The sequence below is a fragment of the Macaca mulatta genome, chromosome 1 (assembly GCF_049350105.2).
Source record: "Macaca mulatta isolate MMU2019108-1 chromosome 1, T2T-MMU8v2.0, whole genome shotgun sequence".
Taxonomy (NCBI): Eukaryota; Metazoa; Chordata; class Mammalia; order Primates; family Cercopithecidae; genus Macaca; species Macaca mulatta.
The window spans coordinates 234,053,989-235,107,562 of NC_133406.1; the positions used below are offsets into that span (position 1 = coordinate 234,053,989).

The following is a 1,053,574-nucleotide window of genomic DNA, read 5'->3' on the forward strand; positions in this document are numbered from 1 at the left end:
CCTCTTACTGCCTCCGAAGCCCTCCTAGGAACTTAAAAACACCAGCCCCGGACGGGGGAGAAAGGTGGCGCCCCGCGGTGGGAGCAGTCACAGGAACCTGCCACCCGCTGTCGGGTACATGGCTGTGCGTGTTTCAATGGGACTGACTTTTTTTTTTTTTTTTACTTATTTTTAAACAACCTCAAATAACAATCTAGAAAAGCCAGACTCCAGAGAACAATGAGAAAATGTAGAGAAGCCAAATATAAAAATATGTGCATATTGCACATGCAAAAAAATAAAACAAAATAAAAAAATCAATTCACTTGCACAGATTACAAGTGGAAATTCCCAGAGGGATGAGTAGATTTTGGAAGAGAAAAAGAGATTATATTTTATGAGAAGAGATACAATAACCATTCTCTTCCCATAAAACAAGTGATGGAAGATTGTCTCTGCTTCATAGATATACACCGCACATTTTCGGGATAATACTAACAGGAAATCAATAGGATCTTTTATATGTGAAAAGACATTATCTCTCTGGACTCCCAGCACGGCTAATCAGGCTACAGAAGATCTTCACGAAAACTTGCCACTGGCCATTAATCTCGGTCCTGGGACAGTAAGTAGCCTGCAAATCCAGATCTTTGTTTATTTTTAAATTATCCTTATTATTTATTTATTTTTTTATGGGGGAGATAATCGCGTTCAAAGCGTCACCCTCCATTAGAGCCACAGAGCCTCCAGATGACACTCCGTGACAAGTGGCTCCACGGCAGACCAGATGCTCCGGAGAGCCCCTCCTGTCCACGTCCACGCTGGGTGATGGCCATGTCATTAGCCACTAGAAGCTTTATCTGGGTATAATTGGATAGCTATGACAGGCTCAGTGGGATTTATGGGATCTCCTGGTTTTTGCCTTTATTGATCTGAAATAGAACCAAAGTTAATATTAGCAAAAAACACTTTGTGCTGGGGTCATTTACCCATGAAAGGCTTTGATGACTGGTGGCTTTGAACATTTAGTATACAAGTGTTCTTGGCCAGCTCCAGGTCATGAGTCTAATGATGGCCAACAGACTACATATTCTGGCCCTCCCTCGGGAGTGTCTAACCACTGTCCTGGTAAGACCCTTTCTTTTTCCAAGAAACCTTAATCATCACAGGGTATAGAGCCCATTAGTATCAAGTTTGGATTTAGCACTGGCTCTGCCCTGGCATTAGTTTGCTCTGGCTGCCCTAACCAAGTACCAAAGTCTGGGTGGCTTAAAACAACAGAAATCTCAGTGGGGCAAAGTGGTTCATGCCTGTAATCCCAGCACTTTGGGAGGCCAAGGTGGGAGGATCACTTGAGGCCAGGATCACTTGAGTCTGGGCAACATAGTGAAACCCCCATCTCCAAGAAAAATACAAAACACACACACACACACACACAAATTATAGGCATAGTGGTATGTGCCTGTAGTCCCTGCTACTTGGGAGGCTGAGGTGGGAGCATTGCTTGAGCCCAGGAGGTCAAGGCTGCAGTGAGCCAGGATCATGCCACTCTATCCAGCCTGGATGACAGAGACTGTCTCTAATAAATATACATATATATATATATATATATATATATATATATATATATGCACACACACACACATATATATATATATCTCTTCTCTCATTGTTCTGGAGGCTTGAAATCTAAACCCAGGCATCCCCAAGGCCATGCTTTCCTTGGTGGCTGTAAGGGAGGATCCTTCCTTGTCTTTGCAGCTTGCAGAGGTTGCCTTGACATCCCTCAACTTGAAGACGCATCATCATGCCCAAAAGGTGGCCGTCTCCTCCCCGTGTCTTCACATCATCTTCCCTCTGTGTGCACCCGTGTCCAAACTTCCCCTTCTTTAAAAGGACACCAAGGCCGGGCACGGTGGCTCACGCCTGTAATCCCAGCACTTTGGGAGGCCGAGGCAGGCGCATCACAAGGTCAAGAGATTGAGACCATTCTGGCCAACATGGTGAAACCACGTGTCTACTAAAAACACAAAAATTAGCTGGGTGTGGTGACAGGTGCCTGTAGTCCCAGTCACTCGGGAGGCAAAGGCAGGAGAATCGCTTGAACCCAGGAGGTAGAGGTTGCAGTGAGCCGAGATGACGCCACTGCACTGCAGCCTCGCCACAGAGCAAGACTCCATCTCAAAAAAAAAAAAAAAAAAAAAAAAAGACACCAGTCATATTGGATTAGGACCCACCCTAATGATTTCTTTCTTTTTTTTTTTTTTTTTGAGACAAAGTTTCACTCTTGCTGCCCAGGCTAGAGTGCAGTGGTGTAATCTTGGCTCACTGCAACCTCTACCTCCCAGGTTTAACTGGTTCTCCTGCCTCAGCCTCCCGAGTAGCTGGGACTACAGGCATGAGCCACTGTGCCCAGCCTAACGATTTCAATTAAATTACTTCAAAGGCTCTATCTCCAAATACAGACACATTCTGAGGTCCTGGGCATAGGACTTGCCTTCAACATATGAACTGGGGGGGGACCCAATTCAACCCAAAACAGCCCTCAAAAGACTTCCCTCTTAATAAATGCAGACTAGATCATTCCTAACACCATCAGCGTAGATCAGGGGTTCTCAGCCTCGGCACAGTTGACATCTGTCCAGATAATTGTTTGTTATGGGAAGCTTTCCAGAACATGACATAGGGTATTTATTAATAGCAGGATCTCAGGCCTCTACCCGCTAGATGCCAGTCACACCTCTCCCCTCCCTTGTAAGAACGAAAAATGTCCCCATTTATTCATTTATTGCCAAATGTCCCCTGCAAGGGGAAGAGCGCCCCCAGTGGAGAGCCACTGAATTAAGTGAAACGTAGGCCGACCTTAGAGAAGCATCGCAAGGGGACTGAGCACAGATGAAGAGGTTCGACCGCTCACACAGCAGGCAGTGAATCTTCCCTAAAAGCGGCGGATCCTGAGGAACCACCTAAATGTCCAGATTCCTTCATGAATTTCAAGAGTAGTTATTGTGCCGGGTGCGGTGGCTCACGACTGTAATCCCAGCACTTTGGGAGGCCGAGGCGGGCGAATCACGAGGTCAGGAGGTCGAGACCATCCTGGCTAACACAGTGAAACCCCATCTCTACTAAAAACTTCAAAAAATTAGCCGGGCGTGGTGGCGGGCGCCTGTAGTTCCAGGTACTCGGGAGGCTGAGGCAGGAGAATGGCGTGAACCCGGGAGGCGGAGCTTGCAGTGAGCCGAGATCGCGCCACTGTACTCCAGCCTGGGCGACAGAGCGAGACTCCGTCTCAGGAAAAAAAAAAAAAAAAAAAAAAAGAGTAGTTATTGTGTGCCAAGTGTACATCAGGCGCTGATCTGGGCACTGGAGGAAAAAAGAGAACAAGACATTTTATTTTTATTTATTTTTTTGGTTTATTTATTTATTTATATTTTTGAGACGGAGTCTCACTCTGTCACCCAGGCTGGTGTGCAGTGACACAATCTCGGCTCACTACAACCTCTGCCTCCCAGGTTCAAGCAATTCTCCTGCTTCAGCCACCTGAGTAGCTGGGATTACAGGCGCCCGCCACCATGCCCGGCTCATTTCGTATTTTTAGTAGAGATGGGATTTCGCCATGTTGACCAGGCTGGTCTTGAACTCCTGACCTCAGGTGATCCACCTGCCTCGGCCTCCCAAAGTGCTAGGATTACAGGTGTGAGCCACCATGCCTGGCTGAGAACAAGACATTTTAAAACCCCTGCCTTAAATATCATACATTTGAGTGGAGAAGACTGAAAATAAATAAGATAAATAAAATATGTAGAATGCTGGATCGTCATATGTGTGAATGTGGAAAAAAAAAAAAAAAAGGAAGCCAGGAGGATAAGAAGTGCTGGGAGGATAATACTGAGATTTGTGTGTGTGTGTATTAGATGGAGTCTTGCTCTGTTGCCCAGGTTGGAGTGCAGTGACACAACCTTGGCTCACTGCAACCTCTGCCTCCCAGGTTCAAGCGATTCTCATGCCTCAGCCTCCGAGTAGCTGTGATTACAGGTGTGCACCACCATGCCCAGCTAATTTTTGTATTTTTAGGAGCAATAGGGTTTCGCCATGTTGGCCAGGCTGGTCTCAAACTCCTGAGTTCAAGCAATCTGCCTGCCTTGGCCTCCCAAAGTGCTGGGATTACAGGCGTGAACCACCACGCCCAACCTGGGATGCTGAGATTTTCCAGGGTGGCCTGGGCAGGGCTCACTGAGATATGGGGACAGGCTGAGAATGGGGGAGTGGGCACTGAATCATGTGGATTCAGGAAGAGCATCGTAGCGGGAGGGAATAGCCAGGGCAAAGGCCCTGAGGCAGGAGCATCCCTGGGGAGTCTGAGGAACGGAAGGAGGCCTGTGGGGCTGAGGCAGCGTCGACAACAGGGAGAGGGTGGCTGATAGAATCAGTGAGGGAGGGGCGGGAGACAGATGATGGAGGGCTTTCGGGTCATGGCAGAGACAGGCTGGGACCCCGAGAGTTATGAGGAGCCAGTGGAGCTCCTATGTGTGTGGGGGTGGGGGTGCGGGAGGTGGGCAGTAAATCATCCAACATTTAGCAGGATTCCTCTAACAAGGGGCTGAAGAAGTGCCAGGGCAGAAGTCCAGCTATGTGACTATTACTACATCCAAGAGAGAAACAGGGATCCACGGACTAGCGCGGTGGGTGGCGTGAGGTGCGGGGAGATCCTAGATGGATGTGTTTGACGGCAGTGCCAACAAGATTCGCTGATGTGCCAGGCATGGGCTCTGAGAGAGCGGGAAGGTCTCTGGCTTCAGCAAATGGAAGACAGAGCCGCGATTAATTGAAATGAGGAGTCAGCAGAAGCAGCAGGTTTGGAAGGAATATCAGAATGTTTGCTGTTTGTTTTCATTGGGGTAAAACAGACATAACATAAAATGTACTAGTTTAGCCACTGTGAAGGGCGCAGTTCTGTGGCCATTAGTACATTCACATTGTTGTGCAGCCGTCATCACCACCCATCTCCAGAACCAGGGCATGAAGCCAGGGCACTTCAACACTGAGTTCCATAGTGGAGCTGGGTTCAAGTTGGCCTAAAGATAGCGTTACAGCTGGCTGGGCGCAGTGGCTCATGCCTGTAATCCCAGCACTTTGGGGGGCCGAGGCGGGTGGATCACCTGAGGTCAGGAGTTCAAGACCAGCCTGGCCAACATGGTGAAACCCCGTCTCTACAAAAATACAAATATTAGCCGGACCTGGTGTCGGGCGCCTGTAGTCCCAGCTACTTGAGAGGCTGAGGCGGAAGAATCAGTTCAACTCAAGAGAGGGAGGTTGCAGTGAGCCAAGATCGCGCCACTGTGCTCCCAAGACTCCATCTAAAAAAATAAAATAAAATAAAATAAAGATAGGGTTATCAGATGTCCCTCTTCTCCAGGGACAGACCAGATTCTAGCCATTGCCCTATAATTGATAGTGGCTCTTCTCAGTCTGAAAAGTGTTCTAGTCTGGGTGATAATATGGCCACCCCACTTAGGACTTTGAAGTAAGAACTCCCAGGCAGCATCTCTTGTAAAGTAAAGATGCAGAGTTTCAGGATTCAGAACCTCCACCTGGGTTCCTCCACCAGGGGCACATCTCAGTTACTTGGACCCAGTTCAAGGCTGGGTGAAGGCCTGTTTTTGCCAGTGACTAAACAACCTTGGAAAAGTCTGTGCACATCGGCCGCTATGTCCTTGGTTCTGGCAGGAAGCAAATGTAAACTCCTGGTCGTGAGGGCAACCGCATAGCCTTGGGTCTCCTTTCCTGCTCCACTCACTGGTTCTGACACACTAAACAAATGATAAGCCTAGATTGCTAGTCTTTGGCTGTGATATCTCCTGCTAGAATTTCCATCTCTCCCACAGCCTACCCTGTGGGACCATCTGCTTCTTTACAGCAAATCTCACCTCACCTGTTGACATTTACATGCACATGCCAAAACTAAGAGAAAGCCTGAAGAATGTGGGACATGAGGAGCTGGGATGTCCCTGGGTCACTCCACGCTTCGTGAGTCAGGCAGGCTGGAATATGGTTGACAATCAGGGAGTTATAGATACACATTCCAAAGTCCCCAGTGACATGTTCAGAATGAACGTAACTCCATGACAGGCAAAAACAACAGCCCTTGTTTAATTCTGAAGTTTACATGCACATTGGCACTGTTCTATCCAACCTTTTGTTTCCATGGAAACCATTTATGATACCACAAAAAGAGGATTCTGACCAAAGTAAGGAAGGAATAGCAGCAATGGAAACTAGCTTTCAAATGAGCTTCAGGTAGAGGGACAGACATGGAAAAAAAAAACAAAACAAAACAAGGAGTCTGATATGGTTTGGATTTGTGGCCCTGCCAAAATCTCATGTCAAATTATAATCCTCAATGTTGGAAGAGGGGCCTGGCAGGAGGTGATTGGATCATGGGGGCAAACTTCCCCTTGCTATTCTCATGATAGTGAGTGAGTTCTCGTGAGATCTGGTTGTTTGAAAGTGTGCAGCACCTCCCGCTTCGCTCTCTCTTCCTCCTGCTACAGCCACATGGGATGTGTGTGTTTCCCCTCCGCCTTCTACCGTGATTGTAAGTTTCCTGAGGCCTCCCAACCACACTTCCTGTACAGTCTGTGGAACCGTGAGCCAATTTAACCTCTTTCTTTATAAATGACCCAGGCTCAGGTAGTTCTTTACAGCAATGCAAGAACAGACGAGGATAGGCACAGTGGCTCGTGCCTGTAATCACAGCACTTTGGGAGGCCGAGGCGGGCGGATCACGAGGTAAGGAGTTCGAGACCTGTCTCTACTAAAAATGCAAAAATTAGCCAGGCATGGTGGCACATGTCTGTAGTCCCAGCTACTTGGGAGGCCAAGGCAGGAGAATTACTTGGACCCGGGAGGTGGAGGTTGCAGTGAGCCAAGATTGTGCCACCACACTCCAGCCTGGGCAACGAGCGAGACTCCATCTCAAAAAAAAAGAAAAAGAAAAAAAGAAAACAATTTCACATTCTGAGCACCAAATGGGAAACCCCATAGGTCTTGAAGCTTTGGCCAATTTTGGAAAAATGCATGAGCCGTTCCTACCACTCCAAGACCTGGGCACGGCAGGGAATCTGGGGCGTTGCTATGGTGATTCTAAACCTTGAAACTTTTGTCTTTTCATATTGTTTGCAAGGAACTAGTTATTCAAACCTCATATGAAATGCAGGAATCCAACAGCTAGGCAGTTTCTAGAGTAAGCTCATTGCTTGGAGTGAGAACTCCCCTCTGCCTTCATTGGAGAAACAGCATCTGTGACGTTCTTGGGGTTCTCCCAAATGACCACCATACTAGGCTTAGCAACAACCTGAAACTTTCACTATAATCAGACATATTTGAGAGGGAGGAGGACAGACGAGATAGAAGAGAAATGCTCCAATACCACCCTCCACCACTCCTATTCCGCAGAAATTTTGAAAATGCTTGAAGAAGGCCAGACACAATGGCTCACGCCTATAATCCCAGCATTTATAGAGGTTGAGGCAGGCGGATTACTTGAGCTCAGAAGTTCGAGATCAGCCTGGGCAACATGGTGAGAACCTGCCTCTATAATTAAAAAAAGGAAAAAAAAAAAAAAGAGGCCCGGCACAGTGGCTCAAGCCTGTAATCCCAGCACCTCAGGAGGCCAAAGCAGGTGGATCACCTGAGGTCAGGGGTTCAAAACCAGCCTGGCCAACATGGCAAAGCCCTATCTCTATTAAAAATACAAAATTCAGCTGGTGTTGTGGTGTGTGCCTGTAATCCCAGCTACACAGGAGACTAAGGCAGGAGAATTGCTTGAATCCGGGAGGCAGAGGTTTCAGTGAGCCAAGATCGTGCCCCTGCACTCCAGCCTGGGCCACGGAGCGAAACTCCATCTCAAAAAATAAATAAATAAATAATAAAAATAAATAAATTTAAAAAAAGAAAGAAAATGCTTGAGGCTGGGTGTGGTGGCTCACACCTGTAATCCCAGTAACATGGGAGGCCTGAGGTGGAAGAGGATCACTTGAGGCCAGGAGTTCAAGACCAGCTGCCGCTACCTAGTGAGACTTCATCTTTATTTAAAAATTAAATAAAAATTTTAACAACAAAACTCTTGACTCTACAAAGATACTGTTGGTAACACGGACAGTGAGTGAAAAGCCTCTGTATGAACAGCTGTCATGATTGGCATGACTCTGTCATGCACATCTCTGGTTACAAGGAGCTGCAGAGGGCCAGGCGGCAGGTGAACGCTTGTTTCTCCAGGAAGCAACAAACTTGGAGAAGGCGTGGCTTTTGTTGAATCTTCCTGGAGCTGTCATGCAAGAAAGCCTGGGAAAGGGAAGATCTGAGTAAGTTCAGTCTGGACAGGATTTTGGCTGCAGATTCTCTTGGTAATTTCCTTTTTACATGAAGTAAAACCCTGAGCGACTTTCCTCATGTTAATACATCCATCACCTTCTCGATCCAGCATCCCGCTTCCAGTAGCGTGCTGGGGCCTCTTGTAGCATGCTGAGGTCTGAACACATGGTCTGACTTTGCAGTCGTGGCACTGAGCTCCTGAAAACCTACTGAAAAGGAGGATGCGGAGGAAAACCCTCTCCTTGATGGTGTCCCACATGGCAGAAACAGCCTTTGCTCCTAGAATACTTTCAGGCCCAGGATCAGCTTCACAATGAAAAACCAAGACTAGGCCCAGGCACAGTGGCTGAAGCCTGTAATCCCAACACTTCGGGTGGCCAAGGCAGGCAGATGGCTTGAGCCCAGAAGTTTGAGACCAGCCTGGCCAACATAGCAAGACCCTGTCTCTACACAAAATATAAAAATTAGCCAGGCGTGGAGGCATGTGCCTGTAGTCCCAGCTACTCAGGAGGCTGAGATGGGAGGATTGCTTGAGCCCAGGAGGTGGAGGCTGCAGTGAGCCAAGATCCCACCATTGCACTCCAGCCTGACAGAGTGACAGACACACTGTCTCAAAATAAAAAAATACAAAAAGATAAACCAGGACTGGGAAAACAGAGCTAAGGTGGTATGTCCACTTGTGAGCCTTCTGGAAGGCTGTGCACTTTTGAAAAGAACCAGAGAAGCCAGGCACGGTGGCTCACGTCTGTAATCCCAGCACTTTGGGAGGCCAAGGCGGGCGGGTCACCTGAGGTCAGGAGTTCAAGACCAGCCTGGCTAACATGGTGAAACTGTTTCTACTTTAAAAAAATACAAAAAACATAGCCGGGAACGGGCGTGGTGGCTCACACCTGTAATCCCAGCACTTTGGGAGGCCGAGGCAGGTGGATCATGAGGTCAGGAGTTCAAGACCAGCCTGGCCAACATGGTGAAACCCCGTCTTTACTGAAAATACAAAAAATTAGCCAGGCACGGTGGCAGTCACCTGTAATCCCACCTACTCGAAAGGCTGAGGCAGGAGAACTGCTTTAACCCAGGAGGCAGAGGTTGCAGTGAGCCGAGATCACACCATTGCACTCCAGCCCGGACGACAGTATGAGACTCAGTCTCAAAAAAAAAAAAAAAAAATAGCCAGACGCAGTGGTGTGCGCCTGTAATTCCAGCTACTAGGGAGGCTGAGGCTGGAGAATTGCTTGAACCCAGGAGGCAGAGGTTGCACCGAGCCGAGATGGTGCCATTGCATTCTAGCTTGGGCAACAAAAGTGAAATTCTGTCTCAAAAGAAAAGAAAAGAACCAGAGAATCAAACACATTGTCCACAAAACAGCCCTGCCTCTGCACAAGCAGATGATGGGGGCGCCATTTTCCTGAAACCTTTCCCGTTCCTGTTCTAAACCTTCAAGTGCAGTTTCTTTGTACACTTCTGTTCATTGGGACCACAAGTCTGCCCTCTGCTGGTTAAGGGACATGCAAGCATTATTACAACTCGGAAGGGGACCAGTGTTGTGGCCCCTTAACTGACATTTTTCCCAGAGGGGCAGTGATGTAGGCAGTAATGTACTTACCTCCTAACTCATAGAGACTTTATCTTAGAGTCAGAGCTGTTGAGTGGCCGATAAAACATTCTCTACCTTCATGGGTCACAGATAACATCTACACGCCGCATATCCAGGGAATTCTAAAGCTGGTGTTATCACGACTATGGCTAAAAGTCCTCTGAAACATCATCATATAAGTTAATCTAAAAGAGAAAACATAAATAAACCAAGGAAACACAAAAACAGTCATTGAAAGATACAAACCTGAGTCTGAATCCTGGTCTTTCTATTTACTAGCTCCATGAGCAAACGAGTACTCAATTTCTGTGTTTTGTTTTGTTTATTTTAGATACGGTCTGACTCTGCTGCCTAGGCTGGAGTGCAGTGGGGCGATCTCAGCTCACTGCAACCTCTACCTCCTGAGCTCAAGGGATCCTCCCACCTCAGCCTCCCAAGTAGCTGGGACTACACTCAAGCGCTACCACGCCTGGCTAAGTTTGTATTTTTTGTAGAGACGGGGCTTTGCCATGTTTCCCAAACTGGTCTTGAACTCCTGGGCTTGAGCAATCTGTCCACCTCAGCCTCCCAAAGTGCTGGGATTACAGGCATAAGCCACTTCACCCTGTTATTCAACTTCTCTAAACCCCAGTTTCCTTAACTGTAAAATGAGGCTGTTTATAATTACATCAGATAATTGTTGAAAAAACTAAATCAGATCATTAATCAGGTAGCACAGTGCAGTGTCTGGCACATTGTAAACATCCTTTAAATTAGGGGTGTCCAGTCTTTTGGCTTCCCTGGGCCACACTGGAAGAACTGTCTTGGGCCACATATAAAATACACTAAACACTAACAATAGCTGATGAGCTTCAGAAAAAAAAAAAAAAAGGGCCAGGCACGGTGGCTTACGGCTGTAATCCCAGCACTTTGGGAGGCCAAGGCAGGCAGATCACCTGAGGTCAGGAGTTTGAGACCAGCCTGGCCAAGATGGTGAAACCCCGTCTCTACTAAAAATACAAAAATTAGCCAGGTTTGGTGGCACATGCCTGTAGTCCCAGCTATTCAGGAGGCTGAGGCAGGAACATCACTTGAACCCAGGAAGCAGGGATTGCAGTGAGCCAAGGTCATAGCACTGCACTCCAGCCTGGGCAACAGAGTGAGACTCCATCTCAAAAAAAAAAAAAACAGTGAAGAAATCTCATAATGTTTTAAGAAAGTTTACGAATGTGTGTTGGACCACATTCAAAGCCGTCCTGGGCTGCATGCAGCCCACGGGCCACGGGTTGGACAAGCTTGCTTTAAATATTAGCTTAAATATTTTTCTTTTTCAATTCATTTTATTCTGGAAGCTGGAAATCTTTGCTCAGAGTGGCGCAGTAGGAAAAGCCAGTGTTGGAGAAGAGAAGTGTGTATTGAGACCGACAGCTTCGTCACCAATGGTCCTCAACTAGGGGCAATTTTGTGTGCCTAGGGGGTTTTGGCAATGTCTGGAGACATTTTTTGGCTGCCATAACCGGGTACTGGTGCTACTAGAATCTAATGAGTAGAAGCCAGGCATGCTGCTAAATATCCTTCAATGCATAGATCGGTTCCTACAACAAGGACTTATCCAGCCCAAAATGTCAATAGTCCTGAGATTGGGAACCCTCTCCGGCCTCACAAGAAGCGTCTTCAGCTTTAACATTGAAGACCTGAGTCTTTGGCCGGCCACTGTATACAATCAAAGCTGTGCTTCTCTAAAGATGAAAACTCATTTAGTAATGCCAGCTATGAGCACTGTGAACAGGTATGGCACTGAGCAATGGTGACTGCTGAGTTCCAGAACTTTCTATCTCTTGCTAGCCAGTAGCATTTCCACTTACAGCTTGGCTTTCCAAATGACAATAAAAATAGAAGCAAAGTCTCTGGATTCAAAAGCCACCCAAAGTCAAGGGGTCAAGACTCCATATATATACATTTTTTAAAGTCATAATAAAATTCACATAAAACTTACCATCTTGACCATTCTTAAATGTACAGTTCAGTAACACTAAGTACATTCACATTGTTGTGAAATCAATATCCAGAACTCTCATCTTGCAAAACTGAAACCCTATACCCACTAGACAAAAACACCTCCATTTTCCACCCCCAGGGACTCTTCATATTTTCATAAAATAAAATACTCACAGAAAAACAAATTGAAACAAAACAAAACACAAACCGACCAACAAAAACCCAGAAGTTTTTTTGTTTTTGGGTTTTTTTGAGACAGAGTCTTGCTTCGTCACCTAGGCTGGAGTGCAATGGTGCCATCATAGCCCACTGTAGCCTCATCCGCCTGGACTCAAGCGATCCTCTCATCTCAGCATCCCAAGTAGCTGGGACTATAGGCACATGCCACCACACCCGGCTAATTTTAAAACATTTTTTGTAGAGATGGGGTTTCACTATGTTACTCAGGCTGGTCTCAAACTCCTGGGCTCAAACGTCCCGAGTAGCTGAGATTACAGGTGCACACTACCATGCCCAGCTAATTTTTATATTTTCAGTAGAGGCGAGGTTTCACTATGTTGGCCAGGCTGGTCTCGAACTCCTAACCTCGGGTATTCCGCCCACCTTGGCCTCCAAAAGTGCTGAGATTACGGGCATGAGCCACCATGCCCAGCCACAAAATATTTTTAAAAATTATCTGGGCACGGTAGTGCATGCCTGTAGTCCGAGCTACTTGGGAGGCTGAGGTGGGGGCATTGCTTGAGCCCAGGATTTGGAGGCTGCAGTTAGCTATGATCATGCCACTGCACTCCAGCCTGTGTGACAGAGCAAGACCCAGTCACTAAAAATACAAATTAAAAAATAAATAAATAAAAGGGGCCCTGAAGAGGCCCCTCAGCCCTTCTGCCATATGAGGAAACAGGGAAAAGATAGGCGTAAACCAAGCAGCCAGCCCTCACCAGACACCACATCTGCCGGCGCCACGGTCTCGGAGTTGTCCAGCCTCCAGAACTGTGAGAAGTAAATGTTTGTTGTTGAAGGCACCCAATCTATAGTCTTTGGTTGTGGTAGCCCAAATGGACTAAGACAGGAAGCTTACCAAATGGCAGAGCCATGTGCCTCCCGAGATCAGCGATGCTGAGGAGAAGGCTGATCTACCCCAGTTCAGGAAGAGGGACTTAGGGCTTTCCTTGGCAATGTTCTGCTCCTGGGGGGTCCTTGGTACTCAGATCTGAACTCTGTTACTCTGCCTATCAGTGAATGAAAACATCTCCTGGCTTCTCCAGTTCCATCATTTTTTTTTGTTTCCAGCTCTTTCTCTCCTCCCAGTTTTAGCATAAAGTAGTCCCCTCTTATCCACGGGGATATGTTCCAAGATCCCCAGAGGATGCCGGAAACCTCAGATAGTACCCATCCCTATGTATATTGTTTTTTCCTACAGACTACATGCCTATGATAAAGTTTAATTTATATATTAGGCACAGTAAGAAATTAACAATAAGTAATAATGAATAGGACAATTATAACAATGTGCCAGCATCACTACCCTTGCAAGTTGGGGCCAATGTTAAGTACTATAAGGGTTTCTTGAACACAAGCACGGTGATACCACGACAGTAGCTCTGACAACCAAGATGGCTAAGTGACTAGCCAGCAGGAAGAGCCTGGATGCGTTGGACAAAGGGAGGGTTCACGTTGCAGACAGGATCAAGCTTACAGCAAGAGATCTCATCACGCTGCCCAGAATGGTACACAGCTTAAAACTCATGGATTATTTCTAGAATTTCCCATTTAATATATATTTCTTTTCTTTGATGTTTTTTAAGACAAGGTCTCACTCCATTACCCAGGCTGGAATGCAGTGGTACCATCAGAGATCACTGCAGCCTCCACCTCCTGGGCATAAGCCATCCTCCCACCTAAGCCTCCCAAGCAGCTGAGACTACGAGTGCATGCCACCACACCTGGCTAATTTTTGTATTTTTTGCAGAGACAAGGTTTTGCCATGTTACCTAGGCCAGTCTTGAACTCTTGGACTCAAGGGATCCATTTACTTCAACTTTCCAAAGTGCTGGAATTACAGGCATGAGCCACCATGCTCGGCCCATTTAATGTTTTCAAACTGCAGTTGATCACGGATAACTGAAACCTCAGAGGGTGAAACGGTGGATGAGGGGTATCTATGTACATTAAATACATTCCTTCAGGAACATGCCCAAAGAACTGATTGTATGCTAGGCTCACAATGCTGCTGGAACTGCTGGAAATAGAAATATTTCAACCACTTTTCTCAAGGTGTTTACAGTCTAATAAGAAAATAAATTTAGTTTTTTGTTTGTTTTTGTTTTTGTTTTTTTGAGACAAGTTCTCACTTTGTCTCTGGCTGGAGTGCAGTGGCGCAATCTCGGCTCACTGCAGCCTCTGCCTCCCAGGTTCAAGCAATTCTCCTGCCTCAGCCTCTCAAGTAGCTGGGACTACAGGCACCCGCCAACACGCCTGAATAATTTTTGTATTTTTAGTAGAGATGGGGTTCCGCCATGTTGGCCAGGCTGGTCACAAACTCCTGACCTCAGGTGATCCACCCACCTTGGCCTCCCAAAGTGCTGGGATTACAGGTGTGAGCCACCACGCCTGGCCCAGAAATAAATTTCTAAATGATGGAAATTTGGAAATGAAATATAAGTTGTACAAATGGACAAATGGCATAATATTATGTTTTACAAAGGGACTTTCATTATTCCTGATGAAAACACATGCCGGAGCTTACATTGGTTCCCTCCAGAAATCTCAATAAAATTTAAAAAAAAAAATTATAAATGCTTATGGACAAAAGGAATGGAAGAAAAGATGATATCAGACAAAAGACATCAATGAAATTGTGGGAGATGTAAAATGGAGGGGCCCGTGCCACCTGGCAAGTGAGCTGGTTTGTGCTGCAGGACCCAGGAGTGGTCACGGATCGGAGGCTGAGCAGCAGTATTGATGATAGTCTTTAAAAAGAATAGGCAAGAACCCCAGATTTCCTTTCCCAGCCCACCCAGCCAAGCAACGACACCACCTCCACCACTACACGAAGTTTATTAACTCCAAAGGAAGACTTTAGAATCTCAATATCAGAACATAGCTAGACACCAGATATTATTCCAAAAATGGGAATTTTGTGAACATTTGGGTACTGAGATGCTATTCCCAGATCCTTCCCCTGCAGGGCTTTTACCTTCCCCAGGCAGGAGAAAGAAGGAAAACTCTCTGGGAAAACCGATCCACTCAAGGTGGAAAAAAAATCTACAGATCTAACATCTGAGGACCTGACCTAATGACTTTCCATGACGCTCACCAGAAGAATAGCTTCGAACATGCACATGGAGCTCCCGTGGCTCCCATGAATAGACAGCCAAAGACTATTAGAGCTTTGAGGGAAGTCCACCCACAAAAAAAAAAAAAAAAAAAAAAAAAAAAAAGACCAAAACATGGCTGGGCGCAGGGGCTCACACCTGTAAATCCCAGCACTTTGGGATGCCAAGGCAGGTGGATCACCAGAGGTCAGGAGTTCAAGATCAGCCTGGTCAATATGGTGAAACCCCGTTTCTACTAAAGCTACAAAACTTAGCTGGACTTGATGGCAGACGCCTGTAATCCCAGTTACTCGGGAGGCTGAGGCAGGAGAATCACTTTAACCCAGAGGCAGAGGTTACAGTGAGCTGAGATCGCACCACTGCACTCCAGCCTGGGTGACAGAGCAAGACTCTGCCTAAAAAACAACAACAACAACAAAAAAAAAACACCCATACAAGGTATATCACATGGAATTTCAGAACACCAAGAATAAATGCAATGCTTCCAAAGAGAGAAAGAAAAATACAGTTACAAAGCCTAGGACAGAATCAGTCTTAGTGCTAACAATACTGGGAAACTGAAGATGGTATAATAATGTCTTCAAAAGTCTGTGGAAAAATTTTTGCAATCTAGACTTTTATACCCAGCCAAACAATCTACCTATCAAACTATCAAATATACAGGTAGAATGAAAATATCCAAGTTCTCAAAAAACTGTGAGAAGATTTGGTCCATCAAAACAGTGGAATAAAACAGACAAAAGAACAGGAAACAAGGCATTCAGGAAACAGGGATGCCAATACTGGAGAGAGAAAAAGGGCTGTCCTACAGTGATGGTAGAGAGAAGATACAGGATTGGAGCAGGCCATATGATTCCATATATAAAATTCTAGAAAATGCAACTAATCTATAATAGATAGTGGACCAGTGGTTGCCTGGACATAGGGGTGAAGAGAGGAATAGATTATAAGAGAGATTGAGGAAACTTTTGAGTGTGCTGGAAATGCTCATTATTTTATTAATGGATTCATGGGTGTACATGTGTCAAAACTCATAAAATTGTTCACTTTAAATATATGCATTTTATTGCACCTTAAATCAGAATCCAGTTGTCAGAATCAATCAATAAAAAATAAAAAAACAATAAAAGGCCAACCCTAATACATAGACTTAGGGAAGGTCCTGAAGAGAGGGTTCTCATGCTCGTATGCTTCATCAAACACTGTCACAAATGCTACAAAAAAACACAACCTAGCACAATGGCCATCCCAACCTTACACAAAAAATACTTCTGCAAGGACATCTGCTCAGCAATTGCCTGTCCAACCTCAGACTCGTGCCACCCTTGTTATTGATCTTTGTAGCAAGGATAATTACGTCAAGACAATTATGTAATATTTGTCTTTTTTTTTTTCTTTTTCTTTTTTTTGAGATGGAGTCTCCTTCTGTCGCCCAGTTTGGAGTGCAGTGGCGCGATCTTGGCTCCCTGCAACCTCCACCTCTTGGGTTCAAGTGATTCTTCTGCCTCAGCCTACTAGAGTAGATGGGACTACAGGTGCGTCCCACCACACCCAGCTAATTTTTTTTTAATTTTTAGTAGTGACAAGGTTTCACCATGTTAGCTAGGCTGGTCTCAAATTCTTGACCTCGGGTGATCCACCCACCTCAGCCTCCCAAAGTGCTGGGATTACAGGCATGAGCCACTGCACCCCATCTCTTCCTCATTGTTTCCTGTAAACAATGTGTCTTCCTGTCTGAATATGCACACAGTTTACCACGGCATGCATATTTCCACTGCAATGCTCTATTCCCAAATAATACCTTTTTCTTTTGGAGAACTTCTCTCTCTTTGTTATTTAGGTTGACACTTTTCTTTTCCTTTTTCTTTTTTTGAGACAGAGTTTCGCTCCGTCACCAAGGCTAGAGTGCAGTGGCATGATCTCAGCTCACTGCAACCTCTGCCTCCTGGGTTCAAGTGATTCTCATGCCTCAGCCTCCCGAGTAGCTGGGATTACAAGCACCTGCCACCATGCCCAGCTAATTTTTGTATTTTTAGTAGAGATGGGGTTTTGTCATGTTGGCCAGGCTGGTCTCAAACTCCTGACCTCAAGTGATCCACTCGCCCCGGCCTCCCAAAGTGCTGGGATTACAGGTATGAGCCACTATACCCGGCGGTTGACACCTTTTCTACCAATAAAGCAGTAAAAAAAAAAAAAAAAAAAAAAATTAGGAAAACAAGAGAATTGGTGAAGTGGAAGATTGGTCAGAGGTAACTATCCACAAAGAAGCCATAGAAATAAAAAGAAGCAAGATACAGAAGAGATAATAAAAAGCAGGTATGATATGCTCGAAAGGTCTAACGTGGTTTTTTTTGAGTCCCAAAATGAGAAGAAAGAATCCCTTTCCAATAGCTCTAACAGAACCTAAAGGAAGTGAAATGATGCCACCAAAGTGCTGGAAGACAAAATAACTGCTAAGACAAATTTTCTACCCAGAGAGAACATCCTTTATTAATGAAAATAAGAGAACGACATTTTCAGATTAGCAAAAGCTGAGAGAGTTCTCCCAGAGCAGGCCCCCGCAACTGAAAGAAATTCCGTAGGGAGTTTTTTGGGCTGAAGATCGATGACCTCCACATGGAAGCTCAGAGATGCAGCAAAGAATGAAGAACTAAGACGTTCAAGGAGTATTCAGAGAATAAGCGATACATTGTTTTCTGACTAGAACCAAAGATCTATAAAGGAAAGCCAGAGGGTATAAGGCTGAAAATATGTGAACTCAGATCACCAAGGGTCCTAAATGCCAGGCAGGAGGAAGAAGAAAGAGGAGCATATCTGGAGAAATATTCAAGTTAAGAGAATCCAGGCATGGTGATTTATGCTTGTAATCCCAGCAACTGGAGAGGCTGAGGTGGGAAGATCACGTCAACCCAGGAGTTCAAGGCTACAGTGAGGTATGATGATGCCACTGCACTCCAACCTGGGTGACAGAGTGAGACCTCATCTCCTAAAAAAAAAAAAAAGAAAAAAAAAGTTAAGAGAGAGAAAAAGCTGAATGGCCAAGGACAGAAAGGTTACAATGAAGAGAAGTCGGGTGATACTGTTATATAATGCCTAGTCCAGGCAGATGGCAAGAAAACAAGGCCACTGGGTTCAAGAAGTCACAGGAAACTTTGAGAAGGTGATATTCATGAAATGATGGGATGAGCAGAGAATTCAAGAGTGAGTGGTGGCCAGGCATGGTCACTCACATCTGAAATCCCAGCACTTTGGGAGGCTGAGGCGGGGGGATCACCTGAGGTCAGGAGTTTGAGACTAGCCTGGCCAACATGGTGAAACCCCATCTCTACTAAAAATACAAAAATTAGCTAGTTATGGTGGGAGGCTGAGGCAGGAGAATCACTTGAAACCGGGAGTCGGAGGTTACAGTGAGCGGAGACTGCACCACTGCACTCCAGCCTGGGTAATAGAGCAAGACTCTGTCTCAAAAACCAAAAAAAAACAAAAAAAAAAACCACCAAGAGTGAGTGGTAAAGGAAGCAGAAGCAGTAGGTGCTTCCACTTAGAATTCTAACAAAGACCAAACTCTACTTCTCCAAAATAGGACCCTTGGTCACTCCCCTCCCAAGTCTGCCTCTTCCCCAGTCTTCCTCAGCTCCACAAACAGCCTTACTACCTGGTAACTCAAGCCAAAATACAGAAGTAGCTACCAATTCTCCTCTTTTCTTTATTCCCCGAGCCCAATCAATCAGTAATTCCTGTTGCCTCCAGTCCAATGTGTGGTCCATGCATGACCATTCCCATTGCTCCTGGCTGAGTCCAAGTCCAAGGCCACCATCATCTCTTCCTTGGAACACTGCAATAGCCTCTGATGGGGCAGGGGTGAGGGGATGCTTCCATTCTTGCTCCTTTGAATCCAGTCTCCCTGGAGAGATCATTCAGGAGGGACAAAAATCAGACCATGTCACTTCCCTGCTTAAAAATCCTCAGTGGTTCCCCATTGTGGCCAGAATGAAATTTCAATTTCTGAGCACCATGTTTAAGGCCCCTGGTGATCCCGCCCTGGTGTGGCTTCTCTAACCTCCTTTCCTATCACTCTCCCACCTTTGTCAGCTCTGTGCTCACCTGCTCTCTCCCTGGTCCCACACACTAAACTTGTTCCTGTCTCAAAGGCTTTGCCCTGGAAGATTCTTCCCCCAGGTCTTGCAAAGCTGGGTCCTTCCCATCATTCAGTTCAAAATCACCTCCTGGGATAGATCTTCCCAGACCAACCAATGTTGAGTACCTTTCCTCCACCACCACATCACTATGTTGTATTTTACTTACAGCACTGATCATCTGAAATTATCTTGTGTATTCACTAATTTGTTTCTTATCTGCACCTCCCCCGTGCAACATTGAGTGTTAATTTCACTAGCACAGAACCCATTTCTCTCTTGTGAATTGCTGAAACTCCAGTGCCCATTTCAGGACTCTGTCTTCAAACTTAAGGATAAGAGGAATAGACACTAGGGTGGGGGGAACGTATAGGTTATTAATATGAGATGAAAATGAAAAGATTGCCAGGTAACACTGCAGTCCAGTTGAAGTTAGATAGCACAAACTCTGTATTTTCCAAGACTTTCTCCACCTACCCTTGACAGCCTGGGAGGGAGTAGAAAGGCTGATAACAGAGACAACACAAATTTTGGGCAGAGTCCAAGGACAAAGGACTGTATCACTGAAACGGCCAAGAAAGCAGACTGGAATGAGGTACCCCTAAGGGACCTGATGGATTGGGATAGATCAATACACAGAGACCGAGGACCTAAAGTCCCAAGCAATGAAAACCAGTCCCACAGGTGCCACGGAAGAATGACATTGCAGGTAAAATGCTGAATGGCGTTAGACTCTCAGCCCCTCTGGGCGGCTATCTCCGTAGAGGCAGGTGTGGCTCTTCCCCTGCGGTATCCCGACCCTTCTTTTTTTTTTTTTTTTTTTTTTTTTTTTTTTTGAGACGGAGTCTCGCTCTGTCGCCCAGGCTGGAGTGCAGTGGCCGGATCTCAGCTCACTGCAAGCTCTGCCTCCCGGGTTTACGCCATTCTCCTGCCTCAGCCTCCTCAGTAGCTGGGACTACAGGCGCCCGCCACCTCGCCCGGCTAGTTTTTTTGTATTTTTTTTAGTAGAGAAGGGGTTTCACCGTGTTAGCCAGGATGGTCTCGATCTCCTGACCTCGTGATCCGCCCGTCTCGGCCTCCCAAAGTGCTGGGATTACAGGCTTGAGCCACCGCGCCCGGCCCCGACCCTTCTGTAAAGATCATCTTGGCTAAAGACTAGTCATTGAATACTCAGGAAGAAGATAACATCAAAAAAATTTAACTATTGAATGCTGGCAAATTTCCCCTTCTTTCCTTAAGCAAAGGACCTTTTTTCCCCCTATCTTCTTTAACAGGGTTGTCAGAGCTCATGAGGGAGAGGAAGGGCAGGCTATGAATGGCAAGCATGTACTAAATCCCAGTCTGGACTCAGTGACAAAGGAGTAATAAAAAGATTATAGGTAATTTTTCCTCCTGAATTATACAGAGGGTGTGGATTCAGCCTGGCTGTAGAAGGGGTGGGGCAGGCGGCCCACCTCTGCTCTCAGGAGCATTACTCTAGAAAACGGGGAAAGCCTGCAAGGCCTCCAGTTGGGGTTACAAATCCTACAGGATTCTGGCCAGTGCGATGGCTCACGCCTGCAATCCCAGCACTTTGGGAGGCCAAGGCAGGCAGATCACGAGAATCGCTTAAACCTAGGAGGCGGAGATTGCAGTGAGCCAAGATCATACCATTGCACTCCAGACTGGGCAACAGAGCGAGACTCCATCTCAAAAGAAAAAGCAGGATTCCCAGAAAAGTAGTTATTTAGTATATGTATATGTCCCCATGCAATATTCGTGTATATATATACATTCGTATATATATATTCGTGTATATATGTCTATTCATGTGTATATATATACATTCGTGTGTGTGTGTGTATATATATTTTTTCATTTGTTTGTTTGTTTTTTGAGACAGGGTCTCAATCTATCGCCCAGGCTGGAGTGCAGTGGCACTATCACAGCTCACTGCAGCCTCGACCTCCCCAGGCTCTGGTGATCCTCCCATCTCAGCCTCCTGAGTGGCTGGGACCACAAGCATGTGCCACCATGCCTGGCTAATTTTTGCATTTCATGTAGAGTTGGGGGTTTCACCATGTTGCCCAGGCTTGTCTTGAACTCCCGGGCTCAAGAGATCTGCCCACCTTGACCTCCCAAAGTGACGCAATTACAGGCATGAGCCACTGCACCCAGTCCTTGGTATGCTTACACTAAACAATTCTTCATTGTTTATCTAAAATTCGAATGTAACTGAGCATAGTGTATTTAATCTGGCAACTCTACCTCCAGTACTAGAGGGGGGGCCACAGCACTGGATTGAGTTATTAACAGAGAAACCTTCCTGAGTGGTTACACAGAGTAGCTGTGCTGGAAGTCAAAATGTTTTGGGGTCATTCTGAATATGAATCATGGTGGAGGTAAATATTCTTCTGTTTACTATTTACATATTCTTATGTTTATTAAGATATGTTTATTATGACATTCTTATGTTTACTATTTAAATATTCTTATGTTTATTATTTAAAGATGGGGCCAGGTAAGGTAGCTCACGCCTGTAATCCCAGCACTTTGGGAGGCCGAGGCAGGCAGATCACCTGAGGTCAGGAGTTCGAGACCAGCCTGGCTAACATGGCGAAACCCCCATCTCTACTAAAAATACAAAAATTAGCCAGGCATGGTGGCAGGCACCTGTAATCCCAGCTACTTGGGAGGCAGAGGCAGGAGAATCGCTTGAACCCAGGAAGCTGAGGTTGCAGTGAGCAAAGACTGTGCTACTGCACTCCAGCTTGTGAGACAGAGTGAGACTCCATCTTAAAAAAAAAAAAAAAAAATGGCCAGGCGCAGTGGCTCACGCCTGTAATCCCAGCACTTTGGGTGGCCAAGGTGATCAGATCACTTGAGGTCAGGAGTTCAAGACAAGCCTGTCCAACATGGCAAAAAAGATACAAAAAAATTTTGTATTTTACTAAAAATACAAAAATTAGCTGGGCGTGGTGGCACATGCCTGTAATCCCAGCTAGTAAGAAGGTTGAGGTATGAGAATCACTTGCACCTAGGAGGCGGGGGTTGCCGTGAGCCGAGATCATGCCACTGCAATCCAGCCTGGGCAACAGAGTGAGACTCTGTCTCAAAAGAATAAATAAAATAAAGATGAGAGAATTTGTTAGCAGTTGCATAAATGTGTATATTACATATAATATTTGCATAAATATAAAATACATATGCCCATGTATATGTAGTTACATAAATATATAAGTTTATATTTAAATGTTACCTATTAAGTTTTGCTTTACGGCTATGTTACAGATTGTTCTGTGGTTTCACCCAACAAAAAGAAAACAAAAGGCCAGGAACGGTGGTTCACACCTGTCATCTCAGCACTTCGAGAAGCTGAGGCGGGTGGATCACTTGACACAGGAGTTCCAGACCAGCCTGGGCTACACAACAAGACCCTGTCTCTACAAAAAATACAAAGCTTAACCAGGTATGGTGGTGGGCACCTATAGTCCTAACTACTCTGGAGGCTGAGGTGGGAGAATCACCTAATCTTGGAGAGGTGGAGGCTGCAGTGAGCCACGATTGTGCCACTGCACTGCAGCCTGGGTGACAGAGTGAGACCCCGTCTCAAAAAAGAAAAAAAAAAAAGAAAAAGAAAAGAAAGAAAGAGAAAAGAAAAAGAAAACAAAGCACAAGGCATGAGTTAAAGCGGCTGGGTTTTGTCAGTTGCTCTGGCGTGAGTAGTTTGTTGGATGTGCATCTTTAACTGATAAATTTGTACTGCCCCTGGTTTCCATTATTTTGCCCGTTGAAGATTAGGGTTTTGGAGGAGAGAAACGAGAGAGCCAGCCTCAGAAATAGAAACATTCCTCAAGCCTGTTGGTGCATCTAAGTTAGCTTTCTATTTATCACCACCACTTTCCAAGTAACCATAACACAAAATCTCGTGGGCCCAAGAGAGGACAGCCACAGAGCATTCCTGAGTCACTATTTATCTTGTTTGAGTGGTGATAAAAACCAGGTCATTCTCAATCATAGAAACACAGACCTGGGCGTAGTGAAACATATGTTATGTTCCATTTATATAATTCCTAGAGGCTGTGTTTTCCAAAGCAGAGGAGGGATGGCAAAGAACTTCTCTACCCAAGTGAGCATTATGGCCCAATTAATGTCTACAAACCTAAGGAAAAAAGGAATGTCTCAACATTGTCGTTTTTCCCCCCAGTCTCTCTGTATGAAATTCTTGGCCGGGCGCGGTGGCTCACGCCTGTAATCCCAGCACTTTGGGAGGCCGGGGCAGGTGGATCACGAGGTCAGGAGTTCAAGACCAGCCTGGCCAATATGGTGAAACCCCGTCTCTACTAAAAATACAAAAATTAGCTTGGTGTGATGGCGCATGCCTGTAGTCCCAGCTGCTTGGGAGGCTGAGGCAGGAGAATCACTTGAACCCGGAAGGTGGAGGTTTCAGTGAGCCGAGATCGCGCTATTGCACTCCAGCCTGGGTGACAGAGGGAGACTCCGTCTCAAAAAACCAAAGAAATTCTTAAAGACTGTCAAATGTCAGCATGCAGTTTGGCCCTAACTACAGCTCTTTTCTCTGCAAAGGAGAAAAAGGAAAAGCCCAAACATTGGTGAAAGAGCTGATGGACCATGGAAGCTGCTGTGGGGAAGCTTCACACAACTAAAGAAATAGCCCTTAATTTACAACCTGGGCTGACAGTTTGTTTCAGGCTGACTCAACCCACCCGAACAATCTGTCTCAGCACACCTAAGTGTCTCATGCCAAAAGATCCTAAGAGGGCTGGGCAACTTGGAAGGGATGAGACACAGGCCCAGATGGTGCACATCTGGCCAAAAATTAGAAAGAGAAAGAAATCAGCCTCTCAAATCCACAGACAGGTGTTCGGGGCTTCCCAGGAGACCTGCTTATGAAGGGCAATGGGGATGGCTCTGGACTGGTGGTTAGTAAAGGAACAACAAAGGTTTCTGAGACTTGGCGCAGGTCAGCGGGAACCAAACAGGTGGCAAGAGTGGGCTGCTGTCCACCTTTCCTTGACAATGGCATAATTTCGAAGACGTTTAAATTATTTAGATTATTGTAACCAAGACATCTTTAATAATGCACCAAACAGCAGGCACCAGGTTGAAATCAATTAGACTCCACCGATAAATTATGAGGGAGAAATTTACAGGAGAATGGCTCCGGGGTAGGGACTGCAGGTACACATGCCTGCCAGAGACAATTATATCAGGAACCAAATGGGTATTGCCTCGTCATTTAAGCAGCAGAAAAGATGGCCAGGTGCTCCTAAATTAGAGCAATAACAAATAACTAAAACGAGGAGGCCTGTTCTGGGCAGGAAGGCTGCTGGATGCCCAAGAGAAAAGACAATGGAGGTAGGAACAAATCTCATTTTGGGGATATTTGGGATCCGGATGCGCCCTGCACTGGGGGCACCTTGCGCTTCTTCCAGGAGTTTGGGGGCAATGGGGTAACAGGTGGTGTCACCGGGGTTTGTCTCCCAGAGGATGACAACCTCCTAGAGCTGACTTCAAAGTTTCCCTTTCTAGGCAGGACGCGGTGGCTCATTCCTGTAATTCCAGCACTTTGGGAGGATCACCTGAGGTCAGGAGTCCAAGACCAGCCTGGCCAACATGGTGAAACCCTGTCTCTACCAAAAATACAAAAAAAATTAAGCGGGCGCGGTGGTGGGCGCCTGCAGTCGCAGCTACTCGGGAGGCTGAGGCAGGAGAATCGCTTGAACCCGGGAGGTGGAGGTTTCAGTGAGCCGAGATCGCGCTACTGCATTCCAGCCTGGGCGAAACAGTGAGACTCCGTCTCAAAAAACAAACAAACAAAAAGCAAAGTTTGTCTTTCTAGTCTAGGGAGTCCTGGTGGCTGGATCTCAGGCCCCCGAGGACCCAGCCACGCTGCGTGCCACGCGTCCATTGGGAGCACGAGAAGAGATCCGCGTGGTCACCCAGCCAAGGCTGCCTCGGCGCCGCGTCCCGCCCTATGCCGCGCGAGGGCGCAAAGCGCAGGCGCACTCCTGCCGGGCGCGGACGGCTCCGGGCCGCCAGGGGCCGCTGTGGCGCAGCCGGGCTGGCCCGCGCTGTCCCTGCCGCGGATCACTGGCCCCTCTTGAGGACGGCCTTGCCGGTTTGGCGGGGTGAAAGGTTGCGAAGATGGCGACGGCCTTGAGCGAGGAGGAGCTGGACAATGAAGACTATTACTCGTTGCTGAACGTGCGCAGGGAGGTGAGGCCAGCGGCTGGAGGCTCTGGGGGCTGAGGCCGAGCCCGGTCGTTCGGGAGGGCCAGGCTGGCGGCGGCCGCCCACCCCCGCCACGGGAGGCTCGGGTCCGGCGGGGAGGCCGCGTGACCCCGGCGACGTGCGCGCCAGCTGGCCGACGGAGCCGTCCCCACTGCCCAGATTCTCCCACCGGGTGTGCCGGGTCCGGCCTCCCCCCCAGCTCTTGGAGGCCAGTGCGTCGCGTGCACTGTGTCCGGGCAGGGCCAGAGGTCTCCGAACCCACAAGAGGAAACAGGGTCCCCGAGGAGGGTACCGGGGTGGGGTTCGCAGTCCTCTGAGATCTCGTCCCGCGCTCAGCCCACATACCCGTGCTGGCTGAGGGGCTGTGTCATCGCCCGCCGCCAGCAGGATGGCAAACTGAGTCTCACCCACCAAGGTCAAGGCCACTAGGGAAACGTCCTTACGGCTTTATCCGTTCCCCGAGTCTTTCGTGGGAACTCCCTGCCTCTGAAGTGGGTCCAGCCTCAGAGGCACGCGTCTCGTGCCCTCTTTCATTCCCCTGGACCCGCTTTCCTGAAATTGAAGGCAGAGCCTCCGGGATACAGACCCTCGGCTGGGAGGCTGCAGATTAGGAAGAAGCTCTAGGCCAGAAAAGAAGTGGTGCCCTAACAACACTTTTAACATTCACACCAAGCACTTGTACCCAGTCTTCTCAACGAATAAAAGAGAACACAAGAGAGTCTCACATAGTCTGGCAGTAGTAGGGCCCCACTACACCTCCTTTCTTCATGACTATTCCGGAGGTGAGATAGGTTTGAAGGGCGAGAAGGCTTCGGGGGTCAGGTCATAAGGTAAATCGGTTTCTCTAAGCCGGTAGGTCCGGATTTTTCAGCCCTGCCAGAGAATTCCTAATTCCATCTCTCAGGTTTTCCAGTGGTAATGAAAGCTAGCCAAGTTCGGCTATGCTAATCAAAGCGGGTTCAGTGTGTGTCGTCAGTAAATATTGGTCTATGTGATATTAATAATACTAACTTGGCCGGGAGTGGTGGCTCACGCCTGTAATCCCAGCACTTTGGGAGGCTGAGGCGGGTGGATCACGAGGTCAAGAGATCGAGACCATCCTGGTAACACGGTGAAACCATGTCTCTACTAAAAATACAAAAAATTAGCCGGGCGTGGTGGCGGGCGCCTGTAGTCCCAGCTACGCGGGAGGCTGAGGCAGGGGAATGGCGTGACCCGGGAGGTGGAGCTTGCAGTGAGCCGAGATCTCGCCACTGCACTCCAGTCTGGGAGACACAGCGAGACTCCGTGTCAAAAAAAATAAAATAATACTAACTTACCTTGTGTGGGACCGCTATGCTGAATGAATTTTGTACTGTTATCTCATTTAATTCTGAGGATAGTCCTTAAGGTAGGTATTATGATAGCCCTTGATTTACACCTGAGGAAACCAAGGCATAGAGAGATTAAGTAGTGTGTCTAAAGTCACACTACTAGAAAATGCAAGAGCCTGAACTCAACCCAGGCAGTCTGACTCTGGAGCCCAGCTTGTGAGCTCCCTGCTATTCTGTCACTTTACCTTACCAGTCCTTGGATTACAAAGCTGCTAGTTCTAGTACTGTATCCTTGAGTGTCACGTGCATCCGTGTGAGGAGACCACCAAACAGGCTTTGTGTGAGCAATAAAGCTTTTTAATCACCTGGGTGCAGGTGGGCTGAGTCCAAAAAGAGAGTCAGCAAAGTGTGGTGGGATTATCATTAGTTCTTATAGGTTTAGGATAGGCGGTGGAGTTAGGAGCAGTTTTTTGTGGACGGGGTGGATCTTACAAAGCACATTCTCAAGGGTGAGGAGAATATTAGAGTACTCTCTTGAGGGCGGAGGAATATCACAAAGTACATTATCAAAAGGGCGGGGAGCGCGTATTGTCGTAAGGCCAATTGATCAGTTAGGGTGGGGCAGGAACAAATCACCATGGTGGAATGTCTTCAGTTAAGGCTGGACCTGACTGTTTTCACTTCTTTTGTGGCTCTTCAGTTGCTTCAGGCCATCTGGATATATACCTGCAGGTCATAGGGTATATGATGGCTTAGCTTGGACTCAGAGGCTTGACACTGAGCACCACGTGTAAGAATCCCTCAAATGTATGGGCCACTATACTATGAGAATGTCCAGTGAAATATCTTTGGAAATTGCAGATTTTGTTAGGCTGCCATAGGGCACCTGGGGGTTCTTGTTCTCATTAATCAACACTTTGGGCTAATCACTTCTTTTTTTTCTTTTCTTTCTGTTTTTTTTTTTTTAATTATACTTTAAGTTCTGGGATACATATGCAGAACGTGCAGGTTTGTTACATAGGTACACATGTGCCATGGTGGTTTGCTGCACCCATCAACCTGTCATCTAGGTTTTAATGGGCTAATCACTTCTTTAGCCTTCAGTTTCTTTCCCTTTAAATGAAGATGTCTGGCTAGTTATTCTTTTTTTCCAGTTTTTAGAAGTCAAGCAATAAATGAAGCCAGCCTTTCTGAAATCATGCGTACTTAGTCTGGGTTGTCAGTAATTGAGCAGCCATTTATCAGGCGTACTGAACCTTAGGTAGCTGCAGATGATCAAGCAGGTCTAGAATAATAGTTTTAGCCGGAGTCCTAGGTAAACATTTTGTCAAAGGTGTACCTTGAAACTGCTGAAATTGTAGGGCCTGTCATTGTTTTTGGACTTACGGATGGGAGCCAAAGACATTTTATTTGTTTGGTTTTTTGTTTATTTGTTTGTTTAGAGACAGGGTCTCGCTCTGTTGCCCAGGCTGAAGTGCAGAGGTGGATCATGGTGCACTGCAACCTTGACTTCCCCGGGCTCAGGTGCTCCCACCTCAGCCTTGCTAGTAGCTAGGACCACAGGCACATGCCACTATGCCCAGCTAATTTTTGTATCTTTTGTAGAGACACGGTCTCTCTTTGTTGCCCAGGTTGGTGTCCTGAGCTCAAGCCATCCTCCCATCTCTGCCTCCCAATGTGCTGGAATTACAGGCATGAACCACCATGCCTGGCTAGGCCTGTCGCTGTTATTAGACTTAAGGATGAAGTATATATACATATATATGTGTGTGTGTGTATATATACGTATATATGTGTCTGTATATATTTTTATATAAGTAAATATATATATTTATATAAAATATATGTATATATTATATATATATATTTAGACTTTACCCAGGCTGGAGTGCAGTGGCATAGTCATGGTTCACAGCAGCCTCCACGTTCCCCAGCTCAGGTGATCCTCCTACCTCAGTCACCAGAGTGGTTGGTATTACAGGCACACACCATCACACCCGGCTGATTTTTGTAATTTTTGTAGAGACAGGGTCTCACTGTGTTGCCGCGGGTGGTCTCAAACTCCTGAGCTCAAGCAGTCCGCCCATCTCAGCCGCCCAAAGTGCTGGGATTACAGGCATGAGCCACTGCACCCAGCCAAGAAATATCTCTTTAAAAAATTTTGTTTTACTTCTCCCAGTGAGTGAAGGCACTTTCCATATTTATGGCTATATGACTATAGGTTACATCCGTATGAAACATGCCCCTTTGCAGAAGACACTTTCTGTTGTCTTTGTCAGCAAACTTGGTGTTAAATGTCATACTCAGGTGTGATGTGCTGGTTTTCTGTCCTGGGATTCCACTAGAAGCTCTGAATGTAATGTCTGGACTTGATATTTACTGGAATTTATTGTGTGAAATCAAATGTGAAGTTGCAATAACGTGATTTAGCTGGAAAAAAGTCAGGGTAATCTTAATTCTTACATGTGTGGTTGGAAGAATATCTTAATACCTGTTTGTCTGTTTGCTGTCAGTTCTAGAGTAGTTGCCATTTAAGTATAGCTGTGAGAGGCAAGGCCCTCTTCCCACTTCAGAGTACCTTCAAAAGAGTGTCTTCAAAACTCTTAATGTTCAGTAGAGTTCAGAGACTTTTCTTTAGAAATCTCAAATGGAAACAACTCCAGACAAAACCAGGGAATCCTACTTTAAAATTATAAGCATAATAGAGGTATATAATTGGATTAATATAGAAATGTCAAAAATCAGCTGAAGAATCTCCCTCTCCAGGTTTTTAAACTTTAAAATATCCCTTTAAATTTATATTCTAGAGCAGGGATCCTCAACCCCCTGGCCATGGACCAGTACTGGTCTGTGACTTGTTAGGAACTGGGCCGTACAGCAGGAGGTGAGTGGTGGGCAAGCAAGCGGTTAGCATCCGGCGGGCAAGCGTTACCGCCTGAGCTCTGCCTGTCAGATTGGTGGTGGCATTAGGTTCTCATAGGAGCACAAACCCTATTGGGAACTGCACATGCAAGGGATCTAGGTTAAGTGCTCCGTAGAAGAATGTAATGCCTGATGATCCCAGGTGGAACAGTTTCATTCCACTCCCACTAGTCTGTGGAAAAATTATCTGTCAGTACCTGGTATTAAAGGTTGGAGACCCCACTGTTGCTGCTGTTGGAGAGAGTGAAGCAGGCAGCTGGACAGGACCCCCCATACTCCTATTACAAGACCCGATGATCTTTAATGATTCTCCTTCTAGATTTCCTGTTTACAGAGCAGGACCATCATCTGTCCTGCCTGCCTCACATTGAGAGGAGCGAGTAATTTATCATTACCTGGGCGCACCAAAACCAGACTGGTTTTCTGGTTTAGTGTTAGATGCATCATCTGGTGCCTAAAATCTAACTTCTCTGAGATTTCCAGGATGATTTTTGCAAAATGTATTTGGAGAAAGGATTCTTTAACTATAAATCAGAGTTAAATTTACCTGATCCTTTAATTAGGAACTTAGTTGACACATTTCAAACCTAATTTATTCCCAAGACAAATGGCTACAGTTCTTTGTCAGTGTCTTTGAAAGAATTTCATTTTTGCAGTGTTTATAACCTGTTTGAAGATCTCTGGTCCCAATTTGTTTTAACCTTAAGGAGCCACCCTTCTTTTCAAGTTTTAAACACTTTTGGAAAAACACAGTTAAGTAAAAACTGAAGTTGTTAATAAATAAAAAAGGTTTTTCTTGCAGTCCATTATGGAGGTCAGTGTTCTGGCATCTTCATCCTTCCAGAACAGCCATGAAACTAGAAGTACAAAAGTATCACCTGCCAGTAAAAAGTTTACCCCAAGCCCCTGCATTTTCTTTCCTTCTCTGGTACAGGGTAGATCATTATTTTCACAATTTTGGGTTGTCTGGGTTTCTTTGGCTGCAAGTTATAGCCACAGAGTAAGGCCCACCTGTTGAGTTTGAACTGCAGACTGAGAGAAAGGGCTAGAAAAGTAGAGGAAGGTCCCCTGGTCACTCTCAAGATTGTCCTAGGGTCAAAGTCACCCACAAAGAAGGAGGCAGTAGACCCTCCTATCAGGACCGCTGACTCAGCCATCTGCAGAAATTGACGTGTAAAAGGCTCAGCTGTGCCAGTTTGAGCCACTCAAATCCCTAAAGCGGTGAGGCTGGTATGTGTTTACGCATTCATTGCTTTCTTATCAAACCTCATGATAGGCAGTTAATTTTGTCTCAATAAGAGAAATAAAGATGGCTCTGAAAAGGTCAATTCCTTCATTTTCCATCTACTACATTACGTTAAAGTTTGATATTTATAATGACTCCAGTTAAATGTTTGCCTTGGGCACATAGAGTTAAGCCTCAGTTGTCCAAAAACAACTTATCCAGATGTCCGCATTCCGTAGCATGTTCTGTAAGCCAAGAGGCTGAGGAGCAAAAATTTCAGCCCATGCTGCCTGCCTCTTGTGTGACTTTCAACAAGTCATTTAACCTCAGCCTCTACTTGCCTGCAGAATGGAGGCACCAGTACTTCTTAGTTAACAATGGGATAGAGGGAGGCCACCAGGTAGGGCTTTGCAGCCGGAGTCCAGTATTCAAATCCCATTTTACTCCTCTGGAAGTTTTGTGCTTCAAGGCTAGTAATTTAACCTTTCTGCTTCTCAATTTCTGTCTTTTTGAGATGGAGTCTCACACTGCCACCCAAGCTGGAGTGCAATGGCGCGATCTCGGCTCACTGCAACCTCTACCTCCTGGATTCACACAGTTCTCCTGCCTCAGCCTCCCGAGTAGCTGGGATTACAGGCACACATCACCACACCCAGCTAATTTTTTGTTTTTTTAGTAGAGGTAGGGTTTCACTATGTTGGCCAGACTGGTCTCAAACTCCTGACCACATGATCCACACGCCTCAGCCTCCCAAAGTGCTGCGATTACAGGCGTGAGCCACCGTGCCTGGCCATCAGTTTCTTTAATGTTGAAATGTAGGTAACAGGTAATAATGTCTTATGCACTTACTGTAGGCCAGGATGACCTGTGTGGTATGTGCATTGCTAGGTGCTGAGGATGTCTATAAAGTGCCTGGCATAAGTAGGTGTTTAGTTAATACTTACTGTTGTTATTTCTTGAATTTTGATAAGTTTGAAGTTTTACTTATTTTTAAAAAAGACATAAGGATTGGGGGGTGGCTCACACCTGTAATTCCAGCACCTTAGTAGGCTAAGGCAGGAGGATAGCTTGAGGCCAGGAGTTTGAGATCAGCCTGGGTGACATAACATAGCGAGACCCCATCGTTAATTTAAAAAATATTTTTTCGAGACGGAGTCTTGCTGTGTTGCCCAGGCTGGAGCACAGTGGCGCAGTCTTGGCTCATTGCAAGCTCTGCCGCCTGGGTTCATGCCATTCTCCTGCCTCAGCCTCCCGAGTAGCTGGGACTATAGGTGCCCACTACCATACCTGGCGAATTTTTTATTTTGTATTTTTAGTAGAGACGGGGTTTCACCGTGTTAGCCAGCATGGTCTCGATCTCCTGACCTTGTGATCTGCCCACCTCGGCCTCCCAGAGTGCTGGGATTACAGGCATGAGCCACCATGCCCAGCCAAAAAAAAATTTTTTTAACTAGCCAGGCATGGTGGCGTGCACTGTAACCTGTAGTCTAGCCTAAGGTGGGAGTGCAACCGAAAAGCGGATCAGTTGTTCACTGCATGCAGAGTCCAGTTAACAAGATTGAGACCGCATACAAAGCCAGTGAATTTACTCCGAAGCCAGCTTGGGCAAGGGGCACAATGTCCTGCTGTACCACTTCACTTGTGGAGCAGAAAGCGGGCACTTTTATAAGGTATAGGAGAAAATGAGCAAGGGCGGGGTCCTCCTGCTGTCTGGGTACTTTATCTACCTGGCAGTTGAGTTGGCACCTTCCTGGGCAGAAATAAGTAACAGTGGCCATTGGGGACATGATTTGGTCTGCAGATCCACCGTCAAGAGATCTGTCTTGGAGCACATAGATGAACTTGCCCCATAGAGGATGTCTGGTGAGGGGGAGGGGAAAGGTTATATTTGCATTTCTTTCTTTTTTTTTTTTTTTTTTGAGACGGAGTCTTGCTCTGTCCCCCTGGCTGGAGGGCAGTGGCGCGATCTCGGCTCACTGCAAGCTCCGCCTCCCGGGTTCCCGCCATTCTCCTGCCTCAGCCTCCCCAGTAGCTGGACCTACAGGCGCCCGCAACCGCGCCTGGCTAATTTTTTGTATTTTTAGTAGAGACGGGGTTTCACCGTGGTCTCGATCTCCTGACCTTGTGATCCACCCGCCTCGGCCTCCCAAAGTGCTGGGATTACAGGCATGAGCCACCGCGCTGGGCCTATATTTGCATTTCTAAAGGGCTAAGTAGGAAACTGGGTACAGGGGAAAGGGGGAGAGGAGAAAATAATTAAACTATCTCTTAGAAACATGGGGCCGGGCATGGTGGCTCACACCTGTAATCCCAGCACTTTGGGAGACCGAGGCCGGCAGATCACTTGAGGTCAGGAGTTCAAGACCCGCCTGGCCAGCATGGTGAAACCCCATCTCTACTAAAAATGCAAAACTTAGCTGGACTTGATGGCAGGCGCCTGTAATCCCAGTTACTCAGGAGGCTGAGGCAGGAGAATCTCTGCTGGGAGGTGGAGGTTGCAGTGAGCAGAGCTCACGCCACTGTGTTCCAGCCTGAGCAACAGAATGAGACTCCGTCTCAAAAAAAAGAATAATGGGAGTACTTGGTTACAGGAGGATTGCTTGAACCCAGAAGTCTGGGGCTGCAGTGAGCTACAGTCACACCACCACACTGTAGGCTGGGCAAGAGAGCAAAACTGTCTATAAAAAGCAAGACTCTGTCTATAAAAATAATAAATAAAAGGCCAAGCATGGTGGCTCATGCCTGTAATCCCAGCACTTTGGGAGGCCGAGGCGGGCTGATCACAAGGTCAGGAGTTCGAGACCAGCCTGGGCAACGTGGTGAAACCCCATCTCTACTAAAAATACAAAAATTAGCCAGGTGTGGTGACGGGCACCTGTAATCCTAGCTACTCGGGAGGCTGAAGCAGGAGAATTGCTTGAACCTGGGAGACGGAGTTGGCAGTAAACCAAGATCACACCACTGCACTCCAGCCTGGGTGACAGAGTGAGAATCCATGTAAAAAAAAATAATAATAATAATAAATAAATAACATTTTAAAATGTAAAAGACATACATGTTCGTAAAAAGCCTTGGTATGCTTCATCCTAGCTAAGGATGAACTTTGCTGTCCACTTGTAATATTACTAAAAATTATAGTGCTAGAATGTATGCTAAGCATTAGTTTATGAAATTTCTGAGGCTGACCATGGTGACTCATGCCTGTAATCCCAGCACTTTGGGAGGCGGAGGCGGGCGGATCACCTGAGGTCAGGAGTTTGAGACTAGCCTGGTCAACATGGCGAAACCCCCTCTCCACTAAAAATACAAAAAAAAAAAAAATTAGCTGGGCGTGGTGGTGCTCACCTGTAATCCCAGTTACTCAGGAGGCTGAGACAGGAGAATTGATCGAACCCAGGAAGCGGAGGTTGCAGTGAGCCAAGATTGTGCCACTGTACTCCAGCCTGGGCGACAGAGCAAGACTATCAAAAAAAAAAAGAGAGACTGGGCGCAGTGGCTCACACCTGTAATCCCAGCACTTTGGGAGGCTGAGGCGGGCAGATCACCTGAGGTCAGGAGTTTGAGACCAGCCTATCCAACATGGAGAAACCCCATCTCTACTAAAAATACAAAAATTAGCCAGGTGTGGTGGCAAACACCTGTAATCTCAGCTACTCAGGAAGCTGAGGCAGGAGATTCACTTGAACCCGGAGGCAGAGGCTGTGGTGAGCCGAAGTTGTGCCACTGCACTCCATCTTGGGCAACAAGAGCAAAACCGTGTCTCAAAAAAAAGAAAAGAAATTCCTGAAGCTTTTTTTACTTTATTTTCAAAACACTGAGTTTGTTCTCTTTAAAAGACAGTGATCTCTCTGAACTTGTGCTTCCTGGAAAGTTGACATGGGGATAGGGAGCTTTCCTGAGCCAAGCAGAGAGGAGGCAGAGCTGGGAGCAGGAGTGGGCTCAAGAGGGTGCTGGGGACGTGGAGTTTAGAGAAGCTGCCTGTGCGCAGGGAGGGAGCTGTTGAGGACGCCCCACCACTTCCAATGTCATCTCATAATGTGATTGGCAAACATGAGGTTACATTTTACAGTGTGTTTCCTTAATGGCCTATAAGCCACTTATTTTCTGCTTTGGGCATTTCAAACAATTGCTTCTTGAAATGTTAATGCTCTAATTTTGCATTATCTACCAAAACACCTCTTTTATTTTCTTTCTTAAAGAGAATTCAATGGAAAACTTTTGTATTCGCTGTGAATTTAGTAATAAAATAATGGAAAACAGGGGACACGAGAGCAACATGCTTTACTTGGCTGTAGAATTTGGGTCTGCTTTTTATTAACCTTTCATTTTAATTTTACTTATTTACACCTTACCTTGTTTAAGAAAGGATGTAAGACAACAGATAAATAAATAAAATAGCATATAGTTTTTAAAGGAGACACACATTTCTTAAAAAGAAGACAACTGAGAACATTGCTGCTTTATTACCACTGTTAATGGCACACGCCTGGTACAGGTTGCACTCGGTGGAAGGAGCTTGCAGCTTGGAGTGGAACCTCCTTTGAGATGAAAATCTGACAGCTGGATTCCGGTTTGGCTCATGGACTGTTGGAACCACTTCTGCATGTTTTGAGTGTACAGCGTACCCTCCTAGTTGACAGGAGCCAGAAAATTCTTCAGTAAAATGCCAAGCCAATAGAAATCAACCACAAGAAGTCTGCATGAGTAGGCAGGGTATAACAGATGAACACAGACGAGAGAAGGTATAAGGTCAGGCTTTTAGGGAGAAATAAGCCAATTTCTTACTTACTGTTAAGATAGGATCTGAGCCATCAATTTTGGTCCAACTCTGGAGCTTGTTTCTAGAGACTGGGGCCTTTTTATTTTCTATTCGTCTCAAGGGCAACAAATAAATATATGAACATGATCAGGAAGAGTAATGAAAACGCAGTTGTACCATGGTAGCAAAAGATTTCCTAAGCCCTTGGAATGACCTCTGATGGGGAGTCAGGATGTTTGCTCCTTTGGCCCATGTGTTCTTGAATTCTGTGATTGTAGCCGAGGTGTGTGCTGCGGGACTTGATTCCTCCTCTGCCCATACACCTTGCAGCAGGTGATGTGCTTCCTGCCTTTGTTTTTTTTTTGTTTGTTTGTTTGTTTGTTTTTTGTTTGTATTTGGAATTCTGTTGTTACTAATTGTGTTAATCGTTTTTTTCAAATTTATATTGCCATCTTGTAAGTATTGTGTTCTGTGAGTTTTGTAAATTTTTTCCTTAACTCTGGGTTAAGTAGAACTCACTTAAGTTTCAAAAATTACTCCTATTTGTAGAAACTTTTTAGAATTATTTTATCAGTCTCTCTGTTCAGCTTTTCTGACTCATTTGTGATTTGATTATTTATCTGCTAAGCTCTTTCCAAAGTGAAACTTAAAATGGCTGTAGGAGCCAAACTTCCAAAATCAGTGTAGGTCAAGCTGACCTCTGTCCTCAGCAAAGATGTGATAGAATTCAGGGTTTTTTTTTTTTTTTTTTTTTTTTTTGAGTTGGAGTCTCGCTCTGTCACCCAGGCTGGAGTGCAGCGGCACGATCTCAGCTCACAGCAAGCTCCACCTCCCAGGTTCCCACCATTCTCCCGCCTCAGCCTCCTGAGTAGCTGGGACTACAGGCGCCCGCCACCACGCCCGGCTAATTTTTTGTATTTTTAGTAGAGACGGGGGTTTCACCGTGTTAGCTAGGATGGTCTCGATCTCCTGGCCTCGTGATCCGACCGCCTCGGCCTCCCAAAGTGCTGGATTACAGGCGTGAGCCGCCACGCCCGGGCAATTCAGCGGTTTTAAGTGAAGGACAGCTGAAATCACCTAGCCCACCCCTTGCATGTTTAAACATCAAGGAGCATTCATTGGTGGTGATCTGAATGTCCAGGGACAGTGGTGGAGCTTCAAAAGGGGTCATTGTGAAGATAGCACAGCCGCAGGAGTCAATCCAAGTTTGAGTTTTTAGCAGGTTTTGTAGGGGCAAATTACCTAACCTGTCTGAGCCCGTTCATGCATAAAATCCAGACAGTTTTACTGTCGTAGAGCTTTTGTGGGAATGAAGTGGGAGTGCATGGAAATGCTTGACATAGCAGTGGACATATGCCTGTAACATGAATGCCGTGTATTTCTCTTAGTGTCATGAGCATAGCCATTAATAAGGAAGGCTCTTACTAGTTAGTATATAATTTGGTTGATCCTTGATCTGGTATGTATATATTGTAAATGCCTCTTCCCTCTCTCTATGTTGCCTTTCACTTTCATGAACTGAAGTTTGGTTTGAGTTAGGCTACACATTATTAACTTCTAACCATCTTTCAGGTTAGAGGTCCATAACCACATAAACTCCTCCTCCATCTTCAACAAGTCACTTGATCTTTTCAGTCCTTGGGATTTTTATCTGTAAAATGGGAATCTGATACCAACTTCAAGGCATTTTGAGTATTAAAGTATTGGCCGGGCGTGGTGGCTCACGCCTGTAATCCCAGCACTTTGGGAGGCCGAGGCGGGCAGATCACGAGGTCAGGAGATTGAGACCATCCTGGCTAACACGGTGAAACCCCGTCTCTACTAAAAATACAAAAAAATTATCCGGGCTTGGTACTGGGCGCCTGTAGTCCCAGCTACGTGGGAGGCTGAGTCAGGAGAATGACGTGAACCCGGGAGGCGGAGCTTGCGGTGAGCCGGGATTGTGCCACTGTACCCCACCCTGGGCAACAGAGTGAGACTCCGTCTAAAAAAAAAAAAGTATTAAGTGAGGAAATAGTGGAATTTTTTTGTTAGCAGTAAATCTGTATAAATGCATTTGTGACACTATTGACAAGTCTTTAAAGCTCTGTGATGCTTTTCGGTCCTTTTTCACCTTGCCAGTTGCACGTTCCCTGTCCTTACATAGCTCTTTGTCCAGGTTCAGTCCTCACCTCCTTGGATTTTTTTTTTTTTTTTTTTTTTTTTTTTTTTTGAGATTGAGTTTCGCTCTTGTTGCCCAGGCTGGAGTGCAATGGTGCAATCTTGGCTCACCGCAGCCTCCGCCTCCTGGGTTCAAGCGATTCTCCTGCCTCAGCCTCCTGAGTAGCATGCGCCACCATGCCTGGCTGTTTTTTTCGTATTTTTACCAGAGACAGGGTTTCTCCATGTTGGTCAGGCTGGTCTGGAACTCCCAACCTCAGGTGATCCGCTCGCCTCAGCCTCCCAAAATGCTGGGATTACAGACGGAGCCCCCGCGCCCAGCCAGCTCTTTAAGTCTCTTGCTTCAACCCTGCCTCTCTATCTGCCTTCTGGACATCACGCCACCTAGGTGTTCAAATTCACCTCTGCCCCAAGCCTGACTACCTCCCGATTTCTCCCTAATCCATGTTCGAGCCAAAACCCTGGAATGCTCGTTGATTCTTCTCCATTTCACATTCAATAACTGTCCCTTAGATCCATGAATCCTCTAGAACTTCAGCAGACTCTGATCTGTCGTTTCTGTTTCAGCTTCCAGGCTGCTGGTCACAGAACCTCAGCCTTGAACTTCTGCTGCTGTTTCCTTTAGATCTCTCTGGATTTGTTTTTTGTTTGTTTGTTTCAGTCAAGCTGTACCAAATTAATCTTAACAAATAATACTGGTCACATTATTTCTCTACCCAGAAACCTTGTATGACTTCCTCTTATTTCTTGGGTCAGGGTCAAACTCCTTGGCTCCATTTTTAAAGCCCTGTATAAATTAGATGTTTTGTGTATTTTCTGGCTACTTTGTGGTGATGTTCTGCCCTCTTCCACCACAGAGGAAGCACCGTGTGGTCAGCGGCCGTGGCTGCCTGAGTCACCATTATATCCCCTGCACATTGCCAGGCACATAATGCTAGTTAGCAAATGTTTGCTGAATAAATTGAGCAGACAGATGGGTGTCCAAATTAGTTTCTTACCTACTTCCTGCCTTCTTATGCCCCTTTATGCCTCTGCCAGTTTGGTCAGTGTTCTGTGTTTCAGTACTCAACACCGGCCTGTTTCCTCAGGTGTTATTGTCCCCTGAGATGCCGCAGCTCATCTTGGATACCCAAAGCAAATCAGAGTCCACCTTTGTGTTCTCACTGGGGTTCTCACCACCTCCGTGAAGTTTTCTTTGCATTCTGACTCCTGTGACCTTACGTCTGCATCATTAATGTTAGCATTCCTGTTTTATATTGTTTAGGTAAATCCATGTTTACATGGAGTTTTTTGGGGGGTGGGGAATAGGAAATAGACAGGAATCTATGTGTAATTTCTTTGAGCTACGGACTTTATTGTATTTCTTTTGTGCCCCAGTGGTTTCTGAAGCCAGTTGACATTCAGTAAACTTACTCATGGAAGTGATAAGTATTTGTTAACGACATACTCAGCTTGTCTACCAGTATTCTTGAGGAACATATTGCAATTTTCGCCATCAAATTATTCTAGAGGAACTTACTATTGGAAGGAATTTATTTGTTGTTAATTTGGTAAATCTACCGCAGGCACAAGAGGAAGAGAGCAAATTCAAACATATGCCTTTATGCTCAGGCTCCAGAGTAAGTCAAGGCCTATGGAGACTCAGTCCAGCACTGAATAGCATGCCAGAAGCTGAAACGACGGCTTTTCCCTTGCTGGGCTTGTCCTTCATTCATCTGGCAGATATTGATTATCTTCCTCTTATGTTTCTTATTGCGGTGGGAAAAGGTTACTTGATCGTCTTTTGCACTACCACCACTAATGACATTTGTAAAAGAAAATAAGTTTCAGATGGATCAGACATATTTTTGTATGGGGTTTGGTGGTGGTTTTTTTTTGGTTGTTTTTTTTTGTCAATTAAATGGAGCTGCATTTTTACAGTAGATACAGGTTAGTCTCGCGTTAAATCTTTTCTACTTGCAGCGTTCCTGTGGAGATCAGTCAGACAGAATGAGTTACTCCAGTCCACACAGTGCTCGATGTTGTAGGATAATTCCAAATACATCCTTGGGTTTATTTCTGTTTGAGGATGAATCCCATATTTCCAGACTTTCCACTGATATTCTACATGTAAATGAAAATGAAAGGAGGTGGGGTTGAGCCAGAAAAATACCATCAGAATATGGTGGAGCTGGGAATGAGAGGGACTGTATTGTGTAAAGCTTCAGGCTATATGGTTGGAACCTTTACAAAATGAAATAGGGAATTTTTTTTTTATCAAGTCCACTTACGTGGTTGCTTTTTAATGCCTGATAAGTAAGTGGCTTGGTTTCTTAGTATAATCAGTATCTACTAAATGACACCAAATAATATGTGACACCCTTTCTCTCCATAGAACAGATCTTACTCAGCACAAAGCACCCATGTTGTCTTGGTGTTAATTAGCTCTGAAATCTGCTTTTTCTTTTAAAGTGTATAAGCACCAACTATCATTAAAAAAAACACACACACAAAGAAAAACTGCAGGTTTTTATGAGCTGATGCAGTTTCTTTCCATCAGATTATTGTGGAACATATGGACAATAATGAATCTTCAATAGTGGTAATCAGGCAAACTTCCCAAAATCCAGTAGAATATAGTTTATGGAGCCTTGGTTGGTGAAATTTAGTAATACAGATACATCGCCTGGAAGTTTGAGTTTGAAAATACAGGCTAAAGCAACAAAAAACCTGGTGGCTTTAGTATTCCCAAAGTGAGTATAAATATGAGGTATTACTGAGTTATTTGCATGCTCTCTTCAGTCTTCGAAGTATCCAATATCCAATTCAATATCATCATCATGGTAGGTATAAGTACGGTTCACCCAACGTGGTTTTGCTTGCCCAGCACATGGGAAGACTGCACTTGCTACTGTCCTTGTGGTTGAGCAAGACCGTGGGACTAGTTCTAGGCAGTGATGTCTGTGGAAGTGAGGTGTGTCACTTCTAGACCCAAGCATTTAAATGCCAGCGTGAGCCAGGGAGCCTGCTCTCCCCTCTGCCTTGGTGATTGGCACAGATGACTGCTGTGTCGTCCTGGGACCTGTCAACCTGGGACCTGAAGACATTGCCAAACCGTACTAGCTGACCTCAGATGGACATGTAAAGTGAAAGAGAAATAAACCATTGAAATTTTTGGATTGTTTGTTACTGCAGTATCATCTAGCCCAGCAGTTGCCAAGCTTTTTGGTGTTAGGATTCCTTTACATTCTTAAATTATTGAGGATCCCAAAGAGCTTTTGTTTATGTGAATTATAGCTATTGATACTTAGTTAGAAATTAAAACTGAGTAATTGCTAAAATATTGTTGTAAAACAAGACACAAATACAAATGTATTTCAATAGAAGCACAAGGAAAGCGTTTTAAGGATTTGAAATGACCATATTGGACAATAATGAGGTTACAGATACACAGACATCACAGCAGGTACAACCAACGATAGTGGGCACAGTCAAGGAACTGAGAACTAATTGAGTTAATCTCAAAAACTCTTGTATTTATACCCTGTATTTAATTAAACTTTTGTATTTATACAAACCTTAGAAATTTCTAGAAAACATAAGACATGTACACACTTTCCATTAAACGTCAGAACAATGATGTTATAACTAAAAGTTCTCTGAAAGGGAATTTGGAAAAAAGAGATTTTACTCCAGTGAATACTTTGCAAACCAGGGAAACCCAGCCTCCAGTATAAAACAAAGGTGTGTTCCAGAGAACGAAAGGAAAACTCAGGTTTTATAGCCAAAGTTCCTGCCTGGGTTCCCAATCAGGTCCATTTATGTAAATGAAGGATTGAAACTTGCTTAGTGCTGAACGATTGATACAGGTGAGCCCTGATTGGCTGGGCGGATGAGCTCTGATTGATTGAGGTGGGTGAGCTCCAAAGATAAAAAGATGTGGATTTTGGAAAACTCTGTGCGACCCCTAGTCAGCAAAAGGCCACCTGACTCTATTTTAAATTTAGATATCTCAGGATCCATCTTGAAGGACTGCCTCTTTTAGGCTCACGTTTGTTCCCAATATCATCACACGTCCTGTAACCTCAGGATTCCACTGTACACTCAAGAAAGGATGAGAGTGAAAAAGGCAAATAACAGCTTTGTGTTATTAGAAAAATAGTTTTGACTTTGTGGATCCCTGCAGGGTCTCAGAGATTCCTGGGGTGCCCCAGACCACACTTTGAGAACCACTGATCTAGCCTATCCTAACCAAATGCAGTCGTGGTACAGACATACTATCCAGACATGTTTTAGCTTATTTTGCCTTAGCCTCCTGAGGAGCTGGAAGTACACCTGGATAAATTTTTTTTTTTTTAGATGGAGTCTCGCTCTGTCGCCCAGGCTAGAGTGCAGTGGCGCAATCTTGGCTCACTGCAACCTCTGCCTCCCAGGTTCAAGCGATTCTCTGGCCTCAGCCTCCCAAGTAGCTGGGATTACAGGCACTCACCACCACACCCAGTGAATTTTGGTATTTTTAGTAGAGACGGGGTTTTACCGTGTTGGTCAGGCTGGCTTTGATCTCCTGACCTTGTGATCCACTCGCCTCGGCCTCCCAAAATGCTGGGATTACAGGTGTGAGCCACCACACCTGGGCCACACCTGGATAATTTTTTAAATTTTTTTTGTGGAGACAGGATCTTGCTATGTTGCCCAAGCTGGTCTTGAACTCCTGGCCTCAAGTGATCCTCCCACCTTGGCATACCAAAGTGCTGGGATTACTGTACTGGTGTGAGCCATTGCACCCAGCCCCGTTACTGATTTCTGACTTCATCCTCTTGTGGTAGGAGAAGATATTTTGTATGGTGTCAGTCTTTAAAGTCTATTGAGACTTAATTTGGGGCCTAACATATAGTCTATCCAGAAAATATAACCAGGTGATTGGGATGACGAAAGTTTATAGACTTAAAGTATGATACATTTCTTAATTTTATTAGAGAATTTTAGGATAAGAATGTATCTTTAGGTATCATTCTTAATGATATCTCATTGCGTTTTGAAATGATAACAGTATTTCTGTGGTAGTGAAAGAGGTTCTCATTTATGAAATATCGAACCAGTGACCTTAGCTATTCAGTTATGATGAAAGGACCAATCTAACCTTTTATTGAGTGTGATATTTATTAAAAATGAAGCATCTTATTTCCATTACTTAATCAATAGCATATTAAGCCATTTATTAATAAGATTAAAGAATGTCCTGCAGAGTAGATATTCTGCTCTCTTGTCATCTAGTTTAATTTTAATAACCAGGAAATAGCAGTCTAACTGGGAGTCAGTCAAATCTGTCTAATACAGTACTTGTAACTTTTATGAGATACAGGAAAGGACAATTAAAATTTGCAGAAAGAAAAAAATTTGTGACTGGGCGCAGTGACTCACGCCTGTAATCCCAGCACTTTGGGAGGCCGAGGTGGGCGGATCACCTGAGGTCAGGAGTTCAACACCAGCCTGGCCAACACAATGAAATCCCGTCTCTATTAAAAATACAAACAATTAACTGGGCATGGTGATGGGTGCCTGTAGTTCCAGCTACTTGGGAGGCTGAGGCAGGAGAATTACTTGAAGCCAGGAGGCGGCACAATGAATTTTCACAAGCAGGACTCCTTCCTGAATGACTGTTTCCGTTATCCATGCACCAGGGCGGTGCCCTCTGAATTGTTCCAGTTTCAGTTCTCCTGTTGCCAAAAAGATACCACAGCTGAATTGTGATGATGGTAATAATAAAAGTGGTTATGGTCCTAGTATGAGCTGAACATTGTTAGGCACTCGTGCTTGTATTGTCTCAGTTATGCCTCACAAAGCCTCAGAAAGAGGCGCTATTGTCCACAGTCTGCAGATGCGGAAACGGAAAGGAGCTTAAAGGAGCTAAAATTCCTCAGTTTTTGCTGTGTGTTGGGCACTGTGTGAAGAACTTCATAGTCACTGTCTGGTTTCATTCTCACACCGTCCCTGCAAGGGTTGTCATCTTTTATGGAGGAGAAGACTAAAGGCCAGAAATCTCACTTGTCATGGTCACAAAGCTTGGAAGTGACAGATCCTGCATCCAGACATGGGCCGTTTGACTGCCACACCTGCATTCTCAGCCAGCAGAATGGAAGGTTGTGTTGCCCTAGAGCGAACCACACGGGCGTGGCTGGAAGACAGGCAGCCCCTGTTTGGTAGTGCACCAAAGGGAAGATGGGAGAAAGAGATTTGCCGTGGGGTGGGGTCTCACCAATTCTCAGAGGCCAGGAGCTGCTCATTCAGCAAGATCCTTGACCCTATTCTGACAGAGCACTTCACGGAACCCTCAAGGAGCTCCCGATTTAAAATGGCACGCGGCAGAGTTGCCTCTCTCCAAACCAGCGGGACGCTCTCTGTGGCCTGCTGTAAAGGGCAAGCTGAATGGCTCGGGTCTAGCTAGTTTTTTTCCCCCTCTGTCACCCAGGCTGGAGTGCAGCGATGCAATCATAGCTCACTGCAACCTCAGCCTCCACAGGCTCAGGTGATCCTCCTACCTCAGCCTTCCAGGTAGGACCACAGGCAAGCACCTCCATGCCCAGCTAATGTTTGTATTTTTGGTAGATGTGGGGTTTCGCCATGTTGCCCAGTCTAGTCTTGAACTTGTGGGCTCAAGCAATCTGCCCACCTTCGCCTCCCGAAGTGCTAGGTCTACACGTGTGAACCACTGCGTCTGGCCTTGTTTTTTTTTCTGGATAGCAGAATCCAGTAAAGTCAGAGCCAGAAGGTTCCTGGAGGTCACCCACGCCATCACCTACTCCTCAGACAAAGCCGGCCTGAGCCTGGTCTAGGGCTGAGGAGCAGAACCCGGGCCCCAGCACTGCTGCCCCCTCAGGCACATGGGATGGGCCGATGTCCTCCACATGTCTTTCCAATCACATTTACTGTCTTTCTCTTGGAGTCCTTCAGAATTCCTTGTTTAGAACCCCTGGTAAACTCGCACAAATGCCCTGGCTTTCTAGCATCTGAATAACTTAATCCTGTAGAAAATATTTCGATTCCGGGCCAAAAATTAATACTAAAATACAGTAAAATTGCACTTTTTTTTTCTGGTGAAGAAGTTCATTAGTCCTGGGACTGAAAGATACTGAAAAATTGTGGAAGTAACAGAATACAGAGTCATCTTTTTTTTTTTTTTTTTTTTTTTGGTAATTATGGTCCCAGGACTATGTCTCTGTGACCTCTTTCTTTGAGGATTTGTGTTCCAGGCCCTCATCCCGGAGCACTGTCAGTCCTCACATCCCCTCCTGGGACCTGGACCTGTTCTTCTGTTCAGTTGGCAGATTTTGGGAGCCTCTCTAGCATATTGTCAGTGACCCAGAAATGTGCTTCAGTTGTCAAAATGGTGGGGATATGTCCCCAAATCAAGTGTTCTTTAACTGATATACCAAAGGGTAGAGCTGCCCATCCAGTACCACCCCTCACAGGCCAAAATAGCCTCTAGAATCAAACATAACACTTCCCAAAAGCAGACCTGAGGGGCCAGCCACACAGCCCGCTCAGTGTCCCAGGGCCTCGGAGGGGTCCCATCTAGAGACCCTCTTGGTGGCTGTGAGGCCGGCCACAGTGAATGCAGGTTTGCCTGTTGGCACCCGCCCCCCACTGTGGTTAAAGCACACCAGAGCCCGTCTGCCTTGTGCCGCCCCTTCAGATGTCCGTGCTGCGTAGGAGGATTGGAGAGTTGATGCCTTTTGGTTTTTAGGGAGGTCTGGCGGTTTTGGGGAGGGTTGGTTACTACAGGTTAGGGAAGCATTTCTGCCTCTGAATGTGCTGCCTTCTGGAATTAGAGGTTGCATTCGAGTGCATGTGGGCCCTACAAGTTTGTCTTTGAATTTCAAGGATTCATGTTCGTTATGTCATTAAATTGATGTCATTTCTGTCTAATGGTATATAGCTTTTCTTTGCCTGAACCTGTTCTGTTGAGAGTGCCTTGGCATGATTTACTTCAAATAAGTTAAAGAGTTAGCAGGTCTCTGACATTTTGGTTTCAGCTCAGAGCACAATGAGCCATTCCAGAGACACAAATGTTCATTCATCAGATAGCAGCACTTCCCAGCAAAACCCAGTCACTATTGATGTATGTAATTGATCGCTTTATTAACTGACAAAAAGAAGCTTTGTTGAGGTAATAAACCTAACTTCATTACATCCTGCATGTCAAGAGCAAACACATTGGGACGTGGCTGATGGGTTCCCATTTCAAGGCTGATTCTGATAATGATAATGTTTAAGTAGCATTGATTGTTCTCTAATTGAATTTTTCTTTCTTTAGGCCTCTTCTGAAGAGCTGAAAGCTGCCTACCGGAGGCTGTGTATGCTCTACCATCCAGACAAGCACAGAGACCCAGAGCTCAAGTCACAGGCGGAGCGACTGTTTAACCTTGTTCACCAGGCTTATGAAGGTCAGTGGAGGGCTGGACTTTGTAGAAACATCCTGGTAGCGGTTATTCGATTTTTAGGAGATGTGATTTATAGAGGATAGAAAAAGAGAGTCCTTAGAGGTAAATAGAAGAGGTGGTTAGTTTGCTACTTTTTACTGACAGGGTCCTTTGAAAGAGTAGTATTTTGCTTTGGAGATCGATACGTGTCCAGTAAGTAGAAAATGAGAGGCCGGGTGCAGTAATAGACAGTCTCGATTGCAAGGGAATACTCAAGTTTTAAATCGTTTACCAGGTTTCTTCTAAAGGGAACTCTTATAGGTAAAGGCTGATCGTCACAGGGAAGATTTCTTTGTTCTCTTTTTTGTTAGAAGATACAAGGACATTTTTTCATCCAAAAGTGATTTTATTGGTTCTGAAGCATTCAGTTATCAGTTCTAATAAAGGAACGAAAACGATGTTATAGGAAATAGAATCAAGCGATTCACATTTTTATACTTACGTCTTACGTATGTCAGAAAGAAGATTCTGTGATATATTCGTTTATAAAATATTAAAGTCACTACTGGATACAGAACTTCTGTTTGGGATGGCAAAAAGTTCTGGAAATAAGAGAGTGATGATGGTTATACAACATTGTAAATGTACTTAATGCTATTGATTGTATACTTTAAAATGGTTAAAGCAGTAAATTTTATATGTATATTTTACCACCATTTTTAAAATTTAAATTTAAAAAAATGTTAAATCACTGTTATATGCATCAAGTACAGTAAGTTATTTGTTCCAGAACCATTTGGTGATTGGCTCCTTAGACCAGAAATTAGATACTGTGTTTCTTTATAAAATCATAAAGTCACCTCACTGTATACATAATGTTAAGCTTGTAGTGTATTTCACGTTAGAGTTTTTCCAAAAAGTTAGATTTTAATGGCCAATGAAAATCAGGCTGCAGTGTGTGATAAATGTGTAATCAGTGTGGTGTCATTACCAAATTTAACTCTATTCAGATCACTTGCATGGCAATTGTGACGAGTAGCCTGTTCTTTTTATTGTATTCTGTTATCTAAATGGGTGCATTAATTTTACTGTTGTCTAAATGAGCCACATAGTTTGCTTGTATTGTGTTGGAGACCTGGGGAAGAGTTAACAGAAAGACCCTACCAGTGCTAGTGAAAATGCCACAGCAGCAGACCTGGCCTCCTGTTTAGCCTAAAGGGAGACTCAGGTGAAATCGTGAATGAATAATTCCTTATTACATGCTGGAGAGGAACACAAGTTTGGCTCCTGTGTTTCCCAGGGGCCAGCATTTCTTCCTTTCCCATTAGATTTGATTATGCATAGGATCATTTCTATAGTTTTTAAATCAGGCCTACAAATATGTGGGAACTCTCAAGGGAGAAGAGACCCAAAGGTCTTGGCAGAAATTGGTGAAGTAGAGGGGAAGAGAATGACCACTGGCCCTGCTGACATTCGAGTTCAGTTGGAATATCATTTGAACAGCTCTCACCCTTAACCGAGAAATTCTTTTCTGATGTACTTTGGGTGATGTGGCCAACAAAATGGTAAGAGGTGTTTTTGTCTTTTAAAATTATTTACAAATAAAGAGGAGAGGTGCACAAAAGAAATGTAGCCTGTCTTTGGAGTTAATAGAACTCTATAGAGTAAGTAACAAATCAGCTTTTTCTAGTATCCAAACCTGTTTCTACTTTTATAGCAAGCTTCTTTAGAAACTGGAAACCCACTCTTTCAAGTCAGTGTACTTTTATACACCATGGCAGAAATTTACCAAATTATTATTATTATTATTATTTTTTTTTTTTTTTTTTTTTTTTTTTGAGACGGAGTCTCGCTTTGTCGCCCAGGCTGGAGTACAGTGGCCGGATCTCAGCTCACCGCAAGCTCCGCCTCCCGGGTTTACGCCATTCTCCTGCCTCAGCCTCCCGAGTAGCTGGGACTACAGGCGCCCGCCACCTCACCCGGCTAGTTTTTTGTATATTTTAGTAGAGACGGGGTTTCACCGTGTTAGCCAGGATGGCCTCGATCTCCTGACCTCATGATCCGCCCGTCTCGGCCTCCCAAAGTGCTGGGATTACAGGCTTGAGCCACCGCACCCAGCCACCAAATTATTTTTAAAACAACTTTCAGGTCCTTTCGCAATGCAGGAGCTGGTGTCACTTCTTGCATGGTACACCTTGTACACCTTGTACCTGTACCTTCCAATCAAGAGTAACTTGGACACTGGGAAAATCTGACTTTTCTCATTTGTAGCCACCTTTAAACATATCCTACATTAGCCGGGTGCAGTGGCTCACCCCTGTAATCCCAACACTATGCAAGGCCAAGGCAAGAGAATCATTTGAGTCCAGGAATTCAAGATCAGCCTAGGCAACATAGTGAGACCCCATCTCTACAAAAAATAAATTAACTGGGCATGTGTGCACACACCTGTAATCCCAGCTGCTTGGGAAGCTGGAGCAGGAGGATTAGTTAAGCCCAGGAATTCAAGGCTTCAGTGAGCTATGATCTTACCACTGCACTTCAGCCAGGACAACAGAGAAGGACCGTGTCAGTCAGTAAGTCAATAAACAAATCCTAGGTTGAATCAAAAAAGCAGTTAGGAGGAAAGATGCGTAGAAAATGAAAGGGGTCTCTAGGAAGATTGTGATCAGACAGGGAGAACAGGAGATGGGCTTACCTAATGACATCAGTGTTCTCAGAAAGGACTGAAGGTGAATTTTATATTTTATAAACATGTTTAATTTTTAATTTGCAGTGCTTAGTGACCCCCAAACCAGGGCCATCTATGATATATATGGGAAGAGAGGACTGGAAATGGAAGGATGGGAGGTAAGAGAAACTGCGTCTGGTGTCCCAGAAAAGTCATTAAACAGCTACAAAACATCTCCCCAAAACCCTGCAATCCGTAATAATGCCTTTGGGAATATTTGAAGACATCAGAGCCCCCTTCCTTGCCCTGTATTTTAGTTTTAGAGGTTGAGTTCTGGACTTGGCTTTGCCACTTTGTAACTCTGACCTTGGGCCAGCCACTCATCTGACTTGTCCTTCGTTTCCTAACCTGTCAAGTAAAACGGAAGAGGGATGGACTGGACCAGTAATTTTTAACCCAGGTGTGGGGCGGGAGCAAGTGGAGCTGGCGGTTGATGGGAGACGATTTCTTCAAGGGTGCAGCTCTGACTCCACATACACTCCCTTCAACCCTGCACAGTTCTGTGCCTCTCTCTCCACCTCAGTTCTGAGTAATTGCGGTGAGGAAATATTTCAGATGGGAGTATGTTATGCATGTGAGCAAAATGGAGGCAGAGCTGCTGGGGTTGCATTGCCTGTAATGACCCTTTCAATTCTCATGTATTATAATATTCAAGCTTTGTCAAATGTGATGAGTGAAACAAAATATATAGCAAATGTGTCGCCCTGGGCAGCCATGCTGTGGGAGAACAGTCACTAAAATTCAGATAATTTGTTTACTTTCACACTGCCACTGACTAGCAGTAGAGCCTTGGGCAAGTAATTGGGTTGCTAGTGCTAACATGTTACTATCTGAAAAATGAATATGAAGATTCGTTGTGAAACTCTTAAGTTGCTGCAGGAATATATAGGTATCATTAAAGAAACTTGGTTCTGACCCAGGCAAAGTGGCTCACACCTGTAATCCTAACACTTTGGGGAGCCAGGCTGGGAGGATCACATGAGGCCAAGAGTTTGAGACCAGCCTGAGAAAAAACATAGCAAGACCTTGTCTCTACAAAACATTTTTTTTAAAATTAAGCGGGCTTGGTGGTGCACACCTGTATTCGCAGCTACTCAGGAGGCTGAGATGGAAGGATCACTTGAGCACAGGAGGTTGAGGCTGCAGTGAGCTATGATCACGCCACTGCACTCCAACATGGGCAACAGAGCGAGACCTTGTCTCAAAAAAGGAAAAAAAGAAACTTGGTTCTGATGCCCAAGAAATTTGCTAGTCTGTTAATAACATGGAGTTGACCTGCATTGAGTTATATTTTCACCATCATGTAAGATTTCCCTTGAAGTTCCTTCGATGTTTTGTTTGGTTTTGTTTTGTTTGTTTGTTTGTTTTTGAGACCGAGTTTTGCTCTTGTTGCCCAGACTGGAGTGCAGTGGCACGATCCCGGCTTACCACTACCTCCGCCTCCTAGGTTCAAGCAATTCTCCTGCCTCAGCCTTCCTGAGTAGCTGGGATTACAGGCATGCGCCACCACGCCTGGCTAATTTTGTATTTTTAGTAGAGACAGGGTTTCTCCATGTTGGTCAGGCTGGTCTCAAACTCCTGACCTCAGATGACCCGCCCGCCTCGGCCTCTCAAAGTGCTGGGATTACAGGCGTGAGCCACCATGCCCGGCCAAAGTTCATTCGATGTTTAATCTCAAGCATGTGTGCCTGTCTCTTCCAGTTCTAGCATCAAAGCCTTATAAAGGCCTTCAGATGAGGAGTAGAAGAGAAGCAAAAGAGGATCCCATTTCCTTTCCCACCTTTCCACTAATGCTTCATATTGGTGGCTTGTGGGCCATATTCCACTAATAGCCTTTTTTGGTGGGGGGGATGGGGGGTGAGAGAGAGAGAGAGCGCAAGAGAGAGAGAGAGAGAGCGTGCACACGAGAGACAGTGCGCGTGTGCTGTGTTGCCCAGGCTGCAGTGCATTGGTGCCATCACGGCTCACTGCAGCCTTGACCTCCTGGGCTCAAGTGAGTCTCCCACCTCAGCCTTCCAAGTAGCTGCAACTACAGGCACACACCACCATGCCTAGCTAATTTTTTTATTTTTTGTAGAGATGGGGTCTTGCTATGTTGCCCAGGCTGGTCTCAAATTCCTACCCTCAAGCTACCCTCCCACCTCAGCCTCCCAAAGCGCTGGGATTACAGGTGTGAGCCACCATGCCCAGCCTGTTGCCATTTTTTGATTGCCTCACACAGTGAATTCTGGTTGCTAACATTTCAACCCTGGGAGGTTCTGCATCATAATTCAGTCTTCTGTCTTTTCTTGAAACATCTGGTAACACTGAATCTGAGGAGCCCTTGCCCTTCAGATGGGATTGGACTGTCCAATTTGTGCCAGTCCCCACCACTCCCCCTTGTGTTACGTCTGGCTCTTCTCATCTGCATGTCCTCCTGGCTCCAGTGGGCGGTTGGTACTTGGCCTCTGGCTTGAAGGGAATAGCAGTGCTTCCTGTCGCCTTGGTTCATTGCAGCTAGGTATTAAGCCAAACAACTTAGCATTTTCTCATCCAAAAAGGAAAATAGATTTCTGTTGTATTTATTCAATTTCCCCCTCACTCTTTATACACTCCTTAAAGCTTCTTTGTATTTTTAAGATGTGGGGTTGGCTACAATTTTTCTTTTTTTTCTTTTTTTCTTTTTTTGAGACGGAGTCTAGTGCTGTTGCCCAGGCTGGAGTGCAGTGGCACAACCTCGGCTCACTGCAACCTCGGCCTCCTGGGTTCAAGTGATTCTCCTGCCTCAGCCTCCTGAGTAGCTGGGATTACAGGTGCCCACCACCACACCCAGCTAATTTTTGTATTTTTTTTAGTAGAGTCAGGGTTTCACTGTGTTGGCCAGGCTGGTCTCGAACTCCTGACCTCATGATCTGCCCACCTCGGCCTCCCAAAGTGCTGGGATTACAAACGTGAGCCACCACTCCCGGCCTATAGTTTTTCAAGTCAGCAGTTGGAGTCACTGAAAAGCTGTAGGACTCCATTACATATTCCCTCTTCAAAGACTAGGTTTTTAGTCCCCAGCAGCATTATCCCAATCAGTGGAGCCGTGGAGTCTGCGGTAAAATATTGTGTGGTTTCCTCTTATCAAACCAGATTATCTTCCCATTAGAAACAAAGCAAATCCACACACAAATGGTGTTATACAAATATGTAGGGCTGGGTGCAGTGGCTCACACCTGTAATTCCAGCACTTTCAAAGACTGACACAGGAGGATCACTTGAGCTCAGGAGTTCGAGACCAGCTGGAGTAACACAGTGAGATCGCATCTCTACAAGCAATAAAAAATAAAAAAATTTACCAGGCATGGTGGCGTGTGCCTGTAATCCTGCTTCTTGGGAGGCTGAGGTGGGAGGATCACTTGAGCCTAAGGAGGTCGGGGTTGCAGTGAGCCATGATCACACCACTGCACTCCAGCCTGAGTGGCAGTGAGACTGTGTCTCAAAAAATAAAAAATGAAATAAAAAAAAAATATGTGCACAGTTGTGGGTGGCAAGTGGTTAAACATTATTTTCGTATTTTTTTAGTAAACTAAGCAAGTCAGGTTCTCATGGATCAGAATTGGCTTTTTTTTCATATTGATACTAAGCTTTTGCTGCAAGATAAAAATGCCTTCAAAGAAAACTAAATGAAGATACCTCCCCAGATATTTACTCAGAGATGTATTAGTGTTTAACATACAATAGGAAAATTGGACCCATTATTCATATTACACAGAAAGTCTCATTGAACTCAAGCAAATTTTATGAAGCTGGCATCAACATTCCTTCAAGGAATTCCTACAGCTGGATCAATTGTTCCATATGACGATTCTCTCACTGCAGTAATAGCTTTCACTCCAGGGAGGAAGCTGTATTCCCTTCATGCTGTTGCTGATATTTTTAGACTATTAAACTCTTCAGTTGCTGAAGGGTATCCATTTACCACATATTTATTAGGCTACCATATGGGTAGTCAGTGAACAGTGAAGGGCATTGATTGTTGGTATCGTGAGTGTCTGAGACGCCTTTAATCCAAAGATCTCAAAGCACTCCACCAACTAGAAATCACTCCCCAGCCCATTGGAGCTTCTTTAGAATGTGCAGAATACTAGCCCAGTTGTTAGTCATTAGGTAAATTTTCAGTCTTTTTTTTTTTTTGAGACAGAGTCTCACTCTGTCACCCAGGCTAGAGTGTAGTGGCGTGAGCGTGGCTTACTGCAGTGTCGACCTCCCAGCTCAGGCCATCCTCCCACCTCAGTCTCCCAGGTAGCTGAGACTACAGGCATGCATCACCACACTCTGCTACTTTTTTTTATTATTATTATTATTTGAGACGGAGTCTCACTGTGTTGCCCAGGCTGAGTGTAGTGGCATGATCTTGGCTCACTGCAACCTCTGCCTCCAGGGTTCAAGTGCCTCTCCTGCCTCAGCCTCCCGAGTAGCTGGAATTACAGGTGCGCACCACTATGCCCAGCTAATTTTTTGTTTTTGTTTTTGTTTTTTTTGGTTTGGTTTTTTCTGTGATGGAGTCTTGCTCTGTCGACCAGGCTGGAGTGCAGTGGCGCGATCTCAGCTTACTGCAACCTCCGCCTCCCTGGTTCACGCCGTTCTCCTGCGTCAGCCTCCCAAGCAACTGGGACTACAGGAGCCCGCCACCACACCCGGCTAATTTTTTGTAATTTTAGTAGGGACGTGGTTTCACCATGTTAGCCAGGATGGTTTCGATCTCCTGACCTCGTGATCCACCCGCCTTGGCCTCTCAAAGTGCTAGGATTACAGGCGTGAGCCACCGCGCCCAGCCTAATTTTTGTATTTTTGGTAGAGATGGGGTTTCACCATGTTGGCCAGACTGGTCTCAAACTCCTGACCTCAGGTGGTCCTCCTGCCTTGGCCTTCCAAAGTGCTGGGATTACAAATGTGAGCCACCGTGCCCAGCACCCCCCCCTTTTTTTTTTTTTTTTTTTTTTTTTTAAGGCTTCTAGAGACTGTTACTCTTTGGGAGGATTCCCAAGGAATGAGATGTAACCATTCCCAGCTTAAAAAACCAGCCATACTATTTACTTACCGAGATTGGTTAGTGATGTTTGTGCAGATACCCACATTGAAAACAAAATTAGCCATGTTTTCAGAATGGCAAAAATCTAACCTTGAACTGTGAATGCTTTGACAGTGTTGATTCTGGTAATGGCTGGCAACTGCCATGGAAACCACGTAACTCATCTCCTGCAGATGTCATTTTCAGATGTTGTATTACATCCGAGTTGCATCCTTTGGCCCTGATCATCTGCAGTTTGGTTTTTGTCCGCAGTTCTTTACATTATTTATATTTTACTTCCCTGTCTCTGACATCGGTTTTATAGTATATGAGAAAGGCAGCCTGTATTAAAAGCAATAATATGGTCAAGATCTTGAAAAACTAGCAAAGGTTTAGAACTGTCACAGAGCAGAAGACGACTAAGGACATCCACCTCATGTCTAAATGCAACGTGGAATCTTGGATTGGATCCTGGAACAGAAAAAGGATGTTCGTAGAAAATCTAGTGAAATCTGAACCCTAGGTTTAATTAGTAGAAATGTACTAATGTTGGTTTTTGAGATTTGACAGATCTTCCGTGGTTATATAAGGTGCTAACATGGGGGGAACCTGGGTGCAGGCTATACTAGAACTTTCTGTACTGTTGTTATAGCGTTTCTAAATAATTTTCTAAAAATATCCCAGAATAAAAAGTTTACTAGATAGAACCAGATGACACTTTTCAAATGATGTCGCTTAACCCTCCTCACTTTATAGCAGGGAAACTGAAGCTTAGAGAAGGACTTGCCTGAGGTTTCCCAGGAGGTTTAAGGTCCTGTCTGTCCTCCTTCCATGATGCCACCCAGCTTTTGGAGATCTCCTCATTCGTTTCATCAATAAAGGTGGTTGTTTTTTTGTTGTAGAGATGGGGTCTCACTATGTTGTCCAGGTTGGTCTAGAATTCCTGGGCTCAGTCGGTTTTCTTTTCTTTTTTTTTTTTTTGAGATGGAGTTTCGCTCTTTTGCCCAGGCTGGAGTGAAGTGGTGCAATCTCCGTTCACTGCAACCTCCGCCTCCTGGGTTCAAGCGATTCTCCTGCCTCAGCCTCCCAAGTAGCTGGGACTATAGGCACCTGCCACCATGCCCGGCTAAATTTTGCATTTTTCGTGGAGACAGGATTTTGCCATGTTGGCCAGGCTGGTGTCAAACACGTGACCTCAGGTGAGCCACTGCACCTGGCCACTCAGTTTTCTGACTAGCATAGGGATAGACCTAGTAGGTGAATGGTTCGGTGAACAGCAGTTGTATGGATTCACAAGCTGCATGTGATACACTCTGTCCATGAGAAACACTGAAAATGTCTGGTATTTATCAACCGTCATGCAGCTTCAGATGCTGTGTTCCCAGATGCCTCTGTCTGTAAGGGTTGCTGATAAGGAGGAGAGCAGCTCACAGCTGGCTTAGTCCTGTTCCCCTTTCCGGCATCATGTATTCTGGTTAAAGGAAGGTATAAATAGTCAAGGCTGGCAGAGGCCTGTGGGAGCTGAGAATGAAGTGCCCTGCCCTGCTAAGTGTCCTCACCGCTCCAGGAAGGCTGGCCATTTTGACTTTGCTGTTAGCTCAGATTATGCACCAACTATTTGCAAAACTTGTGTAAAATATGACTCAAAATGGAATGATCTGCCCCCTTTGGATTATTTGCCTTTGTAATTCCTCACAGAATGTAACAGAGAGAAAGTAATTTTCAGCTGTTCAGTCTTCAAAGATTAAACAGCTAAAATTCCTGAAAATGAGTCTTTTCCTGCTGCAGCCTCTGTGAGGCCTCACACTTTCCAGGTTTTTTTTTTTCCCTACAGGGTTTGAGTCCAGGATTTTAATTATCAGCAGCTTACAAATCTGTTTCCGAAAAAAATAGTAGTATATGGGCATATTCATGGGTCTGCTTATGTCACTGATTAAAGTTATGGCGAATCAAACTTTCACTAAATTTGCATTTTTAAAAACTAATATCCTGTTGAATAGAACACTCAATTATAAAATTTCTATTCAGGCCGGGCGCGGTGGCTCATGCCTGTAATCCCAGCACTTTGGGAAGTCGAGGCGAGTGGATCACTTGAGGTCAGGAGTTCAAGACCAGCCTGGCCAACATGGTGAAACGTCATCTCTACTAAAGATGAAAAAATTAGCTGGGTATGGTGGCACAAGCCTGTTGTCCCAGCTACTCAGGAGGCTGAGGCAGGAGAATTGCTTGAACCCAGGAAGCGGAAATTGCAGTAAGCTGAGATCGCACCACTGCACTCCAGCCTGGGTGACAAAGCAAGACTGTCTCAAAAAAATAAAATATTAAAATAAAATAAAATCTTGCCAGGCATGGTGGCTCATGCCTGTAATCCCAGCACTTTGGGAGACCGAGACAGGCAGACCACGAAGTCAGGAAACCATCCTGGCTTATACCGTGAAACCCCGGCTCTACTAAAAATACAAAAAAATTAGGTGGGTGTTTTGGCGGACGCCTGTAGTCCTAGCTACTCAGGAGGTTGAGGCAGGAGAATGGCGTGAACCCGGGAGTCGGAGCTTGCAGTGAGCCGAGGTTGCGCCACTGCGCACCAGCCTGGGTGACAGAGCGAGACTCCGTCTCAAAAAAAAAAAAGGCCAGGCACGGTGGTTCACACCTGTAATTCTAGCACTTTGGGAGGCCAAGGTGGGTGGATCATGAGGTCAGGAGATCGAGGCCATCCTGGCTAATACGGTGAAACCCCGTCTCTACTTAAAAAAAAAAATACAAAAAATTAGCCAGGCGTGGTGGTGGGCGCCTGTAGTCCCAGCTACTTGGGAGGCTGAGGCAGGAGAATGTCAGGCACCCGGGAGGCGCAGTGAGCCGAGATCGCACCACTACACTCCAGTCTGGGTGACAGATCGAGACTCTGTCTTAAATAAATAAATAAATAAATAAATAGAGCGAGACTCCGTCTCAAAGAAATAAATAAAATAAAATCTCTTTATCCATATTGGAACATCCTGCATCCTCTGGGCTATGTAGAGGAACTGTCTCCATTCAGACAGCCTCACACTTAGGCCTCCTTGTCCTTGGTGATGGATCACTTAAGTCACCATCTGCTGGGTCCAGAGAAACTGGCTGCACCATCAGGTCCACTGAATTGGGCTGTAAAGTCATGAATAATTTTTAAAGTATTTTGAAACATTTTTTTCTGGATCTTCAAACTTACATGGAATGGTTGATTACCTACATTTCCCTGAAGCTCTTTTATTTTTATTTTATTTTGCTTCAGGGAGGGACTGACATGAGATTGAGAAGATATTGGAAACTTTGAAAAACTGCACCTTGCTTTTGTCTGTGTCAGGACGGGTGGCATTGGAAAGTGAGAGTGCTGTAGATAGGGGACACGCCCTCAGTGATTCTAAGCCTGGGCAGCGGGAATGCACCTTGTTCACCAAATAGAACCCAGAATGTCCTTGTAAGGTCACAGAGCAATCACTGTCGTGCCACTTAGGACCTTTAGTTTGTTCTTGGATGATTTTAACAATCTTTTTATTTTAAAGCTTCCTTAAAAAGAACCACTTCCCCCCTTTTTAGTAATTTTTTATTTATATTGAGTTATTAGAGAAGAAAATGTTTTCACTATTTTTAATGTTTAAAGTAGTGGACAAGTTCCTAGGATTTTTCTAGATGAGTTTTTGTGGGGGTTTTTTATTATTATTTGTTGAAAAATAAAATCAAGTTTCACAAAGCCTGTAATATCTTATTTATATCGAATGTGTGTGTGTGCACGTGTACACGCGCACATACGTAGGTACATACACATGCATAGAGAATTTTTAGGAAGTGATATAAAAAAAATTGAGTGTGAGCCTGTGAGAAGAGGGAATATGGGTAAGGGGAATCACGTACTTTTTATTTCCTATCCTTCTGTTCTATTGATTTTTTGCTATAAGCTTGTATTTTTAAAAATAATTTTTTGAAACTTGAAATTTCCAAGGAAACATTTTCTCACATCACATCTTTTTAGATAGTCTGTGAGCAGCATCTCGAGACTCCCCTGTGTTTCTCCCACTGATGAGCGAATCTGCTTTCTCATACACCCCTGCCCCTCCCCTTCTCATACACCCCTGCCCCTCCCCTTCTCATACACCCCTGCCCCTCCCCTTCTCATACACCCCTGCCCCTCCCCTTCTCATACACCCCTGCCCCTCCCCTTCTCATACACCCCTGCCCCTCCCCTTCTCATACACCCCTGCCCCTCCCCTTCTCATACACCCCTGCCCCTCCCCCAGCCATCTGATAACTTTGGTAGTGATAGAAAAAGAGTAACCACTTTTTCTGTCCTGTTCCCACACTGTGTGTTTCTCACCAGTGCACACAATTTCACACCATAAACGGGACCCTTAGAAATCGTGCAGTGCAGGCCGGGCACGGTGGCTCATGCCTGTAATCCCAGCACTTTCGGAGGCCGAAGTGGGTGGATCACAAGGTCAGGAGATTGAGACCATCCTGGCTAGCATGATGAAATCCCGTCTCTACTAAAAATACAAAAAATTAGCCGGGTGTGGTGGCAGGTGCCTGTAATTCCAGCTACTCGGGAGGCTGAGGCAGGAGAATGGCGTGATCCCAGGAGGCGGAGCTTGCAGTGAGCCGAGATTGTACCACTGCACTCCAGCCTGGGCAACAAAGCGAGACTCCGTCTCAAAAAAAAAAAAACAACAACAGAAATCGTGCATTGCAATTGCCTCTTTCACAGATGAAAGACTGCCCTTTCCACTTCTTTGAAATCTCGACTGGGTGGTCTTCCTTTCATGACAAGCTAAGAAAGGCTGAACTGGAATTGGAATGCTGTATTTTCTTTTTTTTTTTTTCTTTTTTTTCAAGACGGAGTTTCTTGCCCTTGTTGCCCGGGCTGGAGTGCAATGGCGTGATCTTGGCTCACTGCAACCTCCGACTCCCGGGTTCAAGTGATTCTCCTGCCTAAGCCTTCCGAGTAGCTGGGATTACAGGCACCCGCCACCACGCCTGGCTAATGTTTTGTAGTTTTAGTAGAGACGGTTTCACCACATTGGCCAGGCTGGTCTCAAACTCCTAACCTCAGGTGATCCACCCACCTCGGCCTCCCAAAGGTATTCCACACCAGACCTGGAATACCTTTTCTTTTTTTTTTCCTTTTTTTTTTTTTTTTTTTGAGACAGAGTCGTGCTCTGTTGCCCAGGCTGGAGTGCAGTGGCATGATCTCAGTTCACTGCAGCATCCACCTCCTGGGTTCAAGCAATTTTCCTGCCTCAGCCTCCCAGGTAGCTGGGATTACAGGCACCTGCCACCATACCTGGCTAATTTTTGTATTTTTAGTAGAGATGGGGTTTCGCTATGTTGGCCAGGTTGGTCTGTAACTCCTGAACTGAGGTGATCCGCTTACCTCGGCCTCCCAAAGTGCTGGGATTACAGGTGTGAGCCACCGCGCCAGGCCGGAATACCTTATTTTCTCAGATTCGACATCACTGTGCATCCCTGAGTTTAACGAGGTCTGCTGCGTGGTACCTGAGTATTGTTACACCAGCCTATAACTGACAGCCCAGATTCTAAGGTTCATATACTATTGTAAGAAGAAGAGTTCCATGATTCTGAAAACACTCAGAGCCGCCAGACATGGTGGCTCATGCCTGCAATCCCAGCACTTTGGGAGGCTGATGTGGGAGGATCCTTTGAGGCCAAGAGTTTGAGGCCAACCTGGGCAACATAGCAAGACCCCGTCTCTACAGCAACAGAATAAAAACACCCAGACCCGACAGCTCGAGATCCTTGGTCCAAGAAGCTCAAAAGGAGTCTTTAGCGATTGTCCCAGACCACTAGGGAGAGCCAGCTTGCCTCCGTCCTAATATTTAACATTTGTTATCTGAGATTCATTAGGAAATTTACACTATGAAATTTAAGGTGACATTTTCCTTGTAAGATTTCAGCAGACTTAGAGATAAGTTGCTAAAATAAAGAATGTTTAAGTCACTCTGGAGAGCTGAGTGAAAGCTCATTTCAACCTTGGGAAGGGCCAGGAGGGCAGTGAGCTCTGCCTCACCCAGGCCTGAGCCATCGGATGGCAGAAGTCACGGTTTGGGGCACTTCCTGGGGAAAGGCTGTGGCTGGACCCCAGGCAGTACGCACACACCAAAATCAATGACTGCAGTTCTTTGTGTACGTTTCCCTTACCTCCTGGGTCCTCAGCTGTCTTCCCATCTTGATTCTGCACGTAGGTTGTGGAAAGGAGGAGAACCCCAGCTGAAATTCGAGAGGAGTTTGAGCGGCTGCAGAGAGAGAGGGAAGAGAGGAGACTGCAGCAGCGAACCAATCCCAAGGTAAGCCAGGGGCCAGGTTTCATGAGGACACCTCATGAAAAGGCCTCATACCTAGAAGCCAGATCTGAAATAATGAGGTGCTGGTGGATTGTTAAAGGAAAGACATACAAGCTGGTGGGACAAAATTTGGCTTATATTATGTCAAAGTCATATCTTTCTGGAAACACCTCCCTAGCAGCCATCAGCCACGCTGCTGCTCATCTCCAGGAGATGAATGTTTTATACCATGTGGAGGGAAGACAAAACCAGTCCCCCGTTTTTTCCAGAAGTCAGGGAGTTTTGCCAAGCAGATACAGAGGCCAGTCATTGAAAGCCATTTCCTCCGACTGTGCTGCCCAAGTCCTTGACGCTGGAAATCAGAGGACAGTGGCAGGGCAGAGGACAGCCACCTAATCACCTAAGCGTTGAGGCAGCAGAAGTCCTTGCTTACCCATTAGGATATGGAGAGCCAAAAAATGCAGAGGGCTCAGGGCATGTCTGTGTTGCCTTGAGCAGAGGGCCCTGGTCACATCACCTCAGGGCATTGGTGCCATGACCACCGGTCAGTGGGTTGTTTGAGCAGCATCAGTGTCCCAGATCACCGATGGAGTTTTAAGTCTTTTAACCCAGTGACACTACTTAGTCTTAGTTACTTTTCAATGCTAAGTATGCTCTCTTTTTCCTTTCAACTTGCTGGGGAGATTGTTTTGCCCAGCTCTGTGGCAAATAGGATAGCTTGGTCACTTTGAGATTCCAGTTGTACTGAATGGCTAATGAAACATGGCCTGGTGTACTATTCAGCTGTGTTTAAAAAGAGGGCTCAGTGGCTAGACCCTATCATTGTGGCCAGGATGGCCTGGCAGAGAGCCTGTATCTGTCATGATAAGGAGCTGGGACCCCCCCCGTCTTCCATCGGCCTCTTCTCCCATGATCTGTGTCAAATCAGTGTTGTTGGAAGGAGAGCGGAAGCCATACAAAGTTATAAGAAGCATTATTATTTTCTTTAAACCTTGTAAAGGAAAAGAACAGGCCGGGTGCGGGGGCTCACTCCTATAATCCCAGCACTTTGGGAGGCAGAGGCGGGCAGATCACCTGAGGTCGGGAGTTTGAGACCAGCCTGGGCAATATGGTAAAACCCCATCTCTACTAAAAATACAATAAAAATTAGCCGGGCCTGGTGGTACATGACCACCAGCCTCCCGAGTAATTTCAGCTACTTGGGAGGCTGAGGCAGGAGAATCGCTTGAACCAGGGAGGCAGAGGTTGTAGTGAGCCAAGATCATGCCACTGCACTCCAGCCTGGACAACAGAGTGAGACTCTGTCTCAAAAAAATAAAAAAGAAAAGAAAGGAAAAGAACAAATGCTGGCTTAAACTGGGATGCATAGTAAGATAAACCTCTGATGAAATACATTCTAGAAAGCAGTTTTTTTAAGACCCATACAGCATTTAAAGGACCATATATCCAGAACATGTCCATCTGTTTGAATCCCACATTTCAAAGTATATTTGACCCGATAAAACTATGGATGGGAATGAAGCTTTTGTATCATCCATTATCATGTATAATCAATAAATGTTTTAATTCTCTTGGAAAAAAATGTATATTTGAAAATGGTAACACCTCCACTCCCATCTACTCACTCTCCCCTCAACAGGTGAGGTCCTCAGAAGTGCAGGGTTACCTTTTGGTCAGATAGAGGCAGAGAATCAAAACCCTGAGTGAACCGAGTTGGGGAGTTTGGGATAATTGGGAGAGTTGAAAATCTCCGAGGTGCCCTGAGCTGTGCTAATGATTCCTGCTTGGATCTCCCAGCCAGGTGCCCGCGGGAGGTCCAGTTTGGAAGGTCTGTGTTGGCAGGTGGAGGTGGGGTCAGGGTGCCTGGCAGGAGCAGGCTGTTCCTTTGGCGTTTTTGCTGTTCTGGCTGGAGGTTTGCTGTGTTAGGAGCAGTGAAAGGGAAAGAGAACCTCACTATCATCCTGCATCCGTGTCCTATGATCAAATCGGCCATCTGGGGGTGTGTGACAGTTGCTTATTAGGACTCTGCAAATGTGTCTGCAGGCCATGTTTCTGTGGAAAGAGGGAGCGCAGCTGTGACCATCTCACACAGACATGCAAGTGATTTTTAAAATGTCCTATACTTTGCTACTTCCATAAAACTGCTTCCAAATAAATCAAACATTTTCTAATCAGAAATCTTGAGCGATAACCAGATGTTGGCTGTCCAGCATTTTAAGGAGAGGATTTGAGGTAGATCTTTCATTCCATTTCTGACAGGTTTTTTTGCTTTTCAAGATGAGCAAACATCCTTGTCCTGAAAAGAAAGGGGTGATCTCCGCTTTAAGGAGACCATAGAGGCCAGGTGTGGTGGTGCACGCCTGTAATCCCAGCACTTTGGGAGGCCAAGGTGGGCGGATCACTTGAGTTCAGGAGTTCGAGACCAGCCTGGGCAACATAGTGAGACTCCGTGTCTACAAATAAAATACTAAAATTAGCCAGGCATGGTAACATGCACCTGTAGATCCAGCTACCTGGGAGGCTGAGGTGGGAGGATCCCTTGAGCCTGGGAGGTCCAGGCTGCAGTGAGCCAAGATTGCACCCCTGCACTGCAGCCTGGGCAGCAGAGTCTCAAACAAACAAACAAAAAGACCATGGGGAAGCCAGGCATGGCGGCTTATTCCTGTAATCCTGGCACTTTGGGAGGCCAAGGCAGGAGGATTGCTTGAGTTCAGGAGTTTGAGGTCAGCCTGGGCAACATAACAAGACTCCCATCTCTACAAAATATTTACAAATTAGCTGGACACAGTGGCACATACCTGTAGTCCAGGTTACTTGGGAGGCAGACGAAGGAGGATTGCCCTAGCCCAGGAGTTCAAGGTTGCAGTGAGCCGTGATTGCACCACTGCACTCCAGCCTGGGCAACAGAGCAAGGTCCTGTCTTAAACAAAAACAGAAGGACACTTTTGATGACTTAGGGATCAGCCTGTCAGCTGGACCCTCACAGAGGACCTCAGCTCAGAGGGGTTTGCAGGCTGTATCCCATGCGTGATATTATTGCCGCCCGAAACGCGGGTGCATATTTCTCTCTGTTTTCACCAATAAGAGCAGATGAGGTAGGGATTTCCAGTAGGTTGATGTATCTACCAAGCAAAAAAGCCTAGTGAGGAAAAGCCCAGGTTAGAAGGTACAACTGCCAGCAGGAGGCAGGACACAGAGTGAGGCGTTGGACAGTGCTCCGTTTTCTCTTTTGTAAAATGAGGACATCTGTCCTGACTACCATGCCAAGTTGTGGAAAGATTGAAAACACATGAAATAGATGTTAATTTATTAGGGAAAGATAATCTTGCTATATAAATGCAAACTGACATTCAGAACGAAATGTGGTGGTGGTGGTTCATTCAACACTGAGGAGGAAATTCTTAGCTTGGTCAGGAATGGGTGGGACCTGTGAGTTGGGATTTGAAAATGGCCGTCGAGGCTGGGCGCAGTGGCTCACGCCTGTAGGCTGAGGTGGGCGGGTCACGAGGTCAGGAGATAAGACCGTCCTGGCTAATGCAGTGAAACCCCATCTCTACTAAAAATACAAAGTTAGCTGGGCGTGGTGGCAGGCGCCTGTAGTCCTAGCTACTCAGGAGGCTGAGGCAAGAGAATGGCCTAAACCCGGGAAGCAGAGCTTGAAGTGAGCCGAGATCATGCCACTGCACTCTAGCCCGGGTGACAGAGAGAGACTCAGTCTCAAAAAAAATAAAAGAAAATGGCCCTCGAACAATTCCCGCAGCCGTTGCCTGGGGCCGGGTCCGGTGCTGTTTGCAGTATGGCTGGCTGTGATACGGACTTGTGTGGAATGTGCCTTGCCAGGCACCATGGTGCCCAGGAGGGAACAAGTAGAATCCCCAGCCCCGGGGTGTGTCCACTTTGCCCACTGGCTCCAGCTGATGGAACGCATGCGCACACACACACAGGCACATCCGTGTGTGGGAGGCAGCATGGGAGAACCTTGGACTTACAGTCCAGCGTCCTACATCCAGACTCAGATTCCACCTTCCTGTCTGTGCCCTTGATCAAGTCCCTTCTGCATTCTTAGTCCAGTTTCTGCCTCCATGTAATGGGAGGCCCACTTTCTGGGTTAAGTCTTTGGACCCCACAGTCCTTAGCTCTAATTACCTGTTTTCCGCCTTTGCTTTACCCTGTGGGAGTAAATTCCTGTCTGTATGTCCTGCTGGAAAACGCCACCCTCCGGTTGCTGTGGTCCCAGTGTCTTTAGGGCCCTCCACATTGAACTGGCATCAGGGAGAGAATTGGTGGCTGGGGAGGACGTGGGGTTCATCCCTGAGAACAGTATGTGAAACTGGAGCCCGACTGGACCACCCTGGGCATCCTCCTGCCATCGTCAGATTTCTGTCTTATTTGCATAATCCATCCACATTTCTTGCATTTTAAGGACTTAAGATCATGTAACAGTGTCGTTCTGTGCTGTATTCACTTCGTATTGATTATTTTCATTCCTTTTTTCCTTAATACCCATAAATCTTCTCTCTCTGTGGACGGCAGCCACTTTGAGCATATTTAGAAGGCAATTTGATCCCAGGCAGCTTGTCCGACTTCACTGCTGCCTCCTTCATGAACTTGTTTACATCCCATGTGGAGCAGATGATTAAGTTAGGTTTGTTTGGGGGTACAGGGGCAAAGGAGCTTGACTCTCTGCGGGCACATATTGCTTTAGTTTTTTGACCCTACAACAAAATAGTTTCATGGAGATTTACGTTATTTCTGGGCCATTTTTGCTATTACAGAGATTGATATACACTCCTTGGCAAGACCTCTCTTATCTAGAAAACCCCATCATCAGCGTGGTTTGTGTAATAGCTGAAAAACACAATTCAGCTTTATTAGAAAAAAATGTAAATAATGTATCGGCCAAGCGTGGTGGCTCACGCCTGTAATCCGAGTGTGTCCAGAGTTCGTTCCTTCCAGTGAGTTTGTGGTCTCGCTGACTTCAAGAATGAAGCTGCGGACCTTCACGGTGAGTGTTACAGCACTTAAAGGTGGTGCAGACCTAAAGAGTAAGCAGCAGCAAGACTTATTGTGGAGAGCAAAAAGAACAAAGCTTCCACAGTGTGGAAGGGGACCCAAGCGGGTTGCTGCTGTTGGCTGGGGTGGCCATCTTTTATTTCTTTATTTCTCCCTGCCCATGTCCTGCTGATTGGTCTTTTTTACAGAGTGCCAGTTGGTCCATTTTACATAGTGCTGATTAGTGCACTTACAATCCACAGAGCGCTGATTGGTGCGTTTTTACAGAGTGCTGATTGGTGCATTTACAATCCTCCAGCTAGCCATAGAGCATTGATTGGTGCATTTTTACAGAGTGCTGATTGGTACATTTGCAATCTTCTAGCTAGCCACAGAGTGCTGATTGGTGCGTTTTTACAGAGTGGTGATTGGTACATTTACAATCCTCTTGTAAGACAGAAAAGTTCTCCAAGTCCTCACCCGACCCAGGAAGTCCGTCTGGCTTCATCTCTCACCAACGTTTTGGGAGGCTGAGGTGGGTGCATCATCTGAGGTCAGGAGTTCCAGACCAGCCTGACCAACACGGTAAAACCCCATCTCTACTAAAAATACAAAAATTAGCCGGGTGTGCTGGCAGGTCCCTGTAATCCCAACTACTTGGGAGGCTGAAGCAGGAGAATTGCTTGAACCTGGGAGGCGGGGGTTTCAGTGAGCCGAGATCGCACCACTGCAGTCCAGCCTGAGTGACAAGCTCGAGACGCCATCTCTAAATAAATATATAAAAATAATGTATCGGCCAGGCACGGTGGCTCAAGCCTGTAATCCCAGCACTTTGGGAGGCCGAGACGGGCGGATCACGAGGTCGGGAGATCGAGACCATCCTGGTTAACACGGTGAAACCCCGTCTCTACTAAAAAATACAAAAAACTAGCCGGGCGAGGTGGCGGGCGCCTGTAGTCCCAGCTACTGGGGAGGCTGAGGCAGGAGAATGGCGTGAACCCGGGAGGCGGAGCTTGCAGTGAGCTGAGATCCGGCCACTGCACTCCAGCCTGGGTGACAGAGCGAGACTCTGTCTCAAAAAAAAATAATAATAATAATAATGTATCAACAGCCCAGGCAACATGGCAAAATCACATCTCTACAAAAAATAATAATAATTAACTGGGCATGGTGGTGTGCTCCTGTAGTCCCAGCTACTCAGGAGGCTAAGGCAGGAGGAACACTTGAGCCCTGGAGGTGGAGGTTGCAGTAAGCCAGGATCGTGCCAGCCTGGCTCCAGCCTCCAAGATGCACTCCAGCCTGGGTGACAGAGACCCCATCTCAAAAAATAAATGAATAATATATCAAGGAAGGCATATAACCATAAAAATATTCTTAAATGCCAAAATGTTTTCATAAAGCTGTAAGAGTGCATCACTTGGTTATTTTTCAAGGATTCTGGGGTTGCCCTGGCAATGACTGTAGCCAGCAGAGTCGCCCGGGCTTATGACTTCAGTCTGTTCTGTGGAAGTGGTTCTGATGTCATAAAACTGCCCGGACTTGGCTGAGAGCATGATAGAGCAAAAGAAGGATTGTTTGACCCATATGTTTGTTGTGCGTAGTGACAGGAAAAGGCAATGGGCTGCAGAAAATGGGCTGCTGTTGCAATTGGAGATTGTGGGAAGTTGTCTGGTAAGGAGAAGAGGGACCAAAGCCTGGTGAATGAGGTCTGGGAAAGTGCTGTGACAGTGAAACTGAAACCCTGGAGAAGAGTGGTCTTGGCAGTCGGGATAGAAGGCACAGAGGGCTTCAAAGGTAAAACAGCTGTTTGTCTTGAAGTGAGTCTCCGTCAGAGGGCTGTTTCACCCCTTCGTGTCAGCATAATCACTTACAAACAAGGTTTCAGAATTAGAGACTACTGTTTATCCGGGGAGGACAGGCTCTGACTTCCATTTGAGATGAAGTGATTCTGTGGGAACCGTCATGAGTGCCATGCTGGTGGGTGCATCGGTTATAAACAGGTGAATTTCACGTTGCCTTGTATCACCTCTTTTGGTGGAATTTTCGGTTAGTAAAGAGTTCCTTTTGAGATTGCAATTGACAGAAATTTCTTATGTTGCCCTCATGGCCAGATAAATATAAACATGAAAATAATTCCGCCTGGTTGGTGTTGAATGTGTTAACATGATTGTGATCATTACTACACAGTGTCTGCATGTATCAAATCAGCCCACTGTACACCTGGAACGTGTGCGATCTCTATTTGTCAGTTAAATGTTTTAAATTTTTTAAAGAAGGTTTGAAACCAAAAAATAAAGAATTTAGAATGGTACATTCCTGGCTGAATAAACAACTGATTCTACTCAACGAGTACAAATGCATCATCTCCTCCCTGGCAAGAAGTTTCTCATTGTGGGAGAAAGGCTCTAACTCATGCTCAGAGTTTCTGAGTGATGTCAGTGAAGACGTGTTTATCACATTCACAGTTAACCCAAGGCGGAAGGTTCTCAAAGAGCCCAGTTAATAAGAATGAAGGGATTAAACTACAAAATAAGATTTAACGGCTGGGCACGGAGGCTCAGGCCTGTAATCCCAGCATTTTGGGAGGCCGAGGGAGGCGGATCATGAGGTCAGGAGATCGAGACCATCCTGGCTAACACAGTGAAACCCTGTCTCTACTAAAAATACAAAAAACTAGCTGGGCGAGGTGGTGGGCGCCTGTAGTCCCAGCTACTCGGGAGGCTGAAGCAGGAGAATGGTGTGAACCGGGAGGTGGAGCTTGCAGTGAGCCGAGATCATGCCACTGCAGTCCATCCTGAGCAACAGAGTGAGACTCCGTCTCAAAAAAAAAAAAAAAAAAAAAAAGAAAGATTTAACAGGGAGAAATGTGCTAGCTACGAAAGGGGGGAAATGGGGCAAATGGTCATCTTTCGTTGACTTGGTTTAATATTAGCAATTTTGTGGGTTGGAGATGGGTGAAAATGGTTGATTTATTCACAAAGTAATTTAATTTAGGTGCCTGTAACGTGCCAGACACTTTAGGAATGTGAACATTCAGCAGAGAATAAAATAGACAACCTAATCCTGCCATGAAGCTTAATGATCTAGTTGAGGGACACAGAATCTGCAATAAATGCAATATATAAATTATATATTAGGACTGGGCATGGTGGCTCACGCCTGTAATCCCAGCACTTGGGGAGGCCGAGGCAGGCGGAACACCTGAGGTCAGGAGTTCGAGACCAGCCTGGCCAACATGGTGAAACCTCATATCTACCAATAATACAAAAATTAGCTGGGTGCAATGGCACACACCTGTAATCCCAGCTGCTCAGGAAGCTGGGGCAGGAGAATCACTTGAACCCAGGAGGCTGAGGTTGCAGTGAGTTGAGATTGTGCCATTGCACTCCAGCCTGAGCGACAAGAGTGCAACTCCATCTCAAAAAAAAAAAAAAAAAAAAGAACTTTTTTTTTTTTTTTTTTTTTTTTTTATTTTATTTTTTTTGAGACGGAGTCTCACTCTGTCACCCAGGCTGGAGTGCAGTGCCGCGATCTCGGCTCACTGCAAGCTCCGCCTCCCGGGTTCACGCCATTCTCCCGCCTCAGCCTCCGAGTAGCTGGGACTACAGGTGCCCGCCACCGTGCCCGGCTAGTTTTTTGTATTTTTAGTAGAGACAGGGTTTCACCATGTTAGCCAGGATGGTCTCGATCTCCTGACCTCGTGATCCACCCGCCTTGGCCTCCCAAAGTGCTGGGATTACAGGCTTGAGCCACCGCGCCCGGCCAAAAAAGAACTTTTTAAATAATTAACCAGGCACAGTGGCACGCGCCTGTAATTCCAGCTGTTTAGGAGGCCGAGGAAGGGATGTCCCTTGAGTCCGAGAGTTCAGGGCAACAGTGAGCTGTGATCAAGCCACCACACTCTAGCCTGGGCAGCAAAGTAAGACCCTGTCTCTAAAAAAATAAAATAAAATATTCAGATTATGTCATTTGTTGAAATATGTTTTAATGAATATTGGTTTTATTATATCAGAGAAACTATAAATAATTTATTCAAAGGTAGTTGAAAAATAAAATATTGGGACAGGCACGATGACTCACACCTGTGATCCCAGCATTTTGGGAGGCTAAGGCAGGAGGATTGCTTGATCCCAAGAGTTGGCGATCAGCCTGGGCAATATAGCGAGACTCTGTCTCTACAAAAAATACAAAAATTAGCCAGGTGTGGTGGCATGTGCCTATGGTCCCAACTACTTGGGAGGCTGAGGGAGGAGAATCACTTGAGCCCAGGAGTTTGAGGCTGCATTGAGCTGTTTGTGCCACTGCACTACAGCTTGGGGAAGATTCTGTCTCTTAAAATAAAATAAAATGTTCTTAAGAAAACATGGCGGCCGGGTGCATTGGCTCACGCCTGTAATCCCAGCACTTTGGGAGGCCGAGGCGGGCGGATCACAAGGTCAGGAGATCGAGACCATCCTGGCTAACAAACACGGTGGAACCCCATCTCTACTAAAAATACAAAAAAAATTAGCCACTCATGGTGGCAGGCACCTGTAGTCATAGTTACTCAGGAGGCTGAAGCAGGAGAATGGCGTGAACCCAGGAGGCGGAGCTTGCAGTGAACCGAGATGACGCCACTGCACTCCAGCCCAGGTGACAGAGCAAGACTCCATCTCAAAAAAAAAAAAAAAGAGTAGGAGTTATTATTTGGGGCATGTATCCACAGACTTTTAGTCTGTTCATCAACCTTGTCTGTCTCCAATATCAGTGCTGATTATGTGCTGCTGTATAACCATTTCCAAACTTGGTGGCTTCCAACAACAATTCCATACTGTCTCACAGTTCTGTGGATTGGCTGGGACTTGACCGTGATGGGGTGGTGCTCCCAGGGGTTGCAGTCAGGTGGTAGCTGGGTCTCATCCTCTGCAGGCTTGCTGGTCTGCACGTCAGCAGTGGCTTCTGCTTTCATGTCTCGTGTACCTCAGCGGAGTTGGCTGGCATCGCTCTCTCTCCAGGCAACCTCTCCCCTCAGGCTTCCTTGCCAACAGCAGTCTCTGGGTAGCTGGACTTAATACATGTTAGCTAGTGTCACCCAGATAGTGCATTTTAGAGACCTGGGCCGAGCTGCAAGGCTTCTCATGAGCTGGTCTTGAAGTCAGCACCATCAAATCCGTGCATTCTGTTGGACAAAAGCAAGTCTGAGAGTTGCTTTTATGAACCCGAGAGGTTCAGGATCAAGGAGAGGGCTCTTTATGAGGGCATGAGTACCCGCAGGCATGGTTCCTTGGGAGGCCTTTGATCTAACTTCCACAGTGTGTCACGCTGTTTTGTGAAGAGTGTATTTCCAGTGTCTTTTTCTTTAATACCATTGCCTACTATCTTTATGAAAGTTGCATTTATATTTAGCAAGTTTTATTTTACTTTGAGACAGTGTCTCATACTATCACCCAGGCTAGAGTGCAGTGATACAGTCACGGCTCACTGCAGCCTTGACCTCCTGGGCTTAAGGAATCCTCCCACCTCAGTCTCCCAGGTGACTGGGACCACAGGCGGATACCACCACTGCCAGCTAATCTTTTTTTTTTTTTTTTAGTTTTTTTTGTGGAGACAGAGTCTCAACATGTTGCCTAGGCCGGTCTCAAACTCCTGGGCTCAAGCAGTCCCTTCACCTTAGCCTCCCAAAGTACTGGGATTGCAGGAGTGAGCCACAGCACCCAACCGAAATTTTTGACACATTTAATTGATTCTTCTCTGTGTATCATATTTTTAATTTAGAAAATACTCTCTCCATTCTAAATTTCTTCATATTAGAACATAAAAATATCTTGGCCCAAGTATTTTGACAGGTATCGTCTTTTTAACTTTATTCACAACAGTTTTCTTTGACACATTTTTCTAAATCATCTTTATTTATGATCTTTTGAATGTTTTATCAAATTTAGATGCTACAAAACTGTAGACCTTTTCAATTCCATTTCATTCTAGAACAGAATATAAATTTATCCAATTAAACATGACAGCTCCACCAAGATTCCTACCCAAAATAAAGATACTCCAAAATGCCATTATGGAATTTCAAAATTATATCTCATAAACCGTTTGAACTCTTATTTATTTTGTATGGTTTTTTCCCCAACAAAAAGATCAGCTTCAGAGTATTTTTCATTACAAGCCTTATTTTCAGTGATTGTAATTTTTTTTTTTTTTTTTTTTTAAGACAGAGTCTTGTTCTGTTGCCCAGGCTGGAGTGCAGTGGCACGATCTTGGTTCACTGCAACCTCTGCCTCCCAGGTAGAAGCAATTCTCCTGCCTCAGCCTCCTGAGGAGCTGGGATTACAGATACACGCCACCACGCCTGGCAAATTTTTGTATTTTTAGTAGAGACGGGGTTTCACCATGTTGGTCAGGCTGGTCTTGAACTCCTGACCTCGTGAGCCGCCTGCCTCGGCTTCCCAAAGTGCTGGGATTACAGGCATGAGCCACTGCGCCCAGCCTGTTGTTTTTGAAACAGAGTCTTGTTCTGTCACCCATGCTGGAGTGCAGTGGCGAGATCTTGGCTCACGGCAACCTCCACCTTTCAAGTTCAAGCAGTTCTCCTGCCTCAGCCTCCAGAGTAGCTGGGACTCGTGCCCAGCTAATTTTTGTATGTTTAGTAGCGACAGGGTTTCACCATGCTGGCCAGGCTGGTCTCGAACTCCTGACTTCAGGTGATCCACCTGCCTCAGCCTCCCAAAGCGTTGGGATTACAGGTATCAGCCACCGCACCTGGCCACAAATTGTTCATATACTGCCGTGCAGTTTTTTTTATTACTCAGAATCATCGTCATCACAGGGATGTGTTTGTGCTGTTACTCTGTGAATATAAAAATTTGTGAATTTTGACAACTACAACTTCATTTTCCATGGGTAGAGTACCACAGCTTGTTTTGACACAATTATACATTATGTATCACTACAACTAATTCTAAGGATGTTTCTAGTCCATGGGTTTCTTGACTTAATAAAAATATTTTTTACCATAACGCTACACTGCCTCAAAGTTGATATTTGAATATCACCACAAAAAAAAAAAAAAACACATTTACCTTCAATGTGGAACTTTTAAATTGAGTTTATAGTAGCATTTATAATGTCAGGCGTTTCACCCTCAACCGAAATCAAGTAATTATTAGGGTTAATGCATTTTCAGATTGAAGCATCTGATAGAAAGCTAGCACTGGCCAGGCACGGTGGCTCACACCTGTAATCTCAGCACTTTGGGAGGCCGAGGCAGGCGGATCACGAGGTCAAGAGATCAAGATCATCCTGGTCAACATGGTGAAACCCTGTCTCTACTAAAAATACAAAAATTAGCTGGGCATAGTGGCGCACGCCTGTAGTCCCAACTACTCGGGAGACTGAGACAGGAGAATCGCTTGAACCCGGGAGGCGGAGGTTGCAGTGAGCCGAGATCGTGCCACTGCACTGCACTGGACTAATGGCTAATGTCGCCTGATGACACAGCGAGACTCCATCTCAAAAAAAAAAAAAAAAAAAAAAAAAAGCTAGCATCATTAACAGTTGGGAAGTTGGGCTAATAGGGCAACCAACACAGAAACAGCTGTTGCTTTATCTTTCATTTGTGCATTGCAGACCTTGGAGTGGAAATGTGAGTGAAATTAATGTAGAGGAACTACCATTTGATCTAAATGAAAAATGATTTTCACAGTTATATGTAAATACACCTGCTGCTACAGCCCACTTTCCGGCACAGTCTTGGAGGAATGACTGACCGTTGACGCTGGTGCTTCTCCAGCAGATCTGAAACTTGATTTTCACGTGCTCAGAGTTAGCACTTTGGATGATCAGTGTGGAAAAACAGTTTATGCGATTTTTAAGTTCATCAGCTCTCTGGGAAAATGGAAATTTAATACTCAGTGTCAGCCCTGCCTGAAGAGTTTATTGAAAAAGAAAGCATCGCCAAACAGCAACAAAAACCTGTAGATTTATATCAAGGATTTCCAGATTCAAGCCACTGCCTGTTTTCCTGTGGCCTGTGAGCTAAGAATGGTTTTTGCATTTTTTAATGGTCAAGAAAAACCAAAGGAAGAGGCCGTTGTGACATATGAAAGTTATGTGAAATTCAGATTTCAGCTTCATGAGCAGTGTTGTATTGGAACACAGACACACTCAGTCATTGACTGTTTATCTGGCCGCTTTCCCATTTGAGTAGCAGAGATGAATTCCGACAACAGGCCGTACGGCACCAAAAGTCTTCACTCTGGCTCTTCACAGAAGACATGTGCAAAGCCTGACGGGTATCCTTCAACAGGCGACGGAAACATCGTGGCAGCGGTGCTCAGGGTGCTCTTTGACAGGCTCTGCAGCACAGGCCACCTGTGTTCCCCACACGTTTTCATATATAGTTGGAGTTTCCTAGGGATGTGGCTGACCAGTGGGCTCGACAACTTCAGCTGCCCCACACGCCAAGGCTCTGGCCGCCACCGGCTCCGCCACATGGGCAGCAGCATCTGATACTTCCCCACGACCGAGGCCAGGAGTGAGCCGCACCTCACCACTGCGTCAGCGTGCAGCACACATGCCCAGCCTAGAAAGGGAGGTGCTTCCTACAGTTCATCTGCAAAGAAATGGCAAAAGAGTGGTGGGATCTCACTGGTCAGCTCCTAAAGGCACTGTGCGTCTCACCATGGCAGATGCTAGAAATAAAGTGATGGTCCATCTGCAAAACGCACTCTGACATAAAAGTGAAAAATCTGAGCTAATGGCTAAACCAACAGAAACAACAGATTTAAACCCCACCTGTGACACTCCATAGACTACCCAAACACCGCCCTGTCTGAACTCACCTGCCATTGCCCCTCCGTTCCAGCCCTAGAGACCTCCTTGCCCCTCCACTGGGTGCCCACGAGGGCCATCCTCATTTGTGTCTTTGTTCCCACGTCCCCTTCTCAGAGGTCCCTTTCTTGACCACTTAAAACACTCTCTCGGCCGGCCGGGCACGGTGGCTCATGCCTGTAATCCCAATAGTTTGGGAGGCCGCCAAGGTGGGCGGATCACGAGGTCAGGAGATCAAGACCATCCTGGCTAACACCGGAAACCCCGTCTCTACTAAAAATACAAAAAATTAACTGGGCGTGGTGGCGGGTACCTGTAGTCCCAACTAGTTGGGAGGCTGAGGCAGGAGAATGGCATGAACCCGGGAGGGGGAGCCTGCAGTGAGCCGAGATTGCACCTTTGCACTCCAACCTGGGGAACAGAGTGAGACTCCGTCTCAAGAAAACAAAACAAAACAAAAACCACTCTGTCAGGCTACTTATGGGGTGATAGAAATGTTCTGTGTCTTGATTTGGAGGTAGTTTCACCAGCATATACATGTCAAAGACTCATTGAATTGTGCATTTCAAATGGGTGCAGTTTATATTGTAATACAGAAATTAAACCTCAATAAATTGTTTTAGCTTGGGCGCTGTGCCTCACGCTTGTAATCCCAGCACTTTGGGAGGCTGAGGTGGGCGGATCACCTGAGGTTGAGAGTTGGAGACCACCTGACCAATGTGGTGAAACCCCATCTCTACTAAAAATACAAAATTAGCCGGGCATGGTGGTGCATGCCTGTAATCACAGCTACATAGGAGACTGAGGCAGGAGAATCGCTTGAACCCGGGAGGCAGAGGTTGCAGTGAGCCTAGATCATGCCACTGCCCTCCAGCCTGGGCGACAGAGTGAGACTCCGTATCAAAAAAAAAACAAAACAAGACCGGGCATGGTGGCTCACGCCTGTAATCCCAGCACCTTGGGAGGCCAAGGCGGGCAGATCACGAAGGCAAGAGATCGAGACCATCCTGGCTAACATGGTGAAACCACATCTCTACTAAAAATACAAAAAATTAGCCGGGCATGGTGGTGGGTGCCTGTAGTCCCAGCTACTCGGGAAGCTGAGGCAGGAGAATGGCGTGAACCCGGGAGGCGGAGCTTGCAGTGAGCCAAGATCGTGCCCACTGCACTCCAGCCCGGGCGACAGAATGAGACTCCATCTCAAAAAAAAAAAAAAATACAAGGCCGGGCGTGGTGGCTCACGCCTGTAATCCCAGCACCTTGTGAGGCCGAGGTGGGCGGATCACAAGGTCAGGAGATCAAGACCATCCTGGCTAACGTGGTGAAACCGCATCTCTAAAAATACAAAAAATTAGCTGGGCGTGGTGACGGGCGCCTGTAGTCCCAGCTACCCAGGAGGCTGAGGCAGGAGAATGGCATGAACCCGGGAGGCAGAGCTTGCAGTGAGCCGAGATCGCGGCACTGCACTCTAGCCTGGGCGACAGAGCGAGACTCCATCTCAAAAAAAAAAAAATTGTTGTAATGGGCTGCGAAAGTTTAATTTAAAAAGTGTATGTGGCCATGGTTTTATATACTGGATTAAGATATGTGTCCATTTTTAAAGTTGTGACCATAAAAGAATAACAAACATTGATTTTCTGCATAACAAGCATTTTTATCAGCAAAATTTTAGCTTAGAATTCCTTGAGTGAATACACTTCTGTTTCTCAAACTTAATTCTCAAATTAATTTGAGAAGGATTAATTTTTAAGTCTCCCATTTGTTCATAATTTGTGCTGCTTTATCTTTGAAAGTATTTTTATTTAAAGAGTTTTAGGGTAGTTTTGCAGTGTACGGTGTTTACCAAAAAATGTTTGATCCATGTAGCTCATTTCTAGGTTGCTTTATGCATTCACGGGCCTGTTTGGTCTCTGAAAATCAAACTGCGTTGCTCTTCTTTGACTAACACTTTTGTCTTTGGCATGTCATTGCTCTGCAGACATGCAGACCAGCTCTGCTGGTCAAATGATGTATTCTAGCTCCGGACATCTGTGGTGCTCTGCAGTTTGGTTCGGACTGCGACATTCATGCTTTGTGGGCTTCCTGGTGGCGTGTCCTACCTAAACCCAGTGAACCCTAAAGTCGAATGACCTGTTCAGTTAAAGCAAGCTGGCTGTTGAAGTGTAGCATTGTCTTTCATTCCACAAATACCACCCCTTCTGCTGACAGCTTGTTTTTCTGCCCCAGGGAACGATCAGCGTTGGAGTAGATGCCACTGACCTTTTTGATCGCTATGATGAGGAGTATGAAGATGTGTCCGGCAGTAGCTTTCCGCAGATTGAAATTAATAAAATGCACATATCCCAGTCCATTGAGGTAAAGCACACAACCACCTCTCCGAGTACTGCAAGGGCTCAAGTTAATGAGGCACAGCACACCAAGCAGCTGGAACGAGAGTCTGTCCAGGGTTTTTCTCATCTTTATTTATGAAAGGATGCAATTAGCCACTTAAAAAAGAAAGCGCTTCAGTCCCAGCCGTGTGTGACCGCTGTGCTGGCATGTGAGCCAGCAGGAGTGTGGGCTGGGGCACTTGGCTCCCAAGGTCTTGGGCCTTTCCAGCAGAGGGTGTTAATGGTCTGGGAGAAGTAGAGGCCCAAGGTCATGGGGTTCTGGGAGAGAAAGCAGACCTCCATGGATCATTCTAACCACTGATTTTAGTTTTAAGGCAAATTCTGCTACGTGCCGCAAGGCTATAGCAGGTCCCATCCTGAGCCCTGGGCACACGAAAATGTCACCATTCTGCCCACTATTTGAATGTGGCAAGGTCAGGCCATTCTCCTGAGTGTTTATAGTAGATCTTTGTCTCCTCAGCTCGTTAATTTATTCTCCGTTGCATCAGCCAACAACATGGAGTCCTAACTTGGGGAAAGTTGCCCCCTCTTGGAGCTCCCTGAGTCAGCTGATACAGAATACAGCCATGGAAAAGTCTCCAGTCCCCCCAGAACCCTGATGGCAAGCAAGGACAGGAGAGGCCCCAGGTGTACCGTGAGGGAAGGCGCACAGCGAAGTCCCTGTGCTGATACCGCTGGGACAGGCAGCCCCTGTTTCCCCTGGTGGTGTGAAATTTGCCCATTAAAGCTTTTGCAAAGCAGATTATCCTTGTGGTCACATGCAGACCAAATAACAAAGCGAAAGAAAAGTCAAGCTGCTGCGGCAGTTCTGCATCCACGTGTGCTTCTGAACAGAGGAGTCGTCTGCACCTTTGGCCTTGGACTCACAGTGCGTTCTTTAGGCTGCTGCCACTGGCACTTCCTGTTGTTTTGATTCATTCATTACCAGCAAATATCATTTTTAGGCACCCTTGACAGCGACAGACACAGCCATCCTCTCTGGAAGCCTCTCAACCCAGAATGGAAATGGAGGAGGTTCCATTAACTTTGCGCTCAGACGAGTAACTTCGGCAAAGGGATGGGGAGAGGTGAGAATGTCTGTTGGCTGAGTTGTGTTGTCCATGCAAAGTCTTATTTCTGAACATTTACACTCTCAAAGCGCACCCTCAAACTCACCCAGGGGGCCCTGTTGTTGTAAAATGGTACCAAGTGTCAAACTTCCATCAGTTGACTGGTCCTAAAAGAAAAATAGGTCTCATAAGCCTGGCCAACATGGTGAAACCCCGTCTCTACTAAAAATACAAAAATTAGCTGGGCGTGGTGGCGCCTGCCTGTAATCCCAGCTGTTTGGGAGTCTGAGGCAGGAGAATCACATGAACCCGGGAGGCGGGGGTTGCAGTGAGTCGAGATCGCACCATTGCACTCCAGTCTGGGGGACAAGAGCAAAATTCCATCTCAAAAAAAAAAAAGATAAATAGGTCTTATATCTGAGAAGTCCTGTCAGTCTTCCTCAGGTTTCCTATGAGACAGCAACTTCTAGAAATCCAGCCTCTGAAACTCAGTGTTCCCTTGAGCAAAAAGCCTGTGGGCTCTTTTTCCTGCACAATTCAGAAGGCAGGTGCTCTCTCCAGTGCGATGGTTCACTGATTGGTGGCCATTTAACAGCCAGTTCTGCCGAGCAAATTGAGCTGCATCAAATTAACATTGAAGAGTTGCTTGAAAGTCACCCAGACTAGTAAACACGGCAGCCAGGCTCAGCTGTGACTTCCAAGGCTATGCGAGTGTGGAACTGCTGCTGGGCTTTTAACGTCAGACCCCTGAGGACCACCCCAGTCACCTGGGAGACATTTGGCTCAGGATGAAAATAAAAAGGAGTCAGCAGTGCATGCGGAGGGGCGGGGGGGTGGGGGGCGCACACCTGACCGCAGCAGGCGCTCTGCAGGTGGGGGCGCTGCGCTGGGAGCGGTGGGGAGCTGGCTGGTCTCCTGACCTCAGCCTGGGAGGCAAGGATCAGAGGTGAGCAGTTTTTTTCTTTGGAGGGACACCAGTGAAACATGTGCCATTGAAACCTGGGTCTCCTTTGGATCTGTGGCAGCAGACATTTCCATTTGGCTAAGGTTAAGATGAGACATTAACAATCTTCTACCCCCTTCTTTTAGAGCCCTGGCAAGACCAGTGAATTGAATGAAGGAATTATACCCAGAGGTACATACCTGAGCCTGGGTTGCTGCTATGAGATAAAACACCACTAACGCCTTCTCTTTTTCCTTTTCAAACAGTTGGAATTTGGAGCCGGAGACCTGCAGGGACCTTTATTTGGTCTCAAGCTGTTCCGTAATCTCACACCAAGATGGTAAATATGAGAGACAGCAGCTCCTCTTTGGTGGTCTTTGTTGACTTAGGAGACTAGAACTGTGTTCTTTTTATCACGGCGGTTGGCACTGTCTTGTCTGTCCTACAAGGTCACTGCGTACATCAAGGGCAGGTGCAGCACTGGCGTGAAGCCCAGGCAGTGTGCAGGTGGGAAGAGGTGGGATTGCGGGGGCGGACCCTTGTCCCAGCCCCGGCCAGGCTGCACCATCCAGGCCTCACACCTCCCTCACCTATGCCACGAGGCCGCAGAGAAAGTGCTTTCAGGGAGAGTTGGTCAGTGGACCGAAACACTTACAGACTTAAGGATCGTTCCATTGTCCCAGAGAACGACAGACTGCCTCATCATCAGGTTGATTGACATATGCCAGAGACGGAGCCCCCAGCCAGCCTCTGCTTCCTGTCGTCTCTGCTGCTGCCATGATGTCACACTCCTAGAACTGTGTATCCCTGTGCCTTGTAGAACAACAGCAGTGTCTTCGTTTCCTATATGGTGGGGGCAGTGATGTCTTTGTGAGCTCAGATAAAAGAACTGGTGGAGGGTAAATAATACCTCTTTCTTCCAGGGGAAGATAGAGCTGAAGGAGTCCTAGAATGGAGTATACGGAGTTTATTTTTTTTATTTATTTATTTTTGATTATTTTTGAGACAGAGTCTTGCTCTGTTGTCCAGGCTGGAGTTCTGTGGCGTGATCTTGGCTCCCTGCAGCCTCTGCCTCCTGGGTTCAAGCGATTCTCCTGTCTCAGCCTCCCGAGTAGATGGGACTACAGGCATATGCCACCATGCCCAGTTATTTTTGTATTTTTAGTAGAGACAGGGTTTCACCATGTTGCTCAGGCTGGTCTCGAACTCCTGACCTCAGGTGATCCACCTGCCTCAGCCTCCCAAAGTGCTGGGATTACAGGTGTGAGCCACCGCACCTGGCCTATTTTATTTTACTTTTTTTTTTTTTAGAGACGAGGTTTTGTTCTGTTGCCCAGGTTAGAGTGCAATAGCCCAATCATAGTTCACTGCAGCCTTGAACTCCTGGGCTCAAGCAGTCCTCCTCCCTCAGCCTCCTGAAAAACTAGCATTACAGGCATGTGCCAACATGTCTGGCTCATTTTTTAGTTTTTTTAGAGAAAAGGTCTCTCTGTGTTGCCTAGGCTGGTCTCAAGCTCTTGGATTCAAGCAGTCCTCCCACCTCGGCCTCCCAAAGCACTGAGATTAGAAGCATGAGCCACTTCATCAAGCCTGGAGTACATGTTTTTTGTTTTGAGACAGGTCTCTCACTTTGTCACCCCAGCTGGAGAATAGTGGTGCAATTTCAGCTCACTGCAGCCTCAACCTCCCAGGCACAGGTGACCCTCCCAAGTAGCTGGGACTACAGATGGGCACCACTACGCCTGACTAATTTTTGTAGAGTTGGGTTTTGTAGAGTAAGGTTTCGCCTTGTTGGCCAGGCTAGCCTCTTAACTCCTGACCTCAGGCGATCCTCCCGCCTTGGCCTCCAAAGTGCGCCTAGGCACAGTGGCATGAATAACTTCCTTATCAAACATATACTCTAGGCTGGGCATAGTGGCTCATGCCTATAAATCCCAGCACTTTGGGAGGCTGAGGCGGGAGGATCACCTGAGGTCAGGAGTTCGAGACCAGCTTGGCCAACATGGCGAAACCCATCTAATAAAAATATAAAAATTAACCAGGCGTGATGGTGCTTACCTGTAGTCCCAGCTACTTGGGAGGCTGAGGTGGGAGGATCGCTTGAACCCGGGAGGCGGAGGTTGCAATGAGCCAGGATCACACCATTGTACTCCAGCCTGAGCAGCAGAGCAAGACTGTCTCGAAAAAAAAAAGAAAGTTATTACACTTCCAATGAGACACGTGTCTGTGTGCCTGCCAGGCTCTGCAGGGGTTGACCTAATCCCTGCCCACTAGTCTGGTCATTTGTCTGTGGGGCATGGGGCAGGGAACACAGGCAGGCTTGCGGGCCAGCCTGTTGTAGGGAGAGCAGGAAAAGTGTTGAGAGGGAGCCTGGGAAACAGGAGGGCGTGGCCTGTGGGGCAGGCAGAGGCTGCTTAAGCAGAGGCACCAAAACAGTGCTTCCTGGCCGGGCGTGGTGGCTCACGCCTGTAATCCCAGCACTTTGGGAGGGTGAGGCGGGTGGATCACGAGGTCAGGAGATCGAGACCATCCTTGCTAACACGGTGAAACCCTGTCTCTACTAAAAGTACAAAAAATTAACCAGGTGTGGTAGGCGCCTGTAGTCCCAGCTACTCGGGAGGCTGAGGCAGGAGAATGGCATAAACCCGGGAGGCGGAGCTTGCAGTGAGCTGAGATCCGGCCACTGCACTCCAGCCTGGGCGACAAAGCGAGACTCCATCTCAAAAAAAATAAAAAATAAAGCAGTGCTTCCAAACACACAAAGAGGAAAAGGAGCCTGTGTGACTCACACCTGCAATCCCAGGGTTTTGGGAGGCCAAGGTGGGAGGATTGCTTGAACCCGGGAGGTTGAGGCTGCAATGAGCTGAGACTGCACCACTGCACCCCACCCTAGGTGACAGAGCAAGACTGCCTCGAAAAAAATAATTTAAAAAAAGGTGGAAGGAATGCGGAACATGCTGCCATGGGGCATCACGTGGGTGCTGCTCCACGTCATTGGATTCACCTACTGCGTCTGAGAAGGGGACGGGGATTCAAACTTAGAAGAGAACAGCAGGGAAACCGCATCTGTACACAAATCAGTGTCCTGACCCTGTCTTCTTAGATTGGTCACCTCAGATGCTGGTTAGAAGCTGCCTCGGGGGCTGGGTGTGGTGGCTCACGCCTGTAATCCCAGCACTTTAGGAGGCCAGGTGAGATGATCACTTGAGCTCGGGAGTTTGAGACCAGCCTAGGCAACATGGCAAAACCTTGACTCTATGAAAAATATAAAAATTAACCAGGCATGGTAGCACACACCTGTAGTCCCAGCTACGTGGGATGCTGAGGTGGGAGGATCGCTTGAGGTCAGGAGGTCGAGGCTGCAGTGAGCCATGATGACACCACTGCACTTCAGCCTGGGTAACAGAGCAAGACCCTTTCTCAGAAAAAAAAAAAAAGAAATGCTGATCAGGCGTGGTGGCTCACGCCTGTAATCCCAGCACTTTGGGAGGCCGAGGCAGGCGGGTCGCCTGAGGTCAGGAGTTCAAGACAAGCCTGGCCAACATGGTGAAACTCTGTCTCTACTAAAAATAACAAAATTAGCCGGGCACAGTGGCGGGCGCCTGTAATCCCAGCTACTCGGGAGACTGAGGCAGGAGAGTGGCGTGAACCCGGGAGGCGGAGCTTGCAGTGAGCTGAGATCCGGCCACTGCACTCCAGCCTGGGTGACAGAGCGAGACTCTGTCTTAAAAAAAAATAAAAAGAAAAAGCTGCCCTGGGTCCTATGAGGGAGGGGACTGGGAATTGAGGTGTTTCAAGTCCCCCAGGTGATTCTTAAGGTTACACAAGCTTGGAAGACACTTTATTAAGGAAAATCTTCTGGCCGTTTTGTCTGCGCAAGCCTCAGTGTCTGTTCATGGAGTGGCCACCAAGAGTCTGGGGTGGACTGATCATCAGTGCTTACAGGCTTGGAAACTGAATTTAGTGCTGCTGCCCAGAGCTTATTAGACTTGAGCAGATTTAGATGGAAGGACGACTGATTTATAAACAAGGGGATGATGTGTGACCAAAGATGCCGGTTTCTTTTTTTTTTTTTTTTTTCTTTTTTTTTTTTTGAGAGGGAGTCTCATTCTGTTACCAAGCTGGAGTACAGTGGCGCAGTCTCGGCTCACTGCAAACTCCACCTCCCAGGTTCAAGTGATTCTCCTGTCTCAGCCTCCTGAGTAGCTGGAACTAACTACAGGCACACGCCACCACGCCTGGCTAATTTTTGTATTTTTAGTAGAGACGGGGTTTCACCATGTTGGCCAGGATAGTCTCCATCACTTGACCTTGTGATCCACCCGCCTTGGCCTCCCAAAGTTCTGGGATTACAGGCATGAGCCACCGCGCCTGGCCTACCAGTCCAGTTTCTTAATATGTAGTGACCAGATTAGTTATGGATGTCGGCTAACCAGGGTTCTCTAATCCTTGGATCAAGTTGCAGATGTTCCCTGATTTATGATGGAGTTACGGCCCAATAAGCCAATATTTTGACTCATTAAGTCAAAAATAACGACCTGTTGACTGGGCACGGTGGCTCACACCTGTAATCCCAGCACACTGGGAGGCCGAGGCGGGTGGATCACCTGAGGGCAGGAATTCCAGACCAGTCTGGCCAACATGGTGAAACCCCGTCTCTACTAAAAATACAAAAAATTAACCAGACATGGTGGCGGACGCCTGTAGTCCCAGCTACTCGGGAAGCTGGGGCAGGAGAATCCCTTGAACCCAGGAGGCAGAGGTTGCAGTGAGCTGAGATCACGCCACTGCACTCCAGCCTGGGCAACAAGAGTGAAACGCCATCAAAAAAAAAAAAAATCGACCTGTCCAGGCTCAGGTGATCCTTCCTCCTCAGCCTCCCAAGTCGCTATGACTACAGGACGTGCCATCAAACCCGGCTAATTTTGTGTATTTTTTGTAGAGATGGGGGTTTTGCCTTGTTGCCCAGGCTGTTCTCAAACTCCTGGGGTGAAGCAATTTGCCTCCTCAGCCTCCCAAAGTGCTGAGGTGACAGGTGTGAGCCAGTGAGCCTGCCTGCTGTTATTTTAATGCCATAAACATTACCTCTAGAGCTTAGAAAGGAGAGAAAGAAACTTAGGCAATTGATGTTGAGCTCTTTATTAAAGAAACCAGCTGTTAGTTTACCCTTCATCACCTTGAATGAAGTGTGAATTTCATTGTTAGTAAAATGAAATACCCCTTTCCCACCAGAAGATGGGGCTGGACTCCCTTGGAAAGAAACTGCAGAGGCCCTTTTCGGGAACCGGCTTCCCGTGCTCGCTTTGCCTGTAGTTTTTGTCACTAGTACCCAGCTGTCGGTGTACATCAAAAATCACAGCAGCTCTAAAAATATACTGATGCCTCCACCCAGAAATTCTGGTTCCATAGGGCTAGGGTGTCCTCTAGGTAAGTGATTCTCAAACTCTACTGCACTTTGGAATCATTGGGACACTTCGCACTCCAGGCCCGCACTGAGGAAATCAGCATGCCGGCGGAGAAGCCAGCCAGCCGTGATTTGGGGATGAGCCGGGTGATTCCAGCGTGCAGTAGTTTGGGCGCCACTGTCTTGGACTACGTAATTTGAGACCCTCCGTAGGTGATTCTGAGTCGCACCCCTCGGCCCCCATCCATTCTAGCTTGAGTGGGGTTGCACCCGCTGGCTTAGGAATGCAGACAGTCAGGTGCCTCTTTGGTTGTAGCTAAAGTTAGGGCGGCTGAGGGGAGTCGAGACGTTACTGGGAAGATTCTGGCTAGGACCCTCCCTGCTGCTGTGTGGACAGAGGCCTAACCTTCTGCTTTTTTTTTTACTGGGAGCTGGCCCAGGGATGCATAGACGTGACAGTAAGGTCTTAGCCAGGCAGAGAGGAAGTGACAAAGAACAGCTGAGAGCAGGTGCCATCCAGGACCTATTCTGTCTGTGTGTCTCTCCAGCTTTGTGACAACAAACTGTGCTCTGCAGTTTTCATCCCGTGGAATCCGACCCGGCCTGACCACCGTCCTAGCTCGGAACCTAGACAAGAACACCGTGGGCTACCTGCAGTGGCGATGGGGTATCCAGTCAGCCATGAACACTAGCATCGTCCGGGACACTAAAACCAGCCACTTCACTGTGGCCCTGCAGGTGAGCCAAGCAGCCATCGTCTCCTGCAGACAGAGCTCTGGGTGGACCCCTCCTCCCAAGCACTCAGTGTGCCCTTTAAATCCTGCGTTCTGATCACCACTAAGTCTGAGCCCACGCAGGGCCCTGAGGGGCAGGCTCTCAGTGACCCTAGTGGAACCTTCCAGTATGAAATGCAGTTGCCTTCGGGCGCCTAGGGCAGCTATGTCAGATCATCCTAAAGCAGAGCAACATCTTAATGTCTGGTGGGAGCAGCCCGTGGAATCGGGGGTGGGCACATGAAGCCCCACAGCAGAATCTTGCCCTCGGACACCCCTGTGGCCAGGCCAGGGCTAGTGCATGAGAAGCCACCCCACATGGGCCACTGCTCCTTGGCTCTCACCAGCCGCTGCCACCTAGGAGCACAGGCTCAGTGTCGCCAGAGCTTTTATTTCTTGTGAGAAGCTAGAACACTGGGTTTTCTGTGAAGTCTTCCAGTTTTTAACTACTGGCTGCTAATAAACCATCGTGTACTCGGTGTGGCTGCCAGACCGTGACCTTTGCCTTAAAGGCCTGTGTGCAGCAGATGCCCAGAGCTAATGGGAGGGCAGATACCCACCTCCCCACGGAGTCGCACGTCCCAGCCACGCATCCTTGCACCTCTGTCTCCCCAGCTGGGAATCCCTCACTCCTTTGCACTGATCAGCTATCAGCACAAATTCCAAGATGACGATCAGACTCGCGTGAAAGGATCCCTCAAGTAAGTCCTGGCCTGGCCGGCGTGGAAGCACGCTGGCTGTGCATGCGGGTCTTCACGTGGAGCCAGTTGCTGTAAGATACCTGCTCATGTGAATATCTACGTGTGTGTGACGTTTTTGGAGAGCTTCCTATTTTGAGGCTGTGGGGGATTTACCATTACAGTCCCAGCCCTTGAGGAGCTTCGAGTGTCGTGGAAGAACTAGACCATGGGTGTCCCGACTTTCTTCTGTCATGAATCTGCTCCCTGGGGGTCGAGGAGGCTGGAGGGAGGGAAGGGACAGGTACCTGGCCTCTTCTCAAATGACAGCTGCTGCTGAAGTGATGAATGAGGGGGACACAGGCACAGACCGCATTCTCTCCCTGCAGAGCAGGCTTCTTTGGGACGGTGGTGGAGTACGGAGCCGAGAGGAAGATCTCCAGGCACAGCGTTTTGGGTGCAGCTGTCAGCATTGGAGTTCCACAGGGCGTTTCTCTCAAAGTCAAGTAAGTTGAACTCAGGCCTTTCTGGTCAAGGAATGCCTGTCACCTTCACTCAACCAGGCTTTATCCAAGTTAAGGCTGAAATAGCCTTTGCATTGTAATTTTGTTCTTAAGGACACCGTTGCTTGGCTGGGTGCAGTGGCTCATGCCTGTAATCCCCGCACTTTAGGAGGCCAAGGCGGGCAGATCGCCTGAGGTCAGGAGTTCGAGACCAGCCTGGCCAACATGGCGAAACCCCATCTCTACTAAAAATACAAAAATTAGCCAGACGTGGTGGCACGTGCCTATAATCCCAGCTATTTGGGAGGCTGAGGCAGGAGAATTGCTTGAACACGGAGGCGGAGGTTGCAGTAAGCTGAGATCGAGATCGCACCACTGCACTCCAGCCTGGGGGACAGCAAGACTCCGTCTCAAAAAAAAGAAAAAAGAAAAAAGTCGGGCGCAGTGGCTCATGCCTGTAATCCCAGCACTTTGGGAGGCCAAGGCGGGCGGATCACGAGGTCAGGAGATCAAGACCATCCTGGCTAACACGGTGAAACCCCGTCTCTACTAAAAATACAAAAAATTAGCTGGGCGTGGTGGTGGGCGCCTGTAGTCCCAGCTACTCGGGAGGCTGAGGCAGGAGAATGGTGTGAACCCAGGAGGCGAAGCTTGCAGTGAGCCGAGATCGCACCACTGCACTCCAGCCTGGGTGGGAGAGCGAGACTCCGTCTCAAAAAAAAAAAAAAATACGGCCGGGCGCGGTGGCTCAAGCCTGTAATCCCAGCACTTTGGGAGGCCAAGACGGGCGGATCACGAGGTCAGGAGATGGAGATCATCCTGGCTAGCACAGTGAAACCCCATCTCTACTAAAAAATACAAAAACCTAGCCGGGCGAGGTGGCAGGCACCTGTAGTCCCAGCTGCTTGGGAGGCTGAGGCAGGAGAATGGCGTAAACCCAGGAGGCGGAGCTTGCAGTGAGCTGAGATCCGGCCACTGCACTCCAGCCTGGGCGACAGAGCGAGACTCCGTCTCAAAAAAAAAAAAAAAGGCCGGGCGCGGTGGCTCAAGCCTGTAATCCCAGCACTTTGGGAGGCCGAGACGGGTGGATCACAAGGTCAGGAGATCGAGACTAGCCTGGCTAAATACGGTGAAACCCCGTCTCTACTAAAAAATACAAAAAACTAGCCGGGTGAGGTGGCGGGCGCCTGTAGTCCCAGCTACTCGGGAGGCTGAGGCAGGAGAATGGCATAGACCCGGGAGGCGGAGCTTGCAGTGAGCTGAGATGCGGCCACTGCACTCCAGCCTGGGCGACAGAGCGAGACTCCGTCGCAAAAAAAAAAAAAAAAAATACAGCTGCTTGTTTTTGCTGAGTAAGCAAATTTCAACGAGTGCATAGTTCCAACTCTGAGTGAGTGAGGTGTGTGTCTGAGCTCCAGCAGCTACCCAGCAGCCTCGCCTGATGTCACAGGATGGCAGCCTAGCAGCCCAGGCCTCCTGGAGTCACTGGCCTGGTAGCTGTCACCCAGGCACAGCATCTCCAGTAGCAGCTGCTGTGTTGATTCATCCCTCTCACCAGGGGTTTTCATTGGCACACACACCCTTGCTCCACCTGAATCTAGTCACTGTCTTCTCCTTAGTTCCTCAAAAGAGTTGTCTGTTTTTGGCCAGGCGTGGTGGCTCACACATGTAATCCCAGCACTTTGGGAGGCCAAGGCGGGCAGATCACAAGGTCAGGAGATTGAGACCATCCTGGCTAACACGGTGAAACCCCATCTCTATTAAAAATACAAAAAATTAGCCGGGCGTGGTGGCAGGCACCTGTAGTTCCAGCTACTCAGGAGGCTGAGGCGGGAGAATGGCAGTGAATCCAGGAGGCGGAGCTTGCAGTGAGCCGAGATGGCACCACCACACTCCAGCCTGGGCAACAGTGAAACTCCGTCTCAAAAAAAAGAATTGTCTGTTTTCGCTTGCATCCGTCTTCTTTCTTTGTAAACCCGCTCCAGTCAGGCCTCTCCAGAAAAACCAGCCCTCTCGGTCATCAGTGGCGCACCCTCCCTCCTGTGACAGACCAGAGGGTGATTCTTCTTCAGCTCACTTGGTCTCTGCACCTGCTGCCTCGGTGGCTATTCCCTCCTGCCCTCACGGCCTCTCCGCCTTGAGTTACAGGATACCACGCCCTGCTCTGGCTTTCCGTACCAGATGGCTGCTCTCTGTGTCCCAAACTTCTAAATGGAGGCACCACTGCAGGGCACAGCCCTTCTCTCTCCAGACTCACTCCCAAGCAGTCATGTCCAGCCTCGTTTCTTTCATGCCCTGAGGACTGTCACGTTGCAAGCGCCAGCTTGGACCACCCCCTTAATCTCCAGCTCATATATGCGTCCAGCTTTCTTTTCCTAATCTCTACTTGGATACCTAACAGCATCACTAATGTCACGTATCCAAACAGAACTCTGTCCCTCCCTGTGCCCCCAGACTCGTAGGTGCTTCAGAACCTGCTCCGCCTGAAGTCTTTCCCATCCCTCTCTCTTTTTTTATTTTATTTCTATAGAGACAGAGTCTCACTTGGTTGCCCAGGCTGGTTTTGAACTCCTGACTTCAAGCAGTTATCCCGCTTTGGCCTCCCAAAGTGTTAGGATTACAGGTGTGAGCCACAGCGCCCAGCCTTCTTTCCTATCAGTAAATGAGAGCTCCAGCCTTCTACTTGCTCTGTCCAAAAACCTTGGAGTCAGCCTCCATCTCTCTCTCTCACACACTCCAAATCAGACATATCTCAAAATCATCTCATGAACATGTACTCCAAAAGTGTATCCCCAATCTGGCCATTTCTCAACCTCACTGCCGCCAACCTCTTTGTCTTATTACACAGCACCCTCCCCACTGACCCCCACTCCCTCCTTGTGTGTCTGCTCTCCGTAGGAGTCCTTTTTAAAATTGAAGGCAGTTCACGTCTGTCTTCTGCCTAAAACCTCAGAGATTCCTTGAATTCCAGGCAGAGGCCAAAGCCCTTCAGAGACTTTGGAGCCTGCAACGCCCTCCGTGATGTAGTATTTCTCTCTCCCCCAACTCCAGCCATCCCGACCCCCTGAGCCTGGCACGCACCAGGCCCCCTCCTGCTTATGAGGTGGCCTTTGCTATTTCTCAGTCTGCAGATAAATATGTGGCCATTTCCTTCACTCCCTGTAGGTATCTGCTCTCTGCTCAAATGTCCCCTAATTCACCTTGTATACATCGTAGCCCTTTCCCTTGCCCCAGGTGATCCCCCCACCATGTTTAGTCTCTGGCGAACCAGTCTCCATCTGAAGGGCCATCTCCTCCACTCCTCATCAGAAATAAGCACTTGGACTTGGTCCATTTTATTCTCATCTGCACTTCTAGAGCTTAAAACCCATCCTAGTACTTGATAGGAACTCAGCGAGTGAATAAAAGTGGATCACAGCTCAGTTTTGGAAACAAAAGCCAAATCACTTACCAAGATCAGAGTTGGCATCAGCCATCTCTCCTCAAGTAATATTCAAAGGCTCAGTACAGTGGCTCATACACTTTGGGAGGCCAAGACGGGAGGATCACTTGAGCCCAGGAGCTCACGGTGGTAGTGAGCTCTGACTGTGCCTCTCAGCCTAGATGACAGAGTGAGACCCCGTCACTTCAAAAAAAAAAAAACTTTTTGTCTTGAGGTCTACTTTATCTGTTATTATATAGCTCTTTTAGCCTTCTTATGCTTACTATTTATTTTTTTGCCCATTCACATTTAACCTAGCTCTGTTTATATGTGTGTGTGTGTGTGTTTTTTTTTTTTTTTTTTTTTTTGAGACAGAGTTTCATTCTTGTTCCCCAGACTGGAGTGCAGTGGCACAATCTCAGCTCACTGCAACCTCCACCTCCCAGGTTCAAGCAATTCTTCTGCCTCAGCCTCCTGAGTAGCTGGGATTACAGGCGTCTGACACCACACCCAACTAATTTTTGTATTTTAAGTAGAGACAGAGTTTCACCATGTTGGCCGGGCTGGTCTCAAACTCCTGACCTCAAGCCATCCGCCTGCCTCGGCCTCCCAAAATGCTAGGATTAGAGGCGTGAGCCACCACACCCGGCCAGGTTTTGAGTGTTCTTTATCAATTCTGGAATTGCTTTTATTCTGGAGGGGTATGGTCAGGTATTGTCAGTGGCTACTCAACAGTTTTTCTTTTTTTGGCTTTTCAGCAGTTTGTGATGTACATAGATATGGCTTTTGTTGTATTTATCATGCTTGGGGTTTCCTAAACTTCTTGCATCTGTAAATTTCCTTTTCATCACTGGGACTCTAATTACCAATGTATTAAACTTAACAGTCTTCCACGGGTTTCTGACATTGTGTCCATGCGTCCTCAATCCTTTTCCTCTTTGTTCTTCATACTGGATAATTTCTTTCTTTCGTTTTTTTTTTTTTGAGACAGAGTCTCGCTCTGTCACCCAGGCTGGAGTGCAGTGGTACAATCTCAGCTCACTGCAACCTCTGCCTCCTGGGTTGAAGCGATTCTCCTGCCTCACTCAGCCTCCCGAGTAGCTGGGACTACAAACAGGCACCGCCACACCCGGCTAATGTTTGTATTTTTGGTAGAGACGGAGTTTCACCATGTTGGCCAGGCTGGTCTAAAACTCCTGACCTCAGGTGATTCGCCCAACTCGGCCTCCCAAAGTGCTGGGATTACAGGCGTGAGTCACCATGCCTGGCCAATTTTTTTTATATGTGGTCCAGAGTTTACACATTGGTCCAATAGGAGCTACTCGGCCACCACTAGAAGCAGAACCTCCTTAACTGACTAACTTTTGAAGTCTTCACCAACTTCTTTGGAAACCTCAGTTAAGGACTGAGATGTGACTCTCCAGTGCCATCTGGAGGAGCCCATTCCTGTCCTCTCCAGCCTATGACCGAATGCACCTATAGGGGACGTTGACCCTGTGAAGTGTTCCTGTTGTTGCTTTGACTGGAGGTCAGCAGATACCGGGATCTTTCTTCTGTCACAGTGTCAGATCCATCAGCCAGACTTTGGAACAGGAGGCCAGCAGAAGGCGGTGGACTGTGAAAGGAGCAGACTGCAGCCTCCTTTAACTCGCAACTGGACGCAGCACAAGTTCTCCTGTGGCTGACACCCCATTGCCCTTCCCTGGAAAACCTGATTCATCTTGGGTGTTTTGTTTTTTGTATTTTTCCGCAGGCTCAACAGGGCCAGTCAGACATACTTCTTCCCTATTCACTTGACGGACCAGCTGCTGCCCAGCGCTGTGTTCTATGCCACCGTGGGGCCTCTAGTGGTCTACTTTGCCATGCACCGTCTGATCATCAAACCATACCTCAGGGCTCAGAAAGAGAAGTGAGTTGACACATCATGGGCATGTCACTAGCCAGCCCTGTGCCTCAGTTTCCTCACCCTTAAAATGGAGGGGATAACAGAGCCTACTGCATCGAGTGATGAGGAAAACCTGAGTTAATTAATGCATGTAAAGCGCTTAGGCTGATGTCTGGGCCACGATTGGTAAATGTTAACTATTTCTCATCATTGTCAGTAGTTGGACTGCTGTTATGTCTTCATTTGTAATTCCTGCTCTTAGAAAGGACTGGAGTTTATAGAAGTGTTGGGCCTCGGCCGGGCACGGTGGCTCACGCCTGTAATCCGAGCATTTTGGGAGGCTGAGGCAGGTAGATTACCCGAGGTGAGGCATTCAGGACCAGTCTGGCCAACATGGCGAAACCCTGTCTCTATTAAAAAATAGAAAACTTAGCTGGGCATGGTGGCATGCATGCGCCTGTACTCCCAGCTACCCAGGAGGCTGAGACAGGAGAATTGCTTGAACCCGGGAGGCAGAGGTTGCAGTGAGCCGAGACGGTGCCATGGCACTCCGGCCTGGGCGACAGAGCAAGACTCAGTCTCAAAAAAAAAGGCCGGGCGCGGTGGCTCACGCCTGTAATCCCAGCACTTTTGGGAGGCCGAGGCGGGCAGATCTCGAGGTCAAGAGATCAAGACCATCCTGGATAACACAGTGAAACCCCGTCTCTATTAAAAATACAAAAAAATAAAATTAGCCAGGTGTGGTGGCGGGCGCCTGTAGTCCCAGCTACTCAGGAGGCTGAGGCAGGAGAATGGCGTGAACCTGGGAGGTGGAACTTGCAGTGAGCCAAGATCACGCCCACCGCACTCCAGCCTGGGCAACAGAGCGAGACTACGTCTCCAAAAAAAAAAGTGTTGAGTCTCTAAACCATAGCCTCAAGAAATAAACAGTTTTCCTTTCCCGGCCCTGAGTTTAAGAGGAATGCGTTCTGGATTCTTAGGTAAGGGGCCTGCATTAACTATAGTCTTGAAAGTCATGGAAACGCAATTTATTTTGCAGTTTCTTAGATAATCCATTGGGGCATGCCATGAACCCTAAATTATTAGTGCAAGCATCTCTACACAAAACTGAGAGCTGGTATAGATTTGTTACTTTGTAATATCTCATTTAGTAAATAAAGCATTGCACTTAGAGAATCTCTGATAAAGGAATGAATCTCCTCTTCTGGGCCCCTCTGGCCTTTGGATTCAGAATCCTAGTTCGCTAGGAGGCTTGAAGCTTGGAACAGTCTTCTGGGAGGACAGGCATATACTGACCCCAAGGCCCATACTTTGTTACAGGAAAGCGGATCTCTGTGTCCAAAGTGGTATTAGTTGTTCCTACCAAAAGTCTTATTTAGTAACTCATGCCTGTAATCCTAGCACTTTTGGAGGCCAAGACAGTAGGATCACTTGAGCCCAGGAGTTCGCGACTAGCCTGGGCAATATAGTGAGACCCCCATCTCTATTTTAAAATTAAAATTAAGGGCCGGGCGTGGTGGCTCAAGTCTGTAGTCCCAGCACTTTGGGAGGCCGAGACGGGTGGATCACGAGGTCAGGAGATTGAGACCATCCTGGCTAACCTGGTGAAACCTCGTCTCTACTAAAAAATACAAAAAACTAGCCGGGCGAGGTGGCAGGCACCTGTAGTCCCAGCTGCTCGGGAGGCTGAGGCAGGAGAATGGCGTGAACCCGGGAGACGGAGCTTGCCGTGAGCTGAGATCCGGCCACTGCACTCCAGCCCGGGGGACAGAGCGAGACTCCGTCTCAAAAAAAAAAAATAAATAAAAAAATAAGAAAAATAATAATCCCACAAGGTTGGTGGGATCTCCTGAAATTCTCGTGTGGTGGGGTCTTCTTTCCAAAGAGACTGACAGTGGGTGCCCGTCAGCTCGGTGAGGAGGTGGGGCGGAGCCATCTAAGGGTAAAATGAACGCTGCCAGCCTGTGACCAACAGACTTGCCTGAGACTGTCGTGGGAATATTTTTTAAAGTTCTAGAACTGGAACTCCAGTAAGATGACAGACTGTTTGCTGGGCTCAGGTCCAGCACGGGAGGCGCTGTGTTGGCTGGAAGCTGGGCAGCGCCACGCTAACATGGGGCTTGTGTTCCTCTCGCGTAAGGGAATTGGAGAAGCAGAGGGAAAGCGCCGCCACCGACGTGCTGCAGAAGAAGCAAGAGGCAGAGTCCGCTGTGAGTGCTGCTCCACCGTTCCCAAGCGAGGGCTGCAGGGGACACACTCCACACCCCACATGTTGGTCTCAGGCCTTCGATGTCAGACTTCTCTTCTCTAGCAACTCAGCTCTCCATGTAGTCTTTACTGTGGGATGCGCTACTGGGCTCTGCAGGTCCTGCCCTAAAGATAGTTACCCTCCAAAGGCATAACAAGGGCTTTTTTAAAGTGGTGAGTGTTGGCCTCTTTTCCTTCTCTCTGAGTGCTCTGCCTTTTACGGAGCAGGAGGGAGCAGGCTTCCTGGGTAAGTGGTGAGCACACTCCCAGGTGGCCGTGGGCCGTGTGTGTGGCCTGGCGAGCACATGCCTGTCTGAGTGGGCAGCACAGCTATGCCCAGTAGAATGGCGCCACAGGAGGACACAGGTCCTTTCTCAGGAGGAGCTGGGATTCCAGCTTCTCCTGTGAAATCTCTTTTATTTTTAAAGCTGACAACGCATGCAATGTTTTTTTATTGAGTCAAGAAATCCCACCCACACATTTATGATCCCCAGGAAGGGAGCTCCCACCGGCGGCCACAGGAGGGTCATGCCGTTTCTGGTGCTTCTCACCTTCTGACCCAGAGCTGCCTGCCCTAGGTCTAGGAGTTTCAGAGAGAGCCACTTGGGTAGCAGAGCTGTCAGGGCGCCCACTCCCTTGCTTTCCAGGCCCTGAGCGGGCATGTTGGCATGGACAAGACTGCCTGCCTGTGGCCCTCTGACCAGAGGTGGAGCAGGCCTGGTGGGGCCCTGACTGTGTCATCCTTGTTCTCTGCCAGGTCCGGCTGATGCAGGAATCTGTCCGAAGGATAATTGAGGCAGAAGAGTCCAGAATGGGTGAGAATATGTGTCCTCTCTTGGGCCAGGGTGGGCGCTGGGGGTCTCCAAGCGGCACAGGGAGGTGCCTGGAGAAGGCCTTCCTCTACTCGGAGTCTGTCCTTAGGCCTCATCATCGTCAATGCCTGGTACGGGAAGTTTGTCAATGACAAGAGCAGGAAGAGTGAGAAGGTGAAGGTGATTGACGTGACTGTTCCCCTGCAGTGCCTGGTGAAGGACTCGAAGCTCATCCTCACGGAGGCCTCCAAGGTACAGCAGCACCAGCCACCACATGCCACGTGCTCACAGATCTGAACGGGCTGGGCGCGGTGACTCACGTCTGTAGTCCTAGCACTTTGGGAGGCCAGGGTGGGCAGATTGCTCGAGCCCGGGAGTTTGAGATCAGCCTAGACAACATGGCAAAACCCTATCTCTACGAAAAAGAGAAAAAATTAGCTGAGCATGGTGACATGTGCCTGTTGTCCCAGCTGTTCGGGAGGCTAAAGCGGGAGGATTGGTTGAACCCAGGAGGTTGAGGCTAGAGTGAGCTGTGATTGTGCCACTGCACTCCAGCCTGGGTGACAGAGCAAGACCCTGTCTCAAAAAAACAAACAGTGGTTTGAAGAATAGCTTCAGTCTGACAAGGACAGCCTGGCCCCTTGAAGTGGGATCTTTGCCATCATCGGCATCTACTGCGTGGGATGCCGCCCAGCTCCTGAGCAGTACCCACTTTGGAGCTATTTGCTTCATTCAGTCATTTCTTTCACCACTCACTCAATAAGGATTTACTGAGCCCCGCCTGTGGGCCAGCCACACCAGCAAACAGAACACGTGCCTGCCTTCATGGCATTTGATTCTGTTTATTTTTGCCTCATTGCAGAAAGAGCATGAGGTCACTTGTAACATGTGTGAGTCTCACCTCTGGGGCCTGGTGCGTGGACCATCCAGAAGGATGAAAATGCAGGTTAGCTCAGGCCAGAGAGCTCCTGGCACCCTAGAAATCATCTAGTGGCCCTGTCTTAGTGTGATGATGGGGCCTTTATTAAGAAGCAAGTCTTGGCAACTTTTTTAAATTCTTGTTTCTTTTTCTTCAAGCCCCAAAGTTTGCACCTCCCCAGGGAATGTCAGAGCCTGTGCACACTGCCCCTCCGGTGGTAGTGAGGAGGAGTGCTGGTCTTAGACCCTCTGGAGTACTGAGAGTAGCAATTTGTTTGTTACAGGCTGGGCTGCCTGGCTTTTATGACCCCTGTGTGGGGGAAGAGAAGAACCTGAAAGTGCTCTATCAGTTCCGGGGCGTCCTGCATCAGGTGATGGTGCTGGACAGTGAGGCCCTCCGGATACCAAAGCAGTGTGAGTAGCCGTCCCTTCGCAGTCACCAGCTAATGGAGGCGGGGACCTCAAAGCGGTTGCTCAGTGTGTGGGCTGCTGGCCACCTTCCCTCAGCTGCCTGCCTGGGAGCAGAGACGCCAACTAGCCCTTGACCCATGATTCACTCAGCGCCTGTGATTTGTGCCTTAAAAAGGGGGCTGGGGCCCTTTCACAGGTGGAATTAGTGAGCTCGTTGGAAACTGGCTTGAGTGAGGGGGATGAAAGCAGACCTCCACGTTCCAGAAGCAGTGGATTTTTGGCAGCGGGTGCTCTGCCTCACCTGGGCCCAGCCAGCTGCTGGTCCGGGTGACTGCTGGCCCCATCAGCAGAAAGGAGCATGGGAACAGCCACCTTCTGATCACCTGTGTCTGTCTTTTCCTTTACAGCCCACAGGATCGATACAGATGGATAAACTGCCAAGAACCAGATTTTTAAAAGGCTGCAAAAAATATTTTCCTGGGAGTCTACAAATTTGGAAACAGGGAAAAAACCCAGACATCAGATGTTTTTATTTTATATTATTATTATAGGAGGTGGTACCATATCAATTATGTGAAGGGACATGCAGAGACACCCCAGCTTTTGAGGGTGCTGGGGGTAGGACTGAGGCAGCCCCACTGGGAACCAGACTGCAGTGTGGCCCGTGGCTGTTTTACCAAGGACCGGTTCCTGGAGGGAAGGGCCCTGGCCCTGACTCTGCCGGGTCCCCTGAGTATGCGTGTGGCCCGCAGCGCGCCGCCCCGTAGTTCTTGGTTGGGTCTGGAGGTGTTTGTGGAACACCCTGCCCTCCACCACAGGAGCGTGAGCTGCTTCTCCTGAAATCCTGAACATGGGAAACAACGTGGAAAGCAGGCAGGCCTCCAGGTCAGGGACCGTCTGCTGCGCTGACTTCCCATGACCACCTCCTCCTGCTGAAATATTACTGCTTGAATCTGGAGCAGATTGCGGGTTTATAAAACTGCTTTTTATCTGAGAACAAACAGGTTTGGAAATTAGTCTTTTTTCCCCACTCCCAGAGCTGCTCAAATCATTCCACCAGCCCCCTTGGCTTGGGACAGGGTAGTGTAACTCCCGATCCCAGGGCCTGGCCCTGACACAGGTGGCTTCCCGTATCCCTGTGGGAAAACGCCCTGCCACCAGCGGGCTTGAGCTGGCCTGTATCCCTCCACCGCCTGCACCACCCACCTCCAGAGTGCAGTGCTGGGCAAGGGCAGTTCAAGAGGACGGACCAGGCGCTCAGCAAGACATCAGACGCACCCAACTCGGCGGTGTGGACCCCAGGCCTGGCCTGTGGCACCCAGCAGGTGGCACTGCAGCTCCCCGCTCCTGCAGGTCCAGCGTCCTCGCAGGGACACCAGGGCCTGTGCTCCGGAGCCTTCCTTCAGACCCTTCCTCCACGTGCCCACTTGGGATGCAGAATGCGGCAGAGCCGGAACCCCTTCCAGCCTGGGCTTTGGCTGCAGTAAAGTTACCTGAGGCCTGTCTCGTGGGTCCTGGAAGTGGCAGCCATCAGTCGCTTTTGCTGACCCCTTGGAGCAAGCGCTGCCCAGGCAGTGGCCGAGACAGCTGGCGCTGGGGGCCCCAAGCTGCGCCGGCCTCCAGCCCACCCACAGCTGTTGCTAAAGTCAGGCCTCCCTCCCCAGCACTGGTATCTGAGTAACGGCTAAGAACCTCCTTCTTCTGGTTTTGAAAAGCAGTTCAGGTTGTCCAATTCTGTAATATTCATCTCCATTTTTTAAAAAGGTTTCTCTGACGGCCCCACGGCCCGAGCCGCGGTGAGCATCGTGTTGCATGAGCCTGGGCCCCGGGCTTCCCATGCGCCTCTGCCACAGGCGCTTCTGGGCACCTTCCTCTGCGTTTCATTTGCAGTCGACTGTACAGAAGGCACTCACCACAAATAAACCTTTCCTGAAAGCAGAGGCTGGCGCTCTTCTGTTTATCGTGTTCATTTTCAGGAGGGACGGAACCCCTTCCCCAGAGGTCTCCTCCCCATCCTTCACTCCTCACTCAACCACAGGGCTTCACGTGAAGCTGGGGTTCCATTTTCCACATTAAACATTGCCTGAGAAATAGACCCCGAGTTAGGAAATCAGGCCAGAACTTTTGTTTTCTTTAATTCACTAAAGCTATAAATTAGACGAAATAGGCAAGTCTTTTTTTTTTTTTTTTTTTTTTTTAATCAGACGGAGTCTCGCTCTGTCACCCAGTGACAGTACTGGATGGAGTGCAGTGGAGCGATCTCAGCTTCCTGCAAACCCTGCCTCCCAGGTTCAACTGATCTTCCTGCCTCAGCCTCCCAAGTAGCTGGGACTACAGGTGTGTGCCACCATGCCCGGCTAATTTTTGTCTTTTTAGTAGACATGGGGTTTCACCATGTTGGCCAGGCTGGTCTCAAACTCCTGACCTCAAGTGATCTCCCCGCCTCGGCCTCTCAAAGTGCTGGGATTACAGGCGTGAGCCACCGCACCCAGCCGTGGAAGTCAGTCTTAGCAAAAGGAATCACGGCACTAAAGAAAATGACGGGAGTGACACCAGATAGACACTTTATTACACTGCCCGCACACCAGGCCGGGACAGGAGTCACGCCTTAGAACCCTGAGCTGCTGTCCAGGCTGATGGAGGAGGGGACCACACATCGGCCACAGCCGGGCCCATCACATGGCTTCCTCCCTGAGGAACATCTCCCACACTGGGGCTTCCAACAACCCTCGCTCTGCATGTGCTGAAAGGACAGCGTCCAGAATCAGCCTCAGCCTGGACTTCCGTTAAACCGTGGGAGGATAAGCTCATCGTGCTCACAGACGTGCACTCCTAGTGCCATGCCTCTAAACGTCCCCCAGACGGCGTCGGGGCTCTCGCCCGGGAGCTTGGCTACTGTCTCAATCCCCCGCCTGGCAGGCCTCACGGCCAACTTTCTCAGTGTCTACAGCAGACAAAGATGTCCACAGCCAGAGCTCCAAAGCCCTGCCGGCCCTGGTGCCACTGCCGCCTCTGCGTCTGGAGCCTGTGGGGCTCAGCTCTGCTGCTCCGGCCCAAGTCTGGCCTGCAGTCCCCTGTGCCCTTTGCAGGCACGGAGGCGGCTGGACATCCTTTGCATCACCAGCCTCTGGGCCTGCAAGCGCTTCCGGAGCTTTTCATTTTCCTTCAGAGTGAGGAAGAGTTTTTTCTTCAGGGAATCTAAGTCCAAAAGGGCATAGCTGTGATCAGATGGCTGCTTGGACGGAGGCCTTCTCAGGCCCGCAGGGCTGGCCGGCCGGCCCACAACCTCTGTTGCTCGTGGCCTCCATGGCGAGACCTGAGGACAGGGGAGTGAGAGCTGAGAGCTGCATCACCAGCAGGAAGGTGGGCCAGGGTGAGCAGGCCACCAGACACGCACCCAGCACAACCCCCGGGCAGCCGGACGCTCCTGGCTGGTCTCCCAAAATCCAGATGTGCCCATACCATGGTGGAGGATTTGGGGAGCTCTGAAACGCAGGCTGCACCCCCTGCCCCGCCACACGGGTCTCATGGCAGGTGTTCACTGGTTTCCATTTTGTTTGCAGCAAGTCATCCTGGGTCCAAGCACAGGCCACCTCTGCACTCAGTCTTACCTGTTTTACGGGGCCTTCGGCATTTGGGGGCAACTGAAGCTCTTCAAGCGCAGTGTCCATCTTTCTCCCAGGGCTGTCCTCTCCGGCCCCCCCCTCAGGGAGGACCTGGGAACGGCAGCGTGGAGTCAGGCACTATAGCCCTAGAGATGCAGGGCCCTCCTGCAGCTACTATCTGGGGGAGTGGCAACAGCCAGGGACCAGCTCCAGGGTCTGTGCCCCTCGACAAACTGCCAGCTTCCTCCTAGCACACACCTTGGAACTGAACTTTTTTTTTTTTTTTTTTGAGACAGTCTCGCTCTGTGACCCAGGCTGGAGTGCAGTGGTGCGATCTCAGTTCACTGCAACCTCTGCCCCCAGGGTTCACGCGATTCTCATGCCTCAGCCTTCTGAGTAGCTGGAATTAAACAGGCACCCACTACCATGACTGACTAAATTTTTTTTTTTTGAAACGGAATCTAGCTGTCACTCAGGCTGGAGTGCAGTGGCATGATCCTGGCTCACTGCAACCTCCACCTCCTGGGTTCAACCAATTCTGCCTCACCCTCCTGAGTAGCTGGGACTACAGGCACATGCTACCACACCCAGCCAACTTTTTTTTTTTTTCCCTTGAAATGGAGTTCCACGCTTTTGCCCAGGCTGGAGTGAAGTGATGCGATCTCAGCTCACCGCAACCTCCACCCCCTGGGTTCAAGTGATTTTTCTCCAGAGTAGCTGAGATTATAGGCGCCCACCACCATGTCCAGCTAAATTTTTGTATTTATTTGGCGTGGTAGCAGGCATCTGTAATCCCAGCTACTCAAGAGGCTGAGGCAGGAGAATCACTTGAACCTGGGAGGTTGCAGTGTGCCGAGATCATGCCACTGCACTCCAGACTGGGTGACACAGCGAGACTCTGTCACAAAAAAAAGAAAAGAAAAAGGGAATCAGGCACCATCCTTACTAGCAACAGAGATTCTTTTATATTGAAAAGAAGGAAGCTGAGAGGCTTGGGCCTTCCCTCCAGAAAAACATGGAATCCAAACTGGCATATGAGGAAAGGCGACAGCCCTGCAGGCCGGCTGTGCTGGGAAAATCCCGCCTCCCTGTCTCAACCCACAGCATAATTTAAACGTTCAAGTACCTGGTCCGGTGCACTCACCTTTTCTTTCTGAGAAGAGCTGGCATTTCCTCTCTCACTGGCAGGGTCTGTGTTCTCCCTCACCTGCTGCAAGAGACACACAGAGTGGATGCAGACCCCAAGAACCCTCAGAGCTCGGGGCAGGCCTCGGGCATCATGGTTGTCCCTGCTGCTTGGCCCACCGCGTGCCACAATCAACGAACCGTGGCTAAATGAAACTGACCTGAAGCTCAACCCAATTCACACTGTTCACTTGGTGTGCTTCTCTTTCTCCAAAGATGTCCCTAAATCATGGTCAGAGTGCCCTGAATAGGTCCCTGTAGACCTACTTCCTATGTGTCACCCCAGGGCCTGGCACCCGGCCCCACGACCGCCAGCACGCGGCAGAAGCCCAGCTCACCACTCGAGGCGCCACTGATGCAGAACCTGCAGGCCCTAGGCCAGCCCCAGTGCAGGGCCCACAAGGCAGAGCTGGCAGGGGCCGTACCCAGCTTCTCCCCACCAACCTGGCACTGGAAGCACTGAGGGCTACAATGACAAACGTCCCCCACTTCCAGTGGCTCAAGTATCATCTTTCCAGGACAGACATTACCACAAATACATGAAAGTAATTAGATGCTCATCTATGGACACACACCCCAAGCACCTGTGCTGTGCCAGGCAGCGTCCTGGGTTTGGGGCCTGAAGCAGGGAAAGCAGCCCCTGCCCTCATGGAGATTCTGTTCCAGGGAGAAGACAAAAACCAATGAGGGAAATAGGAAGGACAGCAGGGGCCACAGGGGACAGGAAGAGGGGCAGGAAGGGGTTGGAGGCCAGCTGGGGTTTGAGGGTCCAGGAGGGCTTCCTGAAGGAAGGGACGGCCGACCTGAAGAGGTTGAGGCAGAGTGCATGAGGCCATCTGGGAAGGGCGCTGGGGAGGACAGATGGGGCAGGGCTCCCAGGCAGCCGCTCTGGGTGTGTTTGCTACGTGGCCACCTTGCTCTTCCCATCGGCTCCACTCTTCATTCACAGATCCCTTTCCTCTCCCGATAAATCCACCAGCACAGGGAGCTGCTGGCCTGTGGCCTGTCCCGCCACTGCTCTGCCTGCCCACTCCAGGTGGGTGCTCCTGTGGCCCAGAATCCAATCTCAAGGCTTCAGCATCCAACTCTTTGTGAGCCCTCTCCTTGGCCAGGCCCACACATCCCACCTCCACCAAGGCAACCTCTGCCTCCTGATTTAAGCGATTCTCCTGCCTCAGCCTCCCGAGTAACTGGGATTACAGGCGCCTGCCACCACCCCCAGCTAATTTTTGTATTTTTAGTAGAAACAGGATTTCAACATGTTGGCCGGGCTGGTCTCGAATTCCTGACCTCAGGTGATCCACCCACCTCTGCCTCCCAAAGTGCTGGGATTACAGGCATGAGCCACCACATCCAGCCATAGAATGATTCATTTTTAAAGTGGCTTTAATTTATGACTTTCCTTAAAGCCGAGGTCATGGCCAGCAGGGCCACAGGGCTGTGGACCCCGGAGGCGCAACAGTGCTGTTGTCACCGTAGTTCTTGGCCTTGGCTTTTCCCGCACATGTCGCCACCCCCATTGCCCCCAGCTGCTACAGTGCAGGCTGGATGTGACCAGACAGAAGGCACAGAGCCCTCCTACCTGTGTGGGGTCCTGAAAGGCAAACACCGTGGGCACGGCGTTGTGCTTCAGGTTCTTGCGGTTTCCAAAGGCGCTGAAGCACTCGGGCCGGAAGTGCTCAGAGCAGATGACCGTGTGCTGCTTGGGCTGGAAGTTGCCCCGGCCAATGTTCAGCACCCACTCCTTCAGCAGCTCCGGGCGGCTGAACGGAAACCTAAGGGCAGAGGCAGGGGATGTGAGGCCCAGCAAAGCTGGACCCGGCGCCTCAGTCATTCAGAATTTTCACATCACCACAGAGTATTTCCCTGGACAGCTGCAGACGTTCAGTCCTCTCGCTTTGTTAAATCACGTCTAATTTCTGGAAGCTTCTGTCACAGCTGTTAAAGCATTCTTAACAGGAAACCCGAGACCACGAGCATGGCCAGAGAGCCCAAGTGAGCTGTTTCCAATGCTACGTTTGCCAGGAGCCTGCCATGAGCCAGGCCCTGTTCTTCGTGCTGGAGAACGGGGGTAATGAGACAGTCCTCGCCCCCAAGGAGCTGATACTCTGGAGCAGGGGCACAGCCGACGAGCCACACACATGTGGACTGTGTCTTCCAGGGATGACAGTTGCTCCAGAGAACGGACAGAGGGAAGCCCTGGGGTGGTCAGGAAAGGCAGCTGAAGGGGTGATGTTTGAGCACAGACCGCAGGAAGTGGGAGCGCGAGTGATGCGGGCTTCAGAACGGGCAGCAGGAGTGGCCACTGACACAGGTCCGGCTGAGACAGCAAGAGGGAGTGGGGACTGCATGACGCAGAGCCCTGAGCAGTTGGGGAGTCCCTGGAGGCTCTAGGCAGAGGTGAGATGGAACCTGAGTCCACCCTGATTGCTGTGGGACCAGGTGTTGGCAGGAAGTGGTACTGAGAGGGCAGATTTGGATGTATTTTGAAAGTCATGCAGTAAGGTTTGCCTGTAGATGGTAACATTGAGAAGGAAGGAGTTTCATGTTTGAGATAAAAGAAGTTACAGGAGGGCAGGTTAAGGGGATCAGAAGTTTGTTTTGTAGTGGATGAGCATGGTGGCTCATGCCTGTAATCCCAGCACTTTGGGAGGCCAAGGCAGGCCGACTGCCTCAACTCAGGAGTTCGAGACCAGCCTGGCCAACATGGTGAAACCCCATCTCTATTAAAGATGCAAAAATTAGCCCAGCATGGTGGCACACTCCTGTTATTCCAGCTACTTGGGAGGCTGAGGCACAAGAATCACCTGAACCAGGGAGGCAGAGGCTGCAGTGAGCCGAGACTGAACCACTGCACTCCACCTGGGCAACAAACTGAGAGTCTGTCTCCAAAAAAAGAAGTTTGTTTTGTATCGTAGGAGTTAAATTTGAGGTGCTTTTTAGGCTTCCCATGTGCTGGGGTGACAGACAGCCACACGCATCTGGAGACGTCAGTGTGGAGGCCAACCCTGCGGAACCAATAAGCCTGGGTGAGATGGGCCCCTGGGGAGCAAGTACAGCTAGAAGCCACCCCTGGGCCATGGCCCACACCCCAGGGCTCCAACACTGAATGCTGGAAATAAGGAGGATCCAGCAAAGGAGACTGAGAAGAGATACCTGCAGCCAAGAAGTGTACCAGACGCCATGCGAGAAAAGTGGCTCAGGCTCAGGGGTCAGTTGTGTGAAATGCCACAAAGTCAATTAACATCACAAGGCTCACTAGTGACGTGACAGAGCTCTCATGGGAATGGAAGGAACGGCTTCAAGAGAGAAGGTGCGGCAACTCCATCCCCAGGTACATACCTGACAGAGGCAAAACAGATAGATGCACCGCAACAAGTCCCACCAAAACTGGCCAAAACAATGATTTTTTGTTTTGTTTTTTGAGACAGAGTCTCACTCTGTCGCCCAGGCTGGAGCGCAGTGGCACGATCTCGGCTCACTGCAACCTACACCTCCCAGGGTCAAGCGATTCTCCTGCCTCAGCCTCCTGAGTAGCTGGGATTTCAGGTGCGCACTACCACACTCGGGTAATTTTTGTATTTTTAGTAGAGACGGGGTTTCACCATGTTGGTCAGGCTGGTCTCGAACTCCTGACCTCAGGTGATCCACCCATCTCGGCCTCCCAAAGTGGTGGGATTACAGGCATGAGCCACCACGCCCGGCCTCCAGAACAATGTATTTGTCATCCAAAAAATGAGGCCACCCAAATGCCCTTCCATTGTAGAACAAATCGGTAAATTCTGGTACTTGCATTCAATGTGGCAATGAAAGCAAATGAAGTGCAATCCACTCTGACAGAGGGCAGGATAGGGTTCTCCTTGGGCAGGAGAGAGGCGGGGGGCCTGGGAGGGGGTTCAGGTGGGGGGTCTTCCTGGGGGTAGTGATGTTTTATTTCTTATTTTGAGATGAGGTATCGCTCTGTCACCCAGGCTGGAGTGCAGTGGCAAGATTATAGCTCACTGCAGCCTCGAACCTGGGTTCAAGCAATCCTCCTACTTCACCCTCCCGAGCAGCTGGGACTACAGGGGCACGCCACCTTGCCTGGCTAATTTGTAAAAATTATTTGTAGAGACAGGGTCTCATTCTGTTGCCCAGGCTGATCTCGAACTCCCAGGCTCAAGCGATCCTCCCGCCTCGGCCTCCCAAAGTGCTAGGATGACAGACTTGAGCCACCGCGCCCAGCCGGTAACGTTTCAGTTCAGCCGGTAACGTGGCATTCAGCCGGGGGAAACGCCGGGCTGTGTACTTATGATTCGTGCATTTTTCTGCATGTACGTTATGTATACTTCAAGCAAAGCATTTATCACAAAACAGTGCAATGGGAGCAGAGGGAATGCGAGCGATGAGCACAAGCCGCCCTTCGGAGATGTGCCCAAAGTGGGTAGAGAAATGGTGCCGTGGCTGGACCTTGGAGAAAGCGCAACTTTGACCAAGGGCGATTGCTCCCGGGCCGGGCCAGGGGAGTGCAGCAGCAGACTCCAAAGCCTCCAGCATCCTCCCGCGACACTGCAAAGTCCCTTCCCACTGCCCGGACGCCCCTTGGGGGGTCCACTCCTCCACTGTACCGCCCAGGTGCCGCGCCTCCCTTCAGGGCGGCGCGCAGCGGGGGCTGTAGGGGCCAGGGCACAGCAAACCCCGGCCGCGGCCCGCTCGTCCGCTCAGCAGACACCTGCTCTGCTCCGGGCATGTCCCGGCCCCAGCTCCGCCAGGTGCGCCGCTGACCCTCTGTCCGCCCCTCGCCGCATCACCACGGCGGGCGAGGCGGCGCCAGCCCCTCTGGGCCCAGGAGCTTGGCCTGTCCCCGGGCCGCACGCCCTCGGGCCTCCTGGGTGCTCCCACCCAGCGTGCCAAGGCCTCGAAGTCGGTTCGCGGGCCCCGGGTCTGGGCCTCCCGCGACCCCGGGTCCCCGCCTCTTACCGGTGGAAGGTGAGCTGCTTCCTGCGGCTGCTGTAGCGGTTGCAGCACTGCCGGGCCGCACACGACTTCGGCATCTCGAGCCAGGCCCGGCTGCCCCCAACAAAGATGGCGGCGGCGGGGCCTGCGGGGAGGGGAGGGACCTGCGGGGAGGGGCGGGGCCGCCGGGAGGTGGTGACCGGCCTGGCACGGCTCCAGGGCGCGCTCATCCCGCCATCCCAGCCACCCGCGTCTCCCCAGGGTCGGACGGGACCCGGGGCGCCACATCAAGGGGTGCTCCAGGCCGCAACTCAGGCCCGAAACCCCAACTCCTAGCCTTGGGCTGTGCAAGTCTTACCCCATTCGCCAATGCCCGTCGCCTTTCACCTTGCTTTGAGCACCCAACCAGGACTCTTAACCACTCACAGCCTTGGACAACTGGAAACCAAAGGCCAACCCCTCAGTGTTTTTAGGGCTTCGAGGTGTGAATAGGTCTGGACTCCTCTGACGTCACTGGAGGTGGTACTAGTTGGCCACTGGTGGTGTCAGTTCAGAGGCCAGACAGCTCACTGCCTTAAGTTTGGTCACTGGGAACCCCCAAACGTGAAGAGGCAAAAAGGGCAACCAAGGGGGAGGGAGATTCCAGCTCCAGCCTTGCAGAAACTCCGAGGAGGCTGCAGCTTTCTCAAAGCAGGCTATAGGGAAGGCATCATCTTGTGAGAAGAAAAGAAAAAAATTGGTCAGGCGCAGTGACTCACGCCTGTAATCCCAGCACTTTGGGAGGCTGAGGCAGGCGATCACCTGAGATCAGGAGTTCAAGGCCAGGCTGGCCGACATGGTGAAACCCCATCTCTACTAAAAATACAAAAATTAGCCGGGCATGGTGGCACATGCCTGTAATTCCAGCTACTCAGAAGGCTGAGGCAGGAGAATCGCTTGAACCCGGGAGGCGGAAGTTGCAATGAGCCAAGATCGCATCACTGCACTTCCCAGCCTGGGTGACAAGAGCAAAACTCTGTCTCAAAAAAAATAAATCAATCAATCAAAAGTAGGCTAACCACTCACTGGGGCTTGAGCTAATCCACAATCTGATGAAGAAACTGCAAAAACCATTCACATCTACTCATCCTGTGGTTTGTTTCTGAGGAATTCACCAGCAAGGTACATTAACTCCGTGGACATTTTCCATCCTACTAAGTGCACACTGAGAGGTTGCCTTCCCAGAGACTTGATGTAATCATGGTTTGGGGAGGTAGTGAGTAGAGAAGTAACACAACTGTCCTTCAGCACACAACACGATTGCCTGAACCTTGAATCATGAACCTCAAAGTAGCAATATATTTATTTACAAAATATACAGTTTCACAGAAACAGCTTCGCTTTATACACATAAACTTTAAAATTACACAGAACCATGTAAACGATGTGAAGTGTCTGGCCTGGCCAAAGCTGATGGGAGGGCCTACTTTTGGGGTGACATCCTTCCCTCCCCTCACTTCATTAGCCACCAACCAGGAGCCCCAGATGGGTCATGCCTAATTTGCATATAAAGAAGCTGATTGCAGCTGCCCAGCTCAATCTAACACAAAAACCAAGGTGTCCGACTTCTTAGACACCACCCACAGGGACAGATCTGCTAAAAGAACAAAAATGCAATCAAGGAAACAAAATGGAGATGAGTACCACATGCATTCCAGAGGCGTCGAACCTTCTAGCACACATGACAGTTGCCAGGGCCGGCAGTTCCACTCTAAAGTCACATGGATTCTTAAATGCACCTTTAAAAGCTTGTGGAATTTTTTTTAAAAAAAGAAGAAAACCACTTTGGAGCTTTGGTTATTCATGTGGTGAAGACACTGGACAGGCATTATCTCAGGGCAGATCTTTGGCAAACTCCTCTCCAATGCATCCTGGCTGTTTGCCCTGGTCAGAACCAGACAAGTGTCTGGAGAGAAGGTAGTTTCTAAACCAGCTTACTATTTTTCTCTATAGAACCTCCCCCTTGGAGATCTTCACAATAAACTGGCTTCAGAAACTATTTCTCTCTAGTTTCATGTTAATACAAGCAACAGAACTTTAAAAAAATAAGACGGTTGGACAAGTGTGAAAGATACTAGGACAAAAAAATGCCTCTGATTAGCCAAATTACGGTTCAAGCCCCTTGGTGCTTCAGTGGGGGAAGGTGGGAAGAGTCTGCCTGGTGGCCTGGCACAAAGGTGCCACATGAAGGGGAAGCCCCCAGCAGGGAGAACGCGGGCCCATCCCGCTGAAAACAAACATGACTCGCTTGAGTATTCTTCCCTTTCCATGCCTTAAAGAAACAACGCTTATGAAAACCTACCAATCAATTAGAAAATGTTTTGAGAACAAGTACTTGAACTGCTGAAGAGCAGTATTCTTTTCAGAGAAAGCCGGAGCCCCTCTCCCTTCTAGCCCCAGAACCACCAGTGTTCCGGGGGCACCCTGCCCTCGAGCAGAGTTCTTTCACAGCCTCCGGCATCAACTCCCAGGTTTCTCCAGAGCTGGCCCTCACAGGGGCCTCCCGGGTCCAGGATCCCAGCTGAGATCTAAGGAACTCGGCACAGTTCCAAGGGGTCATCCTGAAGGCCCATGTTACCCTCTCACTCACTCACCAACTCCAAACAGAAAAAAAGGACTCAAGTCCTAACCTTGCCCCGTGGAACCGGCAGGCCAGCCTGTCTAAAGGGCACACAAAAATCACCCAGCGGAGAGGCCTCCCTCCCAACTCTCCTTTACCCTATTATTTAGAGGAACACCATGCGGGTCCCAGTGATTGCCTAACCTTTATGCTGCTACCAGAATGAGGTGAAAGGAAGAGAGAAAGACAGAACCTACGAGTTCCCACACTCGCAAACAGCTGGCCTGGGCCCCACCAAGACCTCACACACCAACTAAGAGGGCACTCAGCAAGAAATCAGCCAATACTTTTGGCTGCATCGTGCAAAAAGACAGGGTTTTTACATCGTGCAAAACAGGAAACTGAGTTATGAACACGGGCCACCTCAACCCCCCAACCAACTCCCTTTCCACAGAGAAGTGGCCACATTGTCCCTTTTAACAAACAGAAGGAAACCTAAGAACCACGAGCTGACCCGCCACCCCAGCGCCCTTTGAGGGGAGCCCGAGGCCTCCCGCCAGTGCCTCCCCCAGCCTATCAGGCAGCAGCTGAGGCAGGCAGAGGGCAAGCCACTAAGTAGGGGCAACTTGGATGGTTGCTGTACAGACACTTTTGGTAAAAGACTTAACACGCAAGAAAAAGCTTACACGTATGGCTGTTCATTAACAGGCCGGGGAAACCGAACACCTCTCCCCAACACAGTGGAAGCAGAGTAACAGCTGGCACTGAGCCCAATCAGCGGGAATCTCTTAGCGAAGATAGCAAAACGCACAGCTACCATGGACCCTCATTTTCAAACGAGCCAAACCCGCTGCACGTGGGTGTCCAGTCCACCTCCACTGCAGGAAACGCAGCTCTGGCAGCATCGCTGGCCGGCAAAGGTTGCATTCGGTCACCAGCTATGTACAGTTTCTACCTCGGACAGCCTGTCCTTTTGCTTAGGCACCTAAATGGCAGGGATCTGCCCGCACCAGAGCTGAGAGTTCTGTGCTCAACTAAGAGAAGGGCAAAAAAGCACACCGTCGCTTCCGATTCCACACTCGCAGCCTCCTCGCCAGTCAGCAGTCAGTCCAGGAACAGCTTCCGGGAGCCCGTCCGCGAGCGGTTGGAACGGCGGATGTCAAACTTGGAGTCCCGGCACTTTTGGCAGACAAACACTTCCGGAACATTGGATTTCCGGATTTTCGCACAGGACAGGTGAATCCAGGTGTGGCACTCATTACACTCGATCATGGGGCGGCCGGCAAATGGCTTCATGCAGAAGCAGGTCACGAGGTCCCAGGAATCATCATCTGGAAGGAAAGATACTCTTAACGAGGGAAGACAAATTCCTGTCGTTCCTCGCCATCAGCTGGGTTTCTATGAAACCCACTACTCAACTGACGAGAACACTTCCAATTCCCACTCGAAGCTGACACTTCTCTCTGAAAAGGCTTTGGGAGGCCGAGACGGGCAGATCACGAGGTCTGGAGATCGAGACCATCCTGGCTAACACGGTGAAACCCCGTCTCTACTAAAAAATACAAAAAACTAGCCGGGCGAGGTGGCAGGTGCCTGTAGTCCCAGCTACTCAGGAGGCTGAGGCAGGAGAACAGTGTGAACCCGGAAGGCGGAGCTTGCAGTGAGCTGAGATCCGGCCACTGCACTCCAGACTGGGCAACAGAGGGAGATTCTGTCTCAAAAAAAAAAAAAAAAAAAAAAAAAAAAAAGGCACAAGGGGCTGCAAAATGTGTGGGAACCAGGTATTACCCAGGAGATGCTTATTTTATTTTTTTTCCTGAGACAGGGTCTCACTCTGTCACCCTGGCTGGAGTGCAGTGGTGCAATCACACCTCATTGCAGCCTCAAACTCCTGCACTCAAGCCATCCTCCCACCTCAGCCTCCCTAGTAGCTGGGACTACAGGCACACACCACCACACTAGGCTAACTATTGTTTTTCCTTTTTTCTCTTGAGACAGAGTTTTGCTGTTACCCAGACTGGAGTGCAATGGCGCGATCTTGGCTCACTGCAACCTCCACCTCCCGGGTTCAAGTGATTGTCCTGCCTCAACCTCCTGAGTAGCTGGGATTACAGGCACGCACCACCACAGCCGGCTAATTTTTTTTATTTTTTTTTTATTTTTAGTAGAGTCGGGGTTTCACCATGTTGGTCAGGCTGCTCTCGCACCCCTGACCTCGTGATCTGCCCGCCTCGGCCTCCCAAAGTGCTGGGATTACAGGCGTGAGCCACCGCGCCCAGCCTTTTTTTGTATTTTTGCAGTGACAGGGCTTTGCCATGCTGCCCAGGCTGGTCTCCAACTCCTGAGCTCAAGCAATCCACCCGCCTTGGCCTCCCAAAGTGCTGGCATTACTGGTGGAGCCACTGCGCCCAGCCTGGATGCTTATTTGGATGCTTACTTAGAACTATATCCTTTTTATGTTCTGAGGTCTTGGAATCTCAGCTGTCTCTAGCGGCAATCAACCCCTTCCTAAACATCTCGATATCCACATTCCTGCAGCTCTTCTCCTCCTTGGACACTGGGGCTGTCACACTCTACAGAAGGAACCAGACCCTCTGCCCCAGAGAGATGACCACTTAATAAAATAACCTCTCCTCTAACCACCAGCCAGCAAGAGTCATCATCCTTCAGAGACTCCTCACCTGAGTCCACCATGATGTCCTCATCATTGCCAGTGCTGTCCTCGTCTCGGAACACCACCTGCTTTCCCTGCCGGACGATAGTCCGTTTGCCTTCAGTTTTTATTTCTTTGACCTGATCAGGTGACACAGTGGCACAAGATCCACTGGAGGGAGTATCGGAGTCCCAGCCCGAGCAGGGGTCGCTGGGAGCCTGGGGGATATCCTGCAAGGTGGGACTCGTAGGGGTCTCCACGTAGGGGTCAGTGGCTTCCAGCTTCAGCAAGCCACCCCTGTACCCCTCCTTCCCGGGCGCATCGCTGTCTCTGCGCTTCCTCTTCTTCTTCTTCTTCAGCTTGTCCGTTTTCTTTCTGTCCAGCAGGAAGTTACTGGGCTTGGCTCGCTGCAAGAGAGTGGGCTGCAGGTGGCTAAAGCAGCGGTCAGAGACTGGCAAGGGCACTGAGGACGCGATGTCTGAGAAACCCGCATCCCAGCCGTCGCTGTCAATGGTACCAGCAGTGCTGTTGGCCGGGCTGGGGCTGCTCCTTAAAGGGAGTTCCTAAAAAGATAAAGGTGGTGGATTCCAGTTACTGGTGACAAGATCCAGCCCAGACCAGAGCATCCCCAGCTACCCAGCCAGGTCAGACCTCCAGAGACATCCGCACAACTTTGCGCTTCTCTACCCATCAGCATCACACTTGAAGCAACGGTACCACGAGTTCTGGCCGGGCGCGGTGGCTCACACCTGTAATCCCAGCACTTTGGGAGGCCAAGGCAGGTGGATCACCTGAAACCAGGAGTCAAGACCAACCTGGCCAACATAGTGAAAGCCCATCTCTACTGAAAATACAAAAATTAGCTGGGTGTGGTGGTGGGCACCTGTAGTCCCAGCTACTTGGGAGGCTGAGGCAGGAGAATCACTTGAACCCGGGAGGCGAATGCTACAGTGAGCCAAGATTGTGCCACTGCACTCCAGCCTGGGTAATGGAGTGAGATTCCGTGTCAAAAAAAAACCCCCCAAAAAAAAAAAACCACAGTGCCATGAGTTTAATGTGATGCCACAAGGAGAGAAACTCCCTGCCGAACCCTCAGCCCCATCTTAGAGACAGGAAATTAATCAATGTGCAACAGGTGTCTGTGGGAAGGAGTGCTGTGGACACCCACTCCTATCTGCTCATCTTTCCCTGATTGTAAAACCTCTCCTTCCATTTGCCCTCCTAAGAAATATATTAACTAAATTTAAATTAGTTTTGAGAATTTCCTGACACTCTTAAAAAACTAGACATTCCAAAATATTGCAAAATCCAAGTAGGTAATTACTGCCCCAAAGCAGTGAAGTAAACTCTGTGGTTCCTTCAGATCACAAGTATATCATCTGCAAACAGTGGCAACGTTCTCATTGTTAGAAAACAGGCATTAGGCTGGGTGTGGTGGCCCACGCCTGTAATCCCAGCACTTTGGGAGGCTGAGGCGGGTGGATCACCTGAGATCAGGAGTTCGAGACCAGCCTGGCCAACATGGTGAAACCCCCTCTCTACTAAAAATACAAAAAAAATTAGCTGGGCATGATGGCGGACGCCTATAATCCCACCTACTTGGGAGGCTGAGGCAGGGAGAATTGCTTGAACCCAGGAAGCAGAGGTTGCAGTGAGCTGAGATCGCACCACTGCACGCCAGCCTGAGCCACAGAGCAAGACTCCGTCTCAAAAAAAAAGAAAAAAAGAAAAAAAGAAAGTAGGCATTAGCCACCTATGTTGGCAGTTTGCCTGCTAGAAATGTACTGAATGCAGCTGGGCACAGTGGCTCGTGCCTGTAAATCCAACACTCTGGGAGGCCAAGGCAAGAGTATCACTACCTCGCGTCCAGCCTCGGCAACACAGTGAGACCTTGTCTCTGCAAAAAAAATAAAATTATGGCCAAACACGGTGGCTCACGCCTGTAATCACAGCACTTTGGGAAGCCAAGGCAGGTGGGTCACTTGAGGCCAGGAGTTTGAGACCAACCTGGTCAACATGGCGAAACCCTGTATCTACTAAAAATACAAAAATTAGGTGGGCGTGGTAGTAGGCCTGTAGTCCCAGCTACTTGGAAGGCTGAGGTGGGAGGATCACTTCAGTGCAGCAGAAAGAGGTTGCAGTGGGCCAAGATCATGCCACTGCACTCGAGCCTGGGCAACAGAGCAAGACCTGTCTCAAAAAAAAAAAAAAAAAAAAAAAGCTGGATTCTTCAATTTTGAGCTTAACAGAATATGAAAGAGGCCTGAAGTTTGAGCACCACAGCAGCTCTCCTCCAGTCCTGCCCTTTTCTCAGCAAGCAAAAAAAAAAAAACCTCCTTCATCTACATCAAGTTGTAGCCGTGAGTTCCTGAACACAATAATGCGCATTTCGGGCAGACAGGGAGCTGAGAGACAGCACGTGCACCGAGTCCAGCCATCTGGTTGAACCCCAAGCTCCACCACTAATTAGTAGGTGACCTAAGGCAAAGTTTTCCCTCTCTATGCCTCAGTTTCCTCATCTTACAAACTGGAGATAAAAAAAATAGCACCTACCTCATAGCATTACAAAGGCCAAGAATAGTGTCCAGCCATGGTCAACAGTCAATAACTACAGACCCTTATTAAGAGCAAGCAGACGGCCAGGTGCAGTGGCTCACGCCTGTAATCCCAGCACTTTTGGGAGGCCGAGGCGGGCATCATGAGGTCAGGAGTTCGAGACCAGCCTGGACAACACAGTTAAACCCCGTCTCTAGTACAAATACAAAAACTAGCTGGGCGTGATGGCGCACCCAGCTACTTGTGAGGCTGAGACAGGAGAATCGCTTGAACCCAGGAGGTGGAGGTTGCAGTGAGTCACAATTGCACCATGGCACTCCAGGCTGGGCGGCAGAGCTAGACTCCATTTCAAACAAACAAAAAGAGCAAGCAGATATCACATACTTTATTTGTAAATAAACTTTCAAAGTTTACTAAACTGGCTGGGTGGTAGCTCATACCTGTAATCCCAGCACTCTGGGAGGCCGAGGCAGGCAGATCACCTGAGGTCAGGACTTCGAGACCAGTCTGGCCAACAAGGTGAAACCCTGTCTCTACTAAAATACAAAAAAGAATTAGCTGAGCGTGGTGGCGCACACCGGTCATCCCAGCTACTGAGAAGGCTGAGGCAGGAGAATCCCTTGAACCCGAGTGTGGAGTTTATGCCACTGCACTCCAGCCTGGGCGACAGAGTCAAGATTCCATTCCAAAAAAAAAAAAAAAAGAAAGTTTACTAAACCATTTTCTAGACAAGCCTGCATTTTCTACCAGAGTTTTAGAACCATTTCCCTAGCTAATTCAAACTCTCAAGAAACAGATTTCTGCCAGACTAGTGACTGAGGCCACCACAAGCAGCCCCTTCCAAATCTACTGACCCACTGACCAGTCAGAAGCCCACAAGCTTGCGGCGGAGGCACTGGGGTTTGACTACCCATCCAGAAAGGTCTCAGAAACTCAGAAGATTACCTCCTTGGGATAAGGGATGTAGCCAGCATAGGCCAAGACAAAGGTGCAGAATTTGTTGAAGTCTTCCACGGTCCTGCGCCTCTTGCAACTGGGGGAGTATTCCTATTAAGGGGAGAGAAGAGGGAATGTGTTTGAAGGAGAGGCTACTAGGCAGAATCACAGAAACAAAAGTAAGCTGGAACTTTTGTAGTCAACCACTCAAAAAATACCGTTAGATTTAAATGGTCCACAAACAAGATAAGGTAAGTTCAGGTCAAGAAATAACACCATTTTCAGAAAGTAGAAAGAGGAGTATTAAGACTTTATGCCAAGAATGCAGGGAAATCAGCTGGGAGATAAAAATGTGTACAAAGGACTATTTCTTAGAGCTCATGTGGCATTCTCTGACGTTATCTATTAGTCTCCACAGGTCTAACAGGAGAAGCTCTAATAACTACTTTTTTGCTACACATTTTACATTCTGAGTATGAACTGCTGCAGCAGCTGTAACTGATGTTAAGCGATTCAAAAATCAACCACTCGCCGGTTGCAGTGGCTCACGTCTGTAATCCCAGCACTTTGGGAGGCCGAGGCGGGCAGATCACGAGGTCAGGAGTTCGAAACCAGCATGGTGAAACCCCGTCTCTACCCAAAATACAAAAATTAGCTGGGCGTGGTGGCGTGAGCCTGTAGTCCCAGCTACTCAGGAGGCTGAGGCAGGAGAATCGCGTGAACCCGGAGGCGGAGGTTGTGGTGAGCCAAGATCACGCCACTGCACTCCAGCCTGGGAGACAGAGCAAGATTCCGCCTCAAAAAAATAAATAAATAATCAACCACTCATTCTCCAGAGTTCTCGGAGACCTGGACCCTGGAGCTGATTCCTGGCTGACCCTGCCAAGCTAGCACCACCTGAGAACCCCTCTCTCGTGCTCAGAGGGTCCCCTCCGCTCTCCCAGCAGTCGGGATGCCAGGCACCCAAATGTCTCAACTCACAATAAACCAGGAACCTTACTGCGAAGCTTAGTCCTACATTTAAATGGAATAGTGGAGGTTTTTGCTCGCGGGTCCCAGCCCTATTCAATCTAGAAACACCCATCACAAGAAGAGATTTTCTCCTGAGAGAGAAGCACGGAGAGATGGAGCTCTTATTTGCTCCTAAGCAAAACAAGTGTGCTGTATTGCTGTTTATTCGCCCAGCACGTTCCCTGAGGTTCCTTTCAGTGCCTTGTCCGACCCACCCCCATTCTTTCCGAGGTGCTGTTACCTGGCCGCCGGTCTGCTGGGGAAAAGCCAGAGGGGAAATGGGGGGCAGGGGTCTCGGGCCGCCCCTACCGCCGCGAGGAGCAGGCGTGCAACCAGCGGGTTTCCTTTCAGAAAGTCAGTCGCCTTAGAAAATTGTTTTCTCAACCTGGTTCAAGCAAACCTGCTCCTCTCCCACCCGCTTGGACCCCAGGGCCGTCCACGGAGCGGAGGGGAAGGCCCGCGGTGACCGCGCTCCCCGCACTGGCGAGCCTGCCGAGCCCCGGGAACCGCGGGCCGCCACCCCGGCCTCCAACTCCCGCGAACAACTTTTCTTTCGGCGGGGAACCAACAGAAGTGGGTCAAGAACCCGAATGCCAAGTGGAGGGCGGCGGCGGCCTCGGGACGGGGACGCGCGGGAGGCACCGGCGCGGGGAATGGGGGGGCTCCACGCCGCCCCCACCCGGCCCACGCCGCCCGCCCGGCCGCCTCCTCCGAAAGCAGATGGCGGAGCGGCCCCCACCCGCCCTCCCGCGGCAGCCGCCCCCCGCGACACTCGGCCCCGGAAGGTGCGGGGCCCATCCCGCGGGTATGTGGGAGGGGGCGCCAGGCAGGATTCGGGGGTCCCAGGCCTGGGGAGGCCCTGCGAACTCCCGGGGGCGGCAGCGAGACCGGCGGGCTCCTGCGCCGCCTCCCCTCCCCCACCCGCCCGCGGTCGCCGGACCCGCACTCGCGACCCCAACGCGCCTCGGCTGGGGGGAGGGGACCGCGCGGGGGGGCGGCCAGGAGCCCCGAGGGCAGATCCCCGGAAGGAGGGGGAGTGAGTCGGGGCGGAGCCAGCAGAGCCCGCGGGCGGGGGGCGGGGGCCCGAAGGGGGAGGCCAGCGCGCCGGGGGACGGTGGGTGGGGGCAGGACTCGGGTCCTCAGAGCGGGTGGGGCCCCCGAAGGACTCGGCCCCCGGGGGCCGTAGGGGGCGGGGGCCGATTGGGCCGCGCGCGGAGTCAGGGGGCGGGGCGCGGGCCACCGGGCCCGGGGGATCGGGGGAGCAGCCGGGGGCCGCGGGAGCCGACCCCCGTCCGAGGGGGGCCTAAAACTCCTCTAGAGCAACCGGAGCCACGGGCGGGCGGCGGCTCGGACCGCGTCCCCGGGGGCGGGGAAAGAGTAAGCAGGCCGGTGGGGAGGGGCTGGGGGCGCCGACAGGTCCCGGGGCGACGCGAGGCCGGAGAGGGGCGTCCAAGGGGAGAGAAATAGGCGCAACGGCCCTGGGGAAAGGGCGCGGGGAGGACGCGGAGGTCCGCGGAGGGGACGCGGAGGCGAGGCCCGGTGGGGAGAACCGAGCGCGGGCCCGAGCAGGGGGCGGGGGTTGGGCTCCAGGGGGGGCCGACAAGGGGAAAGCGGGGGAAGGGGAGGGCGGCGCTCCGGGCGACCGGGGGTCCGGCTGCCTGAGGAGAGCAAAATCGCGGAGGGGGTGGTCGGGGGCGATTTGGGCGCACAGCTTCACTCACCTCCGAGTGGAAGGCGGCGGCGCAAGAGTCAGAGTCCATGTTCCGGGCGGGGGGCGGCGGCTGCGAGAGTGCAGGAGCTGGGATGCGGGAGCGGGGCCGCCCGGGGCTGGGGGCTCGGGCGGCTGCGCAGGGCGAGGGCGGACCCGGGAGGGGTCGCCCGGGCTGGAGGTGATGGGGGGCTCAGCGCGTCGCTTCTCAGGCTGTGACCCCGGACTGGCGCTTCCACCGCCAAGCGGAGTGGACGATGCAGCTCCCGCGGCGGTAGAGGCGGGAGAGTGGCTGCGGGGGGCGGCGGCGGCGAGCGGGAACCCGACCGGCTCCCCGACCTGACGCCCAGTTCGGCTCGTGTCTCGGGAGGGAGGGCGGGAGAGCCGTGAGGGCTGTCGGGAAATGTAGTCTGGGTGACGACTGGAAGCCAGCGGAGAGGGGGCGTGGCGCGGGGGGCGGGCGTGGTGCCTTGTGGGAGTGGTAGTCCACGGCCCGCCAATACTGCGCACAAAGGAAGCCTTGGGGACTCCAACCCCCATGAGGCTCCGCGGCGGCGGCCCGGTGTGTGGAGGCGGGTCTTCTGGACTCGAGGCCGCGGGAGCGGGGGTGGTGCGGGGGCCCGCGCCGGCTCGGCCGCAGGGGGAGGGGCAGTGTGAGCGGTAGCGCCTCGGTCTCGGCGGGCGCGGGGGCGGGGGTCGCTGCGGCGGTGGGGGCGGGGCTGCCAGCCCGGGTTGCGAAGGGCGGCGGCGGCTGGCACCTCCCCTTCCTCATCTCTTGCTTGGGGTTCGCGCCCCTTTGTGGGGCTGGGGTCCCCGAGGCCCGGCCGGGAGTAGGGGCGGCGGGGGCGGGGACGCTGACGTCGCGGCCCGGCCGGGCCCAGCTCCCGGCTCCCCGCTGAGGGCGGAGTCGTCGCCCGGGCCCCCGCGCCAGGCCTGGCTCAGCGAAGTTGTTTTCGCGGCTGCGGGCTTCGCGCGGCTCCCTGCTCCGGGTCCGCGGGGCCGGGACTGGACCGGGGTCTTCTCTAGGCATCTGCGGGATTCACTCGAGGTGGCCGGGTTCGTTCATTAAAAACACCGGGCCAGCGTTGTCAGTGTTCTAAAGAAGTGTGCGTTCAGTTCGCTTTCTGTTGCCGCCTTCGCTTAACCTTGGGACGGGCCGTTTTCCTACTCTCCTGAATATCCTCGGAGGAGGAGACCGGCCCGCAGGGCGAGGCGGAGACGCGGTGTTTAGTACTGGCATCGACTGGTACTTGTTCACTGGTGTTTAACTGGGATGGGCAGTGTATAAACGCTGGACCGCAGAGTATCTGACAGCTGTACGTGTGGAGGGCTGGCCGGACACGGAGGGGAGTGCCCCTATGCGATGACCAAAAGGCGGCCTGACGGGAACATTTTTAATAACCATACGAAAGTGGGGGGAAAAGGTAAGTAAAAAACGCAGATGATTCAGTAACCCGTTTGGTAGCTTCGAAGAAGTTAAAGGGGAGTAACACAAAATTTAAAATTCAAATTAGAAAACGAACTCTTGGAGATACTAGTAAGATATGTGACAGGCGCCTAATGCTACATCAGCTGGCTGTTGCTATTTCAAGGGTTATGATCAATTCTGATGAAGATATTTAATAGGAGATGGTGTTAATCTTAGAAATACTTCTCTGAGCCTCAGTTTCCTAAGCTGTTAAATTTTTAGCGTAGTGCCTGGCTAAATAAATGGTAGCTTACTGTTGTTGTTGTTTTATTTCTGCAATATTATAGCCCATTGGAGGGCTTCCCAGAGATGATAAATTGAGGTACCTTACAAGATAAAACATAGAATTACTATGATTTAAACAGAGACATCGGACTTGGCCCATCGAGACTTGATTAACAACTTCTTATACAATTGCACATTCACAGATGATTTAGTCAGATTTGGAATGTTACCTGGTTACTGTGACCAAAGCAGAGGTCCCAAGGTTAGCCAGTATTGCCCAAAGTCATATCACAAGGAGCAACTTGTTTTGCCAGAATAAGAAACACTGCTAAGAAGGTGATGATCCTGTTGGTAGTTTAAAAATGTAAATACCAAAAAGAATGATTTTTTTTTTTTTTTTGAGATGGAATCTCCCTCTGTTGCCAGGCTAGAGTACAGTGGTGTGATCTCGGCTCACTGCCATCTCCACCTCCCGGGTTCAAGCGATTCTCCTGCCTTAGCCTCCAGAGTAGCCTGGACTACCGGCACCCGCCACCACACCCAGCTAATTTTTGTATTTTTAGTAAAGACGAGGTGTCACCATGTCGGCCAGATGGTCTTGATCTCTTGACCTGGTGATCTGCACGCCTCGGCCTCCCAAAGTGCTGGGATTACAGGCGTGAGCCACCGTGCCTGGCCAGGAATAATTATTAGAGGTGAAACCCAAATGAAAGAAGAGGGAATTTTTTTTTTCACACCTCATTATTATCCCCTATGGTAAATGTTTCACATAATAAACATTAAATTCTTCCCCACACACATACACAGACTAAGAAATTATCGGGCCAGGCGCAGTGGCTTACGCCTGTAATCCTAGCACTTTGGGAGGCCCAGGCAGGCAGATCACCTGAGGTCGGGAGTTTAAGACCAGCCTGACCAACATGGGTCAGGGAGGCGGAGGTTGCAGTGAGCTGAGATTGCGCCATTGTGCTCTAGCCTGGGCAACAAGAGTGAAACTCCATCTTAAAAAAAAAAAAAAAAGAATAGTCGCCTGCCTTGGCCTCCCCCAAAGTGCTGGGATTACAGGTGTGAGCCGCCATTTCCCGCCTAATTTTTTTTTTTTAAGTCGGGGTCTCCCTATGTTGCCCAGGCTGTTCTGGAACTCCTGGACTCAAGGGATCCTCCTGCCTAGGCCTCCCAAATTGTAGTTTACAGTCCTGAGCTACCTTGCCTGCCTGGCGTGAATACCCATTCTGAGCAAAAGTTATCACAAAAGTTATCACTTGGGTCTGAAAATCTGTCCCCTGACTCAATCCATGTTTGGGATTTTCTCCTGAATTCTAAGCTCAGTTTTGTCAACAAGTCAATTATTCTGAGTAAGTCCTTCATTTCCAATTTGAGAGTTTATTTTTCTTTCTTTTTTTTCTTTTTTGAGACAGTTTCACTCTTGTTGCCCCTGCTGGAGTGCAGTAGTGTGATCTCGGTTCACCACAACCTCCATCTCCCGGGTTCAAGCGATTCTCCTGCCTCAGCCTCCCGAGTAGCTAGGATTACAGTCATGCGCCACAACACCCGGCTAATTTTTTGTATTTTTAGTAGAGACGGGGTTTCACCATGTTGGCCAGGCTGGTTTCGAACTCTTGGCCTCAGGTGATCTGCCTGTCTCAGCCTCCCAAAGAGCTGGGATTACAGGCATAAGCCACCGCGCCGGATATTTATTGAATATGTTTTTAGTAAATAGTAATTTTTAGTACATAGATATGACCTGTACCTTCCTGCTACTCCAGTGAAAGAGAAAACTTCATGAAAAAGGACCTCTTTTGTCTTTCCATTTCTCTTACAAATAGAGCCCTTTGGGCCGGGCGCGGTGGCTCACGCCTGTAATCCCAGCACTTTGGGAGGCTGAGGTGTGCAGATCACTAGGTCAAGAGATCAAGACCATCTGGCCAACATGGTGAAACCCGGTCTCTGCTAAAAATACAAAAAATTAGCTGGGCGTGGTGGCGGGCTCCTGTAGTCCCAGCTACTCGGGAGGCTGAGGCAGGAGAATGGCATGAACCTGGGAGGTGGAGCTTGCAGTGAGCCGCATCCCACCACTGCACTCCAGCCTGGGTGACAGAGCAACACTCTCTCTCAAAAAAAAAAAAAAAAAGAGGCCGGGCGCGGTGGCTCAAGCCTGTAATCCCAGCACTTTGGGAGGCCGAGATGGGCGGATCACGAGGTCAGGAGATCGAGACCATCCTGGTTAACACGGTGAAACCACGTCTCTACTAAGAAATACAAAAAAAAATAGCCGGGCGAGGTGGCAGCGCCTGTAGTCCCAGCTACTCGGGAGGCTGAGGCTGGAGAATGGCGTGAACCCGGGAGGCGGAGCTTGCAGTGAGCTGAGATCCGGCCACTGCACTCCAGCCTGGGCTACAGAGCGAGACTCCGTCTCAAAAAAAAAAAAAAAAAAGAAAAGTACAGCCCTTTGGAGGAAATGTAGATACTAATGTTTACCATCCTTTCCCTAAATTCAGGAAAAGGACTATACCGCTTGTAGTTGACCCAAACAATCTCACAATATGTAGCTGTGGAGTAATAAAATTTATTTTCTCGCGCCTGTAATCCCAGCACTTTGGGAGGCCGAGGCGGGCGAATCACGAGGCCAAGAGATCAAGACCATCCTGTCCAACACGGTGAAACCCTGTCTCTACTAAAAATACAAAAATTATCTGGGCATGGTGGCATGCGCCTGTAGTCCCAGCTACTTGGGAGGCTGATGCAGGAGAATCGCTTGAACCCAGGGGGCAGAAGTTGCAGTGAGCGGAGATCATGCCACTGCACTCCAGCCTGGCAACAGAGTGAGACTGTCTCAAAAAAAGAAAAAAAACATTGATTTTCTCTGTGTGACAGGCTTAAGTTTGTTCAGTATCTCTCGTTTTTTTATAGGTGTATTGTACTACTCCTGGGCTGCAGGGGGCGAATCTGAAATTCCTTGATTAGTTGAAGAACATTCACCATAGTAGCCAGATCCTTGGAGTCTATGATCGTTTTCTGCTAAAAACAAAAAACAAACTAATTATACCTACTGCTGAATACTAATTCTCTGATTATTATAGTTACTTAGGAGAGGAGGAAAAAAGCCAGCGTTAGCACAGGTTGCAACAAGTTAAAAATACTAAGAATACCATGGTTTCCCAGTAAGTAACTTGAGAATGTGGTTATTTTAATTGAGTTACCAAATATAGCTTCACCTTCCTAAATCTCAGCAGCTACACTACATCCACTTGAGGGAACATACAAGAAAGCTTTCTGTCTCCCATTTTAGCTCTGTGCTTAAGTGCAGGTGTGAGCACAACCAAAGGTTTGCTTTTAAAATGTTTCAGCCTTTTGTTCAGCTTAATCGTTTTTGTTTTTGTTTTTTTGAGACAGAGTCTTGCTCTGTTACCCAGGCTTGAGTGCAGTGGCGCGATCTGGGCTCACTGAAACCTCTGCTTCCCAGGTTCCAGCGATTCTCTTGCCTCAGCCTCCCAAGTAGCTGGGATTACAGGCGTGTGCCACCGCACCTGGCAAATTTTTATTTATTTTTGTTTTTTTATTTTTTTAATTTTTATTTTTTTATTTATTTATTTTTTTTTTTGAGACGGAGTCTTGTTCTGTCGCCAGGCTGGAGTGCAGTAGCGTGATCTCAGTTTACTGCAACCTCCACCTCCCCAGTTCAATCAATTCCTCTGTCTCAGCCTCCCAAGAAGCTGGGACTATAGGCGCACGCCACCATGCCCAACTAATTTTTTGTATTTTAGTAGAGACAGGGTTTCACCATGTTGGCCAGGATGGTCTCCATCTTCTGACCTTGTGGTCCGCCCATCTCGGCCTCCCAAAGTGCTGGGATTACGGGTGTGGGCCACGGCACCCGGCCTAATTTTTTGTATTTTTAGTAGAGACAGAGTTTCACCATGTTGGCCAAGCTAGTCTCAAACTCCTGACCTCAGGTCATCTGCCTGCCTTGGCCTCCCAAAGTGCTGGGATTACAGGCCTGAGCCACTGCGCCCGGCCTCTATTTATTTATTTATTTATTTTTTTTTTTTTTTAAGCCTGGAGTGCAGTGGATCCAACGCGGCTCACTACAGTCACTGCAACCTAGGCCTCCTGAGCTCAGGTGATCCTCCTGCCTCAGCCTTCCTAGTAGCCGGGACTACAGGCATGCACCAGCACACCCAGCTTATTTTTGGTTTTTTTGTTTTGTTTTTGTGTTTTTGAGACGGAGTCTCACTCTTTCGCCTAGGCTGGAGTGCAGTGGCGCCGTCTTGGCTCACTGCAAGCTCCGCCTTCTGGTTCACGCCATTCTTCTGCCTCAGCCTCCGGAGTAGCAGGGACCACAGGAGCCCGCCACCACACCCGGCTAATTTTTTTATATTTTTAGTAGAGACGGGGTTTCACTGTGTTAGTCAGGATGGTCTCGATCTCCTGACCCCCATCATCTGCCCTCCTCGGCCTCCCAAAGTGCTGGCTATTTTTGTATTTTTTGTAGAGAAGGGATTTTGCCACATTGCCCAGGCTCATCTTGAACTCCTGGTCTCAAACGATCTCCCCACCTCGGCCTCCCAAAGTGCTGGGATTACGGGCATGAGCCACCATGCACAGCCCAGTATATTCTTAGGAATGCTTTTTACCCTCTGATTTCTACCTTGCTCACTTCCATTTCCAGGAGATGGGAAAAAAGTGAACATTCCACAAAATCTTGTTTTCAACTTTTAGTAACTTGAAAACTGTATGAATGTGTGTGAATCATTTGAAATCATTAGTAATTTCTAGACTATATCTTTTCAGCGTTTCACATAGTGAATCTGACCTACACATAGAAGAATCAAATGAGTTTCTTGAGTTCATACTGGTAGAATACAAAGGTAATAGCTAGGCTGGGTGCGGTGGCTGACACCTGTAATCCCAGCACTTTGGGAGGCCGAGGCAGATGGATCACAAGGTCAGGAGTTAGAGACCAGCCTTGCCAACACAGTGAAATCCCGTCTCTACTAAAAAAATTAGCTGGGCATGGTAGCACGCACCTGTAGTCCCAGCTACTCAGGAGGCTGAAGCAGAAGAATCGCTTGAACCTGGGAGGCACAGGTTGTGGTGAGCCAAGATGGCACCACTGCACTCCAGCCTGGGCAACAAGACTCTGTCTCAATAAATAAATAAATAAATAATAAAGTTAATAGCTAAAGGCTGGGTGCTGTGGCTCACGCCTGTAATCCCAGAACACTGGGAGACCAAGGCAGATGGATCACTTGAGGTCAGGAGTTGGAGACTATCCTGGCCAACATGGCAAAACCACGTCTTTACAAAAAATACAAAAATCAGCTGGGCATGGTGACAGGTGCCTGTAATCCCAGCTACTCAGGAGGCTAAGGCAGGAGAATGACTTGAACATGGGAGGTGGAGGTTGCAGTGAGCTGAGATCGTGCTACTGTACTCCAGCCTGGGGGATAGAGCAAGACTCTGTCTCAAAAAAAAAAAAAAAAAAAAAAGATAATAACTAACACTATATGTCAAACACTGTTTAAATGTTTTTACTTACACTATCTCATTTACATATGTAAATACATTTAATAAATAGAGAATAGTGCAACATTGCTTAAAGAAAAAATGTTTAGGTTGGGCACCATGGCTTATGCCTGTAATCCTGGCGGAGGCTGAGGTAGGCAGATCACCTGAGGTCAGGAGTTCAAGACCAACCTGGCCAGCATGGTGAAACCCCATCTCTACAAAAAATAGAAAAAGTAGCCAGGTGTTATGGTGCATGCCTGTAATCCCAGCTACTCCAGAGGCTGAGGCAGGAGAATCACTTGAACTCAGGAGTTGGAGGCTGCAGTGAGCCGAGGTCGAGCCACTGCACTCCAACCTGGGCGACAGAGGGAGACTTCGTCTCAAAAAAAAAAAAAAAAGAAAAAGAAGTTATATATGGTGAGTGCATTATACACTATACCTTAGAAAACCTGGAATCTGAAAAAATCAGGGTGTATGATACAAGAAAAGGCACAATAGCTGTGGACTTTATCGGGGCTAAGGGGTGTGTTACTAAATATTCTTAAAGAAGAAAAAAGAATAACAACCACTTTTTTTTTTTTTTTTTGAGATGGAGTCTTGCTCTGTCCTCCATGCTCAAGTGCCACAATCTTGGCTCACTGCAACTTCCGCCTCCTGGGTTCAAGTGATTCTCCTGCCTCAGCCTCAGAAGTAGCTGGGATAATAGATGTGTGCCACCACGCTTAGCTAATTTTTGTATTTTTAGTAGAGATGGAGTTTCACCATGTTGGCCAGGCTGTAAACAGCCACTTTTAAAATGACCTTAGGGTCTGGCGTGGTGGCTTATGCCTGTAATCTCAGCACTTTGGCTCAGCACCAAGGCTGGAGGATTGCTTGAGTCCAAAGTTTAAGACCAACCTGGGTATCACAGCGAAAACCCATCTGTACAAAAAATTTTAAAAATTATCCAAGTGTGTTGGCTCACGCCTGTAGTCCCAGCTCCTTGGGAGGCTGAGGTGGGAGGATCACCTGAGCCTGGGAGGCAGAGGTTGCAGTTAGCTGAGATTGCGCCACTGTACTGCAGCCCGGGCAACAGAGGGAGATCCTGTCTCAAAAAAAAAGGTAACATGGCTGGGCGAGGTGACTCATGCCTGTAATCCCAGCACTCTGGGAGGCCGAGGCGGGTGGATCATCTGAGGTCAGGAGTTTGAGACCAGCCTGACCAACATGGAGAAACCCCGTCTCTAATAAAAATACAAAAGTAGCCGAGAGTGGTGGCTCATGCCTGTAATCCCAGCCACTCAGGAAGGCTGAGGCAGGAGAATTGCTTTAACCCAGGAGGCGGAGGTTGCGGTGAGCCGAGATCGCACCACTGTACTCCAGCCTGGGCAACAAGAGCAAAACTCCGTCTCAAAAAAAAAAAAAAAAGGTAACATGATTTTAGTCACCTCTTGCTCTGTCTGCCTTAAATTAGAATTTAAATACCAAAATTGAGTTGTTTTTTTAAAATAATAACATTATTTGTTAAATAACATCACAGATTAAATCACTTTTTAATTTTTAGCCTCAGAATGTTCAGGGAAATCACATTATCTTAAGTTACTTAGGTAATGACCATTTTTGTAATTTTATTTTATTTATTTATTTTTTTTGAGATGGAGTCTCACTCTGTCGCCCAGGCTGGAGTGCAGTGGCGCGATCTCGGCTCACTGCAACCTCCTCCTCCCGGGTTCAAGCTTAAAGTGTTTGAACCTGGAGGCAGAAGTTGCAGTGAGCTCAGATCATGCCACTGCACTACAGACTGAGACTCCGTCTCAAAAAACAAACAAAAAACATTTCATCTAGGTGGTTATGTTCATTTTGTTTTTGCTTGCCTGCATTCTCTTTCTGTATTACACGTACATTATCTGTTAAGTTCAAAATAAAATTAAGAATTCATATCTTGAGAAAAGAAGTATTTCATTGATAACCCAGGCCTACCAGGCATGTGAAACCTTGTATATATATAGCTAAGTCAACAAAGGAATGTGGTGAGAAAAGAAAGGAACCAATTTAGACCTATCAGCTGTGTTAGGAATTTTGAATAACCTACTAACCCAGGCATGCTATTTAGCTCTTTCTTTTTTTCAGGGGTGGGGCAGGCAGAGTGGGAGCAGTGGAACAATGACAGCTCACTGTTACCTGGGCTTATGTGATCTTCCCACTTCAGCCTCCCAAGTAGCTGAGACTACAGGTGCATGCCACCACGCCTGGCTAATTTGAAAACTTTTTGTTAAGACTCAAAATATTGGGTCTCACTATGTTGCCCAGGCTGGTCTCAAACTCCTGGCCTCAAGAAATCCTCTTGCCCCAGCCTCTTCCTCCGAGTAACTGGGATTACAGGCGTGCGCCACAACACCCAGCTAATTTGTTTTATTTTTAGTAGAGACAGGGTTTCACCGTATTGGCCAGGCTGGTCCCGAACTCCCCATCTCAGGTGATCCACCCACCTCGGCCTCCCAAAGTGCTGGGATTACAGGCGTGAGCCACTGCGCCTGGCCGAAAATGTTAACGTCATAAATTTTTTTAGGCATATGAATACATATAACAATTTGGGTGATACAATGAGTTATCTGATTTTTCACTTTATAGCTTGAACATCTTTCCATTTAAATAAATACATCATTATTCAAGGCTACATAGTAAGACTGAAATATGATATTTAAAAATAACCCGTTATTGGGAATACAGAAGAACCGTACTCAGTCCTCAACTATGGAAACATTATTGACTTAATCATTGGACTTATGCAAGATGGGTAAGCTGACCCGGGGAACGGGAGTTCTTTTCCCTACAAACATTCCACTTCCTGGCTACTCAGGCTTTCTTGTCACAAAGCCTGTGCAAGGAAGCTATTGGCCCTGCTCCTGGGCCCAGGAATGCTGCTGCTGCCTTGAATAGCTGTGTGAACAGTCCTTCTATGGGCAACAGGCAGCCCGCCTGGGTACCTGAATGTTTTCTGATTTGGGCCCGTGCTGCCCATGCTCACCCTGAAATTCAGACCAGATGCATTCTTATGGCAAAATGACGTGAAACTTTAAGTAGAAGAGAAAGCCTGCGGTTCTCATTTCAGAGGTGAAATAAAAACAAAATGTCTTCTGGAAAGGCTGCGCGGACCTAGACCTCGCTAGAACCAGCGAATGATAGCCAGCTCCCATGCGCCTGGCCTGCTCTGGGACCCACGTGGGCGGGCGCCTTCCTCAGGAATGCGTTCTCAAAGGCCCACCGGGTGTAGAGGGGGCTGGAAAATAGCACAAACTCAAGTGTCCTCTGCAAAGCAGCAGTCCTGGTGGTGAAGTAGGGGTCTTTTCTAAAACTGAGTAAAGCCTACCTTCCACTGAAGAAAAAATGGCTTCCAAGGGAGGGCTCTTTTTTCCCTACAAGTGACATTCAAAGTGGTGCTGTCTCTATTGGAACTAAAATAAGGGCGATTCCTTCTTTCACCATTCCCCACCACAATACAAGTGACGGGAGGACTGTGCTGAGTGGCATCATCTCCTAGTTTCAAGGCGGTCTCCCATCTGACTTTGAGCCCTCGCTCTTTATATCCAGTTCCCCTCTCGTGGAGTCCGAGCAGCTGCTGCAGGGAGGCCCGGGAGCCAGCAGCTGCGCCGAAGGCTCTGAAACTACAACTGCGCCTGAAGCCGACTAAAGTTAACGCCTGTGTGGTAGAGTCAGAAGCTCCTGCAGGAACACAGGAATGGGGCCGACTCCTGGAATCCGGCCCGAGTCACTTATAAATGCGCCAAGAAAAAAAGTCTTTGAAAAACTTTATACGCGTTCTTGCTTTGGTCCAGAATGGTAAAAAGCCTATCCTTTGAGTGTGTCCCGTGATAGGGTTAACTAGCAACCCTTGAAACTAGTGGAACACAAAAAGCAAAACAAAAAGCCATTGTACCCAGCCGCCCCAGGACCTGGGCCGCCGCCCTTGGGAAGTCTGGCGTGAAAGGAGGGGTGGCTTTGGTTTCTGGGCCGAGCTCGCCTCTCCCGGGTTGGGTTCAGCAGCCCGGCCGGGAGGGTCATGGGCAACCCTGGGAGGCCCCCGGTCCCGGCGCACGGCGAGGCCGCCCTCGGAGCTGGCACTTGTCACTCACTGTCCCCGGCCCGGGTGTCAGCTGGAAGACGCGGAAGGGCGGAGGGAGAGAGCGGACGGCGGTGACTCATCCTGCGGAGCCGGGGGCGGGCGCCGCGCCGGTGGCAGGCGAGCCCGCGCTCGCGGGGGGCGGTGGCGCCGGGCACGGAGGGGTTAAGGGGGCGGTGCCGACGTCTCCCCGCCCATCCCGCCCCTCGAGGGCAGCGGCGCTCCGCCCTATTTATAGCAGCGGTGCCGGGCGCGTCGCGTTTCTCCGCAGGCCCCGGCCGCGGCGTCACCGACAACCTAGCGAAGGCGCTATGGAGCGGCCGGCTCCGCTAGCCGTGCTGCCCTTCTCGGACCCCGCGCACGCCCTGAGCCTGCTGCGCGGCCTGAGCCAGCTCCGCGCCGAGCGCAAGTTCCTGGACGTGACCCTGGAGGCGGCGGGCGGGCGCGACTTCCCGGCGCACCGCGCGGTGCTGGCCGCCGCCAGCCCCTACTTCCGCGCCATGTTCGCCGGGCAGCTGCGCGAGAGCCGCGCCGAGCGGGTGCGCCTGCACGGAGTGCCTCCCGACATGCTGCAGCTGCTGCTGGACTTCAGCTACACGGGCCGCGTGGCGGTAAGCGGCGACAACGCCGAGCCGCTGCTGCGCGCCGCTGACCTGCTGCAGTTCCCGGCCGTGAAGGAGGCATGCGGCGCCTTCCTGCAGCAGCAGCTCGACCTGGCCAACTGCCTGGACATGCAGGACTTCGCCGAGGCCTTCAGCTGCTCGGGGTTGGCGAGCGCGGCGCAGCGCTTCATCCTGCGCCACGTGGGCGAGCTGGGCGCCGAGCAGCTGGAGCGGCTGCCACTGGCGCGCCTGCTGCGCTACCTGCGGGACGACGGGCTGTGTGTGCCCAAGGAGGAGGCCGCCTACCAGCTGGCGCTGCGCTGGGTCCGCGCTGACCCGCCGCGCCGCGCCGCCCATTGGCCGCAGCTGCTGGAGGCCGTGCGCCTGCCTTTCGTGCGCCGCTTCTACCTGCTGGCACACGTCGAGGCCGAGCCGCTGGTGGCGCGCTGCCCACCCTGCCTGCGCCTGCTGCGCGAGGCGCGCGACTTCCAGGCGGCGCGCTACGACCGCCACGACCGCGGGCCCTGCCCCCGAATGCGTCCTCGCCCCTCCACCGGTCTCGCCGAGATCCTCGTGCTCGTGGGTGGCTGCGACCAGGACTGTGACGAGCTGGTCACTGTCGACTGCTACAACCCGCAGACGGGCCAGTGGCGCTACCTGGCCGAGTTCCCAGACCACCTGGGCGGGGGCTACAGCATCGTGGCGCTGGGCAATGACATCTACGTGACAGGTGAGTGGGCCAGGGGCTGGCTAGGCTCTCTGGGGTTGAGCCTCGCCGGTACGGGAGCCCAGCTACTCGCGGGGGAAACACAGAGCCTGGAATCCTAGGGCCGCACCTGAGTCCATGCTGGGGCCCTGGTGACTACATTTATCTGGGCTATGCTTTCAACCTTGAAGAAGGGCCCCTTGTGTGAGCCGGGACAAGTAGCTGCTTGTGGGTCTCTGTGTCCCGTGCGGCCGGGGCTGCCAGGCTGAGCCAACTCCGTGCCCCGGAGGTGCCTCCCCACTTGGTTGGAAGATACTGGGGCATTCACCCCGCACAATGGGTGCTTTCTTTTTCTGCTTAAGGAATCCAGAGACGGGCAGGAGGCCGACGCCCGGTGAGGCATCTGTTCCCCATAAGCCGGGAATTTCTCTCTCCCTGCTGAGCCACACCGGGTCCCCTGACTCACTCTTTGTCACCGGTGACAAGGTTCCCTTGGGCTTGCACCTAGGCTCTGTGCTCTGGTCACATGGTGTTTAGGCTGAACTCCCCAGAGACTGTAAACATGGTCACATGTTAAGAGGTTTTCTTCCAGTAACTTGGCCCAAACCCCAAAACACTGCCGAGTCATGGTAGGCGGGTCCCAATCCGCCTGAGTTTGGGCTTCTACAGTTTTTATTAAAGATAAATCCCAGTTCAAACCCGAGGCTACCTCCTTTGCCGGGGTGAGGAAGGGCGGTCTCTGTGACTGCTATATAAGGAAAGAACCCACCAGGCAGGCATGTGAGGCGGTTATCAGGCAAGGAGGTGGGGACTGGGATGTCACAGCTGCTGTGCCCAGCCTTGCATGTTCACGAGAGAGCCCACTCTGGGACGTGCTCCGAGTTCCAGTGGGGCTCTGAGGTGTCAGGGGACAGTTGCTGGGCTCTGTTGCCACAGCTTCCTTCGCCTGCAGCTCTGAGTCCAGCCTCTGCTGGATTCTGCCGGAATCTGTGCCTCTTTTCAATCCGAGGTTGTCCCCAAGTTGACTGGGGACTGTGTCCCTCCCCTCTCCCCAAAGTCTGACTAGTGGCTTTGAGCAGAGAATTCCTTCCCAGAACTGGTGAGACTGGCCCCAGCTTTCTGCACACCCTTCCATAAATGTCCCAGCAGAGCAGTTAATCCCTCGGGTTTAGGCAGGTGGCTGGGTCATTCCTTTCAGCTGCCTTTCACACAGCTCCATGGAAGGGAGTAGGCCGGCAGAGCCCACTTCCTAAGAACAAGAACTTGCTCTTCTCGCTTTAGAGCTCAGGGCTGTGAAACAGAATGTCCTGTATGCTGTGTCCTGTGGCGCCAGCCTGGGAGGCCAAGGGGTACAGCCCCCAGGATGCTTGGGTTCCCTTCATGTCCTGGAGTTTCTAATAGACCTGGTGTAATTTATGACTACAGCCAGTACCACTTTTTATTTTTAGCTTTTTATTGAAATTAAAAATACAGGGCTGGGCACAGTGGCTCTTTGTAATCCCAGCACTTTGGGAGATCAAGGTGGGTGGATCTCTTCAGCTCAGGAGTTCAAGACCAGCCTGGGCAACATGGCGAAACCCCGTCTGTACAAAAAGCATAAAAATTAGCCGGGTGTGGCGGCACTTGCCTGTTGTCCCAGCTACTCGGGAGCTGAGGTGGGAGGATTGCTTGATCCCAGGAGGTGGAGATTGCAGTAAGCTGAGATCATGCCACTGCACTCCAACCTGGGTGACAGGCAAGACTCTCTCTCAAAAGAAAAATAATCATAATACAGACAGAAGAGTGTGTGTGTGTGTGTGTGTGTGTGTACACGTATATAAAATGCAGCTTCATGGATTTTTCTAAACCAAACACAGCTTTGTAACCTGCACCAGGATCAAGAACTGGCCTCGCAGTGTAGTGTTAGGTCTCTTGCTTACAGCAGGAAGTGGGTTTCCGCTCATCTTGTCCTGGCAGAACCCTGCTTAGAGGGTGCCCAGGAAGCCTAGGAGTTAGTGAGCAAGTCCCTATGCACCCTACCGACAAGCTCTGTGGCTCCCCAGGAGAACTGTCCCAAGGCCCAGGGCTTTGGTCTGCTGACGTGGATGCATGGCTGTGGGGCGGTGTCGAGAGGAGGCTGCTGGATTCTTCACCGTGGCACCCAAGACCTTTGTTTGGTAGAGGCTTGGTGGCAGTCATCTTGCTGGGCAGTGGTCAGCGTGTGCTTTGCCTTAGCCACAGCATGCGGCCTGGGCTTTGGGGAGAGGATGTGTGTCAGGGGTGAAGCCCAGTGATGTTAATTCCTCCCAAGGGAGAGGCCCTCGCCGAAGTTTGGGAGGGTGCAGGTGGGTGACTCACCTCGAGTGGGCTGACCATCTGTCCAATCGTGCGTCCTGGCAGGTGGGTCCGATGGCTCCCGGCTCTATGACTGCGTGTGGAGGTACAACTCCAGCGTGAATGAGTGGGCAGAGGTGGCACCCATGCTGAAGGCCCGCGAATACCACAGCTCCTCTGTGCTGGATGGACTGCTGTACGTGGTAGCCGCCGACAGCACCGAGCGCTATGATCACACCACCGACTCCTGGGAGGCCCTGCAGCCCATGACCTACCCCATGGACAACTGCTCCACCACTGCCTGCCGTGGCCGGCTCTATGCCATCGGCTCCCTGGCGGGCAAGGAGACCATGGTGATGCAGTGCTACGACCCGGACACCGACTTGTGGTCGCTGGTGGATTGCGGCCAGCTCCCACCCTGGTCCTTCGCCCCCAAGACTGTGACTCTCAATGGACTCATGTACTTTGTCAGGTGAGTTCCAGGTGCATAGCCCCACCGTGTGTTTGGCGGCTCTTACCAGGCCCTGTGCTGAGCACATCATGGCTGTTCTCCCTTTCTACAGATGAGAAACTGAGGCCTAGCTGGGGTCGGAGGCTGGGTCTGGCTCTTTTTGTTTTTTTGTTTTGTTTTTGTTTTTGTTTTATTTTGTTTTGTTTTCCAGACAGAGTCTCGCTCTGTCGCTCAGGCTGGAGTGCAGTGGCGCCATCTCGGCTCACTACAAGCTCCGCCTCCCAGGTTCTTGGCATTCTCCTGCCTCAGCCTCCAGAGTAGCTGGGACTATAGGCGCCCGCCACCACACCTGGCTAATTTTTTTGTATCTTTAGTAGAGACGGGGTTTCACTATGTTAGCCAGGATGGTCTCGATCTCCTGAACTCGTAATCGGTACGCCTCAGCCTCCCAAAGTACTAGGATTATAGGCATGAGCCACCACACCCAGCCTGTTGTTTTTTTTTTTGTTTTTTTTTTTTGAGACGAGAGTTTCGCTTTTGTTGCCCAAGCTGGAGTACAGTGGCGCGATCTTGGCTCACTGCAACCTCTGCCTCCCGAGTTCAAGCCATTATCCTGCCTCAGCCTGCCAAGTAGCTGGGATTATAGGTATGCACCACCATGCCCGGCTAATTTTTGTATTTTTAGTAGAGACAGGGTTTCTCCATGTTGGTCAGGCTGGTCTAGAGCTCCTGACCTCATGTGATCCGCCTGCCTCAGCCTCCCAAAGTGCAGGGATTATAGGCATGAGCCACAGCGCCTGGCTTTTTTTTTCTCTTGGAAATTAAACAATTTTTTTTTTTTTTTTGAGACAGAGTCTCGCTCTGTCGCCAGGCTGGAGTGCAGTGGCGCAGTCATGGCCCACCGCAGCCTCGACCTCCTGGGCTCAAGCAGTCCTCTCACCTCAGCCTCCCAGGTAGCTGGGACTGCAGACATGTGCCACCACACCTGGCTAATTTTTTGTAGAGACAGGGTCTCGCTGTGTTGCCCAGGCTGGTCTCAAAATTCCTGGCCTCAAATGATCCTCCCGCATTTCACGCCTCCCAGAGTGCGGGGATTGTAGGCGTGAGCCCCCACATCCAGCCCGGCCGGGTGTTTCGGAGCCCAGAGTGCTTGTTCCATTCCTTTGGGTTTAAGGAAAACCCCAGGCTTTCTTTTAAGGGATTTCATGGGTGGTGGAGTTGGGCTTTTCCAGCAAGAGCAGGCTGTAGCCTGGGCAGCACGGAGCAGAGACAGGCAGCCTGTGGGTCATCATGTGTCTCCTGGCCTTGATGACCTCTCTGGTCACAGCCAAATGCTGCCTACGACTGTTTGGTGGGCATCAGTGATGGCACGGGGCAGACCCTGCCTGCTATACTCTGTTGCTTGTTCACATCCTGCTGCTCCCTCCCAGCCTAGAGCCTGCCTGAAGCTCTGGGCCCAGGAGGGAAGGGGAGGAGCTGAATGACAGTCCCCACTGTGCCCTTTTGGTCTGGGGCTTTGAATGGGGAGCTCGGGGGATGTGAGCTCCCTGCTCCTCGGCCTCCTGCCTCATACCGCCAGAGCCTCCCTGGCCTTGGTGTATGCCCCACCGTCCCCCCAGACAGGAGGCTTCCTTACCAGGCATTTGGAGTGACCACCAAGAAGAACAGGGGTGGCACTGCTTCTCACGCAAGTAGCTGGGCACCACCACGTGCCCAGAAGCAATGGTCTTGCTCTGAGAAAGCCCTGGAATCTCAGCCAGCTCTGGTCCCATTATGAATCATCATCTGACCCTTTGCCCAGCTCTCCCTCCCTCAAGTTGTGAAGGTGTCTTCAAAGGGGGGGTGGAGATGGCTATAAATATAACTTATCAGAGCGCCAGAGCCTTCCTCTCAGCCTCTAGGCAGTGGTTCCAGGCCCTGTGCCTTTGAGAGTCCTCCTCCCCTCCCCCATCTGTCCCCAGGGAGGTCTACCTGCTGGGTTAACCTTCCCACAGGGAAGCATGAGGGTCTGCCCCCCCATCCCCCCACCCCACCCACTGCTAGCCCTTACAGGGGTTTCCCAAGCCACCTGCGCCTGTGGGAGGAAGCAGTGCTCTGGAAAGGCTGCATCCGTTCGTCTTACTAATGTGACCTGCGCCAGAGGACAGAGGAGGGGCGCCCAGGCTCAGCCTGAGTGGAGGCTGCTTGAGCCCGAAAGAGAAGGCTAGGCATGCAGGGGCCCTGCCTCTCACTTTGGGATCAAGACCCTTCAACTTCATCTGGTCCCCCCAGGGTATTTGTCCCAGTGTCACCTTGTCTGTGCACTTTGACTCTTCAAGAGCCACATAACCCTCTGCCCAGAACACCACCTGTCTTTGGGCAGCTTGTGCCTAGGATGTGCCATTTGCAGGGAGGCCACAGCCTCAGCCGTTGTCCTTGTGACCCACAAATGACCTGGGCCTCCCTCCCCTGGGTTCTGGGACAAGATGGCTCCTTGGCTAGGGTGTAATAGCGCCCTCCGGGAATGCTGGCGAGCTCTGTCCAACCTCTGGGCTGTGGTTTTGCAAGTCTCTGCTGGGGAAAGAGAAGGCAGCCTAGCAGGTTCCAGTGTTTGATCATCACCACCACCACCACTATAGGGCCCCCAAACTGAGGTTGGCTTTGACATTTTGAAATGATTGGAGGCAAGAAATCAAGACAAGAACAACATTTCAAGTTAGACGAGATGTAAATGTCTGTCCATGGATCAAGTTTTCTTGGCACACAGCCAGCCTTGTGTCTATGCATTGTCTGTGGCTGGTTTTGTGCAGCAGTGTCAGGTTCACAACTACTACTATTTGTCTTGTAGTATCTTTGCATTTCTTTTTTGTTGTTGTTTTTGAGACGAAGTCTCACTATGTCGCCCAGGCTGGAGTGCAATGGCACGCTCTTGACTCACTGTAATCTCCGCCTCCCGGGTTCAAGCGATTCTCCTGCCTCAGCCTCCCGAGCAGCTGGTATTACAGGCATGCGTCACCACACCTGGCTCATTTTTGTATTTTTAGTAGAGACGGGGTTTCACCATGTTGGCCAGGCTGGTCTCAAACTCCTGACCTCAGGCACTCCACCCACCTCAGCCTCCCAAAGGGCTGCATAGCAGGCGTGAGCCACAGTGCCTGGCCTATATCTTGGTTTTTCAAGGCTGTGCCTTTGAGCCTTTTACTGTGGGGATATAAAGGGTGTCAGATGAAGTTGAAGGGTCTTGACCCCAAAGTGAGAGGCACTTGAATATGGTAGTGAACAGGACATGGTCGGGGCTCACGGTGATATTGGGGACAGTGGCAAGGAGTGTTCCAGGGCACATGGGGATGCACAGTGGAGCAAGGAGCCTTTTTTAAGATCTGAAGGGAGCTGCTGTAGCCTTGGGGGATGGGGGACAGCCACCTTGGTACTGGGTGATGGGGAGGCACTGAATGGGCTTCAAGTACTCAGAAGCCTGATCTTCAGGTTTGGGAGTGAGGATTCTGGCCCTGGAGCCCTGGCCGAGTGGGCACAGGGGGCTGAAATTGGCTCCTAAGAGCTGGGGATGGAGCCTACCTTGCAAGGGCGCTGCTGGATGGCATCAGAAAGATCCAGGTCGCTGGAGGAGTCAGTGACTCAGGGGAGGACTCCACTCCAGAGCTGCACACCTGAGGGCACTTCCTCCTCGCTCTGAGCAGTTGTCCTCCTGCTGCCCCCTCCACAGGGACGACTCCGCCGAGGTGGACGTGTACAACCCGACGAAGAACGAATGGGACAAAATCCCGTCCATGAATCAGGTAAACGCAGGCGGGCCAGCGTTGGAAGCACAGGCTGGTCCTAATTTTGCAACCCAAGCGTCATCATGATGAGTGTTTAGGATCCACAGCCATGATGGGTGGGTCTCATTTCAGTTAATAGAAGGCTGCTCTTATCCTCATTTTGCACTTGAGGCTCACGCACTGAGACATAGACGTTAAGTAGTATCCCAGGATTATACAGCTTAGCACGCATTTGAGCAGTATTTACTGAGTATCTACTGTAAGCCAGAGAGCAGAAGGAAGTGAGGGAGCAAGGCATACAGTCATCTGGGGTCACTTGTTCCAGAGAGGGACAGCAGGTGCAGAGGCCCTGCACCAGGGCACCCTGTGTTCTTGGGTACACCAGCAGCCAGTGCGGCCGGAGCAGAGTCAGGATGAGGTCTGTGACCTACCTTTTTAATTTTTTTTATTAATTTATTTTTGAGGCAGAGTCTGTGTCACCCAGGCTGGAGCGCAGTGGTGCAATTTTGGCTCACTGCAAGCTCTGCCTCCCAGGTTCACGCCATTCTCCTGCCTCAGCCTCCCGAGTAGGTGGGTCTATGGGCGCCCGCCACTGCGCCTGGCTAATTTTTTGTATTTTTAGTAGAGATGGGGTTTCACCATGTTAATCAGGATGGTCTTGATCCTCTGACCTCGTGATCCCCCCACCTCAGCCTCCCAAAGTGCTGGGATTACAGGCATGAGCCACCGCGCCTGGCCTTACCTTTTTTATTTTTGAGACAGGGTCTTGCTCTGTCACCCAGGCTGGAGTGCAGTGGTGCAATCATGGCTCGCTGCAGCCTCCACCTCCTGGACTCAGGCAGTCCTCCCACCGCACCTTGAATAGCTGAGACTACAGGCATGTGCCACCACACCCAGTTATTTTTTTTTTCTCATGGGTAGATGCTAAAGAATATTCTTTTTTTTTTTTTTTTTTTTTTGAGACGGAGTCTGACTCTGTCACCCAGGCTGGAGTGCAGTGGCCGGATCTCAGCTCACTACAAGCTCTGCCTCCCGGGTTTATGCCATTCTCCTGCCTCAGCCTCCCGAGTAGCTGGGACTACAGGCGCCCGCCACCTCGCCCGGCTAGTTTTTTGTATTTTTTTAGTAGAGACGGGGTTTCACCGTGTTAGCCACGATGGTCTCGATCTCCTGACCTTGTGATCCGCCCGCCTCGGCCTCCCAAAGTGCTGGGATTACAGGCGTGAGCCACCGCGCCCGGCAAGAATATTCTTAAAAATTTTTGTAGAGGCAGGGTCTTGCTGTGTTACCCAGGCTGGTCTCAAACTCCTGGCCTCAAATGAACCTCCTGTCTCAGCCTCCCAAAGTGCTGGGATTACAGGCGTGAACCACCATGCCCAGCTGGTTCCTGAGGAACTCACTGTGGGAATACTACTTTTTTCTTTTTTTTTTTTTTTTTTTTTTGAGACAGAGTCTCGCTCTGTCGCTCAGGCTGGAGTGCAGTGGTGCAATCTCGGCTCACTGCAAGCTCCATCTCCCAGGTTCCCGCCATTCTCCTGCCTCAACCTCCCGAGTAGCTGGGCCTACAGGCGCCCACCACCACGCCCAGCTAATTTTGTTTTTGTATTTTTAGTAGAGACGGGATTTCACTGTGTTAGCCAGATGGTCTGGATCTTCTGACCTTTTGATCCACCCGGCTCAGCCTCCCAAAGTGCTGGGATTACAGGCGTGAGCCACCATGCGCAGCCCACTGTGGGAATACTTCTATTAAGCACCTGCTGTGTGTTCTGAATAGGACAGCCAGGGTCCACCTCTTCTCTCTGGGCTTGTTGAGAAGAGGGGTGCCCCGCCTGACAGTGTGATGGGACGGGGAGGCCTCAATGCCATTTGGCCATGTGAGCATTCTTAGTCCAAGGTACACATTATATACTGCCTTCTTTCCTCTCTGTCTTTTAACATTTCCAAACCTACACTCTGTGATATCTAGCCTCACAGCTTACATCACAGCTTAATGTCCTTGCAGTTAAGATACCCAGCTTTCTGTTTTCCCCACAGTAAGCTGCACATAGTCATAGCGAATTTGGGAAAGATGGAAGGAATCATCCAGCCTCGTGGTTCAGAGCCCAGCTCTGCCAGAGTCAGCCGTGCAAGCCTGTTTTCCCATCTGTAACATGGGGAGAAGAGCACTACCCAGCCCAGAGGGCCACTGCAGAGATTCTGAGAGAACCTAGGAAGCGCTGCTCGGCACCACCTGCACACGGGGAGGCCTGGCGCTGCAGCGGGCACCCTCATCACCATAGGGAAGGCCCAGCTGCCCCCGGGGAGGCCTGTTCTCCTAGGCAGGGTGTGGGAAAGGAGTTGGCCTCTGCTGCTTTCTGGGAAAGCCAAGGCCACCCCATGGGGTGCTGACTGGGAAGCCTTGTCTCCAGTGGTTCCCCAGGTGGGGCCTTGCCCTACCCCCTCCTCTGACCTCCACTCACTCATCCCTTTGACCCACAGGTGCACGTTGGGGGCAGCCTGGCCGTCCTTGGGGGAAAGCTGTACGTCTCTGGGGGATACGACAATACGTTTGAACTCTCGGACGTAGTAGAGGCCTATGACCCAGAGACTCGCGCATGGAGCGTGGTGGGGCGGCTCCCAGAACCCACCTTCTGGCATGGCAGCGTCAGCATCTTCCGCCAGTTCATGCCCCAGACCTTCTCAGGTGGGCGCGGCTTCGAGTTGGACAGTGGCAGCAATGACATGGACCCGGGCCGACCCCGGCCGCCGCGGGACCCTGACGAGCTGCACTAGCCCCGGTCTGACCCTGCATGGGCCTTGGTGCAGGTAACTGGCACCTCTGCGGGGCAGTGCCCCACTCCTTTGTGCACAAGGACAGGTTGGGCTCACAGGAGGAGCACGGGCTCTTGGGTGGCCGAGCAAGCCCAGGATGCATTACCTGGAAGGTTTCTGTGCCTTGAAAGCCTGATCTGAGGCCATCAGGAACGCCCTTCCCGCAGTTGAGGAAGAGCTACTTTCCTGCTGGCACGTTTCTGGGTCTTGGAGGTCACCCCCACCCTGCGGATCACAGCTCACCCACGCGGCGCACACCCCTCCTGCTGCTGTCATCTGCACCTACTTGCTCCCACGCTGGGAGAGGAGGACAACTTGGGAGGGACGCGTGAAGGGAGGAGGGGTCCTCCCATGAGGCTGAGGATGATGTGAACCTGGAGCAGCGGACCAGGCACCAGGCAGAGGCTAAAGTGGGGTCCCAAATTCCACATCCAGAGGTGTGGGGAGCCTGCCTCCCTAGCTCCTGGCCCCTGCCAAGGGCTTGCTTCAAAACACCTCGGAGTGCTGGTCTCCAGAGGTTGCACCCAGGACAGTGGGGCATGAGCAAGGGTGTGGGCTGGGAGGGTGAAGAGGATGTGGCCATACCAGATGCTGGACCTCTCCAGCCATAGTCCCCCGCTCCCGCCCCGACTGGCTGTTGTGTCCTCACCTCTCACCCTCTTCTTCACCGGCCTGGGACAGAAGCCCAGGGGAGGTTTCAGCGCCAGGTCATAGCTCCTTCCCAGGAGGCCCTGGGAGGCGGTCATTGACACCCAGCCAAGCAGACAGCTGTGGGTGCCCGAGCCCTTGCTGGGCCTGTGCATGAGGAGTCCCACCGCTTCCAAAGGAAGTCCTGGGTAGGAGGTGGCCTTGGTAGTTCCAAAGTTGAAAATGCTTGCAGTTTGACCTTAGAAGAAGAAGTGGGAAGAAGAGGGAGCTCTACAGGGTCAGCTTTGTTCCTGTTTTCAAGTCTAGAAAGTCCTATTGCCAAAGCTTTCTGCAGGAGCTCCCGGGCGAATGCCGCAGCTTGGCAGCCCCTGGTTTTCTCTTAGAAATGGTCAGTTTTCCCTCAAAGTACCCAAAGTAGCCTTGGCTTGAGTTTTTGTCCTTGCCTCCCTTTTCAGAGGAGAGGGCGTTTACACTGCGTCTTCCTCGTTAAAGAAGATGAAAGCAAATGTGTGTTGCCTTTTCTAGTGAACTAACTTGTAGAGATGTTCTCAGCAGGAAGACAGTCTTAGCACTGTCACTTAGCAGACTGCACTTAAGACCCTTGTGCTGGCCAGATGGCATGGCTGGTTGCCTTAATATGTCCCCTAGGAAGGGCTAAGGGACACCTGACAGGGCTGCCTGGCCTCTCCCTCGTGCTCCTGAAGAGCCCAGTCCATACACTGTGGATGTCATTGCTGTCGGGTTAGAAAGTCTTGTCCTAGAACACCCTGGCTGGTGTGGTTACGGTTCGTGGCGGCTCTTCTCCGTTGAGTCATGGTCATCTCCCAGCACCTGCTGTGTACCAGGTGCTGGTGGGAAGGCCGAGGATGGGGGCCCAGCACTGTCCAGGCCTGCTGGGACCTGGCTGGGAGTCCTGTGGGCAGCGTGGAACATGCAGCTGGGCTTCCTGTGACCAGGAGCCCTCTGGCACGGTTGCTTGCCCTGTGCCCTGGGCCTTTTCCTGCCCTCCTCCTTCCTCTGCTCCCTTGGGGCTACCCGTTGGACTCTCCTGGTCTGTGGAAACTTCCTCAGGGAGCTTCCCTGCCCTGTAGCACTCACTTAACTTCCTAGGGGGCTGCTGAGCCCATCCAGAGGTTGTTGGAGCTCAGTGGGGCAGCTTGTCTCCCTTGGCAGCAGGGGCATAAGGGCTGGGTTTGGCCATACAAGGTTGGCTATGCCCTCAATCCCTGACTGTCCCAGGCACTGAGCTCGGCACCCAAGGAAGGACATGCTGTCCAGACTGTGTCATGACTGCCAGCACAGGGCATCTCGGGCTGGGCTGGGCTGTGAGGCCTTGCCTCTGTGGAAGAGAACTCTGGGTTCCTGTTTTCTCACTCACTCTTTGCGGCTTTGCTGTGGTTGGCAGCTGCCGTACTCCAGGCCTGTGGTGGCCACTCAGACAGGGGCTGTGGTGCGAGCCAGTGCAGGAGAGCTGGGTTTGGGATTGTGCCCTCTCCTGTGTCTGTCCTCCAGACCTGCCCAGGTCTCCACCATCAGGACCCCGTCTTTGGGTTTGGAAGACCAAGTATGGGGAAGAGCAGACACCAGCCTCTGCAGCAATGGGTCCCTCTAGCCTGTGGACACCAGCTGGGTGTCCAAGGTCACCTTGGACCTTGGTCAAGGTGGATCCAAGGTCAGGCCCTCTCTCCCCAGCTCCCCTCTGCTGTGGGTTCTGGGCTGTGATGTCCCCACCACTTAAGGATGTCTTCACACTGACTTCAGGACAGATGCTGGGAAGCCTGGGCATGGCCACGTGTTACGTGTACAGAATTTTGTCTACAGCACAAATTAAGTTATGTAAACACAGTGACTGGTATTTAATGCTGATCTACTATAAGGTATTCTATATTTATACGACTTCAGAGACGCGTATGTAATAAAGGACGCCCTCCCTCCAGTGTCCACATCCAGTTCACCCCAGAGGATTGGGCAAGTTGACATATTTATTTTTGTCTATTCTGTAGGCTTCCATGTCCAGAATCCTGCTTAAGGTTTTGGGGTACCTTCAGTACTTTTTGCAATAAAGTATTTCCTATCCATTTGGGGTCACTGCCTTTGTCCTCCTGCCACTGTCTTCTGGGACTCCTTTGGGCTGAGGCCAGATGTCGGGGGAATAGGCAGCATGGAGTCCAGGGCTCACACTGAGGGTCTTAAAAAGCCTTCCAGGCCCTTTCTCATCTCAGACTGTAGCAAGAAATGAAGCAGTGGAAAAGACATGCCCGAGAGGCAGGGTGTGGTGGCTCACACCTGAGATCCCAGTGTTGGGAGGCTGAGGAGGGAGGATCACTTGAGCCCAGGGGTTCAAGACCACCCGGGGCAATACAGGAAGACCTTGTCTCCATTTAAAGAGAGGAGAGGCTTGAGAAGTAAATGCTGTGGCGTGGATGATGCCCGGCAAACCTGCCTGCTCCAAAGCTGGTCTCTGCCCGTTTGTCCTCGACCCGGGCCCAGCTCCCACAGCCCTTCCTGAGGTTGCGGTACATACAGGTAGTGGTGAGACTCCCATCTGCAATGGGATGGCCTTTGGACCTGGGGAGGTGGAGCCCTTCAAATACAGTCCCCAACCAGGCTGTGATTCCAAAAAAGCTGTCTGGCTCAGGATGTTTTCCACATCTGCAGAGTCCGTCTGAACCTGAGGGAGAAGCCAGTGTCTTGGCTGGGAAGGGGAGCAGTGTTGAGACCGCAGTGGGCTTTTTTTTTTTTTTTTTAAGACAGGGTCTCATTCTGTTGCCCAGGTGGAATACAGTGGTACAATCTCGGCTCACTGTATCCTTCACCTCCTAGGTTCAAGGGATTCCCATGCCTCAGCCTCCCAATGCGCCACCACACCCAGCAATTTTGTATTTTTAGTAGAGAAATGAAACTGTCAGTAACTTACCCAGGGCCAACTTAGGAAGAAATTTAAACATAAGCAATCTGCTCTAGGGCCCACATGCATTTGCTCCTTGACACATAGTACCCCACAGCTGTAGAACGTGGGGAACCAAAGCCGCCTGGACACACAGACCAGGCTGCTCTTGAGGGAAGGGCCCCACCCTCCTCAGGCCCCCAGGCGTGCTTAGCTACACTAACTGGGCCCAATCCTTGATTCTGCCCAACAAGGCCAGCCCCATGGGTCCTGACCCCTCTACTGAACTCCAGAAGCTTTGTGATGAATTTTTTTTTTTTTTTTTTGAGACGGAGTCTCGCTCTGTTGCCCAGACTGGAGTGCAGTGGCCGGATCTCAGCTCACTGCAAGCTCCGCCTCCCGGGTTTACGCCATTCTCCTGCCTCAGCCTCCCGAGTAGCTGGGACTACAGGCGCCCGCCACCACGCCCGGCTAGTTTTTTTGTACTTTTTAGTAGAAACAGGGTTTCACTGTGTTAGCCAGGATGGTCTCGATCTCCTGACCTCGTGATCCGCCCGTCTCGGCCTCCCAAAGTGCTGGGATTACAGGCTTGAGCCACCGCGCCCGGCCCTTAGTAATGAATTCTATCCCCAGAAGCTGGCATCACCTCAGCTCTAAATTAGGAATACTAGAGCTCTATCTGGACCCCACTGTAAAATCTTGCAATAACAAGGAACATAATACAGATGTGGAGAGCAGCCAAGGCCAGAGGTTTGGTCCCCAAAGGAACCCCATCCAAGCCTCACTCAGCTGAGGTTTCCTGACAGGAGGGAAAGCTGCCAGCTGAGATGAGGCCCACACAGGACCGGGCAGGACACCACTCTGTCCTGAGGGCATGGGTGGGAAGGCAGCACCTCCCCGACTCCAGGACACTGGAGAAGAGACTGTCAGGCTGAAATACGCAAGTCCAAAGCCACACGGTTTATTGGGTGGGGCCAAGTGGGCTCTGGTGGCCAAAGTGGGCTATGTGTCACAGTCCTCGGGGACAGCAGCTGTGATGATAAGGGAGGGCTCCAGGACACCTGGGCTGGTGAAGCTCTCCTCTGCACACAGTCTCTGGCCTGGGAGCTGGGAGGCCAGGCCGCCCTGGGCCAGGGATTCCACAATGACCTCCGCCGAGCCCACCTCCAGCTCCGCAGGCGGCTGCAGCGCCACCACCACCATCTTCTCGTCCTCGATGATCAGGTTGCGGAGCTTGCGCTGCCGCGGGTTGTAGTTCTCCACCCGGTCGTGGATTTCCATGTGCCTCCGCAGGTGGGCCTGGCGGGGAAGGTGAGCTCAGGACTTCGGGGGATCCTGGGGGAGGGGAAGGGGCCTAGGGCCTGGCCTACCTGCCGCGTAAACTTGTAGCCGCACTCGGTGCACTCAAACTTCCTCACCCCCTTATGTCGTCTGACATGCACACGCAGTTGCTCCACGGCTGTGGGAGGGAGAACACGGAGGGAATCGTGCAGGAGCCCCGGGACCCTCAAGGAAGCCCAGCAGGAGGTCAGGACAGGCAGCAAGGGAGGGGACCAAGCCATGGGCATGGGGTTCTTTCTGCAGTACGTGGGGCCAGTGGTTTAAAAGTGCCGCACAGGCCCTGCCAGGCTCTCTAGTGCCACCCAGGGTCGCTACTGCACAGGACACCCCTGCCTTCGAAGCAGGTCCACTCTCAACACTACTGTGTGGGGCACAAGAGAGATTCACTGGCAAGAAAGGAGCGTTTCCTCCTCAGAGACCCTCCAACTCAGATGAGCAGGAAAAGGCTCTCCCAGGGTCGCCCAGGTACCTTTGAAGGTCTTGCCGCAGATCTGGCAGAAGTGGGGCCGGCCCTCCTGATGGCGGCTGGCCACGTGCCTCAGGAGGGGCCCCTTCTCAGTGAAGCGCTGTTCACAGAACTCGCAACTGAAGGGCCTTTCCCCGGTGTGAGTGCGGTTGTGCTTGTCCAGGCTGGCTGCAGGCACAAGGCAAGAGCTCAGCCTGGGGGCTTGCCTCGGGATGGGGATGGGGATGGGGATGGGGAGGGGAGGAGCGGGGCGTACCTCACCTTGGGTTCGGAAGGTCTTGCCACAGAGGTGGCACTGGAAGGGCTTCTCGCCCGTGTGTGTGCGCAGGTGCATGTTGAGATTGGCCTTTTGGGTGAAGGCGTGGCTGCAGAACTCACACACGTGTGGCCTCTCATTCCTGTTAGGGTGGGGACATAGGGCAGAGGCCATCACCAAGGGAAGTGACCCCCTTCGCTCTGCTACAGCTAGGAGCATGGCTGGTGGAAAGAGGGCTTGGGCAGTGCTAGGAAAGGGGCACCACCTCCACCCCAGAGCAGGACAATCTGGGAGCAGGGAATCACAAGAAACTAAGGAAGCTCAGAATCTGCCCCGGGGACACAGAGGCTTGTCTGAGCCTCAAACAAGCGCCCCCAGCCTCTCTGCCTGGCATAGCTGCTTGCCCTTCGGGTCCCACTACCCCAGAGAGGCTGTAGGCACTAGATTCAGGGTGGAGGCTGAAGGCACACTCATCTGTGTAAAAGTCAGCAAACTGTCTTCCCTGCCGGTGCAAGCCTGGGCTGGCAGCAGGACTGGGCCCCAGAAGTGAACAGGCGACACACACCTGTGCTTGGCCTTGATGTGCATCTGCAGGCCATTCCGGCTCGAGGCCCGGTGCCCACACTCCTCACACACAAACAGCTTTTCACCACGGTGCTTGAAAGCTTCATGCAGCTGCAGCTCTGTCCGAGACAGGAAGCACTTGGCACAGGTGGGGCACTGCAGGCAGACCAGGCAGGCAGAGGGAGGGACCAGGGCCAGGGTGAGAATAGGGAAGGGCTGCCTGAGAGACCCACAAGCCCCCTCCCCCCTCTGGGCACAGCTCACTCTTGCTCATGCCAGCATCAAAACATGCCCAGCCCTGCCTGTCACTTACTGCATGGGGCTTTGGGGCTCCATGCAGCTTGATCATGTGGCTCTGCAAGTCCTTCTTCTGCATGAACTGCTGGGAGCAGGAGGAACACTGAAAAAGAGGCCCACAGTCACCTCCAGGGCAGCCTGCACCCATGAAACCCTGCCACCCACCCTTGGGCTGTAGGGCAGGAACAGGAGGCCCCAGTGAGATGATACTGGGAGGACCCTGATCTGGTGTGAAGGATGGCGCAAGGGAGGGCCCTCAGGGCTCAGCTGCCCAGAGGATGCCAAGCCTGTCCTCCATGGAAAGAAACAAGGGCCTAATAAGGACCCTGGAGGTGAGGCTGCAGCCAGCAATCCTGCCCAGATAAGGGGGCACTGGACAGGCAGGGAAGGCAGGCTCCTTGACAGCTACTGTGAGGGAGGTGCCTGATAGCACCCCCACGTAAAGGGCTCAGCAGGAGGGATCCTGGGGCTACCCACCCCTGGCCCTAGAGATAGGCCAAGCCTGACCTTGTAGGGCATCTCCCCTGTGTGAGACACCATGTGCACCCGCAGCTCCATCCTCCGGCGGAATGTCTCCTGGCACACGGAGCACGTGAAGACCTGGCAGTGTGAGGGGCAAGCAGGGCCGGCATCAGCGGGGGCCTCTGCCTGTGACAGCAGCCTCTGCCCGGGCTTCCGCTTGCTGCTGGGAAGAGTCTGCCTGGGCAGGGGGGGATGCTAGGGTGGGAGAGGGCAACAGGTAACCTGCCTGGCCTGACCGTCACTGAGTGCTGCAAGCCCACCGCATACCAGGCCCTTCTCAGGCTCAGACAGACTGGGGGCAGGGTCCGAGTGGCCTCACCCACAGTCCCTGGCCCCAGTGGCTGCTGACAGGCCTCTAGAAAGAGTGGGTCTGGGTTTCAGCGGGCCCTGACACAGAAGCCAGCAGTGGGGTTGCTGGGGGTGGCCAGGGGGCCTTTCCCAGCTGCCATTCCCTGTAGAGGCTCCCCTTCTCCAAAGCCCAAGGTGGAGGTGGGCAAGGGGCCTAGAAAGACCAACCCCAAATGCCTCCCACAGAGTCCCTCCTATGCCTGTCCCTTCCGCCCTCAGGACCTGTGTCCCCACCTATACCAGGGTATGGACCTGATGACATCCAAGGACCCTACAGCTTTCCTGAGTTTACAGTACCCCTGTACCCCTCTCAGTCTCCTGGGGCCCTTCCCGGATGGCACGAAGACAGGCCAGCGTGCCCTGCCCACAAGTACCTGGGCCAGCTCCCAAGTACCTGTTCCGAGCGGTTCATGCAATTCCGGGCTTCATGCTCCAGGAGGTTCTCCTTCCGAAAGTAACACTTCCCACACTTGGGACACTCAAAGGGTTTCTCCCCAGTATGTTTCCTGCCAGGAGAAGCCACAGGGGTGGGGTGGCTGAGAGGGTTTCCCATCTCTCCCTCACCCAGGGCCCTTTCTGGGTCCCTTCTAAGGGGAACAAGTGTTCTGAGGTGACACCAGCTGGTTAAGGTGCAGGGACAAGCCCAGAAGCCTCTCCCAGCATGGAGACTCTCTGCAAGGGAGAGTGCCGTGGCAAGAAGCTCACAAAGGTCCTAAGAGGCTGCCATGATCTGACCAGCACAGAGGCCTATGGGGAGGCCCAGTTGGCCGCATTCTGTCTGAAGACAGAGGCAGATCTTGGGTCCTGACTACTAGAGAAGCAACTCAAGGCTTCCAAGAGCTTCAAACCCAAGGCCAGATCCTCATCTGACTCCACTGCCCCACCTAGCCCGGCAACAGCTTCTCCCGGGTAGCCAGGGGAGCTGCCTATCTGGTCTCTCGGCTCTGGGACTGCCTCCCCCACAGGTTTCAGTTCATGAGCCAGAAAGACCCTTTAGTTTAAGTGAGACCTCAGCACCTCTTGGCTCACATATCCCCAGTGCTCCCCATTCAGACAAAGGCCCGGGAGGCCCCTCAGGGCAGAGGCAGCCCTCCCCTTGCCTGCTTCTCTCCCAGGGTGTCATCTGGCCACCTGGGTCAGGCATGTGCCTCCTTGCTGCCTGTCACGCCCCCAGGATCCTCCTACCCCGGCGCCCTGGCTCTTCCCTCTACCCAGATGCTCCCCAGTCACCCACTTGGTCAACTTCTTTGCCTCCTTTGAGTCTCTGCTTAAATCTCACCTTCTGAGTAAGACTCCCGAGACCCTGGCTACTTAAAATCACAATCGAACCCAACCCACAACTCGCCAACCCCTTGGCCCACCTCTGCTTTTTTTTTTTCCGCAGCACTTCCTCACCATCTACTGCAGACAGATGGACTTATCTGTTACCTGCATTGCCCGGCAAGCAGGTCGGCTGCATAAGGACCTTTATTTAGTTCCCTTAAATGCATCCCAAGCACCCACACAGCCTTGCTGGCCACCTGGTAGACTGTTGAATGAACTAAATGAACTCGACCTCGGAGTCCCTGTGCAGCCTGCGACAGCCCCTCCCACCTGCCAGAGGCCAAGCATCTCTCTCATCCTGTTCCTCCATAGCAACTATCTTCATCCCCCATCAAAATGACTTCATGAAGCCATCCCCTCCCAGTTCTCAGGGCCAGCCCAGCAAGCTGAAGCCCAAGGAAGGGATGGAAACCACCCCAGTCTTACCCCGGCAAGGCACTTGAGAGCGAGCATCCAGCAGCACACAGGCTGCCCCAGGAACCCCCGACACTGGAGTCATCCCAGCATTCCACTGGCAGCAGCTGCCCCAAACACGGTGCACAGGGACAGCAAATAGATTTCCCCTGCTCCCATTCCAGGTGATTACTAGTGTGCCGCCCTACCTGGCTTGGCAAAAAAACACACCATGACAGACTAGTGATGTCTTGGCTGGGAGTGCCAGGATTGGAAGGCATGTCACTGGGCCACCATTCCCACAGGGCTTGAAGGGACTCCAGAGCAGTGCTGCCCAAAGGGCCTCTCCAAGATGATGGAAATGTGCTATGTCAGCACTGCCCGATTCAGCCACCAGGAGCCACGTGGTTCCTCACCACTTCAGATTTGGCTAACATATCTGAGAAACTGAATTTTTATTTAATTTAAAATTCTAAGTTAAAATAGCCCCTGGGGGCTGGGCACAGTGGCTCACACCTGTAATCCCAGCACTTTTGGGAGGCCGAGGCAGGTGGATCGCAAGGTCAGGAGGTTGAGATCAGCCTGGCCAATATGGTGAAACCCGTCTCTACTAAAAAGTAAAAAAATGGCCGGGTGCAGTGGCTCACACCTGTAATCCCAGCACTTTGGGAGGCTGAGGCAGGCGGATCACGAGGTCAGGAGTTCAAGACCAGCCTGACCACCATGCTGAAACCCCGTCTCTGCTAAAAATACAAACAAAATTAGCCAGGTGTGGTGGCACACGCCTGTAATCCCAGCTTCTCAGGAAGCTGAGAAAGGAAAATTGCTTGAACCTGGGAGGCAGAGGTTGTAGTGAGCAGAGATGGAGCCACTGCACTCCAGCCTGGGTGAGTGGAGAGGAGAGACTCCGTGAGTCCCAGCACTTTGGGAGGCCAAGGCAGGTGGATCACGAGGTCAGGAGTTTAATACCAGCCTGGTCAAGATGGTGAAACCTCATCTCTACTAAAAATACAAAAATTAGCTGGGCGTGGTGGCGGGCACCTGTAATCCTAGCTACTCGGGAGGCTGAGGCAGAAGAATCGCTTGAACCTGGGAGGTGGAGGTTGCAGTGAGCTGATATCATGCCACTGCACTCCAGCCTGGGCAACAGAGTGAGACTCCGTCTCAAAAAAAAAATAAAGTAAAATAAAATAAAATAAAAAAAAACATACGCCGAGCATGGTGGCTCACACCTGTAATCCCAACACTTTGGGAGGCCGAGGCGGGCAGATCGAAAGGTCAGGAGATCAAGACCATCTTGGCCAACATGGTGAAACCTCGTCTCCACTAAAATACAAAAAATTAGCCGGGTGTGGTGGCGCATGCCTGTAATCCCAGCTACTTTGGAGGCTGAGGCAGAGGAATCGCTTGAACCCAGAAGGCAGACGTTGCAGTGAGCTGAGATCGTGCCACTGCACTCTAACCTGGTGACAGAGCAAGACTCCAACTCAAAAACATAAAATAGCCCCTGGGGGCTGGGCATGGTGGCTCAAACCTATAATTCTAGCACTTTGGGAGGCCAGGGTGGGTGGATCGCTTGAGCCCAGGAGTCTGAGACCAGCCTGGGCAACATAGCAAAACCTTGTCTCCACTAAATGTAAAAATAAAAATTTTAATAGCCCCTGGAGTTCCTGGTTACTTTACTGGACACTGAAGGTTTAGACAACTGGACTTTAATACTCCACTGACACCCCAGAGTGAACACTTCCCTGGAAACACAGGTAGCACTGACCCAAGGCTCAGCATTGTGGCCCAAAGCCCACACTGCCAGGCTTCAAGCCCACACTGCCGGGCTTCAGAAACACCTAAGGTTGGGCCTCAGCTCTAGCACACGGGCCACAGGTTTCTCATTCTGTCCGCAGAGGCCAGCTGAAGGTCAAGGTCCACAGTGGGTGGAACCTGTTGACAAGATGTCCACAAACCCATCTCCAACCACAGTACTCACAGGACAGTGAGGAAGAAGAATCTAACCCAAAGCAGACTCTCACTTCCTGATTGCCAGAGGTGTGCCAAGGCCAGGCACTATGTGGGTCTGAGATGGATCCCCCAGCCCCTACCTCACCCAGAAGTGGGACGTGCAAGACCCCTCCCCCAACGCGGGAATGGCAGACAGGAAAATAGAAAAACAGAAAGTTTACCTGTTGTGGACTTTTAGATAATATTTGCTGAGGAACTTTTTATGACATGTGGGGCATTCGACCGGCACCGCTGTACCTTTTCTGTTCTCAGCAGGCTCAGCTGCTAGGGAGCCCGCACTCAGGGCTGGCTCAGCTGCACAGGCCTTTCGGATTACATTTGACTTCCTCCTGGTCAGCACAGCCTCAGGCTCAGACATGTAATCACCATCCCCGTCGTCCTCCACTTGAACCACCACTTCCCACTAGAGCACAATAGGCAGCAGGAGGGGGTGGGGTCACCAAATGAATCAGCAGGAGTTGTAGGGACCCAGCTCCAGTTCCATCCCAAGCCCCAACCCTGACAAGTCCCTTCATCAGACACTGTTCCTTCAGGGGCCCAAGGCAGAGCATCTGAGTCTTGGATTCAGAGGAAAGTGACTGTATTTGTGGGGAACTGGAAGCTCGGATGGAAACACTATCCTGGGGAAACACCTGTAACCCTGATGCTGCCCACTCCTCTCAGGAAGGTGGCAACCATGAATAGCTGGGGCTTGCAGAAAGGTCAGCCTGAGATCACCAGCTTCCTTTGTTTGGAGAAAGCCCGTTCCAAACCCACATTAACAGAGATTGTCTTAAGGTCCACTTTTTTTTTTTTTGAGACAGGGTCTTGCTCTGTCGCCTAGGCTACAGCGTAGTGGCACCATCTCAGCTCATTGCAACCTCCACTTCCTGGGCTCAAGTGATCCTCCCACCTCACCCTCCCAAGTAGCTAGGATTACAGGTGTGTGCCACCACACTCGGCTAATTTTTGTATTTTCTTTGTACAGATGAGGCCTCGCCATGTTGCCCAGGCTGGTCTCGAACTCCCAAGCTCAAGTGATCCACACCCACCCTGGCCTCCCAAAGTGCTAGGATTACAAATAGACTTCGTCCATCCCTGTCGTCCTCCACTTGAACCACTCACGTGAATGAGCCATCACACCCAGCCCAGGGTCCCTATTATACCAAAAAAAGTGTCTATTCCCTCCATTTGTCTCCCCAGTCCCAGCACCCTGGGCACAGTACCTCATTACTCCCGCCCTGCAGCTGGCCACCTTCAGCCTCGAAGGGCCTTGGAGGCATTTTGCAGTCCTCAGGTTCCTTGTCCTCGGGGGAACAAGGCTTCAAGGCCTGCTTGAGTTTCCCACAGAGGGAGGAGGGACTCTCTCTCTGAGCTGGGGAATGGAGCTGGGGCCTCTGAGGACTATGACTGCCTCTGGGCTCCTGATCTCTGGGGACTAGACCCAGAGTCCTCGAAACTTCCTCTTCTTGCAAGCCTGCCGGCTCCTTGAGGAGGCTGTTCACATTCTGGGAGGCAGGGGGCCCCAGCCCACTCTGGCCACCTGCTGCCTGTCCCACTGAAGTTTTGGGCTTGAAGCTCTGGCACAGCTCTACGGCCTCTGGCACTCGCAACTCCCTGGCTGCCAGGAGCACCTGATCCCGGTTCCCTGAGGTGAGAGCGAGGTGACCAGTGTAGAAAAAGTCCAACAAGAGGCCAAAGATCTCAGCGAAGCCAGCAGGGAGGACGACACTACCTCCTGAGCCATCCCCGTAGAGGCTCTGGAAGAAGTGGCTGCAGCAGGCAAGGACACTCCAGTGCGCCTTAAACACCAGGCCCCCAACGTCCAGAGTGGCGTCGCAGTACTGGCCCTTCTCCCGCTGCTTGTTGAGCTCCTGCAGAACCCTCACACTGTGCTGGACGAAGGAGCCGTCCATGGTCTGGAGGGCAGGGAGGCAGAAGTGACACCCTGGCCAGCCCAAGCGAGCGTATGCAAGAGAAAGCCCCTGGAGTCGAAGAGAGAGAAAGGGGAAGTTGGCCTCCACTCAAATAATCACATTTATCAGCACGAGGGCTTGGGTCAAGGTGAGGGGTGCACGCGGAAGGCAGGAACATACTTGACAGCCTCCCGGGGACCGGGGGCCATATTGGGTTGGCCAGGGGGGATGCTGATGGGGGGGTCAGGGTCATGAAGAAGGGCCTGGTGGGAAAAATCCAAGTTTGGGGAAAGAAGGCACGGGATGAGCGCGAACTGACTGGCCTGGCACAGTGAGAGGATCCTGGACTGGGGAGGACGGCGGCCGCGGACAGGTAAGCGGAGCCCACGCCGCGCCCACAGGTCCCGAGCGGCCGAGCGGAAGGCAGCCACGGCGGCCCGCAGCCCCTCCCTCCCTCACCTCGTGCCCTCCTCACCCAGGCAGGTCCTCCCTGAGCTGGCCCCACCAGCCCCCGGCTCCGTCGCCTCCACAGCCCACGAACCAACTGCCCGGCTATGCGTGCCCCGCCGACCGTGCGGAGACGCAGCCGTCTCCGCGCCGGACGTGACGTCAGAGCGTGCCGGCCAGGAGGGGCGCCTCGGAAGCGTAGATCTTCTAGCTCCGGCACCCGAGGGCGGGGCCCCGCAGAGAACGGCCAATGGGATGAGGGGATGAGGCCACGCCCTGTTCTTTTGGCGCTGGGCCCGCCTCCGGGGTTGCCTAGCAACGTCAAGCTGGGCACCAAGCCTTTTCCAGGTTCTGGGTTCAGACTTGAATCCGCGGCACCTCACCCTCTTCCCCGACAGGAGACCAGATACGCATTTCACTTCTTTATTGGCAGCCCGGAGCCTGGTCTGGGCTCTCCCGGGCGCTTACACGTCCCAACCCCAGACTGAGGTGCCCAAAGGCCTCCCAAACAGCCCTGGCCTGCTTGACCTTCGACCCTCAGGACAGAGAAAGCTACCAGCTATGCCTGCTGACCCCACTGGTCAGGTGGAGCCGCGGTGCCTCGTGTAGTCCTGAATGGAGGCCTGGAAGTGCTCTGTGCTGTTGAGGTCTGGGCGGCAGAGGATCACGTAGCACTTGGGCAGAAAATACCCGCCGAAGCCGCTGCTCAGGCTGCTCAGCCCAGCCAGCATGTTGACCGCGGGCAGATACTTGCCGTCGTAGACACTAGCCGTGGTGAAGAAGGCGATCCAGGACATGAAGTTGAAGAGCAGGCTGAAGGTGACACATTTGGCCTCGTTGTAGTTCTCTGGCAAGTCCTTGCCCAGGTAGCTGCAGGCAAAGGCACTGATGGAGAGAAGGCCATTGTAGAGAAAGGCCAGTATGAAGCCCAGGGAGTTGGCCTCTGTGCACTCAAGCATCACCAGATGGGGGAAGCGCTGGTATTCCCTAGTGGGCAGTGGAGTCCACACCACCAGCCAAGTTAGACAGATAAGCAGCTGAGCCGCTGAGCTGATCATCACAAACAGGCCAGCACCATGGTTTTGGACCCAGACGCGGTAGAAGGTAGGTGCCTTGGCGGAAAACTTGAAGATGATGATTAGTTGGAAGGAGCGAACTGTCAGGCAGGACAGGAAGATGGTGAAACCAAGGGCAAAGAGGGCCTGGCGCAGCAAGCATGCAGGCCTCGTGGGCTCCCCAAAGAAGCCATAGAGGCTGCCGCTACCTGCTGCCAGGGAGCCCAGCATAAGAAAGCACAGGCGGCCCCCTGCTGACCTCACCACAGGGGTGTCTAGGTGCCAGGCAAACAGGCCAGCAGTCCCAAGCAGCAACAGCAGCAGCAGTGTGTTAGCTGCCAGCAGCACCCAAGAGGTGTGCTCTTGACAAGCCAAAAACACCACAGTGCGTGGGAAGCAGGTCTGGCTTCCCTCAGGTGCCCACTCTTCTTTCCCACAAGGCTGGCATCTGTAGAGGTCTGAAAGGGAAGGCCAAGAAGGTTCCTGAGAGCCAGATGAGCAGAGTAGGAATAGGAAATAGGGGCCTGCAAGATACTGGGAGAATTGTACCCAGGCAGCTAGACTGTGCTAGGCATGGTGGGATGGGGGTAGCCGGGAGTGGGGCCTGAGGCCAAGCATTTCCTCAAAATGCCTGTGTTAATTACACACTGGAGACCCACAGGTCAGTTCTATATGGCTCATGATCCCATGAGGGTTTTGCAAACCCTAGGGAGGACCTTACCCTGGTAGCTCTGCCCACATAACAGAGAGGCTACGATCCAATGGGAGCAGCCTGCTCCCAAGGGAGGGCATTTTAACCCCTCTCTCTCTCCAGCATTTCCATGAACCATTTTCCTTAGCTGCTGCTCTGTGGTTTCTCTGAGTCCTGACCCTCTGAGGACAGAAGGGAAGTATTCCTGTCCCTACAGAGATGGTGAAAGGAAAGAATGTGGCCCCTGGACACCAACGAAGGACATGAGTCCTTAGCTATTTAATTTGCTCTCTGTTCTTGATCTTGCATTGCTGGATGGGGAATGCTGTTTTTTTTCTCTGTTGCAGACATGCTAGTATCTGTATTCAGGCCAAGCTGTTCAAGGAGCTAGCTGTCTTTGGCATGGGCAACAGAAGGGACAGTAGGACAAGAGGGCACAAAGGGAACAATAGCTACATTCATTTAGAGAAAGAGGTTGAATTCAGGATACGATTGCATTTGTAGGAGTTGTGATGACAGCTGTCTAATAGAGGACACACCTCAGTCTAAGGATTTCAGTTGGCTGATTCTTTCTTTTTCTTTTTCTTTTTTTTTTTTTTTTCAGATGGAGTTTTGCTTTTGTTGCCCAGGCTGGAGTGCAATGGTGCAATCTTAGCTCACCACAACCTCTGCCTCCCGGGTTCGAGAGATTCTCCTGCCTCATCTTCCCGAATAGCTCAGATTACAGGCATGCGCCACAACGCCCAGCTAATTTTTTTTGTATTTTTAGTAGAGATGGGGTTTCACCATGTTGCTCAGGCGGGTCTCGAACTCCTGATCCTCAGGTCATCCGCCCGCCTTGGCCTCCCAAAGTGCTGGGGTTACAGGCATGAGCCACTGCACCCAGTGGCTGATTCTCTTTATCAGAATTCTGTCTGGTAGCAGGAGTCCTCCAACCTGAAGCTAACTGGCAGCCAAGTGACTGGGCCCTGGTTCAGAGGCAGGGCATGTGCACATGGGGACCAAGGGAGGCCTCCCTCCACCGTGCAGCCCCCGGGAGTGCTGGGTAGCTCGCCTGCTCCATTGCCCACTCACCACTCTTGTTAAGGAAGGTCCCAGCCCCACAGGGCACACACTCAAAGCAACAGGGATGGAAACCTGTAACCACTCGCTGGTGCCCTTCAAGACAGTCACTGGAACACACAGACTTAGGCACCTGTAAGAAGCCAGAGGGGCCACACATAGGGGCCCAAGTCAAAGGACAGCTCACATGTGGAACAGAAAACAGAATCTCTGTGCATCTGCCCTCACGGCTCACTCCCAGGGCAGGGCCCCTGGTCATGTGAACTTCCACCCCAGGGCTTCTGCACACTCGCCTATGGAATGTCTTCCCTGCTTCCCTGGCCAGGATGGGTAGAGTGGTGGCAGCTGGACCCCTGGGGTCCCCCTCCTGCTCCCTGTACACTTGTGTCAGCATCACACCCAGACTCTAGGCTGCCCATAAGGCAGTTACCTGGTGAATGACCACATCCCCATTACCTGGTTGTCCTTTCCATGCCACTGGATTTTGGTCTCATTTATGTCTAGCTGAACTGGAGACCATGTGGAGGAACCGAGGACTGTGAAGGTCCACTTCGGCCCACTCCAGTCCCAGGCAATTATGTTATAGCTACTGAGGGGGTCTCCATTGTCATTAAACATCACAGTGTCCTTGTGTAGAAGGAAATTCACCTTGTGGATCTGCTCCAAAAGCTGAAAGAAACACATATCACAAAGCCACCATAGACAGCACAGACCTACATGGTCCCAGAAGCAAGGGCCTGGGGGCTTCCTGGGTTTCCATCCTGGTGGTTTCAGCCCATCGGGAAGGTATAGTCCCTTCCTTCTTAGGAAGCCCTTCAACCCTCCCCACCAACCTTCTGAGAGGAGGCCTCTAACAAAGGCTCCTTTACAGACAGTTTTAGCTCTGGACCTTGTCACTTGACACTTCCAAGACACAGTGGGTGAGAGAAGGTAAGGATCAGAGAGAAAGATCTGTCTAAGAGAAGAGAGCTCACGCCTGTAATCCCAGCATTTTGGGAGGCTGAAGCGGGAGGATCACTTGATGCCAGGAGTTCGAGACCAGCTTGGCCAACGTGGTGAAACCCCATCTCTACTAAAAATACAAAAATTAGGCCGGGCACAGTGGTTCACGCCTGTAATCCCAGCACTTTGGGAGGCAGAGACAGGCAGATCACGAGGTCAGGAGATCGAGACCATCCTAGCTATCATGGTGAAACCCTGTCTCTACTAAAAACACAAAAACATTAGCCAGGCGTCGTGGCAGGCGCCTGTAGTCCCAGCTACTTGGGAGGCTGAGGCAGGAGAATGGTGTGAACCTGGGAGGCAGAGCTTGCAGTGAGCCGAGATCGCGCCACTGCATTCCAGCCTGGGCAACAGAGCGAGACTCCGTCTCAAAAAAAAAAACAGAAAAATTAGCTAGGCGTGATGGTGGGTGCTTGTAATCCCAGCTACTCAGGAGGCCGAGGCAGGAGAATCACTTGAACCCAGAAGGTGGAAGTTTCAGTGAGCTGAGATCGCATCACTGCACTGCAGCCTGGGCAACAGAGCCAGATTCTGTCTCAAAAAAAAACAGTCCATAAGTTAGTCGCATTTATCACCCTTGGCATTTAGGGTGACCAGAGAGTGCCCACTCTGCTTGTCTCAGGATTGGCTGTTCTCTCCAACAGAAGGTGCTGGGGTGGGCTCTCTTACCTGCCAGGGGTAGACTCGGCCCCTGGAACAAACTCCAGAGGCACAGCCCAGGAGCTGGTGGAGGCCATGGGCCACTGCATACACAGCCCGGTACGCGTTGTAGGCAGAACTCATGGAGAAGCCTTTGAGCTTGGGCATCGTGTGTGCCGTGAAAGCTTCACATTCTCTGCAGACCTGATTGCTGCTGCAGCAGGAGCTCTTGTGGCAAGGCCTAGGGGCTCCCTTGTCTGCCCGGGCATAGGCTTCTTCAAATGCCTTCAGGCCAGGGACAGTCCTCTTCTGGATGGCCACGCCCAGCACCGTCCCAATGCGCTGGATCCCGGGCACCCCAGTGATGTGCCTGGAGAGGACCCAGGCCTCTGAGGCGACCCACACCTTGCCAGTCAGGTTGGCTAGCACCACGGACTCGAAAAACACCCTGGCCAACAGCCGGTTGGAAAAAACGACCACAACGGTGGCCGTGGCCTGGGCCAGGTGGCGCATCAGGCGCTGCATCCTCTGATCGCCTACCTGGGCAGAGAAGGGCACGATGTCCTTGAAAGCAATGCAGATCCCCTGATCAGTGGCCTGCTTCTCCAGTGCCTGCACCCCTAGCTGCCCATAGTCGCCACTGCTGCCAACCAGAGAGATCCAGGTCCACCCGAACCTCTGCAGCAGCAGCACCATGGTCTCCACCTGGTACTTGTCGTTGGGGATGGTGCGCAGGAAAGAGGGATACTGCCGCTTCACGCTGAGCGTCTCGCTGCTGGCCCCATAGCTGATCTGTGGGAGGTGCCATTCAGCCAGTTCAGTGGCATAAGTCTCCACTGAAGGCCCCCCAATGCCTGGGCCTGTGCTGGGTGTGGGGATGCAGGGAGCAGGGGAGACCAGGAGAGCACCATTCACCCTGTGACACTGACAAATCACCTGCGAAGGCTCCACCAGGGCGGGTTGTGGGGGAGGAGTGGGAATCTGCCTGGGAACAAGAGGGGAGGGGATGCATTCCAAGCAAAGGAGACAAAACTTGCATAGGAGTGAAATAGTCTGGTGTGTTTGGGGACCTTCAGGGACTTCCGCTGGAGGCAGTTTGCAAGGAAGAAGAGAAGCATGTGTAGGTCAGGGTAGAAGTTAGGTCAGTGGCCTGTTAGGAACCGTGCCTCACAGGAGGAGGTGAGCAGCTTGTGAGTAAGCAAAGCTTCATCTGTATTTACAGCTGCTCCCTTCCTGTCAGATCAGCAGCAGCATCAGATTCTTGTAGGAGCGTGAACTCTACTGTGAACTGCGCATGTGAGGGATCTGGGTTGCGCGCTACTTATGAGAATCTAATGTCTGATGACCTGTCACTGTCTCCCGTCACCCCCAGATGGGACCATCTAGTTGCAGGAAAACAAGCTCAGGGCTCCCACTGATTCTACATGATGGGGAGTTGTAGAATTATTTTATTATATTAATACACGATGGCCAGGTGCAGTGGCTCACGCCTGTAATCCCAACATCGTTGGGAGGCCGAGGTGGGCGGATCACGAGGTCAGGAGTTTGAGACCAGCCTGGCCATATGGCAAAACCCCGTCTCTGCTAAAAAATACACAAATTAGCCGGGCATGGTGGCAAGTGCCTGTAGTCCCAGCTACTTCGGAGGCTGAGGCAGGAGAATTGCTTGAACCCAGGAGGTGGAGGTTGCAGTGAGCCGAGATCACGCCACTGCACTCCAGCCTGGGCAACAGAGCGAGACTCCGTCTCAAAAAAAAAAAAAAAAAATATATATATATATATATATATAATTTATATATTTATTTATATAAATAAAACAATGTAATAATATAAATAAGTGCACAATAAATGTAATGCACTTGAATCATCCTGAAACCAACCCCTCACACACCTGTCCATAGAAAAATTGTCTTCCACAAAACCAGTCCCTGATGCCAAAAAGGTTGGGGGCCACTGCTATAAGCTACAGGGAGGCCGTAAGGACATCCGCAGAGAAGTGCTATGTTCGGACTTGCATTTTTTCTTTTTTTTTCTGAGACAGAGTCTTGCTCTATCGCCCAGGCTGGAGTGCGGTGGCACGATCTCGGCTCAGTGCAACACCTACCTCCTGGGTTCAAGAAATTCTCCTGCCTCAGCCTCCTGAGTAGCTGGGATTACAGGTGCCTGCCACCACCACCAGCTAATTTTTGCATTTTTAGTTTCACCACGTTGGCCAGGCTGGTTTCCAACTCCTGACCTCATGAGCTGCCCATCTCAGCCTTCCAAAGTGCTGGGATTACAGGCGTGAGCCACAGCGGCCAGGACTTGCATTTTATGAGCATATCTCTGACTTCAGTGAGGAATGAGTTAGAAAAGATTCAAGACTAGAACCAGGGGGAAGCCTTAGGACACTGATGGAAGAATCTAGTTGAGAAATAATGCTGGTCTGAATTCCAGCTGTGGCTGTGGCAGTGGAAAAGGAGGCCAGAGAGGACGAAAGATGGGGAGCAGGGCAACGAGGAGCGGCAGTGGGCAGGACTCGGGTGATGGCTGCTCCATCACTACCCTCCACCAGAGGGTTGGGGCCAATACAGGAAGAAAAGAGGCTTTTGTTGTGTAGGGAGGTAAGGTCAATCTGCGCTCTGCTGGGTCCATGATATGGTGAGGTTGGGCCAGCATCAGGGGCTCAGATCAGAGGGGAGGGGACTGAGAATGGGAAGTTAAGCCACAAGCCCACAGCCTGCCTGGGAACTGGAAAAGGAGAGGAGAGGAGGGTGAAACTTGCTCCGGGGAATCACCTGCCTCTTCAGAGGAAGTGGGACAAGAGGAGAGAAGGGCTGCAAGTGAAAGCCAGGCACGGGTAGGGGGCTGGGGGGGCATAAATTCCAAGGAAAGACTCTCAGGAGGACTGGTCTAAAATGTCACAAAGGGCATGGTGGCTCATGCCTGTAATCTCATCACTTTGGGAGGCCAAGGCAGGTGGATTGCTTGAGCCCAGGAGTTCCAGGCCAGTCTAGGCAACATAGTGAGACCTCCATCTCTACAAAAAATACAAAAATTAGCCAGGCATGGTGGCACATGCCTGTGGGCCCAGCTACTTGGGAGTATGAAGTGGGAGGATCGCTTGAGCCTGGGAGACAGTGAGCCAACATTGTGCCACTGCACTCCAGCCTGGGCATCAGAGTGAGACTGTCTCAAAAAAAAAAAAATCACAAAGAATTCACCTAAGATAGGCCGGGTGCCCGTAGCTCACACCTGTAATCCCAGCACTTTGGGAGGCTGAGGTTGGCACGAGGTCAGGAGATCAAGACCATCCTGGCTAACATGGTGAAACCCTGTCTCTACTAAAATTACAAAAATTAGCCAGGTGTGGTGGCAGGCACCTGTAGTCCCAGCTACTCAGGAGGCCGAGGCAGGAAAATGGCGTGAACCCTGGAAGCGGAGCTTGCAGTGAGCCGAGATCATGCCACTGTACTGTAGCCTGGGCGACAGAGTGAGACTCCGTCTCAAAAAAAACAAACAAAAAAAAGAGCCGGGCGCGGTGGCTCAAGCCTGTAATCCCAGCACTTTGGGAGGCCGAGACTGGCAGATCACGAGGTCAGGAGATCGAGACCATCCTGGCTAACACGGTGAAACCCCGTCTCTACTAAAAAATACAAAAAAAACTAGCCGGGCGAGGTGGCGGGCGCCTGTAGTCCCAGCTACTCGGGAGGCTGAGGCAGGAGAATGGCGTGAACCCGGGAGGCGGAGCTTGCAGTGAGCTGAGATCCGGCCACTGCACTCCAGCCTGGACGACAGAGCCAGACTCCGTCTCAAAAAAAAAAAAAAAAAAGAAGTCACCTAAGATAAAGAAGGACTGCAAAGTAGGATTTGGAGACCTAGAAGGTGCCCCAGCTCACAGCAAAAGCAAGAGTGGCGGGGGCAGCCCTCAGGGGCTGAGAGGCAATGAGGGGAGGGAGAAGCCAGCAGGAAGCTTCCATGGGAAGGGGCAGAGAGTCAGTGCTCAGTGTAGAGAGCCTAGAGGAGGGAGAGGGATGACGGCAACCACAGGCCAGGCAGGAACCCATGGGGAAGAATCCATAAGCCAAGGAGGGGCTGTGGTCCAAGGTACAGGGCAAGAATAAGCACAGGGACAGGACTGATCTCAGCAAGGTGAGGGATGTCAGCACCTCTGAGCCAGGAAGGAAGAAGGAAAGGCAGTCAGGAGAGACTGGGATGATGTGGAGCAGTCTATGGGGTGGGAAGCAAAGGGTGTCCTTTTTGGGGGGTGGTGGTGGGGGGACAAGGCATCACTCTGTCACCTAGGCTTGAGTGCAGTGGCACAATCTTGGCTCACTGCAACCTCCACCTCCCAGGTTCCAGCAATTCTCCTGCCTCAGCCTCCCGAGTAGCTGGGATTACAGGCACACACCACCACTCTCGGTTAACTTTTGTATTTTTAGTAGAGATGGGGTTTCGCCATATTGGCCAGGCTGGTCTCAAACTCCTGGCCTCAAGAGATCTGCCCAGCCTCCCCAAGGGATTACAGGCATGAGCCACAGTGCCCGTCCAGGGTGTCCATTCCTAACAAAGGCAATGGAACCTCTGGAGGGAGGAGGGGAGTGGAGGGCAGTAGGGGTGCAGCTGAGTGGCAGCAGTTCCCAAGGAGAATGGGTTTTCCCATGAGAGTGGAGGCAGGGATCTGGAAGGCTGGGGCCAGAACCATGCTGGGCAGGGACCCCTGACTTGTGACTAAAGAGCAGTGACCACCCAAGAGATCCGGGGGCAGGCAACCTTGAGGGGACAGCAGCTCTTGCCCACATGCCCCAGCCCAGACTTGCCTGAAGGGAGATGGGCAAAGGTCTGAGGCTCCAGCTTACCAGGGGCATCAGGAAAGGGCTCAGCAGAGCGGCTGTGGTGGCAGCACGGTTGGTGGTGTCAGGCCCAATCACCGCCAACACCTTAGGAGAATAGCAGAGAAGGTCTCCTTGGAGCTCTATGTGGCGTGGCCCTGGTAGGGAGAGCACGCTCAGCGTGGCGTACACATTGGCAGAGTCAGAGCACACATCATACAGCTGGTACCCCAGGGTGACGTTGGGCAGCAGTGTCGTGGAGTTGTTTATCTCCTCAACCCCAAGCCGCATAGCCTGGAAGAGGTGGTAGCCATGCTCATTGAAGCTACCAGTCCTGTGGAGAAAGCCAAGCAGAGAGAGCTAAGAAGGACAAGGCCCTGCTGAAACCCTCTGGCCTCCTAGACTCTGAGGCTTGGGGGTAGAAGGGAACCTTTGAGGTCATCGGTCCAGTTCCCCAAACCACAACTTCAACAAGGGCTCTGAAGCTCAGCAGGAGGAACAAGCTGGCCCTGATGGAGAAGCATATTAGCATCAAAAAGGTCCTGAGGTCCTGGAGCAGAGAAACCTGCTACATTAGTCAGTGTTCTCCAGAGAGAGAGAGTGAGTGAGAAATTTAGTTTAAGGAATTGGGTCACATTGTGAGGGCTGGCAAGTTCAAATTTTGCAGGACAGACCAGCAGGCTGGACATTCTGTAAAGAATTGATGTTACTATGCTCCTCAGTCCTAAGATGCTATGGAGGCAGAATTCCCTCAAGTCCCTCCTTATACAGAAACTTCAGGCTTTTTTTTTTTTTTTTTTTTTTTTTTTTTTGAGATGTGTTAGGGACCCAACCCAGCAAAGGCCCTCTGCCAAGGCAGATGTTCCCTCCCCCCACCTGTTTGTTTTTCTTCATCTCCTGCTTTTCTCACCACCTGCAGGCCCTCTGCCAAGGCGGATGTTCCCCAGCTGTTGTTTTTTTCTCCTAACATCTGCCCATCAACCAGGATGTGGCTTTACCCAGAAACAGCTCCCACTCCCTCCCTAAAATATACTTATACCCCCTAGTCTTTAAGCCTAGGCTGCTGCCTCCTCTGATTGCTGTGGAGCAGCCCAGCAGGTTAATAAACTTGCTTGCCTGACTTTGGGTCTACTCGTTCTTTCTCTCGGCTAACCTTATATTTCGGTGCCGAAACCCAGGAATGGGTAGGCTCTGGCCGGGAGTCCCCAGAGGACTTTCTGTCTCTCTCTCTCTCTCTCTCTCTCTCTCACTCTCTCCTTCCCTCCCTCCTCGCGGGCTGTGTGCTAGAGCCTTTCCCCCTCATCCCACCTCTCTCCTGGCCACCCTCCCCTTCCCGAACCTGCCGAAGACCTGGAGGATTTCTCGGACTCTCCCATTGTTGGCAACCAAGGGCTTCCTCTGGCCTCCAGGCCTCTGGCTTCTCCATTTCAGGGATGCCTGACTCAGTGGCTACCTCCTCTATTCTGGACAGGGCTTCCAGGACAGGGGACACCCTCTCCTGCCATCCTTGTTGACCGGCAGTCTCTTCTTCCCCTACCCACCCCCCTCCATTCACCATAGGAGTTTCTCATTCTACGCTTCCTAAGACCACCCCTCTTGGGTATCTTCTGTGCAACCTCAACGTCCTCAGGCTCCATTCAAAGGTCCATCCTAAGAAGCTGCTTTTCTACTCTAATACTGCCTGGCCTCAATACAGATTAGACAATAGCTCCCAATGGCCCGAAAACGGCACTTTCAATTTCAGCGTACTTAAAGACTTAGACAACTTTTGCCACCGCAATGGGAAATGGTCCGGGATTCCTTATGTTCAGGCTTTCTTCACTCTCTGTAGCCACCCTTCTCTCTGCCAGTCCTGTTCTACTTTCCAAATCCTCCTCGCCTGCTCCAAACCCAACTTGCCCTCTGCCACTCTTCCTACAGCCCCACTCAATGACTCCTCTTCTTTTAACCCCGCCAATTTCCCCCTCCTCGCCACCATCATGGTCCTCCATTAAACCACCCGAATCCCCCACCTTATGTCACCGTTCCTATTCTGCCCCCTTCTCCCCCTCTCTCCAACCACCCTCCCTCTGACTCCGAATCCTCACCGTCTCTACCCCTTACCCGTTCTCAGTCCCAACATGCCCCTTAACCAGCCCCCTCACGTTCCCTCCGGGAAGTGGCAGGAGCTGAGGGGATTGTCCGTGTCCGCGTCCCTTTCTCCCTCTCTGACCTCTCCCAAATTGGAAAACATCTTGGGTCCCTCTGCTCCAATTCCAAAACTTATAACAAATAATTTAAATATCTTACCCCATCTTATGAACTCACTTGGCATGATCTCTACATCATCCTCTCTTCCACCCTCCTTCCAGAAAAGAAGGAAAGATTGTGTCTCGCAGCCCAGGCACACGCCACCAATCTTCATCGGCAAGATCCTACTAAGCCCATAGGAGTCACTGCTGTTCCCCAGGAAGAGCCTTCCTGGGAGTACCAACCCACAGACCCTGGCCGGGCATCCCGTAACCATATGATTACCTGCCTCATTGCAGGCCTTAACAAAGCTGCCCATAAGGCTGTAAATTTTGAAAACCTTAAGACATTTCCCAAAAGGCAGATGAAAATCCTGCCCAATTCCTTTCCCGCCTTACAGAGGCTCTCCAAAAATATACTTGCATCGACCCTTCCTCCCGAGAAAGAACTGTTGTTCTTAATACCTGTTTTATCTCCCAATCTGCCCCGACACCTGGCGCAAACTTAAAAAGGCTGAAGATGGCCCTCAAACCTCACAAGACCTCCTTAACCTGGCTTTCAAAGTCTTCAATAACAGGGATGAGCAAAGTAAATTAGATAGAGCCTAAAGAGAGAGATCACGCTAAATACCAGCTTCTAGCTGTGGCTATCTGTCAACGTAGCCATAGTACCCAAGGGCACAAAAGACCTGAGAGCAGTAATCCTCCCAGGCGCTGCTTTAAGTGTGGCAAAGATGGCCACTGGGCGCAGGCATGTCCTAACCCACAAGTGCTGAAGAGCCCTTGCCCAGTCTGCCAGCAGATAGGCCACTAGAAGTCTGACCGTCATCTCAACAGATGGACAGAAAAGCCTGCACCTCAGAACCACCTCCCCTTCAGCGAGACAAAAAGTGAAGAATCGCTTACACTCCCGCAACTCCTTGACCTAGCTTCTGAGAACGGACAAGTCGCAGGGCCCCCAGCCCCAACTGCCATCAATGCATCAGAGCCCAGGGTAACTATGCTAGTAGCAGGCAAGCCAATCTCCTTTATTTATTTATTTATTTTTTGAGACGGACTCTCGCTCTGTCACCTAGGCTGGAGTGCAGTGGCTGGATCTCAGCTCATTGCAAGCTCTGCCTCCCGGGTTTATGCCATTCTCCTGCCTCAGCCTCCCGAGTAGCTGGGACTACAGGCGCCCGCCATCTTGCCCAGCTAGTTTTTTGTATTTTTTAGTAGAGACAGGGTTTCACCGTGTTAGCCAGGATGGTCTCGATCTCCTGACCTTGTGATCCGCCCGTCTCAGCCCCCCAAAGTGCTGGGATTACAGGCTTGAGCCACTGCGCCCGGCCACCAATCTCCTTTTTAATCAATACCAGGGCCACCTACTCAGCCTTGCCTGAATTCTCAGTACCAATTCTCCCTTCTCAATCTCAGTTTTGGGGGTTGACAGACTCATCTAGCATCCAAGTGCCACCAGACCTCTTACTTATTCCCTATTCAATACCATTTTCTCACAGTCTTTCCGTATCATGCCTCATTGCCCCATCCCCATTCTAGGCTGAGACTTTTTGCCAAATTCAAGGCTTGTATCACCTTTTCTTGTCTCCCCCAACAAGAAAGTAGGAGGACCTGAGTCCCTCCTACTCCTCTCCTCCAGTCCAGTCCCTGACCCCTCTCCCCGGCACCCACTTCCTTCCTCTCTTATTAACTCAATACTGTAGGATACTACCACCCCTTCCCTAACTGCTCACTATGACCCCATCAAAATCCAGCTAAAAGACCCCTCCAAATTCTCCAATATCCCCCAATACCCCATTTCTCTAACCCACCAAAAGGGTCTACAGCCCATCGTAAACAAGCTCTGCTCACATGGTATTCTTCAGCCAACACACTCTCCATGTAACATCCCCATCCTCCCTGTTAAAAACTCAGACGGCTCATACCAACTCATTCAAGACTTCCGAGCCATTAATCAGGCCATCCTCCATATTCACCCTGTAGTCCCTAACCTGTATACGCTTCTCTCTCTCATCCCCTCCAATACCACCCACTACACTGCTATTGACCTAAAAGATGCCTTCTTTACCATTCCCCTACATCCTGATTCCCAAAACCTCTTTGCCTTCACCTGGGCTGACCCTGACACCCTCCAATCACAGCAACTCACATGGACTGTCCTTCCCCAAGGCTTCAGGGATAGTCCTCATTTCTTTGGGCAAGCCCTAGCCCAAGACCTTACCTCCTTAGACCTTTCCCCCAGCCGTCTTCTTCAATATGTGGATGACCTCCTCCTCTGTAGTCCCTCCCTAGAAGACTCTCAGACTCACACTATTACCCTTCTAAACTTTCTTGCTAACAAAGCGTATAGGGTCTCCCCCTCCAAAGTACAACTCTCCACCCCAACAGTAACATAATTAGGAGTCCAACTCCTAGCTTCATCTCCCAAATCAGCCAACAGGTTTCTCAATCCCTCAGTGTCAGTGGCGCCTCCATATCCCATATCAACCCCAGTCATCAGGAAAAGTTGAAAGGGCAAATGGCGTCCTTAAAACTCAGTTAACCAGGCCGGGCGCGGTGGCTCAAGCCTGTAATCCCAGCACTTTGGGAGGCCGAGACGGGCGGATCACGAGGTCAGGAGATCGAGACCATCCTGGCTAACACGGTGAAACCCCGTCTCTACTAAAAAATACAAAAAACTAGCCGGGCGAGGTGGCGGGCGCCTGTAGTCCCAGCTACTCGGGAGGCTGAGGCAGGAGAATGGCGTGAACCCGAGAGGAGGAGCTTGCAGTGAGCTGAGAGATTCGGCCACTGCACTCCAGCCCAGGCGACAGAGCAAGACTCCGTCTCAAAAAAAAAAAAAAAAAAAAAAAAAAAAACTCAGTTAACCAAACTCACTCTTGAAGTCCAAAATGCTGGACCTCCCTTCTGCCCATAGCCCTAGTACACATCAGAGCCAGCCCAAAAGCACCCTCTTTCCTCAGTCCATTTGAGTTAATGTATGGACGCCCTTTCCTCTTACAAAACAGGCCCCCTTCTAACTCTCAGCTAAGAGAATACCTCCCAACACTCTCTCTCATCCACCATCTCCTCCGTGAACAAGCTGACCAGGCCCTCCCAAAACCCCATGAAGGCTCCACCAACCAGACTCTCCTTCCAGGAAAGCATGTCTTCTTAAAAACTCTTAACCCGACCAGCCCCAGGTCTAAGTGGGAAGCCCCTTTCCACATCATCCTCACAATCCCCACTGCAGCCAAACTCTCAGGACATGCTTCTTGGTACCAACTTTCTAGATTAAAAAGGGCTCCTACAACTGATCCGCCTACAGCTGACCCACCTATTGCCTTCCGCCAATTCTCCAGTACCCTCCGTGGCCCAACTAAACTCTGCCTCATGCCTGTCCATAAAGGAGACACTTAAACAATACCCAGACTGCTCTTTCTCCTCCTGACAATCGCAAGTACATTCCTGATTTCTCTCAAATGCCCTGTTCCTGCCTACCTTGCCACTTCACCCTCTTCATCCTCTCCACCAAGACATCTCCTGGTTTCAGCTCCAAACTCCCACTCTGGACTCTCTTTTAGAGTGGATAGATGACCTCCTCTTTCAAGGCACCCTATATGACTTTTCCCCAGATGAAATGCACTTATTTACTTTCCTACTTACTCTTTGCCTATCTAACTCTCCTAATCCATTGGCTGCCCCACATAGCCACACCTCCCCTTCCAATACTACCCAGCTACCTCTACAAGACCCTTAGCTTAACTCCCTCCCTACTAAACCAGTCCAACCCCATCCTAGCAAAAGACTGCTGGCTTTGTATCTCCCTATTAACCACCACCTATGTTGCCACCCCTGTTCCCTCAAAAGACTGGGTTCTTACTAAGTTAACCTATCACCCCCGTTATGAAGGGAAAAGCCCTTTACAACTTTTAGACATGCAGTCATTGGCTAAATTTTCTGTCATAGATATGACAAAAAACACTCTGACAGGGCGCATAGTACAACTTTTACGCTCCTATATCTCCAGCCTTACCCAATATACAAGTAATGACAAGCCCATTCGCGGCCCTGCGACCACTGACACCGGTCTGACTTTCTAAGCCCCTGTGTGTATCCAATGTAACCTGCCCTCAGGTCTGCCTTTAGGTCACCTACTGTCCCATCAATGTAACCATACCTTACAGCTTCAAGCCCCAAACGACCACCAAAATATTTTTTTTTTTTTTTTTTTTTTTTTGAGATGGAGTCTCGCTCTGTCGCCCAGGCTGGAGTGCAGTGGCCGGATCTCAGCTCACTGCAAGCTCCGCCTCCCGGGTTTATGCCATTCTCCTGCCTCAGCCTCCCCAATAGCTGGGACTACAGGTGCCCGCCACCTCGCCCGGCTAGTTTTTTGTATTTTTCAGTAGAGACGGGGTTTCACTGTGTTAGCCAGGATGGTCTGGATCTCCTGACCTTGTGATCCGCCCGTCTCGGCCTCCCAAAGTGCTGGGATTACAGGCTTGAGCCACCGCGCCCGGCCCACCAAAATTTTAAGGTCACCAAAACGGCCGAATTTAAACAACTCGTCCACTTTTCAGGACCCCCAAAAGTCACCACCAGCTCTTTACTAAACAGTCAAGATTTTGTAATGGCAGACATACAGGCTGTATGGCCATTCACCCATGGACCTCTTGCAGCATGGCTCCCCTCCCGGCCAAATGCCTCTTTATACCCTCTTTCAATTACTCTTTCGAATGGCTCCTGGTAGACACAAAACAATTCTTTCTCCAATGGGAGAATAAAACACGAGGAGCCACTCCAATTATCCCTGCAACACCTTTTCTGCCACTCACTGGAGCCGCCTTAGCAAGCACTCTAGGCATGTGGGAGAATGAAAACAATAAACTCACATGCTTTTTCAGTATACATAACCAGTTATTTCTGCCCAGCCAAGGTATATCTTTCTTGTGTGGAACCTCAACCTATGTCTGCCTCCCTACCAATTGGACTGGCACCTGCACCCTAGTCTTCTTAAACCCCAAAATTGACATTGCCCCTGGAAATCAGAGTTTACCAATCCCTATTAAAGCTCGAGTCCGTCAACGCAGAGCTATACAGCTAATACGCCTGCTTATAGGACTAGGAATTACTACTGCAACAGGAACAAGGATAGCAGGCTTGTCTGTTGGGAGAAAAGCTGAGTGATGGGAGAGAAGCTGAGGCAGGCTTGCATGTCTGACATAATGTAAAAGAGTCTTGGAACATGTCCAGGGTCCAGGGTCTAAAACCCCTCATGGCCTGGCCGGGTGCCGTGGCTCACGTCTGTAATCCCAGCACTTTGGGAGGCCGAGGAGGGCGGATCACTAGGTCAGAAGATTGAGACCATACTGGCTAACATGGAGAAACTCCATCTCTACTAAAAACACAAAAAATTAGCCGAGAGTGGTGGCGGGCGCCTGTAGTCCCAGCTACTCGGGAAGCTGAGGCAGGAGAATGGCGTGAACCTGGGAGGCGGAGCTTGCAGTGAGCCAAGATTGCACCATTACAGTCTAGCCTGCGCAAGGGAGCAAGACTCTGTCTCAAAAAAACAAAGAAAAGAAAAAAACCCTCCTGGCCTTTGGAATGTTTCTAGACTTGCTGGCTCCTTGCTTCTAGCACTCCCATTATCTCAAGTAGCCATATGTTTCAAAGAAAATGCTACACCCTCACAGCTGCAGCTCATGCACTTGATACAGTGCTTCCTTTCAACCCCCACATCCTCGCCACCTGTTTCTTTGTTTGATCACCAATAAATAGCGTGGGCTCCCAGAGCTCAGGTCCTTCGCAGCCTCCATACTAGAGTTGGTCCCCTGGTCCCACTTTCTCTCGTCTTTTCTTATTCCTTTGACTCCGCTGGACTTCGTAGCCCCCACGGCCTGGTGTTGGGCCTTATCACCCCAACACTTGTCCACCTCTCTGTCCTACTATCATGCTTTCTCAAAAGATCGCTTGGACAGCCTACAAGACATAGCTGAATCTATCCTTATTCTCCAGTCCCAAATAGACTTTTTTTTTTTTTTTTGAGACAGAGTCTCGCTCTGTTGCCCAGGCTGGAGTGCAATGGCGCCACCTGGGCTCCCTGCAAGCTCCGCCTCCCAGATTCAGGCCATTCTCCTGCCTCAGCCTCCCAAGTAGCTGGGACCACAGGCACCTGCCACCATGCCCAGCTAATTTTTTGTATTTTTCGTAGAGACGGGGCTTCACCGTGTTAGCCAGGATGGTCTCGATCTCCTGACCTTGTGATCCGCCCACCTCGGCCTCTCAAAGTGCTGGGATTACAGGCGTGAACCACCATGCCTAGCCCTGAATAGACTCTTTAGCAGCAGTGTCACTTCAAAACCGTTGAGGTTTAGATCTCCTCACTGCCGAAAAAAGTGGACTGTGCATCTTCTTAGGAGACAAGTGCTGTTTCTATACTAACCAGTCAGGACTAGTACGAGATGCAGCCTGACGGTTAAATGAAAGGGCTTCTGAAATCAGGCAGCGCCCTTCAGACTCCTGGCCCCAGAGGTTTCGTAACCCCTAGGCACCCTGGCTAATGCCCCTCCTGGGTCCTGCCATAACCCTTTTTCTCCTTTTAGCATTTGGCCCGTGCCTCCTACATCTCCTTACCCAGTTTTTACGGGACCGTATTAGAGCCTTCGCCCATGGTGAGAGGTGACAACGTGCTAACAGCCCTCGCTCGCTCTCGATGGGTCAGTACAAGACATGATGCTACTTCAAGAATACCAGCGGCTTCAAGAACAACTGTACCAACCCCACAGCCTTTCTCCATAAACGTCGCCCCTCTTCAGCTAGAAGCAGTCAGAAGGCAACGCCACCCCTTCTCTATTACCTATTAAAGGCTGGAATGTTAGGGACCCAACCCAGCAAAGGCCCTCCGCCAAGGCGGATGTTTTCCCCATCCCGTTTTTCTCTGTCCCCTCTTTTTCTCACCGCCTACAGGTCCTCCGCCAAGGCAGATGTTCCCCAGCTGTTGTTTTTTCCCCCAACATCTGCCCATCAACCAGGAAGTGGTTTTACCCAGAAACAGCCCCTAGGCGCCCCGCGCCCTCCCTAAAATATACTTATACCCTCTAGTCTGTAAGCCCGGGCTGCTGCTTCCTCGGATTGCTGTGGGGCAGCCCAGCAGGTTAATAAACTTGCTTGCCTGACTTTGGGTCTACTCGTTCTTTCTCTCGGCTAACTTTACAAGATGGAGTTTTGCTCTTGTTGCCCAGGCTGTGGTGCAATGGCACAATCTCGCCTCACTGCAACCTCTGCCTCCCGGGTTCAAGTGATTCTCCGGCCTCAGTCTCCCGAGTAGCCGGGATTACAGGTATATGCCACCATGCCCGGCTAATTTTGTATATTTAATAGAGAGGGGATTTCTCCATGTTGGTCAGGCTGTCTCGAACTCCTGACCTCAGGTGATCTGCCCACCTTGGCCTCCCAAAGTGCTGGGATTACACTGAACCACCGCACCTGGCTTTTTTTTTTCTCTCTTTCTCCCTCTTTTTTTTTTTGACATGGAATTTCACTCTTGTTGCCTTGTTGCCCAGGCTGGAGTGTAATGGCACGATCTCGGCTCACTGCAACCTCCACGCCCCCAATCCCAGTTCAAGCAATTCTCCTGCTTCAGCCTCCAGAGTAGCTGGGATTGCAGGTGTGCACCCACACATCCATCTAATTTTCGTATTTTTACTAGAGACGGGGTTTCACACGTTGACCAGTGCAATGGTGTGATCTCTGCTCACTGCAACCTCCACCTCCCAGGTTCAAGCAATTATCCTTCCTCAGCCTCCCAAGTAACTGGGATTACAGGCGCATGCCACCACTCCCAGCTAATTTTTTTGTATTTTAGTAGAGACAAGGTTTCACTATGTTGCCCAGGCTGGTCTCGAACACCTGAGCTCAGGCAATCCACCTGCCTCAGCCCCCCAAAGTTGCTTGGATTACAGGCGTGAGCCGCCGTGCCCAGCTCAATTCTATTGATGTAAATGTTTACTAAATCTAAAAAATACCTTCTGGCTGGGCACAGCGGATCACGACTGTAATCCCAGCACTTTGGGAGGCCAAGATGGGTGGATCACTTGAGGCCAGGAGTTCGAGACCAGCCTGGCCAACATAGTGAAACTCTGTCTTTATGTATTTATTTATTTATTTATTTTGAGATGGAGTCTTGCTCTGTTGCCCAGGCTGGAGTGCAGTGGCACGATCTAGGCTCACTGCAAGCTCTGCCTCCTGGGTTCACGCCATTCTCCTGCCTCAGCCTCCCGAGTAGCTGGGACTACAGGCGCCCACCACCACACCCGTCTAATTTTTTGTGTTTTCAGTAGAGACGGGGTTTCACCATGTTAGCCAGGATGGTCTCGATCTCTTAACTTGGTGATCCGCCCTCCTCAGCCTTCCAAAGTGCTAGGATTACAGGCGTGAGCTACCATGCCTGGCTGAAACCCTGTCTTGATTAAAAGTACAAAAAATGGGGCTGGGCTCAGTGGCTTATGCCTGTAATCCCAGCACTTTGGGAGGCCGAGGTGGGCGGATCATGAGGTCAGGAGATCGAGACCATCCTGGCTAACATGGTGAAACCCCGTCTCTACTAAAAAATACAAAAAACTAGCCGGGCGAGGTGGTGGGCGCCTGTAGTCCCAGCTACTTGGGAGGCTGAGGCAGGAGAATGGCGTGAACCCGGGAGGCGGAGCTTGCCGTGAGCCGAGATAGTGCCACTGCACTCCAGCCTGGGCAACAGAGCAAGACTCGGTCTCAAACAAAAAAAAAAGGAAAGAAAAGAAAAGCAGGCTGGGCGTGGTGGCTCACACTCATAATCCCAGTGCTTTGGGAGGCCGAGGTAGGCAGATTACCTGAGGTTGGGAGTTCGAGACTAGCCTGACCAATGTGGTGAAACCCCTGTCTCTACGAAAAATATAAAAATGTAGCCAGATGTGGTGGCACACACCTATAATTCCAGCTACTCCCGATGCTAAGGCATGAGAATCACTTGAGCCCAGGAGGAGGAGGTTCCAGTGAGTCAAGATTGTGCCACTGCACTCCAGCCTGGATGACAGAGCGAGACTCCATCTCAAAAAAATAAAAAATAAATAAAATATAAATAAATAAAAGCAGTAGTTCCCCTCTACCTAGATTGTTGACTTTACGATGGCACCAACCTAAGCTCCTAAAGCATCTAATGGGATGTGTCTTACCTTGCCACCCTATGGAGAACCATACTTGTCATCTGGGACTCTAGGGAGCTTTGAACATGGGTAGGAGTGGAGAGAAGATAGAAGAGGGAAAAGGACACCCTTGCTTAGGCCTGGCCATCTAGGTACAGTACAAAGTCAAGAACCAATTTCAGTGGAGTTACAACACATTCTAACAGCAAGGGCGAAATAATTGGAAGCTGGCTGAAGTGTCTAGGAAGGTCTAGCCAGCACTCAGGTGGCAAGCGGATTGATGGACAAGGCCTAGAGACAGTTCAGGTGGCAAAGGCAGAGGCAAGGTCCTGGCTGAGGATGGCAGGCAGAGGGGTCCTATAGCCAGGGGTCCCACTAAGTGTGGCTCTGCTGACCCCTCACTCACCTGTCACACAGGGTCACTTCGGGTCTGTGCCTCACCTGCAGACAGCCAGAATGGAGAGGGAACAGGCCTGCCAGGAGGTAATCCCCGGGGAGGGTGAAGTCAGGAGAAGGCTCAGTGCTATGGCAGGCAAAGGCCCAGCAGCAGGAAATGAGAAGCTGCAGGCCAACCAGGCAAGCTGTGCAGAGCAGCATGCTGGCCAGACGCCCGCGCCTGGCATGGCCAAGGAGTGGCCTCTAAGGAGGCCAGTTGCTTAAATAGAAGGCAGCTGCCGGATGCTTCCTAACTTCATGCCCCCGAAAGGGGTGGGACTTGGAGCCCAGTGGCTGAAGCAGGACTGTTTGCCTTGACATTCCGGGCCTGCGGTCCAACTCAGGAACTGGGCAGGACAAAGGCACAGATGCAAACCAGGTGGCACCCAGTGACCCTTCCTCTGGACGGTTGTGGGTTCTGTCCACGCTCTGTGACTTCACCTGGCTTAGAAAGGGAGCCCTGGCATTTTGGGGCAAGGTGGGAGGCTGGAACACAACTTCTCCCAGTATTGTGAGGTTTTAGAACTTTTTACCTGTGCCTCAGTTTCCTAAATGAGACACAGCTTTGAGTCGACAACCCCTTACCCCAGACTCCAGTTTTCTGACAATAAGATTCTGAGCAAATCGTCATATACTTTCGCCTCGTTACCCAGGGTTGCTCACTTCGAGACAAATGCATGCAAACCTAAGGTATGCAAATAGACATGTTTTGTTTAAACTGCCAATCCTAAAGCTTTTTCTGCAGGAGAAAAAAAAAAAAAACCCCGGTGGATTTCCGGAGAGGCGGCCCATGACTGGTCGCGAGGTTTCTGACTTTCCCTCTCCAACCGGCTGGGGTAGGGAATTTGCATAATGTAAATGGAGTCCTCGGTGGAGCCCCTCGACCAGGCCGGCAGGGGCCTCCTAGTGTGCTTCCGGAGGTTGTCGGCAGAGGACGCTGGCGGCTCCGAGGCCGCTCCTTTCGGCAGCTGGGCGGGCAGAGGGGAGGAGCGACGGGATCTCGCGAGATTATCGCGCGGTAGGGGCCCAGTACCCAGCATGGCGGACTCGGGGTTGCTGCTAAAGCGGGGTTCCTGCCGTTCCACTTGGCTGCGGGCCCGCAAGGCCCGGCCCCAGCTCATCCTCAGCCGCCGGCCCCGCCGCCGGCTCGGGACCCTGCGCTGGTGCGGTCGGCGGCGCCTACGGCGGCGATTACTGCAAGCCCAGGCGGCCGGCGTGGACTGGAGGGAGGGAGCCCGTCAGGTGTCGCGCGCGGCGGCGGCCGGGAGACCCAAGACCGCGACCCCCAGCCCGATCCCTAGCCCGACCCCGGCCTCCGAACCCGAATCCGAATTCGCATCCGCCTCGAGTTGCCGCCGGCCTCTCCTTATCCCGCCGGTGCGGCCAGTGGGCCCGGGCCGTGCGTTACTGCTGCTGCCGGTTGAGCAGGTAGGTAGGGGACGCCGGCAGGAGTCCCCGAAGGCAGGGGGGCTAGAGAGGCAGCCCCAGGAGAGCTGCAGGGTAGGAGAGGACCGTAGTCCCCCGGGCCTCTTCTCTGGCTGTCAGTCGGATTCAAGTCCATCTTCTTGGTGCTGGCAACTAGGCTCTCCTAAGCAGCAAAGTAACAGGTACCTTGCTAAGGGGTCCCTAGGCCTTAAGAGCTAAAGGGACTTTATTTATTTATTTATTATTTTATTTTATTTTATTTTATTTTGACACAGTCTCACTCTGTTCCCCAGATTGGAGTGCAGTGGCGCGATCTCGGCTCACTGCAGCCTCCGCCCCCCGTCTCAAGTGCTTCTCGTGCCTCAGCCTCCTGAGTAGCTAGGACTACAGGAGTGCGCCACCTCGCCCGGCTAATTTTTGTATTTTTATTTGTATTTTCTTTGAGACGGAGTTTCACTCTTGTCGCCCAGGCTGGAGTGTAGTGGCGTAGTCTCAGCTCACTGCAACCTCTGCCTCCAGAGTTCAAGTGATTGTCCCGCCTCAGCCTCCCAAGTAGCTGGAATTACAGGTGCTCGCCACCACGCCCAGCTAATTTTTGGATTTTTTTTTTTTTTTTTTTTTTTGATACGGAGTCTCGCTCTGTCGCCCTGGCTGGAGTGCAGTGGCCGGATCTCAGCTCACTGCAAGCTCCGCCTCCCGGGTTTATGCCATTCTCCTGCCTCAGCCTCCTGAGTAGCTGGGACTACAGGCACCTGCCACCTCGACCGGCTAGTTTTTTGTATTTTTTAGTAGAGACGGGGTTTCACCGTGTTCGCCAGGATGGTCTCGATCTCCTGACCTCGTGATCTGCCCGTCTCGGCCTCCCAAAGTGCTGGGATTACAGGCTTGAGCCACCGCGCCCGGCCAATTTTCGTATTTTTAATAGAGACAGGGTTTCACCCTGTTGGTCAGGCTCATCTCGAACTCCTGACCTCAGGTGATCCACCTCCTAAAGTGCTGGGATTACAGGCGTGAGCCACTGCCCCCGGTCTAATTTTTGTATTTTTAGTAGAGATGAGGTTTCTCCATGTTGGCCAGGCTGACCTCAAGTGACCCACCCGCCTCGGCCTCCGAAGTGCTGGGCTTACAGGCGGGAACCACGTTGCCCGGCCCTGAAAGGGATTTGATTTTTTTTTTTTTGTTTTTGTTTTGAGACGTAGTCTTGCTTTGAGGCCAGACTGGAATGCAGTGGCGCGATCTCTGGGCTCACTGCAACCCCCACATCCCGGGTTGAAGCAATTCCCCTGGCTCAGTCTCCCGAGTAGCTGGGACTACAGGCGCGTGCCACCTCACCCGGCTATATTTTTGTATTTTTAGTAGAGATGGGGTTTCACCATGTTAGCCAGGATAGTCTCGATCTCCTGACCTTGTGATCCACCGGCCTCAGTCTCCCAAAGTGCTGGGATTACAGGTGTGAACCACTGCACCTGGAACCCTGAAAGGGATCTTAATAGTTAAAAAAAAAAAGGACAGCACTTTGGGAGGCCGAGACGGGCGGATCACGAGGTCAGGAGATCGAGACCATCCTGGCTAACACGGTGAAACCCCATCTCTACTAAAAAGACAAAAAACTAGCTGGGCGAGGTGGCGGGCGCCTGTAGTCCCAGCTACTTGGGAGGCTGAGGCAGGAGAATGGCGTAAACCCGGGAGGCGGAGCTTGCAGTGAGCTGAGATCCGGCCACTGCACTCCAGCCTGGGCGACAGAGCGAGACTCTGTCTCAAAAAAAAAAAAAAGGATTGCAGTTACTGAGAGCTCAGAAATTCCAGGATTTAAGGGTTCTAAGTGTTTTAGGCTTTGAACCCATTTAAACATCCAGCTCTCTTATGGAGTAGTTGCCCCTATCTCTAAGTATGTTTACAGATGAAGAGACTGAGGTTGGGTAACTTACACAGTAGAGGGAGAGCTAGGAGTCAAACTCAGGCAGCCTGATTCTTAACATGGACGCCATTTCTGGGAGATTCCCTGTCTAATGCTGGAGGGAAGACAGAACCCAGGAAGTTCTGGAAGAGACTTGGCAAGCCGTGGGTCTTTAAAAGGACAGAGTGGTAGAGTCTGTCTGAACCAGGAGCAGAGAGCTGAGTTCACAGTCACCATGCTCTCTCTGTAGCTGCCATGGGGTATGATCTAAGGTTAAAAACATAAAGTATGGGCCGGGCACGGTGGCTCACACCTGTAATCGCAGCACTTTGGGAGGCTGAAGCTGGCAGATCACCTGAGGTCAGAAGTTTGGGACCAGCCTGACCAACATGGTGAAACCTCATCTCTACTAAAAGTACAAAAATTAGCTGAGTGTGATGGCACACTCCTGTAATCCCAGCTACTCTAGAAAGAAAGGAAGAAAGGAAGGGCCGGGCGCGGTGGCTCACGCTTGTAATGCCAGCACTTTGGGAGGCCGAGGCAGACCAGGCTGGTCTCAAAATCCTGACCTCAGGTGATCCGCCCACCTAGGCCTCTCAAAGTGCTGAGATTACAGGCATGAGCCACTGTGCCCAGCTCTCTCTTTTCCTTTTCCTTTCTTTCCTTCCTTTACCCCTCTCTCCCTCCCCCTCCTTCCTTTCTTTTCCCCTCCCTCCCTCTCTCCTTCCTCTCACTCTGCCACCCAGGCTGGAGTGCAGTGGTGCAATCTCGGCTCACTGCAAGCTCCGCCTCCTGGGTTCACGCCATTCTTCTGCCTCAGCCTCCCTAGTAGCTGGGACTACAGGCGCCCGCCACCACACCTGGCCAATTGTTTTGTATTTTTTTAAATAGCGATGGAGTTTCACCGTGTTAGCCAGGATGGTCTCGATCTCCTGACATTGTGATCTGCTCGCCTCGGCCTCCCAAATGCTGGGATTACAGATGTGAGCCACTATGCCCAGCCAATATTTGATTTTCTGTACCTGAATGAGTTTGCTGAGGATAACGCCTTCTAGCTCCATCCATGTCCCTGCAAAGGACGTGATCTCATTCCTTTTTATGACTGCAGCCTTTTAAAATTTTTTATTTTATTTAATTTTTATTTATTTATTTATTTTTGAGACAGTATCACTGTCACCCAGGCTGCAGTGTACCGGCATAATCTTAGCTCACTGCAACCTTTGCCTCTGGGTTCAAGTGATTCTCATGCCTCACCCTCTGGAGTAGCTGGGATTACAGGCACATGCCCAGCTAATTTTTGTAGTTTTAGTAGAGATGGTGGCAGTGGGAGCGGGGTGCTGGGGGATTTGCCATGTTGTCCAGGCTGGTCTCAAACTCCTGGCCTCAAGTGATCCCCCCACTTCCTTCTCCCAGAGTTGCGGGGTTACTGGCGTGAGCCACCGTGCCTGGCCCAATATTTATTACTGATGGAGTGGAGTGGTGTAATTATGGCTCACTGCAGCCTCTACCTCCGAGACTCAAGCAGTCCACCCATCTCAGCCTCCCAACTAACTAGGACCACAGATGCATGCCACTGCACCCTGCTAATTTTTAAATGTTTTGTAAACAGGTCTCTGTTGCCCAGGCTGATCTTGAGCTCCTGGGCTCAAGTGATCCTCCTGCCTCAGCTTCACGAGTGTGAGCCACTGTGCCTGGCCTTACCTGCCTTTTAATGTGTGAATAGCAAGTTAAGATTTTAGAATCTGGCCAGGTGCGGTAGCTCATGCCTGTAATCCCAGCACTTTGGGAGGCCAAGGCTGGTGGATCGCCTGAGGTCGGGAGTTCGAGACCAGCCTGACCAACATGGAGAAACCCCGTCTCTACTAAAAATACAAAATTAGCCGAGCATGGTGGCACATGCGAGTAATCCCAGCTACTCGCAGGAGATACTTGAACCTGGGAGGCGGAAGTTGCAGTGAGCTGAGATAGCGCCGTTGCACTCCAGCCTGGGCAACAAGAGTGAAACTCTGTCTCAAAAAAAAAAAAAAAAAGAAAAAAGAAAAAAAAAGATTTTAGAATATTTCAGTCATTAGTGACAGGATGTATAATGTTTGTTCTTTCTGTTTTCTTTCCATGCTAGGGTTTTACTTTCAGTGGCATCTGCCGTGTGACCTGCCTCTATGGCCAGGTGCAGGTATTTGGTTTTACCATCAGCCAAGGCCAGCCTGCCCGAGACATCTTCTCTGTGTACACTCACTCTTGCTTGAGTATCCATGCACTTCATTACTCGTTGCCTGAGAAAAGCAAGAAAGAACTCAAAAGGGAAGCCCGGAATTTGCTCAAATCTCATCTTAACCTTGGTAATGAAAAGAACTGGGTAATTTACTGAGGGCCTACTGTGCTAATACTAATTAATAATTTTTAGGGCTGAGCACAGTGGCTCACGCCTGTAATCCCAGCACTTTGGGAGGCTGATGTGGGCGGATCACGAGGTCAGATCAAGACCATCCTGGCTAACACAGTGAAACCCTGTCTCTACTAAAAATACAAAAAAAAATTAGCCAAGCGTGGTGGCGGGCGCCTGTAGCCCCAGCTACTCGGGAGGCTGAGGCAGGAGAATGGCGTGATCCTGGGAGGCGGAGCTTGCAGTGAGTGGAGATCGCGCCACTGCACTCCAGCCTGGGCGACAGAGTAAGACTCCTTTTCAAAATAAATAAATAAATAAATAAATAAAAATAAAAATAAAAATGCAAAAAATTAGCCGGGCATGGTGGTGGGAGGCTGAGACAGGAGAATGGTGTGAACCTGGGAGGCGGAGCTTGTAGTAAGCCAAGATCGGGCCACTGCCCTGCAGCCTGGGTGACAGCGAAACTCTTTGTCTCAAAAAAATTTTTTTAGATGCTTACTATGGTCTAGACAGTGTGCCAAGGACTTTGCTATATGTATATAAACCCTTACAAGGGTCCTGAAAGTGAAAGTACTATTGTTATCACCATTTTACTGACAAGAAAAATTGTTCAAGGCCACAAAATTATTATGTGGCAAACCTGGATTGACTTCTCCCCCCAGGTGTGTTCTGAGTATGCAGTATGGCCCCCTGAAAAAGGCTCTCAACCACAGTTCCTACTCCTGAAGTTTATAGTTTAGCCGAGGAGATGGCAGTCCTAAAGGGTGTGGAACGTAATTAAGTTAGTGCTTCTAAGGTGGTTTCTTTTTCTCTTTACAGATGACAGGCGTTGGTCGATGCAGAATTTTTCTCTTCAGTGTTCCATTGTGTTGCTAGAACATCTGAAAACTGCGTCTGTAAACTTCATAACCAGCTATCCAGGTTCATCCTACATTTTTGTGCAAGAGGTAGAACCCGTTTTTATTCAGAGATTTGCTAATTACTTGCACCAAAACAGTGATATTAAATGACTATGTAGGATGTTGTCTTGGAAGAGCAGTTTGTCCATATAGTGCTCTTGGTTCTACCGAATGTAATACGTGTATACAGAAAATAGTATAGAAAGGTATATTGTGAAAAATGTTCATCCTCCCCTCCTCAGTTTCATTCCTCAGCCAGCATTTTATATCGTAGTTGGTTATGTGCTTTTTGGGTTTTTATTAACACCATGCTCCAGCCCTGCTTTTTTGGTTTTGTTTGTTTGTTTGTTTGTTTTTGAGACTGAGTCTCTATCACTCAGGCTGGATTGTAGTGGTGTAACCTCAACCTCACTGCAACCCCCGCTTCCCAGGGTCAAGCGATTCTCCTACCTCAGCCTCTTAAGTAGCTGGGATTACAGGCGCCTGCCACCATGCCCGGCTAATTTTTTTTTCTTGTTTTTTGTTTTTTGTTTTGAGATGGAGTCTCACTCTGTCACCAGGCCGGAGTACAGTGGTGCAATGTCAGCTCACTGCAACCTCCGCCTCCTGGGTTCAAGTGATTTTCCTGCCTCAGCCTCCCGAGTAGCTGGGACCACAGGTGCATGCCACCATGCCCGGCTAATTTTTGTGTTTTTTAGTACAGACAGGGTTTCACCATGTTGGTCAGTCTGGTCTCAAATTCCTGACCTCAGGTGATCCACCCACCTCTGCTTTGCCTCCCAAAGTGCTGGGATTATAGGTGTGAGCCACCACGCCTGGCCTTTTTTGGGATTTTTAATGGTTGTCTTTATATCTCTGTTTATTAATTTGAGATAATAAAAATTTTCTCTAAACTATGAATGAGTAGTTTAAATGTACTTATATTTTCTTTTACCTCTTTCCTTACCTCTAATTTTTAACAAGTCGTAATTTTTATTACTCAAAAAGGCTTCATTTTTTATTTAGCTTTCTGACTCTGTGTTTGTGCCTTCAACACTTTTACAATGATGTTCTCCTCCTCGAGAAGGAAAGCACGCTTGATCCTGTCTTGAACACATTTAGCACACATGGAACCACCATAGGCTCTGCTGACATGTTTTTTGTTTTGGACAATCTCATAAGAATTTTAGATCTTGGCCGGGTGCGGTGACTCATGCCTGTAATCCCAGCACTTTGGGAGGCCAAAGTGGGCAGATCACTTCAGGTCAGGAGTTGAAGACCAGCCTGGCCAACATGGTGAAACCCCATCTCTAGTAAAAATACAAAAAATTAGCTGGGCGTGGGGCACGCGCCTGTAATCTCAGCTACTCCAGAGGCTGAGGCAGGAGAATCGCTGGAACCTGGGAGACGGAGGTTGCAATGAGCGGAGATTGCACCACTGCACTCCAGCCTGGGAGACAGAGTGAGAATCCGTCTCAAAAAAAAAGAACTTTAGGTCTCATGGCATGGACTGGGCCCACGCCAATGCAGATTTTGGTGTTTTCCCAACCTTCTTGTTACAGAGACAAACAGTTTTATTACCAGGGGTTCAGGAGGCTCTTAACAAAACGAGGCTGTGTTGTAGGAAGCCTAGCACGGTGTATTGTAGGAACCCTATCACGGTGTATTGTAGGAAGCCTAGCACGGTGTATTGTAGGAAGCCTAGCACGGTGTATTGTAGGAAGCCTAGCACGGTGTATTGTAGGAAGCCTAGCATGGTGTATTGTAGGAAGCCTAGCACGGTGTATTGTAGGAAGCCTAGCACGGTGTATTGTAGGAAGCCTAGCACGGTGTATTGTAGGAAGCCTAGCATGGTGTATTGTAGGAAGCTAGCATGGTGTATTGTAGGAACCCTATCACAGTGTATTGTAGGAAGCCTATGACAGTATATTGTAGGAACCCTATCATGGTGTATTGTAGGAAGCCTAGCACGGTGTATTGTTGGAAGCCTATGACGGTGTATTGTAGGAACCCTATCGTGGTGTATTGTAGGAAGCTTATCACGGTGTATTGTAGGAACCCTATCGTGGTGTATTGTAGGAACCGTATCACGGTGTATTGTAGGAACCCTATCACGGTGTATTGTAGGAACCCTATCACGTGTATTGTAGGAAGCCTATCACGGTGTGTTGTAAGAAGCCTATCACGGTGTATTGTAGGAAGCCTATGATGGTGTATTGTAGGAAGCCTATGATGGTGTATTGTAGGAAGCCTATCACGGTGTATTGTAGGAAAGCCTATGATGCTGTGTCAAATGCTGGACCATTCTCACTTCCTGTAGACAACGTCCCTAGAAGAGAGCTTTTATTTGTATTTTTGAGATAAAGTCTCTGTTGCCCAGGCTGGAGTGCAGTGGCAAGATCTCAGCTCACTGCAGCCTCAGCCTTTCCAGGCTCAGGTGATCCTCCCACCAGAGCCTCGCAGTAGCTGGGATTACAGGTACATGCCATGACTCCCGGCTAATTTTTGTAGTTTTTGTAGAGACAGGATTTTGCCTTGTTGCCCAGGCTGGTCACGAGCTCTTGGACCCAAGCAATCCACCTGCCTCCAAAAGTGCTGAGATTACAGGTGTGAGCCACCGTGTCCGGCCTCATCTCTAAATTTTTGCTGGCCATATTATTCATTTCCTTAAGTTCTTTTTTTTTTTCGTTTCCTTAAGTTCTATTACTATAATTGTCTCCCATGGGCCAGTAGGTGGAGTCTAATCTGCAGGATTGGCAGACAGACTGGATATGTGAGGGGTGAGGAAGAATCAAGGAATCACAGCAGGTTTTTGGCTTAACCACTGAGGTGCATGTAGTTGCCATTAACTGGGATGGGGTCACTGCAGGAGGAGTGGGTTTCGATTTGTTAACCTTGAGATGCCTGGTAGATATCCAGCTGGACATGTCAAGTGGGCAGTTGAATGTATGAGTCTGGAGTTCAGGGAAGAGTTTGGAGGTGGAAATATGGGAGCCTTCAGCAGAGAGGATACCCAGGCCACCAGATGCAATAATAATGCCTATGGAGTTGAATAGATAGAAACAAGACGGTTCCAGCTCTGAGCCCTAGGGCACTCCAAGAAGAGGTCCAGGCAAAGATGAGGGAGCAGCAGATAGTCATTGGTTTTTTTTTTTTTTTTTTTTTTTTTTTTTTTGAGACGGAGTCTCACTCTGTCGCCCAGGCTGGAGTGCAGTGGCGCGATATCGGCTCACTGCAAGCTCCACCTCCCGGGTTCACGCCATTCTCCCGCCTCAGCCTCCGAGTAGCTGGGACTACAGGCGCCCGCCACCACGCCCGGCTAGTTTTTTGTATTTTTAGTAGAGACGGGGTTTCATCATGTTAGCCAGGATGGTCTCGATCTCCTGACCTCATGATCCACCTGCCTCGGCCTCCCAAAGTGCTGAGATTACAGGCTTGAGCCACCGCGCCCGGCCTAGTCATTGGTTTTAGTGGAAAACCCAGTGTGTGATGTCCTGTGGGTCAGGAAGTCTTTAAATGAGACTTAACTGAACAGCAGTGATAAATGCTGCTGGTGGTCAGGTGAGACCTGAGAAAGCGCTGGCTGTAGAGGCCGGGAAGTAGCCTGATTGGAATGGGGTCAAGAGCCTGGGTGGAGAGGGACTGACGGGTTTAGTAGTAAAGTATTTTGCTTTGGTAGAAGTTAGCTGTAAAGGGAAGGAAGGAAATGAAGCAGTAGTTGGAGGGGTAAGTATGATCAGGAGAGTTTTGTAATTTTGTTAAGATGGATGAAAAAAACATGCTGGAACATGGCAGATGGGAATGATCCAGAGGAGAGGGGAGGTAACCATGCAGCAGAGAGAGGAGAGGCTGCCGGAACTATGTCTGTAAGTTAGCCACTAGGGATAGTTCCGGTTCTGGCATCATGTGGCCTTAGGAGCACAGCCAGGTCATTCATAGTGGCTGGAGGAAGTCCCTAGGAGAGGGCCAGAGGAAGTAGAAGTTGTCCTCTGATTATTTCCTGCTGCACTGGGAAATGGAACCAAGGTCATTACCGTGTGGGAAGCAGATAGATACGAGGTGGGTGTGGGGAATTTGAAGTGAAAGGAGAGAGGAAATGAGAGCCGGACAGTGAACGGGCTGTTGTGGTTGCCTGTTAGTCCACTGCAGAGTCCAGTAGCTGGACCAGGACTGCAGAGGAGGAGATGGAATTGCCTGTTCTCAAGCCTTTCTTACTGAAAGTGAATGTTCCAGATGCCATTGGGCAGCGACATTCTTTTTACATTTATTTTCAGCTTTATCTGTTTTTTTCTGGGACTTCACTACCACTCTTCGTATTTCTTATGCTCTTTCTTGGATACTTTTCTCCCTATCCCACCCTCTGGATGTGTCAGTAGATTCTGGAGTTGTTTTTTCACTTAAGGAAGATAGTAAACTTGATTATCTAATTTTATTAGATGTTCTTGTTTTGCCCTCAGTGATTGATAATTACACATAGTGTAGAATGGTTGGTTCAGAAGACTTTTTTCTCAAATTGTTGAAGGCCTTGTTCTATTGTTTTCTAGGATCCAGCATTACCAATATGAAGCCTCACACTAGGCTGCTTCTCTTTTTTATTTTATTTTATTTTTTATTTTTTTATTTTTTATTTTTTTATTTATTTTTTTGAGACGGAGTCTTGCTTGTTGCCCAGGCTGGAGTGCAGTGGCCGGATCTCAGCTCACTGCAAGCTCCCAGGTTCACGCCATTCTCCTGCCTCAGCCTCCCGAGTAGCTGGGACTACAGGCGCCCGCCACCTCGCCCAGCTAGTTTTTTTTTGTATTTTTTAGTAGAGACGGGGTTTCACCGTGTTAGCCAGGATGGTCTCGATCTCCTGACCTCGTGATCCACCCGTCTCAGCCTCCCAAAGTGCTGGGATTACAGGCTTGAGCCACCGTATTTTTTATTTTTTTTGAGACACAGACACAGTCTCGCTCTATCGCCCAGGCTGGAGTGCAGTGCCACAATCTTGACCCACTGCAACCTCCACCTCCTGAGTTCAGACAATTCTTGTGCTTCAGCCTCCCAAGTAGCTGGGATTACAGGCATGCACCACTGCACCCAGCCTGCTTCACATTTCTTTATGATGTCTTTTTTTTTTTTTTTTTTTTGAGACGGAGTTTCGCTCTTGTTGCCCGGGCTGGAGTGCAATGGTGCAATCTCAGCTCACTGCAACCTCCGCCTCCCAGGTTCAAGCAATTCTCCTGCCTCAGCCTCCCGAGTAGCTGGGATTACAGGAATGTGCCACCATGTCAGGCTAATTTTATATTTTTAGTAGAGACAGGTTTCTCCATGTTGAGGCTGGTCTCGAACTCCTGACCTCAGGTGATCTGCCCGTGTCGGCCTCCCAAAGTGGTGGGATTACAGGCGTGAGCCACCGCGCCTGGCCTATGATGTCTTTATTCTGTGTTGATGAATTGCAAGAGGATGTGCTCATGGAGGGGGTCCCTTCCTTCATCCTCTTCTGTGGTGAGCTGGTTCCAACTGAGCCTTACCTGCCTCAGCAAGGGTCTGCTCTTCCTTTCCTTGGGCTGCTTTTCCAGTCCTGGACTTCACAGACCTGTGTTCTCCCTCCTTTCAACTCTGTTTGCATATGTTCTATGTGTTTCTGCTTTATGTTTTCAGAGGTTGCCTTGACTTAACTCTACATCACTCACCTGGTCTAGAGCCAGGGCCCCTTGCTGAATGCTTCCTGTGCAGTCAAGTCTTACCAGGCATTATCTTTTTCTCTGGAGTCTGCTGTGGAGGCAGTGGCAGCTCGGGAGAAAGCAGAAACTGAAAACAGACGTGGATAACTTCAGGAATAGAGTTGGCAACACTTGTTGATGGGCTGGATTTGGGGGCAGGAGACAAAGGGAGGAAACAGTTTATCTTCTCTGGCTCATAACTGGGTGAGGCTTGTTTAATTTAGTACTGAAGAAAAAACTATGCATTTTTTCACCTTAAAGTTTAAATTGTTGATTTCAGAGTCCAACTCCCCAGATTAAACCTGAATATTTAGCCTTGAGGTCTGTTGGCATCAGAAAAGAGAAAAAAAGGAAAGGCCTTCAGTTAACCGAGAGTACCCTTTCAGCCCTGGAAGAGTTAGTCAGTGTTTCCTGTGGTGAGTAATACACACTGATCACCCTGAGTGTCTGTCCACCAAACCCCCAGATGATTATTAGTCATAATTCGAGTCCAAGGAAGATGGCTAATTCTAGCAATCAATGTTTGTTTCCCCTTCAGAAGAAGTAGATGGCTGCCCTGTCATTCTGGTTTGTGGATCCCAGGATGTTGGAAAGTCAACATTTAATAGATACCTGATTAACCAGTTGTTAAATAGGTAAGAGTGCTTTTCTTATGGCTTTGACACATTGCTAGGTTTTTGGCATTAAGTGGGATTTTTGATTTGGAGGGAGTGCTTCTTGGCTTCTAGCTAGAGATTACATACAGTTCTAAAGCTGCCCAGCTAAAGCATCTGGTCCTCACTGCCCTCTGCTTTGCAGCGTATGACAGTGCTCTATCGTGGGCTGACTAGCTTGCCTGCAGGTGAACTTCCAAGAGGAGACACTTGGTCTCAGAGTCTGTATTCATAAGTTCTGGTATATGTGTGTGGTTTGATTTGTTTTTTTTTCAGACAGGGTCTCCCTCAGGCTGGAGTGCAATGGCACAATCATACCTCATAGTCTTGAACTCCTGGGCTCAAGTGCGATCCTCCCACCTCAGCCTCCTAAGCAGCTGGGACTCAGCCATGGGCCACCATGCCTGGCTAATTTTCTTATTTTAATTTTTTTTGTAGGGACGAGGTCTTGCTGTGTTGCCCAGTCTGGTCTTGAACTCCTGGGAATTTTCTTTTTTTTTTTTTTGAGATGGAGTCTCGCTCTGTCGCCCAGGCTGGAGTGCAGTAGCGCAATCTTGGCTCACTGCAAGCCCCACCTCCCGGGTTCACACCATTCTCCTGCCTCAACCTCCCGAGTAGCTGGGACTACAGGCGCCCGCCACCACACCTGGCTAATTTTTTGTATTTTTAGTAGAGACAGGGTTTCCCTGTGTTAGCCAGGATGATCTCTATCTCCTGACCTCGTGATCCGCCCATCTCAGACTCCCAAAGTGCTGGGATTACAGGAGTGAGCCACTGTGCCCAGCTGGAATTTTCTTTTAATTATTTTTTTTTTTTTTGAGACCAGGTCTGACTGTGTTGCCCAGCCAAAAGTATAGTGGAATGAACACGGCTTGCTGCAGCCTTAACGTCCTGGGTTCAAGCAGTCGTCCCACTTTAGCCTACCAAGTATCTGGGACCATAGTAGAGCACCACCACACCTGGCTAGTTGTTTGTTTGTTTGTTTGTTTTTGAGACAGAGTTTCGCTCTTGTCGCTCAGGCTGGAGTGCGGTGGCACGATCTCAGCTCACTGCAAGCTCCGCCTCCCAGGTTCATGCCATTTTCCTGCCTCAGCCTCCCGAGTAGCTGGGACTACAGGAGCCTGCCACCATGTCCGGCTAATTTTCTTTTGTATTTTTAGTAGAGACTGGATTTCACCGTGTTAGCCAGGATGGTCTCGATCTCCTGAACTCGTGATCCGCCTGCCTCAGCCTCCCAAAGTGCTGGGATTACAGGCGTGAGCCACTGCACCCGGCCTTTTTTTTTTTTTTTTTTTTTTTGAGACGGAGTCTCGCTCTGTCACCCAGGCTGGAGTGCAGTGGCACCATCTCAACTTACTTCATGAAGCTCCTCCTCCCGGGTTCATGCCATTCTCCTGCCTCAGCCTCCCAAATAGCTGGGACTACAGGCGCCCACCACCACGCCTGGCTAATTTTTTGTATTTTTAGTAGTGATGGGGTTTCCCCGTGTTAGCCAGGATAGTCTTGATCTCCTGACCTCTCCTGACCTTTTTTTTTGACTCTATCTCAAAAAAAAAAAAAAATGGCTGGGTACTGTGGCTTCTGCCTGTAATCCCAGCACTTTGGGAAGCTGAGGTAGGAGGATTGCTTGAGCCCAGGAGTTTGGGACCAGCCTGGGCAACGTAATGAGACCCTGTCTCTACAAAAAATTTAGAAATTAGTCGGGCGTGGTGGCATGTGCCTGTGGTCCCAGCTACTTGGGAGGCTAAGGAGGGAGTATTGCTTGAGCCCAGGAGGTCGAGGCTGCAGTGAGTTCTGATCCCTGTACTCCAGCCTGGGTGACTCAGTGACGCCCTGTCTCAAGAAAAAATAAACTTACGTGAAAGATGGCCAGGTGTGGTGGCTCATGCCTTTAATCCCAGCACTTTAGGAGGCCGAGGTGGGTGGATCACTTGAGGTCAGGAATTCAAGACCAGCCTGGCCAACATGGTGAAACCCCGTCTCTACTAAAAATACAAAAATTAGCCGGGCATGATGCCACATGCCTGTAATCCCAGCTACTTGGGAGGGTGAGGCAGGAGAATTGCTCGAGCCTGGGAAACGGAGGTTGTAGCCAGCCGAGATCGCGCCACTGCACTCCAACCTGGGCGACAGAGTGAGACTCTGTCTGGAAAAAAAAAAATTCTCTGAAAGAGCAAGTTGTGCCCATGTTATAAATGGACATTGTGACCACGTCTGCACTGAATTTCTCTGGACTCGTTTTTAAACAGTGATTGTCATGTTGGGGCTTCACTTTGAAGTGCTGTGTGGGGTGGATTATGCCTGTGTGTCACATGAAATCTTTACTGTCTGATTATCCTTTCTACCGAGTAAAGCTAGTTAGGATTTTCTTTCTTTTTTCTTTTTAAAAATTTGCAGTCTTCCCTGCGTTGACTATTTGGAATGTGATCTGGGACAGACAGAATTTACCCCTCCTGGTTGCATTTCTTTACTTAACATTACAGAACCAGTTCTGGGTATGTATTATGTATTTCTCGAATGTCTTGGTTTTATGAAGTTCATATGTAATGATGCTTACCAAAACTCAAAAATAGAAGAGTATAAAATATTAAAAGTGAACACGCATCTACCAAACTCAGGGTCTTTCCATAACTTGTTCCACTAACCTCCAAAAACTATGGGGTTTTCTCATTTTAGGAAATGGATCTGCTACTCATTTTGTTCTTTGAAATTAATTGGGTGTGGTGGCAAAAATTATTTTGTTTTATGTAAATTAGAAACATATGTTTCCCTAATTTCTTTTTTTTTTTTTGAGACAGAGTCTCACTTTGTTGCCCAGGCTGGAGTGCAGTGACCCGATCTTGGCTCACTGCAAGCTCCGCCTCCCAGGTTCATGCCATTCTCCTGCCTCAGCCTCCCGGGTAGCTGGGACTACAGGCGCCCACCACCACGTCCAGCTAATTTTTTGTATTTTTAGTAGAGATGGGGTTTCACCATGTTAGCCAGGATGGTCTCGATCTCACTGCGTGATCCACCACGCCCAGCCTTTTTTTTTTTTTTGAGACGGAGTCTCGCTCTGTCGCCCAGGCTGGAGTGCTGTGGCACAATCTCGGCTCACTACAAGCTCCGCCTCCTGGGTTCATGCCATTCTCCTGCCTCAGCCTCCTGAGTAGTTGGGACTACAGGCACCCGCCACCACGCCTGGCTAATTTTTTGTAATTTTTTAGTAGAGACAGGGTTTCACCATGTTAGCCAGGATGGTCTCGATCTCCTGACCTTGTGGTCTGCCGGCGCCGACCTCCTAAAGTGCTGGGATTACAGTCATGAACCACCACGCCCAGCCCCTAATGTCCTTTATCTGGTTCAGAACCTAACCCACAGTTCTCCATCTCTTTTTGAAAAAAATAATATAGAAGATTTCATGAATTTGCATGTTATCCTTGTACAGGGCCCATTGCCAGTCTTCTCTGTATCGTTCCAGTTTTTTAGGGTATGTGCTGCTGAAATAAGTACCACATTGCTTTCTTTTTTTTTTTTTCTTTGAGATGGAGTCTTGCTCTGTCACCCAGGCCGACTAGAGTGCGTGGTGTGATCTGTGCTCTCTGTAACCTCCGCCTCCTGAGTTGGAACTGTTTTCCTGCCTCAGCCTCCTGAGTAACTGTGACTACAGGTGCATGCCACCATGCCCAGCTAATTTTTATATTTTTAGTAAAGACAGGGTTTCACCTTGTTGGCTAGTCTGGTCTGGAACTCCTGACCTCAGGTCGTCCACTCACCTCCGACTCCTAAGTGCTGGGATTATAGGCATGAGCCACTGTGCCTGGCCACAACTTTTGTTGTGTTTGCAATGGGGTGAGACCCTGTTTCTACAAAAAAATTTAAAAATTAGGTGTGGTTTTTTGTCATCCCAAAATGAAAACTGTACTCATTAAAGAATAACTCTCAGCCGGGCGTGGTGGCTCACGCCTGTAATCCCAGCACTTTGGGAGGCCAAGGCCGGTGGATCACAAGGTCAGGAGATCAAGACCATCCTGGTTAACTCGGTGAAACCCCATCTCTCTACTAAAAATACAAAAAATTAGCCGGGTGTGGTGGCAGGCGTCTGTAGTCCCATCTACTCGGGAGGCTGAAGCAGGAGAATGGCGTGAACCCGGGAGGCGGAGCTTGCAATGAGCCGAGATCGCGCCACTGCACTCCAGCCTGGGTGACAGAGCGAGACTCTGTCTCAAAAAAAAAAAAAAAGAATAAATCCCTCTTGTCCTCTTTCCTAGCCCCTAGAGACTTCACCTCTGTTCTACTTTTTGTCCCTATGAATTTGGCTATTCTCATGTAAGTGGAGTCATCCAATACTTACCCTTTGTCTGGCTTATTTCACTCAGCATAGTATTGTCAGAATCCATCCATGTTGTAGCATGTATCAAAATTTAATTGCTGGCCAGGTACCATGACTCACACCTGTAATCCCAGCACTTTGGGAGGCCAAGGTGGACAGATTGCTTGAGCCTGGGAGTTTGAGACCAGGGTAGCATGGTGAAACCCAGTCTCTATAAGACATTATAAAAATGTATAAAAATTTTTATAATTATAAAAAATTATAAAAATTAGCTGGGCTTGGTGGCCCATGCCTATAGTCCCAGATACTTGGGAGTCTGAAGCAGGAGGATCACTTGAACCTGGGAGGTGGAGGCTGCAGTGAGCTGAAATTGCACCATTACACGCCAGCCTGGGCGACAGAGTGAGATTCTGTCTCAAAAAAAAAATTAATTCCTTTTCATGGCTGGATGTTATTCAGTTGTATGTTTATATCACATTTAGTTTATCCATTCAGCTGTTGATGGACACTTGGGTTCTTTCCACATTTTGGCTCTCGTGAATAATCCTGCTATAAACACGGGTATTCAAATATCTCCTCCAGATCCTGCTTTCAGTTCTTTCAGGTATATACCAAGGAGTGGAATTGCTGGGTCTTATGGTAGTTCTGTGTTTAACGTTTTGAGAACTGCCAAACCGTTTTTCACAGTAGTTGCATTTTACATTCCCAGCAGCAATGCACAAGAGTTCTGATTTCTCCGTATCCTCACCAATGCTTATTTTGATTATAGCTGTCCGAGTTTGTGTGAAGTAATGTCTCATTTTGGTTTTCATTTACATTCCCTTAAATGACTAATGATGTTGAGCATGTGCTTATTGGCCATTTGTATATCTTCTTTGGAGAAATGTCTATTCCAGTCCTTGAATATTGCTTGCATGGTTTGTTTTTTGTTTTTGTTTTTGTTTTTGTTTGAGACGGAGTCTTGCTCTTTGCTCTGTCGCCCAGGCTGGAGTGCAGTGGCATGCTCTCGGCTTACTACAAGCTCTGCCTCGCGGGTTCATGCCATTCTCCTGCATCAGCCTCCCGGGTAGCTGGGACTACAGGCGCCCGCCACCACGTCCAGCTAATTTTTTGTATTTTTAGTAGAGATGGGGTTTCACCGTATTAGCCAGGATGGTCTTGATCTCCTGACTGCGTGATCCACCCGCCTCGGCCTCCCCACTGCGCCTGGCCAATGCACAGTTCTTAATTTTGATGAAGTTCAGTGTATCTATTTTTTCACTTGTTGCCTATGCTTTTAGTGTTATATCCTTGAAATCATTACTAAATCTAATGTCATCATGATTTTCTCTCATGTTTTCTTGTAAGAGCTTTATAGTTTTTAACTTTTTAACTTTTTTTATTTTTAAATTTTTCAGCCTGAATATGTTTGTTCCATTTTTGCTCTTAAGTTTAAGTTTCTGATCCATTTTGAATGAACATTTTCATATGCTGTAAGGAATTGGTCCAGCTTCTTTCTTTTGAATATAGATATTGAGATTTTCCACCACCATTTGTTGAAAAGACTATCTTGAAGATGGTTTGATCTTATATGTATGGGCTTATTTCCTGATTCCATTTCTGTTTCATTGGTCTACATGTCTGTCCTTGACCCAGTATCATACTGTTTTCATTACTATAGCTTTTCGGTAAGTTTTGAAGTCAGTACAAGTCCCTTCCCCATTTTTCAGTTGGGTTATTTGCTTTCTTCCTGTTGAATTTCTTGTGTTCCTTACATATTTTGGATATTAACCCCTTATCAGATGTATGATTTACAAATGTTTTCTCCCATTCTGAGGGTTGTCTCTTTGTAAATTCTTTCCTTTGTTATGCAGAAGCTTTTTAGTTTGATGCCATCTCATTTGTCTATTGTTACCTTTGTTTTCAGGGTCATATCTAGGAAATTGTTACCTAGACCAGTGTCATGAAGCGTTTCCTCTAGTAGGTTTACAGTTTCAGGTCTTTTTTTTTTTTTTTTGAGACAGAGTCTCGCTTGTCGCCCAGGCTGGAGTGCAGTGGCACTATCTTACCTCACTGTAAGCTCCACCTCCCGGGTTCACACCATTCTCCTGCCTCGACTCCCGAGTAGGTGGGACCACAGGTGCCCGCCACCATGCCTGGCTAATTTTTTGTATTTTTATAGAAACGGGGTTTCACCTTGTTAGCCAGGATTGTCTTGATCTGACCTTGTGATCCGCCCGCCTTGGCCTCCCAAAGTGCTGGGATTACAGGCGTGAGCCACCACGCCCGGCCAGTTTCAGGTCTTAATACTTAAGTCTTTATTCCATTTTGAGTTGATTTTTGTATATGATGTTTGATAAAGATATCTAGTAGTATCCTTCTTTTCCCTGTGAATAACCAGATTTCCTGGTCTTGTTTATTGAAGACTATCATTCCCCCTTGTTTTGTTATTAGCATCTTTGTCAGAAATAAATTGGCTGTAAATGCAGTGTTTATTTCCAGACTTTCTATGCTGTTCCATTGAGTGATATGTCTCTTTTTATGCCATTACCGTGCTTCGTTTCTGAGAGAGACAGGGTTTCACTGTCACCCAGGCTGGAGTGCGTTAGCACAATCATAGCTCACTGCAGCCTCAAATTCCTGGAAACAGGTGATCTGCCTCAGCTTCCGAAAGCACTGAGATTGCGGAGCCTCCACGCCTGATCCTGCCATGCTGTTTTACTTTAAAACGCACGACTAATTTTTTGCATTTTTAGTAGAGACGGGGTTTCACCGTGTTAGCCAGGATGGTCTCGATCTCCTGACCTTGTGATCCACCCGCCTTAGCCTCCTGAAGTGCTGGGATTACAGGCATGAGCCACCGCACCCGGCCCACACCTGGCTAATTTTTAAACAATTATTTTTAGAGGCAGTGTCTCACTTTGTAGCCCGGGCTGGACCATGCTCTTTTAATTATAACTGCTTTTGAAGTCAGAGAATGTGATACCTCCAACTTTTTATTTTATTTTATTTTTTTGCTCTTGCTGCCCAGGCTGGAGTGCAGTAGCACGATCTCGGCTCACTGCAACCCGTGCCTCCTAGGTTCAAGCGATTCTCCTGCCTCAGCCTCCCAAGTAGCTGGGATTACAGGCGTGCGCCACCACGCCTGGATAATTTTTTGTATTTTTAGTAGAGGCGGGGTTTCACCATGTTGGCCAGGCTGGTTTCGAACTCCTGACCTCAGGTGATCCACCTGCCTTGGTCTCCCAAAGTGCTAGAATTATAGGTGTAAGCCACCATGTCCAGCTGACCCTGTCTGTCTTTAAAAAAAAAAAAAAAAGAAAGAAAAACAAAAAAACTTGGCTCATTATTCTGAATACATTAATGTATGTATACAATATCCCTATGTATAAGCAACCACTCTGTCCTGCCGGCCACCTCCTAGGACCCGTCTGTCTACTGAGCTCCTCTTACGTCCTAGGTCCTGACTGCACCCTTGGCCTGGGCCCTCCAGCTGTACTGACCCTAGCTACTCCATGGCTCCATCCTTTTTTGAGCACTGTCTTAACTTTCTGGCAAAACAGGAAGTTCTAGGGTCATCTTTCACTTTCTCTTCCATAGCCTTGGAATGAGCTATTTTTCCAGAGAGCCCTGGCTCCTTTTCAGAGGGAGAGATTGAAACCAGAGTTTCAGTACTGTGTGCGCTTGTTGCCTTTGGTGTGTCATTGTTTCTAGATCTCAGTGCACAAAGCTAGCATCTATGACATATTTAAACCCATACATACATATGTGTATATATGCATATAGATCTATACTTGTATAGATACCTTTTCTGTTTCATTAAAACCATGAGGCCAGCACGGTTCTTCATACCTGTAATCCCAGCCTGTGGGAGGCTGAGGCAGGCGGATCACTTGAGGTCAGGAGTTTGAGACCAACTTGGCCAACATAGCAAAACCTCATCTCCACTAAAAAATCCAAAAATTAGCCAGGTGTGGTGGCAAGTGCCTGTAATCCCAGCTACTTGGGAGGCTGAGGCAGGAGAATCACTTGAACTTGGAAGGTGGAGGTTGCAGTGAGCTGAGATTGCACCACTGCAGTCCAGCCTGGGTGACACAGTGAGACTCCATCTCAAAAAAATAAAAGGAAAAAAAAAAAAGAAAGCCATGAGTTTCTGACTCATCCGATTCCAGCTTAACATCCCAGGGATCACTCTCATTAGCCTTCCTCACTTTCATATTTGTAAGTTATTCTCTGGTGTTAAGAAACCTGGCTATGATTATTTACAATTTATTTGCATATTTGCTCAGTCTTCTCTCAACTATGCAGGCCACTCCCTCTGCTACTGGCCACCCCACATCCCTGCCCTTACTGGCCCCAACCTTGAAGAGAGCCTCGCTAGCTGAATTCCTAGCTGCCATCATAGTGGCCACTCTGATGGTTGAGTCTCTGTCACAGATGGCCTTGCTGCAATCACACTGACCCAGGCCATCTCCCTGCTGACCCTGTCGCACACAGTCCTGCTCACTGGCCTCTGACTGTGCTGGCCCTGCCCTCATTGAACTGCTCAGCTCCCTGTCCCTGGCCAGAGGAGATACGTCATGATTAGGAGTGTGGACACAGGAGCCAGGCCCCTGGGTTTAAGCCAGCTTGCTGTTTACTGACTAGCCGACCTTGTTCAGGTTAATCTCTTTCCCAATTTCCTCATCTATAAAAATGAGGATACTACCACCTGCCACAGGGTTATGAAAATTAGAGGCTCTTGGCTGGGCACAGTGGCTCACGCCTATAATCTCAGCACTTTGGGAGGCTGAGGTAGGTGGATCACCTGAGGTCGGGAGTTCAAGACCAGCCTGACCAACATGGAGAAACCCCGTCTCTACTAAAAATACAAAATTAGCCGGGCGTGGTGGCACATGCCTGCAATTCCAGCTACGCAGGAGGCTGAGGCAGGAGAATTGCTTGAACCCAGTAGGTGGAGGTTGCAGTGAGCCAAGGTCGCGCCATTGCACTCCAGCCTGGGCAATAAGAGTGAAACTCTGTCTAAAAAAAAAAAAAGAAAGAAAAAATTAGAGACTCTATGTGAAGGGCCTAGAACAGAGTCATTGCTGTATTCCTATAAGACACACATGCCTATTCATTGCCCTTTCATTGGGATAGAAGCCCTGCAAGGGTGGGGACATTTGTCTGTTTTGTTTACAGATATGTCCCAAATCACTGGAACAAGCCCAGCAGTTAGCAGGTTTGTGTGTTTGCTGAATGAATATAATTGGCATTAGCCGTTTATGTGAAAGTGAGCATGTCTTTGTGTTAAGTTGAAAGCTTAGATTTCCAAAAAATGGAATTAGAGTATTCCTGTAGGTACGATGGTCTCAGATTTCCTAAGGTTCTTTGTCAGTGGTAACAGCTGAAACAAAACCCTCACCACCTTTTAAGTAGCCGGGATTGAACACTCATCTTACCTTACTCATCTGATTACTCATCTTTATCTTCTTAGGGCCACCTTTCACTCACCTGAGGACACCACAGAAGATGGTATATTATGGGAAACCTTCTTGTAAAAACAACTACGAGAATTATATTGACATAATAAAATATGTGTTCAGCGCTTACAAGAGAGAGTCCCCTCTCATTGTCAACACTATGGGATGGGTTTCAGGTAAGCCTGCACGCACACATCTGCAAGGGAAGGACAGGCAGTGTGAGTACTCTTAGCTTTCAGACAGCCACATTAAAGCCCAGTGTTTTGTTTTTTGTTTTTAATTGAGGCAGGGTCTCACTCTGTCGTCCAGGCTGGAGTGCAATGGCGTGATCTTGGCTCACTGCATCCTCTGCCTCTCGGGCTCAAACAATCCTCCCACCTCAGCCTCTGGAGTAGTTGGGACCACAGGCGTGTGTTACTCTGCCCAGCTAATTTTTGTAGTTTTAGTAGAGATGGGGTTTTGCCATGTTGGCCATTCTGGTCTTGAACTTCTGGCCTCAAGTGATCCGCCCACCTTGGCCTGCCAAGGCGTGCTGGGATTACAAACACGAGTCACAGCGCCCAGCCGAAGTCCAACTTATTGATGGTTTCTTTGTCTTAGAACAAATGCACCCATTTGTCTTAGGAGCGTGTCACTGTTCTTGAGCGTGTCACTGTTCTGGAGTGCATCAGCTGTGCTAATGTCTCTTCCCCACAGACCAGGGGCTCCTGCTTCTCATTGATCTGATCCGATTGCTGTCTCCCAGCCACGTGGTTCAGTTCCGCTGTGACCACAGTAAATATATGCCAGACCTTACCCCGCAGTATGTAGATGACATGGATGGCTTGTACACAAAAAGCAAGACCAAGATGAGAAATCGACGTTTCAGACTCGCAGCATTTGCAGATGCTTTGGAATTTGCTGATGAAGAAAAAGAGAGTCCAGTTGAGTTCACTGGACATAAACTGATAGGTGTTTATACAGACTTTACATACAGAATAACTCCAAGAAATAGGTAACTAACCCTCATTTGGCTGAAGAATTAACGTTTCCTTCTGTCGAAAAAGGCCTGCCATTCTCAATTCCTCTAAAGGCCTGAGTCCTCTAAAATCTTCAGTTCTCTATCACAGCTGTGCATTTACAAAGAAGAACCAGTTGTTTTCTGAACTGTTATGTTTCCGGGCAAATACCCAGAAGTGGCCCCTAACTCTGGCCGCCAGCAACTTGGACTTAAAGGAGAGTCTTTACGCGTCCTGTTTTTCCAGTCGGGGTCTGTCAAGAGGGGGCAGTGTTGGAAAGCCCAGTACTGTGTGAAAATGGGACCTCTGTGATGACAGGTGTGAGAGGTGGCCGTGGAGGGTTAAATGTCTACTTACCTTGTTGTAATTTGCCTTTCAGAGAGTCACATAACAAAATTCTTCGAGATCTGACCATCTTGAGTTACCTTAGCCAGCTGCAGCCCCCGATGCCCAAACCACTTTCTCCTTTACATAGCCTGACACCCTATCAGGTAATCTGAACTTACGGGAGAAATTGTCTTCATTTTGTTACACACTTGTGTGGTTTTCTGTGTGCTGGGCACTCTTCTAACCACTTCATAACTCCTCGCTCATTTAATCCTCAGAACATCCCAGTGTCATAGGTTCTGTTGTTATTCCCATTTTATAGATGGGGTAACTGAGGTGTAGAGAGGCTGAGGGACTCAGCAGTAGGGGCCGGGCTGGCATGCAGGCCCAGGCAGTTCAGCTCTGGTGACCGCTCTTAGCCATGTTTCTGTCCTGAGGTTGAGTGTGGCTCTGTGCTGGGTTTGAATGTCCCGCCTGGTCGCAGGGGCTGCTCCAGCACTTCCACTTTTCAGCTGTAGAACAGGGGTGCTACTGGGCCTCAGAGAGTGATCGTGTGGATTCAGGGAGCATTCACAGTGGAACCTGGCACCCAGAGAGCACTCTTAAAGTACTTCACATTAGCCAGGTGCGGTGGCTCACGCCTGTAATCCCAACACTTTGGGAGGCCGAGGCGGGCGGATCACGAGGTCACGAGATTGAGGCCATCCTGGCTAACACAGTGAAACCCCATCTCTACTAAAAGATATAAAAAACTAGCCGGGCGAGGTGGCAGGTGCCTGTGGTCCCAGCTATTCGGGAGGCTGAGGCAGGAGAATGGCGTAAACTCAGGAGGCGGAGCTTGCAGTGAGGTGAGATCCGGCCGCTGTACTCCAGCCTGGGCGACAGAGCGAGACTCTGTCTCAAAAAAAAAAAAATACAAAAAATTGGGGGACACGGTGGCTCACGCCTGTAATCCTAGCACTTTGGGAGGCCGAGGCAGGCGAATCATGAGGTCAGGAGATCGAGATTATCCTAGCTAACACAGTGAAACCCCGTCTCCACTAAAAGTACAACAAATTAGCTGGGCGTGGTGGCTCATGCCTGTAGTCCCAGCTACTTGGGAGGCTGAGGCAGGAGAATGGCGTGAACCCAAAGGGGCAGAGCTTGCAGTGAGCCGAGATTGTGCTACTGCACTCCAGCCTGGGCAACAGTGCAAGACTCCGTATTTAAAAAAAAAAAAAATTAGCCAGGCGTGGTGGCACGTACCTGTAGTCCCAGCTACTCGGGAGGTTGAGGCAGGAGGATCGCTCGAACCCTGGAGGCAGAGGTTGCAGTGATCCGAGATCACGACACCGCACTCCAGCCTGGGCGACAGAGCGAAATGCCGACTCCAAAAAAAAAAAAAGTACTTCACATTACTGTCGTCAAAAGTAGATTTCCACCACCAGCGTATTTGCAACTTGAAATCCAGGCTGCTAATAATTGTTTTGGGAGGAAAGCATGATAGTGTTAGGATTCAGGATGATGAAAAAGCAAAACTAGTGGCAGGTGGCACTTCTGAAATGCTTACTCTGTGCAGTACTCTGTTCTAAGCCTGTGTAACTCCACTACTTACCATGGTCCTGTTATTATCCCCGTTTTACAGATGGTAAAACCAAGGCCAGGGACTGGGAGTCAGCTTTCCCAAAATGGTGCAGTCAAAGTTGAGGCTAGGACTGAAGCTGCAGGACGCCCGACTCTGAGCCCGGGTCTGCCGTGCCACACAGCCTGTCCGGTTTTGAGTGCTTGCTCCATGCCAGGCACTCTGCCAAGCATTTAGGGGCTCAGTGACTTCGTGGCCACCCTGTGAGAGAAAGGCTAAGACATGCTTCATTTATAGCTTTGAGCATTGGGAGCTGTCAGGTGGAAGCACTTGCCCAGGCTGGAGTGCAGTGGCACAATCTCAGCTCACTGCAACCTCCGCCTCTCGGGTTTAAGTGATTCTTGTGCCTCAGCCTCCCGAGTAGCTGGAACTACAGGCATGCACCACCATCCCTGGCTAATTTTTTTATTTTTAGTAGAGACAGGGTTTTGCCATGTTGGCCAGGCTGGTCTCAAACTCCTGACCTCAAGTGATCAACCCACCTTGGCCTCCCGGAGGGTTGGGATTACTGGCATGAGCCACTGCACCCGGCCTAAAGAATTTTTTATTTTATTTTTATTTATTTTTTATTTATTAATTTGTTTTTGAGACAGAGTCTTTCTCTGTTGCCCAGGCTGGAGTGCAGTGGCGCGATCTCCGCTCAGTGAGCGGAGATCGCGCCACTGCAACCTCCACCTCCCAGGTTCAAGTGATTCTCCTGCCTCAACCTCCTGAGTAGCTGGGATTACAGGCACCCGCCACCATGCCCAGCTAATTTTGTATTTTTAGTAGAGACCGGGTTTCACCATGTTGGTCAGGCTGGTCTTGACCTCCTGACCTCGTGATCTGCCCACGTCGGCCTCCCAGAGAGCTGGGATTACAGGCGTGAGCCACTGCACCTGGCTGTTTTTATTCTTTAAAGATACTTTTGGGTAGGCACTTTGGCAGACCTATCTTTAGATAGCTGGTTAATCTAGTTGTAAAAATTAAGTGGTTTTTCAAAGTAGCAATGAATAGAGTGAGATGCAAATTCATTTTCCAGGTCCCTTTCAATGCAGTCGCGCTCCGAATTACCCACTCTGATGTCGCCCCTACCCATATACTATATGCTGTGAACGCCAGCTGGGTTGGTCTTTGCAAGATCCAGGATGACGTCAGAGGATACACGAATGGGCCCATCCTGCTTGCCCAGACTCCAATCTGTGACTGCTTGGGCTTTGGTGAGTCTGAGAGTAAAACATATCCATAAACCTACTGAAGAGGATCTACTGCTTTAACTGTAGATGACTGGTCTTGACCTTGTAGCTGTGTCTAAGCTACAGAGGTCAGAGAACCCCCACTCATCTATATAGCATGCCTTAGGGGCTGGAGGCCAGGAAGGAAGCAGCTATTTCTCTGCTTCGTCTACCAGCTCCTATAAATGTAGACTTCCCAAGGGCCTGGGCTTGGCCCTCTTCTTGCTCGACACTTCTCCCCTGTCTCAGTCACTGCTGGGTTCTAAATCCATCTTTAGGCGTTCCCTTTCTGCAGTGTCCTCCAACACAGCTGTTCATCTGCGTTCCAAACCCACCTTGCCAGTGTACATCTCCACTTGAGTGTCTGACTCGCATGTAGACCTGGGACCCTCAGGACCCTCCTGCCCGCACCCTCTCCTCCTTGCCCCAGGCTTGTGCTTGGTCCATTGGAAGATTCACTCTGACATCCAGGTCAGACCCTGGCCCCTCCTTGGCATCCCCTAGCCTTCGTTTGCTACTTTCAGCCCACTAGACGGTCTGTTGGCTTCTGTCTTCAAAATATGTCAGCTTTCTCCACCTCTTCTCAGCATGTTAGTCAGCCACCGCCATCTGCTGAAAAGTTTCTTAACTGAACTCTCCACTTCCTCTCTTAAAATTTATCCCCATAGCCAGGAATGACCTGAACCCAGGCGCAGTTGTGCCACAGCCTGGCACTTCCCATCACTCAGATCCAAGGTCTGGACCAGGGCTCGAAGTGCCCAGCGGGATTGGGTCCCCACCTCCTTGACCTGCCTTGGTTTCTTGAGGTCAATAAACATGGAGTTTTGGAAGGGTGCTGGAGCTAAGTAATCCCAAATTAGCGAAGTCCTTAAATGCACATTTCAGATTTGGACAACACTGTATTTCTCAAAAGCATTTTCACAGAAATTGTGTCATTTAGTACAGACCATAAAGGAGGAACAGTGATGGGGAAAGATCAGGTTGTCTTCTGTACGTTCCTTAGTGGTGGATTTTCCCCCGGCCTGTACTCACCAACAATCTAGGACTTTTGTTTGTTTGTTTAAGATGGAGTCTTGCTCTGTTGCCCACGCTGGAGTGCAATGGTGTGATCTCCGCTCACTGCAACCTCCGTCTCCCAGGTTCAAATGATTCTTCTGTCTCAGCCTCCTGAGTAGCTTGGATTACAGACATGCGCCACCCCGCCCAGCTAATTTTGTATTTTTAGTAGAGATGGGATTTCACCATGTTGGTCAGCCTGGTCTTGAGCTCCTGACCTTGTGATCCGCCCACCTTGGCCTCCCAAAGTGCTGGGATTACAGACGTGAGCCACTGCGCACAGGCTGTTTTTTGTTTTTTGTTTGTTTGTTTGTTTTTTGTTTTTTGTTTTTTGTTTTTTTTTTGAGACGGAGTCTCGCTCTGTCGCCCAGGCTGGAGTGCAGTGGCCGGATCTCAGCTCACTGCAAGCTCCGCCTCCCGGGTTCACGCCATTCTCCTGCCTCAGCCTCCCGAGTAGCTGGGATTACAGGCGCCCGCCACCTCGCCCGGCTAGTTTTTTGTATTTTGTAGTAGAGACGGGGTTTCACCATGTTAGCCAGGATGGTCTGGATCTCCTGACCTCGTGATCCGCCCGTCTCGGCCTCCCAAAGTGCTGGGATTACAGGCTTGAGCCACCGTGCCTGGCCGTTTGTTTGTTTTTTTGAGACAAAGTCTCTCTCTATTTGGACTCACTGCAACCTCTGCCTCCTGGGTTCAAGTGATTCTTGTGTCTCAGACTCCTGAGTAGCTGGGAATTACAGGCGCGTGCCACCATGCCCAGCTGATATTTGAAATGTTAGTAGAGACAGGGTTTCACCATGTTGGCCAGGCTGGTCGCAAACTCCTGACCTCATTCGATCCACCGGCCTCAGCCTCCACAGTGCTGGGATTACAGGCGTAGCCACCGCAGCTGGCCCAATCTAGGACTTTTGCATGTAGACCGTTTTGGTTCCTCGTGGCTGAGCACAGGGAAGGTACAAACTGTCCCAATTTTCAAGGACTCTGTCTCTTGACTCTTTGTATTTTCTTTTTTCTTTTTTTGTTTTTTTTTGAGACAGAATCTCGCTCTGTCACCCAGGCTGGAGTTCAGTGGCGCCATCTCGGCTCACTGCAAGCTCCGCCTCCTGTGTTCAAGCTATTCTTCTGTCTCAACCTCCCGAGTATCTGGGACTATAGGAGCCCGCCACCACGCCTGGCTAATTTTTTGTATTTTTAGTAGAGATGGGGTTTCACCGTCTTGCCCACGCTGGTCTCGAACTCCTGATCTCAGGCAGTCCACCCTCCTCGGCCTCCCAGAGTGCTGTGATTACAGGCGTGAGCTACTACACCCGGCCAGCTCTTTGTATTTTCAAAACAAAACAGAGTTGAAATCAAGACTTATGTTCAAAACCATTCTGCAGTTTCTAAAGGTGGAGAGGTTTGATGTTTTCCAAAAGGGTGATTTTTGTGTTGTGCGCATGTCTTGAAGGCATCTGTAGAGGCATTGACATGGAGAAGCGGCTGTACCACATCCTCACCCCTGTGCCCCCGGAAGAGCTAAGGACCGTGAATTGTCTGCTCGTTGGAGCTATTGCCATTCCACATTGTGTCCTTAAGTGCCAGGTGAGCCTTACCCCAGGCACGGCCCTGGAAGGAGCCTACTCAGGTCCACAGGAAGTGAGGAGCTGAAGTAGGGTCAGGGGTCATGGGCATGGGTGATCTGGGAAACCTATACTTTGTTGTAGGTCCTGAGTGAGCCAAGACGGTGTCAGGGCTGCCTCCAGGGCCTGAGACCACGAATCACTGTCACTCATGGTGTCAGTGTCGCGATCTGGGCTCACTGCAACCTGTGGTGGAGCCTTTACATAGGAGTAGGTTGTGTTAGAGCAAGCAGGGGCCCTCTCAGGTTTGCCCTCCTGAGGACAGTCTTCAGAGGCATCACGGGACCAGGCCAGAGCTTCTGTGTGCCCCAGAGCCAGCCACAGGGGCTGCGAGTGGGCTCTGGGTACAGGGCATGTTCCCACCATTCTCATCCTCCCGTGTCCCTCTTTTGAAAGGGACGTGCACTGCACCCCCACTCAGCCTCACGCTGTTTGCTGTGTTGATGGAATGGGACAGAAGGGAGGGCCTGGCACGTTTGTTACCGAGCCAGTTGATTAAAGGGGGCTCTGAAGGAAGGGATCAAATGCCTTAAAAGTGAAAAGTCCCCACCCAGACTGTCAGGACACTACCTTCAGGTGGGAGAGAGCGCTATAAACCCCTCTGGCCTGGACCTGGAGTGTTTCCATGAATTCTCTTTGTGTTTCCATTTCAGCGTGGGATCGAAGGGACCGTACCTTACGTCACAACGGATTACAATTTTAAAATTCCTGGAGCATCAGAGAAAATTGGAGCAAGAGAACCTGAGGAGGCACATAAAGAGAAACCATACCGAAGACCTAAGTTCTGTCGAAAAATGAAGTGATGCTCGCATTTTTAACAAGGGAAGAAACTTTCCTACCTGAAAGCTTTGTCTCAAGCCTGACCACGAGAGACATGATGGAGTTTCATGGCCGTGAATGGTGCCCTTATCAGCAACACTGTTTTCTGTGTAATTCGTGAATGTCGTATAGTAGTCTTAAGTTTCTCTTTTAAAGCTGCATGAGCTAGAATTTGCTCTAGTCTTCTGTGTGGTACTCATACTTGCTGTCTGGTGTGCTTTCCAGAGGGAGTAAAACAGCAGAGAACAGTTTGTGTGCCATTAAAACAGAGATTCCTCAGAAAGTTCTTCAAGGACCTGGCTATTAGAATCAGGATAAAAATACGGAAACTGGGGCCATTACAATGTACTGAGAAGGAAGGAAGAAGGCCAACCTGCAGGATCTCAAGCATAATGAATACAAGGGCTCACCACAGCGTTGCCTGAGCCATGTGCAGACCTGGGGGCCAGCGACGGTCTGCTTCCTTGGAACCAGTGTGGATGGTTATAGCCCATCCATTTGGTGCAGTTGTACTTGGTCTGTTACATTCAATCAAGGTTTAATAGATAGGGCCGGGCGTGGTGGCTCACGCACACCTGTAATCCTAGCACTTTGGGAGGCTGAGGCTGGAGGATTGCTTGAGCCTCTGAGTTCCAGGCTGGAGTACACAAACTACTCCAGCCTGAGCGACAGAGTAAGACCTTATCTTTTTTAAAAAAGAAAATAAAAACTTAAATGGGTTCGATAGATATAAATTTGGACCCAACAGCCCTTCTTTTTTTTTAATCCTGAGGTTTTATGCCGAGGAAATTGCTTTCAAATCTGGAAAACCTCGGGGCCAGGCACGGTGGCTCACGCCTGTAATCCCAGCACTTTGGGAGGCCAAGGCAGGAGGATCACAGGGTCAGGAGATCAAGACCATCCTGGCTAACACGGTGAAACCCCGTCTCTACTAAAAATACAAAAAACTAGCCGGGCGTGGTGGCGGGCACCTGTAGTCCCAGCTACTCGGGAGGCTGAGGCAGGAGAATGGCGTGAGCCCGGGAGGCAGAGCTTGCAGTGAGCCGAGATCGTGCTACCACACTCCAGCCTGGGAGACAGAGCGAGACTCCTTCTCAAAAAAAAAAAAAAAAAAAAAATCTGGAAAACCTCTTCTGGGGGCTCTTAAAAAGATTTGTCCAAATTGACTTCTGGTCTGAGGCCAGAGACAACCACAGGGCAGAGCTGGAGACTGGGCTGTTTGGAAGGAAGAAGGACTGGCAGACCAGCTCTTGGGAAAGCTCCATTTTTGCCTGTGGGAGGCTGGACCTGAACTTGCACCTATGAACAACCCTGCCCTTTAGAGCTTTTTCCTGGGGGTGCTGGAGGCTGGTGACCGGACTGCCATTCTTCATGTCCTCCCTGGTGCTTCCGACCCTTTGTCCTCTAGGTTGGAAGTGGATTGTGTAAACATGTGATGGGACCAGGTCACATCATTTTCTGCATTTAAGACAACAGGATACTTACTGGGGCTGAGGTTCCAATTGGTATTACGACCACCGCCATCTTCCCAGCATGATCACATTGTAAGACTATTAGGATGTGTGGGTTTTAACACTTAACATTTATATACAATTAAACTGTTGGTTATCATTGTCTTTAGTATTTTATGGTGGCCCCTCAGCACCTCTTAGACCCAACAGCAAATGACTTAAAATAAGCCCAGGAAACTTTGCTATGGTGATTGGTTTTGATGCCTTTGAGACAATTGAGTCTGGCTTCTTAGTTGCCCCTTATTTATGTTGAAATCTGGCTCATTCGTATCATGTTTTACTGTGCTGGCCTTGTAAAGAATTTTAAGACAATGCACCACCATCAACATTTTGTCTTTCTCCACTTGTATCTTTACAGTTATACTCACTGGAGGTCATTGCAGCAAGGCTCTGGAAGAATGAAACTGGTGCCCTGTAATTATATTTGCCTCCAATCTAGGTTTGCCTTCAGGCTTTAAATACAGCCTGCATGGTGGTCAAAATCGTTGCCTCTAGAGGGAGCTATGAGCTGTTGGTCAGGTAGCCTTACTGGGGCTAGAGTTGACCCAGGAAGCTGTACAGGGTTTAGGGAAGGAGGTTCGGAGACCGGGAGCCTAGGCCGCGGTGAACTTTAGCTTGTGCCGGTCAGACCTGCAGCAGCACCATTCCCCGGGATGACGATTCATTCCATTATTGACGGCAGTGGCTTTTCTTTCCCTTTCCTTTTTTTTTTTTTTTTTGAGACAGAGTTTCGCTCTTGTTGCCCAGGCTGGAGTGCAGTGGCGCAATCTGGGCTCACTGCAACCTCCGCCTCCCAGTTCAAGCGATTCTCCTGCCTCAGCCTCACGAGTAGCTGGGATTACAGGCATGCGCCACCACCCCGGCTAATTTTCTATTTTTAGTAGAGAAAGGGTTTTACCCTGCTGGCCAGGTTGATCTAGAGCTCCTGACCCCAGGTGATTCACCCATCTTGGCCTCCCAAAAGTATTGGGATTACAGGCGTGAGCCACTGCGCCCGGCCACTGGCAGTGGCATTAAGGGCATTTAGGGGAAAGACAGGATTGGACTTTTTGTCATTTCCACAGTCCATTATGGGTCAGATTGGGTAATAAGGAGTTCTCCATTGGAGCTGGTCTTTTTTTTTTGAGACAGAGTCTTGCTCCATCTCCCAGGCTGGGGTGCAGTGACGCGATCTTGGCTCACTACAGCCTATTGCCTCAACCTCCTAAGTAGCTGGGATTACAGGTATGCACCACCACGCCCAGCAAATTTTTGTATTTTTAGTAGAGATGGGGTTTCACCATGTTGGTCAGGCTTGTCTCGAACTCCTGACCTTGTGATCCACCCGCCTCGGCCTCCCAAACTGCTGGGATTACAGGCGTGGGCCACCATGCCCGGCCTGAAACTATTCTTTACAAAAACTCTTTAGTTTTTGGTTTTGGTTTTTTTTTTTTTTTTTGCAACGGACTCTCACTCTGTCGCCAGGCTGGAATGCAGTGGCCTGATCTCAGGTCACTGCAACCTGTGCCTCCCGGGTTCAAGGGATTCTCTGCCTCAGCCTCCCACGTGGCTGGGATTACAGGCACCTGCCACCACACCGGGCTAATTTTTGTATTTTTAGTAGAGACGGCGTTTCACCTTGCTGGTCAGGCTGGTCTTGAACTCCCAACCTCAGGGGATCCGCTTGCCTCAGCCTCCCAAAGTGTTGGGATTACAGGCATGAGCCACTGCGCCTGAGCCTCTTAGTAATTTTTGTATGTAATTTTCAAAGTATCCCAAGTAGCTGGGGATACTTTTGGGATTACAGGTGCCCGCCACTACACTGGCTAATTTTTTTTTTTGAGACGGAGTCTCACTTTGTTGACCAGGCTGGAGTGCAGTGGCACGATCTCGGCTCACTGCAGGCTCCGCCCCACCGGGTTCACACCGTTCTCCTGCCTCAGCCTCCCAAGTAGCTGGGACTACAGGCACCTGCCACCTCGCCCGGCTAATTTTTTCTATTTTCAGTTGAGACAAGGTGGGCGGATCACAAGGTCAGGAGATCAAGACCATCCTGGCTAACATGGTGAAATCCCATCTCTACTAAAAATACAAAAAATTAGCCAGGCGTGGTGGTGGGCACCTGTAGTCCCAGCTACTCAGGAGGCTGAGGCAGGAGAATGCCGTGAACCCAGAAGGTGGAGTTGGCAATGAGCCAAGATCACGCTACTGCACTCCAGCCTGGGTGACAGAGCAAGACTCCATCTCAAAAAAAATTAAAAAGAGGCCGGGCGCGGTGGCTCACGCCTGTAATACCTGCACTTTGGGAGGCCAAGGCGGGTGGATCACGAGGTCAGGAGATCGAGACCATCCTGGCTAACACAGTGAAACCCCGTCTCTACTAAAAATACAAAAATTAGCCGGGCGTGGTGGCAGCGCCTGTAGTCCCAGCTACTTGGGAGGCTGAGGCAGGAGAATGGCGTGAGCCTGGGAGGCGGAGCTTGCAGTGAGCCCAGATTGTGCCACTGAACTCCAGCCTGGGCGCAGAGTGAGACTCTGTCTCAAAAAAAGAAAAAAGAAAATCTGGAAAACCTCTTCTGGGGGCTCTTAAGTAGATTTGTCCAAATTGACTTCTGGTCTGAGGCCGGAGACAACCACAGGGCACAACTGGAGACTGGGCTGTTTGGAAGGAAGAAGGACTGGCAGACCAGCTCTTGGGAAAGCTCCATTTTTGCCTGTGGGAGGCTGGACCTGAACTTGCACCTATGAACAACCCTGTCATTTAGAGCTTTTTCGTTGGGGGTTTTCCTCGTGTTAGCCAGGATGGTCTCGATCTCCTGACCTCATGATCCACCTGCCTCGGCCTCCCAAAGTGCTGGGGTCATAGGCATGAGCCACCGTGCCCAGCCAATTTTTTTGTATTTTTAGTGGAGATGTGGTTTTACTATGTTGGCCAGGCTGGTCTTGAGCTCCTGACCTTGTGATCCGTCCACCTCGGCCTCCCAAAGTGCTGGGATTACAGGCATGAGCCACCGTGCCTGGCCTAGGTCATTTGTTTTTAGATTTGGATGACAAGATCGTGGATAAGACAGCAGGCTTTGATTATAGAGTGCTGAGTTCAAATCCTGGCTCTGCCACTTGTCAGTGGTGTAACTTGGAGGAAGATACTTAGCCTGAGCCTGTTTTGTGTTTGAAGATGGGGTAATTGTCCTTCCCTCAGTGTTCCTTGGTGAGGAGTAAGTGAAGTCATGTCTATAAGAGATTTAGCACAGTCTCCGGCATGTAGAAAACGGTCAGTAACTCCTGGTGTGTGACTAGCCTCTGATTAGATGGTAAACTCAGGAGGCTGGCACCAGGACGGTGTTCCTCACGGTCATGCTGGAGGGACACGGAAACTAACTGAGTTCGTAGCTACTTACTCATCTTTCCTCCGGCAGATTTACCTTAAAATTGTTGCTGCCAAGCTTCCTGTGGTCAGAGCCCTTGAGGAAGCAAGCTCCGTGGCCACCATAGATAACCCATTCCTGAAAGTTTTTCATAAACCCCCATTTGTTGCTTTTAAAATTTTATAAGCAGCTTACACATGTAGAAAGTGATCCTCCAGTCCACCATCACATAGGTAATCACTGACCTGTGAGGTGTCTCAGCTGGGGCTTGGCTGTGTGTGTGTGTGTATTTTACAAAATATGTATGGTTTCTGTTCAGCTCTTTTCAGTTAACAGATGAACTTTTGTATCATTAAATATTTTGAGAACATGAATTTAATTGTTGTATAATTTTTTGTAGATAGGTCATTTTATTCCAGGCAATCACTTTTCAATGCTTAGAAGAAACCATAGTGGGCCGGGCGCGGTGGCTCACGCCTGTAATCCCAGCACTTTGGGAGGCCGAGGCGGGCGGATCACGAGGTTAGGAGATCGAGACCATCCTGGCTAACACGGTGAAACCCTGTCTCTACTAAAAATACAAAATTTAGCTGGGCGTGGTGGCGGGCACCTGTGGTCCCAGCTACTCGGGAGGCTGAGGCAGGAGAATGGCGTGAACCCGGGAGGCGGAGCTTGCAGTGAGCCAAGATTGCGCCACTGCACTCCAGCCTGGGCGACAGAGCAAGACTCCTTCTCAAAAAAAAAAAAAAAAAAAAAAAGTGAAATGAGTCATGCCTGTAATGCCAGCACCTTGGAAGGCTGAGGCAGGAGGATCACTTGAGGCCAAAAGTTTGATATCAGCCTGGTCAACATAGTGAGACACCATCTACTTAAAAGAAAAAAACAAAACAAAACCTGAAACAAACCCCTACCTAGTGCTGCGCTGATAAAACTGCCTCTTGGCAGCAAGGACTCAGCCCTTGTCTTCCCGCACCTCATAGGGTTGGGCCTAGCAGAGAGACGGAGATTTGGCTGACAAGCCCAGCCTAAACAGTGGCTAAAATAAATACGGGGGCCATCTGCACAGTAAGGGGGGAAGACCACGTGATGTTCAGGGCCTCTTCAGAAAGACCTTGCTAAGTTAAGTATTCCCAAGGCTTTGCCAGGAAGAGCGGACTGTGGGTGGAAACCCCCCAAGTCAGGGGGCAGCAGGTCCAGTCTGCAGTGCCAGGAGCTGAGCAAGCAAAGTCTTGCGAATCAGCAGAGCTGAGCTGGGCAGACATGTGCTGGGCTGGGAAGCCAAGGGTAGCTATGGTAACTGGCCCTAAGGCGGCTGTGGTGCTCTGCAGACTGGCTTGGGTTTTTCTAATGTTTTGAGGCTCACTTGATCTCCTGCTGTGACCAGCCCCTCTCTGCCTGGCAGGGGAAAGCCACCGAACTCTCAGGCCTTCCTGGTAGCCGAGGAGCCCAGTGGAGGGGCTGCTGCTGGCTGCTGGGATTGCAGAGGCTGGGGTCTCTGTGGCATTGCTTTCCTGGAAAGGAGGGACGGCACCTCCGGGGCAGCCAGCATGTGGGAGCCCATTCCAGGGCATGAATGGGCACTCAGGAATGGAAAATCCAAGAGGGAACAAACCACCGACAAAGAAATGCAGTGTGAGCGGCAGCTGCGAAGTCTGTGCCTTCAAATATACAGCGCCCAGGGGACCCATGGTAGAGGGGGAGCAAACTGGCAGGGCTGAGAGCGCCTTGGTTTTCTGTGCAGACAGGTCCAGCTGCAGAAATTAAGACTGGGGCTGAGTCGGGGAGAAGCATTCCACGTTGAGACGGCAACTGGGCAAAGCAGGACGGAGACCTGTGTGTCTGACTGGAGAGGCCTGCGGCATTGGCATGTGGCTGGAAGTCCAGGCAGGGTGCCACCACCACAGAGGTCAAGCATGAATTCAGTCCTGACAAAACATGGGTCTCCACCTCCAAGCTGGCTCAAACTTTGTTCGGGAACCGGTGAGTATGTTTTCTGTCTCTTTTGTCTAGAAAGGAGGTTTGAAGACACAGAGTGAAAGGAGGAACTTTGCAGGTCTTGGAGGGCTCCAAGGACTCGCACTCACTGAACTAGTCCAGACCGTCTAAGAGCCACTTGCGGGCTGGATCCATTTTGTCTCATTCATCCATTAATCAGTGAGTGAAGCCCTCCCAGCCCTGCAGTTTTAGCCATCAGCTCTGATTTGAGGGCAGAGGAGGGGGCTTTGCTGCTCAGCCATCCAGCTCCTGAAAGAAGAAAGACGAGACTCCACGCCGAAGGGTGGCTCTGGTGGCAGGATGGTTTTGCTGCTGTGACTCTCGTGTTAGAGGAAGGTTACCTGTTTCCCCCTCTGTGACATAGAAAGTGGGGTAAGAAAGATGGCCCAAGACCCTTCAAACTGTCCCATTTTGTGCATCCAAGTTGCATGCCCCCGGCGAGGATGATCTGGAACCATTCCCAACCTTGTCTTTGTAGCTTTCGGGAAGGGCCAGGAAATTCCTCCTGCACATCCATATTTTCAAGTTTACTTTTAATATCTGCCGTGACGCATTTTGGGAGTCGGGGGTCAGGAATAGTGTTCATGAAATCCAGTAACATTCTCCCACCGGACTTGGAGCCTGGTCTGGGAAACATCCCAGCCCCAGCAGGATAGCCTGGCCTGGCCTGGCCTTGGGGCATTTGGGCCACAGACCCCTCTGGTTGTGCTCAGATCTGAGCCCGTTCCAACCTTTATCTCTGTCTCCCCGATGGCTGGCCCAAAAGATTTATGAAGCTGACAGCGGGTCATGGAGAATTCCTCCCAAGGCCACGCAGGCCCCTCAGCCCAGGGCCATCCCCTCCCCAGCAAGGAATCTGAGCTGCTGACTTTTTCTTCCTTTGCTCACCCCCACAAGCTCATCCCCTGCTAGTATTCAGGGAATATAGAGTTGTGTGAACCACAGTGGCAGTGACAGCATGTGATATGTGAGCCCCCAGCACTCACATAGTAACATGGCCGTGTAATTCTTATTTCCTAAAGGGAGATTGTGTCCAGGTGTGGGTGACACTGGGGGTTACAGACCTTTAGGAGTGTCCGCTGTATCATACCTACCCCATGAACAGCAGAGAATGGTCACCTATTCTCAGCATATGCTTGATTGTATCTTTAAGCCCTTTAAATATAAATACACATGTGCACTTTGCTTTTTTTGAGACGGAGTCTCACTCTGTCGCCCAGGCTGGAGTGCAGTGGAACAATCTCTGCTCACTACAACCTCCACCTCCTGGGTTCAAACGATTCTCCTGCCTCAGCTCCCAAGTAGCTGGGACTACAGGCACGTACCATCATGCTCAGCTAATTTTTTGTATTTTTAGTAGAGACGGGGTTTCACCATGTTAGCCAGGATGGTCTCAAACTCCTGACTTCATGATCCATCCACCTCAGCCTCCCAAAGTACTGGGATTACAGGCGTGAGCCACCGTGCCCGGCCTTTCTTTTTTTGAGATGGACTTTTGTTCTTGTTGCCCAGGCTGGAGTGCAATGGCACGGTCTCGGCTCACTGGAACCTCCACCTCCTAGGTTCAAGCGATTCTCCTGCCTCAGCCTCTCTAGTAGCTGGGATTACAGGCGCCTGCCACCATAGCCAGCTAATTTTTTTTTTTTTTTTTTTTTTTTTTTTTTGGTATTTTTAGTGGAGACGGAGTTTCACCATGTTGGCCAGGCTGGTTTCAAACTCCTGACCTCAAGTGATCCACCTGCCTCAGCTTCCCAGAGTGCTGAGATTACAGGTGTGAGTCACCTTGCCTACCCACATGTGCACTTTTGTTCTGCTTATAAAAGTAATACATTTGTGGCTGGGAAAGGTGGCTCACACCTGTAATCCCAGCACTCTGGGAAGCTGAGGCGGATGGATCACTTGAGGTTAGGAGTTTGAGGACAGCCTGGCCAACATGGTGAAACCCCATCTCTACTAAAAATACAAAAATTTAAACATAAATAAATAAAAATACAAAATTAGCCAGGTGTGGTGGCAGGGCGCCTATAATCCCAATTACTCGGGAGTCTCAAACAGAAGAATTGCTTGAACCTGGGAGGCAGGGGTGGCAGTGAACAAGATCGTGCCACTGCACTCCAGCCTGGGCAACAGAGTGAGACTCTATCTCAAAAAAAAAAAAAAAATATATATATATATATATATATGCCAGTACAAAAAACTTGCCAACACATAAAAACATTCCTCATCTTTTATTTTATTTTTTTCTTTTTTTGAGACAGAGTCTTACTCTGTTGCCCAGGCGTGAGTGCAGTGGTGCAGTCTTGGCTCACTGCAACCCCCACCTCCTGGGTTCAAGCCATTCTCCTGCCTCAGCCTCCCCAGTAGCTGGGATTACAGATGCCCACCACCACGCCTGGCTAATTTTTGTATTTTTAGTAGAGATGGGGTTTCACCATGTTGGCCAGGCTGATCTGGAACTCCTGACCTCAGGTGATCCGCCCGCCTCGGCCTCCCAAAGTGCTGGGATTGCAGGCGTGAGTCACTGCGCCTGGCCTCCTCATCCTTTTTAATGGCTTCACGATATATATGGATATGCCTGAACTTTTAAACTATGCCTCTAATAGTGAACTTTTGGGTTGTTTCCAATTTTTCACTTTTTTTTTTTTCTTTTTATACAAGGTCTTGCTATATTGCTTAGGCTGGTCTCTGAAAGTCCTGGGCTTGAGCAATCCTCCTGCCTCAGCCTCCTGAGTAGCTGGATGTGTGCCACGAAGCCCAGCCCAGTTTTTCATTCTTGCAAATGGTGCCATAGTGGACATTCTTGTGTCTGTGTCTCTGTGCACTTGTGAAAGAGCATCTGTAGAGGGAATTCCTAGGACAGTGGAATTGCTGTGTGGAAGGCTGTGAGCAATTACATTCTGACATTTCCAGATTGTCATCCAGACAGCCACTTATTCTCCCCCCAGCAAAGTAAGTGGTCACTGTCCTATGTGGGAATGTCCCTGAGATATGAGGGGCGTGGTAGACAGGTGTCCCCTTACATAGTCACCAGGCATTTCCCTCTTGTCCACTTGCATTGCTGAAATGCCATGGCTCTTGGCAGAGGAGCAGGGGCAGCGGTAGGGGACTCTGATGTCACGCCTCCAGAACTTCCGAGGGTGGTGTCCAGAGGGCACACTACATTAAATTTGCTTATCTTTCTGGTTAGATTTCCTACTTCTTTTTTTTTTTTGAGACAGAGTCTCGCTCTGCCGCCCAGGGTGGAGTGCAGTGGCGTGATCTTGGCTCACTGCAAGCTCCGCCTCCCGGGTTCACGCCATTCTCCTGCCTCAGCCTCCCGAGTAGCTGGGACTACAGGCGCCCGCCACCTCACCCGGCTAGTTTTTTTGTATTTTTTTAGTAGAGACGGGGTTTTTCACTGTGTCAGCCAGGATGGTCTCGATCTCCTGACCTCGTGATCCGCCCGTCTCGGCCTCCCAAAGTGCTGGGATTACAGGCTTGAGCCACCGCGCCCGGCCGAGATTTCCTACTTCTAAAGACCTTCTTATATAGTCCTTTTTTAAAATTTAATTTTTTGCTGAGACAGGGTCTTGCTCTGTTGTCCAGGCTGGTTTCAACTCCTGGCCTCAAATGATTCTTCCACCTCAGCCTTCCCAAGCGCTGGGATTACAGGTGTCAACAACCATGTCCGACCTCATACTTTTTTTTTTTTTTTTGAGACAGTGTCTCACTCTGTTATCCAGGCTGGAGTGCAATGGCAAAATCTTGGCTCACTACAACCCCCACCTGCTGGGTTCAAGTGATTCTCCTGTCTCAGCCTCTCCAGTAGCTGGGACTACAGGTGCCCACCACCATGCCCAGCTAATTTTTGTATTTTTAATAGAGACGGGGTTTCACCATATTGGTCATGGCTGGTCTCAAACTCCACCCGCCTCTGCCTCCCAAAGTGCTGGGATTACAGGCGTGAGCCACTGCGCTGGGCCCTGGTTTGTTGTTTTTATGATTTAATACAAATGTTTTCAGGCTGGGCGGGGTGGCTCACGCCTGTAACCCCAGCACTTTGGGAGGCCGAGGTGGGCATATCACTTGAGGTCAGGAGTTCAAGACCAGCCTGGCCAACATGGTGAAACCCCATCTCTACTAAAAATACAAAAATTAGTCGACTATGGTGGCACATGCCTATAATCCCAGCTACTTAGGAGGCTGAGGCAGGAGAATCGCTTGAACCTTCTAGGTGGAGGTTGCAGCGAGCCCAGATCACGCCACCACACTCCAGCGTGGGCAATAGAGCGAGACTGCCTCAAAAAAAAAAATTATTTTTTCATCCAACTTTTTTGGTTGTCACAAATGGGAAGGTGGGTCTCATTTATTGACTCCATCACTGTAGGAAGCAGAGTCCCTACTGAAGGCTGTAAATGTTCAAAGCATTTAGCACATCGTCTATTTGTAGCTGTTGTTATATCCAAAATTCGGTATGATTTTCTTTCTTCCTTTTTTTTTTCTTTTTTTTAGAAGGAGTCTTGCTCTCTTGCTAGGCTGGAGTACAGTGGCACCATCTCGGCTCACTGCAACCTCCACCTCCCGGGTTCAAGCAGTTCCCTTGTCTCAGCCTCCTGAATAACTGGGATTAATGCTTTCCTAATTTTTGTATTTTTAGTAGAGTTGGGGTTTCACCATGTTGGCCAGGCTGGTCTTGAACTCCTGACCTAAAGTGATCTTCCTGCCTCAGCCTTTCCAAGTGCTGGGATTGCAAGCTTGAGCCACTGCACCCAGCCAGTTTTCTTTCTTTCTTTTTTTTTTTTTCCCCAAGATGGAGTCTTACTCTGTCACCCAGGCTGGAGTACAGTGGCGTGATCTCGGCTCACTGTAACCTCCACCTCCCGGGTTCAAGCAATTCTCCTGCCTCAGCCTCCCGAGTAGCTGGGATTACAGGCACCTGCCACTATGCCCAGCTCATTTTTGTATTTTTAGTAGAGACAAGGTTTCACCATGTTGGCCAGGCTGATCTCTAACTCCTGACCTCGTGATCTGCCTGCCTCAGCCTCCCAAAGTGCTGGGATTATAGGCATGAGCCACCATACCCAACCATTTTCTTTCTTTTCTTTCTTTCTTTTTCTTTTTCTTTTTTTTTTTTTTGAGACAGAGTCTTGTTCTATCGCTAAGGCTGGAGTGCAGTGGCGCCTCACAACTCACACAGCCTTGACCTTCTGGGCTCAAGTCATCTCCTCCGTAGTCTCCTGAGTAGCTGGGACCACAGGTGCATACCACCATGCCCAGCTAATTTTTAAACTTTTTTTAGAGACAGGGTCTCACTATGTTGCCCAGCCTGGTCTCAACCTCCCAGGCTCCAGAGACCCACCCCAGCCTCCTGAGTACCTGGGACCACAGGTGGGCCACCATGCCTGGCTAATTTTTAATTTTTTTGTAGAGACAAGGTCTTGGCCATGTTGTCCAGGCTGGTCTTGAACTCCAGGGTCAAGGAGTCCTCCTGCCTCAGCTTCCCAAAGTGCTGGGACGGTAGACTTGGGCCTCCATACCTGTCCCTGCTTTACGCTTCTCGAGATGTAAATGAACAGGATCCAGGCAGAACCCCTCCAGGCCCATATGGGAGGCTCTCAGGAAACAGCCTCCTCCGTAATGCCAAGATGGGTTGAGACCTCAGAGCTGCCCTGCACAGAAACTGCCTCTGGAGGTTGGGCCTGTGTCCTGGGCTTAGGGGGAAGGGCCCTTGGCTTGTGTGGGCCAACAGTCAGACAAGGCCCATCCGAGGCGGCCTGGCTCTCTGCTGGGCATGTCCACAGAGACAGTAGTGACAGTTTCCAACCAACAGGACCAGTGTTTCAACAATAGGGTAGATGGCTTGAAATCCTAGCTGTCCTGGAAGTCCAGCCTGTCTTTTCTGTGGTTGGGAGCCGGGCCCAGGAGCCTTTGTTCCTTGGACAGACTTGGCCCTCGAGAGGGCCCCAGTCTCTCAGTTTGTCTGGCCAGGTTTAAAAGTCTGCAGCGGCCAGCAGCCGGCAGCGAGGCTGGAATGTAGCTTTGCTGGCTTGGCCACAGACAGCCCTGAGGAACAGCCTTCATTTCTGCCTCTTCCCCTCACCTCGGGCTGAAAAATCCCCGGCAGGTGGCAGCTGCTGGGTCTTAGCCTGAGTCTCAGCTCCTCCAAGGGGACCAGCTTTGACCCCAGGCGGGGGCGTCCAAGCATGTGGGCTGCCTTCTGGGCACGGTCCTCCTTGGATGCCAGGGAGCTCTGCCACCTTGACACACAGGGTGAGGCGGAGCCCAGCTGGACCAAGCCTTGAGGTATTTGGAAGTCAGCCCTGGTGAGAGACGGTTGATTGCAAATTGATTCTAGTTCAAATCAACAAGCATTTCCCTGGCACCTGCTCTGGGCCAGGCTGGGCCTGGGCCCTGCATCCCCCATAGAGTCTGGATTCTAAGGGCTCCCAGGCTAGATGGAGCAAGGGGAGCTCTGCAGTAGGATCCAGGCATCGGTGGGAGGAACTACCAATTCCACCAGGAACAGTGGGTGGGCGGAGCCCCGGGGTCTAAGTGGCCGTGCTGGGGGCAGGCTTTTAATCAAGGCAGTGACATTTGCAGACTTACATTCTGTGCTTCTGCTGTGATTGTTGGCCATTGTCCCCGAGTTTGGAGGGCACTCTCCTGGATTAATTCATTCACCCCCCATGGCCACCCTGGGAGGCCTATGCTGTATAAATGAGGAAACTGAGGCCCAACTTGTTTGAGATGGTACAGCCAGCTGGAGCTGGGATTTGAACCTGGGGAGCCCGGCTGGTTCTGGAGGCTGGCTTGGAGGGGGTAAGAGTGAGACAGGGAGGGGCTGAGGCAGGGCGGTGGTGGCCTGAGGCTGTGCCAGTGCAGGGCAGGGCTGATGGCACTGAAAGACATCCTGGAGGCAGAGCTTAGAATGGCGTGGGAGCTGGTTTGTGGTCAGCCTGCCCCAGGCTGCAGTTGTCCCCAGGCTGCGGCTGGTGGTTGGGTGGGTGATGATGGTCTGGTCAGATGCTGGGCAGTGACTGCGCCTCCCACCCCGCTGGCGAGCCGGGTGGGCCTGAGGGCCCTACTCTCTGGCTTTGCTACCCCCCACACACTCAGGGTGGCCCGGGGAGGGACCCATGCCAGTGGGCTCGAAGGCCAGGGAGGTTTGTCCAGGCCTGAAGCCTCCCAGGGTCCAAGTCAGGGGGCACATCTGGGGCTGGGAGAAGCCCACCTGAGCTCACGTGGCCTCAGGGCTTGCGGCACTGAACGGCGCTGAGCAGGAAGGGTCACTCGTCCAGCTTGGGATAACCCCAGAGCATGTGGAGCTCGAATATCTCAGCTGTGAAGGAGTAGCCAGTGGTGTGGAGGGTGGTGGAGAGACCCTGAGGCAGCGCCCAGTCCCTTCTGGGCGACACGGGCAGGTCTCCAGGCACCCCGGGCTTCCGCTTCCTCCTCTGTAAAATAGGGTCACGGTGATCCAATCACAGGGCCACTGGGCAGATTAAAGGAGATGTCACCTTGAAGGCTGTTAATCCAGAGTCCTGGTATAATACATGGGGCACCAGCAGATGCTAGCGTCTCTGCTGTAAGGACAGCCAGGGAAAGGGGGCTGAGAGGGTCCCTGGCCCAGCAGGAGTCTGTTTCTGAGCACAGGGAAGAGAGCAGCACGGGCTCCCCGGCTTCCGAGGGCCTGGCCTCTCCCCTGTCCAGCCCTGGGCTTCCTGCCAGCAGAACCCTCTCCTGCTCCCTCTGTCCAGGCCATGGTGGCAGTCACACAGTCACTCTCTGGTGCTGGGGGCAGCCTGGCTTGGGGGAGCTGCAGTCGGGCAGCCTGCAGTGCTCACTCCAGGGCTGGAGGTGAAGCCACTGCATGGCTCTGCTGGCCCGGTCCTCACTCTGTGAGCCCTGTCGTGGCCCTGCTGCCTCAGTCCTCCATCTCACATGCCTCTGTCCCAGCCCCTAGGGGCCCTGAGGGTTGGAGAAAAACCTGTCTGGGCAGCGCAGGACTGTGTGGGACCCCTCTCAGATCCCTCCTGTCCTGGGGGCAGTGGTCATTGGCAGCTGCTGGGTGACTGCCAGCCCCCTTCAGACGTTTCTCTCAGACTTTCCAGGCTCCAAGCGGGGTCCTTTCATACAGGCAGCCTCATTTAATCACCCTGGTCGAGGGTTTAGGATTGTCTCCATTTTACAGAGGAGGAAACCGAGGCTGGAGGAGTCAGTGACTGTCCTCAGTTGTGGCGCCTGTCCTCTTTGGTCCATCCCCCACCCCAGCAGCACCCGGGGCTGGCACAGGGCCCATCAGAGACCGTGGGGAGGGGAGGGTATTGGGGACTAAGGCTGAGGCCTGGTTGAAGCTCGAGGATGGGCTGGCCAGGGGCCAGGTGGTTGTGGCCCAGATTTCTACCAGCATCTTCCAAACAAATGGACCGGCAGATGGGTTGGGGCACTGGACCCATGCATCTGGCCTTCAGAATTGTTTAACTTTTTTTTTTTTTTTTTTTTTTTTTTTTGAGACGGAGTCTCGCTCTGTCTCCCGGGCTGGAGTTGCAGTGGCCGGATCTCAGCACACTGCAAGCTCCGCCTCCCGGGTTCACGCCATTCTCCTGCCTCAGCCTCCCGAGTAGCTGGGACTACAGGCGCCGCCACCTCGCCCGGCTAGTTTTTTGTATTTTTTAGTAGAGACGGGGTTTCACCATGTTCACCAGGTTGGTCTCGATCTCCTGACCTCGTGATCCACCCGTCTCGGCCTCCCAAAGTGCTGGGATTACAGGCTTGAGCCACCGCGCCCGGCCAACTTTTTTTTTTTTAAGACACAGTTTCACTTGGTCACCAAGGCTAGAGTGCAGTGGCACGATCTCGGCACACTACAACCTCCGCCTCCCGGGTTCAAGTGATTCTCCTGCCTCAGCCTCCTGAGTAGCTGGGATTGCAGGCACCTGCCACCACACTTAGCTAATTTTTGTATTTTTAGTAGAGATGGGGTGTCATCATGTTGGCCAGGCTAGTCTCGAACTCCTGACCTCAAGTGATCCCCGCCTGCGTTGTCCTCCCAAAGTGCTGGGATTGTAGGCATGAGCCACTGTGCCCAGCCCAGAATTGTTTAATTTGGAGGAAGGGTCTGTGCTGCCTGCACCAGGCCCTGTTCACCCCTCCCACTGGTGCTGACACTGGGCCCACTGCTTGCTGGCTGGTGGGTTGGCCTCCACCCCACCTGGCCCCCACCCCCAAGTCACCATCAGGTATTGGCCCTGGAGGGTCCTCAGCCCGTGCCTCCGGAGGGCAGGGCAGATTCTTTTTTCTTTCTTTCTTTTTTTTTTTTTTTTTGGAGACAGAGTCTCATCCTGTTGCCCAGGCTGGAGTACAGTGGTGCAATCTCAGCTCACTAAGCAATTCTCTGCCTCAGCCCCCCAAGTAGCTGGGATTACAGGCACCTGCCACCACTCCCAGCTAATTTTTGTATTTTTAGTAGAGACGGGGTTTCATCATCTTGGCCAGGCTGTTCCTGAACCCCTGACCTCGTGATCCACCTGCCTCGGCCTCCCAAAGTGCTGGGATTACAGGCATGAGCCACTGTGCCTGGCTGGGCAGAGGCAGATTTTTCTTTTTACTTGGCCTGGTGGAGCGTTTGGGGAGGGCCTGGCCAGAAGAACAGAGACAGGAGAGCCAGAGGGCACGGGGAGTGGCTAGTGCCCATTCTCTCCAGATTACATAAAGGGGCTCTGCAGCCCAGCCTGTACACACAGCATGGCTGCCTGGGTGCTTCTCACGAGAGCTGGGTAGCTAGCACTGGGCATAGCGGCCCCGCATGCACGCAGCTGGCTCTCCCCGGCTGCCCTGGGGGTCCAGACAGGCCTCCTCAGACACCGGGAGAGGAAGGGAGGAATGTGGTTACCTGCCCCTGGAGCCTTGGGTTCCACAAGGGGCCACAGTGGGCCTTGCCTGGGGACAGGGAGGAACGGGGCCTCTTGTTGGTTGCAGGGACCCCCCACCAAGTCTTTATCCCTTTGGGGTGAGCACTCACCCTGCGCCAGGCTCCCTGCGAAGCCCTGTGCGTGCAGGGTCTTGTGGAGATGACCCCCTGGGGGCTTCTCTCCTTAACCCATTTTACAGATGTGGAGTCCGGGGAAGTGTCATGGACGAGGCTGCCCAGCTTGGGAGGCAGAAGCCTAACCCTGAAACAAGCCCTCCCCTGTGGGGGGCTGCCCTCGGGAAAACCCTGCAGTGGGAAGGGGTCATCCAGGGTGGTTGAGGGGAGAAAGGATGTTCAGGGGCCCTTGGAGCCCCCAGCCTGTGAGCTTAGGCAGGAAAAGTGCCCCAGGGCCTACGTTTCCTGGGTGGCTGTGGCTTCCTGGCATGGGGGTCGATGGCTGGGTCCTGCCACCTGTTTCTCTTCCTCTTTTGGCCCCTTACTCAGCGAGACCTTGCAGGGGCAGCCCCTACTTGGGTCCTCCCTCACATGGCACTTCCGCTCTCAAGGAAACAGCTGTGGTTTGCAGAGAACTCGCCCCCTCCCCATGTCCAAGGCCATTGCCAGGAACCAGATGAAGCCGGCCCTTGTCTTTAGCCCCTGTCCCTCTGCCTGTCCTGGTTCCAGCCCCAGGCCAGGGGATGCTCACTGGAGCACAGAAGGAACAAGAGGTGGGATGAGAGGCAAACCTTGGGGTCTCCTTGCCCAGGGCCACAGCTCCCAGCCCCGGGGCGGCCCGTGTGAGGGCACACACCAATTGTCTCTGTTCCCCTGGGATCTTCCTGTCCAGAGGCCGTGAGGCTTCCAGGGGACCGAGTCCCTCGAGGTAGGTCTGGGGCTGTGGGAAAGCAGCCCTCCAGCTGAGGGCCCGCCTGCCTCTCTCGGGCCTCTAGCTCGCCATCTGTACCCAGCAGTGACTTCGAGAGGAGCTAGAGGTGGGTGAGGAGGGCCAGGCATAGAGCGGCGAGGGCAGTGCGGCCAGCAGTATGAGTACCACTCTGGGGCTCAGCCCTAGCTCTCCCTCTTCCTAGCTCTGTGTGGCCCTGGGCAAGTTGCCTGTCCGTGGCCTCAGCTTCTCCATCTCTGTGGTGGGGACAATAGCACCTGCTGTTGGGAATGAAATGCGGATTGGAGATGATGTATGAATAGTGCTTGCTCAGTATGGCATTGGGCCATGGTAAGTGGAGTGCCTGCCTGGGGCTGGGCACACAGCAGAATGCAAGACAGACAGCTGTTCCTGAAAGCACCAAGAGCGACCCCCGTGTTTGTCAGCAGCATCGCTAGTCAGTCTTGTTTCCCGGTTTCCCCCAGACCCTAGGAAAAGGCCCGGGTGTGTCTACCTGCCTTGGACAGCTGCAGCCTCAGAGAGAGGCTGGCGCTGCAGCCTCGAGGACTGTGGGGGTCTGCTTCACTGACCTGGGGGGCCTCCCCTGACCCACTGGGGCTGCCTCTGCCTTCCTGCATTGGGAGGCTGGGTGGGGGACCCTCTAGCCTTGTATGGAAGGAGTGTGGGAGACAGAGGAGGACAGCTGGGCAGCGGGACCAGCACAAGCGAAGGTGGGAGGTGGGAGGCAGGAGGCACATTTGGAGACAGAGGGAACACAGAGGATGATGCTCCCTGTGGTCAGGATGGAGGGTGGAGCCTGGCCTCCTCCTCTTGGCATCCAGGACTGCAGCCCCTCAGGAAGGTTCAGCCTCCGAGCCCCAAATGGATGCCTGGGAGTGGAGCCTCCCTAGGTGGCCGCTGCAGTGAAGGCATCCCCTTGTGCTCAGCCTACAGTTGAGGGTAGGAAGGAGTCTCTGCCGCGCCTGGGCGGGGATGCTCTGGGGTTGGCTGTCCTGAAATAATAACCAGGTGTGGCTCCCACCAAGCCCAGACAAAGAGGGGCCGGGGCTGGGTAAAGGCTCCAGGACCCACCCCACTGGCCCTGGCCTCTGCTGTGGTGGATCTGAGACAGAGATGGCTGGCCAGGCCATGGATGGTCCTATTCCCTAAGCCTCAGTCTGACACCCCCAGGCTGGCCACTTGCCACATGAACACAAGCCAGGGACACCCCCAGCTCCTGTGGCCTCAGGCCCAGGTCGTGTGGGTGCCAGCGATGAAGGCCAAGGGCCTGCGTTTGTCCTCCCTGGCCCCGTGCGGGTGGGGGAGGGGCCGGCCAGGCAGGCATACGGTTCGAATTATTCAAACCGCCTCTTGGCACCTTAGCCCTCAGCTGGGGGTGTGCAGGCTGCCTGGAAGGCCACCCCAGCACCCCCTGCCACAGCCCTGGGGTGACCCCTCCAACCCCCTGCCCTCCAGAAACAGAGCCTTCTTCTGCCAGCTCCCTCTGCCTGGGCCTTGGGTCTCTGTTGCCAGGCATCTGGTCTGGTAGGGAAGCCAGCTCCGCTCTGGCTCTGCCCACAGCTCTGCCTTGGCTCTGCTCCTTCAGACCTGGCAGGCTGTGGGGGGCACAGGTGGGGTAAGACAGAGGCGGCTCAGCAGAGCCTGGCTCAGGAGCCCAGTGCAAGCTGCCCTTGGCCCCGTTTAAGTCTGGATTTCCGAAGGACTGCCCCATGGCCCTCTGGTCGCCCCACCTTCTCCCCCAGCTGCTTGTTCAGGTCCCCACATTGGCTTTGAAGCTAGACAGTCTTGGGGTCAAATCCAAGTTCTATTCCTTGTGAGCTGAGCCTCGGCTTCCTCATCTGTGCCATGGAGGAAGTGCCCACCCACGCAGGGAAAGCCACGGTGACCCTGCTGGGGCACAGGTCACGTGGATACCATGGCAGAGGTCTCTCCACAGGAGGGCCGCCGTAGGCTTTGAGTTGTTATTTGCTAGCTTGAACATTTTGCAATCTTCACAACACTCTGGAATCAACTGACAGTGGCTTTTCATTTCCCCGCCTGTCCGCCAGCTTTTCCTTCTTCTCATGGTTCTTTCTGTGAAAGGTCTGCAGCCCCAGCCCTCTGACTTCCTCCAACCCCACCCATCGCTTGGGAGCAACGAGGCTCCCCTAAGGATGCCAGAAGCTCAGCTGCCGAGGGCTCTATGCCTGGGCTGCCATTGGTGTAGGCGACATGATCTGAAGGAGGCAGCCTGGTGAAGTGTGGCCAGCCCCAAAAGGGAGCCCAGAGAGCAGAGCCTGGACCTCACAGGCAGGCTGAGGGTGAGGCCTGGCCCATAGCTCCTGCCCCTCTGGGGAGCCTCTGGGGGCGTCGGCTCAGTGGAGGTGGGGGAGATGCCTTGAGCTTCCTGGGGAGGGTCCAGCCAGGAGCTGGAAACATCTCTAGGGGCAGCCCACGGCCTCCCTACAGGTGCTTCTATTCCTCACTGAGAAATCCTGCAGGGTCCTGCTGGGGCTGGGAGCGGGGTCATAGGTCAGGGGTGGGGAGCTGGAATTGCTCCCCGGGCAGCACATTTTTCTTCTCTGAAAACTTATCTTAGCAAAGAGACCACGAAACAATCGCACTCTTTTCCGGGCCTCTGTCGTCCCCAGACGGCCAGCCCGTCTCCTTGGCGGGGGCTCCGAGGGAGCCGGGAAGGCGAAATTTGTAAAATGTCTGTAGGAGGGGAAGAAAGGCGCTTTGTGTGGGGCCGGGTCCCTGGCCATTGGTCAGCTCCGAGGCCCCCAGCCGCTCCCAGAATGCTCCCCTTCCCGGGGAGGGCGCGCCTGCCAGCTGAGGCCAGCCCCAGTGGTCCCTGCAGCCCCCTGCGCCCGTGCACTCTCTGCGTCCCGTGTCCAGGCCACCCAGCCTCCGACGGCACAGGCCAGGCGGGGTGGCCTCCCCTGGCCTCAGCATGTTTCTCTACTGGAGGAAGCGGGGCACCTACGAGCTGGAGGCCCTGCCCAGCGACCTGGCCGAGCTGGAGCTGGGGACGGTGGAGCGTTTCTCGTGGAGCTCCACCCTGGACATCATCGAGGACCTCGGGGGTAGGTGCGAGCCCACCTCCCGGGAGGACTTTCAGCTCTGGCACTGGGCCTGCCCAGCCAGGGCCTGCGGCCCATTCACAGACATATGCTGCTGATGGTCACTTGCTCCACAGTGGTGTGGGGTCCAGAGCCACTCCCGAGAGCTGCTGCTGGTGCAGGAGAGGGGCCCGCAAATTGGGACCCTGGGGGCCAGAGGGCAGGCAAGCAGCCGAGGAGGCTGTCCTTCCTCCAGAGCTGGCCTGGCTGGGCTTCAGGCCTGGCCTCTGCCTCTGCTCTCGCCCCACCCCCAAGATCAGGCCATGACGTCTTCTCGGGGCTGGGTGGTGTAATGAGATGTTCTGGAACATTCATGTTCCAGGCCCCAGGACATGGGTCATTTCTCCTTTTGTCCCCATTTTACAGATGAGGAAACAGAGGTATAGGGAGATTAAACCCCTGAAGAGGCAGGACGAGCTCTCGGGGACGCTGAGCCCCGCGGCCGGTGTTTGAGGGGTGGGATGTTGGGCTGCTCCTGGGGGTGAGAGGCCGGGGAACTGTGAATGGGAATAATGATGCCTTGGGGGTCGTTGGGGGGCTGAGAGCACTAATGGGGATGACACACAGGGAGACTTCAAACAGTGGTGGCAGAGGCAGGGCACACCTGTGCTGGCTGTCGGGTGCCCATTCTGTCAGCTCAGCTCAGCTGCTCGGCACTGTGAGCTGGGGAACTGGCTCTCTCAGGGTGCTTCGGTGCAGTGACAGAAACTTGAGTCCTGTCTGCAGAAGCCACCAGAGTGCTGATCTCCAGCTCCCAGCACTGTGGAACTGTCTGGGGCCAGGGCCTGGGCCTGGGTTCTCTTCTCCATTAGCCTCATCCTCAGGCACAGGCGCTGGCCTCCCCCAGGCCACAAGCCCAGGGAGCAGGAGCCTGTCCTGGATGAGTCTCCCTAGCCTGGCATGGTCCTTCCCTGAGGCCAGAGGCAGGGAGAGTGACGGTTCAGTCTGGGGTTCACCTTGGGAGGCAGAAGGGAGCCCGCAGACCATACAGAGATGGGTTTTGAAAAGGAAGGTGCTTGGGAGGTGGAGGCAGGAGAATCCCTTGAACCAGGGAGTTGGAGGTTACAGTGAGCCGAGATTGCGCCATAGCACTCTAGCCTGGCGACAGAGCGAGACTCTGTCTCAAGAAAAAAAAAAAAGAGAGAGAGGTGCTGCTCCCAGGAGGGAGGATGACGCTGGGTGGGCATGAAGGCCAGGTGTCCCTACCTGTGACCAGCCCCCCACTGTGGAGGAGGGAATGTGGCTGCTTGTCGGGAGAGACAGGTACAGGGTCCCACAGGCCCCAGCAGCTCCAGGCACCATCGGGGTGTGCGCAGGAGGCAGGGAGGGCCTGAGGACGTGAGAGCAGCGGCCCAGCTGCCCAGCTAGTGGAGGCAGTGGGGATGCGGGAGGCAGCACGGGATGTGGGGGTGGGGTGGGGAGGAGCGTGGCAGCTGGTGTTGGGGGGCAAACTCCCCTCCACCCTCAGCTGGGCACTGTCCTGGAGTTGGAGGGTGGGATGGGGGGCAGGCTGCTCTATTTCTTCACCCAGCAGCTTCCTGCCTACCTGAGGCAGGTACGGAGCTACAGGACCCAACAGAGCCAGAGACTTGCCCCAGGTCGTTTAGTCACCCCAGCCCCAAGCCAGCAGGGCCAGCCAATGGGAGCTGTGTCCCACCCCTTGCCCCCACTCAGACTGCGCTCCCCTGGGCGGGGTGGAGCAAAGTGGGGCTGCTCGCTGTCTGCAGAGGCAGGCCCTCCCTGGGCTGTCTTAGTTGTTCTCTACATCTCAGTCATCCTGCTGGTCCCTCCCCCTGGGATGCCCTCACCGCTCAGATGCAGGAGTCACATCTGCAGCTGGGACTGCAGGCGCACACCACCCTGCCTTCCTGATTTTTAAACTTTTTTGTAGAAATGGGGTCTCTCTATGTTGCCCAGGCTGGTCTTGAAAATCTGGGCTCAAATGATCCTTCTGCCTTGACTTCCCAAAGTGTTGGGATTATGGATATGAGCCACCATGCCTGATCTCAAGAGCTCTTTAAACCTAGGCTCTTGGAATATCCATGCCTACTGTCTGAGTCAGGGCCATTCTTGGAATCCCCTTTATCCTAGTGAGGTGTGGCGAAGCCTTTGAGATCCCAAGTGGTGGCACCCAGATGCACCATGCACACCCTCAGCCTGAGCACCAGAACTGAGACCTGCTCACCGACGTGTGCCTGCCCCAGCTCTCCTCGGAGCCGGCAGAGAGGCCCCAGGGAGCTGCACACAGCGGCTGGCTCACAGCACGTGAACAGGTCTCATGCGTGAGCTGAGGCGGCTGGGTGGGTGAGCCTGGGCATGCGGCTGTCTGTGTGGGCTCTGTCCTCTGTGCCAGCCAGACCCTGGCTGGGGCCCATGCACGGTAGGCCGATGCCAGCCCAGCCTGTGATGGGGGTGGGACTGGTGCTTGGAGTGTGACTGTCGGGAATCGGGATCTCAGAGCCATTTCTGCAGCCCTGCTCCTGTTCTGCCCTTGGTCACTCTCAGTTCCTCTGAGGAACCTCTGGAGGAAGCCCACGGTGGGCAGATGGGCAGGCACCCACAGCAGCCTCAGCCAGAGGAAGTGGCCGGCTGGCCCCAGGCCTGTGTGCAGAGCTGTGTGGACAGTTTCTCGGGCCCCAGGAAGGAATCCTGAATGTGTCCTCCCACTTCTTCTTACTGAGCTCGAGCAGTGTGGGTGGCTGGGACGATGTTCAGCTCTCCGCTCCCTGGGGACTACGCCAGCAGCGGTTCTGGGCTGTAGGCAGAAGCAGTGTCCTGGCCATGGTCCATGCCCCTCCCTGCAGCTGAGTTGCCACTTCACTGTCCTGCCCCCAAGGTGCCCCATGTCGCTTTGGGAAGGGGATCAGAAACACATTTCCTTCCCAGACCTCCTGTGACGCTCCAATCAGTGTCCTGCATAGGGAGTGGCGGATGTCCTGGGACCAGCAGCCATTTACCCAGGACATGCCCCTCTGGCGTTTGGCCAGGTTGAGGACAAATCTTGCCCTTCCCCAGGTGCTGCGGACGAGAAGTGCAGCCCCAGCATGGCCTGCAGCAGCTGCCCAGGCATGGACGGGCGCCCAGGAGGGTGGGGCTCACGTGGGAGGGGACATTCAAGGCCACAGCTGCTTCCTGAGAGGGGCAGCCTTTGCGTGGCCAGGCCTGTGGTTGGGAGGTGGTGGGCAGGGAGGTCCTGTTTTCTTGAGACAGAAGTGTTCATTGGAGTGGAGGGTTCAAAGGTAAGGGGCTACCCTGGAGAAGATGAGAACGAGGTGGTTTTCTGTGCACTTGTGTCATCCTGGGGCCCGTGGGGAAAGGGGACACTCATGTCATGATGAGGGACCAATTCATGTTTTCCAGACAGCTGATTGTGTCAGGCTGCAGGAGAGCACTGTAACCTGGCGGTTAGGAATGCAGGCTTGGAGGCTTACACACTCACAGCCTCGTTACTCTCATTACTTTTGTAACCTTGGGCTCTACCCTCCAAGCCTCAGTGTCCTCATCTGTGAAATGGGGACAACGATCATTCCTCTGCACAGAGTTAGATGGTGAAATGACACCGTCTATGGACAGCAGAGTTCCCAGCAGGTGTTTGGCAAGTGAGAGCTGTGGTTACTGTGTGTCGTTCCTGAAGCCGTCTGATGGGGAAGACAGGTCAGTGTTGGTTCAAAGGCTCAAGACGGTGGGAGTCCAGCAGGGACACATTCACCTGGAACTGGATATCTGACAATAGGGAGGCCTTCCTGAAGGCAGCAGCCTTCAGCTTGGGCCTTCAAGAGTGGACAGGATGGCAGCAGACGGCGATGGGAGGATGCTGGGGGAGGGCAAAGGAATAGAACCAAGAAGGGCTGGGCTGGGATCAGATCAGTTGTGTCCGGCAAGTGGCGGAGTGAGGGGCCTGGGGTGAGGCGACAGGGAGTGGTGGGGACTGTGGAGGCTGGAAGCATTTGTGCTGATCTGAGGCAGACACAGCTTGGGAGCTGGAGCCGTCCAGAACATGGGTCCAGAGCTGCCAGGCTGTTCTGGTTTGTCAAGAGAAGCCAAAAATATGGATTTTTATGTGAAATCTCCGACTTTTCAAAGTTGGCAACCAATTTAAATTCTTTCGAAACCCTGTGCTCAGCCAAACAAAACATGTCTGCCGGCCGCTCTGCCCGCGTCCCGAGGCCCAGTTCTGGAAGAGATCAGGGTCAGGACAAAGCCAAAGTGGCCTCCTGTGACTGAGACAGGGTTGGGGGAGAACTGGCGAGTGGGCTCCTCTGCCTGGCTAAGGGTTCTGGCTCTCCCTGGGACAGTACGTGGGGGAGCCAGGAGGGCAGCTGGGCTGTTGCAGACCTGGGGAGGCAGAGTCTGGCACACAGTGGCGGGAGTTCGGGGTTCCAGGTCTGCTTAGCGGAGGGGGGAGTCCAAGATTCCAGGTCTGCCTGGAGGGGAGGTTCACGGTTCCAGGTCTGCCTGGAGGGGAGGTTCAGGGTCCAGGTCTGCCTGGAGGGGAGGTTCACGGTTCCAGGTCTGCCTGGAGGGGAAGTTCAGGGCTCCAGGTCTGCCTGGAGGGGAGGTTCAGGGTCCAGGTCTGCCTGGTTGGGGAGGTTCAGGGTTCCAGGTCTGCCTGAAGGGGAGGTTCAGGGTCCAGGTCTGCCTGGAGGGGAGGTTCAGGGTCCAGGTCTGCCTGGATGGGGAGGTTCAGGGTTCCAGGTCTGCCTGGATGGGGAGGTTCACGGTTCCAGGTCTGCCTGGATGGGGGAGGTTCAGGGTTCCAGGTCTGCCTGGATGGGGAGGTTCACGGTTCCAGGTTTGTCTAGGGGAGGGGGGAGTTCAGGGTTCCAGGTCTGCCTAGGGTCAGGCTGAGGTCGAGGAGCAGACACTGCTCAGGCTGTTCCACATAAGAGGGGTTGCTACAAAGAGGCAGAGCTCCCCAGGGAAGCCCAGGGCAGGCAGAGAAGGCTGCCCCCCCGGAGCTGCCCACTCTCACAAAGCTGCCTTCTCCTGCCCTGTCTGCTCTGGGGTGATCTCCACTGAGTGGCTGCTCCCCTTGTTCTAGCTCCCCAACGATATTGGGGCATCGTACCCATTTGGACTGACTCTCAATGGACTCAAGGCTCCAGGACCCACTAGGAGTCCTACCTGTGAGTTCCTATCAGGAAGGGGATCGGAACCATGTTTCCTTCCCAGGCCTGCCTCAATTCATAGTCTCAGGAGAGCAAATCTGACTGGCTGAGCCAGGCTGTGTAGATGGCTCAACAACTCTAATCTCAGCACTTTAGGAGGCCAAGGCAGGAGGATCCCTTGAGGCCAGGAGTTTGAGACCAGCCTGGGAAACATAGTGAGACCTCCTTTGCTATAAAAAAATTAAAAAGTTAGCCAGGTATGGTGGTGTGCACCGGTGGTCCCAGCTACTCGGTTGGCTGATGTGGGAGGATCACTTGTGCCCAGGAGGTCGAGGCTGCAGTGAGCCATGATCACAACACTGCACTCTAGCCTAGGTAACAGAGCGAAACCCTGTCTCAAAAAATAAATTTTAAATTAAATTAAATTAAGAAGGCCGGGCGCGGTGGCTCACACCTGTAATCCCAGCACTTTGGGAGGCCGAGGCGGGTGGATCATGAGTTCAGGAGATCGAGACCATCCTGGCTAACACGGTGAAACCCCATCTCTACTAAAAATGCAAAAAATTAGCCGGGCGTGGTGGCGGGCGCCTGTAGTCCCAGCTACTTGGGAGGCTGAGGCAGGAGAATGGCAGGAACCCGGGAGGCGGAGCTTGCAGTGAGCTGAGATCGCGCCACTGCACTCCAGCCTGGGCGACAGAGCAAGACTCTGTCTCAGGAAAAAAAAAAAAAAAAAAGAAAAAGAAAAACCCAACTATGTCCAGGGTATGATATCACCTGATACAGTATGTCCCCCTTACCAGGCCTACCCTTTCCTCAAAGGCTGTAGATGGGGATAGGTGATCTGCAGGAGAGCTCATGACAGGCCTATGGTGGAGACTACTTGTCCTGACCCCACCCCAAGCCCCACAGGCCCCTCTCTGGGCCCTGAGAGCTACCAGGGCCCTGATGGGCTTTTCTTCGTGTCTGCAGTCTCTAGGAGAGAGGAGCTCGCCTATGCAATGCAGGAAGTTGCAGCTTTAGAGCAGAGCACAGAGGGAATCACCTCCCAGGGGAGCCAGGACCGGGGGTCAGGAGTGTAGGGTCTAGAAGGCAGGGTGAGCACCTGGAGCCTGCTGAGACCTGGGGTCAGAGGCCGGAGACTTCAGGCAGGGAGACCCCAGTGCCAGGAAGTACCAGGCAAAGCACAAGGAATTCCAGAACCCAAGTGGCATAGAGGCCACAGGATAGTCAGGCCCGATGGTGGCTGTGACCTGAGCAGTCATGGGGGGATCTAGGAAGCTGGTGAGGCAGACCCAGTGGTAGAAGACATGGCCCGGAGCCTTCAGAATATGGGGCTACAATCCAGAGGCCCTGGGGCAAAGGGTGTGAGAATCTGACCCCAGGCCTAGAGTTTTGAGAACGCAGGGGCCGGGAAACTTTCCTGGTGGACAGCAGATGTTGTCCTGCTCAGCTGGAGAAGTCCCAGGCTGGGTGCATGGGAAACTCCCCCAAAGCTGGCTGAGGGCTCCAGGTCCCTGTGGAAACACAGATGGCAGAGGAGGACCTGCTGGAGTCATGGCAGACAAGAACCCCGAACCCCATTCCACCCTCAAGTCAGCTTCCTCCCAGCAGGCAGGGACCTGGCCACAGTCCTCACAGGGCCATCTCCTGCCTCGGTTGCCTCCACCTCCAGCCTAGAGGCAGGACAGGCTCACTGGCCCCTTGGATGGCTGAGAGCAGAGACTCGGAGAGGGAAATGAGCATGGTGTGGAGGTGAGGCTGGGCCGGGCCTGAGGGTCCTGAGAGTTCCTGTGGGCTGTGCACTGAGGAGGCCCAGGGCCCCGGGCAGCTGCTTCCCTCTCAGCCTGGAGGCCCCGGGATGCCTGTGGCAGCCCCTCTTCGAGAGCCCCCTCCCCAGGGCCATGCAGATGTGCTGCTCCCCAAAGGGCCGCCCTGCCCACCAGGCCCCCTGTGAGCTCCCCAAGGCTTGTCAGGGTCACCAATGGGTCCCCAGCACCCAGCTTAGAGCTTGGCTCATGGGGACCTTCAGAGGATCTTTAGTGTGTTTACTGAATGATCATATCCAGAGAGCTCAGGAGACCTGGGATCCATGCTACTTCGCTGTGCCAGGAGTCCTTGGGGCAGGGACCAGTTTCTGGTTACCTGTGGGTCCCAGGGCCCAACCCATGTAAGCAGTCCATGCAGGGAGGCTCCAGCTGAGAGGCCCTCCAGGAAAGCGGTCAGGGAAACCCACCCTTAGCCTTTGGGAGAGGGGCCTGGCCCCGCTGGAAGCTGCATCTTCTATACCTAGGTCTTGTCGGCCCAATGCCTCCTGGCACCAGTGCGCAGGGTGGGATGGGGGTCCAGAGGCAGGCTCAGGAGCACTGAGCCCCCGCAGACTCTTGGTCACCTCTCCGAGGCTGTTTCTATAGCCCAAAGGGTTTGCTATCTCCTGATTCCATTTACATAAAGTACAGGACCGGGCAGATGAATCAGTGTGTTGGAAGTTACGGCGACGGTGCCCTTGGGGGAACCGGCTGGCACGAGGGAGGTGGCGGGGACTGGGGACTGGGTGGCGACGCTCTGCCGCTCGGTCTGGGCGCAGGTTATTTTGTGAAAGTTTCCCGAAAATGTGTTGAGCTGTGCTCGCAGGACAGGTGCACTTCCCTGTCCGCGTTTGCACTTCAGTAAAGTTTAAAACTGTGAACCAGCAGAGGAGATGCAGCAAGAGCAGTAGCAGGCGAGTCTCTCCCAGTGACAGCCCCCACCCTGCGCGGGGCAGCCTCCGTGTTGCCATGGAAACTGACCTCGGAGACAACGATTCTGGGCTGGGGTGGGGGCTCTGCGGGGGTCCGGACCTGCATTCCTGTGGACGGGCACCCTCCGCGTGGATGGCACCCTCCAGGCCAGAGCCGTGCGCGCTTCCTGAGCCGCCCTGCGGGAGGTGGAGGCAGCCTCCGGACCGCAGCGCGCAGGGGCTGGGGAGCCGGGGAGGGAGGGGTGACACCATCGGCGCCGAGGCCCGGCAGCTCTCCCGTCCCCCGCCCCCCGAGGCGGGGCCGCCGCGGTTCCTCCCCGCCCACCTGCCCCGCCCGCCTCCTGTGCGAGGGTCCGGCGGCGGCGGCTCTGCGGCCTCCCAGTCCCCGGCGTCCCCGGCGCCCCCGCCCGCCGCCCGCCGCCCGCCCCCCGCGCGGCCCGGGGCCTGCTCCATGGGTGAGTGCGGGCAGGGGCCCCGGGGGCGCGGGGCGGGAGCCTGGGGGCCGGGTCGGCTCCTGACCTCCTCCGGGGAGGGCCCACTTCAGGCAAGGGGGTGGGCGCCGACCGGGCTTCGGGCCACTCGGACCCAAACTTGGCCCCAAAGTCGGGGCCTGCCTCGGCAGCACCCCGCTTCTCCTCCCTCCCCTCGCCTCTCTCTGGCTGGGCGGCTCTGCCCCCACCGCGGTGCACTCCAGCCCCCAGGAAGAGAGGCAGCTTGGAGAGGGCCAAATTCAGGGTCAAAGATGAGTCTCGAGGAACGGGGGTAGCCCCAGACCTTCGGGGGCTCCTCTGTCTCTAAAGGGAGCGATGCAGGGCCTAGAGTTCGCAGGGATCTGGGACCCTGGAGCCCCTTCCCCCCAGCAGCCCTGCCGGGACCCCCTGGGAAGTCTGGGGCCCCAAAAGGTCACTGAGCACTCCCCTACTTGTCCCCCAGACTAGAGGGACAGAGGGAGAGAGCAGCGTATTTCCAAAAATGTTTTCTCCCCGTGGAATCTGGATAATTTCCCTGGGGACTGCAGGAGAAAAGGGCTCTGCAAACAGATTCCCGTGCAGATAAGTTGGCATTTAAAAGAGAAAGGGACACTGACCTCCTTTGAAGGGAGGACTGAGGAGATCGCCCCACCCCTCTTCTGGTCGGGAGGCCACTGGGGCCTGGGGAGCCTGGTGCCCCGCCGACTGATGCCCTCTGCTCCTCCCCTGCAGACGACCAGAGCCCCGCGGAAAAGAAGGGACTGCGCTGTCAGAACCCCGCCTGCATGGACAAGGGGCGGGCGTCCAAGGTAGGGAGACTGGAGAGCCTGGGGACACTTGGGGGTAGAGGGACCAGGGGGCTCTAACTGCCCTCTCTATTCCAGCACCAGCTATCCACAGAGCCCTGGCACAGTTGCGGCTGGCTGGGCTGGGTTTGAGTGTAGGTGGGGCCCCAGTGTCTCTGGTTTAGGAGGCAGAGGGCCTGTCCCCGGCTCAGGAACAGTGGAGTCGGGGGAATTCTACAAGAGCAGGGGGGTGGGGTACCCCAAAGCCCTTTGCTGCACTGTGGTCCTAGCAGCCATTCGGAGGTGACAGGAGCTGTAGCCCTATGCCACGGATGAGGAAGCTGAGGCTTAGCCAGGGGAAGTGGTCTCCCACAGTGCTGGTCCAGTGCCCAGCTGGCACCCTTCCTGTTGTACTCAGCCACTCTTCAGGCCTGGGCATGGGTCTGAGATGCTTTCGGACTTGGTGAGTGTGACCATGGCCCTGGGGTTGACAAAAGGAGGAAGGGGCCAGATGATCCTGGAGTGCCAGGGCTCAGGAGCTGGGAATGGGATGAAGTATAAATCAGGGAGAAAAGGGGCAGGAAGAAAGATAATAGTACTGGCTGGGCGCTTCTGCCTGTGACGTGCTGGGCTCGGTGCCACCCGCTTTCTGTGCCATATGCACTGCTTGCCGCAGCTCTGCAGGGAAGGCATCGTCACCCTGTTTTCCAGATGAAGATACCAAGGTTCAGAGAGGTCCAGTGACTTGGCCAAGGCCCCACAGCTCATAAGAGATGGAGCCGGGGTTTGGAGCCAGGTTTTGTCCCTCCCAGCAGGCATTTACATGACAATAGTAGTAACTGTGCAACTTAGTGTCTGGCCCCGGCACCAGGACTCACTGACTCCTCCCTCTGGCCTTCTGAGATGGTCCTGTCCTTATTCCCACTTACAGATGGGGAAACTGAGGCTCAGAGAGGTGAAGTGGCTCACTCAGGGACAGACTGCTAGGAAGTGGGAGAGCTGGGATTTGAACCCAGTACCCAGGTCTGTGTCATACCAGGGCCCCTGTTCTCTTCCATCATGTGTCTCAGCACTGCCAGCTGCAGGAAATGTAAAATGCCACCCCCCACCCCCTGCTCCCCTCCCGCACCTCCACCCAGACACACACACACTCATTCTGCACAGGAGGACCGTGGTGAGGGAACATGGAGAACTGCTGTGGGGTGGGGCGAGGAGGGGGCGGCCTCCAGTTGCCGTGGTCACCAGGCAGAGGGGCGGTGTGATGTCAGATACAATCTGCTGGCACGGATGGTGCCTGGCATTGGACTCTGGTGTTGGCTGGTTGCCTCTTTCCCAGATGGGGGCTCCTTGCAACAAATTGGCCTCAGCTCCCCCCAATATACATCCTGCCACAGGCCTGCAGAGCCCCGAGGCTTTTGCCTGACCTGAAGGGGCAGCTAGGGCACACTGTCCTAGCCCCTCCTCTGGGCAGCTGCTCCCAGGGTGGGCCCTCAAGCTGCTCAGGCAGGGGCAGGGGTGGTAGGGCCCAGCCTGCATAGAGGTGAGGCATGGGAGAAGAGAGCTGGTCTCAGAGTGGGTGTGGTCCTTCTGCAGCCTCCAAACCTCACCTCCAGCCCTGGCCTGCCTGGAACTCGGCACAGCTGACATTGGCATCAGCTGATGAGGGTCATCCAGCCTGCACAGGGAGAGTCTGGGCCCTGTCACCACTGGGACCCCCTTTGGGACAAATGGCACAGACTCACTGTAGGGGCAGAAATGCCTGAATTATCAGAGGCAGAGAGGGCCAGTCAGGGAGGGCATCCTGGAGGAGGGGGCATTTAATGGATGTGAAAACATGGATAGACAGAAGAGAGGCAAGGGCAGTCCAGGAAGGGAAAGGCAGTGGTGGAGAGGAGGTGAGGGGCACTCAGATTTGGTAAGAGGAACAAAGAATAACATTGTCGATGATGATAATAATAACCACTACTGGCTGGGCGTGGTTGCTCGTACCTGCGATCCCAGCACTGTGGGAGGCTGAGGCAGAAGTATTTCTTTAGCCCGGGAGTTTGAGGCCAACCTGGGCAACACAGGGAGACCTCTCTCTACTAAAATTTTTTAAAAGGCTTATCACGGTGGCTCACACCTGTAATCACAGCACTTTGGGAGGCCGAGGCAGGTGGATTGCTTGAGGTCAGGAGTTCAAGACCAGCCTGGCCAACATGGCAAAACCCCGTCTCTACTATAAACACAAAAATTAGCTGAGCGTGGTGGTGGGCACCTGTAATCCCAGCTACTCGGGAGGCTGAGGCAGGAGAATTGCCTGAATCTGGGAGGCAGAGGTTGCAGTGAACCGAGATCGTGCCATTGCACTCCAGCCTGGGCAATAAGAGCAAGACTCCGTCTAAAACAAAACAACAACAAAAATTAGTCAGGTGTGGTGGTGGACACCTGTAGTTCCAGCTACTGGGGAGGGTGAGGTGGGAGGATCATTTGAGCCTAGTACATCAAGGCTGCAGTGAACCGTGATTGTGCCACTGCACTCCAGCCTGGGCAACAGAGCGAGACCCTGTCTCAAAAATAATAACAGGCCAGGCACAGTGGCCCACACCTGTAATCCCAGCACTTTGGGAGGCTGAGGTGGGCGAATCACTTGAGGTCAGGAGTTGGAGACTGGTCTGGCCAACATGGTGAAATCCCATCTTTACCAAAAATATAAAAAATAATTAGCTGGACATGGTGGCACACGCCTGTAATCCCAGCTACTCAGGAGGCTGAGGCAAGAGAATTGCTTGAACCCTGGAGGCGGAGTTTCCAGTGAGCTGAGATCGCACAATTGCACTCCAGCCTGGGCAACAAACACAGACTCTCTGTCCAAAAACACCCAATAATAATAATAACAATTATTGCTGACCAAACATGTTTACATGCCAGACGGGGTGTTAGGCCCTTCTGCTTGTCTCAGTGAAGCTTCTTGAGACCCTCAGAAGAGCATTATTCTTTTTTTTTTTTTTTTTTTTTTTTGAGACAGAGTCTCGCTCTGTCACCCAGGCTGGAGTACAGTGTCTTGATCTCGGCTCACTGCAAGCTCCGCCTCCCGGGTTTACGCCATTCTCCTGCCTCAGCCTCCCGAGTAGCTGGGACTACAGGCGCCCGCCACCGCGCCCGGCTAAGTTTTTTGTATTTTTAGTAGAGACGGGGTAAGAGCCCCATTCTTATTCTCCAGGATGTGACTAGCATTTTGAAGGAGATGACTTCATTTATTCATTTACCAGACCAGCTTTGAGCATCTGTCGTTGCCAGGCCCAGTTCTAGGCCCAGGAGATCTCCAGGAAACAAAGGGGATGCCCTCCTAGAGATGACATTCTAGCTGTGCTGGGAGGAAGGAAGGGAAGTGACCCTGGCTGGCCAAACTTCCCCCCAGGCTGCCCTGGCAAAGGATCGATTTCAGGCAGGGTTGGACCCTTCAGCTTCTGGGCCCACCCTTGATGTTTTATTTGAGGCTCTCCTGGGTGCTGGAGCTTCTGAGATGAATTTGCCATCTGTCCCCTACCTCCTGTCCCTGGAGTTCCCACTGGGAGGAGGGCTAACCAGGATGGGCTTCCTGGAGGAGGCAGCTGGAGTCCTGAGGATTAAAGAGGTACTGAGATGGAGGAAAGCTGAGTGAGCAGGGGAGGGACACTGGGGGCTATAAGGGGCAAGCGAGGCCAGGGGGCACAGCGAGAAGGGGACGGGAGGAGGGGGAGGCAGGTGGCACTGGGAGCACCTGCATGTCCAAGTGAGGGGTCTGGACTGTGTATCATGGAGACCCCAGGAGAGAAACCGCCCCTCCCCAAGATGAAGATATGTAGAGCAGTCCACACCTCTGAGCTCCAGGATCAAATCTACTTTTTTTCCAGCTGTGAGACCCTGGGGAAGTCACTACATTTCTCTGAACCCCAGGTTCCTCATCTGGAAAATAATCCTGCAGCGAGGATTAAAAGAGGCTCATATATAACATGCTTAGCATAGAGCCTAGCACAGCGTAGGCATGCAAGCTGTCCTGGGAGTGGGGGTAACAAAGTCACCTCTAGACTTTGGGTGTGCCCTCCGTACCCGCCCTGGGATCTGAGACCTCCCCAGGCTCCATCCCAGCTGCAGCTTCTTACACACAATTGGAGCTGTGAGTGTGGGGAGATGGAGAAAGGCGGGGAGATCAAGGCAGGTGGAGCTGTGAGTGTGGGGAGATGGAGAAAGGCAGGGAGATCGAGGCAGGTGGAGCTGTGATGTGGGGAGACGGAGAAAGGCGGGGAGATCGAGGCAGACTGATGATATTGTGGGATCCCCCTGCCCTCCTGCGAGGTGGCCATGGGACAGTGTGTGGACTTCCCAGCTCCCTGCTGGGCTCCACTGGGCACTGCTCGAGGTCTAGTCAGGGTGCTCCAGGTCACAAGGGGGTATTGAGGACACTTGTGGCCCTGGGCCACAGGGGACACTGGGGCATCACATGTGAGGGTGTTCATCATGGAGGAGGTAGTGATTCCAGCAGCCACCATTGATCCAGCATGTACTGTGTGCCAGGCCCTGCCTGAGTGCCTGGCACAGGAACCTCATCTGGCTGTTTCCCCCGTTGCAGTGGGGCCTACCCCATCTCCATTTCCTAGAGAGGGCCCTGCAGAGTGGCAAGGTAAAATGACTTGGCAAGCAAGGCAAAACCAGGACTCAAACCAGGCCTGCCTGTCAGAGCCTCCCATTTCCTCAGAACTCTCAAGAGGAAAGAGAGGTGAATTTTTCTGCACAGCTCCTGAGGGCCTTGACAGGGAGGTGGGGTTCAGCACACTACAGGAAAGAGTTTCCAGCAGCTGGAGCTATCCCTGAAATAGAGGTAGTGAGCACCCCATCACTAGACATATGCAAGAAGAGACAGAAAGGGAAGCGTAGAGGGGATTGCAGTGTGGAGCGGCGGTTGGATGGGAGGACTTCAGAGTTCCCTTGCAGCTTAACAATGGCCTGTGAGGTGGCAGGGATGAGTCAGGGTGTGCGTGTGTGGAGGGAGGGTTGGTGAGATGTAGACCAAGGAGAGGAAAGGGTGGGCCTGAGGCCCCCATGGAGAAGGGACGGGCAGGATGTGAATAATGGGAGAGGCAATCGCCTATTCTCCTGGGCAATGCTTTGGGGTTGAGCAGCCGCAGACCAGGATGCCCCAGGCAATGGCCAGGTTTGGGCCGTCTCTGGAGGTGACTCGTCACCGGAGAGAGGTGGTAGGGCTGTCTGCAGCTGAAGAAAGGGGCAGGGCCCAGAGAAACAATGCAAGGGGACTCCTGGGTTTTGGCTAAGTAGTTTTGGGGGAGCAGGTGAAGATGTGGGGATCCCTGGCCCTGGCTGGGAGCTGCCCTAGTATAGGCCCAGCCGCAAGGGTTGGGTGGAGGTTTTGGCCTGGGAAGGGATCGGGGGAAGGCAGTGTAGAAGGCTTGAAAGTGCGGAAAAGGCTGGTGGACCTGAACCCCGCCTCCTCGAGTGGGCCCCCTGTATCCACACCCTTCCCAGTCCTGAGCCCAGAGTTATTCTAAACTCCCGCTGCTGGGAGACGGGAACTGAGAACCACTAAATGTTAGAACGGCACCCTTTTCCAGCCATGCCACCTGGGCCAGAAAAAAAAAAAAAGAGGGGACCCAGAGAAAAGCGGGCTGGTTCTGGGGCGCCGCGGAGGCCACAGATCAGAATCCAGCTTTTTACCATGGAGCGGAAGCAAGCCTGGCTCGGGGCGATTCCGGGACGAGCTAGGCCTGCGGGTCCCTTTGCCTGGTCCCCCAGGGCTTTTCTGTCTCGGGGAGGCTTCCTGTCGCGGGCCCTGGTCCCCCCCAGCTCCCTTCCGGGATGGGCGAGCTCCCGTCTTCAAGCCCAAGTTAATGACCAGGGACTGTGAACTTTTTGGAGATCTGAAAAGGGCTGGCCCCTCGGGGACAGTGACGCCCCCCACCCCCTCCCCTGAGCCCGGATCCTGGATTACCCCAAGCCACGACCCGGCTTCCAGCTACCTCCCTGGGTCCGGCGCGGGGCCCTTCCTGGGACCCCTCCTCTCCCCGGTCCCAGCCAGACGGCGCCGTTGGTACATCCCGGCCCATCCAGGTGGTAGCGCCCGCGCGGCTACCGTAATTCCCCTACGTTCCGCGCCCCAGTTGGCGCGGAGTCGACTGAGCTCTTCCCGCGGCTCCCGTCCCCCTCTCCCCGCGCGCCCCATGAGGCTTTGGCAGTCTCGGCCCAAGCCTCAGACACTGGGGAGGAGACCCTGGTCCTGTCCCTAGGTAAGTCGCGGGGAAGTGGGAGCTGCGCTCCGGACGGGGGGTGGGACTGGGCGCCAGGACCCCCCCTAAACCTATGGAGAGAACCCGGAGTCGAGAGTCCCACATAGTGCCAGGCCTCTGGGGTACGGGGTCCTCGCCCGCTGTATCTCCATTTACATGAGGGTGGAATGGGTTCAAGCGCCCGCCCCCATCACAGTGTCTCTAGGGCGGGTCGGCTCGGAGATATGGCCGTGAGGAGTCTATGGGACCCTGGCCCCGCTATGGGGGGTACTGGCGGGTTAGGGGGATCCTGGAGGGGCCTGGGCGCGCGGCATGGCTGGGAGGCTCGGGCGACCCTCCCCATTTGGCCAGTCCCGGAGTCGGTCCCAGGCGGAAAAGCCCACTGGAGGCCGGCAGGGGGCGCCAGAGGCTGCGCCTCGGGCAGTCTGAGCAGACCCAGGCACCCGCTCAGGGGTGGGGATGCGGGGGACCCGTGAATCCGGGGAGGCCCTGGTCTGCCTTGATGGAAGTCTGGGAAATGGAAGCCAAGGGGTCCCTTACAGATTCCTCAGTAACTCTTCAAGTTGAGGGAGCTTGGCGGTATTTTACCATTCTCCTGCCCCTTAGCCAGGGTCCAGACACAGGCTAGGACCTGGCAGCCATCCCCAGATACTGAATTCTAGAGAATAGCCAATGCCTTCTTAGCATAGGTGGGAGATTGAGGCCCAGTGGGGGAAGGGCGGGGGTACGTAGGCTCCAGACCAGGTCTTCTGAAGCCCAGGCAGGTGCCCTCTTTCCCCTGCTCCCTACCAAGGAGCCTTCTAAGTGGCACTGGGGCAGGGGTTGCCGAGTCCGGGTGCTCCAAAGACACACGCTGGGGTCTGGGGCTGGGAACTGCAGGGGCTGGGCAGGAGGGGATGTTCACAGACTGCAGCCCCTCCCTCTCTCTCTAGCACTGGGTCCCAGCCTTGGGCACCCCAGCCAGGACTGCTCCTTGGGGAGGAAGGGGCCTTCCTGGCTTCCAGGGCCTGTGCGGCAGGCATAGCCTAGGGAGAGGTTTTCTGTGTCCCTGCCATCTGCCCAGCACAGGCAGGGCCTTAGGTCGGGCTCTGACTCCAGGTGAGCCTCAGAACCCAAGGGGTGATGGGTGAGGCCTGGGCCTAGAGGAAAGGAGGGTGGGTGGGCCGGGTGGAGTGTAGAGAGCCGCCTGGCAAAGCCACCCTGCCCTGGCTGGCCTGCCCATGCATGCAGTCTCCACCCCTGGATTTCCAAGGTGTTGGGTGGGGCCTTGGGACTAGCAGGCTCCCAGGGGAGCTTAGCCCTGGTGGGAACTCCTGGCAAGGACATCCCTCCAGCCAGAGAGCTCGGACTCCTGGTTCCAGGCCTGTCTGCTGTCGGCAGAGCCTGGAGCTGGCCCCAGACCTGCGTCCTTTCCTGGACAGGGAGGTCCCTCTCCCACTCAGACCAGGCTGGGGCCCCAACTTGCTGTGGGGCAGGGATGCCCGGGGGATCCCTGGTTTCCCATCTTCTTGTCTGGGGCTGGGGGAGGTGGTACTGAGGGAGAACAGCCGGGTTGGGGGGGGTGGTCCTGCCTTGGAGACTCCATTATTCATCAGCCTCCGCATCTGGTTTCTGGGTATCAGTTTCAACAAGCCGGCCCTGACTCACAAGCCTGGAGCTGGGGCTGGGCTGGGGAGGGGCTCTCCCTCCTCAGAGAGTTGGGGGCCAGGACTTCTTGGGCCTGCCCCTGAGTTTCAGCTCCCTGCTGTGGTGAGGAGGTGGGAATGCAGGAGCCTGCCCAGGCCCACCCCCCTGCCCTGGTACAGGGGCTGGGGGCTCCTTTCTGCTCTGCACTCTTGCCCTTAAGGGGCAGTCCCCCACCATCACCGAGTACCCAGGCAGCAGCCTCACTCAGGGATGGCCAGGGCCCAGGCACTCAGGTGACCTCTGGTGATCCGCCCTGACCCAGCCCTGGCGGTCTCCACTTGATGCAACCCCACACCGGTGGGCTCCCCGCAAGCTGGCTTTGGGATCTGCCGTGTCTTCAGGAAGGCAGTCTCCAAGGCCCTGTAGCCCTAACCAACATTCAGCCATCTTCAGGCCCCACCCCTGCCCTGTGCCTGAGGCATCCATTTCCCTTCGTAGCAGCAGCTGGAGACTTTGGGGCAAGTCAGTTGACACAGGCCTTAGTTTCTCTATCTGTTAAATGGGGATCGTAGCAGTATCTCCTCCTAAGAGTCTTTGAGAAGAGTGAATGGGATTCACTGCCCAGAACTCCCGGGACAGGGGTAGCACGTGGGAACGCTCAGTGAAATGCAGTTATCTGCCTATGGGACAGCCAGGGGGTGGAGGTCTGGGGCAAGACCATCCAGTTTGAAGTAGGAACTCACCTGTCCAGGGCCAGTAGGCCCAAGGTCATGGATACTAGGAGGAGGAAGAGACCTTTGGTCTGGCAGTGGGGAAGGTTCTGTTGACCGTCGGCCACAGGAAGGAATATCCTGGCCGAGCCCTTTCCTGTCCCCATGTCCTTCTATGGCATGAGGGCCCTTCTGCCTTCATCCGTTCACTGATCTCATCCCCACCAGCGCACCTACTGTGCACCAGGACTGTTCTAAGTGCCGAGGACACAGTGAGATCCAGACAGCCAAGGCTCTGGCCTCTGGAGTGGACAGTCTAGTAGGGAAGAATGATAATAAGAAAGTGAACAAAGAAATGAATTAGAGGTAGTAAGAAACGCTGAGAAGGAAATAACTGAACTGAAAGGAACTGAGAGTGAGAGGGTAAGGGCGGTTTATTTTGAGAGGAGGGAAAGGGATGTCTCGGAGGTAGCATTTAAGGTGGGGCCTGGTGCCAGCTGTTTGAAGAGGGGGGCATGTGGAATTCCAGACAGAAAATACAGAGGAGAAGGCCCTGAGCTTGGTGAGCTGTAGGGAGAGAAGGGAGACCAGCAGGTGGACCACTGTGTGAACCAGCTGGGAGCGAGGCAGGAGCCCGGCCATGGTGGGATTTCACTCTAAGCAAGATGGAAAGTTTTAGTTTTCAAAACTCTGCCTGTTGGCTGGGTGCGATGGCTCTTGCCTGAATCGCAGCACTTTGGGAGGCCAGGGTGGGGGTGGATCGCTTGAGATCAGGAGTTAGTGATCAGCCTGGTCAACATGGCGAAACCCCATCTCTACTGAAATACAAAAATCAGCTGGATGTAGCGGCAGGTGCCTGTAATCCCAGCTACTCGGGAGGCTGAGGCAGGAGAATTGCTTGAACCTGGGAGGTGGAGGTTGTAGTGAGCTGGGATCATGCCACTGCACTCTAGCCTGGGCAACAGAGCAAGATTCTGTCTCAAAAAAACAAAAAACAAAAAACCCACAACTGTGCCTGTGGTGTAGACAGTGGATGACCTGGGCTTTGGGAGCGGAGACAGCCCTGGAAGTCTCCCAGCCTCTAATAAACTGCTGCTGCCCTCCCAAAGCCATCTTATGGACCCTGGCCCTTCCTGCCCTCTTTCCCCATGGAACCAGGTGGAGGAGGAGCTATTAGGGGTAAGTGGGCTGATGACAGACAGCACGGCCACCTCACCCCCATGGGTTCTGAGGAGTGCCTCAAGGCGGCCATTCCAGAATCCCTGAGCCACAGTCTGGGTTTCAGTCTTGCCCGTGGACTTTTATGTCTCTTTATGTCACTTTATTTCCCACCCTGTGAGTGGGGATAATAGTGCGTGCCCTGCCTTCCTGGGAATCAGTGTAAAAGCACTTTGACAGCTGTGTAGTGATGACTCCAGCACCAAAGTCCAGGGGTTTGCATCCTCTCAGGCTTTGCTGAGTGCCCCCTGGCGGTGGGGACCTGGCCTAGAGCCGCAGGGACCTGGGCTGCTGTGCCATGTGGGTCGCCAGGGTTTCCTGATGCCTCCACCTCACCCAACTCCCAGGGACTGCCAAGGACAGCCTCTCGGAGCAGTCCGCCTTCTGCCCACTGCACTTTCCAGAGGACACCAGCCTTTGGCACTTGGCCTCTGCCATACCTGGGCAGTGAGCAGTCAGTGTGGGAGCGTGTACCGGGGCTCAGGCTCTCAGGAAGGGGTCTCCAGGATGATGGGAGGGACTGAGACGAGCTCCTGTTGTGACGTTGGGGTGTGTGACTGGGGCTCAAAACTGGTGTTGGAGCAGAGAGAGGTGTCCCTGGGGCTAGATGGAGAGCCGGACCAAGGACCCAGAGGGGAATGTCACCCATCCTGGCCTACCCCTTCTTGTGCCTGTATCCTAAGAGCTCCCTTGCTGGGAGGAAGAAGGGGTCCCCTGGGCTGAGGCTCTGAGGTGGGGGTGGGGTCTCCAGGAGGAAGGGAGGAGGGAAGGTACCCTTCTGGCTGGAAGGGACCGTTGGTGTTGGCGCTGAGGGTGAGGTGGGGACCACAGCAGGGTGGGCGCCCCAGGGCTGGGCAGGGGTCGGGTCGCCCAGGGGAGGGGCTCCACAGTCTCCACGGTTGTGGGGGCTGTCACCAGCGCCCCCTGCCTCCAGCATTCAAGGAGCTCCCCAGGGGAAAGAGCAAGTTCTGAGGAGCCCTCTGTGCCCGGCACTGGCATTGAGGAGGGAGTCAGAGAAGAGAAGAGGCGCAGAGGTGGGGGTCCCCCAGGCCAGGCAGAGGTGGGAACGTGGGGGTCCCGGAGGCTGGGCAGAGGCGGGGATGTGGGGGTCCCCGGGCCGGGCGGAAGTGGGGGTGTGGGGTCCCCGGGTCTGGGCAGAGGCGGGAGGCGGGGGTACCCCAGGTCGGGCGGAGGCGCGGGTGTGTGGGTCGCCGGGGCGGGCGGAGGCGGGGGTGTGGGGGTTCCCGGGCAGGGAGGCGGGGATCCCCGGGGCTGGGTGGCGAGGGCCCGGGCGGGAGGGAGGTGTCCGCCTTCCTGGGGGGCTGGGGGCTGTTCCGGGCCCGGCCCTCCCCGGGGTCCCCGCGCTCAGCGGGGGCGGGCGCGGCCGCACAATGGCAGGAAGCGGGGCTCCGCGCTTTGTCCGGCGGGCGGCGCAGACCGCGGCTTCCTCCGGCCGCCATGGGGACAGGACCCGGTGTCTCCGGACGCCTAGCGGCCTGCAGGCCGGGCCCGGGGTTGCTCTCCCGGGACTCGGAGCCCTCCTGGGCCGGGGGTCGTGCCCGCGACAGTGAAGGCCAGGTATGGGGCCGGGACGGGGAGGGAACGGGGCTGGGTGCCGGGTTCTCGCCTGCAGCCGCCCAGCCCTGCGCAGGAGGCCAGGGCGGGAGTGCCCGTGACCGTGGGCCCCTCGACCCCCAGGGGAAAGATGTGGCCCATGGCAGCCAAGCCCCCTACCTGGGCAGCTGCACCCTGGGGACGGGGACCTCGGACTCCGGGGTGTGTCCCCGCCGGCTGAGATGTACGCGCCAATCCTTGGCCCTTTGTGTCTGGGGCCAGCTCCGGACACACCTGTGGGTCCCGGGCCCTGTGCTGGGCCGCCCCTCTCCCTTCCTTCCTCTGCCCTGGCCCTGCCCACAGCCTCCTCCTACCGCCGATGCCTCTGTTTCTCCTTTTGCCTCTCGCCCCAGCCCCTGTGTGAGGGTGGACGCCTGGCTCTCTGTCCCCATCCTCACACGTGTGTGTTCCCCAAAGCGCCCCCCTCTGTTATTCTGGCTGCCTGGAGTTAGAAGGGGGTGGGAGCTGGCTGTTCCCATGGGTGGGCTCTCTCCTCCCTTGGGTTGAGACCTGGGAACATTCCTCCCGGACCCTGGCGTCCCTCCTGCAGGACAGAGGCAGGACATGGTGGGCAGGCAGGTTAGGGAGGGGCAGTTGGGTCTGAGAGAAGGGGCTGGAGTCTGGCTTCAAGAAGGGGCCGTTCTGCCCTAGTGCTGGGGAAGTCCTGCCCCTGGAGGGAGCTGGGGAGACTCTGGGGTTTGGGAGTGGGGCGTGAGGCAGGATGGGTAGCAGAAACTGCACCAGGGGTCTCTGCCCACCCCAGCTTCTCAATTGGGCTCATGGTTCTCCGGGGGGGCTTCCAGAACTTCATCCTCAATCAGATCTGCTCGATGAAGTCAGAAACCACCTGGTTCAGATCCTGGGGCTGAGCCTCACTGTGCCCCTAGTGCCCCTGAGCCTGGGGACTGCTGAGAGGAGGGAAGCAGATGAGGTCCGCCGGGCCTGGGCACCAGCTCCTGGCAGCAGCCGGAGGAGTCAAGCAGCCTCAGTGATGGTAGTGGACATCCAGACCATCACAGCAGCGAAACTGATCTCGAGTCTTTCAAGGGATCCAGGGTGGGGTGCATCATAGGGCTCAGTCCATATTTGTTGAATACTGACTCTTCTATAAGGAGTGAATCAGGGTATAAAATCTGCTGTCTGTGTATTGGACTGATTTAAAAACAAGATTGTGGCACAGAATCAGAGTTGGACTGGAAGGGTCCCAGAGGCCCTCCCACAACTCCTTCACCCTAGCACGGCTCCTGCCATGTCACCCCCTACCTGCGGTGGGGCCAGGGCTTGGGTCACGGGCAGGTCTGCAGCCCCAGCTGGCACTAGGAAATCTCAGGAGGCCCGGAAGGGATTAGAGTCAGGAGCCTCTGCCAGGCAGGCTGGGCACAGAGGGCCAGAGGGCTGTGGCTCCCAGGACGAGGGGACAAGGTGGAGCAGATCATTCTCATGAGGAGACACCCAAAGCTTGGGCTCCCAGAAGCTGCAAAGCCTGATGTTTGTTTCAGTAGCGCTCTGTGGATTCAGGGTGAGGGCATACGAGGAGCCCTGGCTCAGGATAGCTTAATGGTTTCTGTAGTTTTTAAAATTTTTTCTGAGACAGGGTCTCACTCTGTCGCCCAGACTGGAGTGCAGCAATGTGATCATGGCTCACTGCAGCCTCCATCTCCTGGGCTCAAGCAATCTTCCCGCCTCAGCCTCCCAAGTAGCTGGGACTACAGGAGAGTATTACCACAGCCAGCTAATTTTGTTTGTTTTTTGTAGAGACAGGATCTCACTGGGTTGCCCGGGCTGGAGTCTTTCTTTTACAGTGATTAATACAGAAACCAGAAAGAGCTGCAGGGGTTGAGGGATCAATCCCGTGACCCTCACTTCAAGCCCCAGCAGCACAGCTGAAGATCACTCCTAAAGGGTGTGGAAGTGGGGGCACCTGGCGCTCAAGGCTGCCTTCAGGAATCTGGGTCATCCTGTCCCCAGCCACCTGCCCGGGGCCCAGCTCCATGCAGATCAGCCCCTCTCTGAGCATGCGGGCGTGCTTGGAGTGCCACCTGCTGACTGCCAGTCCTGTGCCCTGTTCCCTTTCTTGTCAGATGGAGACACAGAGGGACACAAGAACCGATAGGGCTTGCATCAAACTGAGATTGATTTTCTCCTGTCCCTGTAATCCCAGCCGGCCTGAGGCCAGCGTCTCCCTCCTAAGACACCCACGAGAGGGTGCGAATGTGGTTAAAATCTGGAATCCAGGCTGGGTGCAGTGGCTCACGCCTGTAATCCCAGCACTTTGGGAGACCGAGGTGGGTGGATCACCTGAGGTCGGGAGTTCAAGACCAGCCTGACCAACATGGTGAAGCACCGTCTCTACTAAAAATCCAAAAATTAGGTGGGTGTGGTGACGGTGCCTGTAGTCCCAGTTACTTGGGAGGCTGAGGCAGGAGAATTGTTTGAACCCGGGAGGCGGAGGTTGCAATGAGCCAAGATTGTGCCACTGCTCTCCAGCCTGGGCGACAGAGCGAGACTCTATCTCAAAAAACATAAATAAATAAATAAATAATCTGGGATCCAGAGCCCCACACACACTGGCTTCAAGTCCTAGCTCCACTGGCTGTGTGACCTTAGACAAGTCATTTCACCTCTCTGAGTTTTACTTTCCTCTTGTGTGAAATAGGGACAATAACAGCCCCTATCTTATGGGATGAGATACACATGTAACGCCCCCAGTGCAGCTCCAGACACATGATGACCACATTAAAAACACGCTCAGACTCTTCCCGGCCTTCTCCTCCCTCCTGCTGTCTCATTTTCTCTGCTGTCCTCACCATGCCTATCTCGGAAACCTCTCATTGGGCTTTCACCAGCCAGAAACTCTTCAGCGCCTCTCTCCTGCCTGAATTCATAAATTAAACAAGTGTTTATGGAGCAGCTGGGACTGGAGGTCGGGCGCTGAATCAGAGAGTAACATTTCTGTCCTTGCGGATGTGACCAGGTGTGGAGGCAGCAGGGTGGAAGACGTGACCTGTCAGGTGCTGGAAAGCGCTGAGGACAGGAAAGGAGCGTGAAGGGTGAATGAGGAGGATGAGAAGGTGACTTGGGGGGAATCTCGCAGGATGGGAGGGAAGGCAGGGAGCCGTGCATTTCAATATCTGGGGAAAAGCATCTCAGGCCAGGGACTGGCAGATGTCACAACTCAGAGGTGGGAACTGCCCTGAAGGAGTGTGTCCTGGAATGACCAGGAGGCCAGCGGGTAAGGGGAGTGAGCCAGGATGGAAGAGCAGGACAGGAGGTCCCTGAATGGGGTGGCCTTAACCCTAAAAAAAAAGTCAATGTCATCAAAGACTGAAAACCCTAACCTTAACCCTTTTGGCTTTTTTGTTTGTTTGTTTGTTTTTATAAGATGGTGTCTTTCTCTGTAGCCCAGGCTGGAGTGCAATGGCGCAATCTCAGCTCACTGCAACCTCTGTCTCCCCGGTTCAAGCCATTCTCCTGCCTCAGCCTCCTGAGTAACTGGGACTACAGGCGTGTGTCACCACGCCCGGCTAAGTTTTTGTATTTTTAGTAGAGATGAGGTTTCACTGTGTTACCCAGGATGGTCTTGGATCTCCTGACCTTGTGATCCACCTGCCTTGGCCTTCCAAAGTGCTGGGATTACAGGCATGAGCCACTGCGCCCGGCCTTTTTTTTTTGAGACGGAGTTTCACCGCAGTCTGGAGTGCGATGGCACAGTCTCGGCTCACTGCAATCTCTGCCTCCCATATTCAAGCAATTCTCCTGCCTTAGCCTCCCAAGTAACTGGGATTACAGGCATGCACCACCATGCCCAGCTAATTTTGTATTTTTAGTAGAGACGGGGTTTCTTCCATGTTTGTCAGGTTGGTCTCGAGCTCCTGACCTCAGGTAATCCGCCTGCCTCGGCCTCCCAAAGTGCTGGGATTACAGGCATAGCCACTGCGCCTGGCCCCTTTCAGCTGTTATTCAGAGTGAGATGGGAACCCCTGGAGGGTTTTGAGTAGATACAGTGGGACTCCTCTTTGAACAGGGCCCACTCTAGCTGCCCATGGATGACATATTGTGGGGGATGGGTGTAGCAGTGAGGCTAGTTTTGAGGCCATTGTTGTCATCCAGCTAAGAGGTGGCTGGGCAGTGGCATGCTTATGAGCTGTGGCTGGGTTGAGGCCACAGATACTAAAGGTGGAGCCAGCGGAATTTTTGGGCTGACCAGATGGAGGTGTAACAGAGAGTGTCAAGAGTGACCCCAAGCCAGCATGGTGGCTCACACCTGTAATCCCAACACTAATTCCAGCCCTTTGGGAGGCTGAGGCGGGTGGATCAGTCGAGCCCAGGAGTTCGAGACCAACCTGGGCAACATGGCAAAACCCTGTCTCTACTAAAAATTAGCTGGGTGTGGTGGTGCATGCCTGTAGTCCCAGTTACGTGGAAGGGTGAGGCAGGAGAATCACTTGAACCCAGGAGGTGGAGGTTGCAGTGAGGCAAGATTGTGGCACTGCACTCCAGACTGGGTGACAGAGGGAGACCCTGTCTCAAAAAAAAAAAAAAAAAAAAAAAAGGAAATCCCCCACATTGCAGCCATCAGAAGAATCAAATATCATCCATATATGCTAAAGCTCTTAGGACTACAGGCTCGCATCACCATGCCTGGCTAATTTTTTGTATTTTTTTTTTTTTTTTTTTTTTTGGAGACGGAGTCTCGTTTTGTCACTCAGGCTGGAGTGCAGTGGTGTGATCTCGGCTCACTGCAACCTCTGCCCCCGGGTTCAAGCAACTCTCCTGCCTCAGTCTCCCAAGTAGCTGGGACTATAGGCGCATGCTGCCATGGCCAACTTATTTGTATTTTAGTAGAGACGGGGTTTCACCGTGTTGCCCAGGCTGCTATCAAACCCCCTGAGTGCAGGCAATCTGCCTGCCTCAGCCTCCCAAAGCGCTAGGATTACAGGCATGAGCCACCGTGCCTGGCAATTTTTTATATTTTTAGTAGAGATGGGGTTTTGTCATGTTAGCCAGGCTGGTCTTGAACTCCTGACCTCAAGCAATTGAGTGAGATTACTGGGGAACAAGACATCTCAAAGTGCCACGCCACAGATTACTTATTAATTACAGGTGAAAAAGGGACTCTACAAGGTATAGAGGTCCCCAGAGGATCCAGCGTTACAGGCGAATAGCAAGAACACACAGTCAGCTCTGTGGTGTCCCTGCCTGAACGCTCAGTTTGAAACTTTCTGAGGACCACCAGACGGATCCACATTGAGGAGCTCTGTGCAAGGCTCCTGCCTCAAAGGCTTAAAAAATGTCACGGTCGGCCAGGCATGTTGGCTCATGCCTATAATCCCAGCTCTTTGGGAGGTCAAGGCAGGCAGATTGCTTGAGCCCAGGAGTTCAAGACTAGCCTGGGCAACATAGTGAGACCCTGTCTCTACTGAAAATAAAAAATTAGTTGGGTGTAGTGGCATGCACCTAGGAGTCCCAGCTACTAAAGAGGCTGAGGCAGGACGATTACTTGAGTCCAGGAGGTTGAGGTTGCAGTGAGGTGTGATCATGCCACTGTACCCCAGCCTGGGCTACAGATTGAGACCCTGTCTTGAAGAAAAAAAAAAAGGCAATGTAATAAAAGACCACAAAAAACAAGGCCGGGTGCGGTGGCTCACGCCTGTAATCCCAGCACTTTGGGAGGCCAAGGCGGGCAGATCACGAGGTCAGGAGATCGAGACCATCCTGGCTAACACGGTGAAATTCCGTCTCTACTGAAAATACAAAAAATTAGCCGGGTGTGGTGGTGGGCACCTGTAGTCCCAGCTACTCGGGAGGCTGAGGCAGGAGAATGGCATGAACCCAGGAGGAGGAGCTTGCAGTGAGCCAAGATCGTGCCACTGCACTCCAGCCTGGGTGACAGAGTGAAAACAAAAAAAACAGAAGACCACAAAAAGCAAGTAAGGAGTCTGGAGTATGGTGGTCCGATCTTGGTTCACTGCAACCTCCGTCTTTCGGGTTCAAGTGACTCTCCTGCCTCAGCCTCCCAAGCAGCTGGGACTATGGGCACGCACCACCATGCTTGGCTAATTTTTTGTATTTTTGGTAGAGACGGGGTTTCGCTATGTTGGCCAGGCTGGTCTTGAACTCCTGACCTCAAGCGATCCGCCCACCTCGGCCTCCTCAAGTGCTGGGATTACAGGCGTAAGCCACCTCATCTGGCCAGAATTCATTCTTAAAGGATAAACAGACATAACCAAATGCCACGTGTGAACCTTGATTAGTTCCTATATGAGGAAGTATATCTGTAAGAACATTGTTTAGATACTTGGGAAAATGTCAATATAGACTCTATATCAAGGTTCAGTTTCTCAAATGCGACAATTCTATGGGGTTTTGTAGGAAGAGTGTCTTTGTTCTTAGGCAGCACCATGGTTTCTGCCCCAGGGGAGGGGGTTGCTGAGAAGAGAATGGGAGAGAAAGTGGATGTGGCAGATACCAACAACTGGGGAGTCCAGAGGGCGTGTGCTATTCTTAGTTTTTGGTAGGTTTGAAATATTTTGGCCGGGCGCGGTGGCTCAAGCCTGTAATCCCAGCACTTTGGGAGGCCGAGACGGGCGGATCACTAGGTCAGGAGATCGAGACCATCCTGGCTAACACGGTGAAACCCCGTCTCTACTAAAAAATACAAAAAACTAGCCGGGCGAGGTGGCGGGCGCCTGTAGTCCCAGCTACTCAGGAGGCTGAGACAGGAGAATGGCCCGAACCCGGGAGGCGGAGCTTGCAGTGAGCTGAGATCCGGCCACTGCACTCCAGCCTGGGGGACAGAGCGAGACTCCGTCTCAAAAAAAAAAAAAGAAATATTTTAAAACAAGTCTGGGCGCGGTGGCTCATGCTTGTAATCCCAGCACTTTGGGAGGCTGAGGCAGGCGGATCACCTGAGACCAGGAGTTCGATACCAGCCTGGCCAACATGGTGAAACTCTGTCTCTACTAAAAATACAAAAATTAGTCTGGTGTGGTGGTGCGCGCCTGTAATCCCAGCTACTCAGGAGGCTGAGGCAGGAGAATCGCTTGAACCTGGGAGGCGGAGGTTGCAGTGAGCCGAGATCGCGCCATTGCACTCCAGCCTGGGCAACAGAGCAAGATCCCTTCTCAAAAAAAATTTAAAAAAATAAAAAGAAAAGAAATATTTTAAAATAAAACTTGGGAAAAATAAAGAGAGTGGGAGGAGAGAACTAGGAAGTCGTGAATACTGATACCTGTTTACAGAGTTTAGCTGTGAAGGGAAAGAAAGAAAGTCAGCCTAAGCTGGAGGGTGAGGTGAGGCCTCTGTAAAATGAAGAAATAAGGCTGGGCGTGGCAGCTCATGCCTGTAATGCCAGCATTTTGGGAGGCCAAGGTGGGTGGATCACTTGAGGCCAGGAGTTTGAGACCAGCATGGGCAACATAGTGAAACCTTGTCTCTACAAAAAATACAAAAACTAGCCTGTGGTGGTGCGTGCTTCTAGTCCAAGCTACTCGGGAGGCTGAGGCTAGAGGATCATGTGAGTCTGGGAAGTCAAGGCTGCAGTGAGCCATGATTGTGCCACTGCACTCCCTGTCTCAAAGAAAGGAAAAAAAAGATGGAGAAGCCGGGCGCGGTGGCTCACGCCTGTAATCCCAGCACTTTGGGAGGCCGAGGCAGGCAGATCACGAGGTCAGGAGTTCAAGACCACTCTGGCCAACATAGTGAAACCCCGTCTCTACTAAAAATACAAAAAAATGGCTGGGCACGGTGGCTCACACCTGTAATCCCAGCACTTTGGGAGGCTGAGGCGGGCGGATCACGAGGTCAGGAGATGGAGACTATCCTGGCGAACACAGTGAAACCCTGTCTCTACTAGAAATACAAAAAAGTTAGGCTGGGTGCGGTGGCTCAAGCCTGTAATCCCAGCACTTTGGGAGGCCGAGACGCGTGGATCACGAGGTCAGGAGATCGAGACCATCCTGGCTAACATGGTGAAACCCCATCTCTACTAAAAAAAAAAAAAAAAAAATACAAAAAACTAGCCGGGCGAGGTGGCGGGCGCCTGTAGTCCCAGCTACTCGGGAGGCTGAGGCAGGAGAATGGCGTAAACCCGGAGGCGGAGCTTGCAGTGAGCTGAGATCCGGCCACTGCACTCCAGCCTGGGTGACAGAGCGAGACTCCGTCTCAAAAAAAAAAAAAATTAGCTGGGCGTGGTGGCGGGCGCCTATAGTCCCAGCTGCTCGGGAGGCTGAGGCAGGAGAATGGCGTTTTTGAGACTCCGTCTCAAAAAAAAAAAAAAAAAAAAAAAAATTTAGACGGGCGTGGTGGTATGTGCCTGTAATCCCAGCTACTGGGGAGGCTGAGGCAGGAGAATTGCGTGAACCCGGGAGGCAGAGGTTGCAGTGAGCCGAGATCAAGCACTCCAGTCTGGGTGACAGAACGAGACTCTGTCTCAAAAAAAAAAAAGGTGGAGACAAAATAACCACGTGTTGGTGTGCCCATGGGGGAATGATCCAGCAGAGGGGAAACTTGATGATGTGGGAGACAGGGGACTGCTGGGGGGTGTCCCCTCACCCTGGATCGAGGGATGGATCCATTAGGGAGAGCTGGCCCAGGTTGGAGCAGGGCGGTTCATTCTAAGTCCCTGCAGCCCTGAGCCGGGGTCAGGGGATGTGGTGGAGCTCGTGGACCTCCTGAAGTCTTCTGTCCCCACCCCAGGTATGTCACCACGCCGACTGCCAGCAGCTGCACCGCCGGGGACCCCTCAACCTCTGCGAGGCCTGTGACAGCAAGTTCCACAGCGCCATGCATTATGATGGGCATGTCCGCTTTGACCTTCCCCCACAAGGTGAGCACAGGCGGGAGCCACAGCTCGGGCCCCCAGAGCTCCTGAGGCAGTGTTTCAGTAACCGTTGGAACCATGCTAGGGCATCATAAGGACAAGTCGACTGTACATAATGAAACCCGAGTATGTCATGGTTCCTTTTGTTCCAAATGTTTTTTAGCAAGAGAAAAAGTCCATGACCCTTCCAGAGGCAGGCCTTTCTCTATCTGGTGCTGTGTTCTCACTGGCTCTCACCTCCCGCAGCTGCTCCTGCCCCTGGCCTGTGGCCCACACAGAGAAGGCCCCTTTCTTTCTAGTTCTGCCTGTCCTCAGGGCAGGGGACTTCTGGACAAGTCCTCCAAGCCAGGCTGTGGGCCTAGCAGAGGCAGTGTGGAGTGGGGTGGTCAGATCAGGAGGCACTTGTAGCAGGAAATAAGAAATTCCTCTTGCTGAGCAGGGACCCAGCTCAGGCCCACCGTCAACTGCCTCTGGAGGGCTGGCTTGCAGGCACCCAGGTCTGGTGAGAAATGCCAACCCCTGTGTCCTTTCCCAGCTGATCAGAGGAACAAAAGGATTCTTCTGGTTGGGCACCGTGGCTCATGCCTGGAATACAAAAAATACAAAAATTAGCCAGGTGTGGTGGCACCCGCTTGTGGTCCCAGCTACTTGGAGGCTGAGGCGGAAGGATTGCTTGAACCCAGACATGATCGTGCCACTGCACTCCAGCCTGAGCGATGGAGGGAGACCCTGTCTTAAAAAACAATAAACAAACAAAAGGATTCTCTCCCTCTGCCAGGGCCCCCTTGGGAATTCAGGTGTGGTCACAGCATGGGGGAGGGGAGGCCTGGAAGAAAGACCCATGGACTTTGGTCCCTTCCCTAACAACCCCAGAGGCAGGACTTCCTTATCTTTATTTTATAGAAGGGTAAATTGAGGCCACAGGTGGGTTTGCTTTTGGGGTGGAGCTTTACCATGGGTGTTATCCCAGGGCCTTTGTGTCCTTTTGGGTCTGTGGGGATAGATAGCAGTGACTGAGGCCACGTGAGGGGGCTCACACCTGTAACCCCAGCGCTTTGGGAGGCTGAGGTGGGTGGATCACTTCAGGTCAGGAGTTTGAGGTCAGTCTGGCCAACATGTTGAAACCCTGTCACTACCAAAAATACAAAAAAATGAGCTGGGCATGGTGGTGCACGCCTGTAATCCCAGCTACTCGGGAGGCTGAAGCACGAGAATCGCTTGAACTCAGGAGGCGGGGATTGCAGTGAGCTGAGATCACGCCACTGCACTCCAGCCTGGGTGACAGAGTGAGACTCTGTCTCAAAACAAAAAACATTGGCTGAGCCCCTCTCCTCACAGAACTGAAGGGCCCTCGCTACCTGTCATCTGGGGTTTCCAGGGTAACACTGTGGTCCCTCTGGAGGCGGCCATGCTGCAGGCTAAGGAGGGGCGGGGAGGCACAACCCCCTCCCGCTTTCTCCCAAGGCTCTGTCCTTGCCCGGAACGTGTCCACCCGGTCATGCCCGCCACGCACCAGCCCCGCGGTGGACTTGGAGGAGGAGGATGAAGAGAGCTCTGTGGATGGCAAAGGGTAGGTGAGGGGTGAGTGGGCAGAGAGATACCTGGGGGGCCCCAAGGCTGGGTCTCAGATCAGACATTCAGGACCAGATGCTTTGGTGCCCTCTCCGAGTAAGGCTGACGGGCAGACCTCTCCCCACCCCTGTGGCTGTCCTGACTACGGGAAGAGGCCACCCAGCCTGGGCCAGCGTCCAGGGCGCTTGGGATCCTGGCCCACACCAGACCAGGTACCGTTCGGTGTGACTCCCATGTTGGCCACCAGAGGGCGCACAGCCCCATTCGGGCCTGGCAGGGTTGAATCCACGCGGGTTACCTGTCACCTGGGGTGAGCGAGGGGTGGGGAAGCCACAGGCCCACTCGCTGCCCACGCTGGTGAGGGCCACCCACACCTCCAGCCTCTGCCCTCCCTGCTTCCCTGCAGGGACCGGAAGAGCACAGGCCTGAAACTCTCCAAGAAGAAAGCAAGGAGGAGACACACGGATGTGAGGAGCATCCCCGGGACGGCACATGGGGGCTCCCGACAGCCTGCGCCCTTCCCTGAGCCTGGGCCTCTCTCCGGGACTGGGGTGGGGAGGTCTGCATCCCAGGCTGCAGAGGCCTGGGAGATCGCTGGGGTTCCCTTTCTTGCTGGGGTTCCCATCCCAGACCGGAGGGTGGGGAGGAGGATGGAGAGGAGAAGCTCACAGCTCCCCCCCCGCCCCCATTCTCTCAGGACCCGAGCAAGGAGTGCTTCACCCTGAAATTTGACCTGAATGTGGATATAGAGACGGAGATCGTCCCAGCCATGAAGAAGAAGTCGCTGGGGTAGGGCTTGGGGGCGCTCAGGATGGAAGTGGGACTGGGAGCAGGGGTGGCCCCATGTCGCAGGTTCCGGGTCTCTGCAGGTGTGACCTGTGTGTCTGTGTGGTGGCCCATAAGCGAGCACATCCCTGCGTGGGCAGACCCGTGTGGGTGTGCACGCCACTGTGAGGGAGTGTGGCGGGGTCTGTGTACTTGTGCGTTTTAATCATGTATGTAGGAGCCAGGCCTGCGTGTGGGTAGGCGTGTGACAGGTCTGCCATGGTGTGCAGATGCGCCTGTGTGAGGACCTCTGCGGGCAGGTGTCTGTGGACCTGCGTGTGATCCCACACGGGCTTCCCTTTTCTGTTGGGAAGGTGGGGGAAGGTGGGGGCAGCTAGGGCTGTGGGTGGGGCAGGGGCTCGTGGGGGCAGGGCCCAAGCTGAAGCGACTGGCTGCCTTGTTCTAACACACACGCCTCCTGTCCTGGGGGCAGGGAGGTGCTGCTGCCTGTATTTGAAAGGAAGGGCATCGCGCTGGGCAAAGTGGACATCTACCTGGACCAGTCCAACACACCCCTGTCCCTCTCCTTCGAGGCCTACAGGTTCGGGGGACACTATCTTCGTGTCAAAGGTGAGCAGCAGCCTGGGCCAAAAGGGGCCGCTGGGGCTGGCGGAGCCTCCTGGAGATGGGCACCTTCCCAGGCTCAGGTTCCCATTGGCTGTGGGCCTGAGCAGCCTCATTACCATACAGGTGTCTCTGCGGGTGCTGCTTGCTGGGGGGAGAGGCGGGGTGGGGGGAGGGCTGGCAGGGCACGGCTGTAGGGGGAGGGCAGGCAGGCCTTGGTGTGGATCCTTCAGGGAGAGAGGACTGGGGCCCCCTCCTCCACCAGACCTGGGTACTGAGGATCTCTCATGGCCCCCACATGCGACCCCAGCCAAGCCTGGAGATGAGGGCAAGGTGGAGCAGGGCGTGAAGGACTCCAAGTCCCTGAGTCTGCCGATCCTGCGGCCAGCTGGGACTGCGCCCCCCGCCCTGGAGCGTGTGGACCCCCAGAGCCGCCGGGAGAGCCTGGACATCTTAGTGAGGAGGGGGGGGGTGTGTCAGGGGAGGAGGTGGGAAGGGCCCCAGGCTGGACCCACAGCCCCTCCTCAGAGGCAGTCACCCTGGGTCTCTCACTGCCCCCTCTTGGGGATTTAATTGCTCCTTCTGGAAAGTGGGGCTGGCTGTGAGAGTAAGGGACCCTCTCTCTCTGGACCTAGCGCAAGGTGAGGGCTTGTATCTGAGACTCTTCTAGTGCCAGTGGGTCAGGGAACCTGTGTGTGCATGTGTGCGTGAGAGAAGTGCCCGGGGCTACAGACCGCCCAGAGCTGTGTTCCAGAGTGCATCTGAGTGTGTTTAACTCTGCGCTTCATGCTTGAAGCTGGGGGACTTGGGGCTGATAGTCTGGGCGTATCTGTGTCTGGACCTTCCAGTCTCCAGACATGTCTGGGTCCCAGGAGAGGGGACACCCCAGGGTAGAGATGCAGAGACCCTCCTCCATCCCAGGCTGGCCTAAGGCCCTGGAAACCCACCTTGGGGTGGGGCCATGGGGGCTGGCAGGGGGTCCCGGCCCTGACCACCCCTCCCTGGTCAGGCCCCTGGCCGCCGCCGTAAGAACATGTCGGAGTTCCTGGGGGAGGCGAGCATCCCTGGGCAGGAGCCCCCCACGCCCTCTAGCTGCTCTTTGCCCAGTGGCAGTAGTGGCAGCACCAGCAGCGGCGACAGCTGGAAGAACCGGGCGGCCAGTCGCTTCAGCGGCTTTTTCAGCTCAGGCCCCAGCACCAGCGCCTTTGGCCGGGTATGTGGCCCCATCTGCCCAGGGTCAGGCAGCTGGCTGGCCGTGACCTCTGACCCTGACCAGGGTATCCTCCCAGGAGGTAGACAAGATGGAGCAGCTGGAGGGCAAGCTGCACACCTACAGCCTCTTCGGGCTGCCTAGGCTGCCCCGGAGGCTGCGCTTCGACCATGACTCCTGGGAGGAGGATGATGAGGACGAGGATGAGGACAATGCCTGCCTGAGGCTGGAGGACAGCTGGCGGGAGCTCATTGATGGGCATGAGGTGAGTGCGGGTCACAGTGCTGCTCCCTCCTTGTCCCAAAAGGAGGACAGCCCTTGGGAGGAGGATCTAGTGATGAGATGTTCTATGGGATGCCCCAAAGAGGCCACTGTTATTATGAGCCCACTTTGGAGACAGAGGCTGGATGAAAATGGTGTGCTGCTTGGCTGTTTCAATGGCAGAGGAGGGCCCAGATCTTGGGTGTCTTGACTGTGATTATTCACGTGGTATCAAGGGTGACCCTGCTCCTCTTGGGACCTCCGTGTCCCCGTTGGGAAGATGAGAAAGCTGCGTGCAGTTTGCTTATCCTCCCTGGCCACCCGAAGGTGCTCCAGGCCTCCTTGTTGACCCGTCCTGCCCTCCCTGTAGAAGCTGACTCGGCGGCAGTGCCACCAGCAAGAGGCAGTGTGGGAGCTGCTGCACACGGAGGCCTCCTACATCAGGAAACTGCGGGTGATCACCAATGTGAGTAGGGGCTGCGCTGGTCCCCGTGGTCACCCTGCCCCCCTCTTTCTGGTCTCTTTCTGACAGCCCTCAGCTGAGTGGGAGCCTTTGCAGAAGGAGCAGGTACCTGGCAATGAGGTGGGGGCAGGAAAGTCAGACAAGGGCTGTGCCCAGGGAGGAGGTGGCTCCTAGAGGAACCTGGGAGGGGGCTTCAGGCAGGTTTGCCAGGTTCAACTGAATTAGCACAGGTGCGGCTTCATTCTTTCACTTTCGTTCAGTGGCTGTTTCCCAACACTTGCTGTGTGCTGGGTGCCCAGCAGCCCACACCCTGGACAGGCCAGAGTGAGCCGGCAGTGTAGGGATTTCGGCTTAGGAATGGGAGCACCTGCCCTGGGCTTGGAGCTTCCTGGAGGGAGGAAGCACCCTCAGAGGTGAAATATGGAGGCTGAGCCAGGGCAGAGGTGGAGAAGGGAATTCCAGGCGTGGCTGCAAGGCCAGTCTCCCTGGAGCTTCCCTCCAGGAGGGACCAGGGCAGCGTGACCCCGGGAGGGCTGTTGAAGGCTGGGTCTTTCCTCAGGGTCTGGACTTCCCAGGTACGAAGGCCAAAGGGTACAGCCTCCGTATCCCTGGCTGCTGTGGGGCCTCCTGGAAAGGGGAAGGGGAAGGAGTGGCTGGGGAGCCTGAGGCCGGGTGGGGCCTTAGGGCTGAGACAACCTCCCGACCCCAGCCACACCATCCCCTGACCCCACAGCTGTTCCTGTGCTGCCTCCTGAACCTGCAAGAATCAGGGCTGCTGTGTGAGGTGCGCTGGGGTCCGGGGGCGGCGGCGGGTGAGGTACCGGGAAGGAGGGCGGGACCTGGACGTGGGGCAGGGCTAACCTGGCGGAGGGGCGTGGCCAACCGCACCTCCCGCGGCGCCCAGGTGGAGGCGGAGCGTCTGTTCAGCAACATCCCGGAGATCGCGCAGCTGCACCGCAGGCTGTGGGCCGGCGTGATGGCGCCGGTGCTGGAGAAGGCGCGGCTTACACGGGCGCTGCTGCAGCCCGGGGACTTCCTCAAAGGCTTCAAGATGGTACGGGCGGGGCCCGGCGCAGGCAGGGGCACTAAGGTAGGGCTGGGGCGCTGAAAAGGCTCCACGGCCCGATCCGGTCTGCCCAGCATCCCCAACCTCCCCCGGGCCCGTGACCGCACTTGACCACCTGTGGCCAAGGGTGAGGAATTACGAGGCGGTCGCCCGAGTTTGAGCACCCACCTGGCCATCTACCCCTGCTCCCTGGCCGCGAGTGATCTCTTTGGCTGAGGCTCAGTTTCCTCATCTGGAAACAGGGATCATAAGCTTGCCGCCCCCTTGGGGTGGTCGCCCAAGTGCCCTAAGGAAGCGCTTGCGCAGCGCCTGGTGTGGGCCGGCCCGCAGGGAGCGCGCGGTAACCGGCGCCGTGGTTGTTCTGCCCCGGGCCAGTTCGGCTCGCTCTTCAAGCCCTACATCCGCTACTGCATGGAGGAGGAGGGCTGCATGGAGTACATGCGCGGTCTGCTGCGCGACAACGACCTCTTCCGGGCCTACATCACGGTGAGAGCGTGCGCGCCGTGGGCGGGGGCGCAGGAGGACGGGACCCTGGGCGGGGCCAGGTGGGGCGGGGCCTGCCCTGAGCCCAGTCCCCACTCCCCCACCGCAGTGGGCCGAGAAGCACCCACAGTGCCAGCGGCTGAAGCTGAGCGACATGCTGGCCAAACCCCACCAGCGGCTCACCAAGTACCCGCTGCTGCTCAAGTCGGTGCTGAGGAAGACCGAGGAGCCGCGCGCCAAGGAGGCCGTCGTCACCATGGTAACCCTGATGGCCGACAGGGGTGGCCTCCCCTGCACGGCTGTCTGCCCTGTCATGAGCCTGGGCCTGAAGCCCCCTCGCCTGCCCCTAGATCGGTTCCGTGGAGCGCTTCATCCACCACGTGAATGCATGCATGCGGCAGCGGCAGGAGCGGCAGCGGCTGGCGGCCGTGGTGAGCCGCATCGACGCCTACGAGGTGGTGGAAAGCAGCAGCGACGAAGTGGACAAGGTGGGCGTGTGTCTGCGGGGGTTGCCGGCTGGGAGAGAGGAAGGCCAAGCTGGCAGGCAGGGTCTTTGCTGGGCATCTCACTGAGGATGCCTAGCTGAGATGGGAGTCAGGCTCGGCCTCCCCTACACTCACGCCCTCTGTCCCCAGCTCCTGAAGGAATTTCTGCACCTGGACTTGACAGCGCCCATCCCCGGCGCCTCCCCGGAGGAGACGCGGCAGCTGCTGCTGGAGGGGAGCCTGAAGATGAAGGAGGGGAAGGACAGCAAGGTAATTCCAGGGCCACCCCACCCCCATGCCCTGTCCTTCCTGGGGACCTTCTGGGCCCCAGTCACTGGTTCTCAGCTCCCCAGTCACTTGGATGGTGACTCAAGAACCGGTGACCTTGTCATAGTGAAAGACAGTTCTCTGTCTGCCATTCACAAATCCAGCAGCAGGGTCCTAGCCCTTGAAGGCACCAGTGGACCCATTTGTGGGTGCCACGTGGGTTCCTGGTGGGAGGGCAGCCACATTCCACAAGTGGGCCAGGAACCCCAGAGGCTGGCTACAGTGCCGTGGCCCCTTCAGGCATGGGGCAGGCTGAGAGATTGCACATGGTGACTTCAAAGTCACCACTCTTCTTTTTAATGTAAACTTGTATTAAGTCATCGACGTACATCTCAGTGAAAGAGAATCATCTTCCTCTTCATTTTAATTTTACTTGAAGGTTCACGCTGGGAGGAGTGTTTGACAAAAACCGAATGCTCCCAGGGGAGGCTGGGGCCACAGTCCCCGGCCCTGACCCTGCTGGCCTCTCTGCACTGCCCCCCCCCCCACTGCAGATGGATGTGTACTGCTTCCTGTTCACGGATCTGCTGTTGGTGACCAAGGCAGTGAAGAAGGCAGAGAGGACCAGGGTCATCAGGCCACCCCTGCTAGTGGACAAGATTGTGTGCCGGGAGCTACGGGACCCTGGTAAGGGGCCCTGGTCCCCCGTTCCTGGTCAGGGACTGTGATAGGTGGGGGCCATCGTCTCTGCTGACACTGACTTGGGCCTTCCCTAACCAGGGTCCTTCCTCCTCATCTACCTGAATGAGTTTCACAGCGCTGTAGGGGCCTACACGTTCCAGGCCAGCGGCCAGGCCTTGTGCCGTGGCTGGGTGGACACCATTTATAACGCCCAGGTGAGCGCAGAGTAGTGAGTGGGTGGGCAGGGCAGATTAGGGAGCTGCTGGTCACAATCCATTCTGCCCCATGTACCCCAACACTGCCTGCAGAACCAGCTGCAACAGCTGCGTGCACAGGAGCCCCCAGGCAGCCAGCAGCCCCTGCAGAGCCTGGAAGAGGAGGAGGATGAGCAGGAGGAGGAAGAGGAGGAGGAGGAGGAGGAAGGCGAGGAGAGTGGCAATTCAGCTGCCAGCTCCCCCACCATCATGCGGAAAAGCAGCGGCAGCCCCGACTCTCAGCACTGGTATGTCTGCTCATGACCACCCAGCACGTCAAACCAGGACAAGTACTCCAGCCCAGGACTCCTAAAGGCCCAGCCACGCTCCCTTCCTCCCAATGGCCTCTTGTCATGAACACTGTGGGAGCGGGGCTCTATCTCCCCCAGAGTCCAGATGGGGTGGGCAGACACCTTTCCACGTGCTGCCAGCTCTGATCCGTTTGTGGCAGCTGCCTGGGGTGCTGTGCTGAGGATCCTTAGGGCAGATCCAGCCTTGGCAGGGAAGAGTACTGGGCTTGCTACTGAGGTCTGTTGTGGGCACTGGAGCTGGAAGATCTGCCACGCCTGCCACAGGCTGCCATCTCTGAGCCTCTAGCCCCAGGAGGACAGACAGGAGGGCGGAGGGTATAAACCACTGTGCACTGCCCAGCCTGGGGCTGCTTCAGGCCATCTAGGTTTCATGGCCTGGGCTGACTCTGCTCCTGGCCCCACAGTGCCTCAGATGGCTCCACGGAGACCCTGGCCATGGTTGTCGTGGAGCCTGGGGAGACGCTGTCCTCCCCCGAGTTCGACGGCGGTCCTTTCAGCTCCCAGTCCGATGAGACCTCTCTCAGCACCATTGCCTCATCTGCCACGCCCACCAGTGAGCTGCTGCCCCTGGGTCCAGTGGACGGCCGCTCCTGCTCCATGGACTCTGCCTACGGCACCCTCTCCCCAACCTCCTTACAAGACTTTGTGGCCCCAGGCCCTGTGGCAGAACTAGTGCCTCGGCCCCCAGATTCCCCACAAGCTCCTTCCCCTCCACCCTCGCCCCGTCTCCGCCGCTGCACCCCTGTCCAGCTGTTAACCTGCCCGCCCCAACTGTTCAAGTCTAAGTCCGAGGCCAGCCTCCTCCAGCTGCTGGTAGGGACTGGCACCCATGGAACATCCTCTGCCCCCAGCCGCAGCCTGTCAGAGCTCTGCCTGGCTGTCCCAGCCCCAGGTATTAGGACTCAGGGCTCCCCTCAGGAAGCTGGGCCCAGCTGGAATTGCCGGGGGAACCCTAGCCCTGGCGGTGGTCCTAGGCTAGCTAGCTGCCTGGCCGGGGAACCTGCAGGCTCCCACAGGAAGAGGTGTGGAGACCTGCCCTCGGGGGCCTCTCCCAGGGTCCAGCCTGAGCCCCCACCAGGAGTCTCCACCCAGCACAGGAAGCTGACCCTGGCCCAGCTCTACCGAATCAGGACCACCCTGCTGCTTAACTCCACGCTCACTGCCTCGTGAGTGGCCTGGCCTGGGGTAGGGCAAGTGGCTCAGGGCACTGGCATGGGGGCCCAGTCATGCCTGGGAGCATCGCATTTGGGGAGGGTGATGGCGGAGGGAGCCTGAACCCTGCCCAGTGTCTGGGTGCGGGGGGCTGTGGTGGGCAGTAGTGAAGGGGCCTGAGGAGTGCCGTGGGGAAGAGAGGGTGACCAGAGCCACTCTGAATGGTGTCAGCCAAAGGAAGACTCCCTTCCCCACCCTGTAGGGAGGTCTGAGCAGAGTGCCATTGACCAAGAGACAGTAGACAGCCTGCCTCATGGGGTGTGCCGGCACCTGCTTCAGTGGCTGCCTCCTGTGTGCATGAGCCGGATGCTGGGAAGGATCCCTGCCTACACCCGGGCCCGATTCGTGCTTTGCCAGACTGGATGGAGTGGAGGAGGCCCAGGCCACAGTACCACCTGACCTGCCCAGGCAGCCCCTCGTCACCTACTCCCCGAAGTTAACAGCTCAACTCGAATCCAGGGCTGGGCTCCCAGGCTGCCCATCCCACTTCTACCCTCACTGGCCTCCAGTGGGACTCGCTCCTGCCTTGCCCCCACCTTCCCAGTCCCACAGGCCACCCCTGGCTTGGGCTAGGTTCTGTAAAGTTACGTATTTATTGAGCTTTTGGTTCTTTTATAAAGACTTGTCTAGACTCCACTGGGAAGAGTCCTTTGCTTTGGGGTCCAGTGACTCGGGGCACTTGAATTCAGGGTGGCCTCTTTGCGTTCCTGTGCCCCTCCACATGCCACGGATGGGCCATGGATAGAGCTTCCCGTGGGAAGCACCTGGGAAGTAATGGGGGGTGGGGTGCCACCAGACCAACATCCCCAGACTTCCCCACCTTCAGCCACCATCAGAACCTCTCCCCAGGTGCCCTCCTGGGATTCAGGGCTGAATCTGCCCAGTTCCCACACTGTTAGGAAGGTGGGTCCCCCATGGGGATCCCTTCAGGTACTTTTTTTTTTTTTAAGACAAAGTCTCACTCTGTTGCCCAGGTTGGAGTGCAGTGGTGTGATCTCGGCTCACTGCAACCTCTGCCTCCCGGGTTCAAACGATTCTCCTGCTCCAGCCACTTCAGTAGCTGGAACTGCACGTATGCACCACCACGCTGGGCTAATTTTTGTATTTTAAGTAGAGATGGGGTTTCACCATATTGGTCAGGCTGGTCTCGAACTCCTGACCTCAAGTGATCCTCCCGCCTCAGCCTCCCGAAGTGCTAGAACTACAGGCCTGAGCTACTGCGCTTGGCCCCTTCCGGTACTTTTGGCCCAACCCCCTCCATGGCTGGGGGCGCGGAGGCGGAGAAAGAAGTCGCTTGCCCTGGTTCTACTTTGAAGTGTTTCTCAGGGTTGGGGCGAGAGTTGGGGTAGGGACCGGGATGCAGCTCCATTCTGTGTCAGCGCTTCGCGTGTTCTCCTTGGCCTTTCCGCTGCTGCCAAATGAGTTCAGGTCTAGGCCGAGCAGAGGGGGCACCCGGTCGGGCTCGGTTGGCCTCGGGCGGCCCCGCCTCCCCCCGCCCGCCAGGCGGGCCCTTCTCGACGGCGCGGGGCGGGCCCTGCGGGCGCGGGAGTGAAGGCGGAACCACGACGGGCAGAGCGCACGGAGCTGGGAAGCCCCTGGGCGCCCGTCGGAGGGCCGAGCGCGGCGCCGAGGGCCATGGAGCAGCGGTCGCGGGGCTCCGCGGCGGTGGCAGCGGTGTCTACGGTGAGTTGAGAGGCAGGAGGCGAGGGGCAGCTTTGAGCCTTGTCCCAAGAGCCTCCGTGAAGGAAGGGGCCCCGGGCGCAGTCTCCACTCCAAGCCTCCCTGTGGCTCGGCTGGCCACCCCTTCCAACCTCGTTAGAGGCTCCATCAGGGCGTAGCCCTTCCACTGAGAGGAAACTCCTTCCAGGAGGGTCTGGGGGCCCCAGGTAGAGAATGATCAGTGTCCCTCCCCCAACAGAAAGCATAGGTGGGGATGTGGGTGCTGCCGTGTCCCTGCCCTGGTGGACGGGAAGCTTGTGAGAGGCTGGAAGAGCCCCTTCCTCTGGCTCTCTGAAGCCTGGTGTGTGCACAGGGGGAAGGAAGTTAGTCTCGTCTCCACCCATGGGCACCCCTTCTGCGGGGGGCCTGGGAAGTGGGCTGTTCTGTGGGCAAATGCTGGGGCCTCTGAAATGGCGGAGACCCGGCAGGGAGAGGCCCCACGTGGGCAGCTGCACTGAGAGTCAGCAGCACCTGTCCCCCAGGCGCTCCTCCTGGTGCTGCTGGGGGCCCGGGCCCAGGGCGGCACACAAAGCCCCAGGTGTGACTGTGCCGGTGACTTCCACAAGAAGAATGGTGTGTTTTGTTGCAGGGGCTGCCCAGCAGGTAAGTGGCCACAGGGGTGGGAGAGGCATGGGACAGGCAGGGCTGGAGAGGTGGCGGGCAGGCCAGGGAGGTAAGAGGAGGCTGGCAGGGGAGGTAGGGATAGGCTGACAGAGAAGTAGGGAGCTGGAGAGAAAGAGGGAGGGAGGGCAGGGTGGGAAGCAGGTTGAGGGTTGCTGGGCAGCCCCTCTGCCTGCCTGACCCCTGCCTGGTTCCACAGGGCACTACCTGAAGGCCCCTTGCACGGAGCCCTGTGGCAACTCCACCTGCCTTCTGTGTCCCCAAGACACCTTCTTGGCCTGGGAGAACCACCATAATTCTGAATGTGCCCGCTGCCAAGCCTGTGATGAGCAGGGTGAGGGGCTTCTCAGTGCTTGGCAGGGGGTTCCTAAGGACAGGCCTTTCTGAAGGAAGTGGCTGGCTTGGGCCCAACCTTGGGGTGTGAGGGTCCTGCACCCACCCTTGCCAGAACCCTCCACCCTGATCCTCCTTCAGGGTGCCCTTGCCCCTTCTCTCTTCCTGGTGACCTTTCCATCTCTCCATGTGCCTTGGCCTCTGGTCGGCCTCAGTCTCTGAGCTTCTCTCTTTTTTAGGGTAGCCCTGCACCTGTCTCTCTTTCACCTATTCCTGTCTCCATTATCTTGGGGGCGGGGGTCTGCCTCTGCCTCTCTATGGGAGCCTTTGGCCCTAACTCTCCACTCTCCATCTCCCTGCACCCCCACCAGCCTCCCAGGTGGCACTGGAGAACTGTTCAGCTGTGGCCGACACCCGCTGTGGCTGTAAGCCAGGCTGGTTTGTGGAGTGCCAGGTCAGCCAATGTGTCAGCAGTTCACCCTTCTACTGCCAACCATGCCTAGACTGCAGGGCCCTGCACCGCCACACACGGCTACTCTGTGAGTACCCCCACCCAGGGCTATCTACTCCCTGACCCACTTCTCTGCCTGCCCTACTCCTGTTCCATGCTGACGCATGCCTCTCCTGGACTGCAGGTTCTCGCAGAGATACTGACTGTGGGACCTGCCTGCCTGGCTTCTATGAACATGACGATGGCTGCGTGTCCTGCCCCACGTAATACCTAGCTGTCTTGGGATGGAAGGAAGGGCAGCTGGGAGCAGGGCAAGGGCCTGGGGTGGGGCAGGTGCTGCTGGTTCAGGAATAGGAAGAGGGGACAGGGAGGAGGGAACTTGGCCCTGTGTTGGATGGGCCCCACTTCAGGCAAACTTAGATGGTAAAAGAGAAATCTGCATCCTCCTTAGCCAGATAAATAAGGGTATATGCCTTCCCTTTCAGCCAGCATTCCCCCCAGTGATCCTTCTAGCCAGGTATTACAGATGATTTGTCACTTTTACAGACAGTCACACTGATATAGCTTTAAAACTTGGGCTGAAGGAGGTTGATGCTGCAGTGAGCTATGATCGTGCCACTGCACTTCAGCCTGGACAACAGAGCAAGATCTATTAAATAAATAAATATTAAATCTATTAAATATTAAATAAATATTAAATATATTAAAATAAATAGATAAATACAAAGGGCTGAGAGTCAGGATTGTGCTGCTAGTTCTCTAGGGGATCTTGGGCAAGTTTAGAGAATTCACATCTCTGATATGTGGTGTCCCTTTCTCAACATGGGATGTTAGCAGCTTCTTCACAGACCTTTGATCAGAGGTAAGGGACTTTCTGTATCTGTTCAAGTCTTTTTTTTTTTTTAGATGGAGACTTGCTCTGTCACCCAGACTGGAGTGCAGTGGCACGATCTTGGCTCACTGCAACCTCTACCGCCTGGGTTCAAGTGATTCTCCTGCCTCAGCCTCCCAAGTAGCTAGGACTTCAGGCGCCCACCACCATGCTGGCTAATTCTTTGTATTTTTAGTAGAGACAGGGTTTCACCGTGTTAGCCAGGATGGTCTCGATCTCCTGACCTCATGATCTGCCCGCCTCGGCCTCCCAAAGTGCTGGGATTACAGGTGTGAGCCACCGCACCCGGCCTTCATTCAAGTCTTTATTGAATATCTCCTATGTTCTACACACTGTTCTAAGTGCTGGGGATGCAACAGGGAACAAAATAGGCAAAATCCCTGTCCTTTGGGGGTTGACATTCTAGTGACTCTTCATATAGTCTAGAAGCTGCTCAATGAGTAGTGTCCGTGGTTGCTATCGGGGGCACAATGACAGGAACATTCTTGGGTAGAGTGAGGCTCACGAGAGAGAGGCCTGGGGAGGGAAGAGTCTCCAGGATGGAGCAGTCTTGGGGAGCCCCTCCTGGCATGCACCCCCTCATCCCTCAGGCCACCCCCGTCCCTTTCAGGAGCACCCTGGGGAGCTGTCCAGAGCGCTGTGCCGCTGTCTGTGGCTGGAGGCAGAGTAGGTGGTGTGCTGGGAATGCAAGTGGGAGAACTGGGATGGGCCGAGGGGAGGCGGGTGAGGGGGGCTACCACCCAACACCCACCAGCTGCTTTCAGTGTTCTGGGTCCAGGTGCTCCTGGCTGGCCTTGTGGTTCCCCTCCTGCTTGGGGCCACCCTGACCTACACATACCGCCACTGCTGGCCTCACAAGCCCATGGTTACTGGTAAGTACACAGACCCACACACACACACACACGCACGCAGAAGCCTGGGGTCAGGATGGGTAGCCCAGAGTCTACTCAACCCTGATACAGAAGGGGAAACTGAGGCAGGGGGTGCGGGGTGCAGAGGAACCCTAGAGGAGCTGTACCAGCACCCAGGTCCAGGAGGCTTGCCTGGTCGCTGACCGTACTGTCTGTGTCTGTCAGCAGATGAAGCTGGGATGGAGGCTCTGACCCCACCACCGGTAAGAACCTCACTGTGTGATTCTGGGCTGCCCTCTGGAGCTGGAAGATCAAGCCTTATTGTGATCCCCAGAGCTTGGCACGTGGCTAGCACAGGGTAGACCTAGTAGACAGAGGTGTTGCGAACTGAGTCCTGCCCTCAAGGGGTGTCAGTCAGCTGGGGTTCAGACTTGTACACAGGAGCTAACAGTTCAATGGAAGGAGAGCCCCATGGTGCTGGGGGACAAGAGGAAGGAGGCGGGGGCAGGGGACTCAAGGCAGAAGCAAGAGTTCTGCTGGGCCACAGTGAGAGCTGGGCCAACTGTGGGAGGTATCACTGCGGGAGTGTCTGCTGACTGAACCAGGGACTGTTCCCTCCTGGAGAGGCACTGCAGGTAAGGGGCCTTACTTGACAAGCAGGGCTGACCTGGGGCCCCTCTTGGCTTCCAGGCCACCCATCTGTCACCCTCCGACAAAGCCCACACCCTTCTAGTACCTCCTGACAGCAGTGAGAAGATCTGCACCGTCCAGTTGGTGGACAACAGCTGGACCCCTGGCTACCCCCACACCCAGGAGGCGCTCTGCCCGCAGATGACATGGTCCTGGGACCAGTTGCCCAACAGAGCTCTTGGTAAGGGACATCAGTGGCCTGAGGCCTTGACCCCATTCTCTTGTCTGCGGTGAGAAGTTGTGGTTTCACAACGTGTTCCCTTTCTGCCCCCTAACTGACTGGGTCCGCCCCCTGTGCCCTGACCCACGGGATCCAACCGGCTTCAGGCTTGGGGTACCCGCACGAACGCCCCTGACTCCACCTCCCGACCGCGGCCCACGTACCCCATTGGCTCTCTCTGGCCCTGCCCCAGGCCCGGTTCCTGCGTCCACACTCTTGCCAGAGTCCCCAGTCGGCTCGCCCACCATGATGCTGCAGCCGGGCCCGCAGCTCTACGACGTGATGGACGCTGTGCCAGCACGGCGCTGGAAGGAGTTCGTGCGCACCCTGGGGCTGCGCGAGGCGGAGATCGAAGCCGTGGAGGTGGAGATCGGCCGCTTCCGAGACCAGCAGTACGAGATGCTCAAGCGCTGGCGCCAGCAGCAGCCCGCGGGCCTGGGCGCCGTCTACGCGGCCCTGGAGCGCATGGGGCTGGACGGCTGCGCGGAGGACTTGCGCAGCCGCCTGCAGCGCGGCCCGTGACACGGCGCCCACTGGCCACCTAGGCCTCTGGTGGCCCTTGCAGAAGCCCTAAGTACAGTTACTTATGCGTGTAGACATTTTATGTCACTTATTAAGCCGCTGGCACGGTCCTGCGTAGCCGCACCAGCCGGCCCCACCCCTGCTCGCCCCTATCACTCCAGCCAAAGCGAAGAAGCACGAAGGAATGTCGGGAGGGGGTCAAGACATTTCTCAGTTTCTCGGCCGGAGTTTGGCTGAGATCGTGGTATTAAATCTGTGGGAAAAAAAAAAAAAATGGCTTCTTGGCGTTTCTGCGGGGCTGGGGTGTTAAGTGGCCTGGACTTTTCTCGAGGGAGTCGAAGGGGACGGGAATCTTGTCACCCCGGGGTCTGGTACCCATGGTGGAGTCCAGTGTGGCCTTAGCTCCCAAGCCTGCCCCTCCCGAGTCCACTCTGGTCCAATTACTCCCAGAAGAGAGCAAGTCGCGGCCACAGCGAGTGATGAGAGCGCTTTAATGGGGCTGCGAGGAGGCGGGGACAGGGTCGGGATGGGGTGCAGCAGTTACAGACACAGGGTCAGGGCCCCTCATCCTCCACTGACTCCACCGGGGCAGTGAAAGGGTCCTGGCAGCGAGTGGGTCTGGCTGGGGACGGGGCGTAGACTTGAGGGAGGTGGGGTCCCAGGGGCCCCAACTGAGGCCCGACAGGCAGTTTTCATCTTTCTGGTAAACAAATGACTGAGAGGAAACCCTCGGCGGGGATAAGAAATGAGGCCCGGGCTAGGCCGGGCACAGATCTGGGTCAGGGACGGAGGGAAAACCCCTTCCCCGAGCTCAGGGCCTGCCTCCACCCAGGATGCGCCAGCGACGCCGGTTCCGGGGTGCGGGGGAGGGGACTGCATCCTGGAGGGGGCTGAGCCCCGCAGGAAAACAAAGTCACCACCCACAGGGCTGGGGAGAGCTCTTCACTCTTTGATATTCAACGAACATGCAAATATATGTAAGTCGGCATGCAAATAAGCAGCATTTTTTGTTGTTTGCATCAGCAGCTTGGGCACTTATTCTGGGCAACTGGGGCGGCGTGTGCACTCCAGTGTTGCCAAGGGCTGGGGATGCGGGGCCAGGATGGGGGGTCGGGGGGGTTCCAGCGCAGGAGGGGTGGGCTGTGCGGCTCCCAGCCCTTCCGCCGGGGCCTGGCTGGCTGGGGCTGGGGCGGGGGGCCCCTCCGAGCTGCAAGGCTGCGGGCAGGAGGCCACGGCCTCTAGTACTTAGCGATGTCCCCCTTCTTCAGGATGACCTGTCGCTGCCAGGGTGCCAGCTTGCTCTCATCATAGCCCAGCGTCCGCAGCTTCTCTGACTGCTCCTTCTCCCGCCGCAGCTCCTCCTGCTTCTGTCGCTCCTCCTCTTTCCTGAGGCGGTGGGGGAAGGGGGGCAGACCCGGTGAAGTCTGGGGCCAGATACCCAGGCTGGCAGAAAGGGTGGGGCCAGGCACCAGGCAGAGGCCAGGTCACCCATGCAAGGGGAGGGTTACTGAGGGCGTGGGCTGGGTTGCTGAAGACAGAGGGGCTAGATTGGGGGCAGAATGGGGTTACTGGAGCACAGGGGAGCTATGTGAGTGGGAGGCTGAGGCTGGATTATTGTGGGCTGGGGTGTTACTGGAAACAGAGGTGCTGGGTCACTGTGTGGCACCGTGTGAGGAGGTGGTGTTGCTGGGGTGCAGCAGCAAGATTACTGGGATCAGGACTTCAGTTGTTGGGGAGCTGTCAATATGAAGTATTGAGGACTGGGGTGGGGCTGCTGGGGACCAGAGAGACTACATAATTGAGAGACAGGGACTGAGAATTAGAGACAGGTTATTAGAACGTAGAGGGTAGATCTGCCCTGTTGACAGAATAGTCACTAAGCACATGTGGCTGCTGAGAATTTGAAATGTGGCTGGTCTAAACTGTGATGGATTGCAGGTGTAAAATGTGCATGATATTTCAAAGACTAAGTTTTATTATTATTATTATTATTTGAGACAGGGTCTCGCTCTGTTGCCAGGGTGGAGCACAGTGGTCAGATCATGGCTCACTGCAGCCTCGACCTCCTGGGTTCAAGTCATCCTCCCACCTCAGCCTCCCAAGTAGCTGGGACCACAGGTGTGTGCCACTACGCCCAGCTAATTTTTTTTTTCTTTTAATTGAGTCGGAGTCTCGCTCTGTCACCTAGGCTGGAGTGCAGTGGCACAATCTCAGCTCACTGCAACCTCCACCTCTGAGGTTCAAGCGATTTTCCTGCCTCCGCCTTCTGAGTAGCTGGGATTACAGGTGCGCGCCACCATGCCCAGCTAATTTTTGTATTTCTAGTAGAGACAGGGTTTCACCATGTTGGTCAGGCTGGTCTCGAACTCCTGACTTCAAGTAATCTGCCAGCCTTGGCCTCCCAAAGTGCTGGGATTACAGGTGTGAGCCACTGAGCCCGGCCTGCCCAGCTAATTTTTTAATTATTTTTTTGAGATGGAGTCTCCCTCCATTGTCTAGGCTGGAGCACGAAATGGTGCTATCCCAGCTCACTGCAACCTCCGCCTCCCGGTTTCGAGTGATTCTCCTGCCTCAGCCTCCTGAGTAGCTGGGATTACAGGCATGCGCCACCACACCCACCTAATTTTTGTATTTTTAGTAGAGACGGGGTTTTACCATGTTGCCCAGGCTGGTCTTGAACTCCTGACCTCAGGATCTGCCCGCTTCAGCCTCCCAAAGTGCTGGGATTACAGGTATGAGTCACTGCGCCTGGCCCCACGAAGCTAATTAAAACAAATTTTTTTTTGCATGCCTGGTGTGGTGGCTCGTGCCTGTAATCCCAGTACTTTGGGAGGCTGAGGTGGGTAGATAACCTGAGGTCAGGAGTTGGAGATCAGACTGACCAACATGGCAAAACCTGGCCTCTCCTAAAAATACAAAAATTAGCCGGGCATGGTGGTAGGTGCCTATAATCCCAACTACCTGGGAAGCTGAGGCAGGAGAATTGCTTGAATCCAGGAGGTAGAGGTTGCAGTGAGCCAAGATCATGCCATTGCACTCCAGCCTGGGCAACAAGAGCGAAACTCTCTCTCAAAGAAAAAAAAAGAAAGGCCAGGCGCGGTGGCTCAAATCTGTAATCCCAGCACTTTGGGAGGCCGAGGCAGGCGGACCACAAGGTCAGGAGATCGAGACCATCCTGGCTAACATGGTGAAACCCTGTCTCTACTAAAAAAAAATGCAAACAAATTAGCTGGGCATGGTGGCCAGCGTCTGTAGTCCTAGCTACTTGGGAGGCTGAGGCAGGAGAATGGCCTGAACCCGGGAGGCAGAGCTTGCAGTGAGTCGAGATGGAGCCACTGCATTACAGCCTGGGCGACAGAGTGAGACTCCATCTCAAAAAAAAAAAAAAGAAAAAAGAAAAAAGAAAAAAGAAAAAAAGACCAGGCTTGGTGGCTCACGCCTATAATCCCAGAACTTTGGGAGGCTGAGGTGGGTGGATCACTTCAGGTCAGGAGTTTGAGACCAGCTTGGCCAACATGGTGAAACCCCGACTCTACTAAAAATACAAAAATTAGCTGGGTGTGGTGGCACATGCTTGTAATCCCAGCTACTCAGGAGGCTGAGGTAGGAGAATCGCTTGAACCCAGGAGGTGGAGGTTGCATGAGCCCCGATCACCACGGCACTCCAGATTGGGTGACAAGAGTGAAACTCCGTCCCAAAAAAAAATTTTTTTTTTTTTTCCAGAATGAGGTCTCACTGCATCGCCCAGGCTGGTCTCAAACTTTGGGGCTCAAGTGGTCCCCCTGCCTTGGCCTCTCAAAGTGCTAGGATTACATGTGTAAACCACCATGCCTGGCCAAAGACTTATTTTACAAGAGGAATATAAAACATCTCACTAATTTTCATATTGATTATGTGTCAAAATAATATTTTTGATATTTTGTGTCAAATAAAACAGTACTAAAATTAAGCTCACCTATATCCTTCTACATTTTCACTGTGGCTACTAGAAAATTTTAAATTGCATCTGTGGCTCACATTATATTTCTACTGGACAGCACTGGGCTGGGTGAGATTACTAGGGGCAGAAAATACATTCTGAGGGCCAGTCAAGGTGATTGATACTGGGGTTAGGTTAATTGAAGGGTAGAAAAGGCCATGCTAATAGGAGGCAGGGACTGAATAACTGGGAGCAAAGTTATCAGAGCATGAGAGAGAGATTCTGGGGGACAGCGGGCTGGGGCATTATAAGGAGGAAAGAGGCTTTGTACAAGGACTAAGAGACAGGAGGATGCACTCAAGTCGGCCTGGATGAAGGGATGACCCTCTGCGACCTGGGTGGGGGTAAGGGTGGCAGGTTGGGGCCAGCCCTGCACTCACCGCTTCTGCTCCCTGGAAGGAAAAAGAGAGTGTCACTTGGTCCCTCCACCTCAGGGACGCAGTCAAGACACCCCGCCAGGCCAGTCTCTGCCTGACCCCCAGCTCACCTCTCTTCTTCCAGCTTCTTCCGCAGGAGGTCCCGCCTCCAGGCGGGCATGCTGGCCAGCCGGGCCTCCTCCTCCTCCTCCTGAAACACAACCACAAAGCTTCAGGGCCTGCAGGGGCTGGGAGATAGGGGGTACCCTCAACCTGGGGACCTGAAGGAGTCAGGGTCACAGGAAGATACCCTTTTGATGAACTTCTGTGGGACAAGTGGATGAAGTGCCTGGTCACAGCCCCTCAGAGCTGGCCTCCTTTCCCCTAGTAACCCAGACCCTTGTGTCCTACAGGAGGCACTAGAGAGATCAGAGCTGAGTGGGACAGAAGCAGAGAATAAGTAGCTGGGACCCAGATGTCCTGAGCGTGATTCCCCACAGGGGCAGGTGGCCAATGGCCACAGGCCCAAGACCTCTGGGCAGATGCAGATGCGGGCCCCCGCCCAGCCTCTTGGCTCAGGGAGACTCCGGCTGCCCCTGGCTCCCCTGCGAAGGACCTTCAGCCCGTGGTTGCCCTCTTCCCACAAGAGTGGACATGTGCCGTACATTTGTGGGGCTGCAATGACATCGGGGGCAGGTGTGGTGGCCAATGTAGGCAGTTTACAGCAAAGAGTTTTATTTATCGAATGTTACAGAGGAGAAAGGGTCTGTACACGGCACACTTCACACGGAACACTGCACACGAGGCTCCCTTGACCTCAGCCAAGGAGGTAGCTGTGAACTCCAGTGGAAAACCGGAGAGCAGGCCACACTGCCACAAGGGGGAGCCGCAGCCCCTCACTCAGAGGGGCTTCTGCTGCCTGGCTCCACACAGAGCCCAGCAATGCCACGGGGCCAGAGGGGGACAGCTGGTTTGTTCTGTGCGTGCCCTGCCTATGCGACCAACGCCCCACAGCCTGCCACGATGGGACCTCAGAGGCTGAGGCAGCCTGGTCCTGGGCCCTCCGGGCTGCTCAAGGCCACAGTCCTGGGTTCTTCCTGCTGCTTCCGGCCTCTGGAGGGCGTCAGACAGGCGTCCAGACCCACGTTAAGACGCTGGAGGGTGAACTGCGAATTCCGAATTCCGCTGCTCAGATGTCAAACAGCTCTGCCTCCTTCTCCTTCCAGAAGGAGAAGCTGCGGTCGATGTAGCGGCAGATGTCCTCGTTGCTGAACTCGCCCATCTCAGACACCAGTTCCAAGGGGTCTTCGGCGGGGGCTCCGGAACCAGGAGAGTCTGAGGTCGGGGGAGGCGCAGCAGGCGGGGGCGGCGGCTGCGGCGCAGGGGCCAGGGCCTCGGGCTGCCCCTCGGGCAGGACCCGTGTCTGAACTGGAGCGGCCTCTTCGGTTAGCTCTCGTTCTTTCTCTTCCTTTTTCTTCTCCTGTTCTTCTGGGGCTGGCTCAGCCTCCAGGCCATTCCCGAAGAACCGGTGCCTGAGGTCCTCGAAGCCGTCGCTCCAGCCGCGCCGTCCGGCCTCCACCTCCTCCAGCACCACGCGGTGGAAGAGGCGGATGCGCTCCCACGGGTGGCTGCCCAGCCGGTCGAACATCTCGTAGCACAGTAGGTGGCGGAACTTGCGCTCCTCGCGGCTCAGGCCCATCTCGAGTAGCTGGAAGTAGCCGAGCATGAAGAGGTCCAGCGTGAGGCTGTCGTAGCGCGGGGGTGCGCCGCCGTCCAGGGGCGGCAGGAAGTGCTGGGGCCAGTACAGGCCGTGCGCCAGGCCCGGGCTTGCCGGCACGCGCCGCAGCAGGCTCCGCCAGTGGCCCAGCAGCTTGCCTACCGCCTGCCGCTGCCTCAGCAGCTGCCGCAGTCGTTCGTCGGGACCGTGGGCTGCGCCGTCGCTCGCTGGCAGCCGGGGGGCGTCCGTGGCCTCCAGCTCCGGGCCGGCACCGGCGGCCGCCACACGGGGCAGCAGTCTGCGTAGGCGCGCCTGGGCGCGGCGGCCCGGGCCGCGGAAAGCCCAGCGGCGCCAGTGCTCCAGGAAGAGGTAGACGATGCGCTCTTTGCGCAGGTCGAGGTAGTCCTGGACGCCACGCAGCTCCGTGCAGAGGGGCGGCCGGCGCGCCAGCTGCTCGGGCTCAGGCAGCGCCGCCTGGCGATCCTTTGCCTCGGGCGGGCCCAGGGTGCCCAGGGGCTCCCAGTCGGCCAGCGGGCCGTGGGCGGCGCCGGCCGCCACGTAGTCCTCCTCCAGGATGGGCTCGCGGCCCGGGGCGCCAGAGGACTGCGGGGGCTTGCGGCGCGGACAGCGCGCGGGCTCCGCGCCCCGTGCGCGCAGCTCGTAGGTGGCGCGCAGATGCTGCACTGAGACGCCGCACTCGAGGATCTCGCGCGCCACGGCCTCGCGGCACCAGCTGAGCGAGTGCGAGCGGCCCAGGCACAGCGGTCCGGGCCGCCAGGGTGCGTCGGGCAGCGGCGCTAGCGGCTGGCCGGTGTCAGCGGTCAGCAGTTCCGCCAGGTGCGCAGGCCGGCCGCCCAGCGCGGCCAGCAGCGTGGCCATGCTCTTGAGCAGCGTGGAGATCTTGCTGCACCAGGCGGGCAGGCTGACGGCGCGGCCATGCATGCGGCGCGGGTCGACGGTGAAGCGCGGCGCCGACAGGGCGGCCGAGATGGGCAGCAGCTGCTCCAGCTCCAGCTCCAGTTGCTCCAGGCGCGCCTCCAGCTTCTGCGCCTTGTGCAGCACCTGCAGGTTCTCGATTTGCTGCTCGATGCGGAGGATGTCCGCCTCGGTCATGAGCTCGCCGAAGGGCCCAAGGATGGCGTTGTGCTCGCGGGAGTACCTCCAGCCCTCGCGGGGGTAGCAGCACGAGCTGGTGGCCGTCAGCTAAGGCGGGGAAGACAAGAGAGGGGAGGGAGGCGCGTCTCCCTCTGGCCCAGCTCCCGCAGTGGTGCCGGGAACCTTTTGCATGTCCTGGGTGGTGTAATGGCTCCGCGGGGCTGCATCTGCAGGGAGGGACCGCGCCTGGCCGGCGGGGGGTGACGCTGGGGCGTGGCTTCGGCCGAGCCGCCGCTCCGGGCTCTGCGCAGTGTCCACTTTGGTCGCTGGCGGGGGGCACGGCCGGTCGCTGGTCGCTGCTGCGGCGGCAAGGAGAACAGGCCGGCAGACGGGGTCTCCATGCCTGGCTTGTTGGCTCATTACACCACCCAAGGAACTTGCGAAAGGCGTTGAAACTGAGAGGCGCGGTGGCCCTCCCCAACCAATTCGAGGGTGGCTATTGTGAGGCCTCTCGTCTCAGACTCATGACCCCTTCTCGAGCTCCCCTGTGGCCCAAGCTTTCCCGCTCCCTGTGGTCAGTGTTTTATGTGCAGAATGAGAGGCCACTATGCTCTTAAAGAGGCTACAGCTGCAGCTTCCACTGAGCTGCCCACCCACCACCCCCATCCTGCTGGACAGCTGGGCACCGTAATATTCTCATTTGCTCACTTTTCTCCACCTCTGATGTCCAGTTTTCCCCCCTGGGCCTGCCATCACCTCCCCAGAGGTCCCTGATTCATCTTGACCCTATGCGATCCACTCCCCACATACAAAATAGGAAGCAGCCTCTTCCCTGCTTAACACTCCCCCCACCCGGCTCCCCAGTGCTCCGGGAGAAAGTCCGTTCTCTTCTGGGCCGCTGGCCAGATCTTGGTAACCTGGCCCCCACTGAGGTCTCTCCAGCTTAGTGACCCCCTTCCTCCAGGACAGTCAGGGCCACATCCACTGTCACTTCCAGACTGCCCTGTCCCACCTGTGGCTCTTCAGTCCACTCTCCTCCTGGCCACCCCTCACTCATCTTCTAAGTCTCACCTTAGACATCACCTCTTCCTTCCCTAACACACCCCCCAGCCCACATATAAGGTGGTCATTTAGGGTTGCCCCAGTCCCTTCCGTTCCCCATTGCAGCTGGCTGTGTTGCATCAGCCCAGGTACTTCTCTCCACTGCCACCCACTCTCACACTGCCCCATTTTTTGTGCTCGGTGACTCGCACACATGTCCGCAGCCACCTTAGAGCAGGCCTTGATATGTTCACCATGAATCCCCAGAGGCTACAACAGTGTGTGGGGCACATAAATGGCACTCGGGGGCCAGGCGTGGTAGCTCACGCCTGTAATCCCAGCACTTTGGGAGGCCAAGGCAGGTGGATCACTTGAGGCCAGGAGTTCGAGACCAGCCTGGCCAATCTCTACTAAGAATACAAAAATTAGCCGGGCATGGTTGGTGGGCATCTGTAGTCCCAGCTACTCGGGAGGCTGAAGCGGGAGGATCGCTTGAACCCAGGAGGCGGAGGTTGCAGTGAGTCGAGATCACACCACTGTACTCCAGCCTCAATGACAGAGTGAGACCCTGTCTCAAAAAATAAAAATAAATGGCATTTGGGGAACAGTTGTTGGATGAATGAAAGGCAACTCATCCTGCCAGCGGGTGCTGATCAGCCCACCTTACAGAGAAGGAAACTGAGGCTGGATGAGGCTCAGTATTGGCAGCTGGAAGGTGGCAGTGCAGCAATAGAGCCCATGTCCCTAAGACTGAGACCAAAGCCCTCTTGGCTATGCAGTGTGGTCCTTGGACCAGCGTCATCAGCAGCCTCACCCAGGAGCTGGCTAAAATGTAGAGCCTCAGCACCGCCCAGACCTCCTGAATCTGAACAGGCCTTTTAACTAGATCCCAGGTGCTAGGCACGTGAGGGAGAGTCTGAGAAAGGCTGCTGTCTCACTTCCAAGGACAGGCTGCTGGGAGTGTGTGTGGAGACTGGGACAAGCCCCAAACGGGGGCCTGCTACCCTGCTTTCCACAAAGAAAATGGCCAGGCACAGTGGCTCATGCCTGTAATCCCAGCACTGGCCAACATGGTGAAACCCCATCTCTAATAAAAATACAAAAAAATTAGCTGGGCATGGTGGCACGCGCCTGTAATCCCAGCTACCTGGGAGGCTGAGGCAGGAGAATCACGAGCATGGGATTGAACCCGGGAGGCGAAGGTTGCAGTGAGCCGAGATCGTGCCACTGCACAACAGTCTGGGCGACAGAGCGACTCTGTCTCAAAAAAAGAAGAAAAGAAAAGGAAGAAAAGAAAGAAAAAGAAAAGAAAGAAAAGAAAGAGAGGCCGGGCGCGGTGGCTCAAGCCTGTAATCCCAGCACTTTGGGAAGCCGAGGCGGGCGGATCACAAGGTCAGGAGATCGAGACCACAGTGAAACCCCGTCTCTACTAAAAATACAAAAAATTAGCCGGGCGCGGTGGCGGGCGCCTGTAGTCCCAGCTACTCAGGAGGCTGAGGCAGGAGAATGGCGGGAACCCGGGAGGCGGAGCTTGCAGTGAGCCGAGATCGCGCCACTGCACTCCAGCCTGGGCAACAGCGTGAGACTCCGTCTCCAAAAAAAAAAAAAAAAAAAAAGAAAAGAAAGAGAGAAAGAAAAAGAAAGAGAAAGAAAGAAAGGAAAAAGAAAGGAAGAAAAAGAAAGGAAGAAAAAGAAAGAAAAAGAAAAACGGAAGGCCCCGAGGTTGGGGTTGGGAATGGCATGGGGGATGGGCTGTGCATCCAGATGCAGACCCCAGGGCTCCCTGGGCACCCCGCCCCACCCACCTTCCGCCTCTGCTCCTCCTCCTCCTGCATCTTCAGCTGCAGCTTGCGCACCATCACCTGGCGCTTCCACTCGGGGATGGGCCGGCCCTGCTCATCGTGCGTGGGGATGAGCGCCTCCACGTCCAGCTGCACGCCCGGCGCAGGAGTAGTGGGCGGCACCGGAACCAAGCTTCCATTGAGCAGCGGCTGAAACCCCGCAGCTGGCGGTGTGGGGCTCCGGACTGGTGACAGTGCAGGTGACACAGACGGCAGCGGTGAATCGGGCTGCAGGGAGAAGCGGTGGGGCTGAGCGCCCGGTGGCCTGGGGCCAGGGAAGCCGGGTCGCAGGCTCCTGCCAGGCCCGCCTACCTGGAAGGCCGGCTGCCCGCTGCCTGAGAACACTGTGGTCAGTCCCTTGCTTTGTGGCGTAGGCTTCAGGCTCTTGCCAGCCTTAATCTCAGCCAGTAGCTCCGAGTTGTCGCCCGTCGGGGACATCATGTTGAAAGACTTGGTGCCTATGCAGAGGCAGGAGATGAGGCACTGGCCAGGGTGGGGCTGCATCCCTGCCACCCCTCACCCGCCCCTCTGCAGCCCCCTTCCCAAGCCAAGATTGGCTGGGTGCCCATCCTCGGCCCCAGCAGGCAGCTCTCCAGATCCCAGGTCCCACAGGCTGCTTTCAGGGCCCCCAGAGGCGGGCCCTTGGTTCCCCGACTGTGACAACCCCACTATCCTCCCCACCCTACTCACGGGGTGGAGGGCCCCCGCCTGGAGGACCCTGGGAGTTCATGGTGGCTCTTGGGCATATGTCCCCGCCCAGCCACTGACTGCCCAGCTCCAAAACAATACCTGGAATCAGCCACCCGACCTTTGTCCCAGGTTCCCTGGCTCAGCCCGGCTGGGGTGGAGCCTCCCTCTGGCCCTCTCCCTACATCAGCAAAGCCTCAGTGACCCTTGAACTGAGTCAATTGGGGCCTCCATGGACATACAGAGTCCGGACCCTGGAGTGTCTGTACCCACCTGGTCCCCTCCCTCCCCACCACACCCACAGACAGACGCACAAGCAGACACATTGTTTGCAAGCCGGGAGCACATTTATGGCAAAGCGAGGCTCAGCTCTAGGGGCCCAGGAAAGCAGGGCCCTTACTGAGGCTACGGCAGGCACCCAGGAAGAAGGGCAGGTGGGTAATATGCAAATACACAGGGCAGAGGGTGCATTTTCCGGCTTAGCCGGAGGAGGCAAATGGAGATTTGGAGAGAGGTCTCTTGAGCCCCGATGAAGGGGTCAGGTCCGGGAGGGAGGAACAAAATGGGCTGATAGCTCTTGGATTCCCAGACTGGGGATCCCAGAGTACAGTCACAGGGAAGAAAAAGAGGAGAAAGGGAGAATCGGTGTGGCTGGCTCATTTATTTAGGCAAAACCACCAGCCAGGCGCAGAATGCTTAGGTGCGTATGTGGGTATGAGGGTAGGTATGAGGTGCAAGGGCCCACCCATGCATCGAGTTTCTCTCGCCTGCCAGCCCCTGCCCTTTCCTCGAGTCTGGGCCCCTCCTGCCTTGCTTTTCCTGCCTCTTCCCCCCACCCCCCGCCTCAGCCTCAGCCAGGAGCCACGCGCGCAGCTACTCACTCTTCCTGTGCCTCAGGACTCTCACTTCTAGGGACCAAGAGGAGAGAAGTGACAGTGGAGTTAGGAGGGAGAGGGGACCAGGATGAGACTGGGACAGCAGGGGACAGGGAGCGGGCCAGGGAGAGCGGGGGGAGGGGGAGTGGAGAAGAGAGGAGGAGCTTTTCTGCCCGTCTGGCTCTGGCCCCGGCTGCTCTGGGGCCTCATGAGGGTGGTCCATCGAGTTCCCGGCTTGGCTGGTGCCCCTGAGGGCTGGACAGGGCCACCACTGGCTCTAGCCCCTAGCAAGGGCCTCCACCTTGGCACTGGGTTGTGGTAGGGCACCCAGCCCTGGCTGTGCTGGGTGGGGGTGTCTGGGGAAGTCCAGAGTATTTTTCTCTGCCCTTAGCTTCAGCCCTGCTGCAGGCTGTGGAGGGAAGGAGGAGGAGGCTTGGCAGGTGCTGGACATGCTTCCATGGGCTCTGGTCTGCAGGGGCTGGGGCTCCACAGGAACCATAGGGGGACAAGCTCTGCTCTGCACTCCTAATCAGGGAGACAAAGCTTTGGAGGGTGCCACTAAGCATGATCTCTGCCCTGAGTGGCTGGGTGAGGAAGGCATCCCAGCCAGGCTGAGATGGGAGCACCACATCTAGACACCCTGTCCTGGGCCTTCTAGGTATCCTGGCAGGGGGACACTGTCCCACCCTACAGAAAAGCAGCCCAGGAATCCTGCACCAGTCTAGCTCTTAAAAAAGGATGCCTAGGGAAGTCACCGGGGAGGGAGGGGAAAACATTGCCCCCATAGCCAGGCCCCGGGTGGCCCAGGGCCCCTGGCAGGAACTGGCTAGGAAGAGTTGCTGGCATATCTAAGAAGGCTTCAGGTCTGTGCTGCTTGGAAGGACAAGAGAAAGACATGGAGAGAGGAAGAGAGGCTCAGGATAGAGGGGGGCAGGGGGAAGAGTGGCCAGCTGCGGGGCCTCTCTGAAGCTGGTTCTACTTCAAGTGTTCCTCCAGCACCAGCTCATTGGAAACGCCAGCGCCAGAGCTGGGAGACCCTTTCTAGCCGGTGGGAGGCAGGCCCAGAGAGGGGAGGGGACTTGCCCAGGCCACACAGCTAGGGGGTGGGAGGCAGGCCCAGACTGGGGAGGGGACTTGCCCCAGGAGCACAGCCCGGTCCTGCTTTGGCAGGACCTCCAGCAACCCAGAGCCCTCTCTTAGGGTCAAGTACTCAATGGGGTAGGGGTGGCCGGAAGAGCATGTAGAAGAGGAAGGACCCGGGCAGTGACAGCTGGGGAGGGGGTGGTGTCTAGATTTCCCTCCCCTTTCAGGGCTAGCGCCGCCCCCCACCCCTCAACCTGCTCCTACTCACTGCCGGTGGATGAAGAGGAGCGGCGCTGCCCGCAGCCAGGGCCAGCGCCCTCAAGGGGCAGAGGCGGGGCCGGTGGCAGCGAACTCGCGGCCTCGGGCAGGGGCGGCGGTGGCGGCGGGGGCGGCGGTGGCAGCTCCCTGGACGCCTTGGGGTCCGCGGCACAGCCGTTAGGCACGTGGTTCCCTGGGAGCAGCGCCGCCTGCGGGGGAGCAGAGGGGCCTTCGAGTGAGCCGCGGACGGCAGGGCCAAGGCGCGGGCAGCCGGCGGGCGCGGGCTGGCAGGCACGCACCTCCTCGCTGTGCGCCATGCCTGGACGTGCGGCCAGCGTCTCGCCCGGGCAGCGGCCCAGCTGCCGGTAGTAGTCCCCCGTGCTGGGCTGCTTGCTGAAGGCGCGGGGCTTGCGGCCGGAGTCCTGCCTCCGCAGCCCGTCGTGGCCGTCGCAGGAGCTTGGCTGCAGGAAGACAGTGACCGGTGGGGCTCGGGCACCTGCCGGGTAGGCGCCCCCCACGCCTCCCCACCCAGCCGTTCACCTCCTGGGGGGACTCGCGGCCAGCGGCCGTCGAGGGGTGCAGCAGCCGTCTTCCTACATCCCCTGTTCTCAGGGCGGGCACGGGGAGAGGGTCATGGGGGTGTCGGTGGAAGGGCAGGCTCCGCCCGCCTTACAGGGAGGGGTTCTGGGCACCGGCCAAGGGGCACAGGGGCCCCCACTGAGGCCAGAAGGGGCGGGCCCAGGGGCGGGGTGGCCCAGCCCCGACGCCAGGGGGAGCTGGAGAAGGGGCACCTCCCGGTTTAGCCCTCACTAGGCCCTTGGCCGCACCCCGCTCTCGGCTGTCAGACGGACTGCGGGTCCCCAGGGCTCCGCGGAGCCCAGTCTTTCGGGGTCCCGGCCGGAGGGAGCCCCCTCCAGAGCCTGTGCTCTCCGAGGCTCCGGCTTGTCCCGGACCCCGGTTGCCCATCCGGGGGCTGCTCCTACCTGCCACGGTGCTGGTGGCCCCCGCTGTGCACCTGGCGGCGGGGGTGGCAGGACCCGACACCTGCGTTACCTGATACTTCCTCTCAGGTTACAGCCGCCCGCACACGGCCAGCCTATGGGCTCCGACGGCCTGACATCACCCGGGGCCCGCCAATCCCAGGCCGAACCCCCCAGCCGTGGCGGATACCACGGGGGTGCCAACTACCTTGCCACACCTGGCCGCAGCTCTGCACCCGCCCCAGGCCAGATGTGACCCCGCCCCCTGCGCCTCTCCCTAAGCTGGGAGCTGAGCCCCCACCTTCATCCTGGGCAGAGGGGGCCTCTCATATTTGGCCCCCGGCTCCGGGTCGCGTCCCCCTGCTTCCCCTCCTGCATCTGGAAACCATCCCCATCCGAAAGCGACACCGACACCCGCGCTCAAGCCTCGGGTTTCAGGGGCCGTAAGGCGGGGTCGGGTGACAGCGTGGCTTCCCGCCCCGTCGCAGCTGCCCCCAAATAGGCCCAGCTCAGTGAGGGAGAGTGAGGCGGCCCGGCCAAACGCTGAGTGACGGAGTGGGGGCTGTCCCCTGCCCCACTCTCCAGCCCCTGCGTCCCTGAGGTGGCCTCAGACCCTTCACCCCGCCCGACCTGGCTCACGTTGCAGGAAACGCGACACCGCAGGATTTGTTTTCTGGGCCAGCCCGCCCGCTCCGCGCCCCCTGCAGCCCAGAGGCTCGGACGCCACGACCCTGCTCCCGCCCTCGGTCAGGCACCCGCGCGGGGGGCGCCGCGGCCACACAAAGAGCCCTTTGTGGAGTGTCCGGGTCCCGGCCCTGGAGCCTGCGGCCCAGCACGCACACAGCCGGGAGGGACGCACACAGCCGGGAGGGGCGCACCAGCCGGGAGGGGGCTCACAGCCGGGAGGGGCACACACAGCCGGGAGGGGCGCACTGAGCCGGGAGGGAGGCACACACCCGGGACGGGCTCACACGGCCAGGAGGGGACCACGCAGACCTGGCACTTGGGCTCACCGGTGGAGAGGGGACACTGGCTGGGCCACCTGTCCTGTGGCTTTGGGCGGGGCCCACAGGCTGGGCTGGGAGCTCAGCGATTCCAGGGCCCCTGCAGCCCTAGCTGGCCGGCCCCCTCTGCCTCCCAGAGATGAAAGGGGAAGCTACTGTGGGAGCTTGGTCTAAGGTAGCATGAAGAGGGCAGCCACTGGAACTGGCCTGCAGGTTTGGTGTCCCTCCCATGCCTCCCTTGCCCAGTGGCCTTGTGACCTGGGTCACCTTGTATAAACTGGCCCTGGGATGGCTTGCCTTGGGCTTAAGAGAGAAATGCAAGGTCCCAGGCTCCAGCAGGACCCCAGAGCGCTGCCACACCACATCTGGCCACCTGTGACCTCAGGCTGTCCCCTCACCTCTCAGGCCATCCTTGCTCTGTTCCTGTGGCCAGAATGCCAGTGTTCCCCAGGTCACCCTGCCCAAGATTCCCAGAATTGCTCAGACCAGACCTCTGCCCCCACTCCTGCTCCAGAGCCTCAGCCAGGGGCCTGCAGCCCCCAGACATCCCTAGGTGCCTCACACTCCACCTGCCTGCCCTGGCCTCATCCTCTCCACACAGGCTCTGCTTCCCTCCAGGGCTCCCAGCTCAGGCCTGGCCCTTTCCCCCAGGATCTCGAGCCCTAAACTGGAACTAGCCACAGCTTCACTTCCTCCCAGCCCCCACTGCCGGTGGGCACCCAGCCCTGCTAGTGCCTGCTCACCTTCCCCCCACACTCCTTCCAGCCCTCACCTCCACAGCCATGCCACTGGCACCTTCCACCTGGCAGCCACCTCCCTTGGGTAACACTCTCTGACAGCCTGGGGCTGTGGGGGTGGTGGGGGCATGCTTGGGGAGGGGCAGTCTCCATGAATTCTCTGTCAACTTCATGACAACCCAGCCACTCTGTGCAAGAGGTGGCACAGGCCCAGTTCCTGGTGAGGCACAGCTGTCTGGACCTGCGTCCTTCACTCCCCGGCTCCCATGGAGGGCGGTGACCTGCTCTTACTCTCCTCCCAGTCCAGTGTCCACCCCTGACCCCTCATGGGACTCGCCAGGAGCTTTGACTCTTGAACATGCCATGGACCTAGGGACCCCCACCCTATGCCCACTAGTGAGGCCAGGCCTTTGGCCTCACTGGCTCCCATCGGCCTAGTCCCCCTGCCGGGAGGCAGGCAGGGGGTGAGGGCTCACTACCTCCTTCTTGAGGGCCTCCGTCTGCACGTGGCGGAGTTTGTTCTTCGTCTGCATGTAGATGTCAGCTGCCTGTGGTCCCACAGGAGGCTTGGGAGCTGGGTAGCCAGGTGGGGGTGGGGGCAGTTGGGTGCCTGGGGGCGGGGGTGGCGGGGGAAAGCTGGGTGGGGGTGGTGGGGGTGTGGGCTTCCCAATCATGCCCTGAGGCAGGCCCAGCTCCGGGTTCAGCATGTCCATGTAGCTCTGTACGTCTGCAGCTCTAGCGCTGGAAAGCTCTGGGGAGGCAGAAGAAAGGGCCAGATTTGGGAGCTTGCGGACAGGCTGTTCCCCAAGACAGACTCTCCGCCACCTGGAAACAACTTGCCGAGGGCCACAGTGGGCTCCAGGGCACCACTTGGTACACTTGCTGTGGCCCCTGGCGGTGCTGGGCCTCCTCTCCCTGGCCCTGCCCTGCCCCAGTCCAGCACTTATTGGGGGAAGATCAGGCACCCTGGTTTGGAGGGGAAGCACCGAGGCTTTGGTGTGTCTAGAGGGCAGGGTCACCTGGAAGGGAAGGGTCTACTCCTTGGGAGTACGGATGGCCACATCTAGTCTTTGCAGGGCACCCCTCCCGGGGCTGGAGGCCACCATCTGGCGGCGTAAACCAGGCATTGCAAGTGGACAGACGCCCATGCTCAGGGCATGGTCAGGGTGTGTGTATACACATGCCTGCAGTCTGCTGAGGCGACTGTGCATTTGTGTGTGTTTGAGTGTGTATGCATTTGTGCACGTGCTTCTTTGTACTGATGAATTTGTGTGCATTGCCCTATGGACATGGTTGTGTGTGTGTGTGCATATCTGTAGTATGGAAATAGAGCATTGTGTGCTTGTGTATAAGATGGGTGTGTGCAGATATTAGCATGGCTCTGTGTGTGTGTTCATATTTGTAGGCTGTATGTACACATGTACAAGCGTGTGCTTTTGTGTGTGAGTAGCTGAGAATAATGAATGGTGGGCGGCACATGTGGATTTTGTGTGTGGGGAGAGTACATGTGGATGTACACCTGTGTTTGTGATGAGCACACACACGCATGAGTGACATCTGTTTCTCAGCAGAAGGGGTGTCTCCTCCCCATGTTTAAGAGCAAGCGATGAGGGTAGTCTCTGACATTGGCTATGGCAGGGTGGCCCAAGGCCAACCCTCACAGCCCAGTGGTCTGGCTTCAGTCTGCTCTCCCTCCCCCTCTTCCTCCTTGGGCACACTCACCGCGTGGAGGGTGCTGGCCCTTGATGCTGGAGTGGCTGGAGGAGCAGGAGTCATAGTTGGAGAGGGTGCTGGTGGGCGAGCTGAGGTCAAAGTTCAGTGGCTGGACTGACACCGTGGTGTTGGGTGAGGACATGCCTGAATCCAGCTGCTTCGCCTCCAGCTCTGCGGATGGATCCCGGGAGAGCACGCGGTGCTCCACACTCTGAAGGGGAGGCAGAGAAGCCATGAAGGCAAGTGCTCCCCAAGATGTGTTGCTCTCCAGGCTAGGGTCCCACTCAGCCACGCCTTCACTGTGGGATCTCGGTCAAGCCACACCCCTCTCCGGGGTCTCTTCTGCATCACTGGAGGGTCTCTCAGGTTCCTCCAAGTTAAGATTCAAGCCCAGCCCCGCCAGGCAGCAGGACCCAGGTTCCTGGGAAACTCCCTCGCCTGGCTCCTCCCTGATTAGGAGGGTGGAGAGATCGACGAGGAAGGGGCCTTGAGCTGCACCCCAAGGGGAGAACTACCAGGAGATCGGCCTTCTCCCTTAAGGATCAGAGGCTCCATGGGGAGGCGCACAGCACAGGCCCATCCCTAGTTATCCAGCTGACAAGCTAGCGCTCCTTGCCGGACCTGGGACCTGGGGCAGACTCCCAACACCAGCCCGGCCTATCTCCTGATGGGGCCCTTGGGGTAAGGGTGGGGCCTGGGTAGCCAGCTGAGCAGTGATGGGCAGCCAGAGCTCAGGCTGCCAGGCCTGCCATTCCCCTGCCCTGCCGGGTCTGTGCCTCTGACCACAGGCCTGTCCCCTCCCGGTGCAGAGGGGGATGGGGTGGGGGCCCTGCTTACATTGCCCATGCTGCCCCTGCTGCCGGCAAGCCCGCTTGCTCCGCTGCCTCCTACCCAGGCGTACTCCTCCTTGCTCCGTGCCCCCTCCCTGCCTAAGAAGTGTCACAGGCCCCCTGGGAGAGAGAGGCAGGCCTGGCACCAGGTAACGGCTCGGCGGCTGCGCTCATTGGCCCCGTAATTAGGGGCTCTGTGGGAGTGTTTGCCTTTTCTGGGCCAGCATCTTCTGTGGCTTGGATCTGTCACTGCCGAAGCTGGGCCTGCTTGGGTGAGAGAACCAGGGCACACACCCCCCACCCATTCCAGGGGACCAGGCCCAGCTGCCTACCCCAGGAGTCAGGGGAGCTATAGGAGGTGGCTTGGGCAGCACCCACAGGCGCTCTTTACCTGGCCAACAGCAGTGGGTGCTGAGGGCACCAAGCCCTGACCCCTGTAGGCAGCAGATAAGAGGCTGAGCCACAGCAGGTGTACTGCATCTGCCCTGAGTCACCCAGCTCTGCAGTCTGGGACAGTGGCTTCAAACTTCCCCTCCCCTACTTACTAGCTGTGTCATTTTGGGTGAGTCACCTATGCTTTTTGTGCCTAAGTTTCTTCATCTGCAAATGGTGATAACAGCACTACTTGCCCTGCTGAGCTCCAGGACATGGCACCCAGTAAATGACATATAGTCAACTATTTTTTTTAGATGGAGTTTCATTCTTGTTGCCCAGGCTGGAGTGTGGTGGTGCGGTCTCGGCTCACTGCAACCTCCACCTCCCAGGTTCAAGCAATTCTCCTGCCTCAGCCTCCTAAGTAGTTGGAATTACAGGTGCCCACCACCACACCCAGCTAATTTTTGTATTTTTAGTAGAGATGGGGTTTCATCATGTTGACCAGGCTGGCCTCGAACCCTGACCTCAGGTGATCCACCCACCTCAGCTTCCTAAAGTGCAGGCATGAGCCACCATGCCTGGCCTGTCAACTTTTTTTTTGAGATGGAATCTTGCTCTGTCACCAGGCTGGAGTGCAGTGGCGCAATCCCAAAGTGCTGGGATTACAGGCGTGAGCCGCCGTGCCTGGCCTAAGCCACCGCACCCAACCAACTATATATATATATATATATATATATATATATTTTTTTTTTTTTTTTGAGATGGAGTCTTGCTCTGTGGCCCAGGCTGAAGTGCAGTGGCGCGATCTTGGCTCACTGCAAGCTCCGCCTCCCAGGTTCACGCTGTTCTCCTGCCTCAGCCTCCTGAGTAGCTGGGACTACAGGCGCCTGCCGCCTCGCCCGGCTACTTTTTTGTATTTTTTAGTAGAGACGGGGTTTCACTGTGTTAGCCAGGATGGTCTCGATCTCCTGACCTCGAGATCCACCCGTTTCGGCCTCCCAAAGTGCTGGGATTACAGGCTTGAGCCACCGCGCCCGGCCTATATTTTTTAATGTACTGTGAAGAGTAACTGAGATTACACCTTTAAGGCACTCGGCAGGGTACCTGCCTAAGTCAGAATCCAATGAGTGGTGTTTGCTGTCCTATGACCACTAGCAGTTGCATCCAGAGAGGCCCTCAGGTGCCCTGGGCCCTAGTGCCACCCCACGGTCCCTCAACAGAGTCACAGACTCTCTTAGCTAAGGGATACCCACCATTGATGCAGCAAAGCCCTTCCCAGTGTCCATCCTGGCTTATATACCCTAGTGACAGGGTGCTCACTACCTGCTGGGCCACTCATTCTCTTCCGGAGACTCTTTCTGGGGCGGAAGTTCATTCTCAGGCCCGCCTGCAGCCTCTGGCCTTTGGGCCTTGCTATGTTCTGCAGCCCCCAGAGCCAGGACCATCCCCCTGTGCTGGCAGGGAGGGCAGATGCACCGACGGTGCTCAGGGCACAGACCACTGCCTTCTTCCCTCCGGGCCTCATTTCACAGACCCTCCATGGCCAGGCTGCCCCATGGAGTTAGTTCACATCCTTTTGGGGTTGGCTGCGAGGCCCACTCTCCTCCCTGCCTGTTGCCTCAAAGCAGGCATTGTACCAGCTGGTGCAGAGCCCTGCACTTGGAGACATCCACAGCTGAGTTCAAGTCCCAGCCGGTCACTTCATGGCTGTCTCACCATAATAACATAATTTAAAAAGAGTAGCATGGGTTTCCAGCTATGAACCAGCCGTGAAGTCAGCAAATGTACAGTGCAGGGGCTGAGAGGTGGCTCCTGGCCAGGCCATCAAGGCAGGTTCTCCACTCTACCCCTTACTGGTAATGTGATCTTGGTGCCCCGCAGACTCAGTTTATCCATATGTGGAACGGGACACTTACACTGTCTTCTGCAGAGGTGGCTGTGAGTTATACCCAAGCTAATGTCTATGGGTGGGTGAATGAGCCTAACTGTTCCCAATGGGGCCTGTCTTGTGATTTCTCCAGCCTTACCCCTTGGGGTGACCCCGTTCTTCCCTGTCCTCTTTCTGTTAACCTTTGTGCCTCTAATCCCTCAGTCCCCAGTAGGCAGTGGTTCTGGGCTGAGAGGTCGTGTGGGGTAGTGGGCTTCCCGTCCCTGAACCGCAGCTTCCTCCTTGGTAAAAAGGGGTGACGACACCCACCACTGGGGTGGAGGGGCGAGAAGAGAGAATGCTACAGGAGCAGCGCAGGGATCGTACCAGGTTCTCCACAGTGCGCAGGTAGCGGGTGCAGTGGCTGTGGCCGTTGAAGTCCGACAGGTCGGCGGCCGTGTACCCGTCGCGGTCGCGGACGTCCAGCTCCGCGCCATTTACTACCAGGATCTGGCAGCACTGCGGGGGCACGCATTGAGGACCCGGCCCCGGTCAGGAGCTGGGACCCCCACACCCGGGCAGGGCCATGCCGAGAGCGCGGTGCCAGCAGAGGGCGCGCGCCCCAATCCCGGACCCGCGCTGACCTCTAGCTCCCCGTTCTCGGCGGCGTCGTGCAGTGGGGTCCCGCCCCACAGGTCAGCCGAGATCTCCCCGCCGTGCAGCAGCAGCCAGCTGAGCACCTTGGTGTGGCCGCGGCTCGCCGCGAAGTGCATGGCGGTGGCGCCGTCTTTGTCCTGCTCCGACAGGCTCACGTCGGTGCAGCTCACCTGGGCAGGAAGGGCGGGGAGAGAGGGGCGGGGGCTGGGCGCCAGGCCCCTGCGGGCCCCGCCCCCTACCCCTCCCGGTCCCGTCCCCATTCCCCCGCCCCACCCTGATGGCCCCACCCCCTCCACGCCCCGCCCTGCCGGCTCCGCCCCGCCTCCCCTCATCCACCGGCCGGGCCCAGAGCTCACCAACCACACGATGACCGGGCTGTGGCCCATCTGCGCCGCGGCGTGCAGCGGGGTCATGCCGTCGAGGGCGCGCGCGTGCGGGTCTGCGCCGCATTCCTGCACCAGGTACTGCGTCACCTCCAGGTGGCCCTCCTGGCACGCCAGGTACAGGGGCGTGGCACCGTTCTTGGTTTGGGCATTCACTCCCCTGAGGAGACACAGTGCCCACGTTGGGCCTTCAGCGCCTCACCCTCTCCGAGGCCTCCTTACGCCCCCCGCCCCCTCCCGGGGAGCCCTGAACGTCAGGGAGAGTGGGTGGGAGAGGGCCCTGTCACCGGCCTGCTGCCGCCCCTGGGGCTTCCCCTGGACTTAGTCCTGAGCCACCCTCCCTCAGAGGGGCCTGAGAGCGTCCGACCCAGCACTGCCCTGCCCTCAGTCCCACTTTTTTTTTTTTTTTTTTTTTTGAGATGAAATCTAGCTCTGTTGCCCAGGCTGGAGTGCAGTCACTTGATCTTGGCTCACTGCAACCTCTGCCTCCCGAGTTCAAGCAATTCTTCTGCCTCAGCCTCCTAAGTAGCAGGGATTACAGGCATGCGCCACCACGCCTGGCTAATTTTTTGTATTTTTAGTAGAGAGGGAGTTTCACCATGTTGACCAGGCTGATCTCGAACTCCTGGCCTCGTGATCCACCCACCTCAGCCTCCCAAAGTGCTGGGATTACAGGCGTGAGCCACTACACCCAGCCTCAGTCCCACTTTTTAACCGATGTCTACAAAGATGTGGTGAGCTGTCCTCTCCACCCCTCTCACCCACTGTCACCATGAGTCCCCACACCTGCTGTGTCTGACCTCTATCCCTTTCACCGTGTGCCCCCTCCATCTGGAATGCCCTTCCATCCTCCTCCCTCTTGAAGACTCAGTCCCCATCCCTCCTCCATGAGGGCCACCCTGATTTATTTCCCCTTTGCTGGCCTCCGCCCCACACTGCCCAGGGCTGCTATGAGCATGACCTGTCATGCTTGGTTGACCATAACTGATTTTGACCTTTGCCTCCCCCAGAAGACTGAGTTCCCAGAGGGCAGGGTGGTAAGGGTTACCAGAAGAAATGCAGTTCATCCAGTTTCAATCTGAATTTCAGATAAACAGATAATGCTTTAGTATTCTATATCCCAAATATTGCATGGGACATACTTGTACTAAAATACAGCTTGTTTTTCTAAGATTCAAAGCTAGTCAAATGTCTTGGGTTTTGTTATTGCTGTTTTTGTTAATCTGGCAGCCCGCGAGATGTCCACTATGTACTGAATGTTTCCGCTGTGCTAGCTCTGGGCTGTGCTAGCTCTGGGCTCTGCTAGCTCTGGGCTCTGCTAGCTCTGGGCTGTGCTAGCTCTGGGCTCTGCTAGCTCTGGGCTCTGCTAGCTCTGGGCTATGGCACTAGCAGGCAGGTTCTTCTTTTTTTATTTTTATTTTTGAGACTGAGTCTTGCTCTGTCATCCAGGCTGGAATGCAATGGCTCAATCTCAGCTCACTGCAACCTCTGCCTCCCAGGTTCAAGCCATTCTTCTGCCTCAGCCTCCCAAGCATCTGGGACTACAGGCATGTGCCACCACGCCTGGCTAATTTTTGTATTTTTAGTAGAAACCCAGTTTCACCATTTTGGCCAGGCTGGTCTCAAACTCCTGACCTCAAGTGAACCACCTGCCTTGGCCTCCCAAAGTGCTGGGATTGCAGGTGGGAGCCACCGCACCCAGCCCAGGTTATTCTTAAGTCCTATTGTCATTCTTATTTCGTGGGGGGTAGTTGAGGCTAGGGCCATGTCTTGCCATGGTTAGTAAAGTACCCAGTGAATGCCATATTGTTATTTATTTATTTATTTATTTTGAGACAGGGTCTTGCTCTGTTGCCCAGGCTAGAGTGCAGTGGCACAATCTTGGCTCACTGCAGCCTCCACCTCCTGGGTTCAAGTTATTCTTCTGCCTCAGCCTCCTGAGTAGCTGGGACTACAGGCATGTGCCACCAAGCCCAGTTAATTTTTGTATTTTTAGTAGAGATGAGGTCTTTCCCAGGCTGGTCTCGAACTCCTGAGCTCAAGTGATTCGCCTGTCTCGGCCTCCCAAAGTGCTGGGATTACAGGCATGAGCCACCGCGTCCGGCCATCAACTATTTTTATTAATTTACTGTGACCATCAACTGAGATTACACCGGTAAGGCACCTAGCAGGGGACCTGCCAGAATCAGAATTCAATCAATGGTACAGCTGCAGCTGGGGAGGCTCACAGGTGGGGCTGGAGGGCCCCGGACTCTGTGCCATCACCCATAGTCCCACAACAGAGGCACAGACTCAGCTGTCTCCTCGGCCACACAGCTGGTAAGTGGCATTTGAACACCCATCTGTCTGTGTGATGCAGAGCCTGGCCGGCAATATGGGCATGCAGGGAGTGAAGAGATGGAACGTGTCTCAGGGGCTTCTCCTGGGGCCTAGCTTTCGGCTGTCACTGTCCTTGTTCTCCCAGCCTAGAGGGGGCCTAACGGGACCAGGAAAGCTGTCCTGGCCGCTGGGCTGCTGGATGTGAACAGCCCAGGGTGCAGTTACCACCAAAAGACACTAGGTGGAGCCACAACCTACCCCCAGACCCAGGAGAAGTTCCAGGTTGGGGGCCTCTTGGGTTCCAATTCACCTTTTGTGCCCAGCAGGCCAATTCTTCACAGGACTTCACATCCTGCCCATCTACCTCCCCCAGTCTACACCGCCCAGATCAACCACATGCTCCACCCCACATCCATCCCTTGCTCAACCATCCAACTACCCATCCACTTGTTGCCTGCCCATCAACGTGTACCAGGCCACCCCCCTTTGCCCTCCACCCTCTTGTTCCCAACACGACTTAGCCCCTCTTCTGACCCCTGTCACGTGTGCCCTTTCCCTCCCTCTCACACACATCCTGAGACCCTCCCAGCTGGCATCTATCTTCCTGTCCCTAAAGCTCTGGTTCTCTGTCCACTTCCCTGACTCCTGAGACCCCCAAGGCTGTCTGCAGCCCCCATGGACCCTCACTCACTGATTTCTCCCCCGTCCCTACTCCCTAGACACAGGGCTGCCATTTGCTGGGGCTGATGCTGGGCCTGGCACTTCATGATGGTGCGGGGAGCAGGCAGCATGCCTGGTGATCCAGAGAGGGTCCCGTCGACACAGATGAGGCAGACAGAAGACCCAGCTACGTATCTATGTTCAGAAACATGCTGGCTCATGGCTGCCGGCCTCCACACCCCAGTGCCAGCATCACCCCCACGCACACTCACATGCTGGTGCATCAGGACAGGCTGATTAATATTTCATGACCAACACTCAGCGGCCTAAATTATTCACCCCGTAACCAAGGCACAGTGAGTACCGGGGTCTTGGGGATTGGGGGCCGGTGGGGGCCCACTGGGTTCTTTCTGTAGAGGCCCACGGTGGTGTGCACAGCTGCGGGGGGCCAGACCTGCAGTGAGCTCTGCTCTCCCAGCACCCCCGACTTGGCAGAGATCCATGACCCAGGGGTGCCCAGCCAGCCGGAGAAGGTCTGAGAAGCTGGCACCAAGCAGGATCTGAGCAGCAGGGGGCAGTGGTACCCACAGCCTCCTGCAGGGCTGCTGGCTGGCACTCCCAGCCCAAGTTCCTGGCACAGAATGAGCCCTCAGTAAGTGCTGGAGCTCATCACCATTCTTATTAGTATTTGCATCTGCACTCATGCGCCCCATTATGGAGTCAGAGCCTCCAGCTTGGAATACCCCAGAACCTGGGGCAGATGTGCTGATGGGCTGGGTGGGAGGGGGTCCTGGCTCAACATCCCCTTCCACCTTGGCCTGAGGGCAAGAAGAACAATGGGCATTCTCACAGTCACTGGGGAGTATTACAAAGATATGGATGAGCATAAGGACACAAATGAAATTCCCATCACACACCTGGAATCCAAGCACCTTGGGAGGCCAAAGCAGGAGGACTGCCTGAGCCTAGGAGTTTGAGACCAGCCTGGGCAACATAGAGAGACCTCCATCTCTACAAACAAAACAAAAATTAGCCAGGTGTGTTGGTGAACAGCTGTAGTCCCAGCCGCTCAGGAGGCTGAAGAGGGAGGATGACTTGAGTCCAGGAAGTTGAGGCTGCAGTGAACTATGATCACACCACTGCACTCCAGCCTGGGTGTCAGAGCAAGACCCTGTCTCTAAAATAAATAAATAAATAAATAAGAACAGAAACAAAATTCCCATCACTGGAGAGAGGAATTAATAAAAGTAATAATAGTAAATAATAATAATAATAGTGATAGCAGCCACCATTTACTGAATGATTACTCTATCTCAAGCACTGTGATGAGTACAACACACACATTCTCTCAGCTGGTCCTTGTAACAACCCTACAGGACAGGTGTTAGCATTGTTCTCCCGGTACAGATGAAGAAACTGAGGCACAGAGAGCTAAGATCACTCTATGAGAAAGAGGCAGAGCCCCGATTTGAGGCTGTGTCTGATGCAGAGCCTGCTTCCGACTCCAAATGTGCCACGTCTGCACTCCTTCTGCTCTTGGTAGGTCTGTCCCGCTGCCTCCCTCCCTTCCACCGCACAGACCACTGCCTTTCCCGGCAGACCTCACTGCTGGGAACTCGGGAACACTCTGCCAGCTACTGGGGCACAGTCCTACAGGAGGACCTGCAGGGAGGGCCCCGGCTTCGCTAAAGGAGGACCTGACTCGAGTCCTGTGCCTTTGAGCTGTGCGACAATCTTGCTTCTTGTCTCTTTGTGTTCCCAAACCCATCCATGAAATGGGGGCAAAAGTCGTCATCCTGACCTTGTGCGGAGCGCCTGAGAAGTGCTTGCAGAGCCCTGAGCACGGGCCTGGTGCCTGGTGCACAGCCATTGCTGAACTCTATGATCCTTCCCTGTGCCTGGGAGGACCAGCCACCAGGAGGGCCCATGACTGGCCTCGCGTGTCCAGGTCCTGCCAAGTACGGGCCAGGCTGGGCATCATTTCTGCTGTGGGGAACACTACCTAGAGGGGAGAGGAGGGTCTTGGGGGAGACCTCTGCCTCCCAGACCCCTGCCAGCTCTAGCCCCGACCACGGTGACAGCTGCAGAAAAGTGCTCCCAGACCAAGCGCTTGCTCTTTGCCCTGGCTTTGACCCAAACACTCTTTGTAGGTCAGAGGCTCCCTGGTGATGATCATATAAATCATGATTTGTTTTCTTTCTCCTGGGAACAAAGATGCTATGGATGAACTGTAACTATTCATCAAGTCACCTCTGATTACACAAAAGAAACATGGGTCGCCCGCGCGGGCTGTGGGAATCTCCGGCAGAGACTGGTGCCAGCTGACTGCCAACGCCGCCACACGGAGTGAGCTGCCCATGGAGCCAGACTCAGACTGAAGAATGATTCCTGCGTCCCTCCCCACTGCCAGTAATGCCTCCCCAGAGGGAGGCCAGGAAGACGCTGTCCCTCCGAGATCGGTCCAGTTGCGGCCTATGACTGCTTTGAATTGAAATTCACCGAGCCTTTGGTGGCTCTACGGCTCTTGGCGTCCTCCAGTCACACTTCCTGGCCTATGTTAAAAGATTCCCGGCCGTGCCGGGCCCGGTGGCTCAAGCCTGTAATCCCAGCACTTTGGGAGGCCGAGACGGGCGGATCACGAGGTCGGGAGATCGAGACCATCCTGGCTAACACGGTGAAACCCCGTCTCTACTAAAAAAATACAAAAAACTAGCCGGGCGAGGTGGTGGGCGCCTGTAGTCCCAGCTACTCAGGAGGCTGAGGCAGGAGAATGGCGTGAACCCGGGAGGCGGAGCTTGTAGTGAGCTGAGATCCGGCCACTGCACTCCAGCCTGGGCGACAGGTGGCTCACGCCTGTAATCCCAGCACTTTGGGAGGCCGAGGCGGGCGGATCACAAGGTCAGGAGATCGAGACCACAGTGAAACCCCGTCTCTACTAAAAATACAAAAAATTAGCCGGGCGCGGTGGCGGGCGCCTGTAGTCCCAGCTATTCAGGAGGCTGAGGCAGGAGAACGGCGTGAACCCAGGAGGCGGAGCTTGCAGTGAGCCGAGATCGCGTCACTGCACTCCAACCTGGGCGACAGCGTGAGACTCCGTCTCAAAAAAAAAAAAAAAAAGATTCCCGGCGGGGCCCGGTGGCTCACGCCTGTAATCTCAGCACCTTGGGAGGCCAAGGCAGGTGGATCACAAGGTCAGGAGATCGAGACCATCCTGGCTAACACAGTGAAACCCCGTCTCTACTAAAAAATACAAAAAATTAGCCAGGCGTGGTGGCGGGCGCCTGTAGTCCCAGCTGCTTGGGAGGCTGAGGCAGGAGAATGGTGTGAACCCGGGAAGCAGAGCTTGCAGTGAGCCAGGATCATACCACTGCACTCCAGCCTGGGTGACAGAGTGAGACTCCGTCTCAAAAAAAAAAAAAAAAAAAAAAAGAGTCCCAAGTCGGCCTGGTCCAGGGAGGAAATGCAGCCCTGATTTGAGAAGGGTTCTACGCCCCAGCCTATCAGCTAGCATGGAAGAGTTCCAGAAGCCTAAAGTTACCTGCAACTCTCCCAGCCTCCCAGCTCTTCCTCCTGGCCCATAATTAGGCCAAATTTGATCCCACCGGAGGCCTCTACACGTCCCTACATCACTGCCAGTTCCGTCATGGCAGGGCTGCGAGGCCGACCCTCTTTTCATTAGGGTCTCAGCTCTCCTCTCCTCAAAGACACCTGGCTTCCCTGACCCCTCAACTTAAAGAACCATCCCCTTCACTTCCTACCAAACTGCCCATCTCCCTATATAGCACTTGTCACTCCTGAATTATCTTGTTCTCCTATTCCTCAGACCCATACACACGTGGACAGTAGAATGTGTGGCTGACGTGATGACGGGCCGGGCAGTTGGGTGCACCCAGTTGCTGTTTGTTGAATGAATAAATGTGAGAAGGGACATCCAGGCCAGGAGTAGGGGATGTGTCTTCACTCATGGCCTCAGCCTGGTAGGGCAGGTTAGGTCCACTTGCCAGACAGGCTCGGGAATGGCCAGAGGGGAGTTTTGTCTAGGGTCACATGCAATGAGCTGTAGGCAGAGCGGACAAGTCCCTGGGATTCCACACCCCACTCATTCAGCAGACGTTTACTGGAGTCAGGCTCTGGGCATACAGAGCCGGGAAGACAAAGCCCCTGGCCTCATCAGTCAGGGAGAGATGGGATGAAAACACACATCTGTCTGTGTGATGCAGGGCCTGGCCAGAAATCCGGGCATGCAGGGAGTGAAGAGACGGAATGTGGCTCAGGGGCTTCCCTAGGGACTAGCTTTCGGCTGTCACACAGGATGCACACAGAACGCAAAGCCAAGCAACCACAGGGCGGCCGGGAGGCCGGGTGCAGTGGCTCACACCTGTAATCCCAACACTTTGGGAGGCCGAGGCAGGCGGATCACCTGAGTTCAGGAGTTTGAGACCAGCCTGGTCAACGTGGTGAAACCCCATCTCTACTAACAATACAAAAATTAGCTGGGCATGGTGCCACGCACCTATAATCCTGGCTACTTGGGAGGCTAAGGCAGGAGAATCACTTGAACCTGGGAGGTGGAGGTTGCAGTGAACCACGCCACTGCACTCCAGCCTGGGCGACAGAGTGAGGCTCAAGTCTCAAAAAAAAGGGCAGCAGGGAACAAGGCCAGCGGAAGAGTGAGTGGGCATCGTGGGCATGGGTGATAATTTCAGCGAGGCTCAAGGTTGGCCTTGCTGAGGTGGGGTCTGAGCAAAGACTTGGAGGAGGGCAGGGAGCAGGCGGGGATCAGCCTCTGTGAAGGCAGGGGCGCTGGCCTGTTGGAGGGGACCACAGCCCGGAGGAGGGATGGCCTCTGGGCCATTATAAGGAAGTGAGCAGCCTTCCCTGTCAGTGGCCAGAAGCCTGTGATGGGACTTACTCTTTTTTTTTTTTTTTGAAACAGAGTCTTGCTCTGTTGCTCAGGCTGAAATGCAGTGGTGCAATTTTGGCTCACTGCAACCTCTACCTCCCAGGTTCAAGTGATTCTCATGCCTCAGCCTTCCAAGTAGCTGGGACTACAGGTGGGAGCCACCACACCCGGCCAACTTTTTTCCCCACTGAGATGGAGTCTTGCTCCGTCGCCCAGGCTGAGTGCAGTGGCGCGATCTTGGTTCACTGCAACCTCCACCTTCTGGGTTCAAGCAATTCTCCTGCCTCAGCCTCCCAAGTAGCTGGGATTACAGACACCTACCACCATGCCCAGCTAATTTTTGTATTTTTTGGTAGATACGGGGTTTCACCATATTGGCTAGGCCGGTCAAATTCCTGACCTCGGGATCCACCCGCCTCAGCTTCCCAAAGTGCTAGGATTACAGGCATGGGCCACCACACCCGGCTGGGACTTGCATTGTCTTTTCTTTTCTTTCTTTTTTTTTTTTTTTTTTTGAGATGGAGTCTCGCTCTGTTGCCCAGGCTGTGCAGTGGTGCGATCTCGGCTCACTGCAAGCTCTGCCTCCCAGGTTCACGCCATTCTCCTGCCTCAGCCTCTTGAGCAGCTGGGACTACAGGCACCCACCACCACGCCTGGCTAATTTTTTGTATTTTTTAGTAGAGACGGGTTTTCACCATGTTAGCCAGGATGGTCTCGATCCGCCTTCCAGGTTCCAGCGATTCCCCTGCTTCAGCCTCCGGAGTAGCTGGGACTATAGGCACGTGCCACCACACCCAGCTAATTTTTGTATTTTTTTTTTTTTTTTGAGACGGAGTCTTGCTCTGTCGCCCGGGCTGGGGTGCAGTGGCCGGATCTCAGCTCACTGCAAGCTCCACCTCCTGGGTTTACGCCATTCTCCTGCCTCAGCCTCCCGAGTAGCTGGGACTAAAGGCGCCCGCCACCTCGCCTGGCTAGTTTTTTGTATTTTTTAGTAGAGATGGGGTTTCACGGTGTTAGCCAGGATAGTCTCGATCTCCTGACCTCATGATCCACCCATCTCGGCTTCCCAAAGTGCTGGGATTACAGGCTTGAGCCACCGCGCCCGGCCTAATTTTTGTATTTTTTAGTAGAGACGGGGTTTCTCCATATTGGCCAGGCTGGTCTTGAACTCCTGACCTCGTGTTCTGTCTGTTTCAGCCTCCCAAAGTGCTGGGATTACAGGTGTGAGCCACCGCACCCAGCAGGACTTGTGTTTTCAAAGGCTGAGGGTGGAGATGGACGGGCGAAGGCCCGGGCCTTTTAGGCTTACTGGCTCCCCTTTTAGGCTCCCCTTTTCCCTTCCTTAGTGCACAGCCTCACAGAGCCTGGCTGCTCCCATGGCCCATCTGAACCCAAGAGGTTCAGGTAGCCCCCACGTGGGGCAGAAAGGGAGTTTCTCAGAAGCCCTGGAACGCCCCAGCAGTGCGCTGCTTACAGAGCCCCAGGGCCCAAGGCTCAGCTCTCCCCCTTGGAAGGGTAGGGCAGGCACACTAGCCCTGGTTAGACAACAGCTGGGACCAGGAGCTGCTGGTGGAGACATGAGATGGTCTCCTGCTGTGAGGGGCTTCTCCGGACTCCACCAGGTCCTTCCTTTCTCAGAGCCTCCACCTGGGTCAGGAGGTCAAGGACGGCAGCCACCTTCTCAGTGTGGACACAGGCCCCGCCCCCACACCCTGCTACCGGCTGAACTGACAGACACCGTGGGTAGAGCTGGGGCTGGTGATTAAAAAGGAACGAGCCCTCACGGCCTGTGCCAGAGTCAGGGGCCTAGTGCAGAAAAGGACCACCCCAGGCAGAGCCTCCAGCCTTCTAAGGGGGAGAGTTGAGCCCTGGGCCCTGGGGCTGTCTAAGCTGAGAGCTGCTGGGGCTTCCTAAGAAACCCCCTTTCTGTCCCAGGTCGGGGCTTCCTGAACCCCTGGGCCGTGGGAGCAGCTAGGCTCTGTGAAGCTTTGCACAAAGGAAGGGAAAAGGGGAAGTCTCCAGTGGACTTGAAAGGCCCTGAGTGATTAGGACCTGGACCAGGAGTGGGAGAGAGACCCAGAGAGGAGGTACAGCCAGCTCAAGGCCACACAGCAAGCCAGGGGTGACCACAGCTGGTGGATCAGCCTCTCTAAAACACAATTTCTGTACCTGTCAGCTCCACGAGGTAGGGACACTTGTCTGGTTCACCAGCATATCACTGGCATTTCGAATATTGCCTGGCACATAGAAGATGCTCAATAAGCCTTAGTTGAATGAGTCCATCTGTAAAATGGGCTGACTGCAGAGCTACTGCTAGGGGTGGTTGTGTGGCTCAGATGACACGGGGTGTTGCCAGACTCCTAGAAGATACTCAGCACCAGGTTCTTTTTCTTTTCTTTCCTTCCTTTCTTCCTTTCTTTCGTTCATTCCTTTTTTTTTTTTTTAACCAGAGTCTTGCTCTGTTGCCCAGGCTGGAGTGCAATAGCATGATCTGGGCTCATTGCAACCTCCGCCTCCCTGGTTCAAGCGATCCTCCTGCCTCAGCCTTCCAAGTAGCTGGGATTACAGGCATGTGCCACCTATACAGGCATAGTCTGGCCACATGCCCAGCTGATTTTTGTATTTTTGGTAGAGACGGGGTTTCACCATGTTGGTCAGGCTGGTCTTGAACTCTTGACCTCAGGTGATCCACCCGCCTCAGCCTCTCAATGTGCTGGGCTTACAGGCATAAGCCACCGTACCCAGCCCCAGGTACTTTCCAATCCCACTCCAGTCTAGTCTGGTTGGGGTAGGGGAGGCTTTGGGGGAAGGAGACACCTGCTGAAGTTGATAAAATCTCTGGGCTAACTGGTTTTCCCGCTTGCTGTGACTGGCAGCACCCAGGAGCCCAGGGGAAGATCCTGGAGCCTCCTCACTGCCCAGCCTGGAAGCTCAAGCCTCAGGGTCCCAGCTGAGCCCAGGCTCCCCGACACCCACAGCCCCGCCCAGCTGCTCAGGCCCTGGGGCAGCCAGAAGCAGGTGTGAGGGGGTCAGAGTAAGCTCCTGGGCTCCAGGACCCTCCTGGGAGGGTGGCCACCAGCCTTGGGGACACCTGCTCTTCGCCCCTCCTCACTCTGCCCTGATTGGGGGTCTGGACCCTCAATCCGCCCCTTCATCAGCCACTGGAGCTCCTGCCAGGAGGGTCAACCCTCCCAACTCAATCTCCCCGAGACCCAGGGCCTGGGACTTGCCCAGCCCAGCTCCTGCCAGCCCCATTTCTCCCAACTGAGAGATCCCTTTTCTTTTTCTTTTTTTTTTTTCCCTCGAGATGGAGTTTCACTCTTGTTGCCCGGGCTGGAGTGCAATGGCACGATCTTGGCTCACTGCAACCTCCATCTGCCAGGTTCAAGCGATTCTCCTGCCTCAGCCTCCTGAGTAGCTGGGATTACAGGCATGTGCCACCACGCCCGGCTAATTTTTATGAGAGATCCCTTTTCTACAAGGGCCCAGAGGGAGGGTCCCATGTGGCAGCAGCCCCTGAGGTCACTGGGACAAGTCCTCTGCTTCTGGGAAGACTTGGCCCCATGAACGGGATAGACAGGGAGGTGTGGGGGATGTGCAGAGCATTCCTTCTATTATAACACCCCAAGGTGTAGCCCTGGAATTAGCTGAGCTTTCCCGAGGCTGTCCAGCCTTCCAGCCCCTCTGCAGTGTGTCACTTCCATTTCCCATGGTCACCCACAGCCTCCCTGGGAAGGATCGAGTTTCCCACCAGCAGGTCCGGGAGCCCTTCCTCCCTCAGCACTCACCTACACGCCAGCGAGAGAGCTGAGCCTTGTGAATAATTCACAGCCATTCACAGCAGGCCGCAGAGGCTCGCAAGAGCATGAAGCTGGGCCACCTGGGTCCCTTGATTGCGCCCTGTGGCCTGGGGCAGCTCAAGCCTCTGCCCTCCCCAGCTCCCAGCCCTCATATCCACAGCCTTCGTGAGCAGGAATCCCTACTCCCAAGGTAGGAGGTTAAGTGGGTACACCAGCCCCCAACCCCAGTTCCCAGCTGCCCCTCCTGCATGAGCCCAGCCTGGCAACCACACAAAGACACCTTCTTATCAGCCGAGTCACACGCCGCTGTGGGAAATGGAGCCCAAGCCCTCTGTCCACCTCCCTGAGATTCATGGTGACTCCTGGGGGGCTGGCGGCTCATCAGTCCAGGCCATCTGGCCACTGGGTCAGCACCAGCGCCCAATCACACGCAGCAGCTGGCATGGTCTGGAAGGGGATCAGGGTACCCCAGCCCTGGAGCCCTGGAGGGCGTTCCACAGCATAGCCAGTCTTCCTAACACCTGGGATCCCAGCCCACGGAGGGATCGTGGCTCATCCTAGACCTGGCTTCTCAGTGAGGAAGGCTCGGACTGGCGGTCCTCACCAGCGCTTGCAGAAGGCGGGCTCAGCGTCTTCCAGTTCACACTTGGGCCTTATTGGTCCCGCCATCAGGGGTACCTGCTGCTCTCAAGACCTGTCCTTCTCCTCTGCTTGAAGTGAGGGGGTGGGACAGGTGCATCAGAATCACCGCTGTGAGGATGGGGACATGTCCCAGGTGTGGCTCCTAGGCCCCAACCTGGAGAGTCTAACTCAGGAATCTGGGACAGCCTCCAAGAGGTGCTGACAGGAGCCAGTTGGAACCCTCTACTCAAGGGTCCCTGGGGCCCTCCTGCTCTAAATCCCACTGACTTTGACATGATCCAAACCCTAGTTTGTTTGGAAGCAGTGAATTCATACCAAAGCGGCCACCAAGAAGGCCTGGCAGGGCTGGTTGTGAAGTGCCCCCTCCCCGGGGCAGCACCTGTTGGGTCTCCCACTGACCAAACCATGGAGCCCCTTCTTAGTAAGGATGGAACCAGGCCCAGCTCCCCTGTCCTGGGCCAAGGGGACCACTGGAGCCCGGACTGGTGGGTGCTAGGGCTACCCTACATCCACGCCAGTGTGCCTGGGCCCAAGAGGCTGCAGCTGCTGTAGCCACCTTGCCACATGGTCATATGGCCAGAACTGGCCTTCAGCCTGCTCCCTGGTGGCCAGGGGCCCTGCAGGTACACCCAGAAACTGACCAGTGGTGGGGACAGGCCAGACCCTCTCACCTCGTAGCTGCTGTCGTCCTGAGGCTGGGTCCACATTCACATTTACATCTCAGGCTCCCACTTAGACTAACGAGGGTTAACCGTCATAGCACCCCATTCCCCATTCAGACCCCTGTGGCATCGGGCACCCTACCCTCTCAGACAGGGCCTGTGCAGCTTTCCCCAGGATGCCTGCCTCTCCAGGTGCACCTAAGACCTGAGTCCCTCCCTCCCTCCCCCAGACTCACACGTGTCCCCTGCTCTGTACGACCCCCCACCCCACCCGGGGGAGCTCCCAGCCCACTCCCCAGGAGGTTTAGGAGCCCCATGCTTCCCTTGATAGTGGGAATGGGCTGAGGGGCCACAGGAGATAACAAGTTGCTCTCTGGATGGCCTCCAGCCAGGGGTTCTGGGGCCAGGAGGTGGGGTGGGGGTCTGGGAGGGGCCTTTCTCCTTTAACTGCTTGAGTAACTGATGGGGTTCCCTTTCCGCCTGTTTGACTAGGGCCTAGGAGGCGCTCCTGCCCTTGCTGCTCCCCACTCCGTCCTGAACAGTCTTGCAAATGAACACAGCCTAAGCTAGAGAGAGCCTCTGCTGCAGAAGCAGCCCAAGGGGAACAGGTGACCTTGGCCTGCGTGCCCAGCCTCCCAGGCCCAGCTGCGTGCGGCTGGGCAGCTGAGGATGCTGGGAGCACCTGCTTGCAGGGCTCTGGGGACAGCCCCAAAAGGGGTTTTCCAGGAGGGGAAAATTTCATGTTGAGTGGAAGCCATTTCTCTGGCCTGGCCCTCTGGCCCCAGGATGGCCACTGGAGGGATCCTTGTCCTGGAGTGTCAGAGAGGCGTGGAAAATCCCAGGCATCCCCCAAAGCCCTGGCCCAGCCCACCCAGAGTACCCCTTAAGAGGGGTGATCTTACTCAGGGTAGTGCCCGACGAGAAGCCTCAGGGAGGGGAAGTCTCCTTTGGCGGCAGCGTAGTGGATAGGCAGGGCACCCATGTCTGTGGCCGCGGTGGGGTCCCCACCGCCATGATGCAAGAGCCAGTTTACCACCTCGGGGTGGCCGAAGCGGGCAGCCAGATGCAAGACTGTGGCACCAGAATTGTCTTTGTCCTGTGGGAGGAGAGCCAGTTCAATTCCTAAAGCCTGTTGCTGCCCCGCCCCTGGCTTGGGCCACTCCCAGACTCCCACAGGCCTGGAGGGTGGTTCTGTTCTTTCTCTCTGTCTTCCCTGGAGGGATTGGCCAGGCCTCACTCAGCAATGTTTTTTTTTTTGTTTTTTAGGTCATGTGGATCCTGGGTTTGAGTTCTGCTTCTGTCCTTGGGCAACTAATTGGCCCTCTCTGAACCATAGCCAATAGGCAGCAGCACCATGCAGGGCTTTCAGAGGCCTGCAGGTCCTGACTGCGAGCTGCCTACACAACAAGTACCTGGTTGTCACGGTAGGAGACTGGCTCCAGGCCCAGAACCACAGCCCTGACTCCCAGGCGCTCAGGGAGTGCCTGAAGGAGTGACAGAGGGTTACTGGGCGGAGCAGGGCCAGGAAGGGGGGCTGTGGGGCTGTACCAAGCTAGCACCAGGACTGGGGGGCACCCCCTGCATCCAACACTTGCCCCCTCTCTCTCCACCCTTCCTAGGTGTCACGTGGGAACAGAGACCTCCGCCTTAGTGCGCCTCGCCTCCGGCAACCCAACTTCGGTGCAGAAACCTGCGCCCCTCCCCCAGCAGACTCGCCAGCGCCAGCCATAGGAGTAGCCTGTGTTCTTGCCCCTGTGGAGGTGGAAGTTGCTGGGTACTGGTGGGTGGGTCCAGGGCAGTCAGCCAGGGGTGCTAGGTGCAGGCTAGTGGTGGCCCCTGGGAGGGCTTGGACCAAACTCCCCCCAGGGGCCTCAGAGCGGGTGCGGCCAGGGGTCTGGGCCCAGAACTGCTGAATGTGTCATCAGTGGACACCCCACTGTGTGTGTCTGCTGAGAAAGGGGCTGGAGGGGAGTGCTTATGGGACCTGTGCTGGGAGGAGAATCCCCAGGAACATCTAGACACAGAGGCTGCTGCACTTGGCAGAGTGGGCACTGGTTTGGGAACAGAACAACCTCCCAGCACCAAGCACATAGGACGACAGAGGGGTAGGCAAGGCCGCGGCTGCAGGAGGCAGTGCGCGAACTTCACTAGGATCAGGAAGCAAAGCCTCTCTGCCCCGCCTTGCCCAGAGACAGGGCACTGTGGTTACAGACTGGCAGAGGCAGCAGGAGCTGGCGAGAGACCCCAGGCCTCAGGAAGCCGAATCACAGTGGGAAGAGAAGCTCTGAGGCTCCTGCGAGAAATGCAAGGAAAAGAGGTCACGGAGGGAGCTGGGGTCCCTGGGGCCACTGGTAGGGTCTTCAGGCAGCCTGCAGGGTGGGGGCAATGGCCTGGCGGTCCTGCTAAGGAGGCAGGAAGACGGGGCAGAGAATGTCATGGCCCACAGGAAGCTGAGGGCAACACCGAGGCCCCTCCTGTGTGCTAGAAAGCTGAGAGTGGGGGGGACCAGAGAGTGGTTCAGTCTGTCCCCTCTGAGCCCAAAGGTCGGGGCTGGCTAGCAGGCACCCGGGCAGAACCATGGTGAAATGTGACCTGAGCCCCAGCTCCTGAGAAAGGCGCTCCCTTCCTACTGGCCTTGGGGACTGTGGGTCTGAGGCTCCAGGGGTCCCACTGGCTCTGGGCCTGTCAGTGGTGAAAACTGTAAGGAGAGGGCCACAGACCTCTGGGCTCTGGCCTGTGCCTGTCCAGGCTGTCCAGCTGTCCAGGCCCCAGGAGCCTCATGTGCGGTGGACCACACCCTAAAGCAGCTTATCTCTCTGGGCTGGGCGAGCCCAAGGATCCAGGTCATCCCCCGCACACTTTCTCCCCCCGCACCCAAGCCTGCCCGGCCCAGAGGGCAGGAGACCTGATAAGCTGGGCCCAAGGCCACCTGCTCCTCCCAGTTCCTCTGCACTGGCCAGGGAGGCTTCTGGCCAGGGCTGGACACTGGATCAGGGAGGCATGCCACCGCGCAAAAGAGTGGCCATGGGCCACGTGACCAGGAAGCCCTGGTACTGGGGCCCACTGAGAGATACCAGGTGGGCCATCTCCCAAGAAGGGTGGGAAGGGGGGCCTGCTATCTGAGGGCAGAAGGTGGGGGTGGCCTGGCCATCTTTGGGGTATAGTAAGCCAGTTTAGAGTTACCCTGACTCCTCTCCTTCCATCTCCAGGTCACCCGGTGGTCTAAGTGGAAAATTAGTTCTGGTTCCTCCCTCCTGTGGCTACCCCCTCAACCAGAATTTCATCCAAATCCCTAACCTTGGCTAGGATACTGTCTGGCCTGGCCCTGGCAGCTTTTCCCCTCCTCACCCACTCTGAACACGCTGCCTGCGGCTGGCCCTCCAACAGGACAGGAGCATGCACGCCTCAGGGATCTGCACTTCTTGTTCCCTGTGCCTGGAACTGTCCCACCGCTGCCTGGCTGGCTACCTGCTTCTCAGCAGCCAGGACTGCCCTTGGAGGTCACTGCTCAGAGTGACCAGGTGGGGTCTGGAGGCAGCAAGAATCAGCCTGGGTTGGAGAAGCAGCTGACAACTGGGAGCCTTGACAGCACTGATGTCCTGGGGTCAGCCTGGGTTATGGGCAGACCACCATTTACCACGGCCCATCACCCTTCCCCCACATCCTGGCTGGGACTCCTGTATCTCAGCCTGGGATGGGCTGTGGTACTTTGCCCAGCCTCCTTTCAGATCCGGTCCTGGAGGGCACGGGCGTCTGACTCTGCTGCCCAGGCCTCATGTCCCCACCCACTCCCAGGACTACAGAATCAGTGCTTTGTTTCTCCCGGTACATACTAGTAAGCACCAGCCCCACGGAGACCCCTCCCTTCTGGCTCCCATCACCCAGGTGCGCTTCCAGGGAGGCCCCAGGCTCGCCAGGGCATCTGCCCGCGTACTGGCAAGCCAGGGAGCCCACTCACCTGAGGGCCTCTGGAAGGAGCTCCGTGCAGGGCTCAGCTGGGCCAGGAGGTGCCAAACCCCACCCATTCTTGAGCCCCGGGGGACTCTGGGCCAGGACCCTCTCCGTAGGAGGAAGCCGCAGCGCCCCTGGCGAACCGCGCGGACCCACCTGCACTCTGCAGCCGCCCTGCGACAGCAGCCACTGCAGGCAGGCGAGCTGGCCGGTGGCGGCGGCGTCATGGGCCGGTGTGGCGCCGTTGCGGGCGCGGGCCGCGGCGGGGAAGGCGGCTTCCTCCACCAGGAAGCGCAGACAGTGCAGCTTCCCCGCGCGGGCCGCGTGGTGCACGGGCAGCGCGTCCAGCGGGTCGCGCAGCGAGGGCCCCAGCAGGCCTGCGGCATGCAGCGACCTCAGCACGTCCAGCTCGCCCTGCCGCGCCGCCTGCAGCGCCTTCTCCAGGGCCATGGTGCCGCCTGCGGCGCCGCGACTCCGAACTCAGCGCCTTCCCCAGGACGCCATGCGTGTGTCCTCGCGAGCCGGAGGAGCCCGCGGTGCGGCCGTCGGGGATCTGCGGGCCCGGAGGCGGAGCGGCTGTGGGCCCGGCCTCTGCTCCGCGCTGCCTGGCGCTCCGCTCCGCCGAGCTCTGGGGCCGGAGCCCGCCGACGCCAGCTTAAGCCTCGGGCCCGCCCTCACCCCTCCCCGCCCCGCCCCGCAGTCTCTGCCCGAGTCCCCCGCCCGCCCCCGCCGCGCCGCAGGGACACTCGTGCGACTGGAGCAGGACGCCCAGAGGTTTCTCTCTTAATTTGCCTCAAGTAACAGTGGAGACCCCAGAGCGCAGCAAAACTGGGTTCGAATTGGAGAGCCGTCCAGGCACAGACAAATTCATTCATCTGCCCAGTGCCCGCTAACTGCGATTCTAGGCGCTGGCAACGCAATTTCAGAGGTGATGGGGAATGACTGTCGGGACAGCGTGGGCGGACAGGGAAAAGTATCTGAGGAGGTGCAGTGGGGCTGGGTTTCAGTGGAGAGAAGGGTATTCCAGGTGGGGAGCGCGAGGACAAGGGCCCTGAGGCAGGAGCAGCCCTACCACGTCCCTGAGGGGCTCTAGGTCGAAATCCCCAGAAAGTGCAAAGAGCCCTGCCTTCCAGGGTCCCTCCAGATCCGAGAACTGCCTCCAGAGCTTCCAGCAGAGAGGGCAGGAGGGCAGGACAGGAACCACTGGTGCGCTGGGAACTCGATCTAGACGCTATGGCCTCAGGCCGCCCACAGCCGCTGTCGGGGTGGAGGGGCTTCCAGCCACACAGAAGGCAGGGATGGGAGGGATAGGGCTTGTGGGGAGACGCGGGAGCGCCAGCATCCAGAGAGAGAGGGCTGAGACCCCTGCAGGGGCGCAGGAAAGCGCCAGAGGGCGCGGGCAGGACAGCGAATGTGTGCCAAGCCACCCTGCGGGCTTCACTGAACACCAGCCGTGGGAGCGGCTAGTGCCCAAAGGCCCCGAGGAAAAGCTGACAGAAGGTGGGGGCTACATGGCTGTGGGAGTACAGGCCGCCTATCAGCGATCTTGAAGCACCCTGTGCCCTTCCTGTCCCAACACCCACCCCCTCTGGAATCCCGTGGGGGCTTGGCCCCACCCGGGCTGAAGGTTTCACTCCGCGCCAGCTCTGGCCTGGCACAGTCAGCGCTGGAAATGCTGTAGAATTAAGGAAGCCCCTTCCAGGAACAGTGGGAGTCATAGTGCTAAACTCACAGTGCTAAACTCACAGTGCTAAACTCGGGGGCTGCCTCCGGTCCCTTCCCTGGGGCTGCCACCTAGTGGCGACCTGCGTGGTGGCCTCCCGCGATCCCAGGTGCCCAGGTAACTGGAGCTGCTGGGCCGTGCCTAGCCTGGTGGGTTTCCAACGACTTCCACCTGGCCAGATCACCCTCACTCTCTCCATGAGAGCTGTGGCCACTGGGATCTGGGACCCTTGCCCAGTGGTTTGCAACAAAGGGAGGGAGGAGTCATTTCCTGGCAGCCTCGCTGCTGGAGCTGGCGGTGGCCAGAGCAACAGGCTCACTGCGGCCAGCGCTGTCCTCCTCTAGGTGTCCAGAGGCAGGTGTACCGTGAGGCCAGCAAGCGGCAGGGGTACTGTCAGGAAGAGGTGCTAAAATGGCTTGTCTTGGGCACCCCTCCCCTGCACCTCCTCCATTCCAAAAGGCCTTGCAATTTGTGTTCTCCACTCCTAAGGTGGCCACCTTGGTCATGGACAAGCTCATCTAGCACATGGTTTTGTGATTTTGTGGGCCAGGTCCAGGTGATGCTTTATTGCTATTCCAGTGGGATGGGCAGATGCCCCTGAGCCCCTGCCACTGTTGCTAATGACATCTCCATTAGTGCCACATGTGAGCACCCACCCCTGCTGACCAACCTCTCAGACTCCTTTCAGGACATGACTCAAACTCACGCTGCGAGCCAGGCCCTTCCTGCCAGGCTTCTGTCCTTTCCAGGCTCTCCCATGTCCACCAGGTCAACTGGGTCCTCCCCAGCAGCCCTAGGGAGCTCACGCCAGCAGTAGCACTTTTATTTTATCTGTGCTACCCACCAAGTGCCCACCACGCTTCGCATGGATATTTAATCCAGAGGTGCTGTGAGAGAGGTACAGCTATTGTTTCCAGTTTATAGCTGGGGATAATGAGGCATGGAGAGATGGGGAGGTGGTGTTTTTTTGTTGTTGTTGTTGTTGTTTTTTTTTTTTTTTTTTTGAGACGGAGTCTCGCTCTGTCACCCAGGCTGGAGTGCAGTGGCCGGATCTCAGCTCACTGCAAGCTCCGCCTCCCAGGTTCACGCCATTCTCCGGCCTCAGCCTCCCGAGTAGCTGGGACTACAGGCGCCCGCCACCTCGCCCGGCTAGTTTTTTTTTGTATTTCTTAATAGAGACGGGGTTTCACCGTGTTAGCCAGGATGGTCTCGATCTCCTGACCTCGTGATCCGCCCGTCTCGGCCTCCCAAAGTGCTGGGATTACAGGCTTGAGCCACCGCGCCCGGCGGTTTTTTTTTTTTGAAATGAGTATTGCTTAGTTGCCCAGGCTGGAGTGCAGTGGCGCAATCTCAGCTCACTGCAAGCTCCGCCTCCCAGGTTCACACCATTCTTCTGCCTCAGCCTCCAGAGTAGCTGGGACTGCAGGCGCCCGCCACCATGCCTTGCTAATTTTTTGTATTTTTAGTAGAGACAGGGTTTCATAGTGTTAGCCAGGATGGTCTCGATCTCATGACCTCGTGATCCGCCCACCTCGGCCTCCCAAAGTGGTGGGATTACAGGCGTGAGCCACCGCGCCTGGCCTGTTTGTTTTTTGAGATGTAGTTTCACTCTTGTTGCCCAGGCTGGACTGCAATGGCACAATCTAGGCTCGCTGCAACTTCTGCCTCCCAGGTTCAAGTGATTCTCTTTCCTCAACCTCCCAAGTAGCTGGGATTACAGGTGTCTGCCACCATGCCTAGCTAATTTTTTTATTTTTTATATTTTTAGTAGAGATGGGGTTTCATCAGGTTGGCCAGGCTGGTCTCGAACTCCTGACCTCAAGTGATCTGCCCACATTGGCCTCTCAAAGTGCTGAGATTATAGGCATGAGCCACCACGCCCAGCCTTGTTTTGTTTTTTAAAGCATTTTGCCTGAGATGACACAGACGGAAGTGGCAAACCTCACTCCCTGGCTGATCCTGCTAGGCTCTTCTTTCCTCTTCACCCAAGGTTCCCTCTGCTCACAGAACCCCCATAATCTCCCACCCTCCAGATACCAGCTTAGAGATTCTCTCCCCAGGAGGCCTTCTCTCACCCCTCTGCTGGGCTCACCCCAGCCCGCCCCAGGTTTCTCCTCAACCCAAGGGCCAGTGCACTTCCCAAGAGTAGGGACCGGGGTGGAGTGTATCCTTACTGTATCCTAGGTGGCCAGAGCTCCCCTAAAGCCTGCACCCGACACTTGCCCACCTAGCTGTCTTTAATGCTCCTCTGATTCCAGACCACTCTTTCCAAGTAACCAGTAAAACCTGAAAATCCTTGAGTTGAAGATAACTGTGGGTTACTTGGTTAAAGTCCTTTATGCAATGGGAGAGTGGAGGAAGAAATATTTTTAACTGGGGGTAACTGGCAATGGAAACGATGTTTGCTCCCCTGCCGTTCAGTCTTCAAATGGTGGTCCACAAGCCTGGAGGGGGATATTCTAAGGGGAGCCTCCTCCTTCAGCCTTTTTCTCCCAGGAGCTAGAATCAGTCCCTTCCCAAGATGCAGATGCTGCAGGTGGACTTGTGAGTGCAGAACTGAGTCAGTCAAGCTAAGTGGCTTGGGCTGGGGATGAGAGGGAAAAGATCCAGAGTTTTTTAGGCTCTCAAAGAACAATTCACTGTCTTGGGGGAGGCCTATGGAGGCAAATTGGCCTCAACCATGGAGAACAAGGTCTCAGGTTCCTCCAAGCCCTGCTGGGCCAAATATCTTGAATGATTTATTCTCACTTGTTACAACTTTTTTTTTTTTTTTTTTTTTTTTTGAGACGGAGTCTCGCTCTGTCACCCAGGCTGGAGTGCAGTGGCGGGATCTCGGCTCACTACAAGCTCCGCCTCCTGGGTTCACGCCATTCTCCTGCCTCAGCCTCCCGAGTAGCTGGAACTACAGGCACCCGCCACCACGCCCAGCTATTTTTTTGTATTTTTAGTAGAGACGGGGTTTCACCGTGTTAGCCAGGATGGTCTCTATCTCCTGACCTCGTGATTCGCCCACTTCGGCCTACCAAAGTGCTGGGATTACAGGCGTGAGCCACTGCGCCCGGCCTTGTTAGCACTTTTTATGAGGGTTAATGCAGGCGCGAGCCTTAAAGCATTAAGCCCTGAGCTTGGCACACAGTAAATGTCCATGAACGGTGGCCTACCGTCCTTCCCATGCCACAGATAGGTATGGGTTGCCTGGGCTCCCCTGGCCCAGGCTTCTCCGGGCCCCTTAGTGTGTTCGTTGGTCTTCTTCCACCCTGCGGGGAGAACCCTGAAGGAGGGGGATGTGGGGCTAGCGGCAGGGGTGGAGCTTGGAAGTGGGGTTCAGGAGACAGGGGGTTCATCCAGCACCCTGGACAGAGCCCTCCTTGGCTCCGCCCCATGTGGCCTCCTCCCGGCTGGCTCTGTGGATCCCTCCAGTTATCTCTCTGCCCAGTAGTTCGCAGTATGGTTCGCGGGCGTGGCCGTTGCCCCGCCAGCCGGTCGGGGGAGGGGAGCCTGGAGCAGATGGGCGGGGGACGCCAGCCAGTTTGCCGCAGCAACGGCCACGCGGCGCGAAGGCGGTCCTGGGCGGGCCACTGGGGCCCGGGCTGGCAGCCCGGGGCCCGCACCCAGGACTGTCCCGCCCGCGCGTCACGTGAGCCCTGACTGTCCTGCGGGGCAGAACCCGGACCCCTAGCCGGTGGGAATGAAAACGAGCTCCCAGGGCTCCCGGGCTGCTCCTGCTTCTCTAGGATTCCGTTTCCCCACCCAAAGCCTGGAGTGGGGTAACCAGAAGGCTCTTAACTAGGCAAGCCGCTGAAGGATTCTGCGGGGTCCTTAGAGCCGGGCGTCCAGCGACTGAGGCCGTTGTCCAGGCTTGGCCTGTTCCCAGCGTCGAGGGCTGGAGCAAGTCACGACCTCTCTCCGGACCTCGGATTCCCCGTCCAGCTCAGCCCTTCACCCGATAAAGCAGCTGGGGGTGTGAGTCCCTCCTGCTGCTGTCCCTCGTGGGAGCCCCCATAACCGCTGGGTTCCCTGCTCTGGCCCAGGGCGGGGCTCAGAGGAGACGCTGAACCCGAGCCTGGGGAATGAATGAAGGGCAGCATTGGAGAGGAGGGGCAGTAGCTTGAGCCAGGCAAGGCCTGGCCCCACCTGGCCCTCCTGCCCTCGGGGTCTCGCAGCGAAGGCCCCCAATGGCGCCCTCACAACTGCCCCGCAGGTGCTCGTGGACAACTGGGGGCCGCCACCTCGCGGTAGATAGGACATGAAGGCAGGGAGCGGGATCCCCGGGGGCGTCGCGGTCTCCCCTCCCGTCTCTACCCTGCGCAGGAACAAAGGCGGGAGGTGGGACCAGCGGACGGCCGGACTCCGCGGGGCGGGGCGGGGCGGGGCGGGGCGGGGCGGGGCGGGGCAGGCGAGCCGCTCCCTTAAAGCTCCGCCGCCGGCGCGGCGCGCACTCGTCTGGCACCAGCCCGGGCCGCGCCCGGGACCTCGTTCCGGACCTCGGTTTCCTTTTGCGTGGGGCTCGCAGCTGCCACCGCTTTCCAGCGGAGCATGGGGCTGCCTCGCCGGGCAGGGGACGCGGCGGAGCTGCGCAAGGTGGGAACCGGGGACTGGGGGCGGGGCGGGGGACTCCGGGGACCCGTCTAACCACCGCGCCGCCGGTCCGCAGAGCCTGAAGCCGCTGCTGGAGAAGCGCCGGCGCGCGCGCATCAACCAGAGCCTGAGCCAGCTTAAGGGGCTCATCCTGCCGCTGCTGGGCCGGGAGGTGAGCGCGCCCGGGCGGAGGGCGGAGGGTCCTGGGGCGCGGAGCGGGGGCAGGGGGACGGGGTGTTCCTGCAGGAGGAACCCGCCAGGGGGTTCCGCGCGGCGCCCGAGGCGGAGCCTCGGTGGGGTGGGCGCGTCGGAGCTGACCCCACGCAGGCCACGGCGCTCCCCACACCCAGCTCCCAACTAGAGCGCGGGTGCGCCTGGTAGCCGGTCAGAGGTCTGTCTTGGTGGTTCTCTGTCCCTCTTCCTTGTGGCCGGGCGCAGAACTCCAACTGCTCGAAGCTGGAGAAGGCAGACGTCCTGGAAATGACCGTGCGCTTCCTGCAGGAGCTGCCTGCGTTGTCATGGCCCACGGCAGCGCCCGGTGAGTGAGCCCGCCCTCCCCTGCCCCGCGCCCTGCACCCCGCACCCCACCCCGTGCCTCACGCGGCTCTCTACCCGCAGTGCCTTGCGACAGCTACCGCGAGGGCTACAGTGCCTGTGTGGCGCGCCTGGCCCGCGTGCTGCCCGCCTGCCGAGTCCTGGAGCCCGCAGTGAGCGCCCGCCTGCTGGAGCACCTGTGGCGGAGAGCGGCCAGCGCCACCCTCGACGGCGGGCGCGCTGGGGATTCCGGTGGCCCATCTGCCCCCGCCCCAACGCCCGCGTCTGCCCCGCAGCCCGCATCCGTGCCCGTGCCCTCGCCGCCCTCGCCTCCCTGCGGCCCTGGCCTCTGGCGGCCGTGGTAGCACCTCGGTCGGTCCACGGATCCTGCCGACTGCTTGGGACCTTGGGGCACTGGACAGGTTGAAGCTCTTGGTGGCGGCTGCTGTTCCCATCATGAGGGGCCAGCCCAGTACCCACACCCAGGCCGGAAGCCGGATGTTTGTGACTGGCGTGGCAGACTGAAAGTCCTGCGGCTGGGGCTTGGCTCAGGGAATAAAAGGAGCGTCCCTGCTTCAGCCCCCAACTTGGCGGGAGAAGAAAGGACAAGAGGCAGCAGGGTGAAGAAGAAGCCCCCATCCCAGCTGGTGGAGAGAGTTCTGGAACTGGACCCTGTAGCTGCGTGGGCAGCCGACACACCCACCCCAGCACTGGCACCAGACCAGAGCCAGAGCCAAGAACTGGGCAAAGTGCAGCTGTGCACCCTGCCTGCTCACTGCTCTCCCAGCCCTACCTGGGTCTACCTCCTGCCCAGCTCTGCTTGGGACTCTCTGGGCACACAGCAGCAATGGCCTAAGGGCTCTGGTCACTTCCAGGGCCCTACAGGGCAGCAGAGCAGAGCAAAAGGGTGCATAGGCCGGGAGCCGTCACCTCCACTCCTAGGCTTTTCTGCCCAGAGCCCCCAATTATAGGGGCAGTATACATCCAGGGGTCTGTGCGGTGGGGCTGGGGGATTCCTTAAGTGACTTTGAGAAGGATTTGTTTTCCCAAGCATCAGTTTCACACCTGGGCACTGCCCCCCAGGCTATGCAGTCTTTCATTGTGAGGAAGGGGCAGAACAAGAATGAGGCTGCCCTGTGGCCTCAAGGAAACTTGTGGCTTTGGAGGGTCTGACTCCAGCACAGAGTCTGTGCCAATGTGGGGTGAGCAGGACCCCTGCCATGGAGCAGCAGGAATTAGAGGGATGGAGCAGGTTAAAGAATGGGAAACACCTTCTCTTGTTTTTTTTCCTTGCAAACTACTCCCTGCTACTCATTGAGACTGGTTACCGGAAGCAACTTGTTAAGATTTTTCTTTCTGGGTGGGTGCGGTGGCTCATGCCTGTAATCCCAGCACTTTGGGAGGCCAAGGCGGGTGGATCACCTGAGGTCAGGAGTTCGAGACCAGCTTAGCCAATATGGTGAAACCCCATCTCTACTAAAAATACAAAAATTAGCCGGGTATAGTGGCATGTGCCAGCTACTCGGGAGGCTGAGGCAGGAGAATCGTTTGAACCTGGGAGGCAGAGGTTGCAGTGAGCCAAGATTGAGCCATTGTACTCCAGCCTGGGCAACAGAGCAAGACTCCGTCTCAAAAAAATTATTTTTTCTTTCTTTTCCATGGAGGCCTGGAGTCTCTGCGAAGGCTAAGGAGGGGCTGCTGATCCCACGAGTGCCCACGAGGAGGCGGGGAGGCACTGGTGGCCCATAATCAGGCAAACACCCATCATTTCATGCGGGATTCATGAAATCATAGTCAGGCAAACACCTGTCATTTCATGGCTGAGCATTTGCAGAAGGTGGAGGATTCTCCCCCGAATCCCCAAATCAGCAGCCTGTGCTAGGGACCAGAGCACCAGGGGCAAGAAGACAGAACCGATGTGGGGGTGAGGATGGTCACTAAATCCGACTGTGCCACACAAGCCCATGATGACCTTGGCACTGGTTTTGGGTGGCAGGATATGAAGGAAGCTGTGAGCATTATTGAAAAAATCGTTGTTAAGCCAACAGGGTGATGCTCCCAGCAAGGCTGTGCTGTCTTCTCACCTCCCTGGGCCCAGAAGGTTAGACTGTAAGCTCCTGGAGGGAAAGGCTGGGGCTGAGTGCACCTCCATGTCCCCAAGGCACAGGCTGCACAGTGGGTGCTCCCTGAACATAGTGGACTAGTGAGCAGGGGACGAGAGGACGACCCTGTAAAGAGCCTTGGACAGTTCGGCATTTCTCTTAACTCCCACTCCCATGCCCTGGGATCACTGTTGGATATTTACTCCGTGAGGACAAATACTGGGGAGGTGTGGAGAGAAGGGAGGGCAGGTTCCTCTTACTTTCAGCCATTTCTGAGAACGAGTGCCTGTTGGCACTGTCTTCGTGAGCCTCCGGGAGCAGGTAACCTGTGGCCCAAGCCCACCTAGGACTCCACATCAGGTAGGCACAGGACTGGCCCCTTGTCACCATAAAAACTCTCAGTACAGGTTTAAACTCCGTGAGAACTAACCAGCCAGGGGGACCCTTGCTTCATCTCAGCCATGCTTGCCACCTCTAGCTTCTGAGAGTCCATCTCAGTTCGCAGTTCTGTGACTTGCATTGACCTGGCTCCAATCAAGCTACAACGCAAGCAGTCGGCGGGAGGGGGATTGTAGATGGGCCAGTGACTCACAGGGTCAGGCGCTTGGGGGAGCCTGAGTCAGGAGGCCAGTGGGCCCTGGAAGGGAGGGGGCAAGTCCGGGTGGGTGAGGTTCTGGGCCCCAGGCAAGAAGGCAGAATTTTTCAGCAAGGGTGTGTGCAAGAGCTGCCCAGAAGGTCTCTGCTGGCTCTCCAAGTCAGGCTTGTGAAATAGGAACGCCAACATCCTCCTCCACAGGCAGTGGCAGGTACCTCCTCCTGCCAGCTCCTCAGGTGCCCCCCAAGCTCTGTCTAATGGCCAAAGGTGAGCGCAGGGTGGTGGGCTTTTCCTGTGCAGAGGGAGACTGATTCAAAGGGTCATTTATGACCCTTCACGTGTCCCACATCCTGCCCAATGGCCAGGTCTCGGGATGCCTGTTCCAAGATGGTTCTGTGACTTTGTGTGACTGTCTGATAATCGCCCCAGCTGGGGAAAAGGCTTCCATGTCTCTTCCTCATAAAACTAGTGGGCGAGGCCGGCGCGGTGGCTCACGCCTGTAATGCCAGCACTTTGGGAGACCAAGGTGGGCAGATCACCTGAGGTCAGGAGTTCAAGACCAGCCTGGCCAACATGGTGAAACCCTGTCTCTACAAAAATACAAAAATTAGCTGGGCATGATGGCGGGTGCCTGTAACCCCAGCTACTTGGGAGGCTGAGGCGGGAGAATCACTTGAACCCAGGAGCTGAAGGTTGCAGTGAGTCGAGATTGCACCACTGCACTCCAGCCTGGGTGACGGAGTGAGGCTCCATCTCAAAAGCAAACAAACAAACAAACAAACAAACTAGCGGGTGAAATGATTCAGTGACCCAAGGACAGCCAGAGCACTAAGCTGCTGGGAAGCCGTCTGTGCTGAAATGGAGATTTCCCAGGAAACTCAGGCTTGGGACAGGCCCCTGCCTGTTCCTCGGGCACCAGGTGATTAGGAGAGGTCGAATCTCATTTCCACGAGAGTGAGGATAAAGAGTGGGCTGCCAAAGAGGACTCCTCTCATAAACATTGACAAATTGCTCTGCCCCGCCTGTGATACCAAACTCCTCCTGCGGTCTGGGATCCTGAGTGTCCTGCGGGTTCATCTCGGACGGGCGGTGCATGAACAGACTGCAGGGAACGTCTGGGAGAACCAGCTTCACAACAGATATAATAAGGAAGAAGTTTGAAATATTGCAAGAATTGCGAAAGTGTGACACACAGATACAAAGTGGGCACATGCTCGTGGGAAAATGGTGCCAGCAGACTTGCTTGACTCTGGAGTTACCACGAACCTTCAATTTGTTTAAAAAAAAAGCAATATCTGTGAAGTGCAATAAAGTGAACTGCAATAAAATGGGGTGTGCCTGTACTTGTGTTGAGACAGGGTCTTGCTCTGTCTGGAGTGTAGTGGTGCAATCATGGCTCACTACAGCCTTGAATTCCTGGGCTCAAGCCATCCTCCCACTTCAGCCTCCTGACTAGCTGGGACTACAGGCGCACGCTGCCGCGCCCAGCTAATTTTTTGTTTGTTTGTAGAGATGAGGTCTTGCTGCATTGCCCATGCTGGTCTTGAACTCCTGGGCTCAAGCGATCCTCCCCCACTTCACCCTCCTAAAGTGCTGGAATTACAGGATGAGCCACCTCGCCCAGACTGCCTGTACTTTTAAGAAAACATTCCAGGTTTCTAAAGCCATTGTAGAGAGGAGCTAACCCAGCCAATGATGCTGCTTCTGCTAGCTTTACTTCTTGTTTGAGCTCCCTTCAAGTGTGGACGGATCTCTGGGGGCTGTGTGAGTGCCTGCGTGTGTGTAGGTGTGCATGTGTGTGCGTTTGTGTGTCCCTGTGTAACTGTGTTGCTGTGGCTGCCCTTCAGAGAGCTGCCTGGGCATGCAGTGTCAGGGAGAAGGCAGCCACCCACCGAGGCTTCCCAGTGAGTAACTAGTTTCACTTGGGGTTTTCAAAGGCTCTGATGAAGCCCCAGGCACTTAAAGCAGCTCTAAGGCTCAATAATGGTTTCAGGAGCGTGAGAATGGATCTAGAGAACACGCCCCACACATGTGGTGTCTTGTCACCCGAGGTCCACTGGGGGGCAGCAGGGAGCAGGGGCCAGGCAGCTGGTCCAGGACCAGGCTCAGGAATGAGGGGTTCCCTGGCCTGGGGGTGAGGCCTGAAGGAAGAAGATTCCAGGCTGAATATGTGTCCACCGCTGGTTCTGTCGTGGAGGGGGAACCAGACAGCCTTGCATCTTGGTGTTCGTTATGTTAGGATTTTTCACAAATTTCAGGCAGCACAGGACAATCTTAAAGAAGAATAAACCAGGCTGGGCATGGTGGCTCACGCCTGTAATCCCAGCACTTTGGGAGATCGAGGCGGGTGGATCACGAGGTTAGGAGTTCGAGACCAGCCTGGCCAATATGGTGAAACCCAATCTCTACTAAAAATACAAAAATTAGCTGGGCGTGGTGGTGCGCGCCTGTAGTCCCAGCTGCTCGGGAGGCTGAGGCAGGAGAATTGCTTGAACCCACCCAGGAGGTAGAGGTTGCAGTGAGCCGAGATTATGCCACTGCACTCCAGCCTGGGTGACAGCGCAAGACTCCGTCTCAAAAAAAAAAAAAAAAAGAACCTTTGTAGACCTCAAAAATCAGAGGCAGGCTGGGCACGGTGGCTCATGCCTGTAATCCCAGAACTTTGGGAGGCTGAGATAGGTGGATCACTTGAGGTCAGGAATTTGAGACCAGCCTGGTCAACATGGTGAAATCCCTTCTCTACTAAAAATACAAAAATTAGCTGGGCAATGTGGAGTGGGGCGGGGGGTTGGGGGGGTGGGGGCAAGGCGGCTCACACCTGTAATCCCAGCACTTTGGGAGGCCGAGACAGCCAGATCACTTGAGGCCAGGAGTTTGAGGCCAGCCTGGTCAACATGGCGAAATCCGAGCTGTACCAAAAATACAAAAATTAGTCGGACATGGTGGTGGGTGTCTGTAGTCCCAGCTATTTGGGAGGCTGAGGCAGGAGAATCGCTTGAACCCAGAGGTAGAGGTTACAGTGAGCCAAGTTCACGTCACTACACTCCAGCCTGGGCAACAGAGTGAGACTCTATCTCACACACAAAAAAAATCAGAGGCAGATCCAGGTTTTGTAGGAACTAAACTTTGAGGCCCTTTGTAGTTGAACTAATCTAAAATTATGAACATAGATTTCTAAGTATGAAAATGAATATTTATTCAGAATGAAAAATAAGTCATATTAACTAGTGGTGCTTGGAGATTCACATCTCATCCTTTTGGCTTCTCTTTTCATAGGATGCTTCCAGCTGGCACACCTGGCCTCCCCTCCATGCTCAGAACTGCCTCCTACTCTACATCCAGGCTCCTGAGCAGCCCCCAGCTTAAGCCTCAGCAGCTCGAGGGTAAATCCACCTCTGCCCAGAACTGACTCTGGATCTGCCCCAGTGACAATAACAAGATAAATGCCTTCCATTCTCTTCATACTTTCAGGATGTAATCCACATATTTACACAGTGTTTCATCAGTTGCGGTAATGTTTGTTTTGTTTCTTGTTCCTTTGTACCTATCTGGGAAGCCTGTGCAATTCAGATGTCCAGGCCCACTTCCAGAAGTTCTCATTCCCTGTGCTTGAGTCAATGGCTGCAGACCATACATCTGAGGGCAAGTTAATCTGCTCTAACAAAGATACCACATCTGAGAATGGTGGTTGGCAGGGGCTAGGGGGTGGGAAGAATGGGGAGTTGGTGCTTAATGGTTACAGAGATTCAGTTTTGCAAGAGGAAAAGAGCTCTGGAGATGGATGGTGCTGATGGCTGCACAACAATGTGAATGTGCATGATGCTTAAAAATGGTTAAGATGGGCCGGGCGCGGTGGCTCACGCCTGTAATCCCAGCACTTTAGGAGGACAAGGCGCGTGGATCACAAGGTCAGGAGATCGAGACCATCCTGGCTAACACGGTGAAACCCCCATCTCTACTAAAAATACAAAAAATTAGCTGGGCGCAGTGACAGGCGTCTGTAGTCCCAGCTACCCGGGAGGCTGAGGCAGGAGAATGGCATGAACCCGGGGGGCAGAGCTTGCAGTGAGCCAAGATCATGCCACTGCACTCCAGGCTGGGCGACAGAGCGAGACTCCGTCTCAAAAAAAAAAAAAGGTTAAGATGTGCCGGGCACAGTATCTCACGTCTGTAATCCCAGCACTTTGGGAGGGCAAGATGAGAGGATTGCTTGAGCCCAGGAGTTTGAGACCAGCCTGGGCAACACAGTGAGACCTCATCTTTACTAAAAATCAAAAGAAATAGCCAGGCGTGGTAGCGTGTGCCTACAATCCCAGCTACTTAGGAGGCTGAGGTGGGAGGATTGCTTGAGCCTGGTAAATCAAGGCTGCAGTGAGCCAAAATGACACCACTGCATTCCAGCGTAGACCACAGAGCAAGACCCTGTCTCAAAAAAATAAATAAACGTTAAGATGGTTAATTTTTATTTTTTATCTTTTGAGATGGAATTTTGCTCTTCTCACCCAGGCTGGAGTACAGTGGCATGATCTCCGCTCACTGCAACCTCCACCTCCTGGGTTCAAGAGATTCTCCTGCCTCAGCCTCCTGAGTAGCTGGGACAACAGGCACCCACCACCATGCCCGGCTAATTTTTGTATTTTTATTAGAGATGGGGTTTCACCATATTGGCCAGGCTGGTCTCGAACTCCTGACCTCAGGTGATCCACCCACCTCAGCCTCCCAAAGTGCTGGGATTATAGGCGTTGAGCTACCATGCCTGACCAAGATGGTTAATTTTATGTTATGTGTATTTTACTATCAAAATAAAAAGCCAAACCCCCAAAAGACACTATATCTGCAATGGGGGCTGCTACTTGGCTGAGTTTGCTCTAGTTCTTTAGGGTCCATCTGGTTTTTGTAGGATCTAAACTAACTAATGCAATGAGGATATGATGGAACCTTTTCGTCTTTAGGAGTGACATCCGTTTTTGGCATCCTCTGGGATTCCAGATTGCTCTGAATCTCTTGGGGGCAGGGAGCAGTGTTGAATTTATACGTGACCTTCCCCTACTGTGATAGCTCTCACCACAGGCCAAAGAATTAATGTGGGGGCTGTGCCAAGTATCAAGTCTTTATATTCCAATTACACATTCGAGGACCAGAGAAATGGCCACAGTGGCCACTCACCCAGTGGACCCATTGCAAGCCACACAAGGCCAGGATTCCTTTCAATCTGGCCACCACCATGTCATCACTCTGAGAGGGACAGATGATGACCTTGGATCTCAGGATCAATGTGAGCTTCAACACTATGTCCAATGGTCTTAGAAATGTGTGTGTATTCCGCCCTTCCTATGGCACAATAACCCAATAAATGCTGTAAGTTTCTTTGGGGAAAGCCAGGTAAGTCATTCCCGTGTACTTTTGCTGCCAGTTGCAAGGTCCTTCTCCTGGGGACCCAGCCTTCCTTCCTGGTCTGAAAACTGTTTCAGGTATGGGAGGATCCTTACTTTTTATTCGGGCCATTGCCACAGTCTCCTGACCATCCTTTGTTTCCTTTAATTGTCCAGTCCATATAGTGCCCTTGCTGGCCGCTCCAGCCTGGGACTTCAAAGCCGCAGGGGGCCGTGCATGGTGACTCACACCTGCAATCCCAGAACTTTGGGCAGCCGAGGCAGGCGGATCACTTGAGGTCAGGAGTTTGAGACCCGCCTGACTAACATGGTGAAACCCTGTCTCTACTAAAAATACAAAAAAAAAAAAAAAAAAAAAAAAAAAAAATTAACCGGGTATAGTGGCTTGCGCCTGTAATCCCAGCTACTTGGGACACTGAGGCAGGAGAATTGTTTGTACCCATGAGGCACAGGTTGCAGTGAGCCAAGATTGCGCCACTGCATTCCAGCCTGGGTGACGGAGCGAGACTCCATCTCAAAAACAAAACACAAACAAGCATGATGATAAAAGGGTCATTTCATCAAGAAGATAAAGACATTTCTATTTTGAAATGTATATATTTTTTGCTTTGTTTTTTTGAGACGGAGTCCCCCTCTGTCACCCATGCTGGAATGCAGTGGTGTGATCTCAGCTCACTACAAACTCTGCCTCCCGGGTTCACGCCATTCTCCTGCCTCAGCCTCCTGAGTAGCTGGGACTACAGGTGCCCACCACCATGCCTGGCTAATTTTTTTGTATTTTTAGTAGAGAGGGGGTTTCACCATGTTAGCCAGGATGGTCTCGATCTCCTGACCTTGTGATCCACCCACCTTGGCCTCCCAAAGTGCTGGAATTACAGGCGTGAGCCACCGCACCTGGCCTGAAATATATTTTTATTGATATTTTGATACCTGCCATTTCTTTTTTTTCTTTCTTTTTTTTTTTTTTTTTGAGACAGAGTCTCTCTCTGTAGCCCAGGCTGGAGTGCAGTGGTGTGATCTCAGCTCATTGCAAGCTCTGCCTCCTGGGTTCACGCCATTCTTCTGCCTCAGCCTCCCGAGTAGCTGGGACTACAGGTGCCTGCCACCTCGCCTGGCTAGTTTTTTGTATTTTTTAGTAGAGACGAGGTTTCACCGTGTTAGCCAGGATGGTCTCGATCTCCTGACCTCGTGATCCGCCCGTCTCGGCCTCCCAAAGCGCTGGGATTATAGGCTTGAGCCACCGCGCCCAGCCTGAAACCTGCCATTTCTTTGTGTTGGGAACATTACAATTCTTCTCTTCCGGCTATTTGGAAATGTGTGTGTGTGTGTATCTGTGTGTTTACTTATTTACTTATTTTAGAAACAGGATCTCGTTGTGTTGCCCAGGCTGGAGTGCAGTGGTGCAATCACAGCTCACTGTAATCTCCAATTCCTGGGCTCAAAGGACTCTCCTGCCTCTGCCTCCCAAATAGCTAGGACGACAGGTTCATGCCACCATGCTGGGATAACTTTTTAAGAACATTTTGGCCGGGCGCAGTGGCTCACGCCTGTAATTCCAGCACTTTGGGAGGCCGAGGTGGGCGGATTGTGAGGTCAGGAGATCAAGACCATCCTGGCTAACACGGTGAAACCCCATCTCTACTAAAAATACAAAAAAATTAGCCAGGCGTGGTGGCGGGCGCCTGTAGTCCCAGCTACTCGGGAGGCTGAGGCAGGAGAATGGCGTGAACCCGGGAGGCAGAGCTTATAGTGAGCTGAGATTGCGCCACTGCACTCCAACCTGGGCGACAAAATAAAAAAAAAGGTTAAGATAGGCCAGGCATGTAGCTCACGCCTGTAATCCGAGAACTTTGGGAAGCCGAGGCAGGCAGATCACTTGAGGTCAGGAGTTTGAGACCAGCCTGGCTAACATGGTGAAACTCTGTCTCTACTAAAAATACAAAAAAAAAAAAAAAAAAAATTAACCGGGTATAGTGGCTTGCGCCTGTAATCCCAGCTACTTGGGACACTGAGGCAGGAGAATTGCTTGTACCCATGAGGCACAGGTTGCAGTGAGCCAAGATTGCGCCACTGCATTCCAGCCTGGGTGACGGAGCGAGACTCCATCTCAAAAACAAAACACAAGCATGATGATGAAAGGGTCATTTCGTCAAGAAGATAAATACATTTCTATTTTGAAATATATTTTTATTGATATTTTGATACCTGCCATTTCTTTGTGTTGGGAACATTACAATTCTTCTCTTCTGGCTATTTGGAAGTGTGTATGTGTTTCTGTGTGTGTGTGTGTGTGTGTGTTTACTTATTTACTTATTTTAGACACAGGGTCTCGTGTCAGCCAGGCTGGAGTGCAGTGGTGCAATCACAGCTCACTGTAATCTCCAATTCCTGGGCTCAAAGGACTCTCCTGCCTCTGCCTCCCAAATAGCTAGGACGACAGGTTCATGCCACCATGCTGGGATAACTTTTTAAAAACATTTTGGCTGGGCGCGGTGGCTCACGCCTGTAATTCCAGCACTTTGGGGGGGGCTGAGGTGGGTGGATAGCGAGGTCAGGAGATCGAGACCATCTTGGCTAACACGGTGAAACCCCGTCTCTACTAAAAATACAAAAAATTAGCTGGGCGCGGTGGCGGGCGCCTGTAGTCCCAGGTACTCGGGAGGCTGAGGCAGGAGAATGGCATGAACCCGGGAGGCGGAGCTTGCAGTGAACCTAGATCGCACCACTGCACTCCAGCCTGGGCAACAGAGCGAGACTCTGTCTCAAAAAAAAAAAAAATTTGTGGAGACACGGTCTCACTATGTTGCCCAGGCGGGCCTTGAACATCTGGCCTCAAAGAATCCTCAGCCTCACAAAGTGTTGGGATTACAGGAATGAACATATTTTTTATTGATATTTGGCGCCTGTCCTTTCTTTGTGTTGGATACATTACAATTTTAAAAATTCCAAATGTGGGCCAACCAGGTGGTACTTGCCTGTAATCCCAGCACTTTGAGAGGCTGAGCCAAGAGGATCACTTCAGCCCAAGAGTTTGAGACCAGCCTGGGCAACATGGCAAAACCCTATCTCTACAAAAAAATAAAGAAGTTAACTGGGCGTGGTGGCACACACCTACGGTCCCAGCTACTCAGACGGCTGAGGTGACAGGATCGCTTGAGCCCAGGAAGTTGGGGCTGCAGTGAGCACGATCAAGCCACTGCCCTCCAGCCTGGGCAACAGAGCAAGGTCCCGTCTAAAAAAAAAAAAAAATCCAAATGTGTATGCACTTAGTAACAGGGCTTCAAAATATAAGAAGTAAAAACTGGTACCTGAAAGAAATACTCAAATTCACAATTATAGTTGGGGATTTCAACACTCCTCTCAGAGTAAGTGATAAAACAAGTAGACAGAAAGCCAGAAAAGGTATAGAAGGCTTGAACAACCTTATCAATAAACTCAGACTAATTGACCATTCTTGAATGTTACACCCAACATCAGCTACTCTATTCACATTCTGAAGGGCTTGTAGAACAGTCACCAAAGACAGGCCATCTGCTGGGCCATAAAACAAGTCTCAATAGACTTACAGGAACTGAAATTATACAGTGTAGGTTCTTTGACCACACAGAATTAAATTAAAAATCAACAACAGAAAGATAGCCAGAAACTGGCAGGGCATGGTCCTAATCCCAGCACTTTGGGAGGCCTCGGCGGGTGGATCACTTGAGGTCAGGAGTTTGAGACCAGTCTGGCGAAACTGGGTTTCTACTAAAAATACAAAAATTTCAACATGGTGAAACTGGGTTTTTACTAAAAAATATAGAAATTAGCTGGGCATGGTGGCGGGCGCCTGGAATCCCAGCTACTCGGGAGGTTGAGGCAGGAGAATTGCTTGAACCCAGGAGGCAGAGGTTGCAGTGAGCCAAGATCAGACCACTGCACTCCAGCCTGGGTGACAAAAGTGAAACTCTGTCTCAAAATAAATAAATAAATAAATACATAAATTTAAAAATAAATACATAAAAAATTTTAAAAAATAGCCGGGCATGGTGGCACTTGCCTGCTATCCCAGCTATTCTGGAGGCTGAGGCAAAAGAATTGCTTTAACCCAGGAGGCGGAGGTTGCAGTGAGCCAAGATTGTACCCTGCACTCCAGCCTGGGCAACAAGAACAAAACTCCATAAAAATAATAATAATAATAATTATAAAGAAAGATAAAAGACAGCGAGAGCTAGAAAATCCTCAGATTCCTGGAAATTAAACACATTTTTTCTTTTTTTTTTTGAGACGGAGTCTCGCTCTGTCACACAGGCTGGAATGCAGTGGCTTGATCTCGGCTCACTGCAATCTCTGCCTCCCAGGTTCAAGTGATTCTCATGCCTCAGCCTCCCGAGTAGCTGGGAACTACAGGTGTGTGCCATCACTCCCAGCTAAGTTTTTGTATTTTTAATAGAGATGGTTTTTAATTTTGTTGGCCAGGATGGTCTTGATCTCCTGACCTCGTAATCAGCCTGCCTCGGCCTCCCAAAGTGCTGGGCTGGGATTACAGGTGTGAGCCACTGCACCTGGCCCTTTTTTTTTTTTTTTTTTTTGAGACGGAGTTTTGCTCTTGTTGCCCAGGCTGGAGTGCAATGGCACCATCTCAGCTCACTGCAACCTCTGCCTCCTGGGTTCAAGTGATTCTCCTGCCTCAGCCTCCAGAGTATCTAGGATTACGGGCATGCACCACCATGCCTGGCTAATTTTGTATTTTCAGTAGAGATGTTGTTTCACCATGTTGGTCTGGCTGGTCTCGAACTCATGACCTCAAGCAATCTGCCCTCCTCGGCCTCCCAGAGTGCTGGGATTACAGGCATGAGCCGCCCTGTCTGGCCTGAAATTAAACAAATTAAACAATGACTTATAAATAACTAATGAGTCAAAGACACAAGGAAAACTTGAGAATGTTATGAACTAAATGGAAATGAAAATACAAGATAGCAAGATTTATGGGATACAGCTAAAGCAAGCGGGTACATTTAGAGTTTTTTCTTTTTTTTTGGAGATGGAATCTTGCTCTGTCACCCAGGCTGGAGTGCAGTGGCACGATCTTGGCTCACTGCAACTTCTGCCTTCCAGGTCCAAGCGATTCTCCTGTCTCAGCCTCTAGAGTAGCTGAGACTACAGGTGCATGCCACCACGCCAGGCTAATTTTTTGTATTTTAGTAGAGACAGGGTTTCACCATATTGCCCAGGCTGGTCTCGAACTCCTGACCTCAGGCAATCACCCTGCCTTGGCCCCCCAAAATGCTAGGATTATAGGCGTGAGCCACAGCGCCCGGCCTGTGGGTACATTCAGAGTTGTAAAAGATTATGCTAGAAAAGTAACATCTAGGGTGCGGTGGCTCATGCCTGTAATCCCAACACTTTGGGAGGCCCAGACGGGTGGATCACCTGAGGTTGGGAGTTCCAGACCAGCCCGATCAACATGGAGAAATCCCGTCTTCACTAAAAATACAAAATTAGCCAGGCATGGTGGCACATGCCTGTACTCCCAGCCACTTGGGAGGCTGAGGCAGGAGACTTACTTGAACCTGGGAGGCAGATGTTGTGGTAAGTCAAGATCGCGTCATTGCACTCCAGCTTGGGCAACAAGAGAGAAACTCCATCTCAAAAAAAAAGAAAAAAAGTAACATCTAAAAGCAATTATCAGCCAGGTGTGGTGGTTCACACCTGTAATTCCAGCACTTTGGGAGGCCAAGGCAGGTGGATCACCTGAGGTCAGGAGTTTGAGACCAGCCTGGCCAACATGGTGAAACCCTGTCTTTACTGAAAATACAAAAATTAGCTGGGCATGGTGGTGGGTGCCTGTAATCCCAGCTACTCAGGAGGCTAAGGCAGGAAAATCGCTTGAACCTGGGAGGCAGAGGTTGCAGTGAGCCAAGATTGCACCAATGCACTCCAGCCTGGGTGACAGAGCGAGACTCTGTCTCAAAACAAACAAATAAAGCAAAGCAAAGCAAAGCAATGATCTGGTCGGTCATAGTGGCTCATATCTGTAATCTCAGCACTTTGGGAGGCCAAGGTGAGTGGATTACTTGAGGTCAGGAGTTCGAGACCAACTTGGACAACATGATGAAACCGCTGTAATCCAAGTTACTCAGGAGGCTGAGGCAGGAGAATCACTTGAACTCAGGAAGCAGAGGTTGCGGTGAGCTGAGATCACCCCATTGCACTGCAGCCTGTGTGACAGAGTGAGACTCTGTCGCAAAAAAATAAAAATAAAAAAAAGCAATTATCTAAACTTCCAGCTTAAGGAGCTAGAAAAAGGTGAGCCAATTAAATCCAAAATATGTCAAAGGAAGGGAATAAAAAGAACAGAAATCTAGAAAACAGAAAATAGACAAAATACTTGAAACCAAAAGCTGATTTCTTTAAATCATCAATAAAATTGATACACTAAGCTTGATTACTAAAGAAAAAAGAAATGTTGCAAGTTATTAATATTGGGGATGAAGAAGGGGAGTCACTATAGATGCCACAGACATTAAATGAATCATAATTTGGCAGGGTATGGTGGCTCATGCCTGTAATCCCAGCACTTTGGGAGGTTGAGGCAAGCAGATCACTTGAGGTCAGGCGTTCGAGACCAGCCTGGCCAACATGGTGAAACCTCATAGTGAAACCCCATGTTCAACAAAAAAAATACAAAAAATACAAAAATTAGCCAGGCACAATTGCAGGGGCCTGTAATCCCAGCTACTCAGGAGGCTGAGGCAGGAGAATCATTTGAACCTGGGAGGCAGAGGTTGCAGTGAGCCAAGATTGTGCCACTGCACTCCAGCCTGGGCCACTGAGTGAGACTCTGTCTCCAAAAAAGAAATGAGAGAAATGCAGCCCAGGCGCAATGGCTCACGCCTGTAAGCTCAGCACTTTGGGAGGCTGAGGAGGGCAGATCACGAGGTCAGGAGATCAAGACCATCCTGGCTAACATGGTGAAACCCCATCTCTACTAAAAGGTACAAAAAATTAGCTGGGCGTGGTGGTGGGTGCCTGTAGTCCCAGCTACTCAGGAGGCTAAGGCAGGAGAATGGCGTGAACCCGGGAGGCAGAGTTTGCAGTGAGCCGAGATCACGCCACTGTACTCCAGCCTGGGCGACATAGCGAGATTCCATCTCAAAAAAAAAAAAAAAAAAAGAAATGAAAAGATCCTTATATTCATTATTCACGCAATGCAACATTGTACAGCAACAAGCATGCACAAATTCCTACTACACGCTACAGCACTGACGTAGTGGATGCTTATTCCCTTTAGGGAGAAGAGGTCCCCATATGTGGGAGAAAGCAAGTTCGAAGCACTTCTGGGGTGCTGGTGATGTCTTCCTTGATCTGGGGACGGGTTAATGGGTACTTTCCTTTTATGATCATGCATTAGGCCGTACAATTACGATTTGTGCATTTTTTCTGCATGTGCACTTTATGAATACCCAGATGGTTTCTGTACTGTGTGGTATCATAGGTGAAGATACTAGTGCCCAGCACAGGGCCTGATGTATGTAAGATGCTCAATAAATGCCTGTTTGGCCCTTGAGAATGCTAATTATGAATTAGGTGTAATAGTGCTACTATCTACCAGGCTTTCCCTATGCACCAGGCCCTGCTCTGATGTGTACCTGGTAACTTGTCTAATCCTTACACAAACTTGACAAGGTAGACTGCCCCATTTTCAGATTAGAAAACTGAAGGGCGGAGGGGTCAAGGAACTTACCTAAGGCCACACAGCCAGGAGGTGCCTAGAGGTGGGTTTGGGCTGTAGGACTCCGGACCCCTTGGTTTATAATTTATAACATTTTTACTCAACTAGTTAGCCACCTCATCACCAGTTAGGAACTCCCTCCAGGTCATTCCCGCTGATACTGAATCTAACTTGAGTTATTGTCCTGCTGAGGGTAAAAGGTAGTTCTGCTCTCTGAGTGATCCTAGGTGTCAAGATGAATGTGTGCCCATTTCACCCAAATCTCCCTTGCCTGGTGGGCGTTTGGTTGGAAGGCAGTTCTTTCTCTGGGAGCCTGCTCACCAACAGTGAGGAAGCGACTTGGGCACCGTCCTGGGCTCCGGCCTCTGCTGGGTGGGGCTGCGGGCTGGGAGCAGTCACCTCCAGTGTGTTGGCCACAGTCACACTGGTGCAGAGCTCACGTTGACTCTCTCCAAGACATGAGGACCCTTTAGCTCTTCAAGCAGCAATTACTTGATGCATAAAATCAACATCATTTTTCTTCAAGGCCCTTGAGAAACATATAATTATACCTCAGCTTTTTATTATCATAAGGAAAAATACAGTTACCCTTGGCTGTGTGGTTTTTGTCTTAATCACGGAGTTCTTGTTAAAAATTTGAGAGAGGGAACGTTTACTGTGATTTGTAGCAAGACCGCCCTGCGAGATGATGCCCAGGTGGGAGCCCGGGTCGGGCGCTGGATCCAGCGCTTGGGAATTTGCTCGGCCCCTAGATGGAGCCAGAGGGCCACAGACCGCGAGACCCAGCGCCTTGCGGCTTACGGGAAGCAACGCGGAGAATTTCACAGGTCATGTCACTTTATTTTTTCGAGACGGAGCCTCGCTCTGTCGCTCAGGCTGGAGTGCAGTGGCGCCGTCTCTACTCACTGCAAGCTCCGCCTCCCGGGTTCACGACATTCTCATGCCTCAGCCTCCCGAATAGCTGGGACTACAGGCGCCCGCCACCACACCTGGCTAATTTTTTTGTATTATTAGTAGAGACGGGTTTTCACCGTTTTAGCCAGGATGGTCTTGATCTCCTGGCCTCGTGATCCACCCACCTCAGCCTCCAAAAGTGCTGGGATTACAGGTGTGAGCCACCGTGCCCGGCCAGGTCATGTCACTTAGAAGATCTCCTCCCATTAACCCCATTAATTTTCAGGCACCAGGGCATGGCTATAATTCTAGATATAAAGTTTGACCTACTTAAAGCCAAAGAGATGAGTTCCAAATGCTGCTTTTGGGAAATGAATGTATGTCTAAACATAGAGATGTTTTTCTTCTCCGGGAAATGACCCATTTATTTTTGACTTTCCCTCTTGGATTATGGGTCCTGCTTTCAAATGGGTCGTTTATGAGTTTTAGGTTTCTTTGGAGTGGTTCATTCTGGGGTCAGAGCACTTGACTTTAAAGGTTAGGTTAGGTCAGGCACAGTGACTCATGCCTGTAATCTCAGCACTTTGGGAGGCCAAAGCAGGAGGATCACTTGAGTCCAGGACTTTGAGACCAGTCTGGATGACATACTGAGACCTCTGTCTCCATAAAAATCAAAAGAATTAGCTGGCCATGGTTGGTGGTGCACACCTGTAGTCCCAGCTACTCAGGAGGCTCAGGTGGGAGAACCTCTTTAGTCCAGGAGGTTGAGGCTGCAGTGAGCTGTGATCATGCCACTGCACTCTAGCCTGGGTGAAATTAAATATTTTCAGGTGCCCACCGCCATACCCGGCTAATTTTTTTTTTTTGTATTTTTAGTAGAGACAGGGTTTCACTGTGTTAGCCAGGATGGTTGCAATCTCTTGACCTCGTGATCCGCCTGCCTTGGCCTCCCAAAGTGCTGGGATTACAGGCGTGAGCCACCACACACCCGGCTAATTTTTTAATTTTTTGTGGAGATGGGGTCTCTCTATGTTGCCCAGGCTGGTCTTGAATCCCTGGCCTCAAGTGATCCTCCTGCCTTGGCCTCCCAAAGTGCTGGGATTCCAGGAGTCAGCCACCGAGCCTGGTCCTCCTCTGTTTTAGAGCTCTGAGTTGTAGACTCAAGGTTACACAAGAAGCAAATCTTTATTTTTATTTTTATTTTTTTTTTTTGAGACGGAGTCTCGCTCTGTCGCCCAGCCCAGGCTGGAGTGCAGTGGCGCGATCTCGGCTCACTGCAAGCTCCGCCTCCCGGGTTCACGCCATTCTCCTGCCTCAGCCTCCCGAGTAGCTGGGACTACAGGCGCCCACAACCGCGCCCGGCTAATTTTTTGTATTTTTAGTAGAGACGGGGTTTCACCGTGGTCTTGGTCTGACCTTGTGATCCTCCCGCCTCGGCCTCCCAAAGTGCTGGGATTACAGGCGTGAGCCACCGCGCCCGGCCAAGAAGCAAATCTTTAGTTCAAAAACTGACATTTATTATGTTTAATGGAGTCATATACACTAATAGTTAATATTTTAGAATGCTTAATTGCATGTCTTCCCTTGCTTGTTCAGTTCTCACAGCACTATGATCACATTACTGATGAAGCAACCTGCCCAGTGAGTGGGTAGGTAACCTGCCCGGGTAGGAAGTAAAGCTATGATACAGAATTTTGACTGGATGGTCCACACCTTTAACCACCAGGCAGGCTCACTACTTCCTTAAAAATATAAAGAAAGAGGCTGGCCTCGGTGGCTCACGCATATAATCCCAGAACTTTGGGAGGCCAAGGCGGGCGGAACACGAGGTCAGGAGATGGAGACAATCCTGGCTCACACGGTGAAACCCTGTCTTTACTAAAAATACAAAAATTTAGCCGGGCGTAATGGCACGTGCCTGTAGTCCCAGCTACTCAGAATGCTGAGGCAGGAGAATCTCCTGAACCCAGGAGGTGGAGGTTGCAGTGAGCTGAGATCGTGCCAGCGACAGCCTAGGCAACAGAGTGAGACTCTGTCTTAAAAAAAAAAAATAAAGAAAGAAAGAAAATGGACCATAACCTCACATCCCAGATATCCCCATTAATTTAAAAAATTTGGAACATAAACATAAAAATGCATAAAACATATGTACAATGTAAAAAATTTATTGTAAGCATGTACACTATTCCCCAGGTCAAGAAAACATGAACACTCTCGACCCCCAGGTGATCCCCCAGCACAATCCTCTTGCTCCCATTAAAAGGTACCTACTATCCTGACTTTTGTGATAATCATTTCCTTGTTTTCTTTATAGAACTTATGTTCTCCTAACAGAGTTTTAGACCATTGCGTGCATGGCACGACACTATAGGTATTCTTTTTTTTTTTTTTTTTTTTGAGACGGAGTCTTGCACTATCGACCGGGATGGAGTGCAAAGGTGTGATCTCGGCTCACTGCAACCTCTGCCTCCTGGGTTCCAGCGATTCTCCTGCCTCAGCCTCCCGAGTAGCTGGGACTACAGGCATGTGCCACCATGCCCAGTTACTTTTTTTGTATTTTTAGTAGAGAAGGGGTTTCACCATGTTGGCCAGACCGGTCTTTTTTTTTTTTTTTTTTGAGATGGAGTCTCGCTCTGTCGTCCAGGCTGGAGTTCAGTGGCGGGATCTCGGCTCACTGCAAGCTCTACTCCGGGGTTCACGCCATTCTCCTGCCTCAGTCTCCCCAGTAGCTGGGACTATAGGCACCCGCCGCCATGCCCGGCTAATTTTTTGTGTTTTTAGTAGAGACGGGGTTTCACAGTGTTAGCCAGGATGGTCTCGATCTCCCGACTTCGTGATCCACCTGCCTCAGCCTCCCAAAGTGCTGGGATTACAGGCGTGAGCCACCGTGCCCCGCCAGGGATTCTTTTATATCTTCCTCCCTTTCCTCAATATTATGATTCCTGGCCAGGCACAGTGGCTCACACCTGAAATCCCAGCATTTTGGGAGGCCAAGGTGGGAAGACTGCTTGAGCCCAGGAGTTCAAGACCAGCCTGGGCAACATAGTGAGACCCCCATTTCTACAAAAAATAGAAAAACAGCCAGTGGCATGTGCCTGTGGTTTCAGCTACTTGAGAGGCTGAGGTGGGAGACTGCTTGAGCCAGGAAGATAGAGGCTGCAGTGAGTCTTTTTTTTTTTTTTTTTGAGATGAGGTCTTGCTCTGTTGCCCAGGCTGGAGTGCAATGGTGTGATCTTGTCTCACTGCAGCCTCCGCCCCCTGGGTTCAAGCAAGTCTCCTACCTCAGCCTCCCGAGTAGCTGGGACTACAGGTGCGCACTGCCGCACCCAGCTAATTTTTGTATTTTTAGTAGAGATGGGGTTTCACCATCTTGGCCAGGATGGTCTTGAACTCCTGACCTTGTGATCTGCCTGCCTTGGCCTCTCAAAGTGCTGGGATTACAGGCGTGAGCCACCACACCCAGCCCTATTTAAACCATATATTTAAAGATTGTTTAAAATATTTAAAGATTGTTTAAAGTGACAGTTTGTGAATATTTCTAATTAGTATAAATATTATGAATTAATATCTGCTGTTGGTATAATAATTATCTCTATGAAGTCATTCATAAAGTATTTATTGAGTACCTACTATGTGCCAGGCACTCTTCTTGGAGCTTGGGATACAGCAGTGAATAAAACAGTAAAAAATTCCTGCCCTACACCTTCTAGTTGGGGGAGAGGTGATAAACAGATGGGTGCAGTATGTATTAAATGGTGTTAGGTGCTAAGGAAAACTGGGAGTACTGGAGAAAAGTGGGGAGACTGCAACGGGCCTAATAGAGAATGGCTGGGGAAGGCCTTATTTAGAAGGTGATGTTGGCCGGGCGCGGTGGCTCAAGCCTGTAATCCCAGCACTTTGGGAGGCCGAGATGGGCAGATCACAAGGTCAGGAGATCAAGACCATCCTGGCTAACACGGTGAAACCCTGTCTCTACTAAAAAACACAAAAAACTAGCCGGGCGAGGTGGCGGGTGCCTGTAGTCCCAGCTACTCGTGAGGCTGAGGCAGGAGAATGGCGTAAACCTGGAAGGCGGAGCTTGCAGTGAGCTGAGATCCGGCCGCTGCACTCCAGCCTGGGCCACAGAGCGAGACTCCGTCTCAAAAAAAAAAAAAAAAAGGTGATGTTTGCCTGAGTAAAGGGTGGTCCAGGCAGAGGGAGGAGCAAGTGTGAAGCCTGTTGAGGTATGTCTGGCACATTCGAGGACTGTTGGGAGCTCAGGGTGGCTGAAGCTATGTGAGCCAGGGGAGAGGGCTCACGAGGTCAGAAGCATGGATGTGGCTGTGGGGCAGATCTCTGAATGCCACAGTGAGGACTGGTCAGATCCCAGATTCATTGTGAAAGCAGAACTTGCAGGGTGTGCTGATGGTTTGGATGAGAGGTGTGAGGGAGAGAGGGAGTCACGGGTGACTCCTTGAGTCTTAGCTTGAGCAACTGGAGGGAAGGGACTGCAATTTCCTGGGATGGCCAGTTCTGAGGGGCATCAGGACAACATGAGTGTCAGGTGCCTGCCATGCAACCAAAGTGAGATTTGGTGCAGACAAGGGGATACATGGATCTGGAATTTAGGGGAGAGCTCTGAGCTGGCCAGAGATATGTATTATACAGATGGGACTTAAAGTGATGAGATAGGCTGGGTGTGGTGGCTCACACTTGTAATCCCAGCACTTTGGGAGGCCAAGCGGGGCAGATCATCTGAGATCGTGAGTTCAAGACCAGCCTGGCCAACATGCTGAAACCCTATCTCTACTAAAAATACAAAAATTAACATGGGCACCTGTAATCCCAGCTACAATGGAGGCTGGAGCATGACAATCTCTTGAACCCAGGTGGCGGAGGTTGCAGTGAGCTGAGATCACGCCACTGGACTCCAGCCTGGGCTACAGAGCAAGACTTTGTCTCAAAAAAAAAAAAAAAGAAAAAAATTTAGAGTGATGAGACAGCCAGGCATGGTGGCTCATGCCTGTAATCCCAGCACTTTGGTTTGGGAGACCAAGATAGGTGGATTGCTTGAGCCCAGGAGTTCGAGACCAGCCTGACCAGTCTCTATAAAAAATACAAAAAATAGCTGGGCATGGTGGTGTGTGCCTGTGGTCTCAGCTACTCAGGAGGCTGATGTGGGAGGATCATCTTAGCCCAGGAGGTCGAGGCTGCAGGGAGCTGATTGTACCACTGTGCTCCAGTCTGGGTGACAGAATGAAAACCTGTCTGAAGGAAAAAAAAAAAAAAAACCAAGGTGATGAGACAGAATGAGACCTCGAGAGTTCAAGCACTGCTGGGGGCTTGTCTAAAGTTCCTAGAGGAGGCAGGGAGGCAGTGCCAGCAGAGCAGGCTGAGCATTGGCCAGGGAGGGAGGAAGATGGACATAAGGGAGGAGCGCTTCCAGGAGAGGAGGTCACATCTGCTCAATGCCGTTGAGAGGTCAAGGAAAATGACTTCTGACAACAGATTATCGGATTTAGCAACTTGGAAGGAATTAGTGACCTTGATAGATTGGTAGAATCAAAAACCAAACTGGAACAGGTTCAAAGGAGGATGGGAGGTGAGGGGAGAGGGTGTGCGTGTAAGCAGCTCTTTTGAGATGTTTTGCTGAAAGCAGGGATAGAAATGGCCTATAGCTTGAGGGGCAAGTAGAAAATAGCCTAACATGAGAAGGTGAGACTGTGGAAGGGGAGAAATCAGTGTAAATCCATTAGCACTATGGCCAAAATCATTCGCAAGGTTTTTGCCGAGGAACTGGGCTCTCCCACTGCCATCCTTAAAAACAGGGCAACATCATAAATAATAATCTAGAGCTCTATTTTCTTTCTACAATGCATAATATGTACACAATAATCTCTGGGCTGAGCTGTTATCCTTTCTGGGTCCCTCTACCACCTTCGGGGTTGTGATGTGAGCAGGAGGGACAGATGCTGTCTCAGGCGGAAAGGTAGCCACACCTTTCCCCAAAAGTATAGGAACTGTTCCAGGTCACTTTTTGGCCTCACTCTGGAGGGCCCAGGCTATTTCATTCTAAACCACTTGGCCCATCCTTGTCTAGGAGTCCCTCTGGTTCAGCGTGTGGCTGGAATCCGGCTTTTTGTCTCCCTGATTTGTCTCCCAATCAGAATTTGAACTTTTTTTTTTTAAACTGACAGAGTCTCACTATGTTGCCCAGGCTGGAGTACAGTGGCTGTTTACAGGAGCCATCAGAGGGCACTGCAGCCTCAAAGTCCTAGGTTCAGGGGATCCCCCCGCTTCAGCCTCCTGGGATTATGGGTGCAGGCCCCCATGCCAGGCAGATTTAGAACATTTTGAACAATGGAATGTTTGTAATGCTCAGAGGAGCAAGCACACCTACACAGGCAGCATGGGGTCTCAGTAAATTCTTGCTGCACTCACAGTTGAGGGAAGAGCAGTATAGAGAAACAGGTTTGAGGAGGGAAGAGGAAGAAAGGCCCTAACTCAGCCTGCCAAGTAGTCCTTACAATGGTCAGGAAAGTATTTATCACCCCCATAGCACAGGTAAAGAAACCGCCAGGCTGGGAACAGCGATGCACACCTGTAATCATAGCACTTTGAGAGGCCGAGGCAGGTGGATCACTTGAGCCCAGGAGTTCAAGACCAGCTTGGCCGATGTGGTGAGGCTCCTTCTATACAAAAAAGTATAAACGTTAGCTAAGCATGGTGGCACATGCCTGTGGCTCCAGCTAGAGGCTGAGGTGGGAGGGCTACTTGGGCTCTGGAGGCAGAGGTTGCAGTGAGCAGGGATTGTGCCACTGTACTCCAGCCTGGGCAACAGAGCCAAGACTCTGTCTCAAAAGATCCAAAAAAAAAAACAAAAAAAACACGAAACTACCTTGCCTGAGGCTCCAAATCTAGTTACTGCTTCCAATCATTTCAGGACTCAGTTGGGAAGAGGTGGTGTTTAAATAGGCTTGGGGGCCCTTGATGCTTGCATCAACTTAATTCTTACCAGAAAACAAAATTCTGCGGCCAGACGAGGTGGCTCAGGCCTGTAATCCCAGCACTTTGGGAGGCTGGCGTGGGCAGATCACCTGAGGTCAGGAGTTCGAGACCAGCTTGGCCAACATGGTGAAACCCCATCTGTACTAAAAATACAAAAATAAGCCAAGCGTGGTGGTGCAGGCCTGTGGTCCCAGCTACTCGGGGTGCACCGTTGAGGCAAGAGAATCGCTTGAACCTGGAAGGCAGAGGTTGCAGTGAGCTATCATACCACTGCATTCCAGCCTGGGCCACAGAACGAGACTCTATATCGGAAAAAGAAAACAGAAAAACGAAATTCTTACTATAAAAGTATTGAAATCACAGAGTTCTGACTTGGACTGCCCCTGCGAGCTACAGATCATGCTGTGGGCTGCCTCCACGGTCTGGTAACTCAAGGGTGACCGGGGTGAGGCACAGTTCCTTCAGAGCTACCTAGCTGAGTGTAAATGGGTTGTTCAAATTGCACTGGGGAGCCGGAGTTGCGTGGGTTTTAATTTAAAGATGTAAGTACAAATCTATGTGCACTGCAGAAAATTCGGAAAAGGTCAAACTGCCTAGCAAGTAAAAAACTGTCATTCCAGCACGTGGGGGGTGACCGCTTCTCTCCTCTTGGGTGTTTTTCTTGGTGGATTTTTTTTGGTGACCCCGACTGGCCTGGACTCCATTCAACGGCACATCGTGTGCAGTAAAACACCGCATGTTTCAGGGCTCCTCACTGCAACACGTGCACCCCCAGGCTGGCGCTCAGCGCTCCCAGTAAAAGCTGCAGCCAGGCGCGGGCCTTTCCTCCTCCCCATCTCGTGACGCTTTGTGCTGCGGCACCAAAGGCCCGTTCCGATCCCCGTGTGCGCGCCCGTGTGCTTCCCAGCAGCCGCCACCAATGCTCCTTTCCAGGAAACAGCCTTCCATTCTCTCTTAGGGCCGATCGTAGCGAGAGCCACGATGCGGGCGACTGGAGCCGGGGTGGGTTGGGGCGGGGGTGGGAATCGGGCCCGACTGCCAGGCACCCGGGCCGCGCCTTCCGCTCTGACCTCATCCGGCCGCCCAGGCACGGGACGCAGCAGCGAATCGCCAGCGCGGGCGGCCGGGAACGCCCAGCACAAATATTTACCGCCGCGCGGAGAGCGAGGGCCCAAGTCCGCCCCGCTCCGCCACTTGGGCCGCCCTGGACGCTTCCCTCCGGACTGCCACCGGGTCGGACGCGGCTGCCGCGGCTCGCGGGCCTTCTCCCCAGCGGCGCGGCCCAACCGCCACCGAACCTTCTGGAAGCGGCGCCCGCCTGGGCCCTCACGCCGCCAGAATCGTACACCCGCGCGAGCTCGCGGCAGCCTTGGCGGCCTGGGAGGCGGGGCTCGGGGTGGGGCCGGCGCGGGGGCGGGATCGGCGCGGGGAGGCCGCGTTCGATTCGCCCCCGGCGCGCAGGCCCCGCCTCGACGGCCCCATCGCTCCACCTCCGCCCTCCCCCTTTATGGCGCGGCCGGGGCTCATTCATTCCTCGCCGGGCCTGCCAGACACCTGCGCCCTTCTGCAGCCGCCCGCCGCATCCGCCTCCGCAGCCCCCAGCATGTCGGGCCCAGACGTCGAGACGCCGTCCGCCATCCAGATCTGCCGGTAAGAGAGGGCCCGCGCGGCGCCAGCAGTGGCCAGGCGCGCCGGTCACCGCCCCCGGCCTGTCCCGCTCGGTCCCCACCCGCCGAGGCCGCCCCCGCCCGCCGATTCCCCGCACGGCCTCCTGCGCCGCCGCCCCGAGCCCCCGCCAGCCCGCGGCCAGGATGCGACTCGCGATGCAGCACAAGCCGCGCGGCCCCCGCCCGCCTCCCGCCGGCTCCTCCCGGCCGCATTTCCAGGGCGGCGGCCGCGCCACGGGTCGTTTAGGCGAGAAAGCCAGGCAGGGATGGGGCGGGCGGAGGTCAGTGCACAGCTCCAGAGCCCGGCGACCGGCGCCCGTGGGCCGCCCCGCCTCGGGCCTCGCCCGAGCATCCCGGAGCCTCAGTCCCGTGGTCCTGCTTAGCCTCCTCGAGGATTCGGGATCGTTACCTCGGCGGTTGTGCTGCGCTAACCAAAGCCCTCAGAGGTGGAGGGGAGGTGCCCAGAGCCGCGTGAACCCCTCGGTGGGTGCCCCTGTGGGAGCAGGTTGCAGAGCTACCGTCTTCAGTGCACTGCTTCGGTTTGGGGGAGGGCAGGTGTTGAAAGGAAGAACAGATAACACTGTTTGCCTCTAACAGTTTACTATCAAGCAAAGGGAATCAGTGGTCTGTTGGGCCTGAAAGCATCTTACACAATAGAGGCAAAGGGTTGTCCTTCTAGGGCATCCCCCCTTCCTCCAGCAGTTACTGAGTAGATAGATGCAAGCCCCCAGAGAAGCTGGAGGCTGGAGATCATGAACAAGCTCATTTCCCATGGGAGGTGGGGAGGGCAGCCTCAAGGTTACTCTGCAGTTCCCTTCGGCAGAAGCAGAAGCAGGCTGGCATTTGTGCATGAGCTAAGTGAGGGCAAGGAGTCTAGATTTTCAGCCACTGCACACAGGCACTGTGGCCTGCGACGGGTCCTGTCCTGCTTGATGGACTACCAGGAGTGAGAACTGCTTTCTGTTTTGGTGGTGGGTTCCTCGCATTTGGGGCTTAAGCATCACAGACTGACCTTGGACTCAAGCCAAGTCCAATAGAAGCAAGTTACTTTCCTGTAGATGTTGACATCTCCCGGAAGGCTGGGCATATAACAAGTCCTGGGTCATCGAAGCTCCTTGACCCTCAGTCTCATTTTCTGGCCTGGTCCAGGGCCTCTCCTGACCTCAAGGTCGGTTTTGACTTTTCCAGAGAGGGAACGTCTTTGAGGGGAGCCCTGCCCCTTTGACTTTGGCGTTGTGGCTGTTCTGGTCCCATTGACTCCGGAGGTGGGGAAAGAGGGGCAAAAAAAAAAAAAAAAAAGAAGTAACTGGAGACAGATGGCCTGCATCAGGTCCCTGCATCAGCTCTGCTGAGTATTGGCTGGGAACCTTGGGCTCCATGGTTTGCAAAGAGCTTATACCTGTCTCATCCCACTTGCTTTGCCCAACTTCCCTGGGAGGTTGATGGTCAGTACTGCCTCTGCTACCTGTGTGGAGGAGGTGGCAGTTTTGGGAGTTGAGGAACTGTGTAAGGTCATCCTGCTCCAGGAGCTCCAGGGACAGCCCCTACCCAAGTCTTCTGACTCCAGATCCAGTGTTCTTCCCACCCCTCTCCTGAATAAAGGAAACCTTGATTTAAATCTTCCCGTGGAAGACTGGCCTTTTATTTACTTCTTCAGGATGATGAATAGCCAGTTTATACGTGTTGTCTTTTTTCACCCAGCTTCTAACAGTTACTAGATTTTTTGTTTTTTTGAGACAGAGTCTCATTCTGTCACCCGGGCTGGAGTGCGGTGGCCAGATCTCAGCTCACTGCAACCCCCGTGTCCCGGGTTCAAGTGATTCTTGGGCCTCAGCCTCCAGAGTAGCTGGGACTACAGGCATGTGCCACCACGCCTGGCTAATTTTTGTGTTTTTAGTAGAGACGGGGTTTCTCTATGTTGGCCGGGCTGGTCTCGAACTCCTGACCTCAGGTGATCCATGATCTGCCCGCCTTGGCATCCCAAAGTGCTGGGATTACAGACGTGAGCCACCGCACCCAGCTGGAAAAAGTTCTTGTGCCTCAGCCTCCCGAGTAGCTGGGACTACAGGCGTGTGCCACCACGCCTGGCTAATTTTTGTATTTTTAGTGGAGATGGGGTTTCACCGTGTTGGCCAGGCTGGTCTTGAACTCCTGACCTCAGGTGATCCTCCCGCCTCAGCCTCTCAAAGTGCTGGGATTACAGGTGTGAGCCACTGCTCCCAGCCTAGTTACTAGATTTTTGTATAGCTTTAGACACTTCCATACAGTAAGTGTGTGCTTTTTTTTTTTTTTTTTTTTTTTTGAGACAGTCTCACTCTGTCACCCAGACTGGAATGCAATGGCGCGATCTCAGCTCACTGCAACCTCCGCCTCCTGGGTTCAAGTGATTCTCCCACCTCAGCCTCCTGAGTTGCTGGGATTACAGGAACCCGCCATCATGCCTGGCTAATTTTTGTATTTTTAGTAGAGATGGGGTTTCACCATGTTGGCCAGGCTGGTCTTGAATTCCTGACCTCAGGTGATCCGCCCGCCTCGGCCTCCCAAAGTGCTGGGATTACAGGCGTGAGCCACTGTGCCTGGCCCGTGTGTGCTTTTTCTTACCCACCGTAAACCAATTGCATATTGTTTCCTTTTTTTTTTTCTTTTTTTTTTTGGAGGTGGAGTCTCACTCCGTCACCCAGGCTGCTGGAGTGCGGTGACACACTCTCTGCTAACTGCAACCTCTGCCTCCTTAGTTCAAGCGATTCTCCTGCCTTAGCCTCCCGAGTAGCTGGGACTACAGGTGTGCACCACCATGCCCAGCTAATTTTTGTATTTTTAGTAGAGATGAGGTTTCAGCATGTTGGCCAGGCTGGTCTCGAACTCCTGACCTTAGGTGATCTGCCCGTCTCGGCCTCCCAAAGTGCAGAGATTACAGGCATGAGTCACCATGCCTGGCCAGTTGCATATTGTTTCTAAGTGGCTGCCTTGGCCAGACGACTGGTGAGCAGGATGCCTGGCTGCCCCCTGCTCATGAGTGAGTAGGTGAGTCTCAGGTGCAGAGCGTGACTGCCAAAGGAGTAGGTGGGAGTGGTGGTAGGGGTAGGCCTGTGAAGAGAAGGCTGTGGTCACTCGGGCTTGACTCAGAAACTGCAGGACACTGGAGAGTGACTGTACTAGGATGGGGAGCCCTTTAAGGACATCTGAGCCGACACCCCGAGTTGAAAGAGGAGCCTCCTGGCCTAGCACAGCCAAGCCCATGAATTTAACAAGACTTCAGTGGACACTGCCAAGAAGCATAGCACCAGGAGGGAAACTGATATGTGGAAAATTTGGCCCCTGCCTTAAGGGGTCACAGTCTAGCAGAGGCAAGGACGTCCAAATCCCCACCATCTTAGAGACAGAATGGTCACACGTTCTCAGTTCAGACACTGTTGAAGGGATAAGGGCTTTTTTTTGTTTGTTTTGTTTTTTTTTTGAGACAGAGTCTTGCCCTGTCCCCCAGGCTAGATGCCATCTTGACTCACTGCAACCTCCGCCTCCGGGGTTCTAGTGATTCTTCCGCCTCAGCCTCCTGAGTAGCTGGGAATTACACGCACCTGCCACCATGCCCAGCTAATGTTTTTGTATTTTTTCAGTAGAGATGGGGTTTTGCCATGTGGGTCAGGCTGGTTATGAACGGAACAGAATTTTTAATTGCATCAATTTAAATTCAGGTGGGTAGCCACCTGTGGCTGGTGGCTATCTTTTGGGGAGTGCAATATGTAGAGAAATTTGAGTTTACTGGTAGGTCTATGGGGGGCAGGGTGTTCCTAAAGGAAGCTCTGAGGCTTTCTGGGGACTGTAGCCAGCTCTGGAATAACCATGCTGATGGAGGGGGACCTCGGCATGGACACCACCCAGCAGGCAGATAACTTGGCATGCTTTATTTATAGGTAGATGTGTGTGAAATCTACAAGGTTTTTTTGTGTTTTCTTTGCTTGCCGTGCTCTTAGATGCAGATCTACCAGGAAGTTTCCTGAGATTAGGAATTGTGTTGTACCATGTGGTACCATGAATGCCTAGAATAGTGCCTGAGGTCTAGCTCACAGGTCAATAAACAGTAGTTGAGTGGCTATGAATTTCAGTATGTTATGGGGTTAGAATTATTTCCCCCAAGGGAAAAGACAGAGAGGGGCTCTACCTTTGTCTTTTTTTTTTTTTTTTTTTTAGATAGAGTCTCACTCTGTCGCCCAGGCTGGAGTGCAGTGACAGGATCTTGGCTCACTGCAACCTCTGCCTCCCCAGTTTGAGCAATTCTCCTCTCCTCAGCTTCCTGAGTAGCTGGGACTACAGGCGCCCACCACCACACTCAGCTAATTTTTGTATTTTTAGTAGAGACGGGGTTTCACCGTGTTGGCCAGGCTGGTCTCGAACTCCTGACCTTAAGTGATCTGCCCGCCTCAGCCTCTCGAAGTGCTGGAATTACAGGTGTGAGCCACTGCACCAGGCCGGGTTCTGTCTTTGGTTTTATAATGGAATTAATGAAAAGAAGGAACCTGGCCAGGCACAGATCACGCCTGTAATCCCAGCACTTTGGGAGGCCGAGGTGGGTGGATCATGAGGTCAAGAGATAGAGACCTTCCTGGCCAACATGATGAAACCCTGTCTCTACTAAAAATACAAAAATTAGCTGGGTGTGGTGGCGGGTGCCTGTAATTCCAGTTACTTAGGAGGCTGAGGCAGAAGAATCGCTTGAACTTGGGAGGCGGAGGTTGCAGTGAGCCGAGATTGTGCCATTGCACTCCAGTCTGGGTAACAAGAGCGAAACTCCATCTCAAAAAATAAAAAAAAAAGAAAAGAAAAGAGAAAAAAAAGAAAGATAGAGCCAATTTACAGAAGCCACAATCAGAGCTTGTATTCTGGAGCGTTCCGTAAAATGATTTACAGTGCTGACTCTCTTGTTGCTGGGATGTGGGGACCCTGGGTGAAGATGAAGTCTTTTTTTTTTTTTTTTTTGAGACGGAGTCTCACTCTGTCCCCCAGGCTGGAGTGCAGTAGCTGGATCTCAGCTCACTGCAAGCTCCACCTCCCGGGTTCACGCCATTCTCCTGCCTCAGCCTCCCGAGTAGCTGGGACTACAGGCGCCCGCCACTGCTCCCGGCTAATTTTTGTATTTTTTAATAGAGACGGGGTTTCACGTGTTAGCCAGGATGGTCTCGATCTCCTGACCTCGTGATCCGCCCGTCTCGGCCTCCCAAAGTGCTGGGATTACAGGCTTGAGCCACCGCGCCCGGCCTGAAGATGCAGTCTTTGTAGCCCAGAGAGCCTGCGCGTGGGGAGGCCTTTGTCCAGCCTCACCCTGTAAGTGGGCCAGTTAGCCTGGCATTGCCCTGGAATTGGTACCTGCAGCTGGCTGGCTCCCCAGTTCTGGTCAGACCAGAAGTGGCTTTCTCCTGTGTGACCCACCTGGTCTGTGGGGCCTGCACCAGGGGGTGACCCCGTAGGCTGTCTTCCCATCCCACCCCTTGGCCTCTCACTGTCAGAGCCCTCCTGTGGACGGGGATCAATGTTGTGCCTCCCCATCCTTGGACCCCTGCATGGGAGTAACTGGAGAAGTCTGTTACAAATAGGGGTTTTCTGCATGTGAATAGAACTTCAGCAGAGAGTCAACAAGATGCAGATTTGAGGAGATAATGGGGAAACTTGAATAGTCCCTTGATAATGAATGATTTTAAGGAATCACTACTTTTTTTTTTTTTTTTAAGGTAGGGTAATTGTTTTGTAGTTTGCTTTTTTTTTTTTTTTTTTTTTTTTTTTTTTGAGACGGAGTCTCGCCCTGTCGCCCAGGCTGGAGTGCAGTGGCCGGATCTCAGCTCACTGCAAGCTCCGCCTCCCGGGTTCACGCCATTCTCCTGTCTCAGCCTCCTGAGTAGCTGGGACTACAGGCGCCCACCACCTCGCCCGGCTAGTTTTTTGTATTTTTTAGTAGAGACGGGGTTTCACCGTGTTAGCCAGGATGGTCTCGATCTCCTGACCTAGTGATCCGCCCGTCTCGGCCTCCCAAAGTGCTGGGATTACAGGCTTGAGCCACCGCGCCCGGCTGTAGTTTGCTTTTTTAAACCGACTTTATTGAGGTATATTTAGAATGCATATACAAGAATATTTGAAACGTACAGTTTGCTGAGTTTTGATGAGTGTGTGCACTGAGTAGTGGCCGGCCCAGTTGTGATGTCGAGTATTTCCAAACTCCCAAAATTCCCCTACTGTTGGTCCCTGGCAAAAAGATCTGCTTTCACTCACTTGCTGTGCCTCTTCTAGAATTTCGTAGACGGAACCGGATCGAGCTCAGTGCTGGGCCTCACTCCTGTGTCCCCGTAGCCCTGTAGTACCCTGTTCCCTGCACACTGCTGTTTCTCTTCACCAGTCAACAAAGACTTGGGTTCTCTGTGAATGAAGTTCACAAATGCAGATTTCAATTCATTTAGCACAGGAACTGAAGTCACTTACTATTTAATGATATTAGGAATTTGGATGATATTTTAGATGGGACCATTGTTTTGTGGTTTTTATTTTTATTTGAGGCAGGGTCTCGCTTAGTTGCCCAGGCAACTAAGTGGTGCAGTGGTGCAATCATGGTTCTCTACAGCCCCAACCTCCTGGGCTCAAGGGATTCTCCCACCTCAGCCTCTCGAGTAGCTGGGACTATGAGTGCATGCCTCTGGGCCTGGCTAATGTTAAAATAAGTTTTTTTTGCGGAGACATGGTCTCACTTTGTTGCCTAGGCGGGTCTGGAACTCCTGAGCTCAGGTGCTCTTCCCACCTTGGCCTCCCAAAGTGCTGAAATTATGGGCATGGGCATGAGTCACCATGCCCCTCCTTTAGGTTTTTTACAAGGAGCTTTTATCTTTGAGAGGAAATGCTGATGTATTTATGATGTTGTACTGGGAAGTACGGGATTTGCTGCAGAATAACCTGGCATGGGGAACAGGTGGGAGCAGGGACCAGAGGTGCCCTGAGCTGACCGTTTTGGGGCTGCTTGATGGGGACATGGGGGTTTGCTCCCACCTGCCTCTACTCCTGTAAGCATTTGACGTTTACCGCAATGAAGAATAAAAGGAAAACCAGGCTCCTGAGCCTCCACTCCAGAGCTACTGCCTCTAACTCCAGGGGTGGGGAAGGTCAGGGAGGGGTAGGCCCAGGAATCTGCATTTTCCTCAGCCCTCCTGGAGCTTGAGGGCCACTGTCAGAGGAGGGCCAGGCACCTGCTGTGTTGTGCGGTGTGTTGGCCTTCCTCGGCTTCCCCACAGCCTTCTAGCCCTCCTGGTGCCTGTGAGCCAAGACCAGGTGGAACTCTTTCTTCTACCTGCCTGAGGGCCAGCCTGAGTGTTGCAAGGTTTAAGATCCTGGAGGTGAGAACCCTTATGAGTGTTGCTTGCGACCCCACCCAGTTCATCCTCTCCTGCAGAGGGGTGGTGGCCCTCTCCTGTCTCTCTGTTTGTGAGTCACAGATTCCTTGGCATCACTGGTCTTTTGTGATCCAGTTCCGGAAGCTGAGCAGGCGGCTTGCTGGGGGAGGGACGGTCCTAGGAGGAGCCAGAGCCTGGTGCTTTCCATCAGGGAGGGATCAGACTGGCTCACTGCTAAGCCGGCCAGGCAGATACAGGCTTGGGCTCTGCCAGGCATCATGCTTGGCACTGGGTAAACAGTTTGCCCACTTGCCGCAGGATGAAGCTGCTTGCCAGGGCTCTCCGGCTCTGTGAGTTTGGGAGGCAGGCATCCTCCAGGAGGCTGGTGGCTGGCCGGGGATGTGTGGGGCCCCGGAGAGGGTGCTGCGCTCCCATCCAGGTGGTTGGCCCCAGGGCTGATCTCCTACCTTCTGGAGCCTGCATTACTGGAAGGTAGGATGACGGAATATTTTGTGCCCATGGTGTTCCGCTTGCGAGGCCGACTGGGCAGCCAGGGCCTTGGGCCACATAACTTGGAGGAGTTTGGGAAGGGTAGTAGGGCTGGGTTTTGGATGAGCTGTGTGTTTTGCTGGATTGAAGGTGTCCACTTAAGTGGCCATCCTCAGTGGAGACCTGGCATGTTCCTCCCCTAGGGACCAGTGGAACCCCTGGGATTTGTTGGAGGAGGTGACCTGGCAACCCTGGGCTGTGGGAATCTGGGCCTCTGCGGATCAAGGCTCCTGCGAGCCAGCAGCTGTGCTGGCTCACACCTGGCAGCAGGCATCCGTGCCCTGCTTTGTCCCTAGGCTGGAGGTTGAGCTGTGATTTTAGACCAGAAGGTTGGTGTGGGGCCAGAGGGAGCTGTCCCTGCACGATTGGCTGATCCTAACAGTGCAGTGTTGAGCTACTTACAGATGGCTTTTGTGTACTTTATTTCTCCTAAACTTTACAGAAACTCTGTTGAGTGGACATACATACTGCCCCTTTTGTGCCAGCTTTATTGGGTTATAGTTCATATGCCATACAATTCATTCACTAACATGTACAAGGTAGTAGATTTCAGTTTTATGTTCACAGAGCTGTGGGACCATGACCTCCATCAATTTTGAAAGGGGTGATAGGAGGGTTTTTTGTTCTCCTGACATGGAGCTCCCAAACCCTTGGGACCTCTGTAGTCCTAAGAGTGTCTAGTATGCTAATGAGAGAACTGGTGGCTGGGGGCCCTAGATAGCTTCAGGATGGGAGCTGGTCTCTAGAAAGACCAAGGCAGGATTAGCGGGTTAGCACTTTCAGCCTTACCTTCCTACACCGCGGAAGGTAGTGGCAGACTTTAATTGAATTGTAGGACCCCCACCTAGTGTTGGAGAGTTGGAGAAGCGGGGTTGAAAGAGACGCCCATGTTTGTTATTAAAAGCATGAGTAAAAACAGCTCACCTAGGAATATAATTTTTGGGTCATGTGGTAATTTTGTGGTTATCCTCTTGAGGAATTACCAGACTGTTTCCAAAGTGGCTGCCCCATTTCACAGTCCCACCAGCAGTGTAAAAAGGATTCAATTTCCCCATATCCTTGTCAACACTTGTTATTACCCATGTTTTGAATTCTAGCCATGCTAGTAGATGTGCGGTGGTATCTCACTGTGGCTTTGATGTGCATTTCCCTAATGAGAGAAGATGATACTGAGCATCTTTTCATGTGCTTATTGACCACTGTGTATTTTTAGAGAATTGTCTAGTCAAGTCTTTCCTCTATTTTCCATTTGGCTTAACTGTCTTTTTGTTATTGAGTGATGAGAGCTCCTTATATATTCTAGATGCAAGTCCCTTCTCAGATATAATTTTTTAATTAAAAAAATTTTCCAATTCGAAAAAGTTGTCAGCCTGGGTAACATAGCAAGACCTGATCTCTACTAAAAATTAAAAAATTGGGGCTGAGCGCGGTGGCTCACGCCTATAATCCCAGCACTTTGGGAGGCCGAGGTGGGCGGATCATGAGGTCAGGAGATCGAGACCATCCTGGCTGACACGGTGAAACTCCATCTCTAATTAAAAAAATACAAAAAATTAGCCGGGCGTGGTGGCGGGCGCCTGTAGTCCCAGCTACTCGGGAGGCTAAGGCAGAAGAATGGCGTGAACCCGGGAGGTGGAGCTTGCAGTGAGCCAAGATCGCGCCACTGCACTCCAGCCTGGGCGACAGAGCAAGACTCCGTCTCAAAAAAAAAAAAAAATTATTTAGCCAGATGTTGGCCGGGTGCAGTGGCTCACGCCTGTAATCCCAGCACTTTGGGAGGCTGAGGCAGGTGGATCACCAGGTCAGGAGATCGAGACCATCCTGGCTAACATGGTGAAACCCTGTCTCTACTAAAAATACAAAAAATTAGCCAGGCGTGGTGGTGGGTGCCTGTAGTCCCAACTACTCGGGAGGCTGAGGCAGGAGAATGGCGTGAACCCGGGAGGCGGAGCTTGCAGTGAGCCGAGATCGTGCCACTGCACTCCAGCCTGGGCAACAGAGCGAGACTCCGTCTCAAAAAAAAGAAAAAAATTAGCCAGATGTGGGCTGGGTGGGGTGTGCCTGTAGTCTCAGCCACTCAGGAAATTGAGGCAGGAAGATTGCTTGAACCCAGGAAGTTGAGGCTGCAGTGAGCTGATTGCACCACTGCAATCCAACCTGGGTGACAGATCAAGACCTTGTCTGTCAAAAACAAACAAACAAACAAACAAAAAACTGTGTTAAAATACACATAATATATGATTTACCATTAAAAAAATCTGCCGTCTTAGCCGGGCACGGTGGCTCTCACCTGTATTCCCACCACTTTGGGAGGCCAAGTTGGGTGGATCACCCGAGGTCAGGAGTTGGAGACCAGCCTGGCCAACATGGTGAAACCCTGTCTCTACTAAAAATACAAAAATTAGCCGGGTGCGGTGGCTCATGCCTGCAATCGCAGCACTTTGGGAGGCCGAGGTGGGCGAATCACCTGAGGTTGGGAGTTCATGACCAGCCTGACCAACATGGAGAAACCCCATCTACTAAAAATACAAAAAAAAAAAAAAAAAAAAAATTAGCCGGGTGTGGTGGCACATGCCTGTAATCCCAGCTGCTCGGGAGGCTGAGGCAGGAGAATTGCTTGAACCCAAGAGGCGGAGGTTGTGGTGAGCCCAAGATTGCGCCACTGCACTCTAGTCTGGGCAACAAGAGGGAAACTCCATCTGAAAAAAAAAAAAAAATTAGCTGGGCGTGGTGGCTCACGCCTGTGATCCCAGCTACTCGGGAGGCTGAGGCAGGAAAATCGCTTGAACCTTGGAGGCAGAGGTTGCAGTGAGCCAAGATTGTGACATTGCATTCCAGTATGGGTGACAAGAGCGAAACTCTGTCCCCCCCCAAAAAAACCTGCCATCTTAACGATATGTGTGTGTATATATATATATATATATATATATATATATCGTTAAGATGGCAGGATTTTTTTTTTTTTTTTTTTTTGAGACGGAGTCTCGCTCTGTAGCCCAGGCTGGAGTGCAGTGGCCGGATCTCAGCTCACTGCAAGCTCCGCCTCCCGGGTTCACGCCATTCTCCTGCCTCAGCCTCCCGAGTAGCTGGGACTACAGGCGCCCGCCACCTCGCCCGGCTAGTTTTTTGTATTTTTTAGTAGAGACGGGGTTTCACCATGTTATCCAGGACGGTCTCGATCTCCTGACCTCGTGATCCGCCCGTCTCGGCCTCCCTAAGTGCTGGGATTACAGGCTTGAGCCACCGCGCCGGGCCTTGTTTTGATTTTTAAATTGAGACAGGGTGTTACTCTGTCTCCTGGACCGCATGTGGTGGTGCAGTCTCAGTCACTGAGCCTCTACCTCAAGTGATCATCCTGCCTCAGACACCCGAGTAGCTGCGACTACCGGCACGTGCCATCACACCTGGGTAATTTTTGTAGTTTTTGTAGAGACACGATTTGGCCGTGTTGGCCAGGCTGGTCTCAAACTCCTGAGCTCAAGGGATCCGCCCATCTCGGTCTGTCTCCCAAAGTGCTGGGATTACAGGTGTGAGTCACAGCACCTGGCTACCATATATGTATTTGTAGCCATATTTTCTTGCTCTGTCACCCACTACGTCTCACTATGTTTCCTAGGCTCATTTTAATCATTTTTAAATGTCCAGCTCAGTTTTTTTTTTTTTTTTTTGAGATAGAGTCTCCCTCTGTCGCCCAGGCTGGAGTGCAGTGGCACAATCTTGGCTCACTGTAAGCTCTGCCTCCCGGGTTCATGCCGTTCCCCTGCCTCAGCCTCCCTAGTGGCTGGGACTACAGACGCCAGCCACCACGCCCAGCTAATTTTTGTATTTTTAGTAGAGACGGGGTTTCCCGATGTTGGCCAGGATGGTCTTGACCTCGTGATTCGCCTGCCTTGGCCTCCCAAAGTGCTGGGATTACAGGCGTGAGCCACCCTGCCGGTGAAGTCTTGCACTTTCGCCCGGGCTGGAGTGCAGTGGCGCGATCTGGGCTCACTGCAAGCTCCGCCTCCCGGGTTCATGCCATTCCCCTGCCTCAGCCTCCCTAGTTGGGACTACAGGCGCCTGCCACCATGCCCAGCTAATTTTTGTATTTTTAGTAGAGATGGGGTTTCCCGATGTTGGCCAGGATGGTCTTGACCTCGTGATTCGCCTGCCTTGGCCTCCCAAAGTGCTGGGATTACAGGCGTGAGCCACCGCGCCGGCAAAGTTTTGCACTTTCGCCCGGGCTGGAGTGCAATGGCGCGATCTGGGCTCACTGCAAGCTCCGCCTCCCGGGTTCATGACATTCTCCTGCCTCAGTCTCCCGAGTAGCTGGGACTACAGGTGCCCACCACCACGCCCAGCTAATTGTTTGTTTTTGTGTTTTTAGTAGAGACGGGGTTTCACTGTGTTAGCCAGGATGGTCTCAATCTCCTGACCTTATGATCCGCCCGCCTCTGCCTCCCAGAGTGCTGGGATTACAGGCATGAGCCACCGCACCTGGCTCCTTCCCTTCCTTTTGAAGGCTGAATCATGTTCCATTTCATGGATGGACCACATTTTGCTTATCCCATCATCTATGGATGGACACTTGGGTTAATCCCACATTTTAGCTTGTGAATAATGCTGCTATGAACACAGCAGAGACCACGTTTTTAGTTCTTTAGGATATATACCCAGAAGTGGAATTGTTGGATCATATGGCAATTCTATTTTAAATCTTTCAAGAAACGACCATACTGTTTTCCACAGCGGCTATGCCATTTTACATTTCCACCGACAGTGTACATGGGTTCTGGTTTCTTGGCATCTTTGTCAATACTCGTTATTTTCTGTTGTTTTTGATAGTAGCCATCCTAATGGATGTGAAGTGGTGTTTCATTGTGGTTTAGCTTTGCATTTCCCTAATGTTTAGTGATGTTGAGCGTCTTTTCATGTGTTTGTCAACTGTATTTTTTGTTTGTAGAAATGCCTACTCAAGTTCTTTTCTCATTTTTGAATCAGATTTTTTTTTAAACTGAAAATTAAATGTATTGCTAAACTCTTTGTATATTTGTTCATATACTTGAACATAGACATGTATAGGTGTAGTGTATATTATGTGCATGTTATATACATATACTTGTGTATCTATGTACCTATGTATATATTTTTCAAATTTTCATCAGTATCCTGAAACTGAAGACTATAGCTTTTGGTGTTTGAGAAAGTCCCTGTGTCCATTTTTGCTTTTATTATTTTTGACGCATAATAATTGTACGTATTTATGAGTATAATGTGGTATTTTGATACATGCATGCAATAGTATGCTTGTTTTTTTTTTATTGTTGCATTTTAGGAGTTCTCTATGTATTCTGGACATTAATCCCTTATCAGATATATGATTTGCAAATAATTTCTCCCATTCTGTGGGATGTTTATACTCTGTTGTTATTTTCTGTTGATGCACACATTTTAAAGTTCTTATGAAATACAATTTGTCTACCTATTTTCTTTTGTTCCTTGTGCCTTTGATGTCATAGCCAAGAAATCATTGCCAAATCCAGTGTTGTAAGGCTTTAGCCTTATGTTTTCTTCTAAGAGTTTTATAGTTTTAGGTTTTACTTTTAGGCTTATGATACATTTTGTTTTGTTTTGTTTTGTTTTGGTATATGCTCTTAGGTAAAGGTGCAGCTCATTCTTTTGCATGTGAATATCAACCATTTGTTGAAAAGATTGTCTTTCCCCCAGTGAAAGGTCTTTTTTTTTTTTTTTGAGACGGTCTCACTCTGTTGCCCAGGCTGGAATGCAGTGGCACGATCTCAGCTCACTGCAACCTCCACCTCCTGGGTTCAAGCCTCAGCCTCCTGAGTAGCTGGGATTACAGGCACGTGCCACCATGCCTGGCTAATTTTTGTATTTTTAGTAGAGACGGGGTTTCACCACATTGGTCAGACTGGTCTTGAACTCCTGACCTTGTGATCCTCCCTCCTTGGTCTCCCACCATGCTGGGATTATAGGTGTGAGTCACCACACCTGGCCGAAAGGTCTTTATACCCTTGTTACATAGATCATTTGACCATATATTTAATAATTTGAGTTTATTTCTGGGCTCTCTGTTCTATTGATTCTTATGTCTGTCTTTATGCTAATGCCATACTGTTTTGATTATTGTAGCTTTGTGGTAAGTTTTGAAATCAGAAAGTGTGAATCTTCCAGCTTTGTTCTTTTTCATGATTGTTTAACTATTTCAGATGTGATTTGCAAATGTTTTTTCCACTCACTGGGTTGTCTTTTTACTTTTTCTTCGCTGTGTCGCCCAGGCTAGAGTGCAGTGGCATGATCTCAGCTCACTGCAACCTCGGCCTCCTGGGTTCAAGTGATATCCCTGCCTCAACTTCCCAGGGAGCTAGGACTACAGGTGCACACCACCACACCTGGCTTATTTTTGTATTTTTTTTCCAGCAGAGACAGGGTTTCACCACATTGGCCAGGCTGGTCTCAAACCCCTGACCTCAAGTAATCCATCTACCTCAGCCTCTCAAAGTGCTGGGATCACAGGCATGAGCCACCGTGTCTGGCTGTCTTTTTACTTTTGATGGTTTCTTTTGAAGAACAAAAGTCTTTAATGTGGTAAAGTCCAATTTCTCTTTCTTTTTGGTTCCTTGTGCTTTTGTTGTCATGTCTAAAAAGCCATTGCCAAATGCAAGCGACAAAGATATAGTCTATATTTTCTTTTCTTTTCTTTTTTTTTTTTTTTTGGTGAGACGGAGTCTTGCTCTGTTGCCCAGGCTGGAGTAAAGTGGTGTGATCTCGGCTCACTGCAATCCTCGCCTCCTGGGTTCAAGCGATTCTCCTGCCTCAGCCTCCTGAGTAGCTGGGACTACAGGCATGCGCCACCATACCCGGCTAATTTTTCTATTTTTAGTAGAGACGGGGTTTCACCATGTCGGCCAGGCTGGTCTCAAACTCCTGACCTCAAGTGATATGCCCACCTCAGCCTCTCAAATTGCTGGGATTACAGGCCACCACGCCTGGCCTATTTTCTTTAAAATAGGATAGATGCTGTGGCTCACATCTGTAATCCCAGCACTTTGGGAGGTTGAGGTGGGAAGACTGCTTGAGCTCAGGAGTTCAAGACCAGCCTGGGCAACACAGGAAGACCCCATCTCTACAAATTAAAAAAGTTAGCCAGGTGTGGTGGTGCATGCCTGTAGTACCAGCTACTTGGGAGGCTGAGGTGAGAGGATTGCTTGAGCCCGGGAAGTCAAGGCTGCAGTGAAGTGAGTTAGAGACGAGAGCACTGCACTGTGGCCTGGGCAACAGAGTGAGACCCTGTCTCAAAAAAAACAAAGAGTTTTATAGCTTTGGCTCTTACCATTTAGGTGTTTGACCTATCTTGAGTTAATTGTTATGTGTGATGTGCGGTAGGGGTCCAGCTCCATTTGCACGTGTGGACACACCTTTTTATAGGCTGGGGAGCAGGCGTTAGAGGTGGAGTTACTTGCTTGCGGTCACAGCTGGCAAGTGGAGGCTGAAGACAGCCGTTGTACCCTTTCTTTGAACTCTTATACCTGAGGGTCATTTATCTCTGATGCTGAGGACAGAAAAAGAAAGCCCTTGAGCAAGCCAGGCACCTGTAATCCCAACACTTTGGGAGGCCGAAGCGGGTGAATCTTGAGGACAGGAGATGGAGACCATCCTGGCTAACACGGTGAAACCCCGTCTCTACTAAAAATACAAAAAATTAGCCAGGCATGATGGTGGGCGCCTGTAGTCCCAGCTACTCGGGAGGCTGAGGCAGGAGAATGGTGTGAACCCGGGAGGCGGAGGTTGCAGTGAGCCGAGATTGCGCCACTGCACTCCAGCCTGGGCAACAGAGCGAGACTCCATCTCAAAAAAAAAAAAAGCCCTTGAGCAATAATAAAACTAGGACTCTAGGGACATTACTTCTCAGGGGCAGGCCATGCTGTGTGCCTGTCCACATCTGTTTCCCCTCTCCTTGCTGAACACCAGCCCCTGCCCTCCCCAGCCTTTCTGTCCTCCTTCCCTCTTCCTCCCACCAAAGTTCTTCTGTGATTTTAGCCTGCCCCATGGCACATGACAGACTCTTGCTGTCTGGGCCTCCTTGGGGTAGGTCCGCACAGGAGACCTTGCTAGGGCCATGCCAGACAGCCCAGATGTCTCTGTGCCCTGCCTTGAACCCTTTGGCCTCAGGGCCAGAAGCTCAGCTGTGGCAGGTCAGGGGCTGGCAGCTGAGCCATGTAAGGCTGGGAGCTTCTCTGAGCCTTGGGTGAGTAAAGGAAACCAAGTCCCTGATTTAGGAGGGCCAGAGCATTCCTCTCGCTGGCTGTGCGCCCATGAGCCGGGGACTATTAGAAGGCCCAATGGTACCTGCCTTTGTGGGACTTGTTGGCTGGGACCTGGGAAGGCCCGTGGTGTGTGTGCTTTGCTGTAAATTGTATCACTGTGGGACTGGACCCTCTGCCCCAGTCTGGCGCTGTCCTGGAGCACCTCGGCCACCAGCAGAGGGCATGCTGGTCATAGACACTGCCCCTCCCCTCCCGACAATCTCCCACCAGTTCCAATCTCATCTTGAGCCACTACCTCTCAGGCACCCAGGGCTGCTGGCGGAATTAATTTGTACAGTGGTGGCATTGTAGTGAGTGGATGCTTTGGCCTTGTAACTGGTGCCATTGTGGGTTTTTGTTTTTTTTTTTTTTTTTTTTGAGACGGAGTCTCTCTCTGTTGCCCAGGCTGGAGTGCAGTGGCGCGATCTCGGCTCACTGCAAGCTCCGCCTCCCGGGTTCCCGCCATTCTCCTGCTTTAGCCTCCTGAGCAGCTGGGACTACAGGCACCCGCCACCATGCCCGGCTAATTTTTGTATTTTTAGTAGAGACGGGGTTTCACCGTGTTAGCCAGGATGGTCTCGATCTCCTGACCTTGTGATCCACCCGTCTCGGCCTCCCAAAGTGCTGGGATTACAGGCTTGAGCTACCACGCCCGGCCTTTTTTTTTTTTTTTTTGAGACAGAGTCTTGTTCTGTCGTGCAGTGGTGCAGTGACACGATCTCAGCTCACTGCAAGCTCCGCCTACCGGGTTCCCGCCATTCACCTGCCTCAGCCTCCTGAGTAGCTGGGACTACAGGAGCCCGTCACCACGCCCGGCTAATTTTTTTTTTTTTTTTTTTTTTGAGACGGAGTCTCGCTCCGTGGCCCAGGCTGGAATGCAGTGGCCGGATCTCAGGTCACTGCAAGCTCCGCCTCCCAGGTTCACGCCATTCTCCTGCCTCAGCCTCCCGAGTAGCTGGGACTACAGGCGCCCGCCACCTCGCCCGGCTAGTTTTTTTTTGTATTTTTTAGTAGAGACGGGGTTTCACTGTAATAGCCAGGATGGTCTCAATCTCCTGACCTTGTGATCCACCCGCCTCGGCCTCCCAAAGTGCTGGGATTACAGGCGTGAGCCACCGCACCCGGCCATTGTTTACAATAAGTGCCAGACTTTGATGTTTGTGTGTTTCTTTGCTGTTTTGTTGCTGTGTTCACTCAGGTGTCGCTTGTATTTGGAACTCAGCTTTCACAATGGAATTGCTTTTGATACTACTCTTTGGCGTCTCAAGAAACTACATCCTGCATGATTGATACTCCGTGCTTCCTTTAATGACAGGCAGACCTCACCTTGTCTTGTGCCTTATAAAAGCCAGGCTCTTAGAAGTGGTGACACTCATAAACCAGCCTGAAGCTGCTGAATTGACCCATGTTATCTGACATCTATTAAGATTCTAGTAAGATTCTTTTTTTTTTTTTTTTTTTTTTTGAGACGGAGTCTTGGTCTGTCGCCCAGGCTGGGGTGCAGTGGCACAATCTCGGCTCACTGCAACCTCTACCTCCTGGATTCACGCCATTCTCCTGCCTCAGCCTCCCGAGTAGCTGGGACTATAGGCGCTCACCACTATGCCCGGCTAATTTTTTTTTTTTTTTTGTATTCTTTAGTAGAGACGGGGTTTCACCGTGTTAGCCAGGATGGTCTCGATCTCCTGCCCTTGTGATCCGCCAGCCTCGGCCTCCCAAAGTGCTGGGATTACAGGCGTGAGCCACCACGCCCGGCCCTAGTAAGATTCTTAATACACCCATATCCAGCTTGTTTTGCATTTGTTTCCAATTACCTACTAAGTTTTTACATTTTATATATATATATATATATTTTTTTTTTTTTTTTTTGAGACGGAGTCTCGCTCTGTCCCCCGGCTGGAGTGCAGTGGCGCGATCTCAGCTCACTGCAAGCTCCGCCTCCCGGGTTCCTGCCATTCTCCTGCCTCAGCCTCCCAAGTAGCTGGGACTACAGGCACCCGCCACCGCGCCCGGCTAATTTTTTTGTATTTTTAGTAGGGACGGGGTTTCACCGTGGTCTTGATCTCCTGACCTTGTGATCCGCCCCCCTCGGCCTCCCAAAGTGCTGGGATTACAGGCATGAGCCACCGCGCCCGGCCCTAGTAAGATTCTTAATACACCCGTATCCAGCTTGAATTTTTACTTGATTTTGCGTTTAATTGTTTCCATTTACCTACTAAGTTTTTACATAATATATTTTTTTATTATTTAAATAGAGATGGAGTCTCGCTATGTTGCCCAGGCTGGTCTCGAACTATTGGGCTTAAGTGATCTTCCCGCCTCAGCCTCCCAAAGTGCTAGGATTATAAGTGTGAGCTACCACACCTAGCCTTTACATGTATTTTTTATTTTTTTGGTTTTTTTAAATTTATTATTTATTTTTTTTTTTTGAGATGGAGTCTCGCTCTGTCGCCCAGGCTGGAGTGCAGTGGCCGGATCTCAGCTCACTGCAAGCTCCACTTCCTGGGTTTATGCCATTCTCCTGCCTCAGCCTCCCGAGTAGCTGGGACTATAGGCACCCGCCACCTCGCCTGGCTAGTTTTTTGTATTTTTTTTAGTAGAGACGGGGTTTCAACATGTTAGCCAGGATGGTCTCGATCTACTGACCTCGTGATCCACCCGTCTCGGCCTCCCAAAGTGCTGGGATTACAGGCTTGAGCCACCGCGCCCGGCCTACATGTATTTTTTAATATATTTAATGGAATATAAGATTGATTTAATTGAAGAGTACATTTAGCTTTGTAGAAAACTGCCAAACTGTCTTCCAAAGTGGCTGTGCCATTTTGCATTCTCACCAGGGGTGAATGAGGGCTCCTTTGCGCCTGTGCTCCTCACCAGCATTTGATGTTGTCAGTACTTTGGGTTTAGGCCATTGTGACAGGTATGTTTTTTTTTTATTTGAGTTTTTGTTTCCCCAGAGATCAGAGAGTCTCACTGTCACCCAAGCTGGAGTACAATGGTGCAGTCTTGGCACACTGCAGCCTCCACCTCCCTGGCTCAAGGGATTCTTGTGCCTCAGTCTCCAAGCAGGGATTACAGGCATGTACCACCAGACCCGGCTAATTTTTGGGGTTTCTCCATGTTGGCCAGGTTGGTCTCCAACTCCTGACCTCAAGTGATCTGGCCGTGTCCACCTCCCAAAGTGCTGGGATTATAGGCATGAGTCACTGCGTGTGGCCTCTTATTGTTGAGTTTTAAGAGTACTTTGTATATTTTAGAAACAAGTTGTTTATCAGATATACGTTTTTTTTTCTTTTTTTTTATTAGTATTATTATACTTGAAGTTCTAGGGTACATGTGCATAACGTGCAGGTTTGTTACATATGTATACTTGTGCCATGTTGGTGTGCTGCACCCATCAACTCGTCAGCACCCATCAACTCGTCATTTACATCAGGTATAACTCCCCATGCAATCCCTCCCCCCTCCCCCCTCCCCATGATAGGCCCCGGTGTGTGATGCTCCCCTTCCTGAGTCCAAGTGATCTCATTGTTCAGTTCCCACCTATGAGTGAGAACATGCGGTGTTTGGTTTTCTGTTCTTGCGATAGTTTGCTGAGAGAGATACATGTTTTGTAGACGTTTTCTTCAGTCCATGGCTTGTCTCCATTATCTTTTTTTTTTCTGAGGCAGTCTTGCTCTGTCGCCCAGGCTGGAGTGCAGTAGCGCAATCTTGGCTCACTGCAAGCTCCACCTCCTGGGTTCACGCCATTCTCCTGCCTCAGCCTCCCGAGTAGCTGGGACTACAGGCGCCTGCCACCACGCCCGGCTAATTTTTTTTTTTTTTTGTATTTTTAGTAGAGACGGGGTTTCACCGTGTTAGCCAGAATGGTCTCGATCTCCTGACCTCGTGATCCGCCCGCCTCAGCCTCCCAAAGTGCTGGGATTACAGCCGTGAGCCACTGCGCCCGGCCTGGAGCTGAAATCTTAATATCAATAAAGTGGAAACTTCAGCCATGTAACTGATCAGGATGAACAAGGGAAGCCATCGTTTGCAGCAGATGCCAAACTTGGTTTTTCTCCTCTGACTCTTGACGTGGTTATTCCCTTCAACTGGCCGAGACCCAGGGGCTCACTGATGCTGGGGCTTGTCCTGGGTTCGACGGGGGAGTCTGTGGAATAGTGTAGGGTGTCCCAGCCACGGAGAACTCTCAGCTTGGCAGTTCACCCTCCATTTACAGGTGAAGACACTGGGGCCCTCCAGGCGCAGTGACCTAGGGGTGTGTGGCAGGTGGGGCAGGGACCCCAGTAGAGTGCAGACCTTACCTCCTCTGCCATTTCCACCTGCCCCTCATCCACTCTGCGGCCTGCAGGTGGTGCGTGGCAAGGTGTTGGTGCGTGGCAGGGTGTTGGTGCTTGACCTCCAGGATGTTGGGCAAAGCAGAGTCCTTGGACCCCACGCAGTAGAGCTCAGCTTCTCCCCACAGGCCCCACGCCCAGTGTGTTCAGGGCATCCTCCTTGACATCTGGAGAGTGAGACTCAGGGTGGCCGTACTGACCCACTGGCCCCATACTCTGGAAGTACTCAGGGCCTGCTGGTCTGCCCATTGAGGGGCATGCCTTCAGTCCCCATGGGTCTGTGGGAGGGCTTTAACCAGTGCCTGGTTGGACAGGGCTCTTAGTGACTCCCTTACTAGAGTTCCCAGGGCCATTTGGCCACCTGCCTCCCGCCTCTGTTCCGGCTGAGGGACCTGGGCGCAGCTGCCAGCATGGGGACCAGGCCTCTGTCCTCAGGTGACTTCATTGCACTTGCTGCTACCTTCCCTTGCAGAATGGCAGAATTCCAGGAAACTTGCCCAGAGTAGGTGCCTCAAGTAGAAACAAGCCCAATGCATTTGCCATGGATATTTGATTCTCTAAAAGTCAGAGGTGGGAGGTGGAAGAGATACTTATTTAAACAGAGTTATACAGGAATAATTTCTAGAACTGTACATATGGAAAGTATTCAGTTTGATCAGTTTTGACCTAGGCACAGGCAGATTTCCTTTCATTACCCTTTGCAGGTCCTCCATTTTTTTTTTTTTAGATGGAGTTTCGCTTTTGTGGCCCAGGCTCACTGCAACCTCTGCCTTCTGGATTCAAGCGATTCTCTTGCCTCAGCCTCCTAAAGAGCTGGGATTACAGGCACCTGCTACCGTGCCCAGCTAATTTTTGTATTTTTAGTAGAGACGGGGTTTCACCATGTTGGTCAGGCTGGTCTTAAACTCCTGGCCTCAGGTGATCCACCCACCTCAGCCTCTCAAAGTGCTCGGATTATAGGCGTGAGCCACTGCACCCAGCCAGGTCCTGCATTTTTTACAAATTGAAAGTTTGGGGCAGGCGTGGTGGCTCACACCTGTAATCCCAGCACTTTGGGAGGCCGAGGCAGGAGGATCACCTGAGGTCAGGAGTTCGAGACCAGCCTGGCCAACATGGCGAAACCCCATCTCTACTAAAAATATAAAAAATTAGCTGGGCACGGTGACATGTGCCTGTAGTCACAGCTACTCCCGAGGCTGAGGCAGGAGAATCACTTGAACCTGGGAGGCAGAGGTTGCAGTGAGCCGGGATCATGCTACTACACTCCAGCCTGGGCAACAGAGCGAGACTCTGTCTCAAAAAAAAAAAAAAAAAAATCATGGCAACCCTGCATTGAGGAAGTCTACTGGCACCATTTTTTTCGGCCAGCCTGTGCTCATGTAGTGTGTCTATATAATAATTTTGGTAATTCTTGCAATATTTCAAACTTTTTCATTATTATCTTTGTTATAGTGATCTATGACCAGTAGTTTTTGGTGTTACTAATGTAAGTGTTTTGGGACATCGTGAACCGCGTCCATGTAAGACAGCAAATGAAATTGATAAATGTTGCGTGTGTTCTGACTGCCCCGCTGACCGGCTGTTTCCCTCATCTCTCTCCCTTTTCTTGGGCTCCCTGATTCCCTGAGACACAACAATTTTGAAATTAGGCCAATTACTACCCTACCTCTAAGTGTTCCAGTGAAGGAGAGAGTCACACATCTCTCACATTAAGCCAAAAACCTGAGGCTGGGTGCGGTGGCCCATGCCTATAATTCCAGCACTTTGGGAGGCTGAGGCAGTCGGACAACTTGAGGCCAGGAGTTCGAGACCAGCCTGGCCAACATAGTGAAACCCCATCTCTACTAAAAATACAAAAAATTAGCCAGGTGTGGTAACACGCGCCTGTAGTCTCAGCTACTCAGAGGATGAGGCAGAAGAACCTCTTGAACCCAGAGGGGGAGGTTGCAGTGAGCCAAGATCGTGCCACTGCACTCCAGCCTGGGTGACAGAGTGAGACTCTCAAAAAAAAAGCCAAAAGCTGGACATGATTAAACTTAGGAAGGCATGTTGAAAGCTGAGATAGGCTGAAAGTTAGGCCTTGTGTGCCAAACAGTTAGCCAAATTGTGAATGTAAAGGAAAAGTCCTTCAAAGGAAGTTCCAAGTGCTACTCCAGTGAATATATGAATGATAAGAAAGCAAAACAGCCTTCCTGCTGATAACAGAGAAGAATTTTAGTGGTCTGGAGAGAAGATCAAATCAGCGACAACATTCCCTTAAGCCAAAGCCTAATCCAGAGCAAAGCCCTAACTCTCTTCAGTTCTATGAAGGCTGAGAGAGGTGAGGAAGCTGCAGAGGAAAAGCGTGAAGCTAACAGAGGTTGGTTCATGAGGTTGAAGGGAAGAAGCCACCTCCATAACTTAAAAGTACAAGGTAGAGCAGCAGGTGCTGATGGAGAAGCTGCAGCAGGTTATCCGGATCTGGCTGAGATCACCGATGAGGGTGGCTACACAATAGGTTTTCTTTTCTTTTTTTTTTTTTTTGGAGACAGAGTCTTGCTCTGTTGCCCAGGCTGGAGTACAGTGGCGGAGCCTTGGCTCACTGCTACCTCCACCTCTCAGGTTCAAGCGATTCTCCTGCCACAGTCTCCCGAGTAGCTGGGTCTACACGTACACGTTACCATGCCTGGCTAATTTTTTTATTTTTAGTAGAGACAGGATTTCACTATGTTGGCCAGGCTGGTCTTGAACTCCTGACCTCAAATGATCTACCTGCCTCAGCCTCCCAAAATGTTGAGATTACAGGCGTGAGCCACTGTGCCCTGCCTAGGTTTTCAGTGTGGGTGAAACAGCTTTCTGTTGAAAGAAGATAACATGTAGGACTTTCATAGCTAGGGAGGAAAAGTCAATGCCTGTCTTCAAAGGACAGGCCAGGTCTGGTGACTACGCTGTAATCCCAGCATTTTGGGAGGCTGAGGCAGGCAGATCACCTGAGGTCAGGAGTTTGAGACCAGCTTGGCCAACATGGCAAAACCCTGTCTCTACCAAAAATACAAAAATTAGCTGAGTGTGGTGGCATGTGCCTGTAGTCCCAGCAACTCAGGAGGCTGAGGCAGGAGAATCGCTTGTGCCTGTGAAGTAGAGGTTGCAGTGAGCTGAGATCACGCCCACCACAGCACTCCAGCCTGGATGACAGAGTGAGTGAGATTCTGTCTCAAAAAAAAAAAAAAAAAAGTGGGGGGACAGGCTGGCTCTCTTGTTAGGGGCTTATACAGCTGGTGACTTTAAGTTGAAGCCAATGCTCATTTACTGTTCTGAAAATCCTAGGGTCCTTATAAATTATGTTGAATTTACTCTGCCTGTGTTCTATAAATGGAACAACAAATCCTGGATGTCAGCACATATGTTTATAGCATAGTTTTCTGAATATTTTTAAGCCTACTGTTGAGACCTACTGCTCAGAAAAAAATACTTCTTTCAAAGTAATACTGATCAGGCCAGGTGCAGTGGCTCGTGCCTGTAATCCCAGCACTTTGGGAGGCCAAGGCAAGTGGATCACAAGGTCAGGAGTTCAAGACCAGCCTAGCCAAGATGGTGAAACCCCGTCTCTAACTAAAAATACAAAAATTAGCCAGGTGCCGGGGGCAGGCGCCTGTAATCCCAGGTACTCAGGAGGCTGAGGCAGGAGAATTGCTGGAATCTGGGTGGCAGAGGTTGCAGTGAACTGAGATCATACCACTGCACTCCAGCCTGGATAGAGTGACACTCTGTCTCAAAAAAAAAAAAAAAAAAAAAATCAAAATAATACTGATCATTGGCTGTGCGTGGTGGCTCATGCCTGTAATCCCAGCACTGTGGGAGGCCAAGGTGGCTGGATCACCTGAGGTCAGGAGCTTGAGACCAGCCTGGCCAACATGGTGAAACCCCATCTTTACTAAAAAAAAAATACAAAAATTAGCCGGGCATGGTGATGCATGCCTGTAATCCCAGCTACTTGGGAGACTGAGGCAGGAGAATCACATGAACCAGGGAGGTGGCGGTTGCAGTGAGCTGAGATTGCACCACTGCACTCCAGGCCAGGTGACAGAACAAGACTCCATCTCAAAATAATAATAATAATAATAATAATAATAATAATACTGTGCATTGACAATAGACCTGGTAACCCAAGAGCTCTGATGGAGATGCACAAGGAGATTAATTTTGTTTTCGTGCCTGCCGTCTTTAGTCCATTCATGTGGCTATAAAGGAATGCCCAAAGCTGGGTTAATTTATGAAGGAAAGAGCTTTATTTGGCTCATGGTTCTGTAAGCTGTACAGGAGGCATGGCACTAGCATCTTCTTCTGCTGAGGGACTCAAGCTGCAGAAGGGGAAGGGAAGCTGATGTGTGCAGATCACATGGCCAGACAAGTGAGAGAGAAGGGAGGTGCCAGGCTCCTTTTAACTATTAGCTCTCCCAGAGGCTAGTAAAGCGAGAACTCACTCATCACCATGAGGATGGCACCAAGCCCTTCCAGAGGGATTCATCCTGTGACCCAAACACTTCCCATTAGGTCCTGCCTCCAACATTGGGATCGAATTTCAACATGAGGTTAGGGATCCTCATATCCAAACCAAAGTGGATAATAGCACCTATTAACTCTGCATCCATTCTGCAACATGGATCAAGGAGTAATCTTGACTTTCAACTCTTATTGTTTAAGAAATGCATTTTGGGCCGGATGTGGTGGCTCACACATGTAATCCTAACACGTTGGGAGGCTGAGGCAGGCCTTTGCTGAGGATTGCCTTTGCTCGGGAGTTTGAGACTAGCCTGGGCAACACGTTGAAACCCTGTCTCTACAAAAAGTACAAAAAATTACTGGGTGTGGTGGTGGGCGCCTGTAGTCCCAGCTACTCGGGAGGCTGAGGCAGGAGAATGGCATAAACCTGGAAGGCGGAGCTTGCAGTGAGCCGAGGTCATGCCACTGCACTCCAGCCTGGGCGACAGAGCGAGACTCCATTTCAAAAAAAAAAAAAAAAAAAGAGAAATTAGCTGGATGTGACAACATGTGCCTGTAATCCCAGCTACTGGGGAGGCTGAGGCAGGAGAATTACTTGAACCCAGGAGGTGGAGGTTGCAGTACTCCAGCCTGTGCGACAGAGCAAGACTCATTCTCTAAAACAAAAAACAAAAAAACAAAAAACAAACAAAAAAAAAGAACTGCATTTTATGGGGCTCTAGCTGCCTTAGATAGCAATTCTTCTTCTTTTTTTTTTTTTTTTTTTTTTTGAGAGGGAGTCTGGCTCTGTCACCCAGGCTGGAGTGCAGTGGCCGGATCTCAGCTCACTGCAAGCTCCGCCTCCCGGGTTTACGCCATTCTCCTGCCTCAGCCTCCCGAGTAGCTGGGACTACAGGCGCCCGCCACCTCGCCCGGCTAGTTTTTTTTTGTATTTTTTAGTAGAGATGGGGTTTCACCGTGTTAGCCAGGATGGTCTTGATCTCCTGACCTCGTGATCCGCCCGTCTCGGCCTCCCAAAGTGCTGGGATTACAGGCTTGAGCCACTGCGCCTGGCCAGATAGCAATTCTTCTGATCTGGGCAATGTAAATTGAAAACTTCCTGGAAAGCATTCACTATTCGAGATGCCATTAAGAATATTTGTAGGCCAGGTGTGGTGGCTCACGCCTGTAATACCAACACTTTGGGGAGGTCAAGGTGGGTGGACCACCTGAGGTCAGGAGTTCGAGACCAGCTTGGCCAACGTGGTGAAACCTCTTCTCTACTAATACAGAAACTAGCTAGATGTGGTGATATGTATGTGTAATCCCAGCTACTCAGGAGGCTGAGTCACAAGAATCGCTTGAACCCAGGAATGGAAAAGTTGCGGTGAGCCAAGATTGTGCCATTGTACTCCAGCCTGGGCAATAGAGCAAAAAAAAAAAAAGAAAGAAAAAAGAAAAAAAAGACAGTGGTTTCTTAAGATGGAATCTAGTCTTGATGAAGATGCTGTGAACATTGCTGAAATGACAAGAAAGTAATGGCAGTGGTGGGCCATCTGGAGCAACCCCTGCCTTCACGCTGGCTGCAGTGGGGTGGTGCAAGCAGTGGTGGCAGGAGCAGCTGTGGGAGCAGCAGTGGCAGCAGTGGGTCCCCTGTGCCCCGCATTCCCTGGGCAGCTGACTGTACTGCTCCCATCCTTGTGCAGCCAAGCGGGACCCGCTCCCAGGCCTGGAGACTTGCCACTCCAGACCCTGGCTCCGGGTCACAGCTCTCACCTGCTGTCACAGTTCTCACCTGCTGTCACAGTGGGGAGGGGTGTGCAGAGGAGACAGTCCCCGGAGCCTGCCCCTGGGAGTCTCCCAGAGCCCGCTGCCCTGGGGGCCACCACAGTGGGGCCAGGCTGAGTTGCCTGCTGGTGGGGAAGCAGCATGATTGGGCATGGAGGTGTAGGCAGAGAGGAGCCCCAAGGTGGAGCTGGGCCTGGGGTGATGCTGCACCTGCATAAGGAGCGTGGAGGCTGGGATGCAGAGCTTGGGTTATGCTTCAGGGCCCGGGGTGGGAAGTGGGAGCAGAATTCACTTCGGGGACCTGGACTGCGGTGTGGCCACTGCACCCACCTTGCTGATGGCGCCCTTCGGACTTTGGCCACCGACAAGCATAGGAGGGAGGCTGAATAGGGGCTGAGAACAGACTGGCACAAACAGCCTGGATGCCATGAACAGTGGTGGGAGACAGACAGGCTCCTGGGTAGGAGGGGTCTGGTTGGGGAAAGCCTGAAGCCTGGGGGCTGGCCAGCCAGTCCCAAGGACCAGAGGGGAAACTTGTGGTGCTTTTCCCTGGCCCATCCCTGGACCAGTCAGCACATGCTTCTTCCACTCTGAGGCCCATAAAAACCCTGGACTCAGCCAGACTAGAGTAGAGGACAGAAAGATGACAGGACGACCAGCTGCAGAGAGGAGCTACCCTCTTTGCTGAGAGCTGAACACTCATTGGGATGACCCGGCTGTGGAAAGGAGCTGCCCACTACGGGTCTCCTCTGAGCTGTCCTTCACTCAATAAAGCTTCTCTTTGTCTTGCTCACTCTCCATTTGGCTGTGTACTCATTCTTCCCAGTGACAGGGCAAGAACTCGGGACCTGCCATGGTGAGGCTGAAAGAGCTGTAACAAACGGGGCTGAAACATGCCCCTTGCTTGCCCTGTTGCCAGCGAAGGGAAGGAGAGAAGAGCTGTCGCTGTTTGGGGAGTCCAGACCTGGGTGCTCCCTGAGCCAGGGTTGTGACTCCCTCTTTGGGGCCCTGCAGTTCCTGGCATCACCCACCAAGCTTCCAGGCACCACTGCATTCCCCTGTGCCAGCTGGGCAAGCTGCTTGCAATGTGCTTGGTCCAGGTGCAGCCTTGCAGAGAACCAGCGCCTGTGCCAGCATCTGGAGTTGTCTGCCCTGTAGCGGCAGCTGGCGTGTCTGACTGTGCAGTAGCCAGACCCCACGCTCGCTCACACACTGCTCGCTGCTCCACACTAGGCTTGTCCTTGGCAGGCGTGGAAGCCCCAGGCTGGTAGCATAAGCCAAGCGCAGTCTGCCAGACTGAGTGGTTGGAACAAGCCCAGTGGGCCCCAGCAAAACTTGGGCAAAGGTGCCACAAGACACAGAGGTTCCTGGCCAGAAAAGGGACACCCCAAAGATCCCGTAACAAAAGGATTTAGAATATTCTGTAAACTTAGCTGATAAAATAACATAGGTTTTAAGAGGACTGACTCCACGACTCCACTTTTTTTTTTTGAGGTGGAGTCTCGCTCAGTCACCCAGGCTGGAGTGCAGTGGCGAGATGTTGGCTCACTGCAAGCTCCGCCTCTCAGGTTCAGGCCATTCTCCTACCTCAGCCTGCTAAGTAGCTGGGACTACAGGCACCCGCCACCACGCCTGGCTAATTTTTTGTATTTTTAGTGGAGACGGGGTTTCACCATGTTAGCCAGGATGGTCTCGATCTCTTGACCTCGTGATCCGCCTGCCTTGGCCTCCCAAAGTGCTGGGATTACAGGCGTGAGCCACCGCGCCTGGCCTTTTTTTTTTTTTTTTTTGCGATGGAGTCTCGCTCTGTCACCCAGGCTGGAGTGCAGTGGTGCGATCTTGGCTTACTGCAAGCTCCACCTCCTGGGTTCACGTGATTCTCCTGCCTCAGCCTCCCAAGTAGCTAGGCTACAGGCACCTGCCACCAGGCCCAGCTAATTTTTTTTGTATTTTTAGTAGAGACGGGGTTTCACTGTGTTAACCAGAATGGTCTCAATCTCCTGACCTTAAGTGATCCACCCACTTTGGCCTCCCGAAGTGCTGGGATTACAGGCGTGAGCCACTGCGCCTGGTCTGACTCCGCTTTTAAAAGTTCTACTGGGCTGGGCATAGTGGCTCACACCTGTAATCCCAGCACTTTGGGATTGCTAAAATACAAAAAATTAGCCTGATGCGATGGTGCACACCTGTAGTCCTAGCTACTTGGGAGGCTGAGGCAGGGGAATCACTTGAACCTGGGAGTTAGAGGTTGCAGTGAGCCAAGATCATGCCACTGCACTCTAGCCTGGCCGACAGAGTAAGACTCTGTCTCAAAAAAAAAAAAAAAAAAAAAAAGTAAGTTCTACTGTGGGTAAAATGCTGACAAACATCATTGCATGCTACAGGGAAATCTTTTTTTTTCATTTTTTTTTTTTCTTTTTTTTTTTTGAGACAGAGTCTCGCTCTGTTGCCCAGGCTGGAGTGCAGTGGCCGGATTTCAGCTCACTGCAAGCTCCGCCTCCCGGGTTTAGCCATTCTCCTGCCTCAGCCTCCCGAGTAGCTGGGACTACAGGCACCCGCCACCTCGCCCGGCTAGTTTTTTGTATTTTTTAGTAGAGACGGGGTTTCACCATGTTAGCCAGGATGGTCTCGATCTCCTGACCTCGTGATCCGCCCGTCTCGGCCTCCCAAAGTGCTGGGATTACAGGCTTGAGCCACTGTGCCCGGCCTTTTTTCATTATTATTATTATTATTATTATTATTTTATTTTATTTTTTTTGAGACGGAGTCTCGCTCTGTCGCCCAGGCTGGAGTGCAGTGGCCGGATCTCAGCTCACTGCAAGCTCCGCCTCATGGGTTTGTGCCGTTCTCCTGCCTCAGCCTCCCGAGTAGCTGGGACTACAGGCGCCCGCCACCTCGCCCGGCTAGTTTTTTGTATTTTTTTTAGTAGAGACGGGGTTTCACCGCATTAGCTAGGATGGTCTCGATCTCCTGACCTCGTGATCTGCCCGTCTCGGCCTCCCAAAGTGCTGGGATTACAGGCTTGAGCCACTGCGCCCGGCCTCATTATTTTTTAATTTGAGACAGGGTCCTGCTCTGTCACTCAGGCTGGAGTGCAGTGGCACCCTCACAGCTCACTGCAGCTTTGACCTCCTGAATTCAAGGGATCCTCCTACCTTAGCCTCTCAAGTAGCTGGGACCCCAGGCACATGCCACCATGCATAGATAATTTTTTAATTTTTACTTTTTATAGAGACAAGATCTCCTTTTATTGCCCAGGCTGGTCTGGAACTCCTGGGCACAAGTGATTCTCCCACCTCGGGCTTCCAAAGTGCTGGGATTACAGACATGAGCCACCGTGCCCGGCCCAGAGAAATATTTTGTGAAAAGAAGTCAATTGATGTGGTCAATGTCATTGTTGTCTTATTTTAAGAAACCGCCACAGCCATCCCAGCCTTCAGCATTCGCCATCCTAATCAGTCTGTAGGCCGGGTGGTAATCCCAGCACTTTGGGAGGCTGAGGTGGGCAGATCACCAGAGGTCAGGAGTTCAAGGCCAGCCTGGCCAACATAGTGAGACCCCGTCTGTAATAAAAATACAAAAAATTAGCCGGGCATGGTGACATGTGCCTGTAATCCCAGCTACTTGGGAGGCTGAGGCAGGAGAACCACTTGAACCCAGGAGGCAGAGGTTGCAGTGAGCCAAGATCGTGCCACTGCACTCCAGCCTGGGCAATAGAATAAGACTCTGTCTCAAAAAAAAAAAAAAAAAAAAAAAAAAAACCCACAAAACATATTAATCAGTCTGCAGCCATCGACATTGAGAAGACCCTCTGCCAGCAAAAAGAATACCATACCGAAGGCTCAGATGATTGTTAGCATTTTTTAGCAATAAAGTATTTTTAAATGAAGGTATATACTTTTTTCTTTAGGCATATTGCTATTATACACTTAATAGACTACAGCGTAACTTTTACGTGCACTGGGAAACCAAAAAAACATGTGACTTATTATAAAGTGCGGTGTATGCTTTGTTGCGGTGATCTGGAACCAAACCCGTAATGTCTCTGAGGTATGCCTGTGTGAGCCTGTGAAGCCTTCACCGCAGTCGAGACCATGAACAGGCCTGTTACCCTGCTGAGGCCCTCTGCTTCTCTGGTCCCTCCCTGCCGCCAGGCAATCTCTGATCTGCTTTCCGTCACTATAGTTTGTGTTTCCTCGAAGTTTATAAACATGGACTTGCACAGTATGTTCTCTTTTTGTCCAGCCTCCCTCGCTTAGCATGATTACTTGGAGATTCATCCACAGAGTTGCGTGTATCAGTCATTCATTCCTTTCTTTCTTTTTTTTTTTTTTTTTTTTTTTTGACGGAGTCTTGCTCTGTCCCTAGGCTGGAGTGCAGTGGCGTGATTTTGGCTCACTGTAACCTCTGCCTCCCAGGTTCAAGTGATTCTCCTGCCTCGGCCTCCAGAGTAGCGGGGACTACAGGCGAGCACCACCACGCCCCACTAATTTTTGTATTTTTAGTAGAGACGGGATTTCACCATGTTGGCCATGCTAGTCTCGATCTCTTGACCTCGTGATCTGCACGCTTCGGTCTCCGAAAGTGCTGGGATTACAGGCGTGAGCCACGGCGCCCGGCCAAACGCTGGGCTTTATTTTATTTTATTTTATTTTATTTTATTTTATTTTATTTTATTTTATTTTATTTTATTTTGAGACAGAGTCTCTCGCTCTGCACCCAGGCTGGAGTGCAATGGCACGATCTCGGCTCACTGCAATCTCTGCCTCCCGCGTTCAAGGGATTCTCCTGCCTCAGCCTCCTGAGTAGCTGGTATTACAGGCATGCACCACCACGCCCAGTTAATTTTATATTTTTAGTAGAGATGGGGTTTCTCCATGTTGGTCAGGCTGGTCTTGAATGCCCAACCTCAGGTGATCCACCTGACCTGCCTTGGCCTCCCAAAGCGCTGGGATTACAGGTGTGAGCCACCGAACCTGACCATGCCCAGCTACACCCAGCTAATGTTTTGTATTTTTAGTATAGACAGGGTTCCATCATGTTGGCCAGGCTGGTCTCAAACTCCTGACCTCGTGATCCGCCCACCTCAGCCTCTCAAAGTGCTGAGATTACAGGCGTGAGCCACCACCTGTTCATTCCTTTCTATTGTGCTGCATCGTATGGATAGACCACAATGTGTTCATCCGGTGATGAACGTTTGCATTGTTTCCAGTTTTGGGCTGTTACATGGAAAACCACTATGAATATTCATCTACAAGTCTTTATAGGGACATATGCTTTTATTGGTAAATATGAGTAGAAATAAATACTAGTACAGTGGCTGTGTTTATGGTGGGTGTATGTTTAACTATTTAAGAAACTGCCGAACTGTTCCCAAAGTGGTTGTGCCATTTTGTGTTTCCAGCTGCTGTAGACGAGAGTTTCAGTTCCTCCCCGCCCTCGCCAACATCTGGTGCAGGCTTCTAATTTCACCCATTCTGATAGGTGTGTAGTGGTATCTTACTGTGATTTTAATTTGTATTTTCCTAATGTCTAATGATGTTGAACATCTTTTCTTTCTTTTTTTGTAGAGATGGAGTCTCCTCTTGTTGCCCAGGCTGGCCTGGAACTCCTGGGCTCAAGTGATCCTCCTGCCTCAGCCTCCCAAAGTGGTGGGATGACAGGTGTGAGTCACTGCATCTGGCCTTTTTTGAGACAAGGTCTCTCTGTGTCATCCAGGCTGGAATTCAGTGGTGCAGTCTTGGCTCGCTGCAGCCTTGACCTCCCGGCTCAAGCGATCCTACCACCTTAGCCCCCTGAGTAGTTGGGCCCACAGGTACGCACCATTATGCTCGGCTAATTTTTTGGATTTTTGGTAGAGATGGGGTTTCACCATGTTGCCTAGACAGGTCTCCAACTCCTGAGCTCTAGCGATCTGCCCACCTCAGCCTCCCAAAGTGCTGCGATTACAGGCGTGCATGACCATGCTTAGCCAAAGGTCATTTGTTTTTTTCACATTGAACTCTGAGAGATCTTTCTGGAGCCTGGATGTAAGTTTCTGACCCTACCAGCTTCCTCTAGCATGAGGCGGTGAGTTTCGGTTGGGGAGAGGGATGTGGCCTCCCATTCTAGGGCGCGTCGATGCAGAGTTCTCCTTGAATTCTCTCTTCTGAGTGCCCTCTGATGCGCTGGGCTCGGTGTGCTTTTGAGTTCTAGGCGTCTGTCTCATTTCCTACCTTCTTGCTATATGCTTGGCTGCCTGGGCAGGTGTGGGAGGGATGGGGGAAGAAGTGCTGCCATCCTCTTGATTTTTTTTTTTTTCTTTTTTTTTTTTTTGAGATGGAGTTTCACTTTGTCACACAGGCTGGAGTGCAATGGCACAATCTCGGCTCACTGCAACCTCTTTCTCCTGGGTTCAAGTGATTCTCTTGCCTTAGCCTCCCAAGTAGCTGGCATTACAGGTGCCCACCACCATGTCCAGCTAATTTTTGTAGTTTTAGTAGAGACGGAATTTTGCCATGTTGGCCAGGCTGGTCTCGAACTCCTGACCTCAGGTGATCTGCCCACCTTGGCCTCCCAAAGTGCTGGGATTACAGGCATGAGCCACCGTGCCCAGCCCACCTCTTGACTTTTTAGCTTCCAGATGCCTTCGAAAGCTGCAGAAAACTGTGGGTCATTTCCCCGGAAAAGTAGAAACCAAACACAACCTCAAGCATGTTTTTAGGGATGCTCGCAGCCTACTGACCCAGTTCTACTTGGTTTGGGTTTAGAGATGGCACGGCTGCAGGTCTCTGCCAAGCTGTATGTGTTTTTCTTTAGACTAGATTTTGGGAGTGCCTTTCTGGGGCAAAGTGTTTCCAGTGCTCCTGCCATGCGTCACCCACATGGCCAGTGCTGGTGGAGGGAGGGGCCGCAGCTTCTGGCATCCGGTTGTTTGTAGTTTTTTTTGTTTGTTTTTGTTGTTGTTGTTGTTTTGGACAGAGTCCCGCTCTGTTGCCCGGGCTGGAATGCAGTGACGTGATTTTGGCTCACTGCAACCTCCGCCTCCTGGGTTCAGGTGATTCTCCTGCCTCACGTTGCCTGGTAGCTGGGATTGCAGGAGCACACCACCATGCCCGGTTAATTTTTTTTTTTTAGTAGTGGTGGGGTTTCACCATGTTGGCCAGGCTGGTGTCAAACTCCTGACCTCAGGTGATCCACCTGCCTCGGCCTCCCAACATGCTGGGATTACAGGCATGAGCTACCCCACCCTGTCTTGTTTGTAGTTTATAACAGCTTTCCTGAGCTGTAACTTAATGAAGTCCACCCTTTTTGATTGTACAATTCTGCGTGAACCTTAGTGGATTCACAAGGTTATGCAGCCACCAGCACAATTTAATTCCAGAACATTTTCATCACCCCCGGAATTAACCTGCATGCATTAGCAGTCACTCCCATTTCCCGTCCTCCAACCCCTGCCCCCCACCAGCCGACTTTCTGTTTCTGTAGATCTGCCTGTTGTGGACGTTTAATATACACAGAATCAGACGGCACGTGACCTTTTGCGATTGACTTCTTTCACCCAGCGTGGTTTCAAGGCTGGTCCGTGCGTTACTGTGGATCTGTAGGTCTTCATTTGTTATGGTCACATAATATCTCATTGTATGGATTTATCACGTTTTGTTTACCTACCCATCCATGGTGGACGCCGGGTTCTTTCCATCCTTGGGTGGTTGTGAATAATGCTGCCATGAACATTTCTAGACATCTCGTTTTGTCAATTAAAATGATTTTTAATTTAGTAGATGGGAAGTAGCACCTTGAGTTGTTTTACTTTGAGATTATGTGCTCATAAGGCTAAGCTATCTGACAAGTCCTCCCTCTTTGCGGGACCGTCTGGTTGTGGCTTGAACCTGTGTTGCTATGGAAGCCTGGTAGGTCCTCACTGATTTGGGGTGGGTGGTGGGCCTAGCGCACCTGGGCTTGGACCAGTTGGAAGGGTTGCTTAGGGAGGCAGCAATGCCCACCTGGAGGGATGAGGCCAAGTCCAAAGGGCACAGTATTGGGGCCCGGGCTCATTCCTTGAGTTCCATTTGGCTACAGCTTCTGGAGGGAGCCGACGGGAGACGTGGGGAGACGATGCTCCTGGTTTGGAGAAGCTTGTCACTAACCGTCCTCAGAAAGGAAGTCAACAGGGCCTGTTTTGGGGAGAAGGCCAAACAGTGAGTTGGGAGCTGAGAGGAACAATGGGCTATTTGGGGTCAGGGGAGGGAAGTGTATCTGGGAGGACCTGTCCTGTGTGCCAGGGTGGGAGGTGCTGTGGCTTCAAGACCCCTGGCCCTGGGATGCCAGCTACTCAGGATGATGGGCCTAGATGGGCAGCCAGGAGGCTGAGGAGGCTGACGGCCTGGGCCTGGGCCTGGACAGGCTGCCTGGGTGGGGAGGGCTCAGGGAGCATTTTCAGCCAGGGTTAGCTGCCAGGCTTGGGCCAGACTCAGCCCCCTGACTTACCCTCCAGGGAGACATTTTGGGTCAGTGGGATCCCTTTAGAATCCCCTCCTCTTTCAGCTTCTAGACATTAAACATTCCTGGGTGGGGGCAGCACCAGCCTCCCTGTGGGACCCAGCGTGCGTGGGGTTTGTAAGTTGAAAATGTCTTTCTCTTTCTTGTTGCGCATAGGTGAAAGGACTTACCCTTTAGGAATAATAATTTTTTTTTTTTTTTTTTTTTTTGAGATGGAGTCTCGCCGTCGCCCAGGCTGGAGTGCAGTGGTGTGATCTCGGCTCACTGCAAGCTCCGCCTCCCGGGTTCACGCCATTCTCTTGCCTCAGTCTCCCAAGTAGCTGGGACTACAGGTGCCCGCCACCATGCCTGGCTAATTTTTTGTATTTTTAGTAGAGACAGGGTTTCACAGTGTTAGCCATCTCCTGACCTCGTGATCCGTCTGCCTCAGCCTCCCAAAGTGCAGGGATTATAGGCATGAGCCACCGTACCCAGCCTCCTTTTGGTAATAATTTACTTATTTAACTTTTACCAGAGTGACTTCCCAGGCTCAGAAGCCCTCCAGCACTGCCTGCGGGCTGGTTAGATAGAATGTGGAAGTTTGATAAGGACCCTCTGTTCCAGCGGGAGTGGCTGTCTGCCTAATCAGCCCTCTCTGCCCTAACTTTCTCTTTCACAACTAAACGTGTGGAACTTGCCCAGAGGTTGGGGGCCAGGCCGGGGCGACCCACCCTGAGAGGCCCGTGGGTCCAGCCTGGTTGAGTCGGCTGTGTGGCCTGCGCTCTGGCTGGGGACTTTCCATTTCCCTTGCTGGTCACAGGATTCCTGGGAAAGCAGCCCTGGTGGGGGCAGCATTGTGGGAGGTAGTGGTGATAACACATCCCGCCTCCTGCACTGGGCCCCCTGTAGCCTGCACCCTGGCCTCGTGATTGTTTGGCCTCTTTCTTTCTGACACCCAGTAGAAGGGGAGGCAGAGTGAAGAGAGTACAGGTGCGGGGGCACAGGGCCCACAGGTAGCAGCTGGCAGCCTGAGAGCCTGCGGGAGTGGAGGAAGGGTAGCGGAGTTGCTGGGCCCCAGGACAGGCAGGGCACCCTCTGAAGCGGGGGTTGGAGGGAGGAAGAGGGGGACAGGGGAAGGACAGGGGTGTGGCCTGAGGAGCGGGGAGGCTGGACCGCCTGTCCACTTTGCTTCAGCCAGGGAGCTGGCCCTTGGGACAGGCTTTAGTTGCCAGCTCCATCAGCAGGATGCAGGCTTGGACCTGTTGGAGTCCTTGTTGGCCTGTGACCTTCCTCCCCTGTGTACATTTCAGGGAGCTCTAGAAGGCGGCAACAGGGCCAGGCCTGGCTGTGGCTGAGACCCTGGAGAAAGACTAAGGGGCTGTGTTGTGCCCTGTCAGAGAAGGCAGAGCCTCACAACCGCTTCCCTGAGGCTGCTCAGCAGCGGCCCCTCTGCCTTCCTGATCTCCTGGCACGGCAGCCGGAAGAGCTCACAGAATTACTTCTTCTGTAATTATTTATAAAGCAAGGTTTCTATGACGACTGGTTTCTGGTAGACGCTCTGGATTGGCGAGGCAGCCTCTTCCTGGCCAGATCGGGCAGCTCAGGAAGCTGGGGGTGGGGGGTGGTCCCCACCAAGCCCGGTGTGGCGGGGAGCTGGGACAGTCCTGGGTCAGGCAGGGACTGTGTGATGCTTCCCGCTCCCTCGCCTTTCTCTGCATCTGATCCTGGGATGTCCTAGCCACCATGGCTTTCCAGCTGAGCAGGTACTGCCAGTCATGGGCATGTCCGGGTCGTGCAGGGGCCACTGTGGGTGGATTGTTTGGGGACATTTGGAGGGGAGGGTTGGGTAGAGGGAACTCGGCCCCTGTGCCCAGCAGGCTGGCTGGTATCATGCAGCCAAGAAGGGCAGTAGGGCACCCGCCTGGCCCAGCTCTTACTGACCCCCAAGGTTAGGTGGTCAGCCGAAGCTGGGACAGGAAGTGCAGGCCTGGGTAAGCTGGGAGCCCCTGACAGGGACAGGGCACTCCCCTGCCTGCTCTAGTCCCCGGGGAGAAAGGCACCTGGTTTTCTTTCTGGCCTTGCTCCTGAGGCTTCCCTCTGCTCCTGCCAGCTGGGCTGGGTTCGCTGCTGGGTTTGCTGCAGTTTCCCAGCGCTGCTGAGCTTCCCATCTGCGGTGGAGGGGGCGCTGTGGGCTGCACAAGGAGCCTCCTGGGTCAGTCCCCTGCTCCTGGCCAAAATGGAGGCTGGGAGTTCAGGGCCATTGTCGGCCTCTTCCCCTGTCCTGCTTGGGGGCCTGGAAGTGTCGCTGGAACTTTCCTTGGCCCAGCCCTTCCTCCCACGCTTCCCTCTTCTGGGATGCAGTGGCGTGTCTACAGGTTGAAGGAACTTCGCCGGAACTGCCTTAGGCAGCAAGTCAAAGAGGAGAAGCAGGGACTGGGCGCGGTGACTCACACCTGTAATCCCAGCACTTTCGGAGGCCAAGGCAGGTGAATCAACTGAGGTCAGGAGTTTGAGACCAGCCTGGTCAATACGGTGAAACCCCCATCTCTACTAAAAAATACAAAAATTGGTCGGGCATGGTGACGTGTACCTGTAATTCTAGCTACTTGGGAGGCTGAGGTAGGAGAATCGCTTGAACCCGGGAGGTAGAGGTTGCAGTGAGCTGAGATCACGCCACTTCATTCCAGCCTCGGTGACAGAGTGAGACTCCCTCTCAAAAAAAAAAAAAAAAAAAAAAGGAGAAGCAGGGCTGCTTGAGCTTCCATTTGGCAGAGTCCCCCATGGATAGAGGAGGCGTTTACGTGTGCCTCTGCCTGGACTTTGAGGCCCCATGCTCATCCAAACACCTGTTTTGTCCCTCAAGGCTGCCTGGTGTGAGGCCCCCGTCTCCCCATGCCATAAAGAGACCCGCTTCTCCTTTTCTTCCAGGAATGGCAACCCCTGTCCCTTGTCTACTCCTGGCCAAGGCAGCCTCTGCTGAGCTCCTGCAGGAAGCTCCGAGTGTCTGCGGCCCCAGGTGGTGGCTCCCAGCCATGAGTGGCAGCTGCGGCCCCATGATCGGGAACAATCTGCCCAGACACCTCTGTCCCACCCAGCTTTCCAGCTGAGGTGAGGGTGGAGCACGCGCACCTGGTGCTTGACCTCGGCTTTGAGGCCTTTGTCAGAAGGGGGAAGTAATGAGCACCTGCCCTGCAGGCCCCGTCCTGACCCACCTGGACCCCAGACCCCTACCTGGCTGTGCACCTTCAGGTGGGCACTTCAGCTTCCACTGTGGAGTAAAGGAAGCAAGGCTCACCTACCCCTGGTTACCCTGGGTTTCACGCAGTAATGTTTTCATTTTAACACTGACTTTTTTTTTTTTTTGAGACGGAGTTTTGCTCTTGTTGCCCAGACTGGAGTGCAGTGGGCGCAATCTCGGCTCACCACAACCTCTGCTTCCCGGGTTTAAGCGATTCTCCTGCCTCAGCCTCCCAAGTAGCTGGGATTACAAGCATGTGCCACTACGGTTGGCTAATTTTGTATTTTTAGTAGAGACGGGGTTTCTCTATGTTGGTCAGGCTGGTCTCAAACTCCCGACCTCAGGTGATCCACCTGCCTCTGCCTCCCAAAGTGCTGGGATTACAGGCGTGAGCCATCACACACGACCATGAAAGTATAGTCATCGCCCTTTTTTTTTTTTTTGAAACGGAGTCTCACCCTGTGGCCCAGGCTGGAGTGCAATGGCGTGATCTCGGCTCACTGCAACCTCCGCCTCCCAGGTTCAAACAATTCTCCTACCTCAGCCTCCCAAGTAGCTGGGATTACAGGAGCCTGCCACCACGCCCAGTTATTTTTTTGTATTTTTAGTAGAGATGGGGTTTCACCATGTTGGTCAGTCTGGTCTCGAACTCCTGACCTCATGATCCGTCCGCCTCAGCCTTCCAGAGTGCTGGGATTACAGGCGTAAGCCACTGCGCCTGGCCAGCACTGACATTTTTATGTCAGAGTCAGAGACACTGGTGGCACTCCCAGCTGGCCGTGTGCTGGGCTGTAGAAGGGGCAGGCAGGGTTCAGTGCCCTGCAGGGCTGCTGCCAAGGTCACTGCACAGGGGCCTGTCCGGGGCTGCCCAGGTGTGGGTGGCGGGTGCTGAGCAGGGCTGAGGGTGCTGAGCTGGGCTGAGGGGTGCTGAGCGGGGCTGAGGATGCTGAACTGGGCTGAGGGTGTTGAGCGGAGCTGAGGGCGTTGCTGCTGCTGCCTCGAGGCTCCGCTGTGCCACTCAGTGCTGCTTTCTTTGGGAGCAGCAGAGGCCGCTGGGCATGGCCACAAACCAGGTGGTGGGTGACAACTGGAAGCAATTTCCTCAGGCTGGAGACCCAGCGGTGGGCAGGGCCACGCTCCCGTCTCTGCCTTCATCTTCATCTGGACCTCCTGTGTCTCATGTCGAGATTTCCCTGTTCCTAATAAGGACACCAGTTGTTGGGTTAGGGCCCTCCCTAAGGCACGGCGACCTCATCTTGATTATATCTGGATGCAAAGAACTCTTTCCAAGTAAGGTGACATTCATAGTTTCTGGGGTTCTCAAACATATCTTTTGGGGGACACAATTCAACCCAGTACTCAGGCTCCACCCAGGGCACAGGAGGCATGGCCAGCCCTCAGGGTGTCTGCTGCGAGGCCAGGGGACAGGAGCAACTCCTCTCTCTGCCAGGCTCCCGTCGATTGTTCCAGGCACCCACCCTTTCCACTCCGGGAATGCATCCCCTGCCTCACTCCCACTGCAGAACAGGCTGAGGCTGTCCTGCCGGGCGGTGGGCTGGGCCCCAGGGCGATGGGCTGGACCCCAGGGCCGCTGCTGCAGGCGCTCTTGGGATGAGTGCTGGCCAGCCTCTGGTGTGTGATGAGATCTGAGTTTTGAGCTGTGCCTTGAAGCATTTTCTTTTTTCTTTTCTTTTTCTTTTTTTTTTTGAGATGGAGTGTTGCTCAGTCGCGCAGGCTGGAGGGCAGTGGCGAGATCTTGGCTCACTGCAAGCTCCGCCTCCTGGGTTCAGGCCATTCCCCTACCTCAGCCTCCCGAGTAGCTGGGACTACAGGTGCCCGCCACTACGCCTGGCTAATTTTTTATATTTTTAGTAGAGACGGGGTTTCACCACGTTAGCCAGGATGGTCTCGATCTCCTGACCTTGTGATCTGCCTGTCTCGGCCTCCCAAAGTGCTGGGATTATAGGCTTGAGCCACCGCGCCCGGCTGAAGCATTTTCGAAGACCACTGATTAATTTGAACGGGTCGAGATGGTTTAAAGGCATCCGAAAGACACAGAGGCATCTCACCGAGGTCTCTGCTCAGTAGTTTGTTTCTTCCTCTGGGGGCCATGGAGGCCTCTGGTTTCCCACACCTCCTTCCTGGAATGGTCGTCCCTGCACCCCGGGTGGTCACCTTGCTCCCATGAGTGTGTGCCTCGCTGTTTTTCACCTGACAGCTGGTCTCTGAGAAGGTTCCTACTCCTCGTGCAAGGCTGAGCAATATTCCGATGTGTGGCTGTTACTTTTATGTCCTTATGTGGACATCTAGGCGCTGGCACGTGTCCTGTGTTATACATGGCTGTGCAGTGAGTACCCTTGCATGTGCTTGGTTTAACCATGTGTGGAAACAGCTGTGGGGTAGATTTCTGCGAGTGGAATCCTGGGTCAGGGTGTCCCTGTGCCTCTGGGGTTTGGGAGGGTGGTGTCGGGTGCCCTCTGTGAGGGGGTATTGGCTTACACTCCCCTATTCGTAAATGGTGCCCTGTCCTTCACAAAGGGCGGGTCAGACGTTGCTGGGACAGGTAGAACAGTGGGAAGGGCCAGGTGTGCCTGGTAAACAGCAGTGTTCTGGCAGGTGCAGCTCTGAGCCCCGCAGGGCAGTGAGAGTTGAGGTGGAAAAGTTCCAGATCCCTGAGAGCTCTGGATGCCTTACTAGGAGGTTAAGTCTTTATTTTGTCGATAGGAAGGGCCCTGGAAGGTGTGGATAAAGGAGTGACTTGGCTAGACTCCTGCTTAGGAAGAGCCACTCCTGGGGCTGTGTGCGGTCAGGGCTAGTTAGGATCTGAGCCAGGGCAAGAGGCGAGTGCAGAGGCCATGGGGGCGAGGGGCCAGTGCAGAGGCCATGGGGGCGAGGGGCCAGTGCAGAGGCCATGGGGGCGAGAGGTCAGTGCAGAGGCCATGGGGGTTGAGAGGCCAGTGCAGAGGCCATGGGGGTGAGAGGCCAGTGCAGAGGCCATGGGGGTTGAGAGGCCAGTGCAGAGGCCATGGGGGTGAGAGGCCAGTGCAGAGGCCATGGGGCCGAGGGGCCAGTGCAGAGGCCATGGGGGTTGAGAGGTCAGTGCAGAGGCCATGGGGGGTGAGAGGCCAGTGCAGAGGCCATGGGGCCGAGGGGCCAGTGCAGAGGCCATGGGGGTGAGAGGTCAGTGCAGAGGCCATGGGGGGTCTAGAGGCCAGTGCAGAGGCCATGGGGGGTGAGAGGCCAGTGCAGAGGTCATGGGAGGTGACCTCCCCAAAGTGTTTGATTGGTTCCTGGGCTTCAGCCTCCCCAGCCTCCCCTCCTTTCAGGATGGATCCAGACTTTGTCTCAGGCCATCTCTTCTTCATCCCCTTTTGGGCCATGCGCCAGCTTTGTGGGGTTGCTTTCTGTTTCTAGAGCTCGCCGGGCACTCCTGGCCTTGGGCCCCGAACATTCCCTCTCCTCGTAACCTTCTCGGACCTCTGCTCCTGGCTCACCCTTTAGGAGTTGGCCAAGGTGTCACTTCCTCTGGGAAGCTTTCCCGGAGATCAGGAGGAGTGGCACCCTTCTGGGAGTGGCACCTTGACCCATGTGTGCTCAGCTTCCTCAGAGCCCTCATCATCAGCTGGATGCCACTTCCAGAGGGGACACCAGCCAAGAGTGGGGCGGCTGAGAGGGGGTTGGCAGCATCTGCGTCCATTAGCCTTGGGCCCCAGCACCTGCCACTCATGCTACAAGGACTGGACAAACATGGTTCTGATCTTGGACAGGAGCAGCTGGAACAGAAAAAGGGCGGGACTGTGGGCGCGGGTGACATTCCAGACATGCAGTCAGCCCAGGTGACTGGCTGTCAGGACCCAGCAGGTGGAAGATGGAGTGGGGGATACTCGGGGCCAGGCCCAGAGAGAGAAGGCAGCCACGTAGGAAAGGTCCCACCCCAGGCAACTTTCTGTCTTTCCTTGAAATTTCTGGGATCAGAGGAGGGCTTAGAAGTGCAGGTTAGTGTGATGGGGGCTGGGGGAGGAATAACATGTCAGACTCAGCCGCAAACAGTCCTCCAGAACGGGGCCAGGCCTGTGCCGCTGCCCGGGCTGGCCTGTGTGGTGTTCACGTGTCTTTATTTTTAGATAATTTTTAACCCCAGGAATCCTAGAGATAGACAAATGTCTGTCTGTCTGTCTGTCTCTCCTTCCTTCCTTCCTTCCTTCCTTCCTTCCTTCCTTCCTTCCTTCCTTCCTTCCTTCTTTCTTTCCTTCCTTTTCTTTTCTTTCTTTTTTTTTTAGACAGTCTCACTCTGTCGCCCAGGCTGGAGTACAGGGGCGTGATCTCAGATCACTGCAACCCCCGCCTTTCAGGTTCAAGCAATTCTCCTGCCTCAGCCTCCTGACTAGCTAGGATAACAGGCATGTACCACCACGCCCTGCTAATTTTTGTATTTTTAGTAGAGATGGGGTTTTACCATTTTGGCCAGGCTGATCCTGAACTCCTGACCTCAAGTGATCCGCCCCCCTCGGCCTCTGTAAGTGCTGGGATTACAGGTGTGAGCCACCTCGCCTGGCAGCCAAATATATTTCTTTCTTTCTTTCTTTTTTTTAAAAACATATATTATTTATGATGTGCAGTCCCTATTCTAAGCACTTGTCCCATTCACTTCATCCTTACTCTATGTCTAGTAAGTACACTACCCCCATCTTCTGGATGAAGAAACTCAAACAGAAAAAAAGTTAAATAATCTGTCCAAGGTCTTGCAGCTGCTAAGTGCCAGAACTAGGATTCAAAGCCAGAGAGTCCAGTGCCAGGACTACGCTCCCACCTTCTGCTCCGTTCTGCAAAGGAGGAGAGGTATGAAGTCCACATGGTACGCAGGGACCAAGAATCTGCTGAGTTGCTGGACAGCAAAGGGCAAGGTTGTTTACTTTTTTTTGAGATGGAGTCTCGTTCTGTCGCTAGGCTGGAGCGCAGTGGCGCAATCTCGGCTCACCACAACCTCCACCTCCCGGGTTCCATTCTCCTGCCTCAGCCTCCTGAGTAGCTGGGACTACAGGCATGCACCACCACGCCCAGCTAATTTTTTTTTTTTTCTTAGTAGAGACGGGGTTTCACCGTGTTTGCCAGGATGGTCTCGATCTCCTGACCTCGTGATCTGCCCGCCTCAGCCTCCCAAAGTGCTGGGATTACAGGCGTGAGCCACTGCACCCGGCAGCCAAATATATTTCAATTTTCCTTTTCTTTTTTGAGACAGCCTCTCACTCTGTTGCCCAGGCTTGAGTGCGGTGGTGCAATCATGGCTCACTGCAATGTCCTCTTCCCGGGCTCAAGTGATCCTCCCGCCTCAGCCTCTCTAGTTGCCACAGCACCCAGCCTGTATTTCAGTTTTTTAATAGTAAAGAGGGGCTGGGTACGGTGGCTCATGCCTGTAATCCCAGCACTTTAGGAGTCCGAAACAGTGGATCACCTGAGGTCAGGAATTCAAGACAGCCTGGCCAACATGGCAAAACCCTGTCTCTAGTGAAGATACAAAATTTAGCCAGACATGGTGGTGCGTGCTTATAATCCCAGCTACTCAGGAGGCTGAGGCAGGGGAATCGCTTGAACCCAGGAGACGGAGGTTGCAGTGAGCCGAGATCGTGCCACTGCACTCCAGCCTGGGTGACAGAGTGAGACCCTGTCTCAAGAAACAAAAAAATAGTGAAGAAGAACGTGAACTGCTTTCGGTACCCGTGTCTTTATTAGAAATGGGAAAACAAAGTCTCCAGTGAGAGGCAGCTGCTTCCCTGGCTCCTCTGGCTGTCACCCCTGCCTGCCTGGAGATGGAGGCAGTCATGGACCCTGTCCTGGGATGGACACGCTTGGCCTTGGCCAGGCCATGGGGCAGGGCCTGAGAGAGTGACAGAGCTGTGTATGGGTCCTGGAGGCTGGCTGGACCCAGCTGCTCCTAAGCTGTTTGGAAGGAATGAGGGAGGTAGGGAGGGGAAGAGGGAGGGGCCAGGTGTGGAGCAGCTGGTTGGGAAGGAATTCCAGCTGAGGCGGGGACTCACTGACTCACTGGCTACCCCGGCTTGGAGGGAAGGTGTCTGATTTGGGAAGAGGGAAGGGGTGAGTGAGTTGGGCTTTGGGCCTCATGCATTGGAGGTGACAGCACAATCCCCAGGCAGGAGTAAAGTCCTATGGGGGAGAGTTGTATCTGACCTTAAGGGCAGGGGCTGGCTTCCTGGGTGGTCAGTTGGGGAGTTAGGATGGTCCTTGGTGCAGGACCCGAGGTGCCAAAGAAAGGTGGCCAGGCCTGTGGCAGCCGGCTGGTATGCAGTCTGCAGTTCCTGGCATGTACTCCTGATGGCACAGCGCCAAGTGCCGAGTCCTCACTTTGTTGCCAGGTGTCTCTAGGCTCTTCCCCGGGCCTCAGGCACTGTCCCTGGCCTTCTTTTTTTTTTTTTTTTTTTGAGACAGAGTCTTGCTCTGTCTCCCAGGCTGGAGTGCAGTGGCCACATCTCAGCTCACTGCAAGCTCCGCCTCCCAGGTCTACGCCGTTCTCCTGCCTCAGCCTCCTGAGTAGCTGGGACTACAGGCGCCCGCCACCTCACCCGGCTAGTTTTTTGTATTTTTTTTAGTAGAGACGGGGTTTCACCGTATTAGCCAGGCTGGTCTCGATCTCCTGACCTTGTGATCCGCCCGTCTCGGCCTCCCAAAGTGCTGGGATTACAGGCTTGAGCCACCGTGCCCGGCCGGCCTTCTGTCTTAAAGGCTACCCGCTTATCTGTCCTGTCTCCGGTGCCTGCCGCATGAAAGCACTTCCTCTGCTGCTCTGCAGCCCTTGGCCCGCGCCTCCTCTCCCTGGCCTTGTGTCATTCCTGGGAGCCAACCTGCTGTGTGTGGCGCCACTTCACAGATGGACAAAGTGAGGCCTGCAGCGGTCATTCAGGCTGCTGTGGCGGGCGGCTCTGGTGCTCCTGGGAAACGCTGGGCTGATGTTTCCTCAGTGTCTAGAACCAGGGGCTGGGCCCTGCTCTCCGCACCCACCCACAGCCTTGGCTGGTGCCTCCAGGACAGGCCTGTGTGGAAAGGGACCCTCTGCCCCCCCTGCAGCTGGTGCAGGGAAGGCCCTTCCTACTAAGTGGAAAACAAAGGGAAGAGGTTGATAGAATCATTTTGTGACTTATAATTGGCTACCTGGTAACTCAGATGAAAAAACCCAAAAACCTTTCATAGAGTAAGTTCAATTTTTAAAAACAGAGGTATTTCAACGTGAACACTCGAGAAGCCAAATGAGGCTCCTTGGGTGCTCTGGGGATCCCCTGGCCGCCGTGTGTCACGCCGTGCTTCCTGCTCCACAGGCCGCTGTCCTGAACCTCCTGTGGAACCTCGGGCCCTGCCTGACCTCAGGGCCAGAAGCCAGTTGGCCTAAATGGCCTTGGTTTGCATAATAGACTCTCACCCAGGGTGGAGGGGTGACGCTGGGGATGGGCAGCTGTCGGTCGCTGGAGGACATCCGTGGTCATTTGCTCTAGAAGTGTCATCCTGTGGCCAGAGGTTGGATTTCTTGGAGCTTCCAACTAGGTTGGCTAAATACTTACCGCAGAGGGAAAACTTCTCCTGGTTAACGTGTGGACTATCTACCGTGTGGACTATCTACCGTGTGGACTATCTACCGTGTACCATGTGCCAGCACTGTCGTGGGGTGAGCACGCAATCTGCATGATCTCCCACAGTCACGTGAGGCAGTGCTATCTCAGTGCTGTCGTTCTGCCCATTGTACAGATGAGCACATGGAGGAGTGAAGGTTCTGACAGCTTGCCCAGGTTACTCAGCGAGTAAGAGCCAGAGCCAGGAATGCTCTCAGGGGAGGGACTTGCTCAGCCTTGGAGCCGCTAGAGGAGCGGGGAAGAGATGCAGACCTGGGGAGACACTGCTCCTGGGGCCCCCACACTGGCCAGCAGGGCCGGGCAGGCTGCACAAGCTGCAGGTGGGTGCTGTACCCTGGACCTGTGCCCATTGCCTGCCACTCATCTCCAGGCCTTGGCCTGTGAAGGTGGCTTTCATCAGTCAGGTGCTGTCTGGGAAGATGCCAGGCAACTTGCCCTGGTAGGACTGCCAAGCTGGCTTGTTGGGATTCCAGAGATTTCATGGAGCTCCCACACTGCCAGTTCTCACAACAAGGATGAAGTTGTTCCTCTTTGGGGAAGTGAGGTGGCGTTTTCGTTCTTTTGGACCTAGGAGAGCTCCCTGCCCTCAATCCAGGGCCTGACTGCACACTGCCCTCCCGGGACCCGCAGAGGAGCTCAGCGCGCAGCGGGCGGGCGCTCACCTGCTGACAGGGCCTGGGGTCTTGAAGCTGTGACTCATATCTAGTTCTCAGAACAGCCATGGCTACCTGGTTCCTCTGGGACTCCTGATGGGGGTGGTGGCGGTCCTGGGAATTTGCTTTTCACAGTCTGTGTTGGTCACTGGGAACCCCAAGGGCTGAGTCGCCACCTCCTGCCCTGTGGCTCTGCTTAAAGGTCTTTACCATCAGCCCTTCCCTGCCAGGGCAGGCCGGGGACCTGTGGCTTCAGGGGGAGAAAGTGCCCCTCTGCCCTCCTGCTCTGTCGTGGAAACAGCATCTCAGGCCCCCTTCTGTGGCCTGGCAGATGGCGCCGCACCCTGACGAACACACCACCTAGGAAGAGCCCAGACATGGAGAAGGTTCTCTTTCCTCCAGGAGCCATCGAGCCCTTTGGGGACCTTCTCCCCTCCTTGGATTGTGACAGTTGCATGAATGGCATCCTCTCCAGAGGCCTCATCCTGCTTCTCCTCTGCCCTAGGATCATGCGGCCAGATGACGCCAACGTGGCCGGCAATGTCCATGGGGGGACCATCCTGAAGATGATCGAGGAGGCAGGCGCCATCATCAGCACCCGGCACTGCAACAGCCAGAACGGGGTAAGGGTGTGGGCCCCATACCTCTGGGCCCTGGAGGCCGCACTAGTATGGGTTCAGGACAGGAGTTCCCCGGGGAGCCAGGCCTGCAGCCTTCCCTCCCCTTGTGCACTGGGCCTTGGGAACTTTGGGCCCAAGCAGTTCTGTACCGGACCCTCAGAGCTATGCTTGGTTTTGGCCTCAGCCAGGAGGTGTGGGAACCCACCAGAGATGAAGCGTCAAGCAAGCTGACAGGCCCTCCCTCCACCACTGCCCGCCATGCCGCGTCCCCTGCCAACCTGGGCCTGATCAGAAGCATGCCCTGCCTGCGTGGGGTGGACTTCATTGCAATGGCCAAGAGCTGAGGCATAGGGGCCACACAGCAGATGTAGGGGAGGTCCCACCTCTGCCCTGAGCAACCCTGGTGGCCATGGCAAGTGCTGTGGCTCTCTGTGACTTGGCCACTTCCTGGCTTTGAAGCTCACTGGCCTGGTACCACTGTGCCCACGATGGGGGCAGCTCTCCACCTGCCCCAAAATTGTGCAGCTGGGGAGGGCTCTGTGACCCCAAAGCTGGGGACAAGGGGCATGGTCTCTAGTGTCAACCTCAGGGCTGCTGTAGGACATTCAGCCATCCCCAGCTCTGGGGAGGGGACATTTTCTCTGAAGGTCAGCTGTGGGGGAGAAGCCAGCCCTTGGGTACTGAGGACAGGGCGTCTGCCATGGTGCCGCAGCTGCAGCCTTTGCACTATGGGGCTCGGTTAGCACACCTGCTGTGGCCTCCAGGGAGGCAGAGAGGAGGAAGACTCAGCCCCAGCTTGGAGAGTGGGAGTGTGAGGTGCAGGTTCCCACCATGGGCACGGGCATGATGCCACTCTATCAAGAGGCCAAGTGGAAGCCACATCAGAGACCAGGGACCAGCGGAGGCGCTGTGAGCTCTGAGCCACGCTGGTGAGATGCAGGAAGTGGCTGCTGGCTCTGTCAGCCTGGGCCGTCGGAACTAAGACCACAGCCTGCTGGCTTGTGAACAGCGGAAACGTATTTCTCACAGCCCTGGAGGCTGGAAGTCCAGGATCAGAGTGCCGGCAGATTCTGTGTCTGTTGAGGGCCCGTTTGTTTCCTGGTTCGTAGACATCACATCACTTCCTGTGTGTTCTCACTTAGCAGGAGGGGCTCTCTTAGGCCCTTTTATAAGGACACTAATTCCATTTGTGAGGGCTCTGTCCCCATGCCTTCATCACCTCCGGAAGGCCCTGCCTCCTACTACCATTCCCTTGGGGGTTAGGATTTCAACACAGGAATTTTGGGGGGACACAGTCATACAGAGCATGGCACACGCATTCAGCCTGGAACAGTGGGCAGTGTGTGTCCAGTGGAGGAGTGGAAGCTCTGTGTGTGTGTGTGTGTGTGCGTGTGCGTGCGTGTGCATATGTAGAATGAACCAAGCCACGGTAAGTGTGGATGGTTGGATGTGGATGTGGGGGACGTTGTGTGGTACAGGTTAAGGAGTGAGTTTGCTGTCAGCGCCTGGTTTACGAGGGATGGATCACTGGGCTGAGGCTGGATTGATTCCTTGGACCCGAGGCTCCAGTGCAGCTCAGTCACGTTCAGAGAGCACCCTCTGGTGGCTGTGGGGAGGATGGGCCTGAGCCTGAGAGCCTGGGGCAGGGGTGAGGGCCAAGTCCCAAATTCCTGTTGCACCCTTCCAGAGAGAGACAGTGAGGGTCCCTGGCAGGAGAGGATGGACACGGGGAAGGAAAAGTCCCCAAGATGGGGAGGAAAGGTAAAGGAGGGGCTTGGAAGGCGAAGAGGGTGATGCTATCACTCATAATCGCAGAATTATTTTGCTGCCATTTGGTCAGCACTTGGCATTCTGCAAAGTTCCAAAATGCTTTAGGAGCTAAAGTTTAGCTCGTGGAATCCTCACGACACCCCAGAGAGGTAGCTGTTCTTGTTTTTTTTTTAATTTTCTGAGACAGAGTCTCACTCTGTCACCCAGGCTGGAGTGCAATGGTGCGATCCCAGCTCACTCTAACGTCTGCCTCCCGGGTTCTCTCTCCTGCCTCAGCTTCCGGAGTAGCTGGGATTACAGGCGTGTACCACCACACCCAGCTACTTTTCTGTATTTTTAGTAGAGACAGGGTTTCACCATGTTGGCCGGGCTGGTCTCGAACTCCTGACTTCAAGTGATCTGCCCACATCGGCCTCACAAAGTACTGGGATTACAGGCATGAGCCTCTGCGCCCAGCTGCTGTTGTTATTTTTATTATCCCAATCGCATAGATGAGGAAACTGAGGTACAGAGAGATTGAACACTTGCTTGAGGCCACCTGGGGAGGCAGTTGGTAGGTCTGGGCTGTGACTATGCCTTGAACCTGTGCTTTGAACACTTGCCCCTCCTTGCTTCTCCGGATCTGGGGCTGCTGGAGGGACAGTTTTGACACATTGGCTTGGAGAAGCCTCTGGGCTGCTGGTCCCCAGGATGGTGACCCAGAAATTCTAGGCTTAGGAAGGGGTCTCTGAGTTCCAGGCAGCCCCAGGGTGTGGGGGTGAGAGCAGTCCCGGTGCCTAGAAGGGCTTTGCTAGGGCCCTGGGTGGGGCAGGGGACCCCCCCATCCATACTTCCCTAGTGGTGCCTTCCAGTCTGTGGCTGGAAGTCCCAAGGTTCTGTCTCTGGCTGAGGCCTCTTGGCCAGCCCCATCTGGATGCCTTCTTGGCCTGCTTGGCCTTGATGTGCAAAAAAACGACACTCCTGTCCGTGCCCCGGGCTTGCTTCTTCCAGCCTCCCTCCCCTCGGTAAATGGTCTCTGCAACCCCCAGGTGCTCAGGCTTAGAGTCTGGAGCCTCTGTCGGCCTCTCTGCCTCCCACACTCATGAGGCTCTGGGGGCAGATCCCACTGCTTTACCTTCCAGGATGTCCAGATCTGAGCACAGCCCCCCAGGCCCACCCTCACTTTGGGTCCAGTGGTGCTGCTCTCCTGATCACCCGATCACCTGATCACTGCAGCAGCCTCCTGACAGGTCACCCTGCTGGTCCCTGCCGCCTTGTTCTCCACCAGTAGCCAGGGACGTGTGGAGTCAGAGCACAGTACTGCCTGCTCAGAGCCCTCCAGATCTCCTGTTTTGCCCAGAGTCAAAGGCGCGTCCACACGAGTCCCTGTCGCTGCCTAGCGCGGCTCTGGGACCTCGCCTCCTACATCTCTTTCTCAACTCTCCTCTGGCCACATTGGCTTTTCTGCTGCTTCTTGGACTTGCTGGGTGCATTCCTGCCTTGGGCCTTTGCACTGGCTTTCCCTAGATATCTACAGGGCCCTCCCCTCACTTCTTCCACGCTCTACATAAAAACGTTGTAATCCCAGCACTTTGAGAAGCCAAGATGGACAGATCACTTGAGCTCAGGAGTTTGAGGCCAGCCTGGGCAACATGATGAAACTTTGTCTCTACAAAAACTACAAAAATTAGTCGGGTGTGGTGGCGTGTGCCTGTAGTCTCAGCTCCTCGGGAGGCTGAGGCAGGAGGATCACCTGAGCCCAGGGAGGTCGAGGCTTCAGTGAGTTGAGATCACATCACTGCTCTCCAGACTGGGTGACAGAGTGAGACCCTGTTCCTACAAAAACAAAACACGATGTCCAGCCGTGCGCCTGATGGCCTGGCTCCCTCCCTGCTTCCAGCTGCTCTCCACTCCTGACCTTGTACGCAGTGGTAGCCCCATGAAGGCAGGCAGGACTTCTGCCCTTGGTTTCCCCAGACTGAGGCATAGAGCGTGCTTAGGCATTATCTGATGAATGCTGGGAACTTGGGCCTGGCACCGTCACTGTCACGGAGAGCTTCCACCAGTGCTTACGATGAGCCCGTGGCTGTGCTGGGGCTCACCCTTCCTCTCCCTGTGTAGTCTTCCCAGCCACCTGCTGAGACAGACACTGTTCTTAACCTTGTTTTACAAGTGGGGAAACTGAGGCCTAGAACAGTTAGGTGGCTTTCCAGACAGCTGCATCCTCAGAGCTGCCATCAGCCAGGAGATGGCCGAGGCTGGGCACAGTGATGAGACCGTGCCCTCTCTGGGCCCTCATTGGATCCTGGGCATGGTCTGTGCACTTCACGTTTGTCAGTTGCCTTATCCCCGCATGTCAGAGAGACAGCTGTCCCTGCGTCTCCTGGGCGTTTCCTAAGCACCAAGTTCTTCCCGTTCATTATCCCCTCGAATCTCTGTAGCAGCCTGTTGGGACCATTTATTGCCTGTGTTTACAGAGACTGAGACATGGAGAGGTGTCGCTGCACAAAGTCACAGAGCTAGTAAGCAGTAGAGCTGTTCTTTTGGGCTCTGCCTCTGAAGCTGCTGTCCTGGCTGGAAGCCCTGTGGCCATGAGGAACCCCGTGCCTGTGGTTTGCTGGGGCACCTGTGCCTCACGGGCCATGTGATGCTGATTGCTTTTGAGAGCATGGCAGAGGGCGCTTCCGGGCAGGTGCTGATCAGGAGCTCATGGCTCTGACCCAGGGCAGGGTGGGGCTTTTCCTGCTCCTGCAGTCCTGGGAGCAGGAGGTGTGGGGCACATCCGACGCACTGGCTGCTGGGAGCTCTTCCTATGGAGCGCAAATACTTGTTAGTCTATGTATCGAAGTTTTGGATCACACCAGCCTTCATGGACTCCCTGGGCCTGGCCCAGAGCCCCGCCAGCTCTTGGGAAGCAGCCGCCCACCAGCAAATCAGAGCCGTCCTGGGTCCTGGCTCCTGCCATCTGTACCCATCAGACACACAGAGCCACCTCTCCAGCCTCCCAGGCTGCCACATAGTGAAACAAAATCCTCCCACAGGGTCTCCTGAGAGTGAAATGAGACCATGGCAAGACTCCTGTGTGGATGCCTGGGAGATGTTACTTTTCTTCTTCTTTTTTTTTGAGATGGAGTCTTGCTCTGTTGCCCAGGCTGGAGTGCAGTGGTGTGGCCTCAGCTCACTGCAACCTCTGCCTCCTGGGTTCAAGCGATTCTCCTGCCTCAGCCTCCTGAGTAGCTGTGACCATAGGCATGTGCCACCACATCAGGCTAATTTTTGTATTTTTAGTAGAGACGGGGTTTCACTATGTTGGCCATGCTGGCCTCGAACTCCTGATCTTGCAATCTACCCGTCTTGGCCTCCCAAAGTGCTGGGATTCCAGGCGTGAGCCACCGCGCCTGGCCCTACTTTTTTCTTTAGTATGTTAAGCTGGGAGAGAACCAAGCTTAAGGGTCATCAGTGGCCTTCTGCCCTATGAAGGACAGGCTTGAAGCCATTACCAGGTGTCCCCGTGGCGCTGTGGGGAAGGCTCCTGGATGGGTCTGCATGAGGGGTGTCCCAAGGGACAGCACAAAGAGGTGCGCTCTGCCTTCCTCCTGCCTCAAGTCACTCTCTGAGTGAACCTGCTTTTGTGCCTCCTCTGAGAGGCCGTTGGACCCACCCCTCATCCTGGCCTGCAAGGCCTGGCAGCCTGCCTCTTTGGACCTTTGTTCATGTCTCCCACTGCGTCCCTGTGTTCTGGTGGCTCCCCACCACCTCCCCGCTCTGCTCTGCTGCTCTTTCCTCTCTGCTGCTCTTTCCTCTCCCTGTGGTACCAATGCTTCCCCTACCTCCTGCCTAACACCTGGTCTTCTAGGCCTCAGCTCAAATGCCTCTCATCTGAAGTCATGCCCCGCCTTGACGTCTCTGGGCTGTCTTGAGAGCACCTGATGCCATGTGGCATGGTCTCATTTCCTTCTCGTCCGTCCGCTCAGCCAGAACCCAGACTCCTCTGACCTACTCCCCTCTGTGCACCCAGCACTGAGAAGCCCCACAGATGCTGCCAGAAACCAGCTGCAAAGCAGGGAGGTGGAAGGCCACTGCCCCGGAAAAGCATGCGCCTGTAGGTCTGTTTGATCTGTGTCTGCATGGCATACCATAATGTACTTAATCAGCCTCAAACAACACACACTTGGCTTCATTCCACTTTTATGTCTTGCAGACAGTGCTTGGCTCGTTCCAAGATGGGCACTGCCCTGCCCAGGGGCTGTGCCTAATTCTTGCCTGGCTCTGTGCAGCCCTGCCCTAACAGCCTTTGGCCAATGGGTGGTGCCATAGCCACGTACATTGACTTGGCGGGAGAAAGACACAGTTCCAGGCATCGCTTTACTATGACCTGTTGTGAGTAGGGCAGGGTTTGCTGGGGGACAAGGCCATGTAAACCAGAATGGGGAAGCATCAGGCCACCCTCACCAGCTCTAGCACTTTTCCTGCCCAGCCCCAGGTGCAGTCACAGAGTCCCTGCACCTGGGAGAGGGCTCAGAGAGAGGCTCCCAGCCGTACCTCCAAAGAAGCAGGTGCTGGGTTTGGGGTGGGTCGCGAAGCTTGCATGTTTGCCCCACCTCGGTGAGTCCTCGTGTAGGTGGGTGAGCTGCACGTCGGTGCTTTAGGGGTGGCAGGCGGTAGGTGGGAGAGCATAGACGCACACACCAGGGCTTGAAGTGACTGCCACATACTCTCTGTGTGCCCTGGGATGCTTGCCTAATGTGTCACCCCTTGTCTGGGTGCTGTAAAGATCACCTGGGCCAGTGATGCTGGAGCTGGCCTAGGCCCCTCCCTCACCTGCTCCCTGCCCGCCCTGGGAAGCCTGAGGGTGCCTCAGTGTCATGCTGTCAACATCCTAAGGAAGTGATCGTTGCAGTAGAAAGTCATGGCAGTCCTCTGGGAAATGGAGACTCACATTCCCCATGGCTCAAACACAAGGTCATCTTTTGTGTCATTTATTCAGCAAAGATGAAAAATAAGTCAATTCTGAGTGTTGATCAGGACGCTGTGAGGTGCCAAAGGCCAGGCCAGTCACTGCTGTACCGAGAAACACTTAGGACCATATATAAAAGTATTTGTCCTCGGGCCCAGAAAATAATCCCAAATGCAGAAAATGTTTAAGTGAAAGGGTGCCTATCACAGCATTGTTTATAATGAGAATCAATTGGAGATGCCCCAGATCTCTAATAAAAGAAGAAGAATGTTCAATTCCACCTGGCTAGCCATTGAAAGTAATTTTCTAAAAAAAAGTTAGGTATGGTTGCATGTGCCTGTAGTCGCAGCTACTTAGGAGGCTGAGGCTGGAGGATCACTTGAGCCCAGGAGGAGTTTGAGGCTGCAGTGAGCATGATAGTGCCTGTGAATAGCCATTGCATTCCTGCCTGGGCAACACAGCAAGGTCCTGTCTCTAAAAATAATAATAATTTTGCATTGGAGTGCCTTGAGAAGGAAGTCACTGGAAAGGATAAGGAAACCTTTCACATACGGCCACTCAGACGGAGTGTTTGTGTCTCCCATGTGTTGAAATCCTCACCCCCAGGGTGATGGTATTAGGGGGTGGGGCCTTTGGGAGGTGATGAGGGCATGGGGGTGGAGCTTCATGAATGGGATCAATGTCCTCATGAAAGGGGCCCGAGGGAGCTCATTTGCCCCAACCACCACGTGAGGTCACACAAGAAGCACTATGAACCAGGAAGCTGGCCCTTACCAGACACGGAATCTGCCCATCCCTGATCTTGGAATGACCCAAGTCCCTGGAGACTTCCAGCCTCCAGGACTGTGAGAAATAAATTTCTGTTGTGCCTGAGCTGCCCAGGCTATGGCATTTTGTCATGGCAGCCCAGTGAACTAAGACCCAAACCTACAGAGGATGATCCCTAGGGTAGATGAAGAGAGAAAAGCAGGCGCAGTGCCACCTGTCCACATCCACCATCTGGAAGCCCCGCCCTGTGGTTGTAGACCTGGAGTCCGATCTGACACATGGGACGCAGCTGCCAAGGGGTCCTGTGTGACAAAGGACGAGGTGGCCAGAGGCAGACCCAGCCCCGTAGGCTCTTTTGTTCCTTTTACGTTTTGAATCATGAGAATGGGTCGCCTATTTGAAGGAAAAGAAACATTTAAATTTTTTTTTTTTTTTTTTTTTTTGAGACGGAGTCTCGCTCTGTCGCCCAGGCTGGCGTGCAGTGGCGTGATCTCCACTCACTGCAAGCTCCGCCTCCCGGGTTCACACCATTCTCCTGCCTCAGCCTCCCGTATAGCTGGGACTACAGGCGCCAGCCACCGCACCCGGCTAATTTTTCTATTTTTAATAGAGATGGGGTTTCACCATGTTAGCCAGGATGGTCTCGATCTCCTGACCTTGTGATCCGCCTGTCTCGGCCTCCCAAAGTGCTGGGATTACAGGCATGAGCCACCGCGCCCGGCAAAAAACATTTAAATTTTTAAAAACAATAGTTGAGCCAGGCGCGGGGGCTCACACCTGTAATCCCAGCACTTTGGGAGGCCGAGGCGGGCGGATCACCTGAGGTCAGGAGTTCGAGACCAGCCTGACCAACATGGAGAAACCCTGTCTCTACTAAAAATACAAAATTAGCCGGGCATGGTGGCACATGCCTGTAATCCCAGCCACTAGGGAGGCTGAGGCAGGAGAACTGCTTGAACCTGGGAGGCAGAGGTTGTGGTGAGCTGAGATCGCACCATTGCACTCCAGCCTGGGCAACAAGAGTAAAACTCTGTCTCAAAATAAAAATAAAAATAAAAGAGTAGTTGGGCTAGGAACGGTGGCTCATGCCTGTAATCCCAGCACTTTGGGAGGCTGAGCCAGGCGGATCACCTGAGGTCAGGAGTTTGAGGCCGACATGGTAAAACCCCATCTTTACTAAAAATACAAAAATTAGCCAGGCGTGGTGGTGCACATCTTAATCCCAGCTACTCAGGAGGCTGAGGCAACAGAATTGCCTGAATCCTGGAGGTGGAGGTTGCAGTGAACTGAGATTGTACCACTGCATTCCAGCCTGGGCGACACAGCGAGACTCTATCTCAAAAAAAAAAAGAAAAAGAAAAAGAAAAATGATTGCAAAGAGCCAAGTCACAACACGGGCAGATTATTTTTCCCATATTGAATGAAAAAGAATTGGAAGGTGAGAATGTATTTAGTGGTTTTTGTCGTTGTTGTTGTTGTTTGTGAAATAGAGTCTTGCTCTGTCGCCCAGGCTGGAGTGCAGTGGTGCGATCTCAGCTCACTGCAACCTCCCCGTCCCGAGTTCAACCGATTCTCATACCTCAGCCTCCTGAGTAGCCAGGATTACAGATGTGTACTGCCACGCCTGGGTAACTTTTGTATTTTTAGTAGAGACGGAGTTTCACCATGTTGGCCAGGCTGATCTTGAACTCCTGGCCTCACGTGATCTGCCCACCTCGGCCTCCCAAAGTTCTGGAATTATAGTCATGAGCCACCGCGCCTAAAGAAGAATAGTGATTGCAAAGAATGTGTCACAACATGGGCAGATTATTTTTCCTATGCTGAATGAAAAATAATCAGAAGGTAAGGGTGTATATTTAGTTTTTGCACAGCTATATCAGACTAAAACTGCGAAACGAGCCAGGCAGACGAGCAAGCGAGACAACAAAACCCACCCCAATTCTTGGGAAAAAAGCCTGGAAAGAAAGATCCCAAAATAGTAACCATGGTTATCTTTGAATGGGAGAGGTGACATTCCCCTTTTTTCCACTTTTCTATATTTCCCAAATTTTCCATAATGAGTATGTATGCATTTTTTCACTTTATATTATGCAAATAATGCATGCCTATTGTGAGAAAATCAGAAAAAAGGAAGAAGCAGCTGGTGATCCCACCACTTGGGGAATCGCCTGCAGCAGCTGCTTTGGGCTGGGCTCTCCAGGGCTCCTCTACATCCCTGTGCTTTCGTGTTTAGGAATGCACAGTGCTAGGCCGGGCGCAGTGGCTCACGCCTGCAATCCCAGCACTTTGGGAGGCTGAGGCGGGCGGATCACGAGGTCAGGAGATCGAGACCATCCTGGCTAACACGGTGAAACCCCATCTCTATGAAAAATACAAAAAATTAGCCGGGCGCAGTGGCAGGTGCCTGTAATCCCAGCTACTTGGGAGGCTGAGGCAGGAGAATGGCGTGAACCCAGGAGGCGGAGCTTGCAGTGAGTGGAGATCGCGCCACTGCACTCCAGCCTGGGTAACAGAGTGAGACCCCGTCTCAAAAAAAAAAAAATTTAGCTGGGCGTGGTGGCGAGCGCTTATAATACCAGCTACTCGGGAGGCTGAGGCAGGAGAATGGCGTGAACCCGGGAGGCGGAGCTTGCAGTGAGCCAGGATCATGCCACTGCACTGCAGCCTGGGCAACAAAGTGAGACTCTGTCTCGAAAAAAAAAAAAAAAAAGAAAAGGAATGCATGGTGCCAATAAATTGCGATAAATTGGTTGCTTTCACAGTGGGGAATGAAAGCAAAGGCAGTTTCCAGGGAGCGTGTCCAGGGTGGGGCTCTCGGGGCTGGGCTGGCTGACCTGGACTGACCACTGCCTCTGTCTCCACAGGAGCGCTGTGTAGCCGCGCTGGCTCGTGTCGAGCGCACTGACTTCCTGTCTCCCATGTGCATCGGTGAGGTGGCGCACGTCAGCGCGGAGATCACCTACACCTCCAAGCACTCTGTGGAGGTGCAGGTCAACGTGATGTCCGAAAACATCCTCACAGGTACTTCTGGAAGCGACGTGGCGACTGGAGCACTAAGGGCCGTGGCTATACAGCTGCTTCCCTCCTGAGGGCAGAGGACGCTCCAGGGCCTGGCCCCTTTTCATCAATGAGACCTCCCTCACCTCCCACACGGCCCTGGGAGCAGCTATGTCCATTGCCCTGATTTTGCAGACAGGAAACAGGCACAGAGGAGTTAAGATACGAGCCTGAGTTCAGTTACCCAGAGCAGGACTCAACCCTGCTGTCCGGGTCTGGCCTGAGCACATCACCGCTGCCCGTCCTGCCGCCTGTGGCCAGCTCATCCATGGCAGGGACTGGGCGGGGCTGTGAGGCCGGGGCACACCATCCACCCCTCTGCAGGGCTCCCTGCCCTGCTTGCCCTCCTCAAGCATAGGGAGGTGTTGGCTCCAGAGAGGACACTGCCCGCTCCTGGGGGCCCCGAAACCAGGCTCAAGATAGAAGCTCACTGGGTGAACCTTTGCCTCTGCTTTCATCTGAATGTTCTCCTCCTTGGCCATGGTAACCATGGAAACCCCCTTCCCCTTCCCACTGGGCGCTGCAGGAGAGGGCGGCTCCAGTGTTCCCCAGCTCATGCTTCTTTTTATACCCAGGCTGGGGACGGGAGGTGAGGGGGAAGGCGGGCCTCTTCCCCTGCCCCTGGCCCTCTCCCTGCCACCTCCTGGGTCACCAGTCCTCCCATACGGAGGAGAGGCTGGGCTGGTTTCCTCCTCTTCCCAATGCCTGTTCCTCAGCGGTGGCTGCCCTGTGGAGTGCCAGTTCACAGCCATTTAAGGAGCTTGAGTCCTCTTCCCCATGACAGACCGGTAGCAAACACAGTTATGCATCTAGAACATTCTGAGGACCTCAGCAGGGTTGGTGATTAGAATGGCTGTGTCAGCCTAGCTCCGGCAGGTGGGCAGATTGAGCTGAGCAAGGGCCTGGAGTGGAAGGTGGTCTGCATTCCCATTGCCTGTTGCCCCTCGGCAGGCACCTCTGACATCAGAGGGACCCTGGATGCTGGTCTCAGGCCGTGGCACAGGAAGGGGTGTATGGGCACCTCCCATATCAGGAGCAGTGCCCATGACTTGGGAGAGGCTCAGGGCTGGGTGGGTTCCCCACTTGAGGGGCCTTGGGGGTTCCCTGCCATTTCCTGTGAGGTCGCATCTCTTCTCCTGACTGTGCTGGAGATGGAGCCTTGGCCCCTTCCTGGAGACGAGGGATGGCCCGCCGCGCTCTCCTGCTTCCCAGGACCCTCCTGCTTGTGAGAGCCCTGTCAGCAGCGCCCTTTGTCATTGCAGGAGTTGGTGGCTTCAAAAATGCTGGGAATGGATCTGCTTTGCAGATTTTCTGCCATGGAAGCCCCCTTTGTGGTCCATCAGAGGCCACAGCCTCAGAGGAATCCCTGACGAGCGGTTTGTTGTTGTTGTTTTTGAGACAGGGTCTTGCTCTGTTGCCCAGTCTGGAGTGCAGTGGCATGATCTCGGCTCACTGCAACCTCTGCCTCCCAGGTTCAAGCTATTCTCCTGCCTCCTAGGTTCAAGCTATTCTCCTGCTTCAGCCTCCTGAGTAGCTGGGACTACGGCGTGAGCCACCACACCTGGCTGATTTTTGTATTTTTAGTAGAGACAGGGTTTCACCACGATGGCCAGGGTGGTCTGAAACTCCTGATCTCAGTTGATCCACCCACCTCGGCCTCCCAAAGTGCTGGGCTTACAGGCAGGAGCCTCCGAACCTGGCCAAGCAGTTTGAGATGAGGAGAGAGGCAGGGAGACCGAAAGGCATTCTCGGGCTTTCAGCACGGTTGGGACCCGCTCTCCCCACAGCACAGAGTAATACAGGCCAAAGGTCAGGGGTATTGAACTTGATGATCTCCCCAGATCATGAACTTCCCTTTCTTGGCCACTTCTGCTGGCCCATAATAGACATGGAACTGATAATGGATGAGCAAATGAATGAATGAATAAGTGAATGAGCGGAGGCAACCAGGAAGAACTGGGCGTCAGTGCTGAGACATTCTCGCTGATGGGGTATTGATGAGGATGACGCAATCTGACATGTTCCTGGGGATCCCTCGCTCTTTAGGAGCTGAGAGTGGGGAGAGCAGGAGAGGCTCCTGTGCAGAGCCAAGGCAGGCACAAGCATGAGAGAGCAGCCCCCACCTCAGCTCACCCACAAGGTGCTGGGAGCTTCTCAGCCTCCCCGCTGTGTCCCGGCCACCACAGCCCTCGGTCTTCTCCTCCTCCGAAGGATGGGCTCAGGAGGGACAGAGATGGCCACCCTTCCTCCCTGGGGACATCAGGGCTGGCATTGCCCTGTCGTGCATGTGAGGCTTGGAGAAGGCAGGAGACGCTTGCCAGCACATGACGGCTTTTCCCAGTGGGGCTGGGCAGTGCCCCAGGTTCTTCCTCCCAGCTTCAGCCTTTTCCCTGTAGCAGGGGCTGGGCAGGGAGGCCTTGGAGCCCCGAGGCTGTGGCTTTTCTCCGCGTCTTGGTCAGGCCCCGGAGCCCGCTGTTCTCACTCTGTGACTGCGGGTCTCATCTCCCCCTCTGTCTCGCTCATCTCCTTGTCTGTGCTTCTGCTTCTCTGCCATCTCTCTCTGCCATCTCTATTGTTCTCTTGAGGCCCTTCTCTGTATCTGCCCATGTGTCCCCCGGAAATTGAACTCATGAAGGCCCCAACACCAAGGGCAGCGCCTGGCACACGGTGGGCACGTGGGGAGCACTGGCTGAATGGGTAGTGACCTCTGAAAGACAGGGGCATTGCAGGTGGGGGCAGAGGACACGTGCCGGGGCCCTGACCCGGAACAGGCTGAGTCATAAGCTGTGTGCGTGACATCCGTGTGCTGTCTCCACCCCAGGAGGCAGGGGTCCCCTGTTCTGTGTGTCCCCTCTTCCTGGGCTGTGCTGCCCGTCATGAGGCCACTGAGCGAGCACGGGCCCAGGCAGACGACCCGCAAACCTTGCCTTTGAGGCGGCTTATTTATCCCCAGAAACTGTCAAAATATTAAGCTAACTGGGATGTGATTGCTACGAATTGCTCCAGAAAAATAGCTGGGAGCTCTTAAGATTTTAACAGGTTTTTTTTTTTTCTTTTTTTGAGACTGAGTCTTGCTCTGTCGCCCTGGCTGGGGTGCAGTGGCGCCATCTTGGCTCACTACAACCTCTGCCTCCCAGGTTCAAGTGATTCTCCTGTCTCAGCCTCCCGAGTAGCTGGGACTACAGGCACATGTCACCATGCCCGGCTAATTTTTTTGTATTTTTAGTAGACACGGGGCTTCACCGTGTTAGCCAGGATCGTCTCGATTCTGAGCTCGTGATCTGCCTGCCTCGGCCTGCCAAAGTGCTGGGATTACAGGCGTGAGCCACCGCAGCTGGCTGAGAGATATTTTTTAATACTGCTGTTGTCTTTTGATGGTTTCATCAAATGATGGAGAAAGTACAATTAGCATGTTTGCCTCATTTGCTCCATGGTGTTCATTTAGGTCCAGAGGGCCGCTCGAGTTGTCATGGAAACCGGCTTGTCAGGCTGGCTCTAGCCGAGTTCAACAGGAAATCTTTATTCCCAAAAGCAGGTTGTCAGATTCACTCTCAGTCAAAGTGCGGTGGAAATATTTTCCCATATTATTTGCCTGTGGTTCCCAAGCCCAGGGAGCCCCTTGCCCTCACGGTGTGTTCTGTGGGGGCAGGAGGGGCAGGCATGGGCCTTTTCTTAATGGGCCCCCTGGGGCTTGACTTGGAGCCTGGGGCTGTGTTTATCCGGGAGGAAAAACACTTTGCCTTGGGAAGGCAGGTTCAGGTAACTGGTGGGAAGTGAGCTGCTCTGGGGGTTTTAGGCAGGGCCCTGGGGCTGCTCCCGTCTCCCTTTCCTCTGTTATTTCCTGCAGTTCCCTCTTCTGCCTTATAGTGAGGATCTTCCACATTGAAGAAGCCACTTTTATTTATTTTTTTATTTTAAGACGGGGCCTCGCTCTGTCGCCCAGGCTGGAGGGCAGTGGTGCAATCTAGGCTCACTGTAATCTCCGCCTTCTGGGCTCAAGCGCTCCTCCTATCTCAGTGTTTGGGACCACAGGTGCGCACCACCATGCCCAGCTAATTTTTTGTGTTTTTGGTAGAGACGGGGTTTCGCCATGTTGCCCAGGCTGGTCTGGAACTCCTGAGTTCAAGTGATCCACCCGCCTCAGCCTCCCAGAGTGCTGGGATTACAGGTGTGAGCCACCTACCACTCCTGACAAAACCACTTTTTAAAGGCATCCTTGCAGATACTTCTCTGAAATGACTGGGACATGGGAGTATGGCCCCAAGTTGCTGTGTGACCCTGGCAAACCCCTTGATGTCTCTGGGCCTCAGGCTCCTTCTGTACAAGTGAGGGGTGTACACCAGGGATCTCTAGGCTGCTTTAGCTCCGACAGGCCACGAGCCTGTGTTTCTCAGCACGGACAGGCCTCCCTGTCCTGCAGCCCCACTTTGCTCTGTGGCTGGCTTCAGTGCCCCAAGGAGTCAGCAGCCTATAGCCCATCTCTTGGCACCCGGAAGCTTCTGGTGGAGCTTTGGATGGGCTGGCACCACACCCAAGTGTCTGGTGTGAAGGAAAGGAAGTTCCTGGGGTGGCAAAAATGGGGCTTTGATGAGCTGGCTCTGCTGCTGTGTGCTTTGGGCTGTGGGGGCCCTGGCTGTCTCCCCTGCCCCTCCCCTGGGCTGCTCTGCCTGGGCACAGCCTCCACATCCTCCTGAGCCTCCGCAGCCTGTACGTCTGTGTGGGCCAAGTGTCTTTCTGGGCTTCCCCGTTTGGTGGGAGTTCTTGGCAGTGCTGAGACAGGTGGATGGGATCTGCAGAAGATGTTGCTTGTCTGAGCGTCAGGACATCAAGTTCCCCAGCAAGGCACTTTTGATTTTGACGTTTGATGTCAGCAGCGATCAGCTGGTGGAGACTTGAGCCAGCGGGTGAAGTGGGTTCAGCCTTGTCTCCCTGGGCAGAGCGAAGGGCATCTGCCTGCAGCCCATCAGTCCTTCCCCTCTGTCTGGGAGGCTCATTGGGAGCCTCTGATGTGTTTTCGTAATCAAGCTCCCTTTCTGTCAAAACACCAGGAAGAGGAGGTTGCCTGCAGTTGGTGCCCTCCAGGGTGATCCCTGTTGGGTATTGTGGCTGACCAACTCCGGACCATCCAGGCTTAACTGTGGTCTGAAGTCATTTCAGCCACCCCTGAAAAGGGAAAACTGCCCCAGAGTGGTTGCATTGGGAGGGGCTGGGGTCCTGAGTTCAAGCCAGTTTTAGGGGGCATACATTGTGATGGGGGTGGGCCCCACGCAGCCTCTCTCCGTGGGCTCTGGGGTCTCTTGTTCTGTTTGTCCACACTCACATGATGGCAGCACTCCCCGGCCAGGATGCTGAAAAGACCTTGGGGCCTTGGGGGTTGGGGGCCAGAGAGGTAGTACACAGTGCGGGGTGTTTCGGGTGCTGGGACCGGGGGCCGGAGCAGCATCTGCCACGTGCCTGGCGCTCACACCCCTGCCCCGTCTCCTGGGCATCACTTATGTGATTTTCTTCTCTTAAGGTGCCAAAAAGCTGACCAATAAGGCCACCCTGTGGTATGTGCCCTTGTCGCTGAAGAACGTGGACAAGGTCCTCGAGGTGCCTCCTGTTGTGGTAAGGTGCCCCTTCTACTTCTCTCTTGGGGGCAGATGGCAGAGATCAGGTCACCTCGCCTGATGGTGGGAGGCTGGTTCAGCTAAGCGTCCCAAGGGAGCGACAGGTCAAAGCTGGGGCACAGGGTGCCAGGTCCGCCAGCAGGCAGTGTCCCCTCTGGGCTGGGCAGGGCATCCCTGGCTCCACAGGAGTTTCTGTCCTGCCTTCGAGGAAACACGGGTGGGGAGGAGACATGTCTGTGTGGGATCTTCTGGTGTATGTTTAATTCATGCTGGGAATGTGAGCGCAAGCTGGCCCAGAACCTGTGGACGTAAACGTCCCTCCAACCTAGGGACCTTTTTGTCACACTCCCTAACCAGAGAAAAGGCAGTGACAGGATCGTGATAGTGATGTGTCCTTCTTTCGGGAGCCAGGACCACCAGGCTGCCTGGGCCGGGCCGGCTGCTGCCCCGTGGGCCCTGCAAGCTGGTTCTGATCTCTGCTTGTGACGCAGTGGCCGTGGAGACAGCTCTCCTCATGTGAGCTTTGGTCTTTCTCCCTCCTTGTCCCCTGCTGGCGTCTGCCTCCTTCTCTGGGTTTCTCTCATTTCTGGCTTCGCTGTGATGGAAGCACTTTTCTTTTTTCTTTTTTTTCTTTTTTTGAGACGGAGTCTCACTCTGTCGCCCAGGTTGGAGTGCAGTGGCCGGATCTCAGCTCACTGCACGCTCCGCCTCCCGGGTTCACGCCATTCTCCTGCCTCAGTGTCCTGAGTAGCTGGACTACAGGCGCCCGCCACCACGCTCGGCTAATTTTTTAATTTTTTTTTAGTAGAGACGGGGTTTCACCGTGTTAGCCAGGATGGTCTTGATCTCCTGACCTCATGATCCACCCACCTTGGCCTCCCAAAGTGCTGGGATTACAGGCGTGAGCCACCGCACCCGGTGGAAGCACCTTCCATAATACCGGTTCATTGTGTTGTCAGAGGAGTCCCGCCATGGGTGGGCCTGTGGGCGAAGCCTGTGGAAGCTGCGCGAACAGACTCTTGGAGGGGAGACGTTGGGAATAAAGAAATTTAATTCATTCCCTAAAAGTACTCCCTCGCCTCCTTCTCCTGTGCCCCAAGTTCATTGGCGAGTCCAAGGACAGGTGTGACCAGCTCCTCCCGCAGCCTGACCCTGCGGTCCACAGGCCCAGCCCCCAGGAGGAGCTCTTCTTAGAGGGAAGGAAGCAGGATTCTGAGTCTCTGCAGTGTGGGCCCCGGCGGGGAGCTTTTCCTCTGGATGAGATATATATAGAATACATTTTTAGAAATAATAAAACTGAGAACCAGATTGTCAGGAATTGGTGCCTGCTCTTTTTGCTTCCAGACCCAACAGAGATGCTGGGTGTTCCTGCTGCTGCCTGAAGCCCTGGTCCCCTCCCCAGTGTTTGCCAGGCACAGGCCACTTTGGAAGCCCTGGTCCCCTCCCCAGCGTTTGCCAGGCACAGGCCACTTTAGAAGCCCTGATCCCCTCCCCAGCGTTTGCTGGGAGCAGGCCACTTCCCGCCTGTAGGAGGCCTGGCTCTTTGTCTTCCTGTGGCCCCCGGGTCACCAGGGCTGATGGGACCCCAGTCCCTGCTTCCGCTGCCCATGTGAGACTGGGGAGGTACTCCCTGAGACGTGCTTCCTGCCCTCTCTTCTCTCCTCAGCTCAGTGTCTGACCAGGCACCCTGCCGGGGTCTCCTCAGAGGGCAGTGAAGGTCTGGGTGGGGTGTCACCCCAGGTGGGTGTGGCTGGCTGCCGGGTCCAGCTGCTGTTTGGCCTAGGTTTTTTTTTGTTGTTGTTGTTGTCGTTGTTGTTTTTAAATCTTGGTGACAGGGGAACCCTGTCCACATTTAATGGGAAGGGAAGGGAAGGCTGGTGGCTGTAACTTTGGTTTTTTTTTTTTTTTTTTGAGACAGAGTCTCGATCTGTCGCCCAGGCTGGAGTGTAGTGGTGCAATTTCGGCTCACTGCAAGCTCTGCCTCCTGGGTCCACGCCATTCTCCTGCCTCAGCCTCCCCGGTAGCTGAGACTACAGGCACCCACCACCATGCCCGGCTAATTTTTTATATTTTTAGTAGCGATGGGGTTTCACTGTGTTAGCCAGGATGGACTTGATCTCCTGGCCTTGTGATCCACCCGCCTCGGCCTCCCAAAGTGCTGGGATTACAGGTGTGAGCCACCGCGCCCGGCCACAGCTTTGGTTTTATGAGAGCAGGATGGCAGCATGCCAGAATCTGGCCAGCAGGCGGGGGCTCAGGGTCAGGGTGTGGAGTCCGAAGTCTCACGCTCCCGCCTGAGTCAGTGTCCTGGGGCTGCTGTGACCAAGTGCCACTGACTGGGTAGCTCTCAAACAATAGAAGTTGATTCTGTCACAGTTCTGGAGGCCAGAAGTCCAAAGGTGTGGGCAGGGGCCCGCGCCCTCCATTGGCCCCAGGTGAGGATCCCTCCTGGTCTCTCCAGCGCCGCGTGGCTCCAGGCGTCCCTTGGCTGAGGCTGCGTCCCTGAAGCTTCTGCCTCCATCTTCACACAGCCTGCTTACAAGAGCACAGGTCACTGGGCTTAGGGCCTATCCCATTCCGCTGTGACCTCATTCTAACTATTTACAACTACAAAGACCCGGTTTTTGGAAGTGTTTGCATTTTGAGGTTTCAGGTGGATATACATTTTGAGGGACACTGTTCAACCCAGTGCAGCCGCCCTCGGTTCAACACCCTCCCCCGTCTCTTGTTCTTCGTGGGGCTGTTATCCTCTCTCCCTGCTTCTTGGCTGAGATGGAAGTTGTGGTTATTTTCAGGCAGTGCTAACTCGGGGTGATTGAAGACCTAAGGAGCAGGGGTCAGTTGGGGGCTCCTGACTGTTCTCCGCAGAATTGCAAGCACACCCACCCCCACATTTATTCTTTTCTCTAAGCCCTTGGTGTTCAGTGAGCTACATCACATGTAAATATTGAGACATAGCATTTAACGGATTTAATTTTCAGATGCTATCCAGTTCTGAAATCTCTCCCAGGCCCCATGCCTGGCTTTAGCATCTCATGGTACATCTCAGGTGGGTGATACCGAGGGGCGGGTCTGGACCTGAACACAGTCGCTTTTGCTGCCTTGTCGCTTGGGATCGATGCACCGAGAGCTGTTGGGTTTTGGCCAGTGGAGGGGACGGGTAGCTTCAGACTCCCCTGGCTCCCGTCCCCTCAGCGCAGGGACAGGGCGCTTTCAGCGTGGCCCCTCTTAGCCTCGCCTCTCCTTGCCCAGTAATTAGCTCCCTCCCTCCCACATCCTGGAGGAGCTCCCGGTTGCTTTTTCATTTCCTTTGTATAGTGGGTTTGATGAGACATAAATATCAACTTGGCCTTGTCAAGGAGTTGTGGGAACCGTTCCGCGGAGCCGAGGCAGCCAGAGCGGCAGATGGGAGAGGCTGCACAGTTCGCAGCTGCAGCTGCTGCTCAGAGCTATTTGCACTGTCTTCCCCCCAACACATGCTAGGCCCACGTAGTATAAACCTCCCGCTGATTTGGAATCTGGGTCTCCTGTTTTTCACTAGTGGGCCCAGCCAGAGGCCTGTTTCGGAGTCCCGGAAAGTGCAGCTTCGTTCCCTGGCTCCGGTGAGCATATGCTTATTTGCTGGTGGCCTGGCCACAGGGCTGTCTTATATTCCATGAGCATGCTCCTGCGGACCTTTCTACAGCCATCCCAGATTTAGGAAAATGTACATCCCTGTATCTGTGGATATGCAGATATATATAATATGTATACACATACAGATAGAGATGGCACATACGTATGCATGTAGATATCTTGAACACGCATGCGCACACACACACACGCTCTGGTTTCCTGGATGTGTGCATCTCCCTGGAGGAACCCAGCTGCTGGCCGTGTGCACAGTCGTCCAGTGCAGGACATCTTTTCTTTGTTCCACCTTCCTCCCCAGCCTGCCTGCAGCTTTCCCAGTGAGCATGGAACTTCGGTGTCCCTGTGATGGGCCTGAGGGGCCCAGGATGACCGGAGGGGCAACCGCAGCCCTGGACATGCTGAGTGGCCGTCGGGGGTGGATGCTTTGGTTTTTTTCAAATGTCTGAATATGTGCTTGAGCGAAGAGGTTCGCAGCCTGTCTCTCAGACATTTGGGCCACGCTGTCTGCTGCTTCAGATCAGTTGGGTTTGATGAGCCCTCGGGGGTGAGAATTAGGTGCCAGCCATCATTAAAATGTTCCAGCGGTTTTGTTCCCAGATGGAAAGGCAGCGTTGGGGAGTAGGCCTGGCTTCTCCTCGTGGCTTGTGTCCAGGACCGGGCCCCATCATTTCCCTGTGTGCCCGCCAAGCCCAGACAAATGTACTGGATGCCACAAGGATGTATTAGACCAGGGGGTGGCTCCTTTAAAAAAAGTTCCCTTTAAAAGGCATTTCTTGAGGATGCTGAAGTTCACCCACCAATGTTGCTAGGTCGACACACAGCACAGACTCTCCTCTCACAGTCATGACTTGGCTGGTGGAACATTAGGACGTGATTTATTTATGGAGGAAAAGGTTGAATTATCCACTGCAACTTAAAACACTCCCCACGGTTTGCTTCTTTTGAACAAACCCTTCAGCTCCCTTCCCAGCCTCTTTTGAAGATGGGTTCTCAACTGAAGATGATGGATAATTAAGCCGAGGAATGGTGAATGGTGCTCAGGCCCTGCACAGTTTTGGAGCTGAGCCATGAGCAGGAATTATCGAGATGTTTAAAACTGACTTTCGAAAGAAGGCCTAACACAGCCATCTGAAGTGAACTTGCTTAGGTCAGAGGTGCTTCAACAGGCGGCCGGGAGGGGCCCAGAGGGGCCCTGGGTTCTGTGGCTTCCCCACAGGCTCAGTTGGAATGGTTGGGTGAGTGAACGGTGAGAGCAGAAGTTGAGGTTAATCAGAACAGCCAGGTGGTAGTTAGCCCCTGGCTAGGCTGTCAGGGAGGGAGAAGGTCCTGGGGGATGGAGCAGGCAGAGGGTCTGGAACTGGCCTGGGGCCAGCACAGAGGCCCTGAGGGCCCCTCTGAGGTCCCATGGGGAGGGAGTGTGGTGCGTCCCCTCCACTGTGCACAGGAGGGCAGTGAGTGAACCGTCTGTTATGTCCAAGAAATGCAATATCCCCTGTTGTGTCCTGGGACTCAGGAGCTTTGGTTTTTGTGCTGAGAGTTAGTATTTTTTATTTTATTTTATCTTTTTAGACGGAGTCTCGCTCTGTCGCCCAGGCTGGGGTGCAGTGGCGCGATCTTGGCTGGCTGCAACCTCCACCCCCCGGGTTCAAGCGATTCCCTTGCCTCAGCCTCCCGAGTAGCTAAGACTACAGGTGCCCACCACCATACCTGGCTAATTTTGGTATTTTTAGTAGAGACAGGGTTTCACCATGTGGCCAGGAGTCTCAAACTCCTGACCTCAAGTGATCCACCCGCCTCAGCCTCCCAAATTGCTGGGATTACAGGCGCGAGCCACCATGCCTGGCCTGTGCTGAGTCTTATATTCACATTTATTTTTAACTTCCGGGGTCAAAAACCCCTATGATCCATTCAGAGAGCCTCGGGGGGATGGTTCCATCTTTGACTGCCTGTTCTCTACTAATATACAGCCTGTTCGATTGGCCAAGGGTCAGCAGGGACACACACAGCTCCTGCTCTGTCATGGCCCTGGGAGAGTAGGTGGGGCCTTTTTGAGGATCCCTTTATTCTGGAATGAATCCTAGGAAGGAATGGGACAGTGCAAAATGATTTTAGGTAACCTAGAATCAGTATGGTTTTAATAGTGGGCGCAGTGGCTCACGCCTGTAATCCCAACACTTTGGGTGGCTGAGGCAGGTGGATCACAAGGTCAAGAGATCAGCCTGGCCAACATGGTGAAACCCCGTCTCTGCTAAAAATACAAAAATTAGCTGAGTGTGGTGGCAGGCGCCTGTAGTCCCAGCTACTGGGGAGGCTGAGGCAGGAGAATCACTTGAACCCAGGAGGCAGAGGTTGCAGTGAGCTGAGATCGCACCACTGCACTTCAGCCTGGGACAGAGCAAGAATCCATCTCAAAAAAAAAAAAGAAAAGAAAAAAGAAAAGAAAAATTGGGAACAAGCTAAGTGCCCACATAGTCACAAAAATTATGTTAAATAGATACACAGTTGCTTTTAAGCTCCACATACAGCACCACAGAGCTTTTTATATATTTGTAGGCATAAGAGCAATTCCAGGAAGGATCTAAACCAAACATTTGACCCAGGTTCTCTGGGGAGTGGAGCCACGTGGGATTTCACTCTTTCTGTATTCTTATTACTTATATTAAGCACACACAAACAGAAAGAAAGATAGTCCCAGTTATACAAGGCTATGTGACATAAGGGGCCTGGGGTCGTGGCTGCCTGTAGAGGAGAGGAGGCCGTGTCCAGCCTGGGCCTGACCTGTCTGTGGTTTCCCGCAGTATTCTCGGCAGGAGCAGGAGGAGGAGGGCCGGAAGCGGTATGAAGCCCAGAAGCTGGAGCGCATGGAGACCAAGTGGAGGAACGGGGACATCGTCCAGCCAGTCCTCAACCCAGGTAAGAGACGCGGACACCAGCAACAGGTGCCGCTCCTCACTGGGGATGCATAGGAGGCAGGAGCTGGCTGGGCCTACGTGAGCCTCCTGCTTGAGGTTCCCCCAGCACTGAGCATACTCTCCTGGAACCAGTTTCTCTGGGGTCCCCAGGGAGGGCTGTCTCCCAGCCCTGCCCTGAGCCGTGTAGACCCCTCCAGTCACACAGCTGGAAGGCGACCTGAGCGACTCAGCCAGTCCCAGGAGGGCACTGTGCGTGGGGCCTCCATTGCCAGGCAGGCGGTGTGCACCTGTTCATGAGGAATTTATTTTTGTTGTATCTTTTCCTTATGTTCGCTCAGTGGCTTATTCTTTTTTTTTCCGAGCTGGAGTTTCTCTGTGTCACACAAGCTGGAGTGCAGTGGCACAATCTCAGCTCATTGCAGCCTCAGCCTCCCAAGTAGCTGGTATTACAGTTACAGGCACATGCCACCATGCCTGACTAATTTTTGTATTTTTAGTAGAGATGGGGTTTCACCAAGTTGACCAGGCTGGTCTCTAATTCCTGATCTCAAGTGATGAGCCTGCCTTGGCCTCCCAAGTGCTGGGATTACAGGTGTGAACCGCCACACCTGGCCAAGTGGCTTGTTCTTGATGGGATTTCCAACTCATCCAAAAAAGAAAAAAATGGCAGCAGCTGTTCAAGCGCCATTTCTTCCCGGCCCCACTGTTCAGACATTGATTGGAGGAGTGGCTCTGCCAGGCAGGCACTGGGGTCTGTAGCATGCCCAGCTTCCCTGTGGTGTTGGTCCCTTCTGCCGTCCATCCTCTTGCTCTCATGTCAGGGTGCTCTGGCTTTAACAAAATGTTCATCCAAAATGTAAACGAAGGCACGATGAGATGTTTTGCCCCAAGCAAGGACTTTCTACCAGAGAAATCCACGAGTTCCTAGAGATAATTCAGGACAGGGGGCCTAAGGGAGCGTCTGTCCCCCTAGGAACAGGGTGAGCCCTGGGGGGCAGGCAATGAGCATTACCCCTCTCCCTACTGCACACATGGCGGTCACGTTCTAATAGTGGCAGGAGAATTCCCTGTAGGATGCGCTGTGTGCTGCTCTGCCTCCCTGCAATGTCCTGGGCTCATGGCACATTCGCGCTCTGTGCTGGGTTCCACAGCCGTCCTCACGCGGGACTGCAGCCTGGGGAGGGTTTGCTGCCCCCACCATGCCTTGGGAGACCCTGGCCATGGTGGGTGTTTCAACATTTTGCCTCCACCCTCAGCAGCGGTGGAGGACCTGCCTCAAGTAATCTCTTTTCCCCTTGTATATACCTGTGACGTGGGCTCCACTCTGGGGTCCACCTGCTCCTATCCCTGCCGAGAGGCGCCCTGGCACCTGCTAACCCAGACTCGGGGCATTGTTATGGCCGCTCACCTCCCTTGCTTGGTCCACATAAGCACCAAGGGGGACTGATGAACATCCAGTGGGCGCACAGATTAGAGCATAGCTTTCCGGGCTTGGCTGCTGGCGTGCAGCAGGCGTGTGCTTGTTTCCTGGGTGGGTCAACTTGAGGCTTGAACAGGAGTTTGTGTGTCTTTAGTCTCACGTTTGTGTCTGTGATCCAGTCTGTGCTCCAGCCTCAACTTGCCAAAAGCGGACTGGTTGTCACCTTATGCCAGTGGGACTGGGTAGGTCGGTTTCTTTCCTGTTGGGGAAGCCACTGTAGGTTTCTTCTGTTTTCACGTCTGCTTTTTAACAAACACAGAAAAGAAAAGAAAAGAGGGAGGGGAAAGGAAGGTGAAAGGAAGGGAGAAAGAAAGAAAAAAATTAATCCATCGGTATTAATAGAAAGAATGGTGCTGCTTTGATGAAATCCAAGTGAAGATATATCTTTTTTTTTTTTTTTTTGAGACAGAATCTCGCTCTGTCGCCCAGGCTGGAGTGCAGTGGCGCGATCTCAGCTCATGGCAAGCTCCGCCTCCCAGGTTCACGCCATTCTCCTGCCTCAGCCTCCTGAGTAGCTGGGACTACAGGCACCCACCACCATGCCCGGCTAATTTTTTGTATTTTTAGTAGAGATGGGGTTTCACCATGTTAGCCAAGATGGTCTCAATCTCCTGACCTCGTTCGTGATCCACCCGCCTCGGCCTCCCAAAGTGCTGGGATTACAGGTGTGAGCCACCGCGCCCAGCCGAGATATCTTTTAAAAATAAAATTTAAATAGACAGTGAGTTTATCAACACAGCCATACACCAGACAGGCCTGGAGGCACGTGCTGGGGCAGACAGTGTGTGCTTTTGGGAGGGCAGCCCAGCAGTCAGGTCAGACACAGGCCCCAAGAAATGTGATGGGATGGGAGCAAGGGGAGGTGTCTTAGGAAAGGCACCAACACAGTGCCCAGGGCCAGAAGATATGTCCACATTCAAATTCCTAGAGCCTGTGAATGGGACCTTATATGGAGAATGGGTCTTTGCAGATATAGTTAAATTAAGGATCTTGAGATGAGATCATCTGGGTTACGTAGGTGGGCCCCAGATCCAGTGATCAGTGCCCTTGTAAGAGACAAGAAGAGGCTATGTCTAGCCTAACACAAAGGGGTCATGGAGGAGAGGGTTGGGTGGAACATGGGGGCTGCCTGGGCCTACCTTTTCATGAGTGGTTTCTGGAGAGAGCTTGGGGTGGGTGCCAGACCCCGGGGGGAGTGGGTAGCACTGCTGGGCTCACTGTGGCTTTGAGAAGCCCAGCCTTTAACTGACCCTCAGGGACACTAAAATTACTCGAGGTTTTCAGTCAGTTTAAATTCCTTTACTTGTGGGATTCTCTTCGGTTTGCCGGCCTCCGATTGACTGTAAATCTGCATGCGATATTTTTCAGAATGTATTGTTCACTATCACAATGGGCCTCCTAAATCTCAAGATTTCCTGATTTGTATGTGCTTTTATTTTTACTTTTTTGTTTTATAAAAATGCATCTTCCTCAGATGATTGGATTAGAGATGGTTTTTAAACGTTTCATAGGAAGTCCCACGTCCATTCTTTCTTGAGCATTTCTGAACATCTGCATCTTTGACTCCAGTTTCCTAGTAGAGCCGGCATCTCTGTGGCAGGGCTTCCCGGTGCCCTCGGGAGCCCAGGGATGGGCTCATCTGAGACCAGCCTGGTGTCCTGTATGGTGGCTTAGCCTGAGTTGGGTTTGGCAGGGGTGTCCAGGTCAATGGGGAGCAGCAGCTCGGGGAGAAGAGTGTGCGTATGTGCTTGGCACTGGGGTCTTTCTAACAGGTGTGACACATGCTGTCCCATCCTGTGGAAGGACCTTCCCTCTCTGCCATGGAGAGACCGTCTTGGCCTTTGACTTGCCTCCTCCCAGCCCCGTCCATCCCACATCCCAGACCTCACCCTAAAGCCAGAGTGCAGACTGTTAGCCTAGCAACCTCCACAGGGGCGGCCTCGTCTTTCAGGTATCTCAGAGTCTAAGAGTTCCTTAAAAAACCCTTTGTCCAATATATACACCTATAATTTGTCCATATACATTTTTTTTTTTTTTTGAGACAGAGTCTCACTCTCTTGACCAGGCTGGAGTGCAATGGTGCGATCTCGGCTCACTGCAACCTCCACCTCCCGAGTTCAAGCAGTTCTGGTATCTCAGCCTCCCGAGTAGCTGGGATTACGAGCATGTGCCACCACACCCAGCTAATTTTTGTATTTTTTGTAGAGAAAGGGTTTCGCCATCATGGCCAAGCTGGTCTCGAACTCCTGGCCTCAGGCGATCCGCCTGCCTTAGCCTCCCAGAGTGTTGGGATTACAGGCGTGAGCCACCGTGCCCGTCCAGAAGTCAGACCTTTCTCAACACTGCTTTTTCTCACTGGATAAAGATAAAACCCACACAGGATCTCCTGGGCAGACACCTGTGTAAACTAGCCTGGCGTGCATACCCACCCTCTGCCCCCAAGGCCTTCTGGTCAGGGACAAGACATCTGTTCCCTGCCCAGGACAGCTGGCACTCAGAAAGGGTAGCTCATTCCTACCTAACAAGCCCCAGGCTGTTGAACACGCCAGCCCACTGGGCCACGAAATGACTGGGACTCATTTCAGGTGAAGACAGGTCCTTTCTAGGTCTGGCCTTAGGCAAGTAATGTTTCTCAGCAGCCAAAAAAGCTGGTGGGATGAAGGGTGGTCCTGACCCAGAAGTTGATACCTGGGGTCTCATAAGTGTCCAGTGTCACTTCTTTTCTTTTCCTTCTCTTCTCTTCTTTTCTCTTCTCTTTTGAGACAGAGTTTTGCTCTTGTTGCCCAGGTTGGAGAGGAATGGCACAATCTCAGCTCACTGCAAACTTCACCTCCCTGGTTCAAGTGATTTTCCTGCCTCAGCCTCCCAAGTAGCTGAGACTACAGGCACCTGCCACCACGCCTGGCTAATTTTTGTATTTTTGGTAGAGAGGGGTTTCGCCATGTTGACCAGGCTGGTCTCAAACTCCTGACCTCAGGTGATCCACCCCCCTCAGCCTCCCAAAGTGCTGGGATTACAGGCATGAGTCACTGTGCCCAGCCCCAGTGTCATTTCCAAGGCTTTGATGTGCCTGTGGGTCACGGTTGCTAAATTGTGTCACCACAAATCATATGTTGAGGTCCTGACCCTGAGTGCCTCAGAATGTCACTGAATGTAGAGAAAGGGTCTTTAAAGAAGTAATTAAGTTAAAATAAGGTCATTAGGGTAGGCTGGTGTCTTTACAAGAAAGGAGGTTAGGACAGACACACACAGAGGAACAACCCTGTGAGGACATGGGGGAAGGCGGCATCTACAAGCCCAGCAGAGAGGCCTCAGGAAGAGCCAGCCTGCTGACACCTTGACCTGGGACTTCCAGCCTCCAGGGCTGAGACGAATTTCTGCTGTTTAAGGCCCCAGCGTTTGGTGGGCACTCTTTTACAGCAGCCCCAGCACACAGGTACTCCACACGCAGAATTTCAAACTGGCTCCCCTGCCTTCTCTCCTGGTCACCGTTAGCTGCCATGTGAGTTTCCTCATTCCTGCCCTGGGCTTGCCCTCATGCCAGGGTGTGTAGGAGAAGTAGCCTGTCATGGAGCCAGAAGCAGAGTAGAGGAACTCCTCCCAAGAAGCCACATTCTGGGGACCTCCCCACCCAGCCCACCCTCCTGAATATGTGTCAAGAGGTCCTTGCATCTGGGCCCCTCTGGGAGCTGGCGTGCAGGGGCGCCATCTCAAAGCCAACCAACAGACTCCTCCACGCGCCCAGGCTCCTGGGAAGGAGGCCCTGGAGGCCCCGACGTCCCTGCATCTCAGCCAGTTCCCACCACCTGTGGCTTGGCCCAAGGGAGGGGATGCCTGTTCTCCCACCTGCCGCTTCAGCGTGGACCTGCCAGGATCTGGGGGTGTCCAGAATTAGCCTGCAATTGCCGAGGGCACCTTGGGCCTCAGGGGAATTTAGCACACCCTGAAACCCATGATACCATGAGGAGCGGGGCTCCGAGAAGAGGCCAGAAATTGGCAGCATGAAAGGACTGGAAAGGCCTATTGTTTATTGACCTGGGAACAGAAGGAGACTGAAATCAAAAGCCCATTAAGACTCAAACTTGGCCGGGTGCAGTGGCTCACGCCTGTAACCCCAGCACTTTGGGAGGCCAAGGTGGGCGCATCACGAGGTCAGGAGATTAAGACCGAGGTGAAAACCCGCCCGTCTCTACTAAAAATACGAAAAATTAACCGGGCACAATGGTGAGTGCCTGTAGTCCCAGCTACTCAGGAGGCTGAGTCAGGAGAATGGCGTGAACCCGGGAGGCGGAGCTTGCAGTGAGCCGAGATTGTACCACTGCACTCCAGCCTGGGCGACAGAGCGAGACTCTGTCTCAAAAAAAAAAAAAAAGACTCAGCCTTGTGTCAAAAATCAGATTAAAGTGTGGTTTACCCACCAACGTGTGTCTTGAGAGAGTGAGAAAGGCAGTGGAGTGGGATGGAAAAGTAACAAAATATACCAGGCTTGAGCATGACACTTGGAAAGAATGTTGGGTGTGGTTCCTATCACATGGAACTGACTGGAGACAGACAAATCAGATGCCTACTAAGTTTACGAGGAAACTGAACTTGCCTGAACTGGAAAAAAGCTTTTGACTGTTTAAACTTGAAAGTAACCTCCCCAAACCTAGATGAGCAGGAGGTGGGCTGTGGGCCCTATTTCCCAGTGCCCGCTTGAATGAGGCCATGGTGGATAACGAACAGGGAAGAACCTTCCAGGAGGCTGAACCAAGGACCATGTAGTTCCTCCCCAAGAGTGGAATCAGAGTCTAACCAAAGACCCTTCTCCATGGCCATAGCTCAGACCCTAGCAGGAGTCATCTCTGCTTGGGCCAGGGGCTCCTGGGTAGCTCCTGTGTTCTTTTCTTTGCTGAATGAGTGTGCTCTTCTGCTGCTGTATAAAGGGTGCAGGTGCAGGTAACTCATTTTCTTAGTTCATTGGCTGGAGGAACATGAAAAATTGCATCTAAACACGATGGAGAAGACTACATACATGTGACCAGCCGCTGTGCTCTGAGGTGAGCTCAGAGGCTGGATCCGGTTTCAGGTGGTCGTCCTTGAGGGTGAGGTGCTCTACGTGTGCAAAGAATACAACAGGGATCTGGTGACTGGAGGGGCAGAACCAAACAGAGATGACCAAGCCTGTCTCCACACACAGCAGGGCCACGTTGCCTTGCCTCCTCTGCAGCGGGTGTGACAATACCACTCATGTCTGGAGTGTGAGCAGAGTGAAATGCTGCTTCCAGGCCTGACCCATTGAAACCTCAGGTGTGTGAGCCTCCCCCAACTCTGTCCCCTTCCAAGGTAACCTTCAAAGCTACCCATTAAGGGTAATGGAGCTACCGGACCAGAGGGGCCTGGATCCCCACATCTTCACCGTTTGGATGAAATCTACCCCACTAGGAAAGCCTGATTTGGACTTTACCTAAGCAAGAAATCAGCCTCACTGTGTGACCCACTAGGGTTTTAGGGTTTATCCACTGCAGCAGTGACTATGATCTTGACTGACAGTGCCTCATCTGTGAACCTGCAGTTTCAAAATGATGTGAGGAGCCAGAACCAGGCGCCCAGGACAGCAGTGGGCGAGGTTTACATAGCCGTAAACACAAAACTCTCCTTTTCGGATCCCGTCCTGTGTGACAAGCCGTTTACAGGGCTTCGTGTGTGTTAGGTGTTTACGTCATCTTCACAACCCGATAGTTTCACTTTCACCATCTCTGGTTCCAGCTGAGGAAACTGAGGCACAGGGAGGTTAAGTTCCCACGAAGGCAGCAGAACTGGGATTGAAACCCAGGCAGTCCAACTCCAGAACCTCCCTTCCTCCCCCATCCTCTCATGCTTCCCCCATGCCCTCAGCCCCCAAGCTACTGCTTACGGGAGCAGGACTATGGGCCTGGCCAGAGGGCCAGAGACATCAAGTGGAAGGAGCTTCAGACCCAGGGCCGAGCCCCTGGCCTGGCCATGTTCACCAGCCCTTGCACCCTTGTGGATGACTCAGGGCGGATCTTCCTGGGGGTTGGCCAGAGCACTTCCTGACCCCAGAAGGGTGGATCCCAACCCAGAAGCCAGGGGCTGGGTGACCTGCCAGGACCCCATCTGCACTGGAAGGGCTGCACCAGGCTTGGAAGTGAACACTGTTTTCAGCCCAAGGGCCAGGGATGAGGCAGGCATTCGAACTTGTCCGAGGCAGGGCTAATTTTGTCATAAACCCTAAAAATGGACAGCCATATGGCCACATAGTCCCTCCACGGTCAAAGCTGGACAGCTGACAGCTATGAATCCGAAGAGCTCACGATAATTCCATTTTCTCTTGTTAGACAGAGAGAATAATAAGGATAACTGGCTTTTAAAAAAATTATATATTGGGCTGGGCGCAGTGGCTCACGCCTGTAATCCTAACACTTTGGGAGGCTGAGGCGGGCGGATCACTTGAGGTCAGGAGTTCGAGACCAGCCTGGCCAACATGGTGAAACCCTGTCTCTACTGAAAATACAAAAACTAGCTGGGCGTGGTGGCGGGTGCCTGTAATCCCAGCTACTCGGGAGGCTGAGGCACGAGAATTGTTTGGACCCAGGAGGCGGAGGCTTCAGTGAGCTGAGATTGCACCACTGTACTTCAACCTAGTCGATAGAGCGAGGCTTTGTCTCAAGAAAAAAGAAAGGTCTACCTTCTAGAGACTGGGCATTATATTTCATCTGCTTTTTTTCTTAAGTGCAGCTTCTTAAAGATATTTCAGGAGCAGTGCAGTGTTGGGTGACTGAAGCTCCTCCAAAGTATTTGGGGCTCTTGCAAGAGTGAGGTGATAGAGTAGTGAATGGGGTTGGGGGCTGGCCGGAGGGAAGAGCTTGTACCCTGGGCAGCTGTGTGTTCTCAGGCCGGTGGAGGAAATTACAGAAACACTGTGGCACTTCTGGTAGGAAATGCAAGTCAGATGGTTAACTAGAGCCCGGTAGAGGGTCACACAGAGCCCTGGGACTCACAGCTTTGAGGTGTTTCGTGGCTACCCCTGGGCAGGGCCTTGCAGGGCACTGATGGCCCCAGAGAGTCTCGTCATGGCCCACTAACAGAATGGGTCATGAATCCTTGAAAACCTCTCCTTCACCAACTGTAGCCTGTTTGGAGACCATGGGTTTCCTTAAGAGAAATCATAGCTGAACTGCCTTTGGACGCCTTCGCTGACTATGCAGACCTCAGGGTGGTTTCGGCATTGTCAGACCATTCAGCTGTGGGAATCAGTCTACCCCATAACTAATCTCTTTCCTTTGCAATTCCAGAGCCGAACACTGTCAGCTACAGCCAGTCCAGCTTGATCCACCTGGTGGGGCCTTCAGACTGCACCCTGCACGGCTTTGTGCACGGAGGTAAGAAGGAAGTGCCCTGGTCACTCCATTCCTGTCCCTTGGCTCGTTGTTGCTCCTCTGGGAGCCATGCTGCTGTCTGATACAGTTGAGGCTCTTGTGTTTGGTGAAGTATAAATTTAGATTTTCAAGAAGTTGCACAATAGGCCAGGCGCAGTGGCACATGGCTGTAATCCCAGCACTTTGGGAGATGGAGGCAGGAGGATTGCCTGAGCTTAGGAGTTCAAGACTAGCTTGGGCAACATAGGGAGACCCCCATCTCTACAAAAAAATAAATAATAAGCCAGGAGTGGTGGCCTGTGCCTATGATCCCAGCTACTGGGAGGCTGAGGTGGGAGGATCGCTTGAGCCCAGCAGGTCGAAGTTGCAGTGAGCCGTGATCGTGCCACTACACTTCAGCCTGGGCTACAGAATGAGACCCTATCTCAAAAAAAAAGGTTGAACGATAAATCACAGAAATACGCTGGCAGGTGGGGCGCAGTTGCTCACGCCTGTAATCCCAGCACTTTGGGAGACCAAGATGGGTGGATCACCTGAGGTCAGGAGTTCGAGGCCAGCCTGGCCAACATGGCAAAACCCATCTCTACTAGAAATACAAAAATTAGCCAGGCGTGGTGGCGTGTGCCTGTAGTCCCAGCTACTTAGGAGGCTGAGGCAGGACAATCACCTGAACCTGGGAGGCGGAGGTTGCAGTGAGCCAAGATCACACCACTGCACTCCAGCCTGAGCGACAGAGTGAGATGCCGTCTCAAAAAAAAAAAAAAGAAAGAAAGAAAGACACTGGCGCCTGTTTTTCAAATTGGTGATAAAAGTTAAACGGATGACTGCGTCCCTGGGGAGGGTCACATGCAGCCTCGGGATCTTCTAGTTGTGAGATGTTTAATGCCTGCTGAGGGTCAGGTCAGGGCCTTGCCAGGGCACTGATGTCCCCAGAGACTAGCATTGTGACTCACTGGCAGTGACTCGTTAATAATGTATTTCCTCTAATGTTTGCATTTATTTTTTCCCAGTAAGTGCAGATCTCTTCTCAAGCAACACAGGCCTTAAAGTTCCTCGCTCAGCTTCCCAGAGTTTGGGAAACATAGCTGGAACGCAAGAGGATTTAGCTCTAGGTTCACAGACGGACACTTTTTACTTTAATAATGTGTAATTATTTTTCATGATTTAAAGAAAATGTAGATAGCATATCAAACCCATAATTTCATGGCTACTGTAATTTTGAAGAAGACCAAAGTAAACTTTTAAAAACAAGTCGGTTGAAGAAAAGCATCAAGGAGATAAGATCATAGTGAAGTAGTATCAGTAAGAGCAGAAGTTGTGAAGGTGCTGTGTGGTTAATGAAGGTTGGGCACAGCTGTTCTGGTTATACTGAGCTATTCATCTGTCCCGAGGCATAACAGGCACTTTTGCACAATGCTGTCATTTATTTTTATTTTTATTTTTTTTTGGAGACGGAGTCTTGCTCTGTCGCCCAGGCTGGAGGGCAGTGGCGCAATCTTGGCTCACTGCAGGCTCCACCTCCTGGGTTCATGCCATTCTCCTGCCTCAGCCTCCCGTGTAGCTGGGACTACAGGTGGCTGCCACCATGCCTGGCTAATTTTTTGTATTTTTGGTAGAGACAGGGTTTCACCCTGTTAGCCAGGATGGTCTTGATCTCCTGACTTTGTGATCCACCCACCACAGCCTCCCAAAATGGTGGGATTACAGGCATGAGCCACTGCGCCCAGCCAATGCTGTCATTTCTAATTGCCTGGAACACCAAGTTCCCCTTTCTTCTCCGTTCAGAAGACTCCTATTTATCCTTCAAAACCCAGCTCAAATGGCACCACTCTGTGCTGGCTTACATTGATATTTCTACCAGGGACACCTCAGGAGCAGGGACTGGATCGTATTCTTTGTGTTGGCTCCAGCACCCACAGAGAGTCAAAGGCATACCTTGCAGATACTTATTCCATGAATGAGAGGCACCAATCGCTTTCAGGTTTGGGGCAGTGGGTTCTGGGCCTATGAGATGCAGTCTCGCTCTGTTGCCCAGGCTAGAGTTCAGTGACATGATCTGATCTTGTCTCACTTTATCCTGCGCCTCCCGGGTTCAAGAGATTCTCCCGCCTCAGCTTCTGGAGTAGCTGGGATTACAGGCACATGCCACCCCACTCGGCTAATTTTTGCATTTTAAGCAGAGATGGGGTTTTACTATGTTGGCCAGGCTGGTCTCAAGCTACTGACCTCAAGTGATCCACCCACCTCGGCCTCCCAAAGTGCTGGGATCACAGGCATGAGCCACCACGTCCAGCCCTGATGTCAGATACGTTTCCAAAGTTTTTTTTTTTTTTTTTTTTTTTTTGAGACGGAGTCTCGCTGTGTCTCCCAGGCTGGAGTGCAGTGGCATGATCTCGGCTCACTGCAAGCTCCGCCTCCCGGGTTCACGCCATTCTCCCGCCTCAGCCTCCCAAGTAGCTGAGACTACAGGCGCCCGCCACCACGCCCAGCTAGTTTTTTGTATTTTTAGTAGAGACGGGGTTTCACCATGTTAGCCAGGATAGTCTCGATCTCCTGACCTCGTGATCCACCCGCCTCGGCCTCCCAAAGTGCTGGGATTACAGGCTTGAGCCACCGCGCCCGGCCCGTTTCCAAAGTTTGTTTCTTTTTTAAACTCACCCCCTTTTGTGTTTCTTTTTCCTATTTCATGATTGTTTTCCTCTTTCCACTCAGCGGTGGCTGCACTGCTCTTAAATCTGATTAACCATGGTCTTACCAAGGGAAGCGCCGCTGAATAACAGCACTTCCAGGCCTATGAGCATTGTGACAATCTGAGTATCTTGCTGCCCCGAGAACAGCTGTCGCCTCGGAGGCATTTCCTCTTTCCCCTCCTTATTGCCCCCATGTCTCTGTCCTCCCTCGAATTCCAGGGTGGGCAGCAGCTCCCTCTTCTGAGTCTGGCCGTCCCAAGTCCAGACTTCTGCCACTTCCGAGTATTGTGTTTGAGACTCACACAGCTCCATTCTGCCTGGAATTTGTGAAACTCTGTGCCACCAGTTTTATTTTGTCGACACGTTAGACGTTCTTCACTAAATGGGGCATTTCCGTCGTCACTGTCTACTTGGTGAAAAGTCCATACCTTTAAGCCCAGTCTTTCTTTATGTTCTGAAAGGCCTCCGTGAGATGCCAGGAGTGGGAGAAATCACTGGAAAAGCCCCTTGGAAGTGTGCAGCATGTCATGTTCATTCACGGTATCTAAGCTGCTTCACTGATACAGGCACATGTTAAGATGTATGTTAAGAAGTGTTTACAAGCCGGGTGCGGTGGCTCAAGCCTGTAATCCCAGCACATTGGGAGGCCAAGGTGGGCACATCATAAGGTCAGGAGATCCAGACCATCCTGGCTAACACAGTGAAACTCCGTCTCTACTAAAAATAGAAAAAATTAGCCGGGCGTGGTGGAGGGCGCCTGTAGTCCCAGCTACTCGGAAGGCTGAGGCAGGAGAATGGCATGAACCCAGGAGGTGGAGGTTGCAGTGAGCCGAGTTTGCACCACTGCACTCTAGCCTGGGCGACAGAGCGAGACTCCATTTCAAAAAAAAAAAAAAAAAGTGTTTACAATGGCTTTACAATACTTAATGCCTATTTTAGTAGGGATTTTGTCCCCACAGTTTGTAAAAATCTGTCCAATAATTTTACCAAGCTTAACCTTCTCTCATAGGGCCTGGTAACTCACCAGGAGCGAATGAATAAAATAAACACCATGTTGAAAACACAAACTGTGATTTTATTGATTTTCCTATAGAGTACTGTTGGCAAGAATGGTATCTAAAATCATTTGAATCAAAATCTTCACTAAACTGTAACTCACTAGATGCCAGTTGCAGAAGAAAATGTTGAAATGGATGCCAATTTGGCCTTTATTCTGTAATTTTAGACTGTGCATGTGTCTTTGAACAGCTGTGCCAGAGTCCCGTTTTCTGTGATTTCTACACGCTGGCTAGCCTTGGTCTTGAGGACTTTACACACAGGTCTGGGTGGTGATAAACTCGTGAAGGGTGGCTTGGAAAGGGAGGAGCTGTTCTGGCTGGAATCACAGGTAGAATGAAGTGCTCCCACAGACACTAGCTCATTGCTGCTTTCCTGGTTGCACGGACAGAACCTCGTGTCTTTAGTTAGGGGAATAGGAAAGATCTGGGGAGTGAGCCCGAGGGTGTGGAGGGTCATCATCCCGTGTGGGAGGAGGGTTGGTGGGGTCTCTGCCATTCTGGGTTGAAGGGCTCGTGGAGGGTGTGGAGCACAGTCATCGTCGCATGCAGGAGGAGGAGGGTTGGTGGTGTGTGTGCAGTTCTGGGCTGAAGGGCATGTGAAGAGGGCAAGCCTGGCTTTGGTTTCTGTCTTCCCTGAGTCCTGAGTGAGTCACTCCATGGTCCCCCACCCTCCTCCGTAGAGTGCTCGGGGTCAGCCCAGAAAAGACCAGTTTCCTCCCTGTTCTCCCCTCCCCTCCCCTCACATTTGGTTGTACAGACTGAAGGGGTGACCCAGCAGATATCTGTGGGGGTTCAGACCTCGGGAGAAGGAAGTTCTTGGGGGTCAGGGGTCAGCCAGTAGCCCCGTTCCAGGCAGACCGTGCAGGAGTCTTGAGCATGCATTCTTCACTTCTCAACTTTTGGAGACCTTGGCCTTTTTCTCGGTACTTTATTTTTTATTTTTAAATTAATGATTTTAAACTTAAGTATTATATGGAAATGATCCAGAGGGCTTGTGGGTCTCTCTTCCTCCCATTGCTCCTGCAGGGGTAGCTGCTGTTTCTGGTTCAGGATTCTGTTTCCTAAGCATGAGGTTCTGTTGCTGTCTCTTGATGTGTAAGTTTCAGATGCGTGAGCCCCATCCCTGCTCATCAGGTGAGGTACTGTGATTACTTTCCCTAAAACTGTGCTACTACAATAGCCAACGGTTGCTTTGGGCCCTCCAGCAGCTCCGTAAGCTGCTCTCAGTACAGTCTGCCTGCCACGGAACTGTTCCCTGCCATGTTCCCTGGAGGGCTCCGCCTTCAGTCCTCCTCCTCCACGTTGCTCATTCCTTGCCTGCTCTAAACTGTTCTCCTGGGACGGCCTTTGCCACTCGCCTGGGTTGGATGCCAGGATTCATGGATCTTCAATTTTCCTCTTTGCTGGTTTTGGTGGAACATGTCCTCCAGTGACTTCCCAAGAAAGGCAATATATTAACTGGAATAAAGGCTCAGCTGCCGAATAAAGGCTCAGCTGCCACCCAAACAACTTGGCTTCAACAAGAGAGAGGACTTTTTCTTTTTTTTAACCTAACAATGCAGCTGTGAGCGATCCAGGGCCAATTGGCAGCCCCGTGGTGCTGGGGACCCAGGCTTCTGCTGCCCTGTGGCTCCGCCAGCCCTGGGGTACCCTCTTGGTGAGCCACATGTTGCCTGTCTCTTTATCAGCATCCAGCCCCAAAGGGGTGGAGGGCATGTTGGAAACTGCACCCTCCCCTTTGGCCACAATGTCCTCATGGGGCCACATCTGTGGGTGGGTGAGTGCTGCTGGTCGGATGCGTCTGTTAGACATTGGAGTGACTAGTGACGGAAGGGATAGTCTCTGTCATGGGGTCTAGAGGGTCATCTTCCCGCGCTTTGCATGTCTGAAACGACTTCTGGCTGAGCAGGGTGTTCTAGGGGAAGCGTTCCTTACAGGCCTTGGGAGGCTTTGTTCCATGTCTTCTGGCATCTGGGGTTTCTGCTGGGAAATCCAGGGACTGTAGATTTTCCCTCCACTTTCTGGCCACAACCTCTACCTGTCTGCTGTCCTGATCTTCCCTGCCCATTCCAGCCTTCAGCCCTTGGCCTATCCTTGATCTTCCAGGGACTTTTTATTATGAACCCGTTTATCTGGATAGCAAATCACGTGGTTTGCAGTTTCTGGGTGTTTTTTCTAAGTGAAGTAACATCCTTTTCCACCTCTGGCTCACTGGGGTCACCCCAAGTGTTTGGTAGGTTGGAAGGGGCCCAAGAACTTGCACTGCCCCCTTGCTGCTTGCGATGCTGAGGCTGCTGGTCTGGAGTCCCCACCAGGCCGTGCCATGTCTCTCTCAATCTGCGCTCTAGGCCACCCTTCCTAGGCAGTTTTGGCAGGTGGGCTCACCTCTTGTGTAATTAAAAGTTTGAATTCCATCCATGGACAGCTTTAAAAATTTTTTTTGTGGGTACATAGTAGGTATATATATTTATGGGGTACATGAGATGGTTTGATACAGGCACACAATATGAAACTAGTACGCTGACCAGGCACGGTGGCTCACACCTGTAATCCCAGCACTTTGGGAGGCCAGGGTGGGCAGATCACTTGAGGTCAGGAGTTCGAGACCAGCCTGGCCAACATGATAAAACCCTATCTCTACTAAAAATACAAAAATTAGCTGGGTGTGGTGGCGCGTGCCTGTAATCCCAGCTACTTGGGAGGCAGAGGCAGGAGAATCACTTGTGCCCAGGAGGCGGAGGTTACAGTGAGATAAGATCATGCCACTCCAATCCAGCCAGCCTGGGTGACAAAGCGAGACTCTGTGAAAGAAAGGAAAGGGAAGGGGAGGGGAGGGGAAGGGAGGGGAGGGGAGGGGCACATCATGGAGAATGGGGTATCCATTTCTTCAAGCATTTATCTTTTGTGTTACAAACAATCCACTTATACTCTTTTAGTTATTTTGAAATGTACAGTTAAGTTATTATTGACTATGGTCACCTGCTGTGCTATCAAATAGTAGAGCTTATTCATTCTTTCAATTTTTTAATTAACCATCTCCCCTGGCCCCTGGCAACCACCCATCCTGTAGTCAGCTTTGGAGCCTTCCACTCCGTCTCAGGCTCGTTCCCGGGCCACCAGCTCTACCGAGGGAGATGCAGCCTCCTTTTGCTTAGAGCCAGCCCTTCCTCCCTATCCTGCCCTCTTCTCGCTTCTCTGTCAGATCCGGTTTGTATGTCTCCTGTGCTTGAGGTGATGCTGTTGGCCCCTCCCCGAGAGGTTGAGCCTGTGGCCTCATCTCTACTGCCTATTAAGGTCACTTGGGGAATTCTTAAAACCACAGACACCCAGACCCCACCCGACAGGTGACCCAGACCCTGGGGGTGGGGGCGAGGGGTGTCCAGGAGCTGTAGTTTCCCAAGCTCCCCAGGGGATTCTCTGGGACAGGCTGGGGCAGCACTGCCGCAGTGAACGTTCTACCCTGGGAAGGAAAACCAGCTGGGAGAAAGGGGCACTCCTGGACTCACGGGTCCACGAGTGTGTTTCCCTTCTGCTCAGCAAGCAAGTTTCCCAGTTCTGAAATCCGTCTTGTCATCTTCCTGGGTACCCTTAAGTGAGCAGCCTAGTACCCATTTTGGGCTATTTTGAGAAGCCGGAAGAAGAACCTCATTCTTACAGTTAGTTACTGTGATCCTCCCTGAATGATACCACAAGAGACCCTAACAGCCGGGGACGGAGGGAGTTGAGATACCATGAGGGGCAGATTGAACCTTGCGGACAGTGGCAACTCCAGCCCTGGCCTGGACCAGCTTTGTTGGGGAACTGGCCCAGCTGGCACCCCCCAACACCGCACATTTGGGGTACATCAGCCTGTGTCTCTCATTTCAGCCTAGATGTGGCCCTCACAGGGCCCTTGTCCGGGGGATGATCCTGGTTGTTCTGGTTCCTTCTCCAGTTCCTGTATCGGGGTCTTTAGAGTGTGAGGGGAGTGGAGGGAGGGCACGGGTTGTTCTTTGGCTTAGAAAAGAACCTCAGCGTTTATTGATCACATCGGTTCTGAGTAAAAACTAACTCTGCTCTGAGACAGAAGTCAAGGTGGGCATCCTCATCGGGAGGGCTTGCTCGGCTCCCATGGTACTGGGAAGCACAGGATGGAGCGTGTGGCAGGGAAGTGGGGCCACAATAGAGCTTCCTAAACTCATCTGAGCCTCAGAAACCATCTTAGAGCTCGTTAAAAATGCAGATTCTGGCTGGACGCAGTGGCTCACACCTGTAATTGCAGCACTTTGGGAGGCCAAGGCAGGTGGATAACTTGAGGTCAGGAGTTTGAGACCAGCCTGGCCATCATGATGAAATCTTGTCTCTACTAAAAATACAAAACTTAGCCAGGTGTAGTGGCAGGCGCCTGTAATCCCAGCTACTTGGGAGGCTGAGGCAGGAGAATCAGTTGAACCTGGGAGGTAGAGGTTACAGTGAGCCAAGATCACGCCCCTGCACTCCATCCAGCCTGGGCAACAGAGCAAGACCCTGTCTCAAACAACAACAACAACAAAAACAGATTCCCTGGCCCTTCTCCAGGAGGTTTTGCTGCAACAGGGCTGGGCTGGGGCCCAGAAACCTGTATTTTTAGCAATAAGTGCCCTGGGTGGCTCTGATGATTCAGGGGCCTCAGAAACACACAGCTAGAGCATGGGTTTGTCTCCATGAATCCAGCAACCTTGTCCTTCCACCACGTCTGGACCTCTCCAGAACATTGGACATCACTGACCTGGCCACCCTGAGATCCCCTCACAGGGTTTCAGGCCATTATGCTTGCCAGGTCCTTCGTCCTCCCACACTGGTGGGCACCAGGGTGGCTGGGGAATGGGCCCGGGCGTCTGAATGTTAATTGCGCCCTGAGTGGTTCTGCCCGCACCAGGTTGAGGACCCTGGGGCTCTCTGGAGGCTCTGCCTCCTCCTCTTTCACCTGCCCCTGAGTGTGTGGGTATGCCCCTAAGGTCTGCCCTCGCCCTCTTCCCACCTTTTCTCCCACAAGCTCACCTGACCCCTCGGCCTCAGCTTCCGCCTCCAAGTGGCAACTGACGGATTTTCTAATATCCAGCTCAGTCGTTACTCCCAAGCTTCAGCAGCCTGTGGCAGCTTCACCTTGGACCTGCCCTTCCTCTAGATTTCCCACAAGCCGTCCTACTCCTGACTTCTGAAGGTGATGTGAACGGTGCTCTGAGGCTGCGGCCTGCGGCAGCCCTCACCTAACCGAAAGTCTCTGGGCCTCTCTCTCCTCCCCACCAGTGAGATAACGCAGGGATTATAAATAAACGAGATAACACAGGGAAGACAGCACATGGGAGGCATTTAAGAAAGATCAGTTACTTTCATAACATTTATTACATTTACTTTATTAGTTTTATTATTACAGACATAGAGAATGTTCTGCTCCGTGGAGAACTCAAGCTTTTTTCTCATATCCGGGGGAGCGTTTACAAAATAGGATCATGCACTTGACCACAAAGAGCATTTTAATTATAAGTTCCCTAAAGTGAGACCCATTAAGCCTAAGCCTCCTTAATGAGAACATAGCCCCTGGAAATTGAACACTTCTGCAAATAACCGCCGGCCAAAGAAAAAGTAACATCTGGACTTATGATTATGTAGACGATAATGAAAACTGATTACTTCCTATCAAAATCAGGCAGAGATAGCTAAAGATGTTCTCTGAGTACAAGTGACAAACTTTGAGCTTATTACTTAAAAAGAAAAAATTAAAAATACCTAAGCGTTGGAACTGGAAAAGAAAAATAAAATCCACCCACAGGAAGGAGGCGGAAGGACTCAGGGCAGGAGCGGGCCGACTTTATGTCTCCATCTGCGGAGGACTCAGGGCAGCAGCGGGCCGGCTTTATGTCTCCGTCTGCGACTCTGGGTCCCTCCTCTCCCCATATCTTGGAGCTGTCCTCCCAGCCCCCTACTGCAATCCCCCAAATCCAAGTCTTTAAAACACCACAGAACCTGTAAAGTTTGGGCCATCAGAGCTTGTTCTGCTGTGCCGTCCAAGTCCAGGCACCCTCTGGTTGCAGCCTACTGGGCACTGCCCTGGCACCTGGTTTGCAGCATGGGGTTGTGAGGTCATCACTGAGCCTCTTAACTGGGATGACTCTGCCTCTGCTGCCCAGGCTGGAGACCAGGTCTGTTTTGCCTGCTCTGCAGCCCCAAGTCACAGTGTGCACAGCTGGGTCAAGGGAGTAAATGAAAGCCGACAGGGTGAGCATGACTGTTGATCGGCCTTGGTGGGGAGTGCTGTCATGGCAGAAAATAGTGGCCAGGACGTAGTGGTTTTCTGTTCTATGCTATCTTCTGTCTATAGTAAAGAGCCACTGGCTAGGCGTAGTGGCTTATGCCTGTAATCCCAGCACTTTGGGAGGCCAAGGCGGGTGGATCATGAGGTCAGAAGATCAAGACCATCCTGGCTAACACAGTGAAACCCCATCTCTACTAAATAATACAAAAAATTAGCCGGGCATGGTGGCGGGCACATGTAGTCCCAGCTATTCGGGAGGCTGAGGCAGGAGAATGGCGTGAACCCGGGAGGCAGAGTTTGCAGTGAGCCGAGATTGCGCCACTGCACTCCAGCCTGGGTGAAAGAGCCACTGACCCTGCCAGCTATGAGAGTCTAGGAGGGTCTGGGGAGATGTACTGGCTGTGCTGAGAGCCCTCTGCCCGGTCGCTGCTCCCTCCGCCCAGTCGCTGTACCTTCCGTCCAGTCACTGTTCCCTTCACCAGGTCACTGTTCCCTCCACCTGGTTGCGCTTCCCTCTACCTGTTGCGGTTCTCTCTGCCTGGTTGCGGTTCCCTCCACCTGGTTGCGGTTGCCTCTGCCTGTTGCTGTTCCTTCTGCCTATTGCAGTTCCCTCTGCCATGTTGTCATTCCCTCTGCCTGGTCGCTGTTCCCTCCACCTGTGGCTATTCCTTCTTCCTGTTGCGGTTTCCTCTGCCTGGTTGCGGTTCCCTCCATCTGTTGCTGTTCCCTCTGCCTGGTCGTGGTTTCCTCTGCCTGTTGCTGTTCCTTCTGCCTGTTGCGGTTTCCCCTACCCGGTTGTGGTTCCCTCTGCCCTGTTGTAGTTCCCTCTGCCCAGTTATAGTTCCCTCTGCCTGGTGGTGGTTCCCTCTGCCTGTTGCTGTTCCTTCTGCCTGTTGCAGTTCCCTCTGCCTGGTTGTGGTTCCCTCTGCCTGGCTGTAGTTCCTTCTGCCCTGTTGTAGTTCCCTCTGCCCTGTTGTAGTTCCCTCTGCCCTGTCACAGTTCACTCCGCCTGTGGCTGTTCCTTCTGCCTGTTGCGGTTCCCTCTGCCTGGTTGCAGTTCCCTCCTCCTGTTGCAGTTCCCTCTCCCTGGTCGTGGTCCAATGCCTGTTGCAGTTCCCTCTGCCTGGTCGTGGTCCAACGCCTGTTGCAGTTCCCTCTGCCTGTTGCTGTTCCCTCCGCCTGTTGCCATTCCCTCTGTCTGGTTGCTGTTCCCTCCAACGGCAAGGCTGCCTGTGTTTTTCTTCAGGTCTCTACAGAAAAGGAAAGAGACCTCTCATGAGAACCCTGTATAAATTAGACTGCCTCTGCTTACTTTTTATTCCAAAGCACCATCACTCCTGACACTTTCCTATGGCCTCTGCACCCCAGAATGAAAGTAGACACAGGTGGGGACCTGTGTCTGTTCACTGTTGCGTTCCCACTTAGTGCAGGGCCTGGAATGGAGTCAGCACTCAGTAGCTGAATGACTGGCCTGGGAAGAATGATGGTCCTGCGTGGGAAGGACTGCGGAGTGTGCTGGCCCCGCGCAGTCAGCCCCACCCAGAGGAGCATGCGAGGCTGCGCATGCGCTATACAGAGCGTGCGTGTCTGCGCATGCGCTGCACATGAGGCACACGTAATGACCACTCTCTATCTCGAGAACCAGTGACCAGGCGCCTCCTGTGTGCCGAGCCCCTCCGTGCTCCACCAGGGAAGCTGTGAACAAGATACAGCCCTGCTGGTCAGTTGGGAGTCGGACCTCCTGCGACAAACATCCATGCGGGTGTCTAGCTACCAGGAAGCCAAACAATGCTGCTGGGGGTCTTGAGGCCAGGGGTCAGCACAGCTTAGCCTGAGACTGTAGGAGGAGGCAGAGGAAAGAGAGGGGAGAGAAAACATGGCAGGGGGCGCAAGTGAGGCCTCCACCAAGACGCTCTTGTTCACTTGGTCTTCTTGGGGCAGTTGTGAAAAAACAGTCTTTTACACCTGCAGGAGGAGTTGACTTTCACTGAAAAATGTGAAAGAGGGCTCAGTTGCTCTTTTCCAATTCTGTGACCTTGTTTGACTGGAGCCCCCGCTGCTGCGTGGGACCCAATGCACCAGACCCTCAGCGGTGGGGGAAGGAAGGAAAGAGGTGGACAAAGAGGGCACGTTCCCTACTCTTGAGGAACTTCTGGTCTAGGGGGGTCAGGAGGTGAACAAGCAAACACTCTGGGACGTCGCTTTCTTCCTTGTGAAGCTGAGTGGCATAGGCTGCAGCTAGATTCCTTCTAGTACTCGCCTTCTAGGATCTTGGTGTTTGAAAATGTCGTTCTCCACAACATTCTGGAGCTCCAAAGAACAGCTTCATGTCCATCCTGATACTTAGCAGGGGAGCGGGACGTTGGGACTGGTGAACTTGAACGCCGAGATGGTGTCAACCCTGAAAACCTGGGCCCCTCCCTCCTTGACTGGGTGTGGGGTTCGTGCTGCCCCAGTCCAGGCATCCTACGGGCACCTGTCCCAGGAACTCACTTTGTTCTGCCCACACTGGGTCCTCCTCTCAGCCGGGTACCTGGTGGCCAGCACATCATCCCTCTCAAATCATGGGGCACCGACCCCTTTCCAGAAATACAGAGTATTTGGTTGAGGTCATGCAGTGAACCATAAGAACATCCTTCTCTACCTGTGTATGGGTCGGGTAGGGGATTTTTTCTTTTCTTTTTCTTTTGGTGCCACGTTATCCAGCCTGTGCTGCTCTCTTTAGCTGTGGTTGCTAGGGGCATGCGTGGCAGTTACCTACTGAGAGCATTTCCCTGTTCCAAGTGATGAACACAAACTCTTTTTTTTTTTTTTGAGACAGAGTCTCGCTCTGTTGCCCAGGCTGAAGTGCAGTGGCCGGATCTCAGCTCACTGCAAGCTCCGCCTCCCGGGTTCACGCCATTCTCCTGCCTCAGCCTCACGAGTAGCTGGGACTACAGGTGCCCGCCACCTCGCCCGGCTAGTTTTTTGTATTTTTTAGTAGAGTCGGGGTTTCACCGGGTTAGCCAGGATGGTCTCGATCTCCTGACCTCGTGATCCACCCGTCTCGGCCTCCCAAAGTGCTGGGGTTACAGGCTTGAGCCACCGCGCCCGGCTGAACACAAACTCTTAAACAGGAGCGTCACCTGGACTCTTGGAAGGAAACTGACACCCCACCAAAATTTCTGGCCCTTCCAGAAAGTGACCTTGCTTTGGTAGACTCCAGGCTGCGGCCGCAGCCTCTCACTGGCCTATCCTTCCCAGGGGTGGGCCTGGGGGCTCGTGTGTTGCTGCAGCCTCCTCTTGCTTGGGCCTCCATGGCAGTTGGAATGCAAAATCCATCTACCCTTTCTCTGCTTCCTTATTTTGAAAGTGAAGCGTGGATACTCAAAACATCAGGAAGCAGTCAAGACCTCCCCCCTTCCCTGTTTCAGACTCTATAGAGTGTGAGGAATAAATGGACGTGGGCAGCTTTTGGCCCTTCTCCCTGGGTCTGTGATGCTCCCAGACATCTGGGAACCACTTAGTGAATATTCCTCTGTCCGTGGTCCCAGCCACAGAGAGGCAGGTTACAGGACCTGGGAGGGAGAGGCCAGGACTGTCTCGTAGGCTCTTACTCAACTGGATCTTTTCAGAACTCTTGTAATTACTAAAGGGTAGGGTATTTAAAACAAGATGAAGTTACTATCATTTTCTTAATATAGGAGGCTGGCGCCCACGCTCCGTCAGTTGGGATTAAATATAGAAATGGGGGCATCTCAGCTTGCTGCCCACGGAGCAGACAGCGGCACACGGCCTCCGAGCTATGAACTGCTGCCTTGGATTTGCAGGCAAGCCTGACCCAGTCACGATCCAGGCCTTGGGAGAAGAAAATGAAGCCTCTATTTTTAAACCAGTTGACAGATCAATACAAAAAAAAAAAAAAAGACGCAAAACAAAAACCTGTAAGCAGTTAAATGTTACAATTATAAAAAATCTTTGGTATCTAACGTGTATACATTAGTGGCCAAGAAAGTCTTGTTTTTTTCCACGTAATTCTTGAAACAAATGCAGCTCCAAGGACAGTGGGTTCTACAATTTTGTTGTCATCTTTTAAATTACAGATCTTGGGAGATGAGGACGGCCCGCGGTGGACTGTAATGTGCCAAAGTTATTTTCCAACGTTGGCAGCACCCGTTGTGCCTGCAGTGGGGGAAATTGATGAGGCTTTTCAGTAGGAACCTGGAAAGAAGCAGCTTGGAGAAAACTCGGGCACTTGATATCTTAAATACAGCAGAAGAAAGTGAAAGGGAGACGGTGACTTCCGGTGCCAGAGGGCGGGTGGCTCCCTCTGGCAAGGCAGGGGCCCAGGTGGGCAGTGGTGGCAGGAAAGGCAGTTGTGAAACAGGCACTGTGTTTTTCTGGGTTATTTTCTTAAAATTTAGTTTTTTCAATTAACACATTGATTGTAGTGTCTTGTGTGTGCTGTCACAGACACAGGTACTGGGTGGTAGCAGTCTTGACACGCAGGCCGCGATGGGCACGTGGCTTTCTAATGATCTCACTTCGGCAGGGACCATCCGACCTCATCACTTTCTCTTGGTGGCAAGTAACCAGCAGGCTCGGCACCAGGCCCTACAACAAGATGCCCAGGGCTGTGCCTCGCCAATAGGAGGGAGCGGAGGGCTTGTGATTAACAGTGGTTGATTAGAGTCTCAGTTTTTATGAGATCACTTTTCTTCCCTCTAAGTAGCCAGCAGAGTTCAGCTGACACACAGACCGTGGTTTTTCTATGTTTTTCTCAAGCCCACTGGATCGCCACTAAAAAGTGCGTTTGTGAAAACACAGACTGGGGTGGCTGTAGGCTGAGGCACTGTTTCTCACCAGGTCCGTCTTCTCGGGTGGGTTTCTACTTCCGCCTCTGCTCCGGCTGCCTCTGCCTCAACACCTGCAGGGACTGGGAGCCTTCACTGTTGCAAGGCCAAATGCTTGATTTTTTATTTTTAATCTTTATTATTATACTTTAAGTTCTAGGGTACATGTGCACAACATGCAGGTTTGTTACATATGTATACATGCGCCATGTTGGTGTGCTGCACCCATTAACTCGTCATTTACATTAGGTATATGTCCTAATGCTATCCCTCCCCCCTACCCCCTCCCCATAATAGGACCCTGTGTGTGATGTTCCCCTTCCTGTATCCAAGTGATCTCATTGTTCAGTTCCCACCTGTGAGTGAGAACATGCGGTATTTGGTTTTCTGTTCTTGCAATAGTTTGCTGAGAATGATGGTGTCCAGCTGTGTCCATGTCCCACAAAGGACACAAACTCATCCTTTTTTATGGCTGCATAGTATTCCATGGTGTATATGTGCCACATTTTCTTCATCCAGTCTGTCAAACGCTTGATTTTTAGACCGTTCTAATCGTTTCCCTGAGAAAGCTTATCTCGTGAGTCGTAAAGTTGGCCTTGAGCTGGCCCAGGATCCTACTATGACTTCTCTGGGAGGTGCAGGTGACCTGAAGTGGACAAAGATCCTTCCAGGTGAGATCCTTTGGGAGCTCAGAGCCCTCCTGCCTGCTCCCCTGGCCAGTGTCCGTGAGGCCAGCCCAGGTCTTGGAAGATCTCCTTGTCTGTCAAAGTCAGGATTTCCCACTGCTCGTGAGTCACTGTTCCTGGTCCTTAGAATAAAACTCCAGGTATAGGGTATAATCTGATAATAGACATACGTGGTGGGATTATGACAGCCCCCCTGGCCTGGGCCCTAGAATAGCATTGACTCCATCCACCAGTCTTGGCCTTTTCCGTCATTGGTATAAAGTTGTTTCATAGCAGGTCTGCAGCTGATCTAAACTCTGCATGGTTTCCCAGGCCGCTGCGTGTGTGCTGGCTGCTGGGGCTGGAGGAGGCTGTCCCCATAAATGTCACTGCCCAGCTCACACAGCAAGATCATTTTGAATGTGGGCTTGGTTTTCTGGCCGGTCATCAAGCTCACCTGGCTCTGGGGTTTCTGGGACTGGATGAGCTTTTCCCACCCTCATCTGTGACTAATTCTTGACCCAGATTGTTGTCTGAAGGAGCCCCATACTTTGCGGCTGCGGTAGCTTGCTTGGGCTGATCATGACCTGTTAGTCAGCCTGCATTCATTCATTCATTGATTCATTCATTCAGCAACCATTTCCTGAGCACCAGATGCCAGCTCCGTGTTGGGTCAGGGACATAGGGACAATGAGGCAGGTCCCCACCCAGTGCAGGCGTCCGTGTCACACCACACAGTGTGGTCTGGGGGTGCCGTGTGGAGCCTGCAGGAGCATGGGGGTGGTGAAGTGGGTATTCACGCACCAGGCACTCAACAGCTGCTCACATCTTCCCCTCGGGGTTGGCTGTCACGTGCTTTGGATCCTGTGAGGTTTTCAGTAACATGGGGTCTCTTGTGGAGTCTTATACCAACAAGCTAGCCTTTTGGATAAATGGGGCAAACCCCAGTTTGAAGGAGCTGACTACAACTCCTTCCATTTATTCTCTCATTCTGCTCTCCAGGATGGATGAACAAGGGGTTAATTGTAGGCACTTCCTAACTTCTGAACATTAATTCCAACACGAACCCTTCCTTTCCCTCCTCCTTCACCCACAGCTAAACCACCCTGAGTTGATGACACCAGCTGGTGACCAGCACTGGGCACTCTGGGTCTGTGACTTTGAACACTCCTTCCTGCAGTCATCTTGGGAAGAATTCCACTCCGGATGCGATGTCACCGGACAGGATGGGGAGGCAGCATGGCATTGCCTCTGGTGGCCCAAGGTCAGGTCCGGGCCCATCCTACCCCTAGCAGTGTGACTTTGGAAGCGCAACTCTCCATGTATCTGTTGCCTGGTTTGTAGAATGGAGACAGGGAGGCTCCTGCCTCATCAGGTGCAGTCCAGTGAGACCCTGTGTTGGTCATTCTGTGTTTGTGGAGAGGGGCCGGCCACGTGTCAGGAACAGGTGCTGTCTGGTGAGATTCCATGTTTGTGGAGAGGGGCTGGCCGTGCATCACAGGATCGGGTGGGGTCCGGTGAGATTCTGTGTTTGTGCAGAGGGGAGGGTGCCAGCTGTGCATCATGCACTCAGGCTGCCTCAGTGAACAGACAAAGTTCACGGTTCATGGCACTGACCTTGCAGCCGAGTTCCTCTGTGTGACATGCTGGGCCGCGCCTGGCACCAGCTTCCCCAGCAATGCCAGCCGCTGCCCTCAGCGTCCAGCTCGTGGCCCCCACCCAGCAGCATCAGGACCCTGTGTCTGCGTGCTGTCCTGGCTCCTGATGCTAGGCTTCGGTGTCCCTTCCTTTCTTCGTTTCTCTCTCAAAAACTTCTACTTGTCCCTGGCTCATTGGTTCCTAGGAGGACCCTGACTAGCTGCTGGCCAGCGACCTATCTCCCCGGAGGAAGGCTCCATGTAATGCACATTTGGTGATAAACTTCTCACGTACTCCAGCTAACAATGTGTCCCCCCAGCACACACGGTCCTCATGTGGCTCGTCGTCATTCCTGTGCTCAGCTGCTGTCACTTCATCACCAGGTTGCCATTTTCTGAATATAAATGGCCAGCGTTTCATGGCAAATGCGGCTGGTCCTGGCCCCCATCAGAGGCTGACAGAGCTTCTGTTGACTGCCCAGAGCAGTATTCCGTATTCAGAGTTGGTCTGTGGGAAATGCCGTGGGATTCCATGGCACACCTGTGCTGGCTGTGTGTGTGCATGGGGCCACTAGTCCAGCTGTTGTGGTCACAAGTCAGTTTCTTTATGAGGCAGATCAACCTAGAATAACTCAGTCTGTGGGCTCCAGCTCTGCCGCTACCAAGCCCCTTACACACACACACTCTCTCTCACACTCGCTCTCTTGCTCTCTGTCTCTCTGGCCACACACACACACACACACACACTCTCACACTCGCTCTCTTTCTCTCTCTCTGGCCACACACACACACACACACACACTCGCTGCCTCTCCCTCGCTGTCTCTCTCACTCTGGGAAGCCATGACCTAGTACCTAGTCAGGAGGTGGCCGCGTGGGCCTCTCTGCCCTCTGCGTGTGGTGCGTGGTGAGGGGAGGCCGACTGTCCTCTGGATCCCTCCTTTGCCCACCTGAGCCAAGTGTGTGGGTGTTCAGCCACACGTGACCTGGTGTTCTGAGCTATTTCATTTTTCTTTCCTTTTCTGTTCAGCCTCCAAACCTCAGATCTGTCCCCAAAGCCCTAAATTAAATTAGTGTTCAGCTCAACAGATGTCCACCAAATCCCCACGTCCCATGATAGCAGCTGCCATTACTGAGCAGCCGCATGGCCATCCCGTTTGCTCCTCAGTCACCTTGCCTATGGGCGCCATCACCTCCTCTGCCTGACAGACACAGAGCCCACGGCTCAGGGAGGGCAACCTGCCTGCCCAAGGTCACCCAGCCAGCAGTGGCGGAGGTGATGGGGACTCACTCCCAGCCAGGCTGTGGCAGTGACTCACACGCTCTAGACAGGAACAGAGGGACTCAAGCCCCTCAAGCATGGGTGATGGGGCAGGGGGATTCATACCAGGCCTCATCCCAGACTCTGATCCTGAACCACACTGTGGTGGGGGGCACGCTCACAGGTGAGTGTGGTCAATTCAGAAGCTGAGGCTTCCCCCTCCAAGGAAGCCCTTGATATTGACATATGGATGATCCTATTCTGTTTTGTGTTTTCACTTCCTTGCCATCCTGGGCTAGGGACCTGGCCTGACCATCCTCTACCCTGTGAGGCCTGGGCTTGCTGGGCCTTTATGGAGGCCCCTTGCCATGGGGGAGAGACCAGGACAGCCTGGTGGTGGCTTAGCCAAGCTGCACCTTCTATTTCCAATAACAATGTAAAACCACTTTGCAGAACTGTGAGAGCCAAGCCGCCTGAAGCCCAGAGGAGCTCTGCCCTGCCTGGCACATGGAGTGGCATCTTATTTGCTTGAGGGAGAAAATCTGGTGCCTAGGATTCTTTCCCCAGCCAAACAGCTGTTTTCCCAGTATTTCACCTGCGTTCTTTTTTTTTTTTTTTTTTTTTTTTTTTTTTTTTTTGAGACGGAGTCTTGCTCTGTCACCCAGGCTGGAGTGAAGTGGCCGGATCTCAGCTCACTGCAAGCTCCGCCTCCCGGGTTTACGCCATTCTCCTGCCTCAGCCTCCCGAGTAGCTGGGACTACAGGCGCCCGCCACCGCGCCCGGCTAGTTTTTTGTATTTTTAGTAGAGACGGGGTTTCACCGTGTTAGCCAGGATGGTCTCGATCTCCTGACCTCGTGATCCGCCCGCCTCGGCCTCCCAAAGTGCTGGGATTACAGGCTTGAGCCACCGCGCCCGGCACCTGCGTTCTTTCTTTAGAATCGGACCTCTGTGTGACTTAGGGCCTCCGTTGTTCATTTGAAAATGGGGATGCTGATTGAAAAATGGAGACGCAGCTGGGCGCAGTGGCTCACACCTGTAATCCCAGCACTTTGGGAGACCGAGGCAGGTGGATCACTTGAGGTCAGGAGTTTGAGACCAGCCTGGCCAACATGGTGAAACCCCATCTCCACTAAAAATACAAAAATTAGCCGGGCGTGGCGACAAGCTCCTGTAATCCCAGCTACTCAGGAGGCTGACGCAGGAGAATCGCTTGAACCTGGGAGGCAGAGGTTGCAGTGAGCTGAGGTTGCACCACTGCACTCCAGCCTGGGAGACAGAGAGAGACTCCTTCTCAAAAAGAAAAAGAAAGACGGGGATGCTGATGCCCTCAGCACAGGTTGAGCCGAACAGATGCGCCAGGTCTTTGAAAGGACAGGCAGAAGTGCAGTGAATGTGAATCTGGTCCCTCCTCCCCTCACCTGTTCTACCTCATTTAGTAGCATCTTCTTTTAGCTCCTGTGAGAAAAGTCATGCTAATAGAAACATAATGCTTTCATCAGTAACACCCATGTCTCTGTTTTAGCTTTTTATTTTGGGAATGCTCAGATATACACAAAAAACAGAGTGTAGAGCATCTCAAGCCCCTGGGTATTCGTCTCCCGGCACCAGCAGTGGGCAACACCTGCCCATTCCTGCCTCACCTCTTTCCCACTGCAGTGTTTTGAAGCAGATCTCAGATACTATATCTGAAAGATAACTTCTTACCTTGAACACCCACAATAGTGCTATCACATCTTCCCAAACACACTTACAAGCCCTTAGTCTCGTTGAATACCCAATCAGTGTTCACGTCTCCCCAGTTGCTCATCTTTTTCTCCAGTCAGTAGAGTCCGATGCCCACAAGATGCGTGCCTCTCATTAGGTGGATATGTTTCTTGAATGGGGTCCCCGTGGGGGGGACTAGGCAGGAGTTGAGCAGCAAGGGGCCTCGCTGGCCTCTGCCCGGGGTCGCCACGAATTCTGCTCTTTCCAGCTTCACCTGCTGCATGCTATGGGCATTTGATTCCCACCCTAAATGTGACTCTGTACGAGCCTGGTTTTCACTTGTGGGATGGAATCTGGTTTTCTGCCTCTGTCTGGATTTTTTAGGAATCATTCTGTGTCCTTGGCTGAGTGCAGTGGCTCACGCCTATAATCCCAACACTTTGGGAGGCCCATGTAGGCAGATAACCTGAGGTCAGGAGTTTGAGACCAGCCTGGACAACATGGCAAAACCCTGTCCCTACTAAAAATACAAAAATTAGCTGGGTGTGGTGGTTCACATCTGTAATCCCAGCTACTGCGGAGGTGGAGGAAGGAGAATAGCTTGAACCTGGAAGGTGGAGGTTGCAGTGAGCTGAGATTTCACCACTGTGCTCCAATCTTGGTGACAGAGCGAGACTCTGTGTCAAAAAAAAAAAAAATCATTCTGTGTCCTAGGGTGAATGTACCTAACTTTCTAAAATTTCTAATAGGTATTAAGTTGGTTAATATCACTTTGCTGCTTTTGTAAGTTAAATATGGTTGACTATTGGCAATTTCATGTAGTTCAACCTAAGAAAAGGTACAATTTAAGTTTTTAAGTGAAATAAGAGCCAGGAGCGGTGACCTACTTTACTCCTATAATCCCCACACTTTGGGAGGGTGAAGCAGGAGGATCACTTTAGCTCGAGACCAGCCTGGGCAATATAGCAAGACCCCATCTCTACAAGAAAATAAAAAATAAATTAAAAAGTTATGGCTGGGCGCGGTGGCTCACGCCTGTAATCCCAGAATTTTGGGAGGCTGAAGTGGGTGGATCATGAGGTCAGAAGTTCAAGACCGGTCTGGACAACATGGTGAAACCCCTTCGCTACTAAAAATATAAAAAATTAGCTGGACATAGTGGCACGTGCCTGTAGTCCCAGCTACTTGGGAGGCTGAGGCACGAGAATCGCTTGAACCTAAGAGGCAGATGTTGTGGTGAGCCAAGATCACGCCAGTGTACTTCAGCCTGGGGGACAGTGCAAGACTCCGTCTCAAAAAAAAAAAAAAAAAAAAGCTAAAAACGGAAATAATTTAATATATGTGTTGTACCGGGGATGAGAACTGGGGGTGGGGGACCAGCATGTGCACAGTACTGGTTCATCAAATAAGAGAGACTGAGTAAAATCAGACACCTGCAGCCCAAGTATTCTCCAGTACGCTTTCAGTGAGTCTTTGTTTATATAACAGCTGTACTGAGGATGATCCACACACCACACATTCCACCTATGTAAAGTGTGCTGGCCTGGCTCAGTAGCATCCTGTCATCCCAGCACTTTGGGAGGTGAGGTGGGCAAACTGCTTCAGTCCAGGACTTTGTGACCAGCCTGGGTAACATAGCGAGACCCCATCTACAAAAATATTAGCCAGTGTGGTAACATGTGCCTGTCATCCCAGCTACTTGGGAGGCTAAAGTAGGAGGATCACCTGAGCCTGGGGAGATGGAGGCTGCAGTGAGCTGAGATTGCATCCGTGTACTCCAGCCTGGGTGACAAAGTGAGACTCTGTCTCAGAAATAAAGTCTACAAGTTGTTGATTTTTTTTTTGTATATTCACAGAGTTGTGCAACCACTGTTGCCATCAATTTCAGAATGTTATCATTACTCCTAGAAAGAGACCCTGTACGCATTAGTGGTCATTCCCATATCCTGCTAATCCCTTATCCCTAGGGAACCCCTAATCTACCCTCTGTCCCCATGGATTTGCCTATTCGGGGCCTTTCCTGTCAGTGGCAGCATAGAGTATGTGGTCTTTGGCGTCTGGCTCCTTTTGCTTTGCACAGCATTTTCAAGCGTCATTCCTAATGCAGCGTTTATTGTTCCATTGTATGGACGGGCCGTGTTTTGTTTCTCCATTCATCATGCATGGGCCTTTGAGTTGTTTCTACCTTTTGGCTGTTATGCGTACATACTGCTGTGAAAGCTCTATATAAGTTTCTGTTGAGCATGTATTTCTTCTGGGTATCTACCTGGGAGTGGAATTGCTAGGTCGTACAGTCCCTCTGTGTTTAGCCTCTTGTGAACCTTCAAACTGTTTCCAAAGCACCTGCACCTCTGGCTCCCACTGGCAGCGGAGGAGGGTTCTGATTTCCCCCACATCCTCGCCAGCACATGTTGTTCTGTGACTTTAGGTTTGCATCCATCCCAGTTGATATTGTAACAAAACTTGCCCAGCAGGGTGAGATATCTGTAGAGGACAGGAAAAGGGCTGTTTTGTTAGTGGCTTGGCCTATCAGCCATGGTCGTTTTTTTCAAAAGCTCCTGAGGAAACCCCGTGTAGTGCGTGAGCCACAGCACGCGCAGCCGAGCACCCTGCACCCCTACTGGCTGCAGCCCTTGCTGGTGGCTGGCGGGAGGGGAGGGCTTGATCTGTAACTTGTTTCCAGGATGTGAAATAGTCACCCCTGCCTCCGTGTCTCATCTGCCGCATGCCCCTTTCTCCGCAGGCGTGACCATGAAGCTCATGGACGAGGTTGCTGGGATCGTGGCTGCACGCCACTGCAAGACCAACATTGTCACAGCTTCTGTGGACGCCATTAATTTTCATGACAAGATCAGAAAAGGTAACCACTCTTCTGGCAAAGACGAGGGAGGCAGTGGCCTTCAACTGCTTGGGTCCCTGTACCAGTTTGTTTTCTGTTCACACCCAGGGTCACGTGGGCCATGGCATGTGCCCGTCTGCCACAGGGAACAGGAAGCTGAGGTTTCTTGCTTTGTCCTTGCTGTTTGTCGACTTGATGTTTCAATCTGGTAAAATCCTTGACTCAGATATGATGGGGCCGTTATCCTCCTAAAGACCTGCCTAAACTCACCCTCTGAAAACGCTCCACAGACAGAGCTCTGGGAAGGTCCTGTGCCTACAGCTGCCACGACCCTGGACACCAAGCACATTTCATTTTGGGAGTGGAATTAATGATTCATGATTTAGGCAGTGGCAGGGTCAGTACAGAAAAGCCCACAGGAGCCCCTCCTCGGCCAGCCCTGCCCACGCCACCCAGGGCAGCACTGGCATTGGGTGGTTTTTCCCCATGTCAAAAATCCAACCCCAGCCACCTGGCCCCTGCTGGAAACGGTGCCTGCTGTCCCTGGGGTGCGTGTGCCAGCTTGAGAGGCCAGAGGCCTCTGCAGTTTGTATGAGCAGAGATCACCATGCTTGTCTTACATTACTGTTCTCTGCAGAAGTAAAGTGAAGTGCACCCGACACGTAGTGATTTCTGTCAGTGTCACGTCTGCTGAGATGAGGCCGTGCACACCCGCTGCAGCAGCACTGCCTCGCAGGCTAAGGGTGGTGTCAGCATTGTCAGGGTCTGGTGCTGATTCTGAGGACACCTCCCTCACTAAAGCGGCTGGTTAGAGGAGCTGTTGGCTGAGACCAGCCCCGTGTCGTGGGAAGCAATAGAGTAGAAGAAGTGCAAGCTTGGCCCTCCTTGCCACAGTTCCTGCCCACCAGAGCCTGAGTAGGGGCAGACTCCCAGGCCCTGGGCAGGCCAGCCTTGGTGCTCTCTCCGGCAGCTACTACCACATAACACGCCTGGCAACGGGAGACCCAGGACTGGGGCAGAAGCACCTGAGATTGGAACAGTAGAGGGCTGCCTCCCTCCCTGAAATTACTGAGAGCAGGATAGGCTCGCACATGCTGGATTTTGGATGCTTTGGGGTGAGGAGAAGGAAGGTCTCTGGCATTGCTTTCTTCCACTTTGCAGAATCCATTTTTTCCCCCACGACACGGTCTCATTCTGTCACCCAGGCTGGAGTGCAGTGGCGTAATCTGCTCACTGTAGCTTGAACTCCCGTGTTCAAGCGATCCTCCCACCTCAGCCTCTCAGGTAGCCGGGACTACAGGCCAGCTCCACCGTAACTGACTAATTTTTGTATTTTGTATTTTTTGTAACAACAGCAGCTCACTCAAAATCTTTTCTTAACTGATAGATGTTTGCCACAAACCTAGACCACAATGTCATTTTAGAATCTACCCAAAACAAGTGGGTCCCGTATGTTTTAGCTTGTCCCCCACAGGCCTGCGCGGTGCGTGGCAGTGCCTGACGCGGCGGGATAATCCGTGGCATCGTATTCCATGCTGCTTTTTCTAGGACTCATGCCTGGGTAAATCACGATTAGGGTGACCTTGTGAAATACAGATGCACAGCCCATAGTGGGAAACATGCACATTCCGTAGGACTCGCCGTGCTCAGTTGTCCCTGAGTGTCCTTGGAGAACTGTCAGGAAAGAAATAGACTTTCCGGCCGGGCGCGGTGGCTCACGCCTGTAATCCCAGCACTTTGGGAGGCCGAGACGGGCAGATCACAAGGTCAGGAGAGCGAAACCACCCTGGCTAACATGGTGAAACCCCGTCTCTACTAAAAATACAAAAATTAGCCAGGTGCGGTGGCGGGCGCCTGTAGTCCCAGCTACACGGTAGGCTGAGGCCGGAGAATGGCATGAACCCGGGAGGCGGAGCTTGCAGTGAGTGGAGATTGCGCCACTGCACTCTAGCCTGGGCAACAGAGCAAGACTCTGTCTCAAAAGAAAAAAAAAAAGAAATAGACTTTCCAAGATGGTCACTCTGTTTCCTAAATGTCAGCCCCAGTCATCAGATGTTCTCTGCACAAAGCCCAGCGAAGCACTCAAAGAATGAAAAGGCAAGCTTTGTTAGAAATGTGGAAGCCGTTCAAGGGGGATCCTCCCGTCCAAAGTCCCCAGCTCGGCCAGGCACAGTGGCTCACACCTGTACTCAGCACTTTCAGAGGCCAAAGTGGGTGGATCACTTGAGCCCAGGAGTTCGAGACCAGCCTAGCCAACATGGTGAAACCCCATCTCTACTAAAAACACAAAAATTAACCAAGCGTGGTGGTGGGTGCTTGTAAACTCAGCTACTTGGGAGGATGAAGCATGAGAGTCGCTTGAACCCGGGAGGTGGAGGTTGCAGTGAGCCGAGATTACACCACTGCACTCCAGCCTGGGCAACAGAGCAAGACTCTGTCGCAAAAAAAAAAAGTCCCCACCCTCAACTCCTTGTACAACCAGAGTTAACTATTAAGGGAGAGTGCTAGGAGGTGTGTCGTGGTTCTTGGTCAATAGGAATCATTAGTTTTAAGGGAAAACCAGGGACTGCAGTCCGGGTCGAATGCTTTTAACAGGAATTAACTTAGCAACCTAGAAGACATCTGGGGCAACTCGGACGAGGAGCCGCTTTGACAAAGACTTTCCACAAGGCTTACAGGAGGGGACCTTCATTTTCAGAAGCCAGAATTCCTGGCAGGACATTCACTTGCATTGGCTTCCTTCACGCAGTGAGGATGCAGGGCAGGCTGGGTGGGCTCGCCTGATTCCTGCTGTCCTGAGCCACACCCAGGGCCTGATAGTGGGCCACCCAGGCCCCCACCTCGTCTTGGCTTTGGCCAGGGCCTCCTGGGTAAAGCACTGGGCCCTTACTAGGAACAGAAAGACTGTTGTTTTCTTCGATGACATCTTGTTTTGTGTGTAGAGGAATTTGGACCAAACTGAAATAGCAGCCATGGAGTCTGGCCTGTTTCTGTGCCAGCGTCCTCCAGGGCCCACTGGACGCTGTCACATCCGGGGGCCATTGAGTGCTGTCACACTCGTGTGTTGTTTTCCAGAGGATTGTCGCACCTGCCAGGTCATTTGCAGGGAGGCGAGGGCTGTCCTGGCCGAGTGGGGCCTGGGTTGTCAGAGCAGGGTATCGTGCTTGCCCCAGGACACTGCACCTTAGATCAGTGCGCTGCCTCCCACGCTTGCCCCTCTGTAGGGAAACAGAGCGAGGCTGTGGGGAGAGGCACAGCCCCCGCTGGCTCTGGGTTCTGGGTGGAACTGGGCGGGTGTGTGAGAAACCACACGGGGCTGGCCTCACAGTTTCAGTGTGACTTTCTCACGGACTCTGCTGGGGCCGCTGTACACCCTCGAACCCCACACCTGCCTCTCACTTCGACCATACCATGAAGGAGGCCTCGAGGGCCAGACCCTGCTGCCCTGTCGGGCGGGGGCAGACATTCTTGTGGACTGTCCAAGTCAGTGTCAGGAGCCCAGGGAGCTGCTGGCAGGCACGGAAACCTCACCTCGGGTTGCACGTGGTGCCTGGCAGAGCTGTGTACTATAGAGAATGGGCATTGCTTTCTGGTGGGCTCAGAACAATAGACATCTGTTCGCCCCCAGTTCTAGAGGCCAGAATTCTGAAATCAAGGTGTCAGCAGGGCCAAGGTCCCTCTGAAGTCTTCAGGGAAGGATCCGTCCCTGCCTCTTCCAGCTTCTGGGAGCAGCAGCTGTTCCTTGACGTTGCTTGGCTTGTGGCTGCGTCACTCTGGTCTGTCTCTGTGGTCACAAGGCCTCCTCCTCTGTTTCTCCTCTTCTTCTGTCTCTTATAAGGACACTTGTCATAGGATTTAGTACACACTTGGAGAATCTGGGGTGATCTCATCTCAAGACGTTTTGCTTAATTATACTTGTTAAGGTATAATTAAGCAAAGGTATGGTGGCTCAATCCTGTAATCCCAGCACTTTGGGAGGCTGAGGCGGGCAGATCACGAGGTCAGGAGGTCGAGACCATCCTGGCTAACACGGTGAAACCCCCATCTCTACTAAAAATACAAAAAGTTAGCCGGGCGTGGTGGCGGGTGCCCATAGTCCCAGCTACTCAGGAGGATGAGGCAGGAGAATGGCGTGAACCCGGGAAGTGGAGCTTGTGGTGAGCCGAGATTGCGCCACTACACTCCAGCCTGGGCGACAGAACAAGACTCCATCTTAAAAAAAAAAAAAAAGGCCCCATTCTGAAGTTGTGAGTAGATGTATCATTTGGGGACCCACTTTCTCTCCTTAAAGCTCAACTCGTGTAGACACTAGCTCACTTCCACTTTTAGAAAACCATGAACTTGGTAAAATCCCCACTGGGATTTACCAGCCCTAAGCGGCCTCTGTCTCAGTGGATGTGGGACCCACTCTTGTGAAAGCCAGCAGTGAGATTGGCGTCAGCCTGGAGAAGGGGCCACTCTGAGGAATGCAGGGGGAATGACCGCAGCAGGCCCCCAGCCCCCCACTTTTGAGAAGAGCAGTCAGACAGCTGGGAAGGGGGCTGGCTCTGGACCCTGACTCCAGAAAGCACCCCCACTAGAGCCAAATGAGTGTCTCTACAGTTAGCAGGCCTGGGGGCTACTGACGAAGGACTGGGGTCTTTCCTCTAAATGGCAGGGAGTCGGGGTCAGTGTCAAAAGTGAGAACGGATGTGACGTCTCCTCCATAAGCCCCAGAAGGCAGCGGTTTTTTAATGACAAGAAATTGTTGCATAGACCGAGGGTTGCAGTTCTTTGTGTTGGGGCATTGTATTAGTATTAACCTTAAGTCAAGTATAAATTTAATCTGCGTAAGGATTACTTTTAAAATCATACGTTTATGGAAAGGTGCCTGCAGGTGGACTGGGCACATCCAGGTGGTTGGAGCCCTAGGGCACAGCAGGGCCATGGCAGCCGTTCACAGCCTGCGCCCCCTCATGTGAGCAGCCCTGAGAGGCCACTGGTCCCCCTGGGAGGAACCCCCTACCTCCCACAAGCTGATCTGCCACAGTGGGGAAAAGCCCAGGAGTTGAGACCTGTTGCCAGTCATGTGGCCTCCGTGAGTTCCCTGGGGCTGCTGCAACATTTCCATACATAGTAGCTTAAAACAGCCCGCGCTCGCCCTCCTGTAATTCTGGAGGTCAGAAGTCTAAGGCAGGTCCACAGGCTGCATCCCACCAGCAGGCTGGAGGGAAGAATCCATGTCTCGCCTTTCCCAGCTTCTGAGCCGTCCACATTCCTCGGCTCATGGCACCGGCCAACCTCCAGCCTCTCCTAACATCATCCCATTCCCCACCTCGAGCTGAGACTCCTGCCTCTCTCTCATAGGACCCCTGTGATTCTATCAGGCCACCCGGCTACCCCAGAACAATCTTCCTGTCTCCAGGGCTGTCACTTAGTCAATGTCTGCAGAGTACCATTTGCCATGTGAGGTCAAAGGTTCTGTGGTTCGGGTGTGGGCATCTTTTGGGAGCACATTATTCTTTCTTAGCAGGTGGAAGGTGGTTTTCTGATTTGCCCATTTCAGCATATTTTATTAGAAAAATAGCTGGGCCTGGGCACGATGGGTCACGCCTGTAGTGTTGGCTACTTAAGATGCTAAAGTAGGAGGATTGCTTAAGTCTAGGAGTTCGAGACCAGCGTACGCAACACAGTGAGACCCCTGTCTCTTTAAAAACAAAACAAAGGCCGGGTGCGGTGGCTCAAGCCTGTAATCCCAGCACTTTGGGAGGCCGAGACGGTTGGATCACGAGGTCAGGAGATCGAGACCATCCTGGCTAACATGGTGAAACCCCGTCTCTACTAAAAAATACAAAAAACTAGCTGGGCGAGGTGGCGGGCGCCTGTAGTCCCAGCTACTCGGGAGGCTGAGGCAGGAGAATGGCGTAAACCCGGGAGGCGGAGCTTGCTGTGAGCTGAGATCCGGCCACTGCACTCCAGCCTGGGCGACAGAGCGAGACTCTGTCTCAAAAAAAAAAAGGCAAAAAAAAAAACCAAAAAACAAAATAAAGCAGGCTGGTCACAGTGGCTCACGCTTGTAATTCCAATACTTTGTGAGGCTGAGGCGGGAAGATCACTTGACCCCTGGAGTTTGAGACCAGCCTGGGCAACACGGTGAGACGCCATCTCTACAAAAAATTTAAAAATTATCTGGGCTACTCAGGAGGCTAAGGAAGGAGGATCACATGAGCCCAGGAGGCAGAGGCTGCAGTGTGAGCCGTGATTGCGCCACTGCGCTCAGCCTGGGTGACAGAGTGAGACCTTGTCTCAATTTAAAAAACAAAACAGGCTGGGCCTGGTGGCTTACATCTGTAATCCCAGCACTTTGGGAGGCTGAGGCAGTCTGATCACCTGAGGTCAGGAGTTTGAAACCAGCCTGACCAACATGGTGAAACCCCGTCTCAACTAAAAATACAAAAGTTAGCCGGGTGTGGTGGCAGATGCCTGTAATCCCAGCTACTTGGGGGGCTGAGATAGGAGAATCGCTTGAACCCAGGAGGCAGATGTTGCAGTGAGCCGAGATCGTGTCACTTCACTCCAGCCTGGGCGACAGAGCCAGACTCCGTCTCGGAAAAAAAAAAAAATAAAAATAAAAAAATAAACACAAAACAGTGGGAATGTGGAATGGAGACGCCGGACCTGCGGGGTGGCTTCTCCAGATTTAAGGCAGGAAGTGCTTTGGTTTCTCTCCTTCAGCCTCCCGTAAAACTGCCTCCTTGGGAGAGTGATCTTTTGTGCGATATCGGCCAAGTGCCAGGCCCCGTGGCTGTGGCTTCCCCTTGCTCAGGTGGAGTATCTGTCAGGAAGTTACACGGGCAGCTTTGCTTCATCCAGACATTGGCCCAGGGGTTCAGAAGATAACTTTGAGTTTCAGCCACGAAGGGCGTGTGCCTAGGAGGAACTTACAAACTTGGGGTACTTGTCATGACTGGGAAGGGCCTCACCAGCAGCCACAGAGGCCACTGCCACCCTGCCGTGGGCCCAGCTCTGTTGGCTGCAAATTCGGCACTTACGAACCAGACTCTTCCAGGATGCCCCACACTTGCCTGGGCCACAGAGGGCTGAGGAGGCCCTTCTCCCTCTCCAGGGTCCCTGCCTGCCCACAGGGCTTGGAGGAGGAGGAAGCAGAGTGCACAGGTGGCTGGAGCCTTGGTTGTCTCTTTAAGTCAGGTAGGACTACCTACCTACTGTGGGAGGAAGAACAGTGACCCTGGGAGATGTCCCCCCCTCTTCTGGACCTTTGAACATGTGACCTTACACAGCAAAAAGGACTTTGCAGACCTGACTGTTACCCTCACCCCTCACCAGCCCGACCCAACACCACCTCCATTGTCACAGCCTTTTGACGCCAGGGACCTGCTGTTCCTCTGCTCACAGCCTCCGTGGCTGCCTGGGACACACCACAGTCAGCTCCAGTCCCTCCAGCTGGTATTTCAGGTCTGCTAGGACAGGCTGCCACTTATCATAGCTGTCCCCTTACACCTGTGCACCAACTGGCACGGCCAAGCACCTATGGGGTCCTTAGCAGGTATGTGGCAAGTTAAACTCTCACCAGGCAGTTGGAGCGAAGGAAGGACCGCTTCATCCATGTGACTGGATCTCATGGGAAATGTGAAGTGCCCACCCAGCAAAGGCACGTGGAGTTCCCAGGCCAGCAACGGAGTAGGTGCTGGGGATGCGAGGGCCGTGACAGGCCGGAGCCCGCACCCAAGGGACCAGCATAGGGGAAGGCACATGGAGCCCAGCCCACTGGCACCCACAGAGCGGGAGAGCCTCCGCCCCCCAGGCAAGCAGAGGAGCCCCTAATGGGAGCTGCGGGGTCACTTGCTGTGTGGATTTTTTTTTTTTTTTCAGTTGAGACATTAAAATGCCCAGAGATAGCTGGTGTGAAAAAGTTCTATCGTTACCTTCAGTGTAATCGTTTTGGAAGCACTTGGTGAGAAAACATAAAGTTGACGTTTTCTTGGGGAGAAACGATCTCCACTATTAGGGTGAAAAATGAGTAGTCTTCTAGAAAAGGCCTCGGGGTGTGTTATGTAAGAAATACGAAGTCAGTTCACTGTTTCCAGGCTTTTCTTACGAAAGTTAACAACCACAGCTCTTTTTGGAGTGTAAACGCTGAGCTTTTCCTAAACTCTGAAACACTTGGCAACCTCTCCGTCTTGCTAACAGCTTTTTTTTTTTTTTTTTTTTTGGTATTATTTTGTTTTCTTTTCCAAATCTCTGGCATACTGCTAAAATCTGGCTGCTGCCGCCCCTGGAGAGACGCCCGTCTGCTGGGGGAGTCAGGCTGGGGTACCTGCCAGTGCTCACGGGCTGTGCCATTCCAGGCAGGCTCAACAAGTACTTAAAAACAGAAAGCGGCTGTAATTCATAATTCGGCTCACTACAGGCACCGATATATTTAACTGTACCTAATATGACATACTTGATGCCAGGCATTGTGCTACGTGCTTCATAACATTTACTTCTCACGCAGCCCAGTGAGACAGGGACTGTCGCTACCTCGCTGTCTTTCCCATTTGGAAGCTGCAGTTCTGAGGGGTTAAGGAAGCTGTTCATGGCCATGGAGCTGGTTCCAGGTGGGGCTGGGAGGGCAGGCCCAGCAGTCGGTCTTTGGGACCAGAGCTCTGAGCTCATGCTTTGGTCCCCAACGACCTGGCCTGAACACCACCCGGCATCCGCTGTCAGGACCTGGAGTGTGAGTGATGAAGCTCGATCCTCGTTGATCACACACGGCTACAGCCACCTTTGAGGCCTGCGCTGGACTGTTGAGTGACTGCAGCCGGTCCCCGTGCGCTTGTGCCGGAACTCCTGGCTCTCAGCAGCTTGAAAATGCATCGTTAAGGGCTCCCACAGTTAGCGGGCTCAGGCCCCAAGGAAGACACTGCTGGGTGGTGTCCCTCCCGATGGCTTCAGCGCAGGGGCCCTTTGTGCTGCTGAGTTCAGAGGCAGTCGGAGACAGACACTGCCATCTCGAGCCTGCCTGTGCTGCTGTCTCAGGGTCCTTGACCTAGTCAGGTCTGCAAAGTCCTTTTTGCTGTGTAAGGTCACATGTTCAAAGGTCCAGAAGAGGGGGGGACATCTCCCAGGGTCACTGTTCTTCCTCCCACAGTAGGTAGGTAGTCCTACCTGACTTAAAGAGACAACCAAGGCTCCAGCCACCTGTGCACTCTGCTTCCTCCTCCTCCAAGCCCTGTGGGCAGGCAGGGACCCTGGAGAGGGAGAAGGGCCTCCTCAGCCCTGGGTGGTTTCAAGGCAGCTGGAGAGGAAGCGCCCCCTCACCCTGTCCAGGCCCTTCAGCCACAGACATTGGGCCCCTGAGAAGTTTGGGAGGTTCGGGAGAAGGGAGTAGAGGCAGCGAGCCTTCCTGCTCCCCCAGCCTCTCGGAGTGTTTGCACTGGAACCCAGGGCCGGAGGGACCTTATGGATTGGGGTCCTGTGAGCACAGCTGAGCCCCGCCTCTTAGACCACGCTCATGTCGGGGGGGGGGGCGGCCCGCAGTGTTCAGCACAGAATATACACAGCCAGACCATGTCGGAGCTGCTACAGCCGCTCCCATCCTGGAGCCCAGGGATCGTGGGTAGGGTTTATTTTTGTTTGTTTGTTTGTTTTGAGACGGAGTCTTGCTCTGTCACCCAGGCTGGAGTGCAGTGGTGCGATATCAGCTCACTGCAAGCTCCGCCTCCCGGGTTCACGCCGTTCTCCCGAGTAGCTGGGAATACAGGTGCCTGCTACCACGTCCGGCTAATTTTTTGTATTTTTTAGTAGCGACGGGGTTTCGCCGTGTTAGCCAGGATGGTCTCGATCTCCCGACCTCGTGATCCACCCACCTTGGCCTCCCAAAGTGCTGGGATTACAGGCGTGAGCCACCGCGCCCGGCCGGTGGGGTTGTTTTTAAGGCTTCACGAGCTGAAAAGATGAAACCTCCCTTACTGATGCAATAGCCCATCGTACTCAGTTGGACAGCATGGGAAGCAGCTTCTTGCCTGGTGTAAATGTGTCTGCTGAGAAAAAGCAAACCATAGGGAGTGATTTGTTTCAACGTTGCTTCTTATTCCTTCGTGGTATGATTGCTTTTACCCCCTGCAAGCCTCTCCAGCGGAGCCCGTGGGGCACACTCAGGCCCCACCCCAAATTCCTGTCCTGGGCCTGTCTGGTGACATAATGAATGTGGGCAGCTGACATCAATATTGCCTCGCAGCAAGAATAGACCCACATGGGTTGACTGTGTCTCCTTTAGAAATGTGGAAGAATTTACCCCCCAAACGCCCAGGAGGCCTGTGGAGCCCCTGATGAAGGAGAGCCACTGTGAGTGGGTCGTGGCTGGGTCTCCTGCTGCCCTGCATTCTCTGAAGCTGGGTGCATAGGGAAAGCATTTGCAGATGAGGAAACTGAGGCACAGTACAGTCTCCTGGCCTGCCCCTGTTCAGTGGCCAAGCCTGGATTTAAACCCAGGCCCATCTGACTCCAAAGCCGTGGAACTCAGGGCTCCTCCTGCACGGCTGTGTCGCCTCCGGAGACTGGCCTTGACACGTATTTGCTGCAGGGCCTCGAAGAGCCCTGCCTTTCCTGGTGAGACACTTTGTCATGAATGTCTGGCTTCATCAGGGCCCTGGCTGCTGTTCCTGCAGAGAGGTTCAGAGAGGACCAGGCGCTCCCCTCTGGCCGCCTTCCCCAGAACTAAACAAGCAGCCACACCTGTCCGAGGTGGGCACTGATCCCCCGCTCGGTGGGAGATGCTGTTCTTGGTTAATCCGTTTTCACCCCAAGCTGGTCCCACCCATCTTTTAAATAAACCCCAGCCACCTCAACTGCAGGTGCATTTGGACGGGTGATGTGGTGGAGCCATCCCAAGGCAGCGCCTCCACTTGTGGGTTGATTGTCAGGACCAAGAGGTCTTTTTGCCCCCACAGAGCCCTCCGAGTCTTGGCTGCCTTGTCATGGCAGGGCCTGGCACTGCTTAGGGTTGTGTTTGCTTTGCTGGTTTGCTTTGCTGGTTTCTGAGGCAGGTATGTGGAAGTGGATTTGGGGTTCTCTCCCCTTCCTTGGATGGGCCCCGCAATGTCCCAACTTTGCCTAGTGCCAGGTTCACCACAGGGTACAGACAGACACTACTGGTATACAGGGCAAGTGCGGACCCCCTTCCTGCCCTTCTCATGCCTAGGGGGAGGGCTGAATCAAGGCAGGCTTCGTGGGAAGGAGGCCTGAGCTCCCCTCATTGCTGGGAGATCCTGGAGCATCCTGACCTCCACGTGACGCGGCCAGGTCTGCAGGCAGTGCTTGTTGGGCCCTGCCTCTGCCTTTCGTGTCAGGTTCAGTGCTCCCGAGAGCCACCGGGACACGTTGTCTTCAGCTCTCTGATGCATGACCAGCCTCACCCGCCTCCACATTTGGTGGAGGGACCTGTGGGCACGGTCATGATTTGACTGGCAGCCTGGATGATCCAGGCTCTGACCTAGTGGAGGAATGACAGCGTGTTGCCGTGCTGTGGAGGAATTGGCAGGAAGGGTGGAGCCAGTCTGGGCTGCCCCATGGGCAGGTGATGGCCAGCACTTGACTGCCCCCAGGCTCTCCACCCGCTTGCAGGGAGGCAGGGAGGTGGACAGGTGTGGGACTCCAGGGCGGGCTGCTCCCAGGAGTGGCACTGAAGTTGAGACTGGAAGGAAGTACCAGCCAGCAGGGCTTGGAAGGGGCTGTTGGCCATGCTCCTGGGCACTCCTGATCCTGGCCTGCTCAGCATCTGCTCCAGGAGGATGCAAACCTGGGGCTCTAATGGGGCTCTGGCCAGCTTGAGTCTGTGGTGGCCTGGTGTCCACATGTGACCCACACCCAGCCCTCGTGGGTCTCCAGAGGGTTCCAGCCTGTCAACTGGATACTTGCTTTGGGCCCCCTGGGCCCGGCCCTGCCCTCATGGGACTTCCAGGCTAGACGGAGACAGACATCAGTGAAACAGACAAGCCAACAAGTGTGCCAGTACCAATGGGATCACTGGCTCTGCAGGGGCGGAGGACTGTTCTAGAGGGGTGCAGTGGAGGGGGTTGCGCCATCCTGGGCAGCTCCCTGGAGAGGGGATGCTTGAGCCGAGGCACAGAAGATGAACCAGATGGGGGTGGGAGGAGGGCTTTTCCAGAGAGAGGCCACGGGGGCCAGTAGCTTCACGGAGCTCACAGAAGGCCACTCTGGTGGGGTGTGGAAAGCAGGAGGCAGGCCGAGGCCAGTTGCTCAGTACCCCAACCCCATCTGGATGGACCTCCGTCCCCAGGGTGGCCTCGATGCTGCAGGGGGACCTCCATGTGACCCGGAGGAGGCGGAGAGAAGGATTTGGTGTGTGCCTCAGCTGCCATCCTGGAGTTGACAAAGTGCCTGTAGCTGGAATTCTTTTTTTTTTTTTTTTTTTGAGATGGAGTTTCACTCTTGTCGCCCAGGCTGGAGTGCAATGGCGTGATCTCAGTTCACTGCAACCTCTGCCTCCCAGGTTCAGGCGATTCTCTTGCCTCAGCCTCCCAAATAGCTGGGACTACAGGCATGTGCCACCATGCCTGGCTAATTTTGTATTTTTAATAGAGACAAGGTTTACCATGTTGGTCAGGCTGGTCTCAAACTCCTGACCTCAAGTGATGAGCCCGCCTTGGCCTCCCAAAGTGCTGGGATTATAGGTATGAGCCACTGTGCCCAGTCTGTAGCTGGAATTCTTCAGGAAGGGCTGGAGCAGGAACAGAGCCCTGGGGGTGGGAGCTGGTCCCCCCAAGGTCTCCTGGGATGGTCCCTTCCCAGAGGCTGCCTGTGAGACCCTGGTGTCATGTGTGGGATGTGCCTTCTGAGCCCAGGGTCTAGGAGACGGGACACCCTAAGCCAGGGCCCCTGGAAACTCTGGGCTCTCTCCTGGTGACTGGGACTTGTGATTCGTCTGTCAACCCTAGGTTTCAAATTAAGTCCCAGCCAGTGACCACATCAGGTTTCCAGTTTTGTTTTGTTTTTTTTTTCTGAGACAGGGTCTTGCTCTGTCACCCAGGCTAGAGTGCAGTGGTGCAATCTCAGCTGACTGCAGACTCCACCTCCTGTGTTTAAGCAATGCTCCCACCTCAGCCTCCCGAGTAGCTGGGACCACAGGCGTGCACCACTATGTCCAGTTAGGTTTCCAGCTTTAAAGTATCTTTGTCTTGCCAGCCAACCTTATGACCTGTGTCTTGTTTAGAATAATGATGTTGCTCTCTGAAGGGTGAAAAGTCTCAGGTTTTGGTTGTAATTGAAAGTTTTCCTGACATTTATGAAGTGTTAATTGTATTATGGACCACAAGAGGTTCTCTTAGACAGCATTCTCTTCTTTTTGTTGTTACATCTAATGCTTTTATAATTAATCTACTTAGTTGTTTAAAGTCATTGTTGATTGCTGTTAGGAGTTTCTTCAGATTTCTAACACAGCAATTACGTCACGAGTAGCCAGGATCTGGCCATGGCAGCGGTGGCCGAGGGGGGGTCTTCATGGGTAACATCAAGAGCATGTTTTTGGAGCCTGGGCGAAGTGGCTTACACCTGATTATAATCCCAGCACTTTGGGAGGCCAAGGCAGATGGATCACTTGAGGCCAGGAGTTCTAGACCAACCTGGTCAACAAGGCAAAACCTCATCTCTACCAAAGATACAAAACTAGGCGGGGCGTGGTGGTGCACACTTGTAATCCCAGCTATTTAAGTGACAGGCATGACAGTCGCTTAAACTTGGGAGACAGAGGCTGCAGTGAGCTGTGATCGTGCCACTGCACTCCAGCCTGGGCAACAGAGCGAGACTCCGCTTCAAAAACAAAAGCACGTTTTCTGTTGCTCCTCAAAACTAAGAGCCAGTGTTCGAAGACTCCTAGAACCTGCCCTCCTGCAGGCACCACGCTCATGGGTGGCCCCGGTGTGTGACCCTGTGGCCTCAGGAAAGTTCTTGTTGGTTTCTGCTCATGGAAAGGGCTTGTTCCTGCTTTTTGGCCTGTGACTCCCAAGTGTGATACATGGTTGTTGGTGAGGGATGTGGGCAGGGCATGTGGGGAAGAAGGGAGAGATACTGGGAGATCCTCAGGGCTGACCCGTTGAACCTTCTAGCTCCTTAGCTGGGGCCTGGCCCATGGCCTGCCCTCCTCCCGGGGTGTGTCTTGTGACTGCAGGCGCTTTGCACAGGACTCTATACCTTACAGCTCACGTAATGCCTGCTGGCGCTGACCACACAGCTCCTTCCTCCTCTCCCAGCACTGGCACGAAGCACTCCCTGTAAGTATGAAGTTGAATGTAGCTTGGATCGTTCTGATACTTTTTAACATGGAATAACCGCTCTTGCCTCTGACCTGCTAACCGCCCCCCAACAGCCACCACCTGGCCGCTTTCTCGCTCTGGGTCTCTAAACCTGCCTTTTGAGGCCAGTCTCGGTGGAGCTAGGACACTGGGGGTTCCAGAGGCCACGTTAAAAGGTCCCTGAAGCCAGATCTATTTCCTGGGGAGGAAGTCCCAGCAGCCAGAGTCGGGCAGGGATTTCCTTGAGCCTGGCCCAGAATAGAGGCCACGCTGGGCCGCCTGGGAGGACATTCTGACCGCAGGGCAGCACTTGCCCCGGAAGTCCTCAGGAGTTTCTGCAGCCCAGTGGCCAGTGACGTCGACGGTGACACCTTCCCGGGGCCCCAGGTCAGCTCTTGGCTTGAGTCCTTCCCTCCCGTAGCTATCCCCCTGGCAGGGTGCCTCATGCCTGCCTATAGGGAAGAGCTGAGCTCCCTGAGATTAAGGGATTATGTCGAGGCCAGGTGGGAGGACGGAGCCCATACCGGGGAGGGTGGCGGGGGCAGAAAAGCAGCTCTGAGTCAGGAAGCTTCTGCCAGGATGGACTGTTGTGCCCCGGGGAGCATGGGGCCTACAGAGAGGTTGGTTAAGGTTGAGGGGGAGAGAGGGACACAGGGACAATGTATGGGAACTGGTAACTTTGGACTTTGTCATGATTCACAGAGAAATGGGGCTGGTGCTTTGAGCATGGAGGACTCTGGCCAAGGGGTGTGGCATCCAACAGCCCAGAGGAGGAAGCTCTGGTCCCGTGGGTGAGACCAGTGGGGCCAGAAGGGAGGCTTGGCATGCAGTCACATATGATTCAATCCTACCAAGGGGCAAGGGCAGCTGCCTTGTGACCCTGTGTCACCAGAGCCCCTGAGGGTGGGAGTGGCTGTGGAAGGTGATATAAGGTTCTGTCTTGGTGCTTGGAGCAGTGTAGTGGGGCAACTGTGGCTCCGGTGGGCACCAGCAAGGCCAGTGAATGGACAGTGCAGGTTGCAGATTTGACCCTGACCTAAGGAAGGGCAGAGCCAGCTGACACCCAGGGCTCCTGGAAGGCAGACTGCGGCCTCCCCTGGCGGGGGCGCAGTAGCTCTAAAAGCCTTTTGGCAGGTGCTGCCGCTCCCGGCCGGGAAAGAGCCTGCCTGTGCGGGGGCTCGAACTCATGGCCACCAAAATCCTTCAGTGCTGAGTTTTTGCATAGATAAACCTGCTCACTAGAAAGATAAACATTCCCGGGCAACTAACGACACGTTCTAATATTCTGTTATTTGAACATCTGGTAGTCAGCCAAGCTGCTTCTTCCCCTAACCAAGTGTCTGCCTGCTGGCCACAGAAACACCAATGTCCCCCGCCCGGCCGTGGGGTGGAGGCCGCCCTGACCTCTGCCCTGTCTTCTTCACAGGCTGCGTCATCACCATCTCGGGACGCATGACCTTCACGAGCAATAAGTCCATGGAGATCGAGGTCTTGGTGGACGCCGACCCTGTTGTGGACAGCTCTCAGAAGCGCTACCGGGCTGCCAGTGCCTTCTTCACCTATGTGTCGCTGAGCCAGGAGGGCAGGTCACTGCCCGTGCCCCAGCTCGTGGTGAGTGCACGTCCTTGGAATGGTGGCCCCTCCCTGCCAGGCAGCCCTAGGGTTCCTGTGCTTGGGCCTCCAGGGGGAATCTGTGCCTGCATGAGTCCTGTCTTGTCAGTAGGGGTCAGAGTGGGGCTGGGCCTGGCCACTGCCTGGACCCGTGACCTCGGGCTGCGGGACTGATCCAGTGAGGCCTTGAGAAGGAACGCCTCATAACCAGCGGGGAGGCCTTTGGGCTGTACTCCCAGGGCCCGTGGGGTGGGGCTGGGCAGACAGGACAAAAGAGCAGACCCCTTTACGAGTGCCTTAGCATGACTGCTGCCTGGGCGTCCAGGTCGCCTCTGAGTGTGGCGCCTCGGGGTTCACTAGCATGGTGTACGAATACTGGAGGGGAATGAGGACCGCGCCATGGGTCCCCCATCCCCTGCCGAAGGGCCTGCTGGGAAGCTGGAGGGGTGGGCTCCCTCCAGGTGGCCCTGGCCCGCAGGTCCTGCCCGGTGAGACCAAGCCAGGCTGGTGGGCTCTGGGCCGAGGGTCCCAGGGCCTTGGCCTTTCTCCTCCTCAGGTGGGGTGGGTGGGGTGGGTGTGTGCCGGGCCACACACACTTGCTCAGGGGGGCTGCCCCGAGGTTTCCACATCCTCTGAGCTCCACCATGTTTGAGAACTGGTGGTTCTCCGCCTGGTGTGGACTCTGTGGGTCACAGACGTTGGAAGGGTTCGTGCAGCCCAGAGGCAGCTTCCCTGTCTGTGTCATAGGAACAGAGGTTCCCCATCCTGGCCAACCCCAGGGGCTCTGTAGCCTTTGGGCTGGTCCTGATTTCTCTTTGAACTAGCTCTTGTGTCTGTCACTGAGGGGAGCAAGAGGAAAGCAGAGCCGTAGGAGCTTCCTGCCCCTCCGGGGAGCAGAGCAGCTGGGGGGCGGGGGGTGCCCGCAGGCCTGTTGGGAGCTGGCGCTCTCATGGAAGTGGCCAGGCAGGCACCACAGCCCTGCGAGGCTGACCCTGATTCCAGAGGTTCTCAAGGCCCCTGCCCCCGCGGCGTCTGCTCCCCATGCAGACCTGCGAGCATTTGCTGCTCAGCCTCCCAGAGAGGAGAGTTCATTGAAATCCTCTGGAGCAAACAAGCATTGAAAACCCATTCCTCCCGAGGCTGGAGCATGGCCCGTCGCTTCCCCGCGTGGCTGAGGAAGGCCGCCCAGTGGCCCCAGCTGCCTTGTTTCCCAGTCGAGGCTGAGGACCCTCCAAGCCCTTCTCCCAGCCCTGCCCCTTCCTGGAGTGGAGGAGGTCATGCCTCACCAGGGCCCATGGTGGCAGCGCCAGGCGTGGTATTTGAGCTGTCAGACCCAGCGAGTACCCTCCCCTGCCAACTCCAGGCCAGCTCTTTGCTGCCTCTCCCAGGTCGGGTGGGCTGCGTAGAGGTGCTGATGGTGAACCTAGACTTGAAGGATGAGGACTCGGCCAGGCTGAAAGGAAGGAAAGTGAGTGGTGGGTGGCCCCAGCCCAGCACTAACACAGTGCCTGTGACCCACCCTTGCGCCACTCTCGTGACCAGGCCCCTCTCTGACTTGGGGCTTACGAGGCACGCTCCCCTTCTGGTGGGAGGACTGCTCCATGCCTCCAGCCCCACAGCCTCTTCTGTGGCAAAGTACCCTAGGCTGCCACCCTCCTGCCCTGTCAGGGCTTGCTTTGTTGCCTGCTCCTTTCTCCTTCATCTGCTCCCACCCCTCCCCATTTACTTGTAAGCCTACCTGCCTTGCCCCAGCCCACCGTGCCGCTCATCGGCCCTTGGCAGGATGGCGTCCTCCCTCCATGTCGCCTGGGCTGGTCTGCAGTCGTTCCTCAGCCCCTGACCCTGCTGTGAGGCTCCGGCCTCCTCTGTCCTTGACCTTCAGCCCTGTGTCTGGTTCTCCTTCCACCTTGGACACGCCTTCTCTAAACATGCCTGCTCTTCTCGGCCACGAGGTATGGGCTCCACTCCCACCCGGGCCCGCTCTGGTCTATTCTGATGGACCTGGCGCCCCTCTCGTGATGCTTTTCAGCATGGCTGCTCTCTGTCCTGATGCTGAATCCCCCACCTGACCCAGGCACATTCCTGAAGCTCTCTCCTTCCCCGCTCTCTACCTCTTCCTGCCTCCTGGACGAACTTTCCCAGCTCTGTCTTCCCTCTGTGGGCAGCGTGGATAGACGCAAGGACACGCCGTGTCTGCCGTCCTCTCCCTGGCTGTAGCACAGCTGACCAGGCCCTCAGTGAAGGCTGTGCTCCCTGGACAGGGGACCCTGTAGTGTCTGTAGGGACACTCTGGCCTCCCTGGCCACCACACAGTCCCCTAACCCTTGGCTTTGACAGGTCCTAGCCTGTGGCCCTTCTCTCCTGGGGTGGTCGGATCCATGGCCTGTGCCTCGAGCATCGCCTGTGTGTCGTGTTGACTCCCAAATTGACTTGGGCAGTGCTGCCCCCCTCAACAGGGTTTCCGAAAGCATGTCAGATACAGTTTGTCCCAAATGAAACTCATTATTCCCCGCTGCAAAAAAATCCCTCTCCGCCTCTGTGCTGCTCTGGAAGTCTGGGAACCCAGCTGGCTCCTCCCCACTGCCCCCATGCCCACGCCCACCAAGTGCCACTCCGCTCCTCTCTCCCTAACAGCTCTTACTGTTCCCATGGGACCCCGGCTCAGTCCCCAGCTGCTCCCTCCTCTGTTCCTGGTGCTCTCAGTCTGACCCTTCCCTGCGGCCCAGGGAACTGGTCATCAAAATCCGAGTCGCTCCGTCTCCCACCGAAATGCACGGTGGCTCCTACGTGCCCTGGGTGTGGGTGCAGCAAGCTCACTCCCACCCGGTGCCTGTGCACCTGCTGCTCCCGTCTGGGCCGCCCTTCCCCAGACCCTCCTGGAGCTACAGCATTTCTCAGACATTTTTTCCTTAGAAGGGCACCCACAACCGCTCTAGAGAAGCGTTGCCACTCCAGACCCCCTCCTAGCATCCCGCACTGCAGACGCTGCGTGGACTGTCAGGCTCACACGTCCAGGAGCAGGCGCCCGGCTGCCCGGGTCAGCCAGAGCTCTAAACTTACTAGCTGTGTGGCCTCAGGCACGCACTTTCTATGTGCCTCGGTTTCCTCATCTGTACGGTGGTGATGGACATAGTACCCAACCCTTGGGGTGGGTGAAGATGGGGGGCCTTCGTTGTCTGCTGCTGTTCACCTGCTCTCCCTGGGGCCTCACACCCTCTCAGAGGGTGGAGTAAACAAGCAGTGAAGATAGAGGAAGTTGAATGATGTCCAGGGTCACGAAGAGGAAAGCAGGGAATGAAGGGATCAGAGTCTGTGGGGGGACAGGTGCAATTTTAAATAAGTTCCTTCCCAAGGAAAGCCTCAGTGGAGGCCTGGAGTCAGGGAAGAAGGGCAGGAGCTGTCTTGTGGGGACCGTTCAGGTGAAGGGAACGGCGAGGGCCGAAGGCAGAGCCACTGTCTGTAATGGGGGAGCTTGGGGACAGTGACACACCCGAGGCCACCTGGCTAGGACGGGGCAGGGTTGGGGAGAGAGGGCTGGTGGGAGTCTGTGGGGCTCACGCATATGAACATAAAATAGAGGAGGGTCTGGGTCACCTGTGCTTTGAACAGGCTTCAGTACAGGTTGATGGGGTGCCCTGGGGGGTCTCCCAATAGCAGCCCCTCAAAGCTGATAGTAGGTGGCATCCTCCCAGGTTGGCAGCGGCTGCGGGCGTGGTTGGTATTTGCCCACCAATGATGGTTCCCTCTCCCGGCTGCCCCCAGCTGGGCCGTGCACACTGGATGTGGGGGCAGGACCACCTGCACCGACCCCAGCACTCGGCTGGTTCAGGGAGGCCAGTGCAGTGACTGTGAGGGGCCAGCGATCCGTGGGCCCTCTGGGAGGAGGCCTCTGTGCCTCACATCCCCCACTCCCTATAGAGTCCAACCCGAGGGGGTCCAGCCTCGTGTGGAGAGCAGCCTGAGGTAACGGAGGCTTTTGGGGCCGGGCCTGTGACCTTCCTAGAGCCAGCTGGGGAGCAGTCCTGGGGCTGCCCCTTCCAGAACTCCATACCCTGGGGTGGGTCAGAGTACAGGAGGAGGGCTGGCCCAGGGGGAAGGGGCTGCAGAGGGGCAGGGAAGGGCACCGGCTTGAATGGAGGGAATGGCGACCCATCCCCTGTGTGTGGCCGCATCATGCTAATCTAGGCTGTTATTTCTCACTCATTAAAGATGGTCTTTGATTCTTCACTGAGGTGTCCTGTGGCCCACGAATGTCAGTGTTGATGTCGATAAAAATAGCCGCTGGCGGGGCAGGCTGCCCGGAGAGGGATTTGCAGCTCTCACTTGGGGACGGCCCACATGAGCGCGAGTTCTGGGCTGGGAGCACGTGTGTGCTGTGTGCGGTGAACCTGCTGTGCATTCCGTCTCTCCAGATGTGCCCCGGCGGCCCCTCCTCCTACTCCCAGTCGCCTCCCCCATCCCCACGTCAGCTTTCTTCAGCCTCCTGTCTATTTTTAGCTCCCTTCCCCAGGGCCTGGCTGACACGGATGCAGCCTCTCTGCTTGGAGTTGCATCGCCATGAATATTTTATGCTGGGGGCTGCTGCATCCGCTCAGGGCAGCTGCCAGCACTTCCCTGTCTTGTATTAGAAGAGGCCAACTCGGCGGGTGAAGCCAGGCCACCTGGTGGCAGTGCCCTCTGACCTTGGGCGGACAGGGGCTGGAGAAGTGACCTGTGGGGAGGGACAGCAGGAGGCAGGCGGCAGCAGACAGATGTGGGAAGGTTTTTCAGCCTGCGGCAGGGTCAGAGCCCGTTTGTCTGCTGAAGCGGAGGACGTCCCTGGCACCTCAGGTGAGGGCGGTACTTGCCTCTGATTCTTGCAGGCGTGGGCATTGTAGCCTCCACAGAACCAGGGAGTTAGGGCTGAGAGCTTGTGGGTCCTAGCCTGGGCCTGAGGAGGAGGTATAGACAGGGCGTGGTGCGGGGCTCGCCCAGGCCCCTGACCAGGGACAAGCCTGTAGCCTGTTCCAGGTACACCATGGCTGTCAGGGCTGAGTGAGCGCCATGACCCCACTGCTTCCCGGGCACACTGGGGAGGGGTTGTGTCCCCAGATTAGCCAAGGCTCCAACTGCGCAGCCACATGATGCAGGGCAGGGTCTTTGCAAAGCAGGCTTCCAAACTGCAGCGAGCCCATCCCACAGGGTCTCCCGAGGTGGCCAGGCCAGGACTCCGAGCCTCAGTCTTTAGCCACTGAAATGTTTTTGGATGGGAGTGGGAAGCAATAAGGAAGGTGGGTGCGGCCATCTTTTTGTTTTGTTTTGTTTTTTCACTCTGTCACCCAGACTGGAGTGCAGTGGCGCGATCTCGGCTCACTGCAACCTCTGCCTCCCGGGTTCAAGCGATTCTCCTGCCTCAGCCTCCCGAGCAGCTGGGATTACAGGCGCCTGCCACCATTCCTTTCTAGTTTTTGTATTTTTGGTAGAGATGGGGTTTCACCATGTCGGCCAGGCTGGTCTCGTGATCCACCTGCCTTGGCCTCCCAAAGTGCTGGAATTTCAGGTGTGAGCTACTGTGCCTGGCCTAGGTGTGGCCATCTTTACCTTGCCTTTTAGAGCTGCCTCATGCATAGCCAGGGGAGTTCTAAGAACACAGGGAAAACGCACACTTTTGAGCTTTGTCCACTCTGACGTGCCCCGACCTAGAAGAGCCCCTGAGACCCTCGGGCAGCTTCGTGTTGAGGGGGTCCCGCCAGGCCGGAGGCCGTCATCAACAGGGTTGCTTTCCGGTTAGGAAGACAGGGCAACTGGATGCGGAGGCTGCTGCCTGTCTCCTGGGTGGGCAAGGGACTGGAGGGTCAGGGGAGGCTTCCTCCTGGGTGGTGCCTGGGTGAGGTCATCGAAACCAGAGCCTTCAGGGAATGCCAGCCCCTCTGGGAGCTGGTGTGTCTGCTTCCCGTCCCCAGATAGGAGGGGGTGCCAGGCAGGGAGTCACTCGTCCGGGGTCGCATGGCCAACAGGCCCATCTGGGACCTCACTGCCTGGGAAAGGGGGCCGCTCGCTGCCGTTGTCGATGCCACTGTGCCTTCTCCCAGCCAGGCCCTACTGCGGGGTCCTGGGAGGAGCCCCGCCTGAGAACCCTGCTGTGCGAGAACCTAAACCCTGGGAGTCCCAGCGCACTGCCCACCCGCACCACACCGCCCACCCACACCACGCCCACTGTGCTCAGCCCAGGGCCTTTGCTTCAGCCCCAGATGATCTCAGGACCAGTGCTGGGCAGGTGACTGAACCTCCGCAGGCCACTGTGAAGTGTGGGGGTTAGGGCACATTTTAGTGCAAAAGTTTTCCACTCCAGTTTGATCCTTTTGCCTCTCTTGGGGCCTTATGTGAGGCGTGGCCTCAGCACAGACCCACACAACTTTCAGAAGGCTCTGGAACATGACACCCACCTCACTTCTGCTGCTGCCCCATGACCTCCTTCTCCCGGCCTCAGCTGATTCACCTGCATGAGTGCAGGGGCCCGGTAAGCCCCGCGCCAGCTGAGAGGACAGCATGGCATGGGCCAGAGCGTCTGGAAGGAGGGTACTGTTTGGCCTGCTGTCCAGCCGGAGGGGCAGGATGGGCCCCAGGGCTGAAGTCAGTTGAAAGGCCCTCCGCAGGCTTCTGGAAGTTGTCTGCGATGCAGTGCTGAGGGCCACAGCTTTGTGACGCACCGATGTGGGGGCTGCAGACAGGGCAGGCTGGAGATGCCTCTTGGCTGTGGCTGTCTTGAGCCGTCGCCAGGCTGTTGCCCCAAGTCCCCTCTCCGAGCCGCCTCAGTGAGCTGTCGCTGGACGGTCCTTCGCCCGTTTGCACTTAGGAGGAAGCATGGGGCAAGGCTTTCCATGGTGGTGGCCGCCGCTCCCCACCCGCAGGACCTGCCTGACCCCCAGGCACGGTGTGCAGAGGGGCCTGGGGTCCTTGCATGGGCCCCGTTCCTCTCGAAGAAGCCTCAGGAGCAGAGATGGTCATTCTTGACTGTGTTCAGGCCGGGCCAGGACAAGAAGAGAGGTGTGGTCCCAGGATGTAGGACAGAGAGAGAGGTCCCCACGTGGGGCCTTTGTCATGGGCAGAGCCCTAGGGTCTCTGCTGCCTCAACATCCTGGACACCCCGTTGCCACAGGCTCCTGCAGGCAGGGAGGGGCTGCACCTACTCCCAGAGAATTTCAGGAGCAAAAGAGTGGGCGGAAGCACTGTGCGGTGGCCGCGCGCAGCCTCTGTGCACTCGCCCGGGGATGGGCACTGCCTCACCAGTGTGCGGGCTCTTACACCTGCTTCCTTTGTTTGTTTGGCCAAGATTGAACTTTTGGAATAATTTTTTAATTGCTGACTAATTTAGGAAATTCAGCTGTTACTGGAGTGCAGAAGGTTGACGGCGTGTTCCTGGAAGGGCTTGGTGAGCCGCCTGCCGCGTTTGGCCATTAGTGAGGGAAGCCCTGCCCCCTCCCGCCCCCACCTTGCTGCCAGCCCACAGGCGTGAGTCATGGACTAGAATATTCATGAGGCTCAGAATCCAGTGTCCTGCTCTCTGTTCCTTTTGCCTGCTTTTAGCGGGAGTCAGTCTTGTGATGGGAAAATACGTGCATTCTGAAGCTGCTCCTGTCACCTCATTGGTTAGTGCTTGGGAACATCCAGTGGCTGGTGAGTCCCATGTGCCTAGAACCCAAGGCCTGGGTACCGAGAAGGAGGTTGGCGCAGATGAGAGCATGTAGCCTTCTCCTCCAGCCTGGCTCTTGCCTTCCCTCTGCCTGAGCCCAGACTCTTTCTCCAGCCACCTTTCATGTTTCTGCCCTGCACGTATCTCTGAAAGATCCACTGTGTCCAGACAGTCACACACTGGCCCTTCTGAGCAGCACTGGTAGGCAGCTCTTCTGATGCCACCTCAGCCTAACGGGCTGCAGGGGGTTAAAAAAAAACCCACCTCGGCACGGTGAGCTGCTCATGTTCTCCCCATGAAGGTTTACAGAAGGATCTGCATAGAGCCAGGCCTGGGGGGCATACAACAGAGTGTGGGGTGGAGCCTTGGGGCCTCTCTGTCCCCTCTGCTGTCAGATTTGTGACATGGACAGAGTGAGCACTGCCAGGAGGGTGGCTGTACCAGGAGAAGCCCGTGGGTGGGATTTCCAGAGGGTTCAGTGAATCGAGGGAGCATCCCAGCTAGACCCAGGGTGCTGCGGAAGGTGAGCGAGAAGCCTATCGGGGAGGCCTGGAAGAGTTGTTGGGCTCACATGAGGTCCTGGCCATGGGATTTGGAGTGTTTCAGCAGGGCAAGCTCATGCCTGGAGTATCCGGGGGCTGGAGGCCGCCTACTTGGCGCTCTCAGCAAGGGGCGTGGAGTGCCCTGGCAAAGGCCCTTTGCGGCCAGACACACGTCTGAGCCCTGCCAGCAAAGGTGCTGGAAGAAACAGGCCCTGGGCCCCACATGGTGGTAGAAATGATGCAGAGGCCTCCCTGCCTATGTGTGCAGGATCAGAAGCAAGTCCCCAGCATGGCCATAGAGCTGGCCCGTCTCCAGGGGGATGGCCAAGCCTAGGTGTGCTGGACACTCCCATCTCACCTTTGTCACTGTTGCAGGCTCCTGTTCAGACCCTCCATGGTCTGAGCCCTCGAATTTGTTGGGGATAGATGATGCCAGTGTTGATTGAGCAGAAGTACTGGTTTTGAATCGTTAACATAAAGACCATGCCTATTTAGAATTAAGGCTGTTTGATCTGATGTTCATTTGTTTGATCATCCATCCATCCATCCGTCTGTCTGTCCGTCCGTCCATCCATCCATCCATCCATCCGTCCGTCCAGCAAATGCCTCCTGTGCCCCTGCTGTGTCCAGGCACAGTGCTGGCCTCCAGCAGGACAGGAAGGGCTCCACAGGGCATAGCACAGAGTGGGCACTCGCAGAGCAGAGGTGTGCCGTGAGCATGTGGCTTCTGGCCCACAGTGGGCACTCAGCAGGTGGCAGCTGTGATCATTATTGGTGTAGGCTGGGGACTGCCATGTCCACAGTCCCAGCACAGGGGCCTGGAGCCGAGCGTGCCGGGACCGCGGCACTCCGTGCCTGCAAGAGGGGCTCCTGAGAGGCCACCACCCAGGCCCCAGTCCCGACGCCTCTTCTCCCCTTTGTGGCGATGATCTCCCTGCCTCTGGCAGCAGCCTCCCGTTGGCCTTTATACCTCCTTTCTTGGCCCCACTCGGGGGCAGTTCTTTTGGGGTCTGAGCAGGTGCTGCTGGGTGAGGGGAGCCCCTGGTGAGGGTGTTTATGACTCTCCATGATGATCTCATTATTTGAGATTTCCGGCTGCTTTCTGCTGGAGGCTGGTGCGGTCCTGGGTGGGTGTGGCGGAGGAGGTAATTAACCCAGGCCTGCAGCTGCTGGGAGAGGCCGCAGCGGATGGCAGACAGGCTCCGCTAAGACAAGGTCCTCAGGTGCAGCGAGACCCTGGGACACAGGTGCTTGTGAGGCTGGTGGTCCTGGCGCTAAGCTCACCGTTGCTGGCTTCATGCACAGGGCCCCTCGCCTGGCCATGCTGAGTGTCCTCAATAATGAGATGTTTTCATTGCTTTTGTGATTATCCCAAGACCCCTCTTGTCTCCTGTTATAACAGGGAGAGGGCATGCTACATGGCTTCCTAATTAAGAAGGTCTGTGTCCCTCAGGCTTACAGGAAGTTGTTATATCACCACTGGAAACGCTTTTTGTACCATTCATTAATTACAAAAAGGACAAGCAATTGATTTTACCAAGGGTGGAACTTAGTCACTCGTCCTCCATACCACGTTCCAAATGTGTGTTCTCCAAGCACAGAAAATGCAAAGTGGAAAACATTTGGTTTGCAGCATTCAGCTCTGAAAGCCACAGGCTTCCCCTCCAGTGGAAGAGAGCCCAGAAGACAGCAGTTGGCAGGAAGCACTAAGCGGAGGGAGGAAAAAGACGCAGACCCCAGGCCCAGGCAGCCACCAGGCTGCAGGGGAGTCAGGGGCTTGGTGCTGAGTGCCAGGCGGTGCTCCCTGAGCACCAGGGAGGGAGTGTACTGTCAACCTGCTACCCTGGGACCCTCCCCACACTTCTGTCCCCATGGGTGGTCATGATACCCTAAAGGCCCTGCTGCCTTAAGGCGACCCCAGGCCATCTAGCCCTCCTTTGGGGCAGCGACTCACCAGCAGGGCAGTCCTTGGAGTAGTCCCCAGGCTGCACTTGGCCTCAGGTATTTGTGAGGACAGCAGGACCGCCACGCAGACACACATGCATGCACCAGGGACCGCAGACACATGTGCACACACAGGTGGGAGCTCACGTGCGCCAGCACCACAGGAAGCACTTTGCCATGTCACTTTGTGGAGTTCCTGCTTCCAGGTGAACAAACCTGGCCCTGGGCCACACAGCTGGGCCCATGGGACTCAGAGTCCTGCTCCTGGCTGTGCTGCCCCATCCTTTCCATCAGGCAGGTGCCCGGGATACACGGTGGTCATGTGCCCTGAGCTTCCCTTTGCCACCTCATCTTTTCTCTCTGGCATATTCTTGGGGAGCCCCAGAGGCTCGGAGGAGCCTGCCTGAGGCCACAAGTGCATGCCCGGCAGCTGGCACCACTGGCCAGTACCCCAGAGGCTCAAGTCCTTCCCCCACCAGCAGCCTCGGGGACTTGAGAGAGACATCTGTCTTCCCACAGAGCTCAGAGCGTTCTCTCCTCCTCCCCCCACCCCCAACCCTTCATTAAAAACAGCAGCAGCCAACAATGTACGCATTTATTTACTTTGCTGGATGGAGGGAGATGACTGCGAGGAGGCAGCAGCCGGGCCCTGGGTGGGGCCTTGTGCTGGAGACATCTGTCTTGCTCTGTCAGCTTCTCACCCAGCGGGACGAGGTGGCCTCTTTGTCACTCGGGTAGGAGAACTATTTAGCAGAGCCACGGCCTGGGGAGGCTGGCTGCCCACCAGCAGTGAGCCAGTAACCTCCTGCCATGGGACAGACACCGCCCTGCCTCCCTTTGTTCCACCTCCCTCTGGGTGGTGAGCCTGGATCCTCAGGCACCTGGGACGTCCCTGCCCTTGACTGCCATCTTCATAAACTTCCACCCTGGAAGGATGCCCCGGGCACTCAGGGAGGAAGGCCGTGCCTTGGGAGGGCAGCGCTCATGGGTGGGCACTTCATCCAGTGACACTGAGGCTCCTGGGCTGGTCTGGACTCTGTCTCAGAGCCTGGAACATCCAGCACATAGCACCATCCCCGGAGATGGGAAAAGCAGTGGGGCCCGCACAGGCTCTCAGGCTCCCACACATCCATCCATCATCAGACAGCATTCACTTTGTCTGAGGGCAGAGAGAGCCTGGCTGATGAGTTTGCTGCAAATATTAAACAGCAGGACCACATCAGATCCACCTTGTGGCCCATTGCTGGGCGCCGGCTTCTCCCTCTGCCTTGAGCCGACCCTGAGAATGACCTGCACACGGGCTCGTGCCCGCCTCAGGCTGCATATTAACTGACCTCGTGAGAGGAGCAGCCATAGCCTTCAGCCTGTGGCATTGGGAATGCTTGATCGGGGGTGGGAGCAGCTGCAGTGGTTTCGGATAATATGGCTGAGGGCAGGGCAGGGCCCCTGCCTGGGGGAGGCCAAGGTCAGCAAGAGGGCCAGGGTGAGGTGAGGGGAGGCAGGGAAGCCCCTGACCCTGGTTCACCGTGGACACCCTGCAGGTCCATCACCTTCCTCACTTCCCATGCACGAGTCCCACCCCTAAAAGCCCCTCAGCATAGGATGACCTGGAGGGCGGCCTCCATGCCCAGGTTTAAATGGAGGCTCTCCCCTTACCCGCTCTGCCACTTTGGGCAAGTTACTCAGCCTCTCTGCTTCACTTCCTCATTGGTAAAAGTGGAACAGTCATCATTTCCGTGCTGCTTGGTGGAGTTGTCAGGAAGACCCTGATACACACAGCCTGCCGCACCCTAAGCATGGGTCGCGCAGAGAATATCCCCTTATCGCTCTAGTCCCTGCTCTGGGTGCACAGCCCATGTAGGGGCAATGGGGCGGGAGGGCTCTCGTCTGCAGTGCCTTCTGCAGGCCCAGAGTTGGGTGGTCCTCCCACGTCCTCGGTGGCTGGAGGGCTGTGGTCACATCTCTGGTAAAGATGCCGAGAGCTGTGGGAAGTTACTCATATTCCACTCCCAGGTGGTCATGGAGGCCAGATCGTTAGGGGACACTGCTGTGTGTGGCTGGCAGAGGTGAGGACTGGGCTATCTGAAGTGCTGGAGGTTTTCTCGGCTCTTGGATGCAGATCTCCCTGCCGTTCGGGCCGTGCTGCATGCGTGGGGCCTAGGGCCCGTCACACACCTATGAACTGGACCAGAACATTTCGAGCATGGTCCTGAGTTAGCTCTTAGCGCCTCTTGGCGGGGAGTGGGGAAAATCGCACCTGTGCACGGCCCGGATGGCTCCGTCAGCTCTGCCCACAGCCCACCACTTGTAAAGCCAGGACCCCGTCTCTTTGGGGCCTGGAGATCATTGGTGCCCGGGGAAGAAAGGAGGGGCTGGTTTTCCTAGATCTAGGTCTAGTTAGCTTTTTGCTTTTCTAGCTTTTTAATTATAGAAAAAGTCAAATTATGCAAAAGTAAAGAGAAGAAAGAATTTCTGTGTCGTTATTAGCTTGGGGCCAGTCTCATGCATGGACAGCCCTGACCACTCCCCCACCACAGAGAGCTCTCACCTGTGGAGGTTTCCTCTTTTAACAGCTTTATTGAGATGTAATTACATGCCGTTCTGTTCACCCCCTTACAGGATACAATTCAGCAGGTGTTCGTCTATTCACAGAGGTGGACACCCCCCCACAGTCTATTTCAAAACATTTTATCACCCCAAAAAGCAGCACCACTCCGTAGCTGCCACTGGTCCCCCAGCCCCAGGCAACCGCAAATCCACTTTCTGCCTCTGTGTATATGTCTCTCCTGGACATCTCGTATAAATGGGTGATAGGCAGCTCCCTGTGACCGGCTGCTTTCACCGTGTTGTTTTTAATGCCTGGGTGAACATGGCTGCAGGGAGAAATTTGGTCCCCACAACCCTGCCGTGAGGTGGACATTGGCCCATTTTACAAAACAGGAGTCGATGTGAGTCAGTGGTGAATCAGGATTCACACCCAGCTCCAGGGTTGAGGATGCTGGGCTGGTTTCCAGGTAGAATGAAGAGACCATCCCAGGAAGGGCGCACAGCATGGTCGGGTCCCGGGGTGGGCAAGCCTCTGCCTGAAGCAGCCCGTCCCAGAGGCCGGGCAGAGCTTGGTTCCTTATGAAAGGGGTCCCTGGCCAGCTCAGTTTGAGAAATACAAAAGTTAAACAGACTTGAGACGTTTCAGAACCTTCATCCCAGTGTACATTGTTTATTGTAAGAGGCCATTTAGTGCATAGATCCTCAAACCTGCCTGGCACAGACCATCAGAGAGGCTTCAACTCCCAGTGGAGTTGGGGAGGGAGCCCAGAGGATCTGTAGACACAGACAACCAGCGAGGCAGGCACCTCCCGACCTGGCAGCCCTTCCTTCCTCAGCCCCTCTCCAGGGCCCTGGCCTTGGACGGGCCATTCCCACCGGTCCCCCAGGGCACCTGTGGTAACAGCTCCCAAGCTGGTGGCATTGGCTCCACAGAGCCATTTGCCACCTCTCTTCCCTTGGCCACTCCTGGTCCTCTGGTCCCTGAGAGCATTTGGCTGGGGACTCAGGCACTTGGGGAACAAGTTTCTCACCAGTCTCCCACATCTGCACGTTCCCAGGAAGTTCCCTCGTCGGGCCAGACCTGGCTCCTGTGGGCTGGGCGGGGGCTCCAGCTATGTCCCTTCTCACTCCAGATGCCTCTCCTGGGCCAGGCTCTCTCTCTCCTGCTTTCAAGGATTCTTTTTCTTTCCAAGCTCTTTGCCGTCTGTCCTCTCTGTGGAGGGCAGATACTCCACCAGCTAGAGGGAGGACCCGAGCCGAGGGGCCAGGCTTTCAGACTGGGAGGCGCCTGGGTGTGGTCTAGCCTGCCCGTCCCCAGCTCTCCTGCTCCCAGGGCTGCCACAGCCACTCCAACGCCAGCAGAACCCAGTACCAACCCCACCAGGCCCTGTTGCCTCATCGCCCAGCTCTGGGACCCCACCCCCACCCCACAGCACTTGCTCTGCCTGCTACAGGGTCATCAAGGTAGGCAGGAAGCCAGGCTGTGGGCAGCTGCTCCTCTGCTGAGCCTCAGCCTTGGCCGCTGTAGGTGGACAGAAAGCTGCAGCTTCCCTCCGTATCACCAAGCAATTCCACAGGGGAAGGGGAGGACAAGGCCCCTATATCCCATCCTGGTGGCTTTGACCTTGCATTCTTGGCCATTTCAGATGTCCCCCGTTTGGGGCAGGAGCAGACGGGGAGGGGGCAGGGCCCTGCTACACAGGTGTGGTCCGTGGGCCACAGCTTGTGTCACCTGGGATCCTGTTAGAAGTGAGTCTCAGCTCCCAGACCCACTGGATCAGAATCTGCATTTACAAGACTGGCAGATGACTCAGATGCACTTAAAAGTTCCAGAAGCCCTGATCTAGCACATTCTGCCTCAGTGTGCACAGAAGTCTTCAGCTGTGCCCAGCAGGATGTAGCCATGTATGTCTTCAGGGGACCTTATCATCTGCAGGGGCTGGGCTCTGTGCCCTCCAGGCCCAGGAATCTCAGGGGTCTTGCCCACTTAGAAGTGCTGCTAGAACTGAGAAAGAACATTTCGTTTTCCCTGGGCTGTTTCAGGTCAAATTGCATAGCCTCAAATTTTATTTTTAAAAGTCAGCCAGAGATCAAACCGTAGCAGCGGGAGGGACTTCTTCAATAAAGTGTCTTGGAAAAGCAGTTTTCCTGTGTACACCGAAGACTCTTCAAAGGGGGACCAGGACCGCTGCAAGGAGCACCACCTATTTCTTTAAATACCCGAAGATTCTATTGGCTCCAGGCTGGCGAGGTTTTGACAGTTTACACCTGGTGACATTTAGAGACCGATTTTGGAGAGAGCTGAGGGGAGGAGGCATTTGGTATAACTTGACATTACATCCTCTGACTGACTGCGCTCTCTCTTGCCAATATACCAGTTGTCTATAAAACACTTAGGCCCAAAAATAGCTGTACAGATTGGTGTCATTGTGGCTGAAATGAAGGGCAACTGCCCCATCTCTGTGGCTTTCAGACACCCTCAAAATGTCGCGATGAAATGTCCCAGAGGAATTAGCACAGCTCATGAAACCCGACTTCTCAGCCAGGGTGGGGCCAGTCAGAACATGGCGTTGAGACACATGGGACCTCAGAAGTGACCACCTAATACTCCAGGGGTGGCACCTGCCCAGGGGCCACAAGACTTAGAGTGAAAGGGGGTGCCGTTCGTAATCGCAGCCGGTCAGCAGGCACGAACCAGGACTGTCCTGGGCAGAACCCAGTCTTTGGCCAAATCCCACCTGTTCAGTTGGCTCTGCCCCCAGAGCAATGAGATGGGGTCCCTGGGGTCCAAGGTGCCGCCTCCTGAGTGCACGGTCCAGAGCATGGTGACAGGGCTCCCTCCCCACAAAGCAGACCTATTGCTCCCAGTACGGGCTGGGGCCTTCTCAAGGCCACAGGCAGCACAGCGTCTGCCCACTTCTCTTTGGGGCAATGACCGTGTGCAGCTGGCTTTCCCCGCTTCTCTCTGGGGCAGTGGCCATGTGCAGCTGCTTTTCCCTGGGAATGCAGCAAATACGGGGTCCTCTTCCTTTCCACTTATGTTCAGCTCCCGGGTTTCATTACCAAGTGCATTTTCCACCAAAGTCCAGTAGCAAACAGGCCCTGGGCTTGGAGTTCACCTGCTGTGAAAGGTGGGGTGAGGGTGTCACAGGGCTCAGCAGGTCCACTGACTGCTTCTGACCCGCCATGACCTTAGTGTCCCCGCCGTGGAGCTCTGCCACCCGTAGCTCCTGTGACCCTCAAAGCATCTCGGCTGAGCATATTCAGCCCAGTCAGTGGGCCCATCAGCAAGGTGGGACATGAGCCCCATGCCTGGTACCTGGCAGTCCCAGGAGGCCAGTGGAGCCGAGGCGTGGTACTCTGCACCCACCAGGGCTGGGGCCCCAGGCGAGGTCACAAGGCCACGGCACTGGTTCTTCAGTGACCCTAACCTGCCTGTCTCTGTGTGGTCCACAGCCCGAGACCGAGGACGAGAAGAAGCGCTTTGAGGAAGGCAAAGGGCGGTACCTGCAGATGAAGGCGAAGCGACAGGGCCACACGGAGCCTCAGCCCTAGACTCCCTCCTCCTGCCGCTGGGGCCTCGAGTAGCCATGGCAACGGGCCCAGTGTCCACTCACTTAGAAGTTCCCCCCTTGGCCAAAAACCCGATTCACATTGAGAGCTGGTATTGTCTGAAGTTTTCGTATCACAGTGTTAACCTGTACTCTCTCCTGCAAACCAACACACCAAAGCTTTATTTATATCATTCCAGTGTCAATGCTACACAGTGTTGGCCCGAGCGCTGGGAGGCATTCCGCAGAAACCCTTGGGAATGCTTCCGAGCACGCTGTAGGGTGTGGGAAGAACCCAGCACCACTAATAAAGCTGCTGCTTGGCTGGACCCACGCGTCCTGGGTAGTCATTTGTCTTGGGGGGCTGCTTTCCCAGGGGGTGTGGGATGTGGGGGCTCCCACGGACAGTCTCAGCCCTCCCAGCACCGGTGTGTGCCCTAGAACCTCAGGCACAGCCACACCAGCTGGTGACTCGCTGGCTATGAATGCCCATTTCCCATGGGGCCCTGGTTTGGTGTCCTGGCCCCAGATACCCCAGCTCCCTGGACCTCACAGGCAGCCCTGATGCTGGGAGGATGTGGGCTCAGGGCCACACTGCCTGGTGGGAGTGCCAGCACCCCACAACCCCACTGGCTTGCAGAGGATGCCGGCTCTGAGCCTGTGTGGCTTTCCTATGAACAGGGTGGGGCTGCTTGGAAAGACTCAGAGGTGATGGTGTGGGAAGAGCCGAATGTGGCCTGGCTCAGCATGTGGGAGCCCCAACCTGACCCAGCCTCTTGCTAGAAACTGCCCAGACACCCCAACGTCCTGTGTGAAGGAGCCCCCCAGCTGGCACCAGGACCCTGTGCCTGATGTGGAAACTCCCCTAGCCACTCAGGCAGGAGGCTGCCGGGATGGCTTATAGGGCAGGGGTCTGAGGGACAGCACGAATATGTGTCAGTGCCATCGGTGTGAAGCTGTGGGCATACGTGTCACTGACATATCTATGCATGTGTGTGTGCATCTGTCTCTGCATATCTGTGAGCACGTGTGTGGTGAGGGTATCAGTGCAGCACGGTTTATCTGTGCATCTGGCCCTGCCAAGGCCACTACAGGGGCCAGGACCCCACCTGCATCCACTGCTGAAAAGGAGGCTCCAACCAAGCATGCCCAGAGGTGGCATCTGGGAGAATGTTCCCGACTCAGTCTGTCCCTGAAGCCCCAACATCTGTCCTGCCGCCTGGAGAAGACCGGCCCGTCAACAGCTGCAGTCTCGCACAAGGCTCCCTCTGGCCCCTGGAGAGTGAGGACTTGGCTCCAGATGTGCAGAAACACCAGCCAAGAGCTTGGGAATCTGTCCCAGGCCCCAGTCACGGCTGACGGGCTTATTTCCTGTCTGGGAGGGGGTTGGGGGTGGGAGGGACAAGCTCAGCCACATGAAGCTTCTGCCACCCCACCCTGCCCCTTGGCCCCCTGGGGCTGGCCTCAGCCAGCCTCGGCCCCCAGCTCCACCCATGACCCATGCCAGAATGGTGCCCTGGGTTCAGAGCGATGAGGAGGCCACCCTTCCCAGCAAGCAGAAGGCCCAGGGCTGGCCACAGTGGGGCCTGAGCCCAGGGGCTCACTGAGGGGACCAGGTCCTCAAAGCACCCACATCCTTCACTTGAAGGTGGGCCCCACATCAGACTCCCTAGTTCAGTCCTGGCTCAGCCACTCATCCGTGTGGCTTTGGGCAAACCAGGCACCTAAAAACCGCCTCCCAGGGGCACCCAGCCCTTTGCAACAGATCTCAGCACAGCACAAAATAAGCCCAGGGCCCCAGGGCAGCCATCAGAGGCCATCTCCCACCTGCCCCAGAGACAGCTGAGGCCGGGCAGAGGCACTGGTGCAGGCAGTGGGTCAGCTGGGCTGGCTGAGGGGAGCCAGGCCCAGACAGAGGCATGGCTCTCCATAGCCGTGTGTGCAATCTTAACTGTGGTGTTTCTAAGTGGCATGGCTCTCGGTGGCCATAATTAAGTGTGGCGTTTCTACCGTTTCAGCCCGAGTCACAGGCGAGACATTTAGAAACACCACCCTTGATTACAGCTGCCCTGTGCCAGCCTCCCACTGCTGGTGGTCTATTTATAACCAGGGCCACCTGGAGGGGGAGCCAACCTGTCCACAGAGGGCTCACTGGGGGCACTGAGGGCCCTGGCTGTCCCAGAAACCCAGGAGTATAGGTGTGCATGGCCCCGGGTTCCTCCTTGCCCAGCCCCACAGTTATTGTGGGGCCTTTCTCTACAAACACTTCTTTTGTCTCATGGGACAGACCCTGAGGCCCATCCTGGGCCCCCTAAAAGCTGTTCAGGGACCTGGGGTATGGGGACAGTTTAGGCAGGTGCAGGCTGTGGAGCAGCTCTGGCCGGACTGGGCAAGCTCCAAGCATCTGTTTTGGCTGCAATCGGTTTGGGTCTCCTGGTCAGGTGCCCACTTTCCTCCAGACACAGGGGCGTCTAGTCACGGATATGTCCCAGAGGCATGGAAGGACACTATGCCAGGCAGCCCCGGAGGCCTTGTGCCCATTGTGTGTGTGGTCAGGGGCTTTCTATAAGAGACAGGCACGATCCTCAGGAGGCGTCTCAGGGCTCCCATCAAGGAGCAGAAACGGTTCCCCCTGCATGGGGCCAGCTGAGGCTGTCAGTCTATGGGAGACAGCCTGTGCTCTATGAGGAGTGGTGATGGCATGAGGGCTTGGGAGGGAGGGGCGGAGGGGCGGGAAGGACGGGAGGAGAGGAGACGGAGAAGGGTTCAGGCGCTGGGCTGCAGACACTGGCCTCTCCCGGCTGGGCGGTGGTGCTCAGAGTTTCAGAACATTTCTGAGCCTGTAGGGGTGGCGGGGACCACTCGGCAGCCCGGTGGCCCATCCACTTTATTCCCTCAATGGACCCCCCCAGGTCCAGGGAGCAGCGTGAATCCGTAACTGGCCCAACCTTGCCCCTCGCTGCCCCTGATCCAGACTGATTCCCAGTTCCTAGAAGCCGCTGGCCGTTGGTCCCGTGTCCTCTCCACGCCCCGCCCCGATTGTTCATCTTAGATGCGGCTTCCTCCGAGAAGGCCTCCCTGAGCCCCAGCCCTGGCCCCAGGTTCTCAGTGTCCATTTCTGCCCCAGCTCCCTCTGGCCCGCGGACCCCCAGAGCTCCGGGCCTGGGTCTTGCCCCGGCGTCTAAAGGCGGCGTCGGGAGTGTGCACCGAGCCGAGCTGGGAGCCAGCGGCGCCGCGCTGTCAGGAGGCGCCACCGGCCCAGGGCGGCTCGGCCCGGCCGCGGACGGACGCGGGGGCACGGCTGGGCTGCGGACGGGCAGACGGATGGACGGACGGACGGACGGACCGACGGACTGACTGAGAGACCGACAGACGGCCGCGGATGCCGCGCCTCGGAGCGGGCGGGGGCGGGGCGGGCCGAGGGGCGGCGCGGAGGCCCCGCCGGAGACATGCGCCCTGCTCCGCCCCCCGCCCCCCGCCCCCGGCCGCCCGGCGCAGCAGCGGAGCGGCGGGAGCGGAGCGCTGCGGCGGCGGAGGCGCCCAGGGGAGGGAGGGGCGGCGGAGCCGAGCCCACCGAGCGGAGCGCGCCGGCCGCCGGTGGTCGCCGCCAGCATGCCCCGGCCCACGGGCCGCTCCGCCGCCAGCCACCCCCGCGGCCCTCGGCGGCCCGCGCTCGGCCCAAAGGCGCGGGAACCGCAGCCGGAGCCGGAGGCGGGAGCAGCGAGCCGGAGCCCCGGACGCCCGAATGCAGGGTGAGCGCCGCCGCCCTGGCCCCTGGGGGCGGACGGGCCGGAGGACCCCGGGGGGAGGACACGGCGGGAAAGGAGGGGGCTTTCCGCGCTCTCTTGGTCGCGGGGTCCGTACGAAGGGCCACGAGCGGCGCTTAGCGCTGGCATCCCCCCAACTTGGGGACCTTCAGGGTAACTTCCCCGGGGCCAGCCCCTCCCTCCGTCCCCTTGCATCGGGACCTGGCAACGCCGTCCCTGGGGGCTCTCAGGGGACGGGGGCGGGGCGGTCTGGAGATCCCGAGCCCGCCCCTGCTCAGCGCAACCCGGAGGGGTCCGGAGGCCGCAGTCCCGCCAGGTTTCCCAGGCAGCCGCTTGGACGCGCCCTCGGCGTGGGGCAGGACTTGGGGGACCCACTGGGGACCAGTACGCGAGAGCACGCGAGTCGAAGCAGGGGTTGCACGAGCCGTGGGGGGATTGGAACCCCGGGGGGTTGGGACTGTAGGGGCGGGGACTGGCGGGGGGCGTGCCGGAGATGTCCAGGTCTCGCGGTGCGCGTCCCTCCCTGGGCAACGGCCAGGCCGGACCCCGTGGAACAGATCGGCTGCAGCGCGGGCGGAGACCAGCGTGGGGGCGGAAGCCGGGGCGCAGCCAGAGCCCGGGGAATTCTTTCAAGTTCTGGGTTCTCTTTGTTGCGCAATGGGGCCTCGCGGCTGCGCGGCCTCATTGGCCCAGAGCCGTGACGTCACGCCCCGGCCACGCCCGCGGGTCTTGCAGAGGGAGGCCGGGTGGGTCCCAGGCTGGCCGCACCTGCAGTCGTCCCTGCAGTAGGCGGGGAGGTGGGAAGCCAGGTCCTGAGATGCTGCGGGATGCTTTAAGTGCCCTGCAGGAGAAACTTCCCAGCAGGAAACAGTGCCATCCTGGGTCCCGTCGGCACTGTGGGGATCCCAGCCTGGGGTCTGGCCCTAGTGGCCGCTCCATTCTATGATGAATGAACAGAAAGGGTGCAATCCGTGGGTCTGTGGTCACTGTCTCAGAGCCAGACGGACACTTTGTTCCCACACAACCAGTCCTCTGTCACTCTGCACTTGGAACCCGGTGTCCACGCCCCGCCCCCCAGGACATTCCTCTCCCATGCCAGGACTACAGCACCCAGGAGTGCCTGTCCCCAAACCCAGCCCTGACACTATCCTCTCCGTGTTGCCCTGAGCTTCTGCCTGAAGTATTCCCGTCTGCAGTGTGGGAACAGTGAGACCTGCCCTGCAGACCTGAGATTCAGAAAGAACTCAGCTCTAGGGACAACAACAACAACAACAACAACAAAATGCGCTTTTCCCCAACAGTTTAGGGTTTGAGAGGCCAGGACTTTGGTGTCAGGCAAGTGGAGTTTGGATCCTGGCTCAGGCATGTGCTGGCCAGGGCAAACGGCTTCACCTCTCCCTGCTTCTGCTGGACAGGCTTTACAGTGGGGAAGAATTTTGGGGACACTCACTGGAGGAGCATGCCCGTTTACAAGAGGATGCACGTGCCCCTGCCCACAGACCTAGAACCTTTTTTTTTTCTTTTTAAGACAGGGTCTCACTCTGTCACTCAGGCGAGTACAGTGGCACAATCATGGCTCACTGTATCCTTGACCTCCCCAGGCTCAGGTGATCCTCGCACCTCAGCCTCCCAAGTAGCTGGGACTATAGGCTCACACCACCACGCCTGGCCAATTTTTTATTTTTTGTACAGACAGGTTTTCACCATGTTGCCCAGGCTGGTCTCGAACTCCTGGGCTCAAGCCATCCACTCACCTTGGCCTCCCAGAGTGCTAGGATTACAGGCATGAGCCACGAGCCACGGCACCCGGCCTTCAGACCTAGAGCCTTTCCCGGCAGTAAGGCACCATTAGGCTAGACGAGAGGAAGAACTGGCACCGTGAAGGGCTGGGCTGGTTGCAGCCTATGGCCCCTTCCTCACCACCCTGCACCAGTAATCAACACGTGGACAGGGTGGGCTGGGCTAGACAGAGCCTATTGGGCATCTGAGGGAAGGCCTCCCAGTCTCACAGCCAAGGCGGCCCTGGGCAAGTAGAAATAGATGTTGACTTGATAAGTGCATGCTGAGTCCAGTTTCCTATTTGATAGCATAAAGACCACTGGTGTCTGCAGCCCTCTCGCCCACAGCGATTACTCACACTCTGCTCTGAACCCCCAAAAGGCTGCCAGGCACCCCAAAGGCTGGAGGTGGCCCAGTGCTCCCCTCACTCCTGAGGCTAGTCTGCCCCAGGTCCTGGTCCCAGTGAATATGTATCTGCCCGCAGGTCTGAGGCTCCCCAGCACCTCCAAGCTCAGTGTCTTGACCCATAAGAGACAGCACAAGGCTGGGTGCTCACGCCTGTAATCCCAGCACTTTGAGAGGCCCAGGCAGGCGAATCACCTGAGGTTGGGAGTTCAAGACCAGCCTGACCAACATGGAGAAACCACATTTCTACTAAAAATACAAAATTAACTGGGCGAGGTGGTGCATGCCTGTAATCCCAATACTTTGGGAGGCCGAGGCGGGTGGATCACAAGGTCAGGAGTATGAGACCAGCCTGGCCAGCGTGATGAAACCCCGTTTCTACTAAAAATACAAAAATTAGCTGGGCGTGGTGGCACGTGCCTATAAACCCCATCTATCCAGGAGGCTGAGGCAGGAGAATCGCTTGAACCAGGGAGTCAGAAGTTGCAGTGAGCCGAGATCATGCCACTGCACTCCAGCCTGGCAACAGACCAAGACTCTATCTCAAAAAAAAAAAAAAAAAAAAAAAAATCACAGCTCAGTGAGCTGGGAGGGCTTTAAGAGAGACATTTATTTAGATGGGGAGGCTTTGCTGAGTGCTTACTATGTGCCTGTCTGCATTCTAAACACTTTCCCTGGCATAGTGCAGTAACAACCCACAACGTTTTTCAAGGTAAGTATTATGTCCAGTTTACAGAGGAGAAAACTCAGGCACAAAGGAGTCACGCAACTCACTGGGAAGCTGGTTTTGGGGCCCTGCAGCCTCAGTGGAGTCCACGCTCTTTCTCGCATACCATGTGGCCTCTACGCTGCACTCAGGGTGGTTTACTAGACACGGGAGGGGCTGGTAGAGTCCAAGGGACCACCCTGCCTCCCACGCTGGGTCTGGGATGGGGAAGAGGAGGCTACTGTGCAAGCAGAAATCTAATAAACATTTGGGAAGGAATTTCCCTGGCTACAGCATTCCCCCCTACCCAGGAGGCCAGCGAAGGAGCCCCAATGTCGCCCAGACTAGGCTCCTTCCACAGGTCAGGGGTCTGGACAGGTCCAGGGCAGGGGCACCAAGATGAATGAGACACATTCCTTGGGGCCTCGGAAGGTCCAGGGGAAGTCGGGCCACAGACAGACCAAAAGAACTCTGGACAAGAGGCTGGGCACCGTGGCTCATGCCTGTAATCCCAGCATTTTGGGAGGCCGAAGCAGGTGGATCACCTGAGGTCACAAGTTCGAGACCAGACTGGCCAACATGATGAAACCTCATCTCTACTAAAAATACAAAAAATTAGCAGGGTGTGGTGGCGGGCGCCTGTAATCCCAGCTACTTGGAAGGCTGAGGCAGGAAAATAGTTTGAACCCAGGAGGCGGAGGTTGCAGTGAGCCGAGATCTACCCTGGGTAACGAGTAAAACTCCATCTCAAAAAACAAAAGAAAGAACTCTGGACAAGACAAGCAGGAGGCCTGCCAGCTGGTGGCTGGGACATCGCTGCCTTCCCTGCCCGAGAGCCAGGGGCCTTGGCTAAGGCAACAGTGGCCCCCCACCTTGAGCTGAAGATACTTCCTCTCTGGGGGGCATGGGGCGTGTCTGGTGCTGTCGATGCCCATGAGGACCGGAGCATGAGAAAGAGAGCAAATGAGGCTAAATGGGCCCTGGGTGAGAAGGGCCAGTTAAGTGTGATCAGAGCACAAAGTAGGCCTTCACTTGGCACTTGGCTTCTCCCACATTGCCTGCCTGGGCTGCAGCCAGAGGGCTGCCAGGCTGGGAAGGGTGAGGGAGGGACTCGCTGCCCAGCCCCCTGGCAGGATGGGTGCTTCCCTGCTCCCCGCCACGTGCCTGCTGCCCAGCATCCTGTGTCCCCGACTCACATGGAAAGGCCATCGGCACTTCCTCTGACTTCAGAGTCAAGCTCTGGTCTGGTTTACGGGCTGTCTCCAGGCCCTTGCTGCCCAAGCCAACCAGAGCATGAGACTAGCCACCACCCCAGAGCACCCACTGTGTGCCAGACCTGGGCCCAGGGCTACAGAGATGTGGCTGCTGTCCACCTCAGCCTCCTCATAGAAGAAGCACTGAAGTCCCTTAGAGGAGAAGGTACAGTGACCTTGCCCCAGCCATACCACTGCTGTGTGGGGGCTTTAACCCCCGCCCGGGGTCTGGCTATGGAAGGCCAGCTGGGGGCTGACATAGCAGACTGCCTGCCCCCTCTCAGGGTGGTCAGGAAAGTGGTGACCAGCTCCCTTCCCCAACAGGTCACTTGGGGAACAGGAGAGGGAAATGGAGGTTCAGGGGGCATGGTCCTCCTGGACATGTCCTCATGTGGCCTGATGAAGTGGAATGAAGGCAAGCGCGGCAGAGGTGTCCACTGTGGGGGGCTCTGGCATAGGCTGTGTGAGGATTCTGGAACATTTGATGACAAGAGGACTTGTTCTGGGATAGTGCCAGGGCATGCACAGGGCAAGAGTGCCCATCTGGACCCACCATGGCTGGTTCCCTGAGGATTCAGGTAACCTGGAAGGAAACCCAGATATTGAGCTTTGACCAGGAGTGGATGGAAATGAAGGAATACACACTTACTGGGCACCCCCGTATACAGCCCCTGGGTGTCAGGGACATGGGCAGGAGGGTCCTCCCCGGGGGTGGAGAGGAGGGTGCAGCCTGATGTAAGCCAGGGCCAGATAGGTCATGGTGCGCCGAGGCCTTCCCTGCCTTAGGGCATTTGTGCTGCTGTAACACAGTGCTTAAGACCCAGTAACTCATGACGAACAGATTTATGTCTCGCCAGGTGTGGGAGCACTCACCCTGTAATCCCAGCTACTCAGGGAGCACTCGCCCTGTAATCCCAGCTACTGAGGAAGTTTAGATGTGAGGATCGCTTGAGCTCAGGAGTTTGAGACCAGCCTGGGCAACACAGTGAGACTCTGTCTCTAAAATATAAAAATAAGGCCGGGTGCGGCGGCTCGTGCCTGTGATCCCGGCACTCTGGGAGGCTGAAGTGGGCAGGTCACTTGAGGTCAGGAGTTTGAGACCAGCCTGGGCAACATGGTTAAACTCTGTTTCTACTAAAAATACAAAAAAATTTAGCCGGGCATGGTGGTACATGCATGTAGTCCCAGCCACTCGGGAGGCTGAGGCACAAGGATGGCTTGAACCCGGGAGGTGGAGGTTGCAGGGGCTGAGGTGGTGCCAGTGCACTCCAGCCTGGGTGACAGAGCAAGACTCAGAAAGAAAGAGAGAGAGAGAGAGAGAGAGAAAGGGAAAGAAGGGAAGGAAAGGAAGGAAAGGAAAGGAAGGAAAAGATACACATATATATATATAAATGTTTTTTTCAAAAAAGAAAAGCTGAGAAATCCAAAATCAAGGTGCTGGCAGGTTTGGTGTCTGGCAAGTCCTGGTCTATGCTTCAAAGATGGTGCCTTGCATGCTGTGTCCTTTGGAGAGGAGCAGCACTGTTGCTCAGGTGGCAGAAGAGAGAAAGCTCCCTGAGAGAGAACTCACTCCCAGAAGCCGTTTTGTAAACACATTAAACCCACCCATGGCCTAATCACCTCTTAAATGTTTCATGGCCAGGCACTGTGGCTCACACCTGTAATCCCAACACTTTGGGAGGCCAAGGTGGGAGGACTGCTTGAGGCCGGGAGTCTGAGACCAACCTGGGCAACAGAGCAAGACCCCATCTCTACAAAAAAAGTTAAACTAGCCAGGCAGGGCATGGGGCTAACCCCTATAATCTCAGCACTTTGGGAAGCCAAGGCAGGTGGATCATGAGGTCAGGAGTTCAAGACCAGCCTGACCAACATGGTGAAACCCTGTCTCTACTAAAAATACAAAAATTAGCCGGGCGTGGTGGTGCGTGCCTGTAATCCCAGCTACTCAGGAGGCTGAGGCTGGAGAATTGCTTGAACCCGGGAGGTGAAGGTTGTAGTGAGCCAAGATCATGCCATTGCACTCCAGCCTGGGTGACAGAGCAAGATTCCGTTTCAAAAAAAAAAAGTAGCCAGGCATGGCAGTGTACCCCTGTAGTCCCAGCTACTCGGAAGGCTGAGTGGGGAGGATCACCTGAGCCCAGGAGTTCCGTGCCACAGTGAGCTATGATCTCACCACTGCACTCCAGCCTGGGTGATAGAGCAAGACCTAATTTCTAAAAAAATAGTCTTACCTCTTAATACTATTAGAATGGCAATTAAATCTCAACACAAGTTTTAATTAAATTTCAACATGAGTTTTGCAGGGGACATTCAAAGTGTAGTGCTCACCATCATCTCCCATCCCAAGTACCCAAGGGCTACAATGCTGTCGCCAGAGCAGAAGTCACTGAGTGCCCATTGCCACCCCCTACAGATGCTCGTGGTCCCAGCATCCCTGAGCCGCCAGGAGTGAGGGCTGCTGCTCCCCGAGACCTGGCTCCAAGGAGGATGCCACAGCCGCCTGTCAGCTCCGGTCTGCACCATGAGTGATGAGCGGCGGCTGCCTGGCAGTGCAGTGGGCTGGCTGGCATGTGGGGGCCTCTCCCTGGTGGCCAATGCCTGGGGCATCCTCAGCGTTGGCGCCAAGCAGAAGAAGTGGAAGCCCCTGGAGTTCCTGTTATGTATGCTTGCGGCCACCCACATGCTCAACGTGGCTGTGCCCATTGCCACCTACTCCGTGGTGCAGCTGCGGCGGCAGCGCCCCGACTTCGAGTGGAATGAGGGTCTCTGCAAGGTCTTCGTGTCCACCTTCTACACCCTCACCCTGGCCACCTGTTTCTCTGTCACTTCCCTCTCCTACCACCGCATGTGGATGGTCTGCTGGCCCGTCAACTACCGGTGAGCACGTGAAGCTCTGGGGTTCTTGGGGTTCCATGCAGGCATGAAAACAAAGACATGTCTGGTGTGCCCATGTGCACATAGGAGTGGCCACACCTGTGGCATGCTGGGAGGGCAGGCAGGCTCAGGAGGGGCCGCTGTAAGCTGCTGGGGGCACACACGTAGCTTTGCATGGGTAGACACAAGCAGCCAATACGGAATGCTTGGAAGAGGGACGTGTGACAATGTTCATAGTGTCTCCTATGCAAGGAACAAGGCCCCACCACACTGGCTGTGCCATGACTATGATGTACTGGGGGGTGTGGGGTGCCTGGGTGGTGAGGATCCCCTACATGTCCCCAGAGGCCTGGGGAGGCCCCTGTGGGTGACGCCAGATCCCTCTGTTCCACCCTGCCCCATGCCAGGCTAAGCAATGCCAAGAAGCAGGCGGTGCACACAGTCATGGGTATCTGGATGGTGTCCTTCATCCTGTCGGCCCTGCCTGCCGTTGGCTGGCACGACACCAGCGAGCGCTTCTACACCCATGGCTGCCGCTTCATTGTGGCTGAGATCGGCCTGGGCTTCGGCGTCTGCTTCCTGCTGCTGGTGGGCGGCAGCGTGACCATGGGCGTGGTCTGCACAGCCATCGCCCTCTTCCAGACGCTGGCCGTGCAGGTGGGGCGCCGGGCTGACCGCCGCGCCTTCACTGTGCCCACCATCGTGGTGGAGGATGCGCAGGGCAAGCGGCGCTCCTCCATCGATGGCTCAGAGCCCGCCAAAACCTCTCTGCAGATCACGGGCCTCGTGACCACCATAGTCTTCATCTACGACTGCCTCATGGGCTTCCCTGTGCTGGTGGGTGACAGCGTCGGGCAAGGGAGCCTGTCTCTGGGACAGCCCTGGGACTGCTTATACTCCAGGCATCAGGTGGTTGAGTCCTCAGACCCAATCCTTTGAGATGGGCTTGATCATTGTCCCCATTTTCCAGATTTGGAAACCGAGGTTCAGAGAGGTGCAAAGACCTGCCTAGAGTCAGGGCAGCCTGGTGGGACTCGAGCCCACATCTGGCAACTGCAGGGCCCGGGCCTTCCTGCTACAGTGCAGAAGAGTTTGCTCCCCTCACCCGAGGCCCGTTTTTTTGTTTTTGTTTTATTTTATTTTATTTATCTACTTATTTTTTTGAGACAGAGTTTTGCTCTTGTTGCCCAGGCTGAATGTGCAGTGGTGCAATCTCAGCTCACTGTAACCTCTGCCTCTTGGGTTCAAGTGAGTCTCTTGCCTCAGCCTCCCAAGTAGCTGGGATTACAGGCACCCGCCACCACGCCTGGCTAATTTTTTAAATTTTTTTTAATTTTTAGTAGAGACGGGTTTTTACCATGTTGGTCAGGCTGGTCTCAAACTCCTGACCTCAAGTGATCCGCCCGTCTCAACCTCCCAAACTGCTGGGATTACAGGTGTGAACCACTGCATCCGGCCTCAAGGGCCATTTGATGCAGAGGTGGGATAGCATGCCCATGGGTTTCCTGGTGGATCCAGGTCCCAGGATGGACAGAAGGAGCTTTGGTGCCGTAGGTAGGTAGGGGTGCTGGATCAGGAGACAGAGCAAGGCCAGGGCGGACCTCAAATGTCTGTTGGGGAGTTGCTCTTGATACTAACTTCTGGGGAAGACCAAGGTGAGGGCTGCTGTGAGAAGGGCCTTGCCAACAAGAGTCTGAGGTCCAGAGGGGCTGCCTAGGGTCCTCTTGGTGAAGCTGGGACCAGCTTGGCCCAAAAATGAAGTCTGGACTCAGTAGCTAACCCCTCCCCACTGCAGGACTCTATGCCCGTCCCTGAAAGGTCTGCAGTGAGACAGGGAGAGGACTGGGGCAAAGACTAGCCTGATGTGTTTCATCCAAGCAGCAGGCAAGGCTGCCTCCCCTGAGTCACTGCAGGACATGAGGACACGGGCTCCAGAACAGTGACTCGGGGGGTAGAGCTTCAGAGTCGGAGCCTTGATCAGGAGGCAGCCCCCACTGCCCCACCCTCAGCAGTCCTGGTTCCCCCCAGCTAAGGGTCTTCATGTGTACAGTGGGGCCTGGCGGCCCAGCCACTGTGCAGATGGAGGGCAGGGGCTTCGTGAAACAGCAGAGACCCACGAGGCACCTCGGGAGCAGAGTGGGGGCAGTGTGGGGGAGGGGCGGGCTGGGAGGGAATTGGAGCCATCCCCGCTTCTCTTAAGGACAGGGAAGAGGTTACAGCTTGTGGGGCTACTCCATGCTGCTGTTATAAAGTGTCCAGAATCGGCGGGCACGGTGGCTCAAGCCTGTAATCCCAGCACTTTGGGAGGCCGAGACGGGTGGATCACAAGGTCAGGAGATCGAGCCCATCCTGGCTAACACAGTGAAACCCCGTCTCTACTAAAAAAAATACAAAAAACTAGCCGGGCGAGGTGGCGGGCGCCTGTAGTCCCAGCTACTTGGGAGGCTGAGGCAGGAGAATGGCGTGAACCCGGGAGGCGGAGCTGCAGTGAGCTGAGATCCGGCCACTGCCCTCCAGCCTGGGCGACAGAGCAAGACTCCGTCTCAAAAAATAAAAATAAAAAAATAAAGTGTCCAGAATCTTCACCCTCTAGAGCATGGGCTGTTCTTAGCCCATTTTCCAGATGAAGACACTGAGCCCCAAAGAGGTTTAGCAGCTTTCTGAGGGTCACGTGGCCCACAAATGACAGAACGAACATCCCCACATCATCCACACTTTCACTCTTTTGTGGCAATCACTTAAGTATCGCTCTTTGGGACACAGCAATGAGGTCTCTCCTGGGAGAGGAGGAATGCAGGGTCCCTGGGCAGGGACCCAAAAGCAGGGTTAGGGCCGAGGAGGCCACTGGCTGGGAAGCGGGGGGCAGAATCTTGAATAGGCTTGAAACCTGGTTCTCTAAGCCTCAGTTTCCTCATCTCAAAGGGGGTGGCAGCCAGGCACAGTGATTCATACCTGTAATCCCAGCACTTTGGGAGGCCGAGGCAGGAGGATCACGAGGCTGCAGTGAGCCATCATTGAGCCACTGCACTCCAGCCTGGGTGACAGAGTGAGACTCTGTCTCAAAACAAAGCGGGGAGGAGGTGGTAATCCATGCCCCACTTCTCTCCATAGGCAGCCAGGAGGGAGACAGAGCAGGGCCACCCACTGCTGCCCAGCAGCCAGGTAGTTCCCGGAGTGCAGGGCCTCCCACTGCCAAGCTCGAGCCCTTTCCTCCCGAAAGGCCCCTTCTCCTTGGCAGGTACCACCTGTCAGACCTGCCGTACACATGGGAGACCGAGACTCGGGGAGCTTGTGTGATGGTGGGGGGTCCTGCAGGTGCCAGGCCAAGCCCTGTGCCCACAGGTGGTGAGCTTCAGCAGCCTGCGGGCCGACGCCTCAGCGCCCTGGATGGCGCTCTGCGTGCTGTGGTGCTCCGTGGCCCAGGCCCTGCTGCTGCCTGTGTTCCTCTGGGCCTGCGACCGCTACCGGGCCGACCTCAAGGCTGTCCGGGAGAAGTGCATGGCCCTCATGGCCAATGACGAGGAGTCAGATGACGGTGAGGATGGTCTAAGAGTGACCCTGGGGAGAGTGGTGTCTGGGAGAGGTCATTGAGGTTGGCAAGAAAACGGCTGTCAGGCAACCCCCCTAAGGTGACTTCATTCTCAACCACCAGACACCCCCTGTGTCACTCCCAAAAGTCCTTAAATGTCCAAGGGACCCAAGCCAGCTTCCCACAGGGCACTCTCCTATCTAGCTTGGCTGCCCTAGGTTCCAAGTAATGGGATGTTCTGGTTAACAGAGAGCAGGGTAGACATGTCTGCAAGTGCTCCAGCTGAGCTCCCAGGCTCACCCCCCAACCTCAGGGATCCCCAGCAAGCTGCCCTGGGGGCTCCTGCAGACCCAGGTCCTGTCTGGATACCATTATCAGCAATACCATGACCCTCGGCCCAGCCCTTGCTCTGTCCAGGCACTGCCAGCCCTTTGTATGTGTTATTTAGTCCTCCCAGGGTCACCTCAGGTCCCACCCCATGTCCTAGATAAGGAAGCAGTCTCAGTGAGTGAGCTCCCTGCCCTGTCTCACAGTTAAAGTGTGGCATATTTGGGATTTGAACCCAGAACCCCTCCGCTTCCCTTTTCAGCTAACCAGCCCCCACCTTGTATATGTCTGTTGGGTCAGGGGGTCCCTGAGATTCCCTCCCAGATGCTCCCAAGTTTCCATGGCCCTAAGGCTCTGCCTGCCCCACCACCCCACAGAGACCAGCCTGGAAGGTGGCATCTCCCCGGATCTGGTGTTGGAGCGCTCCCTGGACTATGGCTATGGAGGTGACTTTGTGGCCCTAGATAGGATGGCCAAGTATGAGATCTCTGCCCTGGAGGGGGGCCTGCCCCAGCTCTACCCGCTGCGGCCCCTGCAGGAGGACAAGATGCAGTACCTGCAGGTGAGCACAGGGCTGGGGGAGAGGCCGCACCTGCGGGTGGCGGGGTGTCCTGACCTCCCTGAGGCCTCTCCACTCGGAGCCCATCTCACGCCTTCTGCAGTTGCAGGGGTGGCTGTCACCATCCAAGGACGTGCTGGCCAAAGGTCACACAGCCTGTGTGGGTGGGCCCCAACCGCCACCCCCAGGGCCCCTGTCACCTGAATTATCTCCTGCCGGCTCAGTGTCCTCAAGGAGCGCCTTCCCCAACCAAGGGCACAGCCCTGCGGCTCGGAGAGACTGCGCCAAACCTCACGGCTCCCAGCCAGGCTGCCCCGGCGCGCAGCCTGATCCCTAACCCATGGAAGGCCCTTCCCCGGGGTGGAGAAGGGTTTGTCCCGGTTTTCCAGGAGGGCAGCTCGGGGTAAAAGCCAGCCGCGTCCTGACAGGTCCCGCCCACGCGGCGCTTCTCCCATGACGACGCGGACGTGTGGGCCGCCGTCCCGCTGCCCGCCTTCCTGCCGCGCTGGGGCTCCGGCGAGGACCTGGCCGCCCTGGCGCACCTGATGCTGCCCGCCGGGCCTGAGCGGCGCCGCGCCAGCCTGCTGGCCTTTGCGGAGGACGCACCCCCGTCCCGCGCGCGCCGCCGCTCGGCCGAGAGCCTGCTGTCGCTGCGGCCCTCGGCCCTGGACAGCGGCCTGCGGCGAGCCTGCGACTCGCCCCCAGGCAGCCCGCGCCGCCGCCCCGGGCCCGGCCCCCGCTCCGCCTCGGCCTCTCTACTGCCCGATGCCTTCGCCCTGACCGCCTTCGAGTGCGAGCCACAAGCCCTGCGCCGCCCGCCCGGGCCCTTCCCCGCTGCACCTGCCATCCCCGACGGCATCGATCCCGGAGAGGCCCCGACGCCCCCAAGCAGCGCCCAGCGGAGCCCCGGGCCACGCCCCGCTGCGCACCCGCACGCCGGCTTTCTGCGCCCCGGCCTGAGCGCATCGTGGGGCGAGCCCGGGGGGCTGCGCACGGAGGGCGGCGGCGGCAGCACCAGCAGCTTCTTAAGCACCCCCTCCGAATCCTCGGGCTACGCCACGCTTCACTCGGACTCGCTGGGCTCTGCGTCCTAGGACCGCCGGCGCCTCCCCACGGACGCCAGTCAGGCCAGGCCGCCCTCCAGGGCCATGGCACCAAGGACGCCCGCCTCCGCCCCTCCCAGGGGTGAGGGAGCGTTGGCCTCGGCGTTTGTCTTCCGGCTCCTCTCAGCTGGCCTTGTCCCAAGGGCGACGGCTGCACCGGACGACTGCACTGGCACCGCATGTTCCTGGCTGAGTGAGGTCCGGCCTGGGGAACTGAGTGACATCCCAAGTTTGGACTTGGGAAGTGAGTGACATGTGCACGTCCAGGTGCGCCATCACCAACCCTGGGCAACAGGACATCGCGAGCAGGGAACCTGAAACAGGGCCGCTGCGGGACCGAACAAAACCCCGCCTTGGAGAGGCTGAGCTGGAGCCACTGGACTCCCCAGGGACTTTCCACCCACACTGCACCATAACTGCCACACCCGGGGGGGGGGGGGCGGGGGTACAGTGGATCTCTAAGCACAGGGGTCTTCAGAGCCCAAACAAGCTCTGATCAGGTCTCTCTGCTTCCGACCTGTCCTGCCTCAGTTTTCCCATCTGATGAGCAGGTGACCATGTTAACTCTCAGGGCTGTTTGAAGTCTCTTGGTCGTAGGCCCTGGCCACTGAGTGGCCCAGGTGTGAGAGGTCGTCTAGGGCTCTGTGTGGCCTTTGTGGAGGTCTGTATTCAGCATGTGGCCTGGTGTGGCCCCCTAGGCCTGAGGCCTCCTACTCTCCGTGCCCCCTACCCCCTTGGAAACCCACACTCCACCCCAGCTAAGCACAACACTCTGCACCACCACCACTGGCACCTCAGCCACCTTGACCACCATTAGTGTCCCCACCCTCGTTACTCTGCAATCGTTGCCTGTTCCCACCACATCAGCTCCCCCCATGGCTCCCACCATGTGCGCGGTGCAGGCAGAGAGCACGAGGGCAGCAGGGCCTGGGCTTCCGTGTCCCCACGTCCTCCCCAGCCTCACTCCCCACCTGTGCAGGCCTGGCCAGGAAGGGATCCTGGCAGGGGCTTCCAGGTTCTCAGCTGCAAGGCCTGGCTCTGGGCAGGCGTCCAACCCCTGAAGCAATGTATTTCTTTGCCTTCCCTCCTGGGCAGACCCTTTACAGGCCTGGGCATTGCCATGGGCCCTGGGTCTTCCCAGGCTAAGGAAAACCAGGAACAGCTATAACCTTGAGCTGGTGAAATAGGGCAGATGAGAAAGCTGTCTCCTCCAGACCCTACCCCTATGCAGTGGCCCCACAATATGAAAACCTGGGGTACTTTCCAAGGTCAGCATACAGCCTGCCTGTACCCAGTTCCTTCTGGCCGTCAGGTGGCCAAGCCTATCTCATCACCCTTCAGATAGGGTCCCACTCCCAGAACAAGCTGCTGGCATGGGGTGGGAGGCTGCCTAAGCCTGTCTCTGCTTCAGAGGCCCCTCCAGTCCCTGGCTGTGGGGTAACTGGGGGTATGAGCTGTGGCCACAGATGAGCAAGGCAGGGAAGTGCAATCCAACCCTGGCCGTGGGAGGGGCCATCTCTGGCCAATGCTGCTGTGCCTTCAAGGACTGACAAGTTACGTAGGGGCAGAGGTCACCAGCTAGCCATTGTCTCCTCCATCTGGGGGCCGTCTGTCCACTTGTCACCTTAGGTTTTCACTCATTTGTCACCTTGGGGTTTTACTCTGTATGTTTCATATCCAACGGCAATACAGGGGGACAGAGTCCCCTAAATCACTCCAGTCCTGCGGTTTTTACATAAATAAAGGGGGGGGACCCTGGGCCTGGAGTTCTCTCCCAAACTTTGTCCGGCCTCCAGGCCTGTTCGCTGCGTTTCTAAGGAACTTGACCCTGGCCTCACTGGGGAGGGAGTTGTCTTCATAGCACACCCAGAGCCAGGGATCCCTTTGTAGTTTTTTGACAACTGAGCATTTCTCTTCTGTACAGGACCCAATAAAAACTTCCTTATGATTTGCACCTGGCATTCCAAGGCTGGTTTCATGGAAAACCCTTCTACAAGCTCACAGCGGGGCTGGTCAGCTGCCCCTTAATGTCTTCCTCTGGAACCTGAGTTCTGGTAGTGCGCCATTTTTGGGGGGTTGGACTTGCCCTCTGTCTTCAGACAAATGCTGCAGTCCCACCAGCGAGTGAGGAGTGAGATGGTCCTGGAGTAACAACAGGATAAAGCAGTGGGGTGGGCTCTACAGCCCACCAGTGGAGGAAAGGCCCTGTTAGCCCAGGTGGCAACCCCTGCCCCAGGGTTGGCACCTGGGGCTGCTAGTCACTGTGAGCTTGACTGAAGAGAGTGAACAGGTCAGGGCAATAGGAGCTGGGCCTAAGCCACCTGGGACTTGTTGAGCCCCTGTTCCGCGCGGCCCTCCTGGAATTTGGAGGAAGGACTTTTGGGCCTGCAGTGCAACACCGCCACCTGGTGGACTGCAGAGGGATTTGTCCTGGCCTCCACTCCACCCCACACCGCAGGAAGCACAGACCCGAGAGGCCAACCTGGACGGCGACAGCCGGGACCCCCACCCTCGCCCCAACTCCAGCGAGCCCACTAGGTGCGACTGTGGAGCCGGGCTTTTGAAGGACCTTGAGTCCTTCACGCGTTTGGATCAGGACGGGTTTAGTGCCCTGCAGGCCAGGGCAGTCCAAAAAGAGAAGAGCTTCTATAGAAAGTTCATATTTGTGGTTCCAAAACATGCACCTAAGTAGGCATCGCAGGGGTGGGACACATTAGACCTCTGATGTCCTCTTGATGCCCACTTCACAGATTCGCGCTGGCTTTATTCTGAATTACAAGCTGTCGGGAGGAGGTGCCAGGATCTCTGACCCCACAACCCCAGCTCCCCCTCGGTGGCCCGGGATCCTGGGCCAGAAGCCCAGGGGAAGAAAATTTGACCTGAGAACCTCCCACCACCGAAGTCCGTGCGCAGCAGTGACCTCGTTATGAACCAATAAAGTGGCGCAGCGCGCTCCGAGAGCCGTCCAGAGTGTGAATTCTCCGGCAGCCCTAGGGATCTGGAGCTGCGGGGGTCTACGGGGTCCGGGCCTGGAATGTGGGCCAGGGTCTTTGTCGAGCGAAAGGCGTTCCCCTCTCCCACGAGAGGCACCGGGTTCACTTTTGCAGCCCTCAAGCTGGTGCCACCAAGCAATGGGTCCCTTCTAGGAACCGCGTGGGCGGGGCGTCCGGGTGAGGCGGTGCATCTTAGGGGCGGGGCTTCTGAGAAGGGCAGGCCTCGGGGAATGCGCCGGCCGGGTGGGCAGCGCTGCTTGCAGAGGAGGTCTTTGGAAGCCAAGAGGGTCCCAGGTTAGGGGAGGCTGGGGGCCCCTCGCCGGCGGGGCGGGGCCAAGCGCGCTTTGTACCGGTGGGAACCGGGCGCCCGCGGTCCGCTGAATGGGCCGGGGCGGGGCAGCAATTCTCCTCGCTGCGAGGGGTCAGCTCTGCGCTGCTGCCAACTGAGACATTCCCACCGCTGCGCGGCAGCCGGGCGGGGGTGGGGGCGGGCGGGTTGCCCGCCAGGGGTCCCTGGGAAAGGGGCTCAGCCCAGGACACCCCCTCCCAGCCCCTCCGGAGGATGGGCGGAGAGCGAGCAGTTCGGCGTGTGTAGGTGGAGCTGGAGTGGGGGTGGATTATGCCCAGACGCGCAGACCCGGTCCGGAAGGGCTGGGAGTATTTCCCTGCGCTAGCGGGGCGCGCGGCCCTCTCCAAGCCACCCCCGCCCGAGGACCAGAACGGACGACTGGGAGGTCCCAGCAGTCACTGTGGGCGTGCTGAAAATAGTCCCTGTGTCGCGAGACCAAATAGGGAGCGCCTTCAGTTCAGGCCATCCCCGGGGCTTCACCAGGGCCGCCACACGCGCAGGCCCAGCCCAGGGCTCTCGGCGCAGCAACTCGACGCTGGCTGCGGCGGGGGAACGCTGGCGGACGAGCCGGGGAGACCTCCGGGGAGGAGGAGCGGGGGTGGTGGGGACCGCGGGCCGCCGGCGGCCGGAGCAGGAGCCCAGACGGCGGGGGTGCAGGGGCCGTACGGCGCGGGCGCCTCCTGCACCAGCCCGGCGCTGTCCATGGTGCTGCCGGCGGCCCGCTCCGGCACCAGGGGGCAGAGCAGGCCGCCGCCGACCTCATCTCCGCGCCGAAGGAGCTGGCTCACGCCGGGCAGGCAGCTGCGGAAGCCCGACGGGTGCTCGGCTCCGCTGGGCACAGGCCAGAGCCCTGTGGGGAAAAGTGGACGAGAGAAACAGGAAGGGGAGGGAAGGGGAGGGGAGGGGAGGGGAGGGGAGGGAGGGGAAAGGAGGGAAGAAGCGTGTTGACGAAGGGAAGAGGAGGGCGGAGAGGTCAGACGACCCGAACGTCTCCCCCGGGGTCCAGACCTCCTACCACCCAGATCGCAATCGCACAGCCAGCCCGGGCTTTACTGCTCCTCCCTCGACCCCTAGCGAGCTGGCGCCCCCTCCTCGCCAGCTGCCCAGCTGTCCTCTTTATTTTTGAGCTGGGGGTCTTGCTGTCTTGCTATGTTGCCCAGGCTGGTCTCAAAAGCCCAGGCTCAAGAGGTCCTTGAGGCATCCCTGGCTCTGATCCCACAAGCCTCCCCCTACTCCCTCCAGCTCTCCCGTGTACCTTGCAAGGAGTTCTGAAGGCTTCTCATGTACTTCACGCTCAACTCCAGGATGTCGGCCTTCTCCAACTTGCGCTTCCGGATCTACGCCACCATGGAAAGGTCTATTAGGCCGGCCTCCCGAGGTGGAGAGAGGGAGGTTGGGATCGTATCACCCACCCACCCCCACCCTGCCTGAGCCTTACCTGGTGCGAGTAGTGTTTCTCCAGCAGCGACTTCAGCTGCTCCAGTGACACGTTGATGCGTGCCCGTCGCTTTTTCTCCATCAGCGGCTTGGAGATCTGCAGATGAACGGCCTTCAGAGTGTGGGACTGCTACCCTCCTGCCCTCTGCCCCCCCAACCTCCTGGGGAAGGGCACCTGCCCCTCACCCCTCAAGACCCCAGACCTTTCGGAAGTTGCTGGGGAGGCTGCCCCGGGCAGCAGGCTCCGTGCCCATGTTGCAGTCCGTGCACCAGTGTGAGGCAGTGCTGCCTTTATAGGGACCCTCGTTTACATGTCAATGAGGCCCTCTGGACTCTAGAAACCTCGAGGAGGAGGGGACCAAGGGAAGACGCATCGGGAAGCTCCCCACCTCCTTCCCTCAGCCCCCTCCCATAGCCCAGGCTTCTTCTCACCTTCAGGACCCCCACCCTGCCTTCCGAGGGACCCCCCTTCTCCTTTCTCTCTTTTCCTTATCTCTCTGGCCTCCACCACTTCCCAAGTCTGAGGACCCCTGCCATGCCCACCCCCCTCCACGCCCATCCTGTCCCAATCCCCGTAAGTTCTCTAGTCCCACTTGCCAAGTCCTTGATACCCTGGAGTGCAAGCATTCCGGGGATCACCTACTGGGGAGGTACCTGGGCCAGCTGGCCACAGGCTGCCACATGACTATGACAGGGCTCTGGGCTCCCTCGGGACTGATGACGATGCCAAGGTGACACCTCTCTGTGCACTTCATGCTCTGGCCATACCCGCAACGCCACATTAGTTGCCCTAAATGTCAGGACAATGCAGCAATTTTCTGCCTGTGGCTGCTCAAAGCCGGGCACAAGCCAAGCCCGCAGGGGCCACACAGCAACGTGCGTCCCATTAAAGCGTGCAGCCCGCCCTCGGGGCCACAGCCAGTCTCATCCTTGCTGGGGCACTGGGCTTGGGAGGGGTCCTGGTGGGGGTGTAGCCTGGGTCCCGTGTTCTCTGACACTGCTAGGATCCAACGCAGACTTCCCACAGGAGGCAGGTGGGGTGAACGCGGCTTCCTCCCCCTGCCCCACAGCCCTGGGCTTCCGGGCTGGGTAGCTTTGGTGGCAGACCCTCTCCCCATGGAGAAGCACGGGAAGTCTACTCCCATGAGCCTGCTGTCAGCTCCACGCACAGGTAGTGGTGGCAGGAGGCCACTGACATTCTGGGAAGAGCTCCAGGCCACACTTCGAGAGGCCCAGGGCCCACACCCCAATCCATGATTCAAACTATGGGGGACCCGGCCGGGCGCGGTGGCTCAAGCCTATAATCCCAGCACTTTGGGAGGCCGAGACGGATGGATCACGAGGTCAGGAGATCGAGACCATCCTGGCTGACACGGTGAAACCCCGTCTCTACTAAAAAATACAAAAAACTAGCCGGGTGAGGTGGCAGGCGCCTGTAGTCCCAGCTACTCGGGAGGCTGAGGCAGAAGAATGGCATAAACCCGGGAGGCGGAGCTTGCAGTGAGCTGAGATCCGGCCACTGCACTCCAGCCTGGGCGACAGAGCCAGACTCTGTCTCAAAAAAAAATTATGGGGGACCCATTGGAGGAGGTGCCTGGAGCACTCGCCCCAGGATGGGTTAGGCCCTACAGCAAGGTTCTGGGGCCATCCCCCTGGTTGAACTCCAGGAGGCTGAACTGTAGTCGCTGTGATGGACAGGAAGGCTGACCTCCAGGAAGTCCCTGGGTTCAAACCTAGACATCTCCCATGGGCCCTCATGGCCTTAGTTTTGGGATTTGTAAAATGATATTCTGAACAATGCAGCCCCCATTGCTTCTGAGGGTGACAGGGAAGTCGCAAAAATTCTGCAGCTGAGCCCTGTGGCAGAGGAATGAACAAACCGGCTTCTGTGTAGGGACTCAGGGTGGGGTGCACCCCCCAGCGCTGTCAAGCCGGGGTATCTCCCCCGAGCCCGCCCCCGCCTACCCTTCCCAGGATAGCGGCGTTCCCAGGCGCCAAGCAGCGTGGAGAATCGCGCCACGCCCTCCCCCTTTCAGGCCGAGGCAGCAGCAACAGCAGCTCTGGGGCTCTCTCCATCTCGGGCCGCAGGGCCCGCGGGCCAGATCTGGGCCGACCTGGGCCTGGGAGGGCGGCGGGGGCCGAGACTAGGCGGCAGGCGCTGGCACGCGCCGGGCAGCTTTGAAGCTCCAGGACCAGCCGGGCCGGGGCGTCCTCCGTGCGACTCGCTCCGAGCTTGGGGAGGTGGCGGCGCGGTACAAAGGCACCGCGGGGCGGGCGGGCGGCGCGGCCGGGCACAAAGGGGGCAGTCGAGTGTTAAGGGCATTGTGCGGGCCCCACAAAGCGGCGCCCGCCCCCGCCCCCTCGGGGCCAAACTCCGGGCGCCCCGCTGGGCGCGGACTTCCAGCTGCTGCACATCTGCACGGAGGCCTGGCGCGCGCCGCGCCCCGGCAGGCCTCCCCTTCCCCGCGTTCTCGAGCTGCGGGGCAGCGGGGCAATTTGTCCTCTAATTACAATCCTTCCCTGTAAACCGCCGCCCGCGCCTTTCAACTCGGGTGCATTAGCAAACCAATGGCTCTCCGCGCAGCTCTCGCGGCCCGCAGCTGGGTGCCCGGCCCGCCCCCTCTCCTGAATCCGGGCCGCCATAAAGGGGCCCTGGGGCTGCCCCCGCCGGAACCCCGACACCCGCCGTTCCCAGGGCCACCACCCCTCCCAAGCCTGTCCCCTGGGATTCCAATCGCACTGGGTGGGGCCGCTCACGTGGATGGCTTAGTGTTTCTTAAGCAGTGGAAAATTGACCGCAAAATGCGCTAATTCGCAATGTTCTGCTTTGGCTGCAGGAGGCAAGGCCCGCCTTAAGGCCTGGGCGGAATTCTCAGGCGTCGCTCCGCCCTGGTCCACTGAATGGACTTCCGCCTCTGCGGCCCCCCGCACCCCAACCCCGACACTGCCCGCCGCGCCCCTTGTCCTGTGGCCCGTTTTCGGGCAGGGGTCTCCCCAACTGGAATGATTCCCCTACTTTCTGGCGCCCCCACCCGTGGCTCCTCCATCACAAACAGCCTCCTTGGTCCGCTACTCGCCTTACACTGGCCGAGGGTCGCGCAGGATCAAAGTGGAGAGAGATATTGGTGCGACTTCCACCCTCCCCTTCTCCGAGCTCTGAGCCGGGTTTCTCCCCACCATGGCCACTTTACCCTCACTTCTTGCTCCTCTCTCTGGGCAGCCACTTCCTCTACTACTAAGTTACAGTCATTGTGCTTTGCATCTGGCAAGGTCATTGGGAAAGACAGCAGACTAGTCTCTACAGAGACCGTTCCTAGAAACCCAGGCTGAAGACTCGGAGTCCACCCTCCACCCCAGCTTGTCACGCTGCTTACAAGCCCTGAGTCTGGGCATCCTAGCACAACCTCAGGCAGGCGTGGCTCCAAAGGGGCTCACATAGACCAGGAGGTATTTTCAGAGCTGGAGGGGGAGTGGCAGTAGGTTCACCCTGTCCTCTGAGGGCAAGCAGGACAAAGCACTCTCGGGCTGCCAGGAAGGGCATGGACCAACTTAGAAGCGGGGCTTACGCAAGCTGGGATGTAGGCCACCAACTCCCTTTCCATCTTTAGCATCTGGGGTCCCCAAGGCAGCCTGGAAAGGAGCACAGGTCCAGGAGGAGAAGTGGGGAGACCCAGGCCCCCCTCTGCTCATTCAAGGAAAAAAAAACTTCCTTCTATAACTCCTGAGGGCTCTTTGAGCCTCCAAGGCTGCTCAGGGCCCCTCCTGTCTCATGTTGGGGAATTTAACACAGAAAGTGACAAGTGTCTGTGCCACTCCTTCCCTCATTTGGTTTTCCTGAGTTTGGCAAAAAAAAAAGAAACAAAAAAAGAACATTATGTCAGGTCTGGAACCAAGTAGGGAGAGGTTTTCAGGCCCCAGGACAAGAGCCCTACCTGTGGCCCATCCCAGAGGATAGCCCTGTGGCTCCGGGTGGCAGCCCCTTCCCTTCTGCACTTCCAGGGGTTTGAACCAGTGCTGACTGGTGAGTGCTGCACAGGCTACTGTGGATGCAGGTGACTAGAGGGAGAAATCTGTTGTCCCCCTCTGCAGATGCATTTCAAAGTGACATGAAGTGATTGCTCCATGTAATTAACTATTGGGACACACAGCAAAAGCTCTGAAATGACTCAGCCAATTGTCTCCAGATGCGGTTGGAGAGGCTGCGATTGTTTAACTCTCTTTAGCTGTGTTGGGACTCCCAATAGCCCAGCAGACAAGGGCCCTTCAGATGACAAAGGCTGGGACTCCAGTGAGTGCATCAACGCTGACCTGGCCCAGCTCGGGGAGAGTGAGTTCAGAAAGACCCCCATTGCCCCAGGCTTTTGTATTTCTCCCCAGCTGGCTCTAATCTTTAAATATTTACCCGGCCCCTTTGTGCACATATGACTTATGCACTTTGGGCTGATGGTGCTCATAAATTACATGTTGTTTTCCTGTTTTTCAGCCTAGAAAGAGGGAGCTTTCACTCCTTCAGCCTGGAATGGCCAGAGGAGGGGAAAGAAAACTTTTGGAAGACAGGGATTCCCTCCTGGGAAGAGCTGCAGCCACACTGGACAGGCCCCTCCCTGCGGCCCTCCCAGCCTCCATGTGGACAGAGGATGGGGCAGAGGCCTGTGAATGACTGGGAGCTGCAGGGGACCAACTCTCTTTAAAAAAATCACCAACCTGGCTGGGCACGGTGGCTCACACCTGTAATCCCAGCACTTTGGGAGGCTAAGGCCGGCAGATCATGAGGTCAGGTGTTCAAGACCAGCCTGGCTAACATGGTGAAACCGCATCTCTACTAAAAATACAAAAATGAGCCGGGGGTGGTGGCAGGTGTCTGTAATCCCAGCTACTCAGGAGGCTGAGGCAGGAGAATCGCTTGAACCCAGGAGGCAGAGGTTGCAGTGAACTGGGATCCTGCCACTGCACTCCAGCCTGGGCGACAGAGTGAGACTCTGTCTCAAAAAAAAAAAAAAAAAAAAAGGAAAGAAAAAAGAAAAGAAAAAGAAGCCTAATTTCATCTCAGCCTAGAGTTTAACTTGGGAATAGCATAGTGGTTCTCAGGGTTCTCTAAAACAGGAGGTATCCACACTCGGGTTCAGGAAAGAAAGCCACCTCAGCCTGTGGGCGGATGGCAGGAGGGGGAGGGAAGGGGGAGGCAGCAGAGGGAACTTCCTGCATGAGAAAGGGCTCCCTTTGTGCCTGCCTGGAAAGCTCCTAGAACAAAACACATTCAAATGCTTATTTACAAGAAAAGGCAAGCAAGGCATGCCAGGCAGAGCTGTTTTCCCTTTTTTTCTTATATTTTTGTAGGTGTGTTGTCCTGAAGCATAGAGGGATGGGTGCACAGTGGGTCTGCTTGATCAGATTGCTTTCCCCTGTAGCAGGAAAGCAGGTCCCTGTGTGGGGTCTGCGTGTTTCTGTGTATCTCCGTGTGTATATTTCCCTGTGTCTATGTGCCGCCCTCTGCATGTGACTTTGTTTCTCTGGTTTGATGCCCTTATGTGCTTAGATCTGCTTCCTCTCCTTTCTCCTCCATCACTGCTCTGTGAACTCTGGGCCCTGACAGATTTGGCAACTTCTGCAACTTCTGAAAATTCTCCTTCCCTGGAGTCCGGCCCCACCTGGGAGGAGACCGCTACCTCTCCTTTCTTTCTCCCTTCTCCAAAATGGGGCTGATGAAGAGGGAGGGGCCAAGGGGAGGTGATGGGCAGAGGAGAGAGCATTGCTCTGGTTCTCCAGTCTGGTGACATATTACTCTGCACCCCTGAGTGGCAACAGTCCCTGGGGGTAAATCAGGGCTGTCATACATTGAGGAGAGCAAAAGCCAGAAAGGGCTTCCCAGGTACAGTGGTTTCTGGCCCCAGGACCAGCTCACTTCCAGGGGTGAAGGTGCGATGAGTGCCCTCTGGTGGTCCTGAGGTGTCCTGGTGCGGAGGGAGAGGTCCTGAGTCTGGGGGAGACCACAGGAAACTGGTGGCAGTCACAGGAGCTCTCAGCTCCCAGGAACATTCACACCCAGGCCTCCTTCCCATGTGGCACTGCAGCTGGGTGACTTTGATTTTTAAAACATTAAATCTATTTTCAATTCCCATCCACCAAGTTTAGCAAGTTTTCTGAGCACCGTTTAAACATGGTGCTAGGTGCAGTGGTGCATGCCTGTAGTCCCAGATACTCAGGAGGCTGAGGCAGGAGGGTGGCCTGAGCCCAGGAGTTTGAGGTTGCAGTGAGATCAAATGATCTCACCACTGCATTCCAGCCTGGGAAACAGAGTGAGGCCCTGTCTCGAAAAAAATCAATCAATAAAATAAAATAAAGTGGTACTGGGCTTTACAGAACAAATACCAATCTGTGCCAGAGAAATAAGGACCCCCACTGTACAGGAAACAGAGGCACATAGAATGGATTTGCCGAGGTCACAAAGCTAGGCTGCAGAGGGTGAGGGGTCTGGGATTCTAGCCCAGCCTCTCCATCCAGCTTCCCAAGTACCAGAGCTCCTGCCAGGACCTGCAGGGACTAGAGTGGAGAGGTGAGGGGCTCAGATGCAGGACTCACAGACCGCCTGCCTCTCTCGCTGACCCACCGCTTGGTGCCAGCCTCCCTGAGGGCCTGTCCCCATCCCTTCTCAGCCTTGCTTCCTCCTGCCTCTGTGCCTTTCAAACACTGAGCCCTCACTCCCTCCTTGATCTCATTTCCAATGGAGGGCAGGCTGTCCATCCCCGAGGGCCCCAAGGCCTAGCTCCGGCGTCTGTTCCTTGCAGCCTCCTCGCCCTGCCGCCATCCAAGCTGAGGGCCTCCCCTGGGGTCCCTCTCTGCTCCCCATCCTTGCTCTCCTTCTGCCCCCATTCCCAATCCTGCAGAGTTTATTCCAGTTTATCGCTTACCGGCTTTTCTCCTCCAGCACGGCTCTCTGAGCTACCTGAGGTGAGAGCATTTACTCTTTGAAAAGTAAATAATAACTTCTGATTATAAAGTAATCTATGGGCCGGGTGTGGTGGCTCGCGCCTATAATCCCAGCACTTTGGGAGGCCGAGGCGGGTGGATCACCTGAGGTCAGGAGTTTGAAATCAGTCTGGCCAACATGGTGAAACCCCAGGCTGCCGCACTCCAGCCAGGTTGACAGAGTGAGACCTGTGCCTAAAAAAGAAAAAAAGGAAAAAAAAAAAAAAAGGTACATATATAATCGGCGTTATATCATTTTGGCTTATAGCTCGATCATTTTCCCAGGCTCAGATACCTGCCCTTTTCCCCCAAGTGAAGTCAGGATCACACCGAATAGCTTTGCCTCCTGCTATTTATAAACCTAATATAGACCGGGAGCAGTGGCTCACGCCTGTAATCTCAGCACTTTGGGAGGCCAAGGCGGGCAGATCACGAGGTCAGGAGATCAAGACCATCCTGGCTAACACGGTGAAACCCCGTCTCTACTAAAAATACAAATTAACCGGGCGGGGTGGCGGGCACCTGTAGTCCCAGTTACTCCGGAGGCTGAGACAGGTGAATGGCGTGAACCCGGGAGGAGGAGCTTGCAGTGAGCCGAGATTGCGCACTGCACTCCAGCCTGGGCAACAGAGCAAGACTCCATCTCAAAAAAACAAAAAACAAAAACCTAATATATCCTGAGCATTGCCATCACCGTCCAGCCTTGTTCCACAACAGGAATTTCAGCGGGCGGTGGTCCCGTCGCATGGATGCCCAGGTGCAGTTGTCCAGGCCGCTTTCTAGGGACCCTTAGAGGGAGGGAGGGAGATTGCCGCACTCGGCCGAACCCACGCCCCAAGGCGTCTGGTTTTCGGGGACCACGCAGGGACGGCGAGGGTGCGGCCGTTTCAAACTTTTTCTTTTTTTTGAGCTGGAGTGTCACTCTCACCCAGGCTGGAGTGCAGTGGCACAATCTCGGCTCACTGTAACCTCCGTCTCGCCGGTTCAAGCAATTATCCTGCCTCAGCCCCACCAAGTAGCTGGGATTAAAGGCGTGCGCCACCACGCCCAGCTAATTTGTGTATTTTTAGCAGAGACGGCGTTTCCCCATGTTGGCCAGGTTGGTCTCGAACTCCAAACTTCAAGTGATTCGCCCGCCTCAGGCTCCCAAAGTGCTGGGATTACAGGCGTGAGCCACTGCGCCCGGCTCGTTTCAAACTTTACATTGCTTCTTGGGACAAGAACCTCCTGAGTTTGGGACTAAGTTTGGGCAGAGGAAGGGAACGACTTCTCTCACCCCAGCCCGGCCCCAGCCCGGCACAGAGTCGGGCTCAGAGCCCGGATGTCCCCGAGGGGCGGGGCGGGGCGGGGCACTACCGCCAAATTCGGGCCACCAACGGGGTGGGCCCGAGTTCTCGCGAGAACTGGCAGGCGGCGCGCAGCTCCGGGCAGCTGCCCTTCCCGGGCCGGCGTCGGCGGCGCAGTGCGCAGGCGCGGCCGGCGCGTTTCCCCGGGCTACAGCCGTCGCCGCCGCCTGCTCGTCCGCCGCCCTGCGCCATGGCGGGCTGCGCGGCGCGGGCTCCGCCAGGCTCCGAGGCGCGTCTCAGCCTCGCTACCTTCCTGCTGGGCGCCTCGGTGCTCGCGCTGCCGCTCCTCACGCGCGCCGGCTTGCAGGGCCGCACCGGGTTGGCGCTCTACGTGGCCGGGCTCAACGCGCTGCTGCTGCTGCTCTATCGGCCGCCTCGCTACCAGGTGCAGGCCGGCGGGGGCCGGTGGGGCCTGTGGGGCGGGCGGGGGTCCGCTTGGCGCGGCGCGTGGGCACCTTTCTCCCCGGGCCCGCAGCAGCCTCCCACGCGCGCGCTCTTCACCCACGAGTTTAGGTCTCAGGAAGGGACCCTCCCTCTCCGGGCTCGGGCGCCCTGCACCCGAAGAGTGGGTGTTAAATTGCAGCTCGTGCAGCTCAGCTGGTGCGCGTGGGGTGGGAGTGAGCGAGCCCGCGAGTGCTTTTATGTAACTTAAGGTGCAGAGACCTACCTGCTGCCCTGTCTCAGGTCAAAGGCCCCGCAGTGACGTGGGTGGAGCTGGGCGCACGGGCTCGGGTGCCCAGACCTCATAAACTAGGCTTAAGCAGTTTTCCTACAGCCGTGAATAATCATCGTGAATAATAATAATAGTGGCAGCTAAAATTTAGGTAGCAGTTAGTCTTAAGTGTTTTACGTGTGTGATTCTAACCACAGTCCTAAATGGTAGGTACTGTTATCCCCTGGGTGTAGATGGGGAAGCAAGCCCAGAGAGGTTAAATAACTTGGGAGGCCACACAGCCAGAGAGAAGTGGGTGCAGAATTTGAACCCAGGTCGCCCACTTCTCCCTTTCAATCTCAGCAAATCGGCTCTATCTGCTTGCCTGTGGCCTGCCTATTCTGGGAAGGTCAGCAGCCCAGATCTGTACTCTGAGGACTGCGAGTGACTGAGCTGCTTTTGGTTCCTTTCAGATAGCCATCCGAGCTTGTTTCCTGGGGTTTGTGTTCGGCTGCGGCATGCTGCTAAGTTTTAGCCAGTCTTCTTGGAGTCACTTTGGCTGGTAAGAATTCCTTTTGGAATATTGGTTTTCAGGCGAGGGTGGACAGATCAGAGGGTCAGTAGTGGCATTTCCTCATCCCTGTCTCATCTGTGACCGGCAGAAGGCTGTTCAGGGTTCTCTGGAAACAAGTCTGGCTTCCCCCTAGTTGCTCACATTTCAGCCCTTGTGATTTCGTGCCTGTGGGTTGGTTGTGAATCAGGCAGAAGCAGATCTCCCTGGCACCCCCAAAGGCGCTGTCATCAGCAGCTGTGGTGACAGCATTCAGTAACATGAGCAGCCCTTCCCGGAAGGGGTGCAGGTCCTCGGTGGCGGGCAGGGGCAGGGCTCTGGCTTGTCTTCATAGGCCTTTTTCATCTCTAATTTCTATTAGGTCACATCTAGTGCATCCCCACAGCCATTGTAGGATTTTTCCCTACACTATGATTTCAGTCCCTTGAGCCTTCTAGTCTGACCTGGATATGAACCAGTGGCTTCAAGGTAAAAAGTTTTAAATCTCCTCTTATCAATATTTTGAGCCATCTAATCCTTTGCTGGAATTATTTCAGTTTTGTTAAATTTTGTATCCGACATACATCACTCCTTTATGTTGTTATCTCCCTCTTTCATGTTTTATTGTGTGTAGTGTCATTTTTAAAGGACAGAAGGGTCCATAATGCCTCCGTGACCTGTGGGTTTGTTTTGCCTGTGACATTCAAAAACAGTCCCTTGCTGGGTGCGGTGGCTCACGCCTGTAATCCCAGCACTTTAGGAGGCCGAGGTGGACAGATCACGAGGTCAGGAGTTCAAGACCAGCTTAGCCAACATAGTGAGGCCAGGAGTTCGAGACCAGCCTTGCCAGCATAGCAAAACCCTGTCTCTACTGAAAATACAAAAATTAGCCGGGCGTGGTGGTGGGCACCTGTAGTCTGAGCTACTTGGGAGGCTGAGGCAGGAGAATCGCTTGAACCTGGGAGGCAGAGGTTGCAGTGAGCCGAGATCGCACCATTGCACTCCAGCCTGGGTGACACAACGAGACTCTGTTTCAAAAAAAAAAAAAAGACTGGAAACAAAACTAGTCCCTTAAAAACTCCACTTTTTGCAAGCCTGAGGTAGTAGATGCTGCGATGGGTACCTGTGTCCACGCTCAGACAGGTGAGAACAGGGCCTCATGGACTTAGGGACAGCTCAGGAGACCGACATCTGCACTTACGGCTAACTTGGTTCTCTTGTCCCAACTTAACTCTCTTTTTGTCTTTAAATAGGTACATGTGCTCCCTGTCATTGTTCCACTATTCTGAATACTTGGTGACAGCAGTCAATAATCCCAAAAGTCTGTCCTTGGATTCCTTTCTCCTGAATCACAGCCTGGAGTATACAGTAGCCGCTCTTTCTTCTTGGTTAGAGTTCACACTTGAAAATATCTTTTGGCCAGGTTAGTGTGCCTTATGTCCCCCTCTGGAGGGGAAAAGGGTGGCTCCCATTCAGGCTGAGGACAGTGACATTGATTCACCTTTCAAGTCTAATCTCCCCCAAGCGATTTTCCACAGACCTCTATCCTCACTAAGCTATTTATAAAGGATGAGCTCCACTCGTGAATTCTGCCTCTGGATTTTGACTCGAGGACGTGCTGACCTTTTGCTTTAAAGTTTGTATCACATAGTGCACCATCTAATGTGAAGTCCCAACCTTGGGTAGTTGTGATTCTGATTTTACAATCAGATGATATTTAGATGTTTCATGTAAGAGTTTACTGGCCAGGCATAGTAGCTCACGCCTGTAATCCCAGCACTTTGGGAGGCTGAGGTGGGTGGATCACATGAGGTCAGGAGTTTGAGACCAGCCTGACCAGCATGGTAAAACCACATCTCTACTAAAAATACAAAATTAGTCGGGCCTGGTGGTGCATGCCTGTAATCCTAGCTACTTGGGAGGCTGAGGCAGGAGAATTGCTTGAGCCCAGGAGGTGGAGGTTGCAGTGAGCCGAGATTGTGCCATTGCACTCCAGCCTGGGCAATGAGAGTGAGACGCTGTCTCAAAAAAAAAAAAAAAATTGACTAACAAAAACCTCTGTATGTGGAATGCACTCTGAAATTGAATGTCTCACAGCCAATGAAATGAAATACATGTAGCTCCTGGGATTCAGGGTGGAAACCTTGGACCCTTCTTTTCTTCTCTTTTTTTCTTTTTTTTTTTTTTTTTGAGACGGAGTCTCGCTCTGTTGCCCAGGCTGGAGTGCAGTGGCGAGATCTCAGCTTACTGCAAGCTCTGCCTCCCGGCTTTACACCATTCTCCTGCCTCAGCCTCCCGAGTAGCTGGGACTACAGGCGCCCGCCACCTCGCCTGGCTAGTTTTTTGTATTTTTTAGTAGAGACGGGGTTTCACCGTGTTAGCCAGGATGGTCTCGATCTCCTGACCTCGTGATCTGCCCGTCTCGGCCTCCCAAAGTGCTGGGATTACAGGCTTGAGCCACCGCGCCTGGCCCTTTTCTTCTCTTAGCTGTACTTGTCCCCAAATGAAGGACTGAGCATGTGGCTGGGGGTGGTGAACCAGAGAACCCATCAGCTGTAGCAAGAGAGCATCTCTTTACCATGATGCTTTCATTGTGCTTATTGGCATTTTAAAGTAAACCGATGAACAGCACAACTTAGGAGAATGTGTTTTCTTATGAAATTTTAACGTGATGACAAATGCTGATTGCCCACGAGCACATTTTCTGTTTCTGTCTTTGGGAAAATAGGTTAATTTTAAGCAGTGCGAAGGGAAGCTCAGCCGGCCAGTGTTTTCACTCCTCGTGTGTCATCGATGTCTCTCTCCCACAGAACTGAAGCAGATCACCTGGCTCAGTGTCACAGGGCTGCTGATGGTGGTCTTCGGAGAATGTCTGAGGAAGGCGGCCATGTTTACAGCTGGCTCCAATTTCAACCACGTGGTGCAGAATGAAAAATCAGATACACATACTCTGGTGACCAGCGGAGTGTACGCTTGGTTTCGGCATCCTTCTTACGTCGGGTGGTTTTACTGGAGTATTGGAACTCAGGTATAATATTAAATATGACACCACTCCCCTTTTTTATTTTTTATTTTTTTAAGTAACATTTTAAACATTGTGATACAATTCACATACCATAAAAGTCACCATTTCGAAGTACACAATTAGTGGTTTTCAGTGTGTTCATGAGGTTGTTGGTCTCCTTTAAATAATAGGTACGTGTTCTTCTTGGCGTGTTTCAAGTGATAATTTAATAAAAGTCAAGAGAACTAATGTAGTCTGTAATGCTTTTTAGTATGTGCCCAAAAGCTGGGTGCATAAATCCTTGGTGCTGTTAGCTACCTGCTGTATCCCTTTATCCTGTTTCTGCCTGTTTTTTTTTTTTTTCTTTTTTCTTTTTTTTTCGGTAGAGACAGGGTCTTACTATGTTGCCCAGGCTGGTGTCAAACTCTTGGCCTTGAGTGATCCTCCCACCTCAGCTTTGCAAAGTGCTAGCATTATAGGCATGAGCCATTGTGCCTATCCCCTTCTCTGTCCCTTCAACCTATTAATAGATCTGAAACACCCCAGAGGGGCTGAGGACAGAGATGGCCCTTAGGGAAGGGAGTGCCCTCTACCACTCGTGTGGCAGCTTGGCTGGATTTCATCAGGAATAGGTATTAATGGGGTCGAGGCCATGTGTTAGTGAGCTGTGTGGAGCCATGTAGGTTTGTTCTGTCTCAGGTTGAAGAAAAGGCCTTGTTTCTTTCTTTTTTTTTTTTTTTTGAGACCTAGTCTTGCTCTGTTGCCCAGGCCAGAGTGCAGTGGTGCGATCTTGGCTCACTGCAACCTCTGCCTCCCAAGTAGCTAGAACTGTAGGCACAAACCACCATGCCTGACTACTGTTTGTATTTTTTTTTGTAGAGACAGCGTTTCTCGAGTTGTCCAGAGCCGTCTTGAACTCCTGAGCTCAAGCAATCTGCCCTCCTGGGCCTCTCAAAGTGCTGGGATTACAGGCTTGAGCTACGGTGTCTGGCCTTTTTTTTTTTTTTTTTTTTTTTTGAGACGGAGTCTCGCTCTGTAGCCCAGGCTGGAGTGCAGTGGCCGGATCTCAGCTCACTGCAAGCTCCGCCTCCCGGGTTCACGCCATTCTCCTGCCTCAGCCTCCCGAGTAGCTGGGACTACAGGCGCCTGCCACCTTGCCCGGCTAGTTTTTTGTATTTCTTAGTAGAGACGGGGTTTCACCGTGTTAGCCAGGATGGTCTCGATCTCCTGACCTCGTGATCCGCCCGTCTCGGCCTCCCAAAGTGCTGGGATTACAGGCTTGAGCCACCACGCCCGGCCTTTTTTTTTTTTTTTTTTTTTTGAGACGGAGTCTCGCTTGTCGCCCAGGCTGGAGTGCAGTGGTGTGATCTCAGCTCACTGCAACCTCCACCTCCCAGGTTCAAGCGATTCTCCTGCTTCAGTCTCCTGAGTAGCTGGGACTACAGGCACCCACCACCACGGCTGGCTAATTTTTTGTATTTCTAGTAGAGACAGGGTTTGACTGTGTTAGCCAGGATGGTCTTGATCTCCTGACCTCATGATCCACCCGCCTGGGCCTCCCAAAGTGCTGGGATTACAGGTGTGAGCCACCACGCCCAGCTTTTTTTTTTTTTTAAGACAGGATGTTGCTGTGTTACCCAGGCTGGAGTGCAGTGTTGTGATCATGGCTTACTGCAGCCTTGACCTCCTGAGCTCAAGTGATCCTCCTACCTCAGCCTCCCAAGTAGCTGGAACACATTACACGTGTGTGCCACCACATCCGGCTAATTTTTAAATTTTCTGTAGAGGTGGTTCTCCCGGCTGGTTGCCTGTAATCCCAGCACTTTGGGAGGCTGAAGTGGGTGAATCACTTGAGGTTAGGAGTTTGAGACAAGCCTAGCCAACATGGCAAAAACCCATCGCTATTAAAAATACAAAAATTAATTGGGCATGGTGGCACATGTCTATAGTCCCAGCTACTCGGGAGGCCTAGACCTGAGAATTGCTTGAACCTGGGAGATGGAGGTTGCAGTGAGCTGAGACCATGCCACTGCACTTCAGTCTGGGTGATGGAGTGAGACTCTGTCTCAAAAAAAGAGATGGTTCTCCCTTTGTTGCCCATGCTGGGCTTGAACTCCTGGGCTCAAGTGATCCTCCCACCTTGGCCTTCTAAAGTGCTGGGATTAGGCCAGGCGTGGTGTCTCATGCTTACAGTTCCAGCTAGTTGAGAGACTGAGGCACGATATTTGCTTGAATCGAAGGCAGAGGTTGCAGTGAGCCGAGATCACGCCACTGCACTCCAGCCAGGGTGACACAGCAAGACTCTGTCTCAAAACAAAAAAAGAAAGAAAAAAGTGTTAGGATTATATAGGTATGAGCCACTGCACCTGACTCTCTCTCTCTGTGTGTGTGTATGTGTGTGTGTGTGTGTGTGTGTGTGTGTATATATATATATATTTTTTTTTTATGTATGGTTTTTCTTTTTTTTTTTGTTTTTGAGGCAGGGTCTCTCACCCAGGCTATAGTGCGTTGGCATGATCATGGCTTACTGCAGCCTCGACCTCTTGGGCTCAAGTGATCCTCCCACCTTAGTCTCCTAAGTCTGTGTAGCCCAGGCTGGAGTGCAGTGGCACAATCTCGGCTCACTGCAACCTCCGCCTCCCGGGTTTGAGGGATTCTCCTGCCTTAGCCTTCTAAGTAGCTGAGACTACAGATGTGTGTCACTACACCCAGCTAATTTTTTTTTTTTAATTAATTTATTTTTTTGAGATGGAGTTTCGCTCTTGTTGCCCAGGCTGGAGTGCAATGGCGTGATCTCAGCTCACCGCAACCTCTGCCTCCCAGTTCAAACGATTCTCCTGCCTCAGCCTCCTGAGTAGCTGGGATTACAGGCATGCGCCACCACACCCGGCTAATTTTGTATTTTTAGTAGAGACGGGGTTTCTCCATGTTGGTCAGGCTGTTCTCGAACTCCCGACCTGAGGTGATCTGCCTGCCTTGGCCTCCCAAAGCACTGGGATTACAGGCGTGAGCCACCATGCCCAGCCCCTGGCTAATTTTTGTATTTTTATAGAAGCAGGGTTTTGCCATGTTGCCTAGGCTGTTCTCAAACTCCTGGGGTCGAGTGATCCACCCGCCTCAGCCTCCCAAAGTGCTGGGATTATAGGTGTGAGCCACCACATATATTTTTTCTTTCTTTTTTTTTGAGACAGAGTCTCACTCTGTCGCCCAGGCTGGAGTGCAGTGGCGCGATCTTGGCTCACTGCAGCCTCCACCTCCCGGGTTCAAGTGAATCTCCTGCCTCAGCACCCTGAGTAGCTGGGATTACAGGTATGCACTACCACGCCCAGCTAATTTTTTGTATTTTTTAGTAGGTTTAGTAGCGGTTTCACCATGTTGGCCAGGCTGATCTCAAACTCCTGACCTCAGATGATCTACCTGCTTCAGCCTCCCAAAGTGCTGGGATTACAGGCATGAACCACCGCACCCTGCCTGTATATTTCTTTTTTAAAATTATTACTTGGCTAGGCACAGTGGCTTTGGGAGACCAGAGCAGGAGGATTGCTAGAGGCCAGGAATTAGAAACCAGCTTGGTCAACATAGTGAGAACCCTTCTCTCCAAAGGAAAAAGTTAAAAATATATCTGGAAGTGGCTCGTGCACCTGTAATCCCAGTTACTCAGGCGGCTGCGGCAGGAGGATCGCTTTGATTGCTACTGTACCCCAGTCTGGGCAACAGAGTGAGACCCTGTCTTCCAAAATAAAATTATTTATTTGTGTATTAAAGATGAGAGCTTACCGTGTTGCCCAGGCTAGTCTCAAACTCCTGGGCTCAAGCAGCCGTCCTGCTTTCGTCTCCTGAGTAGCTGGGACTATAAGTGTGCACCACCATGCCCAGCTAATTTTTTGTTTTTAGTAGAGATGGGGTCTTACTGTTGCCCAGGCAGATCTCGAACTCCTGGGCTCAAGCAGGCCTCTCACTGCAGCCTCCCAAAATGCTGGGATTACAGGCGTGATCCACCATGCCCAACCCCAAGCCTTATTTCTTGAAAATGTTTCTTGGCCGGGCGCGGTGGCTCAAGCCTGTAATCCCAGCACTTTGGGAGGCCGAGACGGGCGGATCACGAGGTCAGGAGATCGAGACCATCCTGGCTAACACAGTGAAACCCCGTCTCTACTAAAAAATACAAAAAACTAGCCGGGCGAGGTGGCGGGCGCCTGTAGTCCCAGCTACTCGGGAGGCTGAGGCAGGAGAATGGCGTAAAGCCAGGAGGCGGAGCTTGCAGTGAGCTGAGATCCGGCCACTGCACTCCAGCCTGGGTGACAGAGCAAGACTCTGTCTCAAAAAAAAAAAAAAAAAAGAAAATGTTTCTTGATTCTTTACTCTTGGTCCTAGAAAAACTTGGCCAAAGAATGTGAATACATCTTGGAAAATTCACCAAGTCTTTGGGCGAATCCAGAGATCTCTCAGGCATCCCATCAGCAATGCATAGTCCTTGGTGACTCTCTGGTGACCCCTAACGGTATAGTTGGGGCAAATTATTCCATAGCTTTTACTTTACATTTTTTGTTTCTAAAATATGTAAAACCCTCACATTAACAAGCACCTTCCCTGGGAACAAATTGGTTATGACTGAATAATGTAATTTGCCATAAATGTTTGCTTACTGTATACATATGTGCACTAGAACCAAAGGGTTTTCCATACTTTTTTGCCTATATATATATTTTTTACATTGTGCTCCAGCACTTGTGTGTGTATGAACAGAACATGTCTTTCCTAGTATAATAATTACCCTTACCATGTAAAAAACCCTGTTTTCTATCTTACTATTTGCAGTACTGTTCATGATGCACTAAATGATTTCATGGCTCAGTAACAGGCGATAGCCTGCTATCAAGAACTCCCGCTGTAGGGTATCCCCAGCAAGCTATGCCAGATGTGAGGGTACAGGCCCTGGAGTCACTGACGGGGCCAGTCCTGATTCTGACATTCACTGCTTGGCCTCCCTCCCCTCTCACGTTAAAGTGGGGGCAGCTAGACGTAGTGGCACATGCCTGTAGTCCCCCCTACTCGGGAAGCTGAGGCGGGAGGATGGCTTGAGCCCAAGAGTTCAAGTCCAGTCTGGGCAATATAGTGAGACCCTGTCTTTAAAAAATAAAGGCTGGGTGCGGTGGCTAATGCCTGTAATCCCAGCACTTTGGGAGGCCGAGCTGGGCGGATCACAAGGTCAGGAGATCGAGACCATCCTGTGAATGGTGAAACCCTGTCTCTCTAAAAATACAAAAAATTAGCCAGGCGTGGTGGTGAGCGCCTGTAGTCCAGCTACTCGGGAGGCTGAGGCAGGAGAATGGTGTGAAGCCAGGAGGCGGAGCTTGCAGTGAGCCAAGATCGCGCCACTGCACTCCAGCCTGGGCAACAGAGTGAGACTCCTTTTCAAAAAAATAAATAAAATAAATATTTTAAAAAACAAAGTGGGGATATTAGCTTGCCCTCAAAGGTTTGCCATGAGAGTTGAACAGGGTAATGATTGTAAAGGGCTTAGCACGGCACTGGGAACACAGTAAGTGCTCAATAAGAGAAGGTGTGAGAGGTCAGGACATGAGCCTGGCTCTCCAGGTGGCTGAACTGGAGCCTAAAATGTATGTTCAGAAAACGTACAGAAAATGTATGTCGGGGAAGATGCACATCCACAGGGGACCAGTGGGCAGGAGTAGGTGAGTGGTTCCCTGAGGAGCTGGGGCATGCTTTTGGCCTTGAAGGACTGTTTGGCTGGGGATCAGTAAGAAGGATGTTCTTTTTTTTTTTTTTTTTTTTTTTTCCTTGAGAGGGAGTTTCGCTCTGTTGACCAGGCTGGAATGCAATGGCTATCTCAGCTCACTGGAACCTCTGCCTCCTGGGTTCAAGCAATTCTCCTGCCTCAGCCTCCCCAGTAGCTGGGATTATAGGCTTCCACCACTACGTCTGGCTAATTTTTGTTTTTGATAGAGACGGGGTTTTACCATGTTGGCCAAGCTTGTCTCAAACTCCTGACCTCAGGTGATCTGCCCGCCTTGGCCTCCCAAAGTACTGCAGTTAACAGACGTGAGCCACTGCACCTGGCCAGGATGTTCTTTTTTTTTTTTTTTTTGAGACGGAGTCTTGCTCTGTCCCCCAGGCTGGAGTGCAGTGGCCGGATCTCAGCTCACTGCAAGCTCCTCCTCTCGGGTTCACGCCATTCCCCTGCCTCAGCCTCCCGAGTAGCTGGGACTACAGGCACCCGCCACTTTGCCCGGCTAGTTTTTTGTATTTTTTAGTAGAGACGGGGTTTCACCGTGTTAGCCAGGATGGTCTTGATCTCCTGACCTCATGATCCGCCCGTCTCGGCCTCCCAAAGTGCTGGGATTACAGGCTTGAACCACCGCGCCCAGCCCAGGATGTTCTTTTTTTTTTTTTTTTTTTTTTTGAGACGGAGTCTCACGCTGTTGCCCAGGCTGGAGTGCAGTGGCGCGATCTAGGCTCACTGCAAGCTCCGCCTCCTGGGTTCACGCCATTCTCCTGCCTCAGCCTCCTGAGTAGCTAGGACTACAGGCGCCCGCCACCGCGCCCGGCTAATTTTTTGTATTTTTAGTAGAGACGGGGTTTCACTGTGGTCTCGATCTCCTGACCTTGTGATCCGCCCGCCTCGGCCTCCCAAAGTGCTGGGATTACAGGCTTGAGCCACCGCGCCCGGCCTTTTAGGATGTTCTTAAAGGTGGGAGAAAGGGCCAGGAGTTCGAGACCAGCCTGGGCAACATAGTGAAACCCCAAAATACAAAAATTAGCTGGGTGTGGTGGCGCATGCCCTTAGTCCCAGCTCCTTGAGAAGCTGAGGTGGGAGGATCACTTGAGCCCAAGAAGTTAAGGCTGCAGTGAGCCATGATCACGCCACTGCACTCCACGTGGCAGAGTGAGAACCCGTCTCCAGGGAGGAGAGGGAAAAAGGTAGGAGGCAAAGTGGGCACAGCGTGGGGAAGGCAGGAGACTGGGGAAGTAGGCGAAATGCTGCTTTTCTTGGGTTGGAAACCCAGACTCAGGAGGTGGGATTGAGGCTCTGGAGCTCTCTGAGCATGGAGGTGATCTGCTGGAAGGGGCATTTCGGAAGCTCAGTTTTGTGGCCCCGTATCTCGTGCTGAAGCAGAGGCTCTGGGTTTAGGAGGCAGAGGCCCAGGCAGCTGTGGTGTAAGCAAATGCATTTGTGGTGGGAGGGTCCTGGGCAGGAAGGCAGCGTGCATGGGACCTCATGTTGGGGAGCTCACACCAGGAGGTGGGGGGCATTGCTGTCACCCCAAGCTGAGGGTTGAAATCCAAGAGGTTGATCTTGTGATTTTCAGATCTCTGTCATGTAAGAGGAGCAACAGAAAAGCACGTGAGAAAGGCCTGCAGCACTGAGTGCTTAGGGCTACGGTGACAGTACTGCTCCCAGAGACCCTGACAGTCTCAGCAGGGCATGGGCACAGAAATCCTCTGGGTATTAGAGACAGACGCCCACCAAAGCACAGGGCATCATCCCACGGTCACCCTGATGAGCCCGGTGTCTCCCTCTGTTAGGTGATGCTGTGTAACCCCATCTGCGGCGTCAGCTATGCTCTGACGGTGTGGCGATTCTTCCGCGATCGAACAGAAGAAGAAGAAATCTCACTAATTCACTTTTTTGGAGAGGAGTACCTGGAGTATAAGAAGAGGGTGCCCACAGGCCTGCCTTTCATAAAGGGGGTCAAGGTGGACCTGTGACGGGCAGTGGCTCCGGTGACCTTGGGGCCTCCAGCCCCGTGCAGCCTGGGACAAAACTGTTTCTGGTCCGCCGCTGCAACATGGATTTTCTTAATCGTTTTACATCATTAGTCACTCTTCTGGAATGTCACTCAAGACCAAGCGGTCAGAAGGCCTGAGGACCCAAGGCCCCACTGGAGCAGTCTGTCCTTATGCCGAATCAAGGCAGAACATGAGTGAAAGACGAATAAGAGGCAAATCACAGCAATATTCCACAGCGCCCTCCAGAGTGACCTGGGGAGGACCGAGGCCACACGCCACTGCCCCCGAGGCCAGAGTGTAAGTAAGGGATAACCAGGACTCCCTGGGAGAGATGGACTCTGTCCTCAGCAACACTTCCACAGCAGAGCGGGGTAGCAGGTACCCCTTCTTATCAGCATTAAAAATGCATTTACAACCTTTCATTTAACCGAAAAACACAAACCGCTTTAACCTCTTTATTTCTGTCCCTCACTGCATGAACATCTATACAATTTTAAAAATATTTCCTCATAGGATGCTTTGGCCTTTCATCTATTTAATCATAGCTACATATCTATTTTTTATAAGTAGCAGTACACATTCAAAGGGGTATTCCTAGCTCAACGCTTGGTGTTCTAGCTCAACTTTTATCCTGCAGCAAGTAAGCCTAGATACCTCCACACAATTTGGCTGAGTGGCTTTGTGTGAACGTGGCCCCAGGCCAAGGGGATCATGGCCCTGGCCGGCTTTCCTGGGGGTCTCAGCTCCTGTTGTCAGTGACAGGCGGCTCAAAGGAGCGTCCATTTCTCTTGATCCAGAAGTGCTAAGTGAATGCCTGCTCTGTGCATGGCCTTAAACATTGAGAAGTGCTGCTCTCCATTTATTTGGGATTTGATTCTCATTTTACCATAGCTTATATTCTCAATTTCAATGTCAGTCTCAGAACTCTTGTTTTATGTGTTGTGTTCTCAAATTACATTGTCCCTCATGTCATTTCAAACTGTTTTCAAAGGGATTTGAACATACACAACTACAAATCCAAGCAGACTGACTCTCAAAAATAATCTTAAATATTGCAAATAGTCCCAACCAAGATTCAGTCAATATGTTTGTTTTGCAAGTTTAGGAGAGTAGTTGGCTTTGAGTCACACATGGAAGCTTTAAGAGGTGAAACGCTGGCTTCATTCTGGACTAGACAGGAACTTGGCCTCAGCGTGAGATCCTGCCATGCAGTGTTACGGTGGCACTGAAGAAGTATGAATGTGAAGGCGTGGGCTTGGGGCCAGAGCACCACTCTGCTGCCCCACCACGCAGCTTGTGAGGAGCCACTAAACCTTTCCGTGCCTAGACCTCCCCATCTGTGGAATGGGGTCAATACCACCTACCTCACAGGGGTGTTGTGAGGACTGAGAAGAACAATGTCAAATGTTTTTAATACTTGGATGTGGGGGCGACATCAATGAAATCTGTACTGTATAAAAGCTACACAAAAATGGGCAGACATTTGGTTAATTGTACCAGATACCTAAAATGTATGTTCAGAAAAGCATTTTATCAACTCAGAGATACGACGTGTTTCTAGATTTCATGGCTTAATGAATTTTTTCATTGTTATATATACCAAAGAGGCTTACGGGTTCATTGATTACTAGTATGACAGCTGCTGGTTTGAAAACCAGACGGCCAGGCACGGTGGCTCACGCCTGTAATCCCAGCAATTTGGGAAGCCAAGGTGGGTGGATCATGAGGTCAGGAGTTCAAGACCAGCCTGGCCAACATGATAAAACCTCGTCTCTACTAAAAATACAAAAAATAGCTGGATGTGGTGGCGGGTGCCTGTAATCCCAGCTACTCAGGAGGCTGAGGCAGGAGAATCCTTTGAACCCAGGAGGCGGAGGTTGCAGTGAGCTGAGCCATTGGACTTCAGCCTGGGCAACAGGGTGAGACAAAAAAAAAAAAACCAAAACCAGACAGACTTGCCCATCGGCCCTCACAACATGCATGCAGTGGGACTCTAGCCAAGGCGGTGGCCAAGCCATCAGTAACAATTTCTCTGGAGTGAATGAATGATCCCCAGTGGGACCACGCATGCCTAGGGCAGCAAATTCCACTTCCTAGAACTGCAGACCGGGAGAGGATGTAGTTAGATTCTGGCAGCCCGCCCCGGCTCTTTGAGGGAAGGTTCTTTCCCCTGCTCTGAGTAGGGCGGGCCCAGCCTCCATTCCCATTGGGAGCCACGAAGTCGTCTTGTTGATAGGTGTAGGGCAGCTGTTGGCAGCCGCTGGCCTTGTGGATGGTAAGCTGACGGTGTTGGCATTTAATGCCATCCTCCATCTGCCAGAACCCAGAAAGTCCACCTTCCTGCCAGGCCCACCAGCTGGAAGGAGCCCAGGAGGCAGGTCTTAGGGTTTCACGGTGAAATGCTGCCTGACACCAGGAAAACCTGACATTGTATTCTGCTTGGGAGAGGAATTCCAGGGGTAGGGATGGTGAGAGAACATTCCCAGCCTCTTTATAATCCCAGGGCAGCAGTCAGCAATTACTTAGGGATAAAAGATGAACTCTTTTTTTTTTTTTTTTTTTTTTTAGACGGGGTCTTGCTCTGTGGCACAGGCTGGAGGCTGGAGTGCAGTGGCACCATCTCGGCTCACCACAACCTCCGCCTCCCGGGTTCAAGCGATTTTCCTGCCTCAGCCTCCTGAGTAGCTGGGATTACAGGCTTAAGACACCATGCCCGGCTCTTTTTTCGAGACGGAGTCTCACATTGTCGCCCAGTGGAATGGCACGATCTCCACTCACTGCAACTTCTGCCTCCCGAGTTCAAGCGATTCTCCTGCCTCACCTCCCAAGCAGCTGGGATTACAGGCATGTGCCACCATGCCCGGCTAGTTTTTTGTATTTTTAGTAGAGACGGAGTTTCACCATCTTGGCCAGACTGGTCTCAAACTCCTGACCTCATGATCTGCCTGCCTCGGCCTCCCAAAGTGCTGGGATTATAGGCGTGAGCCACCACGCCTGGCCAAGATGAACTCCCTAAGGGCAGGATTTGGTAAGTGATTGACTTCTGTTTAGTTCTGTGATCTTGAGATTATTTTTAGCTTTATAAATTTAGCAGTGGCAGGGCCCGCAGAGAATCAGGTTAATGCGGTAAAGGCCACATCACCAATTTTCTCAATTTAAAAAACTGTCAAGAGATTTATTTTTCCATTGCAGGTTTTAAAGTGGAGATTCTTAAGTGGAAAATAGGTACTGCTCAGAACAAAGCTACTTGGAAACAGCACAACATGAAGCCTTTCGTGAGGGCTTGCAGGCCGCTGCTGAGTGGCAGTTTACAGAAGAGGTCGCGGGGTGAGCCTCTTAGGACAGAAAACAGAAGGCAGCAGTGCACCTGCCACCCCTTTGTTGGTGCGAGCTGCTCCTTGAGCCTAAAAAGTAGGCTTTATTCATCCCTTCTGTTCATTTACCAACCTGGGGGATTGATATGACCAGGGAAAACATTCCTAAACCAGGAAGCTGCACTAGCCGATCAGGCTTGGTAAGGTCTCGGCCACAGCTGGCTGCTAGGAGTACCCCCACGATAGGCACAGCACACCACTGTCCCTTCGCTGCACTTTCTTCCTGCCTTAGGTAGGTGGGCTTGCCCACCATAGTTTGCTTTTGTCGTGGTTTGGCAAGGTTAGAAGACCTCGACCTCTCTGTCTTGCTGGGAAGTGCTTACTCTCTGGGCCACTGCTGCAGAAGACGTGGTACTTGTCATGGGTTTGGAAGACACAGCCATCTGCAGTAGAGGCAGCCTATCCCATTGCAAGGAGAGGAACTTAATGGAGTAATTATTCTACTCTTCTTTTTACATACAGAAATGTTTATTTAAATATTCTAAATTGGATTTTCTTTCACAGATACTGATTATTCTTTCGAGTTCTTAAATAAAACGGCACTTGATTTCACTCAACCACAGTGTGATTGTGTGGGATGTGAAACTCTGAGGTCACTCTTGGGTAAGAGGTGTCTTAAGCCTTCAGCCTCAAACCACATGTGTTTTGCCTCCTCAATTTCTTTCTGAATTCCTACCTCTAACCAGTTGTAATGATAATTCCTTTTGCCCTACAGGCCACCACATAGGTTTGTAAGGCCTTGGAACGGGAGCCTCAGTGCCCTGAAGTAGCAGGTGCAGGGGCAGTGGACGTTGATGTGAGTGATGTGTTATGTGTTGAATGTGCTGCTATGTTAGCATGTAGACCCATTTACTGTTAATCACTGAATCAAGCTGGATATTTGCTTAAATGTGACTATCTGGGCATCGTTTTGCCACAAAAACTTTTAAAAGTTTAGGTCACATGGGTTAATTTTTAACAAGCAGTTATTAAGCTCCTCTAAATGGAAAGGGTACTGTGGAGAAATGGAAAACTGCTTGGAAAAAACTACTAGAAAAAAGGTTGTTCTTACCCAGTGCTTTGCTATCAACGGAAGGTGGACGCAGGAGAGCTGCAGGAGTTTGGGAAAGCAGTGAAGTAACTGAGACCATCTGCTACGTAAGCTGGCCAGGTGCTAACCCCTGGCTTTAGGAGCTCTGCCCTTGCTGGAAAGGGAGAGAAGCTGGAGCAAAGGTTCCTCATCCTTCCGTGAGTCACTGCTCAGATTACCGGGTGGAACTTTCCAGTAGCACCAGGTTAACAGTGGGACTGTAATTCCCGAGGAACTGGATTCCTTTGCGATAGGGCAGGTGCTACTCAGCGGTGGAGTCTTGTAACCTAACACTCAAACCGGCACACCCCGACGGACTACACTGCCCAGCACAGGGTCTAACACACAGATGCTCGGTGTGTAGGTGTGGAACAAGCGAGGGATTTCTTGCTGGATGGCCACTCCCTCATGTTTTCCATGTGGACTGGGAGTCATCCCAAGCTACTGTGACAAGGACGAAGACTTCGTGCCTTGCAAACGGGGAAAAGCAAAACTGCCCAAACCAAAGAACCTGAAATTATGGCCTGTCAGAGTCTCTGGGTTTTATTATTGACAAATGATTACCTTTTAAAGAAATAACCAGCCGGGTATGGTGGCTCACCCCTGTAATCCCAGCACTTTGGGAGGCCAAGGCGGGTGGATCACCTGAGGTCAGGAGTTCGAGAACAGCCTGACCAACATGGAGAAACCCTGTCTCTACTAAAAATACAAAAAATTAGCCGGGAGTGGTGGCACATGCCTGTAATCCCAGCTACTCGGGAGGCTGAGGTAGGAGAATTGCTTGAACCCGGGAGGCAGAGGTTGTGGTGAGCCAGAGATCGTGCCATTGCACTCCAACCTGGGCAACAAAGTGAAATTCTGTTTTAAAAAAAAAAAAATTGGCCAGGCACAGTGGCTCACTCCTGTAATCCCAGCACTTTGGGAGGCTGAGACAGGTGGATCACCTGAGGTCTGGAGTTCGAGACCAGCTTGGCCAACATGGTGAAACCCCATCTCTACTAAAAATACAAAAAATTAGCGGGGCATGGTGGCAGGCACCTGTAATCCCAGCTACTCGCGAGGCTGTGGCAGGAGAATCACTTGAACCCAGGAGACGGAGGTTGCAGGGAGCCGAGATTGCGCCATTACACTCCAGCCTGGGCAACGAAGAGCGAAACTCCGTCTCAAAAAAAAAATTTAAAAAACAATGGGAACAACCTTCTCTCCAGTGTCCCAGTCTTGTGCCTGCTCTAAAAGCCTGACCCTGGGGACCTGTCCCATTTGCTAAGTCAGGTGTTCCCTCCATGTGGGGATGTCACCCCTGTTTTTCTGTTTGGATCTGTGATGATCCTTATTTTTGAGTAGAGGCTCTTCCGAGAGGCCGTTCGGAGCCCAGCTGTTTCCTTTAGGCTCTGACGTCTTCTCTCTCTTTTCCGGGACACTTCCTGGGTTATTCCTAAAGGGACAGCCTCATGTGAGCCCAGCCCGCTCCCCCATTTCACCGTATCCCTGCACTAAAATCCACTTGGGCGAAAGCTCTCAGAATGGCACGTCTTCCTGGAAGGCCTCACTGAGTGACCATGGTTCAGCTTCAGAACCAGGAAGGCTCTGTCTCCGAAAGGATCTTGTCTACTGAGTAGGAGCTGGTCCCCAGGGACGGCTGTGAGTTGCTGAACCATCAGGCTGTGTCAGTGGTTTCTGGTGACATTGCATTTTGAATTTGGAAGCATCTGAGCTAATAAATGGCAGCTGTGCAGGGGAGGCTGGGGCCAGACTCTGCTCTATCACCAGCCACGCTGTGACTCTGGCCACTTCAGCAACCCTCTGTACACCCCTAGGCTCTTCCAATTCTGATTCTACAGTGCTGTCCTCTGCCCTGTGACTGACTACGTTTTCCGGAGACCAAAATACACAAAGATCAGCCTGTGACTGTGTCGTAGGTGTTACTGCACAGCCGTCTCTTCCTCTGGCAGGTATTGGGGTGCACACTGTGGCTCTGGGGAACAGTCCTCAGTCATTTTCTCATTTCAGTGACCCGAGTCCCCTAGCGTCAGCATGTGCAGCTCCTAGTGGTGAAACTGGAAGCAGGCAGCAGCCACGGCTGTTTATAATGGTAAAATGGGGTCGTGTCTATCAAAGTAACACCTGTTTTATCTATGAGGTCCCTTGTTTAAGTTACTCATCTGGGCTGAGAGCCTCTCTGACCCCTTGTTTTACAAAGAGGCCCAGGCAGGGTCCCAGAGCTGGAGCCAGAGGGGAAAAGCCTGGAGTTTCCTTTGTCATCCTGTTGGCCTCAGAAGCCACATCGCATGCCCGCTCTCTGGTGGAGAGACTCGCTTTACCTGGCTGAGGCCGCGCTGTTCCTGCTGTCGTCGTGCGTGTTTTGTAGACTCTCTGACTGCTCATCCACGGGTGCCTGAAACCTGGCAAGAGAGTGGGCACCAGAATCTCAAGGGAGCAGAGCCAGCTGCTGCATGGCCTTAAGCTCAGAAACCTCAGAACCAAACTCTGCCACCACTCATGCACCCACCTAGCGTTTCATTCTTTTGCTCCTCAAATATTTACTAAGGTCCAGCGGTTGGCGAGGGCCAGGCCCTGCCCTCATGGAAGCTGTGTGTTGGTCGGGGCAGACACGCTGAGGGAGGGAAAGGTGTGTGGTACAGGGCGCCAGGGGGACCTGCCTTAATCCAGGTGGAGTGGGGAAGGCCTCTGCAAGAGTACTCCCTTGTGCTCAGAGCTTCCAATCTGCCTCATGGCTCCAACCCTGCCCCACTCCTAATATGAGCAGATACTCAAGGGGTGACCTGACATCTGAGAAAAACCTTCAGCCTGGAAGACAGAAACCTACACAGGCTTAGAGGGCGTGGTGGCGCACACCTGTAATCCCAGCTACTCTGGAGGCTGAGGCACAAGAATCGATCGAACTTGGGAGGTGGAGGCTGCAGTGAGCTGAGATTGGCACCATTCCACTCCAGCCTGGGCGACAGAGCGAGACTGTCTCAAACAAACAAACAAAGACCTTCACAAGCAAAAAGCAACTGGGAGGAAACACTTCAGGGAGAAAATTTCCAAAAGGAAAAAAACCGTCGGCCTCAGAGGGGTAAGATATTGTGTCCATGAAACACCAGGATACCATCAAAAGAAACAGGGTACAGAAGGAGCTGTTGGAAATGCAAAACAAGATAGCAGAAATGAACTACTTAATGGAAGATAAAGATGCCTGGCACGGTGGCTTACGCCTGTAATCCCAGCATTTTGGGAGGCTGAGGCGGGAGGATCACTTGAGCCCAGGAATTTCTTTTCTTTTTTTTTTTTTTTTTTGAGACAGAGTCTTGCTCTGTGCTCCAGGCTGGAGTGCAGTGGCGCGATCTCGGCTCACTGCAAGCTCCGCCCCCCCGGGTTCACGCCATTCTCCTGCCTCAGCCTCCCGAGTAGCTTGGACTACAGGCGCCCGCCACCTCGCCCGGCTAATTTTCTTGTATTTTTTTTAGTAGAGATGGGGTTTCACCGTGTTAGCCAGGATGGTCTCGATCTCCTGACCTCGTGATCCGCCCGTCTCGGCCTCCCAAAGTGCTGGGATTACAGGCTTGAGCCACCGCGCCCGGCCGAGCCCAGGAATTTCAAAACCAGCTTGGGCAACATGGCAAGACCCCATCTCAAAAAAAAAAAAAAAAAAGGGCCGGGCGCGGTGGCTCACACCTGTAATCCCAGCACTTTGGGAGGCCGAGGAGGGCAGATCACCTGAGGTCGGGAGTTCAAGACCAACCTGACCAACATGGAGAAACCCCGTCTTTACTAAAAATACAAAATTAGCCGGGTGTGGTGGCACAAGCCTGTAATCCCCCCCGCTCAGGAGGCTAAGGCAGAAGAATAGCTTGAACCAAGTAGGCGGAGGTTGCGGTGAGCCAAGATCGCACCATTTCTCTCCAGCCTGGGCAACAAGAGTGAAACTCCATCCAAAAAAAAAAGGGAAATGGGACAGAAAAGGTAAATTAGAGGGCCAGCCCAGGGGAGCCAATCTCCAACAACAGAAATTTCAAAAAGAAAAAGTGAAGAAATCAACAAATTGAAAAAGAGGCTGGGAGCAGTGGCTCATGCCTATAATCCCAGCACTTTGGGAGGGCAAGGCGGACGGATCACGAGGTCAGGAGATCAAGACCATCCTGGCCAACATAGTGAAACCCCTGTCTCTACTAAGATACAAAAAAAAAGGCCGGGCACGGTGGCTCACGCCTGTAATTCCAGCACTTTGGGAAGCCAAGGTGGGCGGATCACGAGGTCAGGAGATCGAGACCATCCTGGCAAACACGGTGAAACCCTGTCTCTATTAAAAATACAAAAAATTAGCTGGGCACGGTAGCGGGCGCCTGTGGTCCCAGCTACTTGGGAGGCTGAGGCAGGAGAATGGCGTGAACCCGGGAGGCGGAGCTTGCAGTGAGCTGAGATCGCGCCACTGCACTCCAGCCTGGACGACAGAGCGAGACTCCGTCTCAAAAAAAAAGAAAGAAAAGAAATATTCCAGCCTGGCGAACTTGCCAAAACTCCATCTCTACTAAAAATACAAAAATTAGCAAGGTGTGAAAAAAAAAAAAGAAAAAAAAAAAAGAAAAAATTAGCAAGGTGTGTTGGCATGCACCTGTAATCCCAGCTACTCTGGAGGCTGAGGCAGGAGAATCATTTGAACCCCGGAGGCGGAGGTTGCAGTGAGCCAAGATCACGCCACTGCACTCCAGCCTTGGCGACAGAGCGAGACTCCATCTCAAAAAGAAAGAAAGAAAAAAGAAATATGCCAGAACTGAAGATCATGAATTTTCAGGTTGAAAGGGCCTGCCAGTATCCAACCTAATGGATGGAAATAGACTCTCACCAAAGTGAAATCTCAGAACACTGGGAGCAAAGAGAAGATTCTACAAGCTTCCACAGAGAATTAGCAGGTCGCATTACAAGGGTAGGAGTCTGAGCGCCTTCAGACTTCATGAACAACAACCATGGAAGCTAGAAGACAAGAGAGCGAGAGAATGATGCCTTTGAAGGAGAATCCTTCCCAATCTAGAATTTCCAATCTAGAATCTGATACCCAGTGAAACTGTCAAGTGTGAAGCTAGAATGGAGGCACTGTCAGACCCAGCCACCCCAAACACGCACCTCCTTCGCACTCTTTCTCAAGAAGTTACCAGGAGGTGGGCTCCCCCAAAACCTGACAGGCACTTCACCACACGGGTGGTGAAGGGAGAGCCCAGGCTCCAGTCATTCCCTAGACCTACAGGGCAACCAGTCTACCCTGGGGCCCAGTGACTCAGAGACGGGAACACTGAAGACTTGCCACCAAGATCCCTCTGACACTGGAACCCCGGTGATGCCTGAGTACAGTGCTGAGAGAGCCTGGTCAGGACTCTGCACAGGCTTGGCCTGTCTTGCATTGATGAAGTTCCTGCCCTCTCCTCCATGTCCTGCCGCCTGGATCAGCCCAGTAGGACCCTCGTGACACCCTTAGGAAGTGCCTTCTGCTTTCACCTACTCTTGAGGGTTGGAGGGACCAACTATGATCCTAAAAGCAGAAACTCAGAGCAGCCCACTCACTGTGACCACGCTTTTGCAAATGTCCGGCACCTGGTCCACCCAGATGCCCCAGCTGAACCTGCATGACCTGGCCAGCTGACTTCCCTGAACGGGGTCCTGTGGGTGTGGCACCTTTCCCACGCATTTTTTTTTTTTTTTTTGAGACAAGGTCTCACCGTGTCGCCCAGGCTGTAATGCAGTAGCGTGACCTCAACTCACTGCAACCTCTGCCTCCACCTCCCAGGTTCAAGCAATTCTCGTGGCTCAGCCTCCCCAGTAGCTGGGATTACAGGCATGAGCCACCATGCATGACTAATTTTTGTATTTTTAGTCGAGATGGGGTTCCACCATGTTGGCCAGTCTGGTCTGGAACTGCTGACCTCAGGTAATCTGCCCACCTCAGCCTCCCAAAGTGCTAGGATTACAGGCGTGAGCCACCGCACCCAGTCCCCAAGCACATTCTGAAGAGTCTCAGTGGCCCTGGGAACACCCCTTGGCCTCACCTGGGCTCCAGCCGCTCCTTCACCTTGGCAATGGAGCGGACGTAGGGCGTGATCTGCTTGGTGATGGTGGTCAGGTAGGCATTCTCCTGCCTCAGCTGGAGAAGGTCATGGAGCTGGGCTGTGGGGCCAAGGCCAGAGCATGTGGTCTTAATCCTGAAGCACCTGGCTTCAGGTTTTCTTTTCTTTTTTTTTTTTTTTTTTTGAGACAGGGTCTTGCTCTGTCACCCAGGCTGGAGTGCAGTGGCGGGATCTCAGCTCACTGCAAGCTCCGCCTCCCGGGTTCACGCCATTCTCCTGCCTCAGCCTCCCGAGTAGCTGGGACTACAGGCGCCCGCCACCTCGCCCGGCTAGTTTTTTGTATTTTTTAGTAGAGACGGGGTTTCACCGGGTTCGCCAGGATGGTCTCGATCTCCTGACCTCGTGATCCGCCCGTCTCGGCCTCCCAAAGTGCTGGGATTACAGGCTTGAGCCACCGCGCCCGGCCCAGGTTTTCACTCAAGCCAGGCACCATCTAAATATCCCGACCATTTCCATGGTGACCTCTAATTAAAGAGTGAGGCACTTGGTGGGGGCATTCTTCTCAATGAGTCCTGACCCCACATGCATCATTTGGGGCCGGTTAGCAGCCGGGAGGCACAGTCAAGCGCTAAGGTGAGGAGTGTGGGGATTTGCATCTGGTTAGTGGCCGACCCTGACTTCCTCCCCTGCTAGCATGTGGGTTAGCTCGGGGACAGGGGGTTCACTCAGCAGCCAACTTCCTGGAACCTTCATAAATCTCCTGCTCATTAGCCACTTGCTGATAGGATTCCTCCCAAATCTGAAAGAGAAAAGCTGGACATTGGATGTGGCAGTGAGCTGGAATTTACAGTGGTGGCACTGCTATCTCTAGCTACTCGGATCTACAAAGCACCCCCCAGCCAGGTCCACGTGATTCCAAGCAGCAAAGACTCCCAGGCTCCAGACCCTGCCACATGAGAGTCCTATAGGGCACAAGCCAGGTCCTCTTTCCCTGCTTACTGTTGGGGTAGCCCAGGTGTCCCCTGACAGGTGGGACTGGAGTTAGAGTCTTTGGGAGGGCTACCTCCTGGAAGACGACCCTCATGCCCTCTAAGGAGGTGTGCTCCGAGGCGATCTGCACGTCCAGTTGCAGGGACTTGCTCAGGACGTCTCCCATGATCTCCGCCTTGATGAGCGAGTGGTGCTTGGTGAGGTCTCGGTGCAGCTCCTGTACCTGGTCCTTGAGGCCCTGCATCTCCGCCTGCAGATGCTGCCCAGAGGGGCCGTGTGAGAGCGTGGGTCACCCTGGGCTGTTTTTACTGCCAGAGACTCGGTGGAGGAATCGCTCCCAGGTTCAGCAGCTGGGACAACTCAATTTTCCTGAGCGTACCTTGGTGAGGAGTGGGTTAGGACATTTCCCCCCCGCAGATCCCTGCCCGCTCACCCTGTAGGTGTCCTCATAGTGGCGGCAGTGCTCTGTGAAAGGCGTGTTCTTGCCCTCTGCCAGCAGCACCTTGGTGCTGATGGACCGGTGCAGCGTAGGCTTTTGGACGGGTGACCCGGACATCTTTCCTACTGGGGAGGGGCAGTGGGGCCCCGTCAGCACCTTGGGGCCTAAGCCCCCTGCCAGCCTGAGGAGAGAGCCAGTGTGGATGCAGGGGGTTGCAGAAGTCTGCCCCTCCCCTGGCCTCCCAGGGCAGCCCCCTGGACTGTTCCGGGCTCTCACAGCCCTCTCCACCACCTGGAGCACAGCAGAGCCACCAGGAGCTTTGAAAAGCCTGGGGCAAGGCCTCACCCGGACATCCACATCTATTTTTTTTTTTTTTTTTTGAGACGGAGTCTCGATCCGCGCCCAGGCTGGAGTGCAGTGGCGAGATCTCGGCTCACTGCAAGCTCCGCCTCCCGGGTTCACGCCATTCTCCTGCCTCAGCCTCTGGAGTAGCTGGGACTACAGGCGCCCGCCACTACGCCCGGCTAATTTTTTTGTAGTTTTAGTAGAGACGGGGTTTCACTGTGTTAGCCAGGATGGTCTTGATCTGACCTTGTGATCCACCCGCCTCGGCCTCCCAAAGTGCTGGGATTACAGGCATGAGCCACCGCGCCCGGCCCCATCCACATCTGTTTTTTAAAGTCCCTGGAGTGGGTTCCAGGGTGTGGGGCCAAGAGCAAGTCCATCGGAATGCTGCCAGGGCTAGGACCGAGTGAGTGGTGTGTTCACTTCTATGCTGGACACAGGAAGTGTGGGCCCAGTCTCTCTTAGTCTTTGGGGCCCCTGGGCACACACATGCTGTTTCAGCATTTCTCCTAACTCCTCCCCAGATGAGTCCAGGAATCAGGCCCCCTATGACTTCAGGCCACCTAGGTGGCGGTTAGCCCAGCCCCAGGTGCCCCACCCCAGGGGAGGCTGCAGTGGCGGTTGGGGGCCTGAGTCCTCCCCTTCTCCTTTAGCGGAGCTCCGAGTCAGGTCTGCCATGGACTTCAGATCCAGAGCTTCCTGCTCCCCTACTTAGAGGACTCGCCCTGGCCACCCCCTGTGCCTAGACACTGTGCTGGGAGGGTGTCGAGCTGGAGGAAGGAAGGGTGGCACCTGGCTTTTCCCTGGTAATCTGGCCTCTCAGCACCCACCCTCCCCCACACCTCAGTGTCGGGGACCTTGTGCCTGGCCTCCCCAGTTGCCGCTCACATGTTAGCACCACTTGCAGCAGCTGTCACCCGACGTGGCCCCAGCAGCAGCAGCGGCTCCAGGCAGCGCGCGAACTCGGCTCGGTGGTCACTGGCAATCTGGGCAGCAGGATGGGGTCAGGAGGTGGCCTCCACTGCCCTGCGGGTCCCCCGACCCTGGCCCACCCAGGCCACTGCACACCTTGCTGCTCCGCACAGGCCTTAGGCGGTACGGCCGCGTGACGATGCCCTGCAGCCTCTCCATCAGCTCCTGTGGTAGTGAGGAGGGCCTCAGGCCGGTGGAGGTGTGGCAGCCGGGGGCAGGAAGAGGGGAGATGGAGGCGAAACACATCTGTCTTTGGCACTTGACTTGGTGTCCCTTAGCGGTGCCCGCCCTCTTCTGGGACTCATCCAGACAAACCCCCCACCCCATCCGCAAATCCATAGGAGAGGGGGCGGCTGGACTCCAGTGGTCACTCCACCCCATGGGGGACTGGAGGCTCATGACCCCTTCCTGGCTTCCCTGTCCTTGTAACAGTGGCCCTAACTGGTTTGCAGATGATGGAGTTGGGAGGGGGTCAGTCCCGAGACCCCTGGACCAGGCTCCAGGTGACAGGCTGCCCACTCCTGAGTTGGTGGCTTTGGTCTACAGGGTGGGCTCCTGGTGGGGAGGGGGCATCTGCAGGAGCAGAGGAGACTCACATAGCCCAGGTCCAGGAACTCAGCCTTGGTGGCCAAGCTGAGGAAGGAGGAACAGATGACCAGGTGGACCTGGGGGAGGAGACGCTGCTCAGTGCCTGGCTGGGGAGGAGGGACCCACCCGCACCCCAAGCTCCCTGTACCTGCAGGGTGGGCAGCAAGGTGGCCAAGTGAGAGAGCTGCTCCTTGAAGGCCTTGTCCTTCTCTTCGTATTGGCTGGGGGAAGGAGGCTGCCTGGTCTCCAGGGGGCCAGGAGCAGGGACGGGCATTTCCATCCCCCCAGCCATCTTCGCATGTCCGTCCCCGAACCCCTTCTCTGCACCCTGAGCCATGCTGCCCTCCTTAGCTGGGAGGACATTTGGATGTCTTGCTCCTCAGGGTGGAATGCCCAGGTTCGGAGCTGAGGGCATGGAGGCCAAGGGGTTTCAAAGGAAGCAAGCCCCCCTCCCCCAACTCACCTCTGCACAGCCTGCAGCAGCACCGCTTTCCTCTCTGCCAGCCTGTCCTGGGAGAGATGGCGAGCATGCTCTTGATTTGTGCCCCAGCCCTGCCACCTCCCACCATGCCTACCCCCCGGACCCCCGCCACCTGCTGGTTACGCTAGGTATCTCTCCAACCTACCAGCCCTGCATCCACTGCCTGAGGGCTTGGGTCCTCTCACCCTAAATGTCACCTCCCCAGGGAAGTCTTTCCTGACCACCTCACATCCCCACCACCAGCCTGGAGCAGGCCCTGGTTTCCCCTCCCAGTTGTCCTAGCAACTCCAGGAAAGTGCTTGGTGCAAGGCCTGCTGCCCCACTACGCTGGAAATCCACAAGGCCTAGGGACCGGCCCTGTGTCGCCAGTTCCCGGCTGGGTCGTTTATTCCCCAACCCCCACCCCTCACCTGCATGCTGCCGAAGAGGGCGTGGATAGCGTTCTCCTCCTCCGCAGCGCTGTGCCGCACCTCCTCCACCATGGCCTGCAGCAGCGCGATGGCCTCCCGCGTGGCCGTCTGCAGGGCCTTCACGGCCTGGGGACAGGGCGGGGTCAGGCTCGCGAGCGCCGCCGCGCGGCCCCACACCCCTGCCCCCGCGCGCCAGACCCCTGCGCTCACCAGCACCGCCTGCTCCAGCCGCTCACAGCCCTGCACGTAAGCTGATTCCAGGTCCACGCAGTGCGCCCGGCTCTCCCTGCGGGAGGCGGCGGGTGAGGCCCGCTCCGGCCGCCCCCAGCCCCCTCCCCTCGCGTCCCCGCTACGCACCCCTGCATGTCGCGGAAGCATCGGATGCACAACAGCAACTTCTTGTCGGTGGAGAACAGGAGGTAGGGCTCTGCGTGCAGCGCTGCGGGGGCAGCGGGCGGTGGTGAGGGCTCCGGGCAGTGCCCGCCCTGTTCCCACCCCCAGGTCCCCGGTCCCGCAAACCTCACTCACTGCACTTCTGGGGCACGTCGCGGCTTCGCTGACCCAGGGCCACGATGTCGTGGCGCGCGAACATGCGTGCTCGGTGCGTCTCATCGCGGCAGCGCGCGCACAGGGGCTGTCCGCACGTGTTGCAGAAGTACGTGGTCTCCACGTCCTGCGGACCGAGCGCGGGCTCAGGAGCGCCAGAGCCCGACCGCGGCCGGCGCGGGAACCGCAGCCGCCGGGTGTCATTGCGCGTGTTTGTCCCAGCCGTGGCGGAGTGCGCGGCTAAACGCAGCTCTTTCCTGTAATCTAGGCACTTGGCGCTCTGATATATCCGGTTTACAGATGAGGGCACTGCGGCTCAGAGGCTGATTAAGTAGGTCCGTGGAGTGGGGTGGGGGACAGGAAGAGAGGGCAGAAACTGCCTTTATAAAACATTTCACCGAGGCGGGGTGTGGTGGCTCACGCCTGTAATCCCAACAATTTGGGAGGCCGAGGCGGGCGGATCACCTGAGGTCAGGAGCTGGAGATCAGCCTGGCCAACGTGGCAAAAGTCTGTCTCTAATAAAAATACAAAAATTAGGCCGGGCGCGGTGGCTCAAGCCTGTAATCCCAGCACTTTGGGAGGCCGAGACGGGCGGATCACGAGGTCAGGAGATCGAGACCATCCTGGCTAACACGGTGAAACCCCGTCTCTACTAAAAATACAAAAAAACTAGCCGGGCGAGGTGGCGGGCGTCTGTAGTCCCAGCTACTTGGGAGGCTGAGGCAGGAGAATGGCGTGAACCCGGGAGGTGGAGCTTGCAGTGAGCTGAGATCCGGCCACTGCACTCCAGCCTGGGTGACAGAGCAAGACTCCGTCTCAAAAAACAAACAAACAAACAAACAAACAAAAAAAAACAAAAAAAAACACAAAAATTAGCCGGGCATGGTGGCGGGTGCCTGAAGTCCCAGCTCCTCAGGAGGCTGAGGCAGAAGAATCACTTGAACCCGGGAGGTGGAGGTTGCAGTGAGTCAAGTTGGCGCCACTGCACTCAAGCCTGGGCAATAAAGCAAGACTCCGTCTCAAAAAAAAAAAAAAACAACATATATATATATATTTTTACCTGCAACAAAAGGGGTGTGAAGGCCTCTCACGGCCCTCTTGGCACACTCAATAGTGGCCAAAAGGTGGTGAACACCCTGGCAGTCTGGAGTCACACCTGGGCGGGGGAGGGGAAGAGCAGTGAGAGCTTTAAGGTTCTCCTCCCCAAGCCAGACCCAGGGCTGGAGTCCAGGGCTTGGCTTGCAGCCCTGGTATGGGCACATGCAATGGTTGACATAACAGGCCCTACCTGCAGTCCCTACCTCTTGCTAATCCTCTCTGTACCTCTGGGTCACACATTTCTCAGCACTTGCCCTGAAGGCTGGAGCTTTTGCCCTGGTCGGGCCGTCCTCCTGGGATTCCCAATACATTTTCTGGTCTCCACAGGCCAGAGTCCCCCGTGCCCTTTACAGCCCAGAGGGAACAGCATGCTGTCCCCATCTCCCCTGGGCTGTAGCTGCTTCTATGCCACTTGGGTAGCAGAGGCCCTTCAGGGTCGGCCCAGGCCTGCAAACTGGACTGCCCTTCCTGTGCAGGTCCACAACTCCACCCTGAATTGGGGATCAGTGAGTTCTCCCCAGATCGAACGGCCTTAGCTCCTGCCACTGTCTGGGCACTGGCTCAAGTCCCTTGTTCTGGACCTCAGTCTCCCCACTGGCATAAAGGGGTTCACATTCGGGGCCAACATGCCCTAGGGAGGTGCTGGAGAATCCACCGCCAGGTCATCCTCTGAAGATATGCTGGGTGCATGTGCAAGCATTGGGGACTGTGTAATCTGGTACCCTCTACTCCTCACCCGCCCGCCCCGCCGCCCCTGCCTGCTCGCTGCACTCCAGGTCACAGTTGGCACAGCGCACCGCCTCCACGCCATCCCCCGAGCTGTCCACCAGGAACTGCAGCAGCTGGTCCACCGGTGGGAGCCCGCTAGGACCCTTCACCACCGTCTGGTGTCTGCAGAGAAGCCCAGGCCCTGAGATTCTGACACCCCTTCCCCAAGGCTCCCCACCCCCGCCCCTCACATTCCAGGCTGGAGCTACAAATAGCTGTGTTGGGAGGTGGGGTGCACCACAGCTCTGGGGTTTGCTATAAATATCACAGCCAGTGCTCACCCTGCCCTGGTCCCTACCCTTGCCCAGTCCTGGGCACTCCTGCAGACAGTGGGGTTGGTGCCCCTAGTATCAAAAGCAGAAGCTGCCCCTTGGCATCCTCTCACAACACTGGGCAAATTAGAGCCACTCCTGGGTTCCTTGAGTCCACATAACTGTAACTGTGTTTTGTGGACCTAAGACTTCTAAGACCCAAAGCGAGTTACTGGGAGTGTCTTGACCAGTGCTGGAGCCCCACCCCTACCCCCTAACTTTTGATGGGAGGTCTTGGGCCAGTAACTGCAATCTCCAGGCCTCAGTTAAGCTGATCTATAAAATGGGCTGAAGCCTGCAACTTCTGGCCAGGAGAGCTAAGGACTGGGTGCAGCATCTCCCAGTCGTTCTGCCTGAAGTTGGAGCCTTACTCTCCTGGCACCTGGGTCCCAGCTCGGGCAGAGCCAACCTTGGGCTGCGGGGATGGGGTCTGGGGGGTCTTTGGGAACTTTGGGACACTTACTGGCACAATGGGCAGGTGAGGCGGCCTTCAGTCGCGCGGCCACGCAGGCAGCCGGCGCAGAAGTCGTGGAAGCAGTCCAGAAGACACGGGCGCTCGTACTGCACGTGGCACAGCGGGCACACCAGCGGGTGGACGCTCGGGGCGTCCAGGGAGCTCGGGCCCTCCAGGGGCCCGAAGATAGCTCCCGACATCTGCAGGGACAGCACAGGCGGGCGGCTGGGGCGCGCACGGAGCCCCGCTTGAACTCCCGCGGCCCCTCTGCCCGGTCGCCCGCGCCCTCCCTGTTGCGTCTGGACCCGACGGGGCGTCCAGAGGTCATGGAGTGGGGAGCCGCTAGGGCCCGGGTTAGGGCTGGGGCCTGGAGCGCCCCGGCGCAGGGAGAACGGGCAGTGAGGACTAGCGAGGGGAGGGGCCCTGTACCTACCCGCTAGGCCGCTTTACTGGGAGCTACCCGCCCTCCGAGCTTCTCCCCCACGGTCCAGCGCTCCTAGTGCGGCTCCGAGCCGCGCTCTGAGACCCCGCGCTGTCGCTCTGCCGAGGAGTTGCCGGCCCTGGAAGGTCAGGCTCGCACCGGGCGATGGTTCCTATCCTACGCGGGGCCTCGCTCTGCCCTGGCCTCTCCTACCTCTCCTCACTCCCACCCTCGGAATTCCCCGCCAGCTGTCCTCTGGGTGACCCGCAGGAGACGCCCCTTCCGGCATCCACCTTCCCCAGGGTGGCTGCTGCCTTACGGCGCGGCGGGGCCGAACCGACCTCGGCGCTCGCCGTCTGCTTTGCGCTCTGGTTCCGGCCCGGCTACTCCATCCCCAGCCCGCAGGGAGGAGAAGCTAGGACGCCAAGGCTCCAGGGACGGTGCCAGGCAAGGGTGAAAGGGTCGGACTGGCCCCTGCCCGGGATAACAGAGTCCCGAGCCCCAAGACCAGAGCGCCGCGCAGAGCAGGGCCAGAGGACCTTGGCTGCGGGGTCTTCAAGGGTGTAGGGCGGACGCGGTGGCTTGCGTCTGTAATTCCGGCACTTTGGGAGGCTGAGGCGGGCAGATCGCTTAAGGTCAGGAGATCGAGACCAGCCTGGCCAACGTGGCGAAACCCCTTCTCTACTAAAAATACAAAAATTAGCCAGGCGTGGTGGCGCCCGCCTGCAGTCCCTTTGGGAGGCTGAGACAGAACTGCTTGAACCCGGGAGGTGGAGGTTGCAGTGAGCGGAGATCCCGCCACTGCACTCCAGCCTGGGCGACAGAGCGAGACTCTGTCTCAAAAAAAAAAAAAAAAAAAAAAGTCCAGACCCCACCCCCACCGCCGCTATTCCCTGCTCTTCCATCCGATTTGGGTCTGAACAGGTCATCGCAGCCGCATTTCCTCGGCGGCCAATTGCGGGCGCCAGAGAGCAGCGGACGCCCCTCCACCAGCGCTTGGGAGGCGGAGTGAGACGCCCTGGAATCCTAGCCCAGCCTTTCGCTGGTTGTGAGCTCTCGGCCATGTTACAGACCTCTCAGGGCCTCAGCGCTGGGTTAAAATAGAACTGGTGTCCTGATAATGGGCGAGGCCCCAGTGGAATAATGCCCGTGAAATACACATACTGGGCGCCCACTTAATTAAGGCCCCATCCTCATTGCCTGCCAAGTTCCCAAAAGAGGGATGGGTTTGGGTGGGAGGTTGAGAGGGGAGGCTCCCGGCCTTTCCAGCAGTGCCCCCTCTGCCGTCTGGGCCTGGCAGATACGTGTTGATCCCAGCGTTTTCTCCAGCACGCCCTCGCTTCCTGTCTGTGTTATCCTGAGTGTCCTAAGAGCAGCCCGTTTCTGCCCCTCTTGCAATTACAAAGTCAAACCCAGAGCCTGACCCACAGTAGTGCTCAATAAAGGCTTAGAAAAAACTCGGAGCTATTTGAGCTGTTTTCGTTTTGTTTTGTTTAAGACAGGATCTCACGCTGTCGCCCAGGCTGGAGCGCAGTGGCGCGATCATATCTCACTGCAGCCTCGGCTTCCTTCCACCTCAGCCTCCCAAGTAGCTGGGACTACAGCCGTGCACCACCACGCCCGGCTAATTTTGTTTTTTTTCTTTTTCTTAGAGACGGAGTTTTGCTCTTGTTGCCCAGGCTGGAGTGCAGTGGCATGATCTCGGCTCACTGCAACCTCCGCCTCCCGGGTTCAAGTGATTCTCCTGCCTTAGCCTCCCGAGTAGCTGGGATTGCAGCTGCACGCCACCAGGCCCAGGTAATTTTTTTGTATTTTTAGTAGAGATGGGGTTTCACCATGTTGGCCAGGCTGCTCTTGAACTCCTGACCTCAGGTGATCCGCCCACCTTGGCCTCCCAAAGTGCTAGGATTACAGGTGTGAGCCACTGAACCCAGCCTTTTTTTTTTTTTTTTTTTTGTATTTTTAGTAGAAAAATAAAAAGTACAATGTGCTGCACACATTGGGGATTTTGCCGTTGCCCAGGCTGGTCTCCAACTCCTGGGCTCAAGCACTCTGCCTGCCTTGGCCTTCCAAAGTTGCTGGGATTACAGACGTGAGCCGCCTTGCCTTGCCTTGAGCTGGGTTTTGAAGGATGCGTAGGAGTAGGAGTTTGCTAGAAGAAGGAAGTGAATTCTAGAGAGAAACTAGTTGTTCTTTTGAGGACTGTCCCTAGCCCTGGTTCTATTTATGGACCAAATCATAATGACAATAGTAGCAATGGCTAATGTTTATGGGCCAAGATTCTTTTTTTTTTTTTTTTTGAGATGGAGTTTTGCTCTTGTTGCCCAGGCTGGAGTGTAATGGTGCCATCTCAGCTCACCAAAACTTCCGCCTCCCGGGTTCAAGCGATTCTCCTGCCTCAGCCTCCGGAGTAGCTGAGATTACAGGCATTCGCCACCATACCCAGCTAATTTTGTATTTTTAGGAGAGACAGGGTTTCTTCATGTTGGTCAGGCTGGTCTCGAACTCCCGACCTCAGGTGACCTGCCCGCCTTGGCCTCCCAAAATGCTGGGATTACAGGCATGAGCCACTGCGCCCAGCCTCTTTTTTTTTTTTTTTTTGGGCAAGGGGAGGGAGGGTGGGGAGATATGGGCCAATATTCTAGTCTAAGCTGTTTAACTTCTTTTTTTTTTTTTTTTTTTTTTTGAGACAGAGTCTCGCTCTGTCGCCCAGGCTGGAGTGCAGTGGCCGGATCTCAGCTCACTGCAAGCTCCGCCTCCCGGGTTTACACCATTCTCCTGCCTCAGCCTCCCGAGTAGCTGGGACTACAGGCGCCCGCCACCTCGCCTGGCTAGTTTTTTGTATTTTTAGTAGAGACGGGGTTTCACCATGTTAGCCAGGATGGTCTCGATCTCCTGACCTTGTGATCCGCCCGTCTCGGCCTCCCAAAGTGCTGGGATTACAGGCCACCGCGCCCGGCCTAACTTCTTTTTTTTTTTTGAGACGGAGTCTCGCTCTGTCGCCCAGGCTGGAGTGCAGTGGCGCGATCTCGGGCTCACTGCAAGCTCTGCCTCCCAGGTTCATGTCATTCTCCTGGCTCAGCCTCCCGAGTAGCTGGGACTAGAGGCGCCTGCCACTACGCCCGGCTAATTTTGTTGGTATTTTTAGTAGAAACGGGGTTTCACCGTGTTAGCCGGGATGTTCTCCATCTCCTGACCTCGTGATCCAGCTGCCTCTGAACCCAGCCCTTTATTTATTTTATTTTTTTTCTGTATTTTTAGTAGAAAAATAAAAAGTACAATGTGCTGCACACATTGGGGGTTTTGCCTTGTTGCCCAGGCTGGTCTCCAACTCCTGGGTTCAAGCACTCTGCCTGCCTTGGCCTCCCAAAGTGCTGGGATTACAGGCGTGAGCCACTGTGCCTGGCCTAAGCTGTTTAATTTATATTAACTCATTTAATCTGGACAACACTCTTATGATGCATTAGTTTCCCAGTAGGAGTTGAGTGCTTCATTCATCCATTCATTCATGTCTGTATCTGTTCAACTAGTATTTATGGAGCATCTACCATGGGCACGTAGAAGGGAATACACCAGCCAAGGTTAATCAAGTACACAAATAAACAAATAATGACAGGCTGCATTAAATGCTTGGAAGAAAATCATAAGGATGATAGGCCGGGTGCCGTGGCTCATACCTGTAATTCCAGCTTTGGGAGCCCGAGGTGGGTGGATCACCCTGAGGTCAGGAGTTCGAGACCAGCCTGGCCAACATGGTGAAACCCCATCCCTACTAAACATACAAAAATTAGCCAGGCGCGGTGGCTCATGCCTGTTATCCCAGCACTTTAGGAGACCGAGGCAGGTGGATCACGAGATCAGGAGTTCGAGACCAGCCTGGCTAGCATGGTGAAACCCTGTCTCTACTAAAAATACAAAAAATTAGCCAGGTGTGGTGGCACGCACCTGGAGTCCCAGCTATTCGGGAGGCTGAGGCAGGAGAATTACTTGAACCTGGCAGGTGGAGGTTGCAGTGAGCCAAGATCGCGCCATTGCACTCCAGCCTAAGTGAGAATGAGACCTCTGTGTCAAAAAACAAACAAACAAACAAACAAACAAAAAAGCTGGGTGTAGCGGTGCATGCCTGTAATCCCAGCTACTCTTGCGAGGCTGAGGCAGGAGAATCGAGATGGCACCACTGCACTCCTGCCTGGGTGACAGAGCGAGATTCCACCTAAAAAATTAAATAAATAAATAAGGATGATACGATGGAGGGCAGCTGGGAGGGGCTTGAGCTGAGGACCACACTAGGTAACCACGAACAGAGAGGGGGAACTGAGCTTCAGACCCCCCAGAGGAAAAGAAATTAAGAAAACCGGGAAGGCTGGGCATAGTGGCTCACACCCGTAATCCTAGCACTTTGGGAGGCCAGCGTGGGTGAATCTCTTGAGCCCAGGAGTTCGAGACCAACTTGGGCAACATAGCAAGACTCCCCCTATCTATAAAAAATACTAAAACTTAGCTGGGCATGGTGGCTCCCGCTTGTAGTCCCAGCTACTTGAGAGGCTGAGGTGGAAGGATCGCTTGAGCCAGGCGGTTGAGGCTGCAGTGAGCTGTCACTGCACCTCTGCAGTCCCACCTTAGGTGACAGAGTAAGACCCTGTCTGAAAAGAAAAACAAACAAAAAAAGAAAAGCTGGGAAAAGTTCCAAGCAGAGGCAAGAACAAGTGCAAAGCCCCAGAAATGGGAAGACATTTAGAGACTAGAAGATCAATGTGGTTGCAGATGAAAGAGCTCAGGGTGGGGAGTGGGACTCAACATGGGATGGGAGTGAGGATGGAGGATGGGGGTGAGGCTGGAGAGGTGGGGGCAGGGCAGGGAGTGTGGGGTGAGGGATGAGGGTTGGAGTGTGGGGAGGTGGGGGTGAGGGTGAAGAGGTGAGAATGGGCTCATGGGGGTGAGGGTGATCTATGGGACACTAGTCTAGAGATGCCAAGGATGCCACTGGCTGCACTTGTGGGGAGTCCAGGGAGGGCTAGAGGCTGCACACATTGGCATAGGGAGTCATATTTAAAGGGAAGAGCATGGGTCTTGTCTAAAGATCAAGAGTAGATAAGGATGAAAGGAGGCTGTGATGGCTCCCACCTGTAATCCTAGCGCTTTGGGAAGCTGAGGCAGGAGGATTGCTTTAGCCCAGGAGTTCTAGATCAGCCTGGGCAACATAGCCATAGTGAGACACCAACTCTCTACAAAACAAAACAAAATAAAACAAAACAAAGAAAATGAAACATGCAGCTGGGCGTGGTGGTGCATACCTGTGGTCCCAGCTACTCAGGAGGCTGAGGTGGGATAGCTGGAGCCTAGGATGTCAAGGTTTCAGTGAGCCATGTTCACACCACTGCACTCCAGCCTGGGCAACAGAGTGAGCCTGTTTCAAAAAAAAAAAAAAAAAAAAAAAGGGCTGGGCGCGGTGGCTCACGCCTGTAATCCCAGCACTTTGGGAGGCCGAGACAGGCGGATCACGAGGTCAGGAGATCGACACCATCCTGGCTAACACGGTGAAACCCTGTCTCTACTAAAAAAAATACAAAAAACTAGCCAGGCGAGGTGGCAGGCACCTATAGTCCCAGCTACTCGGGATGCTGAGGCAGGAGAATGGCATAAACCCGGGAGGTGGAGCTTGCAGTGAGCTGAGATCCAGCCACTGCACTCCAGCCTGGGCGACAGAGCAAGACTCCGTCTCAAAAAAAAAAAGAAAGAAAAAGGAAAGAACAATAAAAGTCAACTGCTGAGAGGGAGGTTTAGGAAGGAAGGGCTGACATTATGACTGAGGTGTGAAATAGTCTTTTGGGCCAGGTGCAGTGGCTTATGCCTGTAATCCCAGCACTTTGGGAGGCCAAGGTGGGAGGATCCCAGGAGTTTGAGGCTGCAGTAAGCTATGATCACATCACTGCACTCCAGCCTGGGCGACAGAGCGAGACTCCGTCTCAAAAACAAAACAAAACAAAAAACAAAAAACACAAAACAACAACAAAAAAAGGGAAATAGTCCCTTGGGGGAGAGATTTAGGATTGTCAGTAGCCCTGAGGGCTTGCTTAGGGTCCATTATCAGCCAGGGTCCAGTCAAAAGACAACAATAGTTTTTAACTGAGATAATTTAATATAAAGGATTGTTACCTAGGTATAAAGATGTGTTTAGGTAACTGACGGGGTATAATACCAACAGTAGCAACTGCAGGAAGTAGCTGCCCCTCGTAGGGTGGTATTAGTAAAATGTAGATGCCTGAGGAGGGGGACGGGGAGGTGAAACCAGACATCTGAGGAGAGGGTGCTGCTTCGCTAGGGCTGGTGTCTCTGAGGAGAAGAAAACAAGGCTGATTCTGCACATGTTGGAGTAAGTGCAGACTGGATTCCACTGCTGCTTCCAAATGTTCCAACTGCCACCTCCAGGATCAAGAAGCAAGAGTGGGTGACACCAGACAGGATAGGAACAAGCAGGAAGCAAAGCCCCCTATTGATAGAGCCAAACCAGGATCAGCTGGAAAGCAGAAGTGTTTGCAGGGGCCCAGCCTGGGCATTGTAGAGCCAAAAACAACACGTGGCTTTGGAGCTTGGTCAACCGGCCCCAGAGGCCTGAGTTGAAAGCTAGACCCATCAGCACAGTGTCTCCTCCAGTGACTGGACTTTTGCTAGGTGAGTACACTGAAGCCAGGTAAAGAGAGTGGAGAGTGTGTGCCACTGAGTGATTGACAATTCAGGATCCTGGAATATAATTCCATGAGGACGCAGGGGGTGAGTGGGTGCAAAGTAGCCCAGTTCAAGGGACCTGCGGGCCTGGGGATGAGGACCTTTGCTTCTCCACATGCGGTCCATGGACTCACAGCATCAGCGTCGTCTGAGAGCTTGTGAGAAATGCAGAATTTCAGGCCACTGAGACCGCTGGAATTGGAATCTGCATTTTCCAGATCTCCCGGTGGTCCTCAACTACATATTGGTTTGGGATGGGAAACTAGAAGGCTTGGGCTAGGAAACTAGGGGGTGGTGATCAGCGGGTGGGCGGCTTGGCGGCAGCAAGAAGGACAGGCGCTGAGAGACAGCCCCTAGGCATGAACTTCCAAACTGGAGCTTTTTAAGTAGGAGGAAGCCATGGTGGTCTGGCATTGGGACCTCTGAACGAAATTTCCCTGTGGCCAGAAGGAATTTCCCCACTTCCTCAAGTTAGTAGATTCGATTCCCATCCCACTAGCTGGTAATTTACAGTATAGTGAATTTCCTTATTTCTTTTTTCTTCCCAAGACTTTCAAAAAGTAAAGCCAATCCCTTTATTTGTTTTTGGGCTCGTCCAGTCTGGCTTCCCCCCTACGATCATTCGCAGTGGGACAGCCCGCCCGGCCTCCTTCCTTCCCCCGAAACCCTCCAGGCCTGGGAGAGGACGCGTTTTGCATTCAGGGAAAACCAATCGCTCCCCTATCGTACATAACCAAGAGAGATGGTGGCGGACGAGGGGCGTGGTAAAGCGATTAGTGCGGCCTGGACCCTGCGTGCCTTGCGCGCTGCGGGCTCTTTGCGTCTGCGTAGTTCGCTCACCTCCCTTTCTAACTCCGCTGCGGCCATGGCTCCAGTGGTTAGTATGGCTCCGCGTGAGGCCTCGGCTCCAGGGGAGGCACGTGGGCCTCGCCGAGCCCGGCATCTACCCAGGCTTGCTGGGGACGGCGCCCTGCAGCGTCCTGCTGGGGTGGGCTGGCAGGTCGACCGGAGCGGGCCAGAGCCCCTGCCGATCCCAGCACGTTGTAGGCGGAGGAGGCCGCGGCCCGAGGCCCGTGAGGGAGATCCGGAGGTTTCGGAGGCCGGGGCTCGGGCTCGGGCCCCAGCTAGGGGCCAGCGGGGAGCTGGAGCCTGGAGACTGCGGGCTGGGCCGGCCACTGGTTCTTGGACCCCGGCCCGGGGCCTGATTACCTGGGTGGAGGGCGAGGAAGAAGAACGGGACCTGCTACCCTGGGGAGCCGCGCATTCGGAAGTGCACGGCCAAGACTCAGGGACGAATCCGCGGAAGGGCGGCTTGGTCGGCCTGCTTTCGGAGAGGAGGCCCGGATTTGAGGAGCTTTTTAGAGTCCCCAGAGGAAATTAGTTTATCAGGGCGCACTGCACAGACTCGAACGGGTGCTACGGGTGGTGTAGGGCGAAGGCTCTCATTCCATTCTCCTGTAGCTAGGCTGGGACTGGGCTGTGCGGCGCCCTCCTAGGTTATTTGAGAAAGTTGTTTTTCCATGTTCTATGTCCCAAGATCCTACTTTTTCTCTTTCGTTGGGACTCCCTGGTTAACATTTCCGGTTCTTCTGCTCTTTCTGTCTGGTTGGGCCTTTAAATGCATTTTGGTTTAAAACCTTGATGGAAAAGTATCAAGCCCATTGTGGGTAGGTCTCTTGATTGATTGTGTATGTTCGGAATAGATCTTAAAGCATCCCTCTTAGATTGTTACTGGGAAGAGACGTAAAAAAATAAATCAGTGATTTTTGTAGTGGCCAAATGTTTGAAAAGTTGATCCAGTTAACACAAGTTTTAGATGAAGTTCTTTTAAACATAAAGGAAGGAAGGTAAGATGTGTTCTTGGAAAGGTCTATTTAGTTCTGCAAAGCTTTTAAACGTGAAAGTACAGGTTGGTACGATGCACAAGTGCGTTAATGGTGTCAAGTTTGTAGAGGGATGAGATTAACACAAGCCTCTTCATAAGTGAAGAAACTGGAACCTTGTAGGATGTGCTTTGCCGGGTGGTTTGGAAGTACTAATGCATAGACTAAATGCATCAAAATGTCAGAAGTTCTTGACGGTAGTGTTGTAATAAGATTCTAGGTTTTAGCCTTAACCTTGTCCGAGCTGGAGTGGACAGGCAGCTAGAATACTTTGCAACTCCCTTCATGAAAAGGTGGATGAGACAGGATGAAGGGAGATGAACTAAGATGTATCAGGACCGTACTCTGAACATGTAGGAGAAGGATTGATTTCACATGAAAATTGTGGGTATGCAAGGCATTTTGTATGCCTGTACTCTAATTCTGGAAAAAAATAAAATAGTATTTTTTGAAATTGTATCTGGGAATGTTCGGGCAAATAAAAGGAAATGTTCATTTCATTGTGGTTCATAAAGTAAGAGACCTTCATGCCTGTACAGATTGGGGAGACTGGAAAGTTTGAGTGGGTCAAGAGTGCTAGAATGATTTTCCCTTCAAAAGCGCATGACCCCAGGCCCCAAACTTGTAGAGCAGCATCTGCCCTCATTACACCTCTGGCACTCAGGCAGTGATGCCTCTTGGCCCTCTTGCAAAGGGAGCACAGCTCCATGAGTTTTGTATTTGTATGGACTTTTATACCTACGACATTTCTGGTTCTGTTAATCTCGTTTTTCTGACTGGTTGAATCTTCATCTCTGTTATCATTTGTGTGTTTTCTTAGAAAAAACTTGTGGCGAAGGGGGGCAAAAAAAAGAAGCAGGTTCTGAAGTTCACTCTTGATTGCACCCATCCTGTAGAAGATGGAATCATGGATGCTGCCAATTTTGTAAGTTACATCCTTACTGCCACTCAGGTGGTGACAAACATTTTGAGATAGTGTTGAGAAAACCTACTGGGGTACATTTCTGTTTTCAGGCTTATAGGCAGCTTCACAGGTCTGGCTGTATCATTTCACCCTGGGAATGTGGGCAGATTACTTGTTTGTTTCCAAGTCTTGCTTCCTCTTGTGTGTGCAACAGTTGTGAGGAGTGAAAGGAGATGGACTTAGAATAAGCAAGAAGGACTCTAGCACAGAGGTGTTGGAGGACTATCTTGTTTTTCTCCTTTAGTTTCCACAAATGATTTTACTTAAAAGTTACCAAGAAACAGGCCAGGCGTGGTGGCTCACGCCTGTAATCCCAACACTTTGGGAGGCCGAGGCGGGCAGATCATGAGGTCAGGAGTTCGAGAGCAGTCTGTCCAACATAGTGAAACCCCGTCTCTACTAAAGATACAAAAAATTAGCTGGGTGTGGTGGTGTGCACCTGTAATCCCAGCTACTCGGGAGGCTCCTGTAGGAGAATTGCGTGAATATGGGAGGTGGAGAGCACCATTGCACTCCATCTCGGTAGATAGTGCGAGACTCCTTCTCAAAGACAAAAAAAAAAAAGTTACTGAGAAACAGACAAATTTCATCGGGTCCATGGCATCCCCTTTGCTCTTTGGTGTGTTTAAGCATAAGTGAGGGACCCTGATCCTAACTGTGGGCTGCCTCTGTCCTGGGTCTCACTGCTTAGATGTGGAGCTTTGGACAGGTGGCAGCAGTTCCCGAAGCTTTCTCTGATATGAAGCATCTGAGCTTTGGTATTTAAAGTATCCTGCTTGCTAAATTGTAATTGGAGCTTTTTTTGTTTTTTCCCTCACATCTTGCTCTGTGCTGATTTTTTGCCCCTGTGTTTAGCCCATTCCCCAATATTCCTCTATCTTATTGCAATCTAGAAATATTAAGTAATCCCTCTGCCACATTTGACTCAGCAGTTTGGTTTTGACATTTTATTCTTTTTCCTCTAATAGCCATGTTTGGGAGATTCAGATTTGTGTGCAGAAGTCTCCTAAATTTGCATTCGCTCTAAATTCTCCAGACGGTTGAACTATTGCCAGGATCAGTATCATTACAACAAAAATAATTTTTAAACACAAAATAATTATGGTCACGAATTATCCAGAATGGAATTTGGGTAATCTCTTAGTTTATTGCCTTTATGTAGATGTTGTTTGTATCTGTGTCCTTCAAGAAATCCCTTATTTCCTTAGTTCTTTCTCTATCCAGTGACTTCTGGCTTTTCTCTGTGGCCTCCTCTTTCTCAACTTTGGTGTCTTCCAGTTTGGTATTCACATGGTGGCCCTGTTCTGGCATTATTCCTGCCTTCCTCTGAGCCATTCCCTCAGCCCACTCATCTGTTTGTGTGATTGTCTTTCCTTCTGGAAGCCTCCTTAGGATAGAAAACTTAAGTCATTTATGAATCTTGAGATGCAGAATTCAAGATTTCTGACCTAATCACTCTGTGCCCCATCTCTGGTTAACGTATACTGTTTATTTTATTTATTTGATTTGTTTTTTGATACCAAGTTTTGCTCTTGTTGCCCAGGCTGGAGTGCAATGGCGTAATCTCGGCTCACTGCAGTCTCCGTTTCCCGGGTTCAAGCCATTCTGGTGTCTCAGCCTCCCGAGTAGCTGGGATTACAGGCGCCTGCCACCACGCCTGGCTAATTTTTGTATTAGTAGAGATGGGGTTTCTCCATGTTGGTCAGGCTAGTCTCGAACCCCCGACTTTAGGTGATCGACCCGCTTTGGCCTCCCAAAGTGCTGGGATTACAGGCGTGAGCCACCGCGCCTGGCCATTTTATTTTATTTTTATTTATTTATTTTTGAGACGGAATCTCACTCTGTTGCCCGGGCTGGAGTGCGGTGGTGTGATCTTGACTCACTGCAACTTCCACCTCCCAGGTTTAAGTGATTCTCTTTCCCAGCCTCCCGAGTAGCTGGGATTACAGGCGTGCGCCACCATGCCCAACTAATTTGTGTATTTTTGTGGTAGAGATGGCGCTTTGCCATGTTGGCCAGGCTGGTCTCGAACTCCTGACCTCAGGTGATTTGCCTACCTCGGCCTCTCAAAGTGTTTGGATTACAAGCATGAACCGCTGTGCCCAGCCACATTTTTTTTTTTTTTTTTTTTTGAAGGAGTCTTGCTATTTGTCACCCAGGCTGGAGTGCAGTGGCGTGATCTTGGCTCACTGCAAGCTCTGCCTCTCGGGTTCACGCTATTCTCCTGCCTCAGCCTCCCGAGTAGCTGGGACTACAGGCATCTGTCACCATGCCCGGCTAATTTTTTGTGTTTTTAGTAGAGATGGAGTTTCACTGTATTAGCCAGGATGATCTCGATCTCCTGACCTTGTGATCCGCCTGCCTTGGCCTCCCAAAGTGCTAGGATTACAGGCGTGAACCACCGCGCCCAGCCCCAAATTTTTATTTATTTATTTATTTTGAGACTTTATTTATTTTGAGACTTATTTTGAGATTTTATTTATTTATTTATTTATTTATTTATTTATTTATTTTGAGATTTATTTATTTTGAGTCTCGCTCTGTTGCCCAGGCTGGAATGCAGTGGCGCGATCTCGACTCACTGCAAGCTCCGCCTCCTGGGTTCACACCCTTCTCCTGCCTCAGCCTCCCGAGTAGCTGGGACTACTGGCGCCCACCGCCATGCCCGGCTAATTTTCTGTATTTTTAGTAGAGATGGGGTTTCACAGTGTTAGCCAGGATGGTGTCGATCTCCTGACCTCGTGATCCGCCCACCTCGGCATCCCAAATTTTTATTTTTTGAGAAAGGGTCTGTTGTCCAGGCTGGAGGGCAGTAGCATGATCCTGGCTCACTGCAGCCTCAACCTCATAGGCCCAAGTGATCCTTCCACCTCAGCCTCTGGAATAGCTGGGACCACAGGCATGCACCACCATACTGAGCTAATTTTTAAATTCTTTTATAGAAAAAGGATCTTCCAACTAAGTTGCCCAGGCTTGTCTTGAACTTGAGGGCTCAAGCGATCTTCCTGCCTTGGCTTCCCAACGTGCCGGGTTTACAGGCATGAGCTACTGCACCCAGCCAGTTAACATACTTTGTACTGGAGTTTTTAAATAGAAAATTATAGGAATTTTGAGCTGAAAGGGACTTCATGTCATTGCAATAGCAAGAAAACAACTAAAAAGGTCCTTTTTGGGCAAAGCTTTCTGAAGCACAACAAGGAGGTGAAAGTCTTGCTGAGGCCCACACGGGAGTTTGCAGAGAATGTCGCAGGCTCCTGAGTGACTGCTGCTTCTGCTGTACCACACATGGCCCTGGACCAGGTCTAGAATTGTTTCGGTCACTATGTCTTTGCTCTTTCTACTAGGTTGAAGGCTTATTTTCTGATAGTGCTGTGAACAGTGTTTTATACGCCTTAGATTCAGAAGTTGCTTTTAGCTTTGGTTGCATGTACCTTGTAAAAGTTTGTTTTATTTATGTATTTTTTGAGACAGGGTCTCACTGTCCCCCAGGCTGGAGTGCAGTGGCGTGATCTCGGCTCATGGCAACCTCCGCCTCCTGGGCTCAAGCAATCCTCCTGCCTCAGCCTCCTGAGTAGCTGGGACTACAGGTGCATGTCACCACACCTGGCTAATATTTGTATTTTTTGTGGAGATAGGGTTTTGCCATGTTGCCTAGCCTGGTCTCAAATTCCTGAGCTCAGGTGATCCACCCACCTCAGCCTCCCAAAGTGCTGGGATTACAGGCTTATCTCATAAAAATTTGGCCTTGGGTTTCCTGTCTACTCTTGTGTTGCCCACTAAGCCTTTCATGGAGAGGCATAGTTGACCTTGTGTGGAAGAAGTCAAATATGTTTACAGTGGGATGTCGTCTCATAGTATGTATGTAAATGGGATTTGTTACCATTTTTTAAAAAGACTGAACATTTAAGAAACAGATATTAGGGCCAGGCGTGGTGGCTCACACTGTAATCCCAACGCTTTGGGAGACCGTGGTGGAAGGATCGCTCGAGCCCAGGAGTTTGAGACCAACCTGGGCATCATAAAGAGACCCCTTCTCTTAAAAAAAAAAGAAGCCAGGCGCAGTGGCTCACGCTTGTAATCCCAGCACTTTGGGAGGCAGAGGTGGACGGATCACCTGAAGTTGGGAGTTTGAGACCAGCGTGACCAACATGGAGAAACCCAGTCTCTACTAAAAATACAAAATTAGGCCGGGCGCGGTGGCTCAAGCCTGTAATCCCAGCACTTTGGGAGGCCGAGACGGGTGGATCATGAGGTCAGGAGATCGAGACCATCCTGGCTAATACGGTGAAACCCCATCTCTACTAAAAAATACAAAAAACTAGCCGGGCGAGGTGGCGGGTGCCTGTAGTCCCAGCTACTCGGGAGGCTGAGGCAGGAGAATGGCGTGAACCCGAGAGGAGGAGCTTGCAGTGAGCTGAGATCCGGCCACTGCACTCCAGCCTGGGTGACAGAGCAAGACTCCGTCTCAAAAAAAAAAAAAAAATACAAAATTAGCTGGGCGTGGTGGCAAATGCCTGTAATCCCAACTACTCAGGAGGCTGAGCAGGAGGATTGCTTGAGCCCAGGAGGCGGAGGTTGCCATGAGCCGAGATTGTGTCATTGCACTCCAGCTTGGGCAACTAGAGCTAACCTCCATCTCAAAAAAAAAAAAAGATTATAACATTAGCTGGGGCCAGGTGGGATAGCTCATGCCTGTAATCCTAGCACTTCGAGAGGCTGAGGTGGGAGGATCACTTGAGTCTGGGAGGTGGAGACTTGAGCCTGGGAGATTGAGAGTGGAGTGAGCTGTGATTGGGCGGCTGCATTCCTGCCTGGGCGACAGAGTGAGACTGTCTCCAAAACCAAAACAAGAAACGATGTTAGTTCAGTGTTGGGAGACAAAAAAATAAAATATTCTGTTAAGACAGATGAACCTGTCACTTCATTGGTCAATTTAATGATTTCTACAGGAGCAGTTTTTGCAAGAAAGGATCAAAGTGAACGGAAAAGCTGGGAACCTTGGTGGAGGGGTGGTGACCATCGAAAGGAGCAAGAGCAAGATCACCGTGACATCTGAGGTGCCTTTCTCCAAAAGGTACGGGAGGGAAGTGTGTGTGGCCTGCGTGTACCCAGTGCTCAGCCCGCCTTTTCCCTGCACGGGAGTGGGGGCACCCGCAGAGTGATTGGCTTGCATCTGTTAATTTCTGGAACTATGCCCAGTGCAGGAGGCAGTGGATGAATGCTATTATGGTCGTTAACAATAGTCAACTTTTGATTTTGTCTTTCACAGGCTAAAGTTTTTTTTTTTTTTGTGCTGGAGTCTCACTCCGTTGCCCAGGCTGTTGTGCAGCGGCGCGATCTCGTTTCACTGCAACCTCTGCCACCTGGGTTCAAGCAGTTGTCCTGCCTCAGCCTCCTGAGTAGCTGAGATTACAGGCACCTGCCACCACGCCCAGCTAATTTTTGTATTTTTAGTAGAGACTGGGGTTTCACCATGTTGGCCAGGCTGCTCTCAAACTCCTCCCCTCAAGTGATCCACCTACCTTGGCCTCCCAAAGTGCTGGGATTACAGGCCTGAGCCACCATGCCCGGCCAGGCTAAATTATTTTAAACAGTAAGGTACTCAGACTTGCTTACAAGACTGTTTTCTCAAAAATATTCTTGGCTGGGCACAGTGGCTTATGCTTGTAATCCCAGCACTTTGGGAGGCTGATACAGGATGATTGCTTGAGCCCAGGAGTTTGAGACCAGCCTGGGCAACATAGTGAGACCTCCGTCTCTACAAGAGTTAAAATTAGCTGGGCATGGTGACATGTGCCTGTAGTCCAGCCACTTGGGGGGCTGAAGTGGGAGGATGGCTTGAGTCCAGGAGGTCAGGGTTGTAATGAGCTGTGATTGTGCCACTGCAGGTCAGCTTGGGTGACAGAGTGAGACCCTATTTCAAAAAAAAAAAATTGCTTCCTGTTTCCAGATCACAATAAGAACTTACCTTTTGTTTTTGAAATCAAGGCTTGCTCTGTTGCCCAGGTTGGAGTGCAATGGCGCCATCTTGGCTCACTGCAACCTCTGCCTCCCGGGTTCAAGCGATTCTCCTGCCTCAGCCTCCCGAGTTTTTGGAATTGCAGGCGTGTGCCACCATGCCCAGTTAATTTTTTGTATTTTTAGTAGCGACAGGGTTTTGCCGTGTTGGCCAGGCTGGTCTGGAACTCTTAACCTCAGGTGATTTGCCTGCCTTGGCCTCCCAAAGTGCAGGGATTATAGGCATGAGCCACCGCACCTGCCCCACACCCGGCTAATTCTTGTATTTCCTTTTTTTTTGAGACAGAGTCTCACTGTCGCCCAGGCTGGAGTGCAATGGCGCGATCTCAGCTCACTGCAACCTCCGGCTCCCAGGTTCAGGCAATTCTCTTGCCTCTGCCTCCTGCGTAGCTGGGATTACCGGCACCTGCCACCACACCTGGCTAATTTTTTTTGTTTTTTAGTAGAGACAGGGTTTCACCATCTTGGCCAGGCTGGTCTCGAACTCCTGACTTCGTAATCCACCTGCTTTGGCCTCCCAAAGTGCTGGAATTACAGGCATGAGCCACCGTGCCTGACCTAATTCTTGTATTTTTAGTAGATACGGGGTTTCGCCGTGTTTGCCAGACTGGTCTTGAACTCCTGACCTCAGGTGAACCACCATGCCCGGCCAAGAGCTTTCCTTTTGAATTCCAGTTGCTTCCCTTGTAAGTGCTACTTTGGCACTGAACAAGGAATCTGAAGACCTCAATTTAGACCTAGTCCACTCTAGTTAATTCCTGGGGGCCCATTTTCTTTCATTTCAAAATGGAGGCATTAATTTGCTGGTTCCCTCGAATGTTATGTGTTGGTTTTTGAGGATGAGGTTAAAATACTTTACCAGTTGCTGAAGAATTGGATATGCTTATACTCAGCTCCTAGCCTGGGGCTGTGGCCTGTTAGGAGCTTTTAATCATACTAAATCCGAGCACTTTGGGAGGCCGAGGTTGGAAGATCACCTGAGGTTGGGAGTTCGAGACCAGCCTGACCAACATGGAGAAACCCCGTCTCTACTAAAAATACAAAATTAGCTGGGCGTGGTGGTACATGCCTGTAATCTCAGCTACTCGGGAGGCTGAGGCAGGAGAATTGCTTGAACCAGGGAGGCGGAGGTTGTGGTGAGCTGAGATTGCACCATTGCACTCCAGCCTGGGCAACAAGAGCAAAACTCGGTCTCAAAAAAAAAAAAAAAAAAAAAAACAACATACTAAATCAAGTTGTGGGAAATTTTAAGGTATGTTAGTACAAATTGGTTGTAGTTAATGCTTTTATTTTTAGCTATGTCAGTGAAGAAATGACTTTGAAGCTTCAGTGAATTCCTCACAGTCTGCCTGGGAAGCAGTGAGAGTGGGGCTTCCGGGGGGTGCAAAGCCTCCGTCTGGTCTGCTGGGCCGTAGCAGAGCCCTTGGGGAAGATTCTGTTACCTTTCTGTGACCTGTTTATCAGGGTGAGAGTGTCTCCTGGCATGTGTCACTTCCATTTTCGCAAATTTTCCTTTCTTTATCCAGTAGAGAAGGGAAGGTGCCTTAGTCATCTGTCACAGCTTTCTTTTCTTTTTTTTTTTTTTTTTGAGACGGAGTCTCGCTCTGTCGCCCAGGCTGGAGTGCAGTGGCCGGATCTCAGCTCAATGCAAGCTCCGCCTCCCGGGTTTAGCCATTCTCCTGCCTCAGCCTCCCGAGTAGCTGGGACTACAGGCGCCAGCCACCTCGCCCGGCTAGTTTTTTGTATTTTTTAGTAGAGACGGGGTTTCACCATGTTAGCCAGGATGGTCTCGATCTCCTGACCTCGTGATCCGCCCGTCTCAACTTTCTTTTCTTGATGATAACAGTTTATTTTCCTGAAAGGTTCAAGGTGTCCCGAATCTAGAACTTTTTTGGTTTCTGAATTTGTACGGGGTTTTTATTTGTTTATTATTTTGAAAAGGAGTTTTGATCTTGTCTAGGCTGGAGTGCAACGGTGCAATCTCAGCTCACTGAAACCTCTGCCTCCCAGGTTCAAGCAATTCTCCTGCCTCAGCCTCTCAAGTAACTGGGATTATAGGCGCCCTCCATGACGCCCGGCTAATGTTTTGTATTTTAAGTAGGGGGGGGGTTTCATCATGTTGGCCAGGCTGGTCTGGAACTCCTGATCTCAGGTGATCCACCTGCCTTGGCCTCCCAAAGTGCTGGGATTACAGGCGTGAAGGCACTGTGCCCAGCCTGTACAGGGTTTTTTTTGGTTTGTTTTTTGTTTTTTAAACCTGATTTTTTTCCCCCAGTGTTCTATTAGGGATTTTTTTTTTCCTTTTTTTAGATAGGGTCTTACTCTGTTGCCCAGGCTGGAGAGCAGTGGGGCAATCATAGCTCACTCTAGCCCTCATCTCCTGGCTCAAAACAGTCCTGCCTCAGCCTCCCAAATAGCTAGGACTACACGAGTACCCCTCCATGCCCGACTGTATCAGGAAAAATTTAAACCACCTGAAATTTTGAATTAAACAACCTCATCTGAATACAATATGGTGGAAATAATTGACAAAAGTATACTTTTTGGATGGAATGACCAAATTGATTTATCTTTGTGTAGGGAAAAGTGGACAGTTGAATTGAGATCTTCACACTTTGTGGTGATTGCTTTGTTGGTGTGGAGATTGCTTTGTTGGTGTGGCAATTGTTGGTGTGGAGATTGCTTTGTTGGTGTGGAGATTGCTTTGTTGGTGTGGAGCACTGTAACAGTGCTCCTTTTTTGGAGATGGTGAGTCTGTTGGTTCATGACATTTGGGTCCCTGTTAATATGCCGGGTCCCTGTTAATATGCCAGGGATCCAGGTTGGGCACGGTGGCTCACGCCTGCAATCCCAGCACTTTGGGAGGCCGAGGCAGGTGGATCACCTGAGGTCTGGAGTTTCAGACCAGCCTGATAAACATGGAGAAACCCCATCTCTACTAAAAATACAAAAATTAGCTGGGTGTGGTAGCACGCACCTGAAATCCCAGCTACTCGGGAGGCTGAGGCAGGAGAATCGCTTGAACCCAGGAGGCGGAGGTTGTGGTGAGCCAAGATCGCGCCATTGCACTCCAGCCTGGGCAACAAGAGCGAAATTCTGTCTCAAAAAAAATAAAAATAAAAAATATGCCAGGGATCTATCTGAGCATCCCATGTAGTCCTTGCTATGGTCTGAAGAGATGGTTAGCACCAGGGGTCCCCTTTCACTGTGGGAAAAACAGCTTGGTTAGATTAATTGGCTCTGCCGTGGGTTTGTGTGTTGTGAAATTCCCTCTTTATGGCTTGGGAAGATTCGGAATAGCCTCAGGGCCACGTAAGCAAGCCGGTGAGAGAGGTGCCAAGATTGTGGTGCACTTCATCTTTTTTATTTTATTTTATTTTATTTTATTTATTTTTTTTTTTGAGACGGAGTCTCGCTCTGTCGCCCAGGCTGGAGTGCAGTGGCGCGATCTCGGCTCACTGCAAGCTCCGCCTCCCGGGTTCACGCCATTCTCCTGCCTCAGCCTCCCGAGTAGCTGGGACTACAGGCGCCCACAACCGCGCCCGGCTAATTTTTTGTATTTTTAGTAGAGACGGGGTTTCATCGTGGTCTCGATCTCCTGACCTTGTGATCCGCCCGCCTCGGCCTCCCAAAGTGCTGGGATTACAGGCGTGAGCCACCGCGCCCGGCTATTTTATTTTATTTTATTTTATTTTATTTTTTTTGAGACAGAGTCTCGCTCTGTCACCCAGGCTGGAGTGCAGTGGCCGGATCTCAGCTCACTGCAAGCTCCACCTCCCGGGTTTACGCCATTCTCCTGCCTCAGCCTCCCAAGTAGCTGGGACTACAGGCGCCCGCCACCTCGCCCGGCTAGTTTTTTGTATTTTTTAGTAGAGATGGGGTTTCACTGTGTTAGCCAGGATGGTCTCGATCTCCTGACCTCGTGATCCGCCCGTCTCGGCCTCCCAAAGTGCTGGGATTACAGGCTTGAGCCACCGCGCCCGGCCATTATTTTTTTTTAAATTAAAAAAAAAAAATGTTGTGTAGGGACAGGGTCTTGCCATGTTGCCCAGGCTGATCTCGAACTTGTAGGTTCAAGGGATCCTCTCACCTTGGCCTCACAAAGTGTTGGGATTACAGGCATGAGCCACCGCACCCAGCCCTTAGGTCATCTTTATGTAGTTAGGGTGTTGGGCACAAAAGCCAGTTGTTGCCTTTCCATAAAGAATGAGTGTTTCGGCCGGGCGCGGTGGCTCACACCTGTAATCCCAGCACTTTGGGAGGCTGAGGTGAGACCAGCCTGGCCAACATGGCAAAACCCCTGTCTCTACTGAAATTACAAAAATTAGTTGGACATGGTGTTGTGCGCCTGTAATCCCAGCTACTTGGGAGACTGAGGCACAAGAATTGCTTGAATCCTGGAGGCAGAGGTTGCAGTGAGCCTGGGCCACAGAATGAGATTCTGTCTCAGAAAAAAAGAATGAGTTTTCTAACGATCCCGCTGCTGTGGTGAGTGTTTAGCTCTCACCCGGCTAAAGCAGCGATTGGGCAGGCCGATTGAGAGGCTTGGTGCTTTCTGGGCATGAGCGCAGTGCAGGGTGGCATTCTGTCCCTGTGTGTTTGGTGGTGAGCAGGAGCGAGTGTGCGCACAGCCCTAAGAAGCAGTCCTCATCGTCCAAACAACCTCAGAAGGGGGTTTGACTCTGAGGTGATGTGTGCGCAGTGCTTACAGCTCGTTGGAAACCTACTATTTTCTCTGTAAAAAGTATTGAGGTTGCATATTTAACTGTAAAATTTCTATCATGTTATCTTTCTCCAGTGGTCACTAAAGACCATTTTATTTATTTTTATTTTTATTTTTATTTTTTTTTGAGGCGGAGTCTGGCTCTCTTGCCTAGGCTGGAGTGCAGTGGCCAGATCTCAGCTCACTGCAAGCTCCGCCTCCTGGGTTCACGCCATTCTCCTGCCTCAGCCTCCCGAGTACCTGGGACTACAGGCGCCCACTACCTCGCCCAGCTAGTTTTTTGTATTTTTTAGTAGAGACGGGGTTTCACTGTGTTAGCCAGGATGGTCTCGATCTCCTGACCTCGTGATCCGCCCGTCTCGGCCTCCCAAAGTGCTGGGATTACAGGCTTGAGCCACCGCGCCTGGCCTAAAGACCATTTTATAGGTGTTTGCTGCATTTTCTTTTTTTTTTTTTTTTTTTTTTTTTTTTTGAGACAGAGTCTTGCTCTGTCGCCCAGGCTGGAGTGCAGTGGCCGGATCTCAGCTCACTGCAAGCTCCGCCTCCCAGGTTTATGCCATTCTCCTGCCTCAGCCTCCCGAGTAGCTGGGACTACAGGCGCCCGCCACCTCGCCCGGCTAGTTTTTTGTATTTTTTAGTAGAGATGGGGTTTCACCGTGCTAGCCAGGATGGTCTCGATCTCCTGACCTCGTGATCCGCCCGTCTCGGCCTCCCAAAGTGCTGGGATTACAGGCTTGAGCCACCGCGCCCGGCCAGGTGTTTGCTGCATTTTCATGGACACCTGGTATCTGCTCTTTTTTTTTTTTTTGGAGACAGTCTCCCTCTGTCGCCCAGGCTGGAGTGCAGTGGCGCCATCTTGGCTCACTGCAGCCTCTGCTTCTGTCTCCCAGGTTCAAGTGATTCTCTTGCCTCAGCCTCCTGAGTAGCTGGGACTACAGGTGCCCACCTTCACGTCTGGCTAATCTTTTGTATTTTTAGTAGAGACGGGGTTGCACTGTGTTAGCCAGGATGGTCTCCATTTCCTGACCTCATGATCAGCCTGCCTTGGCCTCCCAAAGTGCTGTGATTACAGGCGCGAGCCAGTGCTCCTGGCCTGGTTTTTTTTTTTTCTTTCTTTTTTTTTTTTTCCTTTTTGTAGGCAGTCTCGCTCTGTTACCCAGGCTGGAATGCAAGGTACAATCTCAGCTCACTGCACCCTCTGCCTCCTGGATTCAAGGGATCTGGGATCCTCATGCCTCAGCCTCCTCAGTAGCTGGGATTACAGGTGTGCACCACCACACCCGGCTAATTTTTTTATTTTTAATTTTTTTAATTTTGTAGAGATGGGGTTTCACCATGTTGGCCAGGCTGGTCTCGAACTCCTGACCTCAAGTGATCCACCTTCCTTGGCCTCCCAAAGCGCTGGGATTACAGGCCTGAGCTACTGCGCCCAGTCTACTCTCATTGTTACTGCCAATGTCGATGGCACGCGGCTGATACTCTCAGAGCCTTGGCTGGGTGTATTTGCCATTTTTGAGGCTTGGAAAACACCCTGAATTGTAATGATTCTGAGTGCTGGGTTTTATAAACGTTAAAATGTTTTAGGATGCAAGCACCAGCTGTCTAGTGGAGTTCTCATGTCCTTTCTCTGCAGGTATTTGAAATATCTCACCAAAAAATATTTGAAGAAGAATAATCTACGTGACTGGTTGCGCGTAGTTGCTAACAGCAAAGAGAGTTACGAATTACGTTACTTCCAGATTAACCAGGACGAAGAAGAGGAGGAAGATGAGGATTAAATTTCATTTATCCGGAATATTTTGTATGAGTTCTTGAATAAAACTTGGGAACCAAAATGGTGGTTTATCCTTGTATCTCTGCAGTGTGGATTGAACAGAAAATTGGAAATCATAGTCAAAGGGCTTCTTTTGGTTCGCCACTCACTTATTTGTAACTTGACTTCTTTTTTTCTGCTTAAAAGTTTCAATTCTCGTGGTAATACCAGAGTAGAAGGAGAGGGTGACTTTACAGAACTGACAGCCATTGGGGAGGCAGATGCCGGTGTGGAGGTGTGGGCTGAAGGTAGTGACTGTTTGATTTTAAAAAGTGTGACTGTCAGTTGTATATGTTGCTTTTCTCAAACAATGATTCAGGGATACAAGTGGGCTCCTCTCGTTCATTAAAAGAAAACGTGACATCTTCTAAGATTCTCTGTGGGAAAATGACAGTGTCAATAAAATGCGGGTTTCTGGGCCATTCGTCTTACTTTCATTTTTTGATTACAAATTTGACACACACAATTATGTCTGTTAATCATCTTCTTCCTAGAGAGAGAAACGGTGCTCCTTCAGCGTTGCTGCATAGTCCGTCACTCTCCATAAAGGGGTTTAGGGAATCGATTGTAAAAGTCCCAGGTTCTGAATTAACTAAATGTGTACAGAAATGAATGTGTAAGTAATGTTTCTACAAGTCTTTGCCACAAACTGTCACTTCCGTCTCCAGCAGAGGGAGCTGGAGGAATAGTGCTTCCAGATGTGGTCTCCCATGTGGGGCCCAGCGATGGCAGCCCCTGATGGCAAGAGCTCTGGAGGCTCTGGTGAAGGGGGGACACCAAGGAAAAGTGACTGGGAAGCCTCTCGTGCCAAGGATATGGGAGTGCCCTGGAAATAGCTGCCTCATGCCACTTAGGCCATGTCTGGATTTAATGTCAGAAGTTATTCTACAAACGGGTATGCTGCAGTGCAGAGGCTAGACAACTGTGAACGGGGCTCCCAAAGCTGGCAAAAGAAGATGCAATTGTTGCCGTGAGTGACTTTGAAAGCCCCTGGTGCCTTGCGGTGCCCTTCTGAAATTCGAACAGTAATGCAGAAGTGTCTGCTTTAGAATTTACGGTGTCTAAAATTCATGTTTTTAAAAGAGCTTGCCTACAGATGGTTTCCACACCCGAAATTGTGCCCTGTGAGTTGCATAGCTGGAAGTTCAATGCTCAGTCCTACCTTGGCTCCCATTAAACATTTGGTGCTCTGTGGATTGAGTTGAACGTGTTGAGGCTTTGCAATTTCACTTGTGTTAAAGGCTCTGGCATTTTTCCATTTCTATGCAAATTTCTTTGAAGCAGAATTGCTTGCATATTTCTTCTCTGCCTTCACAGAAAGCAGAGTTTCTTTCAAACTTCACTGAGGCATCAGTTGCTCTTTGGCAATGTCCCTTACCATGATTATTAAGTTTGTGGCTTGAGTTTACAAATTTTGTTTGTTGCATTGATGTTCCCATGTAGTAATTTTCAGTTTGGTTGTGAAAAAACCCTGGGCTGAAGTTAGCATTTAAGTTAAAAGAAAAAAAAACTAGTCCCACATTTGAAAACTTGTAATAAAATTGAAACTCACTGGTTTTCTATGACTTTTTGAACTCTTGTAATCGAGTTTTGATCACATTTTCTATTAAAGTGGCTAACACCTGGCTACTATTACTGTGCGAGGCTTTGTTTTTTTAAGGACTGGCATGTTAAGAAAAGCTTTGTCCTCATGAATTAGTTGCTGTACCAACAGTTACGTTGGTCTTTACTAGGCTTAGAAGAAAAGATGTCCTTTATTTCGACTTTTCTTCCTTTAGTTGTGCTGTTTTGCTGCAGTGAGATTCAGGAGTTGGCTGTCACTGAACTCTCTTGTGTAGAATTTCTCCAGATCCAGAGCCTGGGGAACAACTTTGCCAGCAAATGCCGATTTCTGATGGGGAATAGGTAGTGTGAACTTGAATTCCATTAGAGCCATGACACCAGCTGCGCCCAAAGCACACTGTAGACCAGTTTCCTTTGTATCTGTTTTGACTCACACCTCACTTGCCCGCATTGAAAATAGTTGAGGCACAGGGGCTGACTGGGGTCGTGAAGAATTTCAGGCCGTGATTTAAATTCATAAGAGTTCCAAAACAGGAGGTTGGTGTTGTGTCAGCCAATGCCAGTTACACAAACATCCTCACGCCCTTCCCTTGAGTGTGCTAGTGCAGCCGAGGAAATGAGGTTTGTTGATGTCACTAAATGCTACGAACTAGTCACTCCTAAAGGCTTCATATGTTTTCCCTCCAAAAGCCTCTGATCCCCCTTATCCCATGGCAGTAGTGTGTGGGTTTTGAGTGCTGTTGTCCTCATACCTTTTCAGGAGCAGCCAGGTGTTGAAATACATGGGTCCGAAATTCGCTCATGAATGGTATGTAGCACAGAGGTGGTCAGAAACATGGGGAAAGTGAGGAAGTTGGATAATACCAAGTGTCTTAAGACAGTTGATATCTGGGGCTATCTGGATCTCAGCCTTTTTAGGGGACACTTGATTTCCTGGAGGGTGAAAAGGACCCCAGCGGTGGGGAAATAATGGTCCGGCTGTTGTAGTCATTGATAATGTCAGGGGAGCCTGGAATTTGGTGTTGACACCTGATTTCATTTTCCGTTTGTACATGGGACTCAAACCCTTAAACTTATCAAATGTTGTAAGTAAGCCAAGAGATGCTGGCCCTCCCACGGGGGAGGGGGACCTAGGATGTGGGACAGTTACAGATCTGGCAGTTCCAGGGGACAGACCATCTCCCCAGTAATGCTTGGACAGAACATGGGGGTGACTGGAGGCAGAAGCTGCAGGGTAGGGGCACCACGGCGGTGAGAGATGGGTCAGGCCCCCAAAGGAGAGCCCAGGTTGGCACCTGCCCAGGTTGTTCGGTGGGGTTGATTCTCTTTGAGGGAGAAGAGGGTAGCAGAGAGGCTTGGTGTGGGGATTTGCCAACCCTGCAAGGAGGTGGCCCTCCACCTACAGGAAGGTGGGGACTGTCTGTTAAAACGGTGCCATCATAGTGCTCATCTCTAGGAAGAAGAAACTGAATTTCTAATCCAGCCATTTTCTTGTCTTTGGGATGGATTTGAGAATACACATGCTTTTTTTTTTCCCCCAGGCTATTTTGGGCCCAGCTAAAACAGTCTGTAAAGGCTGTGCTGACCAGTGGAGTGAGTTAGCTACCACCACAGCTAGAAACCAGAGAGCACCCATAAAACGTTCTCAGGCTTACACAAGTATGTTCTCAGGTTCAGGGCCAAGGCCCAGGACTGCCTTTTTGAGAAGCTCCTTCCTCCCCTGCAACCCCAACTGGTTGGAATTCAGGTGGTGCAGGGTCCACACTTTCCCAAAAAGGCTTCAAGTGCAACGAAAGTCTTGGTGTAGCAGGTGGGCACTGAGCCTTCACTGCAGAGGACACTGCGGTCTTAAGTGACGCTGTTTCACCCCTGCCGAGGAGGAGGTGTGGGGCAGAGTTTTGATCTACGTGACTGGCTGTGAGGTGGTCTATGTACAAGCACTTCATTGCCCTTGAGAAGCCGACGGTGCCAGGTGGCCACAGCGTGGATATGCATTGTTGAACGAACTGGCCTCAGGCGGGGCTTGGGGGTTCCTGGATGAGGAGTTCATGTAGCCCTGGAATGGAAATTGAGTATGGTATGTGCAGAAGATGATAAGCTTTTTCAACTCTTTTCTTGGAAAAAGTTTTTTTTCTATTTTTGAGACAGTCTCGCTCTGTCACCCAGGCTGGAGTGCAGTGGCGCAATCTTGGCTCACTGCAACCTCTGCCTCCTGGGTTCAAGCGATTCTCCTGCCTCACTCTCCTGAGTAGCTGGGATTACAGGTGCCTGCCACCATGCCCAGCTAATTTTTGTATTTTTAGTAGAGACGGGGTTTCTCCATGTTGGCCAGGCTGGTCTCGAACTCCTGACCTCAGGTGATCCGTGATCTGGGATTACAAGCGTGAGCCACTGCACCCAGCCAGAAAAAGTGTTTTTCCTTGATGCTTTTGTAACCAGTATATTAAAAAATATTTTGATTTTGGAATTGTCACTGAGATGTAATTACGAGCTCTATGATCAGCAAACATGAGAATCTTGTCTCCTAAAACAGTAACCTTAATGATAGGCTTGTTCTCGCAACTGCAGAGTTTACCGAATGTTCACTGCTTTAGGGATTGCTTTTAACGTCATGCATTTTTGGCCCATTGTCATTAAAATGCCCATTTGATAGTTTGACAATAATAAGGGCTCTTCTTTAAAAATGACTGGAGAGCTGAGCATGGTGGCTCACGCATGTAATCCCAGCACTTTGGGAGGCTGAGGCAGGCGGATCACGAGATCAGGAGATTGAGATCATCCTGGCCAACAGGGTGAAACTCTGTCTCTGCTAAAATACAAAAAATTAGCCAGGGGTGGTGGTGCTGCCTGTGTCTCAGCTGCTGCTGGGGAGGCTGAGGCAGGGGAATCGCTTGAACCCGGGAGGCGGAGATTGCAGTGAGCTGAGATTGCACCACTGCACTCCAGCCTGAAGACAGGGCAGGACACCATCTCAAACCGCCCCCTCCCCCCCAAAACAACAACAACAAAAACAAAAACTGGAGATTTGTAGTAAAAAATCCATTTATTTCTAGCATTCCAGTTTTTGTTTCATTTTGCCTTTGGACATTAAATAATATTACCTAGTTGCAGTCATAGGGAAGAACAGGATGGGGAGAGGATTATGACTGATGAGCATCTCGGCTCTAATTTGTTGCCAAATTAAGCAGTTAGAACTGTTCTTTCTTGAATGATATCTTGACTTTCTCAGCCTCGCCTTGGGAATTGGAGCCAAGGTTAATGATGGGGGCGGCTTTCTGGTGATGAGAAATATTGTAAATCAGAGTTTTTCTACCAAAGGGCAGGGGACCTTTGAAAGGGGTTAGAGAGGTGTTGGGGAGCTGGTAACTGAGGGGTGGGCATGTCAGCTTAGGGGTTTCTTCCCTCGTGGTTACCATTTAGGGAGACAGTTGGTCTGGAAACGAGGAAGAAGCAGGTTTGGTTCAAGCCTTAGTGATCTGGGGCTCCCCCTGGCTAGCGGCTCTGTGGGGGAAACACAGCCTTGGGAGGGGAGGCCCTTTGGTTTCCTGGACTGCTTCCCTGAAGAAGGTTCCTTTCCCCTTGCAGGCGGCCAGTACCGGGCTGATCCAGCGTCTCTATCTACAGCGTGGTTAAAGCGGATCTGGGAGATGGAGGGGTTCCCAACACCCCAGTCTTTGGTTCCAGAAGGCTGGACCGACCTCTCCTTGTCCAGGGATGAATGCAGAGGGTCTTTTGTTTGGGGCTTGCTGGCAATAAAATTGGACGGGAAGAAGCGGAAAACTGCTGCCGATCCTGCGTGTCTCAGGTGGGATCCCCCAGTGCCCCTGCGAGGCAGTGAGAGACCCTCCCTTCACGGGCCTTCGGGGGTTAGAGAGCTGGCGGTCGGCCAGCCCCTGGAACTTTTGCCTTCTTAAGGTAGCTTTAAGACTTGCCGCCGCGGAGACTGGAGGCGCTTATTTAAAATTCCAGTCTTGCTCCCGAGGGCTTTGGCCTCCATCTTTACCTTTAACGACCGAGGGCTGGTGGCAGCGGCTCCCTCCTGCTCTGCGACAGGTGTCGCTTCTGAGCGGGAGTTTTGGGCACAGACATCGCAGATCCGCACCACCCCCAGGGGTCTGCATGGGTTTGAGCTGGACCCAGCCTGGAGGGGCTTTTTGGAAGAGGGCAAGTGGGCGGTGGGAGCGGGGAAGCAAGTGAGGGGAGCCCGCCTGCGCGGATTTTTCGGCAGTAATCAGACCCACAGTCTCCAGAGCGTCTTTTCCCAAAGTGTGGAACACATTTTTCTTCTAAATCTCTTTGGAGAGGGGGTTAGGAACGTGCCGAGGCCGGAGCCGCGTGCGGGGCGGGTCCCGGCGCCTGTGAATCGAGTGGGGCAGCGGGCCGCGCGCTGCCCTGAAGACCCCGCCTCCGCGCCCTTCCGGGGCTCGGGGCCCAGTGCCTTAGCAGGCAAGCGGCGGCGGCTCATCCTGCCCCGGGTGCGCCTCGCCTCCCCCTGCGCCCGGGCTCGCCAAATCCCGGCTGCTCGCTCGTCCGTCGGGTCCCCAGGCGTGCGGACGCCTCGACGGCTCCCCCTGCCGGGGCGCTCCCCAGTCCCCACCCTCACCCGGCCCCTCAGGACTAGTCCCCCAACTTGTTCTCTGCTGTTAACTAGTAGCGCTGCCGGAACGATGGGATGGGGTTGCCACAGCAACCAGACTGGACGTCACAATCCGGGCATGTGTGCCGCCCCCCCGCCGTGCCGCCGTGCCTCCGGCGCTGCCGCCGCCACCCTCGGCGGGCTGCGGGACTCAGGCTGCGGGGTGCGGTGGGCGGAGCGCCCGGGCTTTGCGGGGAGCAGGCTAAGGCGGCCGAGAGAAAGGGGGGTCGAGACGGGGGGGTGGAGGTTTGGGGGGGTGGGGGGGGCAGGCGGCCGCCATCTTCTCGCCGAGGCCGCCTCGCCCGCCGCACGCGCCCGTCCGGCAGCGCACGGGTTAAGGCTGGCACCGCGCCCGGCGGGAGGGGGGGCGCCCACCTCCCCTCCTCCCCGCGCCGGGCATGCGGGGCCCACTGGGCACCGAGGAGGAGCTGCCGCGGCTGTTCGCCGAGGAGATGGAGAACGAGGACGAGATGTCAGGTGAGCGGGGCGCGGGTGCGCCCCGGGCCAGAGCGGCTGGGGCGCCGAGACGGGCCGGGCCCAGGGCCGGAGCACGGGCGGCGGGGGCGGTGCGGCCGGGCTGGCGCCGCGCAGGAGGGGCGCCTGGGCTGCGGGGCTGCTCTCCCGCCCTCCTGGCGCCGCGCGGCCAAGGGCGCGGGCTGGGTGAGCGCCCGGGCGCGGCGTGAGGGCGGCTAAGGGCGGGGTGCGATCCGGATCCCCCGGGCGGCGACGCGGGCCAGGCGGGCCAGAAGAACCCGGGCGGGAGCCTGCGCTGGGGGCCCCGGCGGGGAGGGGGCGCGGCGCTGCCGGGGTCAGCCCGCGTGCCCTTGAAGGGGGCGGGAATCGCTCTAGCTCCTGGAGCTGCGCACCCCGCGCTCGCATCCCGCCACCGTGCGCCTCTGGCCTCTCCGCGGGCAGGCGGGACCCGGCCCCTGGCCCATCTCGGCCGCGGGGCGGGCTGGGTGGGGCCCAGAGCGGGGCGAGGACCGGCGGTGCTTGGGGACGCATCGAGCGCCCAGGATGGGGAGGCTTCCCTCCCGGCCTAGGAGGGCTCGGCTCTGGGGCGCACGGGCTCAGACCCCTGCTCCATCCTGCCATGGGCCTCTGTGCGCTGTGACCACTGCTCCCAAGCACTTTACCCGGGCCGCCGGCGTCCTTCTGGAGCGACCTAGCGCCCGCCGCTGTCTCCAGCCCCACCATCGCCCAGGGTGGTGGCCGTTCCTAACCCACTCTGCCTTGGCTACGGGCCTGATGCCCCAGGGCCACCGCCCCTGCCCTTACCGTCTCTCTCCTTTTATCTGTCTCAGAATTTAGTATACACAGGACTGTGCGCCAGGGGTTGCCTTGCAGGACAGTTCTTTAGTTAACTGCTCGCCATTTGTTTGGGACGTTTTCCCTCCTGGCACAGCTGGGTAGGGCCCCACCCTGTCAGCCACCCACCCTCCTTTCTGGGAGACTCTTACTTCTTGGCTTCCCTGCACCAAGTCTGTGGCCCCTCTGGACTTCGGAGAGACTTGTGGGAGGCTGGAGGCCCTCCCGGGCCCAGGAAGTTGCTTCTGGTCCCCTCTGACTTCCAGGGGTGAGAAGATTCCACACATGGACACCTCCAGCTCCTCTTGGAGGAAGCAGCCAGCGTCTTCTGGGGAGGGTATTCCCACCAGGTGGCCACACCCCCTGCCCCCTTCTGTTTGCTTGCTTGGTTAGTTGGTGGCTTTAATGCTGTGACTGGGCTCCTACAGGAGCCTGGCACTCACTTCGCCTATTAGGCCAAGTTGGCAGCAAGCGTTCTGGGGACGGGGAATAGGGGAGTCCTCACTTGGGGTGGGGTTGCCTGGACAATAGTTGACTGTCATATCCTGGGTCCTTGGAATTAGACCCATTCTCTGGAGGGGAACTCTGAGGCCCAGCACAGGCACAAAAGTCAGTGGCCATTTTCCACCCAGGAGGCTGGCTCCCCAGTGAGCCAGTTTGCTGTTTCCTCAGTAAGTTGTTTGTTGTGGTGTTTGGGGTGTGGCCCTTTTGTGGCATCAGGGGCATTTCTGGGCTGCACTGACCCTGCGGTGTAGTCCCCTGGCTGTCTTTCCTATCTTACACTCCTGCTTTCTCTGACTATGTGGAGACATAGAGGCCGGGGAGGGGAAGAGGCCAGGGAAGGTGCCCCCAGTCTAGTAGGTACCTGACTCATTGCTTGGGCCAGAGAGGCGGGGCTCTGGTCATCCTGCCCACCACCCATGCTCCCCCTTGGTGGGTTGGCCCCAGAGCATCCAGGAATACCCCCAGAGCCCTGCAGAAGAGACGCCCTGCTCTGGCACCTCTGGCCTGGGGATTTTGCCCCCATCCATCAGCAAGGCCAGCTGCTCCACCTCCAGAGCCTTCCCAGGCTCCTGGCTTCTCTCCATGTCCAAGCCTCTGTCTCCTCCTGCCAGTCCCCTCCAGGGCCTTCTACCCAGTCCTTATGACTACCCTCTGCACAGCAGTTGGGGTCACCTCGTGAACCCAAGTCAGACCCTGACCCGCATGGCTCCAGTCGCCTCTGAAACCCTTGTCCTGGTCCACTCCTGTGCCCCTTTCTTCACAGCAGCCACACTGGCCTCCGTGCTGCTTCTGAAACCCTCCATGCTCCATCCTGCCATGGGGCCCTGGCTGTGACCTCTGTCTGACCTGCTCTTCCGTCTGCTCACCGCTGCCGCCTAGTCATTTAGGTCCCAGCTTGAATGTTATGATAGAGAGAGACACCCTTGCTAAGACAGGGCCTTCCAGTCACTCTGAGACACATTGTCATGCTTTCTTTGGAAGAGCTGGGGTCTTGCTGTGTTGCCCAGGCTGGATTCCAACTCCTGTGCTCAAGCGATCCTCCTGCCTCAGCCTCCCTAGTAGCTGGGACTACATGCTTGTGTCACCACACCCCACATACTCAAAACGTTATCATCAGTTTCCTCTTGGATCTGTGGGTGTCCCCTTCAAGTGTAACTCTCTCGATAACCTGCCGTGCCCAGCGCCTGGAACCATGCATTCCTGAGAGATGGTTGTGGTTTCAGTGTCTTGAGGGCTGGGACTCCCTAGGTCACCCCAGCTTCTGGCTGTGAAGACAGGCCTCCTGTCAAGTTGCACTGCTGGCCCCCCACTCACCCTGAGTCCAAGCTCAGCGGTGGTGACCCCCACAGACCAGAGCCAGCTGGTTCCAAAACACGGAAGTTTGTGGCTGGAAGAACTGGTGTTTTGGAAGCTGTCATGATGATTTTTCAATCTACAGCTATTGAACTCATGACTTGTCCTATCTTTTTTCTTTGACTCTGCTCATCTCCCACCTCCCCCTGGGAGTTGCTCACTCTCAGCAGTGAATTAGTGTTTCCCATGCGGTGGTGGTGGGGAGGGGGAGGTTTGCCCCGGCCAACTCTGGCATTGAGGCAGGTGTCTGAGCCAGTTTCCAGGAGGAAGGCAGGGTGGGTGCCTCTTCTGGTTTGGGGACCAGCAGCTGCCAGATTCTCCTGGGAGTTGGGGTGGCTGGTCAAAGCCAGGGGTCAAGAACTGGTGGGATGAGGCCTTGGATTCCAGCTCTGAGCATTAGCTGAGTGCCAGGCAGCCCTCTCCTTGGTGTGCCCACTTGTAGAATGGGGACATAGCACTGGCTACCTCATAGAGGGTTATTATGAGGAACAGTGCACGTGGAACATTAGGCCACAGTGCCCAACACATAATAGGTACTCAATAAACTGTGGCTGGTGTAATTAGCACCAGCCAAGGGGGGCAGCTGTCCTGCCTTCTCCAAGGAAATGCTTCTGATACTTGCATCCTTAACCAGTAAGCCCAGGGGAGTGGGAGCCTGGGTGGGAGGAGGGCCGTGAAGCCCGAGGTAGGGCTGGCGGGAAGCAGGAGAGGGGTTCAGAAAATGTGGCTCTCAGCCCTCTTAGGGCCACTGCTGGGCTGGCAAGTTCCCTGCCTCGTTGGCCCAGCTTTTCCTCAATCACAGACAAAGCTAGTGAGCCTAGACTGGGCAGCGTCTGGACTAGGCACCGTTACCACTCTGGCCCCAGTGACAATTGGCCCTAGCCAATTGTGTGAGTATCTTAGGCTTGCTTCCTCAGGTCCAGGGGCCCGGAGAGAGCGACAGTCATGATTCCCAAAAGACCATGACTTTTTAGCCTGCGCCCCTACCCCTGTGGAAGCATGGTGTTTTTGGCGGGGGGAGTCACAGGGAGCCTGATTGTGTTTAACATTCTTTTCTGGGAGGAGGGAGGCAAAATGAGCAGCACACTTTGCCCAGTGACTTGGCCAGTGGGTTATTCATTATCATTCCAAGTTGATCAGGTAGTAAGATCCATCTGTGATTTTATCAGTTCATTCAGTCGCTCACCTATCATCCATCCATCCATCCATCCATCTACCTACCCACCCACATCTACCCATCCACCTACAAAACCAACCTAGTAACCATTCACCATCCACCTATCAGTCCATATCCATACCATATCCATCCATACATCCATCCATCTGTTCTTCCTACTCGCTATTCATCCATGTACCATCTGTCCATGCTTCCCACCATCCATCCATCCATCCATCCATCCATCCATCCATCCATCCATCCATTCATCCATCCATGCATCCATGTATCTTCCTGCTCTCCCACATCTACCCATCTACCCACAAAACCAACCATGATGGTGAAGTTACCGTTCACCATCCACCTATCTATCCATATGTATATCCATCTATCCGTTCATCCATCTGTCCATCCATCCATTTGTTCTTGTTCTTCCTATCCACTCTTCACCCATGCACTATCTGTCCATGCTTCCCACCATTCATTCATCCATCCATCAATCCATCCATCCACCATTCGTTCATCTTCCATCCACCATCCATCCATGCATCCATCCATCCACCATTAATTCACCCATCCACCATCCATCCATCTGCCCAGCCACCATCCATACATCTGCCCACCCACCATTCATGCTTCCATCCATTCACCCACCACCCATCATCTATCCATTCATGTACCCACCATTCATCCATCCATCCACCCACCATCCATCCATGTATCCATCCACCATCCACTCATCCATTCATCCACCATCCATTAATCCACCCACCATCCATTCATTCATCCATCCACCATCCATCCATGCATCCATCCATCCATCCATTCACCATTCATCCATCCATCCACCCACCATCCATCCATCCATGAATCCACCATCCTTCCATTAATCCACCCACCATCCACTTATCTATTCATTCACCACTCATTCATCCACCCACCATCCACACACCATCCATCCATCCGCCATCCATCCATCCATCCATCCATCCATCCATCCGTCCATCCATTATCCATCCATTCATCAATCCACCATCCAACCTTGCATCCATCCACCATCCACTCATCCATTCATCCACCATCCATTAATCCACCCACCATCCATTCATTCATCCATCCACCATCCATCCATGCATCCATCCATCCACCATTCATCCATCCATCCACCCACCATCCATCCATTCATGAATCCACCATCCTTCCATTAATCCACCCACCATCCACTCATCCGTTCATCCACCACTCATTCATCCATCCACGATCCACGCACCATCCATCCATCCGCCATCCATCCGTCCATCCATCCATCCATCGATTATCCATCCATTCATCAATCCACCATCCAACCTTGCATCCATCCACCATCCACTCATTCATTCATCCACCATTCATTCATCCACCCACCATCCGCCCACCATCCATCCATCCATCCTTCATCCACCATCCATCCATCCACCCACCCACCCACCATCTATCCATTCATCTTTCATTCATCCATCCATCCATCCATCATTCATCCACCACTCATCCATCCACCATCCATTCATCCTTCCATCCATCCTCCATCTTCCATCCACCATCCATCCATCCACCCACCATCTGTCCATCAATTCATCATCCATCAATCTATTCACCATCCGTCCACCATCCATTCATCCATCCACCCATCCACCATCCATCCATCTGCCACCCATCCATCCATCCATCCACCATCCATCTATCCATCCACCCACCCACCCTCTATCCATAAATTCATCATCCATCCATCTATTCACCATGTGTCCACCATCCATTCATCCATCCACCCATCCACTATCCTTCCATCTGCCATCCATCCATCCATCCACCATCTATCCACCATCCATCCATCCATCCACCCACCCACCCACCATCTATCCATCAATTCATCATCCATCAATCTATTCACCATCCATCCACCATCCATCCATTGACTATACAATTATCCATCCACCCATCAGAGACTTCTGGAATATCTTCTCTGAGCTGGGTACTGAACACAATGTGTATTGTCTAACTTTCTGGGGCTTTTGCTTATCTCTGTGGCTCTGTCATTATTTCACTCTCTTTCCCTGTCTTTCTCTCTTCCTCTCTCCCCATATCTGTCAGTTTTCATCTCCCCTGAGGTCATGCCCATGCCTCTCTCTTTCTGTCTGGCCATTTCTCTCTCTTTTGTCCCTCCCTGTCCCTCCAGGTTGACTCCCCCTCTCTTCCCCTTCTCACCTGTCTGTCCTCCTCCCCACTCATGCCCTGGGGCCTCTCCCTGCCTTCCCTGCACCCCCATACTGACTCCCCCCAGGCCCCAGTCACTTGGGGTAAATGCCTCATCTATCTCTGTCTCTTCCCTCCACTCCCCACTCAGGACTGATGCTTTCTTTTGATGTGACACCAATGAGGTGATGTCTGGGTTTTGTTAAATGTCATAAATAAATTATGAATCCTCTCTTGGGCGGGGGTACTGCCCCCCTTTGCCAGCATAGGGCCTGTCTCATTGGGGGAGGTTCAAGGACTAACGGCAGCCTTAGCCTGAGGACTCTTTCTTGGCCAGCGTCTAGGGTGGCCCTGAGAACCCCTGGCCCAGCAGTGCCCAAACTAGAGACCACTGCCTTCTGCCCTTCACCACTGCTGCCCTGACCCTCCTGAGTCTCGCTGGGCTCTGCCTGCCGTTGCTGAGCACCTGCAGGCATCGTGTGGATGCTTTGCATTCACAGTTTTTACTTCTCCCCATCGCCGTGGGGGAAAGGCTGCCACATTACGGCCATTTCACAGATGAAGAGAGAGGCTCAGTGGGGAGGGGACTTGCTGGCGTCACCCCCAGGAAGGGTAGCATTAAGCCTCTGCTGCCCCTGTTACTCCCTCCTCCTGACCTCCTGGTGGCCTGATTCTCTGCTTGGTGCTGGTTGGGGAGTCCGGGTGGGGAACAGCAGGAGCCCCTCTCCCCAGGTCCTGGAGAGAGCGGTGGACATTGAGCGGGGTCCCTGTCCTTGGCAGGTTTGCCGGCCTTTGCAACCTGGTGATGGTGTTCTCATCCCAGCTCCTGGCTTGGCCCCCTGCAAATCCTTTGACCACCGAGAATCAGATGACCTAACTTTCGCTCCACAGTCACATGCCTTCCCCTTGTTTTGATCACCTTGTGTTTGCCAGGTGCCCTGGCGACTGCGTCCTTGCTCCGCTGCGGCCCCCCCCAGAGGAGTCGGGGGCTGGAGCCTGGGCCTGGCAGAGCCGTGGGGCTGTATGCAGGGGGACTAGTGTGGTGAACCAGCTTTGACCCCCTTGAGGGACCTGTGACCTTCCAGACCACAGACCAGCCTGAGTCACCTCAGTGTCCCCAGGGCATACACCGAGCAGGTTTACACAGCGTGGGCTGTTTCAATGCTGGATTCTGGGAGGGTGCTGGGGGAGAGACTTGGCAAGGGGGTGGGCGCCCACTGCCTGGGTTCAAACCCGGCTCTACCACTGCCAGCTGTAGGACTGAGATGTGGGTAAATAATGAGGTCCTCTGAGCCTCAGTTTCCTAATCTGCAGATGGGGATAAGAATAGAACCCATCTCTGAGCCAGGCGTGGTGGTTGTGCTTGTTGTCCCAGCTGCTCAGGAGGCTGAGGTGGGAGGGTCGCTCGAGCCCAGGAGGTCGAGGCTGCAGTGAGCCATGATCATAACACTGCACTCCAGCCAGCGACTCTGTCTCTAAAATAAATTAAATAAATAAATAAAAGCTGCAGACCAGAAAGAATAGTACCCCTTTCTGAGTTGCTGTGTTGAACTGATACAGATTAATCAGTACTAGGTACTTTGGGCCTGGCACGAGCCTGGCAGATGGTATGCAGGTAACTGCCGCTATTGCAATGCACTACCCTCGTCAGCCTGGCCGCAGCCTGCAGTGGCAGCCTAGGCTAGCCTGGGGATCCCGCAGGGCTGAGCTGGTGCATACAGGGGCCGGGGGAACTCTGGAGGAAGCAGCAGAGGGTGCCTCTCCTTCCTCTGGTTGACTTCAGCCCCACCCCACCTCCACCCCCAGGAGGTGGGTGATCACAGGGTAATGGGTCTTCATTAGAGCAGGCTTGGATCTGTGGAGCCTCAGGCCCTGGAGGGGTAGGGCTGGTGCATGAGGGCAATGCCAGGTGGGCCAGGAGGGCGGTGAGGCAGCCACTTGGGGCCAGGAGCTGGCAGGACGAGGAGTTCTGAGGTGAGGTTGCACCTCCCCGGAGTCCCTCACCTGGCATGGGTGGGATCCTGCCTTACCACTGGCTGCATGCTCTGCGTCTTGGAACCATCAGGGCCTCTGCTCTGTCCCCACCAGATGGAGCCATAGGGAGGAGGAACTGGTGGGCTCAAGGGCACAGGCTGGGGCTTGGGGAAAGGCTGACTGTGGAGTTGCTTGGATGGTGACCCCCAGGTCTGGTTTTGGAAAGCTCAGGGCCTGCTGCAGGAGCAGAGGGTGTCCAAGGGCGGGAAGGGGCTGAGGCTTGGCTGAAGACCGGACTGTGTGGGGTGGTGGTGGGGGCAGTGTCACAGAGAATCAGGTGTGCGGTGACTTCAGGGCCACCCACCTGAAGCCATCTGGGGAGAGGAAGGGCCCATCAGAGACAGGGGTAGGCAGGGCTGAGTTCCCATTCCCGTGTGCCAGCTCCAGAGCCTTCTCAGAGGCGGGTTTCACCAGGCAGAGGCCCTGGGCTGTGAGGTCTTCTGGGAACAGAGTGGGGGGTCTGTCCACGGGCAGAGGGTCTGGGGCCTTGTCCTCAGAGGCCTGTTCTGAGCGTGGGGTAGGGCCAGAGCAGGGTCCTCCTTTGTCCTCCCCTTACCCATGGGAAGATCCCAGACTTCCTTCCGGAATTTCCGGCAGCCACCTGTGCATGCCCTCGTCCATTCTGTTGCTCAGGCGACCAGTCAGTGACCATGTGCCGGGCTGGGTTTCCTAAGTCTGGGACCACCCTGCTGGAAGGGGACAGCTGGAAGGAAGCAGGAGGGAGAGGCCCCCCCTCGAGATTGCATCAGCCGGAGCCCATTACATAAGCAGTGTTGGGCACTGCCAGGGTGTGGGGGTGGCTCTGCCCAGGCGGTCTCCTGCGGTGGCGGGGGAGGCGGAGGCCGGGTGGCAGAGTGGGCAGCTGTGGACTGGCATCCCATCAGCTGCCCCACCACAGACAGCTCCCTGCCAGCTCTGCCACTGCCCCACCGACACCTACTCTGCAGGACAAGTCTGGGGGGATCCCTGTGCACGTTTTCAGCTGGTTTGAAAAATCCCCACCTTCCCACACCAGTGATCAGAGGAATGGGACGGGGTCAGCTGGAGCAGCCCAGCCCCTGCCCCTGGCTATGTGGGGCCTGACCCATATAAACCCACCTGGGGCAGCCCTTGCTGTTGGCTCCCCTGTGTGCCCTAGCCCTCCACAGGGTGCCCTCCCCGTGTGGGAGCCCCAAGCACCTGGCTACCCTTGAGGAAGGCCCTGGTGCAGAGAGGCACCAAGACAGTGGTGCAGCCCCCCACCTTCCCCTGGTGCAAACTGGCCCTGTGGGATGCAGGGGTGGGAGGGGCGTCCGCTCAGCCACCAGAGCCACCAGTGCCCCAGAGGAGTGGGGACGGTGGGGCTAAAGCTGCACCCATGGTGTGGGCAATGGGAGCCCCAGAGACCCAGGGTAGGAGGCCTCCTGTCCCCCTTTCTCTGCTTAGGACTCTCCAGGGGTCCCAGGCCAGGCGATGGGGGCCTGTGTGGAGGGTGACAGGTGAGTGTTGGGTGTGTCCTGGGCCACATGCATGTCTGTGTGTCTGCATGTGGCGAGTGTGTCTGAGCGTGTGGGCCACGCTGGGGGACGCCTCGAGGCCCTTTTGTTGACCCTAAGGTCACCAGACTGCCTGGGTTCAAACCTGGCTCCACCACTGCCAGCTGTAAGTGGTTATGATAAAAAAAACTTCCTTGGGGGAAGGGGCTCTCTGTCTGTAAACTTGATCCAGTGGGGACACTCTGCCCGCTTTCTGGGTGAAAGCCTCCTGGTGGCCCCAGGACCTCTCGTCCTCCTCGGGGTCCCACTCGAAGCAACCCTCAGACTCTGAGTGACACTCCCTGTTGTGTCTCCACTGTCACAGAGGGTCGGGTCTGGGGTGTCCGTGGCAGAGGGTCTGAGGCTGAGGGGCTTCTCTTTGCTCCTCGGCTTCCCCTGAGTGCTCCTGAGTGCACAGGTGATGGTGGAGAGCGGGTAGGGCAAGCTGGATGGGGCGCTGGGGCCGCAGGCTGGCATGAAGGGCTCGCTCTCTCGTGGGCCCTTCTAGAGGACTGTTGGAGGTTCTTTCCTTCTGGAAGCCTCCTTTGCCCCCACAGGCAGAAGTGTCTCTACTTTGGATGGTTTGATTCTTGCTGCTCTGCCTGCCAAGAGGACCCTCCCCACTGCCCCTCCACGGCTCATGTCTGGTGCGCGGGAACTCCAGGCTTGGCTACCCTTTGTCTCTCCTGATTTCCCAGATGAGGGTCAGACCCCAGGCCACTGCTGCCACAGCAGGGGTCTCATGTCACACCCCCCAGGACACGTGTCAGCCCTTCCTCTGGGTTGGAGGTTGAGGGAGGCAGACCTGGAACTGTGGCCAGTGTCTTCAAAGATACTCCCCTCCTGAGCCTGCCCGGCCTGGGCCCCCTCGGCCTTCCGAGTCAGTGCAGGTGAGGGCAGCTCCTGAACACTCAGGTGTGCTGGGCACAGCATCTCTCTGTGGACTGTCACAGCTTTCTAGTGCCCAGCTGTAATGCGCTTGGTTTCCCGTTGTGAGTGTGTTGGAGGTGGGGGAGTGTGGACCTGTATGCCTGTGTGTGCACAGGTGCGGGATCCAGGAGGAGATACAATATGGTCTTGGATTCTCTATTGAGGCAGCATCCTGTCAAACCCGTGGCGTATCCTGGCATCTTCCTTGCTGAGTTTGTCCTGTAAATCCCCAGGGACCTCAGGTATGGGACCCGAGCGTCCCTGTGGTCCACAATTCTCTCCCTCTCTATTTATTTATGTTTTTTAAGACGGAGTCTCACTCTGTTGCCCAGGCTGGAGGGCAGTGGTATGATCCCGGCTCACTGCAACCTCCACCTCCTGGGTTTGAGCGATTCTCTAGCCTCAAGTAGTTGGAATTACAGGCGCCTGCCAGCATGCCCAGTTGAGTTTTGTATTTTTAGTAGAGACGGGATTTCATCCTGCTGGCCAGGCTGGTCTCAGACTCCTGGCCTCAGGTTATCTGCTCGCCTCAGCCTCCCAAAGTGTTGGGATTACAGGCGTGAGCCACCGTGCCCGGCAGGTCCAGCGTTCTCAAGTCGCCTCCTGGCCACACTGTGGTCCTCTCTGTGGAGGGGAGAGATGGGCCTCACTGAGGTCTGTGCTCTGCTCTGTCGGCCCCGACTCCTTCCTGGTAGAGGCGCTCTGTTTCTCGGGCAGTGACGGCAGCAAGGCAGTTCTATTTGTTGTTCGTGGAGGTTCAGTTTTCTGAACGCTGTCCTGTCAGGGCCAGGTGGTTATTGTCCCATTACAGAGGAGGGAAGGAAAGGCCAGGAGGTGAGGTGATGTCACACAGTCCCTAGAGCTGGGGCCCCTGTTTTGTGTTCTCCCACTTCACCAGGTCTGGGGAGAGCAGGGTGGCTGTGACCTGGCACAGTTGGGTGTCCGGGGTCTTAGCATCCCCAGGGCTGGCGCTGTGTCTTCAGGGCTGTCCTGGAGGAAGCTCAGGAGTAACCACTGCCACCTTCTGATTTTTCCAGAAGAAGAAGATGGTGGTCTTGAAGGCTTCGATGACTTTTTCCCTGTGGAGCCCGTGAGCCTTCCTAAGAAGAAGAAACCCAAGAAGCTCAAGGAAAACAAGTGTAAAGGGAAGCGGAAGAAGAAAGAGGTGAGGGGCAGCACCTGTGCTGGCGAGTTGGGGTCAGGTGGGGTTGTGGCTGCATCTGCCTGGCCGCAGAGGAGGGCTGGGGTCCCTGGACCTTGGAGTTTGAGGGTTTCTGAGAGCTGAGTTTGATGAAGAATGCCATAACCAGTGTCTGATACGAAGCGTTGTGCACGGAAGCCTTTTTAAGACGTTGGTGAGCTATCCTGTTTCTGGAGCAGGATGTCGGAGCGTCATTTTTCCTTCCTCCCGTTGTCCTATCCTGTGTGGGGACAGGGCCAGATTCTGTCGTCACGGTGCCTCCCTACCTCCCTGCCCCGCTCCCCGCTCCATAGCTGACTCCGTCCCTCTAAACTGAAACCTGAAGAAAGTGAAGTCAGTTGAAGAGAAGCAACGCCCCGTTTAGGGACAGTCACCTGCAGGTGACCTCTGCATTCCCGTCACTTTCTCCCTGGTTCTTGGCTGGTTCTGGATGGGCGAGGCTGCCGCACGCTCCGCTGCCTCTGGTTGGCGGGGTGTGACGGTGTGAACATGTCCCTTGTCTTCCCACGCTGCTGACACATTCCGAGCGTGCTTCTCTGTGCTTCACGCGGGCTCACTTGATCCTCATGACCAGCCCTGGAAATTGGTGGCATTCGAAGGATGATCGCCGGTTGGCAGATGGGGAAACTGAGGCGAGTTTGCAGCTTTAAGTCCTTCCTACTTGCACTGGCACACTGGGGTCTCTGCCATTTCCTCACCATATGTTTTTGGCTTCCTTCTGGGTGTCTCCTCTGATCCTCCAGGCCACCCTGTGTTGAGAACAACGGCAGGCACCTCACTTCACAGAGGAGAGCAGGGGCTCAGAGGTGCCCTGGCCCAAGGTCACACAGTGACACAGTGGCAGTACTGAGATCTGAACCCAGGGCTGTCAGCTGCACCAGTTGCCCCTGCCAGGCGTGTTTCTCCTCTCCTGCCTGCCCCGGGGGGACCTGAGGCCAGCTCTCCACCTTTCTTTCCCCCTGCCTAGAGGGGACTGGGCTGGCCCCACCTTGCAAGTGAGAGGTACAGGGAGGTAGCTGGTGAGGTGCAGTGGTGGTGGGGTGAGGTGCTAATGCTAAGCGGGTGCCCTTGGCAGCACTGGGCCTGGATCTAGGCCTCCCTGCAGAGTGAGATGGGGAGGTGGCTGCCAGAAGAGCCTAGGGGTGGGTTTGGGGAGCTTGTCCCAGGCTGGAGATGCTCCCTGCTGTGAGGGTTTCGGGAGGGCTTGTTGCGGGGGGTGCACCATGGGTCTCTTGTCCCGTGAACAAGGTGCGATCACTGGAAGGCTTTGAGCAGAGGAGAGACTGATGTGACATGACAGCCTGGCAGGCTCCCCTGGCAGCTCCAGGGACAGGCCAGAGGCAGGAGCAGAGCCCTGGGGAGGGAGAGATGGTGGTGGCAGGGGGCGAGGGTCCCTGCCTTCACCTCTGGGCCTCGGGTCTGTGTCCCATTTCCACCTCCCCGGCTTGTTTGGGGACTTGGAGGCATTTTGGAGGGCTCCGAACTCTACCTGCAGCCTGTGGTTCCTCCTCTGGTCTGGGTGTCAGCCTGGGGACGTTGGGAGGGCAGAGCCTGCCCTGGACTGTGTCCTTGGTCCTCACGGAGCTCAGGGACTGCCATGGAAAGGATGGGGCTGGGAGGTGTTGGCCCCACCCCTCTGGTCAGAGCTGCCCCAGGTGTGTCCTGCCCCTGTGCTCTCTGCTGGGGGCGGCAGTCAGCACCTCTCACCCACCTCCTACCGGCCCTCCTCTCCCGGCCTCTGCCTTGCCAGGCCCCTGCAGCCCTGGGCTCTCCTAGGAAAGCTTCCTGAGTGTGCCTTGACCATGCTCCACGGCCCCCTGGTCCGCAGCCTGTGTGGCATCCCCACTGCTGCCTGCCCCCACCCCCACCTGCTTTGCAGCCGATCCAGGCCTTTCTGGTCCTCCGTGCACACGAGTGTGTGCATGTGACTGTGTGTGTACCACCCTGTCTTCCCCTGGAGAGACCCTGGCCCCTCTGCCCGATTCTGCCTGCCTTCTCTGTTGCCCCTTAGCTCTGTGCCCCATCTGGCACAGTGTCGGGGATGGATGTGTGTCTGTCCCTTTCCAGGAACCCCCCCTTACCACCGGGCCAGCATGGGGGCTGCATGGGGAGGATTTGTGAGGTGAAGGGGGGACCCGGGTCTGTGGAGCTGGGTGTCGAGGCTCCTGCCTGGCCCATCATGCCCCAGAGACTCCCAGGCCTACGCTCTGAGGCTCCTGCATCTTCCCCAGGGTCTCAAAGAGGGTGAAGCTCCCTGTCCCTGTGATTCGATGGGGACGCGGAGATAGGACAGGGGAAGCGGGAACTGTGTGCCTGGAGGGTCCCCCAGGGAAGGAGAGGCTGTGAGCCAGCTCCTTTGGTGAGGGACTCCCTGAATTCCCTGCTGCAGCCCCTGCCCTCCTCTTCTGCTGCTGTGGCCGCTGCCCCCTGGCCCCAGAGGTCGGTCCTTGTGCTGGGCCCCTAGGGGGTAGATGGCTCTGGGGCTGCAAGGCCCTGGGATGAAGGCACTGAGACCGTCTGGCAGAGGCTGTGAAATCTTGCTCTGCTGCCGTCCCCGCCCTCACTCCTCACACCTGGGCTCCATGGGCTCAGGGTGATGTGGATTTTAGGACCCTGAGGCCTCGTGGTCCATGGCAGGGACTCCTACCTGTGCACCCCCTGCCTACCTCCTCTGAGTTAGAAGCTGGGTGGGAGTCTAGGCCAAGAAGGGCAGTGTCACCTGGGCCTGGGTCTCAGGCCACTGTGCTGGGTGAGCCTGGCTCCTAAATGCAGATGAAGGAACCAGTGGGGTGCAGCAGAGACCTATGGAAGCCCCTGTCCCCCCAGGTAGGGCTGGCTCCCCTCCCCTCTCCTGGGCTCAGGGTACAGCCCCAGCCCTGGCTAGGAAGGAGGCTTGGGGGGTGGGCAGCGTCTGGACAGTGGCGAGGCCTGGGGGCTGGGGGCCAGGTGGTCTTTGAGGCCTGGGAGGGCTGGTTCTCCGACTCTCTCATTCCCAGAGCGATGATCACGCTGAGCCTTCCCTTTTCCAACTGGCCCAGGTCTTCCCTCCGGCTTCTTTCTGTGACAATATGTTTTTGGTTTTTGTCCAGGTCCCTGTCTCTCTCTGGCTCTTGCCTGTCTGTCTCTCTCTGGGTCTCAGACTTGGTCTTTCCCTCTGGCCTGTGCTTGGTCTCCACCTTGGTAACCTCTCGGCATCTCCTCTCTGTCCTTGGCCCTCTTTTCTCTCTTCCCCCTCTCCCCTCATTTCCCTCCCTCCCTTTCATTCGCTCCACCCCTTCCTCACCCTCTCTCCTTCTCTCTGCTGAGATGCATTTCTGGTTCTTGGAAGGGGAAGGGGGCTGGGATGGACAAGAGGCCTCCGGAGGTGCCCTCTCCCTTGCATTTGAGAGCCTGGCTCGGGCCAGCTGTCAGATCTTAGGGGGTCTGGAGCATGCTGTGGCCCAGCTGCTGGGTGCCCCCTTGCCCACCTGCCTGGCAGACTTGGGACCCCAGGATAAAGGCAAGGGGATTTCACCCCTCTGCCCCTCCCTGCCTCCAACCAGGTGGCTCTAAGATGATGGGGCAAAGGGACCAGGGCAGGTGGGCCGCAAGCCGCAGTTTGTTGGTTGGGGGAGGCCGGCAGCAAGTCGTGGATTCTGATTTACATAAAATAACCGGGCTGCAGCCGGAACCTGAGCATATGTAGATGAAGCTCCCTGTCAGACCCTAGCGAGCGCAGGAGGGAGAAATGATTTCAACCTGTACTGCAGCGGTTACCATAGCAACCAATTATTCAGTGCTAAATTATAACTGTTTATAACACTGGTGAATGGGAAGGCTCCTATTTCATTCTTCCTTTTTCCCTCTCAATCTTGAAGGACCCCAAATGGAGAATGACCGACTCTCCGCACCCTTCCTTTTGAGTTTAAATGTCTCCTTTTTCAGGAGATGCCGTGTGTGTTCGGAGCATCGGGCCTAGAGGGAAGGGAGATGGAGGTGGGAGGCCTCCGCCAAGAAACATCTGCGGAGCTGGGAAGGAGGAAGGGCGGCGGGACTGTCCATTGGGATCCCCAGGGCCTGATCGCATGCTGTGCCTTCAGCAGGGTGGGGGCTCAGAGCAGAGACCCCTCCTGCCTGCCCCTGCCTCCTGGCACACATAGGCTGGGCATAACATTCAAGGCAGCTTTGCAGGTGGATTCCATGTGGGGACTCCACATCCACTAAGACTCTTCTGCTAGCTGATGGAGCATCCCCTGTAGTCACACCTAAGGCTGCTGTAGCCGAAAGGTCAGTGCCCAGGTCGAAGGCCAACTGTCATCTGGATCTTCATGCCTGCAATGTGGTTTGATGGCCCTTAAACCTTAGGGCTGGGTTGGTTCGGGAGCTTAGTTAGGGAATTACTGGTCTGTGTCTGTGTCTCCTCCCCCGCATGTGGCTTGGTCTATGAGCCTCTCTGTATGTTTTCAGATACTGAACTGCAAATCTATCTCTGGTTCTTGATCATTTCTTCCCTTCTTGCCACTGGATGATGCTTCGTCCCTCCAGGTCCCGCTGATGGGCCACTGCTCTGTTAGGTGTTTTCAGAACTATTTGGAGCTTTCTCTGCAAGGAGAGATTTTGGAAAAACACCACCAAAAGGAGGCCTAGTTCTAGAGTGTCAAAACAGCTGGATGCAGGGTTCTGCCCTGCACTGTTACCCTCAGCCAGCCCCTGGTAGGGGAGGAGGGCTCTGATGAGATCTGGTGCAGGTGGGAGGCCCAGCTGTGGGGGCTCCATGTGGTGGAGGCAGGGCAGAGGCTCAGGGCAGGGGAGGCAGGTGGGGACTTGGGAGTCAGACCCTTCTCTTCAACTGGACTCTCCCCAGTGCAGGCTGATGGAGGAGGGAGAGAAGCGCACCTGCTTCCAAGAAATGAGGGCTTTGCTGGCTTGCCTGAGCCCCAGTGGGTGACAGCAGGGCAGGGGCCACAGATGGGCAACAGACATGCCCGACGTCACCTGAGCCCATTCCGTGCCAAGGATCTGTGCCCTCCTGCCCTGCCACTTAACTCTGAGTGGACACTGGGTGAGCCCTTTGTCAGTGCCGGGCTCACGGCCTTCTGCCAGCCCTACTCTCCCAAGCTGGCGTGCGCTGCTGCTCCTGCCAGACAGTGGAGGCTGCTGGAGGTACCTTCCCCTCCTTATCCCTCCCTCCCTCCGGCTCTCTCTGGGCCGCCACTCCTGGTCTCCCCTGCAGGTCATCAAGGGGCCTGCTTGCCATCAGATGCCGGGTCAGCACCCCACAGATGTTGCCACAGCAGCCCCTTCTTGTCCGGGTCCTGCTCCCTCTGTACCGTGTTGCTGCCCAGCTGCTGGCAGCCTCTGTGCAGTTAGCTTGAACGCAATTCCAACAGCAGAAATGTGGGGGTGACTCTGATGTGTCCCCTCCAGCTTGTCATCCTGGCTGTATCTTTGGCTTCCAAGCAGAGCTGGGGTCATCATGGGTCGTTTGGGCATGTTCTAGGCATCATCAGAATCACAGTGGCCTCTGGTGTCTACGTGTGGGCATGGTGGTGTCGGGGGAAAGGGTCATTCTCACTGCAGCCTGCTCTGGCTTGGCCGAGTCCCCTGCCCAGGACACGGCAAGGCGGCCCAGCCCTAGAGACCTGGGTGCATGTCCCATCGTGCACCCCGCCCCACCCCGGCTCAGAGCACTGCTTCTCTGTGCTTAGGTTTCTCCCGTGTCAGAGATGTTCAAGGCATTTTCTTTTCTTTTCTTTTTTTTTTTTTTTGAGACAGTTTCACTCTTATTGCCCAGGCTGGAGTGCAATGGCGCGACCTTGACTCACTGCAACCTCTGCCTCACAGGTTCAAGCGATTCTTCTGCCTCAGCCTCCTGAGTAGCTGGGATTACAGTCACGTGCCACCATGCCCGGCTAATTTTGTATTTTTTTTTAGTAGAGATGGGGTTTCTCCGTGTTGGTCAGGCTAGTCTTGAACTCCCAGCGTCAGGTGATCCGCCCACCTCGGCCTCCCAAAGTGCTGGGATTTCAAGCGTGAGCCACCGCGCCCAGCCTCAAGGCATTTTCTTACAGTCTCCGTGTTTCCATCCTTTCTGGCATCCCCAGTTCACAGATGATGAAGCCGAGGTTAGCTTGCCACAGTGACTTGCCCGAGTCTCAGGCTTGCAGGGGGCAGAGCCTCCCTGGGGAGCCTGGGACTCACTGGCAGGCCATGCAGGATTAACCATGGGTCCCCCCACTTCACGCTCAGTGGGTTTGTGAGGTTTGTTCTCTGGCAGCTGAAGGCCCCCCAGGGCCCCTTCCTCTGTCCAGCCCCAGCCTCTGTCCGTGGTGCTGAAGTTCATGGCGGCTTCTCTCCCTTGTCCTTACCTCTGCTGGGGCGAGGGCTGCGGGAGAGCGTGTCTCTCAGATCTCCTGAAGGCTGGTCTCTTGAAGCTGGCCAAACTCTGACTCCTTCAAGGGGACATGGACATCACTGTCTGACCTCCACCTCCCCAAAGGACTGAGGCTGAGCCTGGGAGCTGTGGCTCCAGGGCCCAGCATCTCCTCCAGCCTTGAGAGTAGGCTCCCAGCCAGTGGCCGCGTCAGTATTCCCGGAAACACCCGGGTTCCGGAAAAGCAAAGAGCACAGAGGCCCTGCTGCCTGGCAGCTGGCAGCGCCGCTAACTCTGGCGGCTTAATGGGCTAAGAGGTTTGGGAACAGGGAGGTTGGCGGGCAGGGGAGAGGGAGCGGGGCTTCCAGGAGAGTGGGGAAGTGCAGGCAGCGTGTTGGAGGGGGTGCTTCCCAGCTGGATCTTAGAGGAGGGGACCCTCACCTCCCCCTTCAGTGACCGTCTCCCTCTCCACTAACTGTTGGATGTGCCTGTTTGGAGCCACTCTCCTGGGAAAAGGCAGGTCATCCCCTTTTGACAGTGTGGCCTGAAAGGGCAGAGGTGGGCTGGGAGCCTCCCAAGACTATCCAGGGAGGCCCCCTGCCTTTGCTGCTCCCTCACTCTCTTTCCTTCTGCCACCCTTTCCTTTCCTTCTCCTTCCCTTCTTCTCTCCCTCCCTCCCTCTTTCCTCCATCCTCCCTCCCCGCCACTGCTGTTTCCTGAGCTCATTTTTTTATCTCTCTGGTTCTCTCTTCGTCTCGTCCCTTGCCTCTCCCTGCTCACCCTGAAAACAGTTAATGGCAGTCCTGTGCATGGCAAGCCCTGCGCACGGCGGGGATCATGGCCCTGCTGCCCGGCCCCTCCCTGGGAAGTGGCTGTGGAGGGCTTCGCCAGTCGACTTGCGACTTGCATCTCTAAAGGCCACAAGTAAATCACTTTCTCCGAGGGGCAGCACCTCTCTCGTGGGGTGCTGTGGTTGTAAACGCCCTTATCTCCATATAAATGAGCCATTTTCTGCCTGTACAGACAGGAAACTAAATCAAGGAAGCTAGGCTTAAGAGCTGCCTAAATTACCTTGTCTTGTATGGAGAGGAAGAGGCCAGGCTAGGATGGAAGTGGGGGAAGGTGGGCTTGTGCCATCCGTAGTAGTGTCTGCAGAGTCCGCACATGGAGAAAACTGGGATGTGCACGCTGCATTAATTACAGGTTTCACCTGACGAACGCAGTACCATGGGATGTGAACTTAAGCAGAGCGCTGCGGCGCTGGGGCCTGAGATGCAATGGCCCTTCTCCGGTTGGGGCCCTTCTCTGGCTGGGGCTCTTCCCTGGCTGGGGCTCTTTCTTCCCTGGCTGGGGCTCTTCTTTCGCTGGGGCCTTTCCCTGGCTGGGGCTCTTCCTGTGCACTCTGGTTTTTTTTTTTTTTTTTTTTTTTGAGACGGAGTCTCGCTCTGTCGCCCAGGCTGGAGTGCAGTGGCCGGATCTCAGCTCACTGCAAGCTCTGCCTCCGGGGTTCATGCCATTCTCCTGCCTCAGCCTCCCAAGTAGCTGGGACTACAGGCGCCCGCCACCTCGCCCGGCTAGTTTTTTGTATTTTTTAGTAAAGACGGGGTTTCACCGTGTTAGCCAGATGGTCTCGATCTCCTGACCTTGTGATCCGCCCATCTTGGCCTCCCAAAGTGCTGGGATTACAGGCTTGAGCCACCACGCCCGGCCTTCTGCACTTGGCTTTTTAACTCTGGGACCACATCCTCCAACACCGGCTCCTGGGTCCATGCCCCGTCATGTAAAACTGGTTCAGCCTCCAAAGTCCGTAGAAGCCTGATGATGACTGAAGCAGAGCCTGAGTTCACCTGCAGGGCTGCCGGAGTGGGCCAAGCTGAGCTTGCCGATGGAGAAGCCTGCTCTCACCAGAGAGCTGCTCTCACCTTGCCTCATCTGCAGGCTCCACTGCTTCCTGTGGCGTAGACCCTGGAGACAAGACTTCGCTTAGGCTGGCTTGGGGTTGCCCCTTTGGCTGGACTTTGGGGCTGAGCCGTGAGCAGTGGTCCCTGATGATGACCGATCCCCAGCGTGGGCCAGGAGGTAGCTTTCAGGGTCATCCTGCCACCCAGGACTCTGGATGTTTGTGAGGCCTCTGTTGCCCTCACTGTCCCCCTTCTTTTCCAGGGAAGCAATGATGAGCTATCAGAGAATGAAGAGGATCTGGAAGAGAAGTCGGAGAGTGAGGGTAGTGACTACTCCCCAAATAAAAAGAAGAAGAAGAAACTCAAGGACAAGAAGGAGAAAAAAGCCAAGCGAAAAAAGAAGGATGAGGATGAGGATGATAATGATGACGGATGTTTAAAGGTGACTATGGAGGCCTGGCTGGGGGGACAGAGCGACATCCCCGTTGGAGGGGCTGAGCCTCTTGCCTATATGGGTTTTTTTTTTTTTTTTTTTTTTTTTTTTTTTTTGTGAGATGGAGTCTCGCTCTGTTGCCAGGCTGGAGTGCAGTGGCGCGACCTCAGCTTACTGCAACCTCTGCCTCCCAGATTCAAGTGATTCTCCTGCCTCAGCCTCCCGAGTAGCTGGGACTACAGGTGCATGCCACCATACCTGGCTAATTTTTGCATTTTTAGTAGAGATGGGATTTCATCATGTTGACCAGGATGGTTTCCATCTCTTGACCTCGTGATCCACCTGCCTCAGCCTCCCAAAGTGCTGGAATTACAGGCGTGAGCCACGGTGTCCAGCCTGTTTTTTGTTTTTTTAAGATGGAGTTTTGCTCTGTTGCCCAGACTGGAGTGCGGTGGCTCCTGCCTTAGCCTTCCAAGTAGCTGGTACTACAGGGACGCATCACCACGCCCAGCTAACTTTTGTATTTTTAGTAGAGATGGGGTTTAGCCATGTTGGCCAGGCTGGTCTTGAACTCCTGGCCTCAGGTGATCTGTCCGCTTCAGCCTCCCAAAGTGTTGGGATTACAGGCGTGAGCCACTGTGCCCGGCCTGTTCTCTGCCTTCTGACCTGAGAGCCTGAGTCCGAAGGGCCAGAGTGTCCTTTCCCAGCTGACCTGAAGATGGAGCCATGAGCATGTGTGCTCTCGTGCGTGCGTGTGTGCATGCACAGTAAGGATGGATGAAATTTAGGGCTCAGTGGTGGAGATCGTGCAGCATCTTGCTGATGTACTGTCTGCTCTGCCAACAGCTTGCCCGCACGAGTGAGCAGCTATTTCTGGGGAGAGTGATAGATAGTGTGAGCTCCAGTTTAGTGTCAGGAACCTCTTGCTTGGAGCAATTTGGGAAAATAAAACAACAAATGGATTCTTTGCCACAAGAAGTGCTGGACAGCTTTGTTTATGGTAGGAAGGGAACTTGTGTCCTGAAATCCTGCCCAAGCAGGCATTCCTGGAGTCTCCTAGTGCATGCGGGGCAGAGCAGTTACAGAGATGGGCCAGCTCTCCCCTGGGTCCAGCATCCCCAGGAACATGGGAAATGATGTGAAGTAAGCCAGGCCTTTATGGTCATGCTGAGGTGCTCTGAAGTCTCAGAGGCTGCACCCTGGGGCTCCTTGGGGAGGCGGAGAGGCCAGGGGTGAGGCTGGTGGACAGGCAGCGGGTGAGTGACAGTGCCATCCAGGAACACTGTGCTCCCTTTGTTCTTTTATGAGACACCGAGGCTGAGTTTGGGCTGGCCGCGGATTTAAAGATAAACGCTCTGTAAATATTAGTACAGTTGCTGTTGGGTGAGGCGGAAATCATGAATGTGAATAACTGAAGTTGGGAGGTGCCAGAGGAGGAGCAATTCTTCCTGGCGGTGTCCTGACACCGGGGGTGATTTCGGGAGTCAGTGGAGTGTTGTGAGTCACTGGAGACAGATCACTGCTGCAGGGCTGGCAGTTCTGAAAGCTTCACTTAAGGGAGTGATTCAGGGTCACCCCGTAACAGTATCATCCCCTCGCTCACCTGCTGCTCTGCTGTCCTGGGTGGGGGCCAAGGGGTCCGTGTGCCATCAGGAACAGCCGTGTGTGTCCATGGGGGCAGGTCAGCCACAGAGGGGGCCCCGTCTGGGGACTTCTCTGAGGTGTCACAGAACAAGAGGCAAGAATGGGCTCTGGAGGCCTCCCGCAACCTGGACAGGCAGACTGGTTCTCAGTGCTGGGAGATGCTCAGGGCAGCCTTCTTTTGCAGGAGCAGAAGCCCAGCTCTGGGGCCTAGGCAGTAGAGGGATGTGTGGAATCAGGGCCCTGAGAACTGAGAGGCAAGGGGCATCGGGGTTGTGGGACCCATTGGTGTTATCAGAGGCTGTTTCTTTGCATCATTCACCCTGCCTCTGCTGTGTCAGTGTTGGGCTTAGGCCAGACACGCTCGTGGCTGAGCACTCTTGTGGCTGAGAATGAGGGCAGCAGCTGCTCGGGGCTTCTTGGTCCCCTCCAGCAGGAGGGAGAGCAGGCCTCCAGTATCCAGGTGTGCAAGCAGGAGACCAGCATTCCCCTGATTGGACTGGCTTAAGACATGACTGGCCTGACCAGACTTTGGCCTAGGAGTGGTGTGTACTGATTGGCTTAATGTATCAGGTTGGGTAGGGGCAGCTCAGGGCTGCCTGGAAGAAGTGGGATGTTGGGGAAGGAGGAAGGCAGGTGGGTTGGGTGCTAATAGTTACTAACACATTTTGACACACCCTGTTCCAAGCACCTGCACTAACTCATTCTGTTCTGCAAGGCAGTGTACCATTATCTTCATTTTACAGATGGGGAAACTGAGGCAGGAAAGTTCAGTAACTTGTCCACCTCTCACCACTGGTGTGTGGTAGAGCCAGGATCAGAAGCAGCCCATGCCCACAGCCAGCACCTCCGTTTCTGAGCCCTGCCAGCCCGGGCTGCCTGTTGATCTGGTCACCTGACCCCGGGCTAGCTCTCTTGTGAACACACTGTGCCCCTGGGATGTTGCCCCACCCCAGGCCTCAGCAGTAGTTGGACCCTCTCAGGGCTCTGTCCCCAGCTGGCCCATTGTCCCATGCCCCTGCCTCAGCAGTGTCCTGTCCTTTACAGGGGCTGACGTGGCTATACCTGGCACCCTGGGGAGGCCTCATGTCTTTTTTTTTTTTTGAGACAGAATCTCGCTCTACCACCCAGGCTGGAGTGCAGTGGCGCCATCTCAGCTGACTGCAACCTCCGCCTCCTGAGTTCAAGTGATTCTCCTGCCTCAGGCTCCTGAATAGCTGGGATTACACCAACACACCCAGATAATTTTTGTATTTCAGTAGAGAAGGGGTTTCAGCATGTTGGCCAGGCTGATCTCGAACTCCTGACCTCAAATGATCTGTCTGCCTTGGCCTCCTAAAGTGTTGAGATTACGGGTGTGAGCCATCACCCCTGGCCTGGAGGCGTCGTGTCTTTCTAAAGTGACTTAGGAAGCCCTGTAGCCCTACATCCTTATCAGGGACGTCTTCCTGTCTTAGGGCACCGTGCTCTCCTGCTGTCCAAATCCCCAGAATGCAGTCCCCCAGAGGGCGAGTTCTGTTGTCATGCCCTGGCGTCCTGAGGCCGGTTGGGCAGCCGTATCTCAGGATGGAGGCCTGGTCTCAGGCGTCCAGTCTCTTTTCCCACACCTGGCTGATTTCCCTTTCTGGAGGTTCTGGGCACACACATGGCCTCTCCCCAAACCCTGACATCGAACACTTTGCCTGCACTCCCACGGGCTGGCATCTGAGACACGGCACAGATTGGGAGCTGCGGGGCTGCGGGGCTGCGGGGCTGCAGGGCTTGAGTGTTTCCCAGGGTGGGTGAGAATGGTCCAGTTACGTTGCAGACATGACCCCACCTCTCTCCCCTGTGCCGAAGCCTCCTAGGCAGGGACCCTGGGGATGGGGGTACAGGTTAGAAGGCCCCTCAACAACTCTACCTCTGGCCTGGGTCTCTGTAGGAGCCCAAGTCCTCGGGGCAGCTCATGGCTGAGTGGGGCCTGGATGACGTGGACTACCTGTTCTCGGAGGAGGACTACCACACGCTGACCAACTACAAGGCCTTCAGCCAGTTCCTCAGGTGGGCCGGGCACCAGGGCTGTTCTCAAGGTCGGCGCATCCTCTGGTGGTACCAAGTCGGGAGGGAGGTGGAGGAATGAAGCCCAGGTGTCTGTGGTAGGGGTGGGCTCTGTCAGGCCGACTCAGCAACCTGAGGGAGCTGGAGGGAGGGGGCAGGACCCCTTCATGTTCACAGACCTCCAGGCCTTCCCTTGTGGGCCCTGCCCCTGGGCCCTCGAGTCTTTTCCCATTGGGGAAGGTGGTTCCAGTCTTTCCTGGGGGGTCGTTCACCACCATGGCCTCTCAGCTCTGGTAGAGGTGGGACAGAGACCCAGAGGCCAACTGTAGCCCCTCTGTGGCCCCCCAAGTCTTGCAGGGCCTGAAAACCCGATGAGAAAATAACCAACTGTGTGGACAGGAAGCGGGGGTGTTTTGGGGGCGGGCTGTGGGTGTGGACAGGCAGCGGGGGTGTTTTGGGGGTGGGCTGTGGGTGTGGACAGGCAGCGGGGGTGTTTTGGGGGCAGACGGTGTGGACAGGCAGCAGGGGTGTTTTGGGGGGTGGGCTGTGGGTGTGGACAGGCAGCGGGGGTGTTTTGGGGGCGGGCTGTGGGTGTGGACAGGCAGCGGGGGTGTTTTGGGGGCAGGCTGTGGGTGTGGGTGTGGACAGGAAGTGGGGGTGTTTTGGGGGCGGGCTGTGGGTGTGGACAGGAAGCGGGGGTGTTTTGAGGGCAGGCTGTGGGTGTGGACAGGAAGCGGGGGTGTTTTGAGGGCGGGCTGTGGGTGTGGACAGGAAGCGGGGGTGTTTTGAGGGCGGGCTGTGGGTGTGGACAGGAAGCGGGGGTGTTTTGGGGGCGGGCTGTGGGTGTGGACAGGAAGCGGGGGTGTTTTGAGGGCGGGCTGTGGGTGTGGACAGGAAGCGGGGGTGTTTTGAGGGCGGGCTGTGGGTGTGGACAGGAAGCGGGGGTGTTTTGGGGGCGGGCTGTGGGTGTGGACAGGAAGCGGGGGTGTTTTGGGGGCGGGCTGTGGGTGTGGACAGGAAGCGGGGGTGTTTTGGGGGCGGGCTGTGGGTGTGGACAGGAAGCGGAGGTGTTTTGGGGGTGGGCTGTAGGTGTGGACAGGAAGCGGGGGTGTTTTGGGGGCGGGCTGTGGTCAGCGGGTTTCCCGCATAGTTTCTCTAATCAGGAACCTGGGGTTGCTGCCATAGATTGCATGCGTGGCAGAGGGGTGGGCCCTGCCGGGGCTAGGGTGGGCCTCTCATCTCACCTGGCCCTGCCCTCCCTCTCCTGCCTCTCCCCCAACAGGCCACTCATTGCCAAGAAGAACCCGAAGATTCCCATGTCCAAAATGATGACCGTCCTGGGTGCCAAGTGGCGAGAGTTCAGCGCCAACAACCCCTTCAAGGGCAGCTCGGCGGCAGCAGCGGCGGCGGCAGTGGCTGCGGCTGTAGAGACAGTCACCATCTCCCCTCCGCTAGCCGTCAGCCCCCCGCAGGTGCCCCAGCCTGTGCTTATCCGCAAAGCCAAGACCAAGGAGGGCAAAGGTAAGGCTGGGGGTGAGTGGGCACCTAGTCCCGCTGGGAAGAGATCTCCCTCAGACCCTACAGGAGAAGCCACAGGGCAGACGCGGGCAGGGGGGGGCAACTGGCGTGCTCCTTATCGATGGCCCTATGCCTGTGTGACCTTGGATTGCTCGGTCCTTTCTCAGCAGTGAGGCAGCATCCCTCGCCTCTTTTGTGCCTGACTACCTTTTGGGGCTGGTGGAGAAGCAGAGGTGATGATGTGGGCTGAGGTTTGAGAGGTTTGAGCCTGGCCAGCCAGGAGGTGCCCCTGACGTGGGCCTGGAGGGAGGGCAAGAACAGAGGTACGCAGAGTGGAGCCACTCCAGCCCCGGTTTCTGGGAGTTGGCAGGCTCTTGGGTTTCAGCCTGTGCTGTTCCTGGGGAGGAGGAGGAGGCCCCAGTTGAGCCCGTCTCTCCCTCTTGTCTGCACACCCACTGTGTGCAGGGTTGTTCCAGGCCCTTGGCCAGCGTGGAGCATGGAGGCCCTGCCTCTCCAGCTTTAGGATCCGGGAAGCAGGCAGGAGTTGGAGGGACTGGGCATGGCCAGGTCTGGCTTCCCAGGAAGGCTGTTCTGGGACAGGCCTGGAAGGAGGTCGAGATCCAAATTCTGCCTCAGTGGCTGGGTGTCTGGGTGGGGAGGATGGGGGCAGCAGAGGCCCCCTGTGACTTGAAGGCCTTGGGGAGGGAGGTTTCTGGGTGGGGGTTTCTGGCCTCTTGGAGGTTGGGGACATTGATCTCCGCAGGGCTGTCAGTTACCTGCATCTCAGCTTTCCTGGGTGCCCTGATTTTTTTTTTTTTTTTTTGACAGACTCTCACTCTGTCCTCCAGGCCGGAGTACAGTGGCTCGATCTCTGCTCACTGCAACCTCCGCCTTCTGGGTTCAAGCAATTTTCCTGCCTCAGCCTCCTGAGTAGCTAGGATTACAGGAGTGAGTGCACCACCACACCTGGCTAATTTTTTGTATTTTTAGTAGAGACGGGGTTTCGCCGTGTTGGCCAGGCTGGTCTCGGAACTCCTGACCTCAGGTGATCCGCCCACCTCAGCCTCCCAGAGTGCTGGGCTTGCAGGCATGAGCCACCGTGTCTAGCTGATTTGGGTTTTGATGGAAGGGGCTGAGGGGGCTCTGGGGACCCCTTCTTTCAGCCCCAAGGAGCTTTAGTTTCTGGGGTGCTGTGTCTGACACCACCGTGCCAAGTCTCTGAAGGGAGCCTGGCGGGCGAAGTGACAAGGGTCAGAGTCTGTTCCCTGTCCTGCTCTGTCTGGGCCATCAGGATCTCGGGAGGGGCTCCCGGCCCGCCCCTGTAGGCCCAGGCTGCCTTGTTTTCTCGTTTCCTCTCGGGCTCCAGCTGCTGAGCTATTGATTCCATGAGCTGCCTATTCAGAGCTTGGAAAATTGAAAGAGATTTTCCATGGCGCCATGGAGGGTACAGCTGGGCTCCTAGCTCCATGTCCCTGTATGTGGTGTGGCCAGAGGAGGGCCTGGGGAGAGGCTGCCTCTGTGGGGTGTGCATCCCTGCCTCCAGGCCCCCCTTCCTTCCCGGGTCATTACTCCCCGGGTAGCTAATTGCCCTGTGGCCAGCTCCATAAAAACAGCCTCAACCCTGCTGGCCTTTGCTGGGGTTGGCTGGCAGAGGTGGGGCGGTCTTGGGTGGGACCAACATTACCTGGCTAGCAGGTGGGAAAAGGCCTTTTGGCCCCAGGACATCGTTTGGGGGCTCAGGCATGGACCACAGGTGCGTGGCTGTGCCTTCAGTGGCCCTGCTGGCTGTGGGGGATGGCTGGTGCCTCCTTTCGGTGGTTGAGGACAGTATAGGGGCTCCTCCCAAGAGAGCCACATTTCTGTGGGTCATGGACAAGGGGCAGCAGGGTGGTCAGAGCAGCCTCCGGTCAGAGCCGTCGTCTGGTTTTGCCTCATTTGCTGTGTGATTTTTTTTTTTTTTTTTTTTTTTTTGAGACGGAGTCTCGCTGTGTCGCCCAGGGTGGAGTGCAGTGGCCGGATCTCAGCTCACTGCAAGCTCTGCCTCCCGGGTTTTTACGCCATTCTCCTGCCTCAGCCTCCCGAGTAGCCGGGACTACAGGCGCCCACCACCTCGCCCGGCTAGTTTTTTGTATTTTTTAGTAGAGACGGGGTTTCACCATGTTAGCCAGGATGGTCTCGAACTCCTGACCTCGTGATCTGCCCATCTCGGCCTCCCAAAGTGCTGGGATTACAGGCTTGAGCCACTGCGCCCGGCCTTGCTGTGTGATTTTAAGCAAGGGTTTCACCTCTCCAAGCTTCAGGTGTCTCGTCTGAAAAGGGGTGATGGTAGAAATGACCCTTTCCTTATTGTGTAACCGAGAGCTCAGTGAGATGATGGCAGGAAGCAGGCCATCAGTGGTGGCAGTGGTTGGCTATCATTACCGCTGTGTTTCAGGGCCTGGAGTGAGGAAGAAGATCAAAGGCTCCAAAGATGGGAAGAAAAAGGGCAAAGGGAAAAAGATGGCCGGGCTCAAGTTCCGCTTTGGAGGGATCAGCAACAAGAGGAAGAAAGGCTCCTCGGTAAGTATGTGCGTGTGTGCACTTGTGTGTGCGTTTGCAGCGTATGTGTCTGCATGTGAGCACGCAGGGGCCAGGCGAGGGCCTTCAGTTCATTACAGACTAGCTGGGGCAGGTTGCACCCCTCCCCTACTCTCCTTCCAGTCTACGTGCAGATGTGCTGGACCTCAGTTTCTCCATTTGTGTGATGAGGGGTTTAGACTGAATCCTTCCAAGGACCCTTCTGACTTGGACTCTGGGCAGGGAGTACTCCCCTGGCTCACCCTCCTGAGCTGGGAGCTCAGTCATGGCTCCTGCTGTCTACAACTGTAGCTCCATTTGGGCAGCAGCTGGAGGAATCTGTCCTGGTGGGCCCTGGCCGCCCAGCGCCCAGGTCTGCTCTCGGGGGAGTAGTTGGATGGGGCTGGACCCTAGAGAAGTGGCATGTGGGCAGGATCAGACTGGCTGGAGTCCCAGTTACCTCCTCCTGTCCTCAGGGCCAGCTCTGGGCCCAGGCTCAGACGCTAAGCCCAGGTCTTACTCAACCTTGGGGCCCCCCTTTCTCTGTGAGTGTGAGGGGCATTCACCCTCGTCACCCCCATAGGTAGCTGCCTCCCTCACCTCACCCCCACCCTGCAGTGGGGTGGAGTTGGAAGCTGTTTCCCTGCCCTTTGGCAGAAGCCAGTGTCAGGTCTGGAGGGGAGCATGGAGAGAAGGTATGGCCCACCCTGGAGCTGATGGTCTAGTTCAGCTTAGCAGATATTTGTTGAGCACCTACTGTGTGCCAGGCCCTCTGCTCAGCCATGGCGGGCCATAGTCCTGTAGCACTTGTCACCTGGCAGGCATGTTCGCTGGTGGAGAGTCCGTGATATACCAGTCAGATGGGACAGGCCAGACCTGGCACACAGGCAGTCACAACAGGTCCAGTAAAGGAGAGATCTGGGAAGAGTCCTTGGAGGAGTTGTCCCTAGGGCTGCCCCTTGAAGGATGTTTAGGAGTTTGGCAGGATGGAGGGCAGGGCCTGGGAAGCTGTTCAGAGGTGGAAATTGTGGGAAGTGTCTGAGGCTGGAGAGCAGGGCTCTGGGTGGGTGGTGGGACATCGGGCTGGACAGGTAGGCTGTAATGTGAGGTTTTCAGCTGTGTGGGGGGCTGATGCGAATCGCAGAGAGTGCTGTGTCTCCAGAGCCTCTTCTGTGCTTTGTCCCACCCCACACTGCCCAGGCCAGCGAAGCCTTCTGGGTGAGGCCCTGGGATCACAGGACCTTGTCTTCCCCTGTAGAGTGAAGAAGATGAGAGGGAGGAGTCGGACTTCGACAGCGCCAGCATCCACAGTGCCTCCGTGCGCTCCGAGTGCTCTGCAGCCCTGGGCAAGAAGAGCAAGAGGAGGCGCAAGAAGAAGAGGAGTATGACTCCCCTTCTGGAGAGTTCTTGGCCTGCTGGGTGGATGTAGGGGGGCACTAGTAGGACTCCCCATGTGGAGGGTTCTCGGCCTGCGGGGTGGATGTGTGGGGCATGGAACCTCCCCGCGGGAAGCAGGGGAAGGGCATCCTCATGTCTTGGCCAGGTGGGGCCCCTGTGTTTCACACACGGCCCTGGTCTCTACTGTCTGGGGAGGGGCATCCTGTCCCAGTGAGGAAAGAACATGGAACCTATGGTGGGAGCCTCCCCAGGGCATTTGCATTAGACCGAAGAGGGAAGTGCTTCATCTCATCGCCATCCTCTATTCAGTCACCCCCCACCCACTTAACACCCATCTGTCCCCTCACCTCCCTTCCCATCCCTCCCTCTCCCTCTTTCCCTCAGTTCTTTCTTTTTATCCATCCATCCCTCATCCATCCAGCCATTCATCCATCATCCATCATCCATCCGTCAGTTATCCATCCACCATCCATCCATCCATCTATTCATTCATTCTTTTGTCCATCCATCCACCCATCCATCATCCCATCACCCATCCATCCACTTGCCCATCCATCCATCCATCCATCCATCCATCCATCCATCCATCCATTCGTCCGTCCTTTTGTCCATCCATCCAGCCATCCATCCGTCTGTTCATCCATCCATCCCATCCATCCATCCATCCATCCATCCATTTGTCCATCCATCCATCATCCATCCATTTGTCCATTCATCTATCATCCATCCATCCATCATCCATCCATCCATTTGTCCATCCATTATCCATTCATTTGTTCATCTATTATCCATTCATTTGTTCACCCACCATCCATCCATCCATCTACCCATCTATCCATCCATCATTCATTTGTCTACCCATCCATCCATTTGTTCATTCATCCATCCATCCATTCTTTTGCCCACCCATCCATTTGTCCATCCATCCATCCATTTGTCCATCATCCATCCATTCATGCATCCATCATCCTTCTATTTGTCCATCCATTATCCATCCATTTGTCCATCCATGCATCCATCTGTCCATCCATTTGTCCATCCATCCATCATCCATCCATTTGTCCATGCATTCATCCATCTATTTGTTTATCCATACATCCATGCATTCTTTTGTCCATTCATCCGTCTATACATCCATCCACTTATCCATCCATCCATCCATCCATCCATCCATTTGTCCATCCGTCATTCATCTGTTTGCCCATCCATCCACTCATTTGCCCATCCATCCATTCATCTGTCCATCCATTTGTCCATCCATCCATCCATTATCCGTCCGCCTATCCATTTGTCCATCCATCCATCATCTATCCATTTGTCCATCCATTATCCATCCATTTGTTCATCCATCCATCCATCCATACATCTGTCCGTTCATCATCCATCCATTTGTCCATTCATCATCCATCCATTTGTCTATTCATCATTCATCATCCATCCATCCATTTGTCCATTCATCATCCATCTCTCCATCCGTCTATCCATTTGTCCATCCATCCATCTGTTCATCTATGAGTCCATCCATCCATCCATCCATTTGTCCATTCATCATCCATTGCTCCATCCATCCATTTGTTCATCTATCAGTCCATCCATCCATCCATCCATCCATCCATCCATCCATCTTGTTCATCCATCGTCCATCCATCCATTTGTCCATCCATTCATCCATCCATCCATTTGTCCATTCATCCATCTATCCATTCATCTTTCTACCCATCCACCCACTCTCTTACCCTTCCTTCCTTCCTTCTTTCCTTTTATCCATCTTCTATCTCCTTACCCTTTTACAACCTCAACCGTCAGTCCACTCATCCACCCACCTATCCACCCACCATCTATTATGCATCTACTCTGTGGCTGTCTGGCCTGGGGCGGTGCAGTTGGTTGTGTTCTGGGAGTGCGGATGAGGCCTTCCATGACTGCCTCTCCCCTACCTTAGTTGATGATGGTGACGGCTATGAGACAGACCACCAGGATTACTGTGAGGTGTGCCAGCAAGGTGGGGAGATCATCCTGTGCGACACCTGCCCGAGGGCCTACCATCTCGTGTGCCTGGACCCAGAGCTGGAGAAGGCTCCCGAGGGCAAGTGGAGCTGCCCCCATTGTGTAAGCCTTGGCAGAGCCCCGGGCTGGGAGCGGGGCCACGCCTGGCTCCCCCACCCCTGTGCCCTCATTTGGGGGCAGAATGCGGGGAAATGCTGTGGGGGAGGGAGGGAGTCAGGCCCTGGTGGAGCGGGGACCCCGCCCAGGGTGCCTCCACCTGGCCTCCTCCCCCAGGAGAAGGAGGGGATCCAGTGGGAGCCAAAGGACGACGACGACGAAGAGGAGGAGGGCGGCTGCGAGGAGGAGGAGGATGATCACATGGAGTTCTGCCGCGTGTGCAAGGACGGGGGCGAGCTGCTCTGCTGCGATGCCTGCCCCTCCTCCTACCACCTGCATTGCCTCAACCCGCCACTGCCCGAGATCCCAAACGGTGAATGGCTCTGCCCGCGCTGTACTGTGAGTGTTCCGCCCGCCCCGCGCCGGACGCCCCGCCCCACCCCAGGAACAGGCCCCGCCCCCAGGGGAAGGCCTGCCCTCCTCAAAAGGCCCCGCCCCTGCCGGCTCCGGACCCGCCTCGGTAGCTGATCCCGCAAAGCTCCGCCCGCGCCGCTCGAGGCCACGCCCACTCTAGCTTCCCCAAATCCCGCTCCGTGTCTGACACCCCTAGAGACGGGAGGCATGAGTGTTAGGGAAAGGCAGGCAGGTCTGTGGTGATCATGCCAATACCACGACCACTGTTCAGTGACCACGTGCTCTGCAAGGGCTCCACGTCCATCATAGTATCCTTTAACATTACTGAGTATTCTGGCACCACGTATTTTGTTATTTCCTTTTCAGATGAGAAAACTGAGGCTCAGGGAAGCAGAATGACCTGCCTAAGGCCACACAAGGGCCAAACTGTCCCTCAGATTCAGGTCCCTGGAGCCACCCCAGACCTGGCTCCTGTTCCGAGGCTGGGGATAGGGAGAGGGTAGGAGGGTCCTAGGGCCAGAGCATCAGTTTCTGCAGGAAGAGAGGCACCCCCATCCCTCATCCCCCAATCACAGTAGACATGAGAAGGCCCCTTGCTCTGAGCTGTCTGCCCTGCGCCCCGCGGTGCCAGATCCCCCACCCCTCAGGTCCTGGGCTGTGCTGCCTTTAGCCCTGGGCCGTCCCGTGTGCATGTGGGCTTGTGCTGTGTGTGTGTGTGTGTGTGTGCGTGCATCCGCGCGCATACTTGTCTGTGTCTGTGTCGGGGTCAGGGAAGGACCCTTTTGAGGGGTGCAGCCTCCTGTGCTTTCCTAGGATTCATGGAAGGCCCTGGGGATGGGAGGGAGGCAGGAGTGGAGTTCCTCTCAGCTTCTTCCCTGAGAAGTTGGGATGCGGTGGGAGGGTCCCCTCTTCCACTCCCCCCAGAGCCAGCGGAGGAGCCTTTCCTACCTCCCGTGTCCTCCTCCTCCTCTGCCTCTTGGCCTTTGCTGTCACCAAGGCCAAAAGAAGGCTGGCTATGTGGTATACCTTGCACCTCTAGAATGCCTTCAGGTGTGATGTGGCACCACAAACCTGGTAGGTGGAGGAAGGGGTGGGCCATTTTACAGATGGGAAAGCAGGCTCAGTAGGCTTGGACAAGTTTCCGAGGACAGGTAGTAGCAGAGCTGGGACCTGCTGTCCCCAACCGAGCTGTCTCCCTGAATCAGTCACCCCTGACCCTGTCCAGCCAGGCTCAGCACCGCCTCCTTGGAGGGCCAAGGCTGCTCCCACCCATCTCAGGGCCCAGGTGGTGGGGTTTGTGGCGGTTGCATTTCTCGCCTTTGCCAGCCAGCAGCTCATTGTCACCGTAGCATCGGTCAGGGCCCGTGCAGTGTGTCTGTGGGCTGCCAGAAATGGGGCCTCATTGTCCCAGCCTAGATGCACAGTGCTTGGGTGCAGCCCTGCCCCAGGTGAGGGATGGCGGATTGGAGGCTGCCATGTCCCTGAGCTCCAGCATGGGGCTCATGCTCCCTGGGTGCTTGGGGGTCACACAATGATGTGACCTCTTTTCAGGGTACAATGGGAAGACCTAAGGTAGGGGAAGTCCAGAACTTCATATTCTGCTCCCTGCTCTGCTGTCCCTTGCCGAGTGGGCCTCAGTTTCCCCCTCTGTCGTGTGCATATGGCAGTCTTACCTACCCTGGCTCAGATATTCTGGGTGCCGATGAGTTTACCACTGAGTGAAAGGGCCACGTGGTCTCCCAGACCCCCATTGCCCGTCTCCTGTGTGCATGACCCATGCGGCTCCTGAGGACGGGGTGGATGTCATGGCGTCACGGTGGTGCTGTTCTGACTTGGGGACAGTGGCACTGATGGGAGGGAGCCTGCGTGGCAGCCTGCTGTCATGGGAGCCTCAGGGTGGGGCCCTGCAGCTGAGCCCCACCTTGGGGACCCTTCTCTGTCCACAGTGTCCCCCACTGAAGGGCAAAGTCCAGAGGATTCTACACTGGAGGTGGACGGAGCCCCCTGCCCCCTTCATGGTGGGGCTGCCTGGGCCTGACGTGGAGCCCAGCCTCCCTCCACCCAAGCCCCTGGAGGGCATCCCTGAGAGAGAGTTCTTTGTCAAGTGGGCAGGGCTGTCCTACTGGCACTGCTCCTGGGTGAAGGAGCTACAGGTGAGTGCCCAGCAGGGTGGCTGTGCCAAGGCTCAGGACCTGGTGAGCCCTGGACCCTCCCGGGCTGGCGGGAAGGGGCTGAAGCGCCTCTGACTGAGGGGTGCTGTTGGGAGTTGGGGTGGTGCTGGCCTGGGGCTAGGGGAGCTGGGTAGGGAGACGCAGAGGGCCATGGCTCATCCCCCTTCTGTGGCTCGTGCCCGTCTGTGAGCAGCTGGAGCTGTACCACACGGTGATGTATCGCAACTACCAAAGAAAGAATGACATGGATGAGCCGCCCCCCTTTGACTACGGCTCTGGGGATGAGGATGGCAAGAGCGAGAAGAGGAAGAACAAGGACCCCCTCTATGCCAAGATGGAGGAGCGCTTCTACCGCTATGGCATCAAGCCAGAGTGGATGATGATTCACCGAATCCTGAACCATAGGTGTGTGCCTGCAGCTGGCTACCCTCCCTGCCCATCACTGGGGCTGGGCCGCATCAGCTACTTTGCTCTGTAAAATGGTGCAGGGCAGGGCACCAGGGCCCTTGCCTTGGGGCTGCTGTGCAGGACCACATGTGGGCACAGCAGGGGCATAAGGAAGGGGCCTAGGGCTCCCAGTGCTGGAGATCTGCCTGATCTGCTGGAGGGGCCGTCCCATGCATGCCTGCACACTCATGCACACGTGTTCACACCCTTGGGGGTTCGGGACCCTCGTGCTGGGTTAGTGCTTGATACCAGCAGGAGGGGTCTGAGGATGCGGGAGGCCCGAGGTGTGGGGGTATGTCCGCATTTCCCCCACGTTTGTAATAGTAGCTGGCTGTACTGAGCACCGCCTACCCTGGGAGAGAGGTGTCTTTCTTTTACCTCTGTTTTACTGATGTGAGAATAGGCACAGCAAGGTTAAGTCACTTGCCAGAATCACACAGCCACGGAGTGGAGCTGGGATTTGAACCCCATGCTTTCTGACTGCAGGACCTACTTTCTTAGCCACTGTTGCACCCCCCAGTGCCCCAGCAGCAGCTCTTCCTGGAGCAGTCTGGCAATTCCCTGGGATGCCTTAGCAATCAGAGGTTGCAGGAGGCTGGGACAAAGAGCCGGAGGCAGGAGGCCCGTGGGCTTTGGTTTTGATTTGGTGGGTGATGGGAACTCCTGCCGATTCTTGAGTTTAGGGGCTTGAGAACTGGTGGTGGCTGACAGATGGGCCTTGGGGTGGGGCCCAGAGTACCTGCTGTGTGGTGGCAGCTTGGAGCTTATGCTCCCCAACCTGGCTACCCTGTGGCCTCTGCCTTTGAGGGGCTTAGGATCGGTGGCCTCTGCCACTCAGTGCTTCTGGCTTCAGGCAGCTGTTGGGTAGAGCAGAGGTTAAGAGCCTGAAATGTTCAGATTTCAGTCCTGGCTCCCAACTGCTGGGCGTTGAGGCCCTTGTAGGGAACAGACTGCTGCACAGGTGACCGGAGCTTGCCAGAGGCTGGCTGTGGGCGGTCTTCAGAAGGAGGGGCGCGGAACTTGAAAAAGCTGCCCCTTCAACTATGGGACACCCACGTTTTTCCTCTCCAGACCTTCCTGAGAATGACCTTCAAGGGTCAGTTTCTGTGGGAACCTAATTCCCGGCAATGAATTGGCCTATGGTTTTCTACCTTTACTAAATTGCATGCTAAAAATATACATGGTAGTTCTTCTCTCTGCTCCAAAGTGGGACAGGTGAAGCTCCCCTGGATTTATTCCCCCAGTCTGCAAAACAATCAATTATGTGTTGGAAAACAAACAAACATCAGTTTCTGTGGTAACTGGGGATTGGTCTTTCTCTTTATGGCCCCCAGGCCCGCAGCAGCCGCTGCCCACCGGGTCTGTGTGCCTCCTCGCGCTGCTGTGTGGGGTAGCCATGCCCCGGCCCGGCCCTGCAGCACTCCTCTGGCCTGGTTGCCTTAGCCTGGGCAGGTGGGAGGCCCTGAGGACCCTCCCAGTGGCCAGAATCAAGCTGTGTGCTGCTGGGCTTGGCCACTGGGTCCTTGTGTCCCCGGAAGAGACCGCCTCACATGCAGGAATTGCGTCCTTATCTACTTTGCAGAGACGGCTCCTCACCCTGCATGGCCACTGCACAAGTCCTTCCCGTATTTTAAGTTAGAAAACTGAGTCCATTGGCAGGAAAGAGAACTTTCCAACTTAGAAATCCAGAACTCCTGTGAAAATCCAGATCCCGTGACAAATGGGATTCATGCCTGCCACAGAGGCGCACAGGATGCGGGAGGCTGGCTGGTTGCTCCTCTGTCAGCTGGCCTCCGTGTCCCTTTCTGGCTCTGCCCCGTCCCCCTCTCATTCGCTGTGTGGCCCCGGGCAAGCCGCTGCACCTCCCTGGAGCTTCTGCCCTCGTCCCCTCCTCCTGGCTGGGCCCAGCATCCGAGGCGACCCTGGGTGTGAGTGGCTCTGCATCCTGGCAGGTTCATCAAACCCGTGCTGTGACGCCCTGAGCGACCCACATCTGTTCACTGTGTTGCAGCTTTGACAAAAAGGGGGATGTGCACTACCTGATCAAGTGGAAAGACCTACCCTATGACCAGTGCACCTGGGAGATCGATGACATCGACATCCCCTACTACGACAACCTTAAGCAGGCCTACTGGGGCCACAGGTGGGCCGCAGGGATCCGGCTGCTGGGCACAGGCTGCCGGGGTCTGCTCCTGGGCTGAGCCTTGCTCACCTGCATCCTATGTCTTTTCCTAGGGAGCTGATGCTTGGGGAAGACACCAGGCTGCCCAAGAGGCTGCTCAAGAAGGGCAAGAAGCTGAGGGATGACAAGCAGGAGAAGCCGCCGGACACGCCCATTGTGGACGTGAGTTGTAGGGGGGCAGCAGTGGGTGGGGCTGCCAGGGCCTGCCCACCCCAGACTTGAATGTGCAGGGGGTGTGTGTTCTCAAAGGGACGTTTCCTTGGGCCCTCATGGCTTGTGCAGACAGTGTCATGCCCACGAGGGCTAGGACAGCTGCAAGGCCCCTCATAGCATTGTAGCTGACACGCTACTTACACACCACTCTCACCTGGGAGGAGACCCAACTCACTCAGCAGAGCTCTCTGGGTGTCCACTGGCGCCTGGCCCTGGGTTGGCTCTGAGGAGACGAGGGCCAATGAGCCCTGGGCATCTGTTTCAGAAGATGCACTGTCTTCTAGGGGCCCTTGGTGGGTATCCACAGAACACAGAGGGCCTGGCCTGGGACTATCAGGCGCCTGTCAGATGCCGAGGAAAGGCAGATGAGCCTGGTCCATTGGGAGGACTGCATGGGGCCAGTGACCTTGAGCAGGATCAAGAGGCAAATGGGCTGGGCATGGTGGCTCATGCCTGTAATCCTAGCACCATGGGAGGCTGGGGTGGGAGGGCCGCTTGAACCCAGAAGTTTGAGGCAACATAGTGAGATCCCACCTCTACATAAAATTTAAAAATTAGCCAGGCATGGTGCTGTGCCTGTGGTCCCAGCTACTAGGGAGGCTGAGGTAGGAGAATCCCTTGAGTCCAGGAAATTGAGGCTGCAGTGAGCGATGATCGTGCCACTGCACTCCAGCCTGGGCAACAGAGACTCAGTCTCAAAAAAAAAAAAAAAAAAAGGGCCGGGCGCGGTGGCTGAAGCCTGTAATCCCAGCACTTTGGGAGGCCGAGGCGGGCGGATCACAAGGTCAGGAGATCGAGACCACAGTGAAACCCCGTCTCTACTAAAAATACAAAAAATTAGCCGGGCGCGGTGGTGGGCGCCTGTAGTCCCAGCTACTCAGGAGGCTGAGGCAGGAGAATGGCGGGAACCCGGGAGGCGGAGCTTGCAGTGAGCCGAGATCGCGCCACTGCACTCCAGCCTGGGCAACAGCGTGAGACTCCGTCTCAAAAAAAAAAAAAAAAAAAAAAAAACAAATGTCAAATGCTTGGATCAAGTGGAGGAGCCAGTTATTGGGGGCATTGAGAGTGCCCCAGATAGATGTTCGTTTTGTTGTTCATCCAAAAAATAGTAAGTGACTACATGTCCCAGGCCCTGGATGGTGCTCAAGAGGAGGCAGTGAGCAGGACCAAGGTGGTGATGACAACCTGGGCTCAAAGTCAGAGAATTCAGCAGTTGGGAAATTTCCCTGATAGGGGAAGTACGGGGCTGCCATGGGAGGACACTGTGGGAGCACTTCAGCCAGGCTGGGAGTCAGGGAGGGCTTCCTAGAGGAAGAGGTATTCCATCCAAGAACCAGAGAAGAGTTACGGAGACAGACAGGAGAGGGAAGAGTGTTCCAGGCAGAAGGAATTGCATGTGCAAAGGTCTGTAGTGTGGACTCTGGTGGCCCAGGATCTGGGGCGTGTCTGAACCGCTGCCTCCCCTGCAGCCCACGGTCAAGTTCGACAAGCAGCCGTGGTACATCGACTCCACAGGCGGCACGCTGCACCCGTACCAGCTGGAGGGCCTCAACTGGCTGCGCTTCTCCTGGGCGCAGGGCACTGACACCATCCTGGCCGATGAGATGGGTCTGGGCAAGACGGTGCAGACCATCGTGTTCCTCTACTCCCTCTACAAGGAGGTGGGCAGGCGGGGCAGGTGGCCAGGAGGGGTGGCCGGTCCTGGCCGAGGGCAGCTGGTCTCACGGCATTGTCCCCTTTCTTCAGGGCCACTCCAAGGGGCCCTACCTGGTTAGTGCGCCCCTCTCCACCATCATCAACTGGGAACGCGAGTTTGAGATGTGGGCACCCGACTTCTATGTGGTCACCTACACGGGGGACAAGGAGAGCCGCTCGGTGATCCGGGAGAACGAGTTTTCCTTTGAGGACAATGCCATTCGGAGTGGGAAGAAGGTGTTCCGTATGAAGGTGAGGGCTCGCCATCCTTGGAAGGACGGTAGGAAGACCCTGGGTCTGGTTCAGGGACCACAGGTGCCCTGTCCTCCTTCGGGGTCCCTCAGCCTGGGAGGGCTACCGAGGCTGGCAGACTCCGAAGGACTTGTCCTAGAGGCTGAGTTCCCGCCATGTCAGTTTTCTGGGGCTCCTGTTAACGAAGTGTCACAGACGGGGTGGCTTCAAACAGCAGAGATGTATTCAGTCACAGTTCTGGAGGCTGGAGGTTGGAAATCAAGGGGAGGGCAGGGCGGCGTGCCTCTGAAGGCTCTAGGGGAGAATCCTCCCTTCCTCCTTCCAGCCTCCTGGTGGCGGCAGGAGTTCACTGGCCTGCAGCCGTCAAGTCAGTTTCTGCCTCTGTTAGCACATGGGGTTTTCCCCTTTGTGTCTGTTTCTCATCCTATAAAGACATCATTCATACTGGATTTAGGGCCCACCCTAATCTAATATGATCTCATCTTAGCTACTTATTTTATTTATTTATTTTTTTGAGACACTGTATCACCCAGGCTGGAGTGCAGTGGGGTGATCTCGACTCACTGCAACCTCCCCTTCCTGGGTTGAAGTGGTTCTCCCACCTCAGCCCCATGAGTAGTAGCTGGGACTCCAGGAGTGCGCCATCACGGTCGGCTAATTTTGTATTTTTTGGTGGAGACGGGTTTCACCATGTTGGCCAGGCTAGTCTTGAGCTCCTGAGCTCAAGTGATCTGCCCTTCTCGGCCTCCCAGAGTGCTGGGATTACAGGAGTGAGCCACTGTGCCTGGCCCCAGCTAATTATTATTATTATTATTATGAGACGGAGTCTCATTCTGCCGCTCAGGCTGGAGTGCAGTATGGCACGATCTCAGCTCGCTGCAACCTCTGCCTCCGAGTTCAAGCAATTCCCATGCCTCAGCCTCCAGAGTAGCTTGGATTGCAGGCATATGCCACAATGCCTAGCGAATTTTTTGTATTTTAGTAGAGACGGGGTTTCACCATGTTGCCCAGGCTGGTCTCGAACTCCTAAGCTCAGGCAATCTGCCTGCCTTGGCCTCCCAAATTGTTAAGATTACAAGTGCGAGCCACCATGCTCAGCCTATTATTATTATTATTATTATTTTGAGACAGGGTCTCACTCTGTCACCCAGGCTAGAGTGCCTTGATGTGATCATAGCTCACTGCAGCCTTGACCTCCAGGATCTGGGACTACAGGGACACACCACCACACCCAGCTAACTTTTACATTTTTTGTAGAGATGGGGTCTCCCTTATGTTGCTCAGGCTGGTCTGGTACTCCTGGGCTCAAGCGATCCTCCTGCCTCAGCCTCGCAAAGCATGGAGATTATAGGCATTGAGCCACCATGCCCAGACAACTAATTATGTCTGCAAAGACCCTATTTCCAAAAGAGCTTCTGGGTGGACATGAACGCTGGGGGGGACACTATTCAATGCAGTGCACCAGCTGTGTGACTTCGGGCAAGTCACATGGCCTCTCTGGGCCTCAGTGTTTTCTCAGCAAAATGGAGTTAACAGACACACACCCCACAGAGTCAAGTGAGTTAATAATCACGAGGTCTCATGGTGCCGTGAACCCTACGAGGTCTTGTTAAAGCACAGTCTCTGACCCAGCAGTGCTGGGGTGGGGCCCGAGTCTCTGCATTTCATTTTTTCTTTTCTTTTTTTTTTTTGAGACGGAGTTTCACTCTCGTTGCCCAGGCTGGAGTGCAATGGCACAATCTTGGCTCACCACAACCTCCGCCTCCCAGGTTCAAGCAATTCTCCTGCCTCAGCCTCCCTGGTAGCTGGGATTATAGGCATGTGCCACCATGCCCAGCTAATTTTGTATTTTTAGTAGAGACGGGGTTTCTCCATGTTGGTCAGGCTGGTCTCGAACTCCCGACCTCAGGTGATCCACTCGCCTCGGCCTCCCAAAGTGCTGGGATTATAGGCGTGAGCCACCACGCCCGGCCTTTTTTTTTTTTTTTTTTTTTTTTTGAGACCGAGTCTCGCTGTGTCGCCCAGGCTGGAGTGCAGTGGCGCGATCTCGGCTCACTGCAAGCTCCGTCTCCCGGGTTCACGCCATTCTCCCGCCTCAGCCTCCGAGTAGCTGGGACTACAGGCGCCCGCCACCACACCCGGCTAGTTTTTTGTATTTTTAGTAGAGACGGGGTTTCACCATGTTAGCCAGGATGGTCTCGATCTCCTGACCTTGTGATCCACCTGCCTCGGCCTCCCAAAGTGCTGGGATTACAGGCTTGAGCCACCGTGCCGGGCCTGCATTTCTTTTTCTTTTTTTTTTTTTTGAGATGGAGTCTCACTCCGTCACCAGGCTGGAGTGCAGTGGTGCGATCTCGGCTCACTGCAACCTCTGCCTCCCAGGTTCAAGCGATTCACCTGCCTCAGCCTCCCGAGTAGCTGGGACTACAGGTGTATCCCACCACACTCAGCCGCTTTTTGTATTTTTAGTAGAGACCGGGTTTCACATGTTGGCCAGGATGGTCTTGATCTCTTGACCTCATGATCTGCCTGCCTCAGCCTCCCAAAGTGCTGGGATTACAGGTGTGAGCTACCACGCCCGGCCCAGCCTCTGCATCTGTAAACACTCTCCACATTGAGGAGCGAGGACTTGCAGCCATTGGCCCCTAGAAAATGTCAGTGCTACAGCCTTGTTGGCTGGCGGATCCTCCCACATGCCCTCCGAGTCCCTTATGTCGGCCTCCTCCACTGTCTGCTGGCAGCTGTGGCTCTTAGAGATGCTCATAAACTGTTGAATGAGTGAATGAATCAATGATCCCACAGGTGACTTTGTAGATGGATTAGCCCCTGGTCATTAGACACAAAAAGAACCTCCCCTGAGCCATGCTGGGACCCTGCTGTGTGCCAGGCACTTTGCTGATTTGGCTCTTCTATTATATTTACTGTTTAATTATTTTATTATTAAAAGTTGTGGTAAAATACACATAATGTAAAACTTACCATCCTAACCATTTTTAAGAGTACAGTTCAGCTGGGCATGGTGGTGTGCACCTGTGGTCCTAGCTACTTGGGAGGCTGAGGCAGGAGGATTGCCTGAGCCCAGGAGTTCGAGGCTGGAGTGCGCCATGATTGTGTCTGTGAACAGCTGTTGCACTCTTTCGTGGACAACATAGTGAGACTCTGTCTCTTAAAAAAAACCAAAAAACAAAAAACAGCCAGGCACGGTGGCTCACGCCTGTGATCCCAGCACTTTGGGAGGCCAAGGCGGATGGATCACCTGTTTGGTCAGGAGTTTGAGACTAGCCTGGCCAACACGGTGAAATCCCATCTCTACTAAAAATACAAAAATTAGCCAGGCATGCTGGTGCACACCTGTAATCCCAGCTACTCAGGAGGCTGAGGCAGGAGAATTGCTTGAACCTGGGAGGCAGAGGTTGCAGTGAGCCGAGGTCGCGCCATTGCACTCCATCCTGGGCGACAAGAGCTAAATTCTATCTCAACAACAGCAACAACCAACCAAAAAAAAAAAAAAAAAAAAAAACCAGTTCAATAGTGTTAAGTACATTCACATTGTTATGCAACCAATCTCCAGCACTCTTTTCATCTTGTAGGAAGGAAACTGTGTCCCCATTAAACATGAACATCCCCACCACCTCCAGCCTCCGGCAGCCACCAGTTTACTGTCTGTCTGCACGAGGTTCACTACTCTGGGTACTCCATATAAGTAGAATTGGGAAGCATCTGTCGTTTTGCGACTGGCTCATTTCACTGAGCAGAATGTCCTTGAGGTTCATGCATGTTGTAGCACGGGTCAGAATTTCCTTCCAAGGCTGGAGAACATCCCATCACGTGGATAGACCACGTTTTGTTGATCTGTTCATCTGGTGATGGGCACTTGAGTTGCTTCTGGCTTTTAGTGATCGTCTAGGAATATGGGTGTGCAAATACCCCTTTGGGTCCCCGCTGTCACTTCTTTTGGGTATACCCCCAGAAGTGGAACTGCCGGATCATATGGTAATTCTATTTTTGATTTTTTGAGGAACAGACTTAGCTCTTTGAGTTCTCATAGCATTCTTCACCTAGATAGGCGAGGAGACCGAGGCTAAAAGATTGTGTGTAAACCCAGGTGCCATGTGTGGGCAAAGCCTGTGCTGCACAGCATCCTTGGCCCTCTCTGCTCTATCACAGGCATGTGGGCTGCTGGGAGAGGCAGGTTTGGTGCAGGACAGGACAGGCCTGCTTCACTGGGTGCGGGAGGGGAGCCCAATGCAAAATGAAAATGCAGGGCTCGCAGGCAAACAGCTTTTTGCTTTCTTCTGTGGTCTCTCTGTCAACATGCCAAGGTATTTTACATTTGTTTTCTTTTTTTCTTTTTTTTCTTTTGGAGACAGAGTCTCACTCTGTCACCCAGGCTAGAGTGCAGTGGTGTGATCTCGACTCACTGCAACCTCTGCCTCCTGGGTTCAAGTGATTCTCCTGCCTAAATTTGCATTTTAAAGTCGTGTTCCTTCAGGTGTGGGGATCCTCACCGGGAGAGTGCAGACCCTCACAGGCACCAGGCTCTGTCCTGGAACTTGGTGCATAAACCGTGTGCCTGGCTTCCCCTCCCCACCAGCACCCAGGCCCAGGCCCCCACCAGGGGGAGTAGGGGGACAGCGGTCACCAGGCAGGGGCAGGGGAGCAGGGGAATGAGAACCTGTCCCAGGGAGGCTCCACGTCTCCAGCATACACTCCACTGTCCCCTGGGATATTTGTTACAAAACACAAATTCAACAATAATTTGAAATTAATAATTTCAAATCAGCAACCTCAGGGCATTAAACCCCAAGTGCAGGGTCCGTTTCTCTGTTCATGTCTTGGCTCTGCCATTTATTAGCCACAGGGACTTGGGAGAGTGCTCCAGCCTGAGGCCCCGTGAGCTTTAAATGGGGATAAAAGGCCAGGTGCGGTGACTCATGCCTGTATTCCCAGTACATTGGGAGACTGAGGCAGGAGAATTGCTTGAGGCCAGGAGTTTGAAACCAGCCTGGTTAACATAGTGAGATCTCCTCTCTCCAAAAAACAAAAATAACCCTGGGGGCAGTGGGGGATAAAGGACACAGTTGAGCTCATGTTTTGTTCGGATGAGGTGAGAGTGGACAGGAAGAGTAATAAGCCCGGAGCCAGGGCTGGTTGAGGTGGCTCATGCCTGTAATCCCAACGCTTTGGGAGGTCGAGGCAGGCAGTTCACTTGAGTTCAGAAGTTTGAGACCAGCTTCGGCAACATGGTGAAACCCTGTCTCTACAAAAATGCAAAAATTAGCTGGGTGTGGTAATGCGTGCCTGTGGTCCCAGCTACCTGGGAGGCTGAGGTGGGAGGATTGCTGGAGCCACCTCACCTGGGAGGTGGAGGTTGCAGTGAGCTGTGATCGTGCCACTGCACTCCAGGCTGGGGGATGAGAGTAAGACCCTGTCTCACTGGTGTTGTTACGAGTGGAGGCCGTTTCTTCTCGTTCACACCACCCTCAGGGCTGTGCTCTGGGCCTCAGTTGATGCCCCTCTGCTTGGTGGCCAGCATCTGCCCCTCTGGTGCTAGGCTGGCCGGCCCAGAGCTCCCTGGAGCCTTTGTGTGTTCCTGTGCACACCTCCTTGGCTCTTTGTCTCCTGGGACTGTGATCCGCTCTGCTCCCAGCTGTCTCCTCCCCAATGCCCCTCTTTTCTCCAGAAAGAAGTGCAGATCAAATTCCATGTGCTGCTCACCTCCTATGAGCTCATCACCATCGACCAGGCCATCCTGGGCTCCATTGAGTGGGCCTGCCTGGTGGTAGATGAGGCCCACCGCCTCAAGAACAACCAGTCCAAGGTAGGTGGCGCCGGCCGCCAGACCCCAGAGCTGCCCAGGGCGAGGGGCCGCCCAGAGCCCCCTGATGGGCCCCCCTCTCCTCCCCTCAGTTTTTTAGGGTCTTAAACAGCTACAAGATTGATTACAAGCTGCTGCTGACGGGGACTCCCCTGCAGAACAACCTGGAGGAGCTGTTCCATCTCCTCAACTTCCTCACTCCAGAGAGGTTCAAGTGAGTCACCTGGATCCGGCCAGGGAGGTGGTGGTGGGGCTGGGGTGGCCCCAGTGAAGACAGATCAGTAGCCCATCCTGGCTGTGAGACCTGCTCAGCCGTTCCTTCCTCATCAGTAAAAAGGGAGTGTTAGCGACGTCCCCGCTTTGACCTCCCGCAGAAGCAGGGTGTTGGGGTGGGTGGCGTGGGTACACGGGAGTGTTTGGTAAATATCAACCGCTGCTAATTCCACGACTTCCTTAGCTCTGCCCTAGACCACCCAAGGCTCCTCCTGGACTACTGTCCCTGCCTGCACTCCCCTGGCAGGTTCCTTTCCCTCTGCTGAGACCCCAGTGACTCACATGGGCAACCGTGGTGGAGGCAGAGGCAAGCTCCCAGGTGGCCAGAACCCACTGCCCCAGCCTCCTCATCTTCACCTACCTCCACTTGCCTGCTCAGAATGGGGCGTTCAGGGTGCAGAGTGTCGATTGTGGAATCAGGAGATGTAGTTTTTTTTTTTTTTTAAGAAACAGTCTCACTCTTGTCGCCTAGGCCAGAGTGCAGTGGCTTGATTTCAGTTCACTGCAACCTCCACCTCCTGGGTTCAAGCTATTCTCCTGACTCAGCCTCCCGAGTAGCTAGGATTACAGGCATGTGTCACCATGCCCAACTAATTTTTGTGTATTTTTAGTAGAGATGGGGTTTCACCATATTGGCCAGGCTGGTCTTGAACTCCCGACCTCAGGTGATCCGCCCATCTCGGCCTCCCAAAGTGTTGGGATTACAGGCGTGAGCCACCAGGAGATGTAGATTTGAGGGCAGGTTTTGGCAAAGCTGGACTGTATCAACTTGGGCACTCATCAGACTCAGTTTCCTCATCTATTATCTGGGTAATAGAGAGCTCCTGTCCTGGACGGTTTTGAGGATGGAAAGGTGTCCAGTGTGGCTGAGGAAAAGAGGGCTGTGATGTGTAGAGGTGACAAGGCTTAGAAATTGAGATGATACCTGGGGCAATGCCAGGGCTCCCTGGTTCACCAGCCAGCCAGCCTACATGGGCTGGGCGCTCTGCACCCTGCCTCCCCTGCCCCGGTCCTCTGCTCCTGGCTGTTATCCTAGCTTTTTGTTGCAGCAACCTGGAGGGCTTCCTGGAGGAGTTTGCTGACATCTCCAAGGAAGACCAGATCAAGAAGCTACATGACCTGCTGGGGCCGCACATGCTCAGGCGGCTCAAGGCTGACGTGTTCAAGAACATGCCAGCCAAGACCGAGCTCATCGTCCGGGTGGAGCTGAGTCAGATGCAGAAGTGAGTGGTGGGCTGAGCCCGGAGCAGCCTGTGCACGCCCTTTCCCCTGGGCTGCTCTCCTGGGTCGCTTCCCAGGTGGGTGGAGGGCTCTTCAGTCTCACTGAGGCCTGGGCTCGTGCTTTGCATACACTTTCTTCGTGGGGCCTCTTCTCAGGTTTTAGTGACCAGCATTTGGGCCACCTGAGTGCTAGCAGTGTCCCCCAGTCACTTACAGGGGGACTCCAGGCTGGTGGCTTCACCTCTTGGGGGTCCCTTGGGTCTCTCTGTAAATGGGTGCTTGGCCACCAGCTTCCAGCCCCACTGCAGAGCGGAGAGAGCCCTCTCGGAGGTGGGTCTGACCCAGCCTGCCTTTCCTCGTGCCCTGCTGCAGGAAGTACTACAAGTTCATCCTCACGCGGAACTTTGAGGCGCTGAACTCCAAGGGGGGCGGGAACCAAGTATCGCTGCTCAATATCATGATGGACCTGAAGAAGTGCTGCAACCACCCCTACCTCTTCCCTGTGGCTGCTGTGGTAGGTTTCCCTGGCCATCATGGCAGCTTCTCTATGGCTGCCGTGGTAGGTGCCTGTGGCCGCCATAGTGGGTGCCTGTGGCTGCTGTGGTAGGTTCCCCTGGCCATTGTGGCGATGCTGTCATGGTAGGTTTCCCTGGCCATCATGGAAGGTTGCCTGTGGCCACTCTGGTAGGTGCTGGGGAACTTAACGTGGAACCCGCTGCTGTGGTAGGGCTGGCACAGCTGTGAGCCCTGCCTGGGAACAGGGGGCCTGGAGCCAGGGCCATGGGACCCACGGTCTGCCCCGCACTGTGGAGCCTGGCTCGGGTGTGGGCCTTATGTTCAGCAGGCAGACAGGCCATCACCCCATTGCTCGGCACTTGCCTGTTCCCTGCGGCCCCTTTGGTGCAGTCAGAGAGGGGAGCCCGCCAACGCCCCACCTCCTGCTGTGTCTGCAGGAGGCCCCTGTCTTGCCCAATGGCTCCTACGATGGAAGCTCCCTGGTGAAGTCTTCAGGGAAGCTCATGCTGCTGCAGAAGATGCTGAAGAAACTGCGGGACGAGGGGCACCGTGTGCTCATCTTCTCCCAGGTGCGCTGCCCCTGCCCAGCCCCGCCGCAGCTCCACACCCCACAGAGAGCATCCTGCCCTGATGCTTGGGGGCACAAACTTGCTGGCACCCTTCAGGACCCAGTGCTGTTCCCATGGGGGTCACGTGACTGTGTGTCAGGGGTCACGCTCCCGTGCTCTGGCATGATGCAGCTGAGGAGCTCAGAGCACAGTTGCCATGAAGAGCAGCATCTACCCGCACCTGCCCTTCTGGTCTGCATGTCCAGGCTGGTAGACAGCCCCCTCGTCCCCTGCAGCTTGGTTTCTCATTAAGGTGGGGCCTTGGGGTACGGTTGGGAGGAACTTCTCTCTCCAATAGGCCCTGAGGGGCTACTGGCACCTGGCTTGTTGGCTTGGAGGCAGGGCTGCCGGCTCAGGTGTGTTCATTTCTTTCTGCATCCCTTTGTTTGCGTCTGTCATAGTCAGGCTCTGTGCTGGCACATGGTGCAGGGACCAGTGATCTAGTCCCTGTCCTCAAGCTGCTCAGTCTACTGTGGGAGACAGCTCAAGGGACAGGTACCTGACCCTGTGGTCAGCTCTGTGTTGGAGGCCACAGTGATGATCCTACAGGGTCATGGGGCTAAAAATGCTCCTCTTCTGGGCTGACTGAGCCAGGCCCCTTGCTCAAACCCAGAGTCTGGGCTATGGCTCCTTGTGCACAAACATCAACTGGAAGCAGCGTCCGCCGCCTGCAGCCCCAGGTCACCCTGCTGGGCTGCTTCAGCGCGAAGAATACTGGAAAGCAGGGCAAGTTTGAGACCAGCGGCCGAGCCGAGGAGTGGCTAGAGTGGAGATGGATCCACACCCCCCAGTACCTCGGTACGAACACGAGACGCAAGTCTGGTCAGAGGCCTTGAGATACCCAATAATGGGAACCACACAGCTTCCAGAAATGTGCACGCGGGGCAAGCGGCAGAGACGGGACCCTCCTGCCCAAAATGAGCCTATGAACCCCAATTCCACACCCATACAAAAGTGAATGCCAAGACATCCCCCAAAGCAATAAATAGAATCCAAGAAAGAAAATAGGGGCTGGGGCCGGGCGCGGTGGCTCATGCCTGTAATCCCAGCACTTTGGGAGGCCGAGACGGGCGGATCACGAGGTCAGGAGATCGAGACCATCCTGGCTGACACGGTGAAACCCCGCCTCTACTAAAAATACAAAAAAAAAAAAAAAAAAAATTAGCTGGGTGCAGTAGCAGGCACCTGTAGTCCCAGCTACACGGGAGGCTGAGGCAGGAGAATGGCGTGAATCCGGGAGGCGGAGCTTGCAGTGAGCAGAGATCCGACCACTGCACTCCAGCCTGGGTGACAGAGCGAGACTCTGTCTCAAAAAAAAAAAAAAAAGAAAATAGGGGCTGAGTGCAGTGGCTCACCCTGTAATCCCAGCGACTTGGGAGGTTGAGGCAGGAGGATTGCTTGAGCCCAGGAGTTGAAGGTTGCAGTGAGCTATGATCTTGTCACTTCAGTCCAGTCTGAGGGACAGAGCAAGACCCTGTCTCTTGAGAGAGAGAGAGAGAGAGAGAGAGAATAGGATAGCCTGAAAAGACTTTATGTAGACGTGTTTAGTATCCTCAAAAATGATGAAGTAATTGACACCCTAAAATAAAGAAGAAATTAAGCAAAAGCAGGAAGAACTGAAATAGGAACAACTGGATAGAAACATGCATGAAATTGAGATAAAACATTTCAACAGACTGGACAGCCTCTGAACACTGTTGAAGAGAACTTATTGATGAATTGGAACCTGGTGCTGAGGCATTTCCCCAGAATGCAGTATACAGAGACAAAGATAAAACAGAGAGAACATGGAAGACACCTTGAGATGCTCCAACAATCATCCAATTGGAGTTGCAGAAAAAAGAGAAAAAATGGTGAAGAAGCTGGATTTGTTGAGAGTTTGCAGACCTGGAGAGAGATGTGAGGTCTCAGATCTGGAGTGCATTCTGGAGTACCAAGCAAGATAAATAGAAATAAATGAACCCTTAGACACTTTAGAACCCCTAGGTACTTTAGACCTAGTACCTACGAAATAAGGGCAACCAGATCGTTCTCCGTCGTCTTAACAACAACAGGTGGCAGGGACCGTGGCAAAATCTCCAGTGCACTGAGGGAAAATGTGTGCTGATAGTTTTATATCCAGCTAAACTCTCTCTCTCTCGAGAATAAGGGGAATTACACGGGGTCATGGGAGCTTAGAAGGGACAGCCTTTCTTTTCTCATGGGGAGGAGTGAAATCAGGGAAGACATCACAGAGGTGATGTTTGTGTTCCCTAGGCAGGAGGGGGGTGGGTATTCCAGAAAGAGAGTCAGGTAGTTTGGAATGGCTGGGGGCTGTGAAGGAGCACTAGTCCAGCAGAGCCTCGAATACAGGGCGAGAAGATGGAACTTCATTCTGTGTGGTGGGAGCAGGGGAGGCTCGTGTCAGAGCCCTGATTTAGGCAAGTGGCTGCGGGGCTGGGCAGGAGGATGGATTAGCTCCGCGGGGTGAAGTTGGAAGCTTCGTTCTTCCCCAGAGTCCTGCGTTGGGCCTGCCTGGGACCCAGCTGAGTCCCCACCTAGCAGGCGGCTCTCTCCCTCCCCTGGCTGTGGCAGGGTCCCTGCCCATGGCCCATGGGGCCCCTTGCTCCTTGGCAGTTCCTCACGTGCCCGTCTCACCTGCAGATGACCAAGATGCTGGACCTCCTGGAGGACTTCCTGGAGTACGAAGGCTACAAGTATGAGAGGATTGATGGTGGCATCACCGGGGGCCTCCGACAGGAGGCGATCGACAGATTCAACGGTAACCCCATCCCGCCCAAGGGTTCTGATTGAGACCCCTTTTTGGCCTCTTCTCCCAGGCCTGCTTCTTAGCCAGGCCACCCAGCCAATGGTGTGTAAGCAGAGCCACGAACAGCTGAAGACAGCAGGCCAGTCCCAGGCCTCGGCAGCTTCCCCTGAGCTTCCAGTGTTAAAAGGATTCCTCCCATGGAATCGGAGTTCTGAGGGGCCCAGCAGATAACACCTGCTGGGAATGGAGTTAGACAATGAGAAAGGCAGACGGGGGCCTCTAATATTGACACCAGGTAAGGCCCAGTTACAAGTGGTGTTGGACAGAGCCTGCCGTATGGCAAATGGTGGCAGGAGATACAGAGATGCATGTGCTACCTGGGGCCACTTCCAGAGGCAGGAGAGAGTGAAACGGCCGGGCCACACACGATCAGGTTCTTCCCCCAGAGTCACCCATGCTCGGTGTTCCCTGGCTGGGAAGGAGAGACGAGGGCAGAGGCGAGGAGGGTCTTGCCAGTGGAGCTTCTCCTGTAGCAAAGGAAACTACTAGAGTGGGAAGCAGTCAGCTGCACGCTTCAGTAGCTAGTTTGCAGCAAATAGTAACAAGCTTTGTTTCCCTGGGGCATCAGCCCTTAGAAAGGGGCTGGGCCATGCTCTCCAAACGCCCGAAGCAGTGATTCCTTTTGCACACTCGTGCCAGAGAGCCAGGAGGAATAGCAAGTTCAGAGTTTCCGGGTCTAGACGTGGCCCAGCCACATGTGGAAGCAGGAGTGGCTGAAGCCCTGGGTGTGCCGGGGGCCTGTTTGCAGCTCCAGTGGGGGCTGTGGTCAGTCCCAGGTCACTGCAGGGCCCCGAGAGGCTGAGAACCTGCCATCCTGTGACAGGGTTGCCCAGTGGGGTGGGACCCCAGGCCCCGGAGCTGTGCCCCTGAGTTTTCCCGGGCTGCCCTGGCAGCATCGGTGGGCTAAGGGAAGCCAGGGGTGGGAAGCTCGGGGGACATGGAGGACTGAGCTCTCTGGGCTCTGCTTGTACTTTGCTGGCGGCTTGCACTTTGTTTTTTGCTCATCTGGGCTTTGAAAATTGACCTCCTCGTTCCAGTGACCTCCCACTGGGCCAGGGCTCAGAGCACGCTGGGGGCTAAGTGGGCTTGGGCAGGCCTCCCCTCTGGCTCCCCTGAGTGCAGCTGTGGCCACCTGTCTCTGATGGAGTCTCCGGCTTTGTCCTTCTCTGCCAGGGACCTGTTGCTGCAGTTCCTTCCCTCTGTTCTCCCCACCTCCTTTCTGCCACGCCCGTCTCCCCGCCCAAGGTACACCCCCACAAACACCCCCATCTGCTGGCCTCTCTTTTTCAGCCCCCGGGGCCCAGCAATTCTGCTTCCTCCTTTCAACCCGGGCAGGCGGCCTGGGCATCAATCTGGCCACAGCCGACACTGTCATCATCTACGACTCGGACTGGAACCCGCACAATGACATCCAGGTCTGTGCCGCTGCCACCCGTCACCCTCCCAGGGGGACTCTCATCCCGGGCCTCAGGCAGGTTCTGTCCTTCATGCCCTACTGGCCATGGCCCCCTCACCTACCCTGCTGCTGTGGGCCTCCGTCCCCTATGGAGTCTCGGCCCCAAGACGGGCCCTGGGAGTGAGTGGAAGCTCATCCCTCCAGCTCCGTCCTTGTCCAGAGGAGGAAGCAGGCTTGGAGAGGGCAGGGAGAAGGCAGGGGAAGTGTCCCGGGGCACACAGCAGTTCGTCGGGGCCTCTGATCTGGTCTTTCCCATGCTCAGGACCAAGGAGGGAGGCAGGAAGAGGGAGCCCTGGGACCCAGAGGGGCACCCATTTTGGAGGGGGCGGGGAGCAGAGAGTGGGGCCTGTGGGAGGTGAGTAGGGGAGGATGAGATAGTGCAGGGGGCAGATGGGGCTGATAAGGAAGGATGGAAGGGCTGCAGGGGGAGGGGCTATGGGAATAGAGCCACCCTCGTGTCCCTGGCCACCCCTCTCGGGCACTGGGACACACACATCGAACGCTTACAAATGTAGGGGAACACATACAAATTGATGTCTCTCATTCACGAGTGTGTGCGCCCATGCACACAGATACACACGGCCACACCCAGGTCACCTCATGCAGGGCCGCACAGAGGCACTTCTTTGTGTGATATTGGGCAGATTCAGCTCCTTGCTGCCCTCAGAAGGTGGCTGCGCGCCTCCAGCACATGGTCTTGTGGTCCCATTAGTGGTTCGCTCACAGGGAAATGCAGCCTCCTCCTACCTCCCCATGGCCCCCATGAAGCTCTGTGTAGCTTCAGTTACACTCAGCACACTGGCCGTGTCATCCCTCCCACACTCTTGCACACCTGCAGTCCTGCCTGCTTCCACTGGCTGGGAGTTTTTCTACTCCAAACCCAGCCTGGCACCCAGGCTCGTGGGAGGCTCCGCAGTCAGGGAGGGAGCCCAGCTGCAGGGGTGCACGCACCACATGCCTTTGCCTACACAGTCATGCACCCCATTCCATGCTCTTGAGCTCATTGGTGTGAACCCTTCCATTGCCTGGAGCCCTGGGTGAGCCACGGGTGCTGAGGTGCAGGTCTCCCCAGGCCTTCAGCCGCGCCCACCGCATCGGCCAGAACAAGAAGGTGATGATCTACCGCTTCGTGACTCGGGCCTCAGTGGAGGAGCGCATTACGCAGGTGGCCAAGCGCAAGATGATGCTCACCCACCTGGTGGTGCGACCTGGTCTCGGCTCCAAGTCGGGGTCCATGACCAAGCAGGAGCTGGATGACATTCTCAAGTTCGGCACAGAGGAGCTCTTCAAAGACGACGTGGAGGGTGGGCCTCTGTTCCGAGGGAGCATGGCGGGGCCTGGGGTGGTCCCACTGAGACACCCATCCAGGGCTTGCTGGGGTCCCTGCCCGCTCCAACACACAGCCTCTCTCCTGCACCCCCAACCTGTGTCTGCTGGCCAGGACAGCCCAGGGTGGTGTCTGCCCGTCAACCCTGCAGCCGTCTGTGCTCCTGCAGCCGTCTGTGCTCCTGCACCAGTGCTCTCCTCCTCTGTCTGACAGGCATGATGTCTCAGGGCCAGAGGCCGGTCACACCCATCCCTGATGTCCAGTCCTCCAAAGGGGGGAACTTGGCTGCCAGTGCAAAGAAGAAGCACGGTAGCACCCCACCAGGTAGGGGTCAACCCAGCCTAGTCTCAGCTCCTCCTGCGGCCAGGTGGCTGCTCCTGCAGAGGAGGGGTTCCTCGACCCACCCTCATTTGAGTGTCCTGGGACTGCCGGGTGGACGGGGAGCGGAGCTGTGACAGCGCGGTTTCCTCTGTCTGGTCACCACGCCTCTCAGCTGCAGCCCCTGGTGGGGATGGGAAGGGCCATTGTTCGGAGTCTGTTCCCGGGTCCCCGGGGCTGGATCAGGGCAGTCTTTGTCCCCACACTGCACTTGCCTGCTCCCCAGGTGACAACAAGGACGTGGAGGACAGCAGTGTGATCCACTATGACGATGCAGCCATCTCCAAGCTGCTGGACCGGAACCAGGACGCTACAGACGACACGGAGCTACAGAACATGAACGAGTACCTGAGCTCCTTCAAGGTGGCGCAGTACGTGGTGCGCGAGGAGGACGGCGTGGTAAGGTCCCAGCCTGCCCTCCTTCCGCAGCCCCGCCCTCCACTGTGCCCACGCCTTCCACTGTGACCCCGCCCTCCTGCCACAGCCAGCCCCCCAAGCTGTGACCCCGCCCTCCAGCCTCAGCCCCCTCCTCCAGCCGCAGCCCCGCCCTCCCTGCTATGACCCCGCACTCCAGCCTCAGCGCCCCCTCCAGCCGCAGCCCTGCCCTCCCTGCTGTGACCCCACACTCCAGCGTGTGCTCCGCTCTCCAGCCACGTGCTCAGCCGTCCCCGCAGGGGCCCTGTCGCCCCACCCGTGGGCTCAGGACTAGGCATAGCAGTGAGGGAAGGGACGGAGGCAGTGTTGAGGGCAGTACAACTACATGGACTGGCCACTGCCCTTGCACACATCAGCCGCCTGCTCCGTGGCATCATCCCGGGTCCAGTCCAGCTTCCCCACTCTGAAGTGCAAGCTGATCTGCCACCCCGTTGCACAGAGCCCTGTGCCCAGAGTCTGGTTTCAGTCCCTACCCGGCTGCACCCTCCCAGCCCTTCCTCAGGGCCTGCATCTCAGCCCTGCACCTGGACTGCCAACATTCCAGAACGCCCTACACTTTTCTTTTTTTTTTTTTTCCTGAAATGGAGTCTCGCTCTGTCGCCCAGGCTGGAGTGCAGTGGCACAATATCGGCTCACTGCAACCAACGCCTCCCAGGTTTAAGTGATTCTCGTGCCTCAGCCTCACAAGTAGCTGGGATTACTGGTGTGCACCACCACAACCGTCTAATTTTTGTGTTTTTAGTAGAGACAGGACTTCGCCATGTTGGCCAGGCTGGTGTCGAACTCCTGACCTCAGGTGATCCACCTGCCTCGGCCTCCCAAAGTTCTGGGATTACAGGAATGAGCCACCATGCCTGGTCTGCCCCACGCTTTTCTCCCTTCTCTACTAGGCAAAGCCCATCTGTCCCCAAGGGGCTCCTTGTGGGTCTGTCCTGGGGGCCTTTCCTTTTCCTCCTCTGCTCCCCAGCCCTCTGCAGACCCAGTGAGCCCATGACCTTTCCCTTTGAAACCAGCAGCCTCCTGAGGGCAGGCACGGGAGCTTATTCAACTCAGTACCCCTGTCCTTGGCCCGAGGCCAGGAAATACTTGCTTTGTGAATGGATGAATGAATAAATGATTGACTGGATAGGGGCAGGGAGAGGAAGGTCAGCTAGGGCTGGGGTGATCAGAGAAGGCTTCCTGGAGTAGGCAGGCCATCCCATTAATCCTTGAGCCCCAAGCGGGCAAAGGGCAGGTCAGGTGGAGGCAGCCTGAGGCTTCCGGGAGGGCAGAGATGGCCGCTCCTATGGAGCCTGTGGTGCTGGCTTCCCCAGGAGGAGGTGGAGCGGGAAATCATCAAGCAGGAGGAGAATGTGGACCCCGACTACTGGGAGAAGCTGCTGCGGCACCACTACGAGCAGCAGCAGGAGGACCTGGCCCGCAACCTGGGCAAGGGCAAGCGCATCCGCAAGCAGGTCAACTACAACGACGCCTCCCAGGAGGACCAGGGTGCGTGCCCGGACGGAGGGACTGGTGCCCCTCGCCCAGAGGTGGAGGGTAGGGCAGGATTCTGTCAGGGCATCCCTGTGCAGAACCCCCGGGAGGTGCGGGCCGGGAGAGCTGGGCGAGTGTGGCAGGAGGGATGGTGCCCCATACCCAGAGGCGGAGGGCGGGGCAGGATTCTGTCGGGGCATCCCTGTGCAGGACACCCCCGGAGGTGTGGGCCAGGAACGCTGGGCGGCGCTGGTTGGAGCTGGGAGGCAGCTTTTTGGAGGAAAGGGGACTGGGGGCAGGTGCAGAGGTGTTGGGTGTTTGGGGGAACAAGGTGTGGCATCAGTTCAGTGACTTCACCGCTGCCCGTGACGTGGCCTTGGGCAAGCCCCATGTCCACAGAACAGTGCAGTACGTGTAATGTGTGGGTACACATAACCCTTAGTGTATCATGTGGTGGTGCTGGGATTATTAAATGAACCCACAGGAAGTAGGTGGGCCATTGTCATTGTCACTGCTGTCTTACGGAGCTGGGGGGCAGTGGCTCGGCAGGGCCCTGGGCATGCTTGAACTTGAGGGTGGGCTTTGCTTGTACAGCTCACTCCATGCCCCTCTGTCTGGCCCTCTGCAGAGTGGCAGGACGAGCTCTCCGATAACCAGTCAGAATATTCCATTGGCTCCGAGGATGAGGACGAGGACTTTGAAGAGAGGCCAGAAGGGCAGAGTGAGTCTCAGTGTTAGTGGTCTGGGCTACTGCTGAGGGCACGTCAGGGGAGCTGATGGCAGCAGGGGCGGGGCTGGTCTGGGGTGCTGCTGTCCTTGGGGGTCAGAAGAGGGGGGTCAGGAATCTCTGGGCTCCCACCTGAGGAGCTGTGGCGGGCTGCTCCCCAGGTGGACGACGACAATCCCGGAGGCAGCTGAAGAGTGACAGGGACAAACCCCTGCCCCCGCTTCTCGCCCGAGTTGGTGGCAACATTGAGGTGGGGCCTGTCTGTTCCTGCACCTCTTTCTGCCCCCGCTTCCTGCTGCCCCTGGGGTATGGAGGAGGGCTGGGACACTGCCCAGGGTCTCATGCCAGGTAGAGGTGGGGCTGGGACAGAACTTGGTCTGGTCTTCGCCGTCAGGGTCCTGCCCCAGGTGGAGGCCCTGCCTTCTCTGTGCCCCCTTCCTGCCTTCTCTGTGCCCCCTTCCTGCCTTCTCTGTGCCCCCTTCCTGCCTTCTCTTCCTCCCATGCTTTTCTTCCCCCATCCCAGAATCCTCCGCCCCCACCCTGTCTCTGTCCTGGGCTCATACTCCCGCTCTCCACCCGCCCAGGTGCTGGGCTTCAACGCCCGACAGCGGAAGGCCTTCCTGAACGCCATCATGCGCTGGGGCATGCCCCCCCAGGACGCCTTCAACTCCCACTGGCTGGTGCGGGACCTTCGAGGGAAGAGCGAGAAGGAGTTTAGGTAAAGGGGCTAGGTGGTGGCCCAGGGTGTGGCCACCTGTCCCTGAGTAGGGCAGGGTCCTGCGGGGGAGCCCTACGGAGGGCAGCATTTGCTCCCACCAGGATGAGGCCGTCTGGAAAGTTCACTGCCATTTGGTCTTTGGGTGGCTGGAGTCCTGATGTCGGGCAGGGCTGATTTGCAGAAACTACTGACCAGTTGGTTTGGACCAGTGGTTGTTATGGCAGCGAGGAAGATCCCGGTCACCCAGGGCCAGGGCTGTCCTAGGAGTTCCCCTTGCCAGGGAGGCCCTCTCTGTCCTTTCCCGGGCCTGGCCCAGGCCTGACTGGGAGCGGGGTGATGGCTGATGATCATCCAGGAGTCCCCCGGGGTCCCGCCTGCCCTCTCAGAGAGTTCTTGCTGGCCCCCCACTCCCTGAGCCCCAGTCCCCCCGCCACCCCAGAGCCTATGTGTCCCTCTTCATGCGGCACCTGTGTGAGCCGGGGGCGGACGGTGCGGAGACCTTCGCAGATGGCGTGCCCCGGGAGGGCCTCTCCAGGCAGCACGTGCTGACGCGCATCGGGGTCATGTCACTAGTTAGGAAGAAGGTGGGTGAGTAGCTCTCTGTAGGGCCCTTCCTGGTGGCTGCCTGGGCTCCTGCTGCTGTCCCTTGGGGGTCAGTGGTCAGAAAACAAGTGCCTGTCTCAGGCCACATAGCCGCCCAGGGTCTGAGTCAGGCCAGAGGGACTGACCTGGAAAGCCTTTCTGGGTGAGGGGCCTGTGGGGTGGAGGTCAGGATGGTGGATTACGTACAGTGGGAGGACACACGGGGTAGGAGGGTGGGCAGGGGAGCTTGTGGTCGGGAGGGGCCTGGCTTGGCCAGCCTTGGGCGGCGGCAGCAGCTACCCCAAGCCTGTGACACCTTCAGCCGCCCGGCTGCCCTGAGGCTCTTAGGGCTGAGCTGCCACCACTGCCCTCCCTCTTTCCCTCCCGCCTTCCTTCCCACCACCCCAGGTTCAGGAGTTTGAGCATGTCAACGGGAAGTACAGCACCCCAGACTTGATCCCTGAGGGGCCCGAGGGCAAGAAGCCAGGCGAGGTGATCTCCTCGGACCCCAACACACCAGTGCCCGCCAGCCCTGCCCACCTCCCGCCAGCCCCGCTGAGCCTGCCAGGTCTGTGGGCTGGGCGGGCCGGGGAGGGCACCGGGGTCATGGAAAGTGGCAAGGTCACAGCAACCCCCTAGTCTAACCCACACCCCACAGAAGACGGCCTCTCTTTCCCTCAAAGCCTCTGTTTGCTGAAATGTCACTCTCCAGAGAGTTTTTCATTTTAATGACAGTTTTGAGATATAATTTATATACCTACTACAAAATTCACTCTTGAAAAACTGGCTGGGCCCAGTGGCTAACACCTGTAATGCTAGCACTTTAGGAGGCCGAGGCGAGAGGATCACCTGAGCTCAGGAGTTTGAGACCAACGTGGCCAACATGTTGAAACCCCGTCTCCACTAAAAATACAAAAGATTAGCTGAGTGTGGTGGCACATGCCTGTAGTCTCAGCTACTCGGGAGGCTGAGGCAGGAGAATCGCTTGAACCTGGGAAGCGGAGGTTGCAGTGAGCCAAGATCACACCACTGCACTCCAGCCTGGGGGGACAGAGCAAGACTCCATCTAAAAAAAAAAAAAAGTACTATTCAGTGATTTCTAGTATATTTGCAGGGTGTACAACCATCGCCACTGGCTAAAGCTGGAATGTTTTCATTCCCCTGAAAAAGAAACCCTATACCCATTAGCAGCCACTGCCTATCCCCCGACACCAGGCCTGAGCAGCCACTAACCCGCTAACCTGCTTCCTGTCTCGGGATTTCTCAATGCTGGGTGTTTCATGCGTATGGCACCACACGGTGTGTGAGGCTTTGTGTCTGGCTTTTTTTTTTTTTTGGAGTCTCGCTCTGTCGCCCAGGCTGGAGTGCAGTGGTACAATCTTGGCTCACTGCAAGCTCCGCCTCCCAGGTTCATGCCATTCTCTGCATCAGCCTCCCGAGTAGCTGGGACTACAGGTGCCCACCACCACACCCGGCTAACTTTTTGTATTTTTAGTAGAGACGGGATTTCACCGTAGCCAGGATGGTCTCGATCTCCTGATGTTGTGATCCGCCTGCCTCGGCCTCCCAAAGTGCTGGGATTACAGGCGTGAGCCACCGCGCCTGGCGGAGTTTCGCTCTTGTTGTCTAGGCTGGAGTGCAATGGTGTGATCTCGGCTCGCTGCAACCTCTGCCGCCCAGGTTCAAGCCATCCTGCCTCAGCTTCCCGAGTAGCTGGGATTACAGGTGCCTGCCACCACCCGGCTAATTTTTGTATTTTTAGTAGAGATGGGGTTTCGCCATGTTGGCCAGGCTGGTCTTGAACTCCTGACCTCAGGTGATCCACCCACCTCAGCCTCCCAACGTGTTGGAATTACAGGCGTGAGCCACTGCGCCTGGCCGGTATCATTTTCTTGTATGGATTTACTGCATTTTGCTTATCCATTGCTCTGTCGATAGATTTTGGGTTGTTTCTACTTTTTGGCTACTGTGAATAATGCTGGTGTATTTCACGTTTTTGTGTGGACATAGGTTTTGAGTTCTTTTGGGCAGATATCTAGGAATGGAATTGCTGGGCCATGTGATAACTCTGTTTTCCCTTTTGAGAAACTACTAGACTGTTTTCGAAGTAGCTATACCATTTTATGTTCCTGCTGGTATTGTGCGAGAGTCCCGGGTTCTCCACGTCATCAGCAGTACTTGTTCTCTGCCTTCATGGTTCTAGCTGTTCTGGGAGCGTGAGGTGGTGTCTCACTGTGGTTCCGATTGGCATTTCCCTGGGCCAAGGACGTTGAGTGTGGTTTCGTGTGCTTATTGGCTATTTGTAGACTTGTAGAAATGTCTTTTCAGATGCTTTGCACACTTAATTGGGTCATTTGTGCCCAAGTGTCTCTTTGGTGATCTAGGTGTTTATTTGGGTGAAGCAAATGCCTGTTAAATACCTAGTCCCTCAGTTGGGCCTCACAGGCCTGGGGCGGACATAGCTATCCCCCTGGTGATGGGTGAGGCCAGGCCCTGAGAAGCTGCGCCTCCAAGCACAAGGGAGCCCTTGGAGGTGGACACATCTTGGTTTGCTTCTTGGCTTTGGCTGAACTCTGTCTAACCTTGGGCAAGTCACCTAACTTCCGTGAGCCTCCGCTTTCCTAGCTGTGCCCACCTCCCAGGGCTTCTCAGAGCTGCATAAGTGACCAGCACTTTGCAGTATGTCGGCGGCTGACTTGGCAGGGAGGAAACTCACACCCTCTCCAGTGGCACACAGCCAGCCAGCCTGCCCAAAAGCTAGGACCAGACCAGGCGGCGTGGCTCCCAATCTGGGCCTCCGTCTGCCTCACTTCCCTGCCTCCAGATGAGCAGCCACTGCTGTGTGCGGCCCTGTCCCGACAGCCCCTCACTTTGGTCTCACTGGGTTCAAGGTCCTCCAAACATTACTAAATCATAGGCCTGGCCTGGCCTCTCTGACTTAGCCAGGGATCTGCCTGTCTCTCCTGGAGGTGCTTGGCTGCAATGGAGCCTCCTGAAGGCCAAGCCCCACCTCTCCTCTCTGCCACCCCACTCCCTGCCCTACCCCTTCCCATTTGAGCCCACCTGTCTCACCTCTTTCCCTTGATCTTTCAGACAAAATGGAAGCACAGCTGGGCTACATGGATGAGAAGGACCCGGGGATGCAGAAGCCAAAGAAGCCCCTAGAAGTCCAGGTGTGGAACGTGCTGGTGTCTGGGTCTGTGGTGTATGTGGGGTGGAGGTTGGGTCTGGGGACCTTCTCAGGCCCTGCACAGCAAGGTGGAACCCAAGCCTCCTGGCTCCCTTTTCGGGGCTCTGAGTCCGGAGGAGCAGACTGGGAACAAGCAATGGGAGCCAGGAGACTGGGTTCGCAGCCCAGCGCACGTTCCCCGCCCTCTGTTCCTGGTAAGGCCCCAGGCCCTGCAGTTCTCCTGGCTTCCCCTCTGCAGGCCCTTCCAGCTGCCTTGGACAGAGTGGAGGGCGAGGACAAGCACGAGAGCCCAGCCAGCAAGGAGAGAGCCCGAGAGGAGCGGCCAGAGGAGACGGAGAAGGCCCCGCCCTCCCCGGAGCAGCTGCCGAGAGGTTGGGCTTCCTGCAGTCTGCCCACCCCAGTGCCATGTCTGGCCTCAGCAGGCCTGGGTTCAGAGAAGGGCAGGTGGCTGTACTTCAGCTCATTTCTGCCTGGCAGAGAGGTAGACTCCAGCCCTGTGCAGGCCCCCTGGTGAGGGGAGGCCAGGAGCTCAGGCCTCTATATATGGACCTAATGGACTTTAACTTTTTTTTTTTTTTTTTTAGGAGAAAGGGTTTCACTCTGTCACCGAGGCTAGAATGCTGTGGTATGATCTCGGCTCACTGCAGCCTCCGCCTCCCGGGTTCAAGTGATTCTTGTGCCTCAGTCTCCCCAGTAGCTGGGACAACAGGCGTGCACCACCACACCCAGCTAATTTTATTTTTAGTAGAGACGGGGTTTCATCATGTTGGCCAGGATGGTCTCGATCTCTTGACCTTGTGATCCGCCCACCTCGGCCTCCCAAAGTGCTGGGATTACAGGTGTGAGCCACTGTGGCCGGACATTTTTTTTTTTAATTTTTAGTAGAGACTGTTGGCTGGGCTGGTCTCAACCTCCTGACCTCCAGTGATCCACCCACCTTGGCCTCCCGCAGTGTTGGGATTACAGGTGTGAGCCACCTCGCCTGTTGGTCTTTAACTTTTCTTTTTTTTTTTTTTTTTTTTTTGAGATGGAGTCTCACTCTGTCGCCCAGGCTGGAGTGCAGTGGTGCGATCTGGGCTCACTGCAAGCTCCACCTCCCGGGTTTACGCCATTCTCCTGCCTCAGCCTCCCGAGTAGCTGGGACTGGCTAGTTTTTTGTATTTTTTAGTAGAGACGGGGTTTCACCGTGTTAGCCAGGATGGTCTTGATCTCCTGACCTCGTGATCCGCCCGTCTCGGCCTCCCAAAGTGCTGGGATTACAGGCTTGAGCCACCGCACCCGGCCTGGTCTTTAACTTTTCTTACCATACAGAGAGTGGCGGTTATTGGGCTACTTTTTTATTTGTGATTTCTGACTCAATTGCATTGTGGTCTGAAAACTTGAGTCTATATGAGGTTGTTGAAACCTGCTCTCTGGCTCAATACGGTCAGATTTTGTAAATGCTGTATATGTGCTTGAAGAGAATGTTCCCTAACTGCTGGGTTTAAGGTTCTAACTATATGCATTAGGGCCGGGTATGGTGGCTCACACCTGTAATCCCAGCACTTTGGGAGGCTGAGGCAGGTGGATCAGCTGAGGTCAGGAGTTTGAGACCAGCCTGGCCATCATGGCGAAACTCTGTCTCTATTAAAAATACAAAAATTAGTTGGGTGTGGTGGCGTGTGCCTATAGTCTCAGCTACTCAGGAGACTGAGGCAGGAGAATTGCTTGAACCTGGGAGGCAGAGGTTACAGCGAGCCAAGATCATGCCATTGCACTCCAGCCTGGGTGACAGAGCGAGACTCCATCTCAGAAAAAAAAAAAAAAAAAAAAAAAATATATATATATATATATATATATATGCATTAGATCAGTAGATAATGCATGCCAATTATGTTGTTCAAGTTTTTAATATCTTCACTAGTATTTGGTTTGCTTTGATCAGTCAGTTTCTGAGAGACTTGTGTTAAAATCTCTCATTATGATTATGGATTAATCTCTTCTTATAATGCCAGATTATGCTTCATATCATTTGAGATTAGGTTGTCAAGTGCATATTTGTTCAGGTTTTTAATATTTTTCTTGTGAAATGTGCTTCTAATTATTGTGTAACAACCCTCTTATCCCCCTTTAAACTTTTTGCTTAAAAGTTTATTTTTGGGCCAGGCGTGGTGGCTCATACCTGTAATCCCAGCACTTTGGGAGGCCGAGGTGGGGAGATCACAAGGTCAGGAGTTCGAGACAATCTGCCGAACATGGTGAAACCCCGTCTCTACTAAAAATACAAAAAAATTAGCTGGGCACAGTGGCAGGCGCCTGTAGTCCCAGCTACTCGGGAGGCAGGAGAATGGCGGAAACCTGGGAGGCGGAGCTTGCAGTGAGCCAAGATTGCACCACTACACTCCAGCCTGGGTGACAGACCCATACTCCGTCTCAAAAAAAAAAGCTTATTTTTGCTGATTTGGGTTGGTCTTTCTTTTGTTTAGTACATATTTGTTACGCCTTTTTCTATTCCTGTTTTTTTTTTTATTTTTTAATATAACAGCTTTATGGTGGTATAATTAACATATCATACAGTTGAGCCACTTAAAGTATACCATTCAGGTCAGGCGCAGTGGCTCATGCCTGTAATCCCAGAACTTTGGGAGGCTGAGGCGGGTGGATCACCTGAGGTCAGGAGTTTGAGACCAGCCTGTCCAACATGGTGAAACCCTGTCTCTACTAAAAATACAAAAATTAGCTGGGCGTGGTGGCGGGCGCCTGTAATCCCAGCTACTCAGGAGGCTGAGGCAGGAGAATCTCTTGAACCCAGAAGGCAGAGGTTGCAGTGAGCCGAGATGGTGCCACTGCACTCCAGCCTGGGCAACAAGATCGATGCTCTGTCTCAAAAAAAAAAAAAAAAAAAAGTATACTATTTGTTATTTTTAGTACATCCCGAGTTGTGCAACCATCACCATTATCTAATGCCAGAACATTTTATCACTTCAAAAATAAATTCTTCTTACCCATTCGTAATCACTCCCCATTTCTTCCTCTTCCTCCCAGCCCCTGGCAATCACTTCTGTCCTATGGACTGACCTATTCTGAAGATTTCATACCAATGGAATAATACAATACTTTGGCCCTTTGTGTCTGGCTTCTTTCATTTAGCATAGTGTTTTTAAAGTTCATCTATGTTGTGGAATGTATTAGTACTTCATTCCTTTCTTTTTTTTTTTTTTTTTGAGACAGGGTCTTGCTCTGTCACCCAGGCTGGAGTGCAGTGGCATGATCTTGGCTTACTACAGCCTTGCCCCACTGAGTGCAAGCGATCTTTCCACCTCAGCCTCCCGAGTAGCTGGGACTACAGGTGCACATGCTGACACACTGGCTAATTTTTGTATTTTTTTGTAGAGACAGGGTTTTGCCATGTTGCCCAGGCTGGTCTTGAACCCCTGTACTCAAGCGATCCTCCCACCTTGACCTGCCCCAGTGCTGGGATTACAGGCAGCATTTCATTTCTTTTTATGCCCAAATAATATTCCATTGTATGGCTCTACTATGTTTTGTTTATCCATTCATAGTGATACATATTTGAGTTGTTTCCACTTTTTGGCTACTGTACATATTTGTGTACACATTTTTTTTGTGTGTGGGTATAGGTTTTCAGTTCTCTTGGGTATATATCTAGGAGTAGAATTGCTGGGTCATATGGTAATTCTCTGTACCATTTTGAGAAACTGCTGAATTGTTTTCCATGTGTATTGCATCAGTTCACATTCTTACCAGCATGTGTGAGGGTTCCAGTTTCTTCACATACTTGCCAATACTTGTTATTATCTGTTTTTTTTGTTTTGTTTTGTTTTGTTTTGTTTTTTTGAGACGGAGTCTCACTCTGTCGCCCAGGCTGGAGTGCAGTGGCCGGATCTCAGCTCACTGCAAGCTCCGCCTCCCGGGTTCGGGCCATTCTCCTGTCTCAGCCTGCTGAGTAGCTGGGACTACAGGCGCCCGCCACCTCGCCCGGCTAGTTTTTTGTATTTTTTAGTAGAGACGGGGTTTCACCGTGTTAGCCAGGATGGTCTCGATCTCCTGACCTAGTGATCCGCCCATCTCAGCCTCCCAAAGTGCTGGGATTACAGGCTTGAGCCACCGCGCCCGGCCTTGTTTTTGTTTTTGAGACGGATTCTCACTCTGTCGCCCAGGCTGGAGTGCAGTGGCCGGATCTCAGCTCACTGCAAGCTCCGCCTCCCGGGTTCGGGCCATTCTCCTGTCTCAGCCTCCTGAGTAGCTGGGACTACAGGCGCCCGCCACCTCGCCCAGCTAGTTTTTTGTATTTTTTAGTAGAGACGGGGTTTCACCGTGTTAGCCAGGATGGTCTCGATCTCCTGACCTAGTGATCCGCCCGTCTCAGCCTCCCAAAGTGCTGGGATTACAGGCTTGAGCCACCGCGCCCGGCCTTGTTTTTGTTTTTGAGATGGATTCTCACTCCGTCGCCCAGGCTGGAGTGCAGTGACCGGATCTCAGCTCACTGCAAGCTCCGCCTTCCGGGTTTACGCCATTCTCCTGCCTCAGCCTCCCGAGTAGCTGGGACTACAGGCGCCTGCCACCACGCCTGGCTAATTTTTTGTATTTTTTTTTTTGGTAGAGACGGGGTTTCACTGTGTTAGCCAGGATGGTCTCGATCTCCTGACCTCATGATCCGCCTGTCTCGGCCTCCCAAAGTGCTGGGATTACAGGCTTGAGCCACCACGCCCGGCCTATTATCTGTTTTTTTGAGTATAGTCACCCTAGTGGGTGAGAAGTGGTATGTCATTGTCATTTTGATTTGAGTTTCCTTTGTGTATAAAGATGGTGAATATTTTTTCATGTGATTATGGCTCATTTGTATATGATTTGTTGAAGAAATGTCTTTTCAGATCCTTCATCTATTTTAAAATTGGATTTTTAAAAAATTATTGAGTTGTAAGAGTTCTTTTTAAATTAATTAATACTTTTAGAGACAGGGTCTTACTATGTTGCCTAGGAGGGCTTTACCTGGGCCCAAGTAATTCTCTAGCATTAGACTTTTGAGTAGCTAGGATCACAGGCGTGTACCACTGTGCCTGGCTTGTATGAGTTCTTTATATTGATTCGTGTTCCTCATCAGATACATGATTTACAAATATTTTCTTTCATTTCTTCACTTTTAATCTCTTTGTAATGTTTTAGGTCTCTTTTAGACAGTGTATAGAGGATTCATTATTTAAAAATCTAATTATAGGGTCCCTATCTTTTAGCTGGCTAGTTTAATCTCTTTACATTTATTGTAATAACTAGGTATGTGGATGGGTTTCTACTGTCTTATTTTGTACTTTATATATTATCCTTTTTTCTCCTTTTTCCTCCTTTCCTGACATCTCTTGGATTGATCAAATTTTCTTTATATCTTGTCTTTTTCCCCTCAACTTATTTGGAAGGTTTATAGTCAGTTTCATTCTGTACTCTTACATTTTTTTTTTTTTTGAGACAGAGTCTCGCTCTGTCACCCAGGCTGGAGTGCAGTGGTGCGATCTTGTCTCACTGCAAGCTCAGCCTCCCGGGTTCACGCCGTTCTCCTGCCTCAGCTTCCCAAGAAGCTGGGACTACAGGCCCCCGCCACCACGCCTGGCTAATTTTTTTTTTTGTATTTTTAGTAGAGATGGGGTTTCACTGTGTTCACCAGGATGGTCTCGATCTCCTGACCTCGTGATCCGCCCACCTTGGCCTCCCAAAGTGCTGGGATTACAGGCGTGAGCCACCGCGCCCGGCCTGTACTCTTACATTTTTAACATGTATCCCTCTGAGTAATATGAGGACTTTAGATAGCTTTAGTTCTAACTCACTTCCCTTTCATCTGCCACATTGCTGTTGCCCAGTATTTTAGTTTCAGTTTGTTTTTACTTTCCCAAATTTGTTGTTACGCTTATTTCTAAATCTTTAATCCTTTTTTAGATCTTCTCACATTCTTACCAGTTTGTGTTTGCTTATTTGTTCATCATTGCTTCATTCAAAGTCCTTCCTAAAGTACACCTTTAATGGTGCTTTCAGCAGTTTTTTGGGGAATGGTTAATTCTCTCATTGTTATTTTTCTTTTACTCTTGAATAGTTAGTACAATTGAAGATGGGATAGGGATCTTCCCTCAGCACTTTGCAGATATTCTTCCCTTTTTATTTGGCATTCATTATGCTGAAAAGGCTGCTGAGAAGCTGAGAAGGCTGCCGTTGGTGTAATTGTTGCTCCTGTGTAGGAAATTTGTCATTTCTGTCTTTTCTCACATTGAAAGACTGCTTTTAAGACATTCTCTTTGTCTTTGGTGATATGTAGCTTCACTACAATGGAGGATATTTTTTGTTTTGTTTTTAGAGTGAAGTTTTTGTTTATCTTGTGTGTGACTCACTGTGATTCTTAAAGCTGAATATTTATGTCCTGCATCAATTATGGGAAAACTCTCAGTCATTCTCTCTTTGAATATTTTCTTTGTCCTCATTATGTTTATTTTCTCCCTCTGGAATTCCTATTACTCATTGATTGGTTCATTCATCCAACAAACGTATATATATACACATGCATATATATATATATATAGAGCCTGCTGAGTGTCAGATGCTGTCCCAGGCACTGGGGACACAAGCAATGAACCAAAACAGCTGAAAGCTTCATTCCATGGAGTTTGTATTCCAGTGGGGAACACAGGCAATCAACAATAAGCAGAAATACATGTTGTTCAACCACAGACTCCAAATGCTATGAAGAAGGAAGCAGAGTACAAGGTTAGCAAAAGATGGGTGCTGATAAATTTTCATATCTCTTGCTTCTTTTTTGTTATCTATTTCTCTGCCAGGCTTTTTGAGTAATCCTCAGATCCAGCTTCCATGTATATTTTCTTTGCACAGCTGTGTTTTAAAACCTTCCCATTTGTATTATTTTGCATGGCTGTGTCACAAATTACTGCAAACGTAGCGGCTTAAAACAGCACTCACCATGAGCTCGCAGTTGTGTGGGTCCGACGCCTGGCGTGGTGTAAGTGGGTGTTCTGCTCAGGATGTCACAAGGTTCAGGACATCAAAGTATCGACTAGGTTGAGTTCTCGTCTGGAGGCCTTGGGGTAAAGTCCACATCCGTGCTCACTCTTTGTTGGTGGCAGATTTCAGTTCCTTGAGGCTGGAGGACTGAGGTCCCATTTCCTTGCTGGCTGTCAGCTGGGTCCATTTTCAGCACCTGGAAGCCACCACATTCCTGCCATGTAGCCTAGTCTGCCTTCAAGCCAGCAGTGGTGAACAGAAACGCTCCCATGCTTCGAATCTCTGACTTCGTTTTCTGTGACCAGTCAGAGAAAAGGGCTCGTGTGGTCGGGTTATGCCTCCTCAGGTCATCTCCCTGTTTAAAGGTCACCCGTGCCACAAAACGGAACCTGCTCTGGGGGGCCGAGTCCATCCTCTTCACCTTCCAGGGGATTTTGCAGGGTGTGGACACCAAGGGCCGGAAGTCTTGGAGCACATCTTAGAATTCTGCAATCAAAATGTTAATGATTGTGGTATTTCCTTTCCTTTCCTTTTATTTTTTTTGAGATGGAGTCTCGCTCTGTCACCTAGGCTGGAGTGCAGTGGTGCGATCTCGGCTCACTATAGCCCCTGCTTCCCGGGTTCAACTGATTCTCCTGCCTCAGCCTCCTGAATAGCTGGGATTACAGGCACCTGCCACCATGCCTGGCTAATTTTTGTATTTTTAGTAGAGACAGGATTTCACCATGTTGTTCAGGCTGGTCTCAAACTCCTGACCTCAAGTGATCCGCCCACATTTCTAGAAATTTTATCTGGTTTTCTTTTCTAGTTTTGAGGGAGTCTTATTCTTTCCCTGTGGATTCTCTTCCTTCTTTTTCTTTTTTCTCTGTCTTTGGTCACTCTAGATATACTTTATTTTAGAGCAAGCTTTTTCAACCTGTGTGGCCCGTGGGACAAATGCGGCCCAGGATGGCTTTGAATGCGAATCAACACGAATTTGTAAACTTTCTTAAAACATTTTGAGTCGTTTTTTGTGATATATATGTGTGTGTGTGTGTGTGTGTGTATGTGTGTATGTATATATATTATATATATATATAAGCTCATCAGCTGTCGTCAGTGTTTAGTGTATTTTATGTGTGGCCCAAGACGGTTCTTCCAGTGTGGACCAGGGAAGCCACAAGATCGGACACCCCTGTTTGAGAGACCCCCAGGTGCTTGTCTGCCTCCTGTATGTCAGCTGGTGGGGGACCATTGTTTTCTGGGTTTGGGTTGGGTGCATCCTCATCAGGGGTTGTGATTTTTATCTGCAGGAGCTCCGTGTCCTCTGCGGGGTGGGAGTGTCCTTTCTCTTTTATTTCCGGAGGCTCAGGCCGGGAGGTTTCATGGGCAGTCTCCCTCTGGGAGCAGCTTTGTGATGCTGCCTCTGCCTCGGGTGGTCCAGTTCAGATCCCACACCCATGAAGATGAGTGGTGTTAGCGACTGCACCTGGCCGAGGAGAGCTCTTTTTGGTGGCACCTGTAGGACTCTGCAGAACGTATTGATGGATAGGGTTCTATGGGTGGAAAGCCACCAGCCCAGAGTCCTCTCTGCTTTCTGGGACCCCACCCCACGCTGCGAACCCTCTTTTTCTTGCAGAGGAGGTGCTTCCTGAGAAGGAGAAGATCCTGGACAAGCTGGAGCTGAGCTTGATCCACAGCAGAGGGGACGGTTCTGAACTCAGGCCAGGTCTGGGGCTCTTCTATGTTCTCTACCTGTACCCCATGGTCCCTGAGGGTACCCTCTGGACCCTATTCAGCCTCCCACAGTCTCCCAGGCACTGTCCCCTTGGCCCCAGGCCTGATTGGAGCTGGCAGGTGGGAGCCCGGATTCACCAGCACCTCACAGCCAGGGCTGGGGACAGACTCGCCGCTCCTGTCTCCTGAGCGCTGCTGTGCCCCAGCCGCTGAGCGAGAGGAGAGCTGGTCATAGAGCCTGGCCTGGGGGATTTGGGGCTCAGTTGGAAGCTTTGCATACTTCTAGGCACTGGAATGTTCTGGAACAGTTGTCCTCAGATCAGCCCCCTCAGGCAGCTCTGTGTCTTTGAACTTGAGCTGTACTTTTCACAGCGTGCTCCTGTCCTGCTCCTGGGTGGTCCTTATGTGGTTGGGGAGGAGCGCTAGGGCCTGGAGCTAAGCCTCCCTGCCCAGGACAGAGAGAGGGACCGTTGGCTTGTTTAAGACCCTTCTGGGCAGCGAGCCCCCTGAGGACAAGGGGATGTATTCTACTTGCGTCCTGGGTCCTCAGTGCTTGGCAGAGAGAGGCCCCTGGGCACTGCTTTTTGGATGGATGAAAGAATGTGATCTGTCCCCGGCAGATGACACCAAGGCTGAGGAGAAGGAGCCCATTGAAACACAGCAAAATGGTGACAAAGAGGAAGATGACGAGGGGAAGAAGGAGGACAAGAAGGGGAAATTCAAGTTCATGTTCAACATCGCAGATGGGGGCTTCACAGGTATTGGGGTTGGAGGAAGGGCGGAGAGCTGAGGCTTCCTGACTGTGGGTCCCAGGAGTCTAGATAAAGTTACCCAGTGGCAATTTTATACTAGAGTGTGACTGGTTGATAGAAGTCCATTGTATAACCTTTCTTAGCAACACTGGAACACTGGACCTCTGGGGGTGGAGGCAGTGGCAAGTAGGGAGGGAGTGGCTCTCCAAGCCTGCCTGTGTGTGAAAGCCGGGGCACTTCTCATCCTGCTCACCTTGGCTTGTTTCCTAGAGTTGCACACGTTGTGGCAGAACGAGGAGCGGGCTGCTGTGTCCTCGGGGAAAATCTACGACATCTGGCACCGGCGCCACGACTACTGGCTGCTGGCGGGCATCGTGACGTATCCTTGGCCAGGCCGGGCTGGGCAGGCACTTGCCTGTTCCTCTGTGGACCTTGGGGAGAGCCCTCTGAGGGCTCCGGGGAAGCCATCCTTGCTCTTCCTCAATCTTCCTGGTTTCTGGTGGTGGCTAGAAATCCTTGGCATTGCTGCGTCGCCCGCTCCCCACCGCTGTCATCACAGCTTCTTCCTTGTGTGTCTGTCTGGGTCCACGTTTCCCCCTTTTTTTTTTTTTTTTTTTTTTTTTTTTTTTTTTTTTTTTTTTTTTTTTGAGATAGAGTTTCACTCTGTTGCCCAGGCTGGAGTGCGGTGGCTTGATCTCGGCTCATTGCAACTGCTGCCTTCCGTGTTCAAGTGATTCTCCTGCCTCACCCTCCTGAGTAGCTGGGATTACAGACGCCCACCACACCTGGCTAATTTTTGTGTTTTTAATAGAGACAGGGTTTCACCATGTTGGCCAGGCTGGTCTTGAACTCCTGACCTCAAGTGATCCGCCCGCCTCAGCCTCCCAAAGTGCTGAGATTACAGGTGTGAGCCACCGTGCCTGGCCTTTTTCTTTTTTTTTTGAGATGGAGTCTCGCTCTGTGGCCTAGGCTGGAGTGCAGTGGTGCGATCTTAGCTCACTGCAACCTCTGCCTCCCGGGTTCAAGTGATTCTTCTGCCTCAGCCTCCTGAGTAGCTGGGACTACAGGCATGTGCCACCATGCTTGGCTAGTTTTTGTAATTTTAGTAGAGATGGGGTTTCGCCATGTTGGCCAGGCTGGTCTCGAGCTCCTGGCCTCAAGGCCTTGGCCTCCCAAAGTGCTGGGATTACAGGTGTGAACTATCGCGCCTGGCCCCAGATTTTCCTCTTATAAGCATACCAGTCATTGAATTTAGGGCACACCCTAATGCGGTGTGACCCTTTCTTGATTACATCTGCAAGTACTCTTGTTTCCAAAAAAGGTTCCCATTCACGGGTGCTGGGGGCAGGACTTAAACGTATGCACCCCAGGTTGTTGGGGTGAAGAGTTAACCCTCTGAAGCCCCAGGGCTGTGTCTGGTGCACCCAGGGCACCTGTCAGTGTCTGCTGATACTGTCACTGTTGTGTCATCAATATGTTCATCGTGTAGCCTGGCTTAAGGACTTGCCTGAGAGCATACAGCCAGGATGCCGATCCCCGGGCTGGCCTCTCCCTCTGCCTAAGCTGCCTCCTCTTATGGTCCCCCCTCTTCTAATGGCCAGGTTTGCCCTTAACGGTGCCCCACCCAGGCACGGCTACGCCCGCTGGCAGGACATCCAGAATGACCCGCGGTTCATGATCCTCAACGAGCCCTTCAAGTCTGAGATCCACAAGGGCAACTACCTGGAGATGAAGAACAAGTTCCTGGCCCGCAGGTTTAAGGTCAGTCTTCTGAAGGGCCAGGGGCTGCAGGGCCGGGGAGGGACGGGTGTCAGGAGGGCCCTCCCAAAGGCAAAGGAATTAAAGAACAGCAACCCCTCCGCATGTAGCTGGGTCACACGGCCATGAAGCAGTCAGCAAGTCCATCGACTAACAATGGTGGATCCTTGCTCTGGCCCTGGACCCACTGGGGAGTATCTGCCTCCTTGGGGCGATGAGGTACAGAGAACCCAGCTTGGTGACAGCTCCAAGGGTTGGCCACCACCAGGCCAGGGTGGGCGGCAGATGGCAGTACGTCTCCTTTCCCTCCTTTCTGCCGGGAGTCTTGGCCTGGGGCGGGCGCTGGTGGAGGACGGAGGGTAGCCATTCAGGAGGAGGGGCCGGGCCGACGCTGCCCCCTACCCCCAGCTGCTGGAGCAGGCGCTGGTCATTGAGGAGCAGCTCCGGAGGGCCGCGTACCTGAACATGACCCAGGACCCCAACCACCCCGCCATGGCCCTCAACGCCCGCCTGGCTGAAGTGGAGTGCCTTGCCGAGAGCCACCAGCACCTGTCCAAGGAGTCCCTTGCTGGGAACAAGCCTGCCAATGCCGTCCTGCACAAGGGTGAGCGAGCCCTGCCCCCCGCGGGGTGGCCCCGCAACCTTCCTCCTGCCCAGCCGGTGCTCTTGGCTGTAGATGAGGGCGCCGATGGGGTAGGGGCTGGGGACAGATGTCAGCCCAGAGGGCGGTGGACTTCTGGGCCAAGATGGGACAGTCCTATCATCAGACCCCTCATCGCCCCTGGAGGGAAACTGAGGCTGCTTGCTTCTCCAGCCTGTTTCTCAAGCCTGCTCTGTGCAGGCCCTGACTCGGGCTAGTGACACACAAAACCACGAAACTGTAAAGGCTTCTGAGTCCTGACAGCGTGCCTTAAATGCATTGTGTTTTTAGCCCGGGCGATACCCATCAGCCTGGAGCCTTCTCGTTGGCTGTGCGGTTAGGGGAAGTAGTTTGCCCAAGATCTCCTGTGATTCAGACCTTTGGTGCTGGCTGCACATCTCTGCCTGTGGTCACAGGGCACAGTTCTGCCTTTGGGGCTCCCAGATGGCTGGGGGAGGGAGTGGCCCTGTGGTGAGAGTTGCTGGACCCGTCCCCGTGCCTTGCAGCCCTCCTTGGTGTACTCGGACCCTGTGCCTAGCAGGGCCTGGGGCTGCAGGCCTCCCTGAGGACTCTTAGGAGGGAAGCTTCTGGCTGGCTCATCTGTAGCCCGTGGCCCCTGCCCAGCCCAGAGGGGCTCCTGGGAGGAGTTCTTTGGAAGCTTCTGCTGTGTCCCCCGCTTGGCAACGCTGCCTGGCAGCTTGGGAGGGCCTGGTGCAGAGCACCTCCTGGTGCCCGGTTCTGGGCGAGTGCAGTCATACACCCTTGCAAATAAGACCCAGCTCTCAGGCTGCCTCCCCTGGCATAGCTCTTCATCCCTCCATCCCTCCATCATCCCTCCATGCCTCTGTCCTTCCACCCCTCCATTCCTCCGTTCCTCTGTTCTTTCACCCCTCCATCCCTCATCCTTCCATCATCCCTCATCCCTCCATTCCTCTATTCTTTCACCCCTCCATCCCTCATCCCTCCATCATCCCTCATCCCTCCATCCTTCCACACCTCCATCCTTCCATCCCTCCATCATTCCTCCATGCCTCCGTCCTTCCATCCCTCCATCTCTCCATCATTCCTCTGTTCCTTCGTCATCCCTCCATTCCTCCATCCTTCCACTCCTTCATCCTTCTATCCCTCCATCGTCCCTCCATGCCTCCGTCCTTCCATCCCTCCATCTCTCCATCATTCCTCTGTTCCTTCATCATCCCCCCATTCCTCCATCCTTCCACTCCTTCATCCTTCTATCCCTCCATCATCCCTCCATGTCTCTGTCCTTCCATCCTTCCATCCCTCCATCATCCCTCCATGCCTCTGTCCTTCCACTCCTCCATCCCACCATCTCTCTATTCTTCCACTCCTCCATCCCTCAATCCCTCTATCCTTCGACTTCACTCCTCCATCCCTCATCCCTCCATCATCCCTCATTCCTCCATCCTTCTACCCCTCCATCCCTCCATCCTTCCATTATCCCTTCTTCATACCTCCATCCCTTCATCCCTCCATCTCTCCATCATCCCTTCATCATTGCTCCATTCCTCCATCATCTTTCCATTTTCCCTCCATTCCTCCATCTTTCCACCCCATCCCTCCATATCTCCATCATCTTCCCATCCTTCCATCTCTCCATTTCTCCACCCCTCCATCCCTCCATCCCTCCATCATCTCTCCATCCCTCCATCTTTCCATTCCTCTGTCCCTCCATTATCCCTTCATCATCCCTTCATCCCTTCATTCCTCCATCTTCCCATCATCTCTCCATCATCCCTCCATCCCTCCATCATCCTTCCATCATCTCTCCATCCCTCCATCCTTCCACCCCGTCATCCGTCCATCTCTCCATCATCACTCCATCTCTCCACCCCTCCAACCCTCCATCATCCCTCCATCCTTCCATCCCTCCATCATTCCTCCATCCCTCCATCATCCCTGTATATCTCCATGTCTCCACCATCCCTCCATCATCCCTCCATCACCCATCCCTCCACTATCCCTTCATCCCTCCATCCCTATATCTCTCCATCATCCCTCCATCCCTCCATCTTCCTTCCATCCCTCCATCTTCCCTCCATTATCCCTCCATGCCTCCATCTTCCCTCCATTATCCCTACATCCCTCCATCCTTCCACCCCCCCATCCCTCCATCATCCCTCCATCCCTCCGTTATCCCTCCATCCCTATATCTCTCCATCATCTTTTGTCATCCCTCCATCCCTCCATTATCCCTCTATCATCCCTTCATTGTTCCATCATCCCTCCATCTCTCCATCATCCTTCATCATCCCTCATCCCTCCATCATCACTTCATCATCCCTACATCCTTTTATCTCTCCATCATCCCTTCATCATCCCTACATCCCTCCATCTCTCCACCCCTCCATCCCTCCACCCCTCCATCCCTCCATCATCCCTCCATCCCTCCATCATCCTCCATCTCTCCATCATTCCTCCATCTCTCCATCATTCCTTCATTATCCCTCCATCCCTCCATCTTCCCTCCATCATCCCTCCATCTCTCCACCCCTCCATCCCTCCATCATCCCTCCATCCCTCTATCATCCTCCATCTCTCCATCATTCCTCCATCTCTCCATCATTCCTTCATTATCCCTCCATCCCTCCATCATCCCTCCATCTCTCCACCCTTCCATCCACCATCATCCCTTCATCTCTCCATCATCCCTTCATTATCCCTCCATCATTCCTCCATCTTCCCTCCATTATCCCTATATGATCTCTCCATCCCTCCATCCTTCTACCTCTCCATCCTTCCATCCCTCCATCCCTCCATCCCTCCATCATCCCATCATCCCTCCATCCCTCCATCTTCCCTCCATCCCTCCATTATCCCTCCATTATTCCTCTGTTATCCCTACATTATCCCTCCATCCCTCCATCCTTCCACCCCTCCATTCATCCATCCTTCCACCCCTCAATACCACCATCATCCTTCCATCTCTCCATCATTCCTCCATCTCTCCATCTTCATTCCATTCCTCCATCTTCCCTCCATTATTCCTCCATCATCCCTCCATCCCTCCACCCCTCCATCCCTCCACCTCTCCATCCTTCCACCCTTCCATCCCTCCATCCCTCCATCCTTCCACCCCTCCATTCCGTCGTCCTTCTATCTCTCCATCATTCCTTCATGCCTCCATCTTCCTTCTATTTCTCTGTCTTCCCTCCATTACCCCTCCATCATCCCTCCATCTTTCCACCCCTCCATCCCTCCATCCCTCCACTCCTCCATCTTTCCATCCCTCCATCCCTCCACCCCTCCACCCCCCATGCCTCCACCCTTCTACCCCTCCATCTCTCCATCCCTCCACCTTTCCATTCCTCCATCCTTCCATCCCTCCATCCCTTCACCCCTCCATCCCTCCATCCTGCCATCCCTCTGCCTCCCACCACAGTCCTGAACCAGCTGGAGGAGCTGCTGAGCGACATGAAGGCGGACGTGACCCGGCTGCCATCCATGCTGTCCCGCATCCCCCCGGTGGCCGCCCGGCTGCAGATGTCGGAGCGCAGCATCCTGAGCCGCCTGACCAACCGCGCCGGGGACCCCACCATCCAGCAGGTCAGGCTCGGCCTGTGTGCCCCGGCCCGACCCCCTGGCGTGCCCCTGGGTGGAGGCTGGGTGGGGGGCCTGAGACCACCTGTGAAGCTGGGTCCTTGCCTCCAGGGCGCTTTCGGCTCCTCCCAGATGTACAGCAACAACTTTGGGCCCAACTTCCGGGGCCCTGGACCGGGAGGGATTGTCAACTACAACCAGATGCCCCTGGGGCCCTATGTGACCGGTAGGTGCCCGTCCGCTCCGGGCAGCATGCACACGGGTGCCCGCCGGGCCCGGCCTGCCTGCTGCTGCCGACGCCAGGCAAGCCCGGTCTCCTCTTTTTTTGACAGATATCTAGCCGTCCCCGAGACTTCCCTGTGTTGCAGCGCTCTTTTCCAGCTGAGGTGAGGGCTGCCGGGTGCTGCTCTTCGTCCCCGCCGCCCCATTGCTGGCAAATCAGGCCTGGCCACAGTCAGCCCCGTCCATGCACTTGACTCCCGTCCCTAAGTCCTGAAGCTTTTACTGCCTCCGGTGGCTTCGAGAGTCACCACCTGCCTGGAGCCCCTCTACCTTGCCCCCTTGGCCCTGGGACCGCCTTGTGGCCCACGTGTCTGTCCGCTGGGAGGCTGGGGTGGCAGGACGTGAAGGGGTCGGCGGACTTGGGTGAGCTCCTGTGTGTACACGTGTGTTCTCATTTGCACACGTTCCCAGCGCAAGTCAGAGACTGCTGCCCCTGCGTGGAGCCCTGTCCTGCCCCTGCTGTCCTGCTGGTGGCGGACATCACATCTTGTCTCACACCCTCACTCCCTGCCCAGGACCGGGAGGGTGGCTGAAGGTTTTATGGGGGTTGTTGGCCAAGAGAGGGGGCTTATTTCATAGACACTGCCAGTTCACTCTGGCCTTCTTCTCTGGGGCCAGCAGCCTCCACCACATTGTGTCTGTCCCTGTGGGAACTGTGTCTTGCTGGTGGAGGCTCCAGAGGGGTGTCCTGGCTGGCTGCCCCTGCCCGCTGCAGCTTCCTGGGTGCTCTCAGAACTTTGGGTGTAGCTCATGGTCTGGCCCGGCAGCCTGTGGCTGGGAGGTCGTGGCTGGGGGTCCCGATCATAGTTGATTGTGATAGGTGGAGAAGCTGCTATAGGCTGTTGGGTGCCACCCTGTTGCCCCCTATAACTGCCCACCTGCTTAACCTACTGATTTGCCTTTTGCAGCCACGCCTGCCGGGCCACATGCCCGACCCCCATGGGAGAGAAAAGCTGCCGCCTTTTTAGGAGCCAGCGCCACCTTGGGACAAAAAGGGAAACCGAGTAATGCCATCACATGGAGGACGAGGCCCAGCCCGGCTGGGCCAGAGCCCAGAAGTGCCACCTCATCATAATTCAAGTGTTCTTCCATACAGCGTTGCCCCCACAACCACGCCGGACGTGCCCCCTCGCCACCTTTTCCAGATGACTTCTTAGAAGAGATTTCATTTATTTGTACATCTTTTGCACTTTCCTATTGAAGACTTGAACACGTTTGTCTTGATAAAAGTTGGATGACGTATGGAAGATTCGAACCGGAAGCACTGACGTCTCTTTACCGATGGGTTCCAGACCCAAGGTAGCCCTGGCACTGCCCTGTGGACTCGGCCCAGCTGGGGCGGACACGGCGCCCGGTGCCTGTCCTGTCTGCACCTGTGTGACTGCCCCTTCTGCTTCAGCCCCTGCCCACTTGGAGCCTCCCAGCGCCAGAGAGGGCAGGTTTGGGGAGCCCCTGTCCAGCCCAATGGTGAGACCCTGGCTGACATTTCCCCTCCTTCCTACCAAGGCCAGGTGTTTGCTCTCTCCTTGCGGGGAGGAGGTCCTCTGCCAGCAGGTGTCTGTCCCCGGCCCAGCGTGTCTTGAAGGCCCTGAACTCTGTTACCAGTGGGGGGCCTGTGGCCCTGGCTCTTCGTGGCGGGCAGAAGCGTGTGATCCCAGGAGGGTGGGCTGGGGAGGACCAGCGCTTGCCTCGGAGCCACTGCTGCGTTTGGGGTTTGCCTTTTGCCAGAGGTGTGGTTAAGGGCAGTGATAGCTGGCGCCCCAGCAAGGAGGGTCATGGGCCCTGAGCTGGCCCAGGAGACCCTGGCCCTGCCCTGTGCCCTGGGATGCCTGCCCCGCCCACCTCCACGGGTGGAACCAGGCTGCCCCTGGCGGCCTGGACTTGTCCCATTCCCCTGTCCCTGGAAAGGCCCTCCCGGGGCCTTCCTGCCTGAGGCTGCACTCTTGGAGGGCATGGGGAGAGCTCTGCCTGAGGGGGACCGGACCCAGTGCCCTCTGCAGACTCCTCCCAGCTGCAGCACCAGGGGCTTGCTGCCTTGTCTCCTGCCAGGAGCGCTCTGGGTGCAGACCCCCAAACCATCTTCCCACATGGGGGTTGTTGGAATCCCACCACTCCCCCGGCCCCTGCCCCTCCAAGCTGGGGACGGAGATGGGGAGCAGGTCAGGCCCTCCCTAGGCCTGTCTGTGTCTCATCCTCCTCCCAGCCCCGGGTCCACCTGGAAGGCATTTCTGAGTCTTGAACTGAGACCTTCCCAGGGAAGGTGCTTTGGGTGCAGAATCCTGGGAGTGTTAGGAAAGGGCTCCGTGAAAAACCCAGCTGTGTCTGGGCTGGAGGCGCCACAGGCACTGGGGCTCAGCTCCCTGCAGAGGGCCTGCCTGGGACTTAGTGGGCCAGGGCTGGGTCAGGATTCACCGGCTTGTGTTGCAGACACTGGAGTGATTGCCTGGCCCTCCCTAAGCCCCAGATGCCTCACTCATAATGAGGCTCTCTCTGAACCCCGGAGGGCGGGACCCGCGAGCCCTTCATCTTGGCGCACTCCCACACTCCAGTCTGGATCCAGGTCTGGAAGGCCAGGCTGACCCTGACACTGCAGGTGGGCGTAGTGGGGAGCACCCTGGAGTGGAGATGATTGTCAGCGGGCTCACATGTGGTTTACCCACATGCGTGTTGTGTGCTCTGCAGTGCCTCCCGGCAAAGGCTCCTGGCTCGGGTCACAGGCGAGGTGACCTGCCATAAGCTCACTCCTGTGCCCTCATCCCCAACCAAGCAGTGGCCCGCACTGGGCTTGGCTGTCACTGGGAGCAGTGCCCACCTTCCTTGGCCCACAGCAGATAGGTCCCGAGCAGCAGGACTGGAGGCCTGTGGCGGTCAGGGGAGGGGTCTGTCTCCACCCCAAGGGCTGATGGTCCCTCCCCTGGGAGCCCCTCCTTCCAGGCAGCCTTGCTGTGTCCCTTCCTCTCTGCCTCCCTCCCAGGCCTCGCCAGGGCTCCCTTCTCCTCTGCCTGGTTAGACTCGGGCACCCAGGAAAGCCTGGCCAGAGCTCCTTCGGGCCTGGGCCCCTTGCACTGCCTGGTCCAGAAGGGCTGGTGCTCTCCGTGGCCGGCACCCCGGAGCCCGGGAGGGGTGGGCTGCCGAGTCAGAGCGGGTTTGGGGCTGACCAGTTTGGGAGAGGAGAAAAGATCTGAGAGTGTCGTCTTGGTTGTCAGTCATCTCTGCCGAAAGCGGTGATGGTGGCTTCCGTGTGCTTGGCATCTTCTGGCTGGGTTTGGTTTTTGCTGCTGGTGGAATCAGGGTCCTCAGGCATGAGCATGAGCCCGAAGTGCCAGTCTGCGATTGGAGATTTCCAGCCACTTTATTTAAGCCAGTGCTGAGTAGGGCTTCTGCAGAGCCACATTTGAGCCAAGGTCTTGGAAGGCATTGCCCCATGGGCTCAGGTTACTCGGGGTGGAGTGAGCGCGTCTGCAGGCCCCTCACATACATGCCTGAGGCAGAAGCAGCGTCCCCTGTGAAAGCCACCTTCCGAAGCCCCTGTGTTTTCTGCAAACTTGGCTTCTCCCGGGGGCAGGCCGGACTTTCCCTGCCCCCTATGATTGAAATCCTCCTGCTTTCGGGGGGCGGCCTTCCCAGAGTCCCCCGGGTGCTCCCCTGCCCAAGTCAGGAGCTGACCAAGCCTTGGCCCCGTGACACGTGCAGCCCTCACTCCTGTCGTCCAGGACACTTGAGGGCCCAAGGAGGTGGAGCGGAGAGTGGGCTTGGGGACGTGGGAGCCGGAAGCCAGGTGGAGCTGGTCAAGTGTTGGTCACTTGGAGCCTCCAGTGTGCGTCGGGGTCTGTGGGCAGGGGACAGGGCCTGGGTCTGCCTCTCTACCCTCGCCGTGTTGGGGACCTGGCCTCGGCCCCTCCCCGGCCTCTCCTGTGCACGGCCCAGCCTGGGTCCCGGAAGCTGCTTCCTGGCCCGTTTTCTATGTCGGGAAGTTTACAGGTTGCGGTGCATCAGCCCAAACTCACTGGCGTTGTGTTGTGTTTTGTTTTTTTTTCTTTAATTTTCAGATTTTTTTTAACAAAGTATTTTTTTAGGTGCGATAACCCAGAAAGGGCCCGTTGGGTGTGTGTGTGTCCTGAACTCCTCAAGCAGAGACTGGAGCCCAAGCACCCTTGGAGACGAAGGGACGGTCCCACTGGCCCGTGGGGTCTGAGTTCAGGGGTGTGGAGGGAGCAGACCCCACTGGCCCAGGCCCAGCTAAGAGGTGGCTGATCCCTTTCCCCAGGCACAGCCCCAGGCTGGCAAAGGGAGGGTCCTGGACTGGGTGCAGGGCGCGCCAGGAGTCCCAGCCAGGGTGGCCCCGGCGGGGGCGGGTCGAGCTTTGGAAGCCAGGCTCCCCTGTGAACCGTGGCTTGTCTGGTCTTCGCCCACGGGAGGCTGGACAGAGGCTGTAGCCAACACAATCACCTTTTCTTTGTACTCTGTGTGTATGTTTTGGTTTTCTGTGTTTTAATAAATCCTTTGGGAAAGGATTTAATCAGAGTTTTTTTTTTTTTTTTTTTAAAGATTCAAGATTTAGAATGGGGTGGGGGCTGGGGCCAGGGAAGAGTGGTGGGGGGTGGGGGTGTGTCCGGAAGCCTTCTCTTGCCTGGGATCGGCATTTCATGGGTGCAGGGGCTCACTGGGAAGGGGGGGGAGCATGAAACGGGTGTGCTGGGGTGAGGCCCCTTTCACCTGTACCCCAAACACATGCCAGGAGAGCTTCTCCAGGCCTCGACCTCTGTCCTTGTGAGAACAGCAGCCAGCCAGGTCCCCAGAGGGACAGCAGCCTCCCAGCCAGCAGCTTTGGGCCCTCAGAGTTGGGGAAAGAGAATGTGTGTGTTGGGGGTGGCAGGGGAGGCACTGGGCCCCTGGGCTGAATCCCTTGGGAGAGATGGGGGGGCAGGTCTTCTGACCACCTCGTCCCCAGTCCCTGTCCCCGATCTCTGTCTCTCCACAGGCCCTTTCCAACCCACCTGCCTTTGGCTGCAGGCTCGGTTTGGGGGACACCCCAGCCCCTGCTGCTGGCAGCCTTTTCCTCCCCTCCCGTGTCGCCCTGGCCCAGCCCTGACCCCGAGGAAATGAGAGGGGCACAAAGGCACAGAGACCGATGGGTGTGGGCTTTATTTTGTCATTCCATAAATACGGTGGCTGTGTCGTGATCTGAGTCTCGTTTGGAAGCTCGAGGCATAGGACAGTCTGCCTAGGTAGGGAATGCAGTTAGCTGAGGAACCATGGTCGGTTTTAAAAAAAAGACGGGGGGCAGGGACGGAAAAAGCACATTATTTACATAACTGGACAAGGACAGAAGATGGGAGGAAGCCCGTCACTCCTCGGGACCGCAAGGCTGAGTGGGAAACAGTGGGGGCTCCGCAGCACCCAGCAGGGCCAGCGCCCTCCCTTCTAGACCCCGATTGCCCTTGGTCTTCTGTTCTTTCTCGGATGGTCCCACCTAACAGCCCCCTCCCGAGGGGGGACCCGGCCCCAGGAGGCAGAACCCCCTCACATCCTCCCTGTAGATGGGTGTGGAGCAAACAGGACATCCAGGAACCAGGTTGTGGAAAGAGCTGCGCCAGAGGCTGCCTGCATCCTGGCACTGGGGTCTTGGGCCTCACCAGGGGCCTGGCCTCTGTTTGGCAAACCCACAGTGGGGGCTCAGCTGCCCCAGGTGTGGCTTGCGTTAAGCAGCAGTGCCCACCCCGGGCACCACCTCACGAGCTGGTCCCTCTTCCAACAGTGGGTGGGGCTGGGGTGGCAGTAGGGATGGGGCCAGCCACCCTCCCTGATGGCGAAGGTGGGCCACCTGCCCTCTGGCACCATTGGCCACTGCAGGACCCTGTCCTGGAAGGAAGCAGGCGACCTCCACCTGGGCCCGGGGCCATAGGCTGGGACCTCTGTTGGGAAGGGACTTCCTCGCCCCACACTCACAGGGCTGCTTCTGGTGAAGTGGGCAGTAGGACTGGGTGGAGTCCCCCGGGACTTGGTCTACGAGGAGGGGCGAGGGTTCTAGGCGCCAGGGGCGGCATGAAGGTGGGCCAGGAACAGCAGAAACTGCATCCCTCTCCTTGCGTCACTCCAGCCTCTCCCTGCTGGCCTTCCTGACTTACACACTTTTCCCAGGCCTTGGCCCGCCCAGGACTGGACAGCAGGCTCCTGCTGGACAGCAGGGTGGAGCCTTCTGGAATAGTGGCTCCTCCAAGGGCAAAGTGGGAACGGAGGTGCTCGCGCTGAGGGTGTGCCTTGGGGGCAGGAGACACAGGCTTCCCTATGGAGCTAGCTGGCGAGGGGTGGGGGTGGCTTAGGTGGAGCCCTGCCCTGCGCAGTCAGCAAAGCCTGGGTACTGCTCGAGACACAGGCCTGGGCCTGTAGGTGACACCCCCGCACCTGCAGATTTCCTGGCATCCCCAGCCCTCCGGCCCAAGCTGCACAGGGGTGTCACTCTGGCCTGTCCTGCCCTCTCTGCCCTCTCCCCAGTCTCTTCCAGGTGTCGGGCAGTGGGAGGGGCCACAAGCCCCGGCCATCTTTCCCGGGAGAGGTTCCCTGAGGTCTTTTCCTACATTGTGGGGGCTGCCGTGGGGGTGCAGCACCCCAGTCCTGGGCACAGAAAACCCCAGGGACCCTTTCTTACTGAAAGAAGATGTCCAAGCATGCTCTCTGCAAAACTCCAGCCCACCACCTCAGTGCAGAATAGCAGCCTGGGGTGCAGGGCGGCTTTAGAGAAAGTCTACAGGGGCCAAGAAGAGTGCGTCCTGGAGCACAGGGCTGGCCTTTGCTGCCACTTGCCACGGTGTGGCCAGCAGCCACGGTGCAGCTAGGAGCGTATGACCACAGGGCCTTCCGGGGCCAGGACTGGGTGGCCGGACAGAAGGGCCTGCCCCACTGGGACCCCTCCCATGTGCTCCGGGCATCACTGGTGTGAGGCTCATCATTGGTGTGTAGGAGGAAGACGGTGGGATGCTGAGCTAGAAATCACACCCCTACACTTTTTGTGGCTCCCAAATTGCAGAGCCGATCCCCCTGGGGTCCCTGCCCCTGCCAGCGAGGGTGGGGGTGGGTAGGGGTCAAGGGCCAGCTCGAGCTTGGTAGGCATGGCCCCCACCGGGACCCAGTGGGGCAGGTTGGAGCAGAGAAGGATGGGGGAGGAATCTGGGTCAGGCCCAGATTCCTGGAGCCCTTGGAAAGTGGGAGGTGGAGGAAGACCCCCAGGAAGACCCCCACTGGGGAGGCCCCTGCCCCAGCGACCAAGGCCCTGGCAGAAGGGACCCCTCGATGGGCCAGACCCCTTTTCCCTCTCCCCTTACTCGGGGTAGGGATTCTCAGCAGAGGAGAGGCCAGCCCTGCCTGCCCCAAGAACCCACCCAGGCTTTGGCCCGGCCTTGACTTGGGGAATCTTGGGAATCTTCGGGCCTTGACTCTGGGAATCTTGGCTGTGGCTGGGAGAAAGCTGGGTGGTCTTGGAGGATGAGCAGAGGCGACAGGCTTGGGTGGGGCCGCTCGAACGTCCTTCCTAACCAGTGCCGTCCCGGGCACAGATCGGACTTCGACGTTGTCCGGCGAAGCAGTGGGTGGTGTCTGGCAGCGACTGGGAGATCGTTTCCCGATGACGTCACAGTGTGGTGTTTTCTCTTGGATGCAAACCACACTCTTCACTTGGCTTCAGAACAGCTTAAGCGAGCGAACAGAGACTAGGAGGGAATGGCAAGTGTCCGAGCAGGCGGGCGGGGGCGGCTTAGGATCTGTAGTCCTTTTTGCTGTAGGGTTTATTGCCCAAAATACTATCAATCTCGTGGATAATGGAAGACGACAGTTTTGGAAGGACCTGCGTGCAAGAACAAGAACGAATCAGAATCCCACCAAAAAGACAGGCCTGGCCTGGGGAGGAGCGGGGGCGAGGCTCTTCCAGATGCTCGGCTGGCCAGGCCCGGGTTACCCCATCACATCTGGGCTCCATCTGAGGCAGATGGAGGCCACGCTGCCTTTGTATTCCAGAAGGTCTGGGGCAGAGAGGAAGCATGCCTGGGTCTGTGCACTCCCCCTCAAATGTCAAGCTGCCCTAGAACCTTCCTGAAGGGTGGTGGCAGCAGTGACATAAAATGCAAACTCCAGGCCAAGTACTGGACTTCCATGTCCCCGACGGCTCTTTCCAGCTGCGCCTGCCTCAGCTAACAGCACCACTACCCTTCCGGGTGATACACCCGGGGCCCGACTTCCACCTCGCTTTCTCACCCCCACATCCAGTTTGTCAGCCAGTCCCGTGGGCCCCCACCTTCCCAAACATCCAGGATCCAACCACCACTCCCGTCTCAGACCCGCACCTGCCACTTCCCATCAGGGCTCTCTGCTTCGACTTTTGCTTCCCAAAGCCTCCCCGACGGAGCAGCCAGAGAGCAGGCTCCCTTTCCAGGCTGAGCTGCAGCTCGCCCTCCTCTGCCCACAATTTTGCCACGGCTCCCATCTCACTCAGAAGTCCTCAGAGGTGTGCCGTGCCTCTCGGGATCTGCCCCTCTCAGGATCTGTCCCTCTGCTCCAGGCCTTCTTAGGCCTTTGCATCAACTGTTCCTGCTGATGGAAGGTTCTTCCCGCAGGCACTGGCATGGCTTACTCCGCATCTCTTCAAGACTGCTCAAGCACCACCTTCTCAGCAAGCCCACCTGACAGGCCCCCGGAACCTGGGTCTGCAGCACCACCGTCCCTGGCCCCAGTTCCCATCCCCTCCCCTTATCTCTGGCTTCTCTCCTACGGCGCTCATCCACCCTGACACACATTTTTTTTTTCCTTTTTTAAGATGGAGTCTCGCTCTGTCGCCCAGACTGGAGTGCAGTGGTACGATCTCAGCTCACTGCAAACTCCGCCTCCCGGGTTTACGCCATTCTCCTGCCTCAGCCTCCCGAGTAGCTGGGACTACAGGTGCCCGCCACCTCGCCCGGCTAGTTTTTTGTATTTTTAGTAGAGACGGGGTTTCACCGTGTTAGCCAGGATGGTCTCGATCTCCTGACCTCGTGATTCGCCTGCCTTGGCCTCCCAAAGTGCTGGGATCACAGGCGTGAGCCACCGCGCCCGACCTGCCCCAACACACATTCTAACCTCCTTGTTTCGTGCAGTTAGTGTTCATGTCTGTTCCTGCTGGAAAGCAAGCTCTCCAGGAGCAGAACTCTGATGGGTCCTGGATGCATCCTGAGCGCCTAGAACAGAGCCTGGCATGCAGGACGAGCCTGGGAGGATGCACTGGACAGGGCTCGGGCTGGGATGGGCGCTCTGCCCAGCAAGGCCTCTCACACTCACCTGTATTGCCCCAATGTTCTCCATGAGCTGGTCCGCGTTGGAGGCCCCCAGGAGCACGGAGCTGACTCCCTCATTCCTCAGGCACCAGGCTGTGGCGGTGAGACCCAAGGTGAGGGAGAAACACACACCCCAGGGGCCCCCGATGGTTCCGCCTGACTGGGCCGAGAGACCCAGCATCTTGGTCTGGGGGGCTGGGGGTGCCTAAGAAGCCCTGCAGTGCTGGGCACGGGCTTTGCCTAAGATGAGGCTGGAGGTGGCATGGGGGAGCCTGCTGCTCCCTGATGGAGAGGCGGCCCAAGTGCTCAGTGCTCCCCGTCCTCTTCCCATGAAAGGGGGAGCCCCATTACCTACGGCCGGCAGATGGAGGGGATGGCTTAGGTCCTCAGGGACTCCTGACATCCCCCTAGAGGCATGGGGTCCCAACCATGCCCCTTAGAGCCCTATTACCTGAGGCTGGCTGGGGGATGATGTCCAGGGATCCCCTCCCTCTCTCCCCAGGGACACTGACTGGCCTCATGGCAACCTCGCCCTGTTACCTACGGCCACCTGGGGTAGGTTCTGCCCAGGGACACTGACCCCATGGTGACCCCACCCTGTTACCTATGGCCAGCTGGGGCAGGGTGCAGCCCAGGCGCTCGGCAATGGCCTGCAGCTCCTTCAGCTTGGCTTGCTGGCGCCGGCCCTCCTCACTCAGGATCTTGTCCTTCAGCCACTGGTAGCCCTGGTTGCGGGGGAGGGGAGCGGCACAGCTACAGATGAGAGCAGGTCACCTGGACCCCCATGTGCAGCAGGCCGACGGGCTCATTCCTTCTGGACCCTTCTCCCTCATAGGGGCTCTTCTCATCTTGAAGCCAGGGCAGTGCCCCTGCCCCAGGCCTCTCAAGTAGGGGAGAGTGGGCAGTGGGCCGGGCATGGGCTGGTGGATGAGCGGGGCCTGTCCAGGCTCTGACGTGCAAAGACTGTGGTGCTGGCCCAACCCCACGTCAGGACAAGGAGGCGAGGTGCCGGCCTTCCTTCTCTCAGGACACTTGGCAGCCTGGGGTCTTGGCTGCCACCTGCGGCCCAGAAGAACCTCCTGGCCCTACAGGAGTGCTCTCTCCCCTGGCCATCGCTGCAGAGGACTGCAGGGTCTCCTGGAGGGGTGCCCTGACCTTGCCGTGGGATGGGAGGAGTGGGAGGCCAGGGCTGTGGGCCCCAGTGCTGAGACTGCTGGCTGGGCAGACTTTCTTGGCCTGCTCCTTGTTCCCCAGATCCTGCAGTTTGGGGACCCTCCTGAGAACCCCCTTGGAGGTTGTGTGGTGGGGAGGGGTGCCTGTCCCAGGGTCACCTCCATGTGGCTCTGCAGCCCCCATCCTGGAGCCCAGGCCCAGGGTTCTCAGTGGTGGTGGAATTCTGAACGCTGGGCTGTGGCGGGGGGCAGAGGTGGGGGGATGTGGCGGGGGCAGAGGTGGGGGGATGTGGTGGGGGCAGAGGTGGGGGGATGTGGTGGGGAGCAGAGGTGGGGGGATGTGGTGGGGGCAGAGGTGGGGGGATGTGGTGGGGGCAGAGGTGGGGGGATGTGGTGGGGGGATGTGGTGGGGGCAGAGGTGGGGGGATGTGGTGGGGGGCAGAGGTGGGGGGATGTGGTGGGGGCAGAGGTGGGGGGATGTGAAAGGGCCTTTCCACCTGGGCCTGTGCCACAGGCTGGGCAGCCCCTCTACACATGGGGTCAGGCTAGAAGGGGCTCCATGTTCTCACGCCAAGGAGCCCACCCCCCGCAGACCGAGGTGGGAGCAGCTGTGGCCCCTGGAACCCCGGGCCAGCACCAAAGCAGCCGGCCCAAAGGTCCCACCCCTCTAAAATGCCTGTCCCTGCCCGTCCCTCCCCCCAGGCTGTCCCTTCACCTTCAAAGAGGCTCTTGAGTAGGGTGGGATGCCACTGTCGTACTTGCCGGAAACAATGCCACAGGCCAGAGGCGACCAGGTCATGGCGCCCACTCCTGAAGACGAAAAGCAGGTGGAGTCAAGCCCTGGGCCCAAGGGGGTGGGGGCGGGGCGAGGGGCCCGAGGGTGCCCACCTATCTTGTGGAACAGCTCCGGCAGCTGCACCTCCACCTTCTCGCGCTGGAACATGTGGTACTCAGCCTGCTCGCAGATGGGCGGCGTCAGGTTGAACTGCCGGGCCACCGAGTAGGCCTCCTGGGAAGGCAGAAAGGGGCCCCGAAGGCCTTGCCCGTGAGCAGGTGGGGGGTGCCGGGCAGCCAGGGAGAGGGCACCAAGGTGTCCCCGGAGCAGGCGGGCCCAGCAGCTGCAGCCCGGGCTTCCCACCGCTCACACTCATAGCTTCCCTGGGAGCCAGCGAGGCCCTGGTGAGCTGGGAAAAGGGGGTGGGTGGTGGGACCCCCAGGCCAGAGGGTCCAGTTATGAGCACCCCAGGCTCTGAACCACACAGCCTGCACGTTAATCTTGGCCCAAGCTGTGTGACGTTGGCATGTTACTGAACCTCTCTGTGCCGCAGTGTCCACATCTGAAAAATGGGCTGTCTGCGGCACTCACCTGGTAAAGGCACTGTGAGGATTGCATGTGAGAGGGTCCCTGTGAAACCCTTGAACCTGACAGCACTGGGCACGTCCTAGGAGCCCAGTGGAAATGGCTGATGGTGTTATCACCCCGGAGTGCTTGCTGAGCTCCAGGGCATCTGCTAAGAGCTCACACTGGCTCTTTCAGGGATTCCTCAGAATGGCCCCGTGAGGACTTGCCTAGCAGGTGTGTTCTACAGGTGGGTAAACAAGCTCAGAGAGGTTAAGCCATTTGTCCAGGGCCACACAGCACTGGGATCCATGCAGAATCGCCATCTGCAAGGCCTGCAGACATAACACCATCCTGTCCCTCCCTTAGCACCCAGGCATCGGTGCAGTTGGGACCAAAGGCACAGACCCCGCCAGAGCCTTGGGGTCTCCATATGCAGCCTGTGCCGGGAGCCTGTGCCTGGACACACACACGCCTCGCAGCCGCCATACCATGATCTCCATGGAGCTCCAGCGTGACGTGCCCCAGTACATGGCCATCCCCTGGTTGATGACGTGGGTCATGGCGCGGACCGTCTCTGTCGTGAGAGAAGGGGAAACCGCAGGTGGGGGGCGGCCGGGGCTCAGGGCCAGCCTCGGGACAGTCTGTGTATACAGGCGGGACGCTGGGAGGAGGGACAGGGGCTGCGAAGATGTCTTGCAAGCAGTGTACTTCCTGGCTCCGAAGTTGGGGGTGGGAGGGGTTTTTTGGGATGAGAGAGAAAAGTGAACCACAATCCTAGAAGATTGTGAAAACAATTTCCCCGACTGGTTACAGGCCTATGGAAATGCTGAAAAATGGGTTATGGATGGACCGTGATGTTTCTATGGCAGATTAGAGGGGACATCAAAGAATGTGGCTCTGGCTCCGGACTCTAGAACTGGGGGTTCTCTGGTCTGGGGAAGATTCGAGGGCCCCGATCACTCAGGAAGGACCAGGTGAATGCATGAAAGTTACAGTCAGATTGGCGGCAGGAGGGACACGTGTTTTTGCATTTCTGGTCTCCTACTTCGGGCTATTCCAAAGTCTCATTGGAACAGAGAGTGGGCTGGATAAGGAGATGTGGCAGGACCTGGGACACTGTATGGTCCCAGAGAATAGGGCTTCGGGGCTGAGCTCATGTTTCCTCTCATGTCCAGGAGACTGAGAAGGAGACCATGTGAGACCTTGTGAGACCATGGCCCAGGTTCTCAAACCAGCCCAGCACCAGGCCAGAGTCCCAGCCCGCCTGTTCCCCGGCAAGGGGTGGTCCCAGGGCCACAGGGGTCTGGGTGCTGCTCCTGTAAGGGGCCCAGGCCTGGAGTAGGACAGTTCTGAGGCTCCACAAGCCCTGGGAACGACCTGAATCATGGATGGCAGAGACTCCTAAGGCCTGAGGACGAAATCGCAGAGACTCCACGCTGGCCTTCTAAAGAAGAGAGGAAGGACCCTCACCCCAGTGACAGCGGATTCTTCCCAGTATTCAAAAATGTTTTTGAGACATAACCATCTGCCAGTCGTAGCTCCCTCTCAGCCTCATGGGGATGTTGTGATGTTAAAAACAGAACTTGGCCTCAAAATTTCAAATTTCAGAAGCCTCTTAGCTTTGCCGGGCGAGGGACTATGGCGCTAGGCTTCTCACGGGTCGGATACAGTGCTTGCAAGTTCGACCGCCAAAGGCAGTGTGGGAGTGAGTGGGAGTGCAAGTGTTTCTAAACACAGCAACGACGTTGACCCTGGAAAAGCCCCGGCTCTCCCTAAGTGCCTGCTTGTCCTTTGCCCATGTTGCGTGGAAGCTGAGGTCCTGAAAATGCTGGGAGTGGGCCCGTCGGGAAGGAAGGAAGGATGGAACGTGCTGGGTTTGTTCTGCAGGCTCCACCTCGGAATGGCAACGAGGCCACAAAGTGGCAGCGCTGGCTTCCCATCCCCTTCTGTTTTGGGGGTCGCTCCCTGAGCACCCCTTTATTGAGGTCCACCCTGAGCAGAACCTGGGGCCTCCTGAAGGCTAGAGCTGAGGCCACTGGAGTTTCTGGAGCGGTGGTCTTGGCAGACTCACCCAGGACCCCTGGCAAACCACCCTTGGCTTCGGCGCTTGCAGGCCCAGCCCTGCTCTCTGCTTCCTTCCAAGGTCAGAGGTTGTGGCTCCTGGGAATCCTCTCCGTCCCCTCCTGGGGGTGAGATCTGGGAGGGAGTCTGAACTCTCCGGGCCACCTCCCTGGGCCACCTGCTTTAACTGCCAACACCGACAGACCCGCAGGAAGTGCCTGGTTGGGAAAGTTTCAGGAGAACCCAGAGGGTCCCAGGAGAATCTCTGACTACATCCTACCCAGGTCCGGGTCCTGGCCTGGCCGGCCTTGTGGTTTTTTAGAAACACTCTCGGGGCACCTGTGAACATGCAGCATCAGTACCCGGTTCTTTTCAGCCAAGGCTTAGGTCCACATGCTAGACATTGCTAGACAGACGGAAGCCAAGGCCCCCACGGCCAGCCCTGTTCCCTCGCTCTCCCTTCCTGGCAGCTGTCTCAGGTCCCCAAGGTCCCAGCCAGTGAAACTGCAGGCTGCCCTGCAGCGCCCCTTCCATGCAACGATGGGGAGATGGGGCTGACGGGGCAGGAGTCTCTGGCTGTCCTGAGGCAAAGACCCCTGGGCTCCCTGGAGGATCTGGGCAGAAGCAGGCTGGACAGGGCGCCCACGCGAGGGAGCACCCTGCACTTGTGCCCAAGCGTGGTATCAGTGGCCCCAGACCCAGGGACAATTAGGGGACAACTGTCCTTCACCTCCATATTTAATGCGGTTGAACAGAAGTAGGAGGACTGAATCCTTCTAGCTGCTGCCAAAACCCACAGCATCTCCTGCCGCATCACAAACAATACATGGGGGGTCAGGTGGCAGCACCAGTTGGCAGACGGGGGCCCGGGCCCAGGGAGACCAACGCCTGCCCTTGGGGTAGGTTCCTGGGGCCCTTAGCTGTGGGGAGGGCAGAGAGACCATGCGTGGCCAGAGGCCGCCCCCTGGTTTCAGCTCCTGTGGTTATTCTTTCAGGAGGAAAATGACTCCATGTTGATGGAGAGGTTTGGCCTCCTGGTGAGAGGGGACACGCAGCCAGCATGCTGTCCGAGGAGCAGCGTGCTGTGGACAGGGCAGCGTGCCAAGCCAGGTGATCTCTGCCTCCAGGAGACACAGGAGCTTAGCAAACACAAACTCTGGAGGAGCTAAGACTCGGTGGAGGGCTGTGTGTTCTGGGGTCCCTGACGGCTTTGTTCCTTGTGGAAACCTGGTCTTCCCCAACTCTTCCCATGGCACCATCCAGGGTCAAGGCTCCAGGGGGGATCACAGCATCAGATCAACAGGACCCCCGGCCGCCGCAGAGCTCAGCAGTGCAAGCCCAGGGGTGGGGGCCATGCACGGGAGGAAGGAGGAACGAGGGGACGGGGGGCGGAGGGCTGGGGGCGAGGGGCTCCAACACCACTTTGCTTTTCCTTCACTTGCAAGGTGTTCTCATAGGGCGCTCTTTCCCCTCTTTATGCATTTTATGGAGAAGTTTGTCACGGGGTGAAAGAATCATGTAAATAAAAATACTGTCTCATAAAATGCAGCTTGGACGCAGAAGTCAATAGTCAGGCTGGGGGCACTGTGTACCTTCTATGATGAATGTCCTTGACTTGGAGGAACTAAATGGGTCCCCTGGTGATAAAAGAAAGATTTAAAGAGACCAGAGTTGATAGCTGGGAGCACTGAGAGGAGTGGCACGACGAAGGCACAGCGGGGAGGCACAAATCACCGCGCAGAACACGCGTTTAGTTAAAAAGGAAAAAATATAACAACACACGCACGTGCGTGCTGTGTATGAACAAATAAACAAAAAACACTGGAACACAACTTAATTTTCAAGTCCCTGAAGCAGCAAAGCACACGTGGAAAGACACCTGTAGCAGGAGGACGGGCGAGCGGAGGGGCTGAGATCTCAGGAGTAGAAAGAATAAAAAACGCCAAAGTAACCAAAACCGATTTTCAAAGTGCTGAACGTTTCTTCTCCTCTATGTAGTAATTTATTCCCCAGAGCACAAAAGACCCCCCAAGCTTCCCAATGGATCGTGATTGGAGAGAACACCACAGTCGGAGTCCCCACACTGCAGCTTCACTTAGCTGCAAAACAGCCGCAGCGGGGAGGGGACAGTTCCGCTGTGGCTCTGACTGGGAGGGCAGATCGGCCTGGGTCCAAAGCGAGGACAGGGACTCAGCCTGGAGGTGCCGGGTGCACTTGGCTGGGGGTCGGCAGCCAGAGGCTGAGCTCACCCCTACTGAGGGGAGGCCTGCCCCCTTGTCCCCCACCCTGGACCTGGCCTCCTCTCACGGCTCACCCGGGTGCCCAGCAGGACCCATGCTGGTGGTCTCTACAACCTCAGATTCAGACCCTTCGGACACCACCCAGGCCTGACCGGTGGCGCTGCCGCAGACCACTTACCTTCCATCGGGGTGTTGGGGTCCGGACGGTTGGCAAACACCACGTCCACATACTCCAGCTGCAGTCGCTCCAGAGAAGCTTTCAGACCTGGGGGAGGACCGGGTGGGGGCGTCACTGCTGTGGCTGCATCTCCACAGGCACCTGGGCCTGTCCATGCCCGGCTCGGGGAACAAGAGACGGCTAAGAGGCCCCTGGCATCTGGAAGCTTCCGGAAGCTGATGGAGGTCGTGAAATGCTACGGCAGAGGTGGGGGCACATCCCACAGGGAGTGGGGGGAGTCTCCCCTTCAGGAGGACGTCGGGGGACCACAGGCCACATGTCCTTGACTAAATGAAGGGGAAGCGCCTCCTCCCCCAGACAACATGCCCTCCTCTGAGGTCAGTCTGTGTTACAACAGGGGGATCACGATATCCATCACATGTGGAGGGAGGGTTACACTGGCTGCCCATCCCATCAAAAGCAATACTGTCTGTGGCCAGGCATGGTGGCCCATGCCTGTAATCCCAGCACTCTGGGGGGCCAAGGTGGGTGGATCACTTGAGGTCAGGAGTCCAAGACCAGCCTGACCAACATAGTGAAACCCTGTCTCTACTAAAAATACAAAAAAAAAAAAAATTAACCAGGCATGGTGGCGGGCACCTGTAATCCCAGGTATTCAGGAGGCTGAGACAGGAGAATCGCTTGAACCCAGGAGGCGGAGGTTGCAGTGAGCCAAGATCGTGTCACTGCACTCCAGCCTGGGCGACAAGAGCAAAACTCCATCTCAAAAACAAAAACAAAAACAATGGCAATAGTGTCTAAAACGCCCAAGCCACCCGCTCGTGCTTAGAGCAGCTCAGGACACACAGCTGGCAGAGTGAAACACTGGGTTGGAGTGGGCAGGACGGGGAGCAGGTGGCTGGCCCCCTAGGTGATTTTCAATGGAATGATCTATTACCTTGAAGAAAATGAACACAGATAGGGAAGGCATGAAGACAATAAAAATACAGCAAGAGCCAGACAGCCCGGTGCCTTGCTCCGGTGCCCGCGAATGCTGAGCCCCGGGCTGTGTGGCATGCACCTTCTCCTGGGCGCTGTGGGCATCCCAGCCACCCTCGCCGGGTGCACTCTTACTGTCCCTATTGCACAGATACTGTGGCAGAGGCGTGGGGCAGGGTGCTCCCCCACTCAGCCCGTGCGGGGCCGAACCCGGATTGAAACCCAGGCTGGTCTGTGGTCTGTGGTCTGTGCTCAGCCACCGGGCGCCCTTGTTCCCTGCAGGGTCCCCCTGTGCTGCCCGGGTGGAAGGAGAGGGTCAGGCCAGAGCACCGGGTGCCCCGGGATGGGGCCCTTGGTTGGGTAACTTGGGGGGTCAGGCTCTGTGCTGCTTTCACTTTGGCCTCCGAGGACAATCCCACAGGTGTGGGGGCCCTGAGGTGCCTGAGTGCGTCCTCACCTTCGATTATGTGCTTCCTGGACAGGCCCCGCTCCGTCTCCGCCCTGGAAAACAGGCCGACCATGTGTGATGTTGCCAGCGGTTTCGGCACCCTGGCCCCTCCCAGGAAACGTTTATGATGCAATGTTAGGCGCAAAAACGGGGTCAGCAAATGCCGTGTGGGGTCGGATTCCACTTTGGGGGTAGGTACCCGAGGCTGCAGGGCTGAACTCCCAGAGGCCCGCGGCAGGCCTGGTCACAGGGCTCAGAGGGGAGGCGGGTGGCAGCAGGGGAAAGGCAGCTTTTGGTTTTCAACCTAACCCGTGTGTTTGATTTGGACTTTTTATTTTTATTTTTTAAATTAAGAACAAATCAGGCTGGGCACAGTGGCTCATGCCTGTAATCCCAGCACTTTGGGAGGCTAAGGCAGGAGGATCACTTGAGTCCAGGAGTTCAAGACCAGCCTGGGCAACATAGTGAGACCCCATATCTTATAAAAGGACAAATTAAGGCCAGGCGTGGTGGCTCACACCTGCAATCCTAGTGCTTTGGGAAACTGAGGTGGGCAGATTACTTGAGCTTAGGAGTTTGAGACCAGCCTGGACAACATGATGAAACCCTATCTCTACAAAATATATATATATACAAAAATTGCTGGGCATGGTGGCATGTGCCCGTAGAGCCAGCTACTTGAGGCAGGAGAGTCACTTGAACCAGGAGGCTGAGGCTGCAGTGAGCTGGGACTACGCCACTGTACTCCAGCCTAGGTGACAAAGTGAGACCCTGTCTCAAAAAAAAAAAAAAAAAAAGAAGAAAGAAAAAGGACAAATTAGTCAGGTATGGTGGCCAACATGCCTGTAGGCTGAGGTGGGAAGAGCGCTCAAGCCCAGGAGTTTGAAGCTACAGTAAGCCGTGATCGTGCCACTGCATTCCAACCTGGACGACAAAGCGAGACCCTGTCTCAAAAAAATACATAAAAATAAATAAAAAATAAAAGAAAGAAAAAATGAATCATAGTCATAATTCCTATGAGCCCAAGTGTGTCCAGCCCACAAACTACGGAGCTAGACACTTGGAGACCTGCACGGGTGACGACAGGCAGCCCAGGGAATTTGGAGTGGTTTGGGGGTTTGGGCAGTTCACAGATTTTCTGTGTTTTCCATAATTTTTATGACGTTACCATAGTGACCAGGAAAAAATAATCCATGTAAGTAAAAAGAAAAGTTAAGCGAGGTTTTTGTAAAAGGCAAACTCAGCCACAGCTACTTTTCTGGATTTGACGTCCGTTAACAGGGACGGGCACCAGGCATAGCTGGTGGCTGCAGAATGTCAGCTCTGCCCCTGCTGGGGACGGGAAGTGGCACTGGGCTGGGGCCTGACCAGGACAGACCCCGACCACTCTCCTTTCTGAAGCAGGACTGTCCTCCCCCCACCCCGGAAGCCTTCTAGGTCAGGGGTCTCTAGGGACTGTGGGACCGTGGCTGCTGGGCCAGGGCTGGAAGCATCGCCAGCTGTTGCACCTACTTTCCGCCCCAGAAGATCTTGGTGGTGATGACGAGGCTGGACCGCCTGCGGGAAAGAAGAGAACGAAGAGGTGTGATAGGGCCCGGCCCCTGGGGGGTCCTTCATTCACGACATCCTCATCTCTCACACAGAGGTCCTGAAAGCCCTCCCGCCTGGGAGCCCGGGGCATGAAATGGGCACTTCCCCATCATTTGATGTGTACCACGTGCCAAGCCTGGATGCGTGGGCTCCTCATGGAGCCAGGAGGCAGCCACCGAGGCAGTAACTGTGAGTCAGGCAGTGGGAGTTGGACAGTGGGGGACCCAGTGTGACCGGAGCCCGGAGGAGATGCCTTCCGCCCAGGATGTGGGAAGGGGGCCTGGCTCAGGGAATACGAGGGGTGCATGGATTTGGTCCAGGTAGAGGAAGCAGCAAGAGCCAAGGTGTGGGCCAAGGGGCAGGGGTGGGCTCTGGGGGGATCTGGCAGGAGTTGAGGATGGAAAGATGAGGGTGGAAGGCAGCCAGGGAAGCTCTCTGCAACATTCCCTACAGAATGTGATGCCTGTTGCAGAAAATCTGCGTGGGACCGCCCGGTCAGGGTAACTTGGGAGGCACCTAGGGAGGGAGGGGAGGTATAGGGAGCCCAAGTGTGGCCAGGCCAATGGGATTCTGGGTTTGAGTAGCTGAGGCAGAGAACCTTGAGGATTTGGGCTTGAGCAGCGCAAAGGGAAGTAATTCGTTCTTCTGCTCTAAGTCCACAGGAGACAAATGCCCATACAAGTGGCTTTGTCCTGGTGGGATGGGGGATAATGATGGCCCCTCCCGGCCACATTTGACCTTGACCCCTCCCAGAGGAGGGAATACTCCCCACCCAGGGGGTGACAATGACCTCCTGGTTCCCCATGGCTGAGCTGCTTTCCCACCCGGGTCCTGGGCTGCTCAGGGAAGCAGCTCAGAAGGCTGGAGCAGGAGGCCTCCTTTGCCCCCGAAGCATCGGCCACAGAGCTCTGGCAGGGGCAGCGTCACCTCCAGGAAGAGAGACCACCCCACACCACCTCCATGCGCGTTTGCCAAAGACATGATCAGGGGATTTGCTAATATGTGCAATTTTCTTTAATTACAGGGTGAGGAGGAATTTCTTTTGGGATTAGAGTTGCCAAAAAACAAATTTGATGGGGCAAGAGGAAGGGGTGTTAGGAATCCATGGGGGAGGGGGTGGGGGCTTCTCAACAAATGACACTGGGATTCTGAGCGGCACTGGGAGGGGAGGGAGGAGGGAGCCCAACTTTATAACTGCTTCTCATGTTTCTGAAAATAAAGAAACATTTATTAAGAAACAGGGCCCTGGGGCTTGTCAGCACCTTCAGATAAAGCTGTGTCCAGGGGTCTGGGGAGCCCCAACATGTAGGCAAGTGCTCAGCCCGACTGGTCCCAAGGTGGGTGAGGACCTTGGCCTGGGAAAGGCCCACAGGCTCCTGGGAGAGAAGGGTGGATGGCCCCCGATCTGTGACCTTTGGGCCCCATCACACCCAGGGACCGCTCCCCAGTCTATGCTGGAGGGGACCACTTCCCAGGCGAGTGTGACACGTCCTGCCCTGAGCTGGGTGGTGGGTAATTTACAGACTTGGGGCCACTGACCCTCAGGATAGCCCTGCCGGGAAGGTCCCCTACACACACCCTTACAGATGGGAACAGCGAGCTCCGGAGAGGTTGAGACGCCGCGAAGGTCCCGTGGACAAGGTGCAGGGTGGGATCCAACCCCGGGGCCCCCAGACTCTCTGAGCCACTCCCGTCTCTGGCCCCCTGGCTTCCCTGACCCTAAGTGCTCCAGCCAAAGAGGTGAAAGGGCTTTGCACCCCCATCTGTAGCAGCACCCCTCTGCTGTACCCAGGCCCGTTCTCACGCCGAGCTCTTTTTGGCCTGACACTGCGAGCAGGGACCCTAGTGCTCTGGGTCTCTGTGGGTGAGTTGGGACAGGCGGAGTGGGCACGCTAGGGTGGGTCAGCCTCCCTTCAACTTTTTTCTCAAGCGGAGTCACCTCCTCCTCTTGGAGAACTGAATTTTCCTCTCCACTTCCCAGCAAGAAAAATGTGAAGACTTGCAGGCCTTATAACACTGCACAATGGGCTGATGAGGCTGACCCTGGGATAGTTCGCCCACACCCACCCCAGGGAGAGACCGCAGAGAGCAGGGTCCTTACCTCCATCCTTTCTTCTTAATGATGTTTCCCAGTACCACTTCAGCCCTGCAAAACAAGACACCGAGATCTCATCACGGCCAAACAGAAAAATCAAACCCAGACCCACTGTGGCCACTGGCCACTTGGTTCCCTCTGTGAAAATGCCACTGGGGCCAGAGAGCCAGGCTGTTAACACCCGCCTTGGCTCAGTAGCTCATTCCAGAGAGAGAGGGCTGGCCCGAGGGGGCGGGAGCAGCTGTGTTACTGCTCCCCACTAGGATGGCTGTGGCATGTTCCCCTGCAGACGCATGTCTAAGCAGTGGCGGCCCCAGCTCTCACAGAGAAGGAAGGAGCTGCTGTCGAGCTTGGCAAGGCCAGCATCCCATTTCTTAGTCAGCTGAAAATTCACAAGGGAAAATGCCTGGCAACATTAGGTGGGCAAAATTTCCACACAAGTATCTTGCTTTTTTTTTTTTTTTGAGAGAGTCTTGCTCTGTCACCCAAGCTGGAGTGCAGTGGCGAGATCTCGGCTCTCTGCAACCTCTGTCTCTTGGGTTCAAGACATTCTCCTGCCTCAGCCTCCCGAGTAGCTGGGACTATAGGCACACGCCACCACGTCCAGCTAATTTTTGTATTTTTAGTAGAGATGGGGTCTCACCATGTTGGCCAGGCTGGTCTCGAACTCCTGACCTTGAGTGATCCACCCACCTTGGCCTCCCAAAGCGCTGGGACTACAGGCATGAGCCACCGTGCCCGGCCAAGTATCTTTTTTTAAAGGTAAATTATTCATCAAGTACATCTTCTGTTTTGAGAGACAATCAACATGTACTCAGGGTCAAGGGCTGGATTTCCAGCAGATGTGCATGCTTGTGTATGTGTGTGTGTGTACATGGGTGCACGTGTGTGGGTGCATGTGTCCCTCTCATTTCCTGCGTTGAACGGCAGAGAGTCAGATGCTGGGCAGACCACTGTCTGTCCTATTTGGCATCACTCCGGGTCCTGCACCAAACTCAGGCCAGCTGGGGGCATGGGCGGCCATTGTAGCCTCGCCTGGCACTGCAGCACTGGATTAACTTTGAAGAACTTTCTGCTTGTAGCAAAATGTTTCTGAGCAAAACAACAGACGGAGAATGATCCGTACTCTGTGCTACATTCCAATTATAAAAGCGCCTGAGTCATCCACTCAGAAATAATGGGCTCTGATTTGCAAGCTGTTTAGCATGCGCTCTGAATGCTCCTCATTTATGGTCAAGACGCACAGAAAATTCACTCAGCCCTAGGCCTCTTCCTTTTATTCCTTGGTCCCTGATTTGTCGAACGAAGGATCAGGAAAGGAGGAGGAAGAGAGAAAAGCTGGCAGTGATCCCGGGGGCAGAGGAGCAGCAGACAGTGAGTTACCTAAGCCTGTGGCTTGTGGCTCTGGCTGTGAATCTGGTAGGACTCACACCTGTTCGCGGGACACAGAAATCCTGTAGCTCTCCGAGAAGTATGCAAATTAGTGTCAGAAGAAGCAGGAGGCCTCGGGAAGATAAGGGTTTGGCCTCCTGCGAGCTGCCTCTCGGCCTCCCCCGAACTCCCCAAAGCAGTTTCTTCCTGCCTATCCCTGGCATGCAGCGCCCAGGTCCTCTGTGAGGGCACTGATGGGCGTCCACCGGAGGCTCAGCTCTGAGCTGGACTGAGGGACCGCAGTGGCTGGCCCAGGAGCAGAGGGGCAGGGGATCCCACAGAAATGGCGACCCGAGGGGAAGCTGCTCCCTGACTCCCCGGCCTTCCGGCAAGTGGCTTCTGAGAGGCCCGTGGCTGCTGGAGACCCAGTGAACTTGCCCAGCTCACCAGCTCTGGGTGTCCAGTTAAACAGGGGAACATGGAAACTGCGAGTGACAGAGGACGGAGTGTGGCTGCTGTGACATGGGGTGTGCCCGGCCCCATCCATGGGGCTGCAGAGTTGCCTCCCACACGTTCTTCTGGGCAACAAAACCCAGGCCAAAGCAGGCAGCGAAGAGGTGGGGGCTTGGGACACGAGGTGCCTCTTGGCTTGGCATCTGCACTGGGCTTTTTGACCTCAGATCCCTCTGCTGGGCTTATCTGTCTGGAAAGCGGTTCACTTTGATGGGAAGCTGCTGCCAGTCTGGAGGGGGCGGGAGGGGGCTGTGCCATCAGGAGGGCCAAAAGGGCTGCAGATGGGGGCTGGAGGCAGTTTGAGGGCCCAGCGGCAGCACCCAGGGCTGTGTGCTCCCCAGGCTCTGGGTGGGAACTTGAGTAGGGCTCAGTTGGGTTCCCTGCTGTCGGGTGCTCTGGGCCCCACTGCAGTTGCAGGTAACCCACTAGGGCCCACAAAACAGCTGCGGGCCAAGCAGCTACGGTGCACAGCAGCCCAGGCCTGCAGCCTGCCCGGACGACAGGAACTTGGCTGGCCCCAGGCAGGAGGGGGGCAGAAGGAGGATGAAGAGAGGGCCAACAAATGATTTCACAAACAAAAGCTGACTTCTGGAAACCCAATGCAGGAGAGTGGATGATTTGATTACAGCCAGTCTTTAAAACTGAAGCCAACAGCCTGGCTGAAGAGGGCGGAGCTTTTACATAATTGAGCAGGAAAGTTCACTGCCAAGATGGGAAGTGCTCCCCACAGCACTCGGCCGGAGCCTGCCCTCCCTAGCTCTGAGGCCCCGCAGGCCCTGCAGCCCTAATTGCACTAGTGAGACATGAAATGTCAAAATGTCAGGCACATCAAGAGAGCCCAGGACAGCAGCTTAATCGTGCCTCTCACCCAGCACAGCATCTTTGGCACCGGAGGGACTGTGGTCCCCCTGGTGACTCCATGGGGAGTTTAGCAAGTGACCAGCGTCCAAGTGTTCTGCAATTCCAGCCCCGTGGAAATAATACCTCCTAAAGCCATTCAGAGTTTAAAAATGAAAGCAGGGCGCAAGGTGCATTTGTGAGCACTCTCGGGAATGTGAGTGGCAGGAATCCCTGCAGCTCCGGCTCTGCCCAGGCATTCTGCACCACTTTTTCCCACGCGAAAAGACACATACTTGCCGGCTGCGTAGACTTCTGCTGTATCGAAGAGGTTGATGCCATTATCATAGGCCAAGGTCATGAGCTGCTCTGCCATCTGAAACGAGAAAACCAGCACTGTCCTGCCAGCCAGGAGTGGGGCTCAAAGGCTCTTGAGCACCACCCTCTTGGCCTGGGAGGCCTCCCTGTGTCTAGGCCCTGCCTCCCGGGGCTCGACAGGCTCCCCTGTGGGCTCTCTACTTGCCCTCTCCTGCCACAGGCCAGGGATGGAGGCAGCTGTCAGTAACAAACCCACTGAGAAGAATAAAGAAGGCAAAAGGAAAGAAGAAACTGCCGAGGACTGTGAATTTCTTGAGAGCAGGGACCCCATCAGGTGGGGTCATCACAGGGCTTAGCACCTGTACTGGGTTGAACAGTATCCCCACAGAATTCATCTCCACTTAGAAGCTTACAGGTGACCTCATTTGGGAATAGGGCCTTCTTGAATGTAATTAGCGAAGATGAGGTTGTACTGTGTTAGGGTGGCTCCTAAACCCCATGTGACTGGTGATTTACAAGAAGAGAAAATGCAGACACAGAAGTCCATGAGACTATGAAGGCAGAGACCGGAGTGACACGTCTACAAGCCAAGGACTGTGGGCAACCCCCAGGAGCTGGAAGAGGCATGGGGCGGACCCTCCCCCAGAGCCTTTGCAGGGAACCTGGCCCTGCCGACACCTTGGTATCCCACCTCTGGCCTCCAGAAGGTGACAGAATATGGGTCTGTTGTTTCAGTTCCCCAGGTTTGTTACTTTGTTACAGCAGTCCTAGGAAACCAAGGCAGTCCCCAGCAGGGGCTCTGTGGAAGTTGCTGGGATGAGTCCATGTCCTTAAAGCCAGGGCTGGGTATTCAGTTGTATCTCACTGAATCTTTCCCAGCACCTGCACATGAGGACTGAATTGTTATTTTTGTAGATAGAGCAACTGACGCCCCACAGCTGGTGCATGGCGGGCGACATCCATTCCAGCCTCTTGGCCAGTGTTTCTCCAATGGCACATGTTCCCGGCCCCGAGCGACACTGCTGTAGTGGTGGCTGCCTCGTGGGCAAGATCGATGAATGCCCGCTCGAGCTAAACGGGCCGCCGTCCGTCAGACTTTGCTCCGTGGCTGCTATCAGGATGCGACTGTGCTCCATGAGCAAAGAACTGGTCATGAGGTGGGACTCATGGAGCCAGGGGAGCCCCTCTGCAAGTGACAGCTCCCTCCAAGAGGCCGGAGAGACAGGTGCCCCTGAGCTGGTGGCCCTCGGACAGGGCTGCTTCCCTCTGAGTGTCACACTTCCCCGGGTGCAGCTCAGAGCACCGGGCCTCTCTGGCAGCAAGCTGGAGTGTGGGTGAATAATTCTTAATACGCTCAAACACCGTAGCACAGAAAACCCGCCAGGGGCAGCTTCACAGGGCTGCGTCTCTCCTTTCTGAGCTCAGAAGCCCTCGTGGCCAGGAGGTGTGGAGAGTGAGGACAGTGTCCTGTGAGGATTGCGGGGTAGCCACCACAGGGGGGCACCCATGGGAGAAGGCCCATGCCCAAATGCTGCACGTGGGAAGGTGGGCCTGGTGCTAGAGATCTGCCAACTTCTCAGGGGAAGCCAGAAAGGCCGCATGTTTGTGGGTGGGGGGTGTATGGAAATCTGGCCGGCAGCCTGGCGACGTTGGCAGTCATCCCCAAACATCTCAGACACTGAAATGCACGCAGCCAAAGCTGAGCCCCGGTGAGTTAGCGGCTGTGATTTGAGTCAGGAAGCCCAGGGGTGGAGGCCGTCGGTTTTCAGGACCCACCTGCTGGGGCTCCATTGCTGTCTTCCTGCTGCAGCTCAACTGCCCTGAGGTATCAAATGCATCCACTGCCAGAGGGATCTGCTTCTGCCCCTCCAGCCTCCTCCTCTCGGATGCAGCCACTGAGGGAGCGCCCAGGAATCTGTCCCCACCTCTAGCACTTTGCTTCCCAGCACCAGGGCTCCAGCAGGGACAGAGGGGCGGCTTGTTCACCTGCTCACTGCTTCCTCCTCGTCTTCCTCCTGACTCTTCCCGGATGCCTCCCACAACCAGGCCCAGGAGGAGAGAGCCCAGGAGGGCACGGTGCGCCGGGCTCCGACGGGGCTAAGCCTGTGGTTAGGGCACTCGCGCTCCTGCCAGGGCTTCTCAGAGGAGGGGACCCAGGGCTCCGTTTTCCATTTTTGTATTTCAGACACGTGTATTTTCTTCTCCCCCATCTTTCTTCCAGGAGGGCTGGTACACTACCCATGTGTTTCTGCACTTTGATTTTTTCACTCACAATACGTCCTAGAAACCAATCCACATCTGCTCATGAAGATCCCTTTCATTCTTTTTGTTTAATTAAAACATTACTGCATTTATCAAAGAGAATTTTTAAAGTTGTGGTAAAATACATATAATGAAATTTACTATTTTAACCCTTTTCAAGCGTAGTTCAGTGCCAGTAAGTACATTCGCATAGTTGTGTAACCATCACCACCATCCATCTCCCTGTCATGTTCCTAAACTGAAACTCTGTACCCATTGAACAGTAACTCCCCGTCCCTGCTCCCTGCCCCCAGTCCCAGCACCCACCAATCTCTGGTATTTATGAATTTAACTACTCTAGGAACCTTAGACAAATGCAGTCACACCCTCTGTCCTTTTTGTGGCTTGTTTCAATGAGCGTAATGTCCTCAAGGTTCAACATTCATCCAAGGGGTGGCACGTGTCCAGAATGTCCAAGACTGGGTGTTTTTTTTTTTTTTTTTTTTTTTTTTTTTTGGAGATGGAGTCTCATTTTGTTGCCCAGGCTGGAGTGCAGTGGCATGATCCTGGCTCACTGCAACCTTTGCCTCCTGGGTTCAAAAGATTCTCCTACTTCAGTCTCCCGAGTAGCTGGGACTACAGGCGCACGCCACCAAGCCCGGCTAATTTTTGTATTTTTAGTAGAGACAAGGTTTCACCATGTTGGCCAGGCTGGTCTCGAACTCCTGACCTTAAGTGATCTGCCCGCCTCAGCCTCCCAAAGTGTGCCAGACAAAGACTGGGTTTTGAAGGGTGTTTAGGAGTTTGTCAGGCAGGCAAGGGGAGAGTGGGTCGGGGAGGGCACTCCAGGCCCTGGGGCTGGTGTGGGCCAGGGAGGCAGCCCTCAGCAGCATCAGCTCCTCTGAGGTCTCACTCACCCGCGCTCAGGTCAAACCCCGGGGAGCCCTCCTTGACTAATCCTTCCATCACTGGAGCATGAAGTTCAGCCACTGCTGTGGCTTCCCAGCAAATTAGTCCAGAATCCGACCCCTCTCCCCACCTCCACTGTGCCCACCCTGCTCTGAGCCTCCAGCGGCTCTTGGCTGGTTTCTCACAATAGCCTCCTAGCTCTCTGCTTCCATCTTCTCTCTCTGCACCTGCCCCAGGCAAAGCGTGGACCGTAGGCCAGCATCAGCATGAGATCAGAAATGCGGCCTCCCAGGCTCCATGACAGCCCTGCCACATCGGGATGTGCCTTCTAAGTGCATCGGATCGTGCACACGCTGAACTTCGAGACACCCTCATGACTGGCTATTCCCAGTGCAGCAGCCAGGGCGAGCCTTGGCAGACCTTTTAAATCAGGTCAAATTTCCTCCATGCAAAAGCCCTCCAGGGGCTTCCATCTCACAGAGGGTCAAAGCCAAAGTCCCCACCAGATCTGCACCCTGACCCCCGACTCTATCCCCTGAACCCCCTTCTCCCCAACACTTGACCTTAGGGCTTGGCCTTGGTTGTCCCCTCGGCCCCCGGAAGGCTCTTTCTCTGGACCACCATGTGGCTTCCTTGTTCGCTTCTGCTTCCCGACTGCCCTGTCGTCAGGACCCCCGCCCCCCTGCCCTCCTTTTTCTACTTTCTTCTCTGCAGTCAACTAAATAATGGTTCTCCAAAGGTATCAGGTCCCTGGAACCTGGGAATGTGACCTTAGGTAGAGACGGGGACTTTGCAGATGGGATTAACGTGAGTACTCTGCGATGGGGAGAATGTCCTGGCTTAGCTGAGTGGGCCCTCAGTGCCATCACAGGTGACCGTATGAGGACGAGACAGATGGAGACTTGACAGACAGAAGAGAAGGAGGGAGAGTGTCCACAGGGTCAGAGACTGGAGGATGTGGGCACAAGTCAAGGACGGCCAGCAGCGCCGGACGCTGAAGAGGCCTGGAAGGGTCCTAGCCTGGAGAAGGGAGCCTGGCCTGGCTGACTCCTGGACTTAGGCCAGGAAGGGTACTGGCCTGGAGAAGGGCGCCCGGCCTGGCTGACTCCTGGACTTAGGTTTAGGGCTACGGAGTTTGGATCTCTGGCCCCCAGGGCCGTGAGAGAATACGTTGCTGCTGTTTTCAGCCGCGCATTGGTGGCTATTTGTTACACCAGCCACAGGCAGCGCACACCCTCTCCACAGCACGTTTGACCACTGGAGAAAGCGTCCTCTCTAGAAAGAGAGTGACTGGGAAGAGGCTGGGAGCAGGCAGGACGCTGGTGATAAGCAGGGGCTCCGCAAGCCTGAGGCGGGGACCTGGCTGCTCCTGGCTCTGCTCTGCCCACCGGGGGCCTCCCACTCCTGCTCACAGACGAGAACAAAGGGCTCGGCGCTCTCCACGCCAGAGCACAGTGGCCCTGGGCACGCCTGGTTCCCGCCGGGGAGGAAAGCCCGACCAATCACAGAAACCTGTGGTCATCACAGACCTCCGAGGGCGTGCAGATAGCTGGATCAGCAGGGTCCGACACTAACCTCACCTGTCCCTCAGCAAAAACGAAGCCACCACACAATTCCAGCTGCATCCAGGGTGGCACCTGGGACTGGGAGGGACTCACGGCATTGTGGGGCTGTGCTTTCTCACTGTTTTATGTATTTATGTTTTTATGGCTATGATTTTGCTGTAATTTTTCTTCCAGGTTTTTCTGCCCTTTCCCTAGAAAACTGAAGCTCTACTCCACAGACTGCTGTCTACGCTGCTGCTGTCTACACTGGCTGCGTTTTCCATTTGCTGTCACGGGCCTTTCCCATGCCGTCCTTCAAAACATAAGTGTTTTTTTTTTTTTTCCCCGAGATAGAGTCTCGCTCTGTCATTCAGGCCGGAGTGCAGTAGCACGATCTCAGCTCACCGCAATCTCTGCCTCCCAGATTCAAGCGATTCTCCTCAGCCTCCTGAGTAGCTGGGATTACAGGTGCCTGCCACCACGCCTGGCTAATTTTTTTGTATTTTTAGTAGAGATGGGGTTTCACCCTATTGGCCAGGCTGGTCTCGAACTCCTAACCTTGTGATCCTCCCGCCTCGACCTCCCAAAGTGCTGGGATTACATGCATGAGCCACCGCCCCCAGACCTAAAACATGACTTCTAAAGACCTCCGCTCTGTGGCCGCATCCTGGTTCATTTTATGGAGCCTTTATTTTGTGACTTTTTGTTCCTTCCAGTATCTGGGTCCCAGTTACTGAAGTCGGAAGGAAGCTCAGGAGACATACAGGCCACCTCCCTGTTACCCCCATCTGGGGGAACAAGGAATCTGCCCCTACCCCAGAACGGTCACCCCACAGCCGAGCTCTGGCCACAAGCGTTGAGGCAAAGAGCACCAGGTGGAATGCCCCGTGGCCAGCGGCCAGGTGAGACCCCTGCACCTGTTTACGGCCAGAGGCTCAGCTTCCCTGAACTGGTAATAGCACCTGCCTCCCTGGTTTGATGGAGGATTAGGTGAGATAATAGGTGTAAGGTTCTCAGCCACTACTTCTATTAAATTTTTATTGTTTGGCTTATCTTGAACACATGCTTCTAATGGGGAGTGTGAGGCCACAGAAAGGGCACCTAACAACAGGAGGGCTGGAGACCTGAAACCACCGTGGTGGTGGCTCCGACAGGCGTCATGTCATCTTAGGGTCCCTAGTGTGGTCTGATCCCTTCATGGGCTCCTGGGAGCACTGGCTGAGAATGTGATGGTGTCCTACAAACTGTGGACTCTGCCCTGTGCCATGTGAGGGTGGCTGTCATTCCTGCCTTACCAGATGGTTTGTTCCATCCCTGGGCAAGCTTTCATTTGGTCCCTGGCATGGCATAGAACTGGCTGAGCTGCTGTTCACACAACAACCCTGCAGATACTGCAGGGCACAGCTGCTGCGGCCCATACAACAGGGGACGTCAAGCCTTTTCTGTAAAGGCCCACATAGTAAATTCTTCAGGCACTGTGAGCCACAGAGTCTCTGTTGCAATTACTTAGCTCTGCCCTTGTGGAGTGAAAGCAGCCACTATGTGTAAATGATGGGCGTGGCTATGTCCCAATAAAACTTTATTTATACAAATAGCCTGCAGAGTTCATAGACAGGAAGTAGATTAGAGGTGACCAGGGGATGGGAAGTTATTGTCTAAAGGTGCAGAGCTCCTGTTTGGGGTGATGAAATATTTTGGAAACAGATATTGGTAAGGGTGGCACAGTATGTGAATGTACTTAATGCCACTGAACTGTACACTTAAAAATGGCTAAAAAGGCAAATTTTATGTTTCATATATGTAATAAAAAACTGAAAAACAAAAAAAGCAGTCCAGGACGGTCCTTGCTTCCCTGCTGGCTTGGACTGAGCCACAGACCTGAAGTGCACAAATCCTCTTCATCTGAACCACAGCCAGGTGGGCCCCCTGTTCTAGACGTATCGATTTCTTTTTTGACACTAACTGTAGGATTAATACAAAAATTTGTCTTGCTCCTTTGCTAAGCCATTTTCACCTGCCACAACCATTCAGAACCCCGTCTCTGCCATCTATTTTATTCTCTGTCCTTCCAGCTTGGTGTCATCTAGAAATGACCTCCAATATCTTCACACGTGTCCATCACTGCGTTCCTGATGGAGACACTGCAGAGGTCTGGGCCAGCGGGGCTGCCACTGGGCCATTCATTAATGCTCGGAGGGGGGCCTGGTTTGCTGGTGAAAACGTCATCTCGTTGGATAGGTCTAGTCTGTCTGCTTGTTTATATCTTTCTTACAAGGACATCACAGGCCACCCAGCTAATATTGTTTGGAAATGAAGTTATGCCCTTCTACAGAATTCTCCCATCCTGCTTTAGAAATCACATCGAAAGGGAAACGAGGCCGAGTCAGGCAAGGCTGATTCAGATGGAACCATATGGGCCCCCGGGCTCATATGAACCAATCTGGTGGGCTAAGGTAAGGCAATTCCTTTTGCCTTAATAACTCCAGACTTCACCCTGAGATAGCGCCTATCCAGCAACTTCAAAGCAAGGGGAAAATCATCCTATAACCAGCTACTGTCTTTTTTTTTTTTTTTTTTTTTTTTTTTTAGACAGAGTCTTACTTTGTGGCCTAGGCTGGAGTGCAGTGATATGATCTCAGCTCACTGCAACCTCCCCCTTCTGGGTTCAAGCAGTTCTCCTGCCTTAGCCTCTTGAGTAGCTGGGATTACAGGCACCTGCCACCACACCCAGCTAATTTTTGTATTTTTAGTAGACATGGGGTTTCACCATGTTTGCCAGGCTGGTCTCGAACTCCTGACCTCAGGTGATCCGCCCGCCCCAGCCTTCCAAAGTGCTGGGATTACAGGTGTGAATCAACGCACCTGACCAGCTACTGTCTTAAAGATAAAAGTGGGCCGGGCGCGGTGGCTGAAGCCTGTAATCCCAGCACTTTGGGAGGCCAAGACGGGCGGATCACGAGGTCAGGAGATCGAGACCATCCTGGCTAACATGGTGAAACCCCGTCTCTACTAAAAAAATACAAAAAACTAGCCAGGCGTGGTGGCGGGCGCCTGTAGTCCCCGCTACTTGGGAGGCTGAGGCAGGAGAATGGCGTAAACCCGGGAGGCAGAGCTTGCAGTGAGCTGAGATCCAGCCACTGCACTCCAGCCTGGGCGACAGAGCGAGACTCCGTCTCAAAAAAAAAAAAAAAAAAAAAAAAAAAAAAAAGATAAAAGTGACCCCAAACACAAACTATATGCATTTAAATTTTCATAGAAGCAAAGCTTTCCCTTGGAAATCTAAGCAATCACAGCTAACAAGGTCTCGCATCAATTCGCCGATCAATTTTTGAATGCAACCTTTCTAGTACTAAGTAGGACAAACGCGAAAATTGCTTCTTGTGCAGATGCCCAGAGCTGTCTGAGCAAATGCCACCGCTCTCATTTCTGAGATGCTGCCTCACTGTCCAGAAGCATGTCTGGGCGTGTGCTGTCCCTGCCCTTCTGAGAGACCCAGAGGTGCTGGCAGCATACAAGCTGGCTTTTCCTTAGTGTTTACTTTCTTGTTCCAATTGTGGGGACATGAGCCCCAGCAAATACATCGGAGGTGGGGTTCTGTTCGGGGTCCCTGACTTCCCGCAACAAAATACATCTGACTGCGATCCACACGGTTCGCGGCAGCTGGGAAATGGACGGTAGATGCTGGGTGAAATGCAGATCTCGGGTTCCTCAGCTTGCAGCAAGCACTGCAGGGGCTGCATTCCACATGACCTCAACAGATAGTTACTGGAGTCTCCATGGCATGTGGGCAGCTAGGATCTGCATCCAGCTTCAGAATTTGGGAAGCATGTGCACCCTGAACTCTCCTCGTTAACTGTGGAATGGGGGTCAAGCGTGTGGGAAATCTGAGTCCTGGGGAGCTTAAGGGACATGCTGAGGCCCGAGGCGTCTACTGCTGGGTGATGGCACCAGACTCGGCATTCCCTTTGGCCACGGCCACCTGGCTCACCTTTCTACTCTCCCCTGGGGCAGGGCGCCCTCGCAAAACAGAGAGAGGGAGGCAGGCTGCCGCGCTGGCTCCTGGAAGCACGTGCTCACTGGTCCCTGCGGCAGACTTAACCATGTGCTCTGGCGAGCCCATGCTGGGCTCTGGGGTGCTGGGAGAGCCCCGTCTTACCTCATCGGTGATCTGGCCTCCGAAGGTCACCCATGTTCCTGGAAGGAGACACAGGGGTTCAAGTTAGGGACCCAGCAGGAAGCCAGATTCTCCCGTCGGTGCTCAGGCCTCAGGCTGCAGGGCCCAAGGGGCAGCCACAGGAGTCCCTCTGTGCTGCTGTGTGGCCAGGGTGTCCTTGGTGTGCGTGGACACCTGGCCTTCAGAGGAAGTCCTGCTCTCTTGGGGTCACTAAACTGAGGGGACGAAAGTCTCTGGAGCGGGCTGCTGGCTATGGGCCAAGCAGGTCTGGGGTTTTTGAAATGCTTGTCAGAGCTATGCTGAGGTAGCTCCACATGCTGCAAGGAAAGGCACAAGGGACGCCTCTCTGAAAACACACCAGGCCCGACAGCTGCATCCGTGTGCTCCTCCTGGGACGGAGCGGGGAGGGCGGCGTCAGGGCAGTGGGCGGTGGTCGGGGGAGGGTGTGTGTACTGCAGTGGGCGGTGTGTGTGTGGGGTGTGTGTACTGCATGCACAGGGGAGATGGGGACTGCACGTTCTGGAAACAGGCCTTGCATCTGACAGGAGAGGAAAAAGGGCCAAATCCAATGGTGCTCCAGGAGGGACTCGTAAGCTGAACCTGCCGTGGAAGGTAAGGTGTCTTCCCTGCAGTCCTGGGGCCAGAAGGGCCTCTGATTTTGTGGTGTGGGGTGGGGACCGTGTATGGAGGGGCCCCTAGTATCCGCCTCACCTCCTCTGCTGAGGTTGTGTCTCTCTCTCCCTCTATCCCAGGCCCCCTCCCACCTGCCTCTTTTTTGCCATGGCAACCAAGCCCCCCTGAATCCCGGGCTCTGGGTGTAGCTACTCCCTGGGGAGTACCAAAGGCTGGGCCACCCTGCCTCCCAAGGGGTGTCCAGTTCAGCCCATGTCCGGCCCCCCGACAGCCCGTTTCCCTGGTGGGATGGAGGGGACCACCACACTCACCAAGTCCCAGGCAGGAGACCCGCAGGCCAGACTTGCCCAGGTTCCTGAAAAACAAACGCCACGTGAGTTCTCAGCACCCGGGCAGGACCCTGCCAGCCAGGCTCAGGTCCTGCCAGGGCCAGCCCCCCAACCACTCCCCCAACAGTCAGTGTGTGTTTGGAGGCTCTGAAAGGCACCGGGGACCTTCCGAGAGGTGCTTCTGCTCAGCCACCGCAGGGGTAAAGTGCCAGCTGTCCCCAGCCCACACCATGCTGCTGGCACGGGCCCTACTGGTGCCCGATGGGGATCTGCAGAGTGGTCTCGAGGACAGATGGAAATGCAGAGGGACGCTGATTTATGGTGAAACCACCTATGTGGTGCCCCTTGCAGAGAAGCCGCCTCTTCCCTCCTCTCTGAGGCCGCGTTTTTGATTTTGTGTCTTTTCTTCCTGTCTCCAGAGACTGGGGCAGGAGATCGTCCTGTGCACCGGACCACAGGACGGCCTGTGCATCTGTCCCTCAGGGTGCAGGGAGCTCCATGGTGGGGCTGCCAGTTCTTAAGCAAGGCCAGCCCTTCCTTTGTTACAGCCAGAACCAGGCCCAATAGTAGCGGCAGAGCCTGGCAGCGCAGGCCTCCTAACCTGGGCTCCTTCCCAGGGCCACTGAGGCGCCTACCCGCTGGGGTGCATCCCAGGGTTCACAGGAATGGGCCTTGGGCCATCATGACCATCCTTAGGAGGTGAAGGAGAGTGGCAGCCCTCTGCTGAGGACTGGCATGCTGGTCTGTCCTGGCACAGGTCACCTGGGAGCCCATGGGATTGCAGCAGGCCAGGCGGTCCCCAGGCATCCCGTCCCCAGATCCTCCCGGGAGCCGTACGTGGCAGGTGCCTTGCTTGTTGTGACATCGATTCTCACAGTATGAGACCTGCCCAGCAGGCAGAGGCAGCTGGGATCCCACCCAGGCAGTTGGCTCCCAGCTTACGTTCCCCACCGTGGTGGTGTGCATCCCACCCCCAGCCTGTTTAGCAGGGCGTGATCTGCCCAGATGGTGAGGTTGGCAAGTGGCCGGGTGGGTCTCACAGCTGCAGCCAGGCCTGGACTCATCTGGGGTCAGATTCCACTTCCCTTGTGGGATCCAGCTGCCAGCATCTGGTCAAGGGGCAGCTGCTTCTAGGAGGTGGGGAGTGAGAGCCATGAGTTACCAGCGGGTGAGGCCCAGCCTCCTGGCCCAAGGGCCCTGCATTTCCCTGGGGCCATGACACTTCTGACTTCGGAGGATGCGAAGTCCTCAGTTAATCCTCTTCCTGTCCAAGCCTGGCCCCTGGGAAGGCGGCATGGGGCTCAAGCCTCATTCTGAGCCCCCCCACTTCTGACATGAGCCTACTCTGTCCCTCCCAGCTTCGGTTTCCCTGGTTATAAGGCTCCTGGACTCCTATATCACGAGTGGATATAATACTTCTAAGCAGCTTGAAAACAGCTGAACGTGTCACCAAATTGAAGGTACTTTAAAATTGCCTAGGTTTATTTTTTAATTTCCCATTAAAGCCAGTCCAGCTGCCAGCTATTGCTCCTGTAGGCAGAGCTGGGATTTTCCCTAAAGGAGAACATAAGAACAGGTGAGTTTTCTTTCAGGAAAGGGGAGGACCGGGCGGCGGCTATGGGCAGAGACTCTGAAGCCAGAGCCCAAATCCTGGTTCAACTTTCCTGGCTGGAGGACTCCAGGCATTTTATGGAGTGGCCTGATGCCTCAGTGTTCTCATCTGCAGAATGGGCTCACAAGGCTGCCTTTCTTACGGTGGCTTCCATGAGGACAGAGGGAGATCCGTGAGGATAGAAGGCCACAGGACACTGACTCACATGTGTCTCATTTCCCAAAGACAGCAGGAGTGTGACCTTTTCTTTATTCAAACACAACAGACAAATCAAATAAGCTTTAACTATTACCATGTTAAAAAGAAACTGAAGTTTCCTTTTTCCTCCTTATACATCAATGAAATAATCTGATAGTACCCTCTGCATTGCTGGCATGTTCCAACCCAGAATAACTCATGTCTGTGACTGCCAGGGAGAACAGCCCGACTGTATCACTAATACATTCTGCATGAGCCTGGTCAGTTTAGAAGTTTAGGTAATTTCCCCCATGCTGGCTAGAAAGTAACTGTGGTAGGAAATTATAAAGTTGCTTAGTAGGAGTCTAATAATGAAGCAAAGGGCTGGAGGTTCTGACCAGTGCCTCTCGGCTGCTTTGGGGTCATAACCCCTTTGCAAAAACAGATAAAGCCTGGAAATACGCCCAGATACATATGCCCTCAGAACCTTGCTTGCAACATCTGGGTGTTCACAGAGCCCTGGACCCCACTAGTCTAGACACATTTGGGCATGGAGAAGGGAGGCCAGGCCCCCACCTCTGCAAAACCACCTCCATGAGTGGCTGTGGGGAGCAGTTGCTTGAAGAGGCTCTGCTAAAGGCCAGGTTGGGGTGAAGAGAAGAGGCGCCCCTTGGTTGCCAGTTTGGGGAGGGCTGACAAAAGTTGCCCCTGCCCCTGATTCCATATCTGTTCCTGGTCTGGCTGGTGGGAAATGGGCCCGCTTCCCCGAGTGGGCTCCGGGTTCAGTCGCTCTTCCACTCACCACCCACAGGACTAATTTAACAAAACTAGGGCACCACGTGATGCCACAATTACCCTGCTCAACTTGTTTCCCTGTGAAAATGATGGTATTGGTTCTGCCATCCGCTGCCAGGCCTCGGGAGAAGGGATGCAAAGGGACAGGGCACCTCCAGGCTGAACGCTGTGTAAGCATAGCTGCTGCGTGGGGGTAGGGAGCATGCGTCTCAGCCGGGTCTGGACGGGGCTGCTGCCTGCTGCACTTGAAACTTCCCAGACACAGAAACCATTTCCTACCGATTTCTTCCTCGTCATTAAAACTTGACATCCTAATGAAGCAGGCGGTCAACATCTCGAAACCCAAATACTGTTGGTCCTCATTAATTTGCCTCATGTCTCTCCTGGGGTCTGGAAAACGCCCAGTGAGGACTCACAGGCATAACCTCTGCCGGAGGGGAGCGCCCATGCCCATCGTGGAGCCCCTGCATGCTGCACACCCCTAAAAACTGCACTTCAGACTTGGGAAGGGCCAGAGCTGGAAGGCCCTGGGAAATGACAGGTCATTTTACAAAGAGGAGTTTGGGGCCTTTCATTGGAGCCACCTGGGCAGAGGACAAAACTGTGATGGGGTGAAGGGCAAGCACCGTGGCCTTGGCTAGCTGGTCCCGGAGGAAGGCTGATGGGACGGCTCCTGTTAGTGCCCTGCTCGCCTGTCTGCTCTGTGCAATGATGATCTGTTTGCACGCCTGCCCTGCTCCCAGATTCCAGGCTCCGTAAGGACAGGCTGGGCTTCCAGTCTTTGTCTTCTAATTGGAGCTGGCAGTGGCAGGGTCCCAGGGGGTGCTTGTTTGGGACAATGTTGGGGAGTAATTCAGGGGTGAGAAGCCCAGGCCCTGGGGTCAGACTCTCGGGACCAGGTGCTGGCCCCTCCCTTACTTATCAGGCTTGGCCTCCTGCCATCCCACACTGAGCATGCCTTAGGCCCTTGGGCAAGAATGTGGTGCCTGGTATTGGCCTGCACCTTTAGTTTCCTAACATCTGTGGACTGTGCGCATCACTGGACAGCTGTGCCTGGAGCACACCACTGGGAAGGGCCAGTTTCCCAGGGAGGAGATCAGAATCACAGGAAGGTTGGGATCAGGCTCCCCCTCAGTCCCTGCTGCCCCTCTCTTGCACCCTGGCTGTGGCCCTGGGACAGTCCCTGTGCAGCAACGCATTAAGCAGGTACCGCATGAGCGAGATGGGAGAGGCCCGGGGCGGGGGTGCCCAATGGCACAGGCTTTGGATTGCCAGGCCCATCTCAGCCCCTGTGAAACTGCATCTCATCCTACAGGGCTATGAACCTACCTCTCGCCGTGACAACAGCAAGGAAAGCTCCCAGGCCTGGCCTGGTATAAGGCTCTGTTTGCAACTCCATTGGAGAGATGGGGTCCCTCAGTCAGAGAGTGCTAGGGCTGGGATTTGAACTCTGGTCCGCAGACTGCAAACCCGCTCTCAGTCAGACAGTGCTAGGGCTGGGATTTGAACTCTGGTCCGCAGACTGCAAACCCGCTCTCAGTCAGAGAGTGCTAGGGCTGGGATTTGAACTCTGGTCCACAGACGGCAAACCTGTTCTCAGTCAGAGAGTGCTAGGGCTGGGATTTGAACTCTGGTCCGCAGACTGCAAACCCGCTCTCAGTCAGAGTGTCAGGGCTGGGATTTGAACTCTGGTCCGCAGACTGCAAACCCGCTCTCAGTCAGAGAGTGTCAGGGCTGGGATTTGAACTCCGGTCCGCAGACTGCAAACCCGGTCTCAGTCAGAGAGTGTCAGGGCTGGGATTTGAACTCCGGTCCGCAGACTGCAAACCCGCTCTCAGTCAGAGAGTGTCAGGGCTGGGATTTGAACTCCGGTCCGCAGACTGCAAACCCGCTCTCAGTCAGAGAGTGTCAGGGCTGGGATTTGAACTCCGGTCCGCAGACTGCAAACCCGCTCTCAGTCAGAGAGTGTCAGGGCTGGGATTTGAACTCTGGTCCGCAGACTGCAAACCCGCTCTCAGTCAGAGAGTGTCAGGGCTGGGATTTGAACTCTGGTCCGCAGACTGCAAACCTGCCAGCTTGATGAACACCCCCCTTCGCTGCTCTGTCTTGCCCTCTCTGCCTCCAGCACGCACGTGTGTGCATGCACACATAAGCACACACATGGGCATGGTGAGCACTCACCCTCTTTGAGAGCCACTCCTCAGGGAGTTTTAGGAGGGAAACAGTGTTAACAGCCACACTTTCCAATTACGTAGTGCCTTATGTTTAGAAATAGGCCCGCTTTTAACTCCTTTGAGATCCTAGGACTCAACAGATAGATACCTATCGCAGAAGGCAGTAGGTATCTAAACCAAAAAGTATACATATACATGTTTGGTTCACTCCTAGCTTTATTTTTTTTTTTGAGACAGGCTCTCATTCTATCACCCAGACTGGAGTGCCGTGGCGTGATCTTGGCTCACTGCAACCTCTGCCTCCCAAGTTCCAGTAATTCTCCCACCTCAGCCCCCCGAGTAGGTGGGACTACAGGTGCGCACCACCATGCCCAGCTAATTTTTGTATTTTTTGGTAGAGACAGGGTTTCACTATGTTGGCCAGGCTGGTCTCGATCTCCTGACCTCAAGTGATCCACTCTCCTCAGTCTCCCAAAGTGTTGGGATCACAGGCGTGAGCCACCTCACCTGGCCCTAATTCTAGCTTTTGATCCCTACTTAACAAAAGATGTAAACTCCAGAGCTTCTAAAACAGAGAATTCCATTCTGGACTGTCATTAAGCTTAGAGGATTAGACATTTTCAGCCCAGAGGTTCATTAAAGCATATCCCACCCTCCTAGGACACAGGGAAGGAAGAGACACGAATGTGGATGCAGGACCCCAGAGTCATCCCAGAATTCACCTCCAGAATGGGTTGGCTTAGATGACGCAGTTTTCACACGAGGCCCAACTCTCAGGCATTGGTTTTGCAGAGGTTTAAGCCACACAGCTCAGGCATCAGGATGGACTCACAGTGCTTTTCAGGTTGGCACCAATACCAGCTATAAACCCAGAAGATTCCCAAATGCAATGAGAACAGTCTGTGGCTCTTTCTGACGCTGGTGGCCTGCACTCCTGTTTCAGGTCACTGAAAAGCAGGGTTGTCCCCAGTTCGGTTCCTGTTTTGGGAAAACTTTCCCAAGAAACCTGGGAACCAGAGACCTAACTTAGCTTTTCCAGCTTCTGCAGACCACGTGTTGTGGAGACTTCCTTTATCCCTGGAGGATGGTTCTGGACGCAATCAAGGCTCTGGACTCAGAGACTTACATAGGGAGTGAGGAAGGCTGTCCCCTCTCTACAACCCTGCTCCCAGGACCCTTTGTACAAAGCTGGGACCCTCCTTTTCCATCCTGGGCACATTCCGCCATCCTTTGAGAAAGGCCCCGGCAGGGCAAGGGGAGGGAGGCCCTGCTCCTGACATGAGTGCTTTAGCATCCTCCACACATACAAGTCACAGCACCTGGAGCCAGATGGGGGCTGAGCCCAGGTGGAGGGAAGCAAGGTGCCTGGACGGACCATCGGGAAACTCCAGGTGTGGCCTGGCTGACTGTGCCTGCTGGACCAAGAGTCCCGCCTGCTAGAGGAATTGGGCCCTGGGCCCAGCTCAGGTGGAGGAAGGAATCTTCATTCCATCACAGGGTTCACCCCACGGTCCCTCACTATCAAACGGATGTTTGTCACGGTGGCCTGGCTGGAAAGATATCGGATCACCCCCAGGGCATCTTGTGGAGCCTGTGTGCCCAGGGGAGGGCAGGAGCATGTCGGGGGGCCCTGCGGCCCATGCCTCAGGGTTCCCCAGGAAAAGGGAGCGTTGGCGGCTTGGCTATTGTAAACGACCCTCAGAAAGAAAACAGAGGCAGAAGGCAGGAAGTCGGCGCCCTCACCGTCTCCCCCTGAAACTGGGAAGAAAGAAACTTCGCACTGACCAGATTCTCAATGCTGTTTCTCAGCATCTACCAAGCACTAAGCACAGCCCCTCCCAGCCCTCAGCACAAACTGCCCAAGTCTGACAAACAGGGATTTGCAGATTTTATGCGCTCTCGAAAGTGAGGAGGTGGGGAGTTGGGGAGGCCGGGAGGTCAGCCCCCACCCTGCAAAGCTGTGCGCCCCCGTACCTATATTTCATCCCGTGTTGCTTCATGCTGGTGTCACCGGCACACGGGAGACTCTGCACCGACAGCTGTCCCAGGCTCCGGGCCACCATGGCCACGGTGCGGAAGCGGCCTCGGGTGCCCAGGCTGGGGCTGCTGGCCGCCGGTCGGCCCAGCCGATCCTCAGGGCCCCGGCCCTTGAGGCTGTGCTCCGAGCACACGAAGGACACCTGCATGCTGAGGCCGGGCGCTCAGATCCTGGCTGCGTCCCCTATCCCCTTGGGCTCAGGAGCCATCTGTCCCCTAGAAACTCTTCTCCCCCGACCAGGACGAGACTTTATCCAGAAGCCAAGGAAGCTGCAGGTGTTCCTTCAGGAGCGAGGATTTCCGAAGGCAATGGTGGGGAAGGCTGCGCAGCTCCGAGGGAGGCAGTCACACTTCCAGATCGAGCTACAGAAGACCTGCTCGAAGCACGGCTGGAGGTTGGCGGGGGCGGGGGTGTGCTTCCTCCTCCCCTCACATCTCTCTTGTCTCTGCAGGTCCTTCCTCTGTCCCCACCCTCGTCCAGCTCTGGCTGCCCAAGTCCTCAGCCCAGTAGTCTCCAAAAGTGTTGGGCAGGGCTGGGCTGCGAGTTACTCCTGATGACGAGTGACAGGTGACGAGCACAGCTGCCTTCTGTGGACTGGAGAAGGGAGGGCTCTCTCTGGTGCCACTCTTGGAGCCGGAGGTGATGGCCTGGGGGGCTGTGCAGGGCTGCTGTGACTGCTCTCCTGGGCAGCGGCTCAGGGGGTCTTGGGGAGCAGCTGCTTCTTGGTGCTTCTTGAGTCTCTCCGAGGGGGCCTGGGATCCAGCTCCTGGCTCTGCGCGCCGTGGGCGGCTGAGGCTCCCACCAAGTCAATGAGGCGACCAGGGAGAGGCGCGGGCAATGTCTGGCCATTCATTATTAATGAAGCAGGATGCATGAGCCGCCTGCCTTGGCTGGTCCCCTGAGGCCATCGCTGGCTGCTCCGGGCTGACAGCTGCTGGACCAGGACTGGCCTGAGGCCTGGGCAGGCGCTGCAGCCAGGGTGGACGCCGCAGGCTGGATGGCTGAGCTTGTAGGCAGCCAGCTCCAAGCAAGGCAATGCCCGCTCCGGTCACAGCCTCCCTGGTGCATGCCCAGCGGCACCTCCTTGGGGTTCTCACTCTGGAGAGTGGGGTATCCACTGGGGGATTGGCACAAGGAGAAGCAACATCACCAGAAATGTGAGGAAGCCGCTGTGTCTTGATGATAATGACACAGATGGCCCAAGGAAGGAAACGCGGGGGTCAAACGGACAGAGAGGTTCCAACACTCCCAGTAAAACTTAGGTTACAGCAGATGCTCAATAAATACTCTGCAATCAGTGAGTGAATGGTTGAATGAAGCAAGCCCCTGCCCTACTTTACTTCACCCTCTTCAGCATCCAGAGGGGCTGGCTCTGCCCTCTGACCCCAAGTGTCCCCTTCACACCCTGCAGGTGGGTCCTGACCAGAGCTGCATTCTGGGCCCCCTCTTGTCCTGCCAGGGGGTACTAAGGGCACTGGAAGGTGGTGGGGTGATGGGGGATAGGCAACCCTGTGCACAGCCCACCCCTCCTTGAGGCTGGACTCCAGGACTCAAAGGCCACAGCCCTGGCCTCCCGGGAGCTCATGGGCTGCTGAAGAGGCACAGACGGCCACCATTCCACCTTTGGCCCCTACCTAGGGCTCAGGTTAAGTGTTGTTCCCCCTACGCTTGTCCCTACTTGGAGGCTCTTTAAAGGGTGTGAGCAGCAGCAGCTCTTAGCATCCCTACTTCCCCTAAATGTGCAAAGCCAGGGCCAAGATGGAATTTGCTCAGACTATCTTACAGAATTTTTCAACAGCCTCCTTCTCTATTTATAAAAAGGATCATATTGATTTGTTCAAAGAGCCTCTGGTTGCCTACTGTGTACCATGGGGCACCTGCTCTCACAGCACTCACTGTCTAGGGCAGGGCTGTTCAACATCTGATCACGCCAGGGGAGCTTATTACAAAGGCCGGGTCCTGGGTGCCCCCCAGCCCCGACCTATGGAATCAGCGCTCTGAGGCCCAGCCCGGAAGGCGGTGTTTCTACCAAGAGCTTCGAGTGGTGCTACGCATGCTGGCCTAGTGAGATGCAGAAATCCTCTACCTCTTCCTTACAGATTCTCTGCACTCTGGCAAATCATCGGATCCCACAATGGCTGGCATCTTACTATTCCCCAGGGGTGTTCTTACCCCAGTGGTGCACGTTAAGCAGCACAGAGTTAAGTGAGACTCACAAGACTTTTAGTCACCAAGTGTAAAATGTCATCGGCCTCACCACACGACCCAGCAATTCCCTTGCTAGCTATGTCCTCAAAGAACTGAAAACATACGCCCACACAAAAACTTCAACACAAATGTCCACAGCAGCCTTATTCACAATAGCCCAAAACTGGAGATCACGCAACTGCACTCCAGCCTGGGTGACAGGGCAAGACTCTGTTCAAAAAAAAAAAAAAAAGTAGTACTGACACAGGCATGGATGAACCTTGAAAACATGATGCTAAGTTAAAGACATTCATGAAAGAATGCATATGATTCCATTCATATGAAATATCTACGGTGGCTTAAGCCTGTAATCCTAGAACTTTGAGAGGCTGAGGTGGGTGGATCACGAGGTCAGGAGTTTGAGACCAGCCTGGCCAACATGGTAAAACCCCACCTCTACTAAAAATAAAAAAAAGAAAATTATCTAGGTGTGGTGGTGGGCGCCTGTAATTCCAGCTACTTGGGAGGCTGAGGCAGAAGAATCACTTGAACCCAGGAGGCGGAGGTTGCAGTGAACCAAGATTGCACCACTGTACTCCAGCCTGGGCGACAGAGTGAGACTCTGTCTCAAAAGAAAAAAAAAAAAAAAAAGGCGCAGTGGCTTACGCCTGTAATCCCAGCACTTTGGGAGGCAGAGGTGGGCGGATCAACTGAGGTCAGGAGTTCTAAGACCAACCTGGCCAACATGGCAAAACCCCGTCTCTACTAAAAATAAAAAAATTAGCTGGGCGTGGTGGCACATGCCTGTAATCCCAGCTACTCAGGAGGCTGGGGCAGGAGAATTGTTTGAACCCAGGAGGCGGAGGTTACAGTGAGCTGAGATCGAGCCACTGCACTCTAGCCTGGGCAACAAGAGTGAAACTCCATCTCGGAAAAAAAAAAAAAAAAAGAGAAAAGAAGTCAATTGGCACATGTCTGGATCTCCTCCTCGTCCCAACTTGGATGCATCTGCAAGGAGAGGCCCTTTGCGAGGACACTGAAATGCACAAAGCTCAGGTCAAGGTTGTAACCTTTTAGCTTTCCACTCCTGTCTAATCCTTGCAACTTTCTAAGAATACTGCAAGTCTCAACCCTGTTTTGATTTTTGTGTGTGTCTGTTTCTTTTCTGTGTTGTGTTGAGACAGGGCCTCACTCCTGTTACCCAGACTGGAGTGCAGTTTCACGATCATGGCTCACTGCAGCCTTAACCTCTCAGGCTCAGGTGATCCTCCCACATCAGCCTCATGAGTAGCTGGGATCACAAGTGTGCACCATCACGCCCGGCTAATTTTAAAATTTTTTTGTAGAGTTAGGGTTTTGTCATGTTGCCCAGGCTGGTCTCAAACTCCTGGGCTCAAGCAATCTGCCCACCTCGGCCTCCCAAAGTGCTGGGATTACAGATGTGAGCCACCGTGCCCGGCTCAACCCGTTTTGGACAGGTGGAAAATTCTAGCATCTGGCCAGCCTCTGAAACCCACCGGGCTCCTGCCCACCTTAGTGACAGCTCCCTGTGGGCACAGCACATGTGTCCCAGTTCCCCAGGGAGCTCTGAGTTCAGATACTCATCCCATCGTCCCACAGCACTGGCATAGTGGGAGTGAGTGTCAGGGTTCTAAAGAGGATCCTCCGGGAATGGGGCATAGGGGTCAGAGGAGGTGCTTCCTGCATCTCGATGAGGACTTGTACACACCTGAGCACCTGCTGGGGTGGCTCCTGGGGACCGGCTGCCAGGCCCCAGCCCCCAACATGAACTGCTTCTGGAGTGGGCTTTGTCAGGCTCAATCTCCAGGGCCCCCCACAAACTCCAGTGAAGGCAAAGGGACTGAGAGGAGCGCCTCAGCATGGAAATTGTATCTACCTGTGAGTTCACGTCATAAACAGGTGGGCTTGACATGCTGCGGCCAGTTTCAGATGGCAGGAGGCTGTGCGCAGTGTTTGGCATGTTGCACTGGGCACAGCTGGCGTGGCTGGGTGGAGGGGCACCTGCTGTGGCTCCAGGTGCATCACCTGTGTGGCCCCAAGTATGTCAGTCTCTTCATATTCCCACAGAATGCCTTTCCTTAGGTCCCGCTGTGTGCAGCATGCACCTGCTGTCCCAAACCCGGGACTCTGAGAACGGAGCAGGAGATGGGATCTATGATGGTTAATACTGAGTGTCAACTTGATTGGATTGAAGGATGCAAAGTACTATTCCCGGGTGTGTCTGTGAGGGTGGACTGGGAGAAGCAGACCCACTCTCAATCTCGGTGGGCACCACCTAATCAGCCGCCAGTGCAGCTAGAATAAAGCAGGCTGAGGAACGTCGAAGGACTAGATTGGCTGAGTTTTCTCCCGTGCTGGATGTTTCCTGCCCTTGAACATCAGACTCCAAGTTCTTCAGCTTTTGGACTCTTGATCTTACACTAGTGATTTGCCAGTGGCCCTCAGGCCTTCAGCCACAGGCTGAAGGCTGCACTGTTGGCCTCCCTACTTTTGATGTTTTAGGACTTGGACTGGCTTCATGGCTCCTCATTTTGCAGATGGCCTATTGTGGGGCTTCACCTTGTGACTGTGTGAGTCAATTCTTCTAATAAACTCCCCTTCATATATTCATCTATCCTATTAATTCTGTCCCTTTAAAGAACCCTGACTAACGCAGGATCCTTCTTGTCCAAGTGGGAAATCCGGACCTTCCACAATCTTCCTTCCAAAGCACAGGCCCCAGAAAGCCAAGCTGAGGACGAGGCTAGCACCCTGGGGTTCTGTGCATCAGAGGGAGAACCTTCTCTCTGGTGAGGCTGTCTTCAGTGTCCTGAGTGGCCTCCCAAAGTGCTGGGATTACAGGCGTGAGCCACTGCCCGGCCCCGTGCTGGCAGGCTTCGGTCAGAGGCATGGAGTGTGGCTGGTTGACTTCAACCTACAACTGAGTTCTGATTCTTCTTTTGTCTCTTCGGTACCTGCTGTTGATAAGATGAAGCAGGTAGCTCTTGCTGTGATTCATCGGAGGGCAACCACCCCCAATTAAAAGCTCTGCTCTGTGTCTCTGGAGTGCACCACAGACAGCATCCCTGCAGTGGAGGCTTCCGGCTCAGTGTCTGGGGCCCACTCGTCCCCCTTGGGCCTGGAGAGGCCGGAAAGCTGGGGCCGGCCAGCTCCTCCCCCACAATGGCAACAGGCTCACAGTGGAAGGGGGCAGACATGCTCCTATGCACAGAATGAGGCCTGTGGAGGGCTCAAGGCCTTGAGAAGGTTTTAGATGCAGCATTTTTTTTTTTTTTGAGGTGGAGTCTCGCTCTGTCACCAGGCTGGAGTGCAGTGGCGCGACCTTGGCTCACTGCAATCTCCACCTCCTGGGTTCAAGCAATTCTCCTGTTCAGCCTTCTGAGTAGCTGAGATTACAGGCACATGCCACATGTCCAGTTAATTTCTGTATTTTTAGTAGAGACGGGGTTTCACCATGTTGGCCAGGATGGTCTTGATCTCTTGACCTTTTGATCCACCTGCCTCGGCCTCCCAAAGTGCTGGGATTGCAGGCGTGAGCCACCCTGCCTGGTCTGATATGGCTTTTAAAAGCATAGCCTCCAGCATCTCCTCCAAGAATGAGGCTGAGGTTCTGTATCCTGCAGAGACCGCCTTGTCCATGCTAAACGGAGTGTGATTTACATCCAAAGGTGGCTTCTTGCCCAAGGAAGGGCAGAGGATGCTGAACAGTTAAGGGGTTGCCCCAAAGGAGCAGTTTCTAAGAACAAAGGGAGGCAGGGCCGGTGGCCTTCCTGGAGGAGAAGTCCACCAGTTGAGTAAGAGCTGAAGACTCCATAGGGGCTAAGTGCTGTGAGTTTGGCTTCCTTCAGCTGGGGCACGAAGCAAGGGTCCCTGGGAAAGGCCTGAGCCACCGTGTTCAAGGCCAAGTCGGCCAGCAGGAGAGTGGGTCAGTGGTGCCAGGGAGTATGGGAGGGCTCCAGGGAGAAGGTGGGCTCCATGCGGAATTCCAGGAGTGTCCTTCTCCCGAGAGCAGGGGCAGGAGGGCAGATGGCAGGAGCCTGTGAGGCAGCAGCAGGTTCTGTGTCTGGAGTAGGGTGACCCACTGGCCTTGTCAAAGGGCGCGTCAGATGGTGGGGGACTTGACACGGAGAGACAGTGAGAGGCCGAGGGAAGGAAGAGGCCACAGGACTGCCAACGGGACATGCGAGCCTTGCCCAAAGTGTACATCCCCCTGGCAGGGCCCATTCTGTGGTTGGGCTGAGTGGACTGTGCTGGGGTCACACCTTGAAGCTGCAGGTGACACTAGGACAAGGCCTCCTGCAGGCCGTGTGCGTTTCCCAGGAACCAGCTTTACATGGTCTTCAAAGCCAGTTCCTCCACCTTCCTCTTGCTCACCAGGACCTCATGGCCCCACACTCACTTCCAACTCTAGGAGCCCAGAAATGGGAAAGCGGCCCGCGGCTGTGAGTCGGCTGGCTCTGCTCAGAGCTGCTGCTGTTTCCCATGCAACTGTCCGGCCCCGAGCGAGCACCTCTCCTTCCCTTCCTCCTTCCGTCCTCTGAAGCACCCTTTGAGATGTAACAAGACCAGCAACAATGACCACCGAAGAGCCTCTAGGGACAGATGCCCCAAACCTCCAGGAAGGGGCCTGGGGATCTGCACTGTAACAGGTATAGCTGGGCACAGTGGCTCACGCCTATAATCTCAGCACTTTGGGGGGCCAAGGCGGGTAGATCGCTTGAGCCAAGGTATTCCCGGTTAGCCTGGGGAACCTAGTGAGACTCATCTCTACAAAAAATACAAAAATTAGCTGGGTGTGGTGGTGTGTGCCTGTGGTCCCAGCTACTAGGGAGGCTGAGGCTGGAGGATTACTGGAGCCCGGGAGATTGAGGCTGCAGTGCGCTATGATTGTACCACTGCACTCCAGCCTGGGTGACACAGCAAGTCCCCGTCTCAAAACAAAAAACAGCAAAAAACAGGAAAAACAGGTACGGCCCATGACTCCTGCTGCCAGGCCAGCTCCAGAAACACCCAGCACATCAACAATCGGTGACAAGACAACCGCTCGGTGCAGGAGTTTGGTTCTCTGCCTTTCCTCCCACCTCGCCTTCAGCAGCCCTGTCGGGGAGGGAAGGGCTGTTCTGTCCCTTTAGGGAAGCTGGGGCTGGAGAGGCTGGGGCTGCAGACGGATGCTGTTTCCAGGCCTGGGGTGACCATGACCACCAAGTCTCCAATGTGGTGCCCGCTGCCAGCAGAAGCCCTCCCTGCCCTGACACAGACCCCACACAGCTGCTGCCACGGTCCTGGGCAGGCCCTCATGGAGGGCACTGGGCCTGCCAGCTGGCTTTCTCCCAGCCCCTGCGTCTGGCCCGGCAGCTCTTCCAGAATGACTGGCTGCTCGCCTCCCTCCCTCCTTCCCTTCCTGATGCCTCTGCCCCTTGTCTGCGTGGCACTGAACTGCATCTCTAAGTGCGACTAGGTGCTCGAATGAGACCCCAAGACAGATAGACAGGATGGGCCAGTCTAGACTGGACAGCTACTGCTGGGTGGGAAGGTCCTTTTCCCAGGGACCGGAAGGGCCTGCATTTCTCTCCCACAAGGGGCCAAGCCTGGAGCTTTGAGTTATGTCACTGGAGCTTATTTAGTCCTCAGGACAATTCTGATGTAGTGACCCTGGTCTCCACTTTCCAGGTAAGGAAACCGAGTCATGGAGAGGCCAGGGGACTTGTCTGAGGTCACACAGGTAGCTGGTGGGAGCCTGGGTTCCTCCCAGGACACTCAGGGATGTCCCCGCAGGCTCAAGGTGTTGAGTCAATCCTTGGGGCCTGTGGCAGGTTGAAATGTGTCCCCAAAAGACAGTTGAGATCCTAATTCCTGATACCTGTGAGTGTGACCTTATTTGGAAACAAGGTCTTTGCAAATGTAAACAAGTTGGGGTGGTCCTGGATTAGGGTCGGCCTTTAATCCAATGACTCGGTTTTTGTTTTTTGCTTTTTGTTTTTGAGGCAGGGTCTTGTTCTGTTGCCCAGGCTGGAGTGCCAGTGGTGCGATCTTGGCTCACTGCAGACTCTGCCTCCTGGGCTCAGTGATCCTCACTTCAGCCTCGTGAGTAGCTGGGATCACAGCCACTCACCACCATGCCTGGTCAATTTTTGTAGAGATGGAGTTTTGCCACATTGCCCTGGCTTGTCTTGAACCCCTGGACTCAAGTTATCCACTCACCTCAGCCTCCCAAGGTGCTGGGATTACAAGTATGAGCCACTGTACCTGGCCATGACTGGTGTTCTCATAAGGAGAGAGAGATTTGGAGACAGAGGCCCACAAAAGGAAAATGGCCATGGGCGGGCAGAAGCAGAGATTGGAGCGATGTGGCCACAAGCTGAGGAATGCCCAGGACTGCTGGCATCACCAGAAACTGGGGGAGGCAAAAAGGACCCTCGCTGGGGCCTCTGGAGGACGTGTAGCCCTGCTGCACCTGGGTGTTGGATTTCCACCTCCCAGAACTGGGAAAGAAAAGGTTTCTGCTGTTGTAAACCACCCAGCTTGTTACAGCAGCCCCAGGAAAGGAAAACAGGATCTTTCCCAAGATGGACTCTGTCTCTTGGGGATCCCTCTTTCCCAGGATGCACTTGGCCTTGTAGACAGGTTAACCTGCCATCTCCCTCTGGCCTCTGCTGTTTTTCTCCTGTCCCTCCTCCTGCCCTCTGTGCCCTCCTTCCCGTCTGTCCTTTAAGACACACCTGGATTCCCAGCTTTTCCAGTAAGCCTTCCCTGGCTGGCCCAGCTGGAAGTGACGGCCTATGGTTAACTGAGCAACTACAGTCTGCTCAATGAACTTGGCAACCAACCAAGTACTTCCTGGTGAACCTAAGCTTGTGGTAAGAGCCTGGGATCTAGAGTCAGAAAGCACAGGAAATCAGGACTCCTGCCCTGCCAGGAGCTCATGACCAAGGGTCAGTGCCCAAGGACTGCAGAGGCTCCCTGCCATCCACATCTGGACTACCGAGAGAGCCTCAGACCAGCTTCCAGTCAGTCCTGTCTTCCCACCATCAAGGACACAGCCAGAACGAGACATGTGCTTTGGAAAGTGGATTAAGACCAAGACCACGTAGCGCCTTCCGACCTAAACTCACAGAGGCTGGGGGTATTCTGGGTGCCAGGGACAGACAAAGCTCTGATCTCAAAGCAGTGCAGACGGGCAAAGAGCAAGGCAATCGAGATGGACGAGGGGTGAGGAAGACACTCAGGAGAGGGACTTCTGAGTGACTTCATAGGTGCTTGTTTAGAGTGGGTGCTTGGGACAGTCTCTTTGGGGACCAAGCTTAGATGTGACAATGGGAAGGAACTAGGCCACGTCTGGGGAGGCACCCTCCAAGAAGAGGGAACAGAAAGTGTGAGGACACTGCGGATGGAATGAGTTCCCCTTTGGGGATACAGAAACAAGGGGCGGTGTCCGGAGCCTCCTGAGCAGGAGGGAGAGGGGTCCGAGTTGAAACCAAGGAGGCAGGCTAGGGTCCCGGAGAGCCTTGTGGGAGTTTGGGTTCACTCCCAGCACCATGGGGAGCAGAGGAAAACACAGCTGAACTGAGGGCTGGTGTCTGGCCAGTACAACGTGGGTCTGGTCACAGCTTCTGATCTGCCATTCTGAGGCCACATCTCTGAACCGTACCATCCACAGAGGAGGGGAAATGGGTGCTAAGCCAGCTGCCCTCACCCTGCTCCCTCACGCTTACACAGGGGCTGTGTGGATTTAAAAATTCATCTTAAAATTCTTTTTAACAGCAAGAATTGAGGACAGCTTAAAGAATGGGGAAGTGCAGGCCGGGCGCGGTGGCTCACGCCTGTCATCCCAGCACTTTGGGAGGCGGAGGAAGGCGGATCACTTGAGGTCAGGAGCTCGAGACCAGCCTGGCCAATATGGTGAAACCCCTGTTTCTACTACAAATACAAAAAATAGCCATGCATGGTGGCTCGCATCTGCAGTCCCAGCTACTCGGGAGGCTGAGGCAGGATAACTGCTTGAACCCGGGAGGCAGAGGTTGCAGTGAGCCGAGATCGCACCACTGCACTCCAGCCTGGGCGACAGAGCAAGACTCTGTCTCAAAAAAAAATGGGGAAGTGCAACAGGAATGCTGCTGGCCACCTCCACCAGCTGGAGCTCAGTTCAGCTGATGAAACGCCCAGGCCAGGGGAACAGCTGGTTCCTTGTGGCACCGAGCAGTGCCTATCCCCAGGTATCATCTTTTCTATACTCATATTTAAGACCAAGTTTAATGGAGACCCAGCCCAGTTGCTGACGGAGAAGAGGTCACCGTGGAATAAATTTATCTGGGATCTTTAATAACTGGTGGTCTGAGTCACGGAGCACCCCACCCACCCCCTACCAACCTGGGTGCAGCAAAATGAAATTCACCAGATAGAGTGAGGCCACCACTCTCCCCGCCTCTCTTCACCCCGACCTGGGTGTAACAACCTTTGGCCCATCAACTGCTAAAGGGACTTTGTCGGTGGGGTGAGGTGGCTCATGCCTGTAATCTGAGCACTTTGGGAGGCCAAGGTGGGCGGATCACCTGAGGTCAGGAGTTTGAGACCAGCGTGGTCAACATGACAAAACTCTGCCTCTACTAAAAATACAAAAATTAGTCATGGGTGGTGGTGCATCCCTGTAGTCCCAGCTACTCGGGAGGCTGAGACAGGAGAATCGCTTGAACCTGGGAGTCAGAGGTTGCAGTGAGCCAAGACTGTGCCACTGCACTGCAGCCTGGGCGATACAGTGAAACCCAAACTCAAAAAAAAAAGGGGGTCCTTTGCCTTCTCATCTCCTCCACTCCCTGAGAAGGGAGATCCCCAAGGGCATTTCAGCCCCACAGTGGGTCCTGCAGTGTCTCCGAGGCTGCTCAGACATTTTCCTTGGGGCTTCAGGCAAATAAAAGACATGTCCTCCTCACCTGTGCTAGTTCCTTGCAGCTGCCATTACAAAGAAACCCAAATTAGAGGACTTAGAACAACAGAAATGTCTTCTCTCCCACTTCCAGAGTCTGAAGTCCAGGTGTGGGCAGGGCTCCCTCCAAATGCCCTAGTGAGGTGTCCTTTCCTGCCCCTTCCAGCGTCTGGTGGCTCCTGGTGGGGCAGGAGACCAGGGTCTGGAGGCAGGGAACTGAAGGCCAATTCCCACTGACTTTCTAGAACTAAGTCAAAAGGAAAACTCCAACTTTCCACGCCCAAGTAACAAAAGAACCAGAGGCTACTCTCTTTGCATGGTGCCCCCTTTTCTGCGTGGCAGATGAAAAACGGAAGATACTTCTGATTGGTCCCCTCCTGCAACCAATCAGGCTGGTCATGGGCCAAGTCTTCATTTGCATAGAAGTATAACTTTGTAACTTCACTTCAGCTTCTGATTGGTCACTTTCTGCAACCAATCAGAATGATCACAGGCCACTACTTCATTTACATAGGGTGTACACCAAGTGACCAATGGGAAACCTCTAGAAGGTATTTAAACATCAGAAAATTCTGTATCCAGGTTCTTGAGCCACTTGCCCACTCTCATCGTGTGGAGTGTACTTTTGTTTGATCTCGGCTCACTGCAACCTCCACCTCCCAGGTTCAAGTGATTCTCCTTCCTCAGCCTCCCGAATAGTTGGGACTACAGGTGTGAGCTACCACAACTGGTTAATTTTTGTATTTTTAGTAGAGATGGGGTTTTGCCATATTGCCCAGGCTGCTCTTGAACTCCTGGCCTCGTGTAATCCACCCGCATTGGCCTCCCAAACTGTTGGGATTACAGGCGTGAGCCACCACACCCGGCTGCTTTTGTTGCTTCTTTCTTTCCTTGCTTTGTATGTGCGTTTTGTCCAATTCTTTGTTCAAGATGGACACCCTCCACTGGTAACACCGAGACTCCTCGGAGTTCCTTGGGTTGTGGGCCCATTGCTCCTCTCTCTATCACCACATGGCCTTCTTATAAGGACACCAGTCATAGGAATTAGGGTCCATTCTATTCTCGATGGCCCCATTGCCCCATCTTAACTAATTATATCTGCAATGACCCTATTTCCAAATAATGTCACATTCTTCTTCTTCTTTTTTAAAGACAGGGTCTCACTCTGTTGCCCAGGTTGGAGTGCAGTGGCACAAACAGGGCTCACTGCAGCACTGAAGTCCTGGGCTCAAGTGATCCTCCTGCCTTAGCCACCTGTTAGCTGGGACCACAGGCACGTCTCACCATGGCTGGCTAATTTTTTGATTGTTTTTAGAGATGGGGTTTCGCCATGTTATCCAGGCTGCTTCTCAAAGTGCTGAGATTACAGGCATGAGCCACCACACCTAGCCTAATGTCATATTCTGAGGTTTAGGATGAATGTGAATTTTAGGGGTCTTGATTTAACCCACTAAACTCTCCTCCATCACAAATCCTGTCCACATCGGAGGGAGCTGAGGTTTCCCCTGAGTTTGGAGGATGGGGTCTGGCCCCTCCTGTGTCATCGTCTTGTGTCCTCCACCTTCCTCCCTCCAGCCTAGCCGCCTGGGCCTTCTCTTCACTCCTCCAACTGAGACAGGCATCCATTCCAGACCCCTCTCCTCTTGGGCTGGAATGTTCTCCACATCTTTAGATGATTCCTCTCTCAGAGGGTTCCCCCTTGGCCTCCCTGGTTTCTCTTTATTGCATTGTCCTGCAGTGCTGCCTTGGCCAGTGGCCACTGTTGGAACTTGTCTCCATGTGAGCTCGCTGCTTCTCTGCCCCCCACACCCCCCAGGCCATGGCTGCAGTGAGGGTGGGGACCTGGTTAATCTTGTTCATGCAGCAGCTCCAGGATCTGGCCCAGCGCCTGGTGCCAAGCAGACTCTCAATAAACATTTACTGAATAAACAAAAGGAATCAATGACTAGCCCGTCATGAATGCACAGCGTCTCCTTCTTGAGAAATTTCCAGCAGAACGAGGAGGTCAGCTGTGGCCGAACTAGCAGACCCTTTGTCCTTCCTTTACAGCTGGATTTAGGATACAAAGCCTGAAAAACTCTGCCATCTAATGGACTCACAGCAGAAGTGCTTCGTTTCTTCAAATTACAACCACATATTGAAACAATGACAACCAGCCGCTCTGGCTGTCACCTGCTCATGGTGTGACTAAACACTCTGTCCACAGGAGAAAACGTTAAAGGAGCAGTCCCGGCCTGCACTCCACTCTGCAGAGAGCACGCAGATGATCCCTGGGGTCTGTCTCAGATGGAAGCCAGAGATTGAGTGTTGCCAGATAAAACACAGGACGCCCAGTTAAATTTGAAGTTCAGATAAACAATGAGGAGATTTTTAGTATAAGTTATGTCCCAAATATTGCATGGAACATATTTATGCTAAAAAGTTACTCGCTGTTTATCTGAAATTCAAATTTAACTGGCAACTCTACAAGGCCTGGGTGGGGAGGGTCCCCTTTGGCTGACTGGCTCTCACAAGGGCATGTTCCTGAGAGGCACAGAAGATAAAGCTGTCAATTTGCAACTGACACGGATTTACACCAGCCAGAGAACGGCGGCTGGCAGAGCGCTGTCCGAGGTGCTGAATTCAGAGACAAGCGCACTGAAAAGAAAGTCCTGTGGAGGTTCCAACTGAATTCAGACCTACGTGCCTATCATTTACAGCAGGGGGCTCCAACACCCAGAAACACATTTTTCCCCCATGGAGAAACACCCCCACACATTTTTATCCCATGGAGAATTTACCAAACTTTTTTTTTTTTTTGCGTGACGGGGTCTCACTCTGTCACCCAGGCTGGGAGTGCAGTGGTGTGATCTCGGCTCACTGCAACCTTCACCTCCCAGGTTCAAGTGATCCTCCTGCTTCAGCCTCCCCAGTAGCTGGGACTACAGGTGCGCACCACCACGCCCAGCTCATTTTTGTATTTTTAGTACAGATGGGGTTTCACCATGTTGGCCAGGCTGGTTTTGAGCTCCTGACCTCAAGTGACCCGCCTGCCTCGGCCTCCCAAAGTGCTGGGATTGCAGGTGTGAGCCACTGCGCCTGGCCCCAAACTCTTAATAGGACTTTTCTTTTGATAGGAGAGGACTATGGCACTTTCACTTTCTTTTTCTTTTTCTTTTTTTGAGACAGCGTCTCACTTTTTACGTTGTTGCTCAGGCTGGAGTGCAGTGGTGTGATCACAGCTCACTGCACCCTCAAACTCTTTGGGCTCAGGTAATCCTGCCACCTCAGCCTCCCAAGTAGCTGGGACTACAGGTGCATGGCACCACGCCTAGCTAATTTCTTTGTATTTTGGGGTAGAGATGGGGTTTTGCCATGTTGCCTAGGCTGGTCTTGGACTTCTAGGCTCAAGCAATCCAACCACCTCAGCCTCCCAAAGTGCTGGGATTACAGGCATGAGCCACCATGCCTGGCCTCATTTTCTTCTTTTATACATTTTTGTTGTTGTTGAGGTGGTGTCTCGCTCTTGTTGCCTAGGCTGGAGTGCAGTGGTGTGATCTCGGCTCAATGCAACCTCTGCCTCCTGAGTTCAAGCGATTCTCCTGCCTCAGTCTCCTGAGTAGCTGGGATTACAGGCGCGCCCCACTATGCCTGGCTAATTTTTGTATTTTTGGTAGGCGGTGTTTAACCAGGTTGGCCAGGCTGGTCTCGAGTTCCTGATCTCAGGTGATCCACCCGCCTCCGCCTCCCCAAGTGCTGAGATTACAGGTGTGAGCCACCGTGCCCGGCCCTTTTATACATTTTTATGTGGCTGAAATCAGACTTCCCACCCCAATCCCCCCTGCCCGGCCCTTACCGATACTTCATGCCTGTGCGCTGGGCGGTGCAGCCGTCCAGGGAGAGGCCGTGCATGCGGAGGAAGCTCTCCATGTTCCTGGCCTGGGCAGCTGCCCGCACCTCCCGCAGCCGCTGCAGTTCCAGCGTGTCCGTCTGGCGGACGGGATGCAGGGCCCACTCAGAGTGGCACCTGCTGCTCACGCTCCGCAGACTCTCGCTGTACGTCATGGACAACATGGTGCCGCCTGGCCTGGGAGCCGCCACTGTCCAGACGGTGATGAGTTAGACAGTGTGCCAATGCCCCGCGTGCCCCAGGCTGGATGGCTGGCCCTGGGGCAGGGGGCAGCTGCAGTGAAACATCCTCTAACTAGTGCCGCTACCAGGAGGTCTTGGTGTCTAGGAGTGGGACCCGGCCCCTGGATGTAAACATCTCTTGGCATGAGATTCTCAGTCCGCAAAGCAGTGCTTGCCAGGAACTCTGGCTAAGCCGCCCTTTTCTGCCCCCTGCATCTGTGAGACAAGCACAGGCAAAGCTGCATTCCAGACAGGACGGCTGCACCCCAAGTGTCCAAATGAAAACGGGAGCACAGAGAGCATGCAGAGCCTGAGCCCCCCAAATGCTGAAGACCAGGGTTGATTTTCCGTGGTGACTGTGGTTCCCAGGTCTCTCAGTGAGAGCATCACAGTGCTCTCTTGAAGTGGTTCCCAGGGCAAAGCTGTCCCTGGGAAAGCAGCGCAGGGCACAACTGTTGCTGAAGTAAACTCTCCCGTAATTATGCCAGGGAGGCACCTCACCCCCGCATGCCAGGTGGCCCCAACTCGGGAAGGTCCTATTTGCTCCTAGCCTTGTAAAGGGAAATGCTATCTATACAACACATTCCCCGCTTGTTGAAAGCATCATTGCACCGCAGAGATCTTTGGGCTTCATGCTTTTTGCAAAAGAACAACCAAGCAGAATGCATTTAAGCAGGTTGCAGAGGAGAGTGGCCTGGGGAAACAGGCTTAGTTGGGACAGGGGAGTTTCAAAGATTCTACGTGAAGAACCATTGCTAAATAGTCAGCTGAAACGATGAACGCACATTCCTGGAAACTAAAAGCAATGTAAATGTCCATCAGTAGGGAAACTGGTTGCCTAAGTGACAATCCATCCACATAGTGGGAATTGGTGCTGCTGTCAGGAATGAGGCGTCTCAACATAGACTGATGTGCAGTGAGCCCTGAGAGATGGTGGACAATTAAAAGGCCAAGGGAGAAAGCATGTGTCCAGAACTCAACCACTGGTGTTAATTCACGTGCACAACAGTGACTGGACCAGTGAGGGCAGCCTCGGGGCTGAGTCCTCACCCTGCAGAGTCTGTGACAGGGCCATGAGGACATGGAGGCAGGCTCAACACAAAGGAGGTCCCCAGTCCAGTGACCCTCACCCCACCTGACTGCAGCCTGGGCCATGGCCCAGGTGGACTGCACTGCAGCCCTGCGTCATTGCCAGAGAGAGAAGGTGCAGAGGGGAAGTCACCATTTCAGCTGGGTCAGCTGCACAGGGGGATCCTGGAACCTGGCCTGGGAACTGCAAAGGAACCAGCACTGTCCCCAACTTCTGCCCCAAGAGAGGAAAAGTTCGATTATCCCTGGGAAGGAGCTGGGAGGGCTATCCTGGGAGCTGAGACAGCTACAGAGGCTTTAGCATGGTCCTTGAAGGGGGCTGAGATGTCCTGGAGTTGCCCTAGGCTGGGCCTTTCCTGGGCTGAGCTCCAGGGGCCAAAGGAAGGACCCACAAGGGGCAGGAGTTTGTGATGAGCCCCATGTACCAGGGTCCTTGAGAATGGGTGACCGGCCTGCTGACCTTTCACTGCTCTGCCCATATGTGCACCCAGAGAGGGGGGCCACCTCCAGGAACCCCACAGCTGCCTCTTTCATGGAGGTTTCCCTGCAAGTATTTGTCTGTATCTTATTTGTAGGGACCATCATTCATGTCTGCCCTGTTGTGCCCAGCAAGAGGCCTAGCTCAGAGCAGAGCCTACAAATGCCTGTTGCATGAACATGCAATTGAGGTGGGGAAGGTGGGCTCAGAGAAGAGCGAAACAGAGACCAGCCGGCAAGGAGCCCCGGAGGAGCCCCTACAGGGAGATGGTAGCAGTGTCCACACAGGCCTCGGCCCCACTACCCTGGTCAGGGCTGGATGGCTCCTTCCCCAAAAGCGGGCAGCCAGCTGTCCTCAGGGAGCCTGCCGTGCTGGTCACTCACAGCCTGCACCTCCGTCTGACGGGCATGGCTCCCAGGGGGCCTGTGCTTCCCATCGTACTCTCTGCCCCACGCACGCCATGCCACGTGCCTCTTTCTTGCTGTGATCTGTCTCCATTACGCTCGCCATCATCCACCTTGCAGATTCCTTTCTAGCTGTCCTATGTGCTGAATTCACTCCCCTGAAGGTTGGGTCCAGGAGGGTAGGGACCCTTCTGCCTCCTGCCACTGCTGCCTGCTCAGTGCCCATAGGAGTGCCCCTGGTGCACAGAGGAGAGGCTCAGATACTACAAGTGTAGAACAGAAACCAAGGCCCAGGCTCCAAAAGGCCAACCAGGGCTATACCTGGGCATTTCCCGGCAGTGCTGGGACAGCAGCTGGCGGGGACACAACTGGCTTCCTGCTTCAGGCCCAGGGGCTCTTTGCAGGTCGCCCTCTCTTGCTGGGGGGTTCCCATGCCAGCAGTTGCATTCACCACTGCTCATTTCTACGCTGCGAGGGATGGTGGCTGCCGGACCTCTGGACGCTGAAGCAGGCAGGTGCCCTGGCATGGAAAACCCTCTGCCTCCTGGGAGAATCGCTCTGGAGGGCAGAGAGGCCTGGACTCCAGGAGAGGTTCATCTTAGGAAATGAGGCCCTTGGCACCCACAGACAGCAGCACCAGCTTCCCCTCCCTGCCTACTGGCCGGCCACTCCCTTCCCTCCATGTGCACGGCAGGCAGCTGCTTCTGAGATGGCCATGTGGCCGGCTGCCAGCCCTGTGTGGGGCAAATGGGGGCCAACCCTTGCTTTCCTGGGGTCTGTGTTTAGAAGGAAGGCCAGCTGGGCAGGCTGCAGCCGCAGGGCTCTTTCTGAAAGGCAGGACCAGCCTCAGACGTGCAAGTTCCCTGCCTGGCCCGACCAGGCTGAGATCAATAGTCATTAGCTTTCAAGACATGACTCATGAAAAGCAACCCGGGTCTGGTTTGGCTCTAGAAATGCAGCCAAGGCCCTGGGGTGGGAGGACAGGGTGGCTGAGTGCCCAGCTTCTGGACAGGGACAGCTCTGTTTGTCACCTGCCCATGGTGTGACCCAGGCAGGCACCTTGACCGCTCCTGGCCTCAGCCTCCACATCTGTGAGGTGGGCTGGGCAGAGGCCTGTTGTACCAGGCTGCTGTGGGCTGCGTGAGATGAGGCTTTGGACAACTGGGTGGGAGTTGGTGATGCAGCAGGGAGCGAGTCTCTTGGGGGAGCGTGGGATAAGACACCAATTATGATAAATGCCGTGGAGAGAAAAATCCACCAGCAGGGGCCAGCAGGCAGGGCGGGAAGGAACTTGTGACCATAGGCTTGAGTGAGAGGAGTGAGCCACACAGACACCAAATCTCCCTAGAAAATGCTTAACGGGAGAGAACACAGATGTGAATAATCGCCCCCTTCCCAACAAGATGGTGGAGGGCCGAGTGTGGGGATGTGGGTGGGAGAAGGGAGAGAGGGCAGCTCTGTGGGGGCCCGCTTGCAATCTTTCCTTAGAGCTCATCTGGCAGCCCTGGGAGCAGGCCTGCAAGTGGGGGCCCTGTGGCGTGGAGGGAGCCCAGAGCCTCTTGCTGCGAGCTTATCCCCATGGTGCCAGGGTAGGGCTTGGGCCAGGGAACTTGTGGGCACAGAAATGGCAGCCTTTGGCATGGGGTGGAGGGGTGAGGAGCAGGGCTGGTGCCATGAGGGGTCCACAGCCGCTGGATTCCCCTGAAGGTTGGGTCCAGGAGGGCAAGGACCCTTCTGCTTGCTGCCACTGCCCCCTGCCCAGTGCCCACGGGAGTACCCCATGCACAGAGGAGGGGCTCAGATACTTGTAGAACAGTAACCAAGGCCCAGGCTCCAAAAGGCCAATCAGAGCTATACCTGGGCATTTCCTAGCAGTGCCAGGCAGCTGTTGATGGGGGCGGGGCTGGCTTCCTACCTCAGATCCAGCGGCTCTCTGCAGGTCGCCCTCTCTTGTGTAGGGGAGGGGGCTCCCATGCCAGAACTTGCATCCTTCTGCACAGTGGGGGCTCCCTGTGGTCCTGAAGGGTCATGACTCTGGGAGGGCTGCTCCAGGGGAAGAAGGATGGGAGTAGGCAGAAGGCAAAGGGGCTCTGCCTGTTACCAGCGGTGCCTGGGGACAGAGGACAAAGGCTGGCTCCTCTGGACTCCCTCACGCTGGGGCTCTATGCCGGGCTTTTGCTGAAGGAGACTCTAGCAGCGTTAGGTCCTTGGATGAAGGGGCCCCAGTAAGACACTGCAGGGAAGAGGGAGCAGCCCCGCTGTCAGGCTCCTGCCTCAGGGTCCCCACTTCTCCTGCGCTCAAGAGCACAGTGTCCCTGACTTCTGATTCAAAATATCCCAGATCCCGGCCGCTTTCCAGAGTGAGGGTCTCTGAGCCCTGACACTCCCTCACCACCCTGGTACCAAGAAAAACAAGCCCCTCCTCAATAGCCACTGCTAATTACGTGGCACCTACAGGTTCTTTCCTGTGCAAATCTTTGCCTTGTGCAAATCTATTCTTGTAGGTCAGAGGCCCAGGGGAATTCATGTGAATTAACACCGTGACATGGAAAAATGCAAGGAAGATGTTAACCTCATTAAGTCAGTAGGAATCACTACCTCCCCCCAGACTCCTCTACCTGGAATTTCTGAATTGTTCTGTTTACTGAAAGCCAACAAAGCATACATCATAAGACTGAGAAGGAATCCTGAGCGTCTCTTCTGAATGGTGACACCCGTCCAGAGAGCAGAGAGCCCAGCCAAAGTTCTCCAAAGCGGAAATGGAAGGGGAGCAGCTACCATTCCGGGGTGCGGTTCTACAACGCACAGCATTGCATCAGTGCAAACACAGAATGATTTTCGCTCAAGGACAACCAGCAAACCGAGGCCCAAACAAGCAGCCCCCAGCTCCCTCGGCACGTGCTTCCTGCACAGACATTTCAGACAAGACCAAACCTCCCCGACAGTGCTCTGGGCAAAACCGGAAAATGCTGAATCTTAATCAACGGTGAACACAGCGAGGTACAAGCTAGACGCCCGTGTCTCCCGCAGACGGGAAAACAGCGAAAACGGTCAGCCTTGGGCAGGTCTGGGCTGTGAGCAGGCTCAAGCGAGAGGCGTTGCCTGGCTGAAACACACCGCCGGCCACCCCGTCCATCACAGTCATTCCAAGTTTACCTCAGGTTGGCTCTTTTTTGAGGTCTTCTGCTTTGAAAAAATGTAGAGGGTCTGATTCCAGATCAGACAAAACCACCCCAAAATACCGTCTCCTGTGTTTTCATTCCCGCGGATGCGTGCCCCCGAGCGGCATCCCCCCTAGGAGGGTAGCAGCTGCATCCAGTCCTGGGGCTGCGGGGAGGACTCACCTGCCTTTGTGGGGGCGTCTGCTCGTTAAAAAAGCCACAGTCTAGTTTATTAGGGATCACCAGACGCTCTAAGGATCTGGCACGGCGGCTTTTTCATTAGGGAGTGTCACTGCAGGACGTCAGAAGCAATTGGTGAATGAGATGAGTCCCACCAGGTTCGAGTTTTGAGGCAGCGAGTCCATTAGTTCTATTAGGGCGTTTTCATCTCAGCGAAAGAGGCTGAATTATTCACGAGTGCCTCTTCCCCTAAAAGCTCGGGAAGTGCAGTTCCGAGCTGCAACCTGGCAAGGCTGACTCCCGGTGCGTGGGGTTGGGGTGCAGCCCAAGGTGGCGGGGGTCCTGCCAGTCCCTCAGGCCTACCCTTGCTGCCTCCACCATCCCCACGTGCCAGAAACACAAACCCTTGGACCCACAGGTCGAAAGGGGCAGGCCTTGCTCTTTGGTATCTGAGTGCGGGACACAGAGCCTGTGGCTTCCACACATCACTCAAATCTGAACTGTGTCTGCAGCAGGGAAGCCAGGGGCCCCGTGGTACGGGACCACCACCCACAGCCAAGGGGGTCTGGAGAGGCCTCTGCTCAACACATGCCGATGCTCCTCGTCTCCTCTGGGGACGCACCTCAGATTGGCATATCCGATACTGCCAGTACCTATAAATGGCAGGAAAGCCCCAGAACCTGCTATTTGGACTCCACACTGCCACTCACTCGAGGCAGAGACACAGGAGCCCTTCTCCACGGCACGTGTCCTGACCCGGGGTTTGGGAAACGCTTTGAGACCACGCCAAACCAGGCTGAGCTCTGGGATGAGGCTAAGTGCTGAGCCCCAACCCCAGGGTCATGACCCTTGGGGTCACTGTGTGTCACAGGATGCCAGCAAAGTCCCAGCGTGACATCATCTTCCGGCTGAGAAAGCGCGCCAGTGAATGTGGGATTCTGAATGGAGGCGGAACCGTCTCCCCCACAACAAATGGGCAAACAGTGGTAGCTGCCATGGGGGAAGGTGGGGGACAGGAAATCAGTGCCCCAGACACAGCGTGGAAGATAAATGAAGTGGGAGGCTGGGAGAGGACGTGGAGTCTGGAGGTGTCTGGCTGCGGGTGACTACCTGGGAAGGCCTTGGCAATTGAAATGGTTTGTCCTCAAAGGCCCAAGCCCACTCTGTTAGTTCCCCTGTCGCCCTGGTCAGGGGGGCCTGTGCCTCACTACTGGGTGGTGGCTGCAGCCTAACGTGCTCTGAATGAGGCCCTCTCCTTCCCTGGGTCCACTGCTCCCCTCTGTCCCTCTCTGTCTCAGCACCTGCCCATCAGTGGTCAAACCCCGTGGACGTGGCTTCTGACATCCTTTTCTCAGGCCCTGCACCCCTTCATTCTCTCCATGCAGTTCCTGGAGCTCAGCCATCCTGCACCTTTCCTGGACACTGTCTGGTCTCCTTGCATTAGCCTCTCTCTTCCCTGTCTTACTCCCTGCTACCAGGCTTCCTTCCTAGAGCCCTGCCCTGCTCAAACACCATAGATGGCTCCCCAGTGCCCTCTGAGTGCCTCCGAGCCCTGTTGCTAGGCATTCGAGGCCCGCCACCAACATCCACCTCTACAGCCTGCCTCTCTTTATTCTCCATCATGTCCGTGATGGCCCAGGCTGGGTAACTGTTGCTTCCTGTTCTCTGTGCACACTTCGGAGCTGTAGCTCAGGCTGTTGTATCGACTGGAATGTGCTTCTCGCCTCTGTGGTGAATCCTGCCCAGCCTTCAAGGTCCAGATCCCAGCCCCTGCTGCCTTCTCCACAAAGCCTTCCTGGCTCTCGGCCGGCTGTGGCCCCTCCTTTCTCGGACCCCAAAGGCTCTTTGGGCTTCTCCTAGGACGTGCTTTGCCTTCTGGAGATCACTGGAGCTATCTGAGACCTGGGGTACATGGAAGTATTGCTCCCAATCCTTCACTCCTCTCTGTACTCATGCCCTTTGCCATGTGACTTTATAGCTCCTCCCACTGGTGGGGGCAATATATTTCCAGCCCCTTGACTTTGGGCTGGTTCATGAGACTGACTTTGGTCAAAAGCGTGTGAGCAGAGGTGACAGCGCTCTGACCCCAACCACAGGCCGTAAAAGACCCTGCATGTTTCTGCTTTTCCTCTGGTACTTTTGCCATGGGAAGGACATGCCTGGGATAGGCCCCAGTTAAGGACGGGAAGATGGAGGACATGGGGATTCAACTTGCAGCTTGGAGACAAACCCAGCCGAGCCAGCTTAGACGCGCTGCCTGGTCAACCAGCAGACACAGCAGCAAGGAAGAGATGCCAATTGCTGTGTGGCACTGAGTTTTGGAGCTGTTTGTTATGCAGCATTTGGTGGACAGCTGATTGGCACAGTGTCCTACGTCGATTCCTTGCCTGGGAGCTGCATGGGGGCAGGGCACATGCCTCTAACGCCTTTGCCCTGTGAGAGGGCCAGGCCTAAGTAACTGAAAGAACCATCCAACAGCCATGTTTAGTGGCATGCTTGGAGTGATGAGGTGCCCTACTAGGAGTGGCCCCCAGCCTGTTAACAAGGACCCTAGCCCTTAGAGGTTATCTCCAGAGCCCCCGCAATAGACACCCAAGTGACCCCCTGGATATCCAAGGGGTAGGATGGCCAGAGCCTGTGGGCACTGGAATTGGGGCTGAGAGCCTAGAGGGTAAGCTTCAGAGCTTCCCTTGGGGCTGGGCAGGCCACCTGGAAATGAAGGTTCTCATGCACAGTGTTCCCAGGGGATGGACAACATGTTGAGGCTGTGGGGTTTTGAGGGCCATGAGTGGGCTGGAAGGCTCTCACTTGGTCACACTGGACAATTTACTTGGCCCCTCCTGGGGCCAGGCCCTTGGAGCTGGCTGGTCTGTACCTGTGGGCAGGCCTTTTGAGCTGGCAGGTCTGCACCTGGGATTTTCCTGCCTGCTCATCGGACCTCACCCCTTCCCTTCGAGGACTGAGGCTGCCCCAGGCTCCCTGAGGATGCAGTTCAGGTACACGTTTCGTTTCACTGATGAAATCCCCTGGGATGAGCGGTGTATATTTGTTAGGATGTGTTACACCATGCATACATACATCATAATACAAACATTTCATCCAGGAAAAGCATTTGCAAGCCTGAGTTCAGATTTAACTATTTTAAGCAAAATCTTATCTACCAAAATTTCAGTAGGATCCAAGAGTTGGCCATGTCTTCAGAGCTCCCCATAAGGAGCAGGACCTCCCAGGAGGCACTGAAGGCGTGGCACAGATCACTCTGAGCATCTAGGTCTATGGTCCCCGTCAGAGGTGCTAAGGCTGGCGATGGCCCGGGGCGGGGGCAGAGAGAGAAAAGCCACATGGAAATACATTGCCATCCCCATGCCCACTGCCTGGTGCATTGACAACGACCCCCAAAGCACTGTCACCAGGTGTCCGGGTCCAAATAGAGAGACCTCCTGGCCTGACTGCCAAGATGCAGCAATGTATACCAGCGACCTACTGCCAGAAGGCGTGCCGATTCCCCAAACAGTCCCAAGGCATGGGGAGGCTGCTGCCCGCGGGCTCCAGGCAGCCCTGACATTTTACTTCCTAGGGTTGGAGGCTGCACCAAGAACATGCATCCCCTGCGTTACAGGTGAGGGAGAAGCAGCCCAGGGGGAGGAACGGGTCTCCCCGAGAGCACCCTGTGGGGCCCTAAGCCTGGCATCTTGATGCCACGTCCCACTGGGGCATGGTCTCTTGCCAGGTGAATGTGCCCGGTTTCTTAATTAATCAACAGAGAAACACATCAGAAAGATGTCACTAATCCAAGTCATATCAGTACTGCACACCCCCAAGCAGGCATTAACCTTCAATGAGCCTGAGGAGCTCTGTGAGTTCCAGATCAGCTCAAACCCACAGGCAAAGGGGGAACGGATGGGCTCGCCACGTCCTGTACTCTGATAACGGAAGCAGCACAAGCTGGCGACCACAGGAAGGCGTCTCCCGCGCTGCCTGATGAGGGAAGCTTTAACGGTAGATTTGGCTGAGAGCTTGGCAGTCATCAAAAGCCCATTTGCTTAAATCAAAGCAAACTTCTGGCAGATCAACACATACAGTTAACCTGACTTCACATTTTCCATCAGGACATTGCACGGTGTCCTGTGGGGGTAGGCACAGAGGGTGACAAGCAGAGCCTGGGGGTCTCAGGGGGCTTTGGCTTCATAGAAAACACCAGCACACCCTGCTCGGCAAGGGTGCAGTCCTCCCGCCCAGTCCCTGGCCTTCGGCTCACTGGGTTTTAGGGAGAATGAAGACTCGTTACCTGTAAAACTGGAGCTGTCTTTTGGGACTCCCATACCGAGTACTTCGGACAGCAATGGAGGAAAGAGAAAAAGGAGAAAGGGAGAGAAGAGAGAGAGTCGACAGTTGGCATCAACCCCAGCAGGTGCAGGTCAGAAAGCACCACCAATGTCTCATGCCCCTGGGCCCCCCACCAGCCGCCTGCTCAGGGCAGTCTCTGAGGATGCACATCGGGTGCCAAATGCTCTGCAGCAGCGCCACCCGGTGGCCACGGGCAGACAGCCGGAGCCAGTTTTCTGGACACCAAGGGCTCCTTCCACGCCAGGCCCTATTTTCCGTGGTGAACCTCCGGGTGAGGGTTGGTTTGGATTGCACATGCTTCGGGACTTGCTTTGCAATATGCTTGTGGGCAATGGCTCAAAACTCTCCAACCCAGGCGTGCAGAGAGCCCGCGTGCTGGCAAGCCCGCACGTGCCTGCCGGGCTTTTTAGGACAGACACTGCCTTTCCCTGTGGCTGTCACAGACATGGGCTCTGGCTCAGGCCCCAATGATTATCTGGAAAGGTCTGGCTGCCCAAGACCAATGGGCTGCTGGGGTACTGCCTGTGCCTGCATCTTTCATGGGTTCTGTGCTCTGTCCCCAGAGGCTCAGCTCTCACTGAACGCCCTCCGCAGCCAGCACTGCCGTTCAGCGCTGTTTATGGTGCAGGCAGAAACACCCAGGGCTGCAAGCGGAAGTAAGTTCCACAAGGAGGGGGTCAGGGTGCCCTGGGAACATTTGGTTGTCCCCACTCCCTCAGGTGTTGGGAAACCGGTAGACGTGGTTCCCCAAAGGCCTGCAAGGTCGTGATCCTCGCTCAGGGGAAACTGGCGGGGCCACAGGGCCCGTGATGTATAAAGTGGGAGGAACAGAATGCTGGGGTTGGCCCTGCACTCACTGTTGGGCCCTCTGTTAACCTCAAACGAGATATTTCGGAAGGGTCAGGGACAAGAAAGGAGTCTACTCTGGCTCAAACCCCCTGGAAAAGTTTTGCTTTTTCTTTCCTACTTGGGTTTTTAAAGCCCCTGCTCCTTTCTTGGAGAAAACGCTCACCGGCGTGCACCTCGAAACCCCGTGGAAGGCAGAAGCCTGTGGGCCCTGCTTGGGCCCTTCCTCCTCCAGAGGGGAGGACAGTGGCCTTGGGAACCCCTCCTGGAGGCAGGACTGACCCTGGGAGGGGGCCTGAGTGAGGGGGTGGGAGGTCACCTGTAGATCATCCCGGGGGAGCCCGTCTGCCGCAGGGAGAGCCGAGCCGGGGAGCCCGTCGTTGACTCTGGATACATGGAGCCAGCCTCACTTGTTCAGACCTGCTGGATTTTTTACAGTGGGAAAATTCTGGAAGAAAAGCAAAATAAGGGAGGGGAAGAGGGTGGTGGTTAAAAAAGATCAACCAGGTTCGGCCGGGAGACTCTGGGATCACAAAGGCCTAGGAGACTGTCTGGGTTCAGGGTATCAGGGAGCCCCTCAGCAGACAGACAGACAGACAGGCAGGCAGACAGACAGCAGGCAGGCAGGCCCATGGGCTCAGGAGGGACTGGAGAGCAGGTGACAACTGTGAGAAGGGTTTCCACACTCCATCACTGCACATTCCCACCCTACATGTCGTGGGGGTCCTTCCACACCAGCCCAGCTGTTGTTCTGAAGCCGCAGGTATAGGTTCTGCTGCTCACATGGTGCAAAAGAGACCGCCCAGGGGGCATCTGTGTACTTTCTGAGCTCCTGAGTGCACTGCTGTCCCCCAGGGTCATTGTTGACACTGTCCCTTGCCCTGACTCGAGCCCAGTGCAGCTTCCTGGTGCTGCCACTGAGCTCCTAAGTCAGGCAGCTTGTCAGATGCCACTGATGTCCCCTGCCCCTGCCCTGGAGTGTGGGCTGGACCTAGCAAGTCGCTTCTAACCAGCAGAACATGGCAAAGGTAATGGCAAGACTGCCACTTCTGTCTTGCTAGAGACTGTCCCTCCTGGCTCTGATGAAGTAAGCTGCGGTGTTGGAGAGGCCCGTGGGGCAGGAACTGAGGGCAGCCTCGGGCCAACAGCTGGTGAGAAGCTGAGCCCTCAGCCGAACAGCCCAAAGAAAGGAGTCCTTCAAACGAACAAGCGAGCCTGGAGGTGGATCCTTTCCTACCAGAGGTTTCCAAGGCGAGCCCAGCCCTGGCCAGCACCTCGACTGCAGCTCAGCAGTCCCAAAGCAGCAGACCCAGCCCTGCTCTGCCCCAACACCTGACCCACAGGAACCAGGAGATCCCACTCTGGGCGGTTTGAAGATGCAGGGTTTGTGAAGAGCTGTTACAGCAGCGTTGATACTGGGTACGGCTGCCAACATCCAGCCGTCCACCCACCTCTCCGGCTTCCACCCTTGGGCTGAGCCACCGCTGTCTTTCACCTGAACTCCTGGGTCTCCTCCCAGTGGCTCCCCCCACCGCCTCCTGAACCCTCTCAGCCCTGCGCGCCTTGCTCCACCTGGCTGGCTGCTGGCTTGGGGCTTCTATTTCCAAAGCGAATCTGGTCCCATGCTCTTTCCTCCCTCTCCCAGGCACTGCCCCCCAGGACCCTTCGCTCTGCCACCTGACCCTCGGCCCAGGCCCCTGGCCTTCCCAGCAGGCTGAGCTCACACTGCCTGTGGACCCTTGTACTTGCGGCTCCTTCTACTGGCTGCACCGTTGCCACAGTGCTTCTCAGCGCCATGAGCCCCGACTGTGAGGCTCAGGGGTCCCTGCCACTCCCCAGCCGACACCACGCCCTTGCTGCCTGCACACGGGTCTGTGGTGCCCCAGTTCCCTCTCTGGGGGGGTGCGTTCCAGGAGGGCAGTGGTTCTGTGGGTCTCGCTCGCTGCTGCACCCCCATGCCTGGAACGGGGCTCGGCTTCTGGAAGGACAAAGGACCCCTGGTCCAAAATAATGTGGTCCCGCACCCACGGGCAAAGGGATGGCCTGGGCTCAAAACACAGCCCCGCCCGTCCACAGCAACCCATGAAATTGGTGGGAAACCTGACACTTAGCCAACTGGTGGATTGGCTTTGTTTTTCCCCCCTCTTCTTTTTCCCCAGAACAGTGACCTCCTGTCACCAGGGAGCCGGCGTCCTCGGAAGAAAAGCAAAGTAAGGGAGGGGATTCACAAACAGCCTCTGTCCCTGGGGTCCAGGCAGCGCAGGTCTAGGTCTCCCTAATAACAGAGGTCTCCTCTGAGTGGGCAATGTGAGCCCATGTGCAGACCTGCTAGTAAAACGGGACCAGCCTGGAATACTAGCACTTTGGGAGGCCAAGGCAGGTGGATTGCTTGGGCACAGGAGTTCGAGAGCAGCCTGGGCAACATACAGACTTTTTTTTGTAGAGACTCGGCCTCCACAAAAAAATAAAAAAATTAGCTGGGCGTGGTGGTGCATTTCTATAATCCCAGTTACTCAGGAGGCTGAGGTGGGAGGATTGCTTGAGCCTGGGAGGTCGAGGCTGCAGTAAGCCATGATCGTGCCACTGTACTCCAGCCTGGGCGATCCTGTTTCAAGTAAACCAAAATGAAAACCAAAAACAAAGATAGAAGATGCAGAGAAGATCCAGCACCATGCTAACCTCAGAGGAAGTTAGCATGTGGGGCTTGGTGACGATCCCCTGGAGTTTTATTCTTAAAGACCCTCATTCAGGCCAGGCACGGTGGATCACGCCTGTAATCCCAGAGCTTTGAGAGGCCAAGGCTGGTTACCTGGCTTTGGGGTGACTGAATCCCTGCAGTACTGGGGGGCTGGAGGGGCCTCCAGGGCAGCCTCTCTTTGAGCCCATTAGCAGCTCACGCGTTTTGCTCTTAGATGACTCAGAGGCAGGAAATCAAATCATCTCACTAAAGCCGTTAAAAAACCGTCGTTAAACTCCTAAAGATGCTGTGCTTTTGATCAGAGGACAGTGCATTTCTTCATGCACGGAACACTGGCTGAGCACTACTGCTGTGGGAGGCTGCCCCTATAAGCAGTGGAGTTCCTGCCCCCAGGCTCCCCTGAATAGCTGAGGGACGTGGACAGGAAACCAAGGCTGCAGAGTGGACGGTTCTGCTGAGAGCAGAGTTGTCTCCACAGCCCGTCCCCAGGGAGCCCCCATGGAGGCTGCATAAGCAAATATGGCCCATAGGAGGCAGGATGTCCTCACACTGGCTTGCAGAAGGGGATGGGAGCTGGGATGCCTGTGCCTTTAACAGGGTGTGTAGCCCACCCCACACCTCGCTCTCTCTTGGGTCTAGCTGCTGAGCTAACTTCCAGAATTCCGGAATCACAAACTCAACTTGGGTTGGAAACAGTGCAGGGACTGAGTCACTGGTTCCATGAATGTGGGGTGGGGTCCAAGAATCTGCATTTCTCATAAGTCCCGGGTAACGCTGATGCTGCAGGCCCAGGGACCATGCTTTGAAGACCCCTGGCCTGGAAGCGAGGTCGAGGGCCAGGAGTCTAAGCAGGCCAGAGCCAGCCTGCTGCCTCTTTTGTAAATAAAGTTTTATTGGAACACCTCCATGTCCGTTTGTTTATGAATCCTCTCAGGCTGCTTTTCAGCTCCAAGGGCAGGGCTGAGGAGCTGCAATAGACTGGCTGGCTGGCAAAGCCTAAATTATTTACTACCTGGTCCTTTACAGAAAGAGTCTGTGGGCACCTGCTCTATGACATCTTCTCTCCCAGGCTCAGGGGACACCTCGCAGCTCCTCCCTTCCCACCCCACCCTCAGCTGCCACTGCTGCTTCCCAGACCCCTGAGAAAACACAAGCAACCAGAAGCCACCTTCCCCAGATAGGGACGCGATCCGTGCTCAAAGCCTCCTGCCTTCCTTCCTGTGGCTACCCAGTGAAACGGCTCCACAGTGTCCACGGCCACGTGGCCGCCCCCAGCCCCACACCCACTCAATCCCATTCCTCCTTCTTCAGGAGGCATTGCCAGCTGCAGCCAATGAGTTATTTCTCTCATCTCCAAAGAAAACAAAAAGCACAGTTTCTGTTTGTGTTTTTTTTTTTTTTTTTTTTCCCCTGAGACAGAGTCTTACTCTGTCGCCCAGGCTGGAGTGCAGTGGCGTGCTCTCGGCTCACTGCAACCTCTGCCTCCTGGGTTCAAGTGATTCTCATGCCTCAGCCTCCCGAGTAGCTGGGATTACAGATGTGCGCCACCACGCCTCGCTAATTTTTGTATTTTTAGTAGAGACGGGGTTTCACTATGTTGGCCAGGCTGGTCTCGAACTCCCGACCTCAAGTGATCCACCTGCCTCGGCCTCTCTAAGTGCTGGGATTACAGGCGTGAGCCATCTCATTTGGCCTAAAAAGCACAGTTTCTTAGACCCACTTTCTTCTCCACTGTTTCTCGCCTTCCATTCACAAGAAAATTCCTCAAAAAGTTTTCCTTCAATTGTCTGCGATTCCTCTCCTTCTTCCAGCTCATAAACTGTCTCCAATCAGCCTCTGCCCTCACCACTCCATGGGAGTGGCACTTGCCAAAGTCGCGGTAACCTCTTCATTGCTAGGTCCAGTGGTGCCCATCGTATCAGGGCGACAGAGGTGCTGCCTGCGGCTTCCCCAGCTCCCGGGACTCCATGCCCCCCTCCATCCCTCTGGCCACTCCTTTTCAGTCTCCTGGGCTTCTTCCTGCTCCTCTCTGCTCCAGCGGCTGCCCTTGTTCAGGCCTTGAACCTCTTCTTTTCCATCCCCATGAAACCCCTCAGATTTCTGCCCATCTCATGGCTCTGAACCCTGTCGCTATGCTGCAGACTCCACCCTGTGAACCCCAGAGCTGTTTATTCCCTGCCTGTGTGGCTCAGTTATGAGGGTGGGGAATGTGTGCCTCGGATTCCCGGGTCAGACACTGAGCTCCCGACTGCCCTCACTCCCAGCCCAGTTCTTCCCAGGGTGGTCTCAGCTGAGTAAAGAGCTCCCCACCCTCCCAGGTGTCAGTCCCACCCCCGGGAGTCACCCTGATTCCTCCCTTCTTCCCATGTCCCGCCTCCCACATCCAATCCAGCCCTGGACCAGGGGCCCGTGCCTCTCCCTGTCTTCTCCCAGGTCCAGGCCGCCACTGGCTCTCATGCTGCTCCTCCCAGCGTTCCCTGCGCCCACCTCCACCCCAACTGGCCGATTCTATGCAGCCAGGGTGATCCTCCCAGAACATAAGCCAGATTATGTCACTGCTTTGCTCCAAACCTTCCAACGGCTTCCATTCCATTCAGAGCCAAAGTCCAATCTCAACAGTGGGTCCACAACCTTTCTAGCCACATCCCCCTGCTGAGTCCCTCACACACCGGCCCCTGACACACTGGCTCCCTGGGGGTCTGTGAACCCAGCAGACAGATTCACTCCCACCTCAGGGCTTCATGCACTCCCCCTCCTCCTGCCCGAATTCAACTTCTGACCACCACGGTCTGCCTGAGCCCCCTCCCACGTTTGCCTCTTTATGCCAAGGTCACCTTCTCATGGAGGTCTTCCCTGGACACCTCCCTCACATCGCAGTCCCCGTCTCCCCCATGCTCCCGGTCCCTCCCCTGGGCTGTTTCTCCCCAGCACCTGTCACCTGCTCACAGGCCTTCTCCTCCACCTACTCATCTCGTTTATGCTGTCTGCCCACCAAGATGCCGGCTTCGGGAAAGCAGGGAGATTTGTCTGCTGGTTCCCAGCTGTGCCTGGCACCTAGTAGACACGGAACAGGTATTTGTTGAGTGAATGAATGAGTGGGTGGATGCCTCTGTGACCCAGCCTGCTGAAGGCCAGAGCAGAGACAGCACCGGAGAGGCAGCTGGGGCTCGCGGTCTGCGTTACTGCAGGTACACGGCCCACGGCGCTGGGGACGGGCTCGCATGTGGAACAAGGGCAGCTTTCTCCGGAGGGTGCAATGCCCGCTGTGTCCAGTGGGGGTGCTCAGGGCAGCTCCAGGTGCAGGGACAAGTGGCACCGCTGGTCACTCTGGGGGAGGCGTCCCTAGGAGGCCACCTGTTCCACTCCCCACCCCTCTGGACTCCGAGAAGTGTTGACCTGAGGTCAGGCTGTATCTGTGCTAGCAGCCAGCTCTCCAGCCTGCAGCCACAGGCGGGAACTGTACGCCCTTTGATGACCACTTTACAAGGAACTGCGGGCCACGAACACAGCCTCTGTGTCATTCCTCACCAGGGTTCCACCACCTTTGCCACCTCCCAGGGGAGGAGGGGATGGTGAGATTTCCCCACAGCCCCCGCTTTGCATTTCAGGATGTAAGACACACAGAGGCAGAGCCCAGAGTCCACCTTCTTGAGCTGCAGACGCCACTGTCCAATCAGGAGCGACTGTATCGGCCAAGCAGCCAATCCCTGTGGAGCCAACATCCTAAGGGGGATGCTGTGAGTTCCAGGCTGGCGCAGTGGCTCCTTCAGCACAGAGGGAGGCAGACACGGCTAAGCTGGGTGGCCCCGGGCTCCCTGACACCGCCGGGACTTGGGATAACAGGCTTCAGAAACCGCTTGCCAACACACCAGATCCAAGAGGGGAGCCTAGCAGCTGAGGGGGTGCAGGGCCCAGGGTCCAAGCAGGGAGCCCACAGGCTAGGTCCCTCCCATCAGCTCCACTTCCACTTGGTCTGCGCATGACCTGGAGCAAATCTTCCGGATTTAGATTTGGAGAAACTGAAGCATGGAGCATTCACACAGGCCTGCCTAACTTCTCATGGAGCAAAGAGAAGCAAGATGTGAAAATGCTTGGAGCCCAGGAAGGAATCCAGTCATTAAATCCTCTTCCCCTTTACGTGGTTGGCTGACAAAGACAGGGGACCTAGGAAGGTCGGGAGGCTCCCTCTACGGGCATTTTCTTTCTTCCTACCAACTTACTACTTTGAAAACTTTCAAACCTCATAAAAGTGGAAATAATTAGAATAGCAATAAATACTCATATACTCTTCATCCCAATCATACACCAATTGTTTACCTCTTGTCTCACTTGCATGCATTCCCGCTCCTCTCCTACCCTTTTCCTCTCTCTCCACGCACATACGCACACACACGCACATGCATACATGCACAGGCATACACATGCACACACACCCACATGCACACATACACACATACAGGCACACATGCAATGCACATGCACATGCACACATATGTACACATGCACACACACCCACACACACGCACACACCCACACGCACGTGCACACCCACATGCACACATGCGCACACACCCACATGCACACACACCCACATGTGCACACACCCACATGCACACACACACTTTTCTCTGAACTGTCTGAAAGTGCGTTGCAATCCCCTGAGCTCCACTCCTCAATATCTCAGCACTCATCTGAGAGTTTTGTCTTAACCACACCACCAGCACTCTACCTAAGATACTTAGTTCAGTATCACCTGATCCTCTATTGGGTGTTCCCAATTATTCCAAAATAACTCCTACAGCTTTACAAAAATCTGGGATCCATTCAAGGCTCACAAATGGCGTTGGTTATTTCTCTCTCATCTCTCTCAATCTAGAAGCAACCCCCCATTTTTTTCATTTTTGTTTTTTATGACACTGACCTTTTTTGAAAAGTTCAGGTCATCTGTCCTGCACACAGTCCCTCGGTTTGGATTTGTCTGACTGCAGTTTCAGGATTCAATTTAGCTGAACCTTTTTGGGGGGGTCTTTTCCTTCTCATGCATCCAGGAAGGGACGAACAAGCGAGTTTGCCCATCGAGGACAAGACCAAGTCTGGCCGTTTGGTTAAGGTGGTGTCTGCCAGGGCACAGCTCTTTCTTTTCTTTCTTTTCCTTCCCTTCCTTCCCTTTCCTTCCTTTCCTTCTCTTTCTTTCCTTTTGTTTTGTTTTCTTTCTTTTTCTTTGATGGAGTGTCGCTCTGTCGCCCAGGCTGGACTGCAGTGGCATGATCTTGGCTCACTGCAACCTCTGCCTCCCGGGTTCAAGCAATTCTCCTGCCTCAGCCTCCCAAGTAGCTGGGACTACAGGCGTGTGCCACCACACCCAACTAATTCTTGTATTTTTAGTACAGATGGGGTTTCACCATGTTGGCCAGGATGGTCTCGATTTCTTGACCTCATGATCTGCCCACCTCGGCCTCCCAAAGTGCTGGGATTACAGGCATGAGGCACTGCACCCGGCCACAGCTCTTTCTATTTTTCGTGATTAACCAGGAATCACAGGGAAGGTTCTTGAAGGCTGTGTGAATATTCGGTTCCCCTATGACCCCCAAGTGGAGGTGTTTTCTCAACTGTAGTTTTTCTAGAAAGGCCAAATATGTTGCCAGTTTGGGATCTGAATGCAGAGTTGGTGAGAGAACAGGAAGCTGAGTTTATTTAAACACAGAAAGGAATCCTGGGGGTCTTGAACTGTCATGAAAGCCACAGCCCCAGGAAGGCATCGCTGGTGAGACACTTTCTGGGACTGATGGAAAGCCCACAGCACCCCTTTATGGGACTCTGGCTCCTGGGGCAAGCCTGGGTCATGAGATCTAGGGCCAGCAGTTTCCTCCCCATGCTGCCCCATGCCCCTCTCTTTCTTTTTTGAGACAGGGTCTTGCCCTGTTCCCCAGGCTGGAGTGCAGTGGCCTGATCACGGCTCACTGTAGCCCCAACCTATAGGGCTCAAGGGATCCTTCCACCTCAGCCTCCCAATTAGCTGGGATCACAGATGTGCGTGGCCGAGCCTGGCTAATTTTTGTATTATTATTATTATTATTATTTTTTTTTATAGAGATGAGGCCTTACTCTGCAGCCCAGGCTGGTCTCAAACTCCTGGGCTCAAGCCATCCTCCCGCCTCAGTCTCCCAAAGGGTTGAGATCATAGGCGTGAGCCACTGCATCTGGCCTGGGCTGGCAGTTTTTTGGAAAAGGTGGACCCATACATGATTCTAGGCAAGGACACACAAGGAAGAGCAGCCCCAGACTAAATGGATAAATGGAGCAAAACTCCCTGGGGCACAGCTAACCAAGGCAAGGGCCTCTCCTGGAGCCTCAGTTTCCTCATCTGCAGAATGGGAGGCCTGGGGCCACAATTTCTCTGTTGACGCTAATGGTAAATGACTATTATTTTGGGGGCAAATGTGCCCTGGGGGGTCTGAGTAGGAGCTCTGGGGGCACTGTCTCCGATTCCCTCAACCTTAGCGTCAAAGACGGAATCTGTACCCTGCCAGAGCCACTTGAACTGCCTGCATGAGCTGGGAAGAAGTCAGTGCACCCAGGTGAGAGGAAATAAATGAATGGCTTAAGCCAAGAAACCACAAGGGAAGGTCAGGACTGAGCCCAGGAGTCAATGACAGAGACACAAAATAATAGAAGACACTTTCTGATTTGACCTGGTGTGGGGACAACCTGTTATGGTTACCCACATGTTCTGGTTGAGGGAGCTGGCACCTGATTTACATAGGGAGGGCATGAGGGTATGGAAGGTGGAGTTACTGACCCCCAATGCCTCACTTCTCCCAGCATCCACGTCCTTTGCTGTGTGACTTTGCCGCCTCTCCCAACACACACACACCCCTACACACACATACAAATGTACCCACTCACATACATACACACACCTACACATACACACACACCTACACACACACACACAGAGAAACATACACACACATCTACACACATATGTACACGCCTACACACATACATACATATACACATACACACAAACACACATACACACACCCCTATACACGTACATACACGCATATACACATACCTACACACACATCACACATACCTACACATACACAGATACATACACATACACACATACCTACACACGTACACACATATAGACATACACACATATGTAAACACATATACACACATATGCACACATACACACATATACACAAATACGCAAAAAGACAGACATACATATGCACGCACGCGCGCACACACACACACATCAGAGGGGTGAATTCCTGGCCTTGCCCTCCTGTGCAGCCATGTGACTTGCTTTGGTAACTGGAAGGTGAGCAGATGCTTCAGTCACAGGAGACTTGCCCCTGAGCCTCTGCCATCATCATGGGACACACACGCCCCAGTCCACCCTGCTACATATGCAAGAGCCACCCCACCTAGACCAGACAACCTCAGCTTCTCTGTGACGTGGAACCAGCAGCTGCCCCATGAGTACGTGATAAATAAATGCTTGCTGTAGCCGCCAGCAGCATCATTATACAGAATCCACCTTAGCGCGTAACCCCAGGGCTCCAGGGAGCAAGTTCCGCTTTGATTGAATCTCCAGGGTCATACTTATCAACACTGAATTAGAGTCCAGTGGGTACCTGGAAACCTACTTCCAGTTCCTGCAAAAGGCAGTATCTGTCTCTTTATTGTAGATTCTGGAGTACAAAACATTTGAGCTGGCCGGAACTTTCCTTTAGTGAGAAGTCTTGATCCAAAGTCAGTACTTTGAGGCTGGAGAGGATCTCTCTCTAAGCTGAAATCTTACCATTGCAGACTGCACATGCTCCTCTCTTCTTTGGGAGCTGGTTGATGACATTATTCCAACCTCTTTGGGTGACTGAGGCGATCAGGCTGGGCTCCTGGGAAGGAGGTTAGGTCCAGTCAGTGGTTTCGATCTGGGCTTTGGAGTTGGCGCTGACTGGAGTTCTCACTCAGCCATGTGCTGGTCTATGACTTTGGGCAATTCGCTCAGGCTTCCCTGTGTTAGTTTCTCCATCTGTAAAATGGGATGATAACGAGGGAGGACTCAGTGTGCTAACAGGTAGGGGTGTGCTGCGGGGGCCGCAGGAGCTGGGACTAGCTTGTGTCCTGCCCTGGTGTCACATCAGGCACAGGTGCAGGGAAGACTCTGGCCCCAGGTCTGGGAGTGCCTCCTGGGGAGTCACTGACCACAGCTGCTTCCTGGACATCTGTGCCATCTGCATGACGGCAGGTGAAGCTGCTCTTGTACGGTGCGCCCTGGGCAGCAGAGCAGTCTTACCGGGAAAATCAGTGTTTGCGGGTCCTCAGCCTTGCTACAACACCTGCTCTTCTGGCTGCTGGTCTCCTTGGCTGTCAGGAGGCTTCTCTGTCTTTTCCACTTTCCTGGAAAAGGCTCATTTTTTTTTTTTGAGATGGAGTCTCTTCAGTTGCCCAGGCTGGAGTACAGTGGTGCGATCTTGGCTCACTGCAGCCTCTGCCTCCTGGGTTCAAGCAATTCTGCCTCGGCCTCCTGAGTAGCTGGGACTACAGGTGCACACTGCCACACCCAGCTAATTTTTTTTGTATTTTTAGTAGAGATGGGGTTTCACCATGTTGGCCAGGATGATCTTGATCTCTTGACCTTGTGATCCGCCCGCCTCAGCCTCTATAAAAGTGAAGGCTCATCTTTTAGAGATGTGACCAGCCACGCCCAAGTGTGAGCCCCCACCTCAGGGTGTCATGGCAGGACCTGTGGCACTTAGGCTTTCTGTGGCTGTGTCCAAATTCTGAATCATCCTGGAAGCTCAAAGCTTCCAGAAGACTGGCCTGCAGATCCCTGAGGTCTTAAGAATGATCACCTTGTATTCCTTATCTGTCTGCCAGGCGACTCAGACTCACAGCTTTCAAAAGGCCAACCCTAATACAATGGGGACAGTGGACACCAGGAGGCAGGGTCCCTGGAGGCCATCCTGGAGGTCGGTGACGCAACACCAACAATGGACTCTCCCCCAGATTCATCTCTGTACCCATATCCCGTAAGACTGCTGGGGGTCAGCTCCTCCGGGCGGGGAGCTTCATCTCTTTCCTTCATGGATGTGTCCCCACACCCAGAGCGGACACCAGCATGTGGTAATGCCCAGTGAACATCGCCGAAGGGATGGAGAGAGAGGGGCTGTTCCGGGCTGGGTGTGATGTCCTGGGTGTCTTCTGGAAGGCCTGGGGCAAGGACTCCAGCACCTGCTTGTTGAATTGATGTTATTTTGTATGTTGCTTCTGGAACCCTGGAGGTCCCCCATGCCAAGCCACCGAAGTATCTGCCGTGACTACTGTGTAACACAAAACCATGTTGTTTGTTCTGCGGGCCAGAGCCTGGATGGAGGAGCCATGGCGGTGACTGTGCTTCCAGCGGAGACAGGAAGAGGTGTGCAACTGCTCAAAACCGCATGACACAGAAGGGCACTTACACAACACACACTTCCCCTCTCACCCAGCAGGCGCCCAACAGGAGCCCATTCCTTCCCTGAGCGGGATCTGATGGCAGAGGGTCGATGCTGCAACAAAGGCAGGTGCTGACTCTGAGTGCACTAGGGGTCATGACCCTAGGGGGTCGTCGGCCTGGGGGGTCATGCTGGGGGCCTGGCAGAAAGGCCCGCTTATCATAAGGATGCCCCAGAGGGTGGGCAGGGGTTGGGAGGTCAACATAACCCAGTTCCCTGACAGCTCCATCCAGACTTTGGCTTAGATGTAGCCAAAGAAATGCAAGAAGAACTGTGCAAACCTTACTAGAGATTGGAGATCCCAGTCAGGATTCCCTGTATTTGTCACGGAGAAACCTCAGTCTCTCCTCCAAACTCCTGAGGCCTGAGCCAAAGGGACCAGTGGCACAGTGACAGATATCACATGGTTCAGACAACAGCAGAAGCATCGAGATCTAACCACGGTGCCCAAGGTCATGACTGCCGAACGGAGCCTTTGATGGTACATCACATCAATGCCTCAGTAACAATCTTCAAGAAGATCACAGGCTAGAAATTTCAATCTCTTCAAAGCAATGTTCAATGCCGGTTCCCCGATTACAAACACCACAGGTCTAGACTTTTGCAAGAACAGTTCACATTCACATCTAATCAATGCTGCAATGAACAAAAAATAGACCACAGCCAAAAAATTCACGTGCCTGCCCTAGCTCCATCCTGCTTCTCAGTGACCATAGGTGGAAGGTACGGTGCCGTGCAGGGCCGCTCACCTGGTACTGGGTGGTGGGGACCCCAGCACTGCACAGACGGCGCGACTGGTAGTGAGTCAGGGCTGCTGCAGGCTGCTCACTCAGTAGCTGGCTGGGCCTGTCCCCTGCAGAGGCAGCAGGAGCCCTCAATGGATCGGAGTCCCCATAGCTGCCTGCCCAGGCCCCCGGCCTCCTCCCTTCAGCCATCCACACACACACACACACACACACACACACACACACACACTAATGTGTCCCCCAGGAGGCTTACAGCCTCCTCCCTCCATGACCACACCCAGCACCCATATCCTGCCCAGGGGAAGTGGAGGAGGCAAGCGAGAGGGGATGCAGGAAGCCATCACCAAGGAGCCCTTTGCCCTCCCCTCCGGGACAGTGACCTCAGGGCTGTGCAAGGGGCTACAGGGTGGGGGGGAAGGGGTCTGAGGGGTCTTCATCCCCCACCACTGCCCTGTGCTCCGCCCGAAGGATGAGGGGAGAGAGGAGGGACTGGGGACCCATACCATCCACGTGCAAGGCAGGGGCCTTCTCAGAGATGGGAATCCCCAGGCCAGGGCTTCCCGGGAGAGAGCAGACAAGATGGGCAGGGCTCTTCCCCAGAGCTGCCAGCCCTGCCCCCTGCAGAGGGACAGAGGTGGCCCCAGGGGCTCTCCATCTCCCGGCGTCTCCCTCAACATCGCCCCGGGGATGAAAGCAGAAGCCAGTGGAGAATGTGCGGCAGTCAGACGTCTCTGCTGGGTGCCAGGCCCACTCTGCCCAGCGGCAGCAACAGGAAGCAGTGAAGGGCTGGGCTGCATTGGGCAGGGTCAGCTCACCCCAGGCTGAGGCCCATCCCAAGGGGGGCACATGGGGCTCAGGCTGGCACAATTAACCCCGGACACTACGGGGGCACCTAAGCCCTGCTCAGGGAGCTGGGGCTGCCCACCCATCAGACAGAAAACCCATCCTGGAAAACCGGATCCCTGGAGCACCCCGGGTACCTGCTCCTGAACGGGAACAACCGGAGACAAGGCCATTTTCCGAGCACTCAGGGGAACGCCAGGTCACACATCTGCTGCAAAGCACGCGCCTTGGGACCACAGCACCCAACAGGAAGTTGGTGCAGCGCGTGCCAGAGCCATGCACTGTCGCCGCAGGGCCAAGAAGGCGTGGGGTGCTGGGGCGTGGCCTTTGCTCTCAGGCATGCGTAGCGCGTGACCCAGGTGGGAGGGCCCGACACCCCTGACCTTCCTGGCTGAGCAGCGGCCAGATGCGGCAGGAGGCAGGTGGAGGACAGGGAGCAGGTGGCTGTGAGGAGGCAGCCCAGGCCTGTACCCTAGCAGCCCCTCCGGAGTAGGAGGCAGACCTTCCCTGTCGGCCCAGGAGCCCCTTTCTCAGGGCAGGGGGTTCTGGTGATGTTGAAGAGCTCCCTCACTGCTGCCGACTGTGTGCCATGATTGGCCATGTGCCAGGATCGGCTGCCCACCTTTTACCTGAGTTCCCTCATCTGATCTTCCCTGCTGCCCTGGGAAGGGGTACTGCTGTCTCCCATGCCACAGGTAACAACACGGAGGGTCCGAGAACCCTGGACTCAGGGCTGGCTGACTCCAAAGTGTGCTCTGAGCTATGCAGTGCTGAGAGGCCCAGGGCAGTCTCTGCCACTCCATCTCTCATCTCTCTGCCAGGACACAGAGGGGGCAGCCACCTTGAGGGGACAGGTGGCCCTGGGGAGGATGGGCCAGAGGTAAGAGCACCCTCTGCGGGGGTTTTTCTCCCTCCCTGTGGCCTCTCCCTGCTCTGCATTCTTTCCTGGGGAGGCCCCTCCTCCCTCCCATGCCAGCTGCTGAGCCTGGGGCCAGGCTCTCTGGTGACTCACTCTGGGGACAACCCAAGCTCTTCGGGGTGCCAGGCAAAGGGAGGACTTGGGTGGAACGTGCCATCTCCCGTGGTGCCGGCCACCTGCACTGTGTTGAGTCCCTGGTCCCAAGCCACCCCCGTGTGATTCCAGGAGGGAGGCTGGCACCTCCTTTCCTGGCGTGGGCACACAGCTCTGAAGCCTACACCAGGGGAGCTGCTGTGTGTTCCCGGCAGGATAAAGATAAAACCGTGGTTAGGGGAGGTAGAAAGAGGAAAAGGAAGGGAAAATAAAACAGTTTGGGTGCTCAGAAAGAAAGCAGAGGTGCTGAGAGATAAACAGGAGGGAGAAGGGAGAAGGAGGAAGGCGAACTAATGGGAAAATGAAAAACAAAGAGAGAGGCGCCATGAGGGAGAGGTGGGGGACAGTGACCCATGTTGAGCCAGCTCTGGACCTTGCCCCCAGCCCTGGCCGCGACATGGTTTTTACAGATGGGGAAATCGAGGCCCAAGAATATTAAAGAACATCCAAGGTCGCTTGGTGAAATTAGTGGCAAAGCTGGAACCACAGTCTCGGTGTGTCCAGCTCCAAATCGGGGTTCTTTCCTCACACGTACCTTGACCTCCCGCCCTGGAGCCCCCCATGGACCTCTGGCTCTGGACAGGTGACCTCTACTGCCTCCCGGAGCCAGAGAACAGCCGTTATCTTCCTGGCCCTCAGCACGGAGATGTTGCCCTGACTCTCTGGGTCTCCAAACACAGACTGTATTCATGGCTATCACAGACCACAGATTCAGCTGATGCTCAATCTCACAAGCAAAGGTAAAAGTTGGAAGCTGTGAAGGTAACCTCACTGGCTGCTCTGCAGTTTCAGACACAGTGAACCAGCCCTCAAACCTCAGCTTCATTCCTGGCTCTTAAAAACAAATTGTATTTTCAGATACTTGCCAACTCTTTTTTTAAAAAGTTTCTTTGGACCAGGAAGGCAGGTGACTGGTAAATGCTGAGTGGCAGTTAGAGATACCTCATTTAAAAGACACTATTGGCTGGGTGTGGTGGCTCACACCTGGAGCTGGAGGCCAAGGTGGAAGGACTGCTTGAGGTCAGGAGTTTGAGACCAGTCTGGGCAACACAGTGAGACCCAATCTCTAACACAAAATTTAAAAATTCGCCAGGCGGCTGGGCGTGGTGTCTCATGCCTGTAATGCCAGAAAGTCGGGAGGCCGAGGTGGGTGGATCACCTGAGGTCAGGAGTTCGAGACCAGCCTGACCAACATGGTGAAAACCTGCCTCTACTAAAAATACAAAAATTAGCTGGGCGTGGTGGTGGGCACCTGTAATCCCAGCTACTCAAGAGGCTGAGGCATGGGCATGAGAATCACTTGAACCCAGGAGGCAGAGGTTGCAGTGAGCCTAGATTGTGCCATTGCACTCCAGCCTGGGCAACAAGAGTGACACTTTCCATCTCAAAAAAAAAAACATATATATATATATATTAGGCATGGTGGTGCATGCCAGTGGTCGCATCAATTTAGGAGGCTGAGGTGGGAGGATCCCTTCAGCCCAGGACTTTGAGGTTACAGTGAGCTATGATCATGCCACTGGACTCCAGCCTGGGCAACATAACAAGATCCAGCTCTATAAATAAATAGATAGATAAATAAAAATACAAGGTACTATCAACAGTAATAAGGCAACCCAGAGTGAGTGAAAATACTTGCAAATCACGTATCTGATAAGGAATTAATATCCAGAATACATAGAGAACAAAATTCAACAAAAAACCAAACAGCCCAATTACAAAAATGGCAAAGGACTTGAATAGATACTTCTCCAAAGACAAGACACAAATGGCTAATAAACATATTAAAAGATGCTCAACATCAGTAACCATTAGGGAAATGCAAATCAAAACCACAATGAGATACTACCTCCCAGCCATTAGGATGGCTGCTATAAAAAAGCCCAGAATAATAAGGGTTGGCAAGATGTGGAGAAATGGGGACCCTGTGCACTGTTGGTGGGAATGTAAAATGGTACAGCCACTATGGAAAACAGTATGGTTGTTCTTTTAAAACTAAAAATCAAATCACTATATGATCTAGCAGTCCCACTTCTGGGGATATATCCTAAATAATTGCAAACAGGGTCTCAAAGGGATATTTGTACCCATGTGTTCATAGCAGCATGATTTGCAATAGCTAAAACATGGAAACAACCCATGTCCACCAACGGATAAAAAGATATGCAAAGGCTGAACATGGTGGCTCACGCCTGTAATCCTAGCACTTTGGGAGGCTGACGCGGGCAGATCACCTGAGGTCAGGAGTTCGAGACCAGCCTGGCCAACATGGCGAAACCCCGTCTCTACTAAAAATACAAAATTAGCTGGGTGTCATGGCAGGCACCTGTAATCCCAGCTGCTCAGGAGGCTGAGGCATGACAATCACTTGAACCCAGGAGGCAGGGGTTGCAGTGAGCCAAGATTGTGCCACTGCACTCCAGCCTGGGTGACAGAGCGAGACCCTGTCTAAAAAAAAAGAGAGAGAGATAAGCAAAATGTGGCACACACATGCAATGCAATGGAACATCCCTCAGTCATACAAAGGAAGGAAATGCTGACATACGGTACAACATGGATGAGTCTCGAGACCATTCTGCTAGGTAAAATAAGCCAGTCACAAAATGACAAATACTGTACAATTCCAATTATCTGAGGTCCCTAGAGTAGTCATGCACATAGAGACAGAAAGTAGAATGGTGGTCCGCAGACACAGGGGAGGGGAAATGGGGAGTTCCAGTTTAATGGGATAGAATTTCCATTTGGGAGAATTAAAAGGCTCTGGAGATGGATGGTGGTAATGGTAGTGCATATATTATGAATGTACTTAATACCACTGAACTCTACACTCAATACCAATGAACTGTACACTCAATACCACTGAGCCATACACTCAATACCACTGAGCCGTACACTCAATACCACTGAACTACACACTCAATACCACTGAACTGTACCCTCAATACCACTGAACTATACCCTCAATACCACTGAACCATACCCTCAATACCACTGAACTATACCCTCAACACCACTGAACTACACACTCAATACCACTGAGCTGTACCCTCAATGCCACTGAACTGTACACTCAATACCACTGAACTGTACACTCAGTATCATCAAACTATACACTCAATACCACTGAACCATACCCTCAATACCATTGTATACTTAATACCACTAAACTGTACACTTAAAAGTGGTTAAGATGGCACATTTTACATGTACTTTTACCACAATAGAAAAAACTGGGAAAAAAGAAAAAGAAACTTCTGCATCATGGAGTCAACAGCGGCCCCACATTTGGGTGTATGCGTTTAAGTCAAATACTTAAGATGGATCAATAAACATGGCACATGGTGGCTCACACCTGTACTCTCAGCAATTTGGCCTGTGGTGGGTGGATCGCTCGAGCCCAGGAATTTAAGACCAGCCTGGGAACATGGAGAAACCCTGTCTCTACAAAAAATAAAACAAAAAAATTAGCTGGGCATTGTGGTGTGCACCTGTAGTCCAGGCTACTTGAGAGGCTGAGGCAGGAGGATGGCTTGAGCCTGGAAGGTCGAGGCTGCAGTGAGCTGTGATTGTGCCACTGTACTTCAGCTGGGTGACAGAGTGAGACCCTATCTCAAAAAATATATATGAAAATAAAAATTTTAGGCTGGGCGTGGTGGCTCACACCTGTAATCCCAGCACTTTGGGAGGCTGAGGCGGGCGGATCACGAGGTCAGGAGATCGAGACCATCCTGGCTAACATGGTGAAACCCCGGCTCTACTAAAAATACAAAAACTTAGCTGGGCGTGGTGGCAGGCGCCTGTAGTCCCAGCTACTCAGGAGGCTGAGGCAGGAGAATGGCGTGAACCCGGGAGGCGGAGCTTGCAGTCAGCTGAGATGTGCCACTGCACTCCAGCCTGGGCAACAGAGCGAGACTCCTTCTCAAAAAAAGAAAAGAAAAGAAAAGAAAAATTTTAGACTGGGCATGGCGGCCTTACAGGCCGAGGCGGGCGGATCACCTAAGGTCAGGAGTTCGAGACCAACCTGGTCAACATGGTGAAACCCCATCTCTACACAAAAATTACCCAGGCATGGTGGTGGGCCCTTGTAATCCCAGCTACTCATGAGGCTGACCAGGAGAATCACTTGAACCCAGGAGGCAGAGGTTGCAGTGAGCCAAGATTACACCATCGTACTCCAGCCTGGGTGACAGAGCGAGATTCTCAAAAATAAATAAATAATAAAAATAAAAATTTAAAAAATGTCGTAGATACGGTTGCCGGCTGGCCCAGCTGTTACCCATGACCCCTATATTTCCTGAATTTTCTTCCAGTTGGGGTGGCCTGTGGCGGTCTGTAACCCGAGTCCTGGAGGGTGGGGCTTTGGGAAAGTTCTGCTTGGAAAGGGACGCAATCCTGGTGCGTTCTTGTCATGGAAGAGGCAGAGTATCTAGGCCTGCTTCTGTTTTGAGCAGGGGTGGTGCTGGGGGCATCTTAGGCCGGATCGGGGGCAGGAGGTGGCAGTCTGAGAGGCTGAGGTGGGAGACTGTACTGCAGCAGGTGGTCCTGAACACAGAATGAAATCCCGAGCCAGCCCTGTCTGGGGACCACCAAAACTCTCATCCAGCTTAATGGGGACCTCACAGTGGTTCTCCTTCTAGCTTCTAGTTATTTCTACAACATAAGGATCAACTACTGAATCAATCTGCCTTGATGCAACTTCATTCCTCTGGGCCAGGACTGTGGGGAGGGGGCACATCCCCCAAGATAACTAGGGTCACACGTCGTGAAACCTCCAAGCATGTGGAGACGGGACCCCAGGTGCAGGGCTCCGGGTGATGCACGACCCCCTCCGCAAGACCCCCACATTATGGGTCTCCCTGCCTCCACCTGTGGGAAACTCTAGGCAGATCATCCCACTGGGGACAACTGAAATAACAACATGATTCTTTGCATGTTGATTGGAAACCAGCTTCCTCATCACTTTCACCTGTTGGGCTCGCTCTGCCCTCTCAAGATTGACAATGAAGTGAGTCCCTCTGTCTAGAACAATACCTGGAGCATCTGAGGACAGCCGCTGTAGTTCACCCCATCTACAACCGGGCCCTTTGTTCTTGTGAGCAAACCTTGCTTCTTTCCCTCCTTCCACACAAGGTTTCTGACTTAAGCCCATCAATGTAATTTTGGCTGACGCTGTGCAACGCGTGCCATGCACAGGCTGCGACACTGGACCCTCGCCAAACGTTATAGGTCGGCCTTGGGGCGGTGCTGTACCATTGAAGATGCTGAGGTCAAGGCCGCCAAGCTGGGCTTTGGAGAGCAGGAAGTCCGGTGCTCCAGTGCCCAACTCGAGAGCCCTAATTAGTCATCATTCAGCAGTTTCCCTCTGGAACATCAGCACCCTGCCACCCTCTTTTAATGGCGTTTCTGTTTGCCACATCCTTCCTAAAATGACGGAGGCACCCAGAACCTGAGCAGCATTGCACGCCGGCTGGCCAGCAGAGGGCGCAGCGTGACGGCTTCCCTCCTTGCTCTAGGACAGGGGTTGGCAAACTGCTGCGTCAGCCTGTCACCTGTGTTTGTGCAGACTTGAGCTAAGAATAGTTTTTTTGTTTTATTTAATTCATTCAATTTTTTTTTTTTTGAGAAGGGCACTTGCTCTGTTGCCCAGGCTGGAGTGCAGTGGCACGATCACAGCTCACTGTAGCCTTGAACTCCCGGGCTCAAGTGATCTGTCTGCCTCAGCCTCCCAAGCAGCTGGAACTATATGTGTGTGCCACCACCCCCGGCTAATTTTAAAATTTTTCTGTAGAGACAGAGTCTTGCTATGTTGTCCAGGCTGGTCTCAGATTCCTGGCCTTACACTGTCCTCTTGCCTCAGCCTCCCAAAGTGCTGGGATTACAGGTGTGAACCACTGTGCCAAGTCAAATTTTTACAGTTTTAAATGAAAGAAAACCAAAAGAAGAATAACATTTCGTAACACACAAAATTTATATAAAGTTCCAATCTCAGCATCCATAAATAAAGTTTTATTGGCATGCAGCCAAGCTATCTTGTTATCTTAGTGAGCTTGGGGCTGCCATAACGAAATATCACAACCTGGGGGGCTTAAACAACAGACATTTCTGTCTCACAGTGCTGGAGGCTGGTAAATCCAACATCAGGGTCCTGGCTGATAGGGTTCCGGGTGAGGGCTCTCTCTTGCCTTGTAGACAGAATTCCTTCCTGCTGTTCCACACAGAGTAGGGAGGGAGCTCTGGCCTTTTCCTCTTCTTACCAAGGCACTAGTGCTGTCATGAGCCCTCTACCCCAAAATGACAAAAAAATTAGCTGGGTGTCGTGGTGCATACCTGTGGTCCCAGCTACTTCGGATGCTGAGGTTGGAGGATTGCTTGAGCCCAGGAGGTCCAGGCTGCAGTGAGCCATGATCATGCCACTGTACTCCAGCCTGGGCAACAGAGCAAGACCCAAGCTTATCTAAACCTTATCACCTCCCAGGCCCCACCTTTTAATGCCATCACATTGAGGATTAGGGCTGCAGCTATCAATCTTGGGGGACAGAAACATTCAGTACACAGCACCTATTTACATATTGCCCATGGCTGCTTTCACGCTACTACGGCAGACCTGAGTAGTTGCAATAGAGACTGAATTTCCTGCAAGCTGAAAACATCGACTATCTGGTCCTCTATGAAAACATTTGCCTGGCTGGGTGCAGTGGCTCGTGCTTGTAATCCCAGCACTTTGAGATTGGGAGGCTGTGGTGGGAGGATTGCTTGAGCTCAGGAGTTCAAAACCAGCCTGGGCAACACAGTGAGACATCTTCTCTACAAAATTACAAAAAAATTAGCTGGGTGTGGTTTACCGCTATGGGATCACAGGTGTGCGCCTGTAGTACCAACTACCTGGGAGGTTCACGTGGGAAGACTGCTTGAGCCTGGCAGGTCAAGTCTGCAGTCACCTATGATCACACTATTGCACTCCCACCTAGGCAACTGAGAGAGATCTTGTCTCAAAATAAAATAAAATAAAAATTTTGCTGAACCCTGCTCCAGGACAACATCTCCTCCAGGGATACAGCTTTTCAAGCCACGCCTGGCTGGGCATAGTGGCTCATGTCTGTAATCCCAGCACTTTGGGAGGCCAAGTTTTTTTTTTTTTTTGAGACAGAGTCTTGCTCTGACATCCAGCCTGCAGTGCAGTGGCACGATCTTGGCTCACTGCAACCTCCACCTCCCAGGTTCAAGCAATTCTCCAGCCTCAGTCTCTCGAGTAGCTGGGATTACAGGCACCTGCCACCATGCCCAGCTAATTTTTGTATTTTTACAACAGGGTTTCACTATGTTGGCCAAGATGGTCTTGAACTCCTGACCTCAAGTGATCTGTTGGCCTCCCAAAGTGCTGGAATTACAGGTGTGAGCCACCCATGGCTGGTGGGCGAATCTCTTGAGCCCTGGAATTCTAGACTAGCCCAGCAACATACTGAAACCCCATCTCTACTAAAAATAAGAGGAAAAAAAAAAAAGCTAGGTATAGTGATGTGCACCTGTTGTCCCAGCAACTTGGGAGGCTGAGATGGGAGGATGGCCTGAGCCTGAGGTTGCAGTGAGCCAACATCATGCCACTGCACTCCAGCCTGGGAGACAGAGTGAGACCTCATCTCAAAAAAAGCTAAATAAGAAAGCCATGCTTCCCCTCCAGACACCTGTGCTCCTCCATTCTGCTTTGCACACAACCTTGCAGGATCCATGCCTCTGCCCTACGCACCCCGCGTCCCCGGCCCCATACGCCCGTCCTTGTGGGCCTGAGTCTAGGATTTTTCCTCTCTCTTGGTTGGCGGTGGGAGGGGTCTCACTGAAGTGAGACGGCCTGTACGGAGCTCGGCACTGTCTCCATGCATACTCCTGGTCACAGTATTTTGTGGGTGAGTTTTAGGCGGTTTGTTGACTTTCCAGCGCACCCTGGGATTCTGCTGGGTTTTCCTGTTGTGAGACCATAACCTCCTGTCCTGGGGATGTGACACACAAACCAGCTTTCATAACCGGTACCCAGAAGGCAGACCTATTTCAGCAGCGGTGTGATTTGTGGCATTCTGCCCATCCCTGTTCAAAACCTCACTCTGGGAGAGGATCAGATGCAGGAAGTCCAGTTGACGCTGGTCAAGCTCCTGTCTGGGGGCTCACGCAGAAGTCCAGTGGGATGTGTTAGTGTCCACACTCTGCAGCGTCACTGCAGTGTCACCGCCACTGTCTACTGTCTGCCCCACCTGAGTCACGCCGCGTGTGAGCAGCACCCCAAAGCCTTCCCACAGAAGCAAACCTCATGGCTTAAAAGCTCCTTGCACTGTTTTCTGGTAGATACCTGTCCAGTTACATGTTATGCACAATTTTTAAGTGTTTCACACAGGCCTGGTGAAAATGCCTCATCAGATTCAGTACTTGGCTCCACAGTCTATTGAAAGGATGCTCTGTCTTGAAAGCCCTGTGGTCTCAAGGGGGTGGACACATTGACACATTCTCACAGCCCCAGGTTTAAATAGCTTCACTGTGATTCATGGAAGCTGGAGGAGAGCCAAGGGACGTTAGCGCATCCCAGGAAAGGACCCGCCAGGAGCGAGGTCCTCCCCGAGCCCTGGCCTGTGGAGTCCCACACACCCCTCACTCGGAGATGTTGGAGGGTGGCCCAGCAGGGTGGTCAGGGGGACCTGGCCTTCTGTGGGAAGCCTCCTTCGCTCTGAAAGCTGAAGCTGTCAGGGGGCGGCAGGTGGGTGCTGGTGGCTGGAATGTAGTGCTTTCCTTCACGGTGGGGTTTGAGGCTCATTGAGTGACTAAATGTCTCTGGACAAAAGATGTTCCTTGCATCAGAGAAACCTCATTATTGCAGAATTGCCTTTCTTTTTTAAATAAAAACATCTCTAGGGGCTGGATGTGATGGCTCACACCTGCAATCCTAACACTTTGGGAGGCCGAGGTGGGCAGACTGAGCCCAGGAGTTCCAGACCAGTCTGGGCAACATGGTAAAACCCCGTCTCTACAAAAAAAAAATACAAAAATTAGCTGTGCATGGTGGCGCATGCCTATGGTCTCAGCTACTTGGGAGGCTGAGGTGGGAGGATCACTTGAGTCTGGGGAGGTGGAGGCTGCACTGGGCCATGATTGCACCACTGCATTCCAGCCTGGGTGATGGATCGAGATCCTGTCTCAAAAAAAACCCCCAAAAAACCAACCAACCAATCAATCAACCAAAAATCTCTAAAGCTCCAAATCAACATTAGCATAGCAAAACCAACACTGACCAAAGCCCCATGGACACTGGAGCTTTCTTCAGTGGACAGGACGCCTCCCCAGGGTGCTTAAGCAGCTATGGCAGGGAAGGGCAAACTTTTGCAGTAATGGGACAGACAATAAATATTTTAGGCATTTCGGGCCAGTCCATCTCGGTTACAATTACTCAACTCTGGGGGCAAATGCAGCAAATACGTAAATGAAAGGGCGTAGCTGTGTTCCAATAAAACCTTATTCACAAAAACAAAAGGTGGGCCTGATCTGGCCCCTGGGCCATAATTTGCAGACCTCTGACACATTAAAAAAGGAAGGTGAAGCCAGGCACGGGGGTTCGTGCCTGTAATCTCAGCACTTTGGGAGGCCGAGGTGGGCAGACCACCAGAGGTCAGGAGTTTGAGACCAGCCTGGCCAACATGGTGAAACGCTGTCTCTACTAAAAATACAAAAATTAGCTGGGCGTGGTGGCAGGCGCCGGTAGTCCTGGCTACTTGGAAGGCTGAGGCAGGAGAATCACTTGAACCTGGGAGGTGGAAGTTGTGGTGTGCTGAGATCACGCCATTGCACTCCAGCCTGGGTGACAGAGTGAGACTGCATCCAAAAAAAAAAAAGGAAGGCGACCCCGTCTGTAATAAAATTAAGGCAAAAGTGCAACTCCTCATGCTGTGCACAGCACATGCTGTTCTGTTCCTCAGTGGGCTGGAGCCCCACATGGGCCCAAGCCACAACCCTGCCCTTCTGTGGGGACACTCTTGAGTCTGGAAAGGGGAACTCCTTCAGGTCAAACAGGAAACTTTCTGGCCAAGTGGTTCCCATGCTGCCTGCTAGCCTAGCCTCTGACCTCACTGCCTGGCGAGGGTGACAGGCGAGGAGGAGAGGATGCCAGGCGCCTTTGGGTGCCCTGTGTGTCCCCTCTGTGCTACCTTCCCTGCTGGTAATTGTGACTTCTCATCAGATCGCAAGCATCAGGTTAATCTTCTCCGGAGTAAACACCATCAAGGCATCCTCGCAGCCCTCTGTGGTGCTGCTTGCCGGCAGAGAGCTGAGGACAGCTGGCCGAGCCACGCAGACTGCTGCCTCTAATGCCACACTATTTTTGGTGACTCTTTTGCCTCATTTATTTTTGATTTGAGTTGCTCATACAGACTGTGTGTTCTTTCTCCCTCCTGCACTGAAATGAAATAAGCGTAGTATTTTTAAACCTCCCTTGTGTTACTTCATGATTAGCACAGATAAGCACTGTCCGACGCGGTGCTGCATGGCCTCTGGCTTCAGCCCTGAGCCTCACGTGAAACTGGCCTACTCCTGGATGTGGGTCTCATTCTTCCGGACACCAAGCCCTACGCTGAAGATGGAATTGGATGGCGGGGGTCCAGGGACATCCGGGAAGTGCCCTCCGAGTACAGTGGGTGCAAGAGAAGGACACCCACCTGAGTAGCAGCCCTCAGCTGTATTAATGTGTGGGCAGTGGTGTCAGAGCTGCTGCCGACCCAGGGCAGTCTGAATGAGGCCTCGGGATAAGGGCTTTCTGATGCATTCATTCTGCGTATTTTTTGCCCCATAATCCTATGAGATTAGTACTATTTTTTAGGCACAAATGACAGCTGAGAAAACTGAGGCTTGGAGAGGTAAAGCTGGCCTGCCTTGGTCACCTGGTGAGTGGCAGTTCTGGGAGTCCACCTTCTAAAGCACAGTCTTGTTCTGCGGCCAGCAGAGAAGTCCAGAGACAAACACTGGAGCGGCCAAAGGCCTCCTCCTAGGGTGAGCTGAGCGGTGCTTCTCAAGATCACTGAGAACCGACTGCACGTGGGGGCCCGGGCAGCAGCAGGCGGTGTCGTCAGAAGTCTCCAGGGCAATGCAGGTGTGAGCTGGGGCCACCTGGGCAAGGCTGGGGAGACGGAGCCGGCTGGCAATCCAAGAGGCTGAGACTGCAGGGTCTGTGGACAGATGCGGGGTGTAGGGGGAAGACAGGGGTGCAGGTGGCTCCTGGGTTTCTGGAGGTGTGTGGTCAGTTTCTGAAATGGAGGAGTTGCGAGTGCCATGGTGTCAGGGAGCCCTGGAGCCAGCCGTGGCTGTATCTGGCCTCAGATGCTGGTCAGGCAACCGAATGGGGAGGCTGGTGCTGTCCTCCGACAGGGCTCCTCCCCAGCCCTGGCTTGAGTGGTTGCTTCTTTCGTGCCCAGGGCCTCTTCCGACTCAGGTCCCTCTACCTGGGATGCTCTTCCTTGGGGTTCCTGCTCAAATGTCACCTCTTCGGAGAGGCTGCCCCAGAGAGCTCTGAGTGTCACAAGCGTGTCCTCTGCCAAGCGTCCACCCCAGCCTGTGCGACTGTTCACCTGACTGGCCTCAGCTGGACACTGAGGGCAGGGGGTGGGTCTGTCTCGTTTCCTGCTGAATCCCTCATGCCTGGAACAGGAACTGACACCTCACCGGTGCCCAGCACGCCTTTGATGAATGCACGAAGCTGTCCCAGCCCGCTCTGAACAAGCAGCTTTCTGCTTATAGATAACACAGACGCCAGCGTGAGGCTGAAGACAAGCAGAGCGCTGAGAAGTGGAGCGACGGGAGGTCATGTTCCGCTGCTCCTCCTAGGGTGACAGAGGGCGTCCTGCAGCCGCAGCAGCCTCCTCCAAGGGGGTCCACAGTGGGAGAGGGCAGTCTGCACAGGCCCAGGCTTGTATCCCCAACCGGGATGATGCCCGGCTCACAGGGTGTGCGTGCAGAGCCAGGCATCTCATGGGCATGTGTGCATAGGTTAGCGCCCACACACGGCTCACTGCCACCACTGCTGTCACCTCCACCTCTACCATGATCTCTGCCCCTCCATCTCGATCATCTCTACCTCTACCACCATCACCTCCTCCTCCCCCACCACCTCCACCATAACCTCTGGTTAATCACCTCCACCACCACCTTCACCCATCACCTCCACCTTAATCACCTCCACCTCCACCACCTCCACCTTCATCACCTCCACCACCACCAACTCCACCTTCATCACCTCCACCACCACCAACTCCACCTTCATCACCTCCACCTCTACCTTCATCACCTGCACCACCTCCACCTCCACCTCCACCTTCATCACCTCCACCACCACCAACTCCACCTTCATCACCTCCACCTCTACCTTCATCGCCTCCACCACCACCTTCACCTCCACCTTCATCACCTCCACCACCACCAACTCCACCTTCATCACCTCCACCTCTACCTTCATCACCTGCACCACCTCCACCTCCACCACCACCTCCACCTTCATCACCTCCACCACCACCAACTCCACCTTCATCACCTCCACCTCTACCTTCATCGCCTCCACCACCACCTTCACCTCCACCTTCATCACCTCCACCATCATCTCTACTTTCAACATCTCCATCCACCACCTCCACCTCCACCACTACTCCTACCTTCACTTCCACCTTCATTACCTCCACCACCACCATGGCTTATGCCCCCTCTGCCTTCATCACCTCCACCTCCACTATCCTAGGCCAGCTCATTTTCCTTTCAGCACTGCTGCTTTCAGCTTCTCTGGGAATCTTCCCCTAGCAACCCTCTGGGGCAATTCTGCTCCTCTCCAAGCTGCAGTTCTCACCTCCACAAGCAAGGGCTCCACAGGTGCCCCTTCAGCCCACCCTCCCTGCCCTGGGCTCCAGGTGTTGGTTCTGTTCACATGGATATCCCTGGAACACTCCCTCTCTCGCCCACTTCCGCCACTTGCCTTGGAAGCTCCTGTGTGGACCATGGTTGTCCACCTGCCACCAGAGCCCCATTTCTATTTTTCAACAGCAGATCTTTTCATGCCATGCTCTTCTCAAAAGCCCTTCGTGGAGGCCCAGGGCTGTTAGCACGGCATCCAAGTGCCTCAGCTTGGCATCCAGAGTCATTCACAGCCTCTCCTGTCTACCTTTCCATCCCTTGATCCCCTCTCTGCCCCTGCACATCTGCCTGCCTCTCATCCTGCACACCTGGCCCTGGGTAAACCTGCTTGCCTCTCTCCCGCACACCTGGCCCTGGGCACACCTGCCTGCCTCTCCTCTCGAACACGTGGCCTTGGGCACAGTTGCCTGCCTCTCTCCCGCACACCTGGCTTTGGGCACACCTGCCTGCCTGTTTCCCTCCTGTTCCTCTGCATGTGGAAGCTCCTGTCCTCACTGCTGCTGCTCCCTCAGAGCAATGCTGCATCTCCCCATCTGCTGGGGACTTCACCTGCCTCAGGCGCCAACGTGTGGTTGAGTCCCAGGTCTGAGCGGGTCACCCACACTGTTTGCAGCGGTCGTCCTGGTGGTGGGCAACAGCAGGGAGAGAGCTGCACTTTCCATTTCTACCACCTCTATCATCCGCGTCTTCTAAATGATGTGGCTAAAGTCACACAATTCTAAGGAGCAAAGAGCTGGGGCAGGTCGCTCGCCTGCAGAGCCAGGACTCTCCATGCACCTCCTGCCACTAGGTCGCCACTTCCACGACAATTTCTGGGGAAGAGTGTCCTCATAGCTTTCTAGTTTAAACCCACAACACTTGAGGGTCAGCCCAGCTCCCGGGCACCTGTCTTCCCAGGAAAGACCCCCCGCCCATCCAGCCGACGGGAAGGTGGGGCGGCACGCCCCACCCTGGGCTTCCCCATCTCCTGTGTTCACCTGAGCAGTGACTCCTCAGCCCTTGACAACATGGAGGGTTGTGAACTAAAGGAACTGGGGGTGACCGGAGCAGGGAGGGGCTGGGGGCACTCCCTTCAGTCCCCAGACACAGCTGCGGCTCATCCAGGGATGTTCAGAGCATGGCCTGTGCTGTGCATCCCTGACCACACTTGAGACATGCCTTGAAGTTAATATCGATCCACTTATTTCTCCAGTTACTTTTTATTTTTTTAAGGGATGGAGGTCTTGCTATGTTGCCCAGGTTGAACTTGAACTCTCGGGTTCAAGTGATCCTCCTGCCTTGACCTTGCAAGCAGCTGGGACTATAGGTATGAGCCACCATGCCTGCCTCCGGTTACCTTTTATTGATGACAAGTAATGCTGGTTCTTTATTGCAGGGACATCAAGTTTCAGTTTAAAATAAGCTTATTTGAGAAATAAGTTTAACTAAAAAGAAAATGCAAACTAAGAAATGGCACATATGACTGGGCGCAGTGGCGCATGCCTGTAATCCTAGCACTTTGGTAGGCTGAGGCGGGTGGATCACGTGAGGCCAGGAGTTTGAGACCAAACCCCTTCTCTACTAAAAATACAAAAATTAGCTGGGTGTGGTGACGCATGCCTGTAATCCCAGCTACTCCAGAGGCTGAGGCAGGAGAACTGCCTGAGCCTGGGAGTTGGAGGTTGCAGTGAGACGAGACTGCGCCACTGCACTCCAGAGTGTAGAGTGAGCGGCAGAGTGAGACCCTGTCTCAAAAACAACAACAACAACAACAACCAAAAAAACAAAAACAAAAACAAAAAAAGAAATAGCACACATGACCCAAATCATGAGATGAAGGGCCAATGACTAAAGTGTCGGAAATACCTGCCAAAGACATAGAGAGACAGACAGAGAGGGAACACCAGCGGCCAGAGAGCACTCCGATAGAAATCACAGGGCCCCAAAGGGCCTCACTGCCTCATCCCACAACTCCTCGAAGGTGTGTTGGCTTCACAGTGGAACCGCAGGGCGGAAAGTGAATTCCAGGTCATGCTGCAGTTCTTTTTCCCTTTAAAACTAATTTTACACCTTTTTGTGAAGTGTGTCAGAGTTCCTCCCATGACAGGAAGTTGATCAAGAGAAGCCAGGGAGAGAACAGAACCAGGCTGGACAGTGTGTTCCAGGCCAGTCCTGGCAGGAGGCTTTGATGGGGTCTAGACAGGGGATGTGCATCTGAAGGTGTGTGTGCCGGTGCGTGCACACACATATGCACACACATATGCACACACATATGCACACACATACACACACATATGCACACACATATGCACACATGCACACACATACACGCACACGGACACTGCTGGGCCCACTCCACCTGTTAGCCAGGCTGCTTATGGTCTGCTGCCCGCTCATGTACCCAGAGAGCTGCTGGGGAAAGGCCGCACTCTGCAAAGGTGGATGCCCCACCCCATGCCAGGCGGGCTTCCTGCCACTCTAGAAAGCAGATACTCCAAGGGATAGGTACAGAGTAAGGCCCAGCACTGCTACAGAGGGTGGGGTGGCCAGGGGGACTTGGAGAGCTGCATAGCGGTGTCGGGTGACGCTGGCTCATGTGCCGAGATGAGAATGTCCAGTCAGGGCCCACTTCAAACAGAGGCTCAGAGTGTGGCCCGCAGCTCCTGGGGGAGAGGGGTTGGACTGTGGGGTGCAGTGCACCCAGGGATACTTTTGCTTTGCTCTTTCCAGCCTGGATGTGCCCAATTTCCCCGCTTTACAGCTTTCACTGAAGCTGCTCCCAGAGGAACGGGCAGGGCTGCTCTGGGGCCTCACCCTGGGCCCAGGCCAGAGGCTTCGGACGTCTCCCCACTCAGGCCCAAGGCCTGAGGTTCCCACGGAAACAAGTCCCCCAGGTGACCCCTCCACATGTGGCACAGGGAGTCACAGTATGAGACCCCACAGGCCTGGGACAGAGCTCTGGGGTGGCGGTTTGGGAGCTTCACTCCCTTGGCCACTTCCCTGATTGCAGCTTTGTTTTCATCATCTGCTGCAGGTTGGATGATACCAGGAGCATTTCTCAGCCCATGTTGGTGTCCTGAGTGATCTTTTTTTTTTTGAGACAGAGTCTTGCTCCGTCTCCAGACTAGAGTGCAGTGGTGCGATCTCCGCTCATTGCAACTTCCACCACGCCACCTGGGTTCAAGCGATTCTCCTGCCTCAGCCTCCTGAGTAGCTGGGATTACAGGCACACACCATCGTGCCTGGGTAATTTTTATATTTTTAGTAGAGATGGGGTTTCACCATGTTGGCCAGGCTGGTCTCGAACTCCTGACCTTAGGTGATCTGCCCGCCTTGGCCTCCCAAAGTGCTGGGATTACAGGCGTGAGTCACTGTGCCTGGCTCTGAGTGATTCTTAAAAATGATGAAGAGAGGAACAAGGGAAGCCTGTCTTGGGTGCTGGCTGCTCTTGGGGCACGCAAAGCCACTGTCAGGGTGATGGGGGGGCGGGGCAGGTCCTTTCTGCCATGGGGGACCCGGTGCAGTGGAACTGGACTTGGCTCACCGTCTGCCTCATGAAATCCAAGCCCTGCCCTTCGCAACACAGAGAAAACAATCTGTGGGTCTTAACCGCCCAGCTCCAGGATCTCCTCCCCATTGGTGCTGGTGAGGGGATGCCTGATGAGGTAGTACTCCTGGCCCCCACACTCATCAGCTCCCTCAGAGGGAGCCATGTCAAACCAGACAGCTCCAGGCAGCACCTGAAGGCCACACTGAGCTGAGAGGAGCCAGACCCCACCACTACCTCTGCCTCAGCGTCTCCAGCCCCTCCCAGGGCAGCGGCTGCAGCTGCCTCTACCTGGCTGCAGTGTCAGGGAGAGAAGGAGCCTCTGCATCTGGTAGGCTCATCAGTGAGGGCTGAAGGGGGGACGGGCACAGGGATGGGAGAGGAGGTCCCAGGTTCTCCCGGCCAGCCCTTCCCTCAGGGGTACGGGCAACAGTGATGCACACACGCTGTGGTGCCCAGCTTCTCCCACTCCTTTCCAAGCATCCACAGTAAAAGGGGATAAAGGAAATGCTGAGTCTCCTCTCAGAGCCAGATTGAAATTTTAAGTGAGCCAAGGTAGGAAAATAACACAGGGGGATGGGGCCACAACAAGAACCACTTCCCGACGATGACTGCAGACTGCGTTTCAAAGCCTGATTCAGCATGGCGGGGGGCGCAGAGGAGGCCCAGCTCCCCATGGATGGAGGGGCTCTGGCTCTGGCTCCAGCTCCAAGCTGCTGCCTTGGCTTCCTGGGCAGAGGGGGTGGGTTTTAACTGCTTAAATCCCAGGATGGGAGAAGGAAGGAGAGGCCAGTGTCCTGGTGTTTCCCAGATGGGCAATTTCAAAGAGATCGTTGCTTTACATGGGGCGGCCACACTGGCAATCAAGTGGTCTCTTGGCCACTTGGCCCTGTCCCCAGGTGTGGTTGGGGTCCCCACCTCTCTGGAGCCTGGCACAAACTCACACCCAGGAGGTGAGTCCCCCATGCTGTGACTGGACAGGGAGGCCTGGGCAGTAACTGTCTGGGGAGTGGTGGCGCTCCCAGCTCACCTGGCTGATGCGAGTCTCTATGGCAGCCTCGGAGAGGCCGGTCCATCTGCCGCAGGGACAGAAAGCGCTGATTCCCGGCCAGCCATGAGCAGGGACACTCTGGACACCGAGTCCAGCCAGGGCCCCTCAGCACAGTGCCCAGCACAGAATAAGGCGAACTGTTTACTGTCCATCCCCAGAACCCAGTGCTCATCTTACACAGGCTGCTGTCTGATCCCTCGACAACAGCTCTTATCATTGTATTTTAGGTGGGTTTCAATCACGGTTCTCGGAAGAAGTTGTGGGAAAAGATTCTGGTTCCATTTGCACAGGGGAACTTGGAGCCCAGAGCAGGGATGTGGCCAGGCAGCACTTCTAACAGAGCGCTGAGGGGTGAGGGTGGAGTGGGGGGATGTAGGAGCTGAGCTGAGGGATTGGGGGTAGAGTGGGGGATGTGGGAGCTGAGCTGAGGGGTGGGGGTGGAGTGGGGGATGTGGGAGCTGAGCTGAGGGGTGAGGGTGGAGTGGGGGGATGTAGAAGCTGAGCTGAGGGGTGGGGGTGGAGTGGGGGGATGTAGGAGCTGAGCTGAGGGATGGGGGGTGGAGTGGGGGATGTGGGAGCTGAGCTGAGGGGTGGGGGTGGAGTGGGGAATGTGGGAGCTGAGCTGAGGGGTGGGGGTGGAGTGGGGGGATGTATGAGCTAAGCTGAGGGGTGAGGGTGGAGTGGGGGATGTGGGAGCTGAGCTGAGGGGTGAGGGTGGAGTGGGGGGATGTAGGAGCTGAGCTGAGGGGTGAGGGTGGAGTGGGGGGATGTGGAGCTGAGCTGAGGGGTGAGGGTGGAGTGGGGGGATGTGGAGCTGAGCTGAGGGGTGAGGGTGGAGTGGGGGGATGTGGAGCTGAGCTGAGGGATGGGGGTGGAGTGGAGGGATGTGGGAGCTGAGCTGAGGGGTGAGGGTGGAGTGGGGGATGTAGGAGCTGAGCTGAGGGATGGGGGGTAGAGTGGGGGATGTAGGAGCTGAACTGAGGGGTGGGGGTGGAGTGGGGGGATGTGGGAGCTGAGCTGAGGGGTGAGGGTGGAGTGGGGGGATGTAGGAGCTGAGCTGAGGGATGGGGGTGGAGTGGGGGGATGTGGAGCTGAGCTGAGGGATGGGGGTGGAGTGGGGGGATGTGGAGCTGAGCTGAGGGATTGGGGGTAGAATGGGGGATGTAGGAGCTGAACTGAGGGATGGGGGTGGAGTTGGGGGATGTGGGAGCTGAGTTGAGGGGTGAGGGTGGAGTGGGGGGATGTAGGAGCTGAGCTGAGGGGTGAGGGTGGAGTGGGGGGATATGGAGCTGAGCTGAGGGATGGGGGGTAGAGTGGGGGGATGTAGGAGCTGAGCTGAGATGTGTGGGTGGAGTGGGGGGATGTAGGAGCTGAGCTGACGGATGGGGGTAGAGTGGGGGATGTAGGAGCTGAGCTGAGGGGTGAGGGTGGAGTGGGGGATGTGGGAGCTGAGCTGAGGGGTAAGGGTGGAGTGGGGGGATATGGAGCTGAGCTGAGGGATGGGGGTAGAGTGGGGGATGTAGGAGCTGAGCTGAGGGGTGAGGGTGGAGTGGGGGGATATGGAGCTGAGCTGACGGATGGGGGTAGAGTGGGGGATGTAGGAGCTGAGCTGAGGGGTAAGGGTGGAGTGGGGGGATATGGAGCTGAGCTGAGGGATGGTGGGTAGAGTGGGGGGATCTAGGAGCTGAGCTGAGATGTGAGGGTGGAGTGGGGGGATATGGAGCTGAGCTGACGGATGGGGGTAGAGTGGGGGATGTAGGAGCTGAGCTGAGGGGTGAGGGTGGAGTGGGGGGATATGGAGCTGAGCTGAGGGATGGGGGGTAGAGTGGGGGATGTAGGAGCTGAGCTGAGGGGTGAGGGTGGAGTGGGGGGATGTAGGAGCTGAGCTGAGGGGTGAGGGTGGGGTGGATCAGAACATTAGAACACAGCCCCAGGGTGCCAGCCCTGCGACCTTCCTCCACTCACAGCACCCGTGTTCCCTGCCAGGGGAAATTCCGGCCAGCATCCTGGGCAGGGAGACCCCCACCTGCCCCAGTGGGAGGCTGTGCCCCATCTCCCCGTGTGGGGGCCCTGCATCCTCACAGTGATCACTGGGAAAAGACAGACCTGGGCTTCCGTGCCTCCCCGGGCCACTAAGCCCATCTCTCTGAGCCAGGAGGGTGCCCTGCTTTCCAACTATGAATACACCAGCAGGAAGGGAGAGAGGGGACCCAGGCTGGATCCCACTCCTAGTCACAGGGGTTAGGGGGGACGCTCAGCCAGCTCCAGGTCCACAGGCTGGCTTTCTATCATGTGTGCTCCAAGGCCGTCAGCTCAGCTCCCACGTCCCCACCTCCACCCTCACCCCTCAGCTCAGCTCCTACATCCCCCACTCCACCCTCACCCCTCAGCCAGCAGCAGTTGGTGTGCAGTCTCTGCAGAGGGAAGCAACTGTCCATCGAGGAGGAAACCGCCAGACTCTGGAGGGAGACGGGGCTGGAGGTGGGACTTGGGGGTAGAAACCTATTGTGTGGGGTGAACTGTGTTCCATGAAAGATACACCCAAGTCCTAATCCCCGGTACCTATCGATGTGGAATTATTTGGCAAAAGGGTTTTTGCAGGTGTAATTAAGGTGGGAATCCTGTGAAGAGGCCATCCTGGATTAGGATGGGCCCTAAATCCAATGACAAGTGTCCATATAAAAAGAGACAGACACAGAAAAGGCCATGTGGCGATGGGGGCAGAATCTCGGGGGTGTGTTGACAAGCCAAGGAACACTACGGAACCAGGAGCGAGGCCTGGAACACACGCTCCCTCGGTCTCCAGAGGGAACCAAACCTGCCCACACCTTGCCTTCTGGCTTCCTGATCCATGAGAGAATAGAGAATACTGTTTCAAGCCACCCTGCTTGTGGTACCAGGAAACATATACACCCCCTGGGCTTAAAAACCGTCTAACCGAGCTGGGTGCAGCAATGCACATCTTCAGGCACAGCTACTTGGGAGGCCAAGGCGGGAGGATCACTTGAGCCCAGGAGTTTCAGACCAGACTCGGTAACACAGTAAGATCCTGTCTCTTAAAAAGAAAAAAACCCTCTAACCAGAGCAGGTTCTATGAGAAGCAGAAAAACAACCATCTTTTGTGGGAAGCGACCTCTTTGCTGGGGGTCTGGACTCCTGCGGGCCCCAGTCCTGCCTCTGCTCCAACCTTGAAGCTGAAATGTCTGCAGCCCTCTCTGTATTTGAGTTTGTGATCCAGGCACTGGGGGCTCCTCCCTGTTCTCCGGGGGACTGTAAGAATAAATAACAAATGGCTTCAAAGAGGATTACCATCCCATGACCACGTGATGGGGCATGAAAGATTAATATCTCGCCAGGCAGTGCTGCAGCAGCAATTTGAAAGGCAGCTTTACTCCACCACATCCATTAAAGGCCCCACTGAATAAAAAGAGATGCAGAAGCAACCACTACAAGCTGGGGCCAGCCGTGCCTCTGCAATCACATAACCAGCAGACAAAAACATTTTTAAATGAAAATACTCATTGCTGGTGAGGTTGAGGTGAAACTACTATGAGGAGACGTGGCTGGTTCTGGGGCATGAACTATTCTACAAGTTTTTTTGGAAAGAAATTGGGTGGTAGAGGTTCAAAGCTTGGGGTCCAGGAATCCTATGTCTGCGACTTTATCCTAATAGTTCAAGAGAGGAAATAAAGTGAGATGCACACAAATGTTTCCCATAGCCTGATTCGGAAGAGTGAAGAGCTGCCAGATCTCCAAGGAAATAATGTTTAAGTGAATTATAGACAAATGGGAGGGTATAATGTGGCCACTCAGTGAACGTTCCCGGCTGGGGAAGGGCTCGGGCTAAGAGTGGAGAAGGTGGAGGGCGCCCGTGTGTCTGCAGGGGCTGAAGGCAGCCAATGGAGCAAGTGGGGAGGAACCCCTGCTCTACATCACAGGGACCCTGCCTCTGACCCCATGACCCTGCTCTGGTGGGGAGGGTCTGTGTGTGGGAAGCAGGAAAAGCCAGTTCCAGGGGTGGGATGGGGAATCCTACAGGAGGCTCCGGCCACCTGGGCTTGTAGCACAGGCTCTGGAGTATATGCAGCCAGCAGGGGCCAGGCTGCTGGGGCTGCGGGCTGGTCTCACCCCCGTGTGGTTTCCCTTTACCTGGCATCCTGGTGACTGTGGCCCAGGAGGGGCGAGCGCCCTCCCGGTGAACGGGTCGCCTGGGGCACAGGATCAGGCGTCTGCTGCGGTCATGTTCTAGCTCTGTCCTCTGGTAGCTGTGTGACCTGAGACAAGGTCTAGGATCTGTTCTCACCCGGGACACAGAGACGGGAGGAGCTGAGGACTAAAAGCAAATGTGCGGGGGGGACAAAGCAGGGGGCCAGTGCCGGAGCAAATCTACAACACAGGGCAGCTGCCAACTCAAAGGACGACGGTGACGGTAGAGTCCTTGACACCGCTGTCAGCATAGTCCAGAGCAGGGTGAAGTGCCTGCCTCCTCTTCCTGCAGTGGGGCAGCCACTCTCGGCTGTCCAGCCCCCTCCCGGCACCCCTTAGTCCTGGCAGGGCTGTAGCCCTTCAGCTTCCCTGGAAATCTACTCGAGGGACCTTGGCCTTCTCTGCCTGCCACCTGGGAACACCTGATGGGGACGTGCTGGGATGGTTTCTGCAGTTCAAAGGATTTACCTCAACATAATTAAGTGCCTCGGCTGTAAAAACACAAGCTGTGTCCTCATTGGCAGTGTGGGCACCACGTATGGCTCAGGGGCTGGGACAGAGCCCTCAGTACAGATGACAGGCATCGGGGAGCCTGTGGCCATCAGCCACCAATGCCAGCTCAGGCCACAGCTACCGCGGCAGGCACCTGGTTTGTCTCATCCTCAGCTGCAGGAGGATGACCTGCCAGGTCTGGCTGAGTGCCAGGCCCGAGGCCTCCCCTGGGCACTGCCTGTTGTTCAGGGTGTTCAGAGCAGGATTGTGCCTGGTGGGGAAGACACCTGGGGAAGGACCCCTTGGTGTCACAGCTGGCCTCTGTTGGGCCAGAAGTCCTCTCATCCTCTCTGGTTCTGAAGGCTTCTCCCTGCCTGCCACAGCCAGGGGAGATGAAATCAGGGAGCCGGTGCTGGGGACAATGTTTGCTGGCCTGCAGGAAGCCTAGGCTTGGTTCCAAGGCCTCATGACATGGCCAGTGCGTTACCAGTCAGGCTGAGTTAGGGGACAAAAGTGATGGGGACAGCAGGCATGTTCTGTCCTCACGAGGCCCACAGTCTAGGCAGGGACAGATGTCAGCAGTCATGACCACTGCAGGGCGTGCTTGGAGAGACTACAGGACATCGAGGGGCCTCAGTCAGAGAGCTGCACCATGACACCGGCTGTATAGGATGAGTCCTCTATCCTCAGTTTCCCTGTCTATAAAATGAGGAGTCTGGGCTGCACAGCGTCACAGACTCAGAGAGCCTAGAGGGGCTTTCTGAGGCCACTGGCTCCAGGGGCCCAGGACCCAGCCCCACCACCATGTGAGCAACAGTGCCCCACACTGGCTCATGTCTCTGTGTGTTCCGGGCTGCGTTAGAGACCAGGGATTCCGCCAAGCCTGGGGACAGGTGTTATCCTGTCCCCTCTAGAACCTGGGGCGAGGCGCCACCTCTCCTGCTGCTCACACAGACTGCTCCCAAGAGACCCACCTACATGGGTGTACCACGGGGCCCAGACAGGCCCTCAGAACCCATACAGCCCAGCAGGTGGCTAGGCCGCTCCAACAACTGGTGACCACGATTACTGCGTTGCCGGAGGGTTGGGGAGAGCCTCTCCTAGGCATCCCTCCCAGTGGCGCTCCCAGAGGCTTAGCCAGAACCTTCCGGCCCCAGGTGAGGCAAGGAATGAAGGCGGGTGGCACAGGCTCTGTGTGTCTGTGTGTGTCAGGAGAGAGGAGAGAGGAGAGAGGAGAGAGGAGAGAGAGAGAGAGTCGCAGAGGGACCCTGGTCAGCTTCCCTCCATCCAGGCCAGATGAATGGCCCAGCTCAGCAGCACAGAGGAAGCAGGAGGCCTCTGTGAAAGGTGTTCTGACCTCCAAGGTCCCTCCTTACCTTCCCTTGTCCCTCTCCCCGCAGTGCCCTGACACCCCATGCTGTCTTTGCACCTTCGGACCCCACTCTCCCTGCCTGTGAGGCCACGGCCGTCTAGCGCTTCCCCCTTTCCTGACGATGTTAGATGGACACTGCCAACGCTTTGGTGAGCTGCTGATGCTTTGGTGGTGGCCTGAGTGGTACCTTGATGCCCTGGACCATACATCTCCTCTCGCTCTGATGTGGGCAATGAGGGCAGTGACCTTGTCCTGGCTCCTGATTCGTGAGTTAATGAGGAGCGAGTCACATTCCTCAGGCCCTGGTCTCACTGCAGTACTGCCCGGGAGAGGGCTGTCAGCACTGGCGTCACTGGGATCCCCAGCTGCTACTTCAGACCCCAATGGCCTATAGGCTTCATCTAAACAGGCCCCTTTCTCCCAGAGATATCACTCATTTTTTTTTTCTTTTTCTGGAAAGCCCCCATTCAGGGTCTGTTGGTAACTGTCACTCACACCAGCAGGACGGTGGGGGGTGGGGTTCACTCCTCACAGAAACAGGCTCGCCTGCCCCAGTGGCCTCCCTAGACCCATCTTTTGGGGTGGAGAGAGAGCATGGCAGCTCCCTGGAGCCTCTGAAGTGCCCCAGCGCAGGGTGGCTGATGTCCCCTGGACACCCCCACTGTCTTTTAGGCAGGAAGGATGTAAATAAGGAGGTGTCCACTACTCCTTCGAGGAGCAAAGCACCCTGTGTCCCTGCAGAACGGGGAGGTTTTGAGTTGGGATTTGCAATTCCTATTTTGGGCATCCTATATCCTTTGTAGGAGCAAAGTGACAATATGGCTCCGGGCCTTCTGTCTGTGACACCTAAATACCTCCTGGTCTGGGTGACTAAAATTACCTGCTACTTATTGCCATGGAAAGGCAATACCCTCTAGGGGGTGCGGGGGGCTGACTGAGCAGAGGCAGGAGGCGCTGCAGGATCTATCTAGACAGACAGGGCGCAGGTAGGGCATGGAGAGGGCCCAGATGGGGCTCAGACAAGGTGCAGGCAGGGTGCAGATGGGGCACCGATGGGGCACAGACAGCATGCAGATGGGGCACAGACGGCACAGACAGGGTGCAGACGGCAGAGCAGGATATGGATGGGGTGCAGGCAGGGTGTAGATGGGCCGCACAAGGGGTATAGACATGGCGCAGGCAGGATACAGATGGGGCACAGACAGGGTGCAGGCAGGATGGGGACGGAGCACAGACAGGACACAGACGGCACAGACAGGGTGTGGAGCGGGTGCAGACGGCACAGGCAGGGTATGGATGGGATGCAGGCAGAGTGCAGATGGGGCGCACACGGGGCACAGACAGGGCACAGGCAGGGTGCAGACACGGTGCAGATGGGGCACAGGCAGGGCACAGACAGGTGACGGACTCTGTATGGTCAGGCACAGGGTGGCGAGCACTGGCCCCGTACCAACCTCTGGCCTCCTCTGCCGCGGGCAAGTGCTTGGGCCATCAGTACCCCTGAACCAAACCACAATCCAAGAGGCCTGGACACTAACAAGGCGCCCTGCCATGCACGGGAGGATGAAAGCAGAGTCTCAGATTTGAAGCTCACAAAAGTGCAGGGCATTCCAGTAGAACGTGGGCTTCACATGTTCCCAAGAATTACAGAAACCCCCGCAAAGCCCTTCTCGCCAGAGCTTTCAACCATCACAAACAGCTTCCTCGTGTGCTTCCTTAAGAAGTAGAGGCGGGCAGGTTCACCGACAGACTGAAATGGCTAGGGAGTGTTTCTCAAAGCATGTTCTTGGAACCCCTGATCTGAGTCACCAGGGACTGGTGGCCAAGGAGCTTGCTAAGCTGTACCAGGACCCCTGAGGGCTGGGCAGGCACCATGCCCTGCAAGTCTGCTGGGCACACCAACAGCTCAGGACCCTCAGCCCACCCAGGCCCCAAGACTCCACAATTCCTACACAGAACATAAAGCACTATGCAGCCAACCTATGCAGGGCCACCAACAAGGCTAAGCTCCAGCCTGCAGTCCACAGGCGTCCCCAGAAATGCCCCCATTAAGGCAGGAAATGGAAGAATGCACCGTTGAAATAGTCTCTAAAGCGGCGGATGCAAGAGGGTGCTGCTGGCAGCTACGGTTAAGCAGCAAAGCAGCTTCGTCTGTGCCTGCCAGCCCAAGAGCCGCCCTGTGCCCTCACCTTCCTTTTCCTCCTTTCATGGTCAAATTTCTTCAGAGCCATTGGTGGCAAAGTCCAAAGGTTACCAGAGTGGGCTTTGGCTTGGGGTCCTGGCTCCTGCGCCTAGTAGCTTGGAGGCCTTAGGGAAGCCACTTGGACTTTCAGTGTTTCTGCATCAGTCAGATAGGGATAAGATGGTTGGCGAGTGCCTGGAAGCTGGTGGTGCTGAATCTGGGGTCCTTCACCCCCTCACCACTCCTGGGAGCCCAGCTCTGCTTCCCCTCTCAACAGAGGTTGCCTCCTCGGCAGCGGCTGGCCCACCGGATGCAGTGGATACCTGCCTCATCCTCTATTTTCCTCTCCTTCCTGGGCTCTGGAAGAATCCAGGGTTCCCTCCTGTCTGTCTTGACCTTCATCTTCCCTGTCAAACCCGTACCCTCGGCCACTCTTGGCACTACCTCCAGGTGACACTGTCAGGGCTGTGACCAGTGGGGAGGTGGCAGTCACCTCCAGGTCCCACCTCTCCTGTGAACTCCCGCCCTACCTTCTCCATGCCCGTAGGCACTGCTGTCCAAGACACAGACCTCGACACCCAAGGTCGACCGAGCCCAGTCCTCCCCATCCAGAAGCCCCAATTCCGGCTCTGCCTCTTTCGGTCTGTGCAGCCCAGGCAGACCCAGTGAGAAAAGCCTGGGGGGCTCCTAGGTTCTCCTTTTCCCTCCCTCCCTCCCCATCACTGTCCAGCCCCATGGTGTCCTTGGCCCTGACGCCCTCTTCCTAGTCATCCTATTCACCCATATTCATGTCCTAGCCTGTGAACGCACTGGGCCTCTGGCCATCCTCCAGCCTGCCCGGTCCTCCCTCTGTGACCTTGCCCATGCAGAGCCCTTTCCCAGATCGCCCTTTCCTAGCTCTGCCTATCACAACCTGCCTGTCTTTGAAGGTCCAGGTCAAATGTCCCCCCTGCCCCCATGTCTCCTTCCCCATCAGCAGGGTTTTCTCTGACCGTTCCGGGCACATGGTCACTGCATCCCTTTCCTGGCTCTCAGCCCTACAGGAGAGAGGTGGGTCTTGCTCATTCTTGGTCCTTCAAATGTCTGCTGCTAAGACCTTCGCCCTTCACTGGTATGATAGGTTTTAATGTTTTAAATTTAAATTTGTTTTCCAATGAATAGATTGAGCTGAATCTCCTTGCTCATGCATTCTAGTTATTCCTTACTCTCCTGTATCTCAGAGGGGTTCTAAGAATATCACTTTCAGAGAGCCCCTGCCACGACTGAGTGTTTGGGATCACAGGGCTCCAAGGCAGAATTCTAGAGTCTTCTGTCCTAGGCTGCACTGACAGCCTGTGGATACCAGGGCCTGAGATTGAAATGAAAGATCATGAAGCTGCCAGGGGGTGGAAAATGAAAACACATTCATGGTGAAGGAAGGCGAGCATGCTCGGAGCATGGCTCTGCAACCTCCTCGGTGCCCAGGGGCTGCTGGAATCAGACAGGTGGGCAGGTGTGCAGTGGGGGTCCGGTAGGCTCGCGGGCCCTCCACAAGGCCCAAGGTCAGGGAGAACGGGGCAATGAGTGTCCCTCCCTCACAGGGAGGCTGTTCCCTGCAGACCAGGGCAATAGCTCTCCTCTCCTGCCCTCTTTTCCCCTTCCTTCCCTCCTTCCTTCTCCACTGTGAAATCACTCAGCGGGGCACTCCAGCCCAGAGGTCTCAGGAAACCACGCAGAAGGAAAGCCAAGTTCCTCTGCTCCGGTTTTCCTAGGGGCTCGGTTGGGCTGACCAGGAACCACCTGAGCTCCAGGCACAATGGTGGCTGGGGCTCCGCGTCCAACTGGAAGAGGGGGAACTGACAGTTACCCAGCACCCACTGTGCACCAGGGACCAGCCCCAGGCTCCTACCACTGAGGCAGTTCACCCATTCAGATAGAGGGAGACACGAATGACCCACGTGTTTTAGCAGGCCAGAGAGTCAGAGGCGCAGAGAGCTAAGTCTCTGGCAGGGAAAGAGTCCAGGCTGGTGATGGAGGACCGCCGCGGACCCGACCTCAGGGGTCTACGGGACCCAGAAGTGACTCCAGAAAACTGGCCCACGTGGAATGGGTTGAATCTGGTGTGGGGTCTGAGAAGAAACCTGTGCCCGGCTCCCAGCCATGGAGTCGGATGATGGATCTCGGCCACTCGGCAGTCAGGGCTCAAGATCACAGCCAGGAAAGCCTTCTCACTGGGTCCAGGTGCAGGCGGACAGCCAGGCAGGCGTCCCCACCATTTCTCCATTTTTCCCCTTTTCCCAGTCCTATTTTATCTGCAACCAGCATGGCATCAAAGCAGTTAGCTCTGCAGGTACCTGTGTGCTGGAGAAACGGAGGGGGGCTGCCTGCAGTGAGACAGGGGCCGGGGAAGACGGCAGGGTGGGCATGGGGCTGCTCTGTGAATAAGACATACCACCCGGGTCTCTGGGGCTAACCACGTGGTCACTGGGCAGACCAGTGAGTGGCCTCCTGAGACGCTGGCCAGCAGGGGTCTGAGTGGAAACCTGGGTGTGGCAGTGGCAGGGCACCCTCAGGCAGGGAGGGGCCTGAGCCCAGGGCTCATCCCACGGTGGGTGTGCAGGAAGAGGGAGGCCGGCCTTCATTTGGGCTCCCCAGGATGTGGCGAAGAACAAGGGCCCAGCATCTGCTCAGGCCCATGAGGCAGGGAGACTCACGCATCTGCCCAGCCCAGGCAGGCAGGCAGGAAAGCCTCGAGCCACTGGGCCGTGACAGGACGAAGCCCAGGTGTGCCACCCCACCTCCCCCAGTGTGCTCTCTCCTGGGGAATGAGGGCCCCGTTCCCTTTGCCTCCTTGGGACTGGCTGAGTGGAGACGGTGCATCCCTTCACAGACTCAGCCCGAAGATGGGCCGAAGCATGGCGACTTGCCCGTCACCAAGGAGAGAGCAGTGTAGGGCTTCCCATGCCATGACAAAGGAGCGCTTCCATATCCCCCAGAGTCTGGGCCTGGGCCTCCGGGGCCTCTTGGGAGACTCACCCCTGCGGAAGTGAGGACTTCAGACATTCAATGGAGCTCAGGTGATGGCAGAGCGGCACCTGCCACAGAGCTCTGGCAGAGCAGGAACAGAATCAAGATTTCCTCACTAGCTGGGAGGCCGGGATCAGTTTCACTGCTGCTCTGTGCCTCAGTTTCCCTATCCAGCCTCCCTCGCAGGGTTATTTACAAGTGCCTGAGGCGAACCGAGGTCATAAATGCAGTTCCAGTGTGGGATGCAGAAGAGAGTCCCCCTTCTGCACGGACCTGGTGCCCTCACTCTTCTCTAACTATGGGGTTATCTCTTTGAAGGCCACAAACAACAGAACCCTTGCACCAGGGCCTGCACGCCAGGCAGGACTCAGTCGCTGAGAAATCTCCATGGTAGTGGCACCTGCCGCTCCCAACAGCCCCTCCAGTGACTTGGATACACCCAAGGGCACTGGCTGCGCACATGAATGTCAGCAACGCCTCGAAGTGGCCTTCCCAAGGGACAGCCGGTCACGTCCTCCGGGGGCTGGCTTTCCTCAGCTCGGACAGCCAAGGTACGAACTGGGCTCAAACAAGTAGGAAGTAGGGGGCCCAACCCAGCTCCGTCACTGCCTCTGTTGACCCTGGAGAAGCCTGTCCTTCCGTTTAGTCCTCTGAGAGCAAGGATGACCAGCTGTTGGGTGCCAAGACCCAAGCCCTACTGGTGGTGGGAGAGGGACTGGCAGGAACATGGGGTCTATGGCCCTCGACATCTCTGGCATCAATCCTTCTCGAATTGCCGCCCCCAGCTGCCCACTGTCCTGCCTCCTTATTCAGGGACGCCAGGAAAACATTGACTCTGGGACCTCTGGCGACGTGAATATCACTGAGAATTTAGCCAAGGACCAAACACATGCCACTCCTGGCCAGAGTCCCCGGAAACAGAAGCACGTTCCCCCAGTTCTCGCGAGGGAGCAGGCTCTCTCGCCTGCTCTCTTCCACACAGACGATGTGTGCCCAGTTACCACGGCAGGGCGCCAACACACAGGAAGGTCTAGGGGAGGCCCCTCCCTCCAAGCCCAGGCCGGAAACTGCCAAATCAAAACTGTGTGGCACTCGCTTCCTCCTGAACCATTCAGGTCTTAGAAGATTACTGAAAAATGAAAGCGAGCAAGCCTTCTCTAGCTGGCCAGCCCATGGCACCCTCGGCCTTTCCAGCTCCCTAGTGCCATGGCCCATGTCCCATCTCCTGGGTGCAATGGCTTCTGTGCACACTGCTTCCCATCCAGGCTCCAAATCCAGACCCAAGACGGTTCTGAACCAAAAAACACACGAAAAGGGTTTCACACTGTTTTTTTTCATGATACCCCCCAACTCCAGTGCCCGGCTCAGTCCCCAGGTGTTGATCAGCACCTACAAAGCATTTGCTGACTGGCGCAGGGGAAAAAAATGGCCCTGGGTGTTAACAGGGAAGCCTCTGCCATGATGCTTTCGAGGCAGGTATGTGCTGCAGCCTGAACACTGTCAGTGCCACTGAGGCTGAGCGTGGCCATGGAGAGCTGTCCCCAGAGAGAAAGACAGGATCTGGAGGACCAAGTGCATTCTTAGGGCCCCACACTGCGAAAGCACAGGGCCAGGAGCTGCACAGGGCTCTGCAGCAGACACAGCAATCAGGTGGGCAGATGTGACTCTCCACACGTAGGTCCCGAAACCCTGCAACGCGGGGCCTGAATGCGGCTTCTTTAGCAGAGCAGGAGCTTACTCTTGGCACTGGGGAAAGGGGAGGGGTGAGGCTGGTGTTTTTGAGGGGGAGGAGAAGTTGCAGAGAAAGAAGAAATCCTAAAATTACAGACAGCGGGACAGCTGTGGCCTGAACTTGGTGTTCCTGTTCCTCGGATGTGGATGTATTAATTTCCATAAATGCTAATAGCCCATTTCCCCAAGAGCTATTACTTATGTCATCTCCCCTTGGACACAGTTCAACACAGGGTAGACAAATGAAAGGGAGGAAAAGGCAACCCCTACAGGCAGTCCCCAGCTCCCCAGCCCCCTCCCAACCAGGCAGCTCAGGTGTGGTTCCTAAGGTGGCCCTGCTAACTGCAGGGTCAAGACCCCTGCCTTCAGCTCCGTAACCAGGTCCCTATCACGACTGGAAGCAAGAAAGTTACCAACCCCAAAAATGCTGAATCACAAAGTGAGGCTGAGCAGGAAAGTGGGGGTGGGGAGGGAGGGAGACGGTGGCCAGGGAGGAAGGGTGCTAAGGGCCTTCCCACCTGGAGCAACCGGGGATGCTGTGGGCAAAGAACAGCCCCTGTAGGAGCTCCCAGGACAAATGCCAGGAGGAGGGACGCCAGGATGCGGCTGGATGGCGGGGTGGGAAGGTGGGCAGGTACCCCGGCTGCTGCCACTGCCGCAGGACGCGGTGCAGCAGTGGGGTCTTTGCATCCTGGGAGCAGCAGCAGGTAGGGAGGTGCGGAAGTGCTTTGTGCCAAGGCCTGGCTGGAGGGAGAAGCTTAAGATAGGAGTACGGGCTCAGGGTCAGAGGTGGCGGTGTGTGTGGTATAGACAGCCCGAGGAACTGGTGCAGGAAGCAGAGTCAGAGTTCTGGAGAGCAGGGTAAGGCGGTGAGAGCGTGCCCGCGGGGAGAGGTCGGAGGGGCTGGGGGCAGAATGGGAGGGTGGGGAAAGGGACCGGAGCGACACAGGGACAGGCAGCGAGAACGATGGATGAGCCTTGAGAAGAGATGGGAAGGACCGGGACCAGCAGCGCCCCGGTGAGGCTGCGCAGAGGCCCGGAGAGGGGATGAGAGGAGGATGGAGGGAAGGGGAGGGCGAGGCTGCGGGGACCGGAGCGGGCACAGATGGGAAAGAGGTGCACCGGGGAGAGGGACGGCGGCAGGGGCAGGGGTCAGGGATGCGAGCTAAAGGGTCGGGCGGGAGGACAAGGAAGGAAAGAGAGGAAGGGATGGGGGAAGGGAGACGATGGAGAAGGAGGTAAGGAGGCTGGAGAGGAGGTGAGACGGCGGCGGAGGCAGGGACGCAGGGCCGGGGAAGAGGAGATGGAGACACGACCGCGGCGCCTGCCGCAGCGCGGGCCTCGCGGGTACCCGCCGCCGCCGTCCCGGCGCAGGTCGGTGGAAAGCGCGCCCCGCCGGGGTCTCCCCCGTACTCACCTGGGGGCTCCAGCTCCGGATCCTGTGCCCCGCGCCGGATCTTCCTTTCCGCCCTGCCCCTGCGACTTTAGCGCCCCCGAATCCCGCTCGCTCCTGCAGGTTCCGCCAGCAGCATCTTCACCTCGTGGGACGCCCGGGGCCACGCCCCTCCCAGCTTCTCATTGGCTGTTGTTCACGCCAGTCACACTACCATTGGTTGAGGGGTCGTCGGACATGCAAATCAGGATAGGCCCGCCGCCGCACCAATTGGCTGGCGCTCGCGAAGCGTAGCCCTCTACTTGGGTTGTGATTGGCTCCGTGGCCCGGACGGCCAAAGTGACGCGAGGCGGGTTCTTGGCCTGAGTGCGCGGCGCGCCGCCTTCTGAGGCTCCTCCCGTGGGTGGCAGCGGACGGGACGCGCCCCTCGGCCAGTCCTCGGTCCTCAAGGCCTGCGGCTCTCTTGAGCACCGGCCGCCGGGCCTCTGGGTTCGTCGAGTGGGGAATCCCCCAAAAGGGTGGGCTCCGTGGCCTCTGGCGCTGCAGCGGCGGGTCGGTCTCCTAGGTAACGCGGCCCGCGGCGGGCGGAACCATGTGGGCAGGCGCCGCGGGGGAGGTTGGACGCGGCCTCGAGACGCTGGGGGCCGCAGTGTTGGCCAGACCCTCGGGGTTCGGGGGTACGATGGTCCCTGCCGTCCCTGCCTGGGGGCCCGGTGCCTGGGGTGCAGCGGTGGCGCGCGACGTGGGCTGTCCCCGCGTCAGCCGCAGGCGTCCCCTCTTGTCGGGACTCTTGGTGCGGCCCGGGCCGCCGGGTGCCGTTTGGCTACGTGGGTTCCTCTTAGGCCCTTGCCCTTTGCCCCCTGCCCCCTGCCCCACGGCCTCTCTATAGCCCTTCGGTTGAAGGGAGAGCGGTACCGATGTCCTGGGCCTTGGCTCCCTGCGCCGTAGTCCGCGCGCATCCTTCCCAGGCCGGAGCCCGCGGAACCCGCCTGATCGCCGCCCCGCCCCGCGTTCCGGCTATCCTTTCCCAGCTGTCGCTCTGCTGCTTTCGGGCGTGCCAGCGAGTCTCTGTCCCCGGGGCCGTTCCGGCCTTCTGCGGCCTTCTGCGCCCGTTTCCTGCCCTGGGACCTCCCGGCCGACCCGGCCCGGAATGCGCCACCCGCTCCCACGTGCCCTCCTCACGCGTGCAGGCTGCTCGTGCCCGCCCCCGGGCTTGCAGGCCACCCCTGCTGCCCGAGATTCCTCGTGTCTGGCTTCTTAGGAGACTGCTGCTTTCTGCCTCCGTGTGTCGCGATGTGTGGTTTGGTGGACGTCTGTGAAGGAAATCCAGCCTTTCACGCGTGTGCGGTTGGCAAAAGGAGGAGTATTTCTGATGATGGTGGACAATGCCTCTCGGTCCTAACCCCGGGCTCCGTTCGTTGCAGCTCCTCTGTGCAGTTTCCCTAGGTCACACTTGTGTCTTTTTTTGTGTGCTAATTTGTGCCCTGATTCTATACATTCTGTGGGGGCAGCGAGCTTGTCTGCTGTGTTCAAGACCGTTTCTCCAGGGCGCAGGGTAGGTGCTGGAAGAATGCTCATGAATGAGGGAATTCCAGGCAGTGCTTAATCAGACTTCTGCTTCCCCAAAAGCTCCCCAAGGTATCTGGGTCTCAGGCATTACACATTTTCCATTCTGGGAAGGAGGTTTCACGGACCCTGATAGCGCCTCCCACCCGGTGCGTCTTCCTTTCCCTGGGAACCGCTCTCTGTAGGACTTCAGCCCCGCTCACCTCTGCACCCTCCCAGGGGCCTGTGTGCTGCTCACACTCACCTTCTTGTCTTTCACCCCCACTGACTTTCTAGATGCTTGAAGACAGCGCATTTGACAGCCTTCTTATGAACTGGAACACAAGTGCTTGGGAAATAGTTGCTGAATAGATCAACAGAAGCAGAGAGCTCAGGGAGATTTCACAGCCCTCATTTTGGAGTTTGGAAACAGGTGGGGAGGCTGCGAGCCCGTCCTGAAGTGAAAGAGGAGAGAGCATTAGCCCTGGATTCCTTTGTTGCTCTTACTTTTTCCCTCTGGGCCTCTCTTCTCCCTTGGCCTCTCGTGGTCTCCTTGATTGAGGTAGCGGGAGGTAGTTATAATAGTTTACAGTATTATAACTATAATGTTATTATAATAACCAGTTATAATAGCTAGCTGTGTGACCTTGGATTGGCTGTTTATCCTGAGTCTCAGTGTTCTCATCTGTAAGATGGCAATAATGATGATTCTCATTTTGCAGAGTTGTTGGAAAAGTAACCATGGAATGTTTGTGAGTTCCTGTCTTGCATCAGGGGCTCATTAAAAACAGGTGTATTTTCTTTTTTTTTTTTTTTTCCCCTTTTCTTGGGTTCAAGACCTGGAGCCCTCTCGATTTTCTTTTTTATTGTTGATTTGGCCCCAAAGGCCCCTCTGTACTTCCTCCAGGGCATTTGTATTTCATCCTTAAAAGACTTTTGCTGAGGACCTAGCCTGATGTCATGGAGCTCACAGTCTCGCAGGACAACAGCATAGCCCTGGTGAAGTGTGGTGGCTCTTCTGTCACCTGCCCTGTGTGGGAGCAGCCAGAGGTGGGGATGGGGCTTTCACTCTGAGGAGGGAGCATTTGGTTTGACTCCTGGATGCCAGAGCAGAGGTGGAAAGGATTGAGGAGCAGGCGGAAGGGCACCTAGAGAGATTTATGAGGTGTTGGGAGGATAGTGAGAGCTGCTGTGGCCACCTGGGCTCCCACCCGCAGAGTCTCAGGTGTCACCTCGGCCTCCGTGGCCCCTCAGACTATGACTGCCCTGCCTTCACATCCCGAGCCTCAGGATTTCTGTGTGGGTGGCAGGTGCTTTCGGAACAGATGCCCTTCCGCCTAGTGTGTGCCCTGCTAGTACAGCAGGGGGCCAACATGCTTCATGCTCCCTGTGAGGGTGGACTGGCGTGCACACGTCCTTCAGCAGTGTCCTCGGGCCAGGTGTGGCACTGAGTCCTGCAGACACCCAGGGAGGAGGCACCGGGTCAGAAATCTGGGGCAGGTGAGGAACATGGGCATCTGCGTCAGGAGATACTTCCTCTGTAAAATCCCCACCTGGGGCCATCATGGCCTGCATTTTGTATGAATACACTTCTGAAGTTATAAAACGTCAGTGGGAAAGAAAAGCTTCAGGGTAGCTTTGCTAAAGCTTCAGTTTGATTCTGTGACCGTTTGCTGAGTTGTGATGATACCAAGGACACAGGAGGAATGGGACTTCTTTCTTCAAGGACTTGGCCAGTGAGCAGTTCAACACAAGACAGGTGACAAATACTGTGACCAAGGGAAGCACAGAGGCCATGTGAGCCTGGGGCCTGGACCCTGGGAGCACCTAGGAAGCCCTCCTGGAGGAGGTGGCCCTTGAGCTGGTATTGGTCAGGTGTCTTCTGCTTGAAAGTCGTGGGCGGCTGTATGATTTCCTGTGGCTCCTGTAAGAAAGTCCAACAGACTTGGTTGCTTAAAAGTAGCACAAATTTATTCTTTTCCAGTTAGGGAGGTCAGCAGTCCAAAGTCGGCTCTCCCTGTGGTGGCCCCTGGGGCTCTGGGCTGGCATGGTGTGGGCAGTTGTGGGCATTGGAGGAGAGACAGCCTGGGCTCAAGTCTCCCGGGGGAGACTGATGGCTCAGTGTGGGCCGTGTGTTCCTCCTTGAACCAATCACTGCAGACCTCTGGCTGGAATTGGGGAGCAGCCCTCCCCACACATGGAGTTGGGTGAGGGTCCTCTACAAAACAAGGGAAGTTGAGCAACAAAAATAGCCCACAGAGAACAAAAAACAACAAACCAGCGTGTGTGCCTGCTGGATTCACACAGGACCGGACTGAGTCTGGTCCTCTGAGGAGTACCTGGCCCACATGCAGCATCTGGGTACACTGTGGTGGACGCAGGACCCTGAGCCAAGGATGCAGCATCTGGGTGCACTGTGGGTGGAGGCAGGACCCTGGGCAAAGGTCCCTCTCAGGCTACCTGGTCATGTCCTCTCGATTCCCACACATGCTGGGAGCGTGCAGAGGGTGAACCATTAGCACAACTCTTCTCAAACTTTTTGGTCTCAGATCCCTTTACCCTTTAAAAGATTATTGAGGACCCCAAAGAACTTTTGTTTATGTGAGTTGTGTCTACCAATGTTTACTGCCATAGAAATTACAACTGAGAAATGTTAAAAATATTAATTTATTTAAAAATAACAAGGCCATGACATGTTAACATAAAAACATTTTTTACAAAAACCAACTATATTATCCAAAACAAACAAAAAAAAACAAATTTAAAAGAGTGGGATTCTTTTGCATTTTTGCAAATGTCTTTACAGTCTCCTTAAGAGAGGACAGCTGAAGGCTCCTGTCTGCTTCTGCACTCAGCGTCTGTATTGGCCTGTGTTGCCTTGGTTGAAGTATGTGAAGGAAGTCCCTCCCGATCTAGTTGGGAGGAATCTCTTAGGTCATTGTGGATATTCTTTGCTGCTGCACTGAAACCCCACGAGCAGGAGTTTCTTAAGGATTTGTTTAAAGCGGAGTCTCCACCACGTGAATGAACTCTTCGTGCTCTGACGTTAAAGTCCTTTGGTCAGTCTTGCACTTTGGGTAGATGTTTTATTCTCGCAGGATTTTGTACCATTATGCATTGTTCAGAAAATATTGGTTCATGGAGTCATGCAGACCTTCCAACTATTGACACATTTAATGGTGTAACTTTAGACGATCACGTTATTTCACTGCCCGTCTCATCAGGGAAGTCTTGAAGAAGTGTGAAGCTGGTAGGCTCAAGGTGGAGGATACAAACGTTTTCAATTCTAATGTTTGCTTGGAAGCTCCATTTTTATTACAGTTGTTTTCCCAGAAATGACACGCTCACTTTGCTCACACTTGAGAAGATGTATGCCAAGTACCCATGTTTTGTCTCTCAGTCACTCTTAGTGAAAATGGTGTTGAATAAAAAAAGCGGTGCGTTCAACGTGCAGCCCAGTCACAGCAAGGCTTCCCCCGGGGGCGACTGTTGCCCTTCTGTTTGCACCAGAAATGCTTGTGTATTTTCCATTTTGTCTAACAAAATTAAGAACGTGTCTACTGAAAGGTCAAGATATAATAAGATTAGTAGTTTTCCTGGCTTCACCACCGATGTTCTTACTTGAAGCTGCCTTGTTCTTTTCTGTGAGAGGTTGGGAGGACCTCACTCAACCCAACCAGCCTTGGGTGGAGTGAGGCCCCAGTGGCTTTACTTGCTGCTGCCTCTGCCCCACCGCGCCACTGTAGTGAAGGAGATAACACCTGGTGTCAGGAAAATCGTTTTGACCTTGTAGAGCCCTGACAGGGTCCTGTTAAACCTTGGGTTTGGGGAATGGACTTAGAGAGCTGCTGTGTTAGAAGGCCAAACCCACTGCTTTTTCTCCTTACTCGCCATTTTAGTATATGGAATTCAACCTCTTCTCGAGGTTCAGATCTTTGGATTCTGTGTCGGCTAGAGAAGATTTAGATCCTGGGCTCGCTGGACGGGATCAGATAACACTCAAAATCGGCCAGGACCCACCAAGAAGCTGGTAACACCTGAAACCTGTCCCCAAATGGCTTTAGCAACAAGAGACTTGGTCCATGTAGCTGAAGTGTCTTGGGGTGACCGGCCCAGGACTCTAATAATGACATGGGGACCCAGTGGCCCTCGCTCCTGCCTTTTCCTCTCTGCTTGTTTTTATGTGTTTCCTGAGGTGGCCCCGGGCGTTTCAGGCTGACCACCTCTCAGCTCAAGGACTGTATTCCCTCTCTCATGCTCCCTGGGCCCCCTGCAAGACGGTCCTACCCTAGGGCTGTATTTCAGCACCTGCACCTGGTGTCCCTGTGTGGTACCCAACCTTCACAGCTGTACAGAACATCCCTTCGTGTCCCCATCCGGAACTAGCCACAGAGGCCAGGAGAGTCGTGCTCTGAGTCTGGCCCACGGGAGTAGGGGTGGGGCGGAGGGTTCTCTGGAGGTAGATTTTATTTCTCCATTTTATTTTTATTTCTGAAAAGGCAATTCGCATAGTTCAAAGTTGACAAGGATACCCAGGAAAAATGAATCATCCCATGGCGACCCCAGGCACCTGGTGTATCACCCTCTAGATACAGTGTGTTATTGTACAACTTTCATAAATTCTAAGCAAATACAACGAATATATACCTACATTTATTTTTCCTTTTTGAAATGCAAATGGTACTTCCCAGGGAAGGCAGCGTGGGTGCCAGCCAGCAACAAAGTCCACTTGTCTAGGGTTTGCAGAGTGTGGGTTTGGGGGATGGAGGTTCCTCTGGGATTTAGTGGGAGGCAGAAGCCTTCAGGATTGCTGTGACCACTGTAGCCCTTACAGCTCTTCTCTTTATTTGAATGTGACTGGCACAGGTCATCCGGGAAGCCCACGGGACCCTCAGGCGGGCAGGATGAACGACTGGCACAGGATCTTCACCCAAAATGTGCTTGTCCCTCCCCACCCACAGAGAGCACGCCAGCCTGTGAAGGAATCCACAGCTTTCCAGTGTGTCCTCAAGTGGCTGGACGGACCGATAATTAGGCAGGTAACAAAACGTGCTGTTAGCAGATATGTGTTGTGATTGCTCTTAGCTGAGATGTGGCTTCCCGTTAACGTACGATGGTCCCTGGCTTTCGATGGTTTGATTTTTGATTTTGCTACTTTATGGTGGTACCCATACCGCCATTCTGTTTCTCACTTTCAGTGCCGTTTTCAATATGTTACATGAGATCCCCAACATTTTATTTAAAAATAGGATTTGTGGGCCAGGCGTGGTGGCTCAAGCCTATAATCCCAGCACTTTGGGAGGCCGAGGCAGGCAGATCACAAGGTCAGGAGATCGAGACCATCCTGGCTAACATGGTGAAACCCCGTCTCTACTGAAAATACAAAAAATTAGCTGGGCTTTGTGGCGGGCGCCTGTAGTCCCAGCTACTCGGGAGGCTGAGGCAGGAGAATGGCGTGAACCCGGGAGGCGGAGCTTGCAGTGAGTCAAGATGGCGCCACTGCACTCCAGCCTGGGCCACAGAGTAAGACTGTCTCAAAAAAAAAAAAAAAAAAAGTATTTGTGTTAGATGACTTTGCCCAATTGTAGGCACATGCAAGTGTTTTGACCATGTTTAAGCTGGGCCACACTAAGCTCTGATGTTTAGTAGGTTAGTGTATTAAATGCATTTGAACTTAGGATATTTTCAACTTAAACGGGGTTTATCGGGATGGAATCCCATCATAGGTCGAAGAGCATCTGTATTGATTTTCACTTATTCACTTGCGTCTTATACCACCATACCCATTACCTTGGACCTTGGCAGTATTCGGAGGCAAAGTGGCCCATCAGCAAAGAGAATCTGATTCAGTGACATGGTCAGCACTTTTGACACTGGGTAGGGTTTCTTTATGCCCACAGTGGAGCAATTTAAAAACCCAAGTACTCTGGTTTCCTGGGTTATTTCTGAGCCAGGTGGCCTTGTGCATGGCTCAGCATGGCCCACGTTCAGCCTGGCAGTGAGGACTGCAGGGGCTGAGCTCCGGGCATTCTGGCAGCTCTGTGCGTGGCTGGATGTACCACGGCCTTGGGCACACTCAGACCTGGGCCCTGATGGCGTCACATCCATCTGTGCCCTTCAGCTGGCGGGGAACCTGCTGGATAAGCTGGTGCTTCTGTGCTGCTGCCCATAGGACACCCACACGATTGGATTGTCCTCGTGAGGCCCAGTGGCCCGTGGGGATGCATGAGAAGGATCAGTCTTGCCATTGTCAACCCTTTTTACAGGATTTGGCTTGGCAAGGCCGTTTTCCTCTGCAGCTGGGAGAGTGATATTCACATATATTCAGTTGTTGGAGCCCCGGGTCTGTGACTAATTTACCATTATTAAATCACTGATGTTCTGTATCGTTCAATTCCAAGCCCTCGGATTGAGTACCTGCTGTGTCTTTGCCGCTGTGGTAGGTACTGTGGTGGCTGCTGCTTTCACAGCTTTACTTCCAGCACTTCACTGTGTTAATTCACTTAATCCTCAGAGCAGCTCTGTGAAGCTGCCACCACCTTACTCCCATTTTATAGAAGAGCAGCAGAACCTGCTAAGTAAGAGTGGAGCCAGCAGCCCAGGGCGATGTCTTTAGCTGGGATGCCACCCTCCTTGTCTGGCTCAGCCGCCTTCCAGAAGCTCACAGGATAGTTGATAGCACTTCCCTCTTTCCTAGGAAGTTTGCAAAGGAAATTTTATTTCCCCATTTCATTTTATTTTTATTTGTGAAAAGGTAATTCACATATTTCAAAGTTGACAAGGATACACAGGAAAAGTGAATCATCCCATGGCATCCCCAGGCACCTGGTGTATCACCCTAGATACAGTGTGTTTTTGTACAACTTTCATAAATTCTAAGCAAATACAAGTAAATATACCTGCGTTTATTTTTCCTTTTTAAAATGCAAATGGTACTTACTGTATTCCATTCTGTACCTTTCTTTCTTTTTTTTTGAGATGAGGTCTCACTCGGTCACCCAGGCTATAGTGCAGTGGTGTGATCTCAGCTCATTGTAAACCTCCTCCCGCTGAGCTCAGGTGATTCTCCTTCCTCAGCCTCCCAGGTAGCTGGGACCGCAAATGTGCGCCACCTCACCCGGCTAAGTTTTTGTATTTTTGGTAGAATCAGGGTTTCACCATGTTGGCCGGGCTGGTCTCAAACTCCTGAGCTCAGGTGATCTGCCTGCCTCAGCCTCCCAAAGTGCTGGGATTACAGGTGTAGCCCATGCCCGGCCCTGTACCTTGCTTTTCAAAAAAATTCAGGTGGTATGTCTTATCGATCATTCATGTTATTACATGAAGAAAATTTTCTTGTTATTTCTGAAGACTGCACGGTATTTCTTTGTATGAATGAGCCTTTATTTATTTATTTATTTATTTATTTATTTATAGACAGAATCTTGCTGTGTCGCCCAGGCTGTAGTGCAGTGGTGCGATTTTGGCTCACTGCAAGCTCCGTCTCCCGGGTTCATGCCATTCTTCTGCCTCAGCCTCCTGAGTAGCTGGGACTACCGGTGCCCGCCACCACACCTGGCTAAGTTTTTGTATTTTTAGTAGAGATGGTCTTTCACCGTGTTAGCTAGGATGGTTTTGATCTCCTGACCTCGTGATTCGCCCGCCTCGGCCTCCCAAAGTGCTGGGATTACAGGCATGAGCCACTGCGCCCAGCTGAGCCATCATTTATTGAGCGAGGCCCTGATTGATGAACATTTAGACTTTTCCCAGTCATTTGCTGTCACAGACACTGCTACAGTGAATAACCTCATTTTATTTCATGTACAGATAATGTCAGAATGATACCTAAAAGTGGAATTCCTGATCCAAAGTCATATGTTAAAAGTTATTTAAAACCCAATTACATGTTGTTTACAAAAAAGTGCACTTTAAGCGTAAAGACATAAACAGGTTGCAAGTAGAAGGGTGGAAAAATATAAACCATGTACATACTAAGCAAAGAAAGCTTTGCGTCTGTGCTAGTAGCATAAAAAGTAGATTTCAAGGTGAAGAGTATTCCCAGAAATAAAGGGGCACTTCATAAAGACAGTGATCTTCAAGGAAACATAACAATCCCTAAATGTGCATGCATTTGTGTTAGGGGCTGCCAAGACCACCTCCCAGGTTTGAAGAGTCTCTAAGAGGACTCACATGACTCAGCATGTAGTTGTACTCTCAGCTAAGGTTTATGGCAGCAGAAGGATACAGAGCAAGATCAGCAAAGGGAGGAGGCATATGGGGGATGTCTGAGGGAAGAGGGTACAAACTTCCAAGAGTCCTCTCTCAGTTGAATCACATAGGATGCGTTTGATTCTTCCAGCAATGAATCGTAACAACACACGTGAAATGTTGTGTAACGTCCAAAATTCCAGACTCTCAGAAGGGAAACACGTGTTTAGCATAAGCCACAGTACATAAACGGATTAGGCACAGTGAGCCCCTCTTACCAGTTACGTGGTAGGAACTCTCCTGAAATCTGAGTTCCCAGACTCCAGCAAAAGGCCAGACTTCTAAGTTGGTCTTTCAGAGCATAACAGTCAGGTCTGCTCTGATAACTCTTTTGTACAAAAGAGCAAAATTGGACAGAACTAAAGGGAACTATATTCAGATTCATAATCATGGTTGGAGACTTTTAACTCTTCTCTCAATTATTGAAGAAACAAATAGATAAAAAAACTCCTAAGGATTTGGAAGCTCTGACGAATACTGTCAATCACCTTGTTCTCTTAAACGCTACTCCCAAGAAAGCTAGAGTACACGTTCTTCCCAAGTATACCGTCAATCACCTTGTCATCTCTTTTTTTTTTTTTTTTTTTTTTGAGACGGAGTCTCACGCTGTTGCCCAGGCTGGAGTGCAGTGGCGCGATCTCGGCTCACTGCAAGCTCTGCCTCCTGGGTTCACGCCATTTTCCTGCCTCAGCCTCCTGAGTAGCTAGGACTACAGGCGCCCGCCACCGCGCCCGGCTAATTTTTTGTATTTTTAGTAGAGACGGGGTTTCACTGTGGTCTCGATCTCCTGACCTTGTGATCCGCCCGCCTCGGCCTCCCAAAGTGCTGGGATTACAGGCTTGAGCCACCGCACCCGGCCTCACCTTGTCATCTCTTAAACACCACTCCCAACAAAGCTAGAGTACACGTTCTTCCCAAGTTTATATGGAACAGTCATCAAGATAGACCCTCTGCTGGGCCATTAAAATGTCTCAATAAATTTTAAAGGACCCAAATTATAGAGTATGTTTATTGACTACTGTGCTTTTAAGTTATAAATAAATAATATGAGATCTAGAAAATCCTCAAATAGTAGGAAATTAACATACCGGATCAAAGAACAATTAATAGGGAAATTAGAAAATAATTTGAACTGAATAATGGAAGAAAATATACAGATGTGTAGGATATAGCTAGTACAGTTCTTTGAGGGAAACGTATAGCTTTACATGACTATATTAGAAAAGAAGAAAGTATAAAATCAGTGACCTCTGCTTCCTCCTCAACAACCTAAATAAAGGAGCAAATTACATACAAAGTAACTAGAAGAAAGGAAATGGTAAATCCAGTTATGCATGGTTGCTTGACAATGGGGATACATTCTGAGAAATGGCGTTGTTAGGCGATTTTGTCCCTCATTGTGCAGACATCATAGGATGTACTTACACAAACCTAGATGGTGAAGCCTGCCTCACACCCAGGCTCCATGGCATAGCCTAGTGCTTCTAGGCTGCAAACCTGTGTGGCACATTACTGAATACTGTTGGCAATTGTAACACAACGGTATATCAAACATGGAAAAAACAGTAAAAATATAGTATTACAACCAGTCATACATACAATCTGTTGCTGATCGAAATGTCATTATGTTACCCATGATCGTATATGAGCAGAAATTAATAAAGGACAAGTAATGGAGAAAATCAGCCAAGCTAGAAGTTGTTTCTCTGAAAAGATTGATAAAATTGATCAAGACAAAAAAAAAAAAAAAAGAAAAAGAAAACACAGGCTACCAGTATTAAAATGAAAGAAGCATCATGATAACATATGCTATAGAGGTTAAAAATATAATGTTGAATTTTATCAGATACTAAAGGAAGAAGTAAGACGAATTCTAGACAAACTTGGAAAACAGAGGAGGAGGGAATACTTCCCGGCTCATTTTTTGAGGCCACCATAATTCTGATACCCAGTCAAGGGCACTACAAAAAAGTACAGGCTGGTATCCCTCATGAATATTAACGCAGCAGCCCTGAAACTATTAGGACAACAAAGCCAGCAATATGTATAAATGGTGGGGTATTAGGATCAAGTGGGGCTTATTGCAGGAATGCAATGTTGGTTTTATATACAAAGATCAATCAAAATGCAGTGTTTAAAAGACAATAAATAGAATTTATATAAATTCTATAAATAGAGTTTGGAAATAGATGATACAAAGGTTTGGTGTAGATAGTCTTACAAGTTTGTATAATTTTAGTTGTTTTGAGAATTAATAGCTTTAGATAATGGCCAAAGCTTTCTTCCCTGTGAAAGGTGTTGGCTGAAGAATATTACATGCTTGTTTTGAATTCAGGGCACTTTGTTAATGGTTTTAGTATATTTCTCATACTGTCCCATTTACTTTTTTTGTTTAGTTTAATTTTACCATGATCATTGATTACATTTCTTTATTTTGGGGTAGGTATTTCAGTGCAGTTTGATATTCGTTGGGCACCACGACGTTTGGAGCTGTGCAGATGACAGGGTTGACTCTGTCCTATACTGTGCCTTCAGGAGCTCTCAGTGGATTCTTGTTTGAACAGGCTGGGTGTGAGTAGCGTAGAGGTGGCGTTCTGGAAAGAAGTCCCAGCCAGCGACGGTTCTGGGAGCCACGGGATCCTGCCTGAGGATGGCCTCCTGAGAGTGCGGGAGAGGAGGAGGCAGCGGCGCTGGGGGAACCCGGGCAGTCCCGGGTGAGGAGGGGCACGTGCAGAAGCTTTGCCTAGACCCCAGGGACAGAGCAGGGAACACACTTATTCGAGACCCACGTCCTCACAGAGCTCACATTCTAGATGGGGCGGCAGACAGTCAACATGGAAAAGCCAGGGGATTGCTCTGGGGAGAGATGAGGCAGGCTCAGAGGGTGGGTCTGAATGCGGGAGGAGCTGAGGAGGAAGAGGGACAGGGAGGCAGCGTGGTGATGGGAGCTGGGTCCAGGCCCCGGCAGCATGGTGATGGGAGCCGGGCTTGAAGTATTCAGACCTGCTCTGCTTGCCTTCCCCGTCCCCATGGATAACACCACCTCCCGCCAGGTTGCTTTACTTGAGATGTGGGACCAGTGCTGGACCTAGGAGGGCTGGGCCAGCCTAGACAGCTGGCCCTTCCTGCTTCTGTCCCTTCATGACCACGCAGCCGCTCCTGCGAAGCAGCAGAGCCCAGGTGTGCCTGCTTCCTGTCACCCTCCCTGCCCCTCCCTCTCTGGCCTGGTTGGTGGCAGCAGCCTTCTAATGGGCCCCTGCTTCCACTCCCGCCCCCGCGTGGCAGCCGCGGGAATTTTCATTCCGAATCAGATTGTGTCGTTTCTGCTTAGAATCTCTCCCTGGCCTCTGCCTGATTGGAGCGAAAGCCCTGCTTCTCCTCACGCTGTGAGGCTGCCTGAACGCTCCTCTGCCTGGCGCTCATTCCTTCTCTCCTCCCTGGCCCAGCCTGCTGCAGTCTGGTGGGCTTTCTGCTTAGAACGTAGCTAGGATTGGTTTCCATTCAGGGGTGGTGAGGCCAGCGGATCAGGAGACGACTGCAGCTGAGACTCTGTGTGTTACTCAGGGCTCCCAGGACACGGGGCAGGCCATGCCCACAGGCCACCTGGGGAGGCGCAGGTTGCTCAGGAGGCAGGAGGGCTATGGTTTTGTGGGAGGAGTGGACTAGGGAGGGTGAGCAGCTGGACAGGCTTGGTGTTGGCCAAGGAGAGTCATGTCATGGTCTCTGAGGTGCAAGGATGGCCCGACGTATCTGCTCACTGACCCTGAGAGAACAGGGCAGAGGGTGGGACTCCTGGGGTGTGTGAGCCAGGTGGAGGGAGTGGGACGTGTGGGCTCTGGACGGGTTGGTTTTCATGTCAGACACGTTCTGACAGGCCTGCCATTTGCCACCCTGGGAATTAACTGGCTCTGGGGGACAGTCTGTCTCGTCACTGAGGCCCCAGATGCCAGAGCATCAGTAATACAGAAAATTAGAAAATACAGGCTGGGCACGGTGGCTCACCCCTGTAATCCCAGTACTTTGGGAGGCCGAGGCGGGCGGATCACTTGAGGACAGGAGATCGAGACCAGCCTGGCAAAACCCCCTCTCTACAACAAGCACAAAAATTAGCTGGGTGTGGTGGAGTGCACCTGTGGTCCCAGGTCCCAGCTGCTTGACAGGATGAGGCAGGAGGACTGCTTGAGCCTGGGAGGTGGAGGTTGTAGTGGCCAGACCTCCAGTCTGGGTGACAGACGAGACCCTTTTCTTAAAAAAAAAAAAAAACAAAAAACAGGTACTAAACAGCTAAATATAGTTCCTGCACTTCTCGCTGGCTCCTGGGGCACCTGTGCTCTCTTCCTCTCAGGACTTTTGAGTTTGCTCCTCCTCCTGCCTGGCTCCCTCTCCCCAAACCCCCTGTGGTTCTTCTCATGCCCTCCTTGTTCTCAGCTCAAGGGTCATGTCAGAGAGCCTGCCCTGCCCCGCCCACCTCTCTCCCCGTTCTTCACCCTGTAAGCCCTGTAAGGGCAGAGATTTTGTCTGTTTTGTTCCTTGTTGTTTCCCTAGCTCCTGGAAATGTGGCTGGCAGAGAGTCAATGCGCAGAGTAGATGTTTAAGTAACGTTTGCTAAGTGAATGGGTGAAAGAAAGGTGGAGGACTCTCTGTCTCAGGTAAGAACCTGTCACAGAAGAGCAAAGGCTAAAGCAACACTTACTGTAAGTGGTAAAGCTCTGGGCAGGGTCCTGCCTGTCTACACTCTGGCTGCTGTGTTTTGTATTTGCAGCCATGATTTCTCAGTTCTCAAAGATCTGCTTTTTCCTTTGCCAACATCACCCCGAAATCTGGGAAGTTGAGGATTTAGAGTTTCTGATTATATCAGGAAGGGCTCATTTGGTTGGAAAGGATTAAAAAACCCATCCAAAATGATTTAAATGAGAGGTGATTTGTTAACTCACACAACAAATCCACAGCCAGCATAAGCTTCAGGTGTGACTTGAGCCAGGTCTCAGGTGATGTCACCTAGACTTGTTCTCGCTCACCTCTTGGCTGCCGGCAGCCCCGGGCCTCATCCTGGCAGGCGCGTGTCTCCTGTGGTCATGTCCTCTTGTGCGTCCTGGGCTCCGGCTGAGTCAGAAGCCTGTGTCTGTTCCAAGGGACTGCAGTCTCTCGTTGGCCAGGGGAGGGCCAAGTGCTTTGGTTTATAACCCCCCCAAGACCAGTGGCTGTGGGAGAGAGGTAGTCCCCCGATAAGGAAACCAGGGTGCTTATACCTAAGCGAGTGGCCCCATGTGCACCCACGTGGCCTGCCAGTGACCGCCCGGCTCATGGTGCTGAGACTCTTGAGGGCCAATTCCCCATTGTCTCCTAGGGAGTGCTGGAGGTGCTGTCAGAGGTTGAATGCCATCTGCGAGTGTCTTTCTTTGATGTCACCTACCGGCACTTCTTTGGGAGGACGTGGAAAACCACAGTGAAGCCGACGAAGAGACCGCCGTCCAGGATCGTCTTTAATGAGGTGGGCCCTGGTGACGGAGGCAGGGGCTGCTCCAAGGCGGAGGGTGGGTGTGCGGGGGGTCCTGGGTGGCAGCCCAGAGAGTGGGGCCTTGCCGAGACCTCACAGGGTGTCTCAGACTTGTGGGTCCCAGCAGCGTAGAGCTCAGTCTGGCCACTTTGTTTCCAAACAAAATCTTATGTGGAAGCCAGTTTTCTTAAACAGATGAGAGAGCTCTGCTCTGGTTGAAGGGTCGGGGGCATGGGGGTCTTGTCTCAAGGAACCTTGGAGTTCTTGGGAATATTGGGAAATGGTTGACCTCATCTGTGGCCGCTGCCACTACTGCTCCCTCCCCTCCCCGCCCCCCCTTCCGACCCTTCCCCCTTCCCCTCTCCCTCCCCTGTCCTCCCTCCCTTCCCCTCTTCCCTCCCTTTCCCTCCCCTTTCACCCATCCCCTTTCCCGTCCCCTTTCACCCCCCCCGCCCACTTCCCTTACTTCTCCCTTCTTGCTCTCCTTCCCCTCCCTGTCCCTTTCCTGTATCCCCTCCCCTTCCCTCCTTTCTTCCCTCCCTCCTGTGTGGAGAAATTAAGATTTAGTAAAGTGACTTGCCCAGGTAGGTAGCAGGCATCAGAGCCTGGACTCACACCTGTGCCTTCTGTCTTGAGACTGGCAGGTGGGTGGGCACTGGTTGAGTAGTGTGTTTTCCCTCAGGTGGTCTTGCGGCTGGCCACCCTGCAGGCCGGCATGCCCTATCTCTGCGGTTCACTGCACAGCGTGCATTGCATTCAGCACCTGCTCTCTGCAGGGCGTCGTGCTAGGCTCAGGGTGATGATGGCGCTCACCTAACAGAACTGCAGACTGTTGGGGAGACACACCGAGCAGGTAACAGAGGAATTGCAAGTTAAGTTCTTAGGAGGAGACCATAGGAGAGCGCAGAGACCTGCTTTAGGTGGATGATGAGGGAGGCCTCTCTGCTAACCTGCCGTTTCAGCTGGGACCTACAGGATGAGAAAGAAGCTGGCTCCATGACAAGCAGGGATGAGGCTGCTTCAAGCAGAGCGGGGAGAGCCGGGGGTGTTAGGACAAGAGGAGAGCCCAGGTGTGCCAGTGGGTGGGGTTGGCAGAGTGGCCCTGTTGTGCCTTCTGACTGGGTCCTACAGGGTCTTCTTAGGGACGCTGGCGTTTTACTCTTAAGAGCCGGCGATGTCATGGATGTCATGGAGGTCATGGAGGCCTTTCCCATGCCTGGCTGCTGCTTCACAGCTGAACTCGAGTGGGGGGAGTTTCAGAGGGACGGTGTCCGAGCACATTGAGTGTGCAGCAGGGACAGTGTGGAGGCGACAGAGGTGATGAGAGGGTCTTATCTGTCTTGGTTTGATCTTTCTCAGGTTTAGAAGGAGGCCCAAGAGGCCTGGTGTTGTGACAGTTTGTATGAGGAGTAGCAGTGGGGGTGACAGTGGCTGTCCTTTGAGATGTTACTCTAGATAACCACTGCCCAGGCGTGCCTTTTCTGTGGGGCCCTGCTCTGGCCAGTCAGCACCTCTGCCTCGGGCCACAAGCGTGGGGTATGCTTTAGGTGGGTGACGAGGGAGGCCTCCATACCCCACCATCACCCAGTGCTTGGATTGTGTGTGTCTTGACGTGGGTGGGTCCTGACTCTTGCCTTTCCTCCCATGGGTAGTAGAGGGAGAGAATGACCTCAGAGGTCAGGAAGCTTCAGTAAAAAGCCTGGCTAGAGTGTATGTCATGACAGCTAAAGATGTGTCTGACATGAAGGTTGTGAAACAGCTTATGCAAATACCTCTTAGAGGGCTGTCTGGCCAGCCGTGTCAGAAAAGGTTTCATGTTGTAAATCACGTGTGTGACTGCGGGTGAGCCCTTAGAGTGCTGTTTCCGCACAGGCAGGGGGTCCCCTCGCCGTGAGTTCCCGGTGGTGACGATGCTGGGCCAATTGCTGGGGATAGGGCTGTTTAGCTTTAGCTTCCTCAGGTGCGCACAGTGAGCCCCACGAAACCTGGTGCTGTGACAGCCGTGTGGCGGGTGGTGAAGGTAGCCATCCTTTACCGGGAGGCTCTTCCTGTGGCCGGGCATCGGCTCAGAAGCATGCCGCCATTTCATGCCTGTCATCCTCCTGTGCAGGTCAGGATCCTGTGTAACCATTTTAAAGAGGAGGACACTGAGGTGCGTGGAGATGGAATAACTCTACCAGCTTATTCCCAGGTGGCGAGTGGGGGCGGGAGCAACGATCCTGTGCATCTGATGGCACCACCTGCTGTGGCCTCCGTGACCTCCTGCTTCTGAGGAGCCCTGCCTTTTGTTCTGAAATGTTCTGTAGAATGCTGAGGGATGGAGTATGCTCTGAAACCAGGGATGGCTTGCAGTCACCGAGGTGCCGGGGCCAGTTCCCTCCTCCTCCCTCACCCCCCCGACTTCAGCTCTGCATTTAGAGAGGCTTCGGACCTTCCGAAGGGTCCGCACTGCACAGGCCAGAAGCGGGGGCTTCCATCTCCCTCCTCTCTCTCTGGGCCGCAGAATCCTGGTCCCTGTAGAATTCCAGTCGCGTGGTAGGGCAGTCTTCGGAAGGGATGCGTCTCTCTGCCTTTCTCAGGATTACATTCGTGCACCCTGAGGGCTTCCGTTGCGGCTGAAGTTGGGCAGCACTTGCATTTCAGCACATCCTGGCAGCTGCGTGTCCTGCCGCCTGTGCAGTTCACGATTCAGATGTGTTAGGGAGACTAGGAGCTGGTGGCTTTTCGGAGTCTGGAATACCTGTGCTGGTGGCTCCAAGGGCAGCCGACTGTGGGAGCCACGCGGCTCAGCCTTGGCCTGTCATCTGGGTGCGTCTCTTGTTGAGGCTGGGGATGGGCCCGGGGGACTAATGGAACATAGCCCTTAAAGCCTCTGGAAAAATCTGCACCCTTGGACTTGGAGTTGCTGAAGAAGGGAATGCAGCAAGGACAGTGTGGGGTGGCCAGGGCACTTTGAGCTGTGAGGGTGACGCTGACGCCCTTGCCCTGTCTGCGGAGCCTGCTGTCTGCAGCTGCTGTGCCCTGTGCGGGCAGCAGAGGCCAGTGATGTGCCAGGAATGAATCCCTCCTGCCAAGCTGTCGAGCAGCGTGCTCTGTGCCAGGCAGTTTCCTCCATCTCCTTGGCATTCTCATACAGAGTAAAGATTTTGTTCCAGCTTAGTTAACTAGTTAACTTACTTAATTGTGTGTGCAAATGTGTGTGTGCATCCATGTACACAGTATCTGCTCACAAGTGTGGATGAAGCGCAGAGTGCTCCCAGGAGTGGGCATTCATGGGCATGAGGGTGTGGCAGCATGTTTGCACACTGCTGATTGTTCTGTCTATGCCCCCGTGGAAATAGAGGTTCATAAAACACCCTTTGCCCTTTTCAGGGGTGATTCTGAGACTTGGCGAAAATCTTTCTCTGGTTTTACTAATTGCCTGGGTTTTTCTGGTCTTTGCCTATCGGCAGTGGGTTGGGAGGATCTGCTTTGGGGTTGGTGAGCTGCCAGCAGCAGGGGACTGCATTTGGAGCGCCCATGGCTGTCCAGCCCCCACATGGTAACGCATGGACCCTGCACGCTCGGGTTTTGTGGAGTGCCCGTGTCACACATGACCCCGAGAGAAGGGGCTGTGGCACGACTTTGCAAACAACGATGTCCTGAAAAAGACTTGGAACACAGAAGGCTTGTCTTGATCCAGAGCTGGGATTTTTTGATGTGTTTTGTTTTGTTTTGTTTTTTGCAAATGATGAATTATTTACATTGGGCCCGTATGCAGGAGAGCAGTCCCAAGACACCTCTCAGCTCTGAGCTCAGAATTCCGTGTTCTCTGAGACCTTTCCTGGTGGAGGGGAATTGCCTTTCACTTCCTCTGAGCCAGCGAATCATTCATTCAACTTCTAAAAAAGTGTCTTTTAAAAAATAATCCTGGAGGTCCCGGTCCTGTGCAGTTTCTCAGTTTTCTTTTTGAGGTGGACGTACTTTTCCCTTGGATTCTTTCCTTAATGACTGTGGCCGGCATTGGGTGACGGGCTTCTTTTCCTCCTTTATTTATTCGAGGGGAGTTACTGGGCAGGAATCCTGGTGGTTCTCCAGCAACAGCCTAAACCCCCATCAGGGGAATCTTTCCTCCCAGAGCCCACCAGCCCCAGTGTCACCAAAGCACCTGCCCTGGCAGAGGGACGCAGGTAATTGGGTTGTGCCCCTTCCCATCATCACAGCCATGCGAAAGCCCCTCTTGAGTGGCTCTTACTCGTCAGAGCAATGAGTGCGCTATAATTTCCCGCCGAAAAGCGGATGCCGTCAAGGAATATCAGCGTAACCCACGTGAAACTCCTGCGAGCCCTTCCAGTGCCTGGATTCTTTGGCCTGGCTCTGGAGCTTACAGGAAGCACTGGCTGCAGAGCCCAGCTGCTGCTCCTGTGCTCTTGCTGTTGCTCAGCAGAGGGCAGGCACGTCCTGAACATCATCACAACAAAAGCAAGAAGCCAGCTTCGTGTCCCAGCGAGCTGCTTCCACAGCGGGAGGCTCCATGGCTCTGAGAGGCCAACTCAGGCCCTGCGTGCCTGTCTGTCTGCAGCTGGGGAGAGCTGATTTCCTCTCTGGCACAATGGAAACCACTGCTGTGGTCTTGGAACCTGAAATGAAGATGAAAGAAAATGGTTTTTAGAAGGAGAAATGATTGGTCTCTGTGATGTTTCCAGGGTTTAATTATGCAGTGATTGAACTGCCAGTCATTTGGGGACAATGGAAAGCTGTAAGTTTGTCAGTTTTGTTGTTGTGTGTTCGTAGCACTTTCTTTTCCTTTTTTAAGAGATGGGGTCTCACTTTGTTGCCCAGGCTGGAGTGCAATGGTACAGTCCTAGTTCATTGCAGCCTTGGACTCCTGGGCTCAAGTGATCCTCCCTCCTCAGACTCCCAAGTAGCTGGGACTACAGGCATGCACTACTGCACCCAGCTCAATTTTTTTTATTTTGGTAGAGCTGGGGTTGGATATGTCTTGCTTTGGGTTGTAATCATGCTGCTCACTTACTTTTCTAAGTAAGCCAAGGAGTTGCTCTTTGGATCAGAGGGAGAACTGGCTTTCGCCGTGGGCGTTGAGTTGAGGTAGGGTGGGTTAGCATCCTGCTTCATCACTGATCCCTGTGGGACTTCAGGCAAGTGATTTAAACTCCTTGATCCTAGAGGGTGAGGGATAAAAGATTATAAATTGAGGCCAGGTACAGTGGCTCATGCCTGTAATCCCAGCACTTTGGGAGGCCGAGACGGGTGGATCACTTGAGGTCAGGAATTTGAGACCAGCCTGGCCAACAGGGTGAAACCCTGTCTCTACTAAAAATATAAAAAATAGCTGGGCGTGGTGGCACACACCCATAATCCCAGCTACTTGGGAGGCTGAGGCTAGAGAATCGCCTGAGCTCGGAGGGTGGAGCTTGCAGTGAGCTGAGATTCACGCCACTGCACTCCAGCCTGGGTGATAGGGCAAGACTCTGTCTCAAAAACAAACAAACAAACGAACAAAAAATACCCTACAAATTGGGTTCAGTGTTTAGTGCTTGGGTGATGGGTTCACCATAATCTCACAGATCACCACTAAATAACTTCCTCATGTAGCCAAATACCTGTTCCCCAAAAACCTATGGAAAAAAAGAAATTAATTTGCAAGAAAAAAAACTCCTCCTGACTTCATTCATTTGCTCATGAGAGATAGGAGTTTGCATCCCCTAAGTGCTGCTGGAGTATTAAGTCATGTGCTTTTCCATAAGCAGGGACCCACTAGGCAGTAGTTTTTATTCAACAAATGTTGGTTAAGGGTCTTCTGCGTGCCAGGCTGTGTTTAGGAGCTGGACGTGCAGAGATGGATAAGATGGTGTATTATCCTTTCAGCCAGGATTAAAGTTTACATTTTTACTCCAAATGAGAGTTTCTCGACCTTGGCACTGCTGACATTGTGGGCTGGATAATTCGTGGGGCAGGGGGCTGTCCCTGTCCCTGTCATGATGCTTTGCTGTGGAAATCGATGGGCTCCTCTGATCCCTGCTGTCTTTGAGGGGTAGTGTCTGGGAAGCCGTCTGAACCTGCAGTGTGAGTCTGAGCCGGAGGGTAGGAACTACATGAAGTCTCTGCATTATTTGCCTGGCTGAAGATATCCTGTTAAAGTCTTATTAAAACAGTTTTTTGGAAGGGACTCATTCTGTTCCTGCTCAGCTCCTCTCCGGCCTTGCTGCCCAGCGTCGTCTGAGGAGCCCATGTCATGCAGGTGCCGGGTCGTGTGGCCGTGCTGTGGGGGGTGCCTGGCTGCAGCCTCTTCATCCAGGCACATCAGCAGAGGCCCAATTCCACTTCCATCACCGTGGGTGAAAAATGGAAACTTGGCCCCGAGGCAAAATGGTGTCTGTGGTTTTGAAGATGAAGGCATCACGACAGGAGCATTTAAATGATTTATTAATCTGTTTATGCTGTCAAGGAGGAAAATTGACCAGTGCAGATGAGTGAGCTGCGATGCAGGGGTGACAGAGAGCCTGTCTCCTCTGTCTCAAGTGGCCTTCCCCTGCAGGCGATTTGATGGGCTTGACTTAACCTTTTAATCGTGCAATTTCAGTTGATGCAGAGAATGTTCCTTTCCAAATGTATGGCAGTGGCGTTCCTTAAGTTTCCCTAGACCGAAGGGCTTGTGTACAGGTATTCCTTAGCCGGGTGCTGCTGGCTGAGTAAGGCGAGAATTGGGGTGGTCAGGCACTCGTGACCTGGTCGAATGTGACTTTGCTGGGATGACCTGAGGGGTGCAGCCATGCGTCTCAGTTGCTCGTAGTTTTGTGCCTGCCTCATCTGTCCTTTACGAAGCCTTCGAGGCTCGAGCTTCTTGAAAGCTGACTTATGTTTTCCAGGTTCCTTATAAATTCTTTAGCTTGGGGCTGTTCCCACACTGGAGGGTCAGTAAATGATTTTTGAAAAGAGCATATGTCCTTATCAATCGGTAATTGTACTGGTACAACCATCTGAACTTTTCAGACACAGTGCACTTGGAGTGGCCGACTCTTCTGATTAAAGATGGATTCTTCAGATTCTAAGGTTGGATCAGCTGAGACAAGCAGCTCTGGGGCTCTGTTGCTGCTGCTGTTGTTTTTGGCCTCAGAGTGATTATTTTTAGTGATAAACAGAAGGGAGAGGCATAGCCATAAACTTGTACTTGGGACATGCCCGTAGCCGCGGGTTCCACCTGGTTCAGGTAGAGTAATTTCAAGGTGACCTCTAAGCTGGCAGATTGTTGTTGCTCTGTATCACAGTTGAAAATGTTTGTTTTATTGCCAATAGAGAAAGTGGGTAGTGTTCGTAAGACTGATATGCACAGGTATAAATAGAAAAGGTGAGATAATGACCAACTCGACTTTGCAGTGGGGCTTTTTAAAAGCAGTTCTTGAGTCTTGGAAACAAACATAATTCTCTCTTAGTCCAACCACCTGTCAGCTGTAAGTGGTCATTATTTCATCATATTGCAATAAAAGATAATAGAATAACGATTTATATCTCATGGCTGATGTTTTAATGCGTCTCTCTGTTATCCTGGGCTGACAGTCTGTGATTACAGTAAACGTTTTCTCGGTGACACCATGGTAATGACTCGTTAATAGCAGGATTATTCCAAGTTTAAGTCATAGAGCAGAAGACCAGCCTCGGCTCTCCTTACCTCTTTCTGCCTTGGGGGGGCGGCCTTTGAGCTCAGCTAGTGACCTGTGCTTTGCCCCCCAGCTGGGGTGTTGGGGTATGGGCTCAGCACCACTCCTGATGCCTGGGGATGAACATTCCCTGTTGATTAGCAAACTCAATCGGTGGCTCCATCTCTGTCTACTGTGCTTATGGCATTCCTTTTTTTTTTTTTTTTTTTTTAAAGACAATGTTGCACTCTGTTACCCAGGCTGGAGTGCAGTGGCATGATCTCGGCGTACTGCAACCTCTGCTTCCCGGGCTCAAGTGATTCTCCTGTCTCAGCCTCCTAAGTAGCTGGGACCACAGGTGTGTGCCACCATGCCTGGCTAATTTTTGTATTTTTGGTGGGGATGGGGTTTTGCTATGTTGCCCAGGTGATCTTGAACTCCCGAGCTCAAGTGATCCTCCTGCTTCGACCTCCCAAAAGGGCTGGGATTACAGGTGCGAGCCACCACCCCAGGCCCCTTAATTTTAAATAAAAACAACTGCATTGAATTTAATGCAATAGAAAAGCAGCAGCAGAGTGAAGGTGCTTTCATTCCCAAGTGGGAACGCCCATATGAGATGCGGAGAGGGGTGAGTCTCCTGTGCTGTCCTCCCAGGCCCCCTCTCCCTGGGCCTGGCAGGAAGGCGGAAGCAGAGACTGGCCGTTTGCATGTTGGAAATGGAAAGGTGTGAGTGGAAAACCTCTTAAGATCAATTTGAATATCATCTACTTGGCTTAGATCTTGAGGAATCTTTTAATAAAATGATCTCAAGGTGATTTTCGGCATAAAAAGGCTTGAGTCTTTTGGGCTCTGAACTGGGGATAATTACTTAGCACCTAAAGAAATACAAGGATTCTTCTTGTTAATAGTTTAAATACAGTTAGTTCAGATGGAACTCAAAATGGTTATGCACGAAGCAGCACTGGGAGGGTGTGTTGTCTGTGTTGAGTGTCAGGCGATGCTGGGAGTGGGAGTTGATCAGCACGCGTGTGTGTTTGTAGTGGTGGATGTGTTATGTCTTGGGCTGATCTCACCGTGGTCCTACCTGGTGTCCCGCTGCAGGGTTGGGTACATAGCTGCTCTAGCCCCTTTCTGCTCTAGTGGGCCTGGGGTCTGTTGGTGTTTCTTGTGGTGGAATTCCTAGGGGATGGAAAGTTCCTGGAGCGGAAGCAGCAGACGTCTGATGTCCTGGATGTTGGGTGCTCTGGAATAAAGAGCTCCGACACCAGTGTTTGAGTCTGAGGGAGTTACCTCAGTGTGCCCGCTTCCCTGGCATCCTGCAGAGATACGGTGCACCACATGAGGGCATGGTAGAGGGTTCCAGATGCTGTGGTACGTGTAGGAAGGCGGTCTTGGGGGTGGGGACAGCACCCATGTCCTCTTTGTGTGTGTCCTGATCACTCAGACCGTCCTCTGGCTTCTGTTCTGCAGCCCTTGTATTTTCACACATCCTTAAACCACCCTCATATCGTGGCTGTGGTGGAAGTGGTCGCTGAGGGCAAGAAACGGGATGGGACCCTCCAGACATCGTCCTGTGGATTTGGAATTCTTCGGATCTTCAGCAACCAACCGAACTCCCCTACCTCTGCTTCCCAGGACAAAAGGTACCTGCCTTGTTTCCTCAACCGTGGGGTTTGCCAGTGTCTGTCGGTTTTTTTTTTTTTTTGAGACGGAGTCTCGCTCTGTCGCCCAGGCTGGAGTGCGGTGGCCTGATCTCGGCTCACTGCAATCTCCGCCTCCCAGGTTCACGCCATTCTCCTGCCTCAGCCTCCCGAGTAGCTGGGACTACAGGCGCCCACCACCACGCCTGGCTAATTTTTTTTTTTTTTTTTTTTTTTTAGTAGAGACGGGGTTTCACCATGTTAGCCAGATGGTCTCGATCTCTTGACCTCGTGATCCGCCCGCCTCGGCCTCCCAAAGTGCTGGGATTACAGGCGTGAGCCACCGCACCCGGCCTTTTTTTTGAGACAGAGTCTCACTCTGTCAACCAGGCTTGAGTTCAGTGGTGTAATCTCGGCTCACTGCAACCTCTGCCTCCCGGATTCGAGCGATTCTCGTGCCTCAGCCTCCCAGGTAGCTGGGATTACAGGTGCCACGCCCGGCTGATTTTTGTATTTTTATAGAGATGGGTTTTGTCATGTTGGCCAGGCTGGTCTCGAACTTCTGACCTCAAGTGATGCAGCTGCTACCACACCCGGCTGATTTTTGTACTTTTAGTAGAGATGGGGTTTTGCACCTGGCCAAATTCCAGCATCTTTCTATAGTGGTGTAACTGCTCGTCTTACAGTAGCAGTAGAAAGCCGTACATTTGTCATCTAAAGTTGTGTGTCCATAATAGCGTAGTGTGGGATGTTTCTTGCTTGGGGGTTTGCCTTTTTTTTTTTCTCTTCGAGACAGGGTCTTGCTCTGTCACCCAGGCTGTAGTGCATGGTGCAATCTTGGCTCACTGCAACCTCCGCTTCCAGGCTCAAGCAATTCCTGTGCGTCACCCTCTCAAGTAGCTGGGATTACAGGTGTGTGCCACTACACCTGGGTAATTTTTGTATTGTTAGGAGACATGGGGTGTCTCTATGTTGCCCAGGCTGGTCTTGAATTCCTGGGCTCAAGAGATCTGCTTGCCTCAGCCACCCAAAGTGTTGGGATTACGGACGTGAGCCACTGCGTCTGGCTGGGTTTGCCATTTCTAAGTGACTTAAGGAATTGTTCTTTAGACTGGAGTAAGGGCTGGCTTTGGCCACGAGCGATGGATTTGAGGTAGGATGGATATGGGCCAAAATCCTACTCTAGCACTGATTCTCTGTGGGACTTCAGGCAAGCGATTTGAGCTCTTGGGCCCTGAATTTATTCATCTGTATATGAGGGGTAATGATAACGCATATCTCGTAAGTTCTGCTTGAATATTGAGCGATGTGGTTTTCACAGGTACCTGGCGGATAGTAGGTGTTCATTCAGCACGTGCTGGCTGAGTGTCTGCCACGTGCCAGGCTCTGTGTAGGAGCCGGACATACGGGTGGATAGCCTGGCACATCATCCTTTCAACCAGGGTTAAAGCCTACATGTTTACTCCAAATCAGGGTTTCTCAAGCTTGGCACCACTGATTTTCGAATGGAGAATTCTTTGCTGTCACGGGGCTGTCCTCTGTGCTGTAGGATTTTTAGCAGCATCCCTGGCAACCCACTAGATGCCAGGGCACCCCCTCCCTGCCCCCTGACCCAGTTGTGACAAACGAAAAAAAAAGTCTCCAGACATTGTCAAATGTGCCCTAGGGAGCAGAATCATCACTGGTTGAGAAGCCCGGCTCCAGACATACGGCGCGGAAATTCCTCACATGTTGTCTTTCTTGAGCCATTTCAGAGTTTTATACATTTCCATGGTGTTTTCCAGGAAAGCTCCTCGGTTCTCAGGCTGCCTTGGGTTGGGGCTGCATGTGTGCCAGACATGCTTGATCATGAGCACCGAGGGCTTGGGGAGCGGCTGCTGGCCTCAGCTGCCTCTGCCTTCCACAGAGGATGGGACTGGCGGCGTTAAGAAAGCTCTGGTGGGCGTGGTGGTGGCCGAGGCCTCCATGTGGTTTCCTTCTGAGAAGTGTGCATGTGGCTGACGAGTGTTCTCTGGGTCCTGTCTTCCAGGTTGCGGCTGTACCATGGCACCCCCAGAGCCCTCCTGCACCCGCTTCTCCAGGACCCCGCAGAGCGTAAGAGCCAGGCCTGGCCTTGGCAGCACTCGCTGCTCTTGTGCCTTCCCTGAGTGTTCCCCACCTTTAGCTCTGAATGGGATCTTTCTCAGTGTAAACCACTGTCCGCTTAGCGAATTGATCTGAGAGGTTTGGGCAGATGTTTCGTGGCCTTGGACTTCTGGCAGAAAGTAAAGAACTGAAACACCAGCCCTGAGGGAGGGCAGTGCTTTGTGGGAATAAGCACGGGAGGGCCTGTGAGAGCCTCCTGGAGGGAGGGGAACAGCTCTGCTCACCAGATGGAGTAGTAGCTCTCCGTCACCAGCCACTGGCTGTCTGAAACCTCTGACCACACAGCCATCGGTTATCTCCAGCATGGCGAGGCCCCATGGCTGAGAGGCCGCCTTAGAGCAGAGCAGGGTTCGGTGGGGAGCTTCCTGCTATTCCTCTGTGACCGGCCGTTCCCAGGCAGCCAGAGGGAGCCATTTGGGAGGAATGGGGATGACGGTCTGCTCTGCTGCTGCCCGCCTGGAGGATGACAGGAAGGGCGTGTGGTGGGAGGGGTGGGGGTGGGCTAGAAGGACATCAGGGAGGCTTGGAGCACAGAGGCTGTGCTTGCCCAGCAGTTGGGGGAGTGTGGGCGGGGAAGAGTGGCTGGAGGTGGATCTGTTGGGGAGGGTGACTTTCTGTCTCTTCGAGGGGCGACGCTGCCCAGATTCCTCAAAGGGGATGCCATGTGTGCCTCATGGCTTGTGTTAAAAGTCAAACCTGGCTGGACAGTGTGACTCAGGCTTGTAATTTCAGCACTTTGGGTGGCTGAGGCAGGTGGATGGAGTTTGAAACCAGTCTGGGCAACATAGTAAGACCCTGTCTCTATAAAAAATACAAAAACTTAGCCAGGTATAGTGGTGGGTGCCTGTAGTTACAGCTACTTAGGAGGCTGAGGTGGGAGAATCACTTCGCCCAGGAGGCAGAGATTACAGTGAGGTGAACTTGCACCACAGCACTCCAGCCTGGGTGACAGAGTAAGACCCTGTCTCAAAAACAACAAAACAAAATGTCAGACCCACTCCCTTTGCCCCTCACAGGTCTTGGTGACAGTCTCGTGATAGGAGATGTCAGCTGAAGAGTGATGAGGTTCCTGAGACTGGAGAGGAGAGTTTATTTCTCATACAGGGCTGCAGCCTGCAGGTGGCCTTTCTGATAGGCTGGGAAGTGTAGCCTCCAGCCAGAAGCCAGAAACAGACCCTTTGAGAGAGGGGCAGAGGGAAGAGGAATTTCTGCTGAGTGGGGGCTGAGTCTGCTTATTTTAATAAGCCCAGGAGGAGTCATGCGTGTTTATGAGAGAAGCATGCATGTGCGCGGCTGAGTCCCATGCCGCTTCATGGGACACGTGTTCAAAACATGGCGGCACTAGCAGGATCCAAGGGAGAAGTTCTCGGCCCTCTGACGTCAAAAGGCGAAGCAGAGGACACGAAAGCCCTCCCTGCATGCCTTCCATGGACTATCCAGAAGAGAGGCAGCGGCAGGCGATCAGTGGACAGCAGCAGCGGTGGGGTCTCTAGAAGGGCTGGTTCCAGTCCTGAGGGAAGAAAGGCCAACGGTGGTTAGCATAGGCTTGGGCATATGGAGGCCTGTCTGGTCCCCCTCCTGTCACTCCCGGAACTCAGTTTTCAAGGCTACTCTGGAGTCCTCTAGGCCAAGAGGAGGTCCCTTCAGTCCACTAGGGGCTCAGGATTTTATTTTTAGTTTGCTGAGAACAACCAGTCAGGAACTTCATTTCATTGCTAAAGATTGGCTTTTAGGTTATTTTTCAGTTGAATCTAATTATTCATATGCCAGGATTTTCTCTTTCAGAAGTGTCCTTAGAACAAAGTAGACAGCCACCACGTTCGCTCCACGTCCACAGTCCGCATGTCTGTGTGTCTGTGTGGAACTGTTGGCCCTGAGTAGAGGCTGTGAGGAAGAACCTGCTGCAGGGCCCTTCACTCATCCATGCAGCAGGCATTTCCCAAAATTAGCTGGTAATGGTGATACACTCACATGATTCAGAATCCAAAAGTATAAAAAAGTGCCGGGTGCAGTGGCTCACACTTGTAATCCCAACACTTTGAGAGGCTGAGGTGGGCAGATTGCTTGAAACCAGGAGTGAGACCACCCTGGGCAACATAGTGAGACCGCATCTCTACAAAAAATACAAAAATTAACTGGGTGTGGTGGTGCGCCCCTGTGGTCATAGCTACTTGGGAGGCTGAGGTGGGAGGATTGCTTGAGCCCAGGAGTTTGAGGCTGCAGTGAGCCATGATTGCACCACTGCACTCCAGCCTGGGTGACAGTGAGACCCTGTCCCCACCCCCCAAAAAAATACATAAAATACATAAATATTATATATTTTATATATCATATATGTTTGTATATGTTATACATATATATAAAAAGTTCAGAGTGAGGTCTCCTTTCCCCATCCCCTCACCTGCTACCAGGTAACCTCTCTCTTTGGGTTCTTGTGGATCTGTCACGGGCAAACTGAGTTCTTTTCCCACTTTGTATTGGCTGCAAAAAAAGAATATCCAACTGGAAAAGGTAGTCAGGTTTTATTCACTGGGCAGAGGGTGGAGAGGGGAGCCCTCGCTTTAAAGGCACCTTCTCCCTGGACAGTGGGAGGCATGGAGAGGGCCAGGAGGGTGGGACGCCAGGCACGCCGACGCACATCATAATGTGCTCTTCCAGGCGTGGCTTGTACAGAACACTCTCTCTTGGAGAGTGGACATTAGCATTATAATGATATGCTAATGGCCTAAAGGCAGCTGGGGCTCACCTGTTCTAGTTTGCAGCAGTTTCGTGGGGCTCTGTCTTTCTCTGGTATTTGGTCAGGGGTCAAGAAACTCTGGTGGCATCCTTGCCATCTGGTTCCTTTAAAGCAGCTGTACCCATAGATAAAGGGACTGAAGGAAAACAGTGAGAAAAAGGAACTTTTGCTGTTATTTCATCAGGGCTGCCCTGGTAACAGACCCTTCCGGGGTCTTTTTATGGACACAGAAGCTAATGCGAATGTCCAGTATTGTGTCTGATACTTGACCTCTTCTTACTGTTCCACACCTTGCTTTCTTCCCTTACAATTTTTCTAGAAGAATGTTTTCTATCGGTACACAGAAAGGACTCATTCTTTTTACAGCTCTGTGGTATTTCGTGGAATCGATGTTTCATGATTGATTGAATAGATCTCCTGCATACTGACCCTTAGGCAGTTCCCTAAGAAAAGGTGGGGCTAGGCGCGGTGGCTCACGCCTGTAATCCCAGCATCTGGGGAGGCTGAGGCAGGCGGATCACCTGAGGTCAGGAGTTTGAGACCAGCCTGGTCAACATGGCGAAACCCCGTCTCTACTAAAAACACAGAAATTAGCCGGGTGTGAGGGCGAGTGCCTGTAATCCCAGCAACTGGGGAGGCTGAGGCAGGAGAATCGCTTCAACTCAGGAGGTGGAGGTTGCAGTGAGCCGAGATCATGCCACTGCACTCTAGCCTGGGTGACAGCGAGATTCCATCTCAAAAAAAAAAAAAAAAAAAAAAAGAAAAGGTTGGAAACCCCGTTGCAGTGGGCATCCGCCCTTCCCCTGAGCATATGCGTGAACTTGTAGGGCATACTCCTGAAGTGGGTGGCTGGGTCTGAGGTCTGAGCATTTGGAGTCTTCCCGTATTTCTCCTGTGTGTCTTCCTGGAGAGGTTGTGACTCCTGACCAGCCACCCAGGTCAAATGCCTTTAGCAGTATTTTAAATTTTAAAGTAAGCAGATTCCATGTTTGAAGTAGTTAGATACTAAAAAAATAGTTTTTCACTAATTTCTTTCTTTTTCTTTTTCTTTTTTTTGAGATGGAGTCTCCCTCTGTCACCCGGGCTGGATTGCAGTGGTGTGATCTCGGCTCACTGCAACCTCTGCTTCCCAGGTTCAAGCGATTCTCCTGCCTCAGCCTCCCAAGTAGCTGGGATTACAGGCATGCGCCACCATGCGGGTAATTTTTGTATGTTTAGTAGAGACACGGTCTCACCATGTTGGTCAGGCTGGTCTCTAACTCCTGACCTCAGGTGATCCACCTGTGCTGGAATTACAGGTGTGAGCCACTGTGGTGGACCTAGTTTTTCACTAATTTCTTTTTCTAATAATACACTAGTTCATATTTAGCTCTTTCTTTTTTTTTTGAGACGGAGTCTCGCTCTGTCGCCCAGGCTGGAGTGCAGTGGCCGGATCTCAGCTCACTGCAAGCTCCGCCTCTCGGGTTCACGCCACTCTCCTGCCTCAGCCTCCTGAGTAGCTGGGACTACAGGCGCCCGCCACCTCGCCCGGCTAGTTTTTTTGTATTTTTTAGTAGAGACGGGGTTTCACTGGGTTAGCCAGGATGGTCTCGATCTCCTGACCTCGTGATCCGCCCGTCTCGGCCTCCCAAAGTGCTGGGATTACAGACTTGAGCCACCGCACCCGGCCTGCTCTTTGTGAAATCAGAACATGGATGAGCTGAACTTGTGACTCTCAGTAGCTGTCCCTGGCCTGGCCACAGCCAGGACTTGAGCCGCCTGAGACCACGTGCATGCCCTGTGCCTCGGGAAGTGGTGGACTTCCTGTCACTGGAGAAAATCAGGCCTGAGCAAGATTGGCCATTTGGTGGGAATGTGAAGAGGGCAGCCCAGGCCCAGTGTTTCGGAGTTGTGCCTCTCCCCACACCCTCATTTCTGGGGATGCTATTCCTTCCACCGTCAGGGCCTGCCCCCACTGCGGTGCAGCCACACTCCTCCTGGGTGTCATTTCTCCAGGGGCTTTCCTTCATGCCCTTTTTCCTCCTCGCGTTTCCCCTCGTGCTTTACCCACATCTGTCCCGTGGTTTGGATCCAGTTCTCCCGTGCATTATGGGTATCTGCGTGTTTGGTCTTAGCTGTCACCCCAGGAAAGTGGCACTTCCCTGAGGACAGGGCTCCGTCTCTGATGCTGCTGGCCTCCCTCCAGTGCTGCCCTGCTCCTTTTGGGGCTTGGTGGATACCAGTGCCGACACGCGCAGGCAGGCAGGCAGGCCTCGGGCCAGGGTGTCCTCCAGGCCCCTCTGATGGCAGGGACCAGCGAGACCTGGGGAAACCACACAGCCCGTGCCTTTGCTCTCAGGAGACTGAGGGAAGTAGTGGGTGGGAGAGATTTTATGCTGGATTACAAACTGCACCTCCAGGCCAGGCGTAGTGTCTCATGCCTGTAATCCCAGCACTTTGGGAGGCCAAAGTGGGAGGATCACTTGAGCCCAAGAGTTTGAGGCTCCAGGGAGCTATGACTACACCACTGCTCTCCAGCTTGGGCAAACAGAGTGAGACCCTGTCTCTAAAAACAAAAACAAAAACAACAACAAAAAAAGAAAAATCAAAAAAATGTGTAGATTGTAACTTTCCTAGAGAAGGTTATTGAAGACCAATGCCTTTCACTCTGAGCTGAACAGAGCACTACTATACTTTCCCTAGAAAAGTCCCTTTCCTGTTTGTGGCATTTCTAACATTCTCTGTTTATTGGCTGGTTTGACTGGAAGTGCCTTTGCTTTCAGCTATCAATTGATCACATTGGTGTTTTCTTCCCCAGAAAACAAACACATGACCCTCATTGAGAACTGCAGCCTGCAGTACACGCTGAAGCCACACCCGGCCCTGGAGCCTGCGTTCCACCTTCTTCCTGAGAACCTTCTGGTGTCTGGTCTGCAGCAGATCCCTGGCCTGCTTCCAGCTCATGGAGAATCCGGTAAGGGCGTCTTTGATTCTCTCCACTTGGTGAGTTGAGTCTGTCCTAGTTCACAGTGAAACCTTGAAGGCACTGGGCTCTTCCGGAGGCAGCGTGGGCCGAGTGCCCCTCTGCAGCTCAGCAGCACGGCCTGGTGGGGGATTGTTGGGGGTGGCGGAGGAGGATGGAATGGCAGTCTAGTTTCCGTTTCCCTCCTAAATAGTGTGTCTCACATCCTTCGAGTCATTTCTGGCTTCTTTCATCGGGACAATGCTTTCATAAGAGACAGAGTTCAAGTCTGTGTGACCATAGCCAGGAAGACCACTGTGACTGGATCTCACTCATATGGCATCACATCAGTGACCTGATGGTGATGATGATTTTTAAATTAAGGTAAAATAAGGATAACGTATTTTACCTTAGCCCTTTGACCATCTTAGCCCTTTTAAAATGGCCAGTTCAGTGGCAGTAAGTACATTCACATTGTAGTGCGGCCACCGCACCATCCATCCCCAAGCTTTTTCCTCTTTCCTGGCTGAAGCTCCTTCCCATTCAACACGGACTCCCTATTCCCTACTCCCCCAGCCCCTGGCAGCCACCCTTCCGCTTTCTGTCTTCATGATTTTAGTGACTCTAGGGACCTCATAGGACTGGGATTGTGTCCGGAATTGGTTTCTTCTGGTGGGTTCTTGGTCTCGCTGACTTCAGGAGTGAAGCTGCAGACCTTCACAGGGAATGTTACAGTTCTTAAAGGTGGCGCGTCCAGGGTTGTTCGTTCCTCATGGTGGGTTGGTGGTCTCGCTGGCTTCAGGAGTGAAACTGCAGACCTTCGCGTTGAGTGTTACAGCTCATAAAGGTAGTGTAAACCCAAAGAGTGAGCAGCAGCAAGATTTATTGTGAAGAGCGAAAGAACAAACCTTCCACAGCGTGGAAGGGGACCTGAACAGCCTGCCACTGCTGGCTCGGTTGGCCTGCTTTTATTACCTTATTTGGCCCCATTCACATCCTGCTGATTGGTCCATTTTACAGAGTGCTGATTGGTCCATTTTACAGAGTGCTGATTAGTCCGTTTTACAGAGTGCTGATTGGTCCATTTTACAGACTGCTGATTGGTCTGTTTTACAGAGTGCTGATTGGTGCATTTACAATCCTTTAGCTAGAGACAGAGAGCTGATTGGTGCATTTACAATCCTTTCGCTAGACACAAAAGTTCTCCAAGTCCCCACCGGATTAGCTAGACACAGAGCACTGATTGCTGTGTTTACAAACCTTTAGCTAGACACAGAGTGCTGATTGGTGTGTTTACAATCCTTTAGCTAGACAGAAAAGTTCTCCAAGTCCCCACCCGACCCAGAAGCCCAGCCAGTTTCACCTCTCAGGATCATGCAGTCCTTGTCCTTCAGTGGCCGGCATTCTTTAGGAAGAGAGGGGAATTGCTCTGTTAGTTCATCCTAAGAGTGAAATGTCTTCAAGGTTCTGAGCGGAATGCTTTCAAGGTTCATCCATGTTACAGCATGTGTCCCAGTTTCCTTCTTTTTCATCTTAAGGCTGAATGATATTCCGGTCTATGGATGGACCATGTTCTGCTGATTGTTTCAGCACTTAACACTTGAGTTGCTTCCACCTTCTGGCTGCTGTGAACATGGGTGTGCAGGGAGGGAGGGAGGTGGACTGACCGACTCCACCAGGTGAAGGCCGCACGCGCCCTTTGGAGAGAAAGGACAGGTATCTCAGCAACACCTGCCACACCCCTGCCGCCCCCGCGCCCGCTCCCAGAGTTGTTTCAGGAGAGAAACACAATTTGCCCAGCCTTTCTGTTGGGTTTGGGGTGCCAGTGCCGTGTGGGCCCCGAGACTACTTTCTTTTTATTTACTTCTTAAACTTTTAAAATTATTTTTATAATGGCAGCCAGATTCTTCTCTAATTCTTTTTTTTGAGACAGGGTCTGACTCTGTTGTTCAAGCTGGAGTGCAGTGGCACAATCTTGGCTCACTGCAAACTCTGCCTCCCACGCCCAAGTCATTCTCCCACCTCAGCCTCCTGAGTAGTAAGGACTATAGACGTGCACCACCATGCCTGGCTTTTTTCTTTTTTTGAGACAGTCTTGCTCTGTTGCCCAGGCAGGAGTGCAGTGGCACAATCTCAGCTCACTACAGCCTCCGCCTTCCGGGTTCAAGCGATCCTCCTCCCTCAGCCTCCCAAGTAGCTGGGATTACACGTGTTAGCCACCATGCCCGGCTAATTTTTGTATTTTTAGTAGAGATGGGGTTTCACCACGTTGGCCAGGCTGGTCTTGAACTCCTGACCTCAGGTGATCCACCCACCTCGGCCTCCCAAAGTGCTGGGATTATAGGCATGAGGCATGGCGCCTGGCCTCCAGCTAATTTTTGTATGTTTTGTAGAGACAGGGCTTCTCCATGTTGCCCAGGCTGGTCTCGAACTCCTGAGCTCAAACATCAAGGAATCCACCCACCTTGGCCCCCTAAAGTGCTGGGATTACAGACATGTGCCACTGTGCCTGGTCTTGAGGCTGGTTTCTGACAGCTGTTCCTGTGCAGTGCCAACATAGCTTGTCTCTTGTGTGCCCCTTTTATACAATGCTAAATACCATTTTAAAACCACAAAGTTCATGTGTATTCAATACATTTAGTGAAAACTGAAAGTCTTCCCTTCTAGTCTAACTCCGTGGAGAAAATCACTGTTCATAACTTGGTGCATACTTTTTATGTATTCACTAATTCGTTCATTTATTCATTGATTTATTTAACAAATATTGATTGAGTAGACACTGTGAAGCAGGCCCTGGGCTGGGTGCTGAGGATGTTCCTTTGCACTCTTAGGAGATAGGTCATCAATCTGTCTTGAATGGATTTTGGTAGTGGCAGACCTCAAATCTAACCACAGTCACCAAAGGCAATAGAAGGTGTTTTAGAATAAACCTGGACTAGCTCAAAGTCATTTTCATTCCTACTTAAATCATTCCTAAATTTAGTTTTCATTCTACTGCCGCTATTAGAGTGTTCTTATTTTTTGAGGTGCATTCTGGTGAATTAAATATCCTTAGCAGAAGAGCTATGTCCCTGGGAGGCTGTGGTCTGTGGGAGTCTGTTAGGGCCTAGGGGAATCTCGGGGGCTCTCCAATGGATGTCAGTGGGAAGGGGGTTCTTGCTTGTGAAGCATTTGCTGGCAACCCCTATTTTCTCTGTAGTGTGCTTGTGGGGGTCCCAGAATAAAATGGATTGTTGTAGAGTGGGGGTGTGTTTTTCCATAGGGTCAATGCTGTTATGGGGAATTCCATTCCTAGCCAGAGACTTGGCAGCAGATAAATTAACGGTAGGCCAAGCTACAGAGCGTGAAGGGCAGAACGCCTCCGCTGCTGTGGGGGTCACTTCTGCCGTGGTGGGGTTCGTGTCTGTCTTGGTTGCTGCTGTTGGTTGGTTAATTGAATGAGTGAGTGAAAGAATGAATGCTTTCAGATAGTGAAAGGATGCTTGTTGGGTTGTGCTGGAGGCTGACAGACCTGTGGCGGGTGTGTGTTCCACGTCTAGCCACGATGTGAGCTCGGGGCAGGTTTCCCAGCCTCTCCAATTCTTCCTTTTTTTTTTCTTTATAAAATGGGCACAATAATAGGGCCTGCTCATAAAGATGTATTTGGGGAGAAAATGAGGTGGATTGGTAAAGCACTAGCGTCTTCATCATGAAAGTTGTGTCTTAAATTCAGCCCAGATCCAAGCCTCCTACAGTAGAGCGTCCTGGGAGGTCTGATCTGTTTGCCCTTTGCTAGCCCTTCAGATGTGCGAAGGCAGCATTCAGCACCAGGCCCAGCTGTGTTTTTGTCCAGGCCTGGCATCTTGAAGGTCACAGAGTAACTTGGTGGCTGAGCCAGGCTTGGGCTTACGTGCTTTACTCCAGAGCCCATGATGCTTGCAAGACATGGCCTGCCAAGCCAACTGAATGAGGATACCCAGGCTTGTCTGGCTTCTCTGGGCCCTCCAGGATCTGGAAAGTTCTACTCACTGCAGATGTAGCTTCTCAGTCTGGCTGTCCTGGCAGGAACCCATCTTTCCTCCCCTAATGACTTCCCGTACATGGGACTTGCATCTTCAGCTCTCTGTGCAGACCAGAGTCACAACTATTGGAATGGCCGTTGGGCCTGGGGGTGCGTGTGCACCTTGGTCATGGGGTGGCCACACAGAACCTGCTTCCTTCCCAGCCTGGACCACTTCCAGGAGCACCGACTTCTGCCCCCTCCCAGATGCCGAGTGACCCTGATCCCTCCACTGAGTTGCCGCCTCTTGAGATGGGGCACCCATGGCACACAAGTGATCCTTCCTAAAGGAAGTTGGTCTGGTAAATGGCCTTTGTCCTCTGTTATTTTAGTTTATGTCATCCCCCCACCCCAGCTTTTTGAAACGTTCTATTAAAATTTTTCTTGGCGCACTGTAATTGTATATATTTGTGGGGAACAGTTTGATGTTTCAGTACACGTATGTGTTGTAGAGTGATCAAATGAGAGTACTAGCGTGATTGTGATCTCCCACACTCATCATTTCTGTGTGGTCAGGACGTTCAGAAGCTGCTCTTCTAGCTGCTCTTCTAGCTCTTTTGTATTTTACGGTAACTTACTGGTAACCATCATTACCCTGCTGTGCAAGAACAGCAGAATTTAGATTATAACTTGTACCATGACCCCTTGACAACCTCTCCCTCCCCTCCTCAGTCTCTGGTAACCACTGTTCTGTGCTCTGCTTCTATGGTACCAACTCTTTTTTTTTGAGCTGCCACATATGAGTGAGATCATGTGGCATTTGTCTTTCTGTGCTTGGCTTATTCCACTTAACCTTGATGTCTGCTAGGTCCATCCGTGTTGTGTTGTCGCAAGCTACAGGACTTCATTCTTTTTCGTGGCTGTGTAAGTACTCCATTGTGTAGATACACTACTTCTCTTTCTGCATTCATCCATTGATGAACACTTAGGTTGATTCTGTGTCTCCACTCTTGTGAATGGTGCTGCAATAAACATGGGAGTGGCGATATCTCTTTGACATACTGATTTCATTTCCTTTGGATATTGTATACTCAGTAGTAGGGTTGCTGGATTATATGGGAATTCTATTTTCAACTTTTTGAGGAACCTCTGTCTAGTTTTCCATAGTGGCTGTTCTAATTGACAATCCCACCCACAGTGTATAGGTGTTCCCTTTTGTCCACATCCTCACCAACACTTATTTTATCTTTTTGATAGTGGCCATTCTCACCGAAGTGAAGTGGTATCTCATTGTGGTTTTAATTTTCATTTCCCTGATGACTAGTGAGGCTGAGCATTGTTTCATGTGCCTGCAGGCTATTTGAATGTCTTCTTTTGAGAAATGTCTATTAAGGCCCTTTGTCCATTTTAAAACGAAGCTATTAGTTTTTTTTTTTTGTATGTGTGCTGTTGAGTTGCTTAAATTCCTTATGTATTCTGGATATTAACCCCTTGTTAGATATATAGTTTACAAATATTTTCTCCCATTGTGCAGGTTATCTCTTCACTTGGTTAATTGTTTCCTTTGTTGTGTAAGACCTTTTTATTTTGATATAATCCATTGGTTTCTTTTTGCTTTTGTTGCCTGTGCTTTTACAGTTTTATTAAAAAAAAAATCCTTACACAGCCCAATGTTACTTTAAAAATCCTTACTCAGCCCAGTATTATGAAGCACTTCTTCCGTTTTCTTCTAGTATTTTCATAGTTTCAGGTTTTACATTTAAGTCTTCAATCTATTTTGAGTTGACTTTTACAAATGGTGACAGGTAGGGCATCTCATCTCATTCTTCTGCATGTGGGTGTCCAGTTTGTCCAGCACCATTTATTGAAGAGACTGTCTTTTCCCCAGTGTGTGTTCTTGGCACCTCTTTAAAAGTCAGTTGGCTGTAGGTGCATAAATTTATTTCTGGAATCTATTCTGTTCCATTGGACAAACCTAATGTGAGTTTATGATGGGGACAATATAGAAAACTATAAAGAAAATAATCTACAATTACTGCCTGCAGATACACATGTATACATGTAAGTGCACATACTTTTAGATACCATTGCTATCAAATGGAATAATATAGTTTTATATGTTACTATTCTTTTCACTTTTATTATGATTATTTCTCAGTTTATTAAATAATCTTTGACAGTGTGATTTTTTGTTCTTACTCAGCATGAGTGAATAATAGTTTAATGAACATTCGCCTATTGAACATTTGGTTTCGATTTTTCTCTATCATAGTAAAGTTTCAGTGAATATTCTTGCACATAAATCCTTGCTTCTGTGTTTGATTATTTTCTCTGAATAGGTTCAAATAGTAGAATTACTGGGGCAGAAAGTGATATTTTAAAGCTTTTGACGTACTGGAAGGCAAAGGCGATACTGACCCATAACCTTCCGCAGGATAGGAGAGTGTTCTGTTGACAGCAGTTTCATCAGCATTGGGTGTTACCTTGGTGTTTTCTTTTTGTTTTTCAACTTTGGAATTAGCTTTTAAAAATCTACGTATCTACATAAGTAAAAGATCATTAAATATAGGAAGAGATGGAGCTAGGACCAGAAGAAGATGCTAGTGGTGGGGAAAGAAGGGGCAGAGTCCACGAGTGTGTGTAGATTGGGAAGCGGTTGGCTCCTTCCTCCTCCTGGGTGAGCCTTTGCTCTAGAGCCAGTGGAGAAGGCTCCCCAGGCAGCCCTGGGTCCTTCCCTCTCTCAGCCAAGGTTTTTCATGGGCCTGCTCTGCACCGGACCCTGAGCTGGGTCCCTGGGGCCACTGTCCCCTGGATGGGACCCTTTTCTTGTGGTGCTGTTCAGGCTGTATTTTGCTGGTTGCCTTGACAGGCTCATGCCTCCTCAGTGTTTGCAGATGGTTCAAGGTAACGCAGTAAAGTAAGGAGCGGTGTGGCTGGCCGCGTTCCTGCTGGAGAGAGAGGAAGGAAGCCATGCAGGGCAGCAGGCTGCAGGGCTGCACATGTCACTTTGCCTCCTCCAATCTGTGTTCTTTGAGTTGTCGAATTATAAAAACTGTTCCTGGGCCGGGTACAGTGGCTCACGCCTGTAATCTCAGCGCTTTGGGAGGCTGAGGTGGGCGGATCATAAGGTCAGGAATTCGAGACCAGTCTGGCCAATATAGTGAAACCCTGTCTCTACTAAAAATACAAAAATTAGCTGGGCATGGTGGCAGGTGTCTGTAGTCCCAGCTACTCAGGAGGCTGAGGCAGAAGAATGGCTTGAACCTGGGAGGCGGAGGTTGCCGTGAGCCAAGATTGCGCCACTGCACTCCAGCCTGGGCGACAGAGCAAGACTCTGTCTCAAAAAAAACAAAAAACAAAAAACAAAACCAAAACACAAAAAACTGTTCCTGGAGGAGGTTTGGAGTAGAATTTGGACTGCCAATGAAATCTGCATTTGCTTAATTGTTGTGGGGGCTTGGCTTGGGCCTTGTGCTCTGTCTGGGGGTCCCGAGCATCCTTCCTTGCTGCAGGCCCCGGCTGAGGCTGGGGTGGGTGGGGACCCTTGGTGGCTGCCAGTGGGTTTTATTCCCAGGGATGATCCTTTTCGCACCCTCGCTGTTTCAGGCGACGCTCTCCGAAAGCCTCGCCTCCAGAAGCCCATCACGGGGCACTTGGACGACTTATTCTTCACCCTGTACCCCTCCCTCGAGAAGTTTGAGGAAGAGCTGCTGGAGCTCCACGTCCAGGACTACTTCCAGGAGGTGTGGAGTCAGAAGCATAATGGGGGGCAGGGTGGGGCCAGGCAGGGGTGGGGCCCGGGTAGGGCAGGGAGGAGGTGGGGCAGGGCAGGGGTGGGTAGGGCAGGGGAGAACCCACATCTGATGTTGCTGAGGAGGGCCTTGTGGCCATAAAGTGACGTGGTTCTGTCTTTTCCCCACTTTTTGGAGCTGAATTGGACCTTTAGGGGGACCCCTTTCTTCCACAGCCAAGGCCCCCCCAGGGCCTCCAGTCGTCGTTTTAACTTGAACAGTGACGAAGGTGCAGTTGACCTGAGGTGTTAATTAACATTAATTCTGGTAGATCATGAAGTAGTCCTCGTTTAAAGTAAACTAAGTCACCAGATGGGCGTAGGGAAACCCATAGAACCCTTCCCATGTTCAGAGGATGTCGGTGGGGATGTGGGGTTCATTTCCAGAGGTGGCTGGAAGCCTTCAGTCATCTCACCCACCTTGGGCCCCTGGGAAGGCACCTCCAGCCTCACCGTCCCCTCAGCCTGCCCGTGTCACACGTCATTGCGTTCTGGTCTCTGAGCGCCTGTTCACACTCCCTGCCGTTCCTGTCTGTTGCTTTTCAGTGGTGGGTTTGTCCAGGTGCCCTGGCACGGTGTCTGGAGGGGTTGCCCGTCTGTTAGGCAGCGGCTGTCGAGCCTGTTTGCCTGTGGCCCCCGGGAGGGATGTCTGCGTCTTGCAGGTGTGTGGAGCTCAGCCTGCCTAGTGCGCAGCATCCACTGGGGTTTCCTCTCCGGCCCCGTCCCAGCGATGCCCTGGCTTGCAAACTGTAAAACACCAGGGCCAGGGAGGTTGTTTCTAGAGCTCCCGTCACCTCTGACAGCAAAAATTCTCTTGGATTTTCTGTGTAGAAGCTTGTTTGTATGCCAGACAAGACTTGGAAAAGCCTTTGCAGGTTTGGGGATTGCTTATGTTTTCTAGGCGATAATCTGTCCTTGGTCTGGAAAAATTGGACCTGATGAACTGTCACAAATACCGCCCTGACTCTTCTGTCTCCAGCAGCAGTGGGAGCAGGCATGTGGGACGGAGATTGCCTGGTTCTGCTGGGCTCAGCCCACTTGCCCGCACCTTCGCTGATGGTCACCAGATGGAGTGGGGAGAAGAGGGGTCAGCCCTGGCTGCTCTCAGCTCTGGAAGGAGGGGCCCTTAGACCTGGGTTGTGGGCAAACCACTCCTTGTTCCCCCTCCTAGAACGAGAGAGAGTCTTCACTTTCGACTTCAGAAACGAAGAGAAAGAAACTTTAATTGCAGAGAACCACGAGACTGGTGGGGTAACATCTTGCTATTGCGTCGAGTCCTCTTCATGTCGCACCCCTTTCATGATGAGTCCCACAGCAGTGCGCAGAATGCGATTGCGTGACTGCGCGACGTGAGGAAGGACAGCAGGGGGAGGCCTCGGGCCCGGCACCCACAGAGGCACCCTCAGAGCCTCTCTGGTCTCATCCTGGCTGCACCTTCCTCCCCGCCCATTCCCTAGGGCGTTTGTGCGAATCACGTCTTGGCTTTCTGTTCTGGTTTTACTGCCTCTCCAGGCATCTCTAAACACTAGAGGCTTGCCTGCTTTTGACCTATCTTTAAATGAAGTTGTACTTTTTTCTTCTGTATTGTTTTGCTGCTTTTGCTCAAGACTCTGCTCCCGTGAGAGGCAGTCTGCAGTGACTGTGGCTCCATTTGCTCACTTTCTTTGCTGGATGGTTGTCCATGTGAGGGCACCAGGATTTATGAATCCATTCTACCACTGATGGACTTTTGGGCTATTTTAAGGTTGGGGCTGAGCATTCTTCCATGTATATCCTGACTTTTAGTAGAATCTCGAGCAGGAAGTAAAAGGGACTTTTTTGGAAAATCCTCATGGGCCTGCAATGAGCTGGCTGGTCTGCTGGGGTCTGCTGGTCTAGGATGACCTTGGTTGGGGTGCGGTGGCTCCCTGTCGCCTCTCCTGTGGCAGCCAGTCTGGGCTTGCTCTCATGGAGGCAGATGTTTAAGAGAGGAGTTGGAAATGCGTAGACATTTTCAAACCTCTGTTTGGATTAAATGTGTTACTCTCCCATTGGCCAAAGCAGGTTGCTGGCCAAGTCCAGAGTCAGAGAGGTAGGGGACTCCAGGTTCCAGGACAAAGGATGTGGCTTTAAAGATCCCTTACCTGGAGCTGTGAATGAGTCCTTTACCATGAGGGTTTGGTGGAATTCCCAGGATTTTGCCAACTCAGCCGTAGCTCCTGGGGGTGGAGGCAGAGATGGGCACGGTGCTTGCCTTCCTCCCTTTGAGCTTCAAGGCTTGGGTCCTGCCTTGGCACCAGCTCCTGAAGGCCGGTGCATTCTGTTGTGCCACTGTCCTTAACTGGTGGTATATTTTGCTCCTTAGGTACTGGGGGAAGGAAATTCTCTGAGGAAGTGTCCCTGTCATGTTCACTTAAAAGTCCCAGAGAACATTTTTTTTCACTCAGTAGTCAAAGAGGTCTTTTAAAAACATAAATTCATCACTTCTCGGCCTTTTGGGTAAGATTAAGTATAAAAACATAAATTCGGCCATTTTTCTTGTGTTGAAAACCTGCTGCTGGCTTCTCATTGCGCTTGGACTGACACCTGGACTGACCCTCTGGGGGGCATGTGGTGTGGTCTCTGCGGGTTTCCCCTGCCTCACTGCGTGATGCCTCCTGGGCATGGATTGGTCTTTGCGGGTTTCCCTATTTCACTGTGTGCTACTTCCTGGGCCTGTTTTGGAGTCCTGGACTCAGGCCTGCCTCCGCCTGGGTGACCTCGGACTCATGTTTGTCCCTGCATGGGTCCTGGAGCATGTAGCAGACTTTCCTGAATGTTCTTCCTGCACATCTCTGCATGTTTCCCCTCAGGCTTCAGGTCTGGACGGGGTCCCCTGACTGTCCTGCAGGGGTGCTGTTCCCCGCCCTTGCCACCGTGTCTCCAGCCATCACCCCGCGTTCCTCCTGGGCGCTCAGCCCTTCCTGGAAGCAGCTGGGCTTCTTCTCTGTTATTGTTGGTCTCTTGCTGTGAGTGTTTGTTTACCAGGACAGGGACTTTGTTTTGTTTACCATGACACGTGATGTGCATGAACGGGGTTTGGCACATAGTAGGGCTGTAATATTTAGTTGTGAGAATGAATGATTCAGGTGCTCATCCTAGTAGTCTATTAAGTTAGCAAGTTATTGTGTGTGTGTGTGCGCGCGCGCACGTGTGTGTGTGAATGAGCTGGACTTACTTGCTCCCTACCCATTCTTGAAAATGCAGTTCCACATAATATGGCCTTATGTACACACAAAGCAGAGAATAGGATTGAAACAGCAACATCAGTTTCCTTGGTGTAGTTCCTGCTGTTTTCTCGCTTTTCAGGGCAGATTGTGTGAGGGTAGAGATGTTTTAGGATTATCATTGTTGAATTTTATACAGTCCCATTAAAATCACTTTATTATGTATTTTTACTGTCTTTGTATTTTTGTTCCAGTCCAACTGGCAGATACTCAGTTATCTGCATAGTTTTATTTTCATTATCCAAAGGCTGAATTTAGGTCTGTTCCACTTGATTAATGGACAGTAAAGAAAACTTGACAATTTGGGGATCATTTTGCAAAGATCACATAATTTAATAAACACTAATAGCTGGGGGAATGTCCTTGTTCATTTGTTAGAGTGCCTGTACATTTTTGTTAAAATGAAACACTTTAATATCGAGTGACCACTTTGGGGCAGATTCTGTTTTTATTGGTTTATGACTTAGTGCCTAAGCATGTTTCCCTTTGTACACCAACCAAGAGTCAGGTCTCTCGGTAGAGTTGAAATGTGATGAGTTCTGCCTCTGAGCACCTTTCCATCATCGTCCAGGGAATTGGGCCCCAGGAAGCAGCCTCTGGGAAAGGGGACTCTGGGAAAGTGGGCTATGGGACCTTGGAGGAGTCTTGAAGGAGCCAAATACGAGTTTGCTGCATCTTGAGAATGGTCAACTCAACCTTGGAAAGCTAGTGTCAGGGTTTGGGGATCGAGGCATCCGAGGGTGTGCATTGTGCTGAGAGGATCATGCTGTGTCGGAAATGCCAAAACTCCCTGGGCAGTGCCCCAAGGCCAGTGGCTGGGATTGGGTGCTGTGTCTGTCATTTGCTTGCACTCATCTTGACTAGGCACCATCTGATCTGCAGTTATCTGCAGCTTCTGCTCCAGTTTCTTCTCTCTGCTCGCCTCCCCCAGGGACTTCTGGCGAGCTCCCTCTTCCTGTCTGTGCCGGGGCTCATTCCTTCTGCCTGTGCCTCTTCCAGGGATGTGGCCCACTGGACGGTGGTGGCCTGGAGATCCTGGAACGGCGCCTGCGTGTGGGCGTGCACAACGGTCTGGGCTTCGTGCAGAGGCCGCAGGTCGTTGTACTGGTGCCTGAGATGGATGTGGCCTTGACGCGCTCAGCCAGCTTCAGCAGGAAAGTGGTCTCCTCTTCCAAGACCAGGTATTGTCCCCTGGGTCCCCAGGGATGGGTGGGGATGTACAAGGGATCACAATGAAATTTGTGCATGTCAGGTGTGGACTCATCCACGGGGGAGTTCTTCCTTATGTTTCTTTCCTCTTGCTAAGTTGTGCCCATTAGGAACCAACCTTGGAGTTGGAAGTTCGGAAAAAGCCCCCCCTTTTTTTTCCGTTTGTGCTCTGACAATTTGGGGGTTAGCATTATGGATGCTTCCAGCTGCGGCTGCTGAGGGTCTGAGGAGGCCTTGCATGCTGCCTTCTAGATGTGCCCTGTGATTAGTTTCTCATAGGACGGAGAATCAGGGGGCAGCAAGACCTGCTGCTCTGTTTAATCCAGTGCTTCCCAAATCAGGTGTCGCAGACATCACTGCAGGGCGTCATGCCTCTCCTCTCTTATGGTGCCAGGCAGAGGCCAGGTGTCCTCTGCCGTAGGCCAGCCTTGAAGAAGGAGCCTCCATCCTCTATGGCATTTCCTGGTAACTTGGCCATATCAGGCCGTATCAAGCTTTGGTAATTTGGAAAGGCGTTGAAAGAGCAGTGAGAAGCCGAGGCAGGAGGATTGCTTGAGCTCAGGAGTTTGAGACCAGTCATGGCAGCATAGTGAGACCCTCATCTCTTAAAAAAAAAAAAAAAAAAAAAAAAAAAAAGCAATGGTTTGGGGGAATTCCCAGATCATTTGGGAAGAGCATGCAGTGTTACATGGTAGACTTGCTGTGGCAGCAGCACCCCTGTGTCCCCCAGGGTGTCCCCTTGGCTGTTGCTGACAGTGGTCGATGTGGATGCAGGAAAGATGGGAGCCTGAGCTCTAATGCGCTCCCGGTTTGTGTTTCTGACCCAGCTCTGGGAGTCAAGCTCTGGTTTTGAGAAGCCGCCTCCGCCTCCCGGAGATGGTCGGCCACCCTGCGTTTGCGGTCATCTTCCAGCTGGAGTACGTGTTCAACAGCCCTGCAGGAGTGGACGGCAATGTAAGAACAGCCTTTTGCACTCAGGTTCCTCTGGCGATGAACTCTGTGCTGAGGATAAATGTAGTGGGCATGAATGCTTTTTCCATTAAAAAGAGGCATGATTATTATAAATAATAAGTGAAAATCACTTTACTGACATTTACCAGCTAATTGTAAGAAATGTTACGAAGGATACAGATGAGATGGAGAGGGCCAAGAATGTGGGAAGGGGTTGGAGCTCCCATGCCCTGCTGGGCTCCGCCCTCTGGGCACCTCCGTGGGTTCAGTTGTCCAGAGCTCTCTGAAGCCAGTCCTTTTGGGTTTTGATGGACACTTCATTCCGTAGACATGATTGATTAAACACTGGCCATTGATGATCAATGTAACCTTCAGTCACTCCCCTCCCCCTGCCTTGGTCTTGCTGTGAGCAGCCCCATCCTGAAGCCACCGAGGGGCTACCAGCCACGGTCACCTCATTAGCACACAAAAGATAGCACTTCGGAGACTCCGGGGGTTTCAGGAGTTGTGTACCAGGAAACTGGACGAAGACCAAATAGATGGTTCACAAATGGCAGGTGCATTCTGCTGGCTGGGAGTAACGCATATAAGTCAGTAAGTTTCATGTATCATAATCGTGTGAATTCATGATGATTGAATCGGTAATTATTTTGAAAAATGAGGCCATTTTTAGTGTATTTTTATATGACAGTAGTGCGGTAAAGCTTCAGTTTGCACACGTGAGAGATGGTTTCTCATAGGGAACTTTATATATACCTGTCGGACACTAAGAGTAAGAATTTATAGGTCCAGTTGAAAGAAAGAAAATATGTGGACATCATTTATATTAATGTAGATTCTTTGAAAAACCCAAATCCTGCTGTTCTTAAGATTTAGTTTTCTGTTTGAAAAAGCCAGTACTGTAGTTCCGCCTTTTCCACAGGGCGTTTGTTCCAAGAGCCCGGTGGGTGCCTGAAACCTCTGTAATACTGACCCCTACACGGTACATACTAGGTTTTATCCTGCGTATACATATCTGTGATACAGTTTGTAAATTAGGTACAGTAAGATATTTAACAACAATAACAATAGAATAGAACAATTATAATATACGGTAATAAAAGTGAATGTAGTCTCTGTCTCTTCCTCTGCCTCTCAACTGCAGTGGGCGGTTGGTGTCTACAGTGTGGATACGGAGGACGGAGGGATGATTCATGCCCCGGGTGGGACACTGCTCAGAGGGGCATGCAATTTAGGACTTAGGGATTGTTTTCTTCTGGAGTTTTCTATTTAATATTTTCAGACCAAGGTTGACTGAGGGTCACTGAAACTGCAGATCAGGGGTACGTCTGTATAATTTTATTTTATTTTTTTAAACAGAGTCTTGCTGTGTCACCCAGGCATTCTCGGCTCACTGCAAGCTCCGCCTCCGGGGTTCACGCCATTCTCCTGCCTCAGCCTCCCGAGTAGCTGGGACTACAGGCACTCGCCACCACGCCTGGCTAATTTTTTGTATTTTTTAGTAGAGACGGGGTTTCACCGTGTTAGCCAGGATGGTCTCCATCTCCTGACCTCATGATTCACCTGCCTTGGCCTCCCAAAGTACTGGGATTACAGGTGTGAGCCACCGCGCCCGGCCCTTCTGTATCATTTTAACAAGTAAATTAGAAACCAAAAAACGGCTGACAAGACATCGTCCATGGCGATGCGGCCTGCCATTGCGACTGGGCAGCTCTTTCGGGAACAGCCTGTGAAGGAGCATGAGGTGCTGAGGACGGTCTTGGGGTGTGCCTCAGGCGGGAGAGCAGGGCGTCGGGGTACAGCTGCCATTTGATGTTTCTAATCTCTTCTGGCAGCGGCGAGCTGACCTTGCCAGTGTCCACTCCTCTGGTCCCTATGATTCCGAGTCCTAATTAGGTGCAGAAATCCAGAGGTGCCAAGTGTTCTGTGGCCTGACGCAGTCACAGTCATTTAATGAAACTGTTCCAGTTCTGCTTTTACTTATGACCAGAAATTTCAGCTAAAATGCAGCTGTTTGTGAATACCCTTGGGTGGGAGGGGCCTCTGGGGTGGGTGTGGCTCATGGAGAGGGATGGGGCTGCCCAGGCTGGGGAGTGGGTGGAGGAGAAACGGCCTGAGCCTGATGGCTGGTGTGTGGTGCCTAGGGGCTGTGAGGGGAGGTGGGGAGGAGCAGGGGGCCTGGCGCCTCACTCTCAGTGTCTTCTAGAGAATATTAATTGTAATGTACTTGTGATTATGACATCTGTATGCCAAAACCAAGATGTCTTAGTGACACTTTATTCCTTTTTAACCCTCATCTGAAATTCCTGACAACAGATGGTTTCGATGGTGGCCGCTGCACGGGCATCTGGGGTGCGGGTGAGGTTGTGAAATCACTCCTTCCCCTCCCCACTCCCCTCCCCACCCCTCCCCACTCCCCTCCCCACCCCTCCCCACTCCCCCCCCTCCCCTCCCCACCCCTCCCCTCCCCTCCCCTCCTCTCCCCTCCCATCCTGTCACCTCCCCTCCCCTTCGCTTCCCAAGACAGAGTCTCACTGTCTCGCCCCCCAGTGGCGCACTCTCGGCTCACTGCAAGCTCTGCCTCCCGGGTTTAAGCGATTCTCCTGCCTCAGTCTCCTGAGTAGCTGGGATTACAGGCACCCACCACGCCCGGCTACTTTTTGTATTTTTAGTAGAGATGGGGTTTTCCCATGTTGGCCAGGCAGGTCTCGGACTCCTGACCTCAAGTGATCTGCCCTCCTTGGCCTCCCAAAGTGCTGGGATTCTAGGCATGAGCCACCGCACCTGGCCAGTCGTCAGTACTTTCTGATGTGCTGGTGGATTGTAACTGGGAATACTGGATTCCATTTTACTGTCATCAAGCGCACTTTCCTGGGTGAAATCTGGAATGGAAACATTGCAGTGTGTGAAATGACCTTCCATACAAATTGCTTGCTGTACAGAACCACTGAAAGTGGGTTAAGCATCCAGCGGATGAAACTGGAATTGAGCAGGACATGAGAGGAGAAAGGCACAATGGCGGGGCCGTCTGTGTGACGGTGGCCATGGTAGAGGAACCCAGCGTGCCCCTCCGAAGGCCCAGGGCGGGCCATGGCAGGGCCCTCCCACCTCAGCCACCCCGTCTGCAGCAGCGTCTCCTGGAGCAGCCGTCTTCAGCTGGGTGGGGATTTTTTCAGTGTGGTCATGCATACCGGCTGCAGCGTCCTCCTCCTTGTCTTTGGTGAGGACCCTGCGCGGTGGAAGCTGCAAGCACAGCTGAGAACAGGCTGGCTGGTACGATGAGCCCCACGGAGCTTCCCCGGCTGCCAGCTTCCTGGACAACAATCTGCTGCTTCTGTATACTCTCCCACAGCCCGTTCTGAATTATTCTGAAACAAATTCCAGGCATCATTTTATTCCATCTGTAAACCTTTTGGCATGCACATTTCGTTTTTTTAAAAAACTTTTTTATTATGGGAAATTTCAAAGCTAACGGTGGAGAAGCATGTGGTGCGCTCCCTGCACCCACCTCCAACCCCCGATTTACCACTCATGTCTCATCTCTTTCTCCCGTCCCGTTCCACCCGGGCTGTTGGAGAGCACATCCTAGACATCGCATCCTTTCATCTACAGATGGCTCGCCATGTCTCTCCAAAAGACAGGGCTCTGGAGTGTCACTGTGAGCACCATCATCACACCTAACCTTGACTGCATTTCTCAGTATCATCAAACGTCCAGTCAGCCTGGGTGTACATATTTTAAGTATTTTACTTCATCAGAAACGGACAAACCCCAGCAGTGCGCTTTTCCCTGGAAAGTGACTTGTGACAGACGTCTTCCTGCATGAGCCACGCGGCCTGTCCGTTGTTCCCTGGCAGTGGCTTCCTCATGATGCCTTTCACCGGAGGATCTGCTCTCCCTGTGGCCCTGCTGCCTTCATCACACACTCCTAATGCTGGGAGAACCAAAATGCTTTTGGCAGTTTCTTCACTTGGCCTCATGCATCAGATCAGGAGGCAAAAGCCATGGTGTCCAGGGGCCCTTTGTGGAAGGATTCATCTGTAAATGGTACACACGGACAAGAAGGAGGAGGCCACCTGGGCTGATGAGAACATGGGACAAATACTGTGTTCAAGACACACCCAGGCACCAGAGTCTGCATGCATTCTTTTGGTCCTGAGTATTTTGTGGTCAGTGGAAACAAACTAGGAACAAAAGTTTCATGAAGACACACTCGTTGATTTTAATCTGCTATTAAATTTTTGCATTTTTTAGTAACCAAAGTATCTAGAAACTTTTCCCTGTAATTTATGTTTGGGTTAGCTGTGAAGAAGCTAAAGAACTACCAAAGAAGTAGTCCCTCCTGCCCAGACCACTTTCTTCACAGGATCCTGGGGACAGTGCAGCCTCATTGGACTGCCACAGCACTACCTCTTTTGAAATGCTGTATGCATGCAAGTGTGGGCTCCGGAAATGTTTGGTGACTGAATGAGTGATGGAGCAAACTCCTATAACTTGAGCATGAAATGCAACAGGGGCAAACCTGCAAAAATCACCAGATCCAGTGTCTTGGCTGCATTTCATGTCTGAATAAGCGGGCATCCTCCTGGGCCTCTGGGGGTGAATACAGTCCTTTTCTGTGGGTCACATGACAAAATAACCCTCTCCCCAAATCTCTAAGGGGTGAAGATCTGACTGATTTATTGTTTATGTTTTAACTCATATTCTTGGAACAAAATCAATGGCCCGTGTTCCAGGTTCCAGGTCTGTTGAACTGATCCATGCGTGTCCTTGATGGCCTTTCCTCCAGTACTGTGTCCAGTTCAGGATCCTGTCTTGTGTCTGGTTTCTGTGTTTCTTTGGCCTTCTTAAGTCTGGAACAGTTCCTCAGCTTTTTTTTTTTTTTTGGTCATTTATGATTTTATTTTTAATACTTTGGTCTCCCTTCTTTTTTTTTTTTTTGAGACGGAGTCTTGCTCTGTCCCCCAGTCTGGAGTGCAGTGGCGTGACCTCGGCTCACTGCAAGCTCCGCCTCCTGGGTTCATGTGATTCTCCTGCCTCAGCCTCCCTAGTAGCTGGAAACCCAGTCTCTACTAAAAATATAAAACCTTAGCTGGGTGTGGTGGTAGGCGCCTGCCACCACGCCCGGCTAAGGTTTTGTATTTTTAGTAGAGACTGGGTTTCACTGTGTTAGCCAGGATAGTCTCGATATCCTGACCTTGTGATCCGCCCGCCTTGGCCTCCCAAAGTGCTGGGATTACAGGCATGAGCCACCGTGCATGGCCTAGTTTCCCTTTAAAAAAATTTTAACGCGAACGTGCCTTGGGTTCATCTGATGCTTCCTCATAGTTGGAGTCAGGTTGTGCCTTCCCAGCAGTGGTCCATGTGAGCGAGGGGCTGTCCTTGGGTCCCACATCCAGAAGCGCATATGTCCTTCCTGGGCAAGGTTGGTTGTGGTGATCTTTGGTGATATCTCCACTGTAGAGTTCCCTTTTTTCCTCCTTGCAGCTAATAAGTGATCTGTGGGGAGTCTCTGAGACTACGTGTGTATCTGCTGCTCATCCGATTGTCTCCCTTGGGGTTGGCGTCGTCTATGCTTCCTGCAGGAGGAGGAGCCCCAGCCCAGGCTTCCCACAGGCCTGCAGCTGGCAGGGCACCTCCCGTCCACAGGGCCCCTCCTCTCCTCACTGGTGGGCAGATGGTTGACTCGTCCATCAAGCGCACATGGGTGTGGACTCAGGGATCCCTGTTTTTAAAGTCACTGCTCCTCATTATTTTGGTACTCAGATTGTCCCAGATTTGGCCAGATGGAGTCCTTGAGGCTGGTCCCTGTGTCCTGTGGCATCCTCCGTCCTGTTTGGTGTTTGAGTACTTTCTGGCTTCACAAGATGCTTCAGATTCATCCTCATCTCTAACTTATTTTGCCCATTTTTCTATAGAGTTTTTGTGTTTTTCATCACATGTTAAAAGTTCTTTGTATATTAAGGATATTTGCTCTTTATCTGTGATAAATAGTGCAGATATTTTCTCCTCATTTTGTCATTTGTCTTTTTATTTTTTTCTGGCTGTGTAAGCATTAAAACATCTTCTAATGTACTCAGATATGTAAGTTCTTTCTTTTATTGTATCTGGATTTTGAGTCAGAGGGAAAAAGCCTTTCTTTGTTCCCCAGTCATAGAGGAATTCACCCGTGTTTTCTCCTTGTGCAATGTTTCTCCTACCCTTTTTTTTTTTTTTTTTTTTGTGGTATGAGGGATGGATCTGATTTTATCTTTTCCCAGTGGCCATCTGGTCCTACTTCCACTTTCTTAGAAGTCCCCCTTTGCCATAGTGACTTAATGTGCTGTCTTTATCACATACTCTGTCTCTATGGATAGTGCATCTGTTTCTGGACTTTTACTCTATTTCATGGACTGCCCTGTCTGTTAATGTACCATGGCCATACCATTTTAATTTTGGGGGCTCTGTTGTGTGTTTTAGCATTTGTAAGGCAAGTTCAGCCTTATGGTTCTTCTTTCCCTTGCTTTTCTAGCTTTTCTTGCATGTTTATTTTTCTGGATGAACTTTTGTATCAAGAGGTCTAGCTCCAAAAAATGCTGGTTGGCATTTTAAGAATTGGGATTGCAGTAAATTTATGATTGAATTTAGAGAGAATTTTACAACTCAAGGATGTTTAGTTGCCCTAAGCAAGACTAGGATGTCTTTGTATTTGTTCAAGTCTATTTTTGTGTCTTTCAGCAATGATTTCAAAAATATTTTAAAGTTTCAAAATGTAGATTTTTAACAATTCTTATGAAATTTTTTCATAAGTAATTTTTTGTGCTGCTGTTGTAAATGGGATGTTTTCTTTCATTATATTGTCTAAATTAGCACTGTGTTTTTATTTTGTTTTTGTGGACAGTCATTATTATTTAAACAATTTTACTAGCATTGTATATAGCTCTTATTATATGCCACATGCTATCTTCAAAATTAAACTTTGTATTTTGAGGTAATTATAGATTCATATTGCAGTTATGAGGAGTAAAGAGGGGAGATTTGTGTCCCCATTCCCTGGTTGCTCCTGTCTTAGTCTGTTTTCTGCTGCTGTAACTGAATACCACAGACTGGGTCATTTATAGTGAATAGAAATTTATTGGCTCATGCATGGTTCTGGAGGATGGGAAGTCCAAGATCCAGGTGCCAACATCTTGTGAAGGCCTTCTTGTTGTGTCACCCGCTGGCGAAAGGGCAAAGAGAGGGTGAGAGAGAGAAAGGGTGACTGAACTCATCCTTGTATAAGAGGCCCATTCCCGAGATAATGGCATTCATCCATTCACTCTGCCCTCATGGCCTCGCCACCTCTCATGAGGCCCCACCTCTCAACACTGGTTTGTTGGGGATTAAATTTCCAACACATGCCGTTTGGGGGCCATGTTCAAACTATAGCACCCCAAATGTTACACTGTCTTTTGATGAGCAGTAGTTCTGATTTTAAGTCTAGCTGGCCAACTTTTTCTTGCATGTGGGGTGCTTTCTGCCTGTTCCAGGGCAGGTAGCTCTTCTCCCATCCCTCTGCTGGCCCCACCTCATCCTCTGTTGTCCTCTCCCCTCCTTCTGTGCTCTGGGGTCCCGGTCGGGGTGTGGCTGTGGACAGCGTTGGGCTAACTTCTTCCGCTGCTGGTGGCCCGTAATGAAAGAAAACTTCCTGCTCCCAAGTTCTCTAAATCTGAGCTCATAGACACATGGTCTTACAGCAGGCCTGGGGCCAGCCTCACGTGAGCCCCTTCCCTGGTGTAGTCACTGGCATGGGGGAATGGGGTTTCCTGTTGCCCTACTGTGTGGTTGAGGTGGGGGTTGCTTCCTGGAGCCAGGCCTCGTGGAAGGGCAGTGCCCACTGCAATGGATGCTGGGCCCTGAATCTGAGCCCAGTGTTCATTGGCTTTCTAAGACCCAGTGAGGGCAGGGAGGGAAGTGGAGCTGGGGTGAGTAGTAGAGGCCCTACAGTGCCCATGTGCCAGCCGTTGGGCCCCAGGCTGGGCTCAGATGGTGGAGAGCTGCATACCTGCCCAACCCAGGCCTTGCAGTGCCTGTGTGCCAGTCGCTGGGCCCCAGACTTGCTCCAGAGGGCGGGGAGCTTCACACCTGCCCAACCCAGGCCATGGCTCCGGATGCGTGACAGTTTTGCCATTGCTTCTTTTAGTCATTGTCAAGTTGATGCTTGTTTTGCAGAGGACCAAGGCTTTATGAACCCATTACCTTGTGTGAAGAGTTCCACCAGGTTATTTAAATTTCTTTAAAACCATACTGCAGTTTTTTGGTTATTCATTTATATTTTTAAAAATGATTATTTCACTCAGTAGAACAAAATGAAAATGTTGCCTATTAACCCTTTTCCAGTTTGCCCCGAGAATACTGGGGGCACTTGTGGCTACAGTGTTTATCCTGAGGCAGCTTTGCCATGAAGTATCTCACTTTTATTATTATTTTTGCATCGCTTTGGTATATTGACTTTGGAAACAAAAGACATCATTCTATTTGTAGCATTATGTTTTTAGTAGTGGTATTTCCATGTACAAGATACAGTAATTTTCCGTCACTGAGAATGTCAAATCCTAGAAAATGTAGCATTCCTACACGTGGTGTTAGCATCGTTCTCGAACAGTTTTTGGCCAAAGATTTGTTTGATGAATCCGATTTTTCCCAAATAGACGATTCTGATGATTCAGACGATTCTGATGTGAGTTCTGTTTAGAAATAATTCCAAGAACAGTTTTTATATTTTATTTTCATATTGAAAATCAGTCAGATTTGTTTCAGCCTCAGAGAGCATGTTTGTGTAAAATTAAATGAGTGCTGGCAGCCAGCTGCGCTTTGCTTTTCTGGATGGGAAAAGGGTTAAATTTCACTCTGCTTTTAGATGACAGCGCACGGCCTGTGTCATAGAGGGGTGGAGGAGGTGACTTTAACCGCCTGTGGTTAGGTTTCCTCTCCCCCAGGAGTGCATGGGAGCCACTGCCGGGTTTGCTGTCCATCTCGTTTGGACTCAGTTCTGCATGTACTGGATCGGATTTGAGGACTGAGTAACTTCTGGTTGATGGCATCTGGCTTGTGAACCTCCGCTGTTGCTGGTAGTGGCTGTGCTCCTGTTGTGACCTCTGGGCTCCTCTGAGCAGGTTCTTCCTGCCGCTCAGCCAGGAGGGAGAGGCACCAATGCCGGCCTGGCTGCCTGCTGCCTCCCCGCAGCTCTTCACCTGGTGGGTCTCAGTCTCTCAGGCCTTGTGAAGTTCGCATCAAGGGCCAGGAGCTGTGTGTGTCCTTCAGGGAGAATGCCGGCCAGTGAGCGAGTCATCAGGAAGGACTTGCCCTCAGCCCATGGCCTGAGCTCCGAGTTCCAGAGCCGCCTGTCGCCTGTGTGCCCTGCCCGTCATGCTGCTGGGGGACACCTGGCTCCACCTCCAAGGATGCTCCTGGGTCTGTGCCTTCCACCGTGTGCGGCTGGTTGCTCTGTTTCCTGTGTCTGCGTGGTGGTCATTTCACAGGACGGGAGCTGGTGCACTGGGTGGATGGTGCCTGCAAGGGGTCAGCCCCGTCCCTGCTGTGGCTCTCACACCACGTGAATGTGACTGTGTTCCCACCCCAGGGCCTGAGCCACTTTCTTCACGCTTATCTTAGGTCTCCGTCCCCTTCGTCTGTGTAATTATAGACCTATATTTCTCTCTCTTTTTTCTTTCTGTCCTCTGTGATTTGTGTGATACTAGGAACATTCAGAGATGTTTTGATGCAGTAGTTTGTCTTTTTAAAATTTGTCCTCAGCCAAGTGCCACATGTCACCTCCATCGAGGCACATGTGACAAGTGCCACATGTCACCTTACCACCACCCCCTGGGCCCAGCTTTCTATCTGGATAAGTCCTTGAGGCAGTGGAGCGTGAGTGCGCTGCTTGGCGGGGACTCCACCCTGTCATTACCCAGAGAGTGGCCACCATCCCCTTCACTGTGCATTCCTGGTCCCTGGGGCTGGAGGTCCCAGCAGAACCGGGCCCAGGGCCCGAGGCTGGGTGCCCAGGCAGGAGTGAAAAGGTCTCACTGAAAATGTAAAGAAAATGAAGCTCGTGAAGTAATGTGACGTTTTCACCTTCATCTAAGTGAGTTCAGGTTGATCTGAGGACAGAAACCATCAAGGGCCTGTATGACTTTCCAGTGGCTTCTGTAACAAAGCATCAAAGCAGTGGAAATGTGCGCTGTCACAGCTCTGAGGCCGCAGTCCACAATCTGCTCTGCTGGCAAACCCCAGGTATGGTAAGGCTAAGGTCCTCCCCAGGAAACCCCAGGTGTGGCGGGGCCCAGCCCCTCCTCAGGAAACCCCAGGTGTGGCAGGGTCGAGGTCCTCCTCAGGAAACCCCAGGTGTGATGGGGCCCAGCTCCTCCCCAGGAAACCCCAGGTGTGGCAGGGTTGAGGTCCTCCCCAGGAAACCCCAGGTGTGGCAGGGTTGAGGTCCTCCTCAGGAAACCCCAGGTGTGATGGGGCCCAGCTCCTCCCCAGGAAACCCCAGGTGTGGCAGGGCCAAGGTCCTCCTCAGGTAACCCCAGGTGTGGCAGGGCCAAGGTCCCCTCAGGCAAAGCCCAGGTGTGGCAGGCCGAGCTCCTTCCGAGGAAACCCCAGGTGTGGCAGGACTGAGTTCCTCGGGAGGCTCTAGGGGATGGGGCCTCCCTGCCGCTTGTGGGTTTTGGGGGTCCTAGCTGTCCTTGGCTTGTGGCCACATCACTCCATTCTCTGCCACCTTGTCATGTGGCCTCTTCTCTGTGTCTCCCTCTGTGTCTGTCTCTGTGTCTGGTCTGTCTCTCCCCTGCTCCTCCAGGGATGCTTGCCATTGGAGTTAGGGCCAGTCTAGATAATGAAGGATAATCTCATCCCGTAACACTGTAACTAATCACATCCGCAGAGACCCTTGTTTCCAGTAAAGCCACAGCTACAGGTTCCGGGGATTAGGCTGAGAGCATCTTTTTGGAGGACACATTGAGCCCACCACAGGGACTCTGGTTTGTAGCATTTCCAAGGGCCAAGAGTCTCTTTTTTGTGAGCGGCTTTGTGTGGTAAGTGCAGGTGTGGCACTTCTGTTCCACGACAAAACCTGACTCATAATCCCAGTGTATTCCTCATTTGTCTTTTGCGTATTGTGTATTTTGTCTTTTGTGTATTTGTACTTGTGTATTTTGTGCTGTTATACTTAAAAAGTCTAAATGGGAGCAATTCGGTATATTTGGGGCTTTTTTTTTTCTTTTCAGTTTGTGTGAATTCAGACCCGAGTTGGGCAGGAAAAGAAATGATGAAGTAGCTGATGTCATCTCAAGCACTAGAATCCACTGACAGTAGGAGTGTGTCAGAGGCACTCTCGCTCTGCTTGTGTGCTTGTGCAGAGCCAGACGGTTTTCGGGCAGTTCCTGTCTGCGGGTCCCTCTGTGGGCTGGCAGTGAGCAAGTGTGGGCAAATACATGGCGACTGGCTTCCCACCAGGTCCCCATTAGCCTGTTGAGGTCTCAGAAAGAGTGATCAATAACTCGCTGCACGCATTTTTTGTTGTTGTTATTAAAGCTGTTAAACAGAAAAGTAAGGAAAAATGGATGTTTATGTAACTGACAGATACTTTGCACAGAGGAGATCATCTATTGATGGAGAACCAAAAAGAACTATGAAATTAGAAAATTAGATATTGGAATCACCTAAGTTGAAAATTAGAAGTTGTACAGATAGCATGAAAATGTGGATACATATTTTACTTTATTTTGTTTTTGATCCTGAATAAACTTCTGTATTTTATGATGATAACTGTTTACAAAAATAGTCTGGACATTGTTGAATCCTTATAGTGACAAGTTTTCCTAATACATTTATAGTAATTTGATTTTTTTTGTTGTTGTTGAGAACGAGTCTCACTATCGCCCAGGGTGGAGTGCGGTGGTGTGATCTCGGCTCCCTGCAACCTTCACCTTCTAGGTTCAAGCGATTCTCCTGCCTCCGCCTCCCGAGTAGCTGGGATTACAGGTGCTGGCCACTATGCCCAGCTGATTTTTGTATTTTTAGTAGAGATGGGTTTTCCCCATGTCAGCCAGGGTGGTCTTGAACTCCTGACCTCAGGTGATCCACCCGCCTCGGCCTGCCAAAGTGCTGGGATTACAGGCGTGAGCCACTGCGCCTGGCTGTAAATTTGATTTTTAAAAAGAAGTGGAGTTAGAATCACCATGTCATTGGTATGCTATAGTTGCTCAGCACTGTTTTATAATCTGTCGTCAACTAACTGGACGGGGAACAGGAAGACGTTTTTGTATTTGGCAAATGTTGGAAGTGTGGCTTAGAGTCATATGCTTCCATTTCTTACTTTTCTGATTCTTTCTGTGTCCTCTCCACGGTGTGGGTGTTTTCTCATTGAATTGCCAGGGACCACCCAATCCCTGCTCACCCTGTGACAGGGGCGTGAATGTGGCAGTATCCTGGCCCACGAGCTAGAATTTAGCTGCAGCAAAGGGCTCTGCAGAAGTGGATAGTTTGAGGTCCGATTATGATGGGAAAAGAGATTAATGCAAAACAAGATGCAGATTCTGAATTTTTAGGATATAACAGGACGAGATATCATCTGGCAGGAACAGTCTGGAATAGGCTGACTTGGAAGAAACAAGAACTGTTTTCTTTTTTGTGTTCAAATCTGCCTGTGTATGAACTTGGCTATGGTTTAGCCCAGTATAGACCACGGGGCCATCTGTGTCTGGATTTCAGAGGCCTTGTGTGCACACATACATGTGGGGATCTGTGTGGGACCTGACTGCAGTCTGGGCAGTGACACTGGTGTGGCTGTTCCCTACTGGCATGTCCAGCCAAATAAGCAAAATCCCTTAGGATTCCTGGCCACCACCGCTTGCTTCGTCCTTGGCTCTTGGGGCAGCGCAAATTCGCGGATCCCCTGGGCGTCTCTGTTCCTGGTGGATGCTGTGCTCTACCCATTCTAGGCAGGGCATGGGCGTCCATTCATTACCAAGAGTGGGACGTGTCCTCCTTCCAGGCCACCCCTTCGCTGTGACCATGGCTGTGTTTGCGATGCTGCCTGGGTTCATGCCCTCAGGCAGCGTTGTTAAGAGGGATGCCCTTGGCTACCTTAGCCAAACCCAGGACTGGGAGCAGTGGGGAGCCACCCCATTTTACTTTCATCACCCCCGAAGGGTGCAGCTGTCTCTGTTAGCCAGGACTGGGGGGGAAGCCGTAGGAAGTGGAGCACTGTAGGAGGTGGAGCACAGTAGGAGGTGGAGCACTTTAGGAGGTGGAGCATTGTAGGAGGTGGAGCACTGTAGGAGGTAGAGCACAGTAGGAGGTGGAGCACTGTAGGAGGTGGAGCACAGTAGAAGGTGGAGCACTGTAGGAGGTAGAGCACTGTAGGAGGTTAGGAGATGGAGCACTGTAGGAGGTTAGGAGGTGAGGAGGTGGAGCACTGTAGGAGGTGGAGCACGGTAGGAAGTGGAGCAGTGTAGGAGGTAGAGCACTAGGAGATTAGGTGGAGCACTGTAGGATGTGGAGCACTGTAGGAAGCAGAGCACTGTAGGAGGTGGAGCACGGTAGGAGGTGGAGCACTATAGGAGGTTGGGAGGTGGAGCACTGTAGGAAGTGGAGCATTGTATTCATGGACCAGTCACCACCTCCTGCTTGGGGGCTGTTTCTCCTGTACATGGGACACTGAGGCTGGAAGTCCCAGGTGGAAGTGGACGGCTGCCCCTCCTTCCTCTGGGCTGTTCCAGTGGCTCTCGTCGAGGCAGCGCTCTGCAGCACTCACTGGTCAGTGCAGCTGTGATCTTAGGAGTGAAAGGAGCTGTAACTGGGGCTCCTGGTTGGACCCGCTGTTGCCTGTACCGCATGGGCCTCTGGCTGATCGGCCTTCCTGGTGACTTAAGTGTGCTCCACCTACCAGGGGGGCCTGCAGGATCTGCCGGCAGGGCCTTGGTCAGAGCCGAGCAGCTCTGGAGCCCTCTTCGACAAGGTGGCTCTGCTGGACTTTGGGGTCTGAAAAAAGACCAGAGTTCAGTTTTAGTCCTACTTATTTTTAAGTAAATGGATGAAAATTGGTAATTTTAAAACTCTTTACTCAGTCAAGCCCTGAAACCATGTTTGTGAAAATGACTTTAATGTGGTTATAACCCAAGGGTTTTCATAGTGTCCTCATTCCTTCCATTTGGCCAGCCATGGAGAAGGAGAAAGAAGGAACAATGCCTGGAATTTGACCCGATCGATTTCCCAATTTCATGAAAGCTACAGATATAAAATGTCCTATTGGAAGCTGGAGCTTTGTGGAGAAAATGTGTGCTAATAATGCTGAATTAAATATACATGTGCGTTCTTCATTATTTTACCAAGTTTCTGATGAGGAATTCAAAGTGCTGTTCCTAGTATTTTCCTGATGGGTTTGAGTTGTTGTTGGCAAGGTGCAGGGTGTTTACAAACCTATGGAAAGATCCTTACGGGAACAGGGGGTCATAAAACATTGGTGTTCTCTAAGGGGGAAGCCGCCGCTACCTTGGTCCAGAAAAGGAGACTCATGGGTGGGCAGGAGTCCTGGTTGGGTTGGTGGGGTCACGTAACTGAAGACTATCTGCGCCCTGCTGTCTGACTGTGGATGCCACGTCCTCCTGCTGCCCCAGTTCCTTTTATAAAATGTAACTGACGATCCCTGCTCCTTGCTACACTGAGCTCTAGTTGAATTTTACACGTGAAAGCACTGTTGATTTCCCCTCTCCAGGTGGCTTCTGTGATAACTCATACACCAATGTGCTTTGTTTTAATTCTAGGCGGCTTCGGTCACCTCTCTGTCCAACCTGGCGTGCATGCACATGGTCCGCTGGGCTGTTTGGAACCCCTTGCTGGAAGCCGGTTCTGGAAGGGTGACTCTGCCTCTGCAGGGCGGGATCCAGCCCAACCCCTCGCACTGTCTGGTCTACAAAGTACCCTCAGCCAGCATGAGCTCTGAAGAGGTAAATTATTAGGTCTTTCTTATGCATCTCTGGTGAGCTTCTAGCAAGTTCATTCATTTTCAAAAGCAAAAGTTCACAAATATGTTTGCAGATGTTTCATTTACAGAATTTTTTTCATGTCGTGGATATGCCTTTAGAAAGATTAGTGTGACGTTTTTATGTAAACTTCTTAAGACCAGTTTTACCCTGGGTTTTATCCCTGTTCACATACTGATTTCCTGGGATGACTTGGTGAACCTCCAGCTGATGTGTACACACTTTGCAGCGAGATTCACCTCTGTGGCATGCGCATTGGGAGCATTGGAGCTGGGGCCTTGTGTGGTCTTTGCCAATAGGTTTTTTGGTGGATGAGTGCTGTGGTGGGAGCCAGTTCTGGTTTCTAGCCCTGGCTTATCTTTGTGACTTATCACTAATGCTTGCTGCACCTCGGTTGTGTACAAAGAGGTAGGACCACAGCAGAGATTCTCAGGTTTTTAAAAAAATCTCTGAAATGAAATGTTCTCTGCACCCCAATTAAGAAAGCAAAAAAAAGTAGAGCAGAGTGGGTTGAAGTGTGTGTGAGGGTCTCATCCCCAGTCTCCTTGGCCCCATTGGTGGTGGTGGAGGATGGTTAGTGGTGACCCAGGGCACCACAGACACAGTGCGAAACCCTGCTCTGGCAGATGCTGGAGTCCATTGGGCTCTCTGAGGCGTGGCAGTTTCTGCTTGGGTGCACTGTTTGGTCTTCCCTCACATTCTAAAACATGTCCATTTCAGCAGTGCAAGCAGGAGCTTTTTAGCACTCAGGTGCCTCATTTTTCTAAGGTAAAAGGACTGTGCATGTTATTTCAGTTTGTCACCTCTGTGCTGACTCCAGTGACAGATAATGTGTTCAGTGTTGTTATTGATGATTTGGATAATGCTTGGGGGACCTGAATAAGGGAACAGCTGATTGTGCAGCTTTTCTTCCTATAAGGAACGTCTCTCCTGATGGGACCATATTTTGCTGCACTCCTACATGGTTTGGTTTGAGCCCTTATTATAAAATTGCTGCTAGAAATCCTGAAACCATTACGGTCTTCCCCTGCCCGCCACTCCCGTGTCCTCCCGTCTCTCCTTGTCTCCTCTCTTCTCTCTCCTCTCTCCTCTTCCCTCCCCTCTCCTCCCCGTTGGATAGGTATACAAATAAATATTTCTTCTGTTTACTTTTAGGTCTATCATGCCACCATATTGCCCTTAATTTTTAAGCCTGTAAACTATATTGGAGCATGAATGTTTTGAAGGTTTACTATCTTAAGGGTACAAATGTATCAAGTTCTGCCATTTTCCACAAGGAGTACCACTTCCAAATCAGGAGTTTTTGACCTCAGCTCTGTTGACATTTGGGCCAGATAATTCTTGGTGTGAGGCCGTCCTGTGCACTAGAGGATGTTGAGCAGCATTCCCGGCCTCTGTTCCCTGGGTGCCAGCAGCATCCCCCCAGTTGTGAGAGCCCTGAAAGTCCACAGACAGTGCCAGATGTTTCCTGGGGGGTAAAATTGCCCCGGGTTGAGGGCCACTACTCTAAAGTGATATAATTAACCGAAGCAGTGAACTAACCTTGGTCACAAACTTGACTCACTTTCCTGCCCTGCGAAGGCACTCCTCTGCTTCTGCCTGTATTTCCTGCGTAGTGGTGCCAGCCGCTCTCAAGTCAGGTCACTTGGAAACCTAGGTGTGCCTATCTCTGCCACTGCACCAGCCTCTTCTTTATCTCAGTCAGTCATTCATCACTCAGTGAACTTTTATTGAGTACCTACATATACTCTAAGAAAAAACATCCCTGATCCCATGACTGTTGAGTGGGAGTGGCAGATGTTAATCAAAGAAAAACAGAAATAGAATTCAAAGCCCATAACTTTGGGGTAGCTAGATTTTAGTTTATGTTGTTGTGCTTATTTCACCATTATTGACTATGAAATGAAGTCATATATCATCATGATTATTTACTTTCTTAAACAACTGCTGCCCTTTTCCCTTGAGGAAATAATTGTCTCCCTCTTTTTTTTTTTTTTTAAATTGATATCTCCAAAGGCAGCCACTTTCAACTCTCAGCTGTGACTTATGGTCTTTACCTTTGTTTTCTAGATAATAGGCTTCTACTGCTATTTCTTAATTTACAATTTTAGACATTATATACTGAATTCTCATAATGACAGATGAAAATTTTAGCTCCTTTATACATTTCTGCCCATCTTTAAAGCACTCTGTCTTCCTACTGCTTGGCCTTGGATTCAGGCACTGTTGCAGGGGGCAGCAGAGCTGGTTGGAGGATTGAAAAGGGGGCTCTACTGGAAGATACGAGAGAGATCACTGAGGGAGGAGCTGGGGAAGCGGCCCTGTAAGGTTGTTTACAAAACCCTGGGTTCACCCGGAAGCTGCACATGTGTGGGTCTGACCCTGAATGGCATACCAAAGACTTTGAGACTGTGGGGCTGACTGCTTCCCAGTCCCAGAGCTGCCTGCTGGGTGGAGCCACATGCGGGAGAGATCTGAAGAACTGCACAGGTTTTGAAAATGAAACTGACATTGAAACCACAGCTTACAGGATGCTGGTCAGAAACTGTGTCCTGAACTCAACGGGGTCAATTCCTACCTAAATAAAAATACCAGCATTCTTCACAGGATTTAAATGAGACTATAATATAATGTTCAAAGTGTCTATGACATGCTCTAAAATTAATTGTCATACAAAGAACCTGGAAAATACAGCTTGTAGAGAAAAGACGTTTAACAGACACCAATACTGAGGTGGCCCAAATGTTAGCATTATCAGACAGAGAATTTAAATCAGCCATAATAAAGATGCTCTAGTAAAAAAGAGCAAACACTCTGGAAATAAATGGGAAGGTAGGCTGTCTCAGTGAAGAGATGGAAGATAGAAAGAACAATCACATGAAAATTTTAGAACTGAAAAACAAAATAACCAAAATAAAAAACTACTAGATGGCCTAACAGCAGAATGGAGATGGCAAAAGAGTAAGTGAACTTGAAGATAAACCAATAGAAATTTATTCACCCTGAGCAATAGAGAAGAAAATGATTGGAAGACAAGGGGCAAAGCCTCAGCGTTGACCTGCAGGTCCCTACCAAAAAGGCTAGCACCCAGTCCTGGTAGAGGAGACTATGGTATAGAAAAAAGTACTTGAAAAAATATTGGCTGAAAACTTCCCCAATTTGGCAAAAGACATAAATCTGCAGATCCAAGTTCAGTGAAACCCAGGAATAAATGTGAGGAAATTACACTCAGATAAATCATATGCAAACTGCTGAAAACTAAAGACGAAGAAGATTCTTAAAAACAGCTATAGAAAAATGATGCATTACAGAGAAATAATAATTTGAGTGACTGTTGATTCCTCATCAGAAACCACTCTGACCAGAAGGAAAGTGGGACATTTTAAAAGTACTAACAGAAAGACCTTGGAACTCAGAATTCTATGTCCAGTAAAACAAACAAACAAACAAAAAACAACAACAACAACAAAAACAGAACAAAGGTGTGAAATGAGGACATTCTCAGATGAACTGAAAGTAAGAGCATTCCTTGGTAGCAGATAATTTGCTTAAAGAATTGCTAAAAGAATCGTCAGACAGAGGGGAAATGATACCAGATAGAAATTTGGAACATCAAGAATGAAGAAAAAACAACAGAGATGGTAAATATAATGTTCTTCTCTTCTTCTTTAAAATATGTTGGATGGTTGTAGCAAAAATTATAACACTGTGGCTGGGCATGGTGGCTCACGCTTGTAATCCCAGCACTTTGGGAGGCTGAGGTGGGCGGATCACCTGAGGTCAGGAGTTTAAGACCAGCCTGGCCAACATGGTGAAACCCCGTCTCTACTAAAAATACTAAAATTAGCCAGATGTGGTGGCACATGCCTGTAATCCCAGCTACTCGGGAGGCTGAGGCAGGAGAATCACTTGAACCCAGGAGGCAGAGGTTGCAGTGAGTTGAGATCGCGTCATTACACTCCAGCCTGGGCAACAGAGCAAGACTCTGTCTCAAAACCAAACCAAACCAAAACTAAACACAGTGTTTGGAGAGATTTTAAAGGTACATAGATACAATATTTAGAATATTACCTAAACTTAGTTGATAAAGCAATGGCAAGGTTTGAGAAGATTGACTATGATTTTGAAAGTTCTGCCTAAGGTAAAATGCTGTCAGATAGCATCACATGATACAGGGAACTCTTTTATGACATGAAAAGTCAATTGATGGAGCAAACTTGTATTGTTGTCTTATTTTATGAAAGTGCTGCAGCCACCCCAACCTTCGGCAACCACTACTCTGATTAGGCAGCAGCCATCAATATCAAGGCACAACCCTCCACCGGCAAAAAGATTACAATGTTCTGGAAGGCTCAGATGATCCTTAGTGTTTTTTGTTTTTTGTTTTTTGTTTTTTTTTTGAGACAAGGTCTTACGCTGTTGCCCTGGCTGGAGTGCAGTGGCATCATCATAGTTCACTGCAGCCTTGAACTCCTAGGCTCAAGCGATCCTCACACCTCAGCATCCTGAGTAGCTAGGACTACAGGCATGTGCCACCATGCCTGGCTAATGTTTTAATTTTTGTAGAGTTGAGGTCTTGCTGTGTTGCCCAGGATGATCTTGAGCTCCTGGGTTCAAGGGATCCTCCCACCTTGGCCTCCCAAAGTGTTGGGATTATAGGCGTGAGTCACCATACCTATAATGGCACAATGGTTAGCATTTTTTAGCAAGAAAGTGGCTTTTTTTTTTTAAGTCCTACTCTGTAACCCAACCATTTGGAGTGAAGTGGCGCAGTCTCATCTCACTGCAATCTCCGTCTCCTGGGTTCAAGCGATTCTTCTGGCTCAGCCTCCCAAGTAGCTGGGATTACAGGTGCCCGCCACCACACCTGGCTAATTTTTATATTTTTAGTAGAGATGGGGTTTCATCATGTTGGCCAGGCTGGTCTTGCACTCCTGACCTTAGGTGATCTGCGTGCCTCTCAAAGTACTGGGATTGCAGACGTGAGTCACTGTACCCGGCCAGCAACAAAGTATTTTTAAATTAAGGTAGGTACAGTACTTTTTTTTTTTTTAAGACATAATGCTATTACACACTTATTGACTACAGTATAGTGTAAATATAACTTTAAAATCTACTGGGAAACCAAACAATTCAAGTGACTTGCTTTATTGTAGTGGTTTGGAACTGAACTTGCAGTATCTTTGAGGTATGCCTGTAATTACATTACGTGTAAATAGTATAAACACACCAGTTTAAGAGATATTATCAGGCTTAATGAAAGACAAAGCCCAACTATATACTGTCTATAAGAAATATACTTTAAATAAATATAATGTAAATTAAAAGAATGGAAAATATTCTGTTCAAATACTAATTAAAGAAAGCTGGAGTGGCTATATTACTATCAGACACTATCAGACAAACTAGACTTCAGAATAGGGGAAATTTCCAGGAATTAAGAGATAGTACACATGATGAAAGGGTCAGTTGCCAAGACATAACAATCCTAAAATTGCTCGCATCTAACATAGAGCTTCAAAATACACGAAGCAAAAACTGATTGAACTGAAAGGAGAAATGGACAAATCCACAATTATAGAGACTTCAACATCCTCTCTAAGTAAACAGAGAACAACTAGCTAGACAATCAGCAATGATACAGAAGGACTGAACATCACCATCGACCAACTGGATCGGAATGATATTGATGGAGCACTCTCCCCAACAACAGCAGATACACGCTGTTTACAAGTGCACATAGAGCATTCATCAAGATAGACAATATCCTTGGTCATAAAACAAACTTCAGTTTTAAGAGAGTTGAGATTATACAAGATGTGTTCTCAGATTATAATGGAATTGAACTAGAAATCAATAACAAAGATAATAAAAATTTTCAACCATTTGGAAATTAAACAGTATGTAAAAATCCATAAATTAAAGAGTAAGCCTCCAGGGAAAATAGAAGATACTGTGAACTTAACAAATATGGAAATACAACATATCAAAATTTGTAGGATGCAGCTCAAATATGCTTAGCGTTAGGGGCTTGTATTAGAACAGAAGAAAGATCTTAATTCAGCGATCTAATCTTTGTCTTTAGAAACTAGAAAAAGAAGAGTAAAATAAACCCAAAGCAATTCAGAAGTCAGTAACAGCAGAAACTAATAAAATTGAAAACAAAAATAATAGATTAAAAATTAAAAAATAGCAAAAACCCAATGAAACAAAAACCTGTTTGAAAATGTCAGTAAAATTGATGAACTTCTAGCAAGACTGAAAGAGAAAGAAGGGAGGACACAAATTACTAATATTAGGAATCAAAGAAGGAATATCAGTACAGACTCACAGGTGTTAAAAGGATAAGGGAATACTATGAACAATTCTCTGCACATAAATTTTGACAATTTAGGTCAAATTGAGGAATGAATATTAAACGCTACACTGCCAAAACTCAGCCAAGATGAAGTAGATGACTTGAGTGGTCCTATAACTCATATAAATTGAATTCATAGTTTAAAAACTTTTGAAAAAGAAATATTCAGGCCTATGAATTCTACTAAACATGTGAAGAAGAAATAATGCTGCTTTTATACAATCTATTTCAGAAAACAGAAAAGATGGGAGCAATTCCCAACTCATGAAATGAAGCCAGCATTACCCTGATATCAAAACCAGAAAAAGATAGTAATAAGAAAACAGAACCGTGGACCCATATCCTTCATAAACATAGGTGCAAAATAACAAAATATTAGCAGATTGAGTCCAGGGATACGGAAAAAGAATAATACACTATAACCAAGTGGAGCTTTATCCCAAGAATGCAAGTCTGTTTTCTATTTGGAAATCAATAAATGTAATTCATTATAGTAACAGCTTAAAGAAGGAAAACTATATGATCCTGGCAATTGATATTGAAAAAGCATTCGACAATATTCAGCATCAGTTTATGATAAAAACTGAGCAAATTAGTAATAAAAGAAAACTTCCTCAGCGTGATCAGTGGTATCTACAAAAACTCTTTAGCTAACATCATACTTAATGGTGAAAGACTGATTGCTTTCCCCCTAAGATTAGGAACAAGTAAAGGATGTCCACTGTTAGCATTCAACGTCATGTTCAGTATTGCATTGGAAGTTGTAGTCAGTGCTGTAAGTCAAGAAAACAAAAGACATACACATTAGAAGGAAGAAACAAAACTGTCCTTATTTGCAGAAAACATGATCGTCCATGTCAAAGATTCTGAGGAATCTACAAAAAAGTCCTTTTGGAATGAGTAAGTGGGTTTAGTGAGGTTGCAGGATAACACAGGAAGTCAACATGAAAAATCAGTCCTATTTCTGTATACTAGCACTGAAAAATTGAAAGCAAAATGCAGAAACAGTATTATTTACAAAGCCTGCCCTCCATGAAATCTGACAAAATAGATACGGGATCTGTATGCTGAAAACAATAAAACTGTCTTTTTGCTAGTTGTCACTGTGGTTATTCTTAGGTGAAATCAAAGAAGACCTAAATAATTGGAGAGATGTAACATGTTTATGTCTTGGAAAACTCAACATAGTAAAGCTGTCAGTTCTGCCCAAGGTTGATGTAGGGATTTTATGCAGTTTTCAATCAAAATCCCAGCAGGATTTTTTTGGAATTATAGACAAGCAGATTCTGAAATTTATCTGAAAAGGTAAAGGAATTAGAAGAGTCAAAATAGTTAAAAAAAAAAAAAACAGTAAAGTTGGAGGAATCAGACTACACAGTTCACAGTTTAAACACTGTAGAGCTACACTAATTACTGTCAAGGGATTAGATTAATGGAACAGACTAGAGAGTCCAGAAATAAAGTTTGGAAGTGCTTTATGAAATTAAATATACCATATGACCCAGCAGTCCTACTCTTGGAGAAATGAAACCTGTATTCACACAAACACATGTGTTTGTAGCAGCTCTGTTTATAATCACCCAAACCAGAAACAACCCAAATGTTTGTGAGTGAATGGATAAATAAACTGATACATCCGTACAATAGAATATCACTCAGTAATAAAAAAGAAACAGTCTGATGTATATGCAACAACTTGGATGAATCTCATCAATCTTACACTAAATGAAAGAAGCTGGTCTCAAAAGTTATACTTTACGTGATTTCATGTGTCGGACATTTTTTTGACATTCTCGAAAAGACCAAATGACAGTGCTGGGGAAGCAGTCATAGATTGCCCGGGTTAGGCAGGAGCCGGGTGTGGCTGCAGAGGGGCAGGGCAAGGGAGCACCCTGGGGGAATGGGGCTGGCCTGCACCCTGAGTGTGGTGCTGGTTATGTGAATCTGTGTGTGTGTGCCAAAACCCGCAGAGCCATACCCAGAATAAAGATGTCAGTTTCACATAGGTCAATGGAAACATTCACAACTGGAGAGAGAGATTGCGATTTCTGCTTGGGTAAGGGTCATTCCATGATTGTGTGGTCTGCAGGGCTTTTAGTGCCACGCCAATTGCTTTTTGCTCAAACTACTTGATTATAATCTAAGAACATGTGGTGTCAGAAACCTCTGATTTCACGTAGACTTTGTTTTAGGGCAGAGCCTGCTGTTCCTGGTTGGATGGTTCTGACAGGTGTGCTGATGAAGGGAGTGGCCATCACTGCTGTTTTGGTCCATTGCAGGTGAAGCAGGTGGAGTCGGGTACAGTCCGGTTCCAGTTCTCACTGGGCTCAGAAGAACACCTGGATGCACCCGCGGAGCCTGTCAGCGGCCCCAAGGCGGAGCGGCAGCCTGCCAGGAAACCACCCATGTCCCCTTCCAGTAAGTGTTTCCAGAGAGCTGACTTGCCAGGCACACGGCAGGCAGTACTTCCATCTGTTCCTGGGGAAGCATACTTAGTCCGGTACGATAATCATCACATTTGTAAGATAATCGCCATAGATGGCATTGATTGAATCTGTTGGGTTTTTGCTTAATACCAAGGTGTAGAATTGGACAGTGTTGAAGTGTGGCCCAGAAGCTTGTTACTTGTGCTTCAGCCCAGAGTCAGCTCAGTTACTTGACAGCTCCCCAATTAAGCATGTAAAAGGACACGTCACATGGGTGCCCTGCAAATGTGGGTGCCCTGCAAATGTGGGACCCCAGAATTAGAGGGTGATCGAGAGTCAAGGACTGCCACCTTGAGTTTGCATGGTTAAAGTAGCCCTCTGTCTACTCACCTTGAAGCCCTGCCCGAAAGTTCGGAGTCTGATCTGAGTCTGTGGCTTTAAGAAAGGGAGTCACAAGTGTCTGCAAGCAGCAAGGGCTGCCAGCAGAGGTAGAGCCCTGGCCCTGTGGTGGCAGCAAGTCCACATGGTTAGGAGGTTAAAGAGTTCTTGTTGGCTGTCAGCCTGGCTGCTTCTGCTGAGGCAGTACCCTGTGCTCAGAGCCTCTTGGTTTAGACCCATGTCCTGGTTGAGAATTCCACCTTTAGTGAAGTGAGGGGCGGAGGGTATGAGGGAGTGTTGGAGTAGTCCACCTGAATGAGTATGGGGCCTTGGCTCTAGGCGTCAGGAGTTCTCGCCACTGAAAGTTCTGGGATCCCTAGTCGCAGGTGATGACTTCCTTCTTTCTGCCCGTTCCAGATGGCAAGATAGGGAATGAACACACGTGCAAGCCTGTGGAGGGAGCTTTGTGCTCCTCAGGGCTCCAGCTGGTGACGCCCAGGTGTCGAGGGAGGACCTGCTTTCTGTGCTCGGCTGTGGCCCCGAGTCCTGGTGCAAAACTGCTGGTGCTTCTGTCACTCAGGAGGGGTTTTCTTCGTGGATTGAGACTCTAATTTATGGGAACTGATCTTGTCGAATTTGATTTTAACAATTGGTGGAAGCATTTCTAAGTTGGTGAATTTGATTAAGTCGATGACTTTCGGAGATACCTGATACAGTGCAAATGCTATGTAAATTGTACTGTTTAGAGAATAATGACAAGAAAAAAGAGTCTGTACGTGTTCAGTGCAGACACAACCATCCATTTAAAAAAAAATGTTTTCAGCCCAAGTCTGGTTGAATTCATAGATGGAGAAACCAGGGATCTACTCTGTACTCTGATTTTTAAGTTACTTAAAAGTACAATAGTAATACATAATAAACATGGTCTTTTGGGATTTTCTGAGCTATCTGGGAATATTCTGGTACCAAAACTTAATAGTTGATTTCTCTGGGACAAACTGCATCGTTGAGTATTTTCCTGTTTTTCAGAGAGGTGATGCATTTGATGGTTTTAATGTTTTTGTTTTTTCAGTGTTTGAGTTTTGTGCCTACCAGCTTGTTCTCAGGATTTCTGTTTACCACCAGTGTGTACATTAATAATCCCATCTTATATAAATGGCACTGAAATGCACAGTATCCCTTATACTAGAATCCCTTGTGGTGGTGGGTGGCATGCAGGCTTTTCCTGTCAGAGTCGGTGTAGAATGAATTTCCAATTTCATTTGATAAAGTTGAGTGCATTCAAGGCATAGGACACACAATTTCAAAAAACTAAACAGAGGGTCATAATACAGGGTCATTTAAAGCAACCCATTCCCAGCCGGGCACGGTGGCTCACGCCTCTAATCCCAGCACTTTGGGAGGCCAAGGCGGGCGGATCACAAGGTCAGGAGATCGAGACCATCCTGGCTAACACGGTGAAACCCCGTCTCTACTAAAAATACAAAAAATTAGCTGGGCGTAGTGGCGGGCGCCTGTAGTCCCAGCTGCTTAGGAGGCTAAGGCAGGAGAATGGCGTGAACCCGGGAGGCGGAGCTTGCAGTGAGCCGAGATTGTGCCACTGCACTCCAGCCTGGGCGACAGAGCGAGACTCCGTCTCAAAAAAAAAAAAAAAAAAGCAACCCATTATTTGCTTCTTGCTTACATCTGGTATCTTTCCTTCTTTGATGTACACTCTTTGACATAGTTATATTTTAAAAATAAAATACCTATCAACCTTTAAGAAACATAATTATGAAAAACAGAGGACCTTAGATTATAAATTGGGTATATTTTGTAACTAAGTGTAAACATGATTAGAGTTATCCCTCGGTATCCATGGGGGACTGGTTCCAGATGCTCAAGTCCCTTATATAAAATGGTAGTATTTGCTGTAATCTACGCACATCCTCCCGTGTACTTTAAATCATCTTTAGGCTACTTACAATACCTAATACAGTGCAAATGCTATGTAAATCGTTGTGGTACTGTTTAGGGAATAATGACAAGAAAAAAAGAGTCTGTACGTGTTCAGTGCAGATACAACCATCCATTTTTAAAAAAATATTTTCAATCCAAGGCTAGTTGAATTCATGGATGCAGAACCCATGGATCTACTCTGTACTCTGATTTTTGATTAAGTTACTTAGAAGTACAATAGTAATACATAATAAACATAGTTTGCCCATGTCTGTAGAAATGCCTAAACAGAGAATGAACCTGTATAGCTAGCTTTCAGGAAAAATATGGCTACCTTCTCTGGAAAGAAATTTTCTTGTGTTTAAATTATGATACAGGCCAGGCATGGTGGCTCATGCCTGTAATCCTAGCACTTTAGAAGGCTGAGGCAGGAGGATCACTCGAACTCAGGAGTTCAAGACCAGCCTGGGCAACATAGCAAGACCCCATCTCTACTAAAAATAAAACAAATTAGCTATGCACGGTGGTGTGCACCTTTAGTCCCCACTACTCAGGAGGCTGAGGCAAGAGGATTGATTGAGCCCAGGAGATTGAGGCTGCAGTGAGCTGTGATTACGCCAGTGCACTCCAGCCTGGGCAAAAGAGCGAGACCTTGTCTCAAAAATAAATAAGTAAATAAAGATATAGTTACGGCACTGGAAAAGAGCAGCTAGTTATGTTTTGAAGACCTTCTAATCAAATTAATTATAAACTCTGATGGGCTGATCCTGTTGTCGGGCTTTTGGGCTGGATCAATCGTGGACGCCGTCTGTGGGCTTTGGTTTTACTTCCCTGGTTGCCCTGATTTCGTAAGGCATTTGGAGGAGATTTAAAAACCAGTCTGCCACTGCCTCTGCTTGCCCAGAATGGTTCTTAAACTGATTTTTTTGCTGGGGTTCCTTGAGCTTCTTAGATCTCTAGATTTATAGTTTTCATCACATTTGGAAAAATTGTGGTCATTATTTCTTCACATCTTTCTCTCTCTTCTGTCTTTCTCTCTCATCCTCTCATTCAGAGGCCCCAATTACAAGTTTATCAGGCTGCCAGAAGTTGTCTCACAGCTCGCTGATACTCTGTTCACTTTTATTTATAACCTTCTTTCGCTGCGTGTTTCATTTTAGATAATTTCTATTGCCATATCTTCAAGTTCACTTCAAGTTCTTTTCTTCTGGAGTGTTTGATCTGCCATTTATCCCATTCAGTATACTTTTCATCTCAGATATTATAGTTTTAATCTCTAGAAGTTCTGTCTGGGCTTGTTTTATATCTTCCGTGTGTTGACTTAACATGTTCAATGTTTCCTCTGGCTTTTTGAACTTAAGAAGTACAGTTATAACTACTTTAATATCCTGGTTTGCTAATTCTGATATCTTTGTCAGTTCAGGATCAGTTTTGATTGATAGGCTTTCCTGATTGAGTTCTGTTTTCCTGCCTCTTTGGATGTCTGATAGCTTTTGATGGACTCCAGATATTGAGAATTTTCTCATATTGGATACTGAATATTTTTGTATCTGATAAATATTCTTAAGCTTTGAAAATTGTTAGATCCTTTTGGGTCTTGCTTTTAAGATTTGTTAGGTGAGATCAGATCAGCATTTCGTCTAGGGCTGATTATTTCTCACTGAGATGACAGGTGCCCTCCGAGGGGTCTGCCTGGTGTCCCATGAAGAATGAGGATTACCACATGGCTGGAGGGAACAGCACTATGTCTGCCCGCCCTGTGAAGACCAGGCCCTGTTCCCTGTAATCCTCTCTGGTGGTTCTTTCTCTTTTGGCCTTAGGAAGTTTCCTGATCTGCACTCTACTGAATGCTAGGGTGGGACCCTCTGTACACGGCTGGCGTTCTCTCTGTGTGCTACTCATCCTGTCTGGTGCAACCTCACTGAACACAGTGAGCTGGGGGCAGGGTAGGCCTTCCCTCTTCTGTTTCCCAGCCCTCGGGATCACTCTGTTTTGTTGCCTGAAGTCCGCTGTCTTGAAAACCACTGTTTTACGTATTTTGTGTTTAAAAGAAAATGTATTTTAGATGGGAGGGTCAGTCTGATCGCTGTTACTCTTCTTGGCCAGCAGTAGAAGTCCTGGACTGTTGTTAGTGGTTTCTTGGCTGCTGAAATCATCCCCACCAGGACCGATCATCCAGGGGTTTGGAAGCGTTTCCTAGCTGCGTGTGCTACTTGTGATTCACTCACCATGCTGCTGTTTTCCGGACTTTTGAGTCTTGGCTCATGCTCTCCGCCTGGTATGTCTTTCTCCCATGAGCTGCATTTATTTTCTTTTAGGATATATTCCAGGGTTTTTGTTTTGTTTTGTGTTTAGAGATAAATTCTCACTTCGTTGCTCTGGCTGGAGTGCATGACATAATCACAGCTTACTGTAGCCTTGAACTCCTGAGCTCAAGCAATCCACCTGCCTCAGCCTCCCGAGTAGCCGGGACTACAGGCAGTGCCACCATGCCCGGCTCAGTTTTTTGTTTTGTAGAGATAAGGTCTTGCTATGTTGTACAGGCTGGTCTTGAACTCCTGGCCTCAAGCAGTCCTCCCGCCTTGGCCTCCCAAAATGCTGGGGTTATTTTTTAATTAAAAAAAATACATAGTCAAGAATAGTCAAGACAATTTTGAAGAGGGAGGGAGGCTTCACCTTTCTTAGTTTTCAGGCTTACCGTAATGTTCTAATTTCTAGAACAAGTATAGCATTGATACAGAGGGAGATAAATAGATAATGGGACAAAATATAAGGCGTGATATGTGACAACTTGCAAAGAAGGAATGTATTAGTTTCTGATGGCTGCTACAACAAATTAGTGACATTGCAACAGGAGCTTATTATCCTAAAATTCTGGAGGTCAGAAGTCTAAAGTGGGTTCTGCAGTCTTAAAAATTGAGGGCTCAGTGGGGCTGTGCTCCTTCTCTGGAGGCTCCAGGGGAAAATCCATTTCCTCGCATTTTCCAGGAGGCCACCTGTGTCCCTTGGCTCCTTCTTCCATCTTCAAAGGCAGCCGTGCAGCACCTTCCAGTCCCACTGAACTCTGACCCTCCTGCCTCCCTGCCTTTCACTTACAAAGACTTGTGAGTACATTGGACCCTTCTGGATAACCCAGGGTCAACCCCCCCGTCTCAGGTCAACTTAGTCCCTTGGCATTGAACACAGGTGTAGGTTCTGAGATTAGGACATGGGTATCTCTGGGGTGGCAGCAGTTACTCTGCTTACCGCGAGGAGTACCAGTCAGTAAATGGCGTGGTGTGATCTCTTGCCCACATGGAAAATATAAAATTCAATCCTAATTTCATGTCAGGTACAATAATAAATTCCTGATGGCCTAAAAACCAGAACTTCAGAAATGTTAGAATTAGGAGATTAGAAAGAAGATAGATTATAGAAAGTGGTCCTCCAAATCAATAAGAAATAGACAACAGGAAAGAAAAATGGACAATGCTCAGCAATTGCTGGGCAATCGTTAACGTTGTCGTCATATGAAGAGGGGATTTATAGAGAAGAAGCCAGAATAACGAATAACCATAAGCGTATGAAAAAGTGCTCAGTATTGCTGGTGATCTGAGAAACGCAAAATAAAATGAGAAACCATTTTATTCCCCTCATATTGGAGAAATCTAGCTGTCTAATAGTGCCAAGGTTCATGAGGATGTGGTTAAAGCGGAACCCTTAACACTGTGGGAAGAATGTGATGTGTACAGCCACTTTGAAGAGTGATTTTATAAGATTTAGTTAATATCCTACAACTCAGAAATGCCATTTCCAGACGCCTGTTAGAGAGAACTACCAGTTCATATGTACAAGGAGACATGGGTGGGCTCAGCTTCACAGCAGCTTCTAAGTTAAAATTTGAAAACAGTCTGCCGGCTTCCCAGTCAGTGAATGGAAAAACTGACTTATTTGGACAGTGAAATGCTGTGTGTCAGTTAAATGAATGATAATAGATCTATGCGTATCATGGTGGGTAAACTTTCACAAAGGCATGTTGAAAGAACACACGTACTGAAAGGAAATGAACAATGTGGTAGCATTTAACTTTCAAAACAATTGCATGTATTGCTTATGAATGCATACTTCCTAATTGAATATCAGAGCAGTTACTTAATATCTCTGTCCCTGTTTCCTCAGCTGTAAAATGGGATGGATTAAATACTTAAAGTATGAAAAACAAACTTGAGAAATTTTAGAAAAAGACATTGGAGAATATTTTTATGGCCTTTGGGTTAGGAAGGCCTTCTTTTTTCTTTTTAAGGTTCCATTTTTATTATATTATTATACTTTAAGTTCTAGGGTACATGTGCACAATGTGCAGGTTTGTTATGTATGTATACATGTGCCATGTTGGTGTGCTGCACCCATTAACTCATCATTTACATTAGGTATATCTCCTAATGCTATCCCTTCCTGCTCCCCCAACCCCACAACAGGCCCCGGTGTGTGATGTTCCCCATCCTGTGTCTAAGTGTTCTCATTGTTCAATTCCCACCTATGAGTGAGAACATGCGGTGTTTGGTTTTCTGTCCTTGTGATAGTTTGCTGAGAATGATGGTTTCTAGCTTCATCCATGTCCCTACAGAGGACATGAACTCATCCTTTTTTATGGCTGCATAGTATTCCATGGTGTATATGTGCCACATTTTCTTAATCCAGTCTATCATTGATGGACATTTGGGTTGGTTCAAAGTTTTTGCTATTGTGAATAGTGCTGCAATAAACATACATGTGCATGTGTCTTTATAGCAGCATGATTTATAATCCTTTGGTTATATACCCAGTAGTGGGATGGCTGGGTCAAATGGTATTTCTAGTTCTAGATCCTTGAGGAATTGCCACACTGTCTTCCACAGTGGTTGAACTAGTTTACAGTCCCACCAACAGTGTAAAAGTGTTCCTATTTCTCCACATCCTCTCCAGCATCTGTTGTTTCCTGACTTTTTAATGATCGCCATTCTAACTGGTGTGAGATGGTATCTCATTGTGGTTTTGATTTGCATTTCTCTGATGACCAGTGATGATGAGCATTTTTTCATGTGTCTGTTGGCTGCATAAATGTCTTCTTTTGAGAAGTGTCTGTTCATATCCTTTGCCCACTTTTTGATGGGGTTGTTTGATTTTTTCTTGTAAATATAAGTTCTTTGTAGATTCTGGACATTAGCCCTATGTCAGTTGGGTAGATTGCAAAAATTTTCTCCCATTCTGTAGGTTGCTTGTTCACTCTGATGGTAGTTTCTTTTGCTGTGCAGAAGCTCTGTAGTTTAATTAGATCCCATTTGTCAATTTTGGCTTTTATTGCCATTGCTTTTGGTGTTTTAGACATGAAGTCCTTGCCCATGCCTATGTCCTGAATGGTATTGCCTACGTTTTCTTTTAGGGGTTTTATGGTTTTAGGTCTAACATTTAAGTCTTTAATCCATCTTGAATTAATTTTATTATATGGTGTAAGGAAGGGATCCAGTTTCAGCTTTCTACATATGGCTAGCCAGTTTTCCTAGCACTATTTGTTAAATAGGAAATCCTTTCCCCGTTTCTTGTTTTTGTCAGGTTTGTCAAAGATCAGATGATTGTAGATGTGTGGTATTATTTCTGAGGGCTGTATTCTGTTCCATTGGTCTATATCTCTGTTTTGATACCAGTACCATGCTGTTTTGGTTACTGTAGCCTTGTAGTATAGTTTGAAGTCAGGTAGCATGACCCATCTCATGTGCAGAGACACACATAGGCTCAAAATAAAGGGATGGAGGAAGATCTACCAAGCAAATGGAAAACAAACAAACAAAAAAGCAGGGGTTGCAATCCTAGTCTCTGATAAAATAGACTTTAAACCAGCAAAGATCAAAAGAGACAAAGAAGGCCATTACATATTGGTAAAGGGACCAATTCAACAAGAAGAGCTAACTATCCTAAATATATATACACCCAATACAGGAGCACCCAGATTCATAAAGCAAGTCCTTAGAGACCTACAAGGAAAGCCTTCTTAAGCAAGATAGACAAAGCAGAAACCAAAAAGAGAAGATTGAGAAATAAGATTACATTAAAATATAAAACTTGTGTGTGAGAAAAGACTCTGTAAACAAAGTTAGAAGACAGACCTCAGACCGAAAGATATTTGCAATACATATGACCATTAAAAATTAATGAAGGAAATAAGATGAGAAGATTAGAAAGATTACAGAAAGAGCTCCTCCAAATCAATAAGAAGCAGATAAACAACAGAAAAGAAAAATGGGCAAAGGATAGCAAAGGATTATGGAAAGGATGAAATGAGTAAAGATATGTCTAGGTGCTCGGGGCTGCCTGGCGTGGAGCAGATGCCCAGCGATTGCTGGGTGATTATTAACATTGTCCCCCTGCCACTGCCATTGTGGTTCTTCTGGTTGGCAGCATTGAGGGAAGCGACCACATGTACGTACCCCTTCAACTACTGGTTCAGTTAACACAGGCCCAAAATCTTACTGGAGGAAGGGGGCCACCAGGGCAGGAGCAACTGCAGCACATCTCCACGGAGCTGCTCTGGATCCCAGAGTCTTTGATGGGTAAAAACAGCTATCCCTGGATGGGCGCAGTGGCTCACACCTATAATCCCAGCACGCTGGGAGGCTGAGGTGGGAGGATGGCTTGAGGCCAAGAGTTTGAGACCAGCCTGGGCAACATAGTAAGACCCTAACTCTACAAAAAACTTAAGGCTGGGCACAGTGGCTCATGCCTGTAATCCCAGCACTTTGGGAGGCTGAGGTGGGTATATCACCGAGGTCAGGAGATTGAGACCATCCTGGCTAACACGTTGAAACCCTGTCTCTACTAAAAATGTAAAAAATTAGCTGGACGTGGTGGCACGTGCCTGTAGTCCCAGCTACTCGGGAGGCTGAGGCAGGAGAATCTCTTGAACCTGGGAGGCAGAGGTTGCAGTGAGCCGAGATCGCACCACTGCACTCCAGCCTGGGCGGTAGAGTGAGACTCTGTAGCTAGCTAGCTAGATAGATAGATGCATGCAGTAGCTGGGTGTGGTAGCATGTGCCTGTAGTCTCAGCTACTTGGGAGGCTGAGGCAGGAGGATTGCTTGAACCCAGGAGTTTGAGGCTGCAGTGAGCTATGATCACATCACTGTACTGTAGCCTGGGCATCAGAGCCAGACTTTGCCTCTAAAAAACAAAAACAAAAAAAACCCCACAAACAGACAAACACAGCTGGTCCTGACTGCATCCAGGAAAGTAGATTCTGGGTGGGCCCAGAAAGCTCAGTGTTGGCTACGCTTCTACCATTTTATATTAGCCATTCTGCAAGCACTTTAGGGCATGTTGACTCAGATAGGGCTTGTTCAGGTGGTTCTCCTTTTCTCCTACCCCCACTCCATTCAGCAAAGACTTGCGGAGAGTCTGTGTTGTGCCAGGTACTTGGTTAGGCTCCTGTCCCAGTGGAGCTGTAAAAACAGACAACAAACTACCAAAACATTAGGTAGCAAGAAGAATCACATACTGTCTGCCGTGGGATGTTAGTGAGGGGACCTGTGTGTGGGGACAGGGCACTGTGGGAACACTCTGTACCTTCTGCTCAGTACTGCTGAGAACCTAAAAAACTGTTCAAAAAAAGTATTAAAAAAGAGAGAATGACTTGTGGGGAGTTTTTACAGTTATGTCCATCTTGATGTGATTAACTCGTGTTTGGGATTTCTGTTTCTATAATCGAGGCCCAATTATAGAAGAGGTCAGCAAACTTTTTCTGTAAAGTCCAAACAGTAAATATTTTAGGCTTTGTGGGCCAGATGGTCTCCGTCACGGCTACTCATCTCTGCTGGTATATATAGGTCGTATGTTAATGAATGAATGTGGCTGTGTTCTAATAAAACTTTATTGATACACACAGATTGTGAGCTGAATCAACCTGTGGACATAGTTTGCAGACCCCTGATCTGTAGCTTTTTCTTGTCATGTCATAATCAGGAGGAAGCTGTCCATCTTTTTCTGGGCTTTAAAATAGTTTAAACAAAAGGCAAGACCTGTTTCTTGAAGGTCTAATAAAACTCTCTGAAACCATTGAAGGGATTTTTGACAAACAATTACATCTCTTTTCATGGTTATTGATCTATTTATGTTTTCCACCTCATCTTGTGTTAACTTTTGGGATACACATCCTCTAAAACAAATGGCCAATTTCCTTTAATTTACAAGGATGCTGGGATAAAGTTTGTAACTAATTTAAACATTCAGTATGTGCCTGTGATTAGATTCCTTCCTTTGCTTTCTATCTTGGGAGGACTCTTCCTTTTTTGGTCAGGCTTATGAGAGGTTTGTATATTTCATTAGTCTCTTCAAAGAATCAGCTGTTACTTTTACTTATTGGTTCTCTTGTTTTTAAGTTATTAATTTTTCTTTAATCTTAATTTAATTCTATATTTTATCTTTATTAACTTCACCCACTTTGAAAAAGTGGAATTCTTAGCTTATTTTCTCATCGTGTTTAGTAATAAAATCATTTAAGATTCTGCAATTTTCTTCCAAGTACATCTTTTCCCCATTTCATAGGTTTTGATTCGGAGTGTTGTTTCCTACATTGTTGAGTTCCATTTTTATTTCCTTTTTACCTACAACTTGAAAATGTCTTTAAATATTCCCGCATTTAAAAAGGCATGTGTTAAACTTTCCTCGCCCTCTCTTACGGAAACCTGTACTCATCTGTAAAGCCCTGCAGAGGGCTCTTGTCCATGGCAGAGCTTTGTTTTCAGCATCCCGCAGCCCTTTGCAGATACCACCTTTTATTTTATATCCTTGTGTACTGTCTGATTCCTTCCTTCCCTGCCACTGTTCTTAGAGGGTATTAGTCGAATTTGCTATGGTAACAAATAATCTCCAGATCTCGGTAGCTTAAAATAAAAAGGTTTATTTCTCACCCTCGCTGTGTGCGCATTGCAGTTGGTGGTGGCTTCGCTCATCCTGGTCCCAGAGGGTGTTCGCCATCTTGAATATTGTTGGGTTGCGCCAGCAGGAAAGGGAGGCCTTGGGCGGATCTTGTACCATCAGTTACGGCTCTGGCCCAGAAACGGCACATGTCTCTTCTCCCTCTCCCTGGTTAGAAGTAGCCACGTGGCCTCCCAAGTCACAAGGGGACTGGGAACTGACTCATCTTATGCCTGGAAGGTAAAGAGGTGCGGATAGTTGGTGCATTTATTTGCTCCACACTGGAGAGTCTTTATCATTGAAGCAGCTCACGGTGGGGACTGTTTCATTCATCTGTACATTGCCTGATGAGTCCTGGCCCACAGTAAAACATTCAGTACATATTTGTAGAGTGAATGAATTAACCAAAACCCTTTAATATACAAGGGATAGAAACCTGACTCAAAATAGCATCAACAAAAGAGAATGTATTGGCTCATGTGTCAGAAAAGCCTAGAGGTAGAGCTGATGTTAGGCATGGCTGGATCCTGGCACTCAAAGGATACCATTAAGACTCCATCTGTTCATCTCTCTCCCCCATGCCCCTACCCCTCCCCTTTAAGCTCTCCTTTCTTCAGTGTTGGCTTCTTTCCAGGTAGAGCTTCTCCACACGGTGAGCCCAGGAGCTCCCAGGTAATCCTGGGCTTAGGAATCCCAACAGAAAGGCCCTGATTGACTCAGTTGTTCCAGTGGGAGTCCTCCTGTCTTTACCGTGTAACCCCTGATGGGGATGGGGGTGGGGACAGTTGGTCTTGGTCACACACCCTTCTTGGTACCGGGGTTGGGTCCACCCCTGACTGTATGGTTAAGGGCTGGGAGGGTGATTCCCTAAAGGAAAACCACCAGAAGAGAGTATGGATTCAGGGTGGGTGAAACTGGCAGATCGTGGCTGCCCCTGGGTTGGGGCTCCTGGTCTCCCGATCCCAGCTTTGCATTTGCCGTCAGCGAATGCATAGACTTGAGTAGTTCCTGCCACTCTTTCCCACTCTTTCTTTTGTTTGAGAAGGACAAAGACAGGTGAGAAGCAGCCTGTCCTTCTAGAAGCCTGCTGTGCTTATAGTAGAGATGGGGTTTCGCCATGTTGGCCAGGCTGCTCTTGAACTCCCGACCTCAGGTGATCCACCCACCTTGGCCCCAGAGTGCTGGGATTACAGGCATGAGCCACCACACCCAGCCTAGCTTGACTTCTTAAGATACAGAGCTGTTGGGAACAATGCTTTGAGTTCCTCCCAGAAGATTTACTGTCATATCCTTGGCAGAGAGGAGTGTGCCTTGGTTATTGGAAGGCCCAGGAGTTGAACGGTGGTGCAAAAGAGCTGTAGCAGCATAATCTACTTCTCAGTCGCTGTTTGGGGACCAGCAAATCTACATGGATGGACCCTGATTTCACTGGGTTTATTTAATTTGGATTTATGGCTGCATTCATGTCACATTAAATGATTACCTTCAGCCCAGATTCCAAGCATCGGAAGACATTGCCTCTCAAAACCCAGTGTAAGAGACTTTTAAATATCCACTAGTGTTTAACTTATGATGGAAACTTTTCATACTTCAGTATTTCACCAACTTATATGGTTCCTTTGGAGATCTTAATGATATGCGGCTGTCACTTTAAGTGAGGTACTTTGGCTCTCGGTTGTGAATAATCCTTTTTATTTTCTCTGTAACATTGCAAGGGAGCAAAGGTTCATTCATCTCTTACCATGGAAGAGTGTGCATTGAGCCACTAGAGGGCACCCAGTCTTTATTTTTTGGTAACTTGGAATTTCCCTGACCCATATTTTGCTTTTGAACTTTCTTCTGGTGGTGTCAGAATTTTGGTTTGTTTGCTTAATAGATTTGAAAACAGCCATGTAGAAGGGATCATTGCAAACATGTAATTGTGGTGTTTCCCAGGGCACGTGGAGTTAGATTCCTGCCCCGATGGTGCCTGCTGTGCTGCTAGCTGGTCTGGAACATCCTCTCCTACAGATAGCGGCTCCCTTGCCCTGGATCAGGGTGGTTCAGTCAATTACATGGTGGTGGGGGAGAGTCTAAGGCCACGGAACAGCTTTTTGGCCACCCTCTAACCAAGGAATGGAAGTTTGTGTGCAGGTGGGAAGGGTGCATTTTGCTGGAGAACGAGTGGGAGAGTGGGTCAGAGCAAGGCTTTGACAAGGGAGGTGACGCTTCTGAAACTGATCCTGGAGGTGACCCCAGCTCAGGACTCTGGCGAGTCACGAACGCCCGCTGTTCCTGGGCTGCCTGCGATCTGGATTCCTGCAGCACAGAGTCCTGTGCTCACTCATCATCCAGTTGTCCCTTGATCTCTGCTTCGGTTTTGCTCGTTTTCCGATTCCTGTTTTCAAACTCTTAGGAAGAATGAATTTTTACCTACAGATAGTTAGGAATAAAGACCTTTCAGGTGGTCTGCCGTGTGAATTCTTAGTGTCTAGAGTACCACTGGATACTGACTCAGCCTTTATTTTCACGGCCTGATGATAGGAAGCTGCTTTTTGCAACCCTTCTTGAAACCCCAGAGACTGCATCTTTACTAGCGATGGTCCTTCCTTTTCCCCTGCCTTTCAGGGCCATCTCTTTACCCCTGTTCCTAGCAGGGCCACACTCTACCCGCAAGGCCCAAGGCCCAAGGCCTGGCCCATCCCTGCCTTCCGCCAGCTGCCATGAGTTGCTAGGCAACAGCCTCTTCTTGCTGCCCCCCCTCCCTCCTCCCTCAGGACTTCTGTCTCCCACGGAATTGCTGACCCCATAGTTAAAGGCAGGCAGCTTTGCTCAGCTGGGCAGTTGCTCAGTGAAATGAGCATTTTCCTCTGTTAAGACCCCTCATCCAGCCCTCTGCTGACCCCAGTTTGCTCAGTGGCAGGCTGGCAGCACAGCCAGGCCCAGGGGGACAGGTGTGTTTCAGGGCGGAGCGGGGGTTCCACCTGGCTCCTGCTGGGGCAGTCGGGCCACAGGGGACTGGTGCTGTGGGGACCCCGTTCACGACTCTGTTCACGTTTCCAGGAAGGACACGTTGACCTCCATGCATGTGTCCTGATGTCTCGAGAGGCCCGTTCTCCCTTCAGCCTAGGAAGACATCTCAATGAAGACCACAGCCCCGTCCTCCACTGAGCTGTTTCCTTATCTTCATTTCTTCCTATGGTCCTGTCATAGTGCAGGCGTCTGATAAAATGTTTGTTGGAAAATGAATCCATGGACATGGGAAAGTAAAGGTGGTCAAAACACATCCTTCCTTTCCCTTTGCTTCTATTTTCACTTTTTAATTGGCAACACTGCATGCATATTGAAAAGTTATGTGGCTTGAGGGGATAGATAGCTGCTCAGTGAAACCCTAGGTCAGGACATGGACACTGCAGCCCGGCAGCTCCGGGACCCCTTCGTGTATCAGTACTTTTTATTTTCTTGAGAGAAGATCTCAGTCTGTTGCCCAGGCTGGAGTGCAGTGGCGTAGTCACGGCTCACTGCGGCTTCTACCTTCCAGGCCCAAGCGATCCTCCCACCTCTGCCTACCATGTAGCTGGGACCACAGATGCATGCCACCACACCAGGCTTTTTTTTTTTTGTATAGATGATATTTTGCCATGTTGCTCAGGCTAATCTCGAATTTCTGGACTCAAACAGTCCTTCCTTGGCCTCCCAAAGTGCTGGGATTACAGGCACGAGCTACCATGTCTAGCTGGTAGTCAGTACTTTTAATCCGTCTGGTGAGGTGACGCGGGAGGTGAGAGAGGGTTGCTGGTGGGGAGGCCGCCTTCTGCCCCAGCCCCATCCCTGTTCGTCTCCTGGCCCGCATGGGTGATGAAGAAATGAAGCCCAGTGCGCTTCCTTTGTGGGGAGCTGCATGCCTGGTGGCCATGGGCTTGGCTGGAGAGCTCCTTCCTCTGTTTTGGGCTGTGATTTTAGTGGTATTATTACTCTGGGTAACAATGTTCTTTTGTGTTCTCTGCCTTATGTATAGAATTATCTCCCTGGGGGTGGAGGAAGGAGGAATTCTGAGGAATCTTGTCCTTGTGAGCATGTGTGAGCATTATTTTTCACCATATAACTTTTGCCGTTCAACTCACCCACAATGCTGAGAGCCGTGGGCTGGAGGGCGTGACCCTCTCTCTTGCGTGTGGAATGTGTGTGGGTTGCGTGCTCTTGCAGGTCCCCCTCCAGGCGAGTGCAGAAGCAGTGTGAAGACGCTCTGTGTGACCAGGTGGGACGTGCGGCCCTCCCAGGGCTGGGGTCGGAGTGCAGGCCCTGCCTCGCCTCCTGAGGCCTGCGCTGTAGTTGAGTGCAGGGCTTTTGAGTTTCTTGAAGCTAAATTGACAGAAAAGTAGACACTTGAGATTTTGTTGACTGAGGTTTTCAGCAAGTGGAGACTGGAGAGTGATAGAGCGTCAGGGAAAAGGAATCTTCAGAGAGGTGGCAAAACCTGCTGCGGTGGGAAGTCTAAGTTTTTCTTTGTCTCTGGCAATCCATGTGGACCATTTCTGGATCGCAGTTGGCTCTGGTGTCCCGGGAAACCAGTGACTTAGTCTCTTCCTGCTCTTCTCAGATCTGGCTCTGGGCCAGAGGTGTGTGCTGGCGACTTAGGGCCCCGCTGGCCACGAGCTTCTTGGAGCAGCCAAGGAAGAGCTGAGTCTCTGTGCTTTTTTTTTTTTTTTTTTTTTTTTTTTTTTTTTTTTTTTTGAGATAGAGTCTCACTCTTTTTGCCCAGACTGGAGTACAGTGGCGTGATCTCTGCTCACTGCAACCTCCGCCTTCTGGGTTCAAACAATTCTGCCTCAGCCTCCCGAGTAGCTAGGATTACAGGCATGCGCCACCATGTCTGGCTAATTTTTGTATTTTTAGTAGAGACGGGGCTTCACCATGTTGGCCAGGCTCTGTGCTCTTCTTCTTAACACCAGGTTATTTCCCTGAAACCAGGGTCCTGTGGTGGCTCAGCCAGACACTGATTCCCCCTCCCAGTGAGGGAGCCCAGGCCTCTGCCACAGGGGTGTGAACGGAGGGGCTCCGTGTTGGGAGAGGTACCTGATGGTGCTGCTTGCCGTGGAGGTCTCAGCTTTCCGTTCTGTGTTGTGTTATTACTTCAGGCTCCGTCAGGGACCTACAGGTGTGTCTTATAATGACTGTTAAACTAAATTTTAATTTACTTTTAAGTTTTATGGGTAATGTACAGGTATGTTTCCTAGCATGTCTAATGGGCGTGGTTACCACAAGTTTGCCAGCACACCCACATACACTGTGGGTTTCTTTCATTTTTCTCTCTAATATTGTCAACCTGAAATGAGCCACGGGCACGGACTCTCCACAGTGAAATTGTTTTGGGGCTAGCAGGGTGTTGTAGCCTGGGCTGTGTGTGCAGGGTCAGACTGTAGGTGCCTCCGGGGGCTTGGAGCAGAGGAGAGATTTTAAAACCAAAAAGCAGACATTTACGTAAGCTGTCTAGAAACAAAGACCCTTGGGGACAGAGGCTTGTTGCGGGGGTTGGGGGAGCACAGCAAGTCGGCTTGTTGTCAGGCAGGTGTCCCTGATCTGGAGTGCTGTGGTTTGGAGAGACTCCTGCCTTGTTACCGTCCTAGGCACTCGTGTGGGAGGGCCCCTCCTTCATGGCTATGCAAATTAACCTGCTCTAGTCACTTTTGTTTGTTTGTTTGTTTTTTATTTTATTGTTTTTGAGGCGGAGTCTGGCTGTCACCCAGGCTGGAGTACAGTGGCGCGATCTCGGCTCACTGCAAGCTCCGCCTCCCGGGTTCACGCCATTCTCCTGCCTCAGCCTCCCAAGTAGCTGGGACTACAGGTGTCCGCCACCTCGCCCGGCTAATTTTTTGTGTTTTTAGTAGAGACGGGGTTTCACTGTGTTAGCCCGGGTGGTCTTGATCTCCTGACCTCGTGATCCGCCTGCCTCGGCCTCTCAAGTGCTGGGATTATAGGCGTGAGCCACCGCGCCCGGCCTCTAGTCACTTTTTAACTTGCCCCGGCTGCCTTCCCAGGTCCGCACACACTGGCTGGCCTCCTCCTATCCTGTTGCTCCCCTGCCTCACGCAGGATCTGCCGGGTTCTGCTGAGGTAGCTTCCATTTGCAGGAGCACCTGGGTGTGTCTGATGATGTTTTGCTGTTTTCGCATCGCTGCCCCAGACAGCCTTGTGTGTGTCGGTCTGCTCACCGCAGCTGCTCCTTCCTGTGTCCTGTGCACACGCATGCTGCTCCCGGTTCACTTGCTGACCCAGATGCTTGTCAGCTGAGTCCTGTTATGTGGTGGAAGTAGAGACAGGGCTTCACCATGTTGGCCAGGCTCTGTGCTCTTCTTCTTAACACCAGGTTATTTCCCTGAAACCAGGGTCCTGTGGTGGTCAGGCTTCCCAGACTCCACCGTGGTTTTTGGAGACTCCTGGGGCCTGGAGTACAGCAGGTGCTCCCTGGCGGCCACGCTGTCCTCTGGGCAGGACTGAGTATAGTTTGGGAAGCACCTTAACCCATAACCACATCGAACGCTAAAACAAAGAGATTCGAAACTGAGTTATTTTGTGGCCTTGGTGTATCTCTTCCTGCCGTGCTTCACTGGATGGATCTGTGTTTTGGGCCCTGGGGCTCTGGGCTTCCCACCAGATGTCTTTTTAAATGGCCACCTTTAATGGCCTTTTTAAATGGCCTTTTAGGTCGGTTTACTCTCTTGGAAGAAAAATTTGCATAAGTTATTACATAAAGAGTTACTTGAAAAAACTTTCCACACTGTGTGCAAATTTGAGACGATGGGGAAATAAAGTGCATGCGAGAAGTTCGGATGTGCTTGGAAGGTTTAACTTTTCATCCAGGTTTTCCTCCCCGAGAGGACACACACAGGCGCAGAGAGCTGGCCCCTGAGTGCCCGCTGTCTCTGCTGAAGATAATGGAGCCATTTCTGGCAGTTTGTCCTCATTATCAAAATCAGCCTGCGGAGTTTTCCGAGTTCGCATTTACGGAGGAGCAGAGTGGAACTGCACTTGCCGCTCTGCTGTCTCATCTTTCAGGCTGTTCTGGGAGGAGGTGGGCAGGGGGTTGCTGCACGGAGCTCTGAAATGGACTGTAAGAGGCACTCAGAGAATCTGGGGAGAGGCACCAGCTTTGAGGACAGCTGGGTCCCCGCAGAACCCTCATCTGCGTTTTGCTTTTAGTGAGATGATATTTCCTGGGGAAGCAGAGCTTGCTAGATTATTTGCTAACTCCCTCCGAGTGCGTGAGCTCATTTATAGAAGGGCAGATTCCTCTGACCAGAGTCTTTGCGCTCCTTGGAGCCACGTTACTGTGGCTGGTTACAGAGGAGCTGGGCGGGCCAAGTGGGCACTGCCCAGGAGGTGGTTGGACTGGGAGCTGTGCCCGCCGGGCTGGGCAGTTGGATCCTCTGAGGGTTGAGGGCTCCCTCTGGCTTTGCCCCCACTGCCTTCCACCCACCCACAGGCCCTTAGCAGAGTCTCCACCAGATCCCGCAGATAGGGAAGCACCTCCTTGGATGGGTTCTGAGAGCTGCTGGGAGAGGCACGCGGCGGGGATTGGCTCGATGGTCGCGCAGCTCTGGTGTTAGGGCGGTGCTTTCTGGGTTTGTTTCTCCTTGGTCAACAGCGTTTTCTTTGTTTTTGTTTTGTTGGGATTCAGAGCGGAACAGGAAAGTGACTGGGCAGTCTCTATCCAGAGCGCCCAGCGTTTGACGTCACAGGCCTCTGTGCTGTGTGCTTGGTCCGTAGGTCCCGTGGGTGCCGGCCCGTGCTGTGAGCTGCAGGAATTCAGGATTCCAGGACATACAGGAGATTTGTTTGCCCAACCTTCATGGCAGCAGAGGCCACAGGAGAGGGAGGGAAGGCGAGCTGCTGGGCCCAAGATGTGGGCCACATGGGGGTGACAGGAGGTGGGACAGGGCCATGGGGGAGCCTGATTTCTCCGGAGGTCTGGGTTATCCTGGAAGTCCAGTGGGGAGTGGTGGTGTCTGCTGCAGTGGAGAGTCCTGTCACCGTGAAGGAGGCTGTCATGAGCCAGACGGGGACAGGACATGGGCTGGAGTCTGGGCTGTGGGCCTCAGGGAAGCCAGGCAGATGACTCAGTGCACGGGGCTCCCACCCTGGCCTCTGAGTGGGCAGAGGTGGCCCCGTCAGGATGGGCTTAGGGTCTGGCTTGGTGGTATCATGGCAGGCAAAGGCAGGTGGCGGTGTATGTGAAATACCATAAGAAGCCTGGTGGCTTTCAGAGACTCCAATGATGCTGGTGCTTCCTCCTGCTGAGGTGCAGGGGCTGAGTGCTCTGGGGCTGCTGGGCCATGAGGTGTCCATGTGGCCTGGGGAGGGGTTGCAGAAGCAGCACAAATGCCAGCTAGGGTGAGGTGGGGCTGGGCAGGTACAGGTGGCCCTGAGATGAGGCTGCTGGCTCTGTGGGCAGCCCCTGGATGCTTGGGAGGCAGCCATGGCCTCATAAAGGGCAAAGGCTGTTCTCAGTCCCTGGCTCCAGGGGGACCACATGAAGGGCTGGCCTTGCCTCCCCAGGTGGGCCTCCCAGTGTTACCGGGCCCGCATGGAGAATCCTCAGCAGGACCTGAACGACAGCTTGTGCTTAGTGGGCGTTTGCGAGGCTGCGAGCCAGGTTGGCAGCTCCTGCTCAGGAGCTTCTCAGTTAACAAGACAGCCTGAGTCAGGGAGCTGCAAGACCAGGGCAGCCTCAGACCCCAGCTCTTCTGGGCAGGGAAGATGCAAAGATGACAGGTGAGGAGAAGCGCGTTAGGGAGCGCCAGGCACTCCGTGCTGTGAGACCTCCTGGCCTAGGAAGAACAAGGGATGCATACCACGAGGACGAGGCCGGCTGCACCCCCTCTCCTGGCTGCTGGTGCATGCCAAGGCTCTAGACAGACAGCGACGCTTTTGGGTGGCACTGTCGCTGCTGTTGATTCTGAGCAGTAACCAGCGGCCGCCCCGTTACAGACAAGGTGGTAAGGCCTGTGGAGACCTGACTGCCTGGGGGTCCAGGGGCCCACCGCCCCCCACACAGGCTGACACATTCCCTCTCTTACCCCACTGTGCTTCCTCCTAGGCCTGCCAGCGCCAGCACCTCGAGGTCTCGCTTCCCCGCAGGACTCACCTGTGGGACCAGGGGTAAGTCCAGGCCCCCCACGGCCTCCTTCAGAATTCCAGAGTCAATTACTTGCAAGAAAACCCTCTGTCTCTGCTTAAGCACAGTTGCTCCCTGCGTGCTTCTGTGTGGCTGGGGAGGATTGCTGGCGGCGGCGGGGTGTCCCCTCCTGCCCTGTCTGTGCAGCCTGTCCCTGATGTTCTGACTCCCAGTGCGGGCTTTTAGTGGGGCTGCTGCTCGCAACCCCTATGTTGCTGTATAGGGCATCTCCACATCTCCCTGGCAGTTACATCTCATGGTGGCAGCTCTTTCAGGACTGGATGGCCTTCGCTTTTTCTGAGAGACACCGAGGTGTGGTCCTCACCCTCTTTGCTCTCCCGGACTAACTCCACCAGGAGCGGTGCCTGGCAGCTATTGGTGTCCAGGGCACCCGCCAGGCACAAATGCTGGTGGAGACTGGCACTGCTCTGAGAACCACGAGCTGCTGGCAGCTGCATGTCCGACGGCGCAGATCCCTGTGGCGCTGGAACTTCCTGGGTGGGAGGAGAGGCTCCTTCCTGCTGGGCCGTTGCCAGCCGGCGGTCTGAGCTGAGCTCCTGCTTGGCTGCCATTCTGGAGTCCTGAGACACCCGTGGCGCTCACCTGTGGCTCCAGGCTGGCCTTGGCTGTGTGAGTTCGAGTGAGGTCAGATGTGGCTTGTTCCTGCTGATGACTTTGTCTGCCAGCATCACCCTCAGAATTGACTTTCTAGAAAAGTTGACTAATTCAGTATCCAAGGCTGTCTCCAGGAAGCAGCTTTAGTGTGTCATCTGCAGTGGGAAACCGGATCACGAATGAAAAATACTGGATTCACCTAAAGGCACGAGTCTGTGGACGGCCTCCTGGGCTTCCCTGCTGGCCCAACCTGGCATTTTCCCTGGAGCAGTTTCTCTGTGACCCTGAGTGGTCACAATACCTTGTGGTGTCTGAGGGAAGCTGAGCCGGCCCCAAAGATCTCCTCTGCTCCCTGAAGATGCTGCTAGGGTCCCCTGGGGATGCTTCATGCACCCCACCCCCCATTCGTTCCTCAGTGCCTCTTCATACACTGGGGCCTCTCTGCCAGCACCTGGTGTGGGCCAGCCATCATTGCTGACAGTGAATGTCTCGGATGCTGGCTGTGTGTACTGGAGTTAGAGTCCAGGTTTGAGATCCGTGTCTTCAGTAGTGCCTGGGCCCCCAGCCCTCGGCATCAAGGTGGTCATTGCCTTAACAGGGAGGTTTGTTCGATAGGAGTGCAGGTGGCTAGAATCGGCAGGGCCTTGGAGGTGCTCAGTCCAGTGCTGGCAAGGGACAGAGAGGCACAGGCCAGGCTGCCCCTGTAGCTGGAGATGCTTTCTCCTTTCTTGCTTGTTTTCCTTGCTAATAATATTCTTATTCAAATATTATGATCTGGGGTAGATCATGGAATCACCTCTCTGTTGTTAAATAAAGGAACTTGAGAAGTGGTGCCAGGTTCCAGAGCTGCCCTGGCCGGGAGGCTGCAGCCATCACTCCCTTCCGTGGCTGGATCCAGGGCTGCCCCATTCCCCGGTGTGGCTAGTGCATGCTGGGAGCTTTGTGGATGGACTGGCAAGTTTCTGAGCCCCTCACCTGTGCTTTCTTTCCTTCCAGTTGTCGATTTCCCAGCTGGCGGCCTCCCCGCGGTCCCCGACTCAGCACTGCGTGGCCAGGCCTACTTCACAGCTGCCCCATGGCTCTCGGGCCTCCCCGACTCAGGCAGTAAGTGCCGCCCACCTCCCGCCTCGCCTTCCACCAAGGAGTGGCTCCACAGCTCCTCACTTCGGGTTTGTGCTGTGCTGGTCCTCAGTTAGGTGGCAGAGACCTTGCGGGTTCCCTGGGATGTGGGTTGGGCGGGGGTTATTGCTTACTCTGAGGCCTCAGACAGTTGCCACCATTCTGTCTTGGAGACCAAAGAAGAATGTGGCCCGTGAGTTCTTCATGCCACGGCACTTGATTCAGATTGTGATCTACCCGCGAAAACAAAGCTGAGCTGTCCCTAGGTCTGTACGTGAAAGTAAAAGGAAGGTGTGGCTGGATCTGTAGACAGAGGCTGAGACAGGCACCCAGTACCCCGGGACCCTCCTTGCTGTCAGCAGCTAAAGGAGGTGAGTGGAGCCCCCCCATCCTGTTTTCAGGGTACGCTCCTGCCCATGTTGCCACCAGCCCTGGGGAATTCCTGTGGAGTTTGGTTTCCAAAGTCAGCTGGTTCACCCACAAACCGCATCTCTGGTCTTAACTGGAGTTATGTTGAGGAAAAATAGTTTCTTTTAATTCCTTGTTTGAAAACACTCCTAGCACCATGAGTCTCTGCTGCCTTATCTCTAGCATCTCTGGGGCTCGTGTGTTTGTGAAGAGCTTGCCTAGCTTTTTATTACTGGTGCCTGAGACATGGTGTGAGGGTGATCTGGTTTCCTCTGGCCTGGAACAGAAAGCCTGGGAATGAAGCTTGAGAGAGCACATTCCCAACTCCCAAGCCAGCTCCTCGCTGAGAGGCCTGCCTCGGCCTTGGAGGGGAGTAGAGGTGGAATACGAGTGAATGACAGGAAGGTTCAGGGGCTGTGAGGACAAAAGACTGTCCAAACACACCAGCCAGGGGCTCGGTGCCACGGTTTATCTTGGAGTGTTGAGGAAGCTTCATCTTTCTATTCTATAAACATATTTTGATGTGAATTTCCCATCTCAGGTGTCAGATGTCTCCCACGGTCCTGACCTGCTCATAAAATTAGGATTCCTTCCTCACTGCTTCTCAACTCACAAATTGGGTTGCTACATGAAATATAGGATGCCCAGTTAAATTTGGACTTCAGGTAAACAACAAATAATTTTTTGGTATAAGTATGTCCCAAATATTGCAGGGAACATACTTATACTAAAATTATTTGTTGTTTACCTGAAATTCAAGTGTAATTGAACCTTCTGTATTTTTATTTGCTAGAGCTGGCAACCCTCCAGAGGCAATTCATCGATGAATCCCCTTAGATCTGGGCACCGTTGGTTGTTAGGAGTTGGGGTCCTTGGTGGCCTCACTCGAAAGCCCTCATTTTGTTCAGCAGGAGTTCCCGTTGGAGGGCGGTATCTCCCACCTGGAAGCTGACCTGAGCCAGACCTGCCTGGTCCCGGAAACCTCCATCGCCGAACAGTTACAGGAGCTGCCGTTCACGCCTTTGCATGCACCTATTGTTGCGGGAACACAGACCAGGAGGTGAGGTGGTGGTGTTGCGGGAAGACAGACCCGGAGGTGAGGTGGTGTTGTTGCGGGAACACAGACCCGGAGGTGAGGTGGTGTTGTTGCGGGAACACAGACCCGGAGGTGAGGTGGTGGTGTTGTTGTGGGAACACAGACCCGGAGGTGAGGTGGTGTTGTTGCGGGAACACAGACCCGGAGGTGAGGTGGTGTTGTTGCGGGAACACAGACCCGGAGGTGAGGTGGTGTTGTTGTTGCGGGAACACAGACCCGGAGGTGAGGTGGTGGTGTTGCGGGAACACAGACCCGGAGGTGAGGTGGTGTTGTTGTTGCGGGAACACAGACCCGGAGGTGAGGTGGTGTTGTTGCGGGAACACAGACCCGGAGGTGAGGTGTTGTTGTTGCGGGAACACAGACCCGGAGGTGAGGTGGTGGTGTTGCGGGAACACAGACCCGGAGGTGAGGTGGTGGTGTTGCGGGAACACAGACCCGGAGGTGAGGTGTTGTTGTCGCGGGAACACAGACCCGGAGGTGAGGTGTTGTTGTCGCGGGAACACAGACCCGGAGGTGAGGTGTTGTTGTCGCGGGAACACAGACCCGGAGGTGAGGTGTTGTCGCGGGAACACAGACCCGGAGGTGAGGTGTTGTCGCGGGAACACAGACCCGGAGGTGAGGTGTTGTTGTTGCGGGAAGACAGACCCGGAGGTGAGGTGTTGTTGTTGCGGGAAGACAGACCCGGAGGTGAGGTGGTGTTGTTGCGGGAACACAGACCCGGAGGTGAGGTGTTGTTGTTGCGGGAAGACAGACCCGGAGGTGAGGTGTTGTTGTTGCGGGAAGACAGACCCGGAGGTGAGGTGTTGTTGTTGCGGGAACACAGACCCGGAGGTGAGGTGGTGGTGTTGCGGGAACACAGACCAGGAGGTGAGGTGTTGTTGTTGCGGGAACACAGACCCGGAGGTGAGGTGGTGTTGTTGCGGGAACACAGACCCGGAGGTGAGGTGGTGTTGTTGCGGGAAGACAGACCCGGAGGTGAGGTGGTGGTGTTGCGGGAACACAGACCCGGAGGTGAGGTGTTGTTGTTGCGGGAAGACAGACCCGGAGGTGAGGTGGTGGTGGTGCGGGAACACAGACCAGGAGGTGAGGTGGTGTTGTTGCGGGAACACAGACCCGGAGGTGAGGTGGTGTTGTCGCGGGAACACAGACCCGGAGGTGAGGTGGTGTTGTCGCGGGAAGACAGACCCGGAGGTGAGGTGTTGTTGTTGCGGGAACACAGACCCGGAGGTGAGGTGTTGTTGTTGCGGGAACACAGACCCGGAGGTGAGGTGTTGTTGTTGCGGGAAGACAGACCCGGAGGTGAGGTGGTGGTGGTGCGGGAACACAGACCAGGAGGTGAGGTGGTGTTGTTGCGGGAACACAGACCCGGAGGTGAGGTGGTGTTGTCGCGGGAACACAGACCCGGAGGTGAGGTGGTGTTGTCGCGGGAAGACAGACCCGGAGGTGAGGTGGTGTTGTCGCGGGAAGACAGACCCGGAGGTGAGGTGGTGTTGTCGCGGGAACACAGACCCGGAGGTGAGGTGTTGTTGTTGCGGGAAGACAGACCCGGAGGTGAGGTGGTGGTGGTGCGGGAACACAGACCAGGAGGTGAGGTGGTGTTATTGCGGGAACACAGACCCGGAGGTGAGGTGTTGTTGTTGCGGGAACACAGACCAGGAGGTGAGGTGTGGGTCTGGGTGGGATGGAGCCAGGCACGTGCTGTGTCGTCAGACTGTTGGACCTTGTGAACACCAGGCGTTCCACAGGGAGGTGCATCAAATGGGTCCCCCTTTCCCGGGAGGCTGCCTGAGGAGTCTCTGTGTCTCAGCTCTGCAGGGCAGCCCTCGAGAGCCTCCATGGTGCTCCTGCAGTCCTCCGGCTTTCCCGAGATTCTGGATGCCAATAAACAGCCAGCTGAGGCCATCAACCCTACAGACCCCGTGACGTTTAACCCTCAGAAGGAGGAATCGGATTGTCTACAAAGCAACGAGATGGTGCTACAGTTTCTTGCCTTTAGCAGGTAAATGCTTGAATATTCTGTGTTACTCATCTGGCTTTCACATTTCCTGTGTTGAAGAGAAACTTTGCTGAGATTCTGACCTGGCAGAACTGTCTGTGCTCGGGTCTTAGTAGATTCGGGAGTGCCATCTGTTTTTATCTTATCTTGGCTAGGACCCACCCATGGCATGCTAAATGCTGTGAAAGCTGCTTTGCCCCATCTTTTGTGGTCCTTCATTAAAATGTGGATGGTGTGTTGTCCAGCTCTTAGATCTTAGTGTAGCTCCGAAGGCAGCTTCTCTAGCCGAGAGTGTCCTTATACTCGAGAGTGCTGCTGTCTGGCCGGCTTGCTGAGAGCACAGCAAAGCGGTTCCGTTGGTGACCGTGGCAGCCTCTTTACTGTTGTCCCAGCAACTAAGGTGCCTGGACCATCCCCTTATGCGAATGCACATCAGACCCCTCAGGTTCTGTGCCATGGATACTCGATTAACCCAGAGCTGTTGTTGGATTCAGAGTGGCCCAGGACTGCCGAGGAACATCATGGCCAAAGACTGTGTATTTCACCTTCCAGTTCTACCGCTTCCCACCCGCAACAACGCCACGACTGCAGCTGGTCCAGCTGGATGAGGCCGGCCAGCCCGGCTCCGGTGCCCTGACCCACATCCTCGTGCCTGTGAGCAGAGACGGCACCTTTGATGCCGGTGAGTACTCATGTGCGTGGCAGAGGTGAGACATTCTGTACTGAGTTGTGTGTGTAAATTGTCAATGTTATGAAAGTGGTACTATGAAAAGTTTAAAACATATACAACATTAGAATAACACGGTGAACCAGTGCAGCAGACACTCAGCCCCAGCAGCTCTTAGCTACCTCCCAACCCAGCGTCCTCCCCCAAGCCAGGGTTGTTTTGAAGCAAATCCCAGACATTACAGAATTTCATGTATGAATATTTCCTTATGTATATCTAAAAAATTAAGAATTCTTATTGAAAAACATAATTGGTATTTCCCACCTAAAATAGTAACTCCTAATACCATCAAGTATCTAGCCAATGTTACAATTTTGCTAGTAACCTCATAACATTTTTTTCAGTTTGTCCAGAAATAAGGTCCACACTGGTCGTGGAGCAGTGTGACTCTTCAGTCTGTCTGCAGTTGCTGTCACTGTGCCTGTCTCTGTTGTTTCTTTTTTATGTATTTGTTGAAGAAGCCACGTTGTACTGTAGAGCATCCACCTCACAGTCTGGATTTTGTTTTTGCATCCTGGTGGTAACATAAAGGTGTTGTTCTGTCCCCTCTTTACCTGTCAATTGGGAGTTAGATCCAGATGCGTGATTAGACACTTGGTTTTGTTTTTGGTTTTGGCAAGAATTCTTTGTAGCGGGTGATGTTTGTGCCACCCCCTTCACCTCTGCTGCGCCCTTGGCGAATGCTTACTTCTTTTTATGTTGCACCAGCAGCCATTATGCCCACTGCTGTGTCATTTGTGCAGTGGTGACGTTCTGTTTCTAGAACACCTCCCTTGTTCGTTAGCTGGGATGCTTCCAAAATAAGAAACTTCCCGACATCAACTTTTTGCTTACATTGAGATGCGGTTTGTATAGGAAAGGCTGGATAATACTTGATTCTTCCCTTTATTTGCCAGTTTCTGAAGTAATTACATGATTCCCTGGCATCCTTCAAGGATGGGCACCAATGACTTTTTTTTTCTTCAGGTATCATTGTAAACTAATAAATTAAAGCTACATTGAATAGAAACACACCTGACATGTTGGTATTTTTATTGATGGTCAGTTTCCCCATCTTGGTTAGTGACACAACTCATAAGGGACCCAGCTGGGGTCTCAAACACTGCTGCCTCTCGAGGTAGAAAGTGGCAGGTGGGAAAAGTGATGTTGAAGTACTGACCTCAAATGGAAGTAGCCTAACAATGGCGCCTGACAATAGAGACACAAAACAAATGCAGCGCTAGGGATCGAGGAGGCTGTTAAACAATAACCAAGAAAGTAATTCACTAGGAAAAGAAACAGTTCTGAATCCGCGAACTTCTAACATACGTAACCTCAAGATAGAAAGGAGAACTTGATGGACTTATAAGGAGAAATCGGCAAAACCCCACAATCATGGGAGATCTAGACATACTTCTCAGTAGATTGATGATCAAACAGAAATAAATTAATAAGGATATTATAAAATACAGTTTAAAAAGGTGATCTGAGAAAACCTGTATACCCCATTTAGAGAATATGCATTACTTTAAAGCATACTTTGAAACTTAGAAAAACGGATCATCATTCATATATTTATTTTTAGCTCACCAAGTAGGCATCCCCTATACTGAGAGAATTGGTATAAAATCTAATTTTATAACTTTCTGTGGTCATAATTTCACAAGATCAGAAGTCAGTCACTCCCTCCCCTACAACCACTCTGAACTGCTTTATTTTTTTAAATTTTAAAACATGCTTCTAATTATTCCATGGGTCAATGAAGACCTCAAATAGAAATGCCTAATTATTTAAAACTGAATGACAAAATAATATTGCATATCAAAACTTAGGAGATGCAAGTAAAATTGTAAATACAGGGGAATTTACAGTTTTAAATGCCTGTGTTGGTGAAGAAGAAAAGTACACTTTCAGATATTGTTTTAATTGTTCAACTTAAGAAGTTTGGGGGGAGAAAAGACAGAACAAACCCAATAAAAGTAGAAGGAAAAAAATTTGATGAGTGTAAATGCTCAGAAGACAAAACAATAGAACAGGTCAGCCAAACAGTTGGGCACCAGGGTCACCAGGTACAACAGGGCATGCTTCTTGTTTCTTGTCCATGGGCACAGTCAATCAAGAGAGGCAGATGGCGGAGATGAAAATATCACTGTCTTGATCATGCATTTATTCATGATAAAGAGGGTGTAGGACTTGGTTGGTCTGAGAGCCAGCTGTGCCCACTGGTGCCAGCCCCCAATGTGGATAGCCTTTGATGCAGGTGGAAGTTGGCCAGACAGCAGCGGGCTTTGCACCTGGGGTGAGCCCTCGCCTCTCTGCATGCCTGGAAGCACATCTTGGACTGTGGGCAGATCTGAAAAGAAGAGAGTGGGGAGGAGGAGTGAGCAGCCTAGTTAGTTAGCTCAGTTAGTCTGTTCCCCATCCCCAGTCAGTTGAGCTGCTCTCGCCCTGAGAGGCATGGGGGCTGGGCAGAGAGAGGCCACAGGAGGCTCCTTTGCATGGAGGTGTGAAGCCAGGGAAGGGCATGCTCCTACAACATTTCCGTGCTCCTACAACATCTCCGGGGTTTGGTTTTCTCAACTCATTGGCCTTCATCATTACTAAACCAGGGGTATGGCCTTTGTCTTTGCGGGGAGGGGACTAGTCACCACCAGGGCGGTTCCAACCTTCCTGAATCACTTCAACTAAGCCAACCACCTTTCCTTTTTCAATTCTCCGGAGGCCTTCGGTAGGCAGTCCAACTGATGTCCCCAGAAGGCTGTAAAATGGATTGGATTAATGCATTGCTCTCAAGGCTCCTCTGTACCCACTGCTGAAGACTCATTCCCTACTCTGTTTCCCATTCCAAATTCCATCCAGTCATTTCATCCAGCACAGCTCATCAGAGGCTCTGCAGTGAAGTTAAATGATAGCATTGAGATCGTTCAATAAAAAAGGCCAACCACTTAGAGATGCTCCTGACTTGAATATAAACCCCTTTCCATGATGAATTTCCCAGAGAGGAATTAAAGTCCCCAAATTAAATTTCCTTGCAGGTTGAAGTCCAAAGAAATGAAACTCCAAAATCAAATTTTCTTGTCATTATGAATTAAAATTCAAAGTCCAAAATTCTTAAGTTGAAGTCCCAAAAAACCCCACCCGACTGATTTCCATTTCTTACGTAGCTGAGTCTCTGCCTGGGCAGGTCTGGGCTTCCTTCAGCAGCCGCAGCTTGCGGGAGGGTTCTCCCTGGGCGGGCACGGTTCCCTAGGGCCTTGGGAGTTGCATCAGTTCAGGACTGAGCCTCTCATAAGCCTCACTTAAAAGATATTTGTTGTTGTTGTTGTTGAACTATATAACATGCATATGGTAAAGAGCACAGATTGCCAGTGCATGGTTCTATTATTTTAAAAAATTAATAATTTTATGTTTTTAGATCGGTTTTAGGTTTACAGAAAAATTGAGTAGCTGGTACAGAGAGTTCCCATAGGACCTCCCCCTCCAAGAGTTTCTCCTATTATTAACACTTTGCGTTGGTGTGACACGTTCTGTTTTCAGGTTTTTTTTTTCTTTTTTTTTGAGACGGGATCTTACTCTGTCACCCAGGCCGGAGTCCAGTGGCACAATCATGGCTCACTGCAACCCCTACCTCCTGGGCTCAAACAGTCCTCCCACCTCAGCCCCCACGTAGCTGGGACCACAGGCATGCACCACCGTGCCCAACTAATGCTTTTTTGTAGTTTTTATAGAGATGGGGTTTTGCCATGTTGGCCAGGCTGGTGTTGAACTCCTTGGCTCGAGTGATCCTCCTGCCTCAGCCTCCCAAAGTGCTGAGATGTCAGATGTGAGCCACCATACCTGCTGTGTGACACATTTGTTACAATTGATGAACCAGTATTAAAAAGTATTATGAACTAAACTCATAGTTTACGCTAAAGTTCATTCTGCATTATACAGTCTGTGATTTTTGACAAATACATGACATCGTGGATCCACCATGATGGATCATACGGAATAGCTTCATCGCCCTCCACCCCCCTGCGCTCCACCTATTCAGCCCTCCCCTCCTCTCCGGGCACTGCTGTTCTTTTGATTGTTTCCATGTTGCCTCTTCCAGAACGTCATACAACTGGTATCATAGTTCGCAGCTTTTCAAAACTGGTTTCTTCCAGCACTGTGCATTTAAAGTTCCTCCATAGCTTTTTATGTCTCGCTCAGTCATTTCTTGGATTGCTGAATGACACTTCATTGCACGTACGTGCCACAGCCTATTTTTCCATTCACCTCTTGAAGGGCATCTTGGTAGTTTACAGTTTTTGGCAATTTTGAATAAAGCTGTTAGAAACATTTGTGTACGGGGTTTTGTGTGTACATAATGTTTCAACTCACAGGTAAATACCAAGGAGTGTGGTTGCTGGATCATGTGGTAAGAGTATGTTTAGTTTTGTTAGGAATCACCATACTGTCTTCCAAAGTGGCTGGGCCTTTTTGCGTTCCCACCAGCAGTGAATGAGGGTTCTGGTTGCTCCGTATCCTCACCAGCATTTGGTCTTGTCAGTGGTTGTGATTTTAGCCGCTCTAGCAGGCCGTACAGTGGTGTCTTGTTGTTGTAATTTGCAGTTCTCTAGTGACATATGATGTGGAGCATCTTCTCATGCTTATTTGCCTTCTGTACATCTTCCTTCATGAGATTTCTGCTCAGATACCTGAACGGATGTCTGTATACATTTTGGATGCAAGTCCATTATCAGATACGTATTCTGCAAATGTTTTTTCCCGATCTATGGCTTGTCTTTTTATTCTCTTACCAGTATGTTTGGCAGAGTGAAGTTTTTCATTTTAATGAAGTCCAGCTCATTAGTTATTTCTCTTATGGATTGTGCATGGGTTGTATCTGAAAAGCCATCTCTGAGGTCACCTAGATTTTGTTCTGTGTTATCTCCTAGGAGTTGTATAGTTTTGTGGTTCACATTTAGGTCTGTGATCCATTTTGAGCTAATTTTTATAAAAGGTACAAATTTTACCAAGTGAACACATCTGTGTAACCACCTCCCAGCCCGGAAGGGGCTCTGGAACAGGATGCAGAGGCCTCCCTCACCCCAGTCCTTCACCTCCCCCAAGGGAACCACCCTTCTGAATTCCGCCACCATAGATCAATTTTGCCCCCTTTTTTGGACTTCGGTGGGATCATGTTTTATGTTCTGTTTTGAATCCCACTTCTTTTGCTGGCCTCTTGTCTGTGAGGTCCCTGTTGTGTCTATAGCAGTAGCATTTCCATTTTCCTGGCTGTAGAGAAACCCAGTGTCTGGTGATTCTGTGATACTTCTCCATTCGAATAGGCAATGGAATGGTTCTAGTTTTTGGCTCTTTTGCGTAATGCTGCTGCGAGTGTGCTTTTGGTGCGCACGGGCCGTTGTGTTGGAGATGTGCCTGGGAGTGAACGGCTGGGTTGTGGAGCAGCACCTGTTGTTAGGTTTAATGGATCTGCCAGGCAGGTTTCCCTCGTGCTGTGCCAGCTTCCACATCCATCAGCGGGAACCCAGCAGCCCAGACAGCGCCATGCCCTCGCCAGTCACATGGTGATCACTGGTTTTCTTTGTTTCTTTGAACCATCCTGATGTGGAGGCATCTGGTGGTCGGAGCTTCCCTGATGATACTGAGTGCCTTTCACAGGCCTGCTGGCCTCGGGGGTATCGTCGTTCATGAGGCATGTGTTCAGGTCCCCCCTGCCCATTTTCTAGTGTGTTGTCTGTGTGTGTGTGTGTGTGTATGCATGTGTGTGTTTGAATTGATAGGCATTCTTTCCATAGCCCGTCACCAGAGTTAATAGGACATGTAGGATTTGAAAGCACTGGCCCCATACCCACCAAATTTAGACAAGCCAATTCCCAGCCCCTGAATAGTTGTCCTAAGGAAAATTATGTTCTCAGAATCCAAAATTTGACATTGCCAGAGACTCGGGTGTCTGAGTGAATGAGGGTAGATGGGAGAACGCCTTGGTTCCAGCTTCCCAGGCCTTTGCCTCGTCCTGATCGGGAGGAAGATCCACTAAGAGAGCGGCATCTGAGGCGGGGCTGTCTTCCTGGCAAAGCCGTTGGGGGGTGTGCCAAGGCCCTGCACACTGGTCCTCCTGAACTGAAGCTTCCCGCAGCCACGCCCGTGGCCTGGAGGAGCCCAGGGCTCCCGAGAGTGGGTTTCTCCTTTTTTGGGTGTTCGGAGCTGTGAGTGGCCTTTCTTCGCATCACCTCTTCCTCCTGCACCTTTCGGGGGGCTCTGCTGAGGGCATGGTCTCCCCCGCGTGCATTGGTTCCCTCCTCGGCCCTGGGCTTGGTGCCTTCGACCCTTTTTGCTTTCTTTGCTCCTGTCCTGGCCTTTTGCTTCCTAACATGTTTCTCTTGGTGTTTTTGTCTCGTGGGGCCCTCTTCCGTGTGAGAGCTGAAGTCACTGAATTTTGGATCAGCCAAGAGTATCTGTTCTTCTGAAGGACGCCAGTCCATTTCCCCTCCCTGGGCTCTCCCAGCCGAGAGGCATCTCCATAAGACCAGCCTCCAGTCCTGCTCCGGGCCACCTAGCACGGCCTCGCCATGTCTTGCTTAGTGGATCTCCTCTTTCTCGGGCCCTCTGCGAGAGCCCTAATCCCCTATGTCCCCACCTGCAGAAACCGTGCCATATTTTGGAATGTTGCTTAACTGTTTATCTTGAATTATTTGAAAGTAAGTTGTAGACATGCATGGTAACACTACCTCTAAATAAGCAACGTGCATCTCTTAAAAATAAGGGTCCCCTTTTATATATGTGCAATTCTAGTATCACATTTAAGATAATACAAATTTCATAGTACCATTTCCCCATTTGTCCCCCATGTATGTTTATTTGATCTGGGATCCAGCCCAGGTTCCTGTATTGTATTTGTGATTATCGCTTTAATCTGGTAGTCGTCTGCATTCTTTTCCAGTGACACTGGCTTTCGAGAGAGACCAAGTGAGCTGTCTTGCAGAACGTCCCGTGTTCCGTGCTTATCGGTTGCTTCTTCCTGTTGTTGAACGTGTTGCTTTATCCCTGTAGTTCTTGAACACTGGGAGCGAGGGCCGAAAGCTCAGTTTGATTCTGGATCTCAGCATGAACCCTTCATTGTCAGTGCTGTGTGCTTCACAGCCCACCACCTCAGGAGGCGCGAGTGCCAGACCATCTCATTGTTACGACGCCGATTTGGTCGCTTGGTTAAGATGCCCACCCCTAGGTTTTTCCTGTAGAAAGAGAGTTTTTCCCTTTGAACTGACTGAAGAATTCCTTGGGCCATTTTTTTTCTTCGTGGAAATATCTGGTCCCCAGCAACCTCCCACCTCTTGTAACAGCCTGGGCCGAGCTTTGCTTGCGTCAGTTATTTAATTGGTGTTTTTGAAATGGTAGTTTGTCTAATTCTATCATTTGGTCTGCTCTGCCTTTATTAGCTCACATTCTTTGTTAAAAAAGAACTTTCCCTACTGACGGGATGAACTGCAGATACGTGCTCCAAAAAGATATGTGCGCCAAAAAGACAAAGGTTTAATTCTTTCCCTTTAATTGCCGGTTTTCAGAGTGAGAAGTCGGTGGAATAGTTAGCCCAGTAGTGGCGATCCCAGCGTTAGGTATCTGGCTGTTTTCCTTTGTCTTTGGAGTGTGGCTGTGGCCTCCTGCATCTTCATCGATGCGCTGGATTGCACTCATTATTATTCCAGGAGCCCTTCCGGCCTTTCACCTACTCTGATTGGCCTTTGAGCGCCTCCTGCTTTCTGGAGCAGTGCCGGTTCCAGGCTTATCTTGTGTTCTCCCTGCCGCCAGCCAGGGCCCATTTCTCTGTGGAGCTTGGTCCGTCTGAATGGACATGACGTTTCGGAGATCAGGATATGGAGTGCTGGCCGGACGTGGTAGCTCACGCCTGTAATCCCAGCACTTTGGGAGGCTGAGGCGGGTGGATCACAAGGTCAGGAGATCAAGACCATCCTGGCTAACACGGTGAAACCCCGTCTCTACTAAAAATACAAAAAAATTAGCTGGGCGTTTTGGTGGGCGCCTGTAGTCCCAGCTACTTGGGAGGCTGAGACAGGAGAATGGCGTGAACCCTGGAGGCAGAGTTTGCAGTGAGCCGAGATCGCACCACTGCACTCCAGCCTGGGCAATAGAGCGACACTCCGTCTCAAAAAAAAAAAAAAAAAAGAAAAAGGATATGAGGTGCTTTGATTCTGAGTCTTCTTGCTTCAAAGCCTTTTGCCGGGAAGAGCTGGGGGAATGTTAAAACGTGAGTTCATGTTGATCTTCCTAAGTCAGATTTAGAATTTTTCTCATAAATTTCCTTATATTATTTGTATCTCTCTTACACGGAAAATCATGGTTTCTCATCGTGTATTTACTTATTTATTTTGCCTAACAACGTATAGAATGCGTTTTCCCAATGACACTGCTGATGTGAACTGTTGACTTAATGTCAACAGTGCGCGTCCTGCTGAAGTCGGGTTCTTCACAGTTCCTTTTGGGCTCTGTCCCACCAAGGGTGCAGAATTGGTCTAGTGTGACCAAAAGCCCTGGAAATAATTCTTATCTCCAGTTTGATATTCAGTATGATTCATTTGTTTTAATTTGTTTTCAATTTTATGTTTGCTTTCCTTTTTGATTTAAATTTTTTGGAATATTTACATGGTTGAAAGTTGAACACCATAGTCCAGTGTGTGCTCAGGGCTCCTGCTTCCCTTATCCCCGCGGGCTCCACCCCCTGCCCAGCCCCCTAACGGTAACCAGACTTTTCGTTTCTGGCTGATCCTTCCAGTGTTTTTATTGATTTGTTTTTTCAAAAATAAGCAAACATTTACATTTTATTTTCCCTGTTTTCTAATTCAGTGATAACGTACCAAATACACTCTTCTGCTCCCTGCTTTTTTCAGTTAACGTCATAGCCCAAGTTTGGCTGCACAGACATCACCTGTGCCCGTTTCTACGGTAGCTGCGTCATGCTCTGTGGGCTGCACAGATGTCAGCTGTGCTCGTTTCTACGGTAGCTGCGTCATGCTCTGTGGGGTGGTTGTGCTGCTGTTTACTCAGCACAACCACCCTAATAGACATTTGCATCATTTCCAGTATTTCACTGTCTTAGCAGTTAGTTCTTTCTGGTTCTGGAAAGGGGATTATGGAATCATAGGCTTCATTGGTATTGACAGACACTGCCCTACACCTTGTGCCGGGTGCCGCCGCCTGGGGCTCCACTGGCAATCCCCGGGGCTGCTGGTTTCCTCTTGCTCGCTGTCACGATGGGGCATTAACGGCTGGTAGCTTTACAGTCCCATAGATGTGAAGTCCATCTTATTGCAGTTTTTTTGTTTTGTTTTGTTTGAAATGAAGTCTTACTCTGTTGCCCAAGCTGGAGTGCAGTGGCGCAGTCTTGGTACACTGCAACCTCCACCTCCTGGGTTCAAGTGACTCTCCTGCCGCAGCCTCCTGAGTAGCTGGGATTACAGCATGAGCCACCATGCCCAGCTAATTTTTGTATTTTTAGTAGAGACAAGGTTTCACTATGTTGGCCAGGCTGGTCTTGAACTTCTGACCTCGTGATCCGCCCACCTTGGCCTCCCAAAGTGCTGGGATTGCAGGTGTGAGCCACCACGCCTGGCCCTTAGTGCAGTTTTAATTTGCGTTTCTTTTATGATGAGTCAAGTTGAGTATCTTTTGTATTTGTCTTTATCTCCAAACTTCTATTCATATCTTTTCCCATTATTCTATCATGTTTTTAGTCTATTTCATCTTCTGTTCTGGGGAGCTCTTATTAGGGAGAAGAACCTTCGTGATACAGTAATAATTGCAAATGTGTTTTCCTACTTTTCATTTGTCTTTTTACTTTGCTTATGGTGGGCTTTGCTATATAAAAGGGTTTTTTTAAATGTAGTCGAATGTATCAGTCTTTTCTTGCTTCTGAATTATTGAGTCATAGACAGAAAGGCTTTCTCCTCTCCCGCTTTACAGAGCGATTTAGGCTCATGTTCTTGGACTTGCAGGTTTTGTTTATGTTTAGACATAAACACAAAAATAAAAAAAGTGGTAACTTTTTTTTCAGAAATTTTATTTTTTTATTTTTTTGTCTCCCATGTCTATCCTGCAGACCCCATGCCTGTTGATAAAACCTGTCTGTTTTCTGGTGACTGGAGAGCCACCATCATCATGGACCAACATTCTTCATGCATTTGGGGTTATTTCTGTATTTTCTAATTTGTTCCATTAGACTTGGCCCAAACTGTTTTCTGTTAAAGGCCAGCTAGTAAATATTTTAGGCTTCCTGGGCCGCTTGTGTTGTCTGTCACATTTTCTTCTTTTTGTTTACAACTCATTAAAAACATAAAAACGATTTCTTATATCTGTGCTGAGCTTGGCCTCGGTCTGCGGTTTGCGTCCTCTGCACTAGGCTGTGTCTGTGGTCACTGGGACTGTGCCTTCAGTCAGAGCCTCTTTCATTGCCTGAATTTCTAGCAAGCTGAGCTCTCACCACATTGATCTTCCTTGCAGGGTTTTCCTGGGTATTCTTGCTTATTTAGTTTTCCATAAGGACTTTTTAGGGATCCTTGTGGGCATTCCATCACATGGGGAGAATTTACACCCAAGAGCTAGGAGATGATGGTCCCAGAGAAGACTGCCTTTCCATCTGTTCATTTCCACTGTGCGTCTTTCTGAAGAGTTTTAAAGTTTATGTCATATGGGTTTTGCTATTGTTTTGTTTTCTATTTGATTAAATTTTGTGTTTATCTTTACTGTCCTCTCATTTCTCCTTGATTTTTGGTATACTTTGCTATTTCCCTATTTTTTTTTTTTTTTGAGCTGCTTAGTTCATTTATCTTAATTCTTTGTTTGTATGGATATACAGGATTCAAGGCTATGAATTTTCCTGTGATTACTGCCTTATGATTGTTGATACTAATAAGTAGTGTTTTCATTATTATTACTGTTTCCAGAAAATCTTTTTCAATTGTGTTTGCCCTTTGACAGAAAGTTATTTATTTGCAAATTTGTTTCTTAAAAAATTTTACCTTTTTTTGTTGTTTTTTTTTCTTTTTTGAGACTGGGTCTTGCTCCGTAGCCCAGGCTGGAGTGCAGTGGTGCGATCTCAGCTCACTGCAACCTCCATCTCCTGTATTCAAGCGATGGGCCTCAGCCTCATGAGTAGCTGGGACTACAGGCATACACCACTATGCCTAGGTGACTTTTGTGTGTTTTGTAGAGGTGGGGTTTCGCCATGTTGCCCAGGCTAGTGTATTAATTTCTAGTTTATTGCATTATGTTCAGAGAATATTATTTGTATTATTTCTACTTTATGGAGCATAGTTTTTTGTGGCCTAATATATGGTTAGTTTATATTAATGTTCCAAATACACTTGAAAAGTTGTTTTCTCTGTCACTGGGGTGCTGTGTTAAGATGAATCCCTGCACCCCGCATCCCTGCCACCGTGGGAGTTGGCTACTCTGGTCTTCTAGATGGTTACTCATTCGTCATTGCCTGGATCTGCCTTTGAATGGAGAGTGGTTAGTTTCTACCATTACTATGTTTTCTGTTTCCTCAACCCCAGAAGCAGTGAGGATTCTATCCAGGCTGGGGCGCGGTGTTTGTGATGGGGGTGCAGGAGGTGGGCTTGGGGAGGACAGGGCCACTGCCCCGGCAGTCTTCTTAGTTCAGTTGGAGGCCGGCTTCCTTTACTTGTGAGTGGGATGGAAATGACATAGGGTGGACTGTGGGGAGCTTAGACCTCAGGGTTGGCCACGGAGGAGCCTCTTGTCCCAGCTAGACAGGGAGGGGAAAGGTCTGAGGCTCCGGTGGGGAGAGTTGGGAGGCTGGTCAGAGGAGCCCAGACCAGGATGGCCCCTTGCCTAGCATGCGCCGCCCCCTGCTGCCCACTCCAAGAGCTCTCAGCATGCTGTCAGCTCTGGGATCAGTGTCTCTGTCCTTGAGACCCTGAGCTCCTTAAGGGTGGGGCCCTGCTTGTCCAGTTCTCCCAGCACTACCCTGTGCAGGGCCTCCCGCATGGAGGGGGCGCAGTCATTTATTTGCTGAGTGAATGAATTAATGGTGGCATTGAAAGGACCTGGCAGTACTGGGGTATAGTGGTGATGGAGCGGGGGCCGGCCCAGCAGGACGTTGGAAGGAGCTCCCCGGGAGACAAAACAGAGGGTCCCGTTGGGTCAAGTGCCTAGAGCTCTAGGAGGATCTGTGGCATGGGAGAGGCTGAGGTAGGGTTGCAGCGTACCCAGGGTATCACTGGGGAGTTGGCCTGCAAAGGCGTGGCCAGTATGGAGGGAGGGCTTGGGCAACTCCTTCCTCTGCAGCCCAGGTCAGGGCAGGTCATGCCCTGAGCCAGGCTTTGGTGCTCATGGGTCTTTGTTCCAGGGCCTGCTGCCCCTGCAAGAAGTGCCACTAGGCTCCCATCTGTGCATGGGTCTGCCGTGATCTCTCACTAGATGCCACAGTCCAGGATAGGTGGGGCCAGGGCAGGGGTGGGGGCCGTGTGGCTGATCATCTCTGAGGTGCCACACTGGGGACATGCCTGCCCTTGGGTGATGTTAATCACCATCTCCTCCTTGGTCTTCGTCCAGATTCCTTACTTGCCTTTCTGCCCCAAGATGCCCCCGTGAGCTCCTGCTGTGGCCAGTGCCGGGCCTGAGCAGTGGGTCTTTGCTCCACCTCCTTGGGGCCCACCCTGGGCCCTACACTTTTCACTCCCCCTCAGTCCCCTGTCCTGACACATTGTGCTCACTCCTTGTCCTTTGGTCTTGAGAAATGCAGATGGGATGTGGTCTGTGGTCATCCTGTGGGGCTTGAGGTGGCTGGAGCCTGGGTGGAGAGGACCTGTGGCCAAGTTTCAGCCTGGCTTGGGGCCTGGCACTGGAGGTACTGAGTAAACATTCATTCCTTCCTCTGCTCATTGTGGGCTTTGGGAATGTTGTCGCCATTATTGATAGAAAGAGAGATAATGTTGTTTTGAAATTCTTCCCAGCATTGCTGTTCCTCGAACTTTAACTAAAGATGGTTCCAATGGCATTTTTGTCAATTTAGAATTAATGATAATGCCACTTCAAGAAGATGAAGGCAGGGGCCGCAGTCCAGTTCCCATCTCTTAGCCTGATGACCAGGACATACCCCACAGGAGGAGCCCGGGATACCCATGGGGCAGGTGCAGTCCTGCTTTAGGGCCAGGAGAGGGGCTGCTGGCTGTCTCACACATTATTTCTAAGCCTGATGTCGGTTTGAGCTCTGCCTGTGTGTGTGAACATGCCAGTTTTGACAGCAGATGTAGACTACATTTTTTCTTAAATTCTGCCTGCCCAGAATAATAAACTCCCCAGCCAGCCTCATAAGGACATTTGTTCCCATCCATCATAGGCTATTACAAGGACTTGGTGAAACCATAAATCTTATTTTGGGAGGAGTTGATTGTTTCTATGGGAAAGAAATGTAGTTCTTCTGAACATGACTCTTCATTCTGTTAATTTGGATATTTTATGATGTTTTTGATTAATGTGTCTATTAACTGTAGCTATGACAGAAGCAGAAATTAGTAATCATGACCAGAGCCGAAATCTCTTCCAAGTGTAAAGATGATGAATGACTCCAATTACTTTTGCCCTCGTTTGGGGCCTCTTTGACAGGGTCTCGTGGCTTCCAACTGAGGTACATGGTGGGCCCTGGGTTCCTGAAGCCAGGTGAGCGACGCTGCTTCGCCCACTACCTCGCCGTGCAGACCCTGCAGATCGACGTTTGGGACGGAGACTCCCTGCTGCTCATCGGATCTGCCGCCGTCCAGATGAAGGTAGTGGCTCTCCTGAAGGACAGGCACAGTGGGAGCTGCGTCCCTCACGGGACAAGTCACACTTCCAGCGTCTGTCTGCTTGGAAGGAGTGGGCGCTGTCCTGTGCAGGACTTGGTTGGCCTTCTTTGTTCACTAATTAAAAAATAGTGCTGCATTCTCTGTTTCTTGAAAGGAAAAGATTTTTCACTGTCTGAATTCTATAATGCTAGTTGTTTGCTCTGGAAGCTCTTAAGATCAAACTCAGTTATCTATTTCTCCTGCAAACTGACCTACCAGGCAGTGTCACTTCATCTCCTTCCATGTGGTAAATGTGGTGAGGGCAGGTACATCCAAGGTGGGTTGAGGATGAATAAATGGATACGCGAATGACTGGGGCATGCAGGGTGACCTGATTCCTAAGGTCAGTGACATGTGTCATGCTTTTCTCATTCTAATGAAAATTAGGATCTCTTCTACTAATTGTAGTTTTCCATTCTCCTTGTATACTAAAACCTTAATCCATGGATTCTTTCACTCGTCCTCCCTGGGATTCTTCCCAAGGCTTCTCCGTTGTATGAAGGGGACCCCATAGCAACTCTTGGGCCAAGGCCTGGGGCCAGTTTCACACACTTCCATGGTGTCCTGAGACTTCTCCTCTCAGGCCATGGGGCGGAGCTGGGAGAGGATGTGGCATCATTTTTGCAGGCCCTGAGTCTCTGAGATTTCCCCACTTTTCTTGAGTGCCACAGAGCTGCTTTCCCCCTGGATTCCTGACACGGCTGAACCCCCGGGGTTTCCTGTCTTATAGCCTCATCCTCTCCAGCAGTTGCTGACCCCTGAGAAGCGCGACTCCTCTGCTGCTTCAGCCGCACTGTGCTCTCGGGGTGAGGGGTGTGGGCGTCTGGGAGTTTTTCCAGCTGCTCTTCTCTGGTCTGCTCTTGGCTCGCTGTGTCTGACGGACTGATCCAGGCTCCATCCCCCTCCCTGTGACTTCTAGAGGAGATTGATGCCCCCCAGGGTGGTGGGCGGTGCACAGAACGTTCAGGGCGGGGTCTGCAGGTGGCAGGGACTCCGCAGGGCTTGGCTGCTCTTCTCATGCCTCACCCTGGGCCTCTATTCCTATCAGGGTCATGGCATGGGCCCCGCAGGGTCATCGTGGCCCTTGCTTGTCTGTCTCCCATGCTGGCTTTGATGTCCCCAAGGCAGTACTGGGTGTTGACACCGCAGCATCTCTAGCACAGGCCTCAACCCCAGCAGGCGCTGCATGGTGGAGAGGAGTGAAGGAGGCAGGCGGTGTGGGAGGTAGAGCCGGGCCCCGCTGGGCACGTGTGGGGCGGCAGTGGCTCCCCCGTCATGCCCAGCCAAACCTTGTACCCCCTCTTTGCTGTCCCATATGGAGACGGAAGCCATTTGATCTCCTCCTACACGAAGAGCCCCTTAAACAAGTGCCATCACACTTGTTGACATAGACTTGAATCAATTACATATAAAGCTTCACTTTTCTAAAATAGAATCTTGTAGCTTTAAAACTTAGGTAGAAAACATGAAAACTGAGATGATCAGAGAGAATCCTCTTGACTCCAGCTCCCGGGAGAGTTAGGATGCTCTGGTTAGCCTTTGGTGGACTTACTTTCCGCAGGCGGGGCCAGCTTTCATCTTGTTTGAGCTTTTCCTGTTGCGGGTCGCTGCGGTGGCTTTTCCTTCTGCTAATCACTGCTGTGGACTTCTTGAAGTTCAATTTTACCCCCGTCTTTAGCTGATTTCCTGGGGATACTGGCCGTAACACGTTGCTACGGCGATGAGAAGAGTTTCCACCAGGGACAGACAGCTCCTGTGCTGCCTTCAGTGTGACCCCCAGCCCAGCCCTGGGGCAGTTCTGTTTTTATCCTTGTTTCTGGTGGAGAAAACAGAGGCCCAGGATCACGCTGGTGATAATCAGGACGGAGTCTCAGCCTCATTCTGTCTCTGGAGCTTGTGCTCTTTACCATCCTTTTCTCCCCAGTGACACGTTCCCGGAAGTAGAATTCTGACGGCGCCAACATGAGGGCTGCAGGCGTGCAGAGCCAGATGTGGGTTTGGCCCAAAGGCTCAGCCCGGCCTGCACTTCCTGAAGACAGAGGGCACTGCGTCCCATGCCCTTGGCTTCACAGGATGTCAGCCTTTAAACCAGTCGCCATTGGCCATTTCGATAATGATTTGGGAGGAAAATGGTGCCTTGATTCTGTTTGCATTTCCTTGCCTCCTGGAGAGGCCGACATGGTTTCTTATATTTGTTGGCTGTTCTCCAAAGGAGGCTTCTCATATCTTCTCAGTCTCCCAGTGACTGAGTTTCCGGAATCATCGATGTCTATGCAGTGATCGTATGCAGTGTAGACGAATGTGGCAAAGCGAGCAGGGTCTGTGGCGACCAGAAGCCCCCAGACCCACAAGGGAAGGGTCAGGTCTGGCGTTTCACTCCCAGAGACAGGCACTTTTGTTGCTGTAGAAATTGGAGAATTACAAATTCCGGAACCTCATCTGCTCCCACACTGCTGCTTATGTGAGAGGAAGCACCAGAGCAGAGAGGGCACACGGGGAAGAGTGTCCCAGCCACGCCTGGGGTGCAGCTGTGAGGCCGTTGTCATCCCCCACACGCCTCACAGCATTGGTGTTCAGGCAGAGTACTGAGCCGTTGAATCTGATCAGCAGAGGAGCCCATGGTCAGGAAAGTCCTGCTGAGGCACTGCTGGGTCTGAGGCTTCCTGCTCCCACCCTGCCCCGAGCAACCTTGGCCTGGCATGCAGATCCGGGCCAAACCCCAGCCCAGGGCTCCCGGTGGGCCCCTCATGCCCCACGGCCCCTCCCTGGGCCCCACAGGCCCCTACCCAGCCATGCTTCCTGGCCCAGGGAGATGGGGGAGGCATCATACCCTGTACCCTGTGCCCTTGGCCTGCCTGCCTCCCCGGCCTTCTCTGCCTTCCCTGCCCTCTCTGTGAATGGCCTGTCTTCCTCCTGGAGTCTGGTTCAGGTTTCCGTCCTGGATTCCTCGCTGTCCCAGACACGCTTGGCTCAGAGTCCTTTGTGTTGCTTGGCTGCCCTCTTTCCTGCTCTTGGTTCCTGTGGAGGGGAGGGTCCTCCAGGGCAGCTGCCAGACCCACTTATGCCTTCACAGGGCCCAGTGGTGTTTATTCAGTGGGTAAATCCAGTTATACTTTACTTAAGACTTTGTGGAAAAGACCCCAGTAATAAGGACTCTTGCTTTAAGACGCTGGCCCCTGGCTCGCCGCCCCCTCACCCCCCAGTGTGGTGCAGGGTCTTGTCCTGCTGTGCACACTCCCTCCCATCCACAGCGGCTTTTCCTGGTGGGTTTCCAGTCCTCGGGGCCGGCTCCAGCCTCTGAGCGCGCTTTTCTCCTCTGCAGCATCTCCTCCGCCAAGGCCGGCCAGCTGTGCAGGCCTCCCATGAGCTTGAGGTTGTGGCAACCGAATATGAGCAGGACACCATGGTGGTGAGTGGAGACGTGCTGGGGTTTGGCCGCGTCAAGCCCATCGGTGTCCACTCGGTGGTGAAGGGCCGGCTGCACCTGACCTTGGCCAATGTGGGTAAGAGTCCCCAGCCTTGTACCGTTTCTCCAGTGGCCGCCCAACCCCTCTGGTAGAGTGTGGGCTCCCTCGGACAGGGGCCACATCATGGGCTTCACGGGCCCAGGAAGAAACCGGCAGAATTCTCACCAGCTTGGCCATGGAGCCTGTGTCCTTGGCTGCTGAGTCTGTCCTGGAACCAGTTGTTTGCATTCTGAATTTCTCATCGGGGTTAGAGGTCATCAGTCATCGGGCTCTCCTGCATTTTGTTGTTTGGTGCCATCCCTGGAGGATCTCCAGGACAGTCCTCAAATACAGTGATCGGGTTCCGGGATAGACTTCCCTGTGTCTCATGATGGAGTACAGACAAGGGAAGTGTTCCTAACTTCCCTGCAGCCCAGGAGGAGGAGAATGGAGAGGCGCACTTCTTCTCGGCCCAGCACCATGACTTGATAGAAAATGGTGCCCCACGATTGCTCGTTAGAGGGACTGAGCAAAGCCCTGGACTTCACTCCATGTCCAGGACTATGGCGGGTGGGACACGTGGGTTGGGTGGCTCAGGAGGGTCCCACCTGAGACGTTCCAGGGGCTTTGACTGAGGCCTCTGCTGGGACAGGGGCTGCTGATGGGACGTCGAGGGACACAAGGCTGGGTGCCTGCCTGTGTGCACCTCAGGGCAGATGACCAACGTGGGACCCTGTAGGGCCAGTGACAAGCTCACTGAACCTCCCGAGGGTCCTCTGGAACGTTTGGGATTTTTCAAGGCAGAATTGAAAGCACAACAAAACTAAGCTGTGTGGTGTTTCCAAAGCTGTGTCTGTCTGCATGAGATTCAGACTTCTCTGCTATTTTATTAGGGAATTTTCCACTCCTCAGAACCCAGCCTGATTGTAAACCCCAGAGCCCCATGGGCCACATCCACCCGGCACTGGCAGCACACAGGCTGGGGGGGCCGGCGGACGGGCTCAAGTGCACAGCCGTTGAGTTGGCTCGGAGGCTCTGCCTGCCTGTTTATGAATGTAGATCCGAGGTGGCCTGGAAAATAGACAATATGGACACAGCAAAACTCAATTAGGTTCCGGAGAAATAAATGAGCCACATGTGAGCAGGAGGCGTTATTCAAAGGCCCGCGTGCAACTAAGGGAGCTGCAAGGCGTGTTCTTGTCGGAGACCGCGCGGGTTGTTTTTACATTTAATTCTCCAGCTCACAAATGTGCAGTGACTCCAGGTTTTAAAATCTTATCTTCAGAAGAAAGATTGCCTCCATTATATGTTATCTCCAATTGTCATTTTCATACTTTGCCTGCAAGAGAGAGATAAGCTCATGGGAAGGGAAGGCTGAGATAGCCAGCCCGGGAGCCTCCAGTGCCCACGGGAGAGGGAGAGGTCTTAACAAAGGACAGATGCCACCCGCAGCGCTCTGCGCATCCGTGCAGCGAGCCTGGCTCTCCTCCGTCAATTCCGCATTTTTTGGGGAAAAAAAGTGTTATGGCTTTTCTTTCTTCATAAAACTGGCCATTCTGTGGTACAGTAGGCCTCTCTCTGCCAGCAGCGTGGGTGCCGGCCGTGGAAGCCTGCAGGGTGACTGAGCGGGATGGAGCCTGAGCCTCGGCCTCAGCCTGGGTTCTGCTCTGGGCCGGCTGCATTCACAGTGCGTGTTCCTGTCTGAGGCCGTGCAAGGAAGCCTGTGCCGTGGCTGGGGACACGGGCGTCTGCCAGCTGGACCCAGGGCCCTGGGACTCTGATGACGGGGAGAGGACTGCCCTCGTGCTTGGTGGCTGCTCCACGCAGGCCTGCTGACTTCCTTGGCAGCCTCTTTCGCACTGTCTTTCGGTCACAGCTTTTGTCGTCCAGGGACTGCAAGCACCAGATTGCTTTCTTTGATCCCAGTGATCTTAGCTGTGGAGTAGGACAGGGGTTCGGCTGGGAGCTTGGGTGTTACTTGTGTTCTGTGGCCCTTCCTGGGGGAGGCCGGCATCTGCAGAGATGGCCTCACAGGCCAAGCATCTGTGTTCTCATGGGATATCCTAGGAGAACTGGGTGGTGATGGACTCTGACAGACGACCAGGCTGTGGGGTCACACGGTTGGCAGTGGTGGGCTTTGCTCCAGCTGCAGGGCTGCATCAGGAGCCCGGTATGTTTGCAGGGAATTCCTGCCCCTGTAGCAGATGTGTTGGTGCAGGCGTAACCTGTCTCATGGAAAGGGAAGAAAGCCTGCACTAATCTAACACCCAAGTTGTGCCCTGATGAAATGCAGTGCCTTTGCCGCTTGTACCCTTCTTGAGTGAGCGTGCAGGTGTAAATTCAGCTTACCTGCTTTATTTTCCCATGTGCTCTAAGTATAAATATAGTAAGAGGAAATGCTCATGAAGCCCAGCAGGGTTCCGTGTCCTGCTGGTCCCACCCGCTGCAGCCATTGTCATCATTAGGTGTCCTGCGAGCCTGAGCTCCAAGAAGGCTGATCGCCTGCCCTGGGAGCTGTCTGGACCCAGCTCGGCCTTGTAACACTTTCCTTGATCTCTTAGTACTTTTCGGGGTGGTGCATAGTTCAGGCTTAAAATAGCCCAGTGCCCTCTCCAGTCAGATGTGAGTGGACCAGAGGCCTTCTCGTCTGCCATTCAGGGAACCACTCGCTAGCAGATGAAGGTGGTCGAGAAAGCTGTGGAGCCTTCTGGGCTGCCCCTGGTGTGGGGTGAACCCACTGCAGCCCACAGTGAACAGAGGTGCTGGGAGGCCCCTCCTTCTTGGAGCAGGTCCTCAGGATGTGACAGAGAGCTTGCCAGGACTGCCAGCCCATGAGCTGCTGCCCCTGCCATGAATTCTCGTGGGAAGACACACACATGCAGCAAGAAGCCAGGACAACGCTGAGCTCATGAGTGGGAAACTGAGGCTTTGGGGCCGGTGGCACTTTCTCCCCGTCATGTGGAGGGCAGCATGGCCCAGAGCGTGGGCATCAGTGGCACTTTCTCCCCGTCATGTGGAGGGTAGCGTGGCCCGGAGCGTGGACATCAGTGGCACTTTCTCCCCGTCATGTGGAGGGCAGCGTGGCCCGGAGCGTGGACATCAGTGGCGCTTTCTCCCTGTCATGTGGAGGGCAGCGTGGCCCGGAGCGTGGACATCAGTGGCACTTTCTCCCCGTCATGTGGAGGGCAGCATGGCCTGGAGCGTGAACATCAGTGCCGGTGCCCCCACCTCTGGCCCTGGCACAGTCAGGCTGGGCTGGTTCAGGCTGCTGTCCTTTCCCCGCCCCAGCCTGCTTGTCTGCCGTTTTCCCACATGAATCTGGGAGGTCTTTGAGGACCCTGATCGTGGCTTCTTTGTGTTGGTGTTTGCCCTTGAACCTGGTGCCGTGGTGCAGAGATTGATGAAAGCGTTGATAAGAAGCCTGAGCGCCCTTCTTATCTGGAGCCCTGTTCTCCTTGGGCTTCAGGAGATACAGCCTATGGGGCATGGACATCTATTCGTGTGAAGGAGCGCTGATCTGGGTTTCTTTCTTGGGGACGGGGATCTTGATCCTGTGACCACGAGTTTTAGGGCCAAAAACGGATTCCTGGCAGGAGAGAGGAGGGTGTTTGGGCAGAGGCTCTGCAGCCTCCACCGGGAGGGGATGGGCTTTAACTTGAGGGGAAGCTGGAGACCCCTGCAAAGCTTGTGGGAGCAGAGGTGGCCATGGCAGGCTAGCACAGGAGGGAGGGTCTAAGAGCAACAGGGAGAAGACCGAAATAGCCCTTGTTCTAGGTGCTTGTTCTCAGGAAGCCGGCTTGGAGTGAGGACTGAGTGGACGCTGTAGGTGCCGGGAGTCGGTTGGTAGCCCAAATGTGGAAGCACAGTGCAGGGCCTGCAGGGGAAGTGGAGGCTGCATCTTTGTGGGGATGTAGCAGGGACCTGGGCCAAGGGGGAGGTCAGCACGGCTGTCCTGCTGCACAGCACGGTGCTGACGTTGGGGTCAAGGAGAAAGAACAGGAGGCAGGGGATGTCAGCTACTGGGACATCGGAAGGAATGAAATTCTCCTGGAAAGAGATGGCTTGGTAAGTGCGCCACTGGCCTTTCTGGTTGCCAGCTGTGGCGTGGGAGGAGGCAGTCAGCCTTCCCATCCTTCTGGTGACGGCTGTGAGCGTGGCCATCAGAACCTGGCCTTGAGAGCCGAATTCTCAGCACAGGTGAGCAGGCAGCTTGACCCCACGTTTGCTGCCCAGTGAGCTTTCAAGCTGCCTCCAGGGACGGCGCTGAGCCAGGGAATTCTGCATTTGTGCTCGTGCACAGATGGGAGGAGGCGGCCAACGCGCCAGTGCCTTTGCCACAGTTGCTTTCGGAGCTTCAGTTTTGAAAGAACTTACGAAGACTGAAGCAGGGACAGATGACCAAGAACAGCTCCAGCCTGCAGGAGGTGGCAGAAAGGCCAGCCCGGCTTGGACTGAGATCCAGAGAGAGAACTCAAGATGACCAAAGGAACTTAAGAATTGGGAGAATGTGAGTTCTTTGAGGGCCGCAGGGACTGTTTGCTGCTGTGTCGCCAGCTTTCCATCCATCTGTGAAGTGAAACTCTTCTAGAAGTTTTCTAGACATTGACTCCAGGCTGTCTGTGATTGCTAAATCTAACCTCTTTCCACCACCACATCGGGGCCTTTGCCCTCAACAGCCCTTTTTGGGGGCCGGTCTGCTGTCCCACCAATGTGTTTGGTGTCACCATCTGAGATTCAGTGTCTGGCTTTTGGATCCTTCCAGAATCCAGGTGCTGTTCGCTGGGGTGTGGAGGGGCTGGACTCGGGTAGAGCAGCTCGGAGACCTGCCTGGCTCCCTTGGGAGGATGGGCGCTCCCTTTCCAGCCTCAGCTCAGAATCATTCTAGAGAGACACCTCCGTCAGCTCCAGTTTTGTCACCGGGAGAACCTGGGTTGGATGGAGGATGTGGCTCCTCTGCAGGCGCCTGCGCATGGGCATGCTCCCAGCACTGGGCTTGTCCTTGGAAACAGCAGCTCCTGATGGGCAAGAGGGGAGGGAACCTGACGCAGCAGGTGGATCTGCCAAGGCTGAGGAGGGACCTGGCCAGTGTGGAAGCCCCTCCCTCCCCTGGGGCTGAGGGTGGGCAGAAGCGAAGGGATGCAGAGAGGCAGGCAGCCCGGAGAAGGGGTTCCCGCTTTTAACAGCTCCCAGGAAAATGGTGAGGACATCCCAGGCCCAAGGACACTCAACACTGCCTCGTCGGAATTAAGGAGATTGATGACACAAGCATTTTGCACACACCCTGGGTGCTTCATTTTGGGACACAGCTTCGTTGGCAGTGCTCTGCCTCACCCCTTGGGGAGGTAAAGGCCACACTGAGGTTGTGGGTCCCATCCTCGCAGGAGAGTGTACCGTGGGCAAGCACGGCTTTCCCTAGGATACTCAGGTTTGCAAGTTCGCAGGGCACCACACCCACCAGCCACAAGACACGCTTGTCCCGAGGCCACACTGCTTGCTCGCCAAAGGCTTCTGTTACGAACACAGCTCTGGTGAAGGCTCCAGTTTGTGGGGACTCTTTCACCCTGGGTGTGTGTGGAGTCAGACATTTGCACGGGTAAATGTACTCTCCTTGAACAATGTGGCCATCAAGAGGCCGAGGTTACAGTTTGTGAGGCAGCCCACCTTGCGACCCAGAGATCCAGAAGTAAGAATCCGTGTGCAGTGAATTGTGAGTGCCACACGCTTTCATTCATCACCAGGAAACAGAGGCTGTTGCTGACACGGCAGAAGAATGAAGACCCAGCAGAAAGTTCACAGCAGAACGAGCTCCCACCTCTCTCTCAATTGCAAAACATTGAAAACAGAGGCGGTGGGGCCTTAGCATGCCAGGGTGTAGATGGGCCATTTGAAAGCCAGAACTGCTTATGTGGTGGGTTGATCTGTTTCATCAGATTCTCATTTGGGGTTAGTGGCTTATGTTGGGATGTTTTTCATTTAGGTCACCTGTGTGAACAGAAAGTGAGAGGTTGTAGCACATTGCCACCATCCAGATCTCGGGTCATCTCAAATGATGGAGCCAGCCGCTTCTCTGGAGGCAGCCTCCTCACAAGTGGAAGCTCAAGGCGTGAGTTGACACTGTTGGGCCCATGTGCGGGTGGGTGATGAGTGGGGCTGAGAGGTGGAAGACTGTGTGTATGTGTGTTTGTGTGTGTGTGCATGTGCACCATTCGTGGTGCTGACAATGCCCCTCTGCATCTAGGATGGCATTGTGCTGTCCACGTGCAGGTGGGTCGTGAGTGGCATGTGAGAGGTGGAAGGCTGCATCTGTGTGTGTGTGTGTGTATGCGCGCGTGTGCGCGCCTGTGCATATGCACCATTCATGATGCTCTTAACGCCCCTCTGCGTCTAGGGCAGGACTGTACTGCCCATGTGCAGCTTGGTGCCCTGGCTGGATGCCCCTGTGGACCTGCAGGCCCCACCGAGCCACCACATTGATCACACCCTGGTGCTCTAGGCTGGGCTCTGCAGGCGACTGTGCTGTTTGAAGTGGGAACCCTGCCAGGGGCATTTGTGTCTGGTTGGCTGCTCATCTGCAAGGGAAGGAGAAATGGAGAGAAGGTCAGGATGAACCTAGACTGATTTTCAAAACAAGCTGAGGTCCCCCATGTTGTGAACAGAAGAGAGAAGCCAATTATGGAGCTTGGGAAAGACAGACCTCGTTTTGAGAGAAAGACCTGGGTTAGGTGAAAATGTGTTTCACAGCAGGGAGGCTCTGAAGTTTTTCTCTCCCCTTAAAATTTAAGGCCTCACAGACTTGAATATAAAGTACTTATCATTTGAATTACAAGTGGGAAGTGCTCTTTAAGGAGCATTTTTTCCAGAGGTTGCAGATCATTTTGTGTGAATTCAAAGCTGTCGTGCGCTTTTGTGTGTTGCTGGGCCTTGGAACTGTGGCTTGTTAGAGGTGGGAGGGGCCCTTGGGTTCCATCCTGCAATGTTCCCAGGAACTCTGGGTAAACTTGTACGTTCTCCCTGGGAGCAGACATGAGGGGCTCAGAGGGATTCATGATCCAGGCAGGGTAGAGTGTTCTGGCCCAGCTTCCTCATTGTAATTTTGAAGAAACTGAGATGAAGAGAGGTCAGGTGACTTGGCCAGTGCTGTGGCTAAGGGGTGAACTTGGCTTAGAATCTGGATTCCCTGCCCTGGGGTCAGTGCCCTTCATCCTCAGCTGATCCTGCAGACCACCTAGAGTATGATGGAGAAGCAGCTCCATAGAGAGAAGTGCCTGAGCTCTAGGAGCCAGGCTGAGGTTATTGATAAAACCCTGCCTCCAGGCGCAGCAGGTCAAGGGCTCAGCTGTCAGGGAGCAGGAACCCAGGACTCGCTGACACAATCAGAGGCCCTGAGGTCAGTGATCTTCCAGACCCTGTTTTGCTCAGAACTGGCATAGGAGGTGTCCCTTAAAAGCACATGTCTCACCCATGGAGCAAGGTTCTGCAATTAGCAAGTTGCACGAAGTTTTAAGAAGCTTCTTAGTGCTTCATGCCTCACCCCAAGTGCAGTCTCATGGTCACTCTGTAACTTCATTTCTTGTTTCACTGGGACCACGAGAGGTATTTGTTGGGGTGATGCAATGTGAAGACTTGAGCTCATGGTAAACCCCCACCTGCCCAGGCCCCAGGTCCCTCACTCACGGCTGTAGCTGCAAGTAGCTCAGACCGAACCTGTGCCCGAGAGCCACTCGGGGCATCTGCAAAGCAGTTTACCGCCTTTAAAATTGGATGGTGGTGAGGGACCTGACAGTGGCACCTGTTTCCTTGTGAGGAGTCAGGGGTCACATTGCTGCCCACTGTGTGGAGGCTTCTGCAGGGGGTGCCAACGCCCCATACAGGTGGAACCAGGCGGGGAGAGCTCAGGCTGGCGTTGGTTTCCTGTGGGAAGTTTCTACTGGTGCCAGAGAGTGAGGAAGGACCCAGGCCCTAAGCTGGGGCACCCCTCAGCTGCCCTGCCTGTGCCGGGCTGAGCGATTGTCTGGGAGTCTCATGTGTCAGCCTGTGGCATGGCCACATGGTCACCTAGTACAGTCCCACCCAACACCCTGAGCTCCTGCTCTGTGTCAGAAGGAAGGGCCTGGCCCATCCAGTGGTGGCTGAGCCTTTGCCTGCCAGTGCTTGACCCTGTTCAGCTTCTGTTGGTTTGCTAAATGAGTCATTGTATATCCCTGGTTTGAGTAGGGCCACCCCAAAGGAGACGGGCTGTCCTGGGGGCCAGGCAGTCCAGGGGCAGCTGGGGTGGAGTTGAGAGCAGGAACTTGGGGGCCAGGCCTGCTCTGAGCTTCATCCCTCACCACCTACTAGCTGAAGGCCTCCTGCCAAGGGGACAACCCCTTACCCCCATTCCTGATCCGAGGGACTGAGGCCAGCAGCCCTGGGTGAAGGCATTAGTGGACCCTTTAAGATCCCGAGAGCGTGGGCTTCTAGAACATGGCCTCGTTCCCCTAGAAAACCCCCTGGTGGTGTGTTGATAGCGTTGGATCTAAGGACCAGAGTCAGAATTGCTTTTAATTTGGAGGCTGAGGAAAGGAGGGAATGCTGTGGAAACCAGGGTATAAAGTTATCATCTTTATCTGGATCTCAGAACTCTGCAGATTGGAGCTGCAAAAAGCATGAGCCGCGCTCTTGAGCTCCCTCCCTGCACAGGTGGTCCTGGGAGGCCCGCCCCCACATCTGCTCCTGGAAGGCAGACACTGCACGTCCACCCGACTCCCCCTCTGACCCTTTCTCAGGAAAACACGTGGTGCAAGCGCAGAAGCTGGCGGACGTGGACAGTGAGCTGGCCGCCATGCTGCTGACCCATGCCCGGCAGGGCACGGGGCCCCGGGACGTCGGCCGCGAGTCGGATGCCACCCGCAGGCGTAAACTGGAGCGGATGAAGTCTGTGCGCCTGCAGGAGGCCGGGGGAGAGTTGGGCCGGCGCGGGACGAGCGTGTTGGTGAGGGTTTGTTCAGCTGTCACTGTCCCGGGGTCTCCACGCAGACCGAGTCACTGTACACATCTCTCCCTGCCTCCCTCGTGATTCTCTCTTACCTTCCTCCCAAATCCTAGGGACAGAATATAAGAAATCGGACTTTTTCAGCCACCGGGGGAAATCTTTAAGTGAGAATTATCTGGAGAGCTTTTACTAAAAGCCATTTCTTGGGCGTCAGCCCTGGAGATTCTGACACTGATTGGTTTGGGCAGGACCGCCGGAGCCTGGGTTTGAAGAAAGCTTTGCCTGTGAGTCTGAGGCTCTCCCAGGTCTGGGGACCAGAGCTGTGAACAGCTGACATATCCTGGGTTATCAGTGTAATCATTCTGGCTAGAAAAATTCCCCTTTTTGGCTGAAAATCTAAATAGAACTATTAATATTTTGCAACTAAGAAATGGGAGGTGAGAATGGTTGTACCTCCTGGGTGCATAGAAGTCGGGAACCACAGGGGCCTCGAGAAAGGTCTCCTGAGACTCCCCTTTGCATGCAGGCAGGCCGGGGTCTGAACAGAGGTGTCCCTTCTCCTGACAGTAAACTCAGCAGGGCCATCACTCAGCCTCCCGCCAGTGAGGCCTTGGTGCTCAAAGGTGGATGCAGATGCCTCGGTCCCTACCTAGGCTAAGTTCAGTCTGATGGGGTGAGGAACAGGCATGGTGAGAGGACACGGGGTGGGGAGGCCTGGCCTGAGCCTGCAGGACTGGTGGGCTCAGTGGTCAGGGAGGAGGGAGGGACTAGAGGGAGGCCAGGGGTAGGGCCAGGGCATGGCTGGGGCCTCCTCCCAGGCCTCAGAACACCCACCCCACCTCCCTCTCTCCCTCCCTCCTTCCCAGCTGGCAGGGCTTGAAGCTGTGGCCTCTGGAGGCCCCCAGCCTGGATAACCTTAGCTCTGTCAGCATGAGCTTGGAAGTGAGGAGCCACTCTCAGCCCTAGCCCTGTTTCTCATCCTTACTCATGTCTGGCCCCATTGTCCAGCACAGCCTGTCAGAGGTTCAACTCCTGAAAAGCTCTGATGATAAATTCTGATGGAAGCCCCAAGTGTGAAAGGCTCAGCTCCAATCCCCCTGGCAAAGGAAAAGCCAAAGCTTTGGATGTTGGAAAGTGAATGTCCAAAGTCATTTGAGTCAGGAATCAAATTTTGTCCTCACTTTTTGAGTTAAATCCTGAAAGCATTCAAGTCAGTCCATCTCTCTGACGCCTCAGCCTCCTCTGTTAGACAGAAGGTTCCCAGCGCCCTACCGCAGCGGCTTCTTGGAGTAACTGTAGGCTGGCCGACTCCCCGGCATGGGGGTGGCCCCTTCCAGGCCTGAGATCTTGCAAGGCAGCCTCTAGAGGGCCTCACTTTTTCTTGTAAGGCCCACAAGAAAAACAAGCCAGTCTCCAACCTGTAGAACCCATGTGCGCTGGCCAAGCCCCTCGAGTCCCTGGGGCATCAGAGCAAGGGGGTGGCTGAGCCTCGCTGAAGCAGCATGCTGCTTGCCCGCACTCTGACCCGGTGTGGCCGAGAGTCTGCAGGCCGGGGCATGTCCTCTCCTGCGGACTCTGGGCCCAGACAGGGCTCCTGACATTGTGTTGGGGACCTGGCGGGTGAGGCCTGTCACCATAGTTTTGAGGCTATTCTTTTCTCTTGTTTGAAACCACTGTTTCTAATTCTCCACTGGGCGGGGGGCCAGGCTTGCGGCTGTGAGGAGTCTCTCCGGAGCAGGCAAGGGTGCTGTGTGGACCTCCGTGTCGGGGACACAGCCAGCAGATCTCTGTCCAGCATTGCCTGAGATCCACGCCTGGGCGGGGCCGGCCAGTTCCACCCAGACCACATGGTGAAGGAAGTGGGTGGCGGTGGCGATGCTGGTGGAGAAATGTCCTGTTCTGAGATCGCGGGTGGTGGGCGGCCAGCAATAGCCGCTCGTGGAGGAGAGCGTGCCTGAGACCCTGTCCGCCCATATCGTCTTGTCCGCAGGCCCAGCAAAGCGTCCGCACACAGCACTTGCGGGACCTACAGGTCATCGCCGCCTACCGGGAGCGCACGAAGGCCGAGAGCATCACCAGCCTGCTGAGCCTGGCCATCACCACGGAGCACACACTCCACGCCACACTGGGGGTCGCCGAGTTCTTTGAGTTTGTGCTTAAGAACCCCCACAACACACAGCACACGGTGACCGTGGAGATCGACAACCCTGAGCTCAGGTGAGGTCTCAGCAACACCCATCCTGCCCCAGCCCAGATCTGTGTTGGGTGCAGCCGGCTCCCCTGCTGAGCTGGCTTGAATTCTGCCCGAGAGCCGAGGCGATTCGGCTCCTCTCTCCCACTCCTCTGAGCACTGCTGTCGGTGGGTGGGACACAGCCTCCTGTGGGCCTTCCTGGGAAGAACTGCCCTGACGCCTGGACACTGCCTTCCCCAGCGTCATCGTGGACAGTCAGGAGTGGAGGGACTTCAAGGGTGCTGCTGGCCTGCACACGCCGGTGGAGGAGGACATGTTCCACCTGCGCGGCAGCCTGGCCCCCCAGCTCTACCTGCGCCCCCACGAGACCGCCCACATCCCCTTCAAGTTCCAGAGCTTCTCTGCTGGGCAGCTGGCCGTGGTGCAGGTGCGGGTGTCAGGCACACAAGGAAGTTGCATTTGGCTGATGACAGTGGGAAACTGAGAATGCTTCCAGTCTCCACCAGTGTCCCTCCCGTGCCTGTGGCAGACGGACTAGCCTTCGGGCTGCCATCCACTCCCCTTTGTGTTCAACAAGAGCCCTGGCACGTGCACTGCGAGTGGCAACCTGCCCCTTCTCTTTTCTAGCCTGATGGGTGTCGGGCTGGACCATCTCCTCCTAATTTTCTTTACTGGGTTGGTTGTTAGGGCTTCTTAAAGCCCAGTGAATCTAATGGATTGACATTTTCTAGCATCTTCTTTCCAGTTAATGTTGGTTGGTCGCTTCCGACTGCAGCACTGGCTGCTCTATGCAAGATACAGCTTTGCTGGCATGTGTGCGTGGAGCATGAGTGTAGGGAGCATGCGTGCAGCAGGTGTATTTGCAAGAGGTATGTGTGCAGGGGGGATATGTGAGGCGTGTGTGCAGGAGGCATGTATGCGGGGTGTATGTGAGGCACACGTGTAGGAGTGGTGCGTGTGGGGGTCTGTGTGAGGTGTGTGTGCAGGGGGTGGTGTGTGAGGCGTGCCTGCAGGGGGTGTGTCATGCCTGGGTGTGTGAGGCAGGCATAGAGGCATGGAGTGTGTGTTTCAGCTTTTGACCTTTTGGGGTCAGCTCTCTAGGGTGATGGTCATTGCTTAAGGTGGACTTGAAATGTCCCTAGAGGCTCACTCACAGGGTTCCATGCTGGCTCTTGGGACGGGCTGTGAGGACAGCAGGTGGGACCTCAGGCCTTTGGCTTCAGGCAGAGCTGGGTTTCCACCTGGGATCTGCTGTTCCTTTGCTCCTGGCAGCCTCAGCCTTCTCTGGCACAGTGAGGCCGGTTGGTGATGGTTGCTGCCCGGAGAGTCAGTGTGAGAGGAGGCTGGTGGCTCCCAGCTGGGTGGCAGTGGTGTCTCTAAGCACAGGTGCTGGTCACCTAGTGGTGTCGCTCCCTGACCTGCTTGTGCTGATTGGTTCCTGCAGGCCTCTTCTGGGTTGAGCAACAAGAAGGGCACAGACGCCGTGTCACCTTGGAAGTCCAGCGCAGTGCCCGCTAAACACGCCAAGGTAAAGGGGCAACAGAGGACAGACTGATCTCGGGGCTTCTCAGGTATTCCCAGGGCCTAACCCTTATGTCCTTCTCTCCCCACCTGGAGGGGAGGGCTGGGGCCAGGTCAGGGCAGGGGTGGTGTGGGCCTGGGAATGGCCTTCTCCATGTCTTCGCTGGGCAGGGCAGCTCCGTCTGGGCTCCGGCACAGCCTGCTTTGTGTCTGGTGGGAAATACCTCGTCGGTGGCCGCCTTCTCACAGCCAGGGCTCTCCGGGTGTGAAGCCGCAGTTCCTATGGTGGCTGCCACAGCCTGTGGCCACTTTGTGAGCCTCACACACAGCATTACCTGGTGTGTGTGTGGTGTGGTTTTTCCTGGAAATAAGACTTAGACCTTGGTTATATCCCTTGCTAAGCGAAGGCCGTGGAGTAAAGCGCCTGCTTCTCAGCAGCTGGCTGAGACATTCGCAGGAGGAGCTTGAGACGTTGCTGCTTTATGGCAGTTTCTGAAGGTTTTTCTTTTTCTTTTTTTTTTTTTTTGAGGCGGAGTCTCGCTCTGTCACCCGAGCTGGAGTGCAGTGGCCGGATCTCAGCTCACTGCAAGCTCCGCCTCCCGGGTTTACGCCATTCTCCTGCCTCAGCCTCCCGAGTAGCTGGGACTACAGGCGCCCGCCACCTCGCCCGGCTAGTTTTTTGTATTTTTTAGTAGAGACGGGGTTTCACCGTGTTAGCCAGGATGGTCTCAATCTCCTGACCTCGTGATCCGCCCGTCTCGGCCTCCCAAAGTGCTGGGATTACAGGCTTGAGCCACCGCGCCCGGCCAGGTTTTTCTTTATTTGGTAGAAACATGCCTTTTGTAGTAGTTGGGAAGTGAAAAACAAAATGAAAAAGCTTTGGTCTTTCCTACACCTTACCTGGAGGACAGAATTCAGAGTTCAGCACAGTCCCGGCCTGAGGCTGTGGGGTCCCCGTGGCCCGGGTCTCACTGTGGTTACAGCCTGGCCCTCTGTGTCCACCAGGCCCCATCACCAGTGAAAACTTGCTTTATTTTGTTTAAATGCAGCCACAGCTTTGCCTTGATCTAAGGAATACTTCTGTTCTTTATTGAGTGCTCTAGGTTAATACCTTTTCCTTACATGTGTGGGAAGTCCCAGCCATCACATCCTGTTGCCAGAACTGTTGGGAGGAAGGTTTTCCTCTGCTAGCTTAGGTCTGAATGGCAAGGCCTGCAGGTGGATGACGGTAGACAGAGGGATGGGAGGAAAGATGGGCCTCACCGTCGCAAGCCCGTGACAGCATTGGGAAGTGAGTAGCTTGCCGAATGCCCAGAGGTCGAGGTTTGTGTGCCAATGTAGCACGAAGGGGCGAGGGCCAGGGCCTCTGTGGGAAGGCAGGGATGTTCTGTTGTCTCTTCGTGCTGTAGGCATGGGCAGTCTGTGACCTTCCTGGAATTTGCAGGATGCTTTCACTTTCACATAGGGGGTTAATGGCAGCTGCATTTTCAGGAGGCTGTGCACTAGTCAGATAAGGGAAGTTCAGATAAAGATTTCAGGTGTTTTCACCTTAAAATAATCTTTATGTCAAAAATATGGTCTCTTCACCTGAGTTTGGAGTTTGAAGGGAAATCCTAGGCATTGTGTTAGTTTACCCATAATTACTGCAGTGTGTATCTCGGACCGATGAGGACTTTTCTTTTTATCGTGACTGCTTGCTGTCATCGCTGCCCCTGTCAAGGCGGATCTCGGCATCGTCTGCTGGGGCTCTAAGCACGGGCCTTTCTACAGCTGGTGTGTTTGGGTTGGGACCCGCTGGCCTGGGGTGCGCCACCTCTGGAGTTGCTCAGTGGGCAGGCCACGTCGTCCACGAAGGCCACCCACAGAGGCCATGCTGGCTGTCACCGTGCTCAGGTGCTGACGGCCTGTTGCTGTCACCCGCTTCTCCCTCATTCGCATCCAGCTGAGGCTCCTGGCCCACGTGTGTTCCATCCAAGGTGAAATTACAGTCTTGTCATTCTTCCTGTGATTTTCCTACAAACAAGGACTTTCCCCACCAGTGGTTTGGTTACCCTAAAATATGCTTTGTACTTGAAAGTGAGGGTGAATGTTAGAATCATTCCCTTTATTTGTCAATTTTCAAGTAAGCGAGCTGCGTCCTAGCACCCTCCAGAGACAGTCCGTGTTTGTGGCGTCTCGTGATGGACACCTGGGCTTTATATTTGTATTTCTCATCCCATGGAGGCTTCACTCTTAGATGCTGGAACTGCCCTCTCTCTGGCCACTGCCATCCTTTTCAGGTTAACTCCTGTGCCTTTTTTTTCGTTGTTATAAAAAGTAGTTATTTTGAAATAATGTAGAACTTAGGGAAAAGTTACAGGAAGAGTGCAGAGTCCCCACATGGGGTTTTCCCAGCCTTCCCAAGCACCAACCTTTGCCATGGTTGCCTCACTGTTCTCTGTTTATGCATTTTTCTTGAACAATTTGAGAATAAATTATCAGGTAATGCCCTTTACTCCACGACACTTTGAGCTGGGTTGTCTTGAAAATAAGGCCACTGTCCTCTACAGGCAAGGCAGAGCCATGAAAATTAGACACTCCTCTTCTGTCATCACAGGCCCCGTTCACATTCGCAAATGTCCCAGTACTTGATAGACGGCCCACCCAGCGGCCCCCAGCAGCCCGCTGCCCATGGAGTCCCTCTGGCGTGGCTGTAGCTGTGGCTGTTCTGAAGGGCACAGGCGGTTATCCTGCAGGGTGTGCCCAGTGGGGCTGGTCTGGTGTTGGTTTCGGTTAGACCCAGGTTCGGTTAGACCTGGGTTCGGTTAGGCCTTGGTTCGGTTAGACTCGGGTTTGATTAGACCCAGGTGATGCACTTGGGACAGGGACTTCGCAGACATTTGCTGTGTCCTCTCCGAACATCATACTGTGAGGGACACCATGTTGCTTTGTCCTGTTACTGGTGATGTTAGTGTTTCCATTCAGTGAAGATGGCATCTGCCATGCTTTTTTCCTGTAATATCAACTAAGAAATATTTGTGGCTGGGCGTAGTGGCTCAAGCCTGTAATCCTAGCACTTTGGGAGGCCGAGACGGGCGGATCACGAGGTCAAGAGATCGAGACCATCCTGGCTAACACGGTGAAACCCGTCTCTACTAAAAAATACAAAAAAACTAGCCGGGTGAGGTGGCGGGTGCCTGTAGTCCCAGCTACTTGGGAGGCTGAGGCAGGAGAATGGCATAAACCCGGGAGGCGGAGCTTGCAGTGAGCTGAGGTCCGGCCACTGCACTCTAGCCCGGGCGATAGAGCGAGACTCCGTCTCAAAAAAAAAAAAAAAAAAAAAAAAAAAAGAAATATTTGTGTCTAGTAATCAGAAAGTCATGAGTAAGTATCTTGTTGGGAGATACTGAGGCCTTTCAAATACCCTCTTCTTCATCAGACTTTTACGCACTAGGTCTCAGTGTGCACTGATGACCGCCCCGAGTTGGTAGTTAATGGGATGCTTGCCTGCCGTGGATTTTCCAATTCCCTCATTCCTTCTCTGTCGATTACTGGTATTTTAAGTAAGGTAGGGCTGTGCCTTCACCCCATTCACGTATTTACTTCTTATAGCCTTATGAACAATGAATTTCTATTTTATTCATTTTGTTACTATTTATTTTGTTGCTCATATCCATGTTGTCCCTGACTAAGGAGGGCAGCCCCTTCAGGCCAGCTCCTGTGTCCTGTTGATTCACCCCTGTCCTCCTTTGAGTCTTTCCTTACTGCCCAGCACAGCAAGATGCCCCAGGCTCAGCTTGCATTTCAGGAATGTCAGCCATTTAAGTAAGGTTCTTTTGGTTGGAGAATGACATTTAGAAACCAAGATTTGAGTGCTAGATGTACTCAGTGCTACTGGGATGTCACTGCTGCTAGTCCCTGTCAGCAGAGAGACCTAAGAGGTGTATGCCTGTATATACAGATACATATGTGCATATCATGCATATACGATGTATAGCTATGTGCGTGTGCATATGTATGTGTGTGTATGTGCATAGACTACTGTTTCTAGTGTGCTGAAGACCATGAATTTGCAGCAGTTCTTCCAACACCAGTTCAACATCACGGGTTTCTTCCTGCTGTCTTTTTTCCATGTTTGTAATTCCCATTTTTGCTCGTGAGAAACCTGGCTCCCATTTGGTTCACTATATTTAGTTATTTGCCTAATTTCCTCTGTATCTAACCAATCTGCTGACCACACTGGCCAAATCCCTTTGGCTACAATACCACTGGCCACACTGGCCATCTTTGTGTATGTGTATATTTCAAAACATCAGTACCAACCGGGGATAGACACTATCTGTCAGTGCAAGATGTCTGAAGGTGCATTTGTCCTTAGGTCCTTTGTATCCTGTGATTTAAATTTACTTAAAGAATTCTTCTCTGGGTAGTTACAGCACCAACTTGATAGAAGGTTAGATTTGTTTATTTTTAATACATTGACACTTCTATTTATTTTAGTTTTCAAAATTAAAAACATTTAAGTCAAAAATCAAACTATAAAGCAAGATATATTTGGAAGGATCTTTTCATTCCTGACCTGCCCCACTGTCTCCTTCTCGATGTGTACAGGTGTGAAGTGTGTGCATGTGTGGGTGGTGTGTGTGTGCATGTGTGTGGATACATCCGTGTGTGTGCATGTGTGGGTGGATGTGTGTGTGCTTATATGTGTGTGCATGTGTGTGGGTGCATGCATGTATGTGCATGTGTGGGTGCATGCATGCGTGTGTGCATGTGGGCACGTGTGGGTGCGTGCATGTGGGTGCGTGTGGGTGCATATGTGGGTGGATGTGTGTGTGTGGGCACGTGTGTGTGCATATGTGCGTGCATATATGTGCATGTGTGGGTGCATGTGTGCATATGTGGGTGCATGTGTGGGTGCATGCATGTGTGTGTGCATGTGTGTGAGTGCATGTCTCTGTGTGTGTGTGTATCTTGAAACAAATGCAGCCTTTTTATCAGTTGTCCAAATTAATACTTCTTTAGACAATATGGTTTTTAATGAGTAGCTCTTTTGAAACCAGAGAAGTTTCTATTTCTAACTGCTTTGGTTTAGGCACAGCCTCTTTTTGACGTCTGAAATCAAAAGAGCTTGTGCTGACGTGTTTGGCCACCAACTTGGCCCCACCACCACCCACCCCAGGACCTCCTGGCCTGACTTGCTCACCTGCACGCAGGGTGTTAGGAGGTGGAATCATGGCGGGAGTAGTTTTGACTTAGGACTACAGACCACCTCCACTGGCATTTAAGAAGTGTGCCGTACTGGAGAGAAATAATGGCAATGTGGCTGCTTGGGTGCCCTGTGCTGGGTGCCGGCCCAGACTTTGCTTAGCGATCCCCTCTGGGTGGGGACCTGCTGCTGCAGACTCAGTCTCTGCCTTTGATGATGCCTGACTCTCCCCCATCATGGCAGTGGAGGGTGAGTGGGTCGTGGCGACAGTGGAGATACCTGTGCTGTCTAAGGAGGGACGAGAAGCTGCTCCCAAGTCTCGTGCCCGTCCCAACGCTCCGCGTGGCCTCCTCACAGGTCTTGTTCCGAGTGAGTGGCGGCAAGCCCATCGCCGTGCTCTGCCTGACGGTGGAGCTGCAGCCCCACGTGGTGGACCAGGTCTTCCGCTTCTACCACCCGGAGCTCTCCTTTCTGAAGAAGGCCATCCGCCTGCCGCCCTGGCACACGCTTCCAGGCAGGTCCTGCACTGACCCTGCGGCCCACATGTTGCAGGCTCACCTGTTGGAAGTAGGCACCTCCTGAGGGTGACAGATCAGATGGCCTCATGGCTTCATGCCCTGGTGCTGTTAGAGCAGCACGTGGGGCCTGGGGAATTCTCTCTCCTGCCTTTATGGTTGGAGACGGTGCCCCTCTTGCCACCTCTGAGATGACTAGGTGCGCATTTGCTGGGTGAGTCCGCCCTTCTAAAAAATGCCAGCTCCGCAGCCCAGGTCCAGGTGTGCCTGGAGGAACACCTCCTCCTCGGCTGATGGCCCGCGTGTTTCCGGTTGGCGCCCCTTACAGCAGAGTGCAGGCTTCCCTGCTCCAGGGAGCTGCGCTTTCCTGTTTGTGGCCCCTCGATTATTCCCTGCGGAGGTGGCTGCAGCCAAGCGGCAGTGGGCTGGACGGGGGTGTCTGCGCAGGGAACACGGTGCTCGGATGCTGTCCTGGGAAAGGTGGCGGCGTCCGGTTCCCCAGCAGGTGTCTTGCTGAGCACCTGTGATGAGCCTGTCCCGTCCTATAGTGTGTAACACGTGGGGCCATCTCCACGCAGGCCGGAAATGTGGAGAGGACTCTTTGTGACATTTCCCCTGCTCCAGGTGCTCCGGTGGGAATGCTTGGTGAGGACCCCCCGGTCCACGTTCGCTGCAGCGACCCGAATGTCATCTGTGAGACCCAGAATGTGGTAGGTTGTGTTGTGGCCCCGGCCCAGGCAGATCCTTCCCAGTGAGTCTGCGCCCCCATCGTCTTCCCCGCGGGGTCTCCTGGGAGCCTCTTCGTTTTAGGTTTTCCGCTAAGTGGTTTCTTTTCCAAGGTACTAAAGGGCTATTTTGACATCTTTATGAGAGCTTTATGAGCGTGTTTTTATTTTTTCTACTAGCAGATCAGCTCCTTGATCATCTGAATTTAAATTTTAAAAAGGCATGAAACAAAGTGAATAAAGTGAATGGTAATTAAGGCACTTATTAATTACCATTGTGTAAAGGATAAGGCAATAATTGTGTTATGACCAGTTAGGAAACTGGATAAAATCTCCTGTAGAATCTAATTATTGAGATCCCTGTAAAATCAGGAAGCTAATGATTTTGTCTTTGACAGTGAACAGAATGGTAAATTCTGACTGGTATGGAACATGAACAGATTCATTCTGGGAGGGGCTGGCCCTCACTCTCTGCATGCACTAGTCACACAGATTTAGGGGCAGGCTGGGGTCGGCAGAGCTGGGCAGTGGGCTGTGTGCCCTGATTTGCTGCACATCTGGTTGGCAGGGCCCGGGGGAGCCGCGGGACGTGTTTCTGAAGGTAGCCAGTGGTCCGAGCCCGGAGATCAAAGACTTCTTTGTCATCATTTACTCGTAAGTGCACAGGCTTCGGGGACCCGGGGGCAGTGGCAGAGGAGAGGAGGAGGCAGGCCTGGGGCTACTGGTGGATTGAAAGTGGGCTTGGCCCCTTCCTAAACCTGGGGGAGCTGTTGGGCCTTCACTTTGTGAGGCGGGATTCTGCTGCGAGTTCCAGGGCCAGCAGGGGCCTGGGGAAGGCATCCTGGAGGGGCACCTGCAGCCTGAGTGACTTGGGACGCAGCCTGTGTCCATCAAGGAAGGACACGAGTCAGCCTCTGTCTCCAGATAGTGCCAAGGGCGACCCAGAGGCCCCTGTTAACCTTCTTCTTGCTGAGTCGCTAGGCCGAACAGCATGAATGAAGCTGTGGTCCCTCCTGCGGAGAGGGAGGACTGTGGTGGAATTGCCCGTCCCTCTCTCCTCCAGGCTAAATGACCCGGTCCCTTTCCCTCCCCTCCTAAGTCGGATCCCCAAGTCCTGTGAGAATCCTTTCAAACTGCCGTGAGCTGGGAGATTTCCTGCAGTGCTTCTCAGGACAGGTCAGGGGCTTACCTGCACTGAGTGCCCACCAGAGGGTGAGGGGCCACGTGACCACGTCTCAGAGTGGCTTCCTCGTGAGCCCATGAAGATGCCTCACCCAGCCCCATTTTACTATGAAGCAGCAGGCTCTTGGCCCTGAAATGCTAACAGGGGCTTCCTTGCTCAGGCCGGCATGACCTCCAGCCCCGACCCTGTCTCCTGAGTGGCGCTGCCCTTGGCTTTGCCTCAGAACCCTGTTGGGGGTGGACACTTGTCCAGGATGTGTGTTTGGCTAAAGCGTGCCTTGTCATTTGTTTGACATGTGGTTCCTAAGCACCCTCGTGCCAGGTGGCATCCTGGGTGCAGACAAGTGGGGCCATCAGTCAGCCCTGCTGTGCCCTGAGAGCCTCTGCTGTGGGTGGGAGGGGGGCAGCTGGGGCAGAGCCACTAGGCCCCAGCTCTGCCTCCTGGGGCCTGGTCCTCTGGGGCTTTCCCTGCGTGGCCTTCCGTCTGCCCACACTCCTGGCAGCCCTTGTTGGCCTCTCACGGGCTGGTGCTGAGTCTTCCGGGACAAGTGCAGATGGCTCCCGTCCCACTGCAGGGATCGCTGGCTGGCGACACCCACACAGACGTGGCAGGTCTACCTCCACTCCCTGCAGCGCGTGGATGTCTCCTGCGTCGCAGGCCAGCTGACCCGCCTGTCCCTTGTCCTTCGGGGGACGCAGACAGTGAGGAAAGTGAGAGCTTTCACTTCGCACCCCCAGGAGCTGAAGGTACGGCCTCTCTGGGGGCTGTTCTGAGCCTCTCCCCAACCCCATCCTGGAGACGGGCAGTGGGGATTCAGCTGGAGCACAGTGGGTGGCCCTGACGGCAGCTTTTCCAGCACCTCCAGCACTCAGACTGTTACCAGAGGCTTCCTGGCAGTCACCTTTCTTTAGATATGCCATTGTGGGGTGAGTGACGTACACACCAACCCCAAAGGCCAGTGTTCAGAATTCCTGCTAGGTAAATGGTGACAGGAGCCCTGGCGTTAGTGAAGCCACAGTTAGATGGGGTGGGAGGGCAGCCCCTGGTGCCACCAGCTGGCCAGGGTTTTAAGCCCCAGAATGGCTTCAGTTCTCTCTTTGTGGAGGCAGCACTTAGCAGATAGTCACCATGTGGGAGGAGGGACTTGCCAGGTGCAGACCCGAGCCGCGGCCACAGTGATGTCAGGGTTGGTTATGGCCTCAGATTTGACTGCCCCTGAACCACCCATGACCTTGGGCTCCCCTGGCTGATTGGCTGGGAGCCCCTTGCTTGCACACCGTGAGAGGCTCTGCCCTGACCCGCCTCTCTTGCTCTTGAAGACAGACCCCAAAGGTGTCTTCATGTTGCCGCCTCATGGGGTGCAGGACCTGCATGTTGGTGTGAGGCCCCTCAGGGCTGGCAGCCGCTTCATCCACCTCAACCTAGTGGACGTGGATTCCCACCAGCTGGTGGCCTCCTGGCTCGTGTGCCTCTCCTGCCGCCAGCCGCTCATCTCCAAGGTCTGTATGTGTGGCAGGCACAGGCTGAGGGGATGGGGGCTCAATACCAGGGCACTGCAGGACCCCCACCTTGGCCCTGTGGCTCGGGCCACCTGGATACAGGGTTCTGACCCAGCAGGGCTGGGTGTGCGAGTGTTTGCTCCTGTGCTGTCTGTCTCCCCGATGGAAGCTCCAGAGAGCATCTATCTTATCTCTGTGGGGGTCTCCAGTGTCTGGGGCCGTGCACGGTGCACAGTAGACTCAGGGAATACTTGGAGGAAGGGCCAGTGGCTGTACCCGCGAGTGCCCACAGTGTCTCCCTGTCCCCTCCCTCCACAGGCCTTTGAGATCACGTTGGCTGTGGGCGAAGGGAAGGGTGTCAACAAGAGGATCACCTACACCAACCCCTACCCCTCCCGGAGGACGTTCCACCTGCACAGCGACCACCCGGAGCTGCTGCGGTTCAGGGAGGACTCCTTCCAGGTGTGGTGGGGCTGTGCGTGGGACTCCCAGGGGGAGCCCTGGGGACCTGAATGGAGGCAGTTAGGCTGCATTTAGGAGTGAGTTCCTCGAGTCACCAGCAGGCTTCCAAAAACCCCAGGGCGGTGACCGGTGCCATCCCATACTTGGGTGGGCCCGTTGTCTCTTTAGTAGCTGGAGATTTAGCTAAGTTTCTCCGGAGCGTGGGAAAGGGTGATGTGCCCAGGGCTTTTCATGGTAACATTAGACAGCTCAGTCTCGAACATGAGTGTGGCTCCGAGTCTGAGTAACGCGTCACCCTGGCCGAGCACCGGTTCCCGTCCTTGTCCCGGGCACTGAAGTCAAAGGCAGACCTTGGATGCACCCCGCAGGGCTCCCCCGCCTTGTCAGCTCCCCTTGGAAATATACACGACCATGCAGAGAGGTTGCTGGTGAGAGTGTGGGACGGCCCGGGGGTGGACGCTGGGATTTGGATGCTTGTTTCCAGGTTGCGGGTGGAGAGACCCACACCGTCGGCCTGCAGTTTGCGCCTAGTCAGAGAGTGGGGGAGGAGGAGATCCTGGTCTACATCAATGACCATGAGGACAAGAACGAAGAGGCATTTTGCGTGAAGGTCATCTACCAGTGAGGGCTTGAGGGTGACATCCTTCCTGGGGCACCTGGCTGGGGCCTGTCTGCCCCTCCTGCCCTGCAGGCCGTCCTCCCCGCCTCTCCGCAGCCTTTGACCTCAGGGCCCACCACTTGGCTGAGGAAGCAGAGAGCACGCGCTGGTCATTTTGTAGTACCTGCGTCCAGCTTAGCTGCTGCTGACACCCAGCAGGCCTGGGTTCCGTGAGCGTGAACTCCGTGGCGTGGCTCTGGTTCTGGTGCTGCCGTCTGCACACGTGGGACCCTCATTATCTCTGTTGCTCAAAATGTATTTTATGAGTCATCCTAAATGATAAAATTATGTTTTTCTTACTGGATTTTGTACAAACAATCTATTATTTGCTATGCAATATTTTATGCTGGTATTATATCTATTTTTTAAATTGTTGAACAAAATACTAAACTTTTACATGTCATCCCTTGGCAGTTTTCTTGAGTGTTGTCTGCTGGCGCAGTGTCAGAGGCTTCCTGTCTACAACACAAGCCCGGTTTCTCCTTGAGGAGACATGCTGGGGGCCAGTCAGGCAGCCCACGCCCTCTGTCCTCATGGAGAGGCTGCTCAAGCCTGCCCCAAGTGGGGGTCGAGACCCCGGCTCTGAGACGGCAGCAGTTGGGTGGAAGTGCAAGGGGCGGAGGAGTGGAGGGTGGGCCACACCGAGCGGTGGGCTGCGGGCTGCGGGCTGCGGGCTGCAGGTCAGTGCGAGGAGGGCCTGGGCCGGGCGCCCCCTCCTGCTACAGAAGCCGCCCCAGCGCTCTGATTGCGGGACCCCACATGCCTCAGGAAGGGATATGCTTAGAGCCATTGGTCCCACGGCCACATCCGTGGCAGACAGTAGGGTGGGAGTGAAGGGTGACCTCCGTGGGGACAGTCGATGCCGTGGGTGACCACGGCAGGAGACTTCTCAAGATCATGGTTAAGGAAATGGGTCCTTCTGTGTTCCTAAAAGGTCTCCACACCCCACAGATGTGGGCACGCATGGGATAACGGTGGCCCCTCCCTAAAGGTAGCAACCCCTTGTTGTCTGCCGTTTTCAGCGCGGGCCACATCACTCACCTCCTGCGTCTGCCGCGAAGCTGCAGGAGGAGGTTGGGATTTTGAGTCTGTCGGGGAGGGCGCCGCCGCCTCTGCTTTCCCAGCTGCCTTCATCTCCTCCACCGTGGCCAAGCTGAGGATGCCTCCTGGACTTCGCCTCAGCTCCCACGCCTGAGGGGCTGGTGAACCCTAGACGGGAACATCCTGCTGGACAGGCAGAGCTCTGAGAAGGCGCTCACGCAGCCCCGGGTGCCTCCTAATGGTGCAGGGGTTCTGCAGGCCTCATGAGAGGCCTCGGGGAGGTGCGTGGGGCACTTTCACCTCCGTCCCCTCCATTTCTAGGTGGCCCGAGAACTGGCTGCCTCCCCCACCCCTGCAGAGAGACGCTGCCTGCTCTGAGGGTCCTGCTCTTCGTCGCGTGGGTTTTCCCCCAGGAAGACCAGAGAGCAGCTGCTTTTCCTGGAGAGGCGGATCCCCCAAGTCCATTCGGTCCTTGCACAGCGGAGGGACCTGCGGTGCTCCCTGCCCGTGTCTGGTCTGTAAAGCAAGGACTCAGAAAGGCTTTTCAGCTGCTACGATGCCCCACAAGGCAACAGCAGAGAGCTGACCAAGCCTCCAGGGCTCCCACCTGTTCGAGGTGCTTCGGTAACACGGCCCCCACCCCAGCCTGCCGGGCTCTCGCATCTGCGTTGTCACCCCCACAGCACAGGAGGAAACCACAGCGCCAGATGCAGGAGGTGCCCCCAGCCTCAAGGAGCAGGCAGGCAGCGTGTGCCCCCCTGAGCAGGACCAGGCTGGCCTGAGGGTTGGAGGACGCAGGGACATCCGTCGAGCCCACGACGAGAAAGCGGCCTGGCCTTTGGCGAGAGAGATGCCGTCAGACAGCGAGGCTCCATTTGCCACATGCTCCTCACACCCTTATTCAACCCGAGCGTGGACAGAGCACTCCCCTGGTCGGGGGAGACGGATGCTGCCCAGGACCTGGCTTTCTCGGGGGCCCAGATGATCACACGGGGACCTGTTGCAGTCTGCCGGGCGGCACTGAGGGTCTGAGGGGAACAGGGTGAGGGTATGAAGAGGGGCTTTAGTTCAAAGGAGGTCGGGCCTCTCCACATAGGAGGCAGCGGAGAGAGGACGGAGTGGCAGGGGCCCTGCAAAGGGGCAGCAGGGCAGGAGAGGCTGGAGAGGGGCCTGCAGGGCTGTGCCAGGGCAGGGGGTCATGTGGGCCAAGGGAGGAGCTGGTGGACTGGAGTGGACAGGTGCTGTGTCCCATGAGTCCCCCGGCCCTGATCCCAGCCCTCCGTCAGCATGGAGCCCTGTCCTTGTCGGGGGTGGCAATGCCGTGGCTGCCTCACCTCCATCCCGCAGCCCCCACTCTCAGTGCTCGTGACGCGTGTGCCTCTTGCTGGCTCCCTGAGGCTGGGTTGAGGCCTGGGAAACCTCCACAGCTGTCCACCCCAGAGGGCTCCTTCCGCCCAGGGTGGGGTGGCCTGAGGGCTTGGGCCAGCCCATCAGGACCCCATGCCTTCCGCTGCTGGCCTGCAGCCGGTTGTGATTCTGGGTGTCCCCTGGCCTTCCACTAGGAGAGGTATCTCGGGGAGGGTCTCTTCTGCTGGGCACAAACCCCAGGTCGAGCCTGCTGCATGCTCTGGGTTGCAAAACACCGGCCTTGTCCCTTCCTTTATGAGCCCACAATGTCCTGTGCTAGAACCCGAGGTGTGGGTGGCGTGTTTACTCACTCCCGACTCCCCTCTTGCCAGTCGTAGGTCCGTCTCAGCAGAGCCGGGGTGCCTGCGAGGAAGCTGGGCCCTGCGGCACTTGCCCACGGGGACAGGGGTGCCTGGGACCCCCCCGACGAGGGCGCCACTCTGAGCTGCTGCTCTCTCCGTGCAAAGCCGCGTGCCTTTCAAAGGGCCTGTTATCATTCCCATCACGGGCATTTCTCAGCTGTGATTTCATTTCTCCCGCCTGCTCCTCCCTCCTCCTGCCCCTGTTGAAAGCTACTTTTCACTAAATGGAGTCAAATGCAAGCCAGACGAGCTGCTTTGCATTTCTCATGTCTGATAATGATTTAATGCTATGTTTATCTATATAGAAATAAGGCGCTTTTTAAAATTCTTGCCTCAGGTTCTAAGAGGGTGGGGAAACAGCCATTATTGCTTCCCTGATGGCCGCTTTTCCCCTGTGGGCGGAGGCGCTGCAGCTCTCACCCCAGCAACCTCCGGTAGCACTGAGGCCTTGACAGAGAAAGAGACAGAGGGCTCAGGAGCAGCCGGTGACCTGCCCACGGGAGGTACTCAGGTGGGTCTGTGTCTCGCACAGCCCGAGCACAGTGGGGTCTCCCTGGCCCTGTGCAGGACACCGCCCTACAGACGGGAAATGAAGAATGTAGACCCTTCCTGCCTGGAGGGTGCTCGCGCTCCACCTGCCGCACTCTGCTGGTGATGACGGGCCCCACTGGCTCTTCTGACCCAAGCCAAAGCCACGCCTGAGTGGGTCCACAGGAGGCTGTGCAGGGCCCGGGAGCTTCTCTGCAGGTCGGGCAGATCCACCTCGTGCCAGGCCCCTGGGTTTCAACGCTGCCCCTCACCTCTCCTAGGGGGGCCTGGGAAGACCCCTGCCGGATGGAGAATGGATGACTGAGGAACAGTCACCCCAACTTTAGGGGTTGAATACCGTCCCTGAAGAACTCAGTACTCTCAGCACCTCAGAATCTGGCTGTTTGGGAAGAAGGTCGGTCTTTGCGGATGTAATGAAACGAGGGCGTGAGATGAAGTCGTGTTGATTGGGGTGACCCTAAGCCCAGGGAGAGTGTCCTTGTGAGACAGAAAGGGACACGTAGGGATGGTTCCGTGGCGACAGAGGCAGAGGCTGGAGAGAGCCACAAGCCAGGGATTGCCAGAGCCACCGAAGCTGGAGACCCTGGGACAGATTCTCCCTCCGAGCCTCCAGAGGGAACCCGCCCTGCCCTTGATCTCAGCCGTCTGGCTCCCAGGCTGTGGGATAATAACTTCCTGTTGCTTTGAGTCACCAAGTTTGCAGCAGTTGTTTACGGCAGCCTCAGGACGTGAACGTAGGAGTTGTGGGAACTCCCTGGAGGTCTTAAATAGTCCCGTAACTAGCAAATCAGTGTCCCTAGTCCTGGGGAGAGAAGGGCTGGTGTAAGTCTAAGGAGTGACCCCATCAACAGAGTGACCTTCTGTGCATGTAGAGAAGCCCTTGGGTGGCTGTCCTCAGCCACGAAGGAGCGCGTCATCCTGGCTGGTCAGCCATCCTGAATTGAATAGGGATTCCAGGTTTTCAAACTTTATCACAAGAATTCAACCTTGAAATAGCCACACACCAATGTGGGTTTCTCCTGGAGGCAGAACCTCTAGGTGGGGGCTGTACCCACATTTAAGGGAAAGAAGTCAACAGCCCCTGCGTGTGTGACTCACGTGGACCCAGGTTCTGGAGAGCTTGAGGGAAGGAGTGTGGTCTCCAAGGCCATGTGGGGCCCTGGTACTGGGGTCAGTGCTGTCCAGGCTACCTTCCTGAGCCACTCTGGGCTTTGCTTGCCCTCACGCCACCCTCTGGTCCAGCGCTCACGGCAGCTGCTGTGACTGTCAGGAAACACAGACCTGATCCTGTCGCCTCCTTTGCGTAGACCTTTCAGAGGGTAGGATGCAGGCAAGGTTCCTCTCTGGGGCCTGCAGGCCCGTCCTCCCCTGGCTCCTTCCCACCCTTTCTCACCATTCACGCCAGGCTCAGGGCGCAGGACTGGGATGCTTCCTGCTTCTGAAGCCTCTCTGTGCCTTGGTCTCCTCCATGAAGGTGCATTGAGCTGACCAGGTAAGAGCTGGGTGCAGCAGGTCCCATGTGGTGCGCTGCAGGACTGTCCCCGATCATCTGCTGCTCCTCCTGCTCGATGCGATCTGACTGGCAGTGTCACCATGGGACTGGTGTCTTCCACCCACGGCTTGCTGGCATGGCTGGCTGTGTCAGGAGTTGAGTGACGTGGGGCCCTGTGCACACAGGCCCTGAGGAAGCACCAGACTCCCCTGTGCTGTCCTCTGTGGGGAAAAGGGGTGATATGGTCTGGCTGTGTCCCCACCCAAATCTCATCTTGAATTGTCACTCCCACAATTCCCACCTGTCGTGGGAGGAACCTGGTGGGAGGTGATTGAATTATGGGGGTGAGTCTGTCCTGCACTGTTCTCATGATAGGGAATGAGACTCACGAAATCTCATGGTTTAAAAATGGGAGTTTCCCTGCACAAGCTCGCTCTCTCTTTGCCTGCTGCCATCCATGTAAGACGTGACTTGCTCCTCTTTGCCTTCCATCATAATTGTGAGGCCTCCCCAGCCATGTGGAACCGTAAATCCATTAAATCTCTTCCTTTTGTAAATTGCCCAGTCTTGGGTATGCCTTTATCAGTAGCGTGAAAATGGACTAATACAGGGGGCTCTCACATCCTTTCCCCTCTGTCAGGAGTCTCTGAAACCCATGAAATCGTGCAGAATTCTGTGTGCAGAGGAATTTTCATGGAGGGAGGATCCGTAGCCTTCCCCAGACTCTCAAGGCTTCGGGCCTGCAAAAGGGTGAGATTTCGAGGGAAGACATCTCCACTCAGCTGGGCACTTGTGCAGCCTAGGCGAGTACAGTTTCAGCAAGATGCTCCCGGTTGCTGGACAGGCTGGAGAGCTGGCCATGTGGGCTCATCTGGGCCATCCTTGATCCTGCTGGGGATTTGCACACCATGCTCAGCAAAAATGCACCTCGGTGATCAGCCTCCTGGTGGTCTGCACCTGCTGCTGTCTTTGGAGGTTTTGCCATGGCTCCTGACTGTCTCCTGCCATGCCCCCACCCCATGGCAGCCACAGCACCCTGTGAACACACCAGTCCCAACAGGACCTCCAGTGGCTCCTGCGTCATTCTGCTGGAGTCCATGGGATGGCCCCAGGCCCCAGCCACCTCCCCTCTGCTGACTCCTCCCTTGGTCTGTGGCTCTGGCCTCATGTTTCCTTACTCGTCAAATGTGTCCAGCAGGCTGCACCTCGGGGCATTTACACATGCCTTTCCCTCTGCCTGGAATGCTCTTCCCCCAGGTAGTCACGTGGCTCACTCCTGTCCTCAGTGGGGAAGGAGCTCAGAATGCCCTTCCATCTGAGTGGCCTTCCCTGCATCCCACCCCCCAAATCACCCTCCCCGGGACCACTGTTCTCCACAGCACCTCTCAGCTCCTTCATGTCTGTCCACCTGCACCCCATGGAGTTTGTCTTTGTTCCCTGCCAGGGGCTCTCCAAGAATAATCCTGGAAGAACTGAATGTTGCCAGATCAGCTGCTCCCCTGCCTGGAGTCCTCTGCTGCCTGACAGCCCACGAATCCCTTCCCATCAGCCAGCCTCAGCTGCCACCAGCCTCCCCCACCAGCCCATGCAGGCCACTCCTAGCCAGAGCGAGGGTCTTCTCTGCGCTCTACCTGGAATCGCCTGCATGACTGGCTCTTCCTTCTGTAGTGGTGTCTCCTAGAGAGCCTGTCGGGCACCTGGCCAAAGGGAGACATTTCCCGAAATAAGTCCTGAATGTGGCTGTGGTGTTTTACGGCACCTCCCATCAGGGTGGGGTCTGTGTTACCCCTTGGGCTAGCTGTCTTTGATGACTAGGATGTGGTGGGGGTGGCATGGTGCCCTGCCTTGGCTCGGCTCGCTCTGCCTGCTGCTCTGTCCTTGAGCTGTCAGGACCCCGAGGCCACCATGGGGATAAGCCCACAAGAACCTGCCAGGGGATGAGAGACCATGTGGTTGGAGTCCCAGGTGACCCGGCCGTCCCCTCAGCCCATATCAGCCCCTGCAGATTGTAGATGCATGAGGGGCCCAGCCACCATTGCCACATCCTGTCTTGGGCCAAAAGAACAGTCCTGCTGAGCCCAGCCCAGATGCCAACCCACAGAGCGATGAGCTAAATGAATGGCTCAGTGTTGTGAGCCGCTGGGGTTTGGGGTAATGACACAGCAAGAGCTACTGCTGCCCCAGCCTCAGGTAGCTCACGCTGCCTTCTATTGCTCTAAGCTCAATTCACATTGATTTGCTTACCTGCTCACTATCTGTCTTCACCGTTAGAATATCAGATTCAAGAGGACATGATCTTTGTCACCACTGAATCTGAACAATACTAGGGTCTAAACAAATAAGAGTTCACATTTATTAAGGATTTACAATACACCAAACTTTGCTCTGTTAGTGATTTAATATTTTAATCTCTAGTGGCAATAAATGGGTCAACCCGTTTATGAAGTAGGTACTTGTATTAGTTTGTTGTCGCATTGCTATAAAGAACTACCAGAGACTGGTAATTTATAAAGAAAAGAGGTTTAATTGCCTCCTGGTTCTACAGGCTGTACAGGATGCATGGCTGGAAGGCCTCAGGAAACTTACACTCATGGTGGAAGATGATGGGGAAGCCACTGGCACGCCTTACTGGCTGGAGCAGGAGAAAGAGGGTGAAGGGAGAGGTGCTACACACTGAAACAGCCAGATCTCCTGAGAACTCACTATCACGAGAACAACAAGGGGGAAATCCGCCCCATGATGCCATCACCTCCTACCAGGTCCCTCCTTCAACACTGGGGATTACAATTTGACACAAGAGTTAGGCAGGGACGTAGATCCAAACCATATCAGCACTTACTAGGTGTGAAGTTGAATGGATGCATGCATGCATGCATGAATGCTTCTCCCTGGCCAGGCTGATGCCTTCCTGAAGGTTCCACTGCCCTTTGGGAGTGGCAGGGGCTCTGTGCCCTTCCCACAGCAAAAACTGGACTTTTAGCAACTTCAACTAGTGAACAGCTCGAGCCATTTGACATTGGCCAGGAGACCTGAAATTGGAGGCCCCTGCAGAGGCTTCCAGTCTGATCCTCTAAGCCGAGCAGAAATGTTCACTGTCTCCCTAGGAAGGAAGCCTGCAGAAGTTCCCTGTAGGGTGGAAGGGGGCCAGGACCAGTGGTCATTCAAAATTACTGTCTCAGTTCTATCTCAGAATCTTCTAGTAACCTTGGTGGGGTGGGGGGCACTCCTGCAGTTCTCCTGATTAGATGTGGAATAATTGTTTTCACAATTAGAATGTTTCTCTTCTGAGGTCATCAGATTTTTTTTGATGGAGACAAAAACATAACTAGCTGAGTACCTCTCTGGAATGCCAGTGACCGTGGGGATGGCCTGCGGTCGCTGAGCCCCAGGAAGCTGCTGCCGTCATCCTGAGGTGCTGAGGCCAGGTACAGTCCAACCCTGCAGGGCCTAGCTCCCGGCCGGGCCAGCTCTACTTCTGTGACAAGGTCGTCCCTCAGGGAGACTCATTCAAGCCAGCCATGGAGCGTCAGTCATCTCCTGCTGGCCACATCGTGCTCATGTGTAATTTTAGAAATATGGATTCTTACATGTTCGTTCTTGCTAAACTAAGCGTTCGTTTTTATCTTTTCGTCATCCCCCAGTCAGTACATGGCTCTGACACTGAAGCAAAATGCTAGTGCTTTTGGCTTCTGGAGGGGCGTGTGGCATTGGTGCAGGTCAGCACAGGACCCGATACCCACGGCTGGACTCCAGAGCCCATGACTGGCTCCGGGCCCTGGGCTTCCTGCCTCCCGTGGCCCAGAGACCTGGGGGCCTTGGGAAGAGGGAGGCTCGGAAGTAAATGCACGGGAAAGGGTGGGACCTGTGCAGCCCGGGTTTCTGTGGCAGGGCTGGGGACAGAGCTCACTTCTCTCCTGGGTGCTCATACCCTGCGGCGAGGCCATCCACAGACACAGAAATGAGGATGATCCCAGAAAGCCATGAAGTCGACAGCACTGTGCCCCCACCTTCGCCTCGTTATCAACTGTTGACGACAGCAGCATGACCTGCGGGGGTCACCACCGCACACCCTCCTCTCTGAGTGTGTCGCTGCTTACTCAGACATGCCAAGGAGGGATTAGTTCGGGTCAACAATTTAAACAAATATTTAGGCTTGCCTCTACCCTGGCTGATTAATTCAGTTAGTTGGTCATCTGTCAGTGAGTGTCACACCAGTTAGCCTGGGGATCAGTTATTTTAGATCCACTTTGTTTTTAAAAGGAAGAAATGAGATTATTTTTAAAGAATGATTTTTTTTTTAAATAGTGAAGAAAATGAGCATGCATGATTGTCCTCAGGGTCAGTCAGCCCTTGCCATGTGAATGCCTCTGTGTGTGTGTGTGTGAGTGCGTGTCAGTGTGTGAGAATGCGTGAGTGTACATTTGTGTGTGTGTATCAGTGTGTGAGTGCGTGAGTGTGCATTTATGTATGGGTGTGGGTGTGTGTGTCAGTGTGTGAGAATGCATAAGTGTACATATGTGTGTGTGGGTGTGTGTGGGTGTTGACATCACACTTGTCTCGGTGTGTTTCAGTCTCCCTAGTTCTCCTTGGATCCATTCCTGTGTGTCTGCAGCTCAGCCTCTTCTAGAAGTTTCCTGGAAGCAAGTTTGCCCTGTTAGGAAAACTATGGAATCTATGCAAATGCAGGAAGTGTCTTTTCTTTGCCCAAGTTAAGGGAAAGGCGCGGGAATTCAGCATTTGAAGGGGTAAATCTGCCCAGAAGCAGATTATTTGGAAGACGGGTCAGAAGCATAAGTAGGGACCAGGGGTGGAGGGAAGGGAGTACATGGAGGGCATGTCTTCAGGCTGCTTCTGCTCTTGGCAATGGCTCTGTCTCATCCCTGGGAGCTCCGGGCAGTGTGGATACCACAGTGGGCCCCTGAGGATGAGGAGGCTGGGTCTCATCCTCCAGCTCACTCTAACTGGCTGCTCCTGGAGGTGTCCTCTGCCCTCCTGCTCCCTGGATGCTGCTGGCCTTCGTGCAGGCTGGAGAACCCTGGATGGTGAGGGGAGGTTTTCCCGGTGGGATGCTCTCCTGGACCGAAAGAGTGTGCCGCGGAGGTTTGGAAAGGGAACTGACGGGGTCTGCTGTGGTCTTTCTGTTTCCTTTTAACTTACGACTAGAGCAGGAGAGCCAGGGGCCTGGATAGCCATGCCCGGGAGGGACCTTCCGCGAGTTTCATGACCTGCAGGCCACCGTTGCTAGTGGGCTCCATCTCTGGGGCTGCAGAGGCGGCGCTTAGACCACCCTCAGCCACGGCTCCTTCATACAAGTGACAGTGACAGAAGCTCCTCCAAGCCTCTGACATGCAGTGCGTGGCTGGAAGCAGCGCCAGGCAGGCTTGATGGGCAAGTCTGGGGCCCCCGTCATTGAGCTTGGCTGTTTCCCAGACACACCAATTCCTTCCCAAGCACATTGAGTAATTAAAGCAGAGACTGAGCCTTTGGACAAGGTTGGTGAATCAGAACTCCATGCAGCTCTGCAACTCTCAGCAATCTCAAAAGTGCTGCTGGCCGAGCACCCAGGACCTGGATCCTGATAGATGCTTAATTGGTATTTGTCAAAGGACTGTTGCTGGAACAAATCCTTCCATCTTCTGTGGCTGTTGTTTCATTCAATGTCTTAGTCTGTTGGGCTGCTGTGACAGAATATCTTAGACTGGGTAATTTATAAACAACAGGGTAATTTATAAACAACATACATTTATTGCTCACAGTTTGGAAGCTGGGAAGTCAAAAACCAGGGTGCCAGCAGACTCGGTGTCAGGGGAGGGCTCACAGCTGGTGGCTTCTGGCCATGCTCTCATGTGGTAGAACAGGCAAGGCACTGTCTGGGGCCTCTTTATTTTTTAACTGTTATTTTTCTTTAGAGACAGTCTTGCTCTGTTGCCCAGGCTGGAGTGCAGTGGTGCAATCATAAGTCACTGCAGCCTCTACCTCCTGGGCTCAAGCAATCCTCCTGCCTCAGCCTCCTGAGTAGCTGGGACCACAGGCATGTACCACCACGCCTGGCTAATTTTTGTATTTTTTTAGATACAAAATTTACAAAACGGGGTTTCACCATGTTGCCCAGGCTAGTCTTGAACTCCTGAGCTCAAGTGAGCTGTCTGCCTTGGCCTCCCAAGTGCTGGGATTATAGGCCTGAGCCACCACTTCTGGCCTGGGACCTCTTTTATGAGGGCACTCATCCCATTCACGAGGGCAGAGCCTTTGTGACCTGTTCACCTCCAAAGGCTCCCCCTTCTACCACCACCCGGGAGATGAGGTCTCAGCCAGGAATCCTGGGGGGACCCAGGTATGCAGACCACAGCATTCCGTTTCCTTCCCAGTGCCTCCTCAGGCCGCTTCTACCCTGCAATCCGCACCTGGCTGAGAGGCCTTGGGGTTCATTTCCCAGTGGCCCCCAAGCAGCAGCATCAGGCGACAGAAACACCCACTCTCCTGTTCGCTGCCTGGCTGCAGACGATGGCGCTCTCCATGGTGCTGATCAGGAGCTCTGCGTTTCACCGAAGCTCCGCTGATGAGTCTTCCGCCCCCTGCCCAGCACTGTTTCTCAAGGACTTTCTCCGCAAACCAGCTCCGGGGTGAGAGGCAGGAGTCGCCTTTGTCCTGATGTCTGTTCCTAGTCTGGGTTCTGGGAGAGCTGGAGAGGCGGTGTCTGGATTAAGCAAGGCTGATTTTGGGTCACGAGGAAAGGGGGCAATGCAGCCAGTGGCGGCTGTGCTGTGGGCAGCGCTGGGCGTGGGGTGGCTTGACCAGACTCTGGGGCCTAGCAGTGGAGGGTGAGGCTGGCAGAGAAGCCCAGTGTGCTGCAGGGCTCTGCAGGGGCTGAGGCAGCTCTGTGTGTAAATGAGGCCTGGAGATTCCGGGACCACAGCAATGTTGTTTGCTAAGCTCCTGCTCTGTACCAGGCATGGTCCAAGGCACTTTTCAGATATTACTTCGTCTACTTTCTTCAGCAACTGTGCAGGGGAGGTGCCTCAGTGCTCATTTTTCAGGCGAAGGAGAGAAGCTTATTAAGGTTAAGTAGCATTGGGATGGCACAGCTAAGAGGTGCTGAGCTGGGAGCCCGGGAGCTCTCCACGATGCCAGGCCACCTCGGGATTAGTTTGGTCTTAGCCTCTTCCCCATGTACACTACTCTAGGGGCACTGTTTACAGCAGATGCGCAACCTGGACAACTGTACTTGGCAGCCCTGACTTCCCAGTTTCTAGTCCCAGGAATCTACGCAGATGCAGGAAGTGTCTTTTCTTTGCCCAAGTTAAGGGAAAGGCTCAGGAATTCAGCATTTGAAGGGGTAAGCCAAGGTCTGGCCTTGGACCCCTTTAGGCCGGCACTGACCACATGGTCATGATGGGCTGTCCTGCACGTGGGCCTCCTGTTGGCTCTGCAAGGCCTGCATGCAAATTCCACTAGCATCTGGCTTGGCTAGAAATCCCGTTTCCCCTCGTGGCCACCTTCTGAGTAGGCAAAAGCCACTTCTTCAAGTTCCAGGCCTCCTCTACTTAGAACAGCTGGTGGGGTTCCAGTGCCCTGCTTCTGGCTGCACCCTGTCTTTGGGACTCCCACCCAGCCTGGAACTAGGCAAACCCCGCTAATGCTCTGCTCAATGAGCTGGGAAACTGAGGCCAAAGAGCCTCAGTGACTGGCTTCTAGCCCCACAGCTGGAAGCCCAGATAGGTCATCTGTATATCCTAGGCCCTTCCCTGTCAGCAGGGTGTGATGGAGTGTGTGGTGCCAGGGAGCTGGGAAGAGTGGGGCTCTGAATGAGGAGGGCAGGTGTGTCCCCCTCTTTCACCAGGAGATGAGCACATCTCCCCAGCCCTCAGCTCAGGCCTGTTCAAACCTGTCACCCCGTGTCTCTGGCTTTATCTCTTACCATCACGTTTGGTCCCTTCCTGAGCACAAGGCAGGTGCCGTGCGGCCCTGGACCTTCTTTGACACTCACTAGGGACCCGGAAGCAGGGGGTCAAACTCTAGCTGGGGGCAGCTTGAAGCTCCCTTACACCATGCTCGATGGCTCTGAGCAATGTAACTGCCACTTCCTGGGACCTGTGACCCAGGATCCCCTTGATGTCCAGGGGAGGGCTCTGACCTCTCTGGTCAACATGGATCTGTGAATCAGATTTCAGGAGAGGGGCTCCCCTGGGCTCTTCCCAGAGGCACATCTCCTGTTCTTCTTTCGCCTGGTGACATAAGCTCACGGTTTGGGTGGCCGCAAGTGACAGCTCAACGGGCACCTGGCCCCACTGCCCATGCTGGCTGCAGAGCTGGTGTATGCAGCAGGTTCTGTGGAGACAGGCACCTCCAGCATGGTGCAGGGAGAGAGGCCCTGGCCGCTGTTGTCAAACGGACTGACGTCCCACCCAAGTGACTCACCAATCTCTCCGAGCCTTAGTTTTCTCATCAGTAATCACGGGTGAGCTCAGCAACATCACGGGCCATGGGAGGAAGCTCATGATGCTGGTGCCTCCCCAGACAGCATCATCATCACACCAGGCGGCCTCAGCTGCCTCAGGGTCCAGTGCCCAGCCACTGGGTGACCTCTGTGTGTTCTGCTCCTCTTGAAGCCTTGACTTACTCACCTGTATGATGGGTATAAGAGCACTGCACATCATGGGGCGCTGCGAGGATTCATGAGGTCGCCTGTCAGGTATTTGTTGCCGAGCAGACACAGGGAAGTGCCCGGTGAATGGTGGCCACCAGTTACCTCCCCACTCCTGCAGGCACATAGCTCAGCCGTTGGCAGCCTGGCCACCAGGTTCATTTTGAGATCTGGCTGCCCTCTGGGAATGGCGGGGTTGAGATGGGAATTTTCCACAGTTCCTGAGGCCATGGGGTCTCCTTCCTGGGGTCCTGAGCTCAGCTTCCCCTTAACGCATCCCTCTAGTGGCCTCTGGGATCTGGGCCCCTAGGTTAGAACCAGGCACAGGAAGTCACATCTGACCCAGGTCCCCTTTCTTGAGTTTAGTGATGCTGCCGCAGGTCCCAACTCCCCATCTTGCCAGCTGTCTGCTCGTGGAGACCTGGCCTCTGAGCAGTGTCCGTGGCAAGGGGCAGGCTGCCCTCACTCTGTGACCCGCAGGGCAGTGGCTTTTAAAGAGACCCAAGAGGAGGCCACGCTTAACCCAAAGCAAGCCCGGGGGAGGCGGAACTCCGGCCCCAGGAGGGCAGCTTTGGCGGCTGATCTCACGTGTCACCTTAGCTGGGCCATGGTGCTCAGGTGTTTGGTCAAGCATGTCTGGATGTTGCTGTGAAGGTGTGTTCTTTATATGGTTAACATGTGAATCAAAGACTTGGAATGAAGCAGGTGGCCTCCTTGGTGTGGGTGGGCGTCACCCGATCGATTGATGGGCTGAAGAGGAATGGCTGAGGTCCCAGAGGAGGAGGAGATTCTGCCTCCATGCTTGAGACTGCAGCATCAGTCCTCCTATGGGTCTCAGCCTGCTGGCCTGTGCTGTAGAATTCAGGTGCACCAGCCCTGCCTCTCTCTCTCTCTGTCCCCCTCCCCCTCTCTCCCTTGCCTCGGGTTCTGTTTCTCCGGAGACCCCTGACCACCACAGCACTGCAATGTGATGGGATGGAGGGGAGGCAGCCCTTGATGAGTTGGAGGCTGGAGGCATTTGGAAGAGAACCGCCCCCTCCCTCTGCCTCCTATGGAGAACCACACTGTACACAGGGGAGCCTCTAGAAAGGCTGAGAGGCTGGCATTTTGTTAGTATCACACTGGGGCCATTGGGATGGGCCGAGGCACCCTGGCAGATGCTGGTGTGGGGCTCAGGCCAGCAGATGGGAGATGCTTGGGCTGCCAGGCAGGAGGTGAGGGTCACATGGCCCTGCTACAGGTTGCTGGGGGAACGGGAGCAGGAGAGAGGGGTCTGCCGGTCACTAGTCACCAGGAATATAAGCCGCATTTCCCAGATGCTCCATTTCCTCCTCTGGAAGCCTGGAATAAATGCAGAGGATATCTGGGAACCCGAGGTTGAGGGTCACACTGGGGAGGGTGGTGCAGGGAAGCTGTCCTGACACCAGGGGCTGCCCGGCCACCCTGGACTACACCTCGAGCCTGATTAGTTCTCCAGTGGCCTGGAGATGGTCAGGGGAAATGACTGAGGCCAGAGGTTTGGGTGACTTACCCACAGTCACAGTCAAGGGGGAGGAGGCAGTGGGACCTGTGCCAAGCAGACCCACTTCTCAACCCACGGAGCTCCATGCACAGCACCTTCACTTTGCCTCGAGGAGCAAAGGGAGCGGTCCCCTGCACCCCTGGCCCTCCCCAATGCCTTCAGTGGCCCACCCAGCCACAGTTCCGCCATGGACAGCTTTCAAGAAGTGGGTTAGTACAGGGCAAGTGCAATCTGTTACCTACAATAACCCCTTGTGACAGGTAGCTGGGAAAACAGAGACAAAAATCAATGAAGATTTGGAAACAGACTGCTGGAAACAATTTATTTCTAAAAGCAGCACGGCCTGAACAAGATCTGGAGCTGGAGCCCTGAGCAAGAGCCAGGTCAGACTGGAGGGAGGTACCCTGAGGCCATATCGGTAGTTGCCTTCCCAGGATCTCTCCCTGACCCCTCCTGCTCCATAGGGCCTGGTCCTCCGCTGAGTGACCATGGCGGCAGGTGCTACAGTGAGTGCCACCCAAGGCTGGGAGCCCCCAGGGATGGTGAAAGGGGCTTGCAGGAGAAGGCAGCTCTCCCAGCATCCACAAGTCACCCCTGGCATTTGGCCCTGCAGACCAGCACGGGGGGATCTGTGGCCCTACCAGGAGGCTGTGTCAGTTGGTTCATTTGTTTCTTTGTTCAGTTGTCCACTCATCAGTGGCATCTCTGATGTGCCGGGCAACATCTATCTGTCACAGACATACACTGCCATCTCTGTGGCCCTCGAGCACAGCTGTGCCACCCCTCCGTTGTGGTCCCTGGGGTGAGTGAGCTGACGGAGGAGAGCACCAGCTTCCCTGCGAATCAGGTGGAGGGGGCCTGATGAGGCTATGACCATGGACAGGGTGGCGCGTGTCTCTTCCTGCCCTGGCAGCCAGTAGGAGCTGCGCGTGACTCCTCCTGCACCCCCAAAGCCCGCCCTGGGAGTGGAGAGATTTATGCCCCGAGGGGGGCCGTGTCACTGCTCCTTACGGCACATTAAGCTGATGAATGAGCGCCCATCAGGGCACATGCTGGGTGCTGCTGCCACTGATGGAAGTCACAGCTCATATTTCTGAAATTGATGCTGTAAAGGCCAGTCTATCAAGGGTCCCCCGCAGGTTTATTAAAGTGGATTAACTGAATAATTTCCATAGAATAATAATATTTCTTAAGGATTATGGATGGGCCCTGGTCATTCCTTAGCTACTGTTAGCCGAAAATGTCCAAGGGTGGGTCTGCTTTTCCATTTAGGCTGCAGAGCAAATGATATTTCTGGTGAGAACACAGACCTTAAAGCTGGGTTGGAGTAGGACTGATGGTTTCAGGGGCCTGTGGAGATGGGATGGGATTAGAACTGCCGGTGCCTGCTTTGTCTCAATTGGTTCAGAGCTTGCTGGGCAAAAGAGGGGTGGATTAGGCAGCTCCGTGCTGCAATCATGTTCCAAAACACACATCCCCAAAACTCAGTGGCTTACAACAGGCATTTGGGTTTTGCCCATGATCCTGAGGCTGGCTGTGGAGGCTCGGCTTCCAGCTGCAGGTCAGGGCCCATCTGGTTCTGTGAGAGTCTCACCCTGGGCCCACAGCCTCCCAGGGCCTCTTCCTAAGGATGGCCGGAGCTCCAAGAGGCAAGTCAAACAGCCGGGCACCGGAACCCTTCAGCTCACACCACACCCACTCACACTCCTTGGGCCAAGCTGGAAGTCGCTGGGATGGATGGGCCCTCATGCAGGCTATACAACGCCCCAGGGCACAGGGTATGCGGGCAGAGCCCTGTCACAAAGACGGAGGAAGGAGTGGGAGCGACAGGGCAGCTGTCACGGGGGTCTTCAATGTGGACCCCTTCAAGCCTGACACGAGAGTCAAGCTTGGGTTTCTGGAATGTTCTAGAAAGGTCCTGGCACCTAAGGTTGGGGAGTGAGTGAACGCCCTCTGGGGACTGGGCTGCGTGGGCCCTGCCGCTGCTGGCTGCTGAGGACTCCACCACAGGGTCTTTGGTTTGGTCAACATTGGTTTTGGCCAGGGCCACTCCCGGAAAACTTCTGAGGTCCTTGAGGGATGCTCTGTTCTTGGGGCAGAGGGGACAGACTGAGTCAGGCCTCTGCTCTAACTTGCTTGTTTTTTTTTAGACGGAGTCTCGCTCTGTTGCCCAGGCTGGAGTGCAGTGGTGGGATCTCGGCTCACTGAGACCTCCACCTCCCGAGCCCAAGAGATTCTCCTGCCTCAGCTTCCTGAGTAGATGGGATTACAGGCACCTGCCACCATGCCTGGCTAATTTTTTTATTTTTAGTAGAGACAGGATTTCACCATGTTGGCCAGGCTGGTCTCGAACTCCTGGCCTCAGGTGACCCGCCCACCTTGGCCTCCCAAAGTGCTGGGATCACAGGCGTGAGCCACCGTGCCCCACCTCCAACTTGCTTTTGACTAGCAGGTTGGAGATATGTACACACAGACACACACCCTTGGCACCGGACCGAGGTGCCCAGGATGAACATGGGGGCTGTGGGGACCATGGGGGCAGGGGCTGCTGGCCTGGCCTCTTGGGGTGGGGTAGGCAGGGTCTCCCTGGAGGAGAAGCTGGTGCTGAGCTTTACGGGGTGAGAATGGTTGGGGGGTGGGAAAGTGCATTCCAGGTGAGGAGCCAGCCCAGGCCAGCAAGTTCATTCACCCAAGCTTCCTGGGGACACCGTGTGGGGCTCCAGGGGTCCCATGGGAAGGAAACGGCAGGCCCTGTCACCCACAGGGTGCTCACTGCCCAGCACAGCCAAGCCAGCCATGTCCAGGCCCAGTGAAGGGATTGGTGACCCAGGGCCCATGGGCGGGGGTCTGTCCTTGGGCAGGGAGGGCAGTTGCCCCGGGGACTGGGTCCCCTGAATCCCGGTGGTGCAGGGGTTGTTACCTGAGGGGGTTGGGTGGGGCTGGCTGCTCTGGCTTTCCGGGAAAGTCTAGGCCGGCGTAACAGGTAGTTAAGGCCCTTGTTGCTGTGCAGAGCCTGGGCGAGATCCTAAGGCAACGATGTGACAGCTTTAATTAGAGAGGACTGTTCTCATCAACACACATGGCAGTTAATGAGCAGAAGGGATGGAGGCTGGATTTACAGCCGCCGCTGGCCATGAGTCTCTGTGTACAGGGATGTGGGCGGCTCTCCCCTCGACTGTCCCTCGCGCAGGAGGGATGGAGGGGCTGAAACCACTGCGGAAATTCTGTCCGTGATGCACGGGGCTCTGGCCTTGGGGGTCAGTTCCCCAAGGTCAGTTCTGGCCGGACATGCTCAACATCAATGTCTGCTGTCCGTCCTGGGTTCCTCCAGGACAGGGACCTGTGCCTGAGACCCAACAGGCCCCGACTGAATATACAAAGTGTATTAACGTGCGCGTATCGGGAAGCACCAGCTTCACCTCATCTGCCCTGTGCAGTCCCCTTCCCAGGTAGGCGTCGGGGGCTGCCTATGCCACAGCAGCCTGGGGGAGCCAGGGAGCGGGGGCAGCCTTGCCTCTGAGGTCCTCATAGTCCTGCCTCAGCTGGTGGGCTGTAAAATCTGGCCTGGTTGAATTCACTGATGCTGGGGCCGGGAGGACACTGTCCAGCAAGGAAGCTCCCTCCCTCCTGGGCAGCTCTGCCCCCTGCCAGGCCCAGCACAGCTCTGTGTCTGACCAGACCAAAGACTGCATATTGTGTTATTTCAGCCATATGAAATGTCCGGAATGGGCAAATCCACAGGCATAGAAAGTAGAGTGGTGGTTAACTAGCACATTAGTCAGTGTTCTCCAGAGAAACAGAACCAACCAGCAGGGTCTCTCTCTGTCTCTCTCTCTATGTACATAATTGCATGGACTGTGAGGCAGCCAGGAGGTGTCTGGCCGGCATGTGTCTGTATGCATGTATGTGCGTGTGTGTGTGTATGCCTGTGTGCGTGCATGCTTGCTTTATATCAAATACTTTAATCTTAGAATGCTGGAAGCTGAGGTAGTTGGTTTGGCAATATTATAACAGTCATTAAAGCTTTGCATCAGGCAGGGCAGGAGTGTTGTGATGGGAAGATGGATGCGCTGAGACGGCTCAGGCTCACCTGGGCCCTTTCCTGGATTTCCGTTGTGACCTTGAATGGCAGAATTCAAGTCAGGCTGGTGTGGAATGAGGACGTGTATCAGGAAGCAGGGAATCCAGTGCTAAGTCAGTCCTTCGCTTCAGGGGGCTCCTGGGATATCTGGGAGACCCTCTGTTACCACGTGGAAGGTCTTGATTGCAAGTTGTCCAGGTTCTTGGTGCGTTGAACAAAAAATTGAACAAAATGCACAAAGCAACAAAAGGATGAAGCAATAAAAGACAAACAAAGCAATAAAAGAACAGAGCAGTAAAAGCTTAGATGTATTGAAGCAAAAGTACACTCCACAGAGGGGGAGCAGGCTCGAGCAGGTGGCTCAGGAACCCCATTGTTCTTTAGGGTTTTTATTAAGCTAAAAGAATTTGGTAGCACCCTAGGTGCCCTTTAGGGGCCTCCAGTTGGTTACTCCCTATGAAGGACTGACCCTAGGTCAATCAGAGGCTGGAGTGGAGACTTGACCTGTGGCCAACCAGAAGCTGGAGTGGAGACCTGACCCGTGTCAATCAGAGGCTGGAGTGGAGAGTTGACCCATGTCAATCAGAGGCTGGAGTGGAGACTTGACCTGTGGCCAACCAGAAGCTGGAGTGGAGACTTGATCCTTGTCAATCAGAGGCTGGAGTGGAGACTTGACCCATGTCAATCAGAGGCTGGAGTGGAGACTTGACCTGTGGCCAACCAGAAGCTGGAGTGGAGACTTGACCCATGTCAATCAGAGGCTGGAGTGGAGACTTGATCCGTGTCAATCAGAGGCTGGAGTGGAGACTTGATCCGTGTCAATCAGAGGCTGGAGTGGAGACTTGACCTGTGGCCAACCAGAAGCTGGAGTGGAGACCTGACCCGTGTCAATCAGAGGCTGGAGTGGAGACTTGATCCGTGTCAATCAGAGGCTGGAGTGGAGACTTGATCCGTGTCAATCAGAGGCTGGAGTGGAGACTTGACCTGTGGCCAACCAGAAGCTGGAGTGTGGAGACTTGGCCTGAGGTCAATCAGAGGCTGGAGTGGAGACTTGACCTGTGGCCAACCAGAAGCTGGAGTGGAGACTTGACCCGTGTCAATCAGAGGCTGGAGTGGAGACTTGACCCATGTCAATCAGAGGCTGGAGTGGAGACCTGACCCGTGTCAATCAGAGGCTGGAGTGGAGACTTGACCTGTGGCCAATCAGAAGCTGGAGTGTGGAGACTTGGCCTGAGGTCAATCAGAGGCTGGAGTGTGGAGACTTTTTTCTTGTGATCGCAGGGGTGAGGATGTGGCCCGTGTACTGCCCAATCCTGCCTGGAACTGGCTGCACCTGCTGTTCTGCTTATGACTTAACCCTGGGTTACCCTAATTCCCTGTTCTCCTGCCTCACCTCCACTCTGCAGGCTGTGTCTTCTGCTGTGTTACTGGAGGCTTGGAGTGAGGCCATCTCTGGCTGTCAGTCGAGGGGCGGCTATGTGAGTAGATGCCCTGTAACATCTACCGTTGGAGCTTTGGGGTCTAAGATGCCAAACAGGGTCATCACTGGGCCCCCTCTGGCTGTGGCCCCAGAGTAAACTGCAAGGGAGATTCCAGGGCCGTGGCTCTGGGATCTTGGAGCATCCCACCTCCCTGGTGTTAATGCTGGATGATGGAGATGCATCAGCTATGGAATCCAGGGGTCAGCAGCTCCCTGGGAAAGATGTGGTCTCCCCACAGCCCCAGAAGGAGGCTGCGAGATCTCTGTTCTGCTCAGGTGGGCTGGTGAACTTGTCCCCAATGAGATACCACCCTCATATTGCCCCTGGCCTCCCGCTTGCCTGTCTCTTTATTCTCCTAACATTTTCTCCATATCACTAGGAAAAGGACGTTTTGGTAATGATCAAATGAATTCACAGATGGGATACTCAGCCCCCTCCTCCCAGGACAGACGAGAGGGGAGCATCTGCAGGGCTCACGCAAGCATGGAGCAGAGCACTTGGGCTGGGGGCCGAGTTTCCTGGGTGCCTCGCCAGGGAGTGGGGCTTGGAGCCCCTGATAAATGCCCCTGGCAGGGCCCGGCCTCCCTTGGAGAGCTGGAGCTTGGACGGGGCACTTTAGCTGCCCAGACCCAATAAAGTAAAATATAACCGTGTGTTTGACTCTTGTTTGCCTCTGAAGCTAATTTTTCTAAGTTTAGTTTTATTGATCTGAGAGGGGCTCGGCTCCTGGAAATCAGTGTCCCCCTCGGCTTCCCAGCTATGTTCTCGTGTCACCACTTGGGACTTGCATGATCCTGATTGCTGTTTGCCTAATTTGCATTTTATTAGCCAATGATTAAGCATGTTAGCAAGGCAAACCCTGGGTCAGCGACTCAAGGGCTCCTTGGTGGATAATTCTCGGGGTGATGCATTTCATCATCCTAAACTGGTAACTTTTGGATTTCATGGGTCAATTAAAAAAAAGAAAAAGAAAAAGAAAAAAAATCAGATAACCAATGTAGAATTGCCAGCATTTTATTGGCCAAGTAAGGGCATTAAAATAATTCCTTCCAAACTCAAACTACTCCATCTGCATCATCATTTCATAGCAGAAGGACATTTGAGCCCTCCAGCCTAGGAAGGACACGGCTCAGTGCGGGAGACAGCGCTCTCACCAAATACATTTGCTTGAAAGGAAACGGCTCTCTGTAGCATTCTTGCCCCGTTTTTAGGGGACTGGTGGAGACCTCACTCATGATGGCCCCCCGTGCTCCCCCCAGGTAGGGGGACCCCTGTGCTAAGCCTCAGTCTGGTGGTTTGGGCACGCAGTTCCTGGAAGGCTCTGGAAAGAAGTAGGAGTGATGGAGGCCGAGGTGAGGCTGGATCAGGGTTCCTCTTCCTGCTCCTGGTGTGCCAAAGCCTCAGGCGCACTGGCCTCTGGGACCGCCACTGCCCTGGCACTGCCCCCAGCCCTTCACACCATTGCCCAGTTGGCACCTGTGTAGATGAAGCCTGCAGGAGCGGAGCTCCAGTTCAGCTGCCGACGGGCAGGAGGAGGGGAGGGGCTGTGAGGCTGTGTTTCTCCCAGGACTTCTGCAGGAGGGAGTAAGATCAGAGAGCCGCCCACCTCTAGTTCAGAAAGGGAACTGATTTCCTGTGTGGTTTTAGCTGGCTTTCTGCCCTGGAGCTGGGAAGGTGTGGGGCTTGACTTAGCTTTCTGGGCCCCGGGCAGGCTGCAACCCCTGGAAAAAAAACAGATCAAGCCTGGCTCAAAGAGGAATCTTGGCACCCCTGTGCCACGCTCTCGGCCAGGGTGTGTGGGGCGCTGAAAGCTCCGTTTTCACCAAGCAGCAGCACCCCAGATGCGCCGGCTGGTGTCTCTGTCTGAACCTCACGGCACAATGGCCTTTATCAATATTGCATCATCTCAGGAACTCTCCTGGGCTCTCGCTGCCTAGGAGGAAGGAGAAGAGGGTGCTTAGAGATTCTCTCTTAAGCAGGGGGAGGCAGGAAACTGAACCGGTCCTTCAGGACAGGGGCTTCCCGGGAAGAGACTTCAAAACACTCCCTGAAGCTGCCATGGGGCTTCGACACCTTAGAAGTTTTGTACAAACCCAGAAAAGGGATTTGGGGCTACATGTGGGAAGATTCCTTGGTCTCGAAAAGTCTGCAAAGGCTTTCTTAAAAACACTCTCCGGAGAAGTCAGTGGTGTGGGAGCTGGAACAAGCAGCTACTTGGGGATACTGAAGGCAACTGGAGCCGGTGTTTGCAGTTATTGAGACACAGGGACCTCGAGCTCAGTGCAGTGGCAGCCACATGGCTCCATTCCCTCATTCCATGTCTCCTTTCTCCAGTCTCAGCCAAAGCCTTGATCAGCCTCTTGGGAGTGGGTGAGAGGAACTGCGCTGTGAAAACACAGGAGCGGGCTGGGCGCGGAGGCTCATGTCTATAATCCCAGCCTTTTGGGAGCCCGAAGTGGGAGGACTGCTTGAGCCCAGAAGTTCAAGACTAGCCTGGGCAACATGGTGAGACCCCCGTGTCTACCAAAAATAAAAAAAAAAATCTGGGCATGGTGGCATGCACCTGTGGTCCCAGCTGAGGTGGGAGGATGGCTTGGACTCGGGAGTTTGAGGTTCCAGTGGGCTGTGATTGCAACACTGCACTCTAGTGTTATAATGCTGCAATCAGAGCTCACTGTGTGTCTCCAGTGAGCAGGGTGGCAGACTGAGACCCTGAAATAAAAGAAAAAAAAGAATGGGAGGGGGCAACAGAATGAGATCCCGTCTCTCCAAAAAAAAAAAAAAAAAAAAAAAGAAAGAAAGAAAACAGTTTAACTGGACGTGGTGGCACTTGCCTGTGGTCCCAGCTATTCCAGTGGCTGAGGCAGGAGGATGGCTTGAACCTAGGAAGTCGAGATTGCAGTGAGCTGTGATTGCGTCACTGCACTCCAGTCTGGGGACAGAGGCGAGACTCTATCTCTGAAACAAAAATGAAAACAAACAAACAAACAAACAAAAAAACCCCAAAAAAACTATGCCGAGGGTAGAACTTGACCCCAGGCTAGGCACAGGTCTGGGTCAGGTCCCAGAGGTTCCCAAGGCTCTGGCACCTAAGTCTGATGGTGACTAGCCAGACAGCCTGACAGACGTCATGCTCAGGACGCCGAGGGAAGAGAGGCTGACATCCTTAGCTTCTCCCTCCCTGGCAGCCTGGAGTCAGCGTCAGGGCATCAGGCTGGGATCTGCCTGTTGGGCACAGTGTGGGCGCAGTCCTAAGGCAGAGCAGGTGCCAGCCGTCCTCCAATGCCTAAGATCCTGCCTCCCTCTCTGGGGAATTCTGTCACCTGCAGAAACCCCTGGGTTTCTCTTTAGGGAGATTCCTGCATCTGTCTCTTGGAGTGGCGTTTTCTAGAAGTTCCAGAGGTTCCTGGCTGGATGAGACTCCCCCGGGCCTCTCCCTCTACCTTCTCCTTCCCTCACAAGAGCCACCTGTCCCATCGAGGCCCCACATGGAGTGGCCTTTTGGCCTCCAGGAAGATGTGAAGCCAAGGTGCCCCGTCCTAGCGGTGAGTCACCCTGGGTGACTCCAGACCCTCACTGCTCCTGCAAGAGCATCGCACCCACATGCACTCATCAGCTGGGACCGGGTCCTGTTTTTCTCTTGGACCACTTCACTCCTCGATGTTTCGGAAGCTGCGTTCCCCAGAATGACTGCCTGTGCCCTGCGTTCATCGACCAAGTAAACAGACGAAGACTTCCTTGGAGCTGCTAATGAGGAACACACCAGGCAGGTTTCTGTCCCCAGGGAGCTTGAGAATGGGTGATCACCGGGGGGTTCCACGCCACCCCACTAAGTGGGCGCCCACGACCCCCTCCTCAGCACCCACCGGCCGTGCAGCTTTGATGGTGCCTACAGCGGGCTTGGGGGCTGAGACGGTGGCCCGGCCGGTCGGCAGGGGCAGGGGCAGGCCGGGCTCTGCACTCGGGCTTTGCAGGGAGGAGTTGAGGCTGTGGGCCTTCCGAGAGTCTTCCTCCCTGCAGGTTGCATCCAGGGGTGTTCAAACGTTGCCATCCTTTGTACCCGGAGGTGGCTGGAGCTGCGCCCCTGTTGCTGACTGGATGTGGACTTGGGGGCACCCCTCCTTTCTCCACCCCTCCCATTTGTTTCTAAGGGGTCTGCTGGGATTCTGGGTAGAGTGTGAGACTTGGGACAAAGGGCAGGTTTGTGGGCTAACTCTGACGTGACCCCAGAACTTATGACACCCAGGGTAGAACCGAGGAGGGGCAGGGGGCCCAGGTTGGGGTGTGGCCTGCCTCTCCTGACTGCCCTGTGTGGGAGGCGCTTCTCCCCCAGTGCCTCTATTCCAGAGCCACAAAGCTGGAGGGCGGCACCCACAGGCTCTGCCTTCACTCTCTCGGCATGGACAGGCCGGATGTAGGGGGCACTGGGTGGGGGCACTGGGCCATAAGGCCGGACAAGGCCCTGTGTTGAGCTGCATGGAGTAGACCCAGGGTGTGACACCAACCTCCTCCTGCTCAGGAATGTGGTCCTCCCTCTGCCCAGCTTCCCCTCTGCTGTGGTCAGTGGCGGAGCAGGGACGTGTTGGGAAGGCGCAGGAGGAAAATTCTCAAACCTCAGGTCCCACTCCCATGGGAACGCTCTTGAGTGATGTTGGCAGAAAGCGTTTGAAACTAAATTTTCAGTGCTATCATCCCGACTCTGAATCTGCAGTGACAGGAGTGCCTGCCTGGGATGCTATTACCTGGAATTTAGGGGACTGCGCGATGTTCTCCACGGGTGCCAGTAGGCTCTGCCACCTCCCGCGTGTGGCGTCCAGGCTAGCCGGGTTAGGGCCCTTACCCAGCTGGGCTCCAGGCACTGTGGTTCCTCCTTGTCACGGGAAAGCGTGTGCTTGGAGCCGGGATGAGGACAGTGGAGGCTGCCTAGGGAGAAGTCAGGTGGACACTGAGGCCCCTGCTTGTCTCTGAAGTCCCGCTGATCTCCCGGGGCACCTGGGGCTTTGTGGGTGCGTCGTGTGCTGTGATTCCTTCTGGGCTCAGCAGACGTCCTGCAGGAGCAGCCAGTCCAGGGTCTGTGTTCAGACTGTGCCCCTGGGGTTCCAACTGAGAACTCAGAGTCACGGCGATGGTCAACGTGAGAAGCGAGGGTGTGGGGGAAGGGAGCCCAGACATCACCCATCCCCCATGCGAGTCTTGCCTCCTGTGTGCCTCGTTGACTTGCTGTGGGCGGTTGAGTCTGGGGGGACCCTGAAGCCTGTTTTGGGTTCCCAGGTGGAGAGGGGAATTGAATCCAGCTGGACCTTGCTCTGCTGTGACAGGCTCCTGGAGCAGCCTGTGGGCCATGGTGAGAGTGTCACCCAAGATGAGGCTGCAGGTGGGCCACTGGCTATTCCCCAGCCCCTCTTGTTTCATGGAGATGCACCCCAATTCAGGAGCTCTCAGCCGCCCACCCAGAGGGAGCCATCTGCAGGTCAGGGACACAGATCGGGGTGTGCACGGCTTTCTCTACCCTGGCATCAGTCACTCGTTATTACCTGTGGGATTTGCTGACACCGCGGGGTGTCCAGAATGCAATTCAATTCTGACCTGATCTTCCTGGAGGTAGCGTCAGATCCGACGAGGCCCGGGGATCAGTCCCACAGGAGAGGTCCCACCTTGGATGTCAGTTGCAAGTCCTGGGCCATTCCCTCTTCTGTCCAACCAGGTATAAATCTGGGGTTCCCATAACGTCTTGCCTGGGCTTGATAATTCGCTGAAACCACTCACAGAACCGGGAAAGTGCTTGACTCACAGTGAGCAGTCTCTTATAAAGGCAGCAACTCGGCTGATTGGAAGAGACACAGAGGGTGAGGCATGGGGGTGTCTGGGAGCACCCATGCCTCTTCCAGACGCGCCCCCTCCCACACCTCCATGAGTTCACCAGAGTGGAACTCTTTGAGCCCTGTCATTTAGGGGTTTTTATGGAGGGCCTATCACGTTGGCGTGATTGATTATGTCATTGACTATGGTGATTAAGTCAATCTCCAGTCCTTCTCCCTTCCCTGGAGAAGGGGGTTGGGGGCAGAGGAGTTTGGAGAGGACTGAAAGTTCCCGCCCTGTAACCACATGGCTGGGCTTCTGGCAGCTAGCCCCCAGCCTCCAGCCCCAGCTCCCAGCCCCCAGTCCCCAGCCCCCAGTCCCCAGCCTCCAGCCCCCAGCCCCCAGCCCCCAGCCCCCAGTCCCCAGCCCCAGCCCCTAGCCCCCAGCCCCCAGTCCCCAGCCTCCAGCCCCTAGTCCCCAGCCCCCAGTCCCCAGTCCCCAGCCCCCAGTCTCCAGTTCCCAGCCCCCAGCCTCCCAGCCCCAGTCCCCAGCCCCCAGCTCCCAGTTCCCAGCCCCCAGCCCCCAGCCCCAGTCCCCAGCTCCCAGTTCCCAGCCCCAGCCCCCAGCCCCCAGTTCCCAGCCCCCAGTCCCAGTCCCCAGCCCCCCAGCCCCAGTCCCCAGCCCCAGCCTCCAGCCCCCAGTTCCCAGTCCCCAGCCTCCCAGCCCCAGTCCCCAGCCCCAGCCTCCAGTCCCCAGTCCCCAGCCCCCAGCTCCCAGTTCCCAGCCCGCAGTCCTAGCCCCCAGCCCCAGCCCCCAGCTCCCAGTTCCCAGCCCCAGCCCCCAGCCCCTAGCCTGAGCCCCAGCCCCCAGTCCCAACCCCCAGCGCCCCAGTCCCAGTCCCCAGCCCCCCAGCCCCAGCCTCCAGCCCCCAGCCCCCAGCTCCTAGCCTCCAGTTCCCAGCCCCCATCCCCAGCCCCCCAGCCCCAGCCTTCAGCCCCCAGCCCCCAGCTCCCAGCCCCCAGCCCCAGGCCCCAGCCCTGGCCCCCAGCTATCTAGGGAGCTACTGAATTGCCTCATTAGCATAAGCTCAGGTAAGGGGGATAAGGGCTCCTTGTGAATAACAAAAGCCACTCCTGAGCTTGGAAATGCCCATGGTTTTAGGTGCTCTGTGCCTGGAACCAGACACAAGACCAGATGCAGGTTTCATTATAGCACGTGTTAGGGTGGCCCCTCTGCTCTTCAGTGGCCAGGTCCCCCAGGCCCAAGGTCCGGCCCTGGCCCGTGAAATCCTTGTGGTGCTTACTTTGGGGCATTCATCCCTGCGTGGGCCTGTGAGCTTCCGTTCACATCCCTGTCTGGGTTTCCAGTGGGCAGACCTGGATGTGGCTCCCAGGGTCTCCCAGGCAACCCTCCTCAGGGTGGAGAGGCTCGGTGTTCTCTGTGTTGTGTTGGGTGTCTCTACGTGTTAGGCCCCGTACCAGGTGCCATTCTCCTGGTACCAGCACCTCTGCAAGGGCCTGGGGCTCCTGCCAGCACAGAGCTGAGCACTGTGCCATCTGGAAGCCGACTCATTCGCCATTATTACCCAAAAGGGCTGGCAGGAGATCATCAGTTCAGTCATGACAGGTGTGCAGAGCCCTGATCATCTTTGAGGATGTCAAGGGGGCAATCCAAAGGCCAAGGCAAGGGAAGATGCCAAAATCTTCCTTCTCTCCGAGGGATGGTGCGGACCTAGACGCCCTCAGTGACTGCCCAGATGTGGCAGTGACAGTGGGTGTGACACCCTTGGTGACCGCCCACATGTGGCAATGACAGTGAGGAGTGACACCCTTGGTGGCCGCCATATGTGGCAGTGACGGTGGGTGTGACGCCCTCGGTGGCCGCCATATGTGGCAGTGATGGTGGGAGTGACACCCTCAGTGGCCACCAGATGTGTCAGTAACAGTGGGGAGTGACACCCTTGGTGGCTGCCCACAGGCTCCCCCTCTGCCCGGGTCTGGCCTCACCAGCTGCAGGAGCCAGGTGTCCTGAACACCTCTGAGCCTTGACTTCCTCCTCTGTGACCCAAAGACAGAGAGAGTGGCCACCTCGGACACTGGCGGAGAGGACTGCATATGAGCCTGCTTTGAGCCCACTGAGGAGTTCTGGCGACACTGCTTCTCATTTTCACCATCAGCACATCCGCAGGGCCTGGACGCGTCCTGGCACCTTGAAGGTGACTGTGACTGGTGATTTTAGATAAATGAATTATTGCTCTGGGCACCATCAGCCTCAGACCCCCTTTTCGGCCTGAGCGCTCCTGTGGAGGAAGAAGCCTGATAGAAGCTTCCAGGCTCCCGCTGAACCCTGTGGCATGCTCCAGAAGGTGCCCTTTGTCAGGCCTGTGGTTCCCAGAGGCAGGGGCCACCTGTCTGGGCTCAGTCTCTGTTCAGTACATGACTCTTGGTGGAGTGGGAGGACTTCCCGGCTGGCAGCTGATGGTGGCGCTGTTGGCTCATGCCAGGGCCCAGGCAAGCACAGGCTCTGCCGCCTCCCGGGCCAGCAAGGGAGGGGTGGAGGGAGGGGAGGGGGAGCAGACCTCTTTCTTCCAGATGCTCTGCTGGCTGGGCAAGTCCGCCACCGCCGAATCTCCTAGAGGTCCCTGGCCTTGGCCTTCCTCAATGACGAGAGGACTAGAGAGGCCTGGAGACCCCCAGGGGAGAGGTCTGGGGGACAGGGAGGGAGTGGGCAGGCCTGGCTGGGGACCCAGCAGCTTTGGCTTTTCTTCCAGCCTCCAGCTTCTCTTCTCACTTGGAGCCCTGCTTTTGCAGGCACTGGTGGACAGCCCAGGACCTTTCTGTGGCTGGGGTGGGAGTCATGACGGGTAGGCAGGCCAGTGCATGGGGTTCACAGCCATGGTCCAGCTGTTGGCCTGGCCCAGGCCTGGGTAGTCCAAGTCCGACCCTCTCCATTGCCCTACCCTGAAATGGTACCTGCAGTTGGCTGGGAAGGCTCAATTCTCCAGTTGCCTTGCCTCCTGCAGGGTAACTTTCCTTCAGTCTTCCTTGGAGGAAGGGCTGAGCCAGGTGCTCTGCTGGTTGCATGCCTGCTGTCCTCCCAGACTTCTGATCTCTGCTGGGATGCCCACAGAAGGTTTTCTGTGAGTTGACAGGCATTGGCACCCAGGAATGGAAGCCCTCCTCTGCCCTGGCATGGGACTGGCACCAAACTCCTCATGGAGAGTCCTCTCACAGCCCTGGATTCTGAGACTGGTGATTCACTCTTCACTAGGATCTGGGAGGCTTTGGGCCTGTGCTCTGCTGCAGGCTGGTGACCTTGGAACAGTGGCATTTTCTTTCCAGACCTGGTCTTGTCATCTGGGAAATGGGGGAATTGAGCAAGATTTGTTTCCTTTCCATCCTGGTACTGGGAGATGTTCCTTTCAGCCTTGGGTTTGGCTTTATGTTTTCCATGTTGAATTCCCTGATTTTGTCTCATGGGCTACATTGCTTACATCTCCCTAATTCCTCCTGGCCTAAGAGACCATTCCTGTCACCATCATCACCACCATCATCAACACCATCACCATCATCACCACCATCACCATCACCATCACCACCATCATCACTATCACCGTCATCACCACTATCACCATCACCATCATCACTACCACTATTACCATCACCACCACCATCATCACTGTCACCACCACCATCACCACCATCATCACCAACATAATCGTCACCATCACCTTCACCATCACCACTATTACCATCACTACCACCATCATTACTATCACCATCACCACCATCATCACTACCACCATCACCATCATCACTACCACCATTACCATCACCACCACCATCACTATCACCATCACCACCACCACCACTATCACCATCACCACTACCATCATCACCATCACCGTCACCATCACCACCACCACCATCATCACTACCACCATTACCATCACCACCATCACCATCATCACTGTCACCATCACCATCATCATCACCACCATTACCATCACCACCATCACCATCACCACCACAACCATCATAACCATAATCATCACTATCACCACCACCACCATCATCACTATCACCATCATCACCACTATCACCACTATCACCATCACCATCATCACCAACATAATCATCACCATCAGCACCACCACCATCACTATCACCATCACCACCATCAACAAAATCTTTACCATCATCACCACCACCATCACCACACTTCTGATGTCAGCCACCACCACCATCATCACCTCCCACTGCCATCACTATCCACCACTGATACCATGTTGCCACCACCACAATTCCCATTCCTCATCACCACTTCCCCAGTCATTACCACCACCACACCCTCAGCACAGTCATTCTCTGGTCACTCAACCCTACCTATTACACATCAGTCACCACCACTACCACTGCCACCTTCTGTCTGATAGGATTTCTGAGCTTCAAATGGCATAAAAGTCCTTTGTAGTGGACAAAAGGCAATGTTTTTTGGTAATGGCGGTTTTTATAATAAGCTGAGGTTCCACTTGGGAAAACAAATGCTAACCACAAAGATAAATAAGGTGTGGCTGGGCATGGTGGCTCACACCTGTAATCCCAGTACTTTTGGGGGCCGAAGTGGGCGGATCACCAGAGGTCAGGAGTTCGTGACCAGCCTGGCCAACATGGTGAAACCCCATCTCTACCAAAAATACAAAGTTAGCTGGCGTGGTGGCGTGTGCCTGTAATCCCAGCTCCTCAGGAGGCTGAAGCAGGAGAATCGCTTGAACCTGGGAGGCGGAGGTTGCAGTGAACCAGGATCGTGCCACTGCACTCCAGCCTGGGTGACAGAGTGAGACTCCATCTCAAAATGAAACAAAACAAAAAAAACCAATAAGGTGATTTCTCACAGGACAAAAGAACTTGCTAAAGGATTTCGGCAAGGAAAGGATGACCTCAGCATCCTAGGAAATGCTGACCTAGACATTTCCATTGCAATTTCTCTTACCCCAAGGACTGACTTGTGAAAACTCCTGAGATACCCCTCAGGGGACTCCTGAGAAGTGGGTTGCACCACCTTCCAACACCAAGCATGGAGGAGACCCCCCAGAGGTGTGGGCTGCCCTGTGCTGGGTGCTTCTCCTGGGCTCTCACACTTAAGCTGCAAGACCAGGATAGAATAGATGGGTGTATGTGGATGACTGAGCACTCAGCCATCCCCACTCCTGGCAAAAGAAGCCAAAAAGGCGGCCCTCCTCCCTGCAGGTCAGGAAGATCATCTCTGCCTGGGAAGGACGAGGTAATTTCTTCTTCTCCCTGCTGGGGGAACATAGTACCCATCTGTAGCTTTTATGGAATGTTATTTTAACAGCTGAGCGGGCTCTGCGGTGCTGATTTTGAGCAGCTGAACGCTATAGAGCTCTTTGGTCTTGCAAATGGTGGAGTGTTTTCGCTATAGCTGCTTAAAAAGCTAGGACTAGGCACCGAGGAGCGCTTGGCTGTGAACGGCGCAGCCCTGCTCCCAGCAACCTCCCAGCCCCTTTTGTTTTTTAGGGTTCCTGCCATCCCCTCGTCGTTCTGCCTGGACTTCACGGAGCTCTGGTTTCTGGCAGCCCGTTCAGAAGCAGTGCTTGCTCACCACAGCCGGTGAGGGGCTCCTCTGTTGTTTTGCTTGTCCGGTGTCTGAAGCCCCTTCTGGTAATAACGACTCTGTTTTCTTATCTCCTTTGAGTGGGAAGAACCCCTCCTCCACTCTCAGTTCACGTGGGTCTTACGGACTGGACAGCCCCTCCCTGCCTCGTGACCGCTCCAGCACCTGGGCCTGGCCAATCAGAGGTGAATGCATGACCTGGGTTGATCCAAGGAGTGTCTTATCCTGGGACTTATGCTTAGAACTGTGTGGAAGAGAAAATCTCTTTGTTCTGGCCCTAAAGCTGGTAGAACACAGCCTCCGGCATCAGGGGCCGTCTGGAGGGGTGAGCCTGCCTGGGAAGAAAGCCAGCAGCGGGGAGGGCCGAGTGGAACAATGGAGAAACTGAGTCCCAGTGACATCGTTTGAGTGCCAGGGACCAGCTGTCTTAGGCCTGTCCTGGAATTGTCAGTTACACGAGCCAAAAATGTCCCCTGGCATGCTTGAGCAAGTTTGAATTGTGTTTCTAGCCAACTAAGAAGAGTCCTTAAGCCAGCCTGGATAAAATCACTGTCATTTGGAGGAAAGAGTCTTGGGGTGTTGAGAGAATTACCCTTCATGTTCCAAAGTGGCCTCCACAGCTTCTGTTCTTGCTCTGGGGCTGGTGCTCCTGCCCAGGCAGGGTTAGAGGGGGATCCCAGAGATCAGGGTGTCGGTAAGGCCTGGTTCAGGGTGGGAAGGTTCTGTGGGACCTGCAGTTGGTGCTGGAGAGGTTGGGTGGTTGGGAGGCGGGCAGGAAAAGCATGTTCTTCCCAATTTCAAGTTGGTTTGGCTTGTGAATCCCATATTCAGGAACCCTGTAAAAGGCTCAAGGGCTCAAGCTTAATTTTTTTTTAAGTTTTTTTTAGTCTGAAGATTACTTTTTTCTTTTAAACCTATGATTTACGATTGAAATACTTGTAGATAACCCAAAGAAAGGAATCCTAAGTAGGGAAATGAGAGTTAAATTACCTAAATCCATTTTTGTTGCTTCCTCTTTCACGATCCCTACATCTATTATCATCACCGAATGGAACCCAACCCTTCGATTTTCAAGCTGTAAGTTCCTGTAGAAAGTTCTCGGTAGATTGGTCGGGGCCAATTGCAGAGAACAGATTTCACTCTAGACGTTTTGCAGAAAGGAGTTTATGATAGGACATTAAACAGCTTGTAAAACTATTGGGAGGGTGAAACAAACTCCAGTCTGAGCTTCTAGGAATGGTCGGGAAGTTGTTTCTGTTAAACGGGGAAGCCCCCGCTACAGCTGCAGGCTCTGGAACCACAGATGCCTCTGCTCTGAGCAAAATGAATTTCCCTCTTCTCCTCCCGCTTCACTCAGGCCTTGCAGGAGTGCATTCTGTTGATGGTGAAGCTTCAAGCACATCTGGAGCCTGAGCTGCAAGGGCGCCCAGGAGATGCGGTTACCAGCCTTGACAGAGAAGGATGGTGTCCCAGGAGGCTAGAGTCGGTACCAGGCACACCAAGGCACAGTGCCCTTCACAGGCCACCCTTTGCCGGTCAGTTTCCCCCACACCCCCTCCTCCCCAGACTTCAACTTGTAAACAATCACATTAGCAACAAGCTTTCCTGCCCAATATAGTACAACCATCCCTCAGAAAGGCACAATTGTCCTCATCCTTCCCGGAAAGGAAGGGCCCGAAATATCATCAATCACTATGACCCAAATTCTAAAACCAACCACCTACTGCACACCCGATTTAAAGCAGTAGGGAAAGGTGGGGGTGGGAAGGAAATCCAATATAGATTCCTTATGTATTTACCTGGCAGCGGGCCATCCACTGGTGTTTGGAACTTTCTCTCTTCTACTGATTTTTCCGTGGTCTTTGTCCTCAAGTTAACACTTCAGCTGGTCCGAGTTTGTAACCTGACAGATGATTGACTCACACTTTTACCCCTGCTGGGTGTGAGCTCTTCATGATCCTGCTTGTAGGAGGTTACTGTAGACTTTCATCAACACTGATATGAAATACTACAATGAAAGGAAGCAGCCTCCAAAACTGTGTAGGCCCCAGAACACCCCTCCAGGCCCACTGAGTGGCAGCAGCCCCATTTCCCCTTGATATTCAGGATCTACTACCCAGCCAGCATGGTACTCTGAACCCAGAAGTATCTGAGACAGGTCTCAATCAATTTAGAAAGTTTATTTTGCCCAGGCTAAGGATATGCCCATGACGCAGCCTCAGGAGGGCCCGATGTGTGTCCAAGGTGGTCAGGGCGTGGCTTGCTTGCTTTTATACATTTTAGGGAGACATGAGACATCAATCAATACATGTAAGATGTACGTTGGTTCAGTCCAGAAAGACGGGGCAACTGGAATGGGGCGGCAGCTTCCAAGTAGGCAGATTCAAAGATTTTCTGATTGGCAATTGGTTGAGAGAGTTACTGTATTATCAATAGAAATGAATGTCTTGGGTTATAGCAAGGGGTTTTGGACACCAAGGATTTTTTTTTTTTTTTGAGACAGTCTCGCTCAGCTGCCCAGGCTGGAGTGCAGTGGTGTGATCTTGGCTTACTGCAACGACTGTCTCCCCAGTTCAAGTGATTTTCCCATCTCAGTCTCCCGAGTAGCTGGGATTATAGGCACCCACCATCACACCTGGCTAATTTTTGTATTTTAGTGAGACAGGGTTTTACCATGTTGGTCAGGCTGGTCTTGAACTCCCGATCTCAGGTGATCCACCCACCTCAGCCTCCCAAAGTGCTAGGATTCCAGATGTGAGCCACCGCGTCCAACCAACACCAAGGTTTTAGCATGCAGATGAAAGCTCCAGGTAGCAGGCTTCAGAGAGAACAGACTGTAAGTGTTTCTTATCAGACTTAACGAGTCTGTTCTCTCAGTAATTCCAAAAGTGAGGAGGTGATAATGAGGCATGTCCAGCTCCCCTTCCCATCATGGCCTGAAATAGGTTTTTCAGGTTGACTTTGGAGTGCCCTTGGCTGACAGGACGGGTCCATTCAGATGGTTGGGGGGCCTTATAATTATTTTATTTTATGAAAATTTTTGAGATGGAGTTTTGCTCCTGTTGCCCAGGCTGGAGTGTAATGACATAATCTTGGCTCACTGCAACCTCTGTCTCCTGGGTTCAAGTGATTCTCCTGTCCCAGCCTCCCAAGTAGCTGGGACCACAGACACCCGTCACAACACCTGGCTAATTTTTGTATTTTTAGTGGAGACAGGGTTTCACCATGTTGGCCAGGCTGTTCTCGAACTCCTGACCTCAGGTGACTCAGCCACCTCTGCCTCCCAAAGTGCTGGGATTACAGGTGTGAGCCACCACGCCCGCCTATAATTTTATTTTTGATTTACAGTACCATGGTTGTGTCTTCTCTCTAAAGTTGTGGGGATGGGAAGCAAGAATTAGAAATTTTGCAATCAGTCCTTAGGGACAGCATCCCTGGTTCCTTGACCTACGTTTCTGCCTGTGGGAGAAAGAGCATGGCGTGGCGTGTGTGGCTCAGAGGGTCTACCACGTGCAAGAACACAGTTCTCCGCTCCACATGCAGCGGGCTCCCATTCTGTACCACAGTGCGGTCTTCATGGTCCTTCTCCCATTCTGGGTGATGGGTGCATGGCAAGACCAGTGAATTCCATGCCTCACCCCGTGACCACACTTCTCTGCCTGGAAAGTGAGTTTCTTTGCTGGGCGCGATGTTGTGTGAGGTGCCATGGAAGAAGCAAACAGTCAGCAGTTCTGCAGACGGGCAGAAGCGTGGTGAGGACAGAGGGCAGAGTCGCACTCGGAGTCAACATGCGTTCCAGTGAGGCCAGTCGGCTCACTCCCCTGGATGGAAAGAGGCTGGCTCTCAGGGCAGGCAGGGACCCTTGTGGGGGATCCGCTTCTGTTTCTCCTGCTTGTGGCCAGGGTGGTGGCCAGACCTGCTCTGGGGAGGGGAGAGTGGCTGCTGAGCTCACACCATGATCTCCGTCTCTGTCATGCCACCGTGTCCATGAACTCATTGAGCACTCAGGGGAGTGGCTGAGGAGAGAGGCTCCCCAGCATCCTCAGAGTGGATCAGCTTGTCCACCGACTACCAAGAGCCTCCTCTGTAGGGCGGATCAGATGTCCTCACACACCTGGCCCGTCCTGAGAGCCCCATCCCCAGCCTCCAGTCTTGTTCTTCCCGAGCAGTGCCACTGGGCCAGACCTTTAGACAAGCCTCCCATTTGCATATGTGTCCCCATCTCTCCTTCCAGGACCCAGTGGAAAATCAGCTGTGCCATTTGAAGTTCTGCCTACTGGGAGAATTTGCCTTTTCCAGTCTAAATCAGGGCCTCCCCAGGGTGGGGGCTGTGATACAGCAGCAGCTGCTTATGGCTGGGGCCAGCATATTGTGCACAGCCCACAAACCAGGCTCAAGTTCCTTCTTCCCCAGTGAGTGGGTCAGAGGGAGCCCCGAGAGATGGACGATCAGGGGGTGGAGAGAGGGGTGGCTGGGTCACTGCAGTGGGTGCCTAGGGTGCAAGTCCCCTGCTGGTGCGATTGCCTATGTTTTCAGGGCCTGCTTGGACCCGGTTTCTTGCGTGCTTCTTAGATGGCAGTAGGGGGAGGGAGGCGCTGCTGCTTGGCATAGCTCTGGGCTTGACCTGGCAGAGCTTTTCTTGTCCACTTATGCCTGGCCCCTTGGTGTCCCTTAGGGATCTGTGACTAGCAGCACATTCTCCATTAGGTCCAGAGGCAACTCCTGAGCTGTGTCTTTAAAGGAAATAGTTGTTTGCTGAAGAGGCTGTAGCTTTGCTTCAAAACCCAAGGGAACTGTGCGGTGATTCTTCCATTGCAACTGGTCACAGGCTGTCTGCCGTTTCCCCATCTGCCCAGACGCTGTGAGCCCTGTGGGGTGTCAGGGATAAGTGCCCAGAAGTGAAGCTGCATCTGCTGCAGCCCAGGTTGGCCAGCGAGCCTCCTGCTCGGGTGCCCACTGAGTAGGCAGGCTTGGGGTTCCTTGATGAAGGGGTGGGAGCCTGTGCCTCTCTTTTAGTGATGAGTTGCATGATGTAGCAACTTTTATTTCTGTTTCCTGGAGAGTATATCATATATCCTACCATACCCCAGATCAGGCTGCTGAATTTTCTTTCATTCTTTCCTTTTTTCTTTTTTTTTTTTCCAGACAGGGTTTCACTCTGTCACCCAGGCTGGACTGCAGTGGTGCAATCTCATGTCACTGCAGCCTCTGCTTCCCAGGTTCCAGCGATTCTCCTGCCTCAGCCTCTCGAGTAGCTGGGACTACAGGTACATGCCACCATGCTCAGCTAATTTTTGTATTTTTAGTAGAGACGGGGTTTCACCATGTTGGCCAGGCTGGCCTCAAGTGATCTACCCGCCTTGGCCTCCTAAAGTGCTGCGATTATAGGCGTGGCCTGGCAGGCCCCCGAATTTTCAAGAAGTTTGCCTCCCACCCTCTGGTCCACTTGGGTCTTGCCAAGGTTTCCGTGTGTCTGCCCGAGACTTCGTGCTCTGGGATCCTCTTGCTTTGGGGTCTTCCACGTGGTGGAGAAGCACACTGCCACATGGGATGCTGGGGTGATGAAGGTCCCTGTAGGTGGAAGTAGGACTCCTAGACAGAGCTGACACAGCTATAGGTTGCGAGTATGGGATTGCCTGGCTGCCTTTGTCAGGGCTAAGCAGTGTCTTTAAGTGTGACAGGGGAAAAAGCACCTGCCAGCTCCATCACCGAATGCCGGGTGCGCCAGCAAGGGACCCGCACCTGCAGCAGGGGCTTCCATTGGAGCCACCGCCTGAGTCTGTTTGTGATGATCCCAGACGCTCCCCAAGACCCATCTGCCTCTTGCATTCGTGTGGCAGAAAAGGTCTATGGGGATGTGGGAGGAGTCTCCCAAATCTAAAGGGACACTGAGACTTTGATCTCCCCGAGGGAAGCGGGGTTGCTTTTATTTACCAATGCGGAAGGAATGAGTAGTTCTGGAGACTTCTACGTGCTCCTTCTCACCATAACAACCCCCTGCAGGGGCTGGGCTGGTGTAGGATTCTGTCAGTCCCAGAGCTTGTGTCTTAAAACCATGCGCTCAGGAACTGTAGAAATGACCCCATGTGAGTTCGGGAGCCCACTGGCTTCGCTGTGAGAAACTCGGGCTCACGTTCCAACATCATCTGGCTTCCACAATCTCCATTTGACAAGCCCATGGTGGATCCGGAGTCTCAGGGATCAGCATCAGGGCACAGCCAGGGTCTAAGAATCCCCAAAGGTCTGGGGCAGCTCACTAGTTGGGGACAGCTCACTGGTAGGGGCCATGGGTCCCTCGGGAGACAGCGAGGAACAAGGCTGACTGCCACTCCTGCGGTGCTGCAGGAGACTGTTTGCAAAAAAGGGCCACTGCTACTCCCTGTCCCCACACATCTTTTGTAAGGTGACCTTGTAGCTTCTGCCCTCAAGAGGTGAAGTCTGTTTTCCGTTGAATCTGGGGCTGCCTGGGGACTCATCTGATCCAAGGAATGCAGTGTAAGTGACATCATGCCAGTTCTGAGCCTGAGCCTCAAGAGCCTTGCCTGCATTTGTTCTTTCTCCTGGACCCCACTTGCTCCATAAGAACAAGCCAGGCCAGCCCTGCTGGAGGACGGGACCATGTGGGGCAGACACAGCCTGGCGGTGGCTCTAGAGCATGTGAGAGAGGCCAGCCAGGATTGGCTGAGCTGGCCCAGTGAGCAGAACTACCTACTGATCTACCGATGTGTAAGCAGTAATACAGGACTGTTGTTTCAAGCTGGTAAATGTGGGCGTGCATGGTCATGCAGTAGCAAGCAGATCCTAGGGTGAATCCCAAGGGAGCCCAGGGAACCCAGCGCCTCTTTATTCTGAGGGCCCAGGCTTCATGCACTGACTCACATCTGGGAATTGGATGAGGGACTGGGACTTCACTGTGGTGTCTCACACCAGGCCTCTGCTGTCCAGGCCTGGAGGCCTTTTTTTTTTTTCCAGTTGTAGACATTGAGCAGGACCATAGAGGGCTACCTGCCCACCTATTTCAGGCCCATGGGCTCCATGATTGATTGATGGCTGCTAAAGTTCCCTAAGCTTGGTCATTCTGATGAGCGTTTGGACTGGGCTGCTCACCGGGCCACCGTCCCCCCGGCCTCTGGCGGGTGCTGCTGCTCTGAAATTGTTCCTGGTGGTGAATCCGTATAGGTCTGTAGCAACCGCAGTTCAGGCCTCCTCAGCAGAAATAATTCAACTGACGGGCATAAGGCGGAAGGAGAGATCGAGGAAGTTTTAGAGCAGAGTTCATTAAAAAGTTTGAGAGCAGGAAAAAAAAGGGAGGAAAAGTACACTTGGAAGTGGAAGAGGGCCAAGTGGGCGACTTGAGAGACAAGTGCGTGGTTTGACCTTTGCCTTGGGGTTTTATGTGTTGGCACACTTCCAGGGTCTTGCGTCCCTTCTCCGCTGACTCGTGGGGTGGGCTGTGCACATGCGCAGTGGCCTGCCAGCATTCGGGAGGGAGCATGTGCAGTGTGTTTACCGGAGTTGTGCGCATGCTCGCTTGAGGCGTTTTTTCCTTACAGTCAAGTGTTCCTAGAGGCAGGTCTTATACCAGTTAAACTCCACCATTTTGCCTCTTAGTGCCTGTATTAGTCTGTTTTCACGCTGTTGAAAAAGATATACCTGAGACTGGGCAATTTACAAAGGAAAGAGGTTTATTGGACTTACGGTTCCACGTGGTGGGGGAGGCCTCAGGATCATGGTTGAAGGCAAGGAGGAGCAAGTCACCTCTTACATGGCTGGCAGCAGGCAAAGAGTTTGTGCAGGGGAACTCCTTTTTTTAAAACCATCAGATATCATGAGACTTATTGACTATTCAGAGAACTGCATGAGAAAGACCTGCCCCCATGATTGAATTAACTCCCGCTTCGCCTCTCCCACCACACATGGGAATTGTAGGAGTTACAATTCAGGATGAGATTTGAGTGAGGACACAGCCAAACCCTATCAGTGCTCATGCTTGAGCACACTTGCCCAACTCCTGAGATCTTATCAAGAAGCTACCAGTTTCAGGTTTTCCCTGTCTACTGGGAGATTGCCTTTCCCTGATGTTGGCTGAGACCAATGATTATTTTAGAAGGGACAGTTAACAACTGCCTGACCATCACCTGATGGTCACCTGACATTCCCGGGGTGTTGGGGGGTGGGGGAGCCATCTCCTACCTTGCTCATGTCTGGCTAGCTACCTACTGTAACAAAAACCCAGGTGACTGCTTCACCTCTGTATACGAGTGAACCCCTGGTTCCATCCTTGGATGCCCATAGTCCCTTCAGGTCTGGTCAAGCAGATAACCATTCCCAGGGTCCACAGCCTCAGTGTGTTGCCCATGAGCACAGCACTCCTGGTGCCAGTTTCTGTGAAACTGCACATTTCAGTGGAAGAGAAATGAATTTATTCTCAGTAGTTAAAGTCCACAGGGACTCATTATAGGGTATTGCATGGCCTAAGGAGTCATTGGGAGGCCCAAAGAAACAAACTTGAGGCTGAGTTTCCAGGAAAGATTTTCAAAGCAGCTCCGTGGAGCTGGGCAGATGAGGGAGCTGCTACCTGTGAAGGTTAGGAAGCCGCCCGGAGTCAGGGGTGCCCCCACCTGCCACCCAGCCCAGTTCCCACACAGGTTCACTTGGCTGGAGGATAGACACCCCATCCCATGTGGAACTGCAATGCAAGGGGTTTTGGGAAATGTAGCTTTTAGGCTTTCCAGCTTACCTGGTCCAGGAAGACACTTGAAGGAAGATGGTGGAGCAGATGGAGAGGGCCTGTAATCCCCTGTATCCACACACCCACTAATCCCCTGCATCCACACACCATTTAATCCCCCATGTCCACACACCAGTAATCCCTCGTGTCCACACACCAGTAATCCCCCGTGTCCACACACCAGTAATCCCCTGTATCCACACACCCACTAATCCCTGTATCCACACACCCAGTAATCCCCTGTATCCACACACCCACTAATCCCCTGCATCCACACACCAGTAATCCCTGGTATCCACACACCCACTAATTCCTGTATCCACACGCCAGTAATCCCCTGTATCCACACACCTGGTAACCCCTTGTGTCCACACACCAGTAATCCCCTGTTTCCACAACCACCAGTAATCCCCTGTGTCTATACACCAGTAACCCCCTGTATCCACACACCAGTAATCCTCTGTGTCCACACACCTGTAATCCCATGTCCACATACCAGTAATCCCCTGTGTCCACACCCACCAGTAATCCTCTGTGTCCACATACCAGTAATCCCCTGTGTCCGCACACCGGTAACCTCTGTATCCACACCCAGTAATCCCCTGTGTCCGCACGCCAGTAATCCCCTCTGTCCATACACCGGTAATCCCCTTTATCCACACACCAGTAATCCCCTATGTCCACACACCAGGAATCCCCTGTATCCACACCCAATAATCCCTACCTATATCCATACACTAGGAATCCCCTGTATCCACACCCAATAATCCCTACCTATATCCACACACTAGGAATCCCCTGTATCCACACCCAGTAATCCCTGTATCCACACACCAGGAATCCCCTGTATCCACACATCAGTAATCCCCTATACCCACATACCAGGAATCCCCTGTGTCCACACACCAGGAATCCCTTGTACCCACACCCAGTAATCCCTGTATCCACACACCAGTAATCCCCTGTATCCACACACCCACTGATCCCTGTATCCACACACCAGTAATCCCCTGTATCCACACGCCCACTGATCCCTGTATCCACACACCAGTAATCCCCTGTATCCACACACCCACTGATCCCTGTATCCACACATCAGTAATCCCCTGCATCCACGCACCAGTAATCCCGTGTCCACACACCAGTAATCCCCTGTATCCACACACCAAGAATCCCCTGTATCCACACACCAGGAAACCCTGTGTCCACACACCAGTAATCCCCTGTGTCCACACACCAGTAATCCTCTATATCCACACACCCAGTAATTCTCTGGACACTGCACTGTCCTAAGGGCAGCATGAACTCTCCACATGTTCCCCTAGTCTCCCCCTTGTTGGAGAAGGGAATGCTGGCCTCTTTAACTTGCACCTGATTCTGAGAGAGTTGGTTAAGTGGTCGCTGGCATCAGCCTCTGTGGCTACTGCTTGGAGCTCGATTTGTCCTCTGCCTCTTGGAGATTCTCTGATCTGTTGCATCCTTCTGTGATTTGACAATGGGACATGAGATTCTGCTGCTTGCATTGAGTTGAGTGCGTCTGAGTTTTTTCGGGGGTAGAGGGTAGCATGTTGCCTGATTTTGAGTCCCAGTCTGTCACTCCTGAAGGTATGACCTTGGGCAAGATACTTCATTTCTTTTTTTTTTTTTTTGAGACGGAGTCTCGCTTTGTCGCCCAGGCTGGAGTGCAGTGGCGCGATCTCGGCTCACTGCAAGCTCTGCCTCCTGGGTTCACGCCATTCTCCTGCCTCAGCCTCCCAAGTAGCTGGGACTACAGGCGCCCGCCACCACGCCTGGCTAATTTTTTGTATTTGTAGTAGAGACGGGGTTTCACTGTGTTAGCCAGGATGGTCTCGATCTCCTGACCTTGTGATCCACCTGCCTCAGCCTCCCAAGGTGCTGGGATTACAGGTGTGAGCCACCGCGCCTGGTCAAGATACTTCATTTCTATGCCTAATTTTTCTTCTGTAAAACAGTTGTAATTATATTACACACTTTACAGGACTATGATGAGGATTAAAGTAGGTAATGCCTATAAAGCCTCTAGCACATTACCTGGCACAGAATAACCATTTAATAAATGTTGATTTTTGTTTATTATTATCATTTGTATTAGATTGGTGCAAAAGTAATTGCGGTTTTTGCCATTACTTTCAAAGGCAAAAACCACAATTACTTTTGCACCAACCTATATTTAAGATAACTGTCCTAGGAGTAATGATTTACAGCAATATGTTGCTTAAAACAAAAGTCTCTTGCAAATAAATAGTGAGAGTATGTTAAAGTTTAATTCACTAATGAGTGAATTAATGAACCAGCAGGAAGTTAAAAATAGCTGGTTTGACGAGCAAGTCCTTGGGTTTATAAGTCAGTTGGGAAAGGCATGTTGGACTCGAACTTGCTAAGTTAGATTCAAAACTGGTTAATGGCCCAGAGGGCAATACGACTGTAATCTCTGGGGACATCGTTTCCACGGGGCTATGAAAACGTTAACCATTACCAGTTTCTTTCTTTTTTTTTTTTTTTTGAGACGGAGTCTCGCTCTGTCACCCAGGCTGGAGTGCAGTGGCCGGATCTCAGGATCTCAGCTCACTGCAAGCTCCGCCTCCCGGGTTTACGCCATTCTCCTGCCTCAGCCTCCCAAGTAGCTGGGACTACAGGCGCCTGCCACCTTGCCCGGCTAGTTTTTTTTATTTTTTTTTTTTAGTAGAGACGGGGTTTCACCATGTTAGCCAGGATGGTCTCGATCTCCTGACCTCATGATCCGCCCGTCTCGGCCTCCCAAAGTGCTGGGATTACAGGCTTGAGCCACCGCACCCGGCACCATTACCAGTTCCTGTGGGTTAAAACCTCCAATCTTCCAGGCAGCAGCACAGCCGGGCTCTCAGCCACTGGGCATTTCCCTGGCGAGGGAAACAAACTGCACTCCTCACCATGGTCAGTTGCTGAGGCAGGCTTGTTAGGAAATGCTCCAGCAGCAAAGGCATCAGGGAAGCAAGAGATCAGTTTGTTCCCCTCTCCCAGGCTTGGGATACATTTGTTATTACTGACGTGTATATAGGAAGTTCCTACTCCTCTTAAAGATACAGGGGAAACACCCTATGATATGACTGCTGATTTTGCTGCCTTCACATGGAACCCATGCCCTGGGGTTTCTGGATTTGCTCTTACCCAGGAGAGAAGGGAGAAGGTCCTATTAGGTTAGTGCAGAAGTAATTGCGTTTTTTTCCCATTAAAAGTAATGACAACAACTGCAATGACTTTTGCATCAACCTAATATAAAGAGTGGCTTCTGTGTAGGTGGGTATCCTGCATAGGTCAGCCCTGGGTAGATTAGCAACTCCCCTGGTTCTGACAGGTTAGAGTCACTGGTGCTGGCTACCTCTCGGAGGAGAGACGGTCTTGGCAGAGGAAGGGGGCATGTGGTTCAACTTTCTTCTTTCCTTGTCACCATGCCAACCAAACTGGCCCCTTTCCCAGCACCCCAGGGCTGCCTGAACGCATTCTGGAGAATCTGGCCGTGTTTAATGGAGATGTGCACGAAGGCGTCTAACACTGGGCGGGTCACACAGTGTGAAAGTTCGGGAGATGGGGGGCTCTTAGGACTCTGTGTTGCTCAGGGAGCCTGGAGGCCCTGCCTTCTGCTTTGGCCCAGCCTGCCACCTGCCCCCTGCAAAGCCATCGGGGAGAGGCTTGGAGGAGGCATAGACAAGTGGAACTAGGCTTCATTGCAAACCGCTGCTGTGGTCAGCAAGGCTGACAGCTCCATCTTCTCCCCAAACCCCAACCCTGAGTCTCAGATCCTAGCACTTGAGTGTGATGAAAGCCACGCCTGCCAGTGTCGCTGGGAGTGAGAGTGGGCGCGGGGGCTTCCTCGGAGGGATGTTTGTGGCCAGAGGCATAAAGTGTGTGAATGAAGGAGGCTCCCCGGGGTCCTGCCCCCTGCCCGAGGGTGAAGGGGAGAGGGAGCCCCTGACTCAGGGCAGCTGTGCCCAAACCCTAGTCCTTCCTCATCCTCCCGTGGTTTCAGCCTCACCCTCTTACTGCTTGTATCATGTGATTCTTACCATTCTTTAAAGGGACCCAGCCCTTTAGCTGAGTATATTTATTTCAAAAGGAACATGTATTATTGTCCTAAATGAGACACCAGAAATATTTCTTTTCCAGAAATAAAAGGTAACTTGTAAAAAGAAACTTAATGAGGATAAAACTGTGTTTTTTAACTGTAGTAAATGCTGGCTCTTACCTGACAGCAGTCTGTTTTGGTTTGTTTTTCCTTTTCTCCTCCTCTTCCTTCTTTCTCTTTTCTCCTTCCTTCTTCCTTCTTCTTCCTTCCTCCTTCCTCCTCCTTCTTCCTCCTCCTCCTCCTCCTTCTCTCTTTCTGTGCCTGGCTTATTTCACTTAACACAGTGACCTCCAGTTCCATCCATGTTGTTGCATATGACAGGATTTCATGCTTTCTGAATAGTACTAGCCTGGAGTTCTGAGTCACTGGCTGGAGGAGAACCACAAGGTCCCCTGGCCCACATTGGCATGAGAGGAGTGTAAACCATGATCATGCTCAGCCACTGAGATCCTGGCATTTTTTCTTGTGGCAGCCAGTGTTCATTACCCACATATGTCCACTTAGCCAGAGGGTCCCATTAGCCAGAAAACATCCCTTTCCAATAATCAATCATTGTTAATGAAGATGGAGGAACTGCGGGGTGGGGGATGCCGTCTTTATTCAAGTAATTAATATTTATTTGGCACTTAGGTGGTCAGACGCTGTGACACATGCTTTCTCACATTGCTTTGTTCAATTTCCATCACAACTGGACTAGGTATGGGCCTTAGTATCTGTTTGACAGATGAGGAAACTAGGGCTCAGTAAGATTTACACAGGTAGGGAGAGCTGAGCTGGACTTTGAACCCAGCTCTCTCTGATCCCAAAGCGTATCTTCTCATCACCACGCTGGATATATTGATCCTTTTAATGTGGGCACGTCATGGAGGAATTTTGGTGGAAGGAGTAAATGGGTACCATTGGTCTATCCGCTAGGTGCCTATGCAAGGGCGTGAGAAAAGCATCAGAGCAGAGGGCTCTGCAGAATTCAGAGTAAACAGTTTCTCGATTTGGCATCTGCTCTGGTGATCTGAAGTATTACCAGGTTATCTCAATTGATTAAGAACGTACAATCCCCTGTGGGCAAAACCATTCTGAAGTCTGAGTTTGCTCTCGGCCAATCTCACATGTAATTTTTCCCAGGGAAGATTTTAGCTCATTTTTAGAGCTGGTTTCTTTCCTTGCTTCCTTTTCATCTTATTTCACATTCAGAGTTGATGAAGCAGGGTTTCAGGTCTTTAGTGGATCTGATTGATGCACCATACCACCTCAATCTAAAAATGGCTCCCGAGGGCATGTCCAGTGGAATGAGCTCATTTGATGGCATGGGGTTTGTGTGTTGGTGAGGCAAGCTAGACTCCCAGTTGTGTGATGTGTCTGCTTAGAGTTGTGCAATGATTGATCTCTTTTTGAGCTGCCTTGACTCAAAGACTATAACTTCCCCCACTCAAACCTACAAAAATGTGTCCCACCCTCTTTGACCCAGTGGAGCCTAGTGGAATTGGAATTCCCTCATGGGGACTGGTTCTGGTCATGGTGATCCTGCCTGGCCTCCTGGGGTTCCTTCTTTTTTTTTTGAGATGGCTTCTCGCTCTGTTGCCCAGGCTGGAGTGCAATGGTGCAATCTCGGCTCACTGCAACCTCCGTCTCCTGGTTTCAAGCGATTCTCCCACCTCAGCCTCCTGAGTAGTTGGGACTACAGATGTGTGTCACTACGCCCAGCTAATTTTTTGTATTTTTAGTAGAGATGGGGTTTCACTGTGTTAGCCAGGATAGTCTTGATCTCCTGACCTCATGATCTGCCTGCCTCAGTCTCCCAAAGTGTTGGGATTACAGGTGTGAGCCACCGTGCCTAGCCCTGGGGCTCCTTCTTTATTGAAGTGGGTGTTGAGTAGCTCTGCACAGCTGGGCGAAGGCAAATACAATTAGAAAATGTCTAGGAGCATCACCACTCTAGCAGATGCCTCCCGTCTGCTGCTTATGAAAGATTTCCAACTCAGGGAGGATTCCAGAGTGTACTTGCCTCCCATGGAAGGAAGGCTTGCACTTTGGGAAGTGCAATAGTTCTGAAGTGGCCAGTGGCACAGATCTGGAGCCTCCAGGTCATCTGTGCAGCTGTCCACTGATCCTGCTGGAGGCTGTGACACGGGCTGGCCGCCTGCTCCCAGACACCTGTTAGGAGTACTTCTGGAGTCAGTGGCCGAGAGGAAGTTGGGTTCCTCCTTCCTTCTTGTGCCTGGCCATGAAGCAGCTGTGATTCTCTGGATTGCTAGCCAGCCCCTGTCCCTGCTGGGCAAGAACCCACCTGATTAGTCTTAAGGTCAGTGTACCCTCCAGAGGGAGGAAAGTCTCTGCAAATGTGGTACAATCAGAAAGCAGGTGTCGTGGTGTTAAGACCTGTGAGGCAGAAATGTCTGGTAGGTGTGCTGGTGCTGATGGGGGCGCCGGGATGGGGGTTGCAGAAAACCTTCACAGCTACGTGTGCTGGCAGATGCTACAAGTTCTGGAGGGGGCAGTCTGCAGCAATTCCTGAACCTCAGAGCACACAAGATACTGTCAGAGAGGTTGTGCGTACAGGTGTGTGTAAGCGTGTGAGCCTGTGTGAGTGTGTATAGGTTTGGATGTGGGCATAGGTGTGCATGGGAGTGTGAGCGTGTGCATGCGCGTGTGTGCGCAGAAGGGGAAACCACAGTAAGGAGCCATCCCAGAAAAGCAGCCTAAGGCCTGGACCAGGGCTCTACACTGAGAGGCCAAGGGCGTGGGCGTCGGTCGCCTGCCGGGAAAGTTGAGCGATGGCTAGGAGGGCCCCCTGGACCTGTATCCCATTTGATTCTTCCAGAAGCCCAGGACAAAGCTGGGGAATTACACTGGGGCTCAGAGAAGTTAGGTGACCTGCCCAGAGCCACAGGGCTTTTAATTGGAGGTGTCAGTGGAAAGGGATGTTATGATGGGGGATGGGTAGCTTCTCTGTGGGCCAAAATCAATGCAGATAACATCGGGTTACATTAAGGTAGGAGAGACTCCAGTAAAAGACTCCTTGGCATAGAGTGGATTTCCTCCAGAGCTTTAAGAAGAGGGGAAGCTCAGCCCGTCTTGGTGGAGGGAGGCACCAGCCCCCCTCCCAGCGCCAACCTCATGCTGCAGGGAGGGGGCTTCCAGGCTCGCAGGCTCCGGATGGCCCCTTGGAGGCCGGGACTCTCCCCATACTTAAAGTAAGGCACAAGTGTCTCCTGTTTCCTAGATTTAGGATTTTATTCTTCTCTGAGCTCATAATAAATGTTTAAACAATGTACCTTGCTCTGGTGAATATGAAAAATAGAGGAGAATGAGCAGGTGAATAATTCATCTAATGTTTCTGCTTAGGCTTTTACACTCATTTCAGCTCCCTGCCTTTGATTTTGCTTCCGTCTGAAACAGCGCCTGCTCGTCAGGCCCACCGCGCGGAGATGGAGTCACGCGTCTTCAGCACTGCAGCAACGTGCGTGCGGCACCCGGGCGTTTACAGGGCAGGCTCGCCTCCCCTGCATATTTCTCGAGTGGCTTAAAAAGGGTGGAGCCCATCCTGACCCTGAAGTCAGAGTCCTGGCTATGACTCCTCATTCGGCCACTTACTGAGCTGAGTAGTCTTGGGCCAGCCAGTAGAATGGGTGAATCAAGTATCTGAGCCTCTTACCACACAAGGTTGTTGTGAAAACAGAAAAAGAGGGGTTGAAGGGAGGTGGTGGGCACCTGCCTGCCTTTCTGGCTCTTTTGATCTCCCAGGCCTGGGACAGCGCCCAGCACACAGTGGGTATCCGATCCCCCTGCTCTTCATTCATCTGTTCAACTGCTCCTCATTGCTTCCCATCTGCCAGGCATTGTTCTCAGGGCTTGGAATCCATTCGCAAACATTAAAGACAAAGACTTTTACAATAAGTTAGTGAATTACATAATAGATCAGAAGTTGTTATTGCGATGGGAAAAAAGCTGAATCCGGGATATTAGTGGCAAGTGGTTATAAAAAATAGGGTGGTGATGCTAGACTCTGTGAGATCTTTGAGTCAGTGCATGAAACGGATGTGGGCCTGGAAACAAATATGTATTTGTCTTCAGCCGAGTGACGTGTATGTTGAGTGGCATGTGTGTGTTGAGTGGCATGTGAGTGGCATGTGTGTGTTGAGGGGCATGTGTGTGTTGAGTGGCATGTGAGTGGCATGTGTGTGTTGAGGGGCATGTGTGTGTTGAGTGGCATGTGAGTGGCATGTGTATGTTGAGTGGCATGTGAGTGGCATGTGTGTGTTGAGTGGCATGTGTGTGTTGAGTGGCATGTGTGTGTTGAATGGTGAGTGTGTTGATTGCCATGTGAGTGGCATGTGGTGTGTTGAGTGGCAAGTGAATGGCATGTGTTGATAGCATGTGAGTGGCATGTGTGTGTGAGTGGCAAGTGAGTGGCATGTGTGTTGGTGGCATGTGAGTGGCACGTGTGTGAGTGGCGCAAGTGTGTTGAGTGGCAAGTGAGTGGCGTGTGTGTTGCTGGCATGTAAGTGGCATGTGTGTGTGTGAGTGGCACATGTGTGTTGAGTGGCAAGTGAGTGGTGTGTGTGTTGGTGGCATGTGAGTGGCATGTGTGTGTGTGAGTGGCACACGTGTGTTGAGTGGCAAGTGAGTGGCATGTGTTGATGGCATGTGAGTGGTGTCTGTATGTTGAGTGACATATGAGTGGTGTGTGTGTGTTGAGTGGCACATGTATGTGGCAAGTGAGTGGCATGTGTGTTGGTGGCTTGTGAGTGGCATGTGTGTGTTGAGTGGCATGTATGTGTGAGTGGCAAGTGAGTGGCGTGTGTGTTGGTGGCATGTGAGTGGCGTGTGTGTGAGTGGCACATGTGTGTTGAGTGGCAAGTGAGTGGCGTGTGTGTTGATGTCATGTGAGTGGTATGTATGTGTTGTGTTGGCATGAAAGGGTGTGTACGTGTGTGTATTTTGAATGCATGTATTTCTGCCTGTTCCATGTCTGTGTGTGCTTCTGTGTGTACATGTGGTTTTTGAGGTGTGTGTATTTGTGTCTGTGTCTCTGCCTGTGTGTCTGTATGTGTGTGTGTGTATGTGTTGTGCATGTCTATTCTTGCCTGTGTGTTTGTGCCTCTGTGTGTGTACATATGTATGTAGTTGTATGTTTGTGTGGGGTGTGTGTCCGTATTTGTGTCTCTGTGTTTGCGTGTCTGTGTATCTGCATGTGTGCTGTGTGTGTGCATGCTCATTTGCACTCATAAGAAAGGCTTCATATATGTGGGGATTCCCAAGGAGGGACCCTCACCCCAAACTGCCTCCCCCCAGTGCCTTCTGCCTCTCCAGTTTACAGATCTCTCACACTCTTTATTCTTCTTCTAGAAACTTTCGCCCCAGCCTCACACTTGATTCTGTAAACCCTGGTCATTTTTGCTGTCTCTCTCAGTTCTGGCAGGGGCCATCGCTCTCAGCCTCCCTGTTTTCGATGTCTGTGCTCCCTGCTTGGGCCCTGCATATTTTCTCCCTAGCAGGAGGCCCTGCACAGGGGGCTGAAGGTCTCTCTGGACACTTGACCCTCCTTGTTTTTGAAGGGAGTGTTGTCTGTGGATTCATCTAGCAAGAGCCCTGACAGCTAGAACAGGTCTCTTTATTTGTCCTTTATGATAACTAAAGGAGCTGCTAAATTAATTATGCCAACTTCCATTTTATTAAGTATGGCATTCCCTTTGATTTAGGAGTATTTTTACCACTCCAAGTGCTTTTAAGGAAGGTGATGGCAAGAGGAAATCTATTCACTGTTGCAGTACATTTGGTTTCTTTTCATAAACTGTCTAGATGGCATTTTAAGGGAGTGGAAATTGAATCCAGGCTTTTCTTAAAAATTGCTGAAGTTAATTAGCTGCTGAGGTGTTTAATTATGAGAGAAAAACCGGGATCTACCAGCAAGGAGAGGCTTCCTGGGGAAGCGTCTCAGCCCCGGTGTCTGCTCTTCCCTTAGTTACCCCAGTTGTCTTCTCCAAAGAGCCTGCCTCCCTCATGCCCAGGTTCAGATCTGTGCCATTTCAGAGGGGCCAGAGGAATGGCCACCTATCCTTCCGTCCATTCATTTGTCCATTTATCTACCCATCCAACCATCCATCCATGCATCCTTCTCCTCCTATCCATCTGTTTCTTTGCTTCACTCAGAAGTGATTCCTTTCCCACTGGGAAGAAGGTGTCGATACTCAGCCCCCTGATTCCTTTACTAGCGTCCCTGGTGACGGTGCAGCACCAACCTGCCCAACTCACCTTGGAAATGGCGATGAGTTAATACTTATAAAATACCTCTGGCCCCAAGAAGGCCTCCAGGAATGACCTTTCGTGGAATCTTCCTTGTTTCAGTGCTTGATTCTAACTGTCAAGCTTGTGAAGCAAAGTGTTAGGAGGTCAAATTGCAGAAGAAACTTAAAAATCTTTATTGATATGTCCTCATTTGTATCTATCAGGAGATGCAAGGCTGATCTCTGTCTCTCTTTTAAAAATTTCGATTTTACTTTAAGTTCTGGGATACATGTGCTAAACATGCAGGTTTGTTACGTAGGTATACATGTGCCGTGGTGGTTTGCTGCACCCATCAACCTGTCATCTAGGTTTTAGGAGCCACGTGCATTAGGTATCTGTCCTAATGCTTTCCTTCCCCTTTTCCCCCACCCCCCGACAGGCCCTGGTGTGTGATGTTCCTCTCCCTGTGTCCATGTATTCTCATTGTTCAACTCCCACTTACGAGTGAGAACATGCGGTGTTTGGTTTTCTGTTCCAGTGTTGGGTTGCTGAGGATGATGGTTTCCAGCTTCATCCATGTCCCTGAAAAGAACATAAACTCATCCTTTTTTAAGCCAGAAGAGAAGTTCCCCGTCGAGTCACGGCCTGGCTGCCCAATCGCTGTCTTTCTAAAATCAGAGAGATTCTAGAGTTTGCATCTCTTTGACAATGCCCTACCTATTTCTCAGCACTTTTGCTACTACTTGAACGCAGGGTTAGCAAACTACAGCCCACAGACCAAATCTGCCTGCTTTTGAAAATTAAGTTTTGTCGCAACGCAGCCACACCCACTTCCTTTCGTACTGTCTGTGGCTGCTTTTGTGTTACCATGGTGGGGCTGAGTGTTTCGACATAGAACAGGTGGTCTGCAAAGCCTGAGAAAAATGTTGACGTATGGGTTTTACACAGTGAATGTGAAAAAAGTGTCGTATTCAGACTTTACTCACTCCTTGTAATTTTCTTTTACTGGAAGGAAATGGGTGGATACACAGTTAAGACTTTTCTCCCTGTAGGTAACTTGATGGATGGTGAGGCCAGGGCTCTGCATGGGCCTGGACAACCTTGACTAGGCTCTTGTTAAAAGCGTATTTGTTACCAGAGAGAAATATCCCAGATCCCAAGGTGTAGGAAGACCAACCCGCGCGGCCTTTGTGTGGAAGGGAACACTACTGCGTTCTCTGTCCCTCCACTGTGGAAGGGGACACTACTGCGTTCTCTGTCCCTCCACTGTCCTCAGAGTGAAGTGGCAGAGGTGGCTCCTGTTGAAGGAGGATCCCATATGTCTTTGCTTAAAAAAAGTATATATGTGTGTATGTAAACACATATACATGCAGTGTATAATAGCAGCATTATACACATATAAACACACACACACACACACATACTTTTTTAGTGTATACACACATATGTGTATATATACGTTTATTTATTTAAGAGACAGAGTCTCACTCTGTCTCCCAGGCTGGAGTGCAGTGTTGGTGATTGTAGTTCACTTCAGCCTTGAACTTCTGGGCCCAAGCAGTTCCCTTGCCTCAGCCTCCCAAAGTGCTGGGATTATAGCCTTGCACCACCATGCCTGGTGTGGTGTCTTTGGTTTTTAATGCAGAGATGGTTTGCCAGTGTTTGCCTGGGCAGAGAACATGATATTAGTAATGAAAGGAGGGCCTAATCCTCACCTAACTGAATTTCTTTTACTGTAAGTGACTGAAGGTCAATTCAAAGTGTATTTATGCTTCGTTGTCCCACCATGACAGTGAGGCACAATATTTAGACAGCATGGTAACATTTATGTTCTAAGTGTGGACATAAACTTCTTGTTTTACACTGGTACTGAAATCAATAATGAAATAGCAGCATTATATCAAATCAATTCTGAAAGGCTCTTGAAGTCGATCCAAGTTGCAGAAAGAGAGATGAAGATAGTCAAAATATTTGGGCCCGTCAATTTTGCTACATTCGGGAGAGAGTGTACTCCTGCAATATGAAGCTTATTGTGGGTTTGACTCATTCTCATCTCTCAAAATGGACTGCACTTTTCTCTGGGGTGATGTCAGGAATGGGGTGTCACAGAGACTGCCTTATTTTGATATTCTCTTGCAAAGTCCAGCCTGGGCAAACTAAAAAGACTACCTGACAGAAACTGATGCTGTTGTTTGGTTAAAAGATGTGCAAAGTTTGGTTACCTGACCTCAGAATAATAAAGTCTATACACAGCAACATCTGATGCCTGCTTCCCTAATTTGCTTGAATTATCGTTGTGTTCCTGGGGGAAAATTGTGACTCCAACATTTTAACTCCCTAGAATTATTCAGTCTGCTGCTATGCCCGGAGTGGTGGGGAGGCCACGTGGATACTGGTGAGGTGGCTCCATTTGAAGGAATGGAATTTTACCATCTGAAGTTCAGGTCTTGGTGGGATCCCAGTGAAGATGAGGTCAAAGAAGATGAGGTTTACGAGCAGATCTTAGCATTTTCCTAATAATCTGCCCCCAGGAAGACCTGGCTTTTCCAGATACTGTGATAACCTTATAAGAGCTGTGCTGAATAGAAACAAAATGCGTAGACTCCAAACAACCATTTTATTGCTGAGATATGTAAAAAGGCTCTGTGATTTTCTGAAAAAAAGAAAAAAAAGAAAAAAAAAGACTAGGCCATAGGGCCTAGTCTTACATTTTTATCATTGTTTAAAAATGCCCTCTGGAATCATTTGTAGCTTAACCTCCCAAGTATATAGAACAGGTTGATATGTCTACATTTGGGGTGATTCTCTTACAAGGACCAGGGTGCTGTGGGAGCTTCCAGTCTGCTGTCAAAACCCTTTGGGAAGGAATCACTTCTGAGTGAACCAAAGAACTGGATGGCTAGATGGATAGAAGGGAAGGGATGCAAGGGTGAATGGTTGGATCAATAGGTGAATGGATGAATGAATGGATGGAAGGATAGGTGGATTGAAGGGAAAGAAAGCATGGATGAATGGATGGGTGGATGGATGCGTGGTTGGATGGATGAATGGATGGGCAGGTGGATGGAATATTGAGTGGATAGAAGGGAAAGAATTCATTGATAGATAAATCAATGGATGGATGGTTGGATGGATGAATGGATGAATGAATGGATACAAGGATGGGTGAATAAAAGAGAAAGGATGCATGGGTAGATGGATGGGTGGATGAATGGGTGGGTGAATGAGTGGATAGATGGATGTAGATGGGTGGATGGATGAATGAATGAATGAATGAATAGGTGAATAGAAGGGAAAGAATGCATGAATGGGTGAATGGATGAGTGAATGGATGGGTGGGCAGATGGATGAATGAATGATGATGATGGATGGTTGGATGGATAAATTAATGGATGGAAGGAAAGGTGGACAGAAGAGAAAGGATGCATGGATAGATGGATGGAAGGATGAACAAATGGGTAGATGGTTGGATGAATGAATGGATGAATGAAAGGATGGGTGGATAGAAGGAAAAGGATGCATGGATAGATGGGTGGATGAATGGATGAATGTAAGGATGGTGGATAGAAGGGAAAGGATGCATGGGTAGATGGATGGTTGGTTGGATGGATTAAGGAATGGATGGAAGGAAGGGTGGATAGAAGGGAAAGGATGAGTGGATGGGTGAGTGGGTGGGTAGGTTGGTGGATGGAAAGAAGAAATGACTTTTTTGGTAGACTATAAAAACAATATTACATCCCCAGGCTCTGGCAAAGAACCTGTAGGTCCCTGCATTTTGCCCCATTCTTCATTTCTCTTTTTCTCATGGCAAGTGCTTGCTGGAGTCAGGGAGGTACAACTGATACCTTGATAAGCACTGGCCTTTGTCACAGAAGGGACATCTTTTTCTCTCTGCTTATTGGAGGCTCCAGCAGAGAATGAGGCTTTTGAATGAGACTCACTGGGCTTCTCTTAAATTGTTCATGTCTAACCCAGTGGGCTTGGCATTTTTAGGAGTATTATGTAATGTCACCTGATGTCTAATAAATGTGTGTCACCCATGAGAGGTTTGCCAGGGAGGGGCCAGAGACTTGAGTGGCATTTGGTTGAGGCAGGCAAGAGAGAGGGTAAGATATTAAGATGTTTTGGGAAAGGGCAGGTTTTAGGTCATTTCCCTAATTTTTCCTGGGATCATTCCTGGATTCCTTGGCAAAGAGATGGTGTGTGTGTGTGTGTGTGTGTGTGTGTGTTCACAGTGGTTGGTTGGGGGCTAAGGAAGTCTAAGGGCTAGAGTAGAAGTTGGGCTCACTTGATATAATGAATGTTTTCTTTTGGCGGAGCGTGGTTCTGGCCAGGTGGGGTCTGAGGCGGTCTGCATGGCTCCTGGGGAACAGATAGGCCCTCAAGCCTTAAGACATTAGTAACCTTTGGATTGAGAAAGTATGATATTTCTGGATTTAAAGTGACACCTGAAGAGCAAATACCCTAGTAACTATGATTCAGAAACTTGGAGTCTGTTTTTAAGAGAATGTGTTTGGGTTGAAAGAAGCATACTTCAGCTTTCTTTGGGATCAGAAACAATAATAATAATGCATTTTCAAGGCATCTTTAATTTCAGTTGCCTTCCTCCAGTCCTGTGAAGAAAGACATCCTGTCCCCATTGCATAGGAATAATGAGATGATTATGATGGTGATGATGCTTTTAATGATAATGGTGATGATGGTGATGGTAATGACATTGATGATGATGATGATGATGGTGGTGATGGTGATGATGATAGTGGTGATGATGAGGTGATGATGGTGATAGTGATGATGTGATGATGGTAATGATGATGATATTGATGATGGTGATGATGGTGATGATAATGGCAATGGTGATGATGATGGTGATGATGATGGTGATAGTCATGATGATGGTGGTGATGATGGTAATGGTGATGATGGTGATGATGGTGATGATGATGGTGTTGATGGTGATGATGATGGTGGTGATGATGATGGGTGATGATGATGGTGTTGATGGTGATGATGATGGTGGTGATGATGATGGGTGATGATGATGGTGTTGATGGTGATGGTGATGATGATGATGGTGATGATGATGGCAATAGTGATGATATGATGATGATGGTGATAGTCATGATGATGATGGTGGTGATGATGGTGATAGTGATGATGTGATGATGGTAATGATGGTAATATTGATGATGGTGATGACAATGGTGATGATAGTGATGATGGTGATGATAATGGTGATGATGGTGATGATGATGATGGTGGTAATGATGATGATGCTGATGATGATGGTGATAGTCATGATGATGATGGTGGTGATGGTGATAGTGATGATGTGATGATGGTAATGATGGTGATGATAATGGTGACAATGGTGATGGTGATGATGATGATGGTGGAGATGATGATGGAGATAGTGATGTGATGATGGTAATAATGATGATGATGATGATGACAGTGATGATGGTGATGATGACAATGATGATGATGGTGATGATGACAATGATGATGGTGATGACAATGATGATGATGATGGTGATGATGATGGATTGTAGCTACTGAGTAGCTGTAGTAGCTGTAGAAAACTGAGGGTTGTGTTCTAGGGATTGTGCTTAATAGCTGACATACCTCATTTTATATGCTCCTCAGGATAATTCTTTGATTTTATAGATGGAGAAGCTGAGCTCACAGCAAGGTTATTTATTTACTGCTAGCTTCACAAACTTTATGTGGCTTACTAGTGCTTGGCACTGACTCAAGTACTTTATAAATATTAACTCATTGCCACAATAACCTTGTGAGATAGGTATTATTATCACTCTCATTCTCAACTTATAGATGAGGAAACTGGGGCACAAAGAGGGCAGGTAACTTACCCAAGGTCACACAGCTAGTAAGTGGCTGAGCCAGGACTCAAACCTGGTGTCTGAGCTGCTCACGGCTACGTCGTGCTGCTCTCCTGCAGTGATGGGGGCGGGCGACATTTTGGGGCTGTGGGGGACTCAGAGTCATATGAGTAGCGACTGCTGACTGCTGCCTCCCATGTTCTCCCTCTGCCCACTTCTTGGGTAAGACAAGAGAGTTCCCCAGGGCAGCACATAAGGGGCAGCCCACGGCCATGGCCTCACTTAGCTGAGGCCCAAATCTTCTGGCCACTGGCACTTGGAGGCTAGCTGTTGGCAGAGAGGGTCTCAGGAGGGGCTGCCCGTCATGCATGAGCACTGTGACTGGGCCTCTGCCATTAGGCAGAAAAGCAGCGTGGGCTGAGTTCGTGGGGAGCTGAGCTCATCAGGAAGCTGCTGTGGGCAGGAAGCTGCTGGCTAGACCCAACTCTCACAGGCTCAGTAGCGCAGCCCATGGGGTCAGCCAAGGGTAGGTAGTGTCCCTGTAGCCCTGGTGGCTTTGTTCCAGGGGGATGGCTCTGTGATCCACTAAGACTGGCCACAGAGCTGTTGTCAGCTACCACCTCCCTCCCCTAATCCCAGATTATCTAGACATGGGGCCAGACCAGGCCTTGGGGAGGGGCCTGAAACCATGGCTCATCCAGTAGGGAGTCACCTGTGAACTCAGCATCTACCTTTTGTACTAGGGGTCTGCCTCACAGTCTCAAGATCCAGGAGCCTCCCAGAAGGGGCCCAGTCTCTGCCCCCTCTACGGGCACCCCAGCTTGTGGAGGGTGGTGAGGGCAGTGAGGCTAGGGAGGGCTAACTTCGCTGCAGCCACACAGGGGCCAGGCCACAGAAGTCCTGGAGACATCCTGAGGAATCTGGCCTGTAGGTGTCTGAGCAGGTGAGGGTTGGGGTCAGATCTGGAAAAGTCAGGTTCCCTGGGCGCTAGTTCCCCAGGGCTGTCATCACAAATGACTACAATCTACATGACTTAAAACAACAGAAGCTTATTCTCTCACACTTCTGTTAGGGTAGCAGTAGGAAATTAAGAAACCACCAGGGCTGTGCTCCCTCCAGAGGCTCTGGGGAGGACCCCTCCTTGTCTCTTTCAGCTTCTGATGGCCCCAGGTGTTCTTGGCTTGTGGCTGCATCACCCGATCTCTGCCTCCATCTTCATGTGACATTTCCTCTTCTCCCCATGTCTCTCTGTGTATGTCTCTCACACAGACACTTGTCATTGGATTTAGGGTTCATTTGGAGAGTCCAGGATGATCTTACCTTGAGATCCTTCATTTTGAACTTCATCTGCAAAGACCTTTTCCCAAATAAGGTTTCCCCAAACAACGTGTGAATGTTTCCTAAACATTCACAGGTTCTGGGGTTAGGACATGAACATACCTTTTTGGTGTCATCATTCAGCCTCCCATCAACTGCCCTGGGTTGAATACAAGGAATACAATTTATTTCCCCCAGGCTTTGCTTGAATGTACGAGGAGGACAGATACAGAACAGAAGAGAGAAGCGTTGGACTTTTCCCTCTTCCCTTGGGGGCAGGGCATTTGCTTTTCAAGTAATGGCTGTTGCTGGCACATGGACCTTGCCCATCTAGTCCATGCCACTCCTGTGGCCTCTCGGGATCATTCCTTTGAAGTCCCTGAAGTCCCTCACTGGCCTGTCTCTGGGCTGACTTGTAATTCCCCCGGATGCATTGAACGTCTCCTATCTAAAAATGATCCCCTCTTGTCTCTGTCCAGCACAGACCGTAATTACTTCTAGGAACTTGATTTCAGCATCAATTAGCATGCCTCAGATGGCCTAAGAAGGAGAGAATGTCCCTCCTGCCCTGGTGCCTCTTGGAAATGTTTTTGAGTTGCAGCCCTGGGAGGGGAAGTAAATGGAGATTCCAAGTACCCTCAGATCCATTGCTGCTTTTTTGTGTGTGTGGAGGCAGGGGTCTTTCCAAAGATAGGATTCCTGATAGAAGAGGGCAGGAAGGAGAGCTGGGCTTTGTTCTCACAGGCAAGACCTCCTTTCACCCAACCCGGGGATGCTGGGGATATTGGGGCTTCTAACACAGGTGCATTTAAAAAGCCTCATTTGCTAAGTCAGAGGTGACCACTGTAAGCCGAGCTGGCTTTGGCTGAATTTGGAGGGCTGAGGGCTGGCAGCAGGGTGTTCTTACCAGCTCCAGGAAGAGGCACCCCAGCCAGAAGCCTTCCATTCTTCTCCTACTTGTTATTTCATAGGCGTGAAAAAAAGTTTCCATCCAACCGTGCTTCCTCCCAAAGGCTCTCGTGCCTCAGGCCTGCTAGTGATCCCACTGGGCCCACCCCCTCTTCCTGGGGGCTGTGTGGATCCACCTGGAAATGGCTGCTCCCAGCATCTTGGGGGTCTGGGTCCATTGCCCTCTGCCTGGTGGAGCCTCTGGGCCACCCCGGGTGCCTTCCCCACCTCACCTGCTGGGCTAGGGTCTGGGGCTGTGACAAGGATGCATGCAGCTTCTAGACAAACTTGGGTCCCTGAGCCATCCCTCCTCATAGTCACCCTGGGCAGGTGACCACACACCGTGTCTGCTGGGACAGTCTGGGTTACACCTGCTGTCCTGCTGTTCTCTCCTAGTCAGCATCTGCCATACCTTGGCATATTCACTTTGATTCGTTCTTTTTTTTTTAAATTGAAATGAATCCACGTAACATAAAATTAACCATTTTAATGCACAATTAACCATTTTAGTGTACAATTCAGTGGTATTTAGTACATTCACAATGTCATGCAGCCATTGATTCTCTTTAGTTCCAGAACATTTTCATTCTCTCCAAAGGAAACCCTGGACCTATGAGGCAGTCCCTCCCACCCCCAGCTCCTGGGAACCACTCATCTGCTTTCTAACCCTATGGATTTACCTATTCTTTTTCTTTTTTTCTTTTTTTTGAGAGGGAGTCTCACTCTGTTGCCCAGGCTGGAGTGCAGTGGTGTGATCTTGGCTCGTTGCCAGCTCTGCCTCTGGGGTTCATACCATTCTCCTGCCTCAACCTCCCGAGTAGCTGGGACTACAGGCGCCCACCACTACGCCTGGCTAATTTGTTTGTATTTTTAGGAGAGACAGGGTTTCACCGTGTTAGCCAGGATGATCTTGATCTGCTGACCCCATGATCCACCCGCCTTGGCCTCCCAAAGTGCTGGGATTACAGGTATGAGCCACCGCGCCCGGCCGGATTTACCTATTCTGAATATATAACATATATATGTGGTCTTTTGCATCTGTGTGCTTTCACTTACATAAGGTTTTTGAGGTTGACCATGTGGTAGCACGTGTCAGTACTCCCTTCCCTTTTCATGGCTGAGTAATATTCCCTTGCACAGCTCTGCCACATGTCCTTATCCACTCATCCGCGGATGGACCTTTGGGTCGTTTCCTCCTTCTGGCTACTATAACTTGTGCTACTATGAGCATCCATGTACAAGGTTTTATTTGAATACCTGTTTTCCTTCCGTTTGATTTTTAGTGGTCCCTGTTTGGGTGATATATTGTGTGGTCACCCTACCCTTAGGGGGCCTCCCTAAGCCCTGGACTCCCATTTTCCCAGGCTTGCTGACTTGTGTCTTTTTGTTGAGAAGCTGTGTGGGACAAACCCACACCCTGGGATGTTGCCATCAGCGGTGGTAGCAAGTGCAGAGAGACTGCCCAGCCTGTGGCAGGCGCCCGCATCCACTGCCTGGCTCTTCTCCCTGAATTCTGAGGCTCCGGGGGAGCCAGCCTGAGGATTGTTGGGACCTGCCGGAGGTTGGGGATCTGTGGTTCTGGGCTCTGGAGATGCAGGATTTGAATATACTATGAGGTGACACAGCCCGAAGGTCCTTGTTTCTATGGACTTCCAACTGCTGCCTGGCCCATGGACAACTGGCCACGGCCACCCAGGACCATGGCCACCCAGAGCCATGGCTGGCTGCAGGGAGAGAAGAGGCCTCCCTGTCGCGTTTTCTTGACACTCAGTGTCTGCAGAGGGCTGCATTCCTCAAACCCCAGAGAACAAAGGGCTTATACATAGTTCCCCGGGAAGGGAGCCTGGCGTGGCCTCTGTATGTGAAGGTCAGTCCTGGCTCTGGGCAGCGGGGAAGGGAGTGCAGAGCTGGACTCAGTGGAGCCCCTCGGGATGCCCATGCCCTTGGTTTACTGGCAGCCACCCAACACAGGCACTGTTTGCTGTGTACCTGCAAAGGGGCGAGGGCCCCTTCTGACCCCATCTGGCTCTCCCAGGCCACTGCTGGCCCTGCAGGGGAAAGTGAGCCTGGGAGGCCTGTCCAAGACTCAGCAGCATCTCCAGCTCTCCACCTCCTCTCTCCCGGTCAGCTGTGCTCCCAGTGGCCCTCCTAAACCTTTCGTTTGAGTTTTACTATTTACTAACAGAGAGAGGAACCTTTCTGCATTCACTGGATTATTTCCTGCTAATTGTGACTTGGAAATTCACTGCTGGTGGAAGCTGAGCTTTTTAATAAAAGTGAAGCCCCTGCCTGATGCTGGTAGCTCAGGTGGGCCAGGAGGATCTGTGTCCAGCGGGAACGCCTGGAGGAAACTCTTTCTCCAAGTCAGATCCCCACTAGAGGCAGCTGTTAGGAAAGGGAAGCACATCAAGCCGACTCTCGAAGCCAGCTGTCATTGCACCTTCCTGGGCTTGAAATGTGGTTCAAGCAGGCCATATTCCTGGTTCTCATGGCTGCTGTCCTTTGCTGTCCTGGTCCTGGCACCGTGTTGCAGATCTCACCTGGATTAGTCCCCAGGTCCCCTCCCTGCATTTCCGGGTGGCAGTTTCTATTTTATGGAAATAATAGATGCTTTTCACTTTCTCGACTTTGCTGGATGGAGCCCACCTTGCCTAGTGCCAGGTGTGAAGTCTGAGGGTCGGCCCTACACACCTGCATGGTGTTCCGTGTGCAAGACAAGTGTCCTCCTTGTCCACACCTCGGTTAGCAGGGGCAAGTTCACCAAACGAGCTGACCTCATGAACCACAGGCAAGTTCTGGCAATTTCGTCCTCACCCTTGGCTGAGCTTCAAGCTTATGACTTTTCTTGTTTAATTTAATTTCTCTATTGAAAACAACCCCAGTCTTTATGGATTTCCCTTTTGTGACTCTTAATGAACCTTTTCTCTTGAAGGAAGAAATGGGACTCTGGATTCTTTTTCTGTGGTCTCTGAATAGGGAGTAAGGGGCTGGGGCTGAGTTTTCAGAATTTCAGGTGTAAGATGCCCTGGGAGAGAAGGCTTCCTGGGCCACCTCAGGAAATTTAGAATCTGCAGGGCCTGGGAATCTGCATATTTGGCAAGTTGACCCAGCAGATTTGAATGCAAGTGGTTTTTGGCTCACGTGGAGAGCAGTGGATCCCGGTGGAGGAAAGGTTTCAGTTTAGCTGAAACCTCAGCACAAAGCAAACCTCCGAGGCTCAGCCGGTAACAGGGCTCTCATTGTGCTATGCCCCCCACTCCCTGCCTTGTGTCTCCTAGAAAACCTCTGATCGTTTACACTCCAGTAATCTCCTTCCTTCCTCCACCTGTCCATTCGTCTGCTCACTTCCTCTCACTTATTTTCCTGAGCATCTACAAAATGCTGGTCTCCAGGAATAGGCAGATGCTTGCAGACAGACTCTGTCGGGGAGGGGTAGCCAGGACAGGGACCACGTGGCATAAGTGAGGCTTGCAGAGGGGCCACACAGGAGAGGGATCAGAAGAGGTCCCATAGTGGTGACATGTGGCTGAGTGTACCTCGTTCTCTCTGCATGCAGTCGGGAGCTTCCAGCCTGAGGCCATGGACTGCCTTCCTGAGTGCCTGAGTGTGGATTGGGAGCCCTGGTAGCAACTGAGCCCTGGTGGTGACTGAGCTCTGGTGGTAACTGAGCCCTCGTGGTGACTAAGTCCTGGTTGTGACTGAGTTCTGGTAGTGACCAGTCCCTGGTGGTAACTGACCCCTTGTGGTGACTAAGCCCTCGTGGTGACTGAGCCCTGGTAGCAACTGAGGCCTGGTGGTGACTGAGCTCTGGTGGTAACTGAGCTGTTGTAGTGACTAAGCCCTCGTGGTAACTGGGTCCTGGTAGTGACTAAGCCCTGGTGGTGACCAAGCCCTAATAACAACTGAGCCCTGGTGGTGGCTGAGTCTTAGTGGTGACTAAGCCCTGGTGGCAACTGAGCTCTTGTGGTGACTGACCCTTTGTGGAACTGAGCCCTGGTGGTGACTGAGCCCTGGTGGTGACTGAACCCTAGTGGCAACTGAGCCCTTATGGTGACTGAGCTCTGATGGTGACTGAGCCCTCCTGCTGACTGAACCCTAGTGGTGACTGAGTCCTGGTGGTGACTGAGCATTTGTGGTGATGGAGCCATTGTGGTGACTGAGGCTTCATGGTGACTGAGCCCTGGTGCTGACTGAAGCCTGATGCTGACTGAACCCTAGTGGCAACTGAGCCCTCGTGGTGACTGAGCACTTATGGTGACTGAGCCTTCATGGTAACTGAGCCCTGGTGGTGTCTGAGCCATTGTGGTGACTGAGCCTTCATGGTGACTGAACCCTGGTGGGGACTGAGCCTTGGTGCTGTCTGAGTGCTGGTAGTGACTGAGCCCTGGTGTTGGCTGATCCCTGGTAGCCACTGAGCCCTGGTGGTGACTAAACCCTGGTAGCAACTGAGCCCTGGTGGTGACTAAACCCTGGTGGTGACAGCCCTGGTGATGTGCTATGCAGAGAGGTCTCATACATGTTTTGGGTTGACTATTTGTATTGGACACAAATCTTGGATTCCCTCAGTGATATTTACCAGCTCTTGATGGTGCTGCCATCTTTGGGGACAACTGGTCACTGGCCTTGGAAGTGGGGGCTCCCCTTTGGCTGCTGTCACCAGATATTTGCGGGAGAGTTCTGGCTCCTTCTACCGCTCTGACCTTAGATAAAACCCCCCACCTCAGGGCATGGGATATAACATCTTTTACAGGATGTTGGAGTTCAGAGCCCTGAGGGCTGACAAATTCTTCCTCCTCCCTCCTTAGCACTGAATCCCTGGAGGCTGAGTTTCTCCTGGTAGCCTGATCAGAGAGGAGAGCTATGTGCTGGGCACCTGCAGGGCTGGCAGCAGGTTGTGGTGCAGCACTCTGCCGGGCAGCACACACCTTTGCGCCTCCTCTCCCTCCCTCACCCTGGCTAGCCTGGGTTTGTGGTTTGTACCTTACGAATAAAATCTCAGCCCTTGAATCCTTGCCTCAGGCTTGGTTTGCTAGAAAATACAGGCAGAGGCCTATTATTTTTGTCTGGCTTGGGGTGAAGGGGTTTTGCTTTGTTCTAGTTTCTTCTGGGATCTGCTGATACAAAACCCTAGTCTAGCTCACAGCGGAGGGCTCAAGTCGCCATGGAACAGAAGCAACCATCTGTTCATTTCTGTGTTTCTGCTGGTGGTGAGCAGGACCCCCAAGAGTTCTGGTTGCTGCCTCAGGAAGACAGAGAGCTGTGTTCCCTGTAACCACTTGAAAAAGAGAGGAGCTATTTGTGTGTGTGCATGCCCTTGTAGGTGAGCATGCATGTGTGCATGGCATATATATTGCATATACACATGTATAGGCTCATGTGCATGTGTATGCATGCATACATGTGCATGCATGTATGGGCACAGGTGCATATATGCATATGTATTTGCATGCACATTGCACCCACATGTGTACATGCGTGCATACACACACATGCATATGCATATATGTATGCATGTGTGTTACCCACATGTGCAGGTGTGTGTATGTGTGCACGCGTACAAATGCAAATGACCTGCCCTCAGAGGACACGCTGCAAAGTGGAGAGTATTCGCAAGCCCTGCATCTTTTGGGAGCCTTGTCCTCATGTGGGGCTCCAGAGCAGCACCGTCCCCTCGTCTTGCCCCTGCTTGGAGCCCCTCTTGTGTGGGATGTGTTGGGCACCTGGATGGCCACCTCTTGTTCCCTTCTGCTTTGCCCACTTGGTTCTTGGTGATGTATCCTTCTCCACAGCTGTGATGACTTGCTCCTTCCGTTTAGCTGTAATTAGGTTCCATAAAACATCTCCTGCTGTGAGTTCTGGTTCAGTAATTACTATATCTTTCAGGTTCAAAGAAACCTGAATCTTTCCTTTTAGTAATTTAACAGAACATTTTACACTGTAAGGGCTAAATGCCCTCCAGATTCCTCAGTCTTCCCCAAAGCAACTCTGAGAGGTGTTGCCTTGCTTACTGAGAAAGTCCAGTTTTCCTTTTATTTCTCTCTCCAGTGTCATTTCGGATTTGCATGGGGCCCTGGCCTCCCTGTGTGAGACAGAAATCTTGTGGTCTGTTCCCAAGGTGGCCAGTGGCATAAAGCCCTGTGAGATGAGCTGCTGGAGTCTTCCACTGTGCACTTGCCAGCCTGGGGTGTGGGGTGCTCATGCTGTCCACATCATTAAGAAGATTTCCTTTCTTGCCTTTAATCCCCACTCTAAATACTGTGTTGGGCTGCTGCTGATAGCAGTGGGAAGATGCGAAGCCACCCTCCTTAGAAGGAAGTGGCCAGGCTGGTCCACGCCCACGTGTGCTTCTTGGTCTGCTTCCCTCCCACCATCTGGCCACCACCACCACTGTCCTGGGCCACAGAACAGTCTCCAAACGCTCCTTCTGCTTCTGCTTGAACCCCCTCCAACCCATTCCCTACACATCAGTGACATGTACCTGGGACCCTGACAGCTCTGCCTTAAAGGGGGCAGTGGGCTCCCATTGCTCTGGGAATGAAAGTCCAGCTCCTTGCCGGGGCTGCCTGGTCCTGCTGGGTCTGGCCTCTGTTCCTTGCCAGCCTATCCTCACCCCTTCCCTGTGCTACCTGGAGGGAGGTGGTGTTCCTTCCTTCTGCCCTGGATGCCAGCCTCAGGCTGTTGGAGATGGGAGGTGGGGCATACAGCTTTTGCTCAGATGTGGCCTTTCCAGGGGAGGGAGGCTGTTCATACAGGACCTCTGCCCAAGAGTAGGGTGAGACTTACCCTGCGGTTTGGAAGCAGAGAAGGAGCAGCCTTCCTTCTTCCTGCCTCCTGTGGGGAGACCCTGCTCATGTTGTCCTAGGGACTGTGTTCACCCTTGATGGGGAGGTCACCAGTGTCTGCTTTGGGAACCCTGCACTCTGAGGCCATTTCCTTTGGCCTGGGCTTTCTAGGAACACAAATGAGAGTTCTGCCTTCCTGCCTACTCCTTCATCTTGTTTTCAGTTAGCCCAGACTTGGCCAAGGAAAGGAAATATCACATTTTGGTCCCCTCTTGAACCCCAACAGAGTCCTCAGTGTGTGTGGCTTCCCTGCTTGGATACTTCTTCTCCAGCCACAATCTGAATTCTAGACCCTGCGTTATTTCCTTCTCATAACACCAAGGCTGCTATTGCAACTTGAAGTGATAAATATATTCATGTGTTTTGTTGGACAACCGTCTCCCCGAATGGACCATAATACCCCCTGAAAAGGACAGGACAGTGCCTCTCTTTTACCCCTCATTGCCTGTAGCACCTGGCAGGTGCAGCACTTGGCGGGTCTCCAGGCCGCCAGGAAGCTCATAGAGGTCTGGCCTGCAAACAGTGCCCACAGAAGTGGCACACCTGCTCCGAAAGAGCTGTATGAAGGCAGCTGTGAGGGGAAGGGGTGACATGGTCATTGACCTTACCTTGGTCACCATCTTTGGGCTTCAGTTGACCTCCTATAAAATGGGGATCCTAATAATTGGGTGAATAATCCATGGGGATTTTCAGTAGGTGACAGAGATTGCTGTGATTCTTTGAAACCTTTCCATGGTATTTGCAGTAGCTGATACCATAAATATGTTGTTTCCAAGTGTTAAGTGCAAAGATTAGAGATGCCCTGGCTAAATAAGTATCTTCTTTCTACCCCATGGAGGTGAGGATGAGCAGGAAGACCGTACAATGGCATCTGTTTACTAAAGCTGCTCAGAAGGGGTAGGGGCTGTAGTGGCATCCTACAGATGGAACATTCTGGAACAGTTTGACAGTCCCTTGAACCCCCAGCTTGGTGCTTTCTAATCCCACCACAGGAAGGGAATTCTACTGGTGTTCATAGGGTCCCGTGAGGGAACCAAAGACCACAGATGGGATGAACTAGTGAACCCCAGAGGAGGGCAAAGTCAGGTGGACCAATGGGGGCACAGAGCTCTCCTCCTCCAGCCCCTCCCAACCCTGCAGTTAACTCAAGTCTGGCTATCAAAGCTTGGTTTTGAATCGACAAGTGGACTCAATTCTTGTGATCTTGTGTGGAAGACACAGTAATGGTGTGAGGCAGGGAGGGCATGGAGCTCTCCTGAATCTTCCCCCGTCTTAGAACTGGTTGGGGGAGGCTGCAAGATGGGGAGAGTGGCTCCTTCCACAAGGTAAAGCCAGACATACAGCCAGGTGCAGTTATTTTGTTTGGTTTGATTCCATATGGATTGCCTGCCTCTCCCTTAGACCATAAGCTCCACTGTGCCTAGATCTGGTGCATCCCAAAGCTCAGTAAGTATTGACTGGAAGCTTGGATGGGAGGACATACTTAGATTTTGAGGAAAAGTCAGACACCCCCCTCTTTTGAGGTTTGCTGATCTCATCACTTCTGGGCATTCTCAGTGATCCCATTGCCCCTTATCAGTCCTGGCCAAAGTGCCCTGTGCACACCCCTTCCAGCTCCCTGCCAGTTTTAGTCCATTCTCATGCTACTATAAAGAAGTACTTGAGAGTGGGTGATTTATAAAGGAAAGAGACTTAATTGACTCACAGTTCTGCAGGACTGGGGAGGCCTCAGGAAACTTATAATCATGGAGGAAGGGGAAGTGAACATGCCCTTTGCATGGTGACAGGAAGGAGAAGTGCTGAGCGAAGTAGGGGAAAAGCCTCATATAAAACCATTAGATCTCGTGAGAAGTCACTCACTATCATGAGAACAACATGAGGGTAACCGCTCCATTATTAAATTACTTCCTACCAGGTCCCTCCCATGACATGTGGAGATTATAGGAGCTACAATTCAAGATGAGATTTGTGTGGGGACGCAGCCAAACCATATCATTCCACTCCTGGCCTCTCCCAAATCTCATGTCTTCACATTTCAAAACCAATCATGCCCTTCCAACAGTTCCCCAGAGTCTTAACTCATTCTAGCATTAACCCAAAAGTCCAAGTTCAAACTCTCTTCTGAGACAAGGCAAGTCCCTTATACCTATGAGCCTGTAAAAATCAAAAGCAAGTTAGTTACTTCCTAGATACAATGGGGGTACAGGCATTGGGCAAATACACCTATTCCAAATGGGAGAAATTGGCTAAAATGAAGGGACTACAGGCCTCATGTAAGTCTGAAATCCAATAAGATAATCATTAAAACTTAAAGTTCCAAAATGATCTCCTTTGACTTCATGTCTCACATCCAGGTCATGCTGATGCAAGAGGTGGGCTCCCACAGCCTTGGGCAGCTCCACTCCTGTGGCTTTGTTGGGTACAGTCCCCTCTCCAGCCATATTCATGGCTGGTGATGAGTATCTGTGGCTTTTCCAGGCACTTGGTGCAAGCTGTCAGTTGATCTACCATTCTGCGGTCTGGAGGATGGTGGCCCTCTTCTCACAGCTCCACTAGGCAGTGCCCCAATGGGGACTCTGTGTGGGGGCTCCCCTTCTGCACTGCCCTAGCAGAGGCTTTCCATGAGGGCTCCAACCCTGCTGCAAACTTCTGCCTGGACATCTGGTTTCCTGATTCTGGCATTCTTTCTGCATTAGTTAGCAGGCATTCCATCCCAAGGAAGGACTTTCCTTTATTAAATTTATCATATTAGTATTTGTTACGTTTGCTTATTCCACCAATTAATCTTATTTATTAAATTTATTTATAAATAGTAAATTATTAATAACATTACTAATATGTTCATTTATTAAATTTATCATTCAAATTATATATGTAAGGACTTACAGTTTTCTTTTTTTGATGGACTATAATCCATGTTATTTATTTTTCTGCTCCAATTGTCATAGATTTGACTCTGGAGAGCCCCTTCCAGCTGGCCCTGACCCCTTCTGACAGCTCAGCACCCCCTGTGAGTGTCCCCTTCTTCCAGCCTTGTCCCACACCCTGCTTTCCTGTGGAAGTGCTGGTGAGACTTTTCTGAGTCCTCAGATACTGATCACAGTTCAGGAACCTGGGACCTCAGTGCAGGATCTTCACAGGCTGAGATGGATGTCTCTCCAATAGCCCATGTTGGTGGAGATTGGCAATTTTGTCTTTTGGAGGTGTGTGTGTGTGTATGTAAGACATATAGGACCTATATTTTCTGTCTTCAGTTTTGGAGCATGATGGGGTTAAACACCAACTCTACTCTGATGAAGCTGCCCTGAAACTGTTAAGTTGGGTAAATACTTGGCCACAGTGCATCCATGTCTGACTTAATCCTTCTTCACAGAAGAAGCAGCTTTTCTTTTTTTCTTTTTTTGAGATGGAGTCTCAATCTTGTTGCCCAGGCAGAAGTGCAGTGGCACAATCTAGGCTCACTACAACCTCTGCCTCCCAGATTCAAGAGATTCTCCTGCCTTAGCCTCCCAAGTAGCTGTGATTACAGGCATGAACCACCATGCCTGGCTTATTTTTGTATTTTTAGTAGAGATAAGGTTTCACCATTTTGTCCAGGCTGGTCTTGAACTCCTGACCTCAGGTGATCCACCCGCCTTGGCCTCCCAAAGTGCTGGGATTACAGGTGTGAGCCACCGTGCTTTTCAAATCGATGCCTGCAAAATGTTGCCAGCATGGCAGGGGCTGAACAGTGGTTCCCTCCCTGTCTTCTCTTTTGCTCCAAGGGCAGAGATTCTTGTTATGTTTTCTGTAGGCTCCAGATATCCCTGCAGAGTCTCCTGCCCAGATGCTAAGCAGACATTTGCTAATCCTTTGGGTTCCTTTTCAATCAGCATTTATGTGTCTGTGTGTGTACATATGTGCATGGCATATATGTGTGGCTGCATGCATATCATACATGCACATGTATGTGCATGTACATACATGTGTATGTGCACGGGTGCATGTGTGTACATATATGCACATGGGTGCATAGGCGTGTATGCATGAGTGTGCATGGATGCACACATGCATGTCCATGTAAGAGGCTGTGTGAAGGACTAACTGATCATTGGCAAGAGGAGTTGCATCCCGGCTGCTGTGGAGAGCTCTCCAGTGCTGGGGTGCTCTTCACCCATCTGCAAGAGCAGTGATTTATTAGGGTTAAAAAAGAACTTCTTTCTGTGTAGTGTGTGCCAAAAATAGGCACAGACATTTTTAATGTAATGTCTCTGGGAGTAAAGAACATATTGTCAGTAATGTGAACCTGCCATTCCCTCCATCTGAGACCGAGCCCCCAATCCTTGCAGGCATTCAAGTCCAGAGGAGCCCCCTAGGTGGGTTGGACAGGCTGACCTCTAGGATTCCTTCCTGCTCTGAGGGGGCATGGCTTCCTCAGATACTGTCACAATCCTGGGAGAAGGGGGCCTGGCAGAGTTAGCCATGGCACCCCCAACCCCCTCAGCACTCCAGTCCCCACCCGAGGTCCCAGGGAAAGACTGGGATGCTACTTTTCACTAAAGTGGAAATGAATGATTAGGCTGAGTGTATCTCCTCCAAGGCTCCATTTTTCTTGCTTTTTAATGTTTGCCGAGTCCTTCTGTGAGCCAGCCTCAATGTCAGATTCCTTTTGTGACTTCTCCGATTAAATTTTTACAACCTCTTGGGGGATGTGTGTGTATCCCTATCACTCTCACAGGCCAGGCAGGCGAAGATCAGGGAGGTCAGTGATTTATTCTGAATTTGTCCCACCAGGGAGAAATTGCCTGTCTGAATTCCACACCAGCCCTGCCTGGGACTGTAGAGCGAGGTGTGGCTGCTTCTCACCCTCAGTTTCTAGGCCAAGGACTTTTGGCCAGGGTGAACTGGCGGTACTCAATCCTCCCTCCCTCCTTCCCTCTTTCCTTCTCTACCTGCCTGCTCCCTCCTACCCTCCTTCCTTCCATTTGCCGAACACTCTACGTGTTGGGGATTTAGCAGTAACTCCCCTGTCCCCACCTTTTCCCTGTCCTCCAGGGGCTGCTGGTGTGCAGAGGAAGGCAGGGGACAGATCCTAACCACACTGTGATGTGTGTGTGCTTTGGTGTTCTAGAAGCACAGAGCAGGAGCCCTGAGCTCAGCCCCAGGTGACAGCATCCAGAAGGCTTCCTGGATGAGGGGTTCCTGGAACACCCCATTCGCCCTCCCACCTCAGGGCCTTTGCACCTGCTGCTCTTGCTGCTTGGGACATTGTTCACCCGGGGATCTGTGTGGCTCCCTCCTGCCTCCATGACCACCACATGGAAAACTGTCTTCCCTCTAGCCCATCCCAGTTCACATAGATCAGCTCATATCCACGTATATGCAATACTAATGATTTTCTGCCCCCTACCGACTAGGTCATAAGCTTTCTGAAGGCAGGTGTTTTGACTGCTTTCCTCATGGGCAGCCTGGGTTCTGACCCCAGACAGGTGGAATGAACTGGGCCATTACTGGGGTCGTGGGAAGCGGGGTGCTGCTCATAGCCTACCTGTAGCCGGGGACCTCTGATTCACCTGCTCACAGGTGCGAACACCACCTCACCCCTCTGAAATTCCCACGGGCACGCGGTACTTCTCTGGTGCAGCAAAGGATGGTTCCTGAATGGTTACGGGTTTGAGATAAGATAAGTACAGAAATTGAGAAGAAGCATTTAGAAACTTTTGTAGCAATTTTCTGAGTAATTTTATGTCTGTTGAATCTAATAGAAAAATTTGGACTTGTATTTTGTGTCTTTTTTCCTTTTATTTTTCCAGTCATTCATTTTTATCGTATTTTACAAAAGTACTGGTTTGTGACAAATTGAAAATAAAAAAAATGTATCCTTCACCACAGATAGCTTGATGAGCGCTGCTTTCAAGGACTGTGTTGTTTACACTGGATAACATTTAGGGCATGTTTGTGGCCCTAGATGGTGGCTAAAACAGGATGCCGAGAGAATGGGCATGAAAGGGATGAGTCAGGGACAGGTCATGAGCAGCTGCTGTAGGAGCTGATCCCTTAACACCTGGAGGAAAGGGAAGGGGTGACGTCAAATCTTCCAGTGTCTGAAAGGCTGCCTTGGGAAGGGCTGACCAATTTGGTGCGTCTCCCATGGGTAGAGTTAGAATTTGTCCCCAGAAGATACTTAGAAATATTCATAGGATGAAAATGTGAATTAATGAATAATGTGTACTGAATATGAGTATGAATTAATAAATAATGAATGTTTTGTCCATCCATCCATCCATTCACCCATCCATCCTCTGTCTTTCATTTATCCATTCATCCCTCCATCATTTATTTAAACATTTATTATTTAAGCATTTATTAAGCACCTGTTATATCTGTTATGGTCCAGGCACCATTCTAAGGGCTGAGGACATAATAGTGGACAAAGCACACCAGTTCCTGCCCTCACGGTCCTGACATCCTGGTAGGGGAGGAGGGCAACCAGGCAAGTCATCGAGTGCCATGGTTGCGCTTTGTGCTAAGGGCTATGAAGGAAAGAGAATGGTGGGTGGTGGGTTGACTTTGGGTTGGATGGCTGGAAAAGCTTATCTAAGGAGACAGCCTTCAGCCTGAGACTGGGGCGTGAGAAGGAGCCACCCCTGTGGGCATCTGGGGAAGGACATGTTGGTGGAAGAGACAGAGAAGTGTGTTCAGGAAGCTGGGAGAGGGCGCTGGGCACTTGGGCAGGATGCGGTATGGCTGCGGGATTAGGCAAGGCCAGACTGGGCCAGGCCTTGAACATCACAGTAAGTGCCGTGGGATTTTTTTTTTTTTTTTTTTTTTGCAGGTACAAAGGGAAGCCCCTGGGGGTTAAGCCAAAGGAGAGGCCTAGTCTGACCTAGACAGACATATGTTTATCTTAGATGGGACAATTGGTCTGGTAAGGACAGTTGTCTAATAACACAGTGAGCTCCCGGCCCTGCAGGCGTGTCAGTGGGATGTGGTGAACACTGGCCAGGCATGTTTTTCCCCTGAAAGTGGCTGGGGCTCTCCTGAGGACCATGCTGTCCTCACAAACACACACACACTGCTGGGTTCCCAGGACTGGAAAGCTGGCCAGGGGTCACAAAGCCAACGCCTGTGCAGGCGAAGTGGGTGATGATGTGGCCAGGTGAGAATGCCCGTGTGGTACTGTGGGGCCAGGGGGACTGGGGCAACCTTCGGGTCTCTTCTGCTGGTGGCCCTGTGGGAGGGTGGGCTGGTGGCGCCACATCTCCAGCCTGCACAAGAGAACTCAGAGGTTGGGATTTTATTTTATTTTTATATTTATTTATTTATTTATTTTTGAGATGGAGTCTTGCCTCTGTCACCCAGGTTGGAGTTCATGGCACAATCTTGGCTTACTGCAACCTCTGCCTCCCAGGTTCAAGTGATTCTCCTGCTTCAGCCTCCTGGGTAGCTGGGATTATAGGTGCCTGCTACCACACCCAGCTAGTTTTTGTTTTGTTTGTTTTGTTTTGTTTCGTGAGGGAGTTTTGCTCTTGTTGCCCAGGCTGGAGTGCAATGGCGCGATCTCGGCTCACTGCAACCTCTGCCTCTCGGGTTCTAGTGATTCTCCTATCTCAGCCTCCTGAGTAGCTGGGACTACAGGCGTGCACCACCATGCCTGGCTAAGTTTTGTATTTTTAGTAGAGATGGGGTTTCACCATATTGGCCAGGCTGGGATTCTTTTGGGGAACAAACAAGCAAACTCGCCTGACATGTAAGCTTGTCTGGGATTTGGACTTTTAAGTCCTCATGACTCAGTTCACTGGTCTGGATCCTTGTGGTACTTCCATAGTCCTCTCAATTAAAAGTCATGAATAGGCTGGGTGCGGAGGCTCATGCCTGTAATCCCAGCACTTTGGGAGGCTGAGGCGGACGGATCACGAGTTCAGGAGATCAAGACCATCCTGGCTAACATGGTGAAACCCCGTTTCTACTAAAAATACAAAAAATTAGCTGGGCGTGGTGGCGGGTGCCTGTAGTCCCAGCTTCTCAGGAGGCTGAGGCAGGAGAATGTCATGAACTCGGGAGGCGGAGCTTGCAGTGAGCCGAGATCGCGCCACTGCACTCCAGCCTGGGTGACAGAGCAAGACTCCATCTCAAAAAAAAAAAAAAAAAAAAGTCATGAATAAAACTAAAAACAGCTAGTCATGTGGCAGGCACTGCCCCAAACATCCAGGTACATGTTAGTTCACTTAGTCCTCAATTCTACCTACCAGGCAGGGACTATTGTTATTTACACCACTTTGTAGATGAAGAGACAGAGGAGTAAAGTTTCTGTAAGCTGCCCTGGGTCCGCAGCCACCAGGGGAAGGACAGTGCTGGAGCCTGGTACCATACTGCGTGAAGACGGCACTCAAATTTGAGGTTCCACCATCCCAAGCAAACTCTCCTCATTTGTCTTCCAGTTTTGGGATGAAGAGGTAGCAGAGACCTTAAAAAGAAACCTTTTACCCATTAAGCAATCCCTCTCTATTTCTCCCCTCCCCCAGCCCCTAGCAACAATGAATCTGATTTCTGTTTCTATGGATTTGCCTATTCCAGATGTTTCACATGAATGGAATCATAAAATACGTGACCTTTCATGACTGGCTTCTTTCATTCAGCATAATGTCTTCAAGGCTCATCCAAGCCATAGCACACGTCAGAATTTCCTTCTTTTATGACTGAGTAATATTCTGTTATATGGATGGGCCATACTTTGTCTACCCATTCGTAAGTCTTAGGTTGTTTCAAGGAATGAATTTCTAATGTGAAATGTCTGGCATCAGGCTGGGGGCTGTGCCCCTCAAAATGCCCCTTCCCTGATGAGGTTCCCTCCTTCCTCCCCACGGACCCTGCCATCAGCTGTGGGTCACAGCTGAGGTGTGGATTCCGGCTGCAGGGGCTGCTCTGGCTTCCTGATTTCCAGCATCATCTGGTACAAAAACCAAACAGCCTGATGTGGTGGCTCACGCCTGTAATCCCAGCACTTTGGGAGGCCAAGGCCAGTGGATCACCTGAGGTCAGGAGTTTGAGACAAGCCTGGTCAACATGGCAAAATGCCATTGCCACTAAAAATACAAAAAGGAGCCGGATGTGGTGGTACACACCTGTAATCCCAGTTACTTGGGAGGCTGAGGCACGAGAGTCGCTTGAACCTGGGAGGTGGAGTGTGAGAATCAAACTCACTGGTCCAAACCCGAAGAATGGACTCAGAGACCCGGAGAACAGTAAAAGTGAGACTTTTAATGACAGTTTTGCAAGACTGGGTCTCTGATGGGCAGGCACACCCAGCACAGCCACAACAAGCCATTTATCCCTTAGTGTGCAGGTCCCTCCCCCAGTTCCTCATAGGCTGAGTACTATGGGGTCACAATCTTCCTGGACATCGCCTATTGATTGTTGGGTTGGGGTTTAGGTATATATATTTTTAGGGTTGTCCTGCTCCATTTTGTTGCAACCCACAGTGCATTGCAATCCTGGTCAGCTCAGGTGTTCTTCACGTATTTGACTTGTGACCTAAGTAGGTGGGCAGGCTAATAAGAACAGACAAAACGAGCTATTTTTCAGGCTAGTAAACTTTAATCTTAGACTAAACTTCTTTGGCTTGGATGGGGGCAACGAAGGGGGGTGTGGACGGGGGAGCCCAACAAGTAGGCATCGGCGATCCAAGCAGGGGCCTAGTATATTTTATTTCTTCTGTAGTTTGCTGATAAAACAATTCAAGGCACTTTATCTTGGAAATGGACCACTGTATACATTATTTCCCTCATGGAGGCTTCAGGGAGCCGAGATCATGCCGCTGCACTCCAGCCTGGGTGACAGAGTGAGACCCTGCCTGGAAAACAAACAAACAAACGAACAACAAAAGACCCTACACCTAGGCATATTTTAACTACATAAAAGCAGAGATCTAGAGAAATAACTTTTCTTGAGTGGATGCTGCTGATTACTTTGGAGGTTGCAGGCCAGAGGTGTTGATCAGGATCTGAAGCTTAAGCTTGGTCTCAATCTCATCTTCATGAAACCAAAACACATATTAAAAAACCAAGGTGAGCCTTGAGGGGTGAGATGGGGGATGGCTGCTCGAGTGGCCACACAGCCGCTTCTTTCTGGCTGGAGGCCAAGCCACCAGATCCACTCTTTTTTTTTTTTTTTGAGACAGAGTCTTGCTCAGTCGCCCAGGCTGGAGTGCAGTGGCGCAATCTCGGCTCACTGCCAGCTCCACCTCCCGGGTTCACTCCATTCTCCTGCCTCAGCCTCCTGAGTAGCTGGGACTACAGGCGCCTGCCACCATGCCCAGCTAATTTTTTGTATTTTTAGTAGAGACGGGGTTTCACTGTTAGCCAGGATGGTGTCGATCTCCTGACCTCATGATCCGCCTGCCTCGGCCTCCCAAAGTGCTGGGATTACAGGTGTGAGCCACTGCGCCCAGCCACCAGATCCACTCTTAAGCGGCAGCAGGTCCAGACCACAGCTCCCAACCCCAAAGACGAGGATGCAAGGAGCAGATAATTCTAAGTAGTTCAATTCATTTCTGCTGGTACCTGAAGTTGTGATTGATGAGAAGTCTCTGTCAAGTTCACGCAATTCTGCTCTTAAGATTCAAGGACTTGGCCGGGCGCGGTGGCTCAAGCCTGTAATCCCAGCACTTTGGGAGGCCGAGGCGGGTGGATCACGAGGTCAGGAGATCGAGACTATCCTGGCTAACACGGTGAAACCCCGTCTCTACTAAAAATACAAAAAACTAGCCGGGCGTGGTGGTGGCGCCTGTAGTCTCAGCTACTCGGGAGGCTGAGGCGGGAGAATGGCATGAACCCGGGAGGCGGAGCTTGCAGTGAGCCGAGATCACGCCACTGCACTCCAGCCTGGGAGACACAGCGAGACTCTGTCTCAAAAAAAAAAAAAAAAAAAAAAAAAAAAAAAAAAAAAAAGATTCAAGGACTTGAGAGTGGGTGGGATGGAGGGGCCATGGACAGGAAACTTATTGATGGAGAGTGGAGGTCACTGTTTCTCCACACTTGGGGATGCCAGGGGCTCAGACAGCCCAGGCCACACGGTCTATGCCTTGAGGTCTGCACTGCCTGGGAGCCGTGCCCTGGACTCTTCTGACCCCAGGCCCTGCTCATGCCTCCTCCTTCAGGAAGCCAGTCTCACTTCCTCCATTCACAGGAATGACTGTGAATTGAGACCTGCTGCAGGGAATCTACGCAGAATGGGATTTGACCATGTTACAAACCATGCCTTCTGTGGGTTGCTCCTGCTCACATGTCGATGTCTGCAAAAGACCCGGGTTACAGTCACACACAGAGGTCTGGACCGGTGACCCACAGGACTCATGTGCCTAGAGAGGACATCAAAGGCAGAGCTCTGCTTGCAGTGGGGATGGAACAGGGCCCCTTCCTGAGCCATGCTGCTCCCCAACCTGCCCTCACCAAGGGGGCAGCCCGCTTTGCAGAACCGAGGGTGCCTTTTACAAGGGGATGTGGCTCCACTTGTCCACTGGGCCCTCTCACCTGAGTCCTCTAAGATCCCTGGGTGGCCAAGGACAGGAACTTCTATTTGCATTTTCCTTGGAAGGAGTGGAGGGAAGAGTTCCGCCCAAAGTCATGGGAGCTTCATGCCTCCCCTTAGGCTCCAGTCCTTGCCGTTGCCTTAAGGAAGGAGTTGCTACTGGTTAAGAGCCTGGGCCTTGGAGTCCAGGGTCTTCTCATGCTGAGCAAGCTACTGCCCCACTATGGTGTTGAGCAAGCTACTGCTCCACTATGACCCTCAGTGTCGTTTTCTGTATGATGGGAACAGTAATATACCATAGGGCTCTGGGGAGCAAAGGCGTATCTAAGTAAATTTGCTATCATGGTTCCTGGGAGTGGTAAGTGCTGGATACACAGGCCATTATAATTGCTTGAGAAACTCAGTTATCACGTGGGGTCACTCTGCCTCTTGGGTTTTGGAGAAAATTTAACCCTCCTGCTTGCTGCCCCCTCCAAAGGGTGCCTCAAAGTCACGCGGGCTCTCGTTTCTGCCACCGGCCCCCAGCGCTGGCTCTGCTTTCCTGCTTTGCTGGATCTTCCTGCTTAGAGTCTTGCAGCCCCTCCTCCACCTCCACACTGGCGTCAACCCAAGCATGAAGAGCTACCACCGCTGGCCCGGGCGAGCCGCTGTTTTCAGAGCGTGATTTACTGCAGATATCACCCTGAACATGCCCGGATCTCGTCAGAACACAGTTTAATCCTCCCCACTGCCCGGGAGGTGTGTGTGTTTCTTATCACCCCCATTTACAGATGAGGAAACTGAGGCACAGAGATGCTAACATTCAGCGAGGAGGGGGTCGAGCTGGAATGCCAACATTAGCTGACTGCTTTCTAACTTACTCTCGGCCGCTGCACTTCGTTGCTGCAGAGAACATACATCTGCTCCAGTCCTTTGTGTGTGTGGCAGGCGTTCCAGATGCACAGCTCCGAATGAGTGATATTCCCCAGGCGAAAAGCACACGGGTTGCCCCCCGCGGCTTGCTCCTCTCCTCCAGACCTGCTCTCTCCATTTCCCGGGCCTTCCCCTGCACCTTCCTGGGACCCTCAGGTCGCCCCACAGGATTCTCACTGGGCAGGTTTGCTTGGTTCCATTAGTGCCCCCTGCTGAGTGGCAGGACCGTCCCCTCCAGGCCCCGGTTTCAACAATCCAGAAGATGGAAGAGGCCACAAGACACTGGCCACTTCCTTTCTCTCTTTCCTACCAATATCCGTGTAGGGATTTTTTTTTTTTCTTACTAACTGTGGCAGGAAGAATTATGAGAAGTTCCTGTAGCGGGCTGAATGGTGGCCTCTCCAAAGATATATCCATGTGCTGTGAGTATTACCTTAACTGGGAAAAGAGTCTTTGCAGATGTAATTAGGTGAAGGGTCTTGAGCTAGCATGAGCCTGGATTATCCAGGTGGGCTGTAAACCCAGTGCCAAGTGTCCTCATAAGAGGCACACAGAGGAGAGACAGGTGGAGAAGAGGGGGAGGCCACGTGAAGATGGGGGCAGAGACTGGAGTGATGTGGTCACAAGCCAAGGAGTGCTTGGGGCCACAAGAAGGTGGGAGAGGCCAGGAACTCCAGAGCACATGGGACTCTGCTGATACCTTCATCTCAGACTTCTGGCTTTTGGAACTCTGAGAGAATACATTTCTGCTGTTTTAAGCTTTCAAACACGTTTCCAAGTTAGTGGTATTATAATTTTCTGAGCAATTGATATAGCCCCATATTAATTTGCTATGGCTTCTGTAACAAATCACCACAACCTTACTGGCTTAAAACAGCATAGACTTGTTATCTTACAGTTCTGGAGGTCAGAAGTCTCAGAAAGGCCTCACTGGGCTAAAATCAAGGTGCTACAGGCTGGTTCCTTCTGGAGGCTCCAGGAGAGAATCTGTTTCCTGACTTTTTTCTCAACTTCTAGAGGTTACCTTCATCCCTTGACTCCTGGCGCCTTCCTCCATCTTCAAAGCCAGCCATGCAGCATCTCTTTTACCCTGTTTCCATAGCCACATGTCCCTCAGACCATGGCCAGGAAAGAGTCCCTGCTTTTAGGAATTCATAGGATTACTTTGGGCCCTCGTGGATAATCTGAGATCATCTCCCACTTGGAATTTCTTGACTCTAATTATGTCTGCAAAGTCCCTTTTGCTCTGTAAGGTCACATGCTCACGAGATTAGAATGTAGATTTCTTTGGGGGCTGTTGTTCCAGCTTCCAGAGCCCACAGTATTCCCACCCCTGTTGTATCATCCCTCAGCTTGACCATGTGCAGAACTAGGAATAAGGTAAATTTCATTTCTGTGATAGATTTTATGTCGCTTATAGGACAAAGGTGAAGGGATCTTAAAGATGCAATGAAAGTCCCAAATCAGTTGACCTCCAGTCAACCAAAAGGGAGATCATCCTTGGTGGGGATGACCTCATTAGGCGAACCCTTGTATTAGTCCATTTTCATGCTGCTAATAAAGACATACCCAAGACTGGGTAATTTATAAAGGAAAGAGGTTTAACTGACTCACAGTTCAGCATGGCAGAAGAGGCCTCAGGAAACTTACAATCATGGCAGAAGGGGAAGCAGACACGTCCTTCTTCACATGGCGGCAGCAAGGAAAAGTGCTGAACAAAAGGAGGAAAAGCTCCTTACAAAACCATCAGATCTCATGAGAATTCACTATCACAAGAACAGCATGAGGGTCACCACCCCCATGATTCAGTTGCCTCCCACTGGGTCCTCTCTCGACACATGGGGATTATGGGAACTACAATTCAAGATGAGATTTGGGTGGGGACACAGTCAAACCATGTAAACTCTAAAAAAGGGACAAGGGTCTCCTTGAAGTCAGAGGTTCAAAGCATGAGAGAGATTCTCCTGCTGAGAAGAAGCCAACTTCCATATTGTGAGGAGGCCAGGTACCCAGGAGCTGAGGGGGGCCCGTGGGAGCTAAAGACCTCAGTCCTCCAAGAACATCCTGCCAACAAGCTTAACGGGGTCAGAAGAGGGCTCTGCGTTTTGCATGAGAATGCAGTGGCTGCTGACTTGGTTTCAGCCTGTGGAATCCCGAGCAGAGGACCAGACTTCGCCGTGCCCAGACTCCCAAACTGTGGATGCTCTGCGAGGATGAATCTCTGTTGTTTGAAGTCGCTAAATTTTTATTAATTTGTTATGCAGCGAGAGCAAAGGAATATAGTGATATAAATTATGCTGTCTCATTTAGAAGTTAGATGTATGTAGCTATAGTCAGTTTAGGTTTTAAATAATTTCTTCTCTCTGCTTTTTAAACTTTAAAGTCTTATTCTTAAAGGGCTGAACCTGTGTTCCTGAATCCTAGCTCTGGGCCGTCTGGGCTCCTCAGGGCCTCCTCCTCCCATGTGCGGATCTCGTGGCTTCAAAGACCTTTGTCAGGTTCTGGGGCAGCCCACGATTGACTTCCACTCATGCCCCTTCCAGAAGGCTCTTCAGTAGATTTGGATTTAGGTTCTGTTTGACTTTCAGAAGGCTGCAAAGTTAACCACTTCTAATATAAAAAAATTTTACATTGAGAAATTGTGCAGGCTTTTTTTTTTTTTTTTTTGACGCAGGCTTGGTCTGTCGCCCAGGTTGGATGGAGTGCATTGGCGTGATCTTGGCTCACTGCAACCTCCGCCTCCCGGGTTCAAGCAATTCTCCTGCCTCAGCCTCCCCAGTAGCTGGGATCACAGGCATGTCCCACAATGCCTGGCTGATTTTTGTATTTTTAGTAGAGACGAAGTTTTGCCGGTCTTGAACTCCTGAGCTCAGGTGATCTGCCCACCTTGGCCTCTCAGAGTGCTGGGATTACAGGCGTGAGCCATCGCGCCTGACCCTGACAAGTAATAATTGTGCAGTTTTTAAAGGTAAAGTCAGACTTTCCTCACTGAAGCCTGGCTGTGAGCCCGGGGACCAGTCACCCCCCAGTCTGGTTGCTTTTCCTCAGCCGGTCAGAGAGAGAGGTCTCACCTCAACTAGCGGGTAAATCCTTGTCCACCTGAAAAAGGATCAGAGGTGTGGCCCAGTCTATTACATGGCCACGACTCTATGAGGTGCAACCAGACTCACAAATGGATTCTTTTAAGATCAGAGCTGTCCATGATCAGACACAAAATCCTCCCCCGCCACGAGCAACTCTCTGAATTGCCCCATCACAGCCAGACCAAGGAGCTGAAGGAAACGACTCCACAAAAACCGTATTTGACAAGTTGCTGAAAATAAAAAATAAGCCTCGGTCTGGGAAATGACAAAGACCTCAAACAGTCGTTGTCAGGATATAATAAAGCTGAGATGGATGACGTCGCAGCGAAATTCGGGTGCGTGTCCCCGGCGCAGCGCGCGAGGCGGCCTTGGGCCCATCCATCTCTCTTTCCCGGTTCCTGAAGACAGAGCATGAAAAATGGCCAGGGAGGGGATGAGTAAACATCACATCCTTCACTTCCCAAGAGCGCAGGGCTCTGGCTCGCTCTGACGCAGACCCAGATGAAGACAGGTGACCTGGTGAGGGACAGGCAGAGGAGCTGCCCACACCCTTAGCTCCTCTGTGGAGCCCCAGAGGTTTCTGGGAGAAATGGCAAGAACAGATTCTGGGCCCGTGTGATGGACTTCAGTTTCGTAGCAGTGGTGCGTTGGAGCTGTCTTCGCCCACTGTGGTGTCTCCTGACAGCTGATACTGTCCCCTCTAGAGCATCCTCGGCCCTGTGCACCCTGAGTAGCTGTCTGTTTTCTGGCCCGTTTAGCCCCACTGGGCTTCAAGTCTCTAGGGCAGTAAACTTATTTCATCTCCAGCCCTAATGCCCAGGAGAACTACTGGCATATAGTAAGTTCTTAAGAAATGATTGTTTAACAAAGGAGGTGACTGCAGGAGGGACAGTGGGGATTGTCCATTCAGGCCCTGAAATGCACGTGTGTGTGGGGTGCAGCATGCATAGCAAAACTGACCATTTCAGCCACATTACAGTGTACAGTCCTGTGGCATTCGGGACACTCGCATGGTTGTGCAGCCATCACCACCATCTGCTAAATTTTGGATATGTGTCCCCGCCCAAATCTCATCAGGAAATGTAATCTCCGGTGGAGGTGGGGCCTGGTGGGAGGTGCGTTGGTCATGAGGGCGGATCCCTCATGGCTTGGTGCTGTCCTTGCAATAGCGAGTGAGCGCTCGGGAGATCTGGGGCATCCCGATGACACGTGGGGCACCTCCTGATTCCCCGCCTTGCTCCTGCTCCGGCCCTGTGACGTGCAAGCTCCTGCTTCACCCTCTGCCATGAGTCAAAGCTTCCTGAGGCTTCCCCAGAAGCAGATGCCACTATATTTCCTGTTCAGCCTGCAGAACCATGACCCAGTTAAGCCTCTTTTCTTATAAATTACCCAGTCTCAGGGGTTTCTTCACGGTAATGCAAGCGTGTCCTAATCCACCATCCAACTCCAGAACTTTTCTTAACTTCCGAAATGGAAACTCTGTCCCCCTTAAATACTCACTCCCCATTTTCCGCTTCCCCAACCCCAGCAACTTGGAATCTACTTTTGTTTCTGCAAACTTGGTGATGCTCGGGACCTCGTAGAAGTGGAATCATACAGTCTTTGTCCTTTCATGTCTGGCGTGTTTCATTTAGCAGATGTCTTCAACGTTCATCCACGCTAAAGCATGTGTTGGAATTCCCTTCCTCTCTGAGGCCGAGAGATTCGGTCATGGGTTGAAATGCACCGTGTGAGCTGTCTGAATGGGATGAGAAGGTGGGGGCGTCGCTGAGCTCATGGGTGTTCTGAGCAGGTGGGGCTTTGCACCGAGCTCGCCTAGGTTCGAATTCTGCTCTTCCTTTTGTTTCGGCAAATTGTGGTGCTCTCTGAGACCTGAGAAATGGGAGCAGAGGCTGGTACACCTCCTGGCGCCACTGTGAAGATCCGACAATGGCTGCATAGCAGACTAAAGTGAGCTATTTTTGCCGTGAAAGGAGGGAAAGCTGGGATTGGCCATTTTGGACTTTGTTGATACAAAGAATGGAAGGTCCCTGAAGTGGCACCCGCTGTTGCATTTCCAGCTGCAGGCGGACTTCCAGTTCCAACTAGAGCCCCTGGTGTCTGTCCTTCTCCACCTCTGTGCTCCCCACAGCACTGTCGGGATCGGCTCCTGTGGACCCCCCTCCGTGTCCGGTGAATGTCCCGGGCCTGCCTGTTTCTTACTGGGGGCCAGACAGTGGCAACTCTTAGTGACGGGGCGTTTGGGCTAAATTAAAACCAGTGACCTGCAAATGAAGGGCCCCAAATCCCATTATCCGCTCCACAGCCGTCTCGCCCTCTCTCTCTTCTCTCCCTTTTAGGTTGGGGCCTGTCAACAGCCATTAGAGCTGCTTGGTTATGAATCTGTCACTTGGCTGGAAACGCGGCTTCATTTTCAGCAGACTGAATTTGTCTCCGCATTTGTGCAAGTTATTTTTTTTTAAAGTAATTGCCCGTTTTACCCCCATTCTTCTTGTCTGTGTTGTGAATGTTCTTATTTAAAGTGAAACCGGGGAGCTATTGTTAGCCGAGGGATAGATCAAGGGATCATACAAATGTGTCAAAATGTGCCATGACAAATCTAGGTTATTTTTCTGCAAAGATATTTTGCAGGCCTGGATTGAAAGTCAAACGGAGCTTCAAAGTGTACCACGTTCAAAGTGTTTTCATGGTCTTTGATGAGAGGCGGTGCATTCATCCGATCCGACGGGCAGCTTCGGGGGCTGGCATGCAGACGGGCCTCTGTGGAGTCCAGGCTGCTCCCCTGGGGAGGGTGAGAGCCACCACGGGTACAGACCAGGGGGTAGGGAAAAAGCAGGCCTGCTTTGATAAGTCAGAGCCAATCGTGATGAGGGGGTGACCCAGGACACAGAGATGCTGGGCTGCAGACCGGCTCTGTGGCTGTGCCTCTGCCTGACTTTGGGCAAATGCCCTTCCTTCCTAGGCCTCAGTCCATATCTGTGAAATGGGTGGCCTGGGTTTCATGAGTGCTGGAATCCGGCAGACTCTAGACTTCTCTGTTTCCTGGTGAGGCTCTGGGGGCTGGTGAGGTGCAGGTGGCTCTGTGACTCCTGCTCTCCAGTCTGGATCTTTATTCCAAGACTGCTTCTTTCTGCAGGAAAAACTGGGCTTCCTGTTGGAGACTTGGTCCTCGAGGAGGCCTTTAGGGAGGTGCATGGGCCCGTGGAGGGGCTGGGGTTCTCTGGGTGCCTCTCCCACTGCAAGGGTCCTGGGCCTGGGGCTGTGTGCTGGGTGTAGCTCCTAGAGGGTTTTCAAACAAACATATATTTTGAGTCATTCTGTGTTTAAATTTATTTATTTGTTATTGATTTATTTTTGTTTTTGTTTTTTGAGATGCGAGTCTCACCCTGTTGCCCAGGCTGGAGCGTTTCGATCTCAGCTCTCTGCAACCTCCACCTCCCAGGTTCAAGTGATTCTTCTGCCTCAGCCTCCTGAGTAGGGATTATAGGTGCCTGCCACCATGCCCAGCTAATTTTTGTATTTTTAGTAGAGACAGACGGGGTTTCACCATATTGGCCAGGCTGGTCTTGAACTCTTGACCTCAGGTGATCCACCTGCCTTGGCCTCCCAAAGTGCTGGGATTACAGGTGTGAGCCACCGTGCCCAGCCTGTGTACAAATTTAAAAGTAACTTTCTAACTTTAAAAAATTAAGTCAAAGTCTTTCTTTCTTTTAAAAACAGGCTGGTGTGGCCACACTAGACCTGTATTCCTCCGTGTTTCCAATCACCTGGATCTGAGAAGCGGCTGGCCTCTTGCTTTTTTTTTTTTTTTTTTGGCGGAGGGATAGGGTCTTGCTCTGTCACCCAGGTTGAACTGCAGTGGCATGATCATAGCTCACTGTAGCTTCAAACTTCTGGGCTTAAGCCACCCTCCCACCTCAACCTCTTGAGTAGCTAGGACTATAGGTATGCACTGCCACGTGGCTAATGTTTTAATTAAATTTTTTTTTTTTTTTAGAGACAGGGTCTCACTATGTTGCCTTGGCTGGTCTAGAACTTCTGGCCTCAAGCCATTCTCCCACCTTGGCCTCCCAGAGTGCTGAAGTCATAGGCATGAGCCACCCAGCCTAGCTGATCCTTTCAACATGGCATGCGCTCAGGTTTGCCACAATCACCAGTGCTTCCTATAGCACCCCCAACGGTGAGCCCACGTCTGTTGGTGTTTTTCACTAACCCTGGGCTGTTTGTCTGGCTCCGTGGGCATTTGAGTTTTCAGCCCTGTGTGGTGGAGTGTGGTTAAGGTTGGTCACCCTGGAGTCCAATGACCTGAGTCTAGACTCTCGTTCTTCTAACAGCCAGTCAGGGGACTGTGGGCCGGCCACTAGGTCTTCATGTGTGCAATGGCTACAATGCTTTCAACCCTAGAGAGTTACGGGGAGCATTAGCAAGATAATAATTCATGTGAAGAAGTAGGGTCAGTCTGCCTGTCACATGGTAATAGTAATATTGCTATGTATTATAATGATAGCAACGTTATATACACAATAACAATATAACACATAATAATTATAATACAACAACAGCAGCCAGCATGGGTAGTGTGTTTCCTAGGTAGGCACTGTTCTAAGTGTTGACACATGGCAATGCATCGAATCCTTATAACATACCGTTGATGCAGAGCCTATTATTGGCATCATCTCCCCATTTTACAGATGGTGAAACTGAGGCCCAGAGAGGTTGAGATGCCTGACTATCATCCACCAGAAAGTGGCAGAGCTGGGATTTGGATGCAGGCTGTCTGGCACTCAGCTGTGTGCCTTCAGTACACCACCAGGCCAACATTCGCTGCAGATCTAAGGCTTGATGCCATCCCCAGGGAGAAGCCAAGCTCAGTCTTCCTGCAGCTTTAGTGAGTCTTGGATGTTGGTCTCTCTGGACAATCTTGAATGAGCTGGGACTGGGTGGAGTGCAGGGGCTTGTAAAGCAGCAGAAACTTGGGGATGCTTGGAGAAGCCTGCTGAGACCCTGCGTAACTTTGATCTTCTGCAGAAGCCCCGGCTCTTGTTCCCACTGGCCCCCACACAGGGCCATCTGGCCTCTGTTCCAGCCAGGCCCCCCAGCCCCTGACAGCATCCTCAATGATAACAGAATCAGGTGATTGCTGTTGTCTGTGGGAACTTCCAGCAGGATGCACCGATCGTGATCCTTGGATTTTCAACCTGCTGTTGCAACTTCCTATCAGAGCTCCTCTCGCCAGGAACAAAGCGACAGCCGTCCGCTGGCGAGCTGGGCTAATCCTGTTAAACAATTCACAGATCTGACGCCAGGCACGCTTTTTGAAACCTGAGGGTACGTACTGAAAGTCGAGTGCGAGTCTCGCGTTGCTTTCAGAGGCTTGCCGCACCCCCAGGGCTGAAGGGGTGGTGAGAGAGCTGGGCAGACGGCAGAGCTTGCGTGCAACTTCACTGGCCGGATTCGTGCTCACTGTGCGCGAGCACTGCTGCTTTCCCCACTGAAGTGCAGAAAAGAGACAGCACATGAAAGGGAGAGGCTGCCCCTCGCCTCTCAGACGAAGCCCCTTCCTCCCAAGCTCGCACAGAGATAGCCCTGCACATTCTAGTCACTCTGCCCAAGGCCAGCTGGAAAGAAGAGGAGCCTGGGCCAGGTCCCTGAGTGCCTGGGAAGGTGTGGCCCAGTGTTTAGACAGGCAGTCAGGGCTGAACTGAGCTGGACCAGAGCCTTCTCTGTGGCTTTGGGCCAGGGCCTTGCCTTGCTGGCCTCAGTTTCTTCATCTGTTGAATGGGATGGTGGTTGTGCTGATCTCCTGGGGAGGTGAGGAGGTCTGGGGTGTCAGGTGTCCCCCAGCAAAAGCATGGAGCCTCAGGGTGTGCAGGTAGAAAAGTGAGGGAGCGGCAGAGGTGTCTAGTTCATCGTCCCAGATAATACTGGCTGTTAACTCGGAGGAATAGGGCTCCATGGGGGCTCTTGGAAAGGGGCACTCAACAGAGACATGAAATTCTAACGAAATGTCCAGGGGTGTGTGAGCCTTGTGCAGCCTAAGAGCCCCCAGAATACGCTGGAGATCCTTTTTTTTTTTTTTTTTTGAGACAGAGTCTTGCTCTGTCAACCAGGCTGGGGTGCAGTGGAGTGATCTCAGCTCACTGCAACCTCTGCCTCCTGGGTTCAAGTGATTCTCCTGCCTCAGCCTCCCAAATAGCTGGGATTGCAGCTACTCAAATTTTTGTGTTTTTAGTAGAGACAGGGGTTTTGCCATGTTGGCCAGGCTGGTCTTGAACTCTTGATGTCAAGTGATCCACCTGCCTCAGCCTCTCAAAGTGCTGGGACTACAAGCACATGCCACCATGCCTGGCTAATTTTGGTATTTTTAGTAGAGATGGGGTTTCACCATGTTGGCCAGGCTGTTCTCGAACTTTTAGCCTCAAGTGATCTGCTCACCTCAAACTCCCAAAGTGCTGGGATTACCAGTGTAAGCCACTGCGCCCGGCCCTGGAGATCTTGTGGGTACCCAGGGAGACATCCCGACACCCTCAGTCCCACCTGTCGAATGTCCCAGTCATGGAGCCAGAGCCTGCCCTATTCGGCCCTCCCTTTTCAGGCAAGGTTTTGATTCTTGTTTAAGCACATCCTATGCTCTATGAATTCTGATTCTCATAACAGCCTTATGGGGGAAATATTCTTGTTATTCCTGCTTTCAGATGAGAAGACGGAGACTGAGAGGGTACAGAATATGCTCAGGGTGATTTCTGTGGCTGGGAAGGCTCAGAGCTGGGAGATGGCGCTAGCAATACCCCTCAGAGCCCACATCTGCGAATACCACGGAGCCCTGCCTGCCAGGCCCAGCCAGCCTGGCCGCGTGTCCCAGGCATTCAATCAGTGTCTGTTGAGTTAAAGTTCTCCTGGCTGTTGGGAGCTAACTCCACTCCTCTCCCTTTGGAGCTTTTGTCTCTCACTGGCTGTGCCTGAAGCCTTTGCCTCTGGTTCCTGCGAGGTGTGGGGCTCTCCTGTGGTTGCAGACACTGGGCACCTCAGCGTGGCATGACACGGTGGGACTGGACGTTTCACCGCCAAGCCCTGATGCTTCAGTCATGTTGCCTCTCTGGGCATTTAAACTCATTCCCAGAACAATTTCTATGAAGCTTTTGAAAGTTGGAAACAGGCCGGACCACCATAAAATTAGTTCAGGCAGAAAATATTTTGTAGAGAGCCTCAGACGTCTCTTTCCCCTTTAGAAGCGATTTTCTTGTTTGAGGGGAACAGAGAGAGGCTTGGAACATCCAGGTCAGCCTGTTCTTTGGGAAGTTTTACAAAAGGCCAGAGGCATGTTCTGAAGAAAGCAACCAAGTCGCAAGTCTTGTCTCCGTGTGGTGAACTCTGAGCCACTGGGAGAAGATCAGAGGCCACTGCATTTGTTCCTTGGCCTGGAAAGGCTCAAAGCCAAGGCCAGCAAAAGTGATCTCATCTCCAAAACTGTCCTTCAGAATCAGGATGGAGCTGCGTCAGGCAGCGGGAGGCAGATGAGGGGCTGGTGACCACGTTGTGGGGGGCCCACTCGCCTCTGCTTCCATCCAGCCTGGGGTCCCCTCCTCCTCTTAACCCAGCTGTGGGGAGGGCCAGGAAGCGGAGCTGGTTTGGACAGTGGCCAGGGTGGTGGGTTGGGGGGTAATGGCTCTCTTGTAGCTGATGCCAAACCCTTGTTCCTTTGCCTGGTCTCTTCTGCCACCAAGCCCCGTGTGTCTGTCCCTGAAGGCAGTCTCAGTGCTGGGGCTTGAAGGGCGCTTCCCCTCAAGATGAAACCCTGTCTCTTGGCCTTGTCTTCCATCCATTGAGCCTGCTTAGATGCAGTAAATCAATGAACGACCCTAGTGTTTGCTGTCCCGGGTGAGCCGGCAACCATGGGTCATGGTTTCTGGAGAGGACCAGGTGCTCTGAACAGGGAGCCCTGGGCCTCCACCCCATCTCAGTTTGGGTTTCCCGAGAGCTGACATTGAGACAAGGCTGTAAGCATGAACACTGATGTGGAAGCCAATTCCAGGAGGCGTCTACGGGAACAGGGGCATGAGACAGGGCCTGGAAGGAGACGATGAATGGTGTGATAAGTTGAGGCCATCAGGGCTCAGTCCCTCTGGGGACCAGAGCAGCGCAGTGTAGAGCAGTGTCCTGAAGCCCCAGGGACCAGTGCAGATTCTGGTCCTGCAGGTCTGGGGTGGCCTGAGTTTTGCATTTTTAACAACCCCTGGGGCAATGCAGGTGCTGTTGGTCCGAGGTCCACACTGACTGGAACGCACCTCAGAAGTACTGCGCTGTTGGGGTTGAAATGTGTCCCCTGAAACATATGCTGAAGTCCTCACACTCGGTGCCTGGGAATGGGACCTCATTTGGAAATAGAGTCGTTGCAGATGTGATCCAGTTAAGACAAGGGCTTACTAGGTTAGGGTGGGCCCTGATCCAATGACTGGTGTCTTTTCAAGAAGAGGAGAGGAGATGGTCATGGAGGGAAGATGGCCGTGTGAAGAAGGCAGGGATTGGAGTGATGTTGCTATAAACTGAGGAATGCCTGGAGCTGCAGGAGCCCAGAGGAAGCCAGGAAGCATCCTTCTCTAGCGCCTGCAGAGGGAGCCTGGCCAGCCAACACCTTGATTTCTGACTTCTGGCCTCCAGAGCTGCAAGATACTCAGTTTCTGTTGTTTTCAGCTACCCAGTTTGTGGTGACTTGCTGCGGTAGCCCCCAGAGACCAGGACGCCAGCCCAGGGACGAGGGTGCTGGTCCTGGGGGTGTCAACGCGCTGGCACATCCAGTTTGACCCTGGAGTGGCCAGAGAAAGTCCTGGGCAGAAGTGTGGGCAGAGGGGGCAGATGTGGGCAGGTGTGGGCAGAGGTGGCAGGTGCAGGCAGAGGTGGCCGGTGCTGGCAGGGGGCAGGATGGGCGGAGATAGCAGGTGTGGGCAGAGGTGGCAGGTGTGGACAGAGGGGGCAGGTGCTGGCAGGGGGGCAGGTGCTGGCAGGGGGGCATGTGTGGCTAGAGGGGGCAGGTGTGGGCAGGTGAGAACCTTTGGGTGGTTGCCCAGAAGCAGTCAGCATTGAGGGGAGGGGGGTGGGCCCTTTGAGTCGCTGCTCCCATCCTGCTCAAGGTGGGCTAGGCCCTCTCCTAGAGCGTGAACGGCTTGGTGTCCTGGTCAGGGTAGTGGATGGGGCAAGGATGGGGATGCTGACAGCTGGGGCCAGGACAGGGCTGAGTGGTTGGAAGGAGGGGCCCCACCCACTTGCCCTGCACATACATGCTGCCCGCACCTCCCTGGCTGGTGGGAGGGCTGCCATGGGGAGGGTTGGAGCAGCAGGGGGACCCGGGAGGAGGGGAGGTTTGAACCCAAGGGCCCTGGCTTGACTCCCACCTCCCCTGCTAACTTGCATCTCTGAGCCTCGGTTTCCTGGCAGCACACAAGTGCAGTGGCATAGGCTGTGGGACTGAGGGCCAGGGATGGTGCCCGTCTTTGCATAGGACTGGGCCTGGCCTGGGGGAGAGGGCTCATTGGCAGAATGAAGGATGAAGCGGGATAACCTCCTGGGAGCTGGCAGCAGGACAAAGCCTCTTCCTGAGTTCCCAGCCCAGCACTCTGGGGAAGACAAGCTCCCAGGGATAGCCTGGCAGTCCACGGGGACGCCTCTGCCACCTCCTGGCCCAGGTAGACTCTGCTACCTTCAGGTTCCTGTTCCCCTGACATTTCAGCCCCAGATTTCTGGAAGCGCTTTTGAGAGGCAGATGTTTGCCAGTCTGCCTGTGCTATTGATTTAGGTCTTAGTGAGGCTCGCCTTTACAATGATTAATATTTGATTTACACCCTGAGTTTGTCCTGTTTCTGATCTCTTTTGAACTCATTAAATCTTCTTTAATGGAGCCTCTAACTTTATCCTTTGGAACTTACCTCCAGAGGCAGCTCCTGGCTCCCTTCGTTGGCTTCTGACCCATTTATTTGCTGTTTGAAAAAAGAAGCACACATTTGGCTGGAAGTCGTCCTGGAAGGCTGCTGCCAGCGGGTGGTGTGGCTTGTTAAATGGCACAGCTGCCTCGCCATGCCACCATGGAGCTTCTTCCTCTAGTTGAATGTACTTGTGCCTAAAGAGTCTGGTCCCGTTGCCAGAGGTTGGGCAGACTTTAGCCTGCAGACGGCTGTTTCCAGGGTGGGTGATGGTCAGGGGTCTTGGGCTCTCAGGGCTGGCAGAGGTCTCAATGAGCAGCTGAGTCAGTAGTGAGCCCACTTTGCGCTGGTCCTAGGCAGGAGCGTGGTTAGAAATGTTAGTCCCTCAGGCAAGGCTGAGATTGATGACAGAGTTGACTTCTGGGGAGGAGCGAGAGTGCATGCTGGGTCCTTCGCCGAGCATATAAAGTGGCAAGTGCTTCCTATTCATTTTCACATCCGACTCACATGACACTCCTGGGAGGCAGAATTCCCATTTTAGAGATGGGAAAACTGAGGCTGCACACCATGCACAGGGGACTCAGCAGCTCGGAGGAAGAGCCCGGATTTGCACCCAGGCGATCTGAGCCCAGAGGGTGCTCTGCTACCCCTATACAGAGCACTCTTGCTTCTGCCTCCGAGGGTGGAGGCCAGGGTGCTGGGAACCATCCCACAGCACATGAGATGGCCCCACCACGAAGAGGTCTCACCCCCAGGGTACACGGTAGAGGAAGCCTGCCCTAGTGGGACCAGCCCTGACCTTGGATGGCCTGTCTGCACGCCGACAGTCCCACTTGCGGTCTCTAGGAGTCTCCGGATTTGTTAATTCCAGAAGTCTGGATACTGCCAAGTATTGGGTTTATCTGTAGAAGGATGGTAGGTTTTATATCCAAGAGGGACTAAAAGAGGCAGCTTTTGTTGCGGGCAGAATGTGCTGTCTGCCTGCACCGAGGCACAGAAATGATGCTGTGCAGTCAGAGGGGACCTCGCATGGGCTGAGTCCATCTATAGGAAACGTCCAGCAGAAACAAATCTGCAGAAACAGGGAGGAGATTAGTAGCCGCCCAGGGGTGAGAGTGGGTGTGAGGGGGTTAGGGGTCAACAGTGAAGGCATCGGGAAATGGGCTGAACTCCAGCCCCTGCCTTGCAGCGACTGCTCAGGCGAGGAAATGCCTCAAGCTGGAAAGCAGGAAGCGTCTGCTTCAGCCCAGTTCAGCTTCTGAGTTTTCTCCCTTCTTCTGTGCTCTGCACTGTCTATTACATAGTTTACTTTATATTTTTATGAGAGCATTAGAATGATCAGTGCTTTTCCCCCTTTTTCTGTGTTTTCTGATTTTTGTAATATGCATTTTTATAATACAAAGTGGGGATCTAATGAAGAGTAAACCCCAAACCCTCTCTCCCCTGCAAACAGACAAAGCACAGAAAAAACAGGAGAATAATACTTGACTCCCCACTCCCCAAGCACCGGGCTTAAGAAGCTGGAGGGTGGGCTACAGGGGCTAGTGGGGACAGAGCAAAGGCCACTGACCCTCCTGCCCTCTTGTTGGGGGAAGCACCTTTTCTCTCCCTCCTCCAAGCCTCTTCTACAGAAGTGGTCCAGCAGCCACCATAACCTGGACTGTGGCTGCCCCATCTGGGCCGTCCTCCTGCTCAGTGGGCTTCCAGTTTCCCTCCTTGGGCTGGGCCTTGACTACCAATTGGCCCAGTCCTCCTGTGAGCGGGGCTGAGGCCATGATTCAGAGCAGGGGGAAGGAGGAAGAAGTGTAGGTTGGTCTGAGTCTGAGCCGCGTCCTCTGGCTCAGCCTTCCCTATGTTTTGTATGTTAGTCTTTGCCTGGGATGGAGGGTGTGGGTGCACAGCTGGCCTCGTCTCCCCTTGGCTGAGTGAGGTCCATTTCTGCCCCAGCTGCAAGTGTGGGATGCCTGTGCTGCTTTCTGTTGTCCCTGGACGGAGTGAGAAAGAAAAATCAGGCAGAGTCAGGGAGTGTATTAGTCCATTCTCAAGCTATTTAGAAATATCTGAGACTGGGTAATTTATAAAGAAAAGAGGTTTAATTGACTCACAGTTCTACATGACTGGTGAGGCCTCAGGAAACTTACAATCATGGTGGAAGGTGAAGCAAACACGTCCTTCTTTACATGCTAGCAGGAAGGAGAAGTGCCAGGCAAAAGGGGGAAAAAGCCCCTTGCAAAACCATCAGATCTCATGAGAGCTCACTCACTATCACAAGAAGACCATGGAGATAACCGCCTCCATGATTACATTACCTCCCACCATATCCCTCCCACAACACGTGGGAATTATGGGAAGTACAATTCAAGATGAGATTTGGGTGGGGACACAGCCAAACCATATCAGGGAGGGAGGGTGTGGGCTAACTTAGAGAGGGTAGCGGGAGAAGCTCCTCTGATGAGGTGACATTGAGCAGGAAAATGTGCACCCGTTAATGAGAAAAACTCTGAAAAATAAGAATGGTGGGAAATTTTCTCAATTTGACAAAGGTCATCTGCAAAAAACCTGTAGCTAACCTTACACCTAATGGTGGAAGACAATGCTATCCCTGTAAGATCAGGAAGAAGGCAAGGATGTCCACTCACCACTTACTCAACTGAGCGCTGGAAATTCTAGCCAGGACTATAAGGTAAGACAAGTAATTAAAAGACATACTCATGGGAAAGGAAGAAATGAAGCTGTCCCTGTTTGCAAATGATATCATCTATGTAGACTATTCCAAGGAATCTACAAAACATATCCTAGAACTAGTACATGGGTTCATCAAGTTTGCAGGATACAAAATAAACATAAAAAAACCAATTGTATTTCAATATACTAGCAATGAATACATGGACACCAAAATTAAAAACACTATGCTATTTACAACTGCTTAAAATGAAATATTTTGCTATAGGTGTAACAGAGTATGTGTAAGATTGTATGTTTATTTATTTATTTATTTATTTGAGAAAGGGTCTGTCTCTGTCACCTAGGCTGGAATGCAGTGGTGTGATCGTGGTTCACTGCAGCTTTGACCTCCTGGGCTCAAGGGATCCTCCTACCTCATCCTCCTTAGTAGCTGGGACTACAGGTGCATGCCACTATACCTGGCTAATTTTTAAATTTTTTATAGAGGCAGCATTTTGCTATGTTGCCCGGGCTGGTCTTGAACTTTTGGCCCCAAGTGATCCTTCTGCCTCAGCCTCCCAAAGTGCTGGGATTACAGGCATGAGCCACCAAGCCCTGCCAGGACTACATATTTACTAGTACATAATTCTGATCAAAGAAATAAAAGAAGATCTAAATACATGGAGAAATATATTTTGTTCACTTATCAGAGGGCTCAACATAGTAAAGATGTCATTTTCTCCTAAATTGATGCACTAGTTTTACTCAATTCCTATCAAAATCTCAGCAAGATTTTTTTTCGTAAATATGAATAAGACTATTCTGAAATTTATTTGGAAAGACAAGAGAACTTGAATAGCTAAAACAAATTCGAAACAGAAGAATAAAGTGGAAGGAATCAATCTATATGATTTCAAGACTTATTATATGGCTGCCATGAACAACATTGTGTTGCAGTGGTGAAAGAAAGACATATAGATCGAGAACCCAGACACAGACGTGCACAAATATGCCCAACGGGTTTGACGAAGGTGCAAAAGCAATTAAATGGAGAAAAGACAGCCTTTCAGCAAATGGTTCTGGAACAACTGGCCATTCATAAGGCAAACAAATTGAACCTTGAACAAAATCTCACACCTTATGCAAAAATTAGCTAAAAATGGATCATGAACCTAAATGTAAACTATAAAACTTAGGAAAAAACCTAGGACAAAAGCTTTGAGATATAGGGCCAGGCAAAGAGCTCTTAGACTTCATTCCAAGAAGCATAATCCATAAAAGGAAAAATGGACAAGTTGGGATTCATCAAAATAAAAACTTTTGCTCTGCAAGAGACCCTGTTAGGAGGCTGAAAATACAAATTACAGAGTGGGAAAGAATATTTGCAAACCACATATTTGACAAAGGACTAGTATCTAGAATATATAAAGAACACTCAAAATTCAATAGAAAAAAGCAAGTCATTCAACTAGAAAACGGCATGAACGAGTGAAAAGGCATGAACAGACATTTCCCCAAAGAAGATATACAGCTGGCAAATAAACACATGAAAAGATGTTCAAGTTGGCTATCCACCAGGAGAATGCAAATTAAAATCATAATGAGATATTCTTAAAGATCTGTCAGAATGGCTAAAATAGGGAAAAATTGACTATAACAAAAGCTGGTGAGAAGGTGTCCAAACAGAATTCCTCATACACTGCTGGAGGGAATATAAAATATTATAGCCATTGTAGAAAATATTTTAGTAGTTTCTTAAAAATAAAAGAAGAAACATGCAATTACCATATGACCTGGTGATTGCACTCCTGGGCATTTATCCCAGAGAAATGGATACTTGTGTTCACACAGAAACCTGCATACAAAAGTCTATAGCAGCTTTATTTGTAACAGAAACTGAAAACACCTAGACATCCTTGAACAGTCTGTGGTTTAGCAAACTGTAGCACCCCAAACCATGGAATACTACTCAGCAATAAAACTATTGATGTGCGGGGCAACCCGCATGAATTTCCAGAGAATATCATGGAATGAAGAAAACCAGCCCTGAAACGAACAAAGCAAGGATGCCCACTCTCACCCCTTTTATTCAGCTTAGTGCTGGAAATTCTAGCCAGGGCTATAAAGTAAGAAAAGGAATGAAAAGACATACGGATGGGAAAGAAAGAAATGTGGCTATTCCTGTTTGCAAATGATATCATCTATGTAGAATATTCCAAGGAATCTAAAAAAAAGTCTCCTAAAACTAGTAAATGAGTTCAGCAAGGTTGAAGGATACAAAAGAAACATCTGTACAAAAGAAACATGCTGTATGATTCCATTTATGTAATTGTATTAGTCTGTTTTCACACTGCTATAAAGAAATACCGGAGAGTGGGTAATTTGTAAAGGAAAGAGGTTTAATTGACTTGTGGTTCCACCCAGCTGGGGAAGCCTCAGGAAACTTACAATCATGGTGGAAGGCGAAGGGGAAGCGAGTACCTTCTTCACAAGTCGGCAGGAGAGAGAAGAGAGCACATGAAGGAGGAACTGTCAAACACTTACAAAACCGTCAGATCTTGTGAGAACTCACTATCACTAGAGCAGCATGGGGGAAACCACCTCCATGATCCAATCACCTCCTACCAGGTCCCTCCCTCGACATGTGGGGATTATGGGAATTACAATTTGAGATGAGATTTGGGTTGGGACACAGAGCCAAACCATATCAGTAACAAAATTCTAGAAATGGAGAACAAATCAGCGACTGCCGGGTCTTAAAGAGGGGTTGGCATGGGTGGGAAGTGGGTGTGGCTATGAAAGGGTTGTGGGAGGGACCCTGTGGAGGCAGAATGTTCTGTATCCTGGCTATATCCATGTCAATATCCTGTTTGTAATATTCCACTACAGTTCTGCAAGATGCTACCACTGGGGGAAACTGAGTAAAGGGTCTGTGGATCTCTCTATATTATTTCTTACAACTGCACTTGAATCTATAATTATCTTAAAAGTTTAATGAAAGTTACATTTCGAAGGCAGTTTATGTAACTACATAATAACTTTGTATGCGGCATTAGTGCTTATATATAGTAAGTGCTAAATAAGGATGTGTTGACTCTTCAAAAAGCTATTGGGAGGCACCTCCCACGACTAATATCCCATGCTGGCCAGAGGGAAGAGTCAGCAGGGCAGGGCCCAGCCATAGGGTCCCTGGATGACCCCACTGCAACAAGTCTCCGGGCTTCTTGGAGCATCGAGTTGGTCCTGAGCTCCAGGTGGAAGATCAAGGGAGAGAATGCCCCAAAGGAGATAAATGGGGACTGGGACCCTGGTCTGTTCTCGGGGTACCCTGCCTAGTCCTGGGTACTAATAGGGGACTTTGACAATTTTGAGGAAGGAGACTCTGAAGTGTGGACTCCCTGCCAGGTGGGGCCCAGGGCAGCGTCCAACTTGCCTAGGCCAGCGGGTAGCTGCTATGGTCACCTGCAGAAGCATGAGGGATCCTCACCCGATGTGATTCTGATGTCAGGGTTGCTGATGCCCTCGCCCTCTGCCTGACACAGACCCCACGAGGGGTGAGAATTCCCACGCGGGCAGAAGCTGGTGTGGTTCGAGTCTCCCACCAGCGCCAGGTTTCTGCTACAGCTTGCCCGGGTGCCGGGAGCAATCAAAGTTGTCCGCAAACATCACCAAGTGGAGTCAGACCCTCAGTACAGTGGTCCTGCTGGGGACCCATCTGGTCTCCCCGTTTTGCCTTCTTCCCCTCAGCAGGTTGTGTCATGCTCTGTGTCCTCTAGGGGAGGGCCATCCTTGCACCATCCCTGCAGGTTCTGGGGCGAGGCCTGGCTGTGGCGCCCCTTCCTGTCCCTGTGTTCTTGGTGATGATGCCGCTTAGCTGCCGGACTCCAGCACTGGTGCCTCATCCGCCTTCTCCTCACAGCATTTCCTCTGTTGGGCTTCCGGCTGTTCTGTGTCTCCTCCTCCTTTTAGAGCCTGGGAAGTCCCCCTAAAAGCGGCTGGTGGGAGGAAGGGGGAAGGCTTGGGCCTGGGTACCCAGATGTAGTCAAGGACTCCCTGACCTGCTCGGTGCTACAAGGGTTGCTCCCTGTGCTGGGCATGTGTCTGTGTCTCCCTGTGTCTCCTGGACACAGGAGATCTGGCCCTGCCCACTGAGAGCCTGTATGCTTCTCTGAGGCAGGAACTCCCAGGGAAGAATGGAAGGGTAGTTTGTGGTTCTGTCCTAGCAAGGCTGGCATTGCACAGCTGCCTGTCTCAGGAGGAGACCGGGAGTAACTGGCGGGATGAGTGAGGCCAGGAAGTCCTCCTAAAATCTCTCCCCAAATGGCCATACTCATCATTTTAGAAACTTTCAGAGGCTCTTCCTGCGCGTAAAGAAGATTCCAGAAGCGTACTCCTCCACAGGCCATGGGGACTGCATCCCCCAGCCTCTCTGCACCAGTCTCCTCAACGCTCCTCATCCTGGGCTCTGGCTGCCCCAGCCTTGCCAGTCTACACTGGCTCCGAGACCTCAGCCTGGCCCTTCTTCTGCTGGAATGGGCTGTATCTTCTGGAAACAACTGTGGATGTGCAAGTATTGCTCACAGTATTGTTTGTACTAAATGGGGGCAGCTGGGAGCCATCCCTTGTTTATGCATGGGGGCGGCTGCATTGTCACAGGGTGATGTGCAGTTTCCCACAGGGACATTGTGTGAGGGGAACCCTGTTAGACACAGTGGTTGAGGTTTCTCAGGTGGCTTGGGCCAGGCACTCAGGACCCCAGGAGGGTGTGTGCTGGTGAGCAGGACCACCCAGGCAGTGCGCACGGAGTCTCCTTGGCTGGGTTCGTGCTGGGCCAGCCATGATGGGTGCTCTGAAGGGCAACCAGAAGGCAGGGCTGGGGCTCCAGGCTGCAGCAGAGCTCGTTCCCACTCTCAGGGTCAGGTCCACCCACAGCCAGACTGCAGAGGCCACGGATGAGAGCACCAGGTGTGAGGGACACCTCCCGTGTGAGGGGCATGAGGGCAGGCAGAACAGGGCCAGTTTAAGGGGCAGCCCCAGGCAGGAGAGGACAGAGCCATGCTGCGCCGTGTGTGTGTGTGCATGCCTGTGTAAGTGCGTGTGTGTGTGCATGAGTGCTTCTGTGTGTATGTGACCGTGCGTATGTGTGTGTGTGTGTGTCCATATCTATATGTGTGCATGTACATGCACATGTGTATATGTGTGCATGTGTGTTTATGTGTGTGTGTGTGTATGTGAGAGGCTTTAACACACAACTACCTTGCCCATTAGGAAACGTGGTCCTATTGGGATCTGGTTTCTGGCCCCCGTCAGCTTCCCTTTCTTGGTGAGGAACTGAGGTGGAGGAGGGATGAGGAGGAGAGCGCTTTCTTCCCCACATATTCAAGATATATTCAGGAGAAAAGGCATTTTGCCAAACAGGAAGAAAAGTGTGAGCCCGTTTTTAGAGAGCTCATTTTAGAAAAACAGCAACGAATGCTTAGGAAAATTACTGGAAGGATATACAGAAACATGTCAAGTGGTGCATTTGCAGTTATGGGATTTGGGGTAATTTTTATTCCCTTCTTTTGGCTTGTCTGCATTTTCTAACATTTCTACAATAAACATCTATTACTTTGTAATAACAACCAAAAAGTTATTTTAACAGTTGGCCTGGAGCTGTGACAAGCGTTCAGATGAGCCGCCTTCTGAGCGGCCGCCCGGGCGTGCTGTGTTCTCACTTCTGTGGGTGCCCAGAGATGGTGGGGGACGCTCGGCGGAGATAATAAGCAGCTTCCTTGAAGGTTTCTTGCTCCCACCTTCGCACTGCCATGGCATCGGAGTGTCTGTCTTTTTGGGGTGTGTGGGATTTGCTGGCCCTTCACAGTGGCACTTGTCATGGAACCCATTCACTCTCCCCAAGGCCCTAGAGCATAAGCTCGGGCTGGCTTCCACCCAGGGCTCGTGTGGCCTGGGGGTCCCTGCTCCAGCTCTGCAGCCTCTGGGCTCTCAGATGTGTGTCCTTTGTTTCTCAAAGCCTGGGGTTAGGAGCAGTTATGACACAGGGCTCCTGGGCCATATGTGTGAGTGCCAGAGAGTAAACCTTTCAGAGCTTCAGCTCCCTCATACATACACAAAGGGGATAATAATATCGTCTACCACACAGGGCTGGTAAGAGATTGAGCGGCGCGAGATGCATCTAAAGCACGTGGAATAGTTCCCGGCAAGAAGCAGGCGCTAAATCAGTGTTTACTATTGTCATGATCGTCTGTGCCACAGGCGTGTCGGCAGGCAAGATGACAGTCTCAAAGGAACCCATGTGTTAACCCCCAGGACCTGTGACTGTGTCAGGTTACATGTGCTGTGGTTTGAATGTGTCCGTTCCCAAACTCAGGTGCTGCCAATGTGATGTATGAGGAGGTGGGGCTTCAGCAGGTGATCAGGCTGTGGGGACTCCTCCCTTGTGAGTGGCATCAGGGGCCCGGATAAAGGGCGTGACCCTTGTGTCCTTCTGCCTCCTGCCATGTGAAAACACCACGTTCCTTCCCTCCCCAGGATGCAACCCTCACCAGACACCAAATGCCTTGAACTTAGACTTCCAGCCTCCAGGACTGTGAGGAATACGTGTCTGTTCTTTACACATTACCTGGTCTATGGCATTCTGTTAGAGAGGCACAAACAGACCAAGGCATGTATTGGGGAGATTAAGGGCACAGAAGGAATTCAGGTTGCTAATCAGTTGGCCTTAACATAGGGACATGAGCATGGACTCTCTGGGTGTCCCCAGTGTGATCACCAGGGGCCTGAAGAGTGGAATAAGGAGGCAGAGAATCAGAGGAAGGTATGGAGCCAGCCAGGTGCTGTGCTGTGTGCTCTGCGGGCGGAGGAAGGGCCCCTGAGCTAAGGGATGCAGGCGGCCCCGGAAGCTGAAATGGGCACCGGGATGGCTTCTCCCCTGGAGCCTCTGGAAGAAGCGTGACTCTACCCACCTCCTGATTTTAGCCCAGTGAGACTGCTGCAGCCTTCTGAACCACAGGACGGTGGGATAATAACATGTGTGTCGTTTTTACCAGGTTTTTGATCATTTCTATGGCAGTGATGGGAAACCAATCCAGAGGTGCTCTCAGCTCCTTTCAAGGAAGAAGGGCTGAGGGTTGGGGGAATGGCAGCTCCTGGTGCCCCTCTGGCAGCTGCGTCTGGAATCCGTCGGAGCTGCGGGTCTCCCTTACCCACTGGAGATGTAGACTCCTCTCCTGCCAGCTCCAGGGTGGGGTTCTGGGGATGGGATCTGACACTTTCAGGAGGTGGCCCTGGAGCTCCTGCTGTCAGGTTTCCCTAACGGGTCTGATTTCTGGGGCCCGACCCTGTTGCCTCTGCCTTCTCCCATCTGCCACCTTTGCCCAGGGGTTCCCGAATGTGTAAAGGGCCGAAGCCTGGCTGCCACTTTCTCTAAGTGCAGAGCAGGCTGAGCTCTTGACGGGAGGCTGCGTCTCCATCTCCAGGATGCCAGGAAATCTTAAGCCCCAGCAGTGGAGAGCACTTCGGCAGGGACGGCTCGCTCAGGTGCACGGCACCGATGAGTGCAGGCTCTCTTGCCGTGAACGGGAAGAGGTTTGCAGCCTTTGTCATTAAAAGCTCCTGTTTTGGTGTGAAATCCCAGCTTCGGAAGTGCTGCCGGGAGGCGGCAGGGACAGAAAGCTGCCTCCAGGAGCCAAGTCAGTGAAGCAGCCAGTGTGGGGATCGTGGCCTCTCCCCTGCCTGCCATCCCACCTGCTCCACTCCATGTGGTGGGTCAGCAGGGCCAGGGGGCATCCTTGTGGCCTGCCAGGACCCTGATGGCTTCCTGAGCTTTGTGGAGAAGCCCCCTGAGGCCCCCTTCCCAGTCATCCCCACTTCCCTGGGTGTCCCAAGCTGACCCCTCCTATACTGACCATTGAGTTCTCAGCAGGCCCAGCACTATTCTGAGCACCTTTCCTGCGTTAAACAAGGCCAGAATCCCAGCTTTCAGTGAGGTAGGTGCTGCTGTTGTTCTCACAGATAAGCAAACTGAGGCACAGAGAGGCAACGTAGTTTCTCACAGTCACCCAGGCAAGAAGGCAGCAGAGCCGAGATTTGGGCTCCAGCAGTCGGACTCTGGCACCCGCGTGCCCACCGCCTCTGTATGCACTGGCCAGGGCCACGTGCTGGGGCCGGGAGGGTGAGTTTTGCTCTGTGGTGACATCAGGCTGAATAAGAGGCATCTCCCTGCAGCTTTCATGTTTCTCCAGAATTTGGTGGCATGGAATTGTTTTCATGTTAAAAAGTGTACACATATAAGGAGCGAAATGTAAAAATTAGCCTGACGCTTTTAAAGGTCAGACAGGAGCATTAAAGACAAGGTGGGCCAGGTGCAGTGGCTCATGCCTGTAATCCCAGCAATTTGGGAGGCTGAGGTGGGTGGATAACCTGAGGTCAGGCGTTCCAGACCAGCCTGGCCAACATGGTGAAACCTTGTCTCTATTAAAAATACAAAAATTAGCCAGGTAGTAATCCCAGCTACTCGGGAGGCTGAGGCAGGAGAACCGCTTGAACCCGGGAGGCAGAGGTTGCAGTGAACCAAGACTGTGTCGCTGCACTCCAGACTGGGCGACAGAACGATACTCCATCTCAAAAAAAAAAAAAAAGCTGAATTTTCGGGGGCCGACGGGGGGAGGGCACCTTGAGTGTCTAAGGTCCTGCCCTTTGCCACTGATAGGAGTTTCTCTGGAGGCCTCACCAAATGCTGAATTGGCACAGAAGCCCCTGGGAAAGTGAAGCTCTCGGTGGTGGCAGGTGGCCTTCCCTTCTTGTCCCTTCTCCCTTCCCGCCTGCTCCTCTACGTCTGTTAGGCCTGGCCCATTGTCTTTTGGGGGCAGTTTCCACGTGGGGATTCAGTGTCCAGGAGAAGGGAGATTTTCTCTGTGAGCACAGGAAGATTCTTTTCGAGTCTGAAGCTCAGTGAACAGAATCCCTGCTAGGAGGACGATTATGTTCCGTAAATCAACTCTCTAGTAGCCCCAGATCTTTCTTTGAGGAGTGGCCTGTGTGGTCATGGGTAGACGGTCACTGCACGGCCACCCAGCCCCAGTTCCAGCCGCCTGTTCAAGAAACCAAGAAATCAGGCTGTCGGGGCCCTGGCTCACCCTCCAGCAGCAAGGGTGCTTGGGGCTGTGGTTGAGTTCTGGGACGGGACTCAGTCCCCTTACTGGGGTTGTGCCTAAGGACCTGTGACCCACCAGATCCCAGGACCCCAGGCAACCTGGGCTTGCCAGTTCTGTTGGCTCACCCATCCACTAAAATTTGGGGCAGCAGTGGGATTTCGTCTTGGAATGTCCGCTTGGTCCTGCATAGACATGCAAGGGTGGAGAATCTTCCAGGCATCTGCATTCGCAGGTTTGAGCGATGCTTTCTCCTCGCTGGCCTCAGTTTCCTCCTCTGTGAAATGGGGATCGAGCCAGAGGCTCTCTCTGTCTACAAGAGTTCTAAGTGCGCCTGGTCCTCTGGCTTCACCAAACCACTTTCCAGCCATAGCTGGGTTTGCCAGGGCAGGAGCTCCAGCCAGGGACCTGGGGGGTGTGGTCAGAGCAGGCTTAGGACCCAGGAGAATGTGGGCAACCTCTGAGCCGGGGAGGCTGGGTTCGTCTCCTGGCCGGACCACTACGCACTTGGGGGAAATGACACAATTCCTTTCCCTTTGGTTTGCTTGACTCTAAAATGGGGCTGGTGATGGTTTCTAGCTCTAGGCTATGGTGCGGTCCAACAGCATATTTAATCGAAACGGAAACTTTTCAGGAAATTTTAGTTTTTCTTTTCCATGAGTCCGATGTTTAGTTTTAATCAAACCCTCCCTGGCGTCCCTTCATCCTGTCTGCCTATCTTTCAGGGCCCCGAGCCTAGGGTGTCCTGGCAGCAGATGGGAAATGTCAACCCCAGGCACAAAGGACACAGCAGTTTGTATTCAGTCAGTGACTGCTTTCAAGTTAGAAGGTGGATGTCATTTTGCAGGGGCCCGATTCAGACCCAGAGGCTCCTAGACGGATTTAGCTGATGTTTGACACTGGGTGAGGGATTTCAGGGATCCATCAGCCATCGTCTCTGAGTTAACTGTCCAGGGGGCGAGCTTTGCTGTGCAGGATTTTCCTCCCTTACTTAACCTCTTGGGCTCAGCAGGTCCCTTTAATTCAGCACACAGCTTTGGGTATCTCTGCCTGTGTTTGTGGGCCCCCAGGTGTGTTGTCCCTGGTTTCTGGGGTCCCGGGGACCTTTGCTCTGTCTCTAGTACTTTGGCACTCCTGAGTCATGTGGTCTCCTGCCATGCTGTGAGCAGGGGTTGTGCCTTCTTGTCTCTGTACCCAGTCCCACCTACACTGTCTCAGGGAGGGTGCTTAGAGGGCCTAGGGGGAAGCAAGGGCCCCCACCGCATTCATGGCCTCCTACCAGGGCCAGTGGTGAGTCTGGGCTCAGGGTGCTCCCACAGGTCAGGCCTGCAAGGTGACAGCAGGCACTTCTGTGCACGTGGCCAGCCATTGACAAAGGAGGGAGCTCTTGTCCCTAGAATGGAGACAAGTGAATAAGCATTTGTAATTGGAATGTTCCTTCTACCCAAGTGGCTCTTTAAGTAGCTGGCTTGTGGGGAGAAAGAGGTGGAATCTGCATGGAATTTGCAAATATTCATGCTCCTTCAGCTCTGAGAGCTTTCTCTCTTAATGACGGAAATTTGTTCTCACTCTAGGAGTGGCACAAACGGAATCCGCCTGTCCGACATGAGCCTTTATTTAGAATAATTCCAGATAAACAGCTCTGTGACCCGGTAAGTGCCTGTGCTTGAAACATCTCAACCTCACTCTGTTTTGGAAAAATTGTTTCCCAGCTTGGGTTGAGGTGGATGTCTGTCGGGATGTCTGCCCCGCACTGTCCCTGTCCTGAGCCCCCGCTGCCCTGGGATGGTGCCCTGGGGGCAGGAGATGAGATGACGTTCCTGCCTGAAGGTCTCAGGTTATGGGTCCAGGGCTGTGCTAATTTTCAAGATTCTTCCCCTCAGCCCTTTAATGCTTTCTGGGCTTCTCCTCCCCAGGATGAGAGCTGGGGACAGCGACTCTTTTAGTTGAGGTCAGGGGTCAGAGTTGGCATCTTTGGACTGGGTTTGCATTGCCAGGAGCTGGCGGGGTTTTCAGAATATGTCTGGGTTGGCCGCTGGTTATTCTATTAGAGTCTGTTGGTTCTAGAAACCCTGGTCTGGTCGGCTGTTGGTTTGCTAGGACTACTATCACCACGTGCCCCAGTCTGGGAGACTTGAACGGCAGAAATTGATTTTCTCATCATTCTGGAGAAATCTGAGATGCAAGTGTGGGCAGGGCTGTGGGGAAGACTGTTCCCCGTGCATGTCTCTGTCCAAATTCTCCCTTTTGTAAGGACACAGTCTTACTGGATTAAGGCCTGGACTAATGAACTCATCTTAACTTGTTCATCTACAAAGACTCTATTTCCAAATAAGATCACATTTGGGTGCTGGGGGTGAGGACTTCAAGATCTGTTGGGAGACACCATTCACCCATAACATCTTTCTAGAAGGAGCGCTTGTCCCCAGCAGGAAATGACGGCAAGCATTTCCGGGCTGAACTGTTTCGCGGTGGTGCTTGTACGGGGCGTTCCACCAGCTGGGCTTTCTGATGGACTGCTGTTACTTTCCTGCAGACAGAGGAGGGGGCCTTCTCAGAGTGAAGAGGGCTGGGAGGCAGAATGCAGAGTGCAGAAGCAGGTGTCAGAGCACTGCTGTGAGCTCAGGTTGCAAAGCCAGAAGGCCTGGGTTCAAACCCCAGCTCTGCCGCCTACTTGCTGTGTAACTCTAGAAAAGTGACTTAACCTCTCTGAGCCTCTCCCGCCCTCAATCTGTGAAAGAAGGGCTTTTTGACTTTACAGGGGCAGAAGCAGGCAAAGTTCCCAGCATGTGCCTGACCCTCCCCAGGCTCCGGACACTGGGTTCCTGGGGCTTTTGTGTTCAGTGTTATCCTCAGTGTCCCTGAGGCCCATGCTGTCCCAGCTAATTGCACCTCATGGCACCCTGGGCTCTGCTGGGAGCAAGGCTCCCTCAGCAACAGGTTTGGGATCTCAGTCTGGACTGCCCTTTTTCTGAGGGGACCTCAGCTGTCAGAGGCGCAGCATTGGGAGACAAAGTCAAAGCCCAGCGTGGGGGCAGAGCCACAAGGGTCGTGTCGGAAACCAGGGGCAGGGACTGCCACAACCGCTCTCGGGCCCTGGTGGGGTGGAGGTCTCTCTTGTTTGCTTCAAGACATAAAGGAGAAGAGTGCCAGTCTCCAGGGGTAGGCGGGGGCATGGGATTCCGCCACAGCGCCCTCCCTCCACAGGAAGGAAGGAAGTGCCGCCTTAGCCACACGACAGGGCTCCATGGGGATGAGGGGAGACTGTGGAGAGCGGGAGAGGAGCAAGTCTGCAATGCAGATAGACAGACAGACAGAGAGACAGACAGACAGAAGGTGGAGTTCCAGGCAGGCCAGGCCCAGGTCTCAACACATGAGCCTCTCTGGGGCCAGCTGGTGAACAAGAGCTGGGGTCCTCTAGGCACAGAGTGGGGACTGGAGGGAGATCCTGGAATGCAGAGGCCATGATACCTGGGATGCACTGCTGGAGGAAAATTTTAACCTGGACCTGGGTGTAGCCTCATTCCAGAAAGTGAAGGGCTGTCCCCAGAGGGCAGGCTGGAGCAGGGGTCGGTCACAGGCTGCGGGTGGATGCAGAGAGGCCGCCGGTGCTGGCCCCGTCTGACATTTACTGCCCATCCCGAACTGGGCCCTCTCCTGTGCATCTCTCTCTCTCTCTCTGTCTATGTCTCTTTCTCACTTTCTCACTGTTTCTAGCTCTAGCTCTGTCTCCCTCTGTTTCTGTATCTGTATCTCTCTCTGTTTCTCTCTGTCTGTGCGTCTGTCAGTCTGTCTCTGTCTCCACCTCACCGTCTTTATGTCTGTTCTTCTCCGTCCCTTTTTCCATCTCTCTCTGTCTCTGTGTCTCTGTCTCTGTGTCTCTCCATCTCTGCGTGTCTCTGTCTCTTCCTCTGTCTGTCTTTGCATCTCTCTGTCTCTCTGTCTCTGTCCATCTCTCCCTTTGTGTTTGTCTCTGCGTCTCTCTGTCTCTGCTTCTCTGTGTCTTTCTGGTTTTCTCTGTATCTCTCTCTCCAGAGACACACACACAGAGGGAAAGAGAGAGAGTCTCTCCATCTCTGTGTTTCTCTGTGTCTCTGTCTGTTTCTGTCTCTGTCTGTCTGTCTGTCTCTCTGTCTGCCTCTTTGTCTCTCTGTCTCCCTGTGTCTCCCTGTCTCTGTCTTTCTGTCTCTCTCTGTCTCTCTGTCTGTCTCTGTCTCTCTGGGTCTCCTTGTCTCTGTCTCTGTCTCTTTGTGTCTCTCCATCTTTCTCTGTCAGTCTGTCTCTCTGTCTGTCTGTCTCTCTCTCTGTCTCCCATCTCTGTCTCTTCACGTACTGAGAGCTGCCCTGCCCTCTCTCTGGGGTCATTGCTCTCCCCTCTCCGGGATCGTTGCTCTCCTCCTCTCTTGCCCTCTTCTTCACTGTGCATCTACTCCAGGGCCAGGAGCCCCTGGAAGGCAGGGATTTAGTCTGTGCTATTCACGGCTCCCTCTGATGCGTGAGCCTGGCATACCACAGGTGCTCAATAAATGCCGGTGGAGTATTGTTAGATGCCCAGCGGCCGCACCTTGAGCTGAGTGACTGAGCCATGAGGCTGTACCCTGAGGGACTGGCACCTTGATGGGCTCTGTGGGGTCCACTCGTTCCTCCTGTGGAGTCGGGAGCTTTCGGGCCTGTGGCGTCCCCACCCACGTGGTGTTTGTGCTGGGCTTGACAGGCATCAGTTGCTGTGGCAGGGGCCCAGGGCACCATGGGAGGGAGGGACTGGCCCCTGGTGCTCTGTCCCAATCCTGGTGCCTTGGCAGCTCCATGTTCCTGCTGGTGGCCCCTGCCTTCCCTCCTGGCAGTGCCCATCCCAGGCCCAGAGACATCTCCCAGTGATTGGTTTCGCTGGAGGACAGCCCCGGCCTGCAGGACCAGGTGCACCTGAGACCCATCTCCCAGGCAAAGGCCAGAGATGCTGGGCTGAGGTGGGTCTGAGTTTGCACCATGGGAGGGAGGGATTGGCCCCTGGTGCCCTGTCCCAATCCTGGTGCCTTGGCAGCTCCATGTTCCTGCTGGCTGCAGGAACGCACAGCCAAGAAGGTGGCTGTCCCCTCTCACTGGCCTGTGTGCAATCCAGGGGGGACAGAGAAAGAAGAACCAAAGGCTCTGGGGCTCACTCCCTCCTGCTAGTGCTCATCCCAGGCCCAGAGACCATCTCCCAGTGATTGGTTTTGCTGGAGGACAGCCCCGGCCTGCAGGACCGGGTGCACCTGAGGCCCTTCTCCCAGGCAAAAGCTGGGGACCCTGGGCTGAGGTGGGTCTGAGTTTGCACCATGTGGCAGCTGCTCCTGAGGGCGCAGGGCTGGGCAGTTGTTTGAATTCTCAGTGGCGTTCATGTTCTCATCTGTAAGACACGGCCGATACGAACCCCAATGCTGCCCGGCTCACGTGGGCCTCATGAAGGATGAAGGGAGGTGGCTGCAGCCCTCTGTGAACTGCAGCTGTTATCTCTGTCCACACTGCATTTGTGAGTCTTGCTGGGGCTGGGCGGGGGCACTGCTGGAGCCAGAGAGGACGATGTCCACTGCTCAAGAAAGTGGATCTTGCCCAGACCCCCCTCTGCAGGCATCAGACAGAACCGACGGCCCTGGGGATCAGCCCAGCACTCCACGGACAGACCCCCAGAGGCTCCCACTTGGTCTTCTGCCCATGGGAGTCATGCGTCCACCTCGAGGGGCGAACAGTCCTCGGGTCCAGGTTCTGAGCTCCTTAGTGCTGTGCTGTTGGGGACTTTCTAGCCACATAGGGGACTTTGTTGCATTTGGAAGACTTGCCACTTGGGGACTAGCATGTGAGCCCCGGGCCATCTGCTGGTGAGGCCTCCCTTGTCTTGAGCGTGCACAGGGAGCTCTCCCAAGCACAGGCAATTCTGGCCCTGGCTCTTGGCTCTCCAGGACACTGTAGCCTCTCGCTCGGTGTTCTGGGGTCCTGTGAACACTGTCTGGCCTCTCTAGGTCCCCAGGGGTTCACTGGCAGCGCGGGCGGCCTATACGGGGACCCTGAGGCTGCCCATCAGAGACACCCCCATGGGACCAGTGGTGGGTTTGGCCATGCGGCTTCCTCAGTCCCCCATTCCTAGGGCAGTGCTGCTTTAGTGGCTGGTGGTAGAAGTCTCCAGTGTGGTTCCGCACACAGGGCAGCATCCCTGCAGTCCTGGGCCCCAGGCTGCCCTGAGGACTGTTGAAGAGGAGCCACCCTGGCCCCCAAGCACTGGGACCCTCACAAGGACCCGCCCAGGCCACCCGTGCCTGATGATACCAAGGGACATTAGACCTCTGGCAGCACAGATGTCACTCGAGCTCTGCAGGGAAACGCAGCCAGGAGAACCCCCGCTAGCTCCCTGGGACCTGGGAAGCTGTCGTCATTCATTCAGACCCACCTCAGAGACCCAGTATCCTCCAGGGTGAGCAAAAGGGTCCCCCAGTCTGGAGGAAGGAGCCGGCAGAAGGAGAGCCCGGCCGGCCAGTGGGGACCACGGAGCAGCCACTTCCCTCAGCTGAGAAGCAGAAATCAAGGGGTCAGGCCGAGACAGGGCCAAGCCCAGGTGGAGAAGGCAGTGCACCCCTGTCCTCGCCCGCTGAGCACGTGTCACCCGGAGGGGAGAGGGGGGCCCTGAATGGACACCGAGCAGGAAGGGAATAACTGTTGAGCGCCGTGCCAGGCGCGGTGCTGAGCACTTCCCATCACATAGCCCCGCTTAGCTCCCAACAGCCCTGCCAGGGAAGAGCTGCTACCTAGTCCATTTAACAGGTGGGGAAAGGGAGGCCAGAGGTGAGGAAACTGCCGGAAGTGGCACGACTCGTAGACAGCAGGGCTAGGTTCACCCCCGGCTCTTCTGACTCCAACGCCCATTTGCTTCCCTCCTCCCTCTCTCCCTCCTTCCCTTTCTCCCTCCTCCCTCCCTCCTCTTTCCCTCTTCCTTCTCCTGTCTCTCTCCCTCCCTCCTTCCTTCCCTCTCTCCTCCCTCCCTCCCTTCCTTCCCTCTCTCCTCCCTCCCTCCCTTCCTACCTCCCTCTTCCTTCTCCTTCCTCCCTTTCTCCTCCCTCCCTCTTCCTTCTCCTTTCTCTCTCTCCCTCCCTCCCTCCTCCCTTTCTCCCTCCCTTCCTTTCTCCCTCCTCAATTTCCTTCTCCCTCCTCTCTTTCTCCCTCTCTCCCTTCCTCCCTCTCCCCCTCCCTCCCTCTCCTCTTCCTTCCCTCCCTTTCATCCTCTTTCCCTCTTCCTGTCTTTCCTCGCTGCCTTTCTCCCTTCCTCCCTTCCCCCCCTCCTTCCTCCCTTCCTGCTGTCGGTCTATTGCACAGCCTTCTCTGCACTTGCTTTGAGAAGAGGCTCTGCCTTGGGACTTCCAGGCCTGCTTAGAGGCTTCAAGCTTTCTGAGCCCCAGAGCCTTTGATTCTTCTTTCTCTGTCCCCCTCTGGATTGCACACAGGCCAGTGAGAGGGGACAGCCACCTCCTTGGCTGTGTCAGGTTACCTGACTTCTCTGTTAGGGATGTGAGAAGGGGCAGAGGGAGCCCTTGGTCCCCACCCAATTCCCTGGGTCACTAAGTGCTGCTTCCTAAAGGCAGGCCTGTGGCAGGGACAGCCCTGGCTCCTCACATCTGGGTAAGGGAGCGGCCATCTCAGATGTCTCTGGGCTCCCCAGAGTTCCCTGCTGATGTTACTCCATGTGGTCTTGGAACCCAGTGGAAGATCATGGCCCACGGCTTCCTCCAACAGGGATCTGGCCCCACACTGGAACTACTCAGCCCCAGCGGCAGGTGGGCAGCGTGGTCCTGCTGAGTCCTGCGCAGATCCACCCGAGCTTCTCTGCTGGCTCAGGTCTGGGTCTGGGCTGCAGCTCAGGCAGGCAAAGGAGCAAAGCCGGCTGCGGCACCTGGTGCGCTCCTGACCGACAGCTTGGCAGGTGCAGCCCTCACCCTGCCTCTGCGCTCTGACTTTCCGGGTAAGGCGGGTCACACTGCACACCGCTGCCCTCGCCGTTTCAACTGTAAGTCCCCTGATTTGGAATAACAGTGACTTGCATATTTGAGGAGCTCAAGAGGGGGAAGTTTAATAAGATGCCAACTGAGTAAATGCCAGTTGCTTCAAAAAAAGCAATTTAAATTGTTCAGTGGATACACGTTTGGGAAGCCTACGAAGCCTGGGAAGCCCGCCTGCTGCCGCCATCGTGCTGGGCTCTTCTCGGTGCCTGTCTGATGGCTGCTGTCAGTGGCTGCAGGCTGTTTGCTTCCAGAAATCACGCAACAGACAAAACTGGAGGTCCCTGCACTTGGTGCGATGTTGGCTCCCCGGGAGCTGCGCTCAGAAAGCACCAGCACTGACATCATGATTGAGACCAGGGCTCAGGGTCCAGGGTCCAGGTGCTGCCATCAGTGGCTCAGGGGCTATGGATGGGATGGCAGAGCCATTCCAAGTCTAGGGCCTGGCCAGGGACCCAGGGCCAGGTCAGCGTCCTTTGTCTGCAGTGCCGATTGGCTGGGCTCTGGGCAGACAGGACTCAGCCACTTGCTTGTGGATGGTGGCAGGACTGTTGTGGCCAGAGGATCCCTGGTGCTAACTGGCCTCCCCTGTCAGCTGCTCCCTCAGCAGAAAAGGGAGCAACTACAGGGCAGCCTTTCTTGGAGCCCGGCTCTTCCCTTCTGAACGCCTGCAAAAGGTGCTGGGTGCTGGCCACGCTGCCCTGCCCACCTGGCTCTGGCACCCTCAGAATCCTTTGCAGGGGCTCTCCCAAGCATGGGGAGCTCCTGGACCAGCGCTCTCCTCCTTAGGGTCTGGGAGTTAAGTCCATGTTTTGGTGCCATGACCCATGGCTGCCACCAGAGGTCAGCAGGCCCACGGCGGGCTGCAGGGTGGACGCTGTGGCCAGAGCAGCAGCAGGGACGGGAGGTCTGAGGGGTGAAGCCGGCAGCAACCTGGACACAGGTGTTGGCTGGTGTCTTGGAGGTCACCTCTGGCCAGGCCCTCTGGCTGGCTGAGCTGTGGTCTTTAGCCACCAGGGGCATAGAGGGTGTCAGCTGCCTTGGAAAAGCTACAGGGGTCCCGGCAGCTGATTCTGGTGCCTCCTTGGGGACCCCAGGCAAAGCACAGTGCTCATGACCATCATGACCAGGGTGGCGTTTGGAGTCATTCCAAGCAGGCTTTAAATCCTGTGTGGCCTTGGGGCACTTCCTTTACCTCTCTGAGCCTCAGGTAACTTTCCATCTGTAAAATGGGAGAAATCATCAAAGGGCTGTTGGAAAGATCCAACAAAATAACGCATGCAAAGAACTCAGCACAGGCTGGCGTGACGCAGTCACGCAATAAACCATACGATTGTCATTCCTGTCATCAATAGAGTTTTCAGGGGGATCGTCCTTTCTGTCGTCGTCTTCTCCAGGATGCTCCTGCTGGCTTTTAATGTTTCTAATCTCCTGTTGATTATTCCTGGGGTTTCAGCCAAATAAGCACTGCCAATTAAAGCTCTTGCTGTAGCGCCGAGTGGGGTTGCCATGGCAATGGGAGCAAGGATTTCACTTCTTCCTTGGAATACACACACACATGTGTGAGTCTTTTTGTGGGTTTCTGCCCGTGTGTCTAGCTGTTACCAGAACTCCCTGCCGCGGAGCTAGAGGTGGCAGGTGGGAAGAGAGAGGGAGGAAAGTGGGACGTGGGGTGCGGTGTGGGGGCCCCTCCTCCTGCACGGAGCCCCCTTCAGCCTGGGAAGCCTTTGCCTGGGATGCTGCAGCCAGCGTTGCGAGGGAACGAATGTGGGTTTCCCCGTGCAAACTTGCTCTGCCCTTGCAATGGCCTCAGGGGCCCTGTCCAGCCTGGTTGGCAGGATGAGGCTGTGCTGGGTGACAGACGGCCCTGCCTGAGTCTTCAGAGCGTTACAGATGTGTGTGTGTCTGTGTGTTGTCCCTGTGTGTATTTGTGTATGTGTTTCTGTGTGTTCCTGTGTGTCTGTATCTCTTTTTCTGTGTATCTGTGTGTGTGTCTGTGCTTGTGTGTGTCTGTGTGTATTTCTGTGTGTGTCTCTGTGTGTGTGTGTGTGTGTATCTGTGTCTCTTTCTCAGTTTGTGTGTCTGTTCCTGTATGTGACTCTGTGTATGTCTCTTTGTGTGTACATGTGTGTGTCTCTGTACCTGTGACTCTGCGTGTGTGAGTGTGCGTGTGTGTTGGGGGGCTTGAGTTGGTCATTGAAGCTGAATCTCAGACAGGCTACAGGATTTTAAACTCAACTCAGGCCTGGGGTTAATTGAGGTCCAGGGAGGGGCTGAGCTGGAACCAGAGCAGGGGCTCACTCCGACCTCCGGCTTCTCTGAATTCCAGATGCAGTCAGCATCAGGCCTACCCCGTGTCAGCACTGGGAGCTCCTGGAACAAGAGCTAGCTCTTGCATGTGGGGATTGGCTGGAACTTTTTTCAGTTTAAAAGGGTCAAAGTAGCTTGAGTAAAATTAAATAAATACATGGAAGAAAGAAAGAGAGAAAGGAAGGAAGGGAGGGAGGGAGGAAAAAAGGAAGGGAGGGAGGAATAAAGAAAGAAAAAGAAAGAAAAAAAGAACACAGCCCCAGGCGCACATAGAGACGCTGCGCCGGGCCCAGTTACCCAGGGTCGAGGCCCAGCCAGCTTCACGCAGAGCTGGATCTGGCTCTGTGAGCGTGGCAGGCCTGACTTTCTCCAGCAAGTGTTTGGAGCCCTGTTGCTGGGGTGGAGCTGGATGTCTCATGTGAAGGGCAGAGCTTCTTGCTGGTAGCGTGGACACAGCAGATCTCATGGAAGGATGGGACCAGCCTTGCTGGAGTCCAGCACCCAGGCCTGGGCCACCCCGGGCCTGGGGACGGTGGTCTTTGGCTGGATCCAGGTCTCCTTTCCTCAGGGCTAGGGTGGGTAGTGAAAATGGATACACAGTGCCCAGGACCACATGGGCAGGGAGAGGGGGAGGCTGCCCCCAGGACCCTGCATCCACACCTGTGGGACGGGCTCGCCTTCGCTGCTAGGTGAGGAATGCCTCACTGAGGACAGAGCTTCATGTTCTGCACCCGTGATGTGCCCTGCAGTGTGCAGGGGCTGATGGAGGAGCCGTGGGCTAGGCTCTCTGTGAGCCTGTGATCTCACCACCCCGGCACCTCTGCACTGAGGGGAGGCAGCAAGAGAGGGGAGCTCATCTGAAGGAGTCAGTGCCAGCTTTGAGAAGCCTTAGCCCCTTTTAGACACCTGGAGGCTGGGAAGCCCCAGTCTCCCCCAGCCCCCTCCGTGGGGATTGGTATGAGCAGGTCCTGTCCTGCCCAGGAAGCAGCTTCCTGGGATTTGGAAGGCAGGAGCCTTGGAGGGAGGTGCCAGCTTGCCTTGAGTTGGCTGAGGAGGGGGCAGCCCCTCCAGGGGTCATACGATGGGCTAGGCAGAGCATAACTTCCAACTGCTATTGCCGGACTTGCTTGGAAATGCCCCGGGTGCTGAGGGCTCTGAGGGGCCTCAGGCAGCCCATGTGGCCAGTGGTCCCTCCCTCTCAGTTGAGATTCCACGTTCAGGAACTGTGTCTTCTTCGCTGCTGACATCACAGAGCCAGCCCAGCTGGGTGGTTGGTGAAGGCCAGGAGCCCAGCTGATGGGGCCATGGTGGACATCCTGCTGGGAGTGGCGGTGTCAGGGCTGCAGTCAGGGGTGCTGGGGAAGGGACCCCAACATCTCTCAAGAGGTGAGAGAGGTCCTTAGTGGCTGGTGTTTGTGGACAGTTTTCACCTTGCTGAAGATGAGCCACCTAGACGTGACATCTGCGGGACTGAGGCGGTGCTGTGGGGAAAAGGGGACCAGGTCACTGCTCCTGCACTTGAGGAAGTCACAATATCCAGCACACATGCCATTTCCTGAAGACACATGCCTGTCTTGCCAGGCAAGAGACTATGACTGTAATAATTAAAGAAAGAGGAGAGAAACATGAAGGGTGGCTGTACAGTCAACAGGGACAGGTTTATTTTAAATAAACCTGAGAGGGGCAGCTGGCTGAGTTAGGTCAGAGCCACACTCTTTTATGGACTAAGAGGTTTTAAGGATTTAGGGTGGGAGAGTTTATTAGAAGCTTGGACTGCTTCCGTGTTTCTTTTTGCTGTGCTTATTTGAGAGGGAGAGTTGTGTGTGTATTTCCATTCTTTAATTCTTACAATGACCTCACCTCTTATGAGGCTCCCCGTGTGCCAGGCAGTGCACGGAGCTCCTCACATTATCCTCATGGAGGCCCCATAGGCAGGTGTGAGGTGCCTGACAGCCAGGTGAGGCGCCAGGCATACATAACTTGTCCAAAGTCCCACATCGCGGGTGGCAGGAGCCATAACCACTGTTTTCAAGGAGCTCCTCTTCCTCATCAGGGCCCAGACAGCACTGGGCACATCAGGAAGTGGGTGGTAGGGTGGGGCGAGGGCCTGGGCTGACCCCATGGACTCATCTCTTTTCCCTAGACTAGGCACCTGCAGCAGGGGTGAGGTCTCTTGAGGGACTCCAAAGCCTGAGGTGCAGCCTCCAGCTCAGCTTGTTCCTCTGTCAGGGCCAGGTGGGAAGGTGAGGAGTGGGCTCAGGGCAGACAGGTGTGTGCAGGGGCGTGCTGCCCACTTCATCCAGGAAACCAAAGGGACGGAGACAGGGGTGACTCTTGAGGTTCTCCAAGGTGTCCATGAGTGGGAAGCACCCCCCTGCCCAGGCAAGAGGTGGGCATATCAGTGGGGCCTGCACTGCTTGGATGGAGCCAGAGATATTCTGAGGGGCATTGACCCCACTGCCCCTGCTGCCCACTTCCCCTGGTCCCCAGTCAATCCTCCCGTCACCTCATCAGGCCCTGCACAGCTCAGAGCAGCAGTTGAAGTTCATCCTGGGCATGTGTGCAAGCCCACCTGGGTTCCCAGCCTTGTGTGAGGCCTGGGCGCATCTGGGGAAGGGGCTAGTTGCTCGTCACCAAAGGAGTGCGGAACCAGACAGCCCTTCCCCCGGCCTGGCAGGAAGCCGGTGAAGAGGTAGATGGTTTTGCCAGAATTCCCCAACTTCCTCCTCACCTCAGGAATGGAGGACTGTGCCTGGGCCTGCATGGTGTGTGCTGGCATGTGTGTGCGTGTGCATTTGTATGTGTGCATATGTGTGCTGACACGCACATGTGTGCATGGAAGTACATTTGTAGATGCATGTGTGTGCACACGTGTATACGTATGTGTATGTGTGTACATGTGTGCATACACATGAATACACATGTATGCATATGTACATTAATGTGTGTGTGTGTGCACATGTGTATGTAGTACATTTGTGAGACAAGGGCTGGGCGCTGTGCCTCTGGACCCTCACCTGGCTCCAAGTGGAGCTGGGCAGCATCCTTGCGAAGAGCTCCTGCCTTTTGAAGCCCCAGGAAGGGAGTCAGGACTGAATTTGTGCTGTGTGGCAGTGGCGGTTCCTAAATCTGCCTCTTTATAAGGATCAGCTGCGGAACTGGTTACAATTGTGCCATCCTTGGCTGCATCTCCGACCTCTCTTTGGTGGGGCTTATGATGCTGTAGTCGACGAGCTTCTCCCAGGCAGTGCTGATGTTGGGTGCTCAGCCCGAGGCACCCACTGCAGAGCCCCCAGGAAGCCAAAGCCCCCGCTTGTTGACCACAGTTGTTTCTCTGCCTTCCTCAGATCTTTGGTTTCCTTAATAAACCACGTATTTCTCAAATACCTGATAAGTTTTCAAGCCGTTTATTGCATCGTTATTTAGATAAAACAGGTAGAACATTTTGGGTTTCTTTTATTTGTGGGAGGAGGCCTTGGTTTTTAACCCTCTGTGGTCTGTTTCGAAGACCAGTGCTCTTGGAATATTTTCTTTTTCATTTTGGAAATTTACGTTAAGCTTCTTCGTGGTGATTCTTTGGCTTTGAAAGTGATGAGTTTTGTTTTCTGAATGAACCAGGGATTCACTGAATCAAGAGTTTGACAAGCAGGATGAGATGTGGGTCCTGGGAATTCAGCCCAAAGGGCCAACAGCATCTGTTGTTGGGATGAATCAACTTCTCTCCTTTGCATCCAGAATGGTTCTAGCTATTTGGGACAATTGAGAAAATAGTCACTTACATCATTTTTGTGTCAGTGGTCCAGACGAGAAACCTGGTTGGGAAGCCTGTGGAAATTGTCTTCCAAGATGTTGACCCCGGAAAATTAGGGATTTACCCAAATGTCTGTATCACGGGCTTCCCCTCCCCCCATCCAGCAATCTTAGCATCTCTGGAATCTTTTTGGGTTTCCATTGGCGTTCCCTTTCCCATGGGTGGAATATCAAATATTCTTTGGTGTGTTTTAAAACCATCTCCTCTGAGCCCCAAGGAAGTCTTGTGGTCACTGGTGTGCCTTTGAAGGGTAACTGCTTTCTGTCCAGTTACATTTCCATTCTTTGGCCACACACCTTTTGTCTCTGGACAAAAGGATTTAGGGAGACTTAACTGCTTTAGCTTGGCTTCTGTGACCATTTTGGTTTTCTGTCTCAGGTCTTTCCTCACCAGGATACCACACCCAGTCCTATGCTTGGACAAAATTATTCTCTTGCCCTCCTATTTAACTGGTAGGGCAAGAAACGCTAGTCATTCCACTGTGCGAGACTCATGACACTTCTCCCCTCCTTCAGAGACACTGGAAGCTCAGCCTCCTGCCCCTCAAAGCTGCTCCTACCTCTGGGTCCTCCTAGTCCTCAGGAGGCTCCTGGTCCCAGGCCATCTGTCTCCCTCCTGTCTGTCCCTTTCCCCCTGCTTTGCTGCATGGAGGCCACTCTCAGGTCTGGCTTCTGTCTGCCCTGGGGTCTGGCTCAGGCCGTAGGCTCTGGAAGGGAGGCTCTCCCTCTCCCATTAGCTGGCAAATGGTCCTGACCTTTCCCATCCCAGACCCCATCCCACTCTAGGCAGCAACCTCCCTGGACTCCCCACCCTCAGCTCCACCGCTGTTGCCCATCACACTGGGTTTCGCTGCCGTTTTCCCAACAGGACTGAATCCTCCCATCTTCATGAAACATCCCCAGCTGCTGGCAGAGCTGGGCACAGAGGACGCGCATGCTGTCTGCGTGTTGAATGGACAAATGGATGGACTTGCAGGAAAGCCAAGGATGGAACCTCAGAATATCTCATCTTTGTGTCTCATTTTCTGTCCCCTCCACTGTGCCTCAGGTCTTTTACTTCTGTGATGTGGGCTAGTGAGTTGATGTGAAAACACCCAGAATGAAGTCTTCTGGATTGTTCATTTGCATTATTGTTGCTGAGAAGCCAGGAGCATGCAGTAAAGTCCTTTCCAGAATCTGCACTTTGGCTCTCAGGAGGGAGCCACAATACCCCTGTGAGGACAGTGTAGTGGACACTGGTGGCTGTGGGTCTGTGTGGATGGCCACGGGAGTCGCCCAGACTGCACAGATCTGGTTGGGGGTGATGGGGAGGGAGTCAGTATGATTATTTCCAAACTGGATAGACATTTCCTTTATCCTCCTGGTACTCAGCTAGATGACATTTCCTGGACCCCCTTGCAATTAGGGGAAGCCAGGCGACTGCTTTCTGGCCGTGGATAGTGGGAGGAACAGGCAAAGTGCACCCCTCCTGGTTCTGGCCCATGAAACCCTCATGGTGTGACTCTGGATGGAGGGAGAGTGACTCCAAGGACCCAGAGGATGGAAGGACCCTGGTCTGCTTGGGAGGGAGCCTGCCAGGAGCACCACCTATCCAGGAACACAAGTTTTGGATGGCTGCCTGGTGGTGAGATGTCACTTGGATTTTGTGAAGTCATTAAGGTGTTGGGATTGTTTGTTACGGTGGTTGGTCTGAGCTGACAAATACACTTTCTAAGTCTCTTTTGTGTCTGTGCTGTTCCTGTCCTGTAAGCTGCTGCCCAGCATTGACCTGACCAACTCTTCCCCATCTTTCAGGAAATAGTTCAGGTGCCACTTATTCTGGGTCACTTTCTCTGATCCTTATGGATCATCAGATGTCAGTTATCTTGGTTGCCCATTCCCTGGATTTACTTCTGTCATTGTGCGCTGTCCCTTGTGTCCTGAAGATCTGTTTACTTGTTTCTCTTCCAGCAACCTGTGAGCACTTTGAAGGGTGGGAGGAGTAGAATATGCTGTGACCTTGGTGCCTGGCTTGGGACATGACAGAGGTGGTGTTCAATGTGCTCTTGCAAAGCTGGAGGGGAGGAAGGAAGGCTGTGGAGAAGGGGAGGTGGGGAGGAAGGGAGGGAGAGAGAGATAGAGGAAGAAGAGATAGACAGAGAAGAGAGAAAACTCCTCAGAGTCTTTGAGCATTTCTCTGAAATTACAGTAACAAAACAAAGATCAGAACACCCAAAATGCCCCAAATGTATACTTTTGGGACACAACTGGATTTATATTAAAAATAAGACTTCTCTTCCAACGCCATCCAGCCATGAAGAGATTAGATCCTTTCCTCATGGGCCATGTAGGTTGATTTTTTCCATTTATGGGCTTGCTCTTAGTTCTGCCTTCACTCTTGCTCTTGCTAGTGCTCTTTCACTTCTCATCCAAACATCCATCTATCCATCCATCCATTATCCATCTGTCTGTCCATCATCCATTTATCATCCATCCACCATCCATCTATCAGTCACACATCAAGCATCCATCCATTCATCCATCCATCCATCCATCCATCCATCCATCCATCCATCCATCCAGTTAACAAAAAGGTACTATGTGTGAAGTGCTGTTCAAAACAGATAAAAATCATTGCCATTAAACACAACAAAAGTCTATGCCTTCATGGAGCATATGTTTATTTATCCATTCTTCCCCCTGACTCTATCTATCTAGTTCATTCATCCATCCACCCATCGTCTATCCATCATCCATCCATCCATCATCCATTCATCATCCATCCATCTCTCCATCCATTCATCATTCATCATCCATTCATCCATTATCCATCCATCACCCATCTAACCATTGTCCATTATCTATCCATCTATCCATCACCCATCCACCATCCATTCATCTGTCATCCATCCATCCATCAGCCACCCATCATCCATCCAGCTAACAAAAAGGTACTATGTGTGAAGTGCTGTTCAAAACAGATAAAAATCATTGCCATTAAAAACAACAAAAGTCTATTCCTTCCTCCTCCTGGAGCGTGCATTTATTTATCCATTCTTTTCCTCTGACTCTATTTAATTCTTTCATCCATCCATCCATCATCCATCCATCATCCATCCATCCAACTATCATCCATTCATCATCCATCAATCTGTCCATCCATTCATCATCCATCATCCATCCATCCATTCATCATCCATCATCCATTCACCCATTATCCACCCATCATCCATCCATCCATCCATCCATCCATCATTCATCCATCATCCATATATCAACCATCCATCCATCATCCATTATCCATTCATCATCCATCCACCATTCATCTATCATCCATCCATCCATCATTCATCCCTCATCCATCTATCCACAATCCATCCACCATCCATCCATCATTCATCCATCTATCATCCAGCCATCCATTATCCATCCAACCATCATCCACCCATCATTCCATCCACCATCCATCCATCTATCATCCATCCATCATCCACCCATCACCCATCCATCCATCCATCTATCCATCATCCATCCAGGTAACAAAAAGGTACTATGTGTGAAGTGCTGTTCAAAACAGATAAAAATCATTGCCATTAAAAACAACAAAAGTTGGCTGAGCGCGGTGCCTCACGCCTGTAATCCCAGCACTTTCGGAGGCCAAGGTGGGAGGATCACGAGGTCAGGAGTTCAAGACCAGTCTGACCAACATAGCAAAAACCCTGTCTCTACTAAAAATACAAAGAAGTAGCCAGGTGTGGTAGTGTGTGCCTGTAATCCCAGCTGCAGAGGTTGCAATGAGCTGAGATCGCGCCATTGCACCTCAGCAGCCCAGCCCGGGCCACAGTGTGAGACTCCATCTCCAAAAAAAAAATTCTGTGCTCTCATGGAGCATACACTGATTTATCCATTCTTTCCCCCCACTCTATCTAATTCATTCATCCATCCATCCACCTATCCATCCATTCATCTATCTATTTATCTCTCTATGCATCCATCTGTCATCTATTTATCTGCCTATCCATTCATCCATCCACCTATCTATCTTGTGCCTAGCTATGCCTTTGTCTATCTATCCATTCATCTATCCACCTATTCAACTATCTATCTATCTATCTATCTATCTATCTATCTATCTATCTATCATCTGTCCATCCATCCATCCATCCATCCATCCATCCATCCATCCACCCATCTCTTTCTTTTTCTTTCTTTCTTTCTTTCTTTCTTTCTTTCTTTCTTTCTTTCTTTCTTTCTTTCTTTCTTTCTTTCTTTCTTTCTTTCCTTCCTTCCTTCCTTCCTTCCTTCCTTCCTTCCTTCCTTCCTTCCTTCCTTCTTTCTTTCTTTCTTTCTTTCTTTCTTTCTTTCTTTCTCTCCTTTCTTTTTTTCCTTCCCTTCCTTCCCTCCCTCCCTCCTTCTTTTCTTTTCTTTCTTTCTTTCGTTCGTTCATTCATTCTTTCTTTTTCTTTCTTTTTCATTCTTTCTTTTCTTTATCACATAGCTGTGCTTGAAGTCAAAGCACATGACCATGTGACTGTCTTGGCCAAAGAAATATGAGCAGAAGTGATGTGTGCCATCACCGGGCAAAAGTTTAAGAGTCATTTCTTGTTATGCCACATTTCTTTTCCTCCTCCATATTCTGCAGCAATATCCTAGATGTTTCCTGCTTCATCAGATTGGGTCCAAGAGTGAGGAACACCATGATGCCCAGAGCATTCCCTGCAGCCTAACACCCACTGCTCCCGACATGTGGTGTGAGGAAGAGTCAGAGCTTTGCTGTACCCTGGTAGATTTTCCACTGTTGTTTCTGTAGCATAACTTGGCCTAATCTAGCTGATAGACACAAAGTGACAGGTTGTTTTCCAGATGGCTATGCCCGTTTACATCCCCTGTCCTCAGTGTTTGGGAATGTCTGTCTTCCTCCTAACCTTACCTGCCTGGAATTGTATCTTTTAATTTATGAATTTAAAAAAAATCAGTTTGAAGGTGAAAGGGAATCTCATTTTAATTTCCATTTCTTTGATTAGTAGGAAGGTTGAACATATGTGTGATGGACATTTGCTCTTCATATTAATCATTTTGCTGTGTGCTTACTATGTACTGGAAACACTGAACAGTGAGTGAGATGCAGTCTCTTTTCAGTTTAGCCCTACATAGAAGAAATGAGCATTCAGCTCAAGTTTCAGGCATGCACAGTGCTGGGGAAGGAAATTCCCATATGGGATGGAAAGGTGCTGGGGTGGAGGTTCACTGCTGGGTGGAAAGCAGATTTACAAAAGGTGGAGGGGATTGGGCCGGTGAAGGCAGAGAAGGGCAGCGCAGAGTAAAGGGAGCTCAGGATGCCCAGAGCCTGGTCAGCAGCTTCCGCCAGGCTGGCAGGCACAGGGCCACGTCTGATTTATCAATGTGTGCGTCCTGTCCTGCATCTCAGTTCACTGACGCCTCTATTGCTGGTCTCCCACAGTTGCAGGTGGGTGGTGGGGCCAGGTGGGGTCCCTGTGTGCCCCACTCCGGCTTTGCCTGTGCTATGAGTTGGAGGCTCTGCCTTCTGACGTTTCTACTCAAAGCCCCTGCAGCGGGCACAGGCCTGTCCCCTGAGCCAATGCAACTGTGTCTTGCCACCTCTGGCCCCGTCTTTAAAGGTCAACTGCTTAAGTAATGATTTCAGTCATTCTAAGGCACGTTGAATTACTTTCCAGCAGTACATGTGCTTTAGAATAAAATCCATTGGAGAGCCATGGGAAGTGGGATTTGGCTGCAGGGGGATGGTTCCCCCTGCCCCCTGAGCCTGGGTAAGGGCTGGGGGCTCCCTGGGAATGCTGCAGAGTAACGGTGGTTCCCAAGGGGCCTCTCAGGATTCCAAACGTCCCCCCACCTTTATGCCACCATAAATGATTCAGGTAAATTGCTCTGGCCTGTGGGAGGAAGCAGCCCCAGCAGAGGCCTTCAGTGGTAGGTTCGCAGAGATAGGGGAGGCTGTGTGGGGCCTGTTAAGGTTCCAGGTCCCTTAAGGTGCAGGAGATAGGGGGCCATGGACTCATTAGAGAAGGCAGGGTGGGTGCTTGGGGATGGAGTGGTCGGCTATGGCAGGGCCTTGCCCGTCAGGGCTGTGGCTACCCCACCAGAGGCACCCGCAGCTCCTACCCACTGGGTGTCCATGGAAATCTCCCCCAAGGCAGTTCGCTGAGTGAGGGGAGGGGAGGCATGGATGATGGGAGGACACCTGCCTGCCTTCTTTGGCCTCCTCGGTTCCAGGTAGCACCTGGCCTGTCATGTACTCTGATGTCCCTGGGGGTCCCTTGTGTGAGCTGACATTTCTGGGGTGTTTCCTAAAGGCCAGAACAGACCCGAGGGCTAGGGGTCCTCATTCAGCCCAGGGAGTTTTGGGGTGAGCATCTTACCTCCCATGGTCTGCCTGGCATTCTCCAGTTTACAGAGGGCTGAACCCTGGGCATTTCACATCCAAAGGTGGAGTGGCGTCTCAGGGGTGCTGTGTGCACAGAGCCTGGCCCAGAGCCTCTCACAGCCGGTTACAGGATTTGATGCTGACACTACGACGGTGTTTTGCTGACACAGGAATGCAGGCTCAGGAGTTGGTGTGAAGGTCCTTCCACAATGCCTGCTACTTGGGCATCCAGAACTAAAGCACCGAGTCCTTGTTTGTTCCAGGAACTTCCTTGATTTAATTTTTCCAATTGGTGGGTGCTTCTAATTGGAGAACCTTCCAAAAAGCGCAGCCTTTGAGAAGCGGCTGGGCGGTTCTCAGCCCTTTGGTCAAAGGGCTGCCAATATTCCCACCTGCCTTCCTCTACTCTGTCATTCCGACTGTAAAATCCCCCTGAAGAAACCTTTGTCAGGCCTGATGCAGGCCGAGTATGCGGGGAGGTGTTGGGAGTGGGAGCTGAGAATGGTAGAAGCTTCATCGCAGAGACAAGAGAAGAGACAGCTGAGTGAGAGACAGTGAGTCAAGAGAGCTCAGTGGATGCCAAACCCGGAGGAGATGGGAGTAGGACAGCAGAGGCCCCAGGGCTTGCAGAAATCGTGGGGAAGGCACAGGGCACCCCACAGGCACAAGTGAGGGTGCTGGAATTCATTTTTACCAAACCTTACACCTGGCTTACCTGTGAATCTCAGGGGCTACATAGCAGCAGGCACACAGCTGGTGGTGGAGGCAGGTCTGTGCAGAGGTCCACTGTGGTCTGCAGCCCGGAGCACGGACATCCCAACCAGGGTTGCGGGGTGAGCACTCGAGTTTGGGGCCCAGAAGGTGGGCTGGCCTGATGGAACAGATAAGAACTGAGGAGACTCTCACTGCTACTGGAGGACGGGACTAATGGGAGACAGAAGCTGTCTACCGGCTGATGGGAGACAGAAGCTGTGCATGGGCCACCATCCCTTCAGGGTCACAGTTGCCACTGGCATGCCTGAGAGTTTGCTTTTAAAAGAATGTTCTTCAGAATTCGTGATGAAGAACCCAAAAGCAAATGCAACAAAATAAAAAGTAGACATTATGCCTGTAATCCCAGCACTTTGGGAGGCTGAGGCGGGCGGTCACAAGGTCAGGAGATCGAGACCACGGTGAAACCCCGTCTCTACTAAAAATACAAAAAATGAGCCGGGCGCGGTGTGGGTGCCTGTAGTCCCAGCTACTCTGGAGGCTGAGGCAGGAGAATGGCGTGAACCCGGGAGGCGGAGCTTGCAGTGAGCTGAAATCGCGCCACTGCACTCCAGCCTGGGCGACAGAGCGAGACTCCGTCTCAAAAAAAAAAAATAAAAAAATAAAAAAAAATAGACAAATGGGACTTCCACACAGTAAAAGAAACTATTAAAATATCAACAGAGTAAACAGACAGCCTGCAGAAGGGGAGAAAATATTTGCAAACTGTGCATCTGACAAAGGTCTGATTCCCAGAATCTATAAGGAACTTAAACAAGCCAGGAAGCAAAAAAACCAAATAATCCCATTGAAAAGTGGGCAAAGGACATGAACAGACACTTCTCAAAAGAAGACATAAAGTTTGCCAACAAACACATGAGAAAATGCTCAACATCACTAATCATTAGAGACATGCAAATCAAAACCACAATGAGACAGCATCTCACGCCAGTCAGAATGGCAATTATTAAAAGGTAAAAAAATAACAGATGTTGGTGAGGCTTCAGAGAAAAGAGAATGCTTACCATTGTTAGTGGGAATGCAAATGAGATCAGCCCCTGTGGAAAGCAGTTTGGAGATTTCTCAAAGAACAAAAAACAGAATTATCATTCGACCCAGCAATCCCATCACTGGGTATATACCCAAAAGAAAATAAATGGTCCTACCAAAAAGACACCTGCACTCAAATGTTTATTGAAGCACTATTCACAATAGCAAAGACATGGAATCAATCTAGGTGCCCATCAGCGCTGTATTGGATAAAGAAAATGGGTACATATACACCATGGAATACTACACAGCCATAAAAAATGAAATCGTGTCCTTTGCGGCAACATGAATGCAGCTGGAATCCATTATCTTAAGCTAATTAATGCAGAAAGAGAAAACCAAACATCACATGTTCCCACCCACAAGGGGGAGCTAAACACTGGGTATCCACAGACACAAAAATGGGAAGTACAGACACTGGGGGTTACTTGACAGGGGAGGGAAGGGGGCAAGGGCTGAAAAACTACCTGTCAGGTTCTGTGCTCGCCACCTGGCGGGTGGGATCATTAGAAGGTCAAACCTCAGCATCAGGCAATATACTCACGTAACGAACCTGTCTGTGTACCTCCTGAATCCAAACAAAAACCCAGTCTTTCTCTTTCCAAAACCCCAAAGCAAACCCATCAAAAAACTTTCCAAGGAAAACACAATCCCTAGACAAACAGCTGTATTTTCAGCAGAGCAGATGCCAGCCTGGGAGACCCAGAACTGTTTGCCTTCCACACCTATGGCCAGCCCCAGGCTGCTCAGAAAAGGCCACTGGGCAAGGAGAGGCGGGGACCTGGACCTTTGGTCCCACTGGCCTCTCTGTCAGAGGCTTTGCCTCTGGCCCCAGCTTCTGAGAGGCTGTTTTCCTGAAGAAGGCCATAGTGGTTCTTCTCAGAAACATCGTTCTCCCTTTAATGATTCAGCATATGTGCTGAGTGGGGTGCAGGCGGCATGAGTGAGATTGGACGTGGCTAACCTTTAATGCCAGCTGGAAAGCTTAATAAAGTGACATTCGGCCTGAGCTGCAGCCTCTGCAGCTTAATGGTGTACCTCGAGCTGGCTGCTGGAGACACCGTTTGTTCGGCAGCAGGCAGGCCTACCGTCCGGACCCTCTTCTGGTCAGGGTGGGCCACTGGGATGCCGTAGATTGGAAGCATTCAGGGGCCCTGGCTCTTTGAGGGGCACTGTGGGGTGGGTTGTGCCCTTGCCATCAGCCTTAGGGAAAAGAGCACTGGATTTGGAGTCTGGAGAGCTCCTGGCAGCTTCCCGCCTCCCCTACTTTCCAGCAGTTTGCTCTGGAGTGAGATTCCTTGGGGTCCTGAGCCTGTTTCCTTACTCATCGGGTATAGTTAAGAGCTACACACTTTTTATATGCATGTCCTTTCTGCACAGTGACACCCACAGTCCTGGGGACAGCAGCCGTCTCCAGCCTCCTCACTATCTGGCGCCCATACCTGCAAGTCCAGGTACAGGGTGTCTCTGTGAGGTCACTCACTCACTCACCTGTTCATTCATTCAACATGTTTTTGCTGGGTAGGTGCGTGGTACAGGCCCGACCTGGCATTGGGGCTTCTGAGTGAGTCTCTGGCCCACAGGCTGCAGGTGGCACACTTGTTGCTGAGCTTTCCGGACTCTGGGACTTGGATGCAGCATCTGTTTCAGCCCTCAAGGGCATCTTGCCTTGACCCCCTTTCTTCTCCTTGCCCCCTCTCTCCCTGCCTCCATCTCTCCCTTTTCCTCCCTTTCTTTGGTAACTTTTGAGTCCCTCCTATGTGCCAGGTGCTATTCTAGGCACTGGGAGGGGGGAGGGGTGGCCTAGCAGCAAACAAAACAGACAAGTCCTCACTGTCCCTGCTACCAGGAAGGGCCCAGGATTGGGTGGCCCAGGGCCCCACGTAGCAGTTCCTAGAGTCTGGGCCCGGCCCAGGGAACGTCACACTTTAAGCAGTGTGGGGCTGTCTTGATCTGCTGTCTTTTCTTGGCTCTCTTTGTCTGTCCTCCATGCTTCACCAACCCCCAGGCTGGCCAGGAGCTCTTCAAGCCCAGATATCCGTGACTTGTGCGCACTAGAAAATGGGGCATTGCCGTGGAGGGTGAGCCTTTCAGACTTGGGGATGCTGCTGGGTTGAGATGGGGACTTGATGGGAGCGTAGACCCCATACCTCTCTCTGGAGATGTGATTCTGTAGGTCAGTGGAGGAGCCCAGCAGTTCCCTCTGATGCAGATGGTCCCCTGATCACAGCCTGGGAAACATGGGGTGCTAGAGTCTGTTGAGATCGAATCCTAGCCTGCCACTGTGACTGTGTGGGCTTAGGCAAGCACCAGTAATTGTGGACTGTCTGTGATTTCACCCTATTTTCAAGCTAACAGGTGAGCCTGCCACCCTTCCCTGGATGCTGGCAGAAGACATGAAATTCCCGGAGCAGAGACAGCTGTTGTTGTTACTTGCCACCCAGCAGGCAGCCCAAGCTTCATGGTCCTCATGGGTCCCCTCTGCCTCTAAACCTCATGGCTGTGATACTGAGAGGCCCAGGAGGATGCTGCACATGTAGGGGGTCTGTGTCCCAGCCAAGGACGCCATCTGAGGAACCCTGTCTTGCTGAGTGGACTACAAGCACACCTGCCTGGCCTTTGCCCTTGACGGGGACGTTATCTTTATTACACTGGAGTCCAAAAATGCCTGCGTCTGCCCTGGAGGGAGAGAGCCTCTATCTTCCAAGGGTGTTCACTATTCAAACATTCTTGGAAAGATAGTCTGGAGCAAACACTATAGATGGCTATATCCAAGATGAGCAGAACCACCAGTGACCCAGGGGACTGTGTCTCAGGAGCAAGTGACTCAGCCCTGCTGAGCTTGTTCCCTTGTCTGTAGGAGGGGACACAATAGTGGTGTCCACCCCAGAAGGTCACTCCATTACCTGCTCCATTATCTGCTCTAGTCCCTGCCCCACCCCCTTGCCCATCCAGGGGTGGGGATGGGGAAGCTGGGGGAGGAGCAGGGCTTTGCAGACTTGGGTGATTCCATCAATTTCTTGTGCTTTTGTAAACTCTGCTGCTTGTTTGGGGCTGGCTGCTGCTTCTAGCCCTGGTGAGCCAGGGCCCCTGCTTCTGGTGCTGCACCCTGGCCTCCTGAGGTGCCCCTGGCTCACAAGGCCTTCTCCAGGGAGGTGTGACAGATGACTATGGAGTGACCCTCCCAGCTGCTCGCAGAGCTGACAGCCGAGAGACTCTCAGAAGTGCCTTTCCTGTTTCATTGTCTATCACTTATGCACAGCAATCTAAATTCCTAGCTGTTAATGAAAGATTATAGATGTGTTAAAAATATCCCCAAAACCTCTCTTCTTTGCACTTGGATTGTTAATTACATTCCCAAGCTCCATTTTCAGGTTTTAATGAACAGCACAGGGTACTTCACTGGCAAGTTGGCCTTGCGTGTAGCACCCTCCCTCGGCCCCTCTCGGGGAAACTCTTAGAACAGGTGTCTGAGTGGAGGGTCCCAAGGTCCCGACAGGGCTGATGGGCTCCCATGAACCTCCTCTGGAGGGTGACACGGGTTGCTTTGCAGGTGCTGCTGCCAGGTGGGGACTTGGAGAGTCACTTGTCCTCATCAGAGTTTGTGTGTTGTTGGTGATCAGGTCCTTGTCCTTAGGGGCTGGGGTTGCAGGCCGGCAATGCCAGGAGCGTTTTTGTCAGCCTTCTGGTGCCGCACTTGCAGTTTGGGAAGCTGCTACCACCTGAGCTGGGCTTCCTGGCTGAGGACATTGTGCAAACAATAGCTTCCTTTAGGCAGGGAGCCATTCAGTGCGGATCATGGTGCACTGCGCTTTCTCTATGAAATTAGAATGATCATAGAAGTAACAAAGCAGTAGTTTCAGCTTCAGCTCATTTCAGCTCCATGAACCTTTGCAGAGCACCTATGATGTGCTGGGCCCCTTGCCGAGTGCCTGGGATCTGAAGAGCCTTGTGGCAAGACGTGGGTGGGTTTAGCTTCTAAGGTCTACATAGGTAAAAAAAAAAAAAAAAAAAATACAGAATAAAAATCACTGTGAACTTGCTGCCAGATCTCGATGTGGGCCCTTGGAAGTGCAGGGCCCGAGGATTTCCTCTTTCATTCCTCTTTGTATTCCAGCTGTGGCTTCCCTGCAGAAGGACAGTGGAGGCCAACGTCTGGTTTGGACAGGAGTCACGGCTATGAGGGAAGCTAATACAGAGATGGCTCTTATTTTCCCCACCCTGCAGCCCCAAGCCTATGCAGTTGAGTTCTTAGAAGTCACATTTCCATATTAGGCCAGAGGCTTATCCAGGCAGCAAAGTTAAGGAGAGAGTGGGGAGAGTTAGCATAGGTTTAGGTGCCCTGCAGGAGGAGGCAGCCTGGGAGGGGGGAGTTAGAATGAAGATTCAGGGTCTTGCAGAGAGAGTGGAGCTAGACACAGCTTCTGGGGTACACAGAGAGGCATTTGGCCCCATCCTGGGCTTGGGAAGACTTCCAGGAGGAGATGGCATGCTGTTTCCTAAGGGTCATTTTTCCTATTTAGGAGGATAATGAATAGATTTGGAGCAAAAATGAAAGGAAGTGAACATCTAGGTACATTTGGGTGCCTCGTCTGCTGTAGATGAACACAGACTGTGAACACTATGTCCTCAGTGCCTAGCAAAACGCAATTGCCTAATAAATATTTGTGGTATGAATAAAAGACCATGAATTATTTTCTACTTTGAAAAGAAGACTTTAACTCTCCTTTTCCGAATTCAGTGGTTCATAAGCATTGTCAGCATCTGGGGTGTCAGAGCTACCAGGAGAAAGCCCAGCAGAGGCAGCTGCGGGAGCAAGGAGCAGGGGAACACGGAGAATGTCTGCTGGGGGTTCCTGAGCCTGGCCATGGCTGCGCGCCGGCCTCCTTGCCTGCAACAAGGCTGCAGGTGAGCAGAAAAGTGAGACTGACTGCTATGGGCAGCTGCCCACCATGGGTCCAGCCCAAAGCCTCTCACACCTTAAGCACCATATTTTGCCCCATCACCCCGGGGGACATCTGGCAATACTTGGAGACATTTTGGTTGTTACAAGGGGTAGGTTTCGAGGTTAGATGTGAGAGATATTGTCAAACATTCTACCATGCAGAGGTGGCCCACCCCCGCCACCTGACATGAAAGAGATTTGTCCCACCCAAGATATCAATAGTGACAAGGCTGAGGATGCTGCACCAATGCTGCTTAGGGTGTGAAAGGCTTTGGGCTGGACCCGTGGTGGGCAGCTGCCCATGGCAGTCGATCTCACTTTTCTGCACACCCGCAGCCTTGTTGCAGGCAAGGAGGCTGGCACACAGCCATGGTCAGGCTCAGGAGCCCCCAGCAGACAGTCTCCGTGTTCCCCTGCCCCTTGCTCCTGCAGCTGCCTCTGCTGGACTTTTTCCTGGTAGCCCTGATATCCCAGATGCTGACAGGCTGCAGGGAGGCCCCGTCATGCCTGGCTGGCTAGGGACCCTGTCCTGGGCTCTGAGAATTCAGCGCTTGGCTTCGGAAAGCAGTTTGCTCCTTTTTCTCTCACATTCCCGGGATGCAGCCCAGCCTGAGGCCCTAGGAGCAGGGGAGGGCAGGGCAATCCACAGAGCAAAGCGTTCGTGTCCCGTTCCGCTTATGCCCTTCTAGTGGTTGCCCAGCACAGATGATCAAGTCCAGGGTGGCCACAGTCAAGGCAGGGTCTGTGGACTCCCTAGGTCTCCCTGACTCTCAGGCCTTGCTCTCCCTCAGCTCTGAGGACCACATGGCCTTGTGGAGCCAGAACCAGGGAAGGGAGGGAGGGTGGAATGTCCTCCATCCTGCTGCTGGATGCTCCAGCCACTGCCTGGATACACCACATATAACTGTCTCCACCGCTGGACTTCTCTGCCTCCCTCCCCCAGATAATGCCACCCCAAGTCCTTGTGCTTCAAGCTCCCTCCAGAGCCCTCCCACCCCCAGCTCATGCTCAATCTCCCTTGCCATCCTATGGCACTAATGGGGCACATTGCAAGGTTCGGTCTTCAGATGGCCTCTCCCTGGAAGCACCGCCTCCTTAACCAGCTGCAAGCCTCGGGATGGCAGAGCCACGTGCCCCTCCCAGAGACTCACACGTGCAGTGAGTATAATGTGTTGAGGACGTTCGGCACGCCAGGCCCCCTGCCAAGTGCTCTGCCTGTGTGGTCACGACAGTCTCATGAGTGATGATGCCGTCATCTTGACTGTTTTCCATATGAGAAGCAGAGGCTTGGTGAGGAGAAGAAAACTGCTACCAATTGTGCGGTAGAAGGGGGCACCTCGTCCAGCGTGCATCCCGGGAACAGCTGTGGGCATGCGGTGGGCACTCAAAGAAGACTTGGCCATGTGAGATGATGCTGATGTGACCAGAGCTAAGGGGGCACCCCGTGACCCCAGGCAGGTGGCAGTCGTGCGAGGTCCAGGAAGATGTTGCTCGAATTTCTCAGCGTCTCTGTTTTTTCTCATCTTCATGTTGGGATACTTTCTAGGTTGCAAAGTTGGCAGCAGGGTGGAGGGGACAGAGAGTGCACACGTTTCTCTGTCTCCCAGAGGTGGACGCCTCCTTGCCTGCTGGGGGCTGAGCCGCTGTGCCACCATCTGTGTTGCTCATGGCTGAGCAACTCAAAATGTACTGACCGTGGCTCATATTCCGGGCTTCCAGTCGTCTCTGTTTTACAGCGTGTGTCTGACGCACTGCTCAGGGATTAATTAGCTGCTGCTCAATGAGCACTTAGGCTGAGAGATGGGCTCGATTCCGTGCTAATATGGCCGGGGAACTGCGGCGCCCAGCCCCAGGGGCAAAGGAGGACAAAGGAGGACAGCTACTGACCCAGAGGTTGGGAAGGGAAGAAATGTCCCTGTCTGGCCAGGCTGGACAAGAACAGCACTCTCGGCCAGGCTGGGAGCCACAGACCTAAGGGGCTGCTGTGTCCCAGCTGCCTCTGCAGAGGATGTTCCTTTTGTTTAATGCCAGAAATGATTTTCCCCTCTGTTTGAGAGGTTCTTCCCGGCACAGCCAACACGAGGAGCCACAGAGTAAGAGCATGTTCCATCTTGCTGGGGTCACAGGTGAGCCAGCATCAGCTTCTGGCCCACTCTCCTGCAGCTCACAGCTTCACTTATCAGCCTGGAATGTTTGGGGTAATGTGGGCTGACCAGGCACAGGTATGCGAGGGCCTTTGGGTCTTATGTGTGCAAAAGCACTAGAAGAATCGTACAATTTAGGGCTGATAAGGCCCAAGGAAAGTGATCCAACTCTCCCATTGCACAAATGAGAAAAGCAAAGTCCCAAGAAGGGAGAAGGGCTGCCCAGGGTCAACAGTGGGTGGGAAACTTGAGATTAGAGATCAGGATTCACGGGATACAGCAACCCTGCTTCTGGGTGTAAATTCAAGGGAAATGAGGCCAGTATGTCCAAGAGATAGGTGCACCCTCATGTTCGTTGCCACGCCGTTCACAATAGACAAGATATGGAAACAACCTAAGTGTCATCAACAGATGAGTAGATAAGGAAAATGGGGTAGAGACACACAATGGAGTACTTTTCAGCCATAAAAAAGAGGGAGGCCAAGGCAGGTGGATCACTTGAGCCCAGGAGTTCAAGACCAGCCTAGGCAACACAGTGAAGCCCCCTCTCTACTAAAAATACACAAATTAGCCAGGTGTAGTGGTGCATTCCTGTAGTCCCAGCTACTTGGGAGGCTGAGGTGGGAAGGATTACCTGAGCCTGGGAAGTTGTATTAGTCTGTTCTCATGCTGCTAATAAAGACATACCTGAGACTGGGTTATTTATAAAGGAAAGAGGTTTAATGGACTCACAGTTCCACATGGCTAGGGCACAAGGCAAGGGAGAAGCAAAGGCATGTCTTACATGGCAGCAGGCAAGCGAGTGTGTGCGGGGGGACTGCCCTTTATAAAACATCAGATCTCATGAAACTTATTCACTACCATGAGAACAGTATGGGAGAACTGTACCTATGATTCAATTATCTCCACCTGGCTCTGCCGTTGACACAGGATGATTACAATTCAAGGTGAGATTTGGGTGGGGACACAGCCAAACCAGGAACAATGCTTTGCATCCTTCAATCCAATCAAGTTGACACTCACTATTAACCATCACAGCAGTTGAGGCAGCAGCAAGCCAAGATTATGCCACTGTGCTCCATCCTGGGCTATGTGAGTGAGAGACCCTGTCTCAAAACAAACAACAACAACAAAAAAGAGGGAAATCCTGTCATTTTCAACAGCATGGATGAACCTGGAGGACATTATGTGAAGTGAAGCAGGAGATAAATACCACAGAGAGACAAATACCTTATGATCTTACTTATATATGTGGAATCTAAAACAATTGAACTCATAGAAGCAGAGTAGAATGGTGGTTACCAGGGGCTGGGAGGAGGAGAGATGTTTGGGGAGGATTTGGTCAAAGAACATAGAATTTCAGTTACAAGAGAGGAATGAGTTCAAGAGATCTATTGCATAACATGGTGATTATAGTTAACAACAACCTATTGCAGTCTTGAAGATGTGCTAAGAGAGGAGATGTTAAGTGTTTTCACCAGAAAATAATGATAAGCCTGTGAGGTGATACATGTGTTAATTAGCTCGATTTAGCCATTTCACAGTGTCTGCATATTTTAAAACAACATGTTATACAGGATAAATATACACAATCTTTTTGGTCAAAACAACAACAACTCAGGAGTCACAGTTTCCAGTGTGTGCTTATGGCCGGCTGCCCAGCTCTGAGCTGGCGGCCTAGAGTCCATGCCAGGGCTGGCACCACAGTGAGGTAGGTGGGGCACCGAAGGGGTAGCATTTAAAGAGGAATTACTCTCAGGGACCTGGAAGGGCCTGCCTCACCCGACTCTAGTCCCGACCCTGGTCCGTGCAAGTGAAGGAAGCATGCAAGCTGGGGGTTGCTCAGTCAGCCCCCAGGCACTCCAAATTCCCCCTTGGTGAGACAGGACTTGGCCTGGGGTGCTGGCACTGCCTAGAGTCTATGCATATCATGAAATATGTCAAAATGAATCTCAACACAACTCACTGTAAATCTCCTTTAGAAATACGCGAGAATGGCCGGGAGCAGTTGCTCACGCCTGTAATCTCAGCACTTTGGGAGGCTGAGGCAGGCAGATCACCTGAGGTCAGGAGTTCAAAACCAGCCTGGCCAACATGGCAAAACTCCATCTCTACTGAAAAATTACAAAAATTAGCCTCAGACCACTGCACTCCAGTCTGGGCAACAGAGCGAGACTCCATCCTAAAAAAAAAAAAAAAAAAAAAGAAAGATATATATACAGGCTGGGCACAGTGGCTCACATCAATAAATCACAGCACTTTGGGAGGCTGGGGCGGGAGGATCCTTGAGCTCAGGAGTGTGTGACCAGTCTGGGCAACATAGTGAGACCTCATATCTATTTTTTAAAAATATATACATGAAACACATCTTTACCACTATTCCCTTCATCCAGGGGTTCAGACAGTGTCTCCCAGGCACACTTTCTCCCTTTCCTGCTTCAGCTCTGCTCCTTTCTGTTGACCTGGTTTTCTTATTGACTGTGCCTTCCTAGTGGCAATATGCGGCTGCAGTTCCAGCCACCCCTTCCTCCAGGCCTCTCTCCAGCAGCCCTTGCAAAAGTCCCATGGCATTTATTTGTTCAGCTTGGATCATATGCCCATCGCTGGACCAATCACTATGGCCAGAGAAATGCAGTGGTCTGATTGGTCAGTTTTGAATCACATGTCCCTTCCTGGGATCAGGGTGGGAGAGGACACCACCCAAACTGAATGTCTAGGGGTGGGGAGGGGCATTCCCAGGATAAATAAGAGAACACTTATTAAAAGGGAGGGGCAAGAACAAAGCAGACAGAAGATGCAGTGAGCACCCAGGGCAGTACCACCAACCAAGAAAGACCAAAGCCCTGCAGGCAAACACACCCCACTGTGCTTCTGAATCTGTGGGTCCTTGTCCACACCCCACGCACCTGAGTTTTCTGACCCCATCCCTGGGTACCTTTCAAATTTAAATACCAGTTCAATCCAATCTGGTAGAATTAACTATAGCTAATTTAGTCCTGGAAGTGAAATTTCAAAGTGGCATTTAATTATCATGATTTCCAGTGGTCTTGCAGGTATTAATTGTTTAAAAACACTTAATGAGACTTAATCAGTTCATCTAAACAAACCACAGGCCAGGAGCAATTTGTTGACACCGCAGTCAGACAACTCTGGGTGCCTGCCGGGGCAAGGCACAGATACAGATTGGGAGGGGATGGGTGAGGAAAGGCTGCTTGGCTTGGTCTCACCTCCAGAGAACCTCTGTGAGTGATTTTTCATGACCCTCTACCTCCACCCACCTCTGGGGTTCCTAGATTTGAAAGGAACATTGCCACATTTTCACTTTGTCCTCTGGCCACTGAGCTGATCCCTTGGCCCCTACCTCCTCCTTCCCAAGCTCAGGGGAGTTTCCGGGGCTTCCGAAGAGAATCTTGTGATTCTCATCATGTCTGCTCATATTCTACCCTTTGATGGATGGTGAGCTCAGATCCTGGGGCGGGGTGAGGGTGTGACTTCTCTCTGGTCAGGCTGGTTTTCAGGCCTCCTGACCCCAGGCTCTGTCCACCATCTTTCAAGGTTGTACCAGTGAAATCCCCCTTTCTTCCAATGCTCCTGTCCTGGGCTGTGCTGTCACTGAAGTGTTGTGGTGTTGGGTGTTGGGATCCAACAGCCTCTGACTCTGAGTAGCTAGGTGACTTTGGACAAGAGTTTTCACCCCTCTAAATGGTGCATCACATACAATGTGGGTATAGAACTGGCAGCCACAGGGGCCCTTTGGGAGGACTGGGCTAGGGCAGGGGATGTGTTGTCTGCACAGTGGTGGCCCAGCGCCCATGTCCATGTTAGATATTATTATTGTTATTATTAGATCTGCAACGTTTATTATTTCAGTCCTAATGATGGGCAGGCATCTTGCCAAGTTCTGTGCATGCGAAGACAAACACACTGTCTCTGCCTGTGGGGAGACAAGTGAATAGACAGTTGCGATCCAGGGTGATGTTAGCTGTTATAGCTATCTTGCTTCAAACGGGATTAAGGTGGTCCGTTTTATCTTGACATACCTTCGGCTGTGTCAAGCGCTTGGACCGTGATGAGCCCAGGTGCTGTGAGAACACTGAGATAGGACGAATCTCTTGGTGGAGGGAAGTCAGGGTAGGCTTCCTGGAGGAGGTGCTGGTGAATGTCTCTCCTGCCGTGAGAAGCCACTCTCCCCTGCTCCCATTGGGATCAGGGGCTGGAGCTCTTTAGGCTGCAGCCTGAGCCTGTTTCAGCTCCGGGTTGTGTGAAATCATCATGGGCTCGGGAGCGTGGGACACCCTCTAGCTGTGGCCCCCTCTCCCGGAGCAGCCATGCCTCCTACTGACCTTACGGTCCCCCTTGCATTGGGAACTCGGTCATGTAGGGTCCCCGGGGAGCAGGGGTTTGGCCCGTGAACTGATGGACGTGTGGGGCCTGCACTGTCAGGGGAAGGAGGCTCCTACCTTAGGGAATGGGGAGAGAGGGTGTGCTGGGGGAGTCTGGGAACAAGCAAGTCAGGGGGCTGGGCTCTGACCCTAGGCCAAGTGCAGAGAACGTTGTGAGACCACTTGAGGTCATTGCCAGAAGCAACACCACTGCTGCCTCTTTCTGGGTTTCTGAGGAGGACAGATCTGGGATTGCATCTTGGCCAACCCTGGGCACCGTTCCTAGCCTGTGTGGACCTTTGTTTGCCTCTTTAAAGCGGGGAGAATTGTACCTATTTCTTAGGATCCTTGTGAGATAATCCAAGAAAGATGCCTTTCCGGGGCCAGCACCTGGGGATTTTCAGGGGGGCTTCCTCCTGCCCACCGCCCAGCTGACACTTCCCCTCAAGCTCTTCGAGTGGCTCCTATTCACCCCTCAGCCTTCTGAAACCCCTGACCAAGAAGTCGGCTACCCACACCCCGACCAAAGGGGTTTTTAATGCCCCGAATGAAACAGCTGAGTTTCCAGGCATGTTTCTGTCTCTCTTAGTTCAGAGCATCCCCGGAGCATTGAGCTGTCTTTGGGGTCTAGGTCTTGCTCCTCCTCCAGCCTTGAGCATAGCCCAGGCTTTGGTGACCATGAAGCCACAGGTGGCGTCCGATTGTGCCTGTCTCCTTCTAGAGCTGGGGCTCCGAGGCTGATTGCTTATATGTTGCTCTTTTGTGAACTGGTGTTGGCTTTGGTTTGTGCCCTGGTGGTGGCAGTAGCCACTGTCGCAGGAGCGGCAGCGGCGACCAGTGGAAGATTCCACGGATGCGGAGGCGGTGGCTTGTGGCGGCGGCGGGGGCTCCAATGGCCCCTTTGTCTTCCCAGTGGCCTGGCTTCTCCACACGCTCACTCCCACCCGTGCACCCGGCTCCTCGGGGACCGCTGCGGCACAGAGATGACCTCTGACTCTGCCCTTAGCTTTCCTTCCACTTGAGCGGCCGGTCAGGCTCCCGGGAGCAATCGGTCAGTCTCTGGGCGAGGCGGGCGGCAGATGCAGAGTCGGTATTAACGATCGCAGAATTATTTCTTGGCCAAAGAGGCTGGGGACAGAGTGTGTCGCCAGGGCAATTCTGGTTGGCTAATTGGGCAATTTAAAACACAGGGTTTGAAAGGCCGGCCGCTCTGCCCGCTCTGGGAACCCAGCAGTTTAGGAGATGGATGTGTGTTCACGCAGTGGTGGCGGGTCCTTCTGGGAGTCACACATCAGGACTAGGGGCAGACAGGGTGGCGGTCCCAGCCCTGCATCCCCTCTATCACCATGGTGACCATGGAGAGAACTTTCTCTTGTCTGTGCCTCTCCCCATCACAGAAACGGGCTGTGGGACTAGGGGATTTCTTGGGTCCTGTTCAAAGCTGAATTTCCTAATCAGCTCCTGCTGCTACCTCTATACTTCTTCTGAATGTGTATTTGAAACCATAGTTTATTACAGACATTGCTGGGCTTTGGTGTGGGGACTATTTGTTTTTTGTTTTTTTTTTTTTTTGAGTTGGAGTCTTACTTTGTTGCCCAGACTGGAGTGCAGTGGTGCGATCTTGGCTCCCTGCAACCTCCACCTTCTGGGTTCAAGCAATTCTCCTGCTTCAGCCTCCCGAGCAGCTGATACCACAGGATGTGCCACCACACCCGGCTAATTTTTGTATTTTTATTAGAGACAGGGTTTCACCATATTGGCCAGGTTGGTCTTGAACTCCTGACCTTGTGATCCCCCCGCCTTGGCCTCCCAAAGTGCTGGGACTACAGGCGTGGGGACTGTTTTTAAGATGGTCACACTGGACCTGGGCTGGGACTTCGGCCAGGGGGTGCTCACCCCTTCTGGAAGGAGAGCTGCCAGTAGTGTCTCCTACATTGAAAGGTGAGGTGCCAGGTCCTCCCGGGGCTGGGACTGTTTGCTTTGCCAGCTGTGATCCTGTCTCCAGATGTGGCATCCGGGGCCAGCATTGGGAATCATTGTGGCTGCAGGAAGTTAGAGGTTCGGAGTCAGGGCCATTGTGCCTGGGTCTTCCTAAGGCTGGCGTTGGGTGGCTCGCTTGACCGGACCCTAAGAGGTTGGCACTGATGAATATGACTTCCAGAGCTAAAATACGGCTGGAGGCCCCATTTCCATATCCCCAGTGAAGATGACCCGCTCCTGGCCTCCTTGGAATTCAGGGAATGCTGCCCGAGCCGCCTCCTGGCATTGCTTTTCTGCGATTCTCCTTTTAGCTGACCTTTCTGCTTTGAAATTGCCGACCACAGAGCACGTCACACCCGAGGTTAGGACACTGCTTCACTTCATTCTTTGCTGGGGAAATAAACCAAACCCAAACCTCCTCAATAGCAGGGCCTGCACCCTGATGACTCGGCCACAACCCAGCGGCCGTGCTCACGGGATATTCATCCTGATCTTTCCAGAGGAAAAATCGAAGGGAAAAAGGTTTACTCTCCTCTTTCTAGAAGGGAGGAAGGTTTATTCTCTCCTTTCCGAGGAGGGCTGCTGTTTCTCCAAGGAAGTCTCCCCCTTGACTCGGGAAAGAAGGCTCAAAGCTGGGGTCCCCCGTGGGAGCCCTGGCCCTGTAGTGCTGGGGAGGGGCAGACGGGGGCTTTGAGCAGAGCCAGGAACGCACTTCTCTTGAGAGACTGTTTGCTCCTCTCTGGCGGTCTCCATCCTGCTACTATTTTATGAGCAGGATGTTTACCCCCACAGGGTTTTAGAGCAGAACTTAGCCTCGCTTGGGGGCTTCAGATTTGTGTACAGAGTGGGAGCCAATAAGACTCCGGCCAGTCGGGGGTGTTCTGGCCCAATGGGCACCCTCAGAGCTGTGGAGCCATTTGTCCCCAAGGGACATGATTGGGCTAGCCCTGGCTTGGATCAGGCCCCTGGCAGAGAGGGAAGGCAGGGCCCCATAGGGTCTCTGAAAGGTTGTGTGGGTTGTGCACTGCTCAAGGGCACCTGGCGTAACAGCTGAGCAGGTGCTGAAATCCAGCCTGCATCTGCTGTCCCAGACTCATGCCTGGCTCAGGTCTATGCCTGCCTTGAGGAACGGGCACTTTCTTCTTTGCACAAAAGCCTCTGTATAGTTCAGCGGTGGTCCTGGGACCTGCCTGGGCTGATTTCAAAGGAAATGTGTATTAACCATGTCTTTTGTTTTCTGTATTTTGATGCTTTCATATCTCAGGGACTTTGCTGACCCTGGAAAAACTGCCCTTCCCAGGGTGAGCCAGTTTCTGGAGATAGCAAACAGCTCTGGAGAGAGCCTTTCAAGTGCAAACCAACGAATCCAGAGCCCCCAAGCATCTCCTTTATTAGGCTCTGACACTCTGAGCTACCGACTATCTGCCTTAATCATCCCAGGGCTGGGCATGGGACAGGTAGGCACGCCAGAGTCTGCTGTAATGATTCAAGCTAGCCAATCTGTTCCTTCTTGCAGAAACCACAATCAATGTGGTTTGCCCACCTTTCCTCTCCACTTGCCTCCTGACCAGCCCTAGTGCTTCCCCGTGTGGCCCTGTGTGGGGTGCGCTGCCTTCTGTATCTAGGGAACTGGTAACATAATAGCTCCTTTACACATATGTCTTACCATACCTGGGGAAAACATATCCTGGGGACCTTTAAAACATGTGGCCATAGAGGCTGTCTGGGGAAGAGCACCCGGGAGATCACCTTCTGCAAATCCACCCTCCAGTCCAGGGCCAGCCCAAGGCAGGCTCTGCCAGGGTGTTCTGAGGATGAGTCAATTCTGGGCCGAAGTGTATCCCACAGGAGGCAGGGGAATGTGTGTTTCCAGAGAAGAGTGGGGTGGGGCTAAGTGAGAGGGGGATGAACGAGGGCTCCTGGGATCGCCAGGACTCAGCCAGACCTGGACTTTAATCCTGGCTGCAGGATTAAAGCACGTGGGAGATGTTGGGCCAGCTGTGGAAGCTTGCTGACCCTTGGTTTTCTAACTGGAAAACTGGGGACAAACTCTTCTCCATAGACCCATGGGGAGTAATCCATGAATGCACAAGGCATGCTCCTATTGGGATGGATAACGACCCCCAAAACTGTCCATATCCTAATCCCTAGAACCTATGAGAGCTACGTTATCAGGCAAAAGGGAATTTGCATGTGATCCCATGATGGAGGAGTATCCTGGACTGTCCAGATGGGACTGATGTCATCACAATGATCCATACACCAGAGATGAAGGAAGGACAGATAGAGGAGACACCTCCTTTGTCTAAGTGATCATGGAAGCAGAGATAGGAATGATGTGGCCACAAGCCAAGGAATGCAGGTGGCCTCCAGAAGCTGGAAGAGACAGGAACAGATTCTCCCCACTCCTAGAGCCTCCCAAATCTCTAACTCTGCTGATGTCTTGATTTTAGCTCCATACAACTGATTTCAGACTTCTGATCTCTAGAACTGTAAGAGAATAAGTATGGGTTGTCTCAAGCCACTAGGTTTATGGTAATTTGTTGCAGCGGCAACAGAAAACTAATTCAGGCTATTGGTTGTTGTTCGGAGTGCAGAATAGCTGGTACAAGCTCTAATTCTGAGGACCAATAGCCCCGGATGAGAGTCTTGGTCTGTGTGACCATGGGAATATTACCTAACCTATCTGTGCCTTGGTTTTTCCATCTGTAAGGTGGGGATGAGAATACATCCCAGCTCAGGTCATTGTTAGTGTTATGTCTGACACGTGTGGAGAACTTGTTGAATGCTTTAGTTTAGAATTTTTTCTTTGTGCTTTTAAGTTCAGGGGTATGTTGCTGGATGTGCTGGTTTGTTACACAGGTAAATGTGTGCCATGGTGGTTTACTGTACAGATCATCCCATCACCTAGGTATTAAACCCAGTTTCTACTAGCTATTCTTCCTGATGCTCTCCCTCCCCACACCCCAACAAACTCGTGTGTGTTGTTCTCCTCCATGTGTCCATGTATTCTCATCCATCAGCTCCCACTTATAAGTGAGAATATGTGGTGTTTGGTTTTCTGTTCCTGCATTAGTTTGCTGAGGATAACGGCTTCCAACTCCATTCATGTTCCTTCAAAGGACATGATCTTGTTCCTTTTTATGGCTGCATAGTTTTCCATGGTGTATGTGTGCCACATTTTCTTTATCCAGTCTATCATTGATGGGCATTTGGGTTGATTCCATGACTTTGCTATTGTCAGTAGTGCTGCAGTGAACATATGTGTGCATGTATCTTTATAATAGAATGATTTATATTCCTTTGGGTATATACCCAGTAATGGGATTGCTGTGTCAAATGGTATTTCTGGTTCTAGATCTTTGGGGAGTCGCCACACTGTCGTTCACAATCATTGAACTAATTTACACTCACACTAACAGTGTAAAAGTGTTCCTTTTTCTCCACCACCTTGCCAGCATCTGTTGCTTTCTAATTTTTTAATAATGGCCGTTCTGATTGGTATCTCATTGAGTGAGATGGTATCTCATTGTGGTTTTGATTGGGATTTCTCTAATGGTTAGTGATGTTGAGGTTTTTTTTTCTTTCATGTAATTATTGGTCGCATGTATGTTTTATTTGGAAAAGTGTCTGTATATAGATATTACTATTGTCTACATTTAGATGGAGACCTAGAACCAGAGGCCTGGTCTTTTCCCAGCTCAGGACACAGGGTCTCCATGAAGACGTTGTGGATAAATTCTTATTGGAGGGTGGAGGGAGGTGGCAGGTCTAGTTCATGGTCCTCAGGTGACAGATGGGGAACCCAAGACCAGAGCTGGAGCTTCCAGGATAGCCCAGCCTGTTAAAGTCAGTCAGCTCCACAGTGTGCCAAGTCCCAGGGTGGTGGTGTCTGGACATACTTGGCTACCTCTAGATGCTACTGTGCATGTGACTGAAGGGGGACAGCCATCTTCGGGCAGCTGTGGGGTTAGTGACATGGCTCTTGGAGGCCTGAGATGCTCACCTGTTAAAGCCCAGCTCCGACTTCTCACCTCCGCTGTGTCACCTCCTGCCCCTGGCCGGCCAGCACCCTCCCACCTGAGACAGATGAGCAAGTCTGTTCCTCAGATTAACATGGCTTTCCCGTGATATTGAGCTGTGATTTTGCTACCATGAGTTGGATTGGTGTGAACCGTGGCCTACCCAGAGTCAGGGAAATGAGTTAAAAACGCTTTTTTCAGAAACATTCCCTACCTGAGAAGAGTCTACAGTTCATCTCAGAGATTCTTTGTTGCATTGATCTGGGCCCACACTCTTGAGGCCTCAAGTATCACTTTCAGGTGTTTAACTCGAAAAGGGAGCTGTAAAACATCGCCAGAGAAGAGTCTTGCATGTTAAGAGTGGGGAGATAAATCAAGGGAGGGAGCGTCATGAGAGGCCAAGTGCAAAAAGCGCATTTTCAGAAATCGAAACGAGACAGACACTCGCAACTTCAGACTGGCATCCCCGGGAGTCTGGGTGGGGTGTCAGACCATCCGGGAGGAACTCCAGCCCTCAGCAATAATAGAGCGCTAAGCCCCCAGCGTGCCATTTCCAGGTCCCCGCAGAATCCAGCTCTCAGCGATAACGGAGCGCTAAGCCCCAGGCGTGCAATTTCTGGGTCCCGCAGAAGCACATTTCCTTCCTACACCCTCACTTGACTCCTTCAAGGTCAGGCTGTTACCTCCAGTGTTCAGCTGCAGCCAGGACTCAAGGAGCAAAGTGACTTGCCCAGTCACATCCTGTGCGACTCTGGGGACATGCATGGAGTCACCCAGCCCTCCTGAGCCTTAGTCCTTCTCTGGTTCCATTCTGATTTTCAAAGAGTGGAATACACAAATAGGAGGGGTTCCTAGGCGGCCCACGCCCTCTGGGGGTGCAGTAGGAGGAGCGTGTGAAGGATGGCAGAGTCTGGGACAGAACCAGGCCCCCAGGTGCTGGCCTGGTGGTCACATGGAGGGCCGGCTGCCTCATCTTAGGTCTTCTCTGTGGAGGGTGACAAGGATGTCCCTGGGGAAGGTACAGGCAGCACAAAGATAAGGATTTGGGAAGCAGCGTTTATTCGTATCTGAGTCTGGTCTATTCTTGGATCCCTGGCCCTGTCTGCACCTGCTACATCACAGGTGCTGTTGTAGGGGCAGGGGAGGCAGCTGTGGGAGAGACCATGTCCTGGCCTTGCTGAGCTCACCCTGTGGACTCCCCAGCAACCTGGTTCAGAGACAAGGAGCAGAGTGAGGGCCTGGACAGTTCTCAGTTGCCAGAAGGGCAAAGGCACACCGTGGGGAGGAGAGCAGGTAGACCAGAAGGACAGACCACTGCCTTCAGAATCAAGCTCAGCCCGTCACTGGAGGCTTCCGGCCATCAGCCACAGCAGGAAGTAAGAAGCAGGCTGGGGATACGAGGGACTGCTCTGGTTTTAACCTGCCCTTTATGACTCCTTGAGGGCACAGACAGTGTCCTATGCAGGCCGCATGGCAGCTTGCAGGGTTCTGACCGCTGAGTGCGGCCACTCAGGGTGAACCTAGGAGCCTGTCTTGTGCCTGACTTGTCTGGGATGCTGCTGCCTGCTTGCCCATTTGGACACCTTCTGGTCCATCATCTTGATCTACGGCATGACCTTGGCCTTGGTTTCCCCATCTGTGAAGGAGAAGGCTGCCCTACATGTCCCCCGAGGGCTCTCCTTGCTGGACAAAGATTCCCCACTCGTGCCAGACACCTGCTTTACGACCGGCTGTGCGGGAGCTGGGACACGGTGCCTTCGCTGGCAGAGCACAGCGCGGTATTTATCTGATGATGGCCTCCTGGGTTCTTTGTCTCCCCACTGTGTCCGGCAATAATGATGGAGCGCCCAGGAGTGCCAGAGCCATTTTACTTTTATTTTATTTCTTCCTGAAGTTCAATACTTTCCAAAGCACCTCCGTGTGGTAATGCTATATTCCTGGCAGGAATGCATTTATTGAAGCTGTCAGTCACCCCAGGCTCCTCCATCTCGGCTCTGCGGCAGGCCTGACGAGTGATGCGGCCATCTATAATTTAAAGGCTGATAGACCCAAATTGCCCCATGCAGACCTTGCCGGTGGCACAAGTTAAGGACAAGTTCTCTGCAAATTGGTTGCCTAGTAGTTTCGTGGCCCTAAGTGACTGAGTTTTCTGTCCTGGCCAGTTTCCCTCAAAGGGCTGGCTGAGACCCTCCAAGATTGTTCTTGTCAGTCTGAACTGCCATGGCGTGAGGGCCCTGGGAGAGGGACCTACAGCCTTCTCTGTTTTGATTGAAAATGAGGGGATGGGACCCTGATGAGGGAGGTCAGGGCTGGGGGTTGTGACCCAGAGCGGGTCACAGAAAGATCACAGGTTTGAGAGCCAGGTGGGCTTAGGTTTGAATCTGGGTCTGCCACTTCCCAGCAGTGAGCGTCAGACTCCATCTGTGATAGAGTTGGTGATTCCCACGCTTACAGGCAGTTGTGGAAACTACAAGGGGAAGGGTGGGGCACAGGGCTTGGATACCGTGGGTCCCTTGTCTGACGACTCATCGTGCCCAGGGTCTCTGGACTCTAGGCCTGGGGTGGAGGCAGTGTTAGCCCTCAAAGTGGAGGAGTTCTCCCTTCTCCCTAAGTCCTGGGGCCGACGTTCATGTTATTGGAGGTTCTGCACTGAGCACCTTCTCTCTCCTCCACTGAAGTCTCCATCTCTTCTGAAGATGTGTCTATTTCCTGTGCTTTATACACTCCAAGCCAGAGGATTTCTGCTTAAAACACTTACGGGCTCTGTGCTAAGGAGGGCAGCCATAGGGGTTTAAAAAGTACTTATAATGGCTTGTTTTGATAAATAGACTAAATTTTTCCTATTAATTTGTTGGTCGTATGAACTTTCAGGCTTTTTCAGGTCTGCTTCCTTTTCTTTCTTTCTTTTCTCTTTCTTTCTCCCTTCTTTCCTTCCTTCCTTCCTTCCTTCCTTCCTTCCTTCCTTCCTTCCTTCCCTCCTCCCTTCTCCTTCCCTCCTTCGCTTCCTTCCCTTCTCTTCCCTTCCTTCCTACCTTCCCCTTCCTTCTCTTTCCTTCCTTCTCTCCTTCCTTTCTTCCTTCCTTCTTTTCTTTTCTTTTTCTTTTTCTTTTCTTTCCATGTCTCCAGCTGGGTGACTGCCCTTCCCCAGAAACAATCAAGTGTATTTGCATTAGTCAATACTGTGGTTCAAAATAGTAGGAATACAGCTCAAAATGCCTTACATAAAAACAAAAAAATCCATTGGCTTCCTAAATTGAACCTGGAGAAGGGTCCACGTGGAGCTTGGCGCAGGGAGCAGGGGCCTGAGTGCTGTCAGCCAGCTCCTGCAGCCCCATCCACCACTCCCAGTCCCAGCTCCCTGCCCATTGGCTTTGTCCTTTATGCAGGCTGCCTTTCCAGGGCTGCAAATGGCCACTGGCCTCCTTCTTTGCAGTCTCTCAACCAGAGATGAGAAAGGCCTCCTCCCTTGGCTTGAGGAAGAAAAATCCCAGGGCAGGCCTCTCATTGGCTCAAGGGCTCATTTTCCCACCCTTAGAACCAATCATTGTGGCCCAAGGGTTCAGATGCCATGACTGACAGCACCACTGCATTGTGTAATTGGACCCTGTGCAGAGCAGTTGCCCCAAAGGAAGGAGGAAGGAAGTGGGAGGAGTGGCGGGAACCCAGAACGCAAACCTCTCTATTTGCATCTTCTGAAGTATTTCTCCTTCTGGCTGAAAAGGGGACACAGAGCGGGGCTTGGTCCTAGATTTCTCCAAAAGCATCCCCCAGGAGATGGCCACACAAGGGGCCACCTCAGGATTTTCAGTCTTCCCAGCTTCCCTGGAGAGAATGACTGCAGCCTTAACTAGCTTTCCCACACTCCCAGGAGCACCGGGTTTTCTTTTCAGTGCCCTCCTGTCTGAGGTAGGATGATTAGTTGGTAGAGCAACATCCTAATGTTTTGGCTGGAAACCAAGGCACTTGGGGAGTGCGTCCGGCTCCTCCAGAACACGTGCTCCCACCCATCCCGCATCCACTGCTGTCTAGGGGATGACAGGGAAGATGGGAGGTGGGAAGCAAAAGCAACAGAGGGACAGAAGCCCAAGGCTGACCACACAACCTGGGCACTGCTACATCCAGGCACAACTTCAGCTGTGGAGCTGAGAGCGGCCGCAGGGATCTTGTTCTTGTGTTCGGTCCTTCCCTCTCTGTGAGTGTGGGGTGGGTGAGGTGCTGGGAGTCACGGACCCTTTCCAGGTTGAGCTGCAGTGAATCTCAGCTGGGGGACATATCCAGTGCCCCTTCCCTCTCTGAGTTCCAGGTTTCTTACCTGGAAAGGGCAAGAAGCAGGAAGAAAAGGGGTTGGGGGTGAGGACCCAGCCGCCATTACATCCATAGCCTTGGCTATTCTATTTCTTCCAGGAGAACTTGGCCGGTGTGAGAGGGCTGGGCCCTTTGCTTTTCTCTCCTCCTTGGAGATGGTGGGGCAGGCAGGAAGCATGGAGAGGTGGGGTGGGGTAGCTGTCCAGGATGGACAGAATCCACATTTGAGTGGGGGCTGACTTTGAACCAAGCCCACCCGCCCTAACCTGAGCCTATTCTCTATTTCACTACACAATTGATGAATGAGGTTTTTAGGTTTTAATAAGTCAGTAGGTCCAGATGTTTCCCATTGTATGTAACAAATGTTAATTATCTTCTAATTACTTATCAGCTGAGGCTGCGCTGGCAACCAGCGCCCCAGAAGCACAGCCAGATGAGTCCAGAGCTTCGGAGAGAAGATTAACTGACAGCTTCTTCTGGCAGCTGCTTCCAGAGGTTTCTCATGGCACATAGTGTTCTCTCCAATGGTTATTATTTTTGGAGGGGAGAAGCCCAGTGGTCTCTGCACTGGGACGGGTACAGTTAAGTTTTTGGTGCCTCAGAGGCACCTGACACCGGCCAGGCTGATGTGCTTCATCTGGCAGCTTTCGCACTAAACCCCACCACACCCAGGGCTCGGGAGGACTGGTGAGATGCAGGGGCCTCTCTCTGAAATGGGAGGGCAGGCTGCTCTCCTCCTAGGCCTTGCCCCTGCATGGTCCTTCTTGAGCCACTGGGCATCCATTCTCTCAGACTCAGGGCCAAGGCCAACAGGAAGGGAGCTTCTCCAAGCGGAGCCTTCGGAAAATGCTTGCCTGCCAGGAGCTCATGACAGCAAGGGTGTGACTGCCACTCTCTGTCTCACGTCCAGCTTTGAACCTTGTCAGATGCCTGTGTCCTCTGGGCCACAGTTCCACCTAATACCAGTTAGTAGGCAAACCCTCTCTTATAGGGAGACCAGCACTGGCGTGGAGGTGGAGGTGCCTCCTTCGGAGGTCCGTATTGAACCTCTGGAGGCGGCCGATACCTAAGCGCAGGCCTCTCTCCTTGTTACTGCCGCCTCCTTGCTCATCTGGCCCAGCTGGCAAAGAGATTCTGCGGAGGTTATCCTTGATGGAAGGGCCCATCCGTCATCTCCTTGGGAGATAGGCACCCCTGCCCACTGCAGCAAACCCCTACTTCTGGTTCCTCCTTTGGAACCCCTTTGTTATTCATGAGGATTAAAAATAGACAGTGTAAAAAGTAAAACAGATGGCTGTAGTCATTGATCGGGGCAGTGTGTGCCACTTTTACAGAAAATTATGACCTGATTTTTTTTCCTGGTATTGAGGTTACATTGATCTCTGTGAACTCTGTGGGGTGTGACACATTCATTCTTCCGGTTGCAGACACTGGATTGATGTGTGTCCTTGTGGCGAGTGATGCATTTTGCAGAATCCTTCTGGCATCTGGTGGTTCCTGTGTGTGTCACCAGATTCATTCATTCCTGCATTCGTGTGTTCATCTGCCTACCCACACACCCGTCTATGCACTCATATTAACGTTGATCCATCCATCCACCCACGCACCTGTCCTTCTTCCTCAGGACCATTTGCTGAGTACCAGGCAGCTGGTTCCCTGTGGTGCTTAGAATGTATGCTCCTGGAGGGTGGGGTGGTGTGGGTGGAGCCTGTATTAGCCTGCTCTGGCTGCTTAGACAAAGGACCACAAACTGAGATGGTCACACAACCAAAATTGATCGCCCCAGTTCTGGAGGCCAGGAGTCTGAGATCGAGGTGCAGATAGGGCCGTGCTCCCTCCAAAGGTGCTAGGGAAGCATCTGTGCCAGGCCCCTCTCCTGCTGCTGATAGTTCTTGGTTTGTGGCAACATCACTCCAACCATTACATGGCCACAGTGTCCCCTGTGTGTGTGTCTCTGATTCACATTTCCCCTTTCGATAAAGACGGTAGACATTTTGGATTAGGGGCTCACCCTTCTTAACTAATTACATCTACAGTGCCACCATTTCCAAGTAAGATCACATTCTGAGATCCTAGGAGTTAGACTGCAGCACGTGGAGTTTGGGGGATATGTTTCGACCTGAAACACCAGCTGTGTTTCGTCTCCCCCAGAGAGCATGTTGGACCATCCCAGGCCTGTGCTGAAGAGCAACTTGCAACTGGGAGAGTCAGGTCCAGTCACGGCTCCAGCTTCACACCTGGCCTGGAACCTGATCACTTCAGCCAGCAAATGCCACCTGTCACCTGCCTCCAAGACCCATTAGGAGGAGGTTCCAATCAACCCAATGGATCACCTTGGCTTGGTATAGACAGTGAAGGTCAAAACTCCCAAGCATGCTTTTCCCACCTGAAGCATACAGGAGGAGAGCTAACCTTTGCTGTGGTGCCCACCATACCCTGAGCTGGCAGTGTATTTAGTGGGATGAAGCGTGTGACAGGGTCATTGCATACATCCACCAGCCAAGTGTAGGTTCAGCAGCATTTAACAGAACCCTTCCCAGTGACAGTGTCAAAAAAGGATGGGTCCTTCATGTCTCTTTCCGTGTAACAGTAGTTTGGAGGTGGGTGGCTGTAGGAAGCTGTTAGGGATAAATACTCCAGTCTGTCCTCATCCTCATGGTCCAAGATGGGTGCTGGAACTCCAGCCGTCTCATCCATGTCCCAAGCAGGTGTCCCCTCTTAGGGAGACTTCCTGGAAGTACCATCCAACACTTTGCTCATATCTCATTGGTTACAACGGAATCACATGATCACATCTAGTGTAAAGGAGGCTGGGATATATAGTAAAGGAGGCTGGGATATATAGTTTTGTATTAGGTTGGTGCAAAAGTAATTGTGGTAATAATTGAGCATGTTGTTGTCCGGCTAGAAATTGGGTTCTGTTTCTAAGGAAGATAGCAAGAATGGATGTTGGTCAGGCAATTGGGAGTCCCCACATTTGCCAGCGGTCTTGTCTGACCACCTCTCCGGGTGGGAGCCCGAGTGGATTCAGGGTGTACAGTGTTGGGGATGGGCAGGAAAAGGCACAGAACCACAGCACCACGTTCCACATTGCTGTCCTTGGAGCTGGCTGTCTTAAAGGATTTATTTTAGTCCTGTGAGGTACTTGAGTTCCCCAAGTGGTCAACTCAGCTTTCAAGAGGTTTCCAGGGGTCAGGAGAGCGGTTTCTGACCCCCACACTCCAACAGTCCATGGTTCTTCACCTCAAGGCTACTTAGCACTTAGGGTGAATGAATAGGGTGCATGGGGCACTCTGTCTTCTGTGGGATCACTGGATAACCCTGGGTTAAAGTCTCCCTCAGGCCCTGTCATAGCTCTGATCCTTCTTAGGAAAGGAAACGTCCTATTATTGTTTTTAGCTACACAGTGGTCTTCCTTTTCTTTAATGTATTTGGTTGAGCAAAACCATCAAAACCCAGATCTTTGTTCAATGCCTGTGTCTCTGGCCCTCCAACCTGGCCTGGTCTAGGCTGGCAGCCTGCAGTAGGGAGTGGGGTGAGGGCCTTCTGCTGTCTTTATTCCAACAGGTCTGGACCTCTACTTCCTGCTGGGTCCCAAGGCACAGGGTCCTTCCCAGGTTGTAAGGGAAGGGAATGAGGAAGGGGACAGGGAGGGGCATTTGGCACCACGAATTCGCGGGGCTTCTTGGAGATTGACTCCTCTCCAGTCCCTGGAATGCTGCTGTCTCGATGGAGGCCAGCCCTTTCCTTGCACTGCTGGGTCTTCCTGGCTGGCTCCAGGGCACGTGGCCATGCACTTCCCACACATGCTGAAGGCTCTGATCCATCTACTTCTCCCAGGAGGACCCTCTTTAAAGGGACCCCAGGCCATTTTCCTTACCAGGAGACCCACAGATTGGCCGCTGTGGTTGGTGGGGAGGCCATCTCCCTTCAGCCCTCTCCTCCTTCTTCCACTGGGAGCCAGAGCTAGCCTCAGCCTGGGTACAGCCCGGCCTTTGGGAGCGACTCCCTGCAGGCTGTGTCCTGTGCACTCCTGGGGACTGACAACAGTCCCTCTGCCCACCCCCGCAGGGAGCTCCTTCAAGCTCCTCTCCCTTCCACGAGGTGAGAGTAAGGGCCTCCACCCATTTCCTGGAGGGCAGGAATACAGGGGACTCACAGCCTCTTTCTAAAGAAACCAGCTTGGCAATCTCCAGCTGCCTTCTTGGCCTCTTCAGCGCTCGGTGTGGGTGAGGCTGAGGCCTGGCGTGTGGGGGCCATGCACGTGCAGGTGCACCTGCTGCAGACTGTAGAGTCGCTGCTGGCATCATTGGACTTTGGCCTCCAGCAGAGACTGAGTCAGGAGCCCCATTGTGATTTTCTAAGAATCACCTGAGAAACTCATTAAAATGCAGATTCCTGGGGGCAACCCCCAGAGACTGGGTTCAGCTGGTTTGTTATGGGGCTAGGGGATCTGCATTGATCCCACACCCCAGGTGATGCTGATGCTGGGAGTCCTGCAGGGACTTTTGGTTGTCCTTAGGGGTGGAATGCAATACACAGTCACCATGGCAACCCCCATCCTGGTTTTCCTGGAGCCCACAGGTCCAAGACCTTCCTCGGGCCGTCTCAGCTGCCTTTCCAGACACTCTGCTTAAATGGCTGTTTTATTTTTTCATAGCCCGCTGATCTATTTAAATGCCTATAATACAGCAGTGTTATCTGAGGGAGACACGCACACTTTCTTGACTAGATTTCCAAGAAATTTTATGAAAGGCTGATTTTCTTTGAAAGGCCTGGCTCCTTTATGTGGTGGAATAGAATCGTTTTGGAATTGATATTCTCAAGGACGGCGAGAGCCTCCTCCACTGTTCTAAGATGTTTATAGTCCGTCTCTCCCTTCTTGCTGATAACCGAAGCCCGCCACCTCTTCATCTTCAAAAGCACAACATAAATTAGACGAAAAGAATTTTTGTAAAAAATATTTAACCCCTCCTTAGTTCTTTGACAATCCCAGCGGTGTTTGCATAGCTGTACCACCTTAAACCTGGTGGTGAGAGGAGTGCAATCCTCGGCGTCTGGTCCTCTCTTCCCCACCCACCTCCCTCTGCAGCCTTCCTTCCGCCATCTGGATCCAGCCACCTGTGCTTCAGCAGGTCCCTGGAGGGCCTTAGACCTAGCTCTGCCTGGCCTGCATATGGCATCCCATAACCATGTGCGCGTTCTTTGTCGTTTTTTTCCTTTTCTTTTTTTTTTCTTTTTTTCTTTTCTTTTCTTTTTTTTTTTTTTTTTTGACACGGAGACTCGCTCTATCGCCCAGGCTGGAGTGTAGCAGCGTGATCTTGGCTCACTGCAAGCTCTGCCTCCTGGGTTCAAGTGATTCTCCTGCCTCAGCTTCCTGAGTAGCTGGGACTACAGGTGCCCACCACCATGCTCAGCTAGTTTTTTGTATTTTTAGTAGACACGGGGTTTCACCGTATTAGCCAGGATGGTCTCGATCTCCTGACCTCATGATTCGCCTGCCTTGGCCTCCCAGAGTGATGGGATTACAGGTGTGAGCCATGGCAACTGGCCTCCATGTGCATTTTCTAAAACTGATTTCAAACTTCAATTTTCTTTTTTTTAGAATGAAGCCTTGCCTTTGACGTCCAGGCTGGAGTGTGATGGCACGAACTCGGCTCACAGCAACCTCTGTCTCCTGGGTTCAGGCGATTCTCCTGCCTCAGCCTCCCTAGTAGCTGGGATTACAGGCGCCTGCCACCACGCCTGGCTAACTTTTTGTATTTTTAGTAGAGATGGGGTTTCACTGTGTTGGCCAGGCTGGTTTTGAACTCCTGACCTCAAGTGACCCGTCTGCCTTGGCCTCCCAAAGTGTTGGGGTTACAGGTGTGAGCCACCACGCAACTGACTTCAATTTTATCCTCCTTATCAATCTTGGGTACCTCCTCCGGGCCCCATATGTACAGCTTTGGAACGAAGTTTGTGCCCCTTCATGCCACTGGAGGGAGGCAGGACTGATGGGTGCCTGAAGGCTCAGGACAAAGGACTCAGGAGTGCCCAGGGACAGGCCAGCTTTTTAGAGGGCAGTACCACTACCCAGTCCAGACTGCCTTTTGGGGTGACAGTTCAAATCCAGGTCCACCACTGGAATATGACTGAGTCTTAAACAGAAGGACAAATACTGGATGATTCCATTTGTAGGAGGTCCCGGGGGTTGTCAAATTCATAGAGACAGAAAGTAGGACGGTGGTTGCCAGGGGATGGGGAGAGGGAGGAATGGGAATTATTTTTTATAAGTACAGTTTCTGTTTTGTAAGATGACAAGAGCTCTGAAGATGGATGGTGGTGATGACAGTGACATAAAATGTGAATGTACTTAATGCCACTGAACTGTGCATTTAAAAATGGTCAAAATGGGCTGGGCGCCGTGGCTCATGCCTGTAATCCCAGCACTTTGGGAGGCCAAGACGGGTGGATAACCACTGGTAGGGAGTTTGAGACCAGCTGACCAACATGGAGAAAGCCTGTGTCTACTAAAAATACAAAATTAGCCAACTGTGGTGGCGCATACCTGTAATTCCAGCTACTCGGGAGGCTGAGGCAGGAGAATTGCTTGAACCCAGGAGGCAGAGGTTGCAGTGAGCTGAGGTCGCACCACTCTTCTCCAGCCTAGGCAACAAGAGCAAAACTCCGTCTCAAAAAACAAAAACAAAAACAAACAAAAAAAAGCATGTTAGGTATATTGTACACAATTAAACAAATGAATTTAAAAAAGAAAGAAAAAATCCAGGTCTACCTCCTAGGAACTGTAAGCTTAGGGAAGTCTTGAAGCCTCCGTTTCCTCATCCAGAAAGCAAGGACATTATACAAATTGAGGCTGCCTGGAAGGTTTTCTGAGAGAAAGGAGAGAATCACGATGTGAAAACTGTAGCCCACCCCAAAAATACAGCATGATTGAGAACTTGTTTGCTTGTTTACTAAGTTTTCAGAGTTCATTCTCAGATATATAGTTTGCAAATATTTTCTCTCACTTGGTAGCTTGTCTTTTAATCCTCTTGAAGGATCTTTCGCAGAGCACACGTATTAAATTTTGAGGAAAGCCAGTTAATTTCTTACTTTTACAGATTGTGCTTTTGGTATCAAGTGTTAGAACTCTTTGCCTAGCTGTAGATGCTGAAGTTTTTCTCCTATTGTTTCTAAAAGTTTTAGAGTTCTATATTTTATTTTATGTCTTTGATCCATTTTGGGTTGGTTTTTTAATCAAAAAGACAAGTTTCTTTCTTTTCTTCTTTTTTTTAGCCTATGGACATCCAATTGCTCTGTTAGAGCATTTGTTGAAAATGCTCTCCTTGCTCCATGTGATGACTCTTGTGCCCTTGTCAAAAGCCAGCTGGGCCCATTTGTGTGGGTCTGTTTCTGGGTTCTCTATTCTGTTCCATTGGTCTATAGGTCTGTTTCCCGCCAATCCCACACTCTTAACGACTGTTGCTATACAAGTCTTGAAATTGCGTAGACGAATTCCTCCTACTTTATTTCCTTCCTTCCTTCCTTCCTTCCTTCCTTCCTTCCTTCCTTCCTTCCTTCCTTCCTTCCTTCCTTCCTTCCTTCCTTCCTTTCTCTTTCTTTCTTTCTTTCTTTCTTTCTTTCTTTCTTTCTTTCTTTCTTTCTTTCTTTCTTTCTTTCTTTCTTTCTCTCTCTCTCTTTCCTTTCTCTCTTTCTCTCTTTCTTTCTTTCTTTCTTTCTTTCTTTCTTTCTTTCTTTCTTTCTTTCTTTCTTTCTTTCCTTCTTTCTTTCCTTTCTCTCTTTCTTTCTCTCTCTCTTTCTCTCTCTCTTTCTTTCTCTCTCTCTTTCTTTCTTGCTTTCTTTTTCTATCTTTCTCTTTCTTTCCTTCTCTTTCTTTCTTTTATTTTTTATTTTTTTGAGACAGAGTTTCGCTCTTGATGCCCAGGCTGGAGTGCAATAGTGTGATCTTGGCTCACTGCAACCTCCACCTTCCGGGTTCAAGCAATTCTCCTGCCTCAGCCTCCCGAGTAGCTGGGATTACAGGCATATGCCACCACGCCTCGCTAATTTTTGTATTTTTAGTAGAGACGGGGATTCACCATGTTGGCTAGGCTGGACTCGAACTCCTGACCTCAGGTGATTCACCTGCCTCGTCCTCTGAAAGTGCTGGGATTACATGTGTGAGCCACCACACCGGACCTTATTCTCTTTTTTCACAATTGTTTTGGCTACTCTAGTTCCTTTGTCTTTTCAAATCAATTTTATTTTGTTTATTTATTTTTGAGACAGGGTCTTACTCTGTCACCCAGGCTGCAGCACAATGGCATGATCTTGGCTCACTGCAACCTCCGTCTCCTGCATTCAAGCGATTTTCCTGCCTCAGCCTCCTGAGTAGCTGGGATTACAGGCACACACCGCCATGCTCGGCTAAATTTGGAATAATCTTATCTATATCTATAAAAAGTCTCACTGGGATTTTGATGGGAATTGCGTTAAACCTGTAAATCCACTTAGGGAGAAATGACATCTTTACTATTTTGAGTTTTCCAATCCATGAGCATGATATGCCTCTCAATTTATTTAGATCTTTGTTGATTTCTTTCATCAGTGTGGTGTTGTGTTTAGCATACAAGCCCTATACATTTTTGAGATTTATAACGATTTAATTTGTTTTAGTGATTGTAAACGGTGTTTTTAAAAACCAGCCTTACTGAGGTACAATTGACAAGTAAAAATTGTGTATATTTAAGGTATATAGCCTGATGATTTGATATACATATACATTGTAAAGTGGTAACTATAGTTAGCAACAATGTATTGTATACTCGAAACTTGCTAACAGAGTAGATCTTAAGTGTTTTTTTTTTGTTTGTTTGTTTGTTTTTGTTTTTGTTTTTTTGAGATGGAGTCTCACTCTGTCACCCAGGCTAGAGTGCAGTGGCATGATCTTGGCTCACTGCCAGCTCCACCTCCCAGGTTCACGCCATTCTCCTGCCTCAGCCTCCCGAGTAGCTGGGACTACAGGCGCCCGCTGCCACACCTGGCTAATATTTAGTATTTTTAGTAGAGACGGGGTTTCACTGTGTTAGCCAGGATGGTCTTGATCCCCTGACCTCGTGATCTGCCTGCCTTGGCCTCCCAAAGTGCTGGGATTACAGGCGTGGGCCACTGCACCCAGACAATCTTAAATGTTTTTACCACCAAAAAGGTAACTTTATGAAGTGATGGATATGTGAATTAGCTTGATTGTGGCAACTGTATTTTTTTTTTTTTTTGAGACAAGCTCTCACTCTGATGCCCAGGCTGAAGTGCAGTGGCACAATCTTGGCTCACTGCAATCTCCGCCTCCTGGGTTCAAGCGATTCTCCTGCCTCAGCCCCCCGAGTAGCTGGGGTTACAGGTGCCCACAACTACGCCTGGGTAATTTTTTATATTTTTAGTAGAGACGGGGTTTCGCCATAATTGGACAAGGTGGTCTTGAACTCCTGACGTCAAGTGATCCGCCCGCCTCTGGGTCCCGAAGTGCTGGGATTACAGGTGTGAGCCACCACACCTGGCCCAGTGATTGTGTTTTTAATTTCATTATCCACATGGTCATTACTGCAATATAGAAGTAAGATTGATTTTTGAATCAATTGAAAAATGCTTGAATCTACAAGCATTTTTGTTGGTTCTTTGTGATTTTCTGCATAGACAATCATGCCATTTGCAAATAGGGATGAGTTCTTTCCTTCCTTTTGATCGGGATGCTTTTTAAAAACTTTACTTGCCTGATTGCACTGGCTAGACTGCTAGTACTACCAGAGCAGAAGCGGTGAGAATGGGTTTTCTTGCCCTGTTACCAACCTCTTGGGAAAGCATTCAGTCTTACTCCATTTTGTTAAATGTTGGATGTGGGCTTTTTGTAGATGCTTTTTATCAAATTGAGGGAATTCCTCCCCTATTGTTATTTTTCTAAGAGTTTTATCATGAATGAGTATAGCTGACCCTTGAAGAACATAGGATTGATCTGTGTGGGTCTACGTATACGTGGCTTTTTTCAGCCACAGCTGATGGAAAATATATGATTCCCGGGATTTGAAACCCAGGTATACAGCAGGCCAACTTTTTAAATGTATACATCCCACGGAGCCCACTACAGGACCTGAGTATGTGTGGATCTGGGTATAGGCAGGCGGGTGGGGGGTCCTGGAACCAATATCCCATGTGTACCAAGGGACGACTGTATAGATTTTGAGATGTGCGTTTTCTGATTTGATGAATATGATTGTGTGATATTTTTCCTTTAGCCTGTTAATATGGTGGGTTACTTTTCCCAGGGAGAGGGGGAGAGGAGGCTTGGACCAGACCGTTGCCATGGCAACAAGAGGCCACTGGGGAATGTGTTTTGGAGTTGGAGGAACCGGCTTGGCAAGCTCCGTGGGTGACCTCCAGGACTTTTCACATATTAAAAAGTGAAGTAAAATAAAACCCAAAGTGAGATCAGGCAAACCACTTGTGTTTCCGAAGAGCACCGTGTTCCTGTCTCCCGATGGGTGGGACTGAATCTCTATCATTTTTACTTCCCACTCACTTTCATTTCCTTACCCCTTGGAGGGCCTCTCGGTTTAATTGTTGTGTTTCTATCTGCTGTGCGGTACCTGGTGGGGGTGCCAGGCTGGAGGCAGCTCCGCCTGCCTGGGTGGCTGCCGCTCTATTGTGTAGTGGTGTGGGGGATGCAGCAGCTGACTCTACAGCCTTCTCTGTGCTCAAGGCTGTGGGTGCCAGGTGTGGTGCCTAGAGCAGTGGGTGGGAACCTGCAGCTTTGGTCTCAGACACTTCGAGCTGGACGGGGAGCTCCTGGGCCTCAGATCCCTTCTACCGACAGCAGCCTCCAGTGCTTTGTGTAGGAATGGAAGGGAGAGGGACCCTGCTATGCAAGGCTCACAGCAGGGCAAGCTGGCTATTCCAGGGCTACAGGAAAGCAAACCCTGCTTTATCCACCATTGCCAGCACAGTGGAGGGTGAAAGAACCGAATTCCTGAGTTTTTCTGTTGATCAGCACTGGAACCTGGGCATGTCTCGAATCTATTCAAGTCTCTGGTTTCTCACCTACAGCATGGGAACCATGAGAATCCTTACGGCCTTGGTATGGGGTCAGTTGAAACAGCACATGCAAAATATCTCACAGTAGGTACAACCAGAGGTAATTCCTTTTCTTGCAGAAGTAAATTTTGTTTTAACGTTATTACAACAGTCAGAAAATAAAAGTTTATCTCTTTAAGAACAAAGCATTAAGAAAATTTCCAGCTGTTGATGGAAAATTTCTGAAATACATCAGATGGCTCCAGCCTTGGGGAGCAAAGGGTGCTAAATAAGTGGCCTTGTCTGCTGGCTTGACCCTCAAAGCCCATGGTGCTGTGGGTGGAGATGTCCCAAGAGTGGGCTTGGTGGCTGTGGTAGTGAGGGCAGAGTCTGCAGGGCTTCCCCCGATCTGCTGGTCTTCCTTCCTGCCCCAGAATTGGCCTTCCTCAGGATGTGTGGAGTTCTCTGCTCAGAAACTGCTGAGCCACAGGCCTGGGAGATTAAAGTGCTTGACCGATCAGGCTTTTTGAGGGCTCTCTTTTTGAGCCTCCAGGCTTGCCCCGTTCCGCTTGGTGGAAGTTGTCAGAATTATGCTCTGTGGCATGTTGGGGGACTGCCTTTGTCTGCCTGTGCTGCTATAATAAAATACCTTAGGTGGCCAGGCACGGTGGCTCACACCTGTGATCCCAGCACTTTAAGAAGCCAAGGCTGGTGGATCACCTGAGGTCGGAGTTCGAGACCAGCCTGATCAACATGGAGAAACCCCATCTCTACTAGAAATACAAAATTGGCTGGGTGTGGTGGTGCATGGCTGTAATCTCAGCTACTCGGGAGGCCGAGGCAGGAGAATCAGTTGAACCCGGGAGGCGGAGGTTGTGGTGAGCCAAGATGATGTCATTGCACTCCAACCTGGGCAAAAAAAGCAAAACTCCATCTCAAAAAAAAATATATATCTTAGGTAATTTATAAACAACAGAAATTTATTTCTCTTAGTTCTGGAGGCTGGGAAGTCCAACATTAAGGAAGCATCAGGGTGGGTGTCTGGTGAGGGTCTCATTCCTGCTTTCAAGGTGGCACCTTGTTGCTCATCCTCTGGAGGGAACCAAGGCTGTGTCTTCACAGAGTGAAGGCAGAAGGGCAGAGAGGCCTGGCGAGTTCCCTCCAGCACTTTCATAAGGTTGCCCATCCCATTCTAAATAACCATTCTGAAAAACATAATAACTTCACGTAGGCTCCACTTCTTACTACTGTCGTATTGGAGTCTAAGTTCCAACATAAGAATTTGGGAGGGGCACTTACACTCAAACCATGGCAGGGACAGAAGGGGGCTTTGTACTGGTGCCCAGGTTTGTTTGTGAAAATGTAGACACACACACCACGCTTATTTAAATAAACTTTTTATTTCAGAATCATCTTAGATTTACAGAAAATTTGCAATGATAGTACAGAGAGTTCCCATAAGCCTCTCACTCAGCTTTTCCTATTTTAACATCTTACATTAGTATGGTACATTTGTTAGAATTAATGAGCCAATATTGATGCATGATTATTGACTAGACTCTACACTTTATTTAGATTTCATTGGCATTTTCCTAATGCCTTTTTCCCTTCCAGGATCCCACCCGGGAAACCATATCATGTTAACTTATCATCTTTCCTTAGGCTCTTTTTGGCTGTAAAGATTCTTAGACTTTGTTTTTGATGACTTTGTTTCAGGGAGTACTGGTCAGGTAGTTAAAAATGTTTGTCAGCGGGGACTGTGATGGTTTTCTCCTAGTTAGACTGGGGTATGGGTTCTTGGGAGGAAGACCACAGAGGTGAAGTGCCATTTTGATCCCATCAGCTCAAGGGCACATACTATCCACATGACTCACCAGTGTTGATGTTGACCTTCATCAGCTGGCTGAGTCTGTCACATTTCTCCATGAGAAAGTTAGTTATTTTTTTCCTCTTTCCACACTGTACTCTTTGGAATGAAGTCACCGAGCACAGTCCATGTGGAAGGAGTGGGGAATTGTGCTTTACCTCCTTGTGAGGGTAGTTATTTACATAAATTATTTAGAATTCTTCTGTATTGGAGACTAGTCTATTCTCATAGACTAGTCTGTGGTATGTTGGGGGACTGTCTTTGTTTGCCTGTGCTGCTATAATAAAATATCCTTTCTTTTTTTAAAAATTGAGACAAGGTCTCGCTCTGTTGCCCAGGCTGAAGTGCAGTGCATTTATTTACTTATTCACTGATTTAATCAATCATCATTGATTCATATCAGTATAGAATCATGGATTTAAAAAAATACTTCAGGTTATACTTACTGTTTTGCTTAAATTGTTCCAGCTTTGCCCATGGGAGCTGGGGTGCTCTCCAGTTCGCTGCAGTCAACTGGAAGAGCTCCCACGGCCAGCGCTGGAACAATTTTGAGATCCTCCCATTATTTTGTTTTTTGAGCACTTCCTTACTTTCCGCCATTGCAGGATGCTCTGGGCTTATCTCATATGTGTCATGTCTCAGCACTAGAAGCAGCAATTTCTCTATAGAGCCCTGGTTCCTTTTTAATTGGAGAATGGTATTTGCAAACCAAGGTCCGGTGCTGTGTGTGCTCATTGCTACAGGGCTCTCTCATGGGTAGAGCTAGGAAGTATATGTATGTAGAGTGACCCATGTGTATGCATTATCTATCTATCTATCTATCTATCTATCTATCTATCTATCTATCAATCATCTATCTCTCCATCTGTATTTAAATTAAACAAAACATGAGTTCATATTGAGGTCTCCAACTCTAACCCTATTCCACAAGGTTCACTCTAGTTTCCTCCTTTGCTTATCTGTAACCTGCTTCCTGCTATCCTCCATCCATTTACTAATTTATGTGATCTCTGTATATAAGTATAGAACTGTTAACCTGAATCCCCATAGGAAGCAACTTCACCAGCTAGAGTCCAGTGCTATGTGAAGATGCATTTCTCTTTAGTCTAACAGTCTTTACTCAACAGTTACTGAGGTCAGTACCTTTTCCTCTTACCTCCTTCAGTAAGGCGATGTCATGCATTTGTAGTACAGATTCTTTTATCATCATCTCCATCCCATCCTGGGATCCCCTGACCTCCTAACTGATTTTTAAAAAATTCACATATAAGGTTCTCTCTTTGTGTTGTAGAATTCTATGGGTTTTGACAAGTGCATAATGTCATGTGTCTACCAGTATCATGCAGAATTAGTTCACTGCCCTAAAAAATCTCACGTGTCACCAATTCAGTCTCTCCCATCCTCAAATCCCTGGCAACCACTGATCTGTTTACCATTTCTATTATTTTGCCTTTTCCATTGGAATCATACAGTAAGTAGCCTTTTAAGGTTGACTGCTTTCATTTAGCAATGCACATTTAAGACATTTCTTTTCACCCATGTCTTGATAGCTCCCTTTTTTGACAGGGTTTTTTCTGTTTTCCAGGCTGGAGTGCAGTGGTATGAACATAGCTCACTACAGCCTCAACCTCCTGGGCTCAAGTGATCCTTCTGCCTCAGGCTCCCAAGTTGCTGAGACTACAGGCACGTGTCACCACAAGGGGCTAATTCTTAAATTTTTTTGTAGAGATGGGGTGTCATTACATTGCCCAGGCTGGTCTTGAACTTCTGAGCTCAAAGGTCATTTCATTTTTCTTTTTCCTTTTTGGAGATGGAGTCTCACTCTGTTGCCGAGGCTGGAGTGCAGTGGCATGATCTCGGCTCACCACAACCTCTGCTTCCCAGATTCGAGTGATTCTCCTGCCTCAGCCTCCCAAATAGCTGGGACTACAGGTGTGCACCACCATGTCCAGCTAATTTTTGTATTTTTAGTACAGACAGAGTTTCACTGTGTTGGCTAGGCTGGTCTTGAACTCCCGACCTCATGATCCACCAGCCTCGGCCTCTCAAAGTGCTGGGATTACAGGTGTGAGCCACCACGCCCGGCTCATTTTTCTTTTTTTAAAAATTGAGACAGGGTCTCGCTCTGTTGCCTGGGCTGAAGTGCAGTGATATGATCTTAGCTCACTTCAGCTCCAACCTCCCGGGCTCAATCCTGCCTCAGACTCCCAGGTAGCTGAGAGCACAGGCACATGCAATCCCACCTGGCTAATTTTTGTGTTTTTAGTAGAGAAAGGGTTTCACCATGTTGCCCAGGCTGGTCTCAAATGCCTGGGCTCAAACAATCCGTCTGCCTCGGTCTCCCAAACTGTTGGGACTACAGGCATGAGCCACGACACTGGCCTCATTTCTTTTTAAATGATTGACTCATATTCCATCAGATGGATGTGCCACAGTTTGCTTATTCGTTTACCTTTTGAAGGATATTTTGGTTGCTTTTAGTTTTCAGAAATTATGAATAAAGCTGCTGGGAATATTCCTGTGCAGGTTTCTGTGTGGACGTAAGTTTTCAACTCATTTGGTTAAACGCAGCAGAGTGCAATTGTGGTTTGTATGGAAAGACTGTGTTTAGCTTTGTAAGAAACTGCAAAGCTGCCTTCCAAAGTGTCGGTGCCATTCTGCATTCCCACCAGCAATGAAGGAGGATGGCTCTTGCTCTGTGTCCTTGTCAGCATTCTTTTAAGATTTTAGCCATTCTAATAGGTGTACAGTGGTATCTCATGGGAGTTATTTTCAAGTCTATTTTTATAGATGGAGAATATGTGTGTATCTGATGTGCACAGGAATCCCTCACTGCTGAGGGACACCTTCGCGAAATAGGTGGGAGGTTCTGAAATCTCGTTGGTGGTCTTTGTTTCTTTCTGTTTGGAGTGGGTCCCCAGGCCAGGCCTTGCCTTTTCCAATTCACTGTGAGCGTGTACACAACAGTCCCCATGAAAAATACTCCAGAAAGCCCTAGAAGCACAATTAATCAATGTGTAATTTATTGCTTATGCAGCGATTACCCAATCTGGTAACGTCACTTTGGTCCAGGAAATATAGATCTTTTTTCCCTCCCGGTAAATCTGCTGGCCTTCACTGCCACAGGCATTTGTTTTCAGGAATAGGTGACAAATAACCACCACTAAATTACATGAGGACTTTCTTCCTTTAGTTTAAAAATATGGACTATGATTTCTAACCAGCAGGCAAAGGCAGCAGAATGCGCAGCAGCTCTGACATAAAGAAAGTTGGGCGGAAATGCAGCGAACTCTGGGTGAGGCGTCTGAAAGAAGCCTTTGGTTTCTTTCTTCCTTTTTCCTATATGTATCTGTTTTTCAAAAGTGCCCATTGATTTGATTTTTGAGATATGAGACTTTCAACTTTTCTTAAAGCATTTCCCAGAAGAGTAGAAAAGCTGAATGCTATTAACATGATCCCAGTCCCCTGGGTGTGTATGTGCGCATATGCACGAGTGTGTGTCTGTGTATGTGTGTGCGTGTGTGTGCATTTTTTGATAACTTTAGAAAATATTTTGGAAAGTCTTGGGCCCAGTCCTGGATGCTTACAGAAAAGTAATCACGGTTCCCTTCAAAGCCCATTGTAGAAGAGAAAGATAAAGGAAACAGCAAGGCATCAAAAACCCATTTATGTTCAGGAGGCAGGTGCTCTGGACAGGGAAGACAGCCGAGCTCCATGCAAGGTGAGGCAGGGGAGCTTTCTCAGCTCCTGGGAAATGCTGCCAGGGCCAGCCAGTAGCTCAGCCCCACCCCCTCGGAAGCTGAAGCCGAGTTTATGGCAAATCGCCCATCTGGGAGCTCAAACTCGCACAGAAACAAGGCTGAGTCACAAACTGTTTCAGTTTCTAAGGTGCTTCCAGACCCGCTCTCTCACCTGGTTTCAAGGTCAACATCATGAGGGAGCACCGTGAACTCCTCTGTGGGATTGAGGCTCAGTGAGATTACAGGGCCGGCCAGGGCGCTGCCGCTGGGGCGTGGCAGCTGGGTTCTCAGGCTCTGAGCCTTCTCCTGCAGCCACCACTGGTCTTTTCCGGCCACAGGCATACTAGCTCTCCCCCACCTCTCCCCACCCATGCATCCTCCACTGAACAAACATTTATTGAGCACTAACTGCATGCCAAGTTTTGTGCTGTGCAGGGGCTTAAAGAGGGGAAGTGACTGTGCGTGGTCCAGGTCTCAGGGGCCCTAGGCTCTGTGCCCCTGGTCAAAGTCAATGCCAACTGCTCTTGGTGGGGGACCCCTGAACTGCAGGAACAGGCACAGTGTCTAGCTCCTCTCCCAAAGCTGCGACTGCAAGGCTCACTCTGCCCAGGGAACTGGAGAAAACCAAGGCTCGATCAGACCTCCAGACCTCCATGCTGACCCGTTCAGGGACACCGGGAGTCCAGGGCCTGGCCCCCGGTCCCGGCGTGGGAGCAGACATCTGCTATGCTGCCGGCTGCTGGGAGACTGGCCTGGCCCTGGGCGCTTGGGCTCTATTAAATTGTTAATACAACCATTAGAGTGTCAGCATATTATCTCTCTGCCCAGGAGGGATCTGATGCTATTCGCCCTTCTGTCGGTTCATTTTTATT

General features: G+C 52.9%; 21 protein-coding genes, 11 long non-coding RNA genes and 1 other non-coding gene across 278 annotated transcripts; 17 read left to right on the forward strand and 16 right to left on the reverse strand.

Annotated features, from left to right (window-relative positions):
* Positions 1-609: 609 nt before the first annotated feature.
* LOC106999413 (uncharacterized) lies at positions 610-6,017 on the reverse strand. 2 transcript variants are annotated; one of them, XR_001446243.3, is made up of 2 exons: positions 5,912-6,017; positions 610-911 (listed from the first exon to the last, which is right to left on the reverse strand). It is a non-coding gene; the product is annotated as an uncharacterized LOC106999413 (long non-coding RNA). The 2 variants fall into 2 exon arrangements; XR_013409140.1 differs by lacking the exon at positions 5,912-6,017 and adding an exon at positions 2,842-2,927.
* Positions 6,018-25,525: 19,508 nt separating this feature from the next.
* Positions 25,526-97,678, forward strand: DNAJC11 (DnaJ heat shock protein family (Hsp40) member C11). Of its 4 annotated transcripts, none has more exons than XM_077977430.1 (16): positions 25,526-25,613; positions 46,301-46,451; positions 49,118-49,256; positions 60,403-60,504; positions 76,534-76,662; positions 77,642-77,764; positions 78,956-79,029; positions 84,642-84,831; positions 85,482-85,567; positions 85,933-86,049; positions 91,221-91,376; positions 93,493-93,562; positions 94,357-94,414; positions 94,521-94,663; positions 95,614-95,743; positions 96,148-97,678. In XM_077977430.1, exons 3-16 carry the CDS (start codon positions 49,242-49,244, stop codon positions 96,171-96,173), a joined length of 1,419 nt encoding a protein of 472 aa, XP_077833556.1. In that variant the 5' UTR covers positions 25,526-25,613; positions 46,301-46,451; positions 49,118-49,241; the 3' UTR covers positions 96,174-97,678. The 4 variants fall into 4 exon arrangements, with proteins under 4 accessions (XP_077833556.1, XP_077833541.1, XP_028696254.1 ...); XM_077977415.1 differs by having other exon boundaries at positions 46,301-46,430; positions 49,183-49,256; positions 84,642-84,897; positions 85,419-85,567; XM_028840421.2 differs by having other exon boundaries at positions 46,301-46,430; positions 49,183-49,256.
* LOC144336802 (uncharacterized) lies at positions 75,941-80,867 on the reverse strand. Its single transcript, XR_013409118.1, has 2 exons — positions 80,748-80,867; positions 75,941-77,913 (listed from the first exon to the last, which is right to left on the reverse strand). It is a non-coding gene; the product is annotated as an uncharacterized LOC144336802 (long non-coding RNA).
* THAP3 (THAP domain containing 3) lies at positions 96,863-105,596 on the reverse strand. Of its 11 annotated transcripts, none has more exons than XM_077977918.1 (5): positions 105,490-105,596; positions 102,113-102,305; positions 100,490-100,552; positions 99,352-99,456; positions 96,863-97,823 (listed from the first exon to the last, which is right to left on the reverse strand). In XM_077977918.1, exons 1-5 carry the CDS (start codon positions 105,561-105,563, stop codon positions 97,758-97,760), a joined length of 501 nt encoding a protein of 166 aa, XP_077834044.1. In that variant the 5' UTR covers positions 105,564-105,596; the 3' UTR covers positions 96,863-97,757. The 11 variants fall into 11 exon arrangements, with proteins under 11 accessions (XP_077834044.1, XP_077834042.1, XP_077834038.1 ...); XM_077977916.1 differs by having other exon boundaries at positions 100,490-100,555; XM_077977912.1 differs by having other exon boundaries at positions 97,743-97,823; positions 99,352-99,483; positions 100,490-100,555.
* Positions 105,597-107,433: 1,837 nt separating this feature from the next.
* Positions 107,434-117,239, reverse strand: PHF13 (PHD finger protein 13; the record flags this gene model as incomplete). Its single annotated transcript, NM_001260753.1, is given in 4 exon segments — positions 107,434-109,395; positions 110,746-111,280; positions 114,219-114,320; positions 116,942-117,239. Coding segments are annotated over 4 exon segments (903 nt in total). The 5' UTR covers positions 116,981-117,239.
* An 11,248-nt stretch (positions 117,240-128,487) lies between these two features.
* On the forward strand, positions 128,488-141,595 carry KLHL21 (kelch like family member 21). Its single transcript, XM_001094118.5, has 4 exons — positions 128,488-129,560; positions 131,916-132,321; positions 136,004-136,076; positions 138,537-141,595. Exons 1-4 carry the CDS (start codon positions 128,540-128,542, stop codon positions 138,828-138,830), a joined length of 1,794 nt encoding a protein of 597 aa, XP_001094118.1. The 5' UTR covers positions 128,488-128,539; the 3' UTR covers positions 138,831-141,595.
* Positions 141,596-143,341: 1,746 nt separating this feature from the next.
* Positions 143,342-152,441, reverse strand: ZBTB48 (zinc finger and BTB domain containing 48). Of its 13 annotated transcripts, none has more exons than XR_013408873.1 (11): positions 152,301-152,416; positions 151,136-151,894; positions 150,092-150,333; positions 146,593-146,704; positions 145,836-146,024; positions 145,345-145,431; positions 145,033-145,187; positions 144,473-144,609; positions 144,215-144,375; positions 143,775-143,863; positions 143,342-143,703 (listed from the first exon to the last, which is right to left on the reverse strand). XR_013408873.1 is itself a non-coding variant. In XM_077977282.1 (11 exons), exons 2-11 carry the CDS (start codon positions 151,823-151,825, stop codon positions 143,407-143,409), a joined length of 2,067 nt encoding a protein of 688 aa, XP_077833408.1. In that variant the 5' UTR covers positions 151,826-151,894; positions 152,388-152,441; the 3' UTR covers positions 143,342-143,406. The 13 variants fall into 13 exon arrangements, 8 of the variants coding, with proteins under 8 accessions (XP_077833408.1, XP_077833402.1, XP_001094007.2 ...); XR_013408875.1 differs by having other exon boundaries at positions 144,468-144,609; XR_001446059.3 differs by having other exon boundaries at positions 145,836-146,045.
* A 240-nt stretch (positions 152,442-152,681) lies between these two features.
* Positions 152,682-174,289, reverse strand: TAS1R1 (taste 1 receptor member 1). 3 transcript variants are annotated; one of them, XM_015142974.3, is made up of 6 exons: positions 173,322-173,666; positions 161,560-161,866; positions 156,752-157,513; positions 155,537-155,749; positions 155,093-155,213; positions 152,682-153,785 (listed from the first exon to the last, which is right to left on the reverse strand). In XM_015142974.3, the coding sequence occupies exons 1-6, from the start codon at positions 173,510-173,512 to the stop codon at positions 152,854-152,856; spliced, it is 2,526 nt and encodes an 841-aa protein (XP_014998460.3). In that variant the 5' UTR covers positions 173,513-173,666; the 3' UTR covers positions 152,682-152,853. The 3 variants fall into 3 exon arrangements, with proteins under 3 accessions (XP_014998460.3, XP_077833245.1, XP_077833252.1); XM_077977119.1 differs by having other exon boundaries at positions 161,521-161,866; positions 173,322-173,588; XM_077977126.1 differs by lacking the exon at positions 156,752-157,513 and having other exon boundaries at positions 173,322-174,289.
* Positions 174,290-174,378: 89 nt separating this feature from the next.
* On the forward strand, positions 174,379-208,930 carry NOL9 (nucleolar protein 9). 17 transcript variants are annotated; one of them, XM_077977141.1, is made up of 14 exons: positions 174,379-174,778; positions 178,792-179,011; positions 179,878-180,005; positions 185,922-186,057; positions 186,180-186,276; positions 188,692-188,789; positions 196,062-196,223; positions 196,744-197,041; positions 197,425-197,536; positions 200,015-200,192; positions 202,711-202,844; positions 203,536-204,517; positions 206,198-206,499; positions 207,989-208,930. In XM_077977141.1, exons 1-12 carry the CDS (start codon positions 174,389-174,391, stop codon positions 203,683-203,685), a joined length of 2,103 nt encoding a protein of 700 aa, XP_077833267.1. In that variant the 5' UTR covers positions 174,379-174,388; the 3' UTR covers positions 203,686-204,517; positions 206,198-206,499; positions 207,989-208,930. The 17 variants fall into 17 exon arrangements, with proteins under 17 accessions (XP_077833267.1, XP_077833258.1, XP_077833287.1 ...); XM_077977132.1 differs by lacking the exon at positions 206,198-206,499 and adding an exon at positions 206,570-206,893 and having other exon boundaries at positions 208,044-208,930; XM_077977161.1 differs by lacking the exon at positions 206,198-206,499 and adding an exon at positions 206,570-206,893 and having other exon boundaries at positions 208,179-208,930.
* On the reverse strand, positions 189,677-189,786 carry LOC114674960 (U6 spliceosomal RNA). Its single transcript, XR_003726053.1, has one exon. It is a non-coding gene; the product is annotated as a U6 spliceosomal RNA (small nuclear RNA).
* Positions 208,931-209,695: 765 nt separating the features above from the next.
* Positions 209,696-264,084, forward strand: PLEKHG5 (pleckstrin homology and RhoGEF domain containing G5). Of its 16 annotated transcripts, XM_077977049.1 has the most exons (23): positions 209,696-210,188; positions 210,298-210,536; positions 233,493-233,569; positions 253,671-253,800; positions 255,259-255,364; positions 255,773-255,833; positions 256,064-256,155; positions 256,625-256,761; positions 257,066-257,211; positions 257,765-257,968; positions 258,045-258,230; positions 258,597-258,692; positions 259,423-259,473; positions 259,594-259,743; positions 260,131-260,241; positions 260,348-260,497; positions 260,589-260,726; positions 260,874-260,993; positions 261,545-261,677; positions 261,771-261,886; positions 261,980-262,173; positions 262,641-263,402; positions 263,651-264,084. In XM_077977049.1, the coding sequence occupies exons 1-23, from the start codon at positions 210,130-210,132 to the stop codon at positions 263,658-263,660; spliced, it is 3,468 nt and encodes a 1,155-aa protein (XP_077833175.1). In that variant the 5' UTR covers positions 209,696-210,129; the 3' UTR covers positions 263,661-264,084. The 16 variants fall into 16 exon arrangements, with proteins under 16 accessions (XP_077833175.1, XP_077833180.1, XP_077833242.1 ...); XM_077977054.1 differs by lacking the exon at positions 263,651-264,084 and having other exon boundaries at positions 209,697-210,188; positions 257,060-257,211; positions 262,641-263,406; XM_077977116.1 differs by lacking the exon at positions 209,696-210,188 and having other exon boundaries at positions 210,513-210,536; positions 256,064-256,201; positions 256,506-256,761.
* Positions 264,085-264,731: 647 nt separating this feature from the next.
* TNFRSF25 (TNF receptor superfamily member 25) lies at positions 264,732-270,021 on the forward strand. Of its 10 annotated transcripts, none has more exons than XM_077977454.1 (10): positions 264,909-265,131; positions 265,650-265,770; positions 265,988-266,122; positions 266,493-266,660; positions 266,757-266,835; positions 268,075-268,130; positions 268,229-268,336; positions 268,541-268,578; positions 269,006-269,186; positions 269,419-270,021. In XM_077977454.1, the coding sequence occupies exons 1-10, from the start codon at positions 265,084-265,086 to the stop codon at positions 269,745-269,747; spliced, it is 1,263 nt and encodes a 420-aa protein (XP_077833580.1). In that variant the 5' UTR covers positions 264,909-265,083; the 3' UTR covers positions 269,748-270,021. The 10 variants fall into 10 exon arrangements, with proteins under 10 accessions (XP_077833574.1, XP_077833578.1, XP_077833580.1 ...); XM_015142586.3 differs by having other exon boundaries at positions 268,544-268,578; XM_077977453.1 differs by having other exon boundaries at positions 264,909-265,122; positions 268,055-268,137.
* A 200-nt stretch (positions 270,022-270,221) lies between these two features.
* Positions 270,222-308,865, reverse strand: ESPN (espin). 32 transcript variants are annotated; one of them, XM_028840503.2, is made up of 15 exons: positions 308,320-308,865; positions 305,115-305,308; positions 291,200-291,386; positions 290,831-291,013; positions 290,574-290,705; positions 287,124-287,325; positions 285,881-286,152; positions 282,980-283,141; positions 282,691-282,889; positions 281,346-281,372; positions 280,090-280,235; positions 279,742-280,005; positions 274,215-274,294; positions 274,108-274,119; positions 270,222-271,133 (listed from the first exon to the last, which is right to left on the reverse strand). In XM_028840503.2, the coding sequence occupies exons 1-15, from the start codon at positions 308,611-308,613 to the stop codon at positions 270,986-270,988; spliced, it is 2,502 nt and encodes an 833-aa protein (XP_028696336.2). In that variant the 5' UTR covers positions 308,614-308,865; the 3' UTR covers positions 270,222-270,985. The 32 variants fall into 32 exon arrangements, with proteins under 32 accessions (XP_028696336.2, XP_028696341.2, XP_077832953.1 ...); XM_028840508.2 differs by lacking the exon at positions 281,346-281,372; XM_077976827.1 differs by lacking the exon at positions 274,108-274,119 and having other exon boundaries at positions 274,215-274,291.
* On the forward strand, positions 282,254-474,761 carry ACOT7 (acyl-CoA thioesterase 7). 5 transcript variants are annotated; one of them, XM_077977866.1, is made up of 10 exons: positions 282,254-282,270; positions 340,191-340,333; positions 387,652-387,769; positions 398,105-398,261; positions 403,813-403,904; positions 410,338-410,452; positions 419,227-419,313; positions 442,176-442,292; positions 457,992-458,176; positions 474,338-474,761. In XM_077977866.1, the coding sequence occupies exons 2-10, from the start codon at positions 340,191-340,193 to the stop codon at positions 474,434-474,436; spliced, it is 1,113 nt and encodes a 370-aa protein (XP_077833992.1). In that variant the 5' UTR covers positions 282,254-282,270; the 3' UTR covers positions 474,437-474,761. The 5 variants fall into 5 exon arrangements, 4 of the variants coding, with proteins under 4 accessions (XP_077833992.1, XP_014997103.1, XP_028696412.2 ...); XR_013408990.1 differs by lacking the exon at positions 282,254-282,270 and adding an exon at positions 456,472-456,544 and having other exon boundaries at positions 340,167-340,333; XM_015141617.3 differs by lacking the exon at positions 282,254-282,270 and having other exon boundaries at positions 340,167-340,333.
* On the forward strand, positions 306,712-557,868 carry RPL22 (ribosomal protein L22). 13 transcript variants are annotated; one of them, XM_077963175.1, is made up of 5 exons: positions 306,712-306,715; positions 541,692-541,712; positions 543,539-543,643; positions 548,632-548,756; positions 556,057-557,868. In XM_077963175.1, exons 2-5 carry the CDS (start codon positions 541,701-541,703, stop codon positions 556,199-556,201), a joined length of 387 nt encoding a protein of 128 aa, XP_077819301.1. In that variant the 5' UTR covers positions 306,712-306,715; positions 541,692-541,700; the 3' UTR covers positions 556,202-557,868.
* Positions 314,308-319,023, forward strand: HES2 (hes family bHLH transcription factor 2). The gene is made up of 4 exons (XM_001092640.5): positions 314,308-314,467; positions 314,541-314,636; positions 314,903-315,002; positions 315,083-319,023. The coding sequence occupies exons 1-4, from the start codon at positions 314,423-314,425 to the stop codon at positions 315,361-315,363; spliced, it is 522 nt and encodes a 173-aa protein (XP_001092640.1). The 5' UTR covers positions 314,308-314,422; the 3' UTR covers positions 315,364-319,023.
* LOC144336769 (uncharacterized) lies at positions 334,074-341,643 on the reverse strand. Of its 2 annotated transcripts, none has more exons than XM_077978021.1 (2): positions 339,155-341,643; positions 334,074-334,159 (listed from the first exon to the last, which is right to left on the reverse strand). In XM_077978021.1, the coding sequence occupies exon 1, from the start codon at positions 340,212-340,214 to the stop codon at positions 339,435-339,437; it is 780 nt and encodes a 259-aa protein (XP_077834147.1). In that variant the 5' UTR covers positions 340,215-341,643; the 3' UTR covers positions 334,074-334,159; positions 339,155-339,434. The 2 variants fall into 2 exon arrangements, with proteins under 2 accessions (XP_077834147.1, XP_077834143.1); XM_077978017.1 differs by lacking the exon at positions 334,074-334,159 and adding an exon at positions 336,818-337,893 and having other exon boundaries at positions 338,526-341,643.
* Positions 367,198-370,919, reverse strand: LOC144336806 (uncharacterized). The gene is made up of 2 exons (XR_013409130.1): positions 370,854-370,919; positions 367,198-368,620 (listed from the first exon to the last, which is right to left on the reverse strand). It is a non-coding gene; the product is annotated as an uncharacterized LOC144336806 (long non-coding RNA).
* GPR153 (G protein-coupled receptor 153) lies at positions 477,948-492,688 on the forward strand. Its single transcript, XM_015141456.3, has 6 exons — positions 477,948-478,184; positions 484,756-485,219; positions 485,624-486,053; positions 488,559-488,751; positions 489,450-489,634; positions 490,060-492,688. The coding sequence occupies exons 2-6, from the start codon at positions 484,864-484,866 to the stop codon at positions 490,723-490,725; spliced, it is 1,830 nt and encodes a 609-aa protein (XP_014996942.1). The 5' UTR covers positions 477,948-478,184; positions 484,756-484,863; the 3' UTR covers positions 490,726-492,688.
* CHD5 (chromodomain helicase DNA binding protein 5) lies at positions 487,046-643,727 on the forward strand. Of its 2 annotated transcripts, XM_077976284.1 has the most exons (43): positions 487,046-487,064; positions 562,830-562,912; positions 574,501-574,628; positions 583,180-583,359; positions 586,913-587,031; positions 588,311-588,549; positions 590,981-591,105; positions 592,361-592,484; positions 594,443-594,609; positions 594,781-595,002; positions 596,964-597,170; positions 597,382-597,593; positions 599,647-599,778; positions 599,871-599,979; positions 601,500-601,691; positions 601,777-601,977; positions 607,661-607,798; positions 607,888-608,009; positions 609,118-609,291; positions 609,662-609,803; positions 610,243-610,374; positions 613,057-613,174; positions 614,513-614,637; positions 615,751-615,982; positions 616,219-616,329; positions 616,610-616,782; positions 618,132-618,306; positions 618,920-619,012; positions 619,180-619,268; positions 619,603-619,736; positions 620,176-620,320; positions 620,727-620,886; positions 623,412-623,491; positions 623,747-623,879; positions 632,126-632,215; positions 632,844-632,981; positions 633,246-633,354; positions 634,577-634,736; positions 635,142-635,337; positions 638,774-638,937; positions 639,043-639,157; positions 639,264-639,317; positions 640,122-643,727. In XM_077976284.1, the coding sequence occupies exons 2-42, from the start codon at positions 562,834-562,836 to the stop codon at positions 639,269-639,271; spliced, it is 5,892 nt and encodes a 1,963-aa protein (XP_077832410.1). In that variant the 5' UTR covers positions 487,046-487,064; positions 562,830-562,833; the 3' UTR covers positions 639,272-639,317; positions 640,122-643,727. The 2 variants fall into 2 exon arrangements, with proteins under 2 accessions (XP_077832410.1, XP_014996210.3); XM_015140724.3 differs by lacking the exon at positions 487,046-487,064 and having other exon boundaries at positions 562,711-562,912; positions 634,604-634,736.
* Positions 493,462-498,919, reverse strand: HES3 (hes family bHLH transcription factor 3). Its single transcript, XM_028847127.2, has 4 exons — positions 498,591-498,919; positions 495,515-495,610; positions 495,332-495,413; positions 493,462-494,926 (listed from the first exon to the last, which is right to left on the reverse strand). The coding sequence occupies exons 2-4, from the start codon at positions 495,593-495,595 to the stop codon at positions 494,553-494,555; spliced, it is 537 nt and encodes a 178-aa protein (XP_028702960.2). The 5' UTR covers positions 495,596-495,610; positions 498,591-498,919; the 3' UTR covers positions 493,462-494,552.
* Positions 503,991-519,714, forward strand: ICMT (isoprenylcysteine carboxyl methyltransferase). 18 transcript variants are annotated; one of them, XM_077977921.1, is made up of 6 exons: positions 503,991-504,210; positions 504,951-505,039; positions 506,281-506,450; positions 507,838-508,055; positions 515,580-517,609; positions 518,457-519,714. In XM_077977921.1, the coding sequence occupies exons 1-5, from the start codon at positions 504,016-504,018 to the stop codon at positions 515,760-515,762; spliced, it is 855 nt and encodes a 284-aa protein (XP_077834047.1). In that variant the 5' UTR covers positions 503,991-504,015; the 3' UTR covers positions 515,763-517,609; positions 518,457-519,714. The 18 variants fall into 18 exon arrangements, with proteins under 18 accessions (XP_077834047.1, XP_077834049.1, XP_077834050.1 ...); XM_077977923.1 differs by having other exon boundaries at positions 515,580-517,584; XM_077977924.1 differs by having other exon boundaries at positions 515,580-517,584; positions 518,469-519,714.
* RNF207 (ring finger protein 207) lies at positions 520,749-535,055 on the reverse strand. Of its 18 annotated transcripts, none has more exons than XR_013408880.1 (20): positions 534,122-535,055; positions 533,698-533,888; positions 532,914-533,046; positions 531,039-531,183; positions 530,868-530,949; positions 530,721-530,796; positions 530,511-530,636; positions 530,083-530,129; positions 529,768-529,840; positions 529,628-529,696; positions 529,128-529,196; positions 528,948-529,045; positions 527,709-527,895; positions 527,349-527,534; positions 527,033-527,084; positions 526,268-526,385; positions 525,073-525,200; positions 523,083-523,181; positions 522,548-522,628; positions 520,749-521,661 (listed from the first exon to the last, which is right to left on the reverse strand). XR_013408880.1 is itself a non-coding variant. In XM_077977317.1 (19 exons), the coding sequence occupies exons 2-19, from the start codon at positions 533,886-533,888 to the stop codon at positions 521,490-521,492; spliced, it is 2,004 nt and encodes a 667-aa protein (XP_077833443.1). In that variant the 5' UTR covers positions 534,122-535,055; the 3' UTR covers positions 520,749-521,489. The 18 variants fall into 18 exon arrangements, 4 of the variants coding, with proteins under 4 accessions (XP_077833443.1, XP_077833470.1, XP_014996372.2 ...); XR_013408894.1 differs by lacking the exon at positions 523,083-523,181 and adding an exon at positions 524,842-524,963 and having other exon boundaries at positions 521,560-521,661; positions 527,033-527,098; XR_013408893.1 differs by lacking the exon at positions 525,073-525,200 and having other exon boundaries at positions 527,033-527,098.
* Positions 643,728-644,339: 612 nt separating the features above from the next.
* KCNAB2 (potassium voltage-gated channel subfamily A regulatory beta subunit 2) lies at positions 644,340-752,897 on the reverse strand. 45 transcript variants are annotated; one of them, XM_028840691.2, is made up of 17 exons: positions 752,803-752,897; positions 706,344-706,472; positions 705,120-705,161; positions 673,468-673,511; positions 672,506-672,543; positions 663,634-663,713; positions 660,623-660,667; positions 658,444-658,488; positions 656,941-656,984; positions 655,506-655,592; positions 654,680-654,724; positions 651,515-651,600; positions 650,573-650,693; positions 650,400-650,494; positions 649,117-649,237; positions 648,517-648,605; positions 644,340-647,053 (listed from the first exon to the last, which is right to left on the reverse strand). In XM_028840691.2, exons 2-17 carry the CDS (start codon positions 706,418-706,420, stop codon positions 646,964-646,966), a joined length of 1,149 nt encoding a protein of 382 aa, XP_028696524.1. In that variant the 5' UTR covers positions 706,421-706,472; positions 752,803-752,897; the 3' UTR covers positions 644,340-646,963. The 45 variants fall into 45 exon arrangements, with proteins under 45 accessions (XP_028696524.1, XP_077833740.1, XP_077833687.1 ...); XM_077977614.1 differs by lacking the exon at positions 654,680-654,724 and adding an exon at positions 716,542-716,772; XM_077977561.1 differs by lacking the exon at positions 752,803-752,897 and adding an exon at positions 719,961-720,159.
* LOC144336803 (uncharacterized) lies at positions 661,066-666,307 on the forward strand. Its single transcript, XR_013409122.1, has 2 exons — positions 661,066-661,116; positions 664,985-666,307. It is a non-coding gene; the product is annotated as an uncharacterized LOC144336803 (long non-coding RNA).
* LOC144336781 (uncharacterized) lies at positions 666,563-671,558 on the reverse strand. Of its 2 annotated transcripts, none has more exons than XR_013409102.1 (2): positions 671,417-671,558; positions 666,563-671,064 (listed from the first exon to the last, which is right to left on the reverse strand). It is a non-coding gene; the product is annotated as an uncharacterized LOC144336781 (long non-coding RNA). The 2 variants fall into 2 exon arrangements; XR_013409103.1 differs by having other exon boundaries at positions 666,563-671,080; positions 671,417-671,555.
* LOC144336805 (uncharacterized) lies at positions 673,021-681,578 on the forward strand. The gene is made up of 3 exons (XR_013409124.1): positions 673,021-673,135; positions 678,481-678,598; positions 678,904-681,578. It is a non-coding gene; the product is annotated as an uncharacterized LOC144336805 (long non-coding RNA).
* On the reverse strand, positions 685,911-692,398 carry LOC144336790 (uncharacterized). The gene is made up of 3 exons (XR_013409109.1): positions 692,116-692,398; positions 690,969-691,155; positions 685,911-687,178 (listed from the first exon to the last, which is right to left on the reverse strand). It is a non-coding gene; the product is annotated as an uncharacterized LOC144336790 (long non-coding RNA).
* On the forward strand, positions 744,902-746,619 carry LOC144336801 (uncharacterized). The gene is made up of 2 exons (XR_013409117.1): positions 744,902-745,778; positions 746,520-746,619. It is a non-coding gene; the product is annotated as an uncharacterized LOC144336801 (long non-coding RNA).
* Positions 751,897-889,077, forward strand: NPHP4 (nephrocystin 4). Of its 50 annotated transcripts, none has more exons than XR_013408751.1 (31): positions 753,159-753,343; positions 754,621-754,756; positions 759,190-759,362; positions 767,915-768,058; positions 777,172-777,344; positions 779,371-779,435; positions 785,021-785,176; positions 792,750-792,886; positions 797,178-797,359; positions 798,215-798,341; positions 813,125-813,307; positions 821,981-822,119; positions 842,444-842,505; positions 844,133-844,240; positions 845,572-845,723; positions 847,567-847,758; positions 848,250-848,437; positions 862,097-862,257; positions 865,637-865,817; positions 871,738-871,863; positions 874,526-874,731; positions 876,722-876,948; positions 877,164-877,350; positions 878,368-878,451; positions 883,990-884,150; positions 884,772-884,857; positions 885,441-885,526; positions 886,630-886,801; positions 887,375-887,554; positions 887,873-888,016; positions 888,501-889,077. XR_013408751.1 is itself a non-coding variant. In XM_077976527.1 (31 exons), the coding sequence occupies exons 3-31, from the start codon at positions 759,228-759,230 to the stop codon at positions 888,639-888,641; spliced, it is 4,281 nt and encodes a 1,426-aa protein (XP_077832653.1). In that variant the 5' UTR covers positions 753,159-753,343; positions 754,621-754,756; positions 759,190-759,227; the 3' UTR covers positions 888,642-889,077. The 50 variants fall into 50 exon arrangements, 42 of the variants coding, with proteins under 42 accessions (XP_077832624.1, XP_077832653.1, XP_077832694.1 ...); XM_077976527.1 differs by having other exon boundaries at positions 883,990-884,146; XM_077976568.1 differs by having other exon boundaries at positions 845,575-845,723; positions 883,990-884,146.
* On the reverse strand, positions 759,188-764,331 carry LOC144336785 (uncharacterized). Its single transcript, XR_013409107.1, has 3 exons — positions 763,431-764,331; positions 761,964-763,124; positions 759,188-759,595 (listed from the first exon to the last, which is right to left on the reverse strand). It is a non-coding gene; the product is annotated as an uncharacterized LOC144336785 (long non-coding RNA).
* Positions 760,069-764,329, forward strand: LOC144336804 (uncharacterized). The gene is made up of 2 exons (XR_013409123.1): positions 760,069-761,463; positions 763,323-764,329. It is a non-coding gene; the product is annotated as an uncharacterized LOC144336804 (long non-coding RNA).
* A 31,789-nt stretch (positions 889,078-920,866) lies between the features above and the next one.
* On the forward strand, positions 920,867-988,427 carry LOC144336799 (uncharacterized). The gene is made up of 3 exons (XR_013409115.1): positions 920,867-921,380; positions 922,044-922,221; positions 987,139-988,427. It is a non-coding gene; the product is annotated as an uncharacterized LOC144336799 (long non-coding RNA).
* The last annotated feature ends 65,147 nt before the right edge of the window (positions 988,428-1,053,574 follow it).

Coding starts and splice junctions, on each gene's coding strand:
- ESPN (XM_077976767.1), bottom strand. CDS start 308,613: ATGGCCCTGGAGAAGGCGCTGCAGGCGGCGCGGCAGGGCGAGCTGGAC. Junction 287,326..290,573: donor TGCGCACTGTGGAGAACCTG/GTACGATCCCTG, acceptor CCTCCCCTTCAG/AGTGTGGAGCACCGCGTGCT. Junction 282,890..282,979: donor GCATGGCGCACAGCGAGGAG/GTGCGTGCCTGC, acceptor GCTCCCCCGCAG/GCGGCGCTGCTCCCAGGGAA.
- CHD5 (XM_077976284.1), top strand. CDS start 562,834: ATGCGGGGCCCACTGGGCACCGAGGAGGAGCTGCCGCGGCTGTTCGCC. Junction 583,360..586,912: donor ATGATGACGGATGTTTAAAG/GTGACTATGGAG, acceptor GGGTCTCTGTAG/GAGCCCAAGTCCTCGGGGCA. Junction 609,292..609,661: donor GAGCTGAGTCAGATGCAGAA/GTGAGTGGTGGG, acceptor GCCCTGCTGCAG/GAAGTACTACAAGTTCATCC.
- RNF207 (XM_077977317.1), bottom strand. CDS start 533,888: ATGTCGGGAGCTATCTTCGGGCCCCTGGAGGGCCCGAGCTCCCTGGAC. Junction 529,841..530,082: donor CTGCTGCAGGCTGTGCAGAG/GTGAGTTGGGGG, acceptor TCCTTCCCCCAG/CCAATACGAAGAGAAGGACA. Junction 521,662..522,547: donor AACAGCGCGGCCTCAGCCAG/GTAAAGCGAGTC, acceptor CTGTCCCTTTAG/GAATAACCCAGGAAGTGTCC.
- ACOT7 (XM_077977866.1), top strand. CDS start 340,191: ATGGCGCGGCCGGGGCTCATTCATTCCTCGCCGGGCCTGCCAGACACC. Junction 340,334..387,651: donor TCCGCCATCCAGATCTGCCG/GTAAGAGAGGGC, acceptor CCTCTGCCCTAG/GATCATGCGGCCAGATGACG. Junction 419,314..442,175: donor GCACGGCTTTGTGCACGGAG/GTAAGAAGGAAG, acceptor CTTTCTCCGCAG/GCGTGACCATGAAGCTCATG.
- HES2 (XM_001092640.5), top strand. CDS start 314,423: ATGGGGCTGCCTCGCCGGGCAGGGGACGCGGCGGAGCTGCGCAAG. Junction 314,468..314,540: donor ACGCGGCGGAGCTGCGCAAG/GTGGGAACCGGG, acceptor GCCGGTCCGCAG/AGCCTGAAGCCGCTGCTGGA. Junction 314,637..314,902: donor TGCCGCTGCTGGGCCGGGAG/GTGAGCGCGCCC, acceptor GGCCGGGCGCAG/AACTCCAACTGCTCGAAGCT.
- THAP3 (XM_077977908.1), bottom strand. CDS start 105,563: ATGCCGAAGTCGTGTGCGGCCCGGCAGTGCTGCAACCGCTACAGCAGC. Junction 100,556..102,112: donor CCTTTCAGGACCCCACACAG/GTAGGAGGGCTC, acceptor TGTCTCTTGCAG/CAGGTGAGGGAGAACACAGA. Junction 99,484..100,489: donor GCTCTTCTCAGAAAGAAAAG/GTGAGTGCACCG, acceptor CTAGGGCTATAG/TGCCTGACTCCACGCTGCCG.
- KCNAB2 (XM_077977499.1), bottom strand. CDS start 695,462: ATGTTGTCCATGACGTACAGCGAGAGTCTGCGGAGCGTGAGCAGCAGG. Junction 673,512..695,244: donor CGCACAGGCATGAAGTATCG/GTAAGGGCCGGG, acceptor TTTGTTTTTCAG/GAACCTGGGCAAGTCTGGCC. Junction 658,489..660,622: donor ATTAAGAAGAAAGGATGGAG/GTAAGGACCCTG, acceptor TCTTTCCCGCAG/GCGGTCCAGCCTCGTCATCA.
- ZBTB48 (XM_015142771.3), bottom strand. CDS start 151,825: ATGGACGGCTCCTTCGTCCAGCACAGTGTGAGGGTTCTGCAGGAGCTC. Junction 144,380..144,472: donor CAAGACCTTCCGAACCCAAG/GTGAGGTACGCC, acceptor TTGTGCCTGCAG/CCAGCCTGGACAAGCACAAC. Junction 143,704..143,774: donor GCTACAAGTTTACGCGGCAG/GTAGGCCAGGCC, acceptor CTTCCCCGCCAG/GCCCACCTGCGGAGGCACAT.
- ICMT (XM_077977921.1), top strand. CDS start 504,016: ATGGCGGGCTGCGCGGCGCGGGCTCCGCCAGGCTCCGAGGCGCGTCTC. Junction 506,451..507,837: donor TGAAAATATCTTTTGGCCAG/GTTAGTGTGCCT, acceptor TCTCTCCCACAG/AACTGAAGCAGATCACCTGG. Junction 508,056..515,579: donor ACTGGAGTATTGGAACTCAG/GTATAATATTAA, acceptor TCCCTCTGTTAG/GTGATGCTGTGTAACCCCAT.
- DNAJC11 (XM_077977415.1), top strand. CDS start 25,542: ATGGCGACGGCCTTGAGCGAGGAGGAGCTGGACAATGAAGACTATTAC. Junction 91,377..93,492: donor CTCAGGGCTCAGAAAGAGAA/GTGAGTTGACAC, acceptor CTCTCGCGTAAG/GGAATTGGAGAAGCAGAGGG. Junction 94,664..95,613: donor TCCTCACGGAGGCCTCCAAG/GTACAGCAGCAC, acceptor TGTTTGTTACAG/GCTGGGCTGCCTGGCTTTTA.
- HES3 (XM_028847127.2), bottom strand. CDS start 495,595: ATGGAGAAAAAGCGACGGGCACGCATCAACGTGTCACTGGAGCAGCTG. Junction 495,414..495,514: donor AGAAACACTACTCGCACCAG/GTAAGGCTCAGG, acceptor ATGGTGGCGTAG/ATCCGGAAGCGCAAGTTGGA. Junction 494,927..495,331: donor CCTTCAGAACTCCTTGCAAG/GTACACGGGAGA, acceptor TTTTCCCCACAG/GGCTCTGGCCTGTGCCCAGC.
- NOL9 (XM_028840473.2), top strand. CDS start 174,389: ATGGCGGACTCGGGGTTGCTGCTAAAGCGGGGTTCCTGCCGTTCCACT. Junction 188,790..196,061: donor CATTACAGAACCAGTTCTGG/GTATGTATTATG, acceptor TTATCTTCTTAG/GGCCACCTTTCACTCACCTG. Junction 197,537..200,014: donor ATAGCCTGACACCCTATCAG/GTAATCTGAACT, acceptor TTCATTTTCCAG/GTCCCTTTCAATGCAGTCGC.
- LOC144336769 (XM_077978021.1), bottom strand. CDS start 340,214: ATGAATGAGCCCCGGCCGCGCCATAAAGGGGGAGGGCGGAGGTGGAGC.
- TAS1R1 (XM_077977119.1), bottom strand. CDS start 173,512: ATGCTGCTCTGCACAGCTTGCCTGGTTGGCCTGCAGCTTCTCATTTCC. Junction 157,514..161,520: donor CTTTGCCCATCTCCCTTCAG/GCAAGTCTGGGC, acceptor CACCTCCCACAG/ATCAGCTATGGGGCCAGCAG. Junction 155,214..155,536: donor GGCATGGAAAGGACAACCAG/GTAATGGGGATG, acceptor GGCTTCTTACAG/GTGCCTAAGTCTGTGTGTTC.
- GPR153 (XM_015141456.3), top strand. CDS start 484,864: ATGAGTGATGAGCGGCGGCTGCCTGGCAGTGCAGTGGGCTGGCTGGCA. Junction 485,220..485,623: donor TGCTGGCCCGTCAACTACCG/GTGAGCACGTGA, acceptor GCCCCATGCCAG/GCTAAGCAATGCCAAGAAGC. Junction 489,635..490,059: donor ACAAGATGCAGTACCTGCAG/GTGAGCACAGGG, acceptor GCGTCCTGACAG/GTCCCGCCCACGCGGCGCTT.
- NPHP4 (XM_077976498.1), top strand. CDS start 751,963: ATGCCAGGAGGAGGGACGCCAGGATGCGGCTGGATGGCGGGGTGGGAA. Junction 842,506..844,132: donor ACTCACCTGTGGGACCAGGG/GTAAGTCCAGGC, acceptor CTTTCCTTCCAG/TTGTCGATTTCCCAGCTGGC. Junction 886,802..887,374: donor CGCACCCCCAGGAGCTGAAG/GTACGGCCTCTC, acceptor TTGCTCTTGAAG/ACAGACCCCAAAGGTGTCTT.
- TNFRSF25 (XM_077977448.1), top strand. CDS start 264,867: ATGAGTTCAGGTCTAGGCCGAGCAGAGGGGGCACCCGGTCGGGCTCGG. Junction 266,661..266,756: donor CCGCCACACACGGCTACTCT/GTGAGTACCCCC, acceptor CCTGGACTGCAG/GTTCTCGCAGAGATACTGAC. Junction 268,579..269,005: donor AGGCTCTGACCCCACCACCG/GTAAGAACCTCA, acceptor CTTGGCTTCCAG/GCCACCCATCTGTCACCCTC.
- PLEKHG5 (XM_077977049.1), top strand. CDS start 210,130: ATGGGCACTCAGGAATGGAAAATCCAAGAGGGAACAAACCACCGACAA. Junction 260,727..260,873: donor GCAGCGACGAAGTGGACAAG/GTGGGCGTGTGT, acceptor CTCTGTCCCCAG/CTCCTGAAGGAATTTCTGCA. Junction 261,887..261,979: donor ACACCATTTATAACGCCCAG/GTGAGCGCAGAG, acceptor CACTGCCTGCAG/AACCAGCTGCAACAGCTGCG.
- KLHL21 (XM_001094118.5), top strand. CDS start 128,540: ATGGAGCGGCCGGCTCCGCTAGCCGTGCTGCCCTTCTCGGACCCCGCG. Junction 129,561..131,915: donor CAATGACATCTACGTGACAG/GTGAGTGGGCCA, acceptor GCGTCCTGGCAG/GTGGGTCCGATGGCTCCCGG. Junction 132,322..136,003: donor GGACTCATGTACTTTGTCAG/GTGAGTTCCAGG, acceptor CCCCCTCCACAG/GGACGACTCCGCCGAGGTGG.
- RPL22 (XM_077963175.1), top strand. Junction 543,644..548,631: donor TCATGGATGCTGCCAATTTT/GTAAGTTACATC, acceptor TGATTTCTACAG/GAGCAGTTTTTGCAAGAAAG. Junction 548,757..556,056: donor GAGGTGCCTTTCTCCAAAAG/GTACGGGAGGGA, acceptor CTTTCTCTGCAG/GTATTTGAAATATCTCACCA.